This window comes from Colias philodice, chromosome 19 (assembly GCF_061535455.1).
Source record: "Colias philodice isolate Cphi_HAF_F1 chromosome 19, ilColPhil1 Martin Lab GWU primary, whole genome shotgun sequence".
Lineage (NCBI taxonomy): Eukaryota > Metazoa > Arthropoda > Insecta > Lepidoptera > Pieridae > Colias > Colias philodice.
In genome coordinates this window covers 9896260-10885946 of record NC_143104.1, presented here as the reverse complement: position 1 = coordinate 10885946, position 989687 = coordinate 9896260, and the positions used below count along the sequence as shown (strand labels likewise).

The following is a 989687-nucleotide window of genomic DNA, read 5'->3' as shown; positions in this document are numbered from 1 at the left end:
GCGAGCTAACTTAGAAAGATTAGTTGCACAGTATTCAGACGTTTTCTATTTAGAAGATGAACCACTTACATTTACTAATAAAATAAAACATCGCATACGAACCACGGACGAAGTACCAATTCATACTAAAAGCTATAGGTATCCATTTGTACATAGAAATGAAGTTAGAGATCAAATTCAAAAAATGTTAAGTCAAGGTATTATAAGACCTTCAGACTCAGCCTGGAGCTCACCAATTTGGATTGTTCCCAAAAAGGCAGACGCTTCAGGGAAGCAGAAATGGAGATTAGTCGTAGATTTTCGTAAATTAAACGAAAAAACTATTGATGACAAATATCCTATACCTAACATTACTGACGTCCTTGACAAATTAGGCAAGTGTCAATACTTTAGTACACTAGATTTAGCTAGCGGGTTTCTACAAGTTGAGATGGATCCTAATGATATTTCTAAAACTGCGTTTAGCGTGGAACATGGGCATTTAGAATTTTTGAGAATGCCCATGGGACTTAAGAATTCTCCGTCCACCTTTCAGAGGGTTATGGACAATGTCTTGCGCGGTCTACAGAACGAAATATGCCTAGTTTATTTAGATGACATTATAGTCTTTAGCACCAGTTTACAAGAACATATTGTTAACCTTAAAAAAGTATTCCAACGTCTACGTGAGTCAAATTTTAAAATCCAAATGGACAAATCCGAATTTCTTAGGTTAGAAACTGCATATTTGGGTCACATAATTAGTAGAGACGGAATTAAACCAAACCCAGATAAAATTAGAGCTGTAACTAAATACCCTATTCCAAAAACTTCTAAAGAAATAAAGCAATTTTTAGGTCTTCTAGGTTATTACAGAAAATTTATCCCTGACTTTGCCCGTGTTACAAAACCGTTAACTAGATGTTTGAAAAAAGGTAGTAAAATTACTTTAGATTCAGAATACGTCAATTGTTTCGAAAAATGTAAAACACTTCTATTGAATGACCCTATATTACAATACCCAGATTTTACGAAAGAGTTTATACTTACGACTGATGCATCCAACGTAGCTATTGGTGCCATATTATCCCAAGGCCCAATCGGTTCTGACAAACCTATTTCATATGCTTCACGTACTTTAAATGATAGTGAAATGAATTACAGTACCATTGAAAAAGAGTTATTGGCAATTGTATGGGCAACAAAATACTTCCGACCGTACTTATTTGGCAGAAAGTTCAAAATTATAACAGACCATAAGCCCTTACAATGGATAATGAATCTTAAGGAACCGAACTCTCGGCTGACTCGTTGGCGCCTTAAGCTTTCTGAATATGACTATACGATAGTTTATAAGAAAGGTAAATGTAACACGAATGCGGACGCATTGTCACGTATAGAATTGCATAATGAAAACGTAGAATCTATGATAGTGAATATTTCTGACTCTGAATCGACTGTAACTGCACCTGATGACAGACCATTAAATAGTAGATCATCGACTGTTTCTGCACCTGACGACAGACCTTTAATTAGCCAATCATCGACAGATACTGCCCCCTCCTTAAGAGCTTACGGTACAAATGAAACTCTTAACATTAATAAACCAGAGGGCACAAAACATACTAGCCGTGAGAATCCTATTCTTGACATTCCCATAAGTGATGACCCACTTAACACATTTCGTAAACAGATATTTATAAAAATCACGAATAACTCACCTTCAACGAAACCTACCATAAAGAAACCATTTGAAACATTCCTACGTGTTTCAGTACAAATTAATGAAGACAGCTTACAAGAAAACATTGTAGAGCTGATTAAGAAGTATGTAGATCCTAAAATTCGTACTGCAATTTTGGTCAATCCTGTTAGTAAAATGTTCGATATAGTACCTTTAATCCAAAATACTTTTAAAAATTCATGTATGAAATTATTTCTTGTTAAGCGACAGATTGAAGATATAACTGATTATTTAGTCCAACAAGATACTATTCGAAAATATCACGAAGGTAAAACGAACCATCGCGGTATTAACGAGACTTACCTTTCCTTGTCCCAACGATACTTCTGGCCTAAAATGAAAACCGACATAACAAGTTATATAAATACATGCCCAATTTGCAACAGTGCAAAATACGACCGTAACCCTGTACGCCCAATGTTTAAAATTGTGCCTCCTCCTTCTAAACCATTTGAGATTGTTCATGCTGATGTATTGACTCTAGAACAGGATAAGTATCTGACTATTATTGACTCATTCTCTAAATATGCTCAAGCGTACCGAATAAGCGACAGTACCGCACCGAATATCATTAAAACACTTTTCATGACGCACCATGGTTCACCTATGTCGATAACTACTGACCGAGGTACTGAATTTACAAATCAAGTATTTTCCGAATTTGTACGTCTGCATAAGATTAATCATCATATGATTGCTCCTAATACCCCCAACGAAAACGGTATGATAGAACGCTTCCATAGCACCCTTATCGAGCATATAAGAATATTGAAATTAAAGCATAAGAATGAAACTGCAGCAAATTTAGTGCCATACGCGATCTTAGCATATAATAGTTCTGTACACAGTCTGACTAAATGCCGACCTTATGATGTAATTACAGGACATTATGACCCTAGAGACCCAACTGACTTAAATTTATCGGAAAGACTTTTACAACAATACATACATAACCATCGAATTAACATGAAGACAGTTTATAAATTAATACACGACTCATCATTCGCAGAACGTGAAGCAATTATGACGCGACATAATACCCGGAGAGAACCTGAGATTGACTATGCACCTGATCAAGAAGTATATATACGTAATCCGATAGCCGCGAGGCAAAAGTTAGCTTCACGATTCATAAAAGACAAAGTTGTGTCTAATTTACCGATACATGTATATACTTCCAAAAAACGCTTACCTGTTTCGAAATCCCGACTCAAACGTACTCCAAAACCCACTACTTCCCTTTAACCTCGGCCTGATAAACGTTATCACCCTTTACCATACCTTTTTACACTATATAAGATGACATTGATTTAAAAATTAATTTAGCTAGAAAGTAAATGTTGAATTTGAAAAGAATTTTGATAATTGTACATTATAAGATACTATATAAAATTAGGGTTCAACATTTAAACGAAAAATTGGAAAATTGGATAACGCATCGTCCTTGTTAGAAGCAGGGCGTGTAAAACGTGGCTTGTTAAACGCTATAAAGTTCTACAGAATAACCAGGTCCCTTAGACGATAATATTAATGATTTACTTTTAGTTATAAGAAATATAGAGGATAGTTTAGCTTTTACGCGTACATCGCGAGCGCGAAATGTTATGTTAGGAATAGATATATTACGTAGTATAATTCGAACTGGATCATACTTTAGTAAAAATAGGATAGAAATTATATTTAGATTCCCCATTATAACTCCTCACACTTCGTACAAATCATATCATCATACCTCCCTATCCCTACATAGCAACCAATAAAGATATTTATGTGTACATAGAGGCTGAATGCCCGAAGTTGAGCAATCGGTTTCTATGTGAAGAGACCCTAAACCACTATACAAGAAGTTCACCCGACTGTATTGCAAACCTCATCACCACGCAAGAGATATCCAGCGACTGTGAATCCACCTGCCTAACATTAACTAAGCCAACAATGGAGAAATTGGACGACAGTCACTACACCATTATTTTCCCACATCTCACAAAAGTTGAATTATCCTGCAATCATAAGGAATACCTTCATCTCCAAGGCAGTTTCATAGCAACGTTGCCGACAAGCTGTTCTCTACGTACTGACGACCTCACTATTGTAAATATTAATAATGAAATTAAAGGGACACCTACAAAAATTTTAATTGCACCAATCAATAATATCCCGACGAGACCACTAAAAACCTTGGGACTGCACTCCATCAACCTACAGGGATTACACAACCTACATAAGCAAATAGAAGTATATACGACGGTCGCCCCTGAGAGAGAGTTCGCCATCTACCATACGACAATACCACTTTACATCTTTCTACTGTGCGCAGCGGCCACTTCAATGTTCCTGTGCTATCGTCGCTACAGATCAAAGAAAATGAAAATTCAGAGATCGAATAATACATCAGCCCCAGAAGTTGATCCTGCCGCAACATTTTCACTCAATGTCCTAAAATAGTTGCGGATCTGCGGGGGGAGGAGTTATGTGACAACCCTACGCTATATGTAACGTGAAGTGCTGACGATGTGCTTTCGATCGTGAGAACGTCTTATTCCTATAGATTATAATATTAGAATTAAAATATATTGTGAAGCATCGTGCTCATGATAACACGTACTTGTAATTTTTATTTTTAATTAAAATCATTTAAAATATATGATTTTTTTATGAATTCACTGTAAAGTGAATTTAACTTGCACGAAAAGATAGAAACGAAAGCTAAATAAATATACACATACACACTAAAAACACAACAGGCGGTCTAATAGCTAAGGAAGCAATCTCATCCAGATAACAGAACAAGGCGGAACCCACGTAGTCACTTATATGATTCCTGGGTAAAAAATGGACCATTAGCAAATCCAGATTATATTATAATCTATAATCTAACGCTCTATCAAATTTCGTATAAATCTGATAAGCTATTTTGCGTGAATGATTTGACAAACATCTATAAATTCTCAAAAAAAAAAACTATTAGTAATATGAATTGCGAAAAAAAAACTGGTCAAAAATACTTTTTTCATTAAGACTTTTCTAGATTAACTAGATTGTAGCACTTCTAAATTATTATGCCTTTATGGGAGACATGCATAGAGTTTATATATATCATATTGTGTACAAGCCGGCGCATTCTTTTTCTTAATCAGAGCGCATTCTAAATTTCAATCTCAAAATTAGAATTCTGATTAGTTTTGTTTTTAGTCGATTTTTTGTATAAATACGGGAACTGTGTACAAATAAAATCATTACAATCAGAAATGTCTTTGAGTTAACAACCCCTCTACAGTTCTCTACACCTTTATACATAATATTAAGAAGATAGCTATTGGATATTATAGTTGAGCGTAAAAGATAAAATATTATTTATGTATTAAAATTAACGTGTCTTTTGAATTCCTCTTTAAAAACTCCAAGATATATTTTAGAGAGTTGTGAAAGAAATCAAATATCTTGTAGTCAGTACTGCCTTGTATTTAAAATAAATAAACATATTTATTTTATAATAGGGTCATAAGGCTAAAGAAAACAGGCTAGCCATGTGATTAAAAAGAGTAAACTCGGTCAGGGGAGAGCTTAGCATCGGCCCTATACCTCACGTAGCTATTTATGCTTTTGTACTTTTTCCTTTCTCATTACGTATTTATTATCCTTATGTTATGTATGATGTGAAATATTATTGAAAATTTACATTTAAAATTACAAGTTGGATGCAGTATTCTAGTGCAGCAGTTTTTCTACGTTTTCTTAAACAAAATTCATAATTACTGAATGAAAAACGAAAAACTACAATAGCAACAATACTTCTGTATTTCATAATTTTTGAAAAAATAACCCAAGCTTTTTATTGTATAAAATGTTACCGCCTTTTATCAATATTTTTTTATTAATTTTCTTTGATAAACTTCAAATTGTTTAGTAAACGTCGTCATTATGGTTCTGATTTCACTACCTTCACATTTTACCGATGTGGAAATGTAACTACCTATAAATAATCAAACAAAATGTCACATCACAATAAAGTAACATATCTCACCTTCCCACACAAAATACCCTGCCAACGTACAATAATCATTGCCAACTTTCGTCCCCATCAACCCTTTGACCTAATTAGTTAACAAACTGAGTTTCCGCTCGTTAAGACGTCGATTATTACATTAAACTGGAGTTCAAACAACCGATTGATGTATCCCTTTACTTGTTTATGATATATCGCTATGAGCTGTCAAACGAATATCGCCAAATTAATTATATATTACACGTGGATTCAATATTGTTAAGTAATTATGATTTAAAGACACTATCATGAATATCGATGATCAACCGGATATCATGTTTAACTTTATTGTAAGAAAATCATAAGGAGTGCAGTAAATATGGAGTTATTCTTGGTGCAGATGAGTGAGAAGATAATGTCTGTCTGAAACATTATTACTAAAATTTCAATATATTAAAACTATAATTTTATGGATCTTAAAAAAGTCTTACCAAAAAATATTGCCCAAAATTGTTCAATTTTGTGCAATATTTTTTGGTATCTCGCTGGCACAACGCACGCCACAGCAAAACTATTTAAATACAAAGCAATGCACGCCCGTTTCAGTCCGCTGTCGTAGTTTTTAACAACAAAGACATTACGTTACAACAGTTTCAAAATTCCATCCAAATATATTCATGGAGTCGAAAATTGGACGAATTTTTAAATACCTACTCTAAGCTTTGTTATTTTTAATTAACGTCGCAATTTAATGTGGAGTTTTTAATATGGGGTGGATTTTAGGGGTTGAAATATGATACATGGATAAAGGATAGCCCTTTGTTTTTATAGTAGCTGATTACCCGAGGCGTTTTTAGTAAGTACCATTTAAAATAAATTAAAACAGCTTGTGATGATAAGGTAAAACCAAATTAAAACCTAGTATAATAAAGAGAGAGAGTTTAACTAAAATTCAAAGGTTGTTAATAAATTTTATAATAAAATGGCATTCTTTTTTAATACGTTTTAAGCTCTATGTACGCTTTTTAGCTCTATTAGCTACATGTGTTGCACCTTATTCCCTTTGAAATTTTAAAATAAGACAACATTATTATATATATATATATATATATGTAGGAATATTAAAATGCAATACAGATTATCTCAAACTTTTATTCAGTTGAGCATTTAGTGAACGTAAAGCTTATGAAAGAATTAGATGCAATTTTCATTGATGAACTATTCATACGCATAATAGCGTGTATTATCTACATTCATTATAAAAAGGAAATATTTGATTGTTTGTCAGTTTGTTATGAATATTCTCCAAAACTTCTAGACCGATTAGAAAAAATCCATCACCAGTATAGAGCTACATTATTTCTGAGTGACATATTTAATTTATATACCGGGTCAAAGCAACCAGAATGATTAGTTTAAAATAATAGCTATTTACAACAATATCATCATCCATTATAGCAATTTTTAACATCATATTGTAACATTTGATAAGGGTGAATTTAATAACATTAGAACGATATTAATCGACGATAAAATTCATAATCGCGCGGCTGACGTCGCCCGTAGGTGACCGTCAAATGGGCCGTAGGCTTAGATGCTAATCAGGAAACTATGAGCAGTACAAGTTATGAGAGAAATGCTTATAATGTAAGATAATATGATAAAAAACTTAGAGTTCTAACACACGAACGGCAAGTTGCGAACGGCAGAGGCTACTTCAGTCATCGCCACACGTCGACGGCAGTCGGCGGCAGCAGTTAATATGACGGCAGCCGTCCACATTTAGAACTCTTAATTGGCCTTAAAAACTAATGTAACACTAACACACTGTAAAATTGTAATACTGACATGATTGTAAAAGAGCAACTATGGAGTTTCTTGCCGAATCTTCTCCATAGATATTGCTTTCCGAATCGGTTGTTAATTTTAAAAATATTATGTAATGACGATTCAAAAGTGCTCCTAGAAGTGATCTAATTGAATAAATAAATGTTTGAGTTTGAGTTTAACATAATAATATGAAATGTATTATTACAACAGCAGCTATTGTTTTAAATTAAATTTTAACTCTATAACATTTCAACATATTCTGTTTCGCATTTGTATAATCCGTACAATAACTATGTTGCATTATTTACAATTGGAAGATAATTAAATTGATTACGGTTTTCAAATTACATTTGATTAGTTATGGTGAGTTATTATTAAATTAACATTACTCGTTCATAATGATGAATTTCAAATGCATAATTATCTCATAGTAGTAAATCAATTATAAAATGGCTGGTTCTGATTTCCGAGTTGTTACTATTTTACGCAAAAAAAAGTAATCGAAGCTATCTAAAATTTTGTACACAGATAGTTTATTTTGACGTGGATTGGCACAGAGGCTAGCTATTATCCGGGTATCTCGAATCCACAAACTTCAACGTACTACCACGTTTTGATATAAAATATAATATTTTTAACAAATTTAAACGCAATACATCAATATACCTATCTTTCATTTCGAACAATTTACATAAATAAAATAATAATAAAATTTGACTCAAAAATAGACAGAAAACGGGTTACACAAATTTTGAAAATGACGTGAATCTGAAAACATGGAGTGTGGTCACAAGCAGATACTCTACCGATCTTTAATTTCTAAATAGCATTATAATAATGCTTTTTTGCTCTTATATAATAACATAATATATTCTCTTATATCTTAAACCGGAGGACATCTAGATTAGGGTCCAGCGGTCACCCGGGATAACAGCGCATTCACGGAGCGACCCGGGGCATTGTTGTCCTTCGAATTTCATGCGCCATTTTATACTGTCATAACCTTATTATTACTAGTTTACGCTTGATTATAATCAATTTTTTAATTATAATATTGACGTCAAATTAAGGGATTCAATTAAATCAATTGTTAAACAATATTGAATGAACAATTGTTAAACAATATTGAACATAGTACAATTGTAGTTATTTTATAAATATATTTTGTGATGATATATTTCGCGGAACTAAATTATATCCTTAACAAAGATTAAGATAATTAAAATAAAAAGCAAAATTTATAATCGAGAAACTATAACAATATATAATATTTTGCGAAATCCTGCATTGAATTTCCTTGACCTCAAAGAAAAAGGAGCATGGAGATATTATGATCAAATTTCTGGTGAATGAAACAGCAGAGTACTGCAGCTGTCCGTATGTGTACGGCGTTCCATTTTATTGTTAAGGGGCTACCCGGCAATTTCGACTATGTTCAACCTCTATAAAGTCTGGTACAACATAAAGCACAATACCGAAAAAAATATATAAAATAGGATGGTCTTTGATCTTTAATTGCTCGCGAGGATTTTTTTCCAAAGTTAATAGATTTATAGAAAAAAAATGTGCCGTGGTCATCGATTTTTCCGCAAATACTCTATAAACTTCGTAACCTGCTGACTTAGAGCTCTGAAAATTTTATGTTTAATAAATTATCAGTTACACAACAGTCCCTGACGAGGATTTTTTGTTTCACTGATTAGTATCTTTTTAAATACAAAATGCGAGGAAAAAAGAAGGTGCAGCGGGAGAGATTTGAGATCCGTCTAGTATGGTCAAGGTTATTAGCGCATGTATAAGCCTTAACTAGCTGCGTTTCGCAGTTTTACCCGCGTGGCTCCGCTCGATAAATGGTCTAACACCGAAAGAATTTTTCAAATCGAACCAGTAGTTCCTGAGATTAGCGCGTTCAAACAAACAAACAAACAAATAAACTCTTCGGGTTATAATATTAGTATAGATAGCCTGTTCAACTCTATTCCATTCTTCAGCGAATTAAAACATTTATACCTCAAATAATTAACAATTAACACATTCAACTATATCTAAAGCCAAAGACATACAATTACTTCTCGAACTTTCGAAACAGTAGCAAATAATAATTGAAAAGCCGCTCTGTGTGTAATTGGCCTAAAGTTCGAGACACACGGTAAGATTGATGATGAGTTATCGTTTGGGCGTTAATTAGTTTGCCGACTTCCGCAAACAGTTCCACAATACAGATTTTCATGTTCCAAGCGGAAAGACTTGGGTTTTTTATTCGATTTGGACATAACTTTTAACGTTTTTTGTGTGACTCGCGAAATAGTTTTTAACTGAGCAAGAAATACATAAAAATGTGTTTGAGCTATTCGTATAAAGTATATTATTGCTTATTTATCTGTTTTTTCATACATACAAGTTTCTCTAATTTCAAACAGAGATTTTTTTGCTCGTTTCATATTTAAATATTTAAACTTCTTAATACATAATAGAACTTATTCAAAGTATAGGTACAATAGTTTTATATAAGATTTATTTTAACAGTTCAAATACGTCACTTAAAATATGAAAAATAACCTATAATAAATACCATTGAAAAAGGTCGACAAGCAAATCCTAGCTTTTTAATGCTGGGGATGAACAAAAATGAATTCACAACATTTTTCAGTGTACGCGATACGAATATATAATTGGCTTCTCAAATTCGTTACGCTATTTCAATACAAGTTTATCCGATGAACAGATTTTGCTTAGAATATTGTTATTTTCCTGTCTTAATATTTATAAGAAGAAAGCAATCTATTATGGTATATAATATTATAGTATAGCTGACCCACGCAACTTCGTCTGTAACCTGAACTCTATTAATTTGTAGGTCCCATTCTAATCTTGTCGAATATTGATATTTTAATAATCTGAAAATTAGACGTGAAAATATGAAGCCATTATTTTCATAAATGAGCATATTGTAAGTTTTTCAGATCTTATAAAGTTTATCCCAATGCAAGGGAGACAAATCCAACGAAGCATAAATCCTTAAAATGCGTTCCGCCGTTGTGTGTCAGTATTGTAACTAACATGTAAAATATTATATTCCACCTGATTCCGATAGATCGAAAATAATAGTACATTTACATCACCGCCATTTCAATTTCGACCAATGTATATTTATGAAAGGCACTCGATTCATATGTTAAAACGCAAAAGTTATTCCAATGATTGACACCAAACACTGGATTATTTTCATCAAAAAAACTGGAAGCTTTTAAAGAATTTAATGGTGCATGCTTTTATATAAACACTAAGTGCTGTTCAGTTTGTATTTTATTACCGCTTTTTATTTCGTTTTTAATTAGAAATGTCGGTTTTCAGCTACTTTCGCGTTGATATTGATTGTAAATATTATTTTCATTAGGTGTATGTGTTCATATTTCACGCTACGTGCTTTTAAACCAATGTTTTAGTGTGTTGTAAATTTAATTTCTTTTACCGTGTCAGGTTTAAATTGATAAAGCTTTTTAATTTAGATGAGAATGAACGTTTGAATTTTAATTCTCAAAATTATTTGTGTTTCTAAGAAATTTAACAATTAGGGACCAGTATGAGGTATCTAAAAATTTTAATTAGCATGTATCTGACGACATTCAGTAATTTTAGTTACAGCTACTTATTACATTATAATTATAATTTGAATTAAGCAATAAGCTAACTTTATAATAATAACCAATACCTTCACCACAAGAAACGTATTTTTAAAATTCTATGCATATTGTTTACGTACACAAACGTTTGACCACACCAAATATATATGCAGCGTACTCACACTATCACCTGTTCAGTGTTCACACAAATTGGTTCCCACAATTGGACACAATAAAACTGAAGCGGAACGCACTCGCGAAGGCTCAAGGCTCTAATTTCCGGTCCAAGGCCCTCCTGAGCTCCCGAGAGGAAATCTTTGAAGGTGTTGCGATCAATTAGCTCCGGCATTCGTATAAAATCTTTATTTTTTCTTTCCCTGAACTCGGAGCAATTTATATTTGCTCTTTGTACGTGAGTTTAGCTTTTATGTATTTTATTTTTGTGTAAGTTTAAGGCGTGGCTGTTAAAAATAAGTTAGAATATCAATTCAGCTCTCTAATGACTACGCGAGAATTACGATATACTGCATTATCTTTTCTTTGACGAGTGATAAATAATTATACAATTCCTCAATGACAAAAATATTTGAATAATAAAATTAGTTTAATTTACTTTAACATTTATACACTTGCAATGTCCCTATCAGGAGTTTATAGTTTGTGAATTGACACCGTATCAGCCACGATATTCCCGAGCTTTTATATTACCGAAAAGTGATCATAATAGAGCTTCTAACTTCTGTCTCAAAAATACTTAACACTGTATTCCTCAATCAATTCGTAAAACCATCCATACGTTAAAAACACAATCACAAATTACCATCCCAAGACGTGACACTAATGCATTTAACTTGCCCTAACGGAATAAGTGAGTCCAAAAAACGCGATTACCGAACAAAAGAGTCGGGTAGGCTTTCGGTGAAGCGGAAATTAGTGCCTCAAGGCGTTCTGAAAGCCTCGGGGTCCGGAAGACGCGAATTTCCTCAACGCAAGTGGCCGGCGGTGCTGAATTAGATGCTGTTTTAGACTGGTGTTTATTTGAGCCCATTGTGCGCTGATGGACGCTCTATGCCGACTTCGCACTTCATACTTTGTTAAGGGGATTTTCGATTGAGTATGGGTTAAGAGCTATTGTGTCCTACTATTAAATGTGATCATTTGCTACTTCTTCTTACGAACTATTGGATTTAAAGATCATCATAAGTAAAATCACGATGATGTATAATGTATAATATGAACTCTATTGCTTTGGAGAAGCGAAATGTTTTACATCAGTTAAATGCAATGAAAACAGAGTTAAAATTAATCATTATAATTATGTGACTAATTGTTTAAAAAATCAGATTAAAATTATTTAATTTCACAACATCGCATTATAATGCCTTCAACTGACTATTTCTTAGACGAAATGAATCAGTAAACCTGTATACATATATTTAACATAGAGAGCACGCACGAAAAGTATTTATTTATTTATTAAAATTACAAAAGTAAATTATTCTCAATAAAGGCCGAATCCAATATCGTCCATAATTTCCTTGTCCCTTAAGTAAAATTGATCAGAGAACACACAAAATGCATATACCCTTAACTCTCCGGAGGCCAAACTGAATGTGGATCCTATTCAATGGAATTTCCCTTTGCCTTTATAACAAGAACTTTATAAGGAAGAGATAATATTATTTATTTATAAGTTACATGATCTCGTGTAAACGTTAACTTAATTCATGTTCAAAATTTAGTTAAGAGCCACAATGAAGATCATTTTGTCCTAGTACATTACTTATACCACATATTACTATATAGTTAGTAATTTACTTATGTACGCTAGTTTTTACTCAATAGGCAGGCATTGTAAGTATAGAAAATATATAATTATGTATATTTTTTTACTTATAAACAAATAATGGTGTGTTCAAAATAATCCATTACTTTAGTTTAAATGGACCTAATCTTGACTATTCCTTATTTATTTCATTTCAACCATTCATCTAAACTAAAACATATAAATTTCATTTTAAACCGTAAAACGTAATAACGAAGAAAACAACATTAGCTGCAGTCATTTCAATCATAATATGTGCGTCCCGTCTAATCGTGAGCTGCAGCTGCGCCCGCTAGTCTTTTATTTCTCTCCTACATTATACATTGTGATTAAATAATGCAGTTGTGCATTTTCTTATTGTCTTACTAACTAGTGGTCCGCCCCAGCTTCGCCCGTGGTACATGTTTACATTTTATCTCCATAAGAACCATCCTCGTAGTTCAAGGAATATAATAAAAAAATAACTATCGAAATCGGTCTAGTCATTCACGCCTGATGCCGTGACCAAGGGAAATAGGGATTCATTTTTATAAGTAGAGATTTATATGTTTATGGAAGAAACGTTGAATTAAGGCATAGGAAATATGTATTTACTTAGAAGCGAATGGTGAAAATAAAAGATACTTAACATAAAAAAATGTTAAAATAACACGCGTAGCTTATAAAATTTTGTAAGTAGGCACCTTGTCACTTACGTATAGGTAAAAACAAAACGGATATATTATTATACTAGCTTCGCCCATGTGGTGTTTTGATAAAGCCTATGTTCTTTCTCAGGGTCTAAAGATTGTCTGTGCAAAATTTCATCAAAATCGGTTGAGAGGTTTAAGCGGGAAAGCGTAACAGACAGACAGACAGAGTTACTTTTGCATTTATAATATTAGTAGGGATTATACATCCTTAATATCCCACAAGGAACTTTGGACTCTAATACCTTCTAATTACATAGTGCATAGTTATAGTCAGTATTCCACAGCAAAAGATCGTTAAAACGGAATAAATACCAACTCACACAAAAGTTCCGGGGGTATATTCAAATTGAGCAGTAGAACTTAATTCTACTTTCTACAAGCGACGCTTTCAAGACGTTTAGAGGGTTGCAATGAATTTAATTACTTCTTATTTTTATGTTGCATGCAAGTTAATTGGTAGGATCTTAGTAGCTGAAGGAATTTTTCAATGTAAACTTTACCGACTTCCTTCACCTATATTATATTTTTGGCTAAGGCTCTACATTTTTGCAGAGTAAAAAAGGCTTTATTTTATTTTTTAGTTCAAGTTGAGCTAGTAGCTAGGCTATTATGTAAAAAGAGTACCTAATGTACATAATGTAATATAACTATGAATATATATGTATGTGTTTTCCAATTAAATTGTTTGTAATGGGAAACATCGCATCAATAAAATATAATAGATATACGAGTATGTAATTTATATATCACTTTGAAATATTTGCTTTATTTTGTACGATCGTTGATATCATTTAAAATGAAACTAACATTATTTTAAATTATATTCCGAAAGTTCAATCATTTTGAACTTTAAATAAACAGTGTGACAGAATATTAAATATCCATAAACATTCACACCTACAGAAAAAATAGTGAACGAATTACTTACTAAAATAAACCGACAAACATTTTATTCATATCGATTTGTCATGTATAATTTGTTGTACAGATGTACTATCATTTAAATTTTACTAAACTACGTATAAAACAACATTTTACTATAATAAACGGCGCTACACATAGGCGTAACAAATGATTATTAAACCGTTCATATTTTATCCAGGTTTTTGAAAAAGTTAAACACGAACCCTGAATGGGTAATGCCCGTATTACCCTAATCTTTCATGATGAGAGAAGTTGAATGAACTTTTAAATATTTATATGCTTCGTCGGTAATTTTGGTATTGTGGTACGAATGAATACGGAATGCTGATGAGATTTATGCGTGTTATTTGGTGAAAATATTTATAAGTTATAGTTATTAAAAAATTATGCAACTATTTAAAAACGTAAATATTAAAAAAAATATTTATGAGAAACCTTAATTTAATTTAATGAACGAAATCCTTTTTAAGTAATGTTTTAAGCGCTGCTCTTCTTATTTTTAAAATAATAATTTAACGACAGCTCTCAAGGTATACTTAATCTGTTATTATTTTTTCCAAAAAAACATGAAATGTACTTACAGTTGAGAACATCCTTACTTTTTGCGCAGTTGAGTAAAAATCATAATGAAACCAGAATGGAAGGAAAAAATTAAAGAATAAAGAGATTATTTTAAGTTATTCAGATTATTCAAAGCTGTATTACCTTCTTCTTAATCTTTCCTGCAATCGGATCCCAATATCAAATCCTATTCGAGGTTGACGCGTCTATCGCTTGCGATTCTACGGTTTAAGAATTTCTAGGAATACCTTGACAGAATTACATAAGTATTATAGTTGTGCTGCTTAGAAAACATAATTTATTGGTTTTTGTAAAATTTTAGATCCTTCTTTCTTATATAAAAATATAAAAAAGTGCACGTTTAGATGTATCATACATAAACTGTATTAATAATTTAAAGATTACACTTTTTACCTTTTCTAAATAGTAGGTACAATATAGTCAAAGACTCAAAGGTTGTTTCGGCAGTGGGTCGAACAGATTAAAAGTATTTATATGCCTCATGATAATATAAATTTGAATATATCCAGTTATTACAAACAAACAAACGAAGCGGTATATCCCATACAAAACAATCGCGTTCACATTACGACAGTCGCAGCCATAACGTAAAAATCAATCAGTCCTTCGCAACGCAAGTCGAGAGAAAATTGTAAATCATTCTATTTCTATTTGGGAGCGTCGCCCGAGCACCTATTATCATAATGTGATGGCGGCCCAATGCAATAATCAGATATGAGACCTTCCACGTTATATATATTTTATTATATTCTATTATACAGAATATATACGTTCCGTTTTGCAAATGATATGTTTTTCGATGCTTGCGGTCGCGCGATGAAAATCATTTTGACTATGGTTATTGGAATTGATTTACTTTTGATGTGTTATATTTTTATTGTTATTGCTGTAATGAGTTAATGCTAATGAGATGCTTCGATTTGGATGAGTTATTTGTATTAATTTATTAGTTTTCTCCTTCTATTACGAAACTACGACTGCTGAAAGGAACTTGAAACTTTTTAAAATTGTATGAAAATAGGTTCTCATATTAAGGTTAATAAAAGTGATAAGTTGCAAATACACAATTAATTCATTATTTTCCATTTAAACACGTACAATAAAATATTCACGTATTGAATACAAATTAATTTTACTCTATCCTACGTGTTATTTGGTAAGTACTCTACAAACAAAAGAAATATACAATTTCCACAGTTAATCGAACCCTAGACCTCCAGATAAACAATATAACCATTACACCGAGCCGATAAAACAGACAATAAATATCTTCTTAAAACGTTTAACAGAGGTCCTCATGCATTATGTATCAAGTTATCTTCAGCGGGCTTACGTCTGACTCAGCCTTCGATCTCAGACACTTGGATTATATTCCTTCGTGATATTTAGTGCTGATGACAAATTAAAGATATTATTCGATGTTTCAGTTTTCCTAAAATGTTATGAGTCAAAGAAGTAATAAATAAATAAAAAAAATGTATGCGTGTACTAGAGTACACACGTAAGAAGTGAAACTTCTTTATGACCTTAAAAATGTCACGAGTATGGCGTAACGCAAAAATGTCACGCGTACGGTGTAACGCAAAAATGTCACGCGTACGGCGTAACGCAAAAATGTTACACTAAATTTTTGTCCAACCCCGATAAAGAAGTTTCACTTTAAAAATGAGTTCATATTATTATAAAAAAAAACTGTATTATATACGAGTGTGTGCGTGCTGTTGATGGATTTAGTATGAACCGAATTGAAAATTTGTATTGATATTTTTTAATGTAGAGTTTTAGAATTGTTTCATTTACTTAATCAGATATCTTTACCTTGTTTTTACCAACGTTCGAAAAGTTATTTGTACCGTAAACTGTTTTAGAATTAATCAAGTCTAGCTACTACAAAATATTTTAACAAATTCTAGATTAGATTAGTCTTTGATCAGACTCTGGAATTATTGTCCAAACTTGTTTTATTAGTTTTCAACAATTTATCCGAGTTCTTGTGTAAGACTATTTTTCTTCGAGATCATTCGATAGTTTGCTTCGTCACTTTAAGATCAGCCTTAGGATGTCTCAATCGAACTTGTCAATATCTAAAGTAACTTAGAAACTTATCTGGTACCTTTTTAGAATATCGTATCTTGGAAAAAATATAATTCTTTAAGATAATTCATGTCACCGCTTATCCAACTGTCGCGAACATTGGGTCTCTTATATAAATCTCAATATAATGTTTTTTCTATACCATTGTACCATGAATTAAGAAAATATTTTTTTGAGTACGATTCGTAGGTATGTGGCTGTGAATTTGCAATTTAAACGGTGTTAAAAACTACTCTCTCTCTCTGAACCAATACACATATTTTAGCATGGTTGAAAAATAAATATTTGATTATGAGTATCATTCAAAATTGTTATTAATTCATGGTTATTCCAAATTTTCAAGGTCATTTGGTCCACGCAGGCGTCGATCACAAGTCAGCAATTAGTCGGGGCCCATCTGCTCGTCATTTTAGAAGCCACTCGTCCTAATTAGGTCAAACGGGACCCTTTGCTCGTATACCGGTGTATTTAAAGTTCCGTCAAATGGATTTATAGTTATAGTTGTATGATTTCGGGAAAGATGATTGCAAGTGTAAGTTACTTACCAATAATAATAGTTAAAAGTTCAAGTCTTTTGGGAATTTGGTACGTTCATTTGATGTCATTCGTGTAGTGGTCAGTCTTATCCATAACTGTCCAAGCCACCTGAAACTTGACTTTTACAGCAAAATACGATAAGCAATTACATATTTCAATAGAGTTTTAAGCTGTCTTACCTGTAATTCGTTTATCCATCAATAAATAACACGATGCTCGCAACATCTTTTTATTTATTTACTGACATTTGTAATTTCCTTTTTAATAAGTGGTCATTGAATCAAAATAATTGATCACACATAATACCTATACACATCAGTATTTACAACTGCTACCTACGTAATTATTAAAAAAAAAAGGGTACGTTTACGAACTTAGTTTTTATCCCTCAACCCTAAATGAGGAGTATAATAGACAACTTGACACCCTAAACCTGAGCGTGTCAATCTGTCTATCTGTCTGCTCCCGAAGGTATGAGCCGTTTCAAGAGCGCGTGTTTTAATTAAAAGCTTTCTCTATTTAAATGGTTTTAAGCTATGTTTGATCCTGATCCAAAATATTCAGATATCATATATTTTTAAGAATTGTAATATTTGTATAATTATTATTTCAAGCACTGATTGGTTACCTCGACACTAGATTTATGTGCAAAAATTAAATTAATAAGTACAATAATGTATTATATCTTCACATCTTCAATTCGAAATCGGCATATCCAAGTACCTATCAAAAGTTCGACATTTGACAATTACTAATACCTAATATAAAAAAGTTTTGTAACAATTATGATAATGTTCAGCCCCCGTACCATGATTCTTATAGCAGTTATTATTTTCAGTGTGAAAAGAAGACAACGCTATATAGGTCGTCTAGTGCCATCACTTTTCCATTCTGGAAATAATAAGACATCAAGGTAGCCCCTCAGTTCAATCTCATTTAATGACCAAATATACTTGTTGCAGGTATTTTTTAAGCAATTAATTCAACCATTTTGTTATATTGTTATCATAAATCACCATAAACAGAACGCTAGAGCTCAGCAGTATTGTGATTTCTAATTCATGCGATAAATAACACATTTCGTTCGCATTTGCATTCGTCGCTAAGGCGGAAATTGCTTGCAAAATCTCAACATTAATGTACTTTTAAAGAGCCATTGTTTTAATGGAGGAGGCATTTTATTATGAGCGTGAAATGAGATCAACGCAGTTTAGAATTTTTAGGTTAACGACTCCATATTGTATGGTGTTGTATTCTTTGTTTTCTGATAGAGATGTAATATACGTGCATTAACAAAATATTTTCGATACACTGAAAAATTATCGTAATTGAAAATGTCTTGAATTGTTTAATATGTACTGTCTTCCGTTATTATTTCCTCAATAAGTTGTAAATTTAAAGGAAAAGCCGAATATTGCTCTTTAAGTTTGACGCATATCACTAATATGCCTAAGCGAGCTGATATTTTGCTTCGATAAATTGTATATAATTGTGTAATCGAATAATTGTGTAATATGTATTTGTGACAATAAGATATGTTTATTATTTTCAATTTACTGTATACAACTAAATCTTAAAAATATATTGGACATACGAAACTATACACAACTGATAGTCACTGATATAGATGGCTGATAATATTTGGTAGAGAGACATATTTCCCTTATAATTAAATATATTCCACATCCAAATTTCGCACATCCATCCGCATAGCCAATGAGATGCAAATGTTGGAAGCCACTGTGGTTAGAACTACAGGCGGAATTGTGCCGTTGCCGAAATTCAGGTAGCGTGCCTCAAGATAGCCCTCCCAGTACCCATTACTGTTACTGGCGTGATAAACATTTAGCTGTGTCACTGACACTTGATAGTGCTCATGTTTAGTTGCTAAGCTGTGCGAACGAGACTGCGACTTCGACTTTCAAAGGTATAAGTTGGATAGGCTGAAACGCTGTCATTGGTGGTAAATGGTTAAACTATGTTATGATTCAAAAGTGCTGCTTGAAGTATAATTGAATAAATAAATGTTTGAGTTTATTTCAGATTGATGTTAGATGTGTGACGAGATAACTGCTAAAAGGTGATTTAAATGGATGAGCAGAATCCGTTTAATTAATACGCGCGTTTTCACCCACGTGGTTCCGCTCCTGTTGGTCTTAGCATGATGATATATTCCTCGTTGAATGGGCTATCTAACACAGAAGGAATTATTCAAATCGGACCAGTAGTTCCTGAGATTAGCGCGTTCAAATAAACTCTTCAGCTTTATAATATTAGTATAGATAAATTCAACATATAATACATAAACGTTAGTAAGTAAAGGTGCATTTAATAATATTGTGGACTGTGTATTAAGTACTGAGTAGTAGAAAAATATGTTTCTAGCTCTAAATATACTTATCCTGTCGCAAAGCAAAAATAATCACAACCTTAAAACGTATGTTTAAAAATTGAATAAGAAACATAAACAAACCATTATTCAAAAACATCAATTATATGAAATAAGTTACACCAAGTCCCATTTAGTAAAGAAAATCGCCCCTTGTTAGACATGAAATGCATCTGTCCCGTATTTTATTAGCGGAACGGGACACTTTTTAATATTAATATTAAAGAATTAAAGAACACTGTTTTTATTCCATAAAATGGATTATCTACTTACTTATATTATGTTTTGACAGCTATAAATAAATTAGAACGGGAAAAAACTTTAATCAAAACACACGTTTTTTACGTGTCATTAAAAATACACAAGCGTATATAAACTAAGCGTTGTTAATTACTTTCACCTACAATAAACAATTATTTATTAAGTAGGAAAACAATTTCCCTCTCGCTCCCAAGTTGAGACTTTCTTTACACATTTGCTCCATGAAATTGAAGCTAATATGTTTGTAATAGGGGTTAAAATAGCTTGTACATGTTGGTGCTGGTATTAACAGGTTTACAAATTCATTCGGGTGATTAATACGGCTGCGATCTTGAAGCCGTGTGAATGAATTTGTGTTTATACCGGTTTGGAATATGGAGGAAGTGTATTTGTACTTTATTAAAGCTGGCCGCTTTCAATGTGTTATCGGGAATGTGTAAATCTAGGAATTACGTTTCCTAGGATACAGTTTCTAGGAATTATAGATAATTCCCATATCGTATTAGGAAATGTATAAAACGTTAGTTTATAAATAACTGAATGTGTTAATGGTTGTAAGTATCCATTTTTTTTATAAAAATAGTTCCAATCACTAGGTATCTTTTTTCGTAAATTATTTTTTTTTTACAACAGACCTACATATCTGCAAAATAATATGTCTTTCAACTATATCCTAACGCCCGAGGTGCAGGCCCGGCCTTGTTTTATAAGCGTTAGGGTTGAATTTGAGTTCAGGATTTTTTTATTGCGTTTCCAAGTCGGAAATTGAATTGTTTTGTATATAAAATTACTATTTTAAAATTTTTGAAACCTTTCACTAAAAACACATATTCCGTGCTTTGTGACCAAAAAGGGCCGGAACTTATTATTGTACTCATTAAAAAAGGTCCTTACAAACGTTGAAAATCTAACCAAACAAGCAACCATAATTTTCTTATCTAACTATTATAATAACACCTCGTTAGAGTTAATCCCAAATGATCGCTATATAGTGTTCTCCGTTAATTCCCAAACTTAGTCGAGATTAGTCAAATAGTTGCGTGACTTGCTGCGGAATGATTAGGTGTTGGGAATATTATATGGCACGTATGTATTGGCTCGTTTAGATAATGTGAGAATGTGGAAATATGTCTTCATTCTGTTGGCAAATATTTGGCCAGGCATTGCTTTTTGTCCTTTATGTTAAAAAATAATCATCTTCTTATATATAAAATTCTCGTGTCACAATGTTAGTCTGCATACTCCTCCGAAACGGGTGGACCGATTCTCATGAAATTTTCTGTGCATATCGGGTAAGTCTGAGAATCGGCCAACATCTATTTTTCATATGTACCACGGGCGAAGCCGGGGCGGACCGCTAGTATTATATATACCTAAAGATTTAACGATCGTTTATAGATAAGGAGTTCAACAGGCAGGTTCTAGTAGATAGCATATTTTGTAAAGTTTAAAACAACGCAGGCGAAGTCACGAGCGGAAAGCTAGTTAAAAAAATTCACTCGCCATCGCTAATTTGCTAGAAAGTATTTATTACAACTGACTTTTAATAAATTTATGACCGCAATTAACCTGAAACTTTGTACATTATAACAATAAAATAAAACATTAAGTTTAAAAGATTTTTGAATGTAATTATTGGAGCATTATTCGGTCAGACATTGCCGAGTGACCGAAACACAACACAAATGACATTTCAACCAGAATTTACAATTGTTTTTTGTAACAAAACCGATTAGATGTTAATATTATTTACTAAAGAACGCTTAGGGCCTTCTCAAACCATTATCATATGAAATACCCCTTTTTGTGCGTTGTTTTGCTCTAAAGTAATGATGTATGTTTTTGTGCTTGCAGGAAATCGGTAAAGTTACAAACAAACATAGTCATTTAATGGATTATTTGCTTGGTTTGATGCTGGGGTGTGAATTGTAGAGATTTGAAAACAAAACTATTTTGATTGTTTTAGAAATATGCATTGGTAACTTTTGTAATACCTCACCTGTTCAACAAGGATTTGAAAGATTTTCTTCTTCTTAACTTCTAAATTGATTTTACTTAATCGTAAAGTAAATGTTTAGGTAGGTATTTACGAATACAACAAATAGTAATATATAAAAGGTCATTCAGTCTTAATTTTATTTAGTTTCTTCAGGAAATATTAATACTGATTTTAAGTGTGATTACATCAGTTTATTTGAAGCTCGCAATCCTGTAACTTAATTATGATAAATTTAATATATTAAATACTAGTGGTCCGCCCCGGCTTCGCCCGTGGTACATATTTCGCAATAAAAGGTAGCCTATGTTCTTTCTCAGGGTCTTAAGATTATCTGTGCCAAATTTCATCAAAATCGGTCCAGTAGTTTATGCGTGAAAACCATACATACATACACACAAACCTTTCCTCTTTATAATATAAGTATATAGATAAAGTTCAAAAAACTTTATAAATTGTCATAGATAGCACAAGAAAATATACAAACGTCACTTCACAACACAGTTATAAGCCACACAAACTACAAGGCAATACACATATGGCACAAAGGCAATCACAGGCGAACTGCGACATTGTTATACTGACACTTAACAAACTCTGGCCACTCATTTGCAATGCTAATACGCTATTTGCACTTGGCCAAACGAAGCGGGATAAGTCACCAGTGGGTTAAGATGGTGGTGTATGGGAAGCGGAAATATGTTTTTGTATAGCTTCAATATAGTAAGTGAAAAGTCTCTAGTACCAGTTACACGTAACAACACTGTAATGTCGCTAAACACAACATCTCTACTCAAAAATTAATTATTTTGCTTGCTTTTATCAATTTTAAAACCAATATCATGATATAAGTAAAACGACTACGTTTATAAGTAGACTAGCTACGCTTCGCGGTTTCACCCGCGTGAAACCTTCCTTCCTCGATAAATGACCTATCTAACACCGAACGAATTTTTCAAATCGAACCAGTAGTTCCTGTGATTAGCGCGATCAAACTCTTCAGCTTTATTATATTCGTATAGATATAATATATTCCATACGCTTTCAATATAATAATATATAGATCATGTGGAAATAATGTATTGTACCTATGATATACCTAGTTCTTAAAAGCTCTTCTTATGCTGGGAGGACATTAAGATACTTAGAATCGAAAAGTTAATTACTGAAGTGGTTTCTTGAATAGCCTAGCAATCCAAAATATCCTTGATAATCTGAAGACATGCGTTCAAAATTTGCCTCACTATATTTTAAGCTATTGCATAGCTTCTATCGCGGGCCTTGAGCGCGGGGACCGAATCGAGAAATTCCGTAACGAAAAAACCTCACGCTCCCCACTCCGACGGGCTCGGAGGTGTGGCTTGAAGGCATGCTATGCAATAGCTTTACCGCGGCAGTCCCCGAGTGCCACACGTCTTTTTTATCTATTAATCAATTTATGTTTTATGCATACAGGAAAAGTGGACAAAATGTTAATTTTAAAGGATTGTTTACAACCACTCAACAAACATTTTGTTCAATCCATCACATGATGTCAACAAGTAACTTTGAGGCTGAAGGAAGCTAAATCCCGCTCAAATTATGCAGCGCGAGATTATGTTATGCAATCAAGCTGTTCAAAGGAATATTAATTGATTAACGGGCTTATAATAATTACTATACTATATTAATATTATGTTATTTTAGATGTTTAATATTAATTTAGGGAAGTAAATAATTGGTACAAGAATAAAATGATAGTATCAGAAACCGTTTAGATCATAAACTATAGGTATAATACGGCATTGTGCTCTCATGTCTGAGACTCTTTTTATCATCTTGATGGAAACTATAATTTTATAAGTTGTTGTCTACTACATACTACACTATTATAAAAACATTACCTACTCTTACTACTACTCTTATTCATATGTATATCAAATTAAAAACTATTACATTTTAAAAGCATTACACGTTATAGTTCAGGATCCATCGCCCATTTTTGCAAGTGATTACTATCAAGCTAATTTTCCGTGAGTAGCTTTATTTTAATGAGACGCCCAATAATTTCCTATACGAAACTCTCGATTGTGGTAGCTAACAGAGGTATCAAGGATACAAAATTTTGATTTGATGGTTCTCAAATATTTATTGCTAACTGAATTTATTTTTTTGTTCAATCTAAAAGATAATTATCTAAATTATTCGAAAAAATATTTGTCCTACAAAAACTATGGTTTGATCAAAGAGTCCCCTCTTTCCAATGTGTATCGATACGAGATCATCATAAATGATTACTAACCAGCTGATTTTTTTGTTTTCACTTAGTTAATAGTCCATTGAATGAGACCCTCCAAGGGGGGTCTAGAGTGCGTGAGTTAGTAACGTAAGATGTTTCTTCGGAAACATGTCAAGAGTCCCTAGGTAATAAACATACTAAAACCCCGGGACACTAGGAGGAGCCCCGGAGTGGGGGGAGGGGGGTAATGGGTCCATTTTTTTATTTTTCGCTTAAATCTCAAAAACGGTACATGTTAGAGAAAAACTTTCAAGGAAAAGTTGAAAGACCATAAAATTATCTACAAGTTGTACCTGAATCATTTTCTCCTATATCCTACCGTTTCTGAGTTATACGCAGTAAAAAATGATTTTGGCTCAAACAATTTCCCCATACTACACATCAATCGATCAAAAAATATTTCCTTCTTCCAAAAAACTCAAATGTGCAACTTGTGACCGGTACTGATAGATTGCTCTTAATTAGGTCTATAATTGGTCAAATAAACACATTCCTCCATGGAAGCCTTTAGGAGGAATCGATTGTCAAAATATTATATTAGGGCAGTTTGAGTTACTGAACTTGATCTTTTTATTTTTTCTTCCAAAAAACTCAAAAGTGCAACTTGTGACTGGTACAGATAGATTGCTCATAATTAGGGCTATCATTGATAAAAATACCAGATTCCACCATGGAGGCGTTTACGGGGAATTGAATTTTATCAGGGTAGTTACGATACGTGAACTTTTTATTTTTTTTCTTTCAAAAAACTCAAAAGTGCAACTTGTGACCGGTACAGATAGATTGATTATAATTAGGTCTATCATTGATAAAAATACCAGATTCCACCATGGAGGCGTTTACGAGGAATTGAATTTTATTAGGGTAGTTAGTTAAAAAGTTCAAGTATCGTAACTACCCTAATAAAATTCAATACCTCCTAAACGCCTCCATGGTGGAATCTGGTTTTTTTATAAATGATAGACCTAATTATGAGGAATCTATCGGTACCGGTAACAAGTTGCACTTTTGAGTTTTTTGGAAGAAAAAAAATAAAACGTGCAAGTATCGTTACTACCCTAATAAAATTCAATTCCCCGTAAACGCCTCCGTGGTGGAATCTAGTATTTTTATCAATGATAGACCTAATTATGAGCAATCTATCTGTACCGGTCACAAGTTGCACTTTTGAGTTTTTTGGAAGAAAAAAATAAAAAGATCAAGTTCAGTAACTCAAACTACCCTAATATAATATTTTGACAATCGATTCCTCCTAAAGGCTTCCATGGAGGAATGTGTTTATTTTACCAATTATAGTCCTAATTAAGAGCAATCTATCAGTACCGGTCACAAGTTGCACTTTTGAGTTTTTTGGAAGAAAAAAATAAAAAGATCAAGTTCAGTAACTCAAACTACCCTAATATAATATTTTGACAATCGATTCCTCCTAAAGGCTTCCATGGAGGAATGTGTTTATTTTATTAATTATAGACCTAATTAAGAGCAATCTATCAGTACCGGTCAAAAGTTGCACTTTTGAGTTTTTTGGAAGAAAAAAAATAAAAAGTTCAAGTATCGTAACTACCCTGATAAAATTCAATTCCCCGTAAACGCCTCCGTGGTGGAATCTGGTATTTTTATCAATGATAGACCTAATTATGAGCAATCTATCTGTACCGGTCACAAGTTGCACTTTTGAGGTTTTTGGAAGAAAAAAATAAAAAGATCAAGTTCAGTAACTCAAACTGCCCTAATATAATATTTTGACCATCGATTCCTCCTAAAGGCTTCCATGGAGGAATGTGTTTATTTTACCAATTATAGACCTAATTAAGAGCAATCTATCAGTACCGGTCACAAGTTGCACATTTGAGTTTTTTGGAAGAAATAAATATTTTTTGATCGATTGATGTGTAGTATGGGGAAATTGTTTGAGCCAAAATGATTTTTTACTGCGTATAACTCAGAAACGGTAGGATATAGGAGAAAATGATTCAGGTACAACTTGTAGATAATTTCATGGCCTTTCAACTTTTCCTGGAAAGTTTTTCTCTAACATGTACCGTTTTTGAGATTTAAGCGAAAAATGAAAAAATGGACCCATTTCCCCCCTCCCCCCACTCCGGGGCTCCTCCTAGTGTCCCGGGGTTTTAGTATGTTTATTACCTAGGGACTCTTGACATGTTTCCGAAGAAACATCTTACGTTACTAACTCACGCACTCTAGAACTTTTTATTCAATGGACTATAATATTTATATAATTCAACAGACATATTGTCCTACAAATTGCATGCCTGATGATGCATGCCATGTCTGAGTCCTGGATCTTGCCTTTCAGCATTTTTTCAATTATTTAAACCGATATCAACTTGATATCGGTTTAAATAATTGAAATTAAATAATTTAAAATCTTCGCTACTACAGCAGTAGTCAACAATCTTAACAATAGTTGTGAGTTATGTAGGAATAAACCGTTGCAGAGTTGAAACGGGCGGGCTGCCATGGCTGCCAGGTGCCATCCGCCTTATGGATGTATGCGTTTACCAATTATGTACCATACATCCAATAATGTAGCTGTAAAATTATATGGGATGACAGTAGACATTCTTGTTAAAACTGTCGTACATTAATTGTAAAACATAAAATGGACAAATAAATTGATTTCATTTCAATTTCATTTCAAAACTTTTGCAAAACTTCCTATTTTTCATATTATTATTAAGAGGATAACAAAAAACAAAGGTATATTATCTGAAAGAAACTGAACACAATATTAAGAATTACTATGTATGTGTGTTTATATGAGTTAATTTTCAGGTCAAAACATGTGAACCAACTTTGATTAGATTTAACCCCGCTAAAATAGTAATATTTTTATTTTTTTCAGGATTTTTATTTATATTTGTAACTAATATTACCCGATAACAAAATAATATACCATATACCACACCAATATCGTTGGCCATTTCTAGGAAGAAATTTATTCGGGATATTCTAACTTCCATGATAAATTCAATTTTCAACCACATAATAGCTTCAACTTCAATATAATAAACAATGAATATACGCTTATTGGCACTAGATTTAAATTTATTTTATATAACATATTGTAGTGTTTCTTTGTCTATTTATGAACTAATTTATAAAGAGGGGAAAAATTAAAAATTGATTAATTAATAAAAAAATGAGATCTTGTAGGTATATAAAGTCTATCTTGTGGTTAGTCAAACTGAAAAGATTTGTTTATTCGCGAATAGCACCACTGCTATGGCTTCTTCATACATTTAGCTGCAAGAAATTCCTACTAAAAATATCCTGTGCTTTAACTTACTTAAACAGTTTATTATATCAAATTATAAAGGAATGGATTAAATATGTTTTGCACGACAAAACAATAAGCTTTAGATCTTGCTCTACATAAAAATGACACATGTGAGAAGTGTGCCCGTGAAGAAAAATATTGAGATTTAAACTTAATTACATTAATAATAACCCTACATAATAAATTGAATGAAAAATGCTATCCTAACCAAATTTACACAAGGCCACTGATAACAATCTAGTCAATATTATACTATCAAAACACGAGCGCTCTGTTGAACATATTAAGTACGCGTCAATTATTCGTGAGCTTATTACTGCAATTTCAGTATAATGTACTATGCACAATTATATGGTTAGCCTGTTTCATTAATTACAACACACACATATACACACACACACATACAAACATGTGCATCTTGAACGGTAATTGAAATTTCGTGCTTGGTCAAATGGTGATATTGAAATATGGTTTCACTGAACTAATTTAAAAGACAATAAAATTCATAATAAACGAAAATATTACAGCATACTTATCCAATGTCTTCAATAAAATAGAAAAAGTACAAATTACGAATATACCAGCTCAATAAAAAACAAAAAATGATCACAACATTTTACTTCAAAACATAAATACAAATCATACGCACATTGCCTTTATCATTAGACAAAAGAAGGTAGGAATCGCTTCCTTTACGTCTGAAGTTAGTTACAAATTCACAATAGCTCCCAAAATCAATTGCATTTGTTTCCAGTACGTTCGGTACGAAGCTAAATCTTCAAAGTTCGTTATACAGCTTAGCCATCTTTGAATGCATCTGAGTTAGTGCTAGCTTCCAATTTAATGTACTTAGTGCTATTGAATTTCGTACGTTGAAAATTGTACCTGTACGTTTTCTTTTTAGATACTGTGGCTTTCATTAACAATATATGAGGAAGATTAAAAGTGTTATATTACTGACTAGCTTAACGCCCGCGGCTTCGCCCGCGTTTTCAAAGGAAGACCCGTATAGTTCCCGTTTCCGTGGGATTTCCATCATAACACCAATATATAAAACATATTTCTAATGTACAAGTCTTATTTAAGTGAATTCGAAATATTTGAATATGAATTTTTAAAATCTATACGTTGAAATAATAACTTAATAAAACAAATAAGCGCACAACTCTATATCAATATTTACGGCAATGAAAGTCTATTGCAATATTAGTTGCAATTGCACATGCAAAATGGATATATTTAGAATGTTCATACACAATGTTTATGCTAAGTATCCATGTTATGAGTTCCATATGGAAATAAATCATAATTATATTCTAAATTTTACCAGTATCCTCTAACTATTTCGGAGTAAATAAAGCATTAATATTCATTAATATTATATAGTTCTGTTGTTCTTCAATTTAATGCAGTCTACTATCAAATACTAATACATTATAATACAGCCTACAGACGAGTAAAAGTGTTTCATTTAACAACAAACCAATACCTTATTATTTATTTAAGTTCTGTGTACATATTATTAAACCTATAATATATTATACTATATGTATAACATCTTCTTTAAAATATTTTAAATATGAAACCGTTCAAAAACAAAGCTTTCTAACAAACTATGCACTGCAAAAATGTCTGATAACAAGGCCGTACGAATTCGCAGTTTGCGATAGTCAGAACGAGTGGTTAATAAAAATTCCTCACTAGAAGTTATTTTGCAAAAGGCCGCGAGGGATTCGCGTATCAGAATCTAGTATAAAACGCCCGCTCGTGTGAACGTGTGAAGGCGTGGTTCAAGGTATGAGCGGAAGCGTTTTAAAATTGCTGCATTTTATAATAATACACAAGTAAAATGACAACTGTAAACATATAATTTGTATTTGCATTGGCAATAAGTAGTAGGTAGGCATTCCATTTGAATTTTTAGTAAAATTATGTATGAATAAGTTGCTTTAAACCCCACATAAATAATATATAATAAAAGCTAATTTTATTAGTTTTCTCGCATCATAATGTTTGAATTATTTTTTGTGTACTATTACAATTAGGTACAATTTTTTCTCTACGATTGCATGATGATAATATTAAATAGTAGTATCAGGGTCAAAAGTACATATTTTTTTGTAAATGTCGTTATATGTATTTTCTTTATTACGATTTTCGAAATAGCTTATCGAATATCTAGAGTAACATTAAATCACCAAGTCATCTAGAAATCACTATAAAACATATAAGTACACCTAAAAATTTCACACATAAAATAAATAAAAACGCTTGTAACTTGCAACAAGCCCTCGGGTAGCTGTATGAAATACTGCCGGCTCCTTACTAGGTGCGAATATGTTGTAGACTGTAAAATTTCCCAAGGTGACGCGGACGTGTAACTATGTCCGTTATACGAGCTTAAATCTCATGAACGCTTCGTCACATTTTTATTTGCTTTATGTACTATATATATTACATGGAGAGAAATTTTTAAGTCTCGCTTGAATGTTGGAACTAATCTTTTTAATTTATTGTGTGATTCAAAAAATGTATGTTTCGTTTTAGGAAAGCGTATTTTAGGTAGTTTTAAATTTATACGAGTATATTATTCACTTCCTTATCACATAGGTTATAGATTTCCATTACGTAACATTACATCAATTAGATATTTATGTGAATTTAAATAGTGAAGTTGCATAATGTAGAGCTTTATACGTTTTCTTAAAATTATTGTTATATTACGTAAATCATAAAGTTCTTTACCATTTCATACCGATTAAATTACTGTCAGACGTAACTTTTGATTTAATATTTTTGTGGATGAATAGTTGTCATTATTTCATGTCTGAACATGCTTAGCTGTGGAATACTAAAGCCGCTTTCCTTTGTCTCGTTGCGCATTCGTACGAATCGTGTCTAGGGGCTCGGACGTTGTTTATACGACGTTCGACCCAAGTACCTTCACTTTGCTAATAGTCGTTGACTTGCTGCGATTTGTTATCAACTACCTACATCAATTAGGTAGCTGTGTAGAATCGCAGTACATTCTTATTACATTTCAAACTAATATTTAACCCGGCCTCGCGTGTAATTTCTTATATTAAAGTAATTTTGAACGTCCTGTCTGAAACATCAACTGATCTAAATTATACGTTAACATTTTATAAAATATCATCAACTTCCAAGACTCTCCTTTAAAAATCAGTCCATAAATATCGGTATAGATTATTTTCCGGGAAAATTTCAGCAGCAAAAATTGTTCGCATATACCCCGACATGGCTGACGGTAAGAAACGCAACGCAAAGGTAAGTAAAATGTGATAAGAATTTTCGAGACAGTTCGAGCATTTTTCATGATTCCCGTCCGTTAGTTAAAAGCAACTTTCCGCGCGTCGCTAGATTTACTACGAAACTTCCTCGAGTTACGAAAAATGTGGAGAAATCGTGTCACAGACGTCACTTTTAATGCCTTATTGTATGTTATGTTATACGCAGCAATATACAGCTTTCACGAGCATACTCCCAACAATATGGATACACAAGTTTTATTTCTACTTCAGGTAATAAAATGATATTTCGGTGTACGCAAGGGAACTTCAAATATACATGTATTAGTACTTTTCTCTGGTATTTCTCTTACATTATAGTAGAGCCATTTTAATAGGCAACATTTGACAGTTCAACAAAATTCAACAACGTAACCTAGTAACGACGACATAGAATAACATGATATTTCGTTTTGTTAGAACTGCACATTTGCTTAACTTTTTTCAATTACGATTACATATTTATAATAATAATGACCGATACAAGTAATTTTAGGATTTGATTTTACTGATAAACCATTCTAAACATAATAAACAATTTCTGATTTAAAGAACTGACGTCGCTACAATTTTGTGTCAATAAAACTTTTTTCTTTTTAAATACCAGAGACGTTACTCTAATAATCGAAATCTGACATCTAGAATCGAATGCATTGATTACTTGGGAATAAAAATCATCATAAATTATTGACATGTGTTTCAAGTTCGATTGACAAATGTTTCAAGTCCGTATCGATTAATTCACTTTAATCGATGTTTTTAAGAAGGTTACCACCCTATGAAGATAAAATTGATAGACGTCAAATGTTGCCTATTAAATTGGCTCGACAATAGTTTCGTACATTTACTTTTGTCAGATTTTTTTCTATCTCGATTTGTTCGGATTATTAGGATTCGAGAGCAATAACTTTACAGATTAGTAACTTCATTACTGGATGAGATTTAATTCGATTAGGATTGTACTCGAACAATCCTAAGAATGCATTGTAGGTCACAAGAATTATGACGACTTCATTGTTAGCTATTTAATGGTCATTAATTGTAACGAAATGAAGTCTTATAAGATTGATAATTTCATATTAATACAACATAACCAAATTATTATTTTTGATTTAGTATAGGTACTTAATCTATCAAACTACAGTATAAGAACTCTGAAGACGTATCATAAAAAGTAAAATACACTTTCAGTGCTAACGTAAATATCAAAAATTCTAAACGAAACTATACGTTCGCGTCAGACAAATAAATGGGAAAACTAACAACAAATCAAAACAAGTTTTATCTAAACTTGTCTTTCATACACTGAAAACTCATATATTATTAGAATTTACAGTACTTCTCACGTTGCACCTAGTGATGTGCCGATAGTCGATATTTTTTGATAGTATTTTATGCTTTGAATAGTCGAACAGATAATGTGTCTCATTATTAATGATTATATGTATTCTATTTTTTGATAAGTTTAACAAAACATATTTTATATCGATGTTCGTTGTAAAGAGCTTTAAAACATATGATCTCTATCTGTTGAATAAATATGACTATTTAGTTCTAAATAATATAATAATTCTATTATTTAATATTAGACTTATTTGGTTGGAGAACCTACTCCAAAAATAAAATAAAATAATATACCAAAATAAAAAATTATCACTGCCCTAAAATAATCGTGTTAAAACGTTTACTCAACAATACATTGCACTACAAGGCCTACTTTATGGGTTGTAAATTTATATTAAAGCCAGAAATTGACACGATTTCAGAATGCCTCGCAAACTATGGCCCAATTCCGCCATGCTAAAGTGTGTGCCAAAACTGCGTGAGACGCGCCAGACCGACAAGAAAATCGTTACAGTCTTTTTGATTTAGTATCTGGAAAGTTCTAGAACATTTACAGCTAAATTGCCTTTGACAAAATGAAATATTTTATAAGGATATGACTGTTCTGTTACGTTGTTAATGGATAATTTTAGGAAGACCAGAAGCTTATTAGAATTGTTTTAAAGATGCTTATTTTGAAAAATGCTTATCGTTTTAAATCTATTATAATTTAAACTTATTACTAATTTAATCAAACGTTTTTTTTTATGAAATACACTTATCAAAAAAAATTACAGTATTTATTTAAAAAGTTTGTTTTTCTATAGTGGTAATGTAGCACATCACTACCAGGCGAGTGCTAAGACAATCTGAAAGAGCTAAATCTAGGTAAGGTTAGCCAGAACAAGGGCGTACATTGTGTTAGACAAGGTCCCATCAATTGACCTGGAGATGTGCTCGCCTTTGTATTGACACGTTTTGTATAAGAATAGCAGAGGTTTTAATCAAAATGTGTGGATTGATATTGTTAACTAGATTGCTTATGAGTCTGGAGTACCTATTCTGAATATAAATACCTATATATGGTAAATTTTATGTCGAAACTGTAAACGTGAGTTTTTATTATTTAAGTTATTTATATTTTTGCTAAGGAAGACTGGGATAAAGATGGTTTAGAAATAATTCGATGAAAATTTTATTGTTATTTGATAAATTGCCAAGTCGCCTGGATACGTCACACCAATAATTTAAAAATTATTAAAATAGAAGAAACGCTTAAAATATCTTAATAAATGCCAAAGTAATTAAACTATCAATCATTTCAACAAATCCTCTACTAACCTAAATACCCAAGCCACACAAATATAAAGCAGAAATGTAAAAACTCACTAATTACTAGCCCAACTTGGAGCGAAACTGAGATATAAATTTAAAAAGTGAGTCCTGATTTCAAAGTACAGAAATAAAAGTGTAGCCGACACGCTCCGGGCGCAAATAAAAGAATCAGTTTAGATCGGGCGGTGCGCCAAAATATGATTACGTTGGCAAAGCAAGTGGCGGGTACGGGCATATGCAGCGTGTATTGCGGGCGTGCCCTGATGGAGCTTTATGTATAAGAACACCATGAAATGTATGATATTTTAGGTTGAGGAATGTGGATATGTTGGTGTGATAATAATTGGTCTTTGGATACCGTTCTTGATTTGATTAAACACTTACATTCAAAATTTTATTTGCCCAATTGAAATAGTTATAGATATGGCATGTAGTGCTGTGGGCCAGGCCCCATAACATACCATGTTTTAATTGGTATTTGAATGCCGTTGTTGGTTTTAACACCTAATATCTACGAGTTAAATAAATAATATTTCAAAGTTCAAATAATAATTTTAATTATATTGAGATTAACCCGCTTACCAACATCTCTTTACAAAGTCCTTTCCCTTCTGAGAACATCTAATTAACCATTCACTTACAAATGACCCCGTAAAACATGATGACGTCACTCACTCAGAACAGTCCGAAATAAGCAAAGCAGACTCGAGCTAAATTCAAAATAATCTACACAACAACCAACAATTTGTAAAATCGATTTCATGAAAATATTGGAGCGATGCAATTGTTTCGGCGGCTAAAGGAAATGCCGCGCTGGTTTGCAATTTAGCGGCCATTTGCATCACAATCGGATCTGATTGCGTGCTGGGATATTGGAGTCGTGCTTATTGATCGAAAAATATGCGATTAGACACATGGCTTTGATGGCAAGATGTTTTATTACAGGGGCAATGGTATGTACAGAATATGTAGTAGGATCAAGATGTTCAATTATAAATTGCAGAGTGCGGATCTTTTTTATTGTTATATAGATGAACACATTGTTATCCAAGTTTACTCCTAAAGTATAAGATATTAATAATATGAAATGTCTACACAAAGAACTTATCATTTAAGATATGATTTATTGAAATTTTAATTTTGTTTCACGCAAATATTATTCGCCAAGTCAAGAGAGCAAGGGTAGAGCAAACGTTCATCCTGACCATGTCTTTTAAACGCAACCCACTTAGATGTGACAACTTTCGCGTCCACTCAAAGGTCTAATGGGAAGTTTTTTTTTTAAGAGGCACTAAGGCCTTCAGAAGTTGTCGCCACTTGGTCCAAGTTCCCAATAAATCGTTTAAAATCCCCGCAACTACCACGAGTCGCCAAGACCATCGTCTCACTTCGTTTAACTAAGTTACGAAACTTTGCCCTGGTTATCGCGCGCTCACGAACAATTTAATAATGAAATAAACCGTTGAATTATACTCGTTTCAACTTTACGGTGTGACATTCTCTTTGTTTTGACGTCTATTAGGATAATGGGCGAGCGATTTTGGTTACGCACTCATTTAGAGTTCGCTAAACTAGATAGTCTTTTGTTGGCGCTCATTCTTTAATTTGGGGGCAAAAAGTGAAGAAATATCATTAGCGAAATTACTGTTGATTTGCTGACATTAACGACTCTTTAAAGTAAAATAATAAGATTTGAACTGGCTTATATTCGAAGGATAGTAAATTCTTGGCACATAGCGATAAAACATGGATTTTTCTCAGTGTAGATAAAAAAGAGTTTCGGCTCGCAGATCCCAAGAGACTAATACCATCTAAAGAAATCCCGCGTAATTCCTAATATAGAAAATTGCACTATTCCACAGCGAAAGTCGACATAGTAAATATAGTATTTTATTTATACAGTTACTTAAATATGTATAAATATGTCCAGTTATTTATCTTAAATCGAAAGCAAGTAATCAAACATTTCCGAAACCTATGGAAAATTGTTACTCGGAATAGAAAACTGAAAGCCGTTATTGAATAAGGTTTTTCCATCAGAAGTTTCAACAACTGAAATCCACCAATCACGAAGCAGGCTCAGCAATAAATTTATTCGAGTAACTCTTTCTATCAGGGCTGGAGAAGACAAAAACAGGGCTATTTAACTGGCGAGGAAACCGAGCCGGTCCGTGATAAGCATCCATTTCGCCGAGGTCCTTTCTTGGAATTTATGGCGTGCTTGCGCGTATTGACCTGAGAGTGGTGCGGGTACACTGGGTACTTACGTTGTTATTAATTTATTAAAACTATCAGTACATGTGAACTATATAATTATGTGTCCAAATCACTAAAATAACTTATCAATGCCTCGTTATTAACCATTCATAACAATTCAATAAGATCGGAATGTGGACCTCTATCTACTCTAGTATTTTGTTATGTAACAGTATAGTTAATTGCATCATATCACATCACATCACGTCACGTCACAACACGTGGCATCACGTCATCTCGCATCATGCCACATCACATGCCACTAACTTTTATACGCTTCATTTTTGAATCACCACACGACCGAGCTATGTTCTGAAATAGTAACATTAAGCATCACTTTCTAGCCCTAGTAACTTTAAAGTAAATAGTAATTCACAAATAAAGAGCTCAGTGTACCCCACCCTTATTCAGATCTCAGATCCCACAGGAGCGCTCTTTATGGCGTCTACTCTAAACTAGCCAATGATATCTTCTGTGATACCGATTGCTGACGTTATCTGCATATCGATTGGATAGCTGTGCTAATGCATAACTATAACGATATCATACCTGAGGCGATGCCATAACTACAGATTTAACAAATCTAAGATATGGTGGAATGCAATATCAATTCAGACTTCAGATATAGTCTACTAGGTTACCTATCTTAATCTCGAATTTTAATATGCCGAATATCATAATCCAGAAAACGTTTGGACATTTTATCATAACCCCGAATTTTAAAATTTCGAAGTTTTGTTTGCCATATAATCGCAACTCCGAATTTCATTTGCCCATTTCTTTATTTGTACGACGTTTTACAATCCAGACGAATGAGTTCCAGACATACGAAATCTAAATGCACAAAATCCAGATGACCGTAATCCATATGCACGAAAGCCAGATTTTTAAAACACAAATTTTTGAAATACAGTTAATTGATATCCAGACAAACAATGTCCAGATTTTTGAAATTCAAATAAACGATATCCAGCAAAACGAAATCCTTCCAGGGGGTCGCAGCACGAACCTAACCTAACCTACTGAATAGATTTTAACACTTTAACCTTTCTGTAATGGGCAAGTAAAACAATAGCGAGTCGGTTCTGGCACTCGCCGGCCGCTGCCGCGGCACGCTCGCTTCGCTCGCTCGGCTCGTGCGTGGGGGGTCACAATTCAAACCTAACCTAACCTACTGAGTCGAATTTGACACTTAAACCTTTCTGTAATGGGCAAGTAAAACAATAGCGAGTCGGTTCTGGCACTCGCCGGCCGCTGCCGCGGCACGCTCGCTTCGCTCGCTCGGCTCGTGCATGGGGGGTCACAGTTCAAACCTAACCTAACCTACTGAGTCGAATTTGCCACTTAAACCTTTCTGTAATAGGCAAGTAAAACAATAGCGAGTCAGTTCTAGCGTGGGGGTCGTAGTTCAAACCTAACCTACTGAGTCGACTTTGACACTAAAACTGGTCTGTAATGGACAAGTAAAACAATTTTACGCACTGACAATGATTATTTTCAGTCGATAGTAAAGGTATAATCACGATTGTATGGAAATCAAATAAAAAGATTATGAAAATCTGGCAATAGTTTATCTGTTATACGATTATATGGGAACCAAATAAAAAGATTATGAAAATTTGGCAATAGTTTATTTGGAAAATGGTACGATGGGAAACAAAAAAAAGTATTCTGAGAATCTGGTATATTGAGATCTGTATTATGAGAATACGGGAAACAAAAAAACGCTTTTTAAAAATCTGGTTTTGGTGCATCTGGAAATTGATTCATCTGGGAAATTAAAAAAGGAATTTTAAAAATTTGTCATTCATTACATCTGTCTTTTAAAAGTTCTAACAACCGTTTTCGGGGTTTTAAGATTCGGGAAATAGAAATTCGAGTTTTTAATAGGTTACCAGTCTACTATTAATAGTAAATTATTTATTGCAATTTAAACCACTATTTGGAGCTATTGAATTTAAAGATAATATTTAGAATAGCTTGTTTGATACACTAATCAAGAAACCAATTAAAAGCAATTTTCTGGACAGATCGTAGTAGTAGTATCCCATGTCTACGCTCAGGAGCACTATCTTCTTGAGTTATCTTTCCTTTAGAAGTCAATTCTATATCGAAGGATCGAATAAAGTGTTTGAAAATATATTATTTAATTATGCTGTAATTACCAAAGGAAAACTTTAATGTAAATAATAACAAAATCTATACATATAATAAAATCGTAGGAAAGTCAAAACTGTACATTGAATATTTTTTTAAAAGAATACATAATCCATGATCTATAATCGATATAGAAGCCAAAAATATAGTTTTTAGAATTTTTGTCTGTTTGTCTGTTTGTCTGTTTGTCTGTTTGTCTGTATGTTTGACCGAGCTAATCTCGAAAAGTACTGCATAGATTTACTTCAAATTTTGCATGAATATTCCTAAGAGGTCGGGTGAGGATAGTTTAAACATTTTATCATGATATCACCTTCGGGGGAGGAGCTGTGAGCCTTTATTTTTCTTACATATTCCGTGTACTACGACAGCGTACAATCTAAAGACTCATGTTTAAATGTTGGTTTCGAGTAAGCCATGCTATTATCTAGCTTTACAAAATAAAAACTATGTCATTTACGTAATTTGGGCAGAGAAACAGTTAAATGAATCTTAGCAGTATAAAGACAAATTTGAAACAGCGCCATCTATGAAGTGTTAGAAAAATCAAACACACGTTAACTATTGGAAATTAATAATCAAATGACGCATATATAAATGTTGTTTGACAATATCTAGATTGACACTATAAAAATTATGCCATTTAAGTAACTTGGGAAGAGAAACATAGTTTAAAGAATATAAGTTGTATAATGTTAATTTTGTAACAGCGCCATCTATGAGATTTCGTAAAAATCAAATCAATTTAGATGTTAACACTACTGAATACACAGTTGGAAATTAATAATTTAAATACAATTATGTTATTTATTTAACTCTTTAGCCCATATCTTCCCTTCCCTATAAGGTATATTTCGTGTAAATAATAAATATACTACATTTTTTTAAAGTGAGGGTAGATGTTTATTATTTTAAGTAAAACTAGACACCATTATCTACAGTTAATCTAATATTGATTGCGTTCATTAGTTACAATTTTAAAAATCTTCGTATTTTATAAATTTACTAGCTTACCGCCCGCGGGTTCGTCCGCTTTGTCTAGAACCTAATAAATTATATACTAAAACCTTCCTCTTGAATCAGTCTAACTATTAAAAAAACCGCATTAAAATCCGTTGCGAAGTTTTAAAGATTTAAGCATACAAAGGGACATAGGGACAGAGAAAGCGACTTTTTTACTATGTAGTGATATTTATAAAGCAATTGAATGCCATAAAACCAAAAATATCAAATGCCATCTTCGCGTTTTGTGAATTTTCACCATCATGCGTTCCCACAAAAAGTAAGTTGTTACTTAAAGGTATTTATTTTTTATAATGATAGCAATTCATGTTTTTTGTTGGTAGGTATTATATTACACTTTTAGAATGAAATAATAAAATGATGAATTCTTTTATTATTTTGAGGTGCATTGGGAACAGTAGTTTTTGATAAAATTTTATTTGTAAGTAGCTTTTTTTATAGATTTACAGTTAACTTTTGATTTTGTTATTTACTGATTCAATGCTCATAAAATTATATCGCCTTTGGAAGACGATTTCTGCTGATATTTTTACAACACCACTTGAAAATTGATGATTTGATGGTAAAGATAGTAGCTGCGAGGATTAAGTGGAAATTAGTAATCATCCGCTTCGTCAATTTTTGACTGAAGTTAATGTCCAACGTCCAATGGTTCAATCATTAGAAGTATCTCGGGAAATTTTGGAGGATATTTTTCAGGAAGGAGAGGAGGGGCAGCCAACCACATATCAAACGACTACGTTTTAGTACCGAAAAAAATGTTATTCCAAATGAAACGTAAATTTTGCACTCACAACTGTACAAGTAATGTTTTTATTTTGACTTTGCGGTTATCTGATTATAATATTTATCGTTATGGCTATCGAGGTACCGACCGTACTGGGATCAGAGTACATGATACAGTTCATCATCCAGGATTGCTAAGAGCATTTTAACACTGAAAAAGATATTTTCTTTGAATCGTAGTTGCTTCATTTATTTATTTTTAATCATTTTACATAATATGTTTTATATTTTATAAATATAATATCATTTTCATTATTTAAGTAGATAAAATAAATTATGTAACGGTTTTATAAGAAAACACAGTATATTTATTAGGCGACGGTGATTTCTTCCAGGCAAAAGATATTCATCAGCTCAATAAAATTGAATAGTATGTTGTTAGTTATTCTTTAGATTCACAATTGTGATGAGCATTTCCGCAAGCAAGTTGTATCGTAGTTTAGATATATCATAGTTTTGACACTTTTGACATATTAAAGTTCCAACAAAACCCTCAAATTTTTGAGCAGAGTTGAGCAAGATAATTTGAAAAATGTGCCGTGTTAAGTATTATAGAAAAGGTTAGTTCGTTGGTAATTATTATTTCTTCTTCATTTACATGCTGTTAGTAAAAATATACTTTGACTAACAGTCAAAGTATATTTTAACTAATACTACTTAATATCTATTATACCTACTTATGTTCAGTATTTGTCTGTATTATTCATCATCATCAGCCCATATACGTTCCCACTGCTGGGACACGGGCCTCCTATGAGGGTACAGGCCATAATCCACCACGCTGGCCAAGTGCGCGTTGGCGGATGACACATGTCATCGAACTTTTTAATTCTTCAACATGTCGGTTTCCTCACGATGTTTTCCTTCACCCTTCGAGCAGTGGTGATGTTACAACATGCGCAGATAAATTGAAAAATCAATTTATTTCCTGCGCGTTCGCCTGGTCTCGAACCCCGGACTTATCGATTCGAAGTCCGAGGTCTCACCACTGAGCCACCACTGCTTATCTGTATTATTATTGCTTGGTAACTAATATATTTTCATACCTAATTATAAACATAAGTTTGATGTGTAATTAGCTGGATTTATTTTTACACACTCACAGACTTATATTTTATGTTAAAAGAGTGTTAATAGTGTAAATCATGATATTTCTTCACAATTAATAATAATCCTTTTTTCTAATGGTGTTGGCATTAAATTAAACCGCGCTGTCGTTTCGTTCACAAAAAGTGATGTTATTAGGAGCATATTCGGTCCTCATATCATAAAAAATCTGTGCGAAAACAATAAACACGTGTGAGGCCCTCACGGCAGATCGGGGCGGTCCGACGCGAAGTGGGGACAGCGTTGTATCGCTCTTGCCACGCTGTTCAACAGACTTATTCGATAGTTCAGTTTTGTGTTAAGACCGCTGTGACAACCAACCCGTGAGACAACCAAACCCGATCTCCCCTACTATCCCGTGAGACCGAAACCTTCACTGAGAGGGTATGACGTCTCACAGCTGATCGCAAACGGCATATTGTACTATCCCGTGAGACCGAAACCCTCACTGAGAGGGAATTACGTCTCACTACTGATCACGACAGTCATATTTTATCTCGAGAATCTGAAACTTTACTCAATATGAAGACCGTTTGACAAATGATAGGGTGCATCATAATATTATTTGATCTCTTGAAGATGAACATGAGTATAAGCAATGACTAGAGTAGGGACGCGAATATTACAATTATATGAGACAAGAACGATTAATAAGTTTGTTTAATGAAAGATTAAGAATTGAAACTATTCGGTCTCTGGAAACGGACGAATAGCGAGAGGCCCGTCTTACTGCAGACAGATTTCGTCATAGTCTTAATGACTTGAGGTAAACAATCTACGAATTCGGTGGTGTGGTCTGACAAATATAAAAGTGGGTTTGCTTATAACCTCACAATTGATTACAGATCATCTTCTGTAAAGGCGTAGTATGTTCTTTTTGTAATGCTTTAAAGTGTAGTAAGGAGTCGGCTTTCATTTGAAGATACACCGGAACCTTTGAAATCACTACTTTTAGAGGAACATACTGTGCAATGTAAACTGTTATTAGACAATATTCGCTCTTATAGTAGCGCGTTTCAAATGATCCTTTGGTGCTCAATAATTATCAGAAGGTCCGTTCATGCTTACTTTTAAGATACAAGGTCAAGTTTACCATTTGATAGGATCCCTTTTGCCTGTAGGCCAACCTAAGTTTGTTTAAATAGGTATATTTTGTATTCGACTACAACGAATAGTGGAATACAAGAAATCAATATTTCTCAAATTTAAAACTGAACTCATTTCACAATTTTAGAACAGGTTAATTCGTATGTATGCAGTTTTAAATCGACATTAGAAGCTTTTCCTCAAGATGGTGATATCGGCACTCAGGAACTCCCTGGACGTGTTATAACGCCCAGGCCACAGTATTACAAATTTTTCCTAAAATAGAGCAACGAATGTATTTTCGCATAGCAACGGAGGGGAACTCGCGGGGAGTCAAGTGACGCGTCACGCGGGCCACTTACCACAAACATGCTTAGTTTGTGGTACCGAGCGCAAAAGAAAGTCATCGTGTTTTTAGTAAAGTTACTATGTTAACTAACGTAATTTAATACTTAAGTACATAATACATATTCTATAATGGTGTGCTCAAACTGTTAATCTACATTTAATTTAGATTATTATATTTTGATACTAAGTAATGTAGAATTTAAATCACATTCATTCATGTTTTCTTTAGATTTTAAGATTTTCTTATCAGAGTGTTCAATTTTAATGTAAGTAGTTAAATTTTATAAGAGACAATAATTAAGAACATTCAAAAATAAAGTGTCACGTATTTTTTTTAAACGACGAATGACGAAAAACGACCTAATCGCGGACGAAGTCGCGGGCAACAGCTAGTGGTTTAATAAATCGCTATTCAATATTTAACAAAATCCCACAAATAACATTAAAACACGCATATATTGTTATCGCCAGTGACCTATTGTTGTGTTTGTCTTTGTTTACGAATTGATTCAATTTCATGTAAATATGTATATTTTTAGCTAAATTAAATTTTGAAACATGATGTTTATTGTATGCCTTTTGTAGCTATATTTGTATGGAATACGTCAATCAGGAATTGTGTATCCTTCTACTGCTGAAATGTTAAAATTTTAGGAGCTTTTTTGGTACAAATAAAATGGTTTTCTTTATAATAATACTGTATATTTGAAGCAGTACAGTGGAAATGGTAATAAACATTCTAACCATCATATCACAAAGTGCTTGAGAAAGTATTTACTCGACTTCTTAGAACCGAACCATTTTCTGGGCTTCTACAAACTGTAAACTCCTCTTCAATGATCATAATAATATTATGTGTCTGTAGGTACCTATATAGTTACATAATATTCTGTCGTTTGTCTCCATGTTCGTACTTTTACCCTTTTATATTATATTGTTTTTTTACAATTAAACGAATTGGGTCATAATGCAAAAATGAATTCCTATGAGTAAAATAAATTAATGTTTTTGAACTGTACGACTCCTTTGAGGATGAAACTCGGTGACAACATCTCCAATACAGGTTTTATTAAATACTTTTCGGTAGATATTCGTTTTTCACAAAATCGTCTATAGCTGAAATCCAGCATTTAGGTCATTCCTTATTTTGGTGAAAATTCTACGATTATAAACCTTATTATTTGAAAAAGCTTTTATGTCTGGCATGGTAGCGAACGTGGTGAAATAGAATCTAACAAAACCATAATATAAAGAATCAAGGTCACCAAAAGCAGCTAATTAAATAATGTTATAATCAAAATCATTGCTAACATTTTTACTCATATAAGACCTGTTGTTAGAAGCTTGTTTCACTCGTATTACTAACACCTTCAATTGTAAATATAATACTATGTTGAAGTACTGAGCAATGAAATTTAACGCTTAGTTGTAACCACCTTTCAGTTTAATGCGCCATAATATTGGTTTTCCATTCTTGTTAGTAGCTAACCTTAATGAGGTATACGACTGTTATTAGCTCATAAATCTAGTTATTTAAATCTTAATTACTTCAGTGTGTTAAACACATAATATTACTATGAAACTAACAATTGCAAAATGCGAAAGTCCTGAAAGACAATTAATTTCATTATTCATCATTTCATTCAATTAAAGCAACATAAATTTATTATGAACTAGCGGTCCGCCCCGGCTTCGCCCGTGGTACATATTTACGTTTTCTCTACATAAGAACCATCCTCGTACTTCAAGGAATATAATAAAAAAAGAATTATCTAAATCGGTTCAGCCGTTCTCAAGTTATGCGCTTACCAACACATTTTGGGATTCATTTTTATATTATAGATTGACAACAACCTCTTTCATTTTTGGTAAAATTGATAATAAGCAGATTATAAGAAAAAGTATATTGCCATTACTCTAAGCCGAAATCAAGTAAATATAGAGTCATTAATCCAAACAGATACATAATATTATAAATGTCTGCCCGCGAATTCGTTCAAAAATCTGGCACTGCTTATCAATTTGGGATTTACAATGCCTTCCGTTTTCTGCATAATTTAATATTATTTAATTGCAAACAATATTAGAATTTTTTTTTGCAGACCTAGATCGTGATTTTATCCTACGTCTTCAAGACTTGTTAAACCCTATTAAATTATCCAGAATCAAGTGCAAACATTGAAACAATTGAATCATTAACCTTTCACACGGTAAAGAACTCGAAATAAATGTAAAAAGTAACGCCAACTCCCAAAAGACAATAATTACAGAGAAGACGTTACTTTGACTTATTCGGGACAATCACAAAACGTTTGAAATGACGTCGAGTGGAAAACGTAATAAGCATTCTTGGTTTTATTTGCGTATCAAAATAAGGAATACAATTATTTATTTGTTTTTTTCCTTTATTAAACTATGGAATGATTTTCAATAGGATACGGGCGTGTAGAATGTGTGTATCGTAATGAAAACAACGTCTGCTAATTATTCGATTAAAAGAATGTTCAAGACATCACTTAATAATATGTCAATAATTATTTTTTTAGAAATTATATTAGGAACAAATTTTTATTTAAAAGTAAAGGAGCACATAGTGATTCTCCTCAGTATAAGCGGCATTTCAAATAATGTTGACATGAATAAAAAGACTTTTCATGTCATGAATTACAATATTAAAATGTACCAATTACAGCACCAATGGACTTGCCATAATAGCGGTAAACAAAACTTATTTAAAGAACAAGCCGGTGCAAGTCAAATAAAAACTGATGGTTTGTTTTTTAGACACTTACGCTAACAGAAACTCGACAAACTCGCTCAAATTCCTCGTTTGTTGTTTATTTACGCGAAAACTTTTGGCTGCGTAAAATAACAATCTTCCGTGTTGTTTAATCTGTTGAATTATTGTAAAATAAGGAGGTTTCATTTTTATTCTGCGAGTCTATTTTCAAAGCTCTCTTTATGCATGGGCACGGCTCTAGTAACCAACTTATACTTCAGTTTCTGTCCGACACCATTTTTTTTAGTTATTTGCTAGTGCGTTATAAAATTATTTATTAATGTTACATGATACCTACATGATGAATGTTCAATGTGCTTACGGCACAAGTCATTTCCCAAAGTGAAATACTTATGTTTATTTATCTTGTATTGGCATAGCATACAAGGTTAACAAAACTTTATTTAAATTGCTCGATTAGTCCATGAAAATTAATTATGCAAGTCACTATTTCAAAATTCACACGTCCATTTCAAAACTTCATAATGCCATAAATGCTTAGTAACTCTTCTTCTATCTAAGAAAAAAGTTAATAGGTATTTTGAAGGCACAACGATAATTTAGTGAAGTTTTCCAAAATTCAAAAGGAACGCCATCCTCATAACCTAACGTTACATAAGTAAAAACACCTAAAAAGGTCTATTTAACGCAAGCCCGGCCAATATATAAGAGCAAATACGTCGTAAGTAACAGCCACCCCTCATTTGTTTGAATTTACCCACATCCAGCGGGATTTAGGAAGGGCACTTTTTAAATCCTTATTGAACTGACATTATATTATACTTATGTTTTATAGAATAAGTACATAAACACAAAACATTACAATAATAATTTTAAAATTTTGCAATGACGATAACCATCACAAATAGATTGAAATTGACCTCTCGTGCTTATATTTATTGTATACGCCACCGATGTTAGAGTAAAAAAATTACAATAAAATATAGTGCTCTAGCACCCAGCCCCGAAACTTGGCAATATCCAAAATTTGCTTCCCATCCAATCGTCCGCGTCGGTCACAAGGCACGTCCAAAACCAAAGCTTCAAAAGTGACATAGAAATATTTGATGGGTGGCCAAGGAAGCGACTATCGTGCAAACGGAAGGCCGTTAATATTTGACTAATCCCCTTGATGGGTCACTGGAAGTCTATTAAGGGGCGGAAATGAAGACTGTCGCGTCACGTCGACTCGATCGTTTTGTGAATTAGTTAAAATTGACCGGTGGATCAGCGATTGAAAAGACATGTAGACACTAGTCTATGTAGTTTTTGTTTAGTTCTTTTTTGTATGAGTGAGAAGTACCTGTACAGAATAAATTTTGGTTACCTGTGGTGGTCAAACTATATAATATTTTGCCTATGCTTGTTAATGCTTGTAGAATAATTGTAGAGTAAAGAGATTTAAATTTGTTGTTTTTATTTTTTCATTTACAAGAAATTCTTATAATTATTAGAATATGATTTAAGGCTGCTTTTGCGATACTTAAATTTGCCTTAACTACATTCATCATTGAATGGACTTTCAATCCTACAAAAGCATTTATAATTCTAGGCGTTATCTAGAAACTAATGAGGAAGTATACGTAAGTATCACGCAAAGGGAAACACCCTATGGTAAAAGGAATACACCGAAATTAATTGGAGACGGAAGAAAAAGGAAAATGTTAGAGATATATTGTGATTAATTTTTTGTGACTAAGCTTAATATATTATACCATATTTTCTATACATACGTAATTGATCCAATTAGTATCTATTAAAGCATGCATAATAACCACACAATGTTTCTTGTAAAATTATTATATTAGTAATTTTGCAGAGAATACACATTTCGACTTCGTTAACTTGTGACATAATATTATTATCACGTAATTGTTTGTGCATTCATTTTTATTATTTTTGTTGTGTTTTACTATGTAAGTATGTAGTTTATTTTAATTTTCTCTTCTATATAAATATTATTTTACTAGAAAAAGTAAGTTTCCAGTAAAACCTGACTCTTGACTTGTTCAATATTTGTTGGAAGACATTTCTTAGGAAAGTTGAGTCACTTAGATGTAATAGATACTGAAAGAAACTAAAATATAAACATTAAAAGGTTTTACCGTGAAAAGGAATGCACTGAATAAATAGGTTACGCAAGACAAAAAGTAAAAATAGTGGAGACCCAGAAACGGTAACTATGTCCACAGATAACGGCAGAAAAACATTACAGTTTAATGTAATGAAATGGAGATAAATGCTGAGAAAAAAAAGATAAGAAGTGTTCGGCAAATTAAATTGAAAGTCCACAACAGTTTTCGTACATAAGGTCTTAAATCAACACCTTCGCTGTTCGAATTTAAGCTTAATCGATAAAAGTACAGAGTTTAAAATGCAATGAAAATATTGTGATAATGTATGTTTAATAAGTAAGGAACGGAGCAGAATTTGTGTCGTATCGGGTTTTAATTTCTTCTGAAAAGAATTAATGACTTTGCTTTCGGGTTGGCTCTTTGTCGTTTCATACGTTAAAAAGTCTATTGGTTTTGGGGGAAATATTTTTAGTACAATCTTTCTTGGAAGATCAATAAATCGGCCGAAAACTGGAGTGTAATTGCTTTACGGAGTTTGGTTAGGTAAAGTTGGATCTTTTAGTAATATTGCTTAAGATTATAGATATAAGAAACACGTGTACGTATTATGAGAGTTAATATTACGTATTATATTCGCAAAATTTAATAGAAATTAGAATAATCTATGTAAAGCGAATTCGAATCCCTATGTTAATATTATATAATCATAACAATATTTTCCAACCCATTTTTTATTGATGTAATTCAAATATCATATCTAAAGTGAACTGAAAGATTATCCTACATATTAAACTGAAAACAATTATTTATCCGATGTGTTTTGAAGGTAAGTTAGTTTTGACTAAGTGAGTAGGTTTATATGTTTTTATTTATAGAATAACATAGAATAATAATTTCTAACTCAATATTACATATGATGATACGAAAAAAAAAACACATTCTGGTGCTATTTATTGATTTTTCCCGCGCCTTTGAAACCCTTGATCATGAGAAACTAATATATAGATTGGAGGATAGTGGATTGGCCGGTACTTTACTGGCTTGGTGCAAAAGTTATCTGCAAAATCGCAACAACTTTGTCAGAATTGGTAGTACGTATAGTGATGCTACAAAGGTGGACATGGGAACAGCGCAGGGTTCTGTGCTGGGCCCCTTGCATTTTCTGGCATACGTGAATAAAATGGGAGAAGCAATAGAACACTCCAAGATATTTCAATTTGCTGACGACACATGCCTTTTAGTATCCCATAAAAATGTTGACACAGCGATGAATTTGCTTCAAGATGACTTCGATAACCTGTGCAGATGGTGTCATGATGCTGGATTAGTAATAAATTCACGAAAAACGAAATTAATGCATATCAAATCTCCCCACATTAACGGTAATCTATATCAAAGTATAAAAAATCATACGCATAAGTGTATGCATTGTAAACCACGTGCGACAACTTGTGAATGTGAAACTGTTGAGGCTGTCGACTCCTACACTTACTTAGGTGTAATAATCGATAACAGATTCAACTGGAGGATGCACATTGAAAAGGTGTGCAATAAACTTCGATCTTTTCTGGCAGTCTTGTATATTATTAAAAACAGATTACCATATAAAACAAGACTGTTGCTGTACAATGCTTTTGCTAATTCTATAATATCATACGGCCTAAGTAGCTATGGTAGGACTTATAAAACATATATGCAAAGGATTCTGAACATACAAGTTCGAATTCTCAAAAAAATTGTGTCGCCGCAAATAAAAATAAAATTTAAAAATGACATACCTAAACTTTTCAAACATTGCAGTGTCCTGCCAATTAATTATAAATTTGAATTTCAGTTGCTCAAAGAAAACTTCTTCAACACAAAATATCAAACATTAAATTCACACTCTTACCATACACGGAACACTACTCTTAATAAATTAATTAAACCATTCTCAAAAAACATGTATGGCCAACGACGTACCGCGTTCTTGTTACCAGATATCTTGAATGGGTTGGATATTAATTTAAGAAATTGTATTACCAAAATAAACATAAAACGTAAACTTAAGCAATATTATCTAGACAAACTGTAGTTGATGTTATAGTTATAAGTATCTATAAAAAAAAAACTGTTATTTTTGTGCAATCTTTAGACTCAATTTATGTATTCTACAGTTAAACCGAAATTGTTTTGTTTAAATTATTGTATACGAACATTACTATAAACCTCAGTGGTTTTTTAATTCACAACTGTACACTAATATATCTGTAAACCTATTTTGTTTCTGATAATAAATAATAAAAAAAAAAAAAAAAATATAATCATTTATCGTCAGCCTTCAAATAAATTAAGAACGATGGACAACAAAACCTTAATTAATCAACTTTTATAAATAAGAAAAATGTGAAGTTAATTCCTTGAGGTGTCATTAGTTATTTTCTTTTCCAAGCTTCAAAAGTAATTCAATAATATAGATATTAATTATTTAATAAATAGGTCTGAAGCATCATTTAATTCAAACCTAAATACATCATGATTGAAGCCATTATTACGATAATTCAATCATATTTCCATAACATAACGCATCAACGCACTAGGTCAGCCAAGCAAACTATTACAGAACACGAAGTAAGTAAATATTAGGGATTATTATAAAATATTCACGTAACCACATTCACCAATTCACTCCAAAAACGACCACTTACCCTTTCCTTGTAAAAAATTCATAGAGCAGAATGAGAGGATGCTCAGTCTGATTTGTCCAAGGTAAAACGCGTTTTGATTTTATTTTCCAGATTATAATTTCGTCACTGGAATTTGCTAGTGGTTTTACAGCTTAGTATATTTACTAATATTATAAATGTAATAGTTTGTTCGATTGTCCTTTTTCACGTCGCAACGAAGCGATTTTGTCGGATGATTTCTGTGCATTGAAATCGATATTTTATTATGTATTACGAAATGTATCGGATATAGTTCCTTTATTTTGATAATGTTAGTTCTGTATGAAGGGTTGTATCGGATACCTATAGCTTCTATTGGATATCTGAGAGTGATGTAATAGAGATGACACTCATACCTCATGTATCAGACATTCCTGTTACTTCAACAATATAATATTATGTAAGCCAGTGATATTATGAACTAGAGAAGGTAAGCACGATTATTTACTACATTTTAAACTATATTTCGCTCATAAAAAGGCACATCTGCCTGAGTTATGCAAAAATCCTTAATGGAAATTGAAAATGCATTTCACACCTATTTCACTGATCGATTTTTCTTCACCGATAAGTTGATCAGTATTCTACGTGCCGCGTATTTTGTATTGTGTGTTTAAAAACAATGTTTTGTGTTGTATCTATACTAATATTATAAAGCTGAAGAGTTTGTTTGTTTGTTTGTTTGTTTGTTTGTTTGTTTGAACGCGCTAATCTCGGGAACTACTGGTCCGATTTGAAAAATTCTTTCGGTGTTAGATAGCTCATTTATCGAGGATGGCTATAGGCTATATACCATCACGCTACGACCAACAGGAGAGGAGCCACGGGGGTGAAACCGCGCGGAGCGGCTAGTAGCTTAATAAAGTTCCAACAATAAACAATCCCGGGATATCAAATTTTGTAATTGAATAAATGTTGGACATCTTTGTGAAACTGAAAATAAAGTAAGTCATTTTTGAGATAATTCCCGATATGAAAACATTCAAACAAAATTGTTGCATGTTCAGCATGTGAATGTTAAGATAATGTTATACATAAAAATACAGATTCAATTCCATATCACTAACGACACCTAAAAATCATTTTACGCGAGAATTTTTCAAGTTTCTCCAAGAGCTCTGGACGCGTGCCAACCTCCCATTTACCTTAACTATTTCCTAAAGCGCGAGTTACAGTGCAAACAGCCTATCTCTTAACAGAATCTTCGGTTCTATGCAAAACTTTTCCACGCCACATTTAGTTGTATTGCCTTCTAGTGTGATGTAACGTAAACTGAACTCTACAGTCCTAGCTTTAGAGTTACTTTTACCTGAATAAGAAGAGAGGAATGTAATAAAATTTGTCTAGTATGCAACATTTGGCTCGTCACTCCCGAGGGAGGTTGGAATGCGTTGAAGTACAAACGTGGAGATTTTTTGTAGAACTGGGAAGGGTACTTTTATGACTCGATTAGGCTAAATTATATGCTTGACTATTTTTATTGTGCCAATTTATTGGCTGTTTATATCTCTCTATGCTAAAAGATCGGAAAATGGGGAGCTTAGTGTATTATAACTTATTACTATTGTGTTTATGGAGAGCTACTGTTTATTTACAGAAGAATTTATTTAAGATTTCGTAGTAATGAAAACTTATAATGTTTTTGATAAATGAAAGCAGGAACAAGTTAATGGAAGGATGAGCTTATTTAAACGCGATTAAATTTTTAACTTTACGATTCATCTCTCTACAAAAATAATATTTATTAGTACCTGATGTCTATGAACCTCATACTCATTTCAACCAATTAAATGCATCTATATCTATAAGAAGCACATTAGAAGTAACTCTCATTAAAAGACAATATAAAATAAGATAAGATCTATCCCAACAGGAAGACTTGCCAAAATGGATTCCACTGTGGTTCGTGACCACAACAGAGGCTGTCACAGCAGACCTCCGCAAACCTCCTGTACTCCGACCCAGCGCAGACAGTGATATATTTAACACATATAAGAGTAGGTTTAATTGCAATGTAATTAAAGCACATTAGATGTATGGAAATTTAATTGTGGTCAAGCGCGCGAATATCCATACTAATATTATAAATGCGAAAGTAACTCTGTCTGTCTGTCTGTTACTCAATCACGCCTTAACTACTGAACCAATTTGCATGAAATTTGGTATAGAGATATTTTGATACCCGAGAAAGGACATAGGCCACTTTTTATTGCGAAATATGTACAATAATATTATGTAGTAGTTAATAATATCAAATCTTTTTTATTTCTTACTTTTCCGTTTTTGAAGTCGGTTGTTTTTAACGCAGTTATTTTTATTTACTTAATACTTTTTAGTGTATTTTTCAACACGAATCAAACGAGCCCAAACTCGATAAAGTTGAGTCAATATATTACTGAGTTCCTATGGCCACCTTCCGATTCCATCATCAAATCAGCTTCATGTCATGATAATGTTTCATCGCTATCAAATTTACATACGTATACAAAATTTCAGCTTAATCGGTTTCCGGGAAGTGAATCAAAGTTACTTGCTACAAATCAACTTAGTCATCGAGTACAGATAAAAATGCTCATAAAATAAAAACTACTGGGCCTATCCGAAAAAAAATTATGGGACCAATTCGACACCATCCCGCATCGAACAAAAAAAGAATCACGTAAATCGGTTCAGAAACCTCGGAGTAATCGGTGTACATACATAAAAAAAAATATACCGGCCGAATTGATAACCGCATAAAATCGCATGGAGAGCTTAATTTTCATTAAAGGCTCTAATCGCACGGAAAGCTTAATTTTCACAAAAAACTCTCATCGCACGGAGAGCTTAATTTTCACAAAAAGCTTTAATCGCACGGAAAGCTTAATTTTCACAAAAAGCTCTAATCGCACGGAGAGCTTAATTTTCGCAAAAAGCTCAAATCGCACGGAAAGCTTAATTTTCACAAAAAGCTCTAATCGCATGGAGAGCTTAATTTTCACAAAAAGCTCTAATCGCATGGAGAGCTTAATTTTCACAAAAAGCTCTAATCGCACGGAGAGCTTAATTTTCACAAAAAACTCATCGCACGGAAAGCTTAATTTTCACAAAAAGCTCTAATCGCATGGAGAGCTTAATTTTCACAAAAAGCTCTAATCGCATGGAGAGCTTAATTTTCACAAAAAGCTCTAATCGCACGGAGAGCTTAATTTTCACAAAAAACTCATCGCACGGAGAGCTTAATTTTCACAAAAAGCTCTCATCGCACAGTTAGCTTAATTTTCACAAAAAACTAATCGCACGGGAAGCTTAATTTTCATAAAAAGCTCTAATCGCACGGAATGCTTAATTTTAACAAAAAGTTCTAAACGCATGGAGAGCTTAATTTTCACAAAAAGCTCTAATCGCACGGAGAGCTTAATTTTCACAAAAAGCTCTAATCGCATGGAGAGCTTAATTTTCACAAAAAGCTCTAATCGCACGGTGAGCTTAATTTTCACAAAAAGCTCTATTCGCACCGAAAGCTAAATTTTCACAAAAAAGCTCTAATCTCACGGAGAGCTTAATTTTCACAAAAAACTAATCGCACGGAGAGCTTAATTTTCACAAAAAGCTCTAATCGTATGGAAAGCTTAATTTTCACAAAAAGCTCTAATCGCACGGAGAGCTTAATTTTCACAAAAAGCTCTATTCGCACGGAAAGCTAAATTTTCACAAAAAAGTTCTAATCGCACGGAGAGCTTAATTTTCACAAAAAACTAATCGCACGGAAGGCTTAATTTTCACAAAAAGCTCTAATCGCACGGAGAGCTTTATTTTCACAAAAAGCTCTAAACGCATGGAGAGCTTAATTTTCACAAAAAGCTCTAATCGCACGGAGAGCTTAATTTTCACAAAAAGCTCTATTCGCACGGAAAGCTAAATTTTCACAAAAAAGCTCTAATCACACGGAGAGCTTAATTTTCACAAAAAGCTCTTATCGCACGGAGAGCTTAATTTTCACAAAAATCTCTAATCGCACGCAGAGCTTAATTTTCATTTAAGGCTCTTATCGCACGGAGAGCTTAATTTTCACAAGAAGCTCTAATCACACGGAGAGCTTAAATTTCATAAAAAGCTCTAATCGCACGGAAAGCTTAATATTCACTAATAAAAATAACTGCGTTAAAAACAACCGACTTCAAAAACGGAAAAGTAAGAAATAAAAAAGATTTGACATTATTATTTACTACATATTATTTATATGTGCTATTTATTAAAAAGGTTTGATGTCGGTGCACGGGCTTAATACTAAGTGCTTAATGTTCGGCACCAACTTCAAACCTATTTAATAAATAGCACATCCATACTAATATCATAAATGCGAAAGTAACTCTGTCTGTCTGTCTGTTACTCAATCACGCCTACTGAACCAATTTGCATGAAATTTGGTATAGAGATATTTTGATACCCGAGAAAGGACATAGGCCACTTTTTATTGCGAAATATTATGTACCACGGGCGAAGCCGGGGCGGACCGCTAGTTATGTTATATCGTGAATATTCTTTTAAATACTAATTCTGTTTGAGGTTGATCTTAGAAAAGTGAACTTATTGTTCTTGTAACACATACATATTATTACACATACATTCATAAACTATCATTATGTATAAGAATTGAAGCAAGTATATAGAGGAAATTAATACAAAGAATATTTTCGTGTAAATATAGGTAATCCTTTTCATTGTAGCTTTTTTTTTAAATACGGTCGAATTTATCGAATTAGAGGAATAAGTAATCGCATATTTTCAGTTCAATTTTGAGTTTGAAAAAAAAGACAATATTTTTAATTTCAGATTTTTTTTATATCTGTTGAAATAATGATATTATGATTAGCCATATACAACGAAGTTTTCACGACCCGACCTTTAAAATTAAAAAGTACACTTGTACATTATTTATAACGTCGTATCGAGCTTAAGAAACAGCGAGACAAGAATAATGATAGTAATAAACTCTATTGACATTCAATTCCCCGGAAGTCACATAGAAAATGGCATAATGAGAATCATTGTGAAATCGGTGAATAATTGATTGTGCCAACGAGTTAACGTCCCGGGGTTAGCCGTGTGAATTGTTAGGGTGTGAGCAGAACTGTGGACAGAACTAACGAATTGGATAGTAATGAATGAATGAGGTGAGTACTGAAATATTATAAATGTTGTTGTGGATACTTTTAAACTTTTCTTATCTTTTAGTTTTTATTAATTGGAATACTCATATACAACAAAACAACAGCAAAGTAACTTACGCTACCGAACCTTTTTATTAGTATCGTGTGATTGTGCGAATGTAGAGCAAAAGTCTTGTACTTTAAGAAATGATGCAAGTTTATAAAAAAGAGTTTTACAATATAAGTTATTTCAAATAGTTGCACCTCACAAGAGGTTAATCGATTTGTCACAATGCTATCGGTATTCAGTAGATCTCGAATCCTATAGTAACAAATTTGATGTATTCAGTGGCGCAGGTGTATCCACACCTCACGGTATTCGTCGGTGCTTAAGCGACAAGCAATAGGGTGTCAACCATTGTAAATGGCTGGCTTATCTTTCCAATTTAAATACATTTGAATAACGCTCATCGTATTGAGGAGGATTTTTACGCTTATTGGCTAATATTGGGTTTGCCTTTGCATCGTGTGATATGGGGAATACTTTATCTTTAAATCCGTATGGTAAGTGCTTATTTGGCTCTTTTCAAGTACTCTGGGGATTCTGTAATTTTATTAAATTGTTTATATAAGGTTGTTTTTATTTCGTTGTATTTTAAGGCCCCTTGTTTGTTGAATGTTACACTTTTATATATTGTGTTTTAAAATTCCATTCACTAGAGCTATTTTTACACAATCTATTGACTATAAAAACGTTATGTAGAAAACAATAATCTTCCTTTCATACAAAATGTTAATCCGGAACAATTATTATAAACATCTGCGTTCAAAAGGTTTCTCTGTTCGTGTACCATTAATTGTCTGATATACTTTTAGAAGAATCAATAAAAGCGATTTCGTCGAAGCTTCCAGACCGGGATCAAATAAATTTCGCCGTCCAATAAGAGGATGTGATTCCAGAACTTTCTACACGCTTATCAATTGAATTTACAACGCAACTTTACACATCCCATTTCATTGAACGTTTTGTTATCGCGTGTGAGAATTCCGTGGTCATTATTAATGACAGATGACGTGCGTGTCTGTCTGTGTAGGTGTGTGTGTGTCTGTGTGTATATTTTACAGTAAAATAAAAAAGTAACTCCATAAAATACAAGCAGATTGACAAACATATAGATAACAGGCATTTTAAGAGCATTTTAGACCCGCCACAAGCTTTGCAGTACAATTTAAGTTAGCCTGTTATCAATAAAAGTAATAGGTACCTACTTAATTCATAACGGACAAAGAACAAAAAACTATACGTTTAATAATAATTCGAATGTCTTATAACGGACACTATAGTTTCCAAACAAAACAAACACCTAATACATAGCTGAAATCGTCGTCCACCATTTTATCTTCCACGCAACACAGCTCGGCTTCACACCGTCCCGTCCCGATCCGTTCCAATAAAATACGATATTAACCCATGCTGTATTCACACGCTCATAAGTTTCGGATTAAAAAAGGAAAGGGACCCCTTTTGTCCGCGATACAATTATTAACTGAGTTCATATTATGAGTTGTTTTTATGTAAATTTCACGGAATTTTCGTAAGTTCGACCATTGTGTTTCTGGAATTGTGACGGATTATTATGAAGGTGCTTTTGGTGGAAAATAATGAGTCACGACGATTCATATGTATAAAAATTAATTTATTGAGCATCCGATCCTTTAATTGCAAGCATAATAAGCTATTTTATCGTAAAATTAATTAATTATAAGTATATTTAAAAGTTTACCGATTATTCTTCAGTAACTCGAGTCATAGTTGAATTAATGTAATTTCACATTTTAATATCCAGATACATCTTTTGTATAAAATAAAATCGATAATCACATTATGATGTCTATGATTCTTTCTAGGATTATTTTTGGTTAACGCATTAGCACAGTGGACATTACAGAAAAGTTACATGTATCCTAAACATATTATATTATGCTCTTTCTATCGTATCATTTATCTATTCACCCATTACATCGGCCTAATTGATTTCATTTCAGAAATCACGTTCCAGACCCACAGGTTTACCTATTCTAAAGCACGAGTAAGCCTTTACACACTTGCTTTCCTACTCAGTTCTGCTAGCACAAACACACAAACTATTTAGTATTATAGACCAAAATACGCAGACATACACAAATTCAATAGTTTTTCTAACAAATTTTATGTAAATATACTTGAAATGTGAAGTAGAAAGCGTTTAAGACTATTTTTATCACGGCACGTGTAAATCTAGAGAGCGGAATTTATCAATACACTTGAAACTTTTAATGGTCTTTTTAACGTCAATACTTATTTTCTTACCTTTATTTAAAGGATAGAAGAGATAAAAATAATTTGGAAAATCCAAAAGTGCACGCCTCATAATTTTTTTTTAATAATTATTTATTAATTATTATTTTTGTTTATTTAATAACAATTAAACCACATCGAATCAGACCCTGAAAAATGAAAGGGTTCTATTCCTGAGCATACTCAAGCGTAAGAGAAAAAAAAAGACTCGATTAGTAAAGTATTTCGGTCGCTATCGTGTTAACAAGAAACAGGATCCGCACATACAGACACACGGACGTCCAAGACAGAACTTTTTTAAACTGTTTTTTAACTAGTTTAAATAACAAAAATGACATCAAAAATATCATGAACGTTAAAAATAGTGTTTTTTCTTAATATGTGTGTGTATGTATTATCTTACAAGTGCAATGTATGATACATAAAGACATTTTAAGTTTGAAAAATCAGATGTTTTGCGCGAAGTGACAGTAGTACCCACCTCAACGCTTCGCTTATGAGGCGTGCAATAACACCAGCTCAAAGAGAGTCGTTTCATTCTGTACTTTTATAATAAAGTGTTTTATAAAATTAATAACGTTAGTTTGTTTACAGATAATATTATGATATTTTTTTTTACTCTGTACATATTAATATTAACCCTATATCTGCAAGGAGAACAGCTATGTTTGGTGGTCACGTAATTTTAAATATCGACTAACCACCTACCAATACAGCTATATTAATAACGTAGTTACATAAATTTAAAGGGGAAAGAGGTAACATACATCCAAAACTTGCTTGTTAAGGTGGATTCCCACGGCATGTTTGCTTCACAAGCATTGGCAGACGACAAGCGCTTGTCGCCATCCGTCGCGATTTGAACTGAGCGTTCCCACGGCATGTGTGCGTATGGCAAGCACTGGCGAGCACGGTGGACGGTCATTCCTACTAATACCTAATAAATTTACTTTTTTTTTTTAATTCAACGATAGGTATATTTCCATGTGTTAAGTGGGTTTTTATTCGTAACCAGGCATCATTAACATCATTTCTATTTTTATATTGAGGTTTTGAACAATTCCATAGAGCTGGTTCAGTTTCGTACAGAGTTAAAAACTCGAAAATAAGTTCGTTCGTCCACTCTATCAGCACGTGTACTCGCATACGCGGCCGCAGGTGAAATGAATGATTACAACCGACGCATACGCGCTACACTCTACAGACGGCACGCGCCACGCCGCACCTTTGATCTTACCGACTTCCAATGGATAGCACGGGCCTCGGCAGACGTCCACAGGCGCACCGATTCCCATGGCATGTGGTCTGGTGTGGCGCGGTCGGGTTTGTGAAGCAAACATGCCGTGGGAACCCACCTTTATATGAAATACTAGAATTCCTCATACGCTTTAACATGAATTCAAACCCGAATCTCGTGCTAAAACACGCTCGTGATTTGTCAGTAACTTTCTAAATAAATATCAAGATGACGTGAACCGTAAGATTTTTGTTTGTTCTTACACAAGTTGTGCGCAACTTTATTATTTTAATTGAAATTTAATTAAACGAGCCTGCTCGCGGTTTGTGGAAACTCTGAGCATTTTCTTTGAAACTTGATAATTGCTTCTGAAAAGATTCCACCATGTTTTCGCTGAGAATAATATGAAAAACTTACTGTAATAATTGTTTATTTGTACTTACACGAGCGTCTTTAGATGTATTGGGGATGGCAGTTCCAGTGAATGTAGAGAACATCTTTATTAATTTTAAAATGCAATTTTTTAATTAATTTAAAAGGTATTTTAAATCTCGCATTCAATAATGAATTCATATTTTTGTGAACGAGTATTTTTGGTTTATAAATTTTAATATCGTAAAGTGTTATGTTAAATTTATTGACCTCCATAGAATTTTTTAATATAAAAACAATATTTTCGCTAAATGAGCGTGATTTAAAACGTTGAATAATTTGGTAACAAATTGTGTGTTATAATATGCTTTCTTATCCTATTATACTATATTCGTTAATTAAAATTATCAAATTTATCTTTTTTTTTTTAATTAAAATTATAAAATTATCAACAAATTAACTAAGACATGTAACATGCCTTAACAATATAATATATTATGATATCAAGTATCAACATAACTTATTAAATTTTACCAACAACTTTCTGACAAAACGACTCACGTTTTAACGTAATATATTCATCGTTGCTTCAAATTAGAGTTATGAGATATACAAGATATGTCAGATATGTAATAATTTGCTCCAGAAACACAAAGTGTAGTATTATGAATCAAAAATTATTCATTTCTCATTTATATCTCTACTAGCGGTCCGCCCCGGCTTCGCCCGTGGTACATATTTACGTTTTCTCTACATAAAAACCATCCTCGTACTTCAAGGAATATAATAAAAAAATAATTATCGAAATCGGTTCAGCCGTTCTCGAGTTATGCGCTTACCAACACATTTTGCGATTCATTTTTATATATATAAGATTAATATAAATAATTAAAAATATTTTCTGTTCAGAATGATGTAATAGGGATTTCGTTCTATCTTTCTTGCACATGACAATAATTATTATAGGTTTTTTAACTGTTCATTTAAAAGATATTATGTTGTATTCTATTGCATATAATATAATATTATAAACATCTGTCTTTACGTAGGCCACAATTAGTCATACAGTTGTTTTAAATTGCAACACAAAATATAACAAAAAAAAATTCTAGAACTCTATCAGTAAGTGAAGTATCGCTTCAATTACTTCTGCTAAGAAAACTTAAAATTATCATTAAAATTACATAGCATATAGCAAATTTGCATCTAGTATTACCCTTTAAACTAAGGAACAAACCTAGGAGTTCAAAAAATAAACTGAATACAAATCTCGATATCTCAGCAAACATTTCAAAATATTCACAAACAAAGCGAACAAGCAAACCAATAGATCCGAACATTATTTGAACAAACAGCGGCTCGAACGCATTCCCTTTGAGATTGTTTTGTTTGTATGTTTGTTTAAAAATTCACCTGGGACTTGTAACTGCACAGACTTGTACTAAATTCTATTTTAAGATTCTTTCATTCTATTTATAGGAGCAAATGCAAATGCTTTTTATTTAAGTATTGTATATTATTTTGCTTGGAGGAATTTTTTTATGAAATTTTGGTATAGGATATGGGTACTATTCTGTGAAAAGATAACTTGAAACAATAAATCAGAGGATGAAAATTTGCAAGAGAAAGCTAAATAAAAACAAGAACAAGTTTTTCATCGTGAGCGAATATATTAAGATGAACAAATATGAACAAAGATTAACTAATCTGAACCTTATTAAAATATAATTTTAAAGATTTGTGATACTCACACCAAATATTGAGACCATTTTCTTTTAAAGTTGAAGAAGTAAGTTTCAGCTTAAGTTACAAACCTTTCAAATAACAATTGAAATCGATCACATAAAAGCCAATATTCATATCAAGCATAAAATCGTTTAGAGAACAAATAGAGATATGAATGCAATTGAGCGATATTGCAGTGGAGATAAACCTTTGGTAAACAATTGATTAATTGTCTTGTCTTGATTTGCAGCTGAATTACCTAGTCTTAAAAATCTAAGCAACTCATGTGATAAAATTAAGAGGCATTTGTGATCTAATTTTTATTCGATAAGCCCTAAACTTATTCGTGTAACTTTTAAATATATATCACTCTTAAGCCGTGAATAAGTAAAAATAAGATACAGACAAACTGCAATATTAATAATATCAATTGAGGCATACCACAAATCACAGTGCCTTTGTTTTTCTTTAAAGTGATCCTAAAAGTATTTTTTTTTAATTTCACATACTTATAATATCAGCATTAAATAATTGCCCAAGGTTCTGCACCCCTGCAGCAGCCGATCAGCGCTAGTATCGAACCAAAACTATGTGAACGTCAAAAAGCAATCACTGAACTAACGTGGAATGATTCGGAGCCGTCAGCCGGAACAAAAGCCGCTGCGAACTGATACCAGGGTGACTGTGTATGGACCAGGAGACGGGATAGTCCCGGAATGTGCTGGGTAATTAAAAGGAAAGTTTGTAAACCGATTCGTGAAGTGAAGCAATGTTGGTTTCAAAGTTTTAAAAAAACAAGAAATTGTAAACTCTGTTTTTATATCTATGTGAATAAAATAATTTAAATTTATAATATTTAACATACATAAAGAATTCTCGAGTGTTATTAAGTTCACATTAATTAGTAAATAACTCGTTTAGTTTTATACACATTCTACAATTTTTAGTTATCCAAATTTACATAAAATTATACAAAACATTATTTCATCTATAATAAAAAAACAAACAGTTCTCCAGTAAGAATAAAACATCCTACGCTAGAATCTGTCACCCCAAACCTCCAATCTAGGAATTCTAAACACTGCCCAAATTTCATTCGACACAGCGGTCGATTCTATGTCCCAAGCGGTTCGACGGAACACAGTTGCGTTTTAGTCGATAAGAATCTGATAACCCATGGCTCATTCCCCGGGGGCCGGGCGTGCATATCTGTTCAAGATTTTCACACTAAAAAAAAGAGCGTGTGTGTCGAAAACATGTGTCTGAAGTGAAACTTCTTTGACAAGATTCAAGATACCAAAATCGTCGCCTTACTCCATGACGTGACGGCATTGCCATGACGCGACATTGAAATTGTATACTCAAGTTTCACTTCAAAAAAGGTCCCAAAGCTAAGAGCAAGTACCACAGTCACCCTACACATGGTACCTAGACGCTAGATAGATTCAAACAATGAAATGAAATGCTCGCGATATTTCCGTGCCGGTGGTCGAACTGTTAACAACACCCTCTCTTACTACGGAGTTAGGGAATATATTCATGTGTATGAATAATGTGTTTATTATGGTCGTTTTAGTTGTTAAAAAGGATAGACGTCTCGTAATATTTGCCGATGCCGATACGCTCATGCGGCGGTCTTTGATAAGACATTTAAGCAAATTTTTCTACATGGTTCTAAGTACGGAAAAATAAATTAAAATACAGAAGTTCTCATCATATATTTGCTGTACAAATTAACCGTAAACTTTACTTAATTAATTTAAATAACAAATAAAAACATTAACTGAACAAGAGAATGGTAAACAGCAATCCATGATTGACATGAACCATCAATAGTGATGTCATTTTTCTCGAATTGTTTTCCCATTTTTAACTATAGGAATAAATAAAATTATTATTCTCATAATTTAACTTAAGCAACCTGTAAATCTCAAATCATTTGACCGCCTCCTTGGTACAGTGGTTGACGCGTGAGCGTAGCACCGAGGGGTCCTGGGTTCGATTCCCGGTGGAATCTAAAAGGAAAACTCGATGAAAACACCCAAACATGAAGCCATCCAACACGATAGATAGAATTACTAGCTGCCTAAACTGCAGGTTTAGGTAATGCGTTTAAACAAATATCAATGTTTACGATCCGGTACATTTCAAGTGCTCTCGTATGTATCGAATTTACTTGAACAAACACACGTACACGGGGAGTATGTTGCTGAATTCGATGCTGCATATTTTTCATACGATGCGATAAAGTTTATGCAGAATATCGTTTAGTTTATTGAATAAATAAAAAAGTTGGTACATTTGTTTCAAGAAACTCGTAAATTATGTTATTTTATTATAGGTACCATCTTATATGCATTTATGGTGTTATTTCCTCATTACATGATTACAGATAGTTATCTACTTCGTTCATAATATAACTTATTCGATGTCGTCGTCGAGGTCGTTGCGCATTTAGAAGTTTATTAATCAACAATAAATTATTAACTATACAGTTATACATTGTAATATTTATTATTCTTTGTTTTTAAGTGCGTTGTAGTAATAGTATTAAGAAACTATGTCAAATAAATGCCAATTACAAGCTACAATAGATGACAATGTGTAACAAAAACAAAAGATAATACAACATACAACAATGTATCTAAACTTCCGTACAAAATTAGTACCACAAAGTAACTTCACTACAAACTCCTATCAATACATCGATCCAATAATATTAGGTTACAACTATTGTACCAATAATGAGCACACAATGCCTGGGTCAGAGCCACACTGCCACAGTCCGGCTTACTTACCGACTTAGTAACAACTTCCCCTGCAACTATTCACTTACTTACCAACTTGCTGTATACTACAGAGATGTAGGAAACGCTTATTAATGTGTGAGGAGAAAATGTGTGTTTTTTGAAGTGAAAACTTCTTTAGCGGCGTTGGGTATAAAATCTTAAACTCGCGTCAGGACACGTGGCCTGATCGAAAAAGCGTAAGACGGATTTTTTTTTTAGCCCTTATATTCCATGCGTAAGACGGATACCATTCCAAAATATCAAACATGCTGAACGTTAATAATCAAGTTTTCACTTCTGCCGGCACTCCCGGAGTGCAACCCGTCTTTTTTTTTGTTGGTTTGTTTGTTTGTTTTTAATTTATTGCAATGGCACAACGAGCAGCGATGTATGGCATGATTTTTTCGTATTAATTGAGATTGATCTGTAATATAGGTTTTCTTCTACGGTGAAACATCTTTTTCCCATGTAAATAGAAGAGGATCATAGCTAATTTACATTATATAAACGTTAATCATTTAATACGCTTTTTAGTGAAGAACATACCCCGACTTCAGCGTTTCCTATAAACTGATAAACAGCACCTGAAACAGTTAAGCCTCTCTTTTATCTTACGCATTATAGGCGCTTACCGTCAAGCTGGAGAAATTGCCCGTATCACGATGAAACAACATAATCTATATATCCGATTTATATTTCAAAGAACTTGGCAGCATATAGTGACCTTCTAAGTTTTTTCAGACACTTTTAATTGCTTGCTATTGTTATTGTTTTCTTGCATTATGTATACGATGTTTAGTTTATGATAAAAACATGTTTCTTACCTTTAATGAATGTACTTTAATTGGACAAATATTATATACCTTCTCCAATTTTAGTAGTGTATGTTAAGGACGAATTTAGCAGTTACTCGTCTGACGTGGTCTTGATATGTTAGCAGCGAATCTTGAGCTATAACTCAACTTGGATGTGCTTCTGACGGTCTGTGGGTATTAATTAATAAGATATAATAGTTGTATAGGTTAATATATTTAGGAATGATAATATGTGGAATTTCATATAGGAATTTCCTCGTGATGTTTTTGTGTGAAATAGTTTGTTTAAAAGATCAAAACGCGTTTACCTGAAAAATCTATGTCAATGTTAAAAAAGCCGAAAAAGAATTTCTAAATCCATCGGAAATTATTACTATCAATTGAAACCTATTAAGCATTTGATCGTTGTTTCTGAAAAATGGCATTACTGATATTATGAAAATGAAGATAATGCTCTCCTAAAGAATACATGAGGTACCTACAACAGATTGGTTTCAATCAAAACAATTGGATTGGAATCGAGTTGCATTGATTCGCTGCACATGACGCGTACCCTTCGGCAACTGTAAACAATGGAAACTAATATCTGAGCACAATTAGCGAGTACCCACTGTGATTGAATGTCGATAGAGGTCTAGTATCTTTAATCAGATGGGACTGCTCACTTATGTGTTAAAAGCCTGGTTTCTTCCTTAATCAGTTAAGGTAACGCACTTGTATATTTTGCAGAAGCCTGTTTGTTGTTAAAACTCCGGCTGTGGGTAGAGTCACTACTCTGTGTATAATATGTTTTTTAAGTATTCTTAGTTCGTTTTCCTATATATTTAGTGAGAAATTAATATGAATATGATTTTCGTATTAAATTTGTATCACAATGTACATACACAATCAACATTCGCAAAATCATTTGAAGATAGTTTTGCAATATTACATTCCCTATATTTTAATGATTTAAACCCACATTAATATACATGTGAAATATTATCAATAGTAAAAAAAATATATGATAATATGGAATCAGCACAGTGGTTGAGTGCCACGTGATACTAGTTACGTGATCGCACAGTTTCATATTCGTAATTACGTAGTTTAAGCAACTGTGCTTTGAATGAGAATATACCAAAAATATTTAATACCTACATTACATTTATAACAAAGAGTTAAGAAAGAAAACAGCGGCAATAAAATATTTTTTATAAGATCGAATTTCAAATGATGTTTGCATCATTTTACATTTACGTTTATCGTGATTAATTCTTGCTATTCAATGTTTTCCAGAAACTTCGTAATATCCACCTAAAATAATTCAGAAGCAATTTCCAGAAACATCTTCATCGCCATCTTAAGTTAAAAAGACGTACAAAAAAGCTTCTATAATGAAACGAAAATATTATCATACATTTCGTTTAGCACGATATTCGTGTGACCAAATTGTTGGTCCAAAACCTCTTATTCTATAGGACAGGGCACACAAAAGCTACAAAATACAATAACGCAACCACACGAAGCATTATTCGAGGCTACGTAACTGCAGCGAGCTCTTAATTTGAATAACAAAGGCGTTTGCATGCGCGCGAATAATTGACTGCTGAAATTAGCACCTTTTGACGACGCAAGATGGCTGAGAGGATTGACGCTATTCAGATGTTTTATTAGCCGTGAATGGAAAAATTAAGTGTTACTTATCCCGGGTATTGAGGGTAATAATCTATGAGGTCTTTGGTAATGATGTTGAAAAGGCAATCAATATTATGGATGTTATAATTTTATGCTATGCGACGTGGCTTAAAACTTGAAAAAATATAAGGTATATTTAAGCAGAAGAGGCATTTATTTACGCAACAGAACACAATATAAAATTATCATAATTTTGAATCTGTGTGCTTGATTAAACAGCATCATCACTTACAATTTTGTGTTCATTTAATTTAAAATCAACACCAAAACACATCATTATTTCGCACACGAAGCCTTGTATTTCTCCTTCAACAAAAAAGAACTTTTCTAAATAATGGGCGCTATACCGAAAAAACATCTGCAGAAAAATACAGCTTAAACATACAAAGCGAACAGGTTTAAAACAACAGAGACGAAACACTCAAAAATAACGAGATTCAAAAGGAATCGACGCCATTGATGGAATAAGGGGAATAATAAATTTTTATTTGCGAAGTCTTTTCCTCAATACACCTTCGGAATTGTTAACTAATGGACGAATCAGCGAAAGTAACAATTAAGTTGTCTGCGCGATCTGTTGTCACGTAAAGCCGTGTTTCAATTGCTTTTCATATTATTCGGTTTGATGGAAAGTTAAGCGCTGGTATGCGGGGGCGAATATTGGATGGGATAGGAGAGGTGGTTAAAAGGAAATAATGGTAGTATGTTGTCATGTAAATAAAACCTAAAAATGAATACTAACGTTGGGTAATAAGGTTTTCTAAGCTTAGATCAGATTTGATTGCTGTAATAATATGGGAAAAATATTTTCGTTCATTATATTAAAAGAAAATTGTTTAATTTTGGTGTGAAGCTATATTCTTAAATAAATATCTCCAGTGCCAATAAAATTTACGGCACGTTACACTTAATTATTAAATTGGCATGAAACTTTAGTACTTTTTATTCAGAATAAATTGAAAACTTCATCTTTCTATATAACAAAAGAGTCCCTGGGGCTTGGAGAAATTTATATCTCGGATAATTCGATTCGCTAATTGTTTGATCTTGCGGGGAAGGACATTTATCAATTTCTTGTACGATTCGACCGTTAACTTTGGATATGTTGCTGCGGAAGTGGGGAATGAGGAATGTTCTGAATAGTCCGGGCGAAATTTAATGTGGTCATAAATTACGGTGGCAAAAAGTTGCGATGCTTTATTACCTGCTAGAACTAATTGATTAAGCGCAGTGTTTTATTAGTTGTGTTATTCGTTAGAGTCGTAGAACTAAAGTTTATATTTACTTCTATTTGACAAATAATATCATAGAGGACTAAAACTTAAAAGAAGAAAGGTCGATATTATTGTAGATAGTTTTTAGCATTAGAGGATGTAGGTTTAATCTAATTATAATTGATTATGTAACTAATAATAATATGCTTGGATACATATTACTATATCAATGGTTGAATCGATTAGATGTTATTTAATATAAACCTATTTATAATTCAGTAGTATAAAAGGTTTTTTGCCTTATATATTTAAATTAGAACAAACAAACAAACAAACAAAAATACTTTATTGTGCACCAGGACATAAAAATTACAAAATCAAATGAAGTAGAAATTATAAATGAAATTTTATCAAATTTGAAAAAAAAACTGCCGACGAAAAAAGCATCCAAATGCACTCGCTTGCTACTTGATGCATACAATAACCAGATTTGAAAAATAATAAACATAAAAGCCCGCTCATGATCTTATAATAATATGATGTCGTGGTAAATATAATATAATGTAATTAGATTGTTCACCTTTCAGATAATATTGTTACTTTAAGAAAAGTTACGTTCATGATATATTTTTGATATCCTGATATGATTATGTACTACTAGTACAAATGAAAAGAAAGTTTGTAGAATGTGAGGTAAAATAGGAAGAAAATAGTTAGACTCTACTTTTCTAAAATAAAAAATTCAGTTTAAAACGTAAAAGAATTATTTTAATTACCCAGTAAACGCAGTAAAATAAACAATTGATCAAGACGCTCCCCAGACAAAACGAAATTGGGCCGTTTCTCCGCATTAGCCGCAACAAATCCACTTATAAAATTTAATTTTCCTGCGACTTAGCCGGACGTACCTTGCATAATCAAATTTTTTGACATTGAATGATTTATACTTTCGGAGTTTCGGAGAATCCAACTTTGTTCAATTTGTTGCGATTTTTCCCAAATTGATTAGCTCGGTTGTTTTAAATTATGATTACCATCAGCACCTCTCTTTTGTTGTATTGAATGTTAATGGTTTTGGGTTTTTGATTCAATTTCGGTGTTTAAGAAGTTCTTTCTCGCCTTTTTTCTGTTGGTTAAATGAAATGGAATTTTGTAAAGATTGTTGAACTTATTAGATTTCGAAGTACGTATACGGTACTTATAAGGTTGACATTTTTACACGTATCACTTTACTGTAGCAATAATTTTAAATTGGTGATGTAAATATATAAGTAGATACTGCAAGAACTCACTTAAAAGTTCGTTAAATCATGTTTCAAATGCTTCATAAATGAAATAATTTTAGAAACAAGACATGAAATTTTTAAAGTTCTTAAACACAAGGAATATATTAATATAAAACAATAGGATATAATATGTGAGTTACATACAAAATACTTTACATAACCACTCAAAATCTCAAAGAACTAAATAATGTACTGCGCAAAACAGACAAATCAAAAACATTCAAGAAAACCTTATACTCTATCAACATCGAACTGAATTGACCTATCTCCCATATACAAAATGGATCCTTAAAACGCATAATTATACATAATAAAACAAACGCAAAATCCTTTATTCACGAAATAACCCTAGGAAACTTAGTAAAGCATAAATTAAGTGCTCTATAAAAACATATTAAGGTTGTTCAGGTGAACAGTAATTAAGACGAGAGAACTCAAGAGGGACAAGAGCCTTAAGAGCTCATTCGGGGAAATTACGCAAACTGTCTAAGACGTAGGCCTTACCTTTTGTCCAGTGAACGGGGGAGGCTGACACGATTCATGTTTATATTATTTAATATGTGGGAAACGGGTGACGGATGAAAATCACGATTTTTTTTTGAAGCTGTTGAATATAGTTTGTTCAGAAAATTATATTTGATTTGCTATAAAGGACTGTGCTTGATTACGTATATACACTAGCACACTAGCACACTAGCTGTGCTCCGCGGTTTCACCCGCATTGCTCCGCTCCTGTTGTCTTAGCGTGATGATATATTATAGCCTCGATAAATGGGATATCTAACACCGAAAGAATTTTTCTAGTCGGACCAGTAATGCCTGAGATTAGCGCGTTCAAACAAACAAATAAACTCTTCAGCTTTATCATAATAGTATATTATGTAATCCCAATAGAACGGGGACTATACGGTTTTTCAAGGCGAAGCCGCGGACAGAAAGCTTGTTAAACATTAAACATATTATACTCTATTTAATTCAGGATATTTTATTTTTGTAGGAATCAAATTGCAATATAGTAAATTGTTAAAACGTGGGTACATTAAAAACAGAATCCGTAGGAATGCTATTGGTTCTGAGTAATTTAAATGATCGTATTTCTTAAGTTTCTAGAAATAAGCCATTCAAATAAATAAGAGAAAATCTAACAATGTTTGTTATTAAAGAGGTAATTCGCGTCTAACTTTACATTGAGTGTTCAATTACTTACGTCTTTCAATGTTATGTTTATCTTGAATCAAATTATTTAATTTTGTCTTTTGAGTCTTTTAAAAGTAACATATTATTTGGGAAATTAAATTGGTATTCTGTCTTACTTTCAACACAATTGACTGAAAACAGAAAAAATATTTAATAATTAAACCACCGTACACAATTTTATTCACTAACAATAACACATATTATACAACTGACAAAAAATAATAACAAATCACAGAACATTACAAATAAAGAAATAAGAGAACAAATAAAAACAGATGTGCCAATATAAGATACTATATTCAATCATGTATTAATTTACTATTAAAAAGAAATTACAACCTAAATGCGTAATACCTTTATCTCATGACTTGCACCAAACTAGACAACGCAAATAAAGTCTTAAATCGCGTAGCCGTCGACCAAGTGTTTATAATCGGACTCCGGACTGTCCCGGCGTTACTGCGGATCCAGATTTAACCAGTTTCTACTGGTTTAAAACAGAAACTTCATTGGATAAAATAAATTGTTTGTTTAGGAAATTGCTTTGAGCCCGGCGCTGGAAGGTAGTTTGTTTGGAATAATTATTTAATTTTTTGTGTGTTATTTTATTGTGGATCGATGGCCAAATTCAATTTGTTGTTTGTTGCTTTAAAGGGTTATAGAACTAAGGGAGTAATCTCAAATTAACTTTATGTAATATTTAAAAAATATAAAGCTCTGTTCTATTCTAAAGTATTATAAACTGAACAAATTAACAAAATGCATAGTGAAATATGGTGATGAAATATCTGATCATAAGTCATAACTAGCGAACTAAAACATTATTATTTTTCTAATTATAACTCAATTCTAACAGAGAAGCCTTAAAAATATCGGACACCTAAGTGATGTCTGACCTATTTTCGTGTTGTTTTCTATTATTTTCGTAAGGGAATCCAAGACTTAACTTTTGCCCCGTTTACATCGTGCTAGATACTAATATGTTCTTTACTATATTAAAATTCATATCTATTAGCATTAATACGTTAAAAAAATCTTGTCACCTGCATTTTGTAATACTTACATTATGATTGATGAATTGATCACTAAACTAATCATATCAAGATACTGAAAAATAGAGTGGTGATTATAGTCACTCGATACGTATTATAATAATATGTATAATTAGTTATTTCATTGAAAATATTATAATTAATAATTGTTCATTGTTCATGTTCTGCTCCGTAACTAAATTATAATACAACCAGTTTTTAGACCACGGCCTCGGCCTTTTAGTTAAAAGAGATTCACCTGCTTCATACCTAACTGCCTCCAGGCACAAAAATCATATCGTAAGATCACTCCGTTGCGACGTGAAAAAAAAAACAATCATTCACGCTCTTATCGTTTCATTCAGAGAAACAATTAATTTTCTCTTATCATCACCCTAACTCGTAATAAACTAGCTTATTTAAGCCAGTACTAAAACCAGTGTAAAGCGAGCACCGCCGAAAATAAGAAAAAAATTGTGACACAAAAAGTTAAATTAATCTGAGCGTTCCCACTTTCTAGAAGTTTTAATAAAAATGTTCGCAAACAAGCGACACGTTGCAAAGGAAATGGGATCCAGCTGAGTAAATACGGGACTAAATGTGTATCAGCCTTTATAACTATTTTAATTGACTCAAAACGAGTTCACTTATAACTTATTCTATTTCATATAATGTTTCTAGTTTTCGAAATACAGCGACAAACGAAAACGAGAAAAACAGTTTACAAAATTTACTACTTTATTTCGATGTTTCAAACGCTGTTTGTTTAATGTTTTTATTGAAACTACGACGCTCATTTTGGGCAATGTTATGTTACACGTAGTTTCAGTCAAATCGGTGAAATGTGAATGCAAATAACGGAGGAAACCCGAATCTATTTTATTAGGAATGGTCTTTACATCTTAATATATAAAAAAATGTAAACAGTGAAACATAGTTTTGTCCTTTTTTCAAGTCGGCTGATTGTATTTATAAACAAAGATTTGAAATATGATTTTATAATGTGTAAATTGTTATACTCTAATATAATGTATAAATATTTTAAATCTAATTATTCTAAATCTTGTTACTAACTGAGTCATTAATTTAATAAACGTTAAATGAAATATCTCTCATCAAGTTACGCCTAACTTTTTAAGCTCATTGCTATAGCAACTATAGTTCCTAAACGTATTTACTTTTATATAACAATATCTAACTTTTATAGAATTATCGGGACTTTACACCAATTTCCAACAGAATCTATATTATTTATTAGTATTTATTCCTATTTTTACCTTAATGGAAAGGATTTTACTTTTTTTTTTTCGACGGAGACATAAATAGTTTGGAAAATCCAAAAGTGCACGCCTCATAAGTTTTTTTTAATAATTATTTATTAATTATTATTTTTGTTTATTTAATAACAATTAAACCACATCGAATCAGACCCTGAAAAATGAAAGGGTTCTATTCCTGAGCATACTCAAGCGTAAGAGAAAAAAAAAGACTCGATTAGTAAAGTATTTCGGTCGCTATCGTGTTAACAAGAAAAAGGATCCGCACATACAGACACACGGACGTCCAAGACAGAACTTTTTTAAACTGTTTTTTAACTAGTTTAAATAACAAAAATGACATCAAAAATATCATGAACGTTAAAAATAGTGTTTTTTCTTAATATGTGTGTGTATGTATTATCTTACAAGTTCAATGTATGATACATAAAGACATTTTAAGTTTGAAAAATCAGATGTTTTGCGCGAAGTGACAGTAGTACCCACCTCAACGCTTCGCTTATGAGGCGTGCAACAGACATTAAAAAACAAATTAATTAAACAAAAAATTATGGGGAAACGTCTTCCATACAAATAGATTTAACCATATATAAAAACAAAAACGAATAGGAGTGTGATTTGCCCCAAATAAGTACTAATAAAAAACCAGGAAATATTATGATTTTCGTGCAATATGCAATTCTCTGATACTCTCTCTACAAAGTAAAATCCTAAAAGTAGTGTGTGTGTGTGTGTGTGTGGTTCAGAAGTCACGGTAGTTCGCTTGCCTGCCGTGCTAGATACTGCGGGATCGATCCCATCAACCGACATGTACCAATGTGTCTTTTTCGGATGCATAAGTAGATTCTTTAATAACCAGAGATACATCTTCTATAACAAGAAAACATCATCATTTCTAATAACAGGAAAACATCGTGATGGCAACCGGGATTTTGGTCTGAAATCACCAACCAGCAGTGAGCAAGCGTGGTGATTACTGCTCATGTCTTCTCCTTGTGAGAAGATGTCTTTACCCTGCAAATAGTTACGAGCTGGATCCAGTCAAATAAAATTTGTTTGTAAAACGTACCACTACAACATTCATTCATAGTCGTCATCACTGTCACTGAAAGTCATAAGATTGTTTCTAGTCGGACCATGAGAGAATGATTTGAAATAATCATCATAAATTGGATCACTTATTGGTAGGAGATCTAAGATATCTTTGAATTTCAGAGCATCGATATTGATAGGCTCATTAGAGGCCAATGGCAAAGCAGGAGAATTCTATATTTTCTCAGTTCTCTTAAACCAGAAATACAGAAACTCTTCATTTTCACTCAAAGAGTATTTAAAATCTACGTCATTAGACTTTTCATACATCAACCAGAAAATACAGTTCTAACCAAATGTAGTTTTGTCTGTTGCAGTATTTCTTTTGATAAAATGAGTAGGTAGTCAATAGTTTCGAAAATGGAAAGAAGTCAGATTCATTAATTAATTTTACATCATGGCGATTGCTGGTCATTTTCATTTATCTCGGGGAACGGAGATGGTGCTGTTTCTTTTTTGAATGAATCTTTCAATATCTGCTTAACAGGCAAGATATTATACCGTTTTTGACCTGGAAAACACTGAATATAAAATAAGCTACTCTACTTCTTCTGCCAAACGGTTAATAAAATGCCATAAGCATGATGCGATTTCATCCGCACCTCTTTGAGCTATTCCTTCATACATAACATAATGGAATGTTCGTTTAGTAGTAACTTTGCGGATTTTTAAATTAAAAGTCCAAAGTTTCTTTTATAAAAGGCTACAGATGCAGTTAAATTTGGAATCTGTAAACAAACAGCTTTTATCTTTTAGTTTTATAGTGAAATGTTGCCTTATGCTCCGATTTTTCTAAATCTATTCTAATCTGATATGAAAGAATGAATTTGAAGAGGCAAAGAATCAAACCTTGTGCATGTAGGTATCGTTATTTGGCTTTTTAAACGTTTACCAATCTTTAAATTGATTTAAAGATTGGTAAACGTTTCTGAACACACTAAGTCTAAGAGATCTTGCATCACATGCATGTTTCTTTATAGATAATACTTGGCTTGAGACCTAATGTCTGAAGATTTAAATTATGTGCCAAATAACGTTATATTTAAGTAAGGGAGAACTCAGAGAAGACCTGTTAAGTTCACAAATAATTTTATTTGATTTGGTACAAATAAGTTAAGTGATGATAATAATTATTCAAGTTTGGTCTAATTATGTTAAGTGCTCTTACGTTGTAAATGGCCGTTCGTTGATTGAGTATTCGTTTTACAAGTCTATGTTAAGTTATATTAATATATTTGTATCAAATAAAAATATTTTTTTTGTACTTAAGTGGTTTTGATACAACCTATTTAAGGTATTTCTACTATCAATAGGCTTATGTGACATAGACCAAACGAAAGAGGACGTTTTTAATGTATCGATACTAACAACCATATTTTATATTAGCTGCGCTCCGCGGTTTCTGCACCCGCATGGCTCCGCTCCTGTTGGTCTCAGCGTGATGATATAGCCTATAGCCTTCCTCAATGAATGGGCTATCTAACACCCAAATAATTTTTCAAATCAGACCAGTAGTTACTGAGATTAGCGCGTTCAAACTAACAAATAAACTCTTCAGCTTAGAGTATAGTATAGATTAATGCTGAAATGTGTTTTACATTAAATTATAAACGAGTGAAGTCACTAATACAATCCTCATTCCAGAACACACTCGAGAAATGTACCAAAAATGTATTATGCAAAAAAGTACACATTTCCACATACGTCAGTGATACGTACATCATCTTAATTCGTTCTCATGAATAGTATAATGCAAGTCTGTCACACGGCAGCGATGTGCCAGCCCGTGAGTCACCAAAATGGGGACTAGGTAATCCGCTCGCACATTAGCATTGCTAATCAAATTATATACTCTAGAGAACCGCTTGTAAAATAACTTAGCTCTTGACGTTTGCTCTGCATCTCTATGAACTGCAAATGTATAATTGTACGTGCATTTAATTGCATGTCGCTGGAGCCTGTTTTGTTTGAGTAGTATCCTGATCAGTATCTAGTTTAAAGAGATATTTAGTATTTTATGTAGATATTTTGTAAGGAATATTCCTTTATTAGGTCACTGTCCCTTCAATGAGAGCAAAACTGAGCCCTATTGTTGCAAGTTATAATATATCCGATCGCATAACAATACATTTTTAAAATTTATATTATAATGGATTTTCAGCTTAAAATTTCAATTTATCCGTATTGAATTTTGAATATGTTTGAACCAGAAACATTCAGTATATTTTGCTCGGAGAGTGCGTAAAGTAATCGATTCTATCAGCCTGCGAGAGTAAATGAAAAAAGATTATACCTTTGTAGCCTTTTGAAGCTATCTGTAACCAAAATTCAGTATTAATAACTTTGCTAAAATCACCTTGATACTGTTATCAAATAGTTTTGGTAGTGAAAGTCTAAATGTAATATATCATTGAATCAAGATGTTAAGTGAAAATAGTAAATCTTCTCGCAAATTGAAAATTATTAGTCTGAGAGAAAAGTTTAGTCTTTCTTTTATTTATCATGAGCACATTACATCTTATCTCAATATCATATTTGGTAGCGCCCACGCGTTTTGCGTAAGAAAACATAAATATTATATTTTTGTATGTCAGATTTGGAGAATTTAAATGACTCCATATTTTATTCAATGTTCTGTAAAGAATGATCGACTCATGTTCACGTGAGTATTTATGTTTTTATTTTAGTCCTTTAGCATCTTTTCACAATTACTTTGTTTATTATTATTATTAAGAAGATATATAAAAGTAGTAGTTAGTAAGTAGCCTTGCAGCATTGCACGTTATTTTATCGCTTAATTATCATTAATATCAATAGGGTACATAAAATAAAAGTTTCTAATAGTACGGAGCAATTTTCTATCATGTAACATAATTCTTTATTCATTTTGTGAAAATGTTAACTTATACCCATATAAATCGATGTTTGGCCATCAAAATATTATAAGCATAAGCATCTCTAAATTTACCGCAATTAGTATAGGAACATACTACGTTATGAAAATTCTGAGCTGTGGGAGGGGCGTTAAAAGCATCGGTCCTCTGAACTAATTATTATTATTCCCTAATGACATGGAAGTTAATTATATGGACTGCAAGTGATAATTAAGAATGATTTATCTAGCTACAAGATAGTAAAACAATATGTCATATCCGATTGATTGGTTTGCAGAATTTGATCATCGTGGTTGAGTTGCTACAGGTGTCTACGGTTCTACGGTCTACGATCTACGGAGCTACGAATTTACAATATCTACGCTTACATGAAATCCAGATTTAAATTAAATTAAAAATAGAACAAATTAAAATATGATATAAGATTAACGAAAAGAAAGCATTATAATAATGTATTCCCTCAATTGTACGTTTGTTATACAAACTTCGTTCGTTCGTTCCCAAAATCCTACCTTGAAGCGAATTGTCATAGATTTGTACACAATTGAGAACAAAAACAATTCTACCGCATCAAGTTAACTGCGTATTTGTATTGAAAGGTAAATATTTGTCGGAATCCGCGATTTGCTCTCAAAGCTCTCGGTAATAATGTATCGGATCTTTTTATTCATATCGAATACTCGAGGGAAAACATGTTAAGGGGAGGTATTCAATGTTTTACGATTGTCCGCCCTTTGTTTTATGAATTTTATTGTTTTTGTGTGCTGTAATAGATTTATGATGTAAGCGAATGAATTTACTAAGTTGTCTGGCAAAAAATACACTAATTTTAATAGACATGGTAAAATAAAATAATATGTTTGAATAGTCTTGTTTTATTATGCTCGATTATGATGAGCACAGAAACTCTACATGTGTCTTTTTGCCTTCATGAACGTAGAAGCGCCATAACATACTTAATATCTAAAAACATGTTTCGTTAAAAGTATTTATTTAAACCATCCCTTAATAGTTTTCTGGTAAAAACAATGCAGTTATTATTTCTCGCAGGTTTTATAAGCTTAATCTAGAGCTTTTAATCATAACAAATCAATATTGTTATGTTTTGCTGTAATAATTTTGAAATAATATTCTTTTATATTACAATTTTATTTTTTTATAGAAATACCGATTCCCCAAAATTAAATACTTAATTAAATTATCATCTTAAAACATTAAATAAATAGGAATAGAAAAACTTAAATAGAAATAACTATGAAATCAAATTTCAAAACGTTCGTCAAACGTTTGTACAACTTGAAGTTAGATTGATTATTATTTCACTTAATGGTTTTATTCAACATTTAACACTTGGAAATATTTTTATTTTCGTAGCTTCAAATGGAATATTGCACGCCTCATAAGCGAAGCGTTGAGGTGGGTACTACTGTCACTTCGCGCAAAACATCTGATTTTTCAAACTTAAAATGTCTTTATGTATCATACATTGCACTTGTAAGATAATACATACACACACATATTAAGAAAAAACACTATTTTTAACGTTCATGATATTTTTGATGTCATTTTTGTTATTTAAACTAGTTAAAAAACAGTTTAAAAAAGTTCTGTCTTGGACGTCCGTGTGTCTGTATGTGCGGAGGATTTTCTTGTTAACTTGTCAACGCTTCGCTTATGAGGCGTGCAATACAGTTCTTGATAAATATAAAGATTAATGAAGTTATAGTACATGGCTTGGCCTTAACCAGGTTAGTTAATAGAATATTATTAGATGTAGAACAAACATTAATGTAGTGCCTTTGGATATCAGTTACCTTGTTAAATATATTGAGCTCGGCGTAAACAAAACTATACCAAATTAAATTATTGATATGCTTAATATTATGTAGCTCTTATTAAAAGGGCTTAAGTATTACTTTTGATTAACAGAGTAATTTTGACGTGATTGTTTTAGTTGAATGGTTTGTAAACACATCAATATTAGTCTTTATACTTAATAGTTACATTTTAGCAAAGTTTCAAATTGATTTCACTCAGTGTACCTAGTTCTGATAGATATGCATTTTAATTACAGCACAATTTGAATGAATTCATTGCATAAGGCTTAGGACACACTAAGATGTATAAAATAAGAAAATATACTATTATATTTTATTGTAAGTATGTACATACATTATTGTTTAATTGTTCTTGATATTAGCGTATCGTTTGCACGTGAACACGTAACTACTATTAAGGGGGCGCATAAAGCAAAATAACCAATCTTCTATTAGATGATACGTGTAATATGCAAGACCAAATCTAAAAAATAAAATATATATCAAACTAGATGATATGTTCAACGATTCTGTTTAATCAAAAACATAAAATATTAAAATTTACTCGATAAAAAAAAATCACCAAGTTAGCTCTAATTTTCACACTTTTACGTTTTCTACTTGACATGGTAATACTTATTATGATTTTTTTTTCATAAACAATTATATTAAAACATTTGCAAGATATTTGTCAGAGCATTTTGTGTAATTACTTTTAGTTTTGGTTTTATCTGCGATAAACCACTTTTATCGTGACAAAATCAAACGTTTATCTCGAGAAAAAAAGAGCGCCAAAAGTGGTTTATCGCAGATAAAACCAAAACTAAAAGTAATTACACAAAATGCTCTGACAAATATCTTGCAAATGTTTTAATATAATTGTTTATGAAAAAAAAATCATAATAAGTATTACCATGTCAAGTAGAAAACGTAAAAGTGTGAAAATTAGAGCTAACTTGGTGATTTTTTTTTATCGAGTAAATTTTAATATTTTATGTTTTTGATTAAACAGAATCGTTGAACATATCATCTAGTTTGATATATATTTTATTTTTTAGATTTGGTCTTGCATATTACACGTATCATCTAATAGAAGATTGGTTATTTTGCTTTATACGCCCCCTTAAGTAGCTATTGTTAAACTTTAAAAGAAGAATACTCGTCGACACTTTACCTACTTTAAAAATATGAGTCGAAATTCCATTAAATTTTGATGTAAACTTAAAAAAATCCACTGTATTTCCTTTAATTTGATAAACAATAATATAATTGCTGTAAAGAAAATATTCACCAATTTTAGTCAAAAACTTTCAACCAACTAGCATTTTATTTTACCAATCTATATCGAAGAAGTAAAATATAAAGTAAATGCACCGTTTAAACTCACACCTAGGCCGAGAGACAACAACCGGAAATTGTAAACTACATATTTATTAATTTCAATAAAACCAACTCGCTTAAAAAAATCTACTTAAATTAATCCAATAAAGATGTTTGGTCAACTCCAATTCTGTCATGTCGGTGTATTCCTTTAAATTATTAATAATAATTATTTATAGTCATACTATAAAGAACTCAGGGATCACGTACATATCCAACGGTGAATTCATTCTAAGAATTTTTAAATCGATCTTGTGATTTGTATGTTCAAACAAACAAACTCCATATCCTATTCCTATCCTATTCACCGCATAATATCACATTATATGCCATTATATATTTATCGCGTTATCGGTTCACTTTTTGAGCTTCAGTATATTACTTATGTATAGGAAACCTGAAGCCAAGCGTATCGATTATTGTACCTGTTTTCAGAGCGTATAAACAACATTGCTTTGAGATGAACATTCTCGAATCGAGATATAATAATTACGCAACTAGTCCAGTTCCGGTTAAATTGAACTATAATATGAAAAAGATATATTTTTGTTATTTTATTTTACCCCCTATAATTATTTGTATTAATAGTTTTTTTAATGAAAACCAAGGCTTACCAGTTCGCTTAATAAATATCTATTTGACAGGGAAAATTATTTTACCAATTAAATGACTGATAATAATGAGTATCCTGACCAATATGGGTCGATTCGATTCTAAATTTCCAAAACTGATTTGACGAACATGTAATGTAACAATATAAGATAATATTCAAATAAAAAAAAACTACACAAAAAATGTTCATCGTCTCCTGGTCTATAATTCCCTCAACAGATTTTCGATTTGTGAAGTTTAAAATTGCGCTAACTGGCAGCCATAGCGCAGGAGAACGATTTAATATTTTGTTCCAAAGACTCCATGTAAGTTTTCTTCAAGTCGACTCTAACTATGGCGCAGGTGCTTTTAGACATTTTAAATTCCTTTAATCTAAGCTGTAGATAAATTTTTATGTTTAAACTAGTTGAGTTTTAGTATAGTTCCGTTTAAGTATTATTACTGAACTTTAAAGTGAATTGCTAAACAGTTCGTAACTTAGGTTATTGAGTCCCGTTTTTATAAGTTTCGTTGTGCTTTTTGTTATTTTCAAAGTTGGGATTAATTTTAACACTGAACTACTTTTGATGCATTCTACAAAGGATTAAAGATCACAATGAATAATTTTAATTAATATAATGATATAAATATTTAGATTTGTGAGTAAAATTCACCCACGCATTGCATTCTTGTGTGTCCTTTTGGTATTTTTTAAGTAAATTAAAAATTAACTTCTTCATAATCCAAGTAAAAGTACAACACTAACCATAACACCAACTCCAAAGGACGTGACCATTAGCTATTTCCCTGTACATAAATAACAGAAACAATTGAATGCGGAACCCGGTTAGAATCCCTGAAAATATCGCAGCGACCCAACACGTAATTATCAGGTAGATATTGGCTTTTTCATTACTCCGATACGCGCACAATTTCTATTAAGATTAGAATGGCTCTAATATTCCGTGAATACCCGACCCGGGCTTGATTTACATACGTTTATTTGTTATGCTCGTTATTTTATTTCCTGTTAAAATAAATAGCTTTATCCGGCTTTTATCAAAATATATTATCATCAATTTGTTACGTGGCTGCGCTTAATCCTAGTTTTGCATTTATAACTATCAATGGAGAATTAAATACTAACTATAAGCATATCATGTGAATTTTTTATCAATATATTTTGTTTTTATTTTAATTTTTCTACGTTTTATGTACTTAAAACTACAGGTATAATAATATCTTTTCAAGATTGTTCACAAGCTCGGATGATATATTATTTGGAAGTTCAATATTTTTACATGACCTGGCATACATCTTTTTTTTGCTATTTTGATGGACGTGACTACATTTATCTCTGCCTAAACTACATAACTACTCGATTTCTTATCAAACTTTGTCAACTTAAACAGCTCTCTCCAAAAAATCGAAATTTCTCCTATAACCTCATCATTTGTATCACCTTATCTGATAAACGGGTTCGAAATGAATACATTAATATCATTAAATCCATCAGTGATTTCGCAAGTACCATTATCGGAGTTCATCCATCTATTTATCATGAACCAGTTTTTAACCGCACAAGCTAATTCAGGGCAATGTAAATCGGTGGTCGCGATCAGCTGACATGTCACTTCGCACCGTAATCGCGTCTGTTAATTTCCCGACCTATATAAAATACGTGGGAATCTGTTAATCATCGGTCGATTATCTGGGGTTATGAATTACGTCCTCTGGATTTTAGGTGACAGCATTGTGGTGTAGAACGTGTGAGTTTAACTAAACGTTGGTTATTTTGTATCAATTTTGTAGTGTCACTGCGGAGATTGATTGAACTTATTGGCTTTAAATGTCATTTATATTTTGATGGTCACAATAATTTTTAATAATATAATCACCTACCACCAAATGAGTCGCCTGCCCTATTGCCAGTGTTATTATAAAGAAAAATAATAATAATACGATTGCAATTAGATGATTCACCTACGCTTTTGATGACACTAACAAACTACAGGGTCAAACCAGGTTACAGGTTACAAGCAGGGTTCGAAGCCAGTACCAAATCATTAACCACTACACCAGCCCCCCTAGTCAAGTGGCTTTCTGTTAGCGTAGCGTTCAATAGAATAGACTACGAATGTATGAGATTGACGTTGGATAAACGTTATCTACAGCCTACGTCAATCTCATACATTCGTAGTCTATTCTATTGAACGCTACGCTAACAGAAAGCCACTTGACTAGGGGGGCTGGCTCCAGTTTTCCATCTGGCAACCAAAATTGCCGCACAATAACGCCTGATTGATCGAGCAATTGTACGAAATTCGGAGCACTGATTAATAGTTAAACGTTGCGTAACAATCAAGTGTTGGATGATTCAAGTGAACATTGACATGGAGGAAATAAGATTTTACGGCCGACCGTTTAATATTTACGTTGACGAGGTTTTCGATTACCGCTTCTTTTAACTCTGGTCCAATTATTGCATGCCATGTGACAAAAGTGTAGGGAATGTTAAACGAATTTGTATTGAGCCTTGTTCTGCGTAATCGAGTATTTAATAAAAGTGTTCATATATTGAAGGATTACTATCATCGATATGTATAGACACGGTAAAATTTAATAGGCCGATGATTTAAAAATAAGCATATCAAATTTACATGAATTATCAACTTGAAAGTTTGAATACAATGACATATATTATAATATAAATAATATTAAGTACCTAATGTTGTTGTTGTTGTTGTTGATGTTAGTTGATTGCAGCATTGAAAGCTTTATTATTCTCATTTATTTTGTGTTCCTTAGGATAAGTCTTACATTTCCTCCCACAGGAAAAAATATAAATGTTGCTGTTTTATAAATAATATATGAACTTTTACCCAACCGTCTTTGTATTGCTTTAACCATTATCCTCTATTAATATGTTAGGTATTAGAGATTAGGCATTACAATCTTGTAAATAATTAAGTAGTTGTGAGATCTTGAGCATTAAATATGGATGGATTATTATTATCATCTAATACAGATATGTTAGAATTTCTATGTATGTACTATAAAAAAATAATTTATTTATTGCACACTTAATTATTGCTCCAGTTCCAGGCGGGATTTTTTTTTATAAGTAATTAAAATTTTAGTAAATAAAACTATCCAAATGGAGAAAAATCAGTTATTGTTATTGCTTTTCCTTAAAATAATATTCTATCTATTTTTACGAGAAAGAATTGACCATTTCATTTTCAGTCATCATTAGTCAATAATTTTCATTCTTAATTAATTTTTCAATGTGTAACAATTTAATCGAAGTTTTCTTCATATAAATATCTTTTGTAACAGCAAATAGATTATTAGAACTATCATACAATTAATAAGAATTCACATTATAAGAAGAAAATATAAATGAAATAATATTAAAAATGTACCAACTGAAAAATATAATATAATTACAGAAATATTTTCACAGTGCAGAGCGTCTGAAGCAATATAAAACAAGGGACGCTTTATTTCGACATTTGTCGCGTATAAATCACAATTTGAAAGAACTATGGCGGTGCTCTGCCAAGAACGTTGCGAGTTGAGTGTTTTCATACAAGTGCAATATAGGGATTTATGTTTTGAACCGGCCCGTTACACTCAAGATAAAGGGATCTTCTATATATTAAAAATGAATCGCAAGATGTGTTGGTAAGCGCAAAACACAAGAGTGCGGCTAAACTGTTTTCGTTAATTATTTTTTTATAATATTCCTTCAAGTACCTCGTACTCGTACCTCGTACCTCGGGTGAAGCCGGGAAGGACCGCTTTTTTCATATAAAAATATTTCGTTCATGATTACATATCCAATAAATTAAAAAAGTATGCCCCGCTATTAAGGCGCGGGACATATACAAGCGGCGCGGCGCGCCGCGGGCGCGCTGCCGGCGTGCATCGGGTGCGCTATTGGCATTTTGTATGAAATAATTTTGGAAAGGCGCAACCTTGGCGCAACCTTGGCACAACCGTGGCGTGCCGTCTCGACGCCTGTCCAAAATTCTTTCATACAAAATGTATAAGAAGGACGTGGTGCAAAACAGATTCAAGAGGTGCGCTTATGGCACGCCCGCGCCCGCGCCGCTTGTGTTTGACCCGCGCCTAAGATTATTTAATAATTCAATCATATTTTAATGTATTTGTCATTTAAGCATGTAAAATGCTCAAAGAATACAAAGCTCTTAATACGAAAGCACATAATTTTATTCATTAAAACTATTTGCGTCACATGCCATAAAGATAATCAAGGTTGTACGGTTCATATAACTTTTCCAATGCGTGCGAAACTCAATACATGTCAAAGTCAATGTCTAACTTAATTTCAACAACTTTGAACCGTTTTAAAAACTTATTAACAAAAGGCAAATTTTTCACTGTAATATTGACTGTCAACATCTTCTCCCGATCTTAGCAACATTAAATATAGTAAAAAATCTATCGATTTATGATTATATATGTAAATCTTGCAACAAATCGCCGCGTATCCCATCCCATCAACACCCCGTATGTTTCTAAGCAACCTGGCCGCGCTCGCATCGCCGATGTTGATATGAACTTTATATTCCTTACATTTACATAACCTATTTTATGAGAGACATTGTTTCCTGCGCTTATGTGTCGCTTCTTATTGCATTATGTGCGCTACATATCATCATTATGTAATTTTAATTTTGCTGAGTAGGTATATTCTCTTTGATAGACATTGTTGTTGAAATGTTCATCACAAGTAGAGCCTGTAGTTGCATAAATAGATATAACGCATGTTAGGAATAACACTTTCAAGGTTTCATCAGCGGTATAACCCGCGGGCAGAGATAAGTATTTCGTGTTATGCTAGTACATAAGCTGCAATGTGTGTGCATCATTAAATTATTATAAAATATATTAATGTACGTTAATGATACGTTAAACAATAGAAACCGTAATATCTTCAAAGTTACAAAATTCCCATTTATTCTATCTATTCTGCGCTTCAATTTAATTGTTTGCTATTGTTTATATTGCGGAAATTATCTTTATCATAAAATTTGTTAGAATAGGTATACCTTCTGGAATCTTTACGTATCTTATTATATTATTATTATGTACGAAGAAAGTTCTATCAAAAGTCAATCATGAATAAAAACATCCAGAAAGAAAATGTATAAAAGTGAGTTCTGTCAAATCAATATATGAATATTATTGTTTAGAAAAGGTTGATGGAATTGAATATTATATACTATCATATCTCACACCTTCACCTTCTTTCTATTTTGAGAATATTCACCCACTCTTATCGCAAAATAATATTAAGGGTGCACTCACACACATCAGTCACCGTCACGGCACGTCACCGGACAGGATTAAAAAAAAATATGTATCAATAGTTCTAGTATGACTCTGTTCCCACACGACAGTCGTCGGCACGAAATCTATCAGTGACGTCACCGGTCAGGCACGTCAAATAATCTTTCCATACATGTATCATACTTTTATCCCCACTCACCCGGTGCCGTCAAGTCTCAGTTCAGTCAGCGTCGTGCTACCGTCAATAATTGCTACATGTTCTCTAGCGTGACACACGTCTAATCACTGACTAACCTGATGTATGTGTTCAATGATTCAGTCAAACCGGCGACGTGACTGACGGACAACATGACGGTGACTGGTGTTTGTGGATACGTACACAAACCGTCACCGATCAGTCATCGGTGACTTGACGGTGACTGATGTGTGTGAGTGCACCTTTAGTATAATCTGAATACAGTTTAACACAAATGCCATACAAATACAACGAAAAAATCACAAAACGCGCGACGCGGAAAAGCTCAAATCTTCGCACCTCCAATATTACGCCGCAATTAAATTAAAAATTCACTATGAAGCTTATAAAAACGCAGAACGCACCCATGTCAACAAGAGACGGCCATAATCCGTCCGGGAACGTCATAAAATGTCCGAAATCGTTTATTCATTGCCACATCAAGGGCCCTTGTTAAAATTCTATTCGTTTCCCCGGTATATTATCGTGGTCCGCCATGTGGGCTTACCATGTTATTAGTTATTATACATAGATGTTGGGAATCCGTAGGTTTTTTAACGGCCATCTTGCCTATGAGAGTATGAAGCCAGATAACAATATACTTTACTAAAGTACAGTCTTTGGCCTTTACATGTATAGTATTAAAAGCTACTCATTCCGGCTCTACTGAAATTTGGGGACTAAATAAACTTTCAATAGCTCTAGAATTACGATTAAAGCTTAAAGGCTACAGCACTACAGGCTATAACTGAGATAAAGTAAAAAGAGTGTAATTACTTTAGTTTTTCAGTTATATTAAGCTATTGCATTGCTTCTATCGTGGGCCTTGAGCGCAGGGACCGATTCCAGAAATTCCGTAACGATAAAAATCACACGCTCCCACCTCCGACGGGCGCGGAGGTGTGACTTGAAGGCATAGTATGCAATAGCTTTACCGCGGCAGTCCCCGAGTGCCACACGTCTTTTTATTTTTTGAAATGAAAACTTTTTTAGCGGCGTTGGGTATAAAATCTTAAACTCGCGTCAGGACACGTGAACTGATCGAAAAAGCGTAAGACGGATGGATATCAAACATGCTCAACGTTAATAATCAAGTTTTCACTTCTGCCGGCACTCCCGGAGTGCAACCCGTCTTTTTTTTAATTCGGACAGCACTCTACCAGTTCTCAACTTGTAATGGAAATCATTGTGGGACATGGATCATTAATGTTCCATATCTAAAATAATGCCGCATTTAGTTTTCATACTTTTGTATCAAGAACCTTAATACCGTAAGTTCTATTCACCCTTACATCTTACTTTTATTACCAATGTCGTCGTTTTTCTATACTTTATGACCAGATAGGTTCGGTGCGTGACTCCAATGATTATTCTGAAGGTTTTATAACGATGCAAACAGAAAATTAGGCTATAGCTTATTGTAACAAAATCATTTTTGAAATAGCGTTAATAATAATTGTAATTGCACATACATTTATTTACTTCTAATTGTACATTTGTACATGTGTACTATCTTATATATAAAATTCTCGTGTCACAATGTTAGTCTGCATACTCCTCCGAAACGGGTGGACCGATTCTCATGAAATTTTCTGTGCATATCGGGTAAGTCTGAGAATCGGCCAACATCTATTTTTCATATGTACCACGGGCGAAGCCGGGGCGGGCCGCTAGTTGTATATATTTTATTACCAAAACGTTTATACCTACAGTTTAAGGCAATATAAAACATTAAAATTGAATAGAAAAAAGCAATTATTTTTATCAGTCTCGAAGTAAGTTATTCAAAATGATTACAATAACTGTGTATTTCTTATATATAACGATTTCCAAAACAAATGACAAAAGAGCTATTATTTAAATTTTAAATACTCCAAATACCATAGACCTAACGTCCGTACAGACCAGCCAAGTGAGTCGAAAACCACATAGAGCTATAAGCCGGGATATGTTAGAGAAGTCAAACAGACGCCGCCACAAAGGGCTGCATGTTCCTCGCTTGTGTCATTATTTATATGGCTTTAAAAGATTGGGCTTTGAATTTTAAATATAATATTGCTTAGATTTATTTAAGACTTTGTTTAATTTGGATTTTCTTACGCTTTGCTTGCTGGAATTCAGTTCATATGTTATCAATTAATTTAATTCATTAATTAATCACCAATTCAATAACTATTACATATTATAATATAATCATTATTTGAAGCGCCTTTTTTATTCCAAACATTTGCTTTATCCCATTTTCTCTCTTCAGTTTAGAATTTATCAACGTGATTCTGAAACTTACATAAACTTTTCAAGGTACGTGCAGTGGTCCAAATTCTGTTACAAAAATTTTATGCTTATTCACTAATAATATCGTATTTGATATCGCAAGCTAAAACCTCTGGCTTGCGATCCTCGGTATCTCAATAGATTCCACGTGTAGCGAGCTCGATAAGCAAATAGGGTATTATTTCGTGAAAAATCTCCACCAGGACTAGCCTACCTGTAGGGTCATTAATCATGAGCTCGAACATTTGTCTTTATTAGCCAGCTTCTACCAGCGATCCTGGATAATGGGATGAAATTCAGACCTTATTAGATGTACCCGTAATCTGCTTTTTTTATTAATGAAAAAAACGGACGCAAGTTTTATACGTGAAAAAGAAATCATATGGTAAAAAACAGTAAAAATTAAAAAGACTTATGTGAATACAATGCTATTTTATATGTGTGTTGTGTGTGTTGGAATAAATGTTTTCTTTCTTTTCTTTCTTTCTTTCTTACAAGTAAAACTATTCTTAACGATTTTAAATTTAACCTAGAAAAGTTTTATTCCTTACAAAATGACTTTATATGTCTACTTTCAACAATAAAATAATAATCGACTCAAAATAATTATTAACACAACTAAGCACAACCAAAACGACCGTTACGTCCGAGAGCCCAACGGAAAGTGTGTCAAATCCGCTGTTCAGCTCATTTTTATAAACACCCGCTCGGTTCGGGTTGCCAGTTGGGAATTAATTTATAACACGGCCGTTCCTGACAGTGCGGCGTCCTCGACCGCAGCATGACTTCTACCACTAGCAAGTAACATCAGATCCATCCAACCTGCTTGCTTCATCCCTTGAAATCTACTCAACATCGCCTTAGCGCTGTCTCAGGAACATAAAGGAAACTTGTTAGCAATCAACCTAGTTTCGCGTTATAGTCTGAAGCGTATATCTTATGCAGGGGAACGAAAAATGACCTTCATCTCTATTTTACCATTACCAGTGCCATGGACGCAAGCGTGCACTCAAGCGGCCATAGACAAGGTGTATTAAAAAGCAAATACTTATTACAGAATTAGATACCTTCAGACTTAACACGAATATAGATAAAACTCAAAATGTAATACACCGTCGTAACGACAGTGGCTCCAAGTGCTCTCATAAGCGACAACCTTTTGTACGTTCTCTAGTGGTCTATAAACAATAGCACCACAAACTTTCAAAACAGAGACCCATACCCATGTATGTCCTCTAGTGGTCTATAAACAATAGCACCACAAACTTTCAAAACAGAGACCCATACCCATGTATGTCCTCTAGTGGTCTATAAACAATAGCACCACAAACTTTCAAAACAGAGACCCATACCCATGTATGTCCTCTAGTGGTCTATAAACAATAGCACCACAAACTTTCAAAACAGAGACCCATACCCATGTATGTCCTCTAGTGGTCTATAAACAATAGCACCACAAACTTTCAAAACAGAGACCCATACCCTCGTATGTTCTCTAAGTGGTCTATAAACAATAGCACCACAAACACAAAGTCTTCGACAGCAGCGGTGAGTGGCTACCGTCGTTCCTCGTTCACGCAGGCATCCCGGCGCCGTAGATTGGTTGCAAGCAGCCCGGAAGCCCGTTGTCAGCAACTGCAGCGGCGCAGTGGATGTACAGCGCACGTGCCATTGCCAGCGCACAGCACATCGTACCACTGGGAACCCTTGTTGCCTCCTTCAACACGTAGCATGTTGAGAACTGTCCCGTAGCACCTGTTATTATCATAGCAACTAGTTATTTTCTTAACAACTTTGCTTCCCCGACTCGGCCTAACCTGACCATGACTAATCAATAACCCCAAGGTACTTAATGACTCCCGCTCACAGGACGCAACGGATGTTATTTCGCTACGGTTGAGATAATGTTCTTTCAACACTGAACAACTGAACTGAACAACAACTAATAAGCACTAAATTTAGATGGCAAACGGTCTAAAACGCGTGGCAATCCCAATTCTGATCTTAACGATTTTAAATTTAACCTAGAAAAGTTTTATTCCTTACAAAATGACTTTATATGTCTACTTTCAACAATAAAATAATAATCGACTCAAAATAATTATTAACACAACTAAGCACAACCAAAACGACCGTTACGTCCGAGAGCCCAACGGAAAGTGTGTCAAATCCGCTGTTCAGCTCATTTTTATAAACACCCACTCGGTTCGGGTTGCCAGTTGGGAATTAATTTATAACACTATGATATTTAATTAATGAAAAATATAAACTCAAACTATGTAAAAAGTAGCATATGAAAATGAAAACTAGTGAAAGACCCAAAAAATAAACGATAATACCACAATCACCAAGCGAAACATCGTTCGTAACGGATTTAAAAATATAATACAATGCAATCACCGTAACACCAGCTAATAAATAATAATAATACAGAAATAGCACAGAGCCAAAACCACTATATTTAAATAATTGTAAATGTTTCGGGGCATTCGTACCGATATCACGATGAAGCGCGGTTTTGTGTCGGTAACTTCGTTCGCACGTTTTCCGGGGCCAAATCAAATTTACAGCCTTGCCGACCTGAATAGCACAGTATTTTGACAAAGGAAATGCCTTTTTTTAATCTCCTCAAAAGAGCCGAGTCTATTCCCGGGTCCATTTTTAAAGAGAAATGGTTTTGAAAATCCCTTTATGGCGTGTGCGGAGCGTTATGTGTTTGTGTGTTTGCCGTAACGAATATAATCCGATTGTATGCTTTTTTGTTACTTCTAGTTACGTGAAAACTGTTAGCTTTATTTTATACCTACTAGATTTTTTGTATTAATTTTATGTGTGAGTATTTTTCATCTATCTTCTATTTAGTGAAGATAAACCTTACCATTTACCTAAAATTTAACTGATGTCATCATAGACCCATCTCAGAGTGTGTAGGTACGACACAAGATTTTAATCTTAGTTTTAACTAAAACTTGTAAATATCCCATATTATCACACTTTCTGGCTAATCTAAACGTTTCCCTTATTGCTCATAGGTACTACAAACCATAAAAACACATACACATGGTCTCACAAAATTGCGGAGTCGTCCCAAATTTAATAATATTTCTGAGCTCGTTATCTTATAGGTTACCTCAATTATTTGCTAGGAAAGCCGCTTAACGATGATAAAATATTAACATACAAACATACAATGATCCCGAAATCAAACTCATATAATATATTTCATTATTTACTTGTGGCGAACCAAGCTTGATTTCCTTTAAATAAAGCCAATAAACCCGAAGTATTGGAAGCGGGACAAGTTATAAGAAATATCGACGTATTAAAAGAAATATAAAACTTTCAAATAGCAGAAATAATTAATAAAATAAACTATTTTTAATGTAATTGCTTCTACATCTACTTTCATAACAAAAAATATTTATTCTTGAACAAAAATAAAACAAAATATGAATTTTCATAAACAACTGAAATGTTATAATATGAATTCATTTAACAGATAAAAAGTATACTTGTTAATAATGTCTTCCACATTTTCCTTATTTGTTAAAATAAATTAATGAGGCGTTACACAAATAACAATGATTTAAATAAAAAAAGACGATCGCCTTCATCATGAAGCACCATTAGACACACAGGCTAAACGCTGCCTACAGCCCGCGGCAAGGACTCATTGTTAACAACAACAAACACAATTACACACACAGACACACACATATACATGCATACACACACGATAGTAACTTTTATCTATTTCAACCGGTAAGTATAATGGAACTTCAGGAAATACAGGGTGTCCCAAAAAGTAGTGATGAACGGAAGCTGGGAGGTAGAGGACCTAGAGGGCTATCCGAATCACCCCCATGTGTGTTATGCGATTTTTCGTATTTTCGGAGTTATGACTCTTTTTTCAATTTTTTCACCTATCGCCGAGTACGATGATATTTTCAATCATGGTGACATCAATTATTGCGGAAGATGCTTGATTTTTTTTGTGTGCTACGCTGAAAGATAGGCCAATTCAGTATGGTAATATTTACTATCGTTAGATCTTTGAATGGAATAAAAAAAAGGATGAAATGCCAAGAAAGGTAAAATTTCCCGGTATGTTCACCACTTCAAGGGCCCGTAAAAAAATAAAATCACATAAAAAATGTTTTCCGTTTGGCTTTTAAAAACTTGCTCTATCTATCAGGTAGCTACCCTGAAAATTTCATTTTATTATTCAGAAGGCTTCAATCGAAAAATTGAAATCTAAATGTGGTAAGTGCAAAAATTTTATTAACATGATGATCATTAAAACCAATAAATAGGTGTTTAATTACCAGAATTTTTTAAAATGACCCCGCTGTTGCTCAGTGCAAGTGCGACATCACCGTAAAAAGTTGTCTTTTAAATGTCTGAATGCCCTTTTATCATTTTTAATGGTTTCTTCTGCTACTATGAATTTCCGGGTTATTTCGTCCAAATTGTAGCAGTCTCTCGTCTTTGTAGTATCCCCACGGAAAAAAATCAATATGGTTTATGTCCGGAGACCGTTCAGGCCAGGCTAAAGGGTAAAGATGCCCTGAAAGATGGATTGGTCGTTGCAGCCTGCGCATGCGCCGGTGACGCTTGCCTTAAAGCCTGGCCTCTACGGTCCCTCGACCTAAACCCAATTGATTTGTTTCAATGGGGATACTAAATAGACCTCGGCTACTTGAGAGAATGCCACAATTTGGACGAAATAGGCCGGAAATTCATAGTAGCAGAAGAAACCATTTAAAATTATAAAAGGGCATAAAGACATTTAATAGACAACTTTTTACGGTGATGTCGCACTTGCATTGAGCAACAGCGGGGTAATTTTAAAAAAAATTCTGGTAACTAAACACCTATTTATTGGTTTTAATGATCATCATGTTAATAAAAATTTTGCACTTACCACATTTAGATTTCAATTTTTCGATTGAAGCCTTCTGAATAATAAAATGAAATTTTCAGGGTAGCTACCTGATAGATAGAGCAAGTTTTTAAAAGCTAAACGGAAAACTTTTCTTATGTGATTTTATTTTTTTATGGGCCCTTGAAGTTGTGAACATACTGGGTAATTTTATCTTTCTTGGCATTTAATTCTTTTTTTTATTCCATTCGAAGATCTAACGACAGTAAGTGTTACCATACTGAATTGGCCTATCTTTCAGCTTAGCACATAAAAAAAATCAAGCATCTAGCGCAATAGTTGACGTCACCATGAGTGAAAATATCATCGTACTCGGCGATAGGTGAAAAATTGAAAAAAGAGTCATAACTCCGAAACTACGAAAAATCGCATAACACACATGGGGGTGATTCGGATAGCCCTCTAGGTCCTCTACCTCCTGGCTTCAGTTCATCCATACTTCTTGGGACACCCTGTATACTTATGAAACAGAATTACTGTAATCGTATGAAAATATCTATACAAATACATGTAATGTTTTACCATAACGTATATTAACTAATTAAAATTAAACATTATCTTATTAATCATCGTTTAAATACGACACGTCAAAATGCTTAGAAATCATATTTTAATCGAGTCCCAAATACTTTTGCTTGCGTGTAACAAATTCACAGATTTACCTCCTGAAGGCCATTCTGAACAAATTTTTCAGGTGAATTATTTCGTTTGGGTACCGTTAAACACAGATTTATCAAGCACAACGTATCAATATAATATGTAACATATACGGGTTATCAGGATTTTAAGAAAATTGGATGATGAGCAAACAAGATGTATCATTCAGGCCCACACGAGGGGGAGGATGGCGTCATCGCGTAAAGCATCTATGTTACCAATGTTTCATAACTTTTCTATACGGATATAGAGTTTCTGGAAACGTTCTTATAGCTTTTTCTTTTGAAGCACATGTGAGAACATGACATGGATATTTTGAATTGCTGAGAAATAATTATTTTCCTATAACTTTGTAATATTCAAATAATAAAGAAGGTTCTTTCGTGCGAGTTTCGTGTGAGTTGAAAGAAAATTATTCCTGGTATTTTGTCGTTGTTTTGATTATTTCCAATATTATTGAACCACTCTCTTACATTAATTGTAAAACATAAAATGGACAAATAAATTTATTTCATTTCATTTCATTTTCATTTAATTGTATTAAAGGTATTAAGCGACGCTTCGGTTTGTGTCAATTATTAATACTTTGATCCGTCCTAATAGGACTTGAGAATTAAAATTGTAACAAATAAAAAACATAATAACATTGTTGTTAAAATGCTATTTATTTTATTTTATTTTTTGTACACAATAAAAAAACGTGTTCAAGTTCACAAACACTAACTTAAAGCTCAAATAAAAGTTCACTCATTTTAACCAACCTCTAACCATCTAATCCGCCATACAAATCCACCACTTTCCACGAACGAAACCATTACACTTTGAACAGCTGTATTAACAAACCCTTAAACAATAGTCACTTCTAGAGCAAATAATTCACTGTTCGCTTGTATGCGAGTCACGTGCGGCGGTCTGGCTGACGGATTGCCGGCGGGCCCGCGGCATTCCGGGCTGCAAGCTTGAGAATCCAACATTTTTGTACTGTGGAGAGCCGAATCTATTTACACTTCCTCACCTATCATTGGAACATGGATTTTTTATGTAGTGCAGTCGTATTTTGTTGGGGCATTGTATTCTTTGAACTGCTAGAAAATGAAGGGATTGTATGAAATGTATTTTCATTGATGAATTAGACGCATAAATTACCGCTTGTCATGTTTTTTTATCATAGTTATCACAAGAATATATTGAGATGGATTTCAAAATCTATGTGATAGATGTACTTCTTAAACAAATAAATAACTAATTAATCACTCGCTTACTTATTTAGAACTTATAGGATTTATAATGTTTGACTTGAATTCAAACATTTTCCCCATATGCATCAACAGAATTTTCAGACCAAATATAACAAAGCTGACTTAACAAAATAAAGTGAGTATATCTCAGAATAAAAGTCATATTGGAACATCTGGCGACCACCAATATCTTAGGAAGTTCCGAAGGTACATGTTTTTCCCTTTCGCAATTTGCCGAGCCGGATGTTGTATTTATTATTATTTGTTTTCAATTGCAAAGTAATCTACGTCTGCAGCTGCTGAGACGCTGCTTCGAAATATTAAACGAGACGTCGATTCTCTTATTGCCGCTTTGATTAAACTGCACTTGAGTTTTAGGTGCCGTTTAATCGGTATTATTGTAATCGTTGTATTGTATTGTTAACAGCTTAATGTTTATTCACACATAAAAAGTACTCCTATTATTTATTTTATGATAATGTAGGTAATGACATAAAATGGTTTTGTAGTTTTGTCAACTTCACTAAGTATATCATTAAACTGACGTATTAAAATTTAAACATGAATTACAGCATAAAATATCTTCACAATAATAAAATCTGCTAATACAACAAATAATCGAGTAGTATCTGCTGATGAATGATGTATAACGATATTACCAAATCAAAATAAGTAATAAAATCTTTGATTTCCGACATAGCTTTACAAATCAGTATTTATGACATGTCGACAATAGCAACGGTACAGTGGTTTCAATTAAAAAAGCTTATCTTAACGCTAGTAGGCTAGTCGGTCCCGGAGTTATGGCCATCGTAAAACCAAAGTTGGATGAGGAACACGCATCGTCAGCTTTCTGGCCCACTGATTTTTTCTAAGATCTGGGTTAGACGGTGTTGCTGAAAATGAAAACAAAGGGAGATATTTCGTATACATTGTAGAAACGACTGATAATAATTGTACAAGTTTCATAATGGACGAATAATAAAGATTGTACCATTTTTGTTTGCTCTTATGACTTTACCTGTGTTGTTGAACACTTAACAAATTAAATACTAAATCATCCTATACCTCAAGAACCACGTTATCTATTGGTGAAAACAAAAAACAAACATGAAGATCGGTTAAGTAGTTTTTGAGTTTATCACGAACAAACAGAATAGAAACAGACGAAGCGTAGGATTTTATTTTTATGAATTCTGTGAAAGTGTGTATCATATTTTTGTTTTTAAGATATGTGTTTAAAACCTGATTTTAAATTAACCACTGCAGTTTCTAACGTTAAAACAATAACCAGAATAGCATGTAAATTTAATTCTCCAAAATTAAATCTCTACATTTAAATACACTAACCGCTTCCGAGGAAGTTAGTTGCAGTCATAATCTAATTCAGTATAACTTCATTGTAACCGTTCCTTTATTAGCAATTGGGCGGTTTTCCAAATTGGCTAGTGTGCTTTATCATGCCGGATCGTCGCCATTTTCTTTTTTCCTTACTCATTCGGGTGTCGCGACTTTATAGCACATCATAAGTCGGGAGAATCATCTTGGAGTTATAGTTCTGGAATTATTACTAGCGAGTGTCTGTTGAGATTAGAGAGCGGTTAGGGAATATTTTTATGATTATTGTAATATGAAATGGATTGTGTAAGAAGATGAATTTTAGAAATTGAATACTTTTGAACACTTTACAGTTTCCAGTTTAATCATATTTAATTGTATAGGAAGGTCCCTTCTTACATGTATTTCTTCATTTTAAAGCACGCTAGCTTGTGAAAATAGCAGTCCACGTTGACAAGAATTGTGGATCCACAAGGGTGTACTGATTTCTTCAATTCAACAATTACAAATTTACTTTGTGTTATTATTTATGGCTGAACGGAAGTTACCGTTAAAATATTCAAAAAGCGTTCAAATGTAAAGTACAGTATAATTTAACCGTAAACTGTTGTGGTCATAAAACAAATACAAGGAAATAATTAACATATTCGAATTACTTGTTTTAATACTGTTCCGTAAATATCAAACATGCTTTATCCAATGAAGTATATTCAGCACAAATACAGAATCCCCACGGCTCGGTAATCCGACGCCGCGCGATCGAATAACCGATAAATAAGAATTTGCAAAAAATTCTTCAGAAGAAAATATAACTTTGCGAATATTATCTGCTTTTATTCCTCTTTAAGTAATGTTTATTGGAATTGAGTGCGTTGATAGACTTGTTATGGCGAGCCATATTTCTTATAGCATTTGAGGTCCGAAATATTATGTATAGATATCTGCATAAGTTAAATGTTTATTTTGCTTTCAATAAAAAAGTAAATAATTGTAATTGTATTGTACTAGTAAATAATTGTAAATAATTGTAGTCCTTTAAATACAATTAAAATCAATAGCAACAGTTTGTATCTTACGTTGTTGGAAGAAATTGAATGAGATAAAACTTTCCTACATTATTTTGTACTAGCAACCCGCCCCGGCTTCGCACGGGTGCAATGGCGGCCGGCCGGTACCGCCGCAAAAGCTACGTCCTGCAATTTTTAAATCTGTAATATTATCTTCGAAAATATTCACTTAAATCATATTACAGTGTAAAGGGCCATATAGATCTATATTAAATGAAGAAAGTATTCAAGGTATTTAATTAGTTAAGGATTAATGCTGTATTGTTTAAAATCGCTTCGAAAATTAGCCATTATTTGTCGTAAAAAGTAAATGACAAAAAAAAGTTATTGTGGGTTATCCATGAGAGAAAGACATATACCATCGCGGACTTTTCTGTAGACCTTTTCAATTTGTATAATACCTAGTACATTATTTTGATAAAACTGGTAGGTTTCAGCCTGCGTTTGCAATGTAAGCGGAAAAAATGTAATTTTTTACGACATCACATTAGAAACCTCAAAAATAACAGTACTTTTCCACTATTTAATGGATGTTATTATACATGTAAACCTTCCTCTTGAATCACTCTATCTATTAAAAAAAACCGCATCAAAATCCGTTGCGTAGTTTCAAAGATTTAAGCATACAAAGGGCCTAGGGACACAGAAAGCGACATGTTAGTGAACTTAGCAGATCATTTTTAGCAGATCAAAAAAAAAGGTGAGTTCTTATCGCGTGCAGTTGAGTTCTACAGTTCTTGATACTTTTTAGAAATAGTTCTGGCGTTTTTACCTTAACAAACGACATTTGAAAAAACCCGACCTGGACCCGGCTTAACGTGATGCTACGGCGTAATGCTACGGCATGTGTTACGGCGTGATGCTACGACGTGATGCTACGGTGTGATGCTACGGTGTGATGCTACGGCATGATGCTACGGCATGATGCTACGGCGTGATGCTACGGCGTGATGCTACGGCATGATGCTACGGCGTGATGCTACGGCGTGAAGCTACGGCGTAATGCTACGGCGCGATGCTACGGCATGATGCTACGGCATGAAGCTACGGCATGATGTTACGGCATGCTACTACGGCGTGATGCTACGGCGTGATGCTACGGCATGATGCTACGGCATGATGCTACGGCATGATGCTACGGCATGATGCTACGGCATGGTGCTACGGCGTGATGAAATATGACATAAATAAATTTTCTAGTGTTTCATTTTACGCGAGTATTTCTAAAAAGTATCAGGAACTGTAGAACTCAACTGCACGCGATAAGAACTCACATTTTTTTTTATCTGCTAAAAATGATCTGCTACGGGAAGTTGGCTGATCATTTTTTCAAATGTCGTTTTTTAAGGTAAAAACGCCAGACCTATTTCTAAAAAGTATCAGGAACTGTAGAACTCAGCTGCACGCGATAAGAACTCAATTTTTTTTTTTATCTGCTAAAAATGATCTGCTAAGTTCACTAACATGAAAGCGATTTTGTTTTATACTATGTAGTGATAATATCTATATATATAAAAGAAAGTCGTGTTAGTTACTCCACTTATAACTCAAGAACGGCTGAACCGATTTAGCTAAAAATTGGCAGGTAGGTAGTTTAGAGCCAGGAGAAGGACATAGGATACTAAATATGTACCACGGCCGAAGCCGGGGCGGACCACTAGTTATAAGATAAAATTAACTAGCTATTTAAAATATGATTTCTTCACAGAAATAGTAACTGGAAATAGTAATAGTAATGTTATAAGCAAGAAGTTTCATTCCTTTAATTTAAGTGAAAATAATAATAAGTTTTTATATAGGTATCACATATCTTTAGGTAACTCACGATTCCACTATAAAGAGACACATTTTCTCCAAAAATTTCTTCTGGACCATGGGCATAATTCTGAAGTAATGAAAGAACTTTCTCCATTAATTTTTTTCTAACCTTAACACGGAAAATTTTGTACATTTCCTTGCGTTGAGATATCTGATAGCCTCAAGGGAGGCTTCGCTTACACCGAACAAGAGTTTTAATATATTACGAAGTTATTTATACATATTAATAAAAATATTCATTAGTAATTCTGTTTGAATAACTGAACATAAGAAGCACGTTAATATTATGTAGTAATTAAGCAGTTGTATCTGTGTATATCAAAAAAGCCACGGGCAAGACTTAGTATATCTATAACTTTTGAGTTATTCTATTAAATATACTGCAACACTATCAAGTTTAGTCAAATCTTTAAGTGGTGGTAGTGCTGATAGCGCATCTGACAAACACATAGACTTTGTCATTTCAATCATTGTTATGCATATAATTTAACCTGATCCATGACCAGTGAGGTTAATTTCAATATAACTAGATTAATGATACTAAAAAAAAAATTATTTTCTACAATTTTTCAGTCGTTTATAGGTATTAGTTTCTAAAATAATAAGCAAGCAAAATTCCAAAGTGGATTAGCCACTTCATTTTTCGCAAGGAAAGCCATCCATCATTTTTACACTCTCTCTTTACTATCACTCATAATTATGCCCAAATATAAACTGACGTAAATAGATAAAAATAGCATCTTAATTTGAAACTAAATAATATGCAATTACGTGTATTCAATTGTTCAATCAACTGAAATAAAAAGTATCCAACCGTCTATAAAATTTGATCTCTCAAAATTGCTTTCAAAAGCAATGTTAAAAAGATTTTCTGCATAGACTGGATAATAATTTAATACGTGCTAATTGTTCATTAACTATATTATTGAGATTTTTCTTATCTTTCAAAAGCTAAAGCATTGATATCGCTTCATCCCCAGTAATTGGTAATTTGAGCTAGAGGCGATCACTTACAATCAATTTCCTAAAGATATTTTCCTTGTAGCCTTTTTTTGTAGTAAATGGAACAAAATATTTACGTAAAAAATTGATAAATGATTAATCAAGGTACTTAATAATAATACACCATTATTCTGAAGCAAGCCCTATAAATCCCAAAAGGTATCGTTTTTAAGCGTATAATTTGATTATTGTAAGATTATTTTCTCATAAATAAAAAACATAAAAATTCCATGATTACTTACTACTCTTGCTCTGGCAAAGGCTAGATATTATAATGTGAAAATGAATATTACGGAAATCAAACTACTATTCAATTGCGTACAATTTATTTCAAAACACAACATAAAATCGTTCTAAAATGTATAATAAATTATATTATTCTAATAACGATTTTAATTTAACAAGCAAACGTTTAGATAGCGCCTTCATTTAAGATACTATCTTTGATATAATAAATAGGTTACTTCACGAAGTAGCCCTGGAGCCCATTAAGGGGCCCATAAAAATACTTCGACCCATATTTATAAGTCTATTGGAATTTCATTAGCGCTGTAGGGCGTGGAGGTCGCTGCGGATTTGAGTATGTTGAATTTTTAATGAAAACTTTCATTTATACGCTCTTCTTATGTAATAACGAGTAAAGAGTTGATGTGATTTGAGAGGAATATTTATATACTAGGTAATGTCCTTATTTAACGGCGTTAACAATAGTTTAAGTTGTAGTAACAAATGCAGTTTAAGCTGCTCAGAAATAACCTTACTAGTTCTGAAATAATTTTCAAAATCGACACGACAGTTCCACAGATTCACTTTTATAAATAAACTCACAAGTTAACTAACTTTGTGAATTTGTATTCAAAAAATTTCCCGCTTCACAATATCAGCATAGATACTATTACCGTAAAGAACCGATTTGTTCGTATCTATTTTAGTTCGAAAGAATATTACTTCCAACAATTGTTAGTAAAAGTCAAGATTAAAAATAAGACAAGCAAGGGGAGTATTCAATGAGATTGCGAAGAACAAGTGAAAGCAAATGTTGTCGGAACGTTCCCGGGATTAGAGTCGTTCCAATCTCAACCTTTTCTTGCACTTGGGAAAATATTAAAAGCAAAATTTCAAACAAGAATAGATAGAAGAAAGTACGACAATTCGCGTATTAACTGTTGCAGGCAGAGACTGTAGCGTTTAAGCGATTTCTGCTATTGACAATAAACACGGTGTTATAGTTAATTTGGAAATAGTTAAATGAGACTGATCTTTATCGTGTGTGATGTATTTTCAAGACTTTATTTACAAAATAAATTTACATACAGATTTATTTCCATGAAGTCAGAAAACAGTTGAGAAAACCATTTACTCAGGCTCATCTTATATAGAGGTTAATTATTTTGACAATAGTCATGGGTATATACAGGTTTTATATTAATGTAGCTTTATATCTTATATATAAAAATGAATCGCAAAATGTATAGCTCGAGAACGGCTGAACCGATTTCGATAATTCTTTTTTATTATATTCCTGGAAGTACGAGGATGGTTCTTATGTAGAGAAAACGTAAACATGTACCACGGGCGAAGCCGGGGCGGACCGCTAGTTTTAAATAGAGATAAAGTTTATGTGTGAAATATAAAATAATCTATGTAAAACTGGCCATGTTTATTAAAAATATTTATAAATTCCGCATGGAATCCCATTGTAATATTGACTTTCCATGTAATTTTCCACTACACAAAACATAGTAGTGTATCTAAATTTACAAAGCACACAGACAAAGCAGCGAGTCAATACATGCACATAGACGCTCAGCTAAAAATAGAATCCTCTGAATGGAAACCATGTCTCTGCGGAAGTAATTAAAATGGTTGTTTGAAGGATATTTTCAGCACTCATTATCTCGATTTAAACACATCTGTTGAAAGTCTGGGAAATTACAGCTGCAGAGGTTAAATTTCCATTGAATTACGATATGCTGGTTCCATGAATCTACGAATTAAGGTAACATTTTGCATATAATTGATTTTATGGAGGCAAATGCTTCATTGGGTCACGCTCGCGTCCGATCATCAACGATTGATTTTAAAATTAATGCAATGTGCAATTAAGCTACTATTAGCTATGTAATGGCACAGATAATATAATACTAAGTAATGGTTCATTATTAGAGTGACTAGTGGGTATGGGTTAACAACGCGTTAAAAATGTAAATTCATTTATCATTACAATTCTCAGTTGCTAATCCGCTAAACCGATGGAAGCTATTCCTTACTGGAATTAATATTGCTTTAAGATATCATGGTCAGATATCAGGCGGTTTCTTGAGCATAACAGCATTTTTAAAGCACTGTCAAAACCTAGCCCCAATCAGTCATCAAAATACATTCCATGAAACGAAACAGCTCCAAACAAACAGGATTAACAACACAAACACAGTTACAAATGTCTGTAATTAAAGCTGCACCGTCCACCGTCCATCCTGCACATAAGCCACCACGAAGCGAATCACTTACGTGCCTCAAACAGGAAACAAAACCATTGCAATTGAAAGGACATGACGCAGGAATCGCAACTCCCAACGTATTATAATCCTGAATGGAACAAGTGTGAAGACACGCAAAATGTCGAATGGCGTAGGGCTGCCAATAAGAAGTAATAATAATATTTTTTATTGACAATAATTTCATTTAGCAATATATTCAACTTATAATATTGTACCAGCAACTAAAAATGACTATTGCTTAGATTATTAAACTTTATTTTGATTTAATAATATTATTTTAAAATGAACCTTAAGCAGCCAGAATGTGTAAATGTAAAAAATATGACATGTTAAAAAATACTCCATATTAAATTTTTATAAAAGCAAGCTACATTTCATTAAAAACAAGTAGGTACACTTGATGATTCATCGTGCGCTTTGAAGTATAGCATCACGTGTAAAAATTAAATGTTTATCATATTTACGTGATATACTTACATACTTAGCTTTTTTTCTTTATTATCTGACAGTTCTTCTCTTTAAATTCTTTTATATCAATGCAGCAATAACAAGTCGTTTAAAATCAAATCAAATCAAAGCTGTTTGTGTTATAAGACTTTGTTCTACCTTTTTTACCTAAACATAATAGCAACAACAATATCAGCATGTTCCTTACATAGAATAGAACACGTACTTTCTTACTAAAACGTGCGGCTTGGTTCATTCAACCTCACGATGTTCAAATTATACCCCAGTCACAAAACTATCTCGTAATCCGTTGGTTCAACCCTGGAACAAAAAGTAGTGCACTTTAACCGTCCGTTAAAAGGTTCTGTGACATTCCGTATTCACTAGTTACTGGCAACTGACAATTTTATTGCAAAGACTTTGTGTAATGGCTTTTCAGTTAACTGACGTAAAAATTCTTAAAATGCGACTTATGTTTAATGTACATTTTATGTTGTTGTTTTGGAATATTATGTATTAACGTAGCTTAGTTGTGTCCTACTTTTTAAAGCGAAGAAGTTTTAGGCCGCATATGTTTAATTTTAGGTTTTACACTGTACCTTAACTTCATGAAATTAATAGAGATATATATACTCAAAACATGCATAATTATATACTTACATGCTTAGGTATGTTCCAAGGAATAAAGTTTTCTAAAGACCATCAGTAAATATACAATGATATTGAATCTTCGCAAGAAATCGAAATGTTCCAGCCTCCCTAATGGCTAACGAGATTTAATAAAACTTGAAATAATTTAGGTTTATTATAAAAGTTATCTTGTTACGGGCTTAATTTTAATGATATTACTCTTAGAGACTACGAAAATGAAAATTCTTCTGGATTATTGTTTATGTTTGTTTGAAATATTATCATCATTAGGAAATGTATTATTGCACGCAAAAAATATAATTTGACAGAATACTACTAATAATATAGTTCATTGACTGATTGGCTTAAGAGGAGATGAACATACTTGCATTTTCATTTAGTAATACAAAAGCAAATTATTCTAAACTGTGTTTGAATGTAAATCGTAAAAGAGAGAAGAGAGAAGAGCATAAAACGTAAATGGTAATGGGTATTCATTTGAAAGTTCCTCCATCATTAGTTACAAAAAGTGTCACTATAAAACCTTACCCTACCTACTAGAAACACTGATATTTAATTAACTGCATTACCTATCAAAATCCATACCTAAATTTTCACATTCCAAACTGCAAAACAAAATCAGTTTAATTCACACTATGTTAACTCGCAAACTGCATCCAAAATGGATTAAAACGTAAAATTTAAAGGCGTATTCAGGACGTGGCCTCATTAGGACTACTGAGATGCGACGGTGCTAACGGCCCCATTCGCTAATTACTCGAGTAATATTTAAAACATTTACATCACATTCAAAGTGAATAACTCGTATAACTGGGAACACGGTTAACTAGTATTTTAATGCGATTTTGTTTGCCAATTTTGAGTGATGAACGTTTTGATATTGGCACGTATTGGAATCGTAATCTGGACTGAGCAAGTCTCACTTATTGTGCTATATTGTGATTGATATTACATTTATTTTTATAATGTCGATATTCCAACTGCTCTAATTGTTAGCTATGTTTGATATCTTGTAAAGTCTACCAATCTGCATTTCACCAACACAGTGCCTGATACCGAAACCTATGAAAGAAAGAAAGAAAGAAAAGACATTTATTTCTAGATAAAGGTACACACACACAAGAAGAAAACACAAAATAGAAGAAAAAAGAAAGTACGATACATATAATAAAATTAGACATAAATTAGACGCCATGTTTGTTGAGAATCTGGTACTGTGTGTGCACTGCATATCCAGAAAAGGGTCTTGACTCAGCTTTCTGCCATAATCGCAGCAAGCTGCGACTACAGCGCTGGTATTCTGTCAAGACCGAATGGAGGGTGTGCTTTCGACTTTCCACTGATTCGCTACAGAAAAATAATATAAATAATAAATAGATAACTAATACAAATAATAGATATTAATAAATAAATAAATAAATATGAATATGAATTTAAATGATAATAAGAGATGCGGTGTTGATTGGTTGATTGGTGCTTTAAATACTATGCAGTAACTACTGTTCTGCCAGAAGTAGATGCTTTAACTTTTGTTTAAAAGTGATTTTGGATCGAAGTTGACGCAGAGGCGGCGGTATATTATTCCAGCATTTTGTGGCACAGTATTTAAAGCAACCACGAAAAGCCATGCTATGATGCTTCGGTACTGAGAGTACATCAACATTAGATCTTAAAGGATTCCGACTTGTGTCCTTACGCCAGACAAGCTTCTCAAATAGATACAAAGGGCGTTTAGTTTTCACTAGATCAAACAGGAAGCATGCCATGAAGAGCTTGTGTCTATTCCTCATGTTAAGCATCTTTGAAGAGTTAAGAAAAGGTGTTATATGGGACCTGGCAGGAATATTAAAGCAGAATCTGGCACAGGCGTTCTGAACTCTTTGCAAAAGCCTCCGTGACCGTTCCAGTAGACAAGACCCGAATACGTTAATGCAGTAATTGAGTCTAGAAAGGACAAGGGACTCGCACAACACAATTCGGAGATCCGTATTAATAAAGGGACGCAACTTATACATTACTTTTAGACGATAGAAGCACCCTTTAACAATCTCAAGAATATGGCTTTCGAATTTGAGATTACTGTCAAAGATCACTCCCAAATTATGAGCCTCTTCCACTTCTTGAATCGGGAAGCCATCAATGGATATTGACAAATTCAGATTTTTTGCTTTATGAACCTGCCCCTTTGTCCCGATAATCATATATTTGGACTTGACGGGGTTTAATAGCAGAGAGTTGTTAGATGCCCAGGTTGCAATACGACTCAAATCCGCTGTGAAACCAGACAAAGTCGCCGCGACGTTATCGTATTTTATTCGAGAGTATATTTGCAGGTCGTCCGCATATAGATGGTAGTTGGAGTTGATAAGGCACCGCGTAATGTCTGCTGAATAAATTATGAACAAAAGAGGGCCCAATATCGAGCCCTGGGGAACACCACGTGTCAGCAAGAGCTCCGAAGAGACGTTAGAAGAGCCATCGTTGTTGTTCAGAATTACCCTCTGTACACGGTCTCGCAAGTAACTATCAAACCATTTGCAAGCGCCGTCATCAAATCCATAAAAGCGAAGCTTACTGATCATGAGTTCAAAATTGATCGAGTCAAAAGCTCTCGAAAAGTCCAACAGTGCGAGCAAAGACGCGCTGCCCATATCTTCATTAGATAAGAGATCGTCTACGACATTCAGCAGGGCCGAGCAGGTGCTATGGCTCTTCCGGAAACCTGATTGGTACTTCGGTAAGATATTATTCTCTTCACAATAAATAACTATTTGATTGTACACGATTCTTTCCAATAATTTTGAAAAATATGGAAGCAAACTAATTGGCCTTAGGTCTTTAAATTCTGAAGGTTCATTGTTTTTAGGTAGTGGTCGGACTAAAGCTATCTTCCAAGCAGATGGAAAAATTAAAGTTTCAAGTGAACGGTTTAGAATAGCGGTCATGGCTTTTAATGTGGTTGGCAATGTAAGCAAAATCATCTCTCTCGATATTTTATCGTGGCCTTGCGCATTCGATTTTATCGCAAGTATTAGCTTCCCCACGGTGCTATGGGTAGATAAGCTTAAATAATAAGGTCTCATATGGTCTATAATAAAAATATGCCTGCATGATATGATGATAATGTAAATTCTACATTACAAACTATGCATCATGAAGAAAGAATTTTTCATATTGTTCCCTCTTGATGTTGAAGAAATGTTTAGTAATATTAAATTGACGTACATTCGTATACTTTCAAAAGCCTTTCCATTCCTACATTTTGCTCGACTAATAACTGTAGTCTAGTATTACTCAATGCCATACAACAATGTTTATTACATGCGTTGTAATAAAAACGTTTAGAATAAAATATGTAAGATATTTTTATGAAGTATTTCTTGTATTTATATATAAGAAGCATTTTATGTATAGCAAAATAAAAAAAGCAACCTGCGGTTGTTATTTACTAAGAATTCTGATTTCAACTTCAGAATGACGAAAATTTTATACTGTTAAAACTTCATAGTCGTCAAGTGCAAGTTAAATAAATTTAATTATCAATTCGCAAATTGATTGTCAATGAAAGATCCAGATCGAACTTATTGAACAATAAAAACCTCGCATTCACTGAACAATAAAATTTTAACTATCATTAAAGCGAGACGATCATAAACTATTCCAGTTTACTTTGATTAATGACTTGATTTCAATTGAATAAATTATATTCGTTTCAACTTGAGACAACCTTAATGTATTTACAATCCATTAGCGGAGAGATGTTTCATTGGAATTTGTACTCTATGCGCAAGGTATAGAAATGGGTTTCATTTGAACACCAAAGTGTTTGTAAGTCGATTTTGTGAAGTACATCACAGGACTATTAGATGTAATACAGAATTTAAGGGTTGGCGCAAGCGAAGGTGTTAATTAGTTATATCATAAAATTCCAAATACACATGTTTTTAGAAGCTTAAGAAATCTATGAAATAAATAATATTAATAAATAATTTACAAAGTTTCTCTTAAAACTCTATGTTTTTTAACGAATCGTTTTAAAAGGACGTTGAACTGAAAAAATCAATAAATATTTACTGAAATATACATAAACGATATTCTAATACCACACTACAATTAATAGTGCATGCAAAAATTATCATTAATTTCATAGGACATTTACTTTCAAGCTTGAATCATAGCGTTTCACCACTTCGTTGATAACAAGCTTTCAAAGTAATACCGAGTCTTAGGTGTTTAGATTTATAGTGTGTAAGGAGTTTTAGTTCTTGTTACAGGCCATAAATTGAGCTGTCTAGAACTGCAGTAATATCGAGAACTTCACTAATGACTGGTGTAAAAACGTGGTGTGGCGATCTCTCTACAGTTTGATGATCTTTGAATGCTTAAAACAAGATAGAGTATTATGATATTGAATTAAAGCTTAATTAAATTTGACACGTTGGAATTTTTGCTTAATGTAGAGCCTATAGGTATCACTCTGAAAACTTAATATTATGTAGGTAATTATTAACATAACAGTATTCCAAATAAAAAAAAACTGAAATAATCAGCCCTATGTGCCAGCCCTATGTGCCAGCCCTCATAAGAAAGGCACTCTTTTAAACACTTCAAAATTTTAGTATTTTTTATAGCTAAAATAAAAACAAAACAAATTGTATTAAACAAAAACCGTAACAAATAACATCGATACAAACGGTGGTCTGAATAAGCTTGCCAAAAATAACAATTGGAGTACATTGGTAGTGAGATGGCTGACCTGTCGTATCTCTGAGACCGCAGCTATTCTAAATTAAACCCTGTCCAGAAACTACCTGGTCGCCTAGATTAAACTTTGAATATGGCTCGCTATTACACCGCCGCGTAACAAATATTCCGACATGAAATACTGAAGTTAAAAATTCGATCTCAAGATTTCATCCGTACATGTTTTTAATTACTTAATCATGCATGCAAAACTATTTAATGGACTTTGATAAAATTTGGCAGTGTTACAGCTAATGTCTGGTACATAAGCTGCACCATTGCCGATATTATTGCAGAATAACACTTATACTATAGAAATACATATCCATGGATGTCCAGTCATGTTTTTCTTTAAAATATTAAACATTAAAATAGTAAATAGTGATGCAAATTACAATGTTGCAAATGTGACTTCAGAACTTGTTCACACGTTCCATTAGTTGCCTGGAACAGATCACGTGTAAGTAATACAGCTGCCTTCTTTACGGTTTCTTATTATATTAGGTTTAGCTTTTATTGTACCTATTGTTTGTTAAAGTGGCAGATAAATAAAGTCGTCGTCGTCGTCGTCGTTTCAGCCGTGGGACGTCCACTGCTGGACAAAGGCCTCCCTCAGGGTTTTCCACCACGACCGGTCACCGGCGGCCTGCATCCAGCGGCTCCCTGCCACTCGGACCAGGTCGTCCAGGTCAGTTTGATAAATAAAGTATTTTAAATAAATTAAATTTTATTAACAGTATTAGTTACACAGTTTCTCAATACGTTGCAGTTTTAGTTATACAAATATTCTACAGGTTACAGTACGGTGTCACAGTTGGTGTACTTAAATCGAGCTCTTCACCGGCCACTCCTCGTCACTTTAGATTTAATCAGTCGAGCTCCTTGTCTAACGACCGTACTAGCGATATATAGATTATATCTTCATCTATTGATATAACTGGTACATAATCACGCGCCATGTACTGGTGAGTATAAGAGAAAGTAGAAGGATTATAATTTATAACATTTAAGTATTTTAAGTCATCTTCTATTTGATTTTCTCGAGTAGACTAGACTGTCTGTGTTGGTCCAATATTTATATTCATCGGTTTAGGATCATCACGAGCTGCGTCTGACTTTTCAATTTAAATTCTTAAGGTGATGAATTAATTTTTCTAACATTTACGGCCCTTTCTAAACCTTCATAATTTTTATATTATTAAAGTTGTCGTGATGAAAATTCTTGACAAGAAAGTTCAATAGTAACACAATACGTCTACCGTTTTAGAAACATGATTCCATGATATTTTCTCGATAGAAAAAAAATACAAAGTTCTCATTGTTATTTTTTTATAATCTCTGGCATCTTCAAAATAACAAACGTAAAGTTACGACTTTTTGGATATTAACTATAAAATATACAACCTATACGTCTACCGATTTAGAATTTTGAAATATGCAATGGTTTTGAAATAAACAAGAAATACTTGAAATTAGCGCGTGACCAGCCAATATAGCGAGAGCCGCCCTGTACCTTCCCACCCCGATCGCTGCACGAGTCATTCCCGCTACGGCCGTCACACGGGGAACTTGTGTCGCTCGCGCAATCGTAAAAAAGGGTGACAACACGATAAGACAAAATGAGACAAATGGGGACAATAAAGAAAATAAGAAGAAGAAACATAAAGGTTGGAGGAAAAAGAATGCTTACAATTGGAACAAATTAATGAAGTAAGTTGGTTTTATTTTAAATTTGATGATAATTATATTATAGACGATGTTTGATATGTACCCCTGTTTTAAGTACATAACGAATGTGTAAGATTTTTTCATTTATAGCATAGATAATCTTTTCAGAAATCCGGAATCCAGAAGGAAAATAAACCCATTGATTGTTCACAATGTGAACCCACTCCTTCGTAAGTACCTTTATTCAGTCAAAAATGTATGTTATCAACGTTCTACTGGTTTTATCGCATGATTCCATTTTTAGCAAAAAGCAACAAAGTGCAAAGAAATAAAAAATCATGGTGAACTTAGTGGAAGTATGGCGGACATAATATGGAACAGGAGCTCATTGGAGTAGTATTATATTTAAAAAAAATACGAAATAATTTCAAGAATTACATTTCTTAGAAGGTGGTAGATAAGTATGTTGTATAAAGAATTTGATGTTGATATTTATTTCATTTATACTTACTACACCTGTGCGGGAAATTGCTTAGTAATAAAACAGGTTTATATTCATATTTACATAGTAATGTGAGTTTTCATTTCGAAAAATTTTGTGTAAGTATATTAAATTGAGTTCCTGGGTGATCTGGAAACACAATTGGGCCCGGAAGATGGCGCTGCAGTCACTCCTCCTAATGACATGAACCGATTTGGATGAATATTTATGTGCACATTTCATTTTTGTGGGATGATTGGTTGATTCGCTTTCACATTAGCTAATATTATGTATTTTTGTTGTTAGAAAGTAAACTTAATTTAATGTTTATAATACATTATTATTGGTATAAATAAGCCAGTGTTCGTCTCACATTGCTGTACCTGCCTACCTACCCTACCAGGGCCTAACTTTGTTCTGGCTATTTTATTTTGATTATTTGTAATGAATAATTACAATTATAATAGAGTGCAAAAAATAAATACATGCGTCAATATATTTTGTGTTTTTTTTTAAACAATTTTTTTATTTAAAAAAATATCATTCCAACCGCGGCTTTGCCCGCGTGGAATTAGGTTATATCGTGAATCCTGTTTTATCCCACAGAAGTGTTCAGTTCGGATAAAAAGTATCCTATGTGTAAATCCAGGCAATTAGCTATATTTTATCAAAATTGGTAATGTAGTCTTGACGTGATTAAGTAACAACTAACAAAAAAATATACAAATTAACATCCAAAGTTTCGCATCAGTTTTACTGTATTAGTGATATCTTCCACTCTTGACTTTGACTGAGAAGAATTAGGGTTTATAACTTCTTTCAGAAATAGTACCTTTCATTTCTGGGCATGATGTAATATCTACGTCAGCATCAAATTCTATCTAAATCAATTCAGTAGTCCGCGTTATTGAGTACCATTTCATTTTTTCAGAGTAACAATATTTTTTGTTATTTTAAAGATTATTTATAACCTGTATTATTTTGTAATAAAGTAAACATTACGAAATAATAATAATTATTAATAATGTCTAAGTAGTTGTTGGAAAGAAGATTATTTGTTTATAAGCAAGAAAATAAAACCAATAAATCAACAATTGAATAAATTTATAACAATATTATAACTGTATGACGACTCCATACATGTTTGTCCCGAGTCGGCCAGCGGCAGCGCGGCGAGTATGCAAGAATGACTTCGCGCACACCGGCGTTCGCGATAGCGAGCTATTAGACTCCGCCCGCCAAGCAGTGGATTTTTTTTTGTGTATCGTCTTAAATATCATCAAATTAAATTTCAGTCTCGAATAGAAATATAATATGTATTCTAAAAAATCCGTACAATCTCAATACTATACACGTAAAACAATGAAAAGTACTAAATTGTGTCGTTCGCCATTATAACGTTTCAACGCTCAACACCGTTCCAAATATACGTCTATGTCCTTACGTCGTCCTTTTCTTACGTCAGCCATAAGAAAGAGATAGGAAACTATCGGCAAAGAAATTAAACTCGAACTGAATCGAACGGTCCCATCTCCGTGTCGATAGCGGTCACAAATTATGTTTTACTGTTCGGAGCTCACAACAGAAACATTCCTATTTCCTTGGGTATAAGTATATGTAAGATAATGTTAGACTTGCTGCAGCACGTGGCTTGGCTTGCGTGATACCACTTTTTTTTTCGGATTCTTCAAGTGTGTTATCGGAGTGTTAGTTCAATATTTCAGCGTTACTTTCTTGCACATGCATAATAATAAGTATTATTATGCATGTGCTAGAAAGTAACATATAATAATAATAGCATTATAATAAAGAATTAAAAAGGGAAATAAGACTACAAACATGAATAAATAATATACATATTTAACATATGCAAAGGTCTTCTGGTTCCATTAAATCTGTATAGGAGTAATCTTCTACTGCTTTATTGAATGCATATATTTATTTTCCCTTGTTGGATACCATCTTAATCACACACTCGATCAGCTATCATTCACGTTCATACTCTTCACTCTTCACTTAATCTATCCAATTTTGTAAGTAGTTTCTGCATGGTAGTGTACACAATCAACCGTATTTAGATATTCCATGAAAAACCATATTATTTTATATAGTTCCTTGCCATCACAATATTATTATACTGATATCCAAATTAGTATTTAACTTATAAATATTAAAACATTTGTTCTAGAAAATTTAATGGGCTTTACGCTAATTAGAATCAAAGCAAACCTGTTATCTTTCACCTTACAAAATTATCTTAACGTGGTCCAATTATTAATTACTTGTTAATATTCAAGTAATTTTCGATCCTTATTACCCGAGCCACTGATTGCTAATTATATCATTACATCTGTTTGCTCAGATTATCTTCAATGAAAATACGCGGTGTTACGCTGAAAAAGAAACTGTGTAATGTAGAAAATAGAGTCGGAATTTCCGTGAAATGCGAATTGAACAAATGAACTCCGACTCGTGGAGAATATATCGACTTCTTATCTATGGTAAACCACAGAAACGCTAAACAGTTACAGAAATATACTTACTTGTTTAAAAAAATTACCCAGAATTATTGTTAAATTATTTTTTTGGTTCAGTGGTTCAAACGAATACCAATTTCTTCTAGATGTTTTTGTTCACCGTATAGGTAGTCTTATTTTCCTTTCGACTATTTTTGTGCCATATCCATTGATTCACCGATAACTAAGGTAGGTAGAGCATGTGCTCTATCAATAAATTACATAATAAGAAAATATTTTACACACTAGAAACGATTCTAATTGTTTTTGATAAAACTCTTGAATTACTTACTTACAATTCTTGAATACCTTGTTCTAAAATGTCACATATTATGCATTTTATTTCTTGTTTGTGGTGAAAATAGAGTCTGGAATTTTTATTGGTCTTTTAAAGCCTTCAGACCTCTATAAGGTACTGTAAATACAAATATAAAAGTATTGCAATTGCTTTGTAGTTAAACGTGGCGCAAAATTTTTAATCTTTCTACAGAACATGTATTCAAATCGAAATTTACAAAGGTTGGCGTTCCTTCAAGTGATAGTCAAGAAAACTGCTTACAGCGTCCACCAGGCACTGAATAAACACGCGGTGACGTATGCCAAACAACTTCGTGGTTTCCAACTTCGAGTGACTTTTCATCCTGTTACCGTTGTTACCTGTACAAGCAAATATATATATGTATATTATGTTAATCGCCTTACATCGCTTCTCTTTAAAGGACTCTATGGTATTCATGTAAATGTAAATAAAAATAATTTTTCCAAAAAATAAAACAAATAATGTATCTTTAATGGTATGACCGAATGAAAATATTGGTTGTGCTTCTACCAATAAGAATTTTTATATACGTTGCTCTCACCCTGAATCAAATGGTGCTTTACAATAAATCATGTAAAGAAATGTCATTGCATATAGAAGTCTGGAAAACAGTAATAAATAGACGCATCTTAATATTACAAATAACAAAACTTTCGTATTTCCTGCTCCATATCTACTTCGGCAACTAAAACTATAAAACTCATGAAATACTTTTTTTGTACTTTGTCTATAAATGTATCTTGATTTTACACCACAAACAAAACATTAACCAAAAACAGTCATGAAATTAAAATATAAAACAAAACCGTCGCTTAATTCGTGAAACTAATATCAGGAATAGCAACAAAAGCTATTTAAAACTACTTAAGAACTGTGTCGCAAACTCCTGCATGCACTCTGTATTATTGGATAGCTAATACACACAATTTAACCTGTTATAACTTTATCTATAAATGTTTTAGAAGTTATAAAGAAATTAAAGTTTCGTTCGTTCGTTCTTCGTTTATGGAACTAAATTTAAGCTTACACAAAATCAAATTACTATTAAACTCCAATTAATATTCTACTAAATTTATAAATCTTTCGCAGAATACAGCTCTACTATTAATGATGAAAATATAAAACTATTGAGGATATACTTACATAGGATATAAATCTATCTGTAACATTTTCTGATCTAAATCTAATCTATACATATAATAAAATCGTAGGAAAGTCAAAACTGTACATTGAATATTTTTTTAAAAGAATACATAATCCATGATCTATAATCGATATAGAAGCCAAAAATATAGTTTTTAGAATTTTTGTCTGTTTGTCTGTTTGTCTGTTTGTCTGTATGTTTGACCGAGCTAATCTCGATAAGTACTGCATAGATTTACTTCAAATTTTGCATGAATATTCCTAAGAGGTCGGGTAAGGATAGTTTAAACATATTATCATGATATCACCTTCGGGGGCGGAGCTGTGAGCCTTTATTTTTCTTACATATTCCGTGTACTACGACAGCGTACAATCTAAAGACTCGTGTTTAAATATTGGTTTCGAGTAAGCCATGCTATTATCTAGCTTTACAAAATAAAAACTATGTCATTTACGTAATTTGGGCAGAGAAACAGTTAAATGAATCTTAGCAGTATAAAGACAAATTTGAAACAGCGCCATCTATGAAGTGTTAGAAAAATCAAACACACGTTAACTATTGGAAATTAATAATCAAATGACGCATATATAAATGTTGTTTGATAATATCTAGATTGACACTATAAAAATTATGCCATTTAAGTAACTTGGGAAGAGAAGCATAGTTTAAAGAATGTAAGTTGTATAATGTTAATTTTGTAACAGCGCCATCTATGAGATTTCGTAAAAATCAAATCAATTTAGATGTTAACACTACTGAATACACAGTTGGAAATTAATAATTTAAATATAATTATGTTATTTATTTATCCCTTTCCCTATAAGGTATATTTCGTGTAAATAATAAATATACTACATTTTTTTAACGTGAGGGTAGATGTTTATTATTTTAAGTAAAACTAGACACCATTATCTACAGTTAATCTAATATTGATTGCGTTCATTAGTTACAATTTTAAAAATCTTCGTATTTTATAAATTTACTAGCTTACCGCCCGCGGGTTCGTCCGCTTTGTCTAAAACCTAATAAATTATATACTAAAACCTTCCTCTTGAATCTATTAAAAAAACCGCATCAAAATCCGTTGCGAAGTTTTAAAGATTTAAGCATACAAAGGGACATAGGGACAGAGAAAGCGACTTTTTTTATACTATGTAGTGATATTTATAAAGCAATTGAATGCCATAAAACCAAAAATATCAATTAATGCAATCTTCGTGTTTTGTGAATTTTCACCATCATGCGTTCCCACAAAAAGTAAGTTGTTACTTATAGGTATTTATTTTTTATAATGATAGCAATTCATGTTTTTTGTTGGTAGGTATTATATTACACTTTTAGAATGAAATAATAAAATGATTAATTCTTTTATTATTTCGAGGTGCATTGGGAACAGTAGTTTTTGATAAAATTTTATTTGTAAGTAGCTTTTTTTATAGATTTACAGTTAACTTTTGATTTTTTTATTTACAGATTCAATGCTCATAAAATTATATCGCCTCTGGAAGACGATTTCTGCTGATATTTTTACAACACCACTTGAAAATTGATGATTTGATGATAAAGATAGTAGCAGCGAGGATTAAGTGGAAATTAGTAATCATCCGCTTCGTCAATTTTTGACTGAAGTTAATGTCCAACGTCCAATGGTTCAATCATTGGAAGTATCTCGGGAAATTTTGGAGGATATTTTTCAGGCAGGAGAGGAGGGGCAGCCGACGACTACGTTTTAGTACCGAAAAAAATGTTATTCCAAATGAAACGTAAATTTTGCACTCACAACTGTACAAGTAATGTTTTTATTTTGACTTTGCGGTTATCTGATTATAATATTTATCGTTATGGCTATCGAGGTACCGACCGTACTGGGATCAGAGAACATGATACAGTTCATCATCCAGGATTGCTAAGAGCATTTTAACACTGAAAAAGATGTTTTCTTTGAATCGTAGTTGCTTCATTTATTTATTTTTAATCATTTTACATAATATGTTTTATATTTTATAAATATAATATCATTTTCATTATTTAAGTAAGTAGATAAAATAAATTATGTAACGGTTTTATAAGAAAACACAGTATATTTATTAGGCGACGGTGATTTCTTCCAGGCAAAAGATATTCATCAGCTCAATAAAATTGAATAGTATGTTGTTAGTTATTCTTTAGATTCACAATTGTAATGAGCATTTCCGCAAGCAAGTTGTATAGTAGTTTAGATATATCATAGTTTTGACATATTAAAGTTCCAACAAAACCCTCAAATTTTTGAGCAGGGTTGAGCAAGATAATTTGAAAAATGTGCCGTGTTAAGTATTATAGAAAAGGTTAGTTCGTTGGTAATTATTATTTCTTCTTCATTTACATGTTGTTAGTAAAAATAAACTTTGACTGACAGTCAAAGTAGTCAAAGTATATTTTAACTAATACTACTTAATATCTATTATACCTACTTATGTTCAGTATTTATCTGTATTATTATTGCTTGGTAATTAATATATTTTCATGTCGTATACCTAATTATAAACATAAGTTTGATGTGTAATTAGCTGGATTTATTTTTACACACTCACAGACTTATATTTTATGTTAAAAGAGTGTTAATAGTGTAAATCATGATATTTTTTCACAATTAATAATAATCCTTTTTACTAATGGTGTTGGCATTAAATTAAACCGCGCTGTCGTTTCGTTCACAAAAAGTGATGTTATGAGGAGCATATTCGGTCCTCATATCATAAAAAATCTGTGCGAAAACAATAAACACGTGTGAGGCCCTCACGGCAGATCGGGGCGGTCTGAGTCGAAGTGGGGACAGCGTTGTCACTGTATCGCTCTTGCCACGCTGTTCAACAGACTTATTTGATAGTTCAGTTTTGTGTTAAGAGCCCCTTGTACTGAATGTTTAGGCATTTTAGGCACTGAGATGGCTCGCGCCCGCGTTGCGCAGGAGCCGGCGCGGCATGAACTCCGGTGACCTATGAAGGCGGGCGATTATGCCACAGTATAAATAAATCAGTAGTTCGATTTTATTTGCTATCGTAGGAATGTTGTTGATAAATAAATTTACTACTTATCCTATACCATTAAACGAGCAATATTTGCATATTTATATATTTGTTTGTATATATACAGTGTGGAAATTTTCGATGTGCCCTGAATGGAAAGTACTTGAAATACTAGGGATAGCAAATTTTTCTGAAAGGAAACATTCCTTTTTCAAATTTTATTTTATTATTCAAATCGATAGAAACAATATAAAAGATAATTTATTGTTAATTTCTCGTAAAAATTTTTTGGTCTATTTTATACATACATTTAAAGTTTAAAATGAAACTCTCGTTCTGGATACATTAATTTATTTTCTTCTGAAAATATTGGTAATAATAATTAAAAGTAAAACAAATAAAAAAGGCAAAATAATAATTGAATATAAGTATGTAATAAGTAAGTTAGTGTATTCAACCAACTTAAAAAAGTGTGACTATTTTACAACAATTTGAATAATAATCAATTAATGATTTGTATTATTGTATACAATATCGAAGCTTTTTAAGAAATGTATAAAATACTTTTTTATGAATTATTAATTATTATCATACATCATAATATTATGTTACCGGCAATATATTAAACCCTTCTTAGTAAATGTATGTTATTCCGAGAAACGGTCGGAATGAAATAAATTATATTCGTCACATTACCTATGATATCTTTAAATCTGAACTTTTCCTAAGTAGCAAATGTGGGTGGTTTTTGGGCTAGCGATTAACCAATATGAGGTCAAAACTAAAATCCAAGATGGCGCCGACGAAAATTTGAAATGTTTTCGTCATGGGTGTCATTTTCAAAGAGTTGGAGTAGCTATTAATCAATATGAGGTCAAATCTAAAATCCAAAATGGCGCCGACGAAAATTTGACAAAATTTCGTCACGGGTGTCATTTTCAAAGAGTTGGAGTAGCTATTAATCAATATGAGGTCAAATCTAAAATCCAAAATGGTGCCGACGAAAATTTGACAAAATTTCGTCACAGGTGTCATTTTCATGGTTTTTGGGGTAGCTATAATTAACCAATATGAGGTCAAAACTAAAATCCAAGATGGTGTCGACGAAAATTTTACATCTTTACAGCATGAGTTTCATTTTCAAGGTTTTTGAGACAGCTATGTACATCCCCAATGTTACCGTCGATAATTTGGTAAGTATATTTTTCTTACAACCGTTTACATATTTTTGAGCAGAATTCAGAAACCTTGAAAATGACACCCGTGACGAAAAGATGTAAAGTTTTCGTCCGCGCCATCTTGAATTTTAGTTTTGACCTCATATTGGTTAATAGCTACCCCAATAACCATGAAAATGACACCCATGACGAAAAGATGTAAAATTTTCGTCGGCGCCATCTTGGATTTTAGTTTTGACCTCATATTGGTTAATAGCTACCCCAAAACCCATGAAAATGACACCCATGACGAAAAGATGTAAAATTTTCGACGGCGCCATCTTGGATTATAGTTTTGACCTCATATTCGTTAATAGCTACCCCAAAAACCATGAAAATGACACCCATGACGAAAAGATGTAAGATTTTCGTCGGCGCCATCTTGGATTTTAGTTTTGACCTCATATTCGTTAATAGCTACCCCAAAAACCATGAAAATGACACCCATGACGAAAAGATGTAAAATTTTCGTCGGCGCCATCTTGGATTTTAGTTTTGACCTCATATTGGTTAATAGCTACCCCAAAAACCATGAAAATGACACCCATGACGAAAAGATGTAAAATTTTCGTCGGCGCCATCTTGGATTATAGTTTTGACCTCATATTCGTTAATTGCTACCCCAAGAACCATGAAAATGACACCCATGACGAAAAGATGTAAAATTTTCGTCGGCGCCATCTTGGATTTTAGTTTTGACCTCATATTGGTTAATAGCTACCCCAAAAACCATGAAAATGACACCCATGACGAAAAGATGTAAAATTTTCGTCGGCGCCATCTTGGATTATAGTTTTGACCTCATATTCGTTAATTGCTACCCCAAAAACCATGAAAATGACACCCATCACGAAAAAAGTCAAATTTTCGTCGGCGCCATCTTGGATTGTTGTTTCATAAAAATAATATTTGTCATACTCATTGAATACAGATCAACCAACATCATAATAGTCTTTCTACTAGTACTTCAAAACTTTGCCGCTATTCCTATTCAATAACCCATAAAAAAGAGGATCTCAGGCAAGGTAATTTTTAAAACATAATTTTAAATCACTACATAGTATAAAACAAAGTCGCTTTCACTGTCCCTATGTCCCTTTGTACGCTTAAATCTTTGAAACTACGCAACGGATTTTGATGCGGTTTTAATAGTTCTTTCGATTCCCGGTCGAAGAAAATGAATTTTTGAAAATCTTTGAATGCAGTTCTATTTCTTTTTAAAAATAAAGGATATTTGCTATCTCCAGTATTTCTAGTACTTTCACCCAGGGCCCATCGAAAATTTCCACACTGTATTTACAAACAAATATATTAATATGCAAATATTGTTCGTTTAATAGTATAGAATAAGAAGTTAATTTATATTTACAACAATAATCCTAGGATAACTAACAAAATCAAACTACTGATTTATTTATACCGTGACATGCTCGCCGTTTTACTCGCCGCTCGGTTCTAATACGCGAGCGGCGACTGCAACGTGGTCGGGAGCAAAACTAGCACAGGTCCTCCTTCGATGACGTCCGGCTGGACTCTGGCGGCACTGACGTGGTGCGCGCGAGTCGCATTTTACGTATTATATTTTATATAGAAAAAAATAAGGGCTAAATTAAAAATCTATCCAAAAATTTCCCTGTAAAACCTGATTAGTAAATGAAATGTCAAATTTTCATAAACATAGCGTTCCCCTAATTCTCATAAAACTGATTATGCTTTTAAAATCGATGTTACTTCTGATTTTTTTTTGATCGAGTCAAATGTTTAATATTGTGTTTTTATCCAAAAAAGTCACTAGATCAAACGTTTATCTGTGCTATATATTTTTTTTGGATTTTAAATATGATGATTTCTATCCAAAAACCATGATTTAGAAACATACATTTCGGAGCAGGGCCCCTTAAGACAACCAAACCCGGTCTCCCCTACTATCCCGTGAGACCGAAACCTTCACTGAGAGGGTATGACGTCTCACAGCTGATCGCAAACGGCATATTGTACTATCCCGTGAGACCGAAACCCTCACTGAGAGGGAATTACGTCTCACTACTGATCATGACAGTCATATTTTATCTCGAGAATCTGAAACTTTACTCAATATGAAGACCGTTTGACAAATGATAGGGTGCATCATAATATTATTCGATCTCTTGAAGATGAACATGAGCATAAGCAATGACTAGAGTAGGGACGCGAATATTACAATTATATGAGACAAGAACGATTAATAAGTTTGTTTAATGAAAGATTAAGAATTGAAACTATTCGGTCTCTGGAAACAGACGAATAGCGAGAGGCCCGTCTTACTGTAGACAGATTTCGTCATAGTCTTAATGACTTGAGGTAAACAATCTACGAATTCGGTGGTGTGGTCTGACAAATATAAAAGTGGGTTTGCTTATAACCTCACAATTGATTACAGATCATCTTCTGTAAAGGCGATATTAACGTAGTATGTTCTTTTTGTAATGCTTTAAAGTGTAGTAAGGAGTCGGCTTTCATTTGAAGATACACCGGAACCTTTGAAATCACTACTTATAGAGGAACATACTGTGCAATGTAAACTGTTACACTAACTGTGACAATATTCGCTCTTATAGTAGCGCGTTTCAAATGATCCTTTGGTGCTCAATAATTACCAGAAGGTCCGTTCATGCTTACTTTTAAGATACAAGGTCAAGTTTACCATTTGATAGGATCCCTTTTGCCTGTAGGCCAACCTAAGTTTGTTTAAATATATTTTCTATTTGTAACGAATAGTGGAATGCAAGAAATCAATATTTCTCAAATTTAAAACTGAACTCATTTCACAATTTTAGAACAGGTTAATTCGTATGTATGCAGTTTTAAATCGACATTAGAAGCTTTTCCTCAAGATGGTGATATCGGCACTCAGGAACTCCCTGGACGTGTTATAACGCCCAGGCCACAGTATTACAAATTTTTCCTAAAATAGAGCAACGAATGTATTTTCGCATAGCAACGGAGGGGAACTCGCGGGGGGTCAAGTGACGCGGGCCACTTACCACAAACATGCTTAGTTTGTGGTACCGAGTGCGAAAGAAAGTCATCGTGTTTTTCATAAAGTTAATAGCAACGGAGGGGAACTCGCGGGGGGTCAAGTGACGCGGGCCACTTACCACAAACATGCTTAGTTTGTGGTACCGAGCGCGAAAGAAAGTCATCGTGTTTTTAGTAAAGTTACTATGTTAACTAACGTAATTTAATACTTAAGTACATATTCTATAATGGTGTGCTGAAACTGTTAATCTACATTTAATTTAGATTATTATATTTTGATACAATAAATATAGTAATGTAGAATTTAAATCACATTCATTCATGTTTTCTTCAGATTTTAAGATTTTCTTATCAGAGTGTTCAATTTTAATGTAAGTAGTTAAATTTTATAAGAGACAATAATTAAGAACATTCAAAAATAAAGTGTCACGTACTTTTTTTAAACGACGAATGACGAAAAACGACCTAATCGCGGACGAAGTCGCGGGCAACAGCTAGTATATTATATAAATCTCGTGTCACAATGTTTGTCCTCAATGGACTCCTAAACCGCTTAACCGATTATAATAAAATTCGCACACCATGTGCAATTCGATCCAACTTGAAAGATAGGATAGTTTAAACATGTAGGTACCACGGGCGAAGCCGGGGCGGACCACTAGTATTCTACTAAATTTATAAATCTTTCACAGAATACAGCTCTACTATATATGATGAAAATATAAAACTATTGAGGATATACTTAATAATAATAATAATAAGGGCGTAGGGATGTGACGACCCCATCGCCCACGGTTGGAATATCTATTGTTTACGTGACAATAGATATTCCACCCGTGCAATCAGTCAACCCGCAGGACACCTTGTGGCGGGGTGTCGGGGAGTAGCGACCCCGCGGGAACCGAGTGCTCCCGGGGGAGGCCCCTGTCTTCATCTCCGGCTCGCCATCACCGGCCGGTCGGAGTGAAGCCTGACGAGGACAGGACCCCCACCTCTGGCTTGCCTTAACCGGCCGGCCAGAGTGGAGTCGCGAGAGCTTTTAGCTCGAAGGGTGGATGCGAAGCGTAAGTGGCGAGTGGGCACGTGATGCTGGACCCTCAGGGAGCGCGTGATCGTAGTTTAAAGTCCAGGGACGCCTCTCCACCCTTAGCTGCTCACAATATGTTGCCCCCTTGTCGCACTATTGCAGCGACTTATTTCGGGGGCCCATACGGTGAGAGGGCGAGTCACCACCTGCCAACATATTTTTACTTTCTTATAGTAGAAAGGCAGGTGCCATAGTTTCCCATAGTCCCCAGTACCAGTCCATTTAGCATCCCAATCCATAGCCCAATTATTAAATTTCCATACCCTGCAATAGTCCTACATCGGCCGCGGACTGCCTAGGGCTGTATCTCAATAGTGCAGTCATGGGCAGGCTGCGGCTGGTGTCCCACAACACATTAAAAGTCTCGAAAGGGCCTCTGCGTGTTGGATCCGTGTCCCCACGTAAGCCTTCCAAAGATCCGGGTACCGTCCTTCTGGTGGTACCCGAGTATTATGGAGAAGAGAAACATAATAATAATAAAAAAAATACTTAACTAAAAAAAATACTTACATCTTATATATAAAAATGAATCGCAAAATGTGTTGGTAAGCGCATAACTCGAGAACGGCTGAACCGATTTCGATAATTCTTTTTTTATTATATTCCTTGAAGTACGAGGATGGTTCTTATGTAGAGAAAACGTAAATATTATGTACCACGGGCGAAGCCGGGGCGGACCGCTAGTAGGATATAAATCTATCTGTAACATTTTCTAATCTAAATGACTTTTAAATAAGGACAAAGCTAGTCGTCCGCTAAACGGATGAATAAAATAAATTAGTCGTCCGATTACCGGATGAATAAAATAATTTAATCGTCCGATAACATCTAGGTATTTATCTATATAGTTAGGTTATCGGGGTTTCTTTAGAGAACTGCCGCACGTATTATAGGTTTTTTGTGGGGGGGAGAGGGGGGAGGAGGGCACACGTAGGTATTTGATTTTTTTTTTGCGCGTCGACTAGTTTACGGCTAACCTAACCTAAACTTGATTTTTTTTGCGCGTCGACGGAGCCCCGCTTCGCGGGGCTCCTATTTCTGTGTAGTTTTTTTTTAAGAAACCTAACCTAACCTAACCTAACGGCTAACCTAACCTAAACCTGATTTTTTTGCGCGTCGACGGAGCCCCGCTTCGCGGGGCTCCTATTTCTGTGTAGTTTTTTTTTAAGAAACCTAACCTTACCTAACCTAACGGCTAACCTAACCTAAACTTGATTTTTTTTGCGCGTCGACGGAGCCCCGCTTCGCGGGGCTCCTATTTCTGTGTAGTTTTTTTTTAAGAAACCTAACCTAACCTAACGGCTAACCTAACCTAAACTTGATTTTTTTTGCGCGTCGACGGAGCCCCGCTTCGCGGGGCTCCTGTTTCTGTGTAGTTTTTTTTTAAGAAACCTAACCTAACCTAACGGCTAACCTAACCTAAACTTGATTTTTTTTGCGCGTCGACGGAGCACCGCTTCGCGGGGCTCCTATTTCTGGGTTATTTTTTTTTTAAGAAACCTAACCTAACCTAACCTAACGGCTAACCTAACCTAAACTTGATTTTTTTTGCGCGTCGACGGAGCACCGCTTCGCGGGGCTCCTATTTCTGGGTTATTTTTTTTTTAAGAAACCTAACCTAACCTAACCTAACGGCTAACCTAACCTAAACTTGATTTTTTTTGCGCGTTGACGGAGCCCCGCGAAGCGGGGCTCCTATTTCTGTGTAGTTTTTTTTTAAGAAACCTAACCTAACCTAACCTAACCTAAACTTGATTTTTTTTGCGCGTCGACGGAGCCCCGCTTCGCGGGGCTCCTATTTCTGTGTAGTTTTTTTTTTAAGAAACCTAACCTAACCTAACGGCTAACCTAACCTAAACTTGATTTTTTTTTGCGCGTCGACGGAGCCCCGCTCCGCGGGGCTCCTATTTCTGTGCAGTTTTTTTTTTAAGAAACCTAACCTAACCTAACCTAAAGGCTAACCTAACCTAAACCTAACCTAACGAATTGAGGGCGAATATCTCGGCCATTTTTTATTTCAGAGAAAAGTTGTTCCTATAAAACATGCTTATATTAGCGTAATACATATTTACGATAAAACAATAATAAATAGGTGTTATAATGACACCAACTCCATCAAAAAATTTTCCAAGTCCTGCGCCCACTTTGCTTTAGTCCAACCCAACTAGCTTTAGTGTTAAAAGGTTATCTAGTAATCCGAATAATCGGACGATTAAATTATTTTATTCATCCGGTAATCGGACGATTAAATTATTTTATTCATCCGGTAATCGGACGACTAATTTATTTTATTCATCCGTTTAGCGGACGACTAGACACTTCGTTTAAATAAATAATAACATACAAATTTTTTTAGTATGTAACTATAAATTTAAATTAAAAAATGATATGAAAAAAAATGGCCGCTGACATATTCTATCAGCAAATGGCGCCAAATATCTATTCGGTTCGAAAATTCAAAGTGAAATTTAGGCAAAATGCGGCTGCTCGTAAGTTAATTATCGACTTTTACGGTTTCGTTCAACGAAGGCAATTAATTACCACTACACATAATCTTGTTACAGACTCCGCAGTGCACAAGGAATACACGTAAAGCAGGGAACAATTGCTATACAAAATTAACTCTTTAATTAAACTGCGTATAGTCTAGGGTTGAAGAATACAAATTCGAACTTTGTGGTAAAGTAATTATTTTGATTTTAATTAAAAGTAATTGCTATTTTTAGTAGGTATTTTAAAAAAATATATATAAATTTTTAATTTTAAGTAATACTTGTTAACATTGTCTATTCGACATGTTAATTTGTAAATAAATCGATCGAAGGTACATAATATATAATCAGTTGTATAAACATTGACTGTGTAGTGTGTAAGGCTATAAAGCAGGCTTAGTTGGATACACATTTTATTTCGTAGATGTAAAAATCACATTCGTTTTCAAGTCACGTGAGCCAAATACTCTCCATAGGTTTTATAATACTATGGGATTATAAATTATGACATAAAGCATAATAAGACAAAAGCAAAGTTAAATGATGAATCTTATGGTGTATCATTGTACAATGAAGACATTAAGATTTTGTAAAAATTCGGTGCATATCCTGATTTCTCCAGAACGCTTAGACCCATGCAAGCTACTTGTACTTGCTAATACATTATATATTACGTCTTAATATATTCGTTTACTACTAATTAATATATTGCTATATACCGCGCTCAACGTGGCCCAACACTGTATAAATTAATTTGCTAGACTCGTCTTTGTCGCAACGCTGCGATCCAGAAAGAGCTCAGCTAATAAATCGTTTAGACTTACAATTGTAACAATTCACTCCACGTCTAATTTATTTTGAAATTTACATGTAAACGAACGTACTTCGTGTTGTATTGCGAGTGCTTCGAGCAAATATTGCTGTTTATGTTGTGATCGAACTTTCGCTTTGCCATTCTTCGTTCTTCGGCTAGTTTAAAGTTTTATTGTAAATAGACAGTGTATTTTCTAGATAATAATATCGATTTTGAAATATATCTTAAGTCAAACGTCATTTTTTTTTTTGTTATTTTCATTGATAAAGTGTGCTTTATGTGCATTTTCTATAAAAAAAACTAGATATTTTCGACACAAATATAAGTCATTATGTAAATACAGAATGCAGTACAATACAGACACAGAGCAGGTGTATAAGCAATTAATTGATCAGAACACCACAAAAAACAAAACGTAAAAATAGAAAATCGTTTAGGATTTAGTGCGTTTTTATCGGCGTATATATTCACGAGGGGAAATAACTTAGTGAATTCCAAACATTGCGGTCTCCGCGCGATGCCGCGATATTTTAAATGTATGACCGAAAATATTTATTCATTCGTTATATCTACGGTTATTTAATAAAGTTCGGTTCTAGTCAAACTGTTAATGGTTTTATTTAATAAAAGTTGTGTTAGGTCTTGTAATATTTGAGTTCTTTTACTAAGCAACTAAATAATTGACATGTTACGTTCCGTTTTGTATGTTCTGCAACGTGCTTTAAATTCGAGAATGTTTCAGCTCATTCCTTGCAGTGCTTAAACCTAATCATAAAGTTCCATAAGGGATACCAAATGAAGTTATTTTTATGTGAAACTAGTGGTCCGCCCCGGCTTTGCCCGTGTTATTAACATACATATTTCGCAATAAAAAGTAGCCTATGTCCTATCTCGGGTATCAAAATATCTCCATACCAAATTTCATGCAAATTGGTTCAGTAGTTTAGGCGTGATTGAGTAACAGACAGACAGACAGAGTTACTTTCGCATTAAATTTTTATATTATTAGTATAGATTTGGCTCAAGGGAGTTTATACGGCTGTCAAATCTATAGAAACGGTATCAACTCGGCACATTTTACGGTAATTGCTCATTAATCACAAGTAGCTATATTATTTATAATTTCACGTGCAGCCATGAAGAAAGTTACTCGTTTGCCTTTATAAAATAATAATTAAGTTAAATGAAATTTGAATTTTATCCCAATCAAAAGTTTCGCTTCGTTATCGCGTGAATGTTGCGAAGTTTATGATTTTATTCATAATACTTCATTTGAATTGTTGATTTCTGCACAGCTCGCACAATCATAATTTGATCATTTTTATTAATTTCTCGTAATTTCAAAAGCAATTTATCAATTTCATTGGCTCTCCGCGCCTCGTTAAAATTTCTAACTTTCAATGCTATGAAATATCTAAAACTTTTAGATTTGTGGTTGGATGAATAAAGCGGGGACTTTTATTACAACTGTTTTTATTTTTATACAGTTACCTACCTAAGTGTACAAAAATACACTACACAAGTTTTCTTTCTCAAAAATAATTGATAGTTCAAGTTAAAAAAGTTTAAATCAAAGAAATAACAATAAATTATTAAATTTGCTAGCATATTTTGGTTAATATGATTTAGCGGAGAAATAGAGTTACATTTTTCACACAATTCAAATCAAATAAACGTGATAATAATAATTTTTCCTATTATTTATTATAAAACTTCCTTGTACACATTAAAATAGTGTAAGTTCTAAAATTAATACAGAAGGGTTAGAGTTTTTCCAAGTAACCATCCTTCCGCCTCATCGATCAAAAGCCAAATAAATTACGCAACAGTAGATGTTTGCGAATTTGTAGACCGAAACTCCTTGATTGATAAATAATCTTCTAATAATTTTGTATTTCAAACAGGATACAATTATTATGGGCAGATTTGTATTAAATACAATATTATACGATTTTTTTTCTATGTCTATGCTTTCGGCTGCGAATGCCTTCAGAACATAGAAGCTCAAATAAATAGTTTTCATTTACATCCCTGAGACAAAAGGTCACTCAAATAGTGTTTTTTTTTCAGTAACATTTGCAGCGATATCGTTCAGTACTTTATGTACAACCTAAGGACTTTTCAAGAAATTATTTATTGATTCATGACAAACATAATATTAACTATTCTAAGCGTCTAGATTTTTCTTTGTTTCATTGCATTACTATAATCTTCTTATATATAAAAATGAATCGCAAAATGTGTTGGTAAGCGCATAACTCGAGAACGGCTGAACCGATTTCGATAATTCTTTTTTTATTATATTCCTTGAAGTACGAGGATGGTTTTTATGTAGAGAAAACGTAAATATGTACCACGGGCGAAGCCGGGGCGGACCGCTAGTACTTCATAAAGCTTGTACAATAATAATATTCTAGTTTAGGTAGTTTAGATAATAAAATAGCAAATTTGCTAATCCAGACTATAATCCATCTTTGTGATAAATTTCTACCAGATCCGAAAAGTTGTTTTTGCGTAAAAGAGTAATTATCATCCATCCATCCTCACAAAATGTTCGCATTTATAATAAAAATTATATCATATACATATTTTTTAGCTATGACATTAATATTGAAAGAGTAAGCACTTACCATTACGAATTCATAATAAAAAATACTTCACCTTTGGTCTTTTATCCTGGAATGAACACCTACGCTCTACGAATGTCGTTCACTCAGCATCTCAACTAAATTGTCACGATTACATAAAATGTAAATATAAGATTATCTATGTATATAAAAATGAAACCCGTTTCGCGTTGTCACGACATCACATGTGAACGGCTGAACCGATTTCGGTAATTCTTTTTTTATAATATTCCTTGAAGTACGAGGATGGTTATAATAGAATGAATGAAAAATTCTTTATTGAACACAAAATACAGGATTTCAAAATAATAGCGATACAAGTTATAATATGTACAGATAGCGGTCTTATGGCTGTAAGCGATTTCTGCCAGACAATCCGAAAAACCAGAAGGATCACATATTTCATGGTGATGGTGCATAACATTAATAAAAATACTAAATACCTACCAAAAAGTATTTTTTCCTTCTTTACTATTTAAAACGTATATTTATCTTCCTTATCATTCAAAAAAATTGTCAAAAAAGTATACAAAAGTTTTATAAATTTTGAAATGTTATCATTTCCAATACAAGCCCTCAGCCGCTTAATTTCCATTCCACACGCTGCCATTTCGAATTGAATCACATTCAAGGCATGGAAATACGAAAACTTTTCTAATAAACTTATTTGTTCGTTTAAAGTCTTGAACTTTTCACCGTTATCATCTTCTACAGGAATAAAAAATAAATTACTATCTATAACTTGAGAACTGTTGATCGATTGGAGGAAATTATCAAAATAATGATTTACTTATAGCGTAAACACTTAAACATAAAAATCAAACTTGCTGTATAGAGCGACCTTAAAGCCATCTTAAACAAATATCGTCGACATAAATTGCATGATCAAATTACTTACATCGATAATCCTCCTTTAAGTTATAAAACCACGTCTTATGCAATACGTAAAAGAATATTATATCTATACTAATATTATAAAGCTGAAGAGTTTGTTTGTTTAAACGCACTTTCTCAGGAACTACTGGTGCGATTAGAAAAATTATTTCGGTGTTAGATAGCCATCGAAAAAGGCTATATTATAACATCACGCTAAAGATCAACAGAGGCGGAGCAATGCGGGTGAATCCGCGGGGAACAGCTTGTATTATATATTGATTGAGTGAAATTAATTTTGCTATCCATTCATGTTTTACTACAATATTTGAATTTATAGGTTATGTATAAACTACACAATAACAATATATTCTATACCTAAACCTCAATCTGCACACGCCTTGAGGCGGTCCATTCAGTTGACGGCCACAATTCCGATACGGCCGGTCCGAATATACTACACCATTACTCTTGAAGACACATTGAATAAATAAAGGCTTTGTGCTATTCATTTTAAAACTTAATATTTAGGTTGTATATTTTTCATTGCTTTCATAATTCTGTTATTCAGTATAAATTATAGGTATATGTAGTATTCAAGAATAGAGTTTTATTAGTTATTTTTATTTGCTAATTAACTTTTCTTATCTTAATATTTCTCAGTTTCAGATTATACTGTTCTAGTTAAATATACTTAAAAACTACAGGATTTCTAGTTTAAATATTCCTAGAAACGTCATTTCAATTCCCCTCAAAGAGTATAAAAACAGACGCGGCACAAGAACAAAAAGCCGTTTCATCTGCACCTTGAAATGACGTTCCGAACACTTTTTCATTTGAAAACAAAGAACGAACCTTTGAGCGGCGATCGATGCCATTCAGTCGCTGAAGAGACAATGGGAATTGTTCGTGGACTCTGAGAGTCATCAATGTTGTAGGCAATAATACTCTTTCGAGGCATTACCATGTTCTCTTTTATATCTACAGAGCACAAAATATTTTGACACAGTTAATACACGCTACAGCATTTGGGTCAGACTGCCTACAGGGAAACTCTATATTCTATTAAGATTACTTACTCTTACCTGATTATGATAGGACCCTTAAATTTTATAAGCACACATTAAAATCCTATCCTAAAGTTTGTGAGGATATGTGTATGTATGATTTTTACTCTTTAACGCAAATACTATGAAATTTAGTACACATATAGAGGGTTACTTGTTTTAACACATAGGATAGGTTTTATCCCGGAAATCTCATGGGAACGGGAACTATGCGGGTTTAAGTACATGCGGAAAGTTAGTACATGACATAATTAATGATAATCTTAATAGGCAAGCAACTAAAACTCTAACAAATGAAAGTATAACTATCAATATTTAAATATATTTTTTAAACTGTGTTATTCAAGAGTATAGAAAAATGAATAAAAATTTTACACTCAGAATAGAATGTTTTTCACGTTGATATGTGTTAGTTATTCAGACTGTGAAGAATCTTACCTACTATACGATAAAATACAATAGGAATGATTTTTGTTTTTGTTTAAATCTCAAATACTCTTTTGGTTCTGTTGTACAAAAGTTCTATAGTCAATTCGGTGTCGAATTAAAACTGAAAAAACAACTTTTATTTCGCTACCCGTATTTACACCACACATAGCTGTAATGAAAAACGTTACAAAATTGCCAGCAACAAGAACTTGATACTTGAGCGAGAATATTCAAATAAAATACTTTAATTTCGCATAACCCAACTTTTTGCAGGGAATTTTTAATTTTTGCGCAAATGTTTCGAAACTCTCACATTTGGCCCGCGCCCCGAATGCTTGGGACGCGCGCCGCAGTCTCCGGTTCGGCAAATGTTTTTATTAGTATATATGTTTTATTAGAGACGAATATTGTTACGCATTTTATTTATACATCACAAAAATATCCAACGTATGTACAAATTATTAACTTACGTATGTATGTAGTATGTACTATGTATACGTATGTACAAAACTATTAACTTTTGAACATTATTTTGCTACAAAATATTCAAATAATTACATACATACATACACAACCACACAAAAAATTTTCACATTTTTTAAAAGCTGAATGAAAAATAAGTTTATTTATTCAATAATTTAAGTGTTACAATAGTTACTTTACTACCATGTTAGAATGAACATGAATATTATATTCATTACATTTGATAGAGCAGTGTTATATTAGAGAATCGAAGTTTGCGGTTACCCAGATATTGTTGTGAATATCTTGGTCGGATAGTAATTTAAAGTATACATACCTAAATTATATATAATAGCAAATTATTATACTTACTTATTCCGACATTTAAATTATTTCATTAATATTATAAATTATAATAATTTATAATCTTGGACAAATAAAGGAGGGATAGCGTATTAATTAGTGAATATAATTTCATTAAATGCCATTTCATATTATTACTTATATACGTAGAAGTACTAACTTTTACGTATAATAATCGTTAGCTGATTTTCGTCATATCATATAAAACTTATTTGAACCAAAAATCAGTTGTTTTACAAGCCTTACTCCTCAATATTTGTGAAAGTAATACATTACAAGTATAATAATATGTACATGTCTGAAGAAAATTGAACAAATATGTCTCCACATAGCGTGTTCCAACTCGTTCCACGGACCACAAAGGGAATTAAAAGCTAAACGAAATAAGATGTAAGAGGAAAGATATAATGCGTTTATATTGGCCTGACTGTCCGTCCATCAATCATAATGTAAGGGATGAAATCTGCTAAAGAAATTGTTTCTGGACGAAGTTTTACCTTGAGATACGGAAGCGTAATCAGAATAAAGATTAACTTCGTGATTATGTTAAGGGTCAACAACAACAGTTAGCTGATATAAATATGTGAGTAAAACCTTTATTTGTACTAAATATTTTAACATAACAATATTAACAATAAAGTTAGACGGTCTATTTTGCTATGTAATGGTGACCAGAATGATATTAATCGTTTAGGTTTAGCTAATTCAAATTTTATTTAAGTTTCTTTAGACATCCTTTTGGCCAACTGATGTTTTTCTAATCCATCATGGAGAGATTATACTAGTTTTAAAAGTTATGACAATAATAAAGCTCACAAAATAATCTATTATCAAAAGTAAAACACCAATTACTTCCTATATAGCATGCTGAAAGCAAATAATTCTGCTTTTGATAACCGCGAATCTTCTAAATGTGTCGTTTCAGTAAATACGTCTATATTAATCCAATCACACACCCATGGCCACACGAGGTTATTTTTGTGAAATAAATTCAATTTCACACTTGAATTCTTTTAAAAGGTCCGATCTCTTGAGTAATTCGTTAGAGCCTCTCCCGCGTAGGGGTGGCACACAGTGAAGTAAAATGACTTGCGCTTTTAAAAATAAAAATTTAAAATATTTTACACATTTTCAAGCATATTTACATATTATTTTTTTGCATATTTTATTGTGAGGAAATAGTCTGTAAAATTCCGTTCATTATGTAATATAATATGTCCGTGACACAAATAAACTTTTTAGTCCATTAAAATATTATGTATATTTTATAGAATATTTGTCTTAATCAAACATAATAAATGTTTTTAGCAGTTTCAATTTCTGAAACTATAATCATACTTCTACAATACTTCTTGTAATCATTGTAGATATCAAAGAGATCTGTTGCATCTTCGAAATTTTTGATGTCATAAAGTGTGGTGTAATTTTAATTTACTAACATTACCACATTACTATCCAAAAATGTTTTTCATGTGCTAATGTTAATAATGTATGTTCATTAAGAGATCACAATGTTTTATAAATAAATTACCTCAATGCAATAGGCAATTAATTTTTTGCCAGCCCTACTACCTTTCGACATAAACCGCAGAACTAGGTAGAGTCAACGTCGTTACTCACAGTTTCATGAAGCAGGAAGGTAATGGCTTAATTCTAAATTGTATCCCTAAATAATTGCCGGTCGCATTCTGAATAAAAACATTTCATTAACAGAAATTATCCTTTTTACCTGGCATATTATAATTATGTTAAAAAGTATGTACTTTTTGTTCATAAACATAACTTATTATTTGCATCCTAAATTCATAGATTTTCTAGAAGAATCTTTCTAGTTTTTCTTTTGAATCACGTATTTAAGAAATTTTACAGTTTCAAGAATGTTTGTTTAAACCAAATAAACGTATGTATATTTCCAAAACTGTAATAATATAAACTTAAGTATATTTATGTCAAAAATATAGCAGCAAAATGCAAAGAACATTTCTGATAAAGGCAGTACCTAAGCTAAAAACAAAACTGACTTTCCCGAAGCGCGCGCTCTGCGGTCGTTAGATTTTTAACCGACGTTTGTTACCGCAGACTAGGTATGTTTCTATTGGTTTCAAATTAACCGAAACTCGCGTAAAATGCAGCAATGCTAAATAGAAGCAATAACTCCGTGTTCACTAACCATCGGAATTTTTGCAGATTCTTGAGATTTTAAATTTAAATGCAGTGCGATTACCTCGTTTTATACCTTAATCAATGTATGTGATATTATCACAGGTGTGTATAATACGTACACGTACGTAATTATGTACGTGATATTATTTAAAAAATAATTTTAAATAGACGTAAATACAATTGTTGAAAGTCAAGAAAAATGTTACCAAAACAATTAAAATTTTCCACTCCCATTATTTAATTTGATTCATTTTTGTCATCGTTATTTCCAAATTATTCCCCACAATTATAATTATAATTGTTTCAGATGTTTAATTTTATTTATCAAATAAAATCTTTGCAGGAGCTTTAATTAGTTAATTGGACTTTCATTCATCGTAAACTCGACCGCCTCCTGTTTTTAATACATTTATTAAATCTTTAAGATCCTTGTCATCTTTTGATAATTTTCTTAAAATTTAACATTCGACAAATGATTGCTAAATAACATAATACAGGTATAAGACAAATAAAATGAAATACTGAGATACCTAATATCTCAGTATTTCAATTTTATCTGTCAATGGTCCTTGATTTTATTTTAACTTTATTCAGGTACGTCATGTATTTTAAATTGTTTATTTTTGTTGTATAATTATTAGATTGTAATCATCTGTTTAAAGAAAGAGAGGTTTATTTTTTACTGTTTTTAATTAGTAGTAGCGTTTCTTTTCGTTAAAATAACCACAAAATATATCAAAGTTTAAACATAATGTTGAGTAGGTTATCAAAGACTTAATAAGTCATGGAACTAGTACATACTCTAACATCTGTCAATTAAGTATACTCAAAATAAAAATCTAGCAAATTTATTAAGTATAACAAGGCAAACCGACGTCGGTAACTCGATCGCCCCTAATGGGGACGGTCCCCGATGCACGCGCATCGTTATGGGACATGAATAGAATCTGGCGGGTAATTGATATCAGTCTTACATGTTATGTTTGATACATTACATTTAGTAGTAGTATGCAGTTATACATCCTCTGAAATACGTTATTAATTAGTTTAAAATGCATTATTGTATTCTATTATTTGCTGTTGTTTAAAATAAAAAAGAGCGTATGTGCCGAGCACACATGTCAGAGGTGAAACTAGTTTGGCAAGATTCAAAGATACCAAAATTGTCGCCTAACTCCATGACGTGACTGTATTGCCATGACGCAACCTTGAAATTTACTCTCAACACGTCTAAAGAAGTTTGACTTCAAAATTTTGTTCATTCAATGCATAGGTACTGTATAATTTTCTGTGGTACTATTATATAACAATGTAGAGTTTTTAGAGTATTATTATAATGGCATGGAATTATTTTAAAAAATTTTGTGAATGACAATAGAAATAAAATAATTCATTCTATATCGAACTAGTGTGTACTACCCTTGTACTACCTACCTATATGATTAGAAAAAGTTAGTTGCGATAAACAATTATTGTTTATTAGGTATTATTGAAGCTTATATAAGTACACAATTTGTGTATCCCCATAATAAAACCAACATGTCATAAAATTAATTTAACTTCCCAAAGCTATTGAAAACTGTAAAGTTTACACAAGACATCTCTCCAGTTCTCCAAAAGGCAATGCACGTAACAATCAATTAGCCGCTCCCCCGCTCGTTATAAAAGCGTTGATTTCATAGATAATGGAGTGAATCTAACGAGTGTCTAGTGTCCAATGTCCAGACACTACAGAGTTGCTGGGTAAGCACAATGTCCACTGTTACTGTTTCATTACACATTACTAGGTAGGGCTGGCACGCGTTAGTATGGATATATGAGTTTGTTTCTTATATGGGTAAAATAATAATTGTTAACTATTGAGATTATTTAAGATTGTTATTTTAATCCTGCTGGATTTAACCTTTTTAAATGTTTAAAAATAACATTATATGTACTTATAAATATGAGGTCTTGATTATTTGGAGGAATGTATCATGTGAAATTATGTGACGTAACCGTTCTATAGGACGTTATAATTAATATTGTTATATATTTTATTTTATTTACACCTTGCTCATTCAAAATATTAGCGGTGTGTAATCCAGCGAGCAAGCAAGTGCTTGTTCGCTGGACTACACACCGCTATCGCAATTAAAGTGATTATCAAATTTATCAAAACGTTTGTACACTACCTACAATTGCTAACATAACCTACTACCTATTATTGGACGAATACTTCTAGAGGAGTCTATTTTGCTAGCTCTAACAGCTAAAGGAATGACTTGACGACGGAAATAAAAGACAACAGTATTTAATTAAATTTTATTTTAAAATAAGTGGTAGCCCTAGCAGTGAGTTGCTACACAATTCCGCTCCCATTGTGTCCGCGCCGCTCCGGTGACATGTCCGCCCGCTATCGATGTGTCCCCAAATTCAACCGAACTCGACCAATCATTGCACTACTCTTGTAAACTATTCGGGGATAAACAACAACAAATCATATGGAACTTTCTTGTATTTTATTTACTTTTTAATGCCGTAAAAAGTAGCATAATATAAGGTATTTGATGGAGACAGTGACATAAATAATTAATATGTACCTACACACTTTTCGCCACTTATGTTTCATTTTTATTATAAATCACATTCTTACTCATGGATGTATATCTCGTAAATGTGTATCTATGGCCTTTAATTATGAAAATCTGTTATAATCCTCAGTTCACCAGACCAGCCTGCATCATGACGTAGATCTATGATACCAAACTTTAAACAGAACAATGATGATGATGGCTACAAAAATATAAATATCCCGTTTCACAAAAAAGAAGCCAAAGAATACTTTAATGAAAAATTAGATTACATAACGTCATGTTCCTACTACGTAAATGTTTAAACATTTAATGAAACTTGCAAAATAAAAGAAGGAACTGTGATCGATGCGATAACTTTCACAAAAAGCAACTTGTATGGAATGTACGGCATTTTTCCGCCGTAAGGTATTCCTTGATGTTACTGATTTTCCGGAAAGCATCCCTCTCACATTTTTCCGAGTTTTTCTTACCTTTTCCCTGGATTTCTCTGAAGTTGTGAAACATATCCGAAACCCGTGACGATGTTTTAAAAAGCTTGTAAGTTGTATTCTTATAAACACTGCAAGTTTTACATGGCATTATAAAAATAATGTATGCATGCATAAAAATAAAATATTTTGGCGTCTTTCAATGATACTTGGAAAAATAATAATTATTTCAAAATTATTTCTTAAACTACATGGTAAGCCACGCAAGACCATTAATACTACTCAGGAATTTATCGAACTGCCTACAAGCCTACTTATACAAACCAACCACTTCACCAAAGAGACGGTCGTATTTAAATAATAGCAAGTAATTGGCAATCAATCGAGGTTCAATTCAAATCAACGGAGCGCAACTAATCCCCTCGAACTAACTGCGCGAATATTAAATTTCCAGCTTCAAAGTTACAATCTCATTGCCAACTCAAAATAGCATTCGAAAATAGCTGAGATTTTTTTAAAGAACTTGTAAAGTACGCGGATAATTGAAAAAGTTGTAAGTGCAAGTTCCGACGGTCGCAGCGAGTCGCGGCTGACCGCACGGCGCCGTCCGACATCGGAAGTGAATTAAGACCGGCCTGCAGCGGGCTACATTTGTTCTGGTAATTGGCAAAACTCTGACTGCGAACTGGTAGTCGGCGTGTACTTGCTAATTGTAATTTGTAATTAGAAATGCTTATTGCTTAATGATATTAATTATTGAAGCTCTCGTCGGTTACTAAGTACCGTTGATATTATATGGAATTAAAGCTCCAGTAGTAGAGCTTATAAAAATTAATTCAAATTCTGTATTTCGTTGGTTGGAGAATTTTGCAAATTGGTTAAATAATTAGTATTTTAGTTTGTAATCAACATACATTAAATACTTCTTTATACTCGTGGTGGTAATCGTTCAATAAACTCTACAATTTTATTACACCCAATATTCGCATAATTATTACATACTCTACGTGTCAAATTGTACATATGAACAGGTATATAAGGCATCTGTTTAGCTGTATGTCTTATAATAAATATATATAATGGTTGATATGTAGCATTTCGCATTAAAAAAACAAAATTCACCACGAGTAATGTACGATAATAAAAGTAAATTTTTAATTCAAAGCCCTGCCAGAGGAAATGGATATCGTTAATCATTTTAATATGTCGGTTTGTACACTTTGCGTGCGATTTATTTTGTGACGAAACATGTTACTTTTACATTTACGGCTACTATCAAATTAATTGCACTTTTAAAACTCAATTCGCGTTTATATTGACTTGTTATTAATGAGAACATCTAATTTAATTTGTCATCATTAAAAGAATATTAATTATTTAAATTTTTAATTAAATTAGTTATATTTACTTTAAAGAAAAAGAACGCTTGAATAAATTAACAAAATTTGCGCTACAGTTTATTATAGAGGCATAATATTATCATACAGTCATATTATGCCATATATGAGACAAAGGTCTCAAACTAGAATATTTTAATACTATTTATTTTTACAGACCGATACAATAGAATTAATGAAAATGTCTCAGTGACCGGGAAAGGAGAAAGAAAACGCCATTATTTATGACAATTACAATTAATTTACTATCCTTTCAAACCATAATCACAATTACACACTAAAAGGAATTTAAACCCCAGTAGATTACTTACTGTTTCTACGTTACACATAACAAGGAAATAATTAAATTCCTTTATTTGTATCGCCCTCCCGGACCGTACACATCGTATTGTCTGAATCTTTAATTACAGCGAGTGATTAAGAGGTGGGAGCAATTAGTTAGCAGAGGCTCTACTTCACAGCTATGTCTGTGAATATTAGTTATAACTTCAACTATCTAATACCCTTTGTATAAGGAGCTGAAAACTGATGTTAATTTTCTCTTTGAGCGTTGTCGACGTGCATTTTAATAAGCAGATTATGAAATATTAAACAGTGTACGTAAAATGTGCTCTCTGATGATGTAACTATTGTCAGTTAGTTTCGTTAATACGGTAATTGTAAAATGGGCTAAAATTTTCAAATGAGTTTATAATTAAAGTGCCTTTTTAAATGCAATCCATAAAATACAGTACCTACTTTACTTTTACACCTTGTCAGGTCACATACATTTTATGATTCGTTGTCGAGTTCACTCCATTATTTTTTCAAATCATATTTCAAAAGCTGCATCATAAAGCTGCCACAAATCGGCAACTCCTAAATTCTACAACATTTCAAACTTATCCTAACTTGAACGCAACTTTAATATTCAAAATAAAAATGATGTATAGACGAGATGTGGATAAAAATTCGCATTCAGTTCGTAAAATTTTAACAGTTTGGACTCTGTAAATTGTTGGGCGGTCTGGCTTGTTATTGTGGCCTCAAGTGTAGTTAAATAGACCTTTAGCGTTGGAGATAAGGTTTATTTTCGTAGTGTGGTAGACGGCTGAGAAGTTAGACGTCTGCGGTGCGTGCAATAGCGTGCATTCGATGTTGGGATGAGCTCGTCCAATATTTAGCGTTGCTCAGCGAATACCGATTGCTAGTTATTTGAAAAACTTGATGGATGAAATAAGGCAATAGAAAACATTTCACTTGGAATGTAAAAATATTCAGACTTCATAGAATTCTCAGTAGAATGTCGGGTAAACATGTTTATTGTGCATTCATATTGTTGTTGCTGTAAGCTCTGAGAATTCATATGAAACTACCCTTATTTGTGGATTCGCTCAGCTTCAAACAGGATATAGATTTCTATTTTCTTTTCATTTACGTAGATGTGTTTACAAAATATAATGTTATACATAATTGAACTTCAAAAAATAAATCCAGATATTGATGTAATAGCAAATCTGTGTAATTTCCAACAGATGTATAAAAGCTATGTATCCTCTACAGAATTTGTTTTAAAGTCGATTGAATATTAATAGCCAACGTAAGTACCCTCCAGTAGGTAAGTCACAAAAATATTATTCAGATTGCGACCGCAGCGATAAAAGATAAGTCTGAAATTTAAATCAGTTACCAGGAAAAAGCAAAAATTATTACCTGGCACCAGTCTGAAAGAGGAAACGTTGATAACATCCTCACGTACAATTTGTTTCTAAGTCTGAACTTTACGAGGAAATGTTTCAACACGCGGTACCACGTTCAACACATAACTTTAAACGTCCAAATTCTATACATCGCTAGTACTCGCATATCTGGCAATCTATATACCGCCGGTATCTTACGTATTTGCTTACAAAGTTCCTGCCTGATTTCCTATTACATTGTTCAATTTCCCCGCAAACATATTAAACCTTATCTATATATGGTTATCCAATATACAAGATCGGCGCATTCATTCACAATATCGGCTTAGCTTGCCTTAATGGCGTGATGAATATACAATATTCTATTTCGCTTAAATACAAAGGAATTTAAATACGATTTTATTGTAATTTCAAGGGTCCTAAACCATTTATATCAAGATGTTATCATCCAAGCTATAGGTCGCTTTACTCCATAATAAAACACTTTCTCACAAAATACGCTTAGACAAAAATAAATGCCGAAATGTTACGAATACCCTCATTAGTCATTCCTTATTCATACGATGCGATACCTGAGAATGACCTCTACTCTATCTCATAAGTTACACGAGCGAAACAAATAAGGCTCTTTAGATAAGTCCGAGATTATGTTAAATGGACAGAATAGTGTCTGCGATCGAGCGGCCACTTATAAAACATAGAGTAACCGTTTGGCCGGGTCTTAACCGGACCCGGATAAAGCCGGTAAGTGCGCCACGATGTTCAGATAAATCCCCATATTATTGTTATTGCGTCCCGGATAGCTCTAACGCTTCTGCCAAATGAAAAACTGGCAGGTCATAATTTTGCTCAGTTTTGAAATAGCAGGGAAACATGTTTAATACATTTGAAATTGTTGTGGTTTATAGTTATATTTTTAACAAACTTTAAAATGGATGATCTATCACTTCACTAAATACTAGCTTTGTTTACGTGAATTTTACTTACCGTACATATTGCAAACCTCTATTTTATTTTTTGCAAGTTTGTTTGTGTAAAAAGCCTGTGTCAAAGGTTTATTCAATTATGGCAATATCATCAAATTTAGTTAATTTATTAAGGACTGAAAGTTTTATAGGGAGACATAGAGATATCCACGGATTCAGTAATAGTTAATTAAAATGTATCTAATTGTGTAAATATCAATAATTTATTGAAAAATGACATGAAAACCAACAAGATACGTTCATGAACCACCAAATATTGAACTGTACAACTCATTTGCCTTGCAACTTTTTTCTAAGCGATTCAGGCATTTCCGCGGGCGGCGGGCGCGGCATGCCCGTGTACACCTTGAAGCCGTCGTACACAAACCACTGCAGACCTGTCAGCGTGCCGATCATCACGATACGCGCGACCAATCCGCGCCATATCCCCACTATACCCACTTCAGATAAAATGCCCCCGATCGACGCACTCGGATCCTTGTTTAACTTTGAAACAATCGTGTCTGAAGGATGCGACACGATGGCGCACAGAACTCCAGCTATGTATCCCGCCGTGAACGTCAGCACTAACTGTTCGACCTTCGTACACTGCTCTCTCGGTTTTGGCACTACATTTGCATAGAGATACTCCAAAACTTTTTCAAACGAAGAAAATTTCATCATTGTATATGGAACTTGTCGTCCCCACAGCGGAACTAAGCCTTTATAGAACACGCCGAACCCTTCCGTCGCCATCATGTGTGGCATCGCCTTTCTCATTTGGGAAGTATAGCCAGGTGTGGTCTGCATCCTCACTTTGGTGGCTTCGAACGGCGCCAGAAACGCATCGGCTACGAGTTCAGCGGAGGCGGATGCGGCCAAATACAAATAGGTTCTATATAAATAAGCGGATTCCTCATCGACCATATTTGCGAATCTATACTTGAAGTATTCATAACCCGAGAATTTGGCGGCACCTTGAAGGGAATAGCCGATCAGCGTGGGCGCCCAGCCCTTGACGAGATTCGCAGCGCCCCCTTCTCTGAACGATATCCCGAAACCTTTGAAGATCGACTTATACTTCCCGGGGTCGACTTGAAGGCGGCACTTGACGAGGTCGAGCGGCGTGACGAAGGTGTGCGTGGTGCCGCACGCCACGGCGCCGCCCGCCCCACACAACATGAAGAATTTGTTGCTGAACATCTCACAAGAAAACTCCTCTTTTTTACCTTTCGACATTTTTTAATTATTTATACTCTACACAGATAGAACGATGAGAAAGAGTATTGGAAAATTAAATTCAAAAATATAGATTCACGTCATGACTTTGATCATTTTGACTTTATGGTGACAGAAAAACATTCGTCCCTAGCATGCGTAGACAATCTAGCCTACATTATTTATTTTGATAAAAAGAAGAGTTTGCTTGCTTTTTGTAGAGTTCACATAATGTTCATACTTAGCAGAAATACAAAACTAATCAGGAAATAAGCTATTGCTATATAAATAGATATGAATTAATTAATAATAAATAACACTTATAGCCCTAAAATTAATATTTTGAATTAATAAAAAAAATTCCAAGACCAACAAATTGCGTTTATTTCAGTAAAGCGGGATTCGAACCCACGTCTTTTCACCGTACCATGACGACAAAAAAAGACAATCTTGTAATAATTATTAAAAATATATCTAGCTTATTTAATTAGTGTCTGACTTTTTCATGATGAATGTTTCAAAATAGAATCTAAATTGATTTGTTAGTAGGGTAACAAGATCAATAAAAATTAAACAAAATTTCGTATTATTAAAAATTTATTAATATTTTAAAATTTCCATTTTACCTTAACCTAAGTTAAAATATAACACATTTTCAATATTTCATCGTATGCACATATTTACAAAATAAAACTAGTCTATTGCATTGTGTAACGACTAAATAATGCCAAAAAGCGTTAAAAAAATCTATAAAAATGGCTCTATATAAAAATAAGTAGATGTAAACACTAGATAGACTCAACTTCATATCTTATGGATAGTTGCCTGAATTGTTGACAGTTTTCAAAACGAATATAAAGATTTTAGCGCCAAAATATATTTGCAATACATATAATTTAAAAAAAATTGTAACACAATTAGTGCCATATTTCTCCATCAAGATAATATAGAATTAGTAACAAAACTGTATTTATACCATAATTTAAAATTAACGAGATATAAAATTTCCCGCTAAAATCTGTCATTTTTTATGGCAACATTCAAACAACTATCATACGATGCCATATATTTAGACTCCATGTTATATAAGTGAAAATAAATAGTTCTCTTAAATATTATACGCCTTACGCTACACTGGCACTAAAGATGGCGGAATAAGTAATTAGTCGTGTTATTTTATATGTAAAGATTACTATCTCCTACACTATGTTCCATAACCATACCATGATCCATGAATCCATACTAATTTGTTTATAAAAATAATGTTTATTGCATTTATTCCTTAAAATAATGATTTAAAAGAAGTCGTGTTTTCGAGCGTAATTTTGTCTCAGACAAAAATGTCGCCTACGTTATATTTAGTAGATAATAATCGATATGTATCCCTAGTATATTATGCATTCAATCACCTCACACTATTAATACTGCCGAGATCGTCCAGGATTCGTTTAACGACGACCTTACGATTGTCGCATGCGATTTCGTACAAATTCCTTGAATAAAAAAAGTTACTTAAATTTTTCCATAGATGGCGTTGTAATAAATCGCATACATAATGTTAAACTACCCTAAATATGGTGCAGTGAGACAAACCTTACCAATTTATAAGCTTTTAGCATCTGTAGTACAAATACTTAATGAGAACGAATCATATGGCAGTGCGTATAATGACTGATTTCATGGCAGTGTTTTAGAATTCATATTTACAACCAATTCAATTCCTACGAGTGTACTTTATTATATAATTATTATATTAACCCGCATTAATAGACCTTTTACAAAAATTTCTAGTACAAAGTTGAAGAACGATATAATGCTGTCTCATTCTAACTTACAATATTAACATAAACTAGAAAGAGTATTCATTCAGCAGGTCTATTAACGCGACTGTCTTGCAAGGAGAGTCTCACGCGTTGCGGCTCAGCGCTTCGTGGGCGCGATATGAACAGACACGTACAATCTGAGCGGCGCAGGAACATCTTCCACGTGCCGTCTATTTCTCTTCTTACTCGACTGTGGAGTGACGAATCTTGCTTCTAATTCTAATTGTTTTTCCAGTACTTCTTGGGACTTGAGATGTTTTCGCAATCTGAGTGCCCAAGTGCCATCTTTCTTATTCAAGATGAAGTCTTTTTGGTCGTCGCCGTACGCAATGCGGTAGTGCGGTCGGCCTTCGCCCTCCGCGGGGATCAGCCGTAGGAGCGGGACTCTGCCCCAAGTTTGCTTTGGTGTGGTGCGCAGGACTATCAATTCGGCTTCCGGTTCGAGGAGTGAGCGACGACCTGAAATCAAAATTAGTATGTGTATGTATTAGTATGTATTAGTACATGAAGATAGATAGAAGAGATAAGCAAAGTAAAAAAATGTTGTGTGGTTTTATGAAACCACGGTACAAGTGAAACTTAGGCACAAAATTATCGTATTTGTACGATAATTATCGTACGGTTCCGAACACTGCTTTATACCTACTCGGCAGCCGACTGTCACGCGACATGCGCTACACAGACCAAAAAGTTTGAGAGGATGTAATAAAAGTTTCACTTTAAAAATAAGAAATGTAATGTAGAATATTAAAAAAAAATGTTGTGTGGTTTTATGAAACCACGGTAAAAGTGAAACTGTTCGAACGGTTCCGAACACTGCTTTGTGTAGCGCATGTCGCGTGTCGGTCGGCTGCCGAGTAGGTATACCTACTCGGCAGCCGCGATACACGCGACATGCGCTACACAGACCAAAAAGTTTGAGACGATGTAATAAAAGCTTTTCACTTTAAAAATGAAAAGTATAGAATCCTCTAAATATTATAGAAAAATCTATATTGCAATACTCACGTCTACTGCGTCTCCTGCGCCGCCTAACAAGCGTGGTTCCATTAGCGTACACGATGCCTTCTTCAGGAGCTCTTCTTCTTCGGCCATTCATCTGGAATTGATACGTTTATGTTAGCATAGAATCAGTCTCGTAAAATAGGAATTATAAATTTATCTTCTTTTTGACTTCTAAAACAAATAATTATTATTTGGTTACTGCTAAATGTTATATTACTTTTGCGAATCTGAGACATTTTACTTGCCATAAAATATTCATTTTTTGCTTGAATTTGTAATTAAAGATTGTGACAAGAAGACAGGTGTATTTATAATAGTGTCCCAACAGTACAGTGCTCCTAATACTACATAATGAATAAAACTGAACCCTGCGGGACACCATATTTAATTTAAGCACAAAGATAAATAAAGTAATATTTTTTTACTATTTAATCTATTGCTTAGGTAAGAATACATCATTTATTATGGACACTATCAATTATTCCAATGCTTTTTAATTTCTGTGACAGAGTGGAATGATCAACTTTATCGAATGCGTTTTTGAAATCTATGAATATTCTTATATTAATATTTATGTAGGTAATCGATATTGTAAGTTGTTGAAAGAAGATCAAACGCGATAGTGTAATTAATGAAAGCGATATTGAAATAGTTATATGTTTATGTTTTAGATTTTGCAGCATATGTAACCTTGCAGCTGAAGCAGCCCTCTGTGGAGAGCAGGTCGTCGGGCAGCTTGTACTGGTCGCGCACGGGGAACACGGGCGCGGCGCCGATGTCGCCCGGCGCCAGCCCGTCCAGCGCCGACACGCAGTGGCCCGCGCCCACCAGCTCGTAGCCCGCCGGGCAGCCGCACTCGTAGCCCGCGCCCAGAGCGCGGCAGCCGAACAGGCAGCTGGCCGTCGCGCACCCGCCCGCCATCTGACACACACCACGACACACGTTATTCATGACCAAACTTAACCCATTGAGCCCCGAACGGCCAGATCCGACCGCGACACAATAGATTTTCTATTGTGTATGTGATTCCGGGGCCTGATGGATTAATGTACGGTTTACGTATTACTTCGACAGTGGACTGTATATAGGTCGCGCTAAACGCTGCTAATAATGATATGATATTTGACAACTGGGAACACCTTAAATGCTGTTAACAATTATATATGATTAACGCGAATTCGAGCAGATAGATAGAGCACTCGGGCGCTATGGTCCTTTGAGCCGGATCAATCGATCCAATCATTATCATAATCCACATCCAGCGAGTAAAACCGCGGTCGGAAAGCTCGTTATATTAGAAGTAAAAAAGTGTAGATATTAAGCTTTAGATGTATTTTTCTTAGATATTTTTCTTTCTTTCGAAGGTTGTGCCTTATTTCGCTCACGATAGTTGAATTATGTCATCTTACTTTGATGTCTCATCGTGTGCACCTTCTGCTGTAAAGGTGCGTGCTCACCTGCAGACACACCGCGTGCGAGGCGTCCCACCCGTAGCCGCTGGGGCAGCCGCAGCGGAAGGCGGCGCCGAGCGGGAAGCACGGCGAGGCGCCGCACGGGGAGCCCGCGCACACGTCCTGCGGCGTGCACAGCCCGTTGGCCGACCGGATTTCGCCTGAAAATTAAAAAAAAATTGATCAAGTGCATATATTGTGAGCTGTCATTTATAAAAATTGTCAACTACATAGTTTCTTATCAGCTTTTCTCTGTAAAAAATACTTTCCGATCGGTAAATCCATACTTATAATATTATAAATGCGAAAGTAACTCTGTCTGTCTGTCTGTTACTCAATCACGCCTTAACTACTGAACCAATTTGCATGAAATTTGGTATAGAGATATTTTGACACCCGAGAAAGGACATAGGATAGGTTTTATCCCGGAAATCCCACAGGAACGGGAACTATGCGGGTTTTTCTTTGACTGCGCGGGCGATACCGCGGGTGGAAAGCTAGTTTAGTATAAAACTGTTATGACAACTCAAAAGTGCGGCTAGCAGGAATTGAACTTAATAAATAAACTTTGAAATTGAGATTGAGTTTGGTTGGCATAGTGATAAAAATAGAGCAAAGAACTAATTTGATCCATTTGGTAGTTCGAATAACATAAGTACGAACTAAAGACAGAATTTCAGAGACAATTGGAGTAGGTGACTTACTAAAGCTAAAATTTCATAAAAAATTACGAGTGTGTGACTTACCAGGTGGACATTCACATCGATAACCACCCGCATAGTTACGACAGGGCGACTGACAACGACCGTCCTCGCACTCGTCGCGGTCCCGGCACCGCTCGCCGCTCAGGTCGAGCCGGAAGCCGCGCGGGCACACGCAGCGGAACGAGCCCAGCAGGTTCACGCACTTGCCGGGCGGCGGGCATATGCCCTCCTCGTGGCACTCGTTTATGTCTGCGGATATATAACAAAGTATTTACAATAAAAACATGTTTATTGGTTCCGAGTTTTAAATTTTTACATTACAACGAATAAGTCATCCAGGTAAGAAAGTAAAAAAATAAACAAAATAACAGCAAGAATAGCGTTATTTATGAATGTGTCCTCTTTAAACACCAGTATATACAAATGAAAATTAACTTCACTCCTTCTAAAATTCAAAAATTTATGCATTTAACTTAAAAAAAACTACATATTTCAATAATTCGACCTGATAATATCCTCCACCAAAATCCAAACACCTACCGACACACGCATCGCCCCGTTTCTCATAACCCTCTTGACAAGAACACTCAAACGATCCCTCCGTGTTGGTACACGTCTGTTGGCACGTGTGCGCGCCGGTAGCACACTCGTCCACGTCGCGGCAGTTGGCGCCGTCCTCGTCCAGCTCGTAGCCCGCTCGGCACAGGCACTCGTACGAGCCGTCCGTGTTGCGGCACAGCTGCTCGCACGGGGCGCGCCGTGCGCTGCACTCGTCCACGTCCGCGCACACGTCGCCCGCTGCTTTGTAGCCCAGACCGCACACGCAGCGGAAACTGAGGGAATGTGAATGTAGTAATTTATTTTTCAAACTCAACTCAAAAATCAAACGAAGTTATACTTTTTTAGGAAACCTCCGTAAGAAACAATTTTATTTCAACACTAGTAAGTGAAAAGTAACATAACAGTAACATGTTTAGATAATAATTGAGTCGTAGTGTTGTTTCTCTTAAACTGAATATCAGTATGTAGTTAAATTTACTCCAAACATTTCAAAATTATGTGAAAGCTATCACTCAAATTGCATGACAACGTCAAAATACATGTGCAGGATGTAAACTTGAAAAATTTAATCTTACATCTAGATAACAAACATAACAGATCCAACAAAACAATTTATTTTTATCTATGTTATAAACGAAAAGATGTTCTTCGGAAGACGCAACCCACCTGCCAATAGTATTAACACAGCGGCCAGGCGCGCACAGGCCAGCCATGAGCGCACACTCGTCCACATCCAGCACGTCCCCAACGGCCACCAGCTCGTTATCAATCAGGTCGGGGCGTGGTAACAGGTTGGCGCGAGAGCACAGCTCCATGCGGGCGGTTGTGCCCGGGGCAGGGCACAGCTCGCACTCCGGGCCCCACGCCATGCCCAGCGTGCAGCAGCATTGCGCTCTGAAAACGTTTAAATTAGCTTGAGTATGTATGGACGCAGAGTATAGCTCGACATGCCGATCGTGCAGCAGCATTGCGCTCTAGAAAGGTAAACATAAAAATATTTATATAGATACTCGACTAGTAGTAGCCAGCAGACTGATGTGACTATTTTGCATTACTTTTATTTGATACTCCACTCGTATTAATCGCAACTTGGTTATAAAAAATAATCATTCAATTCAAAAATTTTAAATCTATCTGTAAGTATTAATTATAATTTTTTATCGAGAGTTAAACCGGCTTTTTTGTTAAGCAAACAAGCTTTTTCGAAAAATGAAAAATTTTGAAAACAGCCCATTTAACTGATATGTAAAGTTTTTTGAATGTTCAAGTCTTTTAGGATATTGAAGACAATAGGAAGTTAGTAATTATTTTTTTTATTAAAAAATCTAAATCAGCTATAGCCAAGCCATCCTTCAACACAATTACACCGAAATTACAAAGTCAACATACTTGGTAACTTGTGTCGCCGGTACAGGAGTAGAAGCAATAGCTCTGGGCCATGGTTCGGGCACGCAGCGGCCCGACACCAGCGAGCGGTGGCACGTGCCCGTTCTGCGGTCTGAAATAATATTATGAACATTTAAATTATATAATATAATAATTATTATAACTTGATAAAAAGTAGAGCGATTCAGGCATGAAATGTCGTTAACTGTATTGTGATTTTAATTTTGCTGTAGTAAAAATTGGTAAAAAGCATCACCGTGGTTTATATTTTGTTTAAAGCGCGTTATTGCATATTATTGCGTATGATAGTGTGTTAGCGCGTGTGATTACGTGTGATTACGTGTCATTACGTGTGATTACGTGTGATAACGTGTTATATTGTGTTAGCACGTGTGATAACGTGTCATTACGTGTCATTACGTGATTTTTCAATTTGTTAAAAAAAATTTTACGTGCTAAATCTGAAGTGGACCTATTTAATGTTAATATTGTATCGTTTGTCTCTAATTGTACCTTATTTTTAAGTCAGACTTTGTAATAATTGTTATCTTTGTGCGTTTTGGTATGTTTTGTACTGTAAGTCAAAGATGTATAAATAAATAAATAAATAAATAAATTACGTGTCATTACGTGTGATAGTGTTACCGCGTGTGATTACGTGTCATTACGTGTGATAACGTGTCATAGGGTGTGATAGGGTGTGAGCGCGTGTGATTACGTGTCATTGCGTGTGACTGCATGTGATATAGTATTATTGCGGGTCATCGCATTTGATAGCATATGTTACGTGTGATTGCGTGTTATTGCACATGACATACGTGTGTGTATGTGTGTGTGTGTATCTTGACTTACCTATACACGCGTGCAGGTCTTCACTCGGCTCGTAACCCGCGTCACAGTCGCACGTGTATCCCCCGTCCGTGTTGATGCACACGCCGGGCGCACACTTGTCGCTGGTCTCCGCGCACTCGTCGACGTCTTCACACGCGTCTTCGGCGTCATGCGGTGCGGATGTGCGTCTGTAGCCTGATAAAGTGAAAACATGCTTAGTAATACGATGGTTAGACTATTATTACTGTACTGTATTTCCTTTCTGATAATAAAGAGTTTTGATTAATTCATTTGTTTTATTTAACCTGGTAACCTATTAAAAACTCGAATTTCTATTACCCGAATCTTAAAACCCCGAAAACGGTTGTTAGAACTTTTAAAAGACAGATGTAATGAATGACAAATTTTTAAAATTCCTTTTTTAATTTCCCAGATGAATCAATTTCCAGATGCACCAAAACCAGATTTTTAAAAAGTATTTTTTTGTTTCCCGTATTCTCATTATCCAGATCTCAATATACCAGATTCTCAGAATACTTTTTTTTGTTTCCCATCGTACCATTTTCCAAATAAACTATTGCCAAATTTTCATAATCTTTTTATTTGGTTCCCATATAATCGTATAACAGATAAACTATTGCCAGATTTTCATAATCTTTTTATTTGATTTCCATACAATCGTGATTATACTATTACTATCGACTGAAAATAAACATTGTCAGTAAGTAAATTTATTGTTTTACTTGTCCATTACAGACCGGTTTTAGTGTCAAAGTCGACTCAGTAGGTTAGATTTGAACTACGACCCCCACGCTAGAACTGACTCGCTATTGTTTTACTTGCCTATTACAGAAAGGTTTAAGTATCAAATTCGACTCAGTAGGTTAGGTTAGGTTTGAACTGTGACCCCCCATGCACGAGCCGAGCGAGCGAAGCGAGCGTGCCGCGGCAGCGGCCGGCGAGTGCCAGAACCGACTCGCTATTGTTTTACTTGCCCATTACAGAAAGGTTTAAGTATCAAATTCGACTCAGTAGGTTAGGTTAGGTTTGAACTGTGACCCCCCATGCACGAGCCGAGCGAGCGAAGCGAGCGTGCCGCGGCAGCGGCCGGCGAGTGCCAGAACCGACTCGCTATTGTTTTACTTGCCCATTACAGAAAGGTTAAAGTGTTAAAATTTATTCAGAAGGTTAGGTTAGGTTCGTGCTGCGTCCCCCTGGAAGGATTACGTTTTGCTGGATATCGTTTATTGGAATTTCAAAAATCTGGACATTGTTTGTCTGGATATCAATTAACTGTATTTCAAAAATTTGTGTTTTAAAAATCTGGCTTTCGTGCATATGGATTACGGTCATCTGGATTTTGTGCATTTAGATTTCGTATGTCTGGAATTCATTCGTCTGGATTGTAAAACGTCGTACAAATAAAGAAATGGGCAAATGAAATTCGGAGTTGCGATTATATGGCAAACAAAACTTCGAAATTTTAAAATTCGGGGTTATGAAAAAATGTCCAAACGTTTTCTGGATTATGATATTCGTAATATTAAAATTCGAGATTAAGATAGGTAACCATTTAACCTACTAGGCCTATTTTCCCTTTAAGTTTATGGTTGAATTGCACTCTAATTAAAAAAGAGGAATGTAAGCTGTAATTTTCTTATTATGTGTAAAGAAAGAAATATGGCTGCAATGAACAATCGAAATAAGTTGTATTTGGATGTAATGCTTTTATAAAAAGCCCCTGTTTGCACTTAACTTTGCACTTAAAAATTCTTATAAATTAAAATGAAGAAAAAATGCTTCTTTTAATTTTTCAAGTACACCACTATTTTTACATAACACGTTACACCACTATCACTAGCACCAACACCCACCTTCCGGACACTTGCAGATGTAGGAGCCGACCACGTTCTCACACGCGTGCGGACACACGTCCTCGTCGGCCGCGCACTCGTCCACGTCCCGGCAGTGCACGCCGTCGGCCGCCAGCGCGAACCCGAACGGGCACGTGCAGCGGAACGAGCCCAGCGTGTTGTGGCAGCGGAACGAGCAGGACGCGCGCCCTTCTGCGCACTCGTCTATGTCCACGCATGTCTGGAAACGGATGTGTTAAAAACATGTTAAACGAAGTTTAGTGAAAATTAATGACTGTTTTGTATGTCATTATAAATGCGAAAGTGTTGAAGTGAAAACTTCTTTAGCGGCGTTGAGCACTTTTTCTGTAATGGGTATAAAATCTTAAACTCGCGTCAGGACACGTGACCTGATCGAAAAAGCGTAAGACGGATGGATATCAAACATGCTCAACGTTAATAATCAAGTTTTCACTTCTGCCGGCACTCCCGGAGTGCAACCCGTCTTTTTTTTGAGTTCTTTTACGTCACATTGTAGAAGGCTAGATAATGTTATAGGTTACCTTTTTGTGATGTAATTTGTAAAACATGTAATTCCCGTGGAAAGATCTATTACAATGCGCATTTGAATTTTTCCGAAACCTATTATTGCAATACTTATATGACAGACACTATATTATTAAAAATGTGATATGCATATCAATTGTTAACTTTCTTTGACCGAATGAACAAAATCGTGAGCGCAAAGCTCTAAAAGATAATAATATAATATCTCTGTACCATATAAAAGTTTACAGAATCACGACAAATTAAATCACTATAAACACTGTTAAACACTGTAACTGACCTGTTGCGGTCCCTGCGTGAAGCCCATATTGCACCTGCACTCGTACCCGCCGGGCGTGTTAGTACACGTCCCGTTGCCGCACACGCGCGGGTCGGCCGCACACTCGTCCGCGTCCACACAGGCCAGCCCGCTCGGGTCCAGCACGTAGCCCGCACCGCACTCGCAGCGGAACGAGCCGTCCGTGTTCACGCAGCGCCCGCCGCGGCACACGTCCGGCCGGACTGCGCACTCGTCCAGGTCCTACACAATATTGAGCTCAAATACACACACAGATCGATTACAGAAATGTGCACGAAGAAACACTCAGACGCAAAATATACACGCGTGTACACGTATATAAATAATTATAAAAAGCAATTTAAGACATTTTTAAAAAATCGATGACGAAGCGGCATTCGAACTCGCGTCTTTCGCCTCGTCGGATAAGAGTAAGAAATAAAGAGTAGAAAATTTAAAAAAAATCTCATTTATAAATCATTTCAATGCTATAAAATTAAAAAATATATCAAACTGTATAAAAAAAATTGAGTCTATTTTACCGATTTTATGAATAATGTACTAGTACAATCATAACACAACTGAATGATTTAAGAAAAGTAGAAATAATTCTGTACTTTACCTGTGTAAGATTAGGTCTTCCCATTCCACCTTGACAAATACGTAAGAATTCCGGTGAGTCAGGCGTTGGGCAACGTTCACAATATCTACCCCATGCAGCACCTGAAATATTTAAGTAATCATTTATTTAACATCACAGTAGCACTATGCTCCTGTGAGCTACAGCTACCCTGTGGTACAGCTATTTTGTCATCTCTCTGTCTTATATTTTGAGTTTAATCTTTCTAAAGTAGGCAAATTTCGATTTACATGTGGCTGATAACATCCAATTGAATTGAAAAGTCTTTAACCTCTATATCTATGTATAAGTCCATCCCTATGGGACAGACATTAACTAAAAAGATGGGAAGGGAATACTACTCCCCCCCTTACCTTCAGAACAGCAGCACTCCGGGCGTCCCAGTTGCAGCGGGCGCGCACGATGACACCTCCCGTTGGACCACTCGTCGTAGCATAGCTCCTTGCGCTCGTCCACACAAAGAGCAGCCGCTTGGTCGAACCGCCAGCCGGCTGGACAGTCGCAACGGTAGCTGGGGAACACATTAATCGGGAATAAGTTTAAATTAAAATGATATCTAAAAAATGAACTTTTCTTTTGAGTTCAGTACGACATAATTATATGTGTTCAGTATTTGCAATATTTACTTTTTTTCCCTAAATTATTATTATAATTGTCAATGTTGTCAGAATTCATAATGTCAAAATTTGCAATCGAATCATTTATCTGTAAAACCAAGAATATCATTGATATACAATAAAAACAGAATAGGCCCTTAAACACATCCTTGAGGTACACCACACTAGGTATAATCTAATTTGGAAGTTTATCTCATTGATCTTCTGAGTCCTAGTAATAATGAAGCTCTGTTTCCTATTTTCCCCAATAATTATCTCCGCAAATCAAGTACGTCGAATTTAACTATTCAATAATAAATCATAGTGAACTAGATCGAAAGCTTTAGTTATATCTCACCCGCCATTAAAGTTGTGGCAGTCCCCGCCGGCGCACACGTACTGCAGCTCGCGGCACTCGTCGCGGTCCACGCAGCGGCGCCCCGCCAGCCGCCAGCCCGCACCGCACGAGCACTCGTATCTGGGCACAGAGATATATTGGTTTATTATTTGGTGTATAAGTGTCAAATTAGTTATACATATAAGTACATGTGCTGGAACTGTAGGACAGCCTGACAGTGATCGAATTTGTGTTTATGATTTCCTATTTCTTTTTTGAAATGTTCTGTGTTTTGTCATTATTTCTTGTTAATTGTGTGTATTATCACTCGCAGCTGCCCCCCCCCCCCCCCCCACCGTGCACTCACCCGCCGTTAGTGTTGGTGCAGGACGGGGAGCCGTCGGGGCCGCAGGGCGCGGGCAGCTCGGTGCACTCGTCCACGTCGCGGCAGTTGCGGCCGTCCGCCGTCAGCGTGTAGCCGCTCGCGCACTCGCAGCGGAACCCGCCCACCGTGTTGCGGCAGCGCCCGTTGCGGCACACCATGCCGCCCTCGCGGCACTCGTTTATGTCTGAAAATTAAAAAAAAACAAATTCAAATTCAAATTCAAATTCATCGGTCATTCAAGTTCATCATTCACGGGTCGCGAATAGACCACTTGGGTCTTATAGGTGATTTATGCGCCCTGGGTGGAGCACACCCGCACTCACCAATACAGTCGTTATTAGCGCCGGGTTTGAACCCGTCATCGCAGTGGCACACGTAGGAGCCGGGCCGGTTCTCGCACGTGCCGTTGCGGCAGAGCGGCCGCGGGCGCGAGCACTCGTCCACGTCGCGGCACGCGTTGTCGCGCAGCGTGTAGCCCGGCTTGCACTCGCATCTACACACGAGATATTCAACCTTATAGTGCTTGTTTTAGAGGCGATTTTGTATTGAGATAATACATCATTGGCAAAATATGTATTAAAGATAAAATAAATAAAAACATTGCAGAAACCAACCATACAAGTAAAGGGGGCAAACAAAGAAGGACGGATTAGTTGTTACTCCTATCTGAATAATGTACTGAATAAATTTTAGTCATGAAAATGACAAGTACACTGGTCTGAACAATTGGAAGAGTAAAATACATTATGATAGCACGTTCTGAATTTCAATATATTTTTATCAAAATTTGAACCGATTTAATTATATTATTAAAATGAAAAAAATATACAATTATACAGATATAGTATACATGAAAACAGGACAACCTTTCAGAAGTGAACAATATAACGATAATAACAATTTTAAGTGCCATTGAGCTATCGTAAGCAAAACAAACTGTACACTAAGCTATTCCATGGAAAAATATACACCTGTATAAATAACACATCCTATCCAAGGGTCAATAGGGTTCATCAAAATAGGTCACTTCTTTGAGTGATAAGTAACTGTTTAGATTAGAATAAATATTTATGATATTATATTCCATTGAAAATAATTTCCAGTGCGATGCATAAAACATATTAAAATAAACATCTTATTAGAAAACTCTGCAGAATATAAACATAGGCAGAGTTTAGTTACGGACAATTGCGCACAATTGCTAGTCTAATTATTAGTAGTTGCTGTACGTCACATTTTGTTTTTGAAGTACACATTTTAGTGCTACAATTTACTGGACTACTTTTCTGTCTATTATCTACAAATACGTCACAATTTTATGTAGAGACAATACGTATACAGGGTGTCTCACAGACGGTATACGTCGAAGTCGTTTTGTTGCTTAAATATTTTTTATGTTGTCAGCGTATGCAATACTACAAGTCCTTTAGCGCTTAGTACACCATCGGTGGGACACCCTGTATATAACATACTAGTTGTGCCGCGCGGTTTCACCCGCATTACTCCGCTTCTGTTGGTCTTAGCAGTTAGCGTGATGATATAATATATAGCCTATACATATTACTCGTGGATAATGTAGCTTTCGAATGGTGAAAGAATTTTTAAAATCGGTCCAGTAGTTTATGAGCCTATTCATTACAATCAAACAAACAAACAAACAGTTTTCTTCTTTATAATATTAGTGTAGAAATATACAGTATAGAGACCGATAAGAGCCCACAGTGTTGCGACAGTCGCCGTGCTCGCACAGGCGCGCGTCGTCACACTCGTCCACGTCCTCACACTCGTCCAGCGAACTGGTCAGCCGATAGCCCGCGGGACACTGGGAAATAAATTCATAAAAAAGAATTAAAAAAAATTGATACCCAGTTGATGCCGCAAGTCAGTGTCATTCTGTTATCTATAGTATGCTACGGAAAATAGTTTTAGATAATAATATGTAAAATAGATGAAATCATTTAAAATATATTATTGCAAGTGAATGAGAAATATAAAAAACTAGCTTTCCGCCTGCGGCTTCGCCGGCGTTTTCAAAAAAAAACCCGCATAGTTCCCGTTCCCGTGGGATTTCCGGGATAAAACCTAGCCTATGTCACTCAGAAATGATGTAGCTTTCCAACAGTGAAAGAATTTTTCAAATCTGCCAAGTAGTTTCGGAGCCTATTCAATTCATACAAACAAACAAAAAATCAAACCTTTCCTCTTTATAATATTTGTATAGATGTGTGCGTGTACTATAAGTGTACACACGTAAGAAGTGAAACTTTTTTATAACCTTATTTTTCAACGTCGAATCATGCGTGGTTGGGATAAGAACAAGATGGCGTGTAACGGAAAAATGTCACGCGTAACGAAAAAATGTTACACTTAAATTTTTTTCCAACCCCGATAAAGAAGTTTCACTTCAATAATCAAACATTTAGAGATTAAATTTGCATAACACAGCGACAAACCTTGCACTCATAAGCACCGGGCAGGTTGACGCACTGCGCGAGCCCGCGGCACGGCGAGTGGTGCAGGGTGCACTCGTCGATGTCGCGGCACAGGTGCGATGTGTTGTCGTGTTCGTAGCTGGGAAATTATAATAATTCGATATATGTTTATATAGTGTTGACATGGTAATCAATTAATCATTATGGTAATTTTAATTAATTACTACGAAAAACATTTTAATAATATATTTTTTTATCAATATAAGTTTATACGCAAAAAGAAACTTGTTAGCACCAAATTTAGTGTTTTACAGCAAGGAAGCAAGACAAAGCATAGAATTAATAAGCAATGTAGCACCGACCCGTGGTCGCATCCGCACTGGAAGCCGGTGGGCGTGTCGTGGCAGGCGCCGGGCTTGCACAGCTGCGGCATCAGCTCGCACTCGTCGATGGGCCGCGTCTCGTTGGTCCACGGGTTGATGTACTCGCCCGGCTTCTCGCCGCACAGCGCCACGTGCTCGCGGGACCCCCGCGTGGGACACGCCTCGCACGGGGCGCCCCACGCGCGGCCCACGCTGCAGCAGCACAGGTACTGTGTCTGCGGCACGCCCACCGGCCCGCCGCACGTCCCACGGTCCTCGTCCCACTCCAGGTAGCACTGCCGCTGCCGCACGTCCACGCACTCCTCTGTGGACACCACGAGCGTTACACGGGACTGGCTGACACTCCCCTACCCACACCCACACACAGGGCTTTATTTTATTGTCGAGCCAATTTAATAGGCAACATTTGACGTCTATCAATTTTATTTTCGAAGAGAGGTAACCTGCAGGCCGAGACGAACGTCAAAACGCCAAGGAATAGAATACGCTATCGATGGAAATTGACATAAGCGTATGATGTTTTGCCTAAGGATTCGGTCGACCTACCAACGACAAAGACGACCACGAAAAAAATTTTCATCCAGTCGCAATTAAATAAAATTGTGCAAAACACAATTAAAAATGAAATTTAAGAATTTCCTGTCGTATTGGTGTTTTGAAAAAAATTTTTTGAGATCAATTGATAAACAAACAGGTTTTTCATAGAAATGGTGGCTCCTAGAAAAAAATGTATTTAACCTTTTTTATAGATAATTAGATGATCTACAATTTTGGTTCAGGTGATTGTATGATAAACTTACCGTCTCGGCGAAAATCGCAAAAAACCTATTTTTTTTTATTAATTGCCCTCGAAATTTTTTATTTCCGAGTACTAGAATGACGGGAGATTTTAATTTTGATTTTGAACAAATTTCGGCAAGATTGGAATTTTGGTCGTGGTCGTCGTCGTCTTTGGTATTGTGACCGAACCATTACCAAAATGTCATGAGCTTATGTCAATAATTAGCGTTAGCAGTTTCTATTCCATGGCGTTAGGTACGTTTGTCTAAAGGCCCTGTTTAAAAACATCGATTAAAGTGAATTAATCGATACGGACTTGAAAAATTTGTTACAATTCACACAAACACATTTATTAATTTATGATGATTTGTATTCACAAGTAATCAACGCATTCGATTCTAGATGTCTGATTTCGATTTTTAGAGTAACGTCTCCGGTATTTAAAAAGAAAAAAGTTTATTGACACAAAATTGTAGTGACGTCAGTTCTTTAATTCAAAAATTGTTTATTATGTTTAGAATGATTTATCAGTAAAATCAAATCTTAAAATTACTTGTATCGGTCATTATTATTGTAAATATGTAATCTTAAGGGCTTGGTCTAGTAGTGCAAACAAATGCATCCTGTCATCCTATATGTAAATAATACAAATGTACTAAGGGAAAGTTGCTCCACTTAATTTTTAAAAATTAAATCATTCGTATAACTTAATATTCGTAATAAGTACCAAAAATGACAATTTGAAACAATTTTCGTGAAAATTACACCGGGTGATTTTTTTTATCAGTACACAAAATTTGCGAATACTTTCTATTGATATCTTCAACTTCATGTTTATATAACTGATCAACTTTTACAAAGAAATTTGGACGAAATATAAAAAAAAAATAAGCTTTCCATACAAAATGCATAACTCTATACATTTTTTTCGACCTAAGTTTCTTAGTGAAAGTTGTTCAGTTTAACTAATAAAGCGGATAAACAAATTTTGTATATAATAAAAAAAATGTAATGTTTGTGTTAAAAAATTATAAAATAGAAAAATACGCAAATGAAAACAGAAGATATTTATTTCTGACTAGCTTCCGCCCGCGACTCCGTCCGCGCGGATGTCAGTCTTCGCGTCTTCCACAGATTTATTATATTATGTATAATATATAGATTTATATTGATAAACCTAATAAATCTTTTGCTAGCATTTTGATGCTTTATCGGTTGCACTGGATTTATCTCTTTTTTTCAATCGCTTGAATGATATAGGATGGGTCCTTGATGGGCATCGAATGCTGAAGTCTCGAATCAATCAATTCTGACAGTAGGCAATTTATGTAAAATCTTGATAATGGTCCATCATTTTATTTTGCCTAAACGTTACATACTTTTTTATATATTCTATTTTTAACGAATGATTCACTCCAGTCCAAACAGCAAATAAGCAGACTTCTGCTTCTGCAACGTTTAGTTGTCCCTGAATTTGGAAAAAATAGTCATGATTCTTATCTATGACAAAAGTGTTATTTTTTGCATTGTATTTCAAATATTAAATTTTTTTTTAACCGCATCTTCCGCATTCATGTCTTTTGCCGGAATTAGACATTTAACTTCTACTAGTCCCATTTTCCCTTTTTGATATGGGAGTGTAAAAAGTAAATTTTTTAGATATTTCTCGTTATACTTTTAAAAAGTTATTATTGTCATTTTGCTCATTAGGTAAAGTAATTTCGATATCAGTTTTAAGTTTTTTGATACCTGCAATAAAAACGTCATAATCGCCTGCACATACTTATCGATTACACCCTGTATACAATCCACCATCCACATTCATAATGTTTTCCTGTCCTCCTCTCCTTTACGCTGTTCACCGATACATTTTAAATGAGTAAATCTGCTACCACTGAAGGATGTTTCATTGTGATCAGCAAATTTTCACCACTGTTGTCGATTATTTGTTTTTCATTTTTAATCAGCAATTGGGAATCTTCAGTTTTGTTTTTTGCAGATTGGTGATGTACCCTAACAATACGTCGAAAAGGGAAAGCATCAACGAATTATCGTTTTCGTCCTCTTTTTTTATTCTTCGCGTCTCTGTTACTTCTGTTTGTTTAGTTCTCAACACCCACTGAATTTTCTATGTTATTGTGATCTTCCATTACATCTGAGTTTTGATGATGTGATGATAATCCATTCGTTTTAATATTGGTACTTAGAGTTGGTAGACTAAACTAGAAATGGCGGACTAAATTTGTCAGCGCGTCTGTAAGATCAGAATATAAAACCAACATCCTGTATTTAAGTTACAAAATTAATAATCAAACAACATGCCGCTACGTTGAAAATGACTAGAAGAAAAAATTAAAACACCTCGGATCAATTTTGGAGTAAACAAATCATTTTCCCCGTATGGGGATTTCCCCGCATGAACTTGGGAAGTTCAAGTTCTCAATACAAGTTTATATTATATTTCGTATTTCTCAAACGAAATATAAACATTTTTGGAACTTCAAAAAAATTATATTATAAGAAATTTTATGAGCTTACTTTAGTTTTAAAGAAATATACATCCCTTTACTGACACCCCGTAAAATAAAGAAATTGTTGCCAATCACCTTTGCAATCTATTTGGTTTCATTAACTTTATGTTCGAAGATAATTTTTTTTCTAGTAGTTACACGCGTATTTTTTTCGTTTATTTTCCATATCGAAATCAAATGTTTAAAAAATACGAATATTTGCACAAAACTAAGATAAAAATAATCAATTAACAAAAATATTAAATTTAATGAAGTAGAGCAACTTTCACTTCGGTATGAAGGAAAATCGAGCGTAGAACACACGTCAGAACGCTCCGGCCCAAGGAGCGCGACTAAAGAAATTCGCTAGGATTTTTCCTAATTATTTTAAATATTTTTTTAATATTTAAAGAATTATCAAAATTAAAAAAAAATTTTTTTTAAAGGATTAATACTCATTGGTCTTCAACCAACTCGAATAAATTAATGGAAAAAATAACTTTTAGCAGTATTTATCAATAGATTTTGTAAGGCAAAAAATGGGAAATTTAATGAATTTATAACGTTCTAATTAAGAAAATCATAAGTTTTTCGGCAATTGTATTCAGCAGTTTTTAATAACGACTATATAAGGATAATAATGCGCTGATCAGATTGTGTAAATTGTAATCGGTTGCAACGTAGTGAGTGCACAAACTTAGCTCGAAATGTCTTTGGAGGAAAGAGACTTATCTTGAAGGCCTGATTAAGGTAACATAAAGTAACTTTACAAATGTGAAAAAATTCACGCGCATTGCGTATATAACACTAATTGATAAACAAGAAAAAAAAATTCAGTTTATCATTTCATTAGCCGGGAAAAAATTGTCAAATAACTTGTTGAAAACGCAATTTTGCTAGACTGCAGCCTTAATTGAAAAAAGTTAAGGAAATGTGCAGTTCTAATAAAACGAAATATCATGTTATTCTATGTCGTCGTTACTAGGTTAGGTTGTTGAATTTTGTTAAACTGTCAAATGTTGCCTATTAAAATGGCTTTACTATAGCTTTATTTGTTTTGATTTGATTTGTATTAGTTTTTTGCTTAGTATAAACAACAACATAATAATGGTATAAATGTATAAATCGGTTTAAGAATTAATTATCTATCTATAATTTTTAAAAATTTTAAGCCACAAGGCAGATCACAGCGGATCACCTCATACAATGTAACACCCTTATAACCTGTGAATCACAATAAACCATTAGAGTGTGTCACTCACTGCCGCTGGGCATGGCGACGTATCCCTCAGGACACAGGCACACGTAGGAGCCGGGCAGGTTGCGGCACACGCCGGGCCCGCACGCGCCCGCCCCCGCGCACTCGTCCACGTCCTCGCAGCGCAGCGCGTCGGCCAGCCGCCAGCCCGGCCCGCACGTGCACACGAACGAGCCGAACGTGTTCGTGCACGTGCCGTGCGCGCACAGCCCCGCGTGCGCAGAGCACTCGTCGATGTCCGCCAGCGTCACTACGTACGACGGCTATTGACAAATAACACACATTAATAAATAGAAGAATTACATTACGACCCAAATACAGATATAAATTCCACTTCTGATGTCATAATTAAACAATTTAAACTTTCACTTATGAATGCTTGTGAATGAAAGTGACATTAAAATTCAACATAAAAATCTACTAACGTGCTACCAATACCGAAATAATACAATGATGTACTTTCAAAAATATTATTTTTCTGCGATAAAAAGTATTGCAACATTTTTTTTTCCGGAAACTGACCAGATACTCCAAAAAATTTTACTTCATCAAGAAAATAATATATTCAGAAACAATAAATAAATAATTGACTCACAGGTTCCAAAACAGGTTGGTAGCCGGGTCCACCGGGGCAAAGTTGCCGGTACGCCTCAGAGCCGGGCTCCGGACATAAGTCACAGTAGTTACCCCATGCAGCACCTATAGATATAGCGAGATACATACAAGTAGTAATTGCATTCAAAGAAAAATGTATTTAAAGAGTTAAATTTAACTACCAGACTATTAATTAAACAATTTTCAAACATAACAGTTCTAATTATTTATTACTATGCCACAGGTTTTTCAAATAACAAGTGTCAAAAATAACCCATCACACTTAAAATGCATGAATACTATTCACATCAATTTAGAAAACAATCATTAAAATAATTATTATTAAGTTTTTGACCACAGGCAAAGAAACTTCAAGTCCCTTACCAACAGAACAACAGCAAGCAGCCATGGTGCCGTCTTCAGAGAGCTCATCACTGTCCCGACACTGCTCTGTGCCGGAACGGAGATCCACTTTCGCGTAACAACGAGCTTTGCGCGAATCTGGTACAAAATATGCAGCTTAAGCATTCGATTCAGTACACTTTATTACTATGCTATCAAGTTTAGCTTTTTTATGAAATAAACCGACTTAAAAGCTTTTAAACCTTCAATTATAATAACAGACATATTAAAAAATATTCATTTAAAATGTATTTACGCACAATAAACAAAAATATACTAATATCTCTAGAGGGGTCTAACAAGGTTCTATCTTTGGTCCTTTGCTATACATGCAAATAAAGGTATATTCATACCGTAACAAGCAGTTCCATCAGACACAAGCTCGTAGTTGGGCGGGCAGCGGCAAATGTAAGAGCCTTGCGTATTGATGCACTCTCCATACTGACAGGATTGTGGTGACTTGCACTCGTCCACGTCCGTGCAGTTGAAACCAGGCATCACTGAAAATTATTACATTGAATATAATACAATAATTTATTTTCATTTATTTCTTTTTTGTGTGCAATAAAGAATTAAATAAAATAAATAAAGAATTTTATAATGCAATTGCAATTTATTTGAATAATCATATTTTTTGACACTATGATTTTTAAACAGTACTTCAAAGGGTATAGCCATAGATACAAGAACGTGCATTGTTAAAAAAATGTAAAATATTAAAATGATTAAACGTTTTGTAATTAACATTCTATAACTAACTTCCACAAATACATTTCCTATCCATTATTAAAATTAAGTCGTTATTGTAGATAGAAAATAAAATTTAAATTATTGTGTCTATATTATGTACATATCAATGTGTTGATTTCAATTTGGGAACCAAATAAAATATAAAAATACTCACAATCATCAATACTATCAGACTGGTAACCCTTGTCACAGATACACTTGAACATTCCGTACGTGTTGACGCACCGACCGAACACGCACACGTTGTCGAACGTCGCGCACTCGTCCATGTCTGAAAACACAATAAAAAAACATCACAATATGGTAAAATACAATTTAATTTAACATAGTAACATTGAAAAGAAAACTTTTAAGAACCAAAACTTTTTCAGGAAAGTAAAACAAAAGCATATTGTTCCGTCAATAACACAATTGAGAAGGAAACTTGAAAGTTCACAATTTTGAAATTTTTTTCGAAACTTTATAAAACAATTGAATTGGCATGAAGCTCTACGTTGTTGATATGAAATAAACGAAAATTAGACTTTATTTTTATTTTTTTTTATGCTCAAGAATTACAAATTGATTTTCCACTACAAACTTCATACATACCTAGACATTGCTTTCCATCTTGAGATTTAGTAAAGCCGACGTCACAATCGCACTCGTAAGCGCCGGGCGTGTTAGTACAGTGTCCGTTTTCGCATAGAGTCGGGTCATTCGCACACTCGTCAATATCCACACATGAATACCTGCGGAAAATATTAATAAATTCAATATAGGGTGTCCTACCGTTTATGTAATATGTTCAAAGGAGCGTATAGTCTTGCATGCGCTGAGTACATAAAAATTTTTAATAAAATTCCAGACGCATTTTTTTTTTATTAGGTGAATTTTTAAAAGTCTATGTGTACACCCCTAACTGGCAACCCGTCCGTTTAAGATTATGTTTTCATAGATACAATACCCACATTAGCGATATATTATGACGGTTGCGCGAAGCTAATGATGAAAACATAAAATTTACGGAAAAATAACGTCCTCTTCCGTTTCCTCGTCCTCATTCTCATATCACGTGTATGCGTATATGAGCGTATGTGTGCTTATTTTACGTATGTATGTGAATATATTTGCGTGTGTGTGTGACAACTCACCCGTCGCCCTTATAACCAGTGTCACACAGGCACACGAAGGAGCCGTCCGTGTTGCGGCAGGCGGCGCGCGGGTGGCAGCCGCCGTTGTTCGTGAGGCACTCGTCCACGTCCTCGCACGAGGCACCGTCACCGCGCCAACCGTCACGGCAGCGGCATTGGAATGAGCCCTAAAAATACCAAAGTAAATCGTATAGGACACTAATATATAGCCTATAGCCTTCCTCGATAAATGGGCTATCTAACACTCGAAGAATTTTTCAAATCGGACCAGTAGTTCCCGAGATTAGCGTATTGAAACAAACAAACTCTTCAGGTTTATAATATTGGTATATTTATTCCAATGTAAAACTTATAAAAATTATTACAAACTAATATTTTTTATAATTCAACTCGAAGGACCAAACAAAATCCTATCTAACCGACACATTAAGACAATAAATATTTCAATATAAAAAAAAATTAACACCATACAAATCATTGCACCTTTAATAACGAATCCGGCTCGAAGGACCAAAACCAAACTTACCGGCAAGTTAATACAATCCGCCGAGGGGTGACAGTCACAAGTGCCCAGTTCACACTCATCATCGTCCGTACAAGCGGGTCCCTGTTCCGGCTTCACGCTGTACCCGTCGGGACAGCGGCACACGAAGCTGCCGATCGTGTTGCGGCACTCGCCGGCACCGCAGAGGTCTTCAATCTGTAAAAGTGAGGGTAGTTTTTATCGAAAGTTTGAAATTTTTGTAATGTTGATTTGATTCAATTTATTTTAGTACATTTTAAACGCAATTTATTAATTATTTCAGTCAGTAAAGTGTAATAAACGAAGAGTTAACAAAGTAATTAATAAATCGCGTTTAAAATCCGTTAACTGATTTGACTTCTCAATTTTTATTATTGTTAAGATTTCAATTAAAATGTAGTCCTATAAATGACGAAAACATTTTTCTAGTAACAATAATTAGTTATGTCTGTAGCTTTGTCATTATAAAATCAAAAATCAAATTAAAAATGTTATTATTTTGATGATACATGTGTCCGGTTGAAACTTGCGTGTGCATAATCGTGTACGCATGCGATATGCTATATGGTGTGTGTGCTTGTGTATGTGTTTATAGTTATTCTATTCAACTGTGTGTGCGCGTATGTCTATAGTTATGTTATGTATATGTTTATAGTCGCCTCATATCAGCGCACTCGTCAACATGTGTGTGCTCATGTCTATAGTTATGTTTGTGTATGTGTCTCACATCAGCGCACTCGTCGATGTCGAGGCAGGTGGGGCTGGCCCCGGGCGGCGCGGGCAGCAGCCCCTCGGCGCAGGCGCAGCGGTAGGAGCCGGGCGTGTTGCGGCACTCGCCCCCCCCGCACACCCGCGCGCCGCCCCCGCACTCGTCCACGTCGCGGCACGTGCGCCCGTCCGCGCGCAGGTGCCACCCCTCCCTGCAACGTTACACGTTGTAACACTTACAAGCGACACTATTACACATTTATTTATCTAAGTGACATTTATAGATATGTAATAAAATAATATGCATGCTGTTTAATAACAGCTAAACATGCAATATTATATTTTAAGTAATAACACCTTGAAATACCATGTTTAAATGCAAATAAAGGATTTATTTATTTATTTTACGGCATACGCCAAACCATATATATATAAAACTTAACTCTATACGTATCACTATGTCCTTAACTCTAGATACCTCTTACATTCTTCACCTATGGATCGCTTCAAATAACGGCGTTATAACATTGGCACTGACATAAAAATTTAAAAAAGAGCGTGTGTGCCGAGCTCACATGTCAGAAGTGAAACTGCTTTAGCAAGATTCAAATACCAACATTACCTTACTCGTAGTGGCGGTATTGTCATGACACGATCTTGAAATTTACTTTAAATGCACCTAAAGAGGTTTTACTTCAAAACTAGCCTCACAATCACACAAAAAATTATCCAAAGCCTAAATCTATAAAGAGAGGATTTTCTAATAAGAGATGCAATAGACTTTGAAAATTACTTTCACCAAATAAGTTTATAACTTCAATGTATCTTATGCATATATTGACGACCTTTTAATAAGTGATTGTGAGTGTTGTTGTTTATAATAAATTGTTGTGAGCATATCTCGTAGATAATTAATCCATGGTGTAAACTTTTAATTTCGTTTCATACGCCGCACTTATTACACCAATTTCGCATAACAAAAAAATTGGGTTGCATTATTTTACAATACAAACTTATCGCCTTTAATAAAAAAACACTAACCTGCACACACAATGATACGACCCTGGCGTGTTCACACACTCGTGCTGACATCTCGTGGGGTCCTCCGCGCACTCGTCGATGTCCTCGCAGTGCGACTTGACCGTGGACTGCGCGTAGCCCTCGTCGCACACGCACTGGTATGTGCCCATCTGGTTCTCGCACGCGCCGTTGCTGCATATACCTGTGTTATAAATTTGTTATAAACCTAATATGTTATCAAAAAAAGAAATCAATTAATTTTTGAAGTGAAAACTTCTTTAGCGGCGTTGAGCACTTTTTCTGTAATGGGTATAAAATCTTAAACTCGCGTCAGGACACGTGACCTGGTCGAAAAAGCGTAAGACGGATACCATTACAAAATATCAAACATGCTCAACGTTAATAATCAAGTTTTCACTTCTGCCGGCACTCCCGGAGTGCAACCCGTTTTTTTTTTTTTTCAATTGTTTGGGACACCTTCAAACATTTAATAGTAAAATGTGTTACCAACACCATAGTAAACTTTAGACTAAATAAATTATTATATGATCTATGAAGTTGCTCGATCCGGCTTTACCATGATTCATGTTTTTTGTTATTTTTTACAAATTTAAAAAAAAAATTCTCATAATCCAAGTAGAGACAAATTCAACACACCAAGAATCATTAAAATTCGTTCAGTCTTATATAGATGTTTTTGTGTCCTGAAACAATTTTCCCCAACAAATGAACCACCTACCGGAAGTAATAGAGCACTCATCGATATCCTTGCAGGAGAGCCTGTTGGGCGCGAGCTCCATGCCCGCGCCGCACTCGCAGCGGAACGAGCCCGCAGTGTTCACGCAGCGCCCGCCGCGGCACAGCGTGCGGTCCTCCCCGCACTCGTCGATGTCTGCAAGCATTTCATATTTGAAATAAACACAAATAAAAGAAAATGATTTAAATTTTTCATCCACTGTTATATCATTAACTATCAATAGCTGTTGAAAAATGTGCAAACGTTTTTTTTACGTCACAGATGTTCACCGAGTGATTTCCCCTTTTAATGGTATCATGCTTCACAGACTACACACTTCAATGTGTATTTTTAAGTATTGTAGTAAGTAAGTATTGTAGCATATAAGTATTGTATAAATTGTTTTTCATTATGTATGTGTGAGGCTATGTGTCATAAAATAAACGTTTTTTCTTTCTTTCTTCTTTCTTTCAAATAAGGTTGAAAATAATATTGATGATGAATTTTGATAATATTATTCTATCAGCTAACAATTTCAATACCAGACACTGTTTTATGATGATGTGATAATTAATCGACAGTTTTATAAATGTTCGATAGGTACCAAAACGGGCAAACCTAACTTCGTCATCCATAGACATTCACAACAAAGATTACTAACATAGTCTGGCACAAAATAACAAAGGACATTACGATGAGATGTAGTGATAAATCAAGCTGTAAGTGCTAACTATAAGTAATACATGTGTTTGTAATTTTGTAGCTATTTAATTTAAGGCATGTTTTATTTCAAATATACGCAGTATTTAATCAGCAGTCTAAGTGTTTTAATCCTCTCCCGAGGCACTACCTCATACCGAAATGAAACACAGTTACAGTAGAGATTCTACAAAAAAATCTGTATTATTTGTTGCCTACCGAAATAAACAAGAAACAGTATGTAATCCAAACACAGATTGCTGCAGGGTTGTTTGAATTACATATCAATACGAGAACAATAGAGTCAATACCTCCAATCGGTCTTGACAGAATACCAGCGCTGTAGTCGCAGCCTATTACGACTACAGCAGACAGCGTCAAGACCCTTTTCTGGTAATGCAGTGCACACACAATACGAAATTCTCGGCAAACATGATGTCCAATTTTATGTATCTTCTTTCTTTCAATTTTGTGTCTTTCAAATGTATTCTATTCTAATACTCACCAACACAGATCTTAGAAAGCTCATCAGTCCTGTACCCGTCCTGACACACGCAGTAGAACCCGCCCTCCGTGTTGTGACACGCGCCCGCGCCGCACACGTTCACCATTATCTCGCACTCGTTCAGGTCCACGCACGAGTGGTTCTTGGAGTCCTGGGGGATGGGGCATTTTGTTTATTATGTTTATTTTTTATGGTTGGTTGAAATGCTACTGAAATTAAAACTACTGTGAAACTACACTAAATGAAAATGAAAATGGAAATAAAGACGAAGATGAAAACGAAGATGAATCTCGTATTGCTCCCCTACACTATCAAAGAAACATTCATAACAAATTTCAGAAATTCCGGCTATGCGCTATTCGTCAGTCAGTTATTTAGTCACTCAATAATGGAAGAGTTTTAAACATTAATCCAGTTTATAATTTTAGATCCTTCTAAATGCTACCTGAGAATGAGCTAAAATTGAAGAAAATCATATTAACAAATATCATTAAATGTAAATGTTAGGCCAAATTTTCGTATTTTGACAATTCAAAAAAACTTCTATGCAAAAGTAAATAAATTACAAAATATTTGAGTTAATATTCGATCAATTATTCAAAATAATAATTGATTCAATTACCTTAACGTAACCCGGGAAGCAGTCACACGTGAACGTGCCGACCATGTTCCTGCACCTTCCGTGACCACACAGTCCCGGGAAGGCCGCACACTCATTGACTTCCATTTGACTAGGCGTGACCCCAGGCCCTCCCTGCTGTCCTCCTTGTCCCCACTCGTCGTCCCCAGTGTGGTTGCCCCAGGTCACCACTCGGCCGTCGTCGAAGCCATCACCACCGTCTACTTGGTTCCAAATGCCGGTGCCGTTGGGGCCGCCCGGGCGGGTCCATATGCCGGGGCGACCGCTTGATCCGGCCGTGCACAGGTTGCGGAATGCGTCCGTTCCTGTATATTATTCATAATTAATTAACGAACGCATTGTTCAAAATCTGTAAAATTGTGATTAAAAAAAACCACGAAAGGATAGTATTGAAAATGCTACAAAAGGTAAATTTTTAAAATTAAATAATTATTTTTGACAATAACTAAACCGCATTAAAGTTTGTAGAACAAAAAAAGAATTATCAAAATCCCACCCAGTTCAAAGTTTCTGACCAAACCAAAATGAAAAATACAGCCTAATTCAGAAACTTTTTTTTTTAAGTCGGTTGAAAAGTGTTTCGCCAATGATCAAATATTTCAACATAATATAACATGACATAAAACATAGAAATCTAAATAACAAGGCAATAGAAGCGTGCGTGACATTGTCGCTGCTCAGGTGGTTACCATGCCATATGACCATGACCATTCTTATTATCACGTTTAACACAAATTTCAACCTTATTTCTATGAGTTTATGTTCAAAGTTATATCTATTTAAAATTGACAACCTCTGTTGTCGAAAAGCCGAATTTTTGCGTATTGGAGCAAAAATAAACAAAACGTCTCATATACTTAGGGATGTTATTCTAAAATAAACCGTAAATTCGTGCGTTAGGATACATATTAAAAAGCTTAATTTAATATTTAAGTTAGTTTTCACTAAAATCAAGCTGTCCAATAAAAGGCATAGTTTACTTGTGTGTACTGTTTAGCTATCGGTTTAAATGTGTTGATTTTGGCGACAGCGGTTTTCATACAAATTATGACATTATAGCACTTCTATGTGTCTTGTTATTTAGATTTCTATGACATAAAAATATAATAAGTAAGCCAAGTGACATTAGGGCGTTCCACAGGGTCCACCCCTAGGTCCGTACCTCTCTTAGGGCAGGGCTCGCAGCGCGCGTCCCCCCAGGCGCGCCCCAGCGCGGAGCAGCAGCACACCGCCCGCCGCACCTCCACGGGCAGCGCGCCCGCACAGCGCCCGCCCGAGTACTCCGTGTAGCAGTACTCGCGCCGCGTGTCCACGCAACGGTTGCCTAGCGACCGATTGTTATTGTTATTTATTTATTTAGACCACAGTGAAGACATAAAAATTATACCAATGAAATCTACACGTACAAACGCATTTTAAAACAAGAGTTTCACATTTATGTCTGGTCGTAAGTTTGTGGAATTATTTATGTACATTATTTTACAATAGCTTGTAAATATCTTATGAGATTTGATTATGTTAAAAATCTTAATATGCTTCAAGTTATTCAACTATAGACAAATTGACAAATCCTCTTAATCACAATATAAAAAATGCGTCGCCTTTTAACAATTTATGTGTATTAATAAAATAAATAACAGAATACATACCTGTAGAATCTAATGTAAGTCCATTAGGACAATCGCAACGATAACTGCCGTCCGTGTTCACGCACTCTCCACCAATACACAGGTCCGGATCGAGCATACATTCATCCACATCACGACAGGTCGCACCATCCAACTGAAAAGAGAAATCAATTTTTATTTTTTATTGGCATTAATATTATAAAAATGTTCTGAACTTATAATCTTGTAGTTAATTTTTATTAACACAAACAAAATTGAGTTCAAATAAAACTAAGCTCAAAAAACGAAAATTTTAATGTTTAATCGTCAGCAAACAACTCATGTAGTATTTAAGCACACTTACACTGTCGTTTTTAAAAATTATATAAAATGATAGCTTCAGATATGAACCTTGCGAAACTCCAGATGTTAAATGCTTTCTCATGAAAAGTAAAATATTAGAAAGGTTTTGGAGAAAATATGATGATTTTTAAAGCGCACATATTTTTGTAGTATTCAAACCTTAAACTAAAAATTGATAAAGGATGTTGGTAAAGACAAAACTGATGTTGAGGATAAAAATGATGATGATAAGAATCAAGATGACGATACCCATGTTAATGACAGCGATAATGTTATCAACAGTGAAGACATTAATGAATCTAACCTTAGCGAACCCCTTGGGGCAGGGGCAGTCGGTGGGATCGCAGGGCTCGCAGGGGGAGCCCCAGGCGAGCCCCACGCTGCAGCAGCACTCCTGCCGCAGCAGCGGTGTGGGCGCGGCGCCCTCGCACTGCCCGTCCACCACGCGCCGCCAGCACGAGCCGCGACGGTTGTCTGTATACACATACATTAAAAGATACAATACACCAATGCAGCTATTCAGTTATACATATACTTAAATCAATAAAATCCATTAAACAAAATGTAAAATTTTAATTTTTGAAGTGAAAACTTCTTTAGTGGCTTTGAGCACTTATTCTGTAATGGGTATAAAATCTTTAACTCGCGTCAGGACACGTGACCTGATCGAAAAAGCGTAAGACGGATGGATATCAAACATGCTCAACGTTAATAATCAAGTTTTCACTTCTACCGGCACTCCCGGAGTGCAACCCGTCTTTTTTTTATGAAACGCGGTTCCGGTCCTTAACATTAATCAACAAAAAATAAAATAAATGATTCAATAGACTTTAGTCTAAGAAAATAAAAGCTATTAAACCATCATATGACTCGAATTCCAACTGCAAACATAAATCGAAGTATTCATGTAAAATACTTGAAACGATCTTTGAAAAGCGTTTGATTATGTATCACAATATTATCTGGTTCATAGTCACCCTGGCAGACAAAGACGATAATAATATAAGTATTTCATTTTCAACAAAAAGATTGTGAACGTTTACATAGTTTTAAATACTGCTATATTATAAGGCATTTCAAAAGTCTACGGGATTATTTTATATATTAAGTTTGCTGATTCCATCAATACACACATAAAAAATACAGCAAAATGTTTTTCTAAACAATATTTTTATCAATCTCTACTCACCTAGGCAATGTTGCGCCGTAGCGTCCAACACGAAGCCGTGTTCACACTCGCACTCGTAACTACCGTGCGTGTTGATACATCTACCGTTGTCACACGGGTTCGTTTGTTCTGCAAATGTTTTGTGGAATGTAAGCATTGGTTCGTGATGTGGTGAAAAGAAAAAAATCATAGGGTTTTTAACAAAATTCTATATCAGTATGTTCTGGAAATACAAATATTTCATCCCTAAATTTCCTGGGATTAATTTTAAAACATGTATTATTATTATTAATATATTGTTTTAATTAACTTGATTACCAATTATCATTTTGATAAGCAGTGCAGTGAATTCGATTGCGTGAATTATGAATGAATGACATTTTAGTTGAATCATTATATTTTTATAATTTTTTAATGATTATGCCAATGTGGTCGATTCTTAATGATGTCATTCAGATTTGAGTTAAATTGTAATTTTTAATGTCACACTGTTTTCTGATTTCATAAAAAAATAAGTTTTAAAGTTTTTCATACCATGATTGTTTACCTATACACCATGCAAGATACTTAAAACTAGAGGACGATACCGTTAAGATGGATCATGCCCGCTGGTAGTTAGATGTCGATGGAGAAGGTAGATTTAAGTGGGGCTCTCGCTATACTACCAATAAATTGAAACCTAATAAGGCAGATTTTATCTCACATTAAATCAAGTCTGTTGTGTCAAAATCGCGTCATTATTATTTTTTTGTTTACAAAAAAACTACTTTGTCATAAATTTACGTGTTCTATTTGAACTATAATTAGGTCAAAATTTTTTTAAAGTCAAGTCTGTCTAGTCAAGTTCGTGTCTTCAAGTATTTTTTATAATCTACAAAAAAGCTACTTTAAAGTCATAGAACATGAATTTTTAAGTCTATTTGAACTATAATTAGGTCAAAATTTCCAATCATTATTTTGTTCCTCTACAACACCTAAACTGCCCATCCTAACTATCATATTCCCCTGCCACCACTAGGAGCCAGTTTGGGGCAGCGAGAGCGCCACCGTTCCACCGTCCCGCGTGCAGCTCAGCGCAGTGGGGCGAGGGGCACCTGCGGGCGGAATGTCCCCGCGGTGGGGGCCGTGGGGCGGGGCGGGACGCGGGGGCGCGGGGGCCTCACCCTCGCACTCGTCGATGTCGCGGCACAGCTGCTCGGCGGGCTGGTGGCGCGTGCCGGGCGGGCACACGCACGTGAAGCTGCCCGCCGTGTTGCGGCACTGCCCGCCCGTGCAGTACTGCAACAATTCCGTACATTTATAAGAACACGGCTGAATGAGATTTACTACTATTTCAATTTTGTTAACTGCCCATACGTAAACTGCCTTTTTTATAGTAGTAGTAGCGGGCAAACAGGCATTTAAAGAATAGACAAAATTCCATCACGAGGCGGGATTGATCGAATGTTTTCTATTATTTTTGTTAATTTGTATTTATAAAGCATTTGAATGCCATAAAACCAAAAATATCAATGCCATAAAACAATAAATATTAAATGCATACAATTAATTAAAAAAATAATAAACTTACTATAATATTATAACTGCTATTTTAAATCTTACCCTAAAAGTAACAGGCAATAATATACTCACAGACTGGTACATATCACACTCATCAATGTCCCTACAAATGCCATCCTTATCGGGATGGTATCCAGGATCACAGATGCACTTATAGCCAGGCTCCAGATTCTCGCATGTTCCATGGGGGCAAATGCCCGGGATCATGGTACACTCGTTGATGTCAGTGCCCCCGTTGTCCTTGCTCGCGCCTTCGGGGCACAGAATGTCGTATTCCTTTGTGCCGGCTTTGGGGCACTCTTTGCAAGCGACACCCCAGCCGAGACGTAATCCTAAAAATTAGACCATTATTGTTGTAGAGTTATTTTAATTTTAAATTTGATTTTATACAATTTATTCACAATTTATTCCTATATACATATTTTGGCATCTATATTATGTTACACTTGCATCATTTCTATCAATTTTTGGCACTTCTTTGTTATGTTTAGTTTGCCATATTAAATCATCTATTTCATCTGTTATTTCCGGAGCTGTCGAACTTTATATGCAAGGTATACAAATATTTAAAGGAGAATGGCGAAACTGGACCTAACGTCCTATGCGTGAGTTGGCGTGAGTTAGCCTGAGTGAGCGTGAGTTAGCGTGAGTGAGCGTGAGTCAGCCTGAGTGAGCGTGAGTGGTCCTGAGTTAGCGTGAGTTAGCGTGAGTGAGCGTGAGTGAGCGTGAGTTAGCGTGAGTCAGCCTGAGTGAGCGTGAGTGATCCTGAGTAAGCGTGAGTTAGCCTGAGTGAGCGTGAGTGGTCCTGAGTTAGCGTGAGTGACCCTGATTTAGCGTGAGTGATCCTGAGTTAGCGTGAGTGAGCGTGAGTTAGCGTGAGTGAGCATGAGTAAGCGTGAGTTGATGATGACATGTCATATGAGTATACGTTACCTTTACTAGCGCTGCAACAGCACTGCGAGCGCGTGACGGGCGCGGTACCAGGTCCGCTGCAAGCGCCCTCTTCGTATTTCTCGTAACATAGATCCTGCACTTCGTCTGAAATACACAAATATTTCTGTCAAAAAAATTCTTAGTTGATTGTCTTATATAAAATGTAATTTTAAGCGCTATTAAATAATTCTGAAATTGGAATTTTTGTATTATTGATATATATGTATAGATTGTCTAATCTAAAAATGAACGCCCCTCCACTGTGTTTACGCTCACATTCAAAGTACGTGTATAGACGCAATACACACAAATTGGTCTGCCTCATTGGTCGTTCAGTCCTCCAGTCCCGTCCATGCCCGAACGACAGGACCAGTTGGCCAACTAGTGCATAAATGACGCGATGCACGACAGAACGGACGTGTCATTCCGTACATAGCGCGCTCTCCCCGCCATACAATGCTAGGCACCTGAACTGATCGCCCGATTAGTTGACAAATCAGTGCGCGAGTGTCAAAGTTTGCAGTAGAATCGACGCGCGCACACATATAAAGTGGTTCAATAATTATTTGTCCACACACATTGAAACAATTAAGTTTAGTGGAGGGGCGTTCATTTTTAGATTAGACAATCTCTACTTATATTATTTTCCGGTGTTTTTCATTTATTCAATCCAAACCATCAAAAAAAACTTTGCTAAGATGACATAACTTTCCGTGTGTCGCTTTGTCAACATTATTGATAGTAGAACTATCGGTGTCATTTTGGCTTAGTACTTTTGTCCATCGTCTTCGTGAGCAGTATAACTGTAAGCGATCAATTTGCTACAGCGACGCGGCTCCTTGTGAATCTGTAGGCAGCACTGCGGGCAGCACGTGGGCAGCACGCGGGCAGCACGCGGGCAGCACGCGGGCAGCACGCGGGCACACTCACCCAGGCAGGTGCGGCCGTCGCTGCTGAGCGAGAAGCCGGGCAGGCACTCGCAGCGGAAGGAGCCGGGCGCGTTGTGGCAGCGGCCGTTGCGGCAGACGCGCAGCTCGCCGCACTCGTCCACGTCCACGCACGCGTCGCGCGACGGCGTGCCGCGGTAGCCCGCCTCGCACACGCACTGGAACGAGCCCTCGTTGTTCACGCAGCGCCCGCCCTACGACACGACACAATGTTACATCTCGCTCCGCATTAATAAACTGCAAAAGTTATTTCGGTGATTTTTTTAAAGCTTTCGATAACGTAGAACACAAAACATTAGTAAGAAAACAATTTATGATAGATTCAATAATAATTTCTCGAGATCTAGTTAACATAAGCGTATTTATATAATCGAATCCAAAGTTGAAATAAAATGCCACGCCTCACCGGGCACATTAATGCAATGGGTGTCCCACAAGGTTCTATTCTAGGTCCATTTTTATTTTTAATCTAAACTAATGATTATTATTTTCATTTGGCAGACTAATTATATTATTTGGCTATTATTTGTAAAATTATGATCCACCTGAAATTTAAAGATAATTGGAAACCATACAATAAACAAAGTAAAGTCATTAAAAAAAAATGTTGTGTGGTTTTATGAAACCACGGTAAAAGTGAAACTGTTCGAACGGTTCCGAACACTGCTTTGTGTAGCGCATGTCGCGTGACGGTCGGCTGCCGAGTAGATACCTACTCGGCAGCCAACCGTCACGCGACATGCGCTACACAGACCAAAAAGTTTGAGACGATGTAATAAAATTAAGTTTCACTTTAATAAAAAAAAGAAAAAATTTATTACTATTTGTGCCTGACATCTATATTTTTATCTTTTTTTCATATTTATGCACTTACATGCGTACCCATCTGTATACACACACAACTCACCTGGCACAGCGAGCCATCCGCGCACTCGTCCACATCCGCACAGTAGCCGGCCGCCGACAGAGCAAAGCCGGGCTCGCACACGCAGTCGTACCCGCCGGGCGTGTTGCGGCAGCGCCCGCGCCGGCACACGCGCGGGTTGTCGCCGCACTCGTCCACGTCGCGGCACGCGTGCCCCGTCTCTGTGGACGCGTAGCCCGGGTTGCACGTGCACACGAACCTGCAGACAAACACGTACTTTACATTGAATACAGCAACACGACATGCGTTGCTCGATAACGTCTTTGTAGTTATAAGTAACTACAAATATGTACGTTAAAGTTACAATTATAGTTAAGCAATATAGCTAGCTCTCAACGAATACAGAATTAGTTGAATTCATAATGATAGCTAAATTTAATTATGATGACGAAAAGACTGAACTTTAGTGCTTTTATAGTTAACTACACTCATAATATTGTGAATACATTTAGGGACCTTATTAAACATAGTTTGAATGCATATATAGATGATTGTATAGTAATCGTTTTCACATACCAATAATAAAAGAAAGAAACTATCTGGGAAAGTAATAATATAATAATTATAACTCAAACTAAAGACAAATTCCAATAGAGAACTACAAACTCACCTTCCATCGACATTGGTACAAACTCCGTTGGTACACATTCCTCCGTTAGTCATTTCGCATTCGTTTTTATCGCTGCACCGTAAACCATTCTCTACGGGATCGAATCCAGGTGGACATCTGAAAATAGACAATAATTTGTTATGAAATTAATGTGTTTCTGTATATTTTGTTACATTATATAAAATTTTAAATTAATTTGTAATAATTGAAATTGTCCAACAAATTTTTGTTCACCTAAAAACATATTATGATTAATATACAACAGGAACAAAAAAGGACCTAAAACAGATCCTTGAGAAACACCAATATGAATGGATTATATACAATACGATGCAGAGCAAAATCGTTCTGCATAAACAACAACGTTTTGTATTATATTCTAACTATAAGCAATGAGATACTAAGCTGAACCTTTAATTCAATTTTAACTCAAATTTTCAAAATAATGGAACGTTCTACATTGTCAAATGCTTTAGATTAATCACAAAATATTTCGAGGCATTTTTTATTTTGTCTGTGCCGGGTTTATTATATGTGCGAGAACAGCTGCTTCATAATTTATTTAATGCCGTGTATAGACATTATTCACTATTCAGTTAAGATCACACCTATTTCGCTAATTATTTAATTGGATTAATATGGATATTGTGTTTGAAATAAAGATCTATTTATTACTAGCGGTCCGCCCCGGCTTCGCCCGTGGTACATATGAAAAATAGATGTTGGCCGATTCTCAGACTTACCCGATATGCACAGAAAATTTCATGAGAATCGGTCCACCCGTTTCGGAGGAGTATGCAGACTAACATTGTGACACGAGAATTTTATATATAAGATGAGTTTATTATATATTAATGTAGCATGTATTTTGCAAGCCCACCTGCAGGTGAAGCTGCCGGGCGTGTTGAGGCAGGTGCCGCCGGCGCAGTACTGCAGCGCGCACTCGTCGATGTCGATGCAGGTCGGGCTGCCGTCCTGCACCGTGCTCTCCGCGCCCTCCCAGCACTGGCACGAGTACCTGCATGTCAACAATATACGTATACGAATGGAAATATTAAAAAAACATAACCTAAAACGCAGAATTTCAAGGATTTCGAAAATATATGTATAGTGATGGATATATTGAAAAAAAATATATAGCATATAAAATATAATTTAAAGGATTTTCAAGCAACAAGTGCAAGTGAGAAGAAGACGCACCAACACGCATACGCAAACAGTGAACATAATTATATAAAACAAAAAAAATCTGTATAACGCGTTTAGGACATGCAGCTTCTAAATCGCCTCGCTTTCAATCTTATAAAGCTTACTTACAAATAAGCTAAATTACAACTGCCAAAATATCCCATTGTGCCCCATCCTATTTATAACCATGCCAACCGTTACTTAGCCCATTTATAATTTATGTTTACAACAGAGCAATGGAAAGACATCAATACTGACAATTTCAACCTTCTATCACTATGCCCCTCCCCCCCCCCCCACTCACCCTACGTCCTTGTCCACACAATCCCCCAGGCCGCAGATGCCGGCGCGCAGCATGCACTCGTTGATCTTGGCGATGGGGTGCGCCACGTCCCCACCCCCGCTCGTGTCGTTGCGGCGCCAGTCCGGGGGGATAGCACCACCACCGCACAGGTGCGTCCATTCCACTGTTACACACAATAATTATTTGATACATAATAAAAACAAGAATTAAAATAATGCATGAAATATCGTAAGTGAACTATCACGTTGGTCACACTTCAATAGAACATGTAGAACTTGAATGACAAACAAACATTTTTAATATGAAGTTGATTTCTATTATTTTACCAAAAAAATTGTACAAATGTACATGTAATAAATTTTTATAATTAATGCAATTAATTCGTGATTTAAGCAAAAAAAAAAACTAAAAAGCAATTTAATGGTTATTCGAGCCGGATATGTCTTCATTCCTAAATAAATGTACAAGACACCGCCTTTACTTTCTTTCAAAATGAAAACGTTCGACATACTACACAAACGATTTGGTCCTTCGAGCCGGATCTATTAACAATTTCAACTACCATATTCTACAAAAACGCTTGGTCCTTCGAGCCAGATCCCTTTACAATATCATCTAGTATATGTATAGCACTAACTGGAGCCCCGTGGCGGGCAGGGCGCGCACAGCTCGCCCCAGGCGCGGCCCATGTTGTACCCGCAGCAGCAGTCGCGGTTGGACAGCGCCATCGGCAGCTTGTCACCGCACTCGCCCGTCTCACTCAGGTACGTGAAGCAGTTGCCCACGCGACCGTCTACGGGGAGACACAATTAAATATTCATGAATTAAACATTCACTTTTAATGAAACTGCATTATAAATTTAAAAAAAATACACACTCGTTACGAATTAAAATCATTACATTAATGACAAGTAAAATTATGTTTATTAGACTTCGACTTCGCCTCTTAATGTAATGTAATAATGTCCGTATGGCACGGCTCTATAATGTTATATTGTAAAGTAAGTGTCCGTGTGGCACGGGTCTATAATGTTATATTGTAAAGTAAGTGTCCGTGTGGCACGGGTCTATAATGTTATATTGTAAAACGATTATTATTTCAAAAATAACAAATTCGTTTCGAATCAATTCTGAAATTATCTCTTATAAAGGAAAAGGATAATGTTTATCAACAATTTACAACTCATTATAAAAAAATGACGACGTTGCTGATGTGATGTTATATCTGAAAACTCTTACCTATACAGAATTTCTTGTCCGGACTCGGAATGAAGTGTGGATTGCATAAACAGTAGTAATCACCCTCTGTGTTTACACATTTTCCATTCTGTAATGTGAAATTTAAATCGAATTATTGTGAGGTTGAAAATTTCTCCTTGCCGCAAAAATTTCTGTAAGGAAAATCCATAAGTCGGGAAAATTTCTATAAGCTGGAAAATTTCCATAAGGAAAATTTCTATAAACAAGGAAAATTTGTATAAGTCAGGAAAATGTTTATAAGCCAGGAAAATTTCTATACGTCAGGAAAATTTCTCTTTGTGGGGAAAATTTCTATACGTGAGGAAAATTTGTATAAGTCAGGAAAAATTATATACGCGAGGAAAATTTCTATACGTCAGGAAAATTTCTCTTTGTGGGGAAAATACGTGAAATACGTGAGGAAAATTTGTATAAGTCAGGAAAAATTATATACGCGAGGAAAATTTCTATACGTCAGGAAAATTTCTCTTTGTGGGGAAAATTTCTATACGTGAGGAAAATTTGTATAAGTCAGGAAAAATTATATACGCGAGGAAAATTTCTATAAGCCAGGAAAATTTCTATACGTGAGGAAAATTTCTCTTTGCCGCAAAAATTTCTATGTCAGGAAAAATTTCTATAAGTCAGGAAAAATTTCTAAAAGTGAGGAAAATTTCCATTAGTCGAGAAAATTTCTATAAGCTGGAAAATTTCCATAAGAAAGGAAAATTTCTATAAACAAGGAAAATTTCTATACGTGAGGAAAATTTCTATAAGTCAGGAAAATTTCTATACGTCAGGAAAATTTATATAGATAAGGAAAATTTGTATAAGCCAGGAAAATGTTTATCAGACTGGAAAATTTCTATACGCCAGGAAAATTTCAATACGAAAGGAAAATTTAAGACAGGAAAAATTCTATAAGCCAGGAAAATTTCAATACGCCAGGAAAATTTCTATAAGTCAGGAAAATTTCTATACGTTAGGAAAATTTATATAGATAAGGAAAATTTGTATAAGCCAGGAAAATGTTTATAAGCCAGGAAAATTTCTATACGCCAGGAAAATTTCAATACGAAAGGAAAATTTAAGACAGGAAAAATTCTATAAGCCAGGAAAATTTCTATACGTCAGGAAAATTTCTAATCGTCGGGAAAATTTCAATAAGCCAGGAAAATTTCTATACGTGAGGAAAATTTCTCCTTGCCACAAAAATTTCTGTCAGGAAAAATCCATAAGTCGGGAAAATTTCTATAAGCTGGAAAATTTCCATAAGGAAAATTTCTATAAACAAGGAAAATTTGTATAAGTCAGGAAAATGTTTATAAGCCAGGAAAATTTCCATACGTCAGGAAAATTTCTCTTTGTGGGGTAAATTTCTATACGTGAAGAATATTTCTATAAGTCAGGAAAAATTATATACGCGAGGAAAATTTCTATACGTCAGGAAAATTTCTCTTTGTGGGGAAAATTTCTATACGTGAGGAAAATTTGTATAAGTCAGGAAAAATTATATACGCGAGGAAAATTTCTATAAGCCAGGAAAATTTATATACGTGAGGAAAATTTTTTTTTGCCGCAAAAATTTCTATAAGTCAGGAAAAATCCATAAGTCGGGAAAACTACATACGTAAGGAAAATTTCTATGCGTCAAGAAAATTTCTTTAAGCTAGTAAATAAATATGTAACAATTGTACTCACAGGACAAATATCCGGGTCCTCGCACTCGTCAATATCCTCGCAGTTATTAGTGGTCCGGTGCCTGCGCTGTCCGGGCGGACACTCGCACGAGAACGAGCCCACCGAGTTCACGCACTTGCCGCCCTCGCACAGCCCCGGGACTGCTAGGCACTCGTCTATGTCCTGGTTGGGGATATCAATATTTAAAATTTATCCTTTTTTATACAAAGTAGTTTATAAATGAAATGATACGCAACCAATTTCATCCGTTCGCGTTCTATTGGTTCTGTCAACGCTTCGCTTTTAAAATGCTTCTTTTTTGCAAATGTAATTTTTAATGAAATATGTTATAAAAAAACTAGTTTTTGGTGAAAATATCGGTATTTCCACAGTTAATAGAATATTAGAGCAATGACAGAAGAGCAATTAAGTCTTTTCAATTCATAACTACTTTCACATAATATTTAATTTATCACTATGGCGTTACCTTTAATGCGTTACACACTGCACTCGCCACTGACAACTCAACGACTGTGTGTCTCGTGGATATCCACATGCATATGCATATTTGTTCAAGTGAACCGTTTCGAACGTTTCGCCTACCGTTACCATACTGTCCGTGCCCTTATACTGTGGTACCACGCACCTGACACTCCTTAGTGGCCAAGTTCCGCAGGTGCCCCGGGGGGCAGTCGAGGTCCCCGCAGCGCTCGCAGGGGTGCCCCCAGGCCACGCCCACGGTCGCGCAGCACAGCTGCTTCGTGCACACCACGCCCTCCAGCGCGCCCGTGCACAGCGCGCCGCGAGTGTCCGTGTAGCACGGACCTACAAATGGATATCGATGTCCCAATAATAAAATACAAAACAAAAATGACATCTTGAAGATTTTAAACAAGAATAAAACTCATAAACTATAATATACGCAGTATTGTAATGTAAGTGTCCATGTAGCATGGAGGACTACCTCCTACCTCATATACTAATATCACAACATGATATAAATGACGTCCCTATACGATCCTATCACTGAAAACACAGTAGAATAAAAATATGTCCATGTAACCTCTATTTTGTATCGTATAGTAAATTTAGTGGACACATGGCATACCCTACGATACTTGTAAAATAAGTAATAGTGTTGCATGGCTCTACGATGTCGTAGAGCAAAATAAGTGTCAGTGTTGCATGGCTCTACGATGTCGTAGAGTAAAACGAGTGTCAATGTTGCATGCATCTACGATGTAGTAGAGTAAAACAAGAGTCATTGTTGCATGGCTCTACGATGTACACAGTAAAACAAGAATTAGTATTGCATGGCTCTACGATGTAGTAGAGTAAAACAAGTATCAGAGTGGCATGGCTCTACGATGTAGTAGAGTAACGAAAATGCCACTGTTTTATGTTTCTACGGCGATCTAGAGTAACATAAGTGCGAGTAAAGCATAGCCAATATATAAGTAAGAAATTAAACTTAAAACCTGTTAAATTATCTAGTGTGATGAAAAATTATTATGCAAAATTTTAAAATGAAAACACCGAATAAACTGTACTGTTTATTTTCATAATACGTCGTTAATCGTTTAACGCAAAACGACTTCCTCAATAGCGACAAACATTACGCAATTTCTATTACGCGTTCTTACTATCTTTATTATATTTTATAGATTTATTACTGAATTTCATAGTATATATTATTATTATACCCCAAATTTAGAGGACTTATGACGTCACTCAATGACATCATAATGTTTAATCGAGATCACGTAAATCGCCAATCTTGTGTCAAGGTTGTAGTTGCAAATTATGACTGAATTTTTAATTGCGAAAATCGCTGATAATGAGAAGACTGCTAATTTTGAGCAAAAATCTTAATGTAGGTTAGTTAGCGTTTGGAACTGTTAATTATATTTGCCAAAATTCTATGATTCAGGTATGGTTTAATTTGATTGATTTGCCTCTAGAGTTTATTGATCGCGTTCTGGTAGAGCTTTATTTAAAATTTAATTTATCTATGTAAGTTGTTAATTTAAACAAATATTGCTCTATATTAAAGTATACGAGCGTTGTGCTGTAGTATAGCGCTAAAGTTGAGTACTACCTGAGCTTAAACAAAAGTATTGTGTTTCCACTACTACTACAAATATTAAGAGCGAGCGCGCACGAGCAACTTTGTCTCCGCAACTATTTTGTCTCTCCCATCAGTTTGTATGGGGAGTTGCGTCGCTACGTGCGCGCACTTTCATACTAGCCCATGGGTGAAGAGACAAAATAGTTGCGGAGACAAAATAGTTGCGGAGACAAAGTTGCTCGTGCGCGCTCGCTCTTAGGGTTGGTAACACAACTTTCTTATATGTTCTAGTTAGCTTAAAATTACAAATAATTTATGAAAATAATTCTCAAAAAGTGTTACATTGGCTATCAGGCACATGATCACAAAATAAAAATAAGCAATATAATAAATCTCACCAGTCCGTCTGTCGATCTCGCATCTCGTCCCGGACAGTCCGTGGAAGCACACGCAGCGGTCGGGCGCGATACAGCGGCCGCCGTGCAAGCATGGCTCGCGGCATATCGCTGCAATACGTTATTATTTGCATTTAGCACTTCATAATATATTATATTGAACAGTAGATTAAAAAATAAATTCTGTAAAATTTTTGTATCCTCTCGCATTCATGATAAACATTTCTCAGACTGTTAAACAGTTCTTAAACAATGTTACGGATACTTGCGTTATCAACTCTTAAATACGCACTGTTGCCAACAACACGTGGATTGAAAAATAAACAATATACAATTAATATATTGATCATTATCCATATTGAAAAGTTACTAATAATAAAAAAACTTCTTTACAAATATTTCCTTAAATTCAACACACTTTCTAGTCAGAGGAAATGAAACGTGAATTTAATGAAATTCATATAATGAAACACTTACGTTCAGTACAAAACTCTCCGGACCATCCGGGTGCGCATGCGCAAGTGCCGTTCGTGCAAGTGCCGCCGTTCATACATATCCGGCGACAACCACCACGCGTTCGAGCTACAAATATTATTCATTTTTTATAATTATATGTATGGTTGGGTAGATATTTTACATTTTGCATACAATAAAAATGACATTTTTCTTTCATACATGTGGATTATATTCGGAAATGTAATGTGCATTTTAATAATTTTAAGTTGGTTATCTAAACACGTGCATTACGTAAATTAAAATGCTTGCACAGCTGGAGCATAACATTAAAATAAAAATTGCAGACATTTTAAACATGAAATAGATAAGTAAAATATTATGTCTCTTTAATTGTATATTGCACAAAACTTCTGCAATAAAAAGTTGTATTTCCATTTTCTTTCTTATAATTAATTTTAACATTGCTTGATGGTTTATTAATTCATATAAAAATATTTTTTACACAAAACGTCATAAATAATTAACGTGAATACAGTCCACCACTATTTTGATAAAAAAAATGAATGAAATGAAATTGCATCTATACTTAGTATCTTTCTACTTCGCTCTTTCGAAGTGGTTTCACTTCAAACACATTTATTTATTAAACCTCCAAAACAACACACCCTATAAGATAAATAACCTACCAGGATAGGGATAGAGTCCGCCGCCGGCACAAGATGGCGCCTCGGTCCCCCCGGGACAGCGGCACATGTTGGGAGCTATGCACGCGCCCGGGGACCCGCAGTCCGGGCGACATAGCGCTGTTACAAGTTTTATTATTTAAGTAAAAATATAAAAAAATTGACAATTGAGAACATTGGTGAAACAAGAGCTATAAAAAAAGTTAAACAAAAACATAAAAAAGAGCGTGTGTGCCGAGCATATGTGTCAGAAGTGAAACTTCTTTGGCAAGCTGCAAACATACGAAAATAGTCGCCTTACTCCATGACGCGACGTTGAAATTCTACTCTCGATGCACCTAAAGAAATTTCACTTCAAATACTTTACAAAAAATAAATCCAAATCTATTCATTAATTATTAAAAACGTATTTGACAACAAAAAATTTGTATTTCCAAACACATCCATAAAACGATAATATTGAAACGAACTTGTAATAGGGAATCATAGGTAGCTAAAACATATAAAAATGTTGATTTTTTTAATAAACACATAACATCTAAAATCTAGCTATAGATGGGGACTTTAACTTTTAACAAAACATATCGTAAATACATACTGAATGAAATTTATGTAACTTTTGAGATATTTACTTTCCTAGAAAGAAGCTGATTTAATATTCAAAATTTAAGGAAGTAATTTATTTAATTAGACATCAATACACACACAGTTTGCTGCACTTGCCTATGTTTATTTTCTCAACAATGTAAAACAGGCCATGTTAATTTATGAAACAATATATAATTCTATTATTGCAATAATTTTTAAAATCGGTTCAACGGATACATCCTACAAATAAACGATTCGTATTTCGTATTTATATTTGTAACATTTGTATCATAAATATATCTAATTCTTAAAATTCTTATCATTTTGAAAAATAGATGTCTAATTGAAAAGTTTTTAAAAAATCTATGCATATTATATGGTACATCTTATATACTCCCAAAATGTCATGTAAACTCGAACTATTTAGTTTCGAAACTAGTAATACCATAAGGAAATTATCTACATAACACATTTCAATAAATAGTTAATCTTGTATTAGCTTTTAGAATACGAGAAAACTAACATTCTTCAAACGTTAAGTTTAAAATTATCAACATATGAAAGGTATACTTACGAACTACACAAAGTAAAGAGTTGGGTCTGGAGGTCCACCCCGGACAGCAATGCGTGCTGTTTCGACTCCGACACACGTGTGGGCTGCGGACATTTTTTACATTGTTAACAAATATTTCTACATATTTGATTTATAATTTTGATAAAGAACAAGACGTACGCCCTATTCTTTGTAGAATTTTGGGCTTTTGTTTATTTACTTTGTGACTCTACATCTCTACAAAAAAGTATTGTTCTATATTTTTATTAGTGCAATAGATATTTGAATTCCGATTGACTCCTTCGCCTCGTTACCACATTCATTCATCACGTAGATTTAATCATATCATAATTTATATCTTTTAATTTACTTTTAAAAAAGGTATCAAGAACGACCAATAACATATTATCTTCCCCATCCATCACAAGTACAATTTCCAAAATAATCAATTTTCTAAAAATTAGATATCTAATAAAAAACATCATCCATACAAGACAGAAACCTTTCGTACCATGAGTTATCTCATGGTACGAAAGCTCGCTCTACAAAGCCTAATGTCCTAATTAAGGCTGGATCGGAGTTACCGACGCGTCTCTAATGTGGCCCGTGACCGCACCGGCCTGTCGCAATATCACTACCGTATCACTGGCCTTACTTAACTGTGTTGATAGACTAGCGGTTAGAAATACCTTACAAATATACCATAACATATTTTGACTAACACAACATGTAAGAAACAAATATTGAAGTGAAAATTTTAAATCTCTTCATGCCTGAAACACAGATTAGTTCTTGCTACGAACACAATTAATTGAATCACGTTTCTCTGCTGTAGGTATTGATAAAACAGTAAGCACCGTATTTCATGTACAAATAAAATAAAGATTTCCTATTGATATTATTGTTTCAAATACCTATTCAGGTGTAACATAATACGTACATGATCACCTGTCTTTCTTCATAACTTTTTCTAAGATTGCATCCCGGTGGCACCAGACTGACCCACAAATACAACAAGTGTGAAACAACTAATGATCAGTACAACCTTGTAATTGTCGGTCTCACGTCCATATCAAAGGCGAGCGATTCGCCATGCCTGTTGATGTTCAACTAATTGCATTTGGGTCAGAGGGTCACACATCCTATTATTTTATGCTGAGTAATTGTTTCGTTATTACGATGTTTTATGTAAATTGTAAACAATAAGATTGTATAGTTCTTAGTTGAGCGTTAAAGAATCGATTTACGTAAGATCTGTACCCCTACCATGAGTTGACATAGTTAAATCGTCTGACGTAACTACAATAGTAAACGTGAATAGTTCACGAGATTGTTTTCCGTGAATGACGTATCTATCATCGAATAGTTATAAACTATGACATATGTCAAAATTAGAACTCATGGTGCAAAAATTGTATGGTTACTACAGCGAGTGTAGTATAGTTTACTATACGTTATCTACTGTAGTATACTATAATGCACCTCATGGTAGGCTTTTTAGTTCTAATACGGCACACTAGGGGGCGCTGTACGAAATTTCATACAAACCGCTTACTACAATCGCTAGCGAGTATCGTGTGCGTAAACTCATGGTAGACCTACTGAACGAGCAATCAGCGTTAAGGTAGACCGTAGAAAGAAGTCAACATACGTTAGAAAAAAATGTTTATACTTAATTATCTCCCATATTCAAATACGTAAACATCTCTAAGCAGTAAAGCATGAGACAAACACTTGTCAAATTGAACAGGAAAGCCAGATTAACATAATAATGCCAAATAGAACAGCACATTACTGAAATACTGCTATTTTACAACACAAAAGAGATCATCCAATAATTTCGTGACAAAATTTTCTCCACAGTGAATTCGAAGCAGCTCACACATTAGCAAACAAAGCCGGGGCTCCGCAGAGGACACGGGCGGTTAGGTTTCACGGCGAGACGCGGAACGACCCCGGGTTCACTGGGACAATCCATTTGGGCTTAATTCAAGGACAACCTGACATAGTATAATTGCCTTTTCAGAACTAATTACTCCACCACTGTGAATTAGTGTACTTGCGATTAAATTATTTTGTACCTTACGTATGTTATTGTCAGCAGGAGTAAGGTCAAAAGGTTTAGTCTATTATCTTAAAAACTTAGATTAATTTCATCATGATTTGGTGTCTATTGACCCAAAACAAAATATTGCATATTTATTATTTACGGTAATGTAAATGGAATTATCTTCCGCTTGAATAGAGTAACAAGTTATGATTTAACAAACACATACTTGAACACGACAAGCATCTCAAAAGAAACCCTACAACGGTGTCATTAAAATAGGTTTACACTAATTACATATTCCTGGGCACACCTGAAATACTACTTAAGGCTGACGCTTATAAGATTACCAAATAAGGACATAATCTGTACGATTGCTGAGGTTTTTTCTTATAAGCTTGTGCTTAAATCTCATTTTCTAAAAGTGAAAATATTATCATAAGCTAATAATTGGATATTGAGAATTTGATGTTTTCAAAAGAAAAATTAATCGTATATCGATTGAATTATGTACTGTATTTTAAGTAAATGATATCTGAATTAAATACATCTTTTTGTCACAACAACACAACATAAACCTCATAAAAGCCGCCTCTAGCAACAAGACAATCTGAATAGCATCATTTAGCATTACATATTATCACGTAAACAGGAGATTCCATCAAGTGTCAATATGCGGAGCGAGACCGATGCACTCGCACGAGCTTCTACATTCCTGCACTCATTGAGTGACTCACGATTGATTTCATGCCAGATGACATCCAGCTTTGTTTTTGCTCAAAAAACAACTAGGAAGCAGTATAGCTGGAAGAAAAGTACTTCGTAAGCGGCAACTTTGTTTCAATCGATTCACGATTTCTTCTTGTAATATGCGTTTACATAATATGTGTAAATCCCATGTTCATTGTGCATACTTTGGCATGGGATATTAGAAGATAATTTTGTGCCTAGATATCGTGCAACACTGTTTGCAACTAATTGCTTGACTTTATGTCTTTGATCGTGTCGTTTTCAATAGCCTAGAGTCAGATTAGTGGGGCATATAATAATTCGTCAATAAAAGATTCTTCTAAATGTCAATTTATTCAATTTAGTCTTAATTTTAATTCCAATTGTGTAGTCCACCGATACTCACCCAACAAACTGTGTGGGCGATCGATCAGAGAGGGTCCGTGCGCCCCGCTGCCAGTGGCGCGGGCGCGGCGTGCTCTGCAGGCGAGGCTCGGCCGCCGCCGCGCACACCAGCAGCGCCAGCGTCGCCAGCCGCAAGCTCATTGCGACACCATCACCCTGCAACAATTACAAGAGAACTATTACGAACTTTGACTTTAAATATATCCCGGCATTTGTTCCCTGGACTTAACACCAAACAAATTACGAGTATAGTATCTGTTGTCGTCATAATTTAACATTATAAGTATGATAGTATAAAAAACGCCTCATAAGTTACACGAGCAGTATTGTTTTATGTTAATGCTGCTTGTTAAACAATCCCTTTAGTTATTGTTTAAATGATTAAACTATTTATTTAATACAATAATGAATATATGAATAAATCATCATCATTGCTACACAATGAAATGCTAAGGGTATCCATAACATAAATTCAACTTGTTAACCGCTAACCGGTCCATACTAATTAAGCCATTTAAGCTGCGAGTTTATCTTGCGAGACAATAATCAAAGAACAATCACGAAACAAAACAATAGTGTAGAGACCTAGAGCTGGGGGAGTGGGCGCCGCGGGACGAATCCGTGCCGAAATGATAAGAAGGGCCGACGACCCGATCCAATACTATATTACATATTCTATATTTAGTAAACAATCTCATTTTTACGACGGTCCTGCATATGGGATCTCGGATCATTAAAGAGACACCGTTATGGAGACATCAAATTGATGAATTTATGGCAGATCATCGCTAAGCAAAATTTATTGCTTCTATTTTAGTGGATAAACTTCCTTTAAGACTTTCTAATGCTACTTAAAAATCCTTATACTTAATAACTATTTTACGATATTTAATTACTCATAAATTGGGTAGAAAGTACGTCTTTAAATTATCAGCATCATCCTTAAAAATAAGTCTTTACATTTTCGGTCTTCTGCACTTATAGCTTCAGATTTAAAAAGGGGTGCTACAAATGATGATATTTAGGGCCAAGGTCGCGAGATACTGAGCTGGCGATATTACTAGATGCTCTGTCACAAGTCACAACGGTAGTAAGGAAGGCGATGTGGGCGGGCTGCTGCTGACTCACTGTCCAATGCCCGCCACGCGCGGCCAAGTGATTTTATATCTACACGCTTTATCTCCTGGCTTTCACTATCATTGGATTTTTTGCCAATTTGTACTTTAAAACTTGAACTCTACATTTTAACGTTATCATAGATGAAGAATAAAATACAAATATTATAAACCCGGTTTTTTTATTAAATTATCATCGATTTCGCAAAGATAAGCATAATAGAACATCTACGAATAATAAATGCAATTTTTTTAATAAAACAGTGCTTTTATATGGCGGTATACCTTTTTAGAAGTTGGTAAAAAGATATATAATACCATAACAAAGCAGTACCGTTGCTTGACCCTAAAACAGCATTAGAATCCTTTACATTCCCGAATCAAGTTCATTACAATGCATTCATTTGATGCAGGACGCTGTTGAGAGAGTCGAGCCAAGTGCTTTTCGAAGCATTTTTAGATAAATATCGAAGAAAATTATCCTGCGTTTGTGTTCATTCATGATCATCATACAATGGGTGGCAGTTAAATAAATTTAAAACCACATACATACTAAGTTATCAATAGCTTAGATAATATTTTCAATTTACTCTATCTCTTAATTCATTGATACAAATTCAGTCATATTATGTTTTTTAATTTCTCACACACATGACTACCATTCACTTTATATTACCCGTAGAATTACGATACGAAACAGAATTTAATGAGATAGCAAATTAAACTTTAAAAATAAGTGTTTGCACCAAGTTTGTACCGAGCACATAATAATCATAGCGGATCTCAGCGACGTAATACATAATTTCAATAAAAAAATAATAAATGTAACAATAAAAGGCCGATAGTAGTGACAATGTCTCGTAACAGTGACCTTAGATAAGGATATACGAGTTATAAACACTCACGATGTTCCAAGATTCACTAAATAGGGCACCGGAGTTTATTAAACGTTCATAAGAAACCCATCAAGGTACGGCACTAAAACTAAAACAGCGCCTATAGAGATAGTGTAAGAGATTCACGATAAATTTTAGATAGTAGCAGTACTTATACCTTATTTGAAAGACATATTGTTGTTTTGCTACTAGCTTAGTGTATAGAAAAGGTGTTTATACATGATATTTTAATGCAAACCGCAAAACCTCTCGTAGGCTTTTGATTAAAATTCATATCACGAATTTATGACACACTCGTACTTTATAAGGGGCTATTTATAAATCCTTGTATGTTTATATGTAGCCGAAGCACACTGTTTAAAAATGATAATAATAGTAAGCAATTCTTATCTTATGTATTTGCTATCCAAATATAAAAAAAATGTTTATTATTATGTATGATACTGTTGTAGTGGACAGAATTAGCGTTAACAATCAACGTGCCAACAATTTTATCTCTACACTTCAAAGTTTACGATCTTTAAGAAAAAATGTAGCAAAATAGAATCAACATATATGGAGCAGAGAGTGCAACATGTGTGGGCATTGGCTCGTTAACTAAAACGGAGCATATCCGAAGTGCGTGCGCTGCTAATGTCTAATCGCTGGACTGGTGCGCGCGCGCATACACCGCCGTTTGATCTAGGGATTGGGACGCGTCACGCGAGTCGATTGTCTTTTTGCTGGTTAGGTAATATTGAGTATAAATGGTACCATAATTAGTTTCCTTATCCATATTAGAGAAATTTTAGTTTTGGCAATTGTTATGATGCCGTTATAATATAATATTCATGTATTGTGTAGGTTTTCAATTACAGTAAAATTTACTCATTTAAATTAAAATTTAAAAAATCATGCACATTCATGTTTTATTGTTACATTCAATTTTTACGTCTAAATACAATTATAGTAAATTATCCACGCAAAGTTACTCTACGATTAAACATCATACAAGAACATTGTCATTACACACACACTACAACGATCCTAGACTGCTAGCTCAAGCTAGATATTAAACTGAGCCGGCAATGATCCTCAATTGATCGGTTAATAACGATGCGCCTGCGCCCGCGCCGGCTACACGCCGCGACCACATTTGTTAGAGCCGAGCGGCGCAACCCTGACTGCCGATACACTTTATATGACAGCTCATTTTATATTCTGTTAAGGGATTGTATAAATCAGTATAAGTATTTAATGCTGACAATGCGACAGCGACATTAGATTATTTATTTATAAAAACACCTTTATTTAAAATTCAATAAAATACCACCTTTATTTAAAATTATTTCCATTTTAAATTCCTAAGTAAACTACTTAGATTCAAAATATCGACAAAATATCATTAGATTCTAATCTAAAATAATTAATTGATAATTACAACCAAAAGTATAATTATATGCAATCCAATTATAATTCCTTGAATCAAACTCTAACCCCAAACTTCGAGCTCAAGCCTCCAGCTCCACAGGACCCGACAAATTAATTAAATTCCACTCGAAAGCTATTAATAACCGCTCTTTTATTTTTCATGTTAATTGTCCAAGTGCATTCATTATTGTAACAAAATTTATTGACACCCATTTGTCCAGTTATATAATCGCTCCGAGAACTAGATTATTCGATCGGCCTCTTTACTTTTGTATTTATTTTATTTGTTAGTTCCCGAAATATTATAATGGCTACATGTATGTTTTGAATATTAAGGAATGCGTATTAAGTTCTAGTCAAGAACATGAGAATAAATGTAGAGCAAAGCTAGCATATTGTACAATACTCGGAGATAAATTTCCGTGGTACAAAAACAATATTTATTTGTTTCGTTCTTCTCCACAAATAGGTCTGTATGAAAATATTGGCAATATCGAGACATGCATCTTCGTGGAACCGACCTTTAACTTTGTCAATAATAAGTTTCCTGTTATTTGTTAATAGGGCAGAGCTGCATCATTTGCACGTGTAACCATGAAATATATGGCTTATTTCAGTTTCTTAAGAACATTCAAAAGTTGAAATACGTACTAGAAATGTGCAGTTTGAAAGACCATTTACTAAACTATGGTAAAAACATGAATCCCATACAGATCTAAAATAAGTGCTAGACTAGGTATCATTTGAATTATTTCTTAGACTGTCCAGTCATAAGCACGCAATACTTGTTCAAATACATTCAACTTTAACATATTAGACGGATTCATTGAAATAAACGTGATTTTGAATTTAACAATACAAAAAAATAAATTAAAATTGCAGTCCGTAAGCAGAATAAATCTCAACACATCTTTAGCAGAGCTTTTCATCACCATACTTAAGGTGATGAATTAATTTTTCTAACATTTACGGCCCTTTTTAAACCTTCGTAATTTTTATATTATTAAAGTTGTCGTGATGAAAATTCTTGACAAGAAAGTTCAATAGTAACACAATACGTCTACCGTTTTAGAAACATGATTCCATGATATTTTCTCGATAGAAAAAAAATACAAAGTTCTCATTGTTATTTTTTTTAATCTCTGGCATCTTCAAAATAACAAACGTAAAGTTACGACTTTTTGGATATTAACTATAAAACATACAACCTATATGTCTACCGATTTAGAATTTTGAAATATGCGATGGTTTTGAAATAAACAAGAAATACTTGAAATTAGCGCGTGACCAGCCAATATAGCGAGAGCCGCCCTGTACCTTCCTACCCCGATGACCGATCGCTGCACGCGTCATTCCCGCTACGGCCGTCACACGGGGAACTTGTGTCGCTCGCGCCATCGTAAAAAAGGGTGACAACACAATAAGACAAAATGAGACAAATGGGGACAATAAAGAAAATAAGAAGAAGAAACATAAAGGTTCTAGGAAAAAGAATGCTTACAATTGGAACAAATTAATGAAGTAAGTTGGTTTTATTTTAAATTTGACGATAATTGTATTATAGACGATGTTTGATATGTACCCCTGTTTTAAGTACATAACGAATGTGTAAGATTTTTTTCATTTATAGCATAGATAATCTTTTCAGAAATCCGGAATCCAGAAGGAAAATAAACCCACTGATTGTTCACAATGTGAACCCACTCCTTCGTAAGTACCTTTATTCAGTCAAAAATGTATGTTATCAACGCTCTACTGGTTTTATCGCATGATTCCATTTTTAGCAAAAAGCAACAAAGTGCAAAGAAATAAAAAATCATGGTGAACTTAGTGGAAGTATGGTGGCCGTAATATGGAACAGGAGCTCATTGGAGTAGTATTATATTTAAAAAAATACGAAAAAATTTCAAGAATTACATTTCTTAGTAGGTGGTAGATAAGTATATGTTGTATAAAGAATTTGATGTTGATATTTATTTCATTTATACTTACTACACCTGTGCGGGAAATTGCTTAGTACTAAAACCGGTTTATATTCATATTTACATAGTAATGTGAGTTTTCATTTCGAAAAATTTTGTGTAAGTATATTAAATTGAGTTCCTGGGTGATCTGGAAACACAATTGGGCCCGGAAGATGGCGCTGCAGTCACTCCTCCTAATCACATGAACCGATTTGGATGAATATTTGTGTGCACATTTCATTGTTGTGGGATGATTGGTTGATTCGTTTTCACATTAGCTAATACATATTATGTATTTTTGTTGTAAACTTAATTTAATGTTTATAATACATTATTATTGGTATAAATAAGCCAGTGTTCGTCTCACATTGCTGTACCTGCCTACCTACCCTACCAGGGCCTAACTTTGTTCTGGCTATTTTATTTTGATTATTTGTAATGAATAATTACAATTATAATAGAGTGCAAAAAATAAATACATGCGTCAATATATTTTGTGTTTTTTTTTAAACAATTTTTTTATTTAAAAAAATATCATTCCGACCGCGGCTTTGCCCGCGTGGAATTAGGTTATATCGTGAATCCTGTTTTTTCCCACAGAAGTGTTCAGTTCGGATAAAAAGTATCCTATGTGTAAATCCAGGCAATTAGCTATATTTTATCAAAATTGGTAATGTAGTCTTGACGTGATTAAGTAACAACTAACAAAAAAATATACAAATTAACATCCAAAGTTTCGCATCAGTTTTACTGTATTAGTGATATCTTCCACTCTTGACTTTGACTGAGAAGAATTAGGGTTTATAACTTCTTTCAGAAATAGTACCTTTCATTTCTGGGCATGATGTAATATCTACGTCAGCATCAAATTCTATCTAAATCAATTCAGTAGTCCGCGTTATTGAGTACCATTTCATTTTTTCAGAGTAACAATATTTTTTGTTATTTTAAAGATTATTTATAACCTGTATTATTTTGTAATAAAGTAAACATTACGAAATGATAATAATTATTAATAATGTCTAAGTAGTTGTTAAAAAGAAGATTATTTGTTTATAAGCAAGAAAATAAAAGCAATAAATCAACAATTAAATAAATGTATGACAATATTATAACTGTATGACGACTCCATACATGTTTGTCCCGAGTCGGCCAGCGGCAGCGCGGCGAGTTTGCAAGAAAGACTTCGCGCACACCCGCGTTCGCGATAGCGAGCTATTAGACTCCGCCCGCCAAGCAGTGGATTTTTTTTTGTGTATCGTCTTAACCGACGAAAGGCTATAGACTCCCAAAAATGTTGATCATAGTTCAAAAGTCATCGAACTCACAGACGGTAAGGCGCCAGCGCATCGACGTAATGATTGATGGTCCGATAATCCGATCGTCTCTGAGCCGATAAACCGGCCGACCCTTTGTATCCGCTATGAATTGTGTAAGGCCGATGCAACGGACGTTTTTCTTTGAGATAAAGTAATTAATCGATGCGCACTTGCAGCGTGTCGATTGTACGTACTAATAAATAGTTTTAATGATTAAACTAATCAGTGAAATTTGTTTTATAATTGGTATGACGACACTTATTTTCTAGAGAAAAAATATAACGATAAAAATGTTATCAGAAATTTCTTTAAAATGAAACTAACGACAAAACATTCATACAATAAAAGAAATGTACTATGAAGCAAATTAATATTATAATTTGAATTTATTTGCCATTTAGATAGGTCAAGAAAGATCCAGATGTAACCCACAAACCAAATCTAAAGATGACCTCATCTAAAAATATGTAAAGCTTAATATAAATAATCAGCGTCCATTTATATTTAACTGCGTAATCTTAATGATACCAGAAACATGAATGAGTTCTTTATTGTAATATTTTTTAGTTCCGCACCATTCCACAATTAGGAATAACTTTATACTGTAAAATCATGGAGGAACCATTAAGACAATAATATAAAAGATTAGGACAATATCCAGATACTATGAAAAAGCCGTCTAAAGTAGTTTTACTCTGGTGAAGAGAATATATCTACGCGCTGCGTAATTAATTTTATATAACAAGTGATTAACCAGACACATTCTTATTAGAAACTGATTATGTTTTCTAGAGTCCTGAACAGGCCGTCAAATAGGTCTAAAACTACACACGAGGATAAATAATTATAACAAAAACTATCAGTACTAGCGCCACCGGCCTCATTAAATTGCGAATTAAAAAAGCATCGGAACGCAGCATCAATCAAGATGATTGATAACCCTTATCTCACACAAACACTAACGTACGACGACCCCGATTCTGATTATAGGTTAGGAACATCTGACGTAAACCTTTTACTGGGACAAGGTGATTGGGACATATTTTGAAGAATAGAGCTAAGAAAACTTATATCTATACTAGAAACATGCTCAATTTGATTCTAAAGATAGAAGAAACGTACGGAAAACAGAGCTTTTGATTGCATAAAAAATTCAGAGTGTATATGAACAAAATATTAAGTTTGCAAACAAAAACTGTACTAATCATTGTCACAAGCCAAACATTAATTACGCGTTATTATTTAGTTTAGCTACTTCATTAGTGGTGAAATGCCTTTCTAGACGTCATGTTTTCCTCAAGAAAAATTCTTAAACAACTTTCTATCACTGAACTTATTTAAAATTAATAACTAATTTCTTATATATTTGGTTAAGTAATTATGTGTACATTTTGCAAAGTGGCCGTGACATAATTGTGCATTATGGCTTTGATAAATATTAGAACTAGACCGAATTCAGTCGCCTATTATTCGCCTAGAGATAACCTCACTTTTTAGGTTCAATTGTTAGATAAATTAATTGATTGCGTATTCTAGATATGTGCAAATTCTGTTGAAACGAGGCATGCACATTTAAATTTGAAAAAACAAGATTTGTTTTGTTAGGATAGAGTTGATTATCCTCAACAAGCGTTAGAAAAACAATTGGGAAAACAAAAAAAAACTGTTTTATCAATAAGCTAAGAACTACTTGATATTTTAACGACCAAAAAATTTAAAATTCTACAAAAAAAACAGACAACATATTGTATATTTTAATGCACTTACATTATACCTGTGAACACAGCACATCGCCGAAAACGAAATAATTCCAATTAGGTACTTTGTACGGATTCACTGACGGCCTCACGGGCGACCAAACTCCAACTAAGGCGACTTCAAGAGGACTATAGAGGGCACATTCGTACCTACAAATCCCTCTTAATTAGTGGCCGTAATCACAAGGGTTACCTACGAAAATGTAGACTGTTGCTACATTTATTTTGTAATATAATTTTTGGGAGACGGTCAAACTAGGAGACTATTTCTGAGATGATATATTTGTAAATTATGTAGGATTGTTCAGAAATTGAACCGCGGTCGCACTATATCGTATGTATAGATGCGATAGAGCTGATTAGCATGGTTACCCAGATAGACAGAGCCATGCAAATGCTATTGAGAGCTAAATATAATAATATTATGATTAAGCAGAACACTTTTGTAAGAGTAGAAAACCGACTGACTCAGGCATAGTTTACAGAAGCACGATTAATTTAAGTTATTTTATGGAAAAATAATTTCACATTCATATTCAACAACTCGATTCAACAACACGACAGGAAATAAACTCTCATAAAATTTAAATTAAATAGTTCCTGTGAGACAAAGATTTTACCATCTAAAATATATCACATTTCGCTTATTCCTGATCGTACGGAGATATCTGAGCTTCACATTTGATAACACGTGTCGGCTTCAAACAAAATGCGTTCACGAATTTTATACGCAACTATCTCGGTGTCAGGATTTCATACAATTACTTGTTACATATACCTACTTGTTTTTAATTATTATCATGATTGAAAGCTGTATGCTAACACCATGATAATCACTCTATCTTTTTCAATATTATTATCACGTATACTGTTGTAAAAAAGATAAAACGGCAGCTAAAAATAGCACTCGAAGCATGTCCACTGAACTAATATTTGTATTGACAGGTGAAATAAATGACATGTGAATCTTGCTGAATACCAGCTAAGTAGTGTCGGATTACATTTGGACACATATTTGAGCTCAATCATCGACTTGTTTGAAGCTGATATTATACAACTGTCATTACAGAATTTATTCACATGGGTTACACACAAAAAATGGGAACAACTTGTAATCAACATTGCTATAAAATGATTATTTAAATTGTCATCTCCGTAACAAGTGCGGTTTAGCAAATATCACATGTTCCTCGCGATGTTTACCCTAACCCATACATGTAGTGCCTACCTTATCTACAGTAGGCAAAATACTAACAAAGGACCATAATCCACCTAGGTACATAAGATAATTTAAATCAAAGAAACTAATCGGCACCCTTGCCCCCATACACATAAACAGACAACAATGCTAGACTGGCAGCCCGCCGCAGCCCGCAGCCCGCCGCCCGCCGCAATCCAAGCACACGCGGGATAACGGAATCCATACAATATTAGATATCATAACAGCGATGATAGAAGCCATTGATAGCGAGTAGGAAGTGCAAGCGGTTGTGTTTCAGTGATCAAAGGCCTACTTAGCGTGATTTGAGATGCACGCGAACGTGGCGCTACCCGCTCGAAACTTGTGGATGTGCTCATTAATTATGATTAATGACTAGGAAGAATAATTAATGATATATATTTATCTTTTACTGCAAAGTATTCAAAAGTTTTAATATGTTTTTATGTATCTTTTACTGCAAGTTAAATATAGTCATAAAAATGCAGTATAAATTTCCCCGTTAAAATTATGTATTTGCACAACCATTTTCCTAAAAATAATATAAAGAAAGTTCTGAAAAATATAAGCATCTTTATAAATGTAAAATTAGACACCAATCTTTAAGTACCGGCTAAAAATAGCGCTCTGTCTCGTTGATTAAAGATGTGAACGGCATAAATCTTGCAATGAGCATATCCACGCAAAGCTTTCGTCACAACACGAGCTTTCGTTATGAAGTGCTTTGTTTATTGGTATGTGGCGTATCAACGAGTTCCATTCGGACTTCGGTGCGCTTCTATCGGCTAACAACTTGCATTTAATTGTATGTTTCCCGCTTTATAATATTACAAGGTACGCGAATGAAGTCGCCATATTGGATTTATGATTATGTTGTAATTGATTTAGTGTTATATCTCGTTGGCTGTATCATCTTCATTATTTTAATTAGTGATTATGGGTTCATAGGACAGAACCTGTTCTGGCCGTTTGTTATATGGTGTTTGGTTGCAGCGAGGTTATTATTGGATAACGACGTGTTAGTAAATGTAATCTGTACAAATAGATAAAATTTAAGTTCTGTTTTGTATGTCAAAATAACATTGAAGAGATGCATATATATCTGAGTACCTAAAAAATCGTCTGTATATATTATGATTGCCAATTTGTATAGGTACAGTTTGGGTTCAGTCTATTTTCGAGGAAGCTGGAGGCGCAAGAAAATTATATATACGATACAAATATATATTGTATCACCTACAATTTAATAAAAACACAAAAATAAAAGCACATTATTTCGATCAAATGTATTGAGTGGCGAAGCAATCAAATTATTTCATTAATTTGATAAATTCAAATCGAGTTGCACAGTGAAAAGTGCATCTTATCTAATCTATATTACCTTGAGAATTACAATAACATTTAAAAATATTTTGCACAAATCATGTGTTATCTGAGACTCTGATGATATGTGCTTAAAATTTTATGTTTTAAGAGGAAACTTATTATTACCAGCGAAGACCTACTTATTAATTAAAAACGAAACTTAGAAAAAAATGTGGTATTTGTATACAATATTAATTAAATTATAATAAGTAATCTATATATATAAAAATGAAACCCGTTTTCCTTGGTCACGGCATCACGCGTGAACGGGTGGACCGGACTTTTTTTACTATATTCCTTGAAGTACGAGGATGGTTCTTACTTCTTATGTAGAGCGGCGAAGCCGGGGCGGACCGCTAGTTATATAATAGATATGTTTCATGGTATCCTCTGAAGAGACTTAGAGATTAGAAAAGAATAGAGTCATAAATTATTTGAACCAAAAACCTGATTTATAATCAAAACCTAAAAATGAAAAAGAGGATAAGCATGTTATATTATTCGGAATCTTAACAAACTAAAACTGGGCAACAGAACACTGGAATTTATGTTCAACAATATAGAGCAGAACCTCTGCAGATCAGAAGATAATGCTCTGAGCATAGTACTGCTGTTTAAGTACTCAAAATTATTTGCTCTAGTCATCCAAGTCATCCATATTTTAATGAATTGTCTGCAAAATATATTCGTCACTTTCACATAAATAATTTGGATGGAAATACACTATGCGATTTAGACGCGAAACTTTAAGGCTTAATAGACAGACCCTACGAAGAAAAAAAAAGATTTTTACTAGCTTTCCCCACGCGGCTTCGCCCGCTTTGTAAAAAACTTTACAAATTGTATACTAAAACCTTCCTCAAGAACCACTCTATCTAATAAAAAACTCCATCAACATCTGTTGCGTTATTTTAAAGATCAGCATACAGACACACAGACGGCGGAAAGAGACTTTGTTTTATACTATGTAGTGATATGTTTTGATTAGAACCTGTCCAACTACCAAGTTAAATAACTAAAACAGGCAAGCAAATTAGTTAACACTTACATAACGATACACATACAAACGCAAATAGAGGAGGAATGTGGAGGACGTGAAATAGTAACGTTGATGATCGAACAAACAACGATAGCACAATTATCTTCCATGTTTGCCTTGCTACACCGAGGAGCTTTAACGAGCACACGCCGGGCAAATACGAACTAAATTTGTGATAAAATTTCGTATATAACTACTGAAAAATAAAACTTGCTACATCAAGACTTAATATTTCTGGATAAACTCCCGAAAACAATCGTCAATTGATGGAAACAAAAGTAAATTCCATTTACGAAGGCTACCTGAAAAACTTGTCACACTCAAGTTTCATGATAAATCACCTGACAAAGTAGCTTCGAAGTAATAAAATTAAAACTGCTTTTTAACCATCAATTCTTGTGGTATTGTACACCCGACACACTAACGCAATAGCAATTTTGTCCCAACACTTTATATCACTGTGACAATAGACCCAATGACACTGTTAACTTGTAATTCATAACGACTCCAACTTTAACACCTGAAAACTTCAACACAATCGAAACTAAGCCTTACAATCATGATGTAAACCTCAATTCTGATGTCCGAGCTACAGGTTGTTAGATCCTTTTATGGATACGAAAAGCAATAAAATCATGCATACAATAGTGAATTATCTTCGGAAAGGTGTAGGGCCAATGACAACATCTCTGTTAATGTTAATAATAATGTAAATATTTAGTGTTAGAATGTAGAGCTTGCGAAGCAATGGAAATATGTCAAAGTCCAGTTCTTGCTGGAAGTATACTGATTACTGATAATTTCGTACAGTATTTTATTTTCATTCTCGCGGTTGATATAAAGGTTACAGAAGATTGGGGGATCTGGAACCTCAATGTACCACCTAATATGTAAATTATGTAATGCAAATCGAGGTTTTGATTGTCTCGTGTTACACTCGTTTATTTAGATAAACGAAGGAGATAAAAGTCATTATTATTTTTAAGTACCTATAAACCAGGTTGATCTAACATTTAAATCACATCTGATTCATTAAATTTTCATTAAGGAAACTTTAAATGAATTAAAGGACGGAAAGTTTTTACAATATTCACTATGTATTAAATACAGATCATGTCATCTCTACTTTAGCACATTTTTATGGTCTAGAATCTACACTATTTGATAGGATAAGGAAGTTTGGATAAAATCTTTAAGTTAGCAACATGTTCTTTAGAATCCGAGAGATACATTCGGAATTATTCAGAGTTATAAATCTACGATGCTCCAGCAAGGCTTCAGTGAAACAGTGGAGCTTTGCAGTGGAATCTGGACGTGATAATTACATGAATCATTTAGATAATGAACATCACACGCTAATACAGGAAGCTGATAGACAAATTGAATAATTGTTACAGCAGATATAACGGTATCGGATTAAATATTATAATTTATATGTATGATTCAACTATGTACCTAATTGTTAATAATTCTCCTGAAAGTGACTTTTTTGTAACCAAGTATGAAGCTACACGTTTTATAAGGTATTTAATTTGGATATATTGAATGTTAAGGATCGGTCTTTAACAACCGTACAGTCCTATAAGAAAAACCGTTTTCGCTCGCTTCGCTTATATATGCTAAGCAAGTCGTTATCTATCTGTCTATTAACAATACAAATTATTACTAATAGGTGAAGATCGTAAAATATCCAGAGTATTTTTCTAAAGTCACAAAGTTGGTGAAAATTAATAATTCCATGCATGAAAACTCTATTCTCTTATTACAGAAATAAATATGAATTGATTTATGCATATGTAGGTATGTGAATTTTCAAACATTATCATATTTTGTTGCAACCGTTTAAATAATAGCAAATTTGATATTCTCTCGACTTTATGTAGATGCGTCGTTAGCCAAAATTGGATCACACTAAAAAAGTTAAAATAGACCCATTCAACGACTTTTTTGGATTTCGCAAATGTTTGCGACGATCTTATAAAATATTCTGTTTCAACAATAGCTTTTTTTACATCGCTGCTTTAAATTAAAAGGCACCTTCAAAGAAAAGAAGATTTAAATTTAAATTCTAATGCCTTATTGTTGTTAACTATGATTACAATTTATTTTGCAATAATAGTCAAGTACACACATGAGAAATGATAATTCTTATAACCTTTAACATTGTCTATAAGTGTTTGCATAATATAGAGTCAGTAAGTAATAAGTACTTACTAGACTCTAGATATAAAAGCTTTTCTTTAACTTAAAACGTGCTGAAATTTTCAGCCACAAAGGACAAAGTACCTTTAAATTAAATGATATAAGATGAAAATTCCCACACAACTGAATTTAGCGGACGCGATACGTACGATTGCGCAAAACATTAGCCTTCTGCTGTTCCTACTGATAACATGACAAACCAGACATAACCCTGGCCCTATTTACTGAGGATGTACCACTAATTATTGTTATATATTTGCTAAAATATTCCAAACTTTGCGCTCTACCACAGACTCTACCCTCTACAATCAAGTAACGATATTTTTCTGCCGTCGATTATGTAGAGACAAAACACGTAATAGCACTTGTAGCAGTTATCATCGTCAATTAATTTAAATATAGGAATTCTATATGCTTGTAAATTTAGTGTTCTTCACAGCTCGAAAATAATTGATTGTAAAAAAATATTTATATGAAAACAACCTCACACATAGATAGAGTCGAGGTATGAAAAACAGGGCTCTAATAAATTAACTTGTACAATATTGTTTGATTTTAACAAATATTGTTATTTGAAGTGTGTGTAAAGATAATTTGCGAAAGCTGTCTGAGATAAGAGCAAATAGTTAACTTGTCGTTTACGCTCGCGTCATAAGTTCACACTTTGCTTTTGTTTGATTTGATTGCCTATTAGATAAAAACCTACTCTTATAAGATTATTAAGAAAATTCTAACATGGACGAAATAAATTTCAAAACTGCTTAATTTGTCAAGTTTGACAAAATATTATAACCACACAATAAATTTAAAATTTTTAAATTTAACACATTGCAATACAAGAAAAGTCCAAAAAATTAAATAAACACAAATTACCATGCCACTCCGTTGTTCTGTTGATCCGGGTATAAATTCTTAGTGCACGAAAACAGAGGGTAGGCCGCGTTAGAACGCGGAGGTAACGCGAGGCGAGCGTCTACGACCGCGACTCGCTCTCGACTGGCAGAAATTGCGAGCTTTATCAATGGAATGGGCAAACAGCGCGCGCGCACGTATGTACCCAACCACTTAGATCTTGGGCTTCCGTTACGCTATTACAGTTTTACCTAATGTTTGTTTATTGCGACCGATCTCGATCGATGATGCATTTGTTTTCTTGATAAGTTAGATTAAGTTGATTGATGATATGGGTCAAGTAAAACAGGTTTTGGGAGTAACTTCTATAAACTCTACTGATATGTTTTAGCTATTGGAACATAGAGCAATACTTATGTTTGCTCTACAAATCAACATAGAGCAAATTTTAAATAAATTTATCCATTATTATTTGACTGCAAGTTGGTATGTAGAGTTATCGCAGCCTCAACGTCTGCAAAAAATAAAATAAATAATGATAATTGAGCAAATAGAGAAGTTCACTAACTATTTAATCATTTAATAACATCTTTTGATACTACTTCTGATAAATTAATATTACACTTTCCACTCACTCTATTTTTTTGTACTTTCTCTACCCTTTGCTTATATAATTACCTTAACATATATAAAAATACTAGAACAAGTTATTGGATTCACGTCCTTGCAATAAAAGGAAACCAATAGTGTTTAATGATAAGTAAAAATCAAGTTATCCAAGTTATGAAATTCCTGTAATCGAATATTAATTTAAATAAATAAAACCCCTTAAATACCTGTCAAAAATAGTGAGAGATATTAGGTACTAGTATAAAGTGCAATGTACATATTCTATAGTAATTATTACTTAATTTCAAAATATTCTGAACTTTTGTTGTCAAGATACTCCATACACAGTAGACGACACTTGTATATGATAATCATATTTTCTAATAAAGTTCCCAAATCCTGTAATATCATGTACTTTAAAATGCCTGAATAATATTTCAAGTAGTGACGCATTCACTTAGGAGAGTTCCCCTATAAAAATCAACAGAATAATAAACGTTACCTACCTAACAAATTTAACTCATAATATAGCTAAATATTAGTGGAAATTTTAATTGTAGTGAAAAAATATTATAATGATACAAAAATTTTACATCTAATTAAAAATAATTCGACACAATTTGGTATTTTATTCAAAGTAATATCGTTAAACAACCGCGATAAACCTACTATTTGTATACCACATAGCTGATATGTTCGAGCCAGTTATTCACAAAATAAATATCGTAAAAATTCTTGTTTTGCAAAATTTTGATAACAGATGCACATGTACCAATGTAAATTCATGACGACCCTGAAACAGCCTTCTCATGATGTGCGAATGACGTCAACGTCTTGAACTATTTGTTTCAGTTTTGGGCATAGATTAAACTGTGGGCAGATAATTGTAATTAACCAATTATAAATTGATATATTGCCGACAAATCTCCGTGATTTGAGATTGATTTATGTGTTTAGTTTAAACACAGGAAGAATATATTTCATCCTATAGGTATTATAGGTGTAGTTTGATATTGTGGGACAAATATTGTGTCATTGTGTATGAAATGCACCGTGTATGGAATACAACAAAGTAGTTTCTTTTGTAAAATCTTGACGAGCTATTGCTAGATTATTATAATCATGAAACGCAATACAGAAGACGTCACTAGATGAAAGGAACAGGACAATTAACATGTATGTGCACTGTACAGTGGAAACTAAACATATTTTTGTTATAATTGGTAATTTTCTCCAATCCTCCGATAAAAAGAATACGCAATAAAAGCTTTTTGTGAGCTTGTCACGTCTAAATGCTTTAAGGACCGAATGGATTTATTCCAGATTAAAATATTCAATTATTATTTATTACATTTTCCCATAGGAGCATTCGTCACATATTTCGACTACACAGCTAAAAATTGCAATATTCTGAAAAAAAAAAAATATCTAAGTCCCTCTTCTATTGAAATAACTCGTATCTGTTTGCGTGGCCCGTTTCAGACGTAAAAACATTCCAGACAAAGTTAATTTGGTTTTTATAGTTTTAATATAGGTGAATTTGGGAATGTAATAATTTTTAACCATATAGAGCCAGTATAAAAGATCGCCTAGAGGAAAAATTTAAAAGCAAGAATGTTAACTAATGCCAGCCAAAATTGTAAGACTCTATCTAATATAGTGACAACTGTTTCATAATTAAAGCATTCGTATTATTTTAATAGCTATTCTTACAATTTGACCCACATTATTGTTATTGACGATTCGTCTCACGGACACCTGAACAGGTGTGTATTATAATTTTTTATTAATAAAAGGCGTATAGAAAACGGTTAAATAATAATTAACCAATACATTTCTCTGCTTATAACCGTTCCTGACACTAAAAAAAAGTATTAAGTAATTGTTAAAAACGTTAAAAAAGTTTTTGTAGAGACAATGATTTATTAATCTAAACGTTTGAAATTCAAGATAATATTTCCTTCATATGTATATGTTACAAAGCCAAGTAATATTGTTTGTGTACTTAGTCCACAGCTGTATTACAGCCATGGGAAATCCATGAATTTAATATTAGCATCAGAAACAAATATTGTGCCACGTTATTACTTATTTTCTCTAATTACGGCTTTTAAAAATTATGTTTTCAAGTCTAATAAAATTAAAATAAATAAGTAGTATCTACTTATTATTGTCATATTATGACATAAAGGCTTATTTAAATAAAGCAAATGCAGCAGCAAATGTTTCGAGAGGAATTTAAAAAATATTATTAATTTGGCCCATGATTTGGCCTTGATTTGGCCTAATCAGAAATCTCATAAGTCATAATAATATGAAAATAAGAAGTAGATACTACTTATTTATTTTAATTTTATTAGACTTAAAAACATAATTTTTAAATGCCGTTATAATGTCATTTGCTGACAACGTGCAAAAATCGTCTGCATACCATTTGATTGAATTGAATAAGCCTTTATGATACAAAGTCAATTATTTCAAGACATAAAAATATTATATTTATGTATTTCGTTTGGGAAACTGAGCAATATAGAGTGTTGTAAAATACATATATAACGTTGCGGGGTTTGATTTTGATTGAAGCTCTTCAAAGTCCATAGATGATACGTTCATATTTTTCGTATTTATACACAAGTTAGCACTCATTACTCTGATTACGTAGAACGCTAAGAATTCGCACCTCTGGGATTACTAGACAATGCGAGATAAGATTACGATCTGTTGCCATGCGAGATCCTTTTGGCACACTTTGCGTTCGAACATCGAACTCAGCGTCAACGCACCAAAACACATTCCTCTGTTTCAAGTTACCGACTGTAAACATCCCGTGATACGTGGGGATTAGAGAGATACGATGCCATTTAAATAAGAATTTGAATAAATAAACAATTGTTTTAATATTTAACTTTATCCCAAACGGAGCTTTGTATGTAAATATCAAACGTATGTGCCGCCGTTTTCCCGCGAGCTACGTCCACACTGACCGAGCTTCAGCCTGCAAGAAATTGCTTCGCGAGGCTGCTCGCTCTGTAGAGATCTGCTTTTTGAATTTTTTTCATTACAAAAAAGTTCATAATATAACAACAATTAGTTCAATAAGACGATAAACCTCTAAATTAAATATATAAGTAGGTAAGTAACTAAATAAATAAACTAGCGAATATATTGTATGAATTTCCATTACCTTCCCATACCTAAATTGGGTCTCTGTATTTCGTGTAAAATATGATTCTCGAATGTTCTACATCTTTCCATGAGATCACAACTGGAGCAATCGTATAATTTTCAAGATTTTCATTTCGAAATGCTATTTATGGTGATTCGGCGGCGCTATATCAACATTATCACACAGGCTGTTTGCGAGAGATATCTAATCTCTGTTTGCCACAGCCTCCTTCCAACGTGACCCAATTAGTTGAAGCTATCGTAGTGTTATAGAAAACTATGTTAATTGTTACTATTAAAAGATTTATTACTCGGAAAATCTGCCCAAAACGCGAACAATAGTGCCGTTGATCGATGGCGTTCGTCATCATCGAATAGTTCGTCTAAAAATATGAATTTCAGTCACTAGTTTGATACGTAGTCCGTAGATAAAAAATTATAAAATGTATTTCATTTTCAGAGTGAGATTTATTATTGGCATACCATGTAACTAAACGAATAACTAAAAAGCTCCGAATGTTTTCGTTAGGGTAGATATTTTGTCTTGGATCTTTATTTCCTGATATCTAAACATTACCAGCAGAATTTCACAATGAATTTGTGATAGCACAAAATAAGCAGAAATTGTACCAGTTGTATTTAAGGCCCCATAACTATCTTTATCCTTAAGAATATTGAACAGGCTATGTATTACATAAACAAGGAATACCTTAACTAGAGATGGTTAAAAGGCATCCAAGGTTTCAGATAAGCCAATCGGCGTTACGATCCGCATTATACAATTGCAAGATAGGCTCAATTGGATTAATTATCTATCTGATATGAATATTCGATTGCGTAATCCAGACTTTATTGATAATGCCGTATAACCAATTTTATAGCATACTTTCTTGTCTTATAACAGTTTAAATTGTTATACATATTAAAATGTGCATTCTTTATCTCCTTGGTGCATTATAGATTATAATATTTTTAGGTTGTTTGCATGTTTGCCCATGTGACACAACGCTCTTGTATTTTAAACTACTTCATTTAAATGTAGGTTACATTGGACTCACAACAACATAATTTGAGGCTATTAGATGGAATCAATGTTGGGTACAATTAACGGATAGAGAATGTGCAATAACTTAGATATGTTATAAAATGACGGCACATACTGGCAAAAGGACTAGGTATATCTGAATGAATGAGACCATAGAGCTCTATGGTTGATTGCTTCATATTAGTCAGTAGTAGTTCAGTATTCTCTCAAATCTCATTCCAGGATTAAGCAACTAGCAAAATAAAACTATATCTATCATGATCCCTTTTGTGAATAAATCTCTATCTTCAAATTACCGGCAAATAAGCTCGTAATGGAGCAGATTTCAATTTTGGTTCCTCTCTTTCCACTATACGTACCAACCTAAACGGCCAGGTATAACAATTGGTCATCTTATCACAAATATTATACCTACATACCTCCCTAACATATTTTATAACACTGTAAACCAGTAATTATGTAATTGAAATAATCCCACCATGATATAATATTGACACAACGCACGTGTACGTTCGTTCGGCGTGATGAGATCACCGCCGCACTGGTTTGCTTGTAACAGTTTGTACAATTTATTATTAAAAATTTTTATCTATTGTTCTATTTAATAAAAGTTTTCAGGATATTAAGAAGAATGAGAAATTACGCGAATTTAGAATTAGATAGTAGATAATATCTATTTACGGGTACGTACCTAATTAGAAACTCTTCTTCTCGCAAGTTCCGTGGATTAAAGAAAAATCCAAAATTATAAATCCAGTATACTTCAAATATTAACTCAACGTTAACCATGTTCACCTTCTTAGCGAAATGCGATAAGGATAATAAAATTTTATGAAACTCTAGTTTTTGCGTCAAAAACAACCGAATTGGGTCACATTCTTCTAGCACACACACAATACATATATGTATATTAACAAGTCAAAAAAAATATCATCATAGACATCCTGTACTGTAAAAAAGCGTGGTATTCCTATAAAGTCCACTTCGATAGTCTCTACAAAATGTAATATTAACATTTTTGTATATGTAGTATATCATCGAACCATCCAACCAACCAATCATCATCGACATCGGTTATCGAACCCTTGTATTTTAGTGTCTCGTAAAGATTAATGGAAAAGAAGTGCCCCGAAAGAACGACTTCAATATTCTTTAATTTTGATACAAGAAAGTGCAGAAAATCTGTATAGAACATAGTAACTATCCGGAGATAGTCTTAGTAGGATACGAAATCTAATTTGTTAAAAGCTGTTTACTGCCAAATTCTCTAGTCGAACATCTATTTGAAAATTCGGTAATATATCTCTAACGGAACGAAATTTCCTTTCTATGTTTATAGATCAATTTATCCCCATCATAGAAGCCAAATCGTCTCAGAAATTAGAATCGCATTTAAACTCTGATTGAGTTTAATTTAAACTGAATTTCTGTACGCTTGTTAACCCGGTCACAAGTGTTTCTGGGTCTCCCCAGTTTTCTTGCGATGATGAAACTGCAGATAACAGATACAAACATGCAGATACCTACTGTTGTGATGTTTTCAGGGATATTTGCTAGAGTATGTAACACAACATGTGAACGAAATACCTTCTCACGTTATGAAAGTTTCATAATACGCACCTAAACAAAGCTTTTAATAACGATTATAGATAAAGTAAACAAGACTTTATTTCCTTCATCTTAAAGTTCCATCTACTTCAGTAATCAGTTGAATGAGTAAAATAGTTTAAATGGGTAGTTAATTGCTTCAATAATTCTGAACAAAATAGCAAATCGAATTTACTGAATAAAAAATGCTACTGGGACTCGTTTTTGCCATTTAGCTATGAAATTCAAACAAGACATAAAAGCAACGCGTCCTAGTTCATGACCATCACAGAGATTTGTCCTAAATTCAATGAATTGCTTGCATAAAAGCTTTACACAGTATGAAGATGTTTAATGGTATGGAATTACAAATTTATTGCCTTACCTAATTTTGATAAATCATTAAATTGAAACTGAGAGATCTACTCTTCTTCTCTACTTCTTTTAGAATCACTTTTGTAAAACATTAAAGTAATAAGGACCTTTAAGGTACCTAATCTTATACAGGGTGTCCCAAAAAGTAGTGATGAACGAAAGCTGGGAGGTAGAGGACCAAGAGGGCTATCCGAATCACCCCCATGTGTGTTATGCGATTTTTCGTATTTTCGGAGTTATTACATTTTTTTCAATTTTTCATCTATCGCCGAGTACGGTGAGGTTTTTATTTATGGTGACGTGAATTATTGCGCTAGATGCTTGATTTTTTTTGTATGCTAAGCTGAAACATAGGCCAATTCAGTATGGTAACATTTACTATCGTTAGATCTTCGAATGGAATAAAAAAAATAATTAAATGCCAAGAAAGATAAAATTACCCAGTATGTTCATAACTTCAAGGGCCCATAAAAAATAAAATCACATAAAAAAGGTTTTCCATTTGGCTTTTAAAAACTTGCTCTATCGATCAGGTAGCTACGCTAAAAATTTCATTTTATTATTCTGAAGGCTTCAATCGAAAAATTGAAATCTAAATGTGGTAAGTGGAAATTTTTATTAACATGATGATCATTAAAACCAATAAATAGGTGTTAAATTACCAGATTTTTTTTAAAATAGCCCCGCTGTTGCTCAATGCAAGTGCGACATCACCGTAAAAAGTTGTCTTTTTAATGTCTGAATGCTCTTTTATCATTTTTAATGGTTTCTTCTGCAACTATGAATTTCCGGGTTATTTCGTCCAAATTGTGGCATTCTCTCAAGTGGCCAAGGTCTTTTTAGTATCCCCATTAAAACAAATCAATGGGGTTTAGGTCGAGGGACCGTGGAGGCCAGGCTTTAAAGCAGGCATCACCGGCGCATGCGCAGGCTGCAACGACCAATCCATCTTTCAGAGTATTTTTGCCCTTTAGCCTGGCCTCCACGGTCTCCGGACATAAACCCTATTGAATTTTTTCCGTGGGAATACTACAAAGACGAGAGACTGCCACAATTTGGACGAAATAACCCGGAAATTCATAGTTGCAGAAGAAACCATTAAAAATGATAAAAGAGCATTCAGACATTAAAAAGACAACTTTTTACGGTGATGTCGCACTTGCATTGAGCAACAGCGGGGCTATTTTAAAAAAAATCTGGTAATTTAACACCTATTTATTGGTTTTAATGATCATCATGTTAATAAAAATTTTCCACTTACCACATTTAGATTTCAATTTTTCGATTGAAGCCTTCAGAATAATAAAATGAAATTTTTAGGGTAGCTACCTGATCGATAGAGCAAGTTTTTAAAAGCCAAATGGAAAACCTTTTTTATGTGATTTTATTTTTTATGGGCCCTTGAAGTTATGAACATACTGGGTAATTTTATCTTTCTTGGCATTTAATTCTTTTTTTTATTCTATTCGAAGATCTAACGATAGTAAATGTTACCATACTGAATTGGCCTATCTTTCAGCTTAGCACACAAAAAAAATCAAGCATCTAGCGCAATAATTCACGTCACCATAAATAAAAATCTCATCGTACTCGGCGATAGATGAAAAATTGAAAAAAATGTAATAACTCCGAAAATACGAAAAATCGCATAACACACATGGGGGGGATTCGGATAGCCCTCTAAGTCCTCTACCTCCCAGCTTCAGTATATCACTACTTTTTGGGACACCCTGTATATAAAAATGAATCGCAAAATGTATTGGTAAGCGCGTAACTCGAGAACGGCTGAACCGATTTCGATAATTCTTTTTTTATTATATTCCTTGAAGTACGAGGATGGTTCTTATCCTAGAGAAAACGTAAACATGTACCACGGGCGAAGCCGGGGCGGACCGCTAGTATTCTATAGAATACGTTTGGAAAGTAGTTTCTGCATGGGAGAAACGTATTTAGTCCACATCAAGTACAATAAACAGTATTATAATATGTAGTATGAACAACTAGCCTCTCTAGTCAATCTTTCCTTCTATGCAAGGTTGCTATGTAACATTTATGTCAAACTTTATAATACCGTAAGTAATCGTAAAGATACTACCTATTTAAAAGACCACAACATTTTCATTAACAACTAGCGGTCCTAGGCTCCGGCTTCTCCCGTGGTATCTACATATTTACGTTTTCTCTCCCAGTAGCCACCCTGCCTACAATTTCTACTACTTATTTCAATATTCCCAGTAACTATGCTACATTGTTCCTGCTTATACCAAGCGTCCACAAAACCTATCCTACATTGTCCTATACTCCATAACAACAACACTATCCCACGTGCCCTGCGGCCATCACGTGGCGGATGCAACGCCCCCACGGAAGACCACCTGTGCCACATGTAATTCCACAATTGACACTATTTCTAGCGGTTGCATGCTTTCATCATACAACATAGTGGATCAAGGTACTGGGTAAACAGATTTACGATTGGCACGTGGGTTCTTTTAAATACCGTATGATGTCAGGTGGAAACAGGCAAATTGTATTAATCAGTATAGTATTATATTGAGACAAGGCTATGCACAATACCCATGTCTCAACAGGGTCTTATAAGTATATTAGCCAAATAAAAATAAGTAACAGGAGTAGTATGGATTGTTTGGTTTATCATTAAAAATAATTGAAATAAATATGACAAACAGGAAACCTAACCTAACTAGTTACGAATGCAGAAAAGTACTAGGCCAAGATGAAACTACCATGGAGAAATTTCACCAAAATCCGCCTTCGACACGCCTTCAAAATAACACGCGCCTACAAATATGCAGCGACTGTAAGACTCAAATTCTTTGCCCCACTACAAGTCCTTACAGATGCACTAATAATGTCATCCCGGTGCACTGTTTATGGCTAATGATCGTGTGTACAATCAGCACAATGAGACGCGACACGCGATCCCGTTCGTTTATCTTACATATTTCCACGTTGTTTTTTCTATTGTTAGAGGAATGTTAATAATGCTTTTGTTTTGATTTGCTTAATGCTTTCAAATAGGCCTATAAGCCTTAAGTATCGAGTTCCTCTTGAAGAAATAGCTACTAGAAGTTCTGCCTCTGCCAAGATCTTCTGATTTGAATCTATGCTCAAGCATAGCATAAACGTAATAAGTTATCATATGTAAATCATTTGGACAAAAGGAAGCTTCTGATTCTGATACATTCTGTCACGAAGACCAAACTTTCCGGGACTCAAAATTTGTATTAGGAGAGTTTGTGATAACGTAAAGTCGCGGGCGAAGAGCCAATGTAAAGTACATTTTTTTAACAAATATAATATCCATAAATGATATTAAATATCTAGTTAGTATTTTTATTTAGGATAGTTACTTTATTTTAACTTTAAGCTTTTCTTACTACTTACGTTACTTACAACTATTTTTTGCATACTGGTGAGTGGTCATATATTATGACTTCTTCTCTTCCATTTCACTCTGCATACCATTCGTCATGGCGGTCAGCGACTTAAGCAGCAAAAAATATCTAAGAAAATGAGGTGACTATGAGCTTTGCATGTTGCTGACACTTTCAGTAAAAAAATTGGTAAACGAAAATTTTACAAAAAAAAAGGTTGTCTGTAAAGTCAGTTTACTGACGATAGTTGAACGTAAAAATGTCAGCTTCTTTGTCGCTCGTTCCGCGCTCTCGCTTGCACTTCAAGACTTACATGGAACGCCTCAGAGCGAGGTAACGCCGCATGAGTCATGTTTTTTCGTGCGTGCAGCCGGCTCTATCGAATTATAAGACGTTGTCACGTCAAAAAAACATCGCAGACGAGTTTTTTTTCGTAACGAGCCAATCTTTCTTGGTGCAGTGTAGAGGATCAGCAACATTAAATTCTCATTAGCTTTTAATCCGTATCCTAGATCAATAAATCTTGACCTATATTCAGAAGTGTTACGATTGTTATCATAGGATATTGTAGTCTTATGACAGACTAGCGTGTTGCCCCGGCTCCGCCCGAGTAACCCGGATAAAAACAATATATAGCCTTAGGATTATTGTAGTTATAGGATGATGAAAAACTGTTTCAAATAGGTTCAGTAATTTCCGAACGAAGTCAGTTTCCTCCTCATGATAATAATGTAGACACTACAGGAAACTTTAGGTGGGAATGAGTAGTCATTATTTGTTGATATTATTTTTTCACCAAAAAAACTTACCTGTCAGTACAAAAAGTTCACTTACTAGATAGTTATTTCATCCATACCTTTTTGAACTTAATGAATAAAATAATTAAATCACATAATGCTACTAGATATCTTACATTCTATTTCATTTCAAAATGGCACAAAAGTATAAGAGAGAAATAAAACTAAAATTTAAATGGTAATGGTACTGCATCTATTTAATAATTTTACAATGCTAATATGCTTTCAGTAATCAAAATACAGGTATATTTACAATGTTGCTACAATAATTTTACAACAGTTCATAAGGTGCTGTTCATGCAGAACTCAATATCAAATACATAATATTTAATAACAAAATGAAAAAGGATCACAACTCACTACCTGTCCGAGTATACTGTTACATACTGTCAAAGAAAAACCATACTTATTATTGTTCTAAAATTTTGCATTTATGGACAATACATAAAAAGAGCGTGTGGGCCGAGCACACGTGTCAGAAGTGAAACTTCTTTGGCAAGATTCAAAGAAACCAAAATCGTCGCCTTAATGACGTGACGGTATTGCCATTACGCGATTTTGAAATTTTACTCTCAACTCACCTATTTAAGTTTCACTTCAAAACATTAATATTATCAATAATAGCTAACTAAACATTCTATGTATTTCATACTGCAACTACATAAAAAAATAATGGACACTACTGAAAGCTACTACACACACCAACCTCTTTGACAAATCCTTAAGATACATTGCACCCTTCCATATTTCATTTTTGATTCTTCCAAGTGAAGAATTGTCTTAACACAGCCACTTTTTAACCTAAAGAATTATATTCAGTATAAAATTTGAGATCACATCCAGTATAAAGTTTTATTGTGTATTTTTTATTTTTTTAACGACTAGCTGTGCTCCGCGGTTTCACCCGCATTGCTCCGCTCCTATTGGTCTTAGCGTGATTATACAGGGTGTCCCACTGTTGGTATACTAAGCTCAAAATAGGTTATAGTTTTGCATACGCTGAGTACGTAAAAAATACTTAAAAAATTCCAGACGCATTTTTTTTTCAAATAGATGAAATCTTAAAACTCTATGTGTATACCCATAACAAGCAACCCGCCCAGCTTTGCCACCAGCACGTGGGCTATCGTTTAAGATTATGTTTTCATAGACAAAATGCTCACATTAGAGAAGCGTTTTAAGCCGGCTGCGCGAAGCCAGAGAAGAAAACATGGATTTTCAGGAAAAATTTAGCTAAAAATTTTTGACGTAATTTTGTTGTTTAAGTATTTTTTTCATGATCACTGTATGCAAACCTATAAGTCCCTTCGCGCTTAGTATACCAATAGTGTGACACCCTGTATATACCCTATAGCCTTCCTCGATAAATAAGCTATCTAACTCTAACACCGAAAGAATTTTTCAAATCGGACCAGTAGTTCCTGAGATTACCGCGTTCAAACAAACAAACAATTTTTTCAGCTTTATAATATTAGTATAGATTTTATATTAATATTCCATACATCATTATGCGTCACTATTTAACTGAACTGAATTTGAAAGTAACAAAATTAAGGGTATCTATAATATTATTCATGGGTTTGTCGAATATTAACTTGATATTAACATTTGGTTTAACAATATGCAAAATAAATTAAAGTCTGAAAAAAATACCTAAGTCTTTTAGTTATTTGTTTAAAATGTTACCAATATTAACGCTTTAACTTATATGTAAATACTACTTCAACTATTTAATAGAAAAAGTCCCGTTTAAAATAATATAAAAAAATAATATATACCTCATACGCAAGCTAAAATAGCATTAATGTCATGGGTCACAAGGTGCATTTCAGATAATATTCAGTATTGTTCTACAAGAATAATTTACGTTTTTTATATTCAAGTACTATCTTTTCGTATCATCCAAATGGCTTCAGCGAGTTGATTTCATTGCCTCTATACAAATATGCTTTGAAATCGCATATTTTCTGTCCATCCTTGTATAAATAGAACTTGAAGCAGGTTTCACAGAAGAATGTAGGATCGAAGGGGACTCTATCGCACCCTGTGACGATCCATTTGCTGCCAAATTCTCCACAAGTTGTGCAATATATGGAGTGGTTCTGTGTGGTCTGCGTGTGGAACGGGTAGAGGCTGATCTTGAGCGGGTCGGTAGCGTGCATTAGACGGACTTCGGAAAATGTGAATAAGTGCTCACAGTTGCCCTGGTGGGAGTACACCTGGAAATGATTAACAAAAAGTGTTAACTGTAAGTCAGTGAATCGGGAATAAATCTGTCTATCTCCGCGTCATAATTTTACAAAAAACTGAAATGTAATTTAACATTACTTCTTCTGTGACGTCACAACCTCACTCATCTCCTTGTACGTTATGCGATCCTGGTAGAATGCAAAGCCCTAACAATACTTACATGACGTCATCACATGTACTAACTAGGATAGTAGAAATTCGCAGAAGATTAAGTGACGTCATGATTAACAGAAGCGAATGACGTCATCACATGTACTAGGATAGCAGAAATTTGCAGAAGTATAAGTGACGTCATATTTTCCCGCCAACTTCTGTGACGTCACAACTTCAATCATTTCCTTGTACGTTATGTGATCCTGGTAGAATGCAAAGCCCTAACAATACTTATACGACGTCATCGCGTGTACTAGGATAGTCATGATTAACAGAAGCGAATGACGTCATTTTTTCCCGCCAACTTCTGATGTAAAAACATAAATATGTACAGAAGTACATATTTGATCACCATGCGTTAAATAGAGTTTATCGAAGAGCACATTATTATCATGTTTTCTGTATTTTTGAATATGTGAACTAAATGTGTGTTCAAAGCAAAAAGCAAAGCACCCCCACCTCCGGATGCCCCATCTTCACAGCAATGTCCTGCAGCCGCGTGCTGGCCATCGCATCTGGCGTCCGTGATGTCACATTTCTGTATTTTTGCGTGTGTGTGTGTTAACTAAATGTGTGTTAAACAAATCACCCACCTCTGGGTGCCCCATCTTGACCGCGATGTCCTGCAGCCTTGTGCTGGCCATGTCCCGCTTGGGGAAGGCCCCGAGGCCGCGCGCCGCCGCCCAGTCGCGCACGGCCCGCGACCGGTCCGCGCAGCCCGAGCGCGCGTCCACGTAGAACACGTTGTTTATGAATAGGAACCCGGATGGGAACAGCTCCTGCGCGTGCGAACATGGTTAAAACACAGACTATTTAACCGGCTCCAAAAATAAGAAGTAAATTCGAATGCTGTTTTTAACACTTGAGCTGCTCAATTGCTACTTTTAAATTTAATCCAGATGATTAGTAATATTGCAGTGAATAATAATATACAGAAACATTCTCCGGAACTTGTGGAACACATATTGTGCCTTAAAATCATACATAAATGTAAACTTAATTAATTTTAACTACATCGTTATTTAAAGACGTTTTTGTATAAAAATTATTGTGTATAAATTTTATAATAATATATTTCGTATTTAAATTATATTTAAAATTTATAGGAATAATGCAGTAATACAATACATATAATAAAATTCTAGAAAAGTGGTGTCTGTACAATGAAAATATGTAAAAAAAAATTAGCAGGGGTTATTACTAAATCGATCCCAAACCCAAAACTGTTGTTAAAAAAATTTTTGTCTGTTTGTCTGTTTGTCGGTTTGTCTGTTTGTCTGTATGTTTGAACACGCTAATCTCAGAAACGGCTTATCCGATTTAGATGCGGTTTTCACTAATATATTGTGGTAAGCTTCATTTAACATTTAGTGTTTATTTCATGTCAATCGGTTCATAAATAAAAAAGTTATGACCATTTAAGTAATCACAGCGAACATTTGCTAAGTCATTCTATACATGAATTACTTTATTACGTAAATTATACGCTAAAGTTATTCCTTGACATGTCCAGATGATCATATCGAAAGTCCCCAAACGTGGGGGGGGTGGTTATGCTGAGGGGGTAGTAGGGGGGTCAAAGGACCTTTATTTAGATTTTTGCTCATAAGTCTAAAACCTGCACAAATAGCATTATGGTTACTTCTAGGTAAATTTTCTATATAAAAGGTCTTTGAAATTATGTCGTAGGTATTATATTTTTAACCCCCGACGCAAAAAGAGGGGTGTTATGACCGCTATGTGTGTATTGCGTGTCTGTCTGTGCCACCGTAGCTCGCTAACGGGTAATACGAATTAGATGCGTTTTTTTGTTACATTAGTTGTTTATTATATTATATAGGGGTGAAAAAAACGCATGTTAGTTGTTAATGTAGGTTATACCCAAGTGATATATCAAATGAAAATAGACGACATGTTTACAATTAGTCAAATTTTATCAAAATCGGTTCATCCATTTATTTGATATAGGGGTAAAAGTGGGAATAAATAAATGAATTTTATCAAATATACTCAAGTGACGTATCTAATGAAAGACATGACGTGTAAAGTACAATAAGACATATTTTATCAAAATCGGTTCATCAATTTATTTGATATAGGGGTTAAAGTGGGAATAAATAAATGAATTTTATCAAATATACTCAAGTGACGTATCTAATGAAAGACATGACGTGTAAAGTACAATAAGACATAATATTTTATCAAAATTGGTTCATCCATTTATTGGATATAATATGTAGGTATAAAAGTGGGAATAAAAGTTGTCGAATATACCCAAGTGGCATATCAAATGAAAGGGCATGACCTGACGTGAGAAGTATAATGAGGCATATTTAATCAAAATCGGTTCATCCAATAATTATATGTAGGGCAAAAGTGGGAATGAGAAAAACGAATGCTGTCTGTTATACCCAAGTGATATATCAAATGAAAAAAGACGACCTGTCAGAAACAATTAAGTAGTCCAATGTTATCAAAATCGGTTCATCCATTTATTTGATATAGGGGTAAAAGTGGGAATAAATAAATAAATTTTATCAAATATACTCAAGTGACTTATCTAATGAAAGAAAAGTGGGAATAAATAAATAAATTTTATCAAATATACTCAAGTGACTTATCTAATGAAAGACATGACGTGTAAAGTACAATAAGACATATTTAATCAAAATCGGTTCATCCATTTATTGATTTATAGCGGTAAAAGTGGGAATGAATAATCAAATGTGGTCAAATAATATAATCAAGCGGCATATCAAATGACGTGTGAATTACAATTAGTCATGTTTTATCAAAATTGGTTCATCTGTTTATTACATATAGGGCACCTTAGGGGTGATAGTGGGGATAAATAATCCAAATGGAGTACCAAACGAAAGGATATGACATGTACATAATATATAGGTATGATTAGACATGGTTTAGATCAAAATCGGTTCTGCCATTTACTAGGGGTGAAAGGGAAAAGTTGAAAGTCTGTGAAAGTAGAAGGAATATGGGAGCGGGAGAATAGCCACATCCTGGAAATTTTGAACTCTTCTGTACCTAAGTTTTATAGCTCAGTTTAGTAATAAATTTTACTAACAGTTCTTTTGTGTTATTATTTATTTTATTTCTTAACTTTATAATAATGTGTAAGTATTTATAATTTAGTTGTATATGATAGTACGTGTTTCAAGACGTGTTTACTCAATAATTGTGTGTTAAGTAGTAACTACTATGCAGTCACTATTCCACGCGGACGAAGTCGCGGGCACAGCTAGTGCAGTAATATATTTTGAAAATAAAACATTTATTTTCAAAATTTTATATCAAATTAAAAACTAATGTATAACTAACTAACAATGTTCTCACCTTAGCAGTAGTACTGGGCAAGTCGTCGAGCCTATCCGATACATCGACGCTCGTGCTCACATCGTTGAGGCAGACAATGCGATCCCGCAGCACCGTGAGTGACTGTCTACCGAGTAGCACTATGTCATTACTCAGTATTGAGTGTCGTGTGTTCTGAAATAGTAGAAACGTAATTTGATTTCTTTTCTTAATTAAATCTTTAGCACAAAACTTAAAAAAAATTTAAAAGAATCATTCTTCACACACAGAAGTGATCAGATAGTAAATGATTAATTGATTTCAGTTATTTGCAAAAAAGGACCAAATTCCTACTTAATGCCTTAATAATCACTAGCTTACTGCCCGCGGCTTCGCCCGCTTTGTCTAAAACCTAATAATAAATTATATACTAAAGCCTTCCTCTTGAGTCACTCTATCTATTACAAAAAACCGCATCAAAATCCGTTGCGTAGTTTTAAAGATTTAAGCATACATAGGGACATAGGGACAGAAAAGGCGACTTTGTTTTATACTATGTAGTGATTCATCCTACTACTATTATAAAGGCGAAAGTTTGTAAGTATGGATGTATGGATGTTTGTTACTCTTTCACGTAAAAACTACTGAATGGATTACAATGAAATTTAGCACACATATAGAAAGTAACTTGGATTAACACATAGGGTAGGTTTTATCCCAGAAATCCCACGGGAACGGGAACTATGCAGGTTTTCCTTTGAAAACGCGGGCGAAGCCGCGGGCGGAAATCTAGTGTACTATAAATTGATTAAAAAGCTTGATCTATTTTTGTGGTGTGTGAATTGCCATTAAAGTTTTGCCAGATTAAATACCTTCAAGTAAATCTATAGATACCAATTTTTATACCAAACAATAAAAATGTATTCTTACCGTTCTCTCTCTAGCAGAGTGGCGAAAAGGCCTGTATACTCTGACACGAAACAGCAAATCCTGACCAGGTTGCAGTGGCTCCCCAATTGTTACTGTTATGTCATTCTGAAAAGTAACACACATATATGTAGTATGTAAAAAAAACACTATATTTATTCCTGTTAGGAATTATTTAATAAATGCTAGCTAATTTTTACAAGATTTTAAATAATAATATAATGAGATTAAACCATACTTTATTACATAAAAGATATAATTTTATGTTTTTAAAAGCAAAAGGCGGCCTTATCACTCAATATCACTACCAAGCAACCCATAAAGTAAAAGAAAGATATTAATAAAAATGTGGGTGATCAAAAACAAGGCAATTAAAAATAAAGAAAAGTAAAATATGCAATATTATAAAGGGGGCACTGAAAAACAGGGCTGCCAATGTTCCTGGATGTTGCAGCATATGCTGAGCTGCCTCCTTTTTGTCAGGGTCGTATGACACACCTTAATAAATGTAGTTATAATTCTATTTTTTTTTGTACGTGTTTTTCATGTTATTAATTTAAGTATTTGCTTCTTTTATTGTAACTATTTCTTATTGCGGTGTTTTCTTATTTAACTTGTACGGTTTTATGTTTTATGTCTATGTATGTGTGTGTGTTGTGCTGTCTCTGATAAATAAATGTTTCTTTCTTTCTTTCTTTCTTTCTTTCAATAATGTATGGTATATGCACTTCTGCAATCTAGACATAAGCTTACTCACTTCCTTTGACTGGGGCAAGAGACGCACTCTTCTATATTTAAGATGTTGCGAGTACAAGTTATTTACATCTTTGGACTTTCTTAATTTAAGCTTTTTGGCAATATTAAGGTCGCTGCCAACATCAGTCTCTTCAAATTCTTTAACTGGACAAGAATTTGTACCTGGCAAAGATGTAGACATTTTCATTTCTAATCCTGTTTCTAAATGACTTGGGCTGCAAAAGAAAAATTGAAATATGTTGTAGATTATACATTTTAATATTTCAAGGTATATAAGTAGAATAAAATTAATTACAGTTAAAAATCTTAGTGAACTTCTTTTTTAACTAAATACTTACTACTACAATATAAATAAATAAAAACATACTTGCAAAAGTCAACCAGCTTTTCATAATCATCATCACTCACTTCCGCTCCAACAAAATCTCTCAATCTTTGTTCTACAACATCATAAACATCATCTTTAGTTTTAGGCCTGTCATTGATTGGGAATGATGCAAACATATCTGGTAACTTTGTGAAAATCATGGGTGGTGTGACAAGAGGGGCGGTCACTTTATACCACTTTGGACCCACATCAGGAACATACAGGTCAGATTGTGAGGGTTTCTCGCTATCTATAACATTGTCAGGCTGTAATGACTCTTCCGCTTCTTCTGCACTCTGAGAGGACATTGTATCTTCATCACTTTTTACGGTAGTTCCTGTTTTTTCGGTTTTAGTTTTGACTTTAATCTGATCACTAGGATCCCCTGTTCCCTCCATCTTTTTACTAATATGTATTAAAATTTTATACAATCAATAAGTTATTGTGACCGTAATATTATTATAATTTTTGGTGACTACCAATAACTATTTTTATATTCATCTCTATTTATCTTGAAAAATATACAAATTTGAATAACTATAATATAAACTTGAAACTTCTACACTTCTACCTGCAAACTTGCTCTGTGCCTGCAAAGTCAAAAATCAAAATCCAAATTCCAAAATTTAAACATTCGTTCTGACCTTGGTTCTGACGAAAATCGTTCTCGGTTCTGGTACTGTCAATAGAGTTGAGTCAAATTATTTGACAAGTACGAGAAATATGGGAAAAACTCAGAGCAATGGGAAAAATCACAGAAAAAATAACAGAAACAGAAAGAATTAAACACAAATTAAATCATTATGAGTAAAACTTTATTGAAGTCGGTTGAAAAATGAAGTCCATCCCGCACTTTGGTGATGACGAAGGCGAATTTTTGGCGCCAAATGAAATAATTTTTCACATATTAAATAGATAAATATTATATATATAATTTTACGTACTTATTTTTTGTAATTTAGTTTTTCCCAATATTACTGATCATAGTCCCCATTTACTATTGTATAAGCTCTTGATCAAAGTGAGAAAGTTATGTTTCGGGAGAACGCATCCACTGGGTGTTGGGTTTATCAACGTCATTTGTCAACTGACATGAACTGTCAATTATCTATCCACCAAAACACCGTGTAATGCTATTTCCGACTATTTCTTAATTCTTAGATGAATTTTAACATCCATTTCTATTGATAATCAACAACAGTGTTTTCATTTTAACTGTTAATAAAATCTAAAATGATTACCTTATGGAATTTGTTTGAAGCCAGTCTTTTATGTCTCAATGCAGTGTGTGTTTTGCACGAAGAAAGGTTTATGCAAAAAAGTAGGTATGCAAAACTAAAAAAAAACAAAAACTGATTTATTTTAATTAATTCATTATAAGTAATACCAATAATTTTTCTTTATTTTAGTGGGTTGGGGAGCACATGGCCAAAATCAAGGTTTTGAAGATCAGTCTTCAGTTAAATTCCAAATTTTAAATTTAGTTCGATCAATTCGGACCGTTACTAGAAGTAAGTCTCGTTTTCGATTATAATAACTAATAAGTATTAATTAAAATAGAGTTAATGAAATATTACTACCAAAGTTTGCCTGTTTATTGGTCTGGTCAATATCTAGATACGCTGACTCCAGGCTTGAACAACCAATAAGATTTTAGTTTCTAAAAGCTTATCATATACAGAAAACTCAATTATGAGCTGGACTACATGGACACTTTCAATCAACTACCATGATGAGAGTGAAATATATTGCTATACAATATAATAAGTATTCATAATATTAGTATTAAAAAATAATTAAGTATGTTGTGAACAGCAAATTTTATGATTTGTTAAGTCACATTATCTTTCTTTTGCTTAGCATTGTATTTTCTAATCCCTTCTTCTTCTTTCTTTGATTTTAAATAAATCTATTTAAAAAAAAAATAGTTTAATTAGTCCGTAATTGTATAAGTAGAGATAAACTACGATAACATGGCGCGCCCCTCCAAAATTCAAAACGTTTGAAAGTATTTGTGAAAGTATTTACAATGCACCACCAAGATTCACAACGCATGTGTGCGTAATGAGGCCGTCAAACAAAAACAAATCCACGGATTTGTTGCTCGACTAGTCACGCTCTAATCGCTCATTATTATTAGTAATGGCGCTGCACTGACGTATTCTATGAAAACGACACGTGCGTTGTCTTGGGCGCTCGGCAACTTATGATTAGTTGACCAACAAATCTGGTAATAAGTGAGATATTACGAGTACTGATTGCAAAAGAACTATGAATTCATTTTATTGTGTTCAAATACTGAAATGTAATTTTATTATTTACTCTATATCTTGATTCTTGCATGTTTAATGTTTTCAATAAAATGAAACCTTTATTATGTATTTATAACACATTTATTTTTAGTGACTAGTTAAGACATCAAAATCATTTACAAAAATACGTAATCATCATTTATTTTTTATTATAAGAAAGTTTATAATATTATGTTACGAGCCAAGTGATAACAAAGGCATTATTCATACTGCCTGGGCATTAATAATAATATCCTCATTAATTACTTGGCCCACAACATTAATAATGAACTAAATTGATATGTTTTTGTATTATTTCAATAGCTGTGTAACTCTTGTATTTTTTATTTTTGCCTAACGGATCTTAGTCGTCCATTAATCTACATAATAATTCAATAAAGGATATTTTATTTATTATTTATTTATTGCCAGTTGCATCACATTTTGCTTTTTCTTTGAGAATTCTTGTTACAGTCCTTTCACTAACCCCCACAGCTCTTGAAGTTCTCCATCTAGCGTCTGTCAAGCGCTCCACTCCATTTTCAGCCTCGTACTTCATATGTTGGTATACTGTAGCTATCACTTCTCGTGCCTAAAATATATAGAAAAGATGTTACATTAATTAATTAATAGACATAAAAGTCAATCAAAACATTACATAAACTTATTTCACAAACAAAATTACCTGACTCCGCATCATTTTTTTTCTTGAATTTTCCATTACTAACTTGTTTTGCAATCAGTACTTTCGTATTACTGAGCGACATAGAATTAATAACTTGACTGTCTCAGACCGCTGCCGGCCTGCTACTAAAGAACTAAAGATGAATACGTACAACTACATACAAACTCCTTCGTAAGGATGTCACTACACACATTGAAACAGTAATTTGGAGGGGCGCGCCATGTTATCGTAGTTTATCTCTAGTTATAATATGTATTTCTCTTTCTTAAGTGTGTGCAATAAAGTATTAAATAACATAAATAAATGAATTCACAGTTTATGTACTGCACAGATAATGGATAATAATATACCCCTTTTTGTTTCAGTTCCTCTGATTATATTAAATATACTTACAATAATATTCAAGTTACTACTAGGATAACTAAGGAAATAGAGATGCCTGAATGCTTTTGAAATAAGTATTGATGTAAATGAACCAGCTTGAAGTAAATACAAATATTTTTATATATTAATAAATACTATGAATCATTCCCTGATTTTTATTTTTATCGAAAATTATTAATATATTTGTCATGAATTTTTAATCTATTATTTATAGTGAAATCGGGAAAATCACAGATCTAGTGAAAATGCATTTTTATTATTGTGTTGCTATGCCAAATAATACAATTATAAATTATACTAGCAGTCCGCCCCGGCTTCGCCCGTGGTACATATTTACGTTTTCTCTACATAAGAACCATCCTCGTACTTCAAGGAATATAATAAAAAAAGAATTAACGAAATCGGTTCAGCCGTTCTCAAGTTATGCGCTTACCAACACATTTTGGGATTCATTTTTATATGAAGACCGACATCCGCGCGGACGGAGTCGCGGGCGGAAGCTAGTTTTATATAAATGGGTTATTATCAAGCGTAAATTCCGCACACGTCCATCACGTAGGGAGCCGACCGCGCGAGTAAGCCGCGCGGCAAGTTTATTTCGTGATCTTAACCCCCCTCCCGTACCCCTGCCCGAGTGACGCCTACAACGCATAGCTAGCCGAATACAGTTTATTTTTTAATTTTTTTTTAACTCGTGATATCTTTTGAATGGATTGTCAGAATCGAATAATTCAAAAAGTAATATAAAGATATTGAAGCAGTCTTAAATAATACATCGTTTATTTTGATAAGGGTTAATACCAAGGTACAAATAAAGAGCTTTTTGTAGCGGTGGTATTTTAATTTCTTTTTTTCAATAAAAAAACGCTTATTGTGACATGACTGTAATAGTTAGAGATATGCTGCCGCTGATTTTTTGTAGATAATGGTGTGTTCTAAAAAAATGTAGTATATCATTTTGTTCTATCATCAATAGTTTTCGCAGCGCACGCGATGTAAGGTAGTTTTTTGATATTTTTTTCACACCTTGGATTACGTTATCGTAATTTTAGTAAGGATGCCTATTTTTTTTGAAAATGAAATATAGCCTATGTCACTCAGAAATGATGTAGCTTTCCAACAGTGAAAGAATTTTTCAAATCTGCCAAGTAGTTTCGGAGCCTATTCAATTCATACAAACAAACAAACAAAAAATCAAACCTTTCCTCTTTATAATATTAGTATAGAAGTATAGATGATATGCATAGATACAGATAACAGTTGTTCATCCGAACCATACCGAACAATGTTTAATCTGAAATAAAATTTTACAAAAATAATATTTGTAAAATAAAATATCCTGTATTATCTCGAAATTAGGTTTTATTATTTAGCATAACATATCTAATAGTTACATCTACCTGTGCATCTACTCAAATATATTTCAATCATATTTTGGCTTCTTTAACATATAATTTTTTTAATTCAAATTATGCAGATTTATTCCCATCCAGATCTATGCTCTGTACGCACGATTCCTTGTTTGCGGTACCTATAGGTTTAAAAGCAGTTTGTATTGTATCGGAGTGCTTTACGTGTGAGAATAATAATATATTTCAGTTTATCCGTAATTTTTGTCGGGCCTTGATCATTTCCAATAAACGGGAGTTTCCTGTACACATAATATTTCGATATTTTATTAAACAAGAAAGGAGCCTTATAAAAAGTTTATTGAGTTTTAAGTCAAATTTTATCAATACTACATAATATTTCGAAGAAAGTATTCATGAATAGTCCTTTCTGCTGTTTCTGCTTATGTAGTGCTTACATCATCATCTCTATCGATCGGGTATTTAATCAGTTTAAAAGAGACATTTATAATAAATGTGGTCTAGAATAAGATATTTATATAGAAAGCTGTGAGATTAGTTGCAATTAAAACATATTCCCGAAAGAAAGTTAAATTATTTTGGAAAACAAAGTTGTTATTGATTATCTGTATTTTTTTCTTAGTTCCGGTATACATATATTTAATCTGTAGTCTGTATTGTCTACGCTTACAATCCGCCATCTTTATATGTCAAAGACAAAACGCCGGTCTTTTGATGTCCCGTTTTCCGCCTTGAAGAAATAATAACTTTTTAACGCGGATTAGTGGTTAATGATGGCAGCAAATAACTATTTTGGGTTTACCCACGGAGGAACCCAGTATGGGTAAGCGAATTTTTATAAAATATGTTTGAAAATATTGATTAGGGGCGCACACTTAAAATTCTGGCTAATACGCAGCCTTGTGCTTCTGTTCTATGTAATCAAAATGGCGCCTGAACTGTATTGATCGTGGAAAATTTGCGAAGAAACGGTATCTCAGTTGTGTATAAAGGTGTATCGTGTAATTTTCAGCGCGGCGACGGCCGGTGCCGCTTACGGTGGACAAACAGGGTACGCCGTGGCGCCGGCTGCGACAGCCGCGACGTACGGAACACAGCGAGCCGCAGCCACAGGATACGATACAGCATATCAGGCAGCAGCAGCAACTCAGGGTCAGTTCCTCTGTTTTTTTATCTCGAGTGATATTTGTTGTCAAATTAATCAAAATAAACATATTCTCAAATATAATCACATCTGTGCCATGATTTGCGTGCCCTAAAATCAATAACCTAGGTGTCTCATCTTATCGATCAACATTTCTTTGTGGTCTGTGAATGCTGAATTAATCTATCATTTAGATAATAAAAGTGAGTACTTTGTGTTTTGAAAATTATGATTCAGATGTCAATGAACTTGGCAATTACACTTGAATTAGAATAAACATGATGTGTCACCTGCATTTAGGTATATGAAATGTTTAAGTATTAATTATAAGTGACCTTTTTATTTTTCCTTTTGAGATCTGAAATTGAAATTGATACAAAATAATATTTCCTTATATCTATACTAGATAATATGGTAATTAAATAAATATAAAAATATTTGATTTGGTATTTAGAACAATGCACAGAATGTTGATGCAATAAACTTAATGACTGCCCCCCAATTTGCTTTTAGAATTTTCAAAAATTCACTACATCTAGGTAAAGATTGTTTATTTATATCAAGAAGCTTATATCTAATACACTGGAGATTGCACTATGAACATTAACTTGTAACAAGAAAATATGACGTTGAATGACGCCTGTATGTTTTTTTATCCCTTTCACACCTAACTTGGCAAGTTGGTGTTTGACGGCCACAATATTGAATGAAAGAAATTTATAGATAAAAATCATCTATTTTCACTAGTCAAGTACTCACATGAGTGTAATAATTGTAAGTGACTGACTGCAAGCAATGAAAAATCAATAGATCCAATGAACAACAAACATTAATTTACGTTCCTTAAAATACTAAATGAACAGCTTCATAATATTCATTATTTGGGATATGACTATTTATACTGAACGGCATTTTAGATAAAATCATTTAAGATTAAAGGAGGTGTTTCAAATTGAAAAATCAGTTTGAAAAAATACTATAATGGCAGGTAGAGTAGGTATTATAAATGTACTATGAGCATTTTGCACACTAACTACTACTATAGTAGAGCCATTTTAATAGGCAACATTTGACAGTTCAACAAAATTCAACAACGTAACCTAGTAACGACAACATAGAATAACATGATATTTCTTTCTGTTAGATCTGCACATTTGCTTAACTTTTTTCAATAACAATTACATATTTATAATAATAATGACCGATACAAGTAGTTTTAAGATTTCATTTTACTGATGAACCATTCTAAACATAATAAACAATTTCTGAATTGAAGAACTGACGTCGCTACAATTTTGTGTCAATAAACCTTTTTTCTTTTTAATTACCAGAGATGTTACTCTAAAAATCGAGATCTGACATCTAGAATCGAATGCATTGATTACTTGTGAACAAAAATCATCATAAATTAATAAATTCGATTTACAAATGTTTCAAATCCGTATCGATTAATTCACTTTAATCAATGTTTTTAAGCAGGTTACCTCTCTTGGAAGATAAAATTGATAGACGTCAAATGTTGCCTATTAAATTGGCTCGACTATAGACTACATTACTTGCCGAAAATTTTATGAAGTACATAATGTAGTTGCTCACCTTTAAGTTTGGTGGCTCACCTAGTTATCTAGTCACTCAGTTATAATTTTTATATATCTAATGGATTTATCACAGCCCACTTTTTGTACGCTCAATCTGTATTTTATTATCAATCAATATTTGTTGCTTGCTTAGTTTATTTTTATTTATTATTCCATTAAAATATACTGTAATTTTACTCCATTGATTTTCATTTGATTTTCTTAAAATTTTCACGATCTAAAAAGCGTTAATGTTGAATTAGCAGCGGCTCACGCCCACGCGCATGCCGCAGCGGCTGCAGCGTCAGCGTACGACGCTAGCAAGAGCGCATACTACCAGCAGGCCGCAGCGGCGTACCCGACGGCCGCGCCTCAGCCGCAACCAGCTTATGATACTTCAGCTAAACCAGCTTACTCCACACCTGCTACATACGCACAGGTATCTGTCAAATTTATGTTTTACTGGGCGGTTTGTAGTTTCCAAGTGGGTGATATTATAAAATATGTGGCATTTTTCATAATTTAAAACTTTTATTTCAATATAATACTTTCAGAATGAGAGCTTTGGTTTTTTTTTTACAAAAATAGTAATGTATCAAGTTTATGTTTTCGTTTTCTTAATTTGTAATCAATATCATCTGTTGCATGGTCTCCATACATTAGTGATAAGAAAGTACATAGTGTGCTTTTGTTCTACAAAACAAACTAGTTAGGTGAACAGAGTTAGGGACAATGTTGGGCATAGACCCTATCCGAGTGGAACAGTATACAATATAAAGGAGCAGAACAACATAATAATCCAGGGAGGCGGTCGCGCGGGCGGCGGCGCGAAGGCGGCCTACGGCGGCGTGTACACGGCCACCACCGCCGCCGCCTCGTACCCCACGCAGCCCTACTCGGCGCCCGCGGCACAGGCACCTAAGCGTTAGTACTTTACTTATTACTGCTTTGCTCGCAGCTTTATTGTTAAGTTTTATTGAAAAAGTTTAATATGTCCACTGAGCTATTCAAATAGTTTTCATTTCTATTATGTTAAATTTCATTTATAAATTTGAGATACAAATTCTTGAAAGTGACATTATTTTTTCGAAAGTTCCAATCTTGTGTAAGAATTAGAGTCTATTGAGTCGACATATCGACTGTAAAAACGTTTGAGATGGAACCCACCCACACCATTGTGTGACAGTAGTTAGATATGCGATGCGCAGTAGAGCACAATGAGAGTTGTGTGGTTGTGTGGTGTTGTAGCGGCGACTAACAGGGGCAACTCTGCTTATGATACAGCCCTCTACAACGCGGCCACCATGTACGTCGCACAGCAGAATAAGACGGCGGCCAACACGTGAGTATCCTCTACATTTTCATATTATGTTTTAATTATTTTTGTACAAATCAGTTGTGTTTTAATATTTTCGTGTTTGATCCTTTTTATTTATTTATTAGGACCATAATTTTAAGTTCTTACTAGATTTTGTATAAAAGAAAATGTTTTTTTAATTAATTTATGTCTTCTTTCATACTAATTTTCATTCAGTTTTTATTTTGTTTCATATTTTCATATTCACATTTATTTCTTATTGATCAAGTTTAAAACAATATTCTTTGTATTAGTGGATGGAAAAACTACAATAAGAGCGGTGTAGGCGCGGGTCAGACGCGGCGTCCCAAGCCGCCGCCCAAGGCCCAGCAGCTGCACTACTGTGACGTCTGTCGCATCTCTTGCGCTGGTCCACAGGTAACGTTACTTGTGTAGTTATAATGTATCATGCTGGTTGTAAAAGAATTGAGTACTAATAATTTATATTCATAAAAATTTTTAACAAAAATAAGCATTGTATACATCAACACTGATGTGATAACCTGAAATTGGTATTTGATGTGTTAGCATTTTATATAACAGGAAACAATGCAGTTGGCATAATATTATGTGCACATCATTCGAACTTAAGATTTTACTGGATGTACATAACAATATTTATATGATTTGATAGATATACTTATAATAAATACTGCAATGTTTGCGTACGTAGACATACAAGGAGCACCTGGAGGGGCAGAAGCACAAGAAGAAGGAGGCGGCCGCGAAGGCGAACAGCGGCGGCGGGCTGGCGGGCGGCGGGCGGGGCGCGGGCGGCGCGGCGCTGCGCTGCGAGCTGTGTGACGTCACGTGCACCGGCGCCGACGCGTACGCGGCGCACGTGCGCGGCATCAAGCACCAGAAGGTGGTCAAGCTGCACACCATGCTGGGCAAGCCCATCCCCTCCACCGAGCCCACCAAGCTCTGCGCCGGTACGTGTCCGCACAGACCTACACTCACTTGCATACACATAGATGTGACAGTATGAACATTTACACACATGTAAAAAATTTCCTACACATTGAGACAGTATGACATTCACTCGCAATTCAATAAAATTAAACATCATAAAAGATTAACATATTAGACTTATGAGACACTTCAAACAATGATAAACACATACAAATTACACCAATATTTAAATAAGCTCTCTTTTATATCTCTTTAATTTTTTAAAGTATAATTTTATTAACTTATGTCCATGTCCAAACTGTTTAACTTGTTATTTTTTGTTTAGCAACTTAAATTTTATTTATGTAAAGCCAAATATGCTCCTCAAATGGTAATTTACGAAAGAAATTGCGGAGCATGTTTGTCAGCCGTCGCTGACCCCCGAACGTCACAGTAACATATCTGTATTGCGCGTCCCGCCACGGTTTGAAAGATTTGATTGTCAAATTCTCTCCCACCCTCGAGCACACGGTACAGATATGGAGTACGTAGAGCCATTCTTAAATTTGCAATATTCTCTTGATATTTTGCCTATATAATACATATATGTATTCTTATCTAGAAGCATTATACATATTTGAAAAAGGCTAAGATATAAAGTATCAAGTGAATCAAATTCTAGGTTTTGATAAAAGTTGAATTGAATATTATTTGAAATTTGAAATTTAAATTAAATTAGATGTAAATGTGAAATAAGTCGTTTGGCGGATGTCACTCCGTGTATGCGGGGGTGGGTGGGGTGGCTCGGGGGCGGGCGGTGAGAGCGTGCGTGTCGCAGCGGGCGCGGCGGTGGCGGGCGCGCCCAAGATCGCGTTCGTGGCGTCCGGGGGACTCAGCTCCGTGCCGTGTGGCCGCGCGTGCGCAGACAAGCCCGACGGCGACAAGGACGACGACGACGGCGACGAGGTGCAGCCCGTCGGCCAGGACTACATCGAGGAGATCCGCGGCGACGACGGCAAGCCGCTCTCCTTCAACTGCAAGCTGTGTGACTGCAAGTTCAACGACCCCAACGCCAAGGAGATGCACATGAAGGGCCGCAGACACCGCCTGCAGTACAAGAAGAAGGTATGCGTGCATATTAATAATTAACTATCGTTACATAAAATAAATTCAACTAAGATTAAGATAAATCTGTATTTCTGAACGAGCAAATCAAAATTGAAAAGTTTTTAAACAAAAAAAAGTACTTCAAAAATTATTATAAATATATGCTACAGAAAATGAATCAGTTGAAAATTATCCAATGATTACTTAGTAAAAGGTTTGAGGTGCTCGTCGAGCCTGGCGATCTGCGGGTCGCCAAGAGATCCGAGTGTCAAATGATTACAACTCTCAATGAGGATAATTTCAAATAATTTAATTATAATTCATTGTAAAAGTATACAGTGTTAAATGTAAAGTAAATTTGTGACAGGTTCAACCAGACCTGGAAGTAAAAGTGAAGCCATCGATGCACCAGCGCAAACTTGCGGAAGCTAAGGCACAGCGCATGCTCGTGCGCGACGAGATGTGGGCACGGAGACGTATGCACGAGGTTCGTTTAGCAATCGATTTAAATAGATGTATTGTGTTGTTGAAATAATTTAATCTTTATGTATTTTATTTATATTCCCTAATATTTTTATTAGATTGTTTTTGGCTATAATCATGCATAATAAATTATGTATAATAATATATAACAAATTATGTTATAGTAAATAATTGAGTCTGTTTTAATTTCACAATGGATTCATATACTTCAGTACATATTTCAGTGCGAAGCCTAACGTTTATGGATTTGTTTGTCTATCACTTCACTACATAGTATAAAACAAAGTCGCTTTCTCTGTCCCTATGTCCCTTTGTATGCTTAAATCTTTAAAACTACGCAACGGATTTTGATGCGGTTTTTTTAATAGATAGAGTGATTCAAGAGGAAGGTTTTAGTGTATTATAATTTATTAGGTTTTCGACAAAGCGGGCAAAGCCGCGAGCGGTAGGCAAGTAAATTATATTTAAAAATAAATATTTAAATAATCATTTGTGTGCAGGGCATGGATGACGAAGAGCGCGCATACTGGGAGGGCGGCGCCGAGGCGTGGTGGGCGCGCGGCCCGCTGCCGCCGCACATGCACCACCATCACCATGTAAGCACATACATTTTACATTTTAATTGTGAAATTGATTAATAATTGCATTATTTGTCTAGCTTCAAAGTAAGTTTCTTAATTTTGTTCACTGTGAGATTGTAATTCCATCTCCGAATCGGTGGTAAATGTTAAAAATATGTAATGACGTTTCAAAAGTGCTTCTATAAGAAGTCTAATTGAATAAATAAATGTTTGAGTTTGAGTTTTAATAATGTGTATTGAAAAAGCTACAGAGTGAAGTTTTACAATTAAATGTAATATATAGAAAAACCGTTCTGCTTGCTATTATAATATGTAAGACAAAGCAATTTTTTGACGGGATTTTAGTAACTATACTGTTTTTTTCCATTTATTCCATATATTTTGACATGATGTGTTCTCTCAGGGCATGGGCATGGGGTACGGCGGCGTGGGGCGGCGGCCCGAGACGTCGGACGACCGGCACGTGCTGGCGCGCCACGCCGAGATCTACCCCGAGGAGGGCGAGCTGCAGCACATCCAGCGCGCCGTGTCGCACACCGAGAAGGCGCTCAAGTCGCTCTCCGACGCGCTCGCCGACCAGGCGCGCCCCAAGGTGAGCCCCCACACACCCCCAAAAATTGAAATGAACTCTTCGCTAAAGTTTAACAATGTAATAATTTGTATTTACATCACAGGGTCAACCAGCGAAGCCGCCAGTTAAACAAGAAGATAAGAAAGAAGACAAACCAGAAGGCAAGGAAGACGGCCGTGATAATCAATTGTGAGTAATATACATTGAAATCCGAGTATGAATTTACTAAATGTGAATCAATTTTTCATTTATATATCAATACGTAAACATGTAGTGGACTAGATTCCGTTTTTCTCTTATAACTTACCTTTTTTGCTGCAGGTGTTTATACTTGTATATGCACTCAAAGTCAACTTTTTACTTAAGCTCATAAGTTTGGAAAATCACGTGTCAAATGGTGTGCAATTGAACGAATGTTAATAATGAACAATGTTGTACAGGTTCTCGTTCATGGGCGAGGGCGAGAGCGCGGCGGGCGCCGCGGGGGCGGGCGGCGCGGGGGCGGGCGAGGGCGGGACGCGCGCGCTCAAGGGCGTGATGCGCGTGGGGCTGCTGGCCAAGGGGCTGCTGCTGCGCCACGACCGCGACGTGCGCCTCGTGGTGCTGTGCCACGACCGCCCCACCGTCACGCTGCTCAAGCGCGTCGCCGCCGACCTGCCCGCGCACCTCGCCAGGCTCAAGGTATTCATTACTTCTCCGTAATAGCTCAGGCCCCGGAACCACAGACACAATAGAAAATCTATTGTGTCGTGGACCGATCGGGCCGCTTGGGGCTCAATGGGTTAAAAGGCCGGCAAAGCCCTGACCTCGGCCTCCTGTGATCTCGCCAGAGTATAGTAATAGACATAAACATACATTTATTCACATAACAATAACATATAGAAAAAAAAGACGGGTTGCACTCCGGGAGTGCCGGCAGAAGTGAAAACTTGATTATTAACGTTCAGCATGTTTGATATTTTGGAATGGTATCCGTCTTACTCATGGAATATAAGAGCTAAAAAAAAAACATCCGTCTTACGCTTCCTGACGCGAGTTTAAGATTTTATACTCAACGCCGCTAAAGAAGTTTTCACTTCAAAAAATACGTGCACTCGAGCCCTGCCGAAGTAAAGTTATTGCATAGCATCACATCGCTGTGCCCACAGAACATTAAAAACAAATAGAAGTGCTATAATGTCATAATTCACTATGAAAACCAGTGTCGCCAAACCCTGTGTGGGTTTAAACCGATAGTTATACAGTACACTACAAGTAATCTATGCCTTTGATTGGACAGCTTAATTTGAGTAAAACTGACTTAGGTTATAAATTCAGCATTTCAATATGTACCCTAACGCACCATGTTACGGTTTATTTTAGTATAACATCCCTAGGTATATTAGGTGTTTTGTTTCTCATTGCACAGAAATTCCAAATTCGAAAACATCCAGCTACTCCACAACAGAGGGCGTTAGTTTTCGATAGATATAACTTTGAACCTCAACACATAGAGATAAGGTTGAAATTTGTGTCACTCAACATTAATGACATTAACTTGATATTTATCTGATGCTATGCCCTGAGGGATGTCAGCCTTGTTATTGATAATTCACAAATAAATATTTTTTGTGTATTTTTTTTTCTTTCTATTATATGAGTATAGTATAATGTGTCAAATTTTGGAGTATGTTTATTACTACTAAGTACGTCTTTTTATATTATTATTATTAAATAAAAAACGGAATAGAATAGTATTAATCTATATTTACAAAATACAAACAGAAAATATGCATTATTTTAAATCTTGGAACTGCCGTAGGTTTGCTGTATCGGTGGCCTTTGTTAGACCGCTTAGTGCTGTTCGGCATCCAGCTAACTCGTCACGTTGCATTTATCCATTTCTCTTTTAAATTAGCCTCTTTGGGAAATCTATAAATAAATTGGACAAATGAAAGCTAAGGAAAAATAAAATAAAATTTAATATTTATAATGTTTATCTTTTCTAAAGTATCGATACTGTCGATATGCGCCATAAGCATCACTAAAGGTGGACTTCCGACCAGCGCGGCTCTATCGCAACGGCCGCAGCGTCTAAGCCGCTGCGTCACTGTCGCAGCGGCTTAGACGCAGATTGGCTTCCAAGCAGCGCGACTCCGGCGTCAGTCACAGTAATTATTAGTCCATACCTGACGGTTGTGCGGTACAGTAGGAATGAACCGATCAATTAAAAAAATATTATTAGAAGAAGAAGAGGATGATGATCTTTAATTGCTTCGTTACTACTATAGTATGGAGCGAAGCCCAGCAGAGTGCAGACCCAATTTACAAAATTGCATCTTGAGTCACTAAATTTATTAGTGCCTCGTCTTGCTCATCCGTAAATATGTTACTAACGTCCATTTTTTAGATATTCTCTCGAAAATAACTAGATAATAACCTAAAAACAACGTGCTTTCGCAGCCTGCCACGCGACAGTGCTTGCGCGAGCATTGCACGGCCGCTACAGCCGCGCGTCACTGACGCGGCGACACTGTCGCTGCGACAGTGGCGCTGCGCTCGAACGTTCCATCATACATTTCCGTACTGTATAATACTATCGCTCTGTCGCCGCGTTACTGTCGCTGCGTTAGTGACGCCGGAGCCGCGGTGGTCGGAAGTCCACCTTAAAGCGACATTCGTTTGTTTATTGCAATAATATTCCAGAAAGTCTTGTTTGCTGTTCAATCTATAATAGTACTAATTTATTACGGATTAAGGTTCATTTTGACTAGATATTTGTATACAATTTTGACAAATAACAAATAACTTTGAGTACTCTAGTAATCACGGGTTAAATCTGAGATCGAATAACACTTATCTCATTAATGTACCTGTACACAAAACTAAATTCTACAATTCCTCATTTACAGTGAAGGCTATTCGACTATGGAATGACTTACCAATAGCCATACGCCAAGCGAGATCCATCGATGCTTTCAAAAACATGCTTTTTGACCACTACATCTCCTTAGTGGCCAAATGATGACTTTAATAATGTTTCCGTTACCTATATGTATTTTGTATATGTATTATATAATATGTATATATTATATCTATTTATATTATGAATACGTATATGTCGGAGACGGTCAATAGCGCGGATGTAAAACGACTCGAAGCACGAGTTCAGGGAGGTGGCGGCACAGTGAAGTTGGCGGCTTACTTCATGCTTGTACCGGGTCGAGCCGGTGAAGGCTCGCCCTCGGGACGGCACTTCACATTCGAACATCGAAGAGTTCGGATCTTCCACTACTAGGAACTGTTAACCTTTTCTTTGCTAGTGTTTAATTTAAATGTGTAACGTAACGGTTATTAAAGTGATTGTATTGTATGGTAAAACTGACATGATTAAAAAGAGCAACTATGGAGTTTCTTGCCGGTTCTTCTCTGTAGATACTGCTTTCCGAATCGGTGGTAAATAAAGAAATAATTGAGTTTGAGGTGTTTCTTTGCTCGATTACCCAACGCAACGCCCACAGCTTGAAAATAGATTCACAATCTACATCTTGCTCCGACATCAGAATTGGGATCAAATCGAGCAAATGAGAAAACACGTGGCGATAACCTCGATACGATATACGATAACCTGATTAAAAGTCAAAGCGCCGCAACCACGTGGCACTTCGATCCAGTTTCAACGGGAAGAAGCATCCTACAGATCTAGGAGCATACGTGTCACTGAGCAGCCGGTGACAAAGAGAGAGCTCGTTATGTGCGGGCAGGGTGGCAACTTCGCCTCGCGCTGCACGGATGACACTGCCGCTCGCATCACCGCGTCGGAAGCCGTATCATCGCGAGCAGCGCCGTGCCATCATGTCATGCACCGTGCCATCGCGTCGAGCGTCGAGCATCATGAGTCGAGCATCGAGCGTCATGCGTGGCGCCATGTGGTGCATTACGCATCCATACTGAGCGCCACGGCACCAAGCTGGGCTCCACGACACCACGCCAGGTGTTGCACATCCACACCAGGCACCGCAATACCACGCCGGGTGTCGCGCTACCATCACTACCATCAACACGTCGAGCCTGAGATCACCGGAACCAGAGCGACGTGTCGACGTGTCGTGCAACTATCCTTCAATCTCATACCAAACCGGTCAGTAGATAACATTCCACTTTGAGTGTACAGTTAGATAAAGTATGTTTTCAAAATGTAGTAACTTATTTGAAAGAGAAAGAAATTTATTGCCAAAAACATTAGTTACAAAATTTATTTTAAAATTATAATTGAGGTAAATGGTTACAGCCTCGGCAAAATGCTGCACAAAAACAGCGCTAATTTACAGGCTGTACCGAATGTAATGATTACAGATTTTGTTAAAAGTTGTAACCTACAAGACCAGTGTATAGTTTAATCTTATTGCATTACATTTAACTAAACTTATTTACGCAGTGTTGTTATTATTAGGTCGTGCGATATTGCTTTACGGTTTTGTAGTTAAAACTTATTCCATTACATTCAGCCCATCTTAGTTACGCAGTGATAAATTAACAGTACCTATTTCACTTATTCAGGGACGGGTTTACTTTAGTAGGTAATTCACGTTATTTTAACTGCACTGCCATCAAGATAAATTAAGTAACGACTTGCTTTAATGTTTGTTAGTTGTGAGCTACCACTAAAGAAAGAAAGCACATTAATTATTTGTACACTGCATCCAGATCCTTCAATCGAACGTAAACAATAAACATTCACTTGTCCGTGTATCAGAACAAAAACAGTATGCGAATTACTTTCAAATTAGTTTCTTAACTACCCGCGTTAGTTTCTTGACTACCCGCATTAATTTCTTAAACTACCTGCGTTAGTTTTTATTTAGGCTATAACCCTTGACAAATAGCAATTAATTGCTACACAAAGGCAGCCTTATTGCTATTCGATTAAAAACGAAAAGTAATGCGTTAACTAGTGCATTAGAGGTTAAAAAAAACTTTTCGTAGGTTTTATTTCAGGTGATATTTGTGGTAATTTCTTAAAATAAAGTTGTGAACAATTCACAGTATACAGTTTTTACGATATAAAGTTTTATGAAATGTTACAGATTTAGTTTTATCGAATAAAAGGTAAATCGAGGCATTTAGTTTTGAATTTTTAGAGAATTTTTTTAGGTCCTTATTTAGGCAGTTCATAATACAATGTCACAGATAATTAGCGTGTTCAAATAAACATCTAGCGTAAGATAAATCTTATTGGAATCTACATTTGGTTTTAGTACATTAGATTGCTTTAAAATTAAGAACTATCCCATCAACGTTAGGGTACGTTAAATGTTAAGATATTAAGACGGTTAAAGAAAAAGAAAATGAAAATAATCTTAAGGTTAATAGCGCCTTTACAGTTTACATACTATCGTCAGATAATGTCTGTTTAATTGCATAGAGAAAAGAAAAACCCATCCAGGTTTTCTGAAGGTTTTTGAAGTGAAACTTCTTTATCGGGGTTGAAAAAAGAATTTAGTGTAACATTTTTTTTCGTTACGCGTGACATTTTTCCGTTACGCACCATTTTTTTTATCCCTATCGCGCGTGATTCGACATATTTCTGTAAAGTTGCATATAGTTAATTATTTTTTTTGAAAAATAAGGTCATAAGGAAGTTTCATTTCTTACGTGTGTACACGTACGCGTAGTACACGCACATATTTTTTGTTTTTTTAGCTTCAAATAAGTCCTAAACGTGGAGTATTCGATAGTACCTAATCGATTTACATTGTGTGCATTTAATGTAATTTCTTGATAATAGTTTTTGTGACTAGCTGCAGTTTAACATCAACTGAATACATCAATTAGGTAGTTGTACAGTAGTTGTTGAGCAGTTCAATCTTATTACGTTGAAACTAAAATTTAGCTCAGCCCTTTTGCCGTTCGATATTAGATTAACAGATGAGTTTAAGCCTACACTTATTAATTGTTTTAAGTTGAGTTTTCAAAAGCAAACATACCGTTAAGGAATTTAGCCATATGCAAATTTGCCGATAAAAAAAAAGTTTTGAAGGGTTTCTCGCGATTTTTTTTCTTGTAGGCAGATGATTACTTTAAATTCAAGTTGGTAAATATTCAGTTGAGAATAAGCTTTCACCACTTTTTGAGTGTTTTCTGCGGTTCAGTTACGAATTATTCGTTTTAAACTTTTTAAGATGTTATTTTTGTGCTGTTGTCACATTTGTTTGTCAACGATCATAACAACAAAATAAAACTGCTGTTAAAATTTGAGCAAGCTACACAGGCTATCACTATGATAGACTTGGGAGGTATAATTCAGTAGAGTATAGTTGTAGCATACTGATGGTTGTTGTCTCGTACGTTGTGAAGTAAGTGTGTTGCGTGAAATAATATTGTGATGGTAATGTAGTTCATCGAAGGATGGTGGTGTTCTATCTGGCATGAGGTCCAGGATAGTAGATGTGTGTTCTGACCGGTCAGGAGGACCGGGGCAGTATGGTAACCCTGTAAGGTCAGTGTGGGCTGAGGCAGGATGGTAGTTATTTTGGTATCCCGAGATGAATTACCGTAGTAATGTAGTGTGAGAAATGGCGTACGGGGACACATGATTGTCAGTATGGCTGTATAGGAGATAACTTGAGTTTATTAAAACGAAAAACGATTAAGAATATTGATTCTGTTGGATGAGTAATATTCAGTTCAGATAAGATTTCACTTTTTTTTAACTGTTGAGCTATTGATTCCTATAAACACCAATAATCACTTTGAAAAGACAGATGTTGTTTATACAATGTTCGGGTAACTTCACTTTGTTAATATATTGAGGATGCCTGAGGGCCAAGTACCACTTGAAGTTGATTAATGTTTGAAACTTGAGTTTGAGTTGAGTGATAGCGGTGAATCTTAGTTCGATTGGTCAGAGTGTGCCAGTAGTCATTTCGTAGCCGTAGTCCGTTGAAGTCGGTGTCTGCTATAAGGGGTTATGGCTGCTTATAGTAAACCGTGGATGCGCGGTTTTATCGTAGTCCGTTGAAGTGCTATTAGGCGTATCGATAGCTGCTTGTAGTAAACCGTGGATGCGCGGTATTACCGTAGTCCGTTGAAGTCGGTGTCTGCTATTAGGAGTTATGGCGGCTTATAGTAAACCGTGGATACGCGGTATTACCGTAGTCCGTTGAAGCCGGCGTCTGCTATTAGGAGTACAGATAGCTGCTTATAGTAAACCGTGGATGCGCGGTGCGCGGGTGACGCTGGCGGAGGTTGGGTCTTGGAGAGACCATTGGAATATGGAGTCCGTGGGACTCGGCATTCGGAGGAATGCGTGTGGAACAAACATGAGGTTTGTTGTTGGGCTTAGTGAAAAGCCAGAGTTTGCATTCGGAGGAATGCGTGTGTGTTGTTGGGCTTAGTGAAAAGCCAGAGTTGGCATTCGGTGGAATGCGTGTGTGATGATGGGCTTAGTGAAAAGCCACAGGCCTCGGATAAGATTCATGCTCTAGTTTTTTTTGTGATACTTTAATAATCTGCTGGTGACAATGGCAGTGAAAGTGGTAATTGGTCGCTTATGCGTTATTTTCTTCTAGTAGTAGTTCATAAATTTAATTGAAATGATCAGAATTCAATGTTTCATTATTTAAATCAAAATGGTTAATTTCAAAGGGTTGAAGTTGGAAATTATTTTAGGATATTCAAATTAAGAAAAAAACCTGTTTTCATATGAACTTAAATTTTGTATTATGAGATTCTTTGCTATAGGACGTTTCTTGTACAAATTTCATGATTCTGTGTTCACAAGAAATATCCTGAAGGTATTGATTCCTTGTGTCCCCTGCGAATGTCGAAAACTGCTATCTTTTGATCGACTGTTATAACTTTTCAACGCTTAACGGGACGATGGTATGCGATATGAATTTCAAAGGTCTTGATAGATAGACTGATAGACTTACGGACAACTAAGTGATCTTAAGGGTTTAGTTTTTTTAGTTTTGTGGTTTAAAAGCCTAAAAATTAGATATCAGAGTTTAATTGTAAAAATTTGTCAGGATTGGCCGAAGAGCATGTACTGTGCGAGATGTTTTCTGTGTTACAGCACCCACAAACACGAGGACGTGTTCAGCGCAGGATGGCCGTGTCGGAGACGGTCAATAGCGCGGATGTAAAACGACTCGAAGCACGAGTTCAGGGAGGTGGCGGCACAGTGAAGTTGGCGGCTTACTTCATGCTTGTACCGGGTCGAGCCGGTGAAGGCTCGCCCTCGGGACGGCACTTCACATTCGAACATCGAAGAGTTCGGATCTTCCACTACTAGGAACTGTTAACCTTTTCTTTGCTAGTGTTTAATTTAAATGTGTAACGTAACGGTTATTAAAGTGATTGTATTGTATGGTAAAACTGACATGATTAAAAAGAGCAACTATGGAGTTTCTTGCCGGTTCTTCTCTGTAGATACTGCTTTCCGAATCGGTGGTAAATAAAGAAATAATTGAGTTTGAGGTGTTTCTTTGCTCGATTACCCAACGCAACGCCCACAGCTTGAAAATAGATTCACAATCTACATCTTGCTCCGACATATATATATATTGTAATATATGAATTTCTTTATTTATTACATATTGTATATTATTTATACTTTTACTTTTCTAGTAATTTATATTATTAATTTATTTAAACTTATTTTATCATTGTTTCTTTTTTAGTATACACCGCCTACTTGTATTTGTAATTTATCATTGTTTTCCTTGGTTGGGTCACCTGGAAGAGATGGCTCTGTAGCCATAAGGTCACCCATTGTGCAATTTGTTTGTATCGTATTTTATGTTATTTCTTTCAACTGGTGTGTGCAATAAAGAATTCATTCATTCATTCATTCATTCATTCATTCAAATAACAAGCGAAGTTATAACATAAAATATTATATGTAAAATAAATAAAAATAAGACTTACCGATGGTATGAAATGCCTCCATTGCTCATATTATTTCGTCTGCTATCATTTTTGCACTCTAATACCGAACAACACGTCCTAATTAATGAATAAATATAGGAAAAAAGGTTTGACAGCTGACAACCGACTCGAATATTTTTCTGCGCACAACTGAGAGCAAGTAAGGTGATCTTACCTTACAAGTGACACGTGGGCCACGCCCACATCACACTTCTATCTACTTTACTGTTCTGTGGCTGTGCCGGTTGGAGTGGAGGGTGTTAGGTTGTTTCGTTACGGAATTTTTACATTCGGTTGCCGCGCTCAAAGTCTGAGATAAAGCTATACAATATTTAAAAAAATAAGCATAATAAAACACAGAACATTATAAATAAAGAAAAATAAATTCAATGTATGTAATCGAATTTCTTCCACTTTTTTCAATTTTATGTGTCTAAGGGGCATAGCCCTCCTATTCCCATACCATCTATTGAGATGCTCAACAAACATCTCAACCGATATGAAATGTTATAATGTTTGTCAATAATTACAATGTTGTAACGATAGAACGCGTCCTTTATTGAATGTGATGATGATTTAGTTTTATAACATTCAAGATAAGGTAGAAATCAATCAAAGTACGGTTCATATTCAGCAGGGCACGAGCGACGATCCGAAATACAAAGTGGAGCTGCTGCCGGCGGAGGGCGCGGTGCAGGTGTCGGACGGCACCGTCAACGTGCTGGTCAGCCTCACGTCCGCCGTCATGCGCGAGCCCAACGGTGAGTGTCCGCACGCACCCCCCACCTCCCACCCTCCCCACCCTTTCCACCGATTTTCGAAACCAATTTCATACAAATCATTCATTTTGCAACTCATTAGAGATCCCATGAAATTGGTCATAAAATCGTTCGACCCAAACACCCGCTCCGAAAGAACTGCCCGAACAAACTATCTGATTAATTATATTTTTATGTTAAGCCATTCGATCGTATTCTTTTAGTATATATAATAGTAATACGAGTACTGTTTTTGTTATAAAGGAGATAATTTGTTCAAAGTTTACCGCCCGCCGGGCAATGTGTTGGATGCTTATTTTTAGGTGTAGCATAAGCAGCGAGAAGAAGGATTTTTGATCATCCACACTTAATATATCACCGGAAGCCGGTGGTATATTCCAACAGCCGAAACGGAGCAAACATACCCTCCCGACTTCTTTATATATAGTTATATTCGTATTCCTCACGTTCGTAGGACTTTAGTCATTTATTTTTGTTTAATTAGTGTAAATAAATATTTACTTCTAAAAAGCGTTACGTTGAAACTTGATTCAATTTAAGATAAAATCTCGTTTCGAATATCTGTACAGGGTGCACACTGTTTATTTTATAGTGTTTTATATATAATCGTCGCTTAATTCCTAACACCGCGTGACGGTCGATGAACTCTTTGAATCGTGGTAGTTCAGATAAAGTAAAGGGTAGACTAGGGCGCGCTGTTAGCAGTTGGGCGACGGGATGTGTTCGTTCTAGCGAGGTGGGCACCCTGTGGTAGCGCCGGTAGGTGTAGGGTGTAGGCTAATGTTTGCCCCGTATCGTGGTGCCTGATGGTCAAACACCCTTTGTTGTCGCTAGAGGGCGGCGACATAAAGCGGGACGACAAGGATGTGCTCCCGCGCCAGAAGTGTTTGGACGCGTTGGCCGCCCTTCGGCACGCCAAGTGGTTCCAGGTACTTGCTACTTTACTTACGGCGACCCTCCCTCGGTACGCTGCATCCCTGAGGAGTCAGGACCCCTTCGTAACTACGCTTTACACCACAATAATTGTTATTATTTAATGTGTTATCATTTGACGGATTGTGTGATTTTGTAATGTGTGCATCCGTTCCTGGGATGCGGCGTAACGAAGGAATGTAATTGAGCTTTTAAGTGCGTAATACATCTTATATATATATTTTTTGATGTGTCTTTTTTTGTCGTGATCGAGGTGCAATATTTTATAATCACTGAATATTTATCATTATTATATTTTAAAATATTATTATAAAATATATGCAGCAAATTGCACCGCATTGCGACTCTATTCCGTATAAATTATTTAGCTTTTTTGTAATTTGTGAGCGCAATTATTATGTCTTACACTTTATAAGTTAAAGATTTATTGCGCACTATTTTAGTCACATGTTTGTTTTCATTTACTTTTCTTATAATATTAATTAAATTGACTATAAATGTAGTAAATTAGAAAAAAAAATGATAAATATTCCCCTCCCTGAACATGTGGCTACAAGTGCTTTTCGTCAGTTATAAACTGCGTCTGCGCACTTAGAAGGCCGCCGGGAGACAGGAATGTAGAATATTATTAAGATATTTACCGCTCTGATGATATCGCGCATTGACGGGGACTTATTCTAGTTTCGATCCTAACATCTTACACCAAAATTCTACCATAGGCAAAGCGATTAAGTAGTCTCTCGGTCGTTTGTTAAGGGCACTTTTGACTAAATTATTGAACATTTACTTTTACGATTAAAAATACTAGATTTATCTTTTCTTTCGATCCTACAGTCTAAATAGACCCTATAACATATCGTAGGTTCTACTTTCCGATGTCTCATTGGACTATATTGAGTGGACCGAATTAGGTTTACAAAAAAATGGTTAGTCGCTTGTGGGTAGGATGTTGGGATCGGAACGGGGATTGTCCGGCGGGTGGGCGGGCGGAGTGTGACGCGCTGTGTGTCGCAGGCTAGAGCGGCCAGCCTGCAGTCGTGCGTCATCATCATACGCATCATGCGCGACCTCTGCCGCCGGATACCCAACTGGACGCCGCTCAATCCATACGTGAGTTGCATTCTCTTTATATATTTCCAATTAACTTGTTGACTTGAGTTTTTTTATTCTTTAAAAGTTTGATTTTTTATCGTAACTAATATTATAAATCCGAAAGTAACTCTGTCTGTCTTTTCTGCACGCCTCAACCGTTTAATCGGTTATCCATAGAAATTTGGTAAAAAGATAGCTAGATAGTTTTTCTTTGACTAAGTGGGGGAAGTCACGGGCGGAAAGCTACTTTTCAATTATTAAATGAATGATGTCACAAATTGTCCTTCTGAAATGTGTAATTGTTCCTGTTCTGTTTGTATTGCTTGTGGTCCTTCGAGCGGGATTCTATGTAATGCGTGTGTGGTGTGCAGGCGATAGAGCTGCTGGTGTCCTCACAAATTGTCTTTTATTGTGAAATGTGTAATTGTTTCTGTTCTGTTTGTACTGGGAACGGTCCTTCGAGCCGGATCGCATGTAACTAATGTGTATGTGCGTGTGGTGTGCAGGCGATGGAGCTGCTGGTGTCGGGCGTGATGCAGTCGGCGGGCGCGGCGCTGTCGCCGGGCGAAGCGCTGCGGCGCGTGATGGAGGCCGTAGCAGGCGGCCTGCTGCTGGAGCACGGGCCAGGTCTGCGGGACCCCTGCGAGAAGGAGCTCGTGGTGAGTGCACGTGATGGAGGCCGTAGCAGGCGGCCTGCTGCTGGAGCACGGGCCAGGTCTGCGGGACCCCTGCGAGAAGGAGCTCGTGGTGAGTGCACGTGATGGAGGCCGTAGCAGGCGGCCTGCTGCTGGAGCACGGGCCAGGTCTGCGGGACCCCTGCGAGAAGGAGCTCGTGGTGAGTGCACGTGATGGAGGCCGTAGCAGGCGGCCTGCTGCTGGAGCACGGGCCAGGTCTGCGGGACCCCTGCGAGAAGGAGCTCGTGGTGAGTGCACGTGATGGAGGCCGTAGCAGGCGGCCTGCTGCTGGAGCACGGGCCAGGTCTGCGGGACCCCTGCGAGAAGGAGCTCGTGGTGAGTGCACGTGATGGAGGCCGTAGCAGGCGGCCTGCTGCTGGAGCACGGGCCAGGTCTGCGGGACCCCTGCGAGAAGGAGCTCGTGGTGAGTGCACGTGATGGAGGCCGTAGCAGGCGGCCTGCTGCTGGAGCACGGGCCAGGTCTGCGGGACCCCTGCGAGAAGGAGCTCGTGGTGAGTGCACGCGGACCCGATAAGCGACCGACAATATTATAGAGATTACGGAAAATGACAAGTTTGGAAACTCTTGAGCTGTTGACAAAGCAAGATACACCAAAAAAATACATGAAAACTGTTTTTAACCACGCTTTTATTAACTTCACCTGTGTATTTGTATGTAACCTACTCCTTGAACTGGATTTTGACGCACTTTAAACTGGACAGATTTGATTCAAATTTTGTAGGATCGATGACGATCCAATAATTAATTACTACATGTACTGGAAAGAAATAAATGAATTTTATTATTTATTAATATTATTTATTATTATAATTTCATGAGATTAGGCGTGTTTTTTATAATTATATTTATGATTTGTGCAGGACGCGGTGGGCAACTTGGCGCCGCAGCAGCGTGAGGACCTCACGGCGTCCGCGCAGCAGTTCCTGCGACAGATCGCCTTCCGACAGATTCACAAGGTATTTACTACCCTTCGAAGTGCATTTACCGCAAAATCTATTTTCTACTTTATTTAGTCTTAGACGTATTAAACAAAATATCGTTTTTGAATAATATGTCTAAAATGAAATTTTAACGGTTAAACGTTGAAAAATAATTGGTTGTTTGTAAAGTAGGTTTACGATCGAGATGTTTACGTGATAACGTCTTATTGGTGGCAGCGCTCGAGATGAGACGGGAGATCGGTCTGTCTCTCTCTCGTTATACCTGCGATCGCGCTCGTGAGGTTTTGGTGTGACACAAGTTTCTGAACATGTCACCCGACTAAAACGATTTAAAAAACGTTATCACGTTAAAACTAAATATTGTATTCTGTTCCAGGTCCTGGACATGCAGCCGCTGCCGAAGCTGAAGGCGGGCGCGGGCTGGAAGTTCCCGCGCAAGCGCAGGCGCTCCAACACAGACAACGATCACGACACGCCCAACGGTACACACACACAACCATAACACCTGTCTGGGATGAGCATACCTCGCAATTGATTCCGATTTAACTGCCCACTCACTAATTTTGCGACTCAATATTTATACCACTTGATTTATTTAGAATATCACCTTTTTTGATGACTATAAAACTTCTTCCATTTAATTTATTGTTTATTGAATAAAAAATATTAATTTCTATAATTGTTTTCAGGCGAAGGCAAAATTGTGAAAACGGAGGACAAAGTGGAGGCGGAGAGTTCATCCGCCAAGAAGTGAGCGGCGGTACATTGCGGAGTTTCATTATATTTTATTATTATCCACCCACAATCAAGAGTTACACCAGTATCGGCTCAGCATTGCCTCGCAACTGGTGTTAGATTCCTTAAAATTATATTATCTATATTGTTTTATTATATTTTGTGACGATCTTTCGTCGTGTAATAATTGACTGACTCTGATATTTACATAGATGTATTCCCTCTCTCGATTATTGAACGTTTTCTGTAAATAAAATCTTTCAACTTGAAATGCTTTTGAGTATATGGAAAAAAATATTAATGAAGTGTCTCTAAGATATTTTTAGTCTCAAACAACAGATAGATTTAGTGTAACTATATTTTGTGAGCGCATACTTTATTGTCACATCGGTTAAATATTTTTGTGGCATCGATCGATCTGTCCAATACTAGCGTGGTTAGATAGGCTTGCGTCGCCTCTGAGAGCGAACAGTTACTGACATATGCAATAATTATAATAATTACCGGACCCCTTCCTTACTAGTTTACCAAAAACTGGCTTTTCGAAGCCGACTCTTGGTACATTGTTTGTTCATGAAGAGATCGCTCCCACAGACGACGCCGTAATGTAGCGCTAGGCTATATGTTCTAATTATTTAGTATTAGTTAATATATATTATACGAATTGACAGGGACGCGCCGGTCATTAGAGTGGTCTTAAGTCGGATAGATAAGGTTTTATTTTTAGGATCGCAGTATTTTGACTTGTAAAGTTAGTTCCTTTGCCGATTGCGCAGTCGCAGTCGATTTGTTTACATCAGTCAGTTCGGCTGTACGAGAAGCCCTGTACGTGAAATTCATAGTTATAGGTATTAGATTTTTTTTATTAAATCAGATATGTACTAGGTATTTTGGAAATACATTTATTTATATGTTCTAAATACTTGAATCCGTTTGAGAATATCGTGGTATTCAATAAAAATAGAAATAAACAGCGTGTGATGTTATTTGTTAGAAGTTCAGTTTTCAGTCTAGTTTCACTAGCTTCTTTAAAATTGAATCTACTCGAAGATTTTACTTTAATATATTTTAAGAAAGAAATTCTTTTGTAACGTACTGTACTTTGAATATTAATGTCAATAAAGAAAATTATGTAAATTGTTGTTTCATTTTACAACCGACCTCCTTATTTTATTAACAATCATGTCCTATTTATTGCATACCAATATACAAAATGAATATAATCTAATTCTGTTACATTAAATTTTTTTATATATTTTAATATAGTATTAAAAAAAGAACAGAATTAGTATCAACGCACATCATTGTCTGTGCAATATTTTTTATTATGTCATCAGAGATTTTACTCAGAAATGCTCAGAAATATATACATATAATTTCTCATTCTCGCAGAGACCTTTGGTCGAATGACGTTTAGTTCCTCGTTTGTTACGGCACCCCGTGTTACCTTGCGATCCCGTTATGCCCCCCTTTCCCATAGTTATAAAAAAATATCGTATGTACATAATTTGTGTCATTGTGAAAACATGCATAATTTTATATGCACTATCAGTGTGCACTATACTGTCTACTAGCTGATACTCGTGGCACGTGGCTTTGTGTACCTCTACCTACGTTGAGATTTTTATATGCCACGCATAACTAAGTACCTATTTTTTAAGATAAATGATGAGCTGAGTTACCTACCTATTGGCTATTATTTATTCCATAGTATATAATATTATCAGACAAGCTATTGAAAATTCCGTCAAAACAGTCCATTTGATTCAGAAATATTCAATTGATAAAGGAAATAATGTGCGTACCTAATAAAAATATGCTTTAATATATAACAAAACAGACATCTTTATTTTGTTTATATATAAATATAATAGATTTTAAATTAATGATCTCACGTTCAAACGACTACAATAATTAAGTAAGAACATTAATAAAATATTAAATATAATAATATGAACATCATCCTAATGACCGCAAAAAACAACGATGTCACCGCCAAGGATGTAAAATAAAAAACCAGTTATAATAATTTACACACTTTATTAAAAGCTAAATCACATTTACCGCGAACAGAAATACGTAATCATAAAATATCATTATACAATTAAATTGCAGGATTTTCATTTATTTACGAAAAGGAAATCTAATCTACACTGAGTAGTCGAAAGCTGCCGGGCATTCCCGCGTAGTCCTCATTGAAGCTGGACTTTTGCCGCAAGTTTTCATCGGTCCCTCCTTCGTTAATGTCACGCAAATATTCCATATTGTCCTTAGAACTCAATGCCTCAATCCAATCCTCTATAAAACAAAATAATTTAATAATTTAATTACTAATTTTATTTGTATTAAGTACAAAAAAATTGTAGGTAGGTAAGCAGGTACAGGTATATCTATATTCATTGTAGCCTGAAGGTACGTCATATTGTACAAAGTTTTATTAAAATTGTACAAAAAAGGCGATTTGAAAAAAAATACATAAATACATAATTAAAAATTATAATTAGCTTCAAACTTTGATATTAAAGAATACGGAAGTTTCACAGTTTGAGTCGGGTCCCGTTGTGGGGTGCATATAGATATTTATTATATTTTCTAATATTTATAACCGATTATTTTTTACGGAAGTGTGGGTCATTAATTATCGTTCATTGTCTTGCCAGACAGACAATTAATTTTAGTCTAGGCCGAATTGAATTAAGGGCCATATTTTTAATACGTGGTAGTTATTGTAGGTGACGAGAGGTGAGGGCTAAAACTTTTGAGTGTTCTTTTAAATTATCTACTTACTTATTTAGAATATTTACCTACATTTAACCCTTAAATGCATATTGTATCAAAAACGAAACGGAAAGTTTTATACGATTCAGAGCCCTTTAAATTTTTATTACCTACGCATAATTTTGACTTATAATGTAAAAGAATAGTAGTTTCTGAACGAAAAAGTAAAGCATTGTGATTGGTCCGCCATTTCGTAATGCGTTCATATGTCATTGTTCGCTGACAGTTACAAATTTTAACAACAAGTGAATTTGAAAGTTTTCATCGCGCATTATTGAATAAATCTTGAAGCTAATCCAGATAAAAAAAATATTTTATTATAGGTAAGTACTTTGATTGCATGGTAACATAATATTTTTCATTCGAATTTCGCATTATAAATAAAAAAATTGTTTTTTTTGCTTGTATCAAAAATGAGACATCATGCATTTGGGACTTTGATTTGGTTACATTTTTGCTTGGTTGCGGGTTTGAGCTTTTTATGCATTTTGTTGTAGAATGGAACGTAAACGAATTACCGATAGAGATATTGAAGATTATTTAAGCCAGTTAGAAGATGGTTACTTATCCGAGGATGGTAATGAAGAAGATGAAAACGATTTTGAACAAATTCTAACTACTGCAGAGCTGCGAGCCGTACTGGAAGACAATGAACAATCTGAACCTGTAGCCGATGTGCAAGACCCCTCTTTGATAGAAGACCCTCCTTTGATAGAAGATCCTGCATTGATTGATGACCCTGTGCCAGGTATAAGCAATAATACTACTAGTAGTAGCCAACCAATTCGTGATAATATTGATGTGCAAAGGCTTATATGGAAAAAGCAGTCACTTATATTCCAAGAAGATAACATTCGATTTCAAGGTTGTAATGATTTTCTTTAAGTCTGTGGAGAGGGGATCTTATGAAGAATATGTGACCAGCTACAATGGAATTGAAATGTCTTCAGTAAGTTGGAAAGACAATAGACAAGTGACGTTGCTGTCTACTTATGTGGGAGCTGAGCCTGTATCCACCATTGAACGCTATGATAAGGTTGAGAAGAGGAAGAAATTTATACAGTGTCCAAAAGTTGTGAAAGAATATAACGCCCATATGGGCGGTGTGGATTTAATGGACTCGTACTTGGGCAGGTACAGAATCCGCATGAAAAGTAGGAAGTGGTATATTAGGCTATTCCATCACCTTCTTGACTTGACAGTTATAAATTCGTGGGTCTTATATAAACAGGTATGCTATAAAAAAAACATAGCTGCGAAAAATATATTGAATTTAGCAGAATTTAGAACAGAACTTGCAGATGTTCTATGTAAATATAAAACCCACACCCAACCTGCACGAGGTCGACCAAGTAGTAGCAGTACTATAGAGGAACCATCTCCTAAACGGAGGAATACCCTTCAGGTAATGCCATCGGCAGATATTATACACGATGGTACTGATCACAAACAAATACGCATGGATAATCGCATGCGGTGTATGATGCCAGGGTGTAAGCTTCTAAGTAGCATCAAATGTGAAAAATGCAAAGTTTTTCTGTGTTCGAAAAAAAAATTCTGATTGTTTTAATAAGTTCCACATTTAATTATAATAAATAATTCATTACTTTGCAAACGGTTTTCATTATTCCTGAAAATAGAAAACCCCATAACAAAAACCCGAAATCTAAGGGTCGCGAATACTTGATTAGGTATTAAATGCATGTTGTATCAAAAATGATACCATACGATTTTTGATAAATATATATAATAAAATTACATAAATATTTTTTTTACTATTTTTCCCGTATTTGTTACCCCTATATGTAATACATATATTTTTCTTATCACAATAAATAAATCTGTGCATTTAAGGGTTAATTATAACATACACAATTAACATCAGAAATCACTTTTAAAAACTTTAATTGTAAACTAAATAAGTAAAGACTACATGACTGTTTTCCGCTATTTTGAAATTTATTAGGTGATTATGCATAAAGATTAAAGTGCATGTTGGTAATTTACTTGCACTCTTGGTCTTGCTTACAAAAGATCATGTTAATTACCTAGGTACTCGTTAATAATGTTTCTACGGCTATAAAGTCGCAACACTGTAACCATATACCCATTTCAATAATTGTTAAAATAATAGTTAAATACCTTGGATTTCTTTAGCAGATTTCTGATCTCCGCCGGCATCTGAAGGCAGGTATTCCTTGCCGAGGATCTCGACCAGCGCGTCACTGTCGGGATAGTGGTGCAGACGAGATATCAATTTGGGTTTCAATATTTGCTTCAAAATTCCAATAAAGCTCTCCATTAGTTTCGAAGGTGAAATAACGTGAATACCTTTTATTCGGAAGCTGTAACAATCCTGAAAATAAAGCGAATGTATATAGGTATTTTGTATAGTTACATAAGTAGAACAATATCAACAACTTAATATGTATTTCTTGTAGGTACAACTAGTTTTTCATTTTAACTTGACGTAAATGATAATACAAATTAAATAATAATAAACATAGTGCATTGTAGAATACTGCTTTGATACAATCATTAAAGCAGTATTGTACAATGCAAGTTGTTTTTAATAGAGGCAATTAACTCACAATAAAAATAGAATACGCTTGTCGAAATTCCATTAAATTAAAGGAAGTTAAAAAATCTGCCATATTGGTCTGTCTCATGTCCAGGATGTATTGAATATTGCCAACAACATCAAATCTTCGTAAGGAATCCACTATCTGAAAAAAAAATGATTTTTTTTATGTTAATGAACTCGTTTATGATTATTTTGAATTCAATTTGCACTTACTTACCTACTTGGTATGTAAGTACTTAGTTTTGAACATAACAAAAAAAATATAAATGCGCAAGAGAATAATATTTTAAAACCAAATTATGTTATTTAATTTTTTATTATCTCTTATCTAAGTATCTAGAATTATTACACAGTTTTTCTAGTATTGCAGCTGCTTAATCATTTTATAGACTTGTATGTGAGTAACTAGTAAGGTACATAAGTATACGAGTAATTAAATAGACTTGGGTATGTTATGACAACATAAAAAATACAAGTTAAAAATAACATAAACAACATTCTTAAAATAATTGGTGATGTTTAATATAGCATTAGGAATTTAGGAGAAATGAACAAAAGGTAGTTTTATAATTGCCCGTCGAAAGAAGAGGATTGGAAAAAGAAAATTTTGGCATGTATGTGTGTGACATTCAGTGTCCTAAAAGGATGATACGATTTCGTGTAGTGTTCATTTCACCTATAGATATGTCTATCCATATAGTAAATATTTTGTAAAAAGAGATGCAGCTGGGTAAAGGCTAGAAGACATCATTGAAGACATTCGGTTTTTTGCTACAAGTCATAATGATCTCAATTTTATGTATCAATGCTATTTATGGTTGGGTATGTTTAGTTTTAGCATAGTAATACCCATATCACAAAGCTCTCATGACCATTAAAGATCCGGCTATACCTACCTAACTACTAATACTTACTTTTTGCACAGTAACTATTAAAACTCTGGTGTTTCTCGCAATATTTATCGAATCTTCCATATCTAATATTAACCTTGCTATTTTTAAAGTTTTATACTCATACTTACACAACATCCAAATTTGTAATGTTGCATTATTTGAGATGATTTGGTTATTGGTTTGTTAAAGGAGATGTACACGATCCTGTGGTGCTCCTTGGTGAGAACCGGCATGATGGCAAGAGACCTGCAAGTTATCATTGTTAGACCTAACTACTAACTACTTAGGTAGTTATCGATGGTAGTTATTATATTTTTTGTATCCAATTTTGTTCTTTGTTGTTACAGGAATGAGGAAAAGTTTTATGTTATAAATTACAATCTGAATTTTAAATTAGAGCTCAATAAATTCAGTAGATTTTTTTATGAAAAACCAAAAACATCGTCACGTTTCGTGGTTTTGGAATTTATAATAATGTAACGCTCACACAATATATTGCACGTATAAACAAAAAAGAAGCTTAGGTAACGTATAATTTTTCAAGTTTCAACCTTTATAAGTACCTTCGTAACTCTATGTGGTTTGAGCCACAGAACTATGTGGTAAGATTGATCAAAGATAATATTATAATACTAGCAGGATCATGTGCGGTTCATTAGATACCTACAATCATTTTAAATTTACAACAATTTGTACCTTCATTGCAGCTGGATTAAATAAATAATAAAATAAAATAAATAAAAAACACTTTATTGTACAATGCACAGATATACAATACAATAATATACAAAAAGAATCTTCACCGTACAAATTGGCGGCCTTATCGCTTTGAAGCGATTTCTTCCAGGCAACCTTGGGATATAGGAAAATGAAAAGATTGAAAAAGGTAGATAGTGCATATACGAGGAGTGAATACAAATAAATATAATAGATATGAGTAAGTTATAAAATTACATATAACATAAGAAAGAAAAAAAACGTGCAGAAGAGGATATATAAAAATTTCAAGTAGAGAAATAGGTAAAACAGAACAGATACAGAATGACTATGAGGACAGATAATATTTTTTAATTGCAGCTTTAAAACTATTCAAAGTTTGCGCTTGCTTTATTGCGGTTGGTAGGGAGTTCCACAATCTTACGGCTTGCACGGTAAAAGATGAATCATAAAATTTGGAGATGTGAGCAGGCATACAAAGCGTAAGATTGTTAGAGGAGCGCAAATTACATTCATGAGACGAGCCCATAAATATAAATCTCTTTTTTAAGTAGGAAGGAGTTCTGGGATCGAAAAGGATTGAGTACAGGAGGGACAGGAGATGCGTATTCCGGCGAAGGCGGATAGGAAGCCATCTGAGTTGTGAGCGGAAGTCTGAGATATGGTCGAACTTGCGAAGACCAAAGATAAATCTTATCGCAAAATCGGATTAGATTGTGGAATTAAAAATATATTGGCAATTCTTAAACATTATCTCTATGAATTAAGTAAGATAAGTAGATATATATTTTACAATATATAATAACTACTTATATGGGAGTTGATCAAAATAAAATCATAAGATTATTCAAGGTTGCTACGTAACACGTTGCTCAAAGAAATGTTTTTAGGATTATATTTTTTATATGTATAAAAAGTAGTTACGAATAAAATATGCTTATACAATACTTAATAATAATTATCTTAACGTATTTAAATATTATTGTAAAATAATAAATTAGGTAGTTAACTAACTACTTACCTACTAAACTTTGTAATAATGTAAGTACATTAAATTTTAATTCTAATGTGCAAGACTTACAAAAAAATAGGTATCTTAAATCGCGGTTTTACCCGCATTGCTCCGCTCCAATTGATCCCATTCCCAGCGATATTATATGTATAATGTATATATAGCCTATGTGTTAATCCATCTATGTGTGTGCCAAATTTAATGAAAATCGGTTCAGCAAACACACATATACAATTTTTGGCATTTAAGTAATATCACGTAATATTAATAGGATAATAATAGGAAATATTAGTAGGATATCTATATACCTTTAGGTACTCGTGCAACGAACCGGTTTTTTTTTCTGTCAACTTTAAACTTACCCAATATCATGTATTTCAGCATAATCTGTTCTAATATCTTTTACATTGAAGAAATGTGGCCATAATGTTCTCATAGTACAGGCCTTGTCGATGACTCGCTTGGCGCGTTCGATAGACCCCTTGCTCGCTACTATGTTCGCTTCGATGTATGTGTCGGCTGTAGAAGCAAACACAATCGATAAAATATGAATCTACATCTAGTATTATTAATTTTCTGTGATCTACCTAAGTATATTAATACTTAAGTCAATGGTAGGTATGTATTATGGAATGTGACAAAGAAAAAAATATCTGAGCTGCTCTGGACTCATACATCTCCGACCACTTTTTTATTAGTCAGAGATTGTTGTAATAATCACGTGTTAAATTCGATTCGATAATATTACCATAATACCTACAATTAGCTACGGCCTACATAATAATGATGTATTTATTGCAGATTTATTGCACGCCTCATAAGCGAAGCGTTGAGGTGGGTACTACTGTCACTTCGCGCGAAACATCTGATTTTTCAAACTTAAAATGTCTTTATGTATCATACATTGCACTTGTAAGATAATACATACACACACATATTAAGAAAAAACACTATTTTTAACATTCATGATATTTTTGATGTCATTTTTGTTATTTAAACTAGTTAAAAAACAGTTTAAAAAAGTTCTGTCTTGGACGTCCGTGTGTCTGTATGTGCGGATCCTTTTTCTTGTTAACACGATAGCGACCGAAATACTTTACTAATCGAGTCTTTTTTTTTCTCTTACGCTTGAGTATGCTCAGGAATAGAACCCTTTCATTTTTCAGGGTCTGATTCGATGTGGTTTAATTGTTATTAAATAAACAAAAATAATAATTAATAAATATTTATTAAAAAAAAATTATGAGGCGTGCACTTTTGGATTTTCCAAATTATTGTAATTTGTAATTAATTAATTAAAAACATAAAGCTAGTTAAATACTTTAATATAATTTCTAGTCTTCCTGTTTCCTCGATCTAAATGCAAATAAATATTCTAAGTGGTTTAATTTTGAATTTTTATCTTGCAATGATACGCATAATATAATCTTTTCCGGTAGGTGCATACCTAACTAACTACATTTATTTAATTTTGATTTGTTTTATTTTTTTCACAGATTTTTTTCACTAACCATGTCGTTAAGAATGGTGTGATGTATTGATTTTTTGACTTGTTTAAATTCATATGTTTTAAGTAATATTGTGTCCTTTTACCAACATGTCAATGATAATCACAATGATAATACATATAATATGGATAATATAATCATCTCGCATAACCATCAATTTCAACCACGTGTCAACGGGGTTTATAAAAAATAATTGAATAAAGTCATTAATTTATATACTTACTTTAAATAATATAAGGGTGGTATTGTTTCGCTTACCTAGTGATTACGTAAACACGATTTATATTTTAATTTGATTACTGAATGTAGGTACATTTACATCTAAGTTAAGCATCTCGCCGGCATCAGCCTATGCAAAACTATAAGTTCCAAATTCCAATTTCCATTGAGCATTTCTAATTTCTATGTATACGGGATACCTCATAATTCATATCATAGTTTTGTTTTATTAGGGAGACACCTTGATAAACGCGAAAGTGTCTCTGTCTGTTTGTCTTTCTTTCATGTCGCCACGGGGTGATTCTATAATATGTATGTATTATGATTTTTGAGTTTGGAAATTTAGGAGACTGGAGAATGATTAGTAAACAACCTTTGACCGGAAAAACATCTGATTCCCACGGGAATTTCTTTAAACTACGCGGGCGATACTGCAAGTGAATACCTAGCTAGAATAAATTAATTTATTCCTAATAATATTTGAGACGCTAATCTTGTTGCTATATCGAAAACAGGGACGAATTTATAAAAGACAAAAATAAAACAAAAACGACAACAAAAATAAACATAAATAAGTTTGTAATTACTAAGCTAATTCGGAATAATTCTGTGATAATTAGAAATAAAATTTTACTAGTAGGTACCTAAGTAGGTACCAATACACGTATAGGAATCTACGTATTGAAGTAAATAATCTATCATTTGAATATTTATGAAGAAATTCTCGTTTACTTTAGAATCTTAATAAGACAAATCTTGTTAAAAACCGGATCGTTAACGAGTATAAAACTAATTAATTAACAATCTTTGGCAATTTTATAGTTATTGATTTCGAGTTATTCCGAGTTCGAAAATGAGAAAGAAGGTCTTTGTTTCACAGGTAAATTTTTTGTCATTTGTTTTAATTAACTGCAATAATAGGTACTTAGAAATTATATTTTGATAACGGTTATAATAAACTTAAGAGTAAGTACTAGGTTCCTATATTTGGTAGTAAAATTGCATTAGGAATTATTTTTTGCAAGGTGGAGCGACAATATACGTAGGGTTGCTGGTACAATTTAGTAGGTACCTGGCGGCAAAAAGCTGAAGACCGAGCTCTATGGCGTGCCTTAGGAGAGGCCAAACAAAACGCAACTTTTGTCCAACAAAAGACGGAGAAAGGCTGCAGAGAGAGGAATTATTTAGACTGATAAGCTACAAACAAAACTTACTGAAATCCTTTTTCTTGAAATGCGGCTGCTGCTGAATCCACTCCTTCACCAGCTTTACCGCCTGCTCCATTTCACCCGGTTTGCCCAGGTTAATCTCCTTGCGGACCTCATCCAGCGTGTTTGGATACACTTGCAACAATTTGGTCTTCTGTCCTGACTCCATCGTACTGCGGCGTTCGGATACAACTGCGGGCTGTTAGTAGTTTTCCGATCTTATAACCAAACTGAGCTAAGACCAGCATCCAAGTAGTGACCTTTATTTCGCACCGCGAAACTAAAAATGCAAGAAAAAATATATTTTGCTTTTCGATTATAGGTCTGGAGGCCTTCAACGTCAATTATGCGGCCAGATATCGTTCATCTCAATACAAAAAAGTGGTTTTTTTTTAAACAAATAGTGTGGATACATATATTGTGTGCGCAGGTAAGGAAAATTTTAATTGTAATAAATTTTAGGAGTGAACATTATACATATACATATTATTACTTATTCAGCGGAAAAATAACGTTGAAGTTAGTATTATCATTACGTAACCATATCTACATACGAATCAACAATTAAATTTCCTAGAATCTTATTTATAATTATTATATTATTGTCAGTAGACATATAGGTCTACAATTTAAATCAAATGATTCATACCAAGTAATAATAAAAAATATGTATAATGTGTATATTATGTAGCTTGTAAAGACCAGCTCCATAAAATAAGATTTCTCAATGCAGTCTGTATTTTCCTACCATATTTAATTCATTGTGTCTTAAAAATTAAACAAACAAAATTGAATTCTAAATGAGATTCCAACCCAAAAGGTACAGGTAACTAAGTACCTACCTGAGGTACCTTTATGACCTTAGTATTGATTCGTGATACATACACTGACACATCACAAAGCCATATTATACCTAATTGTGTTTTATTATATTATTACTTAATGATCTAAGTATTATGCACACAATACAATTATGTTTTTGTTTTCACGAGTCTTCTCGCTCTGTGTGGACGAGTTTCTAAAGAGCGATCCTGTTAGGAAAAGTGTAATACATTTTGTAGTGCATTTTATTTTCTGGAAATATAGTTAAGAATTTAATTGATAAAATCATAATTGAAATTGGTAGTTATAAGTTAGGTACAGAATAACAGAAAGTTTGTTCTTCGTAATGCAGTTTTGCATTTCCAAAAGGCATATGTGCATCAATTTAAAAATCTAGCAATATTTACTCACTAGTAGCTAGCTACTAGTTATTATTCTGTGTCACTAGTCTCACTTAGCGCCAAGTACTTACCTCGGGGCACCATAGTAAAAGGGGATTCCCATAATCACTACTACTACACAACTTGCGTGATCTACAATGTTGCAAGTGCGCGCACGCTTTGCGTGGGTCATATGGAATCACCAAGCCGCAAGCGGATATTATGTTCTATTTGCATCTCTCTATATGGATAACTCGTTTGATAGCATTAAAAGCATTCATAGCATTCACTCGCTCGAAGCTTCACTTCTACCTAGGTAAGAACGTCACAAAGCTGCCCTGCGAGACTGGTAAACGCACAACTCGCACAAGGAAGAAAATAAAATGTTATTAGAATGAATCTGCTTTATCGTTCATAACATTAAGTTTCTAGAAAATGTTTCTATTTGTCGCAATAATCTATACTAATATTATAAAGCTGAAGAGTTTGTTTGTTTGAACGCACTAATCTCAGGAACTACTGGTCCGATTTGAAAAATTATTTCGTTGTTAGATAGCCCAATTATCGAGGAAGGCTATATATCATTAGGTACGCTAAGACCAACAAGAGCGGCGGGTGAATCCGCGAAATGCAGCTAATCTATAATATAAAAATGAATCGCCAAATGTGTTGGTAAGCGTAAAACTCGATACCTAACCGCTGAACCGATTTCGTTAATTCTTTTTTTATAACATTCCTGGTTTGAAGATGGTTCTTATGGAGAGAAAACGTAAACATGTACCACGGGCGAAGCCTAGGCGACCCGCTAGTTTCTTATAAATCTTTACCGCTTATCAGTACCACATAGTTAACACTTAACTGCCGGAGCCCTACCAAAATAGTTAAGAATTTTGCACATTCTTAAGAAGCTTTGTCTCTGTAGGTACTATTTATTAATTCCACGTGAACCACGTGAACAAAACCACTGGCCAGTCTTCTGTCATAAAATTTATATTTGTACTTAAAAACCAATTTGTTTATAATTATTATCTAACGTGAGTCAGATTCAGGTAAATTATTAGAAATAGAAACCAAGAAATTAAAATAATCGCTCGTTTACTTTGTAGTGTCGGGTGAAGTTCAATGACTATCTGCACTAACCTAGGTACGTGATATCAAACTGACTGGGTGCCACTTCCACCTTCTGTAGATACATAATTAGTTTTCAAAAGGTCGCAAACTGCGTTATGTACCCATGGGAAATGTATACCAATATTATAAACCTGTATGTTTGTATATGTAACCGACTTCATGGAGTCGATTTTGACCCACTTTAAATGGGCAGATTTCAGACTACAGTTTTCAAGGATCAGTGACAATATTTTATTATTATAATAAGATTATAATATAAATTTTTAAATGCGCCTACAGATGCAATTTTTGCACTTGCGAACTTGTATAAAAATCGGTCAAACACTAAAACCTGTATATTTAGGGCTTGAAATAAAAATCGTTTTTGTGGCAGTTTGTATATATTTAATAATATATTTTACAATAAATTTTGTACAATTATAACCTTGCTTGTGTCAATATAATAAACTGCAAATGAGTATAAACGCCGGATGACAAATAAAGCAATAGATTCTTGTAAATTTGCACTTTATTCTGTTGAAACACAAACCGATACATTTTATTGAATGAATGGATTTTAAAATAGCGGCTACGTAATATTACATGCGTGTATAAATAAAAAAAATGTACTTAGAAACATGATTACGTGATTATAAAATGCATTATTTAAAATCAGATAGTTAAATGAATTGAGACTAATATTACAATTTCTTGTTAAACATTATAAAATCAAAAAAGGATGTGACAGCAGCCGAATTTTAAATCCATTCAACGTGTAAACAAAAATCCAATACTCGTGTACCCCCTGCCTTATATATAAAATACACAATACTTTGGCAGTGATTATTACTAGCACCCCATACATTTTAGCCAATAGTTAAGATTCAAATTGAAAACATTCCGCAACTTGCTTAATATTACTTGTTAGATTCGAATACAAACTGCTTAAATAAAATAAATTTGTGGGATCGGGGAAAGATTATATTGATTGGATTCCGGCGGCAGCGTGTGCGGCTACCGCCGGGGATACGCTGATTATGTAAAATTCTTTTTTTAAGAATTTTCCTCAATTATTTTTTAGTATTTTTTTTGGATTTTTTTTATTAATTTTTAATTTTTTTTTGTCTTTTTATTTTAATTTTTTATTGCTTTCGGTTTTTTATATTTTTTCTTTAAATTAAGTTTTCGAGATGCAATTTTTTATAATATATTCATAAAGTTTTCTTACTGATTAAACTTTATTTATTGTACTTTTATATTCAGAGGCGGTACGCCAACGCAGTATACGTAAAATCAATATAAAACTTATTTAAACTATACAAAGAGTTGCCGGGCGACTGATCGGTGAAGATAAGCGTTCGTGGACTCACGTTTCCGATAAAACCATCAAAACAAATACGGAAATAAATATTGTAAAACGTAATTTCAAATCTAATTTTCAAAAATTGTTATTATAAAAATAAAATTCATTATTGAAATCCGACTCCATGCTAAGTAATATATTGAAGGTGTATAAAATAGTTTGGTGTATTTCATAAGGCCGTACAAATTTTAAAATATATATCCCTCGACCTGTGCGGGAGTAACAACGTCTCATTATATCTGCTCTAACACGCCTACGTAAGAGATAACAATTACTACATTCTTTATTATTTTAAAGATATGCTTTGTTTTATATTTCATCTCGTATCCACTATGGAAACAAACTTCAACAGAGAAAGCGGTCGTATAAAATTATTTAAATATTTAGCACCATTCAATGTTCATATCGGCTCGCAAATAGCACCAAAAAAAGCCTTTGATGAAAAATTATCGCTGAAATATCACAGAAAATTTTGATCTCGATGCCGAATAGCGCAATACTGAACGATGGAATGTGATTCATACATGCGTGTCTGATGTACCGAGTGAAGCGGGGGAGTCCCAGCGGCTCACGTGCCCAGCGCTTCCGAGCCAAGCTTATCGTAACTTGTACAACAACTTCCAATATATTTTTTGTCATTTACTCTTTACATCACAAAAAATAACTATTTACATAAAACATACATACAACACGACTAAAACGTTTCAACAATAGTTCTCTTTCATTCTTACTATTTACACCATTAAATAACTTATAAATATAAATATTCAAAATTATAATAGGACGCTTTCGAGGCAGCTTCGGTGCGGGACGAGCTAAAGTTACGGACAAATGCGTTTCATATTCGATGCCGAGTGGATTCCGTGCGTCAGGCACCAAGTGAAACCGGCCAACAATCTGGTCTCAGTATGCGCGTCTCGACCGATTTCAGAGCGGACACTCTTTGGTGGGCCGTAACTGACTAGTAACAACACTAACTAAAAACATGGCACTATGTGATTTAACATATGTCCATAGTGACAATAGTTCTATAAATATAAAATATGTACTATAAATAATAAGTGGCCGTCTGTGAAAAAGTAGGAACTAAAAATGCATTGCAGGCGGGCGGGGGGCTCTGTCCCGCGCCGAGTGAACAGGACAGGGCGGGACAGAGCCACCGGGCCGGCGGACGACCGACCGCCGAGATATTTCCGGTCGGACGCTAAGTACTATATTACGACTACATATATACAGGGATTCAGTCGCATATCACAGCCAGTCGATTATTGTTACGGCACTATTTGGGACTGCACCCTATTATAATATAGCTTTGTACGCGATAATGTTGCAAGAGACGAGTCCCAGTGGAGTCACGTTAAACATTACACGAGGCTGCTCCTATTTTCATGAGTCCCTACTAATCGAGCGAACCAAACGAATCCCAACCGGCGAGTCCTTGCAACACTGTCAAGATCACTTCACAATTTCACTGTCACAAGCCGAGTGGGGCGATCGCCCTGGCACATCACATCACTGGTTCGCACCACAGGCTAGACCGCCACGGTCCTGCCAGTCGGTCGGCCTAGCGGCGGGTCGTCGGGCGGCGGGCCCCGGTCGGGCGGCGGGCCCCGGGCGGGCGGCGGGCCCCGGTCGGGCGGCGGGCCCCGGGCGCGCGGCGGGCATCATCGCTGCGGCGCCGGCCACGCGTCCGCCAGCCGCATGCCGGCGGAGAGACGCTGGTAGCTCTCGCGGAAAGCTGTCACGATCTTCTCGAACGACTCCGGGTCGTAGACGGAACGCGCCGTATTGGACAGGTCAAACGGTTCTGCGGACAGAGAAAACGAGTTATGACACTGTATGCAATATTCGAACATTAAAGTTCAACGCTCAAACAATTGATTAAAAAGTCAATGTACATATAATCTATTCTTGTAAAATCATAAACAGTTTAATGATATTATGTAAAATACCCATTATAATTTTCTATGTAAACAATAAAGGGTCAATTACAATCCAATTATCATTATGACCAAAATGGGTATTCTGTAAAAACTTAATCATAGTCATAATAGTAAGTATAGTAATTAAATTGTCTCAATGGAACAATAGGCTTGTTTCGACATGGAATTTATTAGCTTGGTAATTTTTTTATATTTTCAAATGATCTTCAAATTAAGGTAAATTATTCAATAAATCGCAATAGTATGTACATAATGTTATATGATGATTATAATATTTCCGAAATAAATCCGTAAAAACAAAGAAATAAAATGGCATGATATTTTTTTATGAAAACTTATGACAACAAACTGAACTGTTTAATTGTTGCTATTCTTGAACAAATGGTTGCTATTATTGAACAAATGGTTGTTGTTGTTAAATAAATGAACAGATTGTTGCTGTTGTTAAACAAATGGTTGTTGTTGTTGTTGAACAGATTGTTGTTGTTGTTGAACAGATTGTTGTTGTTGTTGAACAGATTGTTGCTGTAGTTAAACAAATTGTTGTCGTTGAACACATTGTTGTAGTTATACAAATCGTTTTACGGTAAATGTTGACTCACCCTCGACACAGATGAGCTGCTGCACGTGCGGGTCGTGCATGCGGCAGTCGGCGCGCGGCAGGCGGCGCGCGGCGCGCACCGACACGCACATGCGCTCGTACGGGAAGTGCGCGTAGTACTGCAGCAGCTGCACGAACAGCTCGCCCAGCGGCGTGCGGTTGGCGGGCCGCGCCCGCGCCGCGCCGCACGCCGCCTCGCGAGCGCAAGGCAGGATCGCCGGCTTCGCGCCGCCTGACACCAAACAGTGCATCAGTTAGTGCGAGAATCAAACTCACTAATTTATTCATTGATTTCGACTTTTTCTAGAAGCACTTTGAATTACCCATAACAGTTTTACAAATTGCTACCGAATCTGAAAGCCCTATCTAAAGAGAACCGGCAAGAAATTCTGTAGTTTGAACGCGTTAATCTCAGGAACTGCAGGTTCGATTTGAAAAATTCTTTCGGTGTAAGAAAGCTCATTTATCGAGGAAGGCTATATATCATCATGCTATGACCAACAGGAGCGGAGCATTGCGGGTAATAGTTATTCCAAAGACCGCGAAAACCATCCATGGATTTCATCTTCCATATATTCCTTAACGCTGCAACTCAACTAATACATTCAACACTCACACTGCAGAAAGTGTATGACCATGAGCGTGAGCGCATTAATACATTAACAACACTCACACTGCAGAAAGTGTATGACCATGAGCGTGAGCGCACTAATACATTAACAACACTCACACTGCAGAAAGTGTATGACCATGAGCGTGAGCGCACTAATACATTAACAACACTCACACTGCAGAAAGTGTATGACCATGAGCGTGAGCGCGTACGACGAGAGCGTGCGGCGCCGTGCGTCGTTGACGCGGTGCGCGCGCGCCCACAGCTTGGCCACGGCCACCAGGGGCCGCACGCGCCAGTCCGCGCGCGAGAACCACAGCAGCAGCTCCGTGTTGCGCACGCCCACCACGTTGTTGCAGTTCAGGTCCACGTGCACGCCCGCGCGCGCGTCGCGGAACTTCAGGATCGGCACCTTCGCCTGGATCAGCTCCGCGTCTGCGACACACGTGCAACATGCGCATGTTATCTGATAGCTGTTCGTGTAGTAGCTAATTTTATATGTTAAAGTCGAACAAAAAGAACAGAATTTTTATAATAAATAAAATTCTCTTCTTTTTGTTATATAGTATAATCATATAAGAATATGATTATATTTTATGCACACGCAAGTTATGCAATTCATTACTAAAAAATTACGAAAATAAGAATTAAAATTACTATATTTTCATGGAAAACAATAATCAATGGCTTTGAATCGTTTTTGCACGCCTCATAAGCGAAGCGTTGAGGTGGGTACTACTGTCACTTCGCGCAAAACATCTGATTTTTCAAACTTAAAATGTCTTTATGTATCATACATTGCACTTGTAAGATAATACATACACACACATATTAAGAAAAAACACTATTTTTAACGTTCATGATATTTTTGATGTCATTTTTGTTATTTAAACTAGTTAAAAAACAGTTTAAAAAAGTTCTGTCTTGGACGTCCGTGTGTCTGTATGTGCGGATCCTTTTTCTTGTTAACACGATAGCGACCGAAATACTTTACTAATCGAGTCTTTTTTTTTCTCTTACGCTTGAGTATGCTCAGGAATAGAACCCTTTCATTTTTCAGGGTCTGATTCGATGTGGTTTAATTGTTATTAAATAAACAAAAATAATAATTAATAAATATTTTATAAAAAAAAATTATGAGGCGTGCACTTTTGGATTTTCCAAATTATTATTATTTTCAAATGCGGATAGCAAAAAGTTTGCATTGAAATACTAACAAATTGCACAATTGTAAAAAAAAATTTCAACTTTTTACTTATAACACTAAAACAAATACTAACTAGGATCAATAGCGCGTATATAGGCGAGTATATAGTCGAGGTGCAGCAGCGCATGCGCACGCGGCTCGAGATGCGCGAGCGCACGCACATACAGGCACAGGTCCATGTCTGACGACTCGAGGCCGAAGCCCGACATTGTGGAGCCCACCACGTAGAGCCCGTAGCGGGGGAATATTGACTGCGGAGGGAATGATAATAATTAATATCAGGTCCATGTCTGACGACTCGAGGCCGAAGCCCGACATCGTGGAGCCCACCACGTAGAGCCCGTAGCGGGGGAATATTGACTGCGGACGGAACAATAGTAAATATTGTAAGATGGGAAATGAAATTTAGTCAAAGAAGAATTATGGAAATTTTCCCAATGTAAAAACAGTTCAAAAGCAATGAATATTGTAAAAGAATCTATACTATGTCATTTCTTTTACAGAACAAGATTCGAAACTAGGATTTTTTTAACTATTTTGCACTGATAAACTGATTTTGTACAAACCACAAAACAAGTTTGTGGTGCTCAAGATTTCATATTTCGAAAGATACTGAGTAAATTTTTATTTTTATCTCTATTCAAAGTATAAAACCAATTTAGTATGGATCAAAATATAAAACCCAAATAATATTACACGCTTTGCTCACCTTAATAGTGATATAAAGATATCTCCATAAGTTCATCTTCTTGTGGAATGTCTCCTCAGTCTGCTGGGACTTTATGAACTTGTCCCAGATCTCTTGTGATAGTGTGTCCCAATTTGAGCCTGAAATAAACACAGTCTTCACTTACAATTCTAAACATAAACTTACTTGTAACTTTTCAGGATTTCTTTGTAGAAAAAGGCATAATATGTAAAGAAATTGTTTTGCTACCCTTTCAAGTTTTATTGTATTCAAGACAAAATAAAACTTAATCGAGCCTGATTTATGAATTTTTATGTACTAAAACTATGTCCTTAATCTATAAAATTATAAAACAAAAATGGTTTTTACTTTTTATTTTCTAAAAAGTTTCTTTAATCCATTTATATATTGAGATCACATACGAATTATGCCATTTACGCGTGTATGCGTTCATGGATGTATGTGCGCATTTATGTGTGTGTAATCAGATGAGAGATCTCATCATCATCATCATCATCCCTACTCACCGTTCAACAAATCATCAGGCGTGAACTTGACCTGAAACGGGTACGCAGCAGTGAGGTAGCGATCCGGCGCGATTCTACGCGGCCGGTGCTCGCGGCGGTTGCGCGCGCGCCACTCGCGGCTCACGTTGTTTGTCGAGCTGCCAGAGTCGCGCTTGTCCCCTGGAAATTTATTTTTGAAGTGAAAACTTCTTTAGCGGCGTTGGGTATAAAATCTTAAACTCGCGTCAGGACACGTGGCCTGATCGAAAAAGCGTAAGACGGATTTTTTTTTTAGCCCTTATATTCCATGCGTAAGACGGATACCATTCCAAAATATCAAACATGCTGAACGTTAATAATCAAGTTTTCACTTCTGCCCGCGCTCCCGGAGTGCAACCCGTCTTTTTTTTTTATAGAAAACGAGATGTAAACAAATTTCCTTTTGGGATTTGGGAACAATTACTTTAAATTTTTAAATACAAATAATAATAAACTGATAAATAGGGTTGCAAAATTAATTAAATATTTATGCATAATGTAAACTCAAAAAAATTTTAATGGATCAAATTGAACATGAGACCAGACAATATCAATAAAGTAAAAATACATGGAATCAGTTTTCCCTCTTGTTATTATGTATTACTAGCTTTCCGCACGCGGCTTCGCCCGCGTTTTCAAAGGAAAACCCGCATAGTTCCCGTCCCGTGGGATTTCCGGGATAAAACCTATCCTATGTGTTAATCCAAGTTACCCTCTATATGTGTGCTAAATTTCATTGTAATCGGTTCAGTAGTATTTGCGTGAAAGAGTAACAAACACACACACATCCTCACAAACTTTCGCATTTATAATATTAGTAGGATTTTTATTTTGTGAGTTTAAGAATTAATAAGTTCAGTAGGTATAGTGCCATAATAAAATACATTGTGATATTGGGTGTATTTGTGACCCGATCACTACAGTCAACACATCACATAATATCTCCAATATCTATTATAATTTCTCTTCAACTTCAATAGTCACAATTTTCACATTTGCACCGTTACAATTTTTCAGTGTGAAAGTATCTCTTAAATAACATTATTTTATCTTTGTGAACATTGAATTGTTATCCATGATGTGATGACCCTCCAGATTTTTAAAGAATATAAATGAAAATATGTATTTAAATGATTTCCCATGTATATTCCTTAAAAAATCTTTAAAATAAACATATCTTAAAAAATTGTAGTATAGGAATTTAGCCACCCATTGTGTCAATTGTTATCCCAAGGTAATGAAAAGTGTTAATTGAATCATCGGTTGACATAGAAACATGATAAGATTCTTATTAGAAGTAAATTTTATCAAAATAAAATTTTAATAGTATTGTAAAACAGCTTATATCAAAAAAATCGTAAAATATTACACATGTTACATGTACAATAATGTTGTTTAAAGATAATTTAATAATTTAAAACCTTTTTAAAGTTACATGCTTGGTAAATTCAAATTTATCATAGCATTTATCAATGGGAAACTTGTTTTATCTTAAAAGACTACAAGGTCAAAACACATTTAACATTCTTAGATATGTCATAACAAATTTAACATACAGATATGTATATACAGATATGTCACAAAATAAAACAGATTTACATGAAAACAGAAACATTGTGAAAAAAGAATGAGTTGATCAGATAAGATAAATATTAAAACCAGATCATAGCAAAAAAATGAGGGTACATGAAAATAATAAAAATGGCTCCTTTATCAACAGCTAAATTAACATTATGCACATTATACACAAATGAATATATTAATCTTACCTTTTTCACTGGATTTATTTGAGCCAGAGGCATTACTTGATAGGCTGGAGTCATCTGAATCATATCCAAATGCATTTTCGCCTTTTTGCTGTCGCTCCCTGCGTGGCTGCCACCTGCGCTGCATTCCCTGTCTGGGGGAGCCCATCCCGCGCATCCCAACACCACCAATCATTTGAACAACTTCCATAGGATATTGCCGATTTTGACGTTCCATTTGACCCTGGCCTACATATATTCCGGGTGCGCCGAACCCACCGTTCCCATGGTACACTATAGGTGCACCTTCATTCATTTTGCCTCAATATCTGCAAATAGAATAAAGCCTTGAATAATAAATAACACCGGTAACCACACGAGATTTTCTATTCGTGTACAAACCTTTTTCTGCAACTGTAAAATATAGTGACGTGTCCAGTTGCAGTCGCTTATTTTATCATGCTAATTGTAATATTTAATTAATACGGTGCGACGTCTAAATTGTATAATTTTCACTTATTTTAATATACCACCGAAATCCGAGACGATCCGTCAGACGTATTTCCTTGTAAGTCGATGGCTATCTTCTTTGATTCAAGTTGAAGTCAATTAAACGTTCTTGTCGCTTTGCTTCCACCGTACGAACAGATCGAATTAATTATACGACGTCTTTTTTAGCAAATCTACCCACAAAATTAAAAGGTAAATCTCTAAATTGGAAGAAAAAATCCGCCATGACTTAATGAAACAACACTAGCGACATCTGGTGTTTTGAACTGTAATCTACACGTGATAGACTTCATTTTTTATTTCAAATCTCGTGTATTCGATTTGCAGCCATGAACAAATAATTAGCTTAAAAAGCTATTAGATTACTTATTAAAACAATAACTTTGCATTGATTAATAAATAACCAACAGATTGGCTATTTGAAATAAGTTATGAGAAAAATTGTTAAAAGAAAAACAGCAACAAATCGAATCATATGATTTATTTTTATTACGAGCAATATCGTTGTATAGTTTTTGACTTTTGTTTTGAGTTTGAGTTTGACAAATAACGTCAAATGCTTTTCTCGCCTCTGTTTACTGATTAAATTGATAAAATTAATTAAAATTATTTTGTCTTTAGTAAAAATTGTTGGTCACATAGCATGAGATTACAGAGAAATTTTTGTTCATTATGCATGTCTTTAATATGTTAGTGTAACAAGTGATGACGTCGAAAGAGGATAATGTAACCTTAAAAGTGCTAAGATTGTGTAAATACAAACTTTGTTTTATTTTATTATCGTTATCAGTCGTTAAAGTGATTTGATATGTCACATTTTGGAGATTTTATGGACGGCGTACCCGTTAAAATATCAGAAAAATACAAGCGACCTCCACGAATCGAGTTACCTTATAGCATTACAGAATGTCCTTTGCGAGCGCAAAATGTTGTTGAATGCGTCAAGTATTGCCCTACATTCGAACGTAATGTACTTTCTAAACTCAAAGAGCTTAGAAGCGCAAAAGAAACGAAGAAAAATGAAAGGCGACATCGTCTTCAATTATTGGAAGAAGCGAAACAAAAGAAATTGGACGCCATAGCCGCCGCTGAAGCAGAGGAAAAGTTGAAGCAGCTCAGTGTGTCCGAGGTGTCCTACCCGAGCACCGATGAGATCAGCGCCCTATCGCCTGACGAAAAACCAGAACGAAACTGTGATACAAGTTCTACTCAAGACAATAGCCCAGAGATTGATAAAACTACAAGTGTAGATGTTACTTTGCCATGTAGTACAATCCAAGACTCACAGACTAGCATCTTGCAGCCCATACAAGTGCAGTCAAACTACCAACAAAGTCTCCTTGATGATCCAGATCCATTGCAGGAACTAAAGATAAGTTCTAAAATTACTAAACCCCAGTACTCTCATAATGTTGAAACAATGACATTCAAAGATTTTGAAAATGACACATCTAGCCCGTTTGATAATGTTGAACTTAAAACTATTAATGATATGGAATTATTAGCTCAAGTGTTGCAAAGTCAGAGAGATTCAACAGCTAGCTGTCAGGTGCCAAATTATCAGGAACAGGTCTATCCAGGCTATGCAAATTGTGCGACACAAGCTCAGATTGAAGGTGTCACATACATACCAAATGCTTACGGGGAACAGACAATACAGGGTCAAAATATTGTATATTCGTCTCCACAGCATTACCCAGTCTCCAATGGCTATTATGTACAGTCTGATAATATATGTGATAGGAGTATTCCTGTTGATAATGTATATATGCCCAATTATCAATATTATGTTCCTACACAACCTTATACAGTAACAGATCAATATTACAGCAACCAATTGCCGACCACATCAGCAGAAATCAATCAAATAACTAATGGAGCAACCTATATCCCACAGCCTTATTATTATTACCAACAACCATATTATACGCAACAGACAATAAACACTAACGAGGTAACAGAAGAGCCGACAGCAAATAGTTCTCAGAATATAGTTAAGTCTAGGTCTAGAAGTGTTCCTGATATTGTAAGGGAGTTGAATGAGGAGTTAGCTACGGCAAAATTGAGAGCAAATGAGAGATCTTGTAATGTTAGTCCCGCACCTGTGGCAATGGTTCCAAGGTCATCTTCTAGTAGTGATAAACGAGATCATAGAAGGAGAAAAACTGAGCAGTTGCCAAATCCATATGATAAATTTCCCCCACAATTACAGAACATGTGTCAGAAAATTCATGGAATGGGCTTTCCCTTGGACAGGGTAGCCAGAGTGTGTAGCCTAGTTGGAGAGAATGATAAGAAGGTCTGTTGAAATTTAAAATGATTACTGTTAATTGTTATACATATTGTGAATGGGCATTGTATAGTTTTTATTTACCAAAATTTTTACTTACATAGTTTTTATTTACTCAGGTTTTTATTTCATTCATCTTTATGATAAAAATCTACATTTTGCTCTTGTTCGCATCTTCAAAATAATTTTTGTTATAGTACCAACTTTTATCCCCTATACTGTTCAGCATAAAATTTATCAAATCCTTTGTTATCAGATGCGTGAATAATTAAGTCATTTAGCCATCTTTGTGTTTAAAAATCAAGAAGATAAGTAACAAACTAAAAGATGTGTATGTAAATTGTTTTTTTTTATTTTTGAGGTAGAATTCCAAAACTTTAGAGATTCCTTTCTGTAACAAGTTACAACATCTTTACAGAGACACTTCAAGTGAAGTAAATTGAGCTACTTATGTGACATAATATTATCTCTGATTGACCTGAATGACCTAACTTTACAGGCTTTGTTAAGAATTTGAAGTGTAAGGCCCTTCGCTCATGGAGCTACTCAAAAATGACTGAACTAATCAGTAATTACGATTACAAACCTGTTACAAATTGTATCTCGCATACAACGCTACTCAAGTTATAAGGTTTCAGTCACTTCTGTTATTTGCTCGTTCATTTTTATCATAAAAAACAAAGAAACTCGGGAAACCAGTAGCGTGGAGACCGACACGACGCGTCGCGCGTGATTTGTTGCTAACGCGTTACTCACCAGTTAGTAACTAGTCGCGTCGTGTGCGAATCTCCATAGAACATGTATGGGCTGTGACGCTCAGGCAACTCGTTAGTAATTTGAGTTTGTGACTAGTTCTTTTTGAGTAGCTCCATGAGCGAAGGGCCTAATATAATCAAACAAGACTAGGTTATATAAAATTAAAATTGAAATACTATTAAGATAAACTGGGTTGAAATAATTTTCATTTTTTTTTATCTCATAAAAAAATATTGCATCATGAAATGATATAACATTATGAATTTATGACTGAAACACTTATAATAAACAGTTTACAAATAAAATATACAGTTTGTTAAGTCTACTCTGTTGTGGAAAAATAATATTATTAAAAGTATGGCCAGTTTTGTTTATTTTGTAAACAATGAATATTATTTTTTCCAGGTAATAGAAGGTCTTCTCATCTTGGGAGAGCTGATGGATCTAGGATTTTCGGAAGGAAGAGCGTCCGCAGCGCTTGCCAAACATGAATTCAACAGAGACAAAGCCTTGGACGAGTTGGTTTCATAACAGGAATAGCTCACTCTGATTGGTGGATCATACATACTTCAATGGGTATATCCCCATTATTACGAAATGTGGTTTTTATTGTACAGAAATGTTAAATCAGCTAGAATGTAAAGAAAAAGAAATATATCTTAAATTCTTTTTTAATTTCGTTAAAATGCCTCGAGTTATGTTATCTATGTGTTAATTTTTTAACTAGAAGTAATTTATTATTCAGAAAGCTTTGCACTTAGAAGTACATTTAAATTTAAATATGATGTTATAATGTCAACAATGTCATAATAATTATAATGTACATTCTCGAAATTTACCTGTTCTAAGAAATAAATTTATGGTTTACTTATGGTCAATATAATATTAAAGCACCCTGCAGTAAATTTTATGTTAAAAAGTCTTATTTTTGTAGCATAATTTTTGGATGGGGTAGATGTGTAATATTTGCTATGGCGCACCGAAAGCGCATTAGAATTTCGCGCCAAATTGTTCTTTATGTTTTCCATTAACAATATTGTTTTTGTTTTTTATTAATGGCAACTTTCAGAATTTAGGCAAACATAAATTAATAGAAACACACAATATTTCGAATACAGTTTCTAAGTAAACTAGCTCAAGAACTAGCTATATGATCTATATTCTATAGTCTTATATGTCGTGGCCATATCGTAGATTTGCTCATTTCATGAAATGATTGATCATTTTACGAAATGGTCACATTTCATGAAATGGTTGAATGTCTATTGGCCACATCATGATGTGGTTTGAGCAGATCAATGATAAGAAATTGTTTCTCGATATGGCCAACTAAACGCGCGGTTTTTTCATGAAATGATCAAAATTATTTGATCATATCGTAAAATAGTTACATTAATGATTGGTAGAGGCGCTGCAAGCGCTGTGTTTAGTGATAAAATTTAATTATTATTCGCATTTAAAAACTTCATAATTTACGACGAAGAGGTTCGAGTACTATGGAAACTGCGGATATCTTATATTGAAGAAAAAATGCGTCTAAAATCCTTTAACTATATTTATATATCCTACTATATTATTATAATTGTTTCTTTTTTAAAAAGCGATTCGCTTCTGGCATTCGCCGGCCACTGCCGAGGCACTAACTTAAATGACAATAAACAAGTTCTTAAAATATTCTGAATTTTTTAAATATTTTATGGACTCTCTATATTTTACACGATCTGGCTAAATGTGGATGATCAAATCGTGAAACATTGACGATTTAACGATCTGATCAAACTATGTTGGCCATTTCATGAAATGCGACAATTTCGTGAAATGATCAATCATTTCATGAAATGGGCACATCTATGATATGGCCACGACATAATATACATATGTGCTGGATATGGTAATGGTAAATAAAATAGTTATTTATTAAAATAATATAAAATACACATTCTAATTCTAAATCTCATACGTTAGTTAACTATATATTTTTTATATCTAAAAGGACTCAATGAAAGAATGTGTTAAAATCATAATAATCGAGGATGATTAATGACGCATTATTGCATTGAAATTATCTTTATTTTGTGATTTAAATGCTTGCATTGACTTTTTTGTAGGTCATCAATTAATAAATAATTTTTTGTCTTCAGTATATTATATTGCTCACTTTGAAGGCCACCAATAAAAAATGGAATTCTAATTTATACGTTTTTGGATATATGCAACATAGTTTGAGGAGATTTATTCCTGAAAATTTTTGCAATGCGTCATCGGTTATCTTTAAAGAATTTATTCAACTTTTTCAATATTACCTACGTACCTACACTGTTAGTGTGGAATAAATTTCGCATTTATAAGTCGCATGTGAATGTACTAAAGCCAAACATGTGTTAGAAATTAGAATTAAAATATCGTGTTGGTTGATTCGGGAATTGTATTATAATATACTAGCTTTCCGCCCGCGGCTTCGCCCGCTTTATCAAAAACGACATAAATTATATACCTACTACAACCTTCCTCTTGAATCCAGAATCACTCTATCAATTAAAAAAAAAACCGCATCAAAATCCGTTGCGTAAATTTAAATATTTAAGCATACATAGGGAGTAGGTACCTGGGACAGAGAAAGCGACTTTATTTTATACTATGTAGTGATAATATCATAATATGTAAAAATCACCCTTTTCTAAGGAAACTTCTAGAAATTACAATTTTTGCACTCGATTTAATTTAGTGATGTAATTCTAATAAACATTATTTATTTTGCTTAGTCATTGGTATTTTTGAACCAATTGTTTTAAGTGCACTTTTATTTGCTAAATTGCATAGTGCGTAACTTTTATATCTTAATACACATTTAATTTTGTTTATGAATAGTGCAATTATTTTCGTCCATAAAATAAGTTAATACGCTCCGATTTAACTAAATATTACATATATATGTATTTAGATAAGTTTATAATAAATTGTGCATCAATTATATCTTTTCATTATTTTGTAAAAATGCTGACGATTTATATATTGATATTTGCATGCTATGGGTTAGGTGTTAGAAAAACAAAATAGTTGATCATTCAATTTATATAATACTTAACTGTTTAAAAAAAGTAAAAGAATGTCGAAATAAGAGTGCTTCCACACAAACGAATTTATACTTTGACTGTAACTCATTTCATTATGAAATGTATTCTTACTTGTAAAGTCAGCTTTTTTATAATAAATAATAATACTTAATTATTATGTATTATTTGTCATCTCATACATATTTCGTAATTTACGTGATTTTAAATTGAGGAGTGAGATTAAAAATTATTCATAACGACACTCCAGGCTTGAACTTGAGGCATTATGTAAAATGAATGATTAACTGAACAGTGGCTTTCATTGTTCTCTATTTTTTATACAATAAATTATAAAACCCGCTATTTCCAATTATAGAGAATTGGAAAATGTAAATAAAAGTTATAAATATATCTGATGGAGAAATACTTTGCTTTTATAATCAATGAAATTAGGTATATATTATGTAAAATTCTTAATATAAATATGTATAGCATTTAATAACTCTAAAGGTTGGGTTACCACTTATTTGAAATTTAGTATAGTTAATGTAATATAAAAAAGTTTTTATGATGTTAAATCTAATATTATAACAATAAACTAATATTATAAAAATGAAAGCTGTTCATTGATAGTAAATAAATAGAGCTTCTAGATTTCAAGTCTGTGAAAATGTATTTAAATAGGCATAAAAATATGTACAGATAGCAATGCAGTGGTTGGTCTACTTCTGACGAAAAAATATGAATCTTGAAATAAAGGAGATGATACTTTATGACTGTTAAGACTTTAGAGCCTGGTTTTGCACATACAATATATAAAATATCAGTAAACGGTTCATACATTGTCTGTCATAAACTTTGATGTTCGTTTTTTTATTTGTAACACTGTTAGTTGGATACATGCGTGAAACGTCATTTTGACAGTCCATCGGAAATAGTGTCGCTTGGAAATGAAATACATTCTCAATGACGGCAGGTGTTTTTAAAGTGAAACTTTTATTACATCGTCTCATACTTTTTGGCCTGTGTAGCGCATGTCGCGTGACGGTCGGCTGCCGAGTAGGTATAAAGCAGTGTTCGGACCCGTTCGAACAGTTTCACTTTTACCGTGGTTTCATAAAACCACACAACATTTTTTTTTTCAGTTTTAAGTTTATATTTATGGTTAAAATCATTTTATATTACATGGACGTATAAAAAAAGACGGACGCCGTATTACGAACAAACAACGTGAAGCCACCATAGTAAGCTAGCGATCGTGTAAAGACAATAAACACGCACACATTCTCACCATAGTAAGCTAGTCGGCCGCCATTACGTCGTGAACTACCGACTGATTAACTGCGTCACTGTTTCACAAAAAATATTTAAAATGCCGTCTTGCGTGGTTAAATGGTGTCGCAACAGTACAATTATAAATAACAAAACACAGGGGATTACATTCCACAGGGAAGCCAGTTATTTCTTTTATGTTTTAATGACAAAATTATTACGGCAAAATTTGTAGAAAAAAATACAGCCGCCATTGTCATCAAGACAACTGTTGCCATGGCAACATGGCACACACACATGGATGTTTTGCCGCCATTACTAGGCTTCACTCAATGTTTAGGCGATATACCGTCCGTCTTTTTTTATACGTCCATGTTATATTACATCTCCTATTTGTTGCATTTTAATTAAGGTTGTTGTAAGCCTCTATTTTCACATGATAGAAAGCATTTTCAGTCTACTGATTAGACTTAAAAAAATATTAGCAACATCACGAATGTGGAAGAATCTTAAAATAATTTATTTCAAATATTAGTGAATTTGTTTCAAAAATATCAATAATAATTAGAGTTTAGACAGTGAAATATATTTAATATACAATTAACCTATCTTATTTTTATAGCAAAGCGAATGGCTGTGATCTTAAAGACAGCAGCAAGTTCTGTAACAAGATGATAACGCGAATCGTAAATTTATTTAGAAAGTTTAATTTTTGAAGAAGGTCATTATAATGGGAGACTCAATTCTATACAAAATAAGTCCTGACTATAATTTTTTCTTAATTTAAACGTAAATGCTTTTAATTACACTAAGATATTATTCAATAAATTCTAAGATGTTTTTTTTTATAAGTATTTACCTAACTCTGAAATATTGAGCACACCACGCATGTAATAATTGCAGCCGCAACTAACATGTCTTATTTTTTACTCGTTTTACGATGCAATTCCTGGCAAGTTTAGTGCCATTTAACGACTACTGAGATATTTAAATGCATAGCCTTTTGGAATATCAAAAAGGCATTTAACGCTGAAGATACCTGGGAAATATCGAGATTTGAGAACATTTGTAAAAATACAATCGTAAAAGTTTCGTCGGTCAAACGTGAAATCTCAAGTAGCTCGTAAAGTTTTGCATTCAGATTTTGTTATTTATATATTATTTAGGTACCATGCGAGTTAGGTATGTAACTCCTCATAAAGTGGAACAGAAGGAACTGTCTCACCATCATGATAAGTCGATTTTCTGGACAAAAAAAACATATTTGAATTAAAACTAAACGATAGTATTTGTAATTCATACGCTGACTGTCTTTTAGTACTCGGCCTTTAGGCACATTCGTAAATCATACTCACATTTAGCCTAGATTCTGTATGACCTAGTTGTAACATAGATAAATATTGATTTTTAGAGCATAGAATAAACTTGCCTTTTGGTTTCAGTTAAGTTGAAGTTAAGTGTAAGTATGCTTTACGAGGTGCATTTAGTGATATTTTCTGCAATGCTTGGGCATAGGGCGCGTGATTTTCTATAGCTTCGTATATATATGAAATATGTATAATAAAAGAGTTATTTTAATTATTGTGTTTTATTTGATATTCTAACCAATTGAAATTATTGCCAAATTTATGCAATGTTAGTGGGGTAAAACTTAAGCATACTGCAGTTGTGACACAGAATACTTAATACACTAAACTTAGTAGCTAACGTTGCGTTGTGATTCCACCGTATTCCCGCCACTGTTTATTTTAAAAAGTATATAAGTATTATATGTGGTTTAAAAAAAAGTCCTAAAAATCAGTACAGCATCAGCAAGCGTCCTCTGCAATACTGCTTTGAACTCTTAACTTTATTTTTCCAGCTAAGAACCCTTTCGGTTTCGAATAATCCTTATATAACGGGGAAGATATTATGTATAATGATTGTTAAGACTCTGACCAAGACTCCTGACTCTGACCTTTCCAGTGTCAGTTGTCACACATCTGTCAAGCAAATGAGAGCGTTAACACATGTGTCAATTTCTTTGATTTTTTTCTGCTGCACCGGTTGCTTAATTTTATTTTATATTCGTCGGCCGGGACCCGGGTGCTGGGTGATTGTGGGAATTATTGATTTTATTTTTATTTGTTAAAGTATTTATGTAGGTATGTACTTAGACAAGTTTTATTATGTTTTTATCGGTAATTTATAAAGTATATGCTATCCAGTGTTATCCTGGATACCAAAGATAAAATTGGAATTCTTTGTAATATTAAAATAACCGCTTTTTACTAAATGCATATATGGATTTATATACCTTAGATCTATAAACAATCTTATCTTATAATAAATAATGAATCTAATTATCTTGGTATTTAAAAAATGTGCGCTTTTTAATTAATTGTTTGATTATTTGCAATTATTATAGGTAGGTATGATTTTATTGTTTGCTTTATATCTATGGCTCTTAGAATTATCGTATCTACAAGTAATTAAATATAGAGTTGAATAACTGATTGTCTTGCAATACCATTATTCTATATTTGATAAAAAGGTCATTGGTACAATATGTTCCTTATTACTTACGCATTTAAATGCAAATATCTTGTCGCTTGATTACCTACTTGTGTATAATACCTAATATACTTAACACTACAGTGCACGCGCGTTCTACTATAGTAGAACGCACTTACTTATTTTATCGCCATTCATTCATTCTTACACCTAACCCCTCCAGCTCCCAGATAAGCTAAGTCGACAAAATTGCCAAACGGATTAGTATGGTGCATATTTGCAACGCAAGCGCATGTTCCGGTTATGACGTGTCAAAGTTCGGCTTCTACTATAGTAGTACATGCGAGTATTGGTGTAATAAAACTGAAGGTAAGTAAAACTTTCTTTTTTGGGTTTTTTAAATTATTATCAATGGATATTGAATGATTTAAATTTTAAAATTTAACTATGTACAGTTGCATTACTATTTCGTGTATAATGATGTATTTAATAATTAATATTTCTTTGCTTTAGCGAAAAAATGGACCCCATATTGGAGGCGCGTATGATGGCTGAACGAAGAATTAGAGGCCGAGGAAGTGATCCAAAGTGACTCGGACGATGGGGAAGTATATGTACAACCAATGGAACAGGAAGATAGGAATCAGATGCAGGAAGCTGTAAGTGAAAATCATGCATTATCATCTGAAGATGACACGCCTCTTTCTGAACTTGTCCAAAACAATACACGTGATGACATTTATGTATCTCGAAATGGAACACGCTGGAGTAAAACATATCCTTCAGCAACCCGGGCAAGATCTCAAAACATTCGATTCATAAATGCTTTGATAATCCACCAACTAAACAAAGGCCAAGAAAGAATTGTGAGACGTAATTTTCTTTACGATCTTTCGTACGAGCTGGTGAAACCCCTCATGGCAAGAAGATTGATAGTCGAAAACCTTCCCCGCCAATTAAAAAATAAAAGTAAATAGCTTTTGGGTCACGTAGATGAGGTACCAATACGTCATGATCCTCAAAAAATGGGAAATTTTGCCTGTGCTTCCGAGCTCGAAAAAATGGTGTAAGCGATGTACCAGATGGATTTGTCCTGATCACCAAGTTGTGGTCTGTATTGAATGTCAGGATGATGGCTAATAAGTCGGTAATCGCTCATTAGAAGTTGTTTTTTTTTGAGCAGATATCAAACTTGCCAAAAATGCTGATTATTTTCTTGATCTCATAATTTGATCCTAATTTTAATTTTATGCTATTAAATTTTTTTTTTTTATAATTATTTGTTACAATAATTAAAAGTTTAATATTACTGAGTATTATCATTTTAGGACCACCCATTTTTTTAATATTTCAAATACAGTTTTCTACTATGGTAGAGCACGCGAGCAATCATGTAAAAAAAAGGGCGCGTGCGCTGTAGTGTTAAAGTAGGTAGTTAAGTTTTTTTTTAATTTTCTGTCCAAAAATAAAAATAAGTAGGTACCTATCTACTTAGGTATTGTAATTTGTAAGTTTACCTAGTTACTGAGATGTGTCAGAATTCTATTTTATTTTTTTTTTATTTTTAAAGGCTATGGGTATAAATTATTGTTTCTTATATTGTTATTAACTTATTACATCTACATTTTTTATCTCTTAGAATATATTTTTTTTTATAATGAATCCTAAATAGGAAATAGTAGGTACCTACACTTAAGCGGATGATTAACGATCTTTCCTTGTCTATATTCAATCTATTTAATATGCAGAAATTTTACATTATAATTTATAATAATCAGATAAGAATTCATAGATCAGCGTAATTAGAGTCAGGTGCGTGCTCTCCTTATAGCATGTAGTTATATCCTACGTCAGTCACACAATAATTATAATATGTATGCAAATAGTCTGATCGTTGAACACGTCATTTATGAGATCTTTGGCTCCTTAGCAGCTGCGTGGCTTCTAAGCTAGCCGTTTCCGTTTGCCGCTAGTCGTCACTTCAGATAATCCACTTTCAGACAGCGAATTGTCTATATTTTGTTCGAGACGATGAATGGCCCAACTTCATTCGAAATCGGATCATATTAGCAAAGATAAAGACAAATTCAGCGGTTGAATACGTGTGTAAGCAGGAGCGGCGATATCGCGCGGACAACCGGAATTACCGCTGCTTGCAGCTTGAATTTTGTTTTGAGACGGCCGGTCCAGTTGCGCGGCAGGCGGCGCACGAGTTGGTTGTTTCGGTAGCGCAAGGTAAAATGTTTTCGCATTTCGACACGCGCCGCGCCTCACCGCGTTCGTTTCACCGATAACATCTGCAAATCCGATACTGAAGTGTGATAGCGACAGTGCCGTTCCACATTCGTTTTTTTCGTAACGTGACAATTTGTTGACCATGTGATTTGTGTGCGAAACACTGAAGCAGGCCGCTCATGTCATAACAAAAAGAACACACAGATATTCCGGGAATGCACACATGTGGTCGCCGGCTAACAGCGGGTGCGTTTGTTGAAGTTCTGTCACGATGCCGCGTAGGAATAAATGGATGCATCTGGTGGCCGGGGTCGTGGCCGGCGTCACGCTCGGGGTGTTCCTAAAATTATGTTTAAGGACATCTTCGAGGACGTCCATCGAGACTTGTCCGGATACGGCTAAGTTATACGTTCCTCCCGACCCATTAGCGGTGATAGGGTTAACGTCAGATGAAACCATACAGAACTCCAACCGGACCTTAGTGTTTGTGGGTGTGATGACAGCAGAACAATATTTAAATACGAGAGCGAAAGCCGTTTATGAGACTTGGGCTCAGGACTTGCCCGGGCGGATCGCTTTCTTTAGTTCAGAAGTGTCTCGAGCGCCCGGTTTGCCACTGATTCCACTGCGGACCGTGGACGACAGTTACCCTCCGCAGAAGAAATCTTTTCTTATGTTACTATACATGTATGAGAATTACGGTGAAAAATTTGAGTGGTTCATGCGCGCAGACGACGACGTTTACGTCAGAGGTGACAAATTAGGAGAGTTTTTGAGGTCAGTGGACAGTCGGAAGCCGCAATTTATCGGGCAAGCGGGAAGGGGCACTAGCGCGGAGCGAGATGCCCTAGCACTGGACTACAACGAAAACTTTTGTATGGGCGGACCGGGTGTACTTATATCAAAGGAGACCTTGAGGAGAGTCGCCCCTCACGTCAAGTATTGCTTGAAGCACCTCTACACGACTCACGAAGACGTCGAATTGGGGAGGTGTGTCGCTAAATTCGCCGGCGTTTCATGCACATGGAGCTATGATGTAAGTTTGTACGATAAGCTATTACCTAATTCCATCATGCAATATTTGCAAATTATGATTAATATCAATCGCTGAAATTTGAGCAGGGCAACTTTTTGCGATGCAGTTCGGCTAATAACGGGAAAATTATAATAATTATGCGCTATCTGGATGAGTAAGTTATACTCAGAATTTTTTTGTTCCACTTAAGTTGATTATAGATTGAGATTAGAAATTATTTGCAGAAATATTCATTTATTTTTTTTAGGCTCTCATTTAAACGTATTGGAAATATTGGAATATATTTTTTAAAGGCATTTCTAAGCTTCAAATTTCAATTCTTCGAATTGGATTAAAATTAGTAAGTATTATATTATTATACTTACTTACCTATATCTTTACACAATACAATGATATCTAAAATAAATGACATTGACTTAGGCATGGACGTATAAAAAAAGACGGACGGTATATCGCCTAAACATTGAGTGAAGCCTAGTAATGGCGGCGAAACATCCATGTGTGTGTGCCATGTTGCCATGGCAACAGCTGTGTTGATGACAATGGCGGCTGTATTTTTTTCTATAAATTTTGCCGTAATAATTTTGTCATTAAAACATAAAAGAAATAACTTGCTTCCCTGTGGAATGTAATCCCTTGTGTTTTGTTATTTAAAATTGTACTGTTGCGACACCATTTAACCACGCAAGACGGCATTTTAAATATTTTTTGTGAAACAGTGACGCAGTTAATCAGTCGGTAGTTCACGACGTAATGGCGGCCGACTAGCTTACTATGGTGAGAGTGTGTGCGTGTTTATTGTCTTTACGCGATCGCTAGCTTACTATTTTGGCTTCACGTTGTTTGTTCGTAATACGGCGTCCGTCTTTTTTTATACGTCCATGGACTTAGGTATATTAAAAATGTTCGCCATACTAATCTTTACGTACACAGATAAGTAGGAATAATATTATAGTCGTCGATTGTCCGAGTTATCGGCAAACAGTTACGATTAAAATTGAAAACTTCAAGGAAGCTCAGTGTCAGAAGTAACCGCATCTTAATTTTTTTTTGTTTGTTACTTACTATTCAGAAACTTGTACGGTATATAAGATTTAAATACCTATGTATTACCTAGTCAACGTCAGGATTTTACGACTTAAATATGTAGATAATAAATTCGGGAATTGCCTTATTATAAGGAAGAGACGAAGAAGATAATAAATTGTTACAACTTCCCTAGTTTATTTTTTGTATAAAATATAGGTATGACGATGTTATTGCATGCACGTTTATGCAATAAATACATTATGTACCCAGGTAGGTATATTCCCATCTTGTTATGTGAAAATTAATCATGAATGTTTTGAAAGGTGTCCAGAAATCTTGTTTGTTGCGCGTTCAAAGCCGCTTCTTTATTATTGTAAAATAAATAAATCATTTTTATTGCATAAAACAAAGATAAAACTTGTAAAAGAGATTGTGTGTTTCTTTCTTTTAAGTCGCATCCGAGTGATTTTAATATGTTATCAACTTATCACTAGCTTTCCGCCCGCGGCTTCGCCCGTGTTTTCAAAGAAAAACCCGCATAGTTCCCGTTCCCGTGGGATTATCGGGATAAAACCTATCCTATGTGTTAATCCAAGTTACCCTCCATATGTGTGCTTAATTTCATTGTAATCGGTTCAGTAGTACTTGCGTGAAAGAGTAACAAAAACACACACATCCTCACAAACTTTCGCTTATTTATATGATACTGTATATTAGTACGATAATAAAATAGGATTTATGTAAGATAATTAGGAGGCTATAGAGTGATAAAGCCTACTTTTCTAGAGGTGAAATAATTCATTTCCATGACATGAATTTTTATTGGCTACGCGGGCAAAGCCGTGAGTAAAGTCTAGTATAGGAAAAATTAAAAATACAGCATGTATTAGGAATTATCTTGGAATTATATTTCTAATAGTTTTGATAACGGATTGGATTAATTATTTATCAAACGATATTTTGCTACCATTCTAATACAAAGTGATAAAAGTGGAATGCTTATAAATTATGGTCTTAACGATATCCACCGGTAATTAGTTTATTATATTTTGAATAAAATTACGACTCGAAAATATATTAAAGGAGCAGAAAACTATTTTATCTGTGTAGGTATTAGAAGAATACCACATTAAAATTTTTTCAAGGCGTTCTTATTTTCAAGACGTATGTACCCGGTATACCTTAGCGGTATACCTATGTAGTATTCATTTTATATGGCGTAAAAAGGATAAATGTACATATTATGATATTTTTAACGCATCGAAATCATCGTCATAATGTTTATATACACATATGTATAAGTATTTAAATATGCATTTCGGAGATTTACACTGGGGTAGATCCCTTTAAAAATAATAAAAAGTGCAAAAAAATCGCAGTCGGATGAAACCCATTAGAAAAGGAGGGGAATATGATGAAAATTAAAGGAAAAATAAATTACGGTTAATCCGAGTTCGGGAAGTGGGAGGGGGGAGCTTTTAAGAGAAAAAAATGGTTTCTCTCGATTTCCGACAAAACTACAAGTCCTACGGAAAAAAGTTCAATGGCAAAGTTGTAGGTAATAAAAAAATCTACAACTTTTTTATTGACAATTTTTTCACATAACCTCAAAATTTAGGTGAAAAATTCAAAAAACCAGGTTTTTGGTTTTTTATTTTTAACTACTTCAAAATTTATTTTTTTTCTACGACATTTGGTAGAAACTTGCTTTATTATGTCCCAAATACACTGTAATTTATTTGATTGAAAATATTTATTTTTTCTCCTTATTTTGAATTAATACCAAAAAAACAACCTAATTTTCAATCGAAAAGTCACCCGTCAAAATATCAGCTTTTTTCAAAAACTTTGGGAGCCCTTTATTCATCAAAATCTCTACTTTTATATGGTGTAAAAAAAATAAACCTTACCGTAGTAAATGTTCTCAGGAAATGCTTACAAACAGTGTCATAATTAGCTTTTACTAAATCAGGCACACTTCTCGAACTCTATAATATCTTCTCTTGTATCGGCTTTTCGGTAATATTTCAAAAGAAAAAAATTATCTGTTCTAAGTATAATATTTTACAGCATATTCAAAAGCAAAATGATGTCGATAAAAACATTTCAGGTAGTTTGAGAAGTGTGCCTGATTTAGTAAAAGCTCATTTTCACACTGTTTGTATGCATTTTCTGAGAACATTTACTATGGTAATGTTTATTTTTTTTTACACCATATGAAAGTAGAGATTTCAATGAATAAAAGGCTCCCCAAGTTTTTGAAAAAAGCTGATATTTTGACGGGTGACTTTTCGATTGAAAATTAGGTTGTTTTTTTGGTATTAATTCAAAATAAGGCGAAAAAATAAATATTTTCAGTCAAATAAATTACAGTGTATTTGGGACATAATAAAGCAAGTTTCCACCAAATTTCGTAGAAAAAAAAATGTATGCAGCGTGTACTAGAGTACACACGTAAGAAGTGAAACTTCTTTATGACCTTAAAAATGTCACGAGTATGGCGTAACGCAAAAATGTCACGCGTACGGCGTAACGCAAAAATGTCACGCGTACGGCGTAACGCAAAAATGTTACACAAAATTTTTGTCCAACCCCGATAAAGAAGTTTCACTTCAAAAATAAATTTTGAAGTAGATAAAAATAAAAAACCAAAAACTTGGTTTTTTGAATTTTTCACCTAAATTTTGAGGTTATGTGAAAAAATTGTCAATACAAAAGTTGTAGATCTTTTTATTATCTACAACTTTGCCATTGAACTTTTTTCCGTAGGACTTGTAGTTTTGTCGGAAATCAAGGGAAACCATTTTTTTCTCTTAAAAGCTCCCCCCTACCTTTTCCCGAACTCGGATTGACCGTAATTTATTTTTCCTTTAATTTTCATCATATTCCCCTCCTTTTCTAATGGGTTTCATCCGACTGCGATTTTTTTTTGTTTCAAAAATTATCTACTCTAGTCTAATTGCAAAGTTTTATCTTGCAACTAGGTTATCTTTGACCTTCTTGTATTTATTTAGTTATTCAATTATAGATATGCAAATTTGTCGCAAGCGCATAAAATGAATAGGTAGTTATGATGACAAATTAGAAATATTTTATATCTGCAATTGTATGTTTTATATAAAAAAATCTTTTCATCACGTTTAGGTCGTAAAGAATAGATTTGCTTCGTCGCAATTTTAAGAAATAAAAAATAGCCTACTTATGTGGTTTACATGTTTTTTAAAACGTGCGTGTTTGTTTGCATTATAAAAATTGAATAGTCACGATCGATTGATTATCCTAAACATGGCAGTATGAATAGGTCGAATATAACTAAGGCTGCATTCACACTGTTAACTGTTAATAAAATCACAAGTAATGTAGCTCTGACAATGCTTTGTCCACACGGAATAATGCATGTATAGAAATGGGCATGACTTTCTGTCATGTTTTGACGTCACAGCTGTCATTTAAAACAAGTTCATTGAAATAATAAAATAACTTGTAAATAATTACACATGTGATGTTATCTTAGGATGCTATGATAGAAAAACTTATATTTTTATATTTGCTTTTTAAACAACATTTTTTATTTTAAATTCAAAAGTTTTTTATTCGTTTTTTAAATTTTCATCTTATAAGGCTCAGATTTGATCCTCGACCATGTTATGTATAAGGTTTACGTAAAATGAAAGTGGCACACGGTAGCTAACTGTGGTAGCTAAGTTCTCCCCACATCCGATACTTCAAAGGTTTCCGTGTAAACTCATAGTTGTATTACATTATGTATTCGTAAATTCGTTTATTTTCTTCTTTCCCTGTATAAGATTTCAGTAGACTTCGTTGTTTATTTGTTAACTTGCGGTTTATATGAATTTTCGAAATAATGATATCGTAAATAAGTACTGTTTTAAATTCGATACATATAGTTAATAAGGTTTGCAAAATGGATAATTAATCAAAATTGCATATCACAATAAAACAAATATAGTTTATGTTAAGTATATTTTTGTCTTGTAAAGAATGTAGGTACATTATCTTCATTTTATCAATTTAATTAGAAAGCGAATACATAGTGTATATTCGGTTCGGTTGTAAAATGGGATATTCACATTCCAAATGTTTCACACGAAATAACTGTTACAACTGTTAAAACATAAAAATGTATTAATGTGTTAATATGTTTAGGTTTAATATTTTAATAATAGAGAGTAAATAATTGTTTAACATTACTGAATAAGTTTTGATAACGATTCCTTTTTATTTTAAACGCAAGTAAATAATAAGAACTTTGTTAACGATTGGAAGTGCATGTTTCCCTTTGACCATAGTGTACATATACGTATACCTATAGACAACGAATCACGATACTTTACATAATATTATGTGTATTTAGATAACATAGAATGTACCCTCATACGCCAAGTTAATGAAATATCTGCGGAAAAAATTTAGAGCACGTTCACGCATAAATATAAGCAGACACATGCGTTATAATATTATGTACAGACACTGTATAATACCTAATTAATATTATTAAGTCTTTCAGTTATGCTGGTTTATTAACAGGAATTAAATTTTGTAAAGGGAAGTAGCTTTTCAAGTCTAAATAATTTAGAAGTTATTTTTATTCTTCTACTCTCCTTATTTTGTACAAACTTTTTTTTCTTTTAACAGTTAATTCAATTTCCTGCTCAAGAGAAGAACGTAAAAAAATATTTGCTGTTTTTAATTAGGCAGTCGGTGACCTTTCGTTTGAGAGGATAACATTACCATATTTGCAACCGATCAGTTTGTTTAATTTTTTTTGTCATTCTAAAAATTATTTGTTCAGTCGCCAACTCATTTCGAAAAAAAGAATAAATGCCGTAAAAAGTATTTGGTGGTTTTTTAATAAGTCGGTGACCTAAGTAGTCGAGGATATATTACCGCAAATAATTCAGTGACCCGTTATACGCAGTTCAATGTATCGTGAAATTCAAACGCATTTCACAAATCGCAAACTGGTTTTGTCATGGGGTTACTTGTAATTTAGTCAAGCTGTGTGCGATTTTTTGCTTTATTTGCTCCGTGTAGGAATTCGTATCGGTGTGATTAGATTGTAATGTGAATTATCAATTAACAGTTAATTGATGTATTAGTAGCCAACTATCATGATGTTTTTTTGTCTGTTTTTTTTTTAAGTAGAACCGGTTGTAGGTAATTAATTATTCCTATTAACACTTCAATAAATGTAAAAGTTTTTTACAATTTTATAATTAACTTAGATGCTAGCTAGCGGACCGTCGCGATTTTTATTACTTACTAGCGGTCCGCCCCGGCTTCGCCCGTGGTACATATTTTGCAATAAAAGGTAGCCTATGTTCTTTCTCAGGGTCTAAAGATTATCTGTGCCAAATTTCATCAAAATCGGTCCAGTAGTTTATGCGTGAAAACCATACATACATACCTTTCCTCTTTATAATATTAGTATAGATTGGGAAACTTGGAAGGAAAGGGGTAAATGGTAGGAATCAGGATGGGGTCAATCCTTATCGAGCAATTTACACTAACTAATCATAGTATGAACTGTGAGGAGTATATAATGTAAGATTTTACAATAAATAATGTTCGTGTCGTGCCATATAAGGTTCGTGTGTTGGGAGCGAAATGATACTATCGAGATCCAGATACAAACTGACTTTATTTATTGTAAAATCTTACATTATATACTCCTCACAATAGATTACAAGTTTTCTATCTAGTATATCTGACAGCTGTTGACGAATTATTTATTCTGTGCTGATTTATTGTTGCACATGCACTAACAGTTGGTTAACACTTCTTGTCTGATTCCTAGAATATAGTATTAAGAAAATAAATATGTATGAATAAACGCACATGACTGATTAAACAGTAATTTTAAAAATGTTCTTCAGAATTTCGTAGGCAATCGCCGAATTGGCAGATTTTATGAGATGAACACTTTGTAAATTATATTGTAAAGTGTAAATGTCGCTAAAGTCAGCCACTAAAATAAGGTTACCGCTTAGCGCCTCTTTATATTTATTATCTGTGAAGTACTCTCTAGTTTTGTTAATAAGTATATAGCATACTAGCGCACATAGATAAGCTATTGGTGATTGCCGACTGTAGCCAGGTGACATAATGAGTCAGCACTGATATATTTATATGAAAATCGTGGTGTATTTATTATTTAACGTTTTCAATTTTCATACTTTTTATGACGTATATATATACGGGAGCCCGCAGTTTCATGTGCAGTGTGTAATCTAAAATCTTACTGCAGTAGCACATGAGTAGAGTCTTTCTACTCATGTGGCAGTAGGTACGTACGTAACTACTAAATTTCTTGTAGATACGTTCAATTGTTTTTCGTTGCTCTTCCACTCATTTTTACAAATTATCGTTTGTAATATTGGCAGGATGGTCTGATACTTTATGACAGTATTATGCCTATTCTTGCTCTTAGTTTTTAAAATGGGGAAGGAAATTTTAATTATTATGACGTTAAATTTTTTTAACTACAAGTAATAATATAAATAATGTACACGATGACCTCTATTCAATAGTGTCGTCACTTGAAGGCAGAGTGTGATAAGCGATATTGCGATAATCGCCAAATCTGAACCCGTTGGGTACTTAAAGACGGGTGCAAGCGAGACAGATATATTTTTCGCAATTTTGCCTTCAACTTGTCAGATAAAAACTGCGTTCAATTTTGTGCATGACAAATTATTTAGAGCTAGTTTTCGTGTAAAATTCACATTGTTGATTTGTATGAGATTTTTATTTTTTCCTGCCTGTATTTTCATGTAAGAAATAATTCCTATTTTTAAATGTTTCAATGTTTTTATAGCTAATATTTAACTAATGACATACCTAGGAGACAAATTAAATACATATAAGTAAATCATTCCAGTAGCGTGTGAGATCTCAAAAATTCGATATAATTTATCAAATCTCGATAAAACAAATGCTTCAAATAATAATTATTCTCCTACAAACTGCTATCTGTAACTGTGCTTAAATGATAAAACATGTATCAGGAATAATCAATAATCAATGTGTATTTATAATTCATTCTGCATTCTTTACCTAGTTAAATTTAAATATTAAATAGGTTGGTAGGTAGGTACAATACAAAAATTGCCATCATCTTCGAAATTAATCCTTCCTACTAATATTATAAATGCGAGAGACCGGGGGCGGAAAACTAGTAATTTTATAAACGCATACCAAGGTAGTTTTAACTTTAAAACTTACATTGATACGTCGATTAAAAGTTAAAATTGACAAAAGATCGTTAGCAGGTAGAAAATTTGCCCTCAATCACTTAACATAATAGAATTGCGAATTGTCTGTAGGTCTTTCACAGAAACGTGAAAGTCAGGTAAAGTCGTTTGTCAACCTATCGCAAGTTACCGTGTTTGGCGACGAGCCTGCCACGCCATAATATGTTCATTCAAACCCACCGTCACAATAAATACGATTTTTTATGTGTGTATGGATGAATTAAATCAACAATTATATAAAAAAAAAAGATGTTGGAACTTATATTTTTTTTCGGTCTAGTACTGCTGCAGCTGTCCCGAAGAATCTTTCACCTTATATCATAATGTTTCTTTGTAAAATATAGGTGTTTTTGTAATCAATGTATAGGTATTATAAAGGATTATATCTAGTTACATTTCAAAAGAGTATATTAGGTACATTAAGTAGGCTCGTGTTATTAAAAGCAATTGCTTATAAATAGCAAAATAATTAACAAGGAAGAAACCGTTTGCTCAGATTCGCCTTGACTAACTCGCACCGTGTTTTTGCACGTTTGTATATTTATATTGCAAACAGTGGAGTTTCTTGTACACGTGATAAACACCATGAGTTTTAATATTTCAAGACAGTCCCATAAAATAATTAAAATACATATATGTATAGTCGATAACTTAATTAATAAAATAAAATAAGAGCGAGTGTGCCGAGCACACGTGTCAGAAGTGAAACTTCTTTGGCAAGATTCAAGGACATTAAAGTCGTCGCCATACTCAGTGACGTGACGATATTGCCATGACGCGACCTTGAAATTTTACTCTAACCCGGTGTCTCAACTCTCAACGCGCCTAAAGAAGTTTCACTTCAAAAAATGCGTCAACATTGTATTCCAAAATATGTTTTTTTTATTGCCATATATAAAATTACGACCGTCCGTTACGCTTTGCTCGGTTTCACACAATTTTAAAATGCCAATGTAACCGCTTTAAATTTGTAAATTCGTAACAAAATAACTAATCGACCTTTTTTGCAACTTTTATTGATGACCATCACTAAATTAAATTTACTTATTTTATTTTATAACTAATTCATTTAATGGTAGGTGGTGTAGCGACACCTCGCTCTGAATCGCGCAAGCGAAATGTTTTCGCTACAGAGCTATATACAGGGTGTAATCGTTAAGTGTGCACAGGCGATTATTCCGTAACTATTACAGATATCAAAATAATTTGGAAAATCCAAAAGTGCACGCCTCATAATTTTTTTTTAATAAATATTTATTAATTATTATTTTTGTTTATTTAATAACAATTAAACCACATCGAATCAGACCCTGAAAAATGAAAGGGTTCTATTCCTGAGCATACTCAAGCGTAAGAGAAAAAAAAAGACTCGATTAGTAAAGTATTTCGGTCGCTATCGTGTTAACAAGAAAAAGGATCCGCACATACAGACACACGGACGTCCAAGACAGAACTTTTTTAAACTGTTTTTTAACTAGTTTAAATAACAAAAATGACATCAAAAATATCATGAACGTTAAAAATAGTGTTTTTTCTTAATATGTGTGTGTATGTTTTATCTTACAAGTGCAATGTATGATACATAAAGACATTTTAAGTTTGAAAAATCAGATGTTTTGCGCGAAGTGACAGTAGTACCCACCTCAACGCTTCGCTTATGAGGCGTGCAAAACTTTAAACTGATATCGAAAGTACTTAACCTAATGAGTAAAATGGCCATAATAAATTTTAAAAAATAATACGAGAAATATCTAAAAAATTAACTTTAAACCCTCCCATACATTTAGTATGAGATATGAATATCCCATGTACGTGGGTTGATCCAAAAGTAATGATAATCAATATTAAACATGGTTAACATTACAGTTAAAATAATTATGTATTTCTCTAGATAGTCTTCTCTAGATAGTCTTCGAACTAATATACTTCGATATTTTTTTCCTTAACTTAGAAAAAAAAAACTTTGACTTCATCTACAAAAACCCCTCAAAATCGGCCATCACTTCGCTGTCGTCTTAAAATTTCTTGTATCGACGGTGTTTCTTGTGCCGAGGTAAGAGATAGAATTAACTAGGAGCTAGATCTTACAAACAGGGTGGGTGTTCAAGCATTTTCAATGCCGATTTTTGATTGGCAGCCATCGCAACTGACGCTTTGTGATCTGGTGCGTTGTCTTGGTGAACCAACATTCAAGACCGAAGTTTGCCATGTCTCTTTTTCTTACTAACCTACCCGCAATCTTTTAATTTGGTCTGTGTAGTAAGAGCCCTGTGTAGTAGTGGCTACCTTCTTAAAATATTCCACATTTCTTCAGCGTCCCAAAAAACTACGGCTTTAATCTATCCCACTAATTTTCACTTTGAAAATCTTCACCGTCACTTTGGAAGCTCGCATCCAGGCCATTGATTGTTTCTTGGTTTCAGCATAAACATGGTGAACCCAGGTAACGCCCATGGTCACAAATCGTGACAAAAAATTATCCTGATCTCATTAAAAATTTAGAAATTCACCCTCTAAATGTCGAATCGTTGTTTCTTCTTTTCGTCTGGAAACATTCTGGCTCGCACTGTTCACATTAAAATTAATGTTAATACTTGGAAACGTGGCCTGTTGTGGCATAATTTTTTTGTGATAACTTAGTGATTACATGAGCAAGCATAAAACATTTATTTTATATTTTTATGTGCACAGGAAATACCCAATTATCATTACTTTTGGATCAACCTATACATTTAATATGAAAGATTTTAGCTTTTTTTTTTTGTTTTTTTGGTTTTCTGCTTTAATTACTTCGCAAATTTGGAGGGAAGTTCATTTAGAAACTGTAAATAGACCTCCTCATTGTATTGCACAATGAGGACGTCACTTCGAAAATCTACTATGAATACAAAATGTATGGGAAATAAATTGTATGGGAGCGTTTAATGTAACATTTTTGGTTATTTCTCGTTTAATTTTAAAAAATTTATTATGGCCATTTTACTCATTAGGTTAAGTACTTTCGATATCAGTTTAAAGTTTTTTGATATCTGCAATAGTTACGGAATAATCGCTTGTGCACACTTAACGATTACACCCTGTATACAACTTTCCGACATCATCCATTGGGGCCTTCACGGCCGGCCAGTCAAGTTGACTGGTCGAGGATCCTCCCTTTTTCGATGGAGGAATTCCACCTTCCTTCCTCCACAGTGGTGACCCCTGACAGTTCACAACTCCTTCTGTCCATCCATGATGTCCATGCCCACCTATCCCTTCCCCGCCTACGATCACCGCCCGCCAGCCAGCGCACTCGGCTTCAAATGGAGTCCTGTCCACTACCATGTGCGATCGCGCATGCTTGGTCAGCTCCGCAGCCATCCTCACTGCACACTCCGACTCACTGGAGCATTACACGCAGCATCACCGCACTCAGTTCCGACTCACCGTGAACTAGCGGCTTCCTGTTCCGACTCACTGGAACATACCTGGCACTGGCAAGGCAACTCGTACTACGACCTCCGGTCTCGGAGGGGAGTCCTGTAGCGACACCTCGCTCTGAATCGCGCAAGCGAAATGTTTTCGCTACAGAGCTATATATACAACTTTCCGACATCATCCATTGGGGCCTTCACGGCCGGCCAGTCAAGTTGACTGGTCGAGGATCCTCCCTTTTTCGATGGAGGAATTCCACCTTCCTTCCTCCACAGGTGGAATATTCTTGGGAAACATTGTCAGATATATAAATTTTAATCATAAATTCAAAACCAACATTTGAAGTAACTAACATACATTTTCATTTTTCAACGTCGTCTGTCTTCGCTAAGGTTAATTCAAGATTCTATTACGTCTGGCCGTCAAATTAACAAAAAAACAAGTTTAGACAAAGCTCATAAAGGCTATTTGTACGTAAGTGCTCATTAAAATAGTTTTAAAATTGTCAAACACACGAAAATGGTCATTGCATTGCGTTCAGAAAATTGGAAGACCACGACGTAATTGCCGGTAAGAGGTGGAAAGTACACGCAATTATTTACCTTATTCATTTAGCAGTTGGATATGAAATTGTTTGAAGCGTTAATTTCGCCATTGAGGGCACTGTCTAACCTACATCGGTCGGGTCATCGACCCGCGGATATAGTTCATGATCATCTTCTAAAATTGAATGTCAGAATACATTGTCTATGCGGTCTCCGAAATCGTATGTTTAAAAATATAATTTGGAAAATCCAAAAGTGCACGCCTCATAATTTTTTTTTAATAATTATTTATTAATTATTATTTTTGTTTATTTAATAACAATTAAACCACATCGAATCAGACCCTGAAAAATGAAAGGGTTCTATTCCTGAGCATACTCAAGCGTAAGAGAAAAAAAAAGACTCGATTAGTAAAGTATTTCGGTCGCTATCGTGTTAACAAGAAAAAGGATCCGCACATACAGACACACGGACGTCCAAGACAGAACTTTTTTAAACTGTTTTTTAACTAGTTTAAATAACAAAAATGACATCAAAAATATCATGAACGTTAAAAATAGTGTTTTTTCTTAATATGTGTGTGTATGTATTATCTTACAAGTGCAATGTATGATACATAAAGACATTTTAAGTTTGAAAAATCAGATGTTTTGCGCGAAGTGACAGTAGTACCCACCTCAACGCTTCGCTTATGAGGCGTGCAAAAAGACGGGTTGCACTCCGGGAGTGCCGGCAGAAGTGAAAACTTGATTATTAACGTTGAGCATGTTTGATATCCATCCGTCTTACGCTTTTTTGATCAGGTCACGTGTCCTGACGCGAATTTAAGATTTTATACCCATTACAGAAAAAGTGCTCAACGCCGCTAAAAAAGTTTTCACTTCAAAAAAAAACAAAATCCAATTTAATTTCTAGTGGCTAACATTTCCTTTTTTAATGATTATGCTTGTATAATATTATCGTCTCTCAACTTTTTTCTAAACATATAATTATTAATTATTCAAATTTAAACTCTTTATCAGTCTATTATGGCTAATGCGACTAATGTTATTATGTATGTATTTGGTTTGGTATTTAAATGTAAAAAAAAAAATCATTTAACATTAAAAAATAAAGATATGAAAGTCACAATAGCCGCACGTAAACACGTGATTGGAATTATTTCACTTGGCGTACAATCCATACGACGGAATGTAAAATATTTTGTGATCACAACTCACAAGTTCATATATTTTTCATACAAAATGTAATAAAATAGTACGAGTATAATATTTTCTCGCCGCCTTTCAAACGTCATACGTACTACGTAGTAACTATTTATTAATTCCTAAGTAGTAAATATTTAATATACTTCTCATAAAATTTACTTCATTTTTATGGCGATAATGCATATGAATTAAGACTTCAATGTCTCATCTCAATTGTCTCAACTAAACAAATCAAACATGCGATTTAAATTCACGATGGATTTTTTATTGATGTTAAATCGTCAATACAATACATCCGCATTTAATATTTACCTAATCATAATCACGATGATACGTCTACATTTTTCCCTATAGTTTTTTCAATACACACGCACACCTATGGGCTGTGATAATTTAAAAGAGCCACTAAAGTATTTATTACCACGATAAGGTATTTGACAGGTCATATATAAATTACACGCCTTAAACATACCTACCTGATTGTGAAACGTATTTAACACTATAACAAAAATATAATTAATATAGGTATTAGGTATCTAGTTTCCCTCACAGGCCACAGCCCAGTTACTTATATAATTATTAATTAGTGGTTAAATGCGTCACAGCAGCGTCTCACCTTGTCAAGTACAAAGTATCAGTTTATCTCGCGATTATGACAAAAACTTAATAGTTCAAGTATTTCGAGTGCTGAAGGTTAGCAGCTTCGGAATGTTCAATAGGTACAGTTACGTTTCTTAATAGCAGTTTAAATAGGAGTTCATACTTCATGATTCAATTTGAATATATGTTTCCGAACGATTGTTTTGAATCTGTATTTATGAAGACGTCTTTTGCGTTGGAGTTGTTAGTATATCTGTGAATAGAATGGTTTGTTCTTGGGATTTGTTTATTTTTTGAGTAATGAATTAAATGCTTTGGTTAGGTAATGGTGGAATTTCATAAATAAGTGTTAAACTAGGTGTACTATTAACATTTTGCACGGTTATACGTGTTTTACGTTAAGCATGAAGCACTTTATTTAAAACTATCATAAACAATTATTAAAATAGTACATTGAATAATGATTTGTTTGTTATAACTAGTAGTTCATATATAGATGCTTGCTGCTTGGGCCGCGATAGTAAATGAAAAGTACATAGTAATAAAAACAGGTTCAGAAAGAATATGCTATAAATCAAATTCGGTTCAGCAGTACAAGTGATTACTTTCTAAAACAAATACACAAATCAATAATCTGATAAACTGGATATTAGCACAGTACCTATATGTATAGAAAATTATATTGTTAGACTGTGATATCAGTTTAGACTTTAGGAGATAGCAGGAGGGTATGTTTACGACAAGCAATAGTCTCCAAGGTTTGGTAAGAGGGTCAACAGACCAATAGGGGACATCCTTCAACTGTCTTAATTTTAATGTCTTGATTTAAAACAAATTGGTTTCTTTATTGGTTAAATATCTTGTGTGCATATATCTACACATCACTACATAGTATAAAATAATAAAGACGTTGTCGTAGTTTGTCCGTCCCTGTGTATGCTGAAATCTTTAAAACTACGCAACAAATTTTGAGGCGGTTTTTTGATAGATAGAGTGATTCTCGAGGTACATCAATAACATAATAAATATACATTATTTATAATAATGATACACATTATTTTTATTAAATCATTACATTGTCTTATAAATAAATCTAATAAATGATAATCGGATAACGAGTTATTTTTATTTGTTTACAACGCGGTGCGCTTTAATCGGCCGAGTTTTTAAATGGACGGATATAAATAAATAATAAAACTTTATTGAAAAATGTGGTTTTATGGTGGGATTATAACCAAATTGTTATTGCTTACATCCTTCCTGAGGTATAAGTTTAGGCTATTAACGAGATATCGTTTAAATGCCTTTGGTATCTTCATCATTTCAATGGACGTGTACACTTTGTTGAAACTAACTGGTATTAGTTCATCTTTTTACCAAATTACATATAGTTCTGTTGTTCTCTTTCATAACTCCACGCATAAACTAATAAACAACCATAAATTAATCCTTACAAAACTTACACGTTTACCTCATTAAATTAACTTGGTATGAAAAATGAGAAACACTGTCCAATCCTGAAGATATGTACTCTTTTTCAAAAGATTATTATAGCTTTTATTGCTAATATACAGGGTGTCCCAAAAAGTAGTGATGAACGAAAGCTGGGAGGTAGAAGACCAAGAGGGCTATCCGAATCACCCCCATGTGTATTATGCGATTTTTCGTATTTTCGGAGTTATTACATTTTTTTCAATTTTTCATCTATCGCCGAGTACGATGAGATTTTTATTTATGGTAACGTGAATTATTGCGCTAGATGCTTGATTTTTTTTGTGTGCTAAGCTGAAAGATAGGCCAATTCAGTATGGTAACATTTACTATCGTTAGATCTTCGAATGGAATAAAAAAAAGAATTAAATGCCAAGAAAGATAAAATTACCCAGTATGTTCATAACTTCAAGGGCCCATAAAAAAATAAAATCACATAAAAAAGGTTTTCCATTTGGCTTTTAAAAACTTGCTCTATCGATCAGGTAGCTACCCTAAAAATTTCATTTTATTATTCTGAAGGCTTCAATCGAAAAATTGAAATCTAAATGTGGTAAGTGCAAAATTTTTAGTAACATGATGATCATTAAAACCAATAAATAGGTGTTTAATTACCAGAATTTTTTTAAATAGCCCCGCTGTTGCTCAGTGCAAGTGCGACATCACCGTAAAAAGTTGTCTTTTAAATGTCTGAATGCTTTTTTATCATTTTTAATGGTTTCTTCTGCTACTATGAATTTCCGGGTTATTTCGTCCAAATTGGGGCATTCTCTCAAGTAGCCGAAGTCTTTTTAGTATCCCCATTGAAACAAATCAATGGGGTTTAGGTCGAGGGACCGTGGAGGCTAGGCTTTAAAGCAGGCGTCACCGGCGCATGCGCAGGCTGCAACGACCAATCCATCTTTCAGGGTATTTTTGCCCTTTAGCCTGGCCTCCACGGTCTCCGGACATAAACCCTATTGAATTTTTTCCGTGGGGATACTACAAAGACGAGAGACTGCCACAATTTGGACGAAATAACCCGGAAATTCATAGTAGCAGAAGAAACCATTAAAAATGATAAAAGAGCATTCAGACATTAAAAAGACAACTTTTTACGGTGATGTCGCACTTGCATTGAGCAACAGCGGGGCTATTTAAAAAAAAAAATCATTTTTAAACACCTATTTATTGGTTTTAATGATCATCATGTTACTAAAAATTTTGCACTTACCACATTTAGATTTCAATTTTTCGATTGAAGCCTTCAGAATAATAAAATGAAATTTTTAGGGTAGCTACCTGATCGATAGAGCAAGTTTTTAAAAGCCAAATGGAAAACCTTTTTTATGTGATTTTATTTTTTTATGGGCCCTTGAAGTTATGAACATACTGGGTAATTTTATCTTTCTTGGCATTTAATTCTTTTTTTTATTCCATTCGAAGATCTAACGATAGTAAATGTTACCATACTGAATTGGCCTATCTTTCAGCTTAGCACACAAAAAAAATCAAGCATCTAGCGCAATAATTCACGTCACCATAAATAAAAATCTCATCGTACTCGTCGATAGATGAAAAATTGAAAAAAATGTAATAACTCCGAAAATACGAAAAATCGCATAACACACATGGGGGTGATTCGGATAGCCCTCTAAGTCCTCTACCTCCCAGCTTCAGTATATCACTACTTTTTGGGACACCCTGTATATATGTATAATGATAATAATATGGGGAATGAAATAAAGACACAATTGCGTTTTTTGTTGTAATCGAAAAACAACATCCACTTGAAAATTCTGACATTTCAACGGATAATAATCAATCAACATAGAAGAAAAATGTATTCTTTACATATATGTATTTAGTTAGTTAAAGAAACGCTATCAAAATTACTACCTTCTAATGTTTATCAACGTACCTACCTTTATGCAAAGTTCAAGTTGTTTAATTAGACATTGTTAGACAAATAGGTATACTCATTGCATCTTCGATTAATTTGCTTTAATTACGAAGATGCATCATGTGCATACAAGATGCTTATTTAGAGCTGTTATCATAGTTAACTGTAAAAAAATGTTACAATAGATTTAAAAAGAGATTTGCCTATAATATGTGAAATGTATCTGATGATTAGATGATGATAAAAATCTAAGTAAAAATTGCATATGCTGCACTCATTCAGACTGTAACTATATCTCTGTGCGATTTCATCGAGTTCCAATCAGCCGTTTATATGCGTGAAAGAGTAACAAAAACAAACATGAAAAATTCGCATTTATAATAGAAGTAGGATATATTTATTAACTATATTTATGACGTAACTAGAAGTGCAGTTGGATCATGTTTCTGTTTCCACAACATGACACCTTCAGGTCATCAACCATCGCACGAGGAAGGCTCGAATTTACGCGTAAATAATACTTATTATTTACCATATTTATGCAATACATTTGTATATATAAATCTATTTTATATTGTACTAGCTGTGCCGCAGTGCTCCACTCCTGTGATGATATATGTATGGCCTATAGCCTTCCTCGATAAATGGCTATCTAACACCGAAATAATTTTTCAAATCGGACTTCAGTAGTTCCTGAGATAAGCGCGCTCAAACAAACAAACTCTTCAGCTTTTTAATATAAGTATAGATTTTAATATAAAGAGGAAATAATTTCTTGTTTTGAAAATTTCACCACCAGAAAGATATTCGCATATATGACGAGAAATGAGTTATGTCGCTTTGGCTTAAATTTATTTTGAGATTTTTGAGTTTTACAAAATTTCGGTTACAGGTACAAAGATAACATATATACTGTATAACATTCCGTTAATTTTCATTAAAACCTTGATACTTCAATAATCTCAGATAATCAGTAATCAATTAACATAAACATATTGTTATAATGTCTCATCTATATTTCATTCATTTTAATGTGGGTCATTAAATGCCATAACGAGTCTGTTACTTTGTCCCATTCCCATATAAAAATAATATAAAACAAGATTGAAGATAATCACAAAGACAATGTAGGTGGTCTGCTCTCTAGTTAATTGTACGGCTTCACGCGAACTCAAAGCAAGGCAATAACACCAGTCTAGACCAAAATAATATCATTTCCTGTACCCATTTTCATTAGCATTGTTCGTAGTATTTACAACTTATTCAATGGAATAATGGTAACAGACAATTTTAAACCGTATCAACGTGGGATAGGTGCGTAAATGCCGTGTGTTGTTTGTTGAATATGTAATAACGTTTCTGAATACTGTTTTTATTTGCAATCAATCAAATAGATTGAATCTATTTAGATGCAAGTGTGCCGTTGGTGTATTTAACTACATATTTGAGTGTCACTTTAACGTGTAATATAACACATAATATGACGATTGACGATATTATTACATGCTACTGCTGCGCCCCGCGGTTTCACGCGCGGATAAAACCGCGAACCTTTCATCATCTGTCATTAAATTATTTCATCATTTACTTTACGCTAATTCACTAAATGAATTGGTTTTTCAACAAAAAGTGTATTTGACTTTGGTTCTCCTTTTCAGAAGCTATTTTCATTACACAATTCATTCAAATCTGTAGTTTTAGTAAAAACTATAATAGTAATAATTAGTAGGTTTTCTTATCGTTATACTTACATATTTGCGAATAAAAATATTGTTGCGATTGAATTCTATGTACAAATTTGAAATGTAAGTAGGTGAGATCAAAAGAATTCGCAACAATAATTGAAATTGTTTCACTTAGAAAGTACAGATAGGCAATTTATTTTTCTTTGAATTTAAATCGTTTGTCGGACAATTAAACTACAGAATTAGCTTATTATATAATTGGAACGGCAATATGCTTAGTTGACGAATCGAGGGACAAAAATAATACGCATATTATTATTAGCTTGTAGGGTGACAATATCTTATCACTTATAATACCACAAGAGCAGGAAAAATCTGAAAAACTTGACTCCTTCATTTGTTTGCAACGAACCTATCGGAAAATACCCGATAATTTTGAAGCTCGTGTGGTATTCGGGGGATTATTTTTCCGTCCCAAATGTCGGCCAATATTTTTTTTAATAATAAATACAACCATCGGTATTCTGTTCTACACGTCAGATACACGATACTGCTCAGTGCACACTTTATATAATTAGTTAATTACATTATAATATTGTGTATTTAATATAACAACATATTGTTAAATTCTAATTTATTCAAATATTCATGTAAACTTTTACAAGAGTTTATGAATAATAATTGATTCAGAATGTCGCTTCCGAGACGAATTGATATATAACTACACCCACCCAAAAATATCTTCAATAATTCAGCAATATGCCAATGTTTTTTCAAATGACCACCTGGGAGTGGGAATACAGTATTGTAAAATCAAAAATGATGCAGTCTGTACTGTAAGAATACATAGTCACGCCATGTTTACGCGAGTGCAAACGTGGCACCGCGAATGACTTAACTGAAACCTAGACGAGTCTAGACTTCAGCTAAAATTGTCTGTCGATGTGTGTCGATTAGTCTCCCGGACTGCGACCTTGCTGCAGTGTCGTGGGTTCGAAATAAAAAACTAAATTTGAAGAGACGAATAAAAATTATTTAAAGATTATTCGGAAATACATCTGCAATTTTAGTACATCATATGTATTTTTCTTTAAAGATATTATTTTGGCAACATGAAACATTACCTACACAATTTTTTCTTGACGATTAGCAACAAACTTTCTAGGTCTAAAGGCAAACATAATATACATTATTTATACATATATAGATGCATGTTATGCACACAGGTCTTACAAGTCCTACATACATCTTATATATGTTACGGCTAAAGGTAGGTGAGAACATAAACTTAAGATTAGCCGGCTAAACTTAGGTTTATTTTCGACGAGGTGTTAATGTTAGTTTGTTCTATCTTTAGCCGGCTAAACTTAAGTGTAACCGCAGGCCCGTGGCTAAAAATGTCGGGGTGGGTAGATTTGGTTACTATAATACATGTAAGGAACAGGGCGAGTGTTTTCTGGCACTTCGCCGGCTGCTGCCGCAGCACGCTCGCTGCGCTCGCTCGGCTCGTGCGGGTCTTAAGAGTTCTAACCTAACCTAACCTAGCCACCAGCTTTCTGCCCTGAGTCGGGGTGGGTAGATTTGGTTACTATAATACATGTAAGGAACAGGGCGAGTGTTTTCTGGCACTGTGCGGGCCCCTCAAGCCCTCCACCGGCCCGGCGCTAACCAAATCTACCCACCCCGACATTTTTAGCCACGGGCCTGCGGTTACACTTAAGTTTAGCCGGCTAAAGATAGAACAAACTAACATTAACACCTCGTCGAAAATAAACCTAAGTTTAGCCGGCTAATCTTAAGTTTATGTTCTCACCTACCTTTAGCCGTGACACATATAAAATTCTCGTGTCACAATGTTAGTCTGCATACTCCTCCGAAACGGGTGGACCGATTCTCATGAAATTTTCTGTGCATATTGGGTAAGTCTGAGAATCGGCCAACATCTATTTTTCATATGTACCACGGGCGAAGCCGGGGCGGACCGCTAGTATATATATATAAATGCTTCGCTTTATACTCAAACTGAAAATATTGTGACAATCATTTGAACATTTGTACACACAAATCTACACCTCTAACTCATCAACATCAAGTTTCATCATCAGTAGGTTACATTAAAATGCTTCTAACAACCAATCAGCAATCGAGATGCATTCTATCGCCGGTAATTGAATCTTGGCCAAGATGGATCACCGCATTACCACTGACCTTCATACGAGCCGTGATTTATGAACCGCTTTCTATGCGATAGCCCACGATGTGTAATTATCATGTTTAAATTGACCTTGATTATATTTCCTTGACCTTGATTTTGATAAGGAATTTAGTATGCCGTAAAGTATTAGATTACGTTTCTGTTTTCGTATTTAGTGATTGGTACCGCTCGTTCTTTTTTGGGAGAAAATAAAAAATACTAAATTATTTCAAAAAAAAAAATTGTCCATTTATATCTGTGAAAATCATGCCTCTTATTAGTACTTAGATCCATTTTGATTCTCAAAATGAAAATTGAATACTTAGCATTTTTTTTGTTTAGTACATCCATACTAATAGTCCATTGAATGAGTCCCTCCAAGGGGGGTCTAGAGTGCGTGAGTTAGTAACGTAAGATGTTTCTTCGGAAACATGTCAAGAGTCCCTAGGTAATAAACATACTAAAACCCCGGGCCACTAGGAGGAGCCCCGGAGTGGGGGGAGGGGGGAAATGGGTCCATTTTTTCATTTTTCGCTTAAATCTCAAAAACGGTACATGTTAGAGAAAAACTTTCAAGGAAAAATTGAAAGGCCATAAAATTATCTACAAGTTGTACCTGAATCATTTTTTCCTATATCCTACCGTTTCTGAGTTATACGCAGTAAAACATGATTTTGGCTCAAACAATTTCAACATCAATCGATCAAAAAATATTTCTTTCTTCCAAAAAACTCAAATGTGCAACTTGTGACCAGTACTGATAGATTGCTCTTAATTAGTTCTATAATTGGTAAAATAAACACATTCCTCCATGGAAGCCTTTAGGAGGAATCGATTGTCAAAATATTATATTAGGGCAGTTTGAGTTACTGAACTTGATCTTTTTATTTTTTTTCTTCCAAAAAACTCAAAAGTGCAACTTGTGACCGGTACAGATAGATTGCTCATAATTAGGTCTATCATTGCTAAAAATACCACATTCCACCACGGAGGCGTTTACGGGGAATTGAATTTTATCAGGGTAGTTACGATACATGAACTTTTTATTTTTTTTCTTCCAAAAAGCTCAAAAGTGAAACTTGTGACCGGTACAGATAGATTGCTCATAATTAGGTCTATCATTGATAAAAATACCAGATTCCACCATGGAGGCGTTTACGGGGAATTGAATTTTATTAGGGTAGTTAGTTAAAAAGTTCATGTATCGTAACTACCCTAATAAAATTCAATACCTCCTAAAGGCCTCCATGGTGGAATCTGGTTTTTTTATCAATGATAGACCTAATTATGAGCAATCTATCGGTACCGGTCACAAGTTGCACTTTTGAGTTTTTTTGGAAGAAAAAAAATAAAAAGTTCAAGTATCGTATCTACCCTAATAAAATTCAATTCCCCGTAAACGCCTCCATGGTGGAATCTGGTATTTTTATCAATGATAGACCTAATTATGAGCAATCTATCTGTACCGGTCACAAGTTGCACTTTTGAGTTTTTTGGAAGAAAAAAATAAAAAGATCAAGTTCAGTAACTCAAACTACCCTAATATAGTATTTTGACAATCGATTCCTCCTAAAGGCTTCCATGGAGGAATGTGTTTATTTTACCAATTATAGACCTAATTAAGAGCAATCTAACAGTACCAGTCACAAGTTGCACTTTTGAGTTTTTTGGAAGAAAAAAATAAAAAGATCAAGTTCAGTAACTCAAACTACCCTAATATAGTATTTTGAAAATCGATTCCTCCTAAAGGCTTCCATGGAGGAATGTGTTTATTTTACTAATTATAGACCTAATTAAGAGCAATCTATCAGTATCGGTCACAAGTTGCACTTTTGAGTTTTTTTGGAGAAAAAAAATAAAAAGTTCAAGTATCGTAACTACCCTAATAAAATTCAATTCCCCGTAAACGCCTCCGTGTTGGAATCTGGTATTTTTATCAATGATAGACCCAATTATGAGCAATCTATCTGTACCGGTCACAAGTTGCACTTATGAGTTTTTTGGAAGAAAAAAATAAAAAGATCAAGTTCAGTAACTCAAACTACCATAATATAATATTTTGACAATCGATTCCTCCTAAAGGCTTCCATGGAGGAATGTGTTTATTTTACCAATTATAGACCTAATTAAGAGCAATCTATCAGTACCGGTCACAAGTTGCACTTTTGAGTTTTTTGGAAGAAAGAAATATTTTTTGATCGATTGATGTGGAAATTGTTTGAGCCAAAATCATGTTTTACTGCGTATAACTCAGAAACGGTAGGATATAGGAAAAAATGATTCAGGTACAACTTGTAGATAATTTTATGGCCTTTCAACTTTTCCTTGAAAGTTTTTCTCTAACATGTACCGTTTTTGAGATTTAAGCGAAAAATGAAAAAATGGACCCATTTTCCCCCTCCCCCCACTCCGGGGCTCCTCCTAGTGGCCCGGGGTTTTAGTATGTTTATTACCTAGGGACTCTTGACATGTTTCCGAAGAAACATCTTACGTTACTAACTCACGCACTCTAGAACTTTTTATTCAATGGACTATAATACATATTATAAATGCGAAAGTAACTCTGTCTGTCTGTCTGTTACTCAATCACGCCTAAACTGAACCAATTTTCATGAAATTTGGTATATGGAGATATTTTGAATTTTGATACCCGAGAAAGGACATATGCTACTTTTTATCCCGGGAAAATGACGCAATCCCGGAAATCCCATGGGAACGGGAACTATGCGGGTTTTTCTTTGCCTGCACGGGCGAAGCCGCGGGCGGAAACCTAGTATATTATATGCATAATATGCTTATGCATTTAATAAATAAGTTGTTATTCACAATGACTGCGCTCTATTAAGCTAAACATAACATTATAATTAGTTTTGAATTAAATAACATTTTTCAATTTCTGTTCATATTAAAGTTTTTATAGCTGCTATTAAACCTGGTTTAATGGTCGGACCGGTAAAAGAATAAATTAACTGTTTGATCCTTTTCCGGGAATAATAAAAGTTGGATAAGAAATACATGGTTTAGGGCCGATTTTTCAATCTTTGGTTAAAATTTATCCGTCCAATAAAGTATTACACGAACATTTTAAAATGTCACCTGTAAACTGTCATATACGGACAATTAGAATACATTTTTGAAATGGTAGTTTAATACGTTATTCGATGAATAAGTTTTAACCAAGGATTGAAAAATCAGCCCTTAATAAAGTTGTCTTAGATAATTACTAGGTAAATTAACAAATAAAATGTCCAAAACAAAAGTTTTGTTATCCTAAAGATTCACGTACCTTGTACTAGAATAATTTGACGATCCATGTGGGTTTAAAAAAGCTTAGTGGCGTGAATAATAGATATCTAAATATAGATAGGATAGATGCATTTGATATATTGTTTCTTTGCCTTTTATTATGTTTTCTTACCTTCTTTATTACATCATCGTCTCCTTTGTCTCTCAGACGTACACTGATTGATGTTTATTGTGAGTTAACTCGACGTCCCCCCAATTAATTAAACTGATATAGGTTTAAAATTTAACAAGTTATTGACACGATTTATGAACTTATTCAGGACAGAGGTGGGTCGGCCAATTGACCAAATTGTCGGCGAAATTGCGACTGCATTGTGTTGGTATCATGTTTTAGTAACAATTTGCTTTGTAATTTACTCTTTGTTTTGGTTGTGTGAAGCGTATTCACTAGAGTTCCCAGTCTTGAGTGTATACTATTATCGACTGAAAAAAAATACCTAAAAGTTATACCGTATTCATATTGTTGTCAGAATTTTGTAAGTCAATGTGACTATGATTTCTTCTCTTGTCGGCACTGTTGAACAGTTAATCAGTGTTTACTTACGAGTTACGATTATAATAAATAGGTAAGTAGTTCTTCAAAATGATTACGCAAGTCATTATCTTTATATTGTGTATTGTTCAAATTTTGACGACATTCGCGTTACGCGAAACAATAGGAAATTAAAGATGTCCGCTTTGTAGCAACTAACAATGAATATAACGATGTATAGGTATAAAATTAAGAAATATGTATTAGTAGATTTAATTAAACAAATAAAGAAAATACAGTACTCCAAAATGCACACTTGTACAATGATCAATATTTTCTTTTAGATAACACGTAGTCAAGAAACATATCATTAAAAGCTTCCCGAACTTGTCTAATTGGCTATATTCTTATAAATTTCTAAGGAATCATTAAAAACGCATCAATCCGTTGGAAATAGTTGACAGGTAACCTATTTTAGGAACATTGAGACCCCGGGCCCTAACAAAAAACCTTGTTTCTCAATTCTCCTGTGTTCGCATTTTAAAGCATAATAATTTAGATCATTATAATTTATAAGGAAATTTAAATAACTGTTTGAATTGTAAACAACCTCTTTATTCATAAAAAGGTAAATTATATGTATAGAATAAAACAGTGCACATTAAAACGGCCAATATGTATTTAATTTCTAAAAATAACTGTACTCACTTTGAAATGAAATATACTCAAACAAGAGTAGGTAATTATATTTTGAGGTCTGCTCATAATCATATCGTTGCAACTACTAGTTATTTGTTAATAAGTAACAATTTATTAAATTTTATATATTTTTGTAGGCAGACGTCCTTCAGAAAGAAGGCTGAGTGAGAGGCTGCGCTTGTGCATCTATTGTTTAGAATCGATTGCAATATTTAGAGGTTATACCTATACCTGAAACGCGACATCGCACCCGTGGGTAGTTTTGCAATTTGCAAGTAAAATATATTAGCAGAGATGTTTGTAAATTTGCCAATTCGCTCAAAAAATTAAATTTATTTTGTCAGAACGTTATTACTCTACTGCTGTGAGTTTCTATTACAGAGGCATATTATTATAATCTTATTATATACCTATATTTAATATTATGAATCTAAAAAAAAACATTAAAAATGTATAAAACTGTAATATCGTGGCAGTTAAATACATATAACTCTTTCATTTTTTATACGTATATAACTGAACAAAAAGTATTACAACATAAGTAAAAGTAAAAGGCTTGTTTGTTTCTCTACACTTTAAAGTTCAAAGGTTCACAGACGGTAATTTTTTTCAACGAACATCAATAAAATTTGAAGTACATAGTTGTAAACACTTTCAATTTTAAATAATAATATCAAGTGTTTGCGAGATAAATTCGCCAATGATTGGCTGCGGTCACTGAACTCAGCCAATGGTGTTATTAAAAGAAATTGCCATGCTGTTAAAGCTTGTGCAGTGTGAAGGAAGCGAGGCGATAGATACAATTCCTAAAAAATTAAAAACCTTTTGCTTAGTTTATTTTATTTATTGTTAAACACATATTATGTTCCTGTATGACTATGACTTGTGTTAATTTTTGATGTTTAAATTATTAGATATTGATAACAAATGCATTCTTGCATATCATGTGGATTGTAGAGTGTAAGTATTTCTACGATATTGTACTACTAAATATTATCCAATTGTAAGATATATACAGGAGAGATATAAGAACAAACAGAGCAAATTTAAATAATTGTAACATTTTTATTATAGCGTAGATACCATTTCATATTATGCAATGCAAAGCCTACTAAGTAATTGTTTGTAAATTCTTATTTAATAAGAATTTACAAACAATTACTTAGTAGGTACTTACTACTATTTATTCCTATACATAATCGCTTTAAAAGAATCCTGCTATTAATGCAATTTTTGAAGATAATTCCACAATATAGCTATAGCTTATCTCGCACTGGTAAACAAACTGGATCCATCCGGATGCTGCATTACTTTTTGAACTTAAACTCATTTGCGGGAAGTTTTTGCACGGCCGAAACATTTTAATGGAAAATCGACTTAATTACCAGCAAACAGAATCTTATTTTGCATCGAAATTTTAAATTAATTATGTGATTAGTTTTATTGTATATAACAGTTGTATCTTATTGATAATGAGGTGTATTGTGTAACGAGATGTTTAGCTTAAATAGGATTTTAATGTGTTCATTTTTTTGGCTTCTTCACAAACTAATTTGGCCAAATCATGTGGCTTCTTTGGGGAAAAGAGTTTCGTGATTACTTATAATATGAAACATTCTGCAATTTAACACATTGTATAAGGAAGTATAACAATATTAACCTTCTTAACCTTACAGAAATATAGTTATTATGGAACGGTTTCTCCATATTGCGATATAAAAAACAAAACTAAAACGATATTTTTGTGCAGTTCGCTTCTTATTTAATGAAGTTTTTTAATTTGATTAACATCATCAAATTTTTATTTATTATTATTTACAAAATGAAAATTACTATCTCCACGAATATACGGTCTCCACGAGCACTTTGGAACACATGTCTTCGCTATCGCGTTGCATACCTATTATATAGAAATTACTGAAATATCTATATATTATATAAAACTCAAAGGTGACTGATATAGTGATCTATCAACGCACAGCCCAAACCACTGGTCGTATCGGGCTGAAATTTGGCATGCAGGTAGATGTTAGGACGTAGGCATCCGCTAAGAAAGGATTTCCCGAAATTCTTGCGGGAACGGGGAAAAACAGGGATGCACGTACAAAGTCGTGGGCGGAAGCTAGTTCAAATATATATTTACTATTATAGCGTACCATGAAAATACTTGCCATGATGAAATCAACTATGCCGTATTAACTACGCACAAAGTGTTGAACAATAATTAGGAAATACTTTATCTCATTACTCTTAATACGAAGTTAAAGATAAACATGGGCCAATATCTAAAAATATCTATACTTGATAACTGCACGTTATCGTGGTGTAACTGGGTCGCCTAAAATTGAAGTAATATATCACTATTTCGTACATTGGGTGCAATTGCCGAAGACATTACTTATTCTTCTTCAATTTAAACTCATTCTGGGTATTGTTTTGTGAAAATTGATTTGGAAATTATGTGATTGAAACGTATAATTTTATCAGAGAGATATTTAAGATTATTGTGTATCGAACGTCTTTATTAGCTTCCATTATAATGAGAAACCGAGAGACCGTCTTACAATATTTTTTACTGTCTTTTCTAATACAGCTTAAAATATTAGCAAATTGTTTTAGGATAGATATTTTCCACGATTTACATAAAATAATATTATTTTCCAACAAATTATTAGTGAAGTAGTCAGAAAGACGTTGTTAAATACATACATAAGATTTGTTGCTTATTTTGTAACATTACCTTGACTGCTTGTGGTTATATCTAGAATGTCACAAAAATTGACGTTAACTGCACACTATGACGCAGTTAATGATGCATTAATTGGCATATATGTGTTAAAAACATTGTAGCATATGTAAACTTGTTTATTTTGTCAGCTTGTTTGATAATTTATAATTTTACCCTTCAAATATCTGCTATTATTGAGGTAATATTTCGTTGCGTATAGACTTAACATTTATACACATCAAAATGTAATTAAAGAAAGGGTTTTGAGGAAACTCCCGAAGATTTCTAAGACACAAAGTTTCGGTTTCGGCCCAGTTATAAAAAAATAAATTGTTATTTCTAGGAGACTTGCGGGTTTTGCCTTGAGCGGGCAAAACCTCGGGCGGAAAGCTAGTAATTTATATGTTCACATATATAATATACAAGGTCGGTGTGTCGCCGGCGGATTGGCGTATCCTTGCACATTTCGTATATCCGTCATATCCTTACGTACAAGTGGGTGCTTCCTTTGTTCATCTCAATGTGTCGCTAAACGGTGCACCTGGAGATTTGCACGCGATTCATTGCATTAACTACAAGTGCATAGATTAAAAAGGCCAGAAGAACTCCTGTGTAAGTTAGGACGGCTTTGTTAGATATTTTGTTGGTGGTACCTACACAGGTGGAAATAAGTGTGATTAGTTAGGACTGGTTGCTCATTGTTTTTTCCAAAAAGAAGCACTTAGTAGAGCAAAGTAACTGGTTCCTTTAGATGTTATCCTTAAATAAATAATAAATAAATAAATCTTTATTTGCTCAAATGTGGTTTTCTTTATTGATTTTGTTTTAATTTGAACAATACCTATTATCTATAGGTACTAATATTATAAAGAGGAAAGGTTTGTAATTATGTATGTATGTATGGTTTTCACGCATAAACTACTGGACCGATTGCAATGAAATTTAGCTAACATATAGAGGGTAACTTGGATTAACACATAGGCTAGGTTTTATCCCGGAAATCCCACGGGAACGGGAGATACGCAGGTTTTTCTTTGAAAACGCGGGCGAAGCCGTGGGTGGAAAGCTAGTATTAAATAATTAAATAAAAAAGCAATTTTAAATGCACAGGTTAAATGTAAGGAAATTACATAATTGAGGCTTATAACGTGATTAAATCCAAGTTTGTTAACATACTGAAAAGGTTTATTCTGTGATGGTACAATGGCAATTTAGAAAGTAAAATTTGTAAATAACCAAATGGGCGTAAATGTACAGAGAGTTTATGAGCATTTCGCTAATTTATTTTCACATTGAAATCTCTTAGTAACGGCATGACTTCTAGTAATCTGACTACAAAATCTAGCTTTCTCGTTACTATAATTATAAAGTAGTAGATAGTATATATGTTTGTTTATTATGAACAAATAACCAAGGTCATGTTACTTTTTTTGGTAATAGTTGTATACGTAGTATATTATTATTAGTCTGTGGTAATAGACAAAGAGAAGATAATGGTATCATTAGTTCGTAATATTTAATTACCGTAAAGAAATAAAATAGATATCATAGTTAGTCATGTGAGTATAAATATTACACAGTCAATAAGAATTCAATAACAACTTTATATAGATAAATATGTAGATTGTAATACATATATAAGTTATATATCCTTTCGGCTTATTTTTTATTGATTTATAATAGGCTCGGAATCTTAGATATTTAATTATACCTTGTTTAACATCGTATCTATTACGTTAAGAATGTAAGAATTTTTTAATTGGATACAACGTAACTTCATTCAACGGTTTTCAATTAGCAGACTTCCTGAAAATAGCTAATGCTGCATTCTTAGCACATATTTATAAATATTATTGGATCAATCAGAGCCATATTATAATAGACTATAATATAGCCTATACTCTATAGTCTATAGCCTTTCTCGATAAATGGGCTATCTAACACCAAATAATTTTTCAAATCGGACCAATAGTTCCTGAGATTAGCGCGTTCAAACAAACAAACTCTTCAGCTTTATAATATTAGTATAGATTAGGCCTTTACATGATATCTGCTGTACGATGGAGTGCTAAGACCATCTCTGACTCCGGACTGCTATTGAATCCGCAAATTCCCAAATATGTACTTTATATATGACATGGTATTCGAACCCTAGCCTAGTTGATCTTTTAATCTAATATGGTAACTACAGATACGTTAATTTATTTTATTACTAATTTTAAAAGCTTCGCAATTTTTTTTGCGGAACGGTAAATTATAAATACATAAAAGTTTAAAAGCTTGTTGGATCATTAGTGTAGTAGTGGCATTTATTAAAGGAAATACTTTTAGTCAAAGGAAGCCGTTTATTTATAAATTTGTTTTATAATTTGCTAATAATAAAAGTATGTTTCGTGGAACCTATCGGAAAATACCCGATAATTTTGAAGCTCTTGTGGTATTATAAGTGAGAAAACAATGAGCAAGAATTTAATTTCTAAAAAAAAATCGAATCGAAAACAATCTAAACCAACGTATCTTCACTAATATTCCGACGAAGTAAGATTTGATTGATTTTAAGTTTTACGATTAAAAAACAATCAAATCTTACTTCTTTCGTTCATAATTTCACAATTTTACACTTTACAACACAGCTAACCAGATTCGGATAAAAATGGCAAAGAGGTAGATTATATACTCGCCTCTTTGCTGGCGCAAAGGTTTAATAAATATATAACTAAGCGCACTACAAAAGGCCTACTTTTATTCCTGTACACATGAATGAAACCGCGTGTTGTAGCTAGCTTTATATTATAACTACTGCTGAATAATTGGAAGCCCATTATAACTTCCAAGGTTGCACTTTGCCGACGAATTTGGAGAGATAATTTGCAAACAATAGATCAAAAGAACAGGCCTTCTGCATTCTGTTACGGTAATTTTAATATCTATAAATAAATATTAAATACCTTTTTATATTATTGTCACAGTATTACAATATTATTTACTATTCCTACAATAATATTCCCTACTGTGTTATTGTGTCTCGAGAGGAAATAGAAAGCTGGTAAACTGCAAAGGTCGTTAGGTTTAAATTTCTAAAACCGCGTAAGTGTTAATTTTCGTGTAACGTTGTTGCAATTTGACTTGCTAATCCATTAGATATGTGTCAATATTTTACGGATATCTCAGCAAGTGTTAGAAAAGATCAGTGTATGTATTTCTTAAATTTACTGACACCGAGACGACGAAATTTTGTGTAATTATAAGATTAAATAAACACCTAATTTAAAATAATTTTTAATGATATTATATACCTATAATCATACATACATATAAAATAAGTACGTGCAAACTCACTGAAATACATGTATTGTTTTTATAGGGATATCAATGCCGGAAATAAATTAAAATGATTTAAGAACACTCTTAATCTTTCTACTCTACACTTTCTAGCGTTACTATCTGGGTTCTTTATAAACTCATGCGCGTCAAAATTGCACACACTCCATTGGTTAAATAAAATCAAGCTATTTTCGTATAATTGCAGATACAACAAACATCCCGTGCTTCAACAGGAGTATAGAATTACAATTTACAAATTCCATCTATTAATCGTTAGTAACCCACGTGTTCAGTTTTGTTATTTTATAATCTTAACCAGAAACAGTGCAAGTGATTTAGATAAAGTTTAAACATCCTTTGTAAGTGTTAAAAGTAGATTGTGTAGGCCAATGTTTAAATTTGAGTAAATCGGTTATTGAGTGAGTTGACCCACTTACGTTGTTTTGATTTCTATTGATGTTTCAACCTCATTCTGGGAATATTTCTTAGCAATAATAGGTTAAGTATGTTGGGTTTTTGCCTTTTTAGTAATAACTAGCTTACCGCCCGCGGCTTCGCCCTGCTTTGTCTAAAACCTAGCAAATTATATACTAAAACGGAAAACCTTCCTCTTGAATCACTCTCTATCTATCTATTAAAAAAAAACCGCATCAAAATCCGTTGTGTAGTTTTAAAGATTTAAGCATACAAAGGGACATAGGGAAATAGGGACACAGAAAGCGACTTTGTTTTATACTATGTAGTGATGAAGAGGTTGGCGGTATTTGTTTAAACTGAATTTAAAGAGATTTCAATATTATATGTGTAGATGTATTTTTGTGACTACAGAATAATATCTAAGTAAGAACATATTCATCCATTTATAATAATAATTCGTGGTAAATGTTAAAAATATGTAATGACGATTCAAAAGTGCTTCTAGAAGAAGTCTACTTAATTGAATTAATAAATGTTTGAGTTTGAGTTTCATATACTTTAAAACCTTTGATCTCAATTGAGCTACCTCTTCTAAGGTACTACAGATTGTGCCTCATAAGAGCAAAACAATAAAATTAGAATCTGCGCTTAAATACCAAGTGCAGCACTTCAGATTGTGGTTACTGGGTTACTAAGCTTCATAAAATGGATTTAACTCTACGCAGAACTAATTTTATTATACTTTGGTACCGCATTCCGAATTAGCACTTAGTTATGTCCTCCGGTTTCATCCGCTGGTAATAGTAGACTATGACAATGCGTTTTCAACTATTTTCATTCCTAATTGTATTGATATCGCTGCTATGCCAAAAATGGGAACGAGATAGAGAGACTTTCGCATTTATAATAATTTATATTAGAATACTAGCGGTCCGCCCCGGCTTCGCCCGTGGTACATGTTTACGTTTTCTCTACATAAGAACCATCCTCGTACTTCAAGGAATATAATAAAAAAAGAATTATCGAAATCGGTTCAGCCGTTCTCGAGTTATGCGCTTACCAACACATTTTGCGATTGCGATTGATGAATCGCAAAATGTGTTGGTAAGCGCATAACTCGAGAACGGCTGAACCGATTTCGATAATTCTTTTTTTATTATATTCCTTGAAGTACGAGGATGGTTCTTATGTAGAGAAAACGTAAACATGTACCACGGGCGAAGCCGGGGCGGACCGCTAGTAATATGGATGGAACTTTTTAGTTTTTACTGGAAGTATTGGTATGGTTAGTATGAGTGTTAATACTAAGTAAGAAAACTGTTATCTTTTAAGTCTATATACACAGAGGATAATCTAAATCTGTTTTCAAGCCAGGAGGCAGAGATTAGAAAACATTATATGTATACCTTATTTCTTAAGTCAAATAATTAGTTACTGATAAATATACTATATAGAAATTTGATTTGATTTGATTTGATTTGATAGAAATAATGAGAACAAATTAATATAAAGTGATTGACGTAAAGGTATTGATCGAATAATCGGTTAAATAAGGCATAATAACAGAATCTTGCGATTATGTGCGCTGATAAGAAAAGGTAATTAATTCTAATTAATTTTACTGCGACCCTTAAACTTCACGGTTGATAAACGGTCATAATTCATAATGCACTATTTTCGCATTAATATTAATTAATATTATGTAGTTTTGAATGTGGATTTGATAAGCGATTCTCGGCTCTATTTATTTGCTCGATAAGGTTTCTTTTTACTTAATTTAAAGACTGAGCAAGATCCAAGTATAGAAAATTGACAAGGGCAGACAGTATTAGAACATTAAAGTAAAAAAAGCCGTTAAACAGCCTTAATAACTAGTTAACGCTGTTTAGGTAGAAAAATGAAAAAATCTCAATGAAAATTGAAAACCTTATATTTATTTTAGTACTAGATCCCACCGCAGGATAACTTCGTTCATAGTTTTTTTGATGAAACCAAAAGTTTATGTATATTTATAATTAGGAGAATATATTATATCGACTAGATTTCCAATCAAAATTTGGCCGCAAAAAACTATGAACGAAGTAATCCTGCAGTTGGGATCTTAGACTATTTAGTGTTTTTAACAATCGTCACACTAATCGTGACATGACACTTCAATAATGTTTGTTTTTATAAACCAAAGTTAATATTGCACGAGTAACAACGATTAAAATATAAACATTTAAAATATAAACTTGTTGAACAGGAAAATGCATTCTTAGAAACTTTCTGACGCTAAAATGTTTGCACAAAATATCTCGGAAATGGCTATTCTGTTTAACGTTTAATCAAAGGGATAGAGGATAGCGGTTGTTAAAGTTTTAATGTATCCTGTGTCCCTTTTCTGGGAATGCAAAATTATCACTTTAGCTATTTTTAAAAGATGTATGAAATGAAAAATAGCAAGTTATAAGTTTTTACATTATGTATATGAAATTATCTCGTAAAATCTATTTTTAATGCAAACATGCGCATAGCTTGGAATATATGATCTGATATAGGATATGCAGAAAAATGCATGTTTGTATTTAAGCTGTAGTACTCTGTACAAGACTTTAAAGCTGTTTAATTTTTTTTCTACAGATTAAATCCGTCCTTATGGAATGATTGATTAAGAGTAACAAGAATCCATTCAAATATCAACACATTTTAATCAAATTACATGTTCAAAACGCGATATTTTATAAAATATGGTTTCTATAGAATTACGATAGTAGGTTGATTTAAGAAACATATTTTACAAAGATTACCAAGCAGTCACGCGATTAATTATCGAGTGTTTTATACCTAAAGACACTTATTCTTCACATAATACACAGATAATAAAACCACTAACAATCCACCCGCATGTTTCCAGATGCAAACGATCCTGCATCACAACAGCAGTGGATCCGCGGCGTACACCGGCCGTTTGAAGAAGCGGGAGGTCCACCGCGCCATCTCGCTGCACCCCGTTAAGGATCACAGGCAGATGTACAGATTGCATACTTATTTTAAGGTAAGTGTTTGGATTGTATTCAAAAGAAAGTTGGAAAAGCAGTGCGTGTGATATCATTGATATTGGAACAAACGCATGGTGGAAATTGGTTGCATATGCACAGGTGTGAGGTGTTCGTAGCGTAGTACGAATTTTAGATCGTTAGTAGCGTATTTTATAGGCGTTTGTACAATTGGGGTTGTATTTATTAGTTTTTTGTTATATTAATCTTTCATTTTAATAATTTTTTGTCTGTCTCACAATTAAAAGGTCTTTAACACCTCTCAAGCTAAAATTATTCGAAAACATGACTTTCCATTGTTGCAATCGGGTAAAATTTTTAATCCTTTTGGTCGGGTTGCGTATGAACGGCTGATCACCTGCTTGAGTCCGTTAATTAAATACCTCGGAGAAACAGATGTGAAATGCATCTGCCCTTTTCCCTTATCCTAAAACAAAGTTAATTCTATAATTTTAGAGTTTTGATTTAGATTGTTTACTTATTTTTAAGGGTTTTAACGTAAATATTTAAAAACGGGTTTATAACGTAAAACATTATAACTTTTTGTATATTTATACTATTTGGTATTTGTCGTATTTATGTTTTAAGATGGCAAAATATTTTTCTTTGCTTTCCATGTAGATATAAAATAATTAATAATTCTCACGGTCCCGTCCTAAAGGTTGCATTTTATAAAGCTTACATGCATCCACATTATAAAATGATGATTAATAAACTATCTTCTTTACAAGCGGATGTCTGTCTATTTTTTCTATCGTATAAATTAACTATCTTTTGCCTGCGGCTTCGCTTGCGTGCACTTCGCTTTTGCTGACGGGCATTTCCCATACAAAAAAATTGTGTTGTGAACATTACGTTTTCTTTTCTACGAGTTTTGAAGCGTTAAAATTATTTAAATGTTTAATTTACACATTGCATGCTTTAGATAGTTTGGGACTTGATAAAGGCGTGAGATTAAGTGTCTGGAAAAAATTATTTAGGTATTAAATTATTATTAATTACTAGCTGTGCCGCGCGGTTTCACCCGCATTGCTCCGCTCCTGTTGGTCTTAGCGTGATGATATATAGCCTTCCTTGATAAATGGGCTCTAACACCTAAAGAATTTCAAATCGGACCAATAATTCCTGAGATTAGCGCGTTCAAACGAACAAACTCTTCAGCTTTATAATATTAGTATAGATAATTTTGAACTAAATGTTGGCCTACTCCAACTGGTAAAACTAACTTCAATGTGTGCTATATCGACGTCTGGATTTTTTTTTGTTGACTAGACTTGTCATACAGGATTAGCAAGAGGACGTAATTGAAACATAAAAGCCAACACCACAGATTACTATTAAAATATTACTTATTTACTATTAAAACAGACTCTAAAGGTTTATGGGTCGTTCTACATTCTAGACTAGTAATTATACTAACAATATTTATGGTGAATGAAATATAGCTCGGTAGGCTTTGAATATAAGATAATTATGTCTCTGTTACCGCGGCCATTCTTCATCTAGTTACTAAAGATTGCCATAAATTATATTATATTAGGCTTCAGTTATTTGATGCTTCTAGGAAATATATGACTTGTAGTTTTGTGTACTTATTATTGGCTGAATGTTTGTCTATTTTTATCGGATAATCTTTGAAACAGGGGTGGTTTTGATTGTGTTGTAGTGGTAGATAGCTGATTTCATATAAGTAGCAACTAGGGCCGTTATCACACAATTTGGTTGATCATACAATAATAATAATAGTTTAAAAAAACTAAAAAACACGCTTTTTATAGAAACCGAACTAAAAAATGGAATAATTTTATCAAATTATTGTATTGTCATTGGTCCTCAATAAATCTACAAAGTTTGAACGAAATCTGGCCGTTTAAAGTGGGTTAAAATCGCGCCCAAAGAAGTCGGTTACAAACATACAAACATACAGGTGAAGCTAATATAAAGCGTGTAAAAAAATAATAATCTATTTCTAGATACATTTACATACTTTAATTTTGTGATACAGTGGGAATTTCATTCCTTGTTTTCGTTTTAACAACATATAATTTACAAAATAAATATAAAACTAAAAAAGGTTTGATAGCCTGACTGACCAACATGTCTGAAATGCAGTCTACCAATATTTGCATTGGCGGGAAATAACAAAGGTGGAATGACCTCGTTATGCACAAAAACCTTAGCCACCCGTTTTCGTGAAGGTTTATTTGAATTTTAATTCATTAGATTTTTATTTGAATTTTTATTTACACTAGCTGTAGCATACGATGTCTTTTCGTTTTCATTTCATGGTGACATGATTTCTTTGTTATCTCCAATCTGTCAAGTATAAATAAATATACTTGATATATTCTGTAAATAAAAATTAATAAATAAAAATAAAAATTAATAATATTTTTTACCCGACTATCCTAGAAAGGGAGGAGTTTTACGAGTGTTACATATAGGTACATTATGTATGTGGACATTAAATGTAGATATTCCAATAAGAAAATACATTGATTAAATATTAAAATAACAGTTAAAGAAGATGCAGTTAATAGTCAAAAGTTGTGACTCAGTGACGGCTCCAATAAAAAATCGAGACAAGACGAACGTGCAAAACATTTTGATTGAAATTTAAATCAATTTGCACATTGTTCTCATCGGCTATCGGTACTGTTTAAATTGGTGCATCGTGATACAGAAAGTTGATGATATATTATCTATAGAGATAACATTAGTAATTAGTATAGATTCTTAACTACTGTAATAAAAAGGTAACGTTTGGGAGTTTGTGACGTTATAGGGGTATCTCTGGATCTGATGAACTGTTTTTTTTTAATTCTTTTACCATTACAAAGCTGCATCCTTATCGCTATATAGGCTTTTTTAGGCTAGACTATTTTTCCATGTCGAATGTGGGGGCGAGCGGCTAATTAGGAGCATTTTCAAAAAAAGGACTTGTCAGTATCGTGTAATAAACCATCCTAAACTCTTTTAAAAAAAAATAATTTACAGGTAGCCTCTGAAATAGACGAAAATACAAACGAAAAAAAATCTGCGAATAAAATCTAAAATCATGAGTGTATTTTTGATTATAATCACTTTTTTTGTGAATGTGGAAAACAAGCTTTTATATTATTTAAGTAGTTTTATTATACTGGACATTTTATATTTTACAACCTAATAAACATGAATGTTAAATGTATTTTATATTAAGACATTTATAAATAGTAATTGTAGGTATACTGGCGCCATAAGCAATCCGGTACACGCGAGGAATTTTGTTTTCGTTACAATTTGCTTATACATGTTAATTATAATGTTTAACTTACTTAACAAATTTAAAATGAATTAGATATTTACATTACCTTTTTATTGCTGGAGTTTATAAATCAGAGAAACTTGTAATCTTTCGCAGCAAGAGCTTACTGTTTATTGCGGATATGGCTGTCAAAACCGGTGGTACCCGATGGTTATATATTTATAACTATCAGGGTACCATCAGGTTGTTCAGATGTTATTTTTACAAAAATATAATGTAATAATAGTCTATGGCTGTTTCTAAACTATGTATAATCTATTTCTATTCTAATATCCATAAACAGCCCCCCTAGTCAAGTGGCTTTCTGTTAGCGTAGCGTTCAATAGAATAGACTACGAATGTATGAGATTGACGTAGGCTGTAGATATTTATCTACAGCCTACGTCAATCTCATACATTCGTAGTTTCTAACAGAAAGCCACTTGACTAGGGGGGCAGTTTTCGTTATATTATGTATTAGCATGAAGATGGAACATGTCTGAACATTTTAGTAACACTGTTATAAAAAAATTACAATATATATATACTTATCCACACTATAATCTATATGGGTAAAAATTTTCATATATATATGTATATATGTCACGGCTAAAGGTAGGTGAGAACATAAACTTAAGATTAGCCGGCTAAACTTAGGTTTATTTTCGACGAGGTGTTAATGTTAGTTTGTTCTATCTTTAGCCGGCTAAACTTAAGTGTAACCGCAGGCCCGTGGCTAAAAATGTCGGGGTGGGTAGATTTGGTTAGCGCCGGGCCGGTGGAGGGCTTGAGGGGCCCGCACAGTGCCAGAAAACACTCGCCCTGTTCCTTACATGTATTATAGTAACCAAATCTACCCACCCCGACTCAGGGCAGAAAGCTGGTGGCTAGGTTAGGTTAGGTTAGAACTCTTAAGACCCGCACGAGCCGAGCGAGCGCAGCGAGCGTGCTGCGGCAGCAGCCGGCGAAGTGCCAGAAAACACTCGCCCTGTTCCTTACATGTATTATAGTAACCAAATCTACCCACCCCGACATTTTTAGCCACGGGCCTGCGGTTACACTTAAGTTTAGCCGGCTAAAGATAGAACAAACTAACATTAACACCTCGTCGAAAATAAACCTAAGTTTAGCCGGCTAATCTTAAGTTTATGTTCTCACCTACCTTTAGCCGTAACATATATATATAAGGGCCTGTTCAGTGCGACGCGGATGACCTACGCGGACGTCCGCGACGGACGGTAAAATGTATGAAACCTTACAGTGTGTTCAGAGCGACGCGGAGCTGTCCGCGTCGCGGAGAGCTATCCGCGCGCGGTCGAAATCGCTCCGCGCCGCTCCTCCGCGCCGCGGATGTCCGCGGGCGGACGGTGCCTGGTTCTAATGTATTTGTTCAGTGCTCGGCGGACAACAGTCACGCGGAGCGGATGTAAAGTACTGTCGTTGTCATGGCGGCTGCGTCAAATGTGCAAACCGAGAGGGTTACAGTCGATCCCGATCCGCATCGCACTGAACGACAAAATCATCCGCGACGGACGCAAAACCTAGTCCGCGTGCGGACGGTCCGCGTCGCACTGAATCGGGCCTAAATCTCGTGTAATGTTTGTCCTCAATGGACTCCTAAACCACTTAACCGATTATAATAAAATTCGCACACCATGTGCAGTTCGATCCAACTTGAGAGATAGGATAGTTTAAACATTTACGTACCACGGGCGAAGCCGGGGCGGACCACTAGTTACTTATAATTTTTAGAAGTACAAAAGCTTGCACACCTCATTATTTAAGTTCTTCTATATTTTCCAGAACCTCAAAATCCAAGACCTGCGGGAGACATCACTAGACCTGCACAGGGAGATAGCATCATCAGTTAAGGAGCTTGGAGTGGAACAGGACCAGGTAGCTGATTACGAGCTGCCGGGGGGTGTTCCGCTGTTCCCCGCGAAGATGGGCACACCAGGGTATTTGGGGAATAATAAAATATTAGGTGAGCGTCTATTCTGTCATTTTATGGAAAGGCTGGAGGTTGTTTAAAAAGACAATTGTTTGACCTTGATTTTAAGTTATAGAAAAGATAAGAAAAGAGACAGACCGGAAGACATCAGCTATACTATATAGCAAAGAGGAAATATTTGATTGTTTGTATTTCGGGTTAATCTGGGTGAAGCCGTAAACAAGTTTCACGCCAAATTTAGCTTCGTATAGTACCTACTAACCTAGAAGATTTTTTTATGTATTACTACCTATAGCAAAAAGTTATTTTTAGCAAAGCATGGGTCAAGGACCATAGATAAAAAATCTGACTTTTATAAATTATAGATCATATATATATTTTCCTTATTTTATTTTCAGTGTGATTAAACTAATAATAATTTTACTGTCCACCACCTTTTTCATCAATTCTAACTTCTGTTTCGCTATTAAACCATACGTTTGCAACATTTCAGGTGCACCCATAGATTTCAACAGATATAAAGCGAACACGGTAGAAGATATTATTCCGTTCGACTACATCAGTAAATCTATCTACTCCATGAGCCACTCCAACCCTAAAAGAAGAATCGAGAGCCCTCTGAAAGAAGCCCTTGATGACGTCATTAGAGAGGTAAACAATATTCAAAATATAATATATTCATAGCGTTTTTAAGTGAGGAAGATCAGGAGAGTATTTCGTGTAATCCACGTTTTTTTTTCAAATCTAACAAAATAAATATTTATTGAAACCTTTGAAACCTCTGGATGATAATTGAAATAAATATATTTGGACTGTAGTAGTTATAATAAGAATTTGAGATAAATTACAATAATTTAATAATAATTTTAAACACATTCTTTCATCGAGCATTGTTATTGCTGCATTTATTGAAAAATATTAAACTCTTTATTATGAAAGTTATTAATAAAATAAAACAACGTGTATATCAGATTGCGAGCAAGAGGCAAGTATCTTTAATGAGCAAGAACGAATGAACCAATACATCAATCAATACAATTCATACAGTCACAAAAGTAATTACATTCTTCACTCTCTTACTCACTAGATGACGTAGGTTTCATTTAGAGATTAAAAAATAACAAAAGTAAAAGATTAGTTTTCTTCAGTGCAGTTCAATCTCGAATATTTTTATCTATAAGTGGAAAAATATCTTGATTGATATAATATCTCATCACTTGACATTTTAACGCTTCTTTTTCTTTTCTGAAGAAGTCTGATTACTATTATTTGATATCAACTTGCTGTTACTATGGGTTTCAGTTTATTCAAATTAATGCTTAGCTCGTCATAGGAGATAAATCTTGCATAAGATCTTGCCCCTAAATCGTACCTACACGTCTTTAATTTGTTTAAAAATTTGTTTTATTTTTATAGGTCTTATACTTATGTACCTGCTTTAATTTTTAACCATATTTGAAAACATTTAATATGATTTGAAAACATTATATATTCTTTTGTGTTAAAATATTCAAATGAGTAGATTTTTTGTTCCAGTATAAAATTTTCATATGCATTATCTTGCGTTTCTTTAATGTATAATTTAGTATCTTAAGAACAAATTTTTGGGACGAATAATGTTGAAATCCTTGTCTTTGATTTCTATCTTACGTCTGTACGAAATTTTGTACACTATCTAGATTTGTATTATAAATAAATATTCTATTTGTATAATATAATGTACAATTGGTGTTTTAAATAAAACGACCTTCGCCTCATCTCTCATAAAAATAATATGATGGCGATAAATTTAATCTTGCTTGAAAAGTAGATAACTGAAAAGCGACCGACCATAGAAAAAAATGTGTTTTTATTTTTTTTTAATATGTATCTCCGGTCGCGGGTATATGGGATGGATTACTATTGTCGAAGTTAGAATACAAACGCTAAGCTGTACAAAGCTATATCCAGTTTTTAATGACAAACTTCTCAGCTTTGAACGGCGATTTATGCGAATCTTCCTAATTACCTCGCTTGTAACTACAATGTCGTACTAAAACTACAATTTCCTTGTTTACATTACAGGTGATGGAAATAATAAACGCGCCATCCCGTCAGCGCGGCCGGGTGATCGACTTCAACGAGCTGCTATATGGATACACGAGGCTGCAGCCGCTGCACGGAGTGGACCACGTGCTGGACCTGCTGCTGAAGTACAGGAGATATAGGGGCAGGAAGATGACGGCAGCTGTTCGACGGCATGCGTACTTGCAGCAGACTTTTACAGGTTGGTGTGTTCGTGATTAATCTGTTAAAAATCGTGTAGATTAGAATATAAAGAACAAGGAGTATTTCACGACTTTTTTAATATCAAATTACTTAATATATTTTAACAGTACTACTGCATATGGAAACTCCGCATTAAATATATTATTTTGTTCAAACGTAGTCTGTTACTTTTATCATCATTTAAAAATATCTTCACACTGGTTTATCGGTTTTAGTGACTGTAAACGTAATGATTGATCTATATCTTATGATGCTTAGCAAGTATGTTTTGGTTTTTATAATTTTATGATATAAATTACCTCTCATGATTTTCAGGAACTGAAATAAGAGAACTGCCAATGGGTGAACCGCCGCCATTCGAAGAACCAGAACTGCTCGAGGAAATTAACATGAAAGATCCTCTCGATTACGAAGACTTCGACGAGCCGAGTCCGCAACCAGCCGGCTTCCTCGACAAGCTTAACGTCAAAGAGGCCATCGAAAGTGGTCTCATGAAACTGCAGAATAACCTTCCAAACGTATTGAAGTGGAGTGACGATGACTATGAATATCCCATCTACGACAGAAGGATACATTTCATCCTACCGCTTCTGGGAAGACAGGAGATATTCGGACGTTTCATGAAGAACTACGAAGATATCGTGCTCAATAGCAATGAAGCTGTTAGTTTAATAGTCGTTTTATACTTGGATAGCAAGAATCCACTTGATTATAGAAATGCAGAAGCCTTGATAGATCATTACAATGATCTCTACGGGAAAGGCATAAAGATAGTGCACATGGGGTCCACTACGTTCTCCAGAGGTGCAGCTTTAACAGAAGGACTCAAGGAATGCTCAAGTGATGATTTAGTGTTCTTTATAGATGTGGATATGATGTTTAACCACATCACGCTCAGGCGCATTAGAATTAACACAGTGAAATACAATCAAGTGTACTCACCAATAGTGTTCAGTGAATATAATCCTGATGTCGTAAACGGAGAGGATTATAACAAATTCATAGGTGAAACACTAGTGACTAATACAGATATAGGTAAATTTTTAGATAGTGATACTCCTAAATCGGACAGGGAGCTAGCGGACTTGAAATATAGCAAAGAAATACACGAGGATCTAGGTTATTTTAGGCAATACGGTTTCGGTATACTTAGCATGTACAAATGTGACTTTGAAAGGGTCGGTGGTTTCGATTTAAATATCAAAGGCTGGGGTTTAGAAGATGTACAGTTTTTCGAAACGTTAATTAAGTCAAATTTAACTGTGTTTAGGATAGCGGACGAGAGTTTGGTGCATAAATTTCATTCGGTGGACTGTGATAAGAATTTAGAAAAGAGTCAGTTTTTGATGTGTTTGGGAACGAAGGCATCTACGTATGGTAGTGATAAACACATGACTTATTATATGTTAAATCACCCAGAAGTGTTGTGGCCCCAGGACAGCAACGAGAAAGGTGCAAGCTAGCACAGGGTTTGAGCTAGTCCCGATTATAAAATACTATGACAATTTTAGCATTTACTTAACTGTAAAGGGATGTATAGCAATTGTATATTTTATGACGCAGTATTGTGATTTTAGTTTGTTGTTGTAATGATCAAATATTGTTGAGATGAGAGTTTAATTCAAAGGTAGTTACTTTTGCAATTAGAGATGGTTGTTTGGTATTATTCTTCTAGTTTTATACTTGTAAATAGAGGAACTATATTTTTGTAAGCATTTATAAATTGTAAGATGTATTATGTACATATTTTTCCTATCGAAGTAGACTAATATTATAATTTTATTTGTATAATACAACGCCTTCAAAAGGCAGCTCCATTCGAAACACTTAATAATAATTTAACGTAGTGATATCTTTTAAATCTAATTTATACTTTGTCTCTTTCTTTCTATGGTCAAATATATTATGATAGAAAGAGAGAGAATGATTTGAATAAGATTAATTTTATAAAATGTGGTCCTCTCTTAGCTAATTGTTGTAAATTATTAAAAATTGTTGCTAAGTATATTTCGCCAATAATTAATTTATAATTAAATAACTACATATTTGTAATAATTTCAGTCATAGGTATCTATAACTTTGTCAATCTATAATTGTTGATGAAATCGAGATTTGATATGAACTATATTTCTTTTGTTTTACTATTTTGCATCAAACAAAGGACTGCGAAATCCAATTTTAATTTGATGGCATGAAAATAAAGAAAGTTAAATTATTTAAGCAATCATGGTCAATCTAATTATGCGTTATTGCATATTTTGGTAAAAAATAAGTTTCAATTGGTAGATAACAATTGTAGTAAATGGTTTTTAAATTAATGTAACAAGCAAAAATGAATTAATATTGTTTTTCTTACGACCAAACATATTATAAAAGTCATTAGACCTATTACAATATTGTATTTAAATGATTGTATTGTATATTGTTGTATTTAATGACATCAAAATGAACAAAACAGTTTTAGTAAGTGATGGTAGTAGATCCCCGCTATTTATTAGACCTTTATTTGTAGGTGGAACAAAATTTGATATTTAATAATTCAATAGTAAATTGTTCTGCGTTGATGTTTTTTTTATTACATACATAAATACGCATTTAGAGTATCATCTATCTGCATACCAAATTTCAGCTTAATCGGTTCTTTTATTTTTGCGTGCAAAGGAAACATAGACGCCATCTATAAAAACATTGGATCCATCATGGACGTATAAAAAAAGACGGACGGTATATCGCCTAAATATTGAGTGAAGCCTAGTAATGGCGGCGAAACATCCATGCGTGTGTGCCATGTTGCCATGGCAACAGCTGTGTTGATGACAATGGCGGCTGTATTTTTTTCTATAAATTTTGCCGTAATAATTTTGTCATTAAAACATAAAAGAAATAACTTGCTTCCCTGTGGAATGTAATCCCTTGTGTTTTGTTATTTAAAATTGTACTGTTGCGACACCATTTAACCACGCAAGACGGCATTTTAAATATTTTTTGTGAAACAGTGACGCAGTTAATCAGTCGGTAGTTCACGACGTAATGGCGGCCGACTAGCTTACTATGGTGAGAGTGTGTGCGTGTTTATTGTCTTTACGCGATCGCTAGCTTACTATGGTGGCTTCACGTTGTTTGTTCGTAATACGGCGTCCGTCTTTTTTTATACGTCCATGGGATCCATAATAAAAATAACTAGGGTGGGAATATGGTGCCTTGTATTCTATTGTCATAATTTTACCAGAGTATTTTTTATCTATCGAGCATGATAAGTCAGCCCGTAACTATGCTATAAGGTTTTTATAACGTAAATAATATTTAAAAAAGCGATAAAATAAGAGATATATGAATTAAAAATGGTGCCTATTTAAATATCAATTAATTGGCTGTGTAAGAATACTAAATTAATAACTCCAAGGTCCAAATTGTGATACTCTATAGGACGAAATATTCATTGCAATCTGTTGTATTATGACAACTCTCTTTTAAGTTGTGCTAAGTGCCAATTAAATTAAGTAGGTAATTACCGCAATATTATTGTGTGGATATTGTTTTATACTTGATATTGTAATTTAAATCATAATTGTAAGGTGAGAGTTAAGGATTAAATGGAAGAATGCTGCGATTAAATGTATGTTTTATTAAAATGTGTGTTATTTAATTTCCTTTAAACAAATGCGTGTGGGTGCAAGTGACCTAAAAATGTGTCACATAAAAATGCTATATTAGACGCAATATATTTTTATATGATGAAAATACACTTAGCAATACCTATATATCTCGGCATCTCTTGGCTAGACTATCGTTTTATATAGAGCCTATTCAAATATGTTTTTCAGTTATTATGCCACATTAAACTCTTTTATATATTACTAGCTTTGCCATTATCCTACGTTTTCCTTTTTTCATATCCTAATTATTAAAAAAGATATGAATCTTTCAAAACGTAAGAAATAGGACAGATTTTCCGTTATGTTCCGTCTTCCATAAGACTAATTTTTGAACATTATATGCAAAACGTAGGAACATAGCTTTCCTCTACTAAATTATGAAAAAAGTAATTAAATCGGTCCAGTATTGGAGGACACAGGGGACTACAAAACGTCGAATTTGCGTAATTTTCCTAGTAATTTTCGCTGCCCGAGCTGCAGTCCCTGTCGCGCTCTACGGGGAAGGCTTCGGACGACGGGCATAGCGCGACAGCAATAAAATATATTATAATAGGAAAACCTAATTTTGAATTCTCTAACTTGTTTTCTTGGCTCTTAACATTAAAATATTAGTAAGGATTTAGAATATAGGTTAGATTTTTTTTATAATATAGAGAATTTAGAATGCACTTTCAATCCTACTGCGAACTGCTATAAACGTGAAAGTTTGTGAAGATGGATGGATGAATATATCAAGGGCGGATGCAGAAGGAGGAGGGGTGAGGGGGATCATGATTATAATGCCTGAATTGTAATGAGTTAGTTTCTTATTTGAACGTCCAAATCTGAAAAACTATTGGTTCGAATCACAGACATATGTTCGAATTGAATTGATGTTGGATAGTTCATATACTGAGGAAGGCGCGCTAGAACTTATATTATAACATAACGAGCGACATATAATAATCAATCAGAATGGAGCAGCAATGAAAAATGTAAAAGCGGGAAAAAGTATTCCTAGTGCGGCTGATACAGCGAGCTAATAAAACAAGCCATCATCTAATCGCACTTTCAAGTCAACACAGACAACACGAGAAGGTGCGATGCGTCAAGCGGTTTCTGCCACTATCCACCTATAATTAAACGTTACAAATCGTCTGCAATAAACTACACATCTTTAAAAATGTCATAACGGCCGCAGCAATGGCTAAAACAATAATTAACACAATTTTTTCAACTTTCACACAGTAATTACGCTTGCGTCACATAGGTGCTGCCATTATCTTATTGTGGTTTATGTAACGCTGTATTATGTCCGAGATTTAAACGATTAGTCGTGGGATTGCATTTCATAATGATCAAACGATGGTAGCGGCCAAGTGGGTCGCTGGAGGCCATTAGGAACGAGATAACTGTAGGTGTATGGGGAAAGAAAATCTCGTCCGATTCAAAATTAAAATTTTTTAATCTGTTTTCCTACGCATTCCCTGTGGGTGCTAATGTGAAAAAAAAGTTTTCCTTTTGGTAAGAGGATGTAAGAGGAGGAGGAGTAGTCCATGTTACCACGTGGTGATAAAAATTAAACCCATTAGATACCTACAAAAATAGGTACTTTAATCGTGTAATTAAAATACAGTATTTCATAATAATCATCAATATATGTATATCAAACATATACATTTTATCAACAAATAACAATAAATCCGCGTTTTCAATGGCTCTAACAATCTCAAGAATAATCTTTCATCGCTAAAAAGTGCGCATTTGCAATCGTAAAGCTGAAGAAATCTAAAGATGTACTCGAGATCCATTGGTTGGTGCCCCGGCGTTGCGCGTCATAGAGCGGGTCAAGTGCGACTTGAGCCACAGCTTGAGCGCTAGAAAGCGGGTAGAACATCTTTGAGCTGCGTAATGGTATAATGAGAAAACTGCATATATGCAATTGAATTATATGTACGTCTGAATAAAAGAGCTTTTTATAAGAATTGTTGTAATAAATTCTTTCCAATTAAAATTGTTGTAATGTCAAAACGACACAGCTTTTATTGTATTATATTATATTGTCCTATGCTCTTTTGATAATAAATATCGAAAGTTTGAGAGGATGAATGAATCAAATCTAGATCAAGGAAATATAGTTCTTAGACTATTATTAAATACCTATCTCGAAATTGCCAGATTTATCTTAAAGTGACCGTCACTAGCAGAATAGTTAAGTTATAAAAACAAAAAGGTCTTACAAAAGAAGTGATTAAAACTACTTTTATGTTCGAAAAATTAATCAAATTCAAATCCCTCAATATTGCAAACAAAAATTTCAGCGCCTGCACATTTACGTTAGAAACGTCGAAACTTTTTTATGAACGCTCTTTATTCCGTGTTTATGAATACCAAGGTAGTACTTATTATTAATTTATTATTACAAATAAACGATGGACATTCAAAAAACTGACTTTTGGAGGGAAAAAACTAAATAGCGCATATACCTAGTTTAAAAAAAGTAGCTTTCTCTGTTCCTATAGGTCCGTCCCTTGCATGCTTAAATTTTTAAATCTACGCAACTCATTTTGTTACGCTTTTTTTAATGGATAGAATTATTCAAGAGATAGGTTTTACTAGTAAATAATTTATAATTTATTAGGTTTTAGACAAAGCCGCGGCCGGAAAGCTAGTCGCAAATAAATTGAAAAATCTAATTTCTAATGAGATTATAAAACTGCTACAGTTTGTAAGAACTATAAATAAACATCTGATTTAGTCATATTTTTATGATACATAAAACATGACTTAAATATTTCTTCACGTGTTTTGATAATATTCAAATTTATGAATAATATTTTTATAATTTATAATCCTTGTTACATCATGTTCTTAATTATAATAATTTATATTTAAAATTTGGATTTGAATAACAATGCAGTAAGCATAAATTAATTAAAAGACAAACATAAGGGAAAGTCGCGTCTTTATGTAAATTTGATGAATGTTTTTGATAAGTACTCTTTTAAATGAAGACATTTAAATATCTTAATCTTAATATTATAAAGGCGAAAGTTTGTATTTATGTATGGATGTTTTTGTTACTCTTTCACGTAAAAACTACTGAACCGATTACAATGAAATTTAGCACACATATAGAGGGTAACTTGGATTAACACATAGAATAGGTTTTATCCCGGAAATCCCACGGGAACGGGAACTATGCGGGTTTTCCTTTGAAAACGCGGGCGAAGCCGCGGGCGGAAATCTAGTATAATAATGTATGTTTGTTATCGTTAAAATCTTGCGAACATGCACTGTTAGCAGTTCTTTGTTTATTTGCGACTTGCGTGTGCATTATAGTATTTTGAACATCTTGGCACATGATTTGTCTTTTAGCTTTGTAACAAAAGAAGATGACAAGTGAGGAATAATTTTGTTATATTGTATTCATTATTATTTTTATCTGCTCTGAATAGTCGAAAAACATTAATTGAAGGGTGTTTTTAATATCGTGCGGATTTTAACACGCACGCGGGACTGTCCCGCCATGCGGAATTATGTTTGTTGCTGTAAACTAGGATCTAGCCTCGCATCCCGTTTGCGATTTTTATGAATTGTAAAAAATACGTGCATGAAAACGGCACTTACGGATACTATGCTTGCGTTCGTTATTATAGGTACGAAATTAGAAATATGCATAATATTAAAAACATCTTTAGGGATAATTTTGTTTGATTACTGAACAGGTATTTCTCTGTATATTATAGAATATTTTTTACACCGAATTGATATGGAACATGAAATGAAATTTAAATGTATTTAATTAGTTATTTGTAATTATTTAGTGCATAATTTTTATGTGGGCAAAGGGATAAAGAAACAGATAATACGGTGTCAAAATGTATTTATTTTTTTTGAAAAAATAAAAAAAAAAACAAACTTAAACATAAATTAAACTATCCTTAAAATATACTTTATACAAAACAAGAGTCGTTCCCAGCGGTGAGCCACTTCGTTCTGCGTTCTGGCAGACTGACAGATGACGTTTGACGTGACAAGTGCCATCTGTCAGAGCTGACAGCGTTACGACTGGCTGACCGCTGGGTAACCCGTAAGCGTGCATAGTCGCAAGCGTTGGCCAGGTGTGGACGGCAGGGCGCCGCCACCTACATTGTACGTGGCTGACGTCCAAACATTATTTACATTCGAGCCATCAGATGTTATGACGCCCGAATATCGACGCTCAGAGCGTTTTGGTTCATCGGGCTGGTTTAGTAGGGAGCTCCGTAGCTTCCGGAAGGAGTGCCGTAGGAGGTGGATGGGCCGGACGGGTAGCCACCACCGGAGGCGGACTGCTCGTATTGGGCGACCTGGATAGCCTGACGGATACCCTCAAGGTTGATGCCTACAACGCGGCCGCCTCCATGGGGCACACCGTAGGAGGAGGAAGGAACACCGTAGGAGGAGGAGGGGACGCCGTATGAGGAGGAAGGAGCGCTGATGCCGAATCCTGAGGAGCTGGAGGAAGATTCTTCTTTAAGGAGGATCTGACGGATTTGGTCAAGGAGGGCGGAGTCGACGTTCTGTCCCTCGGAGGTTTGGTAGCCGGAGGACACGGCGCGGTAGGAGCCACCACCGCTGAGGCCGGAGCCGCCGTGGAAGCCGCCGCCGCCGCCTCCTGAGGGACGGTTGTAATTGTAGCCCGATGGGGGCTCGGCGCTGGCACACGCCACCAAGGCCAGGGCTATGCACTGTGGAAGAATGACCAAATTAATATTATACTTCATTTTAGATTTACGATCTATAATTGTAATCTTCAATACGTGTGAATAAAAGAAAATTAAAAACAAAATTGTATACACTTAATGCATCTATTCATTTATCATATTGACAGGTCATTTTTATATAACTATACTGTGTGTTGTTTCAATTAACCTTTTTGACCTCTTCGAAAAAAATAATGGCGGCAATTAAAAAAAAAACACGAAATTTAAATTAAGAGAGAAATCTGCATGTTTGATAATGATTAGCGATTGTTTGCTCTATCACGATTACAAATGATTGTTTCTACTTTCTAAGATTTATTTGCTTAGTAATTTGAGGTTCATATGTAAATATATGTTATTCAATAGAGTTGCGTAAATATTAGTGATGCTAACAGACATGCGCTGCATTTGTTTGTCATGTTTTAGCTTCTGTGCTTAGCGTCAGTCAAACACGTTTGTGTTTTATTGTTCTTTTTATTAGCTTTTTCTTACGTGACATTGTTTTGATTACTATAGTAGAGCCATTTTAATAGGCAACATTTGACAGTTCAACAAAATTCAACAACGTTACCTAGTAACGACGACATAGAATAATATGATATTTCGTTTTGTTAGAACTGCACATTTGCTTAACTTTTTTCAATTACGATAACATATTTATAATAATAATGACCGATACAAGTAATTTTAGGATTTGATTTTACTGATAAACCATTCTAAACATAATAAACAATTTCTGATTTAAAGAACTGACGTTGCTACAATTTTGTGTCAATAAACCTTTTTTCTTTTTAAATACCAGAGACGTTACTCTAAAATCTGACATCTAGAATCGAATGCATTGATTACTTGGCCTGGGAATAAAAATCATCATAAATTATTGACATGTGTTTCAAGTTCGATTGACAAATGTTTCAAGTCCGTATCGATTAATTCACTTTAATCGATGTTTTTAAGCAGGTTACCACCCTATGAAGATAAAATTGATAGACGTCAAATGTTGCCTATTAAATTGGCTCGACAATAAATAAATCAGTCAACAAGAGAAGCTCTTTTTACAGTGAATTTAAATAAGTTTAAGGTGGGATTAGGTACAATATTAAATTTTGCAATTGTTGACCTGATCATACAATTTATGCTCTAGCGTCTGGGCTCTGCCTATTTTTTATAAATTATTATTGTAATGATTTATAATAGACTGAATCAGTTCTTTTCTCTTTATAAAATTTGTTAAAACATGTTTTAAATATCACGTGCTCTTTTTTATTTGTAGGTATGTCTTTAAATATTGGTTCAAAATTAATGACTATTTGTAAAGTATATTTAATTATTCAAAATGCCTCATTAAAATATACTGAATACGTTTATGATACGCAATAGTTTTACACCTTGTTCTAAATAAATATTCATTTGTTTACCGTTTAAGTGTATCATCATATTAAATGGAAAGTCGCATTCTTCTGAATTTAAATACAAATATTTTATGCAAATAATATGTAATATGATACTAATATTATCTTAATAATATGATAAAAATATGCATTGTTACATTATTTATTAATATTCATGTCGCATATTTATGGTATTTTAAAATTTAATGACCTAAACTTTTAATTGGACGATTGTGCAAAAGTAAAAGTTTAAAGTAAAAACCGCTAACACAATTAGAGATTTTCGAATTTAAATATTTTTCATGTTGTATGTTGTTTATTATTACTTTATGATGATAAAGTGTGAATTGGAGTGAAAGTTCGGTCGCAGGTCAGGCGCCTAGAACAGAACATTACTAGTTACGTCAACGCTCAAAGATGACTTTACGAAAAGGTTATTCTACCGTGAGAAAGGGGTTTTTGAAGATGTAATCATCGGTTTATTATCTGTGCAAAATGTTGACGACATTATGCTGTGAGCACACTATGCTCAACTTTTTGTTGCAGTTGAGATTATGATTCCTGCAAATTGTATTAATGATTCTAAAAGGTATTGCACTAAAAGGCGAATGATATCCATACTAATATTATAAATGCGAAAGTAACTCTGTCTGTCTGTCTGTTACTCAATCACGCCTAAACTACTGAACCAATTTGCATGAAATTTGGTATGGAGATATTTTGATACCCGAGAAAGGACATAGGCCATAGGCATATAATTACTTTTTATTGCGAAATATGTACCACGGGCGAAGCCGGGGCGGACCGCTAGTCTTTAATAAGTGCATTCATGATAGATTGCATTTTATTTGTATCTACTCTATCTTTGATTTAAAAACGAAAAAATGTTGTGTGGTTTTATGAAACTACGGTAAAAGTGAAACTTAGGCACAAAATTATCGTATTTGTACGATAATTATCGTACGGTCCGACCGTCACGCGACATGCGCTACACAGACCAAAAAGTTTGAGACGATGAAAAGTTTCACTTTAAAAATTGAAATTTTACATGTTTTACACGTTCAAAATAATTCGTAAATAATATAAGGACTCTATTATAAGTCATAGATAACATGAATAATAATTTGTACAGTTTTTAGAATGTGTACTTATATTATATTAAACGAAAGTCCTAACGGCACTAAGGCGGAAGTCACGGACGCTCAAACTTTGATCTCGACTTTCTTCAGACCATTATTTTATCTGTGCACTGTCACGTAATGCAACTTTTGACAAGATGCCGTTAATTAATTGCAATGGATTTATCTTAGGCTTATCAAGATGTAAACTGTGTGGCAATTGATCATTTATGGTTGACACTAATTACTTTGCACCTAGGTGTTCTGCAGTTATTAAGTTATAAAGGAAAAAGATGGAATTTAATAAATATTAATTATTATAATGAAAATAAATACTACTGACTCTATTGATTGCAAAAATTAATCAATCGCATTGAATTTACAACCGTTAAATTTCATTATTTCAAACAATCGAATACATTGAAGCTATCTATAGCAAATTACGTCAGTTTTTCTAATCGATATAAAATAATCGAGTCACGTAAAAGACAATCGTGTTTAGAATCGGTTGCAATTACAAAATCGATTAGACTTTGAAGATGGCCGAATGTAGGACACGGTTGACGAGTATGTCCTTTATGGGTATCGAATACTGATAATAATTGGAATTGCTCTACATGTCAATTAGGAATTAGCTTTGCGATTTTGTGATAGATTATGTAACCGTATTAGATATGTCTGCAATGCTTTTTTCTTGGTACGCATAGTTTAAAATGCAGAGGCTCTAATGCCGAGTGCTTCTAACGAATAGCTCTTGCAATTTTGCGTAATTTGAGCAAATTATTCAATTTCCTATTATCATAATTTTAACAGGCGCTCTTTTGATGTTATCTTGACATAAATTAAAATAAGATTAGATATGTAATTAGATATGAAGTTTATGTTTAAAAAAATAGTGTGACTATTATCTATTTTTTAATTAAACAGTAATTATTTACTGGGTATACAGTGGTGGTCACATAATTAAAGACACCCCCTAATTGACCATAAAAGATTTACATTAGGAACCACAATTACCTGAAAAAGTTATTTAATCTAGTATTATTTTTATTAAACCATACTAGACAATGTGTTCTTTAAAATGAGGGACAAAAATTGTTATATTTCTTGTTAGTTTCGACACTTGCTCTCTGTGGGAATGTAACACAAACTTTGTTTACGTACGTGTAGCTGGCCACTTAATTAAAGACAACAAGAAATGCGTTAGAATTTTTTATAAATAAAAAGAAACAGTATTGTGCTTTCCTTTGTTTTGCCGCGTAATTTCATAAATCGTTGACAATCCATAATTATTTTAAGTATTTTTAACTTTTAAAATTAAAATTCATACGTTTAATAGTTTTTATATCAATTATTATGGTAAAAACAAGAGTTGCGACTCCTCCACAAGAAAAATTATTTTTAACTTCCATTATAATTAAACTGTTCCAAGGATATGGTTATGAATGCTATAAAACATGTCAAGATGTTCCACACGACCGAAAACGTACTCAGAAAAGCAAAACCAAGTGAAACTACTTGGCCGAAAGTTTCAAAAATGGTGTTGTTGGCAAAAAAAGATCCATTTAAAGGGTCGGAACTGATACAGTTCAGAGTTGTATGGTGCAGCAGGCTTGAAGGGGGTGTCTGCAAAGACAATTAGACGGAGATTGTGTGAGGAAAACTTGCACTGAAGAGTATCTCGGAAAGTACCACTTTTGAAGAAACAAAATGTGAAGGCAAGATTTGACTTTGCTACAAAATACGAACACTGGACTGAACAAGAATGGAAACATGTGCTGTTTTTGCATGAAACTAAGATTAATATGATTAATTCTGTCAGAAAAGAATATGTAAGACGCCATCTCAATAAGAAAATGGATCTAAGATACACTAATAAGTAGTCATACATGGGGGTGGAAATATCAAAGTGTGGGGCTATTTTTCTGGACTTGGCGTTGGACCTGTCAAAGAGACAGAAGGCAACATGGATAAAGTCCAGTACAAGTATATTTTAGAGCAATCCATGCTGCCCTATGCGGAGGAAAATTTACCTTTTGTTAGGACTTTTCAACACGATAATGATCGTAAGCACACAGCAAAAGTAGTGAAATGCTTGTTAAGGAACCAATCTGTAACTGTTTTGGATTGGCCCCCCTACAGTCCGAATTTAAATCCGATCGAAAACTCATGGAATCAAGAAAGAAAGAAGTCGTGGCAAAGCGGTCAACAAACGTCGACTAACTTTGCAAAGCATTTTCGAAGAATGGTACCAAATTAGTGATGCAACTTGTACAAAATTAGTTGCTTCAATGCCCAAGAGATGTAAACCGTCATTACTGCCAAAGGACATGCAACCAAATATTGAAAAGTGTAAAAATGTTTTGTAAATACGTCAGACATTTTGTGTTGGAAAAATAATCTCATTAAAACAATAATTTTTTATATTTCTTATAAGCGAGTCTTATATGTCTTTAATTATATGGCCAGAGCTTTGCTAGGTTAAAACTGCTAGTAGTAAGGATGAACCGATTAAAATCTAACAAACCGATAAGTTTTGTCGATAAAATTTAGTTTAGCATGAGACAACACATACTTGAATATTTTAAAATTATTTAGCAAGTTCCAATGATAATGTAAAAAAAAATGTTGAGATAAGTGTCTTGGTTAGTATAAAATGCTCTTAGTGTCTTTAATTATGTGACCACCACTGTATGTGTACCCATCAAATGCCCAACAATGTAATTATTGTAAATGTCAAACAAATTAAATAATTTCCTTACGTATGTACTGGCTTGTAAAATGGCCGCAAGTATTGTTATGAGTACCTAATATTTTTTACGCAAAATATAAAATTCATAAATAATGACATGTAATAACTAATAAGTCGTGATGTTGAAAAATGACTTTGTAAAGATTTTAAATATTCTATGACTTTTTAAATGAGTAATGTTTCAAATATGACCCATTGTCTTGCTCTGTTAGTTTCTTACAATAGGTACGTACATTTTTAATCTTTGGGTTAGTTGACAGTTTGTCTTTTCTTCTTAAATTTATTAGGAGAAACCAGTCAAATATTTTCGATCCTAGCCAACAAATTAAATCAAACGAACACGGTAGCTGACCCATGACCCGTGGCTCAAGCGAAAGGAAAGATGCAACGCATAATTATTATCTAAGATTAATAATAATATATTCGAGCTTACACAACACAATTGCATAGTTGTTGCAGTTACATGTTCTCATGACATAAGTGATATTTCTTGATTTGTTATGATAATTTGTAAACCCGTGTGTTCAGTGCTGAAATGATTTTCAGCTTTTTTAATCTATATTTTGCATTGTAGTTGTTTAACGTGTCGTTTTAAATAAATTGTTGCTCTTTATTTTCCGTCTTTTATTTTCTTTTTTCAATTTAAACAATTCTTTAATAATTGTAATTAGGTACCTAAATATACCTAAGTTTTTAAATTGACGATGGAAGAAATATAAATACATTTAACAACAATCTTTTCATTCATAATTTTGTTGTTTAAAGATTTGATTATCAAAGAGCGTTCATTTTGTGCACACGTTGTTCGGTTGAATTTAATTTCGATAAAGAAAATTTATTTATTTATTTGGAAAAAGAAAGTGCCGAAAATAGGATGCGATTGTTTTATAAATTAAATCTATTTTTTACTTGGTTTACTGTACTAATTTTTAAAACGATTTTCTATAGATGCAAGCTTATGTTATGCCATAAGATCAATGGCCTGTGAAATAGTCGCAGATTTACATCTCCATTGTGTTAGTTCAAATTATAGAGATTGATATCGCGACAAAAACGTGCACCGTGTGTAATTAGCTTTTTTTATTGTGTGAATTTATTAGACGCGGTGACATTTGAATAACGATTCGTTTTATCTGTATTCTCAGGATTGTATTGATTTTTTTATCTGCGGAAAACGTTCTTTTTTTGAAATACTATTGCAATTGTGATTGCGGTATGCATTTTTTAATGCGGATGATTCAAATTTGGAAGGAATTAGATAATTTCGTTTAAAAATAGAAAATTGTCAAAGATGTTGTTATTTTAAAGACGAGTAAATAAAAGTTTCTGTTTCCTCCCCTAAGTTATAATTAATTTTAGGAAAATAATAATAGGTTCTAGTAAACACATTAAACTATTTTTACATACAAGCTATGTTCGGAAATCAAGGGACGCGTTCCAGATCGAAAAATCGTGAAAAGAAAAAACTTAAAAAATATGAAAATTCCTGCGCAAATCGAAATGTCACGTTGATTTCTGAACGTCACTTCACTATCACTGGCACATCACTACACTGACTTACCGCTACGAATGCTTTCATGGTGTTAATGCGGGGTCACTTCGGTTCGTAAAGAACTTGTGTGATGGTCCTCCACTGTCATACAGATATATACCTAATGTGCTGGTGGGGAGGAGAAAGGATAGGAGCATTGTGCAATACGGGAGATGAGTGTATGACTGTCTAATTGGAGGGCATCATGAGATTTTGGTGATCGACGGGTACTTTTGGTACCCCTACTCTAGGTTTTGGTTCAATGGGCTATAGGGAAACAGGGCGACAAGCGTTTTCGATATGTGATTTGTATTTTGGAAGAAACGGTACAAGGAAAATAATATTTTTGAGTTATTAACGATGAACATTATTAAATACTTGTTAGATTAATTTGGGTTTACTAAAACGGGAATTCTTCAATAGCTCTACATAGAGCGATTTTTTGTCTAAAGAAGTGCTGATTTCCCATTCAAAATACCTTATTAATGAATCGAAGATAACTATAAACTATATTGATTACATCTTATAACACTTATTACTGCTGGTGGTTAGACTATCTTCATTCATATAATGGTATTGCATCTCTACACTGCAACCGTGGTCCTAGGTTCAATTCCTAGCTAAAGCTATGAAAATGAGTACGTAAATTTAATGAACAAGTCACAGGTTATAATTATATGAAATCAAGAGGACAAAGTTTTGTAGAGTTTTATAAGATTATAACTTTTAGTAAATTTTGGTTACATACCTAATGTAATTTTTAAATAAATACATGTGTGGTAAATAATATATGTTATCAATCCCTTTTTTTCATGTGTGTTAACATTTTATTAAACACTAGCTGCTCCGCGCGGTTTCACCCCCGTGGCTCCACTCCTGTTGGCCGTATTGTGATGATATATCATATATAAAGATTAAACGTAACAACAACATAACACATAACAATTGCATACTTGGTCCTTGTAAAACGCGCAAGGTCATGGTGTTATGCACGCAGAATTTGATTGTTAACTGCTCAGTCGTTATTGACAGGTATTTTCACAATATGAGTCATATTCAACAGGAAAATAAGCTAAACATAAAATATCATCCAAAAGTTATGATAGGTTTCCTTTCGTATCTATAGTAATATCTGTGGTAATATTATCTATACTAATATTATAAAGTTGAAGAGTTTGTTTGTTTGAACGCGCTAATCTTAGGAACTACTGGTCCGATTTGAAAAATTCTTTCGGTCTTAGATAGCCTATTTATCGAGGAAGGCTATACCTATATCATCACGCCAAGAACAACATGAGCGGAGCAATTCGGGTAAAACCGCAGGGCACAGCTAGTGTATAGATATAATAAAACTGAAGAAGAGTACAATAAAATTATTACAAAATAGCTTCATACCACTAACACAAGCCAAATAAAATTATTTTGAAAATTTCGTAGTACGTCTGGCATTGTAGTCGCGTGTTTGGTTTTAACGCATGTTTTTAATAAATAGCTTTTTGTCCTCGATTACCTATTAATTTAAACTTACTAACAGCTTAACTATAAATAGTTATTTGTTAACACATTAGTTGACTAATGTCGTGGGTTGTAAAATCCATCACAATCTATTCAGCTGTTTTAGTCTGAAAATATTTTAGTATTTATAAAAATAATTAAGTATTTTAAGCGATCGTAACCATGGTTACGTACGTATCGATTGAATATCGAGATGAAATCGTAAAGAGAATGTTTAACTTAGATTCTAAAGGTCACAGGTTCAATTACTGGAAGACTTCTCAAGGCATTATTTAATTTAACGGTATGAACGCGTCATTTATGTCTTAATTCTTCACCAATTACTATAAAAATCTCTTTACATTAAAATATTTTAGAAGTTTAAAATAATTATTGGTAAAGTCTTTCAAATACAAGCGTTTCCAACTGACTTTGAGTTTGATTGTAGGAGAGGGAATTATTAGTTAGTGCAATATGGCATCTTTCGGTGAAAGCTGTGGTCCGTACAAGCATACCTAGATGCTGGACAAATCATAAGTACATCACCAAGTGAAATTGTAATAGGCATATTAGTTTCCGATATAGAGCGTCAATTTCCATTTTTAAAGTGAAACTTTTATTACATCGTCTCAAACTTTTTGGTCTGTGTAGCGCATGTCGCGTGTATGATACATCATACACGATATAGGTATACCTACTCAGCAGCCGACCGTCACGCGACATGCGCTACACAAAGCAGTGTTCGGAACCGTTCGAACAGTTTCACTTTTACCGTGGTTTCATAAAACCACACAACATTTTTTTATTAATTATTTTAATAACTTCGTCTGCTTTAACTAAGGGCAAACTGTTTTTGTATCTTGATTCTTGACTCTCGAGTCTCGACTGTTGTCTCGACTTAGTTAACCGCACTGTGAACGGACAAGTGGACAAATATGAACGAATCCTGCGATTGCTTTTAAATAATGTATTTTAGCTATTGGTTATACCTATTTATATCTAATAACTGTTCTGGCTCAAATAAATAGATGTTTTGGGCGTATGCAGCAAGCTCCTGAACTTTTTGAACAAATTCGCAACACTATACATAACTACTTCAAGCGAGAAAAATACAGGTTATGTGCGAGTCAGATTTTGTCATTTGCCCCAATTTTAACAATACACACTAACAAACCAAATTAAATAGTAAGAAACACGCAAACAAACTTTCAGATTAATTAATTATTTTTCCCATCTATAATTATAATTATATTCGCCTATCGCTTATCGCGTGAACTCTACTCAAATAAGCACATGATTTAATGGCAATTTTTTTAATTGATACAGCATTTTGAAATACGTAATTATTTAATTTTTGCAATATTTTCTCATTTACTCGTAATATATTTGAAGCTTCTTTTGCAGAGAATTACGATGGATGTTTATTTCTATTTTATCATAATTAAGAATCCGTAAGAGCAGTGGTGGCTCAGTGGTGAGACCTCGGACTACGAATCGATAAGTCCGGGGTTCGAGACCGGGCGAGCGCGCAGGAAATAAAATGATTTTTCAATTTATCTGCGCATGTTGTAACATCACCACTGCTCGAACGGTGAAGGAAAACATCGTGAGGAAACCGACATGTCGAAGAATCAAAAGTTCGACGATATGTGTCATTCGCCAACCCGCACTTGGCCAGCGTGGTGGATTATGGCCTGTACCCTCATAGGAGGCCCGTGTCCCACCAGTGGGAACATATATGGGCTGATGATGATGAAGAATCCGTAAAAACGAAAAGTATGAATTTTAACTCCATCTTCTGACACTGATATTAGAATTAAAGATAATACAAAATATACTTAATATAAGTTTTTGATATTGCAGCGAAGGGTCTCACACATATCGTATAGGCTGTCCGCTATACGTATTTGAGTGCAGTGGTGGCTCAGTGATGAGGACCTTGGCCAGTCAGCCTACAAATCGATAAATCATCAGTCATCACCACCACACCACTGCTCGAAACGGTGAAGGAAACATCGTGAGGAAACTGGCACCTATGTCAAAGAATCAAAAGTTCGACGACATGTGAAATTTGCCGCGCTTGGCCATCATGGTAGATAATGGCCTGAAACCACCTGAAACCTAGGCGGCCTGTGTTCCTGCAGTGGGAACATAATGGGCTGATAATAATGATGATCTTACAGGCTAGGCGGCCTGAAATCTTACAGGCTAGGCGGCCTGAAATCTTACAGGCTAGGCGGACTGAAATCTTATAGGCTAGGCGGACTGAGTCCCTGTAGTGGGCTGGTAATAATGATGATGATGATAAGGTCTTTATTTTAGATTGTTCGCTCTACGAATCTCGATGATACATATAACATTGTTTTCGTAACAATGCAGATTTGTATAATGTATGATTCAGAGGTACGTGCAGCGGAACGCAGGCGCAGGTGAGAGTTAGAAGGTCGAATTTTGACCATCGGACGACATTTGTTAGTATTATTTACATATTGTATTTACAAATTATCAAATAGTGACCGTGACTTCATCCAAAAAAATGTAATTTTTTGTTGTTTTATACTCACAGAAACTTAAAAGGAATTAGTTATTCATATTCTGATTTAAGATTTATAAACAAAAAATTTATTTAATAAGTATTGCTGTATATTCTTTAATTCTTTATCATTTACTAATTTCATTCATAAGAATTGTGACCATGTCTATAGAGTAAAGAGTATAAATACAGATGGATTTACCCGCAGCCCGATAAGACATAGGTAACTTTCTTCTTGCATGAACAGAAAAAATATAACATTTATGTTAGAATTAATCAGAATAGATTTAGCAATTTAGACGTAAAAACGTAACAGATACAATAACTTCCGCATAAAGATACTCATCTTTCAAGATTTACAAATGAATATCAAATAAACAGTATTGAAAGTAAAAGTTGAGCGCGCACACACGCGCATAGAAAAACTGTTTTTGTGTTGCATGACTTAACAATTTTGGAGATTTCTTCTTTAATCTATAGATTTGCTTAAATTGAGGAGGTTTATTCAATAAACATGTGATAATCGTTATGTGAATTCGAAGAACTTTAAATAAAAATATGCGATTACGTCGAAAGCAGGGCTTAGATACTTTTCACGACACTCTTTTTACTGTGAGAATAATCGTGTTGTGTTCGATTTAAATAAAATAAAAAGTTTCATATTGTTAGTTCATCTAGATATCTAAGAGGTTTTGATTTTCAGTAATTAATTAGTTATACCATTATATTTAATTCTGATTAGATCAAAGGTGTCACTCACTAATACATTAATAGGCACTGAACATTGTAATTAGTTGTTAGTTTTACTATTGACTGTAACAAGTAACAACTCAACTAATAAACAGTATTATAACGCACGTAGGTATAGCTCATATTAAATTGACATGTACTTTACATTAATTAATACTAGATTTCCGCCCGCGGCTTCGCCCGCGTTTTCAAAGGAAAACCCGCATAGTTCCCGTTCCCGTGGGATTTCCGGGATAAAACCTATCCTATGTGTTAATCCAAGTTACCCTCTATATGTGTGCTAAATCACGCCAAGACCAACATGGGCGGAGCAATGCAGGTAAAACCGCAGGGCACAGCTAGTGTATAGATATAATAAAACTGAAGAAGAGTTCAATTACACTAGAGGTCTTCATACCACTAACACAAGCCAAATAAAATCATTTTGAAAATTTCGTAGTATGTCTGGCATTGTAGTCGCGTGTTTGGTTTTAACGCTTTTTTTAATAAATAGCTTTTTGTCCTCGATTACCTATTAACTTAAACTTACTAACAGCTAACTATAAATAGTTATTAACACACTAGTTGACTAATGTCGTGGGTTGTAAAATCCATCACAATCTATTTAGCTGTTTTAGTCTGAAAATATTTTAGTATTTATAAAAATAATTGAGTATTTTAAGCGATCGTAACCATGGTTACGTACATAAGTATCGATTGAATATCGAGATGAAATCGTAAAGAGAATGTTTAACTTAGATTCTAAAGGTCACAGGTTCAATTACTAGAAGACTTCCAAGGCATTATTTAATTTAACGGTATGACCACGTCATTTATGTCTTAATTCTTCAGCAATTACTATAAAAATCTCTTTACATTAAAATATTTTAGAAGTTTAAAATAATTATTGGTAAAGTCTCTCAAATACAAGCGTTTCCAACTGACCTTGAGTTTGATTGTAGGAGAGGGAATTATTAGTTAGTGCAATATGGCATCTTTCGGTGAAAGCTGTGGTCCGTACAAGCATACCTAGATGCTGGACAAATCATAAGTACATCACCAAGTGAAATTGTAATAGGCATATTAGTTTCCGATATAGAGCGTCAATTTTCCTTATTCATTTTTTATTAATTATTTTAATAACTTCGTCTGCTTTAACTAAGGGGAAACTGTTTTTGTATCTCGACTCTCGAGTCTCGACTGTTGTCTCGACTTAGTTAACCGCACGGTGAACAGACAAGTGGACAAAATATATAAACGAATCCTGCGATTGCTTTTCAATGTATTTTAGCTATTATGGTTATATTTATATCTAATAATTGTTTTGGCTCAAATAAATAGATGTTAATTAATTATTATACCCATCTATAATTATAATTATATTCGCCTATCGCTTATCGCGTGAACTCTACTCAAATAAGCACATGATTTAATGGCAATTTTTTTAATTGATACAGCATTTTGAAATAGGTACGTAATTATTTAATTTTTGCAATATTTTCTTATTTACTCGTAATATATTTGAAGCTTTTATTGCAGAGAATTACGATGGATGTTTATTTCTATTTTATCATAATTAAGAACCCGTAAAAACGAAAAGTATGAATTTTAACTCCATCTTCTGACATTGATATTAGAATTAAAGATAATACAAAGTATAGTATAAGTTTTTGATATTGCAGCGAAGGGTCTCACACATATTGTATAGACTGTCCTCTATACGTATTTGAGTGCAGTGGTGCCTCAGTGATGAGGACCTTGGCCAGTCAGCCTACAAATCATCACCACCATACCACTGCTCGAAACGGTGAAGGAAACATCGTGAGGAAACTGGCACCTATGTCAAAGAATCAAAAGTTCGACGACATGTGAAATTTGCCGCGCTTGGCCATCATGGTAGATAATGGCCTGAAACCACCTGAAACCTAGGCGGCCTGTGTTCCTGCAGTGGGAACATAATGGGCTGATAATAATGATGATCTTACAGGCTAGGCGGCCTGAAATCTTACAGGCTAGGCGGCCTGAAATCTTACAGGCTAGGCGGACTGAAATCTTATAGGCTAGGCGGACTGAGTCCCTGTAGTGGGCTGGTAATAATGATGATGATGATAAGGTCTTTATTTTAGATTGTTCGCTCTACGAATCTCGATGATACATATAACATTGTTTTCGTAACAATGCAGATTTGTATAATGTATGATTCAGAGGTACGTGCAGCGGAACGCAGGCGCAGGTGAGAGTTAGAAGGTCGAATTTTGACCATCGGACGACATTTGTTAGTATTATTTACATATTGTATTTACAAATTATCAAATAGTGACCGTGACTTCATCCAAAAAAATGTAATTTTTTGTTGTTTTATACTCACAGAAACTTAAAAGGAATTAGTTATTCATATTCTGATTTAAGATTTATAAACAAAAAATTTATTTAATAAGTATTGCTGTATATTCTTTAATTCTTTATCATTTACTAATTTCATTCATAAGAATTGTGACCATGTCTATAGAGTAAAGAGTATAAATACAGATGGATTTACCCGCAGCCCGATAAGACATAGGTAACTTTCTTCTTGCATGAACAGAAAAAATATAACATTTATGTTAGAATTAATCAGAATAGATTTAGCAATTTAGACGTAAAAACGTAACAGATACAATAACTTCCGCATAAAGATACTCATCTTCCAAGATTTACAAATGAATATCAAATAAACAGTATTGAAAGTAAAAGTTGAGCGCGCACACACGCGCATAGAAAAACTGTTTTTGTGTTGCATGACTTAACAATTTTGGAGATTTCTTCTTTAATCTATAGATTTGCTTAAATTGAGGAGGTTTATTCAATAAACATGTGATAATCGTTATGTGAATTCGAAGAACTTTAAATAAAAATATGCGATTACGTCGAAAGCAGGGCTTAGATACTTTTCACGACACTCTTTTTACTGTGAGAATAATCGTGTTGTGTTCGATTTAAATAAAATAAAAAGTTTCATATTGTTAGTTCATCTAGATATCTAAGAGGTTTTGATTTTCAGTAATTAATTAGTTATACCATTATATTTAATTCTGATTAGATCAAAGGTGTCACTCACTAATACATTAATAGGCACTGAACATTGTAATTAGTTGTTAGTTTTACTATTGACTGTAACAAGTAACAACTCAACTAATAAACAGTATTATAACGCACGTAGGTATAGCTCATATTAAATTGACATGTACTTTACATTAATTAATACTAGATTTCCGCCCGCGGCTTCGCCCGCGTTTTCAAAGGAAAACCCGCATAGTTCCCGTTCCCGTGGGATTTCCGGGATAAAACCTATCCTATGTGTTAATCCAAGTTACCCTCTATATGTGTGCTAAATTTCATTGTAATCGGTTCAGTAGTTTTTACGTGAAAGAGTAACAAACATCCATACAAACTTTCGCCTTTATAATAGTATTAAGATCTACAAGTTAGTTTTGTATTAAATAGTAATTAAGAAAAATATAAAAATGAATTAATTTTAAAGCGATTTTACGCATATTTCTACGGAGTATGAAATATCATTATATCAAAAGTTTTGAGCAGCAGCTTTATTTATTCCGACATGTTAACCGTTAACTAAATAAACATTCTTTCTTTCTTCTTTCTTAACGACATGTAACTTATTTCAACACTAAAACATTCCTCAGAAATCACCCCTACTTACTTGATGTTGAATGCTATAGAAAAATCTGTGTTTTTGAGACAGATAGACGGACGTGGGAATTAGTTTTATAATGTTTAAAATTACTCATAAATTTCGGCTTATAAACATTGCAATTGTATTTCCCAAGGGCCACGACTCACGAGTTATTATTGCAATTCCATGGGATCGGGAGCCATGAAAACCGCTTTATAAGTTTATATATATAAAGCGGTATAATGCCACATGAAGGGATAGAGTCCATGACCACAAGTACAATACATATATAAATACAAGTCTCTCATCATCATGCAAGAGGCAGCCCACTGCGATTTTCACTTATAATACCACAAGAGCTTCAAAATTATCGGGTATTTTCCGATAGGTTCGTTGCAAACAAATGAAGGAGTCAAGTTTTTAGTCAAGGTTAAAAAATCACGAGCGCGAAGCGCGAGTGATTTTTCCTGAAAAACTTGACGACTTTATTTGTTTGCAGGGAACCTTGAGGGAAATGCCAGATAATTTTGAAGCTCGTGTGGTATTCGGGAGATTATTTTTCCGTCCCAAATGTCGGCCAATAATTTCACAATTGAATTGAACCTGTCAGTTTGACGTCAACGACCAGAGAAAATTTTCAAAAAATTATCAGTATAATACCATGTAGGTTGTACCACGTGACGTCGAATGGTGCAATTCTATTGGTCGATATTTGGGTCGGAAAAATAATCAATATTATTTTAATTAGAACAATGTTGCTAATAGTTTGACAATTAGAAATGCTCTGCACTCCGCCACATCTGCGCCGGCCCTTATAGGTACAGATACAATGCGTGAGTTACGCTGGGCCAAAGAATAATTTTATAATTCTGCCATAAATTATTTGTTTTGATTAATTTGACTTTTTATATGGGGAGCATCGTAACACCTAACCAAGGTCAGTGTTGTAACGGTAACTGATTGACTACTGACTAGCCATTTAAATTCAAACAGTGGTAAGGTTAAAAAAATAGCCGTAGTCCAATGCATATTCGTTTAACGCCTCTGTTGTAAGATAGAATAGGTATTTTATGAGCTCAGCATACGTAATCTGATGGTAATTAGGTTTATTAATATTAGACTTTATTAATGTCATTTGCATAAGGCAGGTGACTGACCGGACCGCTGGAAAAAAGGTATATTGTGTGTACAAGGCATACTTATTTATTTTTAAGCTAATTCTTGAAATTGCATCCATATCCATTGCGTATTTTAATACAACAAAAAAGCAGACTGCATTATTAATAAATTAAAAAAAATTATGTAAAGAATATTATATCATATGCGAGTAGTTGACAGCCTTATTGCACTGGGAGTGCAATAACAGATACATACAGAACTTGAATAGATTACGGTCCATGTTATAGTTTAATCGCCTGAGATGGCTTGGGTCATCTCGTACTTCAGCCAAAATGGAGCTTAAAGTTTCTGTTACCTGTTTTCTTTGCATCACGAAATGTCAGCGAGCTTTTTGTCTTACGGATAAGTAGTGCATAGACGCATAGTATTGCATGCGATTTCGATTTCTTAGAATTTGAGTCAAATGTTTATAAAAGAAATGGTGGTAGTACATATTGCACACAAAACATATTTTATAACAAAAGAAGGACTACAATAAAGCGATCGTTGCATATGCTAGAGCTTCATTCAGAGCTTCATTCCAACTTCATACAATTTCACATAGATTTCCAGTCCTCTCATAATCGACTCTCATCTAAAGATAAGCAATCTCTGTCACATTGCCATACATCTCCATAACTGATTTACTAAACGCTCCAAGGCTGATCATGTGGCCGCTCACTTTACATCTAAAGTCAATTGACACTGGACTGTTTACTGACTGTGCTTGTGATATCACTAAAAGAACTCGAAAGAGCGTACAGGAAAAGACAATCCTTTATAATAATATATATAGTTTATGACTGTTAACTTCTGGAAACCTCTTCTAAAGCAATGTGATTAATTTTATTATAGTGTGGATACACTACTTAAACTATAAAGCTATGTTCAGTTTTCATCCAAAAATAAATTAAAGTTCAAAAAGTTACTTAGGTATTATACCTACTCAATTTTTGCCGCGAGTATAAATTATGTAGATTATAGAGAATTAAAATGAGTAGAATTTGTAGGATGAATGTCGCGACTCGCCTACAAAAGAGAAGATAAACACTGGAACTTTGAATGAAGCCTGCCACACATATTAATATAGTATAGCCAAACTAGTAGGTATTTATCACATCTCACAGTGAGTAAACGAGTAATGAATCTAGATGGCTAGTGCGGTATTGGATACATCAGCCGATATAACAACGCAACGCATTGCGGCATCGCTTGTAATGCATGGCATGAACTGTGCCTGCTAAATAATCAGCCGATCAGGCCTTAGAATTGTGACCTTAGTCTTATTGTTTTGAACAAAAAAAAAAGGCAAAATATGAAACCTTTTTAAATCTGTCAATAGGTCTTAGGACCCTGATAAGTTAAAGAAAATCATGCACCTGCCCTGATTTTAAATTTAACTACTAGCTCAAATAGATAAGTCAATGAATCACATAAACAACGATAATTTCAAGAGTAACATTTTGTTAATTTGATTTTGTTTCTACTTTTTCTCAAGGTGACATAAAATTATCCAGGGAGAATGGGCGTTTCTAAAATTTAATGATTAAAAAGGACAACAAACACATTTTCCTAATATGAAATGAATTGGTAGAGTGAATGCCTTTTATCATAATATTTTATGTCACGGTTTAACTCGATTGGAAAATAAATACTCGATACATACCTACACATGAAGCATCGATTAGATATTGTATAAATCTCGCAACACACGCATCTCAGTAATCGGATATAATGTTATGTCATTAGGGCATTAGACCACATATTATATTGCATTTATGATGATTTCAACAGAATTGATCATGTAAACGAGATGCGATGTTCCAACTGAGGTTTGTTTTTGCAAAGACCGTCTAGAGTCCAATTGAAAATATCTCAAGCTCTATATGTATATCTATCGTGAAGAAAATATTAATATGATGCATTTTTTTATTTCTAATGGATAAGTAAGTAATATAGGTATAAAACAATTCAATAAGAGAGCTTATTAAAAGTCGAAAATATTTTTTTTTTAATTTTCCAGAGATAGATACTTATCTAACACACTTTTTATTATATTTTAGTGATGCTTTGCTGGACTACATCTAACGTCGCGGACGTAGTCCAGCGCATCGCAGTGTGATTGACTCTAGTTTCAATTGGAGTTTATGTTAAATTTTCGAAATACATAGTTAGATTATTTTCACCTAACATAGCTCAGAATAATCAGGCATCTGATGGCTGGTTGATGCTTATGACAACAAAATAAAATCCATTTAGTCAATTATCTACAGAGCGTGCCAAAGAAATATCTCTACATCCACTCAAAAACCATTATCCTCATCCGACGAAGTCGGGTAAAAAAACGTTCCTTTCGCTTTCCATTTATGAAGTAGACAGCGCAATTAAATGAAGACATCTGACCCACACATCGCATGTCTATACTATAATAATAACGCGACGTGACGCGGCTCATAGATGTGCATATGTTTTCCTCTACATTGTCACTTACGCTGGGTTGCTTGGTGGGATTTCTAGGGGTCAGGGCTGCTTTTTGAGAACGTAGGTATATTGGAAAAAGGTGAAAGGGGATTTCTATGGATAAATAATAGGTATATGTTGAAGTAGATTATGCACAGTTATTTAGAACTCTGTCTGATTATTATTATCTAAGCGAGAACGTTTTAAATAAGCTTGCTGTTTTGAAATGTCGTAGCAGGTAGTTTATTTTCTAAAATATATGAGCTATTTGTATAAATTAATTATTCACACCCGGGACTTATTACGTATTTAAGGATCTACTTTTTATAACAGTTGAACCCAGTGCGAACTGCAAATATTATAAATACCATAATAAATATACATATATCTACATTATCCTTGAAGCGTCTTTGATTGATTTTTGTTTTCGTCTCACAAATAGGACCCTAAAGAACGAATAATATTAGACAGTCGCCTTTGGGTAAAATTCTGAAAGGTTACTGGCGGTAGGTAAAGTGCTCGCGAGTGTAGCCGAAGGCGACAGCCATTTTAATATTTTTCTTTTCACAAATGCTTTTTATATAGCAAAGCTGATAATTAAATTAAACAAACACTAATAGAAAATTAGCATAGTGTTATCTTATGAATATGAATAATCATAGAAACTCTGTAAATATTAGCAATAAAAACTACAAATAAAAATAATTTGGAAAATCCAAAAGTGCACGCCTCATAATTTTTTTTTAATAAATATTTATTAATTATTATTTTTGTTTATTTAATAACAATTAAACCACATCGAATCAGACCCTGAAAAATGAAAGGGTTCTATTCCTGAGCATACTCAAGCGTAAGAGAAAAAAAAAGACTCGATTAGTAAAGTATTTCGGTCGCTATCGTGTTAACAAGAAAAAGGATCCGCACATACAGACACACGGACGTCCAAGACAGAACTTTTTTAAACTGTTTTTTAACTAGTTTAAATAACAAAAATGACATCAAAAATATCATGAACGTTAAAAATAGTGTTTTTTCTTAATATGTGTGTGTATGTATTATCTTACAAGTGCAATGTATGATACATAAAGACATTTTAAGTTTGAAAAATCAGATGTTTTGCGCGAAGTGACAGTAGTACCCACCTCAACGCTTCGCTTATGAGGCGTGCAAAAGATTTAAATAGTTGTAGGATTATCTCTATTGCGAAAAACAGCAATTTAGGAATCTTATGAAGTAACATTTTGTAATTAAAACTGACCGTTTAATATTTTTAATTTAATACTTAAGGTCAAGTACATGTGGGTCGTGGGTTCGTGACCCGTGTTTATGGGTCAAAATTGACAGCTGGTAAAACTTAAAATAGACCACTCACTCTATACACACATACAGTGTGTTAGACAGAGACACAAGATAAAGATTTTCCGTAAGCTGATCGTTTTGTAATCATAGTGACATTGGGATTCTTTTTGTTTACTTAATTTATGATAAATACTTTTTTATTTAAATTTAATTAGGATTTTTATCGAATTAAGATAGTGACAGTTTTGTTTTCGCTTTCACAATCTTTTTTTATTTTTGCGCCTTAGATATTTTATGTTTTAACTAATATGTTGTGTGTACTTACAATTAGACAAATTTCTTATCCATTCAAAATATAATATCTGTGTAAATATTTATTTTTAAATACCACCAAGCCGGAGGTAATAAACATTCAACAAATAACATCAAGAAAGAAAGGAAACTGCCAAAAACTATAATCGAAGATACTAACTCTTACTAATTCAGACTTAATGGTTCAAAATAACGGTTGCATAAAATATTAATTATAAAAAGATTATTTCTAGTTTAAATATCAAATGGCCATTCAATTTCTAAGAAACAAAAATGCAAAAATCATTCAAATATTATGGTAATTCAATTCAAACGTTATTTGAATATTTTCTTTGATCCCATAGAAAATGATACTTATATAGAATTAAATAAGAATTAAATTGAAAGCTTTTGCAGTGCAATATTGCTTAGATAGGTACAATACAGAGCTACAACTAGACCTACATACAAATATATATGTTTTTCTTTACAGTTTTTTGTATAACATGACATGACGTATTTGTGGGAAAATATTAGAAAGTAATTTAGATAAGACCTTATGCTTATGTTCACTTAATTTGACATTTGACCTTAAGGTGATGAATTAATTTTTCTAACATTTACGGCCCTTTTTAAACCTTCGTAATTTTTATATTATTAAAGTTGTCGTGATGAAAATTCGTGACAAGAAAGTTCAATAGTAACACAATACGTCTACCGTTTTAGAAACATGATTACATGATATTTTCTCGATAGAAAAAAAATACAAAGTTCTCATTGTTATTTTTTTATAATCTCTGGCATCTTCAAAATAACAAACGTAAAGTTACGACTTTTTGGATATTAACTATAAAATATACAACCTATACGTCTACCGATTTAGAATTTTGAAATATGCGATGGTTTTGAAATAAACAAGAAATACTTGAAATTAGCGCGCGACCAGCCAATATAGCGAGAGCCGCCCTGTACCTTCCTACCCCGATCGCTGCACGAGTCATTCCCGCTACGGCCGTCACACGGGGAACTTGTGTCGCTCGCGAAATCGTAAAAAAGGGTGACAACACGATAAGACAAAATGAGACAAATGGGGACAATAAAGAAAATAAGAACAAGAAACATAAAGGTTGGAGGAAAAAGAATGCTTACAATTGGAACAAATTAATGAAGTAAGTTGGTTTTATTTTAAATTTGATGATAATTGTATTATAGACGATGTTTGATATGTACCCCTGTTTTAAGTACATAACGAATGTGTAAGATTTTTTGATTTATAGCATAGATAATCTTTTCAGAAATCCGGAATCCAGAAGGAAAATAAACCCACTGATTGTTCACAATGTGAACCCACTCCTTCGTAAGTACCTTTATTCAGTCAAAAATGTATGTTATCAACGTTCTACTGGTTTTATCGCATGATTCCATTTTTAGCAAAAAGCAACAAAGTGCAAAGAAATAAAAAATCATGGTGAACTTAGTGGAAGTATGGTGGACATAATATGGAACAGGAGCTCATTGGAGTAGTATTATATTTAAAAAAAATACGAAAAAGTTTCAAGAATTACATTTCTTAGTAGGTGGTAGATAAGTATGTTGTATAAAGAATTTGATGTTGATATTTATTTCATTTATACTTACTACACCTGTGCGGGAAATTGCTTAGTACTAAAACAGGTTTATATTCATATTTACATAGTAATGTGAGTTTTCATTTCGAAAAATAATATGTATTAGCTAATATTATGTATGTTTGTTGTAAACTTAATTTAATTTTTATAATACATTATTATTGGTATAAATAAGCCAGTGTTCGTCTCACATTGCTGTACCTGCCTACCTACCCTACCAGGGCCTAACTTTGTTCTGGCTATTTTATTTTGATTATTTGTAATGAATAATTACAATTATAATAGAGTGCAAAAAATAAATACATGCGTCAATATATTTTGTGTTTTTTTTTAAACAATTTTTTTATTTAAAAAAATATCATTCCGACTGCGGCTTTGCCCGCGTGGAATTAGGTTATATCGTGAATCCTGTTTTATCCCACAGAAGTGTTCAGTTCGGATAAAAAGTATCCTATGTGTAAATCCAGGCAATTAGCTATATTTTATCAAAATTGGTAATGTAGTCTTGACGTGATTAAGTAACAACTAACAAAAAAATATACAAATTAACATCCAAAGTTTCGCATCAGTTTTACTGTATTAGTGATATCTTCCACTCTTGACTTTGACTGAGAAGAATTAGGGTTTATAACTTCTTTCAGAAATAGTACCTTTCATTTCTGGGCATGATGTAATATCTACGTCAGCATCAAAATCTATCTAAATCAATTCAGTAGTCCGCGTTATTGAGTACCATTTCATTTTTTCAGAGTAACAATATTTTTTGTTATTTTAAAGATTATTTATAACCTGTATTATTTTGTAATAAAGTAAACATTACGAAATAATAATAATTATTAATAATGTCTAAGTAGTTGTTGGAAAGAAGATTATTTGTTTATAAGCAAGAAAATAAAACCAATAAATCAACAATAATTGAATAAATGTATAACAATATTATAACTGTATGACGACTCCATACATGTTTGTCCCGAGTCGGCCAGCGGCAGCGCGGCGAGTTTGCAAGAATGACTTCGCGCACACCCGCGTTCGCGATAGCGAGCTATTAGACTCCGCCCGCCAAGCAGTGGATTTTTTTTTGTGTATCGTCTTAATAAAACCTACGATTACCGACCGCAACTTTGAAAATTTCGACTTATGTGATAATTGAACACATGAACATTGCAATGATTTCACAAATGAATTATGCTTGCAAAATATGCATAATGCATTTTTGCGAACGTATCCATCAACTTAATAAGCTTAAATTAGAAAGCTAAAGAGCACTTATTCACTAAACTGGAACAATAGTGCAAGGAGTTTTCAGTTTTAAGCGTTCCAAAATGTTTTTTTTTAAATTCGTCATTTTTGACAAAAATTACATAACGAGCATGCTTTGGAACGATTTGGCCAGCTCCAAGCCGCACCAGAGAAGCTACTTCACCCCATCAGAAGTCACATAATATCGGCGTCACATAATAATTGTGAATCTAAATATAAAAATTAATTGCAAAACGTGTTGGTAAGCGCATAACTCGAGAACGGCTGAAACGATTTCGTTAATTATTTTTTTATAATATTCCTTGAAGTTCGAAGACGTTCTTAAGGAGAGAAAACGTTAACGTTTCCCATTGTCGAAGCCGGGGTGTACCGCTAGTGAATAATAAAAGTGAATTTTGTAATTTGTTGCATGAATGTTATTTTATTTCAAGCAATCCTTATAAGAGTATTGTCGAGCATATTCTTATTAAACTGCAATCTATAAATAATTAATACACACATTAACATGTAAGTTTAATTGAAGATCCATACATACCACAAATACCGGACATACACAAAGCTAGACCAAGATGGCTGCCCCGTATATGGCACAGCCCGAGGGCACAGCAGATGCGCTAAATTAAATCACTACTGACCGAGAATTTATAGATTACCCTTTTTTCTTAAATGCTAAGTAATCTGGGTCAATAAGACCAACTAATTCATTGCTTGTGAAGCCATTAAGTAATGATTTTTACTCTTTAGGCAGTAAATATTCAAATTTAAAGATGTATTCATTCAATTAGACTTCTTTAAGAAGAGCTTTTAATTCTTCATATTAGAAAAGGAGGTATCCTCGTTTCAAAAAGAAGCTGCAGATATGAGACGACTGAAAATCTTATAGATAGAGTATCGTAGAGGTAGAGCTCTTTTCAAAGGGTTTTATATTTATAAAAGGTTGCTGCAGTTTTCATTTTCACTATTTCGTGGATTTTTATATGTATATAAAATATATTTATATAATATAGTTTTTTATTTATTTATGAAAATATTACACCTGCACAAATGAAAAAAATGTGTGCGTGTACTAGTGTACACACGTAAGAAGTGAAACTTCTTTATGACCTTATTTTTCAAAAAATAATTTACTACATGCAACTTTACAGAAATACGTCGAATGACGCGTGGTAGGGATAAGAAAAAGATGGCGCGTAACGGAAAAATGTCACGTGTAACGAAAAAATGTTACACTAAATTTTTTTCCAACCCCGATAAAGAAGTTTCACTTCAAAAAATAAACTAAATTATAAGCAATGTACACAAGAATATTCACAATTACATATTACATATTACCGTGATAAAACGTTCTATTGCCACCCAAATAGTTAATTATCGACACATTAGCGTGAAATTCTAAGACACACGATAATTTCGCAAAAAAATCTCCTATGTCAAATGTGATAGAGGTTATATTCTCGTGAAAAATATAAAATCACGCGAACTATGGTCTTCTCATGGCCTTTCATGCGGAAGTAAAAGCTATGTTATTACGAAGCATCGCAATTGCAAATTGATTAGATATTTTTAGGTTCCGCGGTCGAGTGTCAATCAGCTCTAACTTGTACGGTTGGTGAATATTCAACCCATGCTTTGAACATAAATACGGTCTTTTAGTAACTAAAAGACCGTATTTATTTATTTTACATACAAAAGCCAACTAAAATTTAGTTGGCTTTTGTATGTAAAATGTTTTTGGTTTTGTATGACATCGTGTTTCCTCCGTTTATTATAATTTCATTACATGATTGTGCTGAATAGAAATTAATGAGATAATTTGTGAAAATATTTTCCTCTTTTTAGAGCTGTTCCTTCTAAAAGTCATTTGCTTGATAGTTGATACAGCTTGATACGCATCTCGTTCATATTTTGCATTATTTTACGACACAAGTACCTATATTTTTAGGTTAGTTAGGTAGCAAGTAGTCGTTTTTGCACTAAAATCTTGTAAATAAAATCAATGCTTTTTATGCGAATAAATTATATTTTTATCTTGAAGTAATCTGGACACTATTAATTCTATCTTCCCATACAACGCATAGACCATGCATATGATTAAAATATTCCTTAATTAATGTATAGTTTCACAAAACAATAAACTTTCACATAAAATATTAAATCACCAATTATCCGTTATTGCAATACGGCTAAGCTTTTGAATATGAAACCAATATGGAACTGGAATTTTTGCAGATGAATTTATTGAGATGCGAGTTATTTTATCGCTATTGCATATTGATTAAATATCATCTATCTGTACTCGTAGGTATTATAGGTATTACATATAAATACGGAAATATGTCTACCACAATCACAATACAGTCTTGGATCGATTTCGAATGAATTTCGATTTTGACTGACCGGTTGGCTTGGTTGGTAGTGGCCCTGCCTTCCAAGCCAGAGGTCGTGGTCTCGATTCCCACCCTGGGCAAATATTAAATATCTGTATAAGTTTTATTTAAAATTATATATGTATGTTTATCAGTCATCTGGTCTCCATAATACAAGCGAAGGCTTAGTATGGGATCAGATCGTGCCGTGTGTGAAAATTGTCCTGAAATATTTATTTATTTATAATTATACCTACATGCGGATGAAAAAATAAAACTTTTGTGCTCGGTTATGCCGAGTAAAAACAATAACATAGAAGAAAGAAACAACTTTTTCTTGTTTTGAAAAATCATAGACAAAACACCTCAGTATTCAGACGATAGAAAAACACTCTATCTTTCATTTTTTCCGTTCCTATTCCCATTTACACCCTTTAAATCATAGGACTAATACTAGATACTTAACCCATTGCACCTGTGCTGTGTTGCTAGTTCTAAAGGAATTTGATTACTACACGGCATTTATAAGCATTTATTTTTTTTAATATGTAGGCTTCTTGGAACCGCTTTTCAATCGTCATATTAAAGCAATTAAGTCATTAGATACTGATGGGTCAGAAAGTATTTTTGGAGAGGAGTCGGAAAAAATCTTGTTGCTCTTTTTGAGATAATTTATAGAATGAATGAAATAATTTATAGAATTTTTAAATAACCTGCCTATTTACAGAAATATCTAAGCATTTCTAATATTATTAATTATGAATACCTAATGCTATTGATTTTAAATAATAATCCCAACAATGTTTAATGTAGGTACTTACATGTTATAATTATTGAAATATTATTATTGATTTAGCTACCTCTCTATTTGCAGGGAACTTAATTTTTTTTGTTGGAAAAAGTATTATTTATATCAAAATCTTCTGTTTTATGTAATATTTTGGTGTTTATTATCAAGCAGTCAAGAAAGTATTTCACGCCGGAGCTGGAAAACTTAGAACCGTTTCTTCCATAGCTATTACAGAAAACAATAGTAGAACTTCGTAATAAATTATTGAGAAAAATTAAACAGAATAAAAGAGGTGTGTTTGGGAGGTTTCCCGCTACAAGCCCGATTTTCCTTATATTTTTCTTTCATTGCATTTCTCGTCAGCAAAATAAACTACATATTAATATACCTACCTACTCATAACTCGAAAGATAGAGTTTTGAAAGGTGTAGTAGGAAGGCTGTTAGTATCCAATATAATATTATTAATGTATTTAGTAAGGTATGTATTTCTTAAAATATATCATTGATACAATTATATGTTTGTTTACAAATTAATATCCATATTGCATATCTACATATATACTCAAAATATTGAAATTAGGTAGACACAAAAAATCGAAACTCGAAAGGAAACGGGCTACTAGTTACTACTTATTTATTTTCACACTAAAACCAATTGACAAGTCACAAAAGGTTCTATTATCATGAGACTGTGTAATGTTTACCGCGTAAATATTGTAATATTCGTGTTTGAAATCGTAATTAGTTAGTTGGTTTCCGAACGAGGCGCCGCGCCAACTCATTTGCCTAAACGCTGTCAGGTTCAATGATGTGATTAATATATTTGCATTCTATAAATGTGTTAAACATCATTTTTCTTGTGATTAAAAATTACTTTGTGTCTTGTATTCTGCTCTGAAAATTTAAATATCATACATTTAACATGCTTCATATCATTCACTCATTCATTTCATTTCATTCATTTCATTACATTTCATTCATTTCATTTCATTTCATTCATTTCATTTCATTCATTTCATTTAACATGCTACATACTTACTAATCTTTAAAGTTTGTAGGGCTTTGCATTGAAACTTCATGAAGAATGAAATATTATAATAATATGGTTATTGTAATTTGTAAAACAATTTTACAGTAAACGGAATATAAGTTCAATTAAGACTACAAAGTGCAAGATGGACGAATCAAACCTCTTTTATTTATTTGTTTGACACTTTATTACTTACACATATTATTTTTATAAAATTTAAAAGTAAATACTAAATCTCATAGCTTTACAACTTTAATATGTGTAACGAGGTTCTTTTACCTATTACATTTCTATAAGTACACGTATTAAATCAATATTATCATGATTTATTCGTGTTACCATTGCAAGGATATAATATAAGAGTTCCTTTTAGGAACAAAAGACGAGTAGTGCCATGGACGATATGCAAAATCAAAAACATACGCTTTCTTTTATTTTTATAGAAATTTCCAAAATAGGCACAGCTAAACAAAATTATATAAAAATAATGTATCAACTATTGATTGTATGTAACACGACACTCATATGCGTTGCTTGTTTTACAAATTTCAGTTTAGAGTTAGAAAACATTAGCGATGCCCGCGGCGTTTCTTACGTGTGGAAAACAAACTTTCCCGTTTCACCGCAGAATCCTTTTAGCGCTTCTCAAATGTGTGCTCCGAATGTAAGGATAAAGCGATTTCCATATTATTATCTACAATTAAATACATAGATATAAAAAAAGATCTGGTTTGAAAAAACTGTAAAATAATAAGGTAAACTGGTAGAATATCTTCTAATATATAAAATTCTCGTGTCACAGTTTTCGTTGCCATACTCCTCCGAAACGGCTGGACCGATTCTCATGAAATTTTCTGTGCAGTGCAGGTAAGTGTGAGAATCGGCCAACATCTATTTTTCATATGTAGGTACCACGGGCGAAGCCGGGGCGGACCGCTAGTATTGTATAATAATATCTTGTGAATAATACATAGATTGATTCCTAGCTGTAGAGAAGTTCAATTAATCTTAATGAATAATGCCATAGCAATAGTAGTTAATTATACTATCTCATAAATAATAACAGTAAAAACAACAACAATACAACTTTCTCTTTTGTTTATGAAAGTGAATTATCATTCGCATAAACATTAGTATTATCATAAGCATGTGATTTTTTATGTATCATTTTATTTTAGAAAAGCATAATTTAATTACCTAGCGATTTATAATCGGCGTTCAAATTTCATTCAAGTTTGTAATTTTATTATGGAAAATTTCGCAACTTTCCCCTGTATAAAATGCAAGGAAGTTGCAACAGACATTAGATAACTTAAATCAATTTTCAAGTGATGCGATATTAATTAATCGCTTTCGCTCATGCCTTGCGCTCTTGTATCGGATATTTGCGTAAGTCACACGGAAGCAACTTGTGACTGACATAATGATTCGACCATTACCCGTGTTTGTACACTGCAGAATGCATCATCGCTTATAATCTGTGAGAATTGAGGCAGGTCATGCATTCGTAACATGTTATTGTTTACAAGACTACCATCTTGTTTTAAAACCAGTGACCAGTCACTCTCATCAAACCGACAATTATTGTAAGATGTAGGATGTCATTTGCAAATGCTTTTTCTATATGTTTTTCTATACATGAGGACATTCATATATTGCGCGAATGTTTGCACGCAAGTGAGTGAACTGGGAAATAGTTCGACTGTAAGTCGAGAGAAAAATGTAATTGAAATTTTATAAACAGCTGAAATAAGGAAGGCGTTGTTGGAATTCTCATAGTCCCGGATTAATATACATACGAAAATAAGTATGGTGTGTCTTCTGAATGAAAATAATAGATGGCGGTGCCTGCTGAACGTCCTTTTATTAACATAGAAATAAACAGTTACAACTTACAACTTACAAGTACATAATATTATAAATGGAGCAGGATAGTCAGGTTTTCAAGTTCTTTGGTTGAAATGAAAAAGAAGAGCGCCTCTCACATAGAGTTAAATCAATGAATACAGTATTTCACATATTTGTTATCTCCGGCTCGTAAACAAAGCAAATACAAGCCAAGGAATATAGATCGCGTTAAAAATGTCAGGAGAAGATATTTAGAATTATAAACGTCGAAATAATAAACAGCTACTAATTAATACAGATAAAGTTCTTGAATACTCAAACTTGTGCAAAACCGTTCAATCTTCAACATCTGTAAATTCAAATGTTAAAAATAGATGCGGGATGACTTCGCACGTAAACACCACTTAGATCGCAAGTAATAAATTTCCTCATTTATTTTTCAGGTAAGTACAACATATTTAGGTTCCTAATTTTGTATAATAAGTAGGAATGTAGTACATAAGATTATGAAGTATAAATATTTTATTAGTATGCGAAGTGATACTTCAATGATTAGATACTTTATGGTGTGATGAAATTTTAATGAGTCGCCTATTAATATTAATTAATATTATGATAAAATTGTAAACATTGCATTCATGCATATAATTTTGCATGTGTGCATATAATTGCATTCATGTACCAAAAAGGTACCAGTTCTCGGTCCTAAGTATTCTTGTAAATAAATATTCAATGTACAATTTTGACTTTCCTATGATTTTATTATATGTATAGAAGACTAGCTGTTCCGCGCGGTTTCATCCGCATTGCTCCGGTCCTGTTGGTCTTAGCGTGATGCCTAGCCTTCCTCGAACACCGAAAGAATTTTTCAAATCGGACCAGTAGTTCCTGAGATTAGCGCGTTCAAACAAACAAACAAACTCTTCAGCTTTATAATATTAGTGTAGATTTAAAGTTCTAATTATCTTAAGTCTTAACAGTCTTACAAAGGCTACTTACAATACGTGTACAATAACAATAATGCCAGTAAACATTTTAGCTTTATCAAAAAAAAAAATACGTACTTATGACCAAAAATTTCTAATTTAGGTATCTACGAATTACCATCGTACAAGTCCATAGCTTATCAATATCTATAGGTTATTGCTATTAACATTTCTTCATATTACAGAAACAAAATCAAGTTAATTTTATTGATTTAATAATCGAAATACACAATGTGATTATTTCAATATCAACATTGCAAATAAGTTGATTGGTAATTTCATAATCTTGTTTCACAATTTACTTACGCAAGGTTTTCAAGGTTTGAAGGCCTTAACACTGGCAATGCTTGGTTATAACTTATAGTTTATTATATTTATCACTTTTATATTAGTTTTTATTGTTAGGATGGGAAATTTTGTAACCAGAAGAGTATAAGGAATAAGAAATAGTACCTGTCGTTATTTACACGAACACTTGAACGTTCGAAAATTTATTAGTCACACTGTTTATAAAAAAAATTGTTAAATTTGTTCACGTAATTTCGTCATGTTACTCGTTCCCAATCTTCTTCTGAAGTAATATTAATAACCTTCTTTGATTCATCCCATAACTGCTTAGTCAACAATTCTTCATTGACCAACCAATGGTTTATCCATTTCTTACAGAACTTATAATGCTCTCCAGTGACATTTTCCATATGAGGATCCGCTGCTAAGAACGTTATTTCTCTTCCTACGTCTTCTTTAGGTTGTCCAATTACATCCACAAACAACTGAGAAACATTTCGAATCAAGTTCGGTATATTATTCAGGATATCTGTCTCACGAACTATGAATGGATCGAAAGTATTTGCGGTGACACCAGTATCTTTTAGTTTATTACCTAATTCAGCTGTGAATAGCGCAACAGCCAGCTTAGAATTCGCTAAAGATTCTATAGAGTTATACCTTCCGATATCATTCCAATGATCGAAATCCAAATGTCCGATGTACATTGACGACGCTGAACTGTTTATTATACGACTCGGTGATGAGGACTTCAACAGAGGCAGCAATAGATACGTAAGCAGGAACGCGCCGAAATAATTCACTTGCATTGTCAGGTTGAGTCCATCTTCAGTGAGTCGGTCTGACAGTCCCACCGCGCCTGCATTGTTTATTAAAACGTCTAACCTTTCTTCCGCTTTTATTGTCTCGCTTGCGAAGTTCCTCACAGATTTCAATGATGCTAAATCTATTTGCCTATATGTGATAAGTGGGTTCCCTGTCAGTTTTTGGAGGCGATCTCTGGCTTTTATGAGTTTTGTTTTGTTGCGACTCGCGATGATAACTCTAGCACCTTTATAGGCTAGATTTTTAGCAGCTTCATAGCCTATTCCTGCACTACCACCAGTCACTATAATGGTTTTACCATCAAGCCTTGATTCAGTGTTACACATTTTCTTATTAATCCATAATACAATAACACAGCACGAAGTCGATCAAGGTACTGTCATTATACAGGAAGTTAACGCCGTAAATGAACTATGCATTTATTATTATTATTTTTATGATAAAAAGGTTTCGCGACGTACCATTGTTTCTCGTTTAGTTGGCGGTGCCCATTTAGTGAACAATGCTGTAGAGGTTAAAATTACGAAGTAAATTATGTATGGAATGTCAATATGTGCGAAAGCAGAATTAGCCTGATGAAAATGTATTTCTTTCATCCCTTATCGTGGTCAATCTTATACAACATACTAGCAGCAGTTATAATTATTTCGATGTATCTATTATGATTGACAGGCAGGATTGATTATCCGATTTCATCTACATACGCAACAAATATTTATTAATTTCATTTTTCGTCAGTAGCCTACATCGAATAAGTTTCGAGTTAATTTCGACTTACAATAGTAAAATAGGAAAAGGCGACCTTTGATAAAGCCATTCAATAATTATAAAATCTGAACAAGTTTTATAATTAAAATCATATTTTTAGTGAGTAATTTGATTTGTTTAAAGTTTTTTTATGGGCCACGGTGCGGTACGTGATTCCGCGACCGCGACCAAGGTCTTCTTAATTCGTACATATGTATTTTAATAATATACTTACATATTTTTTATATGTTGTTGTACTTGAGCAATAAAAAAATCCGTATGCAGAACGAATTGCTTTGCAATAATATAGGCACAGTTAAGAGTCATTTTGATATTCATTCAAATATTTATAAAATTGCTTTTAGGTACTAAAATTATGCACCATAAAAATGTAAAAAAACTGCGTAGAAATAGAATGGAGAGAAAAATATATGTCACTTTAGGTCTTTAATTTTAATTTTTAACATACCACATTTTAAGTTATGATGTTATATTTAAAACAACTATTGCAAAATGCAATTCCATACAGGAAAAATAACATAGGAGAAATTGGACACTATTGTAACCTTAATTGTAACATATCTTAAATGTCACACATATACCGGTAACGTTTTTTTCCGCATTCGACCCCTCACGCACACGCACTTGACCTAGGGTTGCCAACACTTCATCATCAAAATATAGTATTTTCCAAAATAAGGTGTAAAAAATATACTGTACATTTAAAAAAAATATAGTATTTTATGGGAAAACCAAAAAAAAATGACGTGTGGCACTCGGGGACTGCCGCGGTAAAGCTATTGCATGCTATCAATCACAGATCTATTACAACTAGATCTGTGCTATCAATGCTATGCCTTCAAGCCACACCTCCGTGCCCGTCGGAGTGGGGAGCGTGAGGTTTTTTCGTTACGGAATTTCTGGATTCGGTCCCCGTGCTCAAGGTCCGCGATAGAAGCTATGCAATAGCTTAAAAATAGACAAATATTATATTTGTTAACTATTTATTTTTATAAAAAACTATATTTTTTGCACTTCTTGCACTGTGTAATAGCCTGAGGTAATAGCTTTTTGTTTAAAATAAAAGTGTCAAATGCTCTGTCACATTCAATTTTTAGATTAATATCTATATCTATGCTAATATTATAAAGAGGAAAGGTTTGTAATTATGTATGTATGTATGTATGGTTTTCACGCATAAACTACTGGACCGATTTCAAAAATAGTAGGTATACTGTTCAATACAATGAGCAGGTCGGGGTAAAGGTGATTTTCATGTGATTAAAAATTAAGACGATACACAAAAAAAAATCCACTGCTTGGCGGGCGGAGTCTAATAGCTCGCTATCGCGAACGCGGGTGTGCGCGAAGTCATTCTTGCAAACTCGCCGCGCTGCCGCTGGCCGACTCGGGACAAACATGTATGGAGTCGTCATACAGTTATAATATTGTTATACATTTATTCAATTATTGTTGATTTATTGGTTTTATTTTCTTGCTTATAAACAAATAATCTTCTTTCCAACAACTACTTAGACATTATTAATAATTATTATTATTTCGTAATGTTTACTTTATTACAAAATAATACAGGTTATAAATAATCTTTAAAATAACAAAAAATATTGTTACTCTGAAAAAATGAAATGGTACTCAATAACGCGGACTACTGAATTGATTTAGATAGATTTTGATGCTGACGTAGATATTACATCATGCCCAGAAATGAAAGGTACTATTTCTGAAAGAAGTTATAAACCCTAATTCTTCTCAGTCAAAGTCAAGAGTGGAAGATATCACTAATACAGTAAAACTGATGCGAAACTTTGGATGTTAATTTGTATATTTTTTTGTTAGTTGTTACTTAATCACGTCAAGACTACATTACCAATTTTGATAAAATATAGCTAATTGCCTGGATTTACACATAGGATACTTTTTATCCGAACTGAACACTTCTGTGGGATAAAACAGGATTCACGATATAACCTAATTCCACGCGGGCAAAGCCGCAGTCGGAATGATATTTTTTTAAATAAAAAAATTGTTTAAAAAAAAACACAAAATATATTGACGCATGTATTTATTTTTTGCACTCTATTATAATTGTAATTATTCATTACAAATAATCAAAATAAAATAGCCAGAACAAAGTTAGGCCCTGGTAGGGTAGGTAGGCAGTAGGCATGGGCGTTGAATCAACGGACTAGTTAAATTAACCGTCTATGTACACTCAACGATTCGACTAGTCCATCGTTCATCAACGGACTAGTTGAATTCAACGACTAAACAAAAGAGTCGAAACGCTCGTCAACGCGTCCGCGACGGTTAACGCTTCGACGTGGCCGTATAATAGTCCACCGTAGACGGCTAAACGACTCGTCGTAGACGGCTCGTCAGTCGACACGTTTGTATCAACTACCAACTTGCGACGCGACGCGTCTCGAGTTGTTAGTTCAATATTTTTACCGTTAATTCCGTTTGACTTTTAATGAGATTACTATGATCAATGCTCGAAATATTGAAAAAAAAAGGAGATTAATTTGTATTAATTTGATATTATTGAATTGTCTTAAAAATCTAAGATATTTTTTTTATTCAGTTAATTTATTACATATCATAAGGATTACCTACCTATAATAATATACTGAATAATGTTAAAATATCGACTATAACTAACGACTTAAAACGATAAGTTAAAACATAAACAAAAACTTGGTAATAGATTATAGGTGATAAATATATAATTGTTAAAAAACAGCTCTGACTTTTTCTTTACTAGAGACAACCCTGACATTGAATTCTTTGAAAATCTATAATTCGTAATAACTTCGTGGTAAGAATGTGGAATTTTACGTGTAGAGTGTAGACCTCAGTTCAAGGTAACGAACGTTCGATTACCAATACCGTCGCGCGTCGGTCGACCGTGTCAATTCGTTTCAGTTTACACATCGACTAGTCGAAGATTTTAACTAGTTGATCGACTAGTTGATGAACGACATTTAACGGTCTAGTCTCGTTGATGAAATATGCGTCGACGACCCATTCCTAGTAGGCAGGTACAGCAATGTGAGACGAACACTGGCTTATTTATACCAATAATAATGTATTATAAAAATTAAATTAAGTTTACAACAAACATACATAATATTAGCTAATACATATTATTTTTCGAAATGAAAACTCACATTACTATGTAAATATGAATATAAACCTGTTTTAGTACTAAGCAATTTCCCGCACAGGTGTAGTAAGTATAAATGAAATAAATATCAACATCAAATTCTTTATACAACATACTTATCTACCACCTACTAAGAAATGTAATTCTTGAAACTTTTTCGTATTTTTTTTAAATATAATACTACTCCAATGAGCTCCTGTTCCATATTATGTCCACCATACTTCCACTAAGTTCACCATGATTTTTTATTTCTTTGCACTTTGTTGCTTTTTGCTAAAAATGGAATCATGCGATAAAACCAGTAGAACGTTGATAACATACATTTTTGACTGAATAAAGGTACTTACGAAGGAGTGGGTTCACATTGTGAACAATCAGTGGGTTTATTTTCCTTCTGGATTCCGGATTTCTGAAAAGATTATCTATGCTATAAATCAAAAAATCTTACACATTCGTTATGTACTTAAAACAGGGGTACATATCAAACATCGTCTATAATACAATTATCATCAAATTTAAAATAAAACCAACTTACTTCATTAATTTGTTCCAATTGTAAGCATTCTTTTTCCTCCAACCTTTATGTTTCTTGTTCTTATTTTCTTTATTGTCCCCATTTGTCTCATTTTGTCTTATCGTGTTGTCACCCTTTTTTACGATTTCGCGAGCGACACAAGTTCCCCGTGTGACGGCCGTAGCGGGAATGACTCGTGCAGCGATCGGGGTAGGAAGGTACAGGGCGGCTCTCGCTATATTGGCTGGTCGCGCGCTAATTTCAAGTATTTCTTGTTTATTTCAAAACCATCGCATATTTCAAAATTCTAAATCGGTAGACGTATAGGTTGTATATTTTATAGTTAATATCCAAAAAGTCGTAACTTTACGTTTGTTATTTTGAAGATGCCAGAGATTATAAAAAAATAACAATGAGAACTTTGTATTTTTTTTCTATCGAGAAAATATCATGTAATCATGTTTCTAAAACGGTAGACGTATTGTGTTACTATTGAACTTTCTTGTCACGAATTTTCATCACGACAACTTTAATAATATAAAAATTACGAAGGTTTAAAAAGGGCCGTAAATGTTAGAAAAATTAATTCATCACCTTAAATCTATAGTCCGACCTATAGTAGACTTTTCACTGTCACGATATCGCTATCTATGTGGGTGAAACCGCAGGGCATTGCTAGTCATTAATATAAATCAAAAGCTCATTTTTTATCAATGATACACTACTTCTGTTTCTTTCTTCTCGCCACTGGTATATATATGCGCAATAGGTTATATGACTTAGCCATCTTAACAATTAAAAGGCGCGTTCTTATTTTTTTTTTAATGAAGGATTTGTTTGTTACATTTGTTGGTGTTGAAAATATAGTATTTTTGCGTACTATATATGTTTTCAACAGTATATAGTACACAGACCCGAAATATAGTACAATACTATATATTATAGTACGGTTGGCAACCCTAACTTGACCGTTCATAAAATTCTTTCAAATTAAAATGCTTTGAATGAAACTACAATATATTTATATGTTTATTAACAATCACACGTTACTTCTGATCAAGTCTACTGCTTTTTCCGCCATTCCTATGATAACTGAGTTTGGATATAAGGAGATTGGTGATGGGAACACACTTGCGTCCATTATTCGAAGTCCTGTTACGTTTTTCACTCTGTAATTACAAAGATTACATCAAATAAATGTAGTTAGATATATGAGTGTGTTAATAACAACACAAAATATAGATAATTATTTGACACTTGTATTTAAGGTAGCATCTCTCGAATAATGATCCTTCCAGCGGTGGATCGTTTATTTTGTTTTCCTTTTAGTATTATAATGATGCTAGATTGATTATGCTACCTATATGGTTAGGGAGCCAGGTGCAAATTTGGTTAACTATTTCCTCTCAAGAGATAATTCGTCAGACGCATGAGAGTATAGTATTATAAAGCCTCGTGAACGTCAGCTGGCGCTCTGTTGGGGGGGTGAGCGGTTGTAGCCTCCCACGCACATAGGAAAAAAAATACATTCATTCATTAATTTCCTCTCAGCTAAAAATTTGTCAAATTGTAGCTAACCCAATATCTCAACGAAAAAAAATAGTCAGCTGGTTACAACATGGTGTATTATACGTCAGCTAGTGTCTCGAACATGAAAGTTAAATTTAAAGAAAAATTTATTTTCCATCATTTCCTCTCAAACAAAAATTTACCTGATGATAGCTTATATGTAACTGTGGATAAATATATATGTCAGCTGGCTGTATCTTGGTGGAAAAACCGTCAGCTGATACGGGAGGCTACAACCGCTCTTCCCCCCAACCGAGCTCCAGCTGACGTTCACGAGGCTTCATAATACTATACTTTGATGCATTTTACTAATTACCGCTTGAGAGGAACTTGGTCATAAAATCTGCTGCTGGCTCCCGGACCAATAGCTATACTAGGCTATAGGAGAGAGTACTATCACAATATACAGATAGGTACAACCAGTAGGGAAACTTCATACAAACGTTTGAAATGGCTCACGCACACAAGCAAGCGTGTTTATGAGAATCGTAAGGGTGTTCTTATAATTATTATCTGTCAATTGTCATAATACCCTTACGATTCTCATAAACACGCTTGCTTGTGTGCGTGAGCCATTTCGAACGTTTGTATGAAGTTTCCCTACTGGTTGTATCTGTATATTGCGGTACTATAATACTCTTCATGAATTAACCATAAATTCTTGATAAATATTATAGTTACCTAAGCTCATTGTCCACCACAGTACCGCCAGCAGCAGTACCACTAACGTGATGTCCGGTCACAGCTATTTCTCGAATCAAGCATTCTAAGTATTCGTTTGGTGGACTCGCTCTGGGTTTTGGCTTCTCTGCTGTTTGAGACTTTATCCTATGTAAAACAGAAATATATCAAGAGGATCGTAAACCTACAGCAAAGCGTAAGCAAACAGTATCGAATAATAAATGTCTTTCTTTCTATAATAATATTAGAAAGAAATAAATTTATGATGACCATGACTGAAATCCCGTAAATTGTAAATTCTCTTCCAGGACATTATACGTGAATACGTTAATTTCATCATACTTTTTCCTCCGTTTCTGCAGGCCGATCTGATCCTGTTTGGAGTATCGCCAGAAGGTCAAGCACCTCTCGAGTCGGGGCCAGTGTATCCTTGCACCTATCTCCTTAAAGGGCTTGGTCGAAATCAGCCTTTCTGCTCTGCGAACAGCTGAAAGTTTCGACAAGCTTCATTTACACTTCTACATTATAAAGTCAGATAAGTTATGACTTGAAAATGGCTGCACCGATTAAACTATAAAGAAAGAAGATAAAGCAGAAAGAGACATTTTTTACCATTAAATTATTTTACAGACACACATCTATGGTAAAATATACGAATATACATAAAACAAAAATCGATGCCATGAGATTAATGCACCAACTCAATGTTCCTTATTTATTCTTAGCTTTATAACATATAATTGTTCTGTTTCTTTTTTTATATGTATTTACTTGCAGTGTATAAAGTGTATTTATTTCTTATTATTATTTCTATATCGTTAAAAAATTATAGCATTCAAGAAAACATGAATTAAACTACTATACCGATACTTCACACACACATCAGAATAATTTTCGTTTACAAACTGTTAAATATCACCCGATCTCCACTAGATTCTTACCTTTTACCATGCACTTGACGTCCCAATCCTGCTGCAAGTAGTTCGGATTGACCACCACCGGTATAGTGGTGCTGGTGTCCCGCAGTGTGACACTCCCCCTGCTTTTGGGCTGGGTACAAGCGGCCAGGAACACGAAGCCCTCCTTGCTCGTGTCGTTGTGGAATGGAAACGAGTCGCGGAACACCTTAAAAGTTATATCTTTTGGAAATTTCTTCTTTAATTCTTTCAGCAGTCATATTTTAACTTTAAGAAATTAGATTTTATCGTCCTTCCACATATTTAAAAAAATAAGACTGTGAAAAACAAAAAACTCAACCAATTAATTAATTTAACAGGTTCTGACAGCTCTGCTACGCATAATTAGTTTGAAAAAGACAAGTGGAAAATTTGGGGGGGTATATGCCAAAGCGAAAGACGTTATAAATTTAAAACATTACAAATATACTTAATTAATGAGGAATTATTGAATAAATAAAGACAATATGAATATACCTGTGGCTTGTAGTTAGAGAGATCGCTTAAAAGTCGTTCACTGGTCGAACCCATCGCAAACAGCATTAGGGCAGACGTGTTTTTGTATTCTACACCTGCTACTGGTGGAAATGATAATAATCCTGAAAAGTAAGTTGGAGTTTATATTTTAAACGTTTCCTATCGTCAATTTAAACCGATTTATATCGATTATTTATTTATGAGAACGCCAACCGTTTAAATTCTCGGTAATGGAAGGAATTGAGCTAAACTTCTGTTGTTAAACCCCTAATAAGCGGCGATCGAAAGCTATCCTAAAAGTCTTTAATCGTGCTTCTTAAGTGTAATTTTGAACAGAAACTCGAGAAAATGTTGAAACCAACTTTTGGAACCGTTAAATCTATTCATTCTTTACCTTCTCCTTTCCAGTAATAATTCCAGGCTGTAGACAAAGTGAAGACCTTCGCCAGTGTGACGCTGATCGGTTTCTTGATGCTAACGTATATGGGCACGTTCATATGGTCGTGAAGATTTCTTCCAACGTTGTTGTTCTCTGATACTGGTGGGATTTTTAGTCTATAATTGAATGAGAAAATATGAATATCGAAAACAACAACCTTATCTTACGTTTGCTGTTTTTTGGTAAACCATTCATAGTTACTAAGTAGTTAGAGCCACCATGTTTTCGGCGTAATGACTTGCCTAATATGTAATAAAGCTGCATTACCAATCAGAAGGTATGCGCTGAGAATACAGAGGGGTTTTATCTACTTATGTATTTTTATTCAGAATAGCATGTATTAATACAATGATAATAATGACCTTTTCAATAAATCCCTAGGTCCTATCCCGGATAGCATCAAAATCTGTGGAGTTTTGATTGCACCAGCGCACAGAATTATTTCCTTATCCACAAATATGTTGTTCAGGTATTTGTGGTCTGCTAATAAATATAGTGACGATGCGGCGTTGTTCTCAAACCTAACCTGAAAGCAATTTATAATAATTGGATTATAGGGTTTCGGTATCACTTAATTAGGTGAACGACTTTTGTTAGTAGCAGGTAATTTTCTGCACGATACGAGCTTTCAATATCTTCAGCAGGGTCTTCAGTAGGTATATCTAGCGCCCAGCAAACTTCTTGGACAAAAAGTGGCGTATTGGGAGAAGTTAGCGTATCAAGTTTTAGTACATTTTTACATGCGCAAGCTTCCCCCACTACGCTAAAATGTGAATAGCACTTAAATATCAAATCAAACTACTATTCCTATCACCTTATGACGTGACACATCTTTTCTAGTCCACCAAAAACTACTAGACCTTACCAAAATCGCCTGCGTCTTCAACATTACATGCAAGTTGGGTCTATTCAAGGCTGGCTTCAAGTACGCATTATATGCCTGATAACGTCGACCGTCGCGCACCGCAGCTGTAGCACGCCGAAACAGAGTGTACCTGTCCGCCAATCGGGAGGACGCACGCTTGAATATGGATGTTAGCTCGTTATCCTCTACGAGCTTTAGTTGCATTGGTGCCTGGAAATACATAAGGTAACGGCACCAGTCGTGGACAAGCATCCAGTAATGGACAAAATAAATATTAAATTTAAATATTATTAAGACCAAAATTAACGTTATATAATTTAGCAATACTTAAAATAAAAGTTTGGTTCATATGCTATCAAAATACGACATTTCATCTTATTCGGCCAAAATGTTTGAAGATGGCAGAACGTTATGTTTAGTTGCTGCGACTCGTTTCGAAGAAATCCGTTTTTACTAAGAAAATCCTTAAGGAAGTGAGGACACAATTTTGGTTATAAGAATTTTTGTATATATGTCAGCAAAATTTGATATTACTTTTATTTATAGTAGTTAAGTGTACGAAATATTACACGATTTAGTATCATGATAGGTTATGTTGTTTAAATAAAATACATCAGTGTCCATAACTGGATTTAATTCTATGGATATATCCATTTGTGGACATATGTCGAAAATAAACTTTTTTTAAAGGTATTAATTACATGCGCTTTTCTGTATTGTCTTTTCTTTCTGATTAATAATATACCTATCACGACCATTTCAAACAAAGGGTTCCAATATTGTACAACAATTGTCCATGACTGGATTTGCTTTGGTTCCTATAATGGACAATGATATTTTTTTGTTAAAATTACACTAATGGGTCCAACAACACAATATCTATCTAAACATGAAGAATATATGTTAGAACAATGGGTCATTATGTGCTGTGCGACTCGTTCTCGGCTTCATTCTCTATCACTGCGTAGAGAAGTCGCATACTTATGCGTATTGTAACGCATCTATCATAGAGAGTTGTCTGATGAACTGTTTGGATCGTTGTCTGCTGCTAAATTCCACCACCATATAGCACACACGCTTAAATTTCATACACACCATCTTGACAACAGTTTAAAAAAAGCTTTTTGCCTCGTGCTACAATTTGGAATCCATATCGATGGACCGATCAGATTAAGGATGCTGGCGGATTCAGATTGGCGATTCACTTCACGAGTGTAGCGGAATGCCAGGAAACAGAGAGATATGGCGGAACATCGTGAAGCGGGTAACATCTACCCCCCCTAGAGTGATATGACGAAGAAGAAGAAGTCCCAAAATGGACGGAATGGCAGTACTTTTTTTAGTTATATTTTTCATCCCTGACTTATTGAGAAAAAAAACCATATTGGTGTTTCTTAACGGACATAACTCGTATTTAACGATGCATTTGTCCAATTTTTGCCTAGAAAATGGAAATTAAGACTGTTTTAAATATTATAAGCATGCAAAATGATTAATAAGTACTATTTTTTATAAGTACATCCCCGATTTATTGTATTCCAATCATCATTTTCAAGATTCTATTGATAACTATAAGTCTTCTCCAAGTGTAAATAACTGGAGAAACGACATTAGGTACAGTCCATAAATGGGTGTTCATAACTGGATGTTGTCCAAAACTGGGTGTCCATCATTAGATTTTTCACTGTCCAACACTGGTGCAAAAAAGTGGTTTTTTAATTTATAAATAACTTCATTATTTATGCATTGTAATCTTTTTTCTAACATTGGTTACGTTAAACTAACATAGAACTAAAGGTTTAACTAAACAATATCCAATAAAGTTAAAAAACCTACGAGAAATTTGCAAAAAACTTCAATTTTTTCCTTAATCTGTACAAGACTGGTGCCGTTACGTTAATATGATAAAATTTTAAGAGGATTTTATTTTTAGAAGTAGTTTTGTTCTACCTATACAGTTTAATGCATGAAACAAAATTCGCAATATTGCCTGCAACTCAGAGGAATAGCCTGCAAGTAGGTAGTTTGTAACACATTTGTAATCCGTTGTGGATAATACTATGCAACAAGTAGGTATTTAAACTAGATTATAATATTAACTTACTAACTCTAAATTGCATGTGGATTTTATAGTGTACAACGACACATATATATGTTATAGGCAAACTCCGAAGCTCCGGCGCTCCTAGGTTGGACTGGTCAATCCTCAGGTCAGACTGAATGACTTAGTCAAAGCCCAAATAAATGTAAATTTTCGGCCTTTGACTAAACAATTTTCGTCAAACCTGGGAGAGACTAATTTGGTCAGGCAAACGTCAAAACACAATTTTATTAAATCGGGGTTTGACGAGTCAAACTCCGATATAGGTATGAAGTGTCTTATCTTCGTATATTTGGAAGCATTTTATCATTTAACCCTTCGCTGGTATCGCCTTTTTTGGCAACACTACCGGTATCGTGGGTCAAATTTTACCCATACCAAACAATCTGTTGTAGAACGTTGATTTTTTATAATTTGTATAAAATATGGTTAGTCATGAAATAAACAAATATTTGTTTACAAAACTAACTTTGTTTAATTTTAGAATATATAAAAAAATATCATGTTTTACACGCTAACCTTATTCTTTGGCACTTTTTGGTTAGTGTGAACTTAAAACATTAAAAAAAATAGAAATGTAAGAAAAAATTTAACTAAAAGATATTTATGGCACTTCTCATATCTTTATAATAACAAAAAAATATATTACTTCTGAGATCAGCATAAAATAAAAAAAAATGACAACCAAAACCAAAATGACTTCTACCATCAACCATCATCCTCATCTTCTTCGCTCTCATCTCTCGTATTTTCTCTTATTCTCGTATTCTCCTCTTTCTTTTTCACTGTCGTCAGAACTTACTCCAAAATACTGTCTTCTGAGCAACTAACAGATTAGGGACTGTCTCGATCGTCGTCGATGATTTCGTCGTCACAAAGTTGGGTTATATTTGGTGTTCTTTCATTTTCCGATTCCAAATTATCACTTAGGTCGTCTATATCAACTCCTCGATTTGTCTATCGTTCAAAAAGCCTCCATTGTAGTACAAATAAACACTAAAACAAAAAAGTACGTAATTACACCCAGTGAAAAAAGTTACTTATTTGGTGTCGTGGGTCAAAAGTGACCCAGACAGCTACTTACCTCCGCTCCTAAGATAGTCCCAGCGCTGCACTTCCACCCCCCGCCGCAGCTAGTGAAGCACTGAGAATACGTAGAAGCGCACAGTCGTTGCATAAATATTAAAAGAATTATAACCGAAAATGTTCGCTTCTGGGTCAAATTTGACCCACGATACCTGCTAAGGGTTAAGCAGCTTTCAAGTCTTAAGAACCGCTTAACTCTGCCAGTTCTGACACCTGATTGGTCAGCTTACGTGATTTTCACTTTTATATTTGAGATGCTTTGAGAGAATGCCGTGTGGCATTAGGCCCGCCTTTTGTACGATGTGCAATAAAGTATAAAATAAATAAATAAATGCTTTGGAATATACGGAGGTTAGTTTGTATAAGATTAAGTATAAAAAAATAACATTTTTAAAATTTTGATGTTTATTGTTTTAATAATTTCTTAAGTAATTAAAATGAAAAATTAATCATTTTTCTGACATGGTGAGGCATTAACTTTAATGTTAATTGTTTTAATAATTTCTTAGGTAATGAAAGTGACAAATTAATCATTTTTCTGACATGGTGAGGCATTAATGTTAAATGTTTTAATAATTTCTTAGGTAATTAAAATGAAAAATTAATCTTTATTCTGGCATGGTGAGGCATTATGACATTTAGAATTGCACAATACATTAGACCTTTTACATTTGCATAATTTTGAAGAGCATTTTTTATTGCAGTGGCATTTTATAAAGCCTTGGCCACCAAATTTTGAATCCTTTTCACTGATTTCTCTAAGAGACAGCCGAACGTCAGGCACATCTTCGATCTTAAGAAATTTTTCAACGTTTGACCGAGAATTGCAGTCGCTTCTAGGATTGACTAGGCCAAAACCGAAACAGAATAATTTACTTTCGACGTTTGACTGAAAAGTTAGGAGCTCCTGGGTTTGACTAAAAATACTTCAGGCAAAGGGCGAAATTGAAATGTATTTCGGGGATTGCCTGATGGCTTTGGCCAAACCTAGGATAAACCAGTCCTTCCGCGAAGAGACTGTGTATCGGACTTTAACTATAACATATACACAATATTTAAATATTAGGATGTACCTACCTTTGTCTCATCACAGTAACCAGCGGACAAACAAGGCGATTCATATTCACTCTCAGTAGTTCCAAATGCCTTCATGAAATATGGTTTTAGATCCTTGAAAGTCCACCCTTCGAAGCCAAGGCGCGACCACCGGTTATAATCTTCAGGTAGACCGAACCCATGAAGAAGAAAGTTGATCTGACCTGAGCCACCGAGACCCTTTCCTCGAGGTAATATTGGCGTCTGAATATAAAACACAAAATAGGAAATTTATGTAAAAATATGATTAAAAAAAGACGGAGTTAAATGGATAGAAATATTCTATTTTTTCCATAAGTAAATTTTATATTTTCTTTTGCTAAGAACCTATCATTCTTATAAGTTTTGTGAATACCCCAATATGAGGAGGTAACGTGTGTAAAATATGATACGAAAATGTATAGATATAGAGGAAAATTTATTATGCCTGTAAATAGCATGAATAAGTTACCTGATCCCACATTCCGAAAGACGAAAACTTCTGAGGTTTAGCGCGAACTGACCAATCATTTGGTCCCTGTTGAGCCGCGGTAGCCGTTAGAGGTATATTGGTGAAATATCCCATATGACCTCCAGCTTCTATCAGCAGCACCTTCACATTTGGATCCTCTGAAAGCCTGGTCGCTATCACACAACCCGCAGTGCCAGCGCCTACTATAATTGAAATATTGATGCGTCAAATTATGCTCGTTATATTTTCTAAGGCGTTTTATTTTAAATTCAAAACACGGCAAGTACGACGTTTTAACACTTACCCACAATATAATCATAACGTTTATCAGGTTTTGTAATAATACTAGTATTATAATTAATATACTTTTGGTACACTGCGTAAGAAATAATAGCTACCGTTAACGCACCAATATACGAATAGAGAGACATTATGCCACTAGTTACTTTTGCTACAATCGTGTAATATTGACTGTTCATGATTCTTAATTCAGTCAGTGGCTTTGTTCTAATTGGATTGACCAGGGGTGAATAAACTTTTACCCCACGTGAAAAGTGATACGTATGTACCTACGATCTGTTATGCAAAATCAAATCAGTGTGATAATGCGATCTAGTTTTACTTTGCAGAAATATTATATGAAGGTATATACCTAGTTTTTCACAAAATTTCATTTTAATGAGGCTGATGGGAAGGGAGTGTTTATAGTTGTCACAGAAACCGTTGGACGTTGTAAAAGAAGCTCAAGCTAAGGGATACAAATTTTTTATATAGAGGCCTATAGAAAGAAAAAAATTAAACAGTATTTTAAACTTCGAGATAACACAATGACGTATATTTATTCTCATACTTATGTACTCTTCACAAGTTAGGTGCTTAAGTTTCTTGGTTTATATGCGGGCAACAGTACCTAAAAAGCATTTCTAAAAGCAAACACGAAGTACGATAATAATTAGGTACTTAAAAAGTTCTAATTTTCTCGTAAAATCTCAGCGAAATGTTTGCAACCCCTGAATGAAAACTTAAGAGGATTACGGTCTAGGCAGCGGAAATCAATAGGTTTATAATGATGTATGACATGTTTTACTTTGATTGGAGACGACCTAGTTCCATCAGCATTCAATTATGTTATGTAATTTTTAGGTATATAAACTTGTATATAAATCATGGAACAATTGATGAACGATAATATTTAATATCTAACATAAATATAATATAATGAACATTTGTCATGTTTATTCACTCTCTGGTAGAATCCTGTATATTAGGATTAGTGTATTATTTTAAACAAAATTATGCTTGGTAAATTAATAAAAATTAAAATTTTAAATGCGAAAGTAACTCTGTCTGTCTGTTACTCAATCACGCCTTAACTACTGATTTGCATGAAATTTGGTATAGAGATATTTTGATACCCGAGAAAGGACATAGGATAGGTTTTATCCCGGAAATCCCACGGGAGCGGGAACTATGCGGGTTTTTCTTTGACTGCGCGGGCGATGCCGCGGGTGGAAAGCTAGTACCTACGAAATAAATTACGTTATGAAATGCGAGAGTAGGTGTCGTATTAAATAGAAACTGAACTCTGTAAGGTAATAGATACCTGGTTGGAATAATACTCTGTTTTTGGTGACATTTTGATTTTCAGGAAGTTTTAAATTTTAACAGTTCTAATATTTTGTTACTACAAACAGATTGCAGATATTAATCTACAAAACATTAACTAATAATTTCATTAAAATATTTAAAAACAATTTGTTGGTTTTATTCCATAACCCATTTCCCCAATATCTCTTGTTAATTTTTTTGTTCGTTGTCACTACATACAATATAAAATGTGAAGACACTACAGTAGCTTATACATAAAACGATTTATAAATCTGGGTCAATGCTAAAACTAAGATAGTAAAACTAGGATTTCAATAAAATAAAACAACATTTTCTGTACAAACATGGCATCTTGGCATACAACTTTCAATGATTTATGTTAACAAATATTTCAATATTTATGAAGATAATATGAAACACATCATAGAAACGGTCCAATTATTTTAGGAATTACAAAGTATAATGTTGAAAAACAAATGTTTTAATACTTTAGAAATGAATTTGTAATTTACAACATGAATATTAAAATAATAAGCTTCTCTTTTAATTTATTGTCTACAAAAAATCCAATATTTTTACTCCAATCAAAAACTCTCTTGCATCACATGATATCAAAAATCTCTTGTGCAATATATTCAAAGATGTTTTGGACCTTTTTATCTTATAATTCTACTTCTCCGCCTTCTTCAATCATTTCTCCAGTAGCGGGCACCATGACGGGTGCCTCGATGACCTGCTTCCGACCTTTAGCGTCCACCACCTCAATGGTTTCAGGCTCGACTTCCATTTCTGTCTCCTCTTGCATCAATCTCTGTTTAAGACCAGCTGCGGGTGATCTGGAAGACAATTTTATATTTAAAAATTTCCAATTACCTATAACATAATAATTATCTTGTTTAGTTAAGTTGGAGTACTAAAATTTTTGTGAGCTTGGTATATGTTATGATTAATGGCTTTTATGGACAACAAACATTTAAAAACTGCTAATGTAGATTTGTGTGTGCATTGCACATAAACCAATTAAAATTCTATACTTGTGATTGTGACAAATAATGTAGTGATATAATTGAAAACCTTCAAATTTCAATGGTATACATAGAGTTCGATAGAAAAATCATATGTATTTCGCTAATTAGTAATCTATTCTCTCAAAAAAATGTAACTTTTCAAAATACCTGATAAGAGATATATCCCTCTGTACTTCCCGGACATCCCTCTGCCACTCCACTTCCCTTCCTTTCCTTAATCTCTGCATTATGTAGTTGTTAGAGCGTCGCTGGCGTATCTCCTCTACCTTCTTCATTGCTTCTATGGTCTTGGTCCATAATTCTCTGTTGTACTTGAGTGGTACATGACGACGCTTTTCAAACTCAAACGATGGGTCAATAGCCAATTCCTTGCCAGCTGTCTTACGATACGCTTTGGTCCATTTGGTTTTACGCGGGTTCTTCTTCTTTTTGAATGCTGCATGGCATTTTGATCGACAAAATCTGAAAATCTAACCAAAAAGTTTGTACAAGGTTGCAATAGGAAAATAATTGAAAATGTCTAAAAATTATATTTACCTTGCAGTCATTTCTCACAAATTGTATGCCGTGTCCAGGATATATCCTGGACGAGCAGAAATAACATGTTTCAATACGCATTTTTACACGTGCTGTATTGTTGTTTTGACAGCACGTCAATAAAAGAACAAGTATGGCTGGACATTTGACTTAAAACGGTATTGTTACCAGTTATCACATTTTTCTAAAAAATAAATAAAAGATTTGCATTGTTATATTATTTGCTTTATTTTAAATAATCTAATGCATGTGTTCACTTGTATCAAATAGTGTCGTAACAATTAATTTCAATGCATGCAAAGTTAAGAAATTATCTTTGTCTGCCATCTAGTGGCGAAGTTTAGTATCTAATACATTTATATTAGTTCGTCTATTCACCAATAGATGTCGCTAGAAACATCATTTGATTGTAAAATCTAAAATTATGATCACCGATTCAGAGTCAATGAGTCGGTATGAGTAGTAAAACAAGTTGCTTAGCCGGTATATCACAAAGTGAATAGGCAATACTTTTCAGTTGACTGCCCGATTTATAGCTTTCCTAAAATACCGGTGTGTTTACTGCGTCGGTTGTATGTTAAGCGTCTAATTACTTGTAAGTACCGTCGATATTTTGTATGGCTCAAACATACCGTTACTGATGATTTTGTTGCCATATAAATATAATTGTTTACTGTACTAGAAATTGTGTTTAACATATTAATCTATTTTATTCAGTTTGCAAAATTTTGCGTAGATAATTTTATAAAGACCTACTGAAAAGTTATTGATGATGTTATCTATTATAAGTATTCCAATATTCCAATAAGATATTATGAAAATAAAATTTGATATAAATTAAGAATATTATTACATAATATTAATTTCCATATCAAGTAATTCGAGTACCTAAATTACACAACGTTAACATTAATTGGCTGTAGTCAGGTCATCTTGGGTGGTAATGAGCCGTGGATGTGATACGAATCGCAATGTCTTAATTATCCCCTCGGCTTCTCTTAAATAGATAATAGTATGGATAATAAAACGACACAGGAATCTTTATTGTGTGTTTAAGTTTGATAGTTTTTAAATAGGCGTACGTGGTATTTGATTGTCAAGGTCATGGGCGTAGCTAGCCATGGGCACAGGGTGGGGCAAAAAAAACCGGCCAAGTGCGAGTCGGAGTTGCGCACCGAGGGCTTCGAACAAACCTACTTTTTATTATGTTGTAACTCTAAAATGTATGTTTTAGCATTCATTGCTTTTAACCATGGAAATATATATAGTATGACTATATTTCCGTGCTTTTAACCAAATTTCAAGACTTTGTGTTCACGGGAAGTTCAATCAAACCCTACGTTTTGATTCCCTTGCGAATGTCGAAATTTGCGATAATTTGCAGCATAAAACGGCTGTATCTTTTGATTTTTTCACAGCTTTAAGAGACCGTAGACTTGAGTATTCGATATAAATTTCAGCTTGATACCTCCATGCAAACAGACAGGCAGACTTTGTTGTCTGTCTGTCTAAAAATACCTTTTTTTTCAAGAACGCGTGGCGTTTATCAAGCTGAAATAATAATTAATAAATCAACACAAAAGATACAGTCGCTTATGTTGCAAATTTCATCCCTATATTATAATAGTTTATCTTTCTAATACAATAATATGATTCCTTTTTATCCGAAACATGTCTATGTAAATGGAAAAATAAACCATTTCAAATCTTAGAGCATTAAAATTCTCTAAGTTTCAAATGGTAGAGACATAACTCAATAAATAAAGCATTTAACCTCGCACTTCCGATTCAATTTCATTTTTACTTTAGGTTAAGGGTCACTTATTGACCATAAAAACACAAAATGCTGAATAGATCTAGGTGGAGCTTTGCTCGCAATCTTATAGTTTTTGACCGATATCTCGAAAACTATCCACTTTAGGGCAAATACTTTTTTGTAGAAAGTAAAATTTCTCATCTTTTATATTCTGTAAACTTTTTTGTAAAACTTACTGCTTACAGTTTATGGACTATTTAATGAACCGGTTTATCGTTTTTGGCTAATAACTCGTAAAATATTGGATTAATCAATAAAATGCATGTATGTAGTTTTTAGATAACTTTATTCTCTACAACTTTTGTTTGAAATTTTTTCTTGTAAGTACCCATAGTTTTTGAGTTGTTGTACGTTCAATGTAGAATGCCGCCGCTCGGCGGGTGACATGGCAGGCCAAGTTTTTTTTGAGAACGAAGAAGAAATTTCCTTTTCTTGCATCCGAATATAAAATAACTACTCAATATTGTTTAGTTGTACGAAATATACCTATACGAAACATACATACCTTGAAATTTTCTATTTTTCGCCCGGTAATCGGTTTTTTGCCTTAAAGAGGATAGTTTTCGAGAGATCGGCCAAAAACTTTTATTTAAGATTGCGAGCGAAGCTCCACCTGGATCTGTCAGCTTTTTGTGCTTTTATGGTCAATAAGTGACCCTTAACCTAAAACAAAAGTGAAATTGGATGGGAAATTTAGTGCGAATTTGGCTAAATATAAACAGCTTTATTTAATGGGGTAACAGTATACTACACTACTTTTTCTGTCACCAAAGGTGGTTTAAATCATGCAACATAGAAGCTTTTTGTGTCGACTGACAACTTTCGAGTGAGAATTTTTTAACGGATATTAAGTTTTGTAGTCGTTACCTAGATTTTTTTTTTTTTTTTTTTTATAATAACCCTGGCAATAGGGCAGGCGACTCACTTGGTGGTAGGTGATAGACGCCGCCCATGACGATCACAGCGTTAGGAACACTGCGATCGTATTGCCGGCTTTAAGAAGGATGTTGGTTTTTCAGGAAGGTGTAGGCTCTTTGTTTGAAGGTTCCCATGTCGTACTGGTTGGGGAACACGGAAGGTGGTAATTTGTTCCACAGTAGTGTGGCTCGGGGCAAAAAGTGCCGTGAGAAACGCACGGTTGACGAACGCCATGCATCCAGGTGGTGTGGATGATATTTTTGCTTGTGTCGGGCAGTGCGGTGGTGGAATTCTGCAGGTGGTATTAAGGCAAATAGTTCCTCAGAACACTCCCCGTTGTATATGCGATAAAATACGCATAGAGTCGCAACATCGCGCCTCAAAGCCAGAGGATCCAGCCGATCGGTGAGCTCAGGTAGGTCGACAATGCGGCAGGCACGACGCTGAAGGCGGTCAAATGGAAGTAACTGATACTGGGGTGCTCCAGCCCATAGGTGAGAACAGTACTCCATGTGTGGCCGAACTTGGGCCTTGTAGAGTTAGATAATTAAGTTTTTTAGATTTGGTTAGGTACCTTCCAGGTCAGAGCCAGGGTGGGGCAAGCGCCCCACCCTGCCCCACCGTGGCTACGCCCATGGTCAAGGTCATGATCATTTTATAAGGTTACCAAAAACATTACAATAAAATTGGTGTTCATATGTTTGAAGCATACGACTGGGCTTAAATGCCGTGATCTAATGATGTTTTTTTCACCTTTTAAGGTTAACTTTGCATAGCAAACAATAGTAACACTATTTATTATATTGATTGAATAAAAGAACTTGAAGAGGATTGGAAATTTCAATTCATGAATGCCTATCGGCTATCGCAGGAAGTTATGTGTGTAATTTAACAATGGTAATAAGTTATAATCTTATATATAAAAATGAATCGCAAAATGTGTTGGTAAGCGCATAACTCGAGAACGGCTGAACCGATTTCGATAATTCTTTTTTTATTATATTCCTTGAAGTACGAGGATGGTTCTTATGCAGAGAAAACGTAAATATTATGTACCACGGGCGAAGCCGGGGCGGACCGCTAGTAAGTAATAACAATTTACAAATAAGTAAAAGTATGCTAGTTATTTTCTAACGTTTAGGTATAAGTACATTATTTTTATCACATCAAACTTGTATAAACATTGCTCTACCAACATCTGCATCAATAGTTTAAATTAAGTTATTCTTATAATTTTCAAAATTATATAATTTTACATTTACAAGTTTAAAGTATTTCAAAATCATTAGTTTTCAGAACACGTACTTACATTACCACCGAAGACATGGCGCCACCCAGGAAAGTCAAATTCTAAAATCAAAATGCATCTTTAATCTACGATAAACATTCGCCGAAAAATGTAATTGTATTTGCAGAATTCTAATACACAATTTTAAATTTCAATTTCTTTAAAGTTCTTTTTCTTTGCTTTATGAAGATAAATGCAATGAATTCTTAATTTAAAATTCATGGCGCGAACGCGGTGTCACCTCGTTTGTCACCATTGACAGGCCGACGTGTTTTTTTTAAATGCACAATGACATGAGTTTTGCGAAAAAATCTCGCGCATCGTTTAAACTGATTTGCATATTCGTTTTGTGAATGGCAAATTAATGTAACTGCATGTGAATGGTCTCAGTGCATTCTTTTAAATGCATTCATTTTTTGCGCATGAAATGCAATTTCAGTTAAAATCTGCGAAATTAAATGTCGCATTTTATAACCATGTTTTGACAAGAAACACAGCGTGATAAATAATGATGTTTAATTATTTGAAATAAATACTTAAGTTTGATGAATTTTGAAAAGAATTTAACTCAGTTATAATGTAAAAGCTTCAATGAATATTGAGTATTTTCATGTATTTTTAAACATATATTAAAGAACAATTTTTTTTTTCACAAAGAGAAAAATTGCAGCTAATCGTCTATGTATCGGCGAATACTAAGGCGAATACCAAAAGGATTTTAATGATACAAAGTTTTTATGATATCTCGTCTATACAAAGTTCCCGCGAATTTAAAACTGTCACATTGACACTTGACAGTTGCCCGCCCTTCAGCTGTCAATCTTCGCATCGAATTGCATTTATCAATCCTAGCTAAAGTTTTAAATAAAACATTTCATGATAATTATTCTTGATTTTTCAATGGGTAATGGAAATACTGTCTGATTGAGTATTTATAGTTTTGTTTGGTAGCAATGCCATCGTATCCTACCTTTGTCTTATATTAAAAAAAATAGTAGTAGTATTACACAAACACGCACACGCACAAGTTCACAAACGATCCTGAGTGTTTATATGTAAAAAAAATATCTTGTATGGTTGTACAAGTATTAATCTGGTTTTATTTTACATTTTTCAAATAGGAAATTTATAATTTAGTAATTAAACAAAGATTACCAACAGCATCATATAATATTAAGCCGTAATTTTCTAATAGAATCCAATTAAATGTCCTTTTCCTCTCAAAATCTAAACCTAAGCTATATGTATTTACAGATTGTAGTGTAACGAGCCAGCAAATTACAAGCGGAGCGCTTACCTGAGCCCTGGATTATATTCAATGAGGGCTTGTTGGCCAAGGTCTAGTTAGAGTTTAGACCTTTACCATAGACTACTAAATAGTTATGCACTTACGCTAATTCATGTTATTTAGACATGTGATATCCGACTTGAAAAAAATGGGTATAAATAGTGAGATATGTGCAGATAGTAGAATAAATTGTTGTTGTTTAATTATTTTCTTATATACTTACGTGTTGTTGTTGTAATTTTAGAAACTGATTAATAACCATAAATTGGACTAATTAGTAAGTTTTTTTATCATAAAAAAATGTGTGAATGAGAGAAATTTGTAATTAGGTACCTACTACTTATTCTTTTAATAGATTTTCTATTGTGTCTGTGATTCCGGGGCCTGATGGATTGTTGTATTATCATAATATTGTTCCAAATGTGATATCACTAAGTTCAAGTTCAAGTTATTTATTTATTTATTTATTTATAGCTGTATAATATAAGGTTGATAATGAATAAGAAAAACACGATATTCACTGAAACGTAAGGATTTATATGGTGCGATTAATACCAACTTTCAAAAGCGTTAGTAACATGAAAGAATAGAATAAAATCAATAAGTCGGTGTCGTATGTCGTCGTGGTAAGCTGTTTCACTGATATGATATGACGGATTGCACATTTTAAAACCTTTTATAAATTACACGGACGTAGACCGAGAGCTGGTATAAATTAAATTCGCTTTGACTACTTCGCTAACTGTTCAACAAGTATGAAGTGACCAACGTACGTCGTAAACGAACTGAATAAACGAAAAATTTTAATACTAACACATTATCATATATCTCAATAATCATATTTAAGAGAATATACTATACAATAAATTGTAACTAAAACATATATTTTGTACACATAGGTACATAATATTTTGGTTTGGTTTTGAATCATAGATAATCATTTAGGCCCTCTAAACTATCGTGATTAGCTCTACTAGTCCATTGTGTAGAGGGCTCATTATAGACGTATCAATTTTCCTTCCCCAGCTCTTAGACTACAGATATTAAGCCCCATTTAGCATTGTGCGAATTTGATCCCCATATCTGTCTTGTCCAATACCAGCACAATGGCCATTCGTTTGTTCCCAGTAAAATATTATTGCTTTCGTGCCATTGTATTGTGTGTTTAAAAACTTTTCGTGTTATAACACTGCGTCCGAGTTGTGTTTTATCAAACAATATTGGAGTGCTTGTCATATGTTATAGTAATGATTGATAACAGAAGAGTGGATTAGGAATTTCAGAATATTATGTTTCTTTTACAGTTAATGATTTATATATTGTATTCCTAATCTGATATTCAAAATATAGGTCGAATGTCTTGGAGAAGATTTTTTAATTTGGCTCTAGGCGAATAAAACAATAGGCGAAAATGTAATGCATAAAAAATCTTCCTATGTGTATCAGTGTAACAATCTTAGGTTAGTCAGAATACTAGTTGGATAATAGAGCTGTTTGAAAATATTGCAAGGTATATTGCATATGCACACAGTATGATTTCATATTACCTACTGCAGATTTGAATTTATATTTTTGGTTTTATGGCATTCAAATGCTTTATGTATAAATATAAATTTATAAAGAATAGAAAAAATTCGATCACGAGGCGGAATAGGTTTTTTCTATTCTTTATAAATTTATACTGCAGATTTGTCAAACGTATACTTCATCGCGATACATGCGTAGTTCAAATCTAACTGTAAAAAGATCTAACATTATTAACCAATATTATGAATTATGCTAATAACACAATGCTAACATAAACGCCATGAATGGAATAGACACACTACATTTCCGTGAAAGCCGAGCGGAGATAAGTAGTCCACATTAAGGAGCCGTAAATAATCACAAATTGCATCTTCTCAGTACCCGTTTGTAGTGGCCGTCAAAACACGAGTGCAAAGCGAAGCTAAGCTGATATGTTTCCAAGTAAGGAATAGGAATTTGTTGATATGCTAGGCTGGAATAGAGCGATTTAGTGCGGTTAGTTTGGTTGGTTTTAGGGACCGTGTTGGGAATGTGTAAAAGTGTAAAGGATGCCTAGGTCGAATGCAAAAACTAAAAAAAAAATAGAATTAGAGGACATAAGAAATTGATAAATATGGAAATTTTTCGCTTATGTCGTCTTATGTCTACCAGTCTACCAGACCATTCATAACAATAAAAATATTGAAATGAAAAAAGTACGATAATTGATATCATTTCAAACAATTTTCATAACTTATTTAAACCACCTACAAGTGCAGTTTATTCACAGATAATAACATTAAAATGATATTTTAGGATAGTTTCTACGCATGACGGTTAATCAGTTTAAATTATAGCGACCTTGGCATCGACGTGGGTAATTTATTGCATTTATAAGTAAACACTTGTAAATGATCTGCTCGGTGTTTGAGTAATTTAGTTATCGAGTGCTTGAAAAAATATTAGGGCAGTTTATATGGGTGCTATAGTTTCAGGAATATTAAGTAAAGAGAAATACTCTTTTTTTATTAAAGAGACTTCTTTAACTTTTCATTGGCTAAATCAATGCAAACAATATAATTAATGATGTGAATTTCTATATAATTAACTAGCAAACCGGGCGAACTCCGTTTCGCCACCAGAGACACCTTTTCTTTGCTACAAACCTCACAGAGCCCGAGACCTTTCCAACGAATGCAATTCCGAGGAAATCGGTTCGTGCATTCTGGAGTTATAGCGTCAGGAAGGAAAACCCGACTTATTTTTATATAGTAGATGAAGGGATATGAAGGTAAATTATTATTTATTATTATTTTTGGCTTGGACTATAATTTATTGTATTAACTATTAAGAGCTGTGTAATGATTTGTAGTTCTTTGTTGATCATTCTTGTAAAATTACAATTTTTATCTGCAAAAAGAAAGAAGTTGAAGTTGTGTTTTAAAAATCCGTTACTTTCTCTTTAAAATTAATTCCTTAAATAACTTTGTATTACCATGACACTAAAAAATTGTGTTAGTATTTTAAACATTGTATACATATACAAAATTGTGTGATCGCTTCCTTACAAGATATTATGTTAAGATGATCTGTTTTTGATTGTTTAAGATGAACTGCATTACCTGTACCAACAAAATAGATTTAATGATTACCATGACTTTGAAATTTGGCGAGAACCACTCGTATGTATGAAATCACGTGTCCACTAGCATGTCCTTCACACACATCCTAATTTGCCGACATAAGTAAATTCTACGAATATTAATAGATTTTTAGGAAAATATAGTAATGTCCTTAACACTTTTTCTCGAATCAAGTAGCTCTACAAAGCTTTTACGAATTCACATTCCATATAAAAATTATAAATACCTATAGCTCATAAATGCACAATCTATCATCCGTAGATTCGCTGTACTGTACTACTGTAGGTACTGCATTTTTGAAAGTATAAAAATTACATGTGTAATAAATGTTCATAGGGTACAATAGTAGAGTCGTATTTAAGCTTTGAGGTAAATGGTTAAAATATCATACAATTATGGGAGAATTTAAAGAATGTTCAGACAACTGTATGAAGGTCGTTGTACCTGTCAATTATTCTGTTCAAATATGCGCGAAAAATTACCGAATATCCGCAAACTCAAATACGGGGTTCAAATTTTACTTGTAGTGCAATTTTTGCATATAAATCTTTTCGCTGGTGTTAAAAACAATTCTGAAGCTACTTATTTCATTCCTTATCACCGTGTGTTAAAGTTGGATTTGCTGTGTGCTTGATATTTTTCATTTTGTAACAAATAATGATGTGTCAGAAGCGAGATTTTGCCCTCAGGAGACACCAGGCTTTTGTCTTATACTAAGATCACGATGAGTTAAAAAATCTGCAATCAGTTGTAGTGTTTATGTTCAAGGGAATTTGGCGTAAAATCCTTTGTATTTATTTGAGTGTTTGACTCTACTTTGGTGTCCTAATGTACGGTAGAATTAAATGAAATGATGAAGTTGTGTTATTTTGAAACGTACCGTTTTGTTTGTCTGGAATCATTATGCAATAAATTTTGATCGAACCTTGAATTTTGCGTACATGTTATTTATGAATAAACTTCACTGCTTATTTAACTAGGAGTCTTATTTATTAGAAAAAAAGAGTTTGATGGTGAGATTTTCTGTGTGAAATTATATAAGTAATTCAATATCAAATATCTAAGTGACATTTCAGAACAAACTTTCATTTTCTGATATTTGTCGAAAGATATATAGACTACAAGCCCGCATATGAAAAAAATATGGGTCAAATGAACCACCACGGGACATATCTAGTACGAAAGAAGAGCAAAAAATAATAAGATTCATCACTATGCCGTCACTTGTAAGCTGTCCAACTGAGTGCAGATGAGAATTCAAAAGTACAGGTAGACTCGGTAAATTTTGGTCATATATTTTTGTACGGCATTCTTAACCATCGATAGATCCATTAAAAATAATAAGAAACCGCTCAGTGCCGTACAAAAATGTGGGTCCACCAAGTCGGAATTTTTATTTAATTTCCGAGAGTTACCGGGGGTAAATTTGGTCATTTGACCATGTACGGCATCTGTGTCATACGATTGCTATACTGCTTTTAATCCATTATTCCGCAACGCCGTACAAAAGTCATGGGGACAAGGGGAAAAAATCGAGAGTTGTAATCCCCTCTCTTTCCCCACTCCAGGGGGTCATTTGACTAAGTACGGCTTCGGTTCCAAAACATTATCTAGCACTCAAAAGTACTATTAAAAGCAATGCCGTCAAAAAATAATTGTTCTTTTAAATGTATACCAATAATCATCTTAATTTCATCGAATTCTTGATATAAAGAGCTGTAAGGTCATTTGAACCTGTACGGGAACTTTTTTTTTAACATGATATTGTAAAATTCAATTGTTGTATAGTATTGCCGTTCAAAAGAAACCGTTCTAAAAAAAGTTATAGAGAAATGCAAACCCAGAAATTTTGTTAAAGTTTAAACATCGTAGATTAATGAAATATAATAGTTTTCTACACTTTATTCGTTGTTTTAAATAGTATTAACATAGATAAATTAGGAAAAAACGATGCCGTACATTTTTGTGCAGACCACATCTTTTAGGCTGATGAAAGCGACGAAAGCTACAATTTTAAGGGTGCTTTATGGCCATTTGATACAGTACGGCATTAACATATTTTTACCCAACTACGGCAAAGCAAAAGGAGGGTTATGGTTTTGACAGGTCATGTATGTATGTTCATCTATTCCCTCGTAACTTCTAAACTACTTATCAGAATTCGACAAATGACATATCATTAGAAGCGTCTGAATTGTTCACTGGATAATCAGTGACCAGCTAGCTAAAGGCTATATGGGGTTTCACAAAATCTAATGTGGCGCCCTCTAGCGGACAAAACATACAGAGTAAAAAAATAAAGTTAAGATAAATATGCCGTGTTTGGTATCATTTGAAAGCGCTTTACTTGTACATTTTGAATATGTATATATTACTAGCATTTGCTAGTGACTTTACCTGTATTCATGGGCTGATTGAATATAATTCACATCTTTTCGTTCATAGCTTTTTTATTAGTTCATCAATTTAACGGAGTCCATTCCACTTGACTCCGACTTTCCAAGGTGATAATTAACCACCTCGAGCTTCTTAATATTAATGTATATTTATATTTTATTGGAAAAATATAAAGCAAACATTTCGTTATATGGATTTTTTCTTTTTCAGATTTTTCCCCTTTGAACCAACGAAAATGTACGGCACATGAAAAAATATTATCTATGCATAAAATACTTTAAAAATAAATTTATTTCGTGTTGTGTCAAATGACCCCCTGGAGTGGGGAAAGAGAGGGGATTACAACTCTCGATTTTTTCCCCTTGTCCCCATGATTTTTGTACGGCGTTGCGGAATAATGGATTAAAAGCAGTATAGCAATCGTATGACACAGATGCCGTACATGGTCAAATGACCAAATTTACCCCCGGTAACTCTCGGAAATTAAATAAAAATTCCGACTTGGTGGACCCACATTTTTGTACGGCACTGAGCGGTTTCTTATTATTTTTAATGGATCTATCGATGGTTAAGAATGCCGTACAAAAATATATGACCAAAATTTACCGAGTCTACCTGTACTTTTGAATTCTCATCTGCACTCAGTTGGACAGCTTACAAGTGACGGCATAGTGATGAATCTTATTATTTTTTGCTCTTCTTTCGTACTAGATATGTCCCATGGTGGTTCATTTGACCCATATTTTTGTCATATGCGGGCTTGTAGTCTAATACAATACATATTATAATTTCAGTCCAATATTACCTACTTCAAATGAGTGAGACGAGGTTTTTTTTATGTATTACACCGGTTATTATGAAAAAGTCATCTTTTATATTATATGAAAGCGTTTTAAATAGACAGATAAACTTTCACGTTTTTAATAGGCAATAATATTATCTATGGATAAATACTAGTTTTCACTTATACATATAAGCAAATTGATAATTAAATTAAATTGCATTGAAATTACTTCTATTTTGTAATCGCTACCGTAATTTGTTAGAATTAATTATATGCGAGGAATAAATAAAGTTACATTATAAGAAATATCGTGAAGATGTTTGGTTGTTGTGTGATTGCATTGTGGTAGTATAGTTTCTCTTGTCTTTTTCTCTTCACATAAGAAGTTGAAAAAATACCTTAGATTAAGTAAGTTTATCAAGCGTACCCAATCAATTGTTAGAAAGAGTTCTTTAAAAAATGTAGTTCAATTAGAGAAAGACAATAAAAACCTGGTTCAAGAGTTAGACAAATATCATAGGGATCTAGAATATTATAAAATCTTGTATGATGTAGAAACAAATGAATTAAAGGAGAAGATAGACTCTTTAAGTCATATGTTAAATGATGTCAACCAAAAATATTCTGCTGCTCAAATACAAATAAACGAGCATATACAACAGGCAGATGACTTAATTAAGTTGAGTACTGAAAATATGGATCGCTTTGAGTCGCTGACCAATAAATATGTATGTCAGTGTTCAAAAAGTGACAATGAGCAAACGTCGCCCCATAAGCTTGACTGCACAGACATACATAGTGTAAAACCCGTGACAACAATTTCAACTAGTAAAACTAAACACCTTTCCGAGCAGGAAATTTTTGTGTTGTCAGATAATATTGGTCAGGGTTTTGGCGCTATGCTCAACAATTTAGGGCTTAAAGTCACTAATATTTGCACTCCTAACAGTTCATTTAATTATATAATCAAATCACTTGATCATTTCAGCTTTAATAAGAATAATATTGTAATTATACTATATGGAGATAGTTTAAATGTAAAAAATAAGGATATTGATGTAGGATTTCAAAAAATGTTGGAAATTAGTAGTAAGACTAAATGTAAATTTATGTTGTGTACATTGCCATACCTACCTGGTTTGACACAAGAACAAAATAGATTAATTCATAATATGAATTTAAAATTGTATAATGTAACAAATCATCATCGTGATGCATTTATTTACTTTGACATTAATTTGTGTATTAAATCTTTTACTTTGACAAAGAATACAGTGTATCTGCCATCTAGATATAAGCGAGAACTTGCTATGTTAATAGCATATAATATTAACCAGTCTGGTACATGTTCGGTATCAGACCCTGGATCTACTATAATTTTATGTAGTAGTAATTATATACACCAACCTAGTGTTGACAGAAAATCTAGCCCTAAGCTAGATTTAAACTAGTATATAAGACAACAGCTAAGCAGACCTTTTCTATTGTACATCAAAACATTCAAGGCTTGGCTAGCAAATTATTAGAAATAGAATTGTTTTTAAATCATAATAGTATTAAGGTTTTTTGTGTAACAGAACATTGGCTTAAACAATGTCAGTTGTTAATAAATATTGATAATTATAAATTAAAAAGTATATACTTCAGGACATATGCTATTCATGGAGGTTCTCTTATTTTTGTACATAATAGTGTAAAATGCAAAGAACGAACTGACATTGTTAGTCTTTCTGTAGAACGGACCATTGAACTGTCCTGTGTTGAACTGGAGCGTTACATTATTGTTTGCGTTTATAGACCCCCTTCCAGTGACTATAATATGTTTGAGACAGTCATGGAAGAAATATTAAAGCGTTTAAGTAGGAGTAAAAAAAAAGTTATAGTTTGTGGTGATTTTAATATTGATATACTTTTACAAACACAAACGGCAACACGAATTGTTAATTTGTTTCAGTCATTTAATCTGTATAAACTTTTTAATGAACCCACACGAATTACACCTACTTCTGCAACCTGTATTGATAATATATACTGCGACTGCATCTGTTTAGAGAAAAATATTCTCAATACACTCACTTCGGATCACTGTGGCCAGAAAGTAGTTTTTGAATGGGATTGCTTACCTGAATTTAAAAGAATTAATGTTAGGCCTATAACTAAAAAAGGCATTAATAAATTTAGAGATAATATTAATAAAAACCTGCCCGTACTGAATGATCAATCCTGTCATAATAATCCTTGTGAAATGTTTAAAAATCTTTTTAATTTAGTTCATAATGAATTTGAAAAAATATTTAAAGTTAAATCTTTAAATATTACCATGGATTTACCATTTAGTAAATGGGCGACACCTAGCATACATAGGTGTAGGATCGTTCTTTATGAGTTATATGGTATGAAGCAATATAATAAAGACCCATCTTTTCTTAGATATGTTAGAAATTACTCAAAAACTTTTAAAATTGTTTGTTTTACTGCGAAGCGTTTGTATATCAGAGATAAAATACGCGACTCGGATAATAAAGTTAAAACAGTTTGGTCTATTATTAATGGTGAAATGGGTAAAAGCAAATCAAGTAATACCATAAAACTTGTACATAATGGCATGGTTATTGACAAAAATGCTGATGTTGCGCTTGCTTTTGAAGATTTCTTTAGTAGTGTCCCTGCTAGCATTACTAATAATTTAAACTCGTCTTCAGTACTTGCAGAGACCTTTTTGAGGGACCATGTTGCGGGGTGCAGTACATTATTTCAATTGCGTCACGTAACTGCTAATGATATTGTTACAGCATTTAAGACACTTAATTTAAAAAACACTTGTGATCTTTGGGGAATGTCCGTAAATTTAGTTAATAATATAATAGAAAATATTGCAAACAATTTAGCTTTCATATTTAATAAGTGTTGTGACTATGGTACATTTCCTAATTTACTAAAGCTTAGTAAAGTTATACCTCTATTTAAGAAAGGCGATCAAGAAGACTGTAACAACTATAGACCTATCTCGATTTTACCAACATTAAGTAAGGTATTCGAAAAGTTAATATTAAACCAATTGACTAGTCACTTTGCATCTAATAATTTGCTGCACACCAAACAGTTTGGTTTCACAAAGGGGCGCTCAACCACAGATGCTGGAGTTGCACTACTAACACATATATATAAGGCATGGGAAAACTCAAAAAATGCTTTAGGGATATTTTGTGACCTCTCCAAGGCATTTGACTGCGTTGAACATTGTACTTTATTGCGTAAACTTAGTCACTATGGGATTAAAGGACAAGCTCAGAACCTCATAGCCTCATACCTGCATGATAGGATACAAACTGTAGTTGTTAATGGAGAACGTTCTGGCGGTGCGCCAATTAACATTGGTGTTCCACAGGGATCTATTTTAGGACCCTTCTTGTTCTTGGTATATATCAATGACCTACCTTATTATTTACAGGATAGGTGTGAAATAGTTCTGTTTGCAGATGATACCTCATTAATTTTTAATGTGGATAGGCATGACCCAAATGTTGACGAAGTGAACAGTGCTCTTTTACACATATCCGACTGGTTTACTGCTAATAATTTATTATTAAATGCCAAAAAAACAACTTGTGTTGAATTTTTACTACCAAACGTTAAAAAGTTAAGCAGAAATATTACCTTGAACGGGGAGGTATTACACCCTACAGAATCGACTGTATTTCTTGGGTTAACATTGGACGAGAAACTACAGTGGGGAGCCCATGTCAACACCGTTGCAGGTAAGCTCAGTTCAGCAGCATATGCAGTCCGAAAGGTAAGGCATCTCACCGATGAAGATACAGCTAGATTGGTTTATTTCAGCTACTTTCATAGTATTATGTCCTATGGAATTCTACTATGGGGCAGGGCAGCAGATATAGAAACTATATTTATCTTACAGAAAAGAGCCATTCGCTCTATATATAATTTACGTGCTCGGGACTCACTAAGAGATCTCTTTAAGAATACTGGTATCCTTACTGTACCATCACAGTATATATTTAATAATATTTTGCATGTACACAAAAATGCCGACGTACACACAAGAGTAGGAGATAGACACTGTTATGGCACAAGGAACAGAAATAGAATTGAAATGCCATTTTTCCGATTAGCTAAAGTTAAAAATTCATTTATGGGTCAAGGTATACGCTTTTACAATAGAATTCCTCATAATATTAAAGAGTTTGGTAGTGCTAAATTTAAAACTTATGTAAAAAATATATTAGTTCAGAGAGCCTATTATAGCATTAAGGAATATATGGAAGATGAAAATCCATGGAGGGTTGTCGCGTAAGAACCACAGGACAGTTCTTTGGCATATTATGATATATTATGTAGTTAGATTTAAGTTACAGATTATGTAATATTGACAATATGATTTTAAAAGAGCAACTATGGAGTTTCTTGCCGGTTCTTCTCCATAGATACTGCTTTCCGAATCGGTGGTAAATGTTAAAAATACTTATGTAATGACGATTCGAAAGTGCTACTAAAAGTAGTCTAATTGAATAAATAAATGTTTGAGTTTGAGTTTGAGTTTAGTGTAAAAAAAAATTATATATTCATAAAAAAATATGTAACGTTTATTTAAAAGCCTTTAATAGCTTGTAAAAACCATTTTAGACTATGTAATGAAATAAATTTCATTTGGTAGAGCAGAGTATTATTCTTTAAAAGGGGCGGGGTTTTGTGATGTTTTAATTCTTACTTATTAATATTTTGAAATTTTATGTAAAATGATATCTTACTTATCTTATTAATTTTAAGAATAACACAACTCTAGCTGTTCCAACATTTATGATATTGAATGAAGCGTAATAATTAGTTTCATTGTTTAATATTAAGTTCATGTACTTAAACGGTTTTAATGAGAATATGTAAGCTATTATAATAAGATAATATTGATGTCTAGTAGCGTGAGTCATCGTGACTTGCAAATATATTGGCGACATTATGTTAGATTGAACTATTTGATATGTAAAAATAAACGTTTTTATATGTTTGGCTTTGACTACTGTGGTTAAAATATAATAAAATATTTAACACAGCTATAGCAATTTTGTGAATGATATAATTGTGGAAATGTCGCTAAATAAGATACGAATAAGTGTATAGAAACTTTCTCATAAAAAGGATTAGAACATGAGAAATACAAATAGCTTTTTATTCTGTTGAGCTGAGGTTTACGTAGAATATCTCTTTTTATTCTTACGTTAGCATTTTTAAGTAGCTACATACCACAACGCACTTTATAGTTTCCCTAACATCCAGTTTCTTGCATATTAAGTAGTCAATATTATTACATAAACATATTGATTCTTCATTATCTGTGTATCTTTGAAGCCAACTAAGTAATTATTTTAATTGTTTGTGGAGTAAGTTTTAATTAGTTAAAAAATAAACTGTCAATTGACAGAAGGGTGTACATCTATTTGTAAATTTTAATAATGAATTCATTATGTCGTGTAGTTATCTGTATGTGTGTAATTAATTGGAAATAATATATTCACAGTTAAGTATATGAAATTTATACATGTACTAGCAAACCCGGCGAACTCCGTTTCGCCACCAGAGACACCTTTTCTTTGCTATAAACCTCACGGAGCCCGAGACCTTTCCAACGAATTCAAAACCGTGGAAATCGGTTCGTGCGTTCTGGAGTTATAGCGTCAGGAAGGAAAACCCGACTTATTTTTTATATACCTAGTAGATTACAGGTGGTGTCGTTAAGAGGCTTCAATAATAATAAAAAAAAAAAATAAGAACACTACATTATTATTAGCTCTAATTCCTTGAAACTTTATAATTAAAGTTTAGAAACAATATCCATGCCACCCGCATAGTTGGATGCATTAAAATATAAAATTAAAACAGAGATATCAAAACACAAATCTCCTCGAAGTAGACCGCTGTCAATTTTAATTCTAAAGTAGGACTTGGGAGCACGCGAATTTCGCGCCGAATCAGCTTAACTTGTCAAAATTGACGCGCGCAAATTAAGAAGCGCGGTGGTCTGCGAGCCGGAGAACGTGCTAAAGGTGCAGCGTCAATCTCACTTCACAGATTTTTCTTTTAGTTTCAAAATAAATGAAAAAAAAAGAAACATTCGTTTTATTGCTGTCTCGCGGCAGTAGCTCAGTTTGAAGATCGGTCGCAGCGCGCGCGCCCGTTTGCCGTCCGCCATATTTTCCCGCCTAGCCTCAGCGCGATTTCGAATTCAGAAACGTTTGACATTTTTTTTAGTGCAGTTTTGGTGTGGCCTGTGTTGTGCTGTGTTTGGTAAATGTAAAAGAGGTGCACTATAGTCAGTTTAAAATAAAAAATAAATAATTTATTTTTTATTTATAGTCAGTTTAGTGTAGTTCGATATCATTGCGATGACATTTAGCATATCCTGTCCGTCGACACAGGTAAGGGCTACATTTAATAAGGCAAATCAATAGGTTGTGTAAAGAACTACCTACCTAATTGGCTGTTACAGTTACCTACATGCAAGTGTTATTCGAAAAGGTAGCGCAAATTTCTCAAATGGCATTTGTTGTAAAAAAACATCCAAAAATTTTTCTAAAACACTATCAGTTTCACAACTATTAACTATTATTAAATTGAAATTCAAGGAAAAAATTGTTATTTATTAATAAAGCGTTTGCTATAATTTCATGGCCCGATTATAGCAGATTTAACACGTGGAAAGTGCAAATGTTTAAAAAAAATGCGGAAAATCAAATTTTGTCTCTACGCAACTCTTGGTGGCAATAATAACTCCAAGATCAAAATTTAAATAAAAAATAATTAACTAAAAGATCTTTAGCACACTCCGTACCATGCCATGGCTCGAATTTGTAAAATTCTATAAGTTCGAAAACAAGCACTATAAAAGTTAATTATGAATCCGTCTTGAAGTTATTTCCCAAAGTATGATCACCATGAAAATAAATTAAAAGTAAGGAAGGTTTCATATCCCTTTAGGACATTATTAATTTTATAAATGACATATACCATTACACGTAGTATATTATTATTAGTCTGTGCCATTACAATGCAAGCGGATTTAACATTTATGTAGAATATCTACAATCACTAAAGTGTTTTTGGTTGTTATTTCAACATTGAACACATAAAATTAAATGTTTATTATTCTAATACACAATAAATCCATGTTATAATGAGCTTTCCAGTCTAATCTAGATATGTTGGACACTAAATGTCTGCGTTTGTCCCTAATGAGTCCAATAGAATATAATATAGTGGTATCTTGATAGAAGTTGACTCGCGGAGGCTTATGTCTGGCTTATGCTTTTGCAGTTGACTCTACAATTTATTTAAAAGACCTATTCAATTTCGATGAACTGCTAGGCGATGGTTAGTTGATGAAGAAGTGACCAATATCAATATAAACATTCACTACAGTAATTTTAGTATCGAATATAAGAAAGTAAGTTATTTAATAATTGTTATGAAGGGGTGAATTTGGGAATGGAATTTTGTGTGGTGAAAGGCAATTACCATATTATGGGAAAACAAGTGGAAACATTTGGTCCTTCTATTATATTATCTTTATTCTGTCTTTCTCTGCAAATTATCAAACCTATCTTTGACGTAAGTCCTAAAAATTTCAATGAAACGGTAGGTAATCATTTTTATGTGTAGATTGTAATACATAATTAAATCATTAGTTCGAAGAAAACTGACATCTTATTGAAAAATGTATAGTAGCGTAGTATAGGTAATATGAGTCATGACATATCACATACATTCAAAACAAGCAATAAGCAATCGAATTTAACCTGCCTTCGGGAGTTCTAATACACTCCTTGCAAAGGTCTAAACTACATTGATGACATGCAAATTGAAACATAATCAGAATGCAAAATTAATTAGCATTATATAATTCTATGCATATTTGGTTCCAACTACTTTAATTATATGCGTGCATATATTGAAAGTGTATTTGCGATTAATAGTCAATATGACGTCATAAACTGTTCCTACAAAGTAATAATATGTAATCTTAAGCAATAATAAGTAATCTTACTTAGCAATATATATCTACCAATGAATTTATCTATATCATAATTATTCAGAATACATGAATTTATATGGTAATGAAACATCATACTATTATGTAAATTAGATAATAAGACTTAGTGAATATAATGTTGCTCTACATTATAAGGATTTTTCAGAAAGCTTTAAATCTAAAGCACCGTGATGATGATGACATAATGTAATAACAGTATGCTTTTACTCAGTTCCAAATATTAAATGTCACAACCTAATAAGTCTAACTGCAATTTGAGTCCGGTCTCTCCCATATATACTGGACATTGGCGGAGTCCCTACTTATTGGGTGGAGCCATTAATTAAGAGAAGAAGAAGTCAAATAATAAGAATCTTGCAAAAGTAGTTAGTTACGAAAACATTAAAATGGAATATGGGACGATAATTCTGAGAGAATAAGCTGTTCCTATCTTCATAGATATTATATTCCTCATGGAAATAACTTAACTGGTAGAAGTGTCTATCAAAATTTGTGGTAGCAAGCTCTGCTATCACTATACGATACTGTTGTGTCCCTGGTTTCCTTAAGATACTATACTTTCAGTACAAATTCATCGCATGATTTTATACCACTCACACTGTGTTATGCGCTTTTCACTTCTAAAAAGCCTTTCCCATGATCCTTTGGCTTTCAGTCAATTTAACTTGGTTTTAATACATTAAAATTATATAAGGTTTCTCTTGTAAGGGATTTTGTATTTAGAACGCATAGTTTGTGTTCAAATATTTAATAGTTATAAGTGTGTGTACGTATTTAAATTGATTGTCTAACGGTATATACGTTTGTCTGATAATACTCAGGTCACGCTTGTTGCTAGTCATGTTCTTAGCTCTTGGTGACAAACTTTATAGAGTCATTCATTTGTGGAATTATTTGATACATTTTGCTGCAAATGGCGGGCAAGAATTGTGTATTGTTACAGATATTATATGGTTACAATGCTTATAAAGTCATATTTTCGGATATTCTTATTCTGATAAAGAGCTAACAATAACAAAATTTATACACACTTAAAAAAAATAATGTATTGTAACTCAATAGTTTAAGCGGATCAATAAGAAGGTACGTTATTATAAAGTATGATTTTTGCTATTATTCTTTTTCTAATTATTAGTAATGCTCTTTGCAAATGAGTATATCATTATTTTCCAGTTTTACATATGTAAAACGCGTTTAACCGTGTTTAAAACCAGTAAAAACCAAATAGTGTCGAGTGCTACCGCTATCATTAAGCGGTTTTGGTTTGTAAACAACTTTGGAAACTTTCTTTACAGTCGCGTAGATAAGTGCTTTGTTTTTCCTTGCACTTCAGCTTTGTTTGGAAATCTTTAAATGTTAAATATTATGTTAAATATGTAAATACTGTGTGTCTTATGAACAGTTGCTAATAGTTGTTAAGGATTATTGTTAATTGAATGCACATTTATTACTTATTTTGTAGCGTAATTGGTTATTAGTTATCAACCAATTATTTTATAAGTTCATCAAGCGCTGACTCACTTAGCAGTCCGCATGAAAATCATAATGCCCTTCGAGTTCGAAGTCATTTTATGGAACTACATATAACACTACTTAGCGGTCACCCTACGATGGCCTCTCATGTCTTGATATTCAAGACATGAGAGGCCATCACATTATGATTATTGATTGCATGAAAAAAGCCAATTAAGAAGGGCAAATTTAAAAAATATGGATTCAGACTAGCATAGCATAGCATGGCTGGCATAGCTTAAAAGTTCAATGTCTCGTTAAAATTATGAATAGGGCAGTTACTTTAGGCAACAAAAGCATTCAAAAATATTTACAATATCACCATTGAATATAAAAACAATATATTTTGAGATATTAAAATTACCAATTTTTGTTTGTAATTATTTTAAATCACATCATACGATGGTATAAAAATATCTACTAAAATAAATAGATACAATATAATAATGTAAAATAAAATATCCCAAGTCGTACTGTAATTATAAAATAGGTTTACAGTACATACATATTTAAAGATATTCTATTCAACGTAACATATTATTTTATCAAACAAAAAAGAACATCAAAGAGGCACTTATAAATCACGAATGAAATTATGATGTCTAAAACCACGATAATTCAATAGATAATAAGCAATTTGTCCATCTGTCATATCATAAATTTGTTTTCGCAAACAAATTCGTTTTGTGGCTCGTTGCTTCTGCGTAAACCGCACATTTAGACCGGAATAATTCAGTGATAACATTGTGAACAGGTGCTAAAGTGACGGATAGATTACCCGCTTATTTCTCTGTTTATAATGTATTGGCATTATAATTTTTTTATATTATTATCAGGGGACTGTTATAAAAATTACTACTACTAATATAAGCTATTATGTGCTATATTAAGGACACTGTAATTAACTCTACGATCATTAGAAATTATAACATTTTATGTTGTTTGTTATGTTATTTTTAATTTAATAAATTCGCGCAACGAAACCGTTCAACACAACAAGCATTCAGTTCTACCTGAAGAAATGTAGACCAAAATTGTATGTCATTAATGTCATTAGAAAAGATAAATTGACTTTCCACCACGACTGTACATTCGTTTGTTTAGCTCAGGTGCTATACGCCTTGTAGTAGGAAAGTGTACACAGTGCTGAGTGGGCAGGAAAGCTTTAATTATCGATATAATTGATTTTTAATAGCACCTCGTTATAACGAAGAATATGACTCAAGTGGGTATTAATTTGGCGGCGCCTTTTGTTGACCAATCATCGTTTTCTAGGATTTTGGTACAGGGTCGAGTCGGAATAGTATTTATCAAGTCTGTTCTAGATGAAAAAAACAGATGCATAAAATTAAATGTGGTGTTAGAATATAAACGATTGAAGAGAGATCATTTATAAAGTTGCTGAGAACATAAAAATAAAGAAATACTGCTAGACAATTAGACGTATCTGCCTGTAAAAATAGTGCGGATGGACTCATATACACTTCATAAGATAAGCAGATATATGAACATACGAACAGAAAATTACGTTGTTGGGGTCAAATTATATCAAAATAATTATCCAATCATTCAGCGACATATTTAAGAATTTAACTACATAGTTAGAATAACTGGAGTTTGTTTTACTCAAAATCTTTGTAAAAGCCTTCGCTTTCTCGAATAAATTATATTTCAAATACAATATCTAAGAATAACATATTACGATGGCCATATAAAAGCTTGCTAGCCGTCGGGAAACGTGTAATCTTTTGTTCTATCGATATGAATAAAACAAGAATCTAATATTTGTCATTATAAAGAATAGGTGTCTAATTTATATCATAAAACAGTCATTAATTAAATAATTAATGGGCTACCAATCAGGCGGTATTTAAATAGAAGACGCCGCGTCGGATGATCAAACACATAGTTGTTGGTAGAATTTATTAAGCTTCAAAACAATAAATAAATTGTTTTTGAATATATAACTTTTATTGGTATGTGGTATTCGTGAATTAAAGATTGTGTCTCATGACATTCTTTTAGGATGTTATGTACCACCCATAAGCAGTTAATATAATACTTTTGGAAGCTGATGAATGCTTCACTGAGAATTAGGGAAGTTTCTCCAATTCTAATTTTTTGCAGTTTTTGTGGTTAAACACAACAAGCATTCAGTTCTACCTCAAGAAATGTAGACTAAAATTGTATGTCATTAATGTCATTAGAAAAGATAAATTGACTTTCCACCACGACTGTACTTTCGTTTGTTTAGCTCAGGTGCTATACACCTTGTAGTAGGAAAGTGTACACAGTGCTGAGTAGGCAGGAAAGCTTTAATTATCGATATAATTGATTTTTAATAGCACCTCGTTATAACGAAGAATATGACTCACTCATTAGGTGGCTATTAATTTGGCGGTGTCTTTTGTTGACACATCATCGTTTTCTAGGATTTTGGTACAGGGTCGAGTCGGAATAGTATTTATCAAGTCTGTTCTAGATGAAAAAAACAGATGCATTAAATTAAATGTGGTTGTAGAATATAAACAATTGAAGAGAGATCATTTATAAAAATGCTGAGAACATAAAAATAAAAAAATACTGCTAGACAATTAGACGCATCTGCCTGTAATAAATGGACTCATATACACTTCATAAGCATAATATTATGTACTTAGGAAAGATAAAAAAATGCAGAAAATTACGTCGCATGGGGTCAAATTATATTAAAATATCCTGCCATTCAGCGACAACCAGAGTTGAACTAGTTAGAATAACTGGATTTCTTTTTTTAGATATCTTTGTAAAAACCTTCGCTTTCTCGAAGTAAATTATATTCCCAACTAGCGGTCCGCCCCGGCTTCGCCCGTGGTACATGTTTACGTTTTCTCTACATAAAAACCATCCTCGTACTTCAAGGAATATAATAAAAAAAGAATTATCGAAATCGGTTCAGCCGTTCTCGAGTTATGCGCTTACCAACACATTTTGCGATTCATTTTTATATATAAGAAAGATACATAAACTAAGAACCAACATATTACGATGGTCACATAAAAGCTTGCTAACCTTCGGGAAACGTGTAATCTTTTGTTCTATCGATGTGAATAAAACAAGAATCTAATATTTGTCATTATAAAGAATGGGTGTCTAATTTATATCATAAAACAGTCATTAATAAAATAATTAATAGGCCACCAATCAAGCGGTATTAAAATAGAAGACGCCGCGTCGGATGATCAAACACATAGTTGTTGGTAGAATTTATTAAGCTTCAAAACAATAGATAAATTGTTTTTGAATATAACTTTTATTGGTATGTGGTATTCGTGAATTTAAGATTGTGTCTCATGACATTTTTTTGGGATAACATGTACCACCCATAAGCAGAATATATGTACTTTAAGGTGATGAGTCTGACTTCACTGAGAATTAAGGAAGTTTCTGTAAATCAGATTTTTTGCAGTTTTGCCAATGTGCCATTATGCAAATTTACTTCCTAGTGACTGTCTGTATAGTGTATATCCTTCTCATCGATGATAGAACACAATTTTTTACGATTAACGAATGAAAAACAGTAAACACATTGTATTAATTTAGAAATGCATAAAGACAGCTAATCGGTAAGATGTAGAGGTGCGGAGTATCGCTGAAAAACGTGCAAATTACTCGAAAAAACCGTGTCCATACCGTGTCTTATCGACTATTGGAGTGGGTACGATGTCCCATGCACTGTACTCTACAATACTTTTTTTTAATTTCAAGGCGACTATAGTTTGAAAAAACATGCGAGGAATAGACAAAAATACATGTACGTGTATTCCCCTATAATTATTTCCCATTACTAATGTCAATGCCCTTACCATAAAAACTTCTAGACTTCAATTACTCCTTTTACAGTTATTTACACTAAAACCAACCTTATATCCATAACAATAAGGTTTATAAATAGCGCAAAACGTTTGCAGACTTCTCCCACATTGTTTCATCTCTAGGGATTAACTATTACTTTTTATAGTTATTGAATAGTATCCTTATGTTCCTGGGTTACAAATAACTCGGAGAGGTATCTAAATTTTATGATAATTTATGTTTTGTTCGATTTATTTATTTGAACCTTTTTTTTAAACAGGAAATGTGGGATGTAGCGTTTATTCAGATTGTTTTAAGGGTGAAGATTTTAATATTTTTAGTTAATTAAACGGTCAAATTCGTGTGTATTGTTAAGTGATTTCGTAATTATTTGGTGCAAGTAATCCTTTACAATATTAAATACAATATTGTTTTCTACAACATTACGTTAGCTTTTAACGGGGTAGTTCAACATGGAGCTTATTCCGAATTCCTTTTAAATATAATGATTGAAAAAACGTAGAATATTAAATCTTTTAATCTACTTACTAATATACAACTTATTTCAGACACAGACCTTATTTAAGAATTAAACATTATAAAGTTATTGTAATAAAAAAGTATTATGGTAACATTGATTTTATTATTAACTATTGTTATGAATACCGCTCATGCAACAGCCGGACAATATAATAATATTTTAATATAACAAGAGAGATAATTGTTATCTTGTAATAATATTGTCTCTAGTCTGCGTTTTGTGAACCGTCTAACAAAATTTACAGCCTCGTATTTGAACTTGTCTTCCCGCGTTTACTCATGTCAAAATATAAGATAGTGGTATAGACTAACTACAAGAATACGGGAATATGTGTTCATTTATTAAAGAAATATCCTTATTATTCAAAAAGTGCATAAAATATATATTGTAATTAGATTTTTAAAGCATAATTTCAATGATAATGTTATATCCCGAATTGGAATTTCAGAAATAAAAAAAATGACAGGTGACATGGCTGTATGTCCATAATCCTTTGCCTCGTTTGAAATCCTTCTAGAATCTTTTTGGCGGCAACATTTTGCGTAACGTGGCTTTACGAAATGTTTGTATGTGATCCAGAGACAAAGCCGATCGATTTAGAATCAATAGTGAGTTCTTATTGGTCATTTGAGTGAGTGATGCTTTATAATTAGTTAAGTGCGGCAGAACAAGGACACAGTGACTGACACTCTTAATATAGATGAGATATTTTTGAAGCAATCGACGATGGCGTTAAGTGATTTGGAATGTGTAATCGTATCATGCAACTGCATAGGTAGTTGTTTTTTGTATGTATAAGTATCTAGTTTATTTTTATAGTAACTTGTGTTTATTTCTAAGCGCTGAACGAGTGAGATCCTTGTGTTATCCTCTACAGTCTATGGAGACGGAATGAAAAGACGGATGGAAGTATCTTGAAAATCCTAAAGGATGTTTTTTGAAATTAAATTTTCAGCTGCTGTTATAGTAAATAAATAATTAATATAAATGTATTCGATTTAATTAAAAAGGGATGTTTTAAACGAACAATGAACGAATTAAGCATCATATGAAGAAGAGACACAGAAATATTATTCCATTTGCACTATGATTTCATTTTATAAGGTAACCCGTAAAATGTATATATGTAATATGTATGTATATGAAAAAAAAAAAGAATTTCTAAAATCCCTTACTATTTTAATTTAACTCCTTTTTAAATAATAATGTACTATAAAATGCCACACAATATTATCTCATAGCGTGTGCGATAAACAACACATATTCGTAAGTGTGCACACACAAACAACTTTACAGTCAATCTACGCGTTTATGACCAGATTATTACTAGTTTATTATTCACATAAAAGCGTATTACCTACGAGTTAAAGCGCTTTGTGCGGGGGTTGTCAATCCTCGGTAGAGAAAATAATGCTTTTTAAATTGGTTATAAACGTAAAAAAAAAATACTAGCAATTTTCCCCGTCTTTCTCTTAGTTCTGATATAGATTTATGTATCTGAGCAGGTATCTACTATATTAAGTCAGAATTATTGAATGGACTATTAAACATATTCTTTTAAATTGAATAGATTTTTGGAAAGATTGGATATATTTAGAGCTGCCAATAAAGCCAATAAAAATACTATTATAATGCCGATTTAGAAAAATTTGTGTTATTCATTCTTTTTAAGATGGTTATTTAATTTCTGAAATAACGTAAACGAAAAGATTTACTTTTAAACAAACTGTTAGGTACTATATTCAAACAATATTTTTATAATTAAATTTTATTTCATGCACATTCGATTATATTTATTTAGTTGCCCACCTCTGATAGTAATATCATTCGTGTCCAAAAAATTGGCACAAATTCAATAGACAGAGACACTGACCACATAATCTGAAAAATGTGCGGCTCTATATTTATTGTTCTACCAAATTAAAACATTGTCTGATATGACTAATACAATAATACTGTAACATTTCAATGTAGAGATTATCTATCTACTATCTTACCTTGACTATCTGCTAAACTATTGCATAATAAAAACAAATCACCGTGTTTTTCTGGAAATATAAAAAAAATGAGCTTTACAAAAAATATACAATGGCATAGAGCAGGCATATATGCAGTGTAATAATGTAACATATTAATAAAAATTTTACATGTCTTTAGTGTAAACATCTTAATAATAAGGACATTATTATCCAGTTATTGAAATGAATTCATTTATATTTGCATTTCATTACAGGTAGAACATGTTTTAAAACTTCGTGCAACGTACACAATATTAAACCTAACCAAAGCTGTTAATAGATAGTATATTCTAAAATTAGTTTTAAATATTAAACTTTAAAATTATGTATAATGTTATTTCAGAACTAAATCGTGATAGTCAGTTTTATATCTAACTAGCGGTCCGCCCCGGCTTCGCCCGTGGTACATATGAAAAATAGATGTTGGCCGATTCTCAGACTTACCCGATATTCACAGAAAATTTCATGAGAATCGGTCCACCCGTTTCGGAGGAGTATGCAGACTAACATTGTGACACGAGAATTTTATATATAAGATTATATATTTTGCATATGATGTTAAAAAAAAAAAAACGTTAATATGATGCTCGAACTGCTAGATCATGCTAAAACCACCAAACCGAGAAAGAGGTGTGATTTCTGTCATCACTGTCAACATTATGTCAAAATTCCCGCCATTTCTCTTTACCGCGTTACCATGACAACATAGTGTTGCAACATTTAAACACGCTTTAACCCCCAACCGAGCTGCATTAGACAACCGAGATATTAATTCGATCGGACCGAACCAGTCTTGATTATTTACTATAAAGTTGTTTTTAATTAATATTCACTGTAAATTAATATGCAACGGGTTTGTGTCGTGTGAACTGGCTAACGAAGATGAAAGTACGTACGCAAATATTTCTAAAGTAAGGCTAAAATTGTGATGCAATGAGAATTGATACTTAACAATGTAGATATGAAATTAAACGATTTAGTAAGATTATTTTTTTACAAGTGCAAAGGCTACATGATGATTTACTTTGCATGTTAAGTTCAATTTATCGATTTTTTAAAAGGCAGAAATCTTAAAATAGTGCAATATAGCATAATAATAGTCTCTATTCAGCAGGAATACCAAACAACCAATTTATCGTTAATCACAATTTTAATATCGAACTATTACTACTAAAGACTAAATAAGGATTTATAGAGTAATCGAAATCATATTAAGTACAGTTAAAATGATTACCGAAAATACACATAATTTTACGCCCGATAAATTATCAATTTCCTCGTTACTCCATTTACACACGCCTTTCGAAAAGTTTGACATGAAGAGGAACAAGTTTCACGTCGTGGCGGGAAATGAAAATAAAATGGCGACTGCAAATTACGTCCAATTCAAAATTAATTGGCGTCTACCGGGGTTTGTGAGCACGCGATTCTCAGACCCCTGCTGAGTGAGATCAAAAACTAAACAAGCTTAACTATTTCATCCAATGGTTCATTGAATATTGATGAGTTTCGTTTTTAAAATATATTGACGTAAATGTGATTTAGATTTAATTTTGTCCCCGCATTTTAACTTTGACACTATAACATTTATTTATAACGTTAGTTGGCCGCAAATAACCAAATAAAAGTACGAAGGCATGAATGTGGTTTCAATATTGATGAAATAAAATGTCCAATGTCTATTAATATAAAATATGTTATATCTAAATACACCGTCTTAATTACACCCAAGCCTACACAAGTCTAGGGATGTATCATCTCTGGCAATATACGAAATAGATATTTTTCAATTAACCGAATAATTGATATATTGAATAAACCATGAAACGAAACATGTCTTTTATACAGACTTCTCATTATCGAACATCGTTTTCCTCACCGAGATCCCGTTAATATTTTTTCTTAACACTTTAAGCGTGTTTACTCTCTATCAAGAAAAATACAGTCCAGGGTAACAAGTAAGACGAGATTGCATCGACACTATCATTTGCGGGTGATAAACCAACAGAATGGGAGATTGACGCGTTTTTAACAAGAGCCGTTCATGCATAATGCATGCGGTAATCACTATGCAGTGTTGCAGGGCTGCTTGTAAATATTGTTAGCGCTTTAAAATCTATTTCTAACATAAATGGTTGGTGCTTGAATACGAAGTGGTTACCGAATAAATCTGTATTATGATGTCTCACAATGGGTACTAATGTGGTAATGGGAAACATCTGCGGTCCTTTTATTGTAATCTAGCTAAGACACTATATATAATTTTTCATGGGTACGTATTCTCAGTTAGTAAAATATTTAGATACAAATAATTTTGTAAAAAGTCTCATTTTTTATAGTTAATTTATTGCTATTTTGATTACTTGTTCTGCAGTTTTTGTATATGTATAAATAATTAACACGTTCACTGCGGCATGTCCAGTATCGGGCCATCAGCGACTACACCACAGTGCGGCGCCCAAAATCGCAGTTTTCACCGTGGTGCGGCGAGGTTTTTTATATGTTAATCAATGACTAGAAAAGAGACAAATATATTTTTGTGATCACAGTTTGAAGTAGGACTCAATTTCGTTTAAAAATCGTATGGCAAAATATTGGACACAACGCATAGAAAAGAAACCTTTTCTTTTGTGTGCGGCATGTCAAATATTTTCCCATGGACAAGCACCTTATGCCGCACTGTACTGCGAGCGCGCCGCGTGTCAGTCTCGCATAGTGATGCACCAGGACAGAAGCACTTTTCTTTTGAGTTTTTTTAAATGACAATGATACCTTAGAGGCTTTAGTTTTTTTACTTTCTTTTATTTCGTAGCATAAATGCAAAAATGTGATGACAGTTGTGAAAATAATATAAAACATTAAAATAAAAGATACTGAACAAATTAAAACAAAAGTTACTGAACAATTTCCTGATAGTACTCTATCAAGTACCTTGTTTTATATGTGTTTTTTTTTGTATCGACGATCTCGTTATCTGTTAACAAACAGACTGAAATATACAAAATTGATTTATATCGATATCGATGTTTTATTTTACAGTGTTTCCCATCGCTATTACTGTAAACATTTCGTATCAACGCAGTGCGGGATGGCAAATAATTTTTCACAAAATCAGGGGTTTACATTTTCCCTCATATCTTTTAAACTATTGGGTCAAACTAAAAGCTATTTATGTAGTATATACTAGACTATATTATATACTATTATCTGAAAAAAAAATTTTGAAATATCTTGAAATTTCATGAAATTATTAACCTTCAAAGTCAGAAGGTGTGAATGTGATAAAAATGGCTCATGACGCACAGTGGTGAACTTGCCGATGTGAAGTATGGAAGACATGCCGCAACAACGGTAAGTTTGGCATTTAAGGTGCCGCAGTGAACGTGTTAAATAAATAAATATTTCAGGACAATATTTTCACACACGGTACGATCTGGTCCCATACTAAGCTTTCGCTTGTGTTATGGAAACCAGATGGCTGATAAACATACATATATAATTTTAAATAAATACTTATATAGATATAATTAACACCCAGACACAGAGCAAACATCTATGTTCATCACACATATATTTGCCCCGGGTGGGAATCGAACCCACGACCTCTGGCTTGGAAGGCAGGGCCACTACCAACCAAGCCAACCGGTCAGTCTCATATAATATCTCTATATGTACTTAGTCCATTTTAGCTCTATAATAATTTTGCTCTCCTTACATCTCAAGCAATATTTTTTCATTTTTGTATAAAAATAGACATTGAATATGACATGTTCTTAATTTTAACGATTTGCGTTGTGAACAAACACACGTGTTGTTGTGCTACTGCACAACAGCAACACATTTTGACTTAGCAATTATTCTTGTAGCGATACCGTAGAAGACTTTAATTTCTTTTCAAAAATCTTTTCTCGCTCCGTTTATCACATACGATTCATTGTTACATTATGTAAACGTTAAACACCTTCTTATTAATTTTCAAGCACCAGCCTGTCCCATATTGGAATAACATTATTACTCTGCTTCAGGTTTATCAATGAACAAATGTAGGCATCATTCCAACATTCAGTTTAAGTCGGTCAGCTTGTCACTATATGTTGGGGATGTCAATACGTATTCATTGAATATAATGGACCTTCTTCTAAATGGGCGGCATTGGGCGAATCGAGGCAAACACGATAGTGTCGATGGCCTAAATGTCTATAGCCGTCATTGTAGAGGTTTATTCGTAATCGTCGTAACGGCGGCAAACATCGACGATCATTTGTTGGGCCAACACTGCCCATAATGTAATCTTTAGTATGCTGTGGAGTCTATGGTTGATGTGTGGACACGCGCCTGTTTTGGCTTGTATACTGTATTGTGAATGGAAGCTACTGAATTGTTTACCTGATTTGCTATATTGGTCACGAGTTACGAGGTTTTGGTACCAAGATAGATAATTTATATTATGCTATAGCTGGCTGTAGTTGTGAAAGCATTTTTAAACGCATAGTGAATTTTCTTTTTTTTATGTACTAGAAAGAATTTTCTTTTTTTTATGTACTTAAAAAATAAACTGGTTTAACGTTTTTGCATGCTGTGTTTGCCAGTAAGTGTTTGTTACATTAACCATGTTTGTTTATTTTGTGTATCTAAACTTTTGTAAAAATGTAAAAATGTAAACAAACGTTGGTAAACCAATAAATAAATAAAAAAAAATAAACCCATAGTGGGGATATGACCATTGACCATATAGCATAATATGATATGACTGTGTTACTGTTGTATAGGAAACTGGAAAAATAATATAAAGTTTGGAAAATGAATAATTATTTTGATGTTTATCTGAAGTAATAAAATATTTATCTATTTATTTGCGTTTTATTTACCATTCATATCAATAATACACATATAACGGATGTGTATAATATAGATATTAGAAGTTGAACATAAAAGTAGTTCGCACGATACTCTAACTGGAAAAGTTTATAGCTTAATATAAAGTTGCAAGTGGAAAATTTCTCAATGTAATTCAATATTTTATGATCAGACCCATGGAGATCAAGTTTCTAGGTTGAAAACAATGCTTTATGAATGTAATAATAATATTATTGGGATATTTATTTCAGTAAAATGTTATAAAATATATTCAGGATTTTGTTTTCATTTTATGTCCTTTATACAAAGAAAATCTCGACAGAGCTTCACTGCAAAGAAGAAACGAAAGAAATAAATCGCTTGTAGATATTATTTTGTTGGTGAGTGACTTCATTCATACGTTTACGTAATGTAGAGTCTTATCGCTAATCCCTATTTATTATTTATATTTATTTATATTTTATCATCGCGTGAACGTATGACCACCATCACCACGCTACCCTACCCACGCTCAGGGGAGCGTACTCCTTGATCGCAGAATCAAGTTAAAAGTAAGTTGTAAGACCTTGATCTATATTATTTTCTAATTTTATTTCTTCTTATTAATAATTAACGAACCTAGATTGTAACTGTAGTTATACTAAACAGGTTAGTTCTGTTAAGCCGTAAAAGAAATGATCCTCATGTTATGCTCATCCATGTAGTTGTAAAACGCGGTGATCATAACATTGTAAACTTGAAAGTTGGGCATGTTATTAATGATATGATAATAATAATATGATAAAAATAATATGATATGATAGTACTTGGCAGCAATAAAACCTGCCTGCAATGAAATAAGGACAAAACAAAAGTCCAAAAATAATATAAAAGATATCAATAGTGTTGTAACCGCCTGCTTGGTACAGTGGTTGACGCGTGAGCGTAAAACCGAGGTTCCTGGGTTCGATTCCCAGTGGAGACGAAGAAAAAAAATGTCTCGGTCTGGCAGGATATAGAAGGCTGATCACCTACTTGTCCCTAAAGAAAATCGATCGGTGAAACAGATGCATAATGCATCTGCCCCTTACCCCACTTGGGAACACGAGACATCACTTAATAGTGTAGTAATTAAGTAAAATTGTCAACTTTTTGTAACAGCTCTCTTAGGTAAAGCATGACAGTTTTTATCTAAATTTTTTATCCTGCAGGATTATTGATACATACACTCTTCATTTAATTTTTGCCCCAGTTTTTAAAAATTTCTCAACCCTAAAAGCGATAACATTAAAATCATTGGATAATATCAGCGCGTAATTGCACGGGATCGCCTACGCCGAATTGGTACACTCATGCGCATCGTGTGCGTGTGTGTGCGCGTGTGTGTGTGTGTGACGTGTCGTGACAGGTGTCCAGTGGCAACATGTTCATTGGATATAGATAACCTGATTTACTTAGCGAATGAAGATGATGAGGGGCAAAAAGGAACTATGCAAATTTTATTCATCGTTCTATTGGTTGTAGGGAAAGTCTGCTGTTTTGATATACATTTGCTTTCTGCTGTATTCATATCCTTTATGTCATAAAACGGATCAATCAATAAACCACCAGATTTTCTTTTATATAGGCGACACAGAGCGAGGAGCCTCTCGAGGCAATTACTACGACTTCGCTGTTGACCCTCCGAATGGACAATGACATTTTCACACACCAAAACATCGAATACACACACATACATACACGGAGCTTTAGGGCCTATTTAATTATTTATATCGGAAGGAAACTTGAATAAACTTTCTTTGATTAACAATTGTTTATTCATACATAAGGAGCGGTATGTGAAAAGGTTTTATGAGATATAAAATAATTATGAGAGAGAATATAACCAGAAGAGGCTTTAATATAACATGTATTTGTAATATTGTTGTTTATGTTTATTTCAATAAAGTATAAATTAATGAAAGTCTAGTATCAGATCTTTCATTAACGTTTTAAGCACAAATTTTAAAAGGAAGATTAATTGTGTCACGACGTCTGATTAAATTTTGTTTTATAGAATCATGGCACGGAATCAATTCACGCCACAAACTAGCGCACAAAACCCATAAATTAATTACTGAAGACTTACTAAATATCATTAATTAACTGAGAAAAATATTGACATCGCAGTGTTATATTTAAACCTAGTATTGTGCCTAGTATAGTGAGGAATGTGATCATTTGTTTTAAAATTAATAAATAGGATATATTATGTATACAGTGTGGAAATTTTCGATGGGCCCTGGAGAAACGTACATGAAATAATGGAATTAGCAAATTTTGATGAATTGATTAATTATATTATTAACTTTTTGAAACATAGTAGAAGTATTTAGAAGTATATTTTATTACGAACAAATCACCCTCTATATTAGCAGGATTCATTTTGTTATCTATACATACTAATATTATAAAGAGGAAAAGTTTGTATACGTATGTATGGTTTTCACGCATAAACTACTGGACCGATTTTGATGAAATTTGGCTCAGATAATCTTTAGACCCTGAGAAAGAACATAGGCTACCTTTTATTGCGAAATATGTACCACGGGTGAAGCCGGGGCGGACCGCTAGTTTCTATTATAATTTCATCCGCCGCTTTCATTGTTAGATGCACAATGATTTTTAACGTGCACTACTAAATGACCCTACTTAATAGTTTGATCACACCGGTTGGCGATACTCCAATTAAATGTGACGAGAAATAGTCGAGATTCCGCAAATAAACCTAATAGTGATCAATAACATTAATACTCGACTTCTAGGAAATTGTAGTAAAGTATAATTAGGTATATCGTCTGTATTTTTAAAAATATCAATGCGTTTGATGTTTTTAATGTCAAAGGAGGATAATATATGTTGTTTCGTTTGCTGTCGATATGTTGTAGTGTGAATAGTTTCAGTTAGAACACGTTTTCAAATATATTTTTTTGGATTTAAGATTGAAAGCTTTTCTTTTGTAAATCATTGTAGATAAGGTATAATTTGATTTAAAATGTAATACCTAAGTTTTGATTTAATCTCTGGGTGTTTTGCACTCTTATTTTGTGACATGAGACCGTTAATTACCGAGAAGTTTTACAAATTTGATAGAATAGATGTTGTCCAAGTCATTAAACGATAGGATTAATAAAAACTGATGTACCTGTAAAATAACAAAACAATTTGTAATTCATGATTCCGAATTGCAAATAGCCCTTTATGAAATTAAAATAAATTAACGAAATCTATTCAAAATCCTTTGCTTCTGCAATGCTTCTGTTCTGTCCAATCTAATTATGCGCATAATAATCTCAGATAATTCTGGACCAATTATAGCCAGCCTCTTTTATTTACGGCTATCGAATCGAAAATGCATTAATAACAACATATAATTAATCTAAGATTACAGGCTTTATGACCCTTATAAATTTATTAGAATTAAATTTCATCATTAAATATTCGGTAACGCACCCACGCGTTGAGTTTTTAATTTGGGTACTAATGTAGATGATATTTAGTAGTTAATCTATCAAAAAGTACTGAAGAGAGCAATTCAGTATGAAATATGCGGGAGTGTGGTGACTCTACGGTCTATTTGCAAAAAGTACAGTAATCTTGTTGTATTATGCCTAGAGATTTAAGGTTGGAACGAACAAAGTTTAAGAAACAACAACAACAGATTATATTTTGAATTTTCTTATTTGTATTTTCTAGCGTTTGATTTTACGCGAGTTTTTATACATTTAGATATTAAAGACTTTTTAACGGATTTATTCATTACTAGCTGTTGCCCGCGACTTCGTCCGCGCTTAGGTCGTTTTTCGTCATTCGTCGTTTAAAAAAAATACGTGACACTTTATTTTTGAATGTTCTTAATTATTGTCTCTTATAAAATTTTACTACTTACATTAAAATTGAACACTCTGATAAGAAAATCTTAAAATCTGAAGAAAACATGAATGAATGTGATTTAAATTCTACATTACTTAGTATCAAAATATAATAATCTAAATTAAATGTAGATTAACAGTTTGAGCACACCATTATAGAATATGTACTTAAGTATTAAATACTAAAAACACGATGACTTTCTTTCGCGCTCGGTACCACAAACTAAACATGTTTGTGGTAAGTGGCCCGCGTCACTTGACCCCCCCGCGAGTTCCCCTCCGTTGCTATGCGAAAATACATTCGTTGCTCTATTTTAGGAAAAATTTGTAATACTGTGGCCTGGGCGTTATAACACGTCCAGGGAGTTCCTGAGTGCCGATATCACCATCTTGAGGAAAAGCTTCTAATGTCGATTTAAAACTGCATACATACGAATTAACCTGTTCTAAAATTGTGAAATGAGTTCAGTTTTAAATTTGAGAAATATTGATTTCTTGTATTCCACTATTCGTTGTAGTCGAATACAAAATATATTTAAACAAACTTAGGTTGGCCTACAGGCAAAAGGGATCCTATCAAATGGTAAAATTGACCTTGTATCTTAAAAGTAAGCATGAACGGACCTTCTGATAATTATTGAGCACCAAAGGATCATTTGAAACGCGCTACTATAAGAGCGAATATTGTCTATATAACAGTTTACATTGCACAGTATGTTCCTCTAAAAGTAGTGATTTCAAAGATTCCGGTGTATCTTCAAATGAAAGCCGACTCCTTACTACACTTTAAAGCATTACAAAAAGAACATACTACGCCTTTACAGAAGATGATCTATAATCAATTGTGAGGTTATAAGCAAACCCACTTTTATATTTGTCAGACCACACCACCGAATTCGTAGATTGTTTACCTCAAGTCATTAGACTATGACGAAATCTGTCTGCAGTACGACGGGCCTCTCGCTATTCGTCCGTTTCCAGAGACCGAATAGTTTGAATTCTTAATCTTTCATTAAACAACCTTATTAATCGTTCTTGTCTCATATAATTGTAATATTCGCGTCCCTACTCTAGTCATTGCTTATGCTCATGTTCATCTTCAAGAGATCGAATAATATTATGATGCACCCTATCATTTGTCAAACGGTCTTCATATTGAGTAAAGTTTCAGATTCTCGAGATAAAATATGACTGTCGTGATCAGTAGTGAGACGTAATTCCCTCTCAGTGAGGGTTTCGGTCTCACGGGATAGTACAATATGCCGTTTGCGATCAGCTGTGAGACGTCATACCCTCTCAGTGAAGGTTTCGGTCTCACGGGATAGTAGGGGAGACCGGGTTTGGTTGTCTCACGGGTTGGTTGTCACAGCGGTCTTAACACAAAACTGAACCATCGAATAAGTCTGTTGAACAGCGTGGCAAGAGCGATACAGTGACAACGCTGTCCCCACTTCGCGTCAGACCGCCCAGATCTGCCGTGATTGCCTCACACGTGTTTATTGTTTTCGCACAGATTTTTTATGATATGAGGACCGAATATGCTCCTCATAACATCACTTTTTGTGAACGAAACGACAGCGCGGTTTAATTTAATGCCAAGACCATTAGAAAAAAGGATTATTATTAATTGTGAAAAAATATCATGATATTTTACACTATTAACACTCTTTTAACATAAAATATAAGTCTGTGAGTGTGTTAAAATAAATCCAGCTAATTACACATCAAACTTACGTTTATAATTAGGTATACGACATGAAAATATATTAATTACCAAGCAATAATAATACAGATAAATACTGAACATAAGTAGGTATAATAGATATTAAGTAGTATTAGTTAAAATATACTTTGACTGTTAGTCAAAGTTTATTTTTACTAACAACATGTAAATGAACAAGAAATAATAATTACTAACGAACTAACCTTTTCTATAATACTTAACACAGCACATTTTTCAAATTATCTTGCTCAACCCTGCTCAAAAATTTGAGGGTTTTGTTGGAACTTTAATATGTCAAAACTATTCAGATATATCTAAAGTACGATACAACTTGCTTGCGGAAATGCTCATTACAATTGTGAATCTAAAGAATAACTAACAACATACTATTCAATTTTATTGAGCTGATGAATATCTTTTGCCTGGAAGAAATCACCGTCGCCTAATAAATATACTGTGTTTTCTTATAAAACCGTTACATAATTTATCTACTTAAATAATGAAAATGATATTATATTTATAAAATATAAAACATATTATGTAAAATGATTAAAAATAAATAAATGAAGCAACTACGATTCAAAGAAAACATCTTTTTCAGTGTTAAAATGCTCTTAGCAATCCTGGATGATGAACTGTATCATGTACTCTGATCCCAGTACGGTCGGTACCTCGATAGCCATGACGATAAATATTATAATCAGATAACCGCAAAGTCAAAATAAAAACATTACTTGTACAGTTGTGAGTGCAAAATTTACGTTTCATTTGGAATAACATTTTTTTAGTACTAAAACGTAGTCGTTTGATATGTGGTTGGCTGCCCCTCCTCTCCTTCCTGAAAAATATTCTCCAAAATTTCCCGAGATACTTCCAATGATTGAACCATTGGACGTTGGACATTAACTTCAGTCAAAAATTGACGAAGCGGATGATTACTAATTTCCACTTAATCCTCGCTGCTACTATTTTTATCATCCAATCATCAATTTTCAAGTGGTGTTGTAAAAATATCAGCAGAAATCGTCTTCCAAAGGCGATATAATTTTATGAGCATTGAATTCAAAAACTACTGTTCCCAATGCACCTCAAAATAATAAAAGAATTCATCATTTTATTATTTCATTCTAAAAGTGTAATATAATACCTACCAACAAAAAACATGAATTGCTATCATTATAAAAAATAAATACCTATAAGTAACAACTTACTTTTTGTGGGAACGCATGATGGTGAAAATTCACAAAACACGAAGATTGCATTTGATATTTTTGGTTTTATGGCATTCAATTGCTTTATAAATATCACTACATAGTATAAAAAAGTCGCTTTCTCTGTCCCTATGTCCCTTTGTATGCTTAAATCACAGACCTTAAATCTTTAAAACTACGCAACGGATTTTTATGCGGTTTTTTTAATAGATAATAGACTGATTCAAGAGGAAGGTTTTAGTATATTATAATTTATAGGTTTTAGACAAAGCGGACGAACCCGCGGGCGGTAAAATACGAAGATTTTTAAAATTGTAACTAATGAACGCAATCAATATTAGATTAACTGTAGATAATGGTGTCTAGTTTTACCATCTACCCTCACTTTAAAAAAATGTAGTTTATTTATTATTTACACGAAATATACCTTATAGGGAAGGGAAGATATGGGCTAAAGAGTTAAATAAATAACATAATTATATTTAAATTATTAATTTCCAACTGTATATTATTCAGTAGTGTTAACATCTAAATTGATTTGATTTTTACGAAATCTCATAGATGGCGCTGTTACAAAATTAACATTATACAACTTACATTCTTTAAACTATGTTTCTCTTCCCAAGTTACTTAAATGGCATCATTTTTTATAGTGTCAATCTAGTTATTGTCAAACAACATTTATATATGCGTCATTTGATTATTAATTTCCAATAGTTAACGTGTGTTTGATTTTTCTAACACTTCATAGATGGCGCTGTTTCAAATTTGTCTTTATACTGCTAAGATTAATTTAACTGTTTCTCTGCCCAAATTACGTAAATGACATAGTTTTTATTTTGTAAAGCTAGATAATAGCATGGCTTACTTGAAACCAACATTTAAACATGAGTCTTTAGATTGTACGCTGTCGTAGTACACGGAATATGTAAGAAAAATAAAGGCTCACAGCTTCTCCCCCGAAGGTGATATCATGATAATATGTTTAAACTATCCTCACCCGACCTCTTAGGAATATTCATGCAAAATTTGAAGTAAATCTATGCAGTACTTTTCGAGATTAGCTCGGTCAAACATACAGACAAACAGACAAACAGACAAACAGACAAACAGACAAAAATTCTAAAAACTATATTTTTGGCTTCTATATCGATTATAGATCATGGATTATGTATTCTTTTAAAAAAATATTCAATGTACAGTTTTGACTTTCCTACGATTTTATTATATGTATAGATACAGTTTTGACTTTCCTACGATTTTATTATATGTATAGAATAGATAGATACTTATTAATTTCCCGACGTTTCGAACACTTTACAGCGAGCGTGGTCACGGGGAGATTTAAGATGTATTCTTTTCTTATTTGTGTTCGGTGCTGTGTTAAGATTGCTATCTTTACATAACAACGACTGTATTCTTGTGATATCGAAGATATTGTAGAATTATAAATAAAAATTATGAATGCAATTCCTGATAAGTATTTAAACACCTGGGTACAATGAATAAGTATTTTCAGAATTAAATTAGTATTTTAGTAATTTGCTATCAATGTTTCATAAACTAATTAGTAAGTCGAAATATAGCGCGTATGCTGGTTGGAGGATTTTATAATGAAAAGTGCCAATAAAGATTAAATTAAGAATTTAAAAAACCGCCCATTACTAAGCTGAGCCTTTAATAATTCAATAAAAATATTCATAAATATGTAAAGCGTTTGAAGATTCACCATTAACCAAATAGTATTATTAAGCCTATCGATTCCCAAACGAGCAATCAACGTCGTAAATTACATCATCAACATTACTAACACTGATTTACTGTTTTATTATTCTCTAAATTTGTTTCCGAGATCTTAAGCCGCGTCTATGAGCTTTAATATGACTAAAACCTTATTTACAGTTGGATATTTAACTATAACTATTTTTTGTTATTGGGAACGAAATTTGCAAAATTGTCATATTGTATGGAATTAATGTTGAATTAATGTTATGTTTTTGAACATTATGGAGAGCTTGAAATAAGCTGTTTTTAAAAATTATTTGAATTGAAATTTTGAACTTACACACTAGCAGGTAATTATAAAATTAAGTCTTAGCCGCGTAGATGTATGTATGTACATACCATTTTGTATAGAATATGATTGAAAAACTCACAGACATGTATCAAAACTACTTGGATATCTTATTTGTTTTGTCTAGATTTCATTGATCGTACAGCGTACCTACTTCCGATACGCTCACACGTCTTGCATATCAACTTCCTATCAGGGGGTTCTTTCTGAAACGAGTTTGACCCAGTTCTACACATTCCTTGATATTCTTAACTCCCATAATAAACCTGTCAACAGATGCCTAGATTTCCATGCGTTGTGACATCCAATGCTAATTGGACCCTGTCTATATCGGGGCAGCAATAAAACCAATACTTTATTAATAAGACATGGAGCATGTAATTAGGTGAAAGTTGGTTATCTAATAAATGCTCCCGTTAGTGTCGTAGATGGACAAGATAATATGGGACAAGGGTCAATGGAACCCTAGAATTTTTGGAATTTGTATAGGAAATTGTTACGTTTGCGTAACAATCTCGTAACAAACTAACGTAACAAACTCAAAAGTTTTGAGACATATAGGTGTGAGAGCAATTAGTTCATGTTATTTAAAATCTATATGGACGTGAAGAACACAGGATAAATTATGACATAGGTGTTTTTACAAGATTATTTCATGTATTTTTTATTCCAACTGCCAATTTTAAGTTTGCTCACAATATAGTACCCGGTTCCAATTGTATTATTTGAGTAATGATGTTAAGTATATAATGTAAATACTATAGTAATGTAATACTTAGTAATACTTAGTAACTTACATGATTGCGTTTTGAGTTTAATTAATGTATGTAATTTTTGTAATAAATATAAAATGTATACATATGAATGAATTGTCAAATATTAATTATAATAATGTGAATGAATAACAAATGAATTGATTTTAATAAAATAAAATTAAGAAAGACATGTAAAATGTATATAATCAATTATGTATTACTTTGCATGCCGTTGAATGACGGCTAAATATGCTGTAAATTGTAATAATGTATCTCAACACCTATGTGTACCATGTTTACTTGCAAATAAACGATTTATTATTATTAAATTTGTGTACAGACAATAAAATAAAAGCTTATTAAACGTTAACAGTTTAAATTTAATTTCAATATTTATCATTCGCGAAACAAGGAAATAAATAAACAAGCGCACGTTTGTATTATAAATATTTCATTTATTTCAATGATACAATAAGTTAACCTATTTTATTGAATATTAGAATGTACCTAATAGTCGTAGCTTTTATTTGATAAATTTGTTGCACGAAATACGAATACGAAATACATTATAACTGCATTTATCTTTAACTAGCTGTGCTCCGCGGGTTCACCCGTATTCCTCCGCTCCTGTTGGTCTTAGCGTGATGATAATTAATACAGCCTATAGCCTTCCTCGATATCTAGCAACGAAATAATTTTTCAAATCGGACCAGTAATTCCTGTGATTAGCGCGTTCAAACAAACAAACAAACAAACTCTTCAGCTTTATAATATTAGTATAGATATCGAACATGTTTCTTTTCATCGTAATCAGTAATATTCTAACATTATATTTAGTTTGTTTCATTTTGTTACAATACTTTACAATTTTAACTTTACCGAATTGCACGCCTCATAAGCGAAGCGTTGAGGTGGGTACTACCACAGACTAATAATAATATACTACGTGTACTACTGTCACTTCGCGCAAAACATCTGATTTTTCAAACTTAAAATGTCTTTATGCATCATACATTGCACTTGTAAGATAATACATACACACATATTAAGAAAAAACACTATTTTTAACGTTCATGATATTTTTGATGTCATTTTTGTTATTTAAACTAGTTAAAAAACAGTTTAAAAAAGTTCTGTCTTGGACGTCCGTGTGTCTGTATGTGCGGATCCTTTTTCTTGTTAACACGATAGCGACCGAAATACTTTACTAATCGAGTCTTTTTTTTTCTCTTACGCTTGAGTATGCTCAGGAATAGAACCCTTTCATTTTTCAGGGTCTGATTCGATGTGGTTTAATTGTTATTAAATAAACAAAAATAATAATTAATAAATATTTATTAAAAAAAAATTATGAGGCGTGCACTTTTGGATTTTCCAAATTATTTACAATTTATACCCAATTTTTTAATAAGAGTAACGTAAAAATAAGTTTATATTTAACAAAGTATTACAGATAAAGAGACATAATATTACGTATTTGGACTAAATTATAATAATATAAAAAGTAATAGATATGCTTGAGCCAATAAAAAAATTGTAAATATAATTATCTGTCCTGCTAAAAACATGGTATACGTCCCATTCTGGTCCAGGAGTTTTAGGCGTAAATAATGAAACTTGAACACTGCACATATTCATAATATGACTCTACGAATAAGTTTTTAATGAATGTATTTACGAGCTATTAACGACTTGACTTAGTGTTATCTAGATCTAGACAGATAAGCCTCAGCTGCCGGCTGTGACAGTTGCATTGTTACAACAGCTTGCAAGCTAATTAAATTTTATTTGCTTATTTAATAGACGTATTTAATTTGCTTGTTTATGAATCAATTTCATTTCATGTGTTCTTTATTTTTGATGACGTCATTTGTTTTAGGATAAGTATAATCGACTATATCATGTTAAGAGGTCACTCTGGATGGATTAATAATGTATTTAGAATTCTTTTTAGTTTTAATGGAAGTTTCAAACTATTGTTTGTGTGAACGTCGCCGAGTAATGCACGGTAAGTGAAGGCGTCGGATCGTATGAAATGAAGAACAACATTAATTGATTAATGTTGTGCCCTAATTTAAAAATTTGTAGTTAAATACAAGCAACAAAAACCTAAAAACTCAATAAGTATCTAAACGAAATGCGGAGCCATGAATAATTTTTATAATTACTTTTATCAAAGCCACAATTAATGTGCAAATTAAGAGCATATTATAATAATGTTCGTAAACTAAACGTTTTTATCTAAAGATCGTGTCAAAGCTATGACGATGTAACTAGAAACCGATAAAGATAAACGTTCAAGTAGAATTCTATGTAAATAAGAGTATAATTGTGTGTTATTATTTGCATTTTTGGTTTAACACGTGACCAGGTCATGGCAAGAAGGGTCAGGAGACAAACTACGTATCTGTATAATACGGCTCTACTATCCTACTAATATTATAAATGCGAAAGTTTATGAGTTACTCTTTCACGCAAATACTACTGAACCGATTACAATGAAATTTAGTATGTAGGTAGCTGAAGACCCAGAATAAGACATAGGCTACTTTTTATCCCGGAAATCCCACAGGAACGGGAACTATGCGGGTTTTTCTTTGATAACGGGGGCGAAATATTATTAATTTAAAATTTTAAAGATTGTGAAAATTCAATAGAGCATAAAATGACAAGACATTTCTAAGATACGAGTGACTTCTTAACTTTTCTCAACCACGTTAATTATTTTTACTTCCTATTAATTTTAATTAGCCGTTAAGTAATCCCATTAGTGGGATTAATGGCGTATTTAATAATGGGCTTGTAAATTTATGTACGAACATCAATTCGAGTGTTAAAACTTACGTATCTTGTGATCCATCATTTATAATGCAGTAAATTCTAATGTATGAATATTCAAACATAATAAATATTTATAATGTTAAAAGTATTTTTATTTGATTATGAATGATATATGGTTTGAAGCTTTTATAGTTAATGCTTTATGCAAGTAATTATTCAGTTATTTTGTACGTATCATTTATATTTAATCTGTGCCTCCAGTGAATAAGGGAATAACTCAAAAACAGCACTTTTCAGGAGAGACAAAAAACTATATATCAATACTAAATCTTTATTAATTCAAAATTTTAAGCTTGTATGTGTAAGATATGATGTTAGACTATATTTTTACATATGAACACATATTGTAACAACCCCATAAATATACTTTTTTCGTGTTTTTTTGTAGTTGTGGCCTTATGAACGAGTACTTCATGGAATAACTCAATGTATTCACATAATTTTATTTTTACTCTTTGCAATATAACGACTTATGCCCTTATGCACTATGTTCATAGTCGCACAACACGACTTATATTATTGCCAGTTTTGGTTTTATAGAAATGATGTGACTTATTATGCTTGAAATTTGTGTACTTTATGACTCAATTGAGGCATTTTAGTGGAAAAACTATGCACGTAGCTTGAAAAACGAATGAAATCAACGGGTTTTTTTATCGTTATTAGATAATAAAAACAAAACAACATTTAGGTATTTATGCATTTAACCCTAGAAGTCCAATCTACGTAAATTTGACGTATGAACTCTTCTATATTTACCATCGAATCGCTGCAAAATCCAGAACCAACTTATTAGCCGTCGAGACCTAGCAGTACATAGTTGGCTCATCCCGGTAAATTCCGCCATTTTGTAGTAAAGAGGATGTTGTGCGTCATTTTGATGTATAATTGGGCTTTTCGTAACTTTTAAGATTGTTTCAAATTTTTATTTTGTGATTTATTTGAATAATTTTTTTCCAAGTCACGTTTCACATGATATCTATAGTATTATACTATAGATTGAGTATAAAATGGGATCCAGACAACTTTTATACTAAGGACGAAGAACCTTCAATTTTAGTAAATGACGATTATTGTCCTCCGCTGGATTTGGACTTCAAGCAAGGGGATTGGGTGGCTGCAGAAGATGTTGACCGGAATAAAACCGAATATGTTATGGGGTTTTGTTACCCATGTATAATGAAAGTCGTAGATTGTAAAATAAACATTTGATCTATCTTTCAATAATACAGTACTATGTTGTTAATGCTATACAATGTTTCACCAGTCACCACAATGAGTCTAGTCTGTACAGGTTAGCAGGAGACAATCATTGAGTATTGGTATCAACTGCGTATTGCGTTTTGCGTATTAACTATTGTCCTAGTGAAAATTAATCGTCGAATCAATTTAAAATTCGATCAAGTGCGTTCCGTTTCGAAACGCCACAGATAATAAAATATAGATAATAAAAGTGGCAACGCCACAATGTCATGGTGGTATACATTGAGGATACAAGCACTATAAAGAGATAAGAGAAGCCCGAAAACCATATTCCTGTATGTTTAGTTAATACAGGAAAAGTTATAGGTGGTCAGTGGCGATATTTTACGGCATGATATAGAATTTTAACAATTTCTATATCATATTATATAAAAATAATGTAGATAAATAAAGAAAAAACAATGAGCCGCAAAGATTTTATGAAAAAATTAAGCACAGATTTGAAGGTACCTTGGATGCAAATACGACTTGTGGCACGCACTTTGAAGAGACTCTACATGACAATAGCCCAATTTTTTCAAAATATGTGGTACCAGAGTATCCATAAAATGTTTACGAAAATGCAGGACCAAAGAAGTATCGATATTGCGGATTTTTTTCCTATAAAAAAGGCAAATTACCAAAGCACAGTGGCTAAAACGCTATATGCGGAGAAAACAATATTCATAATTGTCAAGACTGGTTATAAATACTTTTTTTTAAGCGACTATTATAGACTATAGTATTATTGTCTTGATTATTATAGTTAGATAATTTTTCAAAAAAAAGATTAAAAACGAGTTATTTTTTAAAAACTTACCCAATTATAAGAAGAAAATATAAGTTTAACATTTTTGTTGGCTTTTTAGGGTTCCGTAGCCAAAATGGCAAAAACGGAACCCTTATAGTTTCGTCATGTCCGTCTGTCCGTCTGTCCGTCTGTCCGTCTGTCACAGCCGATTTACTCGGAAACTATAAGTACTACAGTGATGAAATTTGATGGGAATATGTGTTGTATGAACCGCTACAAAAATATGACACTAAATAGTAAAAAAAAGAATTGGGGGTGGGGCCCCCCATACATGTAACTGAGGGATGAAATTTTTTTTTTCGATGTACATACCCGTGTGGGGTATCAATGGAAAGGTCTTTTAAAATGATATAAAGTTTTCTAAAAAACATTTTTCTTAAAGTGAACGGTTTTTGAGATATCAGCTCTCAAAGTCGTAAAAAGTATGTCCCCCCCCCTCTATTTTTATAACTACGGGGTATAAAATTCTAAAAAAAATAGAGGTGATGCATGCTAATTAACTCTTTCAACGATTTTTGGTTTGATCAAAGTATCTCTTATAGTTTTTGAGATAGGTTGATTTAACTGTAATTTATTATATTTGCTGCTACGGAACCCTTTGTGCGCGAGCCCGACTCGCACTTGGCCGGTTTTATTTAGATGATTCAATTATCGTTCTGTATTTATATAAACAAAGAGTATGATATCATTAAATGCACTTAATGTGTTAACTGTATTTTTAATATCTATTGCAAAAAATAGTTAATTTCCATAGAAATATATTAGTATCCCAAGTTAACTGATATAATTATATACCTTTTTTAAAAAATGTAAAGATTTGTTGTTGCAGATTTATTGAAAAAACGATTTAAAAATAATAAGGGATAGTGTGTGTTGTTTCCGTGCAGTATTCAAAATAATAGACCAATAGCAACACGGCATTAATGCCAAACTGTCTCATGTAGTCACTTGAACCAATGACACTAAAAGAGTTGTTCCTTTATGCTCATGTTAGAAAAATGACACAAATGCGTTTATACTAAAATAGTGTTAGGACTGATGGAACAAAATGAATTAAGTCTTTATTCAAAAAGTATAACTACACATACGTCTTTGTGTTCGTGGGTACTTTTGACTCGAGACGAATAGTTCCTTTGCGATTGCCTAAAATGATGGATAAGGTAACTTATACCGTTATTCACACCCTACTTATACCGTTTGGGTCATTCGAAAAAATGGGTTAGGACGCAGCTAGAGATATGACCTTTTGATATGTTGTGTATTTTGACGAGCTGAATCCAATGGTGCAATAAAAACCAAAGGGAATAACTCGTCTTACTCCCTTATTCACTGGAGGCACAGTAATTATTTATTTGAAATCAGAGTTGTCTGAGAGCTTGACAAGCTTGTTATATATAGTATTTTCTAGTGTTTAATTTTACGCGAAATTAGAACTTAGAAATTAGAACTATTAGAACACATTTAGAAATTAAAGACTTTTTAACGGATTTTAAACGCGATTTATTCATTATATTATTTTCCTTACGTTTCGAACACTTTACAGCGAGTAGTCTCCCCGTTCGAAACGTCGTCATAATAATATAATGAATAAATCGCGTTTAAAATCCGTTAAAAAGTCTTTAATTTCTTAGCTTGTTATAATGCACTTATTACTCATAAACTTATTAAGCACAGACTGGAAGTCTAAAAGAGATCTCTTCCTAGAGATAAGGCATTTCTACACATTTTAATTTTGTTTACGTTCTTTCTATGTTCCAAGTTCCAACATCAATTTTGTGTTCTATAAAATATTAAAGGTACTATATCTACTATATCTATTTACGGTAAATGATATCAAGAATTCTTTCCAACTTATACTTATACTTAGGTATATATGCTTCAATCACATAGGTAATATCTTAGGGTAATATTAATCTCACAAACTATAATTCGATTTATTGTTACACCTCGTCTAGTTCGATACAATTAAATTCTAAGACCCATGCCATTGAACGAAAAATTGCATTTCATTTACCCACAACCCCAATAAAAATACTGCAAATTGGCACAATGTTAACGTATTTTCATTTAAGGTTTATTACCTAGGTCCCAGTAATGACCCTATTGTGTGAAACAAGCACTGGAACGAGCTAGGCAAAACAAGCCTTTAAAATTCATGGGAACTTCTTGAAGGTTAATTTTTGAACGCTCTTAACGTCATAATATTTTTTAGTTTAAGTAGACGGTAAAATTGAGACGGAGAAATGTGATTTTTTTAAGTCCAATAGGTTCTCTGGTTCGCATCGGTTACATTCACAACTAATTTGGCACATTTTGAATAATAGTTCGTAGTTTCTGCTCTATTATTCTCCTGTTTTATCTCATATTATTGATTGTGACTAGACATTTAAAATAGGAGAATAAGTCGATAAACATTAATAAATACTTTTGAAACGACTGTTTTTCGCACATTTTCTCTATTCTTACATTTTCCATAATGATGAACATTTAAATTTTAGGTACACTACATAACCAGTGACAAATAGCCGATATTAAGAATAATAGATCTCTTATCAAGAGCAGAATGTTACTTCATTATATACAAACATGTGCTAAAAACAACTTGTTAGTATAAACGACATCATATTTTTATTCGAACATTCTTTGATGTCGAGCCGATAGTCGCGACCTAGTCATGGTAAATGTTAGGACATAATTATTTTTAATTCTACGCGAGAATTTTAATAGCCATTTATTTTCAGGAATGACCTTTTATTTGGTGTGTCATCTTCTAAGGCGTAGACAATGTATTTTACTTTAAAAAAAACATATATATATATATAGTACCATCATGAGAAAAAAGTATCTATGTATCTGCTCACGATATAGGTACATATTTTAAACTAACGATAAGAGCTGAAGAGAATTGAACAGACTATAATATTTCGTTGACTGTTGTATAAGATTACCTATCATTTCTCAATAAAAAGTTCTCGAACATCATCAAGTTTCAGTAACAATCCGAGAAGCTACGCTGGGCAACCTGGTTAAGGCTTTTACATGCGCTAATAACCTTGACCATACTTGACGGATCTCAAACCTCTCCCGCTGCACCTTCTTTTTCCCTCGCATTTTGTATTTAAAAAGAAACTAATCAGTGAAACAAAATATCCTCGTCAGGGACTGTTGTGTAACTGATAATTTATTAAACATAAAAATTTCAGAGCTCTAAGTCAGCAGGTTACGAAGTTTATAGAGTATTTGCGGAAAAATCGATGACCACGGCACATTTTTTTTCTAGAAATCTATTAACTTTGGAAAAAAGTCCTCGCGAGCAATTAAAGATCAAAGACCATCCTATTTTATATATTTTTTTCGGTATTGTGCTTTATGTTGTACCAGACTTTATAGAGGTTGAACATAGTCGAAATTGCCGGGTAGCGCCTTAATTGTAATACACACAATCTTTTCAAACACACGTTTTAAAATCGAAACTGCATAACACATTTAAAAATACAATTTTCCCTGCAGACGATCCCGACTCAGCCGCTATTTATCGTTACATTTCACATGTAAAAATGAAATTTATCAACAAGACCGGTGGTCGGTTTATTACGCTATTATAGTGTCTCGGAGTGTCGTCGCCAGACAAATAAATGGCTTCGTATTGCCACTCCAGTTACATAAACATTATAAATACTGTCTGCACTGTGGCTGCTCGGATTTTTCACGTATTTGCATCTTTTATTGCGTAGGTCAAGTGGATCGAGTGGGGACTATGTCGTCTAGACTCTAGAGAAATAGCTCTTGCGGATTCGTAAAAATAGTATAGGGAAAGAATATCAGCTACGAAATTATTGAACGGTAACAGTAATTCTATGCTGGAGAAATGGGTGTATTGTGGTAAGAATATTGCTAGATAGAGGCGTGCATTCTGCTCTGCTCTTTAATCTTTTCATAGAAATATAGCTTGAAAATATGTTTGTTAATTCATCACTAGGTACTCGTAGTTCCAAATATTAATAGTACAGAATATATCATTACCTCACAATATGTGACCTGTATTTATAATACAGAGTGACTTTATTTTGAAGTATTTTCCCCACAGCGTTTAAAATCGCACAAAAACACAAACATCAATTAATTGTTTTCAAGCGCCAGTGAAAAATCCGTGTACCTAATTACTAAAATAAACTGTTGCGACGGGTGATAACTGAATCCATATCTAAATAAACGGAGTAATAATGTTTTCAGCGTATACATAAAACGCCTCTTCGCCTAGACTCTTGAAAACTGATTATAAAGTACATAATTTACTTCTTTCACTGATAGATATGTCACTATAGCATACTAAATTATTCCTTGCTTTAGCGCGTTGTTATTCACGCGGCGAATTTGTTTCAGACATGATTCAAGTTTTAATAGCGTTGTAAATTTCATAATTTGATAATTCAAGTGCGTGTTAAATTACACAAATAAATCAATGCTGACTTTGAGTGTGGTTCAGGAGTGACATCGGAATAAATAGTTATTAGTCTCCTGAAAATATAGACTCTGTGGAATTTATAGCGGTTCATGAGCACTTTCATTTATGCTTTCTCTTCATTTAAACATATAAAAGGTTATTGCGTACATAATATGTAGTTAAAAGTTACTATTTAGATAAAGAAATATATATACATATTACGCATGTTACGAGTACCTAGGTCAAGAAATAATAATAGACAAAAACAATAAAATTTTAAATCAATTTTATTTATGACAGTAAGCCTTTGATTATAAAATTCAGTTTTCATTGGCTTTATGATACCTTCGAATAAAAATCTAGCTATTTAAATTTGAAATAAACTTCTATTTGTGACCTAATAATCCAGGACATGTTCAAAATATCCATTATCCGAAAATAACCTTTATTATAGTGAGGAAAAATGTGTTTCACTGAACCCCTTGTAATTATTCACTTCAACATGTAGACCGCGCTTCACATAAATCTCCTGTTCCACTGAATTTACCATTTAATTGCAATATATTATGTTTGGTATCCAATTCTGAAATAATGTCGAAGAGAGCGGTAAGTTATATATAATCTATTCTAATATATAAAGAGTTTGTTTGTTTGTTTGATTGAATCTCAAGAACTACTCCGATTTAAAAAAAATCTTTCAGTCTTTGATAGCCCATTTATCGAGGAAGGCTATAAGGCTAGATATCATCACGCTAAGACCAACAGAAGCGGAGGCAGGCGGGTGAAACCGCGGAACGAAGCTAGTAATAAGTATATACCCCAGTCCCCAGACTCTATGAGTTGTAGAGTATGTTATCTATAATTTTTATTTTTCATAATTATTATTTCTATCATCGCAAAATCACGTTAGACTTAAATAAAATCGATGTAGTACATAATATCATAATAATATAATAAAAAATTGATCACAATTTTTCAACTGCAATATATAAGATAACTTTCCGTTAATATTTTATACAGTTAAAACAGAATTACACGCTCACTTATGGGTTTTAAATTCATTTTTACGATTCATTCGTAACCAACATAATACTGTTAATTTGGCATCTCTTCAACGTCAGTTTAACGCGTGTTTTGACATAAATGCGCTGAGTTAAATTAACTTTTGACTTATTGTTGAAGTAATTAGGAATGATGGCTTTTAAACCGCTCTCGAGGTGTAATGAAGATACCGCCATAAGTTCGCTTCGTATGTTTATATATTTTAAGATTATTATAGGTTTATGTGTGGCCTATCTTCAAATAGGTTTAGCTCATGTTTTGCTATATTTAAAAAAAAATGCAAACTGCAAGCTATTTGTAAATCTATGTTATTTTGATACACTATAAGGGTTGGAGCTTTCTTTAAATTACCAGTACATACAATAATATAAGACTGTCCCGGAAACTATACATTTTTAGAATTGTTTCGTTTTCGGGGCAGCCAGAACATACAGTGTAGGTACACTTAATAGTATTATGCAGAAAGGTAGCATATTGTGAAAAAAGTGGAAAACGCATTTGGATTAATTGTATTATCATTTCTATACAATTAGACCGTAGACAAACACAGAAAGACAGAAAGTGATGTTTAATTATCTGTGACATTAAATATCTGCCAATGGTGTCGGGTCATTTTCTTTATAACATTAACTTGGCTATGATTTAGGTCAGATGTTAAGGGTTTATGACAGTCTATAAATAATGCTCGTTATGTTTACGATACTTACCTATAATAAGGAAATTTTCGAAATTGTCACTTTATTCGCTTTCTCTTTTCATAACACTTTCTTTTCAATTTCAGATATAATGGCAATAATTTGATTATTTCGTAACAGTTTATATAACAGATGAAATCGTAAATAATACCTCATGAGTATTAATAAAAATAACATAGTATTTTCATAGCGTTTCCGTATTATTGTAAAGTTTAGTACGCAAGGATTTTCTCTAGAAATAAATGCTAAGACCTTCTTTGAACACTATCCTGTACTAGGAAATTATTTTAATATGTAATGTCAATATTATCTGAATCCAGTTAAACGTAACACCGTTCATGCTTTCTTCGAACTTAGTTTTTCGCAAAGATTAATAAATTAGAATTACAGATGCGTAACAACGTTTTTTTATGCTTGAGGAATGGGTCTGCTTTCTTCCTTGTTTCCGGAAACTAATATTGTATAACTTTTTATAGTTGTTATAAATACTCAACGAAAAGGTATTAGGGATATCTAGTATTCTACCACTTAGAAACATACTTGAATTTAAATTTCATGAGTCAGAAATATATTAATTTATTGTTAGTGGCCAGTCCCCGTGTCTTTTTGTGACATTTGTAGCTTTTATCTAATTACGATAATTACTAATGAGTACATAATTGTACGCATATTGAAGGCATATTGTTCATTCATGATACATTTTGTCACTTATAACGTACTTGAAAATGACGAAGATGATATAAAAATAGCTATAAAACTCTATAAGAAGTATGGATGTCATATCTCTACGTTAGTCTATGGTAAAATACCCGCAGACACGCCGGATCCATCCATATATCAATCGGACGCAATCCACCGACATTTATTTACACCACGTATTTACAGCGCTATTTTAGGAGTAAATCTGTACACGTTTTGGGATGTTGTTAACAGATACGAGAGGTGTTTTTATACGGCTTCTATCTGCCAATATTGGGTTCGATCTGAGGGAGTTATAGACTGAATATGAAGATAGTTCCGTGTGATTCTAACGAAGAGATTTAGGACAAAGATGAGACAGGGTAGAGAACTAGCTCTTTATACGAATTAAATATTGTTGAGATGTCGTTGAGTCTTTAAAAGGTTTGTTTTAAAAGGTCAATACACAAAATACACTACCTATGTGATGAACACATCAAAATATAAATGAATAAGTATGTTTTTCATGAGTTATCTCACCACTATGTAAGCAGACTCATTCTTGAAAGTTATTTTGTTTCCTACTTTGGGGCGATGTGTAAAATGAATAAGTATTTGTTTAGGTAAGTATAACGTAGGTATATATTTTAATTATAATGTTTACAAATTATTTTGTGATGCAATATTCAGTTTGAATTTTACTTCCAGCCCACGTGGATTAATCTGCTTAAAATAAAACAAATATTTGTTCAAATTAAAACAAACTCAAACACTGGCGGTTAACCGAATTTAGCAACAATTCTATTTTTACCAATCCCCTTATTTTACGATATTTACTTTTCCCATTAAATGCTGCGAAATATGCAGCCATGTACCAGGCTGTCAGAGAACGCCAAGAGATCAAAAGAAGCCCAAGTATTAAGTCCGTAGTTCCTTGTTTATGTTTTGCAATGTGTTCAGGGAATTGTGTGAGTGTGGAATTTGTTTGTATGTATATTAAGTCAATCTTTGTTATGCTTGCGTGTAATATTTGCAATGTAGGATAAAGCAAAGATTTATTATAGTTTTATGGAGTGCTGGTGGTCGGATGAAGTTTAATGTTTCAATGCGATGATTCTTTCAATGATTCTTGGGTTACCGTCATTTTGTGGTTAAACGATTAGTGAAAAAGTATGTGAAAGTTACATTATTTTATACGTTAGCAGTCTATATTCTTTAGTTCTTGACTGCTATGATCGCTAGTAGAAAAAGGGGAGGAGGAAGAAATAGCATCATCACTATGGCGAATCCAGATTCGTATTAGTCCCGTTAAATTATTATAGTATACTACTCGAAGAAAAATAATGACGTTGATTGTAAAACATGATTCTTATAGATATTGCCTAACCTAATACAATACTTGAAAGCCTAAAAATTGTAGTAACCGTTTCTTATAAATTACAAACAACTACTAAAACTGTACCTGTATTGGTTGCCTGGAAGAGATGGCTACTAAAGCCATAAGGCGGCCATTTGTACATGTCTCTCTTTTGTATATGTAGGTATATCTTTTTCCTATTTGCAATGGTGTACAATAAAGCGTTTTTATTCATTCATTTATTCATATCTACGGTGCCTTTTAATACCAATAATATTAGAAGAATTACGTTTAAATTTAAACCACAAAGACATTCAACCATAAACACAAAGGCCAAGAATGCTCTTTCCGCTAATGAAAGCGGCGCAGATGAAGCTATTACAACAGTAATCATCAATATTACCATGGATTTAGAAACTCATATCGAACCATTGTTTACTTTAACTATTTTTAGCGTTTCTATCCACACACGGACAAACATAGACACCATTAGATCAAACATTGAGACATGAGAGGATCGAGATCAAATTGATTAAGAGTTTCAAGTCAATAACCATTATAACTATTTCTACAGGCCATTTTGGACCTTAATACTTTGTAATAAGGGCGCTTGAAAACTTGTATTGCGAGGTGCGAATTACTATTTCATAATATTTGTATTTCAAATACCAGTAGGCTTTCGTTGTCGATTTGTACTTATATTTTATTTAGTAAATTAATAAAAGGTAATTTTAGCATATAGTTTGCAAGGTCTGCTAGATGTCAGTATAATAGGAACGCTATGAATGAATTATTATTAGTCTTCATCTGAAATAACAACAATTTTTAGGACCTACAGCTTATTAGCTAATCGCTTTGATTGAACTTCATCTCTTTGTTTCTAATGTATTGATAGATTAATTTTGTAAAGCAGGATGGTCAAGATGTAGAGATTTTACATATTTTAATTCAAATGATGCAGGAATATGCGGGATTGCCTTCATACAAAATGACTTCCTGCCCCCCTAGTCAAGTGGTTTTCTGTTAGCGTAGCGTTCAATAGAATGGACTACGAATGTATGAGATTGACGTAGGCTGTAGATAAACGTAGGGGGGCTGCAGCTTTGTAACCAACCTAGACCTATGGTAAATGATCCTAGATCGATGGTAAATGTTAAAAATATGTAATGACGATTCAAAAGTGCTTCTAGAATAAGTCTAATTGAATAAATAAATGTTTGAGTTTCAGACACAGTCTATGTAGAGGAAATGGCCAAACTATGTAGTTATTTATTTCCCATTCAATGTTGCAGTTCCAGAAATCATACAGATGGTTATTAGAATGAATGACACAATAGTACTTAGTATAATATCATTACAGCTGCTATATTTACATTAAACACTAGCATTTGATTTAACGATAAGCGTAAGTAGTGTGCTTAATTTCGCTACCACGAATTTGTTTGCAGAGATATTTGGTGTTTACACACTGTGTTTTGTGATAATCGATATTTATATGTCCTTTATAAGTTTGCTAGTATTCATTTAGGTTAAAAATTCGAGAAAAAGTCTTTTTGTAGAGCTTGATGGCATAATTAATTTATCATATATTATATAGCCATTCATTTTCAATAGAAAACACCATAACTAAACAGAAACTTTGAATACTTTTTTAATAAAAGTAAGTATCAAATTGATTGTGAATACATAAAAAAAAAAGAATTTTATGAAAAGAGACAGAGTCAAAGATTCGACATTTCGTAATCTTTTTCTAATATTGTATCTTAGAAACCCCTATATCGAACATAACAGTGAGTAAACTTAGAATACAGCATATCAAATTACTTACAATAATTGATTAAAATGACTCACTCAACGGAGTAATTTTGGGTCAATTTAAAGTGGTCTAACTTTGACACAGTCTAAAATTTATCGTAGTCCAATTAAGTTGGGAATAGGTATCAATATTCGTGTCTATTGCCTTGAGGGATACATGACTCTACCTGAATTATTACATGTCTATATGTTGATTTACTAAGTACCTATAATTAATGATATTTTCTATCAATTATTTATTTGTGATCTAGTAATAGTATCTACTTTACACTAGACTGTTTTTTATTAACTATATTTGACATGAAACTGCCCAAGATTTCAAGTTACATATTTGTGAGAAACAAAATTCCGAAAAGAATCGGGTGTCTCTCCATCTTCTATTAAGTATCTGTATTCTGTATATACTAGTATACACATAATAATATAAATGAGCTCTTGAGTAAAAGGATCCTCTAAATTAGGTAATTGGTACAAACACATTAGTGCAGTCTGAATCTGAAAAGCACAGCGTCTTAATTGGGAGCTGTCAAATTGGGTGGGCGAAATGTTCTACTTTCAAATAAACCGCCATATTTATTTGACATTCCGCTGACACATGTCAGATTCTGCAATATTGGCGGGATTAAGAATCTTGTTTATTAACAGATGATAAAATTATATAAAATGTTACCGGTTTAGAACAGTAATCAAAAATAATCCGCTAAAATATGGCTTGTAAATATTACTATACATATATTTAATAGACTGTAGGTACGTAGCGTCTGGCAATGTTCATATTTAAATAAATTGTAGTGTAGTTATTATAAGTTTCAAAATCAATTAACGATATTAAAATATTAGCCAATACTATTTCATCAAATCCAGCTTTAAAAATTCATTCTTGTTCATCTGATCATACGATTTAGATTCGATATTTTGCTTGGCGACTAAAAGGATACTAAGCAATCCTCCTTTGCCTTCGAATTTGCTTTCAACCTGCCAATAAATCTTAATATTCTTGAATGGAACAGGAAATATCCATTTTATCATCGATTTGCGTCGTAATCGATACGAAATCGATATAGAATCGCAATTCGCACTCGATACACGTTTGAACGATTTGCGAAAGCTATTTAATTCGCTCCATCCCGTTGTAAAGTAACTGGAATGACAAATGGGAAAGGAAAGAGTACATTTAAGGAGCGATTTGTATGAATACCACCTTTTAAATGAGCCAATAATGTGATTGTTTAAAATGAAGTCGACGCGCGTGTGCCGTGACAAAGTTACGCGTGTAACTGATTAGAGAAAGTATTCCAAATTAGACTTTATTACAATCGAAGTAGAGTTGGCGATTCATTTTGTAGTGAGGTGAATGGGCGCTTTATGTTTGTATTAGAGAAGGTGGCGCCACTGTGCTATAGATTGCGCGACACGGACATCGATTGAAGTGTTATGGAATGCACAATGTGTGAGTAAAAAACTAGTGTACTGCATTAGTTACTGTAGTAGTTTGTTTCTTAAATATAAACTGCAGTATAATGCTTTTTCTTTTTGTACAATAAATATATCTATTAACATGATTGTCTTTAATTGTTAACCTACAAACAATTGCTTCTACCAGAGAAATGGTTATTCCTTATTAAATCCGCTTAAATATGAATTTAATAAGAAAATCGGAAATAGAGTGCATAATATTATGTGCTCATAAATCCGTAGTTACTAGTGGTCACTTGTATAATGTCATAGGTTATGCATAATCCTATTTTCCGTAATTTACAATTTAATAAAAAACGTCACATGCAATTTGCAAAAAGCTTTACAAACTATTAGCTCTGAATCAGATAACTTTATCGTTGCAACCAACGGCTGCAACCTTTTCATCGTCATCTTCCATCAATTTTGCACATTACGTGTAAAATTGTCACAATTTACACGTTTTAATCAAACACCAATTAAACCCTTTTCGCGATATTATCTCACCGGAAGTGTGCAATAAAGATGTTTATCAGTCCGACGAGGCGTGACATTTGTACAAGCGATCTTATACGCTGAATATAGACCAACTATGTTGTTGCTAATTATACATTATTTGTACAACCATTCATCTAATGGACTGGGATTTAAATTTATTGGCATATTTTTCTGGTTAAATTTAATGTTAGAGTTGAATATATTTTAGTACTAGCGGTCCGCCCCGGCTTCGCCCGTGGTACCTACATGTTTACGTTTTTTTTTCATAAGAACCATCCTCGTACTTCAAGGAATAGATTCCGCAGCGCACGCGATGACAGAATTTTTATTAAGGAAATTTTTACACCTTGGGTTACATTATTGCATTTTTGGTAAGGATCTCTAATTTTTTTAGTGAAGATGCAGCTTTCTAATGGTGAAAGAATTTTTGAAATCGGTCTAGTAGTTTATGCGTGAAAACCATACATACATAATTACAAACCTTTCCTCTTTATAATATTAGTATAGATAGATATCATCATCAGCCTGACATCATAATATTCGTTCCCACTGCTGGGACACGGGCCTCCTATGAGGGTACAGGCATCCACCATGCTGGCCAAGTGCGGGTTGACGATTTTATTATATAATATGTCTCTAATAGAGGGTAGTTTATGAAACAGTTAAGGCATTAAATAAAACAGAAATCACGGAGATAGCGAACAGTAGTTGTAGGTCACATAGTAATTGCTACTAGAACATACTTTATAGTACCAAGCGAGTTAGGTTTTAGTAATTATTCAGTAGGTTAGTAATTAGTTAAAAAAATAATAAAATTATAAAGCAAATTTTTGAATTTGAAGTCTGTATAAAATAACTATTTCCGCTGCGTTAGCTTAGTCATAACATATCGACCATAATATCGACACACTTCCCGAGTAACTGCAGGCCTTCTTATGGCATAATGTTATGGGCCTACTGACTTAACATATAAATAAATAAGTCTTCAGTAATTTTAATTATCAGGATATTTCCACTGTATTATGACATTGAAGTAAATATTACATAAGCAAAAACTGCTCTGAAAACAGAACTGCAAATTGACCTCGTGCTTTCAGGTATAACATTTCATAAATAAATATGATTTTATCATATAAATAGGTATTATGTATAATTGCGATATGTAGAAGGAATCGTCGTACATACGTGATGACCCATTTTAAGCAGTTTTAAATTTAATATTAGCAAAGAACTTGTACTTGTGCTATTCAGTACTTTATGCCCTATTAAACTTTATATTCCTTCATTTATACACATGGTGAAAATAAATAAATCCAAAATAATGAAGACGTGTGTAGTGTGTACCTCTGACATGGTGGTCTACAGTTGCATACCTATCGCGGGCCCCGACGCCGTCTAGACGGTACACTTTATTGCAAACGCGTGCATTTACATACAAATATTTATTATTTTTATACATATTTATTAGCAGCAGATCGATTTATTTGTCAGTGACGAGAATGTGGATTAATTATTTATGGCAATCGTGTCACGATCTTATTTATCCGGCAAGCGCTTTTTGCATTCGGATGTTTAAGTTTTAAGGTTATAGGATATGTGATAGAATTTTTCAAACATTGAAACTCTTAAATTTTTCTTACAGACATTTTATTTCAGATTGTTATAGCCACTGGTATTTTCATTGAATTACAGTACATTAATATTAATAAGTTAGTAATAAGTTTTTTCTTAATTTGATTGTAATCGATTTCACATTGTTTCTTTTTTGTCTTTTTCAGGATCCTCCAAGCTGAAATGAAAGAACGAATATTGAGTAAGTAGTATTGAGGACAGGACAGAAGAAAGTGAATATAAAAGGAGATGTTTTTAGAATGAATAAATAATTTTCCAGTTCAGAAGATTTACTTTTAGTTTTACATCATTAAACGTTAATTAATGTAGGTACATTCAATAGGAAAAAATGGTCGTCTGTAAAGTCGGTTTACTGACGATAGTTGAACGTGACAACGTCCGATTGTGCTTCTTTGTCGCTCGTTCCGCGCTCTCGCTTGCACTTCAATCCTTTACATGGAACGCCTCAGAGCGAGGTAACGCCGCATGAGTCATGTTTTTTCGTGCGTGCAACCGGCTTTATCGAATGATAAGACGTTGTCACGTCAATAAGTCTAACTTAGCATATCATGTTTTCTTTCAAGCATAAAGAAGAAATCCATAAAAAAAGAATCAATAGGTAATTCTTTGTATTAAAATTCATGAGACTGAAACAATCGATGACTTCTTCTGGAATTCAATATAACCAAAGTGTATCCTAAGTTATTCTATTTCCATGTCAACACAAAAGCAAGTGTGACGTAAGCAAGAAAAATGTAAGATTTACAGCTCAATAAATTAAAGTTAAGTAATGTTTTGGTAAATATTTGACAGAGTCAAATGGATTACAGATTGAACTGTCTCTCAGATGACTTCTCATAAATTATAGCTTATATATTTAGTAAACCGCAAAATTAGCATAGAATATATTATCATAGTCTTAATATTAGTAAACAATAATTTAGATAAATAGTAAGGAATAGAAAGATGCCATAGAAATAATAAATAAAAATAGATTTTCGATTGAAATAACGCCTACAATAATTTAATCACTTCTTTCTTCAGCTAAGATAAAATCCTATTATATCTTGATACTCTACTTATAGTCTATACCCTTTTATATGATTTATGAATATAAATACACATTAAATACTTGTAAAAGTTTATATCAGTAAATGAAATTGACTATATAAGTATTTTACATTGATTTTCATTAAACGTTGGGTAAAAAATATATTTCTTTTAGTATAATATTAATGATTACAATTAGCTGTGTTTCCAATGCTAATATTGTAGTGGAATCTGATTTAAACGGTAGTTTTTAATAAAAATTAACATTCCGCGCCTGGCTTTGTGTCAGATCAGAAGTAAGTTATAACTATGGTCCCATTTGTAGGGTGACCGTGCTTTTTGTAAAAGGCGTACTATGGTTTGGAATGTAAATGGACGACTAAACAATATATTATGATGTGAGAGTGAATTTGATTATCAGTTATTTTGTAACCTATAGAAAACGTAAGAAGTTAAAAGTAATAAACATTTTTTTTATAATTAACATGTCATAAACTAAACTGCAGAACTAAGGAAATACGTGAAAAGTTATGAAATAAACTAATAAATTTTTAATAAAATTTCCGTAATCTGAACTAGGTACTGTGCTGCAGATATACTTAGTAATTGCGAAGCTTTTTTATGTATGCATTTACAGAACTATACCAGATAATTATCTTTACTAGTTTCCTTAGTGCTTGAAGACGTGCAATATTTTTAATACATGTAGATAGGTTTGTGACCAATTAGTGGAACAAGGACAGATTGTAACACAGGTACCTTTGTGATAAGAACTTGCAAGAATATCTACTTACCTAATTAACTTAGTATTCTGATATAATCTAATTTCTACAAAGATTCAATTAAACTTCATATATTTCGATATAACATGGAAATATGCAATTGCAGCGTATTTTCCAAATAGTATGGCAAACAATAATATTAATATTGTTAAATAGTTACAAGTGTCTTTTAAAATCATATATGATAGCCACCCTCTAAACACCAAAAGCATTCTTCGAACATTCGTTAACTTTACGAGATATTTACCGCACGCCACACAGACATGATCAAGATTTTTCGTCAAACTTTTATATACAAAAGTCGATCATTTCTCTCCAAACTATTATCAATCTTATTACCAATTGATTAGAGTCCAAAATTCAAAACAAAATTATAAGAATTGTGTCAAAGGATCAATATTGTTACGGTGTCCACAATTTGATGGTGTTGACGGACTTAATGACAATGGTTTTATTTTCGGTTTAATTAGCCGCTGTTTTAAGATTCTTTTGTTTATATTGAGGAAGTGGGTTCGATGAACGAAAATGGCATAGGTTTTTATATTCATTGCATTTGTGGCTTGTTTATTTTTCTAATTTATTCTGGGATAAACTATATTATCATTATTAAATGACACAGGGTCCTCTACTACATTGGTTAATTACGGTAAAAGTGAAAATTTCCTACTAGAAAAATGATAATTAAACAAAACTATGACGACGCGGTTGGCGCAGTGGTAAAGTAACTGCCTACTGAGCCGACGGTCCCGGGTTCGATCCCCGGTCAGGGCAAATATTTGTGTGATGAACTCAATTATTTGTTCTTGGGTCTGGGTGTTATTATCTATATATGTATTTATTAAATATTATATTTATCGTCGCCTAGTACCCACAACACAAGCCTTAATTGAGCTTACTGTGGGACTAGGTCGATTTGTGTAATAATGTCCTATAATATTTATTTATTTATTTATTTATGAAAACTATTTCACCACTAATGATAAAATGTCGTACGCTATGAACAATATTCATTTAGTTATCTCTACATTTCATTTTAAAATGTAACCTATATCAAGAAAATTATAAAATCTATAGTTTATTATTAGCGAGTATTTAATTATACACATAATTTCCTTTGAAACGATCCTTGGCCATAATCTTACTACACATAATACGATCTTACTAATATTAGTCTGTAAAGGTATTTATTTTAGAAGATATTATTAAGATAATATATTATCTCGCATGTTTATCGCTACGTGGGCGGTTGTTTGCCAATTTCGGTTATAATTTTTAATTTAAATTTAGTGTTTGAGATATAATGTGTGGCTAAATCGTTCTGAATTTGTTTTAGTGGATCAGAACGCTAAATGTAGGTAGCAACGGAGTTTAGGGGTTCATATTTATATATCTTAAACCACTTAACCGATTATAATAAAATTCGCACACCATATGCAGTTCGATCCAACTTGAGAGATAGGATAGTTTAAACATGTAGGTACCACGGGCGAAGCCGGGGCGGACCGCTAGTTGTTATATACATATATATTATATATACGTAGATTGCGTAAATTAGTTCTGAGTTCTGACTTAAATAAAGCGTGTACCTTCTGTAAATAATTATTTCAAATAATCTACGGAACCTTTGTATTTTATTTCTTTAGGAAATAGTTTAAAATATATTTAATAAATATTTAAATCAGGATACGATCTTAGAACAGATAATTTTTTAAAATTATGTTTATTGATAAATCGCGTGATGAAAGAACTAATTTAAAATACGGCGGAGAAAATATATTATGGACACAATCACAAATTAAAATAGAAATTAAAAACAAATATTTTGCGAAACGAAATAATATGTCTAGTTTAGTAATGCAAATATATTTTATGTAGAAGTCGTTAATAGCCGATTGTTCCAGATATAACGGAGATTCTATTTTTTATTTTATTATCTGAAATTTTTCACTACTATATCTGTAACAAGAGCAAGATTGAAAACTCTTGCCTATTAAAAAAAAAAAAACATTTTATGAATGTTGCATGCCGCATAATATCTTACTTGTTACTTGTATAAATAAATGTACTTTCTTTCTTGCATACAAAATTGCTACAGATTTTCGTAAACTGTTGCAACAGGAAACATTTTTTATTTTATCAGACCCAGGCTCTAGCCCACCGCTTAAGCGACATTATAATAACATAAATTATCTGTATAAACTTTTATTTGACATTTAAATAAAATAGTAATGGAGTGAACGAACAGGTGCACTGTGGAATTCCTGCATAATGAGGGTTTATCTGATACATATATTTGCATTTTGGGCCGAATTTAAATGAATTGATGTTATGCCATTTGATACATTGCTTCGTTTATTCGATAAACTGTTGAAGGCAGTAAATGTTTTAGTTGATGGATCTAAAAAATTCAACAATAACCTATATTTCCCTTTCTTTTTAAACTCAAAACATTCATTTAACTTGATATCTTTTTAAAAAGGTAGAGAGATTAGATTTCCGTAGAGAGATTTTCGTAAAATTCAGAAATTATTTAATATCGGTTCGGAAACCTAATAGATATAGTACAGGGATTCACAATTGAAATTCTATAAATCTATGAAGGTTTTGCATTGAAATATTTTATCTTCATTATATTGCCTTCTCGTTTTAATGCATTTTTTTCTTCTAGCTTTAGTTATAAACACGCTCGTATATAGTTACTTACCATAAAGAAAAGCGGGAGCATTTAAACGGAATTCAATGTCTCCTTTGTAATTATCATCCCGGAAGTTTCTTGAGATAGTGGGAGGTATTTATTACATGACGGTATTCATAACATTATGTAACTTTTTCTTTCAAATACCTATAAGAAAGCTTATAATTATTAGGTTGCACCTATGATACATCACAAATGTGAGGTACTTAATTAAATTAAATAATTATAAAGTATCTCACAGTGTCATTTTTAATACAGCGAAGTAAAATTAGTATCTCAAATCAGTTTAATCTCAAACAACACATATTTAGTTCCGATCCCATCAAAAAAATAAACGCCAAAAGAAACCAACAAAATTCCCTGAACGTTTAACAAACAACCTCCGATCGTTACACACTCATAAATTCGAAATTATCGATCCCAATTGAGATATCACAATTTTAGGCAATAAAACTTCTGTAACAACATCAACCTTATTTCTATCGGAACTAAGACCATTTTCTCGTAGCCATTATGCAAATTGCTCATCAAATCCTTTATTATTTGCCGATCAGTTGTAACAAAGTTGAAATCGACTCTTTTCTTTTATTGTTACGCTTCAAATTGGTTTGTTATTGGCGTTTTATATTTTGTAGAGGCTGTTATAATTGGCTATTAAACGTACGACTACAATATTATAATGCTGCAGAAATTTATTCATTTAGTGTAGTTAAAGCAGTTTGTTTAGTGACATAATGTAAATTTTCCATTTACTGCTAGTATTTTGTAAATTCAAAACACTATATTACGACTATAACATGTGAGGGTTATGAAGTATTTTAATAATTAAAAAGTAGTCAAATAAATTTAAAAAACATCGTGGTACGTGATAGTAATTTTATGAAGAGGGAGAAACTACAATGAATCAAACTTCAATTCAATTCAACCTGATCTTGATAAACTTGTATTGTTGTCGAATTACAAATGTCGCTATAAATACCGTAGTGTTAGATTTTTAGACGTCCATGTTCTATCGAGCTCGTACGAAGACTTACAAATTAGGACAATGCAGGATGTGTGAGGCGGGTTCGCGCGTGATCACAACGAATCGTAAGTGGAGGTCCCAATAGTTAGCTGCACTGCCCTCGGGGGCTGAGGGTTGAACGTACGATTTTTTGCTTTTAGCTGCAACGGGTTTATTAAGAACATTTTGAAGGCCTGTGCATTTCCGCAAGGTTTGTGTGGAACTTTTGATAGGACTTCATTTATAATTTAAAGATGATTAAAAATCACACTAATATTATAAAGACGAAAGTGTGTGTGTATCAGTTAACCAGGTCCTACCAGACAAGATAACATGGTATAGGACAAATAAGTACGAAACACTAGATGGGCGAGTCAGACTCGCACTTGACTGGTTTTTGTTTTATGTTATTGCTTATTTTTCGGGTCTATTAGCCGTCCCCTACGCTGCGCTGACGAACGTTCCTGTACTTTCTATAATTTATTTCACATTGAAAATGATAAGATATATGTTACATGTTAATGTTTTTATAATCTGCATAAAATGGCCTTTCAGAAACTATTTTTTTATAAATCAAGTTTGATACAAAAATATAAAAATATACTGGTTTGTTTGGATTTTGCCACTGCCAAAAGTTTATTATTTTAAAGATTGTGACATATTTTGCTACGGAACCCTAAATAGTTTGGAAAATCCAAAAGTGCACGCCTCATAATTTTTTTTTAATAATTATTTATTAATTATTATTTTTGTTTATTTAATAACAATTAAACCACATCGAATCAGACCCTGAAAAATGAAAGGGTTCTATTCCTGAGCATACTCAAGCGTAAGAGAAAAAAAAAGACTCGATCAGTAAAGTATTTCGGTCGCTATCGTGTTAACAAGAAAAAGGATCCGCACATACAGACACACGGACGTCCAAGACAGAACTTTTTTAAACTGTTTTTTAACTAGTTTAAATAACAAAAATGACATCAAAAATATCATGAATGTTAAAAATAGTGTTTTTTCTTAATATGTGTGTGTATGTGTTATCTTACAAGTGCAATGTATGATACATAAAGACATTTTAAGTTTGAAAAATCAGATGTTTTGCGCGAAGTGACAGTAGTACCCACCTCAACGCTTCGCTTATGAGGCGTGCAAAAACTGGTATGGGGAATGAATCAGGCATCATCTAGTTACCTGATAACGACACCAAACTCGACTCAAAGGGCAAAATGAATCCGCCAGAATTTTTTTTCCGAGCGCCGGGCGCTCTGTTCTATAACCCCCCCTCCCTCCCTTCTGCCGGGGAGTAGACACTGGCTACCAGGCGATTTGGGCTTAGGTGGACGAGTACAACATTCGTGCCAAATGGCATTACTTTACTCAAAAATGTATACCTTTTCCCATAAGAAAACGGACTATTATAGTGGAAGCTACATGAGTCATTAAAATTATTAAGAAAGTGGAATTGTTACGGGAGAAACCGCAGATTTTTTTTTAGATATAATAATGTTGTTTGTCAATCAATAATTGAAATCGATAGTGAAAACGATCCATATTTTCGTTTCACAATGAAACACGCCACTTGTCAGCTATAAAAACATAATTAAATAGGAATGTGTGCCGGTTCGTTGACTTTTCTATGCTGTAGTACCAATTTGTAACAAATGCATGGATATTTTATCGCACTCGTAAAATAGTCGTAAAACCACACTCGTGCCGACGCCATTTTTATATCATGTCTGAAAAATTGTTTGTTGTTTATGTGTTGCGTAAATCGTACACGAAATTGATTTATGTTGTCATAATGGACTTTAATTGCTTGCTAGTTTGGTGGTAAATTATTTTGAAGTAGTGTTTTATGACAAATTTCAGTGTCGTGTTAAAGTTTGAGCATTTGAACATGAAATCGTTTGAATAAAAGCTTCCGGTGGGACAATTGGTGGCGTGTGTGTAACTAGCCAGTGATTTATAGTTCGTTTTCATAGTACGGTAATTTGTGTTGTAATCATTTATTGCTTGATGATGTTTTCCTTCACCTATTCGACTAGACGTAATGTGGATAATTTGCAACTACCAACCTTTTTATAAAATCAGCCGAATTTCTTACATGCTTTATATAAGTTTTTATCGGAGAACATAGGAGTAATTAAATTTACTAAGATACTTAAATAAATCTTAAAACTTGCCTAGAAATCGTAGCTTCAAAAATGACCTTAAAATAGAGACAAGAATATCATTAGTCATACTAGACTATATTAAAATTGGGATTATATTATGTACTTGGCAGGATTTGCCATATATTATGGTATATCAAAGGTCTATAAAATGGCTGTAACATTCGCTAGCAGACAAGAGTCGATCAGCTCACAATATCTTCGCTCGTAAAGGCACACCGTAAATGTTTGCTGTATAAATAATTGGAAATTTAATGCTGGGAAAACGGTATAGACTAGACTGAGAGTAAGGTTTGTTATTTTTCAGAATAAAGTAGAAAATGGTGACGATTTAATTAAGTTGTTAACAGAATTAAAAATAATTTTATCCCAGATCTAGGTAATATCTGCTTTGCTTAATTTACTACCCGAAAAGCAACAAATCGTAGGTCGTATGGAAAACATTAGAATTCTTAGAATTTGATTGCAAAACTCAAATTACTCAACCATTGCATCGGTTAATTAAACACACAATGTGTCTTTTGTTAAGAAAACATGAAAAATGATGCATACAATTTGTCACGTCTCGGTTGACGGTACATCTTGTTTGCAAGTCACAAAATTAACATTGAATGGTGTGATTTATCATGCACATATTTGCAGTTACAAGATAATAGGATAGATTAGTCTAAATTGATTGGACGGGCTCGCCTCTTTAGTACCGAAAGGGCATTGTGTGACATCAAACGATTGAAAATCTTCGGTCGGTTGCTTCGATGGTAATTATTGTCAGTATGTTTGATTAATATTATGTCAATTATAGCTGTCAGTAGGTTTGAGTTATCATCGTTTGGATCGATGATTCGCCGTCAGCTCTATATTACAGTGTACCTAAGTACAATTTCGCGGCGAAATTAAATCAAAGGTCAATCCTTACAGTACGTTGTTTACTTTCTGCTTTAAATTTTTTCCCAGGCCCTGTTTGAAAATATTTATTGTTTCAAGATCGCACGTTTTTACTCACCCACATTGAACTAATTCGCTTCGATAGAGGTTACCTAGAATATTACCTAACAAAAATCATACTTTTGGCATATAAAACTTGGTAAATTTCGACCCCCTTAAAACGATCACCACCCACACAATTATCATTAAGTTTAATGAACCATAAAAAATTAGCCTCTTAGTTAAAGCGCATAATTACGATAATTAAAAAATCGATAATTTTAAATCAATATTAATTGGTCGATGCACTACGCAATAAAACCTCACACTTGATAACTTATGATAAATAAGCACTCAAAAAGAAATAAAAAGGATTTTACGAGAAACCAATGAGGTGCGGTGTAAACACGACGACAGATTAAGTAATAAAACAGGCATTTTATTGTTATACTGCTTTTTTTAGTGGGTTTTTGTGAATGACGTTTGTAGCGTGTGACTTCCGAGTGTTGTGATCAGTTTACGGTCATTTTTAATCTGTGGCCTACACGAGCAGGGGCTTTTAGTATTAATGTATCGTAAAATGCGGGATTTCGTTTTATTGTCTTGCATCTAGAAATAGTACTGGAATAATTGAGTGGCTTTTTATGCGTGTTGGAGCGTTTACTTAGTGGAATGAAAAATAAATTAATAAATTGTTCGAGATAAGGAATAAGTGTAGAGAGATGTATCGTAAAAATTGGTGTTAATGTTTCGCTTTAGGAAATGATGGTGTTACGGTTGTTTTTTAGAAATTCTTGAATAACTAAACATGTTTTTGACGTGACAACGTCTTATAATTCGATAGAGCCGGCTGCACGCACGAAAAAACATGACTCATGCGGCGTTACCTCGCTCTGAGGCGTTCCATGCAAGCGAGAGCGTGGAACGAGCGATAAAGAAGCACAATCGGACGTTGTCACGTTCAACTATCGTCAGTAAACCGACTTTACAGACAACCAATTTTTTTTTATTTAATAGCAGGGAAGTATAGGACGTTTTGCAGTTTATAAAGTTGGATTTGCTGAACATTATAAAGCATATGCGGGGAATATGACTTGCATAACTACGACTAAACAGCACAGACTTCGCGATTCACTAAATTTGGTGCATATTGCACGCCTCATAAGCGAAGCGTTGAGGTGGGTACTACTGTCACTTCGCGCAAAACATCTGATTTTTCAAACTTAAAATGTCTTTATGTATCATACATTGCACTTGTAAGATAATACATACACACACATATTAAGAAAAAACACTATTTTTAACGTTCATGATATTTTTGATGTCATTTTTGTTATTTAAACTAGTTAAAAAACAGTTTAAAAAAGTTCTGTCTTGGACGTCCGTGTGTCTGTATGTGCGGATCCTTTTTCTTGTTAACACGATAGCGACCGAAATACTTTACTAATCGAGTCTTTTTTTTTCTCTTACGCTTGAGTATGCTCAGGAATAGAACCCTTTCATTTTTCAGGGTCTGATTCGATGTGGTTTAATTGTTATTAAATAAACAAAAATAATAATTAATAAATATTTATTAAAAAAAAAATTATGAGGCGTGCACTTTTGGATTTTCCAAATTATTTTTTTATTTATTTTTTTAATTCATGAATAGGTAAACATTTGGCCGCTGTTTCACCTGATCGTAAGTGACAACGCGTCCTAAGTTGGAGCATGTTTACCTAGAAGGTGCATATTCACATTTGCTTTCAATTTGGATAGATTGTAAGAAACTATGAAAACTGTAGTCGGTAGAGAGTTCCAATCCTTAGATGTTCGCAAGAGAAATGATGACGCGAATCGTTTTGTGCGAATGTATCTTCCTTGGTAAGCAGTTTAATGCAATTCCAAGAAGCAGTCAGCCATGGAGACGACTATAATATTCAAATAGCGAGATAATATGTTATAAATTATGAAAATCTTTTTTTTATTTAATGGTGTGATAGGGAAGCGCTTGACCACGATCTCGCCTGATGGTAAGCTGAGATGTGGCCTATGATGGAGCGCGCTTCCCTAGAAGGTACCCGTTCACTCTTCGCTTGAAGACCCCCATATTGTACTCGTCGGGGAACACATACTCTGTAGTAAAACTAAGAAAATCATAGGAAGACTGCAAATACTTTTAAAAATAAAAACCCCAGAGTTTATAGACAAACAAGACAGTTTACACAATTCACAATACTGGAGGCATGCGGTAACTTTCTCAATTTTATATCAATCGCTCCACCATATCGGTAAAAGTAGTAGCTATTAAGTTTATTACCACAATCAATAAGGTTGTAAGTGCTGGCCTTTTGTGTAATATCCTTTTATAAAGTTTAAAACGCCGTAAAGATACAGTTAACATGCAATAATTAAGTTGACTCAGATTAGAGAGTATTGCACGGGATAAATAAACCTGTGTAACCTGTAATGTCCACCCCATTGTGGTCGCGAGTGCCTTTGTTGTTATGCAAGTATTAGATAACTTTTTCTATAAATACACTTAACTACGAAACTATTTGTAATCTGTGATAATATCTATAAATTAATTAAATGTTGACACAATGATCTGAGTTCTTGCATCTTGGTCTTTCAGCATAACTTTTCATGAATCCACACTATATCGTCGAGCCTCGACTGAGAAAATATGAGAGGAGGTCTTTTAAGGTTTTGATGGAATTTTTGCACGAGAGACAACGAGATAAATGACGTGTTTACAAGTGTGATTAATTTTTTGATTTTGCATTTACTAGTATATATAGGCACGCATCAAACAGTGTATTTGTAATGAATCATATTATCATCCCTAAAGTTTATGTTATTCAATAATAATGAAGAAATAATTAAAAGAAATTTCAAAGTCCGTCCAACAGTTTCAGAGCTTGGTGGACACGAACAAAAAGAAAACTTAAGAATACTATATGCTGTATACGATATATCGAAGTGAGAATAATCAAACATGAACAAAAATAGGTGTAATTTTCCTCGCCTCATAACTCACGCCGCAGTTGTACACAATAGACCAAAACACACGTTTATGATACTATCACTAGACGTGAATTTACTTAAACCGGTATCCAGACATTATGGTATTGCTTCTGGTTTACATGATAATATGGTGATACATATGGAAAAGCCTTATGTGCTGTATGACGGACTTAGTATAAATTAAGTTTGAGATTTTGCTGAATTTTATAGCTTCCGTAATATATTATAGTAGATTTATTTTCATCTTGCTAAGTTGCTGCCTGTCTATAATTTATTTATATTGTAGCTTGTTCAATATGAATTATGCAGAGCTGCGTTGTTTCTAATTTGGCAGGTTTGAAGTCGGAAAAGCTCTTCTAATTTGATAAAAGTTATCAATAACTTTTTACTCAGATATTGTATTGTATTCGATAAACAATAATTCACATAAATGAGCTGTATAAGAGTACTGAATTAAGCCGATCCTGAAACCTATGTCATGACTCATGATTATCGTAAGAAAATTTGCAGTTCGAAAATAATAAACATAAATTACCTAGTAGGATGTAATTTTATAAAAGTTTCAAATGCAAAATATTTTTGAATTTATGAATTTTACTTTTGTTAGTTTAATAAATCAATTTATAAGATAGATTCGTGAAATGAGCTGTTTAATTTTCATTATGCGTTCTTGCTCAGCCATCCACTGCTGTATGTGTAGATATTTATTCGTGTTTATGTATAAATTAGTTATTTACGTGCTAATAAAATGTTATTACTAAATTATTGAGTACTTATTTGTCCTTTATATAAGTAATTCGCTTTAATGTTAAATGCATATACGGGATTTGCATCGATATTTTATTGAAATTACTTAGAGAAAACATCCATAAATACGCAAATGTCTCCTCCGCTCCGTAAAACATTGACAGTGACATGAATAAGGTATAGGCAATAGCGAATAATATACGGCTTAACTGCTATTTTATCAGATTTCCACTTGAGCTCAAATACAGTACTAACTGCAAAATATATAAAGAAAGCGTTATGTCACTCCAAGACTTAATTAACAAAGACCACACTGATTTCTATAGAATACTGCACCCGGGCATAGTATTTCAAAGATACTTGTCCTGACATAATGGACTTTGTCTATTATACACCGCTATATAAATCCCTGTATTCTAAAATTACTGCCCGAACAAATCTATAATTAATGTCTATCTAATAATAATCACAGTAGACAACAGATATTACTATTTAAATATCGATTTCATATAAATTTTGATATAATGAGATATTGGGAAGATAAATATCGAACGTAATTTAAACGTTATTAAACTTTATGAGGTGTTAAATTTGAGATAAGTTAATCAATAATTTAATATCCTGAGACCACACCGACACTCGGCAGTCCACCCGCGCACTCAAAACATTTGTATAAGAGGAATAATGCGTGGGCCATAATACAGCCTTGGTGCACGCCGGGCGAGCTGCGGCTAACTTTGTGACTCACGCACCTTGATGGAACGTTTTAAAGGCACTAAGCCAATCAAGCGTTTAGTGCTACATGAATATAACATAAATTACATTTCATGAAGAGCAGACGCAATTGTATTAAGTTCCTCAATCACATATAGTACTATATCAAACGCTTCTTTTAAATTGCCACTCATATACTGGTCCTATTTACATTTTATGATCTTGACATGATTTTTAATTGAACGGCTATCTAACGACCTAGTTATTACATATGATATCATTTTGCATTACGAGTACTTTATATTTTATGACCGTAAATAAATGTTTCATGTCTTGTAGATTGATCGTATTGTTTGCCTGCGATGATTAGTCTGTCTTGACCTCCAAAGCTATATTTGTTCTAAATTATTTGCGTCAATGTTAGGAATGTAACATAAAAACACGTATGTTCCTATAGTATTCGTAAATCATAGTTAAATGTTTCTAATCAATATCTATTTAGTAAGCATCATAATAAAATCAGCCGTAAAACAGACATTTTATTAATAAAACTAATAAAGAGTTAAATAACGTTAAACCTAGATTTGCTCTTGACTTGCTGCCAGTCCAGTATTGTAAAATTTACTATTTTTAAATGGATTTAATTAAAATTTGTTCTATATTTAGATGAAAACTATTAGAAACATTTTATAAAGATCAACAGTAGGTATTAAAAATCTCTTATATGAAATGAAATCCTAGTTTTAATATTTAAATTTAATGGCTTTAATAAAATTTGAATGATGTGATGAAAACGTTGAATGACAGCTTCTTAATAACTATATACCTAATAAACTTTATTGATATTTCATCAAGATGCATAAATTAACCTAAAGATGAAATGTTTTCATATTTTTGGCTCTTACCGGTGCGGTGTCTAATTCGATTCTCATTTTACCGTTTTCACCTGCCTATCCATACTAATATTATAAATGCGAAAGTAACTCTGTCTATCTGTCTGTTACTCAATCACGCCTGAACTACTGAACCAATTTGCATGAAATTTGGTATAGATATATTTTGATACCCGAGAAAGGACATAGGATAGGTTTTATCCCGGAAATCCTACGGGAACGGGTTTTTCTCTGAAAACGCGGGCGAAGCCGCGGGCGGAAAGCTAGTATTTTTATAAGAAAATGCGTGATGTGATAATTATATATAATATTATCATGATTCTATACGTACGTTTATTTAGTAGAATAATCTATTAAATTAAACTGTTAGTGAACCAAGACATCGTCCAAAACACAAAAATAACTGAAAATTCATTCTTAAACTTTTCGAACAAATTGGTACAAAGCTAATATGGCCGCCTTCTGTGTTGCATGTCTTAGTTTAAGTTTTTATTGTACCTACTATTGTTATGTTGGCAGCACAATAAAGTGTTAAAAAAGCTCACGTGTACGTGTTGAAGATATTGTTGACATAAATAAAGGCACACGTTATATAATCGCATATAACTTGTCAGGATTTGCAGTTCGCCCACGGAGCGGTAAATGATTTGAAACTTTCATCTGATTGCGAGTTGTATTAGCTCCGTTGATTATCACGATAGACTGATTTAATGTTCATAACACTCACAATGCTATTGAAATGAAGTCTGAACATTGAATGCAAATAGAAATTCATGCGATTCGTATTGAAAATTTTACCTTAACATCTGGGTGTGATTTTAAAGAGCTGTTTGTTTTGGTGCTGAAGTTAAATAAATAATTATGTGCATGATTAAACTGCAGTTGCATGCAAAAGCTAACCAATTCACTTCAAAATTATAAATTCTAACAATCTCTATTATTTTTATTTTCTTATTACAAGTAGATTTGTTACCTACCTTGTAAGTTGATGTTCTTTGAAAAATTAGATCACTATTTCGCAGTGCATTACAGAAAGATATAAGTTGTCCTATTTTAAAGTACAATTACTTTTAACTGACCGTCTTAAGAAGAGACGAGTATGTAATAAAACGCGTAAATATTCTAGAAACATCTTAACCGCTAATAATCTAGCACTTAATAGGACACAAAGTATTTCTATAAACAGGATTGTCACTCGTCTGTCTGAATTACATCGCCATACAATCAGTTAACAGTGCCGTCAAATAAATAACTCCAATCATCCAACATTACTAACAATCCCAGTTACTTATCACTTACAAAATCCTTTAAAATATGTTAATAAATTTGAAATAATGACGCAATTTCTCTCTCAGTTGACAAAGTACTTCAGGACAGATGGAGGAGTGAACTTTAGAATTATGCAAGATTAGCATAACAGCATGGCAGGCGTCGAGGGCCAAAAGAAACATTTCTGCTAACGGATGTAACTTGTTAAACCAGCGATTCATGGTTTCATCTTATTTGCATTGGCTCAGAGATTCGTTGAATGCATTACTATTTTTGAAGTTTGCTTTGGTTGCAGTGAACAGACTTACAAAACTAGATATAGCCTTTTGCATGACATTAAAGTTTTTTCATTTCATATTTTGAATTCCTGAATGTCTTCTAATTGGGATAAACAAAATTTTGAGACGTTTATTTCAAAAATAAATAAAATGAAGTTCTAAAATAATTCTCTACACAAAATAAAAATCTTTGTGAAAGTCGATCAGTGTAATGAATGATCGAATGAATCTCTCCATACACCACTTAGGACGAACCACAATCATTTTGTTTAAAAAGCTTCATTTTAATACAAAAACAAAAAGAATCGGAAGTGACTTTTTTAGAACTTGTGTATTTGCACTATCCAGTAGATATCTAACATTTGCTATGCGATTTATTTTTTCTCAGTCTATTAATCGCATCGGCGCGGTCAATCGCATTTAGTTCAAATTTTATTAGCCTATTTTCCTCTTTCTGTTTTCTAATTAAATACATTTGGTTATTTTACTCTATTACGTAATAGGTAATATTGTTTTCATTAAAAGGGTTTTAGATTGCAATTTTTTTAGTCAAATCATTTTAAAGTGAGTTAATATGAATTCTGCTTACTTTTGCATCTACGTCACAATAACATTTTTATTCATAAGTTAAAAAAAAATACACAAATAGACTTAACTCGAATGTCGAATTGGTACATGACGAACTAGTCATTAAAATCAATCTCTTCCAAATTATAACAATATCAGATAAGTAATCATTTCGCGCGCAACACTACTTAAACCAAAATTCCCATATCTAGACACAAGTTAACTGCATTGTCTCCGTTCCAGCCTTTTAAGACGTCCACTGCAGGACATAGGCCTCCCCCAAAGATTTCCATAACGACCGATCACCAGCGGCCTGACTCCAGCGGCTCCCCGCCACTTTGATCAGGTCGTCTGTCCACCTCGTTGAAGGCCGTCCCACACTGCGACGTCCTGTACGTGGTCGCCATTCGAGAACCTTTTTGCCCCAACGGCCATCGGTTCTGCGGGCTATATGCCCGGCCCAACGCCACTTCAACGTACTAATACGGTGGGCTATGTCGGTGACTTTAGTTCTTTTGCGGATCTCCTCATTTCTGATTCGATCACGCAAAGAAACCCCGAGCATAGCCCTTTCCATAGCTCGTTGAGCGACGCGGAGCTTGTGCACAATACCCGCGGTTAGGGACCACGTCATTGTCACGGCATTGTCTACTTATCACATAATCCGAGCTATTAAAAGGCAAATAAACTGTAATTGTGTTGTAACACAAGTGCAAGCGGAATCTATTTAAATCGGTCTATTTGTGAATCGGGCGCTAACTAGCTTCAAACTATCCTCTCAATTACTGCCATACCGAATTATGGAATTTTAGAATTCAACACTTTGTGATTTATTATCTGCAGCATTTGAGCTTGTCATAATAATTTAAACTCTCTCTATTGTGTGGAATGATACTGATTACTATGTATTTGCATACGTATTTGTTTAGCCGAAGAACTGTTTTGTAATGTTTAAACGTTGTTTAAATGCATTTTTTTGTTAACTGAATTGTAATTTATTCATTTGAATTTTTTTCGTGAAACGTAGATCATCGTACTCTAATAAAGGCTGATGTCCACTGTCCTGACTGTACTGACTGAATTGTATAATTATGGTGAAGTTCTACGGGAGTATCGGTGAACAAGTGAAAACGCAAACGGCTGATGTTCATATTCAATATTTTTTCTAATGGAAATATATTTCTTCTACGTTTCTTAAGAAAATAAATAGCAAAACCTTCTAGAACCTCTAATTTTCGAGAATATAGGCATGACTAAAATTTCCACTCAAATAATTTAGCAAGCAACGTTATCAAAATATATGCCCTGAATTCCACGATTCTAAATCGATCAGAATTTGTCACTCATCCCCAAACTTAATCAATGACAAACGTGCGAGTGTTCCGCGAAAATCGATATTGATGACATCGATTAATATCTTTCATTCGAATGACTCGATTTGTTTATATCTGTCGTTCGCGAATTATCGAGCGATGTGTTCTTATAAATATGAAAGCGATCATATTTCGACATGTCATTTTATACTTATGTCCTCCCATTCAATAAGGAACATCAAAATCATTCTCACTTATTACAATGTCCTTTTATTACAGTAAGTTTTTAAAAAAGACATTTAAAACCGGGCTCTTATATGAATTGGGACACGGGTAATGTCATGACTGCTATCTTTTAAAAAATAATATTAAGAAGTCTAGTTGAATAAACGTTTTAAAAGGACAATATCTACAATCCGATTGACAGTACACTTATATTAATCTAAAACTTGCAGACATTGATATGTTGCACGTCGATTTCCCGGTCACCTCAGGTCACTTCTTCATTAAAATTCTCACCGACCCTTTTCATGATAAAATCATGTCTGTTATGACTAACGCTTTTCAATAAACTGGCCAATTGAAATCTATAACCGAACCTGGTTATGAACCTTATTGCGAAATTACTGTTATCTTTCCCACGACAGTAAAAGATGTTGTCACATCAGTATATATTGGCGGATTTTATCAATTTCCATCGGACTTTCTAACATACGTATTATTGTTTATCGAAGGTGATAAATATGAGTCATATTCAATTCTGAATATGTCACAGTTTGAGCGCAATATTTCATATACAGGCTTTGCAGGAATATTGTTGGCTACAAATATTTATCTACGAATAGTGAGAAAATTTCGTAAACACCATTGTATTACATAATTTATTTGTTTTTTCAGTCAAGGAAGTATATTTAGAAAGAAAGAAAGAAAGAAAGAAACATTTATTTATCAAGGACAGCACAACACACACACATATAAAACATAAAGAACCGTAAGAGATAAATAAGAAAGCACCACGACAAGAAAATAGCAACAATAACACTAAAATTAATAACATAAAAAAAAGCACGTAGAGAAAATAAAATTGAAAATCAGTATTATTATTAAGGTGTGTCATACGATCCTGACAAAAAGGAGACAGCTCAGCATATGCTGCAACGTTCTGGAACATTGCCAGCGCTGTTTTTCAGTGCCCCCCTTTATAATTATGAAGGCTTCGAGTTGGGACGAAAGGAGTAAATTAGGTTTACATATATACATAAATACACAAAAAAAAAAAATGAAATATAATAACTTATAGATAGGTACGACGATACAACGCGACTAACGACGAATATAAATACATAATAAATACACAAATAATAAATATTTCAGGACAATTTTCACGTAAATTTAATATATATAAATACCACTAAAACTGGATTTGGTGAGCTAATAATATACTTTTAAATTTAGATTTGAAAGTATATAGTGTTCGTAGATTCCGTAACGGTGGTGGCAAGTTGTTCCAGCATTTAGTGGCGTTATATTTAAAGCTACCCTTAAAACAAGCGGAAAATATTTCTCTCATACTTGAAATTTGAGGGGCATTCTCATCGCATAGTTATTTGTTACGTGGATAATCTTCTTATATATAAAATTCTCGTGTCACAATGTTAGTCTGCATACTCCTCCGAAACGGGTGGACCGATTCTCATGAAATTTTCTGTGCATATCGGGTAAGTCTGAGAATCGGCCAACATCTATTTTTCATATGTACCACGGGCGAAGCCGGGGCGGACCGCTAGTGATTATATTATATTTTTTTGACTTATGGTGTAACAGAAACGGAAACAATTAAACATTATTTTCTTGTATTGCAAAGATACCTTTATTTCTTATTTACGTGAATAAGCTATGTGAAAAATTGCAAACATCACATCAAGGTAACTACAGAACTCAATTTAATTTGAAACCTTGTTTGTGAATGTGCTATCCAGATTCCAGACATTTTCATAATTATTTCATAGTAAAGACTCAATCAGACTAAAACATTCCTACGTAACGGAAAATTCAATAAAACCAAAATATTTATATTACTTTAATAAGATAATCGACCACACATGTTTTCCAGACCAGTCACGCTTGACCCCATCTTCCAGAATTCTCTTAACATCAAAATTCAACAATCTGCATAAATGCCCAATACAATTTATTGTCAGTAAGCCGCTTACCGGCCGTTACAGATAGGTGTTAGAACGGCTCTTAAATTAGCTAAGTGGCTTTATCGAAATACACTAATGCTGGGACAAATGGCTTCTATTACAGATTTTTGACCAACTTCGAAAATTGTGTGTAGTTGGCAATTGATTTGCTATTATCTGCTGTTTTTTTCAGGTAAAGCTAATTAACGGGTTTCAAATTATTAGGATTTTTTTATTCATAAACAAGCAACTTATTTTCTTCAATCAAACTGGACTTCATTTCCAGAACTAATCAATTTTAAACATGATTCCAGCCGTAAAATTTGTTCAGGCATGTGGTATGTATCATTTTATATGGTGCAATAAGTTATCATACAGAAATCCTGAATAGACGAAACTTCTTCGCATTACGAACAAATTAAATCTCTCAAAAGCTTTCAAAAGCTCGCAACCCAACCGTTGATGTAAAAAAAAAATTAATACACAATAAATACACTTACTATACATTCACAACACTATCTCAAGACCTCAATATTTTCATAGATCATTGCGTTAACCTCATTTATAAGTAGATAATTTACAACCAATACCTATGTTTTTCCACCTACATTCACAATTACCTATATAATTTAAAACTTGTGCACATATTAAAGGAATTACCTATTGATCAGATAGCCTTATAAAGGTGCGAACAAAGTGATATAATTATCAATAATCACCTATTTGAATGAACAGTTTGACGTTAATTTATTCCTTACAAGTTTGTTGTGATAACGTCAGCAGATTGGAAGTGTCAGAGAGGCGGTTGATAAGAAATAGGTAGCCTATAAAGCACTGTTTGCGAGAGGTACAAAATTCCATGCAATTTACTTAGTGACCCTCCCTTTTAACCCGATTACTAAAGACGAAGCGTTATATTTTCAAGTGTATGTTATTAATTGTATATGTATTACGCCCTAAAGCCCACACCACTGGACGAATTTTGGCTTATGAGGTAGATATTCATCAGAATTGTGGTAGTAAATAGCCTAAATAAATAAGTAGTCGGTTTATTTTTAATAATAACAATTATTGCTTTCTCTATATTACATATTTGAGTGAATAATAAGCACACTATTTATCTTTGAAACAACAAACAACAACACAACTCTTCCGAGTCCACTCGAGTATGAGAAAATTGAGTCTAAACCAGAAACAAACGGGCACCGGGTAGTCCTCACCTTTGAAACAGAATCTGTGTGCAGCATCAGCCAGCCAAATTAACATTTAAACTTTCAATCAGACAACCGGTTGGAACAATACGAATTACAAGAATGTGACAACGTTTTGAAATCACACCCTTCGTGTATCTGTTTGACGGCCTTGGGTTTCGCAAGCAATAGTAGCCGTGGAATGCGGAGGTTTTTACGCTAATTAGAAGTAATATTGTAACTTACTAATTTTTGGTATCTAGTATCGTTCTGGATAGGTGCTACGCACTTTTGGAATGTTTGTCGGTATTTAATACGATAAATATGAATGGTGAATAGTATTTTCTTGTGTTTGATTTTACGCGAGTATTATACAGTGAATAAATCGCGTTTAAAATCCGTAAAAAACACTAATTTCTCAATTAAAGATGAATGGCAAAATTAAATATGTTTTCCCGATGTTTCAACAAATAGATAGGTATCGGAAGAAAAGTGTTTCACTTTTAAGCTTATTTAAGCATATGGGCTGTCAGCTTAACGTTGTTCACGATAATCCAAGTTAGTTAACTATTACCTACTTTATCTAATAGTTATATTATTTTAGTAACTCTTTAATTAATTTATTATTAATTATGTATTAAATTTCTGTCCATTCGCGTCAGTAATGGTTTTGTATGCAAATATAATGGAGAATTCCTATTTTCGCTTTAGGCCGGCATCCAAAATTGATCTGTGGACGAGTACTTGGCAACAATGTGAACCTTTGTAAATATTTAGTTATTATTATATTAATATAAAACCATAATATAAAGTACAAAATAATAATGGTACAGTATAATCACAGACCAAAAATATAAGGCAAGCTTAATCCTACTAAGTATGTTTGTTACAATTAATTATGCATTTACTCTTTTACGCGAAATTTCATTTTCTGACAAATTGATCATGTAGGTAAATTTGTTTCAATCATTTTATTTAATAAATATATTAAAAAAACAAAAACAGCAATATTAGTAGGTACTACGTCTAGAAATATGTTAATATAGCAAATATAATATTTTAGAATCCTATGTTTTAGGTACATAAGTATTTTATTTCAAAAATGAAATCTTCATCCAAAAGGATTTCCCGCCATTCTGTATATGTGTTTTTAGGGTTCCGTAGCCAAAATGGCAAAAACGGAACCCTTATAGTTTCGTCATGTCCGTCTGTCCGTCTGTCACAGCCGATTTACTCGGAAACTATAAGTACTACAGTGATGAAATTTGATGGGAATATGTGTTGTATGAACCGCTACAAAAATATGACACTAAATAGTAAAAAAAAGAATTGGGGGTGGGGCCCCCCATACATGTAACTGAGGGATGAAATTTTTTTTTTCGATGTACATACCCGTGTGGGGTATCAATGGAAAGGTCTTTTAAAATGATATAAAGTTTTCTAAAAAACATTTTTCTTAAAGTGAACGGTTTTTGAGATATCAGCTCTCAAAGTCGTAAAAAGTATGTCCCCCCCCCTCTATTTTTATAACTACGGGGTATAAAATTCTAAAAAAAATAGAGGTGATGCATGCTAATTAACTCTTTCAACGATTTTTGGTTTGATCAAAGTATCTCTTATAGTTTTTGAGATAGGTTGATTTAACTGTAATTTATTATATTTGCTGCTACGGAACCCTTTGTGCGCGAGCCCGACTCGCACTTGGCCGGTTTTATTTTTTATTGTAGAGAAATTGAATTCGAAATTCGAACGGCAATCGAACGTAAAGACATCAAATAATATCATTAAGACCTTCAAAAGCCTCTAATTTATCTGTACTATCAAAACAGATAATCATAAAGTTCATGGAAGCAGGCCAACAGATTATACAAACTAGTTTAATAATATTATTTGAGACGATTACACTTCTAGGACGAATTATGTATTTATTAGGTAAAGGTTTATCGTAATTCTTATAATCTTGTGTGTGTCTTTGACTTGTAAAAACTATTTGCATTTTAATTCGTCTCGAATCTAGAGAATATACAAGGAATCTACGGCCACAGTTTGCTTTCCCAAATTACACCAGATTTTTTCATGTATTCATAAAATATTTATATGGAAACATGTGTGATATAATAAAAATATATTATACCTATTTGCCAATTGTCTCTTTGTTTGCTTCCTAACCGGCATGGCATTTTTTCACTATTTATTCTAGCTGCGCTTCGCGGTTTCACCCGCGTGGCTTCGCTTCTGTTAGCGTAACGATAGCCTATATAGCCTTTCTCGTTATATAGGCTATCTAACACCGAAATAATTTTTCAAATCGGACCGAGATTAGCGCGTTCTAACAAACAAATTCTTCAGCTTTATAATATTAAGTAAGTATAGATTTAAACATGTTCGGAAATTTGTGTATAAAAATATATCGTACATGGCTTAATCCCAAGTTACGTGTGGCCAATCGCGTGTGTATAATACATGGTCATTTGCAGCAGACACCTAATTGTACTAATGATGCCTATTTGGGGGCTTTCACTTTTTGTGAGCCGACTCGTGTGTTATTTTTATTATGACTTTATCACGCTTTGGTTTTGCATGACAGATTAGATACGTTCTAATTTCAATTGTTTTAATTTAGTTCATAACCACGACTTGTTATAATTTTACATACTATTATAAAGGCGAAAGTTTGTATGGATGTATGGATGTTTGTTACTCTTTCACGTAAAAACTACTGAACCGATTACAGTGAAATTTAGCACACATATAGATGGTAACTTGGATTAACACATAGGATAGGTTTTATCCCGGAAATCCCACGGGAACGGGAACTATGCGGGTTTTCCTTTGAAAACGCGGGCGAAGCCGCGGGCGGAAATCTAGTTTTTACATATTTGCGAGCTTTTATCCTCCTACTACCTATGACTATGCTGTACAAGAACATTGAACAGCATAAATGTTTTCAGTTGTTTCAGTTTTGACTTTTGATACATAATATATTACAATAAGGGCTGATTTTTCAATGCTTGGAGAAAACTTATTCGTCGAATAATGTAGTAAACTACCATTTTAAAAACGTATTCTAATTGCCCGTATTTGACAGTTTACGTGACATTTTAATATTATCGTGTAATACTTTATTGGACGGATAAGTTTTAACCAAGGATTGAAAAATCAGCCCTAAAAATATTATATTCTAGTACTTACGTATTTTCGTACGCTAATGGAATGTTCCATTAATTTCAAATTATTTCAAAGTTTTAGTTTAATATTATTTTCAAAGGTGATTAATATTATGTTCCTTTGAAAATAATATTAATCAGAAACAAAGAAGCTTTTTTTCAAATAGATATTATTTTAGTCAAATTAATAAAGACGTTTGTCGTAAAATATCTTTCTTAAATAAACAATTTGCTTATAATTTAAATTTAATTAAATTTCATTATTTATTTTTAGCAAGGTTTTAAGAATCGGCCAGCAATGATAAGATACAAATAAGATAAGAATAGGGGCGATATCAGTGAACTTTAAGTATATTTATATTGACTGAATAAAATTGCCTAGTAACATGGTAAATTGGTAATTCAATAGAATCAGTAGTTTGACCTTTGTATTAACTATTAGGCAATTTGTTTAATGCAATTAATGTGAGTATGCAAAATGAACGTAAAATTTATCTATAAAATAACATGCTTGGCATTCTTATTTTATCTTATGGCCTACGAGTTGATAATAATTTCTTGTTTAAAATACACATATTATAAAACATAAATATCATCCTTTATGGTAAGGTTATTAGAGAATTTTAATTTATAATACGCAGAACATAATATTATAAGCGATAAAGGGGTTCAGACCAGGCGAGTGTGCAGAAAACAAATAGATTTTTCACTGTTTATCTGCGCATGTTTATAACATCATTATTGCTCGAAAAGGTAAAAAAAATACATTGTGAAGAAACCAATGTGTCGCAGAATCAAAAGACATGGAGGCCCATATCCCTGCTATGAGAATATAATATGTACCTATATGCTGATGATGATAATTAAATCCATTTTATTTACAGAAGTAAAAATAAGTATGATATAAATATTACTCCTTAAGTCCTTAGTATAAAACCCACCCGCTACCGCTTTCGCTCCACCGTGCCCGGTCCGCGCCCGCTCCGCTCGCTTCGTGTACGCGGTGCCAGCCAGGGCCACCTTTGATCTTCGCCGGTGGCGCGATAAATCGTGTTTAAGTGACAAATCGTCGAATCTAGAGATTGATCTTTCTTTAAATCAGTAGTTTTCGGCGGTCACGACTTATTCCGTTCTAAATTAGCTTTTAATTTATTGCTAGTCTGTGGTTCCGCCCGCTACTGTAAAATATCGCAGTTTACACGATAAATGTGAAGTTTGTACTCGTTTTTACAACAAGATTGGGGTTTTCATGGTGTTAGAGTAGATTTATTGAATGAGAATAAGTAAATCAATTTAAATTACTTTGAGCTTTCGTTTGCAATTACATGGCTTGAGTTTAGGAACGTGTTTTGAAGTGATGTAAAACTTGTTACAAATTTTCTTTGACTTAATAATGGAAAGGATCCGTAAGAAAATAATAAAACGTCGATAGTTACGAGATCTATTTATAACATGTCGATTCTTTTAAAGTAATTTTTTTTTACAATGTAAATTGTAAAAATCTCTATGTTGGCTCGTAGTTCGCTCCATTTCCTATTACACGAAAGTTTGTGAAGCTACAGGGATGTTCATGACTTTCGCTCAAAACAAGCTGACTGAATCAGGTTAAAATTTTGCTCTGAGATAGTTATAGTTATAATAGAGTTATCACAAAGTATTTTTTTTCAAACACAATGTCATTACAACAAGGTCTAGTGAAACGTAGCTAAATATTTAATGATATACATATTAAAAAAATGTATTAGCAAGAAATAGTAAGATTACTTAATTATGTTTTTGTTTGTAAAAATCGATAAAAACTGAAGGTATTAAAACCATCTGTTTACGGCTTTTTATTTCCTTTTCCAACAACAATCGGGTACAGCACTAACAATAAACAATTTCTCCATAAGGTTTTAGCATCGATTTTATCGATGTCGATGAATCACGATTGTTAGCAATCGATATAGCACGACACTGTCGCAACGGACTGAGTCAGAAAGAATTACTTTGGCTCCGTTTTGATCTGAATCTGTCTGTGGGAATTGATCGTAAGAGGAAGTTTAACTGCGTGTTATATTTGGAAGAAAATATTTGTTTCCACTCAATATTTTAACGCTGAAACTGTGGAGTTACTGGTGTAGATACTATCTTTCAGATTTATTGTTCGCAAATTTTCAGGCAAGTTAAAGGTAAAATAAAAAAAGGTATTATATGCACTGCTAGACAAATAACGGTGTAGTTCTTCGGGAATAGAACAAGATTGCAATATCATCCATGTAATGATGTAAGAGAACTTCTAATTTCTTTTGAAACTTATTATTAGGCTTTCCATTATAATTAGGATTAAGATGTAGAATTATTAATATATTTCATTCAAATAAGACATCGAAAGATTGAACGGCTCTCTAGACACAATTTTGTAGCGCGCAACTCCACGGGACACAACCAGTATACCCCCTACGTAACAAACTGACACAATACGCTACTGCACAGTTATTTCATGCGTAAAGCGTAAATTTATTATTACAACAATAACGTAAACATAATAGTTGTTACAATAACACGTAGCTGTCTGTTTTGACTTCGCTTATTGAGTTTTATACAAACATGCCGTTTTCACGACTAAAGGTCAATGACCCGATCGCGTGGTATTTTCTATAGAAATATTGCACGGATGGACAACATTTTTGAGAACATTTATATTATTGAAATACATATATTAATATGTGATTATTTTGGGAATATTCTACAAATCGTATTAACTTTATTAATGTGACGGTTCATTTATTTATTTATTTAAAATTAAATACACATAACAGGTCACGATCTTGCGGGGCCCATAGGCGACATATCAATTTTGGTTTATCAAAGTTGGTGGTTTGTATATTGTATCAAAATAATATAAAACTTCATGCTGATGCTACATAATACTTTGACCCAGGGAAGTTTTTACAAACCTATTTAGAATGTATTAAAAACTCTATAAATTTTATAATTAATATTTATATGAATTTTATTGAAGTGTTTTTAGATTGTAGCAATTCTATACTAAATAGAATCTTAAAATATAAGCTAATAATTATACAGTCCCGACTTATAATTAATGAATAATTTCAATCTCAACCTGTTTATAATTATGTAGCAATATTTTCTTTAATGAATGGGAATAATTACCAATAATTAATTGGCAGTATATTCCAGTTTGGTTTATCGTTTAAATTGACCTAAAGGTTAACCAAAACTCAAGCTTAATGCAATTTATACTTATCTTTAACAAATCCTTAGACAGACGCAAATTTCGAATCCGAAATAAATGACCCAGAATTTTGAGATTAGATTCACGTTGAAATCCATCAAATATTTGCTTGATGGATTAAGATAAGTTTAAGGAATTTGTGTATGTAACATTTGTAAGCACTGGTATTGGATTTGGGAGCCAAATTATAGCGTTTGCAGCTCAATCTATGAACCTAAAAAGTTAAATAAGTATTTACTATTGCTTAATTAATATGTACAATAAAAATAATGAAAAACAGTTTTACTTGATATTTAATTAAATCTTCAGTCTGCTTGGTTTGTCATTCGTTTATGCTGTAACGGAGCGATGGATTGACATGACGTTTTTGATAAGATACGCAAAAAGACAAAGATTATTTTATAAGTATTCTTTACTTTTTATAACTATAATAATTAAAGTAGTTTACAATTACATATAAAGAAAAATAACAAAATCATCTGTCAATTACAGTTAAAATAAAAAAAATATATATTTTAATTTAAACTTAAGATATTTGCAAAAAAATGTTTGCAATCCCTGCTCATGTGCTTCGATGATTTAGATATGTATATTGAGGGAATAAAAGCAGTTTCTATTGTTTGTGTAAGCGATCCTTCTTACAATAACAGCGAATATTTTAACACTACGATATTTATGTCTCGAAGCGAGAAAGTTATTATGGTTAATAATACTAAGGGTTAAAAGTATTGTGTTTGCTGTTTCCCGCCGCTTGCACGCGCTAATTAAGTTTTTGCAGACTTAATTTTAACTGCAACTTAATTGCAACAAAGACTTTTTGAATAATTTGTTTAATTTTATTTGCTAGCCTTTAGTAAAAAAATAAACACACTTCTATTTTGGCATTGCATAAAAAACAGAGCGTGTGTGCGAGAAGCAGAAGTTTCAAAGATTGCGATTGCGTGACGGTATTGCCATGACGCTACCATGAAATGTTAGTCTTAACGCGCCTAAAGATTGTTTTATTTTTAAAATATTTCTATAAAACAATTCGTCGTATGTATACATTTTGGAAAAAATTCAACGCTTATCGCTTAATTCGTTCTGATAGAAACAATAATTTCATACATATTTAATGTTGCAAAAAGGTCCAATTCAAATATTGTGACTGTACAAATCTCACCTGTAACATATTCAAACATATTTTTCTAAAAATTCTTACTTAGGTACTCAAGGATGATACTCAGAAGGTTTACTTTCTGAGTATCAATTGTCGGAATATCATTCGTGAATCCAGATCTCCTCCATCTGCCTTATTGCATTAACATTTAGCATAAATATTAATTAAAAATAAACCAGTACCCTTTGTCCTTTTGCTAGGTGCGAATATAATCCATTATCTCTTTAGATAAGTGTGACACTTCGACGGGCGATAAGACGGCGCCGGGCAACACTGATACTCTGTTTTATACGTTATTTTATCTGTGCCGTAATTAAATAGAGCCTGATTCTATTGATGGCGTGTGGCGTCTGATTAAATTAAGAAATACTGGAATATAATATATAGTTCGCTGTCGTAAAAAAATACTTGATATCTGTAAAAATAAGGTAAAAATCACGATGTTGCCTAAAAGGTGGGTTGCCTAAAATTTAAATGACATGACGGTGCATTACATCAAACGAACATAGAGCTAGAGCTAGAGGAAGAGCATTCTTTCGTTAGCGTTAGCTACTATTAAGTATTTTGAGCTTTCGTGCTCTTTTAGTGTAAACGAAAACTCATATTCAATGTTGTTCAGTATTAAAACATTGCATAGAATCTTTTCGAACGCACTAAGAACAACGAAAGAATGCTCTACGCCTGTTTACACTAAAAGAATTTGACTTAGAATGAGCATTTGCTCTTTCGATTTAAATGCACTGTGAGACAAATAAAAAAATTATTATATTATATTTCTGTGTACAAATTACGCGTTACAAATAATTGTTCTTATAAACCAACTTATTACATTTTGCTAAAATATACAGGGTGTCCCAAAAAGTAGTGATATACTGAAGCTGGGAGGTAGAGGACTTAGAGGGCTATCCGAATCACCCCCATGTGTGTTATGCGATTTTTCGTATTTTCGGAGTTATTACATTTTTTTCAATTTTTCATCTATCGCCGAGTACGATGAGATTTTTATTTATGGTGACGTGAATTATTGCGCTAGATGCTTGATTTTTTTTGTGTGCTAAGCTGAAAGATAGGCCAATTCAGTATGGTAACATTTACTATCGTTAGATCTTCGAATGGAATAAAAAAAAGAATTAAATGCCAAGAAAGATAAAATTACCCAGTATGTTCATAACTTCAAGGGCCCATAAAAAAATAAAATCACATAAAAAAGGATTTCCATTTGGCTTTTAAAAACTTGCTCTATTGATCAGGTAGCTACCCTAAAAATTTCATTTTATTATTCTGAAGGCTTCAATCGAAAAATTGAAATCTAAATGTGGTAAGTGCAAATTTTTTATTAACATGATGATCATTAAAACCAATAAATAGGTGTTTAATTACCAGAATTTTTTTAAAATAGCCCCGCTGTTGCTCAATGCAAGTGCGACATCACCGTAAAAAGTTGTCTTTTAAATGTCTGAATGCTCTTTTATCATTTTTAATGGTTTCTTCTGCTACTATGAATTTCCGGGTTATTTCGTCCAAATTGTGGCAGTCTCTCGTCTTTGTAGTATCCCCAAGGAAAAAATTCAATAGGGTTTATGTCCGGAGACCGTGGAGGCCAGGCTAAAGGGCAAAAATACCCTGAAAGATGGATTGGTCGTTGCAGCCTGCGCATGCGCCGGTGACGCCTGCTTTAAAGCCTGGCCTCCACGGTCCCTCGACCTAAACCCCATTGATTTGTTTCAATGGGGATACTAAAAAGACCTCGGCTACTTGAGAGAATGCCACAATTTGGACGAAATAACCCGGAAATTCATAGTAGCAGAAGAAACCATTAAAAATGATAAAAGAGCATTCAGACATTTAAAAGACAACTTTTTACGGTGATGTCACACTTGCATTGAGCAACAGCGGGGCTATTTTAAAAAATTCTGGTAATTAAACACCTATTTATTGGTTTTAACCCATTGACCACCGTAAGCCCCGATCGGGGCGCGACACAATAGATTTTCTATTGTGTCTGTGATTCCGAGGACTGATGGATTAATGATCATCATGTTAATAAAAATTTTGCACTTACCACATTTAGATTTCAATTTTTCGATTGAAGCCTTCAGAATAATAAAATGAAATTTTTAGGGTAGCTACCTGATCGATAGAGCAAGTTTTTAAACGCCAAATGGAAAACCTTTTTTATGTGATTTTATTTTTTTATGGGCCCTTGAAGTTATGAACATACTGGGTAATTTTATCTTTCTTGGCATTTAATTCTTTTTTTTATTCCATTCGAAGATCTAACGATAGTAAATATTACCATACTGAATTGGCCTATCTTTCAGCTTAGCACACAAAAAAAATCAAGCATCTAGCGCATTAATTCACGTCACCATAAATAAAAATCTCATCGTACTCGGCGATAGATGAAAAATTGAAAAAAAATTAATAACTCCGAAAATACGAAAAATCGCATAACACACATGGGGGTGATTCGGATAGCCCTCTTGGTCTTCTACCTCCCAGCTTCCGTTCATCACTACTTTTTGGGACAGCCTGTATTAGCAGATAGGTTGTATTCTATTTGGCTTCCTATTTAGGGACAGAAACCGTGGTTTGATGCACAAACATACAAGATATTTAAATAAATTTCTTGGTCGCGTCATGGCAATTCCGTTACGTCATGGAATAAAGCGACGATTTTAGTATCTTTGAATCTTGCCAAAGAAGTTTCACTTCTGACACGTGTGCTCGGCACACACGCTTTTTTTCTTATACTCTTCTATTATGTATTTAATCTTTCACAAGCCAGGAGAATTTCCGGGCAACAAATCAGCACACGTGTGGCGCAACACTAAATCTGGCTGCATCTAGAGCGCTACCGAACTATAAGTCATTTTGTATCAAAGCCTGACCCATGTTCCTGTCTAACACCGGTCTATCGAATCGTGTGGACTATAAATTATATTGTGGTGAATTTAGTCGAGTTCTATCTTTTGGGTTAATCTATACTATATAATATTACAAAGCTGAAGAGTTTGTTTGTTTGAACGCGCTAATCTGAAGAACTAATGGTCCGATTTGAAAAATTCTTTCAGTGTTAGATAGCCCATTTATCGAAGCAGACATCACGCTAAAACCGACAGGAGAGGAGCCACGAGGGTAAAACCGCGGGGCGCAGCTAGTGCTCAATCATGGTGGAGTATGTGGTAATAAAGGAAAGAAGAGCAGGAAATTCGGTTGAAAACATAGTATCTGTCTTTTAAGATATTTTTTTTGCTGTTATTATAGAAATAAGGAATGCTAATTCTCGTAAGGACCTTCTAAGTATCAATGTGCCAAGAATGGGAATGAAATTAAAGATACTTCAATCAATCTGAAATGTAATACAAGAATAACGCAATAATATGTGTCGCTTTAGTTAGTAGAGGAAATATTATTGATAATTTAGTCACATGTGATTTTTGGATATGTTATGATTTCGAAGTTGTATGTAAATACATGCTAAATTTGAACGATATAATATTATGAAAACGATTAAGAACGAAGATTCACTGTAACACTTTTTAAAGTCGGTTACAATGAATAATTCATAATGAGCCCTATGAATGTGTATGTGGGTCTCAAATTCATCAAATGAGTTGTAAAATTTGAGACGCTATTGCGCGGCGAGGTCCAATTTGTACGCATTGAGCGATTTGTAATAATTAATTATACTCTACTATCCTAATAAATGCGAAAGCTGTTGTGAAGATGGATGTATGTTTGTTACTCTTTCACGCAAATACTATTGAACCGATTACAGGTCACTATGACATGTGAGTTTGACAAAGAAAAGAGATGAGTTGGAATATGACATATGGAGAGCATGACAGACGATTCTTGACAAAATAAAATCGCACCGAAGCAACGTGAAAGAAATACCTTAAAACAATTAAATTACACTTTCGCACTAATAACTTTACAGTATTACAGTATTTGGCATAAAAAAATGTGTATGTTTTTACAACAAAGAAAAAAAGACGTGTGGCACTCGGGGACTGCCGCGGTAAAGCTATTGCATAGCATACCTTCAAGCCACACCTCCGAGCCCGGATTGGGGAGCGTGAGGTTTTTTCGTTACGGAATTTCTCGATTCGGTCCCCGCGCTCAAGGCCCGCGATAGAAGCTATGCAATAGCTTAAAAATATAAATGGCTGTTCTTTAAAGTCTGTCCCTTACGCCATAATATAACCGTTAGCTCCAACTAGGCCCTTGCGCTTCAAATAAATTCGCTAGGGAAATCAAACCAAACCCGTAATATTGGGATTTACATACACTTACCATTTAATCAAGTGAAAATTCATATCGATATTATTTCATAACTGCGAGTGCTTCTGGTTTGTGATACTAGCTAGTGCGTGCGTGTTTGCTTGTAATTCAGAATTGCATGTAACATTTCTTGATAATGAAGGTAATTATTCCCATTCTCATATTATTTATCTTAGTTTTAAAGCTAAAGTTACAAAATATGAGATGTTTAATTTCAGTAACAATAGTTGAAATTGCTTAAAATATGCGAAAAAAAAGGCTATTCATCATGCAGCAAGTTGAATCACTCTTTCTAAGCAATGAATAATTAAAAGACATATTATTTAATTGAAATTAACGCAAAAACAAAAGACGAATTACTGACTCCTAAAATTATTTTAAAATATATTTACCACAGGTAGCAAAAATATTGATATTCTCAATAGCACGGCCCATACAATACAGGCTTCGAGCCATTTTTTTAGAATAATAATAAAAAACTAGAAGCACGCTCATTACAATTGTATTGAATCGTCAAGTGCAACCAACAAAAGAGATATCCCAAACATAATGCATCTCGCAAACATTCATGTTTAAAACAAATATACACATCTCAACCCTATCTCTATACACATAGAGTTCAAATTGATCATTACGTTTCACAGGTAAATTGCAGGGCCGTATTTAAACAATACTCACTTATATGTTACTCAAAACAATTTTGTTCTTTTACTTGCAAATCATTTGTTTAACCAGTGAAGGGTTCTCGAGTTGTGTGGAACCGAATACGATTTGTTTTAGTAATAATTCTTTGTGTATGTTTCATGGTAAGTGCGGGATTTACATTTTGCATACAGACATGTTATTGCCTCCTCCTTGCATAATAGTAAATGCATTTGTCGTTACAGAATATGTGAGATGTAATGTAAACTGTGTCTTGCAAAATAACATTGCTGTTAACTAATCCACCTAATGTGGATATACCACATAATACCACGCTTTGCTGTCTGAAACAACCTATAAACGACGTCTTTAATAAAGCTGTGTAAAGTAAAAATAAGTATAATGACTTATAATATATTGAAACATGTATTTGTAACGTAAAAAACAATAAGATTTCGATTTCGAACAAGCTAAACCTTTAAAAATTTATATTTAATGGGAGATTAATTCAATGAACCAACGATTGATCAACGCAATCGCAGCGGAACAGAAAACATCATAATTGTATAACTATATCACCAATGAGCTTAGCGGTACTTTTATCGATATTATAATTTTATCGTCCCGTAAGTCGTAAAACAATAGATTGCGAAAGCTTCAGCCAAGTTCAATAGCAGCGTACGCGCATTACAGAAATACGGACGCAGTGCAAGCTTCACGCGCACCCTGTCAGCACGCACGACAGCCGTCGACTGCCGCGAACTTTCCGACACGCGTTCGAAAATCGAAATTCGAATTATTTTTTTAATTTTACTTTATTATAAGCGGACAGTACGACACTGGTTTTTATGAATTGTGTAAAATTAATTCGAGTGCAAAATAGTGCAAATGTGCTGTGCTGTGAAGTGAAAGTGATTAACACGTGTGCTTTACGTTATGGACAGTCACGAAAATTTATTTTCAGGTAAATATAAAGTAACTTTTAATTTATATATATAAAAAAAAAAAAAAATACATGTTTATGAACGACGCTTATTTTTAAATTAATATAGTGAAAAAAATAATTTTAATTATGTATTATTGAGTAATTTTCTATGAACTATTTGTACAGATGACTAAAAATAAATAAACGATATTCTACACCACTAGCTGCAGTGACAGACTGACTGACTGACATAGACATAAATGTCAGAAGTGAAATTACTCGAACTAGACTATAGACTTGCAGATATAAAAAAGCTTATTTCATATAATGTTTGAAAATAAAAATAAATTAAAATCCGGTAGATACCTTGTTTGTTTAATAAAATATTAATTCAATATAAATGTTGATTTGAAAAAAAAACAAACAAATAATCTATCATAAGATAGTGAAATAAAATATACGACCAGTAATAGCAGAAATCAGAGTTGATGACATACAATTTAATTAAACGAGCTTTTACTGTATGATATTATGTATATGATTATAACAGAACCTCTCTGATACGAATACATTACAAAGTTTACGCAAATAGATTTTTGCTCGATTAAGCTTTATGGCAAACTAGGTGCGATATAAAAGATAGAGCTTTCATCAAAAAGCTTACGCTATACATTTGTAATGATTATAAAATGAAAGTCAGTAATTATTAAAATATATAAACTGAGTTAATATCTTATATATAAAATTCTCGTGTCACAATGTTAGTCTGCATACTCCTCCGAAACGGGTGGACCGATTCTCATGAAATTTTCTGTGCATATCGGGTAAGTCTGAGAATCGGCCAACATCTATTTTTCATATGTACCACGGGCGAAGCCGGGGCGGGCCGCTAGTTTTTTTATAAATTTTCACTAATATTATTGTGTTTAATTTTATGACCATTCCCATTGGTGTATTGGTTAAGTATCTTTGACACTTCTTTGAGCATAGGGTCGAAGGTTTAGTTTCGGTTTCGATGAGTGTAATAAATTGTAATTCGTATTACGGTTTTCTACTTTGCTTGTTCTTATTTTTTTATGAAATTATATTTATTTGATTTAATTATAAATACAATTAAAGAACGACTGAAATTATTTCAATAATTATATTGAAGTGAATATTATTTTTGCGCGTTGAGAGTAAAATATCAAGGTCGCGTCATGGCAATATCGTCACGTCATGGAGTAAGGCGATGATTTTGCCAAAAAAGTTGCATTTCTGATACGTATGCTCGGCACACACGCTCTTTTTTGGTCTATTGGTTTATCTACTGTTGAATCTTGGACCAAGTGAAAACGAGCGAGTAAATAATAATAAATAAATGTGAAAGTTTGCCCACTATTTGATAGCTTTTCGCGAGAAATGTCCTCAAACTATCGCCATAAAACATAAAATGGCTTTGGTAATAATATTTGATAATTTCACGTCTTTTCGTAAAATTATAATATACTAGCCACTTGTTTTTGTTTTGTCCAGGTATTTGAATAAAAAAAAATATAAAGCCGTGTTACAGTTAAGCTTCCTAAGAGTAAAAGATTTTACAAAATCGGATAAGTAATTTTATTTTAAATCGTAACAAACAAACAAAAATAAAATCCTGTTAATACTATAAGTTAGCTAAACCGCCGCTGAACAGCTGAGTCATGAAGTTTAGGTTAGAGATAAATCGCACTTCAAACATGTAGCATATTATTATAAATTTTTATTTTGCATAATATATTAAAGTTATTTTAATTCTATGTAAAAGTTTTAAGCACAAAAGGTTTCGATTAATTTTAGCATACAAATTCACTATTAACGAATTTAATAAATACAAAATAATCTTTATTTAAACAAACTAAGTTAATAAATTATTATATTGTGTCATGTCACAAAAACTAGATAAAATATATCTGAGTTTTCTTTATTAAAACACTAGCTTTCCGCCCGCTGCTTCGCCCGCGTTTCCAAAGAAAAACCCGTTTCCCTCGGATTTCCGTGATAAAACCTATCCTATGTCCTTTCTCGGGTATCAAAATATCTCTATACCAAATTTCATGCAAATTGGTTCACTAGTTAAGGCGTGATTGAGTAACAGACAGACACACAGAGTTACTTTCGCATTTATAATATTAGTATGGATTTCTGTAATATACAGAAAAAGCTTTCAGAAAGCTACCCCAAAATAATAGCCAGCCCCATGGCCCATTGGGGGACGTAATTCCATTGATAGAAATGTTCATTACCACCATTTAAAATAGACAATTTGAGAGAAATGGTGATAAATCAAGGAAGAGCAGCCGGCCTACGCTGAAATGTTGATGACTCGCCACGGGGTTGGCGGCGCAAGGTATACGATTTTGCGATATTTTATTTATTTTAATGTATAAAATAATTGCATCAATCAAATATATGTTTCGCTACCTTATTTCTTTTACGCGTTGAATAATTTCTTAATATGTTTAATGTAAGTCTAATATGTGTAATATTATGTTTAGTGTATCTCTTGTACTTGTTTCATAGTATAAATTTATATTTTTTTCAAAACTTTGGATAAACTTACGTATTGTGATAGTATTACATAGCGAGTAAGCTTAATGATGTTTTTTAATTTATTTTATCAGGTGAATAAAATATCTAAGCTAATTGAAAACATTGATTTCCAAAATAGTGTATGTTTATTTTCAAGAATTAATGCTATAAAGATGAAGTAGAGAGGTATCATATTTATTGTTCTTTTGTATATCATTTTATTCTATAATCTATACTATAAAAATAAATCGTAAAATGTGTTGGTAAGCGAGAACTCGAGAACGGCTGAAATGATTTCGTTAATTTTTTATTATTATATTCTTTGAAGTACAAGGATGGTTTTTATGGAGTAAAAAACGTAAACATGTACCCCGGGGCGGACCGCTAGTATTAAATATTATACAAATATTTATTACGCGGATCAAAATTTCATATTCTGAATATCATTCCATTCCATACCTTAATAAATGTAAAAAACAATTAATTCGATAAATTATAAATCTCTTACCACAGGTACACCCGGGTTGTCTTCAATATAAAATATTTTATAATATGTTAGTTGCATATGTTACTCCAAAAAGATAAAGCTCTCTTATCTCTATATCTATCTCTATATAGTAATAGTAATAGTGATAGTAAAGGAACGGTAGAGCTGTTATTCAGTTAAACTGTAAAAGACAGCCATTCAATATTTTCCTTTTCATATTAATTTAGTTATTGATTTAAAACATTTGATTGAAATGGCTCTACATTTGTATAAACAACAACGTTATAAACGTAATGTAATGAATATTGTGTCATGTTCAATACAAATAATAATAATAATAAATCGCTATCCCCCATGCCTTGTACTACTCATTGAAATGTATCTCAAGTTCATCTGACGACAAGGTAATGTTGTGTTTGACATATCGAAAGCACTTCTTTGGCTCGACAATATACAATGTTTTTGATGTATATTAATAAACTTTAAATTGTCTGTCTGTTACCCCTTCACTCCAAAACTGTTTTATATACTTGAGACCATGAATAGACAATGATTGAATGAAAAAAAAAATGTGTTTTTTTACTTCCATTACTTCCAAAGTATTTTTTATGGATTTGTGTAAAAATTTCACTAAAATGCGTTCAGCTGTTTAGAATACAACGACACCAAAATATTTTAGTAACTTTCTCCAGCGTTGCATTTGTTGTATAAATACAAAAGCAATTAAACATACCAAAGCTTTTAAAAGAATCATGTCTTTGCCTAATAAAAATGTAAATAAAGTAAAAATCTTAATCGAAACAAAGCATCGATTACCAAATCGATCATTCGGTTGTATCGAATTACCGATTCGCTCGTTTCCCGCCCACAATCGTTTCAAATGTTTCCGATTCAATAAAATCGATAAAAATTCGAGGGCTTATTAAGTCAGTAACAAAACGAAGTCTTCAATTTTACGATTTTTTTATTTGCTTGGAATATTATGTTCTTCTAGTAATGTTATTGATTTGATAACTGATAAGAGTAGTAACGTTATCATAAATTAACATAACATGGATCATGGGAAAAAGTTAGTTAAACTTGAAATTGGAGAGAGAATTAGCTATGTCATGATGATTTTTGCAATTATGCTGTGTCACATAAACACATATTAATTGTACATAGAGCAATAAATTTATAGTATCTATTATAACAAGAGATATTAAATTATTTAAATCAATGTACATTTTTACACATTTTTTTTGATAGTATCTATTCCCAAATCATACTTTTGGTAATAGAAAGCCGATAAACATTCCTTAAACATTTATCTATTTTTAAACTACTCAAATTAAATAATCAAAAAATGTACAAGAAAGTTTCTTTACTCTGAAATTGAATGGATCCAAATAATTCTATAGCACTATTTGGCTTCATTTGAATGACTTAGTTGTAATAGTAGCTATAACTAAGACATGCAAATTAGAATAAAGAAAACTAAGTCATACAGTTTAAAAGGGAAACGCCGCATGTGGTCATAGCGAGCAGCAGAATCAATTACAGGTTCTGTTGTTGACGATGTAATTCATTGCGGAAGGCTTGCTCGATATTACTGTTAGGGTATATGCTGATTGCAGGGACAGGAATAAAGAAAATTTGAAATAATAGAGGTGGAGAAATTATGGCAAGCTTTCGATCTTAATTGGTGTATAATAAGTAAAACCTAACTGGTTACTGGTAATGTCGGAGACAAAAAGAAATATTTATAACTGAATTCTAAATCTTACAACTTCCTTAAAAACCTCGCAATCCATGAACACAGCAAAAAACACAAAATGAAATTGGTGTGGTAGTTTTTAATGTTATCGTGAAAAGATACACAGTCAGACCACTCCGGGAATTTTGTTTTATACAGTTATAGGAAATAATACATTAGTCGAATTGATTAAATTACGTCGATAACTTAATGTATCATAAACAACCAAAGGGAGAATACAACTTTACTCTACATAAGTCTATGCAATAATTTCCAACGAAACAGCTCAACGTGGCGACACCTTAACGATCTATTTGGAGTGTGGCTAACACAATCTGGAATTACAGGTCTATCGAGAGGTTGTTCGAATAATATTGACAGTTTCCTGCGTTCCGTTAATCTTCGTGAACTATTGGTTAACTTGGAATCTGGTTAAAATGGTAATGAGATTTTGAATTTAAAGGCCTAAGTAGCGGCATGTTGCTGATAATGTTTATATTGGAGGAAATTTCTTCATCGGCCCAAAAGCTCTATGTATCAGTCCAAAGCTCTATTTTATTGAAATTTTTCTGTAAAATTTAAAAATTCATAATTTATTCTAAAGAAAGTAGTTCATTGTAGAAATTAAAGAGATGTATAATATTCTAAATGTATAATACTCGCGTAAAATCAAACACAAGATAATACTACTACTACACTGTAGTTAAATTCAGTATTATATTTTATTGATTTTCAAAACTATTGATGTTAAAGATGAAACAAGGCAATGAAAAAGCTTTTGCAATTTCGATAAATAAAAAAATCTATAAACTCTATGAATGTTTGTAATTTTAGCAGTAAGCCAAGAAATCACAATCATGTTAAAATTATCTTAACCACACACAGTGACCTTATAGACGATTACAAGTTTAATCAACTTGATATAGAAGATCCTCCACGCCTCGTAATTGGCTACGTGCAAATTACTCTGTACACTGCCTGTATATCATTGCTAACTACGTATCGTGTCTTGTTTATTAAAAGTTGGTATTTAGCTTCAGGAGTTTGTTCTTGGATGTAGAATTTGTTACATGTAATCGTTTTAATTTTGATATGTAAATAGCTTGATTTCATTGTTAGGTGATAAAGGGAGGAAACAGAATTTATTTTTTGTTCTGTATCAAAATTGCCTAAGAAGATGAACAAGACAAGTGAAATCCATATAAAATTAGGGGCAAAATGTTAATATAATGATAGTAAATGTCAAACAAATACATCACAATACCATACCAAACGGTTAGAAATAAACTTAACATGCAAATATTGTTAATTTTGTGTGTTCGTTCTTAAGAATTTTAAATATACGAACAAAGTTTCCAAAGCACCAAAACTTTGCTTTATACTGTATTTAAGTACTGCAACTATGCACTAATTCCTCATAAATCACTTTTACCATAAAATAAAAGTCTCAGCATTAAATCTTTACCTTCAACCTCTGGCCGGAACAATAAATAGCTTTTTTCTCTTGTTTTAGCTTCATTGTTTACTTAGTAACAAGATCGTGTGGGGTCTCCATATTTGCATCGATTTTGAGAATCGGTTATGCAACTACCGTGTATTCAATATTGACCATTATTTCTATTGGAATAAGGACGCTTTGTGTTATCATCATCATAACTTCAGTTTCTTTTTGACATACTTTTGCTCCCATGGTCAAATTTGGTATTTATGACTGTCTAATTTTAGGGCCAGAGAATGTATCGATTCTTTATAAAAATGTAGAGGTTTTTTATGTTTTATTTAAGGGTTATGTGGTTTTGAGTTAGCACAACTAGAAGCTATTCTGCGAAATGTAGTGTTGTATGACAGATTAATACAAAAACAGTAAACTATGATATTAATAAATAAGCCATTTATTTAAAACTTTGATTTATTACACATGCGTTTTATCTGCATAAACAGTGGCCAATGTTATTCAAACTATAATCTATATCTATGCCAAATTTTATCCAGATCAAATCAGCTGTTTAACTTTAATTAGTAACAAACAAATCCGTCTATTCTTACAAACATTCACGTTTAAACTACTAGTACCATAATAAACGTTTCTCCGATAGATAGTAATTACAAATGTACATAAATTTTTCAATTTGTTAGACAATTCAAAGAATAATTTATAAAATACATAGTGTGACATTTTTGTTGAGATGTTCTCGAAAGTTCTCAAAACAAAACCCTTTAAGCCCATTAGTTCAAAAGGGTAACTAGAGATGTTAGTTTTATCTGAATGGGTGTAATTTTTTACCATTTTCGACCTTTCTAATGTACTCATCACAATACTCATTATTTGTACTTAAGCTAATGTTTCTCTTTGATTCTTGTTATAATTGATTTGGGATTTCTCACGAGATGTTGGTCAGAGGTTCGTATGATATAAATTATTATGTGTCAGTTACGTATAAATGTATATTAAGTAACCACTATTTACTTATATCAGGGTAGATGTAGGCTTTTTTCATTAAATTCAAGTGTATATTTTTAATGTAAAACTATCTGTATAAAATGGTCTAAATATCAATAATTCAGTAGTAGGTATTCACGTTTTTTAAGAATTTCGGAAGAAGTAATTTTGAATTTTGAATTTTGAATTTTTAAAGGATTTGAAACATCTTAAATGTTATGTTTTTGTTGTAAACTAAAAAGGCTAAAGTTGTTAGCTACGGTACATTACATGCTTATTATGTTAGTATAGATTCTAACAATCTTTTCTATAATTGTTGTGATTATTCATTTGAGATTAGAGATAATTATAAAAAAAATAGGAATTTATGGTTCCAGAGTGCCATTTCCTCACCATTGATCTATTGTTTTTATTATCTTTAACTGTTATCTTAACACATAACGGTTAACTTTAAGATAAGGCCAAATAATGCAAAGCCGAATAGAGCACTAGAACTAGATTTATATTATACATTGTTTTGCATCTAACTTTGTTCCTCAATAGTCCATGTTAAAAATACTTAACATGATATTCTTACGTAGAAGCTACCTTATGTCCTGTCTGTGTCTGCATAATTCTACATTAAAGCTACGTTTGAATTTGATTTGTCTTTCTGAGTCCTATATATCTATTTACTAAAGAAAAACACCAATTTTGACCTATTTCACTAACATAATATTATATTGAAGAGTTATTTGGGCTCTTTTTAGTGGAGAATTTAGAAACAGCGATATAAGCCTCTGTATCAGACAAAGTTGCGGGTGACAGCTACTATCTCTACTTAATATTATAAACATGAAGAGTTTGTTTGTTTATTCGATCGCGCTAATCTCAGGAACTACTGGTCCGATTTGAAAAATTATTTCAATGTTAGATAGCCCATTCATCGAGGAAGGCTATAGGCTATGCACTGCGGGTAAAACCGCGGAGCACAGCTAGTTGCATATAATCTGAAAGATAATCAATATCGATAACTATTAATAATCATGTCAGCTTCCATATTGTTAATTTGGGATAATATCTAGTGTCGTAATGAATATTAATTTAAGTAATTTGTTTCACAAATTGTGGCTATGGTTTATTGGTGGATTTACATATTTCGGCTGTTATATTAATTTGTCAGTATGTGTGGGCATTGCTATGGAATGCAAATTAATAATAATTATGTAACATTTGTTTGAGATAATAATAAGTTAAAGTTCTATAGCGTATTAAATATTAATTAATAAAGTTTTCAAATCGTGACAGTGATACAGATAATGTTACTACATTATCTACTTTTTTTAAATTTGTATTTATTCAGGCAACATCGCGGGCTAGAACTAATTGAACAGCACACCACACATCACTCTATTAGAAAGCACACAAAATTGAGATTTCAAAAGGCTCCAAACATTAATTTTCAAAGTTAAACCTTAATTACGTCTGAGAGATTAATAAACGTCGGCACATGTACCTTTTGTTCTTATCATATACGTTTAGTAATTGTCAAGTAACGGATTTGTTATCTGTGGTCTAAAAAGCTCAGATGTCATTGTTGTGTTTGACAGAAGTGGCGGGAAAGAAGAATTTAAGAATGTATCGAGGTATTGGTAGTATAAATGTCTCTTATTATGAAGATAGAGCAGTCATGAGAGTTAGTGTATGTATATGAAAGTTGTCCTAGCTTTAAGTTTGTTGTTTTTATTATTATAAGCAAAAATATCTATGCATTTGTTTATTTTATTAAGAGTAACTATTACAAAAAAGAAAAGTTTTAATCATGTTTTAATTAATTGATGGGTCAAATATATAATAAGTAACGGGTTATTTCTTAACTATACTGAATTCATAAACACGATTTCTGTTACAAGTTACAACCACAACACCGTCTTTCTATTACTCATCGTCAACAGGAAAAAGAATCATTCAATATTTTTTGTTACAAAAGCGATCTGTCTCAATTTCGTAAAACAAATAGGGCTGGCGCCTCAAATCAATGCTTCCCACTGCCCACATCAACCTAACTGGAATTGGTGACAGGACGCAAAAAACCGTCAATTGGAGACCCTAGAGTGACAATCTTTGTGGCAAAGAACATTGAACTTAGTCTCATTGGAATAGAATCGATAATTGCGTGAAGGCAGTTTATAAGATGTCATTTACATTGTAGACTATTTCGTTGAATAGACCTTTCATTTACATGTTAATTTTGGGAAAGGTAACAATAGAAGTAAGTATATCAAATTTTGAATGAACGTATTTATTTCTGATTTTGAGAAAGACCCGATGCCATAAATAAGAAACTTGACATTCCTGCTGATAAGTTGAGTCAGAATGTATGATTGTATGTGTTTCTGTCTATTAGGTATTCATGGCACCGCAGCACATGTTCAATAAAACTTGGATAAGATAATTTAAGAAAAAGGATCAAATTTAGAATACATTTTATCAAAAATTAACAGTTCAAGGATTGAAATATTAAATGAATTGTTTGCCCTTGGTTTTGCCTACAGGTAAAGCCAAGAGTAAGATAAAAACCGAGAGCCTTTGTTTTAAATCCTCTGTGAAAATGAACAGGCTCGATTCATCAATATACAGAACGCTTGTCATCTATTTACCCCTTAAAAATCAATCAGAAACAAATACATCTACCCCATACTCTATATAGGATCACGAAACTCAACAATAAAATTCCTATAGTTTTCCTCAACCCAATTTAGGAAGTAGCTACGTCACATAGTGTAAATGAACCTTTTCTACTTGGGCAGTCTGGCCAATGTTTGAACTTTGATGTTCACAGTTTGACAGTAACACGACACCTCTTTGATAAGGTCTGTGTAAACATGTGAACAAAGCGATGACGTCTTGAAAAAATTGCAGTATTTCAATCAGACGTCGAGGTGACGTTGAAACGGTACAGTGGGACAGTTGCTTAATTGTTTTTATTTTTGGCTATTAATGCGACTTTGTTTATACAGTGCATTTATATTATGTTTTTGAGCATAGCGGTAAATGAGACTTCGAATAGCTGGGTCAAGAATTTTTATTGTTTCAGCTCGAAAAACGATCGTTCGTGAAATTACTTCGTGATCTGTTGAAGTGGATTGTTAAGTGTTTTAAATTAAAAAATTGTAATGCATAATTCTTCCTCAGTTTTTTTTTATAAATTCACATACTTTTTTTACTAGAAAACACTGACTACATGCATGAAAAAAAAACGTGCCTTCCTCAATACTGATAACAATTAATATAATAGTGCGTACTGAAACTATACACGTATATCTTTAGCAATTTATTGCACACTGCTACAAGCATGCTCCGATTTTACATGCTAATTCAATTTAAATTGCAGTAGTAACTAGGTGTTACGTTATTATCTAATTCATTACCTCTCGTTAGAAGGAGGTAAATTAGGCTGTTCGAAATAAGTGCTTCAAGTCATCTGTCATTTAAAAAGTGTAAAGCGTAGTTAAAAGATACTGATCAAATATATAATTAACTAGGAGACATGTATTTTCATATTTATTTTATTCAAGCTTTTTTTAGAGTCATTGTTCATTGGTAATATGTACCTACATTATTGCAACTCTATTTCTTAATGTCTTTTTTTGGTAATGATAGGTTAATTCAAAATTTCTTATGAAATGAATTATTATCAGGCATTTTACATACTAATCCATTGTAGAACCTAGCGAATTCAGTTTGAGTTAGAGTTTTACTGCCTTAATTTTTTTTATTATTACGTGTTAAAATATAGGTTTGATATTAATGTTATTATAAAATAAATTTTAAAGGGTTCTAAATGATAGTGTGTATGAAGCTTAGCTTAATGTCGTTTGCATTTAGTATGCAAATGAGACCAAAGTGCGTAGTTACGAATCACCTCTTGAATTATACCATAGTTGGTTAATTTGTTACTGCTGTTTTACGCAATTTAGAGAATAATATATCTATTTTTAGCAATAATATTTCTTCATATTTTGAGAATAGGATAAATCAATGTAGGTAAAGGTGAAAAATGTGAAAGAAAAGTGTGAATATAAAAATAAAGTATAATTTATTTTCAAAATCGAACAATAAATTAATAGCCACTTCTGATGTTGAGACTTCTAAATATACTTTGGAGATACAAATCACTTAATTTAGATGTTTTAGATGTAGACAGGAAAAAAATGCATTTGTCCAAACAAATAGGAGACACTTCAAATAAAACGCCAACATCTTAGACACACATGTCTCAACTCTCAATCAAAAATCAAGTGGCCATTATTTTTAACCCTATTGCTTTTAATAATTAAAAATGTGATACCAACAACAGTTAAAAACTTGTTCATACAAAAATCGCTTCTAAAACGAATGGTGTAAAGATAATTTTGGTATGAATGAATTACGAAGAAGTTAAGCTGATAATTTTAAGTGGCGAATATAGTGATTGTAATACCAATTTAAACGTCGCGACGATTAATGACAGACTAAATATTGATTTGTTAAGTGACTCGGTTTTTGTTGGAAGTTGGAAATGTGTTTGTAATACCGTAAATATAGCGTTGAATATTATAATAAAATTATTTTTTCTCTTCCTTTAGCGTGGTTATTAAGCTTATTGTGTATTCTTTTTGGTACATATTATATGGGCTTTCTTATGAATTTTATTTTAATAAAATTTATTAATTGATATTAGATTAGTCTCGAAGGTATTCAAATGAAAGTCCCGCACAAATATTCGATTTGGAAAAATGGCTCTACATTTCCATCTACAGCCATAGTTGTATATAAGTGTTATTAAAATGGTAGAGTCTTCAAGAATTTATCTTTCGATTGAGTTTAACGTTTATAAAACCATTCACGATTTGTACCATTAAATGTGTTAGTTAATTTCGTTATCATGTCAAAGACATTATCTTAACACAAAACGTTTAAGAACATTTTATCTACCTTGAATTGCTCTTTAATAATACCTCACAACAAAAGCATTAACAAAACCGAACTAAAAATTTCGTAACATAAACCAATTTGGACCTTAAACAACAGAAATAAATTGCAAAAATAATAATACGTTTTGGTTCACGATTGGAATTTGTTAATAAGGTTATTTTTCAAGTGAACGGTTGTAATTCTCAAAGACTTGAAAATGGCGCCGTCAAGAGCTTAGATGATACTTAGAAATACTTCAATAGGTTAGATCAAGGGACAAAAGAAATCTTGTAATACCTATGTATTGAAGTTACACGTGTTTGTGGTTGGTAATCTCTTATAATAATATTATAATCTTGCTTTGTGAAGTTTATTAAATTAAACGACTGACTCATAATTTTCTGCTTCTATTTATTAGTATATTTTAGTGCCACATTAAATGTAAAAATACAATTCGTTAATTTTAAAAGGGGTCTATTATAAGTGAATAAAAAATAGGTTCAAAGACAAAATGTAACTAACAAATAACCATATTTTCCCTGTTAATGTTACAAAAATATATCGTTTTTATGTTGCCATTGGTATTTTTGTAGTTCATAAATTATAAAACACGGCAATTGTATAATTGCTCACTACTAAGTATTCTCAAGGCCCTGAAACATAACAGTATATCAGCATTGGCGCCAAGCCTCCATAAAAACACTGTTTAGCAATGCAATTCAACAGAAAACCTTTACAATGTAGAACAAAAATAACAAATACAAACAATCGAAGACAGATACTTCGGAACAGATAACCTATCATACAATTCTCGGCTGTAAAACATAACAAATAGTGACCAAAATCCCCCAAACAACATGACTGATACCACCACTGTCATAGAAAGCATGGGTAAACATCGATAATTTTTCCCATAACAGACGCTAGACGGATTGAGCAACCATTTATCATATACGAAGTATCCAATGCGTGTTTACAAACACTTAATGAGGCGAAAAGTCAAAGAAAACAAGATATGGATGACGCCCACGCAAATTCCGACGGCGATGACTGAACAATTAACTTCTGTAGCTAAATATTTGGTAAAATTACTAGTGATACTTATCTTGTTTGGGAGTTGTATGATCGTTTCAAAGATAAGTAAGTTACACGCTCTTTATCTAAGCATTTAACACAATAGATCAAATCATAGATATTCGCCATGTTATATTAATAATAGCTATAACAATCTATAACAAAATGTTAAAACGCTCGTTAAACAAACTGATAGTTTAAACAAATTCTTCAGTCCCCTGGACAGTGTGGTTATAAGATTAAGTTCTCTAGCCATTGGTATGCACTGGGTTTTAACTGACTATTCCAAACTGAATTTAAACCATATACTATTCTGAACATGACCTTATCAAAATCTACACTACCAACAGGCTTCAGCACGAAAACAGTTACAGCTATTACTCAAAACGATCTGTCAATCCTGTTCGACGTCATAAATCCAACACTAGAGGTTCAACTGATTCGTAAACAGATTAAGAATGTGTTAGTGTATCATTACAGGGATTGGCAGTAAACCTCCTTGCGTTGACTCCAGAAATGTGGAACGTATTCACGCTATAATGGTTATTGAATGGCTTACGAGAAGACATTATGTATGCTGGGTTTATGGTGCCATCATTTTATTGGAGAACCCGTTGGTTGGTATTAATTTGCTGGAAATGGTAGCCTTGAGTTTTTGTAATAGAAAACATACTTTTTTTGGTCAGCATTCGATACATTTATTTTTCATAATTAGTAGATAAAAATTTCTGAACGAATCTCAACTACATGCTCTCACAAATAAATTATTTGTATATTTATAAATATTTCAGACAAAGTCAGTTGTCGTATTAATTATGCAATATGCATATAAAATATTATAACCACCAAACAAATCACAACAAAACTATAAAGCTGTTTAAATAGCGATTTAATTTAATAACTTTCACCACTCTAGCGGAAGAAACTCGATAACAAAACTGAATACGAGTTTATTCCATAATCTGGTATTCCTATCTAGGTACGACATGTTCTGTCTAGAAATATGGCTTGCTCCTGTATGGAGGGGTTAGGATTGCTTTCAAGAGGTTAATTACGTCTTATCAGTTTTATCAGCGCTGACTCTCATAAGATCGTGAGAGCTATATCTGAGCGATAATAGGGAAATATCGGAGGCTTTGTCAAATACGGAGGAATTGTGGGCCTTGCCAGTATTTTATGGATTCGTGGGTTGTCGGTGAAGTATTAGAAATGTGTTAGCTCTAGTTCATTAATATAAAATAAATAAATAAATAAATAAATATTATAGGACATTATTGATTGGGGTTAATTTAATGCAATTGCGAAACTACTTCTTAATCATTATTATAACCTAAAAATATGCGATAATTTTAGGCATATTTTGTCGGAAAATTAATATGCATTGCTGTTATATCTGTAGTAGAATTTATATTGTAGCAAACAAAAACGAGCATTTATTTGCATAGTGTACAAGCTCTGCTAATCATTTCCAAAACCATGTAAATCTGACTTCGATACCATATTTAGTTTCCGTATGCAATCAAGAACCAGACAAAGACCAGTTAATTCAACGCGTCATGTCCACGCCACATCGTTAGGTTTTGGTCCACAAATTGAATTAGAAACTAATTGGGTTATTCGCTTGACATAATTTTATGACAAGCGATATTGTGTGCTGAGTCAGGCTTGTTTACATAACATGGGCTACCTTATTTCGGAGTCATTTTTGATGGATTAATTCAGATTGGGTTTGATACTACTATAATATTTTATGCTTACTTAATGTATTAAGTTTTACAATTTATGTATTAAATGTGTTTGATATGTTTATATCTCTACAGTTTTTTCTAATTTTGCATCAGATAATTAAACGAATAAATAAGCAAGAAAAGAATTTCCTGTGCTCAAACAAAACAATTAAATATATTGGTTGTACAACGCTCCGCTATTTTATGCGGAAAGTTTTACTTTTAAGGCAATTATTATTTATCAATATAAACAGTTGTTAATAGTGAAAAGGACCCTTTTAGATAACAATATATAGAAATAATGCTACATGTAGAGGAAGATGTAAGTTCAGAAACAAAAATATTATGCAGTATTAATGATAAAAATTGTAAAGTAGGAAACATTTATTTTCCAAATTCCCAATATTGTCCGCGAATCAGAATGCCGCTTTTGGCCACCCTCATCGAACACCTAGCATAATCCTTAAATTTAAAAAACAGGACAATACGGTATTGCGTGCGGCCCGGTTACCCATAGCAACGGAATGCTTGCGCATGATCTCCCGCACAGCCAGCGGCTTAGCAACAACAGATTCTGAATGACGTCTACATTGTTAGCTTCCTGCAATTGTATGGAACTACTGGAGCGGAGCAAAAATGATTAATGAAAAGCTTAATGCACTCAGATTTGTGGTAATCGGGTTTGTAAGCTTCAGCTTTGGTAGTGATTAGAATGAAGTTGATTCGGTTATGGCGGTAAGTAAAGGCTTTTGATGAAGATATTTTGAGCTCTACATAGCGATTCATACAAGAAAAGCTTCTTTTGAAATAAATATAGTAATGACTACTGTATTAATTTAGCTTATAAGAAAACCTATTGACGAAAGCTATTTAGAAACGTATATGGTAACATTGAATATTTAGGATCAATTTAACTAATTTGTAGATAGAGACAATAATTGAAATATCGACCTATTTTTTTTATGATACCTATAACAGTCGTTTCACGAAATTTAACGAACAAAATATAGTATCAAATTTTAAATGGTACTTTTATTGATATGGATGTTTAACGTAAAATTACGTTTAAACTTTTTTTTATAAATTAAGTATCACTTTTTATAAATTAAGTATCAGCTTTATGCTATACATATGGTATATGTGAAAAGAAATGATTATATCACCGTCATGCGAAAACGTTATCGTAGGTCAAAAATGTAATCAAAATAAGTGCCTCAATTCGCGGCTCCTATAGCCAGTCTGAAGAAACATGAGTCGCTTTCTCAGAAGTCACACGTTTTGGCTAACACTCCGTTGATATGTAAATATTAGTGGTAACGGTTTGATTATTTGATTACTCATGGAAGAATGCATTTTTGTTATTAAGGTATTGAAGGGATTTCATTATGTTCTACTATAATACTACTAGTATTATAGTACTAAGCAATATGAAGCGATTTAGGAGATTCCGCCATTTTTTTCGTAACTAGCAGTCCGCCCCGGCTTCGCCCGTGGCACATATTTGCGTTTTCTCTACATAAGAACCATCCTCGTACTTCAAAGAATATAATAAAAAAAATGGTTGCCTGTAAAGTCGGTTTTACGGGCGAAGATTTTACGTGACAACGTCTTTTTCTCGATCATAGTTGAGTGGGAGAGAGACGCAAGGCATTCGGCGGGCCTCTCTCTCGTTCGGTGACTCATCGTAACGTTACCGAGCGTTACACTTTTTCATAAGTGACTCCCAGTCGCAACCTAATTTAAGACGTTGTCACGTCAAAAAGAATTATCGAAATCGGTCCACCCGTTCACGCGTGATGCCGTGACCAAGAAAAATGGGTTTCGTTTTTATATATTATGTAGATTTATGTCAGTATACTATATGTATCTGTATCTGGAGACAAAATATGTAAGTATAGAAATTGAAGAAAAAGTGATGTTTAGGATATCAGTGATTACCAGATAAACTTAAAACAGGCCAGCAGTTTTTTACGGGCGGTTTTACGGGCGAAGATTTTACGTGACAACGTCTTTTTCTCGATCATAGTTGAGTGGGAGAGAGACGCAAGGCATTCGGCGGGCCTCTCTCTCGTTCGGTGACTCATCGTAACGTTACCGAGCGTTACACTTTTTCATAAGTGACTCCCAGTCGCAACCTAATTTAAGACGTTGTCACGTCAAAAAGAATTATCGAAATCGGTCCACCCGTTCACGCGTGATGCCGTGACCAAGAAAAATGGGTTTCGTTTTTATATATTATATAGATTTATGTCAGTATACTATATGTATCTGTATCTGGAGACAAAATATGTAAGTATAGAAATTGAAGAAAAAGTGATGTTTAGGATATCAGTGATTATCAGATAAACTTAAAACAGGCCAGCAGTTTTTTATGTTCAAACTGTATGGAACTGAAATCGTTTTATCCTAATCAATGACTAACCAAGAAACAATTATTAAGGGTATGTAATATTAGTATTCGTATTCTAACTAAGCAAAATTAATAACATCAGTAGGTATAAATTCAGAAGAGGCATACATTATTTTTAAAGGGAATGGTATATTATGTATATATGTAGTATACAGAAACACATTAGGCTTTGTTTGTCTCTATCTATTAATTCAGTTATTAATTTAAAGAATATTAAAGCATTTGTTCATAAATATATGCTTCTCTATCCTTTCTATTTTCAACAAAATAAAGCTTAAAGAGCGTTAGTATATTTAAATTAAGACGCGAGACGATTCCACTGGAATGAGGTTATTCGAATGCAATTCTGTAACTGTTTAAGCACAATTTGGTAACTGGGATGCCGAGATATAAACTACACCGGCGCCAAACTAACGTAATTTCAAGTATTCTCTCAATGGCATTAAAGTTTAACGTCAATTATAATGCCGAATGACATTTTGATAATCGTTGAATCGATTTAACTCCACGTTTGTACTGTGATATATGATTTTGTAGTGTTTTATTTGTGTAATAGGTTTACGTGTGCGTATTATGTCGTGTGAACAAGTCGAAATTGTTACCTATATCTCTATACTATTTTCCGATCCCTATGTTATTCACCTCGTCTTCATGATTAAAAGGAAGAAAAAATAACTACGTTAAAAAAAACCGACTTCAAAAACGGAAAAGTAAAAAATAACAAAGATTTGATATTATTAATTACTGCGTATTATTTAGATGTGCTATTTATTAAATAGGTTTGATGTCGAATGATCGAATCAATTCAATTTAAATTGCTTACAATTTCAAAAAAAATTGAACTTTAGACAAATAATTAATTAACAGCTTATCAAAGGCTACGCAAGAGTAAAATATACACTAATCTATAAAGTCATACAGTAAATAGACTTATTACTCCTATGGCCACGCCTTACATAACTCGGGGAGATCATTAATCATTCATAGCCGAATAGTTTTGATAAATGCACTTATTAAATAAATTAATTACTATGATAGTTAAATAGCAATCAATTGTGAGCACTTATATCCGACCTTTTAATGTCGAATTTCAATATAATATATTATGTAATATGTATATAAATTGCATGTAGGTAATATTATAAAGCTGAAGAGTTTGTTTGCACTCGCTAATCTCAGGAACTGGTCCAATTTGATAAATTCTTCAGGTGTTAGATAAGGAAGAAAAAGAATTATCGAGGAAGTCTATAGGCTGTAGATCATCACGCTAAGACCAACAGGAGCGTAGCAATGCGGGTAAAACCTCGGGGCAAAGCTACTCTTTTATAAAGGTCAAAGCGATATCTAGCTTTTAATTCAAATAATAACCATTAATTGTTTAAGAGTGTTCTTTCCAACATGGTGCATTTACATCAAACGAACATAGAGCTAGAGCAAGAGCATTCTTTCGTGATCTTTTAGTGTAAACGAAAACTAGTATTCATCGTTGTTTAGTATTAGATCATTGCATATAATCTTTTCGAAAGCAACTTTTCTTTTTAAGAACAACGAAATAATGCTCTACGCCTGTTTACACTAAAAGAATTGGTCAATGGTCATAGTGGGCTTACTTGCTTGTTTGATGATTTACATCAAACAAGCAAATAAACACCGTTACAATACAAATTTTTCAACAATTTTTCATCGCGATTCATGCAGTGGAACACAGCTGAAAGTCTTTAGAATCGCTTTCTATATCGCTCTATGCCTCGTTTGCTACATCGCTCAAGGTTTCGCTTGTGTCTGTAGTCAGAGCCTTAAATCCCTACGCGGGCGGAGGCACTTCATTATATTATATAGTCGTTAAATTGGCGATATTTAATGCTCATTTCGTGGTAACTAATATGATCATTTGATAGGCGTTTAATAAGGAAATCCGTTGGTATTTTAATGGATTGTTTCGCGTGAACATGTTGTTATTCTGTTTCGTAAGACGGTATTGCACTTTGTATAATTTACTTGAGTGCATTTCTAGAAATTTTAACGAATTGAAATTAGTTTATAATAAATATCAGGCGGGTGTATAATAATATACGCGCCATTTTTACATATTTTTATGGTAAATCTGAAGCTAGCATAGAAGCCTATTAATCCATCAGTCCTCGGAATCACAGACACAATAGAAAATCTATTGTGTCGCGCCCCGATCGGGGCTTACGGTGGTCAATCTGGTCTTATTTGTTATCTGTCTGTATGCAAATAATTGCCCAAAATCCTTCTTATAAGTTATAATTGATACTTATTGTAATAAGTATCAAAGTTTCCATATAATATATGTATATAAATGTTTCCAAAAATTATGAACTGTTTACCTAATATAAAATGAAGTTACATTTTGAACTTCCACATCGACGTTCAAACACTAAATAAATCGCGTTTTAAACCCGTTAAAACCTACATTAATCCTCACAGCTAATTGCCAGCCACATTCCCACGTTCATTTCGCACCACTCCGTTTACACTAAAGTTATCACTATTGTGTCTCTCTGTCACGATGTGTCAACGTTTGTCTGACGATTTTACACTAAACATACTCGCTAATAAGTAGGTAAAACATATTATACTTTAAATACATATTATAAAAGGATTTTTGTTTTGTTTCTTTGTTACGGTTTGACTGAAAAACTAATAGAGCTTATTGTTCATTCTAATATCTTTATATCAGCTTTTGTTCCTTTATAATACGATAATATAATTACGAATTCTTGGCAAATCCTAATAAGATCAGTTTGCTTCTAATCGATAACCAAACTTCATCTTCGATATTAAAAATTCTACATCAAGGTTTTCAGGCTAGCTTACTATCTTCTACACTTGAAATGAAATGAATTTCAGTTTGATTATAATTAACAATAAAAATTCATAGTTATTAAATATTTTGAATACGTCTTAAATATATTTTAACACTCGATAAAGAACAGCATATTAGTAGGAAATTGTGAGCTTTCCCTGAGCATCATAAAATATACGTATATAGTATTGTAACCTACACCTTCGTTCTAGGTCCATTTACATAAGATTTACATAGATGCAACTGGCGCCAGTACGAAGCCATTTTCTAATATTAGGCTTCTATTGATGCTTTAAGTTCAGTTACTTATTAATAATGTGCGATGTTATGGCTGCTCAGTTTATCGCCTTGTAAATATTCTAAGACTATTTTCAAATAAATTTTATAGTGATATTGCTATATTACAGTTTTATTCGACGTAAATAAGTACGCAGTGGGTGGTTTTCTGGCACGTATTGTGATGATGCCTTTTTGTAGACTAATAAGATTTTGTTGAATGTGTTTTTCATCGCTATGCTTGTAGTGGAAGTGATCTTTATAAAGAGAAGGTCGAATTGAAATAATTTTATAGTGTGAATAATCTTCAACAATAAATTCAACTACAATTCAACCATTCAATCCAGTTTCAAGTACTTTTAATTGGTTTCAGTTACTAAGCGCTTAGTTACTAGCTACAGTAGCTATGTCGATGCAATAGGACAGACCTATGAAACAGAACAAAAAGCATAGAATATAAAATATTGAATATTGTTAACTATTCCTTTGTTTAGCTCAAGACTTCACAGCATTAATTTATTTTAATTTATGAAAAGGTATTACCGGTTCAGCTCTAAAACTAATCGTTGGATATTAATTTTACATTTTCGCTAACCGTGACGTTTCTCTCACGACAGGCTTGTTGTTTTGGTTATTTACTTTAAATTTGTTAATATTACAAGCTAACTGGTTGGTACAGTGAAGTGAGTGGTGGCGCAGTATTGAACCTTCGACTTCTATCATAATAAACGGGTTCGAGTGTAAACGAGCGCGCAAAAATTAAATCAATTTATCGATTGATTAAATTTTAATATTACCCATATAACCAATGCTTCAAAGTGTAAAACCGGAAGGCAGCATCTAAGAAATTCGTATGTACAAGAATCAAGAAGTTCCACGATGTATGACATCTATCAACTCGCACTTTACAGGCGAATTTAAGGAGAAATTAAGACAACAGGATTCTTAGGAGGGTTACCTCCTATGAGTCCTGTTCCCCAGCAGTAGGAACAATTCCAATAATTCATAATTTTAACTGAGATAATTTGATACAGGAATAGGTTTGTGGGTGTCCTTGTGTGTAATTTTGAAATCAAGAATTTAATCTGGATTATTATATTCTTTTATCGTAAATGGAACTAGTCTAGCCAACTAGACTGGTCGGCTGGTACTGTTAGGCAAATTGATTGATATTGTAGTAGGTAGTCCTATTAAGTAGAGAAAGTTTTGTAAAGCATGTTAACATTATATATATGCATATTGATATATTAAGAACTCGTGAAGACGTTAAACTACAATCAAAAGTAAAAGATAACACAAAAAAGCGATCCAATTATCACGTCCTTTATGAGTTAAAAGCCGCTTTTGTGTGGGGTAGAAGTAACTGAATCATTAGATACAATATTTGTATCTCAATTTGTTTGATCTGGTCATTACACGGGCGCCCTGTTACCGACAGGAGGGACATGAGAAACACGTATTAGAGTCCGTGGGAAACGACCACGGTCAATATTGGCCCAAACAGTTCATTGTTACCGATGAGTTTTGGTAGTTTCTCTGTGGCATCATCAAATAATTCCCCTACCGCGTGTACCTTTTACACCTACGTGCCTCGTGTGTTTAATTTTGTAATTAGTCCGTCTGTCGCTTTGCCGATATAATGGTAAATAATGTATTTTTGTGGGTCACTTTTATTGCCGGGTGAGATACGCCATGGGTGGCTGAAACCTTTCTTAATATTTTATGACAATGATCTTTTTTGGATGCCGATGTTACGGTAAAATATGAATGTTCACACGTGGAGTCTTTTATATCCTTAAATTGTTTGGTTAAGGTTAAAATATGTTGGTAAGTTGTATGTTAAGTTACTGTATAGTCCGTTTTGGGAAGGTATAATTTAATATACAGTTTGGTCAATGCTTTGACGACGTTAAAATTCTTCTATTAAATGTATTATCATATATTATTCAAATTTGACACTTTCAATTAAATTAACGTTACTAATGTGTTACGGGAAATGTATTTCTCGGGTTAAGTATGTGTATATTATATTTCAAGGCACTTATGGATGATATTTATTAGGTTTACAAATTGTAATACAAAAATGACCGTTGTTATGATTATCTAATATTCTAAATGTGTGTTTCTCATTTCTTATTACTATATTTTGGTAGGATCATTATTGTAAGCAATTATTATATTTATATGTACGATAAACATTTCTTAGAAAGTATACTTTCCGTTTATTGCATTTATTTATTTCACATCTCTGTTACCTTTAATCAAATTCTTCAAATATTGTCTTGTTAAATCTATATAATACTCTTTGATCTAACAATAGGGAAAAGTATCGGCTCGGTTATAATCAAATTACACCCTTAATGTTATAAAATCACTTCGCGGGCTATTATCGGGTTTCACACTTAACCTTTTGGAATAATTAGTTAAGTTCTCATGATATGGACGCTAGGCGTGAGTGCAAAAATACATTGTGGTTGTTGAATTGAATCTTTTTGACAGATAAAAAAATTGTTTACAAATTACGGGTTAGAAAGGTACAAAATTAAGAACAACATTAATTTTAGGAAAAGTATGTATTAAAGATTACACGAAAAATTGTAAATAAGTAAAATGTTAGAAAAAAATTACATTCTACATCTTCTTTTTACAGTCTTTGGAAAATTAAATAATAATATTGGCTGATATTATCCCGGTAGTTTATGAAATTTGAATTCAAAATTTATTTATAATAATTTATTCTGTTTAATCTAATACTTCAAATACCTTATTATATTCATGTTATTTATGCCTAGTCATTGGAATTAGTAAATGACAACTGTGTATATATGTATATACAGGGTGTAATCGTTAAGTGTGCACAGGCGATTATTCCGTAACTATTACAGATATCAAAAAACTTTAAACTGATATCGAAAGTACTTAACCTAATGAGTAAAATGGCCATAATAAATTTTAAAAAATAATACGAGAAATATCTAAAAAATTAATTTTAAACCCTCCCATACATTTAGTATGAGATATGAATATCCCATGTACATGGGTTGATCCAAAAGTAATGATAATCAATATTAAACAAGGTTAACATTACAGTTAAAATAATTATGTATTTCTCTAGATAGTCTTCTAACTAGATAATATACTTCGATATTTTTTTTCCTTAACTTAGAAAAAAAAACTTTGACTTCATCTACAAAAACCCCTCAAAATCGGCCATCACTTCGCTGTCGTCTTAAAATTTCTTGTATCGACGGTGTTTCTTGTGCCAAGGTAAGAGATAGAATTAACTAGGAGCTAGATCTTACAAACAGGGTGGGTGTTCAAGCATTTTCAATGCCGATTTTTGATTGGCAGCCATCGCAACTGACGCTTTGTGATCTGGTGCGTTGTCTTGGTGAACCAACATTCAAGACCGAAGTTTGCCATGTCTCTTTTTCTTACTAACCTACCCGCAATCTTTTAATTTGGTCTGTGTAGTAAGAGCCCTGTGTAGTAGTGGCTACCTTCTTAAAATATTCCACATTTCTTCAGCGTCCCAAAAAACTACGGCTTTAATCTATCCCACTAATTTTCACTTTGAAAATCTTCACCGTCACTTTGGAAGCTCGCATCCAGGCCATTGATTGTTTCTTGGTTTTAGCATAAACATGGTGAACCCAGGTAACGCCCATGGTCACAAATCGTGACAAAAAATTATCCTGATCTCATTAAAAATTTAGAAATTCACCCTCTAAATGTCGAATCGTTGTTTCTTCTTTTCGTCGGGAAACATTCTGGCTCGCACTGTTCACATTAAAATTAATGTTAATACTTGGAAACGTGGCCTGTAGATATAATTTTTTTGTGATAACTTAGTGATTACATGAGCAAGCATAAAACATTTATTTTATATTTTTATGTGCACAGGAAATACCCAATTATCATTACTTTTGGATCAACCTATACATTTAATATGAAAGATTTTAGCTTTTTTTTTTGTTTTTTTGGTTTTCTGCTTTAATTACTTCGCAAATTTGGAGGGAAGTTCATTTAGAAACTGTAAATAGACCTCCTCATTGTATTGCACAACAAGGACGTCACTTCGAAAATCTACTATGAATACAAAATGTATGGGAAATAAATTGTATGGGAGCGTTTAATGTAACATTTTTGGTTATTTCTCGTTTTATTTTAAAAAATTTATTATGGCCATTTTACTCATTAGGTTAAGTACTTTCGATATCAGTTTAAAGTTTTTTGATATCTGCAATAGTTACGGAATAATCGCTTGTGCACACTTAACGATTACACCCTGTATATTGTATATCATGTATCTACTATGATACTTATATAACAATCTAACATAAATTAAATATTTATATAAGTAATATACATACATACCTACATAAATGTTTATAGAGACTTTCGTACATAGGTACTATGTACTTTAATTAAAATATAAATAAATTCGCTTCAATTGCGTACGTACGATTAGAGGAATCCCCATCAAATATAATCTATCTGTTACATCCATTCAATCCTTAGATTAATTATAATGTAAATAGTTTCTCAGCTCGTCCAGACGTATAATCTGTGCGTAATAAACCACACCTAATATTTTAATTACATTCGTTAAAGCCGGCTACTCACGTACCTACAGCAGGGGCAATATTGGAATTGCACCCTTAATTGGCTCCTTAATTGTGATGTGTATAGGCAAGCAGGGGCAATTTTGAGAACAGCTGAAATTGCTCCGACCGCCGAACAACCAAGATCGTTCCAATATTGCCCCTGCGTCAGGTCCGTGAGTAGCCGGCGTTAACCAATAAATATTGTTTATACATTTACACAACTTGTTAACTTAAGATACCCTTAATAGTTGAAAGCTTATAATTTGAATTTTGATTAACTTCCACGTAGATAAGCTTAAGGTTTTAAGGGTCTAGTTCTGAATTCAGACACTATTGAGACGTTTATTTTATGAATAGTTATTAGTAGAGCAATTAAAATTTATGTGCCGTTTTGTAAATGTATGAGCTCAATTTGTATATAAATGGTTAGTTTGGGAATTTAAAAATTGCAAAAAGTTTGCGATATATTGATTTTATGATTCATGTAGACAATCGAGGAGTAGTAATGTTGCTTGAATTTATAAATGACCACCAATAGATGCGATCACAATTAATACACTAAAAAGTTGGATACCGATTAAATTGTGTAGGTATATTGTCATTGTATGTCCATTTAGTAGATTGTAAGTTTGTAAGTTTAAGTTTTTAGTATTAGTATTCATTTTAGTATATGTATAAAAATTTTAGTTTTAGTCAGTACCGCATTGGGTTAATCCTGTAAAGGTAATTGATATGTGTGTGAATAAATAAATAAATAAATAATTAGATATTTTATAGTTAATACATAATTGTAACTTTTCAGAAATGTTTTTGTTTGTTCCTTTATACATTCTATTCCTCTGTGTAATACAATAGGCATGGCAGGAAATATCTCATAGTTTGACAAAGTTAGGTCTAATCATTTTACACCTAGGTTTAGTATACCCACGCGACTTACACAGAAACAAATAAACAATTATTATTGGTAGTTGTCAGTTGTTAATTGGTGTTTGCATTTCGTCAATTCATCGCTTTATCTGTCAAGATATTGAATTATAATCATGATTTATTTCATGCAGAGGAATTACGTATACTATGAGCGTGGCTTGTTTCATGTTTGAGAGAGGAGAGTTCGTTAAGTATTTTAGATTGTATTATAGCAACTACAAATTATATTTTTTCATAGTTATTATGATGATACTATTGTGCTATATTCTTTCTTTACACTGTTTTAGTCTTAGTTATATACTAAAAATATAAAATATTCAAAAGTCGGCATCATATCTTCGGACGTGTCTGTAGATGCCTATGGACGGTGTACTTACTTACCACCAGTCGATCCACATGCACTTTTGCCCACTCTTATATAAAAAAAATGTGTCAAATAATATTTTTAAAATGAAATTTCTTCAATTAATTGCATGAGTAACATGTATCTAGCGTTGAAATCCAGGATCGTTGACCTATTACGTGTAAACTTATGTAATGCAAATTTCAGCCAACATCTGTTTGTGTGTTTGTCTCCTTGATCTTGCATTAGCATACGCGTCGCGTGGGCAGGCGCCGTTTACGAGTTCAAAACTATTTGGTCACTTTATATTTAACACTATTTGGTACCATGATAAGTATTTTATTCAAAATTTTTGCAACAAAAAAGTAAGTCCCAAGTAAGTTTAAAGCTTTTTCTTGACAACTTACGTCTGAAAAGTTAAACCATTTCAGGTTTTGCTTACCTTAATATTCTGCATGAGAATAATGAATATTAAGTGAAGTATGTTGTATTAAGGCCCAAGCTTAAAACGTCTTAGGGCTAATTTTCAATCCTTGGTTAAAACTTATTCGTCGAATAATGTATAAAACTACCATTTTAAAGACGTATTCTAATTGCCTGTATTTGACAGTTTACGTGACATTTTAATATTATCGTGTTAATACTTTATTGGACGGATAAGTTTTATCCAAGCATTGAAAAATCGGCCCTTAGTCATATACTTTAGCCCTAATCCTTAACTCATGTACTACACAATATTGCATCATACGGTATCTTTAATTTACATCTTTGCGTACTTAGTGATCCACGACATTAAAGATATCTACAATTAACTTATATATACCTTGGAATACTAGTAATTAATAATCCTATCAATTCCATAGCAATGAACAGATTGACACAAATTCATTTTCGATTACAGATCGTTTATACTGAGATCTTATTTTGACGTTGAACAAGATTTATGGCGACGCTGTCAAACGCTTGACTCCAAACTTCTGTGTAAACTATGCTAAATGTTATTGTCAATTAAATTGTAGTTTTACAAGCATCCATTTGCAATTTAGATGAAAACCTATTTTTAGACATGAGACTTCAAGGTACTATAATAACCGTTTTATTTTTTCGCATGGTTGTTGAGAGTTGAGACGTAACTTTATAAAAATATTGTGACTATATTTATAATTGCTCTTTCTCATATTTTGCTCTTACTTGTTAATCATTATCATAATCCTTTAAGTATAAAATGTACGACTACGTCTTTGTTCATATTTATAATGAAATCAATTTCAATTTGACGTGGTACATTTACTGAAACACTATCATATTGTAATACATTACACAATAACTTCAATTATTGTACCTGCATAATATTAGTACAATCACGACTTCAGATACACACATTAATTGCGTTAGTTAACTCGACACACATCAGGTTCTACGTCGTTCCGATATCGCGGCCACACAAATCAGAACCTTTAACTAATTTATTGTCAAATATTTAGAACTGCAGAACAATTTTAACAGCCCTCAACAGGTTTAGTTGTTATACAATAAATAATACAACGACCTTCCGTTCAAGTAGCCCATAATCAATTTTCATAAAATAGCATTGAAACAAGTAGCCCGATTCGCATTTGCGATAAAACCTTTTGAATAAACAAGATATGGGGAACATTTGGCGCCACTTTTGTATTTAAATTTTCGTGTGGGCAGACAGGCTTGTTCGTGCTGTTGTGGGATTCTCTCTGATTAATCAATCGATTCACTAGTGTTGAATTTCTATTGAAAATATTGTTAATTAAATACTTTCTTTCTGTTAGTCAATTTGATTGCATTTTGGGGATACAGTGTCTTACCAACTAGATAAAACGTTAGTTTTAATCCTATTCACACGTTTATAATAACAATAACGTACTCTTAAATAGATGAACAAAAATCTCATAACTAGGGACTGTTGGCGTAGGTACCATGAAAAGAAATAAACAACAATGATTAAACAAATTGACTAGAAATATTTAATCAATTATCAAAACCAAAGATTTATTGTGACCAAAGGTTGTTGCCTTATAAACGACTGGGTTAAATGTCACGCTCATTATTGGCGGCAACCAAACAAACTGTGAAGTTATTAATGCTTGCTGAAAATCGAAAATCAAATATTAAATCGATCACTACACTCGGTTAGTTCTTCGTTGATAATTAATCACATAAAGATATTATTAATATAGCAATGACACTATCGTAGTTGACAAATTGAGTGTTGAACGATTGAGATGGAACTAGTCATTGTTTTGATTAAATTAATAGAACTAAAGCGACATAGTTATAAGGGTTTTACATTTAGTAATGCACAAGGAGATGCGAGAAGTACCTGGATATTGTTAAGAAATATTTGCTCAGAATTGCCGGGCTAAATAAGGATTAGACAATTAACTAAATGTTTATGTTAGTATTTGTATAAGAACTACAATTCAACAAATATTGAATGAAAATTTTCTAGACGACAGGTATTTTAAACAATAAAGTCTGGCGTGTCCGACTGTTATACAAAAATCTCGACATGAATTATGCAATTCTAATAAGCATTCAGAAAACGTGAAACCTTTTAAATAAACATCCATTCAACTATTCATATTCGCTTATAGTTTTCATAGTTCCTTTGATATACGTGAATCTCGAGACGAGTGTAATTGCTGCAAATCATAATGTTTATATTGCATTCACTTATTCACGTCCGCTCACTACGGAACGTGATATTTTGTTAAATGGACTTCAATGGTTAATACGAAACGATCTTAACAAACTAAAAGCAACTATAAATACAAACAAATAAAACGCACATTCGATTAAACACGCGAATGCAAATGAGATGGACGCGGTTATTTTTTTAGCGAACAATAATCTTTATGTTAATGCTGGTAAAGTTGATTTTAATAAACATAATCGCATGGCTGTGATTTATGCTGGAAGTGCTCCTGCTGCGTTGTTTGTTACACTTGTCAGTGGTGTAATTCGAATTTATCAGTTACCGTAACGTACGGACCTCCTATTTGATTCTCTGAATTAGCTTTGTAATCATCTATGAAGGTAGTAATGGTTCAAAGGCATGTAACGATGCTTGTGATATAATTTATCAAGACGGTATACTTGGTACCTATTAGTAATGAGGTAACTAGGTACTGTTAAGTTAGTTCAGATTATCCTCATTTTATTTTGACGATATGGTTAAAAATTAGATTTCAACGTCAGTTACAGGACTTATTATTTTTGTTAATTTGCTATAAGTATATTATTGATAATGAAATAGACGTGTTTGAAATATAACGATTTATTATAAGAAAAATTATCTGTAACTTTAAGTTAAGGAGCGGGAAATATCACATTAAGCTCACATTAACATGCCTACATATGGGTACTCCATGTGTATGGTAGTAATCACCAATCAGCCATAAATTTACACACCTCAGCCTTTAGCTCACAACATGGGTAGGCACTAATTTATATTAGATAATATCTAGGATTGTGGTCACGTAAAAGATTATATTCGTGACACCAATACCCAAATCTAGTGGCAATAGTGGCATTTGCGTCGTGTTCGTTAATTTGAGCAAATTCTATGTCACGATGTGATGTTTTGATAAACAGTCCAATGATCGTGAACTGCCCGATTAATTGGTTAATAACATTTTATTTGCTTTGTCGAATTTCGGTCGTTGTGTGATCTATGGAATTTTAATTGATTTTTTAAATGTTTATCTTTTTGTTTATATTTATGCCCTGACGACATAACTGCTATATAACAAAATTATACAGTTACTATTTAACTCATAATATGTGTAGATGGAATTATGAATATGACGTAACAATTCATTGCACAGTGTCCTTTATTTTATAAATTAACTTATTGTTTTTTTTTCTTTTCAGATAATACCTCACATAGTCGCCTCGATACCTTAAGAAGAGCAAAATTAACAAGGTAATTTACAAACAGGAAGTTGAAGCTGTGGAGCTTTTATTTTATACATAAATGTATTTTATGTATCATGTGTTTTTCTTCATATCCTTTACTATCCTACATAACATTCATAGTCTAAGCCTCATTTAAGTCGAGCTCTATTATTATATTATAGTACTTAAATATTTTAAAGTCTTCATTCTCTAAATGTACCATGATTCAAAAAGATTTCCTCATACCCCTAAATCTTAAAATAAGCGCATTAACAATCGGAGCAATTAATAGCTCTTCATCAATAAGAGAAACAAAACCCGATTTCACAAGCAATTACTTTAACGGATCACACGACACGGATACTAAGTGGCGAGACAATGTCGCCACTAATCGGCCGACAGTTGACAACAGTCGCTGACAAATGATATGACATGTCGCCGACCGTTAATTTGTCTCTGCGTATGCCGCTTTCATTAGAGATGTTCTACGTCTCAATTTAGATGGTGCATACAAATCTGAACACTGAGCTAAATGTGTTCACGTTGTTAATATTATGTTAACTATAAATGTCACAATTATTTGTGATAGTTGCAAATGTGGATTTGCAATGAATTATTAAAATATTTAGATTTCTAATTACATGTTGATCAAATCTTAAATTATTTGATAAGTAAAATTTGCTGTGTACAGTGTAGTCAATGATTCCAATTAGGTAATTTTATTCTTATCCTACAAGGTTGATTCAATCCCGCTATCATTATTGTCATACATATTCTTTTAAGTCGTCTAATAGTCAATATTAATACGAACTTTCACCTATAAAAACAAAGTGTTCATTATAATGTGTTAGTTTCTATCAACCATTACAATATGGCCATGTCTCATTGAGTTTTAAATGACGCGTGACTCTGTCGAAAGCTTTGTACAAATCGAAACCGATGTTCATTTATTTTGAAACGCTTTCTTGTGTTTTTGATCTCTTAAGTGTCAGTTGTGGATAGTGTCACATGGAATGATGACAACTGTCATTGTTTTATGTTGTGATTTATTATTTATTTTTGTAAATGCTTTTGGACGTTTTGTTGGCAGGATGAGAATGAGTCCATTTAGCTTGTAATTGGAAGTGTATTTATGGCTTAATATTTAAATGGGTGTTGATTGTTGATTTGAGAGATTCTTATATGGTTTTAAGTATTATAAAAAAATTGTTTTGAAGCATTAAATGCCCTGTTTAATGTATTTACTCTTTTATACTTTAGAGTACCTAAAGCCATTCTATTTCATATTTAATAAGGTGAATCATATAGATAAAATTATAGTAAAAATAAAATACGCATTCCTTGTATTCTCAATGATATTTTCTTTACCCACATATATATCCACGATCCAACGAACATCTTTTGTCAATCGATAAATCAAGCATTCGTTAAAATGTTCATCGGATAGTCGATTTTATGTTGATTTATTGTTATTGGCAATTTTGATGTATTGACCAGTTCGCATCATTTATTAGATCGATGCATGAAGCCGACTCTGTGTTTATTTTATGTTGTAAATTACCATAAATAATTGTAAATACCGTTGAAACTGATATAGGTTTTAATGTTATGAAGCTTATAATATATTAGTGTGTTTTGATGTAAATTTGTTTTGTAAGAAAATATTATAATCAGAAGCTAAGCTGGATGAAGAAGTATTATTGGACAATTGTGATATTTATTCGTTTTTGTAATTTCATATCTGAAATCTTTGCATAATAAATGAGATGATATTTCTAAAAACCGGCCAAGTGCGAGTCGGGCTCGCGCACAAAGGGTTCCGTAGCAGCAAATATAATAAATTACAGTTAAATCAACCTATCTCAAAAACTATAAGAGATACTTTGATCAAACCAAAAATCGTTGAAAGAGTTAATTAGCATGCATCACCTCTATTTTTTTTAGAATTTTATACCCCGTAGTTATAAAAATAGAGGGGGGGGGACATACTTTTTACGACTTTGAGAGCTGATATCTCAAAAACCGTTCACTTTAAGAAAAATGTTTTTTAGAAAACTTTATATCATTTTAAAAGACCTTTCCATTGATACCCCACACGGGTATGTACATCGAAAAAAAAAATTTCATCCCTCAGTTACATGTATGGGGGGCCCCACCCCCAATTCTTTTTTTTACTATTTAGTGTCATATTTTTGTAGCGGTTCATACAACACATATTCCCATCAAATTTCATAACTGTAGTACTTATAGTTTCCGAGTAAATCGGCTGTGACAGACGGACAGACGGACAGACGGACAGACGGACATGACGAAACTATAAGGGTTCCGTTTTTGCCATTTTGGCTACGGAACCCTAAAAAGCTAACTTCCTAAAGAAATTTAATTTATACACATTTATTTTTCTTATCCTTTTTTAACATAAGCAATAGGTAATAGGTTAATTAAGAAAAAAGTGTAAGTAAGTAGCATCCATTTTAGGCTAACTGGCCTTTGTAGACAGGAATTTATGCAGTTTCTTAGCGAAGGGCTCCAATCAGGCAAACAGATGTCTGAATGAAATGTCTCATACCCTTTATTAGTTTTGCATGAATCACTGTCAATTCACTTCTATTAATAAAGTACTAAAGATAATATTATCTTCTTATATATAAAAATGAATCGCAAAATGTGTTGGTAAGCGCATAACTCGAGAACGGCTGAACCGATTTCGATAATTCTTTTTTTATTATATTCCTTGAAGTACGAGGATGGTTTTTATGTAGTGAAAACGTAAATATGTACCACGGGCGAAGCCGGGGCGGACCGCTAGTCTTATATATAAAAATGAATCGCAAAATGTGTTGGTAAGCGCATAACTCGAGAACGGCTGAACCGATTTCGATAATTCTTTTTTTATTATATTCCTTGAAGTACGAGGATGGTTCTTATGTAGATAAAACGTAAATATGTACCACGGGCGAAGCCGGGGCGGACCGCTAGTGTTCTATATTAATAAGTCTTCGCTTTAATCGCTGCCACATTCCGAATCAAATCTTGGGTCAAGTTCACATGACGCCTTTTGATTGGCGCAAATTGATGCCAATGCTTTTCATTCGCTAATAAACTTTCGACCATCTTCAAACTACCGTCATAACAACAAATTTATTCAACTAATAACTCTATTCTTAGGACATAAGATTGCAATTATCATGGCATATTTTTAGAGTAATGAATGATGAGCTGAAACAGTAAGTTTGTCAAACGGACTTTCCAACATCAATGATTGCTATTACTCGTCATAGCGTTGTAATTTGAAACTTAATGTCTTAATATTAGAGTTGAAATTAAAGTAAATACTTGGCGCTTGTGAATTTAACAACACATCATCTTCTCGCGTCACAAATAGTTAATGGAATCGCCACTTGTTGCTTTCATTGTCAATGCTAGATAAGACATATTAGTATAAGATAGACGATGAAACTTACAATTTCTACAGCTAAAGATATTGCTCTTTCTTTCTCGCAACGATTTAAAATATAAATAAACCTAATAACCCTTATACATTTACAAATTGTGCTCTAGGTACTTGTTTCCTAGTCTAAATAGTTACGTTGTATGTTAAGTTCCTAATAATGAAAGGTAGAGTTTATTTTGTAGTTTATTTCATTATTAATTTAAATTACAAGTTATTAATATACCATAAATATGACCATAAATACTTACAAAATGAAATAAAGTCTGCTGAAAGTGAAAAAAAAAAAGTGTGTGCGTGTAACCTTTACGCGCGATTGAAGTAAAACGCACATGTCAATATAACCTTGTTATTGAATATTATAAAATGTCGCAATTGTCAGAAAATTTATTTTTAATTTACTTATTTTAAAAGTAATAAATAAACAAGTATATTGAGAGATTTTCAAAAAATTTGGCAAATTAAAATAATGTTTTTAAAACTGTTGAATTTTTCATTCACTTTGCTATTCACAATTGATCCGTTTGAAAATTTGAAAATAAATAATCCTAATTGATTATGATATTTGCCACTAGCTGGCGTATAAGTCAAGAAGCGTGTAGTATATGACATATACTTACAACCAATCAGAATTATTATTTTTAAATGGCGGAAACTACACAGCGTTACTTCCGTCAGAAAAAAAATCTGAGTTACTCCCTAGTCGCGCCTAAAGAAGTTTTACTTCAATTACCCATTTGCGATTAAAATTATCTTTTTATTTAAGATTATTTATTTATTTATTTACATTATCTCTTTATTTAAGATTTTTCCATACAGGCTCTATTTTAAGAATAATCCTATTCAAACATATCAAAAAACTAAAAGCTTCCGCAAAGTCTAATCCATACTCGACCGTACATCAAAACGGTATTGGAAGTGCAAATAAATCACTTTGGCAATAATTTCGTTGAGTGCGGAACACCGGAGTAGAAAGAACGTCGTTACTGCGTGCGGAGTGATTCGATTGATAGTTCGCTGTTAGATTGGGGTTCCGTGGAGAATATTATATATTAATATTACATATAAGTGTTATAATAAAGTCATTCAGTTCAGCCATCAGTCAGTTTTTCATCAAAAGACCATAGATTTGTATTGCTAAAGGACGACAGAAAAGGATTGAGGAAAGCTCTGGATACTGCCAAGAACGTTGAAGAATTACTGCCAGAACTTTAAAGCTTTTGAAAGTAATTAACAGTATATCAATCCACAATTAATTCAAATTCAAACATTAATTTATGCAATTAGATTTCTTCTAGAATCACTTTTGAATCGTCATAAAATAGTTTTACCATTTTCCATCGGTTCGAATAACAGCAACGAAGCACGAAGAAGAACCGGCAAACATATCTTATTAAATAAATAAATGTTTGAGTTAATTTTAAGTTAAAGGTTATACAGGAAAAGTCAGTATTATTAAAAAAGCTCAATACTTTTTTTACATTTTTTTTTTAATTTAACATTTTTATTGTTTACCTTTACAACATACGGAACCCGTACACTAAATAGCGGCGTTCACTTGATCACAGCCGGTGGTCGGAGCCCGCCGTCAATAAACGTATTGTCGTATTCACACCATTCATTTGGGATTCCATCGCTTCTGTAACCTTGCTCGGTTTCAATTATTATGTTTTTTAATAATATGTACGTGTATGTTGTGCGAAAATTGGTTTATTTTAAGTTCTTGCTTTTCCACTTTTGAATTTTATTTTACAAGTGTACGTACATTATGTAATGGTAAAAATTGATTCGTTCATGATCACACTGTATCGGGAATTGTTATTAAATAATACCTTATAAATCGCTTAATCCTCATTCCTTTCATATTCTCGAAAACATACATACAATTTTGTGAGTAAAATTTCAGGGTCGCATCATGGCAATACCGTGACGTCATGGAGTAAGGAGACGATTTTGGTATATTTGAATTTTTCCAAAGAAGTTTCACTTCTGACACGTGTGCAAAGGCACACACGCGCTTTTTTTATACAGAAATTTTTATACTTTGATATGTACAAAAATTAAATTGCAATGCAGTATAATGTACTTATCACATTTCACTAACTACGAGGAACGAACACGAGTGTATCACATTCCTATAAAGTAATTTCTAGCAATAGTAACAAAAGAAACAGAACCAAAACTACATCCAAAGGGAAAAGTACAAAAAGAAAACAATAATAAGTACAATCAGGCAGATAAATCGTTCGCAGCTAATTGTGTTATCTCGCAACGCCCCTTATCGCCTCATCTGTGTTCGGAGATCTTATCAACTGCTTGTACTGTCGAATGGAAAAGTCATTATAATATTATTGAATAAATGAATGAATAAAAATCCTTTATTGCTATAGAAGTAAAAAACAACGCAGTATACAACACATTTAAAATAAGCAAAGGGCGGCAATATCGCTAGATAGCAATCTCTACCAGGCAACCTTTACAGTATAGGAAGGAAATAAAACATTATTCATTATGAAGATTGAGAAAATAATGTTTATTTATTGTTTTGAAATGAATTAAGCACTATGTTTATATACTAAAAATTGGTAATAGTTCTTATGTAAGTATTCAATTCTGAGCGAACGCTATAACTTATACGACTTTAAAGTAGATTTTTTTATATTTTACCTATACAAGAATATTAAAGGCAGTTAATTATATTAAACGTACCTGTTGATTAAAGATCACAGCGGAAAGTTATTTCAGGCGAGATTGTGGTCAAACGCTTCCCTATCTACAATAAAAAAAATAACATTTTTCATAAGGTAAGATCTTCTATTGTAATCCTGTATGTGTGTGCAATAAAGAATTTTTCATTCATTCATTCATTCATTCATTCATTCATTCAATAGCAAGCTAAAGCTTTAACTAAAAGTTATTCATGATAGTTACATCGTCGACAAATAACCAAACTCTATTTTTAGCGATTGCAAATATTAGCATTAACTACAAATAAATGTTAACACCACTCTTTCAACAAGCTTAGTCAACAGAATTGCTCAGAGCAATCATTACATCGATTAAAATTGTTTTATTTTACGCTTACAACTGAATGACTGTGGCCTGAATCATCGTATAACATAACATTATATTTACTAGCTATGTGCCCTGACTGCGTCTGTATTATATATCGTACTAGGGGTATTATTTAAATAAATTCTGTTTATTAGTACCTATTACTCACTACTCAGATGTGTTCGTATTAATTAATTGAACTTAATGATTTTTTTACGATACTTACCAATGGGTTATGTTTCTATTGATATTTTTTTTATAATCAGTTTTAAGTAATTCCAGAGATGACATCACGCAAATTTACAAACATAACCAATTCGAAAAAGACGTTTTCCATAATACTTACTTATTCAGTTTTCTTTAAAAGCATTGAAAATTACACTTACACTTGCAGGATTAAGCCACGGTCGTAAAATGCTAAGCATTATATCAATAACTTCCCTTACATGATGACAATGGTAAGCATGTCTTAAAGACAGGACATAATTCATACAACACGACATTTTTTTGTTATTTAAAAACTAGAAGTTGTCGTAAAAATTTACACAAACTATTTACGCGTATAATAAACTAGCTGTGCTCCGCGGTTTCACCCGCGTGGCTCCGCTTCTGTTTGTCTTAGCGTAATGATAATATTATATAGCCTATAGCCTTCCTCGATAAATGGGCTATCCAACACCGAAACAATTTTTCAAATTGGACCAGTAGTTCCTGAGATTAGCGCGTTCAAACAAATAAACTCTTCAGCTTTATAATATTAGTATAGATGAAAATAAAAGCACAAAAGCTCAGTCAATGGAATACATGTTATAATTTGAGTTACAATTTTTCCTACGTACAAAAAATGCCATTAAATTGTAAAGATGATTCACACGACTGTATCAGATAGTTATCTGTAACGATTGTGTCTCAATTAAGCTCTGTCAATTTGCTGATGCATAAAGCTGCCAATAATCTTAATGTCTACCATCAATTGTCTTTATTCGTTTTAAACCTTTGATGTATCACTCGAATTTTTGATATTTGTCGTGATATTGCTGTGTTGAATAGTCTTTATATAACGATTTCTAAAGGTTGTAAAATCATTACTTTGGTACTATTATGTCTAGTTTCTAATAGGTTTTGGCATGTGGCTTCACTAACGTACAATTAATATAACGTAAATTAATTATTCCCCTTAGAAACTTCTCTACCTACTCCTTAAATAAAAATAAATAAATAACTACCTACTCCTTGCTTTCTTACCTACTAAGCTATTATTTACATTTTCGCCATAAAATGAAATTTATCTTCGGTTCCCTTTTTATGTATAAAAATATACATACAATTGCATGTTTCACGATGAAAAATACATTCGACAAATCAGCATTGTAATATTAAAATAACGAAACATATTATTACTAGCTTTGCCCCGCGGTTTCATCCGCATTGCTTCGCTCCTGTAGGTCTTAAGGTGATGATATAACTTTGCTCGATAAATGGGCTATCTAAAACCGAAATAATTTTTCAAATAAGACCAGTAGTTTCTGAGATTAGCACGCTCAAACAAACAAACGAACTCTTCAGCTATATAATATTAGTATAGATTATGAGACGCAGATGAACTATATTACGTACAAGATGAAACAAAACAAATACTCACACTGATTATATTGTTACAGAAAACTAATTACCATGTTAATTGTTAAAATGAATAAACATGAAAACAAACAAGCTGTTGTAATAAACGCTTCCTCGTTTAGTTGATTAATGATTGCTATGTATTAGTTTTCATGATTTATTTTATTATGAACATGTGGAACGTCTTATTTACGACATTAATATAAATGCGCAAAAGAATATTTAATATTCTACACTATGTTATAAATACTAGCTTGCTGTCCGTGACTATGTCTGCATATTCAAAGGAAATAGGAATAAGATAAAAGCATGCCACTCTCTAGCTTCCTTACTATCTCTAGGGACATATATCATATAAAAAAATTGTTCCGCTATGACGTAATAAAACAGACAAACAAACAAATAAACTTTCGCATATAATAGTAGTAGCGAAGTTACTGATACTTTCTGACAAAATTGCAAAGATAACCATGGCTCTTGTCACTCGCCTATAAGATAAATGTTGATGAGAAAGTCGTAAAAATAATTTAGTTTAAATATTTTCCCTTAAACGGTAAACGTGTAAAAATTATTGATGTTTTCGTAAACGTAATTACAATGCGGCGTAGAGGTGTGAAGTGTTGGCGGGTAACGAAAGCTGATGATTCCAAGAATTGAGTTATGAAATATTGATAACATTTTAAATTTTAATTAATTAAAAACTAAACATAATGACTTTTGAGAGCTTATTTCTTACACCTGTTTAGATTTTTCTTCACCTAAGAATTTCTGCAAATCTTTTACCTACTTTTAAAGGACAGTCAACGAATTTTAGTACATATTTTTAATATATTTTTTCCTGCATGGGACTTTTTGATATACATATTATATTAAACCGCATGAAGCCTTATTAAGCACATGTAACAATTTTCTGAACTATATGAGAACTACTAAAAACTATATTTTATCATGATTCTCTTTATGGTCACAGCTTTACCACACCCCGGACACTCCATACAAAATGATCGTTTTGACAGTCACACTGTAGAGACTGCAAATGTGTGTGTTAACGCTTTATGGTTGGCACATTTGTGACTAGCGTAAAAAAAAATTCGCGTTTTTCTGATGAAATATATCCGTAAACAGCACAATATCTATCCATTTTCTACGAAAAACGATAATCACAAATCCAAAATAATAAAATTACTTTAAGTCAATTTGATTAATGTTGTCAATCTTCGTTGCGTATCGTCCTTGCAGAAAAATATGGCCCATTTTATGTCTGATCGCGCGGGGGTGAGGTAAGTTTAATTTTGGCGGGAGGCGGAGAGTGTCCGTTCTGTAGCGTTTAGCTACTATTATGTATTCTGTGGCTTTTCCCAAAAATTTAATTTGCCACTTCACACGTCATTGTTGACAAGAAGATTGATTGTTTTTATTTATATATAATATGAAAGCCGTATTACCGTTATAAGGTGTCTCAGCCCTTTGTCGGTGACGAAAATAATCAGAAACAGGTACATTAACAAAGTAATGGTTAAATGTTATAGTATCAGCTGAATAAATTGAGAAAATGTTAACTCTTTATTTGGTAATTTAATAACATTTACTTCACATAATATGCAATATTTTTAAGGAAAAAAATACAAAAGATTGAACAAATTAAATTTCTACAGCGACTTTTAGTAGGTCATTTCCGATCTCGCGTATATAAGAATATTGTGAACGAATTGGGTAAAACTGCCATTCATTAGCTAGTAGCACAGACAAAAGAGTGTTTATTTGTTTATTCTTCTTTCACGCTGCGGATCCATTTTATGGTACCATTTGGGAAAAGACGCTCAGGGAAAGCTTATAAGGGATAAAAATCACAAAAAAGTTAGAGGTAATCAATATGTTAATTTTGTAATCAAGCTAGAGTTTTCTCCATAAATTCTTATTACAGAAACCAACTAGAAGACAGGCAGGTAGGGTAGACAGTAGACACCCTGTGTATAGAAATACATACCGTCATCTACTTTATGACACTATCTACACTCTATGGTACTTAAATGTAAATGAAAATTGATATGCATTGAATCACTTAGCACCTCGTTGTCACCTCACAAGTTATTGGTGTCATTAAAGGCTTGTCTTTAATGATAACGTTGCGGGAATCAATTTGCCATGACAGATTGCGGTTGTCGAGCGCCTACGCTGAACGTATGAAATTTAAATGGATTAATGGAGAAAATGCGTTTTCGTTGCGGTTTTACATTACAACACGTATAGACGACAATATGGTATACGAGAATTTGGTATAGATGTACCTAGTTATAAGGAAAAGTCAAAGTTTAAATATATAAAAGGGAAAACTGCTTCTGTTTGTTGTCGTTCTTAGAAAAATACCTACATGGAAAAGATTTTAATTAAGATTTATTTCCTATAGTTTATATCATATAGTCATGTATTTGACAAAATTCATTAAGCATGGTATATATGTCCTGTTTGGTTCGATAGGAACTATTACTTGATTTCCAAATTATTTTTGTCACTACTATAGCTCGATTTTTGGAATTTATTTTGAAATACATTTTGAAAATTTAATACGACACTTTCGAAGAGGCAATGTATACAAACTATTGCGCATGCACCCAGCATGCACTACATAAATGATTATATTGTTTGTGAATACTTTCGTGTCAATCCGACTTCCTACAGAGGTGATGGGATCCCGCTCTGTCCGGATTGCACTGGTGCTAGCTTATCTGTTATCATTTTTATCTAATAAATATATTATAAAGGCGAAAGTTTGTAAGGATGTATGGATGTATGGATGTTTGTTACTCTTTCACGTAAAAACTACAGAACCGATTACAATGAAATTTAGCACACATATAGAGGGTAACTTGGATTAACACATAGGATAGGTTTTATCCCGGAAATCCCACGTGAACGGGAACTATGCGGGTTTTCCTTTGCAAACGCGGGCGAAGCCGCGGGCGGAAATCTAGTATAGATATAAGAATTTGTAGACAGGACATGACCTTTTTAACGCTTTTACTGATCGTTTTATAAAGTTCACTTGCAAGTTGTATCTCTACGGAAGTTAAACAACGCTTGATTTTGATAGACAAATAATTAAATGATGGCAATGATTAGGGTATTTCTGGTCTATAATTTAAAAATTAGCACAGATATAATGATAATGAAGGTTTTGGTGTTTAAAAAATGTAGGTATAACTTACAAAATATACGATTCAATTTCAAATGTGTTGGTTACAATGCTATCAATAATTTCGATAATATCAAATAAAAAATGTGATTCTATCAAATTCTACACCGGGCACAATGGGATAATACTAGTATTCCATTAGCTTACTGTTATAGCATACCATTTTCCGATTCACAGATATCCATACTAATATTATAAATGCGAAAGTAACTCTGTCTGTCTGTCTGTTACTCAATCACGCCTAAACTACTGAACCAATTTGCATGAAATTTGGTATGGAGATATTTTGATACCCGAGAAAGGACATAGACTACCTTTTATTGCGAAATATGTACCACGGGCGAAGCCGGGGCGGACCTCTAGTTTATAATATGGGTTCATATTCCAAATTTACACCTTTCACTAATTCCACACGTGTTATGACCACAATAAGAAGACCATACTCACGATGGCCATGTCTAAATGTTCATACACCACAGTACACGGAAGAGTCGCCTCGTGTCCTCGTGCCGTGTGTGGGTCACGAGGTGCTTGTGACCTTGGATTCAGTTGTTTAGGGTTTTTTCACCTCTACTTACTCACGTATATTGGTGGTATGTGGAATAGGGTCATTATGAACATTATCGATATTAAATATGTAAGTAGTTGAATTTTATAATTTTGTATAATAAATTTAATGATTTGTTCTTCAAGCTTTTTTTTAATTGAAGTTAATTTCTATTCTCCTCATTATTAAACTCCTGAAAAACAGTTTATAACTATATTAAGAGCCTGAGTCAATGTGTGTATGTAATGTATAATTGTGTTAAAATAAATTATTTATTTAAGTACTTACGTATTTATTATTTTATTTATTATAGAAGAATTAACCTATTAGGAGCGTAGCTTTCAGTAGTACCTTCTTTGCTACTTACTCGTAACTTTAGTTCGAAATGCCTTATGAAAGTTTAATATAAATTCGACAATATTTGCTTTATAATTACCCATATACTTAACGAATATCTTAAACTAGATTTCCGCCCGCGGCTTCGCCCGCGTTTTCAAAGGAAAACCCGCATAGTTCCCGTTCCCGTGGGATTTCCGGGATAAAACCTATCCTATGTGTTAATCCAAGTTAACCTCTATATGTGTGCTAAATTTTATTGTAATCGGTTCAGTAGTTTTTACGTGAAAGAGTAACAAACATCCATACATCCATACATCCATACATCCCTACAAACTTTCGCCTTTATAATAGTATTAAGATTAAGATAAGATTAAGATAGAATACATTATGCATTAATCGCAAATGATTTAGTTTCACAATTGGATATAATTCGCGAATCGAAGTAATTCGCAAATTGTTTGAACTATTGACTCTGACGTGTTTTGTTAAATTAATTCAGTTTTAGTTTATCGTTTGTTTATGCAAAATTGCATTGATTATGTTAGTATGTTTTGAGAGGTTTGGAATGGAAGACAATGAGGTATCAGTCTATGGTCAGTTCCATAGCTTTACGTATTTTATACGCCAGAATAGGCAATATCATTTCCCTACCAGCCCCCCTAGTCAAGTGGCTTTCTGTTAGCGTAGCGTTCAATAGAATAGACTGTAGATACGTTTATCTACAGCCTACGTCAATCTCATACATTCGTAGTCTATTCTATTGAACGCTACGCTAACAGAAAGCCACTTGACTAGGGGGGCTGAACACTGAACCTTAATTAAATTGGTTTTAACGTCATTAATATTTTGTTAATAAACCCGCGGTTTTACCCGCATTGATCCGGTGAAAACAATTGTTTTAATTTGAGCAAATGGCCTATTTAACACTGAAACAATTTTTCAAATCTGACCTACTCTGAAACCCTAAGGGTCAGATTTGAAAAAGTTTGAAAAAACTTCCCGAGTTTAGCGTTTCGACCAAATTAAACTATTCAGCTTCATACCTAATATTAATATAGATTCAGGATATACCTACAACATGAGTAGCTATAGATAGGCAACTGTAAGCTTAAAAATTATCTCTTGTTAACACCCACCGAGTGTCACAATGTCCTGTGAATTTGCATGCATTGTGCGAAGTATTGTATATGGGCTTGGGCCTAGGATATATATCGACCTTATTAAAATAAATTATTACCAACCCGACTGGACGCCTACAATACCGTAGTTCCTGTATTTCTTATTGTATCTATTAAAAACATGCTACTTCGTATAGGTGATGAAATAAATAAAAAATGTTAATTATTTTGTCATGTGTAGTTTTGCCTACAGTTAATAATAAATATTAATTGAAGAGTTAACATCAAATGATGAATTTACTTGGAAACCAAATATACCGTTTTATTAGATTTTTACGTAAACAGAAGTTCCAATTAAAGTTATATCTACAAAGAAGCGATGAAGTAATGGAAGGATTTTAATAGATTTCCATTACTATTAAAACCGAATATTTCGAATAATTTAACGGTTTATAATTAATATGTCGCAATATAAATACCGACCTAAGTTATATATGAGCATGCTGTATAATAATTTAATAGACACTTCCAATGTACACGAATAATTTACAAATTAACTTATTCGTGTAATATTTTGAAAATCCAATTAAATAGAAGTGACATTACCAACTTCTAAATAAATTAAACAGCTTTCTGCCCGCGGCATCATTCGTGTACCTAGTAAAAGGAAAATCCGTATACAGCCCGTTCCAGTAGGATCAACGGAATAAAACCTAAGAAAATCGACGTCCATTTTCAGATGTCAAACTATCTTTGTACCAATTTTCATCAAATCGGTTCAGTGGTTTAGGCGTGAAGAAGAGATATACAGACAGACAGAGTTTCTTTCGCATTTATAATATAAGTTTACTTGTATTTTATTACTTAGTTTTCAGTTTATATAAATACACTTGCATTTTTATAGATTGTATTTTTAACAAAAAGATCCGGAAAATAATTTCTCAATTTTCTAAACAAATTAGTATCTAGGCCCAAGAATGTGAGTTTTCAATAACCTCTGACCACAATCTATATATCAGTGTACATGAGAACGCTTTTAGACGCCATGCCTCGTTATATCGAGATTTCAAAAGATATTGATGGTAGAAATCAGATACATCAAGTTTAGTTAAATTTCGCTAATACTGGCGTTAGGAATTTTCCAATTAGTGATAGCGGTTGCGTACTGCGTAGTACATTGTTAGTTAGTTACTGTAAAATTTTGATTTAATATAAAGATAAAATATGTAAAACTAAGCAATTGAACTGTGTTATGTACCTAAGCAATTCGCAAATCCTTCTCTCAGGGAAATGTACATATTATAATCATCATAGATTTAAATATAGTATTGGCATGGTGTTTACAAAAATTACAGACATATTGTAATACATTGAATTTGATATTTTTGGTTTTATTGCATTCGAATGCTTTATAAATATAAATTTATCTTGGCGTGAAAGGATGCGGGTTCGAGTCCCGCCTCGTGATCTATTCTTTATAAATTTATATGTAATACATTTTTGCATGATTTAACAAGGTACCTATATTATAGAAGGCTTAATCTGGAACCAAAAACTATATTTATAACGGAAATCTTATATTAATTGAGTCTAAATAACCTTATTCATTTTGTTCATGTTTGTGTATCAAATAAAGTGTATTAATTCAAGTGCTTGGCAACAGGCAATATTCCATCACTTAAATCCATCTTTAACCGACTTCAAAAAAAAGGAGGAGGTTATCAATTCGGCCGGTATGTTTTTTTTTATGTATGTACACCGATTACTCCGTGGTTTCTGAACCGATTTACGTGATTCTTTTTTTGTTCGATGCGGGATGGTGTCGAATTGGTCCCATAAAAATTTTATTCGGATAGGCCCAGTAGTTTTTATTTTATGAGCATTTTTGTCTGTATTTGTAAATGTTGCAAGTGCAAGTTTGAAGTCGGTTGTTTTTAACGCAGTTATTGACTTGTTCATCCCTTATATCATAGTACACTTGCTGTATACATAAATAAAAATTAAAACTCTCACTAAATCATCACCCATCACATATTTGCACGCATTTCATTACATCAATTTAATTATTCATCACACCAGGTGAAACCTGTACTAAAATAATTGCTCGTGATCATATTTCTGCCATAGCGTGGTATTTAACCTCAAAGGCCGGCTACTGGTTCTATTCTTTTGATTTATAACGACCAGATTGCAAATTGTTAAGATCATACTGGAAAGATTTGTATTGCTTATTCGTTCGTGTAAATCAATCGGTATAAGGAAAGGTAACAAGATGAGAGATATGACTGAAAAAATTCGTTTAGGTTTATGGATTGGAAAATGAGCTCAAATATTTTTTAGCAACATTAAAGTTCGGCTTATTTTTTTTTGTAGGTAGAAGAGAAGTAAGGTTTTTAAAGTATGTATCTATTTGTGATTTTCATCTTGTTGTTGAAAGTGATCTTATTGAAAATTCTTTAAGTAATAAAAAGCTACATTCCTATTTAAAGTGTTCATTAGGTTAACTCCAGTGTAACATCGTCATATTTTATGAGAAGATTAGTAAATAAGTCTCTTTTTTCAGGAAATGAAGTTTAGTAACCTAAATTTAATTTAATCGATAAGAATAAACAAGTTTCTTCTTTGTTTACTTTTATATTCGTCCCTTTGATAACAGTATCATTTACATAAATTATCAAACAGTTTTCCAAACCTGAAATACTAACCCAGAAATAACATAAACATACTAAAAACATTAATGAATACAGGATGCAGGTAATTATTGGAGTGCAAAGTAGTCGATAGCCACCGGTCTGGTTTCATGTGAATTTTATGCAATTACGTTCCGCTCATAATCGTATCGTAAATTTGTTGAATCGTGCGTACTGCGCTGTGCGGCTACTTAAACTTTGGACTTATTTATTTATGCTTTATTGCTCAAGATAAATTACAAATTGAGACTTAACCTAGGATATATTTTAACAAACGGCGGCCTTATCGCTAAATAACGATTTCTTCCAGACAACCGAATCGACGTTGATATTTTTAGACAGTTTTCTTATGAGAATATTTTTCTATTGTCTACAAAATGTCATTTATAAAGCATTTGAATGGTGTACAACTAAATATCAATAAAATTTTACTTTCTTAATGAATACCTAATGATTTTTCATCTATTCTATGAAAACATTACTTGAGTACGCTATAATATGGTGCACATGAGAATCACTTACATATAATTACCGCAAAAGGTCTTTTAGAAAACACATAATTTCGAGAAACAATAATTAAAGTCAACAAACAACATTACATTTTTATTACCTATCGAATAAAACATTTTTGTCAGGCTTTGCGAATACATTTATTACATAAAAAGTTTGAAAACAATATCAAATATATCAAAGTAAATATTATTTATGAGGTCAAAGCATTTTTATGACAGATGCGGGTCCCGTGCCGGTCCAAAACATGTGGTTTTTGCAACCTCCATACATAATGTGTAACAAAAACAATAAAATTATTTATTTGTAACAAACTCGTTGTCCGTTAGGAAGTTACAATTTAAGGAAACATTTATAATCATACTAGGTTTCCGCCCGCGGCTTCGCCCGCGCAGTCAAAGAAAAACCCGCATCGTTCCCGTTCCCGTGGGATTTCCGGGATTGCGTCATTTTCCCGGAATAAAAAGTAGCCTATGTCCTTTCTCGGGTATCAAAATATCTCCATACCAAATTTCATGAAAATTGGTTCAGTAGATTAGGCGTGATTGAGTAACAGACAGACAGACAGAGTTACTTTCGCATTTATAATATTAGTATGGATAATGGATACAACTCATTATTTTTTACTCTTAGTAGCTAAGAATGCACTTAAATTTAAAGCTAGGAATTTTATATATGTACCATGGACTAATAGATTAGTCTATGGTAGTACCCACCTCAACGCTTCGCTTATGAGGCGTGCAAAAGACGGGTTGCACTCCGGGAGTGCCGGCAGAAGTGAAAACTTGATTATTAACGTTGAGCATGTTTGATATCCATCCGTCTTACGCTTTTTCGATCAGGTCACGTGTCCTGACGCGAGTTTAAGATTTTATACCCATTACAGAAAAAGTGCTCAACGCCGCTAAATAAGTTTTCACTTCAATATAAAAATTATTACTAAAAACTACTTACAGTAAAATAAAATCGAAATAAGTCTTCACTTCTCAATATACGTAGTTTTTCATCTGACGTCATAGAAGCGGTAAGTTGGCGCCACGCTAACACCGTATGACGAATAGTACACAGATTATACAAATGCTTGCAAATCGATTCCATATCGATTCTAGATCCGTTATCGATTTTATCGTGATTACTTTAAAGCTCCGGGGCTTGGATGTATGTGTTTTTTGAGGTTTAAATATATTATGTATATTTTGTATACCTATGATATTAAATTCATAATTTTAATATACCTAGATAGGTAAGTTTGGAAAAAAGTAAATTTTAAATTAAATTTATAGAGCTCACCTGAAATGTAGAGAATATGTAAGAGAAAATGTAGAGTTTTTCCTTCTCGTTTTATCCTAATATATGCTAACATTCTTTCTTCCATCGATCGTCGAGGCGCACAGATTCTAGGCATCGCCATATGGTGGACGTTCCATGTACCCGGACCAAGCGGTTCGGTTCCACATTCTTTATCCGAACCGCGAGGGACTGGAACATGCTTCCTGAATCTGTGTTCCCCGACGAGTACAATATGGGGGTCTTCAAGCGTAGAGTGTCAGGTACATTCTAGGGAAGCGCGTTCCATCTTAGACCATATCTCAGCTTAACATCAGGTGTCCCTATTACCAATAAAAAAAAATAACATGTAGTTTTACTTACTTGTTTAAAGCTCAAAATATACAATACATATCAGATTGATCCTTTATAGGGTCAGTTTAAAAGGCTTAACAAAATGAATCGCAACTTATGATTAAATAAAAACGAATAAACAATGCACATATGATTTTAATTAAAACACAATAATAATCAATCAAGTACATGTCCATATCGGACAAAGTAATTAAATATACACGTTTGATCTTCAACGCATCAATAAATTAAGTTATTTATTGATTTTAACTGTAATTAATCTCCAGCTACTGAATTTTCAATTAATTATATATTAGTTTAATTATTTTCATGTTTATCGTCGCAGCTAAATTGATGTATGAATTTATTTTTTAGCAGGAACTCTATGGTAATAATTTACTACTACTTATACTTGATTATACAAACATTTTCATCAATTTTATTTACAATAATTATTAAGTAAAGATTATCTGGAAGAATTAGTAATGTGTGTGTAGTCGGTAATCCATACTAATTATAAATGCGAAAGTAACTCTGTCTGTCTGTCTGTTACTCAATCACGCTTAAACTACTGAACCAATTTGCATGAAAGGTATGGAGATATTTTGATACCCGAGAAAGGACATAGGCTACCTTTTATTGCGAAATATGTACCACGGGCGAAGCCGGGGCGGACCTCTAGTATTATTCTAGATTATCTGGAAAACTTCGTACCTAATGTGTGGTAGTAGGTAATATTATATGGCAGTATGTTGAGGAAAGAATTCATTTTAATTTACGTCTTTTTCTTGCAGGGAAGTTTGAGGCTTTTACTATAACCATTCGTAAGAAAACAATAAACGTAATTCAATTTGTTATTTAGCCAGCGATTATCAGCCAATATAGCCAGATCAATCTACTTGAATTGTTTTATGAAATTGAATATGTAAAACGATTAATGATTTATTAAAAACTAGCTTTCCACCCGCGGCTTCGCCCGCGTTTTTAAAGAAAAACCCGCATAGTTCCCGTTCCCGTGGGATTTCCGGGATAAAACCTATCCTATGTGTTAATCCAAGTTACCCTCTATATGTGTGCTAAATTTCATTGTAATCGGTTCAGCAGTATTTGCGTGAAAGAGTAACAAACACACACACATCCTCACAAACTTTCGCATTTATAATATTAGCAGGATAGGATAGGATAGGATGTAAGTATGTCTAATAAGTTGATTAAAATCAAACCTAAGGATATAACAAAACTACACCAAACATTTTGCATTAAATTCAATCGGCCATTGCACAGAATCAATTCTACATACAGCATAAATATCAATAATTATCATAAATTCATTAATTCCCCTTCAGCTCTAACCGTTCCATATTAATAATTGAAATATGGCAATTAATAATAGTCTTGTATTAGATTATAATAGTTCTACTAATATGGCAATTTGTTAATACGCATTGTACACAATTAATTTAGTATGATTTAAAACTGCTTTTACTCCTACGCTTGGAAAACTTCAGAACGGGTACATACTCGTAGATAATGAAATTGAATTCTTCATTTTATATTTATAGTTTTTGAGAATGTTTAGAACTCTTAAAGGCGCGGGACATATACAAGCGGCGCGGCGCGCCGCGGGCGCGCCACGGGCGCGCTGCCGGCGTGCATCGGGTGCGCTATTGGCATTTTGTATGAAATAATTTTGGAAAGGCGCAACCTTGGCGCAACCTTGGCACAACCGTGGCGTGCCGTCTCGACGCCTGTCCAAAATTCTTTCATACGAAATGTATAAGAAGGACGTGGTGCAAAACAGATTCAAGAGGTGCGCTTATGGCACGCCCGCGCCCGCGCCGCTTGTGTTTGACCCGCGCCTTAGTAACAAAACTACTTTTGTATACTTATAAGTACCTAAAAGTTTTGTTCCAAAGTCAAGATGATTAAGCAGCGTTCAAAAAAAATAAGGCAAAAATGGGTTTCAAGCATTTCCATGCAACAATTTCCCGATACTCTTCAAAGGAAAAATGCGATAACATTCAGAAGACTTTCCCGTGTGTGCATCTACCTCATATCAGACACCAGAGTCAAGACAAACAGACGGAACGAACCAAAAATATTATTGATTTAGAAGAAATTCCTTCATTTGTAAATTCTCAATGGAAGAAACTTGCAGCTTACTCAAATGCTATTTACCTACAAGATAGATAAATTACAGGTTACCTAATATAAGCATGCGGCGCCGTACGCTTAATTATTCCATGGTAAATCTAATGACTTCATTGAATTACAACGTAGGTTATGTATTTGACATGTAGGTATAATAATTCTGTAAAGGGAAAGTTAAGGATGCTTAGAATTATTAGTATTAAATTATTTGCAATGATATACACAATAAATATTATTGGTGAATAAATTAAAGGTTTCTTTTGATATAAAAAACGTAATAGTAAGGGGTATATATCTATGATTTCATTGCTTGTTTTTTTTTTAGTCAAACTCAAAAGCAAGAAAGAACCAAGAGATTCCGTTGAAATCGTTTTCAAAGTAATTTTAATTTATTTACAATATTATTTTAGAACCTTTTACAATAATTTATACAGATTTTTCTGCATTTCATTTATGTAAGAATTATTAATAAATACCTTATATGTACTTAAAATACTGAATAACAAATTCGGCTATCTAGGCATTGTTTCTTGTATACAAGTAGGTACATAATATAATGCAAGACCTGAAGATAAATATTTCACGCATTATAAATCATTGCAATTATCTTATTTAATTAAAAATTATGCCGCACGTGCACAACAAATACGTTATCTCTGTATTGTACTTATTTATTTGCTCTATGTGATATATTCTTTGTTTATTTTCATTTAGTGTAAAAGCGCTCATTTTCTTTTGGTAAACATTTTCTGCTCCTACATTTGGGACATTTAATTGGGGACATTACTAAATAAAATATGATTATTTTATCGAGAGATAAACAATAATTATACTGATTATTATTTCAATTCTTAATCCAAGAGAAACCGCGCGTCAGAACGAGATAATAAATAAAAGGCCTGACGCAGACTAACTGAATCCTAAAATAGAGTAAATTATAAAATGATATTAAAATAATATCATAAACTTCCCGCCAATATAAGCACGTAATAAGAAAATTGCTCTACACCCACTAAACCTGTTTTATGTAAAGAATTTACATTGTATACAACAACCGCACAATAACTATATTTTCAATTAAGCTGATTATATACGAAGAACATTTTCAAATATATTGTATTGAATTGGAATATAGACACAATCTCAGCTGAGATAGATACCAAAGAACGTCTCTATCATTTGTCGACCTTTTCCAATCTGTCTTGTAGTGCTGAAAAGCTGGGCCCTTGTGTTAACTCAACAAATTCCTTGAATCCATACTAATATTATAAATGCGAAAGTAACTCTGACTGTCTGTCTGTTACTCAATCACGCCTAAACTACTGAACCAATTTTCATTAAATTTGGTATGGAGATATTTTGATACCCGAGAAAGGACATAGGCTACTTTTTATCCCCGGAAAATGACGCAATCCCGGAAATCCCACGGGAACGGCAACTATGCGGATTTTTCTTTGACTGCGCGGGCGAAGCCGCGGGCGGAAACCTAGTTAACTATATGCAATGAGAGGTCCAAGAAGGTTGTAAATCATAAACTAAATTTTCAATAATTGAAAATTGGAAATTATATTAGAGTTTCTTTGCAGTTTTCCCCAAATCAATTGAAGATTTTTTGTTACTATCAACAGCGTAGAAAACATAAACACTGGTTTGGTAAATTCTTACATACCTATAAAAAACATCGTAGTCGAACGAAAAACCAAACACTGATTGAACAACATGTAACAATTTTAACAGTAGTTTTCATATCAGCTTACCATTTCTACTACACAATGCTTCTTAGTCGGAACAGCTATTACCAATTCATATATGTAATACTAGCTTTCCGCCCGCGGCTTCGCCAGCGTTTTCAAAGAAAAACCCGCATAGCTCCCGTTTCCGTGGGATTTCCGGGATAAAACCTATCCTATGTGTTAATCCAAGTTACCTTCTATATGTGTGCTAAATTTCATTGTAATCGGTTCAGTAGTATTTGCGTGAAAGAGTAAAAAACATCCATACTTACAAACTTTCGCCAAGATAATAGTAGTAGGATTATTCGTTAGTCACACTATGTAACTTTAGTATCCCCGTGTAACCCAGCCTTAGCATTACGTTTATCATAGCACATTAGCTATGTAGATCATCGGAAGGCGCCAATAACGAGATCTTGCAGATATAAACTGAATGATCTGACAATTTATCGCAAGTTCAAAGCGAAGTGATAAACCGGCAATGAATTATTCATTCGCTAAGTATCCGGGATTTTGCTAATTTATAGCGCACTAGTGGGAGCCTGCGACGTTGTTTGTGAATCATTATTGTTCAATGTCTTTGTGGAATATTAACTGTTAACTGTTCGAGTCATATTATGTTATACTCTATAATAAATTTCTCTACTTAACTACATATAAATTTCAGATGTGCAAATGAATCAAAAATGAGATCCTGATTCCTGAATCCTGAAATATGAAATGAAATGAATAAAATGAATGAAAATCCTGAATTTGTACTTATACAAATCGTTAACAGTGGTATAAAACTTTTGAATTATTATAACAGAACGTCTCTTCTACGATGTAGTGCATGAGGTCTGTAAAACTGGCGATATAAAATCGGAAAAAATAGAGCTTCTTAGTTGCTTAAACAACGATTTTGCTGCTGAAACCGATCGCTGAAAATCGGCAACAGTTTTCATTAAGGTAACGTGAAAAAATCTGAAAAAATAATGATTCGGTGGTTATGGATATTAGAATGATATTTCGTATCATGTTACCTTACAACAGCTGTACATACTCATTTGTTGATGGGGGGCCATAGTGAGGACGACCAATGCATAAATCCTGATGATAATACCTACCTGAAAATTTGGATAGCATATCAAAAGAATATGGTATCTTTATTAACTTTGAATATATAAACCTACATTAAATCTATACTTAATATTATAAAGCTGAAGAGTTTGTTTGTTTGAACGCGCTAATCTCGGGAACTACTGGTCCGATATGAAAAATTCTTTCGGTGTTAGATAGCCCAATTATCGAGAAAGGTTACAGGCTATATATCATCACGCTACGGCCAACAGGAGTGGAGCCACGGGTGTGAAACCGCGCGGAGCAGTTAGTTATTAATAATTACATTGACGTCATCTATTAGAACAGAATACATAAAACGTCTATAAATAAAATTAATCCTCTTAGGAATGCTTGAATATATTAATTATTATGAACATATAAAAGACGGTATTATTGATACTCTTGTAATTATTCTGATTGGTCCATTTAAAATTAGTATTCGGTTTTATAATTCTTGGGTGCTGATTGGTTGATAGCAATTGATAGATTATTGTGTGGAATGTTTTGTATATTTTATGTATTTGAATAAAGTTTTATTGCCTACGCAAATTAATATTGAAAATAATTATGTTGCGCCTGCGATGTATGTACTTATACAGCGTAATGTTATGATTTGATTTCGTTGAGTAGGAACATAACATGACTAGCTGCTCTCCGCGGTTTCACCCGCGGTGCTCCGCTCCTGTTGGTCTTAGCGTGATGATATATAGCCTATAGCCTTCCTCGATGGCTATCTAACACCGAAATAATTTTTCGAATCGGACCAGTAGTTCCTGAGATTAGCGCGTTCAAACAAACTCTTCAGCTTTATAATATTAGTATCTATAATTATTTTTATAAGTAAAGATATTTAATTTGTTGATCTTCATAAATATTGAAATGTTTATGAAATGTACATAATATTATAGATTATTTCTAATACTTTTTATTCTTTTTATTCTATTATTTCTAATTCAATATCATCGTAATTTAAGATTTTACAACAATATTTAAAATTGAATTCAAGTAGGTATACTTAATATAACAAAATATCTAAAATTAATAAATAATATCACAATACTGCAATTATATGTATTTATAATATTTATGATAAAAACATGTGACTTTTTATCTTTATTTAGGTAAAAACCTACGACGAATTTAAACTTTTTATTACTGATATTCCTCAATTGCCAATTTTATAACAGTATAAATATACAATTTTCCAGTCACATTTTTTTTTATCAACTCAAAAATGCTACTTAATGAGGTAGAATATTGATAATCTTTTAAAAGTAATACTACAAAATTATTTTTTGTAAACCCGACTCTATTTGCTGAAATCAAGAAGTTAGGACAGTTTCAATCAATATGAGTGTATTATTGAGAGTATTATTCTAAGATATTCGTTTTCATTTTCAAAAGTTATGACTAACCCTTTTGTGAACAAAAAAAATTAAGACACATAATTAAGAAACATCCTGAAATCATAACATTCCTCGTAATCCGATAATACATCCGCCTTTAAACATTTCTTTGAACATTAGAAAATATTGAATCACTATATAAATATTTCAGCGATAAATAATCTTTGGCGCCGAAATAATTGCACCGATAGCAACGCTACTGAAACATTTTTATTGCACACATAAATCAATCCGCGCGAATTGAGTCTTTATAGTCATTGAAAAAAGTGCGAAAGTGCTGTGAATGTATTTTTATGTTAATCGGCGGAGTGACGTAATTGGAGGTGTGAAGGCGCCACAGATAAAAAAGAACAGATTAGATAAAAAAGGAATTAGTTGTAGGATACTAAGACGTCATGAATGAGTAAGCAGTATTGACGATTCCTTTTACTTATTAGTTATTATTGGTATGATAAGAGATCGTGTTCAAAGATATTTAATACATTAAATCGTAATTACGCTATCATCTATCGCCGTGGACAACGTCATAGGAGGGGAAATTACGTTATTATTCAAGAAAATTTGTCGATATAGAGATGTAAATGATACTTCGAGGGAAAAAAGACGTGTGGCACTCGGGGACTGCCGCGGTAAAGCTATTGCATAGCATGCCTTCAAGCCACACCTCCGAGCCCGTCAGAGTGGGGAGCGTGAGGTTTTTTCGTTACGGAATTTCTCGATTCGGTCCCCGCGATCAAGGGCCGCGATAGAAGCTATGCAATAGCTTAAAAAAGTTCGTTTAAGTATATTTTTTCCTAGAGGCCGCATATAAATTTTTCGAAAATAGAAAGACAATATAGAAGCACAGTATACTGAAATACATCAGTTATATAAGACAAAGGAACTTAGTTCTGCACCATACCTTGAAGACCAAAGCAATGTTAGATTTTGAGAATATTAAGTGTGGGACACACTCTTCGGCTAAGTTTATTTCAAAACTGTTTTTATGTGAATACAAAGACAATTTTCTTAACATTTTCCACTTAATATAATGTGATAATTTAGACCTATAAGAGACTTGCAGGTGCAAAATAATCTAGATATACTCTTGCGTTAATCCCAAGTATTTTAGTACAGGTAATAAACTAAGCCATAAACTCATTTTAATTAACTAAAATTGCTGTTATTTAATGGAATTTCATAATGAATAAATATATTGCACTATTTTAAAACGATATTTACTTAATGAGCGGTGATTGAGTTGTACCTTGTTGTTCCCATGATAGTAAAACATAACTTTCTCTTACAATGTATCTATACAAATAAGTTGAATATTTTGTCTTTTTGTTTGTTCCGGCTAATCTCTACAATGAGTTATCTTATAGGCACTTTCACTGACTTCGAATTTTAGCTCAAGTAAAGCTGGTATGCTCCTGAGATTAGCTTGTTCAAAGAAACAATTAAAATTATCTGGTTCATAGATGGGAAAAGCAACTACATTCATAAATTATACAACTACACCAATGATTGTCAATTTATGTTTTATTATTCCTTTTTGTTATAATACCCTAATTTTCTTTTTTATTTATATGTTTTACATCTTAAAAATTGTACCTATCCTTTGAAGAACATAATGTATCTTTCTTGCAATCAAAGACGGTCAACTTATACGTAGTCTTGTTCTTCTCTAGAAAAACTGAAAAGGCTATAATATATGTATTATCATCTATTCTTTGGTTCTAGCGTACTAAATAATAAAATATAGTTCTTTTATACTAAATTGTTCTTCCCCCAGGTGCAGAATGTCGGTGCGACGGTGGTAGAGGCTGGGAGGGCGGCGGGAAGGGCTCGCGCGCGCCCGTCCGCCGGCCGCCTGCCTCGCTTGCCGACGCGCTACTATGCTTATGGCAAGCGCCCTGTCCACTTTGCTCGCGGTAAGACTACAAGATTAAGAAAAAAAAAATGTTGTGTGGTTTTATGAAACCACGGTAAAAGTGAAACTGTTCGAACGGTTCCGAACACTGCTTTGTGTAGCGCATGTCGCTTGACGGTTGGCTGCCGAGTAGGTATACCTACTCGGCAGCCGCGATACACGCGACATGCGCTACACAGACCAAAAAGTTTGAGACGATGTAATAAAAGTTTCACTTTAAAAAAGAAAAAAAAAAGAATATTCTAAAAATACTAGCGGTCCGCCCCGGCTTCGCCCGTGGTACATATGAAAAATAGATGTTGGCCGATTCTCAGACTTACCCGATATGCACAGAAAATTTCATGAGAATCGGTCCACCCGTTTCGGAGGAGTATGCAGACTAACATTGTGACACGAGAATTTTATATATAAGATATCACAAATTGAAATTTTAGGCATGCATTTCTATGTCAAGAAGGAACAATTGTTCATGCTATAGTGCCGTTTACATTTCTAGAACATTTTAGGAGGTTCCATAGAACATAGAACAATTAAAGTATTCTCTATGTCTGACTCGTCTGGTGTAAATCGACCTTAAAACAATGACTACGTGTTCTATTGGATTTTGATAGAACGTTATTAATAAAAACGATAACAAATATCTCACGGCATTTTTTCGCAATGACGTAATTTATTGGCGCCATTATTTGCTGTGTTTCAGTTAGGATAGTAGTAATCAGGACATCTCAGGTAGGTACAGTACAGGGTCTGCAAAAATAAATAGACATTTAATTGATATTTTCATTCATCCTCGACTCACCAGAAATTAGACAAAGTTTCTTCGGAAAGAAAATTTGTCAGTAAAGTATTAATAAAGGTTATATTTGAAAATACCAACCAGTACAGGTATTGCACGCCTCATAAGCGAAGCGTTGAGGTGGGTACTACTGTCACTTCGCGCAAAACATCTGATTTTTCAAACTTAAAATGTATTTATGTATCATACATTGCACTTGTAAGATAATACATACACACACATATTAAGAAAAAACACTATTTTTAACGTTCATGATATTTATGATGTCATTTTTGTTATTTAAACTAGTTAAAAAACAGTTTAAAAAAGTTCTGTCTTGGACGTCCGTGTGTCTGTATGTGCGGATCCTTTTTCTTGTTAACACGATAGCGACCGAAATACTTTACTAATCGAGTCTTTTTTTTTCTCTTACGCTTGAGTATGCTCAGGAATAGAACCCTTTCATTTTTCAGGGTCTGATTCGATGTGGTTTAATTGTTATTAAATAAACAAAAATAATAATTAATAAATATTTATTAAAAAAAATTATGAGGCGTGCACTTTTGGATTTTCCAAATTATTTATATTTATACGTTTAATGTTTATCATTCAGCCTGGATTTTCTAATAGAATTTTTTCATATTTGTAAAATTTCGCTCGTTTCTGATCAATTAGTAAGACAAACTATGACGACACTGCTATTCCACTATGACTTACATTGTAAAATTAATTCCATTTACATTGCGGAAAGTGTATAAAATAATCTATAAGCAACATTATCCCCCATGTTGTTTTCATTAAATACTGGAAAGCCATAAATAATTGGACTTAGACTTTGAATAAAGCGGATTCCGTTGATAGCCGGAAAAAATAAGATTAGGACTGCATAAGCTAGTAGGTATCTTAGATTTCCGGCGGCGTATTAAATGCGAACTAACGGCATAATTAGGGCATGCAGAACCGAGTCCGGTTCCAAGTTTCTGAAACCCGGTTCCAAATCGAGCTCAGAACCGGGTAGAACCGGGTTACCCGGTTCTTTTATAATACCTCGAAAAAAATACGAAATTAAACAAAAGTAACTGTAAAAGTACCTGATGGGCCTTTTATTTTACGCGGCTTGTGTCTTATTTTATTAAATTAATAAAGAAACAAAATTTTCAATATTTCTCTTTATTTATCAGTCTTATAAAAGTACCTTGTTATCATAATATCACATATAAACTTAAACCTTATTCATTAACTGCGAACTGTAAAGCAAAAAACCGGCCAAGTGCGAGTCGGACTCGCGCTCCGAGGGCTCCGAACAAACCTATTTTTTATAATGTTGTAACTTTAAAGTTTATGTTTCTAGCAATTATTCCTTTACTAGATTTCCGCCCGCGGCTTCGCCCGCGTTTTCAAAGGAAAACCCGCATAGTTCCCGTTCCCGTGGGATTTCCGGGATAAAACCTATCCTATGTGTTAATCCAAGTTACCCTCTATATGTGTGCTAAATTTCATTGTAATCGGTTCAGTAGTTTTTACGTGAAAGAGTAACAAACATCCATACATCCATACATCCATACATCCTTACAAACTTTCGCCTTTATAATAGTATTAAGATAAGAAGATCTGTGTTATAAGACGTTAATTTTACCAAATTTAAAGGCTCTGTGTTCATGAGAAGTACTTTGTAGGTTTTGAGTCCCATGCGGATGTCGAAATTTGCGAAAATTTTCAGCATTTACGGCTCTTTTGATGCGTTGGCTTGTGAGTTTGACTTTTTCACAGCATCAAGGGACCGAAGACTTGAGTATTCGATATAAATTTCAGCTTGATACCAAAAACAAAATCATGACTGGATCATTATATGAAACAGTAAAATCAACAGCTTTTAAAATTCACGACAAATCTAATAAAAATATTTCAGAAGCCTAATTTGTCATTTTCGAAGCCTAATTTTTTTTTTTGGTAATACACCCGTAGGAAACTTATAGCATCTAAGGTTAGTCAACCAATAAGACCCATGCTTGAGGCGTGGCAAGAAAATTCGCGATGCACGTGAGTCTGACGTTGCCAGATAGAATAAATTTGTTAAAGTAATGCAGCAAAATATAAATAATACTTTATATTTTAATATTTTGGTCGGAACCGGGAGAACCGGGTTTCATACTATTCAGACCCGGTTCTCAAGATCATCAAAAAACCCGGGTTTACCCGGGTTTTTCGGAACCGGGTAAACCCGGGTGCATGCCCTAGGCATAATATGTGGGTACATTAATTAATCTTGTGATATGCCAAAACATTAGATACAAAAAGGATTTGTAAAGGTTTACTTACCAAACAAAGTTCACTAAATTATTTATTGTAAAGCTACGAAAAAATGCTCTAGTACGCTTTATAGGCCAATTTTCATAACTTGAATTAATCATTTAATATATAAAAATACCATTAGAAATGAAAAAAATGACCACAGCTTACTTACATACAGTTTGTGTTCTGTAATAAAGATTTTTATATTAATAAGAAAATCAGTAGGTACATCAAATTTTTTAGGTAGGAAATAATTATGATGATATATATTATATTATATATTTTTATTTCATATAATTGTCCAGATTCTTGATTAAAATACTAAAACGGTAGTTACATTAATGGCATCACATAGATTCAATTTTGCAAACAAGTCCTTGCAACTGTCGTAGTACTTACACGGCATATTTAATATCTGAGATAAAATCAAATATTTCTAGACAAACCTGATTGAACTACCAAATGAGTTGAACGATAAGATGCCGGTGGTTTGTCCCAATTTACTAAATGGTATAGGATATGGTGTACTTTTGTAATTCTGGAAAAATTTACTTTGAAAAGTCTGAAAAATGTTTATACCTACTACAAATCTGAGTTATCTACGAAGATTGTATTAAAGCAGCTGCGAAAGAAATATAAATTAATTTAAAGAATTTAACGAGGAAGAGCCCAGGTATTATTTTTTAATGTCTTCTATATATTAACACTAGCGGTCCGCCCCGGCTTCGCCCGTGGTACCTACATGTTTAAACTATCCTATCTCTCAAGTTGGATCGAACTGCACATGGTGTGCGAATTTTATTATAATCGGTTAAGTGGTTTAGGAGTCCATTGAGGACAAACATTGTGACACGAGATTTATATATATTAAGATATAACAATAATTATATTATTATTTTGTTTTATTCATAGACAAAACAATACAGGAGGGAAAAAGTCCAAATGCTGTCGCCGACACAAATATTATTTTACCTTCCTGTGACAATTTATATGAATTTTTAACATAATTAAAATATTTTCAGTCTAACCACAAAACTCAGGTTACGTCATAACTCATAAGCATATATAGACTAGAGTAGATAATTTTTGAAACAAAAAAAAATCGCAGTCGGATGAAACCCATTAGAAAAGGATCATATAAAAAAAATAAAAAAAATAAACACCACCATAGTAAATGTTCTCAGGAAATGCATACAAACAGTCTGAAAATTAGCTTTTACTAAATCAGGCACACTTCTCGAACTACCTGAAATGTTTTTATCGACATCATTTTGCTTTTGAATATGGTGTAAAATATTAAACTTAGAACAGATAATTATTTTTCTTTTGAAATATTACAGAAAAGCCGATACAAGAGAAGATATAGAGTTCAAGAAGTGTGCCTGATTTAGTAAAAGCTCATTATCACACTGTTTGTATGCATTTCCTGAGAACATTTACTATGGTGGTGTTTATTTTTTTTTTACACCATATGAAAGTAGAGATTTCAATGAATAAAAAGCTCCCCAAGTTTTTGAAAAAAGCTGATATTTTGACGGGTGACTTTTCGATTGAAAATTAGGTTGTTTTTTTGGTATTAATTCAAAATAAGGCGAAAAAATAAATATTTTCAATCAAACAAATTACAGTGTATTTGGGACATAATAAAGTAAGTTTCCACCAAATTTTGTAGAAAAAAAATAAATTTTGAAGTAGATAGAAATAAAAGACCAAAAACTTGGTTTTTTGAATTTTTCACCTAAATTTTGAGGTTATGTGAAAAAATTGTGAATCCAAAGTTGTAGAACTTTTAATTACCTACAACTTTGCCATTGAACTTTTTTCTATAGGACTTGTAGTTTTGTCGGAAATCGAGAGAAACCATTTCTTTCTCTTAAAAGCTCCCCCCTCCCGCTTCCCGAACTCGGATTGGCCGTAATTTATTTTTCCTTACATTTTTATCATATTCCCCTCCTTTTCTAATGGGTTTCATCCGACTGCGATTTTTTTTATCTTTTCATTATTTTCAAAGGCTTCTACCCCAGTCTAATAAGCATTAATAAAATAAAATTTAATGAAAAGATCCATGCGCTGCTCTATATAGATACGTGGAGTAGGTACCTGCAAAGCAAGATAGTTAGAATAATATTGTTTTTAATTTCAAATAATATTGCAGGTTGCAGCTCTCACACTATTTAACGTAGAGACCGAAAATCATCAACTATTCTAATTACAGATAATTATTTTATAATGGATACAGGCGTCAATTTTATTGCACTATTATAAATGTTCAATTTCTCGAAATTGCTGTAATTATTTGTTATTCTCACTAATATCTTCGAATGCAGTTTTTTTAATATCACAACGTTAGGGTTTTTTAATTAGAACATAATTTTGATTAAAAAAATAATCTAAGTTCTACATAAAATATGGACTGCACTCTACAAACATTGTGAAAAGCTAAAAGCGAAATTAGTACGTATGTAGAAGTCTACACGCGAATGCGATGCGTTCAAATCTTGTTCCCACTGGCAGTCTTGCGCAGGCTGTGAACAAAACTTGACGTGTGAAAAAAAAGAACTGTCAGTTGACAGATGGCGGGAAAACGCTCGCGCGCCTAACGAAATTCGAATGTTTTTCGTTTGAAATTATCTGTGTAAATTAAAAAAAATATAAGTGATACTATGCCGTGTACTAAAAAGTGAATTTATGAATTATCACAGAACGGAAGTGCCCACCTCAAACTTTATGTATGAGTTATTCAAATCATTGGATAAATTTACTTTTGCTTATGGCAATTAAAATGGTAAGTTTTATAGGCATATACTTAATTTATTTCTGTGTAATTCTATATGCGTAATGTCGATTGACCGCATGACGTCTTAATTTATATTCAAATAAGTAGGCTTAGTTAATATTTAACAGTTTTGATATTCTATAAATATTTTATTGCAAAATAAATTCGTTTTTAGGTTAGAGCGAGATTAGCAAATTTTTATATTAAAACAACCTCGAAACATTAATTAAAAATATAATTTAGGTACTAATTTAGTTGATTATGTATATTCAATAAGAAATAAATTAATTGATTTTTATATATCCTCTAAAATACATTTTAATTGCGTCCGAATAGAGTGGAAAAAACATTTAAAAATTTGCTCTAAGGTCAGGTGGGGTAAGAGGGTCACTGGGGGAAGAGGGCCTAAAGACCATAACTAGTAAACCGAAACGTTTATGACTATGTACTTTCCGTCGGTAAAACAGTGAAGGCGAATTAGTTTGAGCGGTTTTGAGTAGATGTCGCTACGTAGCACAGACGTTTCAAAAAATGTAAACAAATGTGACAGTTGCGAATTTGACTTACACCAAGTTGGCGCGTTTTTTTGCGAACCCATATTTTGTTGATAAAATAGTGCTAGAAATATTTTAAATACAGTGATACACGGAAAAAACTGTAAGTATTTCTTTTATTAATCATTTTAGTTGAGAAACAACTAATTATGTGAATTTATTTCGCTTAAAAATCCTAGCCTCCAAAAACAATAGCTGGGGTAAGAGGCTCACTATTGACGGTGAAAGAGGAACATACGTTTCTCTTCCCCCGTGTCAGGGGTGACCAACATTTTGATTAATTTTTTAGTATAATTTATAATTTATAGCCAGTGTTGTCTAGGGGCTATTATAACAAAAAAATTTTTTTAATCGGTCTTTTAGTTTTTGAAACCATATTATTACTATCACAAACGAATAAAAAATTAAATATTTTTTTTTATTATACTATACCTATATAGATAAATAAAATTTCATGCGATTTGTATACGTCTCTTTCTCTATAATTGTAATAAGTATTGACTTCTTGTTGTTTGACTGTTGCAGGAATATAAGATAAAACATGCCGCAAAAATATATAAGAAAATCTAATAGAAGCAGTTATGATAATGATAAATTAAATGAGGCTGTCAATGCAGTGAAAATGCAAACAATGCTTGTTTGAAGTCATGGCCGATTAAGGGTTAAAGACTGAATCGCAATGTTGATCTCATATCACATAGTTTATATGATTAAATAAAAATAGCAGTATAACTTGTCGACTTTTTTTTAGTTTGCCACCCCTGATCGAACCTGTATGTCCCTCTTACCCCGAATTGATGTATTCTTGTTTTTTATTCCAAATTATACCTTATTTCATCTATATTAAGATCTAATATTGACCAAAGACATTCTACCTACAAATTTACGAACATTTAGCAACGAATATTTTAATTCAAACTCCAATCTTAGGAAATACAATGACTGTCCCTCTTACCCCATGTAAGGGGGAAGAGGAACGATTACTCAATCTTGACATTAATGTCAATATCTTCGTAAGAACTGTTATTAGAGTAATGACATTTAGCCTACGGGAAGCTAATACATAAAGGTAAGTTTTGTGTGTTTCAAACATCTTAAAAAGCTATAAATGTTGTTCCTAGCAGTCAAAATATTTTACTGAAAATGAAATATGTTCCTCTTACCCCACCTGACCTTACAAAGTGTGACGAAAGTAAACAAATACATAAGTATATAATTTCAACATGTTATTGCTTAAATTATAACAGAAATAGCAATCTCGATTATTTTTATAATTATTTATAAGATTTTAAAAATGTATTATTATCTGAATATTGTATCCTGAAAATTTGATCCACTGTAAAAAATCAAAATCAAACCAAGTCGATGAATAATGGCTATGTAAGATATCAAAAATACAAAATATGTATACTTACGCCATGTCATGCATATCTACAATAATTCTAACTAAAGCACCCAAGAAAAACATGAAGAAATCAATTCAAAATATAGTATAAAAAGCTGAGAAATTCGATAAAACGGTGTACCAAATATAACATTATCTAATATATAAGTATCATTTGGATAATCTATTAGTAATAAAGGCCACCCACAGTTAATTGTTTTAGTCATTTGACTGGTAATTTACAACATGACAATGCCAGACGGTATATTATCATATCATTACAATATTCAAGTCTAAAGAAAACTATTTCCAAGCAAGGTCAATGCCTTAATTGATGCGTTTTAACCTGTTATATATTAAAATGCACCACGTATAAAATGTAGAGATTAAATTTTAAATTTAATTGCTCGAAATAAAAGTCGCAATTAAGAAGCTTTTCTTCGTTTTACACCTATTCGTTAAACTGATAGTCGTTGTAATAACACATGAGCTATTCGCACAGATTATGTACTTTATTTTGCGCAAAAATTCCCAGTCTCATAAAAATTACAGTTATAGTTATTATAAATAAGGCTCGGTATCGCTAAAAAAGGCCAAAAGACGCTATCCTCTTTGAGTGTTTTAAAGATTCACTTACGTATTATAAAAATTGAGATTCCTTATCTAGATAGCTCAGTGGAAATAACAATAACAAAGAAAAAGTAATCTTATGTGACAAAGAAATATTTCTCAATTATGTTTTCCAAGAAAACTCCGAAGAAAGAATATGTAGAGCCAAATTAAATTAAATTAAATTATTATTACATATTTATTAAATTCCGCATTAATAACTGTTGGTTGAAAACAAAATAATAATCTAGCAGTTGTCCTATTTTATATGAAAATCTATCAGAAAAATATATCGTATGCTGCGAAATAGCTCTTCCTCATCAAAATTATCATAATTAGGTATACAATATCATAACCATATCTCTAAATTGTGTTAGGCTTCATCTATCATTTGCGTCACCACAATTTGGTCCAATTTGTATGTAAATAAACAGAATAAATTACGAAAATCGCTTTTAAATTAAACACATTACAACGGATTTAAAATGTGATTTATTCAAGGGTCACAGTCTAATCATAGGAGACATCAAATAAATAATAAAATTCGTCGATTAAGATAACAGGTGTTACTTGGGCTGTTATGGAATAATGTGACAAAATAAATCATATAAGTTGTATAAAACTAGCGTATCAGAAAGCGGGTTCACTTGTGTTGTTTTTTCTCATAAAGCGACATTGTAAACAGCCTTTAAAATTATTATTGAATAACACATCCTAATATCTTTATACTAATATCATAGTCATAGGCGGATGAATTCTTAAATTAATAGGTACGTACCTTCGATCTTGCCAGGCGCCACTGAAAACGGCTCGACGGGATACAATGAAGTTTTATCTATAGACCAGCTTTATAAACGGTTAGAATTCGACAAATACTAGGGCTCCTTCCAAGAACCTGAATATGCTTAAACATACTCTCAATGAAAAAATAACATAGAGCATTAGAATTTTATTTTGCCCGCCTCACTGGTACAGTGGTTGACGCGTAAGCGTACATAACCAAGGGGTCAAGGGATTTCGATTCCCAGTGGAGGCGAAGAACAAAAAAAATGTCTCTGGCAGGACACAGAAAGCTGATCACCTACTTGACCCTAAAAAATATCGATCAGTGAAACAGATGTATGCATAATGCATCTGCCCCTTACCCCATTAGGGGATACGGGACTTCACCTATTAGGATTTTATGTAAGAATAGGAATTAATACAGAAATTTAGTATCGTTTAATCCACGACATAATATTATTGCATATACTTGTAACAATAGCAATAGCATTGACCTCTACACCACGGGCTGCACCACATAACTCATTTATTTATTACTTTTACACCTACTACGGCCAGCAAAATTTATTGATGCATTTTTTTCCCTTGAAATAAGGAAAAGTGGTCCACAAATGATTCACTACTGTTTAGTTTTAGTATTGATTATTTTGAATCAATAGTGAACGAATTTCAGCCGTGGAGATCAATTTAGCCAAAAGCCAAACTTTACCAAATTATATAGAATATAATAATTAAAAGCACAAGCTTAGTGAATATGGTCTAGTACTTACGATTTTAACATTAATAGCAGATCATACTCTTCATGTTTATGTTTCCTCAATATTACCACATATATTACGTTCAATAGAAAGATTACAATACAGAAAAAGTATCTACAGTAACTATACTTAACTGTCGCTAACATTTCTTTATAATGAAACGAATAACATGTAAACATAAATTTCAAAACGGCCCATTACTTATCAACTGAATTATGAGGTCAAAGAAACATTAACATGGCGTAAGAAAAAATGTTCTACACACTATCGAGATCACATATCACCATTAACAGTGACATTTCTTTCAATTTACAATACAGTAAAAACTCAATACACTTATTTCTCAATACTTTGGTTCATTAATTACCGCTCTAAATATATATATTATGTACTAGAGGTCCGCCCCGGCTTCGCCCGTGGTACATATTTCGCAATAAAAGGTAGCCTATGTCCTTTCTCGGGTATCAAAATATCTCCATACCAAATTTCATGCAAATTGGTTCAGTAGTTTAGGCGTGATTGAGTAACAGACAGACAGACAGAGTTACTTTCGCATTTATAATATTAGTATGGATTGTATTGTATTGTATCAGCCTGTCGTGTCCCAATGCTGAGCAAAGGCCTCTCCAAGTCGCTTCCACGAATCGCGGTCTTGTGCTAATGAAAACCAGTCATTTTTAAATTGGTGAAGTTCATCTCGTCATCTCTTCTTCGGCCTGCCGCGACGTCTTCTATCTGTTCCTGGTTCCTATATGAATGAATGAAAATCTTTTATTGTTTTAAAATACACATATAAAAGCATACAATACATTTAAAATAAGCAAGGCGGCCTTATCGCTAGGTAGCAATATCTACCAGGCATCCCTTAAAGTATAGGAAATATACAAAAAAAAATGGGTGAGCAAAAACAAGGCAATACAAACAAGGAAATCTAAATAAAATATTCAAAATGTGTATAGATGGCGCTTAAATCTCTTCAATAATACAGACAAATAATTGCAATTTTCAAATCAATCCATCATCTACATACAGGTGGTCATAATTAATCATAGAAATTAATTATCATGTCAGTATGTTAGCCAACTTTGTTTGCAATCCATATTCCCACATTATATGGTTTTATGCGATTAGTAGTTTACGATACTTCCTGGGAATGTAGAAAATATAAAATTATAACTTCATCACACATTATAATCGTTATTTATGTTAACGATGCTGTTTCCTTAAAATATTTGAGATATTTTGTGTATCTGTATTTTATCACGAACAGGTATGTAAAACAAAAATTATCTATCCAATTATCCATGCTTGATTTTTAACTATATTTACTTATAGTTATTAGGTACATAATTTAGTAAACTATCATTATTATTATTAAGTATACATTTTATATGTAAATCCATGAATTTCAAAAGTTCAACTAATTTTAAACACTAATTATAAAGACAAGTTCAGGCGAAAGAATGAGATATTTCTTGATACATTTGAATAACCACTTTTCGTCTGTAAACAGCGCCTATAATTGGTTTTCATATATTTAATTAATAAAACAATAAATTAATCAAGTGTAGGCTCTGTCTATGTGTGTGTATCCATGTGTTATTGTTAAAATAGTGAGACAATCTAGAGTCCATTGAAAACTGGATTAGCCTAGTTTTATATACAAAGTATTTATTTGTATTTAATTTAAGATTAATTATATTTTTAATCGCAAATCTGATACGCAAGTTACTGTCATAATAAAATTATCGCAATGCGCAATTCGCATTGTGATAACTACTGTTTCTATTTTGTAATACATACAATATCCCTCCATATTGTATTCATCGAAGGATGAATACAATATGGAGGTCTTCAAGAGGAACAGGTACATTCTAGGGAAGCGCGCTCCATTTTAGGCCACATCTCAGCTTACCATCAGGCGAGATCGTAGCCAAGCGCTCCCCAATTGTACAATAAAAAAATACGCCTCCTCAGTAAACCTCATGTATTTGAGCAGAAAGATCTCTTAATCGAAGTGTCGATTCTACGGATAATTAAAGTCTGTTGTGACTTTCTAAACAACTAATTGCGATGTAACCTTTATTCTTTTGTTATAAACGAAAACAATTATTTTTAATTTATAATTCGCGCATAGATAAAATAAGTATCTACTTGAAATAATCGTGGGCCATACAACTACGTGGGACATACAGCTATAGGTACACGTCCTAATAAAATATAGGATGTATTGAGCGAAAGAGCTTCTCACTAAATCGTCATTTTCAAATGACATTTGACGATAATATTATATTGTTTGACAAAGGTCAATGACCTTCCTGAAAATAGTTCAATCTCGTAGTACTGAAAACTGAATTTTAACGAGAATTGTACCTAACATGCTATCAATTCCCACCGAGTCTTGGTACCTACTGAAACATTCCATACAAACATTAGGTACTAAAGTAATGAATATGCAGTCCCATGATTCCCGAATCTTGTTTTCGTTAGATCTCGGGCCAGGCGATAGGTGCTAACTGGTGTTATCTGGTTCCATCTTCCAATAACGACTGCTCAATGTCAATGTCATAACCTAGGTAATGGGTTAGGTCATTTGCACTACCGATTTTCTTATTATTACTTACAAAACAATCACACGGGTTGTCGTGTGATTGATTGATCGATGTACGTAATGCATACTTAGGTAATCAAATATGTATAGGTACCTAATACTTAATTAAATTAATTATTTTAAATAATAGGTAGCGTTTATCTAAAAGTATGTCAGGAGCAACACATTCTTTTTTATAGGTTTTATAGATAAAAGGTGAGAAAATAAAGCGCTATCTTACACTGAAAGAATTTTTTAAATCGGACCAGTAGTTCCTGAGATTAGTTCAAACAAGCAAACTCTTCAGCTTTATAATATTAGTATAGATAAACACTCTTTAAGCAATTTGTAAAATATCGATATTACATCGATACTAAATTAAAAGCAGAATTTTCCACCAAACATAATCCATTGTTTATGATCACAATAGTTGGAAATGTGCAAATCTATACGATAAAGATTATAATTATTTCAATACATCGATAAAATTCCTTAGATTATTTTTATAAATATGATATAAATAAATATTAATTTAATCAGTAACTAAACATATCAAACGTATTCGTCATATTAAAAAGATAAGAGGGTTCATGTCTAGACTCTATGCTTTATGGTAGTCTATACTAATATTATAAAGAGGAAAGGTTTGTAATTATGTATGTATGTATGTATGCTTTTCACGCATAAACTACTAGACCGATTTCAAAAATTCTTTCACCATTAGAAAGCTGCATCTTCACTGAGCAACATAGGCTATATTGCATTTTAAAAAAAATTAGAGATCCTTACCAAAAATGCAATAATGTAACCCAAGGTGTAAAAAATTCCCTAATAAAAATTCTGTCATCGCGTGCGCTGCGGAATCTATTCCTTGAAGTACGATGGTTCTTATGAAAAAAAAAACGTAAACATGTAGGTACTTACTAGGTACCACGGGCGAAGCCGGGGCGGACCGCTAGTACTATAATTAACCCTTAATTTGATTTGGATGGTCAATTAATGGAATATTTATTTTCATACGAAACACGTTTACATAATTCGAAGCAATTACCTATTCACGTGTAAACAAAACTAGGAGTAATGCCAAATTGTTGTATATTTATCTGTATAAGCACTGCACAGTTATTAGTTTAAAATTTATTATCTAAAACAATCGTTATTAGAAGAGATTTGTATCGATTCGATTATAACACAATTACACAATAATTCAAAAATATTATGGTTATTATCTCAATTATTTCTGTTTCTATGGATATATTTTGATGAAATTCTAAACATTCGTTTAAAATCAGGTAAATACATACCTACTATATAGTACTTATATATACATATTGTAGGTATGTATTTTAATAAAATCAAACAAATGTAAAAAAGGCTATTGTTTATCATCCTTAAAACCAGTAAATGATTTTTGTGAGGCAAAAATAGAACACTAACCACCTCTACGGCCAACGCTAGATTTATGAGGCGTGCAATAAGGGAAAAATATAATTAGAAATTGAACATAATTCTTAACATATGTCTATGATCTATATACAGTGATATGTTGTTATAGGCCATCTATCAAAAAATAAGTTAGATAAATAAGAAATTAACGGATCATAAATTATTTATACAAAGTTTATTTGCTATAAAATTTAATACGCCACCGCACTATTGGATGGTAAGTAATAATAACCATTCGTATTTTTGTGTAAAATTATCTTAATTGGTGGTACAGGAAGAGGATGGGTTACGATATTTTCCGGCCAGACTGCAATAAATTACTTTCTCTATGATACCACTTAGCACAGATCTTCTTTAAATTTCCCGGCCATTAAAAAGCAATAATGCGGTCAAGACTTCTAAGAATGGTCTCTAATTGTTTAATAATAAGATTCAATACTCCATATTAACATTCCTTAATTGTTTACTAAAACCCTTATCGAGGGTAAACAGGATATAGATCCTGCAAGGTGACTGGACAAATGTTTTACATCTCACCATACAATTGTTTGCCAAAGGTATGACCAAATATTGGTAAGACACGGTCCCCTTTGAATTTCGGGAACTGTCTGTATAAACATATTGTGTTGTTGGTTAAACATTGGCCATTGATGCCCATTGAGGCTTGCACCAAACGTTGGATGCTTTGCTATACGCCGAGGTATGTTTGTTCGGTTTTTTAGTCATAACATAACTCGGAATGTTGTTCCACGGGAGGTATGGATACAAGAACAATAACAAGCCAAAATTTGTAATAAGTACTAACCTAATAGGTGTCGGTAAAAGATAATATAACTTGTTTTTGAACTAGAATAATATATAGAAGCTACTCACAGCGCTAAGCATCATCACTACATAGTATAAAACAAAGTCGATTTCCCTGTCCCTATGTCCCTATGTCCTTATGTCCCTATGTCCCTTTGTACGCTTAAATCTTTGAAACTACGCAACGGATTTTGATGCGGTTTTTTTTAATAGATAGAGTGATTCAAGAGGAAGGTTTATATGTATAATAACATCCATTAAATAGTGGAGAAGTACTGTTATTTTTGAGGTTTCTAAAGTGATGTCGTAAAAAATTACATTTTTTCCGCTTACATTGCAAACGCAGGCTGAACCCTACGAGTTTTATCAAAATAATGTACTAAGTATTATACACATTGAAAAGGTCTATAGAAAAGTCCGCGATGGTATATGTCTATCTCTTATGGATAACCCACAATAACATTTTTTTGTCATTTACTTTTTACGAAAAATAATGGCTAATTTTCGATGCGATTTTAACCAATACAGCATTAATCCTTAACCAATTAAATACCTTGAATACATTGTTCGTTTAATATAGATCTATATGGCCCTTTACACCGTATGATTTAAGTGAATATTTTCGAAGATATTACAGATTTAAAAATTGCGGGACGTAGCGTTTGCGGCGCGGCGGTACCGGCCGGCCGCCAGGCTATCTATACGAAGTCGGAGCGGGCCGCTATGTTTTTATATACAACGTTCACAGTTTTTCTGTAGTGTATTTAGTATCAGCATTGCACCCGTGCGAAGCCGGGGCGGGTCGCTAGTCATTAATATAGATGTGATAAAGAAAGTAATTGATAAGACACTTCTTTAGATCCCTTGCTATATCCTGGCCCTCTATGCATTTGTCCAGCAGTGGACGACTCCATTTCTGTACTGTCTTTCCTAATCAAAGTTTTCCAAACTAATCTTTTCATAGACCACTACCACAAACGCTGTCAACAGTACAACAAAATAAATGTTATTTCAGGGTGCCATTCAACCTCGACTTACATACCATAGCAAAACTATTAGAATTATTAGCGCCGCGTAAAAATACGCCAAGCCCCTGTGATAAAAACACATTCCTACCAATTCTCATGGAATAAATCGTAGAGCTTTGCCAATCAGTTACATTTTACAACCGATGCAGTAGCTACTGCTAATTGGGACCAATTATTTCGACTCAAATCAGAATGTATTACTGCCTCGTTACAGAAACTGCATTATACTCAACGGATGTTTAATAAATGGCATATCACTGAATTCCGGTGGTTTGTTACTGCTTTTTAATGTGTAGTACATTAGTGTGAGTTATACCCGATCTTATTTATAGACGAACTAGATTTCCACCCGCGGCTTCGCCCGCGTTTTCAAAGGAAAACTCGCATAGTTCCCGTTCCCGTGGGATTTCCGGGATAAAACCTATCCTATGTGTTAATCCAAGTTACCCTCTATATGTGTGCTAAATTTCATTGTAATCGGTTCAGCAGTTTTTACGTGAAAGAGTAACAAACATCCATACGAACTTTCGCCTTTATAATAGTATTAAGAAGAAAGGAAACTTATTTATAGCCCAAAATTTATATAGCAAAGGAAGACCGTGGATTCAGTTGCAAAGAGATTTAGATACGGAATAATGCAAGTACTCCTAAATATGGAATTTTACCCTTAAATCCAAAGAAGTTATAATTTACCGCAACATCTTACAACCAGACAACTCAAATTCACCCTCAAACATATTTCAAAAGCAAAAAAACTTGGCAAATGTATGCCAATAAATCCTTCTCGTTTGAGTCCTGTCGTGACTGAGGTCAGAAAATCATAATGTCTGATATTTATACGACGTGTTAATACTCGAGACAATCCACTGAAAACTAAATTGATTTACGCGATAAAACTCGCTTTGAAGATTATAAGAACAGAAATATCAATAATGCGTTAATTTACACACTGTGCTAAGAGTCGACGACGAAATGGCGACAATATCTAAAAAAAATTAAAAAGAGACTACATTTTGCTCTTTGAGTCTGTTACATGAAAAGACGCAAACACTTTTAAAGTTTAGAAGTGGGTAGATTCAAACGACCCTCTTTATATAAAAATTTTCAAGCTTTCGGAATTGCTATCTTTATTTAATGATTTTCGGTGCGAATAAGCAACCTTTTATCAAGTATCCGATTACCAATAATAAAATTATCTATACTACTATTAGCTGAAAAGTTAGTGTGTTTGTTTGAACGCGCTAATCTCAGGCACAACTGGTCCGATTTGAAAAATTCTGTGTTAGATAGCCCATTCATCGAGGAAGGCCATCACGCTGACCAACAGGAGCGGAGCCACGCGGGTGAAACCGCGGAGCGCAGCTAGTTTAATATATAATTTAAAACATGGCTCTACATAAAATGTATCAGCGGCCGACTAATTCTTATTTTTACAAATTCACCCATCCACAGAGGTATTAAGTTACTGATATTATATGCAATCACATAAAATGATATTCTATAAGACTTTTTTAGTCAGTATTATTTTGAAAGAGTGCTACGAGCTAGATTTTCTAAATAATTTATAAAAAGTGTCGTTTCTTCCATGTTTCAATTGCTGTAAATAAATTTTAATAGGTCTACAACAACTATCAGAACTACTAAAATAAATCTGCATTGCGTTGTAAGTAAGACGTACGCTCCCAATAATAATCCCTTTGATATTATTTGCAAAGTTTACTAGGTACTTAATAAAAACTGGTATAAACATAATTTATATGGCTGAGTGGTGTAAAATATTGGTCATTTTCAAACGGACGTATCAGAAAAATCGTATTAAAATTTATTAGACTTGCTCATGTTACATAGAAGGTTCAACCACAGTATTACAATATTATTTCCTACAGTAAGGAATCGCCTTTGATGTCGCGCGATGCCGCCGCCAGCGTAGGTACTTACGCTGCCACACGAAAATACGCTAGGGTTGCAACAAATGGGAAATAAAACAATTGTGATTATTAATATTATGATGAAATCATTTATTCATATTTCATATGTACATTCAAAATAATTGCGATTATTAAATCTGATGTAATTATTTGTTCATAAATATATAATTACAGATATTGCACTGCTAAATATTATTTACGTGGACACTTTATTTTTGGATGTTCTTAATTGTATATTATAACATTTAACTAAGTAATGCATTCGCATTGGGATGTACAATCTGATTAGGAAATAATGAGGACAACATATACATAGCTTTGATTTTAATTCAACAGATACAATTAATACAATCTTTCTGAAATATTGTTTCCTTCTGGGATTTCAATGTAGATTTACATCCGTAAACGGAACAGTTTGTGCGCGCCATAATAGAATATGTAAGTACCTATGTATAATAAAATTATTACACAAAAAATACGACTGCGTCGTCCTTTCGCGATAGGTAAAGCAATCTCAGCGTGATTGCTTTACGCGGCCCGCGTCGCCCGACCCCCGCCAGTTCCCCTCCGTTTCTCTGCACAAGTACATTCGTCGCACTACTGTAGGATGTTAATACTGTGGTTCAACCATAGAGGGATCCATATTTTTATTGAAAAATCACAATAGCCTTGAAAGAACTTACCTACTCTATCAAGTAAAAGTTAATGAAATAGCTTGAGTGATTCACATAAGTTCTTTCCTATTGTATCTATAGTTGAGCCAATTTAATAGGCAACATTTGACGTCTATCAATTTTATCTTCATAGGGTGGTAACCTGCTTAAAAACATCGATTAAAGCGAATTAATCGATACGGACTTTAAACATTTGTCAATCGAACTTGAAACACATGTCAATAATTTATGATGATTTTTATTCCCAAGTAAGCAATGCATTCGATTCTAGATGTCAGATTTCGATTTTTAGAGTAACGTCTCTGGTATTTAAAAAGAAAAAAGGTTTATTGACACAAAATTGTAGCGACGTCAGTTCTTTAAATAAGAAAATGTTTATTATGTTTAGAATGGTTTATCAGTAAAATCAAATCCTAAAATTAGTTGCATCGGTCATTATTATTATAAATATGTAATCGTAATTGAAAAAAGTTAAGCAAATGTGCAGTTCTAACAAAACGAAATATCATGTTATTCTATGTCATCGTTACTAGGTTACGTTGTTGAATTTTGTTGAACTGTCAAATGTTGCCTATTAAAATGGCTCTACTATAAATACTTAAATACAAACAAAAACAATACAATGAGTCGCAACCAATAAAAAAAACTGGGAACTGGGATTTCCCAGGATGAAAACAGAAAAAATATAACCTGGTTTCGGCATAACGTAGCTTTCTAGATAAAGAATCCGTAATAACCTTTTCAAACAAACAAAAAAGAAAAATAAATCTTCATAATATTAGTGTCGAAGACACAAGAAATTATTCCTTATAACACCGGACTATTAGGAAGAAGAGGTGACCATTTGAACGCATTAATATCCGAAATAAAATAATGTAATATACACGATAGATTTTAAGGCAGTGATACATTTACTCTGCCTCTAATCTTTGATGTATGGTCATTGATTCGTGACGTGTATCCCAGGGATTAGGATATTGCGTTAGGGTTATCAAAACAGTTGTAGTAGTATTGTTCGTAAAAAAAAAAAACAATTTTATTTGACCAGCCAACTCAATTTTTATTTTTGAACTTCTGGATGTGTTCTGTTACGTTATGATTTATATGACAGTGACTCTATCAGCAATTTATCACTATTTAATAGCTAATTATTTCCAGCATACTTTGACTTTTTATTTACATTTTTTCATAATTATTTTTTTAATAGATACTTAAATAAATTTGAATGGATATTAATTTGGCTTAAATGAAATGAAACCATTAATATCTAGGTGTATTCATTACCTTACTTAGTAATCCATTAATTATATATTCGTATATAATATTCTTCGTGGTGGCAGCCCTACATTAATCCTATAAAGCATAGGACACAAGACACAAAACATAAGTCGAGTTTAATACGATGTCGGTAACTCAGTGTCGGCGCTTTTCTGACTCATCGCTATACATGTAGAGAATTTTTCAAATTACTTACTCCTCTATTACTATCAATATTATACAATAAATTATATTTAAAATATTTAACACGATAAATGTAAGAAAAGATCGCGAAATATTCTGGATTGGATTTTTAGTTACAGGAATAACTGTATATTTTTGTCACTATTATCTAAGACTATAGTCTCCAATTTCATAACCAATCAAAAACCAACAACTACCAGGTCGAAAACTAACGAGCTTTGACATACAACACGCGAAGGCGTTTTATTTATTTTATTACCGTGATTTACTCAATGACAGTACTGTCTATAAACTATTTACTAGTCGATCGAAATTGAGACATGATTTTTCGCTTTAATCGGATACAATATTTTACACCCACAGTGACATAACGCCAATCATGAAATGAAGATCGGTAAACAAATTTTAATGTGAACTTAAGGTGGTTGTGCATGAGCGGTTGTCGGTCTTTTATAATAGATATTCTGAGTTCAATATTAATTGACTTCCAAAACGGAGCTTTTTTGTATGTCCGCAAGTTGTTGCCATTCTTAAATAGACAGTAATTAATAATAAATTATTTATGTAGGGATATAATTTTTAGGTCGGAGTTAGAATGTACATACATTCTACATGTAAGTAGTTAGAAATGTGTTTAAAACGAAGTTTGATGCAAACTGTAATTAGAAAATAGGTATATCTACACTATACAATTCTTAATTCCTATTCCTAGATACAGAGATACAATAATAATTATATTATTAGGCATTATAGTTGGTAGGGTAAACGCACGGTTTAAAGCTTCGTATGCAAACTGCTTTAATTCGATACGCAGTAACACATATTCCAGCAAATCGCGTAGGCCAATATTAAGGGCTTGGTCTAGTAGTGCAAACAAATGCATCCTGTCATCCTATATGTAAATAATACAAATGTACTAAGGGAAAGTTGCTCCACTTAATTTTTAAAAATTAAATCATTCGTATGCATAATTTAATATTCGTAATAAGTACCTAAAATGACAATTTGAAACAATTTTCGTGAAAATTACACCAGTTGATTCTTTTTATAAGTACACAAAATTTGCGAATACGTTCTATTGATATCTTCAACTTCATGTTTATATATAACTGATCAACTTAATAAGCTTTACATACAAAATGCATAACTCTCTACATTTTTTTCGACCTAAGTTTCTTAGTGAAAGTTGTTCAGTTTCACTAATAAAACGGATAAACAAATTTTGTATATAATAAAAAAAATGTAATGTTTGTGTAAAAAATTATAAAATAGAAAAATGTGCAAATGAAAACAAAAGATATTTATTTCTGACTAGCTTCAGCCCGCGACTCCGTCCGCGCGGATGTCGGTCTTCGCGTGGATGGTTTATTTCTCCATTTTGAACTGGGAAGACGTTTCTCACTAAATTAATATTAGACGATCATGATTCACTCCAGTCCAAACAGCAAATAAGCAGACTTCTACTTCTGCAACGTTTAGTTGTCCCTGAATTTGGAAAAAATAGTCATGATTCTTATCTATGACAAAAGTGTTATTTTTTTGCATTGTATTTAAAATATTAAATTTTTTATTTTTAACCGCATCTTCCGCATTCATGTCTTTTGCCGGAATTAGACATTTAACTTCTACTAGTCCCATTTTCCCTTCTTGATATGGGAGTGTACCTATAAAGTAAATTTTTTAGATATTTCTCGTTATACTTTTAAAAAGTTATTATTGTCATTTTGCTCATTAGGTAAAGTAATTTCGATATCAGTTTTAAGTTTTTTGATACCTGCAATAATAACGTCATAATCGCCTGCACATACTTATCGATTACACCCTGTATACAATCCACCATCCACATTCATAATGTTTTCCTGTCCTCCTCTCCTTTACGCTGTTCACCGATACATTTTAAATGAGTAAATCTGCTACCACTGAAGGATGTTTCATTGTGATCAGCAAATTTTCACCACTGTTGTCGATTATTTGTTTTTCATTTTTAATCAGCAATTGGGAATCATCAGTTTTGTTTTTTGCAGATTGGTGATGTACCCTAACAATACGTCGAAAAGGGAAAGCATCAACGAATTATCGTTTTCGTCCTCTTTTTTTATTCTGTGCGTCTCTGTTACTTGTGTTTGTTTAGTTCTCAACACCCATTGAATTTTCTATGTTATTGTGATCTTCCATTACATCTGAGTTTTGATGATGTGATGATGATCCATTCATTTTAATATTGGTAAATAGAGTTGGTGGACCAAACTAGAAATGGTGGACTAAATTTGTCAGCGCGTCTGTAAGATCAGAATATAAAACCAACATCCTGTATTTAAGTTACAAAATGAATAATCAAACAACATGCCGCTACGTTTAAAATGACTAGAAGAAAAAATTGAAACACCTCGACATATTTGGAATTTTGGAGTAAACAAATCATTTTCCCCGTATGTCCCAAGTTCTAGTTCTCAATACAAGTTTATATTATATTTCGTATTTCTCAAACGAAAAATAAACATTTTTGGAACTTCAAAAAAAAATTATATTCTTATAAGAAAATTTATGAGCTTACTTTAGTTTTAACTAGCGACCCGCCCATGCTTCGCATGGGTGCAATGGCGCGGCCGCGGCGGCCGGCCGGTACCGCCACAAACGCTACGTCCCGCAATTTTTAAATCTGTAATATTATCTTCGAAAATATTCACTTAAATCATACGGTGTAAAGGGCCATATAGATCTATATTAAATGAACAATGTATTCAAGGTATTTAATTGGTTAAGGATTAATGCTGTATTGGTTAAAATCGCTTCGAAAATTAGCCATTATTTGTCGTAAAAAGTAAATGACAAAAAAAGTTATTGTGGGTTATCCATAAGTGATACGACATATACCATCACGGACTTTTCTGTAGACCTTTTCAATGTGTACAATACTTAGTACATTATTTTGATAAAACTCGTAGGGTTCAGCCTGCGTTTGCAATGTAAGCGGAAAAAATGTAATTATTTACGACATCACATTAGAAACCTCAAAAATAACAGTACTTCTCCACTATTTAATGGATGTTATTATACATATAAACCTTCCTCTTGAATCACTCTATCTATTAAAAAAAACACATCAAAATCCGTTGCGTAGTTTCAAAGATTTAAGCGTACAAAGGGACATAGGGACAGAGAAAGCGACTTTGTTTTATACTATGTAGTGAAGAAACATACATCCCTTTACTGACACCCCGTAAAATAAAGAAATTGTTGCCAATCACCTTTGTAATCTATTTGGTTTCATTAACTTTATGTTCGAAGATAAATTTTTTTCTAGTAGTTACACGCATATTTTTTTCGTTTATTTTCCATATCGAAATCAAATGTTTAAAAATATGAATATTTGCATAAAACTAAGATAAAAATAATCAATTAACAAAAATATTAAATTTAATGAAGTAGAGCAACTTTCACTTCGGTATGAAGGAAAATCGAGCGTAGAGCACACGTCAGAACGCTCCGGCCCAAGGAGCGCGACTGAAGAAATTCGCTAGGATTTTTCCTAATTATTTTAAATATTTTTTTAATATTTAAAGAATTATCAAAATTCAAAAAAAAATCTTTTTAAAGGATCAAAACTCATTGGTCTTCAACCAACTCGAATAAATTAATGGAAAAAAATAACTTTTAGCAGTATTTATCAATAGATTTTGTAAGGCAAAAAATGGGAAATTTAATGAATTTATAACGTTCTAATTAAGAAAATCATAAGTTTTTCGGCAATTGTATTCAGCAGTTTTTAATAACGACTATATAAGGATAATAATGCGCTGATCAGATTGTGTAAATTGTAATCGGTAGCAACGTAGTGAGTGCACAAACTTAGCTTGAAATGTCTTTGGGGGAAAGAGACTTATCTTGAAGGCCTGATTAAGGTAACATAAAGTAACTTTATAAATGTGAAAAAATTCACGCGCATTGCGTATATAACACTAATTGATAAACAAGAAAAAAAAATTCAGTTTATCATTTCATTAGCCGGGAAAAAATTGTCAAATAACTTGTTGAAAACGCAATTTTGCTAGACTGCAGCCTTAACACAGAAACGCTAGCTAATTAAAATTTTTATTTTAAAAAGAATTTGTATCGGAACCACGGAATATAACCAATTTGCTTCGCTCTCTCAATCACGGCTTAACGATCGACATTCAATAAATATTTGAATCTCGTTTGTTACACGCAAGAATAGTTTTATAAGATTACATCGTTTGTTGGACATGTAAAAAGACGCATAAATTCAGTTCTTACAAAACAATGCGAAGGTGTATGCTATTCTCGTGTGAAATTTATTATAACGACGAATATTAAACTAATACTGTCATAGGATGAGAAAAAGCGGTTTCCTCGATTTGTGATTTCAAAATTAACATTTTATGAATACGAATTTGCGTGTAAACTGTTACTACTAATTAAATTATTATGCGGATTATCCTATTCCATGAAATCGCAGATTCAACCAGATAACTGCGACATGTACATAAGAAGAACCAGTAGATTCTCTACTACTACTTCTCTACTATATTATTCTCTACTATACGCTACATAATATTATAATTTACTAGCTGTGCCGCGCAGTTTCACCCGCGTGCCTCCGCTCCTGTTGGTCTTAGCGCGATAATAAATATAGCCTATATTACTCGTGGATAATGTAGCTTTCGAATGGTGAAAGAATTTTTAAAATCGGTCCAGTAGTTTATGAGCCTATTCATTACAATCAAACAAACAAACAAAGTTTTCCTCTTTATAATATTAGTGTAGATATACAGGAAATCTACTACGGCGTATGAATTGCGTCAATACAAAAATACAAACGCCGACTGGAATCCGATAAGTAATTTAATAAGAATAGGTAACCACTTGTACATCGGTCCCGTTCACAGATCTTGCAATAAATTCAATAAAAAAACGTTTCCTTTGAACATCGCGTGCTTTTAACTTATCTAAAGTGTGCAATAGTAATTCACACTCCATTATAATAAGTGCTTCTGCCATTCTTTGTTTGATGTGCCGATCCTGTGTCTCAGCGTTTGTTTTCTGATGCGGACCATTCGATTTTAAGTACCTACGGTTTGTGTGAACTGCTGTGTTGAAATGATGATCATGAATTGAAGATTGATTCTAGTAAAGAAAGTGTAGTATAAATCTTCTTCTTCGCCCGCATAGTTCCCGTTCCTGTGAGATTTCTGGGATAAAAAGTAGCCTATATCTTATTCTGGGTCTTCAGCTACCTACATACCAAATTTCATTGTAATTGGTTCAGTACTATTTGCGTGAAAGAGTAACAAACATCCATCTATAAATCCTTCAATCCTCACGAACTTTCGCATTTATAATATTAGAAGGATATTTGGTTAAAAGGTGAAAAGGAGAAGACAATGATAACTTTAACTATTCTTTATATATATTTGTTTTAGAATAATTAAACAATCCAACTTACATATTTTGTATACAGGGTGTACCAAAAAGTAGTGATGAACGGAAGCTGAGAGGTAGAAGACCTAGAGGGCTATCCGAATCACCCCCATGTATGTTATGCGATTTTTCGTATTTTCGGAGTTATGACGATTTTTTCAATTTTTCACCTATCGCCGAGTACGATGATATTTTCACTCATGCTGACGTCAATGATTGCGGAAGATGCTTGATTTTTTTTGTGTGCTAAGCTGAAAGATAGGCCAATTCAGTATGGTAACATTTACTATCGTTAGATCTTTGAATGGAATAAAAAAAAGAATTAAATGGCAAGAAAGATAAAATTACCCAGTATGTTCACCACTTCAAGGACCCGTAAAAAAATAAAATCACATAAAAAAAGTTTTCCGTTTGACTTTTAAAAACTTGCTCTATCTATCAGGTAGCTACCCTGAAAATTTCATTTTATTATTCAGAAGGCTTCAATGGAAAAATTTAAATCTTAATGTGGTAAGTGCAAAAATTGAATTAACATGATGATCATTAAAACCAATAAATAGGTGTTTAATTACCAGAAATTTTTAAAATAACCCCGCTGTTGCTCAATGCAAGTGCGACATCACCGTAAAAAGTTGTCTTTTAAATGTCTGAATGGCCTTTTATCATTTTTAATGGTTTCTTCTACTACTATGAATTTCCGGGTTATTTCGTCCAAATTGTGGCATTCTCTCAAGTAGCCGAGGTCTTTTTAATATTCCCATTGAAACAAATCAATGGGGTTTAGGTCGAGGGACCGTGGAGGCCAGGCTTTAAGGCAGGCTTCACCGGCGCATGCGCAGGCTGCAACGACCAATCCATCTTTCAGGGTATCTTTGCCCTTTAGCCTGGCCTGCACGGTCCCCGGACATAAACCCTATTCATTTTTTTCCGTGGGGATACTACAAAGACGAGAGACTGCCACAATTTGGACGAAATAACCCGGAAATTCATAGTAGCAGAAGAAACCATTAAAAATGATAAAAGGCCATTCAGACATTTAAAAGACAACTTTTTACGGTGATGTCGCACTTGCATTGAGCAACAGCGAGGTTATTTTAAAAATTTCTGGTAATTAAACACCTATTTATTGGTTTTAATGATCATCATGTTAATTCAATTTTTGCACTTACCTCATTTAGATTTAAATTTTTCGATTGAAGCCTTCTGAATAATAAAATGAAATTTTCAGGGTAGCTATCTGATAGATAGAGCAAGTTTTTAAATGTCAAACGGAAAACTTTTTTTATGTGATTTTATTTTTTTACGGGCCCTTGAAGTGGTGAACATACTGGGTAATTTTATCTTTCTTGCCATTTAATTCTTTTTTTTATTCCATTCAAAGATCTAACGATAGTAAATGTTACCATACTGAATTGGCCTATCTTTCAGCTTAGCACACAAAAAAAAATCAAGCATCTTCCGCAATCATTGACGTCAGCATGAGTGAAAATATCATCGTACTCGGCGATAGGTAAAAAATTGAAAAAATCGTCATAACTCCGAAAATACGAAAAATCGCATAACATACATGGGGGTGATTCGGATAGCCCTCTAGGTCCTCTACCTCTCAGCTTCCGTTCATCACTACTTTTTGGTACACCCTGTATATAAGACAGTATAAGTAGAGTAAATATTTAAATTTTAGTTTAAATCTATAAATCGCAATAAACTAAAAACATGACAACAATTCTGAACAATGATCAATTAAAGAACAATACAACACAAAACAATGGTATCAATTTATCATTACTTGTGGAGCACAGCTGACGCGAATAAAATTTATATCAATTAAAAAAAACAAATCTCCTATTTGTAATTAAATAAATTTGTAAATAATAAGTGAAAATCAAAGTAAGACTCCACCAGGCATCAAATCCAGAGGATTTGACAAACAAGCCACTATACCAAGCAATTGATTTGTAAAAAGGGCGTGTGTGCCGAGCACACGTGTTAGAAATGAAACTTCTTTGGCAACATTCAAAGATACCAAAACCGGCGCCTTATTTCATGAAGTGACGGTATTGCCATGACGCGACCTTGAAGTTTTACTCTCAACGCGCCTAAAGAATTTTCACTTCAATTATTTAGTATATTAGGTAGTTATACAAAACTCTTATTACCGTCGTTTATTTTTATTGGTGCCTGTAATGTGTAATAACGGAAAATTATGCATATTTTATATTCATAGAAATATTGTAAATATAAATATTTTAGTATAGATTGTCTAATCTAAAAATGAACGCCCCTCCACTAAACTTAATTGTTTCAATGTGTGAGGACAAATAATTATTGAACCACTTTATATGTGTGCGCGCGTCGATTCTACTGCAAACTTTGACTTTCGCGCACTGATTTGTCAACTAATCGGGCGATCAGTTCAGGTGCCTAGCATTGTATGGCGGGGAGAGCGCGCTATGTACGGAATGACACGTCCGTTCTGTCGTGCATCGCGTCATTTATGCACTAGTTGGCCAACTGGTCCTGTCATTCGGGCATGGACGGGACTGGAGGACTGAACGACCAATGAGGCAGACCAATTTGTGTGTATTGCGTCTATACACGTACTTTGAATGTGAGCGTAAACACAGTGGAGGGGCGTTCATTTTTAGATTAGACAATCTCTACCCATATTTGTAATAAATGCAAAGGACTATTTATGTTTGAAATAAAATATATGTATTTGACTTAAACAGTTTGCCATTAAAACTTAATTACACAGAATAGACGTAAGTTATGATTTGTTGCTTAAATAATGAAAACAGTACCTATGCATATGTAACTTACTTATTTTGTTTTTTGAAGTGAAACTTCTTTATCGGGGTTGGAAAATAATTTAGTGTAACATTTTTTCGTTACGCGTGACATTTTTCCGTTACGCGCCATCTTTTTCTTATACCTACTACGCGTGATTCGACGTATTTCTGTAAAGTTGCATATATTAAATTATTTTTTGAAAAATAAGGTCATAAAGAAGTCTCACTTCTTACGTGTGTACACTAGTACACGCACACATTTTTTTTGTAAATATGCTTTTTTAATTTAAATTTAAAAGAAAAGAAAGCAAAAATTTTGGCGCCAATCTCACATGTCAACGCGAATAATATATTACAATACGGGAACCATACATTTACACTTTAAGCTTCGAGACGACAGAGAGACTAAACCAAAAAAGTAAAGTTTTGATTGGATTAGCCCCTTGGTACAGTGGTTAATGTGTAAGTCAAGACTGCCTGGATTCGATCAACTACAAAAATAAATTATAATCATTTTAAATAAGTGTTTTAAAGTTATGCACTATACACGTACGTACATATTGAACTTATTTCTATGGGTAACCTATTTATGATTAGTTTCATTAATTTTAATTTTCTGAATAAACAAAGTACATATCCGTGTTATTTATTATGTAAAAATTTATCCGCACCCTACTTTTTATGCTCTTGTTTTCATATGTACCAATTGCTATATAACTAATAACTTTTCATCCTTATTGCCATAATAAATTCTAAAATTATTAATCTCCCTATTTGGCGAAACTGGCTTAATATCTGGCAATAAATCATAACATTTATAACGAGCACTTTTACTAACGATACTAAAAACAACTTCATATTCCCCTCAGCATAAAATAATATTAACCACGTGATTTATCTCCAGAAAGCTTAGTATCTATACAAACATGTATTTTAAACTTGAAAAAACTAAATTCATTTTTAATATAACGCAGCCAATTTTAATAGCACTTTTATTATCACTCAACCTGACCTGTGTGTGATCAATTTTCCATTCGTCAGGCTTTTATCGAAGCTTTTATTTTAACGATGTGTTCTTTAAATATTTATTATAAAATGATCATGGTATAATAAATTTTAGTGCGTTTTAATATGGATAGAGGGAATAAAAGTAAATTTATTGTAAATTGAGAGAGTCGTAAAGTGTGTCAAATGTTTCTATTATGGTTTTTATCTTAAGTTACATTTGAGAATTATCTATACATAAAATTGGACTCAATCGATCTGTGGACGGTCTACCTCTTACTGGTGGCATTAAAATACATATTATCAAGCTATATTTTATAGAAAGGTATTCATAAACGACTATCGCAAACTTTTTTTGTTCGCTTAAAAATGATAGTCGTAGGTTTGAACACCAAGAAAATAAAGAAGAAAAGTTCCGCTCTGGAATGTGGGGCACACATATTTACAAAGAAATGAAAAATATTGTGATACACAAACAAATCTGCAATGTCGTAGAGCTTATTAATCCTATTTATTACTATTCCTCTATATAGATGCGAGATAATTTTGATTTGCCTTTAATATCGGTACATTTCTTTCCTTACATATATCTTTCAATCAACATTGGTCATCTCTTTGATATTGTAGCAGACAACAAGTCACCTCATTTACATAATTCACACACACATTAAATAAATTAACATTCAAAAAATGTAAATACTTTTAAATTAAAAGTTAATCGTTCAGTTTAACTCCTATAATAATTGCTGCGAAAGAGGAACCAGTTAAATTAACTGTAACGTCATCTATTTATATGATAATTTAATTATTGGTAAGAGAATGTAGGAACATAAAAATAATGCATTTGATTAAGTAATTTTATTAAAACTCCCGCTTTGCAGTAAATCTGTTACTAAAATAACCGGTAGATCATTTACTATGTTTAACTGAGGAGTTTCGAAATTCAATTTTTGTTTTTAAATCCATAATAGCAGCCCGGATTCCGGAAATAGGATCGTTAAGGAAAGCTAAAGGATCCAAAGTAATGCAATGCGTTGTCTTACTTTCGAACCTTAAGGTTTCCTTTATCCTTCATTTCATCATCCTTCAATTAGGTGAAATAATTGTATAATATCAATCAATCATATGTAAAGGAGCCGAACACGCTTCTGCCGAATTGGGCCGAGCTGCCAATCCTTTCTTCCTCTTCAGAGAAAACTGTTTCTTAAAAACTGGAACATATTTGCCGAGTCTTATTCAATGTTCTTGGGTGATGGTGATCAATTTCTATCAAGCAATCCACCAGCTCAGTTGCCTACTAGAGCGGCATGACCGAGAAGCATAATTATAAAAATGTGTGCGTGACACGTAAGAAGTGAAACTTCTTTATGAACTTATTTTTCAAAAAAATAAGCAACTTTACAGAAATACGTCGAATCACGCGTGGTAGGGATAAGAAAGAGATGGCGCGTAACGGAAAAATGTCACGCGTAACGAAAAAATGTTACACTAAATTTTTTTCCAACCCCGATAAAGAAGTTTCACTTCAACACTTTTAGGCTATGACACATTTGACAAATACTTTACTCATACACCAAACATACAGTAAGCAATGCTATGTTTAATTCTGGTATGTTAATAACAAACAGGTGTGAAGCTACCTTAATAAATAAACATACTGTTCCGTTTTATAAGATAAAGGCAGATTTACACAATCTACTACTAAACTCATCGTAAATTGGAACCCAAGTATGTATTTAGAAGTTAAAATGAGTACAGTAGCGCTTTGACGAAAGTTGTTATAAAATTCTCAAAGATTTTGGTTCAAACATCCATACGCCATACCTAAGAATTATTTTGGATTTCGATGAAAATAAAAATATGATTCAATGGTGACTTTGTCGTAATCACGTATTTTCTTGCTTGCTAGAGTGGCGCAGGGACCCAAAGTGAGTCTTGGCCTCCGACAATAAGAGCCTCCATTTGACTTTATCCTGCGCCATCTTTTATCGCTCTCACTTATTTTCTAGGTTACAAATTGTATGATCTATCCTATTACTATTGTAACTATATTGTTTTACTATTATTAAGCTTAAATTTAGCAGTTCCTAACTCCTAAACTATAACATAGTGATAAATGTAACCTTAACCTAACTATGACTGAAGATATCATCATCATCAATACATATAATAAAATTCTAGAAAAGTGGTGTCTGTACAATGAAAATATGTAAAAAAAAATTAGCAGGGGTTATTACTAAATCGATCCCAAACCCAAAACTGTCGTTAAAAAATTTTTTGTCTGTTTGTCTGTTTGTCGGTTTGTCTGTTTGTCTGTATGTTTGAACACGCTAATCTCAGAAACGGCTTATCCGATTTAAATGCGGTTTTCACTAATATATTGTGGTAAGCTTCATTTAACATTTAGTGTTTATTTCATGTCAATCGGTTCATAAATAAAAAAGTTATGACCATTTAAGTAATCACAGCGAACATTTGCTAAGGCATTCTATACATGAATTACTTTATTACGTAAATTATACGCTAAAGTTATTCCTTGACATGTCCAGATCATCATATCGAAAGTTCCCAAGCGTGGGGGGGGTGGTTATGCTGAGGGGGTAGTAGGGGGGGTCAAAGGAACTTTATTTAGATTTTTGCTCATAAGTCTAAAACCTGCACGAATAGCATTATGGTTACTTCTAGGTAAATTTTCTATATAAAAGGTCTTTGAAATTATGTCGTAGGTATTATATTTTTAACCCCCGACGCAAAAAGAGGGGTGTTATGTCCGCTATGTGTGTATTGCGTGTCTGTCTGTGCCACCGTAGCTCGCTAACGGGTAATACGAATTAGATGCGTTTTTTTGTTACATTAGTTGTTTATTATATTATTTAGGGGTAAGTGGGAATGAAAAAAACGAATGTTAGCTGTTAATGTAGGTTGTAGGTTATACCCAAGTGATATATCAAATGAAAATAGACGACATGTCAGAAACAATTAGTCAAATTTTATCAAAATCGGTTCATCCATTTATTTGATATAGGGGTAAAAGTGGGAATAAATAAATGAATTTTATCAAATATACTCAAGTGACGTATCTAATAAAAGACATGACGTGTAAAGTACAATAAGACATATTTTATCAAAATTGGTTCATCCATTTATTGGATAAAAGTGGCAATAAAAGTTGTCAAATATACCTAAGTGGCATATCAAATGAAAGGGCATGACCTGACGTGAGAAGTATAATGAGGCATAGGTATTTAATTAAAATCGGTTCATCCATTTATTATATAGTAGAGGGGTAAAAGTGGGAATGAAAAAAACGAATGTTGTCTGTTATACCCAAGTGATATATCAAATGAAAAAAGACGACCTGTCAGTAACAACAAGTCAAATTATATCAAAATCGGTTCATCAATTTATTTGATATAGGGGTTAAAGTGGGAATAAATAAATAAATTTTATCAAATATACTCAAGTGACGTATCTAATGAAAGACATGACGTGTAAAGTACAATAAGACATAATATTTTATCAAAATTGGTTCATCCATTTATTGTATATAATATGTAGGTATAAAAGTGGGAATAAAAGTTGTCGAATATACCCAAGTGGCATATCAAATGAAAGGGCATGACCTGACGTGAGAAGTATAATGAGGCATATTAAATCAAAATCGGTTCATCCAATAATTATATGTAGGGCAAAAGTGGGAATGAGAAAAACGAATGCTGTCTGTTATACCCAAGTGATATATCAAATGAAAAAAGACGACCTGTCAGAAACAATTAAGTAGTCCAATGTTATCAAAATCGGTTCATCCATTTATTTGATATAGGGGTAAAAGTGGGAATAAATAAATAAATTTTATCAAATATACTCAAGTGACTTATCTAATGAAAGACATGACGTGTAAAGTACAATAAGACATATTTTATCAAAATTGGTTCATCCATTTATTGGATATAGGTATAAAAGTGGGAATAAAAGTTGTCAAATAATATACCCAAGTGGCATATCAAATGAAAGGGCATGACCTGACGTGAGAAGTATGATGAGGCAAATTCAATCAAAATCGGTTCATCCATTTATTGATTTATAGCGGTAAAAGTGGGAATGAATAATTGAATGTGGTCAAATAATATAATCAAGCGGCATATCAAATGACGTGTGAATTACAATTAGTCATGTTTTATCAAAATTGGTTAATCTGTTTATTACATATAGGGCACCTTGGGGTGATAGTGGGGATACTGTATAATCCAAATGGAGTACCAAACGAAAGGATATGACATGTACATAATATATAGGTATGATTAGACATGGTTTAGAATTTAGATCAAAATCGGTTCTGCCATTTACTAGGGGTGAAAGGGAAAAGTTGAAAGTCTGTGAAAGTAGAAGGAATATGGGAGCGGGAGAATAACCACATCCTGGAAATTTTGAACTCTTCTGTACCTAAGTTTTATAGCTCAGTTTAGTAATAAATTTTACTAACAGTTCTTTTGTGTTATTATTTATTTTATTTCTTAACTTTATAATAATGTGTAAGTACTTATAATTTAGTTGTATGTATATGATAGTACGTGTTTCAAGACGTGTTTACTCAATAATTGTGTGTTAAGTAGTAACTACTATGCAGTCACTATTCCACGCGGACGAAGTCGCGGGCACAGCTAGTTTCACATATATTCAAGACCCTTAAGTCATTGTTATTACATTTATTAGAACAATATTATTACTAATTTAAACCAACAGGTGCTGCGTTTATATTTCATCAACATTCATTAATATCGCATAAACAATTAAGACAGAAAATTTATATTACCTTCTCTATAATTATATGAAATCAAAAACTCGATCTATAAAAGCAGTTCCCTTATTAGAGTAATTAAAATTCCATAGATGTAATTGATAAAATTTTTATTTATATATTATGTTTATTCAAAAAGATTGATCAGTGTTATCACTGAATAATTATCACAAACGAACACCTATTTTTTCTTATTCATAATTATTAATAACTTTCCGTGAGATATTACTACGAAATGTAAAAAATTCGCATAATAAATCCCCTGTTCCATTAAAAAAAAATATCATGTCTACTAAACTTCTATTAAATCTACCAAATTTCTCGTAATGCTCTACAAGAATCAGGAACACATAAACTTATGTATTTATAAATATAATATTATTTATTTTATCACCATATAATGGAGATGTGAACAGAGTACAAATATTCAAATAACCCCAACCATTTGTAATAGAGTATATTTATATTATTACCTTATAAACACATTCACAAAAGTAAGTTACGTTTTTTCCGGTTACCGCGGCTGTATAGTCCCATAGGAAACATAATATAAAACAAATTCCCACCTGCATATAAATGCAATGATAAATTTCCCATTCATTCACAACCAACCTTATGAAGACCAATTTAAATTCGTAAAGCAATCTACATTTTTATAACGTTTCACATCGACTGTCTAATAAATAGACGTTTTGTATGAAATCATTTTGCTTACAAATGTTACTCAATGAAATCCGAGCGTCTTTCTATGGCTTATAAAACTTTTGTTTATTGTTATTATAGAAGTTATTCCGTTGTTTACCCCAATTTGCATTATAATAAATATAACAATTTTAACACATAAATAAAATTTAGCTATGCATAGCTACTTTTAAAACGAATTTTCTAATACCCAAATCGATTTAGTCCGCTAAAAACCAGTCGTTTGAATATGCAATATAGTATTGATCTTTAACTTTAGGTACATAATCGGAAATCGATTTAGAGCCATTATATTTATAGTCCGGGATCCATCGCTCATTAATTTTGCAAGTGATTACTATCAAGCTAATTTTTCGTGAGTAGCTTTATTTTGATGAGATGCCCAATAATTTCATGTACGAAACTCTCGATTGTGGTAGCTTACAGAGGTAACAAGGATAAAAATTTTTGATTTGACGGTTCTCAAATATTTATTACGCAATTTGTAGGACAATATGTCTGTTGAATTATATAAGTATTAAATAAGTGAAAATAAAAAAATCAGCTGGTTAGTAATCATTTATGATGACCTCGTTATCGATACACATTGGAAAGGGGGACTCTTTGATCAAACCATAGATTTTGTAGGACAAATATTTTTTTCGAATAATTTAGATAATTATCTTGAGATTGAACAAAAAAAAACATTCAGTTAGTAATTAATATTTGAGAACCATCAAATCAAAATATTTTATCCTTGTTTCCTCTGTTAGCTACCACAATCGAGAGTTTCGTACATGAAATTATTGGGCATCTCATCAAAATAAAGCTACTCACGAAAAATTAGCTTGATAGTAATCACTTGCAAAATTAATGAGCGATGGATCCCGGACTATTAAAATAAACGACACTTCGGCGGTCTTTTGACAGTCTAGTGATAAACAAAATGAGGTACTATTAGCACATAATTTAGTTTTGATTCAGATATGGTCGAAACATAGTATAAAGAGAAAAGTAAGTTAACTTCGAACAAAGGTACCTACATCGCGCCGTATGTATGTAGGTAAGCTTGATGCACGCAGCGCCGCTCATACGGAAAAACCTGGAAAATTCATATTATGATCGCTTATTATATAGCTTTTATTATTTATATAGCATTATATTAGCATTTATTATCTATTTATTTATTTATTTATTTATGGTAATTGCGATCATAATATGAATTTGCCAGTCAGTTCAATTCGGGGCGTAAACTGTCTGGAAATAAGAGATCATAATATTGCCCCAGATACCCCCCAGATCTCATGGCCCGTTCTCATGAGGGCTATCGGTGTTTGTTTATACAATTACTTAAAATATCAACGTGACAAGTGACAACCCTGCGCCTCACGAGTTTAGGTACCGTACCTCTAGTCGGCCTACTTGTCTCTTTATACTGTGGTCGAAATATCGAGCGAAATGCTAAATAACATCTTCATTATGTTAATGCGATTTCTAAGTTTCCGTCTCATTAGTAAATATTTGCTAAATTGATCTACAAATTATTCAATTCATAAAGGATGTTATATGAATGATAGAGATAATAAATTGTCTCCAAATTAGTAAAAGCTATATTTAGATACGATCGCAATAATTGCGTTAGAAAATATTGCATCATTTCATTAATTAACCAACATTCTGTCACATTATTTTATTGAACAATGCTCAATGTACCATACAATTTTATTGTTTAACAAGTCAATAACTGCGTTAAAAACAACCGACTTCAAACTTGCACTTGCAACATTTACAAATACAGACAAAAATGCTCATAAAATAAAAACTACTGGGCCTATCCGAATAAAATTTTTATGGGACCAATTCGACACCGTCCCGCATCGAACAAAAAAAGAATCACGTAAATCGGTTCAGAAACCACGGAGTAATCGGTGTACATACATAAAAAAAAAAACATACCGGCCGAATTGATAACCTCCTCCTTTTTTTTGAAGTCGGTTAAAAATCATTGCTTAGAATTAATGTCCTTAATTTTTATTATTTAGTTCCGTCATAAACTCTAGATTCCTTCATTATTTTATTTACTACTAGCTTCCGCCCACGACTTTGTTCGTGCATCCCCGTTTTTCCCCGTTCCCGCAAGAATTTCGGGAAATCCTTTCTTAGCGGATGCCTACGTCCTAACATCTACCTGCATGCCAAATTTCAGCCCGATAGAAAGAAAGAAAGAAAGAAAATCATTTTTATTAGGTACACCACATAGAACATAAATATAACAAAATTTAAAAAAGAAATAACACGTAAAAAAATAAAGACTAATGAACGATACGTCCAGTGATTTGGGCTGTGCGTTGATAGATCACTATATCAGTCACCTTTGAGTTTTAGAAATATACGTATATAGATTTTGTATCTCCGCATTCATAAATATTATTTACAACATTGTAACGAATTGAATTACGCTTTTTATTATCTACTTTATAACCAATAGAAGAACCTACTTTATATCTTAATTAATCATAGTTTTACGGCCAATCTTTATTACCAAGCCTAAGTTTTGGGACAGATTAAATTATAAGCTAATTAATAATAAATTAGGTTTATACTAGTAAAGTTGATAAACATGTTCTTATCGGCAGATTTTGAAGAATTCTGCTGAATATATAGTCTTAGTTTTAATGTAATAACTACAGGGTGTCCCACTATCGGTATACTAAGCTCGAAGGGACTTGTAGTTTTTTTTTTTTAATACTTAAACAACAAAATTACGTCTAAATTTTTTTGCTAAATTTTTCCTTAAAATCCATGTTTTCATCTCTAACTTCGCGCAGCCGGCATATACCGCTTCGCTAATGTGAGCATTTTATCAATGAAAACATAATCTTAAAAGATAGCTCACGTGCGGGTGGCAAAGTTGGGCGGGTTGCTTGTTAGGGGTGTACACATAGAGTTTTAAGAATTCACCTATTTGAAAAAAAAATGTGTCTGGAATTTTATAAGTATTTTTTACGTACTCAGCGTATGCAAAACTATAACCTCCTTTGAGCTTAGTAGGTATACCAAACGGTGGGACACCCTGTATATTTAGCTCCATTAGTAAAAGCTCGTTATAATAATTATTTATGTGCTTTCTATGACACAAAATGAAGCCATTTTTTATTTCTAAATATTTGTTATTTTTAGACTTAATCTATGCGAGTGGGAAAAATAATAGCCAAGATGAATTTTTGCCTAACAATATTTCTTTACTACTCAAAAGCAAAAAAAAAAAGAAAACTATGACGTAAGATAAAGCTTTCTCTTAGATATAACATTTTAAAAGGACATTTTTTTAAATGTCGTAGCAATTTCATCTGAACATGTACACTAACTTTAATATGACATTGATTTTTTATAATATTAAACAGATTATGCACCTATTTGTTCCATTAGACTTTTAAGGTCACTTATCTATTCAAATGGGGTCGAATGGACAAATATATCATTAAGAAAAACAATATCAATTATAGAGAGGTCGTAGACATTTTAAAATGGTCGGCAAATGCTTTTTTGAAAGAAAGAAAGAAAGAAAGAAAAGAAAAAACATTTATTTCAAGGACATAATCAAACAAAGTCTTAAAAGCATGACAAACAAAACAGTAAAAAAAGTAAAATTATAAAGAGAAAAAAAATAAAAAATAAAACGAAATTTGCACGGTAGGATGTCCTCGAAAAAGGGTGACCAACTCAGCTAAATACTGTACGACAGAAATGCACGCACAGCGCTGGTTTTCAGTGGCCCCTAAATGTTGTCGCAATAATCAGAGTGACCTCTATTACAGTAAGAAAATATTAAAATAAATAATCAATAAATAAAAAATATACTAATAATAATACGTCTATGTGCAGAGATAAACAAAAATTAATAGAATAAATATGATATAAGTAGTAATAAATATATAAAAGAAAGTATAATTAACGTATATTCAATATTTTTTACATTTGATAGATATACATATATATTAAATAGAGATAATCATCATCAGTAGCCACTAAGGTTGGATCTGTTTCTCTAGTAATATAACTGTGTATTTTTTTTTAAAGTTCTCAACCGCGCGAAGGCTAGGAAGCGGCGGTGGTAAATTGTTCCAACACTTAGTGGCACTGTATTTGAAGCTTCCCCGAAAACTGGCAGAGTGATGTTTAGGAATCATCAGTTTAGTCGCTGCTTGTCTCGTTTTGTACACTGCCTGATGATCTCCCATCCAAACCAACTTTTGAAAGAGGTATAGAGGAGATTCAAACTTAATAATATCGAAAAGGAACGAGGCGAAATGGAGTCGTCGTCGATTTTCCATATTTAACACACAGGCTTTGTTTAAAAATGGCGTAATGTGCTCTCAACTGTGATTAATGGCTGATATGTTTTTATTAAATTATAAGTAGGTACATACTATTTTAACGCAGTGTCTTAGTGGTTGGACCTCGGATTTCAAATTGATAATTCAGGGGATCGAGACGTGAGAAAATAAATTGATTTGTCAATTAATCAATTTGCAATTCATGTCGATAATATCACCACTGCTCGAACGGTGAAGGAAAACATCGGAAACCGACATGTCGAAGAATCCAAAGTTCGACATGTGACATCTGCCAACCCGCACCTGGTCAGTGGTGGATGATGGCCTGTACCCTCATAGGAGGCCAGAGTCCCTGCACTATACGTTCTCACTGCAGGGACACGGGCTGATGATGATGACATACTATTTGTATATTATATTTCTACCCAAATGTTTCATAGTTCATGTATGCACGAGTTATTTCTTCTATCACAGTAAATTCCTGAACATGGTGTCATTTATTCTCACTTGTAGAAACTACATAAATTAGGTTAAATTGCACTTGTATTGTTTCCTTTAATTGTTCTTGATCAATGTTCTAGTAAACAAATAGACCATAGCATTCCTAAAATTATACTTGTGTGAAAGTGCGTGTGTGCACACGTGTCAGAAGTGAAACTTCTTTGGCAAGATTCAAAGATACCAAAATCGTCGCCTTACTCCAAAACGTGACGGTATTGCCATAACGCGACCTCAACGCGCCTAAAGAAGTTCCATTACAATAATTTCCTCTTATAAATTACAAATATTGCTCTACAAATGTTATAGATTTCTTAATTCAGAAGTACAGATAGCAAAGCCATAACAATGCATATTAATTTGTTCCTATAAACTATAACAATTGGACATAAACGTCCCTGAATAACTCAATCCTACGATACTATCTAGTTATTTACTAAACCATGATACAACAAAATCAAATAATTCACTTGGCTAAATATTTCCGACCAGTGTACAGAGGCATCGTAAATTTCGGTAAAGATATGTACTTTGATTTGCTATGTTGTTCTGTATTTGCCAGGGCCAATAGTAAATGTTTGTGTTACGAATTTTGGCTAGATGTTAAAATATTAGTAATACTCTAGGAATTAATTAACACTATAATATATTAGATTACATACACATATATGCCCAAACACATGTACAATCCATTGGTGTTCAGAATGTCATGTCCCTGGGTATACGTACCACGTTTCCAAGAAGATCACCCTGTTTCTGATGATCACAGCTTTATATTATGCCCCTAACAAATAACAACGAGCAAAAACCATTTAGGATAAACAAATAGGTTAAGTATAGAATTAAGATAGTCGGTTTAGAGATGAGGTTTAGAATCACTACATAGTATAAAACAAAGTCGCTTTCTCTGTCCCTATGTCCCTTTGTCCCTTTGTATGCTTAAATTTTTAAAACGCAACGGATTTTGATGCTGTTTTTTTTAATAGATAGAGTGATTCAAGAGGAAGGTTTTAGTATATAATTTATTAGGTTTTAGACAAAGCGGGCGAAGCCGCGGGAAGTAAGCTAGTAGAATTATAAAAAAACATGTCAAATAATTATGTACTTCTAAAGTCAGATCAGAATAGCGGATTTCACTTTTGAGCTTATAAGAATATATTATATGTAGTCGGAAAGCAAGAAACCGTCAATTTGTAAATAACATTTAACAAGTTTGGAAATGTGGGTACTATTTCAGAAATCGACATATCAGCTATTGCTACAAGTCAATATTTTACTGTTATTACATCGAAATTTCTATGCAACTGTTTATATTTTCATAAATCCTGATTCATGAGCGATTGGACACAATAGACCTAAAACACTTCCAACTATTTACTATTACAAGGTATTATTCCTATTTCGATTTACTTGCGCAAACTAGAAATTGGAATTGCGCAAGTGTAGCTAGAAATCTGTTGCGACACTGAAAAACTTTTTATTTGTGAAGTTTTTATTCTTTACAAGGATTAAGAGTGTAAATTTTTTTTTTAGCTTACGTGCCTCGTGCATCCTACATCAGTTAGGCTTATTAATATATTATTGTACATTTTGGTCTTTATTGAGTTTATCAACCATCATACATAAAATTATGTTAATACTTGTGTATCAATAAATTTTGTGTTTACAATAATTATTATTATTCATTTTAGGTTTACCATTTAGCATTATTATAATTTAGTACATATTAATAGCATCTTTACTTAGATAATGTGAAATCTTAAGCTTAACACTACAGTGCACGCGCGTTCTACTATAGTAGAACGCACTTACTTATTTTATCGCCATTCATTCATTCTTACACCTAATCCCCCCAGCTCCCAGATAAGCTAAGTCGACAAAATTGCCAAACGGATTAGTATGGTGCATATTTGCAACGTAAGCGCATGTTCCTGTTATGACGTGTCAAAGTTCGGCTTCTACTATAGTAGTACATGCGAGTATTGGTGTAATAAAACTGAAGGTAAGTAAAACTTTCTTTTTTGGGTTTTTTTAAATTATTATCAATGGACATTGAATGATTTAAATTTTAAAATTTAACTATGTACAGTTGCATTACTATTTCGTGTATAATGATGTATTTGATATTTAATATTTCTTTGCTTTAGCGAAAAAATGGACCCCGTATTGGAGGCGCGCGTGATGGCTGAACGAAGAATTAGAGGACGAGGAAGTGATCCAAAGTTACTCGGACGATGGAGAAGTATATGTACAACCAATGGAACAGGAAGATAGGAATCAGATGCAGAAAGCTGTAAGTGAAAATCATGCATCATCATCTGAAGATGACACGCCTCTTTCTGAACTTGTCCAAAACAATACACCTGATGACATTTATGTATCTCGAAATAGAACACGCTGGAGTAAAACATGTCCTTTAGCAACCCCGGCAAGATCTCAAAACATCCGATTCATAAATGCCTTGATAACCCACCAACTAAACAAAGGCCAAGAAAGAATTGTGAGACGTAATTTTCTATTCGATCTTTCGTAAGAGCTGGTGAAACCCCTCATAGCAAGAAGATTGACAGTCGAAAACCTTCCCCGCCAATTAACCTATCACGCGTCTGGCGCACAGCCGGCACCGATCCCGATAGTGTCAAGGGAGTTCACGAAATCTAGCTTTTTTATGACTACCGAGTTTGAAAATTTTATTTACCCTATTGTTCTATAATTATATGCCATGTATGATATATTTTTGGAAAGAAGAAGAAACTAGTTATAGCATAAAAATGTAATCATGACGATATATTTTTTCTATATAATTATAGAAATTGATTTAATTTTGTTTTAATTTTAATTGCTTACATACTAACACTTACATGATAATTCTGAGTTATCAAATGATCATATTCACGTTTTCATATCACTACACGATTGCCAAATACATTCACTTATATTTTCACACATTTAACACAACGTATTTCACTATAAATAATAACAAATCTCCATTATTCACAAACAAGAAAAAAAGTGCCATTTTGCGTCTTCCGCACTGAAAAGTTGAGACACTTTTTCACTGAGTATTCTTCAAATATCCCTAAAACCAATATCATAAACGTATTCTACGTACAATTTCCAGTAATATACGTCTCAATTATCACTCATCTAATTATTCCTCTCGGCATAATTCACAATCCAAATATTCGTTGAACAAGACAAATGTCACAAACTATGGCCGATGACGCAACTCAATCAATGATTCACTTTTTTTTTTTATTTTGTGGTTTTGGTCTCTATTGCCTGTCTCGGAGTCGTGTCGATTCGAATTATAAATGTTTAAGGCATAGAGAAATATTTTTTATACTGGAAACATTCACTTGTAAGTCTCTACTGATGACCTTCAATGTCACGGGCCGCGTTAGGCACAGAGTTTGTGCGCAGAACGCTACAGTACAATTTGCGTTACGACACAAATATTGTGCGTAGAACGTGTCACGGGTTAAAAAATAAAAGTAAATAGCTTTTGGGTCACGTAGATGAGGTACCAATACGTCATAATCCTCAAAAAATGGGAAATTTTGCCTGTGTTTCCGAGCTCGAAAAAATGGTGTAAGCGATGTACCAGATGGATTTGTCCCGATCACCAAGATGTGGTCTGTATTGAATGTCAGGATGATGGCCAATAAGTCGGTCATCGCTTATTAGAAGTTGTTTTTTTTGAGCTGATCTCAAACTTGCCAAAAATGTTGATTATTTTCTTGATCTCATAATTTGATCCTAATTTTAATTATATGCTATTAGCATTTTATTTTTTTTTTATAATTATTTGTTACAATAATTAAAAGTTTAATATTACTAAGTATTATCATTTTAGGACCACCCATTTTTTTAATATTTCAAATACAGTTTTCTACTATGGTAGAGCACGCGAGCAACCATGTAAAAAAAAAGGGCGCGTGCGCTGTAGTGTTAAATTACAGATTAGATGGAGTAATAACTCTCAAAGGTCGTATTAAGGTGATATTACGAATTCATAAATTACAAAATATTAGAATAATTATCAATTTACTAGACATACTTATACATAAATCAAATTTAAATAGATAGTAATATTTTGATATATAATGTTTGGATCGGAAGGTAATTATCAACGAATTGCGCGTTAAGAGCCACCAATGAAGAGATAATTATTTAATAAATATTTTAGATTAGATAGTTGTGTTTTTGCATTCTGGATATTTTCGGTATTGTGAAAATCAATACTAGGCCATGTTGGTTAATCTTTTAATTCTTTTCTGTATGTAAAACTAAATTGTGCTCTTAACTGTTATTATAACCTTATTAAATTGATACAGCCTGAATTTATTCTGACGCATTTTTACTTTTGAGATAATATGACATGTAATGTCTACTTATTATTTATAAGTAGACATGTCGTAATTATCTCCCTTCCCATTGGGTATAATTATTTCGTCTAGTTTATAAAAAATAGGACAGCTCGTGTTACTGCTTTAGCCTAGTTGATAGAAAATGTAGCTTATATTCATGTTTAATGATATAATCAGCAGAAATTGGTAGATTAAAATTATAAAATACCACGAAAGCTTATAAAAATATTTTATATCTTTATGATAATATCATCAAATAAGAAAATACTACATTCCCTCATACAAATTACTCACCTTTCTTAATTTTGTATAAATTGCAGGTGCTGTGTGGAGCAGTGGCGGGCGCAGGCGACGTGGTGGGCAACGCGAGCCGCGTGCGCCGCGCGCCGCAGCCGCACCACGCGCACCGTCTCATGTTAGTATCGTATATATATCTATTACTAGCTGTGCCCCGCGGTTTTACCGCATGTGTCATACCGCGGGTGTCAAACTGTCAAGCAAGTAAAGATAAATAGCATGGAGATATGATATTTTTCGTTATGTTCAACAGTTGTATTTAGGCCTACGTATTTCACTTTTTGGTTATATTATGTTTTCAATAGGTATTATTGATAAAGCATCATGTTAAGCGCAAATCAATCACTAGGTAAATTCAATTAAAAACTACATTTCCAGGACGGACGAAGAAATAGACGCCACAGCAGCGTGGAAGCGGTCGCACTGGCGCGAGATGCAGTCGATCCTGCGGCGGGAGGGCTCTCAGCGCGACGTCGTCGAGTGCTGCCCGTCCGTGCTCGAGATGGTCGCCAAGAAAGGCGGCAGAACCCCCACAGGCCTCTACGTCGAGCTGTACGAGGACGGTGAGAACAAGCAGCGGCTGTACGAGCTCTCCTGCGCTCCCGACGTCGTCGACAAGCCCTGCCGCTTCGTTGACGCCAGGCTCTACAACCAGTCGAGGTGTGTACAGAAGTACTCGTACTCCTACGCACTAGTCCGATACTCTTCCGCCACAGAAATGCCCCAGAGACACCGGCCAGAAGGACACTTCTCCGTCCCCGGGTCCGGCGGATGGTCCATGGACTACGTTACAGTTAGGGCCGGTTGCGAGTGCCAAATAACCCCGCCTAAACGCAAGAGCGCGCACAGAAAACGCCTCGAGAGGCACCGGCAGAGGAAGAAAAACAGACGCCTGGAAGAGGACGATGACACTTGATTTGTGAGTGCTATGTGCTTACCAGTGGACTTTGAACAAATTGCGGTATTCCCGACAGATTTAAGTGAGGTGGCGTGCCGGAGTGTTTGGTCCTTTGTCAAAACACGCATGTACGCATTGTTGTAAACAGTATGAAACTAAACCCTTGTCTAAAAAACACGCTAGTTAATAAATTAAAATAATAATAATATTGTTGCTATTGTTCAAATAATGTTATAATATGTTGGAATATTAAATAGTGAATAATAAGGCTCAGACGCTCCGGCACGTCAGCGAAATCATGTTACCGATTCTATCAAGTCAGATGTAAGCTTGGTTGTTTCTACAATCGGTACACGTATTATTCTATGTATTTATTAAGAATCGTCTATTTAATTACGCTTTTCGTTGTAGTCTCGTGAAATTTGTAATATAATTGTGGAATGAGTGCCTTATCTTTGTGCCTTAATATATCGAAATACGTAATTTGCTACTTTTACACTTTATTATTAATTGTATAAACATTTTTTGTAATCTGTATTGTTTACTTTTAATTGGGATATTGAGAAATGTCTTGGAAAAATGCTCGTAAAAATTATCAGGCGCAAAGTTTTATGAGGTTTTTACTATGAGATACTTTTTAAAACAAACAAGCAGTACTTTAAAAGTATAATCTAAAGAAAGAATGAAAATTACGAATATATTCATAGTGAAGCAACTTTTTTCCACTCTTTGTAATGCTCTCTTAAAATTTTAAGAATATTTATTAAAAGTTACATTTCGTATGAAACATCGTTGTACTTCCCGCGTAGTTTAAGTGCGTCCAGTCAAAGATCTGTATTATTTTCTATTTTGTAATACTTTTATTGTATTTAAATTAGATTAAGGATTGATACATTTATTTATATTGTGTAATACGAGGTATTCCGACATTCACGATGTTTAATTGTGTAAAAATGGCTTCCATATATGTATATAATATTATAATAAAGCAATAGTATTGTGGACTGAGATTATTTTTGTGCATTTAGAAGTAAACTCGAAATTATCAATAGTAAATAGTATTTGTAATAACGCCATCTATCAGCGAGTAGACGTAACTTTAGTTCTAACAATGTATATAGATGGCGCCTCTAACGGAAATACATTTTATTACTAGCAACATCACGTAACAGTGCCATGTAATTTTTACAAAATGTAAGTCAATTATTTTATAAAATGTTATAAATGTAAACTTTTAAAAATAGTATTATCTCTTGTTGAATTTAATGACTGTACTTACGAAATCCTACTCATATTATGAAGCATTTCATTTACTAAACGGTGAACTAAAAATATTTAACGTAAGTTATTTTAAAATAAAAATATGAGTTGGATACAATCTGTGACTTATTGACAAACTCATTTGAAATATAATTGTTAAATGAAACGGACATTAAATGAAATAAAATATGAAATTGTAGAATTGTTTTATTGAATACTGTCAAACATAATATTATAAAATGCCAAAATGCATTATAAATGTCGCAATTGATCCTATTATTAAGACGATACACAAAAAAAAATCCACTGCTTGGCGGGCGGAGTCTAATAGCTCGCTATCGCGAACGCCGGTGTGCGCGAAGTCATTCTTGCAAACTCGCCGCGCTGCCGCTGGCCGACTCGGGACAAACATGTATGGAGTCGTCATACAGTTATAATATTGTTATACATTTATTCAATTGTTGATTTATTGGTTTTATTTTCTTGCTTATAAACAAATAATCTTCTTTCCAACAACTACTTAGACATTATTAATAATTATTATTATTTCGTAATGTTTACTTTATTACAAAATAATACAGGTTATAAATAATCTTTAAAATAACAAAAAATATTGTTACTCTGAAAAAATGAAATGGTACTCAATAACGCGGACTACTGAATTGATTTAGATAGAATTTGATGCTGACGTAGATATTACATCATGCCCAGAAATGAAAGGTACTATTTCTGAAAGAAGTTATAAACCCTAATTCTTCTCAGTCAAAGTCAAGAGTGGAAGATATCACTAATACAGTAAAACTGATGCGAAACTTTGGATGTTAATTTGTATATTTTTTTGTTAGTTGTTACTTAATCACGTCAAGACTACATTACCAATTTTGATAAAATATAGCTAATTGCCTGGATTTACACATAGGATACTTTTTATCCGAACTGAACACTTCTGTGGGATAAAACAGGATTCACGATATAACCTAATTCCACGCGGGCAAAGCCGCGGTCGGAATGATATTTTATTAAATAAAAAAATTGTTTAAAAAAAAACACAAAATATATTGACGCATGTATTTATTTTTTGCACTCTATTATAATTGTAATTATTCATTACAAATAATCAAAATAAAATAGCCAGAACAAAGTTAGGCCCTGGTAGGGTAGGTAGGCAGGTACAGCAATGTGAGACGAACACTGGCTTATTTATACCAATAATAATGTATTATAAACATTAAATTAAGTTTACTTTCTAACAACAAAAATACATAATATTAGCTAATGTGAAAGCGAATCAACCAATCATCCCACAAAAATGAAATGTGCACACAAATATTCATCCAAATCGGTTCATGTCATTAGGAGGAGTGACTGCAGCGCCATCTTCCGGGCCCAATTGTGTTTCCAGATCACCCAGGAACTCAATTTAATATACTTACACAAAATTTTTCGAAATGAAAACTCATATTACTATGTAAATATGAATATAAACCTGTTTTATTACTAAGCAATTTCCCGCACAGGTGTAGTAAGTATAAATGAAATAAATATCAACATCAAATTCTTTATACAACATACTTATCTACCACCTTCTAAGAAATGTAATTCTTGAAATTATTTCGTATTTTTTTAAAATATAATACTACTCCAATGAGCTCCTGTTCCATATTATGTCCGCCATACTTCCACTAAGTTCACCATGATTTTTTATTTCTTTGCACTTTGTTGCTTTTTGCTAAAAATGGAATCATGCGATAAAACCAGTAGAACGTTGATAACATACATTTTTGACTGAATAAAGGTACTTACGAAGGAGTGGGTTCACATTGTGAACAATCAGTGGGTTTATTTTCCTTCTGGATTCCGGATTTCTGAAAAGATTATCTATGCTATAAATGAAAATATCTTACACATTCGTTATGTACTTAAAACAGGGGTACATATCAAACATCGTCTATAATACAATTATCATCAAATTTAAAATAAAACCAACTTACTTCATTAATTTGTTCCAATTGTAAGCATTCTTTTTCCTCCAACCTTTATGTTTCTTCTTCTTATTTTCTTTATTGTCCCCATTTGTCTCATTTTGTCTTATCGTGTTGTCACCCTTTTTTACGATTGCGCGAGCGACACAAGTTCCCCGTGTGACGGCCGTAGCGGGAATGACTCGTGCAGCGATCGGGGTAGGAAGGTACAGGGCGGCTCTCGCTATATTGGCTGGTCGCGCGCTAATTTCAAGTATTTCTTGTTTATTTCAAAACCATCGCATATTTCAAAATTCTAAATCGGTAGACGTATAGGTTGTAGATTTTATAGTTAATATCCAAAAAGTCGTAACTTTACGTTTGTTATTTTGAAGATGCCAGAGATTATAAAAAAATAACAATGAGAACTTTGTATTTTTTTTCTATCGAGAAAATATCATGGAATCATGTTTCTAAAACGGTAGACGTATTGTGTTACTATTGAACTTTCTTGTCAAGAATTTTCATCACGACAACTTTAATAATATAAAAATTACGAAGGTTTAAAAAGGGCCGTAAATGTTAGAAAAATTAATTCATCACCTTAATATAGTAATACATATTATTATTCTTAGATTATTATTATACAAAGTAAAAAAATAAATTCGAATGTTAGTCATTTATTACCTACGTACATATTTTCTTATTCGTAAATTTCGCTGTTCAAGCTGCATCATGGTCTGAAAGTAAAAAAATGGTATAAATAATAATTTAGATGTTATTAGCTCTGTTGATAATAGCATTCCTCGCGAACGACTGAACTGATTTTGTTAAAATTGTCTTTAAACTTCATAATATTAATTACAAAATATTATTAATTATTTCATTGAGAGACTACATTTCCTGCGATTATGCCTATTTTTTAAATAATATCACAATAACTAACAGATAGGTAATTTAAACGAATTTAAAAGGGGAAGTTGTCAATACTGCTAAGTATCTACTGTTGGATATTCAAACACTTCGAATTTATTTATTTTTATAGATTAAATGTCGAGTTATCAACGTATTAAGTTTCTCTTATCAGAAGGTTAAACTGCAACTGCCTTAAAGTTCTTTCACCCACCGGGAATCGAACCCATAGTTAGATAAAATGCTACTTTGTTTGCTTAGGCCCGTAGGAAATGACGAAGCATAAATTTTATGATTTATTTGTATACTTTATGCACAATATGGCACAATTTACGAAGTTGAAATAAATCATGTGCATTACAATAACTAACATTTGTCTTAGTCGTTATTAACAATATAAAATAAGATAGGTACTATTGGACCATCTTCAGGAAATCGTGGAGTGCTGCCATCGATCTCGGTGGGAATTAAATGAATGTTTTTAACCAATTCTTTAATTACCTACCTATTTACTTATTTGAAATATTATAACAATTTATATTATTTCTGAATAGTTTGGTGTTCAATGAAGAATTTCGTTTGATTTGAACAAAAATTACAGGATTATGAAATTATAAAATAATTTAAATATCTTACCCAAGTACACAGTAGACAGGTACATAACTCCAAAGCCGAGGCCCACAGCTATAAACTGCAGCATCCCAGCTGACCTCTTCCTCTCGTGCCATCTCGCTCGCTCCCGCGGGAGGACCTCGCTCACGGTCACGTATAGTAGTGTACCGGCTGCTAATGCCTGGAATTTCGTTAATAATAATCTACTATATAGAGGATAGGTTTGTATGTATGTATGTATGGTTTTCACACATAAACTACTGGACCGATTTTGATGAAATTTGGCACAGATAATCTTTAGACCCTGAGAAAGAACATAGGCTACCTTTTATTGCTAAATATGTACCACGGGTGAAGCCGGGGCGGACCGCTAGTTTCTTATATATCTAATGATATTTTCTTCTAACAGTCCTACCCAAGGATATACGCATTGGTACAACTTTGAAGCATTAATGTAGTAGCAATAAGATGGATATTTGCTTTTTATTACGCACTAGCTGCGCGGTTTCAGCCGCATTTCTCCGCTCCTGTTGGTCTCAGCGTGATGATATATAGCCTTCCTCGATAAAGGGGCTATCTAAAACCGGAAGAATTTTCTAAATCGGACCAGTAGTTCCTGAGATTAGCGCGTTCAAACAAACAAACTCTTCTGCTTTAAAATATTAGTACCTACTGCAGTAGGTATAGATATCTTCTATCAGTCCTAACCGAGGATATACGCATTGGTACAAATTTGAAGCCTTAATGTAGTAGCAATTAGATTATTACTAATGAGTATACCTATTTCTTTTTTAATACGCATACGACCACAGAACAGTGCATACGACTGTCTATTTAATTCGACCACATCATTTTTGTTAACTGACTTCAAAAGAAAGGAGGAGGTTATCAATTCGGCCGGTATTTTTTTTTAATATTCAAAGTTAGACAAATTCCAGTTTTTGAAAGTACCTACTACTGAAAAGTAAAGTTGCATAATGGGTTGGAATTAAAAACGACACGATTTTGATTCAATAACTAACTAATTGGTAGGGTGACTCACAAGTCACAACTCCCGCTTGAATGATAATAATTATGTGACCCACAAACTATGAAGGATGTTCAATACCGAAAATCCCCGGAGTTATCGCTAACTAAAAACCACTAACATCCATGCTAATAATTGTGGTGTAATTAAACCACAACATCGAATCAAATGAAATTTGTAATTAATTAAGTCGACTACCCATCGTCAAACATACGCATAACTTATAAGGCGTACAAACAAAAAACAGCCAAAAGCTATATCGCTTAGCTTTATCAAACAAAAGTGCTTCTAGAAGAAGTCTAATTGAATAAATAAATTTTTGAGTTTGAGTTTGAGTTTGAAAAACTCATTCATCCAACTTTCCATTTGAATCTTCAAAATATATCTATACTAATATTATAAAGCAGAAGTTTGTTCGTTTGTTTGGACGCGCTAATCTCAGTAACACTGGTCCGATTTGAAAAATTCTTTGGGTTTTAGATAGCCCATTTATCGAGGAAGGATTATCATCACACTAAGACCAACGGGCTGAGCAATGCGGGTGAAACCGCGGAGCACAGCTAGTACAAGATAATTGACATTTAACCGTGAGTCTATAAATACCTGCATTATAGGCACTGCAATGGAATCCCTCAGCACACTCATAGAGTCCAGAGCAGCTCCCAGCCCTATCCCCGCCACGGAACCCCCACTGAACAGGACCACACACACAATGTGAGCGCAGATTCGGTTCCCGCTCTCGCAAAGTTCCGCGCCGAGGCAGAAACCTACTACGTATTTGTGACTTGCTACAGCTCCTAGCAGAAGAAGTACCTGTAATATAATTAAAGCTTATTTGAAAAGGCATACATGCTATATAAAATAATCTGGATAATTTTATTTCCAAAGGTACAGGTAGAGTTTCATATAGGTAGCAATAATAACTTATAAATGTAGGTGATATTCTGCCATGGATAATACCTATTACTTCAGCTTTGTTCATTAATTTACTATCGGGAATTAAATGAAAAAAATATAAATAGAATTAACTTGATATATATTATATGCATAATTTTATATTTGCAAAGTAACCTAAGAAATTGAGATAAAAAAATACAACACCTTCCGTAAAATTTAAATGCAAGTCTTCAGGATTACCCTTCGACCTTTGTTGATAACCTTTGCTCCAATAAACAATTATTACTCCTAATCCTATACCCACGCAATGTATTATGATTCAGTTTTTCTTAATAGATACTGTGATTCAAGGATTATAGGTTAAGGATTGCACCCGTGCGAAACCGGGGACAGACGCTAGTGTTATATTTAATGCTATACTAGGAAGTGGTTTTGTATGACACATCGGGATATGTATATAAAATCCATATATTATCAATTATGACATCATTGAGTCGAATCCAAAACGGCATGAATGAAAATAATACATAAGTAGGAATCTACCTATTTGGTATTAAATTTATTTATAAAACATACATGCACAATAAATATACAGGGTATGGTCCCACTATCGGTATACTAAGCGCGAAGGGACTGCTGATCACGTAAAAATTACTTAAACAACAAAAATACGCCAAAAATTTTTTGCAAAATTTTTCCAATTCATGTTTTCTTCTCTAGCTTCGCGCAGCCGGCATATAACGCTTTGCTAATGTGAGCATTTTTTCGATGAAAACATACTCTTAAACGATAGCTTATGTGCGGGTGGCAAAGTTGGGCGGGTTGCTTGTCAGGGGTGTACACAAAGAGTTTTTAGAATTCATCTATTTGAAAAAAATGCATCTGGAATTTTATAAGTATTTTTTACGTACTCAGCGTATGCAAAACTATAACCGAGCTTAGAATACCGATGGTGGGACACCTGTATATGTACTGATCCAATTCCTATGAAGTAAAATCTTTTCCATATTCATTGCTAGAATTAGCTACCAATCTGATTTGAAAATATCTCTTCAATTCTGAAGATAGAGTAACTGGCTATTTTTACGTCAGACCTACATACGTACCACTACCTACTGTTATTTTATGTGTACATTAAAAAAGTATAAAAAACAACGAACACAAAATAAGTAGGTAGGTAGGTACGTAACGGCAATCTGTATGACATTTAAACAATTATGTTGATTGTAAACCTTGTAATGATGCAATCAAAACGCAACTTATTACAATACAGTGTATTTCACAATATTATAAAGTTTTCATAATTTGTTTACTAGCTTTTCTGTGGTTTCGATTTTCCTTGTTTCGGTTAGAATGAAATTCAGTTCATAAAATGTTTAAAAACAACACGTTATTTACTAATATATAACTTTATCCTACTATCCTACTAATATTATAAATGTGAAAGTTTGTGACGATGTGTGTGTGTGTGTGTGTGTTTGTTACTCTTTCACGCAAATACTACTGAACCGATTACAATGAAATTTAGCACACATATAGAGGGTAACTTGGATAAACACATAGGATAGGTTTTATCCCGGAAATCCCACGGGAACGGGAACTATGCGGGTTTTCCTTTAAAAACGCGGGCGAAGCCGCGGGCGGAAATCTAGTATGTTATATTAGCTAGCTAAATACTAGTTATTATTCTGTGGTTATATGCAATGAAAATTAAAGTAACTTTTTCGTAGTTACTTATCCAGGGAAGGTCATTTAAATTATTTTAATAAAGTCAAAGTATAAAAAAGCAATGGTTGTTATTTTTACTTTTTTTTATTGTTTATTTTTATTTTGTCTTCGATTTGCGTAAGCAAACAATTGATTTTTTACTATTTACACTTCACTTTTATTTATAAAAATATAAATACAAATTTAAACAAAAGTCACATTGCCGTATTTTAAATAATAACAACTCCTTATCTAAATGGGGCAGATAGGATTATTCTGTTGTATATTATATACTTATACTTAGATATGGCACTTTTCCTTGATTGTTTAATATAATTTGATTAGCGATATAACGGTGGCGTTAGAGTATATATTTTATGATAACGGTAATGTTTAAGATTCGATACATTGAGGGCCGATTTTTCAATGCTTGGATAAAACTTATCCGTCCAAGAAAGTATTACACGATAATATTAAAATGTTACGTAAACTGTCAAATACGGGCAATTAGAATACGTTTTTAAAATGGTAGTTTTATATTTTATTCGACGAATAAGTTTTATCCAAGCATTGAAAAATCGGCCCTTAGTGTGTTATCTATTTGTGTACTTGGAAAAATAGTATAAAGAAAATAATTATATAATGTAGTACATATATTTGAAAAAATTGTATTTCATGTGCTAGGAACGATTATGTCTTTGAAACGGAGCATGGTTTACTCCCAATTCCCAGTCACATTAAGAGATAGTAGACGACACATTCTATTAACAAGTCTAATACTTACAATATTTATGCACAATTTAGAATTTACAAAAGAGAGAGCCGTTGGACTAAGAACTTTCTAGGTCATAACTCATATAACAGAGCAAGAATGTATAATAATCTTTTAGAATACAGTACAACCATAGTATAAAGTTCAAAAAGTTGTACAACTGTATTCTTATCACAGTAGTAATGAAACAGAAGATTAAATACTTACTTAATTTAAATTCTAGTCTACACATGTGTCTGGTAGATAAACTAATAATTATTTATAATTTCTGATTATTTTCGTTCGGCATAAACTACTATCTTAATACTATCCATACTAATATTATAAATGCGAAAGTAACTCTGTCTGTCTGTCTGTCTGTTACTCAATCAAGCCTAAACTACTGAACCAATTTTCATGAAATTTGGTATGGAGATATTTTGATACCCGAGAAAGGACATAGGATAGGTTTTATCCCGGAAATCCTACGGGAACGGGTTTTTCTTTGAAAACGCGGGCGAAGCCGCGGGCGGAAAGCTAGTTACCTATAAAGGCGAAAGTTTGTAAGGATGTATGGATGTATGGATGTATGGATGTTTGTTACTCTTTCACGTAAAAACTACTGAACCGATTACAATGAAATTTAGCACACATATAGAGGGTAACTTGGATTAACACATAGGATAGGTTTTATCCCGGAAATCCCACGGGAACGGGAACTATGCGGGTTTTCCTTTGAAAACGCGGGCGAAGCCGCGGGCGGAAATCAAGTACTAAATAAAAAAATAAACTACTATACTAGGTATACCTTTACTTATTCAATGATAACTAAGTACTTAACTTTGTCTATTTAAATTAACGCTAACACAAATTTGGACCGAATATCTTACCTTATCTTAATACCTTATACCTAGGCTTTTACTACTTGTTTTTTTAGGACAATATTGAAGGGATAGATAGTAAATAAATATCTCAAACTTTTCACTTTCGTAATTTTATTACCTATCGAAATGCAGATAAAATTATATTTAAACAAACTTACCTGCGACGCCGATTCTTGCAATCCAATAGCCAAGCCTTCCAAAAAGCTATGAACAAATAGCGCACATAACAACCCAATCACACCAGAAGAACTCTTATTACAGGGTTCCGTATGACTGACGTGACACATCCTAGGATTATCAGCATCCCCACAGCATCGTTCACGCATCTCTCCATCTCTTAAATCTGGTCTTAACAGACTAGTTTCCTCCGTATAAACCCTGCGTCTCTCATGGCCACCACCGTGCGACCCATAGAAGAAATGCACCAATTCATCTACTAGATACACTATGAAGAATCCCACGCAGAAATACAGTTCAGTGAAGCTGGGTAACTTCTCTCTAGCCTCTGGTAACATATGGACTAAAGAAGTGGATAAAAGAACTCCACCTCCGAAACAAAGAAGGCAGGATATAAGCAGTGGATGTCTTTGCCTCGCTCTTTCAGAGATACAAGCTGGTGCCATACCAGCGATAAAACTACCTAGCCCTAAGGCCAGCATAGATATTGCCTTCGCGTTCGCGAGATCCATCTTCACAGCAGTCACACAGCTTCCACACAATTAAGGCACTTATTTCATTTATCGCTTCCGTTACCAGCATTCGGTTAAATTCTTATCAGTATTTGTTTATCACAATCAAAACACACGTGCAGAGGGACCGTTACTTTGTGCTACGTCTTAACGAATACTCGTCGACTAGATAGTGATGTGTTTGTAATCAAATATACCCGCTTATCGTAATTATTGCACAAGTAAAATACATTTGAATTGTCTGTTGTTAAAGTCTAAATTCGAATGGCATACATGACGTCACCTGGAATATCACCAATCACCACTTTTTATAGACCTCTGCGATTATATGCAGATAAGGAAACGCACTAAATAATGCAAGTTCAATGTGGTTCTTGATATAATGGTTTATAAACAAAGAGTGTCACTTCGCAATAATTAAAGGTTGAAATGAATACTATAAATAGTATTGTAAGGGCGCTTGTGCACTACAAGGAATTTTACTGTCCGGCATTCCGATTTTTTACGGTCCGGTGTGGCATGAAAAAACCGATGAATTGCTTGTGCACCTGTCCGTCTTTACTCGGATCAGTGCGGTACAGTTCAAGGAAGTTTGGCGGTATAATGCTATCATAAATGATTGTTTTTGCATTTTACAAGAAACGAGTAAAAAATATAGAAGGTGAAATATTATATTACTTCGTTATAATAAAAAGTAAAGTTCCGTAAGAGATTTTAAATGCGTGTTTCACTTATTTATTTTAATCGGTGACGAGGAGCTAAAGCTATTCCCACTTGAACTTTAACTTACCAACACTTACTTAGATAATAATTATAGGTCAATGCTTGGTCAATGTATATAAAATAACAATACCGACTTCTCAAATCTCATTGCCAACTAAAAGAAAGTAAAACAAGAGCTTGCTTTTAATTGGCATATGCAGTAAAAACCAGTAAAATCCAAGCAAGTGGGCATTCGAAAACAATTATACCTACAGCGACTCGTAGACACAAAAAACCATCCGGAATAGGGAAAAGTAAAATGACGGACAGTAAAATTACGTATAGTGCACAAGCTAGTATATAGATTAATGGCGTGCCATACCGGACCGTAAAAAATCGGAATGCCGGACCGTAAAATTCCTTGTAGTGGACAAACGCCCTAAGGGCGCTTGTGCACTACAAGGAAATTTACTGTCCGGCATTCCGATTTTTTACGGTCCGGTATGGCATGAAAAAACCGATGAATTGCTTGTGCACCTGTCCGTCTTTACTCGGATCAGTGCGGTACAGTTCAAGGAAGTTTGGCGGTATAATGCTATCATAAATGATTGTTTTTGCATTTTACAAGAAACGAGTAATAAATATAGAAGATGAAATATTATATTACTTCGTTATAAAAAAAGTAAAGTTCCGACAGAGATTTAAAATGCGTGTTTCACTTATTTATTTTAATCGGTGACGAGGAGCTAAAGCTATTCCCACTTAAACTTTAGCTTACCAACACTTACTTAGATAATAATGATAGGTCAATGCTTGGTCAATGTATATAAAAATAACAATACCGACTTTTCAAATCACATTGCCAGCTAAAAGAAAGTAAAACAAGAGCTTGCTTTCAATTAGCATATGCAGTAAAAAGAGAAAAATCCAAGCAAGTGGGCATTCGAAAACAATTATACCTACAGCGACTCGTAAACTCAAAAAACCATCCGGAACTTTGATCCGGAATAGGGAAAAGTGAAATGCCGGACAGTAAAATTACGTATAGTGCACAAGCTAGTATTTAGATTAATTGCGTGCCATACCGGACCGTAAAAAATCGGAATGCCGGACAGTAAAATTCCTTGTAGTGCACAAGCGCCCTAATAAGTTCAAGTTTAACGCAATTATTCAGTGTAAACATATTGATCGTATTAATTGTTATTGGTTAATACCACCATAATTAATTAACGGTGGTTACAAATAACACAAATATTTGAAGTTCTTACCACTGCATACTGGGTAAATTATTATAACACTGATTCATAATATATGAACTTGGTATTTTAATACCGAATCCAATTACCAACATAATATTATGTATTTTTATTTAAATTTATTTTCCTCAAAATATGGTCTTTATAATGAATTTCATAGTAGCTTGTGCGTAAGTTGCAATATGTACGGGAGTTTTCCAAATGAATTCTATTTAGTAAAAAAATATTTACTTCAATTCTTCAAATGCAGATTTTAACATAGCTTGTTCCAGGTTCCTAGATTTTCCAATACTGCGTTTTATTTTATCTTTTCTATCGTAACGCCTAAAATAGCAATATGCAACATTTTATAATGTAATTTTTGCTCATCAAAAATATTCGAAATCTGTAAGAGTTGATTGCCTAATGGCCTGCGCAGACGAGGGATCTAGTCCGCGGACTATTTTGTCCGCTAAAATAGAATACTTGCAACTGTATCGAGTAACGCAAACGAGGGATTAAAAGTACCGTGTACTAAACTTCCCCCGAATAACTGCGGACATGCAGGGAGCGGACAGGATCAAAGTACGCGGGAGTCCCCGAAAGAAATAGAACACGGGTGACTAGACGAAGCAACGCAAACGGCGGACTTTCGTCCGCGTTGTAACCTATTCATATTCGCTTCCTTAACGTGCTTTTCTCCGCAATACGTGTGCGTTGAGTCCGCGGTTCCGCGGCGGAGTTTTTATTCGCGGAGCATACTTTTTTCTCCGCCAGGGACTAAAATCCCTTGTCTGCGCAGGCCATAATAATAATTAACTGATGTTTCTTTTTCATAATGTCTTCAACTCTCATATTATTTTCTTCGTAGAGAACATAGGTATACCTTTTCATTTTTATTTTAACTCGGTAAGTAATTCCAATTATACAACGTTAATTTACAAAGATAATTGAATTTTACCACATTTTTATAGCAGTCGAGTTTAATTTATTCATAATTTCTTATTATAAAACCTTTTTTAATCGCTCAAATTATAAAACAAATTTACAATATCTATCAACGTCAAACCATCTGTCATCATTTTCACAAAGTTTTTCTCACCACTCTATAGAAATTACCTAAATTAAAAATGAACGAGTTATTACAGAAACATGGCTGTTCAAATGTTTTCAGTGTTCCCGAAGGATTGAAGGAACTCATGTCGGATATCTCACGAGAAGTATTATTCACATTATTGACTATATTGATAATTACAAACATACTTACTTTGTTCTGCACTAAATTTTCAAACTCTAACGTATTTGCAGCATGATTGATTATATTGTCTTCCTAAACTTTTACAACGTTTATTATTTGGAATTTTATATGTATTAATGATGATTAAATAAAACATCATCACACAATTTATTCATCATTCATTCATCTAGGTTTTACGTGAACAACCATCCAGAATGTTCGACTTTATCGCAAACTATCTATCCGTACTTCTAATTACGCGAGAACACGGCGTGATGGCTGTCAAAATTCTTGATGATCTGTGCGACTGCCGACCGTCGGTGTCAGAACATCTTTTACAATTGGGGTTGCCAGATACACAAGCGAAAGAATTGGCACAGATAATAAAAGAAGAAATTGAAGAGTTTGAACCTGTGGAGGGAAAAGGTTAATTTTTTAAAACATCGGTTTTTATTACCACGGTGATGGATGTGTAATATGGTCATTATTTTATAGCAGATAGTGCTTTTTAATTTATTATATTTATGTAGATACGTCTATAGAAATACAAGCATATGAGTATTTAGGTCATAAGAATTCTGAAAATATACAAGATTAGTGTAAATTTTTGCGTAATTTATTCTGGTGAGCGAAGAGTTGATTAATTAGTGTGGTTTCCTGTGTGATTCATTCTTATTAGGTAGTCATTGTAGTATAATAACTATTTAAGCTAATTTTAAGTCAAAATGCATTATTACAATATTATGGTATTTTTAGAGAAAATTAAAGAAATGCAAATTATGAAAAAAATATTGACAAGATCCGCTTTGGACGAAGCGAAGGCCTCTCAAGTGTGCCAAGTCGCTAGAAATGCTTATCGAGATTATTGGTATCGAAAGAAGACATTAGAAAAGGTAGAACATTAGTAATAACACTGATTTAACCCAGCGGTTTTACCCTATGGAATTAGTGCAATTCTTCAGTGATTAAAGTAGGCATGTAGGCATAATATTATCAGTTTCATAGATTAACTAGCAGAAATTCTGAATTTTTATTGTATCTTTTATAATGTAATATTAAATATAGATAGGTACATCTATAAAAATGTATAGCTCATTTATAAAATTTACTTGAAGTAAAGGCAGATAATCTTTCATCAACGTGGGGTTTCAGCATTTTATAAACAAACTCATAAGACAAAAATACAGAATTTTTCTAGTCTTTGAACGACATAAGTAGGTACGACAAGAATACGAAAAACATAACGAAAATTAATATGACTTGTTCTAGTCTTTGAAAAATCGACCCGAAGAGCCGTGGGAGATAGCAGCAGAGCGTACTTTGGAAATCTATAAACGAACAAAACCCTCATTTACCGAAATGGACAGAGCTGCGCAGAAGATACAGGTAATGACTAAACGAATGCCTGCTTTAATATAATATACTAGCTTACCACCCGCGGCTTCGCCCGCTTTGTCTAAAACCTAATAAATTATATACTAAAACCTTCCTCTTGAATCACTCTATCTATTAAAAAAAAACCGCATCAAAATCCGTTGCGTAGTTTTAAAGATTTAAGCATACAAAGGGACATAGGTACAGAGAAAGAGACTTTGTTTTTTAATATTATGTAGTGATGATACGTAATAATAATACTTAATTATTATAAATTTAATACATGATGTAAAAGTGTCTCATTCCAAAATAACTAGTAGGAAGTAATTTCCACGATTTCAAGACTATTTTTTGTCCGTTTGTCTGTTATTAAACTTTTCTGTTTATTCGCATAAAAGTAACAGAGCTTTCGAACATATAATTCGATTTTAATGGTAATTTAATTCGACTACAGAACAGATTTCATGGTAAACTAATTTCGATCCGTCAATCTTAAAATTAAAAGTAATTTCGTTGATCTCAATAACTTATTCATTCTTCTATTATCTAGGCGGCGTATAGAGGCTACCATTTGCGAAGAAATCTTCTCAGCCACTTGAAGCGTAAGCCAAAAAAATCTGGACCTAAAGTGGACCTGCCAGGACCTCCGCAAGATATCTCTGGTTCTAGAAATATTGAATTGGGACCTGTAATTGTGAGTAAAAAATTATTATTAATTAGTAAAATATCGAAGTACCCTTATTATGCTTCGGTCAAATTTGATTAGGTAGAGATTGTCTAATCTAAAAATGAACGCCCCTCCACTGTGTTTACGCTCACATTCAAAGTACGTGTATAGACGCAATACACACAAATTGGTCTGCCTCATTGGTCGTTCAGTCCTCCAGTCCCGTCCATGCCCGAACGACAGGACCAGTTGGCCAACTAGTGCATAAATGACGCGATGCACGACAGAACGGACGTGTCATTCCGTACATAGCGCGCTCTCCCCGCCATACAATGCTAGGCACCTGAACTGATCGCCCGATTAGTTGACAAATCAGTGCGCGAGTGTCAAAGTTTGCAGTAGAATCGACGCGCGCACACATATAAAGTGGTTCAATAATTATTTGTCCTCACACATTGAAACAATTAAGTTTAGTGGAGGGGCGTTCATTTTTAGATTAGACAATCTCTACCTACTTATTAAGTTATAAATTAAAAAATATGCAAGTAGGTCATTAGCTGAACTAATTTTAAAGGACTTTAATTTTTTTTCTTTAAAGTAGGTAACTAGGTACTTGAATTTTCGATATACATATATATTTTATAACTAACGATTGATAGATTTAACGCAAATGAGCGACATTGCAAAAAAATATTTTTTATAAAGGTTATCGTTATATTATTATTTAAATATCTAAGTTATTACTACGTATTAACTTAAACTTTAAGACTAGTTACTTCTGATACCTTTATGCAGCTATAAGACTTAAAGCATTAAGGTATCAGAAGTAGCCATAGTAATTTACCTAACCGTTAGCATACTAAAGGAAAAAATTATAAGGAAAAGTTTTTCAACATAATTTAAAACGACTTCCTACGCGATTGCGTTAATTAATGTGTATTTTATTCACAAGTTTAGATTTTGTGTTTTGTTAATAATTGTAATTTGTACTAATGACTTCTATGGCGCGGTAAATATTCAAATTTAAATATTTCCCGCGTCATAGGGTCCGAATAAAATGTCCTTTTTTAACACGCTTCTTTATTTTAAATTATAGTTTCATATTTGGCGATGACTGACTCCCAATACTGAAACAGATACGATCTTAAATGTTATCTATATCTATAACCACTAATATCCTACTAATACATATTATAAATGCGAAAGTTTGTGTGTGTGTGTGTGTGTGTTAGTTACTCTTTCACGCAAATACTACTCAACCGATTACAATAAAATTTAGCACACATATAGAGGGTAACTTGGATTAACACATAGGATAGGTTTTATCCCGGAAATCCCAAGGGGACGGGAACTATTCGGGTTTTTCTTTGAAAGGGCGGGCGAAGACGCGGGCGGAAAGCTAGTAAAACTATAATATCAATATCGACTACTTACCTGTAAGCGTTATATTTTATTAAATGTTTAAACTACATATTTACTTCCTATATAAAATATTATATTCAATTTAATAATCTTGTAAATAAGTACCTACGCAATTTGAGACAACATTAAGTTATAAAGAACGCGGGGAAAACCCGTTTTTATACAAATTTATAATAGAAACAAATACGAATCTTTGTTTTTATTTTTTGCATATTATATTTCTCATTTACGAATGATTTGAATGATTTTGCTTTTCTTGTACCTACTTCTTAGTTTTTAGAGTGAAGACATAACTGTCAAAACATTGAAAATTTATATAAAAAACATGGAGGTTAAACTACTTTTGATAAATTACATAATTTAGGCACCATTTTCATACTTAATATTCAAGTCAACATTGCCTTCGTATGGGTATTAAATTGTAATATACGAGTATGATTTTGAAAAAAAACTACCTATGTCGGATGACCTACCTATATTATATCTAATGTAGGTACACTAACAAGTGCTAACCCTCATTGTAAAATAACAAGTGATAACTGCGTTAAAAACAACCGACTTCAAACTTGCACTTGCAACATTCACAATGCTCATAAAATAAAAACTACTGGGCCTATCCGAATAAAATTTTTATGGGACCAATTCGACACCATCCCGCATCGAACAAAAAAGAACCACGTAAATCGGTTCAGAAACCTCGGAGTAATCGGTGTACATACATAAAAAAAAAAACATACCGGCCGAATTGATAACCTCCTCCTTTTTTTGAAGTCGGTTAATGATCATAATTTTTAGAAAAACTGGTTATAATAGAAACATCTAAATATTTATTCATGTTACAAATAAATATGTATATGAATCTAAATTATTTATATCATCGCAGTAATTCATAGTTAGATAATGTCATTCAAAACGCATTGGGATCGTTTTCCTCAAACAACTTATTTCCTTTAGATTGTAAGAACGTAAATTCATTAATGAGAATCGTTTATTTCTGATAAATTTATTATTTATTGTTAGTTTCCTTTATCATGGAATAGTGAATTCATGTAAGAAGTCTAAGGGCCGATTTTTCAATGCTTGGATAAAACTTACCTATCCGTCCAATAAAGTATTACACGATAATATTAAAATGTCACGTAAACTGTCAAATACGGACAATTAGAATACGTTTTTAAAATGGTAGTTTTATACATTATTCGACCAATAAGGTTTGTGTTGAAACTTATCCGAAACGGATTGATCGATTTTTATGATTTTTATAATGTAGGTATAACTATGTTTTTGGCAAATTAATCTTTACCAAGTCAGCAAGTAGGTTTCAACTTTATAAGCAGTGGGTCGTTTTCACATATTAGATTGTTTCACTATAAAGTAGATGTACCTATTGACGTTGATTTTTCTTTCTATGTATCTACGTATCGATACCTTCTTTTAGTAAAGGGGATCTTATTATATAGACCGGATAAAATATTTACGTAAAAAAAAACACAATAAAATTGTTCAATATTTTTATTTAAACTAAACTTAGGCTCCTTAAAGTTAAAAGACATAAATAAATATACAAATAAGTACGTTACGCATAAGATCAACGTTCGACTAGTAGATAATAGCACAGACTAATAATAATATACTACGTATAATAGTGTTGTCTCTGCAACATTAACGAAGTTATTATCAAGAAGCTTTAAGACAAAAAAAATTCAAGACTCAAAATAAAACTGCATGAGCGAGAAAACAATTATTTTCGTTTGAACAAACTAAAAAGAGAGTCACTTAACATTTTATTATAAAAATAAAATGTATTTTGCTACTATTACCAATGAATTTAAATTACTATAGTACACAACCAATAATTTTTAACTTAAATTTAAATACAGCCTCGGTTTATACAGGTTCAATACCTGCGCTTAAATATAAATTAAAAATTAAAAAAAATTGTGTGGTTTTATGAAACCACGGTAAAAGTGAAACTGTTCGAACGGTTCCGAACACTGCTTTGTGTAGCGCATGTCGCGTGACGGTCGGCTGCCGAGTAGGTATACCTACTCGGCAGCCGCGATACACGCGACATGCGCTACACAGACCAAAAAGTTTGAGACGATGTAATAAAAGTTTCACTTTAATAAAAAAAATGTTATCTACACAAACGATGGCAAGATAAAAACTCTAAGAAAAAGTTGCATTTAAATTTGACTTTACAGAGATTCATCACTTGGAGTATTAAATTAACTTATTGTATTGTCGAGCCAATTTAATAGGCAACATTTGATGTCTATCAATTTTATCTTCGAAGAGAGGTAACCTGCTTAAAAACATCGATTAAAGTGAATTAATCGATACGGATTTGAAACATTTGTCAATCGAATTTATTAATTTATAACGATTTTTATTCACAAGTAATCAATGCATTCGATATCGGTCATTATTTTTATAAATATGTAGTCGTAATTGAAAAAAGTTAAGCAAATCTGCAGTTCTAACGAAACGAAATATCATGTTATTTTATGTCGTCGTTACTAGGTTACGTTCTTGAATTTTGTTGAACTGTCAAATGTTGCCCATTAAAATGGCTCTACTATAGTTCAATTTACGATGATTCAAATTAAAAAGCATTTAAATTCATTCATTCATTCAAAGATTTTACATATCATATTACGCGACGCAATCAAATACTATCTAACTAGTATCTAGTTTATTTACAAGTCAGTTATTCACTGCTCGGGAGAATGGCAGAAAAATACTATTGTAGGTACATACTAATAGCTTCAGAGCTTTTTCAACAAAATTTAAAAAAATAGTTTTTTTTTTTTACAAAAATTGTGTCTATTGAAGACAGACAGACTTATCAGGTATTCATTTTCCCTGGACACTACGTTCATTCCACTTTTTTAAACACTTTTATTTAATGTAAGCGCATATTTCCATTTTCACAGTCACCAATCTCACATTAGGAAAGTTTACAGTCCACTGAAGCCCCTTGAAGGTGCCACACGACGCTGCATATAAAATAGTCAATATTTTCCAACTAACTCCATGTTATAGGGATCAAAATTATTCTAATGCAATGTCGACTCCTTTACGCATATTCCACTCCATCGTATATAGTACAAAGGGCAGTTTTTCCTGCCGTTCTTTAAACTAGCTCTTTTCAAAGGGTCCGGTATGACTTTTGGGCTGTCATAATTGTATCGTTTCGGTCTGTTTTTCGGGCACGTCACTAGCGGCGACAACTCCCCCGGCAGAGTGGAGTACTTCTCATTACTTTCCATTACGGCTAGCCTATCCCACAATTGTTTTAGATAATATATGTCTTTTTCGATTTTACACGGGCTATCCTCGTCACAACTAACGAGGATAAAATACAAGGAAAACAACGCGAGCCGCTTAAGCGCCATGCTACCACGAGTGCCTGACTGGCTTTGACAATTGCGGTTGCCTCCAAATGCTTTTAAATAGCTTGTGTGTGTTGTGATTCACATAGTACAACTTCTATACGTTAAATGACACTAAATTTTGTAATTATTGTAACATGACGTAAAGATATGCACGCCCGCGTAATTAATTCATTTTTAAGAATCTTACAGAGACAAGCAACGTTATCGCGGAATTGGATTGAGATTGTTGTTTTCTTTTTAATCGATGAGTACATTGTTTGGGTTCCATATTTATTATTACATTTATACCTATCTACTGAAAAGGAAGAGCATGCATAATATAATAACGTTACAAGCCATCCATTCATAATAATTGAACTGATGTAAGACAACATGATAATTTGTACATAATTTTCTCTCGTAGTTCTGGGGATGAAATAACAGATGAATGTGATAAATATCATCTTAAAATGCCCTGCAACAATATAAAATAATACAATTATTTATATGAATATAAATTACCTAAACAATAAGAAATCAAATGACGCGGACGTGCTCTTAATGTTTATTAGAAGCATGCGCGAAATGCTAAAGCGCACGCGTCACATTATTTTCACGCGCGTACCTACATAATATCTTGGTATCTGTGGGATCGAGGCAGCAAATTTTTTATAGGCTTAGCTTTTCCCTCAGCTTTACTTGCAGTTGAATTATAAATGTAATCCACTCTGTAATCCAACTGAAAACACACAAAAATATGCATATTTTGAGCACATTTATTTAAATATTTTAAATTGAAATAGGCTAGACTAGTAAAATCACTAGGATCCTAGTACAAATTATATGGATTTACAATAGAATATAATATTATATTATACCTATATGTAGGTATAATTTATATTATACTAGATTTCCGCCTGCGGCTTCGCCCGCGTTTTCAAAGGAAAACCCGCATAGTTCCCGTTCCCGTGGGATTTCCGGGATAAAACCTATCCTATGTGTTAATCCAAGTTACCCTCTATATGTGTGCTAAATTTCATTGTAATCGGTTCAGTAGTTTTTACGTGAAAGAGTAACAAACATCCATACAAACTTTCGCCTTTATAATAGTATTAAAATGCAACTGCAGTTGATGGAGGTGCGTTAGAATTGGCCTTTATATATTAAGGCTTTTACATGCGCTAATAACCTTGAGCATACTTGACGGATCTCAAACCTCTCCCGCTGCACCTTCTTTTTTCCTCGCATTTTGTATTTAAAAAGATACTAATCAGTGAAACAAAATATCCTCGTCAGGGACTGTTGTGTAACTGATAATTTATTAAACATAAAATTTTCAGAGCTCTAAGTCAGCAGGTTACGAAGTTTATAGAGTATTTGCGGAAAAATCGATGACCACGGCACATTTTTTTTCTAGAAATCTATTAACTTTGGACAAAAGTCCTCGCTAGCAATTAAAGATCAAAGACCATCCTATTTTATATATTTTTTTCGGTATTGTGCTTTATGTTGTACCAGACTTTATAGAGGTTGAACATAGTCGAAATTGCCGGGTAACGCCTTAAGCCATCCTATATCACAATTAACATTATTTAATGGTCCCAAATGTAGTCCAAGCACATATTTTTGGGTATTTTTTTATTAATTCACGCATTGTTTTCATTGACACTACGAACGTGAATTTCATTTACTAATCCGTTGCGTAGTTTTAAAGATTTAAGCATACATAGGGACATAGGGAGGGAGAAAGCGACTTTGTTTTATACTATGTAGTGATGTCGAGGAAAAAATATTTAAAAAATAGAAGTCGACCGTAAATTATGATGATGCTGCAACAATTTCACCAAACAGATATTCAAATTTTGTACAATATAAAAACAATCAAGAAAAACCCCAGGATACAGCTGGCTTTCAAATAAAACCGGTCCTAGTCAATGTGACGTAAAACGAACCAATTACTTATTGATCGAATTAATTAATGGCCTAATCTTATCTAGAAACTGTAAGGTCAGGCAAATATTAATAATTTCCATTTTATTCAAATGACATAAACCCCTAGAATGAGGAAAATTGTTGAATTAAGGAATGCGTAGTAGATCGCTCCAGTATTTGGGATTTACGTGTATAAAGACGTCATTCCTGTCATTAATAGGGCCAAATAAGCACCTAATACAGTAAGGATATTGTGATAGACATAGTCATTAGTCGCTGCTATAATATATTGCCCTATAAATAACAATTCCCTTTAGCGTCATGTATTAAATTTTCCCTGCAAATATATGTCGTAGTAATATGGTTAAATCTGCTATTCGATTTAATGACTAGCGCGTTCATTGAATGAATGTAGTTAGGTAATTAGATTTGGTATTATCACAAAAATAACTACGACATTGGGCCCTTAAGAAAAGAGCGTATTGATCATTAAAAGGTCGACAAAGTACCTGTAACACAACCGGTGTTTATTTGCATTATTGATAACATCAGGTGGCATCTGTCCCTTTGCTTGCTCTAACAAAAAATCGTACACATTTTCAGAAAATTAAAGTGCCCAAAGACGACGTTCATGCTATGTTCGGTGAGCATGCTACCAAGAAACTGGGCCTGCCCTACGATCCAATGCTGACCATCACCCATGTGGCTGATGATGATGATGTGGGTTCTGTGGGCCGATTGAGCAGGATCTCTGATAGGCCAAGAGAAAGCCGCGTGCCGAGCGCAGCGCCTAGTACCATTTCTGAAGGTAGCTTGACATTTTATACTATGGTATTGGTCTATTATCGTAGTTGTTATTTTATTGTTGGTATAAAATGCATTGGTTGATAATATAGCCCCCCTAGACAAGTGGCTTTCTATTAGCGTAAAGTTGAATAGAATAGATTATGAATGTATGAGATTGACGTTTTATTACGACGACGACGACGATTGATTACCTACGTCAATCTCATACATTCATAATCTATTCTATTCAACTTTCTAGGGGGGCTGATCTTGATTAAATAAAATAGGTGCAATGTGCCTGATATTTCACTTTTATTAATATATCTATAATAATAATCTTGCGTTGTTTTATTGATGTATTTTATCAATCTAAGAAGTTAAGCTTGTAGGAAATCTTGTAGCTTTACACGCGAGAAAAATAATGACAATATAAGTAAGGACATAAAGGACTTATTTCAGGAAAATATTAAAATGATCTCCAAAGTACTAGAATAGGTCATCATCATGTCAATCAATCTATCTATCAGCAAAACAATATCTATTTAGTACTAGCGGTCCGCCCCGGCTTCGCCCGTGGTACATATTTACGTTTTCTCGACATAAAAACCATCCGAATATAATAAAAAAAGAATTATCGAAATCGGTTCAGCCGTTCTCGAGTTATGCGCTTACCAACACATTTTGCGATTCATTTTTATATAATACTAGCGGTCCGCCCCGGCTTCGCCCGTGGTACATAATATTTACGCTTTCTCTACATAAGAACCATCCTCGTACTTCAAGTAATATAGTAAAAAAAGAATTATCGAAATCGGTTCAGCCGTCCTCGAGTTATGCGCTTACCAACACATTTTGCGATTCATTTTTATATATAAGAAGATAAGAAGATAAGATTTACATTGTTTCAATCAACCTTTACCTAGCTAAGTAATAAGCAGTATAATACACCCGGTTTTTATTACGCGTAGTACCTCTAACTACGTATTATTCTATGAGGTAGGTAGAGCAAAAAATATCCTCTAAATACCTACGTAATTAGTGTAAGTTAATTGACCGACACAGAAAGGAAAGTGTGTTTATCCTTTTTGCCCAGAGGACGTCTATCCTTCCCTGGGAAAAACCATAGGTGTGTATGTGTGTGTGCGTAACCAACATTATGTGTGTGTGCGTGTGTAACCAACCATTAAATTATTTTATAGTTAGGTACGCGTATAAGGCGTAATTAATTGTAAAAAATATCGTTTTAAAAGAATCTCAAATGACATAATTATGTTGTAAGTCTTCTTACTGATGGAAGATAATCGTGTTATTAAAATATTGTGATACATATCTACTTAAAACTTTATTTATCTCAAAAATTTCCGCCGCGTGGTAAGTAAAATTGGAATTCTAGAAAATATGGAATTTTGACTGTTCTGACAAATTATTCTTTCATAATTGTATGTTTTTCATAATGATTTAGTTAATATGCTTCCAAACATATATGTATAGCCTTTCTGCAGCCACAATGCAAGCCTGTTATTATAATTATTGTCAGAAGTTTTGTAATTCGATTGTTAAACTATGCTATTTTATTTTTGTAATTTTTTGTATTTTTTTTTATTGTGTCCTATAGTGTATAATCATGTCATTGTGTTGTTTGGTTCCAATAAATGTTTTTTTGTATTATTATTATTGTAAACAGGTATTCAGAGATTATCACCAGCTATTCAACCACCCAGCAGAGCAGCGCTTACCCCTGTGGAACTGTCCATGCACAAAATATCATTTTCCGAGGTATGTTTGCTATTTTTTTGTTCACTTTGGCAACTTCGTTCATTGATTATAGGTTAATCTATACTTATCATAATTACCGCAAATAAACAATTCAGTAATTTTTTTTTAATACATTAGAGCTTTTTATTTTATTAAGAAGTTGTCATAAATTAGAATACTTCAGACTTCATTATTACTTACTAGAGCAAGTTTATTTCAAAACTTAAACATTGTTTACATTAATTTTGGAAAAATCAACAACTACGTAAATGTAGCCTCAATTTGTTTACAAAATCAGTTTAAAATTTATCGCTGGAGCGTTTTTATATGAATGAAGCAACAAATAATATGAATCTATCCTTATAAACTTGTATTTAAATGAAACAAGTCATTATTTAAAAATTTACCTTATTCGAAGTACAATCTTTTGACTTTTCATAATTATATGTATTTCGTATTTGTTGTATTTCCTTGTTGACAACACAGGAAAATGTAGTAAAATATTATACTCGTAATAAACACGATAAAAAAATCCATCCATGCATCTATAATTTAGTAAATACCATATTATTATACTAGCGGTCCGCCCCAGCTTCGCCCGTGGTACATATTTCGCAATAAAAGGTAGCCTATGTCCTTTCTCGGGTATCAAAATATCTCCATACCAAATTTCATGCAAATTGGTTCAGTAGTTTAGGCGTGATTGAGTAACAGACAGACAGACAGAGTTACTTTGGCATTTATAATATTAGTATGGATATACCTTGTTCGTGTCTAAAAGCCATAGTATTTTTATTTAATTTTGATTTAGTACTTATGTTTAATTTATAAATTTTTTAACACGTTCGAATACAAAACCTAGCCTTCATTTATCTGTACCTAACGGACAGTAGTTAGTAGGTTAAGTTGTGAGTATCATAATTTTTAATCTGTGACATGTTCCTCAAAACAGGTTCCACCAGAAATCATACCCGATGTGACGATCGCTGATGATGAAGTGGTGAAAACGGTAGAACCAGTTGAGGAAATAGAACATGAAGTTCCCGAAGACATTCCAGGTTATTTAGATAGAATAAAACTTATATTCTAGCTGGCTAGAGATTTCTTCCCCATAATAAGATGTTTCACTACGATAATAAGTAGCATATAGACACAAAATTTATCTTTTGATGGCTGTTTTGAGAAGTGACAGAAAATTTTGTCGATAATGATTATTATTACAAGAAAAAATAACGCAATTAGTACTAGACTGGTATTATTTGTAATGGTATTTGTCGTCCCTAATAAAGCTAAAAGAATTGCTCTACAATAGTATACATATAGATTTTCAATTCACACTGAAATATATTTCTATTCAATTCAAATCTAAATTTATAAGCAATAAGGTATATTACTCATTAAACCGCAGGATCAGAGAATTTAACCACATGCGGATAATAATTTTACTATAATATGATTAAGTTTGTATTATAATTGAGCTATTTTCATTTTTCTTAGTATGTATAGTAAGTAATTCTGTCTCTATAATTCCTAAATTTTTTACAGCTGTAACTGTAAGTTGATATTATCCGACCCAAAAAGGATATAGTTAGGTTTCAACTTTTCAAGTAACTTGATCAAAATTTTGACCTATATAGACCCTACAACATCAATAACACTTAAATAATACAGATAATGTTAATAGAATAAGGATGAAGATCATAAGCAATAATTTGGCATGCGGCATTACAAAGGGACACCACGCGTCATAATAATATGTGATAATGCTTCTGAACTTCCAGATGACCAGACAGATGGAGGGAGTGTCCCAGCATCAGGTGCCTCCACAGCACCAGACACAGCCACCACCACAGACGTGGAAGATGAGGGAGATGTTACGGGAACTGATGAAGAATAGACAAGGACAGATATAATATGAAGAATGATGAAGAAGGGTGCTTTCCACCAATTACGTGCGGAGATGAGTAGCGAAGAATCCATACTTAATATTATAAATGCGAAAGTAACTCTGTCTGTCTGTCTGTTACTCAATCACGCCTTAACTACTGAACGAATTTTCATGAAATTTGGTATAAAGATATTTTGATACCCGAGAAAGGACATAGGCTACTTTTTACCCCAGGACATAGGATAGGATCCCGGAAATTCCACGGGAACGGGGACTATGCGGTTTTTCTTTGATTGCGTGGACGAAGCCGCGGGTGGAAAGCTAGTGTGTTTATAAATAACCAATCATATCGCTTCAAATGCTAAACGCTTCAAACTTCAAACTAAATGAAGCGATATGATTGGTTCTATACAAACACATTCCTCGCTACACATCCTCGCACATTATTGGTGGAAAATCCTAATAGAATAGATTTTATATTGGAAAGAGTTGTTTTGTTATTGGAACGTGAATGTTCGGTTTATGTTGTTAATTAATAAATAAATAAAAATAGAATAATGATTGAAATTAAATTGGTTTTTTATTTACATTCGTAAAGGACAATTTCATAAGGGAATAGATAAACATGATACACCCTTAATTACCTTACCTTCATGTTAAGGCTCCGACATGATTGAATGAAAGAAAATAATTATTTAAAAATATACATAACTATAATTTTAAATACTTAATTATTATATTTTTTTCACATGGAAAAGATATGGAATCCCAATTCCAATTTGTAGTTACAATTCACAATGTTTCATCTTAAAACGAGTGACGTCAAAATATTAATACCAAATTCGAGACCAACTCGATCAATCATTTTGTAAAGTGATAGCTTCGTTTATAAAGCTTTTACTTTTGATATAATTTACAATGGAGAAATCAGATAATCAACGAAATATTGATGGCTGTATACTAACTCTTCCCGAAGGATTAAAAGAATTGATGTCCGACATCACTAGAGAAGTAACATGCATTTACCTCATAGAAATCTACTGTGATCTGTGATTTACCTAATAACGATTATCAGGGGATTGGGAAACTTGACTAAAATTTCCTTGATTACTTCGAAAATGCATGATAAGCAATAAATATGACAACTTCTTATTTATTTTGGTATTATGTAAAACCTGTCGCAGCTATTTATTAGTCTTTCGTTTTATAGAAACAACGCGGCGTCTTGATAACTAAAAACTTTAATGGGCTCGTCATAGATACAAATTAATTTTTCATTGTTTTACCGGTATCAAGATGATTGCCTATTTCAGGTGCTAAGAGCACAGCCGCAAAACGTCTACGGATTCATAGCGACCTACCTATCAGCTTTGCTTGACGTCCGAAAAAACATATCCATTGCTAGCCAAGTATGCGACGATATCAGCAACTGCACTTGTCACCCAGAATTGGACGAAGAATTAAGACATATTGGTCTCATAGATGAAGATGTAGATGCTGCAATGAAAGTTGTTAAAAAGTTTTTCGAGACTGGAGGTAATCATCCCTCAAACATAAATATTCGTTTTTAAGATAAATGTAGTATAATTTCAGAAATTTTAATCGTAGTAATTGCTCTTCCCGGCTCTAGGGTAGTAATTTTATTTAGGTTCATATTTTTGCTATCAGTATTGTAACAAAACATAAAATATTCGCAAAGATTTGCTTCTTAATGCAGGTCCTAGTGTAGTATAATATTATATTTGATCCAGGTAAAGAAACTACTCTTTTCAATCAATTAATAAGGAAGACCAGTATAGAGGAGTACCAGCTGAAACATGTGCAAGGAGCCGTGCAAAGGGCATTTCAAAAGCATCGCTTGAATGAGTGTGGGTTCTACAAGGTTAGTACTAAAACACTTTTCAAAGGGCAAATAAATTTTCAATTTCGCTCTTAAATTTTGAAACATATCTCGAAATTACCTGAAACGACTAAATTACCTACCATGTAATCAATATTACCATAAAATCAAAACTTATCAATTATTTATTGTTCTTAAAGTGTAATAAATAATAATGTATACATTTTAACTTTGTTTGTAGACACAAGAGAAGACCTCCGAACACAAATGTAAGTAATTCGTCCAAATTGTCAACTGTGCTGGTTATCTTACACTAGCTGTTCCGCGCGGTTTCACCTGCGTGGCTCCGTTCCTGTTGGTCTTAGCGTTGATGATATATTCAGCCTTCCTCTATAAATGGGCTATCTAACACCGAAATAATTTTTCAAATCGGATCATTAGTTCCCGAGATTAGCGCGTTCAAACAAACGAACTCTTCAGCTTTATAATATTAGTATAGATTATTTCTTATTTAGATTACTTCATACATTTCAGGTGTAGACAACGTATCATCTATATCGCTAGCTGGTTCATTCGTAACTTTACCAAGATATACACCTTATTCAGCATTAATTACTGATACTCTATCAGACATATCCGAAAGAACCTATGATACTCACACTTCTCAATATCAAGAGTCAAAGGAAAATAGACCTTATAGCATAAGTACGGTGGACAAATCTAAAGTATTGGACAGAGATAATGTAATAAGGTTCAAAACTGAAATTGTCAAATATATCAATGATGATGAACTAGATATAGAAGAATTGATAGATGCAGGAACGTCTGAAGTTGAATCGGACGCTTTTTCTGTTAAAACTGATTCTCATTTGGAATATTCAAGTAGTGAAGAATAAAATTTTACTTACATATGTATTACCTATGATAATATAGGTAGATATTTCTTCTGTATTTTGTGTTATTTTGTATGACAGTTATGTATTGTATAAATAATATTTATTTTTATAATAATTTACCTGTATTATGTAGCTTAATATCGTATTTTTTATAATTGTTTGTATTTGTGTTTGTTTTTAGATTATATTTATTATTGTTTAGTAAAAAATAAAAATACAATGTTATTTCTAATTAAAATTTATTATGCTTTACAAACTGTGTACTTATTCTAATCGTAGGATGTTTATAAAATGTTACTTTATTTTTGGTTTACCAACATCGCATAAAAATACAGAAAAATAAAATTTAAATACTTAGTGCGTAAAATGTCCTTCTATTTTTAAATGCTATAGAATTCGAATTAAACAACCGCCCATTTGCAATTTCCACAGATGAATAAAATTTTAAATAGACTTGAAATAATACAGTAGGTTTAATATTATTTATGATAATTATTGTATGATCGATTCAATAATAGTGACGACGAAATTCGAGAAACCCTACAAACCTTATCGACGACATGACTTGCCATAACACATGTCAACAGACAAATCATGACGTCATACAGGCTCAAAGTCGAGAATGTTCCAGAACATAAAATTTAAATAAAGAATCAATCTATTGTTTAATTTTATGGACGGACTTGCTTGCTAGAAAGTTTTTAGACAACTTAATAATTTGAAATAAAACCATCGACCGAGTATTTTTCATTTATCGGGATTAAAATAAAATTTATCTAGTGTTAGTTTTCGAAAATAAACGATTAATTTAAAATTATGTGATTCAATTTTAAGATGACCTACATTATTATTACTCAGCAGAGGGTCGTTTGGAAGTCTTGAAACATTTTTATTTTAATCAGAAATTAATAGGTAAATAAACCCTTGGAATTTTTATTGTATTGTCTATTGAAAAAAATGTATTCTAAATTAATCGTTTATTTTGATTTTTGTTAGTATAAATCACAGCAAGAACGCTCTAAGAATAATACTTACTATCATAGCTAAAAATAAAATTGTCATGTATTCTGAAATATTATGTTATTTTGAGTTCGTCAAAATAAAAAAAAAATAACCCAAAAAAAGTTTGTTTGCCATGGAATGTAGAAAATTTTTGAAAAAAAAATATAAACCAGGAGATGAAACAATTCTATTGCCTTAAAAATATAATAATTTTTATTATAGCATTAAAAATAATAAAGGTAACAAACATTGTTTGAATAAAGCGAATAACAATAAATTCTTAAGACTAGCAATAATTAACAAAATAAAATTGTTCGTTGGAATTTAACAAATAAAAATAATTATATACATGTATTATATCGAACTTAACCTAAGCTTAATTGAATAAAATATTAAATATTTTGCATTTCTATTATAATAACCAAATGTTTATCAAAATCCTACTTCATGTTTCAACAATACTTTTAAAGAACTTAAGGCTAAGGCTCTATTTAAGGGGAGAGTCACACACAAGACATAATATTAATAATGAAAATACATATAACGAATGTGTAAAAAATGTACTTGCATTTATTATTTTTCTAATAATAGGTAATATGTTCTGTGAAATTGCCAACCTTATTTTTTTTAATTTCCCGTTGAAAACTATTTAATCGTTCACATAAGCATGTATACTAAATAGGTATTTAATTGTTGAGATTCTTACCTCAAACATATTTTGTGTGTCACTTTCTCCAAATAATTTCAACATAATGAGAAGCCAGCGAAATAATTCGAAACCAATAATCATAATAATATATTTTTAGTGAAATGTTTCGAGATCTTATTTACAAACTTTGGTACGTTCCAATTGTGCGTTTAGATAATACAAATAATAAAGACATAAATATTTACTATCATTTTAATCCTATAAACCTTTTCAAATGATACTCTACTTTCCGCTAATGTAATAAAGTTCTTTTTACTGCAAACATATTTTTACTGCAAACATAACTGCTGCTGAATGAAAATGTCACATTAGTAGTTCTATGAATTGGACTAAGAGCGAGGTGTAATATACAATAGACATAGTATACGTTATCTCCCTCGCACAAAATATGCAGACGATGACGTCATTATAATAAGCAGCACGATTTAATTATGATTTCAATACTATGGAAAGTCTATCCTCTTCTTCTCACTTTTGAACAGAGTAAAATAAATTTTCACCTAAAACACGACAAAAAGAAATAAATTTAATAACTTGCTTGATTTTTAAACAACTACAATCACGCCATTTTTAGCGCAAGTTTAATAAAAATAATTGTCACAAAAATTGGCAAGTCAAAACTTTTAAATAAAATGTTTTGGCGCGAATGTAAGGTAGGTTTTTATGTTTCAAAAAAAGATTTATGTCTTAATCTATAATCTCATCAACGCCCAAGCTGTCTTCAAGGATTCTTTCTAATTTTCAATTCAGTCTATATTTATATTGTATCCACTCCGCCGCCCATCAGCCGATTACCATATTCACTGAGAAGCTGAAAAAACATTTCATTATTCGGAATGCGTTTAATTAAAAATAAAATATATTTTATGGGCTTGTTAATAAGAAAATATAAAGTCCTTAAAAAGGTACCTAGGATCCGTACTCGACCCATGCAGGAATAGGTAAGTTTATCGAAGAATAAAAATAAAAATCACTAGTAGGTACACAAGAAAATAATAATGCAGTGATCTATTACAGTAATTCGATCGTGATTGGGGCGGGATTCGAATCTACGTCACAGAATAAAATCTAACTTCAACAATCAAAATATGTTTAATAATTAATTGATGCTTTGATACTTTTAAATAATAATAATACCCACAACAGAAAAACAAACAATTTTTATAAGCAAAGAGAAGAATATCGCGGGCCTTGAGCGCGGGGACCGAATACAGAAATTCCGTAACGAAAAAACCTCACGCTCCCCACTCCGACGGACACGGAGGTGTGGCTTGAAGGCATGCTATGCATTACGCTTTACCGCGGCAGTCCCCGAGTGTCACACGTCTTTTTTTTTCAACAAATTGTAAACTTACCCTATAAAGAAAGATATAATGATGTCTATTAGATATAGAGTGCGGGCGCTGCGTGCGCAACGCTCGTACTGTGCGCGGCAGGTCCGCGGCGCCCGCGGCAAGCGCACGTGAGCAGATGTCGGCGGCGATCAGCGCAGCCGAGCGGCCCGCACCTGATGCGCATACTACTACGCACGGACGGACACCTGTAGGAAAGGAGGTTGTTGAATAGAATATTATTAGTCACTACAGTGGTGGCGAACGCCTGTAAGAAAGGAAGTTGTTACTGAGTATTAGTATTAGTATTAGTCACTATAGTGATGGTTAGAAACTCCGACTCTAGAGAAGGTTCGAGACAAGATTGCATTAAAACTTGCATTGGTTTTTTAATTTATCTACACGCAATCCAACTAAAAATTCGACAGCAAAAACCAATCAATCTAAATTTAGTCAGCTTGGTAGCTGCCTAAATTTGCTATCTTAACATTCATAGAGACCAAGCCAGATGATCAAACAGCAGCATTTAGTGTTTTATTTTGTAAGCATAAAATGACATTCCTAAAATAATGGCATTACGCAATTTAGGGCCGGCGCCCACTGCCGGCACGGCACGGCATGGCACGGCAGAGCATCCCGCGGCGTGCAATGGCATCTCGCGGCGTGCAGTGGCATCCTGCGGCGTGCTGCGTGATCCCGCGGCATTCGGTGGCATGCCGTGGCATCCTGCTAAAAGCCCCACTAATGCTGCATAAGTTTCAACCTTATTTCAACTAGCTAGCAATCATAATTCCTCGACCCCAAAGTGACGCATACGCCTCGCGGGATGCAATGGCGCGCCGCGGCATTCCTTGGAATGAAACAGCAAGACACGTCATGCCGCCGCATCCTACGGCGTGCCGCGTCATGCTGCAGCATCCTGCGATACGTCGCGGCATCGTGGCATCGAAATAAAGTAACTTGAATTCTAAACTGATTGAAATAAGATTCAAAATAACTTCATTAGTAATAAAATCCTCTGCCCTGCCATGCCACGCCGTGCCGGCAGTGGGCGCCGGCCCTTATTAAACGTTTTGTACAAAAATTTCCATTAATTATTTATCCCCTAAAATTAAACTATAGAAACACGTTCTTACCTTCCACCTCTGAAGCGACCTTCATCTTGCCCAAGGTACCATTAGTGGAGTACCCTCGTCGCAGCAGTTCCTCCGCTTTGGCTGGAGAGTACACATTGACTCCATTGCCTGACGCATCATCACTTCTTAGTTTAGACAAGTTGTTGTAGGATGAACGGTTTTGATCCTCGTAGATTACTTCTAAACCTGCAACATATGATATTAATTTCGCTATAACTGAGCATTTTGCCTCTCAATAAAGATAGATAAACAATTTAAAAATTTATATTTTTACATTATAACTTTACTGTGCGCTCTATATTTTTTTCACTATAATGATTTTCTGTATCAAGAATTAACTACACGAAAAAATCACTCATAAATCTAATAAAAATGTCAACGTACCTTCCTCATCATACTCTTTGGCTGTCTGCGATATCTTCATATAACTCCTCATTTCTGAGAGGAAATCGATCACCGATTCGTAATCTTCAGGCACTCCTTTCGCTGGCCAGAAGTACCATAAATGTGTTATTTCTCTCCAAGTTCTTGTGGACAAATTAATTAATTGAACGCTAGAAATTGCGTATCTGTCCCGTTGTTCACGTTTCTTTAAGATGATCTGGAACTCTCCGAAGGTACGTCTGTTGTCCGATATTTCGGATGGTGGGAGGTACTCGTAACATTTCTCCTAAAAATAAGACAAAATGCATGAGATAGACCATAAACCTTTTATTATAATTAACTTATTGGTTAACATAAAAGCTCATAATTTTGTTGAAAAAATATGAATAAACGCTAGACTATTAGTATACTGTATATTAATAAATTACGGAAATAGGCCAACACATCTCAAAGATCGCCTTTATTATCTGTAGGAAATGTAAATTGTATTTTACAGTTTTATTATAGTCTAGGAAATTCTTTATCATGGAATTGAAAGTAATTATTTAAAACGTATACTAACAACTCCGTTCTCCAAATACTCCGTAAGCATGACAATGAGCCGAGAGTTTTGTTCCCACATCATTCGCCAGAAATCCACCACAGTGTTGGAGAGAGGCGCCTGGCACGCTATGTAATAGTTCCTGATGTTTCCTGGACCCTGGAAAATGAAATGCATATTAAGACAACAATTTCGAGTTTGAGTTTGTATAACAATTCTGATAGAAACTTGTATATAATACGACATACACATTTTAAGAGTATCTTAACCCCTTTAATTAAGTACCTATTTGAACAGATATAATTAATACTATCTATCTTTATTTCTGTGCTATTATTCTAATCTATTATTGCAAGATTATTGCAAATACGTATTCAATCAAATGAATGCGCTAAATTTCTTACAATTGGCACACTTACAGTAATATAATTAGCGTTAATATACTCCGTAGTAGGATCACCGCCAATCCTCTTCAAGGGCACCCTGGTCTCCGGGAGCGGCAGTACATTGGAATATCGGTTCTTATCTTCACACCCTGGTGGTACTTCCTCTGGCCTAACTGTTACAGTGGGGATCTCTGTGAACTCGGCTGTTATGGAGTCGATGTCCAGGGCAAAGTTGGCTAATGCCGCGTAGTTCATTGGGTGTGATGTCACCTGTAATGTGGTCGTTAGGTTAGCGAGGTATTTGCAATGAAGTTAAGGTTATCTACACAAATATTATAGGGTAATATTTGTTTTTGCATTCTTCTATGTAACGAACTTACCTACGAATAAGCTGTATCGATTTTAAAATGTCTTTCTTCTTCATTAAAAATCTTCACCGCGTCATATAGGTAGACTATTTTTTATCTCAGGCTAAACAGAACGAAGTCGGGGCAAGCAACTAGTGCATAATAAAGTTATAATATATTATGGTTCTATTTCAATGGATGCTTTATTTTATGTAGATTACCCGGGTTATTAAATATAATGATTTGCTTTTAAAACTCGGTAGCTTAAAACATCCAAGAATATCTACTATACTAAACTGAACAAAACAAAATACATAGTCCCCACCTCATCATCATAAGCCGGGTTGCCATAGCTCCGCTTGCTGGCCCGCAGCCTTTGGTTCCCCTTGCGATGGCCGACGCTGACGCTGTCCAGGCTATAGGCGTCCAGGGAGACGGGTGTGCAGCGCTGTGCGTACACACCACGGCGGCCACGACGACGGACTACCAGCTGGAATTGTATTTACATGGGTTGATCCAAAAGTAATGATAATCAATATTAAACAAGGTCATTACAGTTAAAATATTTATGTATTTCGCTAGATAGTCTTATATTTTTATGTACACAGGAAATACCCAATTATCATTACTTTTGGTAGTATTTTAAGTGAAATGACATTTGGAAAAGAATTAGGAAAATTTCAAGAGACAAAAAAATATTTGAATTATGTTTTCATTCAACTATGATTTCAAAAGTCATGTTCAATAACGTGTTTTTGTTACTACTTTGATTAGGCTAATCTAGTCACAATGTAACACAACGATTAGTATTTTTTTTTCTTTAAAGTGAAAGTATAAAATGTTTAGTTTGAAATTTATATCATGTAACCTCATGCTCACGCTATAGCTATCCTTATCATCCAAGTAAAAAGAAAGAGATTTTTAATAAGCTTAAAAATATTTTTTATTCAATCTACCTCTACGGGTTATGAAAGACTGAAATAAGTTCATATCTCATACGTAAGAAACGTATTACAAATAATTTTCAAAGTCGGTTAAAACTAATAGACTCATTGGCCGTTAGACCAAATAAAATGATTCCAAGAACAAAGAAATGCCTTGCACTTCCTGTCACAATCTCACATGTATCAAATAGCTATCTTATCGGAGCTGCCCACGCGGGTTCTCAAGACACAACACACAATATTTATTTATATTAATAAAACTATTAATTCATATTCAGCGAACTTATAGTGCAGTGGTGATGGAAAAAAATTACAAGACTAGATCGAAGTCTGTGGGATTGTTACGGGAATAGCAAAATAGGGTCTAGTATAATATTATGTTACTTTATAATTTATATATTAGTTAAACTATTTATTTATTTTGGTAACACGAACATAATATTTAACTAGTTATTACCAAAAATATACATAGAATCAAAGATCAGTATCGATCATTGCAATTTCATTACATCATCATCATCATCACTACATAGTATAAAACAAAGTCGCTTTCTCTGTCCCTATGTCCCTATGTCCCTTTGTATGCTTAAATTTTGCACGCCTCATAAGCGAAGCGTTGAGGTGGGTACTACTGTCACTTCGCGCAAAACATCTGATTTTTCAAACTTAAAATGTCTTTATGTATCATACATTGCACTTGTAAGATAATACATACACACACATATTAAGAGAAAACACTATTTTTAACGTTCATGATATTTTTGATGTCATTTTTGTTATTTAAACTAGTTAAAAAACAGTTTAAAAAAGTTCTGTCTTGGACGTCCGTGTGTCTGTATGTGCGGATCCTTTTTCTTGTTAACACGATAGCGACCGAAATACTTTACTAATCGAGTCTTTTTTTTTCTCTTACGCTTGAGTATGCTCAGGAATAGAACCCTTTCATTTTTCAGGGTCTGATTCGATGTGGTTTAATTGTTATTAAATAAACAAAAATAATAATTAATAAATATTTATTAAAAAAAAATTATGAGGCGTGCACTTTTGGATTTTCCAAATTATTTAAAACTACGCAACGGATTTTGATGCGATATTTTTTAATAGATAGAGTGATTCAAGAGGAAGGTTTTAGTATATAATTTATTAGGTTTTAGACAAAGCGGGCGAAGCCGCGGGCGGTAAGCTAGTTTATAGTAAGATATTTTTTTTATATTCTACACTTTTAGCACCGTTATATTCCAGCAAATTTTGAGTGAAACGAAAAGAGCGATTTTGACAAAACTCTTAAAAAAATGAACTGAGTTACGCTCACTTAAATTAAGAAAAAATAAGAATTGCGTGCGAGCGAAATTTGTCGAAGTAGTTAGGTCAGAAAAAAATATGTTTCAAGATGAAAGTCCTTAATGTTTAAATTATTTGTTGACATTTATGTGTATGGGAAACATAAGGAATAAATAATTTATGAAATATTAGAGCCCATCGAACCTAATACTCTCAAGTCCAAATAAATTGTTGACGTAAGGAGATCTCAAGGGCCGCCTTCAAGTTGAAACGGATTTTGACATGTGTGTGCGTTTCCATTGCATAAAATATGTTAGTAAAAAAGGTGTTACGTGTCAAAATTCGGCAAAAACGGTCATATTATAATTTATCAATTCAAAAAACTACGATTTTTTAAGTGAAAACTTCTTTAGCGGCGTTGGGTAGGTATAAAATCTTAAACTCGCGTCAGGACACGTGGCCTGATCAAAAAAGCGTAAGACGGATTTTTTTTTAGCCATTATATTCCATGCGTAAGACGGATACCATTCCAAAATATCAAACATGCTGAACGTTAATAATCAAGTTTTCACTTCTGCCGGCACTCCCGGAGTGCAACCCGTCTTTTTTATATTTAATTGTCTCTACATTTAAACGAAAATAAATTGTAATTTTAATTCTTTTTAACAATTTTTATTAATTTTACAATAAAATAATACGACCCAATAAAGTTTGTATATGAAATTAAATTGCATTTTTCCTTCCTATTCCTTACATTGAGGAAAACAAAATAAGTTAATGAAATTAGTCATGGTTTGTATGGTATTGTAGTTTTATTTAGAACAAGAATTTTTTTTGTATTCATAAATGTTGGCCATATTCGCTACACTAAAATTAAAAAAAATATATGAATTAAATACATTGCTGGATTATTTAAGATCCAGAAAAGCGATAGGAATGTAGTTGCTTTCAATTTTCTCATAATCACTACATAGTAATAAGTCGCTTTTTCTGTCCCTATGTCCCTTTGTATGCTTAATTTTTAAAACTACGCAACGGATTTTGATGCGGTTTTTTTAATAGATAAGAGTGATTCAAGTGGAAGGTTTTATAACCGACTTCAAAAAAACGAGGAGGTTGATAACCTATAATTCTAATAATTAAAATGATATTCGGCCGGTATATTTTTTTTTTGTATATAATTTATTAGGTTTTAGACAAAGCGGCCGAAGCCGCGGGTGGTAAGCTAGTATATTATATTATCGTGACGTATCGAAAGGTGGAAACGAGCGGTTCGTCATCAGCGTAACTTTTGCTTATAATTTATATTGTAAAAACATCCTCTTTGGTGCGATATGGCGACACCTCTAGCCTTACGAATGCGGTGGGGCTATTAAAAATCTGACATGTGAAATAACCGATTTTAAAAATGGTGATGGATAGTTGGTGTTTTCATTATTTTTATTTCATATTGTGTCGTAGATGATAACTTTTGTTTCCAATTTTTAATTACCATGACTTTAGTCAGGTAAAAGATGGGGACACGTTAAATAAAATTGTTTTTTTTTAATAGACATTCCGATTCAGAAAAACAATTCGATTTTTTTTTATTTCAATTAATTATTTATTATTATTATTTAATTTTAAAATCACTAACTTAATTTCATTTCTTTTTATTAAATTTATTAAATTTTCATTTTATTAAATATAATTAAACCTAGGCATTATTAATTATAACATGGATAATGGAGATTAATGTGAAATAAAATATTTGAAGATCTTTTAGATACTTACATATAAAAAGAAGTAATGCATGTGATCTATGAAATTAAAAAGAAATGTTCTCTTTGATACATAACTTAATTTTTTACCCGACTACGGCAAAGCAAAAGGAGGGTTATGATTTTGACAGGCTATGTATGTATGTATGTATGTATGTATGTATATATGTATGTATGTATGTATGTATGTATGTTCATCTGTTCCCTCGTAACTTCTAAACTACTAATCAGAATTCGACAAATGACATATCATTAGAAGCGTCTTAATTGTCCGCTGGTTATAGGCTATATGGGGTTTCACAAAATCTAATGTGGCGCCCTCTAGCGGACAAAACATACAGAGTAAAAAAATAAAGTTAAGATAAATATGCCGTGTTTGGTATCATTTGAAAGCTTTTTACTTGCACATTTTGAATATATATATATTACTAGCATTTGCTTGTGACTTTATCTGTATTCATGGGCTGATTGCATATAATTCACATCTTTTCGTTCATAGCTTCTTTATTAGTTCATCAATTTAACTTTTGTTTTATACTTTTTCAGCGTCGTTTTTTGTCGTAGTTGGGTTTTAGTTGTTTTACTTTTTATCTTGTAATATTTCATGGCCATACAGCCAAACCCTACGGTACCGAAACCTACTGCCCTGTGACCATGGTTCTTACCACTCATACCTTCTCGTGACGTACCGGTGCGCACACGCATTCATAAATATTTTATTATTTTATTTTTATTTTTAAAGAGATTTAATTTTGTTACTATTGTTTACTATTAGAAGTTATAGCTAAATTAAATTTGATATTTTGTAGTTTACATAATATTTTAATTATCAATATTAAGTGTGATGAAATGGTGAGTTTTTTTTATTTAATAGATATTTATTTTGCAAATATTTTACAAAATAAATATCTAGCCTATCTAGGGTACCACGGGCTAAGCCGGGGCGGACCGCTAGTATTTATATAATAAGATAAAGATCATTATTTGTACGTAAACATAGAGAGTATAAGACAAAATATATTGATGAGGGTTTTAATAATGCAGTAAAACCTAAAACAATGTGAGTACATAGTAAAATTTTGCCGATTTTTGTTTGAAATTTCTTTCGCGATAATCTTAAAAAAATTACGCGGTTTTTCTCTGAGATATCTTACCACATTTTTTGATTATTTTATTTCAATGGCTTTATAAACGAAACAGCCAAGTCTATGAGGATGTCATCAGCTACATCTCTTTCGTAGCTATTGTAGCTTTGCCAGTATACAAATATTTACTTTCAGAATGAGAATTTTTATTAGGTACTTACGTGAATACCTGTACATCTAATATATATTATAAAGGCGAAAGTTTGTAAGGATGTATGGATGTATGGATGTATGGATGTTTGTTACTCTTTCACGTAAAAACTACTGAACCGATTACAATGAAATTTAGCACACATATAGAGGGTAACTTGGATTAACACATAGGATAGGTTTTATCCCGGAAATCCCACGGGAACGGGAACTATGCGGGTTTTCCTTTGAAAACGCGGGTGAAGCCGCGGGCGGAAATCTAGTGATGATATAATATCATAATTAGTGGGAATCAAATTCACACCGTGAGAGATATAAAATAATTAGCAATTAGCACATTAGTCTCAAGACTCAATCTCTTATAACGTTTCTTAGTAATGATAAGAGGTGTTCATAACTCTTGGGAGTTGGGTTGCAAGCATTTTAATAGTTCAACGTTCGTGGAACATTGCAAGTTGTGGTGTAGTGTGCCATCAGGTAACTGATTAGGTATATGAATGTTATTAAGAAATTAGAAAGGATAATAAGTTTATTTTTTGTTAAATTTATTCTGTGATTGAGAATTTTTTTTTTTAGTTTTTAATAAACCTGCAATCTGCCGGTTAAAAATGTTTATTTATGGCATGCATAGCAAACGCTGGTAGCGTATCCGTATTATATTATTTTAAAGCATTTTTAATGTACTATAGTATTTTTTTAATTGATCAATATAATCAATATATTTGTGACCTAACGATAAACTATAGGAAATATTTTTTATAAATCAATATATTTGTGACCTACAGATAAACTATATATTAAAAAAAACACATAATAATTTATTGAACGACCAAAAACGGAGTTCACAACATTACTCCTGGAAAATTAAGTCAGTTCGCCGGCACACACTATTTTAATTTTTTGGATAAACAATATTTTAAATTTTATTGTATTTCATTTCAGTGCTGAAAACGGGCATCTTGCTGAATCTGCATAAAGGTAAGCATTTTACTTCTTTACTTATAATAAAAATAATCATTGAAAAAGCATCTTAAAATTATGAATGCGTTCAATTGTCTTAAAATTGTTTTATGTAGATGTCTTATTTACAAGTAAAATAAATCTACTTATCTATAGTTAAATATTATTATCATAAACGAAATTTTTAAATCAATTGTGTAAATTTCAAAAGCAATTGACGGATTTTAAATTACAGATATCGCAACGTAGAAATTAGTTACCTATTTACGGTATTCATTTTGCTAAACACTCATTGATTTTCTAAATATAGGTATATCATTTACCTACATGAACCTACCCCCCTACACTCTATATGGTTCCCCTACATTTTACAGCTTTTACCTACTGATTGAAATACCTTCATAGATATCGTTATATTATATTGTCTTTAAAAATACGCAACTTAAACCATATGTTTCGTGTTTTATTAGTGCATATTTTCCTAAATCATATGAAAACTTTTTCAGCAACACACGCGGCGTATTCTGCAACGTTGTCCAAAGTAGTTTGCGTAATTTATCGTGAGTTAATAGATATTATGCACATTACTTTGGATATGTTGTACGAACATTCAGCAATGAACAGAACAGAAGATTAAGAAGAGTTTTTAGCTGCAACACTTGAAGAATTGGCGCTTGCACGTGGCGCAAGATAAACAGGTTTTTTTGATTTTGTTTCTATAGTATTCGAAAGCTAGGTATTTACAAAATTACTTCGAGAAAGGACAACTGGTAAAAAATATTTAAATAGGAAGGTATATATTATTTATATCCTGATACAAATATGAATAGGTTTTATTATATTTTAAGTACCTAATAAATCGGGATGTAAGTATAAGTAACGTACTTTTGCAATCAATTTATAAATGATTAAGTTAAAATTGATTTAGATTTTTTTATGTTTGTACGGGGTAACTAGTACAATATATTCTGTTGTGGTAGGTTCTTGGATTACAGTATGCATGAAATAATATACTTACCAGAAGTCCAATGAGTAGAATAAGCGCAATCACACCGATAGTGCTCACAGCAATCGCAATCCCCGCTCCAGATCCTGTCACAGCATCATCCAGCACTCTAGAAGACGCTTCTGTTGTTATCTCTCCCGCATATGTAGTTGATTCATCATCCTCATCCTTTGTTACAGCCTCTGTTGTAGTTTCAACAGATTCTTCGTCCTCTGTTGTATCTGTGTGCACAAAATGACCATTCTGTTGTGTTATTACAGTTTCAGTTGTTGTGAATAGCGTTGTTTCCTTATCTGATTCTTTTTCAGTTGTAGTTACAATTATTGTCGCTTCTGTTGTTGCCGGCTTTGCTTCTTGTGTTATGACTTCATTAAAATCTATGTTTTCCTCTGAACTGGTAATTGGTACAGTTTCTGTTTGAGTTACAGTTGTAGGGGCTTCCGTCATAACTGTAGCTATTTCAGTATTAATCTCCGTTGCAACAGTCACTACTATTGTTGTTGTTTCCATTTCTGTTGTTGTTTCTGGAGTGGTGGTTTTTGCAGCTTCAGTGGTTGCAGGTTCAGTAGTTGTTTCAATGGATTGTGTTTCGGCTGTAGGAGTCTCAGTCATTATATTATCTGTTGTAACTGATTCTGTTGTTGTTGGTTCTTTATTCGTTGTCTTTTCCATGATTTGAGAAGATACTTCAATCTGTGGTGTAGTATCTTCTATAGTAGTACTTTCTTCAATAGCATTAGTTGTAGTATAATATTTCGGCCTATAAGTAGTTATTGGAGCGTCTTGTATTGTGGTTGTGGGTCTTGTTCGTATTGGGCCAGCATAATGCCAATCAGTGGTAGGAGCTTCCGTTTCTGTAACTTCTGTGGTTGGTTCCGTGGGTACATATGAAAATCTTATTGTTGTTATTTCATAATCAGTTATTGGCATTTTTGTAGTAGCTTTAATTATTTCATTCTTTTCATCAGAGTTATCAATTATATCATCGGAAGGAGTTGTAATATCTGAAGGTAATTTCGTAATTGACTCAAATCCAGTTGCTTTAGTAGGATCAACTGGTGGAATTGTATCTTGGGAGGTTACTTCAGATTCATCGCTTGAAGATTGTTCAAGATTGACTGTCGATGCAACCCAGGAAGACTGTGATTCAGCTATCTCTGCCTTTACTGTTGTTTCTTCATTCGAAATGATTGTTTCAGTAGTAGCAGGTTCTTCGCTATTTTGTAAAGATATATTGCTTTCAGCAGGTACCCTTTCTGATATAGACTCTGTGGTTTTGTCTTTAATTTCACCTTCTGAACCAAATGACGAAGAGAAAACAGGTTTCCAGGGTAGTCTATTTTGATCAATTTCAGTAATGTTCTTTAAGACAATATCTCGATTTAAGACTGAACTCGGTGTAGTAGAAGTCGAGCTTGTAGTTGTCTCCCGCTTTTCTGAAATTTTAATATAATCGTTACACATATTTATTGTTACTTAAATTCTACAGAAACATAAAATCATGAAATACATTGCACAAACGTACACATTGTACGCGTAAAGCGTAAAGATATGCTTATTATTAAGAGTGCAGTAAATTAGATATTTTAATTTGAAATCTTTTATTTGTTGAGAAAATTGTAAATTATTTACCTATAATATCTCCCACTTTTTGCAATTCATTTTCATCGATGTTCTTCGTTGAACCTGTAACATTGATTGCTGGTCTTGTTGGTGGACTCCGTAACCCAGCGAGTGCCCAGGCGGCCAAGGTGGGTGGTATTTCGAAATCATTAACGTCTCGTCTCGCTTCTGTTGTTGCTTGCTCTTCAGACATTTGTGTTGTATGGGGTGCAGATGTTGTTGTAGTTGTAGTTGTTGTTGTTGAAGACGAAGAAGATGGGAAAAATTTCGTAGAACCACGTTTCCATAATGAAGGAATCTTGTTATCCACGAAAGAATGGGAATGTACAACTCTTTTGGATCCACCTATATCACTTTGCAATAATGGATCAATATCTGATGGCAGTGTTGTCAATATTCTCGAAGGACCAGGATCTTGAGTGGAATATCTATTTTTGACGTCAAAATGTTCGGAGTATATTGTTGAAGGAACACGGGTAGGTGAAGCTCGCGTGACGTTTCGACCTGGAGCCATCCACACCGGTCTAGATTTTGGTGTAGTGTGGAAGAATCTACGAGTATTTGGTCTATTTACAAGATTAGGTGACACTTGGTCACTTTGAGAGGCAGCATTGTTACCCAATTCTTTTGTACCAGTTAAGTTAAGGCGTTTAGAATAATTTCGATTTCTAGGAGGATTGCTTGTGGTTGATACAACTATTGGTCTTTCACTGGAAAACATTGTGTTCTGATATGAACTTGAAATTGGATTAGCCGAACTAATTGTAGGTGCTATGCTCACGGGGAAGAAGTAAGAAGAAATCGTTGACCCAATTTCATTGTCATATACGGGTTTTGAGATATCTGTTGGGATTTCTACTATCGGTTTTTGTGAAGGTATAATTGAAGCTAATTCATCTTTTACTGGCGTACTTTTAGTTGTTTCTGGAACGCTGCTTTCATCTTCATCACAATCGTCGTCATTCGTATGAGTAATATTATATGTTTCCGTTGATAAAACTGACATTTCATAATAAATGCTTGTACCGTGAACGTCAGAGAGTGCACTATTATCCGTACCAGCTTTATCGTTGTCCATAAGTCGTATTTCTTTGGTATTTTTAATGATAACTGTAGATGTATTATGAGGTGTTGCGTTACTTAACTTTTCAAATCCTATATTTTCCTTAACAATTTTTTGCATGTTTGTTCCATTCACAGGCGGTTGTTTCGCTTTTATTGTATCTAAGTTCTTCAATATACTCGATGATATTTCCTGATATTTTTTGTCGAAGAAATCATTTTTAGGCGTAGTTAATTCACTATCAAAGTCAAAGAAGCTATCAGATTTATAGGACTCATCATTTGAGGTGTAGGATTGTTTTGAAAAAAAATTAGAAAAGTCGCCGAATGGTGACTTGCTAAAATCTCGATTTTTGTCATTCCCATCCTTATTTTTATCACTAAATTCATCATCATTAAAGCTAGAAGTAAAAAAACTATTATCACTAAATTTACTAGAAGTATACTTTTCATATGATCCAGTATCTTCATCGTCTTCTTCCAATTCTTCTTGGCTCTCTGCTTTTGTTTTCATAGCCTCCGTAGTACTAGATACCTTTTTTTTCTTATAATTGCGCATACTGTCAATAATCTCAAGAGGTTTCTTTACTTCTGGTGTCGGAGTAACTATAATAACATTCGATGCTTCCGTCGAAGATCTGACGCGTCTTAAGGAACTTTCGGTGGTTGATTTATGTACATTAAACCTTACCCTTCCTCGATCTTTATACTTAGCATTTTTCTCTGTATTTTCTTCTGAGGAGGTATCTTTATGGTGTAGTTCGTTGAGAGCTACATCGGGTAATTTAGGTTTGTTTCGGGAAATCCACGTCGAATTAGCACGTCTCGAACTTCTCTCGTCTGTAAGCGTGGGTGTAGTCTCTTGCGGTAGCGTGTGACCACTCACTTGTGTGCTGCTTAAAAGTAGTAAATTTACTACTAACACTGCACCTGAAAAATATAAGACTCGTTTTAGTATGTTTTTATTAATTTATTGATTATTATAGATTATCAGCTAATGTAATAATATAATAGTGAAAATAGTTTAATAACGTTTAAAATATTCTACAATCCATACTAATATTATAAATGCGAAAGTAACTCTGTCTGTCTGTCTGTTACTCAATCACGCCTAAACTACTGAACCAATTTGCATGAAATTTGGTATGGAGATATTTTGATACCCGAGAAAGGACATAGGCTACCTTTTATTGCGAAATAATAATATGTACCACGGGCGAAGCCGGGGCGGACCTCTAGTATAATATAAGAATAAAATACAAGGAATACTGTCAACGGCATGTAGTAGTATAAGTTTTTTGTAGTAGTTTGTAATGTTTTTGCAGCAATAAAGGCTTATTTTATTTTATTTTATTATTAACTAGTGGTCCGGCCCGGCTTCGCCCGTGGTACATATTTCGCAATAAAAGATAGCCTATGTCCTTTCTCGGGTATCAAAATATCTCCATACCAAATTTCATGCAAATTGGTTCAGTAGTTTAGGCGTGATTGAGTAACAGACAGACAGACAGAGTTACTTTCGCATTTATAATATTAGTATAGATTGACCCGTCCACATTTTTACACCTAAGAGGTACTGTACACATTAATATGAGATTTATATGTAAATTGTAATTTACATTATACATAATATACTTGTGAGAACTGCATCATCAACTTTAGACAGTATTATTAATAGGTATGTTCTACTACATTCATTAAAAGTTGCAGTTTGTTTTTCAACTAATATTGAATTAATTTTATTTAAAAATAACTTACCTAAACATATTCTAACTGGTGATTCCATGATCAATACATTGTGGCCGGTCTGTTAGTGAAACATTTTCAAGTTCGGAGGTTCGTACCCGTTGTCATTATTTCTGAAACAAATATAATTATAAATTAGTATAATACGTAAAGTCAATAGAAATAAATAGATAATTATATCTAGTTTTTTTTTCTACATTTATTATATTGTTCTATGTATCCACACATTGTTCCCTTTTGACTCGAAAATTATAGGTACCTACCTCTATCTTTTAAGCTCTAAATTTATTTGAGTAGTTAAGTTAAAGCGTAATATATTTGACTTCCATATCTACTGCACATTTGAGCTTTTTCTAGTAACAATTGTGTTACATAGGTACAACACAAGTGTATGTAATACACATACTTCGCGCATAGGTCTACCAGAGATAGCATGGTAGGTACATATATTTACCTGGTAAATTTTAAAAACATAGACGTTTATCTTTACTTAGTTTATCTGCAACATAATTTTGCCATCCATCTCACAATTCGAATTCTAATCTCTAATCACTATACCGAGTTGTTGAATAGAGATTTGTAAGTAGAATTTATTGTGATATAAGATTAATATATTAGAATGATTATAATTGCGACAAACATCTGGATATCTTAATCTTAATACTATTATAAAGGCGAAAGTTTGTATGGATGTTTGTTACTCTTTCACGTAAAAACTACTGAACCGATTACAATGAAATTTAGCACACATATAGAGGGTAACTTGGATTAACACATATGATAGGTTTTATCCCGGAAATCCCACGGGAACGGGAACTATGCGGGTTTTCCTTTGAAAACGCGGGCGAAGCCGCGGGCGGAAATCTAGTTACGAAATAATAATGGCTAAGAATATAATGGCTTTCAACGTCACCGCCTTATAATCATGATCATTTCCATCAAGCAATATCACTCAATTATTGTATTCTGACGCCGGTATAATTTAAAATAACGATGGGAAAACAGCAAATAGACATGTTATAACTTATAATCTGTTTACGTAACCGAGATTATGATCGTAATCACACGAGAGAATAACGGAAATTGAAGTATGAGTAAAAGTGACCAGATCTATTACACCTTAGACTGTTTTTATTGTTATAAGTATCTATTATTTTATTTTTCTGTCTGCGAAGACTTTATGTCTTGTTTTACAAATAGTTATTGTAATGATAATGATGTATGTGTTATGCAGGTTTTAATAATAAATGCAATTATAGAGTCTGCAAATATCTTTTGTTTTTTTTCTAATTCAACCCTTGAACCCCTATACTCCATTGAGTGTAAGGGGCGACCGAGCGAATCTTTTTATTTTACATCATTATGTAAAATAAAATGATTCCTCCACTTGACACTAGATGGCGCTGTCATTAAAAAGGTTAAACGCACCAATTATAGTATATTTTTTACATTTTCATAATATATGTATGTATATATTATGAAAAGAATTGTTTGACTTTTACTTAAAAAAACTAAGCTTATGTCACTTCCCAAACCTATATCCTTACACAGATTGTACGGAAATCAGTTGAGAAGTGAAGGACGGATACACGGACTTACTTTTACGTTTATATTGCTACTAGCGGTCCGCCCCGGCTTCGCCCGTGGTATATATTTCGCAATAAAAGGTATCCTATGTTGCCAGGGTCTACAGATTGTCTGTGCCAAAATTCATCAAAATCGGCTGAGAGGTTTAAGCGGGAAAGCGTAACAGACAGACAGACAGACAGAGTTACTTTCGCATTTATAATATTAGTAGGGATGTGCTGGTATTATAGAAATTAACAACATTGTTTTATTGATTAGGTGTAATTTATAAGTGAGATATCAAAATGTAAGTATAGTGCGTACGATTCATACCTATTATCATCAAGTTTTGCCGATTCCCGACCTTTCAACCAAACATCTAACAGATTTTATATATTTTTTTGTAGTTGTAATGTGTATGAAATTTAAAAAAATCGGTAAGAAATTAAACATTATTTAGATTTCTTGAAAAATTTTATTCGGTAAAAAAAACCGGCCGAATTGATAACTTCCTCCTTTTTTTGAAGTCAGTTAAAAATTACATGAGATATTATAATCAGCCTTCCACTTTTCGCGATTTAACCCACATTCCCTGACCTACCAAAAACTCCTGATGTGATAATAATGCTTCAGCCCTTAATGTTCATATTGTGTGTGAATATTTGGTTGATTATCAGCTCCTCATTAAGCATTATTTTCGTACAATCGCTCATATTTTTACTTGAAAAGGGACTTTTTAGAACTGATTTATTTATAATAAACAAACTTGAGTTAATAATATAGATATTTTACTATGTAGAGGTAACTATATTTAATTCCAATACATTTTTTTTTCATATAAGTAATCCAGAATCCTGATACTTATAATAAAACTAGCTTTCCACCCGCGGCATTGCTCGCGCAGTCAAAGAAAAACCCGCATAGATCCCGTTCCCGTGGGATTTCCGGGATAAAACCTATCCTATGTCCTTTCTCGGGTATCAAAATATCTCTATACCAAATTTCATGCAAATTGTTTCAGTAGTTAAAGCGTGATTGAGTAACAGACAGACAGACAGAGTTACTTTCGCATTTATAATATTAGTATGGATTATTATTTATGTATAAATAAACATATGGACTACTCCAAAATCACTTTTCTCAAGTGTCTCAAAATCATCGGTGAGAATTTTCATAATTTTCGAACGTAACATACCTACAACTCATTCCTCAATTCTGCACCAGTATATGATTTGTTTCTGCCAGGGATGGGAATGATAGGTGAAGAATGTAGGAGGTACCTAGAGCTAAGGACATAGTGATAAGTTTCGAATTAAGTTTTATATATGTATGGTTTGGCGTATGCTGTAAATAAATAAGTAAATAAACTAACAAGTATTTTATTTTATTCCGATATTTTATTAAAATATCAAACAAAAGCGTAAATCCTTACTATATAGCTAAATACAGCAACTGGTCTTAAACCAGGTTATCTGAACTTGTTCTCAGAATCTAGATTAGGTTCGCTAGGAAACTCGTAGTTACTTTCCTGCACTTCCATTGAGATAATAAATAGTTGTATACCTGGTAGTTTTAAATGAGTAAAGATATACACAAGATGGTACATTTTCTTGAAAATTGTATTTTTTTAACGTTCTTAAACCTACTAACGTGTTAAATAACACTTAGTACCTACCTAATTAATATTAACATACCTATATTATATGGGAGAACATGAAATCTCGGGAAAATACTAATCTGAAACATTTTTAGTGTCCAAAGTAAGTTAATTATTATTGGAATAAATAAATTAATTATTTACCTACTTATTGTTAGTTTATGTAAACATAAAATGAACCTTCATAATCATCAAATTGTAACTATCCTTATGTTCCTCGTATGTTTTCTTAACGTATCTTGTTCAAAACATTAGGTATACAGTACACATAAACAATTATACCAACTGCCACTAACAAGTGAGCCCTGACCTTTCCAATCTAGGAACATCAGAATTAGTAACGAGGACGTTTTATCTCGCAAGTGACTATTTTCCTTTTTATTTTGTATTTTATGATACTAGCGTAAGTCGCTTTTAAGGTGGTAGTAATCTATACATTTTATCCTGATTATAAACTAGATATTAATACACGAGGTTTCAGCTAAATTCATATTATTACCCAGCAATCTTAAAAAAGCTCTACAATAATTTTTCATAAATTATGAATACGTAACTACGTATGAATATTCGAAATTATTACTTACCTCCAGTATTTTTAATTATGATATCTAACATTAGCTAACAAAAAGTTTAAAGGCGAATCTAAGTACCTAAATAATATTTCATGCTCGTGTCTCCTCACCAAAACAAGAACTGTAAGCTTCCTCGCAATAAATATAAACCTATCATAATAAGTATATTATCGATACTTTAATATTATAAAGGTGAAGAGTTTGTTTGTTTGAACGCGCTAATCTCAGAAACTACTGGTCCGATTTGAAAAATTATTTCGGTGTTGGATAGCCCATTTATCGAGGAAGGCTATATATCATCACTCAGATCAACAGGAGCGGACTGCGGAGCAATGCGGGAGAAATCGCGGAGCACAGCTAGTATTTTATATAACTTAACTATCACTAGCATTAGCTACTATGTATTTTTCAGCATTTCTAATTTACTGCGGTCTAGTACTGAGAAAAAATTAAAAAGAGAACAATTTTAAATATAAATAATCCATTCAATTATTTAAGTATTGTATGACTGGAACTAGTTTTTATATCACAATGATCTTTCAACGCTAACAAAGAAGCTTGGCTAATTTCGTGCTTTACGTGAAATTTTTAAACTCTACTGGTTCATAATAAAATTACAATTTCATTTTGTTTGATATACATTGCTTGTTTTAATAGCCCTTGCTAGTGAGAATGTATGTTAAAGCAGAAATGGATGTGGTAAGTGCAGTGATTGTCGTTCGTTTAGCACACAAAGAAATCGTGACAATATGCGCTTGCGCTGATCTGCGGTTTAGAGATGTTACCGATATTATATCGATTTTTTTTTTGTGTTGTTTATAAAAAAAAATGTAAATATAAATTATAAACACACAAAAGTGATCATGCAAACATGGGGAATTGTAAATATACTGGACGGTTGTAAATAATTGCTTTGTTTGATTTTTAATAAGAATCTATATACAATATATTCTTTATTCTAAATTTTGTGAGTAAAAAATAGTCTCATTTCATCACTACCCTATTACATATTTAAATTCTATAAGAATCTGTAGTATTTTCAGTAAATTGTCTGAAAAAAATAAAATAATAATAAATATTGTGATGAGTATTTTGCTTGCAATAAAGAATTTTGTATTCTTTTTATTTTTTATTACCTATTTGTCTCAAAATTACCTGCTAAATTAACACAAATAGTATTAAACATGTAAATACAACACAATTTACCTGAGTCTAAAATAGCTTACCTTATAAATATCGATAAATAGCACATCTCTAGTCTGAATGAAATTACATCGAAACAGCGAGCGAGACGGGAATTCTTAACGAGCTACAGACGCGTTCACTACACTACTCTACGATGTTTATGGACAGTCAAGTGAAAAAGCATTAAAATAAATTATTATTCTATTCATCAAGTTTTATTTATTTCTAAATATATAAATTAGCGCGAATCTAGCCTTGAGGACAATTATAGAAACTTAAATATTTCATTTGATAATTTATAATTGTTTAGTTACTCCAATTTTCAATTGCTAACCTAAGGTTTTGAAATCGAAAGAAAAATTTATAGTGTAAAATATATATAAAAATACCGTTTGATTAAGTGCTCTTGAGGTTGTACCTTTGTAATTATAGCATTTCACCTTCATAAATAAATAAATATTTCAGGACATTTTCACACACGGCACGATCTGATCCCATAATAAGCTTTCACTTGTGTTATGGAAACCAAGTGGCTGATAAACATACATAATATTATCCATACTAATATTATAAATGCGAAAGTAACTCTGTCTGTCTGTCTGTTACTCAATCACGCCTAAACTACTGAACCAATTTGCATGAAATTTGGTACGGAGATATTTTGATACACGAGAAAGGAAAGGACACAGGCTACCTTTTATTGCGAAATATGTACCACGGGCGAAGCCGGGGCGGACCTCTAGTGTATATATAATTTTGAATAAATAGTGATATACATAATTAACACCCAGACACAGAGCAAACATTGATGTTCGTCATACAAATATATGCCCTGGATGGGAATCAAGCCCACGACCTGGCTTGGAAGGCAGGGTCACTACCAACTAAGCCAACCGGTCAGTTAAAAACTTGTCTTCAGTATTGTAAATTTGATAAAAAAATATTGAAACACTTTTCCACTCGTCTATCCTCTCGGTATACAAAGCACGATCTATCTCTAGTACTGATGCAAGCCAACCTTACGAAATGTTTAGCAATCTAAAGGTTTCTGATTTAATATCCTGGCCTTAGTTCATTTAGTGTAATTACTTTCCTCTATGTGTTATTTATTGCGAAATAAAGAAATTAATGCCTCATATCCTTGTAGACATGTTTCGTAATGATACGCTTATGATAATTTACTGACGCCCTTACCTCCGTCTCTGTTACATCAAGTTTACGGAAAAACCAACTCTTTAGCTGTTTCGTAAATTTGCTGCAAGACAAGTTAACAAAAACATCTTCGCTCAACTTTATAAAGCGTCTCAAGCTAGAGAGTCTGGCACTCATCAACTAGATCACAGTTTGACTTAAAATAAAAGATTCTTATAATACTCTGATTGAAATAAAAATGTAGAACAAAGATAAACACGTAACTTGTTCTCAAATATACAATGATAAAATCAACTTTATAAACTAGGATAAACAAACTATTTTCTCAAGTTAATCAAATTTGATTTAAGAAAATCCCGCAGTCAGTAGAAATTTATATTTTATACTTGAGGAAAAACCGATCACAACCAATACTAAACTCTCCTTTTTAATGTCACTATTCTATTTATAAGTGCGTAGAGTCAGTGTTTATAATTTTACGATGACATTCCATTATCCACATTTTCATAGCTGTAAAAAAGCTGCCATTTTATTTGATTTGATTATAGTTTCAAAATGTTGCCATTATGCAGAATCACATTATATTTAAAAAATACGCAATCATAACCAATGTACAAAACCTTGATCTTCATGACTGAAAGCGCATAATGAGCATAATTGAATCGCTCTGTGCGTTTGTACCGCTCCGCTGCGTAATATAATTGAAGCTGGAGATCGCAACGGGATTCATAATGTTACTTTTTGTTATTATTTACCTTATAATATTGTGGGTTGTTACACTTACTTATCCTTAATTACCATGCTTATCCCATAAGCATAACGCTGTGTATAGGTTCCTTAAGCAAAGCTAGACCTTTGAGACTTACTAATTAGAAAATAAATCATAGTCTATGTGCTTACTATGATACTCAATGTAAATAGTGCTAGTTTACGAATACTATGATATAATAACATTGTGACACATTGGTCGTTGAAATATTTATTAAAGTGTAAGGTACTAAACTAAGGTCACTAGTGCCCTGGCGCGAGTATCCTTTAATCAAATTAGGACATCATTTAAATTAGGTCACTCACACATAGTCCTACAGCTGTATTTGACTTCTTATGTGGCAACAAATTACAAAAGTCAAAAGTGTGAATACGTTGAGCTGACATTCATTAATACCTACATTACGCTATGTCCTGGAATGAAAATAACGTACTACTTGCGGCACGATAAATTCAAATCTCTCTGTTATTATAGTCGTAAGAGCATATATTTTCTTCTCCTGGACCTCTCTTACCATAAGAATCGACGTCGTACCAACACCTTATCTCAGATACTACCATTGTAGAGCTGAAGAGTCTGTTTTGTTACAATAACCCCCTAATTATCTTCAATACGATTACGTACCACCTTCTCATCTATCCTAATCCAGTATTTACATCACGTTTAACATAATGCAATATAAGATTGCTCTTCTAAAATTGGCTAACATTTCCATAAAGAGTACAGTACCCATCGTACGGAGGTTGCGCAAGCGCACAAAAACGCCTGCTGCGTTTCTGAGTAAGCATTTGATTTTGGTTTCGTTTTTATTCTCATTGCAATGGGTAAATAAACAACTTTTTATTGGTACTGATGAAATATTGTAATTCTTATTTTTGTTAAAGTAAATTAAGAGTCCGTGACGGACGACGCAGGTGCGGTCGGTGTGGTAATTAATCTGCAATAGGTGATTTGCTCAAAAGTACTTAATGTTTTTACAATTATAAGTAAGTACGTAGATTTTTGAAAGATAGGTACTTCAATACATACTTAAATAATTCTCGGTCAATTTCACAAATATTAATCATGTCGTCAGTTTAAAATTTCGTTGATACAGTACAGTTTTATGTCAATTGGCAAATAGTTGTAAATTGCTCAGATCACACCTCTTGAGCTAATAAATTGTATAATATGCAAAGGTATATATTCCTACTCTAACATAGATATGTAATTCAAAACTTAACATCCAAAAAAGTAACAACAAAAAAATGAAAACCAGGTAAACCAAACTTATAATTACTCAGCCATTTTTAATTACTTCAAAAATAACTCCACGAATCATTGTAATAACACCGCGCTATTACATTGCATTATTCAAACTTTTACTATCATACATACAGTAATCTTGTTAAATGTTCTGAAAATTTGAGTTAGACACTTTCGTTTGGGCCGAGAAAAGTGAAAATGATATTGTAATTCGTGACCAGCGAGCCGTTAACATTCCATCTTTATATATAACTTAGTTCGAACGTTCATATAAGGTCGGACCGATAAATAAGTCGTCAGTATCTATCGTTACTATATGACTATGTCATGTGGGGTTATATTGTGAGGTAAAAGTTAATAAATGTATATTTTATTCAAGCCTTTGGCTTATCTGTTTCCGCAATTTCATCTTATACTATTTATGCATGTAAACACAAATTGAGAACACTTAAAAGCGCTTCTAAAAACATATTATAATTATTTTGAATTTTTTATAATTTATTTACTATTGCATAACAGTTCACACTAATTTATCGCGCTGAATTTACATAATATTATGTCTTATGTGTAACATTCCCATCAAAATTCATCATTCATATATTCTATCAACTATGTACTATGCTACCATATTTTTACCATACCAGATTTTTCGCCAACTAGTAAAACCGAACTTCTAATAGTATCTATATTTTTTGAGGTAAGCAAAGCATTTCATTTTTTGCAAAATTTTTTTGGTCATGTAGATATCCGACTTGTGATACGACAAATATGTCGTAACTACTAAATGTCGACGGTATTTAAATAGCATATGATGGACTTATATTTAAGAGTTAAGAATACCATATCTCTATTGTGTTAGTATAATATTGTGTATTATAGTGAGCGTAATTTGAATATAACATAATATGTACTATACCATTTGTAGCTTTATTATCATGAATTTTTTAGAACAACAATATTTAAATTTAAACAATTTTGTTTATATTAGGTACGTAATATGTAAACATAATGAGAACATTAGAACTGATTTAATTATAATTTAGATTATAATTAATAAAAAATAATAGATATGAAATATTTTAATAATATCATATGTAATTTTAAGCCATCTATCTATACTTATAATAAATCTGTAGAGAGGCCAATTCTGTACATGAAATATATTTAAAAAAAAACTATGAAGGGGTGATAAGGGATCGCTACTGATGCCAAAAATGCAATCAGTAAAATTTTTGTCTGTCTGTCTGTCTGTCTGTATATTCGTTATAGAAACAAAAACTACCCGACGGATTTTAACTAAATTTGGCACAATTATTCTTCATACTCCTGGGCAGGTTATAGTAAAAACGGTGTAGAAACACCAAAGTTGTACATGAAATACATTATAAGTCATCGCGCGTGAATACAGAATCATGCCATAAGGATTATTTTTGTGTATCAGTTGCCGCGTTCGACGCGCTGCGCGGCGGGAGCTATAAAAATTAAAAAGGCGGCGGGTCTGCACCCGTTTCGCGTTGTCACGGCATCACGTGTGAATGGCTGAACCGATTTCGATTATTCTTTTCTATTATATTCCTTGAAGTACGAGGATGGTTCTTATGTAGAGAAAACGTAAATATGTACCACGGGCGAAGCCGGGGCGGACCGCTAGTTATATAATACCTGTCCACATTATTCTGTATATCCCAAAAAATAGTTTATCAAAATTTACCAAAACGGTCAAACAATAAACAACAAAATGTTCATATTGCACACAGGGTAAAAATGCAGTGAGTCACAGATAATGCAATATTTGGAATATTTAAGTGTATTTATTATTTAGTATTTACAATAGTGGGCGGATGTGGATCATATAACGTGTCTGTTCATTGCATCATTGTGTGTTTGGCGCAATTTACGTCAATGATAAATTGATTGATTAAATATTATTACAAATTACAGGCGTTTGCTGGGTTTGGCATTATTGAAAAACCCCGGCGCCACTGAATTTATGCAATACATAAATACTGAATTTTAACACGACTTAATCAGTTCAAGTCGAGCATCATTTGGCACAATAATTTTACAAGTAAACGGACTTACCTGAAGTGAAGATCTATTGTAATTATATCTACGATTGGCTTGGCACTTAATGCGGGGAATGTGGAAACATATTAATTTAGTAGGATGTCTTGGACCAAGCCAGGAGTATGATATACTTACTATCGATGAAATGCTTACAAAAATTCCCAAAATAAAAGATAACATTTCTAAGCAATTATAGTGACAACCACAGGTGACAACACATATTATAATATAATACTATACTAGTCGTTACAGTAATATAAATAAACAAAGTATTGATAAAGGATGTAATCAATTGATTTAATTATTCTGACAACCCTTAGCAACGTATCCTTATCGCATCTCAATTACGAGCTATCGAATAATGACAAAATGATTGTACAACTAGAGTTCAAACAATTAACTGATTATTCACACGGTTATGTAAAAGAACAGAACAAGGTCAGGTTAAACAGAGTAATTGAGATCACTTTCATATTTATTGAATACTAGTTTCCCGTGATGCAGGATTATATTCTTCCAATTTTTTGACATCGTCTGCTCAGGATTTTATTCTTCTTTGTTTGTAGTTTAGACTTGAATAACAATATTATGCATACTTGATAAACAACTTTGTCTTTTAAAATATATTAAAAAACAGTGATGGAAAAAGCCAAAAATATGCTCCTACATAAACACGTGTAATTAATAGCATTCTTTCATCACATCATGCTTAAAAGAAGAAAAATAATAATTGATAAAGTTTTGAACATTGGTTAAAATAAAGTAAAATAAACTAAAAATCAAGTCTTCTACCATTAAGTTAGAAGCTAATCTTATAGAATTTTCATTTTGAAAGGAAAGACTTTTTAACTGAATTTACAGCGAATTATTAATAAAATTATTAGGAACACTTTGTACAACAAACGCGTGGACACAAGCAGGCTGTAAACACAAAAGTTACCACTGGTCAAATACTAGCGTAGTACCATTGCTAACACAAACAAACACATAGTAAGGACAAGCGAAAGTGGTCAGAAATCAGAACTAATAGGGAAGTGGACACTTACGGTTACACAACAAATTGTGTCAAGATGCAAGGTTTAGTTTTGGTGCGCTATGACAGCTATGAATATAGTGTTATGAAATTATTGCTTATCTGTTAGCTGTTTGGGTACATGACTTAGCAATAGTACTGATCAAGGTACTGATAATACATATATGCAATTATAGTCCTTAGTAACTTAGTAACTAAGTAAATATTGTGTTTGTAAGTTGTTGGTTACTATTTACTAAGTTTTGTTTGCAAGTTAACTTTGTTTTTGGTAGATATCAAATGGTTACCAGAAGAAATACGTGGTATTATTACACGCTTCATGGTACCTAAAGTAAGTCGTAAATGCTGAACTGAACTAAATCCTTGTCCTTCTCAATATTAATTTAAAAATAATATTTTGATCTAAAATACAGGTGCTATGTTTAGTTTAAAAAATAGATGTTTACCTTCGATCAACGAATCATACACGAAGCAAGTATGGTATAAAATCTCTCTTACGATTAAACGCATATTTCTTTTAACTCAATTAATATCTTTACATTGCAAATTTGCAAGTAGGAAATAAACCAGTTCTGTGAACAAATCTAAGAAACAAATCTATAATTAATACGGTACGGAAACTATGGCCAATATTAATTTAATTAAAAATTTCACGTTTCGCAAAACATTTTGCAATCGATTTGGGTACGGTTGTATTTCGACAAATATCACGTAGCATTTGATCTTATTTCGTGGTGACGAAGACTAATGTGACAGATTTTTTTTAAGATAATTTTGGTGACAGATAATAATAATTATTAAGGACGTCATCGGAGTCTACCAAAGTTCTACATTGCTTTATTTGCGACGTGCCTGCGACAATGGAGACATGTTTTTTTTTTACTAGGTATTATTTTAAGTCGTGTTTTGGATAGTTTACGTTGATAAATATTGGTATAGTCTACAAAAAAGAAATCTTGTGTTATATCCAAGTTAAATCCATAGAAATTTAACATTTGTAATTCATTATTACCTACATCCCATGTATATAAATTATTAGTGAATCAAATTTGAAATTCTGGTCTTCATAATATCGTAAATCTATGAATAATATGATATTACACAATAAAGGAAAATGAAAATGATAGACAGGCATTCTGCTCTAAAGGTTTTTGTATGAAACGTTAGAATTATATTCATTGACGTTCTTTTATGAGTATTTTCGAAGGAACAGTCAACAGATGATTAAGTTTGATTACAGTAAGTTTGGGTGCAAATCAAATAACCATAACCAAAAGTAATAAGTTTAATACGGCACAATAACTACTGGAAAGTCACCAAGTATTTCACGCCACAGTAATGAGGATATTAGTCTACTTTTCGACAATTTTGATAACACTCGTTTTACGGTGTAGGCATTAGGCGCAGTATTGTGCTCGAATAAATGACTACATGGCAGTATGAATATGTCAACGGGCAATGACCAGATTATTATACCAGACCTATCCAATCCGCTGTTACTTTTAATAATTCCGGTTGTTGAACTACTTTATTGTTTACACATTTATATTCATCTACTTAACTATATATTTTTTTCTTTTTTTTCACAATAGGGGAGCGCTTGGCCACGATCTCTCCTGATGGTAAGCTGAGATGCGGCCTAAGATGGAGCGTGCCTAGAATGTGAATTTCTATTGTTTTTATCAGGTAAATGATTACCCGTTTAGCGGTATGGCCCATGTGTTTATATCAAAGCAAAGTTATAATCTAACAATAAATATTTCAGTTCAGTTTTTCCTTTCAGCACAATCCAAAATTGTGCATTAAGCACTACTCTCTTTCTTTAGTATTTAGACAGGATGTCTATACTTTATGAAACCTTTTATAAACAGTAAATTCAGTTTAACTGTACATTTAATTTGTCTTTAGCAGAAGTCTCCACTGCAACGCAACCAATACATTTTCTAAATCTTGTAATTTCCGACCTACGACAACATAGCCAACTGAAAGCGACTCAATTGTTCTCCTTACAGTTTTTGCAATAAACAGGCTAAATATAAGTAGATCACGTATTGTACAGATGGATGTGTGCACAGAAAGCGTGGAGCGCGCTGGACCGCGACCGCTTCGTGATGAAGACAATAGCAAATGCTGTAGGTATACCGCTGGTGCACCGTACAGTAAATAGACGAACAGTAAGGCAACTACGCCTTTTCGATAACCTACCATTGAAGCAATAGCGTTGTTACTTTGTAAATCTTTAATTTATTATGGTGTAATCTCTACGCGATACGTTTCCTGCTCTCTTTGAAGAAGGCACTGGCCACTGACAACACCACCTACGGATCTCGTCGATACGCATGTTTATGTGAGGGAACTATTTCGAACGTTTTATAGTTAGTTTTGGTACTGTTCGTATCTATTTACTGTGCCCGTATTCATAGTAAACATTTGTTTAGCAACAAAATAGTATCAACTATCAACGTGTTGTAGTTGCTTGCAGCAGTGTGTGTTGCGGAGATGATAACGCATGATAAAAATTACGAGGAGCGAAAAAATTTAACCAAAGTATCCAGCAATATTGTTGATCAACTGTTGCCCAACAAATGCTTGTCATGGATACGATTCTTACGGGATCGGCGAGAATATTCTGGAATCAGACTTCATATCTGAAACATTTTCAATTTCCTTACGTTTTTATCACTCCTCAGTTGCCATTATCTGAAACAAATAATACAATTTTTAATACTATCTATAGAATACTTGTTACACATCATCATCATCATCATCATTATCAGCCTATGTTTGTCCACTGCTGGACATAGGCCTCAGTCATGGCACGCCATTGAGCCCGGTCATTCGCTCGTTGACGCCAGTTATGCCTTGTTACACACTAAATTAACAAACAAGTTCATTAAGTTTAAATAAAGCTAAAACATAACAATAATTTAGAATGTTTTACATTTTTTATTACAACCAACTACTTCGTAACCAAGCGCCCCGGAATGGCACGAAAGGATGCAGGTTTGAGTCCCGCCTCGTGATCGAATTTTTTCTATTCTTTATAAATTTATACTTAGTAACCATTTAATAATTTCAGCTACATACGGGATCGAACTAACTTCTGAACTTACTGTAAGTGGCAATAACAACTATACCAACGAGTATAAGATGTATTGACAAGATTGTACGTTATGTTTTTGCTATTTACATATTACCTCTTTTCATTCCTGCAAACGAAATAATTTACCAAACTATAAAGTATAAGGTGTAGGCTATATACATATTACATATTGAGGCATGTTCTCAATAATTCAGACGCCACACATTTTATATTTCAAACATCAATCATACGCCTAGTCGATTGAGTAAATATAATTGAAGCGGAACTACCCTTATATCTCCAATATATCAAGACCTCCCTTTTTCTTTGAAACTCTAGCATACAGAGCTCAACTTAAATTGGTCACAATGTAAACATATGTAAACTGTAATACTATCTCTATGTCTATATGCCTAGGGTTTAAATTAGCGCGAAGGGTAAAGGGTATTGAACCCTAGGTAATGCGTCAATTATAGTTCATTACTGGACATGTCATCAATTGCTATAAATGCTTATCAGACAATATTAAAAATACGTTACATTGTTGATATATCATGCTTTGTTACAATTTACAGACACGTAAACGGGGAATGACACTTAGCATACATATTTTTTATTTATTTAGTTTATTAATGTAGTGTGTTTAAATCGCTACATATAAGTAAAGCTTAGTATGGGGTCAGCGTGCCGTGTGTTAAAAAAAACTACTAGTATCAGCCCAGAAATGAAAGAATAAACTGAAGAAAGTTTAGAATTAACCTGAAAGACCTTAAAGAAATAAACGAGGAGAGGCCTTGAGAACCTCCTCCTTTTTTTGAAGTCGGTTAAAAAAGAACTACATAAACAGAAAAGACTGCGTGTACCTGAGTGTTGTAACATAATATATTCTTTCACTACAAGTAATTATTTATAAGAAAAACATTAGTAACATTACAACAGTTCTGGTACCTCATCTCGGTGCAATTATTTCCCCGCTTACAAATCCATTAAAGGTACTAACATCACAATCTTATATAATAACATGAAAACCAGTTATGTCGTCGATAGGTACAAACTATCGACCTTTTCGAATAATCCTTTAACATTTGAGTCTATTTAGAAGTTTGTGGCTTCAGATTCAAAACTAGATTTAGTCATTATAATAACTATTAAGCCGAAGTTAGAGCGAGATAAAATTCAGAAGTGCAGGGTCAATTTGAATAACTGGACATGCGATTTATTACATCTTACAAGGCTAGAGACGCCCGAAAATCTCGAGTAAGATTAGAAGAAGGACTTCTTCCCATCACTACATAGTATAAAACGAAGTCGCTTTCTCTGTCCCTATGTCCCTTTGTATGCTTAAAAACTACGCAACGGATTTTGATGCGGTTTTTTTTTAATAGATACTGTGATTCAAGAGAAAGGTTTTAGTATAAAAGGTTTTAGATAAAGTGGACGAAGCCGCGGGTGGTATGCTAGTGAATTTATTTAATCTGTCTAGCCCCGGAACCAAAGACACAATAGAAAATCTATTGTGTCTGGGACCGATCGGGCCCATTGGGGCTCAAATCTCAATGGGTTAAAAGCTCTAGTTAGAAAAAAACTTTCAACGTACATATGTATATGCTTTTTTGCCTTAACAACCCAGAATATAACATGTTATTAATGTCTTTACCTACTGTACCTACATCTTTAACATCTATATTGTATTGACTCTGCATTAAAATAAACACAGCAAATTTGAATATAATTAAATTACAAAGTTATGAACTAGCAAACATAATACTTATCTAGTAATAACCCGAAACAATATTTAACAAATCGATTGTGTTACTGTAAGGAGTAATGACCGCTACTGATTGATATTCTTGTAAACGCAATAAAATAAACATATATTTACGTATATAATCCGCTTTAGCAATGCGAATTGAATACTCTTTGTAATAACAAATTGTGTTACTTATTGCATAGAAATGTTGATGTAAAACACTGTATAAGTACAATGTTTACAATACCTAAATACATAATATCGCATTTCTTCATGTATGTTAAAATTCAATGACTATTGTAAAATACGATATCTACTATTTATTTATTAGTAACAAGTTTTTTAAGTCGGACATAAAAATAGTATAGAATAGTTATAGAAACTCATTACATACTTAAATAGCAAAAGTTACGAAAACATTGAGTTGTTTCTTACTACAAAGAGCTGAAAAGTGAAAATCTTCTCTCTCTACATTGCCAAAAACTAACCCAACCGATAAGACTAAATTTCATAAAAATCAGCACAAATAGTTCATACATTCAGCAATTCATGACAATAGATGGATTGATTTTGAATACACTTTGTTGTCTTAAACTAGTCAATATATAATTAATGATTTGAAAGGCACATTCGTATCATTTAACATTCAATCGAGCATGAAGTCGACAGCGCTCGTTTGTTTTGGAATTCAATACTTACCAAATTATTCTGTATTTTTTATGAATTCTTGCATCAAAATGATTTTCAAACGATACCAATTATAGAGAAAAAAATGTCAAGCTAGCTAAAATGCAATTTTTATATGGAAATTTATTACGTAGCGTTTTAAAACATTTAGCTTTTGAGGCTAAAATTATAAATTTTAATTTTAATGCTTTTTTACCGATATCGATGCTAAATTACATAAAACATTTAAAAATTATATAATATTATTATGTCACATTTTTGTTTACATAATGAAACGGCAGTGTTAAAATCTTCGATTTGAATCCAAAGTGCTCCAATTGCTCATTAATTAGGAAAACATCGTGAGACCGTTACGTCTAATCTAACTGCTAATAAAATTCAATGACATGACATTTGCTAAGGATATAGGTAGTAGGTATAGATACTGTACTGCTCGCTAAACTAGACATATTATGTGGTCTGGTAATCCTATTTAACTATGGCTGATACTTTCCATATTTCTAAGGATTTTTTAAATGACTGCTTCCTTATCAAGCAAGGAATAGATTTTATTCTTTGGTATAGCTTTGATCCATCTCGACGGACCAGATTTTATCTCAAATCGATCTAGATCCGTTTGGCTATAAATAACAGAGAGAGACAAAAATCTATTTTCTACTAGCTTCCGCCCGCGACTCCGTCCGCGCGGATGTCGGTCTTCGCGTGAATGGTTTATTTCTCCATTTTGAGTAACTCTGACAATGACATCTTATAAATATCTATTGGACCCAAATACGGCTAGGCCTATAATAATACGCAACGTGTGTTCGCGGTTCTACAGAACAACGCCTATGGATAAAACTGAAAAATTAAGACTAATTTTTTTCTACGTATTTTTCCAGGATAAAAGTATCCTATTTTACGCCCAGGATAATAAGGTATAATTATACCAAGTTTCATCGAAATCGAAGCGGTAGTTTTCACGTGATGTCTTCACATACAGACAGACAGACAGACAGACAGACAGACAGACAGACAAAAATTTTTTTAATCACATATTTGGGTTTGGTATCGATCCAGTAACACCCCCTGCTATTTATTTCTTCAATATTTTCAATGTACAGAATTGACCCTTCTACAGATTTATTATATGTATAGATAAAATATAAATAATCCATAAAATAAAACCTTTTCCTCCAGAGCTTAAAATTGCTGTTACTGTAAACTAAACTGTAAGTTCAAAATAGATGACAATTCCTACAAAAGTGACCACAATCGAAGATAAAACGTTTTGCAAAGAAATGCAATTAGTAGCGTGTGCGCAGAGAAAATATACAGACATGCATATGTATACAAGTTGTCTTTCTCTGAGATTCGAGTAATTGCTATTTATTTATAGTTAACGATTTTAACTAATTTTATTTTAAAAGATGAAGGTAACAGAAAGGAAACTTATATACCTACGCTATAAATATAGCCTCCTTCTAGTCCTGTACCAGTATATATTACCTAATATTAACAAATATCTCAAATTGTGATAAAGAAAAATAATATAATCAATATACACAAATAAAAAGTGTACAGATAATACATACAGTCGATATGAATGAATGTTATTACCATGTTAACTTTATTGTTCAAAATAAAGATCTGTGTCAGTCATCTCATTAACACCAATAAATCCCCAGTGCGACAACAGTACTGACAAGGCGACTGCAAGTAATTAACTGTACTAGCACTAACTTTGTCACTATTTTTATTTTCTGATCAACGGTTTTGTGTAAAATAGTTTTTGTTTAGAACTCTCATATATGTTCACTCATACTTTTAAGATGGTTTATATACCTTCTTGTTTTTAGGAAGTAATATTTTGGAATTGCTGAACCGATTTTATAATATCAAATATGTCGTTATACAAATGAAAAGCCTGATTATTCCTGAGTATCATTATAGAAATATTCAGTTTTAAAACATTTTATAGTTTTATGTATCTCTGCGATAAAAATAAATTGTTTCTCTATCTCTGAAAATGTTATCCAGTAAATTATAATTTTAAATTCTTAATTGTTCGTCGTAGATTTAAAATACAATTTCGAACCATTTTTTTTAACTCCATAATTCTAAAGAAAAATACGTAAATAGTCTCGTCAACTCAACAGTCATCGAAGAATCGTGCAAAATGTAATTATGTTAAATGTTCGATGATTTATTTATGATCTAGCGTCGTTTTTATTGTCTTTCAGATGAACAATTAAACCAATTAATATGACAAGTCTATAACGAGTGTTTTTCGTGACGAATTTTCAGTTATTTGCTTTTAAACATCTGTCAATTGAATTATTTGAAATGTATAACGCAACTCCTGAAAGTAGGTTATTTTTGCAACTGAAATGATTGCATTGGACTCGTGGTTTCAATTATTCTATGAGTGTCGAATAATCGAATTCATTTAATTGTGTATCATTTAAATATGTATTTCAATAGACTTGGTTATTACAAGTCAAATTGCAGAATGTCGAATAGAGGACGCATGACAATATAAGTAGGTACACAAAATTTGGGTGTTTTGAAGCCATATCATGAAGCCCTGTCAACGTACAACTTGATTCTTTTTCTATTTTTTAATTTTTTCCTAATTTGAGTTGCTATAGAGTTTAAGCCATATTTATATGGTGGTAGGTAACTATAACTATAGGAAGTTTTAAGAAATGAGTGTAATGCGGTTTAGGTGGAGACTTTAACTACACTTTTAAAAACCTATTCTAAATTATTTTATAGATATTATATATTACAATAACTTAATTCCCACTTCAAAGCTATTTAACAAACGAAGTCACGGACAATAACTAGTTACTAAACGCTCCAAATAAAGTAATAGACGTATAATAAATAGTTCACAAGCGTTGAAGTGCTGTCTGTCTTCATTGTATGAAGTCTAAGATTAACCACTACATGGTCTAGATTTCAATTGTTATTTCATTGGTCACACACAGTATACCGAGCTAAAAATAGACACTCAATGACTACAACTTTTTGTTATGTATACGCAGTATTTGAATAGATGAATTTACGTTCAACATTATATGAATTTTTTATGAGACGACAAAAATGTTTTTGTTATTGTCAAATAACTGTTTCTTTCGCTTTAGGTACTTTTTAAATAATGACAAGTATTTCTTTTTTCTGTTATTATAATATGGTTGTGGGTGCTATTCCGCTGCTAGCACGTTATGTTTTGAAGACTGGATTTAACCACATCACATACTAACATTTTTTTACATTTAAAACGGGCTTCATAAAAATATTTGATACTTGACCATAGAACATAAACAGACTAAATTTTTTTCAATCAATTATGATGTTATTTAATCTGTGCATGCTTCGACGTAATTATGGCAAGCCCATCTAATAACACCTATAATAATTACAAACACATTTCACATCGAGAGCAAGACTTTCATTTAATATTAGCCAGTTATCAGTGAAAAGATAGTAAATCACATAGTTGTTGTTATTACGTGCAACTAATGACATTTCTTGCTATGTCCGTGAGAATGGCGGGAAAATCCATAATCTATATTTTGTTCGCTTTCTATCGCGGACATGTAGTAATAGTTACATATTTTAATAATATATTATTAATAATTAAGTTAAAAGCGAATATTGCTTTCGATTTTCATTGTGAAAACTGTTTTCCTAGAAATTTCATTTCTTATTTAAAACGCAATGCGTTTAAAAGTAAATATATTTTCTTGAGTATATATATTTATATTTTATCCGTTATAATAGGTATGTATATACAATGAAACTAGTAAATAAGCACATATTATAAGATCAATTTCACGCTTCTGAATAATAGCCAAATCATTGCTTATATTATACAATTAGAAAAAAACACATAAACAGAAGTAAATAATTGTAGGAAACGATACAAAGATGCAATGATAACCAAGGGTAACCAAACGTCTCAGTAAGCATGAAGGCCGCTAAAAAACATCCTCAATTATTTAAGCTCTACAGCATCATGTAATGTTCTTAAAATGTGTGATTGCACTTAATATTTTGAGCTCTACATATGAGGTATGTCACGCTATTTCTTATATCTCAAACAAATGACAATTTATTTAAATGTAGGCTATAGCAGCAGGCAGCGTCCATGGGTGACAGAATAAAAAATATAGCCTATGTTAACCGTAAGAGCTTTCAAATGACTAAATAATGTTTGAAACGATTGATTAGTTTTTCAATTAAATCGTGATAAACAAAAATCCTATTCATCATCACTCCTCGGTATACTATAAGTTTAGATAAAAATCTCCACCAAAAGGTCATTGCAGTGTTTCTGTTGAGAGCTCTTTGCAAAAATTATACAGTTTTTATCTCATATCCGTCAAAGCTTTTTTAAATAAGTATACCTAAGTGTGCTTACAAACAGACTTATCGTAATATTACTATAAGTTCGCAGTTACAAGATTATATCAGTATACATCGCGTAGCAAGGATAAGCTCATAAAATATTAAATACACGTTTTAAACAGTCAATTTGCTGCACTAAATATGTCCAAAAAAATTGTCAATGTTAACTCCATGGTCGGTGCGGAGAGCGGAGCGAACGCAAGGCCTGAGATTATCTAGTCATTTGTTATAGGAACCACAGATTTAAAAAAAAACACTAATATTTATGGGAAAGTACAGATAATAAAAATCTGTCGTCGTATTGTGGCATGTTCTTAAAAGATTGTGCTGGTTTTGGATAAACGTGTTTGTGCTTTTGATAAATTTAAGAAATTGGTCACATATTATCGAGGCCGGATTCAGGCAAAGTTGAATTTTAATGAGATATTATAATACTTATACATACATCCTTAACACATGTTTAAACATGTTATTTTTTTTCATGTGTGACATATTTTCTTACCTTTTAATAAACTGTAGGCAAATAGAGCTAAAATTTAATCTTGCCAGTTGCCATAGAAAACATAATAGCAATGTACGATGTGAAATAATTACAGAGTAGATCGAACCTTATTTTTTTCTTTTCTATGTGTATCTATCTATCTTCATAAATTGATATAGCGGCAATATAAATAACAAATTTAGTTCATGCTCTCAAAAATAAATGAACAGATTTCTTGCCCACCATTTAACTATAAAGACAATTATTATAATTCCAATATATACTGAAAAATAAAAAACTAAATATTTTCCATTTATTTTGATTGATTATAATCAATTCTTATAACTTCCTAGATTAATAGCTTCGTTGGAATGCTTTTAAGATTAATAGCAATTTATTTAGCTTGACTACTAAAAAAGTGTAACAATTTTTATGTTAATTTTTCATAGAGAATTAACAAAATATGCCGTAATTTAATATAATACTTAGAGTTTATTTTTACATAACTGCGGTTTTTTAGTATCGTAACAATTGATTGGTGGCAAGAACGTGTGGAATCCAGTGTTGCAATTATTTACTAGAATTCTTCGCAATTATCTTGTTTTCCAACGTGTTAGTTGTATTATATAATGTTGAACTGTATGGAATATATTAACCACACATTCGTCCATGTAAAGGAACAGTAATTACCTACTATAGATCTAGGAAAAAAGAAGAAAGAAGGTGGCATTGAATTTTGTCTGTTAAACCACAAAACTAGACAAAAAATCCTACTAGATAACAAAAGCTTTTAAGCTTTCTTTAGAAAATATCAGCAAAAATGTTACTTATTTGGAAATTTTTATTTATTGTTGCAATAGTTACCAATAATTATGTATTGAATTTTACGACGTACCTATTCCTGGCCTCGCAAATACATGTAGACTCTACATTGTAGAGAACAAACTGTTAATAATATTCTCAAGTTTCAAGTAAGTAATTAAAAGACTTATAACATACTAGCTGTGCTCCGCGGTTTTGCCTGCAGTGCTCCGTTGCTGTTGGCCTTAGCGTGTTGATATAATATAGCCTATAGCCTTCCTCGATAAATGGGCTATTTAACACCGAAAGAATTTTTCAAATCGGACAAGTACGTAGTTCCCGAGATTAGCGGATTCAAATAAACAAACTCTTTAGCTTTATAATATTAGTATAGATTAATAAGTAATAACTTTATTATAAAAACTCCAGTCCATGGCGTACACAAATGACATGAAAATCCAGACAGAAGATCTCTACGCAAATTCGCTAACAAACGATTACAATAGCAGCAGGACGAACAGGAAGATGGCATTCAAATTGTAAAGAGCTTAATCAATCTGCAATTAGCATAAACAAGTAACAGTACAGTATCTGATCATCATTGATTCGGAAACTGGCGCAGTGGGTCGCCTCGAACCGGTTTCACTGTTTACATACGAGTACATAGTCTTTTTGTTCGGCTGTCAAACATGGGATGTGAGATTAGCGGAGCCAGAGGCTGTTTTTTCGGTCTTAATATGGTTTCACTTTTGACGAGATTAGAAATGAATGAATATCCTGAAAGGAAAAGTATAAGTAGGTTATACTTTTAAAAAAACATATCACGCTTGTTGTGCTTGTGGGTAATGATTTTTAAACATTTAAATACAAAGTTGTTTAGCTTTTAATGTTACCTATATTAAATCATATTTTCAGCTGCAGATCCGATAAAGTGACTACAAGGCAAACAGGAAATAAGCTAAAGTTCTGACTTAATGATATATAAATACTATGTAAACGCAAGTAGGCTTTTCTGTTAGACCATTCAGATGAGGAAAAGTTGAGAAGGGTTTCTCGGCTTTGTTACCAAGACGCGTATTGTTGTGCCCTGAAAGCTTTATTTAGAAAAGATAAAATAAAAACGGTTGTAAAATAATAACCAATATTAGTTTTTACGTATAATCTACTATTAATTATATCACGTAGATATATCTAGTAATTCGTTTATAATACCTCTAAATACTTATTGAGAGCCCAGTGTAGCGTAAAGCTGAAATATTGATTACCTATCAAACGTTTTATTATACATGCTATTGCGTTTGCCTTCACGGTTCAGGCTCTATTTGCTTTTTGACAGCCCGTTTTATACTCGACAGCCCGTTTACAAATTTTATTTATGACTACAAAAAACTATAAAGAACTGTATGTGTACTTTTTGATACAACAGCATTGTTGAAAAATGAAAGCGAAGAAGGAACAAATAAAAAAGTATCTTCACTTGTTTTATTAATTTTGTATCCTATACAAAAAACTATAAAGATATTGAAAAATGTGATTTAACTAGCCTTTTTTTAATTAAAGCAAAAAGAACAAAACGGGCTGGTTTTGTTTATAAACTAGGTATAATGATTTTACGTAATATTAATAGTAAATTCACGTAACTCGCACACGAAACAATGTCGATACATAACAATCGAGTTTAACTCGATTCTTTAATCGATACCTCTTGACCAACGAGTCAAAAGTGCAATCGTTTGTGAACTATGCATCAATTCTTGCACTGAAAAAAAAACATGTTAATTAATTATGTAAATAGATTGAGACATTTGTTTCGTTTGCAACTCATTTGTATCCGCTTTATTTCAATGTGTATTGCCACAATTGCGTTGTTTATAACTTTTATTGCGTTTTTATGTTATTGCTCTTCCGTAAAAGGTATAATATGTTGCTAAATGATTGGAAAGTTTATCCGTTTTGTCTACCAGATTTTTGTCCGAAATATTTAGTGCCTGTATTTCTTAATTACAGTATTTAATAGACACATTAATGAGCGAGCCAGAATATTGTTCGGTTTATCTCATATTCTTATTTGTAACGATAAGCATCCAGACGCTTGAAAACACAGCTGTTTTTGTAATCATTGTGCAGTGTTTTCAAGCGTCTGGATGCTTATCGTTATAAATATGCAATAAAATATAGGTTCATAATATATTAAAAATGTTAATCTTTATCTTCTTTTATTCCATACTTGCATATTGCGTATTTTAAAACTAGATGGCGCTGCGTGAATCCAAGAAAACATTTAGCACAATATTCATTACTAAATCCTCGCTTAAAGTGATTGTACAAGCACAATAGAGATACTATGCGTCGGGAGCGGCCAGTGATTGTCGATCAGAGGTCAGTCCTCTGAGTTGGCGACCTCTCATACCTCTGAATACGAGTCCTGACGAACGATGCATTTATTTTATTGTATCTTTGTTTATTAAAGTGAAACTTTTATTACATCGTCTCAAACTTTTTGGTCTGTGTAGCGCATGTCGCGTGACGGTCGGCTGCCGAGTAGGTATAAAGCAGTGTTCGGAACCGTTCGAACAGTTTCACTTTTACCGTGGTTTCATAAAAGCACACAATTAATTCCTTTTTCATATCTTTTCAAATTAAAGGGAAGACTTATCAATTTATTAGAAATGATTCCCTTATGATAATATGACATATTCCTCTAATATATTATAGTTATAGACTATAGTCATAGAACATAATATTAATTTTCATATTATTTGTAATGAAATTATTTATCCACTGTTTGTGTACAAAGTATTTCTCATTCTCCATCTTTACTAATGCATAGCGTGGCTATACCTACGTCAGCATTATAGACACACATTTTATATCAAACCAGATACAAAATTATTGCAAGAATTTCAATCAAACATTCATCCACCACTAAAATGCCTTGAACCAAAACCAATACATAATACTGATATTATAGTAAGTGTAACCTTGTACACAATGTGGTTCCCACTCTTGTTTTCGTTGTGAACTAACCGACACACATACTTTTTGTTTGTTATATCATCAAGCTCATAATTCACCATTGCTACTATTTTAATTTTAAGGTAATACTTTGGCACAGGTTATAAGAAGTTTTATTCTAAATCTAGGCTATATTATATATCTTCCTATATCCTAAGGTTGCCTGGAAGACATCGCTTCTTAGCGATAAGGCCGCCTATTTTGTACCGCTCTATATTACTTTGTTTGTATTTTTTGTTTGATTTTGTTTTGTTTGTGTGTGCAATAAAGTGTTTATTATTATTATTATATTTCCCGTTAAGTATAATTTGACCTTATGCCAGGTAAACTAATAATATTTTGGTGTTTATTTTGACCACGATTATTTATAAAATACTATATTAAATATCAATACAAAATAAAAGTAACGGAACGGCAATTATAATGAACAATAAGTAAGGTTATAGAATTCATTAATTATTTACAATATTGTAATATGTATATGGTATTAAATATTGTAGGGTTTGTACAGTCACAGCTAGCACGTAATTGTAGAGTATAGTTGGCCAGATATATTCAATAGAGATAAGTATATGGCTATATGGAGACGCTAATCGATTGTTCTAGATATTTTGAGAAGACTTACTTCGAATTCCTGTCCTTAATTCTGCTAATAGACTTCTATTTGTAGCGCTTAAGAAACTTCATAATACATAGTAATTATTTACCACCGTTTCGGAAAGCGTACCTGCAGAGAAGAGCAGGAAATAACTCTTTCTTAACTTTTTCTTAACAATTTTTTTTTTTTCCCGCCTTCTCTAAATCTTTATCCCGCCCGCCTTGTCTAAAATCTAATAAGTTATATACTAAAACTTTCCTCTTGTATCAATCTATCTTTTAAAAAAAGCCGCATCAAAATCCGTTGCGTAGTTTTAAAGATTTAAGCATACAAAGGGACATAGGGACAGAGAAAGCGACTTTGTTTTATAATATGTAATGATTTTAAAGTAAATAAAATACATTACATATTACTATGTATGAAAGTACTATTTGTATAGACTCCTCTCGTGCTCTACTTAGAGGTGCTCTAAAAACACTAATTATTGTAACCATAAAAGTATCGATGAATGAAAATATTTTAATCCGGAAATAAAGTCACGTGCGTCGAATTGAATGGAACTTCCTACTTTGTAAGGTCGGTTAAAGTTTGGGTTCCGACATTAGATAATATAAATTTACATACTAGATTGCCATAGAACCTACAGGTCTAGTAACTATCTTACTGTTGATTTTATCTATTAAGGGCCGATTTTTCAATGCTTGGATAAAATTTATTCGTCGAATAATGTATAAAACTGCCATTTTAAAATCGTATCCTAATTGCCCGTATTTGACAGTTTACGTGACATTTTAATATTATCGTGTAATACCTACTTTATTGTACGGATAAGTTTTATGCAAGCATTGAAAAATCGGCCCTTAATTCAGCATTGTACAAATACAAAATAAAAAAATCTTTATTGTTACTTAAACATTTACTTAAACATTGTTGTAGTGTTTCATTATATTATGATACTTTTAAAACCCATATAAAATAAATAATTTAACACATAAGAAATAAAAATTACTAGCGATACGAATATCAGTATTTCCTAGTTATTCTGATAAAAAATAATACTGTACGTAACCACTTAATGCCTCGATAGATAGAAACCAGTTAAAAAGTGCGAGTTTTTAATGTGGAAGTTTTATTGTTTTTGTCTTTCAGAAACATTCCATCATAGAGCGAGATCTTGTATGATTTATTTTATAACTTCTTGCTATTCTTTCTATAAGATTTCACCATAAAATAGAATAAAATATCCCAATTATATGCTATTGGGCAACCAGTAACCGCTTGCGGATTTAATATCGATTTCAAATCGATTCGATTCGCTTGTAATATAACATCGAGATATCGAATAACAAGGCGCTGGACAATGGAGATTATTTTTCGCCGTTAGCCTGTAATTATAGCTATTATTTATAGACATTTGTTAGATATTATGGACACCTTAAAAATTAACGGTAGGTATTTTAATTGAGACAAATTTCTTTTTCGATTTCAATGTTTAAACGGTTTCATTATTTTTTCGATGATAATCTAGGAAGACATAAAAACAGAGTTATAGCTTGAGCAACTAAAGTGAAACCATCACAAAAAATGTTGATTCGTTTTTTATAAGAAACGAAGAACCGAATTTCTGATATTTTATAGCAGCTGTAGATAAAACGCCTATAAAACTGTTTTTTTCATACAAAAACTAGAAATATAATCAATAATTATAACAAAGAGATAGAAATAAAATAATAATGTCATATTAAAGTACCTTTCATATTGATGTTAAAGGTCATCTTTAGCCGGCATTTACGAAACATATCAATAATATTATTCATGTATAGAAACGGTATCGCCAGCAATCAGGTTTACATAAAATTAATTTGCAAATCAAATGATTCGAACTGGTATTTCACTAGGAGCGCCCGGATGGTGTTGCTATATACCTACCTATATATCACAAAATCAATGCATGTTTCGCAAATAAATGGCATCGGAATGATAACTAAACTTCTTTATTTTAATAAAGAATGTTAGATCATTTGTTTAAAGAAAAATATAAAAAAAGTGTTGCCCTTACTAACCTTTGACCCTAATTTTTATGCAAAATTTATCTTTAAAAAAACATATTATTAGGTAGATATAATTTACATAATATCGTTATTATTCTTAAAACATTAGGCAACATTATTATCTCTATATCTATATAAAAATGAATCCCTATTTACCTTGGTCACGGCTTCACGCGCGAACAGCTGGACCGATTTCGATAATTCTTTTTATATAATATTCCTCGAAGTAAGTACGAGGATGGTTCTTATGAAAAAAAAACATAAACATGTAGGTACCACGGGCGAAGCCGGGGCGGACCGGTGAATAGGTAATGTTAAAACTCAGCATTTCATTACTATCCAACTCCATAATATCTCAAAGAATAGACGGATATAAAAACGTTTCGGAATTTTTATCCCAATAAACATCCTATTTCCTCATATATTAAAAAAATGGCAAATCAAAACTTCTTGAACTAATCTATAGGTATTCAAATTCAAATTCAAATTTCATTTATTTACAAGAATTATTAGATATTATTGTGCTCTACAATAATTTTTAGTCCTTATTTACTAAAATGATCTTCTATTTACATAATCCTTCTCCTAATCATTTTATATATATCTAATATGCTCTTAGAATTCACTAGGATTAATATTCAATTACGAATTATTATAATACAATCATTTAGTATCTCTGTATGGAGCGACACGTGTGTATCATTTAAAGGCAGTACATTTGTATTGCGTCTTAGCTTTTACGTGTTTAATTTCAATTAATGTTAATTACAATCGTGCAGAATACGATTATCCTGTATAATAATTAATGCGAAAGTATTTGAATGTTGTTGAGATAATATTATGATAGAACTGGTTGCGTTAATAATAGGATATATTTTATGCGTCGATTCTCTACAAGTGTTTTATGGTGAGGAAATTATATATTATATTATAACGCTCTCTGTTTATTTTCTGGTGAGGAATAAAAAAGAATAACACTCGATCTAGCAGGACACATTAGGCCTACAGTCTACACATCTACTTGTCCTTAAGAAAATCGATCATTGAAAATTCTTTTTGTATCGAAACCATACAAAGGGAACTCAGAAGGACACACAAATTTGATTAATATTGTTTTGATATAAAATAAGAGTGTCGGTCCTATTCATATACTTTGGTGCTAAGGACTAATAGCCGCCAATAGATACCTATTATGTTATGTTTTGCCCTTATCATTCAAGTGTTAGGTACTTTGTAATTGAATAAACGTGTTATCGCATACTTATTGGTGGCTTATAGAACTTAAAAATAAGACCAAGAAAAGTGTCAAACCAAGCACAAAATATTTATTTATTTATTTTTGTACAAGATGTTATAAAATGCCTTATGGCTCTAAGCCATCTCTGCCAGGCAACCTTCAATATATTAAATATATTAAAAGCATAAAAAATCAGTCCTCACAGATTGTTAACAACAAGATTACGTGAATAAATTTAAAAGAAAACATAGATAATAGAATGGTAATCTAACCACAACATTATTTTCATAATACATACTTACAATTAAAAAAAACCAGCTAAGTGGGAATCGGACTCGCGCACCGAGGGTTCCGTACAAACATGTATTTTACACGTTTAACCCCCCTTAATATTTTTTTTTAGTATTTGTTGTTATAGCGGAAACGGAAATACCTCATCAGTGAAAAATTTCAGCTTTCTAGCTATCATGGTTTATGAGATACAGCCTGGAGACAGACAAACAGACAGACAGACAGCGGAGGCGTAGTAATAGGGTCCCGTTTTACCCTTTGGGTACTTAACCCTAAAAATGACTTTCCTGTATGCAATTTAAGTGACATTTCAACGATTCCGGTTGCATGCGCCTTGACCGAAGTCGCAATGTTTCCGCATCATCGTCATCTTTACCAATCCGAGGTTGCTAAATAATAACTATTTACAAAAGAAGCTTATTATCATTGATCTTAAATGATTAGTCTAGCTCTTTTAATATTCATGGCCGATGCGACTGCGTTTTTATATTTCATAAAAAAATATTGCGTTCAAATTAGGAAATTGAAAAACAACTGAAAAATTAGGGACCTTCTTTAAAATTATTTAAATTAAACTGTCAAATATTGATTATGTGGAGATGTTGATGTAATTTTTTTTAGAAAATTAGGGAAATATTACCAATGAAGGGCCATTGAAGAGCATAGACAATTGATTTCAAATGCAGTTTACGTCAATTATTATAAATGGAACGTAAAATATTGTAAGATAATGGCTTGGATAATGGAAATGAATACAATTATTAGAAAGTATAACAGATGCATAAACTTTGACTTGTCTATTTCGTGAAGGATTTCCCTAGGTATCTACTTTGATACTCTACTAATCTACTTGATAGAGTTTGAAAATAAAAACTTTCATACAATCTGGCGCCTAAAATCGTTCGTATGTTTTTAATACTTAATATTTTAAAATTAATACAATGACATTTTTTTGTAAATTCATACTTTTACAATTAAGACAAATCTATGATATTTCAAACAGAGGGTCGTCAACCGCCGCCTGCCAGTTCAAAAACAGCCAAACCCTGATCCACATAGCTGAACAAGATTGCTCTCCTGGCTACCAATCAAAGATAAATTATTATCATGATATTTGAACATCCGTGATCATGCAGCATATCGGTGGCTTAATTGTGACTAACGGTGCTGGCGGCAAATGGCGGAACGTCCGACATGCTGCATTGATGTTGTATCTAGATTTTAGTCTGAGCTATACCGGTAAAGATGAGCTAGGGTTGGCGAGACAATGTTTTCTCAATTTAAAACTTCTTTAGGCGCGTTGAGGGTAAAATTTCAAGATCGCGCAATGCCGTCAAATCATGGAGTACCTAAGTCGAGGATTTTGATATACCTTTGCATATTGCCTAAGAAGACTGCTCGGCGGTGTGTTTTTAAAGGGGTATAATAATAATAATTAATGACGCTGGCTGTTAATTATTTATAGATACAAAATACAGGTAAGTATGCAACTTTTGCTATCTCAATTGGATTATTTAATATTATGGACGCATGTGTGTTGTATAGGTATATGTTTAACAAAAAAAATAGATCATTCTCACCGAGACAAAAATGTGGCGGAAGAAACAGTTTAGTCACGTTCGTGGCGTAGATGATCGACTTTATCTTAAAGATTTACAAAAATAAAACATTCAACAACTAGCTCTAACTACTAATTACTAGTTCCGTTTAAGGATTCATCACAACAAAATTTCTAGCTCTAAACAACTCTATCTAGAGCGTAAAATTAATGATTACCTATAGTATTTATATCACTTTTTACCAATAAATTCATAACGCTTCTGAATAGATTGCTATATTTTCTTACTAGCTGTGCCCGCGACTTCGTCCGCGTGGAATAGTGACTGTATAGTAGTTACTACTTAATTTTTGAAGTGAAAACTTCTTTAGCGGCGTTGAGCACTTTTTCTGTAATGAGTATAAAATCTTAAACTCGCGTCAGGACACGTGACCTGATCGAAAAAGCGTAATAGACCGGGAGATACTGACACAAAATTTCGAGTCATTTGTAACAGGATGGCGGTTCTACAGGGGTCTTAGTACGCAATGACAAAAAGAAAAATGATGGTGTGAACGCTGGTACCGGTGGGTTAGTCGCGTGGGCGTTAGTCGAACTCGTCGGAAAAATAGCGAAAGTCAAACGATTTGTAACACAAAAATTTTAGAATTTACCGATAGCCCATAAAAAAGAAGTAGGCGGTAGTGTCATGCCATACTTTTCCGGTATGACTTACAGCCCGCCATACCGACGCAAATGTGTTGATTTAAAAAAAACAATTATTCAACCATTTGTACCAAGCTAACTTTTGCACAGGTAACCATCGTCGTGCAACCATTTACGAAAATCGCCATGCCATACTTTTCGGACGATTCCAAATGGTCGCCATACCGCCGAAAATCTGCAATTTTTTTTTATTTCGCCTATCTTTTTGTACCCGTATTGCATTTGGCTTTTTGGAGAGTATTTGATAAAATGTGACCATTATTATATTTGCCATACTTCTAGTAGGGGGAAAAAGTGCTGTCATACTTGAAAAATAAATTTATTATTAATTTATATAAGTGAAGATTTCCAACACCTAGATCTTTGAAATTTTGTATTTATATTCGTTGATCCTCAAACTTACAGGAAAAATAAGTGCCATACTGTTACAAATCGTTTGACTTTCGCTATTTTCCGACGAGTTCGACTAACGCCCACGCGACTAAGCCGCAGGTACCAGCGTTCACACCATCATTTTTCTTTTTGTCATTGCGTACTAAGAACCCTGTAGAACCGCCATCCTGTTACAAATGACTCGAAATTTTGTGTCAGTATCTCCCGGTCTATAAGACGAATACCATTCCAAAATATCAAACATGTTCAACGTTAATAATCAAGTATTCACTTCTGCCGGCACTCCCGGAGTGCAACCCGTCTTTTTTATTGAATTGAAAGGAAAAACACGTACTACCATAAATAATACAAAGAACTGTTAGTAAAATTTATTACTAAACTGAGCTAAAAAATAAAAAAATAAATACTTAATTAATTTTCTACGTAAAATTTATTTTTAGGCACCAGAGGGGAAGGGAGCAAATTTATTTTTCTTCCTTCCTTGTATGGATGTTTTTGATAATAAATCGTGAAGCAACTGAGCGCCGAGACAAACGTCAAAACGCAAAGGAATAGAATCCGCTATCGATACTAATAATTGACACAAGCGTATGATGTTTTGCTAAGGATTTGTTCACCCTACCAACGACGACGACGACCACGAACAAAATTTTCATCCAGTCGCAATTTAACAAAATAGTGCTAAACACAATTAGAATAAAATATTTGAATTTCCTGTCGTTCTGGTGCTTGAAAATTTTTTTTTGAGATCAATGAATGAAAAAATAGATTTTTCGTAGAAACGGTAGCTCCTAGAAAATCGAAAAAAATCTATTTTTTATTAATTGACCTCGAAATTTTTTTCTTCCGAGTACCAGTATGACGGGAAATTTTAATATTTTATTTTGAACGAATTTGGTCTGGATGAGAATTTTGGTCGTTGTCGTCGTCGTAATTTTGGTAGTGTGACCGAACCATTACTAAAATGTGATGAGCTTATGTCAATAATAATTAGCGATAGCAGTTTCTATTCCTTAGCGTTTATTCTAATCTCTGCCGTCTCGGCCTGCAGATCTTTCCTGTCTCACGCCTGTAGTAACTAAACCGTTTAGACCGTGCAATAAAAATAATAAATACCATTTTAAATATTTATAAAAATAAAAAAACAAAGTCGTCGGAGCTGCCATACCATCATTATCATATCATATATTATATTTTTTTTTATAATGGTACTTAATTTTAAAGATCGTCGGGAAGTTTGTAAAATTATTATTTATTCCTTTACATTCGTTGCGTTGCTTTTTTTTTTAATTTTTAAATTTTTAACTTCGGTTTCTTATTTTCAAGTAAGCGAGACCTACCTCCATTTTACATTCCTACATCATATTGATATCTATAAGTTTGTTGCTCCTTGACATCTTTCAATTTGTGCACGGTTACGGGCACATTGTAATGGACCACAGTGACAAAAGAAGTGGTATCTTTAGGAAAAAAAATTGCCAAGGGCCAGGCCTATGTGGCTTTGAGTAGAGTTCAAAATTTCCAGTGTGTGGTTATCCTCTCGCTCCCATATCCCCCTCTTCTTTAATAGACTTTCAACCCATTCCCTTTCCACCCCTAGTAAATGGGATAACCGATTTTGATGTAAACCATATTATCTAATTGTACCTATATGTACACGTCATATCCTGTCGTTTGATGCTCCATTTGGTTTATTTATCTAACCACTGTCAACCCTAAAGTGCCCTTTATGTAATAAACGGATGAACCGATTTCGATAAAACATTATTAATTGTAATTCACACGTTGTTCTTTCATATTTTGATATATCTACCGCTTGAGTATATTATTTGACAACATTCCATTATTGTTCATTCCCACTTTTACCGCTGTAATCTAATAGAAGCTGTAATGGATAAACCGAATTGGATAAAAATACACTCACCGGCACGGAATCTTGGCCACTGCAAATTATTGCGTAAAATAACACTATTTCTTTTCTACTACAAAATTCTATTAAAATTTAATCAAAACTAGTTACTTTAATGTTTTTACTAACTTTTAGTAATAATTGGAAGTTTATAAGAAGTACTACCGCGTAGATATGAATTAAACAAGAATTTACGCTATTCCTGTGAAATTTAAATGATTTCTTAAAAAATGCACAAAAATTAGAAAGAACGTTTCCATAAAAAAAATTGAACGTTTTAATATAGGGTGTTTCCTTCTCTTGCTTTAAACACTGTTTGCATCCAGTCTGGCATACTCTAGAAGACATTTTTGATGTCCACTTGAGCTATAGTGTACCAAACGGCCCCAGCTGTATTTATAAGCTCATCTAACATTGGTGGTGGGTTGGAATCGAACTTTATGTTTCTTTTAAGCATGTTCCAGATGTGTTCTATTGGATTAAGATCCGGGCTACGAGCTGGCCACTCCAATTTTTCAATAATAACCTCTTGAAGGTACTCTTATACGCATCGTACGACACGCGGACATGCGTTATAGTGTATTAGTAGCAAATTTTCTTCACTGATAAACGTGTAATAGTGCTGAACATGTTCCTGGAGAATTTCCTCGATATACCTGATCAAATTTAAGCCATTATCTACGATAACTAACTCCGTGCGAGCATCGGAACTTATACCTCCCCATACCATTATTGACCCTCCATGAAAAATCGCAGTTTGAGCGTGGTGATGGGTGAAAACCTCTCTTTTCATCTCCTTTATACTGATCCTTGGCTATCAGAAGCTCGTAAAGTGCCTTAGCAGTCATCTGTGAACACCTCACGAGCGCACTGGCTGTGGGTCCAGTTTTCATGTTCTCGTGCAAAACGAAGACGTGCTTCTCTGTGATATCTGAAGAGTTCTGGACGGCGTGCTGGTCTGCAAACCTTCAAATTAACTTCCTTCATTAGTCTTCTCACCGATTGCTCACTCACATTTATTATCCTGGTGTTTTAGAGCCGGTGGCGTATCTCAAAAACTGTCAGAAAGCCATTTCTGAGTATCTCTTGAACAATGAACGGGTCTTATCGAGCTGATGAGCACCTCACGCCTTCATTTCCTGGTCTGCACGTGTAGCTGCCAGTCTCCTGGTATCTTCTCTATGCATAGTGCATCGCTGAACGTGGTACGTACTGTACATTAGGTACTTTATGTTGCGGCAGTCATTGGTCTAACATTGTGATGGCCTGAGCAGGTTGTTCAGATGTGAACGGCATTTTTTATTGTTTGTTATGATCATTGACTACAGTACAACAATAACAATATCTTAAAACGGCATAAACGATATCGAAAAAAGTTTAAATCGAACAATTCGTAACTTCGGCTTAACCGCACAAATCACAAATTTCGAGTAACTCTTAAAAAGTGGTAAAAGATTATTCTCAAACTTAATGGTTTCTTATCATAAAATTAAACAAATAATATGTTAACATATCTGCATACAAAAAAATCGTGAAAAACACTTCAAACTTTTTTTATCGGCAAATTTGTAAGTGGCCAAGATTCCGTGCCGGTGAGTGTATAACTAATATTTTTTCCCACATTCCCACTTTTACCCCTATAAAGGTATAATAAATGGATGAACCGATTTTGATACACTTTATCTAAGAACCAGCGTCGGAAAATATGCTGCCTAACATCAAAACCGCATCTAATTCGGATTACACACACAAACACACACACACATAGCGGTCAAACACTTATCACCCATCTTTTTGCGTCGGGGGTTAAAAATATAATACGACATAATTTAAAGGACATTTTATGTAGAAAATTTACCTAGAAGTAAGCATAATTCTAATTTGACCCCTCCCCCTACTACCTCAGCTTAAGTTAAATTTTTAACTACAGTTTTGGGTTTGGGATCGATTTAATAATTTAACCCCTGCTATTTTTTTTACATATTTTCATTGTACAGACATCACTTTTCTAGAATTTTATTATTATATATGTATTGATGATTGATGATTGATGATTGACCACGCGCAAGGTTACTAATTTCCACTACATCGGTACATCCTCACGCAAATCGTCAATTTTTATTAACATTGAATCTGTTAATAAAAAAAAAATCAAAAGATAACTGTACCTTATTTTATTAAAAAGCTACTAACAAATAAAGTTTTATCAAGAACTAAAGTGGCCTTCTTTGGGCGTTTAAAGTCTTGTAAAAGTTATACCTACATAAAAATAAAATTTCATCATTTTCTTATTTTGTCATACTTAACTTTAACTAATTAAAAACATGAGTCTAACTATATAATTATAATTATAAAGAATAAATACAAAAGCTACAACTTACCTTTTGTGGGAACGCAAGAAGGCGAAAATTAAAAAAAAAGCCGAAGATTTATAACAATGTAACGAATGAACACAATCACTGTTATCTACTATTACCTATATTAACTGTAATGGTGTCTTGTTTGACATCAAATAATAAACATCTACCCTCACTTATAAAAATTTAGTACATATATTCACATGAAATATAAGCGCACCTGAAATGGACTCTGGGAAGATATGAATTATTTATTTAACTTTAAAAAAAAACAACCTCACCAACATCATAATATTTAAATTATGAATTTCCAAGAAGCGTTAATATTATGTAAATTGATTTGATTTTAATGACATCTCATAGATGGCGCTGTTTTAAATTTGTCTTTATACTACTAAGATTCATTATACTGTTTCTCTGCCTAAATTACTTAAATGACGTAGTTTTTATAGTGTAAAGGTAGACAATAGCATGGCTTACTCAAAAACAACATTTAAACATGAGTCTTTAGATTGTACGCTATCGTAGTACAGAGAATATGTAAGAAAAATAAAGGTTCACAGCTCCTCCCCCGCATAGCTTGATAATATGTAGCCTATAGCCTGACCCGACCTGTTAGTAATATTCATGCAAAATTTGAAGTCAATCTATGCAGTACTTTTCGAGATTAGCCCGGTCAAACATACAGACAAACAGACAAACAGACAAACCGACAAACAGACAAAAATTCTAAAAACTATGTTTTTGGCTTCTATATCGATTATAGATCATGGATTATGTATTCTTTTAAAAAAATATTCAATGTACAGTTTTGACTTTCCTACGATTTTATTATATGTATAGAAAAGTTGCATAATTGTATAGAAAACATAGTTACATAAAACCAATAACTTAGTGTTGCAAGTGAAAAAATTGTCCGTCCCGCAGAGCAAACCGAATCTTTGTCGATAATACGGTTTCACTTTCGTAACGATTCGTTTAATTGTAACATGACTCCATTTATCTTGCCAAGGAGGTCACAAAACTTTTTAAACTTTTTACTGATGTAAATGGTATAGAGTGACGCTCGTAATGTAACATGTAAATTACAACATGGTTATATTATAGCGTTTGTTAAATACTAGCTGTGCTCCGCGGTTTTACCCGCAGTGCTTCGCTGTTGGTCTTAGCGAGATGATATATGTATATAGCCTTCCGCGATAAATGGGCTCGAGAAATCTAACACTGAAAAAGAATTCAAATCGGACCAGTAGTTCCCGAGATAAGCACTATAGATATACAAATAGCGTTAGAATAGATATGTATAGCTTTTATTTAATATTGCGTTGGATACTATTGTTAGAACACAATTGGTTTTAATTTAGGCAAAGAAGTCGAGTTGGTTACGATTATATAGAACTTCATATTTTTTGTATCATTGATGAAGTGTAAATCATTTTTTGTTGAGCTAGTATCTTTAGAAATAAAATTAATTAAAGTAACGACACTGACCTTATTTTTTTCAATTGTGTCCATGTAAACTAAATCAAAGCTATAGGTGATTGAGAAGATTTTTTTTTCTATGCATTCCAAAATTGTCATATCATGGTAATAATTTTATTTTCATTAAATGTATAGCTCAAAAACAACACTGTTTGTACCTCTGTCTGTCAATCTTTAAAGAATTTTTAAACAACAGTTGTTGATAAGGTTTATTTTAATATATAGAGTGGTTCCCAAGGCAACTTACATACTTTTTTTACGAGTAATACCGCGGTAGAAATCATAGTTGAAATAATATAAAAAAAAAGATTTTACATATTTAAAAAACTTCAGTTAAAACATATATCTATATAAAACCATTAAAACAATATAATATAATAACAAATGTATTCACGCTAGCCTAACCTAAAAAAGGCACTGCAAACCACATTCTTAGAGAATACAGTGGCCATATCAGTATTTGTAAGGCGTCTCAGAATTCCCATTGTAGTAATAAAGCACATATAAAGGAAGTAGAGTCAAAGTTGAGCGGAAATTTTAAACTATAAATGCATATAAAGTGCTTTTGAATGTTCTTAGCATCTCGTTTGAGATTCATACCCATAATTACGCAAATTATCCTTAATTAATGCTTTTAATAAATTAATAAAATTTGGAAGTTACATAAATTGAGGTGTTTTGTAATTGTTTTAATTAATTATTATCGTATAATTATATAATTAATGTCCACGGATAAAATAGAAAACATGAATATTTACAAAGTAGAGCGGCTTCGCGGGTAGCGGACTCTACCAAAAAAGTCTTTTGACAAGGAAACGAAACTAGCAAAGGTATTTGCATTTTATACATTGTATTTTATATATATTTTAAATTATATTCATTTAGTTTGTAATATAGGTATCATATTTGATCTGTTTTTATAACTAACAAAATAAAAGCATCTAGCATTCATTTTAATGCATAGGTACATACTACTATTAACCTTACAAAAACAACATGTAAAACTAAAGAAATTAAACATTTTAACGGATTTAAAACGCGATTTATTCATTATAATATTTTGATATAATAAATCGCGTTTTTAAACTCGTTAAAATCTTTAATTACTAAATGTAGGTAAGTAGGTACTCGCGTAAAATCAAACACAATATGATTTTTACAATATGTAAACCTATGTAAACACATGCTTCTCATTCAAGCATCACTATCAAACGATTTTGACAATTACATTTACGACTTTACGATTTACTTCGATTGTGTCTGGAATTTTTATTGGCATCGATGTTATTGGATTATGGGACTTGGTATTAAGAGATTAACTGATAATGATAATTTTAATCAATTGTTGTCACGTTTATAAACGCTTTAAATATTTTAGGAAACTAATTATTTAATTATATGTAATACTTATTTATCTACAATGGTCATTTTACATATTAGATAGGTAATTATATTCACATAATGTACATAATTAAAACAACTTATTATACAAATTATATATAAGTACAAACCTCAAAGCAAAATATATTATACAATGGATTAAGTAATTAAGTACCTAGTTATATATTTTGTTGTACTTATTAAGTTGAACTTCAACGTATCAGTACAGTGGTTAATGCTTGAGCTATTTAGATGAGCGGATAAGGGTTCGATTCCAACCATTATTAGTCCATGATTCCAACTGAAAAATCGATAAGTGACACAAATGGTAATTTTAAGGGACACGGGATTTTAGTAAATATTTAAAAGAGTAAAATAATATTTATTCACTTCATTATATTTATGATAACTACTATTATTTCATTATATTCATTATACTTTATTGTACATTTACAAGGAATCCAAAACGAAAAACAAATAAACATGGAAAGTGTACAATAGGCGGCCTTATTGCTTAGAACCTAGAAGCAATCTCTTCCAGGCAAGACTGGTTAAATTCGAAGGACAAAAAGTGGCTTGATGGAGCAAAATATTATTTTGGTCTATAAAGCCACTTGACTCTACATACGTTAAATAATTGAATATTATCAGGCTGTCCAATCTGTGGCTATCTATTTAATATGCGTATCAAATAATAGAGCAAAATGGAATATTTTTTATGCCTTATAATTCAATCGATGGCCACAAAAACACTTTCATAACTCGGACAAATAGCTTTTATCATTCTTCAAGGCCGCAGAGAAGCTGGCTTCTTTCTGTATCCGAAGTTTTTCATACCGTTCTCTACTGTGTTTAGGTTTTATAACTCTAATATTATTTTGTCGGATAATTGTTTATATATCTTATGCTCTATCATGTCCTTAAATTAATTTATGCTCTTTCACTATTTAAATTTTATCTCAATATGATTCAATCTTAATCCTACTTATGCAAACATGTAAAATAAAATAAATAAATAATAAGTAACATATTTACGACACCTATAACATAACAATGTAACACGGTAAACGACGTATGTTTACATATTAAACACGATTTATTGTTTTTACTTCAAGTCATGTGCGTACAAAATATTCGACTCTATTATTAAACAAATTTCCAGCGATCTGGTAAAGAACTCACATAAAACTCGTTTATGAAACGCATCGCTTTTAAATCCTAGAGCGCGTCTATTATCATCTCTCTCTACATTAAATTTAAGGCTTTACCTGTGTCCTTAATATCCGGGTAAGCACAAAATCACGTTAACACTAGCTCACAGCAAGGCACAATAAAAAGTTGATACACCACTTTTTCGTAAAGTTCCTTCTCACCGCGGAGATACATACGCCTCGTTCGACGCGCGTTAGCAAACTGACTGGCTACCCATAGTGGCCAGTGCTCGCCGCCGGTAACTGGCCGCTAGCAAAGTGCCTATCCATTGAGATAATGGTGCAGTTTAGAAAACGAATACCAAATAACGTAGGACACGGTCCACGGCGCGGATGTTTGCACGAAATACCTCGCTACCAATTGCATGTGCTTCTGATTAGATTTTAAAGATTTCTAAGACATTCAAGTGTCGCATGAATGGTTACGTGTCTTGCAACAAGTTTGGCTTTTATTGCTACATGATTTGTGTGCAGTTGTACTCACTTTCCAGGCTAATAGCATTTTTATTCAAAATTTCAGTGCTAACGATCTGTATCGATTACTCTTTTGTTTAGAAATTCCATTTAAACGGGTTTAAAGCGCGATTTGTTCACACTGTACTCTCCCACTGTAAAGTAAGTATCGTGTTTTAAATCCGATAAAAGATATTTAATTTTTTACTCTCTACCACTTCTAAATGCATAATATAATCCTAATATGTGGTTGCATCAGAAAATCATTCTTTATCTTGGGCACTAAGACCAGAAAAAGAACGGACTGAGATTCATAATATGCAATAAAACCTAAATGACCTAGAAACAAAACGCAGCAATAGTTCAAGAATTGTGACACTATATTAACGTAATAGACCATTTCCGTTGAAGAAAATGATCTTCGATGACATTCTAGAAACCGTTTATTTTATTTTACTGAACCTAAAATAAACTTAAGTCATACCATCATCAGCCCATATTAATTATGGATGCCATATACAAGGATGCAGACCTCATAGAAGAGTTTAGGCTACAACTAAATTACATAATCCACCAATGTCACATGACATCTACCAACCCGCACTTGGTCAGCGTCTACGAAATTACTGTCTGGGTTTTTTGACCATATTTTCCTCCATAAGAAAGATTTTTTATTTCCTAAAAATCTTGTCTAGTCTCTACCAATCGATTTTGCTTGAATCATTATTTATAGACAATTGAAGAAATGTTCAATGTTCATTATGGAATCCTTATTTTTCTGAGTTAAAATATTACAAAATACAGCTAATTTATAATGCCGCGGCCGTAACTACGCTATCATTCTGTAGTAGCTCACAATGTCACAGAAACTCACCTTTTTTTGCAATCTCACCGTGCATTTCGTTTTAAAAGTACCGAAAATTAGTGCTAATCTTATATATAAAAATGAATCGCAAAATGTGTTGGTAAGCGCATAACTCGAGAACGGCTGAACCGATTTCGATAATTCTTTTTTTATTATATTCCGTGAAGTACGAGGATGGTTTTTATGTAGAGAAAACGTAAATATGTACCACGGGCGAAGCCGGGGCGGACCGCTAGTTTGAAATAAAAACTCGTTTCAATCCTGAATTTAAAAAGAAAAAGTTTCATCCAACTAGTTCAATCGATTTAAATAAAAAATAATTTGGAAAATCCAAAAGTGCACGCCTCATAATTTTTTTTAATAAATATTTATTAATTATTATTTTTGTTTATTTAATAACAATTAAACCACATCGAATCAGACCCTGAAAAATGAAAGGGTTCTATTCCTGAGCATACTCAAGCGTAAGAGACAAAAAAAGACTCGATTAGTAAAGTATTTCGGTCGCTATCGTGTTAACAAGAAAAAGGATCCGCACATACAGACACACGGACGTCCAAGACAGAACTTTTTTAAACTGTTTTTTAACTAGTTTAAATAACAAAAATGACATCAAAAATATCATGAACGTTAAAAATAGTGTTTTTTCTTAATATGTGTGTGTATGTATTATCTTACAAGTGCAATGTATGATACATAAAGACATTTTAAGCTTGAAAAATCAGATGTTTTGCGCGAAGTGACAGTAGTACCCACCTCAACGCTTCGCTTATGAGGCGTGCAATAAATAAAACAAAACATGATTTTCGTATCATTTATTAATATTGTATCTAGTACAAACAATAGGTAATAAATAACAGCGTAATTAGCAGGTAACTATAGCGTTATGTAATCAGGTACTGTAGGATAGTATTCGGTGTTGCAGTCCATACAGGAATGTGGTATTTCATTAAATCTCCAGTTCATTTTCATTTAATTTCAGTATTATACAATGTATACGAAGTAGAGAGAATAATAATAGTGTCAAATAAAAAAAATACTTCATGTGTTAAACAGATCTTTTAATACATTGTTAGTTAAATAAACGTATTATTACAAATCGAATACTGAGACATGATACAACAGTTACTTTGTAAACATAATTAAGTGTTGTTAAACTCGTATCACTTAAACGATAATTTTATCGAATACAAATAAAAACAATAAGGATTTATCATATTATATTCAATACAAAAACAACAGCACTCTGAAGTTAAGAATGAAAATTAACTAGACATTTAATCAAACGAATATATTTTAAACTTGCACTGCAACATAAATTGAAATTATCTAAATACGGGCTTAGTTCAATGCTTAGATAAACTGAACAGATTGTGAAAAAAAAACGAATCTGCTTTTAGATCATTTTATTCAAATTGAAAATATTAATAATTTACTAAACATTGAACAAGTCCGCTGCATCTTACAAATAAAAAAATCGGCTAAATGATTAAAGTCAGATAAAATATATTAATTATTTTGTCGTAATATTTTTTCGCGATGTTTGTTACGTCTAAAGTACTAAAGGACTTAACAAATCGTGATGAAATTTCTGTAAATAACAGATTGTTAATTAAACCAGATATTTTACAATTACATATTATAACAAACAGCTTATAAACAAATTTTAATATATCTTAGTCCGACTTTCAAGATATCCTCCAGTATTATTCAATATGGATCGTATACGTTTTCATTAAAATAAAATTAATCACAATTAATTTAATATTAACTTAATTATTTAGTAAAATAAATAATACAAACTACGAACGTATGTTAATTCGCTGGTCGACATTTGCAATTTAATGTCAAGCAATTATTTATTTTATCAAAATGTTACTTCCTTAGAGAAATTGTAAAATTCACTCACAGTTTTATTAAAACTAATTTAAAACCTAGTAAAATTACATCTAAACGAGATTTCATTAGAATTTCGAGATTCCGATACAAAGTCAATTTCAAAATACATAGTTCAAAAATTTAGGCACAATAAAGGCTTTTCCAATATATTTAAATGGTACAAATTTGTAAAAACATTACAAATTACAATAGTAAAACTTGTAAAATTCGCCAATACAAATACGTATAAGTTACACTTCCTGGGAATCGAACCCACTTAATATAAAATTAGCTAAGTGTTACCACTGCGTCATTGGGTAAATAGTTTCGCTATTATATAGACTCAAAAATCATATAAATGACTTGTTGATATATATTCTTACTGACAACTTCGTACATCAGTTGTACAACTAATTAATACTTTGTCTCGCTTTTTCTTATGTGCAAAAGCATAAGTGTGAGCGAGACAAAACATTCAGTAGTTAACTATTAGGCGCCTTACTTATAAACACTTTAAATCAATGTAACTAGATAATTTTCAGTTTTATTAGTGAAATTAACTTTCAATAAAAGAGATAACCAATTATATTAATAAATTTTTAATGATTTTTTTATAAGTAAAGGCCTAGTTACTAGTAAGTTCTCTAGATGGTTCTGCGAAAGAAAATCGTGTTCTTAAACCATAGTCTAATTCATAGATTATAGTAAGAAATTATATCAGGAATAAAGGGCTAAAGTACCCCACTTTAGCCCTTTTAATGGCCAGGCTATAAAGTACTTTTTTGTACATTTACTAGGAAAGGGTATTTATAGTAGTTTCAAAGGAATAAAGGTGCGGTCATACTGTGTTGAAAATTTGAATATAAAGGTGCGGGCACACCGTCTCGGCATGGAACACACCACTTGTGAGCTCGGTCGTGGTTGGTAGTTACTAGTTAGTAATTATAATAACATATGTGGGCGAGATATGCTTACAATTCAAATGGTAGAGTACTTAGAAATGGTCCAGGTCACAAAAATGGGCGAACCAGTCAATAAAGATGCGACCACACCATGCTAAACATAAACAAGTCGAACATTAGCTTTGACGTAGTAGTATTATAGTAGTACGTTGTATTATAAAGGTGCGGCCACACCACACCCTACCTATTCCATATTTTTATGAGTAGAACGTTAACACCGCGGCATGATTGCCCCTAACCAATAACACTTGTCTAGCAGCAGTGGCTATAGCACTCAACCAAGCCATATATAAAGGTGCGGGCACACCGCGCCGTCTCAGTTAGTAATTATAATAACATAGGTGGGCGAGATATGCTTACAATTCAAATAGTACAGTACTTAGTAATGATCCAGGTCATAAAAGTGGGCAAACTGGGCAATAAAGATGGTCACACCACATTCTGTTCTACATTTTTACGAGTAAAATGTGAGTACAGCCGCATGATTGCCCCTAACCAATAACACCTGCCTTGCTGCCGTGGCTATAGCACTCAACCAAGCCATATATAAAGGTGCGGGCACACCGCGCCGTCGTGGCATGGGTTGTGTGACACAAACAAGCCGAGCACCGGCCGAATGTTCGCCGATCAGCTCGCGTAAACGCAAGTGACGGTATGTACGCTCGCGGGCCGCTAGTAAATCCGCGTCTGTTATACCACCTGTAATTGTAATACAATATAAATAAAACACAAAATATGAAAAACAACAACAGATAATTAAAAAAGTGAAACTTCTTTGATAATATTCAAAGATATAAAAATCGTCGCCTTAAACCATGTATTGCCATGACGCGACCTTGAAATTTTACTCTCAACGTGCTTAAAGAAGTTTTATTTTAATAAAATGCAACTCAAAGGCTTCTGCGGCATGACATAAATAAAGACACAAAAACACATACATTAACATATAACACAGACACACAACGTACGAACGCGTTTCTTTAACACACACACACACACTTACTACATCTAAACGTTTCACATTAACATACACAAACAACGCGAAAACGCGTCCCTATATTCTTTACTAGCTCACCGCCCGCGGCTTCGCCCGCTTTGTCTAAAACCTAATAAATTATATACTAAAACCTTTCTCTTGAATCACTCGTTCTATTAAAAAAAACCGCATCAAAATCCGTTGCGTAGTTTTAAAGATTTAAGCATACATAGGAACATAGGGACAGAGAAAGCGACTTTGTTTTATACTATGTAGTGATTATTCCTTTAAATACACGGTTATATTAATAAAAAAATAGTTTACCTGGGTCATTGCTATCGTCCGAAGTTCGGAAAGGGGCTATGAGTTTGTCGAAATATGCCAATGTGGAATCCTTGGGCTTTTTCGTGATGTCCGATATCATCTTAAGAGCGGAGTAGTCGATACGGAACTTGGATAGCAGGGACGCCATACTGAAAGACAAATATAACTATTGTTAGACGTAACTTTTGACCTTTGTTGACCCAATAATAATAAAAGAATAGTTGTCACTTTGTTGACCCAACTACCCTCACTTTGTTAATAGTCGTTGACTTGCTGGGATTTGTTATCAACCGTTTACATCAATTAGGCAGTTGTGTAAAATCGCAGTACATTCTTATTATATTCAAACTAATATTTGACCTAGCCCCCGCGTACAATTATTTCTAAAAATATGTAAGATAAGATATTAAAAATATATGACGAAACAAAAACAATTCGCTTTCGATCAGTTTTAGGGACAGTGTCCAATACCTCAATATCTCAAGTTTTTAGTGAAAAGCAATTAACATTTTCAACAAACAGCGGGCATTTATAAGAATGTGTAAAATAGAGTTATCATTCTACTCTTTCCATTTTTCAGATTTACAACGACACTTCCTAATGTTCTATGAAAATTTTGCAAAATTATTTAAAAATACTTACTTCCTCTCCTCTATGTCCATTTCAGTGTTTTTATTAACTAGTGTGAACACCCGTAGCGGGCTGGAAGCCCACGCGCGACGCGTTGACAGAATGTACGGCAGAAGTAGAGTTAGACCTAAATGGTAAAAAAAAACATAAATAGAATTAAGTACTTGTGTCAAAAATAATTTAGAAAATTTTTGACAAATAAAATTTACAAAGAGATTATTTTTGATTGATATTGTTTTAATCTTTAACTTCGTAATGGTCAACAAATGGTCCCACCACCCACGGAGATTTTTGAACGAGTGTTGTTATTATATTATTATATTGATTTAAAAATTATTATTAATCGAAACGGCGCAATTTGCATTCATGTAAATGCGAATTATAATGCTCGATTTTTTCAGATGGCAACACATCTTCGATTCTACAGGCACGCCAAAAAACCTCATGTTCACTGAAAGACGTCCACCAATAAACACATTATTTTCCAATAGACCAGTAGAGTAGGCAAGTAGACCCACCTCCATCATCGTACAGCCACCACACGTCCACGGTGCCGTTCTGCCGCCGCGTGAACTGTTCCACCGAGGTAAAGGAAGACGCTCTACGGGTTCCCCCGATGCCGATACGCCGACCGCCCATTATGTTCTTGCTAGAAATTTAGATATTTATTTACATCAAATAGTATTTTGACTGACTTTTGACTGACCGGTTGGCTTGGTTGGTAGTGGCCCTGCCTTCGAAGCCAGAGGTCGTGGGTTTGATTCCCACCCAGGGCAAATATTTGTGTGATGAACATAGATGTTTGCCCTGTATCTGGGTGTTTATTATCTATATAAGTATTTATTTAAAATTATATATGTATGTTTATCAGCCATCTGGTTTCCATGACACAAGCGAAAGCTTAGTATGGGATCAGATCGGGCCGTGTGTGAAAATTGTCCTGAAATATTTATTATTTATTTCTCTTTTTTTGGCAATAATTTTCAACAATTAATTTCAATGGAAGGGTATCTGAACGCATAAGCGTGCATTTCCACCAATAATATGCGAGGATGTATAGCGAGGAATGTGTTTGTAAATAACAAATAGTATCGCTTCAAACGCTTAACGCATCAAATTTCAAACTAAATGAATCAATATGATTGGTTCTTCAAACATATCCCTCGCTACGCATCTTCGCACATCTCTGGTGGAACTCTTATGCAAAGCATATGCCATAATCTAGTACGGACCATCGTTTATTATATAATTGTATGGTGGATAAATAAAGGCAGTTGTGAAAGTTCAAAACAAGATAACAAAGTCGATTGAATCGCGTTTATTAAAATTATGAATAATACTGTACATTAAAAGCACTATAAAATTAAAATTAAAATAGCTGCAGATATAAAATAAAATAATTTTCTCAAATAATCAAATTTAAAAGAAATACAAGCACACTCGGAAATAAAATAAACAAAAAAAGCTGCATTAAAATTAAAAAGAAACACAAATTAATAATATAGCAAATTACTAGAAAGCAAATCTCACCACACTGATTTCTTTAGGAGACGATATAGTCCAGGAGGAATCGGCGCATGAGTACCGAAAACTATTCCACCTCAATTTTTTTACGTGATCCTCTTCAAATTGCCCTACTGATGATATAAATGCATGTTGCCATGGGGCAACCCGGTGCCATATTGTTTAAACCGAAATTGTTTAAACAATTGCAAGGAATTGTTATTTTTCAACCGGACAAATTTTTTTTATATTTTTTATCGAAATACCAATAAAAAAGGTCCAATTACTTTTCACGATAAAGTTAATATTTTCAAAGATATGAATTTTTTAAGGTTTGAAAAATCTCAAATTTGGGTACTTTCGACCCATGAAAAATATATTTAAAAAAAAAATAATATATAAGTAATATTTTTTTTTCAATTCTCTATACAATAGTTAATAATATTGTTAATAGAGATTTAAGAAAATTTCATTGTTTATATCTGTTTTTTAATTGTTAACTTCGCGCGCTTGAACCTGAAACCTTGTATTTAAAAATATTTAAATACAAGGTTTCTAAACCTTTCAACTCCTCACTACTTAATACTAAGCCATTACCAAGAGGGACTAAAGCATCACGATTTTCTTTTATTTTCATCATTTCTAAAGCTTTTTTTTTGGTGCCAATTTTACTAGTCGTATCACAGCCCGTAAATGCGTGTAAAGCAGGTTGGTGTTTCAATTTATGCTTAAATAACTTTAAAAAAATTGATTTCAGAAAAAAATATATAAGAAACAAATTGTAGACAATTTAATTATTAATAAGATTGCTCTCTTTAGAAATCTTGATAAAGTTGATAGTTTTTAAGATAAATGATAAATAATGATTCAAGACACAGAGAGGCCGATGCAGCGCATGAGTAAGAGAGAGACGGCGATACTTAAAGGTAAGCGGCGCGTACTTGTGAGCGCGCGAAGTTAACAATTAAAAAACAGATATAAACAATGAAATTTTCTTAAATCTCTATTAACAATATTATTAACTATTGTATAGAGAATTGAAAAAAAAATATTACTTATATATTATTTTTTTTTTAAATATATTTTTCATGGGTCGAAAGTACCCAAATTTGAGATTTTTCAAACCTTAAAAAATTCATATCTTTGAAAATATTAACTTTATCGTGAAAAGTAATTGGACCTTTTTTATTGGTATTTCGATAAAAAATATAAAAAAAATTTGTCCGGTTGAAAAATAACAATTCCTTGCAATTGTTTAAACAATTTCGGTTTAAACAATATGGCACCGGGTTGCCCCATGGCAACATGCATTTATATCATCAGTAGGGCAATTTGAAGAGGATCACGTAAAAAAATTGAGGTGGAATAGTTTTCGGTACTCATGCGCCGATTCCTCCTGGACTAATAAGCAATTCTAAAATAATATAGAAATAAATATCAGCAAAGATATTATGTAATCATAATACATATATATATAACAAAAAAAAGATAAGAAAAATATTCGGGTAACCGCTATCAAGAACGCAATTTACAAAAAATATACGGGCAGATTTAGAGTGTACAAAAAAATTGTCAAAATTAGTAAAAAACGAAAAAATTTTAGGTCCCAGGTTCGATCCCAGTTAAAGTTTCCTTTCTGGAAATCTAGAATTCTTGAAATCTGTTAAATGGCTAAAAAATATCAACTTGTCTATAAAGATTTCCTTTTCAAAGAAATCAAGACTTTAAATGTGATATAAGGTCTTAAATTACTTTAAACTTTGACTTTTGTTAAAAAAATTATATTCAAAATAACCTTACCTATCTTTACAGCTATTCTCCTTGGGTTTGTCTGTTTGTTTGTTCGCAGCGCCGGGATCGCGCGACACATGTTCAGGAGAGCCCAATGATAAATCCGACATACTGCTGCCTATTATGACAAAAACACATTGAAGTTGCAATTTTTACAAATATTTTTGATTCTCAATATCATCTCCTAAGTATTAAATAGCCTGCTGTCTTCAATAAAAAATTACAATAAATCAACAAGAGTAAACGAATACTAAACACAAAAAAAACACTGTCAGTCTCCTTGCTTAAGATTTTTTTGACGTGACAACGTCTTATAATTCGATAGAGCCGGCTGCACGCACGAAAAAACATGACTCATGCGGCGTTACCTCGCTCTGAGGCGTTCCATGTAAGGCTTGAAGTGCGAACGAGCGACAAAGAAGCGCAATCGGACGTTGTCACGTTCAACTATCGTCAGTAAACCGACTTTACAGATAACCAATTTTTTTTTGTAATAGAAAAGATACAAGTGACAACAGAAAAAACAATCTTTTGGCACACATACCACCACCCTGACAAAAATTATTTTTTGTGATATTGATTTTTGATAACCGAAATGACAACACACATCTTTGGAAACACAAAAATGAGAAAAACTATATCACACTTGGATACATGCATACATATGGGGTTACAGGTTAAGTCGACCTATTCCTGTTAAGAGCGTGTAGTAGGGGTCAAAACAAACTGATTTGATCTTATAATACCATATCCAAAAGTTAGCCGTTGAAGAGTTATTGCAATTTTAATTTTTTTCTTGAAAATGCCACTTTATCTTCGCATTTAGCGTTTAATTTTTTATTTTACTTATTTGGTCTGGGTTTTTTTGAGTTTTTATGTAAAGGTTGAGTTAAACAATAATTCTCAGCAATAAAAATCCATATCGCTGCAAACAATTCAAAGAAATGGCTTTTAAACTAAAAATAATAACATTAAAGTAATTAAGTTAACTCGTTTTAAACAAAGATATTGAAAAAAATCTCTATGAAAACGTGTCTGCAGATGTTTTTAAAAACATGTGCATGTTTTTAGCTATGTAAAAAGGTATGATAACCTCAGGTAGCATTCGTAGATTCCAAGAAATCGGGGATAAACATGGGACAGTGTTAGTAAAGTACAACATCAGAATAAATTTTGTCATAATTTATTTTTCTTAAAAACTTTACAGTTCCTGCTCAACATGTCTTCCTCTATTGCGAACACATATTCGAAACCTTTTCCGCAGAGAACTCTTGACTACCCCAGTTGTTAATTGGTTCCTCATCTTATTAGCTGCATCGATAATTTTTTATCGTAAAATATCAACAGATGGAATCGGGTTCGGCTCATTGTACACCAGACTCTTCATATGCCCCCATACGTAAAAGTTCATGGGGGTTAGGTCTGGACTTCTAGCCGGCCATGGTCTGTTTGGATAGTTGAATTCTAACCATTCTCTAACACTTCTTCTGTAATGTGCAGGGCAGCCATCATGTTGGAACCACATGTCTCTTAACAAAGTCAGGGGTATGTCTTCAAGTAGGTCGCTTAAATGTTGGCGCAGAAAGGTCTCATAATTTTCACCATTTAGGTTGTCCGGAAGGAAGTATGGTCCAATTAATTTATTTGAAATTATCCCCATCCACACATTAAGACTGAATCGTCTTTGTGATTTTTTTGGATTCTTCTTGTTAGGATTGCCACGTGCTTTCGGAGTACGCCCAATAGTGAGCGTTATGGTAGTTTGTGATACCGTCTTGATCAAATTTGGACTCATCTGTCCATAAATTTTTTTTGAAAAACGAGAGGTTTTCCAGATCCGCATTCAACATGAATCTACAAAAATCTAGTCTTCTTAAAGGATCTCCTTCTTCCATCACGTGCACGGGCGTGTAGTGATATGGGTAATATCCTGAAGTGTACATTGTGAACCATACTTTCCACTGAGACAGACAAGTTCTCGGGCAACAATGTTTGTTAATGTCGTGGGATCCATTCGAAAAAATCGCTTAATTTCATTTTCCTCTTCGTCTTCCTCATCCCGGACAGATGGCCGACCGACGTCTGTTCGTCGTCTTAGAATCGAACCAGTTTCTCTAAGGCGACGATAGGTCCCTTCGAAGACACTAACATCTGGTGCACGACGGTCAGGATAGCGGGTCATGTATTCCGCACGAGCATGTGCAGATACACCTTGACAAAACCCGTAACACATCAAAATGTCAGCATATTCTTCGTTAGTATACGAACTCATCTTGAAAATTCAAATCGCAAGCAAAAATCAAAGTCCAGTTTCGAGCCACGGTCACAGAATCGGAAGAAAATCAGTCCAAAAAGAAAGCCAAGTCGCGTTGTCACAGAGGAGCACAGAAATCGCATCTACTACGGACGAATCACATAAGCAGACTAAAAAATACAAAGCGGCATCCTTCGCCCCATACAGCTTCGTCCATCACCTTGCTCGCTCTCTCCAGTAGGTGGAAGCGAGATAGTTGCAGCGTGTGAGTGAGACATCATAATCACGCGCACTATCACGCGGCACAACCCTTTATTGTTCGCATAGGCAGATAATAACTAGACCGATGTTAATGAGCTATTCTAAGAATTATTTCCCCATACCAAGTTTATCCCCGATTTCTTGGAATCTACGAATGCTACCTGAGGTTGTCATACCTTTTTACATAGCTAAGAACATGCACATGTTTTTAAAAACATCTGCAGACACATTTTCATAGAGATTTTTTTCAATATCTTTGTTTAAAACGAGTTAACTTAATTACTTTAATGTTATTATTTTTAGTTTAAAAGCCATTTCTTTGAATTGTTTGCAGCGATATGGATGTTTATTGCTGAGAATTATTGTTTAACTCAACCTTTACATAAAAACTCAAAAAAACCCAGACCAAATAAGTAAAATAAAAAATTAAACGCTAAATGCGAAGATAAAGTGGCATTTTCAAGAAAAAAATTAAAATTGCAATAACTCTTCAACGGCTAACTTTTGGATATGGTATTATAAGATCAAATCAGTTTGTTTTGACCCCTACTACACGCTCTTAACAGGAATAGGTCGACTTAACCTGTAACCCTGTATAAATATAACTTATATTATAACTTGATAGGGTTTATAATAAAAGACTTCAAATAAATTTTATCGCTTGTAGACTATCGACTTCGACTATATTATAATACTGGGGGCGCAAAGCTAATAAATAATATTACCCAAAAACCACTGACGAACAACAACACACTATCGCGTTAAAAAGTTGTCCCAAGCAAAACACTGCTTACGAGTGTATAGGGCAGAGTTTTTGGAATGAATTTGAACAGTACTGCCTCAAAATAATGTGTTACTCTTCAATGAATAATTAATGCCACTAGGCTCGGATATTTTTGATAATCTTTTGACGACTATGCGAATCATCAATCAATGTGTGAATCAAATTGTTTATAACAAAAACCATATAACATAATATGCAAGTAAGTACAATAAAAAGTGATGACTTACCTCTCGAGTGCGTGTTCAAGCTCTCACTCGACTTGGACTCCTTGAGGCTGTCGCCCATCGAACCTAGCCAATGTGTTAGCACAATGTTTTGTATTAGACAAAGTTATTATAAACTCAAACATTGATTTAACCGGACTTATTTTAGAATCGCATTTTAATCGTAAAATCATAGATTTTCAATTTACCATGAGGATATTATAAATAAATCTATCCATAAATAATGGATATTGATAAAAATGGGGAAGTTAACCTACAGGAAATATTTACTTCAAATTTTTATTCGATCATGAGAATAGAATGAATTTATTATAAGGAGAAGATTTTTAACTTTGATTATTACTCAATGTAAATAAAAAATGCTACTAAAAACTTCGTGACCGCCTCCTTGGTACAGCGGTTCACGCGTGAGCGTAACACCGAGGGGTCCTGGGTTCGATTCCCGGTGGAGACGAAGAAAAAAAATGTCTCGATCTGGTAGGGCACAGATGGCTGACCACCTACTTGTCCCTAAAGAATCAGATCGATCAGTGAAACAGATGTATAATGCATCTGCCCCTTACCCCACTAGGGGACATGGGACTTCACTTATTACTAAAAACTTTGTCTAATACAATAAGCAAAATCATTATAAACATTGATGATACAAAAATCGGCATTTAAAAAAAACCGTGATAAATTGTAGCTGCAACAATAAAATCACAAAATGTGATCGATTTAAATAAAATGTATGACTTTTTAAACACAAAATGTCTTACAAAATGATATTCATTAGTAACAATATTATATGTATGAAAACCTAAAATTCAATTTTCCTTCCAAATAAAGCACAGATTGCATTCAAAATCGGTACCGATCGTTTTTGAGATTACAAATAGCTTGATTTGACAAAAACTAAGAAAATTATAAAACTGTTGCGGGGAAAATAAAGGTTCTATAAAAAAAGCACAATTTAATGATGTTTTGCCCCTTATTCAGGGAGGATTATTGGTTAGGGTTGGTACTTACGTTCTCTTGTATTTTCATTAAGATCTCGTAATACTGCTAGCAAGTCAGCATCTAAAGTGTCACCACTGCGTTCTTCTACACGTAACAAACTAATTGCCATGTGCACGTCGAGCGCTTTACTGAAATTTTATTTATGCTGTTTATTATATTTATAGACATTTTTTTATAAGTTAAGAGAAAAGAAAGATTTAAGAATTTACAGTGGCTTCATCGATTATCATAATACACCTACCAAAAATTATAAAAAAGTACTTATTGTGATAAGTACTATTGACGATTTAGCAATATAACCTCAAATTTTGTGAATACAAACATATTAATACTATTTCTAACACCATGATTCACAAAATTGTACCAAGATAATCCAATCATACTTGTCATATTATATAAAAAAAAGCCGGGTTGCACTGGGGGAGTGCCGGCAGAAGTGAAAACTTGATTATTAACGTTGAGCATGTTTGATATTTTGGAATGGTATCCGTCTTACGCTTTTTCGATCAGGCCACGTGTCCTGACGCGAGTTTAAGATTTTATACCCAACGTCGCTAAAGAAGTTTTCACTTCAAAAATAATTAATACATTCAAAGTGACATACTGCATAACTTCGACGTAATCCAAAACCTCTTCACGCGTGCACGTCTGCCAGTTCTCTTTAAAGCCCATTAGTAGTATGTTGGGTTTTAGTTTTCCGAGACCACTCGCCTAAAAATCGAATTAATTCATTTTACGTAACATTTATTAAGGAGTACAGAAAGTTTATCCACATTTATTTATATCATTTTCTGGTTTCATTTAAAAATTTTAACAATTTTCACTGTAAACTTTCTTTTCTCGAATATTATTTCAATACTTTCGAAAGCTTGAATTCATTAGTCAAATCACAAAACCAATGCATTTTCTTTAAAAATATATCATTTTAGGGTTCCCTACATGAGAAGGAAAAAACGGAACGCTAATAAGATCAATTTCTTTTAATTTAAATAATAACATACCTGTATAAGAGCACTAGCGCCATCTTTAAAGTCGACTCCATCGACGATGCAATAAAAGGCCTTTATCTTGCGTTTGGAAAACCAGTGATAAGCTCGGTTGGTTAGTGCCTCTCGAGTTCGGTGGTTTATTTGACTCTGGAATTATAATATTATATTTATAGATACATAATATTATAGGTAAATGCATTAAGAAACTTATAAGTATAGCGGCTTTAAACAGCGTTATTCATTACATTATTAAAATTACTTAAAGAAAACTCATGCTACGAGTAACTACAAGAAATGTTGCCAAAAGCTTTATTAATAGGATTCGTAACAATGCTTACTTCAAAAACTGTTATGAAATTTAGCTGATCAATAGTAAATATTTTGCTTTTTTTATAGAGAAAGCAAATGAATCAAATCAACGCGTTCTGTGCACGGGAGTCGGGAACGCTTCACGCTGTTTATAACTAAAGGATAATTAATTTGAATTAAAAAACGTGGAAACGGCCTAATTTATGAAGTTCCTATTTTTTTTATTCAGACAGAAAAAATTACTAACATAAATTAATTAAAACTACTTATTTCCTAAATAAAAATCACTATACCTGCACAACATGTCCACAAAGCATGAGAGATAATCCCTTAGTGAGTAGATACGTGAAGTCAGTAAGCACAGCTCTTTCACCCGGGAACCCAGTAAGCACCAAGATTTGAGGCCTGTTATAGAGGATTATGAACTTTATAACAGTGGAATAAGGTACATTTTCATTTAACAAACCCGTCGAGAACATGGATTTGAGGCTTTGTGATTATGAACTTTATAACAGTGGAATAAAGCACATTTTCATTTAACAAACCCGTCGAGAACATGGATTTGAGGCTTTGTGATTATGAACTTTATAACAGTGGAATAAGGTATATTTTCAAACCCGGTTGGCACCAGGATTTGAGGCTTGAGGATTGTGAGCTTTTATTAATGGCTTAAGGTACATTTTCGTAGAATACAATTTTCCTTGAGAAGCTTAATACATGCACATTTTTATAAGGCTATTGCACGCCTCATAAGCGAAGCGTTGAGGTGGGTACTACTGTCACTTCGCGCAAAACATCTGATTTTTCAAACTTAAAATGTCTTTATGTATCATACATTGCACTTGTAAGATAATACATACACACACATATTAAGAAAAAACACTATTTTTAACATTCATGATATTTTTGATGTCATTTTTGTTATTTAAACTAGTTGAAAAACAGTTTAAAAAAGTTCTGTCTTGGACGTCCGTCCGACGTGTCTGTATGTGCGGAGGATTTTCTTGTTAACACGATAGCGACCGAAATACTTTACTAATCGAGTCTTTTTTTTTCTCTTACGCTTGAGTATGCTCAGGAATAGAACCCTTTCATTTTTCAGGGTCTGATTCGATGTGGCTTAATTTTTATTAAATAAACAAAAATAATAATTAATAAATAATTATTAAAAAAAAATTATGAGGCGTGCACTTTTGGATTTTCCAAATTATTTTTTTACTACAGGCATTCTAAATGGCGCTGATATAAAAATTACACAATCTATTTCATAAACATTATTTTAATAATTAAAATAGACTATCACCACTCGCCTGTAATTCTTGACATGTTCCGTAACCCGGTTGAGTTGGTGCACTCCGGATAGAGCCGTTTTGTATGTTTGTGCTTGCGTCGTTGAACCCCAGTTCACATCTATATAAGAAATATATTATTTCTTTGGATAATGAAAAGCAGAATGAAATATTTATTTAATAATCTTAATTTAAAAATCATAAATTATAATGTCAGTGGTATGATTATGGTGATATTATTTAGATTTATAATGAATATTTTTCAATAAACTTAAACTGACACTACTATTATAGCTTAAAATATTTGTGCTTGGCTTAAAGTTTTTTTATTTTTTATTTTTGAAAAATAGTTCAAGAAGTATTTTTCAAATATTGTCAAGACTTTCTTAATTTTATGTGAAATTCTTTTATACACGAATGAAAAATATGCACTTACCAGGTTTCCTATAAGACACAAGCAAGTATAACGCTAGTAAAAACGCGATAGTAACTAACGCAGTGGCCCAAGAGATCACGAACATTATCACCACGCATACCATCGCCCCCAATAAAGATAGCCACATGTTGTATAGCTGAAATTACAATTTTACATTGGACAAAATATATAATAAATAAATATTTCAGGACATTTTTCACACACGACACTATCTGATCCCATACTAAGCATCTCGCTTGTGTTACGGAAACCAGATGGCTGATAAACATACATGTAAAATTTTAAATATATACTTATAAACTTATTGATGTATATTTCTTTACTATTACGTAGCTCACAAAATATATAAGTCACAAAATCGTAAACAAGCCCCTACGATGATCTCTGTCTTTGGGTACAGGTGGGGAATCAAAAAAATGATTTGAAAAAGGATGAATTAACATTTAAAATAAACATCATGTAGAATAATTTATTTACATATATTTTTTAATTTCATTACATCTGGATGGCTTATTCCGAATAATAGTTAAAACGTTTTGAAGTTATTTTAAACTACAAAATAATCAGTAACAAATCTCTTCTAAATTAAATAATTATTATTATTTAAATACTTACTCTAAAAGTAGGTCTCCATCCCACTGGTTTCGCTAAACTCGCGTGGAAAGTGGCGAAGTTGATCAGCGCGTACGCAGCCAAGAAAAAATTCGATATCAAAGGCGCTATTTGATTCAGCCCACCTGTTGGATTGAAATAAAATATATTTAATTCCTTAAATAAATTCAAACGTTTGGGAACAAAAGTATTGTCGAAAATTCTGCATAAAAAAATATCTATACTAATATTATAAAGTGGAAAGGTTTGTATGTATGTATGTAAGGTTTTCACGCATAAACTACTGGACCGATTTTAATGAAATTAGGCACAGATAATCTTTAGACCCTGAGAAAGAACATAGGCTACCTTTTATTGCGAAATATGTACCACGGGCGAAGCCGGGGTGGACCGCTAGTATAGAATATTTTGTATTAATATCTTGCACAAAATTTATAGGATTTTGTTTTACTATTATTACATTTTACTACGAGTTAGTTTGTAGTTTCGACTAACTGCCACTTAAGTTAAAACTTCAAATCGATCCGATCATAATTACGCCACTTATTAAACCAATATAAATAACATCCATATCAAATTAAATTCATAGCCAAATAGTAAAGAATAAAATATATCTCACCCATCAAAATAAAAGCCACAGCGATTATAAAGGTGAGCGCATATCCGCGCACCGGCTCGTTGTTACTGCCGTAGCCTTTCGCGAAGAATTCCAAATACGGGTAAAGTTTGTCTTGACATAGAGCCTGAAAAAAAATTAATATAATAATGATGTGTTATTTATCTGAAATTTTTGCCATGAACAAAAAAATTTATGATATATCATATATTATAAGCGATGTAGGTACATACACATAAATTATTATCAAAAAGATTTATTAAAGAAGAATAATAATAAGTTACTCATGATTGAGTCAAAAAACACCGTCATTTTATATGTTAATTATTTCACTCTTTGAATATAAGCTATAATATTTTATCATGGATACTAAATTATACCCCAAAGAAAAGTAAAATAATCTTCATAACATGGTAAATACCTGAAAAACTTTAGGCGCGGAGACGAGCGAAGCGAGCGCGGAAGAAAGCGTGGCGGCGAAACACCCGCCGTAGATCAGCGGACCCCATGCTGATACCAATCTGATTACCTGCAATTCAAAAATAGTATATTAATATCAAGGTAAACCTTAATAAGATAACTAGACAAACATAACAAAGACAAAAAAAGTATAGTATAAAATAACATGTACGATTAAAAATATTAAGTCGAGTTTTACTATATATAGTACATTTTTAAACAAACTATGCTTCCTATCCAAAGTCCGGTATTCACATCGTTAATTAGACCATATCCACACTATGCCAGTATGCATACAGCCTCCCACCGCTGCTTTTATTATAACCTATTACTTACTCACATGATATATCATAAATACTTTGCAGACTGCACCCATAGACAAACAAAATACTGTTGCTAATAAAATAACTAATAAAAAAAATCCATTCTTAAATAAAAAAAGACGTGTGTCACTCGGGGACTGCCGCGGTAAAGCTGTTGCATGCTATGCCTTCAAGCCACACCTCCGCGCCCGTCGGAGTGGGGAGCGTGAGGTTTTTTCGTTACGCAATTTCTAAATTCAGTCCCCGCGGCCAAGGCCCGCGATAGAAGCTATGCAATAGCTTAAAACTACTATAAAACTCATTTCTTCCCTGCTGCCGCTACTCACATCGTTACCTACTTACCACCCAAAAAAAACTAATATAAAACTCATGTTCTCTGCTGACGCTACTCACATCATTACTATGCTGCAGACCGTACGCGCACGCGCCCACACACGTGGTATTCCCCACCACCCCACTCGCGTCGCGCACCACACACCAGCCCGCTACTACCGCTATACCCACGTACGATATTGTAGTTAGTAGTATTGCTAGTAGTGTGCCCTTGGGTATCGATTTTTGTGGGTCCTGGAAGGGGAAATGTAGTTTTATTTGATATGTAATAAAAAAAAAGACGGGTTGCACTGGGGGAGTGCCGGCAGAAGTGAAAACTTGATTATTAACGTTGAGCATGTTTGATATTTTGGAATGGTATCCGTCTTACGCTTCTTCGATCAGGTCACGTGTCCTGACGCGAGTTTAAGATTTTATACCCATTACAGAAAAAGTGCTCAACGCCGCTAAAGAAGTTTTCACTTCAATAGTTTATTTATGTATATAGTTAATTTGGATTAAAAAAGAACGTATGTGCGTAGGAAACGTGTCAGAAGTGAAACTTCTTTGGCGAGATTCAATGATCACCGTCATCCATAATGTGACGGTATTGCCATGACGCGACATTGAAATTTTACTCCCAACGCGCCTTAAGAAGTTTCATTTCAAAAATAATGAGAACATTACATGGTTTTGAAAGTTAAACTTTTATCATGTGGTTTCTTATTTATGTACCTAATAAACTAGTTAATTTGTAGCTTTATCGGAGTAATCTTTTTACTTAAACAAACACTATTCGTTATAAAGTAAGAAATTCATAAATTGAATTTAAAATCTGTTGAAAAATAAAATAAGCAAACGACACAGACAACATAATTATGACATCCAGCATACAGTAATTACACAAGTGTTAATGAAGAGACAATATAAGTATTATATCAATTAGGAACCAAAAATAATATAAGATACTAGCGGTCCGCCCCGGCTTCGCCCGTGGTACATGTTTACGTTTTCTCTACATAAGAACCATCCTCGTACTTCAAGGAATATAATAAAAAAAGAATTATCGAAATCGGTTCAGCCGTTCTCGAGTTATGCGCTTACCAACACATTTTGTGATTCATTTTTATATATAAGATTAATAAATGGAACAATAGAACGATACGAATTAGAAAAAAATATTTTATTTTTAGTGACACATATTTTGTAAACATTTCTGAAAAAAAAAATGAATTTCAAAATACCTTCAAATCGCCAGAAATATTAGCTCCAGCGAGTATCCCAGTTGCCGCCGGGAAGAATATAGAAAACACCGAAAAGAAGTTATGTTCTACGCCCTCGAAGTATCTATAATCTGGTCCTAAATTATCTTGGAAGACCGTCACTGAAAAAAAAATGTAAAATAAATTTATGTTTATATGGGTTACCAGTTATTTTAAATATCATTTATATTTTATACGAAATAATTATGACAAACAACAAACGCAACTGGTTTGATTTTACATGCATGATATTATGTATTTGTGTATTGTTAAAAAAAATGTACAGCACTTAACGGTTGCTTTGTTTTCATGCTTTACTTAGTTTAGTGCAAAATTGTGTTGAGATATAATTAAACATTCGAGCTCACTAAAAATGGTAAAAAATCTGAAGCTCTTATAAGATACTATTAAAATTTAAATATTTTCTTATCTATCGTAATCACTTAAAATATTCCAAACTCAAACATTTATTTATTCAATTAGACTTCTAGAAGCACTTTTAAAACTTTTTAGCATATTTAAACCTGGCATATACAAAAAAATGTTTTTTTTAATACTCACTATTAAACCCCACGAATCCTTGCGCGATCTCGTCATCGCTGGTCGGTCCTATAATGGCTCCTATACAAAAATCTGCGATCGCCGCTAACAGTATGAACAATAGCACTATTTGAGCTTTCGCCTCCCACTCTAGTCCTACTATCACTATACCAGTTAGGAGGACGATTGTTATACAGCCGTATATTGCTTGGTCCTGTAAAAGATTTTGTTCAATTGCTTAAATCTATACATATAATAAAATTGTAAATAAGATTGTTCATTTATTTGAAAGAATAGACATGTTCAAGTTTGTAATGAAAGTGTGTAACAAATGTTCATAAATAGACCAAAAGGTAATGTATTGACTTTTTTTTGCATTAGTTACAATATAAAGTTAAAACCATGCTCGAATACAAGAACATGCTTCTTTTTGAACCTTCTTAAATCATGGTATTATGAATTAATCTTTTAAATACAAGATTGTATTGTCAAAAATTGCTTTTGAAAAAATGTTATTATATTTTGTTGACATTTTTCATACAAATAAGTTGCAGAACCAATTTAATTTATTGATAAACAAAAAAATAAAAATAAAAAAAGAGATCTCTCCGGCGGGGAATCGAACCCCGGTCTCCCGCGTGACAGGCGGGGATACTGACCACTATACTACCGAAGACTTGTGTGCAAATGCGAAATTATCAAATATATACGACTATGCTAAAGAATTAATATAATACGTATTGATATTCTATATGTAAATTTTCTTTTTTTTTTGTTGATCACGCATGTAGCATAATATATAAATATTTTTACATATCGATACCTACAGACTTACACACTTTAAAACTTAAAAGTTTTTACTAAATGCGCAATATGCATAAATCAAATCCATAATACCAATTCAATTACCAAAAATATATTATTATTAGACATCGGATTATATGCACTAACAAAATGCCAAAATATGCATGCAAATATGCACTAATAAAGGCCGAAATATGCACTAAAAACGAGTGATATGCCTAAAATATGCACAATACAAAATAAAAAAACCTTTATTATTTTTATATATTTAAATCAAAGATTGTACAAAAACAGTTAAATTTTCTTGAAATTAAGTATAGGTAGTTTTTGTGTCAATATACAATTAAGCGTTTTTACCAAATTTTCGAGCGCAAATTTGTGACGTTTGTCACCCGCGAGCCCAGTGTGCCACCTTAGACCTTCTCGGGCTAAATCTAGCCCTTTTTTGGAATTCAACCCGGGTTTTAAGTTTTTAGCCCCAAAAGGGTAATCTAGCCCTATTTTGAATTGCTCAAAAATTTACTAAAAATGGAGCCCATTTTGTAATTTTTTGCCATTTTACCATGCCAAAATAGGGTTTGTTTACTCGCTGAGCGTTCTGATTGGCTAATAAAGGTTAGTCGACCAATCAAAACTCCCGCTATACTTAACGAAATATGCACGATTGGTGAAAAAGGCTAAAATATGCACTAACGCCGTAATTAGAGAGTTTTATGCATTTGCATATGCAAATATGCAAATGCATATAATCCGATGTCTAATTATTATAATTTACAAGAACGAAAATTATTCCTTTAAACGTATTACTTAACGAAAAATGCAATGTAAAATGCAAAATAAGGTTAAGTCAAACAAGTTTTTATTCTTAGAATAATTAATAAATCATTAAAAAAATTCATGCAAATATAACTGGTATTAAAACCCACCAAAATTCTTATCGCGCACTCACACATAAACATAATGAGCAAGGCGCTAAAGGCGGTAAACTACACTACAATTTTTAAACATTCCAACACTTATTAAAACTTTTCCAATGCTAGGTATTTTTATTTATTACCCCGCCCACTGTTGCTAGCCACAAACGCTATTCGTCGAACCCGTAAGACAATTAATAAACATTCCAATTTCAAATTTTAAATTTTCCTGTTAGATTTTTTTTATACACATGCCGTCTCATAGGTAAAGGAGCATTATGAGCGACTGGCTGAACCCTTAGATACGTTTTTTTAACTATCTATACTTTAATATTATAAAGCTGAAGAGTCTGTTTGTTTGTTTGAACGCACTCATCTCAGGAACTACTGGTCCAAATTGAAAAATTATTTCCCATTTATCGAGGAAGGCTATAGAGTATAGGCTATACATAATCATCTATGTATATCATCACGCTAAGACCAACAGGATTGGAGTACTGCGGGTAAAACCGCAGGGCACAGCTATTTTTCAATATTTTTATTCTTTTTTTATTACTCACCCAGCTCTTGCTGACCATATAAGCTGATTCTGGAATAAGTGTTATGAGCGATTCCCCAAAACCGACCACATACATAGCGCACGCAACTGCGTTCGCCATAGAGAATATGAGCCCTATGGAACCGCCAAACTCTGGCCCGAGAGATCGGGATATCATGTAGTAGGTACCGCCTGAAAATAAAAAATAAATAGGTTGTTTGTAAAGTAGGTTTACGATCGAGATGTTTACGTGATAACATAATGCAGTGGCAGCGCTCGAGATGAGACGGGAGATCGGTCCGTCTCTCTCTCGTTATACCTGCGATCGCGCTCGTGAGGTTTTGGTGTGACACAAGTTTCTGAACATGTCACCCGACTAAAACGATTTTAAAAACGTTATCACGTCAAAATATATATTTTTTTTATTAAAAAATAAAGGTACAAAACATGTATGTATACGGGTGTTATGTTTTTTTTTAGAGCGTGTGTGCCGATCACACGTGTCAGAAGTGAGACTTCTTTGGCAAGATTCAAAGATATGAAAATCATCGCCTTGCTCCATGAAGTGACGGTATTGCCATGACGCGACCTTGAATTTTTTCTCTCAACGCAAAGTGTACATACACAGTTGGCGTGTAACATTTTTTTTTAATATGTACATAGTTTCAAATATGATCTGTCCTTTTCTTATATTGGCACGTGTATGGTACTTACTGTACTATGACGAATTTGGGTAAATATACAATTGATGAAACCTTATAAATGGACTTTGAAAAGAAAATGAAACTTGAAGGGAATGAAGCAACTTTGGTCGTGCATACCCATTGTGCGAAATTATTTCGTCATGTATTTTACGTTACTTGACGTTTTAATTTATGAAATTAGAATTTTTTTTTTTTTTCTTTCAAGACGAAGCCTTCGATTATCCTACATTAAAAAAATATGGGACATTCTGAAGAACTGTTTTAAAGTTTTTCTAATAGATTAAGATTTGAAAATAGGAATTAAGTCTAGCAATATCAAATTTGTTACATAATAATTATTAATAACCTACCTCCTTTTATGACTCCATTAGTACTTATAGCAGACATAGATAACGCTGTTATCGTAGTCACTACAGATGTCGTCAATATAAGAAGGATTGCTTGACCTGTGAAAATAAATAAATATATTATTACAAAACTACTAAGTACTAAAACTATACAAATACTTTTAATTATGTATGACACATTAACCTTCATTTTTTGCATGAGTTCAACGAACACATGAATTTTTAATGAATTAGCTATTTGTTATCACATATTGTTATATCATTAAAACTCCCAGACTATACTTTATTTCTATTCTATTAAACGTTAAAATGATGTTTGGTAATCTTTCCTTTTGGGAAATCGACAATACACCTTGATCATTTCCACAAATATATTTACTTAAATGTAGAGATATTTATATTTTATGCCCTACTCAAATTTCTGTTCATCACACACTTTTTAATTATGAATAGACAGTTCAAATAGACAGTATCTCATTGGAAATTAGAATTGGTTACCTGTTCCTTCATACCTTCTTTGTTCCTATAATCCTCTACAAGGTGTCTCTGCCTTTTCCCTGTTCCTTTATACCATCGCAATTACATCAAATGAACTTCTACCGTAAGAAACAAAAACTCACCGATCCCCGCCTGCCCCACGACCCAAGACAGCCGCAGAAACAGCATCACCCCCCATATATTGAGCAGGCATCTCATCAGCACACCCTTGATCCACCCAAACTTGACGTTGGGCGACGGCGGCGCCATCACACCCATGTCCTTCTCCAGGGTCTGGCCTGGCTGGAAATATACAGCCGTCAACAAGGGCTTGCCAGAAATACTATCTGTATAGTATCTGTGGCAAGCCCTTATCACTACTTTATGACCGACCCTGTGGTGTCCCATAAAGTAGTGATATACTGAAGCTGAGAGGTAGACCTAGAGGGCTATCCAAATATATGGACGAATTAACCCGGAAATACACCCTTTATACCAGGTATACCTGGTGTACCAGTTCAAAATTTCTTTGAAAAGGAACGATTATGAGACTCCAAATGTCCTTAATGGTCAAGTTTTATTATGGTATTGTGTTAATGTTGAAAAGGTTCATTAAAATTATTGGAATTGCATGGAAACGGGACATTTGTCCCATCATCATCAGTCCATTATGTACCCAGTGCTGCAGCTGTGACACGGGCCTCCCGTAAGGGATCAGGCCGTAAGCCACAAATGCTGGCCAAATGCGGGTTGGCAGATGGGACATTTGTTCCGCTTCCATGCAATTCTTTTATTTATTTTGGAGAGATAACATAAGTACCTACAATTATTAGTGTTACTTTGTAAGTTAGGCGAGCAAAGTTGGTTAGCTGGATAACTTACGAAGGCTGGAATTAGGCATAAAAACAATCCGAATCCAAGTCTGACCATGTTAATACAATAGCTACCTACACAATCATGATACTATTTTTATTATAATCCACATTATCAACTTAAGTAGTACATCCTTTTTTAACGTCATTATTTAGACTTCTCTTATTACAAACATCTTATTCAATGCTATTTTTAAAATACTTCCAAGAGATAGGAAGTAGCCTATAAACCAGCTCCGTATCTCTGCACTTGGCCAATTTAATGTCTGACTTTCAATCTTCTTTAAAAGCTAACACATATTTTATTCCCAGCTCTTCAGTTTTAAAAATATGTTTAACGAGCATATTTTTTACTGGAAGAATTTTGAATTTATTAATATCCACCATCCAAATCAATACAGGTTATTTTAGCCGAAGATACAGATTTACAAAGAAATAGCGTTCATTTTCAATTCATCCAATGTTATGCAGTTTTCTGCGGATCAATATCGAAACCGCATTAACTAGATTACTACAGATCCAATTAATTATTATTACTTATTTCTTCGCAGTGATTACTGCAAGTATCGCATACCTATGTCGAATAAAACGAATTCTAACTAGGTACATTAACGAGAAACAATTCTTGGAATCGATGCATTTTCCCGCATGTTTTTATCATCTATTAAAAATGTCTGAACACTTCAAATTCATAGAGAATAATGCACGCATTAGAATGATAATTTGATTGAGCCTGACACGTATAGAATGGACAGATATCTAAGAGAGTTGTTTTAGCGTAAATAGTCTTCTCCAATGGAAGGATATTAGGATAATAATTATTTAACCCATTGAGCCCCGAACGGCCCGATCGGTCCACGACACAATAGATTTTCTATTGTGTCTGTGATTCCGGGGCCTGAGTTATTAAGGATTTATGACTCCAGTATACTCTGACTCACAAATCATAGAGCCATGGTCATAAAAATGTTAATATGCATTAATTGCCTCATCAAGGAATGCACTTCAAACTAAAGGGCGACCTGTGACCAGGTTAATTAGAAAAATTGACTTAGATCTACTGCAGTAGGACGATACTGCGCAATAATTTGCTCATCAGATTTTCTCTAATTGAGAGGTAAACTTGAACTGTGGGGCTTCTTTTTCTGCACTTCGCGAGTATCCGTACGCAGAAACGGATTGAGGTAATTGAAACTAATAAAAGAATAAGTAAACTGTCCGGTTAGCTGGTTGAGTGCCTGATTTATCATAGACACGGACACGGACAGCTTATCCGTTGAATTTCTCAAAAAAACCTAGAAGCATGAAAATCTGCAGACTCCTTCCAAAAGAAAATCATTCATTGATCTTTTCGAAAAAAATTTACTATTTTTAATACTATTCATCGTGCCCAGCGGCCAGCCATTACATCTTCAGTATCTAAAACATATTAACGTTGATAATCCTACTGAAAAAGTATAGGCCAAACAATCTATGCGACTCTATTTCTTTTCTACCTACATCCACTGATTGTACTACCGCAGATTATACTAGTTACTACAGTGCTACCGTAAGCGTACCTGCAATTGTGCCTAATTGATGATCATCGATTAATTACGACATTGATATAACAAGACGCCGACGTGACGCCGACTGACGCTCGGTTAACCTTAGGTCGTTGGATCGACCTCTACACAACTAGGGCAGTATTAATCTCTAATTGGGCGATGGAAATGTGATCATGATTTCATATTAACTCGATTAATAACTTAATTGACATTTGATGCGGGCGTTCAATTATGGATATGAATTATTTCTCCTTAAAGATTGGATAGATAGACGAATACGATAGATAGGTTCTTTGGATATGGACTGTTCACATGTGACGAGAAATATGAAATCTTCGACCATCAAAATTCGGTAAAGGATGACAAAATGAATTAAAAAAAAAGACGGGTTGCACTCCGGGAGTGCCGGCAGAAGTGAAAACTTGATTATTAACGTTGAGCATGTTTTATATTTGGAATGGTCTTACGCTTTTTCGATCAGGTCACGTGTCCTGACGCGAGTTTAAGATTTTATACCCATTACAGAAAAAGTGCTCAACGCCGCTAAAGAAGTTTTCACTTCAAAAAAAAGCACACTATTTAACTACGAACATTTGTAACATTATTAACAAATTAATTACATAAGCAAATTAATTCTAAAACAAAATACCCCAAGACGCAAGCACACGCGTAACTACCCTTCACCTTGACTTCCGATAACCTAGTTAGCGAAGCCGCACATTACCTAAACAATCTTATCGCTCCGGTGCATATAATTGAATCATTGTAATGCTGGAAATTTATTGGATTAATTAAATTATACACGTGACTTGCTCGTACTGGCAACCGGATTTTAACCCAGATGTTACTGAAACAATTTTTGTTATCATATTAAGGTGAAATTTACATATTGTGACCATATTGCAAAAATTTTAACTGGAAAAATAGTATAAAAATTTTATCTATCGTGGAAATCTCGGAAAATGGTGTCCTTTTAAAAGGACGGTAGTAATATGTACTACTAAGTAGGTAGACTATGATATTAAAATGACAACATACATTTTACATATATTTATGTAGCAATATGAAAGTTTTCAAAACATAATTTAGGATGCAAGGTTCCATTACATTTAGGACAATAGAAATTGACTTTCTTGTGACATTCTATACACCGAAGCTGCTTGTCTCTGTACCGAATGATGTGATCTTTTCCATCAAATCGAGAGGTTTCATGGAAACTCTAGCACCTTTACGTTCCTCATTCTTATATGTTTCGAGCAGAGCAGTTACAACACTTCTACAAATGTGGAGATAATCATAATGGCCCCCTTTTACTTATATATTTGCCAAGAATTATGTATTGCCATATCAAATCCATGACAAGTCAAAGAAAAATACCACTTCTTGCCTCTGATAGATGTCTTATACAAACCGATGCTCTGGTCGGATCTGTCCACCCCTCCCATTTTCTCGTACTTTTTTTACGACAAGTATATTTTTCTTCTGTTGTTGTGAAAATCTCTTTACCGTTGTAGACACAGGCTGAATCGTATCAAAGTTTGATGCAACAGTCACAACACTGTTATAATTCCATTTGCAAAATAAATTTGTTCTGCTCTGGTCGATTGATGCTTGAATGTACCTCGTTCTGTCTTTTTCAATTCTCAAAGACAGTAGGCAAAGGGCATTTCGCGACGCGATTTTCACGTACTGTGCCTACTGGCCTTTATTCCTCGTACTCGAAGTTCATCAATGAGATGAATAGACGTAAAAAAGTTGTTAAAAAATAAATGGAATGCAGCTTTGCCCTATATTTGTCGCAGTACATCGGCATACTGTAATACAACGCTTGCACGCAATCCCAGAGGTTTTTGGTATTTGTTTTGATTACCAACATCATTCGATTGTCCTTGGTATGGATCACACCTAACCGTGTAGCTCCGACCCAAAATTCATACCCCCATCTTATCGGTTTCCCTCTTATGAATTGCTTGCATGGATGGCCGCCATAGTAGGGCACCATGGCTTCGCCGATGCTGTGATGCTCTTCAAAGAGTGCATGCGCAAAAAAGTACTCTGTAGTAGTACATATTACTACTGGCCTTTTAAAAGAACGGCAATTAAAACTGCATAAATATCACAAATAAAATGTAATCTAATAGTAGGTAATATATATTTCTGATAAAACACGTTTCAAATTACGTGTATTTAAAATAAATCAAGTAATTTGTTGTAATTTATTGATAATACAGTTAACTTGATTTATCAATGGAAAATGGCAGAAATTCTAAAATAATTTAAAAATATACCACTGTTATAAAACGACACAACACTTTAATTTTCCAATTCCTACAACCGTGAGGTGCCAAATGAATATAAACATTTTTTTCAAAAATGCCCTCATTGTTAATAATAATTTTATTTATGGTGCGTCCTTTTAAAAGAACGATAGTAACAACTGGGTTAACTGGCTTTCGTAGGCTATGTTTAAGGTGACATTCTTAATAGAAGTAGTGGTTGATTTGATTATAGCAAGCTGTGTAGTGTGTAGGCTTGTGCTAAATTAGTCACGAATTGTAATATCTTACACTTTACTACATATTAATAGAAGCGGTTGTACTAGCAAATTATGTAGGCTTGCGCAAAATTTGGAGACGGATTTTTGTGATTTATATGTGTTTAGATTAAACAATATTGCGAAATGCATTTCTTTCTTGTACTTCTATTCGTTCATAAGAAAATCGTGACGTTCCAAAATTGGAATAGACCACTATTAAACTAAATATATAACTTTAACGTACTAAGTACTTATATATACTTATCAAATTCAAATTTAAATTTGCTAATATTGCAAATAGACTACAAACAGTTCCAAACAAGCTATGAAAATATTGATATAACTGAGATTACGATAGCACAGATAATAGCATTAAAACTAGAACAACTGTAAAGTATATTTGTTATTTCAAACACTGAGCATAATACAAAGTGAAACAAATTGTTTAAATTCTAGTAATGGTAAATAATTACTGTACAATATACAGCCTTGTAAAGTGTACATAATTGCATTTTTCACGGTATTTTTACGCATAACATATTTCCTACGATTGTCGCCAAGATTTTCAATAAAAGTAATTACTATTATTCACATATTAAAGCTGATGCATAATTATTTATTCTTATATCGAACTGATCAGACTGAATTACATTTTAAGTAAGATAAACAGAAAAAAAGACTGTAAAACCTGCCAACGCTAAATAATCCATTATCCTCAATGAAAATGTGTCTTCAAGAGATATTCATTTAAAACCTACGATTTAACTGGTACCTATATATTATATATGTTACCGGCCAAACCTAATTTCAGGACAAACTATTTTTGCCTAGGCTAAACTAGTTCGTACCAATAGGATAAATCAGTTCAGGCTAGGCCATACTAGTTTATCCTAAAATAAATACGTTAGGTTTAGGTTAGGTTAGGTTAGGTTAGGTTTCTTAAAAAAAAACTACACAGAAATAGGCAGCGGGGCTCCGTCGACACGCAAAAAAAATGGCCTAGCATGAACTGATTTATCCTAATGGTCTTAGGATGAACTAGTTTGGCCTAGGCTATACCAGTTCATCTGATCGTGTATAGGACGAACTAGTTTAGCCTAGGCAAAACTAGTTTGTCCTGAAATCGGGTTTGGCCGGTAACATATACATCGTAAAAGGCTTTTAAATTCTGTAATTAATGACAATAACAAGTACATATTGATTCAGGTGTTCTAAACACCTAAACGTTTACACTTCTCAATAGATGCATGTTTTAACTGAACTAAAACAACACATGGTACAAGACCATGTTTATATTTCGAATTTCGATCTATGAATTGCAAATCCGTTGCAAATTAATTTGGGTTTCGTTGTGATCATAGACGATAGACCATGCCACTCTACTATAGATATTATATATGCATTTATATTATCTGTGACTCTTACCAGACCAGAGTTGCTAATATTAGCCATAAAATTGTTAATTAAAAAGTTACGCTTGAAATATTCCAAATGTGGTTTTATAATCTCAACTTTTTGAATATCAAACGCCTTAAAGGCCCGTCAAAGTGTATTTTCCGGCTGATTCTATCTAAACTTACTAATGTTAAATATAAAGCTGAAGAGTTTGTTTGTCTGTTTATTTGTTTGAACGCGCTAATCTCGGAAACTACTGGTCCGATTTGAAAAATTCATTGGGTGTTAGATAGCCCATTTATCGAGGGAGGCTATAGGCTATATATCATCACGCTAAGACCAACAGGAGCGGAGCAATGCTGGTGAAACCGCGGGCAACAGCTAGTTTTGTATATGTAGTAGGTACTGTCTGCAAGATACCTAGTAAATAATTTAGTACATATACAACACATAAGAATACTAAACCATAACCTGTAACAAGTTAGCCTTCTACTCTACATTCGTAACCAACTAATTGCGTCTTGAATAGGTAAAAAAATGTGTGTTTTTATGAAACCACGGTAAAAGTGAAACTGTTCGAACGGTTCCGAACACTGCTTTGTGTAGCGCATGTCGCGTGACGGTCGGCTGCCGAGTAGGTATACCTACTCGGCAGCCGCGATACACGCGACATGCGCTACACAGACCAAAAAGTTTGAGACGATGTAATAAAAGTTTCACTTTAAAAATTTAAAAAGCAAATCCTTCAAAATAAACCTATTTTACTAATAACCAAATTGAAGTGACCCTGACCTTCCTAGACAGCGAAGCATTGTGGAGCTCATCCAATGTTGGTCGTGGCGCAGCGTGCAGGGACAATACATTTCTGTAGTTGTCCAAACGGGGAAGAGCTTCTCGTGTGAAATGCCTGTGAATAGGATTAAATGTTGTAGGATTAGTTGTTGTATCGAGTTGCTTGGAAGAAATCGCTCACGAGCGATAAAGCCGCTCTTTGAACATCTCTATTACCTATAAGCTATCTTAACTATGTAACAAAATTTATTACTGTGTATGTACAATAAAGAGTATTTCATTCATTCATTCATTCATTCATTCATTCATTCATTCATTCATTGTTAATATTCAGGTAATAGAGTTAGACTTAGATGTTTATCCAGAACATCCATCTTGCTGGTTATATTGGACTATATTTGTTAGAAATATTTGATAAATTTATATAGGTATAATAATAAAAAATAATTATTTGAATGCACATCGTGGGCACCACGCAAGCTGTCATCCTATAGACAATAAAGTTTAGTCTATTTCATGAAAATTCAAGGATTTCTGTACAAATCGTGAGTTCGCATAACACGATATATTGACCTGACATGACTGTGATAATTGTATAGTATTTCGGGTAAAACTTTAGTAGCATCTATTTTATTCGTGACCACCTTATCTGCCCATTTTATAAAGTTGAGGGTTACTCAATCTCACGAAATCATGGCATGTCTATATTCACTCATCTATCAGCCAGCAATACTAATTAACGTCGCTGTTTGAATGAACGAGATAATTTAATATTCCGAAATATGGGCTGGTACCTAGACCGCAAAACTTTTCCACCCATACATTCAAAACACAATTGAATATAAGTAACAATTGAGAAATAGATTTATCAACACATCATAATTTCTTCACGACATCTATTATCACGTTCATAAATAACAAATTTTAATAGAATGACGTAGATTAAGTACCTATAAAAGTATGTCATCGAAAGCCCATGGTACTCATACATTATGTATTTGATCACAGTTCCCATTAGGCGGGTCTACACAGAGCGAGCAGCCTCGCGAAGCAATTGCTGCAACAGCGGCTCGATCAGTGTGGACGTGACTCGGCCGAGGAAAATGTGGACACACGTTTTTTTCCTCGACCGTGCCATGTGCACTTATACAGAGCTATGTATAATATTAATATAGCGGATATTTCTTATTGTTCCTATTTTTATTTATTTTGTCTGTTGCAATTTATTTTGTTTTTTTTTCTGTCTGTTGGATGAAATGTTTTTCTTTCTTTCAATTGCTTCGCGATGCTGCTCGCTCTGTGTGGACCCGCTTATTCAATTATGCCGTCACACACGTGTACGAACATAATTGATAACTTCAATGCTAACGATTAATTAATTATTATTTAACAATTGACAAAACATCGTCATACTTCTTTTAATTTAAATCATTGTTAGAGATCGAAGTTGTTCTATTGATGAGTAAGATTGATCACTTCTTGTGAGATATACTTACGTAAATATTTTTTGTAATACAATATTGATATATATAATAACTTATGAAAATTAACATTCGATATCACAATCTAACAAGGCAGAAACAAATCTAAGTCATTAATTTTCTACGTTAACGGTTTACTACTTCTATGATAAGCTTTGCAATTTGTAGGTATTATGCATAATTAAAAGGCGGGAACGAGCTAACAATTACTTAGATTTAGCGCCCCAAAATTATAATGCCCTAAATATATATACTTTTCCGATTGCGTAAAAAAAACACGTCGTCAAATAATGTAACTTACCTGAAACTTTTTCCATATTTAGTATCGGTCGTTGTGAGAGGATCGTCGCTGTCCATACCAGATCCGTCAGATTCAGAACCCTCCTCTTGTTTTGCCTCCATCTAAACAAAAATACCAAAGTTAATATTATATCTTAACAATTTCGTGATTCAAATCCAAAAAAATAGGTGGTCATAAAAGCGTGGAAAAATTTAACAGTTTTGAATTTTGAGTAATCTTCAAACCCATAGGTCAATAACTTCATTGCAACTTTACATAACTTGTTTTCGCCCCGCAGTTTTTACCCGCAGTTTTCCATTGAACAGCCTACATGACTCGTAATGTACCTTGTAGAGTGGAATATTTTTAAATCGATATGGTTTTAATTTCAACAAACACAAAGTAAAAAAAATGCCAGTCAAATCTAATCCCTTTATGCTTAGTTAAGATAGTAATAATGACGAGAATTACAAATGTTAATTTAGTTCAATTAATGTCGCCCTGACTTTTGCCAAATCGAAACACATTTCAACTCAAATAAGGGTGTCCACGTGTTTATTACTATTTGCAGAATCACGTAGACAGCAAATTCGGCAAATGGTATTTGGTCGCGCCAATATAAAAATATACGTAAATATATTCTCGATATGAAAGTGGACTGTATTTAGATCTACGTGGTGTTCGCAAAGAGGGATAGACAGGATCATACGGCACGTACCTCGTCGGAGGGAGTAGCGTCCAGAACACACGCGCCGCCACGCGGTCAGGGTCCTCCAGCTCGCGGCGGGCAAGAACGGCGTCCAGTCCCACACTCCACACAAACACACACGCGGCGGTGAGCGCGACCAAGGGCCGGGGCACGGGATACCCCGGTGGTGTTACAAGGGCACAATGCCTGATGATCTAGAGAGCCTCGTGGAAGCTCTCCGGCGGTGGCCGAGTCCCGAACCTCGCGAAGGCACGGAGCGAACCCGACTGACAGCCGCGACACGAACGTCGCGTTCACGTCTTATTGGACGTGTCACGTGGTTAGTGACCACGCGATGATTGGTTGTGCTCGTATGTAGGGAAGGATGAAGGAACACACCACAAACAATAAACGTTTAATTTCTACATTTACTATTTTAATTATATTGGCGTTACCATATCCACCCGCCCTAAATGGGTCACCATTTAAAACCAATCATAAGATACAGCGAAAAACTATGACTCTAGGATCGCATAATGCGCGCGGGTTGATAAAAGTCCTAAGAGCCACGGCGGTAATATAAATAACAAGTTCTATGGCTCTAGGAGCGCAAAATGCGAGCGGTATAATAAAAAGTCCTAAAAGTCACGGCGGAAATATAACTAACAAATTCTATGACTCTAGGATCGCGTAATGCGAGCGGGGTATATAAATTCCTAAAGTCACGGCGGTATTACAACTAACAAATTCTATGACTCTAGGATCGCGTAAAGCGAGCGGGGTATAAAAAATTCCTAAAGTCACGGCGGTATTATAACTAAGAAATTATAAACGAAAGCAGTGCAAAACTTAAAATTAAGCTTAACTAACTGCGGTAATATAGTAATGCGATATAACTATTGTCTTGGAAGCGGACATAAACGAACGACCGGGCGAAGGTAAGTTCCCTTGGCGGTTCTAACTGTACAAACGCGCGCGACGTCGTCCTTTGAAGGATGTACTTTCTCTACGACGGCTAAAGGCCAGGTTAGGGGCGGTGCATTATCATTTATTACAACCACGACCGTTCCAGGAGTAATAGGTGTCGAAGGCGTATTCCATTTCTGCCTAACCTGCAAACCGTGTAAGTTTTCCATTCTCCAACGTTTCCAAAACGACTGAACTAACTTGTCCAGTAGCGAATGCCTATCAAGCAAACTGACGTGATCAGATTTGACTTGAGGCGCGGGTAATGCTAGTAAAAGCGCGGTAATTAAAATAACACGAAACAAATGCGTTATGGTATTCATATATTTAATATGATAATAGTCAATGATCATGATAATTATGTGATCATTGCGCGGTAATATCACTGGATGCTTATGTGCATATTCCAGGGCGGAATCGCTTAGACGTCCGATGAGGATAAGTCTGTTGCGAATAAAAGGCCTCAAGCGGTTGAGAGCCTGCGAATAAAATTTATAATAGAGTATATTATAATACTCCTCTGCAAAATATTTATTTTGCAGGGCGGGAATAATTTTATTCTCAGCGAAATTAGGTTCCTCTACGGTCATCATAACACCGCGGCGGGTTAATAATATAAGGAACCTATAAATATAAAATACACGACGCGACGAGACGCGAAGGGCGGTATCGTATAAAGCGCAATGCTTTATAGGCGGGCACACAGTGTGCGCTAATAATTTTCGTTCGGGAATGTCTGCAATAGATTCACCATTGAGACTCCTAAGAGGCCATTCAGATGGGTCCGAACGAGCCCACTGGGGTCCGTGGAACCACAGAGGGTGCGGTACGAGATTTTGTGGCGTAATACCACGCGAAAGAATGACAGCGGGAATTTCAATACCAGAAACATGGTAGAAATTATCTGATGGGATATTATACGCGACTGTGGGAGCAGCGAAGCCCATCATGTCCCACAGACGGGCGGTAATTGACAAGATGGAGTGCTTAGTGCACATCACATCGGCGGATGCGGTTATTTTAAAATAAAAACAATCATGAACAGTAGACCAATGCAGAACAAGTAATTTATGTTGCACGGTCTTATCAAACTCTACCGCGGAGGGTAAAAGTTTGTGCGAAGCGGGAAGATTATCTAACACATTTTTACTATTACTATTCCATTTAACTAGATCCCACTGAGCTCCCTTAAACAAATCGATGAGCGGCTGCGACGCGGAAACTGCTTCACATTCCGTGAGAATAGAGAAGGCGATATCATCCATATACAACGAGGAAGACGCAATGCCACTCGCGAGCGGATATTTCGCGCCGTCATCTTCTACGAGCTGTCTTACCGTGCGCAGTGCATGATAAGGACTAGACTTGATGCCGAAGCAAACTCGATTAAATTGATAAAGAAGTAGCGGATCCTGCGGGCTGAAACGATATAAAAAACATTGAAAACGACGATTAAACTCACGCACGAAAATCTGCAGAAATTGTTGGCGGCAATCGGCGGTCATGGCAATCTCGTGGAGACGAAAACCTAAAATTATTGTAAACAAATTGCCTTGTAAATTCGGCCCAACATGCAGAAGGTCATTCAACGAACGCTGGCTTCCAGAAGTTGGCATGCTAGCATCTAAAACCATGCGCAGCTTAGTCGACGATTTATCCTCGCGCAGAACAGCGTGATGCGGTATAATATAAATAGGTGTAGGGTCACGCGGATCATACGGAGGCGCGGGTGAAACATAATTTTTCGTTAGATAATCTTTTATGACGTCATCATATGCCAACCTTAATTTAGGTGAAGCTTGAAGCTTTCTTTCGAGGCACATGAAACGTTTGCGGGCAATATTTAAATGAGTCACCGAGAGTGTAGAAATCATCCTTAAATGGAAGCGAAACGATATATCTGCCACTCACGGGGTCGCGGGTTGTAGTTAATTTATAATATTCTTCACATTCAACATCATCGGGATGTTGAACGGGCGGTGCGGTAGGAAGCTCCTCGAGCTCCCAGAAACGCCTGACTAATGAGTCAATAGCGGCGGTCTCTTGAACGTGACAACACGTCAAGGGCGGTTTATGTATGTTAGGTATGGTGGGTACTGAACCCATTATTACATAGCCTAACACCGTGCGCAATGCAGCGGGCGCCGACGAGTCACGAGATGCATGAACTACGTCGGGGAGAAGCAGATGAGGGAACAGAGAAGCACCGATTAATAAATCGATTTTATTTGGCGTACCAAAACTCTCATCTGCGAGCGGTAAATGCGAAATATGCGATAAGACAGAAGTGTCTATAATAGCGGTAGGTAATAAATCCGTAACATGATCAACAACTAGCGGTGATATATTAAAAGATATGTTGTTGTCAAGACGCGAATAAAATTTTATATTTACGGAATTACTATTTATAATTTTTTCTGAACCACCGAACCCCTTAATAATAGTACGTTCGGTTTTCTGCGGTTTAATACCTAAACGTTCACAACATTCATTCGTAATGAAGTGACTTTGCGAAGCGGAATCTAAAAGCGCGCGAATAACAAGCCGTTCGCCTTTACAATTATAAGATACGACTTCAGCGGTTGATAATAAAATAGTATGTTGTTTATTCGCGGGCGCGTTGCATTGAAATGCGTTATCAGTATCAGCTGTATAGCTAGCGGTACATAGCGCAATGTCGGAGCGGACGCACTCGCCCGACGGCGGTGACGGCGCAGGCAACGGCGGTGTGCTGCGCGGCGGGGGGTGAGACGCAGGCGCGGGAATGGAAGATTCGCGTTTCAAATGTAACATTGTATGATGTTTTAATTTACAAATGCGACAATTAAAATTCGACGAACAACTAGAAACTCGATGTTTTATACTGAGACAATTTATACACGCGTTTCTATCCTTTACGTATTTCAAACGTTCCTGCGGACTCATTTTATGAAAACTCGAACATTTATATAAATGTTGATGCGTAATATTTTTACAAAGACAACTATAAGCGGAATCAGCTGTTGTTACGTAAGACTGATACGTCTTAGGGTCTCAGCACACATATGGGATCGGAAAGGGATCGTAACCGTAACGCCTTTCGCCTCGCTGTCAACCAGGCGTCAACCTACCGTATGCACATAACGAAAGCGTATCAGCAGCGCCTGTACGTCAACTCGGCTACGGCTAGGCGACACCGCGCTTACGCCTCGCCGGCCCCTGGCTGACCTGGTTGGCACCAGATCAGTTTGAATCCAAACGTTAAGTGTAGCGCACGGTTATGTCTTGGTTTACAATACGTGAGTTGGCTATCATAGCCATAGCACTTGATGAAGAGGAAAAAGAAAATAGCAAGAAAAAAAGAAAAAGATATTGGGTACACAGTATGAATAAAGCAAGGAGTACTGAAGGGGAATTTCGGACTATAAAAAAACATTTGATGGATGATGAAGAGAAATTTTATATTTATTTTCATATGCCGAAATATCTCTTTTATAACATATTGCAGTCTATAGATGAATGTATAAGGAAGAAGAATACAACATTCAGAGAAACAATATCGCCCGAAGAAAAACTAGCTGTAACGTTAAGGTGAGAAATTGCATTTGATTTTGGAATTTTTAATCTGGTCTACATAAATATTTGTACTATAATTTTAATGTTTGTATTATCTCTATTGTTCTTTTTTTTAAGTGTACAAAAAAAATACTCGGTTCCGAAACTACAAGATAGATTAATTTTTATCCTCTGTCGATAAAAAATATTTCTTTTGGAACGCAACCCTCATTTGCGATCAGGTGTGCACAGGGGATGTACGTTTTATGTCTGGTGTATGTGTGTATATATTTTGTGTGATTGCGTAAAGTATTTTAGTAAATGCAACTTTTTTGTAGTTTAGGTAAAAAAAAATACCCATAAATCACATATTTTTTTATTATACAAAACTATATTATTAAATCCAAAAATTATGGCAATTAAACAAAAATAGCGCCACAACAAAAATACAATCATTGTATAAATTAAAGATTGTTTGAAGTATCAAGATCGTCAGCATTTGACGCGCCATTTTCTTCTAAGTTTGAAATATTAAAATCATGAATGTTTGAAGCGCCAGATGTTGATTGTATCTCGTGGCTAATGTTATTTAGAGTGGTATAACCTCGAGGCATGTCATCTTCTCTTTGGGGAATGTAAGGGTTGCGATAACTATAATAGCTTTGTTTCTCTGCGATTTCTTTTAACTCCATTTCCGAAACTGCATTATATATTTTACTTTTCATAACAGCTTGGTTATATTCTGAAAATTTTTTAACCGTTGCCGCAATGCTCTTAAAAAATGTATCTATCTCATCTTCTTTTTTGGTTTCGTTGTGATTTAATAAATATTTCATTAAAGTTTGTGACGCTGAATTTTTTTCAATATTAAGTTTTTTTTTTTTTGAAATTTTGGATGCAACTGAAGATGCAGAAGACTCAGGACGCGGCGAAAGTGGAGTAGTTTCCGCTTGTAAGTTTTCTGGAGACTGAATTATGTTTATTGAGTTCTGTGAATCATCATTACCCAAGAAACTGCTAATATCTGAACCGTCATCATCATCAACCGAAGAGATCGTATTTCTTTCTTTGTAATGAGGTACTAAAAAACTCATTTCATCTTCAAAGGTCCACTTTTTCGTCGTCGGGGCTGCCTGACCACTTTTAGTTTTACGCTTCTTCATAGCTCGTCGGTGAGACTCTCTAAGATTTAACCAAGTTTTCTTGCACTCAGATTCTGAAATAAAATAAATCATGGTTAACTATATCAAGCGCATGTAGTTACACATGTATGTGTGAAAGGGAGTACGTACACACACATTCACATAAACATATACACGTATTATAAAACGTATATTAAATATACATTTATTGTTGCAGGTACTTTATAACTGGATCTACATTTACTAATTTATCATCGAGCTTCCGTTTAGGAGAATCAACTATTCGTTTGATAGTAATAGATGTGTGCAATGCAATAATAAATAAATTAATGCCAATTCATATACCTCAACCAACTACAGCCACATGGCAAGGAATCGAAGAAGGATTTAAAAATAAATGGAACTTTCCGAATTGCATAGGCGCCATTGACGGCAAACATGTAAATATAATTGCACCTCCCAATAGTGGATCGTTGTTTTTTAACTATAAAAAAACATTTTCTATTGTTTTGTTAGCTATAGTTGATCCTGAATACAGATTCATAGCGGTTGATGTAGGAGCCTATGGAAAAAACAGCGATGGCGGAATCTATTCATCATCTACATTTGGAAAGGCACTTGAAAGAAACACATTCAATATTCCATGTGACAAACCATTACCAGGAACTAATCATGCAATGCCACATGTATTTGTGGGAGACGAGGCATTTCCATTGAAGACATATTTATTAAGACCATATCCTCGCTCAAATACACGGAGACTATCAGATCCTGAACGGCAATATAATTACCGCTTATCACGAGCTAGAAGGGTAGTTGAAAACGCTTTTGGAATTTTATATCAAAAATTTGCGATTTACAACAAAAATATTAAATTGCATCCAAAGTTTGTAGATAAAGTGGTATTAACAACTTGCATTTTACACAATATGATGAGGACATATAACATTGAGATGAATTTACAGGAACCGAACAGAACAGAACAGGACATTACAGTTGAATTCGGCGAAGACCGATTGTTAAGTCAATTACCAAGTATTAGTGGTGCCCATATGGCTACCGCTTTTAATGTACGTGAAAAGTTCAAAACATATTTTCAAACTTCTACCGGACGAGTTCCATGGCAGTAGCTTTTAGCTTTAAATATTAATGTTAATTCTTAATGGATATTCCAGTTAAATTTTTCATTATAATTATATTAATCACAACTGTTTTATTTCCCATACATACCTACATACGCGAAAAACATTAAATAAATAATTAAATAGGAGTAGGTACTTACCAGATTGCTTTAAAGTAATACTTATTTGTTTCCAAGCCTCGTCCTTTTTTATAGTATTGCTGTATTTAGCATCACTTAAGTCATATAAATATGGATATTTTCTCACTTCTTCAATAAGTTTCTCCCTTTGCATCGTTATTTTGTGTTTGAATCGAACTTAAAATTTTAAATAAAACATACGCGCAACACGAATGAAATACTCCTTGCGAATGGCGGCGTCTTTAGCAGGCAAGTCGCGGGAGGGGAAAGGGGAAAGGGTGGACAAAGAGATGTGAGCTCGGGTACGGAGAGACGTAAGCGCGGGGACGGAGAAACGTAAGCGCGGGGACGATGAGCCGTAAGCGCGGGAATTCAAGTTCGGAGCCTGTTCCGAGGCGAGGCGATTACGTTATTATTCCGATTAGTGTGCGTTGCAGTAGGGAGTTTAATACAAACCATTCTGAACGGCTCGAGGCGATACGGTGACGATCCCTTTCCGATCCCATATGTGTGCTGAGACCCTTAGGCGGTGCGGAAGAAGTATTATTTAAACTGCGGTTATAATTATTCTTTCGAGGCGGTTTATTTATTCCCGAATTTGTGGAAGGATGAATGCGTTCTAATACCTTCGCACGAGTTTGAATAAATTGAACTAAATTATCAAAGGTAGGCATTTCACTACCAAACTTAGTCTCAAAAGCGCGAACAGTATCTGAGTCTAACTTCTTCAACGCGATATGAACAATCATTAAATCTGTAATATTATCTAACTTTATATTTTGTAAGGCGCGCACTGCGCTAATAAAGTTATCAGTAAATAAATCAAAGTTTGTTGCGGACGGAGAATGCAAAGGTTTAAAATCAAACATTTGATTTAAATACGCGGAAACCAACATACGTTTATCATCATATTTATCTTTTAAAGTTTGTAATATTAAATTATAATTTTCAGCGGAGGGGGTTATACCAGCTATAACAGTTGTGGCCTTCCCCGTTAATTTACCTAGTAAATAATATAAACGCTCGGCATCTGTAAGGCCGGGATTGTTATGAACAACTGATTCAAAATTCGAAAGAAACAGCGGAAATGAGCGAATATCACCCGAAAATGGTACTAATTCGATAGGCGGTAATTTAGGCCTATTTTTATGCAAATTATTAATATCTCCGTGTGACGGACTTGGTTGCGAATATTGCGATTTAATTCTTTTAATCCTGCTATATAAAGACTCGAATGCAACGAGGCTTTTATAATCAGGTTTCGCGGTAGGTGTTAATAATAATAAGCGAGTATTGTATTCGTCTAAACACTGTTTATAATCATCGCGTAATGATTCTACCTGCGCGGACTCGTCAAGGAAACTTTCCATAAGCGCAGCGTTGTTTTGAATGTTCAAGGACAAATCATAAATTCTTTGCACCATTTCGAATATAATTTCGCGTTTAGCTAATAACATGGATAACTGCGAATCATTTATATCTTCCGAATCATTAACATCCGAAGCGTCACTATCAGGTAACTTAGTCATTTTCTTAGGCGGCATTTTTAATAACAAAAGTATATATTCAAACAGAGAATGTTACAATACAAGTTACAATAACAAGTAATACGACTAAATAAAGTAGGTCAGCGACGCAAGCGTAATATGAACCGAGTATGAATTTTCAATATGGTCGGATTATAACAGCGGATCGCGGAATGACCTAGATAACGTTATAAATTTCGAACGCGGGTAGCGGATAAATAAATATGATGAAATATGTTCGATTTATAATGATTTTAGCGTTATAACTGCGGATAAACGATATGAATATAGTTTTAATTAACTATTTTAATAATAATATACGCGTAACTTAATGTTACGGGCGGAATAAAATATATTTTAAGCAAAAAATAATAGATGACGCAATGTCGATCTATGCGGTATATTATAGTTATTTCACAATGAATGTACTATTAAATCGCTTATTAGGGCCTACAATGAGTATCCTAATAAGGGCGGGTTTAAAATATATTTTATATGAATAGTAGAAGACGCATTGTCGTTCTATTATATGCGGTATATTAAATAGTATTTCGCATTGAAGATACTACTAATCGCTTATTAGGTCCTACACAATGAGTATCCTAATAAGGGCGGTGGAATCATCAGGTATTATCCTGCTCGAAGTGACCACTCAATGGTCGCGCCAATATAAAAATATACGTAAATATATTCTCGATATGAAAGTGGACTGTATTTAGATCTACGTGGTGTTCGCAAAGAGGGATAGACAGGATCATACGGCACGTACCTCGTCGGAGGGAGTAGCGTCCAGAACACACGCGCCGCCACGCGGTCAGGGTCCTCCAGCTCGCGGCGGGCAAGAACGGCGTCCAGTCCCACACTCCACACAAACACACACGCGGCGGTGAGCGCGACCAAGGGCCGGGGCACGGGATACCCCGGTGGTGTTACAAGGGCACAATGCCTGATGATCTAGAGAGCCTCGTGGAAGCTCTCCGGCGGTGGCCGAGTCCCGAACCTCGCGAAGGCACGGAGCGAACCCGACTGACAGCCGCGACACGAACGTCGCGTTCACGTCTTATTGGACGTGTCACGTGGTTAGTGACCACGCGATGATTGGTTGTGCTCGTATGTAGGGAAGGATGAAGGAACACACCACAAACAATAAACGTTTAATTTCTACATTTACTATTTTAATTATATTGGCGTTACCAGTATTAGAAGAAATGAATAAATTGTTCAGATATTTTTAATATTATTAGCGATGTGACATCTGCGACTTTTCTTTTATAAATGGCAATGTATTCCCATTGGGAGCGAATTCTCAGGGGTGTTAGTATTCAAAAAAATTGCGACGTAAAAAAGATTGCATCTATTATTCCAGCTGCATTATTATTTGCAGAAATAATATTCCTGTATATACGTATACCAATTATGTATATATATCTATACTTCAGGGTTCAAGTTCACAAAATCGGCGCCCAGTTTCATGCGAAACAAGATAATAAAGTGTATAGTTAGATAGTGTTCCCAGAACAAATCAGACCAAGTCCGTAACATAACCCAAATCCACATGGTCATTGAACTAATATTTGAGGTCACCGTTCACTAAAGATGTACCAATACATAATATATGCTCTTACAGAAATACTGCAAATGTTATAATATTTCGTCATTAACACTCCCAGAGATCATAATAGCCCAGGAGACTGCCCTTGAAGGTATTTCTATAATGAACACAGGTATAGCCGGCTGGCGTCGTATTACCAGTTTTCATTTTATTCGTATTGTAAACATCAATAGCTTCGGCTCCACTTACAGTTTGCGAAAGACCAGTACCGAGATAATAATAGTTCTACTATATAAAGTGCCGCAACGAAACATATCCCCATGACTATAACATGCCCAAACAATTGAAAGGTGGCTTGTTGCTTTTACCGCATCTGCCCAATTACTTACCTGTCCATAGTTATATGTACTTATGTTACAGAAATCATACAAGAACGACACCTTTTAGCGTTAGGGGAAACGGCCATTATCGGCAGGTGTGTTTACAGAGCATGAAAAAAAAATTGTTTAGTGCGTAAAAAATATCCGTTATTGAGATCCAATAATATAAGCTATGTCATATGTTCTAAAATTTTATAGTGTAGTCTCTGGGCATACATTAATGGGATGCTGGGTTTACTACAGATCCCATGACAAGAGGGATATTACAAGGGCATATTTTTGAATAATTTTTCACTATTTATACTTCGGTAAGTAAGGATATATAACATCCATGGTGTTACAAAATAATATCTATAGTTATTGGTAACAAAAATCCTTGACTACGTCAACATTACGGCTTCCCCACGCACCGTACCTACACATGACATATAACTAAAAACTGTTAAAACACTCCGCACGAATTCCTAAATCGTTCCGGTCACGTATCGCTAACGTGTTTAAAAAATGCCTAGGGACATATTATTTTAAAATACATACAACGTTCATAAGCGTAGTAAATTCAGTTAAATAGGTGATAAACACATAATGAAGGCTTATCTTTACATAAATGGCTCATATTTTATTTTATTTTTCATACTTTATTCAATAGCGAACCCTTTTTTTTTTTTTTTTTTTTTTTTTTTTTTTTTTTTTTTTTTTTTTTTTAAGTGGGGAAATCTTACCTAAGATACCCACGGCTCCCGGGGAAGGAGCCGTGGGTTATGTCGGATTCCTACCGACTAAAACCCCACTGTGTACCAACGCGCTGCTTTAGACGGGATGCGGGGACACTATCGCAATCTTCCGCATGTCCCGCCCAGCAGTTGCCCGTTTCCAGGCCCTCCGCGAATTGCCTGTTTCCAGGCCCTCCACCAAATTACCCACCACGAGGCGGCGCAAGCTGGAACACGAGCTCACGCCACCCACTCGCCGACGATGGATTGTTCCCCGTTCCATCATCGGCGTTCCCCAAACCCCCGACCCCAGCACCGACCGGCCGGAGGGCGCGCGCCGAAAGGCCCTACGAAACGTGTTTCACGCGTCGAAGGACCCTCCGGCGCACTTTTATAGAGGTTTCCCTCGCAGCCCCCACCTCACACCAGAGGTGGCGGCCCTCGGTCCGGCCCCACGGACCGGATTACGAGTTGGCAGACGGCTGTCGCAGGACAGCCGCCGCCCCACACCCACCTACAGGAGTCACCGCATGTCACCAAAGTGACGTGTCGGGATCCCGCCCCCTGCTTTGTTGGTAGTCAGACTACCAACAAACACAACACGCGCGGCCTCTGGCCGCCATCCGCCGCCGCAAAAGCGCGGCCCCCTGCCAGTCAGTCGGAACGAGTCCCAAACGAGCCCCGATCGACCTTCCAACCTCATTTTTTCCCAGCCAAATCGCCAGGCCGCGACCGCTGGCCGCCATCCATCGCCGCACCGCAACGGCACCTGAGCCAAACCTGGCCCCCCGGAGGACCCTAGCTAGCTAGCCGGCCATCCAGCCAGCCAGCCAGACAGCCGGACAACCAGCCGGTGACAACAAGCCAGCCAGCCGCCGCCCAAGGCAGCCGGCCAGCCAACCGGTGGAGCAGCCGGTTTCAGCCAGCCTGCGAGGCAGCCGGTGTGACCAGCCGGTTCCAGCCAGCTCGGCCAGCCGGCCTTCAAGCCAGCCAGCCAGCTATATGGATCCCTGGCCGTCGAGCCAATCGAGTCGTCAGACGACAGACCGGCCGTTCAGCCCCTCCGCGTCCAATTAGCTTCACCCAGAGTACACAGTGCACTCCGAGCTACTGAGCCCCCCCGGCCACGACAAGGCTTGGAACTGATGGGGGGGATTCAATAGCGAACCCTGGTTGTGAATGGATTTTATGCTAATTTGATACATTTGAATTGATTTCATTAAAATTCTATCTGCGCCAAATGTAATTTCCTAGAACCAAGCATTTTCCTTTTATAGCGCTTAATTTATTATGTATATTTTGAGAAAGACTCTACATTTGACATTTTTAACCACTTTTTATTAAGTATGTACTTTGGCACCTGTCGTTATATTAACACAATATTAATTTAATTATAAACATAAACAATCACTATAAATCTATAGCCAATATAAATGATACTAGGCCCACTACGGCCTAATAAAATGAATCATCTTAATCTATAGTCACATCACGAAGCGTGACCAAATCGATATTAAAAGCTAATAAATGATTACATACAGTACGTCCGCCACCTTTTATAACGGGATACGAGGGGCCTTAGAAATCTCTCGAAGGGCTTCAAAGAAGGCAATGTATTTACTATGTTTCTTTACATGTAAGTATGACAAAAATTGTCGTACCATAAATTTTTTTATGCGAGTTTTTTTTTTATCGATGATGGTGGGTGGTGTAAGGTAAGAGCCCTAATCCCTCCTAAAGTAATAATTGTTATTTTCATAACCCAGGAAGCATTTGACACGCCATAAAAATATAACCTAGATCAAAGGTACACGATCATTGTAACGGAAAACAAAATTAAAATCTCTATGAAGTTCACCGACAAATTAGAGACCAACGTCCATCAATGAACGCAAATTATCATGCTTAACAACATCTTCCCCTATTCGATTGATCGCAAAGGAAATTATTTAGAGCCCGTCTGACCCTGAAGGTTAATCCACTGTGACAAAATTAATGCCTGGCATAAAATATTACACGTGCCTTTTAAAGCTTAGTGTACAGAAACAATTGCAATAGGATAGCTAAAATACGTATAGCATCTAAAAGCAAACTAAGTATCAAAGAGAAGAGAGCCAATTTAGCAAGAATCTCAAGTACAAGCAATTAAATCTTTAGGATTTGTGTGGAGAGATAGCTAAACAAAAACACAACTAATTCTATCCTCTAGTTCTAAAATGCAACCATAATCAATATCGTCGCCACTTTTGACAAAAGGCCTAACACCTCTGAAGTTAAAATCCATCAAGTCTCAATTGTTTCTGCATCAGAACGTACTAAAGAAATGCATAAATGTCTTTCTCATCATCAGCTCAGGTTTGGATGCAAAATTAATGAAAGAAGCATTTGAATCACAGTAAAGTAAAGCCCATTCAGACTGACGACAGTCATCGTGGAGATATATTTAGACGTACTAAAATTAGACTCGCCCACTTATACCATTCTGGAGTGGTTATTTTCATATTATGGTTAAGTGGTTCCAATATGGGTTGTGTTCTCTGGTTGGAACTTGTGGTCATAACCTTACTAATCCATAGATAGTTGCACTGCGAAATGACTTTCGATTCAGTGGAGGCCATAGGAAAGTGAGGGTACGTTCACAAATTACGAGAGACGATTTTGAGCATTTTTTGACATTTATTTACTATTTGCCCCTGGCTCTATATGTGATTTGATGACTTTTTTGTCCCCTTCTGAGGAAGAGACCTCACCGTCCCATAATAATACACATAAGTCGAGCAATTCTTGTTCCTACATTGCATTTTAGCAATAAATCTGTTCGCTCTTCTTTCGTCTATACATACATATAATCTAAATCTTGGATACGGTTCCAACAATTTTATGTAGTTTAGTGCGCAGAGTGTTTCGGGAGTGATCAATCTTTCTAGCTGGGATAGAGAACATCATATAGATTCTGGTGCGGCGTAGAGACAAGATGCATTTTTATGAGAATGACGCTGAAATATTTAACTACAGTGTCGGTGTTTTATTCGTCACAACATTTTTATAGTTTTCTATTTCCGGTTCATCGACGTTTCACAGAACAACAGCACCATTGTTCCCAAATAATGTGGAACCACGTCATCGATTTTGTATGTACCTTGTGTTTTTTACAGCTGCTAAATTCATTTTATGTTCTTTTACAGTTTACTAGCTTGATGATAGAGCGATTGAATCTCGAATACCAACTCTCAAATAAATAAGATATTTTCATCTAACAAAATGAATCAGAAGTATTCTGATAAAAAATTAGAGGAACAATTATTCGCTCCTCTTGAATTTTTTACATCAACTTTTGGAGATTACAGGTTTAAAAAACGTTGAATCAAAACGGTTCTATGTTATTTTTATTACATACACTTGTAAAAGGTATTCTAAACATTTTTTGCTACAAGTAAAATAGGGTTTTTTTCATAAAACAACAACCAACTCATTAAATTAAACCAGGTCAGGATTTTATATATGTACTATTTTCTAGAATAACGATAGAGTTATTTTTTAGATTACCTAAGTAACACATTAACATATTGCTTGGTTTTTTCATGAAACTGTTTTAATTTAATTTTTTTTTTTTTTTTTTTTATTCTTTATTTTTCAAGGGACTTTGTCGCTTAGCGACCACGTCGTCCCGTAAATTCCATTAACAATCAACACTTAAATATAAAAAATATAAGTACAAACTACAGTAAACAATGCAATCAATTTTGTAATCCAACATCGGTCAGTCTGACCAGCACCCGCACCTCTGCCGACGAGGGACAAGTGAGAATGCTGTTCACACAACCGACATTGTTAATACAGCGGAAGACATTATTTTGTTGTCTAAATTGCGCGTTCCGAACACACTCCAAGAGAATATGCTGCACATCTTCTACAATACCACAATCATTGCACAACGGAGAATCGGCTTTCTGCATTAAATGTGCAAACTTATTCGATGGAATATGTCCCGAACATAATCTTAAAATAGTTGTCGTTTTAATTTAATTAAAAAATAATAATTTTATTCAAAGTAAAATGGTAGGTATCTATAAATATTTGGTAGAAAGTTTGCCAATCTTTGAAATAAATATCAATATCAGTACAATAACAAAAAAAATATTGGTTGTTTGTAAAGTAGGTTTAGGATCGAGATGTTTACGTGATAACGTCTTATTGGTGGCAGCGCTCGAGATGAGACGGGAGATCGGTCCGTCTCTCTCTCGTTATACCTGCGATCGCGCTCGTGAGGTTTTGGTGTGACACAAGTTTCTGAACATGTCACCCGACTAAAACGATTTTAAAAACGTTATCACGTTAAAAAAAATTATCTTACTTCAAATATAACATTACACTATTGCTCTACAATAATGAATAATCTCGTTGGAAAGAAATAAATTAGAATAAAAAGGTTTAATAATAAAAGCTTACGTAAAACATAGTAGGATATTAGTGAATGATATAAAAATATTCAGAATTATGCAGCAGATGCCATATAACATGCAAATGAACAAGTTTATTCAATGGAATCTTCCTAATAGGTAAATACTAAATTTATTAGCATTTATAATTTATTTATTAGTAATGTCACTATTAATTATTATAACTAATGCATAAACTATTTCAAACACATTAAAAACTACGATAAAATATGTTCAATTCGACGCAGACTGACTCGTATTTGCAGCTCTACAATACCAGATAAAATATTATTTTAAACGAAATGTTATCGCAATTGAACAAGTTTGCTGTTACATATTTATAATGAATTTTATTATATTTAATAATACATATGTACAGTACATTTTAATTTCATTCTCATCTAATACAATTTGAATTAAATTTCCATTATATAGATCACAAAACGTTAATTAATCGCTCTGAAGACCAAATCAACGCGGTATTAAGAAATCTTAAAAGCCGTCTAAAGCAAGAATAACTTCAATATGAAATATAAAGTAGTGGCAGGGCAACCTTAAAAACCTTCTAAGCCAAGACATAACTTCAAAAAGGCGAGATCACTTGTCCAATTTACGGCCCCTTCACCTGGCCAAGACGCTCGCGAGGCTATGGGAAGCGGCACTTATCCAATTGACCATATTATGATTTATGGCTGACCAACATAGGTGCATTCTATTATTTGTTTTCCTTATAGCTATGATACCTATGACATGGTATTTCGTACGGCGAAGCAATTATCAATTATTCGATGTAACAATTATTTTAATTCCCCTCGCTTATTCTGTTAAGTGACTTACCTATGTACATTATGAAAAGCAAGCTGGAAATTCTCATCTATAATTATAGATGTTTATATAATCTTTATGAAACCTTATTTGTAAGTTAGAAAGAGAAAAAAAGAATCAATAATACTGATAATATACCGCGGAGCATATTGCGTTTACGTCATTTATACTGATTGTGAGAAAATGTATTAGGTAGTGTAATAAATTAATTCAAACATATTACATACATACATATTACATCATGTACGTTTTCAATTATATTTTTGTATTCTCATACTTGCAAAATTCAGTCATATTTAGCCGGTAGCTTAAGAAAGAGATTTTCCGCAGTTCATGTACAATATCTCGAATTATAAAATTAAAAGCATAACATAACATTGCAGTCTCGTAAATTAGTCTCATACATTATAGACCGGGAGATACTGACACAAAATTTCGAGTCATTTGTAACAGGATGGCGGTTCTACAGGGGTCTTAGTACGCAATTACAAAAAGAAAAATGATGGTGTGAACGCTGGTACCGGTGGGTTAGTCGCGTGGGCGTTAGTCGAACTCGTCGGAAAAATAGCGAAAGTCAAACGATTTGTAACACAAAAATTTTAGAATTTACCGATAGCCCATAAAAAAGAAGTAGGCGGTAGTGTCATGCCATACTTTTCCGGTATGACTTACAGCCCGCCATACCGACGCGAATGTGTTGATTTAAAAAAAACAATTATTCAACCATTTGTACCAAGCTAACTTTTGCACAGGTAACCATCGTCGTGCAGCCATTTACGAAAATCGCCATGCCATACTTTTCGGACGATTCCAAATGGTCGCCATACCGCCGAAAATCTGCAAATTTTTTTTATTTCGCCTATCTTTTTGTACCAGTATTGCATTTGGCTTTTTGGAGAGTATTTGATAAAATGTGACCATTATTATATTTGCCATACTTCTAGTTGGGGGAAAAAGTGCTGTCATACTTGAAAAATAAATTTATTATTAACTAGCGACCCGCCCCGGCTTCGCACGGGTGCAATGCTGATACTAAATACACTACAGAAAAACTGTGAACGTTGTATATAAAAACATAGCGGCCCGCTCCGACTTCGTATAGATAGCCTGGCGGCCGGCCGGTACCGCCGCAAACGCTACGTCCCGCAATTTTTAAATCTGTAATATCTTCGAAAATATTCACTTAAATCATACGGTGTAAAGGGCCATATAGATCTATATTAAACGAACAATGTATTCAAGGTATTTAATTGGTTAAGGATTAATGCTGTATTGGTTAAAATCGCATCGAAAATTAGCCATTATTTTTCGTAAAAAGTAAATGACAAAAAAATGTTATTGTGGGTTATCCATAAGAGATAGACATATACCATCGCGGACTTTTCTATAGACCTTTTCAATGTGTATAATACTTAGTACATTATTTTGATAAAACTCGTAGGGTTCAGCCTGCGTTTGCAATGTAAGCGGAAAAAATGTAATTCTTTACGACATCACTTTAGAAACCTCAAAAATAACAGTACTTCTCCACTATTTAATGGATGTTATTATACATATAAACCTTCCTCTTGAATCACTCTATCTATTAAAAAAAACCGCATCAAAATCCGTTGCGTAGTTTCAAAGATTTAAGCGTACAAAGGGACATAGGGACATAAGGACATAGGGACAGGGAAATCGACTGTGTTTTATACTATGTAGTGATTTATATAAGTGAAGATTTCCAACACCTAGATCTTTGAAATTTTGTATTTATATTCGTTGATCCTCAAACTTACAGGAAAAATAAGTGCCATACTGTTACAAATCGTTTGACTTTCGCTATTTTCCGACGAGTTCGACTAACGCCCACGCGACTAAGCCGCCGGTACCAGCGTTCACACCATCATTTTTCTTTTTGTCATTGCGTACTAAGAACCCTGTAGAACCGCCATCCTGTTACAAATGACTCGAAATTTTGTGTCAGTATCTCCCGGTCTATTACACATTGTATAAAACCCACGCATTGAGAAATATCAAATTCAATGTGACGACAGATTGATTTAATTTGTAGTTAGCTTATCTGTACTACATAATTGTTAGTTTGGTTCCAGTTTTTTGGTGCGATAATTACAACATTGCAATTATAAAAGAGTTCCCCTCTTAAAAAAAATATATTTACATTACGCTTTGCTATTTATTAAAACTTCTTATCATTTATTGGTTAGGTTGAGGATATAAGAGGAAATAATGCAAAATAAATATTTTTAGCGCGAAATATTATGTAAATGTTTCTATTCATATTTCTCATAATATTTACTATGCTTTCATCCATGGGTTATGTGAGAGACCAGAATTATTATTATTGTATATGTTTGAGTTATTCTAAACATTATGCATAAGCTGGAATTCTGTCCATTTTGTCATGAAAACATACAATTGTAGCCTCGAAAACGCATTTCATCTATGAGTATGAGTTTTCGTTTATCCAGTAACCATGTTTCACATCTGATTCTCTTACTGATTTTATATTATGTATCAGCAAAATGGCAAAGCTTCTGTAAGAGACTAAGACTCTACTCTCGACTTCCGAGTTGTGACGATACCCAGCAGCCGATAACAGCCAGAGCAAGTACTTTTGGGAAGCAATTTCAGTGTTTTCCAGAATTATTTTAATCGCATAAATATTTCAAAAGTTATGACGAATTGATAAAATATAGAGACAATTTACAAAGGCGTCTTTACTATGAATGGATTAAGCCTTCCATGAATGCCAACTGATTATATTGCTAAAACATAATAGCCACCATAAATCTAATTGTTTTAAATAATCCTTGAATTCAATATGCACTATGAGTCATATAATACAATAAATAGCATTTGTTAGATCAGTGATAACTCCAACAAAGGCATTCAGGGCTTTTAATTGTTCAGGAACTTGCATGTTATCAGCTTATCTGTTCAGGTAAAATGGCCGTCGCATGAAGTCATTGTTATTTGTGCTTTATTTAATTATATTAGGTGGCCTATGCGTTGTAGCACTCCTATTTGCATATTTTACAAGCCACTCACTTTGCGTCAATGCAACTGAAGGAAAATAATAATATGCCTAATTTAAAAACTAGTTCTGTCCAGCGATTTCAAAGACAAAAAGGTCAATCGCACGTCAATCGCCTATTTAATATTTTTGATCCTGGATTTTTGACTATTTTCATTCCTGACTAAAGCGCGTCACACACGGTGAAGATACTATAATATTTTATCTTAAGATACTGTTATATTTTACAGTACAGTTTTTTTAACAGTATCTTAAGATAAAATACTATAGTATCTTCACCGTGTGTGACGCGCTTTAGCCGTAAAAGCGTAAGATATAGGTACTTTCGCATGTACAATATTAGAATCACATTAGAAACTCTTTCCACACACCTATGGAATTATTTATCTCTCGCATTGAGCTTTCCATACCTGTTTTACAAGGATCAGTGACTTCTTGCAAATGTTACAAGGACATACTATGACAACGTTCTATGAATAAAACGTTTATGACCAGTCAACGAAACTTAACTTAGGTACGTTATTATGAACGTATGATGAGTAAAAAAATTGTATAATTTTACAACCTATGAAATATATTATGGCCTTCGCAAATTCTAGGATACGGCTGACAACGAACGCGTGGAGGTATCAAGCTGAAATTAATATTGAATATTAAAGTCTACTGTCCCTTGAAGCTCCTGGAAGCTGTGAAAGATGCTGCCGTTTATGCCGCTTTCACAAATTTCGTTATACGCAAGGGATCAAAACCTACAGGGTACTTCCCGAGTCTTGAAATTTGGTACAAAGCAACGTCATAGCACAGATAAAGGAAAAATTGCTAAAAGCATAAATTTATAGTAATAAAGTTGCAATATAATAAAAAATAGGTTTCTTCAGAGCCCTCGGTGCGCGAGTCATACGTGCACTTGGCTGGTTTTATTATCTACGAAAGAACGGGTCAAGGGTGAGCTGCCTATTTACCTATAGTTATAATATTATCCTTGGCTAAGTTCCACCCCTCTTTAATTAATTTGTTTATTATTTAATACTTATTTATGCCACCTTCGCTTTGAAAATAACAAAGCGTATCGCCGAAAAAAGATAGAGCTCCTATAAGTTATATGCCTCTACTTCCTACTTTATTTTATTATTTCATAGGTATTTCATTTAGACTTAAGAGCATGGAAATATTATGATAGAGCAAATATTTCTGCATTAGAATTATGACACAATTGACTTGCTTACTTTAAAATTAAAATTAAATACACTTGCTATCAAATAAAACGGAGTAAATTTTAACATTAAATATGATATGATATTATGTCAATGAAAACCAAAAAAAACCGGCCAAGTGCGAGTCGGGCTCGCGCACAAAGGGTTCCGTAGCAGCAAATATAATAAATTACAGTTAAATCAACCTATCTCAAAAACTATAAGAGATACTTTGATCAAACCAAAAATCGTTGAAAGAGTTAATTAGCATGCATCACCTCTATTTTTTTTAGAATTTTATACCCCGTAGTTATAAAAATAGAGGGGGGGGGGACATACTTTTTACGACTTTGAGAGCTGATATCTCAAAAACCGTTCACTTTAAGAAAAATGTTTTTTAGAAAACTTTATATCATTTTAAAAGACCTTTCCATTGATACCCCACACGGGTATGTACATCGAAAAAAAAAATTTCATCCCTCAGTTACATGTATGGGGGGCCCCACCCCCAATTCTTTTTTTTACTATTTAGTGTCATATTTTTGTAGCGGTTCATACAACACATATTCCCATCAAATTTCATCACTGTAGTACTTATAGTTTCCGAGTAAATCGGCTGTGACAGACGGACAGACGGACAGACGGACAGACGGACATGACGAAACTATAAGGGTTCCGTTTTTGCCATTTTGGCTACGGAACCCTAAAAAATGAAGTAGGTATAATTCTATAAATGAAATGTATAAATTAACATACTAAAAGTTCCGTTAAATATTTTTATAAGTGTGGCACACCTTTATTTAAAAATTGAATAAAATCATACACTCTCTAATAGAATCAGTTCCTAGCATGTATCTTAAATTGGTACCCGTATAACAACATCATTGTTTCATTCTATGAACTAGTTATATGCTGTTACAGTATAGCGAGCTACTCTACAAAATGGAGGTATCCTTTTCTAATGATTCTTATACACTTCAGGCTCATACTAGACTGAAAAACCTGATTATTGAATATTATAAAAATCACAGAAATAAAAATAGATGTTTACTCATAAACCAATGTTGGTAGAGACATACTAAAGGTAGAGTTAAGAGTATATACAGAGCTTAATATATCTAAGTCTTCAGTAGTATTTTTTTTATTTTACCTGGGTACGTCTTGGCAGAGTTAATTTATATAATATGATCACTATGCATAATATTCTACTTAGTAATATACTTAGTAGTAATAAATAATTAAAATATAAAATCTCAGCTAACCTGAAATCTAGTAGCAGATGGTTGATCTTTAAATCTTGAGGGTTTCTCAATGTCACGGAAGCTACTTTTCGTCACAGCCGATTTTCGCATAATCTCTCCATGATTCGGTTTATCCAGTAATTTATCACCCTCTTCTTTAGCCCTGAAATGTAGCCCGGATTCCACGTCAACGTCCGGCTTAGGCAAATCAGTGGGATACTGGATATTCCCATTTGTTGCAGCCATCGATTTCGCCGAGCTTATCTTCCTAAAACGTCCAATAATAATATCTTCTTCATCGTTTGCTTGACCACTTTGGTTCGCCGGCGTTTGCTTATTTGGATCCATCTCCACTCTCACAGGGCTCAATTCTATATCTTTCTGTTGCGATCCCATTTTAAGCTTTGATCCCAAATTGATACACTCAAACTGAAATCACGTTTAATACAGAAAATTCATTTGTAGTTTATTTTCCGAGCTTTATTAACTTCCGATTTTGCAATCACGGTTTTCTATTACACGATCGTCGAAGTTCATATGTTATTTTACAAATACATAGAATTCAACATATTAAAATATTTATTACAAAAAAAGTTATGAAAAAGTGCAATATTCATAACTAAAAAAAAATAAATTGGATAAAATCCCTTTCCAAAGCATGACAAAATTTAAAGAACGCGGAACAAACACGCGCAAATAAAGCGATACAGTCATCTGCCAATAGCGACGACGAGCCACAGACTAACCATAAATTGAGCAACGAAGTCTCTGAAAGCTGAAAGTTTGCCTATGGCAGTGTTGCCAAGCATTTTCCTTTTTTCACCTCAAAGTTTTTCACATCTGAAACCCTTCAACCTGTGCCTTCAACTTTTTAAAATCTTTTATGTATGAAAAAATACCAAGGCTCGTTGATTACCTTACGTTGATCTTACGTGATCATCAGAAAAATAAGAAGTAACTAAACATTTCATTAGAAAGCAAAGGTGAATATGAATTAATATTTAGTAACTCATTTCTAAATCATAATTAATAACTGACTGACTTACTTACTTACGTTACGCTTTATAACTGTATTTTTAAAACCATTTTAAATTAATGTGATGCCATCCAATCGATTTCACCGATTCACCGAAGCTTTCGTATTCAGGACTACAAAATAAAGTTATAAAAAATTGTCAGCACAGATGTCAATGTCGATTGTCAAAGTCATAATTGTATTCGTCTTCCGGCCGGGCCGGGCACTTCCAAAAACGAAAATAAACCTTATAGTACACGCCTACTTGCTGGCTCGGGTGGAGCAATATAAAAAATTAACATCCTTTTTAAATCTATTCAAATTTCTACAATAGGGTCTGGGTGACCTTGCGTACCTTTGCAAAAATATGCTAATCGTTTACATAATTATTTAATTTGTATAGTGATTATTGTCTAATCAGTATTCGTATAATAATTTTGTATGCGCCATGGGTTTTGATGAAGGCAGCATAATTTTGAACAGTGAGAATGGAGCCTATTATCCCGGCCAGACGATCCATGCAAGACTGGTTTTTAAACAGGATAAAGTGAAGAAATTTCGCGGTAAGTTGTAAATTGTTTATCTACTTTCTGTGCAATAAAAATATATGCATTGCGAGTGTTTAATATGATGTCCACTTAGCAACAGGTAGCTCAAAAGATTTCAAAAAGCATACAAATATTTTACATACAATAATATCTATGTCTAATCATATAAATTTAAATTACCCCATTACACTTTTCATTGGTATGTATTTTAATAGCCACTTATCTTACCTTTCTCTTAAGTTATTTTATCTCTGAAGTCCATTGTAAAGTTACTTGTAAGAGGCCTTACAGATGGTCTGTTTAGTGCGACTGTAGTTTTGAATCGCAGGATTAATAAGAATATAAAATATATTGTTCTGTTAAAACCCAAAAGGGGATTGTTAAGCATGATTCTCGCTACATTTCTCTGGGGCCGTGCTGTGCTGAAGCTGGTAACCAAATGAATATTTATGCAACCCTAGAGCATACAGACTACTCATATATAAAACAAAATATGTGTAATAAGCCTTTGTTCCATTATAAGTAGTCTTTATAAATAAAATGGTTAAAATGTTCAATATTTATCATCCATATCCGAAGCCAAGCCCAAGTGGAGAAAAAACAAACTTTTTAATCAAATCATTAATATCCATTTGGTCATTATTGAGTTATAATTGATGTTTACATCTAACCTTACAAGACTTTTGAAGATGTAGAAGATGATGATAAGATATTGTGAATATATGTATAAAAACTACAAGCTTCCGCCCGCGGCTTCGCCTGCATGGTGTTTTGATAAAAGGTACTCTATGTTCTTTCTCAGGGTCTAAAGATTGTCAGTGCCAAATTTAATCAACATCGGTTGAGAGGTTTAAGCGGGACAGACAGACAGACATACAGAGTTACTTTCGCATTTATAATATTAGTAGGGATAGTAGGGATTTAGAGTAAAAACAATTAAATGTAAGATTTTAGACAGCGCTAGCCAAGCTCAGCTAGACACACAGAAAAACACACAGGAAAATCTATTTTCCTTAAAACAAGTTTATTGATTGATTGCTACTTGCAAAACAAGTCTTGTAATATACCTGTTATAACCCAATTTAGGAGCTGTAACCTAGAACTATAATAAAAGAGTAATATCGCACAACTCCAAGAAAAATAATACACTCAAATATCTTCAATAATATTAATATTTTATTTTTGCTTCAGTACCAAAATTTATTATAAACTAGCTGTGCCCTGCGGTTTTACCCGCATTGCTCGGCTCCTGTTGGTCTTAGCGTGATGATATATAGCCTATAGCCTTCCTCGATAAATGGGCTATCTAACACCGAAAGAATTTTTCAAATCAGACCAGTAGTTCCTGAGATAAGCGCGTTCAAACAAACAAACAAACTCTTCAGCTTTATAATATGTATTAGTATAGATGTGAAAGTTTGTGAGGATGTGTATGTGTGTGTTTGCTACTCTTTCACGCAAATACTTCTGAACCGAATAACAATGAAATTAAGCACACATATAGAGGGTAACTTGGATTAACACATAGGTTTTATCCCGGAAATACCACGGGTATGGGAACTATGCGGGTTTCTCGTTGAGAATGCGAAAGCTAGTATTTATAAAATGAAATAAGTAAATGAATACAATAAAGTTTATAACATTAATTTTTAATTTAAATAAGATCACCAATACTATTGAATTATCTAATTGGTGTTAGTAGGTATTCTATATTTATTTTTAATAATTGAACTATACCATAAAATCCAATCACAAGCTTTTATTGCCATTGGCCTTGAATGTTCATTAGTTTTGACTTTGTTGGGTTAATTGTTGTGTCTGCTTTTAAAGTTTATCATCTTTTTGTAGACCGAAATTGTGTAAAACTAGGGAATTTCGATACTTTTTTTAATGCATTTTGCAGTTCATGTTAAATTTTTTTAATGCAATTGATCCAGCTGAGTATAATGTGCATTAAAAAATAATTCATTAGTTCATATTATTAGATAAATGGCTCAATACAGTTTTTTTTACTATTATTCCCCTTTACAGTTTTTTTTACTATTATTTATTTATAGAGGGTTGAATTTTTACAGATTTATAGCAACTATATTTTACATAAATAACTATTTCATACTTCTTCAGGTATCTACGCGAAAATAAAGGGATACTGCGAAGTTCGTTGGACGACTAGACACACTCGTAGGACCGCAAACAACAGAAATGAGACGTATGAGCGAGTACATGAATCCCATGAGGAGTATATTAATCGGAAGGTCTATCTCGTGGGAGGGGAAAACGGTAAGTCTTTGTGAGTATTAACGAAATTAAAAAAAAGAGCGTGTGTTCCGAGCATACGTGTCAGAAATGAAACTTCTTTGGCAAGTTTCAAAGATACCAAAATCGTCGCTTTTTTCCATGACGTGACGGTGGTTACCTATCTTAATCTCGAATTTTAATATTCCGAATATCATAATCCAGAAAACGTTTGGACATTTTTTCATAACCCCGAATTTTAAAATTTCGAAGTTTTGTTTGTCATATAATCGCAACTCCGAATTTCATTTGCCCATTTCTTTATTTGTACGACGTTTTACAATCCAGACGAATGAAATCCAGACATACGAAATCTAAATGCACAAAATCCAGATGACCGTAATCCATATGCACGAAAGCCAGATTTTTAAAACACAAATTTTTGAAATACAGTTAATTGATATCCAGACAAACAATGTCCAGATTTTTGAAATTCAAATAAACGATATCCAGCGAAACGAAATCCTTCTGCATGAGGGGTCACAGTTCAAACCTAACCTAACCTACTGAGTCGAATTTGACACTTAAACCTTTCTGTAATGGGCAAGTAAAACCATAGCGAGTCGGTTCTGGCACTCGCCGGCCGCTGCCGCGGCACGCTCGCTTCGCTCGCTCGGCTCGTGCATGGGGGGGTCACAGTTCAAACCTAACCTAACCTACTGAGTCGAATTTGACACTTAAACCTTTCTGTAATAGGCAAGTAAAACAATAGCGAGTCGGTTCTGGCACTCGCCGGCCGCTGCCGCGGCACGCTCGCTTCGCTCGCTCGGCTCGTGCATGGGGGGTCACAGTTCAAACCTAACCTAACCTACTGAGTCGAATTTGACACTTAAACCTTTCTGTAATGGGCAAGTAAAACAATAGCGAGTCAGTTCTAGCGTGGGGGTCGTAGTTCAAACCTAACCTACTGAGTCGACTTTGACACTAAAACCGGTCTGTAATGGACAAGTAAAACAATAAATTTACTTACTGACAATGTTTATTTTCAGTCGATAGTAAAGGTATAATCACGATTGTATGGAAATCAAATAAAAAGATTATGAAAATCTGGCAATAGTTTATCTGTTATACTATTATATGGGAACCAAATAAAAAGATTATGAAAATTTGGCAATAGTTTATTTGGAAAATGGTACGATGGTAAACAAAAAAAAGTATTCTGAGAATCTGGTATAATGAGATCTGGATTATGAGAATACGGGAAACAAAAAAATACTTTTTAAAAATCTGGTTTTGGTGCATCTGGAAATTGATTCATCTGGGAAATTAAAAAAGGAATTTTAAAAATTTGTCATTCATTACATCTGTCTTTTAAAAGTTCTAACAACCGTTTTCGGGGTTTTAAGATTCGGGTAATAGAAATTCGAGTTTTTAATAGGTTACCCGTGACGGTACTGCCATGATGCGACCTTGAAATTTTACTCTCACGCTTAAAGAAGTTTCACTTAAAAAAGTAAAAACTTTGTAGGTAGTTAATAATGCCACCAAAGATACAGTTCTTCTTAGACATCTTTTTGATGACACAATATCTGTTTATGTTATGAATTTGTGAGATGAAATAAAACTAAATGATTTAAATGCCATATTTTTCCAATATCTTGATAATTCCATACAAAAGTAAGACTAAAACTTATTCTCGTATGAACATGGTAACAATGAGCTAAGTTTTCAAGGTCTACTACCATAATATACGCAACATTAGTTCGCCTTTAGTTACCGACAACATGTGCAATGTATAGTGATATAATTTAAGATAATGATTTAGTTCAAACACATGTGAAAAAGCGAGACAAATATGTTCCATGGGAAATCAAATACATATGTACCTGTACTATTGTCATAGGCATATTAATTTTAGGGATAGAATTCATATCTTGGCTCTGTCATGTGTCTCTTTTTCTGCAACTATATAACATGTGTCCTTTTCTATTCAAAGTGGAATGAAGCATTCAGAATCAATAAAAATATTAGTCACGTCATAGCTTCAAATACTTAGTTAATCTAATTAAAAAATAACTGACAACGTGTTGATCAAGATGAAATTAATTAGGTTCTCTTTAGTTTAATTTAATTCAAAACCTATCGACGGACGGTTTGATTCAAATTTTAATTGCGAAGCGCCGACTTTCAAATAAAAAATAATAGAAGAGTTATATAGGCTAATTATTAACATACCCAAAAACAAACAGTAGAATGGAGAACCTCCTCAAATCAAGTCTATTAAAAAAAACCGTTATCGGAACCTAAGGTCAAGCATACCATAAATTGCGGAACAAAGTATCATAGAATTAAACAATCGAATCTATCATTGCAAACCTTTTCAAACAGCGAACTAAAATGTGTGTTCAACATATAGGAATGTTCCTAGAGTTTTTATTTAGCCACGATTGATATTGACCTTGCTACTAAATGCAAGAATATTTTTAATTTTTGCAATCGTTGATGTCATATTGTTATGTTTTCATACAAGCTTGTTCTATTTACGAGGTGGAAACTGCATCTAAAATATAATGTATTTTGCTATGGATTAGATGAACAAGAATAAATGTGGTAAATTATTGTTGCTTAGAGAGCATATATTCGCTGGATTAGTGACGTCTTTTAAAACTCTTCTAAGTAGGAGAGAAGATGAGAGGCTATAAAGCATACTTGTACAGATCCATAGTTCCCGAGATAACTCCCATCAAACAACTTTTCTAATAGGTATTATAGATTTAATATATTTCTAGGTGATCATGAGTTACCACCAGGGGACCATGACTTACCCTTCAACTTCACTCTACCACCAAACTGCCCGTCCTCTTTCGAAGGCAGTGCCGGCCATGTTCGCTATGAAATAAAGGTGGTGGTCGACAGAGCATTCAAATTGGATCAAGAGAAAAAAGTCACTCTTAAAGTCATCGCGCCAGTCGACTTGAATGCTAACCCTTATTGTAAGGTAGGAGAGTTGGTTTTTGATTGTCTCGTTTTGTTATGGCGCTAAATTTGGGTTAATCTACAGATGTATAAGAGTAGTTTTTTATTAGGTCGAGTTCAAGTAATGGAAAATGGTTCGTTAGAATGTACATGACTCAGGACTAATTATAGATTTTACTATGTATAAAAAACACGAAAAAAAAAGTAGAATTTATATAATATTGTCAATACGTTTGGATATAAATTTCAATATCGATTAGCTTTATCCATATAACGATTTTTATTACTATACGTGATTTAATGCAGAGTTTAAAAACTCGAAACTGCCTGTCCCGGCGAACGTTGTTCTGCCTTATTCATATCACTTACTCACCGCACTTAGTCGTATAGGAGCTACCAACGTTGACAAGAGAGCATTTTAGTATAGTTGGTTCTTTGATATACTGTTCCTCTTGCTATTTCGGTTAGAGTCCGGGCTGTCTGGCTGGTCGCAGTGGTTGCGTTTATTAGTGCGCATCTTATCTGCACAGGAAAATATCCTTAATTTAAAGTCATTTTTTAACGCGTAATTTTTAATCTTTTGCCTTTAGATAGATCCATGAGACATAATTTTTTTATTGCAAGACGTTTTTTTCGTTGTTAAATAGGTGCCAGACGCAATTTTTTATTTGAAAATCATTAAAATGTCATCGAAATAAGTGAAATTCCATCAACATGAGTCCCCGTGAAGGATATACTATGTATAATATTCATTTTACTATTTACAATTTTTTAGCAACAATCTACCATGGTGCCTCCTTTTCCCAACGAACCTCAAATAGGACGTTAATGTAAACTTGATAAAAACCAAATATCATCAAATTCATATTAATACCCAAAAGTGTAATAAATATGAAACCATCTATTAAAAATATTAGTTTACTAATTATTCAATATAAGTATTAAAAAAGGATAATATAATATAAGTAATAAAGTTATTACTTACCTTTTAAGCGGAATCATGTTGATGTAATTTCACTTATTTCGATGACATTTTAATGATCTTGAAATAAAAAATTGCGTATGGCACCTATTTAACAACGAAAAAAACGTCTTGCAATAACAAATTTATGCCTGATGGATCTATCTAAAGGCAAAAGATTAAAAATTACGCGTTAATAAATGACTTTAAATTACGGATATTTTCCTGTGCGCACTAATAAACGCAACCACTACCGCCAGCCAGACAGCGCGGACTCTAACCGAAATAGCAAGAGAAACAGTATATCAAAAACCCATCTATACTAAAATGACTTTTTTTAAAACGTTAATAGCTCCCGTACCATAGAGAGATGAAAAAAAGATGATGGCCATTTGTCAGACCACCCATTATTATGTAGATTTCTATGTATCTACCCAATAGGCACCCAAAATTTCCAATCGGTCAAGCCGTTTCTGACGAACTTCAAACACACGAGAATTTTAATTATTGGATAAATAATAATAAATCTATCTATACTTATAATAAATCTGTAGAGAGGCCAATTCTGTACATGAAATATATTTAAAAAAAAACTATGAAGGGGTGATAAGGGATCGCTACTGATGCCAAAAATGCAATCAGTAAAATTTTTGTCTGTCTGTCTGTCTGTCTGTCTGTCTGTCTGTCTGTCTGTCTGTCTGTCTGTCTGTCTGTCTGTCTGTATATTCGTTATAGAAACAAAAACTACACGACGGATTTTAACCAAATTTGGCACAATTATTCTTCATACTCCTGGGCAGGTTATAGTAAAAGAATCATTTAAATCGGTGTAGAAACACCAAAGTTATACATGAAATACGCTATAAGTCATCGCGCGTGAATACAGAATCATGCCATAAGGATTATTTTTGTGTGTCAGTTGCCGCGTTCGACGCGCTTCGCGGCGGGAGCTATAAAAAGGCGGCGGGTCTGCACCCGTTTCGCGTTGTCATGGCATCACGTGTGAACGGCTGAACCGATTTCGATAATTCTTTTCTATTATATTCCTTGAAGTACGAGGATGGTTTTTATGTAGAGAAAACGTAAATATGTACCACGGGCGAAGCCGGGGCGGACCGCTAGTAATAAATAAATTCTTTATTTGACAACAAAAAAATATACATGTACATGCAATTATGGGATAACTTACATATAAGTAAAACATAAACCGTAGCTGTAGGTACAATTAATTGCAATATTTGAACAATGTCTCCTATGCTAGGAAATGTCCTGTGTTACAGGAGACATTTATCCATCCGTTGATACAAGTTATATACCTGAATATTATTACAATTCTATTCTATGCAAGTATCACTTTAGCCAAAAATTTGATGAAATTAAAAAAATAAACTCTTTACATTGTTCAATGTCATACAAATGTTAAATGAAATTGGTCAAATTGTTCAGAAAATGCTATTGTCTCCACAATCAGGAGCCAATGGAGTTCAACTTCGAAGACACATATTGCTGCTGCTGCATGGGCTCAGGGTCTACGGAGACGCTGGTGAAGCTCCCGCTGTCGGGGTACTGTCCGCGTCAGGTGGTGCCCGTGGAGGTCTCCTGTACCAACGGGGGGGTCGAGATTGATACCATTAAACTTATTATTAAGAAGGTCAGAGTGATATATGATTAGTTCTTAGTCTATACATAATCTTATAGCTTATGTACTTACTGAAAAAAAATGTGTGCGTGTACTAGTGTACACACGTAAGAAGTGAAACTTCTTTAAAAAAATAATTTACTATATGCAACTTTACAGACATACGTCGAATCACGCGTGGTAGGGATAAGAAAAAAGATGGCGCGTAACGGAAAAATGTCACGCGTAACGAAAAAATGTTACACTAAATTTTTTTCCAACAAAAAGAAGTTTCACTTCAAAAATAGGTAAATTCTCTATTTGTAGAATTATTTGGGTATCAAGCAGTGCCAAATCAAAATTCAGATTTTTTTAAACAATTGAAAAAAAACATGCAAAAAAATGTTCAAAACGATCAAAAACTTAACAAAGTCCTAATTTAAATAATAATTACAGAAAATCAGCTACATAGCGACAACCAACCCAGAGACGAAGCACACAAAGAGCGTGATAGCGGAAATCAAAAAGGGCCCCGTTCCCGCTAACACCACTCGAAATTGGAACGTAGAGATGGTCGTGCCAGATATCGATATATACAATATGGACAGTTGTAGATTCATCGATATCGATTATGTGTTTAAGGTGAGATATTTTTGACTGCCAGATGAGTGGCGATAAAATCTAAAAAATGTAGTTTGAAAAATTCTGTAAGCTTAAGAATTTTCCATATTAGTTAAATAGTTTTTGATCTTATGCATTGTAAGCAAACAATAGCAACCTATTCCTTAATCTTTAAAAAATAGTCTGGCTAAAGACGCGGCTTCGAATCCCGCCTCGTGATCGATTTTTTCTATTCTTTAAAAATGTATATATACAGGGTGTCCCAAAAAGTAGTGATGAACGGAAGCTGGGAGGTAGAGGACCTAGAGAGCTATCCGAATCACCCCCATGTATGTTATGCGATTTTTCGTATTTTCGGAGTTATGACATTTTTTTCAATTTTTCATCTATCGCTGAGTACGATGAGATTTTTATTTATGGTGACGTGACTTATTGCGCTAGATGCTTGATTTTTTTTGTGTGGTAAGCTGAAAGATAGGCCAATTCAGTATGGTAACATTTACTATCGTTAGATCTTCGAATGGAATAAAAAAAGAATTAAATGCCAAGAAAGATAAAATTACCCAGTATGTTCACAACTTCAAGGGCCCATAAAAAAATAAAATCACATAAAAAAAGTTTTCCATTTGGCTTTTAAAAACTCGCTCTATCTATCAGGTAGCTACCCTAAAAATTTCATTTTATTATTCAGAAGGCTTCAATCGAAAAATTGAAATCTAAATGTGGTAAGTGCAAAAATTTTATTAACATGATGATCATTAAAACCAAATTAAAACCCATAAATAGGTGTTTAATTACCAGAAATTTTTAAAATAACCCCGCTGTTGCTCAATGCAAGTGCGACATCACCGTAAAAAGTTGTCTTTTAAATGTCTGAATGCCCTTTTATCATTTTTAATGGTTTCTTCTGCTACTATGAATTTCCGGGTTATTTCGTCCAAATTGTAGCATTCTCTCAAGTAGCCGAGGTCTTTTTAGTATCCCCATTGAAACAAATCAATGGGGTTTAGGTCGAGGGACCGTGCAGGCCAGGCTTTAAGGCAGGCGTCACCAGCGCATGCGCAGGCTGCAACGACCAATCCATCTTTCAGGGTATCTTTGCCCTTTAGCCTGGCCTCGACGGTCCCCGGACATAAACCCTATTGATTTTTTTCCGTGGGGATACTACAAAGACGAGAGACTGCCACAATTTGAACGAAATAACCTGGAAATTCATAGTAGCAGAAGAAACCATTAAAAATGATAAAAGGGCATTCAGACATTTAAAAGACAACTTTTTACGGTGATGTCGCACTTGCACTGAGCAATAGCGGGGTCATTTTAAAAATTTCTGGTAATTAAACACCTTGTTATTGGTTTTAATTTGTTTTTATTAATCATCATGTTAATTCAATTTTTGCACTTACCTCATTTAGATTTCAATTTTTCGATTGAAGCCTTCTGAATAATAAAATGAAATTTTCAGGGTAGCTACCTGATAGATAGAGCAAGTTTTTAAAAGCCAAATGGAAAACTTTTTTTATGTGATTTTATTTTTTTACGGGCCCTTGAAGTGGAGAACATACTGGGTAATTTTATCTTTCTTGGCATTTTAATTCTTTTTTTTATTACCCGACTACGGCAAAGCAAAAGGAGGGTTATGATTTTGACAGGCTATGTATGTATGTATGTATGTATGTATGTATGTATGTATGTATGTATGTATGTTCATCTGTTCCCTCGTAACTTCTAAGCTACTTATCAGAATTCGACAAATGACATATCATTAGAAGCGTCTTAATTGTCCGCTGGTTATAGGCTATATGGGGTTTCACAAAATCTAATGTGGCGCCCTCTAGCGGACAAAACATACAGAGTAAAAAAATAAAGTTAAGATAAATATGCCGTGTTTGGTATCATTTGAAAGCTTTTTACTTGCACATTTTGAATATATATATATTACTAGCATTTGCTTGTGACTTTACCTGTATTCATGGGCTGATTGCATATAATTCACATCTTTTCGTTCATAGCTTCTTTATTAGTTCATCAATTTAACTTTTGTTTTATACTTTTTCAGCGTCGTTTTTTGTCGTAGTTGGGTTTTAGTTGTTTTACTTTTTATCTTGTTCCATTCAAAGATCTAACGATAGTAAATGTTACCATACTGAATTGGCCTATCTTTCAGCTTAGCACACAAAAAAAATCAAGCACCTTCCGCAATAATTGACGTCACCATGAGTGAAAATATCACCGTACTCGGCGATAGGTGAAAAATTGAAAAAAACGTCATAACTCCGAAAATACGAAAAATCGCATAACATACATGGGGGTGATTCGGATAGCCCTTTAGGTCCTCTACCTCCCAGCTTCCGTTCATCACTACTTTTTGGGACACCCTGTATAAAGCATTCAATAATAATTATTAACTACTCTATAATATTAACGATATTTCCAGGTTGTAGTAAGTCCAAGTGGTTGCCATAGCGACACAGAAGGCTCGAAACGCCTTGTCATCGGAAACATAGCGCTAGTCGGCTATCAGGACAATATTCCGAACCCGCTGCAAGATCAAATGCCGCAAGTGACCACCCCTCTTATTAACGAGCCTTTGAACGCATCTCCTTACCCTAATAGAAATCCACCGTATACTGGAAGTATGCAGAATCTAGCAAATTCACCATATCCTAATGCTATTTCACCCTATCCTCAGAATCCTCCCCATCCTGGGGCAAGTCCGTACCCTACTGGACCAAATCCTCCATACCCGGCACCTTCGCCTATACCAGGAAATAAATCACCTTATCCTGCACCATCCCCTATCCCGGGAAATAACCCGCCCTACCCAGTTCCATCCCCAATACCTGGACACAACCCACCCTACCCAGTTCCATCTCCTATTCCAGGAAATAACCCGCCCTATCCAGTAACATCCCCGATTCCAGGAAATAACCCACCATATCCTACATCTTCTCCTTATCCTACAAACTCTAATAATGCGCCATATACTCCGCAAACTGTACCGTATCCTATTTCACAAAATAGCACGCCCTATCCTCAAAATCCTCCCCATCCTCAAAATCCTCCCCATCCTCAAAGCAGCCCGTATCCTAGTCAGGGAACAGGACTTAAGACGGGAACATTTGGTTTTGCTGTACCTGGAATGCCTGTTAGAACTTCGGACAATGCTCCTAATCCTACCTCGGTAAGTTACACTTAAAAAATTATCTATACTTAATATTATAAAGCTGAAGAGTTTGTTTGTTTGTTTGTTTGAACGCGCTAATCTCAAGAACTACTGGTCCGATTTGAAAAATTATTTTGGTGTTGGATAGCCCATTTATCGAGGAAGGCTAAAGGCTATATATCATCACGCTAAGAACAACGGAAGCGGAGCCACGCGGGTGAAACCGCGGACTGCAGCTAGTTTGAAATATTACTGCTCAATTTAATAATAAGTAAAATCTTTTAAAAAGCATTTTTCAATAATAGTAGAGCTCGGTGTAAAAGACTCATAGATATGCTAAATTTTTTTTTAAATAAAAAAAAAAAAAAAAAAAAACTCTTTTTAGGTAAAACACATTTTGATAATTATAGTCTATAAGAATTCATATATATTTTCAAATATTTATTATCTTTTTCTTTTTAGCCAATGTCGAACATGAATCCATATGCTACAGCCAGCGCTCCGCCCGACACTCCTGATAAATAAAGTGAAAATTATTCATTGAAATGCTATATTTTTGTAACAAGCAACACTTTTATATGATTTTTTTTATTTGTAAAATTATTTAGAACTATGTGATTTTTTTATTATTTACAGAACAATAATGAGTCTTTATTTAGTACATAAAAAAATTATATTAATTAAAGCAATGATGTTTAGAACACATTACCTCCACTTATATTTAGTTATTAATATTTATAAGATCGTCGAATATACTACGTGACCAAGCCAACTAGACCCTTTTCAACTGTGACGTCACCCGCCCATGTCTCGGGTACAGATAGCAAAATAAAAATATTAATAATATCACTGTTCGCTCTCCGCTATGAATAGTCTTATTTTTCCCCATTTCGAGGGCTGTCTATGAATAACAACACAGTAAAAACTTAAACAAATAACAACGAAAAACTTAACAGTCAACAACAAGCTTTAACGATTAATAATAAAAAGTACAGAAATAACTAGCGATGCGAAACGTACGAATGCGTCGATGCTGCGAACCGTACTAAGGCGAACGCGGTACCTGAGGCGGTAAGCGGGCGGGGAGGCCGCATTCCACCCGAGCGTCTAGTTGGCTTGGTCGAATAATAAGTGTTTTATTCATGTTTTAGTAGTATACGTAGATGTTAGGTGCTTCAAGATTATTTTCGGTTATATTTCTTGAAAAGTTAATTTTTACAAATTATCTGATTTATGGTCTAGAAAGTGGTGTTTTTGTTAACTTTTAAAATGGTGCTGAAGTTTTGAAATTACTGTACCTAGAATTCAATGTTCAATCAATCTTTAATGTTGCCTACTAAAAAGTTACTGTATCCTATTTTTATTATTATATAAATTTATATATAAACATCACGGACACATAGTGTCAATAAAAAAAATATGTCTTAAACGTCCAATAATGTGTAATAGTATTTTTATTATAACAGTTTTTTTTCAATATCGTATTTTTTTATATTTAAGTAATTGTAATGTGATAACGTAAAGCTGAGAGCTTCTTTTTCTTGTTATTTTTTTGTTTTCAGTTTACATAATTTGATATTCATAAATTTCATGTAGATCTTTGTATTTTAAGTTTAAATTTATTTACTTCAAATATGAAAACTATTCTTTTTTCGGTCAATAATTATTACTTACAACAATTTTTAACGTACAATATATTTCAAATTTGTTATATTTTCATAAGATTTTACAAAATTTCGTTCGAATTTATTTGTAATATGTAGAATTTTAAATTGAATAAATCTCTGATACTTGTTAAATATATATACCGGCCGAATTGATAACCTCCCTTTTTTTGAAGTCGGTTAAAAAAATATTATTTAGAGTTTACCATAAAACTATATGAAATAAATCTATGTGATAAATGTGTGCCTGTGTAAATGACGAAATGTTTTTCAGTGCCTCTAATAAATTGAACTAGTCGCTTTGATGTAAAAAAGAGCATGTGTGCCAAGCATGCGTGTCAGAAGTGAAACTTCTTTTTCAAAGATACCAAAATCGTTGCCTTACTCCATGGCGTGTCATGGCGTGTCCATGACGCGACCTCGAAAATTACTCTCAGCGCGCCTAAAGAAGTTTCACTTCAAAAAATACTGAAATGGTACATACTTTATTATTGCTAAAAGTTAAAACATAAAATATTTTTTCACATTGTTACAGGGTGTCCCACTATCGGTAAGTATACCAAGCGCGAAGGGACTTGTAGTTTAGTTATACACTGATCACGTAAAAAATACTTAAATAACAAAATGACGCCAAAATTTTTTTGCTAAATTTTTCCTTAAAATTCATGTTTTCTTCTCTAGCTCCGCGCAGCCGGCATATAACGCTTCGCTAATGTGAGCATTTTGTCTATGAAAACAATAAACCGATAGCTCACGTGCGGGTGCCAAAGTTGGGGGGGTTGCTTGTTAGGGGTGTACACAAATAGTTTTAAGAATAATTCATCTATTTGAAAAAAAATGCATCTGGAATTTTATAAGTATTTTTTACGTACTCAGCGTATGCAAACCTATAACCTCCATTGAGCTTAGAATACCGACAATGGTACACTGAGTAAGCTTCGAATACATAAACTAGCATTTAAGAATCCTTTCACAAGTTTATCTCGATTATCGTATATATAAAAATGAATCGCAAAATGTGTTGGTAAGCGCATAACTCGAGAACGGCTGAACCGATTTCGATAATTCTTTTTTTATTATATTCCTTGAAGTACGAGGATGGTTCTTATGTAGAGAAAACGTAAACATGTACCACGGGCGAAGCCGGGGCGGACCGCTAGTAAATTTATAAATATGCAGGTATATATGACTTTATATGAATTTGAAAATACATAATGTTATTACAGGGTGATGATAATGATTATTACATAAAAAATGACCCGTAACTGCCATAATACTTATACAATTCTTATTTTTTATATACATAAGTCTGTTTGTTAATTGTAAGTTTATATTATTGTTAGTTTTGATAAGAATATTTACTCGTTTAGAATTAAGATGGAGCACAAATGCTTTTAGATAAGATTTACGATGCAAGTAGTTTGATATAATTTGAGCAGCTTTTGTACTATTTTTTATGATAAAATTTATAAAATGTAGGTATTATTATAAAAAAAGATTTTATATTAAATTTTAATCTTCTACATTGGTGAACACATGTTTACATTCACAAAGTCCCGAGTCTTATACGCTGTGCCTAGTAAAAAAAAGTAAGTACAGTTCGATTAAAACTTAATGGCGGTTCGGAAGTTAGCTGCGAATGCACAAGCGCGCAGGTATCCGAACTTTAACGTCCCGGTTATATCTAAAATTGTTTTCTGCGCATCAGATCGTTCGATGTTCCGAGCTAAGTTTGAATCGTACTGTTATACAGAATCACCACTTTGCCTTAAAAAAATCGATCGTTGGTACTTGGTTTTATACACTACATTAAATTAAACTATGCAAATAGTTAATAGACTGAACCATATTTTCTATAGTAACTATACAAGGCGATTTTTTATGCATTTAAATAAAAAGCTATGTAACACCATGTAACACTGATGAAATGTTTCATGTGCTTAATTTAAGATTTATTGTCTTTATAAGAATATATTATGTAATCAAACCAATTTAATAAATGTTTTAATATTGATACTAGAGTTTTATTTATTTCCTCGTATAATGTATAATTATTAATAATTTACATTTTACCTGCCAATAATTTACATTTAACTGGACATCTGGCAAAATCAATCCATTGGAATCGAGAAGACTAGAAGCATTGTTTTTATTTAATTTTAATGTATCAAACAAAAATTCATGTTATACCGTATAATTTGAATTTTTGTTTGATACATTAAAATTTATACGAAAAAATATCGATCTAAATTACATTTATTGTAAGTAACTCGATAAAAGCTGTACGGATTACAATGACTTATTTGGTTCTCTTTGGATAAGCGATTACCGTAAAAAGTCATAAACTGTAGACTTGAGAAGACTCCAAAAATAACAGTTGCCGGGCCGAACAGCTATTATAACTGTGATTATAACTATATTATACAAAGACAAAAAATGGGTAAAAGAAAACAACGATGTAAGAATAAAATATGTATTATTATCATTAACATCTTAAACAATATATTTCAAACATTAAAATATTCAACAACACATTGTCAAAATTATCTATACATATAATAAAATCGTAGGAAAGTCAAAACTGTACATTGAATATTTTTTTAAAAGAATACTTGATCCATATAAAATAAACAATCACAAATGCTGATTTTACATTAAGTATTATTTTTTGAGTTTTGCTTAGAGCTTTAATAAAATATAAATATACAGCACCAATTTATCATGTATGTGTTTAATTTATATATTCGGGTAATTTTCTGTAACTTAGTTGAAAAATGCATAATATTATATTATTATAAATAAAATAGTTTCAGAATCAATTTGCATGATCCAAAATACTGCAATGTTTTATTGTTTAAAAAATGAAGAGCTTGAGATTATTAACCAGTAAGTATACTACTAATCTAATACATATTATAAAGGCGAAAGTTTGTAAGGATGTATGGATGTATGGATGTATGGATGTATGGATGTTTGTTACTCTTTCACGTAAAAACTACTGAACCGATTACAATGAAATTTAGCACACATATAGAGGGTAACTTGGATTAACACATAGGATAGTTATTATCCCGGAAATCCCACGGGAACGGGAACTATGCGGGATTTCCTTTGCAAACGCGGGCGAAGCCGCGGGCGGAAATCTAGTATGTATTATAAATGCGAAAGTTTGTGAGGATGTGTATGTGTGTGTTTGTTACTCTTTCACGCAAATACTACTAAACCGATTACAATGAAATTTAGCACACATATAGAGGGTAACTTGGATTAACACATAGGATAGGGTTTATCCCGGAAATCCGACGGGAAAGGGAACTATGCGGGTTTTTCTTTGAAAACGCGGGCGGAAAGCTAATAATTACATAAATTCATATGAGATTATCTAATGATTTAACAAATATCTTTTAAAACATAAAAAAATAAAATAAGTTCAAAACTTGTAACAGTTTTTAAAACAGACTTAATGAGTAATGACTAACTGAAACTTTGAAAAAATAATAGTAAATGGCACTTAAAAAAAATAAACCTATGTTATAACAGTTATATGTAGGTAGGTATATTTAATCACTTCGTGACTATACAACCCCGTATATTCTAAAAAAAAATATTAATACACATACAGTAATTAATGTATTTTTTAAAGATTCCAAAAATTGAAAAAAATTAAAAATTTTAAACTTCCATTTCTTAATTGTAAAATGTACTTGTTTATTAGAGCTAGCGCGCACGAGCAACTTTGTCACCGCAACTTTTTTGTCTCCGCAACTATTTTGTCTCTCCCACCTATGGGCTAGTATGAAAGTGCGCGCACGTAGCGACGCAACTCCCCATACAAATTGATGGGAGAGACAAAATAGTTGCGGAGACAAAGTTGCTCGTGCGCGCTAGCTCTTACTATTTTTGTAATCAATTTCTAAGCATGTATACATAGTGCGATTTCTTATATAGGTAGGCATTTTGTCTAATATTTAAATCTAAAAAACGTTAAACGTCAATTATATAATATGTCTTTAGAAAGTTATAAAAAATCTTCACAAGCTAATAATTTGAGTATACTCTTTATAAAAATAAGCGATCTCTATAAAATATACACGCATTCATTCAGTATTAAAATACAAATTTTCAAAAAATTTGCATCTTAATATTAAGGCACTAAATAAGAGCCAAAGCATTACAATACATTTGTACGTAAAATATACTATTATAAAATTAAAAAAAAAAAATGTAAAATATACAAAAATATAAAAATCTCTTAAGCTTACATTGGTGGGGCAGATGGTTTAGGATATTCGTTAGAATATCTATTTTGATTATCATTCATTGGATAAGTAGTTGCATTTGCGTCTGGCAACCCCGGTACTTTAAAACCGATGACATAATTAGGCTGATTATTTAGGTTAGCAACATTAGGAACAGGTACAGGGCACACTGTATTTTGTGGATATGCATTTTGTTGATTTAGACTGGCAACATTTTGTAAAGGATATGAGTTATTTGGAATTGTTTGTGTATTTTGTATTATTGGAACGGGAGCTTCCGGGAGTAAAAAGGACATAGGATGTGTGTATGTTCCTTCGACCGTTTCTTGTAAAGGCACTAAACCGATGCAGAACTCGCATTCATCTTCAACATCGTCGATGCAGCCAGACATTTTTAGTTTTACCTGAAAATGAACAATTTTAAATAATATGTACCATATATTATTAATAGAGTTGTTATCGAGGTTTTTTTGCCTATTTATATACAATATTTGCAAGTGTTTATTCATCATGAATATTTAAGCAATAACGAATTTTTTTCCTACGCCGTTAAATATTCATACTTATGCGTCTTAATTTATTCTTAAACGTCATTGTTTTGAAAATTATTTTTTGCACATATACAGTGTGGCTTGAAGTACAAAATATTGTACTGTTTGTGTAAAGAATAAAACCTTGTATTTCATGGTTAACATTTTTTGAGCAATAGTCTATAAATATTGCTACATTTTTTATTTATTTGTCGCTTCTCAGATGAGAATTTTTCAACATGCATTTTCAGCTTTGTAATATATTTACAACTCTAGATAATTAAAATTTATTTCATCTTTATTGCAAAAAAATTGAGCACAAAATATGATCACCAGCCCCCCTAGTCAAGTGGCTTTCTGTTAGCGTAGCGTTCAATAGAATAGACTACGAATGTATGAGATTGACGTAAGCTGTAGATACATACTCATACATTCGTAGTCTATTCTATTGAACGCTACGCTAACTGAAAGCCACTTGACTAGGGGGCAGTTCAGCTATAATACTAACCTTCAAAAAATACGCGACATCAATAATCCGACAGTTTTCTAGATTATACGCAATAATATTGGGCACTCGCATCTGGCAAGTAAAGCTACGTTTCGTATGAGCCAGGATGGGGCCTTGTGCCATGGTGTATAGAATTTCTTCTGGCGGTATATATGTGGATATTGGCTGTTGAGAGTGGTATCTTTCCTTCTGCAATTTGAAAATCTTGTTTAAATATACATCATTTTTTATTAACTTTAGGGTCGATTTTTCAATGCTTGGATAAAACTTATCCATCAAATAAAGTATTACACGATAATATTAAAATGTCACGTAAACTGTCAAATACGAGCAATTAGAATACGTTTTTAAAATGGTAGTTTTATACATTATTCGACGAATAAGTGTTAACCAAGGATTGAAAAATCAGCCCATAATAGATTACAAATACATAATATAAAACAAAGCCGCTTTCCAGCATCTGTGTGTCGGAATGCTTAGATTTTTAAAACAACCCCAGGGATTAAAAATAATGTCTTAAAATAAATAATGCGTTTTTTTTAATAGATAGAGTAATCCTCGAGGAAGGTTTTAGTATATAATTTATTAGGTTTGAGACAATGTAAATGCCATTTCTACTTTTCCTTGTATAAAAAAACCTGCTCCATCTTGTTCAAACTAAATCCTTACCTTTATTATTTGAAACAAAATCTTGGTAACTTCAGAACCAGTGTCATTCTGCGAATCTATTTGGATATTCATTATCTGTCCAGGACAATAACCAGACACCGGCGCTTGAAATTTAATATTTATTAATTCATCTTCACAAAAACAATTACAACTTGATACTTCCTCAAACTCCATTGCTATTGGGGTCTGAAATACACGATTAAAAGAAATAAAATACACAATTAAAGCATATACTATGTATATATTTGTTCAACGCATTTGGCTTGAATTAGTGTGTGTTCATCTTTATGGAGAAAATTGACAAAAATTATTGACGTTCCACATTCAGTCAGTTATTATTATTATGTTTTTAATAAAGAGGTAGATTTCATATTTAGATGATATAATAATTATATACAATTTTAAAAACCAAATATTACAATGACAATATGATTAATTGAGTGTAATCAACACCAATTAAGAACTGGAAATAATGGTTACATAATATGGCCACATTGCTTGATTAAGGTCTAATTAACGTATATTCTATACACAGTAAAAACATCACAACAATTAGAACAAGCTTGGAATTATATGCTCATATGCCTATTTTTGCCTTATGTATTTTTTTATTTTATAAAATAAGCAAGCCTGACTTACTTAATGCTATATACATACTAGTGACTAAATTAAGTGAAGAAAAATATACCTTAATACAATCCACAGTATTTAAGTCCAAGGGAGCAATCACATCAAAGTCAGCGACAAGTTCGTCCCTTGTAGTGTCTGGATAGTCAAGATATGCCCTTACAGAGTATCTAACCTGGCCTTTAGCCCCTTGAAAGGATGACGGCACATTGCTTGGTATTAGATAGGAGAAGTTTATAGACTGAGGGCCAGGTGGTAGAGTGGTTACTGAAATGTTACAAATTAAAGTCATCTTATCTTAATACTATTATAAAGGCGAAAGTTTGTAAGTATAGATGTATGGATGTATGGATGTTTGTTACTCTTTCACGTAAAAACTACTGAACCGATTACAATGAAATTTAGCACACATATAGAGGGTAACTTGGATTAACACATAGGATAGGTTTTATCCCGGAAATCCCACGGGAACGGGAACTATACGGGTTTTCCTTTGAAAACGCGGCGAAGCCGCGGGCGGAAATCTAGTAAAGGTATATATAAACATACCTAGCCATTTTTGTATAAATTTGAAACTAGTCTCTAAAATTTAACAATTATTACCTATTTGCAATTTTTTCTACTGCAAGCAGTAATAGGTAAATATAAAGGTGATGGTCAAATTACATGGAAGAATATAAGTATTTATATTTTTATTGCTAGTGGTCAATAAATTAGCAGATATTATGTACGAGATAGATAAAGAAGTCTATAGTAAGTGATATTTAATAGATGATAGTAGTTATTTTACAATATTTCTTTTATTTATGGATATGAATACAAACCAGATCCACCACATAGACATTGTTCAAAGTTGAAGTACAGTTCTTGGCCACCATATTCTATCTCTCTAGTCCTTTCAACACCAGAATATTTTTCAGTTTGATATTCTGACCATTTCACGATAGCTTGGCCAATGAATGCAACTTTGATGGCTGTAACAAATAAATGTTAAAATTAAATATTTTTGTGATATATAACATAATAATGTGAAAGTAAATCAAAAGGTACCTGTAAATGTTAACATTTCATCCAATTCGAATTGAATTTTGCCCGTGAGCACCTGCCCTGCATAATAAATAGATCGCGGCTCGTCTAAACTTATAGTTCCAGTTTTAAAACCTTTTAATGCCATTATTATTATATTTTACAGTGAAGAAGTAACAGAGAACATAAAAATAGCTAAATATATAAGTGAAACTAAACATAAATCAAAATATTAAAAACTTCCAGACGTCCAAATCCATCCAAATCCAATTCGATTTTAAAAGTCAAAAGTCAAAACATGTCAAGGTCAACTGTCATTTGTCAAACTCAAGGAACGCTATGTTGCTAGTTTAAAATTAATCGTCTTTTTTAAGTAACAAATTTTGAAAAATTGAGCTACATGCAAACGTAAAATAAACATGGATATTCAGGAATCAGGGTTCATATAACAAAGGATGTGTGAGTAAGAAATAAAAAAATAAGCTCTCAGTTTTTTAAAACTTGACACTGGCAAATAGATCAGTCGAATTGCCAACGAAGAAATAAAGTCAGCTGTCACAACTCCCAAGTCACACTTGACATTTGACAATGACACAAAAATCAAAATATTACGATTTGGCGATGTGAATTGTGACCACGTTTTATTTGTTTATTTTCTAGAAGTGAGCCTATTTAAGTATTCAAAATGGGTAAACTCGACGTTACTATTCTGCGTTACTTGACGGGAGAAGATTTTCGTGTTTTAACAGCTGTAAGTGACTAACACAATCCTCTAACTTTACCGTAAGGTTAGGAAGCATTGCCTGTTTATTTCTTTTGTTTTAAGGTCGAAATGGGTATGAAAAATCACGAATTAGTTCCCGGTTCTTTAGTAGCGTCGATCGCTAACTTACGACATGGTGGAGTTCACAAATTGATGAAGGATTTATGTAAACACAGATTGTTGACATATGAAAGAGGAAAACATTGTAAGTTCTTCTAAATCAGATATCAGTAGCTTTGTATGATATAATTATGCATTGCATGTTGTACGGGCCTATCCGGTATTTGTATATAATTAATTAGTATTAAATAAATGAATTATTGAAATATAAAAAACTTGTATTAAACGGAAACTTGTAATAAAATGGATGAGTCACGAGAGGTACTCTTAATGCCCGTGGACGATGAACTGATTTGAATATAATATAAAGTTTAAAATATTGGAAACAATTTGAGTTACGCAATATGCAAGCAAAGCGCCTTATTGCACTTTGGACGTGCTTGCTCGTACACATGTTGAAAGTAAACTAAAGTATATGAATAAATAAACTAATAAATAAATTGGAATCCATATTAAACTGCATTCTCTTGTAACTATTATACCATTTTATTTCTTTATATTTACATTACAGATGATGGTTTTCGGCTCACAAACGCAGGCTATGACTACCTTGCTCTCAAAGCCCTCACAAACAGGAAAGTCATTGCATCTTTTGGAAATCAGATTGGCGTCGGCAAAGAGTCTAATATTTACACAGTTGCAGATGAAGACAAAACTCCATTGTGTTTAAAATTGCACAGGTATTAAGTAGTAAAAAATACATTTTTGAAAAGGGACATGTAGGTATACTAAAAGCTTGAATTTGATATTTTTGGTTTTAAAGCATTCAAATGTTTTATAAATATAAATTTATAAAGAATAGAAAAAATTTGATCACAAGGCGGGACTCAAACCCACACCCTTTCACGCCAATCCGTATCCTTATAAATTTATTTACTGTATGCTTTTTCAATACATGCATATTTCATTGATACATATCTCTTATTTTAAAAGGATCAAGTTACAAGGCTCAATCTCATTATATTTAAAACTAGCTGCTCCCGCGGTTTCACCCCCGTGGCTCCACTCCTGTTGGTCGTAGCGTGATGATATATAGCCTATAACCTTCCTCGATAAATGAGCTTTCTAACACCGAAAGAATTTTTTAAATCGGACCAGTAGTTCCCGAGATTACCGCGTTCAAACAAACAAACTCTTCAGCTTTATAATATTAGTATAGATTCAAACACAATATGATGATATCCTTTATATGATTTTTTTCATGTTTTACGCTAAGCAACACATTTTGCGATACATTTTAATCACTATAGTTTTAAAAATTAATTTACAGACTAGGCCGCACATGCTTCCGAAACATAAAGGACAAGCGCGACTACCACGCGCACAGGAACCGCGCGTCCTGGCTTTACCTCTCTCGTATATCTGCTACCAAAGAGTTTGCTTACATGAAGGCACTGCATGATAGAGGCTTTCCAGTGCCCAAGCCGATTGACTTCAATAGACATTGCGTTGTTATGGAGCTAGTGCAGGGTGGACCGTTGTAAGTGATTAGTTTTTTATGGGATTAAGTTCTAGTTATAAGAAAGAAATTTAATTTCTTGAACGATAATATGTTATGTTTTATATTTATTTTCCACCTTGATTTTGTTAAAGGTTTGTCCTGTTAAATTGATTGTATACATTTTTTAATAGTATTCTTATTAATTTGCTTTTATAATAGACACTAAAAAAAACACAAACTTGTTTAATCCATCAGTCCCCGGAATCACAGACACAATAGATAATCTATTGTGTCGCGCCCCGATCGGGGCGCTCGGTGGTCAATGGGTTAAACAACAGATTTATTAAAAAAATTCATACAAATTGCAGGGACAATAGTTTTTAACTTTCTAACCTACATTGGTAAAATCGACAGATGTTAATTCATATCATATTTTTCATTTTCTATTCCAATCTTTTCATTCATACAAAATTCTAGGACCCACGTCACATCAGTATCTGACGTAGAGTGGCTTTACGATGAGCTGATGGGTCTCATAGTGCGACTTGGTAACTGTGGTGTTATTCACGGAGACTTCAACGAGTTCAACATCATGATCGATGATGAGGGGCATCCCGTGATCATTGACTTTCCGCAGATGGTGTCCACGGAGCATCCTAATGCTGAGCTGTGAGTGTGCATTAAGTGTGTTGGTTTGTCTTTTAGGTATTGGAATAATAAAGATTATTTTAATGGGGATGATTGGTAGATTGGGAAGGACTGAGTAGTAATAATAATATTATTTATGGAAATAGAAGTACGACTATACATATAAAATAACTTATTTACCAAAAAATAATGTTATTCAAGGAAAAAGAAGTATGTACATAAATAAAAAACTCTTCAAAATTATATTTCCCATACATTTTTAATCAAAATATTTTTCAAATCAAGGCCAAGCGCTAAGTAAAATAATTCCACTTTAATTCATATAACATGTCAATTTTATTTATGTAGATAGTAGAGGATATAGATTTTTTTTCAATTCATCAAATTATTAAAATATAAAGAGTATTAAATATAAATTTCCTTTATGCCAGTTACTTCGACCGCGACGTGCGTTGTGTCCGCGAGTTCTTCAAGAAGCGTTTCGCTTACGAAAGCGAGGATTACCCGAAATTTTCAGAACTCGAGAGAGACGATCGGCTTGATACTGAAGTGGCTTGCTCTGGGTATAAACGGAATAAAGTTCTGGAGGATGAGCTTTTGGAGGTAAGATTTATTTATTAAAGTGAAACTTTTATTACATCGCTCGTCTCAAACTTTTTGGTCTGTGTAGCGCATGTCGCGTGTATCGCGGCTGCCGAGTTGGTATACCTACTCGGCAGCCGACCGACACGCGACATGCGCTACACAAAGCAATGTTCGGAACCGTTCGAACAGTTTCACTTTTACCGTGGTTTCATAAAACCACACAACATTTTTTATTTATAACACTTTATTGCACAAACTGAATTATGACAAAAAAATAACAATAATACATAGTTTGTACAAGAGGCGGCCTTATTGCTAAGCAGAAATCTCTACCAGGCAACCTGATGGGAAAGCAAATGTATGAAGTTAATGGGATTTAGTTCTGTCTTAAAAAAAAATTATAAAAAAAAATATATTTTTCTATTCTTTAAATACATATATTTATAAAATATATGTGTGTGTAGTATGTTCTAAATAAACATTAACAATCTTTAACGTACAACAAAGAACTAGACACACAATCACACTCCAAAATTGTCTAAAGAGAAACTCTGCCTACGCGTATTACGGCAGAGTTTATTAATGAGCAATATAAAAGAATTTTCAACTTTAATGTTATGAAATAAGGTGCTAATTTGAATGAATGTTTTATACTACGCCGCTCGAACATATGTATTTTAACGACCATATTTTAATAGGCGATTGTGTCTAGTTGTTTGTAATGTCAATGTAAACAACCTTAAATTATTTCGATTTAAAAAATAATCTAAATATTCAAATGTCTGAGATTTTAAAAAGTATTTTTTTTCTAAATTCGGCAGTAATATTTTTAAATGTTGTACTCAATAATACCATTAATATTGGTTTTTATAAAAATTCGCTATTACAGGAAATGGGCATCGGTCTCCAAGTGAGCGGTGATGAAGGCAGTGATGATGAAGGTGAACAGAGTGAAGAGATCACCACTAAAGTGTCTGAAGATGAAATCGATACGCTAAGACGTCAGGTATATAAATTGTATTATGTATTTGGTTAAATGTCGATTTTTTGTGTCCTTATATGGCTGGGGAGTGAATATAATGTTGTCTTATGATTTTTTCTTTGTGTTTCATATTTGATTGTGTGAACTTTCCTAAGAGTAACTTAAAGTGGAATTTTATTTATCACAATACATTTCGACTAAAATTGTTATTAAAATAACTAAGTTATAAGAAAGCTTCACTTTTGTTTTTGTTTTTACATACAAGATAAATAATCACGTTTTAACCCCGACCTCCCCTTTATCACAATTCAATTGAATTGTTTATCTCTTGCAGGTCGAAGCGTCCATACAACACGATGAAACTATACACACCCTAGCTGCTAAAACTAATAAACTAAATCTAGACGAAGAAATACCTAAACTAGTGCCTATCGAAAATGTAAATAACGAAGAAGAAACTACAGAAGGTACAGAAAAAATTGAAAAAGAAACAGAAGATAAAACGGAAGAAATAGAAGATTCTGGAAGCGATTTAGATAAAAACTCGCAGAAATACAGATTAGCGATGATAGAAAAAGCATTGTCGGACGTAAGGTCTATGAGATCGTATACTTCTGCGAGTACTATAGCACCAGATGTTGTGAAGCAGCAGGTAAAGAAGAATCTAGAACAAAGACAGAAGAAAATGGAGAGGAAGAAGGCGATTGCGAAGGGAGAAGCCAGTGCAGTTACAAGACATAGAAGAGATAATAGAGAGACAATAAGAGAAAGCCACGGGTTGTGGGGATGGGATGAATAAATAAAGATTTATATAGAATTTGCGTTTTATTCAATATTTCCTATAACTATAAACAGACTCATGAAAGGTCGTCAAAAATGTCCAATCGGTGTTGTATCAAATAGTCATTGAAATTAGAACCTTGTTCCGTGGCAATAATGTTCAAAGTCCATTGTATAGCTCATAAGAAAACTCTGCTTACTAGGTAGAGTTTTGCCTACCGGTATGTAGTAAACAGAGTTTTTACGGGTCCAGTAATTTTATATTAATTATTATCTGTGTGATTATTATCATATTAGTATAATTTCCTATAATTTCAAATAACAAGCAAGGTAAACCCTATTTGCATATTTATAACATGACCAGAGACATAAATTAACATATTTTTTCAAACAATTACATCGATTTTACATTCTAAATAGACGCACACCGAATCAGTAAGTATGTAAGTATGCATTCTTTCTGTTTTGAGTTCAGTGAATTACGATAATGTAGAAAAAAAAAGATTTTTCTGTATTTCAACAATACAAAACTAAATTTTTAAGTAAAGTTAGTTGGTTAGTAAAAAAATGTTGCTATTATTTTTAATTTTATGTAAGTAGGTTTATGTAGGTAAGTATTTTTCACAATGCGACATAAAATATATTTTTTGCAATTTTTCTGTTACTTTTTTTCTAAAACTTCTAATAAGTTCAAAAAGCTGTCTCTAAATTGTATTATGTACACATAAATCTCTTCTAATTATACCTAAGCGTATTTGTATGTAAAATCTTGTTTATTATACAGTAGGTATACACTAATGTAACCTTGCGTGTTTTTAGATAAATAACAGCCCGTCAATATAATATTATTAGCTCCATTTTAAATGTTATACTTATCTCAAATGTTAAATACCTTGTTATCCCATTATTAAATGGCGTTATAAAAATGTATTGTGTAACAGCATGATAATTTATACTCAAGTGCCTAAGTACTTATATTTCAGAACCATAAAATGCAATTATAGCGTCATGAATTTAAAGGAATAAAATATGATTTGATATGTGTACAATGTATATATGTACAATTTCTCTAATAAGGTAAAGAGAACATAACATGTTTACCTAAATAAATTAAAAATAACTTTTGCATGTTTACGAAAGCATGATCGATTCTTGCTCAGTAACCTACAACAAATAAGATAAATAATTATAATTATTATAATTTATCTTATTTGTAAATAAGTATAAATAAGTATGTTTGTAAATAAGTATATTTGTAAATAAGTATAAATTATAATTATTATAATTTATCTTATTTGTTGCAACTGAGCAAGAATCGATCATGCTTTCGTAAACATACAAAACTTAGGTATTTTTTATTTAAATACATAGCATCACCATAGCATGTTATTTTCTCTTTACTTAGGCCTTATTAGAGAATTATTAACGTTTAGTCCTAAACGTTTAGTTATGTATCTAAAGTCGAAATTGTTTTCGTTACCAAGAGCAGTCATTGACGTGGTAGGTCGTGCCCGTGCCCGTGGGCGGGTCTCCTTGGACGTACGATGACGTACAATCCACTTGTTTTGCACTTATTTTACGACCAAGCGTCGAATGTGACGAAAAATAGTTATAGGTACATACTCATTACTCATGAAGTCATGAACCTATTTTAAATTTACGTGGCCGGTGGCGCGCCGACGTTGGTCATTTAAATGTTTTAAAGCTAAGTTTAAAAGTATCATCCCATTGGTACCTATGGTACCTATTTTGTTGTTAAATACAATTTAATGTTCCGATATATTTTTATCAAATTAGTCATGAGCAATGATTATTGAGCAGGAAAGAAAAAATTCTTAAGTAAGTATAGTTATAAATTAACTTGAATTTAGAAAAAATCTTATATTTTTAGGATGGCGAACCTTAAAAAGAAAAAACGAAATTATTAAGGATATTTCGATCGCACTTTTTACAGGCCTATGAATAAGGAACATTAATGACGAAGAAATAGCTCTCGAACTATTAAGGTATATCGATACACTATAAGTACCTATATCAAAATTTCTATATCAATGACCTAATGACAAAAAAATTTGATAATAATTAAATTAATTGGCGTAAGTACCATTAAGTACTGATGAATTGCATTTTTTATATCAATAGATCCAAAATGACGCATTTACCTATAAGATAAAATTATTCCTTGAGAACGTTGCCTATATCTATTTTTAGGGTTCCGTAAACAAACCCATACAATATACATACGTGTCTGTCGTGATATTGTGCTACTAGGTAATACATATATCATTTTTTAACCGACTTCAAAAAAAGGAGGAGGGTATCAATTCAGCCGGTATATTTTTTTGTATGTATGTACACCGATTACTCCGAGGTTTCTGAACCGATTTACGTGATAATTTTTTGTTTGATGCGGAATGGTGTCGAATTGGTCCCATAAAAATTTTATTCGGAAAGGCCAGCTAGTTTATATTTTATGAGCATTTTTGTCTGATCTCGATGACTTACCTACCTAATTGAAATCTAGCAAGTAACTTTGATTCACTAACCGGTAACCGATTCAGATGAAATTTTGTAAACGTATATGTAAATTGGATAGCGATGAAACATTATCATGACATAGAGCTGATTTGATGATGGAATCGGAAGGTGGCCATAGGAACTCAGTAATATATGTATAGACTCAACTTTATCGACTTTGGGCTCGTTTGATTCGTGTTGAAAAATACACTAAAAATACACTTCAAACCTATATGTAGTACCTACCTAATTAGGTAGGTACCTAATTAGGTAGGTTTGAAGTCGGTGCCAAGCACCAAGCACTTAGTATTAACACACTTTCTACTCATGTGGTATTAAGCCCGTGCACCGATATCAAACCTTTTTAGTAAATAGCACAACTAAATAATATCAAATATGTAGTAAGTAATTAATAATATCAAATCTTTTTTTTTATTTTTTACTTTTCCGTTTTTGAAGTCTGTTGTTTTTAACGTAAGTACATAGTTATTACTTATTTTTATTTCACGTGCCTACGGAACCCCTTATGGACGAGTTCGACTCGAACTTGGCTGCTTTTTTACTTCTGACTGTGTATTTGCATTGCACAATAATTAAAAACAATTATCTGATGATAATTTTTTTTTCGATTTCTGTAAACATTATATTATACCCTCACTATAGTCACAATTCTATGGTCAAGCCTTGGTCAAGCCCTTGGTCAAGCCCTTTGTTCCAATGTTCCAATCATAGTCCCGTTACCATGACAACGACTGCATTGGCTAACAGCTGCCCTATTGAGCCAAAAATGCACAGATGTGATTCTGAATGAATAGAATTCTACGATTGTAACTACTTAAGGGTGCTATAACAGATTTTTAACAAAAACCGCTATTTTACGGTACAATTTTAACTCAAAGCACTTACACGTGAGAACAAAGTAATATCTTAATTTAAAGATAATATATTCAGTTCTACGATCATCTTATAAAAATTGTACGACGTCATACAAAATTTTCACTGAAATACGATTTTCCCAGCACAATGATCGCATAAAATGCAAAAAAATGGGGTCTAAACCGGTACACTTTTAAGAAAATTAAAAGCCTAATCTATCTTCTTACCTATAAATTATTGAGGGATATATAGTCCTTTATAGATTGTGATAATTTTTTTGTATCTAAATCAAAATTTTATTTCAATTATAAGCTAAATTAAAAATACTTGTCGATTTCTTCATACATTTTGCTCTCGCGGGTCGTCAGACCGCGCTCAGAAGCGCTCTTGGAAGGACGGGTGTATCGCTCCTCGTCCCAAAAATAAAAACGAATTAGAAAAAGATTATTGTGCGTATACTGTCGTTTTCGTGATTTGAAATATTTGATACTTTATAAGAGTAAACTGTATAAGTTTCATATTCCAATTATTTGTAATTTAAAATTATGTTTTAAAAATTATGTTGACTGAGATCCTCTTTTTTTATGGGTTGTTGAACGGATTGGTGGGGTAAAGCAATTTGACAAAACTTAAATCCAAAATGGCGCCGACGAAAATTTGCCATCTTTTTGTCATGGGTGTCATTTTCATGGTTTTTGGGGTAGCTATTAACCAATATGAGGTCAAAAATAAAATCCAAGATGGCGCCGACGAAAATTTTACATCTTTCCGTGATGGGTGTCATTTTCATGGTTTTTGGGGTGGATATTAACCAATATGAGGTCAAAACTAAAAATCCAAGATGGCGCCGACGAAAATTTTACATATTTCCGTGATGGGTGTCATTTTCATGGTTTTTGGGGTAGCTATTAACTAATATGAGGTCAAAACTAAAATCCAAGATGGCGCCGACGAAAATTTTACATCTTTTCGTCATGGGTGTCATTTTCATGGTTTTTGGGGTAGCTATTAACCAATATGAGGTCAAAAATAAAATCCAAGATGGCGCCGACGAAAATTTTACATCTTTTCGTCATGGGTGTCATTTTCATGGTTTTTGGGGTAGCTATTAACTAATATGATGTCAAAACTAAAATCCAAGATGGTGCCAACGAAAATTTTACATCTTTTCGTCATGGGTGTCATTTTCATGGTTTTTGGGGTAGCTATTAACCAATATGAGGTCAAAAATAAAATCCAAGATGGCGCCGACGAAAATTTTACATCTTTCCGTGATGGGTGTCATTTTCATGGTTTTTGGGGTGGATATTAACCAATATGAGGTCAAAACTAAAAATCCAAGATGGCGCCGACGAAAATTTTACATCTTTTCGTCATGGGTATCATTTTCATGGTTTTTGGGGAAGCTATTATCTAATATGAGGTCAAAACTAAAATCCAAGATGGCGCCGACGAAAATTTTACATCTTTTCGTCATGGGTGTCATTTTCATGGTTTTTGGGGTAGCTATTAACCAATATGAGGTCAAAAATGTAATCCAAGATGGCGCCGACGAAAATTTTACACCTTTCCGTGATGGGTGTCATTTTCATGGTTTTTGGGGTGGATATTACGCAATATGAGGTCAGAACTAAAATCCAAGATGGCGCCGGTGAAAATTTGACATCTTTTCGTCATGGGTGTCATTTATTAGTTTTTTGAGACAGCTACTAACAAATACCCAATGTTACCATCGATAATTTGATATATTTTTTTTACAACCGTTTACATATTTTTCGAGCAGAATTTGGAACTGTATACAGCTAATAGCCTTTTGAAGTGAAACTTCTTTAGACGCGTTGAGAGTAAAATTTCAAGGTCGCGTCATTATAATACCGTCACGTTATGGAGTAAGGCGGCGATTTTGGTATCTATGAATCTCGCCAAAGAAGTTTCACTTCTGACACGTTATCTCGGCACACACTCTCTTTATTATTTTATTCTCTTCGAAAATATGGAAGGACATTTAGTTAAATTCTACAATACCTGTTTACTACCAGAACTTGTGGACCCTCGATACTCGAGATCAATGGATTTAAGGGACCATAACTCACATAAATGCAATAGACCGTTGACTGACAAAAATTAAGCAAAAGTTCAATAGCAGTACAACTGTTGGTGTATTTTTGCATCATTTCTTATATCAAAATGATATATAGAGATTTTTATGATTTAATTTTTATTTTACTTACTTTCATCTAAAATACTGAACCCACCCCATATTCTCATAGCTCACTGTGGAGCCAAGATTTATTGTAATTATTAATAATATCGGAAATTACATAATTAGAAAATGTTTTGTTTGTTTTATTGTACCTACTTACTAATACAAACTGAAAATTATTTTTTTAAAATAGATACTTCAGCTTCATAATATTAGTATTAGCATAGAATAAATATAAATTTGTAAATGTAAAATGACAGGACCTCATTACTAAGATTTCGTGTTTTTATCTGTCACCAGGTATCTCATGAAACGTGATAGGTAAACAGTAAAAATTTTGAGAGATGAGGTTATTTCCTTTACCGCTACCAATAGCAACAAATAAAAATATCGAGGTTAAGCATCGGTTGGCGCGGTCATAAATTGGATGGATGATCAATTTTTTTTGCAATATCTCTTAGTTTTTTTGTACGGAAAAAGAAACAGCGTGCTTAAATAGAATCACAAAAACGTTAACATCTTTGTTATTTTATTTTAGTTTACTTCTTTATTATTAAGAAAATTACACTTATGACGAAAAGATGTCAAATTTTCGTCGGCGCCATCTTGGATTTTGGTTTTAACCTCATATTCGTTAATAGCTACCCCAAAAACCATGAAAATGACACCCATCACGAAAAAAGTCAAATTTTTGTCTTCGCCATCTTGGATTTTGGTTTTAACCTCATATTCGTTAATAGCTACCCCAAAAACCATGAAAATGACACCCATCACGAAAAAAGTCAAATTTTCGTCGGCGCCATCTTGGATTTTAGTTTTGACCTCATATTTGTTAAGAGCTACTCCAAAACCTTGAAAATGACACCCATGACGAAAAGATGTAAAATTTTTGTCGGCGCCATTTTGGATTTTAGTTTTGACCTCATATTGGTTAATAGATACCCCAAAAACCACCCACACTTGCAAATGTGTTTGCTACGTAGGAAAAGTTCAGATTTAAGAGTATCCTAAGTAATGTGTTATGTGACGAATACCTATAATTTATTTCATTCCGACTATTTTTCGGAATAACATACATTTACTAAGAATTGTATACAATGCCGGATTTAATACAGTGCCGGTAACATCATATGTATGATAATAATTCTACATTTCTTAAAAAGCTTTGATATTGTATACAATTCATAGATTATTATTCAATGAAATAATGATGTAAAATAGTCACACTTTTTTAAGTTGTTTGAATATACTAACATACTTATTACGATCGTACCTATTAATAAAAGTAACAAAATGAATTTTTAAAGTTCCTAGTAATCTTCTGGAATCAATTTCAATAAAAATACATAATATCAAAAATTAAAAATAATATCAAGTATGAAGATGGTCTATAAAATGGAATGCGCTATGTTTACGTGAGCGTGATATTGCCGCGAACAAAGTTACGTCGTTTGATACCTAAATTTGAGTAACGCAGATTTGTGACAGCGTCCTTAAAGGCTAAAGCGAAACATTAGTTTTGTTATTGTCGTTAATTAAAAGGAACAATAAACAATGTAACAACGTTATAGATACATAATATTTATTGAAGAAAAAAGTCATTCAGTAGGTACTATTAAAGCAATATATTACATCATTTTTTTTACAATGTTACCTTTGCTTAGACATCTTACATAACCACATTGTATTTAAATATTAGTAAATAGTACAATAGAGGATATTTTTGAGTTAAAAACCTAGTCACGCGGACGCTTATCCAAAGTTATTTACAGCAATTGCTATGCTAAACCCGTGCGTCAATTTGAACTAAGTATGCGATAACATATTTTTTTTTTCACTAGTTTGTTCTCGCGGCTTCGCTCGCGCGTACATATATATAGTACTTTGTTCATTACTTTTTCATAAAATACGCACGAATGAATCTTCAGTTTGCGATACGATTTTATATTTTTAAAGCTGATAACAGATGTTTGTAGGTGACGGACGGACAAACGGTTTATAATATGAGTGTGTATCTACTTTTTATGCTGCTATTGTGTGAATTAAAAATCCCGGATTGAGCTATGAATATTTGAGTGCGTTCGTTGGTGAGTATTTATACATATTGTTCAATTAAAACAAGGCAATTAATGGTCAAAAAATTAGTACCTATGTAATTACTAGACAAAAAAACTCTCCAATTACGGCGTTAGTGCATATTTTAGCCTTTTTCCCCAATCGTGCATATTTCGTTAAGTAGCGGGAGTTTTGATTGGTCGACTAACCTTTATTAGCCAATCAGAACGCTCAGCGAGTAAAAAAACCCTATTTTGGCATGGTAAAATAGCAAAAAATTACAAAATGGGCTCCATTTTAAGTAAATTATGAGCCATTCAAAATAGGGCTAGATTACCCTTTTGGGGCTAAAAACTTAAAACACGGGTTGAATTCCAAAAAAAAGGGCTAGATTTAGCCCGGAAAGGTCTAAAGTGGCAACACTGGGCTCGCGGGTGATAAACGTCACAAATTTGCGCTCGAAAATTTGGTAAAAATGCTTAATTGTATATTGGCACAAAAACTATAGGTACTTAATTTCAAGAAAATTTCACTGTTTTTGTACAATCTTTGATTTAAATATATAAAAATAATAAAGGTTTTTTGATTTTGTATTGTGCATATTTTAGGCATATCAGTCGTTTTTAGTGCATATTTCGGCCTTTTTTAGTGCATATTTGCATGCATATTTTGCCATTTTGTTAGTGCATATAATCCGATGTCTAGTAATTACCTACCTACATAATGTTATTTGAAAAAATTAAGTTAACGGTCATTTAAATTTAAAACTAATATTATGCGCTGGAAAATACTTTTTTTTTGTTTTAGCGCAGAAAATAGCACGTAAGTTAATTAGTGTTTTAGTAACAAGAATGGTTTTAAAACTAGCGGTATTCCAAATCCGCGTCTCACATTATTTAATCGATTTTAAAATTTTCCGTGTTTTGAATATTTTTAAATATCACAGAATCAATTTAAGTCACTAATAATTAAAATTATTGACGAATTATTGAAATAGCGATATAACGGGTATAACTAGTTAATTAGTTATCGTGTGAGGGGCCCGACCGCGGCAGTTTGGTCACGTGGTATGACGAAAAGCCGCGCCTTCGACCACAGTCCATTCATTTTTATCATTACACACACCACCCCACGCACTACAACTACACGTTTATTTTTTATTTAGGCTGTTAATACACCACGCGGTTATATGCGGTTATTTTATTAGTAAACTTCTGTTGTTTAATACGTGTATATTTTTAATTGATTTTCGGTTGCTATTAATTTAAAATGCTTGGAAAAAATGAAGGAAACACCGCAGAAACAAATCATTAAATGGACATATTAGTTAAGAATTTCGAACACTGTTCAATTTTATTGCACGAACACGGTAATAACAAATAAGTAAGTATGGAAACAACAATGTAGAACACAATTAAAACGGCTTTAATAAAAATCTGAAACGGTATTCTTATTCCGATGACTCATTATGACCGTTAGTTTAAAAAAAAATAACCTTTTGCAAAGTTTCTAGACCGTCCTTTATTCAAAACTGGAATGTACCTTGTTCGCGTTTTCTATTGCCCTTGATAAAGACCGTAGACATTGTCTTGAAAAAAAAACTTGAAAAGTAATGTGAGAATATTGAATATTCTTAATTCAAATTCGTGACGGTGATAAAAATTAACCTTCTAAGTGGTTCCAATTCGAAAATGTTACGTAACTGGAACAAATGTTGTTGTTTTTAAAGTGAAACTTTTATTACATCGTCTCAAACTGTTTGGTCTGTGTAGCGCATGTCGCGTGTATCGCGGCTGCCGAGTAGGTATACCTACTCGGCAGCAGTGTTCGGAACCGTTCGAACAGTTTCACTTTTACCGTGGTTTCATAAAACCACACAACATTTTTTTTGCTGAAAAGCGTTTGAAAGCATGCAATGTAAATACCCTTAATAGTTAATACAGCATTATCAATAAAATCCACAGTCCACACTCCACACTGGCACAGCTGTAGTGCACTGACAGTTGTGAACCGCGCACGCGTACAAAATGGCACAGGATAACCTCACCGCTGTTCTTTACAAAACGAAGGATTTACGACTGGTAAACTAATTTTAATTTGTATCTAGTATTTAAGAAATAAAAGAATACAAGATAATAACGTATAATCTTTCGTATAATAATTATCCTTGTTGCAAACGTTTTATTAAATTTTTGATATTTTTAACGGATTACCATTAATTATATTATACAAATTAAAATTAATCAATGATTTTAAATTTGTTTTAAATACAACCGTGTCGTGATATTGACGTAAAAACTTAATTATATGCAAACAAAAATACTTCAATGTACATAACGCAATAATTAGATTTGTTTTTATTGTTTTAGTAAAGGATGTTAAAATTAATATAAAAAAAACATAGAATACGTTTATTTTTATACCTGCAACATTCAAAATAACTAGGTTTGCAATTATAATTATGCGAAAATAGACTGTGCTCACCTAGATAGTGAAAAAATTTTTATGTACGTAAACAATTTAACCTACTAGGTACTACCTATAAGTTGATGTTTTTATACTATGGTTTTTACATATATTTAATCTAAATTTCAAATGCTTAATCGCGGTAAATTATCGATAAGCTACATTATCAATATTTGATTTTGTAATAGATATGATCGTGATTTTTCATTTTTGTAACAAATTAATTTTTTTTACCCATTTTCTCTAGTTTAACCGTAAAGTTAGATTTCTTAATAATTATGAGTTATGACTTAGGCCCAAGAAATAATTTTGTTTTTAATAAAACTCGTAATTTCTATTTAACTGGATTATATTAAAATCGTTGATGTTCCACTCTTATTTAAAAAAAAATCGTACTGAATTACCTAGGTCTAATGAACGTGTTTTACCCTTACAGGAACAAACTCCAATACCAGAAATCAAAGACGATGGTAAGTTATCATAATATTCCACTTAATGATTTATTTATTACTAGCTTACCGCCCGCGGCTTCGCCCGCTTTGTCTAAAACCTAATAAATTATATACTAAAACCTTCCTCTTGAATCACTCTATCTATAAAAAAAACCGCATCAAAATCCGTTGCGTAGTTTTAAAATTTTAAAGATTTAAGCGTACATAGGGACATAGGGACAGAGAAAGCGACTTTGTTTTATAGCATGTAGTGAAGTGACATTGAATTATGTTTAAATTTTGAAGTTTCACGTAATTTATCGAGTCACTGACCACACATACTTGACCCTTGAGCCTCGAATATATTTTAAATGTTTGTCAATTATTTATTAGTTATCTTTAAGTCTGATAACATTTCTATGTGCGTCACATATATCGAGAGACGAGAAGTATCAACCATAATATGATTTTAAACTCCAATTTAAGAAACACCAGAGATAATATTTTACCCTTAAATAGCAGATAACGCATAATTAAAAATGATGTAAATTTTCTAAAAATATTCTAGTAAGTAATCAGTAACACCAACATATTCCCAAATACCATATTAATTATGATGTTTGGAATAAAGTTTAAAGTTATCCATTTAATTTCATGGTGATTTATAAAAACATCCGCTGAGTGGTTATAAGATCCTTTGTAGAGGTATTATTTTAAATATTTTACCAACAACACCTTCCATAATATGCGTGAACTATATTAAAAAATAAGGTATAATTATAATATCTAAACTAATACATAGTTCGTTTTGTATTTTTTATTAATTTTAAATTTTAATCGTTACACCATTATCACTTCCTACTTTAATATTTAAACAGGTGATTGTCAAACAAGTCGTCGTCTCAAATAATACCTTTGATATTTTATCAAACAAACATCAATGTTTTGATTCAAACAGATAGACGAATAGACAAACAACCAATTGAATATGTGCTATGAATTTACAGTGTCTAGATGGTGATTTAGGAATTGTAGAGCAATAGATTTTCCATGATGAATAGACGCTACGTAACATGTTTTAAATATATTATTATTTCTTTTCAAAAAACTAAAATCCGCCTTCAAATTGGCAGGCGCCGCTTTTCACATAGAACAAGTATTATCAAAATCAGTTCACCCAGTCGAAAGTTTTGAGGTAACAAACTCAACAAAAAAAATACAGTCGAATTGACAACCTCCTTTTTTGAAGTTGTTTGAGAATAGTCTAAAAGGGTCTTGTCTGTTTCTTATCGAGCAATCTCCTCTTTCCTTCTTTGATCTAGAATAAACACTTATCTACTATCAATAATCCATCAATGCAACCCAGCTTAGTTAAGGAATAGATGGTGTTATGAAAAGCTATAATTTCCAACGTGTTTAAACAATTCTACATTTTCAGTCAATATATTATGATATTCCAGAGGTCCTCTTGCGCATGGACTGTGTGGGGATCTGCGGGTCCGACGTGCACTATTGGCAGAGTGGCTCCTGCGGTCACTTCGTGCTCAAATCGCCCATGGTTATGGGACATGAGGCTTCTGGCGTTGTTGCTAAGGTAAGAGAGAAGGAAAGATTGGTGAAGTGTGGGTTGTTTTAGTAGAGGGAATGAATGGACAAATGGAATGGATGAAAATGCAAAAAACATTTATGTCTGAAGGAAAATTGAAGGAATGATGAAAAATAAACATAGGCAAAATGAATGAAGTAATGAAAAATGCTCTTATGTGTACCTATTAGTAAAATACATAATGTTTAAGGTGAAGTTTACTGAGATATTTTGGTTGGTAGAAACGATCTTTGCCAATCTCTGTACGTAAGTACTCCGGGATGCCTTGTGCAAAAATAATGCTTACATTCAGTTGTAAATTAACTACTCCATAGATTAATTTGTTAACTTATGTTTTAAAGAAAAAAGGTTAAACCTTATCATGCCAATTATTTGAATAATAATGTAACTTGAATACATCTTGGTTAACGTTATCGTTTAGTCCTTAGGTATTATATCTATAGCTAGCTATTATATCTACATATATTAGACGTAGCCTAGAACAGAAATAGATACGAGTGGAAGTTCATAAGTCATCACAGAATTACAGCACAAACGAGTTTTAAATGAGAGCAATTGTTTGCAATAAAACAGTTTAGAATGTCTGGGGAATGTCATTCTTCAGGATATACTACTAGTCTACATAATTATATTTAAAGTTCTTCATTATTTTGAATGCCAGTCTAACAAGTCTGAACCCATTTAATTAATTCAACATAATAGTTGATCCATTAAAACTTAGATTTGGTGTCTGGACAATCTTCTAAAGTCTAAACTGATAAAACCATTATTTGCCTACTCGTGATTCGTAATTGTCGTACTCAGTCGCAGACCATTTATAACTTGTTGAAACTACCCATGTTATCTGTGAAATTCAATAATTGCATAGGTACTGTGTTTCTAGTCTACCGTTCCTAATACCGCATGCTTGTCACCACCCAAAAATATAGTAAAGTGACTGGACTGCGCCAAGGCGACATTATAATGTTGTTTTAATGTTTACAACCGCGTTAGAAAGTTACATAACAACATACGTTCATGACATTCAAAACCAGTATCGAGAGGTGTGTCTACGAGGAAAACATTCGAGCTATTTTTACATAATCTGTTTTGCTCAGCCATTACACCGGTAATGAAATATCTTCGCTGTAATATTGTCTATTTTATTTTTTTTACGCCAAGATCACGGTCGCTTTTTACGCGAATGCTTTTTGGGTTCGTTTTATTACACGCTTTATATTAGCTTCACCTGTATGTTTGTAACCACAGATCACAGAATATGTTTGTAACCGACTTCTTTGGGCGCGATTTTGACCCACTTTAAACGGCCAGATTTCGTTCAAACTTTGTAGATTTATTGAGGACCGATGACAATACACTAATTTGATAAAATTTTCTATTTTTTAGTTCGGTTTTGTATTAAAAGCGTGTTTTTTAATTTTTTTAAACTATTATTATATATTTTTACGCGCGATTATTTTTAGCTAACTTTCGTAAGGCACGTCGCGGTCGGCACGCTTTATTTGTATTTACTTGTCTGAAACAGTGTGTCTTATGTAGAGTAAGTAATAAGCGTGAGAATTTTAGTCCAAAAACTAAATAGCATAATAGGTGATTAGAGATAGCTCAAAATTGTGCTCATATTTCCAATAATTAACATTCATTTGGTTATCCATGCACATTTAAATACAAAATAAATCCTAACGGCCTCTGGCGTCTCTGGTAGATATTAGTACCTACAACCAAATTGTTGCCAACAATAAAAAACACGACACGTTGATTAAACGTTTGGCGTAACTCAATGATTAGTGAAGTCAATTAACAATTAATTTATTGGCCTTGAACTCATTCGTATTTACAAAATTATTTGGTGTAATAATAAATTGTATAAAAATATGCAAATTATATTGTACTAGGTATACCTAGTACAATATAATTTGTAATTTCGTAATTTATTTATTTCGTTCGTAATTTAGACAACTATTTAAGATTTACTATAGTAAATCTTAGAGATTAGAATATTATCTTATAGATTAGAATAGTAATCAAATTATTCCATTTATTTAAAGGTGACCTTACCTACATCATAAATAAATTACTTTTTGCTTTTAATTATCTGTAAAGTAGGTACGTACGTAGATAGTTATGAATTTGTAAAGTGGGTAGGTACATAATATATTACAATAATAATAATATTATTTACTGTACGAGTTTCATAACATAAACAAGATCATTAAAATATTAAGTTTATTACAAGCAGATTAGATACGCAGGGGATATGTGATGCAAAGGAAACTTTACTAATTCCTTTGATAATATAATATGCGACAAATGATAAACTATTGTTAATTACTACTTAAGGGATTAAAATGGTTCATTTAATATTGTTGTTGTAAATCTTAATAGATACTGGCTAATCCTTAATGTAAATGTATGAAAAACTAAAGCCGAGCCTACTGCTTTGCGCGGCTGCTCGCTGTGTGTGGACCCGCGACCCAGCATTGATTGATGAAACCTAGACCTAGTATCTTATCTATGCCTAGACTTAGAAATAATATCCGATTCAAATCTATATGTATATTTGGGCATCATGAAAAAATAATTCTGAAAGAGGGTGAAAGAGGTTCAAAAGAGAAATTCTGCGATCTAGCACAAAGTATACCTACTTTGTATATATGTACGCGATCTAGTGGACAGTATGAGAGGAACCGTTTCTCCATAATGATTTGGTGTTGCTTAGAAAACCTCTGCTAAAGAAAACAAGGACCTATTCCAAATAGTCATAGATGACAAGATTCTTTCGCTGTCCCAATTCCGAGACAAATATTGGACGACACAAGGACATCGTAGAAACCGGCTTAATAATAATTATTAAATTTAAGCGAAAAACATATTCCATTAAATACTCCAACTTAACCTAATTTGAATGATGGCATTCCGTACACATCTCTAAAACTAAACCTTTCTTTTAATGAATTCAGTGTCGAATAGAATAGACTCTATTGAATAGAGAATCGTCGCGGTCATTAACCGACATTACCAAATTATTGTTACATTTAATTTAATTAATTTTATATCGTCACGTAAGCTTGTTTACGAGCAACTAGCGCGATCGAAATTTGGGTAGTAACTAAATATAATGACTGAATGATAAGACTATGAGCCATACAATTTAATGATTACTATTGATGTACAATGTACATATAATAAATTACGCAAAACTGGATTAAACTGGTTGCAATTTTGTATTTTTCCTCTGCTACATGGGATAAACGTAAATAAGGTGATTTTAAAAATTATATTTAAAAATATGTTTTGGTACAAATTTCAAAACAAATTCTTTATTTCTTAAATTAAAATTTTCAATAATAATATATTATATAGAGTTATTCAATATCATTATAATGCAGCCTTGAAAGCGATTGTTTTGCAAATTAGTTCCAAGTGGTTATATTTGCATTCAAAACACGCTCAATGTGGTTTATTATATTAAAACTTAGACAAATTAAGATACTATTTTATTCCACCTTTTAATAATATTAATTCTGCACTCAGATGTAAAATATTCTAAATATGTAGTTCCAGAAGGCCATATTTGATACCTCAAATTTCAATTTGGGAATTTGATACTCATTTAAAATAGTTAATTAAGTGGAAGAAATCGTGACAAATGTTGTAGAAAATACTATAATACCTACCATAATCCATATGTATGTATGGCCTACCAGACGAAAGGTTGGAAAAAAAAAAATTGTATCCAACCTTTTGTCTAAGGTCAATTGGGCAGATAAAGCCCCTATTAAGTCTTATATCCATAGTTCCTATTGCAGCTAGGCCCTTATATATCTGTCCTATATTCACCGTCTCTTTTACAGCTCGGTAAGAACGTAAAGCATCTCCAAGTGGGAGACCGAGTAGCCATCGAGCCAGGTGTTCCGTGCCGCTACTGCGAGTTCTGCAAGACTGGCCGCTACCACCTCTGCCCGGATATCGAGTTCTGTGCAACCCCACCTTTCCACGGAAACCTAACCAGATACTATAAACATGCAGCTGATTACTGTTATAAGTAAGTTAAAAAAAAAGTTAAAGATATGCCAATATATAACCAGTACTATGTGATTAAAGTTTTTTCCGTCTAAGATATTCGGCTACATTTGTCCTGATTATGTTCTTCTGAATTCCGTGCATCTCCTCTTGTACGGAAACCTGACTAGATACTACAAGCCTGCCGCTGATTTTTGTTATAAATAACAAAAATTCAAGTTTTTCTTCTTTCTTTGTATTAAAAAATTTGGAGTATCGTTTGTTCGTTCATTTGACTCGTATATTAATCTTTCCTCATAAACCATAGCCAGATATTACCATAATATTCGACTGCAAGTTCAGATATTTACCTTATCTATACAAATAAAGTAAATTCATTTATTGGCATTCCAAAATTAGTGAAATTCCGTTAACAGATACTAACAGATATATATGATTATCAGTCGATTGTCTAAATCTATTTATCAGCAATTAATCGATTTTTATTGTGCAATATTTTATTGTACTGAATCATGATGCAAACATGTGATCCCTGACCATCATTGTAAAATAAAAATGATCCTATTTACCATACTAACTTCTGACTACCAGGATATGATTTCATTTTAGAAGGCTTCATTAATTCATGTGATAATAGAGCTGCTAATCGAGCTGTTTTCCCTGTCGATAATGTCTTCCAGACTATATTACAAATTACAATACTACCAGACCATATTGCCGGTTGCAGACCGAAAACTAAGCTATTCCAAAGCTAAGCTAGGGAAGCTAGGCTAAGCCAAACTAAGTTATGATAGAAATAAATAGCGTGCACACAAAGAACTAAGCCAAAGCTCAGTTAGTGTTGCGGAGTTCAATTAGGCGGACGTCAGTCGGGCGTCAAGGGCGTGCGGGGAAGGCGGGAGGGACATAGCTTAGCTCGCGTAGCTGCGCATCGGCATACACAACTAACATAGCTTCGCATATTTTAGTTAGCTCACATAGCTTAGTTCACATAGTTTGCGGTCTGCACACAAGTATGGAAAACTGCGTCAGCTATGCGAGCTAAGCTAAACTAACTTAGCTTAGCTCTTGGTCTGCAACCCGCATATAAATCCACACTACCAGACCATACAACTTGCAGACTGCCAGACCACGTATCCATGGAAGAAGGTGCTCTACTAGAGCCGCTGTCAGTGGGCATCCACGCGTGTCGTCGCGGCGGAGTGACCGCTGGGGACGTAGTGCTGGTGCTGGGAGCCGGTCCCATCGGTCTGGTCACTATGCTCGCTGCTAAGGCCATGGGCGCTAGCAAGATTCTTATTACTGGTAAGATGGTGACTATGGGGTGGAAAAAAAAAGACGGGTTGCACTCCGGGAGTGCCGGCAGAAGTGAAAACTTGATTATTAACGTTGAGCATGTTTGATATTTTGGAATGGTATCCGTGTTACGCTTTTTCGATCAGGTCACGTGTCCTGACGCGAGTTTTTAGGTTTTATACCCATTACAGAAAAAGTGCTCAACGCCGCTAAAAAAGTTTTCACTTCAAAAAAAGAATTGGGTAACTATAACTTAATTTTTTCTAGTGTTGAAATGAAAACTATTGTTGTAGATAATTGTCATACCTATATGCATATAGTGTCGAATTCTGAATGTATCTTTTAATAATAAATATTTTCAGAATATATTGTTCTTAAAGAAAACCGAGGCAAATTGAGTCATTAAATACTATAAAATTTAAATAATAGCACCCAGTTGTTCTAAACTTAATACAAATAATATCGACGTTACCCTGTTAATCCTAAATTTTTCAGAAAATTTCTAGGATTCAGGAAGGAATCCTAGATTTTCCTTCCTAAATCCTAGCCATAAATAACAAATTAACCGAAATATATCCACAGACATCCTAGCATCCCGTCTAGAAACGGCAAAGCAATTAGGGGCCGACCACACCCTGCTCGTCTCTCGGGACTCCAACGAAGCAGAGCTGGTGAAGAAGGTCCATGAGCTGCTCGGGGAACATCCCAATATATCGATAGATGCTAGTGGAGCCCAGTCCACGGTTCGACTGGCTTTATTGGTAAGGGTAACTTATATACAGGGTGTCCCACTGTTGGTGTACTAAGCTCAAAGGAGGTTATAGTTTTGCATACACTGATCACGTAAAAAATACTTTAACAACAAAATTACGTCAAAAATTTTTTGCTAAATTTTTCCTGAAAATTCATGTTTTCATCTCTAGCTTCGCGCAGCCGGCATATACCGCTTCTCTCATGTGAGCATTTTGTCTATGAAAACATAATCTTAAACGATAGCTCACGTGCTGGTGGCAAAGTTGGGCGGGTTGCTTGTTATGGGTGTACGCATAGAGTTTTAAGAATTCATCTATTTGAAAAAAAAATGCGTCTGGAATTTTAAGTATTTTTTACGTACTCAGCGTATACAAAACTATAACCTCCGTTGAGCTTAGTATACCAACAGTGGGACACCCTGTATATAACTAATGTTGCTAGTTCGTATCTCTTTTTGCTCAAATTTTAACATTTATTTATATTATAATGAGATTCTTCTAGAATCGACATAGCCCAGTATTACCACCTTTTCTGTAGAGATCACTTTCCGAACTAGTGGTAAATTAATATTTTGGTTATATTTTGACGATTCAAAAGTGTCAGTGCTTTTAAACTACATTAGTTCCATAAATATTTGAGTTTGAATTCAAATAGTACCTAAAATCTAGGTTACTAAATACTAACCCAAACTTTTCAGTCTTAGTTACCTAAATTGTATAATTTAATATTAAGTTTTATAGCATTGAATAAATTATTTATAAGTGAAATTTTTTAAAGAATAGAAAAATATCGATCACTGGGCGGGATCACGGGTGGCCGAGCGGCTAGACGTTGCCTCGGTATGGCAAAAAGCAGGTTCGAATGCCGCCTCGTGATTTTCTATTCTTTAAAATTTCTCGAATATAAAGCATTTGATTGCTACAAACTATATTTGTATATAAGGTACGATGGGATTGGCATCGTCCTTTAGGACAAAAATCCCTTAATAAAAAAGATTAAAAAAAAAAATATAAACAAGTACAATATCTAAAATTAAATCTTTTCCCAGGCAACAAAATCAGGTGGTGTAGCAGTACTAGTGGGTATGGGCAGTAGTGAGCTGACTCTGCCCCTGGCCGGGGCAGTTGCAAGGGAAGTGGATATTCGGGGCATCTTCCGATATGTTAATGAGTGAGTTCTTATGCTATTAGCGCGAAACATTAATACTATATGGCTTTTGTTACTTTTTCATTCAAAAACCAAAATGGCACTCGAGGACTGCCGCGGTAAAGCTTTTGCATGCTATGCCTTCAAGCCACACCTCCACCCGTCGGAGTGGGGAGCGTGAGGTTTTTTCGTTACGGAATTTCTCGATTCGGTCCCCACGCTCAAGGCCCGCGATAGAAGCTATGCAATAGCTTAACAGCAGCAGAATTTGAATGTCACTAAGACAATAGAAATGTACGATCGTTTCGGACAGAGATGCTAATATTATAAATGCGAAAAATCGTGAGTACATAATAAGTTGGATGTAGGATGTTTGTTACTCTTTCACGCAAATACTACTGAACCGTAAATCCAACTGGAACTATGCGGGCTTTTCTTTGAAAACGCGGACGAAGCTGCGGGCGGAAAGCTAGTAATAATTTTCTGACTTACTTTGTACTGCAATAAACGCATAGTTAAAAATTTTCTTTATTACATGATACCAACTCTAAATAACATAACTTTGACCACAGTAAAAAAACCATACCTACCATACCACTGACCTAAAAAAAAGAGCGTGTGTGCCGAAGACACGTGTCAGAAGTGAAACTTCTTTGGCAAGATTCAAAGATACCAAAATCTTCGCCTTAATCCATGACGTTACAGTATTGCCATGACCCGACCCTTTTTTTTATAGTGGGGAAATCTTCCAAAGATACCCACGGCCTCCGGGGAAGGAGCCGTGGGTTATGTCGGATTCTTACCGACTAAAACCCCACTGTGTTCCATCGAGCCGCTTTAATGATGGGGCCGCGGGTATTGATTGGAATTCTTCCGCGGCCATGACCCGACCCTAAAATCTTACTCTTAACGCGTCTAAAAGAAGTTTCACTTCAAAACTAAATCAACTGTTACTAAACCACACGTATTATTTCAGGTACCCCATAGCACTATCGCTAGTAGCAAGCGGTCAGATCAACGTCAAACCGCTCGTCACACATCACTACTCATTGGAGGAAACATTAGAAGCGTATGAAGTAGCGAAGCAAGGACTCGGCATCAAAGTCATGATTCACGTTCAACCTAGGGACGCTAATAACCCTGTTAAATTCTAAAAAAAATATTAATTATAAAAAGAAAGATTTTTTTTCGGTCATATTTATTTAAAAATCATGTTGGCAACTCTTTTTGCAATTTTCAAGATGGCAACACTGACTGTTTAAAATAGAATCGTTATATTTGTCATATTTAATTAAACGATTTTTTCATGTTGGCGATTAGGTACAGGTTGCATTTTTCACGATGGCAACACTGTTTAAAATCAAATTTTAATGTACAATAGGTTAAATTTCTTTCTTTGTTGTTTTTTTAGCGTTACATAACGAAAAAAACATCTAATAACGCCAAACTCACAACTTTCAATGCACTTAAAATGGCTGAACTTGTTCACTTTCTGTTATTTATTTATTTTTTTAATTATTGCTGCATTGTTCAACGAATTTATTCCAATTATATTTTTATGTTTTTTTATCATTAGTCGTAACTTAGTGTGTACTTTGTAGAATTATGTAATATCGTGCCAATAACGAATTTTTCCGTGGCTCCTGTTATAATGCTCACATTATAATTATTTTCAACGTTTTTTACTTTATTTTAAATTACTCATTCATACCTAAATCAGATTACAAATAATTGTTGAAATTGTTCTGAATATTTATTACCATCCATGGTATAGATGTTCATTAGTTCCTATTTTTGCCGTCTTTACTAATTTTAAATTAAACTATGCATTTGAACGAATTTATACAGTACCTAAATCGCATAAGGAAAAGGAATGAAGGAACAATCATAATATAGAAAAAAATTGATTGAATGTAATGGTAAAAAGTATTAAAAATCAATATTTTTAAGAAATTGGTAAAAATTTTACACATCCTAAAAAGTAAAAAGTTCAAAATGTAAATCATTAACAACGTTGTACAATATCTAGTCATGAAATGAACTATTATACAAAAACTACATAATATGTCGTACCTTTTCCATGCATAATTATTTATTGTATATGTATAATGAAAATATTTTATAACACGTAATAAATAAAGCTAAGCAAATTTTTAATTGTTGTTTTATTTTATTTTTTTCCTCTATATGAATGATATGAGAAGAGAAGCCATTTTTAAAAGTATTTAAATCGCCATTTACCTATTTGCAATTCGTTAATATGTTGATCACATGACTTTTCGTGATTAACTTTGAGTGGCTTTTGATAACATAACCAGTACATTATTGCATGTCACTAAGCCATGCGATGGCAAGAATTGAGAGAAAAAGAGGGCTTTGAGAGGGTATTTAAAAAAACCTTCGAAAAGCGCATTCAAAATTCAATCATGATTATATAGGTAACTAAGACGCTGGTAGGTACCTCAAGGCAGTATTATGGGGCCACTGTTATTTGTTGTTTATCACACTCAATTTGATTCAATCTAAAAATTGTATTGAGAAAATTGACAAAATATTAACCTGATTTTTTTGTTTATCGTTTAATGATAGTGTTATGAACTTATGAAATATCCTAATCGCCGTATAGTTTGGAAATTAATTATTAAAAACTTTAATATGTAATTGTCTTAACACACTCAGTTTTACCTGAACGCAAAAGTACCTACCTATGTGATGATGCCTCTTTCGTGCCCGCAGGCTATTCTTATTATTATTTAAATCTTAATGATTTTTTAGTTGTAAAAGTTTATTTTAATAAATGCCAGAATTACTTCGTAAAACTTCGGTGTGCATTTAAATTTTTTTATCATAGAGTTCAAATAATATATGTAATATCAAATAAACGAGGACGTGTTTAAAATTAATCTTGTTAATGATTACACAATTTTTATCTTAATTAGTTGTGTAATTGTGTGTTTATAGAAGACATTTGCGTAATATATCTGATTAGCTTATTTATCAACACACACTCTCGCCCGCTACATTGTTCATTTATGAATTTATTAACCGTTATTTTGAATTTTAGTTTAAATTTTTTTCAAAAGTTTCTCAATTGGATTGATGATGACACTATTTCTGTGATTTCAAACACAAAGTAGGTAATTGTGTATGTGTTTATTGTTAATTGTTTATCTAATTTAAAATTCGTGATAATCTGAAATCCTTTCTACCGGTCAAAAAAGGAACGTATGTAAAATATTGTACACGTATTGAATATTTAAATTATGATTAAAATATATCGAACCATATCAAGAATTTAAAGATTTTTTTGATACGGCTGCAGGTTAAAGAAACGAAGCTCAGGGTGACTTCTTACCTCATAAGGACCCATTAATTTATCAGCAAAGTCTGATAAATTGGTCCTATTATTACATGATAATTAAATTAATTATATAGTAATAAGAAATAACTTTTAAGAATATTTAGGTTTATACGGCACCACGAGCATCAGTTAGTTTAATTAATTGACAAAACACACACGAAGATGAAATACCTACTGAGATAAATGGTTTAAAGTTATCATTCGGTTTATTTTTGGTTCAGTTTCAAAATCAAGTTTGGACAAAATGGTTGAAAACTGTGCTGTTGTTTTACATGGACCCTATGACCTTAGAATTGTAAGTTAATTATATTAATTTTAAGTCCCTAAAACCACGCACGCGTAGGTACTTTCGTACCAATCTATGCTTCCCAACGAGTTATTATTTTTTATTCAGCGAACTTTTATTTGCAGGAAAATCATCCCGTGCCTACAATTAATGATAATGGTGAGAGCTAATTCCTTAAAATTAGAATATTTATTTTCAATGTGATGTTAATTATTACTTAGGTAGGTGTATGATGCATATTGGTTACCTATACACAATTTCTACACTCGTCGTTTGTAGGAACCATGTAAATAAAAATACTAAAGTGGGTTGGTACAAATCGATAAGCATTGAAAATAAAAATAAATAAATACTATGTAAATAGGTATGTATGCAGTTCAAACGTTTCAAGTTTCAGTGTTTGCACTAGCTTTTTTTCTGAATGTCGCGCACGGCGCACCAATCATATTTCCATCACAATCCACTATCATCCTTGAAAATTTTTTATGCCCCATAGTATCTAGCTTTAACCGATTTCTAATGACTAATTTATATAAAGAATACAATATATAAAGGTAAAAATCTGTTCAGTGGTTTTGTTTTTGCCAAACAATGTCAATCTAATTAATATACCTACCTGAATAGCTCTTATATTATATCAATGGGTTGAGAATTTCATATTTTTACAACTTTTCAGAGGTCTTAATAAAAGTAGCTTGCGTGGGAATATGCGGATCGGATCTGAAGATATATTCCACGGGGCGCTGCGGCCTAGAGGTGATCACGGAGCCGCTGGTCATGGGACATGAAGGGGCTGGTGTTGTAGCGCAAGTAAGGGCTTTTGAAATATATTCTTGAAGGTACCTAATATAAATATAGGTATAGAAAATTCTAGAAGGTACCTAATAACTACAGAGTTACATCCTCGAAGGATCTTCGTAGGAAAATTTGAAAAACGTTTCAAAATTCAAACTTTTTGCGAAAACTGAATATATGTTTGTTCGACTGACCGTGTAGAATAAAAAATAAGATAGTAAGTCAGTTTTTAGAAAACACGAAATATTATAACTTATTAAGTTATTAACCACATGTGTGGCCTAAATATAATATGTGAGAACTATTTAATTTCTAGGTAGGTGCAAACGTAACATCCCTGAAGCCAGGCGACCGTGTAGCCATCGAGCCGACACAGCCGTGTAGATCCTGCGAGTTTTGTCGCGCCGGCCGGTACAACCTGTGTGATAAGCCGAAGTATTGCTCCACCAATAGTGCACATGGCAACTTGTGCACTTATTACAAACATGTTGCTGATTTTTGCCATAAGTAAGATTCAGTAGTTCCTTTTTTTCGCGAGTATTAATTTAGAATTTAAAAACACTTTGAAGTTTGAACACTACATATTATTTACTACTGTTGATGTTGTTTTTGTAGTATAATTTTTGACGATTCCTCATCGTTTTAATTATATTTTATCGCTTCGAGTACTTATAAATAAATAAAAAATGTATGCGTGTACTAGAGTACATACGTAAGAAGTGAAACTTCTTTATGACCTTAAAAATGTCACGAGTATGGCGTAACGCAAAAATGTCACGCGTACGGCGTAACGCAAAAATGTCACGCGTACGGCGTAACGCAAAAATGTCACGCGTACGGCGTAACGTAACGCAAAAATGTTACACAAAATTTTTGTCCAACCCCGATAAAGAAGTTTCACTTCAAAAATGTGGTTGAAACAGAAGTTTAAGGCACTTGGAAGACAATTTTAGTTGCTATCGTGATAAGTCAACATTTGCTTTGATCACACAGGTGAAGTTACACATTGAACGTGCACTATTTGTTTTGTATCGAAATGATTATGGGCATATTAAAATTTAATACAATACCTATATAGGTCTACCAGAATCTGATGGCATATTTATATTTACGAAATAAAAGATTTTCATATGGCAATTTTATTTGACAACTATCAAATTGGTTGTCAAATTATTTGTCTTCTTTGCAATTGATGAATAATTTTTAGGATTTTGTCTAAAAAATCTTCAAAAATGTCGAAAAAGCCGCTGCGATCACAAGCAAGAGGTGTTGTTTATAATGTGTATAGAAAAACATTCGATGAAGAAGGGTCAAACACATCACAATTTTCAATTTTGAATATTTTATTGGTAAGTTGGATTTACCCGTTTTGATACTTAAAATAAAAAATATTATAAGTAGCTACTATAATATTGTTTGTTGATTACTTACCTACAATATAATTTTATGAAAACTTATTACAGGAGTTTCCAATACGGCTATTCGTCAAGTCCAAGCTGTCCAAGTCAATTTTATAATGTGTGTATCTTATACTTACGAAAATAAACATAGTTTTATTTTATTTTTATTTTATTTTATAAAAAAATATTAGCAATCTAGTTTTGATCTACATTATCATTATCATATCCATATTTTTACATGGCATAATGATAATGAATATACAAATATAGGTATGTGTAAATAATAGTATGTATTACATAGATAAAAGTAATATGTATATTATACATGTAAGTATGTACCTACATAATATTAAGTGGATATCTCATTATTGAGTACAGTATTGTTCACTTATGTAATATGACTAATGATGTTGAGGACAAAATAAAAAATAAGCAGTAAGTATCAAGATCGTTCAGTCCATTTTCCCTAGGGTTGCACACTCAAAATTTTGATTTCCCAATTTGCCATCAGATTCTGGTTTACCTATATCAACGTTATTGCTACTTGCTATCAAAGGAAGTATAGTCAACTCATCTAATTCTGTGACAAAACAGAATATGAAAAAAAAAACAGGTTAAACTTTATAAATTTTATTTTTATTTTTAATAGGAACATTAATCAATCTTCTATTTATCAAATGGAGCAAGTGTAATCTTAACACATATGAATTAACTCAGCGTAAAATGAGCTTAATCAAACCGCGATGACTTGTCTAATTCTGTGACAATCACCATAATTCGGTGATAGTACTTCTCTAATTCTGTTATAACCGAATTAAGTGAGTATTTATTATTTTTAACACAAAAGTAAAAAAAAAATACAATTAATAAAAAATATAAACATATTGAAAGTAATAATTATGTATTTATTTATCAATGAGAAAATATCAAAAGAGGGGAACCATAAAAAAATAATATTGGACTTTATAATTACTGTTTGTGTGAACAGTGTACAGACTCATTTTTGACTGCAGAATATTTTGAATTGCGGATGTCAGCGTTGTTTCATTATATTTTCTATTTTTATTTTTGTCTTCCTCCATGCTGTCTAAAATAAAAAAAATAACTCACTTAATTATGTGATAAAAAAAATTACGGACTTTTTTAAAATGCTTGAAAGCGATCCTACTTTTAAACCTGAGTAAAAATAAATATTTTCTGACTTTAACGACTAACGTATACGTACTAAAAACAATTATTTATACACGAATTGAAAATAATAAAAATTTGCTTGGTTAATTCGGTGACACTGTTTTGAGTTGCAATCTTGAAAATCGTTAACTTTTTGAACCCAGGAAATAAGGTATTATGCAAAAACAAATGAAAAATTACTAAAACCTTTATCGGTATCAACAAGAATATGTTTTTAACAATTAATTGTCAAAGTATCATGAACTTACACTCACCTTTTCTATTTAAAATTAATTAAATAATGACAGCACAGTTGCACGCTACCGGTGAAACGTCAAACATGGCGGGCGCAGTGACAAATCCCGTGATTGTTACTATCTCACCCGCACGATTTTAACAAAAATTTGTACACGAAAAGAAGCTTTATTACCATACCATAGGGTTAATTTTAATGTATTGGATTTTACTCCTATAACGCTGTAAAAGAGTCCAAACGTTGTATCTCCGAATTAAGTGAGTCACATAATTAGGTGAGTTTACCCTATATATATTATGATTTAGTGCCATATCACACTAGCGGATTGCGAGCGGTTTCAAAGCGGAGCGGGTGCGCAACGAATACGTTGCGGGCGCGCAACGAACACGCCGCGGTTGCGCAGCGAATTCGTTGCGGACGCGTCATTTTGTATACTCTCGCACAAAAGCCAGCCCTTCCGCCTTGCCTAACTTCCATTCAATATTTCCATCGTTTCTGTAGCACTCAATTTTTTAACCGTACTGTGGAAATGCACTTACTTAACAGTTAACTAAAGATGTAATAACAACTGGAGTTGTTAAAAAAAGGTGCTATAAAATTGAATTACTAGGACTTTTAGAATGTACCATACATTCCAAAAGTATGTAACGACTGACCAGTATAATCTCTCCCATAGCAACGTATGTTATAAAGAGATTTTGTGAACCTAATTATGAGCAAAGTGATAGTGAGTTGCTGGTTGCTTGATAAAATTTTCTATTCACTGCTATTTATCTAATAATAAGATAGCCCTGTTTTAGTTAAGGAGCTTTAACATTTATTTCACTAATGAACTTTCTTAATGAGCAATTAAGTTATCTGATTGCATTTCGACCAAGATTTAATAGATAAAACAATACCCTAAACATTAACATGTTATGAAACTCGTAAAAAATAATGATCTCATAATTATTATACTATCACAAGTTATAAGTAACAACCAGCACGGATTCCATTTTGTTAATGAGTGTACATGACTGCGACGTAAACGTTGCGCATCTGCCACGCGTCCGCAACGAATTCGCTGCGCAACCGCAACGTATTCGTTGCGCACCCGCTCCGCTTTGAAACCGCTCGCAATCCGCTAGTGTGATATGTCACTGGTCTTAAAGGGCTGATAGACGTAGGAACTTTAAAACCGCGGTTTTAAAGTTCGCGTACTTACTCGGCTCGACGTCGGTGACACACGCAAGAGCTTGGTCAGTAGCTTCTCGCGCGTCACCGATATCGAATGTCTCTATGTCATCAACAGAGGGAATTTTATGTTATTCAGGAATTAAATATAGACATTTTTAATTTAATAACCAGCACTTATTTTTAAGTAAATAGCATTCTAACAAAATAAATGTTCAAAAATTGAAGGATATATTTTCGTTTTTACTATTATATTTTGAGGGTACTTTACAAAAAAAGAGCGTGTGCGCCGAGCCCACGCGTCAGGAGTGAAACTTCCTTGGCGTGATTCAAAGATACCTTCGCCAATATTCAATTATATTATATTCATTCATATTAATTATATTAAATTATTTTCATAAAACTAAAAGAAGAAGACGAAATTAATTGAACTTTTGCACTTAGTAACACCTATTATTGCTAGACAGGCTCGCGACTCGCGGCTCGCGGCGGTGACAGACGTGCGAGCGAAGGCGGGCTACGAGTAAAATTTCAAACATGTTGGATCGTCAACGAACTTACTCGACGGTTTTTAAGTACGCGTACTTGGGGTGACACACGAGCGAAAAAGGTCGTCGAGCCACAAGTACGCGTACTTACTCGTACGTCTGTCAGGGGTGTTACTCTTACCAATGCAAAAGCTTGTTTGCGGTATTTTTTCAAACAGATAAGTTAATTCGTGTGTTTGTCTGTTATTTCATAATAAAGTTTTTAGCTTTTATCATACGTGTAATAGCAAGACGATAGTCGTTTTTTTATGTTTGTCCTGATTAATCTATAGAATTGTTGAACGAATTTTAATGCAACTTTCACAAGATAGAAAAAGTTTATTGAAGAACGTAGCTAATATTACCATAGAAACCTATCATTTTCATCAGAATACCAGATAACGTTAGTATGGAAGAAGCAGCGGCAGTGCAGCCGCTCGCCATTGCGATACACGCCTGCACTCGCGCGGGCGTCAAACTCGGTTCCAACATCGTGATATTCGGAGCGGGCCCTATTGGAGTTCTGTGCGCTATGACTGCGAAAGCTATGGGCGCTGCTAAGATTTTGATGACTGGTAATCAAATGCAGTTTTTAAAAAACGTTTTTCAACCGCAATAAACATGGGAATAAATAGTACCTAATAGTCTAGTACTAGGTAGAAAAGGCTTCAATGTCAATCTGGCGTCAGTTGTTGAACCTAACCAAGAGATCTCTGTTATATTATTTAAAATCACTACCTAGTCGAATTTTTATTTATATCTGATTTTGATATGATATGATATGAACTTTAGGTGAGCGACTGAGCGTATTTATAAATCTAATATATACCTATAATAAATATACTGTTTTAGTGACAGTTAAACTACAGATTAATTTACTGATTAAACCATAGCATAATTTTTGTAATTTACTTTTTATAGATGTAGTGGAATCTCGATTAGAAACAGCTCGCCAATTAGGTGTCGACTACACACTTATGGTCAAAGGCCTATCAGATCAAGAAGTTGTTGACAAAATATTGGAAATAATGGGGACAAATCCTAATATTAGTATAGATGCGTGTGGATTCGCTTCAGCACAAAGAGTAGCTTTGATGGTAAGTTCAGTAACTGTCAACAAACAATAAAATTATAAACTATCTAGTTAAAGAAAATGCGTATCTAAGAAGTCGTGACTTGATTTTATAAGCAGATAGGCTAAGCAGAATGCTATGAAATCGATCCTTTTTGTTACTGTTATACAGTTCTCACACAAAAATATAACTATAATATTTGTCATGATAAAAATTAAACCAAACGTGTATTTTATAGGTAACTCGAACGGGTGGAACGGTGCTCGTGGTTGGTATTGGTGAGGAAATGGTGCAAGTGCCTCTGTCGGGAGCGCTGCTGCGGGAAGTCAATATTATCGGCGCGTATCGACTTCTGAACTCGTAAGTATCAAATAATTGTAAATGTAAAAGTTTAAAACTGTTATTCTCTTCCATTGTTTTCGTCTAGGTATGTCATTTTTAATAGCTTTACCGGGCATCTAAGCGAACTTAACTACGCGTATAGACTACAACTTAAATCTTAGAACATTTTTATTTTTACCTTAATTTGATTTCTATGATACACGCACTTTTAGAATGTAGAGAGAGATATTAAAAAAAAACCTCAGTAAACATTACCTACCTAGTATATTTTCTGTGTTCTGTGACACAATCATTTTTGAGCAACTATCAAGACGCGTATTACATGGGTAGTTAATTTTAACACGTTGTTAATTTTTTATTCACGTTTTAAATCCTCTAATTAATAATTATTTAACTATTTTCTAGATATCCCTCAGCATTAGCCGCTGTATCCACCGGTAGATTAGATCTCAAATCGTTCATCACCCACCACTACCCATTAAATGAGGCCAAAGAAGCATTCGAACTAGCAAAGAGTGGAGCCGCCATGAAAATCATTATACATGTTGATCAAAGTATTGTATAAATTTACTGTTTTTGTAAATTTGTGTAAGTGTTTCTGATTTTATAGATCGCCTTTAATAATAATCATTGAATTATATTTACCTATTTGTAAAATTGTACCAATCGGTGATATTGTTTCGTATCGATTGCTTTTTGTGAATAATGTATTTTTTTGAGATAAATAAACATTTTAAACATAGTGCTTTGTTTTATTTTTCGTTATGCCTTTAACTTCATTTATATAATTATGACCTATATGTATAACATTCAAAATAAAAATACCACAAAAGTGGTTATATATTCAATTCGTTTTCTTATCGTTTTGTGTGATTTGTATTTATTTTAGTTTTTACTTGTATTATCGTCACTACTACTACGCAACTAAAGTCTTGTTTTTATATAACAAGGTTTATCGAATGCTTATTTAGTCGTTATAGAAAATATGAGGGGAAAAAATAGTAATTTTTTTTATTCTATTTTATAACTAAGAGGATTTGGAAGATAGTTTATTAATTTATAAAATCTGTAATCTCTGTAACAATAGATAAAAATATGAATCAAACAACAGCTTTACAAAAATATTAATTTTATTTTGAACACTTTAGTTATTAACAATAATTATTATTTATCATATTTTATTATTAATTAACACTGAGCATTATCATAATATGTACACAAAATAACATTGACGAATACGTAAGATAAAAAAATTATAATTAAATAATCACAGCTTTCAAGTAATTGATAAAAAACTCAATCAAAAACAGCATTACCATTTTGAATAAACTTTATCAAAATAATTAAAAAGACCTTTTTCTTCTGTTAAAAGAAAAGATCGTAAAAATAACAATTGTGCAAAGGTTATAGTTTAAATTTGGAGGGATTGAAAACGCCTGGTCTCGGGTTCGATGCCGTGTTGGTTTTCGGTATAGGCATAGTGCCCAGCTTTGTGCCTCCCGAAGTACCTACAGGAAACAATATTTCTTTAGTAACATGTAATATTTTATTAAAAACTAGCGGACCGCCTCCTTGGTACAGTGGTTGACGCGTGAGCGTAGCACCGAGGGGTCCTGGGTTCGATTCCCGGTAGAGACGAAGAAAAAAAAATGTCTCGGTCTGGTAGGACACAGAAGGCTGATCACCTACTTGTCCCTAAAAAAACGATCAGTGAAACAGATGTATAATGCATCTGCCCCTTACCCCACTAGGGGACATGGGACTTCACTTCACTTCAGCTGTGCCCCGCGCTTTCATCCACATAAATTTAAGGATAAAATCTCTTTTAGTACATAATTGATTGAAATATGATACAAAGAGGAAATATTTTTTCCGGTTTTGTTGTTATGACACGATACATACGGACAGACAGACAGCCAAGTCTCTGTAATGGTCCCGTTATTACCCCTTATGTACGGAACTATACAGTATGTACTAATACGTATAGAATCTCACCACTTTTAGCCGCCCCCCTGGCAGCAGACCTGCCTCTCGCTGTGAAGGCTCCTCTATATGCCTTCTTCTTAGCTGACGATGGTGTCTTTTTGCGTTTATATCTGGAAATTAGGGAAGGAAAAACCCTTTAATATGTAAGAATGGGGATTGGAAGGGTAATGTTATCTTTGTCTCTTTCTATTCAAGATAAAATTGGAGAAGATCCTATACTATACTATTATTATGATTGTGTTTTAACTTACTACATATTAAGGTACAAAAATCAACTAGACTCAATTTGTCATAAATTGTCGGACACAAAACTATGCTTGCACGAATATAAGGCAGACTTTTCTAATTAACGACACAGCGTGAAACAGTTTTTATTTTATTACGTCAGTATATATAAATTTATAGAGAATAGAAAAAATTTGTTGATCACGAGGCGGGACACGAACCCGCATCCTTTCGCGCCTATTCTTTATAAATTTATATTTATAAAGCATTTGAATGCCGTAAAACCAAAAATATCAAATTCAACGTCAGTATAAAATAATAATTGATTTAAAAGCTGGTTCCTACCATGTCGTCGTAATTAAATTTAGCCTATTTCTGACAATTTGAAAGAAATTTAGTTGTTATTATATTTAGGGCCGATTTTTCAATCCTTGGATAAAAATTATCCATCCAATAAAGTATTACACGATAATATTAAAATGTCACCTGTAAACTGTCAAATACTGGCAATTAGAATACATTTCATAAATGGTAGTTTAATACGTTATTCTATGAATAAGTTTTAACCAAGGATTGAAAAATCAGCCCTTAACCCATTATATGCTTATTCATATATTTACCTCTTCCTCACCCCTCCCCTATAAGTCTTCCTCCCCCTCTGGGAGGAGGTACTAGTTTCCACACTCCTTGCAAGTCCGCTCCAGTCCGTATCCGATTCTGAACCCTGGAAGTCCTGGTCTTCCGCTTTCTTTTCTTCTTCTAACTCATCTTGGTACTGCATTAGTAGACCTGGGAATAATTGGTTAGAAATTTTAGGAGTATCACTATGTAGGTGCTGTGCTGACGCAGGATTTTCGGTCGCGTCGCACAGTCACATAGCGTCGCCCTCAGTTGTCCCGTAACTACAACACATACGTGGGTCGGTGGCGAGCCACCGACCCACGTATTGTAGTTAATAAAATTATATAGTATATTTTTGTGTAATTTAGAAGAAATATAAAATTTAATTGGCCGCTATCTTTAATTTCATCTCCCTACACACAGCTACACTAAATTGGTGACCCCGACGTGATCTCGACGACAGCTGTATCGACGTAATATTATATCGATGTGAGTGTGTAGTAGGGAGAATAAATATTCAAAATTAATATATAATAATTATATATACGGACAACTCAAGAAGAAACTACAGGGCGGTGGCAGCGGTAAAATTTAAATAAATAAATAAAATTTAATAACACATAAAATCTACATATAAAAATTTAATATCACCATGGAACCCGTTAAAGAAGAATTTGCAAGTTTATCGTCAATCTCCATTACGTCCCGCATCCCAGATTTTTGGAAGAAATCGCCGAAAATATGGTTTATTCAAACGGAAGCAGTTTTATCGCCACAGAAAATGTCAGATGAGGCGAAATACAAAATAGTAATTTCTAAATTAACGCCAGAAGTAATCGAACAAGTCACAGACATTTTAATTAGCCCGCCGGAGACCGGAAAATACGAAAAATTAAAAAGAAGATTATTACAAATTTTTGAAGAATCGGAAGATAGACAAATAAAAAAATTAATCGGCGAAATGGAATTGGGTGATCAAAAACCGTCACAATTAATGAGGAAAATGCAAGATTTGGCGCGTGGACGAGTAACAACAGAAACACTTCTAGTTTTATGGCAAAATTTATTACCGCCGGCAATAAGAGCTGTGTTAGCCGTTTCCGAGAGTAAAAGTGAAGATATTTTGGCATCAATTGCAGATAAAGTTATGGAGAGTATGACACCCTTAAACTCGGTATCAGCAGTTCAACAGTCCAGTTTAAGCAACAGTCCAGAAAATAATTTGATTGGTGATATAGAAAAATTAAGTAATCGACTGAGAAGATTGGAAACAAGAAATAATACACAAAATTTTAGAACGAGGTCACGATCCAGGTCAAGAGGTAGATTTCAACATAATCAAAGGCATAATCCCAATTGGCTTTGTAAATACCATTACAAATATAAAAACAAACATCCTTAACTTTTCTTTATCCTCAAGTACATTTCCTAAGTCTTGGAAAGATTCCCATGTTATACCTTTGCCCAAGAAAATTAATCCATCCTCCTATTCTGACTACCGTCCTATATCTATCCTGACATTTCTTTCAAAAATCCTTGAAAGATTAGTGCACGAACAACTGCAACGGTTCCTCAACCTGCACAATCTTCTTAATCCTTTCCAATCCGGTTTCCGCTCCGGTCATAGTACGACCACTGCACTAGTCAAGATTACCGACGACATTCGATACGGGATGGACAATAAGAAGCTCACTGTCTTAACATTACTAGATTTTAGTAATGCTTTTAACACTGTGGACCATGATGTGCTTCTAAGTCTACTGCGCTGCCTCAACATATCGACTCCTGTAGTTGACTGGTTCTCCAGTTATTTACACGGGCGACGTCAGCGAATATGCATAGATGAGGTTGTATCATCGTGGTGTGATGTCAGTGCTGGTGTTCCTCAAGGCGGGGTCTTGTCCCCCTTACTATTTTCCATTTTCATTAACACTATTTCAAGTAAACTCTCATGCGACTACCACATGTATGCCGACGATCTCCAAGTCTACACCCAATCAACCCTTGACGATTTACACCAGGCTATCAATTCAACTAACAAGGATTTGCATAGCATTTTAACTTTTTTTTTTTTTTTTTTTTTTTTTTTTTATAAAGGCACCCGTCATCACAGGGTGTTCGCGCCACCTCTGGATTATAGTCCAGAGACTTTTTTTGCTTTTTTTTTTTTTTGTTCAATTTTTAGAAATATTAACATACTGGTAACATATAAATATAAATAATGTACAATTAAAATTATAAGAACTTAAATTAAATTACAAACACGGCACAAAAACACTCAACTTAATCCTATACTTATCACAGTTAAACTAATATCACACACTATTTCTTTGGTTAACTACGACTACAATATGCTTACAATATTGTAAGAACGCATCCCTACACTTATCCCCCAGGGCAGAAGGCAGATTCTCACCCGTCATCGCCATGCCCAATCTTTGTTCAATAGCATATCTATTGCTTGCAAAAATTGGGCACTCGAGTAACAGGTGAGGAACCGTCTCCTCAACTCCAGGCTGACATAGACACGACGGATTATCCTTCAGCTTGAATCTGTTCAAGTAGAAGGCGAATCCGCCGTGACCAGTCAGTACTTGTGTGGTGTGGTGTGTGATGTTTATTTTCCCGACTACCTTGTATGCAGCAGCAGCGCTTGGGAAAAAGAGCTTCGTGACTCCGGCCGTTCCTCCTACATCGTATCTCCTATCCCATTCGCTGATCGTATCCTGTCTCAAAATACGCTTGACGAATGAAACAGGACACAGATCGTAATCCGGTTTCCTCCTCAACCCCAGAGCGGCCTCCTTGGCTAACTCGTCTGCCCGTTCGTTCCCCTTAAGCCCCGCGTGCGCCTTAATCCAAAACAGGGAGACCTCCCGCCTCTGCAATGCAGCGTTTCGGAGGGCCGCCCGTGTTTGCACAGCCAGGGGATGACGGGAACTCAGGGTAACCGCCTGGAGCGCCGATCTGGAGTCGCTGAAGACACCGACCTTTGCCGCTCCGCTCTTGCAGGCTATGTCTACTGCTCTTTTGAGCGCTAGGAGCTCAGCCTGATAGACGGTACAATACGGTGGCAACGCAAGCTTAACGGCCTTTGTCTCGGCCTCACCTTTCCATACGGAAAGGGCGGCTCCGACGCGACCCTCAATCTTGCTGCCGTCCGTATAGACCCTGTGGACGTGGCTGTCAACCACGTCGGCATAGGTGTCCTCATCTACCAAGCCGAACCCCAGCTCTACCTGCTCTGCCGGATGTGGGTCCTCAATCGCGGGTGCCATTCGTTCCACCTCCCTGTCCCTCAACACCGCCGGGTGCGACACACCCCTCCCGATCTCATAAAGCCTCGAAGCTTCGAGTATCCTGAGATCAAGAGGGAGAATCCCAGCCAACAGCATCGCAGAGTTCAGGGAGACAGTCCGATATGCTCTGCAGATCTTCAAGGCAAAACCCCGTTGAACGGTGTTAAGCCTCTTTTGGACCCCCATCTTTTCCGCTGTGGGTGCCCACGCTGCTGATGCATACAAGATAGTCGGTTCTATAACTGCGATATATATAGTCTTAACTACTTGGGGGTTAAGCCCCCAACTTACTCTGGCTGCTCTCGCTAATAGCTTGTAGCGGGCGATTGCCTTCTTGCAAACGTTCCCAACATGATCGTTGAATGTCAGGCCGCCGTCAATAATAAGACCCAGTATTTTAATATTATCGAAATACTGGATGTCCACACTACCCATTGTAAGTCGTGGCTTGTCATATTTTAGTCTTCGTGTCGAGAGCAGGGCACACGTCTTATGTGGCGCGAATTTCAGCTTATTTCTGACACCCCATTCGTCAATTATTCCTAATATGCGGTTTGCCTTGACCTCTATTTCTAAACCCGTATCTCCATCAAACACTAACACTATGTCGTCGGCAAACGCCTGACAGAACACTTTCATCTCCTCTAACATCCACAGCAGGGGATCCAACAAGAGGTCCCACAGGAGCGGTCCACCTATGGACCCCTGTACGCACCCCTTGTTGGTTTCCCTACTCACTTCCACACCTGCATACCTTACATTCACTCCCCTTTCACTCAGGTAGCTGCTAATCACCCGCCTCAAGTTCACCGGACACCCAACTTCGGCCAACCGCACCTTTATGGCTGGCCACCAGGCGCTGTCGAAAGCTCCCTCTATGTCCAGCGAAACCACAACAGAAATCTTCTTCTCCTCCCTCTTATTTCTGATATGGTTCACTAGTCTATAGAGGGCGTCTTCGGTGCTCCTCTGTGGCATGAAACCATACTGATGGGGGCTTATTTTGGGCAGCAAGTAGAACCTGAGTCGGGCGACCAACATCTTTTCGAAGATTTTGCCGAGAACAGGTAAGAGACCGATCGGTCGATAGGCTTTCGGTACCCGGTATGATTCCCTGCCCGGCTTTCTCAGCACCACCACAGTCGCCCACTTCCACTGTTTGGGGAAGTAGGCGACAGTGAGGCACTTGTTCAACAGCGCAAGGAACCACTCCGGGTTACAATCTACAGCGTGCTGGCAGATGTCGGCCGTGAGGCCATCCGCCCCGGGGGCCTTCTTGGGATTGAAGGACCTAACGGCTCCCTTCAACTCCTCCATGATGAAAGGAGGATCGTCCGGACCCGTCGGCGGTTCGGTGTCCAAGGACTTCGCCCGCCGGCGCGTCAAACGTTGCTCCTCACTTTCACCACTCTCCAGGTCCACGGGGTAGAAGGTCTCCGCCAACAGTTCCGCAGAGCTTCGGGCATTGAGGGTTTCACCGCACCTCGTAAGGGGCAGATCCTCCACTCTCCCTGTGGCCCTGTTCAGCACCCTGTAGATGCCCTCCCAGACCCCCTCCCTATCCTGTTTCCGGCAAAACTCCTTCCAGCTCTCACATTGCGCATCTTTCACCGCCTTTTCATACTTCTCCTTTTGTTCCAAATACAATCCAACAACGCGGTCTCTGCGTACAGGTGCTGCGTTGCGGATCCTGCGTCTCCTCGTGGCAACTTCCTTTTTCATCTGCGCGAGCTCATCATTCCACCACGACAAGGTGAATTTCTGTGTGTGTTTTTTGGTCGGCATTGTGTCTCTGCATGTGTGTGTGATTGCTTGTGTGTATCTGTCTATTACCTCGTCTATTTGTTGTGTGCTGTGTATCGTGTCTATGTCGTGTGAAGTCAATTGTCCGTCTGACATCAGCTGGGTCAGTTTCTCATGAAACTGAGTCCAGTTTGCCTTGCGTGTGTTAAATATGCGTGTAGTTCGTATTATGTTCGTGCCTGTGGATTTCTGTTGTCTGATGCCGAATGATATGCCGTTGTGGTCCGAGCTCGTGAGACCCTCCTCTACTCTCCAGTCGCCCACTCGGTTCAGCAGATCGTCGGAGCATGCTGTCACATCCACGTAGCTGGAGTATCTTTTCCCCCCTCTGATGGTATCGAATGTCGGGATGTCCCCGGTATTGAGTATGTGCATACCCATTGCTTCCAGTACAGCAGACACATCCCTACCTCGCTGGTCTTCCTTGTCACCACCCCACCACGGGCTCTTTGCATTCGCATCACCTCCCAGGACCATCCTATTGGAACCTAACTTTAGCTCGGCATATGGCCTGAAAGTAAATCCGTTAAAAACTCAGGTTATAATTATTGGTAGTCCTTCTTTAATTGCAAGGGTTAATTGGGTGAACCTCCCGCCTATTATCGTTGACGGTATCGCAATTCCCTATAGCGAAACTGTAAGGAACCTTGGGGTATACTTCGATAATACTCTATCCTGGAGGCATCACATCAAACAGGTAAGTAAGAAAGTTTATGCCACAGTTGCTTCTTTGCGACGCTTACAAAATTTCCTCCCTCTCCCAACCAAAATTCTGTTAGCACAATCCCTTCTCTTGCCCATACTCGACTACGCCGATGTAAGTTTTGTCAATATCACCGTGGACCAATTAAACAAGCTTGATCGTCTACAAAATCTTTGTATACGATTCATATTTGGTCTACGGAAATACGACCACGTATCTGAGTTTCGGTCTAAACTCAAATGGCTACCGATCCGATTTCGCCGGGATGCACACGTGCTGCATCTTCTTTACCAGGTTCTGTTTTGTCCAAAAATGCCGGAATATCTTAAAGAAAAATTTGTGTTTAGAGGCAACAACGATGTACTTGTTCGGTCTACCGAAATGCTTCGACTACGAATGCCACCACATCTCACAAGCTTCTACGATAATTCGTTTACCGTTCAGGCAATCAAATTGTGGAATGCTTTACCTGGACCTATAAAGAATGCACAGTCCTTAAATAGTTTTAAAGTAATGTTACGCAATTATCACCTTTCTTGCTGTACTTAATATTATATACTCCGTTATGTTTACTATTATGTATTTTTATTTCTTTTATTCGATTGTAAATATATATATGTATTTAATATATGTATTATATTGTATTTATTTATTATGTATATTTTATATTATTGTGTCTGTGTTATACCTATATTATGTTAATACTTATATTATATATTTTTGCTAATTGCTCTGCCCTACTCCTTTCCTTTAATTTAATTTCTCTCCGTACGTCTGGTTGTCTGGAAGAAATCGCTGCATAGCGATAAGACCGCCAATTGTTTGTATGTATTCCTAGGTTAAGTTTTATTGTAACTTTCAATAGCAAGCAATAAAGAATTAATAAATAAATAAATAAATAAACAAAGCGACGAAATGTGTGAAACCGTGCAACTGGAAACCTAGTCAGCGTGAGAGACCAGCGGAAAACTAGCATCGGTGCAGCCAGCGACGGGTGCCTGCGACCGAGTCTACATAAATAACCGTCTCAGTGTTTTGGACAGAAATTCAGGACTAAACTTTTTAGTTGATAGTGGTGCAAATGTGTCCGTCATCCCGCGTAGTGTGGTGTATGGTAAGGTTTATGCAGAAGGTAATAAATATAAATTATTTGCTGCTAATGGAACGGAAATTAAAACATATGGTATTCATTTTTTGTCTCTAGATTTGGGTCTGAGACGACCGTTCCGTTGGATTTTTATATTAGCGGATGTAAAGCAACAAATTATTGGTGCGGATTTCTTAGCTAATCATAAATTATTAATTGATTTAAACGGACGTAGATTGATTGATCAAGTAACTAATTTGAGTACTAAGGGAAATATCTCAAATTCTACTGTGCCCACTTTAAAAACTATTATGGAATGTCCATATTCCGATTTATTGAATAAATTCCCTGATTTAACTAAACCTATTTCTTACAAAGAGACGCCAAAACACGATGTTTGTCACTATATCGAGACGACAGGACCGCCGGTGCATGCGAGAGCGAGGCAGCTTCCTCCTGACAGGTACGTAAAGGCTAAAAATGAATTTATTGTTATGCAAGAGTTAGGGATTTGTAGACCGAGTAGTAGTTCTTGGGCAAGTCCACTACATATAGTTTCTAAAAAAGATGGTAATATTAGGCCTTGCGGTGATTATAGACGTTTAAATGCAATTACGAAGCCAGATCGTTATCCAGTACCACGTTTACATGATTTTACATATATTTTGGGTAATAAGAAAATTTTCTCTAAATTAGATATTAATAGAGCCTATAATTCTGTGCCGGTTGCAGAAAATGACATAAAAAAGACAGCAGTTATTACACCTTTTGGTTTATTTGAATTTATGCGTATGCCGTTTGGTTTGCGAAATGCTGCGCAAACTTTCCAACGTTTCATGCAAGAAACAGTCTTAAAAGGTTTAGATTTCTTATTTATTTTTATCGATGACGTCATTATCAGTTCAGAATCAGAAATTCAGCATAGAGAACATTTAGAGCAAGTTTTTGAACGTTTTAATCAATTCGGTATAACTATCAATTTTTCTAAATGTAGTTTTGGTCAGCAAAAATTAGAGTTTTTAGGTTATGAAGTTTCTACCGAGGGCATTAAGCCACTCGAAGACAAGGTTAAAGCAATTTTAGATTTTCCTAAGCCTAGTACTATAGAAGAACTTAGAAGATTTTTAGGCATGTTAAATTTTTATAGATCTCATATTCCTCACTCGGCTGAACATCAGTCAGAGTTAAATAAATATCTTGGTAGTGCGAAACGGAAAGATAAAAGTAAAATTAATTGGAATAAATTAGCAGAGCAAAATTTTGAACAATGTAAGATAGATTTGAAAAATGCAGTTTTGTTGACATATCCTTCCTTAGATTCTCCATTGTCTCTTATGACTGACGCTTCAGATACGTGTATAGGTGCAGTTTTACAACAAAAAATTAACAATATTTGGCAACCTTTAGGATATTTTTCACGTAAACTTACGGAAGCTCAGCGTAAATACAGTACCTATGATAGAGAATTATTAGCGATATATTTATCAATAATTCATTTTCGCAACATGGTTGAAGGCCGCGAATTAATAGTTTATACAGATCATAAACCACTTTGTTTTGCATTTAGTAAAATAGGTACAAATAGGGAAACTGCTCGAAGAACTAGGCAAATTATGTTTATTAGTGAGTTTTGTACAGATATTCGTCATGTAACAGGTAGGGAAAATATAGTCGCTGACACGTTATCGAGAATTGAAACAATAACATGTCCCACCGTGTTAGATTTCGCAGAACTCGCCCAAGCGCAGGAAACGGATGAACAACTTGCAGAAATGCGACACCGGTCAAACGCAAACAGTCAATTTACACTTAAGCGTGTTGCAATGTTCGATTGTAATAAACAAATTTATTGTGAAACATCCACAGATAGAATTCGACCATATTTACCTAAACAATTTCGACGTTTAGCTTTTGAGGCTGTGCATAATTTAAGTCACCCGGGTATTAGAGCCACAAAAAAATTAGTAACTGATAGATATTTTTGGCCAGAAATGAACAAGGATATAGGAATTTGGTCTAAAACGTGTATTAAGTGCCAAAGAGCTAAAGTCTCAAAACATACTGTATCCGATTTAGGAAGTTTTCAAGGCACGAGCCGTTTTGAGCATATACATATTGATCTTGTAGGGCCATTGCCAATTTCATCAGAAGGGTTTAGATATTGTCTAACAATCATAGACAGGTACACCAAGTGGCCCGAGGCTTTTCCTTTAAAAGAAATTACTGCGGAGACTGTGGCAAAGGTGTTGTATGAGGGTTGGATTTGTAGGTTCGGTTGTCCCCTTAGGCTCACAAGTGACCAAGGTCGACAATTCGAAAGTAATTTATTTAGGCAACTTATGTTATTAATGGGAATACAAAAGTTGCGGACCACCCCATATCATCCACAGAGCAACGGTGCAGTAGAGCGTTGGCATAGAACTTTAAAAGCAGCGCTTATGGCTCGTTTAAATTGTAATTCTTGGGTTGATGAGCTAGCAACAGTATTGTTAGGGTTACGCACAACTGTTAAATTAGACACAGGCGTAACTGCAGCTCAAATGATTTATGGTAGTAATATAAGGCTACCTGGTGATTTTTATGACACAAGTAATATAAAACCGTGTGACGAACATAGTTATGTTGATAAATTGAGGTCGATTATACACAGTATGAAACCTGTATCTAGAATTAATAAATTACCGTGTAAAATGTTCATACATAAAGATTTAATTGATTGCGAATATGTATTTTTAAGAAATGACACCGTACGGAAACCATTACAACCGCCGTATGATGGGCCATATCGTGTCATTAGTAGAAAGGATAAAACTTTTAAAATTCAATTAACGGACAGACAACTTAACGTTTCAATAGATAGGTTAAAACCTGCATACGTTTTACCTGATGATAATAATATTGTGACTAAGTTCACCGGTAAGTCTGTTAATATGAGTGATAATAAAATTAATGATTCGCTACATACAAAAAAGGTAATTAAAAAGGTAACGTTTGAAACAGACAAATCCAGCTGTAAAAATTATGTTACACGATCAGGGCGAATACGAAAAACGCCAAGTAAATTTATGTTTTAATCATGTACATAGCCATTGTTATTACAATTCATGCAAAATTGCAAATTGTATGTTGTTGTTTTAGGTCACGTAATTTTTTGAATTTAAAGAATGGTTATATTGAAATATTTTATTCATATTTCTTGTGTGTTATAAAATTTTAATGATGACGTTTCATACATTGCATTGTTATTGTATTGTCATAGTGTAAGAGACGGGAACAATTTTAATTATATTTTCGTATATGATTTTATTTGCATGTTAATGTACTAGGTACATGATACCTTAATATTATACATTGCGTATTTTTTATTAATAATGTTACTTTACATTATAATGTTTGTGTGTATGTAATGTTATGTTGTTCGATCGTAGGACTTTATTAGATTGTATTGTTGGCAAATGGCCGCAATGATGCCAAGAGAGGACATCATAACGTTACATCAAACACCATGGCTGCAGACTATAGTAATTTTTTATATGTTAAGTATATTTTTTAAAATAAATGTTCGTGTGTTTATAAGAATGTTTCACCGACTCTTGAACTAATCTTGTATTATGTTTCACATTGTTATCTTTTGTCTGTCAGCAGAATTGTTAGGGTTCGTTGTGCGAGTTAGTAATCTACATAAAGATAATTTAATTTGATTTTGTTTAAAAATGTTCCACATTTTTTTTTTGAAAAGGGGGGAATATTGTAGGTGCTGTGCTGACGCAGGATTTTCGGTCGCGTCGCACAGTCACATAGCGTCGCCCTCAGTTGTCCCGTAACTCTCGCCACCGACCCACGTATTGTAGTTAATAAAATTATATAGTATATTTTTGTGTAATTAAGAAGAAATATAAAATTTAATTGGCCGCTATCTTTAATTTCATCTCCCTACACACAGCTACACTAAAACTACATAGTATAAAACAAAGTCGCTTTCTCTTTCCCTATGTCCGTTTGTATGCTTAAATCTTTAAAACTACGCAATGGATGCGGTTTTTTAATAGATAGAGTGATTCAAGAGGAAGGTTTTAGTATATAATTTATTAGGTTTTAGACAAAGCAGGCTAGACTATCAATTTTAATTGAGTTTATTTAATTTATAGTGATGGTTTTATTGTTAAAAATTGAATCGAAATTCGAATGGACGATCTATTTTTGTATTGTAGTTGGCAAATTTTGAAAATAAAAACACATTTTATGCAAAGAATGTACCTGGAAAGGAAATATCCTTGGAAATACAAATTTTGCATTACTTATCCTTCATCTTTCATTTACCAAAAAGTAACATAAAAATCACACAAAAGGGAACTAAAAGGTTAATATCAAAGACACATATTAAAAGGTAATATCACTTATTTACAAGTTCTCCGCTATTTAGTACTACACATTATCCAGAAAAAAAAACTATACTACAAAAATCTCACCCATCTTCTCCACAGCATACGCGGAGGTAATCTTCAGTAAACCTTCGCCATATTTATCATAATTGGCTCTAGTTATATGCGGTAATGTTAACATGTCCGCACAAGTTTCTGGCAAACGGACCGACATCGCTTTGAGGGCTGCTTGCGGGAGAATTGCTGTTAGGGAAGCCCCACGGGCTGCTGCCATTTCTCTGTAGAAAGTAACAATATCTTAATATATATAAATCTCGTGTCACAATGTTTGTCCTCAATGGACTCCTAAACCACTTAACCGATTATAATAAAATTCGCACACCATGTGCAGTTCGATCCAACTTGAGAGATAGGATAGGTTTCGGAAATTCCACGGGAAAGGGAACTATGTGGGGTTTTCTCTGAAAACGCGGGCGATGCCGCGGGCGGAAAGCTAGTTTGAATATAATTTAAAGTTAAATGCCACGAGTTGCTGCCATTTCTCTGTGGAAGTAAATGGCTAATGAATGGGAAAGTTATAGTAATGGTTTATTCAAGACTAGCTTTCCACCCGCGGCTTCGCCCGCGCAGTCAAAGAAAACCCCGCATAGTTCCCGTTCCCGTGGGATTTCCGGGATAAAACCTATCCTATGTCCCGGGGTAAAAAGTAGCCTATGTCCTTTCTCGGGTATCAAAATATCTCTATACCATATTTCAAGCAAATTGGTTCAGTAGTTAAAGCGTGATTGAGTAACAGACAGACAGAGTTACTTTCGCATTTATAATATTAGTATGGATAGTATGGATTACTGGGTAAGTAAATAGATTAACCTATTGTAAAATGACAGATATCGCTTTTAGTATCGTTTGCGGGAAAATTTCTGGTAGAGAATACATTGGTAACAATTTTTATAGACCTAGCCAATAACCCTATTGTCATAAATAATTTCCTAAAATATCTTCCAATATATTGATAGCAGTTTCCAACTATTAAAACTACAATTTATCCCAATACACAAGACACCATATTGTTTCTTGTCGTCTCTTCTCAATACAGAATTCTCTTATATGGTTTTTATTAAGCTATTGCATAGCTTCTATCGCGGGCCTTGAGCGCGGGCACCGAATCCAGAAATTTTGTAACGAAAAAACCTCACGCTCCCCACGGGGACGGACACGGAGGTGTGGCTTGAATGCTTTCAAGCCGCGGTAAGCTATTGCATGCTATGCTTAGCATGCAATAGCTTACCGCGGCAGTCCCCGAGTGACACACGTCTTTTTTTGACAATTCAAACGCGCTTCAAAACAAAGTCTAGTTAAATAAATGCATGTTTAAGTTTGAATGTATACCTGCAAGCTTCCACCAGATCAGCGTAACATCGTTCCTCGATCCTCTTGATAAGCGCAGTGACAGCAGTATCAGTGTTGCTGTGCGCAGGCGCAGTTGTCACCAGACTCGCCTTCTTTTCCACCTTCATGGGGAACACTACGCGAATGTTGCCAGACATTAGCCTGGTAAAAGAGAATTAAACGTTTTTTTAGAGGAATTAAACGTTTTAGAGAATAGAAAGTAAATAAAAATAATCTATCGAAATAACTGAAAACGGCGATTTCCTAACAAAATTAACCCAATAATCGGATAATGGTAAAATAAATGAGAAGTCATTTGCACAAGAAAAAAAGTGTTAATTGCTTTGCTTTTGCCAGAGCTAGAAGAAAATAATAAAAAAAAGCACTTAAAGGAATGCCCAAATCCGCGTCTCTAAAAAATTCGAGCGAGCAACCACGAGGATTAATCATAAACTGCTTTTTTCTTCTAGCTGTTTCGAAGTAAAATGTAAGTGGGGATATTTAAGCTTTTTTTAGGTCTAATTTACTCACTTATTTTTAGGTCCAATTTACTCACATATTTTTAGGTCCAATTTACTCACTTATCAACATTAGGTCCCAACGCCACATACGCACTAGCGATGTCGTTGTTGACAACGAGCCGCTCGCTCAGCAGACCGCGCACAACTAACTGGCGAAGTAAGCGCTGAGGATCTCCACGAGGCCAGCTTTTACACCTGGGAAAGTTATTAAACACAAATTTTAAGCTATTGCATAGCTTCTATCGCGGGCCTTGAGCGCGGGGACCGAATGCAGAAATTCCGTAACGAAAAAACCTCACGCTGCCCACTCTGACGGGCGGAGGTGTGGCTTGAAGGCATGCTATCAGTCCCCGAGTGCCACACGTCTTTTTTTGTATAAAATATAAATTGTGATAATTTAAACATCTACGGTCTTACTAATAAAATGTTACCCATTCGCTATGCAATGGATTAGTTATTGCAATAACGTGTCTTGTTTTTATGATTGACGTTTCATGTGAGCAAGAGCAGAACATAGCTATGGTAGAAAATGGTAGAAATTTATCCATTGTTTAACTTTTTATTAGTAAAGCCGCTAGTGTAGTAGTAGCCTCCTCTATTTGGCATATTATGATATATTATGTAGTTAGATATAAGTTACATATTATGTAATATTGACATAATTTAAAAGAGCAACTATGGAGTTTCTTGCCGATTCTTCTCCATAGATACTGCTTTCCGAATCGGTGGTAAATGTTAAAAATACTCATGTAATGACGATTCGAAATTGCTACTAAATAGTAGTCTAATTGAATAAATGAATGTTTGAGTTTGAGTGTACAATATAATGAATGAATAAACTACTACACGACGGCAAGAGCTGCTGCTGCGATTTCGGTGTTTCAGACCGAACAGATCACTAAATCCTTCTACATATATCATCTCTCCCATCAAATCCCCACACACCGAACATAGCTAGTAAAATTCCCCACCTCAAACCATAAAGCTGATCATCCTCAGCATCCTAAAGGAACAAACTTTAAAATACATAAGGGCACGTAAAGAACACAGGCACAAACTATAAAACACATGAAGACACCAACTAAAGAACTCATTAATGAATTAACTGTAAAAAAAAATGCGTGCGTGTACTAGTGTGCACTGTACACACGTCAGAAGTAAAACTTCTTTATGACCTTATTTTTCAAATAATAATTTACTATAGGTACCTATGCAACTCTACAGAAATACGTCGAATCACGCGTGGTAGGGATAAGAAAAAGATGGCGCGTAACGGAAAAATGTCACGCGTAACGAAAAAATGTAACACAAATTTTTTCCAACCCCGATAAAGAAGTTTCACTTCAATAAATGCCAGCACTCACTTGGCATGTATCGGCGAGTCCCTCAAAGCCGCCAACCGCTGTTGAGTGGAACCCCGTAAAGCATCGGCCACGTGCAGTAAGGTGAAACTGCTTCTACCGGCTGAGCGAACAGCTCGCGCTATCGCTTTGCACTCTTCTGTTACGTCCACCGGCTAAGGGTTAAAGTAAAATTAAATAATAAATAAATATTAAAGGACATTATTACACAAATCGACCTAGTCCCACAGTAAGCTCAATTAAATAAATAATAATAAATAAATAATTAAATAAATAAATAATAATAAATAAATAATTAAATAAATAACAAAGATAGAACTTTTTAATGATTTATTTTTCGTATTTCAAGGTTGCCCGGAAGAAATCGCTTTGAAGCGATAAGGTCGCCAAATTGTACATTTATTTTAAGTTACCTATTATATCTGTAAATGTTATTTTCGTGTGCATTGTGCAATAAAGTGTTTTCTATTCTAACAAAGTTCTATATCGATGTAGTACTATTTACAATGATATGCAATATGTGCACACGCATACGTACGTACATACATGTGTGTGTGCATACGTAGGTGTGTATGTACGTACGTATCTGTGTGTGTATATATGTGTGAGTGTTAAGCGAATACAGACCTTATACTGGTTGTCATTAAGGCAGTTATCGCATGCGGTGGCAGCAGCCGCTCGGCACTTCTCCCTTGAGTATCACTCGCCAAGATAAGCTAGTACTTGTACCTACGTATCTGTTGGTGTGTGTATATATTATGTGTTTCTGTGAGCCAAGCGAATACAGACCTTATACTGATTGTCATTAAGGCAGTTATCGCATGCGGTGGCTGCAGCCGCTCGGCACTTCTCCCTTGAGTATCACTCGCCAAGATAAGCTAGTACTTGTACCTACGTATCTGTTGGTGTGTGTATATATTATGTGTTTCTGTGAGCCAAGCGAATACAGACCTTATACTGATTGTCATTAAGGCAGTTATCGCATGCGGTGGCTGCAGCCGCTCGGCACTTTTCCCTTGAGTACCGTTCCCCAACATAAGTACTTGTACCTACATGTTTGTTTGTGTGTGTATATATTATGTGTTTATGTGATCCAAGCGAATACAGACCTTATACTGGTTGTCATTAAGGCAGTTATCGCACGCAATGGCTGCAGCCGCTCGGCACTTTTCCCTCGAGTATTATTCCCCAACATAAGCTAGTACTTGTACCTACATGTCTGTTTTCGTGTGTGTATGTGTGCGTGTGTTAAGAGAATACAGACCTTATACTGGTTGTCATTAAGGCAGTTATCGCATGCAGTGGCCGCAGCCGCCCGGCACTTTTCCCTCGAGTATCGTTCCCCAAGGTAAGCTAGTACTTGCGCCCGGCGACACTCTGATACACTTTCGCAGACTTCTACCATACGGAGAAGGTTCTCGACGTGAACGCGACGTGCTTCTGGGGTTGTGTTCCTTTCTACTGTAGTTAAAAATAGGTATGGTGAAGGACCCTCCTTAATAAAACTTGGTAATAAATGAAGAGGCAAGATATATGCAAGTAAAATAGTAATTCAATTATTTTGTCGTCAAAAATCAAACGGTTATCTAATAACTAGACCATCTTTGAATCTTGCAAAAGAAATTTCACTTCTGACATGTATGCTCGTCAAACAGGTTTTTTGAAGTAAAACTTCTTTAGGCGCGACTAGGGAGTAACTCAGATTTTTTTTCTGACGGAAGTAACGCTTACTATAGTCTGTGTAGTTTCCGCCATTTAAAAATAATAATTCTGATTGGTTGTAAGTATATGTCATATACTACACGCTTCTTGACTTATACGCCAGCTAGTGGCAAATATCATAATCAATTAGGATTATTTATTTTCAAATTTTCAAACGGATCAATTGTGAATAGCAAAGTGAATGAAAAATTCAACAGTTTTAAAAACATTATTTTAAATTGCAAAATTTTTTGAAAATCTCTAAATATACTTACTTGTTTATTTATTACTTTTAAAATAAGTAAATTAAAAATAAAAATAAACATGTTGCGGATTATAATCAATCTATTTTAAATATTGCTGAAGACAAAGTAGTATCCATAGCAACAGATATGTATATAGGTTGTCATTCAGTTGAACAAGAAGCATATGTACGCCAACAATTTCATAAAATGTCAGTTATTGATACAGGAGGATCGCCTTATGAAATCATATTAGTTCTTAACAAATTTTACATTATTACAACCAATATTGATGTATCTGATGGCTTAGCCAACGGTTGTGTTGGAAAGTTAGTGTATATTGAACGTGATGACAGTGATAACATCATACGCTTATGGCTTGAGTTTCCTGGTAAGATAGGAGAGAAAATTAGGAAAAAAGCTGCCCATCATATTCAAACTCTAAACATTAGTAGAACAGCAGTCCCAATTTTATGAAGATCGTCATCTGTACCAATGAATAGAAATAAGACAATATTTGCAAAGAGAAATCACTTTCCATTAGTATCTGCTTGTGCGCTTACAATACATAAGTCTCAAGGTGGTACTTTTGTTCAAATCGTTTATGAATACAATAAAAGTCACAGTCAGCAGCTGTTATATGTAGCACTAGATTTCCGCCCGCGGCTTCGCCCGCGTTTGCAAAGGAGAACCCGCATAGTTCCCGTTCCCGTGGGATTTCCGGGATAAAAACTATCCTATGTGTTAATCCAAGTTACCCTCTATATGTGTGCTAAATTTCATTGTAATCGGTTCAGTAGTTTTTACGTGAAAGAGTAACAAACATCCATACATCCATACAAACTTTCGCCTTTATAATATACTAGATTTCCGCCCGCGGCTTCGCCCGCGTTTTCAAAGGAAAACCCGCATAGTTCCCGTTCCCGTGGGATTTCCGGGATAAAACCTATCCTATGTGTTAATCCAAGTTACCCTCTATATGTGTGCTAAATTTCATTGTAATCGGTTCAGTAGTTTTTACGTGAAAGAGTAACAAACATCCATACATCCATACATCCATACATCCATACATCCTTACAAACTTTCGCCTTTATAATAGTATTAACCCTTAAATTGATTTCGTCCGTTTTAAAGGACATAGTATTTACACACATGCTGGCGCTGTTATAGCAGACCTAAGCTTTGCTAATCGGTATATTGGGAAGGTACTAGCTATGTCCTTCGCGTACATGCAGGTTTTTTTACCAAAGCGAAGTATAGTCGCGAATGGTGACCATTTGAAAATTGCAAAAAACGGATCTCTTGACTCTCCTGATAAAATTGATAATAACTGTAAGTATTTTGGCTATTTTGCTTATAATGTTATATTATTAGTTAGAATACGATTGTAAGTATAGTATTTTGACATAATTTTTACATATTTTACAATATTTGGAATACAAATCTTTGTTTATATACGATGTCCCATAAAACGGACGTTGACAACTTGGAGTATATACTAGGGTATACTTCATATGTCCTATGTAACGGACGTTGCCAATAAGGCCATCCATTTTCAACGTCATCATTTTGATATATTTTTCTCTATTTTTAATATGTTTTAGAGGAGCATGACTTGGCAATCAATAAAAAATTCCCCACCTATCTCTGGCGGAAGCTGAAGAGTCTGGCGTTGAGTTGAGATGACGATTTTGAAGGAAATGTAGACCTACGGGAGTGATTTCAATATGATAACAGTGTCAATCATTTACCCCCAGCACCATACCTTCGGAATTATACGACATATTGATTTGAGACACAATGAAGATCCAAAAAGTCAGAATTTTTACCATCAACAAAATATTATTGCTGCAGAATTACAGCCATTACATGCGGTGCGAGATGAATCTTCCCTACTTCTCAGTAGTTCTTCAGCCACAGCATGATGTTACTTACCAGAAATACCACCCAATGTTGAAAAATTAAAATAATAATACCTTACAAATTAAAAAACTGGCAGAAAATGGATACAATATATGCCAAAGAATCCAAAAAAAAGCGATTTAAATTTCGTGTTTGTTTTGGTACTTAAGGCATGGTATACGACTTCTTTGCATACGATGAAGCAAACACATTTCAATCTGTACAATATAAGGAATGGGAAGAGGACTTTCTTGGTGTATTAGATAAGTTCTCAGGCTATGTAATACTATTTATATTCCAATTCTTAGCATATTCTTAGGCTGTGATTTTTGGTAGTGTCGTTTTTTTAAAATCCATTATTTTTAACGATATCGTTAAAGTTTTAACCAACATTTTAAGACAGATGTTTGAAAAGCTTATTCTAGATCGTCCATAATTATAATTTGATAATAATTTTGAATTACAGAGTTGAAAATGTGCATTGTATTCATGTACCACGGTTGCAGGAATAATGTGCAATGTCCGTTATATGTGACGGTTCGAACATGTACATATAATTGGCAGTGTCCGTTTTATGTGACATAGTGAAAACAATAGAAAAAACTAAAATTTTTAATTTTTTTTTTCATTTTCCTCTTTTCTATCCTAATTCCAACACATCCTCCAAATTTGGACATTATAAACACAAGTTATCTAGGGGTGACAATTTAAGGGTTAAGAAAGATAAGATTATCACGAGTAACTGATATAAATGGATTGTTCATTGTCTCAAACACCGATGACAACAAATTTTATCATGGAAGAAAGCGTCCAGGGGGAATAGTTGATTTACAGTGTGAATTTGAAAGACTTTCAAATTCTCGCCTAATAACACAACAGGAAGAATTATATAACCTTGTAAATGAGAGTAACATTACACTATTTTCCTTCAACTGCCAAAGTTTACGTGCTCATGTTTCTGATCTGAATGATAAAGTATTAAAAAGGTCCACATTGCTGTTATTTTCCGAAACTTGGATGAAAAATGACGAACAAATTCTTATTGAAAATTTTTATTGCGTTACCCAATACAAACGACCCAACTCAACTGCTGGTGGAGTAGCTGTATATCATTCATCTACAGATACACTGAACAATGTAACACCAATTCAAAATATTTCACAAACGATATTATCACAAATTTCCGATGAGGTTTCACAAATTGGTGACATCGCCTTGGTTCGATGTGTTAATACGAATGACCAACCTGTGATTATCGTTGTTATTTATATTTCTACAAATACTAGCCTGACAAATATCATAAAATTTATTCATCAGCAATTACTTCACTTCACAATTGAAGGTTCTCGACTTTTAAATAGTAATTATCATGAATTACCGATGATTCTAACTGGAGATTTTAATGTTAATTTTCGCTCTCAGGAATCTCAGCCGTTAATTGATTTTTTAGAAGAAAAATTTGATTTATCTATGAATACTTCTCGACTTCATTCAACAACGCGTTTCGGTACAACGATAGATGCTGTATTTTCAAGAAAAGTAGCAAATTTAGAGAGTAAAATTTATGTTTCACATTATAGTTACCACAAACCTATAATTTCGTACGTAAGAAATTATTATGACATATGTTTCGAATGAATAATATTAATATAACATTTAAATAATCTTTGTAAAGCACATGAATAATAAATATAAGTTAATATTTAATCATTTCAGTGATATATGTCGTCAACGCCAAAGAAGTTTTACTTCAATCGCGCGTAAAGGTTACACGCACACACTTTTTATTTACTTATATTTCTTTGTAGACATATATTTTAGAGATTATATGATTATTCTTTGAAAAAAATATTTTGTTAAAAAAATTATGCCTAAAACGAAAATTTTTTAACATAAAAAAAATAGCTAAAAATACAAAAACTCACATTCTAGCAGCCGCCTATACCGCACGACATCCCCATAGCAGTAATACAGCAGACACGTGGCGGGCTCCCCATCCCTGCCCGCCCTCCCCGCCTCTTGGTAGTACCCCTCTACGGACTTGGGCATGCTGTGGTGTATAACATAGCGCACATCTGCCTTGTCCACGCCCATACCGAACGCTATGGTAGCGCAGATCTGTGTGGTAGAGTTTAATGTAGAGATAAATAGAGTAGTAGAGCGGGTAGTACCCCTCTACGGACTTGGGCATGCTGTGGTGTATAACATAGCGCACATCTGCCTTGTCCACGCCCATACCGAACGCTATGGTAGCGCAGATCTGTGTGGTAGAGTTTAATGTAGAGATAAATAGAGTAGTAGAGCGGGTAGTACCCCTCTACGGACTTGGGCATGCTGTGGTGTATAACATAGCGCACATCTGCCTTGTCCACGCCCATACCGAACGCTATGGTAGCGCAGATCTGTGTGGTAGAGTTTAATGTAGAGATAAATAGAGTAGTAGAGCGGGTAGTACCCCTCTACGGACTTGGGCATGCTGTGGTGTATAACATAGCGCACATCTGCCTTGTCCACGCCCATACCGAACGCTATGGTAGCGCAGATCTGTGTGGTAGAGTTTAATGTAGAGATAAATAGAGTAGTAGAGCGGGTAGTACCCCTCTACGGACTTGGGCATGCTGTGGTGTATAACATAGCGCACATCTGCCTTGTCCACGCCCATACCGAACGCTATGGTAGCGCAGATCTGTGTGGTAGAGTTTAATGTAGAGATAAATAGAGTAGTAGAGCGGGTAGTACCCCTCTACGGACTTGGGCATGCTGTGGTGTATAACATAGCGCACATCTGCCTTGTCCACGCCCATACCGAACGCTATGGTAGCGCAGATCTGTGTGGTAGAGTTTAATGTAGAGATAAATAGAGTAGTAGAGCGGGTAGTACCCCTCTACGGACTTGGGCATGCTGTGGTGTATAACATAGCGCACATCTGCCTTGTCCACGCCCATACCGAACGCTATGGTAGCGCAGATCTGTGTGGTAGAGTTTAATGTAGAGATAAATAGAGTAGTAGAGCGGGTAGTACCCCTCTACGGACTTGGGCATGCTGTGGTGTATAACATAGCGCACATCTGCCTTGTCCACGCCCATACCGAACGCTATGGTAGCGCAGATCTGTGTGGTAGAGTTTAATGTAGAGATAAATAGAGTAGTAGAGCGGGTAGTACCCCTCTACGGACTTGGGCATGCTGTGGTGTATAACATAGCGCACATCTGCCTTGTGGTAGAGTTTAATGTAGAGATAGATATATGTGGCGCAGATCCGCTTGGTAGAGTTTAATATAAAAACGGGTGTTGAGATAGGAATATTGTGTCGTAGATCTGTATGCAATAGAGTTAAATGTGGTCTGTGGAGAAGGATGTAGAGATAGAGATAAATGTAGAAATAGAGTAATATAGCAGACAGGTCGCCGGCTCACCATCAGTTGTTTGAGAGTTTTCTAACTGCCTTGCAGCTGTTACTTATCAAACTCAAACTCAAACATTTATTTATTCAATTAGACTTCTTATAAAAGCACCTTTGAATCGTCATGACATTTTTTATGAGTCAGTCAGCTTTTAATTACAACTTAAATAAACAAATCATTTACATAAATTTCAAAAACTTCCAATTTCTCGCCGCATCTATCAAAAACAACACACAAATCTAACATACCACTTTAAACTTATCAGCGACCCACCCCGCCTGTACGGTCTCCCGCTTCTTATGAGCCAGTCCCGCGTGATAAGCGGCCGCTTGTATGCCCACTTTGCGTAGATCCACGGTTAGACTTTCGCACTCCTTTCGAGATAGGCAGTACACTATGCCCGAGTCTCTGGTAAATTTTGAAGACTTTAAATTCCCAACCAATATACAAAATTCGGTGATGTAAGGGATTTAGGTAGTGGGAAGGATGGAATTTACCACTAATGTTATAAATAAAAAGTAACTCTTTCTGTATATAAATTATACACAATTTTGAATAATTTTGGTAGATATAGAATAGACCTTGGGGAAAGGGCACAAAGGAATGGAAAAATGAAATTGGAAAATATATGACTGCTATGCCAAAATATCACCGCAGAAAGAAAGCCAGAAAGTAAATATTCAAAACACATAAGGAAAGCACAACTAAATGAAACATTAAAGTTGTATTATTTTTAATTATCGACCACAAAAACAATTTTATAAAACTTGTTTATCACAATTCTCATACTAACCTGAAAAACTTCTCTCTGATTATTTTTGCAATTTCCTGGTTTATACTTTTAGGCTTCTTCTCCAATATCCTGTAGGCAAGGTTGGGACGGTTGAAACTGCTCAAGAACCATTTACAGTTTGTTACCTAAAATAGAAATAACGTAATTATTGCTTCAGTTGCATTTTTATTGATGTACACATTGGTAAGTAATTATTGCTTTTGGTATATTTTTCTTAAGCAATTAGTGTCTCAAGCAATAATGTTTATTTTCAGTTCATAATTCTAAGAAATAATCAAACAAAACGCATTAAATTAGAACACTATTTTGTTAGAAAGTAACAATCCAAGACAACAGCAGTGCCAAAAAATATTTCTCGCAAAGTACAAAAAAATTGATGCATACACATAACATTAACATGATGATAGATCGTAGATTTCCTTTCCAGGAAAGAGCTTTTCCTTTCGCAACTTAGGGATATTCATTTTCTAAACACTAATTTTATATACCTTGAGCTGATGCAAGATGTCCATCCTGACCCTCGGGGTGGCCGTAGCAGTGAGCGCCATGACCCCGGTCTGAGGGAATCGTTCCCGTAAGATGAACAGCCTCTTGTAATCTGGTCGGAAGTCATGGCCCCACTGTGACACGCAATGCGCTTCGTCTATTACGAACCTTAAATTATTTAGAAATCAATTATTTAGTAATCATAGCTTAGGTGTAATATATTTGGACAGAAATTATTTTCAAGTACAGGGAACAAGAAAAAGACGTGTGGCACTCGGGGACTGCCGCGGTAAAGCTATTGCATGCTATGCCTTCAAGCCACACCTCCACGCCCGTCCCCGTGGGGAGCGTGAGGTTTTTCGTTACTAAATTTCTGGATTCGGTCCCCGCGCTCAAGGCTCGCGATATAAGCTATGCAATAGCTTAAAAACGTGAGATTTTTTTAAAGATCAATAACGAGGATCGGAATTCAAACCCGCGTCTTCTATTGATCCGCGTCGATTTGAATAGGCAAGGACACTAAATGTGACCTAAATTGATGTTGGAAATTTAAATAGCAATAGTAATTAATATAAAATTATATAAATAAAATCACGATACGTACTAATTCAGTGACTTACTATATACACTTATTAACAGTGTCTACCTTTAAATTGACATCTTTATCAAAAAAATCTTCAATTTGCATACACTGTAGTACACAATCCTCTCACCTGGCGATCTTTCCTCTCGAATAAAGCATGTCCAGCATGCTTTGGAACTTCGGAGAGCTGCTGACCTTTTCTGGAGTTACATACAATAGTTTAATAGGAGGCTCCCTCATAGATAGCTTGTGGTATATATCATCTACATCTGCCAATGATATGTCCCCTGATAAATGGGCTGCTGGGATCTGAAGAACAATAATTAGTAGGAAATATGAGTGTCCTAATTATTCCTGTTGCCAGTTATTGTGCGAGGATAACTTTCGGGTTCATCTTGCTCTTGTGTTAAAACACATTATTTTTACGTAAGAGCGACAGAGATAGGTTATACCAGGTGAAGGAACGAAATTTAACGTAGTTCCCTTTACATATTTCATCATTACTCTTTAAACTCTTTAAATATTTCATCATCTCCAAACCAAACATTTATTTCGAATTTAGCTATTTTTAAAAGCACAAAGCACTTCGCGAAAAACGTGTAGAAAGGTTATTCGAATAGGCCAATATTACTAATTTAAATACATTTAAATTATTGAATTTTTACTTACATCTAATGACAATAATTTGTTCACTTGATCGAGAATTAGTGATTTCAATGGAGAAATAACTATTGTCACACCAGGGGTCAAAATTGCAGGTAATTGATAACACAATGATTTGCCTAAAAACGAAACATAAATATGAGAATGAGGCAAACACAAATTTTCTTCAAAATCTATATTATATAACTTTTTATGAGTGATCTAACTTACCTCCTCCAGTAGGCATAAGCACAAAACAATCATGTCCTAATAAAGTAGCATTGATAACTTGTAATTGATTAGGACGAAAAGATTTCAATCCAAACTTTTCTTTGAACATTTCCATCATTAGATCCGAATGTGGATAATTTAGACCATCAAATTCACCTAAAAGTAAAAATCATGTAGTTCCCACAACATATTAAGTTTAGAAATTAATTAATTTCGTTTTATTTTTATACCAGTTATGCCATCGTTCTGTGTGCCAGCATGAAAATCACCCATTCCTTCATACTTAGGTACATCAGCTAGTGTCTCGTCCATTAAATTAATTTCTTCCTTTGTTACGTCATTTGCATCCTTTGGAACTTCCATGATATCTTCAAAGTCTTCTGGCCTATATTCTGGCCAACCATCATCGCCAACTGTTCCTACATTGCTAGAACTTGGCAAGGAATCACTAATATTTATTACACTTGTTCTAGAATCTTCCGGCATTATATCTGTCACCTCATCTATATCTAATGGCACCTCATAATCATCTGTTTCCTCGTATTCAGTATCATTTAGACTGTCTTTAACAATAGGCGAAACTACAGTACATGGCTTAGCGTAATTCATCAAGGCACTCTTGCTTAACTGTGGTGGTTGAAATGCTACAGAACTATTTGCTATAGGAGAACATTTAGGCGCTTCTTCCGGTTTAAATGGCAATAACTTCTCTGACGCAAGTTTAAGTCTTTCGAAAGTACTAGAAGGCACATCTTTGTCTGGTGTATTTTTACTTGAATTATCTGCAGCCGCTGACGGCCTCTTAAAAACAAATTTGCCTTTCGTTTTATTTTGATTGTCTGACGAGTTTAAATTATCGACAGAGTTTACGCTAGAATTAATGCTTTGAGCGGAATCATTGCAAGGTGAAAAAGCATCAAAGGATAAAGATTTCTTAGCCATAAGATCTGAATATATTGTTTTTGTAGGCTGGTTTTTATTAAAATTGTGTATTTCTGGTGTTGAGGTTTCTAGGACATTTACAGCATGTTTGTTTTCTATTATTTTAGCTCTCATTTGACTAGATACGTCAAAATCATCAAGATCATTGACATCATTTCCTAAAATAGATGGGCTCTCCCTACCATTTGCTTCACAGCTGGTATTTAATGTCTCTGAAGATGATTGAAATGTATCATTAGGTTTCTGTTGTATAACTGATTTCAATTTTGTTTTGAGGTAATTCATCTTTGCATAGGTTTTACTGTCATAGCCTGGGAACTTCTCTTTGATACAATTTGGTATTCTATTAAATGCATCACTGATTTTTTCTAATATTTCTATGTACATTGTTTTACATTTATCTATATCATCATGTGAGAGAACTTTTTTCTGTTTTAAAAGAAAAAAAAATGAATTTAATTGAATAGGCAGCTTAATTTTAAGCTTATTTTAATGATTTTTTTTTTTTTGTTATTGATATGTAAATAAAAATGTAATCAGATAGAACTATTTGAAAAGCAAATAAATGTATGATATAAGTTTTTAAACAATAGAAAAAAACTGATCACAGGGCGGGATTCGATTCATAGGTGACCGAGTTGGTCAGGCGTCGCCCCAGAATGGCGATAAGATGCGGGTTCTCGCCCCAAGATCGATTTTTTTTTTCTATTCAAATGTATGATATTCAATGGATGTTTACTTACCTTTTCCTTTTTTAATGCTGGATGCTGTGCTATTTCTGATAAGAATTCTGTTAAAGAACTATCTAATTTTATATTCTTTAAAGGGTCTTTGTCTTTCTTGGGACTTAATTTTTTTGGAGTTTTCAATGTTTTCTCTTTAACTTTTACTGGTTTTTCTATTTTTTCAGGAGATGGTGTCGCACTTATCCTAATTGATTTACTTAATTCTGCAGATTTATTGTCTTCTTTAAACGCACTTGGGAAATCATCCTAAAAACAGGATCTTATTATTGTCCCATAAAAAGCAATTATTATATTCTTGAACTGAGGAGTCAGAACTAAATATTATACATATTATAGAGCAAATTGTACAGCTCTTCCACTTGCATGCTATGTTTTAAAGAGTACTTGAGAGTATCTATTGTTTTAAGGATGTTTAAACTTTAATGTTTATACTGCTATACAGCATAAAACAAATATTATCATAATCAATCAACAGATTACAATCTTAAGGTAGATTATAATCAATGATTTACAATTTTATGGCTTATTTGTAACTTCAAAACTCCTCATATATATCAATTTTTTTTAAATAATTTTAATTATTATGAAAAGATAACTTACCACATCCATGGCATCAAACATATCCCCACTTTGATTGTCAACATTGAATTTTTTTTTTATATTATTCAAAGAACAATTTTGCACTGAAGAATTATATTCAGGTTTCACTTGTTGATCTCTATTTACAGACTGAAATTAATAAAATTTAAAATTATAAGTTTAATTAAATTAAGAATGGATATATGTTAAATTGCAGAGGTGGCTCAGTGGTGAGACCTCTGACTTCAAATCAATAAGTCCCGGCTTCGAGACCAGGCAAGCACGCAGGTAATAAATTGATTTTCAAATTTGCATGCGCATGTTGTAACATCCCCACTGCTCAAAAGGTGAAGGAAAACATTGTGAAGAAACCGACATGTCGAAGAATCAAAAGTTCGACAACAAGTGTCATCCGCGAACCCTCACTTGGCCAGCATGGTGGATTATGGCCCCAGGCCTTATAGGAGTCCCAGCAGTGGGAATTTATATGGTCTGATGATGATATGTGTGATGTTAATAATTATACTTATTTATAATTGCCATTGTTATACAACACTTTGAATGCTTATAGCACTTTTTATCTTGTGAAAATAGTTTACCTTAATATTATCTTCTATGGTATTCTTGAACGGTGGAGTGACTGAAACAAAAATAATATTTTTAATTATGTTATAAATTTTTCAATTATTTAGTTTGAGTTTTGCAGTAAATAGTAATAAACAAAAATAACTCACAATTATTTGTGGATGAAGATCTCGATTTCCACACAAATTTTGACTTCTTTTCTGTACTTTGATCTTTGCTTTTGCTGAAATTATTCATAAATAAATATTGTTTAATATTTTATATTTGAATATAAACAGTAATAAAACAATATAGTACCCACTTTGTTTCATCCTTTGAATTACCATCACTTTTCTTAATGTAATTAAATATTGAATTCTGTTTATTTCCAGGTATAGGCTTTTTGGATGCCATTTAGGCTAATAATTATTCTTTATTAAATAATTAATAGTCAGTTTAATTCTATTTTTTGTACTATAAAGTATAAATCAAAACCAGACATGAATTCAAATTTCAAACTTCAAAGTATGTTTTTTTTTTATGATTGACAAGATGATAGCTATCAGCTATGACAATGACAATCACAGAATAAAAATATCCATAAGAGTCCTAATACAAAATTGCGCTGGACGAAAGCTAGTATTTTTACCTTGAACGCGATCATCGTGTAGTCGAGTAGCAAAGGCTGAAAGCGCTCAAAGTGGAAACATTATAGGACCTCATTATCTCGTTACCGTCTACTCCACCAATTCTAATCTAGTATCGTGGGCTTCCCGACTACTACGCGCGGGAAAAACGTACTTTAGTAATTTTGTGTCTGACGGAGCAGCGCAACACGTCCTACTCCCTAAAGCGCGGAGCGCGGCAGAGCGCGGTCTGCCGTAACAGCGTTTGCGCTCCCGTATATAATCGAAAATTCTAGAGAACTTTAAAATATTCCATTACTTTCATAAATTATATAATATGTATTTTTTTTATTGCAAATTTTTAAGCATAAATCTATCATTTAATGTGTATTTTTTATTTATTTTTTACTCTGTTGTATGTTTTAGAAATTCGACGCCAAATACACATTAAATTTCATCAAAGTAAGGCTATTTTAACTTAGATTTTCTTTGAATTTTTGAATAAAAGTACTTAAATTGCCTCGAACATATTTTAGGATGTCTCAGTGTCTTTATGAAAACTTCTTCTTTTAAATTCCGTGTAAACTACAAAGACACGAACGTACCGCATGGAAAAAATTGAAACACTCCTCAGGTTATTAGCTATTAAACAAACTGGACAATGAATATCAATAAATTGTCTCGAACATATTTTAGATATTGAATGAATCTTTAATTTAAGACAATAAAACACATTGTTACTAATTTAGTTTTGTTAAACGAGCGCCTAAAGAATTACAGAAACAAGTCAAAATCACTCTAAAATCGATATGGACTCTTAAAGGTATTACAAAAGCATAAGTTTTTGTCAAAATATTTTTACCTTATTTTTCATAGTTATATTGTTCAGCCTTCGAGCAAGCTGAGCTACATTAGTTAAGTACTTAATCAAATACTATAATCACAGAAAAATAACAAAGTGATTCATAGACCAACCATCAAACTATACCTACTTACTTACTCTGTGGTACCTACCTCATGACAATGACATCCGAAATTGATTTCCGACGACTGACAGTTTGTTTTGTTTCATTCCATTTGAGAATGTGAATTCTGATTAATCTAATTTAGAATAATGTCTCTTCGAAAAGTACTATTTTTAACAAAAGCCGTGTGTTGCGGAAGTTCTAAGTATCAAACAACGAATATTTGCCGGCAGAACTTGTGGTTGATATCGGCTGGTTCCACGAGATTTTATTCTGCCGATAACTTAGGTTAGTTCAATTATTAAAAATATTCTCTGCTTCAAGAATTGAATGTAAAATTGTTTGTTACTATTATTCCATGTAGTTTAAGTACTTAATAATATCAAAACATTAATTTATAAATATAGATTATTTTTGCATGGTTTTCCGAATTTTCAATTTATAAAAACTGTTAAACGATTCACAATTTCTATTTTTTGTTTTTAAATGTCTTAAGAATGTTGTTACCACAATTACTAACTAATAATTGGTAGACTTTTAACATTATAGGCATAACAATAATTTATAAAATGTGTTAATTTAAATAAAATTATTTGGATTTAAAAATTTAAACAGGTAATAAGAATAAAGAGGACAAAGCCCCTGAAAAAGTTGATATACTCGGCCGTTTCTTTCCACAAAATAATTTAAATACCAAAGATGCTCAAGAAGTCAAGAAGGAACAAGAGAAATTTGAAAAGGAACAGAAAGAGAAGTCAGAAGAAAATGAAAAGAGCTGGAGAAGAATGAAAATTGGGTAAATTCATCTTGAATTTGATATTTTTGATTTGATGGCATTCAAATGCTTTATAAAGAATAGAAAAAATCAAGCATCCGCCCCGGATTGGCGTGAAAGGATGGGGGTTCGAGTCCCGCCTCGTGACCGAATTTTTTCTATACTCTATTAATTTATATAAATTCATCTTATGAATGATGCTACAATCTGTATGGATAATATTGTGTGCATTGTTCATGAAGTCTGTCTATCTTAGTTTTAACCCATTGACCACCGAGCGGCCCGATCGGGCCGAGACACAATAGATTTTCTATTGTGTCTGTGATCCGAGGACTGACGGATTAATATTGATCAAAATCAATTGACTACATTTGATTGTAAGTGAAATGAAATAATTTTCATAGCATATCTAATTAATTCTCTACTCCCAGTGTAAAATTTCAATCACTAACTACTTAAGGATTGAAATTGATATTTTTGGTTTTATGGCATTCAAATGAGCTAAATTTATAAATAAATTTATAAAGATTAGAAAAATTTGATTGCTCTGGCGGGTCACGAGTGGGTGTATTGGTCAGGCAATCCGCCCCGGAATGGCACAAAAGGGTTCGAGTCCCGCCTCGTGATCGAATTTTTCCTATTCTTTATAAATGTATACTTAAGGATTCTTATTAATTATCCACCAAACAGTTATAATAAAATTACCACAGTTTCGCAGTGTTTGGTGGAGCCCTAACAGTAATGGGTGGGTGTATGGTGGTAGAGATGGGAGCGCCCAAACGAGGGGACGATGGGCAGCCGCTCACTGATGAATTCTCGCATTTACCTATTGTGTGGCAGTACATGAGACGCACATGGAAAGAACTTACTTTTTATGAAAAGGTTTGTTAGTGTTTTAAATTTTATTAAGCTATTGCATAGCTTCTATCGCGGGCCTTGAGCGCGGGGACCGAATCCAGAAATTCCGTAACGAATAAACCTCACGCACCCCACTCCGACGGGCTCGGAGGTGTGGCTTGAAGGCATAGCATGCAATAGCTTTACCGCGGCAGTCCCCGAGTGCCACACGTCTTTTATTAATTTAATTTGTAATCATATCAAATTCTTATGAGAATTAATACATAGGCTAGAACTTCAGTCCCAACTGTTTTATAACTTATTAAAAAAAATGGTACTGATTTACAACAATCTGCTTTAACAATATGGGACTAGTAACTGGTTGTATCTGCATTTGTTATTCAATTACTTAAAATATGTTTATGATTACATTTATAAAATTTTGGACTTTGTATTGAAATAATTCTAATTAGGGTTGATTTTTCAATGCTTGGATAAAACTTATCCGTCCAATAAAGTATTACATGATAATATTAAAATGTCACGTAAACTGTCAAATACGGAGAATTCGAATACGTTTTTAAAATGGTAGTTTTATACATTATTCAACGAATAAGTTTTATCCAAGCATTGAAAAATCGGCCCTTATATGAATATTTTGTTTCAGATGATAAAAGAGCCTTCTCGCGAGAAGCTGCTGCCAGACCCCTTGCCAGCACCATACCAGCCGACCTACACACTTGTGCTTGAATTCACTGATGTATTGGTGCATCCTGATTGGTCTTATCAGACTGGATGGAGGTAAACTTTTACGGCTTACGGTTGTTTAATAGTATGGTAAAGTTTTGTAACTTAATATTATGTAATATTTGTATCATTTAAAGTCCGGTCGCGGAGCAGGAAGAATTTCGTACAATGACCTCTTTACCTACTGACAGTGGTCACAAACATTTTTGAATGAAGTGCAGTATACATGATATAATATTTGGAGGAGAAAATGTTTTTTACTAACATATTAAATAAATGTCCTTTATTCATATACAATACTTATTAGTTAGTTACGTTTTAACTTTTTCAATAACCACGATATATTATATTAAAAAAAAGTGTGCGTGTACACACATAAGAAGTGAAACTTCTTTATGACCTTATTATTCAAAAAATAATTTACTATATACAATATTACAGAAATACGTTAGTCTAACACGCGATTTCGACTTAGGCGGATTTTGATTGGACATAAAGAGTTTGAGGTTTATTCTTATAAATTTTGAATTCACAAAATCATAATCGAACACCTGACACCAATCAAGCAAACACAAACCTTACGCTCTCAGGGTAAAGGTTTACAAATTAAGGACGGCGGTCATTGCACCTGTGCGGAGCAAGACACATTATATAACACTTCCATAACACTATGGAAAACTACGCGAGTGATACCCGTGCCCAAGGCTAAATTGTGTACCAGCGTACATGATTACAGACCTGTTGCAGTACTATCAACGCCTGCAAAGGTTTTTGAGGCCGCTATACATCACAGGGTGTACGAGCAGGTATCGGGGCAGCTGTGCGATGCACAACATGGGTTTCGGCCCGCGCGTAGTACTTCCACTAACTTACTCAATCTTATGGCGAACTTAGTTCCGGCGGTGGATGCAGGAGTACAGGTAGACGTAGTATACCTGGATTTCCAAAAAGCATTTGACACCGTCGACAATGATGTCTTATTGAGGAAGTTGGCGGAAGTAGGATGCACACCGAAGCTCTTGCAATTCTGGGCATCGTATATGCAGGACCGGCAGCAGTATGTTTCTTACAATAGAAGTCAGTCCGAGCCCTTCTTTACAAGGTCTGGCGTAAGTCAAGGCAGCAATCTCGGTCCTCTGGAGTTCGTTCTAATGATTAACGACTTACCGGATGTTCTGGAGTACAGTCAGTGCCTACTTTTTGCCGACGACCTGAAAGTTTTTCTCCGAATAAACGGGGAGACGGACTGTGAGCGTCTACAAAGTGACTTGCTAAACATCTTCAGCTGGAGTCAGCAAAACAAGCTACATTTCAATATAGCTAAATGCTCCGTAGTCAGTTTCACTCGCGCGAATAAGAGTATACACTACAACTACTCGCTTGGATCCGTACCTATTCAACGGGTGAATAAGGTGCGTGATCTAGGAGTATACTTCACACCGGACCTGATGTTTCGTGAGCACATCACAAATATTTGCAAAAAGGCGTACAAAAATCTTGGGTTTCTACTGCGGCACGTAAGGGACTTTACAAATGTAGCAACTGTAAAAGTGCTATACAACGCGTTAATACGCAGCCACATGGAGCACAACTCCATTATATTTTGGTCTTCACACGAAGAAAAATATAATGTCATGTTAGAGCGGGTTCAAAATAAATTCGTTAGACACCTTTATTTTAAACTTTACGGGGTATACCCCTTTTACCCATTAATGTATCCTACCTTATTCATACTGGGTATGGTAGGGTACAATGAACTTAGAGTGCGACAGGAATTTTCCCTTGCGCTGTATTTAATTAATTATTGCGGGGATTTGCACATAACCCTGGAATGCTGCAATCCCTCTCTTTATGTGTGCCGGACAAGTACACTGAGAAGCGTCACAGGCCGCCGCTACTTTACGTCCCTCAGGCGCGAACCATGCTGCTCGCGAAGTCTCCTCTCGTGCGAGCACTACGCATTCTCAATGACGTCCATGGCAAAGTGGACATTTTTACGTGCCCATTGGGTGAATTAGTAAAGGTTCTTTTGTATATTATTAGCTATTAATTATTGTATTATTATCGTGTTAATTTATTCCTTAGATTACTATCTAGTTCGTAAGTTTAAGTTGTTTTATTATTAGTTTTAGTTTTTCTGTGTAAAGTTTTTAGTGTAAGTCAATACCGCATTAGGTTAAGCCTGTAATGGTAATTTGATGTTATGATAAAATAAATAAATAAATAAATAAAATAAATAATAAATATTTACGCGGGAGTGACAGTGACAGGTAATAACACGTTAATGGACGAAATTCTTCCTGCTCCGCGACCGGACTTTAGTTGTCTTGCTGAAAATTTCGATGTTCTTCAAATATATGGCATAGAATGCCATTGCCATTGCCATGCCATTTTTTTATATTAATTCTCATTACAAGCTTAAATTAATTATTATCAATAACAAAAATTTATAAATTTATCACTATAAAAGAAATTATTTGAACATTTGTGCACTATAATACATCTCTCCGCAAATTGCAGTCATGCGTAAAATTTACGTGAAAAAACTGTAAATTTTCAGATTCAAGAAACGTCCTGGTGTGGATCAATTCTTGCAAACCGTATCTAATTCTGACTATGAAGTGGTTATATTCACATCTGAGAATGTGTTCATGATATGGCCAGTCTTGGATAAACTCGATCCGGAAAATAAACTGATTTCCTATAGACTGTTTAGAGATTCCACACATTTCATAGATGGCGTGCATGTTAAGAACTTGGAGGGATTAAATAGGGACTTGTCAAAGGTTGGTTGATTTTTTTATTGTGATAAAGTATTGCAATAATTCTAGTTTCATTAGAAGTTATATGAGTGTTATTATCATGGTAAACTTATTTTATATTGCGTTGTAACTTGGAATGTATTTTTAATATTCCAAAAAAATTGCAGCATATTTTATGATATGACCGTTTGGCTTTACTGTGAATTATTTACTAAGAAGCTAGACTAAGAAATTGGCTTTTGTTTCCTAAGATTCTTTTCTAATCAATAAATACATATATGTCTTTATCATTGACGTTCTATAAACCTAAAACCACTGAAATCACAATCACAAATTAGCGCCTTATTTCGTCGCAATAATGTTCAAAGTCCTTTGAATACGCAATTCTGCGTTATAGACGCGAACGCTGAGTTTTGCTTTGGACAATTTTTGATCATAATTGTGTGTCTATTTATTTATATTAGAGATATTTTTACTTAATACAATAATTAAAATTTAAAACACGATTTCCAGGTAATAGTAGTGGACTGGAACAAACAAGCCACAAAGTTCCAACCAGAAAACGCACTCATCTTACAAAAGTGGAAGGGCGCTGACGATGACACTGCGCTTTTGGATCTAGCTAACTTATTGCAAAGTGAGTTATTGATGTTCTCAATATCTATTAATGTAACTGTTTATTCTTTGAATTGCTATATCATTACGTAAATGGAGATAAATAATCTATAGCGCAAGTATTATAGTAAAGAAAATAAATGAAGTGAAATTATAATCTTCATTATATATACAGGGTGTAATCGTTAAGTGTGCACAGGCGATTATTCCGTAACTATTACAGATATCAAAAAACTTTAAACTGATATCGAAAGTACTTAGCCTAATGAGTAAAATGACCATAGTCCATAATTAATTTTGAAAAATAAAACGAGAAATATCTAAAAAATTAACATGAAACCCTCCCATACATTAAGTATGAGATATGAATATCCCAAGTACATATTTTAATATGAAAGATTGTAGCTTTTTCTTACTTTGTTCGGTTTTCTGCTTTAATTACTTCGCAAATTTGAAGGAAAGTTCATTTAGAAACTGTAAATAGAGCTCCTCATTGTATTGAACAATGAGGACGTCACTTCGAAAATCTGCTATGGATACAAAATGTATGGGAAATAAAATGTATGGGAGCGTTTAATGTAACATTTCTGGATATTCCTCGTTTTATTAATTAAGTGAAAATTTTATTACATCGTCTCAAACTTTTTGGTCTGTGTAGCGCATGTCGCGTGACGGTCGGCTGTCGAGTAGGTATAAAGCAGTGTTCGGAGTCATTATCGTACAAATACGATAATTTTGTGCCTAAGTTTCACTTTTACCGTGGTTTCATAAAACCACACAAAATTTTTTTTTTTAATTTGTTTTGGTCATTTTACTCATTAGGTTAAGTACTTTCGATATCAGTTTAAAGTTTTTTTAATATCTGCAATGGCAACGGAATAATCGCTTGTGCACACTTAACGATTACACCCTGTATATCTTATCGATTAGATTCCTGCATAGAACATAATTGCGATATATATGCATAAAAATCGTCTGAAAAATAATGTGTTAAATCGCTTGCAAACATTATAATTATAAATTTTAATCCCACGAGTTCGATTATAATCTAACGATTTTTACAATCTTACGGTAACATGTTTAAAATCTAAAAGAGCTTTTCTCCGTAATTAATTGTCTAAATTTATTTATTTTATCATTCTTATATTATAAACGCGAAAGTTTTTATGGATGGATGTATGTTTGTTACTCTGTCATTTTAAAAACTACTGGACAGATTTTGATGAAGCTTTTTACACATCAGAATAACATGAGCTATAGAAATACTTGATTTGGCACATTTATTATAAACCCTATACTCCATACAGCGATAAGCCGCCTTTTGCTTGTTTTATATTATGTGTTGTGTGCTTTTGAATTTGTATTTATTTATTTCTAAGCAATAAAGAATTTTCATTCATTCATTCTGAATTCATTCACACACAGCGATAGCAATGTCGAACGTGGCCGACGTGCGCGAAGTGCTCACGTACTACGGCCAGTTCGAGGACCCGATAGCGGCGTTCCGCGACAACCAGCGCAAGCTGCTCGAGCAGATGGAGGCGGAGAAACGGGAGAGAGATGCTGCGCCTGCGCAGTCGCTCGCCGGCAACTGGCTCAGGACGTTTACTAGGCGGTAGGTGGGTAGTTGGAGATTTTTTTGTAAACTTTTTTTTCTCCAGCGACTGGCTGCCAGTTGATGGCCAGCGACTGGCTGCCAGTTGATCGCCGCATTCCGCTATTTCAACTAAATTTATCCTTCGAGCCGGATTGAAAGCACAATTCCATACTTATTGTACCACTAGCTGTGCCCCGCGGTTTCACCCGCATCGCTCCACTCCTCTTGATGTTAGGGTGATGATATAATATAGCCTATAACTTTGCTCGATATATGGGCCATCTAACACCGAAAGAATTTTTCAAATCGGACCAGTAGTTCCTGAGATGAGCTGTGAGCACGTTCAAACAACCAAACAAACTTTAAATATTTGTATGATAAACATATCTTTCAAATATGAAATGAATAAAATAATATTATTCTAACACAATCTCTTTTCTTTTCAGTTAAACGAAGTGACGTCATTGCTTGAATTAGAAGAGTTATTGAGAGATAGTATGAAGTAAACTATCACATTGCTATGATGGATGACTACAGGTTGAAATAACAATTTGATATTCTCAACCCCCGTGAAACCTGACATTTGAATGTTTTATTTCAGAAATATCAAGAAAACTTATTTTCGTGCAAAAATGAGTTTTAAAACTTTTGTTCCTAAAGTTCAAATTGCCTCGAAGTACCCAACTCACTGTATTGTACCTTTACTTTATTTAGTATTTTTATTGAGTACCTAGTTTCCTGTAAATATTACAAAAATATATGAATAATATGTACTGATTGTTTATTTGTGCTGATTGATGAAATGTATTTTTTTTAGTTTCTCTATCCTGTCATAAAAAAGTCCTAGTCCTTTTTTCATTTAGAAGTATTGCTCCTCTGCACCATGTATATTGCCACATCTTCTTATATATAAAAATGAATCGCAAAATGTGTTGGTAAGCGCATAACTCGAGAACGGCTGAACCGATTTCGATAATTCTTTTTTTATTATATTCCTTGAAGTAAGAGGATGGTTTTTATGTACTTAGAGAAAACGTAAATATGTACCACGGCCGAAGCCGGGGCGGACCGCTAGTTTTAAATAAAAATGGACTCGTATTACATTACGCACAATAAAAAGCATTTGCCCATTGTTTATTTACAGAAAATCTTTATTATTTGATGGATTTTTATTTATCGGATATCATTTCATAGTCTTATTACTTACTATATATAAAAATGAATCGCAAAATGTGTTGGTAAGCGCATAACTCGAGAACGGCTGAACCGATTTCGATAATTCTTTTTTTATTATATTCTTTGAAGTACGAGGATGGTTCTTATGTAGAGAAAACGTAAACATGTACCACGGGCGAAGCCGGGGCGGACCGCTAGTTACTATATATATATATATGTATGTATAAAGCCTAAATTTCCAAATTATAAAATCACATCGATGCTATCTTTTTTTAATGAATGTACTCAAGTTCCTTCTATCAATCCGTACCTATATTAAACATATACCTACTCTATTGGAATTATAATATGTACTTTGCTTGTAAACGGTCTCAGATTGTAAGGAATTAGTTTATTTTAACACGTTTTTATTAGCTTCACCTGTATGCTTGTATGTAACCGACTCCTTTAGACTCGATTTTGACCCTCTTTAAAAAGATAGATTTAGTTCCAACTTTGTACTCGGAAGGATCGGTGAGAATACAATAATTTCATGAGTTTACGCGTGTTTTTTAGTTTTTTTTTGAAACTATTTTCATTAATAAGTATCTACCTAAGTACCTACTGAAAATTATCCCATAGAGGTTCTGGCTTATGAATTATCCAATATAAATTGGATTATTACCTACCTAATTTAAAGGGCAGTTAAAATATCATAGAAAGGAAGATTCCATTGATAATTATTACAAATAGTAAACTTTACAAATTTTGGTTCATCTTTTGAAGAGTTCGATTATGTCTAACTAATTACCGCAATGGTTATAATATAATATTTTCCGTTAAGTTTTGTTATTGTTATTGTGTAAATGTAACATGTTCGTGTGTTGAGCGGCGTGCGAGTGTGCTGTCAGTTAGTGAATATAGATTGTTTATGGATTCGTGTTGTTTTATTTTTGCCTATATCAAGATCGTAGGATAATAATTAATAATATACCATCAAACATGTAGACCTCAATACCGATTATTTATTTATTTATTTTTTTATTCATTTATTCAGGAAAACATTTACAATTCTTAAATACTAGACAGTTAAAAAGAAGAAAAAAACAAAATACACTTAAAATCTAAAATTAAATTAAACAAAAATGAATACAAGAAATGTTCCCTAAAAAGGTCTTGGCTCAGCCATTGTCATAGTTCTGAGAACCATAACGCTGATATTCTGCCAAGACCCATACTATACCCGTACCATACATAAAATATAAATACTATAGATAGTGTGAGAACAATATTAGCATATAATATAATAGAAAAAAGTAAGTAGGTATATACAATAAAAAAATAAATGAATAGATAGTTACATAAAAGTGATATGAATAAATAATATATATAGATAATAAATAAATAGTAGATACATAAAATACCGATCGGATAGTATAGCAGTAAAATTTGAATAGATTTAGGTATAATAAGATAAAGAAATGGTTTCTCGTGGCAGCTCTAAGTCTGTGCAGTGCGGAGTAATATAATTATGATTAAAAATATTGTAGCCTTTTAAATAATTTACGCACGCAACTAAACTCATACAGGAATTGATTAAAACAAACAACGTAACGTTTAAATTAATTTTAATTAGTTAGCTATTAAATTACATATCAGAGACTTATGTACATCTACGTTTATGTTTACTTATTTATGCTGATATTTGACTCATCACAAGCAAGTGTAATAGTCGTCGGGTTATCTTCCGCCTCTCGATCGAGCCACGCTTCTTTAAACTCAACATCGAGTTCACCATTCTCAAAAGTTTTACGTATCTCATCCTCGTCGAAAAAGTTCATTTCTATGTATTGCTTCATTAGTGGGATATCATCCGGAACTCTATGTAATCTCTTCCATACCTTCGCAATGTTTGCAATCTTCGTTACGTCAAATGGCATCTTCTTGAATTCAAAGGGTTTGGTCCATTCATATAACTTTTGAACACTGTCATCGTCTACTGAGGGATAATTATAATCGGGGATAAGTGTGTGTCTAGTTACATCGCCTAAAGCGTTGTGCATTAGAATCTCGAAATTTTCGCCTTTTTCGATCATTATTGTGCCATTTATTGTGGTGACTAGTCTACCATCGATCGGCGTGTACAGCTCGTTACATAGCAACTGTTCCCGCGCTTGGTGCAACACTGACAAGATGCTCGGAGGTCGGTACGGTATGGTCACGCCGCCATCAGCGTTATACACGAAGCCACTTTTCTTATAATTGGGCACAACACACATGTCCTCACACCACGGGCTGCTCATACAGACTAGATCTCTATTCACGTCTAGATTGCACTTATTTAAATACAATGGAGGAAATTGCATTCCATGAGTCCAACGTTGGACTGGCTCTATTTTGTAACTCCTGTAATATCGCAAGTCTAACTCAAATAAATGATGATCTGTTCCAAAATAGATATAGTCACTGTTGTCAAACTGTTTCACACAGGTTATGTCGTTACATTTGTACTCGTCAACTGTATCTCTTACTGTAGTATAGGGATTTAGAATTTGATTTGTTCTTTTATCATATAAACAGATTGCCTTCTTCGATACATGTAGGTAGTATGCCTTTTTGGCAGCGATTACAGTATTCCAATTATCAACAAAGTTATGAATGAGGCCCTTTAATAAAATCTTTTTACCTAACAGAGTTTCAGTGTTAATTAAATGCAGATGTTTGTCAATTAGACTGACATTCAAGACTTTTGTATGATAACTATCAAATGATATGGAAGTGTAGGGGATGTCCGAGTCCAATACTGTTATTTTCTTAATAATTATTTGGTCATTTTCAGATGTTAGTTTGCAGATGAATACTTTATTCCTTGTTCTAAAAGCTAGAAGATGGTCCTGACATGACGAACAAGCAATCTCAAACACATTGTTGCCTTCACCGCACTCAAAGCTAGCAACATGTTCCGATTCAATAGCTATGCCTTGTTTGTTGAAATTTCTCAAATCTGAAATAAAAGTAAATTAAATATCACTACATAGTATAAAATAAAGTCGCTTTCTCTGTCCCTATATCCCTTTGTATGCTTAAATCTTTAAAACTACGCAACGGATTTTGATGTGTTTTTTGATAGATAGATTGATTCAAGAGGAAGGTTTAAGTATATAATTTATTAGGTTTTAGACAAAGCGGGCGAAGCCGCGGGCGGTAAGCTAGTTTATTATAAGTATTTAATATGCAATGATTATAGACCCTGATGGATATGTTTGATAATATGCCCAAAGTTTGGTCAAATAATGACATCAAAATATGTCAATTTGTGGAAAAAGGAGATTATTATTCAAGCTGCTGCTGCCAACTGCCAACAAAACAAATTGATTTCACTTTTTTATAGTACATATTAAATTTATAACATAAAGTTCTACTTACAAACAGTAAAAAACTCAGCCGAGAGTATGTAATCTTTGCCCTCATAACTTATAAGGTGCATGTTCCCAGATCCAGCATAATACCAATTATATCTGAAGTTGAAGTATGGTTCTGGATCTTTTTCTAATAAATTTGCTATTGTGACAATATATTTGGGACATCTTACAACATCTTCATTGAGTGTTTCTAGTTTTTCATTAGCTTTCCTTGTCACTGTAAAAATATGGTCACAACTTCAAACATACATCCACAAATATTATAACAAAAAATTACACATATAAGAAGACATTAAATAATTTATTGCTTCATTAAATAATAAAAACGGATGAACAAATACTATGAACATGAAACAATAAACTTTCTCGTAAACTATTTGTGCTGTTTGGATTTAATGATCAGATAGATTATACAAAATATATTAATCAACAAACTAATAAATGATTCAAAAAGTTTGTCTTTAATTTTAATTTAAAAAAGATGAAATATACAAACATGCTGAGATTTTTGCAGTATTTAAAGATTTCTTCCAATCTTGCTTTTTTTTAATATAGTCAGATACAGGATCAGTTTTGTCTATATGTCGGATGTCTGTTATGAATCTTGGAGGCAAGCACTTATATGTAAATGGCTGGAAATAGTTGGAAAGAAGTTGGCCATTCCAATCGTCACTAAAACCATTTAAAGGATATCCAGGAATGTAACAGTGGAACCCATCAGTTTTTATCTGTAGTAGATTTCTGCAGTAAAAGGCAAAGGCTTCTTTGTTTTTATGAGGAAGTTCGTCCAATATCTTCTTTACTGGAGCGGTATTATCGAGATCCGCCGTAATTTTCTTTCTTTTCTGTGAATAGTAGTTAGATTATGTATATAGAAACTTTTAGAGAAGAAGACTTTCAAATCATCCACAACTTACCTTCACAAAATATACGGACATGGTGCGGCACTTTTTTACTAATTGTAAATAAACTTTTAGTTTGTTTTTCTTGGCCTAATTTAATTTAAACAGCACTGAAAAGGCTGTTTAAATTAATACGTCTATATTTTCACTCAGGAGTACACATTACCAAATAGAATTATGGAACACTATTAATCACATTTAAGACGATTAACGTGTCCGTATATACATAGTAGTCTTTGGATTAACGAAGTAGGTACGAACCAAGAAATTATAAATATGATTTAGAATCATTTTAGAATTTAGGTTACCCGTCAATGTCAGTTTGCTGTCAATGCCATCGACTTCACAGCTGACAGCTGCAACTAGCAAGCAACTAGGATTCAGATCAAAGACTACTATGTATATACGGATTCAGATTTGAATGTTTCTTCCAAGAAGCTTATATCTCTTCCGAAAAGACTCTCGTCGAGAGCATGCCTGTACACACTCGTTCTAACATTTGAACTGAAGACTTACACGAGAATGGACGTAGAAATAGCTGCTGCTATTTGTCTTTGTGCCGTGAGCTATTATAATTTTTTTAACATTTACTAAAAAAAAAAAATTCTCAAACCATGGAGAAAAAGAAGATGGTGTATGATTACTATGCACCGCAGTAGAAACAGGGAAATAAATATAAAAACTTCCTGAATAGTTAATGTATTTTATTGTATTTTTAAGGAATCAATAGAAACGCTTCTTTGTTTCAGAAGTAAAATGGAAAATCAATTGGCTGAGTTGGTGGCAGAACCTTCTGGCCAATCCATACTAATATTATAAATGCGAAAGTAACTCTGTCTGTCTGTCTGTTGACTGTTACTCGATCACGCCTTAACTTGGTATAGAGATATTTTGATACCCGAGAAAGGACATAGGATAGTTTTATCCCGGAAACCTACGGGAACGGGTTTTTCTTTGAAAACGCGGGCGAAGCCGCGGGCGGAAAGCTAGTTTAAAATAAATCCATAAAAAATAAGTTCCATAAAAAAGGTTCTGTTTGATAGCACTCCAAAAACTGTAATTCTCGTTCATTAGACCACATAGTGAAACACGTGCGTTCATAAATAACGTCAGCGAGCAACTAACTGAACGAGTGTGTACATGCTCGCTCTCGTTTTCCTCGCGAGACTCAACGAGACCCTTTGACTCGGGCGCAAAAAACCGACCAGCGACCGAGACAGCCGAGGCGAGACACGAGAGTGCGAGACAAGACGAATGCACCATGTACATACTCGTTCTCGGCTTGTCTCGGTGTGTCTCGGCGAGTGTGTACAGCCGGCATCAAAGGGTCTCGTTGAGTCTCGCGAGGAAAACGAGAGCGAGCATGTACACACTCTTTCAGTTAGTTGCTCGCTGACGTTATTTATGAACGCACGTGTTTCACTATGTGGTCTAATGAACGAGAATTACAGTTTTTGGAGTGCTATCAAACAGAACCTTTTTTATGGAACTTATTTTTTATGGATTTATTTTAAACTAGCTTTCCGCCCGCGGCTTCGCCCGCGTTTTCAAAGAAAAACCCGTTCCCGTAGGTTTCCGGGATAAAACTATCCTATGTCCTTTCTCGGGTATCAAAATATCTCTATACCAAGTTAAGGCGTGATCGAGTAACAGTCAACAGACAGACAGACAGAGTTACTTTCGCATTTATAATATTAGTATGGATTGGCCAGAAGGTTCTGCCACCAACTCAGCCAATTGATTTTCCATTTTACTTCTGAAACAAAGAAGCGTTTCTATTGATTCCTTAAAAATACAATAAAATACATTAACTATTCAGGAAGTTTTTATATTTATTTCCCTGTTTCTACTGCGGTGCATAGTAATCATCCACCATCTTCTTTTTCTCCATGGTTTGAGAATTTTTTTTTTATAGTAAATGTTTAAAAAATTATAATAGCTCACGGCACAAAGACAAATAGCAGCAGCTATTTCTACGTCCATTCTCGTGTAAGTCTTCAGTTCAAATGTTAGAACGAGTGTGTACAGGCATGCTCTCGACGAGAGTCTTTTCGGCCGAGGCTCTCGACGAGAGGCTCTCGACGAGTGTGTACAGCTGCGGTTAGTATCTAATACACTGGAGATTGCACTATGACCATTAACTTGTAACAAGAAAATATGACGTTGAATGACGCTGTATGTTTTTTATCCCTTTCACACCAACTTGCCAAGTTAGGTGTGAAAGGGATAAAAAAACATACAGGCGTCATTCAACGTCATATTTGCTTGTTACAAGTTAATGTTCATAGGTACCTACTGAAATCTCCAGTGTATTAGACATAGAGTAATCACTACATAGTATAAAACAAAGTCGATTTCCCTGTCCCTATGTCCTTATGTCCCTATGTCCCTTTGTACGCTTAAATCTTTGAAACTACGCAACGGATTTTGATGCGGTTTTTTTTAATAGATAGAGTGATTCAAGAGGAAGGTTTATATGTATAATAACATCCATTAAATAGTGGAGAAGTACTGTTATTTTTGAGGTTTCTAAAGTGATGTCGTAAAAAATTACATTTTTTCCGCTTACATTGCAAACGCAGGCTGAACCCTACGAGTTTTATCAAAATAATGTACTAAGTATTATACACATTGAAAAGGTCTAATAGAAAAGTCCGCGATGGTATATGTCTATCTCATAACCCACAATAACATTTTTTTGTCATTTACTTTTTACGAAAATTAATGGCTAATTTTCGATGCGATTTTAACCAATACAGCATTAATCCTTAACCAATTAAATACCTTGAATACATTGTTCGTTTAATATAGATCTATATGGCCCTTTACACCGTATGATTTAAGTGAATATTTTCGAAGATATTACAGATTTAAAAATTGCGGGACGTAGCGTTTGCGGCGGTACCGGCCGGCCGCCAGGCTATCTATGGGTGAAGTCCAAAATATTGACGTAAATGACACAATAGTGACACAAAATGTTGTGCGATAGTGACACAAAAGTCGCACAGAAATTTACACTAGTGTAACACAATAGTGGCACAAAGTGGTAGCAAAAAACAATAAAGTTGAGGTTACATTAGGAGTTATAGAAACCTATAGTTTTAAAAATAGAAAAATAGACATCAATAAGTATCTAAATTATTTTCAGACGAAATTAAAACAAAATTATAATCTAAGAAAAGAAAGGTTTAATAAGTCTCCAAAATTTAAAGTTTATGAAGTGGTCAGTTTTTTTTAGTGGAGTAATTGCTTCGACGTGGCAATCGGAAATCATATTTCCATATTCACTGCTAGGTGGTATTTGTAACTTTTTTTTCAGTTCTTTATAATCTTCTTCCATTTTTGCCATACGTTGCTGTTGTACTCTCATTTGATTAAAAAGTCTGTGATAACCTTTTTTCAAAGTGAGTACGCTATTACGAAGCTCTGTATTTTCTTGCCGCAATTTTCGTTCAATTCGTCTTTGAATATTTCGGGCAATGGATTCCAGGTTGTATTATGGGATATTCATCATCTTGTGAAGCGTTACTTCGAATAGTCTGTTCTGTGTTTGTTGCTCTTGGTCTATCTCTTAGTTCATTAAATTGTCTCCATTTTTTCCTTCGTTCTACTTTTTGTTCTTCTGTCAAAACAGCTGTCTTGGTCTTGTACAATTGTTTTGTCCTTTCTAAATACCTTTTTTTAAAGCTTCAAATTTTTCAGGATTATCTTTTTTTAATCGTTCTCTATATCTTTTGGACTATTCTGCCGAAGTAAGTGTCATCTGAAAGATAAAAAGAAAAAATGTCTTATTCCATGCCTATTAGTCGGCTTGTTACGACCAACAGTCTAAATTTGCCACTATAGGCAAAGTATTTTGGCAGAATTTTTACTTGACAAAAAAATTAAAATACTTCCTGAATTCCAAAAATATTTCAAACTATTCCTATAATTAATAAAAATAACTTCGTTAAAAATAACCGAACTTCAAAGCACTTTAAGCACTAAGCCTTTAGTATTAACCTTCAAAACGTAAATCTATTGTGTCTGCTATTCGGCGTGCGACGGGCATATTCTAAATTAAAACGATCCCAATACTCAATTATTGATAGCTTTCTCAAATGCTAAACAAATATACCTAGTACTAAGTGTATCTCAACCTTATTATGGTAGCACAATTGTGGTGACACAGAAATTGTACAACTGGTGTTACAAAAGTAATACAAAAGTGTCACAATTGTGAGGTAGCACAGTAAGTAAATATTGATTACTCTGAAACTACACTGTGAATCGTATTAAAATGAATATTACGCAAACACCCATGCTTTTTTTTACCTAGAGCACTATTGAATTATAATTAAAACACAAGACTTACCGTAAGAATCGTTGAATAACCTGCCGAAAAATTTCTGACCACACTAATCCACTTTGAGTTTAACAATGCGAATGATACAATACGGCCGTTATTCTCTAGCTGTTATAGACAATTACGCGCAGTGTTGCCAGTCCTCCAAAGCGAAACCTACCCTGTTTATAGTCTATAGAAACTGCCAATGAAAACGGTTGCACAAAATAAGTAGCACAATTGTTTAAAATCGCACATAAATAACAAAAAACAGTAAATAAGCATAATATTTCAGTTTGTTCCTTATAGCCTACGTGAAAAAGGTTGCTCATTATACGTTTTTGCTGTAGAATTCAACATTCAGCCTATAAGTTACATAGAACTTGTTCAAAAATATCTTCAAAGTTCACCCTCCAAAATTATTAGGCCGTTTTGTACATAATTTGGTCGCGTTAGTAGATAAATTATTTTATTTACTCTGCTATTGAGTATTATTCTATAACATTGGGTATTTGGCATGCTGGACAAATAACCATTTAATTTAATAGTAATTGTCGTAAAATTCTATCAGACATAGTTTTCAAGAAAAATGTTTGGGAATTTTTTGTTTGGGCAAATGTGTCAAAATTTTGGTCTTTACCCCTATACGAAGTCAGAGCGGGCCGCTATGTTTTTATATACTACAACGTTCACAGTTTTTCTGTAGTGTATTTAGTATCAGCATTGCACCCGTGCGAAGCCGGGGCGGGTCGCTAGTATAATATATATGGTGTAAGCTTCTTGGTTTTTTCAGATTGTTTTTTTTACAGAACCTAAATCACAGAATACAAAATAGTAGCTAAACGCTACCTAAATATATACAAATAATTAAATTGTTAATTGGGTGTCTGTTTTTAATATTGAAATAACTATTTTTAAAAAATGCATATGGATGCATACACTAGGTACTTATAATTGGTCATTTTCGCGATTTTTGTGAGTCTGTTTGTTCCGGCTAATCTCAGGAATGGCTGGACCGATTTTGACGGGACTTTCGCTGACAGATGTTATTATAAGGTGTAACTTAGACTATTTTTAAACCGATTTTCCCACAGGAACATTAAGATGCACGCGCGCGAATGAAACCACGGGGCGCAGCTAGTAGGAAATATGCATGTATTATTTTTATAATAATTAATAGAGAAAAACAACTATAGGCGATTCAAAATGTTAAGAATTCAACATCATAACTAAGTACCTATAGATTAATCTAGCCATGGATTCGGAGCCATGCGGGTGAAACCGCGAAGCGCAGCTAGTAGAGAGTATAGGTATGATAAAAAATGATAACACAATGAACACTTATAGGTATATTAAGAAGAGCTGGAACGTCAACACATTTACACATTGCACATGTTAGGCCGGGAGATACTGACACAAAATTTCGGGTCATTTGTAACAGGATGGCGGTCTAGAGGGGTCTTAGTACGCAATGACAAAAAGAAAAATGATGGTCAGAACGCTGGTACCGGCGGACTAGTCGCGTGGGCGTTAGTCACACTCGTCGGATAAATAGCGAAAGTCCAACGATTTGTAACACAAAAATTTTAGAATTTACCGATAGCCCTTAAAAAAGATGTAGGCGGTAGTGTCATGCCATACTTTTACGATGTGACTTAGGCGCGGGTCAAACACAAGCGGCGCGGGCGCGGGCGTGCCATAAGCGCACCTCTTGAATCTGTTTTGCACCACGTCCTTCTTATACATTTTGTATGAAAGAATTTTGGAAAGGCGACGAGGCGGCACGCCACGGTTGCGCCGCGGGCGTACCGCAGGCGTACCGCAGGCGCGCTTCCCCCATCGCATCCAAATAGAGGTCAATTCACGGTCATACACAATCAAAAACAAATCGGGTGGTAGGAGACGGTAGCCTGTCAGTCAAAAATGTGTTCTCTCTGTGTGGAATTATATAGAGCTGCTATTACATACCCTTCTTCGTTTTGTTTTTAAAGGTGAATTGAATTAATCGATGAAATGATTTACACAGGTGATGGCAGTAGGGAAAGTGAAAATGAAGAAGAGCATAATGAAAGTTCCCATGTATTTACAATGTCAGAAATAAAGATAATCCTGATTTTGATTGTGTTTTTTATTTATTTGTAATTGTAATAATATTGTGGAATGATCAGTACCGTAAATACTTTTGAACTGAGATTTTAATGATAAGATTTATATGGTTTAAATGTAAACCTGTGTTTGAAAACCATATTTTATCTATACTAATATTATAAAGAGGAAAGGTTTTTTTTTTTTTTTTTTTTTTTTTTTTTTTATTATAGAGGGAAAAAATACCGTTGAGTATCTCAGGTCTAGATCTGTGACCTGGTATGTCGGTCTCGATCATGGTCTCATGGTCCATACCGACTAAAACAACCCTCTTTCTCCAGTCCGTATCCCCGCGGGATGGCCGTTAGGCTTTACTTCACGGGGGGACGTATAGCATTGCTGCTCTTCCTCTTATTTAGGTATTACGCCACAGCTTTTCGCATCTGCTCCTTGCTTCGTAGGTCTTTTAATACCTCTGTTGCGAAGTTACTTGTTGCTTCCCATGTTTGCTTAGATGAGAGCATCGCTGCTATTAGCGTTTCAGGACGAACGTCTGCTCCAATGATGTTTTTCCAGGTCTGCCGAGCTTCCTGGTAATCTGGACATGCGAAGAATACATGCTCAGCGTTTTCGTTCTGTCCGCTGCATGTTGTGCAGTCTGGAGAGTCTTCGTGTTTGAACCGGTGCAAGTATTCCCGGTAACAACCGTGCCCAGAAAGCATCTGGGTCAGGTAGTAATTAACTTCGCCATGTTTGCGGTTGACCCATGGTTTAATTTGCGGAATGAGGCGATGGGTCCATCTTCCTTTAGTCGAGGTATCCCATATATGTTGCCACCTTTCGATACTCCTTCGTCTTTCATCCGTTTTCAACTCAGCCATTGTGAGTGTAGTGTCGGTTTTCTTTCGGTTGTATAGGTTCTTCCGTTCTTCTGTTAGGACTTCAATCGGAAGTAACCCTGAGATCACGCATGATGCCTCCACGGACACGGTGCGGAATGCGCTAGCAATACGTAATGCGCTGACCCTGTACGTCGACGCGACCTGTCGTTTGGGTTGTTGTTTTTTCAGCACGTCGGACCAGAGTGGAGCACCATACAGGAGTACCGACGTTGACACAGATGATAATAGTCTTCTTCTATGTTGTTTGGGACCTCCAATATTGGGCATGAGTCGGGCTAACGTTGTTGCTACCACCGCTGCTTTGGTTGCTATGTGTTCGGCATGATGATTGAAGCTTAGCCGTGAATCAAGCATTATCCCAAGGTAGCGTACGTATGGCTGCGTTGTAACCTCATGGTTGCCGACTTTTAGTGACATCGTTTCTGTCAGTTTCCTACTGGTAATAAGTACAGCCTCAGTTTTGTGTTTTGCTAGCTCCAATCCAGCAGAGTTCATCCACTCTTGAATTACTTGAAAGGTCCTATCAAAAACCCAGTTTACTTCTTCCAAGTACTTGGCTACTACCACCACTGCCAGATCATCGGCGAATGCAACGAGTTGTGTTTCACTTGGTACTTTACATTTGAGCAGTCCATCATACATGATATTCCATAGAAGGGGACCCAGTACTGAACCTTGCGGTACTCCTCCGGTAACTCTGTATTCCTTAGGTCCACCTTCAGTGTCATATATGAGGACCCTGTCATTAAAATAGCTGGCTACTATGTCCTGGAGATAATCTGGAACTTTCAGGTTTGAAAGCGCTGCCATTATCACATCCCATCTTGCTGAGTTGAAAGCATTCTTTATGTCTAAGGTAGCAACAAGACAGTACTTCTTGGAACCTCCCCTCCATCTAGTCCCGGAAATAGCTTGTTTAGCGGTGTCAATCACAAGTCCGATAGCATCTAGGGTGGATCTACCCTTCCGGAAGCCATATTGGAAGTTCGACAGTAGGGGTTCGACTACTTCTTCAATTCTGTTATGTATTATTCTCTCGAATATTTTTCCAGCCGTGTCAATCATACAAAGAGGACGGTAGGATGACGGTTCATCGAGGGGCTTATTACCTTTCGGCAGCAGTACTAATCTTTGCCTTTTCCAGATTGTGGGAAAAATTCCTTCTTTGAGACAGGCGTCAAAGGTTTCCAAAAAGATACCCGGTACAGATTTAACTGCCTGTTTCAGGGCTACGTTAGGAATTCCATCTAATCCGGGAGCTTTGGTGTTCCCAATTCTGTTACAGGCGTCTATCAGTTCCTTGTGTGTGACAGGGGGTATTACAGCGTTCTTATTAAGGACTATTTTATGTTTTAGTTTAGCTTGCTGAGGGAATAGCACTGTGACTATTTTCCTCAAGAAGGTTGGATTTGCAGGTGGTGTAGTCCGGTTATATTTTAGTTGTTTCATGACCACTTTGTACGGTCTACCCCAGGGATCACTTTCTACCTCTTCCAACATTTTGGTCCAAGAGTTTCTTTTGCTCTCTTTGATTGCTTTATTTAACACTAAGCGAGCTTCCTTATACTTCTTGTAGAGTTGCTCAAAGTGAGGTGTTTTTCTGCATCTCTGGGAGAGTCGTCGAGCACGGATGCATTTTCTCCTTAGCTCGGCAATGTTTTCATTCCACCAGTAAACCGGTGGCAGATGGTTCCCTGTTCGTCTTCGAGGCATGGTTGCATCACAAGCAGTTTTTATTCTCCTAATAATCTCCCGAGCCTTGTCCGACGCAAGCCGTGCTTGAGTTGGTCGTTCGTCCATAGTAACATGGAAGAGTTCGGGGTCAAAAATACTGACCTTCCAGCCATTTCTGTTTGATTTTTGCCTCACTTGTCTGGACTTTACTTGCCCGCTCGATACCTCCCAATATAATGCTCGATGATCGCTTGCAGTATAAACCTCAGAGACATGCCAAGAGGTATTTTCCTTTGCAAGAACACTACTAACAAATGTGACATCAACAATCGAGCTTGCTTCGCCTCTACTAAATGTAGGTTCGTTGCCTTTGTTCAGTAGGACCACATCTATTGCAGACATTGCCTCGATTAACGCCCTACCCCTAGCATTTGTGCTTTTGCTGCCCCAGTCAATTGCCCAGGCGTTAAAATCACCCGCTATCGCCACTGGGAAGTTATTTTGCGCGTCATCTACAAGGTTGTCTAGGAGATCGTTAAATTCTTCTATTGATAGGCTGGGTGCGGCGTAGCAACTGTAAAAGTATATTCCTCCGATCCTTGCCTTCACAAAGCCGGTAGTGATCTTATTGTTGATACTTTCTACGGGGCTCTTACCACAGGTCCATAAGGCAACTTTTCCATCTTTGTCAGTGAGCCAGGACCCACTACTCAGGTGCTTATAAGGCTCGGAGATGATTACTACGTCCAATTGGAGCTCACGTGTTGTCTGCATAAGTAGATCGTGTGCAGCCTCACAGTGGTTAAGGTTGATTTGTATTATCTTAAGCATGGCTCCGCCTTACTAACCATCTGAAGTGCTTTCCTGAGGACGGGACATTTGCTTGAACCGGCAATATGCGCAATGTTCTCTGTTGACCCGTGCTCTAGGCACAGTGCGCATTTGGCAACCCTGGTGCACTCGGCAATTTTGTGACCAATCTCTCCACACTTTATGCAGCTCTTTGTTTTGTCTACCTTGCTGTTGCAATTGTGTGCGAGGTGTCCGTAATTCCAGCATCGGTAGCACTTAATAGGTTTTTTGGTGCTTCTGATCCGACAGTTAACCCATCCTATTTTAATTTTGCCCTTTTCTAAGATTTGTTTGGCCACCCTTGAATGAAGTCTTACCGATGCCGTAATAGTGCCTCCGTAAGCTTTACGCATGTTTTTAATGTTGTCGAGTGTGATATTATCGACATCGGCTTGACCCACTACTTTTAGGAGTGCTTCGAGGATCTCCTGTTTTGTTGTTGACTCCTCGAGATCTTTGATTTCCACATCTTCTTCCGGGACCTTGCTTATAACTGTCGCGTCTTGTCCGAGGAGCTCGGAAATGGCCTTTTTTAGTTGTGGAGCTTTATCTTTGTCCTTTCTGCTCAAGATAAGGAGCATATCCCCAGAGGTGGTCCTGCGGATCTTATCGACGCACTCACTCATTTGGTTTGCTGATGGATCCCGCTTTACTCGTTTCAGGATATCGGCATATTGTTCCTTCTCCTTTGGGCGAATAATGAGCGCATTAGGTCTTTCTCGCTTCATTGGTTTCTTCATTTTGCACTTCTTCTTCTTTACCTCTGTCCATTCTGTTTCGGATTCCGTTTTTTGGTCCACAAGTGACAGAGATGTCTCCTTTCTTCGAATTTTTTTCTGTAGTCTTGTCGTCTCCTCTGGTGAAGTTCGCTCCTTTCTTTTCACCTTGCGCACTCTCCTACTTTGGGGAGTTGTCGCTTTGCTGACCTCTTCCACTTCGGTATCCTTGGCTGTTGTTTCAGAATATGTTCTGAAAAGCGACGGCGAGGTTTGAACTTCTGTGACAGAAGTTGGCGGTTGTTGCACTTCCAATTTTTCAACCACCCTCTTGAAAGAGCTACCTAGTGTGGCTACATATTTACGAATCTCACCGTGGACATTCATTTTCCCTTTTATAAATTCTGCTAGAGCAACGATTGTTTGTTCATGTCGCTCTAATGCCTTCTTTAAATCCTCCTCTTCCATCGTTTTATTTTTATTTTTTTTTGAAATTGACTCCATCTTGTTCCCACGAGAACCTAGGGAATAAACAGTCCGCTCCGGCAGAGCCCCGGTTGCCGGAGTAAGGCCACTTAATTACGCCTGAGGTGGGACCTGGTACCCTCAGGGGGGAGCGCTAGCGACGACAATACCCTGTCGCCTTCCAGTCCTGGGCACGCTAGACCACTGACATCGGGTTGTGTTTTGTCCGCGGGGGCTATTTTATTTCACCCCTACCCTGTGTCGCATTATGCGAGCCTCGGGCATTCCCCTATCCGCAACCTGGGGACGCGCCACGTAGCAGTACACCTCTGCCGAGAGGAAAGGTTTGTATGTATGTATGTATGTATGTATGTATGTATGTATGTATGGTTTTCACGCATAAACTAGGTACTGGACCGATTTTGATGAAATTTGGCACAGATAATCTTTAGACCCTGAGAAAGAACATAGGCTACCTTTTATTGCGAAATATGTACCACGGGCGAAGCCGGGGCGGACCGCTAGTACAATATAAATTTTGTGTTATTTTAACCTTCTTTTCTTCCATCATTACACCAGTACTACTTTAAAATTACTTTAAAAGTACTATAAAATTTTCCAAGTAAATTCCAACATTTCCAACAAAGATATATTTGCAATCGTGGGGTTATCCTCGCTATTTACTTACAAGGAATTATCAAAACAAAATCGTTACTTTCAAATTAACGTTACTTTCAAATCTCTTTTAGCACAAAAAACATAATTTTACTAAATTATGCATGAAGAAAATGCATTTAACCACTCTATATAAATATCATTTTCGGACGCCAACAGCGCGCCCGATGCGCGCCGCGCCGCTTGTATATGTCCCGCGCCTTACAGTCCGCCATACCGACGTGAATGCGTTGATTTAAAAAAAACAATTCAACCATTTGTACCGGGCTCACTTTTGCACAGGTAACCATCGTCGTGCAGCCATTTACTAAAATCGCCATGCCATACTTTTCGGACGATTCCAAATGGTCGCCATACCGCGGAAAATCTGCAAATTTTTGAATTTTTTTTCTCGCCAAACGATTTGTACCACCCTACATTTTTTTTTCAACAACTCCTGAATGATTATAAATAGAAGTGTGATAATGCCATACCTGTGGGAGGTGGCGAATGTGTATAAGATTTTTTTCTTATTGTAAGATTTTATTCGTAGTTTGAACGATTTGTAGCAGTAAGGCACTAATTTTTCCCTCTATTAAAAGTATGGCAAATATAATAATGGTCACGTTGCATCATATACTTTCCAAAAATGCCGTACTGGTACAAATCGCCAATTCTTTTCATTTTTTTTTTACGTTTTGGCTTAAGTTTTACAATCATCCGGCCCATGTTTGCAATCTGCGATATTTTTTTCTAGGTAGAATTGTATACAAACAAACAGAATATAATGATCCCATACTGTAAAAAATTATTTTACGTATTGTACAGTCGTATTTTTGAAACGTGACGAATAAATTAATTTTCAAGTATGGCAGCACTTTTTCCCCCTACTAGAAGTATGGCAAATATAATAATGGTCACATTTTATCAAATACTCTCCAAAAATCCAAATGCAATATTGGTACAAATTGTTTGGCGAAAAAAAAATATTTTTTGCAGATTTTCGGCGGTATGGTGGCCATTTGGAATCGTCCGAAAAGTATGGCATGGCGATTTTCGTAAATGTCTGCACCTTAGATTAAGGATTGGTCTCCGCGCGCGCGCTACGACTAGATACCGCCGGCGTACTTGAAAAATGCGGCAACTAATAGTACGCCGAATTCGGCGTACCCAAGCCAGTCGTGTCACAAGCATTGTGTGGAGAGGGCGAACTGATAGTTTATAAAGATTTTGAACAAAATCCGAAGTAAAATGCCTATTTGTATCATAAAACTATTTAAAAATAATACAACAAAAAATAAGAAAGACACTGGGATCACGTACCATCACTAAGTATAGTATTATTCGAAATTTCTCCTTTACTTCGAAAATTTTTTCTACGAAAGTACGACGCCATTCAGTGTTGCCGTACTGCATATCCAAAAAATACACGTGGTTGAGGAAATCTTTTAGCAATAATTTGAACTTTTTTTTTTCAATAATATTACTAACACATGTATAAAAAAGTATAATAACAATAATTTATTTCTGTTTAACCATGTTTAACTGACTCATATAATATGTTATTTTTTTTATTTCCGCTTTTTTACTTTTAAACAACTTTTGTGACTATAGTATAGTAGCGTCGTAAGTGGATTTGAGTCATGCGACTCAAATCGTTCATGGATTCGATTCCCGGCCAGGTCAGGATGAAAAAAAATATTTTCAAACTTCTTTCCAAGATGACAGATTTCCCATTTATGAGGTAAAATTTATGTAGCTGGCAGCCCAATTCTTCACACACACTAGCGTCTTTACAAATTGCCTTACACACACTACAGAAATGAGTTGCCGCACTGACAGAGCTATTGTTTTTAGGTGGGGCGGTATCTAGTCGTAGCGCGCGCGCGGAGACCAATCCTTAATCTAAGGTCTGCACGATGATGATTACCTGTGCAAAATTTCGCCTGGTACAAATGTTTGAATTGTTTTTTTTTTTTAATCAACGCATCGCGTCGGTATGGGGGGCTGTAAGTTACACCGGAAAAGTATGGCATGACACTACCGCCTACATCTTTTTTATGGGCTATCGGTGAATTCTAAAATTTTTGTGTTACAAATCGTTTGACTTTCGCTATTTATCCGACGAGTTCGACTAACGCCCACGCGACTAGTCCACCGGTACCAGCGTTCTGAGTTCTGACCATCATGTACCATCATGTTCTGACCTCTGTAGAACCGCCATTCTGTTACAAATGACCCGAAATTTTGTGTCAGTATCTCCCGGCCTATGTATGTGTCATATTTTGCAATTGTTTATAAATACAGGGTGATGTAATTGGTGTAGTACGAATATCTAAAAATCTATGAAGAATTTTGTGATACAGTAAATGGAAGAATTATAGACTATTTTACAGTATTTAATAAAATCATTTAATTTTTTGTTCATTTTCATTAGAAATGTCAATTTTTCTCACTAAGGTGGAAATTTGGATGATAAGGATCTTGTTAGAAAAATATAAATTTTGACTAAAATCGGCATTTTTTTTTCAAAAATCAAATTACTAATTAATAATCAGAGTTATCACATTATTAAAAAAAAGCCCGTTATTTAAATCATTATCAAAACAACCATCCGTGTGTTGGGAGTAAGCGCACGTGTTATTTGTATTGTTTTTATGACCTGAAATTTAATTATTATTTGATAATTGAATGATTATTAATACTTTTATCCAATTGATTATTATTAGAATAAATAATTAACTTCATCAATTGATTTACTTTTAAATTATAATTTTACAGGTAAATTATGAGAGCTTTCATAATTATATTTGCATATATTTATCTACAACGCACCATTTTACAATTCAAGTCTAAAATGAAACTAGAGTCGCATTTATTTTTGAACATACTGTAAGTGAAATTGCATAAGTGTGAGTACTGTGAACATGCCAGCTTTCCTTAATTGACCGATACTATCACAGAGCAAGTAATCTCAAGTACTATCTAAGGCGCGCAAAGCGTTATAAAAGATGGCGAGGATCGGAGGAGGACGAGCAATGAATGAGCACGGGGAAGATGCTGCGGCCTGCGGGCGGCATGTAAACGGCAATAAACATAATATTTACAGAGATTTTTCCTGATATTATCTGAGAATTAACTTTCAGTGTCGATCGGTATTTATTTATTTATTAAAATGAAATACACACAACAAATCAAAACACCTTATTAGTCCTTACATGCTGCAACATGGGGCATGGATGGGATAATATGATTACGATAAAATGAAATTCGGATCTCGTATTAGAGCGTTAACGCAGTTCAGCTAAAACTACTGGTTAGGGAGCCAGGTGCAAATTTGGTTCATTATTTCCTCTCAAGAGATAATTCGTCAGACGCATGAGAGTATAGTATTATAAAGCCTCGTGAACGTCAGCTGGCGCTCGGTTGGGGGGGTGAGCGGTTGTAGCCTCCCACGCACATAGGAAAAAAAATACATTCATTCATTCATTTCCTCTCAGCTAAAAATTTGTCAAATTGTAGCTAACCCAATATCTCAACGAAAAAAAATAGTCAGCTGGTTACAACATGGTGTATTATACGTCAGCTGGTGTCTCGAACATGAAAGTTAAATTTAAAGAAAAATTTATTTTCCGTTATTTCCTCTCAAACAAAAATTTACCTGATGATAGCTTATATGTAACTGTGGATAAATATATATGTCAGCTGGCTGTATCTTGGTGGAAAAACCGTCAGCTGATACGGGAGGCTACAACCGCTCTTCCCCCCAACCGAGCTCCAGCTGACGTTCACGAGGCTTCATAATACTATACTTTGATGCATTTTACTAATTACCGCTTGAGAGGAACTTGGTCATAAAATCTGCTGCTGGCTCCCGGACCATACCATTCAAAATCCTAATACAAGCATGATAACTACAATTTTAAGCTTTATAAATATTTACAAATATTTATTTTTATTTTTTGATTTGTAAAGTTTCTAAGATTAAATCGGTTCGATTCCCGGGTGTGGCAAGCGATATAACGGAAATTGACATTCGACCGTTAATGGTGGTACCTAATGTGATTATAAGCATTTAGTTACAACTAGTTTTAACTTGGGAAAAAGCATTGTAAAAGAAAACGCATAGATGTGCCTGTGCGTTTTTGTGTGTGATTCAAACAAATAAAAACCACGTCTCATATATATAAATCTCTATTCCTTTATTTTTTTCAGAAACCTAAAACACGACCAACATCGCACTTCAAATTTTTCAAGACACACACAATAAATAACACAAGTTTCATACAAAACAGGACACAATTATTATTTAGTAGCTATATAAAATTTCAGGGAAAGACAATGCAGCAAAAACTGTCATTACAAGAATAGAATACACAGTTACTAAAATATCTCTTTTCATTTTTAACATGGGATCAAAATCTAACAGATCATTTTTGATCCGTCTCTTTACTTCCGATGAATCGCATTGAACTACAGAATTGTCACGCACTACAAGTTGATTTGTATTTTCTTTAGTTTTATTAGTTTCTTTTGGTTCTGATTGTATCAACTCATCCACTGATGGTTTCGATGGAATATCAGGTAGTTCTATAATTCTTTTATTTGAAGAATTGCAATAAAGCGTTTGATAATCTGAAAATGAATATAAAGAGTGTTCGGACGGTTCGCTGATAACACCGATGAGAGAGCTCGTCACATTAGTGCTATGGTGGACCGTAATTGGAAAAAATCGAGAAGGTACTTCAGTGAATGTGTGCACATATTCAATGCCAGAAATGCTAACGTTAACTTCCTTATCCGATCGCACGGGCGTACTTTTTATCAATGGTCCATAATTAACAGAATTTGGGCTTGTTATTAAAGCACATAAATTGCAATTTTCTCCAACATCTTTTAAATTGGCGAAAGATAGTGCATCTTGGGGACTATGTTCAACTGAATATTCCTGTAATTTTGCATTTTTCAAAATGAATTCTAATTCTTTACATTCATCATCATTAACACGATGTTCATTTTTAGTTATGTACGTTTGACAAGAAGTGATATTTTTAATTTCATTCAGTAAACCTACTAATATATCGAGAGATGTAGTATCTATGTTACTCGAAATAAGACTTAGACTGGATTCGTTTAAATTTTCCTGATTTACTTTGGAAGGTTCCGTAGTACCATTTAGTGAACTTCCATCTGGTTTTTCGTCAGACTTCTTTTGTAGAGTATTTTTTTCAGCAACAGCAGTTGCTCCGATTACTTGTGCACCTTTCTCTTTTTCCAAAAGTGCAGGGGACTCGTAAAAACATTGATCATTTTTATTTGATTTAATGTCAGATGTAATACTTCGATTTTCCTTGGAGTGTTGACTGTCTGATGTAGCTTCTACGGACTCAGGTGTTTTTTGAGAAGTATCTATTTTATACATACTAGGTACAGCATACCCAACTGTTGCGTACTGTTTCGGGAAGTTTGCAAATGTCCAATCAATAAGTGATTTGGAATGAGTAGGTGTATACAGTTCTGTTTTAGTTTTTGACTTTGATTTAGTAAATTTTTGTGATAATGTAGATTTAACAACGATAGAACCAGCATCACCAGAATGTAATACAAAAACTTGCTGCAAAGAATGTTTGGGCGTTAATGTTAAATTCTTAATCCGCAGACGTTTTTGAAATGTAGCCGCCGATAATCGGCGGTATAATGCATTTTCTAGCCGCTGTAACTCTGTAGTGGAATTGAAAGGCTGAATATCGTATGTCATAAAATCGATTTTACTATTACGAATAGATTCATTATGATTATTATCCCTTGGTAGACTTGCTACAGCTGTAGTGATACTTTTATCTCCAAAGATATCAATTGGAAATTCGGTATTAGATATAAGTTCGTCATAATGGTCCATATTTTCTATAAACGCTTCGTTTAAATCATCTTTGCTTCGTTCTTTTTGTTCATTAAGTGAAGTTAATGCAGGAAGAGCTGTGTTTACCATTGTATCAATCATATAATGTAATTTTTTTCCAAGCGTAGTAGATTCCTCTGCGGTCCGAGATGATGTTACAGATCCTGTATAAACATATACAAGTTTAATTGAGGAATCAATAATATTTAAAGTTAAAAACGATAGTTTAAAAAATAATCTACCTATATCAAGATCATTCGGTATCAGCGGTACTCGGGACTTTTGAGCCCCAATGAAATCTTTTAAATCTCGTATCGGCGAACTGCGTCCATAATGGTTAGTTACATACGATTCCACCGCGACCATCTTTTTAATCCTAAAATTAACATATTTTAAGCTACATATTTGAACTCTTTGAATTGATTAACACAAATTCTTGGAAATAATAATAGTTAGTTGTTTCGCTACCAACATGGAAGTTGATTAACATTAGTTAAATGCATAATACAAAAATATCTTACAATGTTTTAGGTGCTTCTGGTATGGTATGTTTATGGGACGGTCCAGTCGCTGGCAATGGGGAACGTTTATGATTTCCATCGGGGCTGCTACTTGACGACCGTCTAGAACCTTTTAATCGGAATAAATATTTATAAATTTTTATCAATTTTAAATTTATTTTGTATAAAGCGGTATAAAAATTCACCTTTACACACCTAGGGGTGGTACGGCGGAATGTGGTTTTTGAGACAGTTCAAATCTTCGCTTTTGTCTTAAGTTAAATGCTTCTCTTCTTTCAGTCACTGTATTATTTGTAACTCTTTGTTGTTTATTTAAAATATTTCTCACATTTCGATTCTGATATTGTTCACTATTAGACTGAATATAAGATTTCTTAGGTTGTGCTAAACTATCAAGTCTTGAATGTGTCTTTGGTGGTCCACGTACCGCCTCACCTCTAGCTTCTTTGACTTCGTCTAATATATCCGTAACTTTTTTTCTATTCAATTTCTCATCCATAGATGTCTTGGTGTTTGACAATTTTGAAGTTTGAAGTAATGTATTATTATGTCGTGACTTTCTTTCTTTTGGAGTTGAAACTCGAGAAACATGTTCACTGTCTTTTGGGTGTTGGTCTTGGTGAAGCGGTCGTTTGAAAGTAACTTGTCGACCACTTTGCTTTTGTTCTGAATCAAGCTTTTTGTTCGTCTTGGATTCATTTTTCAGGCGGCTCTTTTGAACATTTTCAAATTCATGTAGCAGTTGAGAAATAGCTTTTAATGGATTTTCAGCAATTTTATGCATAGGACTACTTATCTTTCTTCCATCTCTTTTTGTTTTGTCGTCGTTTGATCGTCTAACTTGATTTTTGCTATCAATAGTTACTTTTGGGTGTACTGATATGGGTATTTCACTTTTTTTGATAACATTCTTTTTAATTTGTTGATCTTTATTGGCTCTCTCGAAACTAAAACAGCTTGGAATTGATGAAGCTAAATGATGTTTTACACTAGTTCCACTATCACTAGCTTGAATGCAATGGTACCCTTCATATTTATCCTCACCATCGCTACTTCCCACATTTAGTTCTAGTTTTTTTGCTGAATCTAATTGAGATGTGTCAGTTTTTGCAGGCTTTTGGATTAGATTATATATTTTATCGATACTTTTTCGACATTCTACTGTAGGGGCACAAGTCTGCTGGTGTTTTGGCGATTCTTTATTGACACTTAAGCTAATTTCCTTTGGGGTATTAGTAGGAACTATGTTTGTAATGCTTCGTCTGGATTCAATTGGCGCTGTTTCCGTATTAAAGGTCGCAATTTCCTCACTTATAAGCCTGAAATATAAATATTATTTACGAATATTATTAATGAAAAATAAATCTTTGATTAAATATTTATGGATATCTTACTTGAAATTCGGCGAGGAATTGTCTTTTTCATCAGGACTATTAATGGTTAATGTTGGACCAATAAGGTCTTTGAGTAAGCTCAAATTAGAGCTAAAATCATCTGAGGCTACTGATGTAGGAGCAGTGCCTCCCGCAGTATTATCAGTTTCGGACATTTGTTTCATTTGTAAGCGCATCACTTGAGTATCAGCATGATCAAGATAATAACTATGATTGACGTATATTATCTTATCTTTACTTTTATCTAATTTTGGAGATTTTATTTGTGGTTTTTCATTAGAACTATCTAAATCAACAACAATTTTTAAGTCTTCATTATTGAACTTTCGACCTTTTTTGCTTTTAACTTCGTTATTCATTGCTTGGCCGTATATAGAGTTGTAAAAAGATTTATTGGTAATTGATAGTTTCGTAACTGAACTTGATGCTCGAGCCATAACAGCTCCTTTGTTATATTTGTGTTTAGATATTTTACAATGTTCACTCAAAGCTTTTTTCTTATTTTCACGTCTCTCGCGAATTTCAAGAAGTCTCTTTCTTTTCTTCTCTTCCATTGCATGGGATGCATTTTCATAGGGAGATTTGATTCGAACTTTCGAAGCTGACTTTTTCTTCTTAATTGGGATTTCACTTTCTTCTGGTACCGGAGAGTTCATAGATAAACGTTGTAGAGTGCAATATAATTCGTTTGGTGATGTAATACACAGATTTGCTTCAGTCTGTTCATCGCTATACGTCTTAGTATCAATAATAGTTTTGTGTGAAATAAACGTGTCAGCAAAATCTTGATTCCTACATTGTGGCGAAATGCTACTCATATCAGTGTCAGTACCAATCAGTGAATCTTCAAAGGTTTCTTGCGATTTATTGGTAAACATGCTTGATTCATACATAGTTTCTTTGCTTTCTTCATCATCTTCATTTAATTCCATTATTTTAGGTGAATCCTCTTTCATATGATCAGGAGGATTGAACATTATTGCTAAAGGTTCAGTTGCTATACAATCTGTACAAATATCATTAATATTATTATTTTATATGATTTCTATATTCAAATAAAACATAAAAAGAAAAGTCATCGTTAAATAATAATAAAAAACGTACCTTCGATAGACGTCTGAGGTAAAGTTTGTAAAATCATGATAGAGTCCAGTTTACTTATAACATGCCCTGAATCAGATTTTTTTATTTTTAATACAATATCAACACGTGACTGCGTGTCGTTATTGACATATTGAGTTTCCTTTTTGCAATGGATTATCAAATTGTCATTATATTGTTGACTAAATAACTTATAAGTTCCACAAATTAATTTTGGAATTTCAAGTACAATTCTTTTCTCCAATAACTTGGAGAGGGATCTCACATCTACTTCAGAGTGTACAGTATCCTCCCACATTCTATTAAGACCATTCAACTTTGGCGTAACATTTAAAGGGATGCTAATTGAATTTGCTAAAACGTTTTTATCGTCATCTTGTCCCTTACAAACAGGATCTACAACCTCTCTCCATTTCTTCTTTGCTTTATCCGTTAAGTAATCCCCATTGCTGATTCTCTTAAGATGTTCTATTGTATGTTGCACATATGTGATAACGCTATCCATGTAAAAATTGTAATTGTCTTCTAGCCTTTTACAGCAAATGTAATCGAGCAATGACGTTGGTAGGATATTAGTATTATAATTTTCAGGAATGAAACTATTTAACTGATCTTTAATAAATGGGTCCTTAAAAAGGAGATTTTCATTATAAGACGATGTTAGATTACTCGAATTCATAGCAACATTACCAAATTTTTGACAAAGATTAGTTTCATAAGACGATGTGTTGTTTATCAAATCTATTCTTTCTTTATTTATCATCATAATATTCCGTATATCTTCAGCGCTATAAATTTCACCTATGTCAGAATCATCGGTATCTTGATCATCATTGTATATGACCGTCTCCACATATTGGTTAGATGGTTTTGTTTGGGAATACTTTGCCTCAGTCATAAGTTTTGTGCCGATATCTAGGTTTTTATACAATATTACTAAGTCGCTTGCCGTTAGAGTTTCGTCTGCAATATGATAAAATTATCAATTTACCATAAATTGGTAATACGTTTATATTATTTCTACAAATATATATGTCTATACAATTTGTATATTTTGTATGAACAAATAAACTTACTGCTGGCATGGTAGCGATGATTTTCAGACATAATATCGTATAATTCATTAGCAGTTTCGTATTCATGGCAAGGGTTGTGTCTATCGCCTTCTTCTCCAATCCCTTTTGTCTCTTTGCCCTCAGACTCTCGTCCTATCAACATTTTTACTAGCACATAAATTTATCAAAATAATCCAAACGGATATAAATTTTTAACAAGCAATAAATTCTGAAAAAACACTAGTATAAAATCGTCGATAAAATTGTAAATTTTAAAGTCAGCCAAACTGTTAATTTGTGTAGTATTGACAACCTTTTGAAATTCGAAAAAGATCTCGGTTGCCAATAGGATTATTATATAAAATCTAAAAAGTTTTACACTTTTTAAAGATATCAAAATAATGTTTTGAAATTATTTTAAAATATATTGAAATTAAGTACAGTCCTACACTACTAATAGTCATCATCAAAAGTCTATTTACATAATATCTTAAATTCAACTGAACTAGACCTTTACTCTTGGGACTTTGAGATTGTTAGGGCGGCAGCAGTTGCAATTATATTTCGGCAGTCGAATGATTCTTCTCATGCCAATATATGTTGTGCTTTTATTGAACACTTTTCTTCCGTGTAGGTACACTATAAGTAATTCGATTTTTTTAGTTACGCCTTTAGATTAATCTTCTCCTCGAAATAACATTTTGGATAGAATTGTATTACGCCTCAGTGGTAAAATTCCTTAGAAATCTTAATTATACAAATCTACAGACCCGTTTCACTGTTATCTGAATTTGCAAAAATTTTTTTACTCGCCGATACTACATTTAGCATACCAGCATGGTTTTTGTGGCGATATAAAACCTTAACTTACCGGGTCCCTTACACTGATGATTTATGTGATAATGTTGATAGCGGTCAAGCAATTGATGCAATATAATATTTAGATTTTAGAAAGGCATTCGATAAGGTGGATCATTTACTGCTGCTTAGAAAGTTATCAAGTGTTGGTATTGGTTCCGTGGTTGGTATTCATAGTCTAATTTTAAAGTAGTTTGCAACTTACTTAGGCAATAGAACGTTAAAAGTTTCGATTAATGGGTATGAATCGCAGCCACTTCGGGTGTTCCTCAAGGCTCGCACTTGGGGCCTATTTTCTTTTTAATTTGTATTAACTATTTATCACATGTAATCACAAATTACCGTTAATTATAAATAAATACTTATAAATTTTACAAAAATAAATAATGTCATCCTTGATTTACTTTTATTTATTGTTTATCCTTGATAAAAGATTAGGTTTTACTCATCATATTAATAATATTGGTCCAAGAGCCAGTGAACCCTGGGAGTAACGGTCTCCCTGTAAGGCTAGAAATTTGTATACTTACGATTTATGGCATTCTAAGAGCAATAGCCATGACCTGGCAGGCGTCAGCCCTGCACGTCATCAGCCCTTTTATTTTTTAAACTGTTAAAAGAATTGGTTTTCTAAACTTGTTTCTGTAAATTTGAAAATTTAATAGGACAAAGTTTATTTATTGTACATCTTAAAAAAAAATTGACAGGCGATTACAATAAGCAGAAGTATATGACAGATCAATTAGAAAACGCACAGTTGATGGGGTAAAATAAACTTTATCCTGTATACTCGAAATTTTTATATGTCTTCAAATAAACGTCTCAGAGTAAGTATGTACAATGCCAGGCGGTTTTGAACAGCATAAGACCATGACAGGCGAGGGGACAGTTGCTAAGGGCGGCGTGCAAATAAGAAATTTTACATGAACGCATACAGTAAATGCAATGTATTTTATTGTGTTTTATAATTCAAATCAAAAAAGCTTTTTAAATGTATTAAAATCACAATAAAATACATTATTTCATTTTTTTAATATTTTAAAATGCATAGGTAGGTACCTACTTCAAATAACTTTCTTTATGATGATTATGATAAATAAATATGTGAGCAATCAATGTCTTCTTAAAGTACTACCTACACCACCTAATATTTATTTTGTAATATTTTTGGAACAAGTATGTTCCATATCGCGCGTTGCGAAAGGGGGCTAGACATGGGCTAGACAGAAAAAATAAAGGCCAAAAGTTGTAACGAAGCTTTTTTTTTTTAAATCGTGGCCGCGTCGCCACGCTATGTGATGTTATTATACATAGTCTATATTATAGTAGTGACACTACTAGCTATACAAGGTAATATAATAAAACTGAAGAATTTGCTCGTTTGTTTGCTATGTTGAACGCGCTAATATCAGGATTCAGGAACCACGGGTCGGATTTGAAAAATTATTTCATTCATTTGTTAGATGGTCTATTTATAGATCTTATAAGATAAGCGAAAACTTACAAAACTAAAATTATTTAATATTTTTGTACGTTTAAATAAAATAAATCTTTACTAATATTATAAAGCTGAAGAGTTTGTTTGTTTGTTTGTTTGAACGCGCTAATATCGGGAACTACTGATCCGATTTGAAAAATTCTTTCGCTGTTAGATAGCCCATTTATCGAGGAAGGTGATAGGCTATGTATCATCACGCTACGACCAACAGGAGTGACAGACAGAATGCACTATATGCATTCACGCAAAACCTCCCACTCGCACGCCCTTAGCAACTGTCCCCTCGCCTGTCATGGTCTTATGCTGTTCAAAGCCGCCTGGCATTGTACATACTTACTCTGAGACGTTTATTTGAAGACATATAAAAATTTCGAGTATACAGGATAAAGTTTATTTTACCCCATCAACTGTGCGTTTTCTAATTGATCTGTCATATACTTCTGCTTATTGTAATCGCCTGTCAATTTTTTTTTAAAATGTACAATAAATAAACTTTATCCTATTAAATTTTCAAATTTACAGAAACAAGTTTAGAAAACCAATTTTATTAACAGTTTAAAAAATAAAGGGGCTGATGACGTGCAGGGCTGACGCCTGCCAGGTCATGGCTATTGCTCTTAGAATGCCATAAATCGTAAGTATACAAATTTCTAGCCTTACAGGAAGACCGTTAGTCCCAGGGTTCACTGGCTCTCCAGCTATATAGTAAGGAAATCCCTAAAACTTCTTGGATTGATATGTTTTTTGCATCGGTAAACCTTATTTTATACACACTTCATTCAATTCAATTCAATGACACTTCATTCAATAGCCGAAAGATCCTCGCATTCATGTACTTTGAAGTTTTGGTTACAAAGTGATAAATTGTGGATAAATTCATTCGATTAATTGTTAAAAGCTCAGGTTTAAAGTATTAAAAAAAACACTTCAATAAGAATCTATATTTTATTAAAACAAATTCATTACAACATATATTGATAAATTATTCAATTGGATAATAAATAAAATTAAGTGCCTTGACATAAATGTGGAATGTTAGCTACTCTTAAAAAATAACATTAAAAAATCAGTCTTAAAATTAAGGTTATCTTACAATTCGAGAGATAAATAGATAATTAAATTATCATAAAATACTGAAAGCTGTTACAAATTTTATTAACTCTTAATATATTAGGGTGCTCTAAAAAGCGATTCCAATAGCTGTGGCTCGTCTAAATCTTTCTTGTATTGTTGTGCAATTTCCTGTATCAAGTGACGTCGTCGAACGTGGGGAGGTTGATATCTGAAAAATAAAATACATATGTGATACAACTATTGCCTAAATTTTTTTTTAATTTAAAATTTGGAATTAATCATATAGAAGTAAATAGTCTTATTGCAACGTATCCGTAAAATTCTTATATCTCTGCACGGCACAATAGAGTCACAGTATACATAGAATAAATAGTAAGGTAACTAGGAGATACCTTTTAAATAACCTACGTACTACGAACCAATAGGGTTGTTACTTTTTTGTAATTTAGTAATTAATCAATCAAATTGAAAAATATATTTATCGATAAATTATTAACATCTATACTAATATTATAAAGCTGAAGAGATTGTTTGTTTGAACGCGCTAATCTCAGGAACTACTGGTCCGATTTGAAAAATTCTTTCAGTGTTAGATAGTCCATTTATCAAGGTAGGCTATAGCTTAGCGTAATGATATGTAGCCTATAGGCTACATAAGCGTAATGATATGTAGCCTATAGGCTACATATCATTACGCTAAGACCAACAGGAGCGCAGCTAGTTAAATACTATAATTATGTTAATCCTGCGACCAACTCAGCAAAAAATCGAAATTTTGTTATATAGTCGAAATTTTGTACATGTAACGCGAGAATTTTCTTCAAACATTCGTATGCTATCCAATGAAATCGTGTTTTTTTTAAGATTAATGCAGCTCCCACGAGACACTTATTTGAACTTATATTATGCGGACGTTTTGTAGGAAGTTTCGCTACTGTTTGTATCCGTGTACTGTGGTGCAGTACACACACACACTCACAGGTCGGTGTTGAGGCGGGTGCGCCGCGCCAGGTGCGTGGCGGCGCGGCGCAGGCAGTCCGGCAGCAGGCGCGGCGCCAGCAGGGCCCCGTCCGCCAGCACGCTACTGCACACACACACACACACACACACTCACAGGTCGGTGTTGAGGCGGGTGCGCCGCGCCAGGTGCGTGGCGGCGCGGCGCAGGCAGTCCGGCAGCAGGCGCGGCGCCAGCAGGGCCCCGTCCGCCAGCACGCCGGCCGCGGGCGGGGCCAGCACGCGCACCAGCCCGCCCAGCACGGCGCTGGTGCACAGCGACCACACCTCGTGCCGCCGCCACGGCACGCCCGTCTCGCAGTAGCGTAACAGATCATCTGTAAGCCAAATTTCGACATGTGCAAATATTTCCCGCAAAGAATTTCATACAATTTTTTAAAATTTATAGAAGTAGCGTAACAGATCGTCTGGAAAACAATTTTCGACACGTGGAAATAGTTTCCGCAAAAATTTTCATAAAACATTATTTTACAAAAATTTGGTCCTTCGAGCCGGATTGCGATTCGCTGTAATAATGAAGTACAACTTACCGATTGGCAAATTGAGATGATCTTCAAAATCTTCCAACCAGATGATGAGTATTTTTGGTGCAAAATCTCGATTCCTCCTTCCACTACCTTTAAAGGAAAAAAAAGACGATTAATACATCAAAATGTTTTTCAAAAAACTTCGTCACAGGTTCATCTAAAGTTTTACGACACTGAGCCAAAATCGATGTATAGCTTTATCCTTGAAAAAAAAAAATGTGAAGAAAAGCAAAACCAACCAAAAACCGCACATCCCTTTCACACATACCTGACAGCGCACTAGCGGAAGCCGTAGAAGCAGCGGGAGCAGCAGATGCAGCACCAGAACTTCCAGCAGGCACTGCAGGTGCAGGTCCAGCTGGTGCAGGCGCAGCTCTATCCAGCTCTAGTGACAGTGCCCTCGTCTTATCCACGCGGGGTATACGTCGCTCACACTCACTGGTACTGCGCTCGTAGCTCGCGTGTGATGTGTTACTGGACACGTCCCAGCACGAGCCGCTCGTTTTGTCACCGCGACTACATATTTGAATATACTAGTCCAGGATCCTTCGCCCATTTTTGCAAGTGATTACTATCAAACTAATTTTTCGTGAGTAGCTTTATTTTGATGAGACGCCCAATAATTTCATGTACGAAACTCTCGATTGTGGTAGCTTACAGAGGTAACAAGGATAAAATATTTTGATTTGATGGTTCTCAAATATTTATTACGCAACTCACGGAAAATTTGCTTGATAGTAATCACTTGCAAAAATGGGCGAAGGATCCTGGACTATACCAATAATATGTATGTAACAATCGTACAATAAACGACATGACGATCAATCGCGTCGATAAATTGTCCGTAACGAAACTCTGCCTACATTTTCTAAAAGGCAGAGTTTTCTTATGAGCGATACGATAGATTTTGAAAGTTACTGCCACGAAATAAGGTGATTATTTCAATTACTCTTTTCAACGGCGCTCGGATATTTTTTGACGACAAATTAATATGTGATTATGAATCTAATAAAATAAAAAATAATAAAATAAAATGAATCTAGTTGTAATTAGTACGCCAATATAATTGACAGAAATAAAAAGCTTTGCACAAATATAGTTTAGTAATAGTAAAAAAAATGCAGAAGACCACATTAAAGACCATTTGTTCTATTTGAAGTTAGATTACTTAGTTCTATTTTGGTTAAAGTTGAATTGCTCATTATATTTGCAAAAGTTGCAACACACTTTATAAATTTCATCAGTATGATCAGAAAAAAAAAGACGGGTTGCACTCCGGGAGTGCCGGCAGAAGTGAAAACTTGATTATTAACGTTGAGCATGTTTGATATTTTGGAATGGTATCCGTCTTACGATTTTTCGATCAGGTCACGTGTCCTGACGCGAGTTTAAGATTTTATACCCATTACAGAAAAAGTGCTGAACGCCGCTAAAGAAGTTTTCACTTCAAAAAAAAAACAGAACAAAAATAATAACCACATTCATAATATACACTCACTTGACAGACAAGCAAGAGCCATCCACATCACACTTGCTGTCCCCAAACTCATCAGCCTCACTTAGCTCCCGACCGGACGGCACCACGAATGCGATTTCATCCGTTGCATCCGACCAGTATAATACCTGTGATAATTTATACAGTACTAGAGGTCCGCCCCGGCTTCGCCCGTGGTACATATTTCGCAATAAAAGGTAGCCTATGTCCTTTCTCGGGTATCAAAATATCTTCATACCAAATTTCATGCAAATTGGTTCAGTAGTTTAGGCGTGATTGAGTAACAGACAGACAGACAGAGTTACTTTCGAATTTATAATATTAGTATGGATAAAACATTAAAACTAATCTGTAGGATTACACTTCTGCTCCGCTTTCCCCCTCTCTTTATATCTCAACAGAAATTTTTTAACATTTAGGGCCGATTTTTCAATCCTTGGTTAAAATGTATCCGTCTAATAAAGTATAACACGAACATATATTAAAATGACACCTGTAAACTGTCACATACGGACAATTAGAATACATTTTTGAAATGGTAGTTTAATACGTTATTCGACGAATAAGTTTGAACCAAGGATTGAAAAATCAGCCCTTAAAACAACTAAATTTAAAACACACAAACCTGTTTCGTCCAGAGTACAATGAAAATACCAACATTTTTTTTTCTTCTAACTCTTTCTCTTCTTCAATTTAGATCTTAATTGTGATAATCTTAAATTTCTTCCACTAACCTGTTCTCTACCATCATAGATCGCGGGTGCAATGTTTTCTGGCGGAGAATGCTCAGATTGTGTGAAGTGTGGCTGTGCGTCGTAGCTCGTGCGCACGTGGCCCGTCCAGCCCGCGTGCCCGGATACTCGCACTGGTGTACCTAGCCTAAATGTTTTAGGAACAAAATTTTTTATAGACAAACACATGATCATAAGTTGTAAGCATAAAAATTTTAAAGGCTCAACGAAATGTTAAGTACTGCTATAATATCTATGGCGACGATTAAATTCATCTTCTTATTGTGAAGTGGTGAAGACGATGAATCAACATCGGAGCCAGAATTATTATTAAATTCTAATTCTGATCAAGAGCCTGATTGTGACCAGATAAGAGAAGAATATAAAAACATTTTACATAAAAATTTGTTTGATCAGATCGTTAACTAATATTAAAAGCGAAATATGTTTGTGTATACACTGAGCGAACAATAGACACACAGCACATACCCGCGCAGCATCCTCACAAAGCCGGCGGGCACGGTGTGTGCACTGAGCGCGTTGGCCACAATGTCCCTCGCGCACGTCTGTCCCGCGCGCACGCACAGCGCGTGCACCGTGAGCGCGGCCCGGGCGCCGGTCGCGTCTAGCCGACGGAGCGCCGCGTGGAACCCGGGCGCTGTGCTGTCTAGAGCTGTGAGGCGGGAGGGACTGCCCTGCGACACAGTACACACATTAATGAAATTGTGTGTATGTGAAGTATGTATGTGTAAGTGTGTATACAGCTATTTAGACACAGTTAACAGAATAGCAACCAGGGCCTCTAGACAAATAGCAGTTTTACGCTTTTGTTTGTTTTTTATTAGTGAAATTGTGTGTATGTGAATGGAAAATAAACGCTAAGAAATAGAATCCCCTATCGATAGTAAGTGACATAAGCATATAACGTTTTGCTAAGGATACGGTCAATCTACCAACGACGCACATCGACCAAAATTTTTATCAAGTCGAAATTTGGTAATATTACAAAAAAACACAATTCAAAATAAAATATTAATTTTCTGTCGTTCTGGTAATTGGAAAAGGAAAATTTCGGCGAAGGAGTTTACGGTGCGTATGTTTATGTGAGTGAGCGGTACCGAACGTTTTGTAGGAAGTTTCGCTACTGTTTTTATTCTGTTTACTGTATGATTTTTGATCAACAAATTACTCAAATACAATAATAATTACTCAAAACAAAAAAGGTAAAAAAAAACAACCCAGTTGCTACTGCGTAGGTAATTTTTATCGAAAAGGCTTAGTTTACTATACTGTTCGTTCTGTTTAATGTGATTCAGTGCCGCTTCAGTTCAAAGGAATTTGAAAGAACATTCTTTATGAACTTCAATTATTATGCTTTAAATGCAAATATTGCGCGAGTATAAATTATGAAAATGAAATCATTTGAAAGATTTTTCAAGAAGAATTTGATGCGTATGATATTCAGAAAATAGGGTAAGAAAAAAATCTTACTTTTTTATCTGCTGCAATGTTCAAGTACCCAAAGTGCGATAGGAACATTCTTGCTGTTTGGAATTCAGTCACTGGTTCTGGTGGTACATACTCCTCTGGTACCTGGGAAAATATATTAATTATGAAATTTGAAAATAAAAAGGTATGCTGAAAAATATTTTAAGCTATTGCATAGCTTCTATCGCGGGCCTTGAGCGCGGGGACCGAATCGAGAAATTCCGTAACGAAAAAAAATCACGCTCCCCACTCCGACGGGCTCGGAGGTGTGGCTTGAAGGCATAGCATGCAATAGCTTTACCGCGGCAGTCCCCGAGTGACACACGTCTTTTTTTTTCTTTCAAAATATTCTTACCACATTGTCTTCGCTGTCTCTAACTTTCTTCTCAATGGCCGCTTGCTGTTCCAACAGTTTGAACAGTACATTAGCATCGGGGTCGTTTAGTTGCCGTAGTACTGCGTCCAGGCTTGGGAATGCGGAGTCACTGTATGATAAAATCAAATAATTGATAAATGAGGTGTACAGAATTTTTTTTATTCGAATTATCACATTTTTTAAGTATAAATTGGTGTGAATTTTTGCGAAAATTATTAGCAGTCCTAAACTTTTCATTAAAAGTGATACGTGTATCACTTATCTAACACACCATTTCCTTATAAACATAACGTGGAAAATAATTGTCAATCTATAACATGATTCACTCTTGGGCTGGATTTCAACACTATTTTCATATATTATGTAGATAGAACAAAAAAAACAGTAACAAGATAGGATCCATTTTTGCAACTTTAAAAACATAGGCGTGTCGTGTTGTGTAACATGTCGCCCCAGCATGTCATAAGAATTACATAATTCTTGCATGTTAACGCACCACATGTTTAAGTGTATTGTATATGAACGTGTGTCTAGTTTGTCGTATGTGTTCGTGAGTGTGCGTTACAACATCCGCATCTACGTGTGTGCATTCGTATTATAGTCGAGCTAATTTAATAGGCAACATTTGACGTCTATCAATTTTATCTTTGAAGAGAGGTAACCTGCTTAAAAACATCGATTAAAGTGAATTAATCGATATGGACTTGAAACATTTGTCAATCGAACTTGTAACACATGTCAATTTTAAAATTCATCAGGCGAATCCCTGTCCCAGTAATATACTTTCTTTCGTAAATTTAAGGAGCAAAATAAGACAAGTATAATACATAATTAAAAAAGCACAACACATTTATTAATTTACTAGCTGTTGCCCGCGACTTCGTCCGCGATTACGTCGTTTTAGGTCATTCGTCGTTTAAAAAAAATACGTGACACTTTATTTTTGAATGTTCTTAATTGTCTCTTATAAAATTTAACTACATTAAAATTGAACACTCTGAAAATCTTAAAATCGGAGAAAATTGAAAATCTGAGGAAAACATGAAGGAATGTGATTTAAATTCTACATTACTTAGTATTTCAAATAATAATCTAAATTAAATGTAGATTAACAGTTTGAGCGCACCGTTATAGAATATGTACCTAAGTATTAAATTACGTTAGTTTACATAGTAACAAAACAAAAACACGATGACTTTCTTTCGCGCTCGGTAACACAAACTAAGCATGTTAATGGTACGTGGCCCGCGTCACTTGACCCCCCGCGAGTTCCCCTCCTTTGCTATGCGAAAATACATTCGTCGCCCTGCTGTAGGAAAAATTGTAATACTGTGGCCTGGGCGTTATACACGCCCAGGGAGTTCCTGAGTGCCGATAGACATTTATAACAATCTTATATTAATATCACCATCTTGAGGAAAAGCTTCTAATGTCGATTTAAAACTGCATACATACGAATTAACCTGATGAAACATGTTCTAAAATTGTGAAATGAGTTCAGTTTTAAATTCGAGAAATATTGATAATTCTTGTATTCGACTATTCGTTGTAGTCGAATACAAAATATATTTAAAGAAACTTAGGTTGGCCTTCAGGCAAAAGGGATCCTATCAAATGGTAAACTTGACCTTGTATCTTAAAAGTAAGCATGAAAGGACCTTCTGATAATTGTTGAGCACCAAAGGATCATTTGAAACGCACTACTATAAGAGCGAATATTGTCTAAGAACTGTTTAGATTGCACGTCATGTTCCTCTAAAAGTAGTGATTTCAAAGGTTCCGGTGTATCTTCAAACGAAAGCCGACTCCTTACTCCACTTTAAAACATTACAAAAATAACATACTACGTTAATATCGCCTATACAGAAGATGATCTGTAATCAATTGTGAGGTTATAAGAAAACCCACTTTTATATTTGTCGGACCCCACCAACGAATTCGTAGATTGATCTTCTATGTTTACCTCTAAGTCATTAAGACTATGCGAAATCTGTCTGCAGTAAGAGGGGCCTCTCGCTATTCGTCCGTTTCCAGAGACCGAATAGTTTCAATTCTTAATCTTTCATTAAACAAACTTAATAATCGTTTTTGTCTCAATTAATTGTAATATTCGCGTCCCTACTCTAGTCATTGCTTATGCTCATGTTCATCTTCAAGAGATCGAATAATATTATGGTGCACCCTATCATTTGTCAAACGGTCTTCATATTGAGTAAAAGTTTCAGATTCTCGAGATAAAATGTGACGGCCGTGATCAGCTGTGAGACGTTATACCCTCTCAGTGAAGGTTTCGGTCTCACGGGATAGTACATGCCGTTCGCGGTCAGCTGTGAGCCGCAATTCTCGTTGTGAAGCGGTTTCAGGTTCTCGGCATAACACGTGTTGTTTTCGGCCTAGAGTATACCTCTAACGATTCTTGAGAACTCTTATTTCTCATTTTCTTAGCTTTGCTCGAATTTCGAGATAAAGATTTTTTAGGTGGCACTGATGCATGAAAATAAAAATTGAGTTAAAACGGACTGAGAGTGTTATAGACAAATATAATCAGAAAGCTTCGAACTCCTAAGCTATCGGAAGTTACACGTGTTATTGTGAGTCAACCATAAAAGATAGACATTTATGATGTCGGGAGATATTTTTTATATAATAAGGAGAACATTTCTTTCTGAATACATGATTTCTGTGTAGCTTTAACCATTAAGGTTGCACACGCGACGAAAGCTTAAAAATGGAGTTACTGCTCTGCTCAGGAATATGAAAAATAATTTACCTAGTAATTGTACCAAGTTTCGTTTAAATCCGTCGAGTAGTTTTTGTTTCTATACCGGTTATACGGACAAAAATTTTACTGTTTGCTTCTTTGGCATCAGTGTCGATCCCTAATCACCCCGTGATAGTTATTTAGGAAATATATTTCATGTACAGATTTAATATACCTAAGTATACATAATATATTTAGATTCCAATTTCCATGTAACGTTAAATTCGACTATACAATAACTAACAGACAACGCAGGTTACTCTCGTTTCCGTAAGTTGAGGCGGCTACATATTCGGTCCTCATAACATCACTTTTAGTGAACGAAACGACAGCGCGGTTTAATTCGATGCCAACACCATCAGAAAAAAGGAAATATTTTTAATTGTGAAAAAATATTATGATTTACACTATTTTAATATAAAATATATGGCTGTGAGTGTGTAAAAATAAATCCAGCTAGTTTCACATCACACTTATGTTTATAATTAGCTATACGACATGAAAATATACATATTAACACTACAGCGCACGCGCCCTTTTATATTACATGGTTGCTCGCGTGCTCTACCATAGTAGAAAACTGTATTCGAAATATTAAAAAAATGGGTGGTCCTAAAATGATAATACTCAGTAATATCAAACTTTTAATTATTGTAACATATAATTATAGAAAAAAATAAAATTTTAATAGCTTATAATTAAAATTAGGATCAAATTATGAGATCATGAAAATAATCAACATTTTTTGTAAGTTTGAGATCAGCTCAAAAAAAAACAACTTCTAATAAGCGATGACCGACTTATTGGCCATCATCCTGACATTCAATACAGACCACAACTTGGTGATCAGGACAAATCCATCTGGTACATCGCTTACACCATTTTTTCGAGCTCGGGAGCACAGGCAAAATTTGCCTACTCTTCCCATTTTTTGAGGATCATGACGTATTGGTACCTCATCTATGTGACCCAAAAGCTATTTAGTTTTATTTTTTAATTAGCGGGGAAGGTTTTCGACTGTCAATCTTCTTGACATGAGGGGTTTCACCAGCTCGTACGAAAGATCGTAAAGAAAATTACGTCTCACAATTATTCTTTCTTGGCCTTTGTTTAGTTGGTGGATTATCAAGGCATTTATGAATCGGATGTTATGAGATCTTGCCCGGGTTGCTGAAAGACATGTTTTACTCCAGCGTGTTCCATTTCGAGATACATAAAGTCATCGTGTATTGTTTTGGACAAGTTCAGAAAGAGGCGTGTCATCTTCAGATGATCCATGAATTTCACTTACAGCTTCCTGCATCTGATTCCTATCTTCCTAGGTTCCATTGGTTGTACCTATATACTTCCCCATCGTCCGAGTCACTTTGGATCACTTCCTCGTCCTCTAATTCTTCGTTCAGCCATCACGCGCGCCTACAATACGGGGTCCATTTTTTCGCTAAAGCAAAGAAATATTAATTATTAAATACATCATTATACACGAAATAGTAATGCAACTGTACATAGTTAAATTTTAAAATTTAAATCATTCAATGTCCATTGATAATAATTTAAAAAACCCAAAAAAGAAAGTTTTACTTACCTTCAGTTTTATTACACCAATACTCGCATGTACTACTATAGTAGAAGCCGAACTTTGACACGTCATAACAGGAACATACGCTTACGTTGCAAATATGCACCATACTAATCCGTTTGGCAATTTTGTCGACTTAGCTTATCTGGGAGCTGGGGGGGTTAGGTGTAAGAATGAATGGATGGCGATAAAATAAGTAAGTGCGTTCTACTATAGTAGAACGCGCGTGCACTGTAGTGTTAATTACCAAGCAAAAATCATACAGGTAAATACTGAACAAAAGTATTAACAGTCAAAGTTTATTTTTACTAACATTTAACAACACCCATGTAAATGATGAAGAAATGATAATTATCAACGAACTAACCTTTTCTATAATACTTAACACAGCACATTTTTTAAATTATCTTGCTCAACTCTGCTCAAAAATTTGAGGGTTTTGTTGGAACTGTAATGTGTCAAAACTATGATATATCTAAACTACGATACAACTTGCATGCGGAAATGCTCATTACAATCAGTGAATTTAAAGAATAACTAACAACAACTATTCAATTTTATTGAGCTTATGAATATCTTTTGCCTGGAAGAGATCACCGCCGCCTAATAAATATACTGTGTTTTCTTATAAAATCGTAACATAATTTCTTTTATCTACTAAATTTTAATAAATAAGTTCTTTTTGTTATTTTTATCTAAAAATGATCTTGAGCTTATATTAGGCAAAAGTATACATTAACTTTTTATAATTTCAGGACCGCACCTTAAATGGGGTGCTCGGAAAATATGCCTACGGATTATTAATAGAGAAATGATACCTACGTAACAAAGTTATGTTGGTTCCATTTTATTTATAAAATATAATGAAAATGGGCAAATATAAAACATATTATGTAAAATGATTAAAAATAAATAAATGAAGCAACTACGATTCAAAGAAAACATCTTTTTCAGTGTGAAAATGCTCTAAGCAATCCTGGATGATGAGTAGGTATAATATCATGTACTCTCATCCCAGTACGGTCGGTACCTCGATAGCCATAACGATAAATATTATAATCAGATAACAGCAAAGTCAGAATAAAAATCATAACTTGTACAGTTGTGAGTGCAAAATTTATCTTTCATTTGGCAATAACATTTTTTTCGGTACTAAAACGTAGTAGTTTGATATGTGGTTGGCTGCCCCTCCTCTCCTTCCTGAAAAATATCCTCCAAAATTACCCGAGATACTTCCAATGATTGAACCATACGTTGGACATTAACTTCAGTCAAAAATTGACGAAGCGGATGATTACTAATTTCCACTTAATCCTTGCTGCCACTATCTTCATCATCAAATCATCAATTTTCAAGTGTTGTTGTAAAATTGTCAGCAGAAATAGTCTTCCAAAGGCGATATAATTTTATGAACATTGAATCTGTAAATAAAAAATCAAACGTTAATAATTGTAAATCAATAAAAAAAGCTACTTACATATAAAATTTTATCAACAAACTACTGTTCCCAACGCACCTCAAAATCTTGTAAAAGTCAAAAAGAATTCATCATTTTATTATTTCATTCTAAAAGTGTAATATAAAACCATTATAAAACCAATAAAAAACATGAATTGCTATCATTATAAAAATAAATACCTATAAAAGTAACAACTTACCTTTTGTGGGAACGCATGGTGAAAATTCACAAAACACGAAGATTGAATTTGATATTTTTGGTTTTATGACATTTATTTTAATTTTATTTATTTATTTATTCAAATGCTTTATAAATATAAATTTATAAATAATAAATTTATAAAGAATAGAAACATTCGATCACGAAATTATGTGGGTTCGAGTCCCGCCTCGTGATCGAATTTTTTCTATTCTTTATAAATTTATAAAACACGAAGATTAAAAATGTAACCAATGAACACAATCAATATTAGATTAATTGTAATGGTGTCTAGTTTGACTTAAAATAATAAACATCTACCCTCACTTTTAAAAATGTAGTATATTCACACGAAATATAAGCGCACCTTATAGGGAAGGGAAGATATGGGTTAAAGAGTTAAATAAATAACATGATTATATTTAAATTATTAATTTTCAACAGTTGTTCAGTAGTGATAACATGTAAATTGATTTGATTTTTACGAAATCTCATAGATGGCGCTGTTTCAAATTTGTCTTTATACTACTAAATTCATTAAACTGTTTCTCTGCCCAAATTACGTAAATGACATAGTTTTTATTTTGTAAAGCTAGATAATAGCATGGCTTACTCGAAACCAACATTTAAACATGAGTCTTTAGATTGTACGCTGTCGTAGTACACGGAATATGTAAGAAAAATAAAGGTTCACAGCTCCTCCCGCGAAGGTGATATCATGATAATATGTTTAAACTATCCTCACCCGACCTCTTAGGAATATTCATGCAAAATTTGAAGTAAATCTATGCAGTACTTTCTGAGATTAGCCCGGAAATACATACAGACAAACAGACAAACAGACAAACCGACAAACAGACAAAAATTCTAAAAACTATATTTTTGGCTTCTATATCGATTATAGATCATGGATCAAGTATTCTTTTAAAAAAATATTCAATGTACAGTTTTGACTTTCCTACGATTTTATTATATGTATAGATTTATTCAAATGCTTTATAAATATAAATTTATAAATAATAAATTTATAAAGAATAGAAACATTCGATCACGAAATTATGTGGGTTCGAGTCCCGCCTCGTGATCGAATTTTTTCTATTCTTTATAAATTTATAAAACACGAAGATTAAAAATGTAACCAATGAACACAATCAATATTAGATTAATTGTAATGGTGTCTAGTTTGACTTAAAATAATAAACATCTACCCTCACTTTTAAAAATGTAGTATATTCACACGAAATATAAGCGCACCTTATAGGGAAGGGAAGATATGGGTTAAAGAGTTAAATAAATAACATGATTATATTTAAATTATTAATTTTCAACAGTTGTTCAGTAGTGATAACATGTAAATTGATTTGATTTTTACGAAATCTCATAGATGGCGCTGTTTCAAATTTGTCTTTATACTACTAAATTCATTAAACTGTTTCTCTGCCCAAATTACGTAAATGACATAGTTTTTATTTTGTAAAGCTAGATAATAGCATGGCTTACTCGAAACCAACATTTAAACATGAGTCTTTAGATTGTACGCTGTCGTAGTACACGGAATATGTAAGAAAAATAAAGGTTCACAGCTCCTCCCGCGAAGGTGATATCATGATAATATGTTTAAACTATCCTCACCCGACCTCTTAGGAATATTCATGCAAAATTTGAAGTAAATCTATGCAGTACTTTCTGAGATTAGCCCGGAAATACATACAGACAAACAGACAAACAGACAAACCGACAAACAGACAAAAATTCTAAAAACTATATTTTTGGCTTCTATATCGATTATAGATCATGGATCAAGTATTCTTTTAAAAAAATATTCAATGTACAGTTTTGACTTTCCTACGATTTTATTATATGTATAGATGATGATTTTTATTCATAAGTAATCAATGCATTCGATTCTAGAGGTCAGATTTCGATTTTTAGAGTAACGTCTCTGGTATTTAAAAAGAAAATAGGTTTATTGACACAAAATTGTAGCGACGTCAGGTCTTTAAATCAGAAATTGTTTATTATGTTTACAATAGTTTATCAGTAAAATCAAATTTTATTTATTTTTTAATAGATAGAGTGATTCAAGAGGAAGGTTTATATGTATAATAACATCCATTAAATAGTGGAGAAGTACTGTTATTTTTGAGGTTTCTAATGTGATGTCGTAAAAAATTACATTTTTTCCGTTACATTGCAAACGCAGGCTGAACCCTACGAGTTTTATCAAAATAATGTACTAAGTATTATACATATTGAAAAGGTCTACAGAAAAGTCCGCGATGGTATATGTCTATCTCTTATGGATAACCCACAATAACTTTTTTTGACATTTACTTTTTACGACAAATAATGGCTAATTTTCGATGCGATTTTAACCAATACAGCATTAATCCTTAACCAATTAAATACCTTGAATACATTGTTCATTTAATATAGATCTATATGGCCCTTTACACTAAGCTTTACACCGTAGGATTTAAGTGAATATTTTCGAAGATATTACAGATTTAAAAATTGCGGGATGTAGCGTTTGCGGCGGTACCGGCGCGGCCGGCCGCCCGGCTATCTATTTTATACCCGTGCGAAGCCGGAGCGGGCCGCTATGTTTTTATATACAACGTTCACAGTTTTTCTATAGTGTATTTAGTATCAGCATTGCACCCGTGCGAAGCCGGGGCGGGTCGCTAGTATCTAATACACTGGAGATTTCAGTATGAATATTAACTTGTAACAAGAAAATATGACCTTGAATGACGCCTGTATGTTTTTTTATCCCTTTCACACCCACTTGCCAAGTTAGGTGTGAAAGGGGTAATATTTTCTTGTTACAAGTTAATATTCATACTGAAATCTCCAGTGTATTAGATATAAGCTTCTTGCCTATGAAAATGGCTCTACTACAATGTCTCGTATGTGTCCGTGTGTATGTGTGTATGCACTCACACAGCGCAGGGCGGGGCGGGCGGCAGCGGCAGGCAGGCGGCGGGCGCGCGGGGCGGCGGCTCCAGCATGGGCACGGGGCGCGCGCAGGCCCCGCCGGCCCGCCCCGCGCAGCGAGCGGCGCCGCGCCGGCACAGCGACCACGCGTAGCGGCCCCACCCGCTGCGCACCAGCACTGGGGTATCCGATATACTCGATTTATAGGTTAAATGGGTTCATTTACTTAAGAAATTGATAACTGTTCGAAAACTTCATTGAACATACACACTATACAGGGTGTCCCACTATTGGTATACTAAGCGCGAAGGGACTTGTAGTTTTGCATACACTGATCACGTAAAAAATACTTAAACAACAAAATTACGAAAAAAATTTTTGCTAAATTTTTCCTGAAAATCCATGTTTTATTCTCTAGCTTCGCGCAGCCGGCATATACCGCTTTTGTAATGTGAGCATTTTGTCTATGAAAACATAATCTTAAACGATAGCTCACGTGCGGGTGGAAAAGTTAGGCGGGTTGCTTGTTATGAGTATACGCATAGAGTTTTAAGAATTCATCTATTTGAAAAAAAATATGCGTCTGGAATTTCCAAGTATTTTTTACGTACTCAGCGTATGCAAAACTATAACCTCCTTTGAGCTTAGTATACTAACAGTAGGACAACCTGTATAATTGGTTAAGTGTGTTAAACGATTTTTTTAAGTAATTGCTACTTAAAAAATCGTAAGTGGTCGAAATTCCGTGGAAACGTTCCTTTTCACCATAATTTAAACAAGTGCCATATTTTCGAAAGAACGAAAAAAAGATTAAACGGACAAAAATTCATTTGCTTTTTGTATTCTAAAGCTTTTACTTACCAATAATAGTAGGCTGCGGCTCTTGGCTATTAGCCAGTGGCTCTTCAAGCAGAGACAGTATTGTACTACCATCTGCGACGAAATGTCGCAATTTGCCGTGGCCCAGAGCAGCAAGCCAACGCTCGTCTAGCCTACACCAAGTACCCATACCGGATGTGCCGGTCTATGGGAGAAAAATATAATAATAATAAATAAATAATAAAATAAAATCTTTATTTACCAAAAAAATTTAAACATTTCATCATTACAGGAGACCCGAACTAGGCTGTTGCCTGTATCTTGGGTATATTCTATGTTTATTGATAGCAATAATGTACGTACAACAATTTTATAATGAATAGTTTATTTCCATTGTTTAAACAACTTCAAAATGGTTTCATAATTTGAAAGATTGTTGGTTTTGTGTAAATTAGAATAAAAATCTGTATGTCAAAAGATGAATTGATGTATAATAATTATTGGTAACAATACTTTGGAATATCTTTTAGGAATAAAAGACCTGCGATGGAAGGTAAGTTAACAAGGTTAAGGTCAAACTACGTCTACAATCTACATACCTGTTCGAGAATCAACATAAGTAGAGCTTCGGCAGCGTCTCGTACTCTCATGGACACAGGCTTTAATTCTTTTTCATCTTTCATTTTTGTGGGCTCTCCTGGTTTACCTACACATAATAAAAAAATATTAAGAATATAAATTAGTTACGACAGAGCACCTAATTTGGATCATTTGCTTTTTTTATGTATGCGCTTAAATCTCAAGTTTGCTAATGCTTTGTCAGGAGCGGGATGGTATGAAAGATAAATTATGAAAAAAAAAATCAGATAACTTAACGGCTATTTAACTTTTCTCTTGACAGTTCGCGCGAAGATTATGGTTTTTTTGTCGGATACTAACAACAAAGAGCATACATTATAATCAAAACCATGTTAATTTGTTAATAACACACTAACCCTGACTCTTCGACCCGGAGATGCCCAGTTCTACCACTTCCATTAACGCAGCTAGGCAGTCTGGATCAGCCAGTAAAGGCTCACATAACCAGGCAGCAAGGCAAGCATATACAGCCACTACACACGAATGCAAGACCAGGATATATACTTACCCTGACTCTTCGACCCGGAGATACCCAGTTCCACGACTTCCATTAGAGCAGCTAGGCAATCTGGATCAGCCAGTAATGGTTCACATAGCCACGCAGCAAGGCAAGCATATGCGGCCACTACACACGAGTGCAGACCAGGATATATACTTACCCTGACTCTTCGACCCGGAAATGCCCAGTTCTACCACCTCCATTAACGCAGCTAGGCAGTCTGGATCAGCCAATAATGGTTCGCATAACCAGGCAGCAAGGCATGCATATGCAGCCAATATACTTACCCTGACTCTTCGACCCGGAAATGCCCAGTTCCACGACCTCCATTAGCGCAGCTAGACAATCTGGATCAGCCAGTAAAGGCTCACATAACCACGCTGCAAGGCAAGCATATGCGGCCACTACACACGAGTGCAGGTCTCGCGAGTGCGCTTGCGGCGGGCGCCCGCACTGCACTGAGATGTAGTCGCAGATCCAACGCACTGCGCGTTTGCGTTCTAACGCGTCTGCGGGATATAAAGTTGTTCTAAATAAACTGCGATTATAAACTCCCACGTTTTACTGAGATGTCAGTCCAGGGCAGCTTTATCGCGTTTAGAGTATAATTGGTTGGATAGGTATTTAAGGATAGACAGATATGATTTGGTCTATTTATTAATTAATAGAAAAGTTCGTACATATAGCTGTTGTAATATTTTATTGCTATTTATGGTATTATTAGTGTTGACATTTTCATGTGTCCCGGTTACATATTATTCAGGGAAAAGAACAAAACATAATTTTTGATGCAGAAGAATTTTTTTGTCATACCTTCTACAACAATAATAAAATATTTCGTTACTTTCATAAAGCTTAATATTTATTTTAAGCTTACCTATTATTATTTCTGTTCAGCATGCAAGAAAAACAATAGATATTTAAACTATCGTTCAATAGTTTTAAAACAAATAAATCAATGTCAATACAGTTAATAGAGCTAATGTAAACAATAAACAGTATTCGTGGTAACAATTAGTACTCACCAGGTTTACAAGAGTGTAATTTCGCAAGGCCAGAGAGAAGTTCCAACGCAGCGAGAGATACTTGCAAATCTCCTTTCCAAGATGATATAAGTCGGTGACAAACCAGGTAAGTTGCACGTACTACTAATGCTGCACCTAAAGTATGCGGTCGATGGAAATATTGAATTTTATTCATTTACAACTTGGGGTTACACTAGGGTACATATAAGGCCCTCTGCTATTTCTAACTTGTTGAAATGGAAAACACCGAATTTCATAACAATATCTTAACTAAGCGAATAATTCAATTGTTTGCAGTTATAAACGTATAAATACAGACATGCGTTACATAAATTATTTACACAACAACACAACGTTTATATGTACGAATACATGCTAAATAAATAGTTTACACTTTAAATATAGACATGATTAAACACAAAAAGTACGTGTAACTTGCAAAAGGAATGGATACATGACATGCATAAATGAAACAAAATAGCAAGCTACAAAAAAATAAACAATAATAAGCGAATCATACGACTGATGTAGTAAACTACATTACATTTGACAAAATAACGTGCTATTAACAACAACGACGTTAATTCAGAGGATCTTGTCATTTTTACGGTAATGCAAGGCAAATGTTAAGGAGTTATTAGAATTCTAGGTTTTATTTTGTCAAATGTCAGTATGGGAAGCAACAGAAAGGTAAAATTACCGAAAACAGGCGATGATGGATCTAGCTCCCTAACATCAGCCGCGAAGTCGTCCTGAACGCTCTCGGCGCTCGCCGGCCCGCTGCTGCTGTCTGACCGGGCTATAACACCCCCCATTTTAATACCCCTCTTTAATAATTACCCCCCTTCTTTTTAAATTTCCCCCCATTTTAATACTTTATATCCCACTTATTTAAAATTGGATACAATTCCAATAACTAGCCAATACTAGTAACTTGGTAGGAGTGATTTCTGGTCCATTATGATCGGACAGTATATAAGGTTAGTCGAAATGATTATTTATGTCCTAATACTGAAATTAGTGTATGTAATAGTTATATCTTTGCAGTGAATGTTTAAGCAGAGCAACTCAAAAAATTCGGCGTGTATTGTGTTTTTTGTAAAAAAAATGTGTAGAGTTTGATGCAGTGATATGAAGCCATTTTTAAATTGCCAATTGAGAAAAAAAAATAAAAATTTTGTACAATGCCAAAATCAAAATATGTATATTTTATCGTTTATTTCATCTACCACAATGTTTGCAGTGGTATGTTTTCACTTACCAAACCTAAAAACCTAAATAGGAGGACTTTATTACACAAGAGCTTATAGAATGGTATACAATCGTACCTATAAAATTATTAACAATTCAGCTTTTACGAGAAACTAGATCAGCACGATTTAATAACGACTTCTGTTTGACTATACAATTTTCCATTTGAAATTTTTATCGTCAAACAGAAGTCATTATTGGATCTTAATTACTAGGTATATTACTAATTATTCTAGCGAAAAATACTCGATATGACCTGATTTTCCAAAAATTCCCGTAAATCCCAATTTTTATTTCCGTTAAGATTGAAACTCTCCCCCTCCCCCCACTCACCCTTATACTCATTACTATGAGCTCTGGAAGCCGGCCCACTGAAGGCAGCACTGGACGCATGCGCATTGTGTCTCACACACAGATATAGCGCACTTAGTAGAGGCACAGCAAGTGCGTCCACAGTTTCAACTTGTACAGCGGAAACGCATATGAGGGATAGCTTGCCGCGTGCGTACTCGCCGAGTGTCATGCCCGCACTGAAGTGGTGAAAAATAATGGTAATAAGGTATGTATATTATGTTCTATATTTTACTAGCGACCCGCCCCGGCTTCGCACGGGTGCAATGCTGATACTAAATACACTACAGAATAAATGATAGTTAAAAAAAACTAAAAAACACGCTTAATCAAATTAGTGTATTGTCATCGGTCCTCAATAAATCTACAAAGTTTGCACGAAATCTGGTCGTTTAAAGTGGGTCAAAATCGCGCCCAAAGAAGTCGGTTACAAACAAACATACAAACATACAGGTGAAGCTAATAAAAAGCGTGTAAATAAAAAGCGTGTAAAAAATAGATAGCCGGGCGGCCGGCCGGTACCGCCGCAAACGCTACGTCCCGCAATTTTTAAATCTGTAATATCTTCGAAAATATTCACTTAAATCATACGGTGTAAAGGGCCATATAGATCTATATTAAATGAACAATGTATTCAAGGTATTTAATTGGTTAAGGATTAATGCTGTATTGGTTAAAATCGTTTCAAAAATTAGCCATTATTTGTCGTAAAAAGTAAATGACAAAAAAAAGTTATTGTGGGTTATCCATAAGAGATAGACATATACCATCGCGGACTTTTCTGTAGACCTTTTCAATGTGTATAATACTTAGTACATTATTTTGATAAAACTCGGAGGATTCAGCCTGCGTTTGCAATGTAAGCGAAAAAAATGTAATTTTTTACGACATCACATTAGAAACCTCAAAAATAACAGTACTTCTACACTATTTAATGGATGTTATTATACATATAAACCTTCCTCTTGAATCACTCTATCTACTAAAAAAAACCGCATCAAAATCCGTTGCGTAGTTTCAAAGATTTAAGCGTACAAAGGGACATAGGGACATAGGGACAGGGAAAGCGACTTTGTTTTATACTATGTAGTGATTTACAACAGATAATAATAGATAGAAATATAAATACATATACTACTAACAAAACAAAACTCGAATGGAAATAACAAATACACTAATTAAAACTAATTACTGCAAAAACCGTGTCAATAGAAAGAAAGAAAGAAAAACAAATTATTAATAATTTAACCAATACAAATCCGATATTATTTTATATTATTGCTTATGGCTAATGTTTGAAATATCATGAAGAGTGAAATTCAAATTGATAAATTAAAGCAACGCAATAATACAAAAGACTTTTTGCATGTTACATACTTCATAACGAGAAATTACAATACTTACTACTCATTACATCCAGGGAACTCTGGTACTGGTAAGCCTCTATAATGATAAGGGAAAGCGACCAAAGACAACAGAAGACTAATGGCGGCTTTGCGAAGTTCCCGCTTGTCTATGGACCCGCATTCTAACTTCGGTTCCCGTTCTGATAGGATGCGGTCTAGTGCTGTGATGAAATCAGGCACTAATACTAGCACGCCGTCGAGATCTAATCTGTAAGGAATTAAAACAATATAAATAAATATGTGCTAAAACACACCCCGGACACTCCATACAAAATTATCGTTTTGACAGTCACACTGTAGAGACTGCAAATGTGTGTGTTAACGCTTTATGGTTGGCACATTTGTGACTAGCGTAAAAAAAAATTCGCGTTTTTCTGATGAAATACATCCGTAAACAGCACAATATCTAGCCATTTTCTACGAAAAACGATAATCATAAATCCAAAATAATAAAATTACTTTAAGTCAATTTGATTAATGTTGCCAATCTTCGTTGCGTTTCGTCTAAGACGTCGTTGGTATGGTCCTTGCGGGAAATGGGTACCATAATATGGCTGATCGTGCGGGGTGAGGTAAGTGTTTAATTTTGGCGGGAGGCGGAGAGTGTCCGTTCTGTAGCGATTAGCTACTATTATGTATTCTGTGGCTAAAATTATAAATACGAACGTGTGTAAAGAACGGAGAAAAGAACATTCTTCATGATTGAATTCATGGGCATAATCACTACCTTCTGGCATGTTTAAAACGAATTAATAAATAAGAAAATTGTATTTCACTGTGAAACGTGAGTGACACACAATTGTCAATTTATTTTGACACAATTGTCAAGTTGTCAATTGTTTTAAGTGTTTGTTAAAACTGGAGTATAAATTATAATCTTCGTCAAAAAGAATTGAGCTTTATTTAATCTCTATGAGAGATAGCGCCACGTACTAACGCGCCAAGTAAAGGAGGGATATCAGCTCTATCTTCCCTAATTTTCCTATAATCAAAGGAGGAAAATCTCTATCCCACCAATTTTCCCATAATCACCTAAATATATCAGCCGAGTCCAACACAACCGCGGCCGCTGTGGCCGGGTCTCTCAGACCCCGCTGTAGGGCGGCATATGTGCGCGCCAAGTATGGGGCGAGCACTTCTTCGCGGCATTGCTTCGAGCATATCACGCGGCATAATGTACCCAGGGCTACTGCACGACCTGAAAAAATTGGTTGTCTGTAAAATCGGTTTACTGACGATAGTTGAACGTGACAACGTCCGATTGTGCTTCTTTGTCGCTCATTCCGCGCTCTCGCTTGCACTTCAAGCCACATAGGGAACGCCTCAGAGCGAGGTAACGCCGCATGAGTCATGTTTTTTCGTGCGTGCAGCTGGCTCTATCGAATTATAAGACGTTGTCACGTCAAAAGTATTGTAGGAAATAATTTATTTTTCTACTTATTTTGTGGAAATTTTAGGCAAGAGGAATCATCAAAATTCGGAAATTTTGATAGAAATAATTAAATTTCCCAAATTTTAGCAAAAAAAGAATCACCAAAATCCGTTTACAAATGGTGAAGTTATTTGGGATTGTTTCAAATACATACCTGGCTGATAACTTAGCATATTTAGTTTTTGCGTAGCATCTGAAAGCGATGGAGGAGGCGGTGTACCTTCCACTCTTTCTGTAAAAAGATTCATTTAATAATAAAAATAATTTCAACCTTTAAGCAGAAAAAATATTTATTAAACAAACTAGAACTGTAGTAATGAAGACATAACACATCTACAAACAAACTAATAAAATGTTAACAGAAAACATATTTTTATTTCAGTATTTTGATATCATCAAAAAATGATATAATTATTATACCCATAAAACAAATTACTAACGTTGCGTGTTAGTGGGCGTGGTCCCAATTAAGGCGGCTTCGAACAGCCATTCACCGAACAGATGCAGTATTGAGTTCACTTTCGGGCGTAGCGGTGTGAGTGGCGGCTTTTCTGTTTCACCCACTACAATAGAAATAATATTAATTTTTTAATTATTTTAGATAAACAACACATTTTTTTAATATAACATTCTACTATACTATCTGCAATTAAAAAAAATCGTAGGTGCATAATCATGATTGACTTTTTAATAATAATTGAAGTTAAACTTTTTTAGACGCGTTGAGAGTAAAATTTCAAGTTTGCGTCATGGCAATACCGTCACGTTGTGGTATAAGGCGACGATTTTGGTATCTTTGAATATTTCCAAAGAAGTTCCACTTCTGACACGAGTGCTTCGCACACACCCCCTTTTTTAATTTGTAGGAGCCAAATATTGATTGGTTTTTAATTTTTTGAAGTACATGCACTTATATTTTAAATTCCAAAATAAATAAATGTTTGAAATTGCAAAAATACTTACCTTGCGAAGAAATAGAATTAGGCGGTGTGGTAGGAACCACACTAGATGGTCGACTGCTCAATCCTATAAGCGACGTGCGAGGAGTACCTGGGCATAAGTAGTGTATGTAGATTCATTCTTTTATGGTAAAGGAATAAATTAGAAACGTTACATCATAGATCTTTTTGCTTTGTAGGTATAGATAGATACATTAACATTAATTAATATTGGTTTGTATAGAAAAAGTATTTTAACCAATAATTCTTGGTTTATGTCATTGTTTTTGTAGAATACTTTATTACCCGCAAAATCGTATGCATTTATTCAATGACCAATATACATCAATATACATACTATCTAAATCAATTTCTACATTTGTGCAGTATAACTATATTATATATAATTTGTTATTAAGGTCTAGCAAAAGTGCTGGTAGGCATAAAATACTGTGCAAGTGCTATTCTACTAAAGCATGTGCAAATCAATCACTCAAACTACAGTTAACTATTATATATTCCCAGAGAAACTGTTATTGGATTTAGTTCTACAAAAACTTTTATCAAAAGCTCTTAGAAAAAAACATGAACATAAAATTCATGATTACAAAATAAAACAACATTCTTACTATCTGAATACAACACAAACAAATCAATTACAACAACAATAATACTAATTTCGCTGAGACGGTTAAAAAATTGTTACTATCCCCACAAAAAATTTCACTTTATGCACCGTTTAATAACAAAAGATTTTACTCTATGCCTTTATTTTAAGGATTTTCAATTTGTTTATTATATTGTCTGTACAGATAGTTTATTTTACTATCCAGACTTATGAATACAGATCTATTACAGAATACTGGCCTATAATTATTGATAACCTCCTTTTTTGAAGTCGGTTAACAATTTTCGAAAGCAATATGCTTTAATATTGCAAATACTATCTGGTAAATTGACTAGACATTATTTATCCAGAATATATCGAACCGGATCAACCGTCTCAGCGAACCCCCCCCTCCCCCCTCCCCATATAGCATACTTTTCTCCGGCATCTTGTCCCGTGGTCGGCTGGTGCTGAAGGACTTGGCGAGTCGTCTGTGCGCGGGGGGCGTGGTGTCGCCCTCGTCCCGCTCGGGCTCCGCCCCCGGCCCCGCCCCTTGCCCCGCCCCCGCCCCCTGCCCCGCCCCCTCCCACCAGCGCTCCGGCCCGCGCCCTGTGCAACCCGCACCCACGTGCTAAGACTTTGAAACATCTCCCCCTCCCCCTTGCTAAAGTTTACATCTGTGTTTGTTGCACATAATATGATTTCAAACCGTAAACAACTATTGTAACTACTTCTGTGCAAATTTAATATTTACAATATACAAAGTATGTATTCAAAATACGTACAAAAAACATAGTTTCTTGTAATAAAAATTTATTCTATTAAACCTTCAACCATTAGAGGAAAAACCGGAAGAGTCAGGTTAGAATGTGTTATTTTAGCGCTTTACAAAGCCAAAACCCTTTCCGCACTAAAATGTCAATAAATATTTGTTATTTCACCAAAATAAGAAAATATTTGCCCCACTCCATACCCACTATTGCCACTTAATTAAAATAAGACCAAGATTAACGAAGAAAGGACAAAAAACGTACAGAATAATTAAATAAAACTTCGATAATCAAAAGAAACTGCAAGTTTGACAAGTTACGGTACGTTCACTCAGAGTTGATTGTTTCTCTACCGTATATTAACGCATGTATTGAATGCGCTTTACCCTACACCGGATCTAATATTTTAGTAGCAATACGACTGGATCGGTTTGTACTCGCAAAATCAGGTCAACTTCAGCAAGATTATTTTTTTTTGCCGTGTCTTGGAATTGAAACCCATTCATTGAAAGACTGTCCTGTAAAAAATCCTGTAAAAAAACAGATACGATAGAGAAACACTCGACACCGTGTGAACGTACCGCTACAATGAAGAAAAAAAAGAATGAAAAAAGTCATTTAGTGAATAATAATGTTACTGTCACACACGACATTAGCATGAGCATGCATAGTTACCGAGGAAGGCATCAACATGCGCGGCCAGCCCCAGCATGGCGCGGTGGAAAATCGCCGGTAGTGCGTTCAGACATGCTTGTTGACTGCCGTCTTCCCAGCGCATTGCGTGCTGTATTAGAAAATAATATTTAATTTTTAAAGATAGTTAAGATATTGTTTTTTTAAGAATATGTTTATTTGATATTAGTATTTCTATACGAAGTTTTTTTATGCTAAATGGAATAATTATCTCAATGACTTGCTGGAGTAGATTCTAAAGACACCTTTGAAAGAAAAAAAATATATGTTAAAGAAGATGATAAAATGGCAAATAATGACTTTTAGTGCTATAAGTTTGTTAGCAATTCATCTTGCGGAATCGTTGACTCATATCAATTGGAACAATATTATATATTTTTCTAGTGGCAGAACGTAGAAGCATATTATGTTGGTGGTTGCCGATGGTGTGCAGCACGCAGTACCAGCTCTGCAGCCCGCTCACGTTGCAGCACGCTCACGTTGCAGCACGCTCACGTTGCAGCACGCTCACGTTGCAGCACGCTCACGTTGCAGCACGCTCACGTTGCAGCACGCTCACGTTGCAGCACGCTCACGTTGCAGCACGCTCACGTTGCAGCACGCTCACGTTGCAGCACGCTCACGTTGCAGCACGCTCACGCTGCAGCACGCTCACGTTGCAGCACGCTCACGTTGCAGCACGCTCACGTTGCAGCACGCTCACGTTGCAGCACGCTCACGTTGCAGCACGCTCACGTTGCAGCACGCTCACGCTGCAGCACGCTCACGTTGCAGCACGCTCACGTTGCAGCACGCTCACGCTGCAGCACGCTCACGTTGCAGCACGCTCACGTTGCAGTACGCTCACGCTGCAGCACGCTCACGCTGCAGCACGCTCACGTTGCAGCACGCTCACGTTGCAGCACGCTCACGCTGCAGCACGCTCACCTGCAGGAAGTGCGGCGTGTGGCTGATGAGGTGCGGGCGGCACAGGTCCACGGGGTTGCCGATGGTGTGCAGCACGCGGTACCAGGTTTGCATCACGCTCTCTGCGCTCATGTCCAATGGTACCAGTGAAGCATCCTCCTCACCTGATGAAATTAATAGAGAGTTGTTATTTAAATTTAGAACAATCAGGATCTGTAAACCGATGGTGCAAAAAATCTTAAAAATACAATGACCCATGTTTTACATCATATTACCCTGAAAAGGAACATTCAACTGTATTAGACAGCATTGTGAACATCAAAATCAAAAATTTTCACTTCAAAATTATATCAACAAAAAACCATACTCACTGATAGGCATAACAGGGAACAGCGGGCCGTACATATGCTTCAGCAGTCTTGCAGTTAAACACAACGATACTCGCGTCCATTGCTCTGTGAGCGGCGCGCGGTGCCGCCAACTGATGCAGTGTTCGCGCAATGTACGCCATAGCGGCGGGGAGGGGAAACATCTGCGTGTGGGAATATAGACTTTAAGTGCAGGGCATAGAACATATTTTTGAATACATAGTGTACACTAAAATCTCTATGGATAGTGTTTATTAGTAAATTTGTCATAATCACAATACAATAGGCAATAGAAACGCAATTTAAAATGCTGCTTTTTATCTTGCTGATTCTATTGCATAATTTATTATCTTTCAACTTCCAAAACTTTTAAAAATTCTGTATAACACATTTAAACATTATGTAAAAACGCATCACATTCAAGTTATAAACTCCATAAATAATTAAAAAAAAAAGACGGGTTGCACTCCGGGAGTGCCGGCAGAAGTGAAAACTTGATTATTAACGTTATGCATGTTTGATATTTTGGAATGGTATCCGTCTTACGCTTTTTCGATCAGGCCACGAGTCCTGACGCGAGTTTAAGATTTTATACCCAACGCCGCAAAAGAAGTTTTCACTTCAATACTCTTATTTATATTTTCAATCCCATCGCTCACCTATGACAAGCCAATATCCAAACTTCGAACAGCACACACAGAACCCTTTCACACAGTTGTTCCGCCGCGCCGTGCACTGGCGCTGGCGGCGCTAGTAGCGCGGCCGCAGCAGCCAATAGCAGCAGCAATAGAGCACGCCATTCACGAGGGCCCAATGCCGCGCTATCAGCCAGTGAACGGGCCAATCGGAGCACGCGATGGCATAACACCGCTTGCTTGCTTATTAGATCCGCACCTAAGAGTATAAAATCATTTTTTTGATGTTAGGATCTAAGCTAACATCTTGTGTGGAAGCACGCAAGCTATACTTTTCATATGCCAATATGATAGCTTTAGCGTTTTATTGAAATAATTTTAACACTGTACAATACTCACCCAAATCCGTTTGATAGATAAATGCGAGCGCTTGAAACAAATTATTGTTGTATTATAAACTGATAAGTAAAAAGTTACTAAATAGCAAATATTTTGGCAGCTTAGAACCTCATGTCTATTAAAGTTATTATTATTATTAACTTTTATTTATATACTAAACAAAATTTTATAGGAGGTCTTCAAAGTGATGAAACAAAACTATCAATGCCTGCTCATATAAAATGAAATAAAAAACAATCCCTTCTTGACAATAATAAAATAGTAAACACAACACACAAGTCAATAGCACTCACTCTCGTTATGCCGCGGCACAAACAGATTATGCAAGTGACTCAGTATCTTGGTAGCGTATCGTTCAGGTGCCGCTGCGAGTGGGCCTGGTACAGCTGGAGGCGGTGGTTGGGCGGGTGCAGCTGGCGGTAGGAGTGCGGATAGCCAGGAGCAACAGACGCGGACGCAGTCGCGCACCGCTTCGTGCTCCGAGAGTGGGAGGGAGAGACCGTAGCGTATCACTTCGAGCACCCATTCCACCTGTTTGTAATGTTTGCATAGTCCTACTAATATTATAAATGCGAAAGTTTGTGAGGATGTGTGTGTTTGTTACTCTTTCACGCAAATACTACTGAACCGATCACAATTAAATTTAGCACACATATAGAGGGTAACTTGGATTAACACATAGGATAGGTTTTATCCAGGAAATCCCCCGGGAACGGGAACTTTGCAAGTTTTTCTTTATATTTTCGGGCGAAGCCGCGGGCGGAAATCTAGTATATGAATATGTGGATAAAAAACAAGTACATATATTCTGCTTAAAAACCAACAAGTATTTGTGAAGTTTTCAAAAACAATAAGTAGTTGTAATGTGCACAATTCCAAAAATGGTCCGTATCAAAAACTGCCTATGCATGCATTAGGCAGTGCTTTCTAGAGTTATAAGAGTTATACAATAGAATTTGAATATTATTGCTATAAGGAAAGGTGTTAATTTCAATTAATGTTTTATACATTTTTTCTAAACTTCTTGTCTACTTGTTTAAAGTGTCTCAAAGTAGAGTCATCTTTTAATCTTACAGCAAAACTTATAAGGACTTTGTTGAAAATAAATTGTAATCAACCTGAACCATTTTGTTGAAAACAAACACTAGCTACCTAACTTGAATGTGCTCTGGATAATATTTGTATTATATACTTAATTGAAAACCAGTTGCTATAGGTAAATTAGGGAAAGCTGGCATGTTCACAGTACTCACACTTATGCAATTTCACTTACAGTATGTTCAAAAATAAATGCGACTCTAGTTTCATTTTAGACTTGAATTGTAAAATGGGTGCGTTGTAGATATATATATATATATATGCAAATATAATTACTTATGAAAGCTCTCATAATTTACCTGTAAAATTATAATTTAAAAGTAAATCAATTGATGAAGTTAATTATTTATTCTAATAATAATCAATTGGATAAAAGTATTAATAATCATTCAATTATCAAATAATAATTAAATTCCTGACTTTGGTCAAGTAAAGATATCTAAGAAATATTATATTTGTAGTAAGTACGTAATACCTACCAATACGCGCTAACAAATATGTGTTACATGTTTATTGTATAATTTTCACACTATTGGTTTTAAACTCAAACTCAAACATTTATACAATTAGACTTCTTCTAGAAGCACTTTTGAATCGTCATAACTCATAACAGTTTAACAGTTTTAACAATTACCACCAATTCAGAAAGCAGTATCTATAGAGAAGAAGAAGAATCTATTTAATCATAATCGTAATCTTCTACTTCACTGTAACTTTCATCGCTCGAAGAACTCGATGTTTCGTTGTCGGAATTTCTTAATGTTATTATAAATGAGTCAGTGTAATTATTATCTACTTTTGGTTCTAATTGAATATATTTTTCCTCATGTTCTCGCGTCTTTCTCCAAACGTCACTAAACATATCCAGACTAATAGCATTTGCTTCCTTTCTAAATAATTCTTCCACAGTTTTCAAGTTAAAGTTCACATTTTGTGATGCTACTTTCCCTTTAATTATGCCCCATAGTAACTCTATTGGGTTGAGTTCTGGATGGTATGGGGGAAGGCGCAATACACTATGTCCATGATCTTTGAGGATTGCATCAAGTAGGTAAAAATTGTGTATAGTTTGGCTTATTTTTTTTAATAATGTGATAACTCTGATTATTAATTAGTAATATGATTTTTGAAAAAAAAAAATGCCGATTTTAGTCAAAATTTATATTTTTCTAACAAGATCCTTATCATCCAAATTTCCACCTTGGTGAGAAAAATTGACATTTCTAATGAAAATGAACAAAAAATTAAATGATTTTATTAAATACTGTAAAATAGTCTATAATTCTTCCATTTACTGTATCACAAAATTCTTCATAGATTTTTAGATATTCGTACTACACCAATTACATCACCCTGTATTTATAAACAATTGCAAAATATGACACATACATAGGCCGGGAGATACTGACACAAAATTTCGGGTCATTTGTAACAGAATGGCGGTTCTACAGAGGTCTTATTACGCAATGACTAAAAGAAAAATGAAGGTCAGAACTCAGAACGCTGGTACCGGCGGACTAGTTGCGTGGGCGTTAGTCGAACACGTCGGATAAATAGCGAAAGTCAAACGATTTGTAACACAAAAATTTTAGAATTCACCGATAGCCCATAAAAAAGATGTAGGCGGTAGTGTCATGCCATACTTTTCCGGTGTAACTTACAGCCCCCCATACCGACGCGATGCGTTGATTAAAAAAAAAACAATTCAAACATTTGTACCAGGCTAACTTTTGCACAGGTAATCATCATCGTGCAGACATTTACGAAAATCACCATGCCATACTTTTCGGACGATTCTAAATGGCCACCATACCGCCGAAAATCTGCAATAAAAATTTTTTTTCGCCAAACAATTTGTACCAGTATTGCATTTGGATTTTTGGAGAGTATTTGATAAAATGTGACCATTATTATATTTGCCATACTTCTAGTAGGGGGAAAAAGTGCTGCCATACTTGAAAATTAATTTATTCGTCACGTTTCAAAAATACGACTGTACAATACGTAAAATAATTTTTTACAGTATGGGATCATTATATTCTGTTTGTTTGTATACAATTCTACCTAGAAAAAAATATCGCAGATTGCAAACATGGGGCGGATGATTGTAAGACTTAAGCCAAGACGTAAAAAAAAATGAAAAGAATTGGCGATTTGTACCAGTACGGCATTTTTGGAAAGTATATGATGCAACGTGACCATTATTATATTTGCCATACTTTTAATAGAGGGAAAAATTAGTGCCATACTGCTACAAATCGTTCAAACTACGAATAAAATCTTACAATAAGAAAAAAATCTTATACACATTCGCCACCTCCCACAGGTATGGCATTATCACACTTCTATTTATAATCATTCAGGAGTTGTTGAAAAAAAAATGTAGGGTGGTACAAATCGTTTGGCGAGAAAAAAAAATTCAAAAATTTGCAGATTTTCCGCGGTATGTCGACCATTTGGAATCGTCCGAAAAGTATGGCATGGCGATTTTAGTAAATGGCTGCACGACGATGGTTACCTGTGCAAAAGTGAGCCCGGTACAAATGGTTGAATTGTTTTTTTTAAATCAACGCATTCACGTCGGTATGGTGGACTGTAAGTCACATCGTAACTGTATGGCATGACACTACCGCCTACATCTTTTTTAAGGGCTATCGGTAAATTCTAAAATTTTTGTGTTACAAATCGTTGGACTTTCGCTATTTATCCGACGAGTGTGACTAACGCCCACGCGACTAGTCCGCCGGTACCAGCGTTCTGACCATCATTTTTCTTTTTTTCATTGCGTACTAAGACCCCTCTAGACCGCCATCCTGTTACAAATGACCCGAAATTTTGTGTCAGTATCTCCCGGCCTAACATGTGCAATGTGTAAATGTGTTGACGTTCCAGCTCTTCTTAATATACCTATACTCATAAATTAGTAATCAATAGTTATATTTACCTCAGCGTCAGTATTCAAAGGGCTCGGCTGGTGTGAAGCAAGCTGCCTCACAACAGCCAGCACTACGTCCCGGCCGCCGACAGCACCGAGCACGCCGCAGCCCCCGCCCTCCAGGGGCAATGAACTCCATTCTGAGTACATGCCGTCACTCTCCTTATTCTACGAGTACAAAATCATATTTATTTATTCTCCAATAACATGCTGGTTGAATATTAAGAACAATTTCCATGCATTATACTTTGAAATATCCATAACCATCCAAACTATTGGTTTAAGTAATAAAAAAATTATATTAAAAGAATGCCAAAGAAGTAGATGAAAATTTTGAAATAAAAATGGTAAAAGAACCATCTGATATTTTATGAGGAGTTATACTGGGCGGAGATACACCAGCCAAAGAACTTAAAAAATAAGATGTATATTTTTTTTATGAAAAAATAAATATATTCTACAAAACAAAACTCACCATAACAAAATATAATATAGCAAACCGGTAAGCAATCTCACCTTACTATTAACTCTGTTAAAAATTCCCACATTCATATATGTAACAGTACTTAACGGTAGATATTAATTAGAAACTGACGATTCAATCGATTGAATACCTAGTTTTCACAACTATTACTTTCTTGCAAAATAGCACAAATAACACAAATAAAGTGTGTAATAAATACTTGATTTTTCATATAAATTATATCCATGTAAGGATTTACAATTTTGTATATTCTTTGATATTTTTTAGAAATTATCGAAATAAAAAACAAAACATATATTCTTGACAGATGACAAATTGACACGTAAAATTGACAAAAGCATGACAAAAGTCAACACTCAACACTCGGCTCGGAGCAATTAACTAGCCTGGAGAAGTAACAATTAATTGAACAATAACGCACTAGTTTGGCCTTTTTAGCATATGGCAAAATGTCATGCGAAAAAAGAGGACAGATATATGTCAGTTCGACAGTTTGAAATGACATGTAGTTATTTCAATTTGTTTTGATCACCAGTCTGGTGATCATCGCTTGGTTATTTTAATTATTTTTTTTGAAGTGAAAAACGAGTGTTTTAGTTTAATTTGTTATTTTATGAAAAGACAATTGACTAAAGATAACATGGCTTGTGTTGCTTACGGCTGTAAAAGCCGTAGTAATGTGAAATCGGACGAAGATAGAAATTTGTCATTTCACAGGTTAGTGATTTTGATCAATTTTTGGCTAATTGTATTATAAATCAGTGAATTTACGTTATTTTCTAAATCATCTATGTTTTATCTACCCTTGATCATTGAAATGAAATCATAATTAGCTTATTTTTGAGAGAAAATGCAAAATATTACTTCCATAGTGTTGTGCAATTATCGATACTTTAATAGAAACGAAATATACGTACTTTGACAATGACTGCTTTAAATCAAATAGGTTAGGAGAAAAAAGTTATTTAAGTATGGATTTTATTGTTATTTGCAGGTTTCTGGCTTGAGAATAATTAAAAGATGTTTGGGTTAAAGCTATAGCACAGGGAAAATTGGAAGCCTTCAAAACATTCTCGGCCTTGTTCAAATCATTTCTAATCAGACGGGAAGAAAAGTAAAGTGCTTTGCAGAGATGCTGTGCGACAAGTTTAAGGTGGCATCTATTTTAAATAATAAATATTGTAATTTGGTAATTAAGTATCGAAATAAAATGTTGTTAAAAAAATAAATGTTTATTTGTTTTATTTATTTTAAACTTTTACCAATTTTTTCCTGTGGGAATGAGTTATTTTCCCGCGGTAAATTGTAGCCTATATGTTATTCTGATGTTTAAACTATATAATTGTAAAGTTCCATAAAAACTCATTCAGTAGTTTTTACGTGAAAGAGTATCAAATGTCCATCCATACTAATATTATAAATGCGAAAGTAACTCTGTCTGTCTGTCTGTTACTCAATCACGCCTAAACTACTGAACGAATTTGCATGAAATTTGGTATGGAGATATTTTGATACCCGAGAAAGGACATAGGCTACCTTTTATTGCGAAATATGTACCACGGGCGAAGCCGGGGCGGACCTCTAGTTCTTATATATTTTTGCTTTTATAATATTAGTAGGATACGACTATTGATTTGTAAAAAGATCAACCAAGTGGAAGTCAAATTCGCACACGAAGGGTTCCGTAGGTATAATTCTATGAATGAATCTATGAAAACAGGAAAAAATACGTACCTTTTTACGAAACCATAAAAACAATCTAAACCGAAATACCTAATAATATTTTTTATAAATACCACTACCATACAATGCAAGGCAGTCAATACGCATCGTAAACGAATAATTCCAAATTAAACGAATCTTAAAATTTGGAATTACCTATCCATAATTCAAAATTAAACGAATCTTAAATTATCTTCAAGCAATTTTATATCTTAATTTTTTTATTTATCGATATTTTAGTATTCGATAAAGTGTCAAGCACTACCATTTTAGAACAAAAAGTGGCTACATGTGGATTTGAATGCCAAGCAGATAACAGTGTGTTGTCTCTTTCTATCGCATTAATAAGGGTATTGAATAAAAGAGAGCCACTATATAAGAAACGTTCAATTAATTGTTACTTCTCCAGGCTTGTTAATTGCTCCGAGACACTCGGAGCAATTAACAAGCCTGGAGAAGTAACAATTAATTGAACGTTTCTTATATAGTGGCTCTCTTTTATTCAATACCCTAATTAATGCGATAGAAAGAGACAACACACTGTTATCTGCTTGGCATTCAAATCCACATGTAGCCACTTTTTGTTCTAAAAAGGTAGTGCTTGCCTTTACTTTATCGAATACTAAAATATCGATAAATAAAAAAATTAAGTTATAAAATTGCTTGAAGATAATTTAAGATTCGTTTAATTTTGAATTATGGATAGGTAATTTCAAATTTTAAGATTCGTTTAATTTGGAATTATTCATTTACGATGCGTATTGACTGCCTTGCATTGTATGGTAGTGGTATTTATAAAAAAATATTATTAGGTATTTCGGTTAAGGTTGTTTTTATGGTTTCGTAAAAAGGTACGTATTTTTTCCTGTTTTCATAGATTCATTCATAGAATTATACGGAACCCTTCGTGCGCGAATCTGACTTCCACCTAGTTGATCTTTTTACAAATCAATAGTCGTATCCTACTAATATTATAAAAGCAAAAATATATAAGAATGGACATATTTTGATACTAACTACGTAAAAACTACTGAATGAGTTTTTATGGAACTTTACAATTATATAGTTTAAACATCAGAATAACATATAAGCTACAATTTACCACAGGAAAATAACTCATTCCCACAGGAAAAAATTGGTACAAGTTTAAAATAAATTGCTTCAAATAAAACAAATAAACATTTATTTTTTTAACAACATTTTATTTCGATACTTAATTACCAAATTAAAATATTTATTATTTAAAATAGATGCCACCTTAAGCTTGTGGCACAGCATCTCTGCAAAGCACTTTACTTTTCTTCCCGTCTGATTCGAAATGATTTGAACAAGGCCGAGAATGTTTTGAAGGCTTCCAATTTTTCCTGTGCTATAGCTTTAACTCAAACATCTTTTAATTGTTCTCAAGCCAGAAACCTGCAAATAACAATAAAATCCATACTTAAATACCTTTTTTTTCTCCTAACCTAAAGCAGTCATTATCAATGAAGTACTTCGTTCCTACTCAAGTATCGATAATTGCACAACACTATGGAAATTATATTTTGCATTTTTTCTAAAAACTAAGCTGATTATGATTTCATTTCAATGATTACGGTTAGATAAAACATAGATGATTAAGAAAATAAGGTAAATTAACTTATTTATCATACAATTAACAAAAAAATTGATCAAAACACTAATCTGTGAAATGACAAATTTCTATCTTCGTCCGATTTCACATTACTACGGCTTTTACAGCCGTAAGCAACACAAGCCATGTTATCTTTAGTCAATTGTCTTTTCATAAAATAACAAATTAAACTAAAACACTCGTTTTTCACTTCAAAAATAATAATTAAAATCACCATGCGTCCGTGACCAGACTGGTCACTGAAACAAATTGACATGGGCACATGTCATTTCAAACTGTCGAACTGACATATATCTGTCCTCTTTTTTCGCATGACATTTTGCCATAAGCCAAAAAGGCCAAACTAGTGCTATATTGTTCAATTAATTGTTACTTCTCCAGGCTTGATAAGTTGATAATTGCTCCGAGACTCAACAGCTCGTCAACAGCTGATGAATTCTTAATTTTTTTATGTACATATATATGGGAATAGATACTTGGGATTGCTGGGGATAAAACTTGGAATATTTTTATTAGATTTTGAGACGCGATGTAATCAAAAATGAAAGGAATCTAAGGTAAATATTAGGTATGTGAATACGGATTCGCGTCGACACGCTATTTTACGAGGCGAATAGCAATAACGAATGCCAAATTACTATATGCACAATTAGATTAGATTCAATGAATATGCTATAAAACCATGCAGCACAGTGGCACAGGGTACAACATGCAGTAACAGAAATATGAAATTAATAATTTTATGTTTTAATTTAATATACTTTTTATTTTATATAGACAAAGGGATTTCAGATATTATCTATAATAAAAAAGTTCGTTATAAACAGCCTAAGTAAACAGCATTCACTTATATTTTAGAGAAAATAACAATCAATACCTACATAAATAAAAATATTCATTGTAAAAGATATTGACTGAATGAGATTACATATTACATGCTCTGTGTAGATTACTATCATATTTTCCAACTGAAGGTACACATTGAGACAAATCCATGACAAATCCTTTACCCAAATATTAAAATGAAAACATTTTATTTTAAATTGTGCAATACACACTTTTGAAGTTACATCTTTTATCATTGGTCCTCAGCATTGTGTTATAAAATAATAAAACTAGGTAAAAATAAAACTGGAGTACTTTGTCAAAGCATTTATTAAAAAACATTTACAAAATATATTTATGACTTAGAGCATTTATTATTTACACAGCCAAATAAACATTAAAAATGCATTTTAGCATAAAAACAAACAAAATGCATACAAGTTAAAGTTTTACTTTAATAAAAAGATTCAAAGATAGACAGATACTTCTTTTTTTAATCAGTCCAAGAAACATTTTTCCTTACAATATATTTATAAGTACAGCACCCTTATAAAACCATCACTCATTGTTATCTATCACTCTTGAAAATAAAATAATAAGCTTTTGACTGATTTAACTTTAAATACTACCTATGAAAGAAGCATAAGTATTACAAGATAGGTAAGTTACATAATTAGAAAATGATGTTTAAATAGGATGCTTAGTTTCCATCCATGAATTATCATTACTAGTACAATATTATATGGTTAAGTATTTATCAAAATTAATATAGATCTAATCTCAATATTTATGTGTCACCCTGTCCGCTCGCATTGTTCTTCAAATCTTCATACATGAGACGCCACATTGTAGCCTCCGCTTCTAATTCTTTTACTTTTGCTTGTTGATCTTCCAACATGTTCTCAGTCAATTCTAATTTTTGCTTGAGAGCATTATCCTGTGCTTCGTTAATAGTGTTAGCTACAACTGTTGATTTGGCCATTTTAACTGTATCCTCTGCTTTCTTTATTATTTCTTGTGCTTTCATTTCCAATTCATACTGTATAATTATCATCGATACAAGGCGCCTTATGACAAATGCAAGAAATATTGCGAATCCTGTGATGTAAAAATTTCTTTGTGCTCTGAACAGTTTAACATTTCCTTTCATCTCACTTGTTAAATGCGTGTGGTCAGTCGATGAATACTTACGCATTTCCCTGACAGCGTCCATGAGGAATAAAGCCAACACTCCAAGAAGTACGTAGAAATACACAGCAGCTTGCTGTTGGAAAATAGAAAATAGTCGAGATTGAAAGAAAGCGTGCCATTTTCTTGGGCTGAATAGTGGTAGTATCAGTATAATGACGATGGCTATTTCAAAATAAAGATAACCGGCAATGAATGTCCATTGTATCGACATTTTGGCAAACGAACGCACACGATTCAATTGCAATGCAACGAAAACTGCAGGATCACTGAAGTGGCCGATAAAATTAAAGCCGGTTTATCAAGTTTTATAATTTCTTGTAAAGCAATCAAATTTCATCACTACTTTCAAAAGTTGTAAAATCACAATAATAATGTTCCTGCTGTGGATTGTTAAATTTTCTGCTCCGAAGTCCGATCTGTCAAACTGACTTGTAATTGATTTAAAAATGCATCCAGTAATCTGACACGAGCAAAAAGTCAAAACAAGAAAAAAAGCAAAAAAAGGAATAATGCAGATGTGCAGCTTACAGTGTTGCAGCCGTTGCAGCCTAGAAAAGTACCACAGAGTACTTACTGTATATACAGGAGAAAAGTATAATAGCGGCAGTACACATGGGGCCAAGGCGTTGGGCCAACGTGTTGGGAAAAAATGAAGGATATCAAGGTTCCTGTTCACACATTGGCGTACTGATCATTCTGCATTGGCGCTTCAAAGATGGACGTAGTCCGTAGAAGTTCTTGCAGCCGCGGCAATTTAATTATATACAGTGCGTTTAATTATTACGTACATGTGCATCAATAACAATGAGTGTACTCTGCCGTCTGCGATGATACCATTTTCCAATCTCTATTGTCCTTTTTTTATAACTGTATAAATAAAACATTATTATGTTTAGATTTTTTCAAATGTTTAAAATGTGTACATTTTACATTTAATTTAATTTTAACTACTTACCTATAAAACGAAACTTTAAAGATTAGATTTTAGATATTATTTTATTAAATGATAATATTATTTATGTAATAAAGCACAATTTGATCAAAATAATGCTCATTGTATATTGTTATTTAATTTTTAAGAACAAGTAACTTTTTAATACTATTTTACTCATTTTATAAAAATATTCATTTTTTTATCGCATTGTATGAAAGTTAGATAAGAAAAACATCTAGAATAATATAATAAATAGAAAATAGAACATCTAATTTACTGAGTCATATGGTTTTATTTTTGTGTAGTTCATGCCGTGGATTCCAAATTATTCCTTCATGTCGATACAAATCTACGAATTGTAAAACCTCGGCGCCGCCATCGCTATCGGAACATGGTTAAACGTAAATTTCATTGACGCGCAACGTTACTGTCTCCGCTGACGAGTAACAACAAACTGAACAAGACACCAACGTGTGAACGCTGTTTGTGGAGCGCGCCAAGATCCTTTGATGTGTGCACAAAAAACCGACAACATTCGGTTGGCCTGCCAATATTGGCGCCAACTAGGCTAATGAAGCCAACATACCGCCAAGTAGCTCTCTACACGTTGGCCCAACCCGTTGGCCCAACACGTTGGCCCAATGTGTACTGCCACCATAATAGCGGCAGTACACATGGGGCCAACGTGTTGGGCCAACGTGTTGGGCAAAAATGAAGATTCCTGTTCACACATTGGCTTACTGATCATTCTGCATTGGCGCTTCAAAGATGGACGTAGTCCGTAGAAGTTCTTGCAGCCGAAACAGTGCGTTTAATTATTACGTACCTATATGTGCACCAATAACAATGAGTGTACTCTGCCGTCTGCAATGATATCAATTTAATTTTAATTACCTATAAAACGAAACTTGAAATATTACGGACGGATGTACCTATTGATTGGTGATATTTGATCAATTAGCACAATTTAATCAAAATCATGCTCATTGTATATTGTTATTTAATTTTTAAGAACAAGTAACTGTTTCATACCTACTATTTTACTCATTTTATAAATATATATTCTTTTTTTTTCGAAAATGTATGAAAGTGAGTTATGAAAACATCTAGAATAATATAATATAATAAATAGAAAATAAAACATCTAATTTATTGAGTCATAAGGTTTTTATTTTTGTGTAGTTCATGCCGTCGATTCCAAATTATTAAATTCCTTCATGTCGATACAATTCTACGAATTGTAAAACCTCATTGCTTGTCAACATCGGCGCCGCCATCGCTATCGGAACATGGAAACGTAAATTTCATTGACGCGCAACGATACTGTCTCCGCTGACGAGTAACAACAATCTGAACAAGACACCAACGTGTGAACGCTGTTTGCAGAGCGCGCCAAGATCCTTTGAAGTGTGCACAAAAAACCGACAACATTCGGTTGGCCTGCCAATATTGGCGCCAACTAGGCTAATGAAGCCAACATACCGCCAAGTAGCTCTCTACACGTTGGCCCAACCCGTTGGCCCAACACGTTGGGCCCATGTGTACTGCCACCATAAGATTGTCTAATCTAAAAATGAACGCCCCTCCACTGTGTTTACGCTCACATTCAAAGTACGTGTATAGACGCAATACACACAAATTGGTCTGCCTCATTGGTCGTTCAGTCCTCCAGTCCCGTCCATGCCCGAACGACAGGACCAGTTGGCCAACTAGTGCATAAATGACGCGATGCACGACAGAACGGACGTGTCATTCCGTACATAGCGCGCTCTCCCCGCCATACAATGCTAGGCACCTGAACTGATCGCCCGATTAGTTGACAAATCAGTGCGCGAGTGTCAAAGTTTGCAGTAGAATCGACGCGCGCACACATATAAAGTGGTTCAATAATTATTTGTCCTCACACATTGAAACAATTAAGTTTAGTGGAGGGGCGTTCATTTTTAGATTAGACAATCTCTACTAGAAAATGATCATGAATGATTCTGAATATCATGACGTCATCTTTAAAGATTTTTTATTTTATTCTATAATCATAAATTGTGACAGTTTTGGCTGGGAAAGTAGAAAAACAAAGAATAATTAAGCCTTAACCTCAATATTTTTGTCTAATATATGTTATAAGCCATATGTACTTATTATTATATGCGATGGGGGCTAGACAGCCACTATTTTTATTCCAGATATAATATAAAATATGTACTTTTTTTGTCTTCTTTGATTCATGTTATCCTTAAAGCATAGCCTACATTCATAGATAATCTATGGATTACGATAACTGTCATTTACAGACTGTCAATTGACCAATTGTCACCAATCAACTTCGTAATTCAGAAACATTTCAGAAATCAGTAGAAATTGTTAGAAATATTTTTTGTGAAATGATAAATAAATTATATGTTTTATACTAGTTATCGTAAATAATGAATAACATAGAATTGGATATTTGGAGAGGCGAATGGGGTCTCGCTTCCATTGATTTAGAATGTCTTAGAGTTTTAGTAAGTATAGAAATTTCTAACCTTAGCCTACCATAGCACCGGCCTTTATTTAAAAACAAAATTATTTGCAGACGTATATGAAATTTATTGGCGTCCCAGTTCGTGTTCGTGAAGTGAGCAATCCATTTTTTACACCAAAAGGAACGTTGCCTGTTTTGCGAGATGGTAGAAAGGTGCTGACGAACTTTGAAGAAGTTGTAGATTATTTGAAATCATTAGTAAGTTCCAATTTCATTATTTATTTATTACCAATGACTAAAATGAATAATTAAGTATAAATTTTCATTTGAAGCAATAATGAGAAATATGATGTAATTATACCCAGATTTTGTATACTTGTTTTACAGCATTATAGTACAGATGTTCACTTAAATACAAAGCAGGCGGCTGAAGCGAGTGCATTTACACAATTTATCAGGGAGAAACTTTATCCAGCTTATCAGTTTGCCTGGTGGGTTGATGAGAAAAACTATGCAGACCTCACAAGACCAGCGTATGCCAGAGCTTTACAAATTCCTTTTAATTTCTACTACCCATCTAAATACCAAAATGCAGCTAAGGAAATGATTGATGCATTATATGGAGAGCATGCAGATTTGAAAGAAGTTGAAAAAACTGTAAGTGTTATAATATTTTTTTGATATATTAATTATTCCAATACGAAAACAATAAGATGAAAAATTAAAACAGATGTTTTAGTTCATCTTTTTGGTGAAATGATGTGAAATAGTTCTATATAACTAATTTACATAGATGAACAAATTTTCTTGTTATTTAACTTTGCTTGACTGACTGATTAAAGTAGTCTAAATATAAATCATAAATAGTTTAAATTGAAATTGAATCACTACATAGTATAAAATAAAATCGCTTTCTCTGTCCCTATGTCCCTTTGTATGCTTAAATCTTTAAAACTACGCAACAGATTTTGATGCGGTTTTTTTTAATAGATAGAGTGATTCAAGAGGAAGGTTTTAGTATATAATTTATTAGGTTTTAGACAAAGCGAAGCCACGGGCGGTAACCTATATTTAACTGTATAAAGTTATAAACTATAATGTAAGGGTTGTAAACATTTATTGACACGTCATGTTTAAGGTGAATTTTTTACAGGTGAAATGAAATAAAACTACAATCTTTATTCAAACAATTATCATTTATTCATGAACACAATACTTGCTAAGCTAAACATTCAAATGCTTTTTAAATATAAATTTTTTAAGAATTGAAAAAATGCGAACACGCGGTGGAATTCGCGTTCTTTGGCGGAAAACGCGGGTTCGAAACCTGCTTCGTGATATAAATTTTTCTATTCTTTTCAAATGTATAAATAAACAAAGTATAATTTGTCAGAAATTAATGTTTTATGTATGTCTCCTGAATAATGTATTTGCTTAACGCAACTAAATATTTCACAGATATACAGTGAAGCGGAAAAGTTTCTAAAGGCGCTGTCAGACCGTCTCGGCGAGAGCGAATACTTCTTTGGTAACCGTCCCTCGTCGTTCGACGCGACAGTGTTCGCGTATCTCGCGCCGCTATATAAAGTACCATTCCCAAATGCGACATTGTCTAACCATGTGAAGGGGATCGCTAATCTCACTAGATTTGTAGCGAGGATCAATCAGAAGAATTTTAGACATGTTACCGATGGTGGGTTTTGCGTTCATATAGAATTGGAATGTTTATTTTACGTGATAGCCTAATTTTAACTTTGGTTCTACAAATTATCTATACTGATCTATACTAATACATATTATACAGAGGAAAGGTTTGTAATTATGTATGTATGTATGTATGTATGGTTTTCATGCATAAACTACTGGACCGATTTTGATGAAATTTGGCACAGACAATCTTTAGACCCTGAGAAAGAACATAGGCTACCTTTTTTTGCGAAATATGTACCACAGGCGAAGCCGGGGCGGACCGCTAGTAATTCATAAGAAAATTCTATGTTAAAATGTCTGTTAGTTAGTAATAGTTTCTGTAGTAATCGCCATAACAGTTGAACTTCTTTTGAGCAGACTCTCACTAGGATATGTTTTGTTTTCACTTGAAAAATAGGATTTTATCTAATGTCATGTATTTCTTTGTCATTATATTTGTTTGGAATGTTCACAAAAAATATTATTTAAAAGGCTACACAAGTAATCTAATGATTGTATTTTAACTGTAATATGAAATAATGACAAAATTGCAGAATACAACAGACAAAACGCGAAAAAGCAGTCAACGGGCACACAGTCGGACCGAGAAGCTAACTTCCCGAACCAAACTCGTAACAAAGTGTTAGCAGCTATATTTGCAGCTATTGCCATGACTGGATACGCAGTCGCTAATGGAATGTTTCATGTGAGTATGAATATATGAATATTATTATATATTATTATGTATTCATATGTATATATAGATATAGGTAGGCTATAGGTTTTTGCTTAGCTTGTTATGCATGTCAAAATTATACAGGGTGTAATCGTTAGGTTAGGTTCCCGTTTTATATTTTAAAAGTTATTATTGTCATTTTACTCATTAGGTAAAGGGCTTTCGATATCGGTATAAAGTTTTTTGATATCTGCAATAGTTACGGAATAATCGCCTGTGCACACTTAACGATTACACCCTGTATAGTAGATGCTTGTAGTCAATTGTTGTTGTTGTATTATTTATCTATCTAATACAAAACACTAAACATTAACAATTAAAACAATTACAATACTATAACATAAATTAATCACAATATTAATGTGGCTATTACTGTCAGTCTTGGAGACTAGCCTACTAAAAGCCTAATAAAAGAAAGCATAAAAATTAAGCAGTAGTAAGTAGCCACCAATTAATGCAGATATTTTTTTTATTAATTTACATAACAGTTTTACATGCTATAAAAAAATTAACAAGATTAAAAGACAATAACTCAATTATATTTAAATTGAATTAATCTAGAATAAAATTATTCTGTTTCTTATATTGTTTTTGGTATGTCAGTACATACATATTTTTAATTGATGGTCACCAAGTTATAGTTGCCCTTGATCCTTTTTTTTTACATCAATTCTTAAAAATTATTAATTTATCATTGAAATTCCCTATTTTCTAGGCAACTATAAATCCGACATATGTTATTCCCTGTCTTATGGGAATGCTTTGTATATACTCGTCCCTGTATGTTACAAGTTCTAAATTGAGAGCTGATTTCACCGCTTACTGTTTGTAACCCCAATATCCTATTTGACGCTGATGAAATTTTTCATATATTTTTGGCATTGTTAAAAATGTTTAAACAAATCATCAAGTGAAACCAGCCCTAAATGTTGTTTATAGACTATATAAATGTCGAGTAGTGAGCTAGTATGAAGGAAGTTGTAATCTTATTCATTCTCATTTATCTGTTCAGGATTTCAAAGACTTTGAACACTCGCACGACTACAACGAGATGTTTGAGAATGAAGAGGACGACAACTGATTGCGCGCGTGTGCGCTCGCTGGACGCACGCACACATGGACGGCATGCTACCACAGACTATACACCAGTGACAGTTACAGTTTTGACATTGACATTGACGTAAAGCGACAAGTCGTTTTTTTTTTCTTGGCGAGAAGGCCAAGTCTTAAATTATAAAAGATATTAATAAACAGGGTTGTTGAGGATTCCTAGGACTAGGACTACTAGGACTCTACTAACGAACAAGAGTAGAGTCTTACCGCCATATTTATATCTGCGCCTAACACTTATCTCTAAACATAATAATATAACATTTTCTCTCATACTCAGAAGAAACATATTTTACCAAATAATGTTTGTCAAAAGTCATTTTAAATTAAAAAAAAAAACAATTTGTTTAAGCTTACATAATAATATCTACCAGTTAGTTTTTTTTTTTTGTGGAAATCGCCTAATGTCGCTTCTGGCACTGATATAGATTAGGTTTTTTCTGTGGGTTTTCTCGAGTAATATGCATAAACAAAAGCTCATCTGAGTCCGGCTCGTGACTCAAATAGTAGGTACTTACAGGCTTTGTAAATTCGCAATCGGGCGAGCTAACCTCCCCTAACCTTAAACATCAATATGTAGAGACAGGAGAATGGCTTTTGTTTTAATTTTTAATTTTAAAAGTTTTTGTTTTTTAATTTTGATTATAATTTTCTATCATCCTCATCCGCTTCCTCATCCGCATCCTCTTCCTCAAAAAAATATCCTCTTCCTCATCCGCATCCTCTAAATTTGTGTGTGAAAATTCCTCTTCCTCCTCCTCTTCCTCATAATCACTTCCTCAACAACCCAATTAATAAACTCATGTGACAGTTATAGGCATCTTTGACAGATATGAATGAATCTGTCAATCCTAAGAGATTGTTGCTTTTACCATGTTTGAAATTGTTAATTTTATTTAATTTAACTGCATAAATATATATCAATTTCTTTAGAAAGATAAGTCTGTAAAGGCTGTGAGCTTTACTATCAAATTTAGTTCTAGTTTTTATCCATAAATATTGAAATCTTGTTAAGAGTTTTGAAGTTCTCTGAATCTAGCATTGAAAAACTATATAATTGTCATAAAATATGTGTACAGTGTGATGTTTTATCGTTCCTAATTGCACCAAATTGTTTATTAAAAAAACATACGCATTTTATATTAGGTATCTTGTGTTTTAAAAATTTGCAACAATAGACAATTTCTTTTAACATGGGTTAATTTTGCTACGTACCTATTATACTTATTATAATATTTACATTAACTATTTTTTTTGGAAAGGAGAAGAAGAATAAAGCATATTATATGCAAAAAATAAATGTAGATTCTGATAACTGCCACAATGTATATTTATTGAAAGCTTATATAATAGTAATTTTGCATTTACTTAACAAACAATATTAGATATTTTGTATTTTGAAAAACATAAAATAATTATGAAGTTATTTACTTAATTATCATTATATATGTATTTTATTCTTCATTCTTATTAAAATAGTTTTTTAGCGTGTAATTTTAATTAGCTGGACTTGATATTTAAAATTAAAACTTGTGTTTGAAGGCGGCAAAGACAGTTGAAAATGATTATTCCACAAATAAACTGAACCTTAACGTACACGAAATGCAATTTAATTTTTCTATTGTTATAATGATAATGTTATTTGTTTTATATAGTACATAATATATATATATCCGCGTGAAATGTACAAAATAGTGCCTTTTGCCTCGTATTAGATATGTATTTTCAAATTGCGTACACTGCCTTCGTGAAATAATGCAATGTGGTGAGGGAAATATATCGACTGTTAATTTTATTAGAATGTTAGTGCTTTTAGTTTTAGTGGAATGAGTTTTTTATTTGCGATTGAAAGTCGAGTTTGTTTTAACTTATTGGTGCGTGAATAAATATGTTGTATGTTAAATGTGTGTTTTATTTATGTTTTTTTAGTTCTTAATGGATTTCCTAAACCTTTTAAGTTCTTTATTTTAAGTTTATTCATAACTATATTGTTCATAAATCCACCTGTAAAGCTGATAACAAGCAGCAACAAGCAGATAACACACCTACAAATACTTTAAAGTCGTTTGTAAAAGATATTTATCCATACTATACTGATTGATGACTATTATTTTATTCTACACTTCCTCACTCTTTTGCTATTTTGGAAACAAAAATTTAAAGTATTTGTTAAGAAATAAATTTTATTGAATTAATTTTTAAATATGCCATTTTTGGTAGTTCATATTTATAAAAAAAAATATCAATAAAAAAGCAGTTCAAAACGTTCACCCAGTCGAAAGTTTTGAAGTTCAAAAAAAAAATACAGTAGAATTGAGAATCTCCTGTTTTGAACTAAGCACTAACTGTAAGGTCAAAACACGTGCGACTACTCAACGACAACGCAGAAGTCCACTTGCGCGAGCGTTTACGTAAAGTCCCTTGCGCAAGTCAACTACCGCATAGTCACTTCGCTTTATGATAGTAATAGATTATTTGTGCTATAGGTCTAGTTACGATGAACTTGATAGCGATAGCCTCTTTTAATGAATTATCGAATCTATCACGAATTTAAAACTGTCCTCAAATGTGTTTGTTAAAATTATATTCTAGTTGAAAGAAACAAATATTAAAGCAAAATTAAATTTGTGGTGTAATCACAAAGTGCGCCAAAAACTACCAAAAGTAATCTAGTTAATATACACAAAATATATCGAACCTTATTTGGATGAATTAAAGTCGTATTTACAAATTACAAAGCTCCAAATTTCACCATACATGCGTGGAGTTTTGGTGGACTTTTTTGTCGCAAATTGTTTGTGTAATAGTTAAAAATGTCTCTAACCTCTATTATTTTACTGTTAGTTCTTATTAATTGAAAATAAATCTATAAACCCATTTCAGCGCTGGTCATCATGGAGTTGGCAGAAGACGATCTCACTCAACCGCTTCCGAATCGCTAAGAAGCACTTTGATAAGATGAAACGTCTTAGGGCCAAATCTGAGGATACTTCTACAAATGCTAAATAGTCAAGGCATAATATATTGAGAACCTAGACGATCCCGAAAATTTTAATGCAAGAGTTGGTGTAACTCGTGAATTATTATTCTTTTAATGTCATGTGTGAATATATTGTGTTGTTTGTGGTATCGTTTGTACGAATTGGTTTTTTAATCGAGTATGTTACCTTAGACTCAATTTTGTGTTGAATTAAAATAGAATCTCGAAAAGACGAAAGATATAAACTTTCTATGGAACTAGTTCTAGTATCTTTGCTAATGTTGATAGCTAATTATATGGTAGAGATAAGAGTATTATATTATAAAAAAATTATACGAAAAAGACAATAGTAATAGGTTTAATATTTTATGTGAGCAGATGTATGTTTTGTTTTTATGTTAAGTTATAGACGATTAAGTCCTATGTTATATGTACCTGATAAGTTGTTATAAATAAAACCACATTTCAATATTCATTCGTTTTATTTCCATTATTTGAACATTATTTCACGTCAGGTATACTACAGCTTATTATTGCCAACACCTGTAGAATGGATGTTTAGTGTTGCTAGCCTAGTCGAAATGTAACTAATTTTATTTTATAGCTAGCAACATCATTACATATAATCGGATGGCACTTAAATTTAGCATGATTTAAATCAAGCAATACTTAACACAATAAGTATAAGTTATAACAATTCGTAAATATACATTTATCACTTACGACGCTCCTTGTACACAAATTGTATAACAGTTAATATTATTTATACGGTTACATATCTACATTTGTATACATACTCCTTGAAATCTAAAACAAAAAGATTGTTTGTGTTCGGTGAAAGAAAGGGTTTCTCTGTGCAAAAATATACAAACTTAGCTACAAACTAAGATTCCGTAAACAGTAAAATATATTATTCTTATTAAAATTAATAACAAACTGAAGTTAGCTGCCATATTTACAACGTAACAATTTACTTTCGACCTTCGAATATAACTTAGTGAAATCTAATCGTTATTTCTAACTTTTGATATCATTATATAAAGGTCTTAAAAGAACAATAAACGACATGGTAACAATATTTATTAAATTATTACAGGTAAAGTTAAATTATCAGTACTGTCAGCATTTAAAAATTACTTTTTCATTCACTCTCCGTCATCTGGGAATTAAATTGCTTATTTAAAAAATTTAGCGTATAAAAATATTTTTTATTTATCTAAGACACATTAATACATCTTTTATAATAGCCAATGTATTCTTCACAATTTAACACAAATATATTTTCAGACGTATGCTAAATAATGAATTTCAATCAAGACAAATTCGTCAATAAAATTTGCTATTTACGAATAGAAATTCGAGTTTAACAATTCTTATGAAAATAAATAAATTTTACCAAAAATATACGCAAATGTTATTTAAAACACCATAAGCATTATTTTGTTCTACAAATAAAGTATTCTATTATCTATTATATCAATATATTTACAGATTATTAAAATACTGCTTCTACAAAACATCTATAAAGTAAGAAAATATCGGCATACTAATATTATTCAATATTACGTTTGCACTAGTCAAGTATGTAAAAAATTTCAGATACTACCTAAATTATCAATTTTCATTAAAAGGGAACATGTCAAAATCGAAAAACATGGCGACATATGCGTGAAATGTCATTTTGACAATTATTAGTCTTTGGGTAAATTTTTTTTGCAAAAGTGACATATTTTATAATTTATTTTTATTTTGTAGATTTTGTAGATCTCCTAATGAAAAAACGCATTCAATATCCTCTTTAGTACGTAAATTATTTATTAGTATTTAAATGTTGTTATAACTTTTCTAAAAAAGCTTATGAATCTCCATCACCGTATAATAAATATTCTAAAACCGTCTATATCCCTAATGAGTTCAACATTTTGCAAAATATATGGTTATATAAACCTAAATTATTGTTATAATGGTGAAAATGTTAATAAATTAATATCGCATTGTAATATACAAATACAACATGTACTTTATTTTACAACTGTAAGTGGATATAATACAATAGTGTCTTATCGTAACTTAGTATATGATTAAATATAACAAACACCTTTATTTGTTCTATATTAGTCGCTGTTGATCTAATTCGTAACGAAAGTACTAAATTTTACAAACACGTAAGCAATTTTCTTTAATTTCTTTTTAAATACAATGTATTTATTACACCCATTTTCACACTCAAATAAAATAACGTTTATTTTTAAGAAATAATACGTTTTGTCTGGTCATCTAAGAAATCTATTACAGCAAGAAATATAGAAATGCCAGTTGGCGCCAACTAGAGAATACAACTATATAAAATTAAAATGCACCAAAGTAGATAAGACTACAGTTACATACATTCTTGCACACAAGCGTAATACTGTTACAAATTCCAAGCAGCATTCTAATTGAAGTTCAAGAGAGTTAACAACTGGATTAAACACACAATTCCATATTGACTCATTATCTATTGCCATACACACACTAACACACGCTTTACAATTCCAATTTCAAGACCCGTTCTAAATTCAAAATTTCCACCACACTTACACACTACAAACACACACTTTACACCATAACACAATTCCAATTTCAAAAAAGTTCGAAATTTGAAATTTTGACATTTCTTTTTTTAATCGGGTGCGTTCAACAAGCTCTGCGAGTCGAGTAGCTGTGTCGCGTCTATGAGGCTCACTTGCATTGCATCCAGGCTTGTTGATACATTATCACTTGTCTTCAGGCTGAAGGGGTAGAAGCGGGTGAGTGTGGGGGGCGGGGAGGGGGGAGGGTCTTCACCCCCGTTGGTACGATCGTTGAGGATCGATAGAGATGTCAATTTCTCGTTGAGCTTTTGTATCTGTGAAGTAATATAACATTGTTTATACAGGAAATGGGACAGGATTAAAATTAAATCTTTAGTAAAAAAAACTTAAAAATAAGAATCTATTTATTTATCGTGATATACTGTTTCGTATATTTTATTGTTAAAAGTGCTTTAATGCAAGCGAACAAACCTAACCAGTCACATTTTTTGTAAGTCACGTAAGGACATAGAGTCAAAGTAGAACTATTAGATTGGTCCTTCGAGCCGGATCTGAACCAGTGATAGATGGATTTGATATTGACCGTCATAGAGGTTTCTTACCTACAATATATTATGTTACATCTGTTGTGAGTTCGTGTCTTATGTATAAGTAAATACCTCCATTGCTTTCACCATTGCTCGTTCACGCAATGTTGAGTAGTGACTAAACAAAGCGCGTGTGTGCCGAGCATACCGAAATCGTCGCCTTACTCCACCGCGACCTTGAAATTTTACTTTTAACCCACCTAAAAAACGCGTGGCCACACCATTGAGTTACTATAACTAGAGAGGCCATCGCTACTACACTTTTTCTAACACGAGTTAGAGTCAATCGTCTCAAACCTTTTTTTTTACATTGATTGGTTTTAATTGATAAGTTTATTCGTATTTTTTTAATAAGATAAAAAATATTTATTTGTTACATTGATTGGTTTTAATTTATAAGTAATAATAGGCAGAATATTTGCAAATTGTATGACTCCCTGGCCGCCCCGCGCTGCCGCGCTTGTCGCACAGATTTTGTTCGTGGTGTCCTCTCCATAATAAAACCTCAATGGGCCACACCGACCTGCGCTCGCACGCGGCAGTTGTGCCAGTAGTACTGCACGCGGCCGGCGGCGGGCGCGTCGAGCGGCGCCAGCCAGCGCTCGTAGCACTGCGCCCACAGCTCCGCGCCCGCCACCGACGTGCACGGCTCCAGCCGCACGACCTCGCCCGCCGAGCGCCGGCTGCACACTGACGACATCGCTGTGGAACACACGTATATAGGGTGTAATCGTTAAGTGTGCACAGGCGATTATTCCGTAACTATTACAGATATTAAAAAACTTTAAACTGATATCGAAAGTACTTAACCTAATGAGTAAAATGGCCATAATAAATTTTTAAAAATAAAATTATCACCATTTTACTCATTAGGTTAAGTACTTTCGATATCAGTTTAAAGTTTTTTGATATCTGCAAAAATAATTTTTCTAATCTTCCTAAAATTGGAAATTTTTACGACTGATTAATGTAAACCACCCACCTATTCCCACCTACATCCCGTACGCTATGCTATGTAAGTGAACTTAGCAGATCATTTTTAGCAGATCAAAAAAAATGTGAGTTCTTATCGCGTGCGTTCTTATCGAGTTCTACAGTTCCTGATACTTTTTAGAAATAGTTCTGGCGTTTTTACCTTAAAAAAACGACATTTGAAAAAATGATACGTATAGAAATTTTCCTGGCTTATGGACATTTTCCTGTCTTAAATTTTCCTTTCTCATGGAAATATTCCTGGCTTGTAAACATTTTCCTGACTTATACAAATTTCCTTATCTATATAATTTTGCGGCAAAGAGAAATTTTCCTTACGTATAGAAATTTTCCTGGCTTATAGAAATTTTCCTGGCTTATAGAAATTTTCCTGGCGCATAGAAAATTCCCTGACGTATAGAAATTTTCTTGACGTATAGAAATTTTCCGGACTTATGGAAATTTTCCTTTCTTATGGAAATTTTCCTGGCGTATAAAAATTTTCCTGGCTTATAAAATTTTTTCTGACTTATACAAATTTTCCTTGTTTATAGAAATTTTCCTGGCGTATGGAAATTTTCCTTCCTTATGGAAATTTTCCAGCTTATAGAAATTTTCCCGACTTATGAAAATTTTCCTGACTTATAGAAATTTTTCCTGACTTATCATAATTTTTCTGTCAATCGAAATTTCCCTAACTATTGTTAAAATAATTTTTCTTATCTTCCTAAAATTGGAAATTTTTACGACTGATTAAAGTAAACCACCCACCTATTCCCACCCACATCCCGTACGCTATGCTATGTAAGTGAACTTAGCAGATCATTTTTAGCAGATCAAAAAAAAAATGTGAGTTCTTATCGCGTGCAGTTGAGTTCTACAGTTCCTGATACTTTTTAGAAATAGTTCTGGCGCTTTTACCTTAAAAAACGACATTTGAAAAATTGATCTGCCACCTTCCCGTAGTAGATAATTTTTACCGGATCAAAAAAGAAAAAGTTGAGTTCTTGAGCCAGAACTATTTCTAAAAAGTATCAGGAACTGTAGAACTCAACTGCACGCGATAAGAACTCACATTTTTTTTTTGATCTGCTAAAAATGATCTGCTAAGTTCACTAACATGTTGTTACTTCACAGATATTCAGTTGACGGGAAAATATGACGTCAGTTACTTATTGTAATCCATGAAAGCACTAATACCTCCACGTGTTGCTGCTAACCTGGTACTTGTGATGACGAAACAAATTTATTTCGCATTCTACCAGAACAACATAATATACAAGATGTATGAAAACGTAATCACAAACATTTTCGGGAAAATATCACGTTATTCTCTTCCGTATACAAAAAAAAAGACGTGTGGCACTCGGGGACTGCCGTGGTAAAGCTATTGCATGCTATGCCTTCAAGCCACACCTCCGAGCCCGTCGAAGTGGGGAGCGTGAGGTTTTTTCGTTACGGAATTTCTGGATTCGGTCCCCGCGCTCAAGGCCCGCGATAGAAGCTATGCAACAGCTTAATAAAATCATTATTTGACGTACAAGCAAAAAGTCCTATATACTTACAAAGCCTTTGTTCATTGATAGCATTAGTTCTATGCCCCACATAGAGCGGATTGTAGAACAGCGCCACGTCCCGTTCGCCGAACTGCTCCGCCCAGTCCCAGATCGGACGTTGCACAAAGTTCTGCAACTTAATGTTTTTAACTTTAATTTATTAGTAGAAAATAATAATGGTAATTGCTCATATATTTATTTTCTCCCTGTACAACCGGTTGTCTGCAAGAAATCGCTATTTAGCGATAAGGCCGCCGTTTTTTTTTTTAAGATAGATTAAGTCTCAATTTGTAATTTTTAAGAGCAATAAAGTAATAAATAAATAAATGGTAGTTGGGAGTTAAAAATTTATTGCAGTTGTATATGAACACCAGGAACTAACATCACAGTATTACAATATTATTTCCTACAGTAAGGAATCGCCTTTGATGTCGCGCGATGCCGCCGCCAGCGTAGGTACTTACGCTGCCACACGAAAATACGCTAGGGTTGCAACAAATGGGAAATAAAACAATTGTGATTATTAATATTATGATGAAATCATTTATTCATATTATGTACATTCAAAATAATTGCGATTATTAAATCTGATGTAATTATTTGTTCATAAATATATAATTACAGATATTGCACTGCTAAATATTATTTACGTGGACACTTTATTTTTGGATGTTCTTAATTGTATATTATAACATTTAACTAAGTAATGCATTCGCATTGGGATGTACAATCTGATTAAAAAATAATGAGGTCAACATATATACATAGCTTTGATTTTAATTCAACAGATACAATTAATACAATCTTTCCGAAATATTGTTTCCTTCTGGGATTTCAATGTAGATTTACATCCGTTAACGGAACAGTTTGTGCGCGCTATAATAGAATATGTAAGTACCTATGTATAATAAAATTATTACACAAAAAATACGACTGCGTCGTCCTTTCGCGCTAGGTAAGGCAAACTAAGCGTGTTTGCCTTACGCGGCCCGCATCGCCCGACCCCCGCCAGTTCCCCTCCGTTTCTCTGCACAAGTACATTCGTCGCACTACTGTAGGAAATATGGTAATACTGTGCTAACATTATGAAATTGAATGTAAAGAAATATAAGTGTAATTGAATTGGTATCAAATAATAATAATATATTGTTCTGAAGAGCAACAAGAATGCTACAAAAAACATCTACTAATATTTTTTTTACAAGTAACTAGTAATTGTGTAATCTTTGGTAAGTATAAGTCTTTAATCTTTTGGTATGCTATCTTACAACCTTTCAGAAATAAACCTTGTGTTTTAAATTTTAACCAAGTTTAAAAATAAATGATACGTCGTAATCTAAAACGCATTTCCACACGGAACTACTAAAATAACCCCTATAAACAAACAAACAAACATCAAAATCCCAAAACTCACCCTAGCCACAGCCAATTCCCGATCTTTCGGACAATTAAACAGGAACGTATCAAACAAATGATTATGCGATCCGTCCCATAACGTAGTTAAGTATGTCTCCGTAAATTGGAACGCAGCCGGGAACTGGGATTGGAGTTGCCATACACAATCCAGGAATAATAGAAACACTGGGGCCACTTGTGAGGGGGGAGCCTTTTCTAGATCCTCCTTTGACATGCCTGGGCGGGGGAGACCGAATCTGCGAAAAAATATAAGGTAATAATGACTTTTTGAATAAAGGTGCTGTAAAAAGAACTTTCATTGTAAAATTGCTTCAAAATTAAATGGAAAAAGTAAAATATGCCCATTTGGAAGGAATAATAATTTGTCGTCAAAATAGACTACACATAAGTATGAAAATTTCAAAAATATTTACTTCAGTTGTCTATGGTTTAATCTATAAACATTTAAATGATATTTTGTATTGCAATTTATCAATACCAATATTGCCTAAAAATAATGATAAAACAATACAAGATTTTCAAATACGACCAGTTAGACCAAAACAAAAACTCATAAAAAAAACTATTTTTTCTCAAATATAAAAATAAAAAAATCTCACCGATCACAAAACGGGTGACCCAACGCAAGCCACTCCTTTTGTATGAGCGACTGGAAGCCAGATATGGAACGGTAGTGCGGGTCGAGTAGCAACTGTGTGAGGCTCGATACCACTGCGCAATAGTCTACACCATCACCTGTGGAAAAATGTTTTTGTTTTAAAATTAAATTTGAAAATTGGTTTGTGTAACATTATAATGGTGTTTGTAGTTAGACTATCTGTGCCACGCGGTTTTCGCGGTTTAACGTGAGCATATTTCTATAGCTTAATAATTTATGAAAAACCACGGATCTTCTGTCCAGTGGTTTTTCGGTGAAAGAAGAAAAAAGTGATGGAGGTTTGTGTAACAATATAATGGTGTTTGTAGTTAGACTAGCTGTGCCATGCGGTTTTCGCGGTTTCCCGTGAGCATATTTCTATAGCTTAATAATTAATGAAAAACCACAGCCCCCCTAGGCCCTAGTCAAGTGGCTTTCTGTTAGCGTAGCGTTCAATAGAATAGACTACGAATGTATGAGATTGACGTAGGCTGTAGATAAACGTATCTACAGCTTACGTCAATTAAAGAAGAATAAACGTACATACATCCATCCATCTACATAAACTTTCACGTTTTCAATATTAGTAAGATTTGTACAGGATAATTATTTGCCACTAAAAGTAGTACAGAATTCCCATGTATGTCAGATAGAAAGGATTACTATTTACAAATCTCACCGATTTAAAAAATCACATTAATAAGGTATTAACCAAAATAATCCAGCGGACGGTAGCAAATATTTTTTTTTTAATTTAAAAAAAAAGTAAGTATCTGCCTATTTTTTGATATTTCAAGCTTTACAGTACAGCCAAAGTTTAAACTTTGAAACAAACAAAAAAATTGGTTGTTTGTAAAGTAGTTTTACAATCGAGATGTTTACGTGATAACATAATGCAGTGGCAGCGCTCGAGATGAGACGGGAGATCGGTCCGTCTCTCTCTCGTTATACCTGCGATCGCGCTCGTGAGGTTTTGGTGTGACACAAGTTTCTGAACATGTCACCCGACGAAAACGATTTTCAAAACGTTATCACGTTAAAAAAACTACTAAAATTTTTGACAAAGAATATCTAAAGGAAGATTCTATGGACAGAGTATGAAAGATGAACAGATAAAACTTACCCTCCTGCAGCACAACAGTGACATTATCAGATATATGCTTAGCGGCATCATCCGCGAACGTCAAACACGCGGCCACGTGCCGCAGCCACCGACTTGATTCAAGCATCGAGTAGTACTGCGAGTCTTTTATCTGTAGATAAAAAAAAACATGTTACAATACAGTACACCATATAAAATAATCTGAAACATTATTTTTGACGTGACAACGTCCTATAATTCGATAGCGCCGGCTGCACGCACGAAAAAACATGTCTCAAGCGGCGTTACCTCGCTCTGAGGCGTTCCATGTAAGGCTTGAAGTGCAAGCGAGAGCGCGGAACGAGCGACAAAGAAGCACAATCGGACGTTGTCACGTTCAACTATCGTCAGTAAACCAACTTTACAGACCACCAATTTTTTAATCATAGATAGGTAAAAATTAAATAATTCATCCGCCTGCAGCTGTTTATAACTACTCAACATATATATGTATAAACGTGTATAACTCACTTGCCTGCAGCTGCTTGTAACTACTTCTTAAAAGTTCGATTTCTTTTTACTATTGATTGATGACTATTATTTTATTCTACACTTCCTCACTCTTTTGCTATTTTGGAAACAAAAATTTAAACTACATATTTGTTAAGAAATAAATTTTATTGGCTTAATTTTTAAATAAATAAGTATGCCATTTTTGGTAGTTCATATTTATCATAAAAAAAATATCATTAAAAAAGCAGTTCAAAACGTTCACCCAGTCGAAAGTTTTGAAGTTCAAAAAAAAATACAGTAGAATTGAGAATCTCCTTTTTTGAACAAAGCCACTAACTGTAAGGTCAAAACACGTGTGACTACTCAACGACAACGCAGAAGTCCACTTGCGCGAGCGTTTACAGAAAGTCCCTTGCGCAAGTCAACTACCGCTGACCGCATAGTCACTTCGCTTTAGGATAGTAATAGATTATCTGTGCTTTAGGTCTAGTTACAATGAACTTGATAACGATAGCCACTTTTAATGAATTAGTTACCTGATCGAGTCTATCACGAATTTAAAACTGTCCTCAAATGTGTTTGTTAAAATTAAATTCTAGTTGAAAGAAACAAATAAAATAAAATAAATAAATAAATAAAGCTTTATTTGTTCCATAAGAATATACAATTTTAGTTACAGTTATAGTTTGAGTACATAGTAGAACAATTTAGACACTAATCTAGTTTAAATAATTTAAATTAAGTACTCGTTAGGTTCTTATGGACCCCGTACGGGTAAAAGCCTTTTTTTTTTACCCGAAAGAAACAAATATTAAAGCAAAATTAAATTTGTGGTGTAATCACAAAGTGCGCCAAAAGCTACCAAAAGTTATCTAGTTAATATACACAAAATATATTGAACCTTATTTGGATGAATTAAAGTCGTATTTACAAATTACAAAGCTCCAAATTTCACCATGCGTGGAGTTTTGGTTCACTTTTTTGTCGCTCATTGTTTATGTTAATAGTTAAAAATGTTTCTAACCTCTATTATTTTAATGTTAGTTCTTATTAATTGAAAATAAATCTATAAACCCATTTCAGCGCTGGTCATCATGGAGTTGGCAGAAGACGATCTCACTCAACCGCTTCCGAATCGCTAAGAAGCACTTTGATAAGATGAAACGTCTTAGGGCCAAATCTGAGGATACTTCTACAAATTCTAAATAGTCAAGGCATAATATATTGAGAACCTAGACAATCTCGAAAATTTTAGTGCAAGAGTTGGTGTAACTCGTGAATTATTATTCTTTTAATGTCATGTGTGAATATATTGTGTTGTTTATGGTATCGTTTGTACGAATTGGTTTTTTAATCGAGTATGTTACCTTAGACTCAATTTTGTGTTGAATTGAAATAGAATCTGGAAAAGACGAAAGATATAAACTTTCTATGGAACTAGTTCTAGTATCTTTGCTAATGTTGATAGCAAATTATATGGAAGAGCTAAGAGTATTATATTATAAAAAAATTATACGAAAAAGACAATAGTAATAGGTTTAATTTTTTATGTGAGCAGATGTATGTTTAGTTTTTATGTTAAGTTATATAGACGATAAAGTCCTATGTTATTTGTACCTGATAAGTTGTTATAAATAAAACCACAATTCAATATTCATTCGTTTTATTTCAATTATTTGAACATTATTTCACGTCAGGTATACTACAGCTTATTATTGCCAACACCTGTAGAATGGATGTTTAGTGTTGCCAGCCTAGTCGAAATGTAACTAATTTTATTTTATAGCTAGCAACATCATTACATATAATCGGATGGCACTTAAATTTAGCATGATTTAAATCAAGCAATACTTAACACAATAAGTATAAGTTATAACAATTCGTAAATATACATTTATCACTTACGACGCTCCTTGTACACAAATTGTATAACAGTTAATATTATTTATACGGTTACATATCTACATTTGTATACATACTCCTTGAAATCTAAAACAAAAAGATTGTTTGTGTTCGGTGAAAGAAAGGGTTTTATCTGTGCAAAAATATACAAACTTAGCTAAAAACTAAGATTCCGTAAACAGTAAAATATATTATTCTTATTAAAATTAATAACAAACTGAAGTTAGCTGCCATATTTACAACGTAACAATTTACTTTCGACCTTCGAATATAACTTAGTGAAATCTAATCGTTATTTCTAACTTTTGATATCATTATATAAAGGTCTTAAAAGAACAATAAACGACATGGTAACAATATTTATTAAATTATTACAGGTAAAGTTAAATTATCAGTACTGTCAGCATTTAAAAATTACTTTTTCATTCACTCTCCGTCATCTGGGAATTAAATTGCTTATTTAAAAAATTTAGCGTATAAAAATAATTTTTATTTATCTAAGACACATTAATACGTATCTTTTATAATAGCCAATGTATTCTTCACAATTTAACACAAATATATTTTCAGACGTATGCTAAATAATGAATTTCAATCAAGACAAATTCGTCAATAAAATTTGCTATTTACGAATAGAAATTCGAGTTTAACAATTCTTATGAAAATAAATAAATTTTACCAAAAATATACGCAAATGTTATCAAACACCATAAGCATTATTTTGTTCTACAAATAAAGTATTCTATTATCTATTATATCAATATATTTACAGATTATTAAAATACTGCTTCTACAAAACATCTACAAAGTAAGAAAATATCGGCATACTAATTTTATTCAATATCACGTTTGCAATAGTCAAGCATAAAAATTGCAGATACTACACAAATTTTCAATTTTTATTAAAAGGGAAATGCGACATGTCAATATCGAAAAACATGGCGCCTTATGCGTCATGTACTGTCATTTTGACAGTAAGTCTTTGGGCATTGTCTTTTTGAAATATTTCTCTTTATTTTGTAGATTTAATCTCCTAATTAAAAACGCATTTAAATTTCTCTTCAAGACGTTAATTATTAATTGTATTAAAATGTTGCTTTAGCTATTTAAAAAATGCTTATAAATCTCCATCACCATAATACGATAAATATTCTAAAACCGTCTATATCCCTAATGAGTTCAACATTCTGCAAAATATATGGTTATATAAACCTTAATTATTGTTATAATGATGAAAATGATAATAAATTAATATCGCATTGTAATATACAAATACTACATGTACTTTATTTTACAACTGTAAGTGGATATAATACAATAGTGTCTTATCATAACTTAGAATATGATTTATAACAAACACCTTTATTCGTTCTATATTTATTAATCGCTGTTGATCTAATTCGTAACGAAAGTAATAAATTTTACAAACACGTAAGCAATGTTCTTTAATTTCTTTTTAAATACAATGTATTTATTACACACATTATCACATTCAAATAAAATAACGTTTATTTTTAAGAAATAATACGTTTTGTCTGGTCATCTAAGAAATCTATTACAGCAAGAAATATAGAAATGCCAGTTGGCGCCAACTAGAGAATACAATTTTATAAAATTAAAATGCACCAAAGTAGATAAGACTACAGTTACATACATTCTTGCACACAAGCGTAATACTGTTCCAAATTCCAAGCAGCATTCTAATTGAAGTTCAAGAGAGTTAACAACTGGATTAAACACACAATTCCATATTGACTCATTATCTATTGCCATACACACACTAACACACGCTTTACAATTCCAATTTCAAGACCCGTTCTAAATTCAAAATTTCCACCACACTTACACACTACAAACACACACTTTACACCATAACACAATTCCAATTTCAAAAAAGTTCGAAATTTGAAATTTTGACATTTCTTTTTTTAATCGGGTGCGTTCAACAAGCTCTGCGAGTCGAGTAGCTGTGTCGCGTCTATGAGGCTCACTTGCATTGCATCCAGGCTTGTAGATACATTATCACTTGTCTTCAGGCTGAAGGGGTAGAAGCGGGTGAGTGTGGGGGGCGGGGAGGGGGGAGGGTCTTCACCCCCGTTGGTACGATCGTTGAGGATCGATAGAGATGTCAATTTCTCGTTGAGCTTTTGTATCTGTGAAGTAATATAACATTGTTTATACAGGAAATGGGACAGGATTAAAATTAAATCTTTAGTAAAAAAAACTTAAAAATAAGAATCTATTTATTTATCGTGATATACTGTTTCGTATATTTTATTGTTAAAAGTGCTTTAATGCAAGCGAACAAACCTAACCAGTCACATTTTTTGTAAGTCACGTAAGGACATAGAGTCAAAGTAGAACTATTAGATTGGTCCTTCGAGCCGGATCTGAACCAGTGATAGATGGATTTGATATTGACCGTCATAGAGGTTTCTTACCTACAATATATTATGTTACATCTGTTGTGAGTTCGTGTCTTATGTATAAGTAAATACCTCCATTGCTTTCACCATTGCTCGTTCACGCAATGTTGAGTAGTGACTAAACAAAGCGCGTGTGTGCCGAGCATACCGAAATCGTCGCCTTACTCCACCGCGACCTTGAAATTTTACTTTTAACCCACCTAAAAAACGCGTGGCCACACCATTGAGTTACTATAACTAGAGAGGCCATCGCTACTACACTTTTTCTAACACGAGTTAGAGTCAATCGTCTCAAACCTTTTTTTTTACATTGATTGGTTTTAATTGATAAGTTTATTCGTATTTTTTTAATAAGATAAAAAATATTTATTTGTTACATTGATTGGTTTTAATTTATAAGTAATAATAGGCAGAATATTTGCAAATTGTATGACTCCCTGGCCGCCCCGCGCTGCCGCGCTTGTCGCAAAGATTTTGTTCGTGGTGTCCTCTCTATAATAAAACCTCAATGGGCCACACCGACCTGCGCTCGCACGCGGCAGTTGTGCCAGTAGTACTGCACGCGGCCGGCGGCGGGCGCGTCGAGCGGCGCCAGCCAGCGCTCGTAGCACTGCGCCCACAGCTCCGCGCCCGCCACCGACGTGCACGGCTCCAGCCGCACGACCTCGCCCGCCGAGCGCCGGCTGCACACTGACGACATCGCTGCGGAACACACGTATACAGGGTGTAATCGTTAAGTGTGCACAGGCGATTATTCCGTAACTATTACAGATATTAAAAAACTTTAAACTGATATCGAAAGTACTTAACCTAATGAGTAAAATGGCCATAATAAATTTTTAAAAATAAAATTATCACCATTTTACTCATTAGGTTAAGTACTTTCGATATCAGTTTAAAGTTTTTTGATATCTGCAAAAATAATTTTTCTAAAATTGGAAATTTTTACGACTGATTAATGTAAATCACCCACCTATTCCCACCTACATCCCGTACGCTATGCTATGTTAGTGAACTTAGCAGATCATTTTTAGCAGATCAAAAAAAATGTGAGTTCTTATCGCGTGCGTTCTTATCGAGTTCTACAGTTCCTGATACTTTTTAGAAATAGTTCTGGCGTTTTTACCTTAAAAAAACGACATTTGAAAAAATGATACGTATAGAAATTTTCCTGGCTTATGGACATTTTCCTGTCTTAAATTTTCCTTTCTCATGGAAATATTCCTGGCTTGTAAACATTTTCCTGACTTATACAAATTTCCTTATCTATATAATTTTGCGAGAAAGAGAAATTTTCCTTACGTATAAAAATTTTCCTGGCTTATAGAAATTTTCCTGGCGTATAGAAAATTCCCTGACGTATAGAAATTTTCCTGACGTATAGAAATTTTCCGGACTTATGGAAATTTTCCTGGCGTATAAAAATTTTCCTGGCTTATAAAATTTTTTCTGACTTATACAAATTTTCCTTGTTTATAGAAATTTTCCTGGCGTATGGAAATTTTCCTTCCTTATGGAAATTTTCCAGCTTATAGAAATTTTTCCGACTTATGAAAATTTTCCTGACTTATAGAAATTTTTCCTGACTTATCGTAATTTTTCTGTCAATCGAAATTTCCCTAACTATTGTTAAAATAATTTTTCTAATCTTCCTAAAATTGGAAATTTTTACGACTGATTAAAGTAAACCACCCACCTATTCCCACCCACATCCCGTACGCTATGCTATGTAAGTGAACTTAGCAGATCATTTTTAGCAGATCAAAAAAAAAATGTGAGTTCTTATCGCGTGCAGTTGAGTTCTACAGTTCCTGATACTTTTTAGAAATAGTTCTGGCGTTTTTACCTTAAAAAACGACATTTGAAAAATTGATCTGCCACCTTCCCGTAGTAGATAATTTTTACTTATTGTACTATACTTATTGTAATTCATGAAAGCACTAATACCTCCACGTGTTGCTGCTAACCTGGTACTTGTGATGACGAAACAAATTTATTTCGCTTCGTATTCTACCAGAACAACATAATATACAAGATGTATGAAAACGTAATCACAAAAATTTTCGGGAAAATATCACGAAATTCTCTTCCGTATACAAAAAAAAAGACGTGTGGCACTCGGGGACTGCCGTGGTAAAGCTATTGCATGCTATGCCTTCAAGCCACACCTCCGAGCCCGTCGAAGTGGGGAGCGTGAGGTTTTTTCGTTACGGAATTTCTGGATTCGGTCCCCGCGCTCAAGGCCCGCGATAGAAGCTATGCAATAGCTTAATAAAATCATTATTTGACGTACAAGCAAAAAGTCCTATATACTTACAAAGCCTTTGTTCATTGATAGCATTAGTTCTATGCCCCACATAGAGCGGATTGTAGAACAGCGCCACGTCCCGTTCGCCGAACTGCTCCGCCCAGTCCCAGATCGGACGTTGCACAAAGTTCTGCAACTTAATGTTTTTAACTTTAATTTATTAGTAGAAAATAATAATGGTAATTGCTCATATATTTATTTTCTCCCTGTACAACCGGTTGTCTGCAAGAAATCGCTATTTAGCGATAAGGCCGCCGTTTTTTTTTTAAGATAGATTAAGTCTCAATTTGTAATTTTTAAGAGCAATAAAGTAATAAATAAATAAATGGTAGTTGGGAGTTAAAAATTTATTGCAGTTGTATATGAACACCAGGAACTAACATCACAGTATTACAATATTATTTCCTACAGTAAGGAATCGCCTTTGATGTCGCGCGATGCCGCCGCCAGCGTAGGTACTTACGCTGCCACACGAAAATACGCTAGGGTTGCAACAAATGGGAAATAAAACAATTGTGATTATTAACATTATGATGAAATCATTTATTTATATTATGTACATTCAAAATAATTGCGATTATTAAATCTGATGTAATTATTTGTTCATAAATATATAATTACAGATATTGCATGGCTAAATATTATTTACGTGGACACTTTATTTTTGGATGTTCTTAATTGTATATTATAACATTTAACTAAGTAATGCATTCGCATTGGGATGTACAATCTGATTAAAAAATAATGAGGTCAACATATATACATAGCTTTGATTTTAATTCAACAGATACAATTAATACAATCTTTCCGAAATATTGTTTCCTTCTGGGATTTCAATGTAGATTTACATCCGTTAACGGAACAGTTTGTGAGCGCTATAATAGAATATGTAAGTACCTATGTATAATAAAATTATTACACAAAAAATACGACTGCGTCGTCCTTTCGCGCTAGGTAAGGCAAACTAAGCGTGTTTGCCTTACGCGGCCCGCGTCGCCCGACCCCCCGCCAGTTCCCCTCCGTTTCTCTGCACAAGTACATTCGTCGCACTACTGTAGGAAATATGGTAATACTGTGCTAACATTATGAAATTGAATGTAAAGAAATATAAGTGTAATTGAATTGGTATCAAATAATAATAATATATTGTTCTGAAGAGCAACAAGAATGCTACTAAAAACATCTACTAATATTTTTTTTACAAGTAACTAGTAATTGTGTAATCTTTGGTAAGTATAAGTCTTTAATCTTTTGGTATGCTATCTTACAACCTTTCAGAAATAAACCTTGTGTTTTAAATTTTAACCAAGTTTAAAAATAAATGATACGTCGTAATCTAAAACGCATTTCCACACGGAACTACTAAAATAACCCCTATAAACAAACAAACAAACATCAAAATCCCAAAACTCACCCTAGCCACAGCCAATTCCCGATCTTTCGGACAATTAAACAGGAACGTATCAAACAAATGATTATGCGATCCGTCCCATAACGTAGTTAAGTATGTCTCCGTAAATTGGAACGCAGCCGGGAACTGGGATTGGAGTTGCCATACACAATCCAGGAATAATAGAAACACTGGGGCCACTTGTGAGGGGGGAGCCTTTTCTAGATCCTCCTTTGACATGCCTGGACGGGGGAGACCGAACCTGCGAAAAAATATAAGGTAATAATGACTTTTTGAATAAAGGTGCTGTAAAAAGAATTTTCATTGTAAAATAGCTTCAAAATTAAGTGGAAAAACTAAAATACTCCCATTTGGAAATAATAAAAATGTTTCGTCAAAATAGATTATACTTAATAAATTTCAAAAATATTTACTTCAATTGTCTATGGTTTAATCAATAAAATTTTTAATGCTATATTGTTTATAGTGTATCAATACATTGCAAAGAATGTACAATAAAAGATTTTCAAATATGACAAGTTCCACCTAGACACAAATAAAGCCTTTTTTCTTAAACTTAAAACCAAAAAATCTCACCGATCACAAAACGGGTGGCCCAACGCAAGCCACTCCTTCTGTATGAGCGACTGGAAGCCAGATATGGAACGGTAGTGCGGGTCGAGTAGCAACTGTGTGAGGCTCGATACCACTGCGCAATAGTCTACACCATCACCTGTAGAACGGCATTGGACATGATGAAAAAAAATTGGTTGTTTGTAAAGTAGGTTTACGATCGAGATGTTTACGTGATAACGTCTTATTGGTGGCAGCGCTCGAGATGAGACGGGAGATCGGTCCGTCTCTCTCTCGTTATACCTGCGAACGCGCTCGTGAGGTTTTGGTGTGACACAAGTTTCTGAACATGTCACCCGGCAAAAACGATTTTAAAAACGTTATCACATCAAAATTAGATAATGATCATGTGTGACGATAAGGTGGTAATCACACTGTCACGCGTTAAACGCTGCGTATTGCGTGTCGATGCACGTATGCGCTACTAGCTGTGCTCCGTGGTTTCACCTGCATTACTCAGCTCCTGTTGGTCTTAGCGTGATGATATATAGCCTATAGCCTTCCTCGATAAATGGACTATCTAACACCGAAAGAATTTTTCAAATTGGATCAGTAGTTCCTTAGATTAGCGCGTTCAAACAAACAAACCAAACTTTTCAGCTTTATAATATTAAGTATAGATTTGCGGGAATTTTAGAGCAACGTTAGATCACGCCTTCCCATTTTCCGGGCTATGCTGCGTGATGAGTGGAATAGTAGTTGCGGTTAACTAGTGTTTATTTTATGTAAGCAAAGAATTGACGAGCAAAAATGAAACTGTAATTACGAAGAGTACACATAAAATTATTAATTAATTAAAGTTATCATTGCCAATAGTGCTTACATAGAAAAGAACCATGCTTACTGCCACATAAATACGCGTTTCATTTCATACATACTATAGTTAGTTTTGCATTAGTAGAGATCACAGGCTTATATGAATAAAAAAAAAATTATTGAATAAGTATCTGTTCCGCTAAAATAGAAGTAAAATAGAAGAAACGAAAGAACACAAAGAATAAACACATAACACTTACCCTCCTGCAGCACAACAGTGACATTATCAGATATATGCTTAGCGGCATCATCCGCGAACGTCAAGCACGCGGCCACGTGCCGCAGCCACCGGCTTGATTCAAGCATCGAGTAGTACTGCGAGTCTTTTATCTGTAGATAAAAAAAACATGTTACAATACAGTACACCATATAAAATAATCTGAAACATTATTTTTGACGTGACAACGTCCTATAATTCGATAGCGCCGGCTGCACGCACGAAAAAACATGTCTCAAGCGGCGTTACCTCGCTCTGAGGCGTTCCATGTAAGGCTTGAAGTGCAAGCGAGAGCGCGGAACGAGCGACAAAGAAGCACAATCGGACGTTGTCACGTTCAACTATCGTCAGTAAACCAACTTTACAGACCACCAATTTTTTAATCATAGATAGGTAAAAATTGAATAATTCATCCGCCTGCAGCTGTTAATAACTACTCAACATAATATGTATAACCGTGTATAACTCACTTGCCTGCAGCTGCTTGTAACTACTTTTCCTGTCTCCGTGTATAATTCATCTGCCTGCAGCTGTTTATAACTTCTCTGCATATATCCGTGTAATACTCACTTGCCTGCAGCTGTTTATAACTTCTCTGCATATATCCGTGTATAAGTCACTTGCCTGCAGCTGTTGATAACTTCTCTGCATATAACTGCGTCTAACTCACTTGCATGCAGCTGTTTATAACTTCTCTGCATATATCCCTGTATAACTCACTTGCCTGCAGCTGTTTATAACTTCTCTGCATATATCCATGTATAACTCACTTGCCTACACTGTTTATAACTTCTCTGCATATATCCGTGTATAACTCACTTGCCTGCAGCTGTTTATAACTTCTCTGCATATATCCGTGTGTAACTCACTTGCCTGCAGCTGTTTATAACTTCTCTGCATATATCCGTGTATAACTCACTTGCCTGCAGCTTTTTATAACTTCTCTGCATATATCCATGTATAACTCACTTGCCTGCAGCTGTTTATAACTTCTCTGCATATAACTGCGTATAAATCATTTGCCTGCAGCTGTTTATAACTTCTCTGCATATATCCGTGTATAACTCACTTGCCTGCAGCTGTTTATAACTTCTCTGCATATATTCGCGTATAACTCACTTGCCTGCAGCTGTTTATAACTTCTCTGCATATATCCGTGTATAACTCACTTGCCTGCAGCTGTTTATAACTTCTCTGCATATATCCGTGAATAACTCACTTGCCTGCAGCTGTTTATAACTTCTCTGCATATATCCATATATAACTCACTTGCCTGTAGCTGTTTATAATTTCTCTGCATATAACTGCGAAGAACTCACTTGCCTGTAGCTGTTTATTACTTCTCTGCATATATCCGTGTATAACTCACTTGCCTGCAGCTGTTTATAACTTCTCTGCATATAACTGCGTAGAACTCACCTGCTCTCAGCTGTTTATAACTTCTCTGCATATATCCGTGTATAACTCACTTGCCTGCAGCTGTTTATAACTTCTCTGCATATATCCGTGTATAACTCACTTGCCTGCAGCTGTTTATAACTTCTCTGCATATATACATGTATAACTCACTTGCCTGCAGCTGTTTATAACTTCTCTGCATATAACTGCGTAGAACTCACTTACCTGCAGCTGTTTATAACTTCTCTGCATATATCCGTGTATAACTCACTTGCCTGCAGCTTTTTATAACTTCTCTGCATATATCCATGTATAACTCACTTGCCTGCAGCTGTTTATAACTTCTCTGCATATAACTGCGTATAAATCATTTGCCTGCAGCCGTTTATAACTTCTCTGCATATATCCGTGTATAACTCACTTGCCTGCAGCTGTTTATAACTTCTCTGCATATATTCGCGTATAACTCACTTGCCTGCAGCTGTTTATAACTTCTCTGCATATATCCATGTATAACTCACTTGCCTGCAGCTGTTTATAACTTCTCTGCATATATCCGTGTATAACTCACTTGCCTGCAGCTGTTTATAACTTCTCTGCATATATCCGTGAATAACTCACTTGCCTGCAGCTGTTTATAACTTCTCTGCATATATCCATGTATAACTCACTTGCCTGTAGCTGTTTAAATTTCTCTGCATATAACTGCGAAGAACTCACTTGCCTGTAGCTGTTTATTACTTCTCTGCATATATCCGTGTATAACTCACTTGCCTGCAGCTGTTTATAACTTCTCTGCATATAACTGCGTAGAACTCACCTGCTCTCAGCTGTTTATAACTTCTCTGCATATATCCGTGTATAACTCACTTGCCTGCAGCTGTTTATAACTTCTCTGCATATATCCGTGTATAACTCACTTGCCTGCAGCTGTTTATAACTTCTCTGCATATATCCATGTATAACTCACTTGCCTGCAGCTGTTTATAACTTCTCTGCATATAACTGCGTAGAACTCACTTACCTGCAGCTGTTTATAACTTCTCTGCATATATCCGTGTATAACTCACTTGCCTGCAGCTTTTTATAACTTCTCTGCATATATCCATGTATAACTCACTTGCCTGCAGCTGTTTATAACTTCTCTGCATATAACTGCGTATAAATCATTTGCCTGCAGCTGTTTATAACTTCTCTGCATATATCCGTGTATAACTCACTTGCCTGCAGCTGTTTATAACTTCTCTGCATATATTCGCGTATAACTCACTTGCCTGCAGCTGTTTATAACTTCTCTGCATATATCCGTGTATAACTCACTTGCCTGCAGCTGTTTATAACTTCTCTGCATATATCCGTGAATAACTCACTTGCCTGCAGCTGTTTATAACTTCTCTGCATATATCCATATATAACTCACTTGCCTGTAGCTGTTTATAATTTCTCTGCATATAACTGCGAAGAACTCACTTGCCTGTAGCTGTTTATTACTTCTCTGCATATATCCGTGTATAACTCACTTGCCTGCAGCTGTTTATAACTTCTCTGCATATAACTGCGTAGAACTCACCTGCTCTCAGCTGTTTATAACTTCTCTGCATATATCCGTGTATAACTCACTTGCCTGCAGCTGTTTATAACTTCTCTGCATATATCCGTGTATAACTCACTTGCCTGCAGCTGTTTATAACTTCTCTGCATATATACATGTATAACTCACTTGCCTGCAGCTGTTTATAACTTCTCTGCATATAACTGCGTAGAACTCACTTACCTGCAGCTGTTTATAACTTCTCTGCATATATCCGTGTATAACTCACTTGCCTGCAGCTTTTTATAACTTCTCTGCATATATCCATGTATAACTCACTTGCCTGCAGCTGTTTATAACTTCTCTGCATATAACTGCGTATAAATCATTTGCCTGCAGCCGTTTATAACTTCTCTGCATATATCCGTGTATAACTCACTTGCCTGCAGCTGTTTATAACTTCTCTGCATATATTCGCGTATAACTCACTTGCCTGCAGCTGTTTATAACTTCTCTGCATATATCCATGTATAACTCACTTGCCTGCAGCTGTTTATAACTTCTCTGCATATATCCGTGTATAACTCACTTGCCTGCAGCTGTTTATAACTTCTCTGCATATATCCGTGAATAACTCACTTGCCTGCAGCTGTTTATAACTTCTCTGCATATATCCATGTATAACTCACTTGCCTGTAGCTGTTTAAATTTCTCTGCATATAACTGCGAAGAACTCACTTGCCTGTAGCTGTTTATTACTTCTCTGCATATATCCGTGTATAACTCACTTGCCTGCAGCTGTTTATAACTTCTCTGCATATAACTGCGTAGATCTCACCTGCTCTCAGCTGTTTATAACTTCTCTGCATATATCCGTGTATAACTCACTTGCCTGCAGCTGTTTATAACTTCTCTGCATATATCCGTGTATAACTCACTTGCCTGCAGCTGTTTATAACTTCTCTGCATATATCCATGTATAACTCACTTGCCTGCAGCTGTTTATAACTTCTCTGCATATAACTGCGTAGAACTCACTTACCTGCAGCTGTTTATAACTTCTCTGCATATATCCGTGTATAACTCACTTGCCTGCAGCTTTTTATAACTTCTCTGCATATATCCATGTATAACTCACTTGCCTGCAGCTGTTTAAAACTTCTCTGCATATAACTGCGTATAAATCATTTGCCTGCAGCTGTTTATAACTTCTCTGCATATATCCGTGTATAACTCACTTGCCTGCAGCTGTTTATAACTTCTCTGCATATATTCGCGTATAACTCACTTGCCTGCAGCTGTTTATAACTTCTATGCATATATCCGTGTATAACTCACTTGCCTGCAGCTGTTTATAACTTCTCTGCATATATCCGTGTATAACTCACTTGCCTGCAGCTGTTTATAACTTCTCTGCATATATTTGTGTATAACTCACTTGCCTGCAGCTGTTTATAACTTCTCTGCATATCACTGCGTATAAATCATTTGCCTGCAGCTGTTTATAACTTCTCTGCATATATCCATGTAATACTCACTTGCCTGTAGCTGTTTATAACTTCTCTGCATATATCCATGTATAACTCACTTGCCTGCAGCTGTTTATAACTTCTCTGCATATAACTGCGTAGAACTCACTTGCCTGCAGCTGTTTATAAATTATCTGCATATATCCGTGAATAACTCACTTGCCTGCAGCTGTTTATAACTTCTCTGCATATAACTGCGTCTAACTCACTTGCATGCAGCTGTTTATAACTTCTCTGCATATATCCCTGTATAACTCACTTGCCTGCAGCTGTTTATAATTTCTCTGCATATATCCATGTATAACTCACTTGCCTGCAGCTGTTTATAACTTCTCTGCATATAACTGCGTAGAACTCACTTGCCTGCAGCTGTTTATAACTTATCTGCATATATCCGTGTATAACTCACTTGCCTGCAGCTGTTTATAACTTCTCTGCATATCACTGCGTATAAATCATTTGCCTGCAGCTGTTTATAATTTCTCTGCATATATCCATGTAATACTCACTTGCCTGTAGCTGTTTATAACTTCTCTGCATATATCCATGTATAACTCACTTGCCTGCAGCTGTTTATAACTTCTCTGCATATAACTGCGTAGAACTCACTTGCCTGCAGCTGTTTATAACTTATCTGCATATATCCGTGAATAACTCACTTGCCTGCAGCTGTTTATAACTTCTCTGCATATAACTGCGTCTAACTCACTTGCATGCAGCTGTTTATAACTTCTCTGCATATATCCCTGTATAACTCACTTACCTGCAGCTGTTTATAATTTCTCTGCATATATCCATGTATAACTCACTTGCCTGCAGCTGTTTATAACTTCTCTGCATATAACTGCGTAGAACTCACTTGCCTGCAGCTGTTTATAACTTCTCTGCATATATCCGTGTATAACTCACTTGCCTGCAGCTTTTTATAACTTCTCTGCATATATCCATGTATAACTCACTTGCCTGCAGCTGTTTATAACTTCTCTGCATATAACTGCGTATAAATCATTTGCCTGCAGCTGTTTATAACTTCTCTGCATATATTCGTGTATAACTCACTTGCCTGCAGCTGTTTATAACTTCTCTGCATATATTCGCGTATAACTCACTTGCCTGCAGCTGTTTATAACTTCTCTGCATATATCCATGTATAACTCACTTGCCTGCAGCTGTTTATAACTTCTCTGCATATAACTGCGTAGAACTCACTTACCTGCAGCTGTTTATAACTTCTCTGCATATATCCGTGTATAACTCACTTGCCTGCAGCTTTTTACAACTTCTCTGCATATATCCATGTATAACTCACTTGCCTGCAGCTGTTTATAACTTCTCTGCATATAACTGCGTATAAATCATTTGCCTGCAGCTGTTTATAACTTCTCTGCATATATCCGTGTATAACTCACTTGCCTGCAGCTGTTTATAACTTCTCTGCATATATTCGCGTATAACTCACTTGCCTGCAGCTGTTTATAACTTCTCTGCATATATCCGTGTATAACTCACTTGCCTGCAGCTGTTTATAACTTCTCTGCATATATCCGTGTATAACTCACTTGCCTGCAGCTGTTTATAACTTCTCTGCATATATCCGTGTATAACTCACTTGCCTGCAGCTGTTTATAACTTCTCTGCATATATCCGTGTATAACTCACTTGCCTGCAGCTGTTTATAACTTCTCTGCATATATATCTGTATAACTCACTTGCCTGCAGCTGTTTATAACTTCTCTGCATATCACTGCGTATAAATCATTTGCCTGCAGCTGTTTATAACTTCTCTGCATATATCCATGTAATACTCACTTGCCTGTAGCTGTTTACAACTTCTCTGCATATATCCATGTATAACTCACTTGCCTGCAGCTGTTTATAACTTCTCTGCATATAACTGCGTAGAACTCACTTGCCTGCAGCTGTTTATAACTTCTCTGCATATATCCGTGTATAACTCACTTGCCTGCAGCTGTTTATAACTTCTCTGCATATATCCGTGTATAACTCACTTGCCTGCAGCTTTTTATAACTTCTCTGCATATATCCATGTATAACTCACTTGCCTGCAGCTGTTTATAACTTCTCTGCATATAACTGCGTATAAATCACTTGTCTGCAGCTGTTTATAACTTCTCTGCATATATCCGTGTATAACTCACTTGCCTGCAGCTGTTTATAACTTCTCTGCATATATCCGTGTATAACTCACTTGCCTGCAGCTGTTTATAACTTCTCTGCATATATCCGTGTATAACTCACTTGCCTGCAGCTTTTTATAACTTCTCTGCATATATCCATGTATAACTCACTTGCCTGCAGCTGTTTATAACTTCTCTGCATATAACTGCGTATAAATCATTTGCCTGCAGCTGTTTATAACTTCTCTGCATATATCCGTGTATAACTCACTTGCCTGCAGCTGTTTATAACTTCTCTGCATATATTCGCGTATAACTCACTTGCCTGCAGCTGTTTATAACTTCTCTGCATATATCCGTGTATAACTCACTTGCCTGCAGCTGTTTATAACTTCTCTGCATATATCCGTGAATAACTCACTTGCCTGCAGCTGTTTATAACTTCTCTGCATATATCCATGTATAACTCACTTGCCTGCAGCTGTTTATAACTTCTCTGCATATAACTGCGTATAAATCATTTGCCTGCAGCTGTTTATAACTTCTCTGCATATATTCGTGTATAACTCACTTGCCTGCAGCTGTTTATAACTTCTCTGCATATATTCGCGTATAACTCACTTGCCTGCAGCTGTTTATAACTTCTCTGCATATAACCGTGTAATACTCACTTGCCTGTAGCTGTTTATAACTTCTCTGCATATATACATGTATAACTCACTTGCCTGCAGCTGTTTATAACTTCTCTGCATATAACTGCGTAGAACTCACTTGCCTGCAGCTGTTTATAACTTCTCTGCATATATCCGTGTATAACTCACTTGCCTGCAGCTTTTTATAACTTCTCTGCATATATCCATGTATAACTCACTTGCCTGCAGCTGTTTATAACTTCTCTGCATATAACTGCGTATAAATCATTTGCCTGCAGCTGTTTATAACTTCTCTGCATATATCCGTGTATAACTCACTTGCCTGCAGCTGTTTATAACTTCTCTGCATATATTCGCGTGTAACTCACTTGCCTGCAGCTGTTTATAACTTCTCTGCATATATCCGTGTATAACTCACTTACCTGCAGCTGTTTATAACTTCTCTGCATATATCCGTGTATAACTCACTTGCCTGCAGCTGTTTATAACTTCTCTGCATATATCCGTGTATAACTCACTTGCCTGCAGCTTTTAATAACTTCTCTGCATATATCCATGTATAACTCACTTGCCTGCAGCTGTTTATAACTTCTCTGCATATATCCATGTATAACTCACTTGCCTGCAGCAGTTTATAACTTCTCTGCATATAACTGCGTATAAATCATTTGCCTGCAGCTGTATATAACTTCTCTGCATATATCCGTGTATAACTCACTTGCCTGCAGCTGTTTATAACTTCTCTGCATATATTCGCGTATAACTCACTTGCCTGCAGCTGTTTATAACTTCTCTGCATATATCCGTGTATAATTCACTTGCCTGCAGCTGTTTATAACTTCTCTGCATATATCCGTGTATAACTCACTTGCCTGCAGCTGTTTATAATTTCTCTGCATATATTTGTGTATAACTCACTTGCCTGCAGCTGTTTATAATTTCTCTGCATATCACTGCGTATAAATCATTTGCCTGCAGCTGTTTATAACTTCTCTGCATATATCCATGTAATACTCACTTGCCTGTAGCTGTTTATAACTTCTCTGCATATATCCATGTATAACTCACTTGCCTGCAGCTGTTTATAACTTCTCTGCATATAACTGCGTAGAACTCACTTGCCTGCAGCTGTTTATAACTTCTCTGCATATATCCGTGTATAACTCACTTGCCTGCAGCTTTTTATAACTTCTCTGCATATATCCATGTATAACTCACTTGCCTGCAGCTGTTTATAACTTCTCTGCATATAACTGCGTAGAACTCACTTGCCTGCAGCTGTTTATAACTTCTCTGCATATATCCGTGTATAACTCACTTGCCTGCAGCTTTTTATAACTTCTCTGCATATATCCATGTATAACTCACTTGCCTGCAGCTGTTTATAACTTCTCTGCATATAACTGCGTATAAATCATTTGCCTGCAGCTGTTTATAACTTCTCTGCATATATCCGTGTATAACTCACTTGCCTGCAGCTGTTTATAACTTCTCTGCATATATTCGCGTGTAACTCACTTGCCTGCAGCTGTTTATAACTTCTCTGCATATATCCGTGTATAACTCACTTGCCTGCAGCTGTTTATAACTTCTCTGCATATATCCGTGAATAACTCACTTGCCTGCAGCTGTTTATAACTTCTCTGCATATATCCATGTATAACTCACTTGCCTGCAGCTGTTTATAACTTCTCTGCATATATTCGCGTATAACTCACTTGCCTGCAGCTGATTATAACTTCTCTGCATATATCCGTGTATAACTCACTTGCCTGCAGCTGTTTATAACTTCTCTGCATATATCCGTGAATAACTCACTTGCCTGCAGCTGTTTATAACTTCTCTGCATATATCCATGTATAACTCACTTGCCTGTAGCTGTTTATAATTTCTCTGCATATAACTGCGAAGAACTCACTTGCCTGTAGCTGTTTATTACTTCTCTGCATATATCCGTGTATAACTCACTTGCCTGCAGCTGTTTATAACTTCTCTGCATATAACTGCGTAGAACTCACCTGCTCTCAGCTGTTTATAACTTCTCTGCATATATCCGTGTATAACTCACTTGCCTTGCAGCTGTTTATAACTTCTCTGCATATATCCGTGTATAACTCACTTGCCTGCAGCTTTTTATAACTTCTCTGCATATATCCATGTATAACTCACTTGCCTGCAGCTGTTTATAACTTCTCTGCATATAACTGCGTATAAATCATTTCCCTGCAGCTGTTTATAACTTCTCTGCATATATCCGTGTATAACTCACTTGCCTGCAGCTGTTTATAACTTCTCTGCATATATTCGCGTATAACTCACTTGCCTGCAGCTGTTTATAACTTCTATGCATATATCCGTGTATAACTCACTTGCCTGCAGCTGTTTATAACTTCTCTGCATATATCCGTGTATAACTCACTTGCCTGCAGCTGTTTATAACTTCTCTGCATATATTTGTGTATAACTCACTTGCCTGCAGCTGTTTATAACTTCTCTGCATATCACTGCGTATAAATCATTTGCCTGCAGCTGTTTATAACTTCTCTGCATATATCCATGTAATACTCACTTGCCTGTAGCTGTTTATAACTTCTCTGCATATATCCATGTATAACTCACTTGCCTGCAGCTGTTTATAACTTCTCTGCATATAACTGCGTAGAACTCACTTGCCTGCAGCTGTTTATAAATTATCTGCATATATCCGTGAATAACTCACTTGCCTGCAGCTGTTTATAACTTCTCTGCATATAACTGCGTCTAACTCACTTGCATGCAGCTGTTTATAACTTCTCTGCATATATCCCTGTATAACTCACTTACCTGCAGCTGTTTATAACTTCTCTGCATATATCCGTGTATAACTCACTTGCCTGCAGCTGTTTATAACTTCTCTGCATATATCCGTGTATAACTCACTTGCCTGCAGCTTTTAATAACTTCTCTGCATATATCCATGTATAACTCACTTGCCTGCAGCTGTTTATAACTTCTCTGCATATATCCATGTATAACTCACTTGCCTGCAGCAGTTTATAACTTCTCTGCATATAACTGCGTATAAATCATTTGCCTGCAGCTGTATATAACTTCTCTGCATATATCCGTGTATAACTCACTTGCCTGCAGCTGTTTATAACTTCTCTGCATATATTCGCGTATAACTCACTTGCCTGCAGCTGTTTATAACTTCTCTGCATATATCCGTGTATAATTCACTTGCCTGCAGCTGTTTATAACTTCTCTGCATATATCCGTGTATAACTCACTTGCCTGCAGCTGTTTATAATTTCTCTGCATATATTTGTGTATAACTCACTTGCCTGCAGCTGTTTATAATTTCTCTGCATATCACTGCGTATAAATCATTTGCCTGCAGCTGTTTATAACTTCTCTGCATATATCCATGTAATACTCACTTGCCTGTAGCTGTTTATAACTTCTCTGCATATATCCATGTATAACTCACTTGCCTGCAGCTGTTTATAACTTCTCTGCATATAACTGCGTAGAACTCACTTGCCTGCAGCTGTTTATAACTTCTCTGCATATATCCGTGTATAACTCACTTGCCTGCAGCTTTTTATAACTTCTCTGCATATATCCATGTATAACTCACTTGCCTGCAGCTGTTTATAACTTCTCTGCATATAACTGCGTAGAACTCACTTGCCTGCAGCTGTTTATAACTTCTCTGCATATATCCGTGTATAACTCACTTGCCTGCAGCTTTTTATAACTTCTCTGCATATATCCATGTATAACTCACTTGCCTGCAGCTGTTTATAACTTCTCTGCATATAACTGCGTATAAATCATTTGCCTGCAGCTGTTTATAACTTCTCTGCATATATCCGTGTATAACTCACTTGCCTGCAGCTGTTTATAACTTCTCTGCATATATTCGCGTGTAACTCACTTGCCTGCAGCTGTTTATAACTTCTCTGCATATATCCGTGTATAACTCACTTGCCTGCAGCTGTTTATAACTTCTCTGCATATATCCGTGAATAACTCACTTGCCTGCAGCTGTTTATAACTTCTCTGCATATATCCATGTATAACTCACTTGCCTGCAGCTGTTTATAACTTCTCTGCATATATTCGCGTATAACTCACTTGCCTGCAGCTGATTATAACTTCTCTGCATATATCCGTGTATAACTCACTTGCCTGCAGCTGTTTATAACTTCTCTGCATATATCCGTGAATAACTCACTTGCCTGCAGCTGTTTATAACTTCTCTGCATATATCCATGTATAACTCACTTGCCTGTAGCTGTTTATAATTTCTCTGCATATAACTGCGAAGAACTCACTTGCCTGTAGCTGTTTATTACTTCTCTGCATATATCCGTGTATAACTCACTTGCCTGCAGCTGTTTATAACTTCTCTGCATATAACTGCGTAGAACTCACCTGCTCTCAGCTGTTTATAACTTCTCTGCATATATCCGTGTATAACTCACTTGCCTTGCAGCTGTTTATAACTTCTCTGCATATATCCGTGTATAACTCACTTGCCTGCAGCTTTTTATAACTTCTCTGCATATATCCATGTATAACTCACTTGCCTGCAGCTGTTTATAACTTCTCTGCATATAACTGCGTATAAATCATTTCCCTGCAGCTGTTTATAACTTCTCTGCATATATCCGTGTATAACTCACTTGCCTGCAGCTGTTTATAACTTCTCTGCATATATTCGCGTATAACTCACTTGCCTGCAGCTGTTTATAACTTCTATGCATATATCCGTGTATAACTCACTTGCCTGCAGCTGTTTATAACTTCTCTGCATATATCCGTGTATAACTCACTTGCCTGCAGCTGTTTATAACTTCTCTGCATATATTTGTGTATAACTCACTTGCCTGCAGCTGTTTATAACTTCTCTGCATATCACTGCGTATAAATCATTTGCCTGCAGCTGTTTATAACTTCTCTGCATATATCCATGTAATACTCACTTGCCTGTAGCTGTTTATAACTTCTCTGCATATATCCATGTATAACTCACTTGCCTGCAGCTGTTTATAACTTCTCTGCATATAACTGCGTAGAACTCACTTGCCTGCAGCTGTTTATAAATTATCTGCATATATCCGTGAATAACTCACTTGCCTGCAGCTGTTTATAACTTCTCTGCATATAACTGCGTCTAACTCACTTGCATGCAGCTGTTTATAACTTCTCTGCATATATCCCTGTATAACTCACTTGCCTGCAGCTGTTTATAATTTCTCTGCATATATCCATGTATAACTCACTTGCCTGCAGCTGTTTATAACTTCTCTGCATATAACTGCGTAGAACTCACTTGCCTGCAGCTGTTTATAACTTATCTGCATATATCCGTGTATAACTCACTTGCCTGCAGCTGTTTATAACTTCTCTGCATATCACTGCGTATAAATCATTTGCCTGCAGCTGTTTATAACTTCTCTGCATATATCCATGTAATACTCACTTGCCTGTAGCTGTTTATAACTTCTCTGCATATATCCATGTATAACTCACTTGCCTGCAGCTGTTTATAACTTCTCTGCATATAACTGCGTAGAACTCACTTGCCTGCAGCTGTTTATAACTTATCTGCATATATCCGTGAATAACTCACTTGCCTGCAGCTGTTTATAACTTCTCTGCATATAACTGCGTCTAACTCACTTGCATGCAGCTGTTTATAACTTCTCTGCATATATCCCTGTATAACTCACTTGCCTGCAGCTGTTTATAATTTCTCTGCATATATCCATGTATAACTCACTTGCCTGCAGCTGTTTATAACTTCTCTGCATATAACTGCGTAGAACTCACTTGCCTGCAGCTGTTTATAACTTCTCTGCATATCACTGCGTATAAATCATTTGCCTGCAGCTGTTTATAACTTCTCTGCATATATCCATGTATAACTCACTTGCCTGCAGCTGTTTATAACTTCTCTGCATATATCCGTGTATAACTCACTTGCCTGCAGCTTTTTATAACTTCTCTGCATATATCCATGTATAACTCACTTGCCTGCAGCTGTTTATAACTTCTCTGCATATAACTGCGTATAAATCATTTGCCTGCAGCTGTTTATAACTTCTCTGCATATATCCGTGTATAACTCACTTGCCTGCAGCTGTTTATAACTTCTCTGCATATATTCGCGTATAACTCACTTGCCTGCAGCTGTTTATAACTTCTCTACATATAACTGCGTAGAACTCACTTGCCTGCAGCTGTTTATAACTTATCTGCATATATCCGTGTATAACTCACTTGCCTGCAGCTGTTTATAACTTCTCTGCATATATACGTGTATAACTCACTTGCCTGCAGCTGTTTATAACTTCTCTGCATATATCCATGTATAACTCACTTGCCTGTAGCTGTTTATAATTTCTCTGCATATAACTGCGAAGAACTCACTTGCCTGTAGCTGTTTATTACTTCTCTGCATATATCCGTGTATAACTCACTTGCCTGCAGCTGTTTATAACTTCTCTGCATATCACTGCGTATAAATCATTTGCCTGCCGCTGTTTATAATTTCTCTGCATATATCCCTGTATAACTCACTTGCCTGCAGCTGTTCATAACTTCTCTGCATATATCCATGTATAACTCACTTGCCTGCAGCTGTTTATAACTTCTCTGCATATAACTGCGTAGAACTCACTTGCCTGCAGCTGTTTATAACTTATCTGCATATATCCGTGTATAACTCACTTGCCTGCAGCTGTTCATAACTTCTCTGCATATATCCGTGTATAACTCACTTGCCTGCAGCTGTTTATAACTTCTCTGCATATATCCATGTATAACTCACTTGCCTGTAGCTGTTTATAATTTCTCTGCATATAACTGCGAAGAACTCACTTGCCTGTAGCTGTTTATTACTTCTCTGCATATATCCCTGTATAACTCACTTGCCTGCAGCTGTTTATAACTTCTCTGCATATATCCATATATAACTCACTTGCCTGCAGCTGTTTATTACTTCTCTGCATATATCCGTGTGTAACTCACTTGCCTGCAGCTGTTTATAACTTCTCTGCATATATCCGTGTATAACTCACTTGCCTGCAGCTGTTTATAACTTCTCTGCATATATCCGTGTAATACTCACTTGCCTGTAGCTGTTTATAACTTCTCTGCATATATCCATGTATAACTCACTTGCCTGCAGCTGTTTATAACTTCTCTGCATATAACTGCGTAGAACTCACTTGCCTGCAGCTGTTTATTACTTCTCTGCATATATCCGTGTATAACTCACTTGCCTGCAGCTGTTTATAACTTCTCTGCATATAACTGCGTAGAACTCACCTGCCCTCAGCTGTTTATAACTTCTCTGCATATAACTGCGTCTAACTCACTTGCATGCAGCTGTTTATAACTTCTCTGCATATATTCCTGTATAACTCACTTGCCTGCAGCTGTTTATAACTTCTCTGCATATATCCATGTATAACTCACTTGCCTGCAGCTGTTTATAACTTCTCTGCATATAACTGCGTATAACTCACTTGCCTGCAGCTGTTTATAACTTCTCTGCATATATCCGTGTATAACTCACTTGCCTGCAGCTGTTTATAACTTCTCTGCATATATCCGTGTATAACTCACTTGCCTGCAGCTTTTTATAACTTCTCTGCATATATCCATGTATAACTCACTTGCCTGCAGCTGTTTATAACTTCTCTGCATATAACTGCGTAGAACTCACTTGCCTGCAGCTGTTTATAACTTCTCTGCATATATCCGTGTATAACTCACTTGCCTGCAGCTGTTTATAACTTCTCTGCATATATCCATGTATAACTCACTTGCCTGCAGCTTTTTATAACTTCTCTGCATATATCCATGTATTACTCACTTGCCTGCAGCTGTTTATAACTTCTCTGCATATAACTGCGTAGAACTCACTTGCCTGCAGCTGTTTATAACTTATCTGCATATATCCGTGTATCACTCACTTGCCTGCAGCTGTTTATAACTTCTCTGCATATATCCGTGTATTACTCACTTGCCTGCAGCTGTTTATAACTTCTCTGCATATAACTGCGTAGAACTCACTTGCCTGCAGCTGTTTGTAACTTCTCTGCATATATCAATGTATAACTCACTTGCCTGCAGCTGTTTATAACTTCTCTGCATATATCCGTGTATAACTCACTTGCCTGCAGCTTTTTATAACTTCTCTGCATATATCCATGTATAACTCACTTGCCTGCAGCTGTTTATAACTTCTCTGCATATAAATCATTTGCCTGCAGCTGTTTATAACTTCTCTGCATATATCCGTGTATAACTCACTTGCCTGCAGCTGTTTATAACTTCTCTGCATATATTCGCGTATAACTCACTTGCCTGCAGCTGTTTATAACTTCTCTGCATATATCCGTGTAATACTCACTTGCCTGTAGCTGTTTATAACTTCTCTGCATATATCCATGTATAACTCACTTGCCTGCAGCTGTTTATAACTTCTCTGCATATAACTGCGTAGAACTCACTTGCCTGCAGCTGTTTATAACTTATCTGCATATATCCGTGTATAACTCACTTGCCTGCAGCTGTTTATAACTTCTCTGCATATATCCGTGTATAACTCACTTGCCTGCAGCTGTTTATAACTTCTCTGCATATATCCATGTATAACTCACTTGCCTGTAGCTGTTTATAATTTCTCTGCATATAACTGCGAAGAACTCACTTGCCTGTAGCTGTTTATTACTTCTCTGCATATATCCGTGTATAACTCACTTGCCTGCAGCTGTTTATAACTTCTCTGCATATCACTGCGTATAAATCATTTGCCTGCCGCTGTTTATAATTTCTCTGCATATATCCCTGTATAACTCACTTGCCTGCAGCTGTTTATAACTTCTCTGCATATATCCATGTATAACTCACTTGCCTGCAGCTGTTTATAACTTCTCTGCATATCACTGCGTATAAATCATTTGCCTGCCGCTGTTAATAATTTCTCTGCATATATCCCTGTATAACTCACTTGCCTGCAGCTGTTTATAACTTCTCTGCATATATCCATATATAACTCACTTGCCTGCAGCTGTTTATTACTTCTCTGCATATATCCGTGTGTAACTCACTTGCCTGCAGCTGTTTATAACTTCTCTGCATATATCCGTGTATAACTCACTTGCCTGCAGCTGTTTATAATTTCTCTGCATATATTTGTGTATAACTCACTTGCCTGCAGCTGTTTATAATTTCTCTGCATATCACTGCGTATAAATCATTTGCCTGCAGCTGTTTATAACTTCTCTGCATATATCCATGTAATACTCACTTGCCTGTAGCTGTTTATAACTTCTCTGCATATATCCATGTATAACTCACTTGCCTGCAGCTGTTTATAACTTCTCTGCATATAACTGCGTAGAACTCACTTGCCTGCAGCTGTTTATAACTTCTCTGCATATATCCGTGTATAACTCACTTGCCTGCAGCTTTTTATAACTTCTCTGCATATATCCATGTATAACTCACTTGCCTGCAGCTGTTTATAACTTCTCTGCATATAACTGCGTAGAACTCACTTGCCTGCAGCTGTTTATAACTTCTCTGCATATATCCGTGTATAACTCACTTGCCTGCAGCTTTTTATAACTTCTCTGCATATATCCATGTATAACTCACTTGCCTGCAGCTGTTTATAACTTCTCTGCATATAACTGCGTATAAATCATTTGCCTGCAGCTGTTTATAACTTCTCTGCATATATCCGTGTATAACTCACTTGCCTGCAGCTGTTTATAACTTCTCTGCATATATTCGCGTGTAACTCACTTGCCTGCAGCTGTTTATAACTTCTCTGCATATATCCGTGTATAACTCACTTGCCTGCAGCTGTTTATAACTTCTCTGCATATATCCGTGAATAACTCACTTGCCTGCAGCTGTTTATAACTTCTCTGCATATATCCATGTATAACTCACTTGCCTGCAGCTGTTTATAACTTCTCTGCATATATCCGTGTATAACTCACTTGCCTGCAGCTTTTAATAACTTCTCTGCATATATCCATGTATAACTCACTTGCCTGCAGCTGTTTATAACTTCTCTGCATATATCCATGTATAACTCACTTGCCTGCAGCAGTTTATAACTTCTCTGCATATAACTGCGTATAAATCATTTGCCTGCAGCTGTATATAACTTCTCTGCATATATCCGTGTATAACTCACTTGCCTGCAGCTGTTTATAACTTCTCTGCATATATTCGCGTATAACTCACTTGCCTGCAGCTGTTTATAACTTCTCTGCATATATCCGTGTATAATTCACTTGCCTGCAGCTGTTTATAACTTCTCTGCATATATCCGTGTATAACTCACTTGCCTGCAGCTGTTTATAATTTCTCTGCATATATTTGTGTATAACTCACTTGCCTGCAGCTGTTTATAATTTCTCTGCATATCACTGCGTATAAATCATTTGCCTGCAGCTGTTTATAACTTCTCTGCATATATCCATGTAATACTCACTTGCCTGTAGCTGTTTATAACTTCTCTGCATATATCCATGTATAACTCACTTGCCTGCAGCTGTTTATAACTTCTCTGCATATAACTGCGTAGAACTCACTTGCCTGCAGCTGTTTATAACTTCTCTGCATATATCCGTGTATAACTCACTTGCCTGCAGCTTTTTATAACTTCTCTGCATATATCCATGTATAACTCACTTGCCTGCAGCTGTTTATAACTTCTCTGCATATAACTGCGTAGAACTCACTTGCCTGCAGCTGTTTATAACTTCTCTGCATATATCCGTGTATAACTCACTTGCCTGCAGCTTTTTATAACTTCTCTGCATATATCCATGTATAACTCACTTGCCTGCAGCTGTTTATAACTTCTCTGCATATAACTGCGTATAAATCATTTGCCTGCAGCTGTTTATAACTTCTCTGCATATATCCGTGTATAACTCACTTGCCTGCAGCTGTTTATAACTTCTCTGCATATATTCGCGTGTAACTCACTTGCCTGCAGCTGTTTATAACTTCTCTGCATATATCCGTGTATAACTCACTTGCCTGCAGCTGTTTATAACTTCTCTGCATATATCCGTGAATAACTCACTTGCCTGCAGCTGTTTATAACTTCTCTGCATATATCCATGTATAACTCACTTGCCTGCAGCTGTTTATAACTTCTCTGCATATATTCGCGTATAACTCACTTGCCTGCAGCTGATTATAACTTCTCTGCATATATCCGTGTATAACTCACTTGCCTGCAGCTGTTTATAACTTCTCTGCATATATCCGTGAATAACTCACTTGCCTGCAGCTGTTTATAACTTCTCTGCATATATCCATGTATAACTCACTTGCCTGTAGCTGTTTATAATTTCTCTGCATATAACTGCGAAGAACTCACTTGCCTGTAGCTGTTTATTACTTCTCTGCATATATCCGTGTATAACTCACTTGCCTGCAGCTGTTTATAACTTCTCTGCATATAACTGCGTAGAACTCACCTGCTCTCAGCTGTTTATAACTTCTCTGCATATATCCGTGTATAACTCACTTGCCTTGCAGCTGTTTATAACTTCTCTGCATATATCCGTGTATAACTCACTTGCCTGCAGCTTTTTATAACTTCTCTGCATATATCCATGTATAACTCACTTGCCTGCAGCTGTTTATAACTTCTCTGCATATAACTGCGTATAAATCATTTCCCTGCAGCTGTTTATAACTTCTCTGCATATATCCGTGTATAACTCACTTGCCTGCAGCTGTTTATAACTTCTCTGCATATATTCGCGTATAACTCACTTGCCTGCAGCTGTTTATAACTTCTATGCATATATCCGTGTATAACTCACTTGCCTGCAGCTGTTTATAACTTCTCTGCATATATCCGTGTATAACTCACTTGCCTGCAGCTGTTTATAACTTCTCTGCATATATTTGTGTATAACTCACTTGCCTGCAGCTGTTTATAACTTCTCTGCATATCACTGCGTATAAATCATTTGCCTGCAGCTGTTTATAACTTCTCTGCATATATCCATGTAATACTCACTTGCCTGTAGCTGTTTATAACTTCTCTGCATATATCCATGTATAACTCACTTGCCTGCAGCTGTTTATAACTTCTCTGCATATAACTGCGTAGAACTCACTTGCCTGCAGCTGTTTATAAATTATCTGCATATATCCGTGAATAACTCACTTGCCTGCAGCTGTTTATAACTTCTCTGCATATAACTGCGTCTAACTCACTTGCATGCAGCTGTTTATAACTTCTCTGCATATATCCCTGTATAACTCACTTGCCTGCAGCTGTTTATAATTTCTCTGCATATATCCATGTATAACTCACTTGCCTGCAGCTGTTTATAACTTCTCTGCATATAACTGCGTAGAACTCACTTGCCTGCAGCTGTTTATAACTTATCTGCATATATCCGTGTATAACTCACTTGCCTGCAGCTGTTTATAACTTCTCTGCATATCACTGCGTATAAATCATTTGCCTGCAGCTGTTTATAACTTCTCTGCATATATCCATGTAATACTCACTTGCCTGTAGCTGTTTATAACTTCTCTGCATATATCCATGTATAACTCACTTGCCTGCAGCTGTTTATAACTTCTCTGCATATAACTGCGTAGAACTCACTTGCCTGCAGCTGTTTATAACTTATCTGCATATATCCGTGAATAACTCACTTGCCTGCAGCTGTTTATAACTTCTCTGCATATAACTGCGTCTAACTCACTTGCATGCAGCTGTTTATAACTTCTCTGCATATATCCCTGTATAACTCACTTGCCTGCAGCTGTTTATAATTTCTCTGCATATATCCATGTATAACTCACTTGCCTGCAGCTGTTTATAACTTCTCTGCATATAACTGCGTAGAACTCACTTGCCTGCAGCTGTTTATAACTTCTCTGCATATCACTGCGTATAAATCATTTGCCTGCAGCTGTTTATAACTTCTCTGCATATATCCATGTATAACTCACTTGCCTGCAGCTGTTTATAACTTCTCTGCATATATCCGTGTATAACTCACTTGCCTGCAGCTTTTTATAACTTCTCTGCATATATCCATGTATAACTCACTTGCCTGCAGCTGTTTATAACTTCTCTGCATATAACTGCGTATAAATCATTTGCCTGCAGCTGTTTATAACTTCTCTGCATATATCCGTGTATAACTCACTTGCCTGCAGCTGTTTATAACTTCTCTGCATATATTCGCGTATAACTCACTTGCCTGCAGCTGTTTATAACTTCTCTACATATAACTGCGTAGAACTCACTTGCCTGCAGCTGTTTATAACTTATCTGCATATATCCGTGTATAACTCACTTGCCTGCAGCTGTTTATAACTTCTCTGCATATATACGTGTATAACTCACTTGCCTGCAGCTGTTTATAACTTCTCTGCATATATCCATGTATAACTCACTTGCCTGTAGCTGTTTATAATTTCTCTGCATATAACTGCGAAGAACTCACTTGCCTGTAGCTGTTTATTACTTCTCTGCATATATCCGTGTATAACTCACTTGCCTGCAGCTGTTTATAACTTCTCTGCATATCACTGCGTATAAATCATTTGCCTGCCGCTGTTTATAATTTCTCTGCATATATCCCTGTATAACTCACTTGCCTGCAGCTGTTCATAACTTCTCTGCATATATCCATGTATAACTCACTTGCCTGCAGCTGTTTATAACTTCTCTGCATATAACTGCGTAGAACTCACTTGCCTGCAGCTGTTTATAACTTATCTGCATATATCCGTGTATAACTCACTTGCCTGCAGCTGTTCATAACTTCTCTGCATATATCCGTGTATAACTCACTTGCCTGCAGCTGTTTATAACTTCTCTGCATATATCCATGTATAACTCACTTGCCTGTAGCTGTTTATAATTTCTCTGCATATAACTGCGAAGAACTCACTTGCCTGTAGCTGTTTATTACTTCTCTGCATATATCCCTGTATAACTCACTTGCCTGCAGCTGTTTATAACTTCTCTGCATATATCCATATATAACTCACTTGCCTGCAGCTGTTTATTACTTCTCTGCATATATCCGTGTGTAACTCACTTGCCTGCAGCTGTTTATAACTTCTCTGCATATATCCGTGTATAACTCACTTGCCTGCAGCTGTTTATAACTTCTCTGCATATATCCGTGTAATACTCACTTGCCTGTAGCTGTTTATAACTTCTCTGCATATATCCATGTATAACTCACTTGCCTGCAGCTGTTTATAACTTCTCTGCATATAACTGCGTAGAACTCACTTGCCTGCAGCTGTTTATTACTTCTCTGCATATATCCGTGTATAACTCACTTGCCTGCAGCTGTTTATAACTTCTCTGCATATAACTGCGTAGAACTCACCTGCCCTCAGCTGTTTATAACTTCTCTGCATATAACTGCGTCTAACTCACTTGCATGCAGCTGTTTATAACTTCTCTGCATATATTCCTGTATAACTCACTTGCCTGCAGCTGTTTATAACTTCTCTGCATATATCCATGTATAACTCACTTGCCTGCAGCTGTTTATAACTTCTCTGCATATAACTGCGTATAACTCACTTGCCTGCAGCTGTTTATAACTTCTCTGCATATATCCGTGTATAACTCACTTGCCTGCAGCTGTTTATAACTTCTCTGCATATATCCGTGTATAACTCACTTGCCTGCAGCTTTTTATAACTTCTCTGCATATATCCATGTATAACTCACTTGCCTGCAGCTGTTTATAACTTCTCTGCATATAACTGCGTAGAACTCACTTGCCTGCAGCTGTTTATAACTTCTCTGCATATATCCGTGTATAACTCACTTGCCTGCAGCTGTTTATAACTTCTCTGCATATATCCATGTATAACTCACTTGCCTGCAGCTTTTTATAACTTCTCTGCATATATCCATGTATTACTCACTTGCCTGCAGCTGTTTATAACTTCTCTGCATATAACTGCGTAGAACTCACTTGCCTGCAGCTGTTTATAACTTATCTGCATATATCCGTGTATCACTCACTTGCCTGCAGCTGTTTATAACTTCTCTGCATATATCCGTGTATTACTCACTTGCCTGCAGCTGTTTATAACTTCTCTGCATATAACTGCGTAGAACTCACTTGCCTGCAGCTGTTTGTAACTTCTCTGCATATATCAATGTATAACTCACTTGCCTGCAGCTGTTTATAACTTCTCTGCATATATCCGTGTATAACTCACTTGCCTGCAGCTTTTTATAACTTCTCTGCATATATCCATGTATAACTCACTTGCCTGCAGCTGTTTATAACTTCTCTGCATATAAATCATTTGCCTGCAGCTGTTTATAACTTCTCTGCATATATCCGTGTATAACTCACTTGCCTGCAGCTGTTTATAACTTCTCTGCATATATTCGCGTATAACTCACTTGCCTGCAGCTGTTTATAACTTCTCTGCATATATCCGTGTAATACTCACTTGCCTGTAGCTGTTTATAACTTCTCTGCATATATCCATGTATAACTCACTTGCCTGCAGCTGTTTATAACTTCTCTGCATATAACTGCGTAGAACTCACTTGCCTGCAGCTGTTTATAACTTATCTGCATATATCCGTGTATAACTCACTTGCCTGCAGCTGTTTATAACTTCTCTGCATATATCCGTGTATAACTCACTTGCCTGCAGCTGTTTATAACTTCTCTGCATATATCCATGTATAACTCACTTGCCTGTAGCTGTTTATAATTTCTCTGCATATAACTGCGAAGAACTCACTTGCCTGTAGCTGTTTATTACTTCTCTGCATATATCCGTGTATAACTCACTTGCCTGCAGCTGTTTATAACTTCTCTGCATATCACTGCGTATAAATCATTTGCCTGCCGCTGTTTATAATTTCTCTGCATATATCCCTGTATAACTCACTTGCCTGCAGCTGTTTATAACTTCTCTGCATATATCCATGTATAACTCACTTGCCTGCAGCTGTTTATAACTTCTCTGCATATCACTGCGTATAAATCATTTGCCTGCCGCTGTTAATAATTTCTCTGCATATATCCCTGTATAACTCACTTGCCTGCAGCTGTTTATAACTTCTCTGCATATATCCATATATAACTCACTTGCCTGCAGCTGTTTATTACTTCTCTGCATATATCCGTGTGTAACTCACTTGCCTGCAGCTGTTTATAACTTCTCTGCATATATCCGTGTATAACTCACTTGCCTGCAGCTGTTTATAATTTCTCTGCATATATTTGTGTATAACTCACTTGCCTGCAGCTGTTTATAATTTCTCTGCATATCACTGCGTATAAATCATTTGCCTGCAGCTGTTTATAACTTCTCTGCATATATCCATGTAATACTCACTTGCCTGTAGCTGTTTATAACTTCTCTGCATATATCCATGTATAACTCACTTGCCTGCAGCTGTTTATAACTTCTCTGCATATAACTGCGTAGAACTCACTTGCCTGCAGCTGTTTATAACTTCTCTGCATATATCCGTGTATAACTCACTTGCCTGCAGCTTTTTATAACTTCTCTGCATATATCCATGTATAACTCACTTGCCTGCAGCTGTTTATAACTTCTCTGCATATAACTGCGTAGAACTCACTTGCCTGCAGCTGTTTATAACTTCTCTGCATATATCCGTGTATAACTCACTTGCCTGCAGCTTTTTATAACTTCTCTGCATATATCCATGTATAACTCACTTGCCTGCAGCTGTTTATAACTTCTCTGCATATAACTGCGTATAAATCATTTGCCTGCAGCTGTTTATAACTTCTCTGCATATATCCGTGTATAACTCACTTGCCTGCAGCTGTTTATAACTTCTCTGCATATATTCGCGTGTAACTCACTTGCCTGCAGCTGTTTATAACTTCTCTGCATATATCCGTGTATAACTCACTTGCCTGCAGCTGTTTATAACTTCTCTGCATATATCCGTGAATAACTCACTTGCCTGCAGCTGTTTATAACTTCTCTGCATATATCCATGTATAACTCACTTGCCTGCAGCTGTTTATAACTTCTCTGCATATATTCGCGTATAACTCACTTGCCTGCAGCTGATTATAACTTCTCTGCATATATCCGTGTATAACTCACTTGCCTGCAGCTGTTTATAACTTCTCTGCATATATCCGTGAATAACTCACTTGCCTGCAGCTGTTTATAACTTCTCTGCATATATCCATGTATAACTCACTTGCCTGTAGCTGTTTATAATTTCTCTGCATATAACTGCGAAGAACTCACTTGCCTGTAGCTGTTTATTACTTCTCTGCATATATCCGTGTATAACTCACTTGCCTGCAGCTGTTTATAACTTCTCTGCATATAACTGCGTAGAACTCACCTGCTCTCAGCTGTTTATAACTTCTCTGCATATATCCGTGTATAACTCACTTGCCTTGCAGCTGTTTATAACTTCTCTGCATATATCCGTGTATAACTCACTTGCCTGCAGCTGTTTATAACTTCTCTGCATATATCCATGTATAACTCACTTGCCTGCAGCTGTTTATAACTTCTCTGCATATAACTGCGTAGAACTCACTTACCTGCAGCTGTTTATAACTTCTCTGCATATATCCGTGTATAACTCACTTGCCTGCAGCTGTTTATAACTTCTCTGCATATATCCGTGTATAACTCACTTGCCTGCAGCTGTTTATAACTTCTCTGCATATATCCGTGTATAACTCACTTGCCTGCAGCTGTTTATAACTTCTCTGCATATATCCGTGTATAACTCACTTGCCTGCAGCTGTTTATAATTTCTCTGCATATATCCGTGTATAACTCACTTGCCTGCAGCTGTTTATAATTTCTCTGCATATATTTGTGTATAACTCACTTGCCTGCAGCTGTTTATAACTTCTCTGCATATATCCATGTAATACTCACTTGCCTGTAGCTGTTTATAACTTCTCTGCATATATCCATGTATAACTCACTTGCCTGCAGCTGTTTATAACTTATCTGCATATATCCGTGTAAAACTCACTTGCCTGCAGCTGTTTATAACTTCTCTGCATATATCCGTGTATTACTCACTTGCCTGCAGCTGTTTATAACTTCTCTGCATATAACTGCGTCTAACTCACTTGCATGCAGCTGTTTATAACTTCTCTGCATATATCCCTGTATAACTCACTTGCCTGCAGCTGTTTATAATTTCTCTGCATATATCCATGTATAACTCACTTGCCTGCAGCTGTTTATAACTTCTCTGCATATAACTGCGTAGAACTCACTTGCCTGCAGCTGTTTATAATTTCTCTGCATATATCCGTGTATTACTCACTTGCCTGCAACTGTTTATAACTTCTCGTCGTATATCCGTGTATAAGTCACTTGCCTGCAGCTGTTTATAACTTCTCTGCATATAACTGCGTATAAATCATTTGCCTGCAGCTGTTAATAACTTCTCTGCATATATCCGTGTATAACTCACTTGCCTGCAGCTGTTTATAACTTCTCTGCATATATTCGCGTATAACTCACTTGCCTGCAGCTGTTTATAACTTCTCTGCATATCACTGCGTATAAATCATTTGCCTGCAGCTGTTTATAACTTCTCTGCATATATCCATGTATAACTCACTTGCCTGCAGCTGTTTATAACTTCTCTGCATATATCCGTGTATAACTCACTTGCCTGCAGCTTTTTATAACTTCTCTGCATATATCCATGTATAACTCACTTGCCTGCAGCTGTTTATAACTTCTCTGCATATAACTGCGTATAAATCATTTGCCTGCAGCTGTTTATAACTTCTCTGCATATATCCGTGTATAACTCACTTGCCTGCAGCTGTTTATAACTTCTCTGCATATATTCGCGTATAACTCACTTGCCTGCAGCTGTTTATAACTTCTCTACATATAACTGCGTAGAACTCACTTGCCTGCAGCTGTTTATAACTTATCTGCATATATCCGTGTATAACTCACTTGCCTGCAGCTGTTTATAACTTCTCTGCATATATACGTGTATAACTCACTTGCCTGCAGCTGTTTATAACTTCTCTGCATATATCCATGTATAACTCACTTGCCTGCAGCTGTTTATAACTTCTCTGCATATATCCATGTATAACTCACTTGCCTGTAGCTGTTTATAATTTCTCTGCATATAACTGCGAAGAACTCACTTGCCTGTAGCTGTTTATTACTTCTCTGCATATATCCGTGTATAACTCACTTGCCTGCAGCTGTTTATAACTTCTCTGCATATAACTGCGTCTAACTCACTTGCATGCAGCTGTTTATAACTTCTCTGCATATATCCCTGTATAACTCACTTGCCTGCAGCTGTTTATAATTTCTCTGCATATATCCATATATAACTCACTTGCCTGCAGCTGTTTATAACTTCTCTGCATATAACTGCGTAGAACTCACTTGCCTGCAGCTGTTTATAACTTCTCTGCATATCACTGCGTATAAATCATTTGCCTGCAGCTGTTTATAACTTCTCTGCATATATCCGTGTATAACTCACTTGCCTGCAGCTGTTTATAATTTCTCTGCATATCACTGCGTATAAATCATTTGCCTGCAGCTGTTTATAACTTCTCTGCATATATCCATGTAATACTCACTTGCCTGTAGCTGTTTATAACTTCTCTGCATATATCCATGTATAACTCACTTGCCTGCAGCTGTTTATAACTTCTCTGCATATAACTGCGTAGAACTCACTTGCCTGCAGCTGTTTATAACTTCTCTGCATATATCCGTGTATAACTCACTTGCCTGCAGCTTTTTATAACTTCTCTGCATATATCCATGTATAACTCACTTGCCTGCAGCTGTTTATAACTTCTCTGCATATAACTGCGTAGAACTCACTTGCCTGCAGCTGTTTATAACTTCTCTGCATATATCCGTGTATAACTCACTTGCCTGCAGCTTTTTATAACTTCTCTGCATATATCCATGTATAACTCACTTGCCTGCAGCTGTTTATAACTTCTCTGCATATAACTGCGTATAAATCATTTGCCTGCAGCTGTTTATAACTTCTCTGCATATATCCGTGTATAACTCACTTGCCTGCAGCTGTTTATAACTTCTCTGCATATATCCATGTATAACTCACTTGCCTGTAGCTGTTTATAATTTCTCTGCATATAACTGCGAAGAACTCACTTGCCTGTAGCTGTTTATTACTTCTCTGCATATATCCGTGTATAACTCACTTGCCTGCAGCTGTTTATAACTTCTCTGCATATCACTGCGTATAAATCATTTGCCTGCCGCTGTTTATAATTTCTCTGCATATATCCCTGTATAACTCACTTGCCTGCAGCTGTTCATAACTTCTCTGCATATATCCATGTATAACTCACTTGCCTGCAGCTGTTTATAACTTCTCTGCATATAACTGCGTAGAACTCACTTGCCTGCAGCTGTTTATAACTTATCTGCATATATCCGTGTATAACTCACTTGCCTGCAGCTGTTCATAACTTCTCTGCATATATCCGTGTATAACTCACTTGCCTGCAGCTGTTTATAACTTCTCTGCATATATCCATGTATAACTCACTTGCCTGTAGCTGTTTATAATTTCTCTGCATATAACTGCGAAGAACTCACTTGCCTGTAGCTGTTTATTACTTCTCTGCATATATCCCTGTATAACTCACTTGCCTGCAGCTGTTTATAACTTCTCTGCATATATCCATATATAACTCACTTGCCTGCAGCTGTTTATTACTTCTCTGCATATATCCGTGTGTAACTCACTTGCCTGCAGCTGTTTATAACTTCTCTGCATATATCCGTGTATAACTCACTTGCCTGCAGCTGTTTATAACTTCTCTGCATATATCCGTGTAATACTCACTTGCCTGTAGCTGTTTATAACTTCTCTGCATATATCCATGTATAACTCACTTGCCTGCAGCTGTTTATAACTTCTCTGCATATAACTGCGTAGAACTCACTTGCCTGCAGCTGTTTATTACTTCTCTGCATATATCCGTGTATAACTCACTTGCCTGCAGCTGTTTATAACTTCTCTGCATATAACTGCGTAGAACTCACCTGCCCTCAGCTGTTTATAACTTCTCTGCATATAACTGCGTCTAACTCACTTGCATGCAGCTGTTTATAACTTCTCTGCATATATTCCTGTATAACTCACTTGCCTGCAGCTGTTTATAACTTCTCTGCATATATCCATGTATAACTCACTTGCCTGCAGCTGTTTATAACTTCTCTGCATATAACTGCGTATAACTCACTTGCCTGCAGCTGTTTATAACTTCTCTGCATATATCCGTGTATAACTCACTTGCCTGCAGCTGTTTATAACTTCTCTGCATATATCCGTGTATAACTCACTTGCCTGCAGCTTTTTATAACTTCTCTGCATATATCCATGTATAACTCACTTGCCTGCAGCTGTTTATAACTTCTCTGCATATAACTGCGTAGAACTCACTTGCCTGCAGCTGTTTATAACTTCTCTGCATATATCCGTGTATAACTCACTTGCCTGCAGCTGTTTATAACTTCTCTGCATATATCCATGTATAACTCACTTGCCTGCAGCTTTTTATAACTTCTCTGCATATATCCATGTATTACTCACTTGCCTGCAGCTGTTTATAACTTCTCTGCATATAACTGCGTAGAACTCACTTGCCTGCAGCTGTTTATAACTTATCTGCATATATCCGTGTATCACTCACTTGCCTGCAGCTGTTTATAACTTCTCTGCATATATCCGTGTATTACTCACTTGCCTGCAGCTGTTTATAACTTCTCTGCATATAACTGCGTAGAACTCACTTGCCTGCAGCTGTTTGTAACTTCTCTGCATATATCAATGTATAACTCACTTGCCTGCAGCTGTTTATAACTTCTCTGCATATATCCGTGTATAACTCACTTGCCTGCAGCTTTTTATAACTTCTCTGCATATATCCATGTATAACTCACTTGCCTGCAGCTGTTTATAACTTCTCTGCATATAAATCATTTGCCTGCAGCTGTTTATAACTTCTCTGCATATATCCGTGTATAACTCACTTGCCTGCAGCTGTTTATAACTTCTCTGCATATATTCGCGTATAACTCACTTGCCTGCAGCTGTTTATAACTTCTCTGCATATATCCGTGTAATACTCACTTGCCTGTAGCTGTTTATAACTTCTCTGCATATATCCATGTATAACTCACTTGCCTGCAGCTGTTTATAACTTCTCTGCATATAACTGCGTAGAACTCACTTGCCTGCAGCTGTTTATAACTTATCTGCATATATTCGTGTATAACTCACTTGCCTGCAGCTGTTTATAACTTCTCTGCATATATCCGTGTATAACTCACTTGCCTGCAGCTGTTTATAACTTCTCTGCATATATCCATGTATAACTCACTTGCCTGTAGCTGTTTATAATTTCTCTGCATATAACTGCGAAGAACTCACTTGCCTGTAGCTGTTTATTACTTCTCTGCATATATCCGTGTATAACTCACTTGCCTGCAGCTGTTTATAACTTCTCTGCATATCACTGCGTATAAATCATTTGCCTGCCGCTGTTTATAATTTCTCTGTATATATCCCTGTATAACTCACTTGCCTGCAGCTGTTTATAACTTCTCTGCATATATCCATGTATAACTCACTTGCCTGCAGCTGTTTATAACTTCTCTGCATATCACTGCGTATAAATCATTTGCCTGCCGCTGTTAATAATTTCTCTGCATATATCCCTGTATAACTCACTTGCCTGCAGCTGTTTATAACTTCTCTGCATATATCCATATATAACTCACTTGCCTGCAGCTGTTTATTACTTCTCTGCATATATCCGTGTGTAACTCACTTGCCTGCAGCTGTTTATAACTTCTCTGCATATATCCGTGTATAACTCACTTGCCTGCAGCTGTTTATAATTTCTCTGCATATATTTGTGTATAACTCACTTGCCTGCAGCTGTTTATAATTTCTCTGCATATCACTGCGTATAAATCATTTGCCTGCAGCTGTTTATAACTTCTCTGCATATATCCATGTAATACTCACTTGCCTGTAGCTGTTTATAACTTCTCTGCATATATCCATGTATAACTCACTTGCCTGCAGCTGTTTATAACTTCTCTGCATATAACTGCGTAGAACTCACTTGCCTGCAGCTGTTTATAACTTCTCTGCATATATCCGTGTATAACTCACTTGCCTGCAGCTTTTTATAACTTCTCTGCATATATCCATGTATAACTCACTTGCCTGCAGCTGTTTATAACTTCTCTGCATATAACTGCGTAGAACTCACTTGCCTGCAGCTGTTTATAACTTCTCTGCATATATCCGTGTATAACTCACTTGCCTGCAGCTTTTTATAACTTCTCTGCATATATCCATGTATAACTCACTTGCCTGCAGCTGTTTATAACTTCTCTGCATATAACTGCGTATAAATCATTTGCCTGCAGCTGTTTATAACTTCTCTGCATATATCCGTGTATAACTCACTTGCCTGCAGCTGTTTATAACTTCTCTGCATATATTCGCGTGTAACTCACTTGCCTGCAGCTGTTTATAACTTCTCTGCATATATCCGTGTATAACTCACTTGCCTGCAGCTGTTTATAACTTCTCTGCATATATCCGTGAATAACTCACTTGCCTGCAGCTGTTTATAACTTCTCTGCATATATCCATGTATAACTCACTTGCCTGCAGCTGTTTATAACTTCTCTGCATATATTCGCGTATAACTCACTTGCCTGCAGCTGATTATAACTTCTCTGCATATATCCGTGTATAACTCACTTGCCTGCAGCTGTTTATAACTTCTCTGCATATATCCGTGAATAACTCACTTGCCTGCAGCTGTTTATAACTTCTCTGCATATATCCATGTATAACTCACTTGCCTGTAGCTGTTTATAATTTCTCTGCATATAACTGCGAAGAACTCACTTGCCTGTAGCTGTTTATTACTTCTCTGCATATATCCGTGTATAACTCACTTGCCTGCAGCTGTTTATAACTTCTCTGCATATAACTGCGTAGAACTCACCTGCTCTCAGCTGTTTATAACTTCTCTGCATATATCCGTGTATAACTCACTTGCCTTGCAGCTGTTTATAACTTCTCTGCATATATCCGTGTATAACTCACTTGCCTGCAGCTGTTTATAACTTCTCTGCATATATCCATGTATAACTCACTTGCCTGCAGCTGTTTATAACTTCTCTGCATATAACTGCGTAGAACTCACTTACCTGCAGCTGTTTATAACTTCTCTGCATATATCCGTGTATAACTCACTTGCCTGCAGCTGTTTATAACTTCTCTGCATATATCCGTGTATAACTCACTTGCCTGCAGCTGTTTATAACTTCTCTGCATATATCCGTGTATAACTCACTTGCCTGCAGCTGTTTATAACTTCTCTGCATATATCCGTGTATAACTCACTTGCCTGCAGCTGTTTATAATTTCTCTGCATATATCCGTGTATAACTCACTTGCCTGCAGCTGTTTATAATTTCTCTGCATATATTTGTGTATAACTCACTTGCCTGCAGCTGTTTATAACTTCTCTGCATATATCCATGTAATACTCACTTGCCTGTAGCTGTTTATAACTTCTCTGCATATATCCATGTATAACTCACTTGCCTGCAGCTGTTTATAACTTCTCTGCATATAACTGCGTAGAACTCACTTGCCTGCAGCTGTTTATAACTTATCTGCATATATCCGTGTAAAACTCACTTGCCTGCAGCTGTTTATAACTTCTCTGCATATATCCGTGTATTACTCACTTGCCTGCAGCTGTTTATAACTTCTCTGCATATAACTGCGTCTAACTCACTTGCATGCAGCTGTTTATAACTTCTCTGCATATATCCCTGTATAACTCACTTGCCTGCAGCTGTTTATAATTTCTCTGCATATATCCATGTATAACTCACTTGCCTGCAGCTGTTTATAACTTCTCTGCATATAACTGCGTAGAACTCACTTGCCTGCAGCTGTTTATAATTTCTCTGCATATATCCGTGTATTACTCACTTGCCTGCAACTGTTTATAACTTCTCGTCGTATATCCGTGTATAAGTCACTTGCCTGCAGCTGTTTATAACTTCTCTGCATATAACTGCGTATAAATCATTTGCCTGCAGCTGTTAATAACTTCTCTGCATATATCCGTGTATAACTCACTTGCCTGCAGCTGTTTATAACTTCTCTGCATATATTCGCGTATAACTCACTTGCCTGCAGCTGTTTATAACTTCTCTGCATATCACTGCGTATAAATCATTTGCCTGCAGCTGTTTATAACTTCTCTGCATATATCCATGTATAACTCACTTGCCTGCAGCTGTTTATAACTTCTCTGCATATATCCGTGTATAACTCACTTGCCTGCAGCTTTTTATAACTTCTCTGCATATATCCATGTATAACTCACTTGCCTGCAGCTGTTTATAACTTCTCTGCATATAACTGCGTATAAATCATTTGCCTGCAGCTGTTTATAACTTCTCTGCATATATCCGTGTATAACTCACTTGCCTGCAGCTGTTTATAACTTCTCTGCATATATTCGCGTATAACTCACTTGCCTGCAGCTGTTTATAACTTCTCTACATATAACTGCGTAGAACTCACTTGCCTGCAGCTGTTTATAACTTATCTGCATATATCCGTGTATAACTCACTTGCCTGCAGCTGTTTATAACTTCTCTGCATATATACGTGTATAACTCACTTGCCTGCAGCTGTTTATAACTTCTCTGCATATATCCATGTATAACTCACTTGCCTGCAGCTGTTTATAACTTCTCTGCATATATCCATGTATAACTCACTTGCCTGTAGCTGTTTATAATTTCTCTGCATATAACTGCGAAGAACTCACTTGCCTGTAGCTGTTTATTACTTCTCTGCATATATCCGTGTATAACTCACTTGCCTGCAGCTGTTTATAACTTCTCTGCATATAACTGCGTCTAACTCACTTGCATGCAGCTGTTTATAACTTCTCTGCATATATCCCTGTATAACTCACTTGCCTGCAGCTGTTTATAATTTCTCTGCATATATCCATGTATAACTCACTTGCCTGCAGCTGTTTATAACTTCTCTGCATATAACTGCGTAGAACTCACTTGCCTGCAGCTGTTTATAACTTCTCTGCATATCACTGCGTATAAATCATTTGCCTGCAGCTGTTTATAACTTCTCTGCATATATCCATGTATAACTCACTTGCCTGCAGCTGTTTATAACTTCTCTGCATATATCCGTGTATAACTCACTTGCCTGCAGCTTTTTATAACTTCTCTGCATATATCCATGTATAACTCACTTGCCTGCAGCTGTTTATAACTTCTCTGCATATAACTGCGTATAAATCATTTGCCTGCAGCTGTTTATAACTTCTCTGCATATATCCGTGTATAACTCACTTGCCTGCAGCTGTTTATAACTTCTCTGCATATATTCGCGTATAACTCACTTGCCTGCAGCTGTTTATAACTTCTCTACATATAACTGCGTAGAACTCACTTGCCTGCAGCTGTTTATAACTTATCTGCATATATCCGTGTATAACTCACTTGCCTGCAGCTGTTTATAACTTCTCTGCATATATACGTGTATAACTCACTTGCCTGCAGCTGTTTATAACTTCTCTGCATATATCCATGTATAACTCACTTGCCTGTAGCTGTTTATAATTTCTCTGCATATAACTGCGAAGAACTCACTTGCCTGTAGCTGTTTATTACTTCTCTGCATATATCCGTGTATAACTCACTTGCCTGCAGCTGTTTATAACTTCTCTGCATATCACTGCGTATAAATCATTTGCCTGCCGCTGTTTATAATTTCTCTGCATATATCCCTGTATAACTCACTTGCCTGCAGCTGTTCATAACTTCTCTGCATATATCCATGTATAACTCACTTGCCTGCAGCTGTTTATAACTTCTCTGCATATAACTGCGTAGAACTCACTTGCCTGCAGCTGTTTATAACTTATCTGCATATATCCGTGTATAACTCACTTGCCTGCAGCTGTTCATAACTTCTCTGCATATATCCGTGTATAACTCACTTGCCTGCAGCTGTTTATAACTTCTCTGCATATATCCATGTATAACTCACTTGCCTGTAGCTGTTTATAATTTCTCTGCATATAACTGCGAAGAACTCACTTGCCTGTAGCTGTTTATTACTTCTCTGCATATATCCCTGTATAACTCACTTGCCTGCAGCTGTTTATAACTTCTCTGCATATATCCATATATAACTCACTTGCCTGCAGCTGTTTATTACTTCTCTGCATATATCCGTGTGTAACTCACTTGCCTGCAGCTGTTTATAACTTCTCTGCATATATCCGTGTATAACTCACTTGCCTGCAGCTGTTTATAACTTCTCTGCATATATCCGTGTAATACTCACTTGCCTGTAGCTGTTTATAACTTCTCTGCATATATCCATGTATAACTCACTTGCCTGCAGCTGTTTATAACTTCTCTGCATATAACTGCGTAGAACTCACTTGCCTGCAGCTGTTTATTACTTCTCTGCATATATCCGTGTATAACTCACTTGCCTGCAGCTGTTTATAACTTCTCTGCATATAACTGCGTAGAACTCACCTGCCCTCAGCTGTTTATAACTTCTCTGCATATAACTGCGTCTAACTCACTTGCATGCAGCTGTTTATAACTTCTCTGCATATATTCCTGTATAACTCACTTGCCTGCAGCTGTTTATAACTTCTCTGCATATATCCATGTATAACTCACTTGCCTGCAGCTGTTTATAACTTCTCTGCATATAACTGCGTATAACTCACTTGCCTGCAGCTGTTTATAACTTCTCTGCATATATCCGTGTATAACTCACTTGCCTGCAGCTGTTTATAACTTCTCTGCATATATCCGTGTATAACTCACTTGCCTGCAGCTTTTTATAACTTCTCTGCATATATCCATGTATAACTCACTTGCCTGCAGCTGTTTATAACTTCTCTGCATATAACTGCGTAGAACTCACTTGCCTGCAGCTGTTTATAACTTCTCTGCATATATCCGTGTATAACTCACTTGCCTGCAGCTGTTTATAACTTCTCTGCATATATCCATGTATAACTCACTTGCCTGCAGCTTTTTATAACTTCTCTGCATATATCCATGTATTACTCACTTGCCTGCAGCTGTTTATAACTTCTCTGCATATAACTGCGTAGAACTCACTTGCCTGCAGCTGTTTATAACTTATCTGCATATATCCGTGTATCACTCACTTGCCTGCAGCTGTTTATAACTTCTCTGCATATATCCGTGTATTACTCACTTGCCTGCAGCTGTTTATAACTTCTCTGCATATAACTGCGTAGAACTCACTTGCCTGCAGCTGTTTGTAACTTCTCTGCATATATCAATGTATAACTCACTTGCCTGCAGCTGTTTATAACTTCTCTGCATATATCCGTGTATAACTCACTTGCCTGCAGCTTTTTATAACTTCTCTGCATATATCCATGTATAACTCACTTGCCTGCAGCTGTTTATAACTTCTCTGCATATAAATCATTTGCCTGCAGCTGTTTATAACTTCTCTGCATATATCCGTGTATAACTCACTTGCCTGCAGCTGTTTATAACTTCTCTGCATATATTCGCGTATAACTCACTTGCCTGCAGCTGTTTATAACTTCTCTGCATATATCCGTGTAATACTCACTTGCCTGTAGCTGTTTATAACTTCTCTGCATATATCCATGTATAACTCACTTGCCTGCAGCTGTTTATAACTTCTCTGCATATAACTGCGTAGAACTCACTTGCCTGCAGCTGTTTATAACTTATCTGCATATATCCGTGTATAACTCACTTGCCTGCAGCTGTTTATAACTTCTCTGCATATATCCGTGTATAACTCACTTGCCTGCAGCTGTTTATAACTTCTCTGCATATATCCATGTATAACTCACTTGCCTGTAGCTGTTTATAATTTCTCTGCATATAACTGCGAAGAACTCACTTGCCTGTAGCTGTTTATTACTTCTCTGCATATATCCGTGTATAACTCACTTGCCTGCAGCTGTTTATAACTTCTCTGCATATCACTGCGTATAAATCATTTGCCTGCCGCTGTTTATAATTTCTCTGCATATATCCCTGTATAACTCACTTGCCTGCAGCTGTTTATAACTTCTCTGCATATATCCATGTATAACTCACTTGCCTGCAGCTGTTTATAACTTCTCTGCATATCACTGCGTATAAATCATTTGCCTGCCGCTGTTAATAATTTCTCTGCATATATCCCTGTATAACTCACTTGCCTGCAGCTGTTTATAACTTCTCTGCATATATCCATATATAACTCACTTGCCTGCAGCTGTTTATTACTTCTCTGCATATATCCGTGTGTAACTCACTTGCCTGCAGCTGTTTATAACTTCTCTGCATATATCCGTGTATAACTCACTTGCCTGCAGCTGTTTATAATTTCTCTGCATATATTTGTGTATAACTCACTTGCCTGCAGCTGTTTATAATTTCTCTGCATATCACTGCGTATAAATCATTTGCCTGCAGCTGTTTATAACTTCTCTGCATATATCCATGTAATACTCACTTGCCTGTAGCTGTTTATAACTTCTCTGCATATATCCATGTATAACTCACTTGCCTGCAGCTGTTTATAACTTCTCTGCATATAACTGCGTAGAACTCACTTGCCTGCAGCTGTTTATAACTTCTCTGCATATATCCGTGTATAACTCACTTGCCTGCAGCTTTTTATAACTTCTCTGCATATATCCATGTATAACTCACTTGCCTGCAGCTGTTTATAACTTCTCTGCATATAACTGCGTAGAACTCACTTGCCTGCAGCTGTTTATAACTTCTCTGCATATATCCGTGTATAACTCACTTGCCTGCAGCTTTTTATAACTTCTCTGCATATATCCATGTATAACTCACTTGCCTGCAGCTGTTTATAACTTCTCTGCATATAACTGCGTATAAATCATTTGCCTGCAGCTGTTTATAACTTCTCTGCATATATCCGTGTATAACTCACTTGCCTGCAGCTGTTTATAACTTCTCTGCATATATTCGCGTGTAACTCACTTGCCTGCAGCTGTTTATAACTTCTCTGCATATATCCGTGTATAACTCACTTGCCTGCAGCTGTTTATAACTTCTCTGCATATATCCGTGAATAACTCACTTGCCTGCAGCTGTTTATAACTTCTCTGCATATATCCATGTATAACTCACTTGCCTGCAGCTGTTTATAACTTCTCTGCATATATTCGCGTATAACTCACTTGCCTGCAGCTGATTATAACTTCTCTGCATATATCCGTGTATAACTCACTTGCCTGCAGCTGTTTATAACTTCTCTGCATATATCCGTGAATAACTCACTTGCCTGCAGCTGTTTATAACTTCTCTGCATATATCCATGTATAACTCACTTGCCTGTAGCTGTTTATAATTTCTCTGCATATAACTGCGAAGAACTCACTTGCCTGTAGCTGTTTATTACTTCTCTGCATATATCCGTGTATAACTCACTTGCCTGCAGCTGTTTATAACTTCTCTGCATATAACTGCGTAGAACTCACCTGCTCTCAGCTGTTTATAACTTCTCTGCATATATCCGTGTATAACTCACTTGCCTTGCAGCTGTTTATAACTTCTCTGCATATATCCGTGTATAACTCACTTGCCTGCAGCTGTTTATAACTTCTCTGCATATATCCATGTATAACTCACTTGCCTGCAGCTGTTTATAACTTCTCTGCATATAACTGCGTAGAACTCACTTACCTGCAGCTGTTTATAACTTCTCTGCATATATCCGTGTATAACTCACTTGCCTGCAGCTGTTTATAACTTCTCTGCATATATCCGTGTATAACTCACTTGCCTGCAGCTGTTTATAACTTCTCTGCATATATCCGTGTATAACTCACTTGCCTGCAGCTGTTTATAACTTCTCTGCATATATCCGTGTATAACTCACTTGCCTGCAGCTGTTTATAATTTCTCTGCATATATCCGTGTATAACTCACTTGCCTGCAGCTGTTTATAATTTCTCTGCATATATTTGTGTATAACTCACTTGCCTGCAGCTGTTTATAACTTCTCTGCATATATCCATGTAATACTCACTTGCCTGTAGCTGTTTATAACTTCTCTGCATATATCCATGTATAACTCACTTGCCTGCAGCTGTTTATAACTTCTCTGCATATAACTGCGTAGAACTCACTTGCCTGCAGCTGTTTATAACTTATCTGCATATATCCGTGTAAAACTCACTTGCCTGCAGCTGTTTATAACTTCTCTGCATATATCCGTGTATTACTCACTTGCCTGCAGCTGTTTATAACTTCTCTGCATATAACTGCGTCTAACTCACTTGCATGCAGCTGTTTATAACTTCTCTGCATATATCCCTGTATAACTCACTTGCCTGCAGCTGTTTATAATTTCTCTGCATATATCCATGTATAACTCACTTGCCTGCAGCTGTTTATAACTTCTCTGCATATAACTGCGTAGAACTCACTTGCCTGCAGCTGTTTATAATTTCTCTGCATATATCCGTGTATTACTCACTTGCCTGCAACTGTTTATAACTTCTCGTCGTATATCCGTGTATAAGTCACTTGCCTGCAGCTGTTTATAACTTCTCTGCATATAACTGCGTATAAATCATTTGCCTGCAGCTGTTAATAACTTCTCTGCATATATCCGTGTATAACTCACTTGCCTGCAGCTGTTTATAACTTCTCTGCATATATTCGCGTATAACTCACTTGCCTGCAGCTGTTTATAACTTCTCTGCATATCACTGCGTATAAATCATTTGCCTGCAGCTGTTTATAACTTCTCTGCATATATCCATGTATAACTCACTTGCCTGCAGCTGTTTATAACTTCTCTGCATATATCCGTGTATAACTCACTTGCCTGCAGCTTTTTATAACTTCTCTGCATATATCCATGTATAACTCACTTGCCTGCAGCTGTTTATAACTTCTCTGCATATAACTGCGTATAAATCATTTGCCTGCAGCTGTTTATAACTTCTCTGCATATATCCGTGTATAACTCACTTGCCTGCAGCTGTTTATAACTTCTCTGCATATATTCGCGTATAACTCACTTGCCTGCAGCTGTTTATAACTTCTCTACATATAACTGCGTAGAACTCACTTGCCTGCAGCTGTTTATAACTTATCTGCATATATCCGTGTATAACTCACTTGCCTGCAGCTGTTTATAACTTCTCTGCATATATACGTGTATAACTCACTTGCCTGCAGCTGTTTATAACTTCTCTGCATATATCCATGTATAACTCACTTGCCTGCAGCTGTTTATAACTTCTCTGCATATATCCATGTATAACTCACTTGCCTGTAGCTGTTTATAATTTCTCTGCATATAACTGCGAAGAACTCACTTGCCTGTAGCTGTTTATTACTTCTCTGCATATATCCGTGTATAACTCACTTGCCTGCAGCTGTTTATAACTTCTCTGCATATCACTGCGTATAAATCATTTGCCTGCCGCTGTTTATAATTTCTCTGCATATATCCCTGTATAACTCACTTGCCTGCAGCTGTTCATAACTTCTCTGCATATATCCATGTATAACTCACTTGCCTGCAGCTGTTTATAACTTCTCTGCATATAACTGCGTAGAACTCACTTGCCTGCAGCTGTTTATAACTTATCTGCATATATCCGTGTATAACTCACTTGCCTGCAGCTGTTCATAACTTCTCTGCATATATCCGTGTATAACTCACTTGCCTGCAGCTGTTTATAACTTCTCTGCATATATCCATGTATAACTCACTTGCCTGTAGCTGTTTATAATTTCTCTGCATATAACTGCGAAGAACTCACTTGCCTGTAGCTGTTTATTACTTCTCTGCATATATCCGTGTATTACTCACTTGCCTGCAGCTGTTTATAACTTCTCTGCATATCACTGCGTATAAATCATTTGCCTGCAGCTGTTTATAACTTCTCTGCATATATCCATGTATAACTCACTTGCCTGCAGCTGTTTATTACTTCTCTGCATATATCCGTGTGTAACTCACTTGCCTGCAGCTGTTTATAACTTCTCTGCATATATCCATGTATAAGTCACTTGCCTGCAGCTGTTTATAACTTATCTGCATATATCCGTGTATAACTCACTTGCCTGCAGCTGTTTATAACTTCTCTGCATATATCCGTGTTTAACTCACTTGCCTGCAGCTGTTTATAACTTCTCTGCATATATCCATGTATAACTCACTTGCCTGTAGCTGTTTATAATTTCTCTGCATATATCCGTGTATAACTCACTTGCCTAAAGCTTTTTATAACTTCTCTGCATATATCCATGTATAATTCACTTGCTTGCAGCTGTTTACAACTTCTCTGCATATAACTGCGTATAAATCATTTGCCTGCAGCTGTTAATAACTTCTCTGCATATATCCATATATAACTCACTTGCCTGCAGCTGTTTATTACTTCTCTGCATATATCCGTGTGTAACTCACTTGCCTGCAGCTGTTTATAACTTCTCTGCATATATCCCTGTATAACTCACTTGCCTGCAGCTGTTTATAACTTCTCTGCATATATCCATATATAACTCACTTGCCTGCAGCTGTTTATTACTTCTCTGCATATATCCGTGTGTAACTCACTTGCCTGCAGCTGTTTATAACTTCTCTGCATATATCCGTGTATAACTCACTTGCCTGCAGCTGTTTATAACTTCTCTGCATATATCCCTGTATAACTCACTTGCCTGAAGCTGTTTATAACTTCTCTGTATATAACTGTGTATAACTCACTTGCCTGCAGCTGTTTATAACTTCTCTGCATATATCCGTGTAGAACTCACTTCCCTGTAGCTGTTTATAACTTCTCTGCATATATCCGTGTATAACTCACTTGCCTGCAGATGTTTATAACTTCTCTGCATATAACTGCGTAGAACTCACCTGCCCTCAGCTGTTTATAACTTCTCTGCATATAACTGCGTCTAACTCACTTGCATGCAGCTGTTTATAACTTCTCTGCATATATTCCTGTATAACTCACTTGCCTGCAGCTGTTTATAACTTCTCTGCATATATCCATGTATAACTCACTTGCCTGCAGCTGTTTATAACTTCTCTGCATATAACTGCGTATAACTCACTTGCCTGCAGCTGTTTATAACTTCTCTGCATATATCCGTGTATAACTCACTTGCCTGCAGCTGTTTATAACTTCTCTGCATATATCCGTGTATAACTCACTTGCCTGCAGCTTTTTATAACTTCTCTGCATATATCCATGTATAACTCACTTGCCTGCAGCTGTTTATAACTTCTCTGCATATAACTGCGTAGAACTCACTTGCCTGCAGCTGTTTATAACTTCTCTGCATATATCCGTGTATAACTCACTTGCCTGCAGCTGTTTATAACTTCTCTGCATATATCCATGTATAACTCACTTGCCTGCAGCTTTTTATAACTTCTCTGCATATATCCATGTATTACTCACTTGCCTGCAGCTGTTTATAACTTCTCTGCATATAACTGCGTAGAACTCACTTGCCTGCAGCTGTTTATAACTTATCTGCATATATCCGTGTATAACTCACTTGCCTGCAGCTGTTTATAACTTCTCTGCATATATCCGTGTATTACTCACTTGCCTGCAGCTGTTTATAACTTCTCTGCATATAACTGCGTAGAACTCACTTGCCTGCAGCTGTTTGTAACTTCTCTGCATATATCAATGTATAACTCACTTGCCTGCAGCTGTTTATAACTTCTCTGCATATATCCGTGTATAACTCACTTGCCTGCAGCTTTTTATAACTTCTCTGCATATATCCATGTATAACTCACTTGCCTGCAGCTGTTTATAACTTCTCTGCATATAACTGCGTATAAATCATTTGCCTGCAGCTGTTTATAACTTCTCTGCATATATCCGTGTATAACTCACTTGCCTGCAGCTGTTTATAACTTCTCTGCATATATTCGCGTATAACTCACTTGCCTGCAGCTGTTTATAACTTCTCTGCATATATCCGTGTAATACTCACTTGCCTGTAGCTGTTTATAACTTCTCTGCATATATCCATGTATAACTCACTTGCCTGCAGCTGTTTATAACTTCTCTGCATATAACTGCGTAGAACTCACTTGCCTGCAGCTGTTTATAACTTATCTGCATATATCCGTGTATAACTCACTTGCCTGCAGCTGTTTATAACTTCTCTGCATATATCCGTGTATAACTCACTTGCCTGCAGCTGTTTATAACTTCTCTGCATATATCCATGTATAACTCACTTGCCTGTAGCTGTTTATAATTTCTCTGCATATAACTGCGAAGAACTCACTTGCCTGTAGCTGTTTATTACTTCTCTGCATATATCCGTGTATAACTCACTTGCCTGCAGCTGTTTATAACTTCTCTGCATATCACTGCGTATAAATCATTTGCCTGCCGCTGTTTATAATTTCTCTGCATATATCCCTGTATAACTCACTTGCCTGCAGCTGTTTATAACTTCTCTGCATATATCCGTGTATAACTCACTTGCCTGTAGCTGTTTATTACTTCTCTACATATAACTGCGTATAACTCACTTGCCTGTAGCTGTTTATACCTTCTCTGCATATATCCGTGTATAACTCACTTGCCTGCAGCTGTTTATAACTTCTCTGCATATAACTGCGTAGAACTCACTTGCCTGCAGCTGTTTATAACTTATCTGCATATATCCGTGTATAACTCACTTGCCTGCAGCTGTTCATAACTTCTCTGCATATATCCGTGTATAACTCACTTGCCTGCAGCTGTTTATAACTTCTCTGCATATATCCATGTATAACTCACTTGCCTGTAGCTGTTTATAATTTCTCTGCATATAACTGCGAAGAACTCACTTGCCTGTAGCTGTTTATTACTTCTCTGCATATATCCCTGTATAACTCACTTGCCTGCAGCTGTTTATAACTTCTCTGCATACATCCATATATAACTCACTTGCCTGCAGCTGTTTATTACTTCTCTGCATATATCCGTGTGTAACTCACTTGCCTGCAGCTGTTTATAACTTCTCTGCATATATCCGTGTATAACTCACTTGCCTGCAGCTGTTTATAACTTCTCTGCATATATCCCTGTATAACTCACTTGCCTGAAGCTGTTTATAACTTCTCTGTATATAACTGTGTATAACTCACTTGCCTGCAGCTGTTTATAACTTCTCTGCATATATCCGTGTAGAACTCACTTCCCTGTAGCTGTTTATAACTTCTCTGCATATATCCGTGTATAACTCACTTGCCTGCAGATGTTTATAACTTCTCTGCATATAACTGCGTAGAACTCACCTGCCCTCAGCTGTTTATAACTTCTCTGCATATAACTGCGTCTAACTCACTTGCATGCAGCTGTTTATAACTTCTCTGCATATATTCCTGTATAACTCACTTGCCTGCAGCTGTTTATAACTTCTCTGCATATATCCATGTATAACTCACTTGCCTGCAGCTGTTTATAACTTCTCTGCATATAACTGCGTATAACTCACTTGCCTGCAGCTGTTTATAACTTCTCTGCATATATCCGTGTATAACTCACTTGCCTGCAGCTGTTTATAACTTCTCTGCATATATCCGTGTATAACTCACTTGCCTGCAGCTTTTTATAACTTCTCTGCATATATCCATGTATAACTCACTTGCCTGCAGCTGTTTATAACTTCTCTGCATATAACTGCGTAGAACTCACTTGCCTGCAGCTGTTTATAACTTCTCTGCATATATCCGTGTATAACTCACTTGCCTGCAGCTGTTTATAACTTCTCTGCATATATCCATGTATAACTCACTTGCCTGCAGCTTTTTATAACTTCTCTGCATATATCCATGTATTACTCACTTGCCTGCAGCTGTTTATAACTTCTCTGCATATAACTGCGTAGAACTCACTTGCCTGCAGCTGTTTATAACTTATCTGCATATATCCGTGTATAACTCACTTGCCTGCAGCTGTTTATAACTTCTCTGCATATATCCGTGTATTACTCACTTGCCTGCAGCTGTTTATAACTTCTCTGCATATAACTGCGTAGAACTCACTTGCCTGCAGCTGTTTGTAACTTCTCTGCATATATCAATGTATAACTCACTTGCCTGCAGCTGTTTATAACTTCTCTGCATATATCCGTGTATAACTCACTTGCCTGCAGCTTTTTATAACTTCTCTGCATATATCCATGTATAACTCACTTGCCTGCAGCTGTTTATAACTTCTCTGCATATAAATCATTTGCCTGCAGCTGTTTATAACTTCTCTGCATATATCCGTGTATAACTCACTTGCCTGCAGCTGTTTATAACTTCTCTGCATATATTCGCGTATAACTCACTTGCCTGCAGCTGTTTATAACTTCTCTGCATATATCCGTGTAATACTCACTTGCCTGTAGCTGTTTATAACTTCTCTGCATATATCCATGTATAACTCACTTGCCTGCAGCTGTTTATAACTTCTCTGCATATAACTGCGTAGAACTCACTTGCCTGCAGCTGTTTATAACTTATCTGCATATATCCGTGTATAACTCACTTGCCTGCAGCTGTTTATAACTTCTCTGCATATATCCGTGTATAACTCACTTGCCTGCAGCTGTTTATAACTTCTCTGCATATATCCATGTATAACTCACTTGCCTGTAGCTGTTTATAATTTCTCTGCATATAACTGCGAAGAACTCACTTGCCTGTAGCTGTTTATTACTTCTCTGCATATATCCGTGTATAACTCACTTGCCTGCAGCTGTTTATAACTTCTCTGCATATCACTGCGTATAAATCATTTGCCTGCCGCTGTTTATAATTTCTCTGCATATATCCCTGTATAACTCACTTGCCTGCAGCTGTTTATAACTTCTCTGCATATATCCATGTATAACTCACTTGCCTGCAGCTGTTTATAACTTCTCTGCATATCACTGCGTATAAATCATTTGCCTGCCGCTGTTTATAATTTCTCTGCATATATCCCTGTATAACTCACTTGCCTGCAGCTGTTTATAACTTCTCTGCATATATCCATATATAACTCACTTGCCTGCAGCTGTTTATTACTTCTCTGCATATATCCGTGTGTAACTCACTTGCCTGCAGCTGTTTATAACTTCTCTGCATATATCCGTGTATAACTCACTTGCCTGCAGCTGTTTATAACTTCTCTGCATATATCCCTGTATAACTCACTTGCCTGAAGCTGTTTATAACTTCTCTGTATATAACTGTGTATAACTCACTTGCCTGCAGCTGTTTATAACTTCTCTGCATATATCCGTGTAGAACTCACTTCCCTGTAGCTGTTTATAACTTCTCTGCATATATCCGTGTATAACTCACTTGCCTGCAGATGTTTATAACTTCTCTGCATATAACTGCGTAGAACTCACCTGCCCTCAGCTGTTTATAACTTCTCTGCATATAACTGCGTATAACTCACTTGCCTGCAGCTGTTTATAACTTCTCTGCATATATCCGTGTATAACTCACTTGCCTGCAGCTGTTTATAAATTCTCTGCATATATCCATGTATAACTCACTTGCCTGCAGCTGTTTATAACTTCTCTGCATATAACTGCGTATAACTCACTTGCCTGCAGCTGTTTATAACTTCTCTGCATATATCCGTGTATAACTCACTTGCCTGCAGCTGTTTATAACTTCTCTGCATATATCCGTGTATAACTCACTTGCCTGCAGCTTTTTATAACTTCTCTGCATATATCCATGTATAACTCACTTGCCTGCAGCTGTTTATAACTTCTCTGCATATAACTGCGTATAAATCATTTGCCTGCAGCTGTTTATAACTTCTCTGCATATATCCGTGTATAACTCACTTGCCTGCAGCTGTTTATAACTTCTCTGCATATATTCGCGTATAACTCACTTGCCTGCAGCTGTTTATAACTTCTCTGCATATAACTGCGTAGAACTCACTTGCCTGCAGCTGTTTATAACTTCTCTGCATATATCCGTGTATAACTCACTTGTCTGCAGCTGTTTATAACTTCTCTGCATATATTCGCGTATAACTCACTTGCCTGCAGCTGTTTATAACTTCTCTGCATATATCCATGTATAACTCACTTGCCTGCAGCTGTTTATAACTTCTCTGCATATATCCGTGTATAACTCACTTGCCTGCAGCTGTTTATAACTTTTCTGCATATATTTGTGTATAACTCACTTGCCTGCAGCTGTTTATAACTTCTCTGCATATCACTGCGTATAAATCATTTGCCTGCAGCTGTTTATAACTTCTCTGCATATATCCATGTATAACTCACTTGCCTGCAGCTGTTTATAACTTCTCTGCATATAACTGCGTAGAACTCACTTGCCTGCAGCTTTTTATAACTTCTCTGCATATAACTGCGTATAAATCATTTGCCTGCAGCTGTTTATAACTTCTGTGCATATATCCGTGTATAACTCACTTGCCTGCAGCTGTTTATAACTTCTCTGCATATATTCGCGTATAACTCACTTGCCTGCAGCTGTTTATAACTTCTCTGCATATATCCGTGTATAACTCACTTGCCTGCAGCTGTTTATAACTTCTCTGCATATATCCGTGTATAACTAGACCAAGTTTATAGTGAGGGTCCAGCGCCTGGAGCCGCGCAACAATTTGTATTTTAATTCATTTGTTGTGCGTGTACCGAGCGAGCAGCTGTCGACCTTCATGAGCGAGGAGTTCTGGCCCCGTGGTGTTGTGTTCCGGCGGTTTCGCGGGCGGCTTCGCAACACCCAGCCGAAGCCCGTTCAGCGCAATGGGACACCGCCAGTGCCGTGAATTGTGTATAGTGTAGTGTTTAATATATTCTTAGTTTTGTATTAATTTAGTTTAGTTTTAAATTATTATATGTATGTTAGTCTGTAAGGTATTTATTCTATGGGTCTGTACAATTTATTGTCTGTTACCTGAAATAAATAAATAAATAAATTAAAAAAGTAAAAAATAACTCACTTGCCTGCAGCTGTTTATAACTTTTCTGCATATATTTGTGTATAACTCACTTGCCTGCAGCTGTTTATAACTTCCCTTCATATCACTGCGTATAAATCATTTGCCTGCAGCTGTTTATAACTTCTCTTCATATATCCATGTAATACTCACTTGCCTGTAGCTGTTTATAACTTCTCTGCATATATCCATGTATAACTCACTTGCCTGCAGCTGTTTATAACTTCTCTGCATATAACTGCGTAGAACTCACTTGCCTGCAGCTGTTTATAACTTCTCTGCATATATCCGTGTATAACTCACTTGCCTGCAGCTGTTTATAACTTCTCTGCATATATCCGTGTATAACTCACTTGCCTGCAGCTTTTTATAACTTCTCTGCATATATCCATGTATAACTCACTTGCCTGCAGCTGTTTATAACTTCTCTGCATATATTTGTGTATAACTCACTTGCCTGCAGCTGTTTATAACTTCTCTGCATATCACTGCGTATAAATCATTTGCCTGCAGCTGTTTATAACTTCTCTGCATATATCCGTGTAATACTCACTTGCCTGTAGCTGTTTATAACTTCTCTGCATATATCCATGTATAACTTACTTGCCTGCAGCTGTTTATAACTTCTCTGCATATAACTGCGTAGAACTCACTTGCCTGCAGCTGTTTATAACTTCTCTGCATATATCAGTGTATAACTCACTTGCCTGCAGCTGTTAATAACTTCTCTGCATATATCCGTGTATAACTCACTTGCCTGCAGCTGTTTATAATTACTATGCATATAACCAGGTATTACTCACTTGCCTGCTTCTGTATAAATACTTTTCATGTCTCCGTGTATAATTCATCCGCCTGCAGCTGTTTATTACTACTTAAAATAGAACTCACTTGTCTCAAAATATTAATTTACCCAAAAGTCCGATAAAGTGGTGGGCGTGCACAAATCCGCCAGCTTTTTGTATGACGCGTTGAGTGCGCTGAGCGGCGGCAACGTAACGGCGCTGCTGTTGTTCGTGAAACTGTTGCCGCAGAGATAGATCACGTACGGCGGGGTGAGCTTCGGGTGGGAACGGCGCACCTGGTGGTAGTATAAATAAATTAAGAATATACCGATATTTTTTTTGTTATAATTTTTTTTTTGGAATAGTGTTATAACAAAAAAAATAATTATCTGTTATAATTCGAATTATTGTATGGAAAATTCTGATCCCTATTAACTGGACTTCAAAATTGAAAACAATAGAAAAACAATTACTTTATGTATGTACCAATAAACCGATGCGATGGCATTTAGGTTGTTTCACAAGTATTAACTGAATACAATTTGTTCAACACAATGTTTTAAGGACTAACCACAATTTGGAAATCATAGAGATGACCAAGTGAAATATTTCCATAATTTTTCAAGTTTCAAGAATTTATACTATCAATTTATGTATTTGCTTGTAAAATACCTGTTCTAACAGTACACTTTCAGCGGTCGCCGACAATTCCGTAGGCAGCAACTCACCGCTTCTCAACAACGCCGCCCCTTCCGGTCTCCCCCACACCCATATAGGAACTCGACCAGACCGAAAGTGTCTGGCGCTTTCCATTAGATTATAGTCTAGCACAGAACTGGGCACTATAAGCGTCTCCCCCGCGGTCAGCATGAAGGCGTCTGACGTTCCATTTATACAAGTGATTCTCCAGTGTGGACATTCGCATCTTTCTAACTCCCGTTTCCAATCGGCTGGCCGTTGGAACATGTTCATGTCTGAGGGGAGGGTGGGGTAGTATGGCTCTCTGTACTCGAAGGCAAAGAGGAGGTCGTGACGTTTTGGAAACGCGTGGTGGAGAAGCGCCATTACTACCTTGCGGCCCGCGCCCAATGGCGAGTTTGCGAAGTTGAATGACAGCACTTTCATGTTCTGGAATGTTTAAAGTACTTCATGAATTATATTTTGCAAAGGAAACATATACTATTTCTTATCATCTACTATTGTTCTGTATTGTTATAAATAGTTTTCAACTACGACTGTGATGGTCAATAGATCGTATGACCAGGCCTACATCACTCGCTCAAGGACCTTTATATACCGACCGTTCGCCCGACTGAGCGCTTACTCGTCAAAATATCGAAACAACATAATTATTGTGCAGTCGTTGGGTGTGAAAGTCAAAAAACAAATGAAAAGTGTTTTCCATACGATTATTTATTAAATTTACGATTTAGAGAAGGATAAAAAAAATACCTACCTGATCACTTGATCAAACTAAAAGAATTATGGTTATTTCGCGTCATTTGTTTTACTAGTATGGTAATAAATAAATAAAACCATCATAGTAACAACCCTAGCGCCATTCGTGCGATGACGTGCTTGCCACGTGACACACACGGCGGGCAACACAATCTCGACTCTTTGTGCGTGTACTTATGGTACATTTCTTCTCGCTGTGAACCGTAGTTATTATTATTAAGATTTTGTACGCTATTGTCGCAAAGGTATTTTCACTTTTGTATAGAATTGATGTATCTGCTAGTATCTAATCTGTGGTATGACACAGAAAGAAATAGCTATATACGAAATTTATCCGAATTTGTCTGTGACTATACTACTCCCTCCATTTTAAAATCTTCCATTAAAAAAATAACATGAAAATTATACAATATAATAACATAAATTATTCGTCTGGGTGTTAATTATCTATATAATTATGTATTTAAAATTATATATGTTTATCAGCCATTTGGTTTCTATTACACAAGCGACAGCTTGGTATGGCATCAGATCGTGCCAGAAAATTGTCCTGAAATATTTATTTATTTATTACTAGCTTTCCATCCGCGGCTTCGCCCGCGCAGTCAAAGAAAAACCCGCATAGTTCCCGTTCCCGTGAGATTTCCGGGATAAAACCTATCCTATGTCCCGAGGTAAAGGACATAGGCTACTTGCCTATGTCCTTTCTCGGGTATCAAAATATCTCTATACCAAATTTCATGCAAATTGGTTCAGTAGTTAAGGCGTGATTGAGTAACAGACAGACAGACAGAGTTACTTTCGCATTTATAATATTAGTATGGATTATATATGTATGTTTATCAGCCATCTGGTTTCTATAACACAAGCGAAAGCTTAATATGGCATCAGATCGCGCCAGAAAATTGCCCTGAAATATTAATTTATTTATTATAAATTACTAGCAAACCCGGCGAACTCCGTTTCGCCACCAGAGACACCTTTTCTTTGCTATAAACCTCACGGAGCCCGAGACCTTTCCAACGAATGCAAAACCGTGGAAATCGGTTCGTGCGTTCTGGAGTTATAGCGTCAGGAAGGAAAACCCAACTTTTTTTTATATAGTAGATAATAACATAAATTTTATTGGGTGTTAATTATCTATATAAGTATTTATTTAAAATTATATATCAATATATGTATGTTTATCAGCCATCCGGTTTCCATTACACAAGCGAAAGCTAAGTAAGTTGTCCTGAAATATTATTTAATTATTTATTAATTAAAACATTTCTGTTCACAAAAGCACTCACCTTACACACAATCTGCAGGCCCTTCAGCTTGGCCGGTATATCGGCTCGCGGCAGCAGTCTCCGCCGCCGTGCCGCCCCGCCGTCCGTCAGCCACAGCGCGCCCACGCACGTCAGCGGCACGTCGTGCACGCCCACCGTGTGGTTCCTTTGCCCGTACTCCTGCATATTTCGCACTAGTGTTATATTATACTAGTTTACCGCCCGCGGCTTCACCCGCTTTATTTATTTTTTTATTGAAACAGAATCATTCTTTGTACTTACAGTAATAATACCAAAGCATACATAGAATTTAGTAACAATATGTTAACAAAAATACAAACAAAATGGAGTTACATACTATATGCATCCAAGTACCTGATACAGAGGTCTAGGACAGTATTTGTACTACTAGCAAAAATGTCAATTGTGGCATCGAAGACCAGCACACGATTTAACAGATGAAGGGCCGAGTGTGTCGGAGCGGTGCCGGCCACCTGCGTCCGCACACAGGCCTCCGCGAACTAAAACTTTGTCTAAAACCTAATAAATTATATACTAAAACCTTCCTCTTGAATCACTCCATCTATTAAATAAACCGCATCAAAATCAGTTGCGTAGTTTTAAAGATTTAAGCATAGAGATAGAGAAAGCGACTTTGTTTTATACTATGTAGTGATGACTAACTGTGCCCCGCGGTTTTATAGCTGTTGTTCTTAGCGTGATAGCCGTCCTAGATAAATGGGCTATCTAACACCGAAATAATTTTTAAAATCGGGCCAGTAGTCCCTGAGATTGGCGCGTTCAAACAAACTTATCAGCTTTTATTACTAGCTGCGCTCCGCGGTTTCACTTACGCGGAAAGAATTTTTCAAATCGGACCAGTAGTGCCTGAGATTATCGCGTTCAAAGAAACAAATTCTTCAAACGCTTTATAATATTAGTATAAATTTTTTCACTACTAGCTTTTCGCTCGCATAGTCAAAGGAAAACCCGCATAGTTACCGTTCCCGTGGGATTTTCAGAATAAAAACTATCTATGTGCTAATCCAAGTTACACTCTATGTTTGCCAAATTTAATAAAAATCTCCACTTATTGCGTGAAGGAGTAATTGGATAAAAAAATAAAATATATAATAATTAAAACATCAAAAGGTTTGAATTATATATTTATTTATATTTGGTTTTATGGCATTCAAATGCTTTTTACATATAAATTTATAAAGAATAGAAAAAATTCCCAGTAAAATAGATAAGAAATTTGCACGTTCTTAGCCTTACTCCTGTGCCAATACGCTTAAAACTCTTTACAAAACTTACGTCATTAGCGGTGGAATCAAGCGGTACAAACGATAGCTTGAAGTTGGTCACAAAAAGTGCACCGAAGCGCCCCCTTTCGGCTTCGCATAGCGGCGTCAGCATCACCACGCTGTGCGCCGCGCCTGTTATCAACTCTCCTGGAAAATACACGTTTCATATATGAAAATTGTATCTAATGCATTTGATTAACAAGAATATACGCTTTAACTGTATCTCCGTTAGTGTTCCTCTCTTTAATTTTCAACTCATTCGACAATTGACAGAGCCCAGAGGATTTGATGAAAATGGTACTTTTAAGAAAATGCTCATTAGTAGAAAATATTATTAGGCTATTACCCATTTTCGTTATGTTTAGGTTACATAAATGACGATTCAGATTATAAATGACGAAACTCAAACTCAAACTCAAACTCAAACATTTATTTATTCAATTAGACTTCTTCTAGAAGCACTTTTGAAACGTCATTAAGTACATGTTTTTAACATTTACCACCGATTCGGAAAGCAGTATCTACGGAGAAGAATCGGCAAGAAACTCCATAGTTGCTCTTTTTAATCATGTCAGATTTACAATTTTACAAATTACATATGTAATATCATAATATATTATCATAATATACCAAAGAACTGTCCTGTGGTTTTTACGCGACAACCCTCCATGGGTTTTTATCTTTCATATATTCCTTAATACTGTAATAGGCTCTCTTGAAAGAGATGAAAGAAGAAGATTTTAACTTGAGCCAAAACTTGAGCGGTGTTGTTATATTTGTTTTACTAATTTTTAAATAGTAAATTTAGAATTATTAGCGCCAAGCGACTTTCGCAACGAGAATAGTCTTATATTTTGAACCCTTTACGTTAATTACTTTATAGAATGTGCATAAAACTAATGACTTCTAAACTTTAATGCTAGTGTCATTGGCATTCAATTTATCCTTATTCGTTCCACACTAATTTCGGAAAACCTTGGCCCGTGACATTGTACAAAATAAGCATTTCTTATTGAACGAAAAAGTGCTATAAGCATTAAGCACTGACCGTGAAGAAATCCAATTATGCGTTTGGTTGACACCGGCATTTTGTGTGCGCAAAAACTGTTCATGTTTTGAGACTAATACCAGTAATTTTGGAACTGCATAGATTTTATAACGTAGCGTTTCAAGCAATTTTACGGGCAGCTATAAAGTATTGCGTGTTTTTCTTTTTAGTGGAAAATGTTATTTATGCGAGGCTTCGCAACATATTGGTTATTGGGTAAAGTAGGGTAATCACGTAAAACAACATGCATGTATATTTTTATATCTACAACATAATGTAAATTATATTCAAGTTTCTTGGACGTAAAACAAGAAAGAAGAGCACCTATTGTCTAAATGAAAAAAAAAAACTTAGGATATTTCAAATTTTTATGAAAGCTGGCAGGTAATTAACGTTTTATTATTTTGGATGGAAAGCCATTAAAAATTCAAATTAAAAGAGGATAGACATAGGCAGGTAGCTAATCTATAAATCTATGGCCACTCTGAGCTACCAAGTACATATTGTAATTATGAATCATATTTTGTGCATAGATATATATATAATAACTGATAAAGTTATAATCCATATCTAAACTATTGGCATGTCGACATTTTTGATAAAGAGTTTCAATGAATACTCTCTTTGTTTGTTGATATTTGTATTAAGATCTACAGATAGATCAGAATTTGGGTCATTTCCTTAAACATCTAAAGTTAGCACATGTGCGTACGAATGTGTGTGTTCCTTTCGCGATATATTTAACGAGATAACTTTGAGTTGGTCGCAAATATTTTTCGTCCACTAACACAATTTCTAAGCTCAATATTGTTTTATAGGCTTATAGCATGGAATATTCTAGCATTTTGTTTTGAAGAATTAAGTTTTAACCAGATCTAAGCTGATATTATTTTTGGATGAGCATTTTGATTTTACAGGATTATATTTAGAAGATTGGCAGTAGGTACAATATGCACTCGTATTTTAACACGTGAAAAAAAAAACTGAGCAAAAATTGTAATAATGTTGAGACCTACGATTGCAAAAATTTACTTCGATTTAAGTGCACGGTTTACGTGGCAGTTAAAGTAGGTATCATAACCATTAATTGGGTAGAGCAAATAAGCTACAATTAATTTTAATTAAATTAAATTTATCGATGCGTGAAAAAAACGATAATAACAACAACAAAGCGATTTAAATTTAGGTCCATAACAGATGTGCTATACATGATTCACGCGATGTTTTTCAGCGATAAAATAAAAATGTCAAGACCATGTGATAATGGTTCGTTATCACTACATAGTATAAAACAAAGTCGCTTTCCCTGTCCCTATGTCCCTATGTCCCTATGTCCCTTTGTACGCTTAAATCTTTGAAACTACGCAACGGATTTTGATGCGGTTTTTTTTAATAGATAGAGTGATTCAAGAGGAAGGTATATATATGTATAATAACATCCATTAAATAGTGGAGAAGTACTGTTATTTTTGAGGTTTCTAATGTGATGTCGTAAAAAATTACATTTTTTTGAAAACGCAGGCTGAACCCTATGAGTTTTATCAAAATAATGTACTAAGTATTATACACATTGAAAAGGTCTACAGAAAAGTCCGCGATGGTATATGTCTATCTCTTATGGCTAACCCACAATAACTTTTTTTTGTCATTTACTTTTTACGACAAATAATGGCTAATTTTCGATGCGATTTTAACCAATACAGCATTAATCCTTAACCAATTAAATACCTTGAATACATTGTTCATTTAATATAGATCTATATGGCCCTTTACACCGTATGATTTAAGTGAATATTTTCGAAGATATTACAGATTTAAAAATTGCGGGACGTAGCGTTTGCGGCGGTACCGGCCGGCCACCCGGCTATATCTATTTTATACCCGTGCGAAGCCGAAGTGGGCCGCTATGTTTTTATATACAACGTTCACAGTTTTTCTGTAGTGTATTTAGTATCAGCATTGCACCCGTGCGAAGCCGGGGCGGGTCGCTAGTATACTATAAAAGGTTTGCCAGCACATTGTTGTGTGATAAAGAACTTGGTAGGCTCGAATAGTTTGACTATTGATAAAAAGTAAAAACGCGTACCTATGAATATACCTAGTCGGGCTGTGTTCTTTTTGCGGATAAAATAAAAGTGCGAATTCTTCTGAGAATTCAATTAGAAGGACTATGAATAAATTGATAAAACATAGTTAGATAGGATAAAAGTTACATTTTTTTAATACGTGGGCACAAAATGAATCTTCGATCTAATAAATTTTGCATAATTTACGATAAACACGATAAATATGACAAATTTTAATTGGAGTAGAATAAATTACATTAATAATTTTAATGCAATTTTTATCAGCTGAGTCACAACGTAAAAATTTTACTCATAATATTTACATTTTAAATTTCTGCACGGAATTGATTTATAATAATTAAATAATACAAAAAAACTCACCTTTTTTCAATACCAGCATGCCGTCACAAAAACAATTAGCTATCTACTGGTGTATGGGCCACTACTTCCTATAGCATTAATATAATCCAAAATATAGCTTGAGTGGAATTTTTATTTATTGTTTGACTCTTATTTCTTTGTAATAGGGTTGAATATGCTGTGTGTCTAGTTTTTAAGCCAGTGTCGCAATAAAGGCGATACAGTTAGGGACGCGTAACGCATACGTAATGCAGTTATTATTGTAATTTACATCATCGCACTATGTGTCAATATGACCGGTTGATACGTATTTTGTTTTTAATTGGATAAGGATATTGGCATTTTATAAGCCGAATTTGTATGGTTTTGCCGAATTTGGTGACAATATTACTTGTAACAATATTACTTGTTACATAAGTAACACAAAAGATTAGGTAGAGTGGATTAAAATTATAACATTCTTAGAATTGCAGCATACAATTTATATTATACTAGCTGCGCCCCGTGGTTTCACCCGCATTGCTCCACTCCTGTTGGTCTTAGCGTGATGATATATAGCCTATAGCCTTCCTCGACAAATGAGCTATCTATCACCAAAATAATTTTTCAAATCAGACCAGTAGTTCCCGAGATTAGCGCGTTCAAACAAACAAACAAACAAACTCTTCAGCTTTATAATATTAGTATAGATTATGATTTGAAATAAAACACGACTGAACTCTCCGGAAAATAAATCTCATTTGTTGGATATTATTTTGAAATGGACATAATGGGGATTAAAAGCTCATGACAGAAAAAAATTCTTTACATACATACATAAAATTTAATAACTCAGGCCCCGGAACCACAGACACAATAGAAAATCTATTGTGTCGTGGACCGATCGGGCCGCTTGGGGTTCAATGGGTTAAAGTTGTTAATAATTAATAGCATGGAGGTTTTTATTAAAAAAAAAATAAGCATTAATTAGATGGCTTCTTGATCATGTTAATAGTGAATTTTGTTTTATGAGAAAATAGTTTTAATTCACTTACCATTTAACAGTTTTGGTTTTAAATCATGAACGGAACCATTTTTCTCTCCATTACTCTGAAAAGAAGTTAATTTCATTTATTTCCTTACAAAATATTTTATTTTAATTTGAGAAACTTTGCTTCAGAAATTATTGAAGATAAAAAAATCATAACACCATCCTCTATGAGTAAACATTTACTACATATTTTTACATATACCTATATATATATTTATCTTCATACTAAATAACAAATTATTTCAGATAAAGCAGGTTTTGTAAACACAACGAAAACTTAATTCAACACCATAATAATTTTTCAATTCGAACCAGTAGTGCCAGTAGTTCCTGAGATTGGCGCATTCAAACAAAAAAACCTTTATAGAAACAATTCAAGACACATATTTTTAATTTTTGTAATCTAATCTGAAGAATGTGACAGAAAACACCATATGTTAATGTTAAAGTTCAGCCTCTTTTTTACTATTTCTTTCATTAATATTAATATTATATTATATAATTCTAATACGGGCTAGTATCAAAATATTTAAATTTCCTGTTTCCTTATGTCAACCTGAAATTCTTGAGATGCCATCATCAAAGTAAGCTTTATGTTTTGCTCTTAGTGTTTAATTGAATTCATTTTGTGTTGCTTTTAATTTCATATTGGCATATTTTACATCTATTTTAATGATTTATGCAATATAATAACTGGGTGATGACTAACCCAGTTATGCACTAACTAATCATTTATTTACAAACTGATATTAATATTTTTAATACTCTTGTTTAAAATATAATTCTCTGCATAAATGACTAATTCTATAAAGTGTTAAATGCTGCATTCAATTTAGAATTAAGTTATTTCAAATTGTAAGTACTTGTAGCACACTTCACAAATAATCAAAAAATTATTAGTAATTTATCAATATAAGATAAGAATAATTTACCGTGCATGATACATTAATGTAGCTCTTGAAATTCTGGACCAACTTTTTATCATTCATTGTCAATCTATTGCAACTTGGAAAATTCTCACTCTTGACCCACTTAAACCGTTAAATGTTAACGATTTCACTTATATTTACAGCAACTAACTAAACTAAGTAAATAAAATATTGTCGAACGATTACGTTGAACAAAATCTGCATGATTTGGTTAAATTTTCATAAAATTTGATAACAATCACTCGAATAAACTCCTCGGATACATCTTGAGGATATTACACCATACGTTGCGACATATCATGGTCAATACCAATTAGTTTTTAACTAAATAAAGTTTACTTAATCCAGAAATAAACATAGCGCACTATGAATTCTGAAATAAACAATTTAATTTATTTATTAATTTTTTCATTGACGAATCGAGTCAAATTCCCAAATCTCAAGCAAAGATTTGACATTTAAATCAGTGTTGCCTACTCAACCATGTAGTAATTATTGCTACAATAATTTTGTTAGATACCGTATTGCTTATATTTGTGCTTATATTATTATGAATTACATTTTTTTCAAGTGGTGTTTTTCACATATTTTAATTTGAAGATGAATTATAAAATGCAGTTATTATTAAGAGAAAGTAAAGAAAACATCATGAATGTCAATTCTTATCTATGCTTATTTTTAAAGTCTGTACTAATCCTAGATAACAGAATTTCTTCTATAATCTATATACTCTGTCCCTTCTTCTAGAAAAAAAATGAGGTGCGCTATGCTGTGTATGTCGCAAAAATGGCGATAGATAAATTTCTGTTCATTGTTTGAAAGTACAATTTTCAGTTTAAATATATAGAAAAAGATTAAATAATCATTGGTGGTGTAATCGTGAATAAAACACAAAAATGGCGGATGCTGTTGTGGACAGTAGATCGGGAGACCGGTTCTATTGCCATAGGTGTAATATCGAGTTTGAAGACGTTGTGCAGGTAAAAATCAATAAAAGAGGTATAAATGCCGTATCCTTGACGTAAATTTATTATTTGATACTTCAAGAAGGGCTTCCTTGTAGTGTTATCGTTCAAGGTCATACATTGATTAAATATGTTTACTGGACAAAATAATCGCACGCAGTACTCAGTGATGAAAATTTTTCCTAACCCGGTTGATGCAAGAAAATTTCTTTACATTTAAATTTAGTCTTATTAATTAATTGTAATGCGTAATAAATGATTACAATATTTATTACAATGTTACATCATTTATATAGTCCGCGGCTTTCTGGATTGTAGGAAAACATTACAAATATTATATTACATATTATGTTTGCAATAACCTACCACTCACACAATTTAAGCGTTTGTTTATCTTAATTTTATTAATATTGTACTATAATCAATTGTCAATAAAAATATAGGTACGTATGGAAGTTTACACAGGATGCAAACAGTACACTTACACACAGCTAACCATTAAAAAAACTTATTGACCAATATTGCATTCTTATAATAATTCCAATTATGTACAATGTTTTTCTAATGTTCATTACTCATACACATTATAAATAATTATACTGAGCTAATTGGCGTGCCTTAGGAGAAGCCTATGTTGTACAGGAGAAGAAAAAAGGCTGACGAGAGAGAGAGAAAAAGTGAAGTCCCATGTCCCCTAGTGGGGTAAGGGGCAGATGCATTATACATCTGTTTCACTGATCGATTTTCTTTAGGGACAAGTAGGTGATCAGCCTTCTGTGTCCTACCAGACCAAGACATTTTTTTTTCTTCGTCTCCACCGGGAATCGGACCCAGGACCCCTCGGTGTTACGCTTACATGTCAACCACTGTACCGAGGAGGCGGTCTGTACCGAGAGAGAGAGATGTACAATAATTGTTCAAAATGATTACAATATTAAATCATTGATTTGTTATAGTTCAATTATAATTTTTTATATTTTCTTCAGTATCATACAAAATGTTATCATGATGACATAAGCAGATTATAATCATTATAAAACAGTCAAATGTTATTAAACAATAATCTATCATAATTCATAAAGATTGTAGTGTATCAGCAAAGTACATTCTCACAAAAAGTCTACAGTTATCATACAGTTCATACATTTATTGAAGAAGTTATTAGGCTTTAACTTTTAAGCTTACTAACTCCCAAGACTCAAGCAATAGTCATAAACTTGTAAAAATTGGAAAAAAATGTACTCACAGTAGACGAACATGTTTTACTCAGATAACTAAAGTATCCAATAGATTGTGTACATTCATTCACTAAGATGCATGCTATAATAAAGATTATTCCCTTAATTCCAGGATTACACATGTCCATTCTGTTCGAGTGGCTTTATCGAACAATTGGAGAACCGAGCAGATGGCCAGACGAATGCCGGGCAAGCGTTCCACGATGCGGGAATGAGTCCACTGGACGCACTCACAAATAGGGTAGATACAGCATTCTTCGAATCGTTTTCTGACGCTATGTTTCCATTAAACGTATGTAACTTGCAGGACTAATTCCATGTTGTTTCAGTAGGTAGTCTGTAGTTGGTTTGTTTTCACTTTTATTTGTAGTTTATGTACAGAATAATGGTTTATTGTGGTGTTATTGAATTTATTCTATTGTAATAGCAATATTCTAATCAGTGTTTATTAATTGATTTTCAGAATATACCACCAGTTTTAAGAGACATTGCTTTTCTTATGTCCGGTGGACGATTACGGTAAGCATGACTGGCTTTTAAATAGTTTTTAGTTGTTTTGTATGATTTATTTTACATTTCGTTAATCTTATTGAATATGGTTTATAAATTAAGTAACAAAATGTGCAAAACAGATTTGTTAGGATTGTCTATGCAATAATGTTGATACAAAACTGAATTAGAGTGTATACTTATACTTTCAGGTCTGGTAATGGTCGACCAGGTGTACCAGCGCCGCCGCTAGTATTGGTGGGCGCTCCGGGAGACTACGTTTTTGGTGGTGAAGGTATGTTTTATATGTGCGAAAACAAAATGTAAACAGTTTGATTGTAAATAACGGATATAATATCGGAAGCCGTAATTGATATGTTATTAAATGAATGTTAATTTGTTCTAGTTTCCATTTATTATTTGTTAATAGACTTTTTTAAATAATATTTCGTGTTTTTTAAGATCCAGTGTATCGTGGTTTAAAGTTATCTAGGATGAAAATCTTATTTACAAATTCCCAATCTCTCTACCATCTAAATATAATTAAAGCAAACTATGTATGTTTGCTTTAATTATATTTAAATAAAAAACATTATTTTCAGCACTAGACGCAGTAGTGACACAATTACTCGGTCAGCTGGAACACTCTGGGCCTCCGCCGATGCCGCGCGATATATTGAACTCGATCCCAAGCGAAACAGTCACGGAGCAACAGGCTGAAGCGAATATGTCTTGTTCAGTTTGTTGGGATAACTTTCAATTAGGTATGTAATGATTTTAAGGGCCGATTTTTCAATGCTTGGATAAAACTTATTCGTCGAATAATGTATAAAACTACCATTTTAAAAACGTATTCTAATTGCCCGTATTTGACAGTATACGTGACATTTTAATATTATCGTGTAATACTTTATTGTACAGATAAGTTTTATCCAAGCATTGAAAAATCGGCCCTAAATAAATTATATTATGTGTCGTCACTATACACATGAGCTGTGGTTTCATGAGCAATTTCTTGTTGTATTTCCTGTTATGTCAATAAATGAACATGTCCCAAAATAATGTTTTTTAGTATGAAGTTGTGAACTGAAATATGAGTTTCTCAATTTTTAGTATATTATATCGGCATTCTGATTTGCTGTCAACAAGTTACGTTTGCCAGTAATTTTGAGTTGCAGAGTTGAAAATGCATGTTTCAAAGTGATAAAAAGTGGCAATATGTTTTCAATGAATAAGCGGCTTATTTAGTCGCTATCAACAAGTCACTATTGCCAGTAATTGTGTGTTGCAAAGTTGAAAACGCACGTTTAAAAGTGATAAAAAGTGGCAATATATTTACAACGAATAAGCGGCTTATTTTTTATAAATGTTTCCAGGCGAGACGGTATCGCGGCTAGAGTGCGAGCACATATTCCACTCGTCGTGCATCACGCCGTGGCTGCAGCTGCACGCCACGTGCCCGATCTGCCGCCGCTCGCTGCTGCCGCAACACGAGCCGCAGAGCACCGCCTCCAGCACGACCACCGCGCCCTCTACCAACGGGGACGCAAGACCAACTGCGACACTGAGTGAGTTGTGCCTGTGTGACTTGTGAGACTTGCTCCAAGTGGCTGCAGCTGCACGCCACGTGCCCGATCTGCCGCCGCTCGCTGCTGCCGCAACTAATCATGAAAGCGGTATTTGAAACACTGTATCAAAAACCGCTAACTTCCACGCCCAGTTGAAAAATTCAGTCTGTACATGAAACCTACGCAAACACAACTTTTGTTCACACCTGGGCAAGGGCAACGATGAGTGAGTTATACTTATATATACAATCATAATCTCCACTAATGGGGATATCATTGATTTAGTTTATATCTGAAACTTATACAGCCATCGCTTCTACCAAAACATCATACGACGCCGCCGTCAACACTGAGTGAGTTTATATCCAACGCTGCTAGCTTTCAAGTGAGTTTGTAAGATTAACTGCATGCTCCCGGGACAGCCTACTCTTACGTAATCATAAACGGTACGGTGGTAAAACCTACACATGAATATATAAACGCTAGATTCACATTAATTTTGTGCCAACCAAGACAAAAAATGAAACGGTGGTGGCTTGTTCTTTAAATATTTTATATGATAATATATCAATTGTGTGTATCTAGTTTTATATATGAATGCTCAAACAGCACGAGCGCACCACGCGGTCGACCACGACTACGACTTCATCTTCGACTTCGAGTAGCGGCGACTGTACCGGTGGCGTTGCGTGAGTAGAGACTAGAGACGGTTCACTTGGGGATGGTTTACGTTACACCCTGTCGCGACATTATTGTGAAATCTTTACTTTTGAAGTGAAACTTCTTTATCGGGGTTGGAAAAAAATTCGTTACGCGTGACATTTTTCCGTTACGCGCCATCTTTTTCTTATCCCTACCACGCGTGATTCGACGTATTTCTGTAAAGTTGCTTATAGTAAATTATTTTTTCAAAAATAAGGTCATAAAAAAGTTTCTCTTACGTGTGTACACTAGTACACGCACACATTTTTATTTGTATGAAGTTATTCATGCCTGACAGTGGCTCGGCCGTGCGTTGTATGGGGCATGGGCTGATGATATGATAATCCCACACTCTTTTGTTTGATAAAATGATACGATAGATAGATATAAAAAGCCGGTATAGAAGTTTTGATTACTTTATTTATGTAATAACTATAAACTAACTAGCTTTCCGCCCGCGGCTTCGCCCGCGTTTTCCTTGTTCCCTTTCCCGTGGGATATAATCGGTTAAGTGGTTTAGGAGTCCATTGAGGACAAACATTGTGACACGAGATTTATATATATTAAGATGATGATATGGTTTGTATTTTTACTGTAATGAAATACAGACGTGTTAAGCACTGACAACCCGAACAGACATTTTGAAGTAATTTATTAGTTTAATGTTTCATTTGTTTCTCCGTCATGGTGTAGCGTAAATCGTGCTTTGTTCAGGGGCTCGCACGTTGTTATATACTTCTATACACATACTATGTACTATGTCACTAACAATTTGCGGCGTGGGTTTTTTGGTATATTGTAGATTTTTATGGCTTTATGGCTAGTTAATTTATATAAGCAAGTGGTTTTGCAATTGGTAGTATGATCAGAAATTGTATTGCACTATAAGTTATACTATTTATATGTATTTATTCATATTATACTTAAATATATACATGCATACTTAAATATATAAAGACACTTTTTTTTTGTTTTGTATAAAAAGTTTACATAATAAGATGAAACATTATACATTGGTTTGTTAGTTATATAATATGATATGCATGCCATATTGCTTGGACACTATAAATGCGAAACCTAGTAAACATAATATGTATTGAGAAATATCACAAAAACTACTGTTGACACTGACTATGTGTATCTTATATATACTTCGATATTTGGTGGGCACTCCCTATATAAGCTGAAAAAATGTTTACTCAACCATACATTTGTTTACAGCACCACGGGTAGTGATACGTCGTTCTATGCATCCGCTCTTCAGGAGAGGGTTCCAAACTCACACGTGGGACTCGCCACAAGACATGAGCACGAGCTCAGGTTCCTCAACATCAGTGACCACGGGGGGAATTTGGGCCCCGAGCACAAGGACGGACTCTAGCTCGAACTCAAGCACCTCGGTCAACGATAGAACACAGAACTACCACACAGACTTTGAATGTGATTAAACGCGAGCACCTCTGTCAACGATAGAACACATAACTACCACACAGACTTTGAATGTGATTAAACGCGAATGCCGGCTGGGTGCCCAATAAATTGTTGAATTCAAACGCTTTAATTTATTTGTTGTATAGTGTTGTATAATTATTTATCGTGCAGTGCAAGTTGAAACGCACATGGAAATTTATGGATTGTATATGGGCGTGATATCCAGCCGCAGTGAGTTGAGTGTTATAGTGTTGTAGTGTTATTTAAGGGCGGCCGTACACGGACCGCTTCAAGCAGTTGAGACCGACCGCTTGAAGCCGCGACCGCGCGGTGAACTATAGGCATTCATTCACCGCCGTACACGTGACGGCTCCAGCCGTCGCGACCGCTTCAAGCCGTCAACTGCATGACAAAATTCCACCGTGCCGTTGACGGCTCGCGAGCGGTCGTGAGGCATACACTGGCAGCGTTGACTGCGCTAGAAACGTCAACAGCTCCCACCCCCCCCTGAAAATCAATGACTAGACTAGTCAAAAAATTCAACCGCTCGAGCGGTCGGTAGCGACGGCTCGAGCGGTCAACAACCGACGGCTCGAGCAGTTGACGCCGACCGCTCGAGCCGTCCATGTACGTCGCTCAGCCGTTAACTGCTCCAGCGGTCCGTGTACGGCCGCCCTAATAGTGATCGGATGATGGAATGAAGTGTGCCTTCATAACATAAGTTAAGTACATGATTTATGACCATTTTGTTGGATTAAATTTATAAAGGATTGTTTATTCACACTATTGATTATTTGTTTGCATAGCGTGGGTTATGAAGTCGCAATTGCATTTCACCTAGGATGCCTAGGAAGCCTAAATGATTTTGCAACAGCTTCATTTTCTGCTGTATCTTAAACAATAATAATTGTGTGTACATTTTCGAACTCACACATGTTTGATTTGTGGTAAATTTTGTTTGATTTGAGTATGATTTTTTCGAATGCATTTTTTTTGTTTATTTTTTGTAAATTCTGCATGTTTATTTCCATTAAAGTCTAGTACAAATGTTTAATTGATACATTTTTTCATATAAAAAATCTGTAATATCAATTGGACATTGACAAAATATGCTTGTTTGCAGAAAGCCATAAAATACTTCCAAATAATATAAAAACTTTCATCGTGGCTTCGTCATTAATTTTAGTTAAAATTCATTAGTCTTTGTTATTTCTGCTTCATATCATTTTTTATGTAAAAAAAATTATTTAGAAGTTATTCTTCACTTTTTTGTATATAATGTTTCGCATGATATTATTCCCTTTAACATGTAAATATGTACTATGTAAGCAATGTTGCTAGATTCAGAAACATCAGCATTATTAAATGTTAAATAAACTTTTTGGTTTTTTATTTTATATATTTATTATATTATATATATTTATTTGTTCATACAAGTTTTATTGGTTCTACAGAACATTTTTAACGCTCAAAAATATTTTTTTATGAGTGAAATGGATTGTCAGATTGAAAGCGTCTACGCAATCTGTCTCGCTCTTATAAAGGATGTTTCTGGACGTTAGAAAAAGACGGGTATATTGAAATGTAACCTATTTTAATTTATTAAAAAATTGCATAAAATACTTAGCGTTACACGCTTTATTCATTTTGTTCCTAAACTTTGAGTGATTCACTATAGTTGCTCAAATGTACAAATAATTATATTATTTCGTCATAATAATCGTGTGAATGTATAGTTATATAGTAGAAATTTTATAAAGCAACGGAATCATAATTGAGCATGAGCCGTCAATAGATTTTGAATGTTTTGGTGCGATTTTAAGGTCCATAATTACATTTTACTTTTTAGTGAAAAAGGACAAAACATTCAATGAATATTGGCGGATTTTTGTACGAACATTTATAGGAAAGATCATAATTATTTAATCTAGGAGTGTTGTTAATGTACACAAAACGATGTAAATAAAATAATATAAACATGAAGTAATTATTATAGTTAATTGAACATTCGTTAAAATGTTATTTGCCTCTAAATTGCAATAATAATGCACAATTTTAACATTAGTGTAAAACTTCTCAAGTTATATTTGACCATTATAATGAAACGATTCCCACATAAAATCCAAGTTAAAATACTTAAATTAATATTTCCATAATTCTATCAATATAAACTAAATAAAATTGTTAAGATGATAGGCGGGGATTTTGTAATGCAAAAAATACGGACATTGTACGCGAAAGGCTCAAAAATATAATACCTAGTCCGTAGTCGACGATAATATGAAATTGCTGGTTTCTATGATAGAATACAATAAGTGTTAAATTAATTATTACTAGTAAATCGACTTTATAGACCCTGAGTCTTATCTTATCGTACGTACAAATTACCAAGTCATAACAAGTCAATAACTGCGTTAAAAACAACCGACTTCAAACTTGCACTTGCAACATTTACAAATACAGACAAAAATGCTCATAAAATAAAAACTACTGGGCCTATCCGAATAAAATTTTTATGGGACCAATTCGACACCATCCCGCATCGAACAAAAAAAGAATCACGTAAATCGGTTCAGAAACAACGGAGTAATCGGTGTACATACATAAAAAAAAAAAAAAAAACATACCGGCCGAATTGATAACCTCCTCCTTTTTTTTGAAGTCGGTTAAAAAGTAGTTTAGTGGCATAAAATGTGATTAATAAAACTTGCTTGTACGACTTGTGATATTTTTCTAAATAATATACAAAAATTAAATGTTTTTTTAAATTGATTCTCAATTTATTAGGGGCGAAATCAATTATTACTGTATCCAAAACTCGAAAATGCAATACCACTTGTTCCTATAGTTAATTAATAGGTAATACTAGCCAATCTGTGTCAACTTTACTGCTTTCAAATTGGTGTATATTTAACGGTGCATTTACATCAATCGAGATGTTCATTCTAATTTCTAACCCCCAACTATGTGAAATTCTTTTAGTGTAAACAGGCGTAGAGCATTCTTTCGTTGTTCTCAGTGCGTTCAAAATAATTCTATGCAATATTCTTATAGTGAACAACACTGAATACGAGTTTTCATTTACACTAAAAGATCACGAAAGAATGCTCTTGCTCTCGCTCTAGCTCTGTGTTCGTTTGATGTAAATGCACTGTTAGAATAACGAAATTCGCAAATTTAAAGTGAAAAGGGCGGGAAATATGTTACGTTTAGAAATGTCATGTTTGTCTCCACAATAATACTACATGTATTTTATCTGTGCACCAATTTGAATTCAGTAAACGTTAAATATATTTCAAATTTAGGTTCTAGGTGTAGATTCATGGGTGTAGCTATTTGTCTGTCAGGAGGACCAAAATATAGTTAATACAGAAAAAAAATCCGGCGCAGGTCTGTTGTTATGAATCGCGATAAAACATACATTTTATTTCAATAATTGAAATATACATTAATATTTCAATTATTATTTGAAATAGTTCGGTAAGGTCCTATACACTCGACGTGGCTACTCCCATGCACAGATCTAAGCCAAAGACTGATGTAAGATCCTTTGAAGTTCAATCGTATTAGGCTTAAATATTCGCTGAACTAATCGTGATTCACTTCGCTGTGCGGTGTACCTTTTGAGTTGTTTATAGTCGTAGTTAGATTTATTAACGAGTACGAAGTTAATAACGTCTTTAGGATATTATACGACTATCAATGATATTATAAGTAAAAAGGTGTAGATAGGTAATACCAGCACAACATTTGATCTCCGAAAATGGCACACTAACCCTCACACTATTAGATGTCAACGTAAGTTAGCATGATTCAATAACCATGAGCCAAAAAGAGGCAACTGAAGTATAATAGACTACAAGCCCGCATAGGACAAAAATATGGGTCAAATGAACCACCAGGGGACATATCTAGAACGATAGCAGAGCAAAAAATAATAAGATTCATCACTATGCCGTCACTTGTAAGCTGTCCAACTGAGTGCAGATGAGAATTGAAAAGTACAGATAGGGCGTATTCAGAAAGAAAGCTTGAAACTTATAAGCGCTTATAAGCGCTTATCGGCGCTTATAAGCGCTGGTAACCCGCGCAGGAAAATATATGAACATGCGCTTATAAGCGCTGATAGGCGCCGACAAGTTCCAACAAGTTTCAACAAACTTGTCTGCGCCGATCAGCGCTTATAAGCGCATGTTCATATATTTTCCTGCGCGGGTTACCAGCGCTTATAAGCGCCGATAAGCGTTTATAAGCGCTTATAAGTTTCAAGCTTTCTTTCTGAATACGCCCGTAGACTCGGTAAATTTTGGTCATATATTTTTGTACGGCATTCTTAACCATCGATAGATCCATTAAAAATAATAAGAAACCGCTCAGTGCCGTACAAAAATGGTGGTCCACCATAGAAATCTAAATAACAAGACATATAGAAGGGCTATAATGTCATAATTCGTATGAAAACCGCTGTCGCCAAAATCAACACATTCAAACCGAAAGCTAAACAGTACACACAAGTAAACTATGCATTTTATTGGACAGCTTGATTTTAGTGAAAACTAACTATCTATTAAATTAAGCTTTTGAATATGTATCCTAACGCACGAATTTACGGTTTATTTTAGAATAACATCCCTAAGTATATGAGACTTTTTGCTCCAATACGAACAAACGTGATAATAAGAATGGTCGACTGTGTCATTCATTGTTATTTCGATTACTATGGTGACACTCGTAATACTTGTATCTAAATATTCTATAATTTTAAGGAAAAACGGCATTATTTCTAAAAAAATATATTTTCCGATGAAATATTATTCCTTTATAAGTATAATTACAACTTGTGGAAGAATTTCCGCAATGGGAATTGCTGAAACACACTATGTATACACTCATACGTCTCCAGAGCAACTGAACAGTGACGAATGCACTGGTGATGTGCAAATCACCTGAGTGGCGACAAGGTCACGCACGCTTACGACTTCTAGTGTCTTGTTATTTAGATTTCTATGTGGTCCACCAAGTCGGAATTTTTATTTAATTTCCAAGAGTTACCGGGGGTAAATTTGGTCATTTGACCATGTACGGCATCTGTGTCATACTATTGCTATACTGCTTTTAATCCATTATTCCGCAACGCCGTACAAAAATCATGGGGACAAGGGGAAAAAATCGAGAGTTGTAATCCCCTCTCTTTCCCCACTCCAGGGGGTCATTTGACACAACACGAAATAAATTTATTTTTAAAGTATTTTATGCATAGATAATATTTTTTCATGTGCCGTACATTTTCGTTG

General features: G+C 34.0%; 35 protein-coding genes, 3 long non-coding RNA genes, 1 other non-coding gene and 1 pseudogene across 61 annotated transcripts; 18 read left to right on the top strand and 22 right to left on the bottom strand.

Annotated features, from left to right (window-relative positions):
- The first annotated feature begins 128395 nt into the window (after positions 1-128395).
- LOC149480175 (uncharacterized) lies at positions 128396-332799 on the top strand. The gene is made up of 2 exons (XR_016317121.1): positions 128396-128585; positions 331278-332799. It is a non-coding gene; the product is annotated as an uncharacterized LOC149480175 (long non-coding RNA).
- On the bottom strand, positions 141509-142456 carry LOC149480184 (solute carrier family 25 member 3 pseudogene; annotated as a pseudogene).
- On the bottom strand, positions 143015-205658 carry LOC149480183 (fibrillin-1-like). Its single transcript, XM_089707145.1, has 54 exons — positions 205532-205658; positions 190374-190528; positions 187213-187295; positions 186054-186170; positions 185389-185493; positions 184915-185022; positions 183095-183273; positions 182470-182631; positions 180769-180856; positions 180167-180322; positions 179530-179692; positions 178918-179055; positions 178038-178154; positions 177410-177626; positions 176486-176696; positions 175556-175660; positions 174695-174954; positions 174226-174340; positions 173084-173191; positions 172199-172368; positions 171574-171706; positions 171087-171248; positions 169907-170229; positions 169285-169435; positions 168084-168236; positions 167366-167546; positions 166344-166536; positions 165620-165793; positions 165094-165260; positions 164552-164691; positions 164115-164231; positions 163564-163710; positions 163193-163309; positions 162810-162913; positions 162219-162477; positions 157646-157970; positions 157305-157422; positions 156558-156673; positions 155175-155344; positions 154834-155035; positions 154488-154607; positions 153887-154044; positions 153516-153616; positions 152897-153136; positions 152071-152290; positions 150218-150391; positions 149369-149477; positions 148646-148873; positions 147959-148251; positions 147461-147667; positions 146721-146875; positions 145954-146184; positions 145267-145357; positions 143015-144717 (listed from the first exon to the last, which is right to left on the bottom strand). Exons 1-54 carry the CDS (start codon positions 205532-205534, stop codon positions 144356-144358), a joined length of 8901 nt encoding a protein of 2966 aa, XP_089563271.1. The 5' UTR covers positions 205535-205658; the 3' UTR covers positions 143015-144355.
- Positions 217874-224841, bottom strand: Pbp49 (proximal sequence element A Pbp49). The gene is made up of 6 exons (XM_089707352.1): positions 224252-224841; positions 223886-224099; positions 223132-223236; positions 222244-222396; positions 219483-219668; positions 217874-218705 (listed from the first exon to the last, which is right to left on the bottom strand). The coding sequence occupies exons 1-6, from the start codon at positions 224647-224649 to the stop codon at positions 218385-218387; spliced, it is 1377 nt and encodes a 458-aa protein (XP_089563478.1). The 5' UTR covers positions 224650-224841; the 3' UTR covers positions 217874-218384.
- On the top strand, positions 225350-227756 carry LOC149480181 (immediate early response 3-interacting protein 1). The gene is made up of 3 exons (XM_089707313.1): positions 225350-225572; positions 225661-225762; positions 227593-227756. Exons 1-3 carry the CDS (start codon positions 225485-225487, stop codon positions 227646-227648), a joined length of 246 nt encoding a protein of 81 aa, XP_089563439.1. The 5' UTR covers positions 225350-225484; the 3' UTR covers positions 227649-227756.
- Positions 229644-251915, top strand: Zn72D (Zinc-finger protein 72D). Of its 6 annotated transcripts, none has more exons than XM_089707104.1 (20): positions 229644-229804; positions 229994-230133; positions 231969-232141; positions 232488-232626; positions 232951-233044; positions 233314-233437; positions 233733-233991; positions 234789-235075; positions 235425-235544; positions 236041-236136; positions 236525-236713; positions 236796-236881; positions 237133-237373; positions 246240-246363; positions 247216-247310; positions 248329-248424; positions 248913-249065; positions 249963-250058; positions 250420-250525; positions 250733-251915. In XM_089707104.1, the coding sequence occupies exons 1-20, from the start codon at positions 229752-229754 to the stop codon at positions 250795-250797; spliced, it is 2736 nt and encodes a 911-aa protein (XP_089563230.1). In that variant the 5' UTR covers positions 229644-229751; the 3' UTR covers positions 250798-251915. The 6 variants fall into 6 exon arrangements, with proteins under 6 accessions (XP_089563230.1, XP_089563225.1, XP_089563227.1 ...); XM_089707099.1 differs by having other exon boundaries at positions 246237-246363; XM_089707101.1 differs by having other exon boundaries at positions 231966-232141; positions 232987-233044; positions 246237-246363.
- LOC149480180 (uncharacterized) lies at positions 239835-245221 on the top strand. 2 transcript variants are annotated; one of them, XM_089707105.1, is made up of 2 exons: positions 239835-242765; positions 242854-245221. In XM_089707105.1, exon 1 carries the CDS (start codon positions 240424-240426, stop codon positions 240835-240837), a length of 414 nt encoding a protein of 137 aa, XP_089563231.1. In that variant the 5' UTR covers positions 239835-240423; the 3' UTR covers positions 240838-242765; positions 242854-245221. The 2 variants fall into 2 exon arrangements, with proteins under 2 accessions (XP_089563231.1, XP_089563232.1); XM_089707106.1 differs by having other exon boundaries at positions 239835-244305; positions 244680-245221.
- LOC149480178 (uncharacterized) lies at positions 252805-263078 on the bottom strand. Its single transcript, XM_089707109.1, has 7 exons — positions 262992-263078; positions 261704-261977; positions 259125-259281; positions 257162-257279; positions 256148-256282; positions 255699-255912; positions 252805-253076 (listed from the first exon to the last, which is right to left on the bottom strand). Exons 2-7 carry the CDS (start codon positions 261864-261866, stop codon positions 252922-252924), a joined length of 942 nt encoding a protein of 313 aa, XP_089563235.1. The 5' UTR covers positions 261867-261977; positions 262992-263078; the 3' UTR covers positions 252805-252921.
- LOC149480177 (poly(A) RNA polymerase gld-2 homolog A-like) lies at positions 266131-273464 on the bottom strand. The gene is made up of 8 exons (XM_089707040.1): positions 273117-273464; positions 272739-273043; positions 270952-271110; positions 270446-270564; positions 269810-269987; positions 268704-268964; positions 267918-268148; positions 266131-267179 (listed from the first exon to the last, which is right to left on the bottom strand). Exons 2-8 carry the CDS (start codon positions 273028-273030, stop codon positions 267037-267039), a joined length of 1383 nt encoding a protein of 460 aa, XP_089563166.1. The 5' UTR covers positions 273031-273043; positions 273117-273464; the 3' UTR covers positions 266131-267036.
- Positions 273763-655082, top strand: LOC149480164 (uncharacterized). 2 transcript variants are annotated; one of them, XR_016317112.1, is made up of 3 exons: positions 273763-275523; positions 276676-280299; positions 654955-655082. XR_016317112.1 is itself a non-coding variant. In XM_089707222.1 (2 exons), exons 1-2 carry the CDS (start codon positions 274033-274035, stop codon positions 276799-276801), a joined length of 1617 nt encoding a protein of 538 aa, XP_089563348.1. In that variant the 5' UTR covers positions 273763-274032; the 3' UTR covers positions 276802-280975. The 2 variants fall into 2 exon arrangements, 1 of the variants encoding a protein (XP_089563348.1); XM_089707222.1 differs by lacking the exon at positions 654955-655082 and having other exon boundaries at positions 276676-280975.
- On the top strand, positions 285259-331868 carry Chsy (Chondroitin sulfate synthase). Its single transcript, XM_089707198.1, has 6 exons — positions 285259-286359; positions 321524-321664; positions 326752-326932; positions 327393-327550; positions 328964-329165; positions 329483-331868. Exons 1-6 carry the CDS (start codon positions 285595-285597, stop codon positions 330628-330630), a joined length of 2595 nt encoding a protein of 864 aa, XP_089563324.1. The 5' UTR covers positions 285259-285594; the 3' UTR covers positions 330631-331868.
- LOC149480174 (uncharacterized) lies at positions 336672-344490 on the bottom strand. The gene is made up of 2 exons (XM_089707306.1): positions 344373-344490; positions 336672-337535 (listed from the first exon to the last, which is right to left on the bottom strand). The coding sequence occupies exons 1-2, from the start codon at positions 344388-344390 to the stop codon at positions 337056-337058; spliced, it is 498 nt and encodes a 165-aa protein (XP_089563432.1). The 5' UTR covers positions 344391-344490; the 3' UTR covers positions 336672-337055.
- Positions 358602-359675, top strand: LOC149480173 (uncharacterized). The gene is made up of 3 exons (XR_016317166.1): positions 358602-359148; positions 359275-359336; positions 359411-359675. It is a non-coding gene; the product is annotated as an uncharacterized LOC149480173 (long non-coding RNA).
- LOC149480172 (retinol dehydrogenase 13-like) lies at positions 368129-369359 on the bottom strand. Its single transcript, XM_089707471.1, has one exon. The coding sequence runs from the start codon at positions 369326-369328 to the stop codon at positions 368435-368437; it is 894 nt and encodes a 297-aa protein (XP_089563597.1). The 5' UTR covers positions 369329-369359; the 3' UTR covers positions 368129-368434.
- LOC149480171 (uncharacterized) lies at positions 372968-373873 on the bottom strand. The gene is made up of 3 exons (XR_016317171.1): positions 373469-373873; positions 373281-373342; positions 372968-373206 (listed from the first exon to the last, which is right to left on the bottom strand). It is a non-coding gene; the product is annotated as an uncharacterized LOC149480171 (long non-coding RNA).
- Positions 374457-383718, bottom strand: ninaG (neither inactivation nor afterpotential protein G). Its single transcript, XM_089707216.1, has 11 exons — positions 383472-383718; positions 383168-383370; positions 382699-382920; positions 378435-378644; positions 377932-378095; positions 377525-377685; positions 377131-377252; positions 376639-376822; positions 376040-376184; positions 375698-375844; positions 374457-374616 (listed from the first exon to the last, which is right to left on the bottom strand). The coding sequence occupies exons 1-11, from the start codon at positions 383644-383646 to the stop codon at positions 374487-374489; spliced, it is 1863 nt and encodes a 620-aa protein (XP_089563342.1). The 5' UTR covers positions 383647-383718; the 3' UTR covers positions 374457-374486.
- On the bottom strand, positions 385106-386477 carry RpL24-like (ribosomal protein L24-like). Its single transcript, XM_089707443.1, has 3 exons — positions 386341-386477; positions 385951-386273; positions 385106-385611 (listed from the first exon to the last, which is right to left on the bottom strand). Exons 1-3 carry the CDS (start codon positions 386419-386421, stop codon positions 385437-385439), a joined length of 579 nt encoding a protein of 192 aa, XP_089563569.1. The 5' UTR covers positions 386422-386477; the 3' UTR covers positions 385106-385436.
- LOC149480168 (uncharacterized) lies at positions 404158-584284 on the top strand. Of its 3 annotated transcripts, XM_089707300.1 has the most exons (6): positions 404158-404411; positions 447134-447168; positions 511414-511465; positions 537745-537883; positions 581985-582079; positions 582340-584284. In XM_089707300.1, the coding sequence occupies exons 4-6, from the start codon at positions 537848-537850 to the stop codon at positions 582875-582877; spliced, it is 669 nt and encodes a 222-aa protein (XP_089563426.1). In that variant the 5' UTR covers positions 404158-404411; positions 447134-447168; positions 511414-511465; positions 537745-537847; the 3' UTR covers positions 582878-584284. The 3 variants fall into 3 exon arrangements, with proteins under 3 accessions (XP_089563426.1, XP_089563427.1, XP_089563425.1); XM_089707301.1 differs by lacking the exons at positions 404158-404411; positions 447134-447168 and adding an exon at positions 480966-481205; XM_089707299.1 differs by lacking the exons at positions 404158-404411; positions 447134-447168; positions 511414-511465; positions 537745-537883 and adding an exon at positions 543475-543734.
- On the bottom strand, positions 586722-593753 carry Zip88E (Zinc/iron regulated transporter-related protein 88E). Its single transcript, XM_089707282.1, has 4 exons — positions 593029-593753; positions 589235-589444; positions 587629-587785; positions 586722-586820 (listed from the first exon to the last, which is right to left on the bottom strand). Exons 1-4 carry the CDS (start codon positions 593557-593559, stop codon positions 586804-586806), a joined length of 915 nt encoding a protein of 304 aa, XP_089563408.1. The 5' UTR covers positions 593560-593753; the 3' UTR covers positions 586722-586803.
- Positions 596554-610491, top strand: LOC149480166 (uncharacterized). Its single transcript, XM_089707318.1, has 9 exons — positions 596554-596716; positions 596925-597159; positions 597490-597626; positions 598003-598119; positions 598658-598801; positions 606109-606313; positions 607976-608067; positions 608999-609104; positions 609828-610491. Exons 1-9 carry the CDS (start codon positions 596627-596629, stop codon positions 609941-609943), a joined length of 1242 nt encoding a protein of 413 aa, XP_089563444.1. The 5' UTR covers positions 596554-596626; the 3' UTR covers positions 609944-610491.
- Positions 610814-612670, top strand: LOC149480165 (uncharacterized). Its single transcript, XM_089707542.1, has 5 exons — positions 610814-610945; positions 611248-611470; positions 611686-611816; positions 612016-612043; positions 612309-612670. Exons 1-5 carry the CDS (start codon positions 610853-610855, stop codon positions 612668-612670), a joined length of 837 nt encoding a protein of 278 aa, XP_089563668.1. The 5' UTR covers positions 610814-610852.
- Positions 612895-671048, bottom strand: LOC149480163 (uncharacterized). Of its 2 annotated transcripts, XM_089707156.1 has the most exons (12): positions 670870-671048; positions 644102-644129; positions 630196-630296; positions 627385-629367; positions 625765-627188; positions 618832-618996; positions 618193-618429; positions 617795-617932; positions 617233-617518; positions 616849-617034; positions 615737-615921; positions 612895-615192 (listed from the first exon to the last, which is right to left on the bottom strand). In XM_089707156.1, the coding sequence occupies exons 3-12, from the start codon at positions 630221-630223 to the stop codon at positions 615139-615141; spliced, it is 4686 nt and encodes a 1561-aa protein (XP_089563282.1). In that variant the 5' UTR covers positions 630224-630296; positions 644102-644129; positions 670870-671048; the 3' UTR covers positions 612895-615138. The 2 variants fall into 2 exon arrangements, with proteins under 2 accessions (XP_089563282.1, XP_089563283.1); XM_089707157.1 differs by lacking the exon at positions 644102-644129.
- A 4369-nt stretch (positions 671049-675417) lies between these two features.
- On the bottom strand, positions 675418-727780 carry Ncc69 (sodium chloride cotransporter 69). Of its 2 annotated transcripts, XM_089707172.1 has the most exons (24): positions 727069-727780; positions 704572-704672; positions 702790-702904; positions 695791-695950; positions 695174-695269; positions 694142-694311; positions 691885-692077; positions 691306-691445; positions 690143-690316; positions 689389-689496; positions 688971-689094; positions 688355-688476; positions 687740-687875; positions 687325-687424; positions 686308-686419; positions 685718-685852; positions 685321-685427; positions 684726-684844; positions 683721-683783; positions 680204-680312; positions 677419-677549; positions 676913-677027; positions 676271-676419; positions 675418-675669 (listed from the first exon to the last, which is right to left on the bottom strand). In XM_089707172.1, exons 1-24 carry the CDS (start codon positions 727441-727443, stop codon positions 675425-675427), a joined length of 3399 nt encoding a protein of 1132 aa, XP_089563298.1. In that variant the 5' UTR covers positions 727444-727780; the 3' UTR covers positions 675418-675424. The 2 variants fall into 2 exon arrangements, with proteins under 2 accessions (XP_089563298.1, XP_089563299.1); XM_089707173.1 differs by lacking the exons at positions 704572-704672; positions 727069-727780 and having other exon boundaries at positions 695791-695946; positions 702790-702894.
- Positions 692468-692539, bottom strand: TRNAD-GUC (transfer RNA aspartic acid (anticodon GUC)). Its single transcript has one exon. It is a non-coding gene; the product is annotated as a tRNA-Asp (tRNA).
- Positions 710101-712664, bottom strand: LOC149480161 (uncharacterized). The gene is made up of 2 exons (XM_089707491.1): positions 712163-712664; positions 710101-710954 (listed from the first exon to the last, which is right to left on the bottom strand). The coding sequence occupies exons 1-2, from the start codon at positions 712293-712295 to the stop codon at positions 710203-710205; spliced, it is 885 nt and encodes a 294-aa protein (XP_089563617.1). The 5' UTR covers positions 712296-712664; the 3' UTR covers positions 710101-710202.
- A 484-nt stretch (positions 727781-728264) lies between the features above and the next one.
- LOC149480159 (arrestin domain-containing protein 4-like) lies at positions 728265-740936 on the top strand. Its single transcript, XM_089707218.1, has 7 exons — positions 728265-728625; positions 730735-730890; positions 733635-733843; positions 736254-736433; positions 736857-737042; positions 739459-740205; positions 740650-740936. Exons 1-7 carry the CDS (start codon positions 728511-728513, stop codon positions 740710-740712), a joined length of 1656 nt encoding a protein of 551 aa, XP_089563344.1. The 5' UTR covers positions 728265-728510; the 3' UTR covers positions 740713-740936.
- A 4064-nt stretch (positions 740937-745000) lies between these two features.
- Positions 745001-749747, bottom strand: LOC149480158 (arrestin domain-containing protein 1-like). Its single transcript, XM_089707260.1, has 6 exons — positions 749495-749747; positions 749269-749418; positions 748506-748711; positions 747818-748003; positions 747149-747337; positions 745001-746514 (listed from the first exon to the last, which is right to left on the bottom strand). The coding sequence occupies exons 1-6, from the start codon at positions 749616-749618 to the stop codon at positions 746110-746112; spliced, it is 1260 nt and encodes a 419-aa protein (XP_089563386.1). The 5' UTR covers positions 749619-749747; the 3' UTR covers positions 745001-746109.
- Positions 749748-750059: 312 nt separating this feature from the next.
- Positions 750060-754826, top strand: RIOK2 (RIO kinase 2). The gene is made up of 8 exons (XM_089707357.1): positions 750060-750221; positions 750297-750438; positions 750865-751033; positions 751624-751833; positions 752272-752463; positions 752874-753045; positions 753917-754033; positions 754344-754826. The coding sequence occupies exons 1-8, from the start codon at positions 750156-750158 to the stop codon at positions 754806-754808; spliced, it is 1533 nt and encodes a 510-aa protein (XP_089563483.1). The 5' UTR covers positions 750060-750155; the 3' UTR covers positions 754809-754826.
- Positions 754827-764409: 9583 nt separating this feature from the next.
- Positions 764410-776303, top strand: LOC149480156 (sorbitol dehydrogenase-like). The gene is made up of 8 exons (XM_089707107.1): positions 764410-764521; positions 765343-765376; positions 766798-766931; positions 770798-770988; positions 772087-772271; positions 772845-773023; positions 774064-774185; positions 775138-776303. Exons 1-8 carry the CDS (start codon positions 764468-764470, stop codon positions 775313-775315), a joined length of 1077 nt encoding a protein of 358 aa, XP_089563233.1. The 5' UTR covers positions 764410-764467; the 3' UTR covers positions 775316-776303.
- Positions 776304-777760: 1457 nt separating this feature from the next.
- LOC149480155 (sorbitol dehydrogenase-like) lies at positions 777761-785226 on the top strand. Its single transcript, XM_089707489.1, has 8 exons — positions 777761-777817; positions 777934-777967; positions 778485-778618; positions 778920-779110; positions 783520-783704; positions 784051-784226; positions 784441-784562; positions 784950-785226. Exons 1-8 carry the CDS (start codon positions 777767-777769, stop codon positions 785107-785109), a joined length of 1053 nt encoding a protein of 350 aa, XP_089563615.1. The 5' UTR covers positions 777761-777766; the 3' UTR covers positions 785110-785226.
- Positions 785227-785718: 492 nt separating this feature from the next.
- Positions 785719-815267, bottom strand: Blm (Bloom syndrome helicase). The gene is made up of 21 exons (XM_089707315.1): positions 815060-815267; positions 814908-814981; positions 814773-814813; positions 814195-814323; positions 813592-813840; positions 812137-813277; positions 811907-812062; positions 811703-811815; positions 811164-811342; positions 810453-810618; positions 809965-810089; positions 809420-809579; positions 807692-807884; positions 803186-803382; positions 801925-802076; positions 800621-800755; positions 800040-800201; positions 798738-798928; positions 787376-787544; positions 786540-786640; positions 785719-786052 (listed from the first exon to the last, which is right to left on the bottom strand). Exons 1-21 carry the CDS (start codon positions 815149-815151, stop codon positions 785949-785951), a joined length of 4029 nt encoding a protein of 1342 aa, XP_089563441.1. The 5' UTR covers positions 815152-815267; the 3' UTR covers positions 785719-785948.
- LOC149480154 (uncharacterized) lies at positions 787692-795304 on the top strand. The gene is made up of 2 exons (XM_089707371.1): positions 787692-788762; positions 794082-795304. The coding sequence occupies exons 1-2, from the start codon at positions 788029-788031 to the stop codon at positions 794152-794154; spliced, it is 807 nt and encodes a 268-aa protein (XP_089563497.1). The 5' UTR covers positions 787692-788028; the 3' UTR covers positions 794155-795304.
- Positions 815268-816406: 1139 nt separating the features above from the next.
- Positions 816407-825752, top strand: LOC149480152 (mitochondrial import inner membrane translocase subunit TIM50-C-like). Of its 2 annotated transcripts, none has more exons than XM_089707269.1 (8): positions 816407-816616; positions 816944-817124; positions 817814-817985; positions 818608-818741; positions 821248-821473; positions 821963-822086; positions 823490-823679; positions 824108-825752. In XM_089707269.1, exons 1-8 carry the CDS (start codon positions 816478-816480, stop codon positions 824109-824111), a joined length of 1170 nt encoding a protein of 389 aa, XP_089563395.1. In that variant the 5' UTR covers positions 816407-816477; the 3' UTR covers positions 824112-825752. The 2 variants fall into 2 exon arrangements, with proteins under 2 accessions (XP_089563395.1, XP_089563394.1); XM_089707268.1 differs by having other exon boundaries at positions 823490-823683.
- A 675-nt stretch (positions 825753-826427) lies between these two features.
- Positions 826428-829455, bottom strand: LOC149480151 (uncharacterized). The gene is made up of 4 exons (XM_089707135.1): positions 829156-829455; positions 828735-829083; positions 828243-828455; positions 826428-827820 (listed from the first exon to the last, which is right to left on the bottom strand). The coding sequence occupies exons 1-4, from the start codon at positions 829174-829176 to the stop codon at positions 826502-826504; spliced, it is 1902 nt and encodes a 633-aa protein (XP_089563261.1). The 5' UTR covers positions 829177-829455; the 3' UTR covers positions 826428-826501.
- A 15626-nt stretch (positions 829456-845081) lies between these two features.
- LOC149480150 (uncharacterized) lies at positions 845082-850945 on the bottom strand. The gene is made up of 7 exons (XM_089707331.1): positions 850804-850945; positions 849731-850690; positions 848627-849632; positions 847428-848551; positions 847233-847341; positions 846954-847087; positions 845082-846875 (listed from the first exon to the last, which is right to left on the bottom strand). Exons 1-7 carry the CDS (start codon positions 850943-850945, stop codon positions 845122-845124), a joined length of 5229 nt encoding a protein of 1742 aa, XP_089563457.1. The 3' UTR covers positions 845082-845121.
- A 3131-nt stretch (positions 850946-854076) lies between these two features.
- Positions 854077-886350, bottom strand: LOC149480149 (ral GTPase-activating protein subunit beta). 3 transcript variants are annotated; one of them, XM_089707160.1, is made up of 29 exons: positions 886068-886350; positions 885561-885719; positions 881812-882049; positions 881144-881378; positions 880488-880648; positions 880138-880280; positions 879193-879301; positions 878183-878356; positions 877166-877252; positions 876643-876765; positions 876357-876434; positions 875803-875968; positions 874769-874978; positions 873347-873543; positions 872463-872561; positions 871763-871897; positions 871025-871246; positions 870199-870305; positions 869642-869804; positions 868787-868958; positions 859826-859955; positions 859474-859575; positions 858472-858677; positions 857986-858130; positions 857255-857379; positions 856025-856272; positions 855760-855846; positions 855327-855546; positions 854077-854420 (listed from the first exon to the last, which is right to left on the bottom strand). In XM_089707160.1, exons 1-29 carry the CDS (start codon positions 886101-886103, stop codon positions 854309-854311), a joined length of 4389 nt encoding a protein of 1462 aa, XP_089563286.1. In that variant the 5' UTR covers positions 886104-886350; the 3' UTR covers positions 854077-854308. The 3 variants fall into 3 exon arrangements, with proteins under 3 accessions (XP_089563286.1, XP_089563284.1, XP_089563285.1); XM_089707158.1 differs by lacking the exon at positions 854077-854420 and having other exon boundaries at positions 855308-855546; positions 886027-886350; XM_089707159.1 differs by lacking the exons at positions 854077-854420; positions 878183-878356 and having other exon boundaries at positions 855308-855546.
- Positions 886351-890529: 4179 nt separating this feature from the next.
- LOC149480148 (B-cell receptor-associated protein 31-like) lies at positions 890530-891838 on the bottom strand. The gene has a single exon (XM_089707376.1). It carries the CDS (start codon positions 891615-891617, stop codon positions 891003-891005), a length of 615 nt encoding a protein of 204 aa, XP_089563502.1. The 5' UTR covers positions 891618-891838; the 3' UTR covers positions 890530-891002.
- A 2832-nt stretch (positions 891839-894670) lies between these two features.
- Positions 894671-901629, top strand: LOC149480147 (metaxin-1). 2 transcript variants are annotated; one of them, XM_089707081.1, is made up of 6 exons: positions 894671-894841; positions 894913-895059; positions 895189-895458; positions 896260-896494; positions 897045-897196; positions 901220-901629. In XM_089707081.1, exons 1-6 carry the CDS (start codon positions 894764-894766, stop codon positions 901343-901345), a joined length of 1008 nt encoding a protein of 335 aa, XP_089563207.1. In that variant the 5' UTR covers positions 894671-894763; the 3' UTR covers positions 901346-901629. The 2 variants fall into 2 exon arrangements, with proteins under 2 accessions (XP_089563207.1, XP_089563209.1); XM_089707083.1 differs by lacking the exon at positions 901220-901629 and adding an exon at positions 898239-898473.
- Positions 901630-901779: 150 nt separating this feature from the next.
- Positions 901780-978443, bottom strand: LOC149480146 (myotubularin-related protein 10-B). Of its 5 annotated transcripts, none has more exons than XM_089707077.1 (12): positions 978004-978443; positions 977076-977130; positions 972578-972714; positions 971282-971440; positions 969204-969659; positions 968660-968827; positions 910181-910310; positions 909020-909155; positions 908419-908656; positions 907014-907140; positions 905000-905178; positions 901780-904203 (listed from the first exon to the last, which is right to left on the bottom strand). In XM_089707077.1, exons 1-12 carry the CDS (start codon positions 978058-978060, stop codon positions 903979-903981), a joined length of 2067 nt encoding a protein of 688 aa, XP_089563203.1. In that variant the 5' UTR covers positions 978061-978443; the 3' UTR covers positions 901780-903978. The 5 variants fall into 5 exon arrangements, with proteins under 5 accessions (XP_089563203.1, XP_089563205.1, XP_089563202.1 ...); XM_089707079.1 differs by having other exon boundaries at positions 907014-907134; XM_089707076.1 differs by lacking the exons at positions 901780-904203; positions 905000-905178; positions 907014-907140; ... (1 more) ...; positions 909020-909155; positions 910181-910310 and adding exons at positions 912298-914706; positions 915503-915681; positions 917297-917423; ... (1 more) ...; positions 919275-919410; positions 920327-920456.
- Positions 978444-978724: 281 nt separating this feature from the next.
- Positions 978725-985771, top strand: LOC149480145 (E3 ubiquitin-protein ligase RNF115-like). Of its 4 annotated transcripts, none has more exons than XR_016317114.1 (8): positions 978725-978980; positions 980316-980495; positions 980667-980722; positions 980905-980987; positions 981295-981456; positions 982069-982260; positions 984184-984922; positions 984968-985771. XR_016317114.1 is itself a non-coding variant. In XM_089707279.1 (8 exons), exons 1-7 carry the CDS (start codon positions 978897-978899, stop codon positions 982923-982925), a joined length of 813 nt encoding a protein of 270 aa, XP_089563405.1. In that variant the 5' UTR covers positions 978725-978896; the 3' UTR covers positions 982926-982949; positions 984184-984263. The 4 variants fall into 4 exon arrangements, 3 of the variants coding, with proteins under 3 accessions (XP_089563405.1, XP_089563404.1, XP_089563403.1); XM_089707279.1 differs by lacking the exon at positions 984968-985771 and adding an exon at positions 982870-982949 and having other exon boundaries at positions 984184-984263; XM_089707278.1 differs by having other exon boundaries at positions 980316-980444; positions 984184-985771.
- Positions 985772-989687: the final 3916 nt, after the last annotated feature.

What these genes read in the sequence shown, in the direction of transcription:
- LOC149480183 (XM_089707145.1), bottom strand. An exon ending in ACTTACATTAGATTCTACAG is followed by an intron (nt 171,249 to 171,573) that starts GTATGTATTCTG and finishes ATCGGTCGCTAG; the next exon opens with GCAACCGTTGCGTGGACACG. An exon ending in ACGGGGCGATGCGTGTGTCG is followed by an intron (nt 147,668 to 147,958) that starts GTAGGTGTTTGG and finishes ATATATCCGCAG; the next exon opens with ACATAAACGAGTGCCACGAG.
- Pbp49 (XM_089707352.1), bottom strand. Translation starts at nt 224,649, where the DNA reads ATGGAGGGAACAGGGGATCCTAGTGATCAGATTAAAGTCAAAACTAAA. An exon ending in ACTCTGCTAGAGAGAGAACG is followed by an intron (nt 222,397 to 223,131) that starts GTAAGAATACAT and finishes CTACTATTTCAG; the next exon opens with AACACACGACACTCAATACT. An exon ending in TGCCCAGTACTACTGCTAAG is followed by an intron (nt 219,669 to 222,243) that starts GTGAGAACATTG and finishes TCGCACGCGCAG; the next exon opens with GAGCTGTTCCCATCCGGGTT.
- LOC149480181 (XM_089707313.1), top strand. Translation starts at nt 225,485, where the DNA reads ATGATTACCTTATGGAATTTGTTTGAAGCCAGTCTTTTATGTCTCAAT. An exon ending in AGAAAGGTTTATGCAAAAAA is followed by an intron (nt 225,573 to 225,660) that starts GTAGGTATGCAA and finishes TCTTTATTTTAG; the next exon opens with TGGGTTGGGGAGCACATGGC. An exon ending in AATTCGGACCGTTACTAGAA is followed by an intron (nt 225,763 to 227,592) that starts GTAAGTCTCGTT and finishes TTTTTGTTTCAG; the next exon opens with TTCCTCTGATTATATTAAAT.
- Zn72D (XM_089707098.1), top strand. Translation starts at nt 229,752, where the DNA reads ATGATGGCAGCAAATAACTATTTTGGGTTTACCCACGGAGGAACCCAG. An exon ending in AATAAGACGGCGGCCAACAC is followed by an intron (nt 233,045 to 233,313) that starts GTGAGTATCCTC and finishes TCTTTGTATTAG; the next exon opens with TGGATGGAAAAACTACAATA. An exon ending in TCTCTTGCGCTGGTCCACAG is followed by an intron (nt 233,438 to 233,732) that starts GTAACGTTACTT and finishes TTGCGTACGTAG; the next exon opens with ACATACAAGGAGCACCTGGA.
- LOC149480180 (XM_089707105.1), top strand. Translation starts at nt 240,424, where the DNA reads ATGTGCGGGCAGGGTGGCAACTTCGCCTCGCGCTGCACGGATGACACT.
- LOC149480178 (XM_089707109.1), bottom strand. Translation starts at nt 261,866, where the DNA reads ATGGAGTCAGGACAGAAGACCAAATTGTTGCAAGTGTATCCAAACACG. An exon ending in TTTCAAGAAAAAGGATTTCA is followed by an intron (nt 259,282 to 261,703) that starts GTAAGTTTTGTT and finishes TTGCTTCTACAG; the next exon opens with CCGACACATACATCGAAGCG. An exon ending in ATTACAAATTTGGATGTTGT is followed by an intron (nt 256,283 to 257,161) that starts GTAAGTATGAGT and finishes TTTTTTTTTCAG; the next exon opens with ATAGTGGATTCCTTACGAAG.
- LOC149480177 (XM_089707040.1), bottom strand. Translation starts at nt 273,030, where the DNA reads ATGAATGAAGGTGCACCTATAGTGTACCATGGGAACGGTGGGTTCGGC. An exon ending in TATACGCGCTATTGATCCTA is followed by an intron (nt 268,965 to 269,809) that starts GTTAGTATTTGT and finishes CGTGTGTCGCAG; the next exon opens with ACGCGGAGCTGATCCAGGCG. An exon ending in GGTCATACACTTTCTGCAGT is followed by an intron (nt 268,149 to 268,703) that starts GTGAGTGTTGTT and finishes GTTTGGTGTCAG; the next exon opens with GCGGCGCGAAGCCGGCGATC.
- LOC149480164 (XM_089707222.1), top strand. Translation starts at nt 274,033, where the DNA reads ATGTCACATTTTGGAGATTTTATGGACGGCGTACCCGTTAAAATATCA. An exon ending in TTGGAGAGAATGATAAGAAG is followed by an intron (nt 275,524 to 276,675) that starts GTCTGTTGAAAT and finishes TATTTTTTCCAG; the next exon opens with GTAATAGAAGGTCTTCTCAT.
- Chsy (XM_089707198.1), top strand. Translation starts at nt 285,595, where the DNA reads ATGCCGCGTAGGAATAAATGGATGCATCTGGTGGCCGGGGTCGTGGCC. An exon ending in GATTGCATACTTATTTTAAG is followed by an intron (nt 321,665 to 326,751) that starts GTAAGTGTTTGG and finishes TATATTTTCCAG; the next exon opens with AACCTCAAAATCCAAGACCT. An exon ending in TTGATGACGTCATTAGAGAG is followed by an intron (nt 327,551 to 328,963) that starts GTAAACAATATT and finishes TTTACATTACAG; the next exon opens with GTGATGGAAATAATAAACGC.
- LOC149480172 (XM_089707471.1), bottom strand. Translation starts at nt 369,328, where the DNA reads ATGTGTAACACTGAATCAAGGCTTGATGGTAAAACCATTATAGTGACT.
- ninaG (XM_089707216.1), bottom strand. Translation starts at nt 383,646, where the DNA reads ATGAACAGTCAATATTACACGATTGTAGCAAAAGTAACTAGTGGCATA. An exon ending in TGAAGACGCAGGCGATTTTG is followed by an intron (nt 378,096 to 378,434) that starts GTAAGGTCTAGT and finishes AATTGCTTTCAG; the next exon opens with GTTAGGTTTGAGAACAACGC. An exon ending in CGTCAAGTGCATGGTAAAAG is followed by an intron (nt 376,185 to 376,638) that starts GTAAGAATCTAG and finishes CGAAACTTTCAG; the next exon opens with CTGTTCGCAGAGCAGAAAGG.
- RpL24-like (XM_089707443.1), bottom strand. Translation starts at nt 386,421, where the DNA reads ATGCGTATTGAAACATGTTATTTCTGCTCGTCCAGGATATATCCTGGA. An exon ending in TTGTGAGAAATGACTGCAAG is followed by an intron (nt 386,274 to 386,340) that starts GTAAATATAATT and finishes CTTTTTGGTTAG; the next exon opens with ATTTTCAGATTTTGTCGATC. An exon ending in AGGGATATATCTCTTATCAG is followed by an intron (nt 385,612 to 385,950) that starts GTATTTTGAAAA and finishes ATTGTCTTCCAG; the next exon opens with ATCACCCGCAGCTGGTCTTA.
- LOC149480168 (XM_089707299.1), top strand. Translation starts at nt 543,681, where the DNA reads ATGAGTTATTCAAATCATTGGATAAATTTACTTTTGCTTATGGCAATT. An exon ending in TGCTTATGGCAATTAAAATG is followed by an intron (nt 543,735 to 581,984) that starts GTAAGTTTTATA and finishes TATAAATTGCAG; the next exon opens with GTGCTGTGTGGAGCAGTGGC. An exon ending in CACCACGCGCACCGTCTCAT is followed by an intron (nt 582,080 to 582,339) that starts GTTAGTATCGTA and finishes CTACATTTCCAG; the next exon opens with GACGGACGAAGAAATAGACG.
- Zip88E (XM_089707282.1), bottom strand. Translation starts at nt 593,559, where the DNA reads ATGGATCTCGCGAACGCGAAGGCAATATCTATGCTGGCCTTAGGGCTA. An exon ending in TGCAAGAATCGGCGTCGCAG is followed by an intron (nt 589,445 to 593,028) that starts GTAAGTTTGTTT and finishes ATTATATTACAG; the next exon opens with GTACTTCTTCTGCTAGGAGC. An exon ending in TTGCAGTGCCTATAATGCAG is followed by an intron (nt 587,786 to 589,234) that starts GTATTTATAGAC and finishes ACGAAATTCCAG; the next exon opens with GCATTAGCAGCCGGTACACT.
- LOC149480166 (XM_089707318.1), top strand. Translation starts at nt 596,627, where the DNA reads ATGAACGAGTTATTACAGAAACATGGCTGTTCAAATGTTTTCAGTGTT. An exon ending in TTGAATTGGGACCTGTAATT is followed by an intron (nt 598,802 to 606,108) that starts GTGAGTAAAAAA and finishes ACACATTTTCAG; the next exon opens with AAAATTAAAGTGCCCAAAGA. An exon ending in AGTTCCCGAAGACATTCCAG is followed by an intron (nt 609,105 to 609,827) that starts GTTATTTAGATA and finishes CTGAACTTCCAG; the next exon opens with ATGACCAGACAGATGGAGGG.
- LOC149480165 (XM_089707542.1), top strand. Translation starts at nt 610,853, where the DNA reads ATGGAGAAATCAGATAATCAACGAAATATTGATGGCTGTATACTAACT. An exon ending in TGTCCGACATCACTAGAGAA is followed by an intron (nt 610,946 to 611,247) that starts GTAACATGCATT and finishes TGCCTATTTCAG; the next exon opens with GTGCTAAGAGCACAGCCGCA. An exon ending in GAAGACCTCCGAACACAAAT is followed by an intron (nt 612,044 to 612,308) that starts GTAAGTAATTCG and finishes CATACATTTCAG; the next exon opens with GTGTAGACAACGTATCATCT.
- LOC149480163 (XM_089707156.1), bottom strand. Translation starts at nt 630,223, where the DNA reads ATGGAATCACCAGTTAGAATATGTTTAG. An exon ending in ACCAGTTAGAATATGTTTAG is followed by an intron (nt 629,368 to 630,195) that starts GTAAGTTATTTT and finishes TATATTTTTCAG; the next exon opens with GTGCAGTGTTAGTAGTAAAT. An exon ending in TTCTACTCATTGGACTTCTG is followed by an intron (nt 618,997 to 625,764) that starts GTAAGTATATTA and finishes ATACAATTCCAG; the next exon opens with CTGGTAGTCCGTCGTCGTGG.
- LOC149480161 (XM_089707491.1), bottom strand. Translation starts at nt 712,295, where the DNA reads ATGCAAAGGGAGAAACTTATTGAAGAAGTGAGAAAATATCCATATTTA. An exon ending in TATTACTTTAAAGCAATCTG is followed by an intron (nt 710,955 to 712,162) that starts GTAAGTACCTAC and finishes ATTTTATTTCAG; the next exon opens with AATCTGAGTGCAAGAAAACT.
- Ncc69 (XM_089707172.1), bottom strand. Translation starts at nt 727,443, where the DNA reads ATGGGATCGCAACAGAAAGATATAGAATTGAGCCCTGTGAGAGTGGAG. An exon ending in GTCTGCAGCATAGTAATGAT is followed by an intron (nt 689,497 to 690,142) that starts GTGAGTAGCGTC and finishes TTTGAATTGCAG; the next exon opens with GTAATCAGATTGGTATCAGC. An exon ending in GAGAATAGCTGTAAAGATAG is followed by an intron (nt 677,550 to 680,203) that starts GTAAGGTTATTT and finishes CTAAATTTCTAG; the next exon opens with CAAGAACATAATGGGCGGTC.
- LOC149480159 (XM_089707218.1), top strand. Translation starts at nt 728,511, where the DNA reads ATGGGTTTTGATGAAGGCAGCATAATTTTGAACAGTGAGAATGGAGCC. An exon ending in TAAAGTGAAGAAATTTCGCG is followed by an intron (nt 728,626 to 730,734) that starts GTAAGTTGTAAA and finishes ATACTTCTTCAG; the next exon opens with GTATCTACGCGAAAATAAAG. An exon ending in TCTCGTGGGAGGGGAAAACG is followed by an intron (nt 730,891 to 733,634) that starts GTAAGTCTTTGT and finishes ATATATTTCTAG; the next exon opens with GTGATCATGAGTTACCACCA.
- LOC149480158 (XM_089707260.1), bottom strand. Translation starts at nt 749,618, where the DNA reads ATGGCATTAAAAGGTTTTAAAACTGGAACTATAAGTTTAGACGAGCCG. An exon ending in ATACTGTGGATTGTATTAAG is followed by an intron (nt 748,004 to 748,505) that starts GTATATTTTTCT and finishes CGTGTATTTCAG; the next exon opens with ACCCCAATAGCAATGGAGTT. An exon ending in ATGTCGCGTATTTTTTGAAG is followed by an intron (nt 746,515 to 747,148) that starts GTTAGTATTATA and finishes GTTCATTTTCAG; the next exon opens with GTAAAACTAAAAATGTCTGG.
- RIOK2 (XM_089707357.1), top strand. Translation starts at nt 750,156, where the DNA reads ATGGGTAAACTCGACGTTACTATTCTGCGTTACTTGACGGGAGAAGAT. An exon ending in ATATGAAAGAGGAAAACATT is followed by an intron (nt 750,439 to 750,864) that starts GTAAGTTCTTCT and finishes TTTACATTACAG; the next exon opens with ATGATGGTTTTCGGCTCACA. An exon ending in GAGCATCCTAATGCTGAGCT is followed by an intron (nt 752,464 to 752,873) that starts GTGAGTGTGCAT and finishes CCTTTATGCCAG; the next exon opens with TTACTTCGACCGCGACGTGC.
- LOC149480156 (XM_089707107.1), top strand. Translation starts at nt 764,468, where the DNA reads ATGGCACAGGATAACCTCACCGCTGTTCTTTACAAAACGAAGGATTTA. An exon ending in TAGCAAGATTCTTATTACTG is followed by an intron (nt 772,272 to 772,844) that starts GTAAGATGGTGA and finishes ATATATCCACAG; the next exon opens with ACATCCTAGCATCCCGTCTA. An exon ending in ATCTTCCGATATGTTAATGA is followed by an intron (nt 774,186 to 775,137) that starts GTGAGTTCTTAT and finishes GTATTATTTCAG; the next exon opens with GTACCCCATAGCACTATCGC.
- LOC149480155 (XM_089707489.1), top strand. Translation starts at nt 777,767, where the DNA reads ATGGTTGAAAACTGTGCTGTTGTTTTACATGGACCCTATGACCTTAGA. An exon ending in GACCCTATGACCTTAGAATT is followed by an intron (nt 777,818 to 777,933) that starts GTAAGTTAATTA and finishes TTTTATTTGCAG; the next exon opens with GAAAATCATCCCGTGCCTAC. An exon ending in GTTGCTGATTTTTGCCATAA is followed by an intron (nt 779,111 to 783,519) that starts GTAAGATTCAGT and finishes CATTTTCATCAG; the next exon opens with AATACCAGATAACGTTAGTA.
- LOC149480154 (XM_089707371.1), top strand. Translation starts at nt 788,029, where the DNA reads ATGGAACCCGTTAAAGAAGAATTTGCAAGTTTATCGTCAATCTCCATT. An exon ending in AAATACCATTACAAATATAA is followed by an intron (nt 788,763 to 794,081) that starts AAACAAACATCC and finishes AAATAAATAAAT; the next exon opens with AAACAAAGCGACGAAATGTG.
- Blm (XM_089707315.1), bottom strand. Translation starts at nt 815,151, where the DNA reads ATGGCATCCAAAAAGCCTATACCTGGAAATAAACAGAATTCAATATTT. An exon ending in ACAAATTATTGTCATTAGAT is followed by an intron (nt 811,343 to 811,702) that starts GTAAGTAAAAAT and finishes ATTGTTCTTCAG; the next exon opens with ATCCCAGCAGCCCATTTATC. An exon ending in TCGAGAGGAAAGATCGCCAG is followed by an intron (nt 810,619 to 811,163) that starts GTGAGAGGATTG and finishes AAATAATTTAAG; the next exon opens with GTTCGTAATAGACGAAGCGC.
- LOC149480152 (XM_089707269.1), top strand. Translation starts at nt 816,478, where the DNA reads ATGTCTCTTCGAAAAGTACTATTTTTAACAAAAGCCGTGTGTTGCGGA. An exon ending in TTATTCTGCCGATAACTTAG is followed by an intron (nt 816,617 to 816,943) that starts GTTAGTTCAATT and finishes AAATTTAAACAG; the next exon opens with GTAATAAGAATAAAGAGGAC. An exon ending in TCTTATCAGACTGGATGGAG is followed by an intron (nt 818,742 to 821,247) that starts GTAAACTTTTAC and finishes GTAAATTTTCAG; the next exon opens with ATTCAAGAAACGTCCTGGTG.
- LOC149480151 (XM_089707135.1), bottom strand. Translation starts at nt 829,176, where the DNA reads ATGTCCGTATATTTTGTGAAG. An exon ending in TGTCCGTATATTTTGTGAAG is followed by an intron (nt 829,084 to 829,155) that starts GTAAGTTGTGGA and finishes TACTATTCACAG; the next exon opens with AAAAGAAAGAAAATTACGGC. An exon ending in GGCTGAGTTTTTTACTGTTT is followed by an intron (nt 827,821 to 828,242) that starts GTAAGTAGAACT and finishes CTTTTATTTCAG; the next exon opens with ATTTGAGAAATTTCAACAAA.
- LOC149480150 (XM_089707331.1), bottom strand. Translation starts at nt 850,945, where the DNA reads ATGTTGATAGGACGAGAGTCTGAGGGCAAAGAGACAAAAGGGATTGGA. An exon ending in TCATCGCTACCATGCCAGCA is followed by an intron (nt 850,691 to 850,803) that starts GTAAGTTTATTT and finishes ATCATATTGCAG; the next exon opens with ACGAAACTCTAACGGCAAGC. An exon ending in ACCTCAGACGTCTATCGAAG is followed by an intron (nt 849,633 to 849,730) that starts GTACGTTTTTTA and finishes ATATTTGTACAG; the next exon opens with ATTGTATAGCAACTGAACCT.
- LOC149480149 (XM_089707160.1), bottom strand. Translation starts at nt 886,103, where the DNA reads ATGAATGTGGGAATTTTTAACAGAGTTAATAGTAAG. An exon ending in GCATGTTGATGCCTTCCTCG is followed by an intron (nt 878,357 to 879,192) that starts GTAACTATGCAT and finishes CGGGTTGCACAG; the next exon opens with GGCGCGGGCCGGAGCGCTGG. An exon ending in ATTACACTCTTGTAAACCTG is followed by an intron (nt 871,247 to 871,762) that starts GTGAGTACTAAT and finishes TATATCCCGCAG; the next exon opens with ACGCGTTAGAACGCAAACGC.
- LOC149480148 (XM_089707376.1), bottom strand. Translation starts at nt 891,617, where the DNA reads ATGTCGATACAATGGACATTCATTGCCGGTTATCTTTATTTTGAAATA.
- LOC149480147 (XM_089707081.1), top strand. Translation starts at nt 894,764, where the DNA reads ATGAATAACATAGAATTGGATATTTGGAGAGGCGAATGGGGTCTCGCT. An exon ending in TAGAATGTCTTAGAGTTTTA is followed by an intron (nt 894,842 to 894,912) that starts GTAAGTATAGAA and finishes AATTATTTGCAG; the next exon opens with ACGTATATGAAATTTATTGG. An exon ending in TGAAAGAAGTTGAAAAAACT is followed by an intron (nt 895,459 to 896,259) that starts GTAAGTGTTATA and finishes AATATTTCACAG; the next exon opens with ATATACAGTGAAGCGGAAAA.
- LOC149480146 (XM_089707077.1), bottom strand. Translation starts at nt 978,060, where the DNA reads ATGAATGATAAAAAGTTGGTCCAGAATTTCAAGAGCTACATTAATGTA. An exon ending in AAAACCAAAACTGTTAAATG is followed by an intron (nt 972,715 to 977,075) that starts GTAAGTGAATTA and finishes TGTATTTTCCAG; the next exon opens with GAGAGTTGATAACAGGCGCG. An exon ending in GCCTGCAGATTGTGTGTAAG is followed by an intron (nt 969,660 to 971,281) that starts GTGAGTGCTTTT and finishes TAAACATTCCAG; the next exon opens with AACATGAAAGTGCTGTCATT.
- LOC149480145 (XM_089707277.1), top strand. Translation starts at nt 978,897, where the DNA reads ATGGCGGATGCTGTTGTGGACAGTAGATCGGGAGACCGGTTCTATTGC. An exon ending in AGTTTGAAGACGTTGTGCAG is followed by an intron (nt 978,981 to 980,315) that starts GTAAAAATCAAT and finishes CCTTAATTCCAG; the next exon opens with GATTACACATGTCCATTCTG. An exon ending in AAGACCAACTGCGACACTGA is followed by an intron (nt 982,261 to 984,183) that starts GTGAGTTGTGCC and finishes ATTTGTTTACAG; the next exon opens with CACCACGGGTAGTGATACGT.